A 994094-nucleotide genomic window follows, 5' to 3' on the forward strand; every position below is an offset into this window, starting at 1 on the left:
AAATATTTTAACCCCACCTTTCTCTTTGAAATGGACCCAAGCAAGATTATAGCAGTGAAAGACAATATTTAAAGTAGAAAAAAAATGAGTATACAATGGTGGTTAACACCATTAAAAGGCAATGTTAAAGCTAAGAAAAATAAGAATACAATTTAAAAAAGTAAAACTAATGACACTCTGAGAAATGGCAAACAGTACTAGAAATCCAGTAAATGTAGTAATGCCTAACAATCCATCTAAAAAAATCACACACATTCAGCTAGTTACTAAGGGAAGGCTTGCTTGAAGACAAAGGCCTTTGCCTGCTTGCAGAAAGACAGCAATGATGGAACCAGTCTGGCCTGCTATGGGAGGCAGTTCCAAAGTCTGGGAGCAGCAACAGAGAAGGCTCTCTCCTGTGTCCCCATCTGATGCACTTGTGAGGGTGGTGGGACTAAGAGAAAGGCCTCTCCTGATGATCTTAACACCCAAGGTGGTTCATAATAGGAGATACAGTTTTTGGGACAGCTGGAACCAGCACTTTGAATTGTGCCTGGATACTGATTGGCAACCAGTGAAGCTTCTGTAACAGGGGTTTATATGATCCCTGTAACCAGCCCTGGTCAGCAATCTGGCTGCTGCATTTTGGACCCACTGAAGTTTCCTGACCTCAGCATTTTGGCTGCTCTGAGACCTGGGCATCCAGGTTCAGGGATGAATCCAGGAGCACCCCCAAGTTGCACACCTGTTTTTTTTTTCCAATGGGAGTGTAATCCCATCCAGTAACGGCTGCATCCCTATTTCTTGATCTGCCTTTCAATTGACCAGAATCACTTCTGCCTTGTCTGGATTAAGTTTTCATTTATTCACTTTCATCCAGTCCATTACTGGATACCAAACACTGATCCAGAGTTGAAGCAGCTTCCTCGGATTTAGGTGGCAAGGAGAGGTACGGTTGGGTGTCATCCACATACTGGTTCCACCGAACCCCAAAACTCCAGATAATCTCTCCCAGTGGTTTCATGTAGATGTTAAATAACATAGAAGACAAAATAGAACCCTGAGAGACCCTACAGGTCAGCGACCAGGATGTTGAATATGAATCTCCTGGCACCATCTTATGAGTTCTCTCCTCCAGGAAGGACTGGAGCCACCATAAAATAGTGCCCCCAAGTCCCACTTTAGAGAGATGGATCAGGAAGATACTGAGGTTGATAGTATCGAAAGCCACTGAGAGGTCCAACAAAACCAACTGGGACACATTCCCTCTATCCAGTTTCCAGCATAAGTCATCTACCAAGGCGACCAAAGCTGTTTCTGTCCCATAACTGGGCCCAAAGCCAGATTGAAATGGATCTAGATAATTTGTCTCATCCAGAAACGTCTGGAGCTGAGGCCACAACTCATTCTAGCACCTTTACAAGAACAGGATATTAGATACTAGTCCATGATTATTCAGTGCTATGTCTCTCCATATTCTGTCCTAACTGTAGATTCGTGTCCACAGAACAGGTTATGCATCTGGATGATCGAGTGTTGAGATGTGTCCATTTCTTTCAGAATAACTCCTAGTTTTTCATGATCCATATAGTCAAAGGCTTTGCTGTAGTTTATAAAGCACAGACTGATCTTTTTCTAGATTCTACTTTGCTCTAGTAGCCAGCATATATTTGCAAGATGATCTTGAATGTCTCTTACTTTTCAGAATTCAGCTTGAAAGTCATGCATTTCTCACTCTCTATAGGATAAAAACCTTGGTTACAACACCTTAAGCATCACTTTGCCTGCGTGGGAAATTAGAGCAATGGTCCCAGCAGTTACAGCACTCCTGGCATCTCCTTTCTTGGGAACTGGAATGTATATTGAACAGTCTGTGGATCATTGTTTTGTTTTCCATATATATGGGCATATTCTTGTTAGGATTGTAACAGATTCAGTCTGTGACTTGAATTATTATCTGTCTTTAACCAAAATAATTCCTAATTACAGAGTTGATTTGAGGTGTAAAACTTTTCTGGGGACAGGGATAGATATTCTTAATGATAATATAACAGGACAACCAATCAGTTATAGTCAACCTCAACTTCTAGGATGGAGAAACTCAGCTCTGTAAACCAACAGGGCAATGATTCTGCAAACTGGAACAGAGGCAGGCAGTGCGTCATTCTGCTGTAAGGTTACTAACAACACCCTGCTGGAGTAGATTTTGAACAAAAAGAGCGTTCTTTCCAATGATATGAGAACAATAAAGCTTAATAATTGTAAATGTTATATTGAACTCCAACCTAATGGTACGTGGTGCAGAAGGCTGAAATCTCTCTCTCTCTCTCTCTCTCTCTCCCTCCCTCTCTCTCTCTCCTCCTTACCCTTTTCCTTAGTTGTTTCCTTCCTTTCCTATTACTGCTCTGCAACAAAGCATAAGGGCAACATTCTTGAAATGTGCCTCACAATTATTTAAATATACAGATGCCTCTACATTAGACATCTGAAATCTATAACCTTAAAGGAGATGGGTAGGCTGAAGTGGCCTAGTAGGCTATTTCTTGTTCTCATTAGCTGCTGAAACTAAGAATCTGTGATAAGAATCTCAACTGTACAGCAGGACTGATAAGCATTCTAATCCTATTTGTGGGAGAAGGAAAGGAAAGCCATTTGGGAATTTATCCAACTACATTTGCAATTCTTTGTTTTTTTAATTAAGCCAGAAACACTCTGTATTATACAGGTTAAAATCTGATGAAACACACATATAATTGCAATTTTAATTCTATGGCAATAATGATTCAAATTGTTAATTGAAAAAAAAATTAACCTAAAAGGATCTGTAGGGGGTAAAAAGACATATATAAATGCATTTATTGTTAACTGAATATCAGTATACCTTTAATGCAGATATAAGATGTTCCCTATTTTTAGAAATAGTATGTTCTAAGCAGTGGCTGGTTTGGATCTTATGGAATGGCAATTCTATCTCGAAGTGAAGGAATAAGGTTTCAGTTTTTCCTGGCACAAAATTGCTTAGAACATAATCCTGAGTTACACCCGTTGGCAAAGGAAAATATCACCCATGAACTCTCCTATATAGTGGAGGCAGAAGACATACTAAAATATACTGAATCATTGTTGATAGAAAGACACATCTGTGACATTGGAGGCACAACATGGGGCCAAGAGCAGGGCAGTAGAACATTTGAGAGTCCAGCAGCATGACTGCTCCATACTCTCATCATCTATTCCTGACACCACAATGGAGAAGAGGACCCCTATTAACTTTGGAGTCAGTCACATTATAACAGGGGAAAAATGTGTAAGGCAAAAATGGGTTGATGTGGGCTCCCTAGGACATTTTGGACTAGAACTCCCTTAAAGCCCCAGCTAGCACAGCTAAGAGTGAGGGATTATGGAAACTAGGCCAAAACATTTGGAAGGCCAAAGATGTCCGACTCATGATAGAATACTGTATGGTCTAAGTATGTAACTCAACATATTGTATAGTTCAAAACTGATCTCATGTAGCTAAGCCACTTTGTGCCTTGAAGTCATACTGCTGAGGGCACAAGAATGGGTGGTGGGTCTTACCACTTAGTACAGTTTGGATATTTTACACCAGGGTTGAATATTTCAGGTTAACTGTCCCCCCCCCCCGATTGCTCCCTTTGCTTTCTAAAGGGAAGCAGAATGCAGAGCCATCTAGAAATATGGAGTATAGGCATTAAAAGGTCAAATCTCAGTTGTATATCATATATAGAAGTTCCTGTCTGCTCAAGAGGGGGGGGAGGGATTCCATATAAGATACTCACAAGTAGAAATCTAATACTGACTAGTGTAATTCTGCAGGCAATACTGATGGCCTGTAGATGTGCTTTAAGTTGGGTTCTAAAAGTTTAGGCTTAAACCCCTTCCATTCTAGAATCAGGGTGCTAGAACAAGGACCAGTATCCCATTCAGTATTCATGTGCATGGAATTCCATCTGCAGAAGATGCCATGTCAACTCACAAGATGCTGGTCATACGACTGGGTGCATACATCTGACATGTTGTCAGATTGCTTTGTCAACTTCTGAAGAGGAATCTCCATGCACTGAAAAATACCGAACAGGATACTGGCCAGTATCTTTGTACAGCTCCTAAATTCACATGCCCCATAACTATTCACTTAGCCAGTTGCCCCCTACATTTGGACTTTGGACACTTTTCAGACTTTGTTCCTTATAAGGACCCTGTGCTAGGACTTTGGAATTGCAGTGTATGAGTCTCGCAGATTGCTAGCTGATCTGTTGCTATGGTTTCTGAAGGGAGACAGTCTATACAGATGCACAGGGAGGCATATTGCTCCACAAACCTCCATTACTCTATGAGAGGTACAGAAGTGACAGAGCCTGGAATGTGGTTTGAGAGATTCTCCAGGCTTTGATTTTCTCCTGAACTGAGAACAACTCAAACATTCAAGGAGCCCTTTTGGTTACTAGGAGTGAGTTCCCACCATGCATTGGTGAGAAGAATTAGGAGCTTCACTCTGTTGGTTGGCAAGCATCACATAAAGGGCCTCTGAATGAATAAAATATTCCTCTCAGAACTACCTCAATAACCAGTGTTGTTCAATAAAAATTATAACTTTTTCATCTGAGACAGTGTGCTTACGATATTTCTTCTTTTTACTCACCTAAACTGCATTCATGGTGGGACACACAATTAGTCAATCAGTAGCTTGGTGAATGAATTACTGTAATACCCTCCTGTGGAGAAAAATGTGTGACTCTTGGGAAATCTCCCCCCCCCCCCCCCCCGCTCCTTGCTAGTGACTAAGACATCCATTACAAGTTGCCTGCTTTGTCATGTATTTTATGCATCTCCAAGACACAGGATGAAAACACCCTTTGATGGGTTCTAGATACCACTGGTAGATAGCAAATTTCTCCCATTCACACCTCCTACCTCACCCACCTGGACTTTTAGAGACTGTTAACAGTCTCCTGAATGCACTGAAATACCATCTTTGCAGTGTAGCAGAGTATTTTCATCAATAAAAGCTGAGTACATCATTTTGATAGACTTACTTCCCACTCAATATCTGCCTTCCCTTTGTGTTTCAGGATTAAAAATAGGAACAGAATACCCTATGAACTGAGTATTCTCCAATTTATACAGAAATCAGGGCTGGCCATGTTGGGCATAAGACAAATTTCAAAGTCTGCATTATCCTGATGACTTTATTAGTCTAGCTTAGTGATGGTGAACCTATGGTATATGTGCCACAACTGCCACGGAGGGCCCTCTCTGTCGGCCCATGAGCCATAATTCGCCTTCAAGAAATACTTTTGTTCTTAAGTCATGTGCGACTCTTCATCACCCCATAGACCAGAGCACACCAGGCCCTCCTGTCTTCCACTGCCTCCCGGAGTTGGGTCAAATTCATGTTGGTAGCTTCAGTGACACTGTTCAACCAGATCTCGTCCTCTGTCATCCACTCCTCCTCTTGTCTTCACACTGTCCCAACATCAGGGTCTTTTCCAGGGAGTCTTCTCTTCTCATGAGATGGCCAAAGTATTGGAGCCTCAGCTTTAAAATCTGTCCTTCCAGTGAGCACTCAGGGTTGATTTCCTTTAGAATTGATAGGTTTGTTCTCCTTGCAGTCCAGGGGACTCTCAAGAGTCTCCTCTAGCACCACAATTCAAAAGCATCAATACTTCGGCAGTCAGACATCTTTATGGTCCAGCTCTCACTTCCATACATCGCTACTGGAAAAACCATAGCTTTGACTATGCGGACCTTTGTCGGCAAGATGATCTTTCTGCTTTTTAAGATTCTGTCTAGGTTTGTCATCGCTTTCCTCCCAAGAAGCAGGTGTCTTTTAATTTCATGGCTGCTGTCACTATCTGCAGTGATCATGGAGCCCAAGAAAGTAAAAGCTATCATTTCCTCCATATCTTCCCCTTCTATTTGCCAGGAGGTGAGGGGACCAGTGGCCATGATCTTAGTTTTTTGTTTGTTTTTTTTTGATGTTGAGCTTCAGACCATTTTTGCACTCTCCTCTTTCACCCTCATTAAGAGGTTCTTTAATTCCTCCTCAATTTCTGCCATCAAAGTGGTATCATTTGCATATCGGAGGTTGTTGATATTTCTTCCGGCAATCTTAATTCTGGTTTGTGATTCCTCTAGTCCTGCCTTTTGCATGATGTGTTCTGCATATAAGTTAAATAAGCAGGGAGACAATAGACAGCCCTGTCGTACTCTTTTCCAAATTTTGAACCAATTAATTGTTCCATGTCAAATTCTAACTGTTGCTTCCTGTCCCACATATAGTATTCTCAGGAGATAGATAAGGTGGTCAGGCACTCCCATTTCTTTAAGAACTTGCCATAGTTTGTTGTGTCTACACAGTTAAAGGCTTTTGCGTAGTCAATGAAGCGGAAGTAGATGTTTTTTAGAACTCTCTGGCTTTCTCCATAATCCAGTGCATGTGAGCAATTTGGTCTCTAGTTCCTCTGCCCCTTCGAAATCCAGCTTGTACTTCTGGGAGTTCTCGGTCCACATACTGCTGAAGCCTGCCTTGTAGGATTTTGATTATAACCTTGCTAGCGTGTGAAATGAGTGCAACTGTACGGTAGTTGGAGCATTCTTTGGCACTGCCCTTCTCTGGGATTGGGATGTAGACTGATCTTTTCCAATCCTCTGGCCACTGCTGAGTTTTCCAAACTTGTTGGCATACTGAGTGCAGCACCTTAACAGCATCATCTATTAAGATTTAAATAGTTCAACCGGAATGCCATCACCTCCACTGGCCTTGTTGTTAGTCATGCTTTCTCTAAGGCCCACTTGACTTCACTCTCCAGGATGTCTGGCTCAAGGTCTGCAACCACACTATCTGGGTTGTCCAGGACATCCAGATCTTTCTGGTATAATTCCTCTGTCTATTCTTGTCACCTCTTCTTGATGTCTTCTGCTTCTGTTATGTCCCTACCATTTTTGTCCTTTATCATGTCCATCTTTGCACAAAATACAGTGGTGTCCCGCATAATGGGTGCCCCGTTTAACGACGAATCCGCATAGAGATGGCTTTTTTGTGATCGCAAAAGTGATCGCATTGTGATGATTTAGGTAGTAAAATATCACTTTGCGATGATCGGTAAGCTGTTTCGCTTACCGATTTTCACATAGCGATGTTTTTGGAAGAGCTGATCGCCAAAATGGCCACCGGGTAATTAAAATGGTCGCCCACTGTGTTTTCATGCCCATTCCTCACTTACTGGGTGGCAAAAATGGCAGCCGTATGGAGGATTTTCGCATAATGGTGAGTTTATAGCCCATAGGAATGCATTAAACGTGTTTTACTGCATTCCTATGGGCTTTTTTGTTCAGTATAGCGACGAATCCACATAGTGATGATTTTTCCGGAATGGATTATTGTTGCTATGCGGGGCACCACTGTATTCCTTTAATATCTACAGTTTTCTTGAATGGATCTCTGGTTTTTCCCTTTCTAATATTTTCCTCTATATCTTTGAACTGTTCATTTAAGAAGGCCCTCTTGTCTCTCCTTGCTATTCTATGGAATTCCCCATTCAATTTTCTGTAACTTTCCCTATGTCCCTTTCATTTTGTTTCCCTTCTCTTCTCTGCTATTTGTAAGGCCTTGTTGGACAGCCACTTTGCTTTCTTGCATTTCCTTTTCTTTGGGATGGTTTTTGTTGCTGCCTCCTGTACAACGTTACGAGTGTCCATCCATAATTCTTCAGGCAGTCTGTCCACCAAATTGAGTTCTTTAAATCTGTTCTTCATTTCCACTGTGTACTCATAAGGGATTTGGTTTAGATTATACCTGACTAGCCCAGTGGTTTTTTTCTACTTTCTTCAGTTTAAGCTTGGGTTTTGCTATAAGAAGCTGATGATCAGAGCCACAATCAGCTCCAGGTCTTGTTTTTGCTGACTGTATAGAGCTTCTCCATTTTTGACTGCAGAGAACATAATCAATCTGATTTCAGTATTGCCCATCTGGTGATTTCCATGTGTAGAGTTGCCTCTTGTGTTGTTGGAAAAGATGACCAGCTTGTTCTCTTGATGAAACTCTATTAGCCTTTGCCCTTCATTTTGAACTCCAAGGCCAAACTTACATGTTGTTCCTTTTATCTCTTAACTCCCTTCTTTAGCATTCCAGTCCCCTATAATGACAAGAACATCTTTCTTTGGAGTCAGTTCTAGAAGGTGTTGTAAGTCTTCATAGAATTGATCAATTTCAGCCTCTTCAGCATCAGTGGTTGATGAATAAACTTGGATTACTCTGATGTTGAAAGGTCTGCCTTGGATTCGTATTGAAATCATTCTATCATTTTTGTGAATATATCCCAGTACAGCTTTTCCAGCTCTTTTGTTGACTATGAGGGCTTCTCCATTTCATCTATGGGATTCTTGCCCACAATAGTACATATGATAATCGTCTGACTTGAATTTGCCCATTCCTGTCCATTTTAGTTCACTGATGCCCAGGATGTCAATGTTTATTCTTGCCATCTCCTGTTTGACCACCTCCAGCTTCCCAAGGTCCATAGATCTTACATTCCAGGTTCCTATGCAGTATTTTTCTTTGCAGCATTGGACTTTACTTTTACTTCCAGGCGCGTCCACAGCTGAGCATCCTTTCGGCTTTGGCCCAACCACTTCATTAGCTCTGGAGCTCCTTGTCCTTGTCCTCTGCTCTTCCTCAGTAGCATGTTGGACGCCTTCCAACCCGAGGGGCTCATCTTCCAGTGTCATATCTTTTAGCCTTTTGTTTCTGTACATGGAGTTTTCTGTCGGCCCATGAGCCATAATTTGACATCAAGAAATACCTACCTGTCCTCAACACCTGGTTCCTGCTGCCTGTGCCTTTAAGGATTGCACCTCAAGGTGGAGAGGGGAGTGTCCCGGGAATGCACTGAAGGTTATGCAGCTAGAGGAGTGGGACTTTTCCGGACGGTCGTGGTTCGTTTTGTGTTGCAGTTTGGGCATTCGGGCTAAAAAAGGTTCACTATAACTGGTCTAGCTCAAAAGGCCCAATAATCTAATAAAAGCATCAGCAACTAGTAAATGTTGGCCCCTTGTGACTTACAGGTAAAATATGGGATCTTTTAATTTTTTAAAGAACCAGTGTCCTCAATAAACTACCAGTGAAGTGATTTAAGAGAATTGTATTTGTGTGTTGTAGCTAATCCTATTCAATATTTATATCCACCCAGACTTCCAACTGTGGAAGCTTCTGTGGTGATCTCATGAGGTGGTAGTTGTGAGCATCTTGGCACACAACCAGCATCTCAGCAGATTGCCTGAGCAGCTTCTGCAGCTGGAGTTCTGTGCACTTCAATATTGAATAGCATACTAGCCTAGTTGTTTAAAAATGCAGTGAACGTATGAAAGAAATGATAGCAGAAGAGTAAGCAAACTGCGTAATAAAAACTATTGGTATGGTTAACAGGGAAGACAAATTTAGAGGAGAATTATGTAGGAGTATAGATTAATGAGCATCCCTAGACTGTGAATGAAATATAGTCGTCTTTGTATCCATTACGGCATGCACTGGGAAAGAATTCAAGAATATGTAACTGCTTAAAAAATAATCATCCTGGGGAGTAGCTGTGTTAGTCTGTTGCAGCCAAAATAACAAAAAGTATTATGCTACTTTAAAGACTAACGTGTTTGATTTGGCATAAAGTTGTGTGGACTTCAGCCCACTTCATCAGAAAAGTGTGTGCCAGATAAAACTTATTAGTCACAGAAAGAGAGAGAGAAAGGGAAAGGAAGCTATGTGTATTGATGACCGAAGGGACAGGTTCAGTCTCTGGTTCCAAAATATTAATATATGGCAGAAGTTGAAGTGTTATTGGATTACTGCCAAGCATGAATAGTTGTATACTAGAGAGGATGGGAAGAAGAGATTAATCAACTACTGTGATGTTTTCCACAACCTTCGTTGTTAGCTCTTATTCCCTACAATGTCTACTCTGCAGATCTCACTAGATTATAATTTAAGGCAGCACCTTTCGATCAGTGTTCCAATTTTCTGCCAGAATTTTTTCCTCAATGAGAAAATTGCTGGTGATGGATAAAAATATCTGAAAGGCAGATTCTCCACCACTGCTGATTTTCTTCACAATGTGCAACCACAGGCAAGCGTTGGATGTATTTATGTCTAAAGCACAATATTTATGACCGCCCTCAGTTCACATGGAATGGCAGTAAGACCCCAACCATTCTGGCCTTCGTTCCATAATAAGGGTACACTCTAACACAGACCCCATAATTTCTGCAAAATATTAGCATTTCTGTCACAGGCAGATGAGATGATTCCATGCAAGAAGGGATCAGTGAGGCTGAGCCACTGGTAAGGGACTTTAGGCTAATTATCAAGGCTGAAATCCCATATATATAAAATAACTGGAGGTAAGCATTGCTTAAATTCATTGGACCTCATTCTGAATAAACATATATAGGATGACACTGTGATTCTTTAATCCAGAGAGGGAAACACACACTGTCATTAGCTAGAATGAGGTGGCTGCCTCGAGTAGCAGATTTTGAATATTGTGAAAGAACAGGAGACTGATTTATTTAATTTTTATTGTTGCAAGTCAATTTATAGTTTTTGAGACAAGTATTTGTGGACTTTTCTATCTTATGTAGCAAAGGATTTTTCTTTTGTGTGTGTGTACTCAGTATTGAGTGACAAGGCCACACCATTTACTGCTGCACCTCAGGCAGCAAAATATTTTGGACCCACCCTATTATTGAAACCCAGAAGCAGGTATCTATCTGGGTTCCATGTGGCAGAAACTAGGTTACACGATGTTCTTTATGCGAGATGAGACTATTCTTAAAATACCCTCAAGTTAGAAACCTGGCACTGTTCTAGGAAGGAAGCAGTGGCCATCACGACTCTTCCCAAAGGAGTCCAGTGCAGGAAACTAGAGAGGGCACATTCTTCATAATAGGGTTAATATTTTAAAAAAACTCAATCTATGAGCATAGCAGCACACTGTATATGAGATGTCTGAGAGACAAAAGCCATAGAGTATTCCAGTTGTCTTTTTAAAAAGATGATTTCCTCATTCGTAAGAGCAAAACCGGAATACTAAACAGCCAAAACACAAGACTGGGGCTGTACATAATATAGTGTTTCTACAGAGGCATGATACATCGTACTGTACAAATGAGTTGCTAATACTATCCCAGTCTTTGAAATTAGCTCCATTAATTTAAAAAGATGCAAAGTTTCTCTAGCACAGGCAGTGCTATAGACACTTTAAACTTAAATAGTCCTTCAGCCTGTAATTGAACTATAAAGTGACATGGATACACTGGGAAATTAAATAACATTATGGTTTGCATTAGAGAGAGAGAGAGAGAGACAGACAGAGAGAGAAAATCAGGGATGCATTGTTTAATGGAAAGAATGTTCTCAAATGCATGGCCCCAGGCAAGTTTCCTCTCATTGCCATGCCCTTTTCTGTATTATAAACACTGGCCCCAATCCAGCTAAAGTGGGTTCTGATTAACATCTCATAGAAACTTATGGAAAAAGTTAGTGAACTCAAAGTTCATTGCTTTTGGTGAAGTCATATATCGTAACTAACTTCATGTGATTTGGGGCCCAAACCACAAAAGCTTGGTAAGCAAGAGGTTGATTATAACCAAAACCTGATAGAAAATGTGGAAAAATGGGAAAACAATTATCCTTAATGTACTTTCAGGAGGGTTGGGTGTAACACAGAATTTTGGTGAGCTACTGCAGATGAATAAAAGGAAGAAAAAAAAAAGACATACTGGTTACGTGTGCATAATATGACAAGCCAGACATCCTGGCTTGTTGCGATCAAGCCGCTGGTCAAAGGGCTAAACTAACCATGAAACTTTGCTTTGCCATCTACTTTGTTGCTTAGGCTAACAGCAAACAGATTCCCTTCTCTAGTCCACTTCCTGCTAACAACCCTCCCACCCAAGCCAAGAACAAACCTTGAATTCATGCTCTCATTTGATCAGAGGGATTCAACAGTAAAGGAAAGCTGTCAAAGGATACAAGAAACAAACTACTCGGGTTAGTTGCGTCACAACAACCCAGGGCATTACCTTTGTTTTGTTGTGTAACTGTATGCAGCAAATAAATAATTTTAAAAATAACAATTAAATACTGTTTACAAAATATATTGGCTAGCATCCTGCTACCCAAATGTGAAATGGAAGGGAAATTGCACAAGGGGACTTTTTTCCTTTGGCAGGCTCCCCATGGCCTGCATAATTGTGTGACTGATCGTGCAACCCATGTAAAAATGGTGATGGAAAGACTGCCAGAGTGGCAGGAACACTTACGCAATATTCGTTACACTCCCTTCTTTAGGCAACAGGACAATAGGCACCACATTCAAAAGTACTAATGAGGACCTGATTTTTAAAAACTTTGTGCAATTGCTTGCAAAAGGGTTTACATATTAGTTCTGTACTGCTTTATTGATCCCAGAATTTACAATCGCAGCAGGGAGGGACAGAATCCACATCTAAAGGGTTATAAAGGTTACTTTGCATTACTGCACATTATTATTATTCTTTCACTTCCCAGGAGAGTGCTTTATCACATAGATGTCAAAGAGATATTCTTACTGGAGTTTTTGGCTTGTCATATTTTGTTCCTTTTAAGTTGTACTCCCAGGATGGAAGCTGTCACTGTTTGTTGCTAAATCACTTAGACTTTTACATGTATTCCTATTTTTTTTCCCTGGGGCTTTGTAAATGTTTTCTCAAAAGTAGACTGGCTCCCATAAAAATGCATGAAACATCAGAAAATCTCCACCCTTTGTTAGGTGGCATGGGCTGGAAAGAATATATTTTCCTTCACCTCAGGCAGCAAAATGGATTAGGCAGGCTTGAGCCAGCAGATGAAGTCCTAGGGACTCTTCACTGCTGTCTCATCCCATCCACCCACGACCCTAAACCAAGCAATAACTTTCCGCAAAAACTAGCACCAAATACCAGCATTGCCCTTCATGCCACCTTGGGTAACCTCATCTCCAGCTCCCAGAGCCGTATGCCTGTCTCTGCATATGAACTGAGCAGGAGGAAGAAGAGAGTTGTGTATAATATACTCTTCACATGGTGTGCTCTTTTCATCAGCTACTTTTTAATGCTAGGAGTAGCTGGTATTTATTATTTGATGGGTTATCATATTCTAATCAATATTTTCAGGACTACCTCAACCTATACTAGAATAGCTAATCTGCTTTAAAATGCCAGCCCCTGGCCTGGAGTGAGCTTGGTATTTATTCCCCTCTTGAGTGGTATTATTTAACGTAGCCTTGAGCACTATCTTGAAGTGGAAAGGTTGAATATTAGTACAGTATAATAAAATAACTAACAATGATAAATTCCTAGAGAATAAGGCTAATAGAATCAGAGTATGGCTATCTGGTGTGAGTTGCTGGGATAAGAGTGGGAAGACCCTGGAGGATTTTAGATGTTGTAATGATGGTTTCTAAACCCTGGTCTTGGGCCTGATCCAGGGCTGATCATATGAACTACATGCGTATGTCATTAGAATCTTTCTCCCTGTGTAAAACTCCTGGAAACTTAGAAAGGGGCTTCATACAAGGGGATTCTGGAGCAGAAGAAATGACAGTGCTATAGGACAGGGCTGTTTTTACCCTGCCGTTCCATATACAGTGTGCAGGTGGAAATGGATAAATTTACAACTGGAGGAACAGAAAGAAAATAGAGAGATTATATGCATTGTTTATTAAGTGTTTAAAGGAGTCACTGTCCTGCAATACAATTTGTATAAAGGTTAGGAAGTGCTTGGTTTCCATACTAAAACCAGGCCACCCAAACCACATTGAAACAACTTATTTTTGCCCAGAACCTCCTTTTCTTCTCCTCCATCTGTCCTGAACGTCAGCAGGCCCTCTTGAAAGCAACACAACAGACTGGAAAGTAACCACCACTCAGTCTGGAGATTTGCGCGGGGGAGGGGTTGGTCCTGACAGGCCATTTGTATAGCAGGAAAATGTGCTTCTTAACCCCCCCCCCCCGCTGTAAGAAACGTTGAGCAAATATATCCGAGCATTAAGTTTCCCGCGAGAGACGGCATCCGTTTAATCCGAAGCACGAACCGAGATGTTTATACGCTCCGGCACGTAAACACAACCAAAAATCACAAAAAAAGGGGGGGGGGAAGAGACGAGGAAGGCGTAAAGAAAGGAAAGCGTGGCAATGGATAGAGATGTGTAAATGCTCAGGCGAGGTTGGAAATCCAACAGGTGAAGGGCGCAGTGCTCGGGCGGGGAGGCGGGGAAGAAAGTTTGAGGACTTGCTTTCCGCAAACCGCAGAGGCGGGATGAGGTTTGCTGGAAAGTTTCTGAAAGTCTCTCGGTCGGGGGCGAGCGGGGAGCCGCTCGGGAGCGCGCGCGCGGCTTTCCCGAGCCCTCCCTTCTAATCCCCCCCCCTATTGTTGTGCACAAGAGCCTACACGCAGCTTGGTGGCACCAGACACCTCCCCCTTCCCCCCTCGGTGACTCCGATCCGGGCCCTGCTGCTCCTCCGCCTGCTCCGCAGTTTGCCGCTCTCCGCAGCCGCCGCTGTTTTCGCTCGGCAGCCGGAGCGGAGCTTCCCAGTGTGTGTGCGTCCCTGGAGCTGAAGCGCAGGCGGGCGAAGCGACACACACACACACACACACGGAGAGCGAGCCCGAGCGAGCGAGCGAGCGAGCAAAAACCCTTTCCCGGCTTGGTGGGAAGAAGCTCCGCCGGGTGGGGAGCGGTTCGTGCTCTCGGCGGCCTCTGCATGGAGCCGCCGACCGCCTCCCTCCGGAGCCCCGCGGCGTAGCCTCCTTCTCCGCCCGCCCGCGCCGAAGTTTGGGAGGCGCTCGGGGAAAGTTTGCGCGGCGCGCTCGGCGCACAGGAGGTGCCCGACGGGCTCGCCCGGGCGCTCCGAAAGCCCCTCTCGGGCGGCAGCATCATGGCGAGCAGGCCGAGGCCAGGGCGGCGCTCCCCCGGCGACCCGACGTTCTCCCGGGGAAGGGGCAGCGCGGGCCAGCGGCCCTGGTGGGTCGTCTGCATGGCGCTCCTCTGGAGGCTCAGCGCCGCCGACTCGGAGTTTTCCATTTTGGATGAGGCGCAAGTTTTAGCCACTCAGATGAGGAAACTGGCCACGGAGGAGCTCGGGGTCGTCACCATGCAGGTAGGTAATCATCCTTCCTTCCGCGCGCTCGCTCGCTTTTCCTCCACTCTTTCTTCTCCCCTCCTTCTTCCTGGTTTTCTTTCTTTCCTCTCTCTTCATCCTTTCTTCCTGTTTTTTTTCTGCCACTTTTCCCCCCCTCTCCTCTTCAAAGTGTTCTTTTTCTACATTTCTTCCTCTTTCATTTTTTCCTCCTCCTCCGCAGCGTTGCAGCTGCTTGTTGCAATTCTCTGCTTTTGTGTGTGTGTGTGTGTGTGTGTGTGTGTGTGTGGAGTACTTAATTTATCGACGGCAAAGAGCGCGCGTGTCCCCTGCCTCCCTTCCCCCCCCCACTCCCACCCCCTTTTCCAGGTGCAGGCAACCAGCATGAATCCCCCTCTCGGCCGGTCTCATCCGCAGAGCTGGGATGTGGGGCACCGCCGCGGCTCTCCCCCGTTGAGGTGCAGGGCAAAGGGAGGCTTTCTTGGCGGCAGGAGTTTGCGTTTTCTCGCCGGCCGCGGACTTCAGATCCTCGCTGGCTCTTTGGATCCTTTCGTATAAGCAGCATCCATGAACGCTGTTAACACGATCCTGTGGTTTTAAGCTAATGCCTCCTGGACAGAGATACGTACTTTCGGCGCGGTGGGATGTCTCGGAACTGGGTCTTCTGCATACTTGTTGTCATTTCTTCGAAAGATCTGAACCCTCTGGAGAGCTTTTTTCTTTGGCAAATGAAATATTGGCAGATTTGCAGAAGTTTGAATGAGCCTAACCTTTGAACTCTGGAGTCTCTCTGATAAGAGCTAAAGTCAGGCTAGACTGGAAACAAGTGGGCTGCAGTTTAACTGCCCATCGATGCTCCTTTTGCTTACAGTTGTTTATAACGACAAAGCCTTTCTTCTGAAATAAAGTCAATTAAAGTACAAATCACTTTACTTAAAAACACCAAGTTGAGTTCAGTGGAGGCTTACTGGGAACATGGGATTGTGTCTTAAAATTATAATTAGCCTGTTTTCCTTTCAAGTTTGCTGCCTGGTTTATTTATCTCTTAAATTTCATTTAATCGGAACACTGTGGTGATGGAGGCCATGGCTAATGTCCTGTTTCAAATTGTTAATATTCATTTGTCAGTTACAAGATTTCCCCTCCCCCCACATGTTTAAGCCAGCAACACATTTAAGGTGGGAGATCATACATGGGAAGGGGCATGAAAGCAAGGTAAACAATATCAGTTGTTTATAAACAGAGATGTGCAAAGGGTAGGAATAATTCTCCTTGTCAGTTTGAAAATGTGGGCTTTAACAAGTTTATTGTTTTTCTCCAGAAATTTATTTTCCCTTATATGCCTGGTTCAGAGGGAAGAGTGAGAGGATTAGTAATTAGAGCCTCTTTCTGCCTTTGTGGTTGCATATTAATGACACTAGACTATTGTGCTTTCTGAATTGGAGTCCAGTAGCTGTGTTACAGCGACCAACACAGCAGCCTCCCCTGACAAAAGGTGAAATTGGATCCCAAACACATTGCAAATGCGAGGTACCTCAGTGGCAAAGGCAGTTTTTAGAGCTTCCCAGATTGAAAAGGAGACACTTCTATGGAAGCAGCAGGGGTCTGTGCCCAAATGGCCCTTTATCTTCTTCCAACCGGCTCCCTTCTACTATCTTTTGAAATATTATTGTTTGGGCTCCCTCCTAGGGCTTGGGCTTTGTCAGTGCTTCTCTTCCCCCTCCTTGATAGTAAGGAACTGTGCATTAAAATGACTCCGCTTAACAAGGTAGATAGTCGTAAATTATTGATATACTGTACTGAGCTATGGAGAATTCAGAAGTCACTTCCTTTCTCCCTCAAGAGTTGAGGCATGCTTCTCCCTTGAGAAACCTGTGTATGTTCTGTAGGTTGTGGAAATTCCATTCAAGGAATTCGTGGGATATTCTGTACAGTCAAAATAAATCTGCTCATTTGGTGAATGTTTTGCTTACTAAATGTTTCTCCAAATACTGTATATCGGTGAGGGATTAAAAAAAGAAATGAAGGTACATCATTGTGTTTTATTGTCTATGTTAATTTTTTAGCCATTTGGGGTGACCATTTTTTGTAACTGGGAATGGCAGTTTTTAAAGATTTATTGCCTCCAAGAAGAATGTCTGACATAGATGCTAAGTATATCACATTGTTGTTAATTAGAAGATGTGAAGGCAGATGCCTTAAATACAGTAAATTTGCTACTTTAATGTTTAATAATATTGTGGTCTGTGCCACTTTAAATAAAATTAGCAGTCTTAAATCCTCTTTACTTGAAATAATGGAAAGGAACTTGGTGTGATATCTGATTACAGAAGCAAATCATTAGTGAATATATGTGTAATACACATTCTGAATTTTAGATTATGGTAGTTTATGCCTCCCTCCCTGTTAATTTAGGTGTGGTTTGTCATGTGATAGTCAAAGATGTTTGTTATTCTGAATATCTGCAAGTATATAATGATGGTATAGTGTAGGATGTCCCATAACTGAAGATCCTAAAAGTACTGTCAGGTGTCTGTCTAGAATATGTACTTAAAAGACCTAGAAGGACATTTTAGTTCCCTAGAATTGGTGGAAGACATTTACTTCCTATAGTAATGAATCTGTTCCTAGCACTGTGGCTGGCATGGAAGAAGGCCTAAAACTAGAGATCATCTTAAAGAGAAGGAAGAGTATGATGTCCGGAGTGAATGCTGGTGAAGAGAATGTAGAAACAAATGGGGACCAGGTTAAAAGGATTTTTAAAAGATAACTATGTGGCTATTTGAAATGTGGAAAACAGTAGTAAGGAGGACAGAAGGGGGAACATAATGTTCTTCTTGACCATTTGGTACAGATGGAACTGATTAGAGAAGTTAAGAGACATACTTTGAGGGAATGGAATGGTTAGCCATGGCGTAACATTTCTGTAAATGAAAGAAATAGAAGGATATGATGCAACCAAGATAGCGTGAACATGTAAAATGGGAAGCCACTCCCAGGTTCATGGGACCAATGGTGAGAGAATGGATGCGGTTCTCTATTACCGCAATTGATTGAAAGGTGCACAAGAGTTTTAATTCTATTTCCAAGGAACACTAAATATAATTTCAGCTATATTGTGTACCTTTGGTGTTGAGGTAAAATGCTAGAAGGGCTTGTAAAAGTTGACTAAGAGATTGGGTTGGATACAATTTGATGCCTCTTTCCATCCTTCCTGACAAAATATCTCAAAATCCATAGCTCAAAATCCACCCTCAGCCCCAAAAGAAGAATGGATGAAGCAAAGCCTATCACTGAAGAAGCGTTTTGAAAGGTGAGAAGGAGAATCCAGGAGAATGCCCTGCTTCAGAAGATCTTGTAGTGTCTGTGTGTTTACTGTAGAAAGAAAAGTGTTTGTAACATGCTGGCTTTTTGTTAGAATCAGCTGTATCATTATTCTCTTGCCGCTGTTTTTGTTAGTGGCAGTTTGTTTAGTTGCATTCATTGAATTATGTTAATTGGAATAGAGTAGGAAGCATTTCGTTTATATATGTTATATAAATCCAATAGTTTTTCTCTGCAGTCTCTGGTGGGAAGGCACAGATTCTGTAGATGTGACAAAATATACATCTGTTGCACAGAGAGGGTGGTAGCCCAGCTGCATTATCCTAAATGTCAAGATGCAGATTGAAGTGCTTTCTGGTTTCTGCAGTGGACAGATAAAAATTATTATCTTCAGTGTGGTTTTTATATAGACAGAGGCATTGCTTTGCAATTTCAATAGGGTAAAATTTTATGGCTGCTTTTACAGTTATTTAGCATGTTTCTGATTTTTTAAAAACAAACTAAATAAGATAAAATGTGGGGCATGAGTGTTACAAAAAAGGTATGAAAAATTCTAGACTTCATTAGTTGTTAATAGCAGGCTGCTGTTAATGTGATTGATTTTGATCAATAATATTTTATTGTAAGTACTTCATTAAAAATAGTTGATGTTTTTAGTTTCTAAAAGTAGCATACTTTGGTTTGTCTAGGAAAATGGAATAAATTTGATACTGTGGGTATACAGTAGTTTAATTGAACTGTTGATGATATTATTAGGAATATATTTCTCTGCAGACCAACTTTGCAGCTGTATTAGAAATAAGATGCAACCCAAGAATTTCATACTTTCCTGGGATCTCCAGAGAGATAGTTATGTTAGTCTGTTTCAGCAAAGAAGTATTGTGGCACCTTTAGAATGAAATATATATATTTTTTTCACAGAGAGCTTTTGTGGGTTACACTTCCTTCTTCAGACACAAGTGGATTGTAAATGGCTCCCCACACTGAAATAGATTGGTTAGAGTTAAAAGCTCCACAATTGGTTTGTTTCCATATTGTTTTTGTTTAGCTGTTGATTTTTCTAGGGTTGAATCTCATTGGGTTCAGTAAGATCAACATTGGAATGAGTAGGTGAGAGCTGTTGATTACCAGTTGCTGTTGATTAATTGTTTGGAGGAGAAAGGGTCAGTTCACGCATACATCTATATCTTTTGGTCACCAGTTGCATGTTTGTTTTGCCCATGAGACTTAGCAACATTTGCATGTGTGTGTTATGTGTGCACACGTGTGTTATCTCCTCTGAAAAGCATTGTGTTTGAATTACATGGAAGGACTATATATCATGAGTAACAAGTCATCATTTGGTGTACATCAGAGGTGGGCAATTAATTTCTATGGGGGGGCACATGAAAAATCTGAACTGTGTTCAGGGTTCGAACCAATTTTACTTAAAAAAATAAAATGAAACAGTGATGTTATGATTGTTTTTATTTTAAACTTGTCAATCTTCACAAATAGTAAAAGAGTTTTTTTGCGGTATGTTAAAGATAAGCAACTGATCAACTTTAGAGAAAAAGCTATAAATGGTTTTGATGTTCAAAACTGTCCGCGGGCCGGACAGGAGCGGCTCGCAGGCGGTATGTGGCCCTTGGGCCGCACTTTGCCCAGGTCTGGTGTACATGGTAGACAATGTCACATAGTGACCCAAAGCAAGGGTCACACTGTTTTATAGGTGTGTAGATCCTGACTTTAAAGAAACAGTAGTGAAAAGACAGCTGCTTTTCACTACTATTTCTTTAAAGTCAGGATATACAGACCTCTAATAGAAAGTAAGAAGACAGATGTCAGAAGACAGCCAGCTTAAGTGGAAGAAGAAAAAGAAGAGCTATCCTTTCTACTCTGGCTGCTCTGCTTAAAATTTGACCTGCTTTTCCACCAATAGGAAAGAAAAGTAACTGTTCCTCCACTTTCTTTTTTGAATGGAAAATGGCCACAGAGGTCCCTCTCTCCCCTTTCAAACTGGTAATTTTCCACAACTGTTTTTTATTTTAAAAGAGAAATTTGGGAGGCTTTTATTCCATGTAGCATCTAGTTTGTTTCCTCAGAAGACTTCAGTTCATTAGAGCAGTTTATAGATTTGGAGTGGAAGCTATTCATTCCACTGTGATGTCCTATTAAGAGAGCAGATCATATTCATTATTGTTGATGCCGTGTATCCAGAGCTTTCAAAAGTCATTTTGTTTGACTGTCAGTCTCAAAATGCTCCAGCTGGGATTGCTACTAATTTGCAACTCAAACTCTAATTTTCTTGAGTCTTATGTATTTCATCACTAGTATTAAGGATGAACTGATTTAAGGACAGAAACATTCATTTTGTTGAAAAATCATATTAATATTACTCAGAAGCTACAAGATCCTCATAAAATAATTGATGTGATCCATAAACACTTAGCTGAATTCTTAAAGTGTCAGTATTTTTGGGCCACAACAATTATCTTTTGATTGGCATGTGATATGTGAGTTTCCAGCTTTTAAAGTTTCTGGATATAAGCTCACATGACTGATTAACAGATTTACAATATTTGTGGAAGTTGATAATTATTATATTCCAGGGACTTATAAAATTAATGTAGTTATGCAGCAAAGGGATTTGAGCTGATAGCGACTGATCAAGAAATGGGCTTAAGTAGAAAGCATAAGGAAGATGTCAACCCACCTAGGGCATGCTTTGTGTATTTAAAATCACCACTAAATGCTATGTTGGGCGCAGTCAGAACATTATTATTTTTTTAAAAATGGTAGTATAAAGAAGGCAGTTCCACATCTGGAATACGGGTCACTATGCAAAGAAGAGGATATTACGGAGCTGGGAGAGGTATAGGAAAAAAAAATCTAAAGATCAAGGGATTGGAGCAACTTCCCTGTGATGAAAACTTGCAGTGTTTGAAACTGTTTCAGACATGATAAGATGATGCATTGTGTGGAGAAAGCTGATAGAGAGAAGTGTTTTTTTCTTTCTCATAAGAGAGCCCTTAGGCATCCATTGAAGCTGAATGGTAGGAGGAGACTCAAAACAGGTAATAGGAAGTGCATAGTTAATTGTGGATGGCTGCCAAGGTAGACAGCTTTCAAAGGAGACAGGGGCCATGGAAATCAGGGCCATCAGTGGCTGCTGATTGAGATAGCTGAGTGTCATCTTCAGTATCAAGGGCAATATGCTTCTGTGTACCTGTTGCTGGAGGACACAGGTTGCACTCATAGCCTAGTGGTGGGCTTCTCAGAAGCTACTGGCAGTCAGTTATTTGAGCCCAGGATTGAATGGTCTGATTCACCATGACTCTTCTTACCTTCTTTAGTCAGCACAATGGTTGAAGAATCCAGAAAGTTTCATTTACAAATGGCTGTTGCAAACTCTCCCCTCTTATTCTTGTGCCTCCCAGCAGGTAAGCTCATCTATAGCTCTGTGAAACTAATTGTTAAGAGGAAGTATCTTAGGCTTGGTGTTTCCTAAATTGAGGATTTTTGTCCAACTACTTCCCACTGCTATCCAAAGTCTTCCTTTGGATGACTGCTACCATTCTGCATGAGGACACAGTCAGGAAGTGCACATGGCTTCTTCCTGTCCATTCAGTCTGACTTGACCAGGAGCATTTCAGTGCACTTATCCTGGGAGTCTTCTCCATGTGCTTAAATTAAGGGTTGATTTCTTACTCAGACCTAAGTGTCCATAGTATTAATTGCATGCAGCCTTAGTAACTCCTAGGAGGGTAGCAGCAGCCTTAACTTTTGTGTGTGTGTGTGTGTGTGTGTGTGTGTGTGTGTGTGTGTGTGTGTGTTTGACACTATTTTGCCTGGGTGGGGGGGACTCAGGCCTCCTATATAGGATTTTGGAGGGGGGAGGTCTCCGTGCCCTCCTTATTTTGGGATTCCGGGACCATAATGAGTTTCTCTTCTTACCTGAATCCCATCCAACAGGGAAAGGAAAAAGTGTTAATCTTGTTTCTGTGTAGTGGTGTGCTTATTTTTTTCTTTTTTTCTTTTAAGTCCAAAAGTGCATTTAAAGCAAGGGTCAGCAGTTCACCTCAAAATTGGAAGTATCGAGAAATCAGGTGAAACATTTGCTGGCTGGAGACTTTGAAGAACAGTTGAGGTTTCGTGGTTAAAAAATCCCAATTTATTCAAATACTGTGGCACTTGTAGAATTGATTTGAAAGAGGCACTGTATACCTGTTTCTCGAAGGGCCTCTGTGTTGCTTTTGACAATCCTGAAACTGGGGGGGGGGGGGAGAGAGAGAGAGAGAGAGAGAGAAAAGAATATTCCCTTTCCTTCTGGCCTTCTTTCTTAGTCCTGATAGTGGTACCTTAATAATTTATGCCACGACTTTATCTACAGTAGATTAAACCATTTGTGTAAATGTCAAATTATTCTAGTTTAATAATTATGGACAGCCAGGATCATCCGTGTCTTATGTAGGTATTATGGTGGGCAATAATCAGATACATGTCTTTGTAATCCCATAAAAGTTGACAAAAGGCTTCCAGTTAGGTGTATTCCTCAAGAATATAAATGCCTGAAATGGTGTACGGTATAACCAATGATAAAAATAGTAATTAACCCTATACGTGACAGAAACAGTTTGGTTTAGTCCAGTGATTCTTAACCTTTGTTACTCGGATGTTTTTGAATTGCAACTCCCAGAAACCCCGGCCAGCACAGTTGGTGGTGAAGGCTTCTGGGAGTTGCAGTCCAAAACTCCTGAGTAACCCAAGGTTAAGAACCAGTGGTTTAGTCCACAGTGTATATGGGATTGATGCTGCTCACAACTCAGACTAGATGTGGATTCTGTTTGCAGCTGGTTTGTGGGTGCATGCCTATTGTAAGAGACGACCCCAAACGTATGTGGATTGTAGTCAGAACCAAAAATGGCTACAGGCAATGGCGAATCTTAAAGCCTCAGACAACTTTATTATCATTCAATGTGATTTCCAGCACATTACTGAAGTGTACACAGCTCAAGCAATCTGTATGAACGTACAGCAGTGCGTAAGGTGTTGTGTTCCTTTGTGAGACCCATATGGCCATCTTATGGATCGCGGAAGAGATTCTCTTAGGATTCTCAGGTCAGTGGAAGTGGGATGGAGTAGAATTTTCTGTTCTGTAATTACAGCATTCTAGATTTGGCCTCTGAGAATATAATTGCTGAAATTCTGTTGTGCAGTTATGCGAAAGGCATGACTTTTTGAGGCAAATTGCCTCAAGTTAAGAAATCTCTATAGACGTTATTTATTGTACACTAACCACACAACTTGACATGCAACAGATTATTTATTATTATTTATTTCTTACATTTATTTATTGCCAAATTAGTGCATGGCACTATGCTGGGCAGTTAACAATAGAATAATAAAACATCTAGAATAGAGTTAACATTAAAATCAACTCCTGAATCAAATAAAAACAAAAACATAACATCTATAGAGATTTTTAAACTCCAGACTGTTTGCCTCCAAAAGTTATTCCTTTTGCTTAATCATGCAATAGAATTTCAGCTAGCATTTGGGGCTGAATATGATGGTTTTGCTGTTTTTGAGGCTGAGAAATCTGCTGTTGAATGTTTAAACACATTTTAATAATGCACAGTATATCATTTAAGATAATAATTAAAATGAATACTGTTTGTTACTGTTTGGCGTTTTGCATGTGAAACCAGTTTTCCAATCAATACTGTTCATTGGATGAAAAGAAGCAGCATATTTACTTTCCATAGAGCAGATAAAATTTAAATGTAACATGTGTTGCTGCAGGAGGTCATCAACCAACTGCTGTGGAAGATTACCATCTTCTGTACGAAGCAAATAAAGCAGAAATTATGACAGTGGAGTTTTGTGTTATGATGTTCCAGATGATCCAAGGAATGTTTCCTTTTTGTATACTGGCTGGGAAGCCTAAAACCCAGACTTCTCATTTCTGTATTTCATCTGTTTGCCAAGTGAAAGTAATTGCATATTTTCAGTGTTGTGACACTCTGAAGGAGATGACCCTGTTGGGTTTTGTTGGGTTATTCTCATGCATACTGGGTTTCAGGCCCTTCAAAGCCAACTTTGGAGAAATTGATATTAAATGACCATATATCAAAAGTGCATTCAGCCCTGATTGGTGTGCCCAGAAAACCAGTCTCCTAGGATGATGAACAACATACAGTACTATCATAGTCAGAGGTGGTGGTGCAGTGGCGCAGTGGTTAAAATGCTGTACTGCAGCTAAAACTGTGCTCACGACCTGGGGTTCAAATCCCAGGTAGCCGGCTCAAGGTTGACTCAGCCTTCTATCCTTCCGAAGTTGGTAAAATGAGTACCCAGCTTGCTGGGGGGGGGGGGGGCAATGTATAGCCTGTATAATTAAATTGCAAACTGCCCGGAGAGTGCTTGTAGCGCTATGGGGCGGTATATAAGTCCAATAAATAAATAAATAAATAAAAGACAGACAATACTTTCATTATTGAGATGCAACGATGAGCATAGTTAATACCTATTTTTGCCATCTATCAATGGGAATCATTCTCTTCTTTCAAAACAAAATATTTTTAATATAAACAAAATCATACAGACTTAAAGACATCTAATAACACACAACAAAGGAGCCTAATACAAATTCTGCTGCCCCTCTACCGGGACCATTTGGGATTTCCAGCCATTTCCCCCACTTCTGAGGAGCCCTATTTCCCTTTCAAAACTGCATTGATTCTTGTGAAGGTATGTGTCCCTTTCCCTTTATCAATACAAAAATCAATACATTCTCTCCAATTTTTTATAAATATATTCTTACTTATCAGCCTCTTAACTTTAGTATTACATGTTAACTTGTCATTACTTCTCTAGACCATTAATTTAATTGAAAATTATACATTGTTTTCCAATTCCTAGCTGCAATTAATTTTGCCATTATTAAAAATTTGAAATTAATGTTTTAGGTATTCAAGTAAAGTGTTCCCTATCAAATATTGAAAAAAGTGGACATATCTCAAAATGTAACAGTTATTTCGTTTATTTCCTTAAAACCAGTTGCCAAAATTTCTTATTCCTATGTCAAACATAGTTTTTAAATCCCTGTTTTTAATTCTTCCCTGAAATCACATTCCCATTATGTTTTATGCAAATTCTCTTGATCTTCTAATTCCAATAAGATTTTTTAAATTTTTCTTACTGCTTATTTATTTATTTAATTTATATGCCGCCCACACTACCCAAAGTCTCTGTTCCTTTCATTGCCATACTTTCACCTGTGCTTTCCTTTGTAATGCAATTTCTTCAAATTTCATGAGTTCTCTATATTTATTGTTTTTAATACCATTCCTTTTTCTGCTGCTTAAGCCGAATAAAATTAAACCACAAAACTCTATCCTTTGCTATCACTTCTTTTATTTGGTCTTTATTCCCCATTCCCCTAATCAGAGCAGTCAGGCCTGTAACAACTGAATGGGCCAGTGCAATAATTAATGGGGCTCTCCAGGAGGAGAGACTCCGGAGACACTCATTAGGCCCATCAGGAAGAAACCAAGTATAGTGGCGGACGACATTGGCAAATATAGGCCCATTGCCAATGTTTCCTTCCTTAGCAAAGTGGTAGAGAGGATGGTGGCTGACCAGTTCTCGGCCCTTTTGGATGAAACCAATGGCCTGGATCCGTTCCAGTCGGGCTTCAGGCCGCACCATGGCACGGAAACGGCATTGGTCGCCCTGTTTGATGACCTGTTGAGGGATGCCGACAGGGGCAAAACGTCTCTGTTGGTCCTCAATATCTCAGCCGCCTTTGATACCATTGATCACGATATTCTCACGGTATCCTCCTGGGGAGGCTCTCCGAGTTGGGAATTGGTGGTCTGGTGCGTGCTTGGCTCCAATCCTTCTTGGAGGACCGTCCTCAGAGAATACAGTGTGTTGGCCCTGTGGAGTCTCAATTGTGGGTTCTGCAGGGCTCAATTATCTCCCCAGTGATAATCTTGAAAGCCTTCCATTTTCTCCTTCATCAAATTACAACTTTGCCCTTTCATTTTTAACTACTTCAGTAAGACTCTTGTCCTTTTTAGCTTGCATGACTCTGGCTAGTATTCTAATGCTTTTATTGCTAGATTCAAGAAATTATCTTTCCAAATATATTAAATTTCTCTGAATTTTCTCAGTTTCAGTATTTTCTAATACTTTCCTTTTTGCATGTATTTCTGCTGAGACATTTTAAAAATCCTTATCCATCATATACTTTCCTTCCAACAACCTTATTTCTTCCTCAACCATATTCATATATTTTTCTCATCTTTTTATGTTATATGATTCTCTAATGCTAATTCCCCTTATCGTCACATTCATAGTATCCCATATATTACCCTGGCTGTAACCTTCTCTATCATTAATTTTGCATATTTCCGTCATTTCTTTTCCTGTTTAATTTACTGCACTCTTTTGCTGAAAAATATTAACATCTATTCTCCAGCTTTTGGCTTCTCTACAATCACAAATGGATATTGAATATCCATATTCAATATAGTATGATTAGTTACTTTTACAACACTAGCATCCTATTAGTCATTCTCAAAGTCAGTTTTTAGATACAAATATATAAACCATCTTAGAATAACTTTTGTAAACTGAAGAATAAAAAATAAATGTTTCTTCATCTCCTTTCATCACTCTCCAAACATCTCTCATATCAGTTATCTTTATTGTTCTATTTAAAACTGTAACATTTTTCTCAGTTTTAGTAGGTTTTGATTTTTTAATTCATAACCACATTGAAATCCCATGCTATTATTACAAAGCCCCTTCTTTATTTCTTCCAATTCTTTGAACACTTTAAAAAAAACTAGCTTAGTTTACATTCAGAGAGTTAACATTGGAATATATTCTTTTACTCCCATTAACTCCTTGTAACATTACATATCTGCCTTTATCATATTTTTTCATTTTATTCATTTTAAAACCAAATTTCGTGGAAATGATGGTTGCAACCGCTCTCAATCTTGAATTTCCATAGATGTTTTTATAAATGCCAGATCAAACCAGTTAAAGTTCATTTATACTTTCTTTTGTTTGAGGAGTCTCCTGGAAAAATATTACATGTGCTTTATCCTTATTTAATAATGCCTTTTTTCTTTTCCTCTTTTTTATTTTTATTTTTTTTAATTATTATTAATTTACTGGCCAGGTATGTAAACCATACCCGGAATTTAATATGGCTGCCGGCCACACTTAAAAACACTACACACGGCCACACTTAAAAACACTACACACACACACACACACCATAAACAGTGAATACACAAGCTTCATAAGCTTTTGACATTTAAAGTTGATATTCTTAACCTTGAACCATATTAATCTACCAGCATTTCTCCTCTCTGGTCCCATATGGTGAAAATCCTCCTTCGCGGGAGTCATTCAGGACCCTTTGATTGAAGAACCATTGCAAACAAATTGTTGAGATGATAGCCTATTTTGGCTGAGGGACACATTATCCCTTCCCTTCGCACGTAATGCAATATTTCCACATGTCATTTTTTAAAACTAGAAATTACTGGATATTCATGTCCAGCTTTTAAAAATACCATAAATGTCAACAAGCACAAACCAAAGAGGGGCCTTGTACACATTGTTTTAGAGGTGAGTTACTTCGGGTGCTCTATGGGAGAGGGGAGTGGAGGGTTGTCTAAGAGGGACCAGGGTATCAAAAAATGTATATACAGGCAGAATGCTCACAATCTGTTCCTTAAACCATTGCCTCGAGATTGACCTGATTGAGCCTTGGGCGGACACACTTATTTACATGAAAGAAAAGAGACAGAAAAAGAAATCTGCTTGTGTTTAATTGCACTTCTATTACTTTTTATCAGCTTTTTTCCCCTTCAAAACTGTGCTTAAAAGTAATTGTGGTTTATCTGAAATAAATCCAACTTGAAACTATGGGTGAACAGGGTTAGTTATTAAAGATGTTAGTTATTAAATCTGTGGGGAGAAAGAGATTGTGTTAGAACTGGGAAGAATGGTCATATGTAACATTACATATAAAGGAGAGGAATTATACCTGCCTGGGACCTTTGCTGTAGATTTTATCATGTATGTATTGGATCCTGTTAACACTCAGTTTGAGTTCTGCCTAAATTTGTCAGATGGAAGACCACATAGAATTGGGGGAGGTGAAAGTGGAATAGGAGGAGAATTCCGATGTCTGTAAATGTGGTAGAGCCTCTCGAGAAGGATTCTTATCTGCCCTTTCCTTGTAGAGGTAAGGTCAGACATGGAAAAACAGGTAATATATTTTGTGAAAGTGACAACTTTTATGAACTAGATCCTGCCAGATGTCCACAAAATCTTTAAATGCTGCCGGAAATTCAGCATTGTATGCTAAGGATGGGCAGTCAGCAAAACATGGACATCTTAAAAATTAAATTAAGTTAAGTTACGAAATTCATCAGGTTGTCTTCTTAACAATTAAATTGAGCTTTGCATAGTAAAAATTCAGTCTATACTTAGACTGTAACAATTATAAACCCCCACCTTCAACTAAAATGAACTGACCTAAATCATGTGTATTTTTCTTAGGCTTCTAGTTGATGTAGATTGTCTGAATATCTGGATGAAATGGAAATAGGTACAAAAATAAAATAAAATTTTGTAGCTGATAAATGCTTTATGAAACAGTTTCCCCTTCAAAAATCATTACACTACAGTAAATTAGAATGGAAGGCAGTGAAGTAAAATCTCATCTGTTTTAAATGATTGTGTGTTGGTTTAATGCCAACCATAACAATCTTTTAAAAGGCTCCATGAATGCCCACAACTACAGCAGTTTTTCATCCTATTTCTCTCCCCCCTATTTTTTAAAATGCATTTTTGAGAGGGGGGAAAATATAACAAGGCCCTGGTGGAAATGCAGTTAATATTGTCGTGCTTAGGAGAACAAATCTGAATTTTTAATTAGGCTTTAGTTGTTTCTTCAAAGCATGAAGGCATCATTAGTGATGTAAGTCTTGTTGCATTAGCAGAGACTGACATTTCACTTCAAACACAGAGAATGCAGCTGTCCTGTGCAGATAAAAGTTGCCAAATGTGGCACAGCAAGGTGGATTCGTAGATAATTAGCTGTCCCATTTTACTGCTGGGTTGAAGAACCCTGCCAGTCATGTAGGGAAAAAGAGAAAGTGGGAATTATTAACTGGGAGCACATCCAAATAAGCCATAAGTATGTTTGGAATCACTTTTGCTGTGTTAGGGCTGATAAGATAGATGTTGAGGAAGCACAGAAAATAAGTACAGTACTATATAATGTGTGCCAATAATAATAATAATAATAATAATAATAATAATAATAATAATAATAATAATAATAATAATAATAATAATAATAATAATAATAATAATAATAATAATAATAATAATAATAATAATAATAATAATAATGTGTTTAGTCGTTTAGTCGTGTCCGACTCTTCGTGACCCCATGGACCAGAGCACGCCAGGCCCTCCTGTCTTCTACTGCCTCCCGGAGTTGTGTCAGGTTCATGTTGGTTGCTTCGCAGACACTGTCCAGCCATCTCATCCTCGGTCGTCCCCTTCTCCTCTTGCCATCACACTTTCCCAACATCAGGGTCTTTTCCAGGGAGTCTTTTCTTCTCATTAGATGGCCAAAGTACTGGAGCCTCAGCTTCAGGATCTGTCCTTCCAATGAGCACTCAGGCTTGATTTCCTTTAGAACTGATAGGTTTGTTCTCCTTGCAGTCCAGGGGATTCTCAAGAGCCTCCTCCAGCACCACAATTCAAAGGCATCAATTCTTCGGCGGTCTGCTTTCTTTATGGTCCAGCTCTCACTTCCATACATCACGACAGGAAAAACCATAGCTTTGACTATTCGGACTTTTGTTGGCAAGGTGATGTCTCTGCTTTTCAAGATGCTGTCCAGATTTGTCATCGCTTTCCTCCCAAGAAGAAGGCGCCTTTTAATTTCAGGGCTGCTGTCTCCATCTGCAGTGATCATGGAGCCCAGGAAGATAAAATTTGACACTGCCTCCATATCTTCCCCTTCTATTTCCCAGGAGGTGATGGGACCAGTGGCCATGATCTTAGTTTTTTTGATGTTGAGTTTCAGACCGTTTTTTGCACTCTCCTCTTTCACTCTCATTACAAGGTTCTTTACTTCCTCCTCACTTTCTGCCATCAGAGTGGTATCATCTGCATATCGGAGGTTGTTGATATTTCTTCCGGCAATCTTAATTCCGGCTTGGGTTTCTTCCAGTCCAGCCTTCCGCATGATGTATTCTGCATATAAGTTAAATAAGCTGGGGGACAATATACAGCCTTGCCGTACTCCTTTCCCAATTTTGAACCACTCAGTTGTTCCATGACCAGTTCTAACTGTTGCTTCCTGTCCCACATATAGGTTTCTCAGGAGACAGATAAAGTGGTCAGGCACTCCCATTTCTTTAAGAACTTGCCATAGTTTGCTGTGGTCCACACAGTCAAAGGCTTTCGCATAGTCAATGAAGCAGAAGTAGATATTTTTCTGGAACTCTCTGGCTTTCTCCATAATCCAGCGCAAGTTAGCAATTTGGTCTCGAGTTCCTCTGCCTCTTCGGAATCCAGCTTGTACTTCTGGGAGTTCTCGGTCCACATACTGCTGAAGCCTACCTTGTAGGATTTTGAGCATAACCTTGCTAGCGTGCGAAATGAGTGCATAATAATAATAATAATAATAATAATAATAGCAGAGGCTATCAGATTCAATAATCCCCAGTAGCAAGCACTGAAACATTTCTAAATGGAAGATGCTGTTTATATGGATTAGTGCCCTTTCAAATCTTGTAAGAACCCTGTTGGGATCAGATCAAACATCCACCTCCAGCATACTGCTTTCCACAATGGTAGTCTCTAGATGCTTCTGTGAAGCCCATGAGCCAGGAATGATGGCAACAGCAGCCCTCTCTTGTTGATCTGCAGCAGCTTGTAATGCTTAGTAGTGATACTTTGTAGTGGATCGATCTCTGAACAATGATGGTTCCATAGAGACTTCCTGAAAAAGGACAGACATTGCTGTGTCCTGAAGGGGCATAGGTGGACCTATCCATCTGTGAGTTTGTCTAACCATCTCTGAAAGATCGGAAAGTTAATGGCCAGCCTTACTTGTTGTGGGATTGAATACCCTAAATTAATTATTGTTGTTTATTATCATTTATTAACTACCACTGAAATATTATAAGCATTGGGGGATGTAAATCCATCTCATTTTGTGATAGGTTCTTGTGGATTTTCATAAACATTCACTGACTCATATGCATACATGCACTCCCTACTTCTTGTACTGTATTTGATGGCCACATTACATTCCCCTACCACCATCCCTTTCAGAGTATCTCTTCTTGCACAAGAGGAACACAGTTTGGGATATACTGCATTGGATTCTGGTTGAGTGTTGCGTGGCTCACAACTAGATGATATCACAAAACTCTGGGTCACATAAATGACACCACTGCCATTTTTGTTTGTTTACATTTTGAAAACATGGAGGAGGAGGAGATAATATAGCAGGGATTGCTGATGAGTGCTACTGTAGAGTGTTGAGTAAGTGTCATAAACCATTAGATATATAAAACAATAAGAAAATTGCCATTTTTTTTAGCTGTCACTCACATTAAAACTAGGCAATGAGACATATTGTCAATCTTTTACTTTGCTTCACGTACTTCTTAAGGACACGGGACCAGAAGCAGGCAGAATTCAACCTTGGTGTTTGAATCTTGGTGGGAATCTATTTTGGTGTTCACTAGGGATGTCCATTAGCACCAACATTCAGATTTGAGATTTGGAATTGCAGCCTTTCAGATTCAGAATTTGGATTTTTAAATACTTGGAATTTCCAGATATTCAGAACTCTTTTCTAGTCAATATAAATACTATATAGTAATTGCTTTCTCTTTTAAAATACACAAAGAGGCAAAACGTTTTGAAAGAATTTACCTGACACCTTCCCAGCGATTGTCCCAAAGAAAAACAGCCAGCAGTGCTTAGATATTAGGAAATGACTGTCATGGGCATACTGATTGAAACAGGAAATGGTAGCAGCACTGGGGAAGCAGAGAATAGGTCACACTGGAGAGTGGGCAAATGCCCAGGGCAGCACTGCCGGGCAGATTGGAGCAGCAGGAAATCTCTGGTGGGGTTGGAACTGTGCCAATAGCATGGGGCATAGCACACTTGAATAACTGAGCATAATCTTGGATTAGCAGCTGGAAAAAATGAAAGAGGCTGAAAGAGGAGGCAGCAGACTGAAGCATGGCATATCTAGTACTGTGAGCAGAATGTGCCATTCTCTTTTATGTAAAGGAGACTTTGGGTTAACCTTAAGGAAAAATACGTTTTCCTACCGATCCAGGTTCCAGACATGAACAGTGTGGATTGACTATGTACCCTGCCTAAGAAAACACTCTCTCACATGGAAGACTGGTTGGTGGGCAAAACACCAATGCTACCCCAGCGTTCTTACTGGTAGAAAGTGGAGTTTGATGGAGTTGCCACATCCTGGATTATGTGGGGCAGTGGCAATCCCGTTTTCCTTGCCTTTGTTTCAATAGCTCACTGTCCTGGACACATGATAAAAATGCCCTACCACCTTTCTGGCCTATTCAGTTATATTAGGTATGTATGCTTCTCCCATATCTTGCAAAGCACCTCAGACCACTAGTTTGAGAGTGTCGGCCATACACTGCACCCCTTTCATCTTCCCAGTCTGCAGTGCTGCCACCCTGTTTGCTCCATTGTCTGTAACAAACAGATCTTGCCTTTCTCTAGTTAGACTCCACTGCTGCAGCAGGTACCTCTGGGCCTCTTGAATGTTGTGAGCTATGTGGCTGCCCTCCACCACCTGCATCCTATGTTTCTGTGTTGCCCTATGCCTGATGCCTCCACCTCCTACCAGTGTCCTGTGAGGGGGAAATACGCATGTTTGCACTCTGGGTGCTCCAGATGTCATTTGCAAAATTTATCACTTGTGCCCTGACTATCTGTTGCTATATCAGTTTCCTGACATCCCTGTGAAATATCTGGCACCACCCTGTGGCTAAGGGTCATTTAGGATGGCAATTAGTAATGGGCGCCAGTTGTACCACAAACCTATGGAAACCAATGTTCTCCACCAGAGAGAATGGTTGACCATCTAGGACTGTCATCTCCCCGAGGTGATGAGTAATTCTGGTATTTTTACATTTGCATAAGGTATTTTTCTGCTCCTTTTCAAGCTCCTCTAGGGTAGCCTGGAACTTCTTCTTGAGATCTGGGTCTCTTGCTACTTGCCTACCTACCTCACTGCTTCCGTGGGCTGGTGGTGCCTCAACCTCTGCCCTCTGATGACTCTTGCCCATCACAATAAGGAAACCACTTGCCTCCATAGGACCCATTTTATTTGCCAGCAGCAGTGCCATGTGTTGAACCATCAGATAGCTGAGCATGCTACTATTGGAGAGGTCATTCAAGTCTCACCCATGCTAGAAATTCAATTTTTAAGGACATCAGTATGCATAAGAAATAGCTTTGCCTTTCCCCTTTTTCCTCTAGCAAGCAGAAATTTAGTCTTTTGCTTTCTAATGTCTAGAAGTAAATGGGACTCCGAATATTAGGAATTATTATTACAGATATTCAGAACTCTGAATTTGGATATATTTGGAACTATCCGAATATGGCATTATTTGGTGAATGGCAAATTGTTACACAAATAGCTTTGAATCCAAACGCACATCCCTCTTAAGGTTCATCAACTAGACCAAGGTATAAAATAATGGCATGTGTCAGGGGATGGGGAAGCCAGATACAGCATATTGGTTATGCAAGTGGAGCCAGTTTTATATGTGAAACTGCTGCTATACAGTAGGATGCCATTAACATATAACTTTGTACCTCTGAAACAATACACCAGGCCAGGAGGGCTGTGCAAAGCTCTGGTTGGAGTTAGGTTGTCTAGAGGCTAGAAACCCTGAGCCTGGAAGATAACTACGTGAATGCAGTAAACACTATTATCTGGAGAAAAGATTCAGTTGTGTGTTTTTTTTTTTATTTTATTCCATTTCCTGCCCTGGCTATATTTGAAAGGGAATTATATTTGGCCAGCATAAACATACTTTCTTTAACTGTTATGTCATTTTCAGACCAGCAGTGGTCAATGTGAAGAAAGAATTTCATGATTATTACTAATGATAAAATTATCCTTATTTGTAAACACTGCGTATGTAGCCATGAAGTGGAGTATTTAAATGATAAAAAAGTGTCTGCCATTCCCATATTTTCCTTTCCTTTTGTTTTGAGAAACTGTCTAGTTTTATAAATGTCACTTTTGATCTGTCTTGCAGATTTATTTTCAGTTTGAAATATAACCAAGTGTTAAGTTAGTTTTTTTAAAAAAAAATGCAGCAGGACTACTGGCTGCTTTTGGCCTAAATCTTGGTTACATGTTTCTTGTTTATGATTTTATACATTGTTTGTTGCTCCAGCTTTACAATGGGTCAATTTGTTTGCCAAAAAAAATAAGCCACTGTATGTGTGGATTGGTATACAAAAATCACAGAATATCAACTCTTGCAAAATAATAATGTGTGTAGAGAATACTATATTCCTTGGTGTTTTGATTGGTTAGCTTTGTGTGGTTGATGGTCTCCTGGCCAACTCTGGCCTCATTCACTTGGCCCCAGCAGGAAAAAGGGATATGCATAATGCACTTTCAAGTGTCAACACTATTCAGCTGGTTGAAGAAAAGGCCTAAAATTAGTTATTGAAGCGTTTTTCCAGAGGATATAATTTATTGCAATCACTTATATGTCTCTTAGCCTCAGTGTTTCATGCCTGTAATATCCCAGGCTTCCCTGCCCCACCTCCTTCTCTGATTGGATGCCTGCTGGAGGAGGCGGGGGAAGGAAGCCAGGGCATCTGCAGAACACCGGTATGTCCAAGGGACAGACCATTATGAACCATGAAAGCAGTGGTTCATGCCCATCTCTACTCCTGACCAATGCTAAATTGATAGTCGCACTTGATAGAAGAGAATTGATTAATAGGGCAGTGTGCACTCATTTCACATGCTAGCAAGGTTATGCTCAAATCCTCCATGGTAGGCTTCAGCAGTATGTGGACCGAGAACTCCCAGAACTATAAGCTGGATTCCGAAGGGGCAGAGGAACTAGAGACCAAATTTCAAACATGCGCTAGATCACTGGTTCTTAACCTTGGGTTACTCAGGAGTTTTGGACTGCAACTCCCAGAAGCCTTCACCACCAACTGTGCTGGCTGGGGTTTCTGGGAGTTGCAGTTCAAAAACATCTGAGTAACAAAGGTTAAGAACCACTGCGCTAGATTATGGAGAAAGCCGGAGAGTTCCAGAAAAACATCTACTTCTGCTTCATTGACTACGCAAAAGCCTTTGATTGTGTGGACCACAGCAAACTATTGTAAGTCCTTAAAGAAATAGGAGTGCCTCACCACCTTATCTATCTCCTGATAAGTCTATATGTGGGACAGGAAGCAACAGTTAGAACTGGATATGGAACAACTGATTGGTTCAAAATTGGGAAAGGAGTACGACAAAGCTGTATTGTCTCCTTGCTTATTTAACTTATATGCAAAATACATCATGAGAAAGGCTGGACTGGAGGAATCCCAAGCCGGAAGTAAGATTACTGGAAGAAATATCTACAACTTCAGATATGCAGATGATACCACTCTGATGGCAGAAAGTGAGGAGGAATTAAAGAACCTCTTAATGAGGGTTTGTTTGAATACAGTTTCTGTGGTCACGTGGCCAGCGCGACTAGACTCGGAATGCCGTTACATTGAGGTGATACCTATTTATCTACTTGCATTTTTGCATGCTTTCGAACCTGTTAGGTTGGCAGGAGCTGGGACAAGCAATGGGAGCTAAGTCCGTCATGTGGATTCGATCTTATGACTACTGGTCTTCTGACCTTACAGCACAGAGGCTTCTACGGTTTAACCCACAGCACCACCATGTCCCCAGTTTTTGCCATAAATATGGTTTAATAAAACACTGCTAATTCAGTCAAGGGTAATTGTTGAAATTGTGTACTCATCTCTCCCTCATCGCATATCTTGGTTAGTAAGCCAGTATTAAAACAACAGTTTCTTGGTTTGGTGAGGAACTGAGTTAATGGAAGTGTGAAAATTGGGGTATAAGGAACAGGACTCCAGTGTGTGGCTCCAATATTGATTTTTGGTTTAATAACTCACGGTTTGTGTACCAGACTTCATTATCATCCATCAACATCAGAGTGGAAGATGGAAATCATGTTGTTTTTTAATTTTAAGACAAAGAAACATCAGATCTTCAAAAAACCAACATAGTTGTCAAAACACTGTAACAATTCTTCTTTTCTGCCCAATCTGCAAAACTTAATATATTCTACATGCATTTCTCTGCCTGGTCTCTAGGATTGGGACTCTTACACTGATGTTTTGTTATTTTTGTATTATTATTTTTGTCTTGAAGATCATTTGGGCTGGTTGCACATGTATGCATAGGCTCACATTGACATATTATTGTGCAGGATCCTTATGAAAGTATACATTCTGTATATGATAAAAAAAATCACAAGTACATTACATAATTCTGGAACATTTCTATAATTGTATGCACTTAGAATATTATAAGTGCAATCACATGTAAGAGCCCTCAGAAGTGTATAGAATTGCAAGCAGTATAGATCTTTAAAGCAACAAAGTTAAGAATACATATAAATAATATTTCATTGTTATCTTAAAATGAATTCAAATGCCAGCTGCAAATAGGTTTTGGGGTGGTGGTGGTGGTTTCAAACTCCACCCCAGCTAGCAGTTGGCTGGAATTTTCCTCTCATCTATTGAAACAAAGAGTTGAAAAGTTGAGAGGAAAATTCCAGCCAAATGCTACCTGGGGTGGAGTTTGAAACCCCTCCTCAAAAGCCATTAGTAATCAGCATTTGAACTCTCCTGAAGAAGCAGACCTGGCACAATAATCTGCCATGAGTTTTTGGCATGTTCATATAGATGTACTATATTTTCTGAACTTTCCACAAAGCTTTGGTGCACAGCCTGAGGAAGATGGATTTCAATTGAAAGCTAGCTGTTTGTTCGATTTTCTAGTAGTCTTAATTCCCTGCTCTTGCTTCGTATTACTTAGAAATAGCAGGATAAAACGACAGTATGTTTCATCATGAGTGATATATGAAATGAAATTCCTTTATTATGATCAGCAGATCAGATAACGTGAGTGATATATAACCTGTTCTTAAGTCCAGAAGAGGGAAACATTTGTGCAATGATATCCAGATTTTTTTTGTATTTTAAAGTGCTAAGAATTATCTCTCTAAGTTCCATGCAAACAACAAAACTTTCCCTTCTGGAGAAGAATGTCTGCTGTGGAAGAACCAGCTTTGTTCTGATCTCTCAAAGTGCCCATGTCAGCAGACTGTGGGGGAGAATTGAGGAAGAGGTTAAAGAAGGGTTGGGATCCTAACTCGACATTGTTATGGATTTAAAGTAATGTACATGTTGGCTTCTTAGCATAACTGGTACAAAGAAAGAAATGACAGAGAAATTTGTATAGTAGCAGATATCCCTAAATGTTAAGATGGGCCCAAACAATTTAGAGTTGTAATGGCTGTAAGCATCGGATTCCATTTAGCTTGATAGCATGCATACCAGAAGTACACTGTGATTGAGATTCACTGTGTCTCAAAGCTTGTGTACATATGTGGTACATGACTAGATGGGGAAGGAGCACCCACCCAAAATTAGGAGCAAGGTATCTCTGTGCTCTGTCCATGAGGTGCTCCTGTTTGTATGATAAAAGAGAACAAATACATGGTTAAAACACACTTTTATTTATTTGTTTATATAACAATGTTTTATTTGTTTTTTTTTTAATAATCACAAACCTACATGTTGAGCTAACCCCATATGCAGTACATTACATTCTAGGAGTTTTAGATTTCATATTAAAATTTACGCTAACATGCCTTATTTTTAATTAAAGCTTTGTAGAACTTGCTATGGATTTAGTAACAAGTCTGGAAACGACAGCAGGAGAATCTGTGTGCCTGAGGTTTGGGAAAGTCTCTTAGAGCAGTGGTGTCGAACTGTGGCCCTCCAGATGTTCTTGGACTTCAACTCCCAGAAGCCTTCACCACCACCTCTGCTGGCCGGGATTTCTGGGAGTTGAAGGCCAAGAACATCTGGAGGGCCACAGTTTGACACCACTGTCTTAGAGGCTTTGCGACTTTTAGGCAAGATAAAGAAACCATGTCTGAACATTACATTTACTGTAAATACTGTTCAGACATTTACAAATGTTTCATTTTGCCCACAAAATTTGGAAACTTGCTTTTCTAAAATAAAGATTGAAATTCTAAGGAATTCTGCTCTTTCTTGCCATGCATGGGACTCAGAAGTCCAGCAGTGTGATTTGGAGCTTCTGGCTTTGGATCTAATCCCAATAGTGGTATACAAAACTGTCTACAAATTATTAATGTCATAAATTCAAATGTTAAGACTGTAATAAATGCCTTGGTAATAGAAATAGAACTTAGGGAGGATAACTGATGATGTTGATTTCTCATTGTGTCTGTACATGAACGATGTTGAGGCATTTGGGAAAATATGATTGAATGCTGTAAAACAATAGCTTAAGTTCTGTACACTTACATATACTGTTTCTACAAATTGTAAGACATAATTTTTTTTTCCTGACTCCTTTGTATTAAAAATAAAATCACAGTCACTTGGGTGATTTTGTGTGTGAGTTTGTTCCTCATAATCTCTTTATAAAATGTATGCACTTTAAAGGGATGTTTTTAATAGAAGTACTGCCTGGATGAAAGAATCCTTTGTAGAGGGAAGCTATTGTCCATTTCTGGATGTCTCTCTAGTTCCTGTGGAGCCTCCCAAGTCCCTCTGAGTGGAGGGGGGGGAAACCACCCTAATTTTAAGCTTGAATGGAGTATAATTGGAGGGGGAATGAGAGGGAGAGGAAGATGGGGGAAGGGAATTGGTGGTGTGCAATGCAGAGAGGATTGGAATTGGCAGTTGTGATGTGATTTTCCTTCCTCTTACAAATGAAGTTTCGTTTGCCTTGAGGACCATTCTGACTGTGAAGTGAAACTGAGCCTTCTTTCTCCATTCTAATTGATACCTTGCCTCAGACAGAAATTCCAGACTGCATACATACAGTGTTTCTGATCCTGCCTTTGCTATCCCTTGTTCGAACTGCATACTTAACTTGAGAGAGAGAGAGAGAGAGAGAGAGAGAGAGCACATTGTAGCGTTGACTTGTCCATTTGCATGTGAAGTATTTTTGGGAAGGTGTTGGCTTGGAACAAAAAAACAACCTGGCAGTAAATTCTCTCCCACATTATGGAATTTCCCTGTGTCAGCTCAGCTGGCAAGCAAGTTGCATTTCTTGAGTAAGCACCAAACGGCAGTGCTTGTGGCAGTGTCCCATTGTTCTGGCAGACTACCTGTTCTGAGTAGTCTGGCCGAACCCTGTTGCCCAGGAGGGGTGGAAGCCTTTTCACTAGCATCCAGTGGTAATTAAACAGTGAGATGAGAATATGATGAGAGAGGAGGTGGAGTGGTTGAATGGCCTCTGTCTTCTTTCATCTCTTTTTGGCTCCCTTTTGGCATTGCCCAGATTCCAGAATGCCCAGATTTCAAAATGTTACATACAGAGAACAAAGCTGTGCATACTGGGCTCTGTGGAACAACTCCCTCCTACAGTATATGTGTTTAGGATTGCAGCTTATAAAGAGAAAGAGAAGGTCTAGTTTCCCAAAGTGCTACATAATTGTCTGCTCAAGTGTTTCCTGGAGGCAACCACAAGTAGATGAGTAGTTGGTAAACAGGTGAGGAAGACTGAAATTCTACTTCTCCCTCTTCTTCAGTTTTGTTCTTTTACCTTAAGCTTTGATGTAAGAGTTCACATATAAAATATATTTATTTAAAAATGTGATCTGTACCTTACAGTAGAGCTTCCTTTGAAGTAAGTGTGTTGTGGATCAAATTGTGAAAATGCCTTGAAGTCTACCTATAATAGCCCATCCCTGTGAATGCCGAGAACCAATTTTATGAGAAATGAAAAACACCAGAATATCTTGAAGACAGAAGCAGTTATGTGAATCACACATAATATCCAAATTCAGTGTCAAGATGATATTATATGAGGTCTGTCTTGTTGAGGTAATGGTTAGCACTGGCTGAAACTCTGTTGCACAGCTCTGCATGCTCAACGGGGATAATGTCATCACCAGCAGCAAATTGCTCCACACTGAACCTGATTTGAGGGGGGGGGCACATGGCTCATACACAATGCAGCGAAGTTGTGGTGCACCCCAAATCACCAAAGAAAGCCTTTAATGAGCAGCCATTTGGTGCTGCTGTTGCACATCCAGAGCTCTGCAGCAGGAATTCAGTCAATACAGTATCTGTAAGCAACATATCAGAAAAGTTAAAAGAATAATTTACTATTCATTGGTTTCAGACATATAGGAAGATATTTTTGCAATGCAAGGTATCTTAATAGCCTATTAGTTTTTAATATTTTGTATGGGTAGATGAGAATTTAAAATAAAAGTTTGAAGTTTTATATACTACCTTTCATCCTAGTGGTTTTTAAGATGGCTTTAGTAACAGGTTTAATAAACCTCAGGTTTCACTGGGTACAAAAATAATACAAAATAACTAGTTTTAAATTTAAATGCATACACAGGTGCAACCTGGTGTCTTTTGGCTCATGGATGGAGCCAGACCTTTCTGTTCTTCTGATTTGCAATCCCAGAAGCAAGGGCAGAATGGGAGCCAGCTTTCATTCTGTTAAGCAACCACCTTGCTTCTCTTTCTCTGACTCATAGATGGTCCAAAGTTTTTCATCCTCTTTTGTTGGTTATTTGTCAGGAGTTCCATCCGCCAATTCATTCCATGGTAGAATACCAGGGTGCCTATCTGTAGCTCCACAGATAATTTCACCAACCAAAATCTTTTTCTGTTATTAACTAATTTGTTGTCATTATGAGAATTCCATCTGAGTAATGTGTTGGTGAGAACAAGATTTGTCATAGGCAAACAGCATTTCATATGAGTCGAGAGCTTGAAATATAGATCATTCCATTTAATAATCATTTTATAATGTGGTTGTAGCTATGAAAAGCTGATGTTATGAACCCATAAAGTCTGGAGGGCACTTTGTTCTTAAATGCTTCTTATTTTATATTTTCCTATCAGTGGCACAGTTGAAAAAAATAAAGATACATTAAATTTGTTTGTTTCTTTGTGTACATAGACTGGTGAAATAACAAGTATTCATTTCCCTCATCTTCTCGGTATATTTTATTTCTGGATGGCAAAACAATTGAAATGGGAAATGACCTTAGATACAGTTTCCATGACACCCTTCATCCGTATCCAGTGTTGAAGATGATAAAAGTCTACAGCTGTCTTTTGATAGTGAATGACTAATTGGGTGGCTGAAAGTGGAAAAGATCTAATGCAACAATAATAATAATAATAATAATAATAATAATAATAATAATAATAATAATAATAATAATAATAATAATAATAATAATAATAATAATAATAATAATAATAATAATAATAATAATAATAATAATGAGGAAAAGTGGAACAGCTGTGCTTTTATATACGCCGCTAATTGTCAGTTATGACATCCCAAGGACAACGTGACCTAATAGTGCCTAAAGCATATGCAAAACCCTAATACTGCTAAAAGTAGAGAGCTTCTTAAAAAAAAAGGCAATGCATATTTACACAGAACTAAATTATCTCTGATCATGGAGCTCTTTAACAGGATTTTCTCCTGCCCAAATGAACTTTCTCTAATCTCAGTCCAAATAAACCTTCTCTAATTTTAGCCTTTCTAATGGATTTTAATCTGAATTCCTGAATTATTTCCTCCTTAGTAATTGAGGCAAAGTAAACTCATTTATTACGTTGTCTCATGTCTTCCGGGTAAAACAAGTGTGTGTATTTGTAACCAAAGAAGCGATTACTATATTTGTATTATATCAAAGTGTGAGTTTGAGTGTCATTATTTTTAGCCATTGTGAGATCTCTGAATCTGAGCTTCTCTCTTATTTATAGGATTGTGTCAGGTCTTCCTTCTTTTTTTCTTACATAGAGTAACATAGTCTGCAGGACATTTCTCAAAAAAGGATATGTAATTTTGATGAAGTCTAGACATTTAACATTAATGTATATCTAAAAGGAAAAGGACAGAAGGAACAATTTGCTTAATGTGTTTTCTGTTAAAACCAGAAACCAGTTAGTGATTGTTAACCCATCCGGTCTAACTACTGGTCAACAGAGTTCCCCATTCAGAGCAAAACCAGCTAGCTATTGTGCATCCATCTGGTTCAGCTAGTGCCATTTCTGTCCATTCAGCTTAATTCTCCAATGAATAAACTGGCACGGTTAAAACAGTGCAATATAAGAATGATTGAGAAACCTGTTGCTTTATTGCAGTTGCAAATACATGATAGCTTTAGGAACTGGGGAGGGGTTGGAGGAAGGGAACATGCCGCACCTGTGGTGCTGTGCTGACATACTGGCACGAACCTCCAAGCTGAAGCTCATGCCCATCTCTAAAGTACACATGATGAAGCAGATGCATTGACAGTTATGACCTGATGGTATATAGCTTCATGACTGCTGATGTGTAGGATAAAATAACAAAGCTCTTAGGTTATCTAGCACCTTTTATTTTGGTTCATTCTGTAGATGGGTGCTAAAAATGTTCAAAACGAGGCTCTGAACAAAAATAGTCTCATTTTTTTCTTTTTGCTCATAGTATCATGGGTCCAAATGGAGGGAGATCTATAAATAGAAGTAAAATGCCACAGGTATTTCTGGATTTGACTACATACACAAAAATATATGTGACAATTTTGGCAGGAAGCTATAAAACTCAACGTAAGTAGGTGCTTGTGGTAAGCATGTGAACTGCCTTCTTTATTAAAGTTATGATAAGCACATTTTTCATAAAAATTCTGAGTGACTCTGGTCTTGTGGAGTTTCTTATGTGACATGTTCTTCTTTCTAAATTTTGATACCAGTATTTTACAAGGTAAGAATCTGCTAAAGATTTGGGTAGGGTTTCTTGTTTGCCTAGAGTAATCTTGTGATGTAAAAGGAATCTAATGGTTAAAATTCTTTCATATTGCGTGATCATGAGGTTCTTTATGAAGAAGCCTCTCTCTTGTCTGGAGGTAGATGAATAAGAAACACTTTTGTTCTCTTAATTTTAATTATTATTTAAAATAGAAATAATGTCCAGTGTGCAAGCCTGTATCTAAAGATTATATGCTTATAACCAGACTTTAAAAAGAGCTTTCTGTTAATTTAAAAATATTTATATTCCAAAGGAAAACACGTAGAGTAATATGATTGATTTGAATAAGGCAGCTAAACTGAATGTGGGATATTCCTCAAGAAGACTTGAGGATCATCATTTTGCTTTGTTTATTTCTTTTTACCTCTCATCTTGGTATGAGGGTTGAAATTCATTGAATGCTGCAATGCTTCTGGGTTTGGTTTTCGCCATGGTTGATAGAATTGGATAAAGGGCTAAGTGGGAAACAGAACATATGAACATATTGGTGGGACTGGGACCTGAAGGTAATCAAGCAGCCAGACAGAGGACCAAATGTTCTTTAAGATAAATCTTTATTTGAAAACACAGATATGTAGTGGGTGTTGTGGGTTTTTCGGACTCTTTTGCCATGTTCTGAAGGTTGTTCTTCCTAACCTTTCACCAGTCTCTGTGGCCGGCATCTTCAGAGGACAAGAGTCAGAACTCTGTCTGTACTCTGGTGCAGTTTGTTTAGATAGTTGAGTATTTATAGCTGTGGGATCAGCTTTTGTCCTTTTCAGGAGGGTGATTGTGGTGATCAGCATGTTTTTTTGTTGTGGGTTTATTGTTGTGATAAGAGGGAGAGATTATCTGTCACTGTGATTGATGGGTGTTGTTAGCTAGCCTTTTGTGTGCAGTGATCACCAGTCCTTGTAGCTGGATAGAGTTTGTTGACCTTTTGCAGGCTGTATTTTTCAGTGCTGGGAGCCAGGTCTTGTTGAATTTTAAACTTCCTTCCTTTTTGTTGAAGCTCTGCTGGTATTTGTGAATTTCAGTAGCTTCCCTTTGCAGTCTAACATAATGATTACTGATAGTTGATAGTTGATAAATACTCAATGATAGTTGATAAATGTACAAACAAACTGTACCAGAGCACAGAGTTTTGACTCCTGTCCTCTGAAGATGCCGGCCACAGAGACTAGCGAAACGTCAGGAAGAACAACCTTCAAAACACTGCAAAAGAGCCCGAAAAACCCACAACAACCATCAGATTCCGGCTGTGAAAGCCTTCAAGAATACAGAGATATGTAAGTTAATATAATAACTAGGGAGCAGCCAAACCTGATGTAAAAGCTTTTACACCATCCTACCTAGCTTGGAAAACTAGCAGGTGATCAGGATTATGTAGAATGAATTTGGAGCCTGTGAGATGTCATAGCCTTGAAGTGTTTTGGGTTTTGGCCTAGAGGACCTCACATAAATGGGACAGGTAAGCATAGATGGGGATATTCACTATTGCAAGTCCTGTGACTCCTGGAGTACTTCAGATGGATCCTTAGCACATCTTCCTTCCCAGTGCAGTAAACTCTTCATATGTATAGAAGCAGCATTCCCCACATTACTGCGGTTGGGAAGAAATTATCTTATTCTGTCTGCATCAGCCAAAAGTGGTAATGCTCTGAACCACAAGTTATGCAAAAACACAAGTGCAAATAAGGTTTGTAAGAAGTGGACTTGAGTCCTGCTCTGGAGGAGGTGAATAGTACACAGGAGAACCTGGGAAGCTTGATCAGGGTTAAGTGACAGTTGGAAAGTTATGTTAAGCATGATGATCTTACTTGACTGGCATATGTTAAACAAATGTGACCACAGTTTATGTACATATACTTACATTCTTGTTCTCAGAAATAATCAGTTCTGGGAAGTAGCTGGAAACTTATCAACTATCTTTATACACCTTTTGAAAGTTACTTCTGATAAGCTTGCTGGAACAGTCTGAAGAAATTTGAAAGATTCCTTTAATCTTCACACACAACCCTTTGTCATGGAAAAAGTGCCAGTTACCTTTTCTGAGAAGAATATTATAACATTTTGTTGCATTATTTTTGATATAATATTGCTGTGTTGAAATTACAGAACAAATACAATGTGACTTTTATTAATTTTATTATTCAAATAAATTACCTGAGATATCTCAGAAACTTATTTTGCTCAAATAAAAATTTCTCTCCAGCATCTCCTCAAATTTTCAATAAATTGAAATTGTCCACAAGTCCCCAGACTTCAGTTGTCAGCCTTTGTCATTTCCTTGGGATCAAGATTTGTGTAAGAATTTCAACACTGGGCTTAGTACTGGGTAATAAGCCAAGCAGAGAGTTGCCTCTGGAGATGCTAGCAGCCACCAAATCATGTTAAGTAGTTTTAGATTTTCATGGTAGAAATGACAGAAGTCTCAATAAAAAATTTGATACCTGGTAAGGTGTGAGACCAGAGATGAGACAATGGAAGTCCTCGCCGGAGTGTCGTCCTCAGTTAAAAGAGAATGCGAGACCTAGACCACATCTCCGACTTCACGCGTCGCGGTCAGACACCAGGGGGTAGGCACAGGAGCCCTGGAACAGGGGATAATGAGAATCTCTGTCTCTACACAGACCCAGCTAGAAAAGGCGGGAACTGAAGTAGCTGAGAGACCGTTGATAGAGGCGGGGCACGGGGAGGTGGAGGAGGGGAGAGACAAGATACCAGGGGGAGGGGAGTGGATCTGGGTGGAGGATCCATGGACAGGAAGAAGTGAGAGGGTGAGGGTGCCTCGTGAGGAGGCAGATTACAGGAGAAGAAGAGGTTTACCCCCCAGACTGTCATACTGGGGTGAGAAAGAGGCTAGAGAGTGGAGAAGACATTTGAGGGAGGAAAAGGAGAAAGTGGAACAGGAGGAAAGGGAAAGGAAGGCATGGCGACTGGAGGAGGCTCGCAGGGAGAAGTCTTTACCAGACCCTGGGACCCCTATGCTGAGGGGAGCGACCCCTCAGACTTGGAGAGGGGAGATGAAGAGACATTACCTTTGATTGAGGTAGATGTTGAAGGGAAAGTACCGGGTGAAGTGAACCCGTTCCTCAAGGGATAAAATGGGTTAAAATGCAACCAGTTTTAACCCATTTTATCAGGAAACATGGATGCCCTCGTTGGACCCAATGGCGATGAGAGAAAAGACAAACGACAAGTTGAATGTTGATACTTCTTTATTTAATGTTCCAATAAACCCTGTTTCTGTTTTTCAAGAACAAGAGACTCCTGTATTTGTGTCTGGTAAGCCTGAGGTAAATACTGAACCCTCACACAAGGGTAGCGTTGAATGGAGAAAGCTTCTGTTTCTCGTTGGACACAAAATAGCATAAAACCCAACAAGGTTGATATCGTGTACAGGAGTGCTGAGATGAAGCAGCTACTGCATGTTTTTGATCATTACTGCTTTAATAATTTACGGAGAAAAGAAGTAGCCAAGTGGTAGGAAGACGGCCTTCCTGAGACCTCTGTGGCTTCAAATTTTGTATGTGTATTCCGTTTGACTGAGAGACTCAACTAGAGGATTTATGTATGTATGTATGTATGTATGTATGTATGTATGTATGTATGTATGTATGTATGTATGTATGTATGTATGTATGTATGTATGTATGTATGTATGTATGTATGTATGTATGTAAAGCATTTATACCACAGTTCTTTCATCAGAAAGGCTCCCAGCACAGTCCCTTTCCTTTGGCTTGCAGCCTGAAAAAGGAAACAAAATGGGGATAATAAAAAGGAAAAGGAAATTTATTTATTTTAATTTATATATTTTTTGGATTTCTGTCCCGCCCATCTAGACCAAAAGTCTACTCTGGGTGGTTAACTTAGAAAACTTGGAGCACTAATGTTATGTTACCGATAGAATGATGAACTATGGTGGAGAAGAGTTGCTTGCGGTTCAAACCACCCTTGGTCTCCCAAGAAATATTTAAGTGATCTGACCTTCTTGAAAAGGGCTGCAGTATGGTGGAATTTGTTAATTTGTTAGTCTAGTATTTTGATCTTCTGGCTTCTTATTACTTCAGCCAATTGAGAGGAAGCTCTGGATCCCAAATGTCTGCTGTCGCTCACCTGCTACTTCTCCTGCTCTTCTTCCCAGGTTAGAAAGCTCCAGTGTCATCTGGGAAAGAAAAGGGATCTAGCCCAGTTGGAAAATACTGCAGTCTGACAGGTTGACAATTCCACCAACTAGGCATTGTGTTATATCCAGAAAATGGTAAAAAAAAATCCTGTTCCATTTTTATGCTGGCATGACACGACTGGTATGCATGTCATTGTTGGAGTACTACAAGTTAAGAAATTAGTGTAAGAATTTGCTATTGCATGCTAAGTCTTGTGATTCAGTGTGCAACAGCGCTAGCTTCTTGCAGCAATTTGCCAGCAGGATTAACACCAACTGTATTATGTTGTTGGGTATAACTAATAAGATTTTGGTCAGTGTGTATTACGCTCAGGCAAGATCATTTGTAAGCAGCATTGATGAAAGATGTGAATTCCAGTTTCTGATTCAGTGTACAGTATGCTTGTAGTCCAACATGAATTTGACCAAACTCCGAGAGGCAGTGGAAGACAGGAGGGCCTGGCGTGTTCTGGTCCATGGGTTCATGAAGAGTCGGACACGACTTAATGACTAAACAGCAACAAATGCTTGTAGAAGGGTAAATGCAGTCCATTATATAATGGTGTTTCTTTGTCTCCTTTGATTCTGTGCTCATCTAGTATATAGTATGGATATTGACATGCCAAATGCCAAAAGCAAAATGTTCCTTTCTTCTTTTCATCTTGGATCCATTTATCAGACAGCTTTCAACCCATCTCCTCTAATACAAACTTATTGGATGAGCAAATCTAATCACAAAATTAATATATGAACAAAGGCCTGCAGTTTAACAATATGAGAAGTACCAGTCATGTGCAGTGGTGTGCCAAAATAACAATAACTGTCTCCCTCTATAGCAACTCTAGACAATATGGTGCCTTTCAGATGTTTTGTAATTAAAATCCCATGAGCCTTAGCCAACATGGTCACTGGTCAGAGAGTATGAGAATTTTCAGATTATAACATCTGGAGGGGTGACCTGTTTTATATAAGGTAAGGTAAAGGTTCCCCTTGACATTTAGTCAGTTGTGTCCGACTCTAGGGCGCAGTGCTCATCCCCGTTTCCAAGCCGTAGAGCCAGCGTTTGTTCGAAGACAGTTTTCGTTGTCACGTGGCCAGCGCGACTTAGACCACGAACGCTGTTTATCTTCCCACCGAGGTGGTCCCTATTTTATCTACTCACATTCACATGCTTTCAAACTGCTAGGTTGGCGAGGAGCTGGAACAGAGCGATGGGAGCTCACTCCATTGTGTGGATTTGATGTTATGACTGCTGGTCTTTTGACCCTGCAGCACAGAGGCTTCTGCAGTTTAGCCCGCAGCGCCACCACGTCCCTGGTGCCACCACGTCCCTGTGACCTGTTTTATAGTCTTGCAGAATTACAAGCTAATGCAGGGATTTCAAGACTTGTTGGTTTCTCAGGTACTGTTTGATTTTTGAATAATCCCCGTACCTCTCTTCCCCTCCTTTGCCACTGTTTTGACCCCTTTTAACAAAGGGAAGGAGAAATTAAAGCAGTGCAGCACAAGAAAAATCTAGTATCTACTCCTAGTATGTAAAAATTTTGCTCAGTACCCATTTGTGTGCTAGGCAGCTGTGCACCATATGTGGGGTGGAGAAACAGGCTAATCTCTCCTCCAGGCTTGAGAAAAAAATGACCCTCAGAAGTGGCAGAATGTATGTTGTATCAGAAGGGAACAGGTTCCCTATGGTCACTTCAGATTTAATAGGTAATTAATACATAAGACAGAGGAACGTGGTGGCGCTGCGGGCTAAACCGCAGAAGCCTGTGCTGCAGGGTCAGAAGACCAGCAGTCATAAGATCGAATCCACGCGACGGAGTGAGCACCTATCACTTGTCCCAGCTCCCGCCAACCTAGCGGTTCGAAAGCATGCAAATGCGAGTAGATAAATAGGTACCATCTCGGTGGGAAGGTAAACAGCGTTCCGTGTCTAAATCACTCTGGCCATGTGACCGTGGAAGATTGTCTTTGGACAAAACGCTGGCTCTGTGGCTTGGAAACAGGGATGAGCGCCGCCCCCTAGAGTCGAACACGACTGGACAAAAATTGTCAAGGGGAACCTTTACCTTTACCTAATACATAAGACCCCACTTTCTTACTAGGGATAAATAGAATTTGGTGAGGGGTTTAGGTAAATAGATGGTCTTCCTGATCCCTTTGTCAGAGCAATCCCTGTTCATTTTCCCCATACATAGATGTAGGAAGCGATTGGTTCCAGTAGAGCTTCGCAGCATGGCCCTTTGCGGATGGCTAAATGCTTTGCAGTATCTTGCAGAAAGCCCTGTCTACATTTTACCTTTTAGCTAACAGCCTATGTTGCTCTTGTTCATGTCCACCTGCTCAACATCGGTTGTGGCATCAGTAGCCAATAAAATCTTTGTTCCTAGCAGGGAAGAGGAAGCGAGAGCCTTAGTTTAATGCTGTCATTGCAGTTGGAGAGAGTGCATGTATGTCTCAGTTTCTCCATAATAAAATGGAGCTTCATTTTCTCTGGAAGCATTCGGTTTGTGAACATACAGAGTAGGGTGAAAAGCAATGTCAGGCCTTGTTGGTACTTGGATTGTAGAACACACAGCATACCAGGGATCTCCAGGTAAAAGGAGAGCTACTGCTAGCCAAGACTTGCTAGTACTGAAACAAGGATCTGATTCTGGGTAAGGCAGTTTTCTGCATTTTTCTGTTTCTAAAATGTCCGCTTTGTATTTTGCAAACAAATTATGATTGAGATCTCAGTACCTTTACTGAGCTTGCAGATCAGCTTCAGTAGAATTGCAGAGGTGTGGGAATTCACCTCCCCCCGAGTAGCCCCCTGTGCTCTCTGAAAACTTGCTCTAGAGAGGTGGGGGGGGGACCTCTCTGGTTCCAGATTTTGAACAACACAAAGAGCTACAAACTGGAGAAGAAAATCTTGTCACACTAGCAGACATCTTTACATTTGTTTGAGGAGTGGGAATTGGCGTGCTTTGCAGCTGAGAAGGTAAACAGCTGAATTCTAAACTGAAACCATTTTTGTGATTCCCTTTATTAAAACACCAGTGAACTACTGCTACAGAAGTTCTTGTTGTGTTTTCTTTATACAATTTGTAATCAAATGCAGAATAGGTATCTATCTCAGGAAGCTGTATCCTGTTGAACATGGCAGTAAGAATTCTGCATCTTAGATTTACGTTAACTGGATTATTATCGTTTTATAATCTCAGAGGAAGTATTTTGTTTTGTTTTTCACTGGCTTTATTTTAAAGTGTATACAGACAATGACAGAAAAAGGAACTAGTTTCAGATGGTGAATTCAGATAGAAAAGTAAACAAAATTATGCCTTCGAGAATACATTAAACAGGATTATGTTTATCAAGAATTTGTAAATGTTAAATTAGAATATGAGATTTGGTTCTTGGTGGCATTCCCATTTCCGCTGAGTAAGTTTAGATCCCTAATCTTTGTCTACTAATTGGGCCTGCTAATTTCTGTCAGGTGTTCTAGTGACAATACCTCTAACTGAAGCAGCCCAAGTTTCTGAAGGTGCATCATGTATTAACCACCTGGGTGCTACCATTTCATTATGTATAGTTTATTTGTAATGGAATCTCCTAAGGTACAGCAAGAAAGGCTGATGTTATATGGGCTAACCTTATCTTGAAATTGGATGTTTGCATAAAAGCTGGCAAAGTTATCCGGCTCATTATTTTAAAGAGAAAAGAATGGCATGTTGAAGGACAATAATTTGTGTAAGAAAATGTTTCCCCAGAGTTTTTCAGGAAATCATTTTATATGTCTCAGATGGCAGTTTCACTTCTAAGATCATAATTTGTGATCTGTCAATCAAATTTGTCCTTCCTTGTACGTTGGTATAATATCTACTTGTCGAGGGTAGAATGTCTTGGGTGTTGATGTTTTATGTTTCAGCGTTTTGCAGAAGAGCTGTAAAGCAGATTCACTTTCCAATTTTATGTGTACAGAAATGTAAATCCTGCATTTCTAGTGTTTCCATTATATGTTACAAACAATAATAAAAATGGCAAAATAACATAAAAACAATAGTTATAGAGCAGTTGATGCAGATGACTGTTCCAGTATAGAATATTTTATGTTCTGTTCAGTTGGTTGTGATCTTGTAAATCCATGGAAATAAACAGAATAGATTCAATAGAAGAACTGCATGTGCAGTGGGTAGCAGAGCATGATTAAGAATCTGTTAAAATCTGTAGTAATGGTTATTTATACCACTTCATGAGAAAAGGTAGGCTAAGGCTGCAGTCCTAAATACAGGTATCAGGAGGTATGCATAGACAATTCTTTTTGTGGTTAAATCTAATCTAGTAACTCATTCTAATTAGTGGTAACCCAAATCTAGTAATGGATTAGTGGCAAACTAATTTGAAGTCTCAGTGTGAGCTTGGACCTCTGGCATTGCCAACACCTGACATTGATTAGGAACTTCTGGAGTCTGTATTCACATGCAAGCTTTATGTTAGATGATTCTAGTCTATTGTATTACTGACTGCTTGCTAACCTCACAGTAGGAGATTAACCCTTTTTATTCGTTTGGTGTTTTTATGATGTCCTCTGATACTAAATTTAGCCTTGTAGGCTTATCATTGTACAAGCACAAGAACAAAAGGGTTTTAAAATTTCCTTTGCAATATATTCATCACAGTGTTGGGATAAAAGCTACAAATTTCTGCTTTTGGACTGCAACTCCCAGAATTCTCTAGGTGACATGGCCATTGGGCAGGCTGTCTTCGTGCTATGTAGGGAATTCCGGGAGTTATAGTCCTCAAACATGAAACTCCACAGCTCTAGTTGGAACACTTATGCTGGTTGGGGCAGATCCCGTAGTTTTTCTTTATGGCTTCTGTGCATTACACTGTGGGTAATCTGCGCATGCGCGGAGCCTCATTGGTCATTCTAGAGCTTTTGCGATAGCAAAAAGATCATTAATGCAGACCCCTCCCCCTTGGTATATGTACCTTGGCTCCAAGGCTCTCCCTTCAGTTTCTTTCAACTGCCACGTTGAGAGCCTCTATCGTTCCTTCTGTGAAAACTGAAAGCAAAAGAAAAGGAAAGTTATTCAATCTTATTCTATTTAGTACTTTAATATAACGTGCCCTCCACTTCTATGATCGTGCAAGCAGACAAAACTGAGCAGTCAAAGTCCAAACCCTCGACATTGAAAACTGCGCTGAAGAGGAAACTGTCCATCGACGCTTCCTCGGTGGCAGAACCTTCATCTCTGAAGAAGGCTAAGTTCTCGAAACCAAAGCGCCTTCCATCTGTCTCCCTGACTCCACAGCCATCAGAATCTGGAGACCTTGTCTGCATCAGTTCCCTTTCAGATGAGGAACCTCTTCTACCTCATCAACAGTCTCCTTCTCAATCCCCCGAGTGGGAACAGCGGGTCTCCTAACAGCCTGCAACATTCTTCGGGCTCTCTGAGTGCATCCTTGCCAGTTGCCTTCACAGACCTGCATGACACTGAGACTCAACCAGAGACTGACACAGCAGGCCTAACAACTTGGCCTCCAGCACATCATCACAGGCACCAAGCCTCTAAGAGCGTCCACTTGCCTTTACACGTGGAAAATGAATACGTTCAAGCACCATCATTGGGATGCTCTTTGCCCTTATTGGTGCCCGATGGAAGGACCCACCACACATTATCGGCCAGACGTTTTTCCTGGTCTGGTGGCATGGCCAGAACATGCTGCCCCTCCCTCGAAGGTGTCATCATGATCGCTCCAAGTTTACTGGCACCTCTTATCTGCCAGCACCAAAAAGGTCCAAGCAAGCCGATCAATACCCCTTGGCTCCAAGCATGTTCTCAGCACTGGCAAGTTATTATTTCCTGGCTTATCAGAAAGACAGTAAGTGTTCCTCTTACTCCGTGTCTCTGGCATCTCTTTACTCCACTATGATACAGTGTGGTCCATCAACACCCTTTCCATCCCAACAGCCATCTGGACACAAGCAGGAACCTCCATTCTGACAGAAACTCGACACCAACCCTTTCAATGTTGACAATTGTCGATACCGAATAGTGTCCCTGGATGCACCTGCGACTCTCGCAGCAGTTGAAGAACCTCGATATCAGCCCCTATCTATGGGCGCACCTTTGGGATCAAGACCAATAGATGACCCTCGGTATCAAACACTGTCCACCGACGTGCCTTTTGCATTGACATCTGGACATCGACATAAATACCTCGAGGATCAGTCCGTTGACGTCGATTGACAGTAGACTCATGTCATGAACAGTCTGAACATGGCTCTAGACCTCAGATGCCATCAGTATTGTTAACATCTCCAGACTTGGACCTGGCAGATACCGACCCTCCATCTCCAGCTGAGGACTTTCAAACTTATGCCCAGCTCATGGTTCACACGGCTAAGTCCCTCGATCCCAAATTCATAGACCGATGACTGAACCAGCAGATCACCTTTACGACCCCATTTCTAAAGACACTACAACATCCGTCCATATATCCATGCTGCTGTCCTTCCTCAGCACAGCACATCTCTCCTGGACCAAACCAGAATCCTCTCACTCAGTGTCGAAGTGCATCGACAACCTCCATTGAGTGCATGACCCGGGCACTGTTTCCTGCAGAAACAGCCAGCCCCTAACTCCAATTTTGTTGAAGCATCACAATCCTGTTCCCGACACTGACAAATCCTGATACCGCCCAACAAAGATAGTAGTCGTATTGACTCGATGGGCAGATGGTTGTACTCCTCCGCTGCCTTACCATGAGGGTTGCCAACTATCAAGGAGCCATGGGCACCTACTAATGTTTCCTTTGAGACAACATGTCCACTTTCATTGATGCACTCCCTAAGGACAAGAGAGTGCTAGCTCAGACCTTTCAACAGGAAGGCCTCTCAGTGGCAAAACAGCAGATGTTGTTGGCCAGACACACAGTCAATGTTACATCCAAATCGATGGCCACTTCTGTAGCGCTTTGCCGTTTTTCTTGGCTCTGAACCGCTGGCCTTGCAGAGGATACTCGTGCATGTATTGAAGACCTCCCATTTGATGGGGTAGGTCTTTTCAATGCAGAGATGGACGATATTCTAGAAAACGTCCAAAAGAAATAAACAGCTGCTAGATTATGGGCTGTTTACCCTACGTACCGACAGTGCCCTCAGCGCACCTAATGGCGGCACCCTTGTAATTCATACCAGAAATTCCAGCAAGAACCCCAAAGGCAAACATCCTACATGCCTTATTACAAGCAGCAGCCCTGTTGTACTAAGCCCTGCCAACAGGCTACAACCAGGCGCACTGACCGCAAATCTAAACAGCACGTTTGACATCCAGCTGGCTGAGACTCTGTTACAATCTCAAACCAGCCCTCCTCCTGCCTGTGACAAACCCAGACCTACTGGGATATGCCACAGTTTCACTAAGCTGCCACCAACCATTCCCTATAAGAAGTCACACAGACCAGGGATGGATTTTCAACAAATAAAAGAACAAGGTTTATTAAATAACACACAGGAAAAATAAAAGGATCAAGTGAATAAGATACAGTAACGTGGCTTAGTCTCAATCATACATACACACAGTTTGGTTCACACAGAACACTTAACTTGAAGCACAGACCCTGAACCTATCAGTTCTGGCTAACCATACAGACACCTGAACCTATCAGGTTGGTACTGACTGACACACAGTAGTACCCTGTCTGACACACAGACTCCCACTCAAGCTTCTTCTCTCAGCTCTGCTCCCAAACTTCTCCACACACGCTCCACATATATATACAGTACAGCCCCTCCTCCTGATGTCCCGCCTTCCACTCCCCATAGGATGGAACTTTCCCTCCAAACCCATGACAGACAGGTAACATCAGTGCTGTATGTAACACCTCCCCTCTTTATAAGTTGTTTTGTAGGGGGAAAGCTAAGGTGCTTTTCACCAAAAAACAACCTGGACCCAAAACAAACAAAAACAGTCATATAATAACATACAATACCATACTTACTTATACTTACACTCTATTAGGCATTTACCATTTTCAATACATCAAGTTACCTTTATTCATACAAATCAATCATGTTTAATAAACAGGTACATTTAACTTTTTGTCATCAAAATATATACATAGTCCATGTTTCTTTCGCCGTCTTCATTCTTCAGGTCTTCTTGACAAGGCGTCAGCAACACAGTTCACTGACCCTCTGACCACCTTCACTTCAAAGTCATAGTCTTGCAGGTTTAAAGCCCACCTCATAAGTTTACTATTGTGGGTTTTCATTGTCTTTAACCATTGCAGTGGTGAATGGTCAGTGCACAGAATAAAATGTCTTCCCCAGATGTAAGGCTTGGCCTTCTGGATCGCGTAGACTATGGCCAGGCACTCCTTCTCCACGGTTGCCAAATGCCTCTCACCTTTCTGGAGTTTCCTACTCAGGTAGGACACTGGATGCTGGTCACCATTCTCATCCTCCTGGCAAAGAACTGCTCCTACCCCGCTGTTAGACGCATCGGTGTAGATGATGAACTCCCGGTCGAAGTCTGGAGCACGCAGCACTGGAGAGTTGATGAGCGCCTGCTTCAGCCTCACAGTCGCTGGTCCACGGGATGCGGTCATCAGTCTTCTTCCTCGTCAGCTCGGTCAGCGGAGCCGCCATCTCGCTAAACCTCGGGATGAACTTTCTGTAGTAGCCCACCAACCCAAGAAATGATTTGACTTTTTTCTTGGTGTTGGGTCTGGGCCAATCACGAACTGCTTCTATCTTGGCCTCGAGGGGTTTTATCACTCCTCCCCCTACTATGTGACCCAAGTATTTTATTTCTGGGCTACCCAGCTGCAGTTTGTTCTCTTTACAGGGCCTAGGCCAAAGCACTTCCTCCCCTGGGTTAAAGTGCCTCTCCCTGCCTTCCTGGTCATCCCAAGTTTTCTCTCTGACCTTTTGAGCTTGCAGGGTCTCTGCTGCTAGCTCTAGGTTTCTCTTTAGGTCATGCCTTAAAGAGTTTATATATGTCACAACATCTTGTGGGTCATCCTGGGTGATCTGCTCCCAATTTTGTTTGATCAAATCAAGGGGCCCTTTCACCCTTCTCCCAAATAAAAGTTCAAACGGACTGAACCCGGTACTGGCTTGTGGCACTGATCGATAAGCAAACAAAAGGGATTGCAGCTTCTGGTCCCAATTGTTTGGATTCTCTGCCAAGTAAGCCCTAATCATGCGCATTAGAGTCCCATTGAACTTCTCAGTTAACCCATTACTTTCAGGGTGATAGGCAGTGGTTTCCTTGTGTTTAATTCCACAGATTTGCCATAACCGTTTCATGAGCTTCGATGTGAACGATGCGCCCAAATCTGTGATTATTTCTGAGGCAAATCCCATCCTGGACATATACCCCACCAAGGCATCTGCCACTGTGTTAGTTTCAATGTTAGTCAAGGGTATGGCTTCAGGGTACCTCGTGGCATGGTCCACAATGGTGAGAATGAACCGGTTCCCCCTCTTTGTGGCCTTGGGCAAAGGTCCCACAATATCCACCCCTATGCATTTGAACGGAGTGTCAATCACAGGCAAAGGGCACAACTTTGCTTTGGTCCTGTCGCGATTATTCCCCTGCCGCTGACACACATCACATTGTTTACAGAACTCCCTGATCTGCTTCCCTATGTCAGGCCAGTAAAAATTCTGTGTGATTCTCTGCTGTGTTTTGTTCACCCCTAAGTGTGCAGCAAACATGTCAGAGTGCCCCCTTTGCAAGATCATGGGGCGATACTTTTCAGGTACCACTAGCTGACTTCGGATCCCATCTCCCCCTTTTGAGATATTCCTCAGGGTCTCTCTATACAAAATCCCCTTTTTCTCTAGAAATCTCACTGGGGTTTCAGGTGTTAGCTGGGCGTCAGTCACCTGTTCAAAACACTTTTGGAGAGTGGCGTCTGCCTTTTGCTCTTGGCCAAATCGGCTGTCTGTGGTTAAGGTTTCCACCACAGCTTCTGAACTCCCCTCTGCTTCCGTCTCTGGCTCATCATTACCCCCCTGAACTGTCCCCGTGGTGGCTTGTGAACGTGTAATCACTAGCACCCGTTTCACATGTTCAGCCAGGTCATTTCCCACGAGCACGGCTGCTGGTAGAGTCGATGAAATCGCTAGCCGCCAAACTCCCCTCCAGCCTTGAAAGTTCACAGGTACCTCCGCTACTGGCAGTGAGATCACCTGCCCCTCAATCCCTGCCACCTTCATGCTCTCATTTGGGATTATATATTCCCTAGGAATAATATCTGGATGGCACAGGGTCACCTGGGAACAAGTGTCCCTCAGCCCCCTATACTGATGGTCAAGTATTCCTACGTCCACCCCTGCTGTTTCAAACAACTGAGAATCTGTTCTCACGAGCAAGCAGCGCTTGACCTCCCCAAGAGGACCATTTTCCTCAGCCTGATCAGCAGATGTAACTGTTCCAGATTGAGTAGCCATGGCAACAGGCTCCCTCAGTGATAAGGAGCTTTGCTCTTTCTGGACACAGAACACAGCTTTTGGCTTGGTTCCACTCGAATCATGAGGCACATTTCCTTTTAGCTGCTTTAATTTCTCACACTCTGAGATTAGATGGCCCTTTCCTTGACAGAAATAACATTTTCTGCTATATTTTGAGTCTTTCTCATCTTGTTTTGGTTTTCCCTCCAAAATCTGAGGTCTTGGTTTCATGTCTGAGGGCTTCCCTTCACCATGGGCCCCTCCCCCTTGCTGGCTTTTCTTCCCTTTTATTCTCAAATCCAGCTCCTTTCGCTTAGCCTCAAACTCAGCCCTGATCTGTAAAATTTCTTCCTCAGCCCTAGCTTTTATCTCTTTTACTTTTTCTTCAGTCTTATCTCTGATTTCTTCTAATTTAGTGTCTTTTTGCTGATTATATTTTTCAAGATCTTGCTCACTTTGTCTGGCCTGCGCCTCATACTTTTCTCTTTCCGAAATTTCTTCAACTGATAAATTGTTATTTCTCTTGTTGAGGAATGTTAATTCTAATTGTGCCATTCTAATTCTGTGTTTCAGTTCCATCTCTTCTATCCTCATGGCCATTCCCCTTTTCTTGGCATCTGCCTCTGCCTGACTGATTTCAGCTCTTTCTTTTCCTCTTATTTTAAGCTGTTCAATTTGTTCCTCCTTCTCTAGTTCTTTCATTCTGAATTCATGTTCTAGAGATAACTTAAAGTTTCTTAGGTCTCCCTGTGGTTCTCTCACTTCCTCCATTTCCCTCACCCTCAGTTCATGCTGTTGGGCTAAGAGTATTTTTCTGAGTTCTGGGTTCTGTTCTCCCGTGCTCTCATCCTGCACTGAGCCAAATTCATCCTCAGAACCTTGGTCCACCTGTGGGTCTTTCACTTCACCCATTTCTGCCATTTGGCTTCGAGTCAAGGGCATAATCCCCCCCCCCCAGAACAGGCTGCTTTCAAAAGTCAAGCCTCAAAATAAAGCGACCACTTTTTTTTTTCTCTTTTGCCTCAGAACCAGCCTTCTTATAGATTACTGCTGTTCTTCAGCACTAACTTGCAACAGTTGCGAGCCAGAGTCTACCCCCCTCTGCTAGGCCTCTCAGCAGGCAGGCTAGATCACTGCTACTACACAGTTTTGCCTCAGCTTTTTTCCCGCCAAAACAGGCTGCCTCAGAGCTCCCTAATCTAGTCCCCAATCTGAGGTTACACGTTCTTCTACTAGCGCACCTCCCCGTGAGGTACACCTAGAAGATTACCTACGTGCTCTCAGATTGTCCCTGACTAGACCCCCCTTGCTCTGGGCACACTTGCCAAGGCTTTGCTGGACCACTGGACAACTGGACCAGTCGTATCCCACACGCTGGACACCAATCAATGTGACAAACCCAGACCTACTGGGATATGCCACAGTTTCACTAAGCTGCCACCAACCATTCCCTATAAGAAGTCACATAGACCAGGGATGGATTTTCAACAAATAAAAGAACAAGGTTTATTAAATAACACACAGGAAAAATAAAAGGATCAAGTGAATAAGATACAGTAACGTGGCTTAGTCTCAATCATACATACACACAGTTTGGTTCACACAGAACACTTAACTTGAAGCACAGACCCTGAACCTATCAGTTCTGGCTAACCATACAGACACCTGAACCTATCAGGTTGGTACTGACTGACACACAGTAGTACCCTGTCTGACACACAGACTCCCACTCAAGCTTCTTCTCTCAGCTCTGCTCCCAAACTTCTCCACACACGCTCCACATATATATACAGTACAGCCCCTCCTCCTGATGTCCCGCCTTCCACTCCCCATAGGATGGAACTTTCCCTCCAAACCCATGACAGACAGGTAACATCAGTGCTGTATGTAACACTGCCCTCTGGAAGCACTTACCTATGTGGGAAGACATCACAACAGATTTGCGAGTTCTCTCCATCATCAGGAGCGGATACCACATAGAGTTCCATCAGCTTCCTTCCCATCTCACATCATCACACCTCTGTCCCAAACCCTGCAAAATGAAATTCAAGCATTGTTACTCAAAGACACAATAGAACCAATTCTGCCACACCAGACAGGCATTGTTTTTTCTCTCATTATTTCACAGACCCCAAAAAGCGCAGAGGCCTACAGCCTATCCTTGACCTCAGGGATCTAAATCAATATATCACTACTGTAAAGTTGATTGCTCTTGAATCCTCTTCCCTCTGCTCCACAGGAAGGTCTGGTTCGCAGTAATAGACCTTAGAGACGCATATTTCCATGTCTCCATCCACCCTTCTCACAGACCTTACCTACACTTCCAACTAGGAGTCCACGCCTACCAATTCAAATGGCTTCTGTTCGGACTGGCGATAGCCCCTTGGGTATTTACCAAATGTATGGCCTCTGTGACGGCATACCTCAGACTTCACAAAATCCACATTTTTCCATACATCAGAGACTGGCTCCTCGTAGCTCATTCCCGTCGCAGAGCACAACATGAAATCTCCTTCACCTTGTCCCTTCTTCAGGATCTCGGCCTGGTGTAAACCTGCAAAAATCAAAATTACAACTGGCACGACTAGCTCACTGCATAGGAGCAGTCCTAGATTCAAAGCACGCTTGTGCTTTTCTCTCACCAGACAGACAAACCTACTCTGAACCTTTACTCCTCACATGCTGGTACCTGCACTGGCGATCCAATGTGTCCTAGGTACTATGGCGTCCATGACTTCAGTGGCCCAGCATCTTCACCTCAAAATGAGGTCAGTTCAAGCATGGTTTCTGGTTTTATTCAGCCCAATGACAGACTCACCTCATACTCTGCTATGAGTCACCCCGGAACTCGCATCCCAACTCGCATGGTGGCACTCAGCCCCAAACCTAATGATGGGGCTTTTCAACAACCACGTCCACAAATCCAAGTCACAACAGATGCCAGCCGCACTGGCTGGGGTGCTCACTGCTGTTCCTTACGAATCAACGCTCAGTGGTTGAAAGCAGAAAAGTTGCTCCACATAAATGAATTGGAGCTACTGGCAGTAATAAAAGCTTGCAAGGCCTTCAGAAACCACTTTACTGGCTAAATGGTTCAAATAGCCATGGACAGTACCACCACAATGTATTATATCCTCAAACAAGGGGGCACCCACTCCCCAAGCCTCCATTATTTGGCTGTCGATCTCTGGGAATGGTGCCTAACCCATCACATCTGCCTCATGGCAATACACATAGCAGGTCAAGACAATGACTTAGCGGACTTGCTCAGTTGCAAGGGGTCCCAAGCCTATGAGTGGGAACTAGTCCAATCTGTTTTTCTTGGCCTGTGCAAACGTTGGGGTACACCCACAATGGATCTCTTTGCCTCCCGAAAAAAATGGAAGTGCAAACGCTATCATTCCCACTCAGGAGTAGGCAGAAACTCCCACGGAGACGCATTCGTCAGCCATTGGCCCAAGTCACTTACCTGTTTCCACCGTTCCCACTCCTACACAAAGTAGTAGCCAGTCTCCAGCAAGACAAGCCCAATGCTATCCTTGTAGCTCCATGGTGGCCATGACAACCATGGTTTCCAATTCTTCACCACCTGTTGTCCGACATATATCACCTGCCCCCCCGCCTCACCTGTTCACACAAACAGTCAAATTCTCCACCCAAATCTCCCCACCTTTCACGTGGCAGGGTGGAGGATTCCGCCTAACTAATGAATGTCATTAATCAGGGGAAGAACCTTCAACCAGGAGAGCATACATGTACAAATGGAAAAAAATCCAGTCCTTTACCTCAGCAGCCTCACTTCCTTCAGTTAACCCTTCTCTTGCTACTGTCCTTTGCTCCCTCCTGCAACTGAAAATTAAAGGCCTTTCCTTTTCATCTCTCAAAGTTTATCTTTCCACAACCATCACTCATCAGCCAGCAGCCTCCCCAGCAGCTGGATCCTTCAGACATCCTACCCAGAAACGTTTCCTTAAAGGGCTATCACACATGTATCCTGATGTGCATCCTCCACGGCCTCAGTGGTCACTGGCACTGGTCTTGTAACAACTTACAAAGGCTCCATTTGAGCCCCTTGCGTCCACTGACCTCAGGCTACTTACCTGAGGACTTGGGAAAAATTCCGTAAAGTTTCTCCATTTGTACTGATCTGCTATCCAGAAATTGGTACCTATGAACACAAATGGAATATTGCATTAAAAATTGTAATGGGTTGTCTGTTGTGTTTTGGTTTTGTTTCCAAGGTTTCTTCTGGTAGAAATAATAGATATTTCTGTTACAGAATGTTGATAGTTTATCAGATATAACAGGTGGTCTTCCAGATGTTGTTGAACTTTAACCTTTCACGAACCCTAATGCAGCATAGTCAGAAGTAAGGGATCATAGGCATTGCAATGAGTATCTGAAGGACCGTGCCAATGGACTTCTTTGGTCACTTTCTAATATAAGACACACACACACACACACACACACACACACACACACACACACACACACACACACACACACACACACACACACACACACACACACACACACACACACACACACACACATCTGTATGTTGCATCTGCAAGAAATAAAATAGATATCTCCTTATGCCTGTTGGAGCTAGATGTGTCAGATCATTTTATGGCCAGACAGTCAGGAGGCTGGGAAGTGGGATGAGGAGTCAGTAGCAGGCATGATTATTTATTTGTATGTTATTTTCCTACGAAAGGATAATGATGCTGGAATATTTTAACTCTGAATGTTAACGTTTTATTGGCCACTGATTGATTTCAGTTTGCCTCTTCTAAGTACAGGTACTAAGTACAGGTTCTGAGGAGTGCAGCCATTCTGGAAGCTAAAATAAAATTTGGATGTCAGCTCAGATCAAAAGTTGAATCTTCTTGTGTATGTAGTTCTCTTTTTTTCTAGAAGAGAAACTTTCACATTAGAGAGACTCCTGTGAAACACTGTGTTGTATCAGCTGGAAGCATCTTTTCAAATTCATGTCTTGTAAGATGTGAAGCCTACTTTACAGAGGTTTCCTGCATACATTTCATCCCATTGTTCTTAGATATCCTCTGATTTGTTGTTTCTTCTTTTTTTAAAGAATTTCTTATATGTTGTGCTCCCACAAACATAATTGCTAACTGTTTTATCAGCTTTAACTCTTTAGTTATGGATGCTATGATTCTTAGAACAAGACTGTTTTTGTGATGCCTCCATATATCCTAAAGTTTCATATATTGCTAAGATTTGGTTTGTTTTGGGAACAAAGAGTGATTGAAATTAGCAAACGTTTTTTAAATTAGTAGAGTTTATCACAATACAAAAGGCATTTATCTGAGGTGGACTTGTCCACAAAAGCTCACATTAAAATATAGCAGTTCGTCTTTAAGTCACCACATTTTTCACTGTTGTCTTTTTAATTTTTGCCTGTTGTGCATTTATCTGAAGTGTTTTTATTCTGTGTTTTTATTTGACCTTGGCATGTATTAAAATATTATTAAAACTTTGAAAATTTTCATGGCTTTAATAAGAACATTTTGATTGGCAATTGTTTTTCAGTTAACGCTGTTCATTAACAATTAGTAAGCATTTGATACCTTTTGTTAGTTTCTTTCAGAATAGAAATTATGGATTTGGCATTTAGTGCATTGGTGATTTTAAAATGAGTTTGCTGGATTTCAGATTACAAAACTAAATATAAATGTAGATTCCTTCTTGGTGGTCTATTTAGGGCCCGTTTCTCTGATGTCTTATTTCATTTCTCATTGTTCTCTCTTCCAAGAACAAAGCAAAACAAAATATCATTAAATTTAGGTATGAACTGCATTCTCTTTCCTTGAAACAAGATTTTCCCCTCGGCCCCCATTGTGTGTTAAGTGAACACCTAAGACAAGATACAACTCTTGTATTGGTTTGGAGTTGTTAGGCCATTGAAATTCTGGAATCTATGGCTGAAACTTTGAAATCAAACCATAACATGAAGAACAACGGCAAATTGAAAATCATTACACAATAGGATAATTACCAGATAGCATCCCGTTCTTCTTTCTTTATATTACCAGGATGAGGATGAGGATGAAGTGGGGGGGGGGAATCAAATCTCCATAATTTCATGTAAATTACTTTAAAAGGGATACTAAAGGATTTGCTTTGATTTTTCACACTTTGAAGAGAAACCATTGTGGTCTTCATCCTTTGTCTACATGAAAGAACATCATAGTATTCCAGTGTGAATAATCACAATCCAGTAGTGAATGTGTGGAAGTTAGATGCAAACATCCTGAAAACATCTTGTGATAGCTTATGCCACTGGTGGTGACTGCTGTATTAAAGAAATACAGTAGCTCTGAAATTCCTTAAAGTTCTGGGATTTTGATTGGATACTGCATCTGAGTATTAGACATCTGTAGAATAACTATGCAGAATTTGGCTAGCATTCCAGTCTTTCCCCTTCAGTAATTTACTGTGAGGGTCACATCTCATAACTCGTAACACATGTAGAATGTTCCTAATTCCTTGGTGTTTTTTTCCCCTTCTGGACATTTTGTCTTTATTAGATAATGCCGTTATTGAAAATTATAGTTTTTGTTAACTTTTGAAACTTTTAACTAATCTTGCATCATCTTACAGCTATGTTTACATAAATGTAGTATCAAAAGGAGTTGTGAATTAGTTAAAAGAGTTGTGAAATATCCATGGATATCTGATACTGGAGTCACTGGCAGTGTTTGTACAGTCATAATCTGGTTTAATATGATGCACTGTGTGTGAGCTCAGTGTACCTACTTGCATGCAGCCCATTTAGTGCTTTTTTTGGCTCCTATTTTAATGGGAAACACACCAGAGAGCTGCAGTTACTGTGGCTTCTGTCTACTTGTGTACTGGAAGACATAGATCAGATTCTTTTCACACAATCAAGATTCAGAATCTTAAAGCTGTTGTCTTCCCCTAGATCAGAGGTCCCCAAACCCTGGTCTGTGGCCCAGTGCTGGTCCGCGGCCTGACCTGGACTGGGCCACAGAGACAGACCTCCCACCCCACCCCGCACACACTACCCCTGCACAGCCCCTTTGTGTGAGCACACACGCACTCACATGAGCGCTCCCTACCCCTTCGTACATGTGCACAAATGCCCACCAAGCACCGCGCCATCCTTTGTGCATGAGCGTGTGTCTGCACGAGCACCCTCCCGCTCCTTCATGCATGCACACAAGCGCAGGGGGTGCCCCACCTTCCCCAACCGGTCCATGGGGTTAAAAAGGTTGGGGAACATTGCCCTAGAATGTTTGGAAGTCATAATATGAATTTTCTCTGCAGTAATGCCTTGATAAAAACAATCATTTAGCTATCACAGAGAGTTTGTTGTTACGCTCACGACAATTTACTATTGAATTGTCTGTGACTGTTCTCTGATTTAAATCTTGCAGGATTTATTTTAATCCTGCTCCACAACTGTTTTTGAAATACTGATTTGGAAAAAAAAATGAAAGGATGACTATTCTTCTTCTTCTTCTTTTTCATTGGATGACCTCATGGCTGTTGTGACCTTGGATATGGTAATTCTAATCTATTTTAGTGTCACATCCAAACCATTCTCTAGACTTCTGCAGTCAAAATGTCTCCTACTTCGTGAACTTCTTTTTAAAATTATTTTGCCATGAATTATTATCATTAACTATTTGTATGTTTCTCATATGACTGAAGTAAATGTTCTAGCTTTGTGTATTCTATGTGATTTATAATTTCTTGGTCCTCATCATTACAATATTTCTTTGTTGATTACTGTCTCTGTCAAAGAAATTATTAGCATCCTGCAATAAATCTATTTTTCAAACGCTTCTAACCATTTTTATTCCGGCCTGTGTTAAAATGTTATCATTTTATTGCTGTACAGTAGATCCAAGCATGCTTAGAACAGTATAAGGAAGCTCCTTTAGGCCATCTTTTCACTGTCTTCTCTTGAGTGCTGTGATTCCACCGTTCATTGAACCAAATTGCAAGGTACTTTACATTTGTGAGGGACGTGGTGGCGCTGTGGGCTAAACCGCAGAAGCCTGTGCTGCAGGGTCAGAAGATCCGGCAGTCGTAAGATCGAATCCACGCAACGGAATGAGCACCCGTTGCTTGTCCCAGCTCCCGCCAACCTAGCGGTTCGAAAGCATGCAAATGCGAGTAGATAAATAGGGACCACCTCGGTGGGAAGGTAAACAGCGTTCCGTGTCTAAATCACACTGGCCATGTGACCACGGAAAGACTGTCTTCGGACAAACGCTGGCTCTATGGCTTGAAGAGCGGGATGAGCGCCGCCCCCTAGAGTCGGACACGACTGGACAAAAATTGTCAAGGGGAACCTTTACCTTTACCTTTACATTTGTGAAGAAGTTCATTTTGGATCTTTGGATTTTTTGGGGTGGTGGTGGGATTCCTTGCTTTTTTTCTGATTATTATGAATTCAAGTTTTTAAAAGCATTTATTTTTAGACTGGTTATTACATGCTTCGTTATTGAATCAATTGTACAAACATCTCAACTGTCTTCTTTACCTCCTCCTGGTAAATCAAAGGCAGTTGTTGATCAGTGTTTCTTAGATGCATCCAGAAATAGTCAGTGTTCACGTTGAGGCTTCTGCTTCCATCTGATGAGTTAGATGTGGTGATAAAATGTGTGAATGCAGAGTCCTTATTTTCTGTTTTCTGAAATACTGTAGGTATATATTTTAAGTACTTCATAAAAAAACATTGGGCGCATTTACTCATGTATTTGAATTATATCCTGCCTTTCTCTTAAAACTGAAATTCAAGGTGACACATATCAGGATGAGAACAGGTACCGGTAAACCAGATAAAACTAGTACAAATAAAAACAATGCAATCTACTTGTCAGTGTTCTGCAACCTGTTGCTCTCAAGGTCTGGAGAACTATTAACAGCTGCCTTCCCCAACATGTGGGGTGGGTATGATGGGAATTTTACTCCACACACACATCTGGAGGGCACTAAGTAGGAGAAAGCTGGTCTGTCTGGAAACAGTTATCTCTGAGCTAGAAGGCCACCCCAGTACTTTCTACTGTACAGAGACCCCTTGCACTCACTCAGTAATAAATAAAATGTAATTGTGCATCTGTGTATATGTGTTTTTACCCGTTTGTACATCACTGAAAACATTCCTGGCATAAAACCTCCAGGGCATTGATATAAATTTAGCCCTAATATATAAGAAACCATATGTTAAATCAATTTGGCTACATTGGGGACCAAAGCCGGCTGTCCCTCCCCAATTCTTTCTAATATTTCAGTGTTTCTGGTGTCTCTCAAAGGCCTTTAGCTCTGCACTCTCCTCGCCAGACATTTCCTGAGGTGTGCTTCAGCTGAACTAGTGCTGCCGTATCAAGCAACCATCTCTCCTTCTCCCTGCTGGTATGGATGAAGTGGCATAAACTTTATACTTATGTGTCTTCAGGGAGGAAATTGCTGTCTGTCACAAGTAAGGGCTTGTTTGTGGTTATGTTTCCAACCCAGTTAGATTTTGAGGTTTGTAGCTGTTGTATAAGGGTATGGTTATTGCTGTGGGTTCTTGGATAATGGCAACTTGATGGAGGTGAGCTTTTCCCAGCAGAGCTTTTTTTCTTCCTTTTTCTGCAGCAGCAGAGAAAGTCTTCAGAATCTTTCTGGCAGCATGTGTTTTCATGTCATTTCGAATTTCTCATCGCTTACACATTTCAGACCTTTAACCTTTTTCATTTGTGTGCCTTGCACTTATTAACATGACTGTTGTTACTAATTACAGGTACAGCTACACACACACACAAACTTTCTACTAAAAAACCCCCTCTCAAAGTCACCAATAGAACACATTTTAAAACTGATTAATAATAAAACCATTACAGTCACAGAAACAGAAGTAATTAGCAGCACAAGGGTCTATAGAACCATTTAAAACAGTGGTTCTTAACCTGGGTGATAATGCCCCCCAGGGGGCGATTTCATTTTTCAGGGGGGCGGTAGAACGAAAAGGGGCGGCATGGGGGCGCTGGAGCAGAAGGGGGGCGGTAGGGGGGCGCTGGAGCAAGCCAAACCTGTTAAGATGGCTTCAGCCTTTTTACAGTGTGCATGAATATACTGTATTTTTTGCACCATAAGACTCACTTTTTTCCCACAAAACAGGGGGGTGGAAAGTCTGTGCATCTTATGGAGCGAAGAAAACAGATTGTATTTTCCTGTTTTCGTCTCCTAAAAAATCAGTGCGTCTTATGGAAAGGTGCGTCTTATAGAGCGAAAAATACGGTATATTTTCCTCCAATCTTAATTTAATTTCAGAATTTTCATCTTGAAATTTTTAGTTCCTGTATTGTGGTTTGTTTTTATGCCCTTTTTATATTTCTTTTTGCGTCTTAAAATTCGCTTGCAACTAAATCATTAAATGTTACTTTTTGGGGCCTTTCATTTTCCTGGAATTGAATTTTGTTTTCAGGGGTCATTGGATTTAAGTGTAATTTAATAAGACGCAAAAAGAAATATAAAAAGGGCATAAAAACAAACCACAATACAGGAACTAAAAATTTCAATTGGATTTAAGTGTAATAAATAAATAAATAAATAAATAAATAAATAAATAAATAAATAAATAAATAAATAAATAAATAAATATCATCACCGCGGGGAGGGGGGCGATGATAACTTCCTCAATGGTTCAAGGGGGCGTTTCTTTCAAAAAGGTTAAGAACCACTGATTTAAAATGCCACATTGCAAAGAGGTGCCTTTACTTGTTACCTAAAAGTGCCCAGGGCAGAAGCTAATCAGGGCTCCATATTCCACAGACTGGAATTAACACTGGATAAGGCTTGGACCTCTGTGCCACCTGCCAAGCAGGACACTCCAGAGGATGGCCCTCTCCAGAGAGCTTCTCCTGAAAATTTTCAGAGTTTTATGATTTCAGAGGAGACTGGTGGTCTTCTATATAGCTGAGCCCTGAGCTGTTCAAGACTTTAAAAGTCAAAGGCGACACTGGAATTAGGCCCGGCAACCCAGTACACATTTTTTCAGTACTGGGTGGTATGATCTTAAACACCAGCATCAGCATCCTTGTATGCTGTCAAGTCAATTCTGACTTATGGCAACCCTTTCCATGGTTTTTTAGGTAGAGAACACACAGAAAGTGATTTACCATTCCCTTCTGAGGAAGTCTCCCTGGAATTTGGTGCAACTTGCCCAAGACCATACAGGCTCTTCTCCCAGGAGGAACACTGGGGAATGGAACACCTGACCTCTGGCTCCACGGCCAGATACCTAAACCATTGAGTTATCCAGCCAATTATGATTTCAGTACCATGTACCGATCAGTAGTTTTAGTTTTATTTGTGGATAAGAGATTATGATTTTATGAGTGTACTTGCATGCTAACATCAGTACACGACTGCTGTGAATCACTTACTGGTTCTTTTTCTGTATTGCTTGAACCACAGTAATCTTATCATGTGTAAATACCTGTTTGGGATTTTTATCAGCGTTATGCCAATTCCTTTCTTTTTTGTTCTCTTTTTTCTTTTTGTTTCTTTTTGAGAATATAGTGCTCACAAATATAAAGAAAAAGAGCATGGAGCCTACAACTGGAACAAAAAGTCAACAGAAAGCTCCTTCAAGTGTCTCTCTTACAACTGTTGAGCTTCTGTAGAGGTGAATGCCACAAAAAGGGAGGGGTACACATTGAGCCAAGTGTAGCCTTCAGACAACTTTTGTAAACCCAAATTTCAAATACCAATCTGATTGCAGTTTAGTTCAAAACAAAGCAAGTGAGTTGGAGGGTGGAGAGTGAAGAAAAAGAGGCATCAGTCTAGAAGACCTGTAGCAACAAACACAAACAAACAAATGCAGTTAAGGGTATTTAAGCAGAGTCTTAAATGCAGCAATTCAGGGAGCTAACGTAGGTTATTGTGGGCAAAATATTACCCTGTGTCCCCGAAAATAAGACCTACCGTATTTGCTGGCATACAAGATGATTTTTTTGGCCCCAAAAACATGCCTCCAAGTGGGGGGGGGGTCGTCTTGTATGCCGGGTGCACTTCATTTGGGCCAGGAAGGCAGGCGGGCAGGCAGGCCGACGGTCGGTCCGGACGGAGGGAGGGAGGGAAGCAGAGCCGGCCATGCCTGAGCGGCCAGAGCCCGCTGCCCTGCGCCACTGAGCCCGCTCACCTGCACACCACCAGAGAGCTGCTTCTCCTTCCGCCGCTGCCGCCTGCTTCCCTTTCCTTCTGCCCTCACAGCTGAGCCTGCTCGCCTGTGTGCCACAGGAGAGCTGCTTCTCCTTCCCCTCCTTCTGCCACCGCCGCCCATTTCCCTTTCCTTCTGACCTCGCAGCTGAGCCAGCTCGCCTTCTTGCCTGCGTGCCACCGGAGAGCTGCTCCTCCTTCCCGTCCTCTGCCGCCCGCCCTCTCGCCCTTCTCGCCCTTCTCGCCCTGGTCCTCGCCGGCCATGAACTTCTAGGGCGGGCCCAGGGAGAGCCCCGGGCAGCCGCCGCCGGCACCGCAGCAGAGCCGTCCACTCTATATTTTGAGTGGATGTTTGGGAGGGGGTCGTCTAATACGCCCAGTCGCCTTGTACGGCGGCAAATACGGTAACCTGAAAATAAGCCCTAGTATGATTTTTCAGGATGCTGGTAATATAAGCCCTACCCCCCAAATAAGACCCAGTTACGTGAAACTCCGCCCTCCACCATTGTGCAGCAAGATGACATGACTGTAAAATAAAACATCCCCTGAAAATAAGCCCTAATGCGTTTTTTGGAGAAAACATTAATATAAGATCCTGTCTTATTTTCAGGGAAACACGGCATGGCATGATATATAGAGATAAAACAGAGAACTTAATCTCCTGATTTTAGCTAGGTTTTCTTTACTGCTCCTCTCCAATTCCTGATTTGCTAAGGATAGTTTAGGATGTTACAGCTTCAAGCCATTCAGTTAATTAACGAGAAAGCCAGTAAAATATGGGAAGAGAACTAAAAAAAAAAAAAGGCTTTCCATTAAGAAATCATACCTTTTCTTTCTGCATCTGTCTGCCCTTGCAATTAGCTTTGATGTTAGCAGGGATGGCTTATACCATGTCATCTTTGCTTCAGAGATGACAGAAGTAAGGAACCTACAGACAATTTTTTGTAAAATGAAAACTTGTGTTGAAAAGGAGTCTGACATTTTAGCATTCCTGTTTCAAAAACCTTCAGACTGATAAATATTTTATGTGGTGTGAACCATCCTTAAAAATTAAATATGGATAAGGAAAGCTTGCTTCAGGTGTACAGAAGTTTTATAATTGTGAAAGTAAATGTGTGTTGCAGCATCTAAATTATTTTAAATTAAGATATCGTATTTGTGTTTAGCACAGATGTGGCTTAAATAATGAAGCACATAGAGAAATAAGGTGCTTAGAAGTAAATTGCACCAGTGGTTTCTTTTCAGCAAATTAGCATACTTTCTGCAAAGACTCTTACACATATTTTTGGCAACATTAATTCACCAGATAGGCAGACTAGTGAGTGACATTTTTTTTCCTATTTGTAATAGAAATTGTTTAATTGTGGCAATTTGTCAAAAGCAGCAGTTCTTATGTAATTGAAGGTAGCTGACTGAGAGAAAGCGGCTGGATATAATTGATAATTACTGGGAATAGTCCTTCCAGGCTTTCACTGTCTGTTTTATAAATTTAAAAACATCTCTTCCCTTGAGTTTAACAGGTTTCATAGACTCTTTTAATCTGGATCAAGGGTGTTTTCTTTTCTTCTTAGTTTTAAATTAGGTTTGGTCCTCCAGATGTTGTTAAAGTGGGAATGCCATCGAGTCTAGTTAGCATAGCCAATGACAAGGAAGGCCATTCTAGTCTGACAAGATCTAGACAGCCACAATTTCCCATCCAGTTTTCAACATTACATGAAATTCATTGGCAGTCTAGTAAATGATGCCAGTGGGGCAGCTGGTGATAGAGAACACATTTTCAGGGGCCTGGACATGGTCTTACATTCCTTCAGTTTGGAGTCGGAACAGTTATTATTTATAAATAATAATAGTGTTGGGGCAGGAGGTGAGAAAATACTGTACAGAGTTGTTGTTCCAGTGATTCACTATGAGCAGCAGAAGAATTAGGATGGTCCCTTAAATAATCTGGTCTTGAAGCAAAACTGTTGATTGATGACTTTTGGTATTAAGCCACATAAGATAAAGGCTTTGTTTGTAATTTTCCTTACATGAATATGGACAAAACATCTTAATGCCTGTGTGAATATATTAGGTCAGAAGTAACAAATTTTATCTTGTGAATTTTTGAAATATGTGGATTTCAAAGCTTGGAATTTCAGATTTGAAAATTAATAACAGTCAAATGTTGGAGATTGGGAAACTAATTAGTGACTGTCAACATTTAAAATGGAAGCTTGTTAAACTGGCATGGTTAACTTGTTGATTTAAATGTTAGTTTAATGGTCTTCCTCTAGAAGGTGTCTGTCACTTACACACGTAACTCTCACACAAAGGGGAAAACATCTACAACTTCTTTAGGTTTGCAAGCTGATAAACAGAATCAACATCTGGAACAGTACTGTTGACTCGGATCAGATATTACAGTGGTCCCCAACCTTGGGCCTCCAGATGTTCTTGAACTAGAACTCCCAGAAGCCTTCACCACCACCTCTGCTGGCCAAGATTTCTGGGAATTGAAGTCCAAGAACATCTGGAGCCCCAAGGTTGGGGACCACTGAGATAGAACAGCAGTTCTCTGAGGCACCTTTTAATGAGGCCTGTACTCTTCCAGTCAAAGCTTCTGAAGATGCTGGGCTAAAGATGTATCACCAGGAGTAGCTAATTAGTTCTTTGTACAGCAGTGGTTCTCTGTCTTGGGGCTCTTGATGATCTTAAACTGTAAATTTAGAGGAATACCACAGATGCCTGGCTGTTTTCACTAAGACTCCTGGATGTTATAGCCCAGGTGAATTTATATGCCAAGATTGGCCTACCTGCTATAACTCTAGTTTTTAAAGGGAATTCAATCTCCTTTCTTTTTGAAGGGAGATAATGTGAGCGGATGTAGTTCCCTCTGTAAGAGGGTATGTATGAAACATTCTTAATGAATAAAATTCCTGGTAACTTTAATTTTAAAAACTTTTATTTTCTAACACTGGATGTTGAGGCTTTTCATTTGGCATTCGTCCAAAAATGTAATGAGTTTAATATGTATGTGTTGATTTTAATGTGTTGTTTTCAAGCTCTAATAGATTTGTTATCTCCTTTACTGTGAGATTTATAAACTAATTTAAAACATGCAAAATACTTATCTTTGGGTGGGTTTTGTGGTTAAATGCATAAAGTCATAAGTATGTTAATTTTTGTAAGTCGGTCTCAAAGTTCTGACTTTTAATTTTTTAAAAAAAAAATTAATTAAAAAAATTGTAGAGGAATGTAGTCTGTGTTCCAATGGTATACAGTGGAAACCATCCCTGCTTAAATTCAAGATGTGTACATAGCTTTTGTATTCTCAATTTGCTATATTACTTTTCATATACTGCAGAAACGTTATTTAACTCAAGAAACCAATATATCTGGTGCCTAGGCTGCTTCTTGGGGTATATGCACCTGCCTAAGCAGACTGGAGAGTATTAATTGTTGTGTGGTTCTGTGTTGATAGATATAAAAGTGAAGTTTAAAAGTGTAGTACTTTGCCTGGATTGTGGCCAGAGTTAGCATTACATTGTTCATTGCACTGATTCATTCAGTTTAATACTTTAATTTGATCTAGTTATTGCACAGATATGTATACCACATTTCAGCCACTATTTCCAGGACAACCAAACCAGTGTGTTATTTTTAAACCAACAACAAATGTGGGCTTGGATACAGGCCAAAGCCTGTTTTACTAGAAGAAATGCTGTTCTGCTGGCAAAAATACCCTCGGACCTAGGGTTCATTAAAAAAATCAATCTAAATCACAATTTAATTCACAATTTAAAATTTAAAAATCAATTTTTAAAATTTAAATCGTCCAAAAAAATCCCATTATTAAAAATTTAAATCAAATCCATCTTGCTTATGCCTAAAGAATTATTTTGCCTGGTGATGTCAGAAATGTGTCAGCAGATGGAGGTACTGACACAAAAGTCTTCTCCTAGCTAAAATCTTTCAGCAGAATAAGAAAAAGAGACATAGAATGTATACGGTGACAAAGGAACAATATTACACCAGATCCAAACCTTTGCAGTGCAGGGACACACTCTCCATGTCAGTGCATGGACAAGAGTAGTTCTAAGGAATTACAACCTGGTATGCCTAGGTTGGAAAGTATTTGGATTCAGCACAGTTTCAGCTGGCCAAATATGGTACTCTAAGATGCTGGTGATCCTTTGATTACTGCACCATGGTAATAGAGCTTGAAGCCAAGGAGGATAAAAAATCAATGATTTTTAAAAACCACAATTAAAATTTTTAAACATCAATTTGTAATTTAATTTTTCAAAAAAGCTGAATTTTAAATTTTAAATCATGATTTATATCAGTCTGATTTAAATAAAATCTGCCCTACTTGAAGTCTGTCACACTAGCTGATATCTATTGTGGTTTCTGCACCGGAAGTGGAACCTGTGCTTTCCACCCCTCCCATTCCATTGAGTGACAGTTGTAAATATATAACTAAGACACATCCTTTCTTAGACATCTCTTAGCCGTAGTTTAGATTGTAAGAACTGAGACCATCTTATTTTCAGTCTTTCTAAATTGCTGTATGAGCTTCTCTCTCTCTTTTTGCCTTTAGAGACATTTGTAGAATAAATGTTTTAAAATGAACAGATAGATAACCATTTCAAAAGCTGGATTCAATATATGACCGTGAATGCCAGCTCACTAGTTATCTATCACAAGTTAGATCAACTGTGAGTTACTGTAGGGTTGTCTTATCTTTTGAAGTTAGCCTAGGCTAGGTTGCAATATAATTAAGCGTTCATGTGGAAAAAGCAATTATTTGGCTGTATTAAGCACAGAGGTGAAAATGTGGTGCTTACTCATGTTTGCTTTGATGGTAATGCCTACTCTGAAATTTAAGGCTGCATTTATTATTTTATAATGTATGCTCATTATCATTCTATAAAAGCAAGTATTTTAAAATATATTTTGAACAGGAACAACTGATTTATTCGATTCTGCACTCTTTGATATAGCATTTTTGAACTCTGGCTCTTCTTTGCTTCTTGTATAATTCTGTTCCTTGTCTCTCCTGAGAATAAGACAGTCCTACTGGAGAATTATTTATGATTTTATTGTAAGTCATAATAAAGAAATTGTTCTTGTCCTCTACTCCTAGGCATAAGATTAAGAAAAATAATAGAGTAGGGAGGTTTATTTCCACCATCTGTTTTATATTTTGACATTGCATAACATCAACTTCAGTTTTTTCCCTCCGAAGATTACCACACATATTGTCATGAGTATAATGTTAGTCAAATTACATAGAATAAATGCTGAATCGTTTCAACATGTGGAACTAATTTTCTTGCTTTCCCCCTCCCTTATTTGGCTTTTAAAAAGGTGCCTTGATGACATTTTTGGTACATTTCCAGCTCTTCTTTGCTGAGGGTAAACAAGGGTTTCTAAGAGGTTGTGCCTAGAAATACTGTGTGTGTCTCTTGAGGGTTCCGTCTTTTATGGTCTCAGTTTTGAAGTATTTCTGTGTGACAGAAGCTTTGAGTTACTATGTTATTTATTTTATTGACTTTTATTGAAAATTTGTTTTTAATAGAAAGGAGAACTGCTTATGACTCTAGGGTACTTTGAGGAAACTAGTCCAGATAGAACGTGCTTTTAACTTTTGCACCGTCTGTGTAGTGATATCGATTCTCATTCCCCACCTTCAGTTTTATAGTGCTTTAAGTAGGGATATGTTTCCTGGAACTCACCGAGGAAAGGATGAAAGCAGCTGGTATTAGCAGAGTTTGGAGAAGTTACTATTTGTGGTCTACACCTTTCTGTAAATATTGATGGCAGATTTCTCCCTGTCACATTTTCCTCTGTTCCTGGGCACAAAATGTGTGAACCATAAAGCCTGCTATCTCCTCTCTCTTCTTATTTCCATATACAGTAATGACTGCCTTGGGACAAGGTTGTGGTAGGCTGAGCATGATCAGAGGGCAGGATCCTGGGGTGTCAGATGTCTTGTCTAGCAGACCAAAGCAAGAGTGGTTTGCTGTATTGATGTTCATGTATGGTACTCCTTCTTGAGCTGATGGAAGCTGCTTTGCCAGAGTAGCAACCACTGCTTGCACAGACACTGTGATCTTATGTTACTAGTCCTTGAGGATTTTTTCCTGTATGGGTACTGAATAGGATCTCAGCCTAAATTTCTTACCCCTGGCCACTGACTGACTGAATAAATGGAAGAGGATACATATTCAATATACACTTCAACAACACTGGGGTTAGGGGTGCCGGACATCCTCATAGTTCAAAATCCATGTATAATTCTTATGCCCCCAAAAACGTAACTACAAAACATAAACAGTTGATGGATTCACATATGCACACACCCCTCCCCTGACCCACCTCAGCCTCCTGGCATGCCCCACTACCCTTCCTGGAGATGAATAGCCACACCCAAGCTGCCTTGGGTTCTTTTTAAGAAGAAAGATTTGATATTAATTAATTAATTAATTATTGAATATTTATTTATTGATATATTTATTTATTAAAAAACAAACCTATTTATAACCAAAACTGTGCTGCTGAGATCCATGCAATTCAAGGGAGAAGTGTACTGTTTGTCTAGTGCATTGTCCACGCCTTACTGAAACTGATGGAAAAATTAAGTTTTTAGTCTATAGCTCCCAGAATTCTCCAGCCAGCGTGGATGCTCTTCACTTTCTATTTGAATGAAAATTAAAATAGTTGACAAAAGAAGATTAAAAATCTTAAGGTAACAGTGCAACCCTATTTGTATCTATTTAGATGGCCAACGTCTGATTTCAGCTTATTTTAGCCCTAATTAAGGCAGTATAGGATTGCATCCGTAGGATGTTAATATTCTGACTTTTTGCATCCATAACGACGATCATTTATTTTTAATGCTGCTTCACAGAGCTATGAATAAATGTGAGGTGAAAGGCCAGCTTCACACTGTGGATAGAAACTTCCAGTTTGCTCAGGGGCTATTTCCTTGCTTCTTTTGATGTCCAAAATTCAGCAATTTGCGAGTAGAAAAGAAAATGTGCGTTTTGCATCAAAATGATATCCTTTAATGTATTTTCTTCTGATGTTAAATTATCTTCTCACCTTAATGGCATAGCATGGGGAAGATGTTTGTAGTATTTGTAATAGATCAGTTTTTTTTAATAAAGTCGGAGAAATTAGAAGTTCTAGCGTTGAGCTTCTTTAAAATAGTTGTGTTTTGTCTTTTTAATCCTTCTAGGCTCTCAGGGACTTGTAAACTCAGAAGATTTACTGCTGCCCTCTCTAAGGGTGGCTGCAGAATTAAGAGTTCAAATTTCTTAAATTCCTGAAGTCCCCAAGAGGGAAAGGAATAAGAGAAAGTGACGGTAGTAAGCTCAGTGGAACAAAATGCAAGATTACTGCACCATGTAGTATATGGCTGTAGACATGGTTTTTTGAATAATGGTTACACAAATGCTGAGAAAACAATTTAGCTTGCCAGTCTGCTGCTTATATCTTCATTTGATTAGAGACTAAATGTAGTTGAAATATCATCAACAGAGCTTGGAAAAGTTACTTGTTTTGACAGTAATATCCAGATTCCTCTGTGTCAGCTGGAGGGATTCTGGGTGTTAACATCAAAAGAAGTGATTTTTTTCAAGCTCTGCTTAATAATAAAGTATGCACTGTGGAGTGCAGAAGATTAAACTGGACAACAAACATAATGTAGTGCGAAGTTATTATGTGAAAGGTACAATAGTTAAATTTGTCCCAATTTTAACAACTAGGGGAAAGCTGGTATTGAATTACTCTACTGTTGCAATGTTTTTTTCTTCATTTAGAAACATGAATGTTGTTTGTGGGTTGGGTCCTTTTCCATTTCCCCCTGTAGATGGGCAGGGTGTGCTCGCGCGCATGCATGGATGAGCAGGGTGTGCTCGTGGGTGGGCGGGTTACCCGTGCATGGGGGAGTGCGTGCACGGGGGGTGGGTGGGAGATCTGTCTCCGCAGCCCGGTCTTGCCATGGCCACGGACTGGCACTGCCATGGACTAGGGGTTGGGGACCCCTACATTATACCACACTGGCTGTGGTGATGTTTAGTTAATATAATATACAGTGGTGCCTCGCACAACGGGCGCCTCGTAGAGCGATGAATTCGCTCTACGAGGCCATTTTTGCGATCGCAAATGCGATCGCAAAATGGTGCCCATATAGGCGGGAAATCGCAGAACGAAGGTCGGTAAGCTGCTTGCTTACCGACCTTCGCTTTGCGACCCGCCGATCAGCTGTTCCGCGGCTTCAAAATGGCCACCGTAACAGCTGAAAGGGGCCGGGGCGCAGCATTTTCGCGCCCTTGGTAAGCAAGGGGAGCGCGTGAAAACGCTGCGGAAGCCCCGAAATGGCTGCGCGCAACCATTTTGGGGCTTCCGGCAGCGTTTTTGCGCGCTCCCCTTGCTTACCAAGGGCGCGAAAACGCTGCGCCCCGGCCGCTTTCGGCTGTTACGGCGGCCATTTTGGACCCGCCGGACAGCTGATGGCAGCCATTTTGGCACCCTCGTTGTGCGAGGGGAGGGCGCGAAAATAGCTGCCGGACCCTGGGAAACATCGCACTACGGTGAGTACTCTATGGCATTGGAACGCATTAAACGCTGTTTAATGCGTTCCAATGCCTTTTTCTGTTCCGTAGTGCGATGTTTCCCACAGCGAAGGTTAATCCGGAACGGATTAACCTCGCTGTGCGGGGCACCACTGTAGATTGTATCAGTATACACTCATGGACCTTAAGACTCACATATGCATACTAATGCATACAAATTGGCAAATAAATAAATAAATAAATAAATAAATAAATAAATAAATAAATAAATATATATATATATATATATATATATATATATATATATATATATATATATATATATATATATATATATATATATATATATATATATATATATATATATATATATATATATATATATATATATATATATATATATATATATATATAAATAATAAGGCTGCATCTGTCACATCTTTGTGTGTGTGTGTGTGTGTGTGTGTGTGTGTGTATGTGTATACACACACACACATTTTAAATTTCTATTCTATTATTCTACTTTGGCTGTGTACCTTAGTACGTGCTGTTTGCGGTCTTCATTAATACTTTTTGGATGAACAAGGATGTGATGATTAAACTATATTCCCCCCAGAATGTATATGTGGGCAATGGGATTTGAATCAGGGAAGAGTATAATAAGTTGCGTCCTTCCACTGAATTCATGGCAATTCCTTTTGCGGTGGACCACTTGACCACGACTGCTAGCGACACCATTGATGGCTCTAGATGAGCCTGAGCCAAAGAGTTAGTGGCCTCTCCTTATCTCTCCAAGTGAATGCTTGTTCAGTGCTTTGGGGGCAGGCATTGACTGACAAGGAAGCAGATTCTTGTTCCCAACTGGGCTTTTTGATCGACCACGAGAGAAGGAAAAGACTAGCATGCATTGGTGAATTACAGGATAAGGATTATCCAGTACAGTACTAAAGCAGAAATCTCTTTCCTTGTTCATTGATTTGGTTCCAGCTGTAAGACAGGTAAAAGGGAAGAAGAGCAGTTGGTGTTGGGCTGATGAATGGGAAAAGGAAGACCAGTGAGGGTATAGTAGAGCTGTTCACGTCCCTATGTAAGTGCATAGGTATATGTGACTGGAGGAGGGAGACTTCCCTTTTTGTATTCTGTTTGTTTCACTGATTTGTGTGTTAGGTATGCACACCAGGGCAGGCAACTTCTGATGGTCCAGAAAATAATCCCCCTTCTTGGTTGCAATCAGTAAAAACATTTTGGGTTTCTGTGAGCACTGCTGCCTCTACTGAGGGTGGAGATTCCCTCCTTGGATGTGGTTTCCATAAACTCCAAGCTCCCAGAGCTGCTTGAACTTTATTAAAGTAGGGAACTTTATTAAAGTAGGGAGGGTGCCAGTTAACCCCGTTCCACTAATCCACTGAGGGTCTGAGTCAGATCCATTAGCCCCCCCGCCCCCCATCAAGTCTAGTCTCTCCCTAACTGTGAGCTTCCAGCACTGGGTTGAGGCTGCCCAAATGCAGTCGGTGTCATTGGGTCTTCAGTACAGGCCTGAGCCACTCCAGACCTTTTAGTAAGGGCTAATACTGCTGGCTGCTCACCGCTGAATGGATGTCCCTGGCCCCTCTTGCTCTTCCCTCAGGCACTTCTTTTGGAATTTACACCTCCACTGGATGGAGATGGGGGCCAGCTGTTTTGGCCAAGCTTCTCCATGGAGCTGTGAGCAGTGGTTGTGAGGTGGGCAGACTAAAGATGGGAGTTCTGCTACTGTGTTTTCTCTCCCCTTAGCTACATGGACTTCAGTCAGGACCCCAGTCCAAGGTTTTAGACCCAGCTAGTATTCCATCTGCCTAGCAGTGCAGAAGATGAGGTTAAGTTCCTCTTTTGCATCCCGCCACTCTTCCACCTCAGTCTCTGTCATCTCTAGTGTGGTATTCTCCCTGTCTTCCCCTTCCTCCACCTCTGTTATCCTCCACCCTGGCCAGTCAGCCTTGGCCCCTGCCACCTCTTCCAGGTGTGTCCTGTTTGTTCCTTCTGGTTACGTACATGGTACCAGTCCTTCCCTGTCTGGGCCTGCCTGGAGCACAGGTACAGAAGTCTCCATGTGTCCCTCCAAGTGGCATGCGGCAAGGGTAGATGGCCAGCTAAGGTATGGAGGTGATTTCTCAACCTCCAAATGTCAGTTGCCCTCAGAAATCTTGATGGGAGGTATTTGGGTGTTATTTGCCAATTATATGTGGCGTTTTCTTCTCCAAGGCTTGTTTCTGCTATAAAAGGCCTATATTCAAAGCAGGAAGTGACCATCTATAGGTTGCTCTAGGCCCACTATGTGTATTTTTATAGTGGGAAAATGAAAATGAAGGCTCATCCTTTTGTTCCATTCCCACCCTTCAAGTGCTTATGAACATTCCCCCCCCCCCATTGCTGAATACTAGATAACCTATTTGAATAAAGGTACAGTCTATACAGAACTGCAGTGAGTTAAGGGCAACAGGGGGAAAAACTTGGAAATTCAAGAGGAAAACCTTTGAAAGGACTGCATTGCATTAAATGTATGGTATAAGTAAACAATTACTATATTTGGGTAAAAAAACAGATTTAAAATTTGAAGCATAACTCTTTTAAATTTATACCACTTGGATTTCATGGCAGGCACTCTGGATGCAATATCCTATACTTTTCCACAAAACATAAACATCTGTTTAATGTAATTATGGAAGCATATGTGTACTTAATGAAACAGGCTTGGTTGTTCAGTCTGTATTATCACAATCCTTTTCATCTTTAATCTGCTGTTTTATATTACCTGATTTATATACAACAGTTTTTTCTTGGATGTATGCTGAGTCATCACCATTTTGCAATGGTTCTAAGACTTCTGTCTTAATTTTATTTCAGCGGATATTCAACTCCTTCGTGTATACAGAAAAAATCTCAAATGGAGAAAGTGAAGTGCAACAGGTAGGAATTGTTTTCCCCCAAACATCTCTATGGTAGTAACACTATAATAGTTCCTCCGTTTAATTTTGCCTTGAAAATCTATTTATGTAACAATTCGTTTCTTTTCTTGACATGTTTCATTTCTGTATTTCTCCATGGTCAGTTTCTTGCTTGTAATGTTTATATAGTTAAGTATATTATGCCCATCTCATGAAAAAGAAGACTCCCTGGAAAAGATCTTGATGTTGGGAAAGTGTGAAGGCAAGAGGAGAAGGAGACGACAGAGGGCGAGATGGCTGGTCAGTGTCATCAATATTATCAACATGAATTTGACCCAACTCCGGGAGGGAGTGGAAGACAGGAGGGCCTGGCGTGCTCTGGTCCATGGAATCAAAAAGAGTCGGACACGACTTAACGACTAAACAAACAACAAAAATATTATGACACAGTAATATTTTAGGAGTGACTGTTTCTTGGATAGTGTATATATATATAAATTGTTCAGTGGACTTAGTCATGAATGCTAATTTCTTTTCTCTTTGATGCCCTTTGGGTGGTTATATTCACATTAGGCCTGAGTTCTCCCATAAGATTAAGTTTTCTCTTAGAAAAAAGCATTCACATCTCCTGATGTGTAAATAAGATAAAACAAAACAAAGACAGTTCATCTGGAAGCACTTTCACTTGTCCTCTGCCTGAGGGGAAAGTAGTTCAGAGGATGATACAAGCCATATCAGCCAACCCAACCTTGAAGCATCATTTGGAAGCAAAAACATCCCTACAGAATAAAAACAACTGAGGAGCAACTGAGCCAGTTATCCCCACTGTTAATGATATACACAAGAGGCAGGTTACATGGCTTTCTATATTGCACTTCTTGAAATGTTTAAGGAAAGTATTTAGTTTTTTTCTATATGCAGCAGAGTATTCTGGGATTCATTCTAGGCTAGAAGGTACACCCATTTCACATAGCACACTGCCTAAGCCTATTGGACATTGAGTGCCAATGTGTGTGAACAGAGTGAGCATGGGAAATGGAGCATCTCAGAATCTCTCAGAGCACAGGAACCACTGAAGCTTGTGGGTAGTATGTGGGAAAGTTAGGGGGAGAAGAAGAAAACAAAGATTTCTGAAAACCCTCCCCAGTCCTTTTCCCCTAAGAGAGACCTGTCTCATGCTCAGAGAATAACTGGGAGGCCTCATTTCACTTTACCACCTAAAATATGAAGCGATAAAGACATTTGTCACACAGCAGTTCCCTCTGATTCCAGAGAAAAAGCGTAGTTGTTTGGATCTGTCTTATGAGGGGCAAAGAAGATGTTCAGTAGCAACAAAATGCTATTGCTTTGCAGGTTTGCGCCTGGAGCCAGACGCTAACATCTGAATTTAACACAGACAGCTTTCCTTCCTATCAAGTTGGGTTATGGTAATGCCTCACTTGGCTTCAGAGTGGCAGCACACACAGAATTTTTATTTATTCAGTATATTTTTATTCTACCCATCTCCTAGTAAGCCTAGAGCACTGTGCAAGTTTCCCTCCCTCCCCATATTATCCTCTCATAATATGTGTGGGAAAACTAACAGTGTGGATCGTCTCATCACTGTAGCCATATACTTGTTTGGAGTGAAATAGTGATGTAAGTTATTCCGCTTAGATTTCCATTTATTAAAATAATAGAGATAGAGGTCTGTTGAAAGGGCCCGTTAGAAGGCAGATGCAACTACTACACCACTGCTACCAACAAAATATTTCTATGTACTGTTTCTTACTTTGATTCTATTTCTTTTCCTCTTTATTTTACTTGGTGTTACTTTTTCTGTTTCTGAAGGAATGGAATTAGGCCAGATGTGGCCATGAGATTTGCAGCTGTAATGGAAATTGCAGATGGAATGAATTATCAATAGGTAGTCGGGTATCAGATTACATCTAGTGATACATGACTGGGAAGGATGGGCAATGAAAAATCTCCATTTCTGAAAACACAAGGCTGTCTGCAACTCAAATTTGTATACTTGATCCTATCAATTTGGATTGAATAGAGGCTGGATGTGGCTCTCTTGCTACAAAGAGTAGTAGTAGTTTATATTTAGATACGTATGTGCCATAGCCATCATTATCACGTAGAAGTGAGTTACATCCATTTGGTATCTTATTTTCCTCCCAATTGGATTGCATTCATGTTTGCATTTTATATTGAAAGATGACATACTTGTTCCATGTATTGCTTGCCTTCTGTTGTCACCTTGCAAAACTATCATGTGTAGATGTCTTCCTTTTACATTTAAACATATATTTGTGGTTGACTAATGATAATATCGGGAGCTTAGAGAAGGGGGCTCTGGTATACAGAAGGTTGACACTAAAATGTGTCATCCCCCCAATAGGACTCAAGTAGATTTACTCATTTTGTACCAGTCAGAATTAGCTACTATGCTCCCTGGCTGGACTCAGCATTACAGGACATTTGAGACTGCAGTTGTACATACCCCTACCTGAAAGTAAGCCCAATAATTTCCTCAAGCCTTATTTGTTGAGTAGGCAGACATAAGACTAGGTGAGTGGGATAACCCACTGGCTGCAGTCCTGGGAACCTTGGAGGAAGGGTGAACTTTGTCACAAATGTCATAAACTTATTATATTTTCTGACTTGGCACCCATTGCCATTAGTGAAAATTATTTCTGCGGTTGCCACTAAAATTTCTTAATACTTCCTGATAAGGCACCCTTGTAAAGATTGAAAATGTTTTAAAAATTGAAGTAAGATACTGCGGGGCACAGTCAATATTGCCAGGAATATTACACAAAAATGGGAATGAGCCTTTCAGTTTGCTAGTCATCCAAAACAGCGATCACAAATCAGTGCTTCTTCTTGATGTGCTTATTTGCAAGAGGAGACACTTAATAGATGCCACCAGTAACTGTATTGAGTGATAGGCACTGATTATCATGAAGAGTTGACAAATTCATTTCACTCAACAGGTTTATTACCTTGGATTACATTGCTAGGTAAGGGGCAATGAGCAATGCTAACTGATAATGTGATAAGTGATAATAGCATGACACTATCAGAATATCAAGGTAATTATATCCTTCAAGGGGTGCACAGCTATCAGCCACAGCCTGCATATTATGTTTCCATTAGTCATGCTTAACCTCATGTTAACATTGTTCAGTAGTTTCCTCTGTTCTCTTAACCATTGCTGTTCAAGATGGTGTTTGAGGATGAAGGCTGACTTCTGCTAGTTAGGACTTTACAGTACAAGGCCTGCATACAATGTGAGGATTTTGAGGTTTGTGTTCTATCTTAATTTGTGCACAGATTTTTGTGGTGCTGTGAGTGATCTGTTTGCTCTGTGTATTGCTCTTGGAAGTTGCAGAGAAGTGTCTATGCTGTTCTTTGCGAGCATTAAAAAATGAAAAAGAAGTAAATAATAATCTCAGAACTACTGAGTTGGAAGGGGCCTTATGGATCATCAAGTCCAACTACTGTCAAGGAGGCGCAGAGGAGAATTGAACTCCCAACCTCTGGCTTTGCAGGCAGAGGCCTAAACCACTCCACTATCCAGCAGTAAAGTTAGTCAGGCTCTATGAATACCCCATTCTTGTAGTACTGTGGTGTTATGCATTCATCACACAAGCATGACAACTCTGTGGTTTATGCTACAATTACTGTTGTTTTGTTGTGGGGCTTTTGTTTGTGTGAATAGTTGGGATCCTGAGTTGTGTGAGCAGCAGCATATACTGTAAAGTATGAAAGTAGAAATAGAGGGGGCAGAGAAGTAACTCCAGCAATGGTTCGTAATCTTGGGTCCCCAGATGTTCTTGGACTACGACTCTCAGATATCCTGGCCAGTACAGCTAGTGGTGAAGGCTTCTGGGACTTTTTAGTCCAGGAATTATCTGGGGACCCAAAGTTGAGAACTACTGAACTACAGTGACCATTCCACAAAATCCTTGGTGGTTTGATCCAGACAAAACCAAAATGAAATAAAACACACAGAAACATAGTGTCAACTTAAATGTTTCTGTTACGGAGTTCAGTATCAGCTCTCGAACAGCAACCTCTTGCATTGGCAGCAAGGGACCCATTCAACATGTGTCAAAAACATGACTCCCTCCCCTCTACACAAGGCACAAACAGTCCATTAGTAGGACCTATGTTGCCCTCTTCAGAAGTGTGTAAAGCACCAACTGCTTGTCCTGTAGTGATTCTTTGAGGCTGTGGAGCTTCTCTGAAAGAAGACATGAAATCCCCTTGCAGCCCAAACTGTAGCAACCTGCAAAACAGTCATTCATTTGCTGACTACTCAGAGAAAAAAGAATGGTCATTATAGTCCACACAGACAGTCTTGAAGCGCAGTAGATGGGAAGAGCTGATCAAAGAACCCACAGGTGAGACCAGGAGGAAAGTTGGAGGTCTGCTGGAGAAGTTGTTATTGATATTAAGTAGACATGGTCTAGAGGGGCGGGGTATAAATAAATAAATAAATAAATAAATAAATAAATAAATAAATAAATAAATAAATAAATAAATAAATAAATAAATAAATAAATATTAATGTGAGAAAGTTAATGGGGGACAACTGGGTGTTGTCATTGCTTTCAGCAGTTTCACATATCTGGCAGCAGTATTACTTAGCAATTGTATTTACTTAAACTGTTGTGATTTCAATTGCCGTTCCTTTCAAATACTCTGGCATTTAAAGTGACTAATGCAGAAGCCTCTAAGCACAGTGTAAAAGACACGTTTAGGTGAGATGTTTACAAACAGTGCTTGTGGCAGGAAGAGGAAAGTTCCCTAATTCCAAACTATTTTGTTTGGCCTCTGCCCTTTTGGGTGGATGTTTGGTGAACACAGTTTATTGAGTTTTAGGAGTCGCTTGTACCAAGAGAATAAGCATGTTTTCTTGCTGTAAAAATAAAATAAAATCAGTGTGTGTTGCTCCAGATACAACTGGACTTTTAAAAATTACTAGAGATGAAATGGATACAAATCCACCTTCTTAATTTCTTTTCATTTTCTGAAGAAAGCAATAGCAATAGCTTCTCTTTTTATAGAAATAGAAGAGTAATCTGTCTAAGTGTCTCCTGTAGGCCAGTTATGGTCACCAGAAAATCAGCTTTGAACATATGTCAGCAATAGAAGAGGCCAGAAGTTTTAAAAGAAAGAAGACCATGAACCAAATGAATCCAGGTATCAGACCTGAAGAAATATAACCTTCAAGATAACACTGATGCATTTTATAACATATTAGGAATATACTGTAGAATTCTCATGTAGATTATAAATGAAGTGTAAAGCACTGCAAGTAGTAACACAGCACAGTGCCTTTATTTATACATTAGAAGAGTTTGCATTAAAGTTAATATAAGCAACACAGAAGATGGAATCCTGTGACACAGCTCCATATGTATAGGGCAAAACTGCCAGCCACATTTGAAAGAAGCATGGCATGGCGGTATTTCCACATGTGCCCTGCAACTGGCAAAATTGGAGCAATTGTACAAAATGGAAGCAGTGCAATCTAATTGCACACTAATTGCCTATGGATAGCACCAGCATGCTTCTGCTGGTGTCACTTTACATTATGCCCGAACAGACTGGATTTCAGCCAATGTGCTCAGGTAGTTTTCTTCTACAAAATATTATAGAATGGTAGATGCAAACCACAGTTGTAACATAAGAAATTTGAAAGAATTCTGGCTCTTCCTTTGTGTCTTAAAAAGAAAGATACACGAGGGTTTGTTAATTGTCAATTGTGCTGTTAATTGTAGTTAACAAATATAGAGTTCTGTTAATTCTAAATTTAACTCCTACTTCTCAGGTGGATTGTGGGTAAACATGATAAGGGAGCAACTTCTGATTGCCTTTGTGGGGAAAAATGAGGCAAGCATATTCTTATATAATTAATTTAAACAAGTAATTATCTTGAGACACTTTTGCCACCATGTATACAGGACTGCACATTGTAGTCAAGGCAACCCTTACTGTGGGGATGTTGAGTTTGTGTGTCTGTGAATTTTGTGTGAAATTGAGAGCTAAAAGGACTTATTGTCAAAGTAACTATAAAATCTAGGCCTTTTGGAACCATCTTGATCCTTTCAAAGACAGTTTCATTGGCTTTATTTGAAAGATAATGCTTTTCACTACCATTTTCTGGGTGGTCTGTACACCACTTAAAATCATATGGGTTAAATTATGCAACTGCTTTTAGAACTAGGGAGTTATACTGGGGGTGGGGTGAAGCTCCTCTGGTAAAGCTCCTAATAGGTATTGCTTACACCACAGCTCTAGATGCATACATTAACTCTTAACTGGATATAAATAAATGTCTAAACACTCTGAGTATTGTGATGAATACTTAGCTGTCAGAGAAGATCGATGACACTCTCCTGCCCCACCATAACTACCATGGTTAAAAGATCAGGGTTGAAAAGATCGAAAGAGCAAGTGAGCACTTCTGTTCTAATAATAACTAGGTCTTTCAGTGGTAATGAATCAAGAGTGCTGGAGTTTTATGTGTAAAAGTAATATATACAAATGGATCATATTAAAACAAATGTGGACAAATTGTAAGCAACTCTGATCCTCTATCAGCCCTTTCTCTTCGTGTCGTTCATTAACTTCGTCTTAGCTGTCACCCTAGAATTTTTTTTGTAGATCAGATGAGAATGTTCTGGTAGGTTTCTGCTTCATTGAAATGCTTTTCAACATTCTACCCACCAAACAATTGGGGGGGGGGGATTACAAATGTTTAGCTTTTTGTGAAAATATTAAATTAAAATGACAGCCATACTGTAATGTTCTAGATATGAAATCTGAGGTTTTATTCTCCAAGTTATCTGTTGTTTGGGAAAAAAAAGATTTTCTACTTAAATAGTAGGGAATAAATTTGGTATATAGTCTGCTGGAAGAAATAACTATGGGAATGTTTGCAGAATGTTAGCAGTAGAGGAGTTTAACAAAGGCAGGTTTTATAGAGTAATAAAAAAGATCTGTGAGGTGCCACATTGTTGCTGCATAGAGAGTATAAGACAGAACATGAAAGATGGAGAAAATAATTTTATTGGCAACATTTTACAAAAGTAACTCTAATACATTTTGCTTTGGTTGTGTCATGATCTGATAGGCGAGGAAGACTTAAAGTTGGGGAAACTAATCTTGCTTTTCAAAGCAAACAGCAGCAACAAAAGTACATAATTAATATCCTCTCACTGAATTTCGTACACATGCAGCCACTCAAGAACTGCTGGTAGGACCTCCTAAGCTAGACTTATATTTTCACCCAGGTTTAAACTCATTGATTGGCTTCAACCCTTCAGTTATAATTGGGGTACAACAATACTGGCTTGTTGTCAAGAATTTCTGAGAGAATGTATGTGAATTTCCCAGCTCTCTCAGCTTTCATGTCAGTTCATCACTGTTGGCTTTTTTTCTGACAACTCCCTGACTTCTCTTCTTCACGAGTAAGGTGTTTGGCTGCAGAGCCAGAAGTTGTGAGTTTAATTTCCACTGTCTGTCTTGGGAGAAGAGCCAGTCTGTGTGGCTTTGGTCAAGCTGCACAGTCCTAGTGTGTCCCAAGAAGAAGGGAATGGTAAACCACATCTTACTAGGCCCTACCTAGTAAGCCCTGGAAAAGGTTGCAGTAAGTTAGAGCTGACTTGACAACACATAGTTATTAAATACCCAGTATGCTGTAGGGGACAGTGATGGACCAAGACTCGGTAGACCTGAGTATGAATCCCCACTTGGAAACAGAAAGTCAAGGGAGGCACCGTTCCTTAAATATCTTCCTTACCATGAAAGCCATATTAGTGTTTCTATAAATCAGTTCTGACATGATGGCACATAACCCATATACACTGCCTCAGAACTCCTCAGTAGGGGGAATTGGAGTTCTCTCACCTCATGCAGCACCTTGGCAATATATCTGTCTAAGGGGCTGCAGTTTGAATTGTGCTACCCAGCCTTACCATCCAACTCAAGTATTAGAAGCTTTGCCTGGCACTGTTAAACCACATACCTGGGGCTAACTTTTCAATCAAGAGCAATGTTTCCAGTTTAAAAATGTTGTGTCACCTCCTCCCAATCAGCCTTTGGAATGGGGCTGTTCACCTGATTGCCTCTGGTTTGCTGCTCATTAGTAGTTGTCTCTGGCTGTTTTAATTGTCTTAAGTGATGCTGTTTGCTTTTGGTCCCCATCAGGCCAGTGGCAAGCAATCCCCTGACATTTGAAGGCCTGGTCCTTTTATCACCTGGAATGATAATTTTCAGTGGATCCTGACAGTAAATTTCCCTCTTCCTTCTCTCTCCAGCTGGGACCTTTGGCTTTCATCTTTGGATGGAATCCCTTGTTATCATAGACATTGTCTTGGTCCTGTTCTGTCTTTGCTTTGAATTTTGGTTCAGTCTTTCACCATCAGTTGGGAATTCATGCTGATAGTTGTCCAGTGAGAAGCAATTGCTCTTTCTTTCTTTCTTTCTTTCTTTCTTTCTTTCTTTCTTTCTTTCTTTCTTTCTTTCTTTCTTTCTTTCTTTCTTTCTTTCTTTCTTTCTTTCTTTCTTTCTTTCTTTCTTTCTCAGACTCATGAGGTTCAGCAGTGATTTGTTCTTAGCCTAATATTAACCTGCTTTTGTAGACTGATCTCATAAAATCCTGTGGGGCTTAGAAACAAAGTAACACTTTTAGTATGCATGTCATTGATTTGATGATTTTTAAAAAGGTTCTAGGCAAGACTAGGCTACCCAGCTACCATTTTGCCCATGGTAAGTATTTTATATTACCCAGTGTCGGAATTTGTAGAATAATTGGTTTGCAAGGGGCCTATAACCCCGACAGATAGCTGCCCAATTTTCTCTTTAATACCTCCAGTGTTGGAGCGTTCACCACCTCCCAAGGTAATTGGTTCCATTGTTGTACTGCTCTAACAGTTAGGACGTCTTTCCTGATATTCAGCCAAAATTTGGTTCCCCATAACTTGAGCCCATTATTACGTGTACTGCACTTTATGATGATTGAGAACAGATCTTGTCCCTCCTCTATATGACAGTTTTCCAAGTACTTGAAAAATACAGTGGTGCCTCGCTTAATGGGCGCCCCGTTTAACGAAGAAATCGCATAGCAATTAACTTTTTGTGACCGCTTTGCGATGTTCCCTATGAGAAAAATTGCTTTGCAATGATCGGTACCCTATTTCGCTTACCGATCATCGCAAAGCGATGATTTTTTAACAGCTGATCGGCAGTTCCAAAATGGCCGCCAGGTAAAAAAATGGCTGCCCGCTGTTTTCTGGGATGGATTCCTCACTTACTGGGCAGCGAAAATGGCTGCCGTATGGAGGATTTTCGCTTAAAGGTGAGTCTGAAGCCCATAGGAATGCATTGAAGGGTTTCAATGCATTCCTATGGGCTTTTTAATATCACATAGCGACGAAATCGCTTTGCAGCGATTTTTGCTATACCAATTATCGTCGCTATGCGAGGCACCACTGTATTGTCATATCTTCCCTCAGTCTTCTTTCCTCAAGGGTAAATTTGCTCAGTTCTTTCAATCTTTCCTCATAGGGCTTAGTCTCCCTTTCATTGATCATCCTTGTTGTCCTTCCGTTAACTTGTTCCAATTTATTGCTGGGTCCAAATTGGACACAATACTCAAGACAAGGCCTAACCAGTGCTGAATAGAGAGGGGCTAGTACCTCACAGGATTTGGAGACTATGCTTCTATTAACACATCCTAAAATAGTATTTGCCTTTTTTGCAACAACATTGCACTGTTGGCTCATATGCAGCTTTTGATCTACAACAATTCCAGTATCCTTCTTACTCATAGTATTACTGAACCAAGTATCCTCCATCTTGTAACTGTGCATTTGGTTCCCCCATCTCCAGGTGTAGAACTTTACATTTATCCCTATTAAATTTCATTCTGGTGTCTTCAGCTCAATACTCAAGCCTGTCAAGATCTTTTTGAATTGTGGTCCTGTCTTCTAAGGTTTTAACTATTCCACCCAATTTTGTGTCATCCAGAAATCTGATAAGTATTCCCTGAACTCTCCTTATCCAAGCTAGTAATAAAAATGTTGAAGAGCATCAAGTCCAAGACTGAGCCTTGTAGCTAACATGGGCCTAGCCATATCTTCCTTTCAAGTCACAAACTACTGTACCTTCACTTCAAGTATGATTTTTATTTGGGAATTTGGTACCTAGACAGGTTGTTCATTCATCAGACTACTTTTGCTACATTCCTCCCTCCCCTTTCCCTGTTAACTTTCTCACACAAGGCTGCGTATCAGTGACATGCTGAAACATAACATGATGACAGCACAATAAAATGAGGCTTGGACTTCTGTGGTCTCTGTGAAGTGTCGCCATAGCAAGGTGTTTAGAAGCTTTCCTTTCCATCATTCCACCAATGAATGTGTTGCCTATGAACTCAAAACTGCAGTGAAGGTCATCTGTGATTTCGTCAAGCAAATCAGTTTCATAAATAGTCATTTGAAAGTTCACTTGTTTCATGCAGAACATAATTGTTAGGCACAGTTTGCCAAACTTGGATGACACCACAAGTTGTGAATAATTTTGAAATGGAAGTTATATGTCCTAAGCTCCACCTTGGGGTCCACTAAGGGGGTTGGAAGCATGCTGCTCTTAAGGCCTGTTAAGGCTCATTCCCTTAATGATAAACCATGTTTTATTGTGGCAGCCATCTAACAGCAGTGGAAAAGCATAAACTATGCATACTTATAGCCTGTTCGTTTCTTTTCAAAATACCCAGTGCAGTATCGTGGATAGAGTGACAGACTAGGACTCAGGAGACCTGAGTTTTATTCTGCTTGCATTGCTGCTTTGGACAATACATTTTGATACCTTCTCATAATTTAAGACGGCTGCAAAGTGAATTTGTTTCTTTTCACCGCAAAATTATTTTGTAGGGTGTTGTTAAATACGCAGCTCCATTTTTAAAGAAATACACATGTTTATCTGTGTGCTGAAGATTTGCTAGGATATGCTGGCAAAGATAACTGACGGGGCACCCTCTTTGATATATATTACAGATGTAGGTCTTGGAAACTTTACATGCAGCAACTTGAATAAGTCTGCTTGTGAAAAGGGTCAGAAAGTGCCACTGTTGTATAAACAAGCCAGGATCGCTGGCTTAACTATAGCTCTAAGGAAGGTGTTAGCATTGTATCATATGGAAAGAAACAGCTGATAGATAGCAGGCATTCCCATAGATCTCCTGTTTGTAATTCAACCTGTCATCAGATAGGGGATCAGCCTGCTTCCTAAATCCAACTATAAGTTAAAGAGATGATATCAAATACAGCTTGGCAACGGAACATACAAAATAGTTTCTACAGAGGATATGATAAAATCACTGTGGATATAAGCAACACCCTAGTTTGAATTATATGGCACCAAGGGTAGTGATATCAGGCCATTTAGGAAGCAATGAGTGACCACAGATGATATGTTCATTAAAACAGTTGTATAGACATGTGTAGTGTGTGATGTACAGTAGAAGCATATATAGGTATACTTTGTTGATGGTGTTAAATTGTGATTTCATTTAAAAAAACTACATTCTCTATGCTGCAGGTGATATTTACTTCTTGCAGTTATGTAGTTTTATGCTTAAACTTAATGTTAAAAATAGTTACGTACTGCCTTAATAGATATATACTATTTCAAAATATACTTTTATAAGATTAAATTTTCATACCTGGCATTAATAAAGTGTATTATTTAAGTGGGAGAGAGAAAATATCAGAGGAAGTTTAGCAATAAAGGAAGCATTTAAAGCTCAGGGGCTGTATGCAAATTGTAAGCTATATCTGAAGAAACTAAAAAAGAGAGTCACTGATGTGATGATGAAATATTTAAAATAGGATTAGTAGTATGGGTATAAATAATATGCAGACATATTAAATTTCAGTGTGCGTGCACAGTAATTGATCTCTGTGGTCTGAAGTCTGTCCCAAAAAAGGCATGATAACCATTTACATACTTTGGACTCAATGTTTCATTCAGATGAGTCTCTTCTTTGTACTATACAGATTCAAATTTAGCATAACCTAAATTGCAGTTAAGTCAGTAATTTGAGGAATTGAATTCAAGCAATTTGAGAACATCTCCAATGCAAATAGATACCTTTTTATAATTGAGAATTATCTTCTTGTGTAAATAGATCAGTTAGTGGGTGGGTTGGGTTGAAAAATGGATTATTTGCCTCCTAAAGTACATATATCTTTGTTCTTGGATGTTGCTATTAAATTCAGATAGGATTATGTTTTATGTTATAATATTTAGTCAATATTAAGTCCATTATACATATCTAATTCTGTATAGTTCAGCAATCTATTATATTTATGAAATAAAAACAAAAATATGTTTGTCACAGGCTAATGTTGCATTTAAAAAACATAATAACCTGTTGTTGGCCCCACTGTGAACAAAATATCTTGATGCCAAAACTAAAATATAATTGTGTTTTTAGAAACAGTCATGGAAGAAGAACAAAATGTGACTTTATGCTGTCAGTGGTGATGCAAAGGTTAACAGCTTTATGAGCAGAATTGTTTCATGTTAATGGTTCTCTAAGTTGCCAGGAAGCAGAAAAAAAAACAAAGCATTGTGCAAATCCCTTGTGCTCTCACATTAAAGGTTAAAGAGCTCTAGAAATGGTAGCTGTATTTGGACAACTGTAAACTGTAGTATGTTATAGAAGTAAGAAACTACAGCTCCCAGAATACCCTAGTTAGCATGACTTGTGGCTATTGACGGCTGGGCTACTCTGGTTCTCCTTCCTGCAAAAGATAATGTTTTCTTTTTTTCTGCTTTATTGTAATGTGAACGAGCCTTTCAAGCCGGCTTTTTAAAAACAAACATAGTATTTAAAATTAGCCAATTATTGGTGGCAATGGAATGATAAACTGCAGTTGAAGAAAACTGTAAGCAAAAGTGTCCAGCTGTCACAGCTGAAAGAAGAGAGGGAAACCTAGGTTCTTTGGTATTATACTAGACTATGGTTTAGTGTGATATCCAAATACTGCTAATGTTTCACCACTTATATATTGAAGCTTCTGTAGGAGGAATTTCACATACATGTGGTATTAAATCCAAGTTGACATATGATAAATAGATCTCATTTATATTTACCTGTACTGAGGGGAGGGGGGATCTGTTCAGCAGCTTTTGTGATGCTTGAACTTTAGATGTTTTATTTTTAAATGGATATTATCTAAGCATGTGAGGAAGCATAACACTTTAGCTGTATACTTATTAGCAAAAAGAGTAAAGTTTTGCAAAAACAGAAGAACAGAGAATCTACTCAGCTGTACACTGACAGTTGAGAGCAGTTTAATGGTATAGGACTCCTTGCTCTGGGACAATTAGCAGTCTTCTGGTATGTTAGTAATAAATCATTCTGCAACACCAATTAAGTATAATTCTTCAAGTCATTTCATTTGAACAACATTCTGCTAAAAATGATGTCCCTTGGAGACTTGTAATTGAGCTGTAGTGTTTGATGGAAGCAATTGAGGCAAAGTCACTGCTCTTATCACTGTGGGTCTCATTAGTCATGTAAGAAAGTAAATCATGATTAAATGACCTGTTATTAATAGTTAGGAAGGGCATTTGTCAATCTCAGAGACTAAAGAACTGGCCAATTAGGTATTTCAGTACTCAGATTGAGTTGTGTTTTCAGGTTGTTCCTTCAGGTGGTCTATGTGTTGGGATGGGACTAGTCGGGGAGTGTGGAAAGGCAGCCAGTTAGATATTACTAATTAAAGAACTTTATCTGTCTCTGAAGGCAGAATGCATTAAACTGCGATACTGAACATTTTGCTGTGAGCTGTAAATTGTTAAAAGATTATTCTCTTTCTTCATTTGGGCTGCAAGCTGTGGGAAATGTCTTGCACAAATTATGAGGAAAATTTAAAATTGGCTGAGGAAAATAGTATACTACCAGGGTTTTGGTTGAGTTCTGAAAACATGGTTAGGTGATAGTTGGTGTGGCATTTGCCCTTGTGGCCCCTGCTTGTCTTTCCCTCACAAAGGTTCACGTTGTGTTTTCTTCTTGCTGCCACCAGTGGATTAACTCAATCCACAATATAAATGATGTTTGTCCGAACACTTGACTTGTGAACAGAAACAGAATTTATTTATTGAAATGAAGCAGATTGAATAATAGCAGAAGTTTATTATTTATTGAATAATAGCAGAAGTCTCTCAGATACATATTATACATAAACAAATTATCAACAGTCCTCTCAGTACATACTTCTTTTCTCTTGCTGTATCATTACCACCTTCTGTACCTATTTTCCTAACCAGCTGTATCTCTCTCAGTATCTGTTCCCCCTCTCTCTAACTAACCAGCCCTATCTATATCTATCTATCTCTATCTGCCTGCTCCTCCTTCAGCCAAGCCTCCTATATACTCCTGTATATTCATGGACTCCGCCCCTCCAGCTCTCTCATAGGTTCATTCAAATTGGCTCATGAATATGAATGACATGATTGAAAGGGCCAATCGCCAGAGTTGGCCTGGACGTTACTTACAGAAAGAGAGAGACTTGTTATAGAATATTAGATTTTATTTTAAGAGGTTGTTTATAATGTAGGTCTGTGCAAAACAGGATGTGCAAAAGGAAGCCATTGAAAGAACAGAAACATCCTGTGTTGGGGTTAAGGGCTACTGTCTTGGCTCAATTGTAACTGCATCATTCATTTTGCTCATGCTGGTCCGTGTAGACTGGAGGGAAGTACTGTATTTTTCCATGTATAAAATGATACCTTTCCTAAAATAATTAGAGGAAAAATTGAGGGTTGTTTTATATACAGAAGGCAGCGGGAGGAGGCAGAGACTGAGGCAAAGAAGCAGCCACGCTCGGCCGCCTCTCGCGGCTGCCCATTGACTGCTGCCAGCACTGCCCAATCGCCCCCTCCAGCGATCTTCTTGCGATTGGGCAATGGCAGTCAATAGGCAGCAGCGAGAGGTGCCCGACTTAACTACTAAACAACAAGAACAGCAATTCTGTTTTCAATGGGATTTACTTTCAGGTAAGTATAGGATAGTTTGGAAACTTTACTTTTCAATAGTGAAGCTCTTAGAATCCTCTTGTTGACAGGACTACTGACTGTGGTATTAAGGGAGTTTTAGTACAAACAAGTAACTTTTCCATGTTTTGTATAGTGTTGGAACTATATTAAGTGCAACAATCTGCTGTGGAATACTTAACTTACCTTGTAGGAGCATTCCAGACATTTTCCTCCTAAGCAGTCTGTGTTCCATGTAAATTAGTTATGTACAAGTTTCTTTTTTAAGTATACTAAAACATATTGAAAACTGAATCTTATTTTTGATCTCTGGAACATATTCTATTATACTTCTAAACAATTTTGTGATGGTTGAAAAGATAACAAACTATATTGTGTTCTTGGCACTGTAAATTGTGTTTTCAGCATATTTTTATCTTACTTCCTTCAAGTAAACAAAAATTGTAAGTCTTCTTCCACATGGTGCTTCTAGATTTGTTAGTTCCTGTACACTAATGCCTTCTGGTCTGCATCCTGAGATTCCATGTCTGAAATTCTGTTGCTTAGTATACTAAGTTTCACTGACGTAGTCCCCTTGAATCAGTAGGGACTCCATAAGAGGTTGGAAATTGATTTTGTCATCACATTTAAAGGATATTGCTCACGGGACTGGACATTTTACAGACTCTAATTTACCTTTGTTCAGGTTGTACATAATATCAGAGTCCTTCTGATATACTGTACTGTACTGGCCCAGATCAGTTTCATATCACTTTTATCCATTCGCAAATGTATTACCTGGATTCCTGTAGAATTTATTCCTGAAAGGTATGTTGGACTTAGTATAGATTTTAAGATTCTATCTAGAGATTGGAGAAGTTATTTTGAAGTACGGGTTTTATAATCCCCCAGTAGGCTGGCTGTAAGATTCTAAGAATCATAGTCAAAACTCAAACTTTTTCCAGGCTGTGTTTCTGTGTGGTTTTAATGGAAAATACTATTTAGAAGGCTTAATAATTGAAAATTAGGTAGGTTGTCATGGAAAACGAAAAAGACCAAACAATATAAGAAGTGCATTTTAAATGATGTGTATATTCCCTTCAAATTATTTAAGTGGTTTTTGTACAGCAGACTTCGATATTGGCCACGGTTTTGTTAAATTATGTCCAGTTGTTCAAGTCTGGCAGCATATATTTGAATGTCCACTAAGCCAACAAGAAAATATGACAAGAAACATAAATGTTGACTTCTTAGCTAGCAGTAATTTGCTGTTGAAATTCATGCCATCAAACTATTGCCTGAATAAATATTCAATTCAATTTTGGCCAATTTCTCTTTCAAAGGATTACTTTTCCTTCGCTAGATGTATGTCATATGAAAATAAACATACAGTTGTTCACAGCAAATTTGTTTCAGAATTTTGGCCGCATTGCATTCTGTGACATATTTGGCTATTTCTTCTTGCATAATGACTACAAAATATATATGCTGGCAAGTGTTTTTGATGTCTCCTCTTTAAATTTTCTAGCTGGCAAAAAAAATTCGGGAAAAATTTAACCGTTACTTGGATGTGGTAAATCGAAACAAGCATGTGGTAGAAGCTTCCTACACTGCTCATCTGACATCACCCCTAACTGCGATTCAAGATTGCTGCACCATTCCACCATCCATGATGGAGTAAGTATTCAAATACTTCTCAGGGGGGAGTGGTCTTAATGGTGGGGAAACGCCCATTTCCCAGGGATCGTATTAATCAAGTCTTGCGTGGGCACACCTGATGTTAGCAGTAGGCGGAACAGGCCATCTGAAATCGTTCCAAGATGCTGTTGTAGGGTCGCCTTCTAAGCTCATTCTTAATATAGTTTGTCATGATCTAACTTGCTGTCTGCTTATGAGTATGAGTGGCATAAACAGTGTATTTATTTGGCAAGGAAAATCCTGTACATGGATTATGTGGTGAGGATCTAGCTTTTGTCTGAAGCATGACTGTCTCAGCATGGTGATCTAGTTGATTTTGTCAGCTTGGTGCCATTGAATTTTGCCTGCGTGTTGTGGAAAGTTGAAGGCTTCCATATGTAGTAGGATGCTGCAGAAGGAAAGTTAATTTCTTTGTCATTTACGTACATGAAATAGTTGTTTGAGATATATAATTAGTGCTGTTGCTTTAAAAAATTGCCAGCATGAAAGTTGAAAAGGTTGTCCATGTTATGGTTTGAATGTAACATGGTTTCGTGGGCTGATCAACATTAACTAACCCATATAAAATTATATAATGGATAGTAAAAATGTAGTATATGAAAAAGGATACTGGATTTTAGAAAATGTAAATAAAAGAGTCTTTTATGTTTATTCTTCGCCTTTGATGTATGACTGGGTCAAGAAAGACAGCACATAAATACATAAATAAATAAAATAAAAAGACAATGGAAATTGTGTTTCCTGGGTATTGCAAATAATTATCAGAGGTATGAGTGTCTGCCAATCTTTGGTAGCAAGTTGGCTTTTATATAGTCTTTTGAAGTTATCATTCTCTTAATAGCTTGGGACTCCCTGAATTACACTGATAAAGCATTTTGTCGGAGTAAGGTTATAGATTTAGTGATAAATTTATTATTTGTGTTCCTTGTAATTTTTAAAGGAATTAGTTTAGTAGCTTTTGAGAAATTTGGTGTATATCCTTTGCTTTTCCAACCATACCCTGCTAGCTTATTTTGAAGAAGTCTGGAAATAACCAGGATAACCAGGGTTATTTCTTATAAGAGTTGCTATTCAGATGTATGTCCATGCAGTGTATGCTGGAAGCATCCATGTGACTGTGCATTGACTTCTGAATATAGTTAAGCTGGGGGCTGGGAATACATAGGAATGATGTAGGCCAGCCATTCACAATCTTTTTAGGCCACGGCCATAAACACAATATGAAAGAAATATAGGCCAAATTAGGATTGTGTAAGGCACATAACGAACCTTATAAAGTAGTGTGTGAATAATTGTTTCCAGTCTTCCCCTTCACATATGCCCCCCTCCCCGTTGAGAATGGATGGTGTAGGCTTACAGCATGTTCCAAATCAGGAAAGGTTTGAAGAAGAAGCAGTTGGGGTGATTCTTACGTTGCAGTCTTCTGTTTCATGTAGTGCTAGGCAGGCAATTGCAGTAGTTTGTCACACAATTGGAAGGAGGTCTGCATATCTTAGTACAGCTTGAAGGTGCAGACCAAAGGGATCAACGAATTGTTCTGTGGTGAAAGAGTGAGCTCAATTACATTTCCTTCCAGCTCCTTTAAAGAAATCACTATTTTGTCCAGGTTTTTTTGTTTGTTTGTTTGTTTGTTTGTTTTTTGCTTGTCTCAAGTAGGAGATATTCTTAGTGGTGCTCATTCCTAGAAAACAGTATCCTGACCTGCCATCTGTAAGCTAAAAAGATTGCCAGTTGGAAAAAGAGTTGTGTTGAAACAGATGATGTGTTAAAGACAGAAAAGCAGGTGGATGGTTCTTTCTAAGATTCAGGTTTGCAATCCACCCCCAATCCATTTCTTGGCAAATAGACACATGGGAAGCTAAGAAGAGCACAGCTATATCTGGCCAAAGTGCCAGCTAAGACCATCATCTTATTTATGACAGTGACCAGATTGATGCTTTTAGGAAGTTGAAAAGCAGGACAAACCCTCCTTTATTAACTGGTTGTCAGCTGCATATTGCCTCCAAACTTGGATAATCCATTGGATAATCATGGTTGATACCCCTCCATAAAGTTATCTAGTCCTCATTTAAAATAATCTATGCAGAACCTTAAAAGATTACCTTTTGGACTACAGATCCTAGGAAAAAAACAACTTACCCAAGCCTCTGTGTCTAACCCAGCAGCCATTGCCACATCTAGTGACAGTGAACTTCGTAAATTCTTTCTTTTACCTGTGTATCATTTCCAGACATTTTCTTTGCATAATCTCAAACTTTAATATTATGGAAAAAGGGAGGATAGAAGACACCATCTCAACTTTATCCCCACAATGCATAATTTAAATTTGCAGAACCTGGTTGAGGACTATGAAGAACATGAATATGTGAGTCCTGGATAGGTATAAATTTGGGACTGTAATTTGAGACCTCTAGAAACATTTTCTTTCTTATTCCCAGGGATGATTCATCCTGAGCCAGACCCTCCCCAGCACCTGTTAGGTAAATTATATAATTGAGTTGTAATCGAAGTAATTGAGCTAAAACTAGAGCAAACAGACATTTTACAAGTGAAGTTTGAAAACACAATACAGTATATAGCTCGGAAACATCATTTTTTAAAAAACTGCTTAATGAATAAGACCAAAGATCTGTCAATAAGTTTTCCTTTTTTAGGAGTTACTAGACTATTATCCTTGTGAAACTCATGAATGGAAAACTCTGGCAACAGCCATTGCTTGTTGTTTGTTTGTAGTATCTACTGGTTGTGGGGGTATTTTCTTCTGAAAATGGAGACACCCTTTTTAGCTGTCATTGAGAATGGTCCTTAGAAGACATGCCCTTCAGGCATATAGCTAAAACTAGTGCATCTTCCATATTAAATAAAATTTAGTACAATATGAAATTAATGAATGGGTTATGAATTCACCATTCCGTTCTTGTGTGATTTCATGTTGTGGTATAGTATTCCAGCTATTGCGATTCAGGGCAAGAATGATCCTGTTCCAGTTTTCTCCATTTTGCACCAACTGATATCACAACACTGAAAGAGGCCTTGCTTGTCAAAGCCTATGTAATCTTGCAATGTTCACATTCGTGTTAATTAGATAAAAACTAGAAAACAGTGCCATTGAATGTAAAATGGATGTAACATATTCCATGGTCACAATGGCATGTAGATGAAGGTAAGGGTTGGTCTGGGTGGACTGATCCCCACTCCATTTTACTGCTAATAATAATAATAATAATAATAATAATAATAATAATAATAATAATAATAATAATAATAATAATAATAATAATAATAATAATAATAATAATTTATTGTCATTGTAAGTATATACACATACAACGAAATTCAGAGACACCCAGAGACCAGACACATGCACACACATAAAATTCCCAAACACTCCCCACCCACTAAAAGTCCCCCACTAAAAATACAAACATCTACACCGCAGGCCAAGTAACACAGTCCAACTAATTATTCACTACTGGTGGTCTTTAAGCTCATTATTAATTGCAATTATAGCTCTGGGATACAAACTATTTAGAAAATGTGTGGTCCGAGTCTTAATTGTTCTATATCTTCTGCCAGATGGTAACAGTTCAAAAAAGTTATAAGCAGGATGGGAAGAGTCTCTCAGGATGCTATGTGATTTCCTTAGACAGCGGGACGTGAAGATGTCATCCAGGGTTGGTAGCTGGAGCCCGATGATATTCTGGGCAATTTTAATGGTTCTCTGTAGAGCTTTTTTGTCCGCTACAGAGCTACTCCCAAACCATGCCAGAATGCCATAGGTTAGGACACTCTCAATGGTGCTACGATAGTATGACAGAAGTAAATGCTGTGATAAATTTAACTTACCGAGCATTCTCAGGAAATACAGCCTCTTCTGTGCCTTCTTCATTAGCATGTTGGCATTTATAGTCCATGAGAGGTCCTCTGAGATGTAAGTACCCAGAAATTTAAAACTACCAACTCTCTCCACTTCCTCACCTTTTATGTACAGTGGTAAATGTACATTTCTCTTCCTCCTAAAATCAATTATGAGTTCTTTAGTTTTTTTGATGTTAAGTGTGAGATGATTTTCTTTACACCAAAGTATCAACCTTTGAGGCATTTCTATTCATTCTGTGATAAATTCTAATTCATTCATTAATTCATTCATTTATTTTACATCAATGTAAGGTGAAAGGAAGCTAACTAGTGTTTCTATTTGAATTTATAGCATTTATCTCTAATTTCTCTCTGCAAAATCATTTTGGATGGGGTTTTTAATCAATGATAATGTAAATGGGGCCTGAACTAAGAGGTTCCAGATTTTTCTGGGTTTTTGCAAGGAGAAAACACACACACACACAAACACCATTTCTTGATGTGATTATTTATAAATAATAATGTGTTGTCAAACTGAGTCTGACTTTTGGAAACCAATATAGATGATGTAAGAAAGAATGGCCAGAATCCTTTTGGGAGTCCGTAAAGTTTGTGTAATTTGCAGCAGCTAACCGCAACTAACTGATGAAATGCTGAGCCTATCTTGGTTGTACAGTCAGGCATATATCAAGACACACCTTGCCTAAATGTACAGGTTTTTCACTACTGTTTAACACTTCAGTGTTACCTTTCTAGAGTTCCGTTAATTGGTTAGTAAATATTCGATAATTAATTAATATTGTTCGACATACACTATGGCTGTCACACTTTTTGCTTTTTGTGTCCCATCTTATTCTGTCAATTTACAAAAGAAAGCAAACCATCAGGAATGCTTTTACCTATCTCTGTTTGCCAAAACAATAACAACCCTACACTGGAAAAATTCTTATCACTGTCACATATTATATGACAACTTTCCACTAGATTCGTTAATGTAATATTTGCATGAGTAAACCTAGAGATCTAGTTTTGAAAATAATTTACTTTAAGAATGAGATAACTCCTTCAGAAGTGGTCTGGCTCACCTTTTTTAAATAGCTGCTTAAATATTTGCTATTGCAGTTTAGCTTTATCACAGCCTTTTCTTTTGTTTACTTGTCCTCTCATGGGCTGTTAAGTTAAGAGATAAGGGAGTTCTCATAGTGGTCTTTGTAAATGCTTGTGGACTCACATTTTCTAGAGTACGGAACTGTTCTCAGCCTAATGGAACTTCAACAGTATTGTAAAGATCTTTAGGAAGTCTGATAATTCCAGTTAAGTTGTAGGTGTAGGTATTTTGTAGAGACAATTAAATCCTGGTTAATAATTAGCTTTTATGTGTTGGTGAAGGCATGTATGGCATTGGCTAGAAATAATCTCTTCTAAACAAACAAGTGACAGCAGGATGTACAATGCATAATAATTATACTCTCCCCTTCCAAAGATCAGATGGACTAACTGGCCAAAATCCTCTTGCATAGCTACTCAAACAGTGCAACATTTGGAGGCATTTTGCCCAAGTTAAGAAATCATCATGTTGAATTGCACAACTGAGGATGTAACAGATTGATGTCTATTGTCATTTATTAGCGTAAAGCAACTTGTCTCCAAAAATTATGGCATTTGTCCGGTGCCAGGTAAGAGAGCCATTGATTCATAATACATTTAAAAGGTTTGATAATAAGTCTCATCCTGCTACTGTATAAGGAATAAATAGGAAGTAAATAAATATGTAAGAAATCTTTCTTGTTCTTGTGTCATTACAATGCCATATAAACAGTATTTGTTTGTCCACGCATATTGGATAGCCACCCCCAGGATAACAAAATAGCTTGCTTGCCTTAAAAATTGGAACTTTGAAGGATGTCCCTGTTTGCTTTTACTGTTTGAGTACTACAGTATGAAAATAAAATATTATTTATAAGAATATCCTTTTCATTAATATTTGAACTTCAAAGAAAATAGCACATTTTAAAAGGATTAGTTGTATTTATCTGTGGGGAAAGGAACAGCCTTAAGTTCACTGTCACTTAAAACAAAGTGTGGGGAAAAAGGATGAGACTTAATACAGTAAACTAACCCCAGCTGATGAGTCTCATTTATACATGTTCTCTCTCTCTCTCTCTCTCTCTCTCTCTCTCTCTCTCTCTCTCTCTCTCTCTCTCACACACACACACACACACACACACACACACACACACACACACACACACACACACACACACACACACACACAGAGAGAGAGAGAGAGAGAGAGAGAAGAAGAAGAAGAAGAAGAAGAAGAAGAAGAAGTTGATTTACTTTGTGAATAGAGGCTGAATGAAATCCAATTGGAGCTTACTTGAACACTGTTTTGATGTAAGATTCAAAGCTTCTGCAAATTTATTTTATCTTCTACATTTGCTGATCTTCTGCTTGTAAATCCTGTTGAAGGAGAATAAAAAAGACTGCTGCCCGATGGGAATTAAATGTCTGAAGTTCAAAGCAGTTTGCACATCAGAGCAAACGTCAATCAAATGAACATCTTGCGAGCTAGGCAGGGAGTGAATTTCTCCATGGGGAAGAGATCAAAGTGGGAGTCACAGTTCTGTTTTCTCCCTCGGGATGCAGTTTCGATCAGTTGTTCATTAAAGTGAATCCAGAAGGAAGGGTTTTCATATAATATAGAAAAAGGAAAAGGAGAGAAAGAAGAGGGTTGGGGGTGGGAATGGATGTTATTTTCTCTTGAAGCTTAAGTTAAAATAATATTTTGATCATTTCTCATTGCAGAAGCTATTTACCACCAAAACCAGTTTTTTTTCTCCAGGGCAACTGGAGCTAAAATTGAAATTGGAGCTTGCACTAAAACGTGTGATTATTGACATTCATGTATTTGATAAAGATGTGGGGGCTCATTAAAGAGCTCCCTCTATTCCTGTCTTGATTTCTTTATTATGTTTTACTTGTCTGGAGGGCAAGAGTTTGTTTTCTGAAACTTGCACATGAATCGTTAGGCAATTGTCAGGTAATGTTTTTAAGTCCTACTACTACTAACTGTGTTAGAAAAAGTGGGTAAAATAAATATGTGAGGGAGGAGGAGGAGTGATCAAATCCCAGCCTTGGAGATATCCCTTCTGTGATACCATGAAGACCAACTTTCTAAAGAGAAGAATATCAGCATTATAGATTGCATTCTAGCATTCGTCTTCTCTTGAGGACAGTGACATTTTTATTTTACCTGTTTGGATCATAACAAAAGGATCTATCTTAAGTGTGAAAAATAAAATTGTAATAAATATTTCCAATAGTTATTGGAAAGAAGCTTTAATTCCATTAAGTTGACTTAGAATTTAATGAGGCTGTTAGAAGCAGTTGCAATGATAAAATGTACCCCTTTCCTTTTACCTAGAGGACAGATGTTAGCACCCAGTTGGAAATCCTTTACATCTGGACCGTTTCACTTCCTAAGCAATAACAGGAAACCTCTTGAACTCAATAGGACTTGCGTACTTTGAAGTAAACATGCTCAAGTTTCAGTTGCAAGTCATGTATCTGTGTTTTTACTATAAATTGAGACTTTTTGTTTTTACTTTTTAAAATTAACATTTTTCTTTGATACAAAAATACAAGTAATATAAGAAGTTGCAAAAGTATTTAAAGTGCACTTGCATATACTTATAGTTCAGGCAAGAGCAAAAAATGTATTACCATAGAGATTTGCTAGTAGAATTGATATTTTTATATTCTGTGCAGTGTGTGTGAGTGTGAGTGTGTGTGTGAGAGAGATTACCATGTTTTGAAGTTGCTGTAAAGCTACGTCTGTACGGTCCTCCCATAACCATATCCTTCTTTGGCACAGTTCATATGTTACTGCAGTAGTATGATAAGACAACGACAACAGTCTCTCCCCTCCAATTTGTCCTGGGCCAGTGCACATTGCAAGCATGTGATTCTGATCTGGATTGGTACTCAGCAATGTGTGCAGTGCTGCCTTTCCCACCTCTACAGTTTGTACTGGGGGAAAAAATCTTTTCCCTTTGAATGAATAGATTTTTCTCAGTGCAGATTAATGGGAAAGGAGAGGTATGATCCAAATCCAGGCCACAACGATTAAGCCTCAGCCAGGATGCTGAGCTAGACTGACCTTGCCCTTGTAGTTTCATGCATATCTCTCCTGTCTGGAGTTTAAGAAGGAGCCCCCTCATCTTCAGCCAGTGCAGAAACTAAACAGGGGTGGGGGCTAGAGAAAAAAAAGACACTGGATGAGAAACATCCAAGGGTTGCATCTGGCCCAAAGACTGAAGGTTCTCCTTGCTCCTTTAGAATATTTGTAATTGGCTTGGATCTTTTTAATGGCATAGCATGCTTATTATGAATCACTCGTTTTCTTTCTTACAATATTGGCCAATACATTCTGTCCAAAATCTTGTTGCTTTAGGTAGTAAATTGCACTACAATAAGCCCATTGACTCAATGATGCTTTGGTGAGTCAACTCCTCCACTGTTGTTGTAGTTTAGTCGTTAAGTCGTGTCCAACTCTTTGTGACCCCATGGACCAGAGCATGCCAGGGCCTCCTGTCTTCCACTGCCTCCCGGAGTTGGGTCAAATTCATGTTGGTAGCTTCGATGACACTGTCCAACCATCTCGTCCTCTGTTGTCCCCTCCATAGGTTTTATTGATTTTATTGATTCAAATGGGCCTCTTCTGATGCAATTTACTTTAGCACATTAAATCACATTTAAAGCAGGCCCTTTTGAATCAATCAAATGTATGGAGGAATTCACTCACTAAGTCACCTTTGATTCGGTGGGCCTACTCTGATGCAATTTACTATGTTAAGCAACAGGATTCTGGCCTTTAGTGTATGGGATCATGTCTTCACATACTTCATATAAGTAGTTGAAGACTGTTTCACAAACTTATGAGGTGCCTGCCCATTGGGAAATGAAATGGATAAGATTTGCCTATGCTAAGGATTAAAGGCAATACAAATGTAAAACCATCTTCTGCAAATACAAATTCAAGGCAAAGATCAGACTTTTAAAGGCAGAATTGGGGTACCAGTCCTATTCATCTTGCTCTTGTGTTCATTTCAGGTTTGATGGTAATTTCAACACAAATGTATCTAGAACCATTAGCTGTGACAGACTGTCCACCACTGTGAATAGCAGAGCATTTAATCCTGGCCGTGACTTAAACTCTGGTAAGTAACAATCCTGTTTTGTATATATTGCTGCATCTTAACTGCAGAGAATTAATATCAAGTGGCTTAGCAACTGAATTTTAAATGTCTCTGAAGCTGCTGTGTATTTTACCATTTGAGGTTTAATGCCAGAATGATGATTTCCTGTGATTATGGTTTTATCTACTGTGCTTCCCTGAAAATAAGATAGAGTCTTGTATTAATTTTTGCTCCAGAAAATTCAGTATGGCTTATTTTCAGGGGATGTTTTATTTTTTTCATGTACAAGAATCTACATTTATTCAAATACAGTCGTGTCGTCTTCTGGTTGCTGTGCAGCGGTGGAGGGCGGCTTTCACTTAACCAAGGGCTTATTTTTGGGGTAGGGCTTATACATATTACAAGCATCCTGAAAAATCATACTAGGGCTTATTTTCAGGTTAGGTCTTATTTTTGGGAAAAACAGGGTACATACTTATTTATTCCAACATGCCATGTAAGGCCCGTTGTAGTTTATAACAAACTCCATTTCTTTTCTGTGTATCTTGACTGCTGTGCCATCAGTTACTTCAGTTTTTAGTAATGACAGTCCAAGAAGCCTCTTTGATCTTAAATTTGTCTAATGCGCAGGTTCTTTTGCAGTAATCAGCATTAACTCTGATGTATGGAGAAGCTCTGAAATACTTCCCCTCTTTGATGTACATGGACTTTCTGTCTTGAGAACTGACCTATTTGCTTGGTAGATTTTAAAGCTGGTTATGTAGTTATTTTCTGAGGCCATAAGATATTTCTCCAAGCTATTCATCCTTTGAGGGGTGGGGAGGTTAATAAAAGCCTGACTTGGCTTTTAGAATTGTATTCAAATTCAAATAAAGCAGCTGTTATTTTAGGTCTGAGAGCACCTGGTTCTCTCTCTTGCTCATCTAGCAATATATTTGGTGTAAATTTGAACTGATGACTTCTTTCTTCTTTTTGGCACAACACGAGGTGAATACGGGCATATTAAGGACCTGCGGAGAAACAAAATGGAGGCTGGGTTGTACTTTGAATACTAAGGCAAGGGTGCAAAGTGTGCTGCCCTGGGGCCCTGTGTGGTCTTTGGTTGTTTTCTAGAGATGGTGGGATTCTCCTTGTTCAGCTGGTATATTGGGAAAATCTCCACTCTTCTTTGGTTTCCAAGAATGCTGTTTTGCATTCATTTATTCATTCATTCATTCATTCATTCATTCATTCATTCATTCATTCATTCATTCATTCATTCATTCATTCATTTATTTATTTATTTATTTATTTATTTATTTATTTATTTATTTATTTATTTATTTATTTATTGTCATTGTAGGTATATACACAGTATACCCATACAATGAAATTCACAGACACCCAGAGACCAGACACATGCACACACATAAAATTCCCCAAACACTCCCCACCCAGTAAAAAATCCCCCAACACTCCCTACCCACTAAAAGTCCCCACTAAAAATACAAACATCTACACTGCAGGCCAAGTAACACAGTCCAACTAACTATTCACTACTGGTTTATAGCATACCGTATTTTTCGCTCCATAAGACGCACCTTTCCATAAGATGCACCAATTTTTTAGGAGAAGAAAACAGGAAAATATAATCTGTTTTCTTCGCTCCATAAGACGCACAGACTTTCCACCCCCCTGTTTTGTGGGGGAAAAGTGCGTCTTATGGTGTGAAAAATACAGTAATTAGCAGTGGCAAATTGCCACCAATTAACAGATCCTTGCTTGGATTTCTGATCATATGCTAAGCCATTAGAGTGGTGCACAATGAGGAATCCACTGTGAGTTATGCTTTTTCCCTTCCACTAGGATAACTATACAACAGGATCTTGGACAATTATATTGTTTTGGATAACACAGGCAAAATGGAAAGATTTTAAATTCATAACCCAAGGGCTTGTTAGGGAATTGAAACACAGAAAATTTGAACCAATTCAGTAAATGTAGTCATTATTATCCTCCTAGGTTTGGTGGTGAGAATGACACTTATGAACTTACTTTTTGTTTATTGATGGCTAGAGTACTGTGCACTCTTTGTTTGAAGTGGGGCAGGGGAACAATAAGGTTTTTTTTCCCTAGGTTATCATAAAAGATTATGAAACCACACATCTTTACTGATTTGTTTTGTTAAGGGATCAATCCATTGTCTAAAACTTTAAATAATGTGGTCTTTTCCAAACAAGACAGATTATTCCTGAAATTTAAGCAGAGTTGCACAATTGATTGCACTCTCAGTACCTTTCTTCCTTATCTTTAGAAACTGTCAGTATTTTTTCCCCTCAGCTAGTTAATTCATTCTGTTGTCCCTAGAGAGAGCAGCCAATTTTGGTATAACTCTGTGCTTAGTTTTCTGTGACCACAGTCTACAATCATCTGTGAGATAAGCAGAGACTACTACGTGGTGGCGCGGCGGGTTAAACCGCAGAAGCCTCTGTGCTACAAGGTTAGAAGACCAGCAGTCATAAGATCGAATCCACACAACGGAGCTCCTGTTGCTTGTCCCAGCTCCTGCCAGCCTAGCAGTTTGAAAGCATGTAAATGCGAGTAGATAAATAGCTACCACCATGGTGGGAAGGTAACAGCATTCTGTGTCTAGTCGCACTGGCCACGTGACCACGGAAACTGTCTACAGACAAACGCTGGCTCTACAGCTTGGAGACAGGGATGAGCACTGCCCCCTAGAGTCGGACACGACTGGACTAAATGTCAAGGGGAACCTTTACCTTCACCTTACTTCAGCTGAAAAAAAAAAGCTTTCTTTCCTCTTTCAGGTGCACTTTTATTTTCCATCTAGTAAAGCATCTAAAATTCCCCACTGAGATGTCATACTTTCTTCTTTGCTGTAAACCCTAAGAGATGTGCTTTGGCAACTCTTTTTTTTTATTCCTTCCATGCTTTTTAATGTCTAAAATGCTTTCCTGTACTTTAATATCCTCATGTTTATATCAAAACTAGTTTGGGGACAAGTTTCATGTTCACAGGAGAGTTTAAAAAAAACAGTTCTGCTTTTCAGTGGAAAGTTCTACTTATCAAGTTGATTTTTAGTTTTAGAGTCATAAGCTAACTGGTGTTGGGCTAAGCCTAAGGTGAATGTTTCCATTGTATTTTTTTACAGGTGCTACATGAGGCTTCCTAAGATAGTAGTCACCATCAGTATCCTAGCATTTAGATAGCCAAACATACTTCCTCTCATTTCTGGTGCCTGTCTATCAATATTGCTTCTTTGTGGAAATTATTTGTAACAGCTGTGTCCTAATGAAATTGTTTCAGCAAAAAAAGAGTACTGTTACTTGCACCAGCTCTGTGGCAAACAATGTCATAGAAACAGTAGCCAACCAAGGTTACAAATTATGTAATATTGGAGTTCTGGTGCTGGCTATGTGAGATTGCTGTAAATTGTTAAAACAGACCACACACTTATGAAATTAAAGAATAAAACAGAACAAGATCTGCAGAGACTTGTCTTAAAAAAAAAAACAACCTAGACCTCATTTCTATGCTTATGTGAACCTTGGAGTTCGGTGCTAGTGTTCTTTTGTGTATGGAGGGGTGGGGGGTTGCCCTTCTGTTTATATTTTTCTCCCTGTAATCAAAGGATGTGTATATACCAGCCAGATCAGGATTATTCATGCATCTGGTAGGGTATAACCTCTGAAGTACTGCTTCCCAGCCATCAGTGCACAGATGATGTTGAAGTGCAATGCTTATCAACTCTTCCAGCTGGTCAGTTTGGATGGGAATGTTGGGAAATGTAATTCAGCCACATCTAAGGACTCGAGATGGGAAAATAGAGCCTTCCAGATTTTTGGCCATTAGTGATAGTGACTAGAAATTATGGAAATTGAAGTCCAACACATTGAGAGGGCACTACTATGAGGAATGTTGCTCTAAAGTAGAGTCTGGATCACAGGGGCTTATTTATTTGTTTATTTATTTTATATGCTGCCCACTCTACCCAGAGGTCTCTGGGCGGCTTACGATAATTAAAATTCAATACAATAATAATAAAATGATTGAAATACAATTAAAATACAATTAAAATTGCCATCATCAGGACCCACAGTTATGCCAAAATAACCCTGTCAGCCTTTAAGGTTCTTTCCCTTTCTGTTTCTTTTCAATTTTGACTATATTTAGTAATGGTGCTACTGTTCAAAGTTGCACATTTTATTCAGGGCTGAGTCTCGGAATTTTTAAACTGGCCAAATCCTGAGGGCATCTCCTTTTAAATGGAGGACATCCAGCTGCATTTAGCTGAAGACTTGGGTGTGAACGTTTAAGAGATGGATATTGAGGCCGCATGACTCCAGTGCAATGCTGTCAGAATCATGCAAGAAAGATAAAGGCTTACAGAATCCTATACAAATGTGCTGCGAGTTCTTGCTGATTACAGATTACCTTAAAGGCGTGAAGGACATAGCAAAAGGCGAACCCTTTGTGAAGAGAGTCTTATAAAACTTCAAAGGGAATATGATAATGCTTAGCACTTAATGGGTAACACTTGGAAGATGTAAAGCATATTGGAATCATTAACTAATTAATCTTCAAAGTATAATATCAACATGTACTAAAAATGGAACACAATTGCTCATTATAGAGCAGTTACTTTAATAAGTCACATCTTGATATTAAAAGTTGAGTGCCTTAGGCTGCAGTGAGAGGAGCACTTTCCTCACATTATATACACGATATGGCAATGATCTACTAGATTCAATGCAAAGAGATTGCTTTTGTTTGGAGAATGGAACTGGTAGCAGTTATAACAAATTGTCAAGGAAAATTGCAGGCCTGAACAGAATGGAGTGGTTTAATGAGAAGCCATAACAATCAGGTGTGCTGAAACTGAGTCAGGATGACTCAGCAAAGATGATGTAACCCAGGGCTGATGCAACCCTGGGATGAGGTAATGTGATGAAGTAATTTGTAACCTGATTGGTCCTGTGTATGTATATATGTATGGCTGTACAGTTAGTTATATCTTCACCTGCTTGAAGATCACATCTGCCTGCTATGCTGCCAGACTGCTGTATATATTGATGTAAATACACTATGCTGAAAGAAATGCTGGTGGACTGCGTGTGAATTATTCCTGGACTGCCTGAACTGCCAAATACTCTGCTAAATCGTGATTTTTCCACTGAGAAACCTGACACAAATCACACTGTAGAACTCAGTGTTTTGTGGCTTTCATTATTACAAAGTGTGTGTGTTCAGTTCAATAACATTTATCTCAGTTTTAAAAAAAACAGGGTTAATTTTGTTTGCTCTGCATCACTGACAAAACCAAAAAGTGTGTTGCTTATATACTGCCCCATAGCGCTTCAAGCACTCTCTGGGAGGTTTACAAGTTAATTATGCAGGCTACACATTGCCTCCCCCCCCCCCCCGTGAGCTGGGTACTCACTTTAAGGACCTCAGAAGGATAGAAGGCTGAGTCAACCTTGAGCTGGTTACCTGGGATTGAACCCCGGGTCGTGAGCACAGTTTTGGCTGCAGTACAGCAGTTTAACCACTGCGCCACGAGGCTGTGACAGAAAGGAAATATGGTGTGATTGTAATCTACTTGCAGTGGAGTCACACAATTACCCACCATAGCACTAGGGTTCATTAGTTATATACATTAAAACAGCTCTCCATCCATGTGGATACTTCCTTCTGGTGACGAGCCTCTCTGTTAGTTAGGTACGCAGGTAGAAGCCCTGCTTAGACTTCTACCCAATTCTCTTCATCATGTGTAGAGGGAAATGCTAACCCTCTGTGTGTCACTGCTGCTCACATGTGACTCCTCATGTGAGCAAGAGACCTGTAGAATTGGCATTCTTGCTGATGTGGAGTTTGTACATGAGCAGAAATCTCTCCAACAGATACAGTATACTGCTCTCCATGTCTAAGTGTGCTGGAGTCAAATGTGAAAGTAAGGACTGAACAGAGCTACACAATCCACTGTAAGTAATGACTGAATAGGTCTACACAGTCCACCTCCAGCCTGCTAGACTTTTCCACAGTTCCTACTCCATTTACATATCCTCTGAGAACCCAGGGCCAGCTCTTTGGCATGTTGAGACAGTAAAGTTGGACATTAAGGAGAATCAGATACATAAAAGCAATATGTCGGTGCAAACTTTATTTTGAGTGAAACAGATCCATCTGAGCTATCAGGTTGTACTGTGCTTTCTGAGTTTCTGTAAGAGTGTTTCTACAAAGCAGCAGGGATCAGGGTTCCCATTTTGTATGTTTCCTGATGGCATAGAAAGTGAGAAATGTGGGCACTGCTATGAGATTCTCTGGTTCTCAGCAGGCTGTTGCCTTATGAGATTACAAGTTTGTGAGTTCTGTAGTTAATAGTATTGCAGGAGTGGAAAACAAGATGTTATTTGTGGTAAATGGCAAATGAGATGTAGTAGAGTAAATCCTACAAGGTAGGCTTCAGCAGTATGTGGACCGAGAACTCCCAGAAGTACAAGCTGGACTCCGAAGAGGCAGAGGAACTCGAGACCAAATTGCTAACTTGCGCTGGATTATGGAGAAAGCCAGAGAGTTCCAGAAAAATATCTACTTCTGCTTCATTGACTATGCGAAAGCCTTTGACTGTGTGGACCACAGCAAACTATGGCAAGTTCTTAAAGAAATGGGAGTGCCTGACCACTTTATCTGTCTCCTGAGAAACCTATATGTGGGACAGGAAGCAACAGTTAGAACTGGTCATGGAACAACTGAGTGGTTCAAAATTGGGAAAGGAGTACGGCAAGGCTGTATATTGTCCCCCAGCTTATTTAACTTATATGCAGAATACATCATGCGGAAGGCTGGACTGGAAGAAACCCAAGCCGGAATTAAGATTGCCGGAAGAAATATCAACAACCTCCGATATGCAGATGATACCACTCTGATGGCAGAAAGTGAGGAGGAATTAAAGAACCTTGTAATGAGAGTGAAAGAGGAGAGTGCAAAAAACGGTCTGAAACTCAACATCAAAAAAACTAAGATCATGGCCACTGGTCCCATCACCTCCTGGGAAATAGAAGGGGAAGATATGGAGGCAGTGTCAAATTTTATCTTCCTGGGCTCCATGATCACTGCAGATGGAGACAGCAGCCCTGAAATTAAAAGGCGCCTTCTTCTTGGGAGGAAAGCGATGACAAATCTGGACAGCATCTTGAAAAGCAGAGACATCACCTTGCCAACAAAAGTCCGAATAGTCAAAGCTATGGTTTTTCCTGTCGTGATGTATGGAAGTGAGAGCTGGACCATAAAGAAAGCAGACCGCCGAAGAATTGATGCCTTTGAATTGTGGTGCTGGAGGAGGCTCTTGAGAATCCCCTGGACTGCAAGGAGAACAAACCTATCAGTTCTAAAGGAAATCAACCCTGAGTGCTCACTGGAAGGACAGATCCTGAAGCTGAGGCTCCAGTACTTTGGCCATCTAATGAGAAGAAAAGACTCCCTGGAAAAGACCCTGATGTTGGGAAAGTGTGATGGCAAGAGGAGAAGGGGACGACCGAGGATGAGATGGCTGGACAGTGTCTGCGAAGCAACCAACATGAACCTGACACAACTCCGGGAGGCAGTAGAAGACAGGAGGGCCTGGCGTGCTCTGGTCCATGGGGTCACGAAGAGTCGGACACGACTAAACGACTAAACACACACACACAGAGTAAATTCATATGCATGTGCACATAAGTAATACATTATGAGCTTGATGGCATCACACTGATACCATGTAATAATTCTGATTTTGTTATGTGATGCTATCACAAAGCCAGTTCCAACTGAAGAGGACAGTTGAAGAAGGTGTTACACATGGAATGCAATAACTGCCATTTGAATCAGTGCAGCTAGTGATGGGGGCTATATGTATGATTCCTTTCTGGTTGGATTGCATAACCAACTCAAAAGTCCTAGTTATATGGTCGTTTCTGTAGGGTTGGTTTTTTGTGTGTTTTTTTTTTTGTTTTTTTGTTTTTTTGTGGGTTTTTTTGGTTTTTTGACAGAACAGTGCACCTACCCAGCAGTGTATCACTGCTTTCAGAACTAGGTGTGCCAAGGATCTAGTGAATGTGTGTAGGTGTATGTTTTTCTGGATTGTGCGTCTAGTCATTTTATATTTTAATGTTTTTATTTGAAAAGCCTGTACCTGTTTGAGAGATTCGTGGAATTTATGTGAGAGCCACTTGGCACACCTTTCCTCCCTTCATAACATCAATTGAATAATACTAATGTTGAGTCAGCAACTATTGTTTATTTAGCTGTACTTCGTAATAGCTTTATCAAGATAGTACTGGAGTTCTTTGTTTCTGTTTCGTAAGTGTAGGTTGGGATAACACACTGCTGGTGTTCTGGCTTATTTGGTAAAATGTATCTAACAGCTGTTTCTTTACCATGCTTCAGTATTGCATAAAACTTCATCTCTCACTCCATAAATTAAAAATCTGCACTTGAAAAGTTGCCTGTTTGAATAATTAAAACACAGGCTTAAGAGAATGAAGGAGCACAACCTAGGGACTTGAAGTTGGAGCTAGGAGCAAAGTCCCCAGAACTTTGTATTACAGTACTTGCTTGGCTGCATCGCTTGCTTTGAGCTTTTGGATACATTACTGCATTTTTCTGCACTCAGCTCCATATTTGTGAGATGAGAACAATACTAACCCACCTGTGCAGTTAAGTGTTTTCTGAGGGTGCATTGAACAAAAGAGAGAGTGAGTTGTCATTTTCTGTAATGTTAAGACTAATATGAATAGTACGGTGTGAGGTACAATTAATAATATTTGTGTCATTCTCTACAAGAAATGATATTTAATATTTGCAGTCAACTTGAAGTTTAGATTAATAGGGGGATTCTACTCTCTCTCCTTCTTCCTACATGGTATTCCAGAGGGAAGGAGTTGAGACTGAGCTCCAGACCGTAGACTAGAGACACGTATCCAGCTACTAGTTGGGGGATGGGTTTGCTCTCACTGCAGCAAAAGCTCATCTAGCAGGACAGAACTGTCTCAACAAGAGTTTCAGGCAAAAGACACTTTAACGACAGCAGGTGTTTGAGGAGCAACCCTCAGTACTCCCACACTGAGCCAGACCAAACTGGATGCTTCGGTGCTTTCAGATAATCTTGTCTGGGAAATCCATTTGCCCTGAATTCATAGAATGGGTAGTCAAGCTAGTAATTAAAGAGGTTACCTGTAAACTGGCCAAGGAACACTTCTTAAAGTATCATAACTTTCAACTTCTGTATTTGTTTTCATTTCTTTGTCTATTTGGAAATTTGTTCTTGTGCTTCTGTAGCACTTTAGCACAGAATCTGTATTCCATCTTTATATAATCTGTCATGTAGTGTGAGGCACACAAATAATAAATAGTCCACTATTTCCCTTGAGAAAAGTCAGAAAACTCTTTTTTTTAAACTGCTGGAATTACTGGGTTATAGGTCTGCAGATCTATGATAGAATAATGCTTAGAGTACAATGAGAGAAAAGTCTTATAGGACTGGATATGACCTGTGAACCTTATATTGTCTAAGTTTGCCCTAAAGAGTAGAGGAATGAAACATACTTAAATTTTTTTTGTAATAGCAATCATTAATCTGAGGTTAAGTACTACTAAAACTATATTAAAAGTGCAGTTGGTGGTTAATAGTAATTGTTTAGATAAACATATTTTCCTGAAGTTCGACATTTCATTTCAGAGACACTAATGCTATGTCAAAATGGAAACTATTAATCAAAATGATACTTTAGATTTCCTTCAGCTTCTAACACTATTAATCCCCCCACCTTTTTTTAAATAGTTCTTGCTGACAATCTGAAATCCAACCCAGGAATTAAGTGGCAGTACTTCAGTTCAGAAGAAGGCATTTTTACTGTGTTTCCAGCACACAAATTTCGATGTAAAGGAAGCTATGAACACCGCAGCAGGTACGACTTTACTTTTTTTGTTGTTGTTTTTAAAATTATCTGTAGAAAGCATACTGCTGCACAACTTTGCTTAATTTGCAGGCCACCCTTCAAAATAAATAAGGATGGCTTACTTGGGCGCTGCAACCATATCTGTTAATATACCAGTTCATATTCCAGTTTGTTTGGCTTTATGGTTTGAATTTACTGTATTTCCTGGTTATTATTACAATGAAACTGACACGTTGGCTCTATGTAGGATTTTACCATATGAGGAGTATTTTGTGGCTGTGGTCCCACATTCAGTGTTTGATTTAATGGTTCCACAGCTGAGCTGAGCTGTGGAACTACGAAGCCATAATGAGGCCATATGCATAGGTTGAAGCAATCATATTACTGATGCCAATGTGCTGATGGGTTTACCCAACTGTCTTTAAAAGGCATTCCCTGACACCTTCATGTTTTTTGTTTTTTTTTTTTTTGTTTTTTTTTTTTTTTTGGTAAAAATCAGTGTTAATACAGTATTGCCTATAACACAGGAGAGAAACGTACGGTCCTTCAGAAGACATGAATGTACAGCTCCCATCATGTGTCACCAGTGATGAGGAATGGTGGGGATTAGACTCTAGCATTATCAAGAACACCACATCTCCCCACTCTTAACCTGAAAATATTCATGTCAGAGAGCTTTCCAAAGAAGTGGCTGTTCTCCTTGTCTTGGGCAGTATTCCAAACAGAGGGATCAAATACAAAGCCAAACCACTAGGTAATGGGTATATGATTGATACCTGAAACATAATAGGCTGCTGCCAATCCAAAGAAGGTTACTCACTTGAGTTGGATAAATGAAGTGTTCATTTGGAAATGCTGCAAGCTAATGAAAACAAGCTGGAACATAAGAAATATATCTACAGTCAAATGTCCTGATCTAATAAAAACAGTCTACATGTCAAAGCAGGTTTCCACCTGACTGCTTGCTGGTCCTCCAGGTACATGGGGAGAGCAGCTTCCACCAAACAGTACAGCAACAAATGTGTGTTACAGCAACAAATGTGTGTTACTTTGTAAGAATCACCATCTATATCTCAATTGTTGCTGCTAGACACTAGAATTCTCTTAATTACAAGAGGTTGTAATGGAAATTGTGCTTTCATTGCCAGGTAAAAGAACCCCTGGTGTGTCGTAGTCAAAATGGTTGCGTTAGCACTCAGGAGACCTGGATTCAAGTCTCTGCTTGGCCCAGAAGCTCACTGGTTGGCCTGGGCCGGTCACATTTTTTTCAATCCAACTAACCTTACAGGGCTGTTGAATGAAAGAATAAAGTGAAGAGGAAGACAGCCTTGTATGTGGCCTTGAGATCACTGGAACAAAGGCAGGATTTATATGCAACAAATAAATTAGTAATGAAGAATTAAAACCTGCTGGGAGACAGGCGGCCTACAAATTTATTTATATATATTATTTATTTATTCTGTTTATATCCCACCTATCTGGTCATTGCGACCACTCTAGGCTATGATAAAAACAAAGTAAACGGTTCTTGTCTGTTGTTAGACTGCGTTTCCCATCAGCCCTAGCTAATACAAGTGGTGCCTCGCTAGACGGTTACCCTGCATGACAGTTTTTTTGCTAGACATTGACTTTTTGCAATCGCTATAGGGATTGGCAAAACAGTGATTCCTATGGGGGAGTTTCGCTGGACAATGTTTGGTCCCTGCTTCACAAACTGATTTTCGCTAGATGGCGATTTTGACAGCTCCTCCCGCGCTTGCAAAATAGGTGTTTTCGGGACCTAAGCTTCGCAAGAGAGCGATTTAAACAGCTGATCGGCGATTCGCAAAGCGCCTTTCCTATGGCTGATCTTCACTAGACAACAACGATTCTTCCCCATTGGGACGCATTAAACAGATTTCAATGCATTCCAACGGGGAAATGCTTTTCGCTAAATAGCGATTTCAGTTATCATTCTGTGATGTTAATAATTCTCTGTTAAGCGTTTTCAAAGAGCTGTGATTTTTCAGTGTACCTTCACACTATGTAAACCAAATATAAGATAGTGGTGTGTATACTGTTCCCATCTTGATGTTTCTTAATATTCCCTTTGCATGCTAGTTAAAATCCATGATGAAGTTTTTAAAACCCTAAAAATTAGAAGAGCACCAGTTCATGCAGTAGCACAGATACAGGCCATGTAAGCTTAATAGCTGATTATGCTGATTATTTTTTTATTTTTCTGTCTTTAGAACATTGTCCTACATTCTTGTTTGCTTTTTTTTTTTAAAAAAGAAGTTTTCTGGGTGGCTATGTAGTAATATTTAGACCCCAAGATCATTTGTTTATAACAAAGACTCTTTGGTTTAGAAAAACTAAGTAGTGGAGTTGGGTGTATGTTTTCCTGTTTTGTCCTTTTGATTTCCTTAGCTGAGATTAGTCTGTTCTGATTTTCAGCCCTGAGAGGAGAAAATAACAACAGCCACCTTCTAGTGAGTTAAGCTAAGGGTAGAGGCTATTTTCCCACCAAACCTACAAAGCACAGTTCCATTATATACTTGTCCACTCACTGCAAAAAGCTTCTTGCTTGCAAAGCACAGTTTAGTGGCATGCAGTTTTCATGTTGGTGAAGCACAGATTTCCATGCTTTCCTCCTGTGGCAGATATTTAAAGTTTAAACATCTTTGAATATCCTCTTATCTCTGGTCTTTTTACTTGATAACTGGTGATAAATAGCAGAAGAAGCTTTCCTGTGGAATTGAGAGCCACTGTGGATGGTTTTCTGGCCCTGAGTTAAGCCATTTTCAAACTGCGAATGATTGCCCCCCTTCACAGACTTGCCAGTGCCTTTTTAAGAGCATACACAGATAAGTGGGTCTGGCAGAGCATGACCCGTATGAATAACATTCCAGAGCATTAGTGAAAAAGAGGATCTTGGCAAGAGACTTTGTCTCATGATGATAAACTTAAGCCTAATGCAATTTTACAGTGCTTGCTTTTTTTTTTTAAAGCGGAGGTATGCTATGTAAGTAGCAGCTATACTTTACTGTGCTAATTTTTTGCCTGGTCAAAAATTGCTCCATCAGATGATCCAGATATGCATAAGGTCAGTCTTATGCTTCCAGTGCATAAAAGGGAATCTTTGTCAAAACGAGTTATTAATGACCTAAGCACTATCATTAGTTATACTGTTACTGAATTATGGATGGAAAATTGGATGCCCAGCACAGTACTGAGATAACCCAGGATAACTCAGGGAATAAAGCTGGTCACTTTGAATTGAAGGAACTGTCTGTGAATGCAACTTCCCTGCTGCTCAACTACTGCTCTTAATGTCTTATCATGCCTGTTGTCTCAAAAGTCTGGTGTGGTAGGTCATTATTATTCTAGCTTTTATACATTGGGGGGGGGTTGAGTTGGGGAGATTGCTACCAAGTAATTCACTAACTAAATGGGTTTCGGTTAAACCAAAAATAAACATGTAAATGAAGTAAATGTAGGCGAACAATAAAAACAGATTCCAGGGCAATGTCAGTGAATGATGTAGATGAATAATCAAAACCGCACTCAGTTTTCAAATGCTTTCAGTTTGGGATTTCTGGATTTGCAATGCTAAAACAAGGCCTGTTCTAATTCACTGACATCTTCCTTTCAGAACTGGAGATAATGGCAAAAAAAGGCTGTGCAGCCTCCTAACTTTTTTTTTTTTTTAATTTCCAATTTCAGGCCTGTCTATGTCTCTACAGTGAGACCTCAGTCTAAGCACATTGTTGTCATTGTGGACCACGGGGCTTCAGTGACAGAGACACAACTCCAGATTGCCAAAGACGCAGCCCAAGTCATCCTGAACTCAATAGACGAACATGATAAGGTGATTTAACTCAGAGGAAGGATATCATCTTTAATCCCCTCAGATGATAATCTGAGTGAGATTAGGTTGGGGCAGAGGAGAGACTCCACCATGGGCCACACCACCTGATTGTGTCTCTAGTACATCTATGGCTGTAAATCTAGCACTAGCAATGTTTTCACTAGTGAAAGGTGCTGAAACAGGGCATTCTGGATTGGAATGGGAAGACAGCTGTGTGGACTCACTACATCCAAGGCTGTGCCATTTCCCTGTGTAGCCACAGAATTGAGCCCCTAGCAAAGCTGCTATAGGTGTTTTCTTTCCTGTTTTGACCAATGCAAGAGGAACACCCCACAACTGCCCGAGCTGGTGGGAGCCAACAAGACTCTGGAAGTAACAGATCAAATCTGTCACTTTCTCCCTTCTTCAAACCCTTTTTAGAGTTTCTCTGTGAACCATGTTTTTGCTTTAGAAGTGTTCGAAGTGTCCCTAAGGCCCAAAGTGGTAGTACTGCACTTTCTGAGGGGAAGAGTGGGCAGTTACTCTCTTGATGCCGGTGCCTCCAACCCTGATTGCTTATGTACTTCACTTTTCTTTTTTTAAGCCAGGGTGAGATTTTCATCATCCTTCTTGTTAAATTCCATCCACCTCTACCAGTTCCTACCAATTTTCCTACATCTTTATTTATTTTGTGTGTGATAAAAATGCCGTCTGGGCTTATTTTTAACTTAGTGGAAGACAGGAGGGCCTGGCATGCTCTGGTCCATGAGGTCACGAAGAGTTGGACATGACTTAACAGCTAAACAACAAAAATTCTTGACTTTAATTTTTTTGTAAAGGGTTGTTGCATGATGGTGAGGGAGACATAGAGAGGTATGAAACTTTCTCTAAAAATTTAAATAAAAGAATTTGTGATGCAATGGTGTTGAGAACCACTGTTCCGATGTTTCATGCACAGCTTTGTTTTAATAAAAAAATATTTTAGAATGTATTTTTTTTTAACCTGAAGTCGGCTTCTGGTCCTCTTTTATTTTCTAATTTTATTTTATTTTTTAATTTTTTGAGATGTAGCTGATCAATTTTATGTTGCCTACATTTGAGAGAGGGCAGTGGAGACCTTTTCTCTTTCTTTTACCTGAGCAGCACATGTCATCTGAGCTTTTCTGAATACCATCATAATTATAGAAATAGAAAAGGCAAAGGGAGGGATAGATAGCTACTGGGCTACTGGGCTTTGCAGAGGATAACCAGTACAGCCTGCACATTCAATAGCTGGTATATGGTATCTCAGAGGAAAGAGCAGGAGGGAGCCTGATCTGTCCATAGATGGAAACCTTTTTGTCACTACTGCACATGTGGGGCTTGCTGTATGTTTTATTTAAAGGTCTCATAATTGTAACTTTGTTAGAGAAGCTCCTTCTCCTAAAATATAAGGTGGTTGTGACCTTAATGTTTATCACTGCTGGTGATCTGGAAACGTGGTGGTGGTGGTTTTGGAATCAACATTAGGGAATCATGGCCACTTCGCTCATGTAAGAGCAGAAAGCCTATTTCTTCATGGACAAAACAAAGTCAAACCCTTTTCAGGTTTGACAGATATATATACCCCAAGCTTTCATTTCTTAGGCAATGGAGTTTTAAATCCAGATGGATGTCTCAGCTGGCTTATCGTGGTGTGTGCTTATAGTACAATGCCTAAAAGAATTCTGTGCCGTAAAATAATCCAATATATTTCTATCTGTGCTTTTTCTCTTTTAAGATTTCTGTGTTAACTGTGGCAGACACAGTAAGAACCTGCTCTTTGGATCAGTGCTATAAGACATTTCTGTCTCCTGCCACCAGTGAGACAAAAAGGAAAATGTCCACCTTCGTTAGCAATATAAAGTCATCCGACAGCCTTACCCAGCATGCGGCAGGATTTCAAAAAGCATTTCAGTTGATACGAAATACAAACAATAGCACCAAACTGCAAGCAAGTAAGTCTTTTATAATGCAGTATTAATGTTTTTGCCTTTGCCTTCTTCCTTTCCTTTTTTTTAAAAAAATGAGTTGCTTCTTTTAGCACAGTATACAAGATTGTAACATTATATGTAACATACACACGCGCGCACACACACACACACACACACACACACACACACACACACACACACACACAATTTTATATATATAAACAATTATTAACTGAAATGACAAGAATTAGGTTGGATCCAGTTTAGTCATGCCTAGCGTGGACCTACTACAATAAGATTTATTTTGACATGACTGAAATATTTATTTCAGGGACTCCGTTCTGAAGAAAGCTAGGTCTAGATACCAATTAATTCGGTACACAAAAGCTAAAGGAGGTCTTATATTTCCTAAGCTACCAATTTATATTTCTTTCCTCACATCTGTTAATAATTGCATCAGAATCAAATGTGGTACAGGGAACAGAGTGTCAGAATATGACTCAGGAGACCTGGGTTCAAATCCCAGCTCAGCCATGGAAATTCATTGAATGGGGAGCAGTGTTAAACCACTCCTTGCATATCTTACAAAACTTGAAAACCCTGTCAGATTCTGTGCTCAATGACAACCCTTCCCGGGGTGTAGGGTGGGGATGTGGACACCTATAATGGCTCCTCCAGCATGGGCTCCATAGACACAGTTGTCCATGAGTGTTTTTAATTGGCCTTTACTATGACAAGAAAAGGAGCCCAGTCTGTAAAGAAGGCACTCTAGATGGTCTCAGTCCTGGCACCCCTCCTGTCTCTCACTGCGGCTTCCGATACCCTTTGCCAAGCCCACTAATCCTTCCCTGCAAGGGCTGAGTTCCCCTCACCAGGCCCTGCTTGTGAGTCGTTCCTGCCTGGGACTGAGTTGTGTTCACTGGCCCTTTCCTGTCTGTTGCTCACCTCTGGGGCTGAGTTGACACTGCTGGCCCCAGCACACTCGTCACCCTTCAATGAAGGCTTGTAGTCCTGGATGGTTTTGGGCCTTCTGGGCATTTGTAGGTGTTGCATGCCACTGGAGAATGGGTGTTGCCATGTCTAGCATCCCCTCTCTTCCTTGCAGCACTCTGCTCTTTCTTACCAGATGCCTGGACTGATCAGTTATGAAGGGCTTTTGAAATTGGGCTAAGGGACTGCTTGAAGTTAGGCCTGCCGGTTGTCCATCCCTGGAGCTGAATGTAGTTCTGTAATGGAGATAAACAGGCCTCGGCCTTGCCAGTACATGGGTAGAAGACTGCAATATGAGGGCAATTTGGTATGGCACGTTGCCCATCTCACAGGTGTGCATGCAATGTAGTTAAGATTTATTTTAAAAATAAAATAAAATAGCACACTGGCTGCCTCAAAATAAGTAGCCGGAGCCTCAGGTGAAACATGCTTCTTTTCAGAGTAAAAACTAATGCACCACATGCCAAAGTAGTTTTTAATTTACTGGAAATTAGGTTGTACAGCAGCAAACAGTTTAAATTGTGCCAGAGCTCAATGGGGCTCACGGCTTGGCATCAATCTGCAGATTCAGATCTTATCCTTCAAGGATATGTGAGTGTTGTCCTTAGCAACTGGACGGTACAGGTCCCTTATCCCTCAGCAACTGCAGTGTGCGAATTAGCCAGAAAGTCCTTCATGTTGGAAGGTGATGTTTCCAGCCAGACTTGAATGTTGCCATCGCCTATTCTAGGTTACTAAGTATCTCTGTATGTTTAGTGGTCTAATAAAAAGGTATCACCCTCCTTTGCCTTCAGATCGCATGTCTTAGGCATCAAGCACCATCAGCAACACTGAGGTTTGCTTGTTGGGTGCTGCTAATTTGAGCTCTGCCAGGATTAGCTTTCAGTGCATCATTGCACTAGAGCTGAATTGGGCATTACATTTTAGCTTGTTCAGAACGCAGGACATGCTCCTGAGATCTGCAGTATATACAGGCCTGTAAATAAAGAACAGTTATTGTGAAGTGGTAGGTAAACTAGCAAAATAAAGTAAGGAACATGAGTACGACTCTCCTGTTACAAGTACTAAATAAGAATACTGTTTATAAGTGTTTGCTAAAGCATCAGAGTTGCCTACTGAATGGGCATGAAAAGTCAACTCTGTATATAAATATGTGCAATACAGGGGTATAGAGGGGTATAGAAGCAGCTTCACAGACACAAATTAACATTTAGCTAGGTTTTCTTCAAACATTGGTCAAATCTCTATTGCAATAGCTTTTCATAACGTGAGCATTTTTCCTTATTGGGTTCAAAATCACAAGCATGTTTTTTAATTCATGTAGGGAACCTCTTTCTTACCATAGTGTTTTTATTTATTAATTTTTTTATTTCAGTTTATTTGCTTGCTTGTAAAATGGATACCAGGAATGTATTGTCTCCTTTAAGGCTAAGGTATTGTATATTGTGTAGGTGCGCAAACAACAGCAGTGAGAGGCCACAGGTATCTGTAATTCCAGAAAGAGGATGTGCAGAGTACTTCCATTTCCTTTTAAACAATCTTTTTGCTTGTTTTCATTTTGAGCACAAAATAATATATTGTTCTGGTGGTATTATGAGAATTTTAACATCCTGCTCTTTGTCTGCATGTCAAAGAATGCGTATATTTCCTCACCCCTATCCCAGTGGAAGTTTGTAATGCAAACATTGTTGAGGGGCATATCTGGTATGTAAGATAAGAATGATACAGAAAAGATGGATGTTTGTGTACCTCCCAGCCTTTCAGCTAGTCTCTCAGAGAGGAGTAGACAGTTCTTAATTAATTTACATTCCTATGGTTCCTTTCATTTTAGAAGGTTTCAGAGTGCTTTCATAAATGATAAATCCTTATGCAATTTTTATGCATTTCAGTAACCTGAGAGGAAGAAAATGAAACAAATGTCAATATTCAGGTGGAATACAATCTGTTCACTGCGGATATTTTATGCCAAGAGTTTGAAAACACTTGGGAACATAGCACTCCAGTTTGTTAAATGCATGATAGAAAATAAAGGTTTGAAGGTAGAAGGTGGCATAGGGATATAAAGACTAAGCTTTAGCAGTAAACATTTAATGTGAAAAGACCTGTGTTTTGGTGGTCCACTGTGAATAAGAGAACAATGACAGTAATGCATTGTTAGTTCAATGTTTTTTTCCAGGTGCTGGCCCATACATACTGGCCTTTCATTAATTTATTTTCTTCCTGTGGATTTTAAGGAAGTCTCAAGAATATTATCTTGCTCTCAGATAGAAAATTGTGTTTGCTGCTTTCTATTCTATCTCTTCCTATGGTTACTGGAGATGAAATGTTTTCCCCTAGATCATTATGTTGAAAGGGATGTCACCAAACTGCATTTCACTTCTCCTTTACAAATATTCCCTGCTTCCAGCTCAGAGCAAATTATTTAAAGATATGCTTCCCAGGCACTGTACCTATTCACAGTGGTTATGGTTCTGATATTTTTATCTGCTGCAATGGCATTGAGGGGCAAAAATCCAGTATTGTTGCTACACAGAGTAGACCAATGGAAACCAATAGGATTTAATTTGGTTATGTTAATAGGCTATTTTATTTTTACCCTACCCATCTATAGGGACTGGAGATGGCTTCATTTTAATCCCTGGGAGTGATGCTTCCAGAGATTAGATGGTTACACCCCTGACATAAGAGAGCTGTACTGCTATTACCTCCCCTAATTTTTTTAAAAAATTAAAAAGCCTCTCTTTATCTCTTCATGGGGCACAATTTCTCCAAGTTTGAGTGGGAAGTTCTTAAATTGTTTTACACTCAGGAGAGCCTTTTTCAAAAGACAAGTTTTAGTTTTGACAAAAGCCCCAGTTTAGGGCAACCAGTGACATTGCTTCACATGCGCTAGACCAGTGGTTCTCAACCTTGGATAACCCAGATGTTTTTGGACTGCAGTTCCTAGAAACCCCAGCCAGCACAGCTGGTATTGAAAGCTTCTGGGAATTCCAGTCGAAAAACACGTGGGTTGCCCAAGGTTGGGAACCACTGGTCTAGAGGGAGCAATGGGACTTTCTGAGTTTTTTCATTTTTCATTTTTTTAAAGTATGGGGGGGAGAGGTTCTGGATACCGTAACTGGCTTTCTGGGGCATTTGACATGGCCTATCGGTCACATTTTTCTTACCCTTGTTTTATGGATCTGCTTTAGGTAGGACTACTGTTGGATTTAGCCTGATGTTTGGAATCCAGCACTGCAGATACCTACCATTATCTAATGTGCTATAATGCAGCAGTTTCCATTTTGTGCTTCTTCTTAGATACAGATATGGTTATAATATATTTGTCCGCCGGCATAACCTCAAGGGATCCAGCAGAAGATGGTAAAAGGGCTACACTACGTGTCATAAATGAAGAAAATAGTTTCCTTAACAACTCTGTAATGATCCTTACCTATGCTCTCATGAATGGTAAGTCATAGTTATTGCATTTCTGATGAATTATGCTTTTAAGGTTGTTTCAGTTGTCCTTTTCCATATGTTTTGGGTTCTTTAAAGAAAATGTTAGGTCCTAATGGCCTGTATAAGCCAAATGTTGTTCATGTATGAGATGAGGTGGTTCATAATTGCTTTAGAGCAGTTTCCCTGTGTTTGTGAATGTGAGCTTTCAGAATCACTTCACTTCAACATCTCTTTTGCAGAGGGAGTGACAGGTTTAAATGAACTGGCCTTTCTCCGAGATCTGGCAGAACAGAACTCAGCAAAGTATGGAGTGCCTGACCGAACGGCCTTACCTGTGGTAAAAGGGAGCATGATGGTGTTAAACCAGTTGAGCAATTTGGAAACCACCGTTGGAAGATTTTATACACATCTCCAAAACCACATGATCGATGAAGCGGTCTTCAGTTTGCCTTTTTCGGATGAAATGGGGGAAGGTAAGCCCTTTTTAAAAACCTCATAATGGAAGTATCTTCCTTTTTAATATAAAACATTGCTTTGCCTAGACATTCTGTACAGTAGGTGCTATTTTTGCAAGTCTTCCCACTAATGACATTTTACAGTTAGGAGCAATCTTGAGAGCATTACGCTAAAAAATCCTCTGTCCTCACTCTTGTGTGGCAAATGGGAGCAATGCCACACGATTCTTTCAGAAATGATTATGTGCAGTGTTAAGAGTGTTGAGGCTAAATTCCTGTGTTTGTGTTTGGAAGAAGCTACGTCTTACACATGGATACTTGCTACTAAATTGTACCAGCTGTCTTTGTTGTGGAAAGGTCAGGAGAGGGCAGCTTTCAGTAGAAGAGAAGATGCACTATTTTCCCAGTCCACTACTCTTTTCGGCAGTTCTTCCCAACTCCACAAATACCTGCAGGTATTCACTCCTTGAGATTTCTTACGGGTTTCAGACACAGGTTTCTGCAGGCATACCTGAGAGTGGAGATTCATGGGAACAAAGCAAGCTTGTGAGGGAAGAAGCTATAGCAGACAAATTGTGAATATTAGTTTATAGAAATAAGTTCATGGAGTCACTTTTCCACAGAAAATCACACATATCTGAGGGGCTTCCCTTTAATAAAAGCAGCTGCAACCTCGGACTTCCTACATGGTTATGGGAAGAAGATAACATTGGTGATCCCATATCCATAACTTCCTAAGTATTTGGATTTCTCTGTGGCACTTGATGTAGTGGATCCATGTAAGTCTCTTGGTAAAGGTAAAGGTTCCCCTTGACAGTGTATTCTCGAAGGCTTTCACGGCCAGGTTCTGATGGTTGTTGTGGGTTTTTTGGGCTCTTTCGGTTCCTCTTGACAATTTGTCCAGTCGTGTCCGACTCTAGGGGGCAGTGCCCATCTCCATTTCAAACCCATAGAGCTAGCATTTGTCCGAAGGCAATCTTCCATAGTCACGTGGCCAGCGCGACTTAGACACGGAATGCCGTTACCTTCCCACCATGGTGGTACCTATTTATCTACTTGCATTTGCATGCTTACGAACTGCTAGGTTGGCAGGAGCTGGGATAAGCAACGGGAGCTCACTCCATCGAGTGGATTCAAACTTACAACTGCAGGTCTTCTGACCTTTCAGCACAGAGGCTTCTGCGGTTTAACCCGTAGCTCCACCACGTCCCTTAACTTGCCATAAACAGCCAGCATGGGGAGTAGACCTTGCTCTTGAGAAGATCTCCTCTTTTCTATCAGAACGTGTTTAGCGGTTTCTCGTATATGATGCTGGCTAGCTTGTATGGTCCTGGAGTGGTCTAGATAGTTCACCTCACTATTAATTCTGTTTTTAATGTGAAGATACTCATCCAGAGCTTTGAAATTTGTTATCCTTGAAATGCTGATTAGGGCCAAGTTTGCGCTATTCTGTTTTAACCTTGCAACCCAGGAAAAGCTAGCAGGGTGTTAAACTGGTACTTTGTGGTGGTATTCAAGTGAATGCCAAAGCAGGTTGAGATCGGTTGGTATCTCTGAGGATGCTTGTGCCAGAATTGAGGACTTCCCATTCGATGTACTTGGTATTTTTGATGGAAAGACTAATGAAATGTTAGACAGCCTCCTGAAATTACGCAAGACGGCTAGGTCATATTCCAATAAGAGTAGGCCACAAAACTCTTGACATCGTTCTTTCTCTTACCGGACTTATCCTGACCATCAGAGACCACAAAATGCAAGTTATTCATCAGGTCCGTCTCGTCAGCACACTGGCAGGCTGCAGCCTCGCCAGCAGGCACACCATTCCGACCTTAGGCCTAAGCAGAGCCTTTAACTCTTTAGGCACACCAGCAACACCTCACTTTTCAGTTTGTTTGGCACCCTTCCTTTCTGCCTGGCGATCCATCACTTCTGATGCCTGGGTTTTGACCATTATAGCTCATGGCTATGCTATTGAATTTGATTCTTTACTGTCTACAGGGTTGTTCAGGAACACCATTCCCTCACCCCCTCTAGAGGAGGAGGTAGCCACTCTCCTTCAGAAGGATGCCATTGTCCGGATTCATGACCCTCTTTTTGCACTTAGTTTCTTTTCCTGTTATTTCCTCATACCAAAGAAAGATGGCGGACTTTGGCTCATTTTGGACCTCCACCTCTTGAATTTGTATATCACACCCTGAAAATTCAGGATGGTTTCCCTCAGGGGCACCATCCAGATGTTGAGACAGGGAGACTGGTTTGCAGTCATAGACTTGAAGGATGCTTATTTTCACATCTCCATTTGGCCTGACCATTGGTGGTTTTTGAGATTTTCTCTCAGTGGGGTGATCTACGAATTCAAGGCCCTCCCCTTTGGGTTATACACGGCCCTGCGGGCATTCACAAAATGTTTAGCCCCGGTGGTGGCTTACCTTCATTTGCACGGTATCACTGATTTTTCCATATCTTGAAGATTTGTTGCTGGTGGCGCCAACACAGGCCCAGTTGAACACCGACATATCGTTCACACTGCCCCTCTTATCTGCTCTGGGACTTACCAAGTGAACTCTAGCAAATCAACTCTGCAGACCACTCAGAGGGTTTCAGACTTCGGTGTGGTTCTGGATGCCTCTGTGGGCAGGGCCTTTCTTCCAGAGTACCATATTTTGAAGATCGAGGAGATGGTGGCTCTCTTCCTCCCGGACACCAGGGCCTCAGTGCTACAAGTACAACGTTTACTAGGACTCATGGCGTCGACTACAGCGGTGCTCCGGCATGCCAGACTGAAGATGCGGTCATTATAGGCATGGTTCCTGTCACTTTGCAAGCCCTTGTTGATTCCGCCATCCAAGCTCCTATCAGTCAGCGTTGAGCTTGCAGTGCAGCTCTCCTGGTGGAACTTCCGCCTGAATTTGTTAATAGGCAGATCTTTTGGTCCTTTGGCTCCAGATGTCCAACGAACTACAGATGCAAGCCCCTCTGGCTGGGGAGCTCACTTGAGATGTCTAACAGTTCACGGCCTTTGGTCACCGATAGAACGGCCGTTACGTATCGACCACCTAGAACAGTTGGCTGTCTACAAAGCCTTCCATGCATTCAAAATACATCTCCTCAGCAGAGTAGTTCAAACAACACCACAGAAGTGTTTTACCTCAACAAACAGAGTGGCACGCACTCCCTCTGCCTTCTGTACTTAACTGTCCAGGTGTGGGAGTGGTGTTACGCTTGCCACTTCTATCCTGTAGTGGTTCACGTGGCCTTGGAGGACAATGTGGTAGCAGATCAACTGAGCAGGCTGCAAGTATGCACCCACGAGTGGGCTCTGGACAAGGGGGTATTCCTGTCCCTCTGCCGCAGATGGGGCATGCCCCAAGTGGATGTCTTCACCTCTCCTACCAACACGAAATGCATCCGCTACTGTTCAAGGGCGGGAGTTAGCCACCGATCATTGGGAGACGCGTTCATGATCTCGTGGGCGCACAAGCCTCTGTACATGTTTCCACCCATACCACTGGTACAGAAAGCCATTATCAGGATACACCAGCAAAGAGCTTTCGTGACTTCTGGTAGTTATACTTGTTAATCACCCTTTAGTGTGTATGCAGAGAAACCATGAAGAAGAAAGAGAGGTTGCGTACCTGTAACTCTGGTTCTTCGAGTGGTCATCTGTGAATTCACACTTCTCACCCATCCTCCCCGTTAGCCGTCATGTGTGCCTCACAGCATGCTGCGCAGCGACGGACAGTTCAATGGAACTGAGGCACTCAGTGCCAGGGCGGGGTTATAGGCAGCGTGGGGGAGGTCCCGGCACTATGTGCCTGAGATCTAGAAGGTTCCGAGATCACTCTGCGCAGGGGTGAGTTAACCCCATTAGTGTGAATTCACAGATGATCACTCAAAGAACCAGAGTAACAGGTAAGTAACCTCTTTTTTTATCCTTCCTTTTCCAGCTATGAGAAAAGCTACCCGTGGGTTAACTGATAATTACTGTATACGTTGGGCTCTTTTGGAGGAGGAGAAGTCATGGCTGAACTGGGAAAGGGTGGGTTTGGGCTTTTTTTATTTTTTTGCTAACTTTAATTAAAGAACATGGAAACAGCAACAAAATAATAATACTACAAGTTCTTTCACCAGGAATATATAATCTGATATAGTACCTTCATGTATTTAAAAATATGAAAGAGAGGCAAATAGCAATGGCAGAGTTTGGAAGAGGGTAACATAGCCTGCTCTATAATGAACTGCACCGCTTGCCAGTTCAAACTTCTAGTTCTTAGGTCTTCATCCTTTCTCCTGGAATTCCTATACCTGAGATGTCTTACATCAGATACAAAATCCACTGGTTATCAACAGGATACTGCCCAGTTAAATTAAAAGCACAGACAGAGCACCGACTTCTGTCCTCTGAAGATGCTGGCCACAGAGACTGGCAAAACGTTAGGAAGAAAAACCTTAAGAACACGTCCAAACAGCCTGAAAAACCTACAAAAACCATAAAAGTGTATTTTTTTTATATAAGCAAATAAAATGCAGTACCCATCCTGTTAAAAGCCAGGTACTTGTGTGCCAAAAGGTTGTCAATTAAATCTAAATCTAAAGAGCTTTCAATTAAATCTAAGTGAGCACCAAATCTCCAAGACCAAAAGTGTTAAGATTTAAGTGGTAGAATGCAATTAGAATGATGTAAATTGAGTGTTCTTGTGGTTTTAAAAAATGAATACCTAGTCTGCAAAACATTTCTGTTTCCTCATGTCCTTGGGAATCTAGCTGACAAGGCTATAGAAATTAGAAATCCAAAATAATTGTGTGCCTCTGTTGTAGAATTCCTGATCAGTTACTGTACAGGGATTTAGATTGCCAAGAGCAATATAAGGGGAAAACTAATTTTCTAAAGGGTGGAGATGTGATGGAACGATTTTGTTGCAGCAAAGCAAGTTTGGGTGTGGTCATGCCCAGATGAGAGACACAGTCTGGGAACCCCTTGTGTATATATCATTCCTTGATCTCCCTGAGGGAAAGACTGGATAAAATAAATATGTATATATAATTACGTACTTTTTTTTTCTTTCTCTTACTGAGCTCTCTTGATATCCCTTATGCATACTGCTGTTTATTCTGTGGGATTATTGCAATAATCATTTCAAGAAGTGTATCATCAATCTCCATGCTGTGCTGAAGCAAGAAATAGTACATCAAGCCTGCATAATTTGGGAGGGGATATTTAAAGAAACTAAATATCCATTTGCAATGCAATTTTTTTTAAAGAATGCTACTCCTTGTCCAGCTTTCATTGGAATTCAATGGGCATGATTCCTCAGATTACTATAAAAGCTGGTTATGTCTACCTTAAAAGTGTTTAGAGATAGTCATGTATCACCCTTCCACTGAATTCTGTTTGGCAGAAATAACACTCCCTCAATTTAGGGATATAAACTTTTTTTCTTCTTACTCTAGTCTTAATAATTATAACAATAGTTGTTGTGCTATCAAGTCAATTCTGACTTATGGAAACCCTTTTTGGGGTTTTCTAGGTAGATAGTACTAAGAGGTGGTTTACCATTCCTTTCTTCTCGGGTCATCCAGGCCTGTGGTGCAGCTTGCTGAAGACCACACGTGCTGGCTCGGCACATAGGAGGCACAGTGGGAAATTGGAACTCCCAACTTCTGGCTCTGCCTAACTCAGTGAGCTATCCAGCCAGCACCCTAGTCTTACTGGTATGAATAATTATGAGATCTCAGAGTGGATTGTGTTAACATCTCTTGGTGAATGGGGTTCTTCCTTTGAACTGCCTTCTGGTATAATTCCCATTATAGATTCCCTAGCCAAAAATAACACATAGATTATACCTGGATTGCTGATAGTATGATCTGATGTAGCTAAAACAGCTTTGGAAAATAGGTGCAGCATTTAGACTGCAATTCTAAAAGTTTAATTATTTTTAATATAAGAAGCATTGCTTTTTCTCCCATAGAAGAGAGGATAGGATCTGTTGTGATGTGCATGCATCTCGCATTTCGGTTGCTCCAGATGTTCTTGGCCTGCAGCTCCCATTATTCATTGGCATTGGTTGTACTATCATCTACTGATAGAAGTTGTTGTCAAAGTATAATTGGGGAAGGCTGATAAACATGAACAATGTAGGTTCGTCTTCCTTCTTTAAGCCTCTTAACACTCCATTCAGACATGTGATTACTTGGTAGTTGAGTGCTACTGATTTCCAAGGAAATGTTCCAAGGTTTTGGCTATGTGTATTTTTTCTCATCCCAAATGAAGGTGCTGAAAATTTTCTTACTGCTAGTGTTATGTGTGTCTTTTCTTGTTCACAGGTCTGATAATGACTGTAAGCAAGCCTTGTTATTTTGGAAACCTGCTACTAGGAATTGTTGGAGTAGATGTTAACCTGGCTTATATTTTGGAAGATGTCACCTATTACCAAGATTCCTTGGCTTCTTATACATTTCTGATAGATAATAAAGGTAACTCGAAATAGCTTAGTTTACTGCTTGTCTTAGAGGGCAATATTCAAATCTGCAGTTTTTGAAAAAAGCTTTGTTATCTAAATCCTGTGGTCGTAATATGCTTTGTACTCTCTAGATGAACTTTGTTGGGTTTTTAAAAATATCCTATGCCTTCTGTGCATTTTTAACCTACTTATTGTTATGTGGGATTTTTATATAGAAAATTAGCAGGAAGCACCAAGAAGTAAGCATTAAAATTTAACATGGATTATCATTAATAATTCTACAGTGGACCATTGTGTAAGTAAGCAATGGCTGAAATTCAGTAGTAAGCTGCAACTAGAGTAGACCTATTGAACCAGTGGAACTTAACAGAGGATTTGACACACCAGACCCCCCATGGATTTCTTATTGTGACTTGGCACTACTGGACTTCAGCCTTGGATTTCATAAATGTTATAAATATTAGCTCTATTCACGCATTAGAAACGGTGTTGAGTACTAACATAGAGATGTCATTTTAGTCCCACTTCTTTTATCGCTTCTGTCACTCTCTTACATGTGGAGAGCAATGAGTCTGAAGAGGGAAAGACTCCACTCAGGACATTTGATCCCAGGGATGGTCTTTGGGTCAGAGTCCGAGCCTTTGGTTCCAAGTCCTGAGTCCCAAGCCTCAAGTCCAAGCCCCTGTTAAAGACAAACTCCCCCCCCCAAAAAAAAGGGACAGAGTGGTTAAGTTCCAAGTTGCGAGTCGAATCCACACCAAGTCTCCAGTGTGACTTAAGCCTGACTTGATAGCAAGTGCCACAACTTGAATCCCCATACCTGCCTGATCCTGACTCATGTGGAGAGTCCCCGTGGTAGGTAGAAGCTCTCCCTCTTTAGACTCACTACCCTTCATTGGTTAGAGAGTAAACAGAAGTGGTGAAAGGAATGGGGCTAGAATGCATGTCAATATTTTGTACAGTTTATAATATCCAAATACATCTGTAATGTCTGCCAAAAATAACACAACATCTGTTACCTGTTTTTCTTCTTCTTTTTAGGATACACTCTTATGCACCCTTCTCTTACCAGACCCTACTTGCTTTCTGAGCCACCACTTCACACAGATATAATACATTATGAGAATATTCCAAAATTTGAACTGGTTCGAAAGAACATCCTTAGGTAAGACTTCTGAGTTTATTCTTCTACAGACTTGATATATGCAAACTTAATGTCCAGTAGACATTATGTTGTTCTTAATGGTTTCTAACTCATCAGATACAATTCCCATGTGACCGTCTCATGTTTTGAATCATGCCTAGTGTAGTTCATTCAAAGACTGTTGTTTAGAGTAAGTACAAACCAGTCTCTTCATGCAAAAGTGCTGTCGAAATTAATGAGAACAGCATAGGAAACCAAGGGGTATAGGAGTAGTCTTAAGGTTGTCTCCCTACTTTTCAGTGGGGCCTAATCAAGAGAACATTCTTGTTGTGTATGCTACCTTCCAAAATGGTAAACAGGAGGAAGTGGAATACTACCTTCTTCCATTTTCCTGGATACATGTCTCATAGCTCAGAATGCTCTAGCCGTCAAATACTTATTTTATATTTCATTTCCTATTTTTAAAATGTTAGTTATTCCTAGGTAAGAGCACTGTGAAAAATTCCCTTTTCATGTGTTTGTAGATCATTTTTATAACCTTTCTGCCCTTCTAGCTGGTACTTTAACAAAGCAATTTTGATTTTGTGTATATTCTGATCTTGAATTCTTGACTCAAAAATCATCCCTGTCCCCATTCTGCCATTGATAATTTCCATCAGACCTTCTTTTGGAATGTTGGACCATTTTAAACTTCCCCTGGTGTTGAGATGTCAAAAGGAGAAACATTGATTTCACCATAAAAGGCATGATTTAAGACTATTGAATGTCTGGAGCTAAACTCCTGATGTCATTATATCAAGGCCATACAAGAAAGAGCTACTTTTCAACTTCTGGATTCAGAGCTCCTTGGTGTTACATAAAGTTACAAAGAAAATGGAGAGAGCCCCTGGAAAAATAGCTTAAAATCTGTCTCTTATGAGACAAGATAGGATGCAGAACAAAACAGCAAGCATTGGGCTGTTTTACTGGCGTGTTGCAGTACTAATTATGCCTGCTTTACTCACTCTGAATTATTGTTGTCTATATATCTTAATAGCTTCAGCTAGCAATTAACCTTTAAACCTTGCCCACCTGCTTGTTTTAGTTTACATTTACTTTGGTTGGTTTTTTTATGGTCATATTTTACCATTCATAATTCAAATGCCTATATCAAAATAATAGATACCCTATGTAGCTTTTCATCTTCAAAGTAATCTATTAGGCCTTAATCTCCTTATCACCTCTGTATGGTAGGAAGCCTTCCTGCACTTACATTTACAGTATGGAAAATGAAACTGTGCCTAGAGTCACAGAAAAAAATGTTACAGAAGAGAGAACTAGAGCATGCAAATCTGCATGAACAACTTGTTCAGTTATTTTAAAGTAATAAATCATAGCATAAATATCTTGAACTCTCTCATACAGGTTTTGTTTAATAGCTATTCTATGGGGTTTTAAACGGTGTTTTAGAAAAATCAGTACAAATGATTGATACATGTAGCTTTCAGTTATTAATTATAGGACAGTTCCAGTTTTTCACAAGAATTATTCGTCCTTTTGTAACTGACCGTTGAATACTGTGATGTACTTAGTGTTGAAATACTATAATGTTGCCTTCTGAAAATGAACTAGAACTTAGAGCCAATCCATAATGCTACAGCCTGCATTTTTTGTGAGTATATGCAAGGCGTGGGCTGCTCTGCCCCTCCCTGATATTTCTGGACTGCTGTTCTCATTATACTTTACCATTGACTGTGCCAGCTACCTTGGAAATAATATTTAGTTGCACTATAGCCGCGCTGGCTGGGGGATTCTGAGAGTTTTCCAGGCTCTGGCCAGATTTGATGAGAGTTGTAGACCAGAAGCATCTATCTGGAGAACCACAGTGGGCTACTTCAGCTGCAGATAGCCAACAAACTCTTATCACAAGATACATACTCCATTCCTCTGATGTAGATATATAAGAACCAACATTTGCTGAGTGAATTCAGCACTAATTTTTTTTCTCAATTCGAAGGCTTACTATGGCCATTCGTGCTAGTGAGCAACAAATAGCCATTTCCATCTCTGTTGCTAACTACAAACGGTGCCTTTAGTGAGTCCATTCCACTGATGGTATTCTCACTAATATCTTGATCTGGAACCAGTTTTACTTGTCAGAATTATAGGGCCAGACTCAGCCGTACTTGGCTCTGTGAGATGATAAATATTATGTGGCACAGCAATCCACTTTTACTTTAATGAAGAACAAATTCCATGCAGCCCTTTTTAAAGTAATCTCAGTTTAAAGTAAACAGAAGCACTGAGTTTCTTTCCTGTTTTAATAACGGATAGATATTGTGTGTTGCCAACTTAGCCTCCCTCTAGGCAGCCAGCTTATTACAGTCCCTGTGAACTCCTCACTGTCTTGGCATGTAAACAAACTGCGTGAAATTGGGAAAGAGGCCTACAACGTGAGTTATGCCTGGAAAATGGTAAGTTACAAATTTTACTTTAAAGTATGCTAATGCACTGAATCAGAATGCAGATTTTAATTACATAAAAATAGGAATTATTCTCTTTATATCTTATAAAGAATTGGGAAATTTGCATGGCCTGTGGGTCATAATGATACCTGTGTATAAACCTGGGATTTTCCAAAGCTGAGAGTCATGTCTTGGATAAATTGTTCATTAGAGAAAAAAAATAATATCAAAGGGATTGGTGTATCTGGCTGTTTATGAATGAGGTTTCCAACCAGTTTTCAGAAATCAACTGGAGAAAGCTTTGAAACCGCTTATGAGAGGTGGCATCATTGCACAACATTAGTTTCTGAACATTTCAGTGGCCCCTCGCTTATAGGAATGCTAACTCCATACTGTATATGGCATGATTTCGGTATAGACTTGCAAATCATTCTAATTTTGCATTTTCTAGTCATGAGAGTTAGTTCTGCAAAAGAATAATATTCTTTCCTCCCAAATATACTGGTATCCCCCCCAAAAAAGGTTTATATATTTAGAATTCTAGTCTTGTGAAAATGCCAATTCAACAAGTGGATTTGTATAAAACCTATGGAAGGCAGTTAAAAAGAAAAATCTTTGGGATGCAGGGTGGTTTCCCTTTATCTCATAGCTACTCTGTGTGTGTGTGTGTGTGTGTGTGTGTGTGTGTGTGTGTGTGTGTGTGTGTGTGTGTTTTAAGTGCTTTAAAAATAAAATCTACAGGCTGATCAGTGGTTTATTTTGCATGTTGCAACATTTACACATTTAGAATAATTTATCCAAAAGGATATATAATGTTTATACTCTAGTAATATTAATAAAATTGGAGGACAGTTTCTTTAAAATTGGTTATTTAAAGATTTGATCATTGTCTTTGTGGTTGATGTTTGTGTAGGTTCAAGATACATCGTTTATCCTGTGCATAGTTGTGATACAGCCAGAAATACCCGTTAGACAATTGAAAAACCTCAACACGGTACCTAGTAGCAAGCTACTCTATCATCGACTGGATCTGTTGGGTCAACCTAATGCCTGTCTTCATTTCAAACAACTAGCAACCTTAGGTAAAACATAGCTTCTGAAATCTGTTTGTTCCTCTGTCCCTTATTACAATGGTTCCAGTAAGATTTACCAGAATTAAAATTAAGCAAAATTAGCAACTTCTGAAGCTGCTTCGGACGGCACTCTTGAGCAGAAGAAGAAGAACCCAAATCTTTCAGAATCATCAACCCAAGCCTTTTTATCAACTTGAATCAAGTTTATTTTAACTTAAGCAAAATGTTATTCTATAGGATCCCTAGATCACCATGTTCAAGTGTATCATTTAGCCAAGACTGTAGCATTGCAGCTTAAAACTGAGAGTCACTTCAGGCTTTACTAGATAAGAGTGAGGGGCTAGAGTTCAGGAGGCCTAGGTTCCAATTCCCACTGGACCATGGAAACCAATGGTAAAAATTGCAACAACATTCCTTAAATATTTCACATACTTTGGAGTCACCCTAAATTGGATGTGACTTGACAGCATGTAACAGCTTAAAATTATTAAATTGAAGCTACTGCTTCTCCCTCTTATTTTCTCTTGCAGTTAGGCATAATCTATTGTCTCTTTGACACTAATTCTGTCTTTATTACTTAAGATTTAACATCTGAAATATTCATTAATATGCATATCTTGAGTAGAGCTGAGTTTATGTCAGAAATAGTAAGTTCAGTGAAAGATATATATTCACTATATATAAATTAGACATGTCTCCTGTTGTTTTCTTCTAAGCTTTTTAGTTCAAGTTCTAGTCAAGTTCTAATCGCGACTCACTCAGAGCACTGCAGAGGCCCCTCAAAGCTTGCTATTAGTGCTCCAGGGAACTGTAGCATGTTACCAAGCAATTCATTAGCACTAAACATAAAAGAACCATGGAGTTTCCCTTTTTTGAGGAAAGCTGGGGGGGGGCAGCGGAATGGTGTTCCCAAACTAACTGAGCTGAAACTTGGACAGTGTGGTTCACAACCTTGAGTCCTCAGATATTTTTGAAACTATAGCTCTCACTGTCATCCCTGGCAGTTCGCCATTCTGGCTTCAGCTGATGGGAGCTGTAGTCCAGCAGTATTAAGGGTCCCAAGGTTGGATCAACTGGTCTAAGGTCTAAGCCCTAACCTCAGCTTACATGTTATATACAGGAATGAGAAGAGCTGTCATCAGTTGTGTGGGCCGAAAGATGATCTAAGCTCTAATTCAGTCTGGCTGGAAGAGCCTGTTACATACAGCACTGATGTTACCTGTCTGTCATGGGTTTGGAGGGAAAGTTCCATCCTATGGGGAGTGGAAGGCGGGACATCAGGAGGAGGGGCTGTACTGTATATATATGTGGAGTCTGTGTGGAGAAGTTAGGGAGAGCTGAAGGAGAGAGCTGAAGGAGCAGCTGGGAAGAAGAAGCTGGTGTGGGAGTCTGTGTGTCAGACAGGGTACTACTGTGTGTCAGTCAGTACCAACCTGATAGGTTCAGGTGTCTGTATGGTTAGCCAGAACTGATAGGTTCAGGGTCTGTGCTTTATTTAAAGGTGTTCTGTGTGAACCAAACTGGTGTATGTATGATTGAGACTAAGCCACGTTACTGTATCTTATTCACTTGATCATTTTATTTTTCCCTGTGTGTTATTTAAATAAACCTTATTCTTTTGTTTGTTTAAAAATCCATCCCTGGTCTGTGTGACTTCTTATAGGGAATGGTTGGTGGCAGCTTAGTGAAACTGTGGCATATCCCAGTAGGTCTGGGGTTGTCACATTGATTGGTGTCCAGCGTGTGGGATACGACTGGTCCAGTTGTCCAGCGGTCCAGCAAAGCCTTGGCAAGTGTGCCCAGAGCAAGGGGGGTCTAGTCAGGGACAATCTGAGAGCGCGTAGGTAATCTTCTAGGCTTACCTCACGGGGAGGTACGCTAGTGGAAGAACGTGTAACCTCAGATTGGTGGGACTAGATTAGGGAGCTCTGAGGCACCCTGTTTTGGCGGGAAAAAGCTGAGGCAAAGCTGAGTGAAGTAGCAGTGATCTAGCTTGTCTGCTGAGAGGCCTAGCAGAGGGGGGTGGACTCTGGCTGGCAACAGTTGCAAGTTAGTGCTGAAGAACAGCAGCAATCTATAGAAGGCTGGTTCTGAGGCAAAAGAAAAAAAAAGTGGTCGCTTTATTTTGAGGCTTGACTTTTGAAAGCAGCCTGTTCTGGGGGGGGGGGATTATGCCCTTGACTCGAAGCCAAATGGCAGAAATGGGGGAAGTGAGAGAACCACAGGGTTCTGAGGAGGAATTTGGCTCAGTGCAGGATGAGAGCACGGGAGAACTGACCTCAGAACTCAGAAAAATGCTCCTAGCCCAACAGCATGAACTGAGGATGAGGGAATTAGACTTAAGAGAAAGATCTGAAATCAGTCAGGCAGAGGCAGATGCCAAGAAAAGGGGAATGGCCATGAGGATGAAAGAGATGGAACTGAAACACAGAATTAGAATGGCACAGAATTTAGAATTGGATTTCCTAAATAAGTTTATTAACAATTTATCAGTTGAAGAAATGTCAAAGAAAGAAAAGTATGAGGCTCAGGTCAGACAAAGTGAGCAAGATCTTGAAAAATATAATCAGCAAAAAGACATTAAATTAAAAGAAATCAGAGATAAGACTGAAGAAAAAGTAAAAGAGATAAAAGCTAGGGCTGAGGAAGAAATTTTACAGATCAGGGCTGAGTTTGAGGCTAAGCAAAAGGAGCTGGATTTGAGAATAAAAGGGAAGAAATTGCAGCAAGTGGGAGGGGCCCATGGTGAAGGGAAGCCCTCAGACATGAAACCAAGACCTCAGATTTTGGAGGGAAAACCAAAACCAGATGAGAAAGACTCCAAGTACAGCAGAAAATGTTATTTCTGTCAAGGAAAGGGCCATCTAATCTCAGAGTGTGAGAAATTAAAGCAGCTAAAAGGAAATGTGCCTCATGATTTGAGTGGAACCAAGCCAAAAGCTGTGTTCTGTGTCCAGACAGAGCAAAGCTCCTTGTCACTGAGGGAGCCTGTTGCCATGGCTACTCAATCTGGAACAGTTACATCTGCTGATCAGGCTGGGGAAAATGGTCCTCTTGTGGAGGTCAAGCGCTGCTTGCTAGTGAGAACAGATTCGCAGTTGTTTGAAACCGCAGGGGTGGACGTAGGAATACTTGACCATCAGTATAGGGGGCTAAGGGATACTTGTTCCCAGGTGACCCTGTGCCATCCAGATATTATACCTAGGGAGTATATAATCCCAAATGAGAGCATAAAGGTGGCAGGGATTGAGGGACAGGTGATCTCGCTGCCAGTAGCTGAGGTACCTGTGAACTTTCAAGGCTGGAGGGGAGTTTGGCGGCTAGCGATTTCATCGACTCTGCCAGCAGCCGTGCTCGTGGGAAATGACCTGGCTGAACATGTGAAACGGGTGCTAGTGATTACACGTTCACAAGCTACCACGGGGACAGTTCAGGGGGGTACTGATGAGCCCGAGACGGAAGCAGAGGGGAGTTCCGAAGCTGTGGTGGAAACCTTAACCACAGACAGCCGATTTGGCTAAGAGCAAAAGGCAGACGCCACTCTCCAAAAGTGTTTTGAACAGGTGACAGACGCCCAGCTAACACCTGAAACCCCAGTGAGATTTCGAGAGGAGAAGGGAATTTTATATAGAGAGACCCTGAGGAATATCTCAAAAGGGGGAGATGGGATCAGAAGTCAGCTGGTGGTACCCGAAAAGTATCGCCCCATGATCTTAAAAAGGGGGCACTCTGACATGTTTGCTGCGCACTTAGGGGTGAACAAAACACAACAGAGAATTACACAGAATTTTTACTGGCCTGAAATAGGGAAGCAGATCAAGGAGTTCTGTAAACAATGTGATGTGTGTCAGAGGCAGGGGAATAACCGTGACAGGACCAAAGCAAAGTTGTGCCCTTTGCCTTTGATTGACACTCCGTTCAAATGCATAGGGGTGGATATTGTGGGACCTTTGCCCAAGGCCACAAAGAGGGGGAACAGGTTCATTCTCACCATTGTGGACCATGCCACGAGGTACCCTGAAGCCATTCCCTTGACTAACATTGAAACTAACACAGTGGCAGATGCCTTGGTGGGGTATATGTCCAGGATGGGATTTGCCTCAGAAATAATCACAGATTTGGGCGCATCGTTTACATCGAAGCTCATGAAACGGTTATGGCAAATCTGTGGAATTAAACACAAGGAAACCACTGCCTATCACCCTGAAAGTAATGGGTTAACGGAGAAGTTCAATGGGACTCTAATGCGCATGATTAGGGCTTACTTGGCAGAGAATCCAAACAATTGGGACCAGAAGCTGCAATCCCTTTTGTTTGCTTATCGAGCAGTGCCACAAGCCAGTACCGGGTTCAGTCCGTTTGAACTCTTGTTTGGGAGAAGGGTGAAAGGGCCCCTTGATTTGATCAAACAAAATTGGGAGCAGATCACCCAGGATGACCCACAAGATGTGGTGACATATATAGACTCTTTAAGGAATGACCTCAAGAGAAACCTAGAGCTAGCAGCAGAGACCCTGCAAGCTCAAAAGGTCAGAAAGAAAGCTTGGGATGACCAGGAAGGCAGGGAGAGGCACTTTAACCCAGGGGAGGAAGTGCTTTGGCCTAGGCCCTGCAAAGAGAACAAACTGCAGCTGGGTAGCCCAGAAATAAAATACTTGGGTCACATAGTAGGGGGAGGAGTGATCAAACCCCTAGAGGCCAAGATAGAAGCCGTTCGTGATTGGCCCAGACCCAACACCAAGAAAAAAGTCAAATCATTTCTTGGGTTGGTGGGCTACTACAGAAAGTTCATCCTGAGGTTTAGCGAGATGGCGACTCCGCTGACCGATCTGACGCGGAAGAAGACTGATGACTGCATCCCGTGGACCAGCGACTGTGAGGAGGCGTTCCAGAGGTTGAAGGAGGCCCTCATCAACTATCCAGTGCTGCGTGCTCCAGACTTCGACCGGGAGTTCATCATCTACACCGATGCGTCTAACAGCGGGGTAGGAGCAGTTCTTTGCCAGGAGGATGAGAATGGTGACCAGCATCCAGTGTCCTACCTGAGTAGGAAACTCCAGAAAGGTGAGAGACATTTGGCAACCGTGGAGAAGGAATGCCTGGCCATAGTCTACGCGATCCAGAAGGCCAAGCCTTACATCTGGGGAAGACATTTTGTTCTGTGCACTGACCATTCACCACTGCAATGGTTAAAGACAATGAAAACCCACAATAGTAAACTTATGAGGTGGGCTTTAAACTTGCAAGACTATGACTTTGAAGTGAAGGTGGTCAGAGGGTCAGTGAACTGTGTTGCTGACGCCTTATCAAGAAGACCCGAAGAATGAAGACGGCGAAAGAACATGGACTATGTATATATTTTGGTGACCAAAGGTTAAATGTACTTGTTTATTACACATGTTTGGTTTGTATGAATAAAGGTGACTTGATGTATTGTAAATGGTAAATGTTTAAATGCCTAATTGATATGTTTATCCTAGAGTAAGTATGGTATTGTATGTTATGGTATAACTGTTTTTGTATGTTTTGGATCCAGGTTGTTTTTTGGAGAAAAGCACCTTAGCTTTCCCCCTACAAAACAACTTATAAAGAGGGGAGGTGTTACATACAGCACTGATGTTACCTGTCTGTCATGGGTTTGGAGGGAAAGTTCCATCCTATGGGGAGTGGAAGGCGGGACATCAGGAGGAGGGGCTGTACTGTATATATATGTGGAGTCTGTGTGGAGAAGTTAGGGAGAGCTGAAGGAGAGAGCTGAAGGAGCAGCTGGGAAGAAGAAGCTGGTGTGGGAGTCTGTGTGTCAGACAGGGTACTACTGTGTGTCAGTCAGTACCAACCTGATAGGTTCAGGTGTCTGTATGGTTAGCCAGAACTGATAGGTTCAGGGTCTGTGCTTTATTTAAAGGTGTTCTGTGTGAACCAAACTGGTGTATGTATGATTGAGACTAAGCCACGTTACTGTATCTTATTCACTTGATCATTTTATTTTTCCCTGTGTGTTATTTAAATAAACCTTATTCTTTTGTTTGTTTAAAAATCCATCCCTGGTCTGTGTGACTTCTTATAGGGAATGGTTGGTGGCAGCTTAGTGAAACTGTGGCATATCCCAGTAGGTCTGGGGTTGTCACAGAGCCCCTCCAAAGTCTCTTGGCCTGGTGCTCTTAAGGTGTTGTCCGTTTGCCATGCTGAACTGAAATTTGACTTCTGGTCCAGTTGTCTTCTATATATGAAATGGAGGGAATGATCTTAATCTTCACCTTTGGCAGTGAAATGTCTTGTGTTGGCCTTGCTTCTGTGTATCATGGACTTGGGTGGGAAATTGACTTAATATCATGGTGGCACAGAAAAATTAAAATTCTTTTCAGGAATGTTGGAAATGAAAACAGACCTTCCAGTTCAGTCACTGTATGGCAGCTCCTCACACCTCTTTTAAGGAGGCTTGCCTTGAGTCTTAAGGAGAATGGAGCAGACCCTCTGTGTTCTCCCATTCAGGCTCTAACTCCTACTGCAGTGCTCTGAGTCCTCCCCCCCCGCAAAAACTATTTTCTGTATGGACTTTTTGAAGTGTGTCAGGCAGACCTATGGTTAAATGCCACTAAGTGAAGTATCTTGAGATTTTCCACTTTGTTAAAAAAAACACCTTTCTGAAATAAGAGTACCCTGGGAGCAGATAGTTGCATAATTTGACTTCTAGAAAATAGTATGTCTTGATTCTGAGTAATGTTGTTATACTACTTTCAGAGGTGAGCTTCATTTTCCTGGCTGTCAAATAAATCATTAGCAATAACATAAAAACATTGAAGTTCTTCCAGTCATGCCATATCCTGTTGACTTTGGAATTATGCAGATTTTATTCCCAGCTATAAATATTTAATACCATCAATCCCTCTGAAAGAAGCTAGAAGTTAGAACTCTGGTGAGACTGCACTTTGAAATATTTTTAATTGGCAAGTTCAGAGACTCTGAAAACTGTGTAAAACTTCTGAATTCACTTGAACACCCTTTCCCTTTTTTTAAAAAAAAAAGAATAGTTTAATATATTAAAACCATCCACATTCATTTTATTAGATTCCCCCAGAGGATACTGAAAAAGGAAATTTAAGCTGATACAAAACGTAAACAGTCATTTCCATGCAAAAGGTTTTCACAATGGCCAGAACCCTATTTGGGGAATTAGTTGCAGCTAATTGTATGATAAAGTAATAGAGTGTATCTCAGTTGCATGCTTGGCCATACATTCAGTTGTACAACCAAGATGTGTCCAGACACCTTGTCAATTAGGTTTAGCAACTTATGCAAACCTTATATGAACACCAGTAAGGTTCTGAGCAATGTACTTCAGCATTTTTATTCATACTGAGAAGCAAGCAGCTTCCCACATTCTTCCATGTTGCGCTTTAAAAATGAAAACATGTGGGAGTGGGGGTGTTTCACACTACAACCCCCAGAATCCCGCAGTCAGCATGGCCTTGTCACCAGATGATTATGAGGCAGAGCAGGTCATTTTGTCAGTTTCAATATATTTTGCATAGTTAGACATACTCTTATCAAAATTGCCTGTGAATATAGTTTTATCATCATGGTTATCACCCTGTCCTGACTTCTAGAAGCATCAACTGGTAGCCATGATAAACTTCCTGGTGCTTTAGATCAGTGGTCCCCAACCTTGGGCCTCTAGATGTTCTTGGACTTCAACTCCCAGAAATCCTGGCCAGCAGAGGTGGTGGTGAAGGCTTCTAGGATGTTGTAGCCCAAGAACATCTGGAGACTCTAGGTTGGGGACCACTGCTTTAGATAACCAGGGCAAACATTGCTTTTGTACTACCAAGCCATAGGATGCCTTCTGAATGACATCTGTCCCTGTAGCAGGCTTTTAATAAGTTCTTTGTCATGGCCATGTATTTTGGGAAGTATATCTTGGCCTGGCTGACCACTGAGGTGGCTACCTCTTTGATTCAGGACCAGTCTCGCAATGATTTATACAGCCAGGCATGGGAAGAGAGGAGATGCTTTGGGGATTTTCTGCCTCATGTGCCAAAATAACTTGACCAATTTTTAGGTACTATGCATCTTACTTTGGGTAAGAAAGGTCACCCTCTACAGGTCTATCTTAGAGAACACAATGTCTCAGACTGACCCTGGCCAGATTGGTTGTAGGAAGAAGTCCTGAAACAGGCTGTGGTAACTGAAGCTTTTCTCACTTTTGATGTACCCTTTAATACTATCCCTGGATGTAGGTGCCCTCTATTGTCTTTCCTTTACATAAGCTGCTTCGTTTTCCTATGGCATTCTTCTGCAACAGGTGTTTCTCCTTTCTTGCATAGCTGTTGTTGCATAATACATTACACTGTTGCAACAACACTACCCTCTGGTGGCTACATACACAACATTGACATTTGAGATGCATTTCTTGCAGCATACATCTTCAGTCTTTCATGTTTAGGTGCTCTCCTATAGTACTTGTAGCAAGTAGGAATCTGAGTATTTATGTGATTGGATTTAGCTGGTATCTTCTGGTATACAGAGTTTACCTGTGTTGTCTTTCCAGAAAGCCCTACAGTAATGCTGTCTGCAGGCAGCTTCTCTTCTCCATATGAACATCTGAGCCAACCTGAGACCAAGAGGATGGTGGAGCACTATACAGCATATCTTAGTGACAACACACGTCTCATTGCCAACCCTGGTCTGAAAGTATGCTTTTTAAACTCTTTCTAATTTTGACCCTTTGTCATCTTTGTTGTCATGATGGTCTTGCTTGGACATTTGCTAGGTTCACTTGGTGGAAGAAGATTTTACAGAAGTTAGCTAAGTTTTTTGGGAGGAGTGGAACTTGAAATTTTTGCTTTTTTGTCAGTGTGAAGACAATGGCATTATACTGAGGAACATAGCAAATGGATGCAAGAAAGTGCTGTCATGGGGTTAAAAAAAGATAACTGACTTGTTTTAGTTCAACTTTTTGTCTCTCAGCTAGTTGGATTCTGAGATGGAGTTCCAAACATAGTGGTCTTTGTCCTGGTGAAGTTTTAAGAGTCCTCAGATACAATATTTCTCTCAAAAGGAAGTTCACATTAGATCATATGAGTATGAACAATAAGAACATGAGATCAGTGCTACAAAAAGAACAGATATATTCTTCCTTTTACAAGGCACATAAAGCAAAAGTGCAAAAGAGATTTACATCGATACAAAGTGTAGTAAAGTGCAGCAAAACATCATATATTGTGATGTATAATATGTAGTATACATTGTGAACAATAGCAGCAATAATTCCTTGGTTATAATTTTTTTAAAAAAATTTGCGGGGTCCATCTGCTGTGAGAAGATTTTAAAGAAGTAATTGGGTTTAGATTATCTCTGATGAGTCTTTAGGAAACCCTGCAAGCAGCTTATTATCTTTTCAGGCAAGTCTTAGAGGAACCCTGCTAGGTCTGTCTTTGTTTTGCAGTTCTCTGTCAGAAATGAAGTAATGGCTACCAGTCACGTCACAGATGAATGGATGACACAAATGGAAATGAGTAGCTTGAACAGTTACATTGTCCGCCGTTACATAGCAACGCCCAATGGGGTGCTCAGAATTTATCCTGGTTCCCTCATGGACAAAGCATTTGATCCCACTAGGAGACAATGGTGAGTTTTAGGATCCCATTATAAAAGGTTTAAGAAAACCTTCGAGGTTGATAATATTGCAGAAGAGAGGAAATATCTGACATAGGCTTTGTAGAAAATCTTGGTAAAATAGACAGATGAAAGAGTTCTACATGAATTAGTATACATAAATATTATTATATTTGTAATAGAAATCTCATTGGATGCTTGCTTTTTAAAAATTAGCTTCTGTTTCTTACCCTTTGGCACATCAGTAAATAATCAAAATAGCTGTGTATCTACATACAGAGAACTACCTCCCAAAATTCATGCTACTTTTAAAATCCTTTGGCACTTATCTCATGTGATTTTTATTATGAATTTCAAATCCTTGTGGTGTTTTTGTGTCTCTCTGTTTCATGCAGCAGCTTTCTTGTTATGAACATTTCCCATGATCAACTTCTGTATACAATTATGCCAGTGTAACGTAAGTCTATTAATTATGCACAAGCATGGTTTAAGAAAACCTTTTGTATACACTGCAAATGAGAAAATAAACACAAGGGAACTTCTGAATGTGTTCCATTCCATATGCTGTGTTAAAATGAACCAGGACTAAGGGAGCACTGCAAATCAAGCCACAAATGAGTGAATATTACCGAATGACTATAACCAGGATTTTTCTCTCAGGCTACTCATGCTGTCTGTCACTTCTACCAGCATGCTGTTCTGTATTTTTTTTGTGCGTCTCTGCACAGACAGTAAAGTGCAGGAGGACTGAAATAATTTTGCTCTCCCTCCATAGGTCACATACTTCTTCCCCCCCCCCCTCATAATCACAGTGTCTCTTAAGACGCTTGAAAAAGCAACCCTGTTTTAATTAGATGAATGTTCATAGAGTACATTTCAAAGTGGCAAGGGGATGGGGGCAGAAGAGCTATCCTGACAGCAGCAAGAAATACCCTAGAAAAACAAAGATAGGATCACCCCCAGAATGTTTTTTTTTTTTTTTTTTTGAAAAAGCAAATGCTCAGTATATTTTGATTACACTTATTCTTTGGGCCAGGACTCTGAAATGATTTATATATCGCTTGTTGCATCTCCTCACTCGGTTTGTGGGACTTCTGTCTATTATTTTGAAAATCAAGGCATCACCATACAATACTTGAAACCAAACCAAACCTAATAACCATAACCAAAATTGACCCATTTAAATCTATGCAATATATGATCCGTAGGGTCTCTTCCAGCTCTGTAGTTCTAAGATGATGATGATGATGTTTATGTAATTCTGAAAAGGTACATGGGGCCACATCTGCAAATCTGAAAGAAATTCATTTTGCACATAGCTTGCAGTGGTCCTCAGTTAATGCAACATGAACTTTTTGTGTTCCAGAGGTTTTGCAGATATTTTTCCCTATTCAGTTTTTTTCACAGACTGTTACTTAATTATAACAATATTGTTTCCTTTGTTTTCTGTTAGGTATCTCCATGCACTGTCGAATCCAGGATTAATTACTTTCACTGGACCTTATTTAGATGTTGGAGGAGCTGGCTATGTGGTCACCATCAGTCATACAGTTCATTCTTCAAGGTAAAATGCTTTTGGCAGTACCATCATGACTTTGTCCTTAGTCCACAATTAAAGTTAACCAATGGAGAAATATTCCCAGTACAAGTAAATCAATGGGACAGGGGAACGGGTTGGATCACAGAAGGATATTCTTAGGCATAGGAATATAATAATATTTGAAAACATCGGCTGGCATGTATTAAACAATAATGTTTCATGTGTCATGCACATGTGGGCTCCAGTGAGGTAGTTACCTCATTGAAGCCCAGCTATGTATGACACACTAAACACATAACATTGTCACTGCATGTATACTTTTTCACATGCACACCCAGGATCACTGACCCTTTAAAATATGTGGGGCAAAATATGTTGAGAAAGTGTTTCTGCTGGTGAGATAGAATCCTTAGCCTCACCGAACTGGAAACTTCAAAGAAAGTGTTCCTTTTGATTCTCTGAGATTTCTTGTGACTAGCTATGCCTGCCTTAGCTATTAGCATCCTCTAGTGAATTCTTCATTAATATTTTCCTATAGAATTGCTTCGGAACAGTTTAGGAGTGGGAAGTGGCACCAATTGACTTAAGGAAAGGAAGAAGCTTCTGTTTTCCCCATCGAAACACTGTTATAAAAATATGCCAGTATAGACTCTCAAAGACTGTGTTTTATGCTCCTTTGATGTATCAGTTGCTAAGGCAACAATATGTAGTCTTGAGCTGTGGAGCCAAACAGGGTATTGCCAGACCTCCACATATGGGCAAGATGTTATCATTTATTCACAGCAGTGCTACCTCTACATCTTTTAAAGCAGTAGCGTGCACACAGCACATACTGAATATCCACACCATCATATCTAGTTCAAATTATCATGACTATGGCCGGCTAAGACTTGCTATACAAGTTGCTTATTTGGATCAGGGTAGGAGGAAGCAACTTTGGGATTTTTATTTTATTTATTTATTTATTTTGATAATGTAAAAATTTCTAGCTTCCATTAAAAACCGAAACATGAGGAAAGAGAATAATTGACATGTTGGCTCAGGAGAATGGGAATACATGTAGGAAAACCAACAGACTGTAATTTAAGTAGTGGAATGCTAAAGGCACACTGAATTAATAGAGCATTTCCACACAATTGGGGATCCCCCCCCCCAAAAAAATGAATGCGTATTTATTTCCAATTCATAGTTCAGGAGAACACAGTAGGCTTTTCTGCTGTGGAGACAGCATTTATGCCCTGGTTTGTTTCTGGTCACTATCTAGTCAGTGTCTCTCATCTTGACTTGCAGTAGAAATAATGAAGAGAAACACATTTATTACAGCACAAGCCTTTGTGAATCCACTGCCTCAGATGCAAAAAGGGATGTCTTGAATTGACAGGTGTATGAGTGTTGTTTATAGATAGAGGGAAAAAATTATAGTGACATAAAAGAAAAATGACATGCAAAAGTATGTAGTATGCCTGCAATGTTAAATCATGCTAGGGAGAAAGGAGAGAGAAGTAGGTACACTGCCTTGATGCCCTTGTTTGAAAGTTGAGATATAAATGGAAATGTAGGTAGAGTAGCAGTTTCATACTATTGCCATTTTAGACTAAGAGTGTGGCTCTCCAGATGTTGCTGGGCTGTAGCTTCTGTCCACATCAGCCGAGATAGCAAATAGGAAGGGACTATAGGAGTTGCAGCTCAATGACCTCCGATGGTCCACAATTTGCCATCCTTGTTTCACAAAAGCCAATACAACTGAAGTGAGATGGCACGGGGAATGGTATTTTCCCCACTGCAGGGATGCTTGCACTACCCAATAGAAAAACAAAAGTAAAGATGCAATTTATTAATAGAAAACAAAATTTGGGGTGCAGAACACCTTTATTGAATCACTAAAAAGCTGTAAGTTAGGCAGGGTTTTTAGTTCTCCAGAACTCCTCTTTGGTTATAGGTGGTTTAGATTTGGAGACAGGGAAGAAGCAAAGTTCCAAAGCATCTAGAATAGAGATGGGCACGAAGCACTTCATGCTGGGTTATCTTAAGTTGTCAGCATGTCACCACAGGTGCAGCACGTTCCCTACCCCTCCGCCGACTCCTCCACTCACCAGCCAGCATGCACCGCTCGTTCCTTCCCTGTCACTCAATCTTCTAGTTCCAGCAGGAGCAGGCAGCACTGCAGGAATCTCTGCTCTGTCTCCTCATCTGAGTGGGCAGCTGCTGGAGGAGGTGGAGAAGGGAAGGCTGTACTCCTGGTGGGATGTGAAGTTCACATGATGGGAGGGAATGAGCAGTGTTCGCTGGCTGGTGAGTGGGGGGTAGGGAACGCATGGCGCCTATGGTGCTATGCCAACAGCTTAAGATGCCTCAGCAGGAAATGCTTCATGCTCATCTCTAATCTAGGGTATTGTGCTAGCTGCCCTGTAACCTTGCTGACATGTTATTACTGTATAGCTGAGCATTTCATGGCACTGCCAGCCAAGTCTAAAACAAAACAACATACTGTTTGTTCCCCAGGTAGAAATGTTTGGCACCAATAGTAAATCAAGAAGATGTACACCCAGACTTTTGTCTGTTAAACTACTGTGGATATAGGACCTCCATAGCTGAAGCATGTCTCATAGAGATTATAACGGTTTCCGATTAACTTAAGATTGAAAGGGCACAAATGTAGTGCAGCCCCTTTGAGAGAAGCTCGTGACCATTGATAACAGACTGCTTCTGTCAATACTGATTTTACTGTGTGATGTTCACTTTTCAGTTTCTGAAATTGCCTGGTTTCATCCAGGTAGCCTAGTACCAGATTCTTTGGTGCAGGGGATTCCTCAAGATTTACACTGTGGCACTCTGATGGAGCACAGACTAAATCTATTGTTGTAAAGATTTTGATTTCATGGATTTTTACCCATTAGAAAGTGTGGAGTATCTTGGCACTGAATTTCTAAGCTCTGTTACAAGTGGAGAAAAATCACAGATTTAACAAGACAATCTTTTCAGCAAATTATCCACGAACCAGTATAACTTGGAACAATTGAACATAAGCTGATTTTAGGCTTAAATCCGAGTATTCTAACCTACATTGTGGGTTATTCTATGTCCGTATTCATTTTAAACCCAAACTTTCACATGGGAATTAGAACAAAAATCCAGTAGAGGGGGGGAAATGACCTTTCAGCTACTTGGAATTTTAGCATCTTTACAGGGAATTCATATTCCCTTTCTCATGATGGCAGGATAAGTGAAAAGCTGTGAAGAATTTTAATAAGCAGAAGGTCTGAAGGCCACACAGTTCCCCAGAAGCTGAAAGGAATCTGATCCTTTAAACAGCATCTACCCGCAGAAGGCTTCTATATTTCTGTAACTGGTTTAATGCTTCAGGGGACCTGTAGACCCTGATGAGCCAAAGGATTTACTTTGTTTACAGTCAAGGATTTCTAAAAGTGGATATAGCATTCTTACATTTAATGGAGACCAGCACTATTTTTTTAAATGGCTGATTGATGCCCTTAACTGTTATGAAATGGTGGTTCTGCTATGTTTTTATGAGGAGAATACTTCAGCAGAGATCACTTAAGGTAGAAGAGAAGGTGATAAACAGCTAGTGTCTAGATACTTACACAAAGATTATGAAGAATGCCAAAAAGCAAGAGGCTTGGGAAGAGAAGTGCTGCTTCTTAGCAAAACCTGGAAAGTTAGGCTTGAAAAGCAGTTTGCTGGTGTTATCTGTTGGAAATTGGGAAGTTAATTAGTTGCCATTAATGTTGGAAATTGAAGCAATTCAATTTGTTGAATTAGCAGAGTGGGATTTACAGGATTCCTTAACCACTGATCCCTAGTGGAATATTTTTGTTGTTGCCTTCTACAACATTTTTTAAAACAGACTACAAATCCACAGTGCAACTCTTAACCGGGAAATGATGGCTAATGTGATCTAACAAGACTGAAAACTGTGAGGATGGCAGCACTGCTCATCCTAGAGCACAGAGCCTTATTTATTTATTTATTTATTTATTTATTTATTTATTTGATTTGATTTGATTTGATTTGATTTGATTTGATTTGATTTGATTTGATTTGATTTGATTTGATTTTTACCCCACCCCTCTAGACCATGTCTACTCAGCCTTGTGTACCTGATAGGTTTATAGTCATGTTTTTGGACTATAACTCCCAGAATTCCCCTAGGCAATACAGGCAGTGTTCATGTTCTCTGGGGAATTCTGGAAGTTTTAGTCCAAAACCAGAAATGTACACATCTCTATTGTCTACTCTTTCTTCCAGAGGGAAACACCTAGTAGGGCTAGTTTTACAAAAAGCTAAGAGCTTCGCATAGATGTCCATCACACACTGTCATAGGAGGCTTTAGAGAAAGCTGAGTGAATGAACATTGCCCCAAATCTCAGCTTTCACTCCTTCATTACTATTTGCAGTCACAGTGACCAGTTTTTTTAACACCTGCAGCTCCTTGACAGGACAATCAACTTCAGAATGTATAAGCTACATTTTACTTGACATTTCTGTGGGTGCTTAAAAATATGAAATATTTTGAATGTTTTCTCTCTAACATGTCTCTCAATACCCACTCACACCTCTTATTGTTGTAGTTCACAAATGTCTTCTGGCCACTCTGTAGCTGTGATGGGCATTGACTTCACCCTAAGGTATTTCTACAAGGTACTGATGGATCTGTTACCAGTTTGCAACCAAGATGGTGGCAATAAAATAAGGTAAGCCTGTCTTTTTCGTGCATTTTTTCTTGAATTAGACACATGTTTTATAGTTATGTACAGTCTAGCTTGTTTCAAAACACTGAATTACAAGTTAAGTTCACTAGTCAAATGATGTCATCTCAGCATAAAACAATTGGTATAACTTTCAGAGGCTGATTGCTTCATGTTAAGAAGTAAGAATAGGTATTTCCTGTCACATAACAAGTCACACACCCGATGTATGATAGGAAAAGCCTATGCTGAATTCTTGACTTGTGGCAATTTGCTTCTGAAAGCTAGCAGCATACCAAATAAGTTTGGCCATTATTCTTTTCAGGTCTGTTGGGAATATTTTTATTCAAAGGCAAAATCACATGAAAATGTTTGAACTATTAACATTGTCAATTTCAGACTGTATACAGGTTTGGTCCTTTTTAAGGAGAAAGGCGGGATAGAAATACTTTGAATGAATGAATGAATGAATGAATGAATGAATGAATGAATGAATGAATGAATGAATGAATGAATGAATGAATGAATAAATAAATAAATAAATAAATAAATAAATAAATATTCAGGGTAAATTAAAGCACAAATCACCATATTTTTCTGCTTATAAGACAACCAAATGTATAAGATGACCCCCCCTTTTCTAACCCCAAATTAGAAAATTTGATCCCTGCTTTTCTCTTCCTTTTGCTAAGCCATGGAGCTTAGCAAAAGGAAGGAAAAAACAGGGATCAAAGGGCTCCCTTTGACCGCCACTTTTCCTTGCCTTTTGCAAAGCCACGGGGCTTAGCAAAAAGGAAAGGAAGGCTCCCTTCAGGTAAAGGCTGCGCTTCCTAAGCCCTACACAGCAAAGGAAGTGGGTAAAGCAGCCATTAAAGGGCTTCAGGATCAAAGGGCTGCAATTGTGCAGCCCTTTCACAGCTGCTTTATGCGAAGGGAGATTTCCCTTTCTTTTTGCTAATCCCAGTGGCTTCGCAAAAGGCAGGGAAAGCAGCTGCCTTCCATGTATAAAACAGCCCTAATTTTGTCTAATTATTTAAGGAAAAAGTGTTGTTTTATACACAGAAAAATATGGTAGTTGTTTTATAGTCACAGGAGGTTCTGTAAACCTATAGCATTGTTATAAGAGATATGAAATACCGTATTTTTCGCTCCATAAAACGCACCTTTCCATAAGACGCACCAATTTTTTAGGAGAAGAAAACAGGAAAATATAATCTGTTTTCTTCGCTCCATAAGACGCACAGACTTTCCACCCCCGTTTTGTGGGGACAAAGTGCGTCTTATGGTGCGAAAAATATGGTACATTAACAACGTATTTACTAAATACACAGCAAAGGAAAACCAATCTCAGCCATATGAGAATTAAAGCATGGGAGCACGCCTTCAATATTGAAAGCACTAAATAGGTGCACTAAATATGAATAGGCAAAATTTAGTCATGTCATGGTAGATCTAGCAGTAATGTTTCTTCAAGTCTTAGTATGCACTGGCTTGGAATATTTAGCTGTAATTTTCTCCGTGCCTTAGGAATTGCAGGAAGCCACTTAAATTGGGATTCCTTTCTTTTGAGAGACAGAATGGCGAGCACTGAGATTAGTTTATTCTGTGCTTTGCTTGTATAAGGGAAAGGATATAGTCCAATGTTACCCTGCTATGGTGTGTGTGTGTATTTTCTTTCAAAGATGTTAAAAGTGCTTGCCTTTGGCAGTACACTGTGGCCGTAGCATTTTTATCATTAAGGACAACTGCATACTTCAGGAGATACTCCTTCAGGTTCTTCTTGGATCCATGGAAGAAAGATGGTGAACTGTATATAATTCTACTTGTTCCTGAATTCAAAGGGGGAAAAAGCAGAGTGTAGCCACACATGTACACTGGATTTTAGGAAAACCAATTGTAATATATTCAGAACAATGATAAGTAAGGTTCCGTGGCAGGAGATACTAACAGGAAAAGGAGTCCAGGATTGTCAAGAACGTTGGGGTGTGGGAATGGATCCGAGACAAGGCAGTCTTCCACATCAATGGTAAAGAGACTCACAGAGATTCCTTTCCAGTAATGTATTTACAAAATATGTACAACAAAGTTATGTACAGCAGACAAAACAATACACTTATCTGTAAAATAAACAGACAGTACTTTGTGCAGCAACTCTTCATATAAAGCTCCATATTCCAGTCTAGTGTGCAGCTCTTATATAGTGTTAAACAATCAATCACTGGCACATCACATTATCGTCCTCTCCTTGATATTACATCATGCCTAATACACATTTTGAGTATTTCATCAACTACAGCTCAAGACACACCTGTTATAAAATGGATTCCTAGTAGAACACTCTGGTTCATGCAGTCTCGTTCTTGTACAAAGAGTACATTCTACATTATGGGCCACAATATTCTGATAAAGATGAGTAGACATTTCTTAAAGGGGAAATTCTGAAGGCAGAACTACAAACAAATTAGAACAAGGGAAAAAAGGTGGGAGACAGCAAAAAACACTGTAGCTTCACAAAAAGCTCAGAGAGGACCTGAAAACAAAAAAGGAGAGATATACTGTTGGAAGTGGAAGGAAAGCCAAGTCACAAAGGAAGAGTATAGACAACTAGCAAAGAATTGTATGGATGGTGGTAGGGAGGCAAAAGCTGAGAATTAGCTGAGGTTAGCAAGTGACGCTAAAAGCAACAAAAACACAATGTACATGTGTAGCAAAAGAGAGAAAAAAGTAGTGGCTGAGCTACTCAGTGGGGATGCAAAAAAGGTTAATAAATGACAAAGAAAAGACAGCGATGCTCTAACCCAACTTTAGCTCAGTCTTTTCTCAATAGTCTATGACTGTCCTGGCAAATTTGAAGTACTAATGGAGAGGACAAAATTGCAGCTTAAGACTGATAAATAATCAAGGAATATCTTAGAGTTCAGATCTCTAGGGCCAGATGAACTCCATCCAGGAGCATTGAACCGGCTGAAGAATTCTCAGAACCACTGTTTTCTATTTTCTTGAAATCATGGAGGATGGGTGAAGTGCCAGATGATTGGAGGAGGGCTAACACCCTTATCTTCAAAAATGGCAGAAGGAGGAACCTGGGAACTACAGATCACTTGGCCTAATATCAATCCCAGGGAAAATTCTGAAGCAGGTTATAACGAATTCCAACTTAATTACTCTATGATTCTATAACAATTGGCTCTTTTCCTCCTGTATCAAACTCATTAAGAGGCCAGCATTGACTTATCCATCGCCGAGTTATAATATCGATATTATTATATATTTGCTGTAAATTAATTGTTAAAGTTATAACAATAAAAATATAAGTACACTATGTTAAAATTGTAAGGAACTCCCCCTAAAATATGAGGTTTGCAAGCTTTGTACTGGGTTTATAGTATATTAAAATTACAAGGAACTAGAGACCAAAGTGCTAAAATGCACTGGATTATGGAGAAAGCCAGAGAGTTCCAGAAAAATATCTACTTCTGCTTCATTGACTATGCAAAAGCCTTTGACTGTGTGGACCACAGCAAACTATGGCAAGTCCTTAAAGAAATGGGGGTGCCTGACCACCTTATCTATCTACTGAGAAACCTATATGTGGGACAGAAAGCAACAATTAGAACTGGATATGGAGCAAGTGATTGGTTGAAAATTGGGAAAGGAGTACGACAAGGCTGTATATTGTCTCCCTGCTTATTTAACTTATATGCAGAATACATCATGCGGAAGGCTGGACTGGAGGAATCCCAAACCGGAATTAAGATTGCCGGAAGATATATCAACAACCTCTGATGTGCAGATGATACCACTCTGATGGCAGAAAGTGAGGAGGAATTAAAGAACCTTGTAATGAGGGTGAAAGAGGAGAGTGCAAAAATCGGTCTGAAACTCAACATCAAAAAACTAAGATAATGGCCACTGGTCCCATCACCTCCTGGGAAATAGAAGGGGAAGATATGGAGGCAGTGACAGATTTTACTTTCTTGGGCTCTATGATCACCGCAGATGGAGACAGCAGCCACGAAATTAAAAGACGCCTGCTTCTTGGGAGGAAAGCAATGACAAACCTTGACAGCATCTTAAAAAGCAGAGACATCACCTTGCCAGCAAAAGTCCGAATAGTCAAAGCTATGGTTTTTCCTGTAGTGATGAATGGAAGTGAGAGCTGGACCATAAAGAAAGCTGACCGCCAAAGAATTGATGCCTTTGAATTGTGGTGCTGGAGGAGGCTCTTGAGAATCCCCTGGACTGCAAGGAGAACAAACCTATCAATTCTAAAGGAAATCAACCCTGAGTGCTCACTGGAAGGACAGATCCTGAAGCTGAGGCTCCAGTACTTTTGCCATCTCATGAGAAGAAAAGACTCCTTGGAAAAGACCTTGATGTTGGGAAAGTGTAACGGCAAGAGGAGAAGGGGACGACAGAGGATGAGATGGCTGGACAGTATCTGCGAAGCAACCAACATGAATTTGACACAACTCCGCGAGGCAGTGGAAGATAGGAGGGCCTGGCATGCTCTGGTCCATGGGGTCACGAAAAGTCGGACACGACTAAACGACTAGATGACGAGTTATTTAAAACTTGTTGCTCCAAACTTTGCTGTTGAAGCTGAATTGAAGCTGTTGAAGACATTGGACATCAGTTTGCTTCCAGCAGAGTCCCATACAAATCTTCTTAGAAGTAATTGCTATTATTTTCAGAGGGGTTTATCTTGATGTGGTTATGCAGCACACAACCCTACCTAAATGTTTATGAACAGGTATTCTAACCTAGGTTCTATTTTATTGTTTCCTTTTGGTAGATGCTTTATTATGGAAGATAGAGGATATCTGGTGGCACATCCAACTCTCATTGATCCTAAAGGCCATGCGCCAGTGGAACAGCAACATATTACACACAAGGTTTGGCTATGCTGTGCTTTCAGTTTATTACATAGGTATTAGTGTTAATTTAGTGGCCTAAACCTGCTCCTAATACTTTGTAAAAATTTATTTAAAACATTACCATTCTCCCCTTTTATTTGTAGGAACCTCTGGTGGCAAACGATATCTTGAACCACCCAAACTTTGTGAAGAAGAATCTTTGTAACAGTTTCAGTGACAGGACAGTCCAGAGGTTTTATAAATTTAATACCAGCCTGACAGTATGTGTTTTTCCCCCTCAATTTCTATTTGTGCTTCTGTTCTTTTTGTATATCATTTTTTTGGGGCGGGCACTTTTCAAACCAGCTGTTTGTTTATGTTTTTTTTAATAGACAGATGTATGTATATAAGAAAATTGCATGAATGAGTTGTTTGGAGTGTTGTGTTTGTTTCTTACATGCAGCCTTAAAGATTGAGAGCAACATTTCTTGGTATCTAATGTTGGAACAGCTGCTAGAAAGGGTCATAGCCAGCATTTGGTTGGCTACTGTGAAACACAAAATGACAATGGATCGTGGATGAAATAGGCCTTTGGCATAATGCACGAGGGGTTTTCTTACTGCATACATATCTATAGTGAAACATTAGTGAGCCTGGGACATGTAAGAAGCAGAATGCTGGTTCGTCTTCTTGGACTCTGCTCCTGCGCAGAATTCATAGGAATATTCTAGATTTCAAAGCCCAAAGACTGTTAGGGCAGCCTCCCTCCACTGTGATGTCTGTGCACTCAGCAGCAGTTATCCCTCTGTTCCCTTTAGCTATCACTCAGGAAACTTTGTGGAGCCTATTTCTAGAGCCTTTCCCCAGTTTAAACCTACCTTTGTCATTAAATTCTTTGTTCTTCTTCAACCTTCTGTGAATCCCCCTTTAAAAACACCTTTAGTTAATAGTTAATATTCATTCACTGTTCCCATTTGGCATTTGAAATCTTCCTGCCTTTTAATGTGCCTTTTTTTAAAGTGTGCCATGTGCGCAAACAAGATCCTCCTCACCAATGGATATTCTAACTGTTTGTATTGTCTTGATGAGGGACATTAAACCTAAACCTGCCAGCACTGTCATAAATTTATGGAAGCTATTAGAAACCAAGAGTCCTAGCTAAAATTCCAACTGTGGGAAAAGTCGCAACCGGCCATAGAGTCCGTATTTCAATAAACCTAAATTGTTCCTCCTGTATCTGTGATATAATGATGTTCCTTCATGTAGGTGACTAGTTGGCTGTGACCAACTCCAGGGTCAAGACAGAAATATCTTATTAAATATCTTATTTACCCTTCATCTCTTGACAGATCTTGGTTTTCATGTGAATCTTAAAAATATATTCCCAATGGCCATCTATGTGCTAGGGAAGACAACCAGTTGGCAGACAGCTTTATAAGGTGGTGTGTGAAGAATTGTTTCTAGTCTGTGGGCCCCTTCAAATGAGCCATATGGCTCTCGTTCAAAATGGCTGCTCTAGAAGATGCCTACTAACCTGTTGGTTGAGAAAACATCTATACCTCATTTCATTTGTGCTGGTGTGACATCTCATTAGTTGAGCAGTGAACTTGTCAGTCACCCGCATGTGTCAGCCACAAAGACCACAAAGAAGAACAAGTTTCTTACCTGTAACTGTGATTCTTTGAGTAGTCATCTGTGAATTCACACAACCCACACATCTTCCCCTCAGTGTGCCACTTATGGACAGTGGTAGACACAGGGAACTGAGGGATAACTGCTAAGTGCAGGGACATGCTCAGTGGAGGGGGGCTGCACTAATCTGTTTGCTATGAACTCTAGAATGTTCCAACGAGTTTCATGCAGGCACAGAAATACCCACATTCCATTCGAGAGCCATAGTTATAGGTAAGTCACATGTACTTTTCCTTGCCCCCTTTATTTTCAGCTCACTTCATCCTGCCATTTGTATTTGGCTATATTAATGAAAACAGCTATATAAATAGAGTTCTGTGCTTATACAGTGGGGTCTTGACTTGAGAACTTAATCCGTATTGGAAGGCGGTTCTCAAGTCAAAAAGTTCTCAAGTCAAATCTGCATTTCCCATAGGAATGCATTGAAAACCATTTGATCCGTATCTGCTCTTTTCCGTCCATAGAAACTAATGGGAAGCTGCTATTCCACCTTCGACCACTAGAGGGGGGATATTTTGTTTCTTTTTTTTGTTTGTTTCTTTTTTTCTTAGGTCAAGAAAGGTTCAGGGAAGGCAGGGAAAATACAGTCCAGGCAGTACAGTACCAGGCAGTCCGAAGACTGTCTCCCAATCCACTCTCTAAACGCTGGGAGGAGTGAGGAAGCAGACAGGCACCCTTTTCACTGGCCAACAGTTAACTGAAAGTTCAAATTTTGCACTTTCCCTGCCTCCCACGTGGGTTTTTTTCGGTTCTTAACTCAAATCTAAGTATGTAAGTCAAGTCAATATTTTCCTATGAGAGCGGTTCTTAAGTCAAAATGTTCTTAACTCAAGCCGTTCTTAAGTCAAGACCCCACTGTACTGAAGTGCCATGTTCCCATCTCTCCCATAATGTACTTTTTTCTATATGTAGAGCATGAGAATAACTTAAAACAAAACTTGCAATACAGCCCTATTCTTTGAATCAGAGGTCTCTTGGTTAGACAGTGAGTGGTTAGACATGCTTTATTTGGGGCCATTGCCAAAAAACAGAGGGGGGGGGAAGGCTTTTGGCAAAATTAATCAGACTTTCCCCAACAAAACACTTGGTGTGTATATTCCACGCCTGTGCATCCTAACTGTATTTTGTATCTCACACCCAATTCCTTTACAAAGGCTCCAGCAGATCAGTTCATTTCATATGGATTCTTTGCTTCATGATTGGATTAGTCTACACGTGGGGTAGCTTTTTCTTCTGTGACTAATGAGAGTCATATACTGTAATATATGTAAAGGGACAGAGCCGTTTTACCTTGCATGGTAACACTTCGGGTTCAGGTTGCATTTTAACAGGTGTATTTGTAGTGGCAGGAACGCTTCACCTCACCAGGAAACATGTTCCCTGCCACATGTCTGACGTGTTTTGCTTTCCCCTAGGGTGATCTGACAAATCTTGTGCATGGCAGCCACTGTTCTAAATACAAGCTGACAAGAATACCTGGAACCAATGCTTTTGTTGGAATAGTAAATGAAACCTGTGACTCGCTTGCTTTCTGTGCCTGTAGTATGGTAGATAGGCTGTGTCTGAATTGTCACAGGTAAGAGAAACTTGAAGTGAAGTATGATGAATAGATTGTACTCATTTTAAATGAAAGCACAGCAGAGCAATGGGTATTGTTTACTTCTTTGCAGTAGTTGACTGCACTAAGTATATCGCAAGCAGGGATATTTTGGCCAGCATCCTGTTGTGTAGCTCTGCTGGCCTAATGAGAATGACATCACAGCCAGCAGCAGATTGCTGCTGATTAGAGAGTTCTCTTTTTAAAAAAAAAAATCAGGTTATGTATAACTCGTGCACAATGAGACAGGATCAAAATTGAAAAAAAGAAGTCTTTAGCCAATCGCAGTTTTGGGCTGAAGACAATTCATTCCCATCACACCAGCAGAGTGACACAACAGGATGCTGATCCTTAAGTCCTGCAGAGTGCCACATACCTAAATATCCTGTGTTTGGAGAATGTGTTAACACAGTTTAAAACATCAGGAACAGAGTCATCATGGCAGCTGAAAAATTGGCTGAACATGCCTGCCATACTTTCCCCCTTCCTCCTAGTCACTGTTCTCTCAAGCTCAGATGTGTGGATAGGGAGTGATGGCTTGTATACCCCTAGCTATTTGAGTGTAGAGGAAAGTCACTTTGGCTGTGGAGCTGTACCACACATTTGGTTGTACTCTCAACCACATCATCAAAAGATCAGGAATATCCTCTGTTTGACCTAGCTTGCTTCAAGTAGCCATGGAATCACATTGCCAGCATTCAATGTCCTGAATACCAGGCTCAGCAGTGTGTAGAAGAACTTGCGCTCTCTCCTTGTCGGTCGGCATGTCCAAACTGACTGCATCTCAAGTATGATAGTGTAGAGCTGGAATGTATGCAGAAAAGGGCAGAAAAACAGGTGAGTAGGGAGAAAATAACCAGGTGTCTGAAGCAAATACCGTATTTTTTGCTCCATAAGACGCACCTCTCCATAAGACGCACCAAATTTTTAGGAGAAGAAAACAGGAAAAAATAATCTGTTTTCTTCGTTCCATAAGACGCACAGACTTTCCACCCCCTGTTTTGTGGGGGGAAAGTGTGTCTTATAGTGTGAAAAATACGGTATTTAATGATAATTTGAAGCGAGGAAGGGGTGTGGTAAAGGTATAAGAAAGCTATTTGCGTTGTAAAGAAATTGGATGGAGGTGTGATTTGCTCCCTTTCTCATCATACTAGAACCCAGGATCATCTAATGAAACTGACTTGTGGGAGATTAGAGGACAGACAAAAGGAAGGTCACCTCACAGCACATTGTTAAAGTATGGAATTTGCTGCCAAGAGGTTTATTGATCACCACCGTTTTAGATGTCTTTAAAGGGAAATTAGGCAAAATTGTGTAGGGAACAGCTGTCAGTAACTAATGGCCGTAATAGCTTTATGCTACCTCCGAGTTATTGGAGGCAGCTTGCCTTTTAATTCAGTTTCTAGGGAACAACAAAGGGATGGGACTCTTATCCCCATGTCCTGCTTATGAGCTTCCTGTAGGTTTCTGGGCAGCCGCTCTAAGTCACAAGATGCTGGGATAGACCTCTCACCTTATAGCAGTTACACTGGGAACAAATTGAATGCAGTTTAGCTGTATGGGAAGAATGGAGTATATTGTATTGCACCTTTGCCAGGGTGACATATACAGCGAGAAAAGAGAGCTCTTGCCCCCACTGCCCAGTGTAGTGTCACCTGGGCCCAGCGTAAGAGATGCAGAGAGAATTGGGGAGAAATCCAGGAACTCTAGTAAATAATTCCACTTTTGTTCTTTCTTTCTTTCCTGAAGAATGGAACAGAATGAATGTGAATGTCCTTGTGAGTGCCCTCTGGAGGTCAATGAGTGTACGGGCAATCTTACCAATGCAGAAAACAGGTAAGTACTGCTTAGTGCAAATAATAATGGGTTTTTCTGTAGAAGGTCACAATATGTTTGCTTGGATTATATTTCGCTGTGCTGAAAGATGCACACTGTAAGGCGGTCCGTTGGATTAGAGGGTCTGTTGACTTTTAACGGGAGTAGCATAGCATGTTTCTGTAATTTGATTTCCCCTGTGCTCCTCCAAAACCTAGGAACCCTAGTTGCGAAGTCCACCAGGAACCTATGACATTTGCTACAGTTGAGCCCAACCTGCAAGATGCTCTCCCTCAATGTATTAATACACGATGTAATCAACGGATGGAAAGCGGGTAAATTGCATGGTTTCGTTTGGGTTTTTTTTTTCTTTAACATTTTCTTGGCAGGAAAGCAGGTTTTGCCTTTATTATCTGAAGGCAAAGAGGACCTAGGAAAAAAAGCATCTATATCAGGATGGGCAGTTTGAGAGGGCCCAAGACCAGGGTTCCACCTGTTCTCCTTTGCCAAACACAGCAGCAGCCAAAAGTCCACTTCAGGGTTTGATTTTTAAAATGTGAAGCTTTTCTTAATGAGACAGAGCTCATGGGCAGCTGTGCCTTTTTGGTTCAGCTTCCTGGAGCCCAGTTGTCCATGTTTTCAGCAAACTGCTGGGTTCATGATGGGGCCTTGGGGGCTACACGTAAGGTCCACACCTATTAGAAATAATAAGTCATGTTTAAATTTCATACTGGGTCTTTGCAAGACAAACATTATTGTAGCAATTACCGTAGAAAGATATTGTACAACACTGGGAGAAATTAAGGTTTCCGGATGCATAATTATCCTACAAAGTAAGACTTTGTCTCTTTGTTACAGAGACAAGTTCTTGCAAAGGCCAACTCTAGCCTCAACAGACTTGGGAAAACTTTAGTGTGTTGTATACCTTTGTTTGTGAGATGAATTAGAGCCAGTTGACATTCAGTGTGCCAGTGATCTCACTGATTTCTCACCAAGATGCAACTTGGAAGGATTTGGGGGCTGGGTATGTTCTAAAAGTGCTAACATTCTAATGTTGCAATCTCCTTATCTTGCAGGGATTGTTTTGGTGTTTTAGACTGTGAGTGGTGCATGGTGGACAGTGACGGAAAGACCCATCTGGACAAATCCTATTGTGCCCCTCAGAAAGAATGTTTCGGTGGGATTGTAGGTGCCAAAAGCCCTTATGTGGATGATATGGGAGCCATTGGTAAGGGTAGACTTTGATGCATTTGACACATTCTGATTTGGCATACAACTGGGGTTGTCCAAGCACCCTCAGCAACCATATGGAGTGGCAAAACTTTTTATGGATACTGTTTTATGGGTACTGCTTCAAGACCTGACCCAAGATCTTCTCTTATAAGGAAATACAGTTAGCATTTCAAGCACCCTTTGGAATCCTTACTGCAGTAGCAGAAGAATATAGTGTGGCTGGCTTTGTATAATATATAGTGTTTCCGCCCATTGCCGTCTGCAAGGCGAGATGCAGTTCCCAGTGTGCAAGCCTGAACATTCCTGTCAGATCCATCTGCCTATGTTAGATGGAGCTGTCAGCTGGACAGATTTGTTTACAAAGTATTATTTTCAAAACCAATTACCCTTTCCCCCCAAAAATAAGAACTAACCTGAAACTAAACCCTAGTGTGATTTTTCAGGATGCTCGAAATATAAGCCCTACCCCCAAAATAAGCCCCATTTAAGTGAAACCCCGCCCTCCACCATTGTGCAGCAACCGGAAGTTAACATGACTGTAAAATAAAGCACCCCCTGAAAATAAGCCCTAATGCATTTTTGGAGCAAATATTAATATAAGACCCTGTCTTATTTTTGGGGAAACGCGGTATGTTTTCATTTTCTTTCTAAAAAAAATTCTGTGTGATCAGGATTAGGGTTCCTTTGGCTTTCTTTCCAGCCTCTAATCTGTGTTTAAGATGCTTTGAGATTTTTGCAAAGCATTTATTTATGCTTCCCCCCCCCCCTTTGAAATTTAGGAGATGAGGTGATCGCTCTGAACATGATAAAAAGTGCTCCAGTTGGCCCTGTGGCAGGAGGAATTATGGGATGTATCATGGTGCTAGTGCTGGCAGTCTATGCCTATCGTCACCAGATCCACCGCAGGAGTCATCAGCACATGTCCCCACTGGCTGCGCAGGGTGAGCTTATTTTAAAATGTTTCAGTAAGATTCACTAAAGTTGTCTCAACCTAAATTACCTTGAGGGGTTCCTCATCCCGACCCCATTTCTGATTTTCTGAAGTCTGTTTGTATTTATAACCACACCTCATGCAATATTCATTTTACTTGCTTATCTGCCGTATTAGAAAAGCACGACTGCCCTCTGCTGGATACAGAATTTAGAGCTGTACTGATTTTACCAGAGGACTTGAAAACATTTCAAACAAATCAATAGGAATTTGCAAATATGATTCCCCCCCCCACAGACTTTAGGCTTCTAGATTCCTGTCAACAAAGTAGAGCATTCTAGATATGTGACTGTCTTATCAGAGTTTATCACATAACATATGCTATATTAGATATGTATATATTTTCTACTAAGTTCTTTTCTAGGAGCAATATGAAATAGTGCTCATTATTATGGGATTGCTCTCTTCTTTGTAGCATGACAGAAGAGAAAGCACATTATTGCTGATGTACTGTTTTCAACGCATCTCTATAATATGGCATACACATACTGAATGAACAGGAGGAGAAAGGGGGCGCATTGGAAGCAGAGCAAACAGAATCTTGAGAGAAACAGTATTTCAGAAAGTTTTTGTTTCTTAAATTAAATCCCCAGCACACTTTGGGAAAGTCTATGATTCATCAAGGCAGGCTGATAACATGTTGTCAGGAACTGGGATTTTTAATTACTAAATATAAGCACCTTGAGAACTTTTCTTCTCCTGTGGCTTTCTTCAATGCAGATGTTGAGTGCCACTGTGCTAATGCTAGGCAAGCACATACAGGAGTTAAGAACAGAAACAGCACACCAAGGAGTTGTAATTGCATGCAGGCGGGTGGGGAGATTTAGAGCATGGCAGCTTTCTGACATTTCTTGAAAGCCTATTATGACACAAAAGACAGATGGTTGTCAGTAGAAACACAGATGACACTGTGAGTGCAATAAGCAAAATATTTTTAGAAGGGGTACTCTTTCTGAGCTGGAAAGATGGAGCTTCATGAGTTCTAAATAGGAAGAAATAAAGGCAACAGTTGCAAACTGGAAGTTGATAGGAATTAACCAGTGTTAAACTGTAATGAGTCACCCCATATTTTATGTCCAACTGTTACATTGGCATTGCATGCTTAACAAAGGAGGACAAGAAATGAGCCAGTTTGCACCCTTACTTTCAATAAAGCTAACTGTCTTTCGGGACTTCCTGCCCACAGCTTCAGCTAGATTATTAACTTGGCTTGCTGTTCAGATTTCTGAGCCTCTGATAACTTGCATCCCAAAAAGGGGGGCATCTCATGGCCATTGCCAAAGCATTGCACTCTTACAGGCTAATGCAACATTTTTCTCTTTAACAGTTGCATTTTTCTGTTTGTAATGGTATATAGAAATGTCAGTCCGCATGTCCAACCTGGAGAATGATAGGGATGAGAGGGATGATGACAGTCATGAAGACAGAGGAATCAGTAAGTATTTAGTAGTCACATTGCAGTTGGAGTTGGGGAAGAAAATGAGGAGAAGCTCTGCACTCTTCTCGCCCACTGCTGTCTTCCCTATAACCAAAATATAGCATTTATCATCTCTTATAACCATTGCAGATGCTTTATAGTATTGGTCCCATTCATTGGCTCTTTGCATGCAGCTGCAGTGTTTGCCTATTTACAGACTTGGAAACAGCAACAGGAGAATTATTGACTTCCCTTTGGCCACCCATTGAATTTATGGCTGAGTGGTGTTTTGAACCCATGACAAAAATGTATGTTCCTTGTATTGCAGCACCACTTCCTGGCGTCATGCATTCTTCCAAAGAACAAACATGATCTGGAAAGTAGAGATGTAACCCAAGTTCAAACAGTTGTTAGATAAATGATTCATGAGCTGCCTTTGATTTCTGACTGGCTGGGTTCTGTGCCCTCACTAACAATAAGTACTGTATTGTTAGTGAGGGCACAGTCAGTCCCCTCACCAAGTTAGTCTGCAAACTCTCAGTGACTAGTCTACTTTCAAGGATTCTGAAGCAGCTGCAGGTAGACTCTGCCACACTTGTTATTCAACAAGTTCCTGTGTTTTGCCTGGCCAGGCTTTCTACAGGTATCTCTGGCATTTTTTGCAGCAAGCATTGTAATTTCACCTACTTAGAGCTAGCTTAGCAACGTAATAGTCAATTCCTCTTTTTCTTGTGACATTTAGAAAATTAATCATGATTGTAATTTCACAGAATGTATAATAACATCTTTATGTTTCATAATGTCATCTCTTAAACAAATCCATTCATTAAATATGTGATCCTTCTTCTTTTTCTTCTTCTTTATGTTCAATCCTAGTCAGTAACACTCGGTTTATAGCCGCAGTTATTGAACGGCATGCACACAGCCCTGAACGGAGACGCCGTTACTGGGGCCGGTCAGGAACCGAAAGTGATCATGGTAAGACCTGTGGAATTCCTGACACACCCTTATCTTACTTAGGCTACTTGGCCGTATTTCAGATAAATTATCAGGGAGAGCATTCCCAGCGCTACACTCTCTTTCTCCATACTTCAAATTATTTTGACATTTTCCATTGCACAGCCAGTTATTATTCAGCACTGAAGCTACTTCCAACACAGTGGTGCCTAATGTGAATCCTTTAGCTTCAGTCTTTATGCAATGTCTTAATTACAGAGAGGACCAGCATTGTTACATAACTCCCCAGCATTCCACGAAAAAGAGCACCACTGAGTTGGCATTCCCATTTCTTTCCATAGGCTATCCAATTCCCTGTCAAACTCCAGAGAACAGGTGAAGAGCTAGAGTGTGTATTTAGTAGAATTTGAAATGAACAAGACACTTTTTATAATTTCTAGCACAGTGTGTCAAAGCCTACTTTCTAGTTCCATGCAGGCATACATCAGAAATCTACCATGCTATTGGCATTTTGAGTGTTTTGACATTTTCATTGTCACTGGGCTACAATTTTTGCCACATAATTGACCTATGACAAATAGCTAGTAACAGTCAGCAGCTGCTCCTAGGTCTTCAATCCTGTATCAAGTTGTTGAGCCCACTAAAAGGATTAATGTGAGTTTAGCAAGAGTTTCTGCCAGGGTTGCCAGCTGTATCTTCATGTCACTTTTACTATAAATACAGTTATGTTTCTAAATGTGGGGATAGGGAGAGAGCTATGTTTGATTTCTTGGAGTCCTTGAATGTTTCTGGATGGGAACATTTTATTGGACTGAGAGATATTAGGACCCTACAGGCATGTGTAGTTCTGCCTTCCTAGATGCTTGTATTGACTAGAATAACTGTGGATATGGGGTTTCCTGTCTGAATATATTCCTGCATCATAGTTTGCACTTTGTGGGAGTATGTATGCTTCAGGAAGAACTCTGATCTAGAATAGGAAGCTTAGTAATTCTCCAATGCACATGTAAAAGTGGTGCAGTAATGGAGAAGACTGTACTTAATGAATGCTGGCAGTTTCATCTGCTTCTAGCATGTCAGCCTTCGAAGAATAGTAAAATTGTCCTCCATCCCAAAGAGTTTATAGTCCTGAGAAGGAACAACATTGCCTCTTTACAACAATATGTTTTTCCTAGGTATTGTAATCAGGATGCTTCTCCAACACATCAGGGATGGGTGGAAGGGTTGTCCATATTTGCAGTGTAGAAAGGACTAGGTACTTGGGTGAAAGAAGAGGGTGCCTTTTACAGCGTCTAATTTCAGTATGTGAAAGACAACAGTACTACATGGCAGACAGAGTTCTGACTCCTGTCCTCTGAAGATGCCAGCCAAAGAGACTGGCAAAACGTTAGGAAGAAAAACCTTAAGAACACAGCCAAACAGCCCAGAAAACCCAGAACAACCACCAGTACTACATGAGTTTAACATATTCCAGTTATAATTAGTTGATCAGTTCATTAGGTCAACTGAAAACGTAAACCTGTGCTTTGATTTTGTGATACTAGGTGCCCATCTAGAGCAGTGATTCTCAACCTTGGGTCCTCAGATCTTCTTGGACTGCAACTCCCAGAAATCCTGGCCAGCACAGTTAGTGGTGAAGGCTTCTGGAAGTTTTAATCCAAGAACACCTAGGTTGCCCAAAGTTGGGAACCAGTGAACTAGAAAAACTACAATACTAGTCTATCCCATGTATTGTGAGGCAAAACAGGCATAGGAAAAGACTATACCACATAAGCAGCCCTAAAGCCAAGAATAATTCCTTTCTTAGTCTCAGAAGTGACACAAAATAGGCAAGCAGTTTAAGCAACAATTTGTGTTAACTTTTGGAATGCCTAATGTTGGAGAAGGTTCCCAGTGTCTCCTGTGTTTCTGCATCTACAAAATGGGTCTTTATGATTTCTCATTTCAAAAGGTTGCAATTTATTTTTTAAGTTTTTCTAGATGGCATTAAGATATCCAGTTTTGTTTCAGATGTTTTTCAATGCATTTCATAAAACGGTTGCATGGGAATATGCGGAAATTTCTGTTTGATGGAGGGACGTGTTTTCCCATCTGATAATAAAAGAATATATGGGGTGTGGATGATGACATGATAGAGTTATTCTTTAACTCAGAGAGAGTTAACCATAACAAATAACCCTCTGTCTTTCCTGAAAGCAGACTGATTTTAGAGGAAACGTGCATCTGATAAGCTTACCTGAAACTAGGTTATTTTAAAAATAGCCTGATAAGTAACAGTGTGGCTTCTGGAATTAAACCCATGATGAAACAGGTGGTAAAGCAGCATCTCACAAATGTTGACTGCATCATACTGGTCCTAACAGAACGATGGTATTCCAAATAAATATATGTAGCCATTCTTTGGCAGATTTACATACATCTGAAAGTTTCAGAAAATTTGACTTGCAAGTGCATTTTGTTGTTCAGTGAAAATTTTCTAGCGCAAAATTTGCAAACTCATAATTAATTGGCAAATGTTGCAACCGTTCATTCTAGATTTCTTCTAAATACTTGTTTATATTGAAAAACAAATCTTGCCTTCTATATGTTTGTAGAATATACATATTTTCCTGTTTTTATGTTGGATCACTTTTCTGGATGTCAACATCTTTAGGGCATTACCTCCTCACATATTTTGTAGATCAACTTCAAAAGCTCACTAAAGTACAGCCAGACAAATTGGCTGAAATGTACCCTAGATCTGTGGATTTTAATGGTGTTGTCTCCAATCAATGTTGCCAATAACTGAAAGGCAGATAAAGGCCCTAAAGCGTCACTACAGATGGAAGGAAGCACAAATGAGGTCCCATAGGGGAGCTTAAATTGCTATTTATTTTGGTCGTCTTTTCTCAGTGAGAATACCATTGTCTCAATTACCCTTCAGAACAAATTGTCTGTGTCCCCCCCCAAAAAAAAGCTGGATCTTAACAAAGAGAGATTCAGTCCGTCATGCTAGTTCAGAACAGACCTTCCATTGCTTTATGGTTTCCAGGATAGTACTCAGAATCTGCTTATTTATTTACCACAAATTATATATAAAAGTCCTAAAGAACAGCCATGTTACAACAGATCTGCATGACTGCTGAATTTGTGATGTTTCTCAGCCCTAACTCCCGTAGTGACCTCCTTGCTTGCTACAAGTAGGAAGTCTGGCTAGTTTAACTTCACATTTCATACTTACACCCAATATAGTCCCACCTGCTTTGGGGTAGTTCACAGTGTCTTACAAAACTGATAGCATCTGCTCAGATGACACTTCTGTCAACAGTATGAAACCACCAGAAATGAATGCAGTTTCTGCAAGTCTTCGTGTGAATGAGACTGGAGTCTCTACTATACCAATCCCAAGAGATCTTGAGACTGTGTACAACACAAATACGGTACATGGTTATCATTGTGCAGAAAGGAAACCACTGCAAGTAGCAGTGGCAGACAGGAGGGAAGAAGAGATATCATACTTGCTTATTTCTCCTCTTTGTTGTCTCTCCTGTCAGTGTTTTTATGATGGTGACTACGGTCTCCTTTCCTGGGTGCATCTAGGATACAGCTACTTTGTCTCTGTTACTTGGTGTCCTGAGGGGAGGAGGCCCCATCACAGAGTAACAAGAAAGAAGAACAGTTCAGAAAGAGGGAGAATCAGCTAGCTCAACCTAATCCTTCACTTCATATCTACCTCTCACTGGTCCTTGCCACTGACTCTTCTCTCCCCCCTGAGGTCCCTGGGCATGCCAGAAAAGTCTAAAGAGAAGAAGGGGCTTCTCAAGTCACACAGGGCAAGGGCCACGCTGAGAATTATGTTAACAAATACTCCCCAGTTTCTTGAAGTTTGTGGAGAACCCAGAAGAAGCATCTGTGTGCTGCTGGATGCCTTGCCTCATCAAAAGTATTGAGTTTGATGGAGCAGAGGAGGACACTTACGGAGGCCTACTGCTACACATGTGTAGAACTTGGAGAAGGGAGAGTAGTGTTAAGATTTTTTCCTTTGCTTCCGATGGCCTGTCAGCATTCCAAAGTGATTCTGTGAAGATACACTTGCAAAGGCAGCAACTTCACAAAGGAGGAAGTGAGGCATCGCAGGTGTTTCCCTTATGGTTTCAACAGTTGTTTTTTCCAGTACTCTCACGTGCTGAGAAATATGGATTGCATGATTTGTAAGTGGATAGATTTGAGCATTTAAACAAAAAGCGGAGCAGAGGCATTGGGAATACATGTTCATACAGGAAATGAATACACTGCAACAACTTTCAATTAACAACAAGCTTGGTGGAACAATCAAATAGGCACTAATGAATTAATTTTGTTTAAGTTGATAAAAAATTTAAGGGGATTAGCATTTGCCAGTTTATATGCAATATAATTGAAGCATTTAAACACTGAAGAGAGTGTTTGATTTCTGCTGCTCATATTCATTGGCTAAAACCCTGTTGTTTAGTGAAATACGTTACACTGGATTAGGCCCACTGAATCAGTGGGAGTTTGGCAAGTCAACTCTGTAAATTCCATTGATTCAAATGGGCCTACTTTAGCAGTTATTTACCATAGTGTACTGAGACTAGAGTAAGCCTATTTGAAACAAGTGCAGAGGAGTTGACTTACCAAACCCATGCTGATTCAATGGGCCTACTCTAGTATGACTTACTATCCTAAATAAGAGGAGTTTAGCTACTGTGTGTGAGAGAAGAGAGAGATCTATAAGCAGTTTTTAAAAAATTGTTCATTCTCCATTCATTCCAACTCTGTGAGATGCACACTTTTTTTCCAGCAACTTCTGGTTGTTGTTGTTGGTTTTGTTCTGTTCGCCTTCTCGGGCAAAATAATTAAAACAGTACAAGCACACTAGGAAATTATCATTTTGAATCTGTCTGAAGCAGAAGGTGGTGTCTGCTTCAAGGAGACTATGTAGAAAGGGGAACCTTTTAAAGCGAAACAAAATATTATAACATATATGTATCACTTAGCTTTACTGTACAACAAAGTTTCTGCTACAAAATTTCTTAACAACATGAATGATAGTTTAGGTCATTGGACAACATGTGCTTGTCTGAGTATTTTTGCTAGAGCATCATCAGGCATTACCACTATGGTTTTGCATTCCAGGTTACAGCACTATGAGCCCTCAGGAAGACAGCGAAAACCCTCCCTGCAATAACGACCCATTGTCTGCTGGTGTAGATGTGGGAAATCATGACGAAGATTTAGACCTGGACACCCCTCCTCAGACTGCTGCGCTCTTGAGCCACAAGTTCCACCACTACAGGTTACACCACCCAGCACTTCACCACAGTCACCACTTACAGGCTGCCGTTACAGTACACACCGTAGATGCCGAATGCTAACAACCTGTCCCTTGAGGGGGGGAAAAGTCAACCTGTGAACATTGATCCAGGCAGTGAAGAGCAGACTTAATGTGTTGTTGTCCTTGTTCTTGTTGTTGTTTGACTTTACCAGGCATGGATTTTTTTGACTAACTTGGGAAGACGCGTTTCACATGGAGGCTGTGTGCTTAAATGTCAAGGTATTGGCTCCAAAGTGGAGGAGAAACCACCGTGATGAATGAACCTGCCATAACATTCAATAAAATGGAATAATAGGAATGTTCAGCCTCCAAACACAGGGAGAAAGGTTTATACTGTAAGTGGAGCCTCTTGAACTCTGTTAATCTGAGCCAAGAAAAGAGTCTGCTCAAACAAAGGAGTAAGAGAGATGTTTGCTTTCCTTAACTGGAAGAACAGAAACCTAACCAGCCAGAGACAAAAAAGGGGCTGGATCCAGAAATAGTCGTTGCCACAAGGTTTCCATTTGTTGAGGGTTTTTTTATTTTTGTTCTTTTTTTAAAAGTTCAGTGCTCTTACAAAGTGCTGTATGGGACCTAAGACAGTGCATCTCAAGATTTTTAAATAAAGGATTATTTTTGTACTATTTATTGAACTCAAAATATTCATGAACTCTGAGGGAGATGAAAGGGAGGGGATTAAAAGCATTACAGGCTCTCCACAAATGCAGCCTGTGCTTTATTTGTGTTGGTGAAGCTGTGGTTCTTCTCAAGAGGACTTGTCTTCTCTGTGAATGGGATATTCATCCCCCCTCCCTAACTGTGCTATAAAGGGAAAATGAAGAAATTGTGTGCTGATTTGTTTACATAATTAAGGTTTGGTTTCCATGGTCATTTTGTACACTTTGAAGATGGTTTATAACACAGTATTTTTTTAGAGATATATAAATATAATAATGCAGGGAGGAGGAATACCAAGCCTCCTAGCTAAAATGCTGAGAATCCTGCTCCTCTCCTGGCGCTCCATCCTGTTCAAACCCAGGCTGGGGCAGAGACAATGTTCCATTAAGGTAGAAACGCAGTATTCAAAAACAGTTTGTGATCAGTAAATAATAATAATAATAATTTGTCCAGTTCCCTTTTCAATTATAATAATTTTTTTTAAAAAAATATAGGGGAATGAATGGAATGCTTTGTAAAACTTTGGGTCCTTGTGAACAAGGTTTATTTTTAAATCATAATAAGACTTTGTCATCTTTATCTGAGATTTAACATTGCTTTAGTGATCTCTTACACACATAACAACATCTGACTGGTACCACAAGGGCCGCTGTCTTCTTAAATTAGTGTTAAATCACAGTGTTTTGTTTATTGTGATTAAAATATTATGAACAGATCTCTTGCACTGTGCATATGATCTACTTATATGTAGTTGATTTTTTAAAAAATCTCTGGATACTGTTTTAATGATAGGGTACTTAATGCTTATTATGTAAAAAAAGGTGCTTAAACAGTATGTGTGTGCTTCAGGATCCCCTTTATACTGTGTATAAAATTACAGTCTCTATTGGAATAAACTGTACATATAGTATGGGTCTATGAATTAATTATGGCAAGGCAGAACATAACTATCAACAACTTTCATTCAAAAGTAGATTGTGCAGTTTCTTCAGTGTGGAATGTGGTTCCCTCTAGTTCTCACTTTCATTACTCACAGTTCAACTTCAGAGATACATAGGGAATACTAGTGGAGGGCACAAGTAGAGAGTTCCCACCATTTTCTCATAAAAACAGAGGCAAACATGTTTGTATGAGGAATCTCCGCGTACGTAGGATGTGGCCTTTGTGCATGTAATTGGACCTCTCGTATTCACAACCAGCTTTTGATCTTGCATTTTCCTTGTTAGCACTCAGAAAATTACAAAGCACTAAGAGAGTTCAAACACAGTATGAACATGCTATTACAGTACTCCAGTTGTTGCCTTTAAAGAGCAAAATATGGGATTCTGATAATTAGTTTTCAGTTGCTTCAAAAGTTAACTCCTCAAGTATCCATGATGTCAGAATGGCAGAAAGTAGCAAAAATTGAAACTGTACTGGGAGGTGAGTTTATGTGGACCAAAATATTTCAATTTTAAATTATTATTTTTAAAGAAAATACTTAAATGAATACTGCCTTTCAGCAATACATTTTTCTATATACTGAACACATTTAAAAAGATTATTGTCTACCCAATCTGTCAGTGATCCTGAAATGTCTTACTTAGAAAATTATAGGGATGCACCATTCCCGCCATAACTTTTTGGGGAGAAATTGGCTAATAGTAAATACCAGAATTCTTAATTTTGGGAGTCTTACCTGGCAGACCTACAGACACCTAAATGTGGTTTACCTGGGAGGAAGGCCTAAGTTGAAAGGGTTCAAGGGTACCATAGGCCTAGTTTCTCTACAAAAAGGAAGGTAGGCCATGAAGAGTTCCAGCTTACGTATTTCTCTGAGGTGAGCTAGTTTTTTTGTGTGTGTAGGTGTTCATTTGGACTCCCAGATTTGCAGAAATCTGGGATTTGTAGTCCAAAACAAGGGGGGGAAGCACAAGTATAGAAAAGAATTCTGGATTTCAGGGAGTAGCATGATTTAAATCCCATTTCAAAGGAAACAAGTACAACTAATTTAATCTGGATCTATCAACTCTATATCTTCTTTCAAACACATTAATAAACCTGTTACTTTCCAAACTAACTATTCTTTCAATCATATATTGGTAAAATGAAAGTAGCTTTCTGATATTAATACTTTTCATTGCATTGTTCAGAAATATGCTAAAGACCTAAGAAAATCCAGGAGCAGTTTACAGTTTATTCTTAATTTTCTGTATCACTTTCCTCCACAGGCTTTTGCTTTTGTTTTTGTTTGAATATGAATTCATTGGAAAGATGCAAGTGGAAACAAATGTATCTCAATTATTTTGCAGTGCGGATTTTGCAGGAATCTATGTTGCTGCATGTCATAATGGCATATAATTATTACTATTAATATTACAGATAAGTAGAACTTTCATATCCTCCTCTTGGATATTCTCTGAAATTTTGAGAACTACCATTGCAACAGCTGAAAACCATGTTGAATGGTTATATAAACTGTAACTCTTGGAAGTGGACTACCATGCATTAAGAAATCTCTATAGACATTATTTGTTGCATCTTGAGTCACACAGCTTGGTGTGCAAGAGAACAAGAAGTTTCAGAGGTTTCTTACCTGATAGCAATTCACATCTAAAAGTTACACCATTTGCCTAGCTGAACAGCATGGTTTCAGCCAATAAGTACCCCAACCATTCTGAGAATACTAGTCAGATTTGGAAAACTAAGCAGGATCAAGCCTGTTTTGCTAGGAGAGCACCAGGGAATATCAGAGTTAGGAAAGAACCTTAACCTGAAACCCTGAAAAGTGGCTGCCAGACAGAATTCACAATATTGAGCTAAATGGACTCTCTCTATATAAGGTAGCTTCCCATGTCTATATAATTGTTTAAATAAATTCCTATCTTCCATAGTAAAAAGTCATTTGATGGAAGGAGGCAATACCCATGCTTTATGGCCACATGCTCCCTCAACTAGTTAGGTGGGGAGAGAGAATATAAACCTTTCCCCCAGAGTTGTTTTACTGGTTGTTAAGAGGAAGTGCTTCCTCGGAACACTCCCTTTAGGAATAGGAATTTACTGCTAAAAGAGCAAATAAAATTTAAGAGGGAACCTGTTCTATTAAAGAAAGCAAATATGGTTATAGGTCACCTTTTACTACTGTGCACAAAAGTTCTTTCAGTTGCATTCATGCAGTTCATGAACGCTACTTGCATTTTCCAAGAGTGAGTAATACCAAGTATTTTTGGGTGACCATTCATGGACCTTGAGTTGGTAAGACCTAAGCAGGGCTGTTAACAATAGAACTTTTTGAAGCTCATTGGGTCACCATAGGTCTGAAGTAACTTGACCACACCTTAAAAACAATTCACATATCATACTTATTATAGCATTTACTGATTTCCAGTGGAAGGTTTTTAAGTGTACACATGAAAAGAGAAAGAAAATTGATTTTTAAATAATTAAATATTGTTCAGTAGTTGGTAACTTTTATTGAATAAAATGACACAATTTCTGACTTTCATTCATGCCAGTCACTGATGACAAGCACTGTGTCTATTTGTACCATTTGGATGACTTAGATTGTTGTCACTTCCATTTTTATTCCCCTAAAGTAGTTTCGCATACAGATTTCTACTCTGAAGATGTACGATGAGAGAAAATAAGATGACTACAGTAGAAGTTGGAAGTATGGTCAGGCAACCTCTTCTGACAACTGGACTTTAAAAATGCCCTCTCAGGAAGTCAAGGAAGAGAAGCAAATAATTAATGGGGCAGTTTTTCAGCAAGAACACTGAGCATGCACACAAGGGCTGGAAGTACACATTTGCAATAATTGAGAGGAAACGCGTTTACTGTGGGTTAGCTGCAAATGGGTGCAGGATTGGTTGTAACATGCCAAACTTGTACTATTTTAACTTTGTTTTAATTCATTGTGAGTAGGCATGTCAGGGGCTTGACACAACGGTCACATGATGATACCTACATACCTTGCTCCCACCTCCTTTTTTGTTTTTAAGTTAACAGCACAGGGAATCCTAAGGAAAGCAATAGAAATCACAGAGGCAGGAACTAGGAGGACCCAGCCAATAATAACAGTACTGCCTCACTTCCTTATCATGAGAGGTGAGAATCTGCACACCTCCCATTTTAAAACAAACGTGTACCCTCCTTTTTAGTTAAATCTATTCACATTTCGTTTTCCATTACACCAAGAATTTGCAATAGAGTTGTGTAGCTTTTTTGCTGGATATGAGGAAATTATTAATTTCGACTTCATTTAGTTTGAGGCCCCAGCTAGCTAAGCAATCCTACTTCAGAAATCCAGCTGTACTTAATTTTTAGCAGTTTCTGGATAGGAAAGGAACTCTTCACCCCATAGCAGGAAAAAAAATTAAGTCTTTAACAAGTAACAGGCTTGTTAGAATAAGATTCTTAGTGCTTGGCTACATCTGACTCCACCAGTGGATCTTGTTAAACTAGTCAGGAAAGGATTTTTTCCCCCTGTGGCCAATATTTCTTCACTCACATCTTGGACAGTTCACAGAGCACAGAAGTCAGGACTTAGTTCCCCATTGAGTCTTATAGGAGAAAAATCAGCCTGTATAGCCCTGGGCTATCAGCACAATCTCCAAAAAGAAGGGAATGGTAAACTATTTCAGAGTACTCTTTACCTAGAAAAGCCTGGGAAGGGTTGCCGTTAGCCAGAATTGACTTGACAGCATGTAATTCTTATTAGTAACATCCATATTATTGCATCCATGATTGGCTAATTGTTAGATAACAATAAATGTAGTTAACACACCTGCCCCTGGCAAGCCATTATACCTGTGCCTTTATTCCATTACAATTTTGGTAATATTTGGATGACTAGAGAAGATTTTCTTTTAGCTATCACGCTGAAGATCCAAGGAAATCCATACTAGCTGCAGAGGAACATCACAGAAAAATTAAAATCTTGGCTGTTGCTGGCTCTGTTTTATCCTTAAAACCACACACCCTTTAAATCCTGCCTACTGTGTATGCTTCTGTGAGTTTAAATTTTATTAACTTCCTTCTACAATATTTCCCCGAAAATAAGACCTAACCTGAAAATAAGCCCTAGTATGATTTTTCAAAATGCTTGTAATATAAGCCCTACCCCAGAAATAAACCCGCTAAGTGAAATCCTGCCCTCCACCATTGTGCAGCAACCAGAAGGTGATGACATGACTGTATTTGAATAAATGTTTCAGAAAGGCCACGTGGGGAGGAGACGGGGTAAACAAGGAATTAAAGAAGTTTGGTAAGAAGTTGAAAGAGGCCTTTCCTGGCAATGACTGGAGCCCACATCCTGCTTCAGTCGAATTTCCTCCAGATGAGGCTGATGTCGTCATAATTGGTGGTGAAATAATGGGCTGGTCCATTGCTTACTGGCTGAAGAAAAAAGAATCATGACGTAGTGGCCTGAAGGTGTTGGTGGTTGAAAGGGACCTCAGTGACTCTCAAGCATCTACAGTACTCTCAGTGGGGGAAATGCGGCTACAGTATTCATTGCCAGAAAACATCTGGATGACCCAGTTCTCTGCACACTTCTTGCGCTTAATCAACAAGAAGGAGCCGCAGTGCTGGAAGAGAATGTGAAAATTCGAAGGGAGGAGGGTGCAAAGGTCTTCCTGCTTCACCAGAGCAACTGAAAAAGAAATATCAATGGATGAGAACAGATGGTGTAGCTTTGGCTTCCTTTGGCTTGGAAAAAGAGGGATGGTTTGATCCTTGGACCCTACTGAATGCCTTCAAGAGAAAAGCCAAATCTTTGAGTGCCCTCGAGTTCTGTGGAGAAGTGACTTCTTTCTCCCTGGATTCCACAGAAATGACAACCACTGATGGGGAGAATGCTTTTTTCTCTCGCATCAAGAGTGTTAAAATCCGGATTCCCTACATTTTTGAATCTGCCGCAGTTTCTTCTGGCATGGTGGTGAATACGGCAGGTGCCTGGTCAGGCAAAGTGGCAGAGATGGCCAGGATTGGGACCGGGCAGCCAGGCACGCTGTCAGGAATCAAGTTGCCTGTGGAACCCTGGAAAAGATATGTCTATGTGTTCCACTGCCCTGATGGGCCTGGTTTGGGGTGCCCTTTTGTAATTGACACGACAGGAGCTAATTTCCGAAGGGAAGGTTTGGGTGGCAACTATCTTGGAGGCGGCAGCCCTTCAGAAGAGGAAGAACCAGATATCCAAGACCTGGAAATAGATTATGAGTTCTTCCAAGAGAAAGTGTGGCCGAAGCTGGCCCACCGGGTGCCAAGCTTTGAATCACTGAAGGTGAAGAGTTCTTGGACCGGTTGCTATAACACTTTTGACCAGAACGAGGGTGATTGGATCGCACCCATTGGTGAGCAACTTTGCCGCAGGCTTCATGGATTACAACAGTCCCCCACAGTTGGCCAAGCCATCGCTGAGCTCATCATGGACGGTCAATATAAAACCATCGACCTGACAACATTCTCTTTTGATAGAATCCTCCTGAACTGGATAGTTCAGGAAAGGAATATCATCTAAATAAGTGGGGAGTCCATTTGGGTGGCGACTGGTGAGTAGACATGGAGAAACTGGTGGAAAAAGGCGCTTGTAGAAAGCCACTGCCAGTTACCAGCATTCAGTGACCAATCCGCATCGAGCAGAAGTTCTTCAAAAACCTGAAATGGAGCAATTTGGAAAAAATTAAAGCCCTTCAGGATCTCCCGGGTTCAACAGACATCAGAAGAGTTACTTCTTGTACTCCAAATCCCTGGAATTCCATGGCCATAATGGTTTGGGAATTTTTTACACTATTGTTTGTTCGATTGTTTTATGATCGAATCATTTATTGTAATTTAACTTGACTTGTATTTTAACTATTATGAGCTGCCTTAATTTCTTTGTGGAAGAAAGAGTGTATAGAAATGATATAAGTAAATAAATGAATAACTGTAGATCGTTGTACATGAAAAAAAACATCCCCTGAAAATAAGCCCTAATGCGTTTTTGGAGCAAAAATATAAGACCCTGTCTTATTTTTGGGGAGACACAGTAGGACAATTATGAAGGAGGTGTGCCATTAAAAGCATGACTAGACTCATTTATGATAACCACTGTTAAATGACCTCACTGTTTTAGTGGCTTGAATAGAAGACGGAAGATATATTGATTGTTACTCTGTTCTAGAGATGAGCCAAAACAAAAGAGTAACTTGACTAGCATTGCCAAGGTCAAAATAGAACCTGCATTTTCCCAGACTTAATGCTGGTGAAAATACAGGTTGAAATTGGTATTTAGAAGTAATATAATTTAGCAGGAAAGTGGACATTTAAACTCCTTAGGGTAAAGAGGCTTTAGGCATGAGGGACCGATGTGTTATATAGATAAGAAGACAGAACCAGATGCTATAATCTCGGCTCAAAAGCTTACAGGACACTTGTGACCTGTCACATAGCAAAGGTGTTGAAACAGACGTTAGATTTTTTTTTTTGCAGTTGTCTGTAAAAAGGCAGTATGGACACCGTCATGGTCACTACAGGCTGGTGCACATAGATGTTCTCTTTAAGATCTAAAGGGCCATCTTATATGCTGGCAAATCACTCAATCCTTCCAGACAAATGCACAAACAAGTAGTAAATCCAGGTCCAGTTTTCCACAGATTGAGGCAGATGTTCTGCTGCCATTTTGGTGACCTAAAGATAGTCAACTTGTCTGAAGGTTATGATACCAGTCTTTCCCCCCCCACCCCCCAGATTATTGTACAATGTGCATTCTTGAATATAAGAAATCCTAAACCCTGATTGTCATATTTATATCCTTCTGTCTTTTCCAAAACCAACTAATAGCTCTTAGAGATTCTGGAAAATATTGTTAATGAAGAGCTTACAATGTTGAAGGGAACTGCTCAAGTAATGTATTTTATGGATTGATGCTTGCTTTATGCAGCTTTTCACCACAGACTGAATTGCTGATAGATTTTGGAGCCTGCCTGACCTTTTTGTACTAGAAGAGAAGGGAATCTTGTAGTTATACAGCTTCTATATAAGGCTACAAGATGCCTCTGCTATTTTAAGAGGTTACTGTTTGCTTTAAGGCAAACGTCCTTCATTTTTCATTGCTGCAGTCAAGTAACTTGCAGCAATTTCTTTGTTGCCTTGTTGCAGTCCAATCATACATAAACCTTTAATGATAATGTCCTAAGAGTAGTACTGTACCTGTAAGTTCTAGCATGTAGATGAGGAAAAGTGATGCAACAGAGAGAATCAAACCCTATCACTAGTGGAGCATTCTTTTTCTTAATTCTTACTCAAAACACTGCCATCTTCAGTTCCTTATGAAACAGAGTGATATGCCTGGCTCCCTAGCAGAATGGAACATGTATATAGAGGTGCAGTTGGACAGAAAAATAGAAATATACCTTGCATGAAAAAGTAGCATTTGGCTCCTTCTGTGCCAAGTCAACATATTATAACCATCAGATTAAGACTAACTTTTGCATATACAAGTATCAGTGTACAGTTTCTCTTTCAATCCTAGCTACAGCAAATCTTTCAAATATTTATACAAACATTCCTGGAGACTTAATTGTTATAAAATGCAACTTACACTGACAGAGGATTTACATAAGCCAAAACAATTGAAATACTTTGGTCTTATAAGCTATTTAAAATAAATGGCACTCTGGCAGAAGAGTATTTTACCTTGCTTTCCAACCAAAAATGTGCTTCCCAAGCAAAAACAATCTTATGCTCCCATTTATATAATGGAGACATTTTAATTTAAACCGCTTTTTAAAAACCAAATCCTGATTCAACAGTGGCTCTTTTTGTCAGTGAAACTGAGTTCAAAGTTGCAGTAATCTCTTGTATCTGCTTTGGAATGGAGTAGGTATGAAGAACAAGATGTTCTCAAAATGTTCAGTTGTCAAATTCAGGCATGATTCATGTGATGCTGAAATAGTGTTCAATAAGCAATTTAAAGATATAATCCTAAATATGGATACTGGAATGTAAACCCCATTTAATACAGATGAGCATTCTTCAAAATAAATGTCCATTGTAAAATTGAAGACAAGAAGTCTCATACACAGAACTGGACTGTGTTACAGATCAACACAAAAGTCTGGGTAATTGACTTAAACTCAGAGCTGGCATATACTCAAAATTCATCCATCACACATCTAGAGAATTGGCTGGATAATTTATCAGCCATTGGATCTTTAGGATCACATATTTGATTCTGAATAACATGAACCAGACAAAAGCAATTTTGAAGACTCTGCTGAGCAGGCATGCCTAACCACACTATAGTGACCTAACAATCGAAGGTAACACCTTTCTGCCATTAAAAGCAATGCACCAGTTTGATCAAAGACTGCAGTGGACAGATGTTAATTTTTAATTGCATTTCTTGTTTCCTTTTAATAGCGATTTCCTTTTCTATAATACTGTACTTCTATACTTTTCTTAGTCTATAAAAGTGCTTTGTGTAACAACATGAACTATAATACAACCCAAGAGAAGGAGGAAATGAAGGCGTACTGGAACTCTAGAGACCATATTGTCATAGTTGTATGGCTTCCCCCCAAGAAGGGGGGCCCCCAAATACTTTCCTAAGGCAAAAGGGAACCTTAGGGATGAAATGACACACTGGTTGTATGCCTGATCATGCATGTGGCACATGCATGGTGTCTTGTCTGTTAGGGAATAACAACACAGAAGTTTGTCTTGGATTGATGCAAACTTCTCTGTACTGTCCCTGACATTTAAATTCCTGCCATGTTTCACACCAAAATGTTTTATTATCCCAGGAAGGTGCTGTCATGTTCCCACCTGTCCCCTTGTTGTTTCACCAAACAAAGGCACAAGCAACGTGTCATTCAGCTTCCACCAGTTGATTGCATCAATTTTATTTACTATTAATGACAGAGGTCCAGGTGACGTTATCATTTAAGAACCAAATAGAAATTGTATATTGTTACAGGTGATAACAGTCCAGTCAATATAATTAACTCTCTACTAAAACAACCTTCTTTCTTCCCTCTCAACCACCTCAAACTCCAAATTCACAAATCCCTCTTCTCCCCCTTCTGCAGAGACTCTTATATCTGGTAACTCCACCTCTCCAGCACTCTCATTGGTACATGCAGATAGACTATTAATATTCATGACCTGGGCAGATGCCACAGGTGCATTTCAAATGTCCACACATCACAGTCTTCTCTCTCCCTCACTCTTTCCTGCCATTATTACCACTCTGTTACCTGCCCTTTTTTGTTGGCAATTCAATCCCCTTTTGAAAAAAATTGTTTAGCAAGTGAAATAACACTACATGGACAAAACAAGGCAAACAGTTCAATTAGTGCCATATCAATTAAGTTATATATAGCTATAGACCTAAATTAGGAAAAAAAAATTCAAAATGTAGATTTCATACTGTATTACAGTTGTAGTCCTTAGCAGTGTGAGCAGAAGGCAGGTAAAAGGAGTAGGGTTCACTCTTACATCATACCCCACTCTGTGTACTGTCGGTGATGTCATCTGAACATGCCAACAAATGGACCTAAAACAGCAATATAGGAAAACACAAAAACCAAAGGCAAGTCAAAATAATGAAAGTGGAAACGCTACCAAAAAACAAACAGACGGACAGACAAAGTTCCCAGAGTACAGACAGAGTTCTGACTCCAGTCCTCTGAAGATGCCAGCCAAAGAGACTGGCGAAATGTTAGAAAGAACAACCTTCAGAACACGGCCAAAGAGCCCGAAAAGCCCACAACAACCAAAGTTCTCATTCCTGAACTCCCTTAATATTCCCCTTTGGAGAGTGGAGCTATATATGGGACACAGGCTGTTCCATATCAATAAGAGACAAAACAAAAGCAAAGACAATACATTGTGGCACCTTAAAGACTAACTGTTTGTGACGTGTGCCATGACGTCACCTGCCTGTCTTGGCTAAGGCTGGAGTTTCCTGGCCTATGGCAAGGCAGGAGGTGGGTCTTATAGGGGTGGAGCTTGTGTATATAAGGGGGGTGTACAAGGAGGGAAATGTGGTTGAGGGTTGGTTGTTGGGGAATTAGAGAGTGAGAGGGTTAGGTATAGGTTAGGTAACTGAGTGTTATGTAATAAAGTAATAAAGAACTGTGCAGGGTGAAGGTCTGATAAATATAGTATTAGAAGTGATTCTTTTACACCGTGATTTCCTTTTTAAGTCTGTATTCAATAAATCATTATTTTTATTTTAAAATCCATACAAAGTCTGAAGAGTCAGGTTTATGTGTGGTTGGTGGCAGCGAAGAAGTACTGTGTGTGTGTGTGTGAAAGCTCGTGACCTGTCATCTCTAGTGGTGACGTAAGAAGAGGTGGCAGTCGCGACAAAACTGGTGCCAGCGTGTGGGATACGAGTTGTCCAGTTGCCCAGTTGCCCAGAAAAGCCTTGGCTAGTGTGACCAGAGCAAAAGGATTTCAGTTAGGAGCACCTGAAGTGGGGTGTGGGTAACTCTCTAGGATTTGTCTCCAGGGGGGAGCAGATCTAGTAGAGAGGCACCTAAACTTCAGAGTGAGGGAACTGACTTATGAGCTCTAGAAGGTCCATTTTCCATTTTGTGAGGGAGATTGACCCAAAGTAGGAGGCTGTTGTGACTTGGTCTGAGAGTCCAGAGTTAAGAGAACTCGGAAGGGACAGACAGACCAAGGGCAGCGAAGATTTGGGATCTCCCTAGTGAACTACAGAACCTGAGAGAGGGTGAAGCTGTGGTGGATTTGAAAGTAGAGCCAAGGGCAGAAAATTAAAGTAGCTCTAAATCTGGCAAGAGGCCCAGTGAAGGGGCAGAAGACATTAGAGACTACAGTAACAAGCCTAGCCATATCTGTTGATATACCCTGTTAGAGAGTGTCAGACCTTAGCACAGAAAAAAAAAAAAAGTGACGTTTTAAACAGAGGCTTGAAAATAGAAAAGAGCCTTCTGTGTGATTAAAATGCCTCTCACGCGCAGTCAAATGGCAGAAGTGAGTGAACAAAGAGACCAAGCAATGTCAGACTGGTCTGGGGATGAGTCAAATGGTGAGGGAAGAGTTGCCTCAGTGCAGGAAGAAGCTAATGGTGAACAGTTATCAGAACTGAGGAAAATTCAATTAGCTCAGGAACATGAATATAGGATGAGACAATTAGAAAAGGAGGAAAGAATGAGGCAAATGGAGATGGAAAGAGAAGAAAGATTGGAGAGAGAGAGGATGGCTTTTGAACTTAGGAAATTGGAGATACTGAACCAAAACAACAACAACAACAGAGATTCTGGTACTGAACCAAGCCAGTTATCAAAATCAGATTTGAAGAAATTTCCTACATATAAACAGGGGGATTGTCCTGAAAACTTCCTTAAAATCTTTGAACGAAGTTGTGCTGATTTTTCTGTGAGGGAAACAGAGAAAATGATAATTTTGAGTTCTCTCCTGAGTGGGAAAATGGCTGACGTGTATGCTGATATGCCAGTTGAGCTCAGTAAAGATTATTCAGAGTTCAAAAAGATGGTTTATAATCGTTTTGGCATTAACTCAGAACATCTCAGGCAGAAGTTCAGAAAACTTTCTAAAAGAGCAGATGAATCTTATACCCAACTGGGTTTTAACTTAGAAAAGTGTTTAGATAGGTGGCTTGAACAGGAGAATGTAAAAACCTTTCAGGAATTGAAAAATGTTGTGGGCCTGGAGCAGTTTTATTCCTTACTCCATGGGGAACTTAAATTTTTAGTTCAAGAACGAAAACCAACTGATGTTAGAAACGCTGCTCAAATAGCTGATTTTATTTCTCAAATAAGGGGTCCTAGTTGTTATGAGGGGAGAAGTGTGAGGAAAACATGGGACCCAAAGTTCTCTAAAGAACAAGCACAGAGACAGACTAAAGTAGGCGGCCATTTTAGTGAAAAGCCCTCAGAACAGGGCCAGCACAGTAAACAAGTTTTGGAGGGAAAAGAGAAACTTGAGAGATTTGATGGGAAAAGCTCATGGGGGGAGAGAATCTGCTTCATTTGCAAAAAGAAAGGCCACATTGCTTCACAATGTTTTAATACAAGGCAAAATAAAGAAATTCCACCTCAGAAAGTTAATGTAAAAGAAGCAAAGGCTGTATTTTGTGTTCAGAGTAAACATCAAGCTTCTTCTAGTGAAAGCTCTGTTGTCATGGAAACCCAGGCAGAGGCAGTTAGGAGCTCTGAATTGGATACATTGAAGGAGCTACCTCTCGCTGAAGTTGTCCATTGTTATTACATACAGACCAATGCTGCTTTACTGGAATCTGCTGGGGACAGGATAAAAGTTTTTGAAAATGACTATTCAGCTTTGAGAGACACCTGTTCTCAAATTTCCATATGCCACTCAGACATAGTACCACAAAGTTGTATGATTGCTGACCAGACTCTATCTGTGAAAGGGATTGGGTCAGAACTAGTTTCACTACCTGTAGCTGATTTGAAAATTGAATATCAAGGTTGGAAGGGACTGTGGAGAGTGGGGGTGTCTTCTGAGATCCCTACCCCTTTTCTTATTGGTAATGACTTAACAAAGCATGTCAAGAGTGCCCTGGTGGTAACACGTGCACAATCAGTACAAAGTGAAGCCAGTAGTGGGAATGACTCTCAAGAGCCAGAGAAATTTGTACCACAACCTGAGGCATTCTCAGTTGAAATACCTCAGAAAAGCCTCTTTGTCAAGGAACAAACAGCAGATCCCACCTTAAAAGATTGTTTTGCAAAGGTGACTGATAAAGATTTATCACCTGAGTGCCCTGAACGTTTTATTATCAAGGGTGGTTTACTGTATAGGGAAAAACTGAACAATATTTCAAAAGGGGGGCCTGAAGTTAAGAGACAGTTGGTGGTGCCTGAGAAATATCGCCCTATGATTCTGGAAAAGGGACATGCAGACATTTTCTCAGCTCATATGGGGATCAACAAGGCCAAACAAAGAATAGCCCAAAACTTTTACTGGCCTGATATGGGTAAACATATTAAGAGTTTCTGTCAAAGATGCCATATTTGTCAGAGACAGGGCTCTAACTGTGATAAAACTAGAGCAAAACTATGCCCATTACCAGTGATTTCAACTCCTTTTACACGTCTAGGGGTGGATATCATAGGTCCATTGCCCAATGCCACTAAGCGGGGGAACAGATTTATTTTAACTATAGTAGACCATGCCACGAGATATCCAGAAGCGATTCCATTACGTAATATAGAGACCCAGACTGTGGCAGGAGCCTTAGTAAATTACAGGAGTAGGATGGGTTTTCCTTCTGAGATAATCATAGATTTAGGAACCTCTCATACATCCAAACTTATGAAAAGGTTAGGCAGGGGGGTCATTCACATAAATGCCCTGAAGCCTTATTACAGACAGACCATCCATGTGCAGTTTGCAATAAAAGAGGCTGATAAGGAGGAACATGGGTTGCCCTTCGGGAAAGGGAGGGGCCCACAAAAGTTCAATCCACAAGAGGTGCAGATCAGCCCTGCTCTATCCAGAGAACAGCAGAATAGTTGTGGAGCGCTGGTTACAAAACCTCAAGAAGTGTTCTCAAACAAACCTGGTGTTGACAAGGGAGTGCTACCCAGGACTGACATAGGGAATGCTTCTCAGTCTGTAACACCATATAGAATAAGAGGTTGTTACTTTGACAATATTCGCAGAATGCTAGACGAAATGCTAAACGATCAAATTATTGTACACTCATCTAGCGCTTGGTTAGCCCTTGTAATTTTAATAGACAAGCTGGATGGCAGTGTCAGGTTCTGTGTGTACTACAGCAAGTTACATGCAGTAACTAAACCTGATGCTTATCCTAGGCCTAGGCTTGATGACATAAGTAAGATGATTGAAGGAAGAAGTGAACCTAAGGCCCAAGAGAAAAGCGCATTTGGTAGTCCATTTGGCCTGTTTGAGTTCCGGGTCCTCAGTTTTGGCCTGAGAAACTCACCAGCAACGTTTCAAAGGCTCCTGGACCATACTCTGAAAGGGCTTAGTGACTTCACAGTAGCTTATATCGATGACATAGGGGTCTTTAGCAACACCTGGCAAGATCACCTACATCATCTAGAGTTAGTGCTACAAAGGTTGAAAGATGCTGGCTTAACTGTTAAAGCTAGTAAGTGTCAGCTAGGTAACTCAGAGATGAAGTACCTAGGTCACATAGTGGGAGGAGGCCTAATCAAACCTTTAGAGGCCAAGGTAGAAGCAATCCTGAAGTGGCCCAGACCTACCACTAAAAAGAAAGTGAGGTCCTTTCTAGGTCTGGCAGGGTATTACAGAAGGTTTATACCTGGTTTCAGTGAGATTGCTGCGCCTTTATCAGACCTGACAAAGAAGCAGAGCAGCAACAGCGTTTCCTGGTCGGAGGAGTGCGAGATGGCGTTTGGACGGCTGAAAGATGCTCTAACCAACCATCCAGTGCTGCATGCTCCTGACTTCAACAGAGAGTTCATCATCTACACAGATGCGTCTAATGCCGGTGTGGGAGCGGTACTGTGCCAACAGGATGACAGCGGAGACCAACATCCAGTGGCGTACCTGAGCAAGAAGTTGCTTCCCAGGGAGAAGAATCTTTCTACCATCGAGAAAGAGGGTTTGGCGATCATCTTTGCGATCCGGAAGCTGAAGGCTTACGTCTGGGGTCGACATTTTACCTTGTGCACTGATCACTCACCTCTATCTTGGTTGCGGACTATGAAATCACAGAACAGTAAACTGATGAGGTGGGCGCTTCTTTTGCAGAACTATGATTTCGAGGTTAAGGTGGTCAGAGGGACTATAAACTGTGTGGCTGACGCCTTATCCAGAAGACCGGAAGACAACACCTAAAGGACTTATGGACTCTGTGTATGATATATGGCAATGTAAAGTGTTTTGAAAGTTATGTATTGTGTATGATAAATGTTTTGCTTTGCATGTTTTTATTTACCTGTATAGAGGAAGTGTAAGTATATCTGTAGTTGTGTTAAAGTGTGTAATAAATGTAATGCTGTGTGTTTGTTGCAGTTGTTTTGGGGAAAAAGCACCTTAGCTTTCCCCCACAAAACAACTTATTAAAGGGGGAAGGTATGTGACGTGTGCCATGACGTCACCTGCCTGTCTTGGCTAAGGCTGGAGTTTCCTGGCCTATGGCAAGGCAGGAGGTGGGTCTTATAGGGGTGGAGCTTGTGTATATAAGGGGGGTGTACAAGGAGGGAAATGTGGTTGAGGGTTGGTTGTTGGGGAATTAGAGAGTGAGAGGGTTAGGTATAGGTTAGGTAACTGAGTGTTATGTAATAAAGTAATAAAGAACTGTGCAGGGTGAAGGTCTGATAAATATAGTATTAGAAGTGATTCTTTTACACCGTGATTTCCTTTTTAAGTCTGTATTCAATAAATCATTATTTTTATTTTAAAATCCATACAAAGTCTGAAGAGTCAGGTTTATGTGTGGTTGGTGGCAGCGAAGAAGTACTGTGTGTGTGTGTGTGAAAGCTCGTGACCTGTCATCTCTAGTGGTGACGTAAGAAGAGGTGGCAGTCGCGACACTGTTATATTGTAATGTAAGCTTTTCTGGAATATGTCCACTCCTTCAGACATAAAAGCATTCATGCAAGGCTCAGAGATTAAGGGACAGTGGTGTTTTGGTTGCATTACTAGATGTGAAATGCAATCAAACACCACCATCTCTTGCATGAATGCTTTACCATGTACTGTATTCTCATTTTTATGTTCCAGGAAAGCTTACATTAAAATAGAGGAGTTAGTCTTTAAGATGCCTCACCCCTTTTTTTACTTTTGTTTTGTGTTTTTTGTTGATATTTGCATAGACTTAACATGACTACAACTTTGAAGTCTGTTCCATGAAACCACCCTGGTCCCTTAAGTGTGCTAAGGATGCTAATCCACTGCAAGTGTTGAAAGTATGGGTAGGAAATATAATATTGTCCCTGCTATGCTTTTCTTTTATTACAAAAGGTAACTATAAAATATTTGGGACACTAAATGTACCTAAAAAGCTGGTGGACAAAATCATATTACATGCTTCAATAGGGAAAATGTTACCAGCATCCTGTATCTTAATCTGCTCTGTGCAGCAGGTGAAACAAGATTTCCAGAAAAGGCTTCAATAGAATCATTCTGCATTATCTTCCACATTAAAAGTCTCCAGTGTTTTCCTCCCATGTTTTTCCTTTTAAGTCCTCTCTCTCTCTCTTAAGGAAGAAAAAGATTCCTCCTTACTCCTCATGGTGTCTTTTAAGGAGTACTGCCATTTGAAAGTGATTTTATATTAATGCCAATTTCATGTTCAATATTTATGTGCACAGAACTCCAAGTGCACAAAATGCAGCACCAATCTGATGAACTACATATACAGTAAATACTTTTTTCAGGGGGGTGGGTTTTATTTAGTATTTTCAGGCAGCGGATAACTGAATCAGCAGATACTGATCCTTTGGATAGGGGATCCTACTGTACTGAACAGGATACTGTCCTAAATAATTACAGCAACTATACCACATTTACAGCAGCATCAACTTACCTCTTCAGCTATGGTATACATCTATCTTGGTTTAGCCAGTCTACTGCAACACTTCACATTATTACTTTGCTATATTTTTGCTCATTCTTAATATCTACCTGTTCATGCAGTCAATCATATGAACATAATTTGTGAAACAGAGACTGCAAGTATATATGTGTTTTAATCACTGGTCAATGTATAGTGAAGTTACATACGTGGAAATTCGAAATGCAAAAATGCAGCTAAGATACAAATTGCAACTGCAGAACATGGAGAGTAATTAAGTGTTGAGTCAGTCTATTTAGGGATGCTATGGATTCGACTTTATTTGATTTCAGGCCTGGTCAATATAACCAAGTTATTTATATCCATTCCAATATGGAGGATTCAGCAACTTTCAGCTAAAGCAATCACATCCAATATGAGCTAATGATTTGTTAGGAAGCATTGCAGGGAATCCTTTATGTGCATTTGAGCTATTAGCTGCAAGAAATAATGGGAGGATGGGAAAAATCATACTAGGATATCAATGAAATAATTTCATTTTATTTTGTGTTGGTTAAATGATATAACTGCTTTGCCTGTATTTACTGCCACAAGCAAAAAACAAAACAAAACAAAGTATTTTCTTTATCTGCATCTGTTTCATTTATTTTTGTACTACTGTCACCTGAGTGTTGACCAGACCAAAATTTCTCTGCCATCATATCAGATGACTATTTTTTAACCTTTATAATGTGAATGATAGATAAAACAATACCAATAATATTGTAGCATAGATTTCGTTTGTTTTGATAATGCTTAATCTACAAAATGACAAGGAATATTCATAATAATAATATTAAATGTATAAAATGAATGTTTATTTTGCCAAGCTAACGTAGTAAGCAGTTCATCAATTCTACATTTTTCCATGTCAGCCTGAACTGATAGCCAAGATATAATAAATAACCAGTGATCAAATACTTATATGCAGCAATGTCTGTATACTTCACGAACCTTCCTCCATTCATACTAAAACGCCAGAAATTGTTGACTGGGGAAAAATAAAAGTTTCCAGGGTTAAAGGACATTTTGTTTATAACTTTTAATACTCCGCCCTTCCTGAGAGGAACTCCCGATGGGTTCTCTGGTTCTTTTCAACACATGTTCAACCTCTTTTAGGGTGTCATTATACAATAATGGTGAAACATTACTTCGCGTTCATTCCCCTTTGCTGGCCGCCAGCGCCACCCTCCCCACCCACCAACGCGCAATTCAACAGGCAAAGCTTTCTTCACCTCTGCCATGGGACTGTTACTTTCCCTTGAGCGGCTCTCTTTCTAGTGCAGCTGTCGAAGACAGAAACCCGGCCAGGAATTATAGAGACTGTTTCTGAAAAAGGGAAGAAATCGGGAAAAGCCTTGTTTTTCTAACTCGCCTTGCTAGCGGCGCTGGCTGAGGTGACAGGAGTTCCCAAGAGAGGAGGCGCGCCTCTCCCGGACATACAAGGGTCACTCTAAATCCTGTCCTCACCTCCCTTTCAAGTTGCCCCCCCCCCCCAAAATGTGCTATTTGAATTTTTAAATCTCTCGGGCCACTCCTGGAGGCTCTGAGGCGAGTTGGTGGGGAAAGGAGTGTCAGTGCAATCCAGGAGAGGTTAGGCGGCACACGGTGCATGTGGGAAAAAGGGGGCGGGCGAGACCTTCTTTTCTTCTCTTTGCCTCCCAGAGAGGCGCAGTTCCCCGTGTCTGGTTCCTGAGCGCGGAGTGGTGTTGAGCACGCTCCCGTCAAGACTCCTCTTCCCCCCCACCCCACCCGGTTTCTCTCTACTCCTGCTCCTTTCCCTTCCCACCCGGCCTCGGTGAGCTCTCCCACTCCCCTCCATTCCCCGGGGCGGTGTGAAGAGGGCGTTCGCGTCTGGGCCGGCAAAATGGCGGCTGCGGCGGGGTCCGGCGCGCCACTGCCCAGGGCTTTGGGGGAGTCCGCCGGGGGATCTCGAGGGACGCCTCGCCCTCTGGCCCCCGAGGAGATTGCTCGCAGGCTCCAAAGCACCAGGCGGGAACTGAGCAACAGGCGCAAGATCCTGCTGAAGAACCTGCCCGCCGAGAGCAGCAGCCAGGTAGGTCCACCCATGGCACCGATACCACGCGCGCTCACATAGGCGCCCCTGCCCCGAAGGCAAGGAGAAGGCGTTTGTGGGGGGCACAGCGGAGACCCTGGGAGAGAAAGGATGAGAAGAGGCAGCGAGCCACCAGGATCTAGGATCCCCTAAGTTCACTTGGTTGCCGATGGAAGGCGGAGGGAATCTAACGGGAACTTAACCTCGAAGGCGACTTAGTTTCGAGTCCCTCAGTGTAAGGACAGATGAGGGGAATCCTAACCCCTAGGCAGGAAGGAAGATCTCTCTCTCTCTCTCTCTCTCTCTCTCTCTCTCTCTCACACACACACACACACACACACACACACACACACACACACACACACACACACACACACACACACACACACACACACACACACACACGGGGGGGGGGGGCGGGGCGGGAGTGAGCATCCAAGGGATCCACACTTATGCAAATTATAATGGATATGCCTGTGAGATTGGAGGGAGACAGTTAGACACCCCTACTCCACCCCCGTGGAAGAAATGGTGGAGAGAATCCTCATTAAAAAGAATACGTGAAGGCCTAAATCCAATTGGTAATCCTACCTAGAGGATGCCCATTGAATCAATAGGGTTTACATAGGTTTTGACCAACCATTTAGCATTTAATTCAGAGCTGCTGTAGTTAGGACTAGCGATCCACCTTTAGGCTACAGTTTCTGTGGCTCTGAATGGTGAGATCCTGAGGGAAGTGGGTGAGAAATTCTCCACAGAAGGCGGAGTTCTATGCAAGAAAGTTAACCTGGAGGTCACAGAACAGGACTGGGAAACCTGCCCTCCACCCAGATATTATTGGAAGGACTGTGACTCACTGACAGGACATATGCTTTGTGTGCAGAAGGCTCCAGGTTGAATGTATTGTCAAAGACTTTCATGACCAGGATCTAATGGTAGTTGTAGGTTTTTCGGGCTGTTTGGCCGTGTTCTGGAGGTTTTTCTTCTAATGTTTTGCTACTCTCTGTGGCCAGCGTCTTCAGAGGACAGGAGCTAGAACTCCAGAGGACAGAATATAGACAGAATTCTAGCTCCTGTCCTCTGAAGCTGCCAGCCACAAAGACTGGTGCAACGTTGGGAAGAAAAACCTCCAGAACATGGCCAAACAGCCCAAAAAACCTACAACAACGTTCCAGGTTGAGTTCCATACATCTCCATTTAGGACAAGGAAATAATTGTACCGAAATCCTTGAGAGATATTTCCAGTTGCCGTCATCCCCATCCAGCCTGGCCAGTGGTGACTGCAGTAGCAGTTCATGCATATCTGAAGAGCCCCAGCATGCTATATATAAGTAAAAGTAACTCACAGGCTAAAACTTACAAACTTGAAAGTGTCCAGCTAAGCATAGCTCTTTTCTAGCTTTAATTATAGCAAAACAAGCAGAACTGTGTCTTCTGTTCTTGTGTTTGTGAGATGATATGTTTACTACAGGGAAAATACGGGACAGATATGAACCCATTTAACCTGTTTTTACCTGTTACTCCATTTTAGGGATTGTACTTTGCATTCTTGGGTGTAAGACTACAAGAAATAAACATTGATTGGTAAACAAAGTCTCCTATAAACTGAAGAACAGTTTATATATATATATGAAGCAAAGTAAAACAGATATTGACCTAAACCCTATAGCTAGCCTTAGAGTAGGCACATTGATTAAGTTGTTGAATAGTGAGTAAATATTTATGTAGATCCCATTGGTTCAATAGGATTATTCCAGTTGGGACTGTTAGTATGATTGTAGCCATTGTTTCTGTTCTGATAGAAAGCAGATGTGATTATATTTAGCATTCTGACCATGCTTTGTTTTTGCTTTCAGAAATATGTTTTATGTTCTTGTGATCCCTAGAGAATATGTATTGCTTTATATGTCCATCTCTGAGACAATGTAACTTTTTATGATTCACGAATGAGAGACAGTTTCCCATGAGGTGGCTATGTTACAGTACTCTGTTTCAGTATGTGCAGCAAAAATAAAAACAGAGCCTAAACCAATTTATTTCAGCATGGGTTTTTCTGGATCACAATCTACTTCATCAGGCTAACTGGAGCTACAACAGTAAGATACATAGAAGAAGCCGTAACAAGAATATTATTTGTCAAAAAGAAAAAAGTGAATTTGGAAATTCCAAGTTACTTCCTGTTGTTGATATTGGTGTCACTTCTGGTTCCTTAATTGAATTCAATATTTCCAATTGAATTCAAGACAATATGTCTTGATAGCATTTTGAAAAGAAGCTACATCTGTTGTAACTCTGTTTTAAATAACTGTTAAAGTTGCAGAAAGTTAATCTAGGAGTAAGGGAAAAAATGATTAACCCCAATTAATAAATCCCAAACTAGTGTATTGTTTAGCCCAGTATGTGTCCAGAAATCGCTAACCAACAAATGTCTGCCCATCTGCTTGTACTCATGTTTATCATTTATGGCTAGTGTCATCAAATTCACACACACAAAGCCCCTATTTGCCTGCTTACCAGAAGATTTTTAAGGCCCAAAGGCAAGCAGGAACACTGCTGTTTACCAGCCTGCCTGGCCTCTTACTTTAGCATCTGGCAAACATTTCTGCTCAACATGAAGTTCTCCTAGTGTGCCAAGATTTAAAGGCTTACTTTATATTATTTCTGAACTCTGGTGCTATATCAGAAACAGCCTTTTGAAAGTCCTTTCAGTTACAGAAGGAGTTATGAAAAGGCTACTGTTTGAGAAACGAAAGCCCCAAGACCCCTTTGGATGGGAAGGACCAAGTTGTTTACAGAATTTAGAACTAGTTGTTTACAATTTTTCTGGCATCAAAGCTATGTCTAAATTACATGACCATTATAACTTAATGAATGATAATGCAACCTTTGTAGTTGCAACATTTAAGTTACTTATCAGAGTGTGTCCTCACTAAGTGGTAGAAGACGAATAGCACATGTTTCAGGTGCTAGCCGATGATGGTTTATTTTTTTTTAAGTAACTAAAACACCTAGAAAACAAATAATTGTTTTTTTTTTAATGGGCTGGTGGTAGTGACGATTCTTTAGGGATTGGAAACTATGACTGTAACAAGTTGCTTTTAAAAAGTAATGTTCTAAACTCTAGTTAAGTTTTTCATCTAAGCTGTTGTCCTGAACAGAACTGACGCAGTGCCTTCAAGGCTGGGTGCTATATTTTAATTGCGAGCTTTCATGGAGCTTTTGTCCACTTCCTAACCACAAGAAAGTTAAGAAGGGAACAGGTCTGTGGCAGTTAAGTGGGAACAGATACAGTGGACCCTCTACTTAAGGAATTAATCTGTATTGGAACAGTGGCTGTAAGTCGAAAAGTCTGTAGGTCGAATCTCCATTGACCTACAATGCATTGAAAACTGATTAATCCCACAACTGGCAGTTTTTATTCTATTTTTGTTCCATTTTGTTTTTTTTTCTGGTCTGTAAGTCGATTCTCCGGCTGCAAGTCGAATCTAAATTTTGCAGCCAGAGAAGTCTGTAACTCGAAAAGTCTGTAAGTCGAGCCGTCTGTAAGTCGAGGGTCCACTGTAGCTGAAAGGATGGATACAAAAGTCTGTCCGTTTCACTTTCTCTGGCATTTACTGGTCTAGGAAGATTGGTGAATGTCAGTAAATTCTTCTCAAACTCAAAAACAGAACCGAAACCCTTCCACATTATTTTGCTGGCCCTTTTGTCTCTTGTACAAAACATATCCTATTGCAAAGAGCATTTGGAAGAAGTAGACGGACTTCTGTTCCAATGCATAGATACATTTCAAAATAGCTGAAGGCTTAGAAATAATGAAGCAAATAAAACTGAGATTAAATGTTACTATATATTACATTTTATCTTGATTACTATATTGAAAGACTAAAGTTCTTTTTTTAACAGTCACAGTAATTTTAGAATAAAAGTATTGTGGGGAGAAGAAACATTATGACCACCAGTATGAAGTTACATTCAATTAAATGTTGAGAGAAGTCAGGACCTTTTAGCTCTTTATGTATTCTTGGATACTGAATAAGTTGCCTAGTTAGAGTAACAGATCTAGGCTTTCTGATAGTAGCTGGTGGTAGGTATACAGTAGTACAGTAGCAAGCTTTGGAGGGGGTGGTAATATTCATTAGAAAATTACCACGAAGAAGATAGTTACTAGGAATGGTTACTTTATATCATGGCCTATTGATAAGTTAACTTTTTAGAAGTGGTGCTTTTTAGAGAGGTCTTCCATTGCTACCTTCCTAATTTAATGCTACAGAGGTACTGTGGACTTCTCTTGGGTCTCTCTGATCAGGCTAATAAATATCACTGAATGAGCCAGTCAGTAGATATGGTGAGAGTGAGTGGTAAAATTCAGTTTAGGCAATGCCTTTGCTGGATCACACGAGGTGGGCTTTTATCTAAAGTCACACATGAGGTGGGCTTTTAAGTTATCTAAAGGTTGAAAGCCCCTCCCTGATTTTTAACTTTTTAGTGATCCAATGAAAGTGTTATCCGAATCAGAACTTTGTTTCTATTAATAGATCGTACAGCTGATATATGGAAAATAATAATGTATTATTCCATTAAGTATGAGAGAGAAAAACTAAAAGTCCAGCAACTCTACAGGGTGAGAAATTCCCATCATCTATTTCTTGCAGACACTGTGCCTGTTCTTCTCACTTGCTGTGAGGCAGGAAAGACTTCTAAACCTTTTGTTTAATGTGTGCATTTAAGATGCAGAGCATTCAGAACAGAAGAACTCAAAGAATTATGGACACTTTGTCATAAACACCAAGTCTGTTCTGTTTTTCATATTAAGACAGAGTAAAATGTAAAAGTCTATTATGTAGGACTCAAAATTCATAATTCAAAATTAAGTAAGCACTTATGTTCCTCAAATTCCCTAACTATTGATGTTGAAGTTTAATTTCTATTCTTAAATATTTGCATCTATTCCATTTTCTATCAGGTAGCAATTTATTAGCGTAAGCAGCTCTAGTTTACTTAGAAGCCTTTTAGTTAGTTCTATAGCTACAGCCTTTAGTCTTGTTGCAGGTTAACAGCTACTCTGAAGGGGAAGTACACAATTCACCGTTGAAAAAAAGGTTCAGACATAATAGCTGTTCAAGAGTTTTTGTAATAGAGGAAACAGGTTGCTAAGCTGTACTGAAAAGTAATTTGAGGACATGTATCTTCCTGGTGCAAATAGGATTGTAAGGAGCATTACCAAAAAAGGAATTCCTTGCCAAGATGTTTCCATTTTTGTTGGCCCCGCTTCTTACAGCCTGGCTCATATTTTAACCAAGTTGGTTTCCTGTATATCACCAGAAACACAAATAAGAGTAAATGTGTGGTGTCTAAATACATTTTGTTTTTACAAATGTATTGTATTGTCACAGTAAAACAATAATTTATACAATAACTTAAAAGAAAAAAAATACTTTATTTTCCTTAAGCCATCGGTTATTATGAAGGTACTATTTCCATGCTATCCTGAATATATTTTTCAACACAGTATGTAAACAAAATGTGAATAATGTCCATAAATCTGAGCAATTGTGTAAAGCGTAAAGTCAGAGATAGCTGGACCTGCAGCATTGGGGGAAGTACTGTCTGAGGCAGTTGAGGGAGCTATGTTTGGAAATTAATATTTAGAGATGAGATGGGAATATGTTTGCCCATCTGCTGAATGCACATAATATGGATGAGAATTGCTTTGATTAAGTTGCTTCTGGATGGGCATCGCTGTGCATACAACCTGTATATCTAGTTATTCACCCAGCTAGGAAATCTATGTGCAATTCTCCTCTACTGGAAAAGGTGTCTATTGGAGTCTGAAATCCATGCACATCTACAGATAAATGTCACAGAAGCAGGCTGCTTCATGTGAATATTCATAGAATTGGATTGTTGGGTACAATTTTCTGTTGAGAAATGTAGTTACACATTTCTGGCTTTTGTGTGTGCGCGAAAAGTCTTTGTCTTTTCTTGTAATTCAGATCTGAATCTTCAAGATGCCATGGCCAGAATGAAGCTGTCAGAAGACTTGTGTTAAACCAAGATGATTTTAAAAACATTTTTTAAAGAAAGATTTTTAAAGAGTGAGATTAACATCCAACTAGCCCCATGGGGATTCTATAGCACTGATTGACGGGATGGGGTGGGGAATGACAGCTGTATGGGAGAGGAAATGAAATGGAATGACTGGGAAAGAAAGTGTGGGATTTCTCCCCAGTTCCTCAAAGAAGACAGGGAAAACCCAACCAATTTGGAATTATGAAACATTTTATCTTGAAATGCTGAGTAAATATTTAAATCAAGGTGTTGAGCTACTTCTACACATGACCCCCAAAATATTTCTAAGGGCATTTCAGGAGTTAATGTTGTAAAGAAACTGACAAATGTTGCAGAATACATGGAACATCATCAAGTATTTGGACTACGAACTCGAATCCCATCAAGGTTATACCTCAATGACAAGGGCTTTGTCTTGCACATACAGCTCCTCAGACTGTTCTTCAGATTCTACCATCTTCTGCAGCATATTTCCACATGCCAAATCAAGAAATAAACTGACAGGAAAAGTAGAGAAGCTTGTCTTATTCTGGGTAAACACAATTTTATGTGTCCATGAAGATGATAAAATTGAATGATCAAAAGGAGGAGAAACTGACTGACTGATTTTTAAAAAGTTCTTTGTAGTGACATTAGTATTCATTGAAGCTTAGATATCCCTTCCCAGCTCGGAATACATAATAGCTTTCTTCAGTTATACTTTATTGATGGTGTAAGTATATTTTCAATGCAGCCTTTTGCCCGTTCTCACAAACAGGCAAAACCCATGAGAGTTTTTAGTTCAGTATCTTTTAGGTCAATGTCTAACAAAATCTAAAACCATTAAAGAAATTAATTCATTTAGTAATACTGTGATTATAATCTGAATAAAAGATACGTCTAAATTTAATGCAACAAAATTGTGATAAGTTTTTGACCAAACCATAATATGTCCTGAAAGTATCATATCTGTAAAGAGTATTAAAAATACTAAATATTTTTAGCTTCTCCCCAAACACCTATCTGTCCACAGAATCAGACCCTCTGTGCTCCTCCCCAGAAAATCATATCTTTCTCCATGGTGTCAGCATTTCTAGAAAATGTGGCATCGCTGGATGCCATCTCCCCATCTGCACTTTATTAATTTAAATAGCAGTGGTTGTATAATAAGCTTGACGTAACAGCTTTGTGACATTTTGGTGTCATTTCTGCTGTGAAGTATCTTTTGTAGTTCCGTTTTAGAAACATGTTTGTTCTTGGCCCTGTCAGTTGTTGCCAAGCTTTTTAGTGGTGACTTGTGTCTTCACAGTTGAAATCGTATGTACACCTCTCTGGGAGTGAGTGCCATTGAATTCACTGAAGTTTATTTCTGTGTAGACACATGTGGGATCACACAATAACATTAGTAACCCCAAATTGAATACATTTACTTGGAGGAAAATGCCACTGAATTCATTGAGGCTCAGTCTCAGGAATATCGCCAAAAAGGAGTGTTGCTTTGTCCACAGGAACATATCCAGATTCAGACTTTTGAACCAGATTCACCTGGAAGGAAGGAACTCTCTCTCTATATATAGTTCCTTCCATATATATATAAAGAGAGAGAGAGAGAAAGAGAGAGAGAGAGTTCCTTCCAGGTGAATCTGGTTCAAAAGTCTGAATCTCCATTAATGTGCCCTGCCACTTGTGCAGTCTTAGGCAAGCTACATAGTCTCAGAGTGACATCAGTAGGGGGGACTGGTAAATGACTTCTGTGTACCTTATGACTGGATGACCCTGGGAGATCTGCCATAAGTTGGAATTGACTAGACAGCTCATTATTACTATAAAATTATAAAATTATAGGCAATAGAATGTTGTCATGAATCTATGTCCCTGCCAAGAGATGTTTCCGTTGAGAGGCCCAGTTCTCCTGGAACAAAAAGTAGCATTTGGGAAGGGATGAAATGCAATTGCTTTTCTGGGCTATTTCTGCTTCATCTTCAGTATGGGTGGAATAGTGTTTGAACATTTGAAATTATTATATCAACCTTAAGTGTTGTCCTTGCTTGATCTTATGATTTATTTTTCCTTAAGTATATTATCCTACTCAAGGTTAAGCTCATGATAAACTCTTAGAGGCTTGCAGGGTCGATTCCTCCCAGTTCACCCCCAGCATCATACCATTATAACCACAGATTCAATTTGTAGACTTATACAGTTTACTCAAGCTGCTGGTTCTTTTATGTTCTTTTACTGAGAACTCTTCATGGAAAACACAGAAGAAGCCCAGGAGTTAATGTGTGATGTTTCAAAACCCAACAAGGTAGTCTATGGTGTGAGCCTAAAAGTTCCATCTTCAAAAATTGGGATGGATTTCTATAATGCAATGAGTTATTCTGATTTTTAAAATCTTTTTAGACTCAGTTGCTATAAACATTCTATAAGACCTAAACACTCTGTTAGCTGCTTTTGAGGGTGTTTGTTGTTGTTGTTCTTTTAAATTACAATAGCTGCATAACAAAGGAGACCCCAGGTATATAGATACTCAACCTTATATTGACAGACTTGTTTGAAGTCTGTCAGTGGTGAGAACAATTAAGCAGTGGAACAGCTTACCTCCTGATGTTGTGGGTGCCCCATCGCTGGGGGTTATCAAGAAAAAATTGGACAGCCATCTGTCCGGGATGGTATGAGGTCCAGGATGGTATGAGGTTTCCTCCTTGGGCAGGGGGTTGGACTAGAAGACCTCCAAGGTCCCTACTGCAATTCTATGATTCTGTGAAGATAATAGGTACTCAATTACTTATGTTACCGATAGAGGGAATCATTGTATAATATGTTATTAATTCATATTTAATACATTGAAGTTATTTGGGAGATGGGTGTGGTTTTTTTTAATGATATCTTTTCTTTCAGACTAGGCAACAAGGTATGTGGCAACAAAATTAAAAAAGATATCAAAAAGTATAGATTAAAATTTAGAGAAGATTGTGGTGATAAACTGCATTTAAACTGATTGTAACATTAAAACATTATTAAATTAAACTAGACATTATTGGATTGAACTGTAACATTAAACACTATAGAATTAAAAATAATTTAGAACATTAAAAAAAAGTAGAGCAGCACAAGTCATATTAAAAATCCTTTCCCCAGAATGATGATGGTAATGGTGATGTTCCATGAAGTCTACAGCAAGTCAGTTGCTGAAAGCTTTCTGGAATGGAAAGGTCTTTCATTGTCACCAGAAAGGAGGTTGGATCCTATGTGCGTTCTCTCGGAAGCGAGTTCTAGAGTTTGACAGCGGCCACTAAGAACATCCCTTCCATCTTTCCACCAAATGTGCTTATTAGGGTGGCAGGAGTGAGACATGGGACATGGGACGTGGTGGCGCTGCGGGCTAAACCGCAGAAGCCTGTGCTGCAGGGTCAGAAGACCAAGCAGTCGTAAGATCGAATCCACGCGATGGAGTGAGCTCCCGTCACTTGTCCCAGCTCCCGCCAACCTAGCGGTTCGAAAGCATGCAAATGCAAGTAGATACATAGGGACCACTTTGGTGGGAAGGTAACAGCGTTCTGTGTCTAAGTCGCACTGGCCATGTGACCACGGAAGATTGTCTTCGGACAAATGCTGGCTCTATGGCTTGGAAACGGGGATGAGCACCGCCCCCTAGAGTCAAACACGACTGGACAAAAATTGTCAAGGGGAACCTTTACCTTTACCTAGGAGTGAGACAGTTAACCCCCCCCTCCAAATTTAGAACCGTAGCAAAGTCATATGAGCAAATATGGTCATTCAAATAGCCTTGCCCCAAGTTGGGTGATCTTGCTTTAATCAAAAATCAAGAAAAAGAAGTTCTCATTGCGTCTATAAGAAAGCAGGAGGAAATTTCCATTTTGTGGTATGAAGGAGGAGAAACTGAAATCCTGGAGATACTAAGAGTTAAATTCCTCCTCACCCAGTATAGTGTGCTTTTAAGAACTTCCCTTCTTACAAGAGAGAAAATAAATAAGGATTGAGAACCTACATTTCTTCATTGTGGTCTCTATGCTTCTACACTAAACTGTCTGCATCTGCACAGAGTCATTGTACCTGGTTCGTCCAAGGAGTGCACAGTAATGGTTCACCATTCTGCAAGGAAACGACAGGCGGGGTGCCAGAGAGTTCTGTCTTGGATGAAAGTGTAGAGGGGCTCCTAATCAGATTTGCAGATGACACTAAACTAGGAGGGGTAGGTAGCTAAAAGACAGAATCCGGATTCAAGGTGACCTTGACAGATTGGACAATAGAGCCAAAGCAAACAGTGTGTTTTTCAGCAGGGAAGAGGATTACTTTTACAGGAAAATGCGCAACTATAGGCTGAGTGACACCTGACTTGGCAGTAATATGTATAAAGAGGATCGGGGTGGGGGTCTTGGTACCAGAAGCTAAACATGAGTCAGCAGTATGGTGCAGCAGCAAAAAAGCTAATGCAGTACTAGGCTACATTATCAGAAGTATGGGATTTTGATCAGAACAAATGGCAACCACTCTATTCTGGTTTGGTCAAATCTCACCTGGAATAGTGTGTCCAGTTCTGGATGCCTTAGTTCAAGAAAGTCATTGACAAGCTTGAACCTGTCTCAGGAATGGCAACCAAAATAGTAAAAGGTCTGGAAACCAAGCCCTATGAGGAACAGTAGATGGAGATGGATATTTTTCATCTGGAGAAGAAAACACTCAAGAGTTGATCTGAGAACCATCGTCAGATATTTGAAAGGCTGTCTTGCAAAGAATGGCACAAGCTATAGGAAAGTAACTTTTGACTAAACAGTAGGAAGAACTTGATGATAGGAGCAGTGGAGTGAACTACCTCAAATGCAGTAGCTTTATATATATCGATAGTCTGCACAAGTGTAGAATTATTCTTTAAAAATACAACTATAGATTTATGTGTTTATTTTTTCAGTTGATTCCTCTTCACCAAAGTAAATGCTGGGTTCTGGACTGTACATATGAGACAGCAGGAAGCATACCACCCAGGCAATCTGCCATCTCTGTCCCCTCTACTAACTATGGGATGTCTTTAGTTATGTTGAGCTGCAGGGATGTTCTGAGCATGCACACCTACCATGCGCACTAGTAGCCACTGTGTGCTTATTAGCCTCCAACCAGGATTCAAGACAGTAGAGAAAGAGGAAGCAAACACAGCAACAGGCACACTGTACTTTTTTTAAAGAAGTAGTTTGCTTTAGAGCTGGGGAGAACTTTTTTTAGAAAGAGAGGGGTGAGTTTTTGCTGCCTGTCTTACCTAGGCATTTCCAGCTGCCATAGTTTTGCGCATTAGAAGAATAGCAGGATACATATGTAATAAGAAATAAATTGACAATTCCTGTTGTTCCTGTAGCATAATGAACATAATGATCAAAAGACACCAGTTCTACTCCATGTGTGCCTACTGAAGGTTGTATCAGTCTGGTAAATATGACCCCTGAATACAAGGACTCTGAGATTTGGAGCAAGGACTGCCAGGTTATACGACATTGTTCAGGATACAAGGCAGTGTTATCAGAAAATATAATGCAATTTCTGTGATCTAAAAATAGGCTGCTTTGATCAGTTTTGTGACTTGTGTGAATCACATCTAAAATATTATTTTATAAATGTCAGCTGGGGACTGCTTGTGTTTTAGACCAATCATAAGAGAATGACATGGGCTAACAAAAGTAGATAGTTCTGTGTGAGTTTCAAACATGCTTTCTATCATGTGTCCTGCAAGCACTGGCTTTATTTTGTGTGAAAGAAGATGTGTCTTTGTATTGGCCATTTGCTCCTTTCTGATGAAGATAACCGAAGACTTCAAAGGTATAATCCCTCCACCTATAATACCATTGCAATTAAAATCCCCATTCTGGTTATAGTTCTTCTCTCTTGCATAAACCAACTATTGGGTAGATGTGTTTGGTTACTCAGTATTAGCAGCCAGATAGTATCAGTGTGTACTAAATAGACTGAGGAGCATCATCATGTTTTATTAACATGGCATTTGACAGCTGTTAACTGAAGAAACAGGAGACTGGTATCCAATTTGACTGAAAAGTATACACATGATCCTGCTTAGATCAAACCCTATTACGTGCTAAGCTGTGTGTATTGAATTAGCAGGTTGGCAAGATGGGAAGAATGATCTAGGAGACCTTTTAGGAGAGAGAAATCCATTTATAATAAACTGAGTTTCCTTAGAGCTCTATAAGGTATTATGCTTATGTAAAAGACATTTAATTGTGTTATTGGTCAAAATGACAAGCTGCAGTAAAAGCACTTTTATTTAGCACGCTGACCTTGCCTTTCTTTAGAAAAAAACAAGAACAAAGGACATGCAAAATTTGACATGAGGCCAAGATGAGTTGTCATTTTTTCCCTGTTTCTTCACTCTTCCCCCAAGCTCTGCAGTGGCCATCTTGATAAAGAGTCCTGCAGGATTTCAAAGCTCACAGGTTTTTGAAATTTTAGTGATCTTTTAAAGATATTACCCTTGGTTTGGGATTTTGTACAAGGACTATTGTGACTTTAATCAAGAGTAAAGTTTTTGTGTTAATCCTCCTCCCATTTTCCTGTCAAAAGTAGCTACACAAAGCTGTTAATTACCTGAAGAATCTATTTGGAACAGCAAGAAATATCTGTGGGAATTATTTCCCATAGGAGGCGGGGGGGGGGGGGGAACAAAAACCTCAGTCCATGCCACATTCTTGATCTGGATCAGAGAATTGGGTCAAGGGTCATGGACAGTTGGACCCTAGCAGTGGCTGCCCTGGCTTTTAAAAATTTCGTTTGATACCTTATTTGTTAAATCAGTTATTCCATATTTTATTTAGACTTGCCAGTCCAAAATCTGTGGACACTCTAAGGTTATCTGGTTTTAACTATGTACAAAAGACAGATCAATTGTTGTTGTCTTAAAGCTATGAATAATCATGCACAAACTATGTATGTGTGGAGTATCCTGACATTAAAGACTCCCCCTCATACTAAGGTCCCCAAAGGCTTCCCTAGGATAAAAGCACAGCATTTTCTCAGTAAGGCTCATATTACAAAAGCCCATCTAGGACAATAATTTCAGTATTTGAGAATCGCATAATATGCTTTTTTCTTCTTTGTAACTAGAGCTCTCACCTGCCACCAGTATAGTCATGAGGAATGACAGATGCAGAAGCAGTAGGGAAGAAACACTGACCTAATAGACAATTTGAATTGTCAGTCAGAAAACTCAAAACAGATTTCAGATTGTAAAAAATAAATGATGGCACTGTCCTTGAATTACCTAAACACGCATGTAGTGAACATGTAGATTTGTCCCTTAGGCGTGTTGAAATTCTGATATGGACTCATGAACATCAGACAGAAATACTCTATCCACTGAATAAAGTCTATGAAGCACTTCCTTTGTAGAAAGTCCATGAAGCACTCTTTGGATGGCTCTCAGGTCTCCTTAGATGGCTTCTAGGAGTGAGTTTACTTTGCAGTATTTCATCTTATTCTTCACTCCTTGATCAAATATTTGTACTTGACCACTGGACCATCCTCCCTTCATAGCTGCTTGGCTTGTCAAAGTAGTCAGTGGTAGCCAATTTCTATTAGCAGGCTGAGGAAGGTAAAGGAGTGTGCCAGGTCAAATTTTTGACAACTTCTCTGCATTTGTCTGCCATTTTTGGTCTTCTTCATAGCATGTTCAAGGTACCTTATCTCACAGTGGTTGAAATCCAGCTGTACACCGTTGTGTCGTGCAAAGCTGAGGTTGTCATCAGCCGTGGCCTTTTATCACTAGTAAAAAAAAATTAAATTCCTCCCCCTCTCCAGGTTCCAAGACTCCCTAGGGATCCTTTGAGTCCTGGAGAAGCCTTTGGGAGTCTTGGTATGAGGGGGAGTCTTTCAGAATATCACTTTCACTGATATGAGATTGGTGGTGGCAAGGCCCCCAGAGGCTTCTGCAGGGCTAAAATGAACCCACGAAGCCTTGGTACCATGGGGAAAATAGGAAGCATTTAATTAATGATAAAATACCATAGCTGATCACATTGTTAGCCTCATGCAGAGTGCCGTATTTTTCCGTGTATAAGACGCCCCCCTTTTTAACCCAAAGTTAAGAAATCTTAACTTAGCTTTCACTATTCAGCCTCTGGGCTCAGAACGCTCAGACATTATGATTCCCTGTTGAATCCGAGCACTGGCTACAGGCTCCACCTCCAACAAGGTGTGTTCCAGTTGTTCAGCATCAACTGACATCAGTTCCATAAGGCTCGTGGTTGGAGGAAGCTAAGTCTCCTGACTGTAGGAAGCTAAGCCTCGTGATTGAAGTAAGCCTGTTTATCGAGGCAAGGTACGGGCAGTTCTGTTCTCTTTTCAGCTTACTTCTGTGTATAAGATGCCCCTCAATTTTTAGTGTAATGATTTTAGGAAAAAGTAGCGTCTTATACATGGAAAAATATGCAACTGGATTTTGGCAAGTGATTTAAAAGATATATGTTTCAAGAAAAAATACTTTTTTTTCTTTGCTTGTTCAGGATATTGTACTAGTATCCAAACTACGTGGTGAAGGACGCCTTCAAGAATGTGATTTCCCTCACCACCTGCAGGCTAAAATGTTACAGTCCTTTCTATCATCTCATTCCCACACATATTTAAACCAGGTCTCCATGATGTGGTCACAAATGCAAGCTCTGTTTTCAACAGCAAAAACTCATATGTGGCTTCACTTCTACCTCCAACTGACAAGAAAAGAAAGTGTACCAGGCTAGCATAGAAAGTTACGGATTTTCTGTTTGCATAAATAACCTGAATACTTGGTTTCTCATTCTGGGTAACAGGGCTTCTACTGTAAAGTCCTTATAGATAGGAAACTAGCACAGCATGAAGAAGATTCAGAATTATAATCCCCACCTATAGTATGGACTCATTGCTATACCTCAGGGTACTTCATAATTTATATTTGTTCATGTTACTAAATAAGGTAGATTATTTTAATTTATAAAACAAGGTATTGTGGATCTCCTCCTATGTTTCTCTCTTTCTCTTTTCTAGACTACCTGCAGTAAGGACAAGGTGTAGAACCTTTGTAGCTATAATTTATTCGTCTAGAAGCAAAAAGCTTCTTGGACATGCATTTTACCTACTGTGTTGAAGCAGCCAATTTAAACTGGGCCCCTCTGTTCTGGGAAGGAACAAGGCTTTAACTATAACAGGCTCAATATATTCTTGTTTGTTGTGGAAACCTCATCTCCATTCTGGAACTGTCTTGAATTTATCCTGGGTATGGTAACTATGTACATTGTAAAAAGTACCCTATCCTTAGTGGTTAATATGTAAACCCAGTGCTTAGGTACAATTATACTGTGACGAATTGTAGTGTAAAAATATAATAGAGAAACATAAGAAGCCTTTTAGTATGTTACCCTAAATTTTAATTATGTATATAGATATAAATATATAGTTATAGATATGGGATGAAATTGGCATTTGAAGAAAAAGAGCGAAGCGTCAACCCACTTTAGCATTTTTCTTTGCCGATAAATTAACGGGCTGTACACTTACTTTCGTTTCCACCCAACAGGAAAAGATACAATAGCCTTTAACAAATAAAATAGAAGTATTTAGAAGGTTGTAGGTTTTTCAGGCTCTTTGGCCGTGTTCTGAAGGTTTTTCTTCCTAACGTGTCACCAGTCTCTGTGACTGGCCTCTTCAGAGTCACAGAGACTGGCGAAACGTTAGGAAGAAAAACCTTCAGGATACGTCCAAACAGCCTGAAGAACCTACAACAAGCATCGGATCCAGGCCGTGAAAGCCTTCAAGAATACAGTATTTAGAAGCCTTAACACAAACTTTGGATATTCCAATCTATGGAAAAGATACAACAGACCTTAGAAAAAATTAGAAGCATTTCCCAGTACTATTTGCAGGTCCTGGCTACTACTTTTCATGGAGATTTCCACAAAACATTAGCTTTTTCTCTTTCCTCTTTCCTTCTTACTGGTTTTGTTTGCAGAGAAGAATGCTAAAGTTTAGATTGAAGATTCCTTTCGTAGTGTGTTATCTTTCTATATGGAACAAAGGAATGCATAGGAAATTTCACTGTGAGAAATATCTGTTATGCAATATAATAGAAAAGCCTTTAAGTAATATTATTCACAATTTACTACATTATTTTTATTTGACAAGATTGTCTTCCTCTGGTACAATTATAAATCTTTTGCCATTTTTCTTTCATGAAACAAAGAATAAGACTTTATGATCTCTGTCTTTCAAAGGTTGTTGTTGAATTAAGTACTTGTTCGTGTTCCTTCTTAAATAATGCTTATTTAACAGTATATCTTAGCACTAATTATTTTTGGAAGCATTTCCAATATCCTACCACTAAATGAAAATTGTCAGGGTACTGAGTTAAGATGTTGTTGTTTTTCTGTTCTTTTTCCAGGAAATACATGATTTGTTAAAAGACTTTGAACTGAAGTATTGTTATGTGGACAAAAATAAAAGAACAGGTGAGAATCAGACTTGAGCATTCGAATGAACGTTTTATTCAGTTTCTGTAAAATTTATGAGCCAGTATCCTGTTGCTAGTCTCAACTAGAAAGGAGACCCCATAATCAGTTGCTGAATGGTAAGTCAATCCTTATGTAAATCCAGTTCAGTCAATCAATGACCCTTCTCTAGTTGAGGCGCGAGTAATATAATATTGCTCATTGCCTTAAAATGTGCCTGCAAGGCTCTAATTCAGATATAATGTAAAACCGTGGTCTTTTGTCAGGCCTTCAAAAAGTCTTAGTCTGGGACTCCTCATGTGTCTCTACTTTGTACCTTTAGTTTTGGAGGTACAGTATGTGGGTGTGGATGTTCCACAAATCATATTGTACTGTTTCATCTGAACTGGTAAACTATGCTTTGCAGCAAAGCAGGAAGGAATAGAGGGAAATTGAAGAGCATGATAGGAAGAAGGAGAATAAAGTGTTCCCACCTGGGGCCCTGCAATATTGCAGTGATATTCATTCTGCTGCACAGTAGCTTGTTGCATTTGAACTAGTAGGGGTGTGCTCTTTTTTGTGGTGGTGGGGACTCCAACTCTCAGCATTCCCCAAGAATTTTCCAGACAAAATTCTGGGAGTTCAAGCCTACCAAACCCCCACCTGCAGACCCCTACCTTTTTGATCACCTAGAGAAGGGGCCTACCTCTGAGGTGGCACTGACTTCTCGGGCCTTTGCTTCCGGTTATTAATTAAAAACAAAACAAAAGAAAGCTGCCAGAGTTCTTCCGTGGAGTCCGAGTTCCTTGGGAGGTGCTGCCTTCCAGAAGTTTTTCTGTATTGCCCTTGTATGGTTAACTCAGCTGAGGCTTGATTGGTGATTCTGTGTGGTTGTCGGTGGCTTTGCACTGCTGTGATGCAGCTGCATCTTGCCATGCTAACCCAAAGCAACAGAGCAATTGGCAATATCATTGCTTTTGTAAGCATTTGAGTGAACCTCTGAAACTTCTTTAGGTGCAAAGAGTGCCAGTTTCTTGCTAGATCTAGTTATTTCCATTTTAATGAAACACCATTAATTTACTATGGTTTAGTCAGAATTACTTCATCAATCATAGATTCACTTTAAACATACATAACATTTAGTGCAGTTTTTATGGCTGGAGGTGGCTGGAACAGTATACGAAGGTGAACCCATAAAGATTGTTTTTTTTTCTGGAAGTATTAATATGCGCATTCTTGTATTTGGAGTGGCTAATTTTTACTAGTCTAAATCTGTGCAAATCCTGAATCCTATTTATTCCTAGGGTACAGTAGAGAAGTTGGGGAAGTAGAATGATTTCAGTATCACATCTGGCTAAGGGGAGTTGGTGCTCCTGTAAGCATTGCACCACACTTCAGTTTTCAAAGTCTCAGTCAAAGACTGCTGATCCATTTTGTCTTTCTCCTTCTGTTTATGGCATACAGGCTGTGATATTATTGTACATCCTGACTACTGTTAGATATCTGTTACAGTTTGCATTTTTACTATTTGAGATTTTATTATTTATTGTTTGTTTGGAGCTACAAAATATATTGCAACTTATATAATAAAGAAGGCTTTCATAGTATACCTAGACCAAATCTTTAATGATGTTTGAGCAAATATGTACATTTGTGCATGTGTTTAATTGGCATAGCTAAGTTAAATAAGGGACGTGGTGGCGCTGTGGGCTAAACCGCAGAAGCCTGTGCTGCAGGGTCAGAAGATCCGGCAGTCGTAAGATCGAATCCACGCGACGGAGTGAGCTCCCGTCGCTTGTCCCAGCTCCCGCCAACCTAGCGGTTCGAAAGCATGCGAATGCGAGTAGGTTAATAGGGACCACCTCGGTGGGAAGGTAAACAGCGTTCCGTGTCTAAATCACACTGGCCATGTGACCACGGAAAGATTGTCTTCGGACAAACGCTGGCTCTATGGCTTGAAGAGCGGGATGAGCGCCGCCCCCTAGAGTCGGACACGACTGGACAAAAATTGTCAAGGGGAACCTTTACCTTTACCTTTAAGTTAAATAGCTATAACTAAAATAAAATTGTGGGCTTTTTAAAAAGTCTGCCTCTCATGTTTATAATTTATTCAATAAACCTCTTGGACTTGAGGATAGTGTATCATCTGATTATTTAGGCTTGAAATAAAATGTTAACATTTCCAGTTCACAGTGATATCATCTTTCCAGTCAGTTTCACTTCTGCTTGGGTTTCGGTGTTCAATTTTGGTGTTCAGCTCAGATCCTGAAGCTGAGGCTCCAATACTTTGGCCATCTCATGAGAAGAAAAGACTCCCTGGAAAAGACCCTGATGTTGGGAAAGTGTGAAGGCAAGAGGAGAAGGGGACGACAGAGGATGAGACGGTTGGACAGTGTCATCGAAGTTACCAACATGAATTTGACCAAGCTCCAGGAGGCAGTGGAATACAGGAGGGCCTGGTGTGCTCTGGTCCATAGGGTCATGAAGAGTCAGGCACGACTTAACGACTAAACAACAACAAGAAGAAACAGATGATTAATAGGCATTCTGGAATAAAAGATGTTTTCTGTTTTAAACAGTACTTGTAACTGGAGCTTCCTGGAATTGAATTTCTTGAAAAGAGTCAATTGAAATATGATATGTCAGCAATAGCCTTAAAAGGTTATGGTGTGCCAGGCAGCACACTCCGCTTCCACCTGCATCATGGCATTTTTTTTTTACAAATCCCCATGGAGGTGGGGGAGGGGGAGAATGTCTTGCTGAAATGAAATGCTACCTCACAATTTTGCTTAAAATCCCATAACTATAAATCTTTTGAGCTGTTAATATCCTTGCTAATAATTTTAAAGTTTGGGAATTAAACACTTTGAGTATTATTTTTTAAAATCAGTATTTCCTGGCACTGTGAGTTTATAGAATTTAGGACTATTCATAATTAAATTTGGTCAGGATGCTTACATCATAGATTATGTTAAATGGTAGTGTTTATGAGTTTTCACTGGTCTTCTCTGCTGCTCCCCTGCATCCTCTATTGTGAGGAGAGGTAACCTCATGAAATGACTGAGATCCTAAGGTTTAGGTCTCCAGTGGGGAACAGAAATTATGGTGTATCTCGTGGCAACAGCTTTAGAAGGCAGGATATCTGCTCTTCAGTGAGTCAGATACTATAATAATACATGTTTAAAATTCATGTATATTGCGCTACTATAAAGAAACGTCTAAGTAAGAATACACCAGCTTTTCTTTTATACCATGTATTGTTTATGTTGCGACGTACCTTGCTGTGGGCATTGCAAAAGTTGACCACATTGAGATTTTCTTTTTCCAAGACTGTATTGTCGCTAAAGATGAATTGTGGTAACGTGTATGTAAATATGTTGTTTGTTTGCCGCTTTTCAGCTTTTGTTACTCTACTGAATGGTCAACAAGCCCAGAATGCTATACACCAATTTCACCAGCATTCCCTTCGAGGGAAAGAGATATCAGTACAACTTCAGCCAACTGATGCCCTCCTCTGCATTACCAATTTGCCCACCTCCTATACATTGCAAGAGTTTGAAGAGCTGGTCCGACCGTATGGCAATGTTGAGAGATACTTCCTTATTTATAGTGAAGTCACAGGCTATTCAAAGGGCTATGGCTTTGTGGAATACATGAAAAAGGATTCAGCGGCTAAGGCTAGGTTGGAGCTTCTAGGAAAACAGATAGGTGCAAATATACTATTTGCCCAGTGGATGGATGTTAACCAATTAACTTCAAAACTCATACATTCAAAGTGCCTTTGTGTGGAAAACCTCCCTGTAGACTATACCGATGCAGAGGAGCTGGTGCAAACATTATCACCTAAGCACAAACCTGTGTTCTGTCAGGTATGTAAAAATGTATTTATTTTGAAGATCTGCATTTGCAGACTTTATGGTTTGACTACACTGTTTCCATGGATTTACCTTTGTTCGGTTTACAACTTAATATGTTCAAACTAGAGAATGATTGTGCTATTTGCAACGGTTCTGGTTGTCATGTAAAGGTTTTATTAGGTTTGGCTAGCCTCTGTTAAGTCATCTGGAGACTATCTATCTATCTATCTATCTATCTATCTATCTATCTATCTATCTATCTATCTATCTATCTATCTATCTATCTATCTATCTATCTATCTATCTATCTATCTATCTATCTATCTATCTATCTATCTATCTATCTATCTATCTATCTATCTATTTATTTATTTATTTATTTATTTATTTATTTATTTGCCACCCACACTACCCAAAGGCCTCTGAGTGGCTTACAACAATTAAAATACAATAAAAAAGATAAACCAGTTAAAATACAATTAAAATATATACTCTAAAAATTGCCATCAGGACCCATAGTTGATATTATTTCAAATAAAGTCTTCTGGAACAGGAAGGTTTTGACCTGGCACCGAAATGTCATCAACGCCGACGCCAGACAAATCTCAGTTGGGAGGGCGTTTCATAGTCTGGGGGCAGCTGCCGAAAAGGCCCTTTGTCTACAAGCCGTCCCTCTTACCTCCTTGAGGGACGGCTCTTTCAGAAGGGCCCCCTGGCTAGATCTTAACTGCCAAGAAGGCTCATATGGAAGGAGGCAGTCCTTCAGGCATCCAGGGCCCAAGCCGTTTAGGGCTTTTTATGTCAAAACAAGCACTTTGAATTGGGCCCGGGCAGTAAAGGGCCATGTGGATCACTGCTCTGTATAGTCCACTTCTCCCCAGCATTTAAAGAATTGTTGTTTTATGGAACTTCAAAAGAATGTTTAAACTTTCATTTATAAATCTGGGGTCCCTGATTTTTTTTGAGGAGGGGTAAGGAAAAAAAAGTAACAACATTCCTTTATTGTATAAAAATATTGTTCTTGTAGAATCCGAAATAATCTCAATTTGGAAATAATTACTAAAAAAAGAAGATAATTTGCCAGCCCTGCATCTGATGAATCAGACTCTAAAAGTAATCTTATGCCATAATAAATCTGCCTGTCTTTTATGTGCTACAAGATTTTCTGTGGCATTTTACTGAAACACATTAACCCTACTGTCCCTCTGGAAAATGGAAAATACCAGGAAATGTAGCATCACTTTTTGAAAGGGGCCAGAAATTATTTGACCATTTAGTGCTTCTAGTTCATAGGAGAAGTTCCATAGCTTTTTTCATTCTCTTTGTTTCAATTATCTTTCATTCTTTTTCAGATACACTCGAAGTTTATTCTGTTACAGGCTGACATTCACATGTTATTTTTCTAAATATTTTCACAATTTTATTTATATAGAACTGCTCTCATGCAATATTTCTTCTCTAACCTTTGGCAGTACCTGTATTAGTATCTGATAATGTGTGGAGAAATTATTTACTGCTTTATCTTTTCATCTGTATTTGGCATTTGGATACATCTTAGGAGCATTCTGATTTGCAAGCGTTGTTTGCCAGGAATCTTCAATCCATGTTGATAGAATTTGCACAGGTGGATTATATCTATTTATGTTTTTATATTGTTCCGGAGTTATTTGATAGGACAGAATGAACAGGTGCTGCATGTTTATCAAAAGGAAACAGCTCTTAGTTGGCTTAAAACAAGCTCTGACAAACTTTGTTTCTTGTCTAAAAATTAGCCTACAAGTAAATGATTTTGATTTGGTTACCGTAGAACAGCAAACATTTGTGTCAATAAGAGTTAGTTCCAATTGGAAAAGTTGTGATAGTCTGTACAAACATATACAGAAAAAAGAGAGAAAGCAATAGAAAACAAAACCTTAAAGAATAACTATTATATTTCAATGTAAGTTTCTGTGGATATAGTCTCTTTTTGAGACATATTAGAGTGAAGCAAAACCACAGGTTATGCACAGGGTAGACACATGGGAAAGATTAGCACGAGGACAATAGCACTGTTGTCACAAGTAATTACCAGAAAGAATGTTACTTTTGAAGAATAGGGCCATACTTGCTATGAGGAGTACAGTGGGAAGAGCCTCAATCAACAGTAATTGTGCGGTATGGTGTATGTCCACTTGGAGAGCTCATTACTCTGTACTGGGGTTTCCAAACTTTAGACCGTGAGGGCCACACTAGATATCTCCAACATTTTTGAGGGCCAAAGGAAAAGGAACATGTCCATATGTGCAGCCACACACACACGCACACGCACACCATGCACAGATGCCCATACACACGCCCTTTATGTGCATGGGCTGAAGGGAATGGGCTGGATAAAATGGCAAGGCAGGCCAGATGTGGCCCACGGGCCATAGTTTGGAGACCCCTGCTCTATACAATCAAGCAGCAGTTGATCAGTTTCCAGAGTCTAATCCATAAACAGGATTATGAATTAATATATGTAGTGAGCTAAGAGTTCTTGGTAATATTTAGTCCTTTTGAAGTGCTCTGTTACTTATGTATGTATCTTAGCTGTCTCTCCTTCCAATCTCTTTTTGTAGTTATTTTCTTCTACAACAGTCATTTGTAGGACATTTCCAGAGTGTCCAGGATATCTGTTCTGAAACAGGTTGTTGTTTGTTGCCATATTTTATATCCGACTTATTTGCTTGCAAAGTGATTGTCATGTTTGTCCTATGCAGACAGGCACTTACGCCCCTAATGTATTGATGTTGTTATTTGTTTTTTGCTACTTTCTTGTTTTGTGTTACTTGCTGTAAACCGCCCAGAATGGCCTTGGCTGCCAGATGGTTTGTATATAAATTAAATAAATAAATAAATTGCTGGCAAAGGATGGCAAAAATCATACTAGCAGATTAACAAGTGAACGAGTCCCTGATGTTGTGAGTGACATTGTTGGGGACTGTAATTGTGCAGTGGGGCATATGTCCATCTTCTGGCTTCACAACAATGTCCAGTAAGTGCATCTGCTCTATAGACTGGATCAGACTAAAGTTAATGTTAGCATGAGCATTACTGAAGTTCTCACGGAATTTCTATGGTGCTTCATTTCTTTGGGTACAGATAATAAAAATGTCATCAATATATAGAGGAGTAGTTTGTGAGCACAGCAGTTAAGAATGTGTTGTTTCGGGTTGGTCATAAGTTTATTTGTATATTGTGATGTCATGTGAATGCCCATGGCTGTTCCCTTAATCTGAAGCTAGATGTGGTTGTCAAAGATGAATCATTTGTGTGTGAACAAAGAGTTCAGAAGGCAATGGCTAGGTGATATTTGGCCTCATTCGAGATGATATTCCTGATGGTGTTGAGGGCATCTAGATTCATAGATAGTGATGGTGTCATCAGGGAGGTCTTTAGTTGATTGCAACTTTCTCAAAAATTCTGTAGCTAGGTGCATTGGTAACATACTTTGAGAATGGAGCCTAAATAGCCAGACACTCCAACAATAATAGTATTGATATTTGATACGGTGGGGCTACTCATATGTTTTCCAATGTAGTTATCCCCCTTATTTTAAATATGTTAATTGTATTATTGAGCATTGCAACATTGCTGGTGCATAGCATCAGTATCTAATAAGTAACCCTTACTTCACATTAATTTATCATGTAATAACATCGTGCTTGCCCTATCCATGTGTGTGTTAAGGAATACTGGGACACAGAATCTACTGAGAAAAGTGAAACTTAATTGCAGTGCTCCAGAAGAATGTATATGATGAATCATACCTTCTGGGTGTTCCTCTAACAGCGCATTCATCTTGCCAACTGAAATAAAAACACGTAGTTGTTTTGCTCTGATAATGTTTCTGCAATATTGTAAAAGAAGCAATGTCAGAAGCAAACAGTTTCCTATGCATCAGCTAAAAACTGAAGTGTTAAACTCAACTGAATTTCACTATTCATAGTTTTTTAAAAATGTTTTGTCAACAAAATGGTATTTGAAAATAATTAGTATTCTTTTGTTATAGGGAAGAAATATAAACAGCAATCATATCCGTGATTGATAACTAATACCCACTTTAATCCTGCCTCTTAAATATCCATAAAATAGCTGTCAAATGTGTTTCATAGCTTACATTCTTCATGAGATTAGATAGTGGGGCCATAGTAATTCAAGTACTACAGTATGGCTACCATCTGCAAAATATTTGTGTATTAAATGTAGCTTGAAGAAGGAGTGATCTGCAATGTTAATTCTGTCTTGGAAATGCTGAATATTTTGCACATGCAGTTTAGTGGGGTGTAGTAATATAGTGATGTTTCAAACAGTTGCTAGAAATGTGTATCTTATTCATTATATTATGAAATGTCTCTGCAGCTTGCTCAAGAGGAAGATAGCTCTGTTGGTGGCTTTGCAGTAATTGAGTATGAAACGGCAGAGCAGGCGGAAGAAGTACAGCAAGGCACAGATGGTTTGACTATCAAAGAGAAGAGTGTTCATGTGTCTTACTGTGCTCCTGGAGCTGCAGGACGCAGCACACTTGCTACACTTATAGCAGCACAACGCATGGTAAGAGAATTTCTACCCCCAAAGGAAAGGTGGGAGTGGTATATTGTTATGACTGTTATCTCTGGGCACAGCAAGCCGATGCTGAGATATCTGTCATTAAATGTAGCTCTGTCATGCCAATTAATTCTCTTAAAAAGAAACAGCAACACAATTCCTAAGTTCTGTTTGTTCAGCAGCCTGCATGCAAGGCTTGTTCTGCTTGCAGTTATTGCCAAACATTTGGAATTGCTATGAGCTAAATCTATAAATCACTTCTGAACTTTAAAACAATGACCTCTGTATCTATCCTTAGTATGTTCTTATTGATGGATTTAGCTTAGCTGTTGACCTATCACAATCCTTTTGTCCGATATATTAAAGTAAGCCAAATATCCAGAATCTGTGGAGAATACAGAGTGAAAGGGCACACTTGGTATCTGATTGGTAGTAGCAGAGTCAGATTCATGGACAGGAGCCCCTGCATATTAGTGAATAGTGTCATACTATTTTAAAAAACACACTACAAAACAAAATGCAACATCAATGGCATAAGTAAACACACATTGAAGAAGAACAGACTGGGGTTTACCTCCTTGTTTTACCATGCTTTTCCACCTGGCTGTCACCAGACTTTGATGTGTACCTACATTTTCCTCTCCCAGTGAGAGCCAAGAGGGGGCTGCTTTGTCAGAAAACAGTTGAAAAGAAAGTTTCAGCAAGCATGTCATAATGTTTGGTGAAGGATGGGCTCTGAGCTGTTTCTCTTAGTTAAAGCCGCTGCTGGACTTAGTTCCACATGTGTTTGGTTGCTTGTTTGCCTGGAGCTGTCTGCCAGATCAGTTGACTCTTAACATCAGGCATATGTGGTGCTAAGTGGAGAGATTCTTCTATATGGTGCAGGTTGAAGTGCATCTAATACATATTTACTGTCTCCACATGTACAGCTCCAGTGGAAGAACACTGAATTTAAAAAAAGATGAGGAACTAATGAGGAAGGAAGGGGAATGTGCAAAAGTGTTTGAATGAGTGGCAATGGCAGCTATTGAAAGTTCTGATTAATGTCATTGTACCTAGTGGTGGTACAAGTGGTGGCGCTGCGGGTTAAACTGCTGAAGCCTTTGTGCTGCAAGGTCAGAAGACCAGCAGTTGTAAGATCGAATCCACGCAACGGAGTGAGCCCCCGTCACTTGTCCCAGCTCCCGCCAACCTAGTGGTTTGAAAGCATGCTAAATGCAAAAATGCGAGTAGATAAATAGGTGCCACCTCGGTGGGAAGGTAAACGGCATTCCGTGTCTAGTCATGCTGGCCACGTGACCACAGAGGATTGTCTGCAGAGAAACGCTGGCTCTATGGCTTGGAAACGGGGATGAGCACCACCCCCTAGAGTCGGACACGACTGGACAAATTGTCAAGGGGAACTTTACCTTTTTATTTAGTGAAACACTTAAGAAATCTACTTAATTTTGTCTTAGTCTAAAGATAAAATTAAAGGTACATTTATGCTATGTAGTCACTTTGGTTAAGGGTTTTCATAGATCAGTTTAAGGTGCCTTATGTATTGCAGGCACAAATAAGCTTTTATAATACAGTGGTGCCTCGCTTGACGAGGATAATCCATTCCAGCGAAATCGCTGTAGAGTGAAATCCTCGTCAAGCGAAATAAAAAAGCCCATTGAAACACATTGAAAACCACTCAATGTGTTCCAATGGGCTAAATACCTCAGTGTCCAGCGAAGATCCTCCATAGGTTGGCCATTTTCCGATGCCTGTGCAGCGAAAAATCCATCCTAAAGCACAGTGGGGAGCCATTTTACACAGCGGGTGGCCATTTTGAAACCTGACAATCACCTGTTTTGATCGTTGTAATGCGAAGAATCAGTTCCTGAAGCAGGAAACCGATCATTGGGAAGCAAATTTTGCCCATTAAAACATCGGTTTGCGGTCGCAAAAGCGATCACAAAAACCTCATTGTCAAGTGGATTCGTCGTTTAAAGGTGTAATCGTTAAGCGAGGCGCCACTGTACATTTAATTCAGGTGGTATACCCACCTTACCGTCTTTCATGTAAGATTGTCCAGAAGTCTCAGATTGGGAAGTAAGGTTGCTTGCTTTTCAATGTTCTGAAGTGCTGCTCTTTGCCGTAACCATTAGTAAGTACATGTGCAATGACAAAAACAGTCATGGTTGCAATAATAGGAACACTATTCTATGGGAGCTTATAAAGTTCTGAATGTGTTTAGTCTCCTATAGTGCTGCTAAATTGTGTTTCATGAAATGCAGCATTTACAAAATAAAATTTATCCTCCCCCCCTTCTTATTTGTCCTTTATTCAAGATGAGGAACAACAGAAAAGGGTTGCTTCCAGAGCCAAATGCGCTGCAGATTATGAAAAGCTTGAGCACACCAGCAATGTTACAAATGTTGTTACAACCCCAACTACATGGATGTCTTAATAAACTTGGTAAGCTTTAAAGTATGTACTCTGAAGTTCAGTGGTGTCTTTTTGTTGGCAATTTGATAGTGCAACAACTTCAGCTTGAAGTGGATAGGAGAAAATAAGAGTGATCATCTAGTCAGATCTATTCCCCTAATCCACTATATTTGTTTATTATTAGCATGAAACCATCTTAAAAAGTGTTGTACTGCCTTACTATGTAATGCTATATGACACTTTAAGATATCCCTGTTTTGATAATGTATATATTGTATCTACAGTACTTTAATAAACCTTGGATCCTACTGTTCAGCTTCTTGGGCAAAGCACCAGGGCTTAGACCTGCCTGTAAATCATACCCCAATGAGAAAGTCCTGCACTGTCATCTCAGATGGGTGGAGTCCTCTACAAAATTTCTGTGCTGATGAATAGGGATATGACATTTAGAGTCTTCCAGTTAGCATTCAAACAGATTTTTTTTTTTTACCTTGGAGCTAACCTGGAGTTAGACCACAGAACCTTTGAGCTAGGCCTTTCTACGCATGAGAAAAATTGATGTGTCTGTAGGATTGGGTCTGCCAGGTGGAACTCCCAGAATGGAAGCTGGAGGCCAAAATATCTGAATGGTACATTCCTAGTAAAGAAAGCTACTTTGCAGTGGTTTAGAATTAAACTACATGTTGTTGCATGAAGTTTTATGTGTTCACACCTGGATCTACCACAGTCATGTATAAAGTGAAGGGGGAGATTTGATTTCTGAGAGCAAAAAGGCTTGACGTTGACTTGTGCAGGTTCTTGGCCTGCTGGTAGCTTCCTCCACTGCAGTCTGACTTCTCGCATCACTTTTCCTTCAGTTGGACTCTCATGTCAGAATTGAGCCCTCGGGGGAGAAGAGTACACTTGGAGAGAGGTTGCAGGGAGGTAAGCCGTAAGAAGGAATCATGCTTATCACTCATATGCCCATTTTGCTTCTTAAATCAGGCCCCCTCCTCTTGTATTTTTGCATGACTGTGGCTGATCCATCTTCAGGCACCTGAATTTTCTCCTTCCATGTCTTATTTAACCTTTAAACATTCTCCATGTTTTGCAGAGTTGGGCTCTAATAATAGAAATAAACTCTGTAGTTAAGCCTGATTGTTCCTATGATGGGTTTAATTGTTCTCTGCTACTTGCTTTACTCCTTTATGATTGTTTCTCCTGTGCTGAGCCTCTTGTTCTCCAACCCTTGCTGATCCTAAGAGAGCTGTCCCCATGAATGCTAAATTCACTCAGGAATCTTTGGCAAAGGACTTCATTAAAAACTGTTTGATAGTCTGGGGTTTTACTGTGTCACCCCTATCTCTGTTCCTGTTTCCTCTACTTTTGCTCTCAAAGAACTTCAAAAGGATTGCTTGTTTTGCTCTCAACAGGACTTGTTTTTCTGTTTGATAATTATAGAATTAACGTCTTTTGTTATTAACCCAAATATCCATGCTTGCACACCTTGCAGCTTTTGCAGCATCTGGATAGATGGCTTGCATATTGTTTTACCATTAGAAGTAAGACATAAATTTTATCAAACTTTCTCTAAGTTATAGTTATACTTCTAACTGGGGGAACATTTTCATTCTAAATGGGAAGAATTATCTTTATTCAAGGATTTTGCATTGCCATCATTGCAGTTGGGTGTAGGTAGGCAGGAACATCCCCATGGTACCTGAGAGGAAATACAGTACACTATTTTGCCCATATGTTATGACATGCCAAAGTAGATCCCATGTGAATTGCAAGCAACTCTCAGGCATACCAGTTATTTATAAGTCTAGTCAATGCAAAACATTTGGAAAAGGTAAATGTAATGTAAAATTCATCTTTGGTAATTCATTTTACCATAATGCATCGCTGTGCTATAGATTTATAATAAATCTGGCAATTTATTATGTTTTCTAAAGCAGTTTTCGGAGCGCCCATGAGCGTACCCCACCTTGTAAGTCCATCAATCAGCCCAGCCTTTATGCACTTGAATAAAGTTCATCAGGTATGTTTGTAAATTGATATAAAATGTGTTGAATCAACATTTGATCAGAGTTCACTTGCCACTCAAGCAAAGTTTCAATTATATTAAGCATCATTGACTTACAAAATAATAACAATAAGGTACTGTTGAATCTGTAATTCAGAATGAGGTGCTGAGTTATCAGTGCATTTATTTTCCATTCTTAACAGCAAGATCAGCTGCTTGTATCATAAGATGATATTGCCCCAAATCCTGTTGCTTTGTATAGTAAATTGCATTAGAATAGACCCGTTGAATCAATGGGAATTTGGTAAATTAGTCCTTTCAAAAGCTCTGTTGACTCAAATGGTCCTACACTAGCTGCAATTTATTTTAGCATAGTAAGGTATAGTTAAAGTAGGCTCATTTGAATCAATGGAACCTATGAAGGACTCTACACACACCCCTTGATTAAACAGGCCTGCTCTAAACAACAAGATTTTGGCTGTTGCTTAACTTCTATAGTTTGCTCATGAAGGGAAAAAAGGATAGATGGATTGCCTTAATGTCTTCATTAAACAATAGATGTAAGGAAGGGAGTCCTATAAAAATAAAGCATATTTTTGTTAGTTAGATTCCCAACATATGCCCTTATTTTGAATTGTCTGAGACTTCTGATGCATTATTGAAGTATTAGGAAATCTTGAGATACAGTGGTGCCTCGCATAACGTTTGCTTCGTTTAACGTTTTTTTCGCTTAACGTTTATTTTTTCAGAGTCAGATTGTGCTTCGTATAACGTTTTTCCCTATGGGCGATTTTCGCATAGCGTTTTTGGGACCATGCTTCGCTTAACGTTTTTTGTTTTAGGTCCCCTGCTTCACTTAACGATGTTTTTGTTTTCAATTTAAAAAGTGTCTTAGAAGGGTCCAAAACGGTTCTAAATGCTTGGATTCGTTAGAGGACCCCTTAAGTCATGTGCAAACCTGATTTGGCTTTGATCTGACGTTTCGTTAATTTTTTGTGAATTTTTGTTTTTTGGCCCATAGGAACCAATGGACCTGTCAAAATCTGACAGCTCCATGCTTTCCTATGGGGGAGAAAACAATTTACAAAAAATTAACGAAAGTTCAGATCAAAGCCAAATCAGGTTTGCACACAACTTAGGGGGTCCTCTAACGAACCCAAGAATTTAGAACAGTTGCTGAGTCTTCATTAATTTTTTGTGAATTTTTTCTTCCCCCATAGGAAATAATGGAGCTGTCAGATTTTGACAGCTGTCAAAAGTTGGGGGAAAAAAATTCACCATTAATTAACGAAAAGTCAGATCAAAGCCAAATTAACTTTTGCATCCGTTTTAGAGGGTGCAGAAGCTAATCCAAGCATTTAAAACCATTTTTGACCCTTTTATGACACACTTAATTTTGCAAAAATTGACTTCGCAAAGCCATTGAAACGTATTGAGTCAGCTACAATACATTCCAATGGAGGATACATTGTATCGTATAACGATGTTTCCTATGGGTTTTTTTGCTTAAGGACGGCAATCCGTGCCTATTGGAACGGATTAACCGGTTTCCAATGCATCTCTATGGGAAATGGTGTTTCGCATAACGATGTTTCGCATAACGTTTTTTTTTGAACCAATTAAAAACGTTATGCGAGGCACCACTGTATATTATTTGAGCTGTGTTAATAGCCAGCACTATTTTTAAATCTCAGTGGGTAGAAGAAGAATAGAAAACAGGTACAACATACCTCATTAAAAGCATCATTAAAACAAAATATTCTAACCTATTCGCTTTGCAAATTCATGTACCTGTAAGGCAGCATGAATGCTTATACACCTTTTCTCATTTATTTAGATGTCTGCTGAAGCTTCTGTAATTTTGCAGGGGGAGTTTAAACCATAAGAGAGAATAATAGGTATTTAGATACTAGATTTCCATGTTAATTATTCAAAGAGTTCTTCCGGCTCTTTATTATGTAGACTTCTTGTAAATACACACCAGTTAACTGTGTGGTGGCAGTGTTTTTTTGTGCTGGAAGCAAAGACTGAAGACATGTGCATCACATGCTTGCATTTCTCTTACTAACTCTTTTGCTGGTATATGCTGTTAGTGTTAATCTTCCTGTGATCTTGCCAACTGTTTACTACTTCTTTGCAAAGGAAAATACATGTTTTTGTTTGTCTCATGGTAGAAGGGGAGGCATGTTTTACTTAGCAAGAGTCTAACAGATGAGGATCAGTTGCTGTCCTGGACTAACTGTTCCACAGTGAACAAAGATGGGTCTTTACAAAAGAATCACACATGGATTATTAAAGGAAAATTTTCTCCTTTTCATTATTCATTAAAGTTAAGCCCAGAACATTAATTTAGTATCCATATAATGAGCTGTATGTTCTCACTTCACACATTTGGGGCACCCTTCTTGGGAAAAAAAATATTTTTATATGCTAGTGCTAACAAAACTGCTTTCCATAGCTTTCTTGGAACACCATGTTTTTCTGGAATTGGCAGAAGGAATTGGCAGCACACTCTGTGTTTACTAGCTGAACAATAGTTTATCTTGAAAAAAATACCACCTATGTGTATTCTTCCTTTGAAAGACATGTACATGCATACAAAAATGCATAATACATACATGAGTAGGAAGACCAAGTGTTGAACTCCATTATACAAGGATGATGGGAGCTGTAATCTGGCAGGGTATGAAGGGCCAGAGGTTCCCCATCCTTGACCTACAATTTCAGTACTGTACCATTTTTGAACAAATATTTACGGAACAGCCACCTTAAATGTTGTGACCTAAGTCCTGTTGCCAACCAGACTAAACCCATAGGCTGAAATCCTGTTGCTTAGTGTAATGAGTTGCACCTACAGTAGGTTCACTGATTCAGTGGAATTGATGGAGGAATTAACTCATCAAATCTCTACTGATTCAATTTTTAAAATTAGTATTTTATTTTTATTTTTATTATGTTATTATTGCTATTATTATTAAAAATATAAAATAAAAATAAAAATAACTCAAAATATAACAACAACAACAACAACAACAACAAACATAATCATCATCATCATCATCTCTACTGATTCAATGAGCCTACTCTAATTGTGACTTAGGGTGCTAAGCATCAGGACTTCAGTGTTTGAATCAGCTGCTGAATTGTATGTCAACCTACATTCGCTCTAAGCTGTCCTTATGTGCAGAGCTCCATCAAGGCTGTGCACTGGCAGCTGGTATTCCTGCCGTTTAGTTCTGATTTCAGCTGGAACCACCCCCCCAATGCATGAATGGGCAAGGCTCCCACGCAGGGACTGAAAACTCCTGTTGATTCATTGAGTCTACACTTGTTTTGATTAGCAAGTGGATATAGACCTTTGAGAGGAAAAATGATTGCTTTATGGCAATTGAATTGAAGTATTATAGAGAAAATCCATACTAGAATGCAGCATCAGTTAACAATGGAGAAAATCTCTTTGAATTTGTTTTACTTCCCCCCCCAATATTATGTTTTGATGTACTTAGTTTATGTATTTATATAGTAATGTAATTTTTGAAAATATTAGAAATTTCTAGTTTTATTATTAGTCCCAACTAAAATAGATGCATTAACTCAATGCAAATTAGTTTTTGAACACATAGTATGGCTAGTTTTGTGATTGTTAAATAAAGATTCTGTTACGTCTTTATATATTTCTCAGTATATATTTAAACAATTATCTCTAAACATCACTGAAAACTAGCTGAGGTCTATGTTGTGCTATTTAGGAATACCCTTATTTTCCTCATGGATTTTTGTTTTCTGAGCATATGCTATTAACCGAGCCCTATGAGGACCGACCAAAAGAACTGGACATGTTTAACCATGAGAAAAGAAGACTGAGAGGAGATGTAATAGCACTTTTCAAATATTTGAAACGTAGTCATACAGAGGAGGGGCAGGATCTGTTCATGATCATCCCAGAGTGTAGGACATGTAATAATGGGCTCAAGTTACAGGAAGCCAGATTTAGGCTGAACATATCAGGAAAAGCTTCATAACTGTTAGAGCAGTATGACAATGGAACCAATTACCTCAGGAGGTGGTGAGCACTCCAACACTGGAGGCATTCAAGAGAAAATTGGACAATCGTCTGTCAGATCTGCTTTGACTTGGATTCCTGCATTGAGTGGGGGGGTTGGACTCGATGACTTTATAGGCCCCTTCCAGATCTAAGATTCTGTGATTCTATGATTTGTCATGCTGTTTGTGGGCTACCCATAGGGATGTGGTTGGCCTTCATGGGAGTAGATACTAGAGTAGCATTCTTCTGCACATTCTTACAAACTCTGCCTGGCCTTAGGAAACTGACTGCTATTCACTTATGTTTGTTACAAAACTGTTTGTGCAGTGCTAGAAGACTGCTGTGGAAAATGGCTACCGTCCTTAATTACAGATATACAGTGAGTGACCTGTGCCAGAAGTTGTAATTCTATGTACATCTGTCATAGCTTTCCCTGGCTGACCAATGGAATTCTGGATATTTGGAAAGCAAGGATATGATCCTAATTGCCAACATCTATATGAAAGGAATTCCCTATTTGCATTTTTATTTCTCAGAATGCTGAGTAATGCTGCTCCCAAATATAATTTATTTCATTTTTCTTTTCCAATTGACAGGGACCAGTTCTTGGAAATCCATCAAGTTTGGTGCTACAGAATCTCTCCCATCTACAGGTGCCGCAAGTAGCAAAGACTGAAAATATTCAAACAAACACTGTGAGTTGAGCAACATAGACTGTGTATAAGATGGTAGTAACTATCTTTTAAACAGTCATTATGCATAAGATTTTCTAAAGTGGCAATCTTCCTCCTGAACACTAGTCTTCCCACCAGAGTCTGGAACTCCCTCCCACAGAAGGCCAAGCTGGCCCCATCTTTGCTGTCTTTACACAGGCAGGCAAAGACATTTCTCTTCAGGCAGGTTTTTCCTTAGTAAGCAACTGTCTAGGAGACAATAAACAGGCTGGTTTATATTTTGTTTCTTCTAAATCTGTTTTTAGTTAGTCATGTTTTTTCCTAATATTTTTATTAAAATGTTATTAATTTTGTCTTTATATTTGAATAACTTACTGTTTTTAGCTTTTAATATTGTGTTTCAAATTATGTAAGCCACCCTGAGTGCTTTTTTATGAGAAACGTGGGGTGAAAAGAAAAAATAAATAATACATGCTGTCTTTCTGCTACAGATACAATATTATTTTCTTTCTTTGGTCAATTTTCTGTTATCAAATAGTACTGTATAGGGTTAATGTATTTGCGAAGGCTTTCACGGCCAGGATCTAATGGTTGTTGTGGGTTTTTTCGGGCTCTTTGGCCGTGTTCTCAAGGTTGTTCTTCCTGACGTTTTGCCAGTCTCTGTGGCCAGCATCTTCAGAGTGCTGTCCTCTGAAGATGCCGGCCACAGAGACTGGTGAAATGTTGGGAAGAACAACCTTCAGAACATGGCCAAAGAGCCCGAAAAACCCACAACAACCAGTATAGGGTTAGGTTTTTTTTAAGTATCTGCACTTGAAAGGTTATGGAACAGTTTAGCAAAATATTTATAGCAATAAACAATACTTCTGTGCTTATTTGCAGAAACCAAGTCTGCTTGGAGAACCTCCAGCAACATTACTTCAGGCAGTGCTAGGAATGGGCACTGTACCACATGTGACCACAGATGTGGGGAGCCCAGGAGAAGCACGCAGCTGCAAGTGCCATTTTGTTTCCTATTGTAGTTAAAGTGCTAATTTTGGGGGGAGATGCACCTCTGTATAATGTATCTATAATTATGAAGGTAGCCATTTAAGAAGCACGCTCAAGTTCTCCTGCATCAGCCATGGATGCTTAGTGACTTCTGTCTTATGGGATGTTGTGGCTATTTTCTGTTTAACACCCGGAGGCTAGTAGCTCAGTTTTAGAAAAGGTAAACAATTTCTCAAGGAAGTGGGTAGTGGGAATGATGGCCACAGGATTTTTGGCTGTAGTTGTCTTCAGTTGTCCCCAAACTTCACAAACACCAGTGGATTAAAACCCTCTTTCTTTTAATGCCCAAAGTTGTTATGTGCCAAAGATCAACATATCTTAAATTGTAGCTCTTTGTACTTGTAAATAGTAGCTTCTGTTTTTTTCTCTGTAATTTATATTTTAGTGAGGAAAACATGGTACAGTGGTGCCTCGCATTACAATCGCTTCGTTTAACAACGAAATCGCATTACAATGAACTTTTTGCAATCGAAAAAAGGTTCCTATGGGGGAATTTTGCTTTGTGATGATCGGTTCCCTGCTTCGGGAACCGATTCTTCGCAAAAACGATGATTTTCCAACAGCTGACTGGCGGTTTCTAAATGTCCGCCGGGTAAATAAAATGGCTCCCTGCTGTATTTAGGGACAGATTCCTCGCAAGACAGGCAGCGAAAATGGCTGCCCTATGGAGGATCTTCGCTGGACAGTGAGTTTTAAGCCCATCGGAACGCATTAAACAGGTTTTAATGCTTTTCTATGGGCTTTTAAATTTCGCTTTACAATGTTTTCGTTCTATAGCAATTTCACTGGAACGAATTAACATCGTAATGCGAGGCACCACTGTATTTCATTCAGAGCAAGTATAACGATTTAATATATAAATCTGCTTATAAAAGTAACAATTAGAGATGGGGGTATTTGTATTCGTATATGAATATGAATATCCCTGCACAGGTGCAAATAATGAGGGCCCGGCCACCATGGGGCCAGACTGTCCACTCACAATTGCTGCTGCTGGCTCCATGGTGCCTTCCTATTGTGCCATTGTCCGCGACCGATTACCAACCAAGCTTCTCTGCTTGGTTGGAGAGTGGCTAATCTATTGCAGAGATAGATAACAACCCTCATTATTTCCACCTGTGTCGGGATATTCGTATTCCTACACGAATACCCGCATCTCTAGTAACAATGTTAGACATAGGATTTATAAGCAAAACTCTGTTTGAAGGGTACTGTTGAGCAACATGACCATAACAACAAACTTCACAGTAATCTGGTATCTCTCTTTGTTTTAATTGAGATAGAAAATTGATACTTGACTATAGTATTAGAAAGACTTTTTAACATAAACTTAGTCTGCCATTTTATCAGGTCATACTAGGAGTCTGATCCTGTTCACTTGGGTTTAGTCACTGTCTCGTAAGTTAAGTCTTTTTCTCCTGCCAGCTAAGCCTCCAGCCTAACCATCTATCTAGAGGTTTGACTATTTTCAACCACAGAGATCTATAATTTAAGATATGTTGATCTTTCATATTGATATGATGAGGCAGAAATGTTGGCATGGGATAGAATTATTCTTTAAAAAATGACTATTTTTAAAAAGTCTGGTCAAAGAATGGTTTCATATCATATCCTTTTTCTGGAGTTGGCGGAAGGCCTCTTTTGTGTTTAGAACTGCCCACCTAGTAGTCTTACTGAGTGAATAGCCTTTTAAAAATTTGATATTGTGAGGACCTTTGGAAGATGCCCATCACTATGTGAACTATACTGGGAAATCACTTTGTTCCATTTTGACATGTAATTGTCCTTATATATAACTCATGTAACACTTAGGGCATAAAATGGAGATGAATACAAAGGTGAAATGAAGTTAGGCCAGGGTTTAATAAGAAGTCAGACACACTATACATTGCACAGAGTAACAGTGGGTGCACCTGAGTATTTATGGCTCACCAGCCCTCACAGAAATCTTTTACTTAATCACATGAAATTTGCTTTTGAAGGCTTTGAAGTTTGCCGTTTACTGAGTTTAGGCAGTGGCCCTGCAAATGAAGGATCTCATGTCCGGACACAAAGCTGACTTCATTTGCTATTCAAAATGATATCTTCTGTAGTCCAAATTACAACTATGTTGAGAAGGTATCTTCCTCTGTGAAATAGATGCTGTAGCGTTACTATTTACAAACTATGTGTATACATGCCTCTTCAAATATGATACTGTGAGGGCTGCTTGATCACAAAAGCATGAAGGGAAATTAAGCTGGATAGTATTTGTTTTTTCTGTGTAGCTCTCTCTGCATATACAAATAGGTTTTTAAATCTAAATGTAAAATGGTCCTAGTACTGTGGTGTTGGATGGTTCTGAATGGAAAAGTAGGATTTAAAATCCACACACATCTTTAAGAGTGCTGTGTTCGTCTGGCAGGGCGAACAAACTATCAAAATATATTAATTGATAATTTAAGTGACACACAACTTGTCTTCAATAGTATTTAAGGAGATAACTGATCTATTGCCTTAATAAATTAATAAATGATCAAAATTACATGAACCTGAATATTTCAGAGAGCACTAGTAGCTCTGTTGTGTTTGGGACATTAAGATTTTAACTGTTGAAGCATGGAGAATTTCATTTTCGGCACAGAAAAATAAACAGCCCTTTTATGATTACGTATTTCTGTGTTTTAATAATAAAGTGTAAAGCTGATTCCTGCCTAACAGACTTTCCCCCCCATTTTTGATGGACTGTGCAGTATCAAATCGGACTCCTGTTCAAACACCGGTTGCAACAGGGATTGGCATCCTGCCATTCTTTCCAAATCAGCATGTAGCTGGCCAAGCAATGCCTCGGCAAAATAACACACAAGACAAGCTACCATCTGCGGTGGGACTGACAGACGGCACTGGCGCAGGGTCACAGCCTTATCTGCAGAACTTAACAAATGTCCCTGCTGGAGGCCTGCGGGCAGGACATCTCACACAAGAGAGCCAGACAAAGAGCACTGACACAAATTCAGGGGTAAGAAAGCAATGGCATGCTGTTGTGTTTCAGTATTGTAATTCCCTTCATATCTGTTGGGAAATAACTTTTTGCAATGTTTTCATTACAGTTCCATTTTGACTACAAAAGGCACTTTAACATTGATTCTGTTTTCTTTCATGGTCTCTTCAATATGCACAGGCACAGAACCAATATGTGCACAGAGACCACGGAGAAGAACAGAACTTCATTCCTCTTGGAAGCAAAATAATACTTGCACATCCCCTGTGAAGCTGATGTATTAATAGTTTGCAGTCGGTTATCAGAAACAGACTTAGCAATTAATCTTCTTTGAAATAATACTGTGTGTGTTTAGTCGTTTAGTCGTGTCCGACTCTTCATGACCCCATGGACCAGAGCACGCCAGGCCCTCCTGTCTTCTACTGCCTCCCGGAGTTGTGTCAGGTTCATGTTGGTTGCTTCGCAGACACTGTCCAGCCATCTCATCCTCGGTCGTCCCCTTCTCCTCTTGCCATCACACCTTCCTAACATCAAGGTTTTTTCCAAGGACTCTTTTCTTCTCATGAGATGGCCAAAGTACTGGAGCCTCAGCTTCAGGATCTGTCCTTCCAGTGAGCATTCAGGGTTGATTTCCTTTAGAACTGATAGGTTTGTTCTCCTTGCAGTCCAGGGGATTCTCAGGAGCCTCCTCCAGCACCACAATTCAAAGGCATCAATTCTTCGGCGGTCTGCTTTCTTTATGGTCCAGCTCTCACTTCCATACATCACGACAGGAAAAACCATAGCTTTGACTATTCGGACTTTTGTTGGCAAGGTGATGTCTCTGCTTTTCAAGATGCTGTCAAGATTTGTCATCGCTTTCCTCCCAAGAAGAAGGCGCCTTTTAATTTCAGGGCTGCTGTCTCCATCTGCAGTGATCATGGAGCCCAGGAAGATAAAATTTGACACTGCCTCCATATCTTCCCCTTCTATTTCCCAGGAGGTGATGGGACCAGTGGCCATGATCTTAGTTTTTTTGATGTTGAGTTTCAGACCGTTTTTTGCACTCTCCTCTTTCACTCTCATTACAAGGTTCTTTAATTCCTCCTCACTTTCTGCCATTAGAGTGGTATCATCTGCATATCGGAGGTTGTTGATATTTCTTCCGGCAATCTTAATTCCGGCTTGGGTTTCTTCCAGTCCAGCCTTCCGCATGATGTATTCTGCATATAAGTTAAATAAGCTGGGGGACAATATACAGCCTTGCCGTACTCCTTTCCCAATTTTGAACCACTCAGTTGTTCCATGACCAGTTCTAACTGTTGCTTCCTGTCCCACATATAGGTTTCTCAGGAGACAGATAAAGTGGTCAGGCACTCCCATTTCTTTAAGAACTTGCCATAGTTTGCTGTGGTCCACACAGTCAAAGGCTTTCGCATAGTCAATGAAGCAGAAGTAGATATTTTTCTGGAACTCTCTGGCTTTCTCCATGATCCAGCGCAAGTTAGCAATTTGGTCTCGAGTTCCTCTGCCTCTTCGGAATCCAGCTTGTACTTCTGGGAGTTCTCGGTCCACATACTGCTGAAGCCTACCTTGTAGGATTTTGAGCATAACCTTGCTAGCGTGCGAAATGAGTGCAATTGTACGGTAGTTGGAGCATTCTTTCGCACTGCCTTTCTTTGGGATTGGGATGTAGACTGATCTTTTCCAATCCTCTGGCCACTGTTGAGTTTTCCAAACTTGCTGGCATATTGAATGTAGCACCTTAACAGCATCATCTTTCAAGATTTTAAATAGTTCAACTGGAATGCCATCACCTCCACTGGCTTTGTTGTTAGCCAGGCTTTCTAAGGCCCACTTGACTTCGCTCTCCAGGATGTCTGGCTCAAGGTCATCAACTACATTGTCTGGGTTGTCCGGGATATCCAAATCTTTCTGATATAATTCCTCTGTGTATTCTTGCCACCTCGTCTTGACGTCTTCTGCTTCTGTTAGGTCCTTCCCATTTTTGTCTTTTATCATGTTCATCTTTGCGCAAAATGTTCCTCTAATATGTCCAATTTTCCTGAACAGATCTCTGGTCTTTCCTTTTCTGTTATCTTCCTCTATTTCTTTGCATTGTTCATTTAAGAAGGCCCTCTTGTCTCTCCTTGCTATTCTTTGGAAGTCTGCATTCAAGTTTCTGTAACTTTCCCTATCTCCCTTGCATTTTGCTTCCCTTCTCCTCTCTGCTATTTCTAAGGCCTCGTTGGACAGCCACTTTGCTTTCTTGCATTTCCTTTTCTTTGGGATGGTTTTCGTTGCTGCCTCCTGGACAATGTTATGAGCCTCTATCCAAAGTTCTTCAGGCACTCTGTCCACCAAATCTAGTTCCTTAAATCTGTTCTTTACTTCCACTGTGTATTCATAAGGGATTTGGTTTAGATTATACCTGAGTGGCCCAGTGGTTTTTCCTAATCTCTTCAGTCTAAGCTTGAATTTTGCTATGAGAAGCTGATGATCAGAACCGCAGTCAGCTCCAGGTCTTGTTTTTGCTGACTGTATAGAGCTTCTCCATAAATAATACTACTGAGGCACAAACAGGCCTTAGGAGGGAAGTGGAAGGTGCCAACCACAATGTCCAGACCAACATGCTAGACTTCAGCTTAAAAAATCCTGACCTGAATTGAAGATGTCTCCATTATATTAACTTTACATGTCAGTTCTAGTTGTCGGGTGAAAAACAGAATTCATATGTATGTATTTATATGTTACAGAGCTCTTCAAAAAAGCAGACCTCACTCTTGGGAGATCCTCCTAAAGAAATCCATCTTAGTACAAATCCCTACTTGAACTTGGCAAGTGTATTGCCTTCTGTATGCCTTTCTGGTAAGCAGCACATTTTCTCCAGAAGGGAATATGGGAGATAGTTACTATACTTGTAGATAAGACTGTTGACCCCAGTGCTTGATATCAGTTACTGCTGAAATTTTGCATTAGTTTTAAAGAAAGACAACAGTAAACAAAAAGTTAGCACTGTTGCTAAAGATTTGTAATGTCTAGTTTAAAATATATTTTATCATATCTGCGGTAGATACTTGACCTGGCTAGATAGCTCTGTTGTTTAGGTATCTGGCTGTGGAGCCAGAAATTGGGAGTTCGATAATTCATTGTGCATCTGAAAAGAGCCAGCTTATGTGACCTGGGGAAAGCTGCACAGCCCCAGGGCACCCCCAGAAGAAGGGAATGGTAAACCATTTCTGTGCATTCTCTACCTAGAGAACTCTAGAGAGGGTGCCGTAAGTCAGAATTGACTTGATGGCACATAATAATAGATATTTGAGTTCATAGGGTTGTTTTTAGAAACTCCTATGAAGTTATATTTCCTCATCTCTCTATCCCTACAGTGGATCCTCATGCATTTACAGGATTCCTTGCATCCTCTTAATGCTCAAGCAGCCTAGTCTTGTCTTCTAACCATGCTGGGTGTCTCATATCGATTGCTTCACCAGTAGTAAGCTAGGTAAATGTTAAGTTAATCGCATATCATTCTGGGGATTCCCAGGGTACAGTGATACAAAAGGTCAAACTGCAAGGACTAAGCTTTCTTTGTAAAAGCAGCAGCAGGCCTGTCAGCTCCCCTCATCACAATGTTGGATAAGGGCCACTGGGTCTTTGCAATGCACAACATGACCCTAATCCAGATTGCTCTCCTAGAGTTATTAGCAGCAGAGTCATTTTTCTTGGGCACGTCGTGAGAATGGTTGATGGTCGGATTCCGAAGGATCTCCTGTATGGAGAATTAGTGCAGGGAAATCGCCCCAGAGGGAGACCACAGCTGCGATACAAGGATATCTGCAAGCGGGATCTGAAGGCCTTAGGAATAGACCTCAACAGATGGGAAACCCTGACATCTGACCGTTCAGCCTGGAGGCAGGCAGTGCTTCATGGCCTCTCCCAATTTGAAGAGACCCTTGTCCAGCCAAGGCAAAGAGGAAGTCACAAAAGCAGCAAAACCAGGGAGCTGGACAGGGGACAGATTGGATTTGTCTTCAGTGTGGAAGAGATTGCCACTCTCGAATTGGCCTCTTCAGCCACACTAGACGCTGTTCCAAGTCCTCCATACAAAGCACGACACCATAGTCTTTCGAGACTGAAGTATGCCTAACTAACATTTTTCTTTCCACATTTTAAATAACCAAAAGATCTAGGTTTTTGTAACTCCAGATTCTTTTGCCACTTAGCATAACTTAAAAGAAGTTTAGCACTTTGTTTTGCTTTTAAGGGCAGAAATGCATATTCAGCGGTACCTCAGTTTATGAACCGAAATCCGTAGAAAATAATGCTCCGGTTTACATTTTTTCCTCCCCCCCCTCACTGTATGAAAGGGTTTCCCCAGGATGCATTGCGCCTGGAGGTTTCTAGCTCCATCCCTGTTCCTAGTGCAATCTGCATTTTGGTTTATGAAATTTCTGCATTACGTAACGTCCCGGAGGACGCATTAATTTCATAAACCGAGGTACGGCTGTAGTGAGATAAATGGATTCCCTCAACCTTGTGTTTGTCACTTAATGTGCATGTGGGGATTGGATATAAATAATCTTACATAAATAAAAGACAGTAGTTAAAGCCAAAAACTATACAACAACTAAAAAGGATTAAACCAATACCACGTTAAAAATGGTAAACGAAAGCAATACCTAAACCACATTCAAAGCAGCAATGCACAACAATTTAGGATTGCATAGCCTCTTTATAGCCTGTTTTCAGAAACTTTGTATGTTCCTTCACTTGAGGTCTTTAGGCTTAGGTTCTGAAACTTTTTTACATTAAGGGATAGGCTTGACTATCTAGCAGCAAAATCTCCTCGTAGTATTGGAAGCATTTCTGAGAACTCAGTTAAAAATGGAATCCTGGCTTTAGCTAAAGTGATGTTGATTCTAATGTTACGTGTCTCCATGCCTCTTTCTAGACAAGCTTTTGAGTTAGTCATCTGGGTGATGTACACTCTTTATTGCATCATTCTGGTTTCACATCACTCTCTCTCTTTTTTTTACATGACATGTAACAATGGATTTTCCCCCTTTGACCAGCAGTTGCCAGTAGAGCTGGTAAGCAGCAGTCGGGAATTTTGTATAACTCATGTGACACGGCATCTGCTCAGGGAGCTTCTCCGCAACAAGCAGTGGAAAACTATTTTACCTATTCACCATCATATGGGGATTATACACAGGTATGTGGCTCAGATATGGCTGTACTGGAGCTGGTGGCTATGTGCTGTCTTTTTGTTTATTTAAACATGTTGCAGAGTTCTAGTCAGATGATAATTTAGGAGGATCAGTAACTATTCTGAAATCCTGTTGCTCAGCACAGTATGTTGCCATTAGAGTAGGCCCATTTGAATCAGTGGAGAAGTTGACTCCTCAAAATCCCCATGATTTATTGGCCTATTCTAGTATGATTTACTAAACTAAGCAACAGGATTTCAACCAGTGAGTTATAGTTTTAGCTGTTGATTTTTTTGTTTTACAGTGTGACTGTTTTGGAATATAGGTATAGTAGAAAATCCCTTGATAGTAGAAATTCTCTGGCTATGTGGGGAACTAAACAAGCTGTGTGTGTACAGTATTCAAAAGTGAAATGAAGCTGAAGAAATTGTGCATCTTTAAGCTTAGGATGGGATCAGGAAAAATCAATAATAATAATAATAAAAGACTGTCAATGCAGTGTGTCTCATGCACATCCTTCATCTACCTGTGTTTTGTTCCTAGTTATGCCTTGGTCATATAAACACTGCCTTATGAAGTGTCTTGTTTGTGTAATGTAAATAATTGCAGAAAGCTGTTGACTGCAGCACTTTTGTAAGTCCTACAGAAGAAGAAGAAGCAAACTCTACAATTGGTTTGCTTTTCTATAAAATTAATCCTGCTGTGAACACTTTTCTGTGCATTTTGTGAGCATATCGTAGCATCCAATATAGGGAGGGATCTTGGATTGTTTAGCATGATGTTCAAACTTAACAAAAATTGGCATGTAGGCTTGTTTCTTACCCAGCAAGCCAGAATAACACGCAAACAAGCTATGGATTCATTCTCTGGCTTGCTGGGAAAGAAACAAATCAGAACTCAAGTTTCTATTGGCCTCAGTTGCCACAGTGAGCAAACTGTAAACAAGATATTTTCTAGCTGAGCTGCTTCATCTGCAAGCAAGAGCAGTCAGCCATCATGCACCAGCACTCTGGCTTTTACCCTACAAGTCAGAATTCTTGAAAATCCCAGCTGCTTGCAATGTCTGGAAATACCCACTGGGCAAAATTCTGTTCATGCTAACATAATCTAAAGTTACACCCATGTAAATCTGCCAGCCATTGTGACAGGAAACAAGCGCACCATCAGTTACACGTCTCCATTGCAACCAGGTGTGCAGTGCAGTGGTTGGAGTGGTTCATAGACAGCACTTTCAGCTTGGTGTGATCACAGCTACTGCAAGCACAAGGTCGCGTTGCACCCACATAGTTACAAAACATGATTTTGCTGCTTGTTTTGTACTGCTAAAAGTAAAGTTCAAGCAATAGTGAATCAAATATAACAATTAAAAGAAAAGTTTTTACAAAACGTGCCCCCCAAATAACCCTACAAATACAACATTAACAAGCCTGAATGAATACTTCTGTAGTCAGAACTTAAAGTTGCTGCACAATTTTGGTATAGTTTTCCAGATCACGCACTCTGAAACTGGTGGCCAAGAGAAAGTAATTTAAAGGGGCCTTTTTGTGGCACTGTGAGCGTGGGTGGTTTTAATTTTGCCTTTGCCAGCTTTTCTGTGCCTGTGCAAGTCACTCCATTGAGCACCAATAACCTGGGAGCAGAATTTTAATCCAAGTTATGAAAACTTCACCATTGGGCAGCCTAGAAGCCATCTCACTCCTCACAGGCAACTATTGAACAAGTCTGCTTAAGCATTCTACTGCTGGTGTCTTCCCATCACACATTGTAAAAGGGGCCACCTGATCTGTTCACTGAATGAAGTGTAGGGAGCATGGGCCAGCATTGTTCACAGCTATCACCGCACATGCCTTTTATATTTCCTAAGCTTAAGTATGCCTCACAAAGAGATCATGTGTTTGTCTCATGTGCAAGAGTGTGGGCTACTTGCCATGTACGGCTTATTCTGTCAAGTATTAAGCTAGTGTTCTTGTGACTTTCCAGCAGAAAATAGTTTGGTATTCTGAGAAATGTGGAAGCAGTGGATGAGGCTAGTCTGCAGAGTCCTATGTTGTCCTTGTATATTTATCTGTTGCATGGCAAGGGTGGTGTGGCCCCCACCTTGCTAAATTTGTGCATTGGTCCATGATTCCTGGGCTTGTGTCCAAAGTATGTTACAGGCTTGATTTCCAAAGGATTTGCTTAATAAATTGGGGTAGGGAGGTGATTCCTAAACTTGGGATCCCAAGATGCTTTTGGACAACATGTCTTGGAATCCTAGTCAGTATGGCCAGTGCTAAGAGCTGTGAGTTATCACCCAGTAACAGCTTCAAATTAAAGTTGAGGAACTATTCATTTAGACCCACTGTTATCTGCAAAGTGAAGCCTTGTATGCTAAATTTTGTTTTATTTCACCAAAAGCAGATTTCTAGGATGAGTGTGTTAGCCAGATTCTTCTTGTTATCAGGAGTGTTCATGTCATAGTTTAGCTATGGGAAATGTTTTTCAGGATGTTCTTACTTCTAGTCAAGAAGATATTGGGAGTTGGTCAATTAATGTTAATCTTGCAGGGAATAAATTATCACACTTTCATAGCATTACTGATTTGTACACTTTATTTATTAATTAAGTATTACTGCTTTATTTGCTCCAATGAAAGAAACAAAATAAGCAAGAACTTGGTCTAAGGCAGATGAGGAAGGAATAATATTGTCTTACTAAAGCAGATGTGTAGTCTTCTTTTGCAAACCTTATGCTGGTTTTGTGTAATATGATTATAATTATGGAAAATGGTGGATCAGGTGAAAACTGTTTTGTCTTTGGCAGGATTCTCTCCAGCAGTGGTACCAACAGTATGCTCAGGCATACCATACCATTCAAAACAGAGTAGGAGAATTAGAAAACGATAGCTCAGAGGTAAGTTAAAGTTATTGTGGCGTTCGCCCTTGTGGCCCCTGCTTGTTTTTCCCTCATATCGCATTTTCTTCTCGCTGCCACCAGTGGATTACCTCAATCCACAATATAAGTGATGTTTGTCCGAACACTTGACTTGTGAACAGAAACAGAACTTATTTATTGAAGTGAAGCAGATTGAATAATAACAGACATTTCTCAGATACACATTATACATAAGCAAATTATCAACAGTCCTCTCAGTACATACTTCTTTTCTCTTGCTATATCATTACACTTTCTTTACCTATTTTCCTAATCAGCACTATCTCTCTGACTAACCAGCCCTATCTGACTCCTCCTCCTTCCGCCAAGCCTCATGTAGTTGCTGACTCTGCCTCTCCAGTCCTCTCATAGGTTCATGCATACCAGCTCATGAATATGGATGGCATGAGTGACATCGGTGACCGCCACATTTATTTTTTGCTTTTCCCCCCTTGATGGTATTTGAGCCAAGAATCCTGATTTTTCAGGGTTTTTGCTTAAGGAAAGAGGCTACACATAGCAGGAACTTCTTCTCTGAAGACATGTTGCATGCAAGCAACAACAGGAAGGGAAGGGTACAGTGTTCCCCTGCTTCCTTCTTGAAGAGGACTATGTAATTTATTCCTTAATGAGGCAGGAAATCTGTAAAGTAAGTCTAATGGATAGAATGTCAGACTAACCTTGGGAACATGGGCCAGTCACAGTGGGCTGAATCCAGTTGTTAGTGCCAATTACAGTAGACTCAGAATCAGTGGGAGTTACACAAGTACAGACGGATTTTTATTGGCGCAATGTGCTGTCAGGTGACAATACTTAATGTATTCGCGAAGGCTTTCACGGCCGGGATCTAATGGTTGTTGTGGGTTTTTTGGGCTTCTTGGCCATGTTCTGAAGGTGGTTTCCCCTAACATTTCACCAGTCTCTGTGGCCGGCATCTTCAGAGGACAGCAAACTGTGCTCTGGTGTAGTTTGGCTAGGGCGTGGAGTATTTATGGCTGTGAGATGGGATGATTAGTGTGTATTGTTGTGGGTGTATTGTTTTCTGTGGATGGGTGATTAGTGTGTTTTGTTGTGGGTGTATTGTTGTGATAAGGAGATTATCTGTCACTGTGGTTGATGGTAGTGATCTCCTTGACCTTGTGGTTGGGTAGAGTTCGTGACCTTTTGCATGCTGTATTTTTGAGAGCTGGGAGCCAAGTTTTGTTGAGTTTCAAACTTTCCTCTTTTTTGTTGAAGTACTTGAGATTGTCAGCTCTTGTAAATGCAAGGCCATGGCTTCCTTTATTGAGTCAATCCATGTTATTTGGTCTCTCTTTCCTATGCCATCAGCTTTCCCCAACATTGTTTTTTTCCATTGAATTTTGTCTTATGATAAGGCTAAAGTATTTTTCATTTATGTTTACAGAGGGAGTTGGGGTTTAATTTTATATGTGTCTGTGTCTGTGTCTGTGTGTGAGTTTGTTATGGACTATCAAGAAAGAACTAACTTATGACAACCCTAATAGGGCTTTCCTGGTAAATAAGATATTTAAGGAGTGGTTTTACCAGTTGTGTCCCTTTCCCCAGTGAGTTCCTGTGGTTGACCAGGGATTCAAATGCAAGTTTCCCGAGTCCTAGTCTGTTCACCAAACCACACTGGATATGGATTTGATTCAACATCTACTTCTTTGTTTTTCTAGCAGTCCATGGTATCGATAAAATTCTCCTCCAATTCCATACTTTGAATTAATTCATTTCTTGTTATCTTTCTTCACTACCCAGCTTTTACATCTATACATAGCAATGAGGACAATCAAGTGGGGAGATGATATGTTCGGACTCCAGTAATACTTCCTTACACTTCAGGATTTTTTTTCTAGTTCTTTCATAGTTGCGCTTGTATATGGAATTCCATAGGTCTACTCTACTTAGTTTGGATTAAGTTAGATTTAGTCCTGTAACTACATATCTCACCTGTCCTGACTGCCTTGGAGCAGGGGTGGAGGGCCTACAGAGTTCTGGTGGTGGTATCTTCTGTGGTGCTCTCAGAATGAATTTTTTTGTAAAATATTTCTACTGAAAAAGCCACCAGAGCTTCTGTAAGGGGCAATTTCACCGTTTTCACCATTGCTCCTGAGCTACTCTAAATGACTTTCAGTTTTGAAACTACAACTCTGAAAACAGCTGAAGGGGATCAAACACATGGATAAATTGCTCCTCCATATATATAAAGGCAGGATAAATCAAATATAAAATAATAATCTTACAACTGCAGATCTGGAAGATAACTGATTTTACTCTGCGACACCTGAGTGGAAACTAAGTTACGGGAAGAGCTGATTGTACAAGTTGCAAAACCTCTGTATCAGCTTAAGTTCTTCTTGGCTGATCTGGACATAAGCAGTCAGTCTTTCACTATCTTCAGGCATTGGAAAAAGGCATGTAATTTAGAAGTGTTTTTAAAAAAGATTATTGCAGGTCTTAGTGTCAGAAAAATGAAGTGAAAATGTTGTTTTTGCCTGTTTAATTGGTGTTTGGAGCATAATATCTTCAAATTGATGTTGGCAAAAGACAAGGTCCTTGTGTAAAACAGTGTTGCGCTTATACAGTATTCTCCTACTGGTCCAACTCCTATTTAAAATATCCAAGGAGATTGTTGGAGAACCTTGCAACTAAGGATCTTGACTATGTTCAGTTATGTAAAGAACTATCTTCTTTTCGCCAGTAAATATTATGACCACTCATTTGTCCCAATGTTTTTACTTCCTTTCATTGCCCACCACCCTGCTAACATACAACTTGCACAATTTCTCTCCCCCCTCCCATATAGGAATCCGAGGGAGGTGTTTATGGCGACTACAATACCTATTTACAAGTTATGCCTTCATATTACACTGCTGCCCAAGGATCTTTCCATCCTGGCATCTTGCCACTTACACCTCAAAACTCTCTGAAGGTAGGAAAAAAAAACAAGTAAACAAGGGTGCTTGTTGTAATTTAAAATTGAAGTACTCATCTGAAGAGAGCCAGCTTTTCAGTGTTAGACCTTGCAATATCTTGCCTATTAACAAGGAATGTTAATGGCTGTCATTTTTTAGGCCCCTTCGCTGCTACCAGTCATGACAAAATCTTCTGGAGCAGAGTGGGATGAAGTGTAATAAATCTTCTGAATTCCCTTTGCATTTATCAGAAACATACACGAGCCCGTATTTTAATAGGTTGGGTGAACTCCCTACACCAACTGGGAGCTACAAGCTGCCAGTCTGACAGTTACCATTGAGTGTGCAAAAGATACATAATGCTCTTTAAGAATTTGTCAGAGTTGGTATGCTAGTTGTTCATCTTCATTCGTTTGCTAATAGAAAAATTTAAGGGTAGCGGTGGCCTATATTCCATTATGAGTATCTCACAAGAGGGGGATCAGAACTGGGGCAGTCACAACTTTGGTTGGCTCCCCCTCCTCTTGTAGCCTCCCAAGTCCCCTCAAAACATACTCTTGCAGACTGAGAAATTAGGGGTTGCAGTGTTGGGAGGGGTTAGCAAGAGCTGACAAAAATTAATCAGTCTGTTTTCACCTCTTTTATTATTCATGGGAGCATCCCAAGTAAGAGCGTGCCTGAGAAGGCCCCTGGTGACAGAGAACTTTGGATCTGACTCCCCCCGCGTTGTTTTGTTTTTATCACTTCAAGGTGTAAGGCATGCTTATAAAAAGCAACACTCACTGTTGTTTAAAGAATAGACATTGGCATAAAATGAACCACGAACCAAAAAACCCCACAAACCTTACTGGTTTGCGGTCTGTTTCACGGGCGGTTTGGGGAATTGTGCTTTCACGAAGCAAAATGAAATGCTGAACCTTTTCACTGGCATTCTGTTTTGTGTCCCACCTCCCTAGAAAGCCCCCCTTGATGGGCCCAAGCATCTACTGTACCTTACTTGCTTCAGGCTTCCTCCTCCCCTCTGCTGCTACTGTCCAGCTATGTAGGACAGTAGACTTTCTGGGGCCTCCTTCCTCCCCCACTATTTTCGGGGAGGATTAGGGTATTGTGTGGTGTAGTTTTGTTGCCCATCAGGTTATATATAGGGAACCCTCATAGAACTACATGGCAGCAGTGGAGGGAAGTAAGGTGCTGAGGTCCCATGAAGGGGGAGGGCTTTCTGTGTAGCTCAGCTACCCCCTTCATTGAGAGACTGACTCCAACCAAGCAAACCACAAACTGGTTTGATTTTTTTAAAAAAATTCTGTATGGTTTGTGAATACCGATGAATCATGAACCATTACAACCTGCCATTGCCTCAGTTTGTGCCCATCTCTAGTTGAGAATTATGCACTGTTATAATAGATTTTTTATAATCCACAGGTGGCACCAATCAGAAATGAAAAGCGGGGTTCTTCATACCTCATCACCACACCGGAAGACAGCCCACTGGAATATGTTGGCCAACACACTCAGGCTTCAGGAATGCATTATGCAGAATTGTATCTTAAAAGAAAACGTGTTTACTAAGATCAATATCTTGCTTGATATCAACATCGCTGCACACCATTCTTGTTACCTGTATCTTTGAAGTTTAATGGATATCGTAGAAGTATTTTAAAAATTCTATATAGGAAAGCAGTTTCTCTAAGTAAACTTGGGTCACAAAGGTGTGTCCAGGAAGCTATTAATGTAATGTAATGTAATGTAATGAGTATGACACTCCAGACTTGTGTCCATGTGATGGAGAATAAGATTTTTTAAAAGAACTGGCAGCTTGCTGGCTTCAGAATTTCTTTTAAAGCAATAAAATAATGGGGAAAGAAGATTTTTGTTGTTATTTTGTGGGAAAGGTTGCAGTGATAGTTAACAGTTCTTCATAAAAACCTCTTAAGAGGATTTAGATTCTTGGCTGCAGAGTATTCAGGTTTAAGCCTTTCTTTTAATGTCTGACAATAAAATACCCCACTATTGATCTTACTGGGGCTTGCATGATGGATTACTGCCCAAATAGTTTGTTAGGTTGAGTACATTACAATTCAGTCTAGCTGAATTTAGCCAAAGCTTCTTGGATTAAAAATGAAGTAGAAATTTTAGCTTTTAGTAAGTCACTGCTGTTGAAGTGGGAAGATGTTAGGAAAACACCAGTAAATGTCTCTTTTTAAAATAATTAATCACTGAGGTACAGTGCTAGTAATACATACATGCAAGGAAGCATTTCTATGGAAATGAAAGACTGATACTTAAACTGGTATTTATAAGGCTGGGCGACTAGGTCTCTTTTTTCTAGGTCTTTTTTCTAAATCACGAAGAAATATTTATACACATTTTCAAAAAAGGTATGGATTTCCATTTACTATCCAGCCTAATGAAATGCCAAGAATTGAATTTACTTCTCCAGGTTATGTTTGCTCACATCCCACTTCTGTTCTTGTCATTTGTCACTGCCATCTTGGGACTTTTTAGTGTGTTTTATTGCACTTCATAGTCATGTCAATTCTTATATTTGTTCATCAGAATTGAAGTGACATTTTGTATATTTGTGATGCAGTACTCTTGCTATATGCTGACTTTTAACTTATTTCTGACTAGAACTGGTTATTTGCAGCAGGCTGCTTTTCTGCAATCCTGCATCAGTTTAATTAAATAGATAGTACATTAGGCTTTTTTCCCCATTGCCTTCAACCACAGCAGGCCCAGCTTAATGTTCCTGAATTTATAATTTAAAGGTATAAGCTCCTGTAACACTGATGACAGAATGCTTAGTAAGTATGTCAAGAAAAAGACAGTGATAGAGAAACACACATGTACGGCTAATTGTACTGTGTCATTATTTCAATAGGGCTTCACTGGCATCAGTTTTCTGTATTAGCAGGCTGCTCTTGTAGAACTGAACCTACCTGATTCACAAGTACTGGCTGCCTTTGAGATTGAAAATCACATTCTTTGTGTTTGCATAGTAATTAAGTCTTATTCATTCTGAATTCTGTGTGCACAATCAGTCTCTTGGTAAATAAACTGGCAAGCTTCTCTGTTACTATACTTATCTTGTGCTCCTGAACTTGCTTTGCTACTGTAGAAAGGGAACAAGTTATGTTGCTGAGAAGAAATGAGGGTAAGCCGTGAATCGTAGTGACAGCCTATTCAAATGTATCTGAATTGTTAACTTGAGTATCTCCTGACATTAAAAAAATTAGTCTTATACTTTAACATTCCTACTTGTGCTGCAAGTTGTAGATATCTCCAGTTGAGACAAAAACCAAAATGCATAGTGATTTTAACTGCAGCAGTTATGGAGATATTTAACAGGGATGTGGTATTGCTTTAAGTGTGAGTGCAGAAATATCAGAATGACATGGAATAGTAACTGTAAGGAGCTAGATGACAGACTTGGTAGAAATACATGAGTCTCTAACCCTTTCTGGACAACAAGAAGATGCTGTAATTTATATTGATCTTGTAGGATGCAATCAGTTGTCATAATCCTCCTGTGTTTTCTTACATACACAAAAATTGGGAAGTTACGTCAGCTAATTGTTGCTAATTAATGAAGTGCCCAGTGACATCTAGGTGTACTACTAGTACCTTGTTAATTAGCTGCCATAATGTCTGTGGTTGGATTACTTGTGTGTTAAAAAAACCCAGCATTCTTAGCTCAGCAGTCTCAGAGCTATTAATTACCCTTGTCCTAGCACTCTGAAGCTTGGGTTAAATTGCACCTACAGCTAGACTGCAGGTGGACATGATAAAAGACAAAAGATGGACATGATAAAGGACAAAAATGGGAGGGACCTAACAGAAGCAGAAGACATCAAGAAGAGGTGGCAAGAATACACACAGGAATTATATCAGAAAGATTTGGATATCCCGGACAACCCAGACAATGTAGTTGCTGACCTTGAGCCAGACATCCTGGAGAGTGAAGTCAAGTGCGTCTTAGAAAGCCTGGCTAACAACAAGGCCAGTGGAGGTGATGGCATTCCAGTTGAACTATTTAAAATCTTAAAAGATGATGCTGTTAAGGTGCTACATTCAATATGCCAGCAAGTTTGGAAAACTCAACAGTGGCCAGAGGACTGGAAAAGATCAGTCTATATCCCAATCCCAAAGAAAGGCAGTGCCAAAGAATGCTCCAACTACCATACAAATGCACTCATTTCACACGCTAGCAAGGTTATGCTCAAAATCCTCCAAGGTAGGCTTCAGCAGTATGAGGACCGAGAACTCCCAGAAGTACAAGCTGGATTCCGAAGGGGCAGAGGAACTAGAGACCAAATTGCTAACATGCGCTGGATTATGATGAAAGCCAGAGAGTTCCAGAAAAAATCTACTTCTGCTTCATTGACTATGCAAAAGCCTTTGAATGTGTGGACCACAGCAAACTATGGCAAGTCCTTAAAGAAATGGGAGTGCCTGACCAACTTATCTATCTACTGAGAAACCTATATGTGGGTCAGGAAGCAATAGTTAGAACTGGATATGGAACAACTGATTGGTTCAAAATTGGGAAAGGAGTACGACAAGGCTGTATATTGTCCCCCGGCTTATTTAACTTATATGCAGAATACATCATGCGGAAGGCTGGACCGGAGGAATCCCAAGCCGGAACTAAGATTGCCAGAAGAAATATCAACAACCTCCGATATGCAGATGACACCACTCTGATGGCAGAAAGTGAGGAGGAATTAAAGAACCTTGTAATGAGGGTGAAAGAGGAGAGTGCACAAAATGTCCTGAAACTCAACATCAAAAAAACTAAGATCATGGCTACTGGTCCCATCACCTCCTGGGAAACAGAAGGGGAAGATGTGGAGGCAGTGACAGATTTTACTTTCTTGGGCTCCATGATCACTGCAGATGGAGACAGCAGCCACGAAATTAAAAGACGCCTGCTTCTTGGAAGGAAAGCGATGAAAAACCTCGACAGCATCTTAAAAAGCAGAGACATCACCTTGCCAACAAAAGTCCGAATAGTCAAAGCTATGGTTTTTCCTGTCGTGATGTATGGAAGTGAGAGCTGGACCATAAAGAAAGCAGACTGCCGAAGAATTGATGCCTTTGAATTGTGGTGCTGGAGGAGGCTCTTGAGAGTCCCCTGGACTGCAAGGAGAACAAACCTATCAATTCTAAAGGAAATCAACCCTGAGTGCTCACTGGAAGGACAGATCCTGAAGCTGAGGTCCAGTACTTTGGCCATCTCATGAGAAGAGAAGACTCCTTGGAAAAGACCTTGATGTTAGGAAAGTGCGATCGCAAGAGGAGAAGGGGACGACAGAGGATGAGATGGCTGGACAGTATCTGCGAAGCAACCAACATGAATTTGACACAACTCCGGGAGGCAGTGGGAGATAGGAGGGCCTGGCGTGCTCTGGTCCATGGGGTCACAAAGAGTCGGACACGACTGAACGAGTAAACAACAACAACGACGCAGCCAGACTAGGGCCAATTTGTGAGAGTGAGCTCTGGCATGCCAAAACCACATTAAAACATAGCACATGCTCTAGGTTGTAACTTCCCCTCTTCGTCTAGAGAGCCAAACAGAGAAACTAGACTAGTATTACGGCTCTGAGTTGCTTCCTCCTTACGTACATCACCTCCCATCATGGAGCTCCCTTACTGTTACAGCCAGGAAACAGCAGAAGTCATGGAATGGAAGGAACCACACGGTGATTTTTTAGGAAGAACTGCACAGAACCTTTGATAAAACACAGGATGTGTAGATGGGACAATGAAGAGAGCCAAGCAGAAGATCTAGATGAAGGCTTTTAAATTCCATTTGAAAATAAAACAGGTAACAATGCAGCACACACAGCACTGTTTTATATTTTTTGTTTGATAGTATAATTATCAATTACATTATCATTATGTAATGGATTAAACATCACATGTAGGGCTATTATGTATTACATACCTCAAAACCAAAATAAATACAATGATGTGCGAATATAGATGTGATAATAGAAGAGGGTACAATAAATACAATGATGTGCGAATATAGATGTGATAATGGAAGAGGGTACAGCACAGACAGATTAATTGCTTTATTTTTATTTTTTTAATAAAGAATAACAAAAGTGCATTTACAGGAAAAACAGGCAATTTTGAAAGTGGTTCTAAACCAATTTCATTCTGGCTGGATACTGCATTCCATTTCACATTATTGCAAACTCTCAACAAATGAAATACCATGATTCTAGGTAAGAGAAGCTTCTAATTAAAGAACTGTTATGATGAAGACTGCCTGTCTCTCATTCTTTCACCTAAAGAGCAATGAATTTTCAGAAGGAAAAGGTCCAGTTTAGGCACTTATGCATCATGCCCCTAATCAGAATTTTATATATAAAATTCTTTCCCCCCCAATACAATAGCAGGGTAGGTTGGATGCAACTTAGTAATGCTCAGAATTGTTGAAATAAATGGGGAAAGTGACTAACTAAAATCCTATTAATTTCAGTCAATGACCTCTAAGCATAACTAAGGTATATTCAATCCAACATGTTGCTCCTTCACTTGTTTCTGCTTCAAGCTATGATGATAAGTCTGCTTTATGACAGGTAAGCATTGGAAGAATAATGCATCTCTCTCCATCTGTCCTATTTTATCTCCTGGATACACAATGTGCTGGAATGCAGAATGAAATCTATATACAAAAACCTCCATCAAAACACAGCTGCTTCTTACTAGAGTAATGTCTATGGCGTCAAAGGACAATTGAACAGTCTTGTTGCCCCAATCAGCTACATGGCGATAGCTCAAAATGCTGTTATACACTAAAGATATATCCTATTCTTTCACATTTATTCTTCAGTGTTCTTTCCTTAAGAATGATCTTTCCCCTACCCCCACTATAATACCCATATGAAGTATTTTTATCATCACCATCACTTGCTGCAATAATAAAGCAAAAATAATGGCCTAGTTCTAGGCCATGATGCAGACTGATTCCAGACTGAGCCCACTCAATGATGAGCATGTCAAAGTCAGAGTTCTTGGGCTGCATGCCAAGCATCAAGCTTACTTGGCAACTCCTCCAATAATAAAAGGTTTCTTTTCAAAGGGAGAGGTAAACAAATTAAAACATTAAAAAAATTCCTAGGTCAGTGGTTCCCAACCTTGTGTCTCAGGTGTTCTTGGACTACAACTCCCAGAAATCTTGGCTGTCGCAGCTAGTGGTGAAGGCTGCTGGCAATTTTAGTCCAAGAAGACCTGGGGACCCAGTTTGGGAACCACTATCCTAGAGGACCTAACTTCCAGCCTGTTGTTTTGCACTGTTCCTAGAAACTTCCTATCTGGTGTGCCAATAAGTTCCATATGTTTAAAAAAAACAAACTAGAGACAGTTTATAAATGCAACGAACATACCATGAGAAAGAAAGGCTGAGATCAAAAATAGTAAGCATGCCTAATGGTGATCTGGATTTTTTAAGACACTTTTTCTTCTTGAACAGGCATCTATGACATAACACAAAGTGCTTTTCAAAGTTATTGCAAATTCAAGTTGCTTGCTGTTGGGCACAGGATAGCTGATGTTTAAAGAATACAGATCTAAAGCCCTTTTAAGTTTATGCAAGTTGCTGCACAGTTCTTTAGAACCCAGTCAAAAAGTATTCTTCCATAACATTCCCTATCATGGAATATCATGATAATTTTTGCTAGGTAATTTTAAGTAGATATTTTGCAACAGATGAACTAATGGTCTTAAGTCACTGAGCCATGATACAGATTGTTTTCATTTTTTAATTCAACATGATTTAAATAGTTTACAAGCAAATTATTAACAACCTTTGTTTTAAGGCTATGGTTCTCAAAATGATTTAGGTTGAGTCAACAAGCATAATATTGATCTCAATAACGAGTCAGGTTCAAAATTATGGAACCATGCCAATTTTAAGAATAGCATAGCTCTTAATTAGGAAAGTGCTCAACAATGTTTTCTGCTGCTTGGATCCTACTCAAAACAGGAAAACAGAGAAAAGAAGCCGCTTTAAACATTGCATTACCAAAATACAAAATTATAACAGGTAATAACAAAAATTCTTATATATACTTTAAAAGTAACAGTATAAAATGCCAAATTACATCTTCTTCATAAGTGCTTCAAATCCTTGAATCAGATTTTTAAACGTTGTCCTATCCCCTGGCTCATGTACCCAGCACTTCCTCATCAGCTGGTTAACCTGGTGAACAAAATAAAGACTAGTGTTGGCCAAATATAAATTCAGATCCAGACATGATCATTCATGAACACATGGGACCATCCTGCTTGTGAGAGTGACTCATATCTTTAATCAGTGATAAATGGAGTGGCATTTAGTGGCCCAAACCCGACTGAAGAAAACCATGGGCATAAGGCAATCACGCAAGCAGTCTGTCCTCTTTTTGGCATTCTTTTTTTAGGTGGATGCATGATTGGGTGCACCACCGCTTTCCCCACCACCAGAGGCAAAGGAGCACAATGGATAGCCAACTGCAAAGGTTGGGGCGCTTGCATGATTTCTCAGATAAACTGCATGAACTGTACACGATTCTGGGCAATGGAGGTTCATGCACTAACATTCACCAACAAAGTAGCCTCAGAGAAAGAAAATTCCTTTATATGTGCAAATTACAAGATCCAATATCTTGATGGCAGTTCAAAAGCTCTCTGTGATAATACACATGGTATTATCTGGCAGCATTCGTTCAAATCTTCAGAAGACCAGTGTGTATTGTCTACATCTCATTTAATAATACAGAGCCAAAAAGGAACTACTATTACCATAAGCTTCTGTTTCATAATACTAAAAGCCATCACTGGCTACAATGTCAGAAACACATAGTTTAACACATTTGTTTAAGATTATAAAACAGAAGACTTTGGAAATTTTATTTCAGTCTGTTTCGCAGGAAGCCCACATATTTTGAACTGCACTGAACAAAAATGCTAAGGGCAGCTAATTTAAGAAATGCATAATAGAAATAAATCAGAAGAACTAAAGAAACTAGCTCACTCCCACATAGTAAAGTTTAAGAAGTATTTGGAATGTCAGATATATTCTGATATTATTCACCAAAATATCAGATGAGATTCAGCACATCCAAACCTTGTGGAGGGGCGAGAGGAATTACACTAATCTTCCAAATCTTACCCATTTGTTCACTTAAGACCTGGACAAAAATCACATCTCAGTCAAAGCTGTGCAGATGTTCCTAAAGGCTGTTTTTTAAAGGATTCAATACAGCCCCAAGAGCACAGGGAACAAGGGCTTTTGACTCCCTCTCTGACCAACATGAGAGGAAGGGGAATTTCCCAACCAAAATGAATTGACATTTAGGCCTTTCCCCTTGTGACAGTTAGATCATGGAGTCTCCAGACGCGACTTCTTCATGTGATGGTTTCCAATCAGTATATAAAAAGGAATTCTACCCATTTCTCTCATTCTGGCCAGGATTTCCCTTCGCTTCAACAGCTTTCCTTTTCAATCCCCAAACTATTTTACAAGGCACAGCTGAGGTGTCAAGACACCATATGAGTCAGTCTTTGAGGGATTCTGCACAAAGTGCAGATGAGGTTTTCAGGGTGAAACGAAAATTAATTCAAAAATAGGCTTAAAAACAAAAAGCCAACAGACAAAGATGAAAGAAATCTAAAAGTACCCAAACAATGCTGTTTGGGAGAGAATGCTCTGAAAAAAGGAACTCTGAAAACTGATAAACACCAATCCAATAGGAATTCATCCATCACAAGACAATTCATAAAAATTAGATCAATGTCTAAACTCTTACCTCTTCTGGGCAATTTTTGGGACATGGCAAGCGTCTGCCTTCTGCTAGTACACGTACAAGCCGTGTGACTGTCATCTGGCCTTGAGTTGGGCCAATCATGTTCAAGAATTCCTGTAAGTTAAGAAAACACATACTTAATATTCTACCAAGTAGCGGAAGTGGGTATCAATCCAGCTATCAGGATGGGTCAAGCAACTTGGTACCCAGGGAATAGGGTGCAAGCTTCATTTTTTTAAAAAAGGGAGGGGAGCAGTGCTGTCACAATAACCATAGCAACTGAGGGGTGTTCTGAAGTCAAGAGAAGGAACCTAGGAGGTACTATCCAATGAATAAAACAAATCAAAACAAGGATTCACTCAATGTTGATATAAGGGGTGGGTGGGAGTGGAACCCCAACCAGCATCACAAAAGCTGGTGAGAACTATCAGCGTGCCCAAGCTACAGTTTACTGAACAATAGCTCCTATCATTACTCAGAGCTTGTCTTTATATGACAGAATATTTACAAATAATAAGATATAACCCTAAGGCCAATATTAAACCCTAAGTACATCCCGTTAAAACTAGTGTGGGGTAAGGACAGTGTCTGCATCCAGATGCTCACCATCTACAATTTCTTCTAGTGTGATAAGCATCCCCATTCAAATTCTTCTGCAGTGTTAGAGCTAAGCACAATGAAACTGAAACAATTTTTCAGCCATCAGGATGTGTTCCTTACCCTCCCCCAACACCACAGTTTCTGAGAACAATTTTACACTGATTTGTGAAAACTCAGATATCCAACTGTGAAATCCAAAAATCCCAAAGTATCTGTATTAATCAGGCACCCATATCCTCAAGCAGACTGAAGCAATGACAAAGAGAAATCCTTATTTTCTTAATAGCATGCTCAAAGCCAAGAAAAAACCACCACATTTCGAAACTGGGGGGAAAAAACTAAATTTTACTTGTTTATTTACAAGCACAGTTTTGTTATGGTATTAAAAAATCAAGAGTACCACCATTAGAAATAACATTTGAAATTTCTAAGACATCTGAATGGATTAGATGGTGGAATAATTTGTCTTCATGTTACAGAACAGATTTTAAATATTTATTGATAATGGCTAAATATCTCACCAGATTAAAAATTCCAATGCATTGTTCCTTTCTTTTTATCAAAACTTTTAAGTCTCAGATTGTGGAAAAAAAGTTTTCTCATGACTGCTATAACTACATACAACATGACTGTCCTGAAAACTGCCACTTTTTAAGATAAATATTTAAGATAAACTTCCAGTGGAAAACTTCAAAAATATATTGACATAATTTGATTATTCCTGTTTCAGAAAAGATCTTATATTTTATAAATATAGGGAATGTTACACTGGAAGTATTTTATTTTATTTTATTTTATTTTATTTTATTTTATTTTATTTTATTTTATTTATTTATTTATTTATTTATTTATTTATTTATTTATTTATTTATTTATTTATTCATTCATTCATTCATTCATTCATTCATTCATTCATTCATTCATTCATTCATTAATTCATTCTTGAAAATATTTTTAGCCCGCCTTTCTTCTTAAAGCAGGTGCAAGTCACCTTACATCATTAAAAGACAATATTTACACCTAAATACAGTAATTACACAAATATTTAAAGGGATCAAAGAAATCCCACATTTAAAAATGGTAAACAAAAACATTCAAATCACTAATCCAAAACAATAAAAAAACACTACTCAGTCTGCCAGTCGCTAAGATAAATCCTGCCTGAAGAGAAATGTCTTCATAACATGTTCTCAACTGTTACTTACTGCCATTGGACTGCACTCAGAATCACAGTAGGTCAATAGTTCATAGAGGGTCACTCCAAAAGACCAAACATCTGATGCAATATAGAATTTGCTCTGTAATAAGCATTCAGGGGCATACCTGCAGAGACACATGGCTCCATTTAATTTTTTTTTTCTGCAAAATTTCATACTTCCATTTAACATTGTGAAATGCTGGAATTTTGGGTAGTGATGCTAATATGATCATAATAGACACCACTAGCATTTTTATAAAGTAAGTGTCTTACACACTCCACATTTCACACACAAAACAATATGCTCTGTTTGAACAAGGAGAGAATACAACGTATCCACTATCTCTACCCAATAATGTGAAAATGTACTAGTACTGTATAATGTATCTCCACAGACTACTCTCTCTGCTGCAGGGATTGAACCAATTAATAACATAGTCGGTGGCTAAGTTTTTATTCTGTTTCAAGAATTCATAAAATGTTATATTAAGACAACCACTTGACTCAAGTTTTACACTGTCGATATACTATAACAATTTACTTATTCTGTATATCTTGTATTATGTTTTTATCTTTGAATTTTCAGGTCTATGGCCGTATAATAAAACTTAACTTAAAAGAATATAGGTACTGCTTTTTTAAAAAGAAATTGTGACAGATAATGAGAAATGTTTACGTAAGCAGAAATATTAGAGATTGTTTTGAAAAGACAACAATTAGCAGACAATTCTCATGACTGGATACTAATGCTTAGACCAGTAGTGAAGAATATGTGGACTTCCAGCTACTGTGTAAATCCAAATCCCAGCAACACCAGCCAGTAAGACCAAACATAAAAGATGGTGGGAATTGCAGTCCAATGTCATCTGGAAGGCCACAGGTAATTCATTCATGTTCTAAGGGCTTATATTCTCATCTGGCTAAGTCCATTTAAATCCCACTAAAACCATGCATGCATAGTCTCTCTCACACTCTCTGTGGACTGATTAAACCATACTTTATAGTTCGATATTCAGATAAATGAGTACTGTTAAACATGCAATGCAGTAATTGTCATTTTGACACCCAGTACAATAAATGTAAATAATTGCTAGCACCTTAAACTTGCCTTTAGTGAAGAGTAACAGAATGACATAGCTAGATGAATTTGCCCAGACAGACTTATATGTAGATATCATGAGAATAAATGTTGACATTAAAAGCTGGGAGCCAACAAAATATGCACGATATAAGCTGTTTCAGATTGTCTGAAGAATCAGAAGAACCCACAGTGATAAGAACATGGTTCACTCAGTTTTAGTTAATGCACCACTCTTATCTACTACAGGAACATTTGCTACATTAAACATTTTCAATGGCTTATTCATCCATTACCAGAACACAGGGCTGTCTCGATCATCATTGACTTTGTAATATTCCTTATCAGTTTCAATTGCTTTGGTCAGCCCAAAGTCCCCAATCTTCACTCTCTGCTCGTTTTCAACAAGAACATTTCTTGCAGCTAAGTCTCGATGAACATACTGTCGGGAACCCAAATAGTCCATTCCCTGAGGGTGAAGGAAACACACACAAACATTTCAAATCTTTTAATCTCTTGTAAGTACTGACTTAATCTTCAAATACAATCGAAGTCATTTCTTCATTATTATTTTTTTTAACCAAACCTCTTTTTTCCATTAGCTCTTCAGCACTAATGGTCTTGACTCTCCAGAGAAGGATGATACAAAAAGCTCTCAGACTCTTTGGGCTACAAGTGATACTTTTTCCTGCTCAAAACATATTTGTATGCTTCCTCTGGAAGTTCATACACTTCATAGCACATCATTAAGAGTGGAGGGCACAGCAGTGGAAATAGAAAAGAAATACTTTGATGATCTAAACAAGGCGATATTAAAATTTATTTGGCAAGGGAAGAAAGCCAGAATCACACTGAAAATGTTGCAAGAATCCAAGGAAAAAGGAGGCTTTGGTTTACCGGACTGGACCTTATATTACCAATCATCTGTCCTAATGTGGCTGAAAGAACGGCTTAGTCTGAAAAAGAAAAGACTTTTGTATTTAGAGGGGCATGATTTACAGTTAGGTTGGCATGCCTTTTTATGGTATCAGAAAGCTAAAACCCACAGGTATTTCCAAAACCACTATATTAGAAACTCCTTGTATATAATATGGGAAAAAATATAAACAAAAATGTACACAAAAATACCAGGATGGGTTTCACCTACAGAAGCATTTATTCATCCTAATCTTCTGAATTTTGAAATTTTTTAACTTATAGTGCTTAGATATAGATAGGAGATTAAAACTAAAACGAGACCTTATAGACCAGGGATTAGACACATCGTGGTGGCCCATAATGCAAATACAATCTAGGTATGAAAGGGATTCAAAAATGTATGATTTTTATAAAGAACAGACAATGTTTGACCAAATAATATTAACATCAGATGATAAATTAATTAGGAAAATATATAAATTTCTTTTAAATTGGAAAATGGAGGATGAACAAGTCAAAGAAACGATGGTTCAATGGGCAAAAAAGTTTGGACATAGTACTGACTTTGAAAAATGGCAAAAACTATGGTCTAGAAACTATAAAATGACAATGGCAACATCTTAAAAAGAAAATTTATATAAAATGTTTTATAGATGGCATTTACCATCTGATAGATTAGCTAAAATGTACTCTAGGTCAAGTAAATGCTGGAAATGTCATAAAAACATGGAATTTATTATTATCTTTGGTGGACCTGTGATAAAGCAAAATATTTTTGGAAAAAAAATACATAGATGGCTTGTTAAAATAATCAAAAACATGTAGATTTTAAGCCAGAACTCTTTCCATTAGGTATAATACCAGAAAGTATTGATAAACAAAATGTATATTTTATACTGCATATTTTAACAGCTGCAAGGACTATATTCGCACAATACTGGAAGAATGAAGAAACGCATACAGATCGAGAAATAATCAGAAAGATATTGGACTGCACCGAAATGGATAGACTGACACTGAAAATCACAGGAAAGGAAGATGAAGAATATTCTCAAACATGAAATTTGTTTTATCAATGGCCAGATTCAGCACGCTGTATTAGATTAAGAGCTTAATATGTATTGTAGTTGTATTAACAAATGATTATAAGCTGAACCCAGGTGACATGATGTTAAATAAGCATGAATGGATTTTATAAATATAAATATAAAAGTAGTAGTAGTAGTAGTAGTAGTAGTAGTAGTAGCAGTAGCAGTAGTAGTAGTAATAATAATAATAATAATAATAATAATAATAATAATAATAACAATAACAATAACAATAACAATAATAATAATAATAATAATAATAATAGAAAATTTTAACAATAATAATAGAACATTTAAAAAAGAGCGGAGGGCACAGAAGAAATTAACTACAGATTTTTTGGGGGGAAGGATGAGGTTATTTGAAGGGCCAGTTTTATTCCTATAAATCTGCCTGAGCCTAAAATTAGCATCAGACGCTTTGCTTTCCAACTCATCACTAAAGTTGATCATGTTGGTTGGCACAAAGGCCAGGGTCTAGACATCTTGAGTTCCCTCTTCTGAGTTCCTTGTATGGCCCCAAAGACTTTTAAATTTTTTACCAAGCCTTTTATCACCAGCAGGGGAGATTTTTGGAAATTAAATATATCCCCTTCTCTCTTGCCATTTGTCCAACTTGTAAATTACCCTTTTCGTTGCGTGGAAACCATGGGAGGAAGGAGGAAGTAATCAATTATTGAAAATTTCCTCTTGCCAGTAACATCATCAAATGGCAATAATTTTCAGTAATTAAAAGTCCTCTTCTTATATTCTGGCAGCTCCCACAGGATGCTAGCATCACAAGCCATGATAGAGTGGAGTCTTCAATTACCAAAAATCTTCCCCTGCTGATGACATCATAACTCTACTTACCCAACATATTTTTTTCAATAAATAAGTTTTTCAAAGAACTAGCAAAGTGATGTCATTTATGAACAATGATTTCAAGAAGTAACTGTGGAATACAAAACATTTTGATGAAAAGTGAATGCCAAAACATGTACTGTTAAACTCATTAAAATATGAACAAAATTTACCTTGCAGATTTGTACAGCATATTTCAATTGTTGTTTCAGACTGATCTTACTCCTGTTTCGGGGAAGATATTCCTTCAGACTTCCGGAAGGAAGAAACTCCATAATAAGCTTAATTCCATTTCCACCTTTGATCAAGAAAGTCACAAATTATCTCAAGAAACTTCTGAAGTCATTACCTTTGACTATTTTAAAAATATTTTCTCTGGTGCTCTTTCTTTCAGAGTTTTCCTACTGTCTTGACATTAAAAACTCCCACATTAACTCATAAAAAAGAATTCCTCTTTCACATTTTTCTTGCAACCACTCTAAGAAGGGAAGATTCATATGGAAACCCAGAGGTCATAATGGTTTATAGAAGCATGTTTGTCACAATTTTTCAGATATAAAGCTTCCTTTCATATATTATGTGACCACTTATTTTCTCTATAAGCAGCCATAAAAACAGTTATACATATGATAAAGTTCTTTAAAACTCCAGTAGATGGAGCCCTTGAACACGAGCCACGCGGAAAAACTGTCACAACACTACAAAGAGAAAAGTTGAATGGCTTTAAGATATCCAGAACATTAATATTATTCATTAGATACTCAGGATAGTAATCCTGTATACACTGACTTTGGAACAAGTTTCACTGAAATCTATGGGACTGACTAAACATACATAGCATCGGTCTGCTCACCAGAGATGGTTTCAAAATGGATTCAAAAGTTACATACAAGGCTGAAACCCTGTTCCTTAAGTTACACAGTGTAACGTATGGTAATTGTTCAAAAATAAAGATTTCTGATTCCCTATCCCAAAGATCTGGAGACTTCTGTGGGATACCACTTGTCATCAGGAAGCTATTGTACAGTGTGTGTGTGTGTTTGCGTGTAACTTTAATCATGGTTGCAATTTTGGTAATTAAAAGCTCTTCTCCCCACAACCTATGGTCCGCAATGGCTTCCTGCCAACATAAGGGACTCCACAGGAGCCTCGAGACATTCCAGATGGACATCGGAAACCATGGCCAGTTGAAGAACCAGTTATCAAAGTAAACTTTCATTTTATTTCAGAAAAAAATCACCACAGCTGGTGATATTATCAGATTTATTCTTCATAACTTATGAACAGGATTTTAGCTACTCTGCATGTTTCATTGCTAAAACCAAATAGTTGTTTTCAAGTCTATGGGAAAATAGAATTTGTTTAAAACAATATATCTAGACAAGCTGGAAATAAATATTAATGTATTTTCAGACATTACCATCTTCAGTGCAGATGCCTTTATATTTCACAATGTTTTCATGATAAAGATTCCTCAAAATTTCAATTTCTTTCTTTAGGTCAGCAATATGGTTCCCACCACAGTCAGGTTTTAGTGACTTTACTGCTACTTGTTCTCCTGTATTATCGCCTTCAGGATCATACCTGCAGAGTTCAACTTTGCCAAAATGACCCTGATTTTAAGAGAAACAAAGTGTTATTTTAAAAATCTGCACACACATTGAGAAGTCAAGTCCACTCAGTGTGTTCAAATAATAATCTTTTAAATATGGTTGGAAGCCTACTGGTGTTCACATAAAGTCTGCACAGCTTGCTGTGGTTAACTGATGTGGTGCTGGGAGACATCCTAGTCATGCATGCCTCATCAGGCACTCTACTGCACAACTATGATACATCCAGCCCCTTGTTGATTAGCCACAATTAGCTATGGCAAATTACACAAACCTGTTGCAAACACTATCAGGATTCTGGTCAGTAACATATAAAATATAATTAACTAGAACATCAGAATAAAACACTTAAACTTCCGTGATACTAAAGATTTCCTTCTCTCCAATCGGTCTTTCCACCGCTGATGGCCTCCATTATTTGAAAGTTTCATAGCAAAATATTTCACAGCGAAATACATGTGATGATGTAACCCACATCTTTGCTCTGCCTCACTAGCAGCACAGTACCCTGCCCTCATTTATCCACTCCCTGCCTACCATGAGACAGAGGAGATTAAAATCTCCTCTCAGTCAATTGTGATCAGACCAATGGGGTGAAGGAAGGCTATAAACTCCCTCCCACCCAAAGTGATCCTGGGCAGTACTGTGCTTTCTTTGCTATTAACAGCAGTGAGTACAAGTGGCTCTAAGTTGGGATGACTGTGCAGGGAGGCTACAGCTTCCCTGTGCACCTACCAGAGCAAAGAACAATCTCGATGAAGATCATGAGGTGTCTGTGAGAGGGAGAGAGAGAATGTGTCTGGGCCTTGCACGTGCATATACACATGTTTTAGCCTCACCCACTTCCACCAGTAAACATACCTCGCCTAAGTCACGAATCCGCTTCAAGAACCTTTTTTCAAAAATGGTAGGGTCAATTTCTGCATTAGGCTTTTTCTCCGAAACAATATCAGGATCTGTGGCAAACAGAAATATCAGTGCAAAACAAGTGAGCATTCACTGATTTTTTCCACGCTAAACCTGGAGAACCCCACTTCCTTGTTCCAGAACTAAGAGAAGACAACCAAGCCTTACTGCATGAAGACAGCAGAATAACGGCAAAATGAGAATAAGCAAGACAGCATGTAACTTCTCAGTATGTACTTAAGATTACGGGAGGGGGTGGGCAGACTATGTGGTGATTTTACACCATATATGTGTGCGCACACGCATGCACACATACCTTATATACCAGTTTGCATCTGTCTGCATGGCAAGTGGCTGGGGTTGATTGACAGTTGTATGTAGAATGCGCACCAAGAGTGACAGTTATGACAGTTGAGAAGTGTACAAGAATATTTGTGAATGGAACTGCCAGCTGATGGCTCATTATGTAGTATCATAAAAGTAAACACAGTTGTGCTTCACTAAATGCAATTTTACTTTTAAAAGGGTGCATGAAGTCAGTCTTTACCTACAGCAGAATTATAGCAGCAGTATAAAAAGAAACACTGGCTTTTTGCCTGGGTTAACCAAGGAATAATCCAAGAGAAGGAATCTCTGTTTGCAAGTTTAAAAGGCAACCTCCAATTTTAGTGCAGATATTTGGGGGTGTATGCCATTTGGGCAGCAGCACCCATAGATATGGAGAAAGCCAGAGAGTTCCAGAAAAATATCTACTTCTGCTTCATTGACTATGCAAAAGCCTTTGACTGTGTGGACCACAGCAAACTATGGCAAGTTCTTAAAGGAATGGGAGTGCCTCACCACCTTATCTATCTCCTGAGAAATCTATATGTGGGACAGGAAGCAACAGTTAGAACTGGATACGGAACAACTTATTGGTTCAAAATTGGGAAAGGAGTACGACAAGGCTGTATATTGTCCCCCGGCTTATTTAACTTATATGCAGAATTCATGCGGAAGGCTGGACTGGAGGAATCCCAAACCGGAATTAAGATTGCCGGAAGAAATATCAACAACCTCCGATATGCAGATGACACCACTCTGATGGCAGAAAGTGAGGAGGAATTAAAGAACCTTGTAATGAGGGTGAAAGAGGAGAGTGCACAAAATGTCCTGAAACTCAACATCACAAAAACTAAGATCATGGCCACTGGTCCCATCACCTCCTGGGAAACAGAAGGGGAAGATGTGGAGGCAGTGACAGATTTTAATTTCTTGGGCTCCATGATCACTGCAGATGGTGACAGAAGCCACGAAATTAAAAGACGCCTGCTTCTTGGGAGGAAAGCGATGACAAACCTAGACAGCATCTTAAAAAGCAGCGGCATCACCTTGCCAACAAAAGTCCGAATAGTCAAAGCTATGGTTTTTCCTGTCGTGATGTATGGAAGTGAGAGCTGGACCATAAAGAAAGCAGACCGCCGAAGAATTGATGCCTTTGAATTGTGGTGCTGGAGGAGGCTCTTGAGAGTCCCCTGGACTGCAAGGAGAACCAACCTATCAATTCTAAAGGAAATCAACCCTGAGTGCTCACTGGAAGGACAGATCCTGAAGCTGAGGCTCCAGTACTTTGGCCATCTCATGAGAAGAGAAGACTCCTTGGAAAAGACCTTGATGTTAGGAAAGTGTGACGGCAAGAGGAGAAGGGGACGACAGAGGATGAGATGGCTGGACAGTGTCTGCGAAGCAACCAACATGAAATTGACCCAACTCCGGGAGGCAGTGGAAGATAGGAGTGCCTGACATGCTCTGGTCCATGGGGTCATGAAGAGTCGGACACGACTAAACGACGACCCACAGATATGAAGGGGGTGTGTACTGCAGACAACTAGGATTGAAAAAGAATTGGGAAGAGGCTGTGGTGTTCTAAAGATTACACAAATGTAAGAGTAGGGGGACAGCTTTTATTGGACAACTAAAAAAATCAATCAAATTAAACTGCAAGCTTTTGTGGAGAAAATTCCACTTCATCAGGCTGAGCATACCACTCTCTTCCTAGAACTTTCTGAATAGCAAACATAATAATCTTTTAATGGCTCCATCAAGGAGTTGGCACACTAAGTACTGTTAAGGAATCTCAATGAACAGAAAAACAAACTTAATTAAAATTAGGAAAAGATTAAAAAAACATTCTTACTCTTTTCTTCTAGCTTGTTGATATCTCGCATAATTGCTCTGAAGAATGGTCTCTGATTAGGGTCATAGTGCATGCATTGCTTCATCAGATCAGCTAGCTCCTTGCAAGATGGGGCTGGAAGTGTGAAATGTCCTTCATAAAACCTCTCCTTCTGCACAACAGGGTGGAGAAAAAGTATATTAGTCACACAAATGTAGAAACTACTCCTTTCTTATTCTAAAAGTTCACAAGAAGCTTCCACCAAGAAAATTATCTGTAACTAAGTTTGATTTGGCAAACAATACTTTTTGCAAGGTCAAAAAGTATGTTCAGAATATGCCTTATGATGTACAAGCCTGGTATACTCTAGAAAGAGATCACTCAACTTTTAAGTCTTCTTGTCTTTCTATGTGAGAGGAGAAACAACTATTAAAATCTACACAAGAAAACAATGCCTACTTGAAGCCCTCACAGACTTACCTCTGCTAAGGTCTTGTCTTTCAAAGGTATTTCTCCATTGTAGCAAATCTCCCACAAAGTTGTACCAAAGCTCCACTTATCTGCTGCCACACTTAGATTTTTAGAGTCTTCCACACATTCTGGTGAAAGCCAAGGGATGCGCTCAACACACTCTTAAATGAAGGGAAAGGATTGGAAGAATTTGAGTGAATCATATTATAGGGAATCTACAGTGTTACTTGGATTACTTTAGGAAAAAACAAACATAACAATTGCAAAGTGTCTGTTTCAAAATATGAGATGAAAAGCATATACAGTAGGTGCAGCTATGGTGTGTATATGCCTGAGATTTTTGTTTTATAATTCTAACATGTCAACAAACATATTTTTATAAGAAAATGTCTCATGGGAGTGGACAATGCAATTTTAAGCAACAGAGTGAACAATGACAGAGAACTCTGTGGACAACATCCTAGTATTCAAAATGGTAACATCCTATGCAAATGTTAAAATAACTCAAAGAAACAGTCCAACAGAGAAACAGAGTCAAGAAGATGGTGAGATTCATGTGAAGCAACCATACTGAAATTAGCAGTGTTTGCTTCCAATATACATTTACTTGACAAAACTATCTGTCACCTCTCAGGAGAAAAACTGGGGGGGGGGGGGGCAAGAGTGGAAAGCTTGTTTAAAAGCATCAACTCCAGCAGCCAAAAAGGCAAATTTAAGGTTGGAAACTATTAAAAACAGACTAAAAACAAAATGGCACATCACTCCACCATGACATTTGTTTATGGTATATCCACATTTTAGACCAACCTCTAGTTATTTCACCTCAAAGAGGATCACCAAAAACATGAGGGAAAAAAAATCTAATAGAATCTGGGTTTGGTTATCTTCCTATGAAGAAAAGCTAACATATCTGAGCCGTATAAGCTTTTCTTTTTTAATGGACCAACAGGGACATATGAGGGGTTTATAAGATTTGCATCTATGTTTCTAGCTGCTACTTCACAGTCAAACAGTCAGGGACGTGGACCGGAGTCGCAAGACTTCAGTCGACTTGGATTTAAGTTGTACTGGTGACTCGATTCAGACTTGACTAGGGTTCCTCACCCCATGACTTGGACTCAACTCACGAGTCGGAACCCACCTACACCTTCCTTTTTTTCTGGGAAAAAGCTTGGCTTTAATAGACTCAGACTTGGGACCAAAGACTCTGACTTGGGACTCAGACACAAAGACCTGCCAACATCCCCAGCAACAGTATACTGATATAGTTTCTCTTGCCCTGCCCAGGGTTGCTGGCCTCTATTAGGAGTTAAACTTCATCACACACATTTGAACGTTAGGTGTGAAAATGTCCCAATTAGAACTTTTCGACTCAGAATGACTTGGAATATTTGTACCAATTTTCATCTTTCTGGGTGGCCTGGAAATAATCTAGAGGTGCATTTCCTACCACTTGATTCCAGGAGAAGCTTCAAAAATCTGTCTTTCATTTTCCTCCAGTAAATAGTGTATCTTTATCTATGTGCATACCAGCTTTTTAGACAGTGTGTGAATTGCACATGCATCCAGAGCATGCTGGAAATTTATTTGGGCATTTAAGACAGGATTAAACTGAACACATAATGGAAAGCATCAAGACAATACCAACTCTCTTTCTCTCTCTGTCATCACTATCTTCAGAGTCTTCAGAGCAACATGGAGCCCTGGAAAACCAGACATTCAAGTAATATGGAGAGGCTGCACATGTAAAGGACATTATCCTCTTCAGATCACCACTCTCCACATGAAAAGAGTCATTACAAAAAAACTGCTCTCTTGGCTTATGTGTTCAGGTTAACCCTATGCTAAGCATATGAAGAGAGCTTCTGAATCCCTCCTTTTGTGCAACAAATGTGTAAACACATTTTTTTACATGCCAATGAAGTAACTCAAGAAGTATCCCAATAATTTTAATATCTCTATTAGGGAGAACTATTAAAGGAAATGAATGAATATTGTTTAAAGAATGACAGGGAAAGTTTTCTCAATTTTTCATAACATTAGAGCTCACTATTATCTAATGAGCTTGATGAACAGTCAGCTCAGGACTGGGAAAATATTTACTTCTCAATCTGCATTGCAGAAGTTACTACTGTACTATAGGTAGATAGGTACTTCTAACATTAATATTTCAGTTAATACATCCAATACTAGCACAATCTGGGAGGAAGTATGGACTGTAAGAAGTGCAATTTTTCTGGAAGATACACTAGTGCTGAGATACCTTACAAATACAGTTTTATCACATTAGTAATATAGATGCATGCATTAAGAATAGAAGCATGAGCAAGGCGGTGATATGAAGTTTGTTTTCTTTACTGCCATGATTAAAAACATTACTTTCAAACTGTACCTTGTCTGGACAGCACTGTAACTGGAATTCCTGGGTCACTCAGTTTAATGAAAGGTCCATATTCATTGTCAATTCCTTCTCTTGCCAATAATATGTTTTTTGTGCACACATTTCCATGTACTAGATCTTTGTCCTCCTGCATTTGTGAGGGAGCGCTTAATTAGCATATTCCAACCAGTCTAAACATATTGACTACATTTTTGAAAAGCCTGAAAAAGATACTCTAATAATTCAAAAACACAGTGGCTGGGATACCAATGTACATTAAGTCATGGAAGGTTACCAAAGAATCTCCTTCTCTCTTTCTCTTCCAATAGCAAACTCACATAGTTCAGGAGGAAATTCTTAACCTCCAGAATAAAACTGCTGAGAGTTCACTGATAAGTGACAGAGCGAGGAAGATGGGGACAGGAAATTGTCCGTCTTCAACTCATCACCAACTCATCTTAAATTGAAAATCAGGTGTAATGTAACCTGAGGATGATAAATTGTAAAGTCAACAGAGTTTTGAAAAATGTACCAAAAATTCATAATGCACACTAACAGAAATCTCAGTTCTCTTACTACCCTTCATAGCCAAAATGATACCATTTACAAATAAAAAGAAGGTATCAATGGACAGGAGGGGACAGGAGAATTTTGCAGAAGTAACCCCCCCCCCAAAAAAAACTTCAGAAAACAATGTCAGGATACATCCACCACTCTGACCCTACAGCCCAATGAGCAGAAAACGCTACAGATATGGAATGTACCTTTAGTGATACTAGACTATAATAATTGTTATTGGAGACAAGATCTACAACTCACCAGATAGCTTAATGCACTTGCCAACTGTTTTGCCACTTTGAATTTCCACGGAGTTGTAAGCTTGTCACTTTTGCGGTGCATAAAAAGATCCAGAGGCCCAAATTCAACAAATTCTTCCACCATAATATCTGCAACCATAGGAAAAATCAAATAGGGAAACCCACAGGCAGTTCAGTCTTCAAAATCTTCTGGGAAAGTTGCATTTTGAAACATACATAGTAAAATGGGATTTATTTTTTAAAAATTTGGAAAATAAGAACAATCATAACAGAATAAGTAGAGCTCATTCCCTTAGGTGGGAGGTGATTGGGCTGTATGCTAGCAACATGTGGTGCTGATCAGTGAGATCAGATTCAACAGGGCCAGCCCTTCTCTGCTTCAACCAGCCCCTCTCTTGCTCTCGGTCTTCCTTGCTACCATGCAAACTGCCAGGGAAGGCACAGAACATCTTTGAAATGGCAGCAGTAGGATTGCCTGACATAGTTCTAGCATAACTAATTTTACTGTCACTTCTATTTCAGGATCAGATGGACTAATTCTATAAAAGAAGCCATATCCCTTAATCTGCAAGACTTGAGCAGGGCTGTTGATGACAGGACCTCCTGAAAGTCATTGGCTGAAATCCAGCAGTAAGATACAGTGGGGTCTTGACTTAAGAACGGCTTGAGTTAAGAACATTTTGACTTAAGAACCGCTCTCATAGGAAAATATTGACTTGACTTAAGTACTTAGATTTGAGTTAAGAACTGAAAAAAAACCATGTGGGAGGCAGGGAAAGTGCAAAATTTGAACTTTCACTTAACTGTTGGCCAGTGAAAAGGGTGCCTGTCTGCTTCCTCACTCCTCCCAGCGTTTAGAGAGTGGATTGGGAGACAGTCTTCAGACTGCCTGGTACTGTCCTGCCTGGACTGTATTTTCCCTGCCTTCCCTGAACCTTTCTTGACCTAAGAAAAAAAGAAACAAAATATCCCCCTCTAGTGGTCGAAGGCGGAATAGCAGCTTCCCATTAGTTTCTATGGACGGAAAAGAGCAGATATGGATCAAATGGTTTTCAATGCATTCCTATGGGACATGCAGAATTGACCTGAGAACTTTTTGACTTGAGAACCGCCTTCCAATACGGATTAAGTTCTCAAGTCAAGACCCCACTGTAATTCCTCTGTAAATTCCACTGATTTAATAGATCTACTCGAGTTGTGACTCATTACTGGATTTCAGCTTTTAATTCACAGGGTTGCTCTTAAGTTGGAACACACTTGGCAGCATATTAATACAACACACCTCAAAAGTTGCATTCACAGATAATTACTTACTTTCCACATCCCGGACACAAACTCCATGAAGGAGGACGATGTGTTTATGGGAAATTTGCCTCATCATACTTGCTGTCTCAAAAAATGCCTATTTCAGAAGATAACAAAACAGAGATTTAAAATCAATGAAATTAAAAAAGGATAAAGCAATAAGTCAAAGTACAAAGATACAAATTGTCAACCTGAAAAGGTGGCACATTTTTCAGAAAATGAAACAGCAGCAGTGACACCGGCCATTATATAAAGAGAAGGTAGAGAGAGGAACCTACCAGAGAAATGTCTCTGTGGCTGGGATCCAAGACTTTAAGGAGAACTTTCATCTCTTTTTCATTTTGATAGCTTTCATCATCCTTATAGCTTAGAATTCCAGAGTAAATCTGGGTTCTTGTTCCTCTCCCAAGATGTTCACCCTAAAACATAATGTCATTTCTTCACTTGGAAAATGCAACAATTTTTTAATTTATTTTAGTAACACGCATCCACTGCCATTGCTTACCACAGATAAAAATTAAATGGATACATATTTTGAACTGTAGATTTTCATTAAAAGTGGCATCAATTGTATCATATTAATATGTAAGATACTTTTTCTAAATTAATATCAAATAAGTCCAATGTGATAGACTTAAAAAGAAATTCTATCCAATGAATTAATAACTGCCTTTTTATACTACAATATATTAATGAAATAATTTCAAATTTAATGTAGGTTTGCTTGCAATTTTATTTTAGACTATAAAGTTATCTCCATGAAGAAGGCTTTATGACTGCAATTTATATCCAAAATATATACTAAAATTAAAAGAGGTCTTTAGGAAGATCAGGTTCTGGCTCCATCTGGACATAAAGCTATGAATTAGTGCTGTGACAAATTCTTCCACAATAATATCTGCATATTGAATCACAGTCTTGCATCCACCCACTCCTTCCTTCTCCTCTGGCACCTAGAAGATCACAAGTCTCTGCTTCCATTTTAGAAACACTACAGCCTGCTGAGCCATCCAATTGTGACATAAAATAGTTACTCTTTATCACAATTGGTCGAAACAACCCAAATTCTAACCATGAGTTATAATACTGGCTTGTTTCAACAAATCTTAGTGAAGATTATCCACAGTTTGTCAGAATCAGGTGACAATGCAAGTCATGGTTAACCTAAAATGGAACTGAAATCTTCCAAACACTACCTGTAGTTATTCCAGATGAGGAAAGGAGGAGAGGTGTATGCAAGACTGCGAGAGACTGAACAAGTGATAGGTAAGCACTATATCCAAATGCATCAATTTTGTACTTGGCAAGATTCTGAATGTTAATTATTTCATTGCAAAAATGTAGCATTTTTAAATCTCTCACCTAAAAAGCAACATGGCCCATAACTCTTTCAAGAAGTAGGTTACCAAATGCATTTTATTTGACTGAATAATTACCCTATATAATAAGAAGTGTATCATTTTAGAAAAGGAAGAAAGATAGTTATGAAATTTGTCTGAAGAAACATAGAGAGGCATAATAATTTGATTATTACAATAGATTTTAATATTTGGATACTTATTGCTTTTATTGTCAAATATTGTCTTAATGATATAAGCTGCCTCGGGTCCTTTTTAAAGAGAAAGATGGGGCAAAAATACTTTAAATAAATAAATAATAGAGACTTTGGAGTTAGGTGAGCACAATTTGCTGCATTTTCTTAGACATCACCATTAAGAAAACCTCAAGAATCACGAGAAAAGCATATGCTCATGAAATGTTTTAACATCTAAAATCACTTACTTGCATGATTTCTTCTTTAAGGATTCGATGGAAGCTCAACTGACCTAAAGGGCAAACTGGCTGCCATTCTTGAGATTTTTTTGTAGCCACTAGCAAGTTGGAGATTTCTAGAAAGAGAAAGATGTGCTAGTAAAATTCAAATAGATTTGCATGCCATTTTTTAGCGATTTGTTTACAAAAGTCTGCATTGGGATAATATGGCAAGAAGGAGAAACATGCATTGTATAATTTTCAACACAGTCCTGCTCAAACAGCCAACACAGAGACTGGAGCCCAGATATTGGTTAGGTTAGGTCACTGGCTCTTAACCTTGGGTTACTCAGGAGTTTTGGACTGCAGCTCCCAGAAGCCTTCACCACCAACTGTGCTGGCTGGGATTTCTGGGAGTTGCAGTTCAAAAACATCCGAGCAACAAAGGTTAAGAACCACTGGGTTAGGTTATAGGATTTGGTGTGGGGGAGTCTGTTACTATCCTTTCAGCACTGTCTCACAACCACCCTGAGCTGGTGATTTAAATCACACATAAAAGTTCTTTAGAAGTAAAAGTACGACACAAACTCAAATGGGTAAATAAAGTAAGCTACGTCCAAAAACAGTTCAGAGCATGTGCCTCTAAGGTCAAAAGGGTTTCCAGTTTTGGTTGCCATCCATCATCCGGCCATGTACACCACTGTTCTTCTACCTGCGAATGTAGTGCAGCATGGAAGACAACCTGCTAACCAGGTAAAATTACTTGCATGATTGCCCTTGTGTGAACACACAAATCAATGGAGTTCTGCCAGAACAGTCAACTTGTACATTACAGAATGCTAAACCAATACACTACATAATATTTGAAGTGACATCTAATTATTAGAATATCTCTCTTGTACAATACATTATTTTCAAGTGGGGCTAATACTGTAGTAAACTTTGCAATGAAGCATTAGAATGGAAGACACATGTACATCTTCCTAGAAGGATTTATCTATCTCTTACTCCAGGTAGTATAAAATTGCTGATTTCTTCTTCACAATATGGCCCTCTCCAAGACAAAATTAGTATTTGGAGTGACTATTAGAGATTGGCATGAATTAAAAAACAAATAATCAAATTCATTTAAAAATCGCTAATTTGTCAATTTGTATTTGCATGACTCAATGGCCCCAATGAATATGAATCAATGAATTTTTAGTGATTTTTTATTCATCAGGCTATAAAATGGCTCCCAAGGCACCTAGAGACAACAAAATTGCAGGGAAGCCTCCTCTGATTTTCCTCTACAATCCCTCCCAGTTTGGTGAAGACTGGGTTTCAGATGTCCAGGTTATACACCCACGAAGGGCTCCCCTAAGAAAGTTCCCTCCAAAATCACAGATAAGCTTTTACCTACTCTCCTTTACAACCCCTCCAAGTTTGGTGAAGAGTGAAGGGCACTCTCCTGTGGGGGCACTTTATGGGTGTATAACTTCAATGCCTGAAACCCAAACTTCATCAAACTTGGAAGGATTATAGAGGAGAATCAGCAGAGGCTTCTCTGTAGTTTTAGTGTGTCTAGGTGCTGGGAGGGGATTTCCTGGGGGATTACTTGTAAGTATATAACTTGGACATCTGAAACCCAAACTTCACCAAACTTATAGGGCTTATAGAGGATAGTCATGGGAAGCTTTCCTGCAAATTTGGTTTCTCTACATGCTTGGAGGATGTTTCATAGGGTTTTAAAGTAAAAAACAAATTGACAAATCAATTTGTCGGTTTATCAACCGCAAGTCTTAGTATTAGGAACACACACATTACAGTGGTGCCTCGCTTAACGGGCACTCCGTTTAGCGATGAAATCGCTTAGCGATGACTTTTTTGGAGCGTTTTTTCGCTCCGTTTAGCAATGGGCTTATGGGCGATTTTCACTTAGCGATGGTTGGAACCATGCTTCGCACAGCGATTAAATTTTGGGTCCCCTGTTTCGCTTAACGATGGTTTAAACAGCCTCATGTTTGCTGTTTTTTAAATGTTTTTCTGTTATTTATAAAGTTAAAGTTTACTGTTTAAAATGTTTGAAATCATAAAGTGCACTTAATAAACCCTTTGTTAACCAAATTTGACTTTGTTCTGACTCTTTTTTTAATTTGTTGTTGTATTTTCCCCCCCCATTGAGATGCATTGAATAGGTTTCAATGCATTTCAGTTGGGGAACTACGTTTCGCTTAGTGATGAAATCGCTTAGCAGCAATTTTTCGGAACAAATTAACATCGCTAAGCGAGGCGCCACTGTACAGTAAAATATTATATCAAGCTTAAATGAGCATGAAATCACAGGGATACCAACAAATTGTTCTCTCTAAGCAGGACAGATAGTTCTATGTTCTTTTCTATGAAATACTAATTAAAGACACTACCTCTTGGTTTAGGCTGACAGCATCGCTTGAGAGTGAAGACTATATTATCCGTTCTAAGGACCTGCCCTTTTAAATGGTCCATCAATTCCTTCAAAGATGGAAAGAATTTATCAGATCCATGTAAGAGACAGCCATCTTTTTTCATTTCAATTTGGAAGTTCTTGTAATGTTTGGGAGGATTTATCAGTTGCTGCAGAGAAAGAGAAAGGACAGCAGAGATCAGAAGTCATTCTTAAGTTAATACAAAAATGTAGAAAATAATTAGAATAAACGTATCCCTTAAAAATGCCAATGGATGCAATGAAATAATTCCCAAGACTGATTTTACGTCCATTGACTGAAGCATTTTGACCTTATCTTGTAGCATACTCCAGAAACTCTGGATGATTCCCTGTAAGATCTGAGAAAAACCATATTCCAGATTTATTTCAAATCTAGAATGGAGATGGTGATCATTAGTCCTATAACAACAGTACTATGGCAGAGGGATTTCAGATCTGCTTCGTTTGTTACCAAACCTTGCTGATTGATATCTAACTATAACTACATTTTATGCCAAATGGTAAGAAGTAGATATTACAGATGAATAAAAACAACTATGCTCAAACTAAACTATAGTTTATTAACCAGTGACAATTCTTCTAAACTTCCTTGCCCTGCAGCTGACTAGACTGACAGCTTAAACCACAGGAAAATATATGGGAGTCAGCAAGTTCCAGCTTCTAGGCAAGTTGGGAGAAGTATTACACTCATGCTGGATTCTCAGAAGCATCAACACTGCTAACAATGAATCTCAACCTAACTTTTTAAGTTATGTTCTACATATCAAGATATTCTTTACTAATAAAACCACTGTGCATGCCACTGATACAAATTAAAACCATAAAAATTAATCATACCTGTGAGTCTTCTGTACATATTACAGTCAAGAGGATGTTATTGAAGTCAGTACAGTTCCACCTCAGCACATACGTGCCCTCCTCATTGCCTTCCTGCTTCAATTTGTTGATAGCATATTCTGTGCTGAAATTGTTTACAAATGAGTAATTATATTCACACACAATTTAATACCCCTTTGAAAGCAAGCCTGCCTTTTAAGTTCCAGAGAGCTAGATGTGTTAGTCTGCAGTCTGTTGCAAAAGAACACCAATCTTTTGGCATCTTAAAGACTAACTTGATTCAATCATCAGAGACTGCAGCCAAGAAATCATTAAGATGGTTGGAAGGGAAACAATGAAGGAACCGCAAAAGATGTGTCACTGAAGACCAAGACAAAGGTCATTGTACAATGGTGCCTCGCTTAACGAGCGCACTGTATAACGATGAATTCGCATAGCGATCCCTTTTTTTGGATCGCTAATGTGAAGGCATCCCAACCGCCGCAATGGGCAAAACTTGCATTGCGACGCCTGTGGATCAGCTGTTCGGCGGTTTCAAAATGGCCACCGGATGCCCAAAATGGCCACGTGCAGCATTTTCACGCCCTGCCCTCGCTTACCGAGGGCGCGAAAATGGCTGTGGATGGGGAAAACTTCGATTAACGGTGAGTACAGAAGCCATTGGAACGCATTAAACTAAGTTTAATGCATTCCAATGGCATTTTCCATTCCGTTTAGCGATGTTTTCTTATAGCGATGGTTAATCCAGAACGGATTAACCTCGCTATGCGGGGCACCACTGTATTCCTAATTACTATGTAAGGAAGTGAAACCTGGAGAGCGATAAAAGCTGATAAGGAAAAAAAAACTTGATTCATCTGAAATGTGATATAAGCTGTACGAGGATCACAGACTGCCAGAAAGACAAACCAGTGGATTTTAGATCAAATTAAGCCTGAACTTATAGAAGGAAAAACAATTAAATGACAAGACTCACTAGAAAAAGAAATAATGCTGGGAAAACCTGAGGGCAGCAGGGGAAAAAAAGAAAGAAAGTCTGAATGTGAGATGAGTTGACTCAATAAAGCCACAGCTTTAGTTTGCTAACAGCTTACTGACTGTTAACAATAGGACACTCTGAAGGTCACTAATTCATAAGATTGCCGTAAATTAGAAAAAAAAATGACATCAAAAACTAATGAGTTTAATTAAACTTTTGAGAACCATAATACTCTTCTTCAGGTGCATGAAGAAATGGCCTACAGTCCATGAAAACATATCTCAAATAAATCCTGACCTTCTAACTGTTATTTGTTACCAAATACATTATAAAGGGTTTATTCCAGATGATGAAACAAAACCAGGCTACATTTTTAAAACACTGTAATCTTTTTTTAAAAATACTTGTACTTGAAAACAGAGGTCACCAAAATTTAGTGGAAAGAATTTTGACTGCAGAATCTAGAATATGAAATTCCATTTTTATGGCCCAAAATGTCTGGCTAAGGGCTGGGGAGTGACAATCTCACAAATTGTGCTTTTGATACAGATTAACACTTTCATTGATGTCTCAGTGCTACATAACAGTTGTTTACAAAATGATTAATTACGAAAGAAAGTACCTAGGAGAAACTGCATGAGACTTGCACGTTGTACTCAAATGTGCCTACTCAGATCCTGCATGAACATGATTCTTCAGTGAGTCCCCAATTTACACATCAAGTTTCTCACACTAAAGCAAAGTCTGCTGCTTTTATATTACACACACACACACACACACACACACACACACACACACACACACACACACACACACACACACACACACACACACACACACACACACACACACACACACACACACACACACACACACACACACACACACACACACACACACCCCGCCCCATAGTGTGCCAAGAAATCGCTGGGAGGTTTACAAGTTAATTATGCAAGCTACACATTGCCCCCCCCCCCCACCAGCAAGCTGGGTACTCATTTTACCACCCTCGGAAGGATAGAAGGTTGCGTCAACCTTGAGCCGGCTACCTGGGATTGAACCCCAGGTCGTGAGCAGTTTTGGCTGCAGTACAGCAGTTTAACTACTGTGCCACGAGGCTCATTCAGAAAGCCCAAATACACATGGTGGCATCCATTCTTATTTCTACATCATCACCTCTTTGGTTTCTCTTCCAGAAATCAACAAAAAAACTTGAAAAGATCCTATGTCATGTTATATACTCTCAACATGAAAATCCCATTCCTAGAAAACAGAAGAATTATTTAAATAAATGTTACTGCCTCCCTTATAAAGCAGAGTGTTGGAAGGAGGTTTACATACCAAATTGGACCGTGGCAGCCATTTTTAATGTTGTGTTCTATCAAGGGTGGTGCAACATCTGTGCAGAGATAGTGGTGTGCATCTGCAGTAAGTCTGAAGTATCCATCCACCAATGCAGCAAATGATAACGCCTCCTCATGTGAAGATAGTTTAAGTTCCTAGAATGGTTAATTTTATACAGAATTATTCTGCTTCAGGTAAAAGACAGCAGTAGTCAACATTCAGCAATCTTACTTTAAGCTTCATGCACCTACCATTACTATGAATCTATTATTTCTACAACTGAGGAAAATTCTCATTTGAAGTTAAGATTGCTAAAGAAATGTTGAGGAGAACAAAGGCCTTTTAACATGAAATCATACTATAAAATTATATCATATTAAGAACCATTTAACTGTGAGGCAATGCCCTTTGTTTCCTTTTCCTTGCTTTATGCAGAAATGAAGAAGAAATGTTTGGAGGGATGAGAGAACACAGGCCACTTATAGTTGCAAGACACCTTCCTACAGTATATGTAGACTTGAGAGTTTTACAGTCAAGACATATTCATAGCATTAGTACAGGAGTGGAAATTCTCCCATTCTTTCCATCAGTATAAGGTAAGGATTGTAATGTACATTATAGATGGACGATACAGTATCAAGGAGATACCAGCTTGGAAACTACCCTGTTTCCCGGAAAATAAGACGTAACCCAAAAAAGCCCTAGTATGATTTTTCAGGATGCTCGTAATATAAGCCCTACCCCCAAAATAAGCCCCAGTTAAGTGAAACCCCACCCTCCACCATTGTGCAGCAACCAGAAAAAGATGGCATGACTATATTTGAATAAATGTAGATTGTTGTACATGAAAAAAATAAATAAAACTTTCCCTGAAAATAAGCCCTAATGTGTTTTTTCTTTTTTTGGGGAGCAAAAATATAAGACCCTGTCTTATTTTCGGGGAAACACAGTATTAGCATGTTGTGCACATGTATTTATGAGAAGAAGAACACTTGCCATCCGTTTGTTATCTTGTCTGCAGATCCAGACTACGGAATCCTTGATAACAAGGTGAGTAATTTCAGGGAAGTAACAAAAGCTGCTCCACCTTTCTTCTTTCTTGTTTTTTTCTTCATTTTTCTTGGCTTTATTGTCTGACTTTTTTCTCTTTGTTTTATGTTTTTCTTTCTCACTCTGTGTAACCTGGTTGAAGCAAGTACATGTACATTAAAAGAGGGCAGAGGTAGAAGACTGCATTACTTCAAATAACTCTGCATATGTATGAAAAACAAATAAAGATTAGTTACAAAAATAGTGAAAGATAAAATGATAATCCAATTATTTGAGCATACTGTGCTGGTCTACACATAACCAATTTCTTACAAAGGGCTCCTTGATGCACATAGAGGGATCTGGGGGCACAGATTTGACCCTTAAACCTCCAGAATTAGAAACTGCTTCATAACATCAAGCTCTAATGAAGTCCTACTAACTAAATAAAATACATCTAGCAGTTCCTGTTCTGGCTTATTACAAATGAGGGTCAGGGAAACTCTTTATGATGTCACAACCCACAAGCCTCCTTTGCTACTCTCAAACAAGCCAGTTCTTATAAAACCATTCCTCTTGTGGTTTGTTTTACTTAATGGTGGTAAAGGGATGCAACAGGCTGTGTGGCTTAGTTTCTACTAAGCCAGGACTACTGGATTAACATTATTGTGAATACTGTACTGCTGTGGACTGGTATGGATTTTCATTAATGATGAGGTCAAAGAAATTTACTGCAGTAAGCCTGTATCTTTCTGCTTTTGAAAATATTAATATTATATAGATATTCTTTGTGCCTACATTTTAGAAAAATCAACTGAATCTGCACCCCCAATGGTTGTATCCAAATATATCATACAGTGCAATGGTACAGATTATTGAAAGGATGGCACCAATACACAATGCAACTTGTGCTAATTATTTCTCGAATGTCATTAATAGGTAGCTGTGTCATCCGCCCAAGTCATGAATATTAATGTAATATCTGCTTAGATCAATGGGAGTACTGGAGGGGTGGAGTAACAAGATATAAGAGGCACAGCAGGAGGAGAGAGAGTTAGTTGAAGACTTAAGTGAAGGAGTTTGAGAGTTGGAGTTGAGGAGATTGAGAGATTGCGGGAGAGCTGGAAGAGTTTTTGGAGTTTGGGTGGGAGAGTGGTGGCTGAGAGAGGATGAAGGAGGATGTTTGTTAAGAATTAACAATATTGCTTGAACTATCATCATCTGTAATAATAAACAATTTCTATTTGGTTCTTTTAAAATAACATACAGCCTGGACCTCAGTCATTAATAATAATGTTGATGTAATCAACTGGTGGCAGCTGAAAGACACGTAGCGTGAGCTCTTAGTTAGGTGAAACAACCAGGGTCCACATGGGAATCGTGACAGTAGCTTTCGTTACAAATCTCTTGCCGTTGTACCAAATATCTACTTTGATAGCAAACACAGCTTTCAGTACAATTCACTTGCTGCTATAAATTGCTGCTAACTTTGAAAGAATAGACTACCTCCTTTTATTTTATTTATTAATCTGCAACATTATAATCCTTGATATTTTCAACAGAAACTCCTCTTCACCTACTATCTTTTTCAGTTCTATCACATACTCTCAGGAGCTAGACAGAAATGTATCAATTAATGTATGGTTTCACTAAAGCTTAAATGCCTGGATAAGCTACCTTATTAAGATTTTTTTTAAAAAAAACCCAACACTTTGCTGATTTTATTACAGCTCACTTTCTTAACACCTGTGAATGTATGATACGCACAGATGGTTTAAGTCGCCACTGGATTCCATGGTTGCCTGTTACCATCACTTCATATTGAGGAATGACGTCATAGGCATCAAAGTTGAAATTCATCTCATTCTCTGATGAAATCTGCAATGAAGTTGTCTCAAATATTTCCGCTCCATAATATTTTGTTAACGTCTCCATTGTTGACAAGTATTTTAGTTTCAGATCATGTGGGGTAACACTGCCATCACAAATTGTCTTGTTGTTAAATTCCTTTAGAAAATCCTTGAAAACATTATTTATCCGTATTCTGGTTAAAATGTTCTTTTGTTTTATGGTCTTGTTCAGAGTTTCTGGAATATACCGTTTATAGCTGAAAAATATTATTAAATATTCAATATTTTATAAAAAAATACAAATATGCATGTACTGCTCCTGTCAATATACTCTTTTCTCAAAACTGCAAAGCAGAACATTCATTCCATGCAAACCAGAATGCATGAGTATAAAAAGCTTCAGAAAAAAATATATGTTACTGAAAAAATATAAATAAAAGTCCACCATCAACAGCTTTGGTGCAACATATTCATATATATGCAGCCAATTTACTATCATTTCTCTGATATAACCTCTCCTTGAAATTTTGTTTAAACTTGCAACATATTCACATATATGCAACCAATTTACTATCATTTCTCCACTATAATTTCCCCTTGAAATTTTGTTTAAACCTCGAACAGTTTATGTATCAAAAAAAAATTCTTATTTCTCCAGTAATGGGCCTGAGTCAAAGTTCCTTAACCATTTCAGAAATTCATTTCTGAAGTTACTTCCCAACATCTATTCAGGAATATAGAGCAAAAGTAGAAATATCCACTGTCTTCTCTACTGTCAATTAACTAGCCAGAAAAATATAATCAACTATATATAACTCTCCTTCTAACTTCTCACACATCAGACAAAAAAAGGGAACTATATGAAGAACAATACCCAACTCCTTCTGACTCACCTGATGTCCCTGGGAAGTTCTGGCAACCTCAGTTTTTTTTTAATTGCATAGTGCGTGATTGCAAGTACAGCCATGCCCAGGCATTCATTTTCAATTTCATGAATCTCCTGATCATTCTTAGGGTCCCGAACAGGTGCAAAACATCTTACCAAATCATTTTGCCCCTAAATTGAAAAATAAGTGTTATCTATTTTAGTTAAATGCAGAGTTGTATCACTTCAACCTCAAAATACACATACAAAAACCAAGCTATGTACACAGACATGTTAAGCAGAACACCAATAGTGCTTCGTTCCTCTCCAAAAATAAATAAATAAATAAATAACAATCCCCCCCCACAGAGAATGTACAAATAAACAATGCCACCAAACACTGTCTTGATCAAAATGTACTATGTAAAAGGAGCTGCAACTTAATACTAATTTTTGAAAGTTTCATTTTATGTATGGACTGCTTTTCTGCACATATGCATTCAAAGTGTAGAATTCAAACTACCAAACAACTCAATGAAGAACAGAAAACCATTAAACTTTTTTTTCAAAAAACAGACATCCGTTTCAAGTTTATACTAGTAATTTTTTTTAAAAAAAGTGGTGGGAAGAATACAGCCTCATGACCCTCAGATACCATCTCTACCACTGAAGAAGCAAAGATAAATTTTAGAGTTATAACAGAATTAAGTAGATGCTATTGTAATAGCAAATATAAAACATCTAACAATTCTCTCATAAAAATCACTTGCCTGTGCAAAAAGATATTCCAGCGAATTAGCATCAAGGAGAGGTGTTCCTTCTTGCATTTGTTTCTTTTCATAAGAATTTTTTGCTTTCTTCGGTGAATGTCTCCATACAAATGGCTCATTTTCATTTGTCCCATGCCAATTAGTAAAATAAAACCTTGAGAAAATATAGATTTAAGGAAGCCACTCTGAGTTACATATAAATTAACATCTTGGTGTATAACTGGAAAATAAAAACTGCAAATATCAAAATGGAACACAGGTCAAAAATATAATGATCACCTTGAAAGAATAATAATTATCTCATGATTTATTAGTTATGACTGACTAAACATAAGCAATCTTGTATGCAGCTGTCCTCTCCAGCACCTTGTTATTCCCTCCCAGACCTTACAACTCTTAACCACCACATGAAATTTATCGTATTTCCTTTACCATGTCTTCTTTTGAGTAATTGCTTACACCAACTCCAAATAAGGTCTGGCCTGGGTTTTCTGCATGGATGCCAGTAATGCTGCAGTACCTGCTTTATAGCAGGTACAGCATACGTGGCACAGGCCATGGGGGAGGGGGCTCTCCAAAGATGTCACAGCTCCTGGGAACTAGGCATAGATGCTTATGGCACTGAAAAGATGGGTATTCTGCACCACTCCCAAACAAGAATGAGTAACACAGTTATCACTAAAATATTAAAAACAGACCAGCAAGCACGTTCCTCAGGCTGGTACTGGAGAGCCCGAGACAGGGGAGGAAAAAAAGCACTGCCTTATCTAACCCTACACTGCCTTCAAAGACACTGCAAACTGTGCAAACCATATCAGCCAGAGACACAGAACACAGTCCGTCACCTACCAGAAGAAACCATATTCATGCTAGTATTTTGGTAGGTTCCCTAATTATCCCCACTAGTTAACAAGGACAGAACCAGTGGCCTTCACTCAGTCTTCCTGCCTCATGTACTAAATCTATTTAAATTCAATCAACCACTGCTGTTAAAGGTTGTCAATGACTGCAATCCCATCCCATTTCTAGGCTGATACTGCATTTGTATATACAGTGGGGCCTCGACTTAAGAACTTAATCCGTATTGGAAGGCAGTTCTCAGGTCGAAAAGTTCTTAAGTCGAATCTGCATTTCCCATAGGAATGCATTGAAAACCATTTAATCCGTATCTGCTCTTTTCGTCCATAGAAACTAATGGGAAGCTGCTATTCCGCCTTCTGCCACTAGAGGGGGATATTTTTTCTTTTTTCCTTTTAACCTAAGATGACTTGGCTTTTAAAAAAAGGGAAAAAAAGAGTTTGTAACTTGAATCTAAGTTCGTAAGTTGAGTCCATATATTCCTATGAGAGCGGTTCGTAAGTCGAAACGTTCGTATGTCAAGCCGTTCGTAAGTCGAGACTCCACTGTATATTTTTAGTAGAGTGCTCCCCATTTTCCACATTTTAACTCTGATTAAAACAAGAGTATTTTGGATTTAGGACTAAGAACTCTCAAAGTAGTCTACCTAGTTGTTTCCGACATTCCACTCTAAACTTAAGCCTTTTCCCCCATCCCTTCTCCCCCACCCCACAATCTGTGATTGACAAAAGTGATTGTGGTACTTTAAATGACTAAATATTTCAATAACATATTGGTCTACACTATGTTATGCACTGTGAAGTAACATCTGACATATAGACCCTAATAAGGTTTTTGAGGTTAAGTGAGATTTTTAATTAATATTTTTAACAGTGCCCCCATGAGTTTCCATGGGCAAGTGGGATTTAAACCTAGGTCTTCTGAGTCCTTGTCTGTCACTCTTATCCACTACACCAGGGGTCCCCACCCTCTGGTCCGTGGACCAGGACCGGTCTGTGGCCTTAGAAGGAGTCGGCCGCCAGGATAGATGAGAGGTGAGCAGGAGCAGGAGGTGAGCGGCCAGTGAAGCGTGCTCCTATTAGGTTCTAAGCTACTGCTGATCTAATAGGAGGCAGAGCTTCAATTGCAGCTCACCTCCTGCTCCTGCTCGCCGCTCATCTGTCCTGGCACAATACATGTAATGAGTTTGATTCAAAGCTATCCTCCAACAACCTACTGAATAACAAATACCCCCCACAAGTCCCTGGTATCAAAAAGTTTGGGGACCACTGCACTACATTACCTCTATGAATATTCTGCTGCTGAACATCTAATGAAGTAAAGTTTAGTTGCTTCAAACACAAAAACAAATATGATTACAAATATTTGTTGAATAACCTATAACTTTTTACACAGTAAGTACACACATTTGAACGAATATGCTGACTGAAATGCTAAACATTCTGTTAAAAAAAAACTAAATACAGAATATTCAGGAAGTCTCTTCTCAGCTTTTCCCATAACAATTTCTCTTCCCAATACAGTGAAAACAAAGTCAGGAAACTGAAGGTTAACAGAGTATTCTGATAATGCAATGGTAACATTCTGTTTGTATTGACTTCTGCCAGATCTAATTTGGCATAGTGAGTAGTGCTGAGATACAAACCAAATTTATGGTGACCCCAATAGGGTTTTCAAGGTATATAAAATGTTCAAGGAGTGATTTACGATTACTACTCCTCCCCCGTGTGAGTTTCCATGCCTGAAAGAGTATTTGAACCCATGTCTCCTGGATCCTAGTCCAACATTCTACCCACTGGCCTTCTTCAGTGATAAAGAAGAGATATAATGAAGATCATGACATTAAGTAGGATTCAAGCTAAATGTACTGAGTTAGAATTGATTTGCTTTCTCCAAAATGCAGAAATTAGACTAAAAACAGACTGTTTCCTTCCAAAAAAATTCCAATATACAATCTCTTTCAAGTTACTGAGAAGTATTTATGCATTCCTGAAGATACTAGAAACATAATCCATAAGACTCATTAATTAGAAATTCCAGAAAATTTTAGAAGGAACTAGCTAGAAAAAAAATCCTGTTAGTGTTCAGATAAAAAGACTGCCATATATCCTTCAGGATCATCAAAACAACTGCTTTTGCTTATCATTCCAAAATCTAACCCATTCATTTTCAGATCCATTTGTCATCTCATTTCTGCACTTTACATAACTGGACATTTTTTTCTAAATGATCAATATAATTGAAAAAAGAACACAAATGAATCCTAGCCCTGCCTGCTCTTTTTAAAACTGTGTTGTTGGCACTTAATATTCCCACAAGGATCAAACTGGTTTCTATACGGCAACATTGCAACACTAAAACTGCCTGCCCTAATGCTCAAAGATATTTTAAGTAGTCTTTTGAAACTAACATTCCATAGAAGGCAATATTTCAAGAGACGCATTCTTCATTTAAATTTATATTCTTATTAAAGCCTAAATCTAATTATTAGTCCCAGCTAGAGCAGATCTACTGAAAAACTAAATAACTGCCAACTTACCATTCAAAACTGATTCAATTTGTCTACTCTAGCAATTAGATTTAAGTTCATACAGAGTAGCAGAAATTAAATTGACATACCTGTTTTTATTTATTAAAAGTACCGTTCAACCAACCATGTTACTTCATTAATTTAAATTATATGGTATCTTCTGCCTACATATCCCTTGAAATCTAAGGCAGCTAAACAACATTGTGTTATAAGCCTCTGGGTCATTATAAGCAGAAAAAGCTCCAACCTTTTCAAAATCCCTCCAATTATCACTTCCTGGATTACAATGTGAAGACTCACTGCACTTTGAATCAAAGCAAATTAAATATGTGGTACAAAAGGCACAATTCTTCGAAAATAAGCTAAATCCAACATTAGTTCTACTTAGTAGATTTTATGAGATGAAGAGCTGTTGACTCTGCCCTTAATTTTGCCTCTCATTTCAGTGGGTCAGTTCTAGGTTGGTGAACACTGGATTCAGCTCATGATTCAGATTTCAACAGTCTTAACAGTCTCACTATAGAATGTCACATATACCTCATGCGATAATGAAGCCGGAGCGCAGTTTTGTCATCTATTTGGAAGACATTATTTGGTGCATACCACAGGTTTCTGCTTTCATCAAAGAGCGCAAACAGATTATGGCATAATGGAGATATAGCTGTCGAAATGAAAGGATAAAAGACAATTAATTCAGTAGATACTTTGAAAAGTTGCATATAAAATGCCTCCTAAAAAGTAAAAGGTGATTACATAAGCTGTTTGCTATTTGTAACAATACAGGTATAAAAAATCTTATAAATTCTATTGATTGCAGTCATCAGAACTATAACAAAATGCTAGATTTCAGTTTTCGCTATAGAGGGCAACAAAAGATCGGAAGAATTAGTAGTACATGTGAAACCTACAGTTAAATGAGATTAATCATAAAAACACTGTACATGCAGATAGGCTGCACTCTCTGTGTCCAATCTAGCAAGAACACTCAGCATTACAGATATATAAGAATATGTTTGGAAATATTAAATCCAGAAATCTATATTCTATTTGGACACTCATTCCCACATGAGCCACTAGAACGATTAGGAGCAGATCATGTGTTCTGTGCATGTTCTACTTGATTCTTGATTGTTCAATTTTCTCCCCAACAGGAACACACAATACACCATACTCTGAATCTTTTAACAATGTTCCTGAAAATGAATTATAATGCGCTATCAACTTCTCCAAGCTGAGTTGCACAGTTTCAAGACTTACAAGAAGATATATGGGCAAATATAATGTATACACAGGTTAGAACAAATACACGTGAAAGTATCTGGCAGTTTTGAAAAAAAATTAATCAGCATTAACAAATGGGTTGTTAAAATAATGATTGTAAATTATAATAAATAGCTATTATTCAGCAATCGGTATTAGTAAACCTGTTACAGTATATCTATCAACAAGAGGAAAAAAGACAGATTTGTAAGCAACTGAGCACTAGGGAAAGAAAGTAACATTTTGTTTCCAAATCCACACTGAACCTGAGGTACAAAGTAGACATTCTGTGGGACTGTAACCTAGCACCTGTAAACAATGACACCAAGTTTGAGCCTTTTGCCATGCAGTTGACTAATGATGTTTCCGCCAAAAGCCCTCCAGCAACTCAAAAGTGGAAGGACACACTCTTTCAAATGGTTATCTGCAGCTGGTATTTCAAGGCATATTGCATCTGATACTGGAAGCAATATGGAACCCTTGATCCTCATGAACATGTATAACCACTTTTTCAACTCATCCAAGTTGAGAGCCATCACTTACATATTATGGAATAAATATTATGGAATAAATTCCACTACTTGATTATTTGCTATGTGAAGCTCTTCCTCTACCTATTCTGATCCAGCTTCACTACATCCTTCAAATTCCAGCATTCTGAGAGAGGGAGAAAATAAATATCTCCCTATTCATTCTAACTCACAGCTGCACTATCATGTCCCCACTCACACACTTTTCTTCCCAGCTAAGAAGCCCCAAATGTTCATTCTTTTCATAGGCCAATTGCACTAGGCTGTGGATTGTTCTGCACCCGCTCTACAATATTCTTTTCCTAGGCACTCTGACTGGAATGTTCAAGGGTGGTCACAATCTCAGGATCGAAGTCCTGGGACTTTCTGTGCCGCAGAGACTATAACAATATTGCCTACCCGACTACACCACCTGACTGCAGTCCTCACAGACATTGAGAAATTGATTTTCTAAGGAATAGTACAATGTTGCAAGTAATCCCTGTTATAAGGTAAAGAATTTGGAATGATTTGGGCTTGCATGATTAATGAAAGCCATGAACTTTATATAAATCTGTCCTTCTTATTGACTGATATGGACTAATCTGGCTGCCTGTATGAATCAACTCTCCTTATGGGTGTGAGGCTGGCCTAGGGGAACTCTCATGATGAACACGAGAAAGACATTTTCAGTGACCTACCCACCATAATCCCAAGATGTTTTCCTAATTAGGCACTACAGGCCCAGATTCCCTTCAAGATATACTGTATGTGAAATTTCAAATGGCTCATTCCAATGTGCATCACTTTACACTCACTTGCAAGGAAGGTCATTTACCATTTCAATGCCCATTTCACGAGTTTTTGACAAATCTTGGCAAAACTTTTCACTGTCCCTTTCTTTAAAACAAATAATTTAGTACTGTCAGCAAAATTTTGCTACTCATCTGCTTAACTTCAGATCATTTATGGATATGTTAAAAAGAATGGGTTCCAATACAAATCCTAGAGGGAGATTGGTGTTTACATCCCTCCATAGAGATAGCTAATCATTTATTCCTAGCATCTGTTCTTTAACATCTAACAGCACTAAAAGTGACCTCTGTCATCTCATGCCTGCTAAATTTGCTAAGGAAGCTTTGGTGAATGATTTTGTCAAAATACAGTGACCTATTCCATCCACATGCTTGTTGACACTCTTACAAAAACTCTAAAAGCTTAAAAACGACTTACCTTTGCAAAAGTCAAGTTGATTTTTCTTTTCAGTCAAAATTTCTCATTCTGTTTGCTCAAAATTTTATTTTTACTAATGCTTTCTACCAATGTATCCAGAACAGATATTAAGCCTGCCACACAGTAATTGGCCAGATCCCTCTGAAAGTGTCCCTGTGTAGATTAAAAAGCAAGATAGGAGACTACTGAACTTACAGCATTTCTGGGCAGCTTCAATGCAAAGGTCTTCTGCTGTGTACCAGCCAGATGTATATATAAGAGAAGGCTTCTCTTGTAAATAAAATGCTACTTCTAGTCCTTGCTCTTGAGTTTCTGTGTTCATGTCATTTTTCTTGGAACTTCTCATTTTTGCACAGAAAGCCATGGCTTTACAGTCTTCTTTTACATTAAAATACTACATATATGGAAGGAAAGAGTGACACAAAAATAGACAGTTACATTTTTATTATAGCTTTATTTTCGTGTATTGCAGATAAAACTGTGTTATAACAGTTCTATGGTCTCTAAATTGTGTTTAGAGTCAATGAGAGTGCAAACAGAAATTACACAGGATCTAGAAAACTGAAACAACATACTAGTGAAAGCCAGGATCTCAGCTATCTTCAAAGCTAGGTGGTATATAATAGATGTCTCACTGAATTATTCTTTTTTGAGTAATATGGAGATAACATGTAAGTTTGTGGGGCTGAGGCTACCCAAAGTGTAGCTATTATCTGATCAAAGATGAATATGTGTCTTGTTAAAGAAGACCTGTTTTGAAATTTCTAACACTCTTTACACCTAAAACCCTCAGAAGGTAGTATAAAAATAACACACAGTATAATACTAAGGGTAATACCTAAGGGGTGTGTGTGAGTGCCAGGATCCAATAGAACAGCTGAGAGATGGGCAGAGGGGCTGTTCTATTGGATCCTGGTGCTGTTTCCTCCTAAGGGGTGTGTGTGAGCAGAGCACCAAACAGCTGAGAGGCGGCAACCAGCTGAGAGGCGGGCGGAGGGGGGCATTTTATTAATAATAAATCCTGAGAGGGTTGCCACCTCAGCTGTTCAGAGTTGTGCTCACACACACCCCTTAGGAGGAAACAGCGGCAGGATCCAATAGAACAGTCGGACTCAAACATCCGAGGGAGAATCCCCGCGCGCGCCAAAGAGGCAGATGAATGCGGCACAGGTGGGCAGCGTTCTGGGCCATTGTTACAGACACTCTTTGGTCTCCGGGTCTGCCTGGTAAGTGACTTTTTTTTGCCCATAGGAACGCATTAACGAAATTTCAATGTGTTCCTATGGGAAACCGCGCCTCGCAAGATGAAAATTTTTGCAAGAAACGTCTTGCAAGTCACTGAAAAACTCGCAAAACGCTTTCGCCTTGTGAGTTTTTCATTCTGTGAGGCATTCGTCTTGTGTGGCATCACTGTACAACTCAGCATGTTACTACTGCACAAGTTAGAATGCTAGCTTCTCTTCTACTCTCTCTTTCTGTGTCCTAATTTGGGTCTGCACTTGAGAGACCCAACTAGATGTTTCATAATGTAGTGCACACTGGGCATCCTTTCAAATTGACATAAATACCAAAACTACAGAGTACAGAATACCTGAGGAAAACTGAGAGTTAGAGTCCTTGAAGAAACCCGGGTGGAACTGAGCCTCAAAATGACTAACAGTATCCCCAGAAGACTCCAGGATGAGACTGGCCATTTCAAATCTACTTGGGCCTCTACTGCACTGTGTTTTAGGCTCCAGAGATAAAACATGGATATGAACTTTCAGTTCTCAAAAAAGGAGCTTGTGTGGCTTACTGAGGTCCTAATTCCACCTACACACTAATTGTAACTCCCTGGGCTCAGTCACTATTTATCTCTGGTGATGCCAAGTTCAGATGAGCTTCTCATTCTTTAGTTAACTGGATATTTGCATTCATTTGACTAGATGTTGTACTTTGTAATGGTTCACCAAGTACTATAACAAATGCTACACTCTTTTTGCTTGACTTCACGACTTCCTCTGGTAAAAAAATAAAAACAATTATTTCCCCTATATTGATATTCTTATATAAACCTATGAATTAATTGTCACTTCTTGCAAAAGTTAGTTCCAGTGCACAAAATATTTTCTCAGAATAAATTGCACCGCTACAGATTGCCTGTCCCCTGCTGAAAGGGACCATCCTCCTATTTTATATTAACTAACAGGAAGCAAAGACTAAGTTAGGGTTGTAATTAATTTGGTGGTGCAGGATTGGGTTTTGAGCTGCTAAGCTGCACTTACACTAAAACAAGCAGGCATCATTTTTAAACAAAGAAAACAAACCTGCATTTATATGGATGACTCACTTTCCAAGCTGCTTAAATGAGGATGTCACTTCAAAGCAATTAAGAATCAATTCAACCCTGGTCAAAAGCAAAGAAAAAGAAAATCAATGCACAAGTTTTTAGGTTACAGAAAAATAACAAGCTCTTAACTTCTCCAGTGCACACCTTCCCCTGAAGACTTCATTTGTACATGTAAAAAGCCCTGAAGGTGTAAATCTGCGTGAGCACATTCAATCTCATCTGATTTCAGAAGCTAAATACGGTCAGCTTCTGTTAATACCTAGATGGGAGATGAGCAGGCAATACCAGGGATCTCCAGATACAGCTAGGAATCATGCCTGAAACCAGGAGAGCCATTGCTGCTCAAAGTCGACCACAACAAGCTAGACTGACCAATAGTATGAAACTGTATAATACAGCTTCCTATGTTTCTGCATGCCTCTTTACAACTGCCATCATTAAGGAAGATGTTCATATCTCTGATGTTTCTCAAAGCATTTGTGCTATCTTTATCACTATACCATTTAACAAGGGAAAGGTTCCTCCCCATCTTCTCTCTCTTGCTGATTTGATGCCTAAAAACAGCTGAGAGCAGAAATGCCATGTGCATGGGGTCATCCTTTGTTGGCTCAATACATAAGATATTGGTGAGAAAAAGGTCTTCTTTCTGTTGTTCAACAGCAAGCTCTCAGAAATGTCTTGCAGATATTCTGTTTTAGCTTTCACTATCTGAGTTTGATGTGGTAAAGGTAAAGGTAAAGGTTCCCCTTGACAATTTTTGTTCAGTCATGTTCGACTCTAGGGGGCGGTGCTCATCCCCATTTCCAAGCCATAGAGCCAGCGTTTTGTCCGAAGACAATCTTCCGTGCTCACATGGCCAGTGCGACTTAGACACGGAACGCTGTTACCTTCCCACCGAAGTGGTCCCTATGTATCTACTTGCATTTGCATGCTTTCGAACCGCTAGGTTGGCGGGAGCTGGGACAAGCGACGGGTGCTCACTCCGTCGTGTGGATTCGATCTTACGACTGCTGGTCTTCTGACCCTGCAGCACAGGCTTCTGCGGTTTAGCCCGCAGCGCCTGAGTTTGATGTGGACAAAGTCTTTTATTAGGTGTTCTTAATGTGATCTGCTTAGTGAATTGCTTAAATGAATCATAAAGCTGATTACTGAAACTGGATATTAAATGATCTATTGGTATGTGATATGTTTATTTAAATCTGAAATGTTTTAAATGAATTGTAATTAATTGACTGTTAATGAAATATAATCAAGGCTATTGTTATCATGTGTTTTAAGAATCACTCTGAGCATGTGACATGGAAAACACAGAACACATGCTATTGAATTTTTAGTATCTCACAATAAAAAGGATTTATCATTGAAAAATGCATTTCTGCCATATCCATTAAAATAATTTGGTATGTGCAGCTTAGACACTACATTAAATGTAAAGAATAAAAAGACCTACTTTCCGCAAAATCTCAACATATATCAAAGCTATTGCCTTTGAGAACTGCAATACACTATACTTAATCTTTAGCTCATTTCCAATTACATCAACTATTCCAGGAATACAAGAAATAGAAGTGCAATTCTTTCATAATAATCTTCTGGGGGACATGACAATCAATGTCTAGTCAATATGTACTCATTGCAGAGCTGTCTTGGTATCTTTGCGTTCAATAAAGTGACTTTGTACTCTTCTTAAAAGCCTTTGTTCTGCAACAACTTAGGGTATGAGTGAAGAACCTGTGGCCCTCCAGATGTTGTTGGACTACAAATTCCACTGTGACTGTCCATTGGCCATTGGTCTGGAGCTGATAAGAATTAGAGTCTAACAACATCTATTCATCACATTTACTGAACTGCATAATTTAAATTTCCCACCATTTCACTTCAGATGACTGCCACAATTTCTTAGGGATTTTATGAAGGGGGAAAAAGGAGAGTGATCCTGAACTGTGTTGTGCTTGAACCCACTCCATCTGCATCCCTAGCTGACCTGGCTGTATCAATTAGCAACAGTTTTCCATAATGCAGATACCTGATTTAGCATACAGATCTGAAAAGAACATAATTGTTATGATTAATGATGGATTCTGGGAGATATGTCATACACTAAATTAAGCTTTTGTTTACTGGAAAATAATTACTGTTATAATATTAATGTAGGGAAGAAATTCTACAGCACTGGATGGGGTTTACCAAAATCTATAGTCTACATGAAAAATTTACATCCTTGCCCATAATAGCTGCTTAATGATGAATGACATTTCATTACTGGAAGAAGTCTACAAGGGCAGCCACTAAAATCACAGCTCTATTATGGACTTTATAACAGTATGAAGAAAGAAAAGGCAGTAAGATATTCTCTTGTTAACTTATTTGGATAGGAATGGGACATAGGCCCCTTTCTGGCTCTTTCTGAGTTTTTGTCACTATTCAGATTTGTGAAGAAATGTTCAGTTAAGAAGTCAGTCTTCTTACATTTTCCACAGGGAGGCTCATCCTTTTTTTAATTAACTGAATGACTTCATTTGTGATGGTGAGCAATGCCAAGCCTTATAATATCAATTATTTGATTTGTAACTAGCTTATTTACGGTATTTACAGTAGCTGAAACTCTGGCACAGCAAAGGAAAAATTCCACAAGAAGAAAAAAAACAAGAGAAGTCTGCCGAGAGCACAATGCCTTTACACATATCTAGGGTATGTGTACAGTAATTGGAATGCTATGTAGAACTCTGGTCACTACACTTCTAGAAGGTTAATCAATGGGCTGAACAACTCCTCTATAAAAAGAACAAAATGAATGCCGGGCTCAAACCCACAATCATACAGTGAAGCTGAACTGTGGGAGATTCAGGTCAAATAAACTGAAGCAAAAACAAACCATGGAATGCACTCCCACAAAATGCAGAGATGATAACCACTTAGATATTTTTTAAAAAATAAGATACATTCATGAAGGATAAGGCTATTAGTGGCTACCAGCCATAATGGCTATGCCCAATGCTATAGACACTGTGTCTCTGAAAAACAGTTGCCAGAGAACACAAGAAGAGTGCTATTGCATTCATTTTGTGAGTCTCTCATAGGCATCAAGTTGGCCAATGTTACATATGTTACATATGCTGGACTAGACAGATATTAAGTGCAATGCAGCATTACACATGTTTTTTAGAGAGAGGATTTTAGGCCTTAGGAAGATGCTGGGCTTATACAGATTTTGTGTGTGTGTGAACAGCTGTTTCAAAGGTGTACAGCGGAAATCAGTTTTCACTTCTGCTACCAAAATATCTCATGCTAATACTGAAAAAATAAACACAATAACTCAAGTAGGTTAGACTTCTTTGATATTAATTTCTGTTGTAGAACAATCCAGTTGAAGCCTTTTCGGTTGTTTCTCTGAAGCCAAACCACTCACTACCACAGCTGATGGGTGGGAAACAGGAATCAGTCCACACAGATCATTACACTGGATTTATATCTAATCTACTCTAAGACTGTGCTAGGATTGCTATGATGAGTGCTCCTCAAGAAGATAGCTGCAGCATTCTAAAAAGGAAGGAAGTAATAAAACCCTGGAAAGGGTCACCATAAGATAAAGCTGATTTGCTAACACGTGATCATTATTAATGTCAGGGATGGGCAGTGTCCCCAAACTACAGAGATTGATATCAAAACAGAACTGGAGACATGTCTAAGAAGAATGAGAGTTCAAGCTCCTGTTATAAAGAATGACACCTAATGAGGATACAACAAATTTTGTTTCCTGGCAGACTTGTAGAGATAATAGGACTCGGACACAGAATGACTAAAAAGAGGATATAATGAAATATGTGACTTCTTTGATGAGCTAGTCCTCCCTAGAACAAAAGTGATGCTGGGAAATATTAGCACCCAACCACCCCAAGGTTAGCTTAGAGGGATCTTTCCAGTCAAGTTTTTTTTCCACCCACATCTCACATAGAGATGTTGAAGTATTTTTTTCTGGTCTTCTAGAAGTTTGACTTTCAGGTAGGTGACACATCACAGATCTCAAAGAACTGTCACAATTTCAAATTTAAAAGATCAACTCCAACTGCAGTAAGTATATGACTAAATTCATATGTGCCTGCATGGTACTGTACTGACTTCAGATCTAGGAATTTTTTCCATAATGCCATCACAGCTTTTTCACATAGTACGATACTGTATATCATAATGTATCAGGCAAAGTTTATCATAGATTCCTTGTGTCAAACACTGCAAGAATTCAACACTTTGTTATACTGTCCCCAGGTATGGTATGCATAACATTTGACAAGCCACTTCCTTCCTTCTAGGAAGTGGAATATCTGTTTATGGCTATTATTCAAGAGACATTCAAGCACAAACAAAAGGCTTGTAGCTAGCCCTGTTAAAACCTCCATTTTAAACTCTGAACAGCTCACATCAATACCGTAACAAACTGCTTGTGAGAAAAAATTCAGCTTCCAGTAGGACTTGGCCAAACCTCAAAAAGAAAAGAAAAATGTCATTTCTCAAAATTTGCAGCTGTTTCTTTTGGGTTCCCTCAGTGTGATCACTGCCTTTCCTCCTTTGCACATGAAAAAGTTCTCTTTATTTTGTATCAGAAAAAGATTGGCTCCTAAAAGAAAAACCTGTGCTTAAGGTATGGCAAAAATCTATAAAATCCTTATGCATGCATGCAGCTTATTTATAGAGAATCATAGAATTCACTTTAGCCTGTACAGGCCACCATTAGTGATCGGTGGAGAGGCAGGCCTGGAAGTATGGTCAACTGGTCCTTACATATTCTTTTCCTCTGTATTGATGTAAAAACATTCACTTTTAATGGAGGGACCAAACTGGTACCATTCGAGGCCTAAATTACTTTTCTTTCAAATTAGGTGCAATAAGTCAGGTGCCTTGCAATGTCTAATGTTGTGATAATTGTTTTTTATATACATTAGATTTTTCTAATGTGAGAAATGCAGGAACAGAACTTTGTGGAAGGCATTCTAAGAAGGAACAGATATAAATTCTCAAGTACTACATCTATAACCAGGAAAAATAATGATATGAATCAGCTGCCCTATATTTAACTATAGCAAAGCAAAAGCAAAGTGTGCTGCTTATATATTGTCCCATAGTGCTTCAAGCAATCTCTGAGTGGTTTACAAGTTAATTATGCAGGCTATACATTGCCCCTTCCCACAGCAAGCTGGGTACTCATTTTACTGACCTCGGAAGGATAGAAGGCTGAGTCAACCTTGAGCCGGCTACCTGGGATTGAACCCCAGGTCGTGAGTAAAGTTTTGGATGCAGTACAGCAGTTTAACCACTGCGCCACGAGGCTCACTCATAGGAATGGTCCAAACTGATTAGAATAACATTGTTTAGGCACCTCCTAAAATAATGTTACAAACACCAGAACCTGGCTTTGAAGTGTCTCCCTCAATACTCCCTTTTAAAAAATGTAATGTAGTATGTTCTCTATAGTGAGTAAACTACCACAGTGGTTACCAACCATGAATAACCTTAGTGTTCTTGGACTGCAACTCGCAGAAGGATTCGCCACCAGTTGTGCTGGCCGCGGGTTGCTCAAGGTTGGGAACCTCTGAACTAGCACATTAGGTTTCTCAGTTACACATTTTTAGTCCTCTGGTGACACAGTGGGGAAGTGTTCCTTCTTATATGAGGTGACTGGGAAGGATTTTTTTCTCAGTATTTAAAGTTTTAAACAAAGGTCACCTCCCAGAGAACAGCAGAGGGCTTTGCCACATGTCTTCAATGTTAAGAGTACTGTGTTTCCCCGAAAATAAGACAGGATCTTATATTAATTTTTAATTCCAAAAATGCATTAGGGCTTATTTTCAGACGTGGTTTTTTTATGTACAACAATCTACATTTATTCAAATACAGTCATGTCATCTTTTTCTGGTTGCTGCATAGTGGTGGATGGTGGGGTTTCAATTAAATGGGGCTTATTTTTGGGGTAGGGCTTACATTACGAGTATCCTGAAAAATCATACTAGGGCTTATTTTCAGGTTAGGTCTTATTTTCAGGGAAACAGGGTAATAAGACAGCAACATCCTGAAAAAAAATTGCTAACCACCCTTCCTGTGGGGCCTTACCTTCTCACATTGCTTAGCCACTCCTAGGAAGTGCGGCTAGCACTTTAAGGATGCAGCAGGTCCTGTACTCATTTAAATCTTCCAACAGGTTTAAAACAGTAAAACAGGTTTAAAACAAAGGCCCTCCACATACCGCATTTGCCGTCGATGACCCCCCAACATTTCCACTCAAAATATAGAGTTTGTATATTTCTGAAGGGAAATGGTGGGAGTTTAGAAAGATAAGGGAGAGGAGGAGGGCAAGCGGCCGGGCAGGCGGCAGCAGAGGAGGAGGGCGAGGAGGAGGGCAAGCAGTCGGGTGGGCGGTGGCGGAGAAGGAAGAGGAGGGCAAGCGGCCGGGCAGGCGGCAACAAGGAGGACAAGGAGGAGAAGAAGCGGCTGGGTGGGCGGCAGCAAAGGAGGAAGAGGAGGGCGAGAAGGATGGCAAGTGGCCAGGCGGACGGTGGTGGAGGAGGGCGAGGAGGAGGGCAAGCGGCTCTCGGCGGCGGACAGGCGAGTGAGCAGCTGGCTCAGTGGTGCGGGGCGGTGGGCTCTGGCCACTCAGGCATGGCTGGCTCTGCTTCTCTCCCTCCGTACGGACCGACCAACCGCCTGCTTGCCTGGCCGCCGTGGCCCCACATCACTCACGGCAGCAGCTCCTTCTGAAGTGCACCCAGCGTATAAGACGACTCCCCCACTTGGAGGCATTTTTTCAAGGCAAAAAAGTCATCTTATACGCCGGCAAATACGGTAACATAAACAAGGTGAAGCAACATTCTTTTCAGCAGGTACGGAGTAGTGTGTACAAGCATCACTTATGCCAAAAAGCCCAAGTTCAAGACTCAACTTTAAAAAGAATTGAAGAAAAGCCATTGCTATTTTTAAGCTCAATAACAATCATTACCTCAACAGATCACTTGCAACCTTTGGAAAAAATCTCATCAATTTTTAATATAATGAATTTAAGACCTATTAAAATAGTTTCTTTTTCAAGAGACCCAATACTGAATAATGCACAAAAGAACACTATACTAAACAGCAAACAACTTTTCAGAATTCTTTTAAAGAGACAAAGAGGGGCACTCCTCTACCTGCTTCATTCAGAGTTGGAGGATCCTACAGAGTAGATGAAAAAGTGGCAAAAGAGAGGGGAAAATGAAGCCTACTCATACAAAATTGGATGTCATGATGAATTTAAAAAACCTGTTGTCCACATATGTATAAACTCTTACAGTACCCTCCAGCACTGCCTGCTCTGATATTTTGCTTATAACGAACAGGCAGATGACGGCAGCTGACATCCCCAGAGCCTTCAATAATGTATTAACTTCTAACTGGCAAATCACATTGCTTTTGAGAAGTAAGCGCCTAAAAATCACCAAGAACATTCATCTAAATGAATACACATTATATTACAGAATAATTACAGTGGACCTGAAAGCAAAAGAGTCTATTAAAATTTTAAAATTCTTTACGTTTGTTGATTTAATGCCATGGCCCTGGTTCTCTGCATAAATGTATTTTCCCCATAATACTCCCTGAAGGTTTGTATAACAAGGTTAGTTAAAGATCCAACACAGAACTAATAATATATAACACCATAGTAGAATATATCCCTTATCCTGTGCTAGAGTAGCATTAGAAGATTGTTGGTATGTAAAATCATTCTGAATAATTTTGGTAGTATTAAGTGTACTGCTAAAACATCAAAAAAAATCTTCATATTTGGACGGCTGTCTCTAAAAACAAGGATACCTTCCTTAATCATCATCAACATCATCATCACGTGCAATCATGTCAATTCTGAGTTATGTTGAGCTTTTTCAGGTTTTCCAGGTAGAAGATAGAAGTGGTTTACCATTCCTTTCTTCTGTGGGCATTCTGGGATGGTGCAGCTTGCCAAAGGCCACATAGGCTGGCTCTATTCACAGGAGGCACAGTGACAAAACCCCAACCTCTGACTCCGCAGACAGTTACATAAACAACTGAGTTATCCTTCTCTAGTGGTGGAGGAAAAAAAACTTATCTCCATTCTGTCACAGAGTTTGACCGAAAAAGTAAAATATTTCCCACAGTTGTTTCCCAAGACTCAAAATAAAATCACTTCTACACACTCTAGTCCCGACTAGAAACTCATCTATGAGAGACAACACAGTACCAAACAGGGAAAGGCCTACATCATTTTCTTTACCATATGGTCATTTTCACTCACACAACCCTTATATACCCTATATACATTCTAAGGACAATGACCAACACATAATGAGATGTGGAGGAGACAGTGATGAACCTCCCCAGATGAAAAATAACATCTATCTTCTCAGAATCCATCAGACTGATTTTCCTGTTGTCCTATTATTCGAAAATAGCAAAGTGTGAACATCCAAAAATGAAATCTTTCTAACATTTCCATTATACGGGAAAGCAGCCTTTCTAACTTTTTGACAGCTAATGTAGACCTATCATTCAGTAGAATAAGATACAGTACTTAACTAGTAGCCTCACTTGAAATAGTTGCAAACCATTTTATGATAATATTTAAGCTACCTACTGAAAGTAGCTGTAATTTCAAATGGGCCACATTTTTTATTTCCAGTTCCAGTACATTCTCACAGCTCAAACAGTCATTTCATTACTCAAACATTTTTCACATCTGCTAGTTACGAGCAATGCATCTGATTCCCTGGGTTTTTCTCATCTCAGAACCCCAAACATTTATATTTTTTCAAACTACTGTGTAAACATCTTTCTACCTACACATTCTGTAATTTTCTAGAAGTTAATAACATATTTGGCTGTGTATATACAGTACTCTGAAACTGTCATGAAAACAGGGTCCTCACTGGATTCAGGACAGAAGTAGATGTGTTTCTGAAAACTATACAGTATTCCAGTTTCTCATTTGAAACCTCTGCTGACCCTTTGACTTTAGGAGGGTTTCTCTCCTTAATTTTGGCCCTGTACAATTAATAATCATGTTGTTTATGAGATTATTATTCTATTCCAGGGGTTTCTACACCCTTTTACAGCACACAGCTTCCATTTTTAACGTTTTCATTCTTTATCTTCCAGGATCGTGCAAACCCTCTACCTTTGCTTTCATATTTTTTTTTATATACTGTATACATCTTACTAGAATACACATAGTACTGTAATGTTTGTTAAGGAAAAGGCTTCGTAAAAATAGTATAATAAGAACAGAACACCACAGATCCCATTGTGCCTTCCCTGCACCAGAGAAGGCCAGGAAGAATGGTCACTCCATCAGCTCAGCTGAGACCAGCAATTTTTGGCTCCTCCTCTCTTTGAACTGCTTCCATTTCATGTTATGATAAGAACATCCACATGTTACATCTTTATCATAGTTATTTATCATAACACAAGGAATTTTCTCATTTTCCTTTTCCATAAACATCCTTTGTTCCTTCTGTGTCCTTGTAGATTGTCTGAGGACTGCTGGGCCTGTTGTTACTGCTTTACAAACAACTCTAGAAAACTTTCCAAATGAAGAACACATTTATCAATGCTTTAAAAAGAAACAAATTCTTAGTTCTTCTTATTATTAACTGCCTATCTATTCCTACTTTCTGCGTCTTGTGATTTAAACAAGTTAAAAAGTTTCTGTTTTTTCAGGAACTTTTCATGAGGGACTTTAGCAAGGTTTGTATACCTTTAAACATATCACGGCCGTAAGACCACCACTATCCAAGTTAGACTTTATTACATTATTCAAGCCTTTATTACTATGCTTTATATGCATAAAATATTTTTGACTAAATTAACATCACAGCCAGACAATTCAATTAAGCACAGAAAGTTTTGCATAGAAGCTTTCAATTTTATTTCACAAGGCATTGCACTTGGGTTCAGAGAAGGTCCAGCCAAGTAAACAAAATAGTATCATTTCTATGGAAATAAGTCAGCAATAAACTTCTAACAGATAAAATATTTAAAGATTGCAACTGAAATTACAGCCTGCAATGTGAGTTTATTGTGTCAAGAAATCAAAGAGTTGAAATGCACAAGCCTATATGAGCCCGTGACAAAATGCAGATGATTGTACCTTGGCTTGTTACAAGCAGAGCTGAACAAGTTTTTCGTTCATATCCCCTTTACAAAACATGCAAACCAAGAAGTTTTCAGTAACCATGATTCCCATTCACTCACTCCAGGAAACTATGCTTACCAGCTTCTGATCAAGACAATACAGTACATTAATCATGGCTCAAAGTTGGCTTAATATCCTGATTAGTTCTAAAGTGGCTAACCACTGTTTTCTGATTTAGAGAACATAGGAGTTTATGTTTAATTGTTTTCCCATTAAATTGCAGTTTATGCAAAGAAAGAAATCAAAGGATATTGTGCATGAAGAAGTTTCTTCACATTTCAGATTAACTAAACTGAAACATGATTGTATGAATCATGCTATGCCTTTCCAAAGGGTGTGCAGTCCAAAGAGGGGAAACGGCTACATTATAGATGTAAGTGGTCTTATTTTTTCCTGGATAAGCACCTTCTGGGAAGTGTCAAATTTACCTTGTATAAATTAATGAAGTCCAGGTGAATAGCAAATGTGTTTTCTTTATTCCCAGAAAATCTATTATTTTGACTTTTTGAATGGAACAAGTAGTTTTTGTTCTACATCACAGGTGTCAAAAGCAAGGCCCGCGGGCCAAATCCGGCCCCCCGGACCTCGACTGATGGCCCGCGGAGCCGCCGCCAGCCTTGCAGCCTCCCCCCCTTTTTTTCAATGAATTTACTCCGTGCCTGCACAGAGTAAATTCATTGAAAAAATGGCTCAAGTTAACAAGGCTACGTCCTCCTTCCGATTGGCTGTGGCGCTGTCACTCCTTTCCTCTCCCTCTGCCTCCCGCTCCCCCTGCCTCCCTCCCTCCCGTGCCTGTTCCTCGCTCGCTCTCGGCCTGAGGCGAGAGCCGTTCCCAAGGCCGCGCGAGGAGGGGGCTCCGCGCCGCCTCTTGTCGCCCCGAGGGGAAGGGAAGGGGAGCGGTGGGAGTTCCTGGCCGGGCTCCGAGGCGGAGGGAGGAGATGCTGGGGGGACGCGGGAGGCAGCGGCCAGCGCGGCCCTGAGGAGAGGGAGAGAAGAGGGAACGCGGAGCGATGCGCCGGCCCGGTTGGGTAACGTCGGAGGCGGCCGTTCGACCCAGCCGCGGAGAGAAGGGAGGGAGGGCTGGCTGGTTGCTCGCTTCCCTTCCCTTCCCTTCCCTTCCCGTCCCTTCCCTTCCCTTCCCTGACGTTCTGTTCTCTCTCTTGCTCGATTGGAATGCCTGAGGATTTGAAAGGACCGAAGAATGCGGGTTTTTTTGCGAGATCCAAGCAGAGTTGCATATACTAAATAACTCTCTCTCTCTCTCTCTCTCTCTCTCTCACACACACACACACACACACACACACACACACACACACACACCCCGGCACTTTCCCTTCCTTCACACACACATACGCATTCTCTTCCTTCCTGTAACTCTCTCTGTCTCTCTCTCTCTCTTTCTCTCTCACACACACAGAACCCGGCACTTTCTCTTCCTTCACACACACACACACACACACACGTTCTCTTCCTTCCTGTATCTCTCTCACACACAAAAACACACACACACACAGAGAGACCCCGGCACTTCCTCTTCCTTCACACACACACACACACACACACACACACACACACACACACACACACACACGTTCTCTTCCTGTATCTCTCTTTCTCACACACACACACACACACAGGCACTTTCTCTTCCTTCACACACACACACACACACACACACACACACACACACACACACACACACACACACACACAAACACACACACACACACACACACACACACTTTCTCTTCCTTCCTTTTCCCACCAAGTCGGATGGGGTCCTTGCAAGGCCATCAGTACAGATACAACCGGCCCTTTGATGGGGACCAAACTGCTGATGCGGCCCCCGATGAATTTGAGTTTGACACCCCTGTTCTACATGATGAGAAATCTTGACATGCAGACAATGTCTTTCATAATCATCACAATTTATTATTCTAGTGTGCACATTTATTGAAGATAACTCATTTTATTTCTACTTGTCATGATATATGACACAAGTGATCACCAGCAGCAAGTTACTACACAACCAGGATTTTATGATCACATGTGAACCTGCATAATGGCTGGAATCCTTCTGTGTGACTACATAAATGGTGTAACTTTTGGAAGTAACTGCCCCAAATCAGGAAATCACTGTAGATATTAGAAACTGTGTGCTGAATCACACAACTCAGTATAAAACAGATAATATCAATGGTAATTCCTTAACCAAATGGCAATTAACCCCAAAAGTTACTCCTTTTGTACTGTTCAATTTGTTTGATGCTGGTCTTTGACTATAATAAATTCATTCATTCATTCCTGTTATGCAAATATAAATAGGCAGGAGGATTTGGCCCAATATATCAGTGGTAAAATGAACAGACTCTGGATGTCTGGTATGAATAGGAAAACACGCATTTATGCAGCCACAGTAGCAGTTAAGAGCTTGATATGTCCCTTGCCTTCAAAAAACATATACGTTTGGAGGATTGTGAGTATAAGAATTCTACAGAACAAAGGACAAGACTGAGCTCATCCACGGGAATGATTATACTCCAGGGTAAAGACCTTTTGCCAAGAACATGCTGTTCAGTGATTGAGCTCTATCCACAATTATTTTTATCCAATTTTTGTTATAAATCAAGGCTGTGCACACAGATTAAAACAAAAGAAGATAATGATCAGTAAGCAACAGTAATGCCATAAAAACAATGCATTTAATTATAACCATAGACTGGAATGCCAAAGGCAAACGGGGGGGGGGGGCATCAAACAGGATGTTAAAGGCACAGAAGATGACTCAAGAATCATTAGAAGGAGGCAAATGGATCACCTCCAAAACTTCATTGAAGAGTACTTATTAAGATCTTGTTCTTAAATATTTTAACTCTTTTCATATCCCCTTATGTCTCACAACACATATCAGCAAAAATAGTTATTGAGGCATTCTATGCTTCACTCTCACTGTGAATATTAAGATTTTGTACCCAAATATGATCAGTTCTTTCTGTAAGACCAAATTTCACATTGAGTAACATCTGATAGATTTTAGAGACGAAACCATGTATGTTGGACTCAAAAAATAACATCAAATTCTTAAAGAAAGTGGCTGTGGTCTGACATGGGAATTCAATATAAAATTAATCACCTTTCAAAGCTATAACCAGGAGATAAGGGAGAATGCATCTGCTCCCTTAATGGAATCTCAGATTTTGGCACAAGGCGGACACCAAGGCATAACACAGACTACTTTGTTCCTCAATGATCAAACTACGGGAATTTTAACTCTTCATAACAAAGTGGTTAACATAAAAATGAAACCAAGTATGGGGGTGGAGGGGCAAGCAATTAATTCCACTTCTTTCAATTTGTAAATTCTGAATTCATAAGCAGGTTTCAAAACAAATTTAGTAGCTTTTAATTCTGAGGTAAGAAGGGGAGACTATCTACACTGACCATTTAAACTCCTCCAGCTCCATGGAAAACCACATGCCTACCACGACAGATTCAATTTCTGAAGAATGTTTCAACAGGAGGTCTACATAACATAAAGTTACATTACAGATCTTCAGTTTGCCCTCAGCCTTGTGATGCAATAAAGCTAATCTGAACCATCTAGATTACTTGGCTTTCAGTACAACACAAACTTAAATATGCACTGCCTGCAACTTTGCAGAAGACTCGTGTGCCATCCCAACTGCCTCTGGGCCAACTGATCTCACCAATCTGTCAACAGAAGAATCTGTTAGCACAACCTCTGTGTTTGATTATTTGTTTAGTTTATTTTTTTGCAAAAGAACCTCCCCTCCCCCCCCCAAAAAAAGTGGCAGACAGAAGTAAGAGAAGAGTTATGCCAGATCCAAACCTTCTCTAGTCCAGGAACACAGCTATTATGCCAGCACAAAGTTATCCCCAGATAAGGATAATCCTAAGAAATTTCCAGCACCTAGAAGGTGGGACAGATTCAACACAGTTTCATCTGGCCAAATGTCATCTCAGATGGCCGTTGGCTATTTTGGCTAGCTAGGATTGGCACTTTGTTTACAAAACCCACTAGCAGAGCTGACCAAATCAAGACATAGGAAGTTTATTTCTCTTTAACAATAACTATTTAGCCACACTATATAAAACCTTCTCATTTAATAGCACAGCTACTTGAGATAAAAAATTCCAGACATCTGAAATTGGAGAAGTAACAGGAATATCCATCAGTCCTGTCAAGTGGACTCTTTCACTATATTTAGGTTAATATATTTGACTTCCTTCGATTAATCACCAACCAGAGACAAAATCAAATTCTTTTATCAAACACAGAATAGAAGAAATTTCCATTCACGTGTTATGAGAACAATATCATTAGCAAATTAGTAAATATAATTTCTACCACCATTTTGGTATAACTGGGGCGGGGGAACCTTACCTCTTTATGCCATTTGTATGCCAAAATTTGACAGAAGGGCAAACAGTAAAGAAGGCATCAACAACTATTCCTACAGTCCTTCAAATGATTTAGATGGGGTAAAATCTGTTTCATTAGTCCTAATCACAATGTTGTGGCTAATATAAGGAGAATATGGATATATGGATTTGGGTGATACCTTTACAGATATCCTTCAATCTGTAAAGGTATCACCCAAATCCATATATCCATATACTCCTTAAGAAAGGGCTGTTTAAGAAGGAAGCATTATTCTAATTCGTCAGATGCCTTTGACTCAGAAACTGAGAGATCTTTGAAATAACTTGAATTAATCTATTTTAATCTTCAACAACTATACCTAGTATTTTAAGATGAATTTAAAAATAGTAAGCCAGTACTAATACAGTGGTGCCCCACTTGATGATTACCCCACTCCACGACAAAATCGCTTTACGATGAGGTTTCAACTATGATTGAATGGGGAAAATCCGTTTTATGACGATTGGTTCCCTACTTCGGGAACCGATTCTTCGCATTATGACGATCAAAAACAGTCGATCGTCGGGTTTCAAAATGGCCGCCTGCTGTTTTCCAGACCTATTTCCGGAAGACAGCAACTAAAAATGGCTTTCCCTATGGAGGATCTTCGCTGGACGATGAGGTATTTTGCCCATTGGAACGCATTGAACTGGTTTTCAATGCATTTCAATGGGTTTTTTCTTTCGCTTGACAATGATATCACTTAACAGCGATTTTAACAGAACGGATTATCATCGTCAAGCAGGGCACCACTGTATTGGCAAGATTATTGTTATGATCCAACTTTTGATTCATGGACAAAAGTGTCGTCCTTATACTTAAAGCACTTCAGCCCTAGCCCTTGAACAATTGCTCTCACCAAGAAATGGCACCTCTTGTTAAACCTTTTGTAAGTTTCATTTTAGGGCTGCAGCTTTAACAGAGCTCTGTGTTTTGTATGCACTGGGCTTTGGTCCGCATTAGAGATGGTGGTATTCATATTTGAATACAAATATCCCCACACGGCTCAACTTAACGAGGGTCCAGCCCATGAGGCTGGACATTCACTCATGCGTTGGGTGGCACCAGCGGCCCCGTTCATCCTTCCAATTGCTCCTGGAGCACTGTTCTTTTCCCACTCAGCTGGCCACTCGGCAGCCATGCAGGGATACTCGTCCTCCCTCACACTGCTAACCAAGCAGGAAGAGAGTGGGGCTCAGGGAGCGATTGGAAGGATGAGTGGGGCCACCAGTGCTGCCAAATGTGTGAGTGGACAGTCCAGCCCCAGGGACCGGCCCCTCGTTAAGTCCAGCTATGCAGGGATATTCAAATACCCCCCATCTCTAGTCTGCATCAGTCAAGGGGAACTATATTGAGCAGCACGGGAAAGAAGATGGATTTTTACCATATCTCATAATCCAAAGGCTACCATCATTATGACGCTTTGGTTTCTCAAGCACTATGTTGTTGGATAACAGCTCCCAGAATCCCTAACTACTAGCCATGCTGGTTGACGTTGATGGTCCACAATGCATGTATGCCCATATCAGGAAGCTATAAAATGTTTGACACTCAAACTCATATAATATAAACTAGAAAAGGTACCGTAATTGTCAGCTCTAGGGCTCGATGCAGATCACCATGGTTTCCCATCTATTTACAAGTTATTTCTGCTACTATTTATGATCAGCACTAAGAGAGTAAATTTTAGAACCCTTCATGTAACCAAACTGTGCTCTGAACTGAGGAAAACTTGTTTGGGAGCTTACTCCTGGAGTATGATGAACAGGATGTTTTTTGGGGAGGGAGAGGGGGGCTTGGTGGGAAAATGCAAAAAGTTGGTAAGAATTATGCTTGGCTTCAGCTCTGTCTACATTCACAAGGCTTATCCTTTTTTAAAAAGCTCATTTGCCAAATGATGATTTGGCCCTTGAACTCAATTGCCAGGACTGCTATCAAAGTCAAATCCCAAATGCCCAACCAGCAATCCAAAAGCAATTTTCTGACAATGCTATCAGCAGTGTGATCCCTGTAGCAAGTTTCTGGCTCTGCCTTGCATCACTGCTGGAACACCATCCCCAAACCTTTGCCATATTGCTATTTGGTCCATGGGAAGAAAATGGTTTCACATGACTGATGTAGACCAATGCCCAGGGCAAAAAGAAGATGAAGCTCTGATAAGGATCCTGAACTAAAATGATACTCACAAATGCTTTAGCAAGCAGTGCAATTCCTTGTACTCTTTGAAAATGAAGAACTGCATCTTTGTCTGCATGTGGGGAAAGTGGGTATTTCTAAATTCATACTATAATATAAATATACTACAATTTGTATGTCCTGAAATCAGTAGCCATTCTTCAATTCTTATGTTAGGTGTACATTCTTCAACATTTAGACAATTCACAAATCATGTGTCACAGCTATCACTCACAGCACCAATACAACAAGTACTTTTACAACCACTTCTAAGTAAACATACATAGTAGCAGAGTCCACAGAGTTCACCTGGACTTAAGGCACACATACAGTTGCAGTCCTCATCTGCAACTCTTTGATAATTTAGCCAATAATTTGACTTGGACTCTATTTTGGGACTCTGGCAATGCAACACCTATTAAGGGGGAAAAGGAACTTTTCTACTTTCTCCCCCACCCTTTCAATTCTGCCAATAGCAACCCTTCTTTTGAGACCCTACCATATAGTAACAGAAATGGGAATTTAATTTTTTTATTGCTTTTCAGTCCATAAAGGCCATCAAAGCAACGTGCAACTACAAAAAGATTTTTAATTTTTAAAATATCAATTAAAACCCAATTTTTTAAAAGTTCATGCATTAACATTAAAATCAGTTCAGGAACACTATCCAAATACAACTTTCCTACCGATATTAAACATGAAGGGCCATATGAAACTATATAGACTTGCTTATTTTTTTAAAAGGGGATGGAGTCAGTCTGCCTTTCCTTAGAAGGGAGTTCCACAACTGAGATGCTGTTACAAAGAAACATTCATGACCCACCAAAATTTCTCCCATTCTATAATTATTCTGTTTTGAACCTATTTAGTCACATTGTCTTTTTAAAACAACTAACAACACTTATTTTCATTTGGCACAAGATTTTATTTGGTACAAGATTTGTTACAAACATCTAACATCTATGCAGAAAATGCGATGTTCTGTACCACCATTCAAAAACTTTGTGTTACTACTACCCAGAAGACTAAGATACCTATATAAAACCCTGTAAACTCTAGACAAATTTGCATATACAATTCTGCACAGAAAAGTACAGAATGACGTTACTCAGTACTCAGTAATACAAAGCCTACTTCTCTTATCACACAAAACATTGCGCAGTCCTCCTAAATGTGTACGTATCAGTTCCTCTTTGGCCCACCATGTTGTCCTGAAAAACAGCTTCCTCTCTTCCATCTACATACACAACTATAAACAAGAGGGAACTTCCGAATGTCAATAACCTCAAACAGAAACTATTCTATCCAATGGCTCTATAATTATTACCCTAACCCAGACCTGGGCAAAGTGCGGCTCAAGGGCCACAGACGGCCCGCGAGCCGCTCCTGTCCAGACCGTGGACAGTTTTGAACATCAAAACCATTTATAGCTTTTTGTCTAAAGTTGATCAGTTGCTTATGTTTCACATACTGCAAAAAAAAAAAACCTCTTTAGTATTTGTGAAGATTAACAAGTTTACAATAAAAGCAATCATAACATCACTGTTTCATTTCATTTTTTAAGTAAAGCTGGTTCGCCCCCCCCCGAACACAGTTCAGATTTTTCATGTGCCCCCCTATAGAAATTAATTGCCCACCCATACCCTAACCCCTTCCTTCGAAGATCAGAAGTAAACAAAATAGAAGAACTAGCGACTGTCGCAAAGAACAGGACGATTTTTGGACAGAATGGTGGCTACTGATCACCCCAGTTGCGAAAAAGGCGATGTCAAAAATAATGTTTTAAACAACCAAACTCTCTCGAAGACCACAGGCCACCCCTGCTGGTGCGGCAATAAACAGGATGTCACACAACCCCCCACTTATGGTCGGAAGGGATTCTATCTCAAAGGCAAACAAGAACTTGCACACCCGCAACCCAAAGGCGCACGCACACAAAGGAAGGAAGCGGGTTCTCTCTCTCCACCCCCCCCTTTTTTTTACCCCCTTTTCCCTTGTCTGCTGCTAACAGCTAATCGCGGCCCCATCTGGCCTTCCCCTCCCCGGTACCAGACTCTCGCCTCCCCTGCCTCTTGACTGCAAGAAATGTACTTCTGTGCAGGGCGAGGGGAGGGAAGACGCAGAAAAAGCAGCTCCTTCCTCTTATTCTGAAAAAAGGGGAGTCCGCAGGGTGGTCGACGCTTCTGGGGTGGGGGTGTGTGCTTCAGAGGCTCCCCCAACCGCCGCCCGTTTCCCAAAGAAAAGCAAGAGCGGAGGAAGGATTCCCTTCCCCTTTCTCAGGAGGAGGAGAAGCCCGGTCATTCATGGGGGTTTCCCTTCCCCGCCCGCCCCCACCCCACACGCACCCGCTGGAAAGGCCGGACAGGGCCCACGTCTCCCCTTCCACCGAGCTCCACACACACACACACGCACACGCACACCGCGCTTACCGCTTCCATGGACGCCTCCTGAGGGCGAAACGGGTTCGATTCCCCCCCTCCTCCTCCTCCTCAGCGCGCTCACTCCCTGCCCCGCATACTCTCCACAGCTTCCGTCGACGGAGGCGGCAAGGCAGACAAGGAGCCGCGGAGTTTCGCTCCCCTTGAGCTCGAACTGAAGTGAGCTCAGGGCTTGGCCCGCTCTCACCGCCCACGCCGGCTCTCGGTCCACCGCCGCCGCCGCCCCCCGCGCCGGCGCCCGGGCGAAAAAAACTCCGCCGCCGCCACCTCAGCCTCTGAAACGCCGTCTGAGGGGAGAGAGGAAAAGGTTCCTTCTGCAGACCTAGTGCGCAAGTGCTGGAATTGCCGGGCGCAGGCGCACTGAGCCCAAAGAGGCTCCCTCGTATGCCACGGTTCCTTCGTTCCAGGCGGGGGGGGGGGGCGTGTTGTTACGCGCTGTCGAATCGCCTCCGACTTACGGCGAACCTATGAATGAGCGATCTCGCTCACTACAGAAGAACTAAGCACTTTTGGGTTCCTCGGTTTAAAAGCGATAAATCACTGAGCCAACAGCACAAGGGGAAAAGGGGGAAAAAAACACAATGGGTTGCCGCGACTGGATCGGACACTTTTCATGCGGCGTGAAACTCATACAGCACTGGGCTTTCAGGCAGCATCGCAGAGCCAAATCCAAACCAGATGCCAGAAAATTCTCCTCCTCCTTCTCCTCTTCCCAGAATAGCCACGCTCGTCGGCAGACTGCAGCAACTGTACACCAAGAAAAGTACTTTTTCCAAAACGCTGATCTAAATCTCTTTAAATTCAGCGAAGTGGCTGTAGTGCCCTGCGACCATAGAAACAAAGGATGTTCCTGTAGTAACTAACATTGTCCCTCACCATTGTCTGTGCTGGTTTGCACTGATTGTGAATTCCAGTCCAATAATAACTGGAGGGTAACAGGTTGCTTACCTCTGTTGCACAGGATGTCTAAGGTCTTAGAACTGGAGAGCTGGAAGGGACCCTCTGGATAATTGAACCCAAGCCTTCTCATGGAGGCACAGTGAGGAATCGAGCTCCTAAACTCAGGCTTCACAACCTAATACCCAAACCACTGAGCTATCCAGCAGTTCAAAACACAAGTTGCCCAAAGACTCAGTTATCTGGGCATTGATCCTGAATAGATCTGTTCATCTGTGTACCTGCAGCCCACATACATTGTTCTGGTAATGTTTTAATGTACAATAGTTATATATTATTTATATATATGTGCTCTTTCTGGTCAAGTGGCTCCCAAGGGATAATGAACTTTCCTTTAAGACAAAAGAGGAGCAAGATAAAGGTAGCTAAGATCACGATAAAACATTATTGGCTCAGGGTTAGAAAGAGGAGAATTAAGATGTTGTTGCCAGTACTTTCCTGTAGATAGCTGCCATTCTGCAGAACGAAAATGTTTTAAGATTTTAAAAATACTGTACATGATCGCCATTATCTGTATGTATGTATGTATGTATGTATGTATGTATGTATGTATGTATGTATGTATGTATGTATGTATGTATGTATGTATGTATGTATGTATGTATTGCTGCTAGGCGGCTCAAGAATTTGTTTCTGCTTTCCTCTGGCCCATCAGCCATGCCAGTCCGACCGTGTTTTCGGTTCAGATGTTGTCCTGTCTTAAGGCTTTGGTGAGGTAGACAGGAGACAACCAAGGGACTGGGCGCGGGGAGGGGAGAAAGATCAAGCGTGAGACCTTGCAATAAGGAGGGGCATGGCTGGGTTGGGGAAAATCCTTTGCAGGACGGGGGTAGGAAGAGCAGGAAAACAGCACTTCGTGCCGGGAAAAGGAAGAGGGGCACTGTTGAGCGCGATTCTGTAGGACAGCCGCTTTCTTCCCCTACCTGACACCCAGAAGGGGTAGAACTTCAACAGCTGGAAAAATGGGCTCTGGCTCTTGTGTGGAGGGGGGAAAAAAAGACCACACTCTGTATAGGCTGTTGCAAGGAGTGAGGGATGGCGTGGGTGAGGCAGGTAAAGCTCCCTCAATTCTTCCGCTGCCGTGATCTTCCTCGGAGATGCTTGAGGGATGGCCTCGCCGCTTCCTAAGGAGGGCAAGAGAGGGGAGGTCGGTTCTCTTTATGACAGTCATAAAAACATTTCCCTCCTCCGCCTTGAGTTCGTCGGCTTTGGGGTCATCATCCAGAGTCCGAGAGCGTCGTCTTCTTTCGACCAACATTCAGTCAGTTTTCACGGTGGCAGCAGGAGCAGTTGGGTACTTTGCTTTGCTTCTGGCCCAGCCCCTTGAAAACTGGGGAACTACGTTGGGGGTGGCAGACGAAGCAAAACGAACGACGGCCTTGATGGCATTTTGAAGACGGCCACGTTTATAATCTCAGGGGCTTTCGTGGACAGCAGCGCACGTCTGGAGGACATTTGGAGGGAGACGCATCCTGCAGTGTATGGTACCCTTTTTGGAGGGGCTCGATTTTGGACATTGTAAACTACTTAGCGCCACTTTCCAATGAACGTCTCGACCAAGTGCCCGACACTTAATCGTCGGTGTGACTCAGCTGCCCTTCTTTATTTGTTCGTTTGTGTCCCCCCCCCCAGTTCCATCCCCCACAAGAAAACGCGGCGCGCAAAATAGCCTGCTGCCCGATCCCAGCTAAAACCCTAAAACATGTGGGGCACTAGGACCCTCCAGACAAGGGAAAGGGGTGGAGCCTTAGTTTCAGCGTGACGTCACCAGAGGCGTCACTGCCAGAAAAACGGGAAAGTGGGCGGTCGCAATTGCCCCGGGGAGGGTTTGCGAGCGTGGGACGAGCTTTACCGAAAGTGGAACTCTCTTGGCTGCGTTTGGCTCTTAGATCCTGGAATTCCCATCAAGTATCGATTTGGGTTTGAGATAAATAGATCGGGTTTCACGGATGCCACTCACTTGTCTCCCCCCCCCGCCCCATGCCCCACTTTTTAAATATATATATATATTATTTTGCTCCTTTTTAACAGCGGGAAGGAAGATCAATCCGGTGGTTGCTAACCTTTCACCGGGATCCGAGCCCGCCAGTGTGTTCTCGCCAATGTGTGAGGCGGCGGTGGGAGGGGAGGGAGAGAGACGAGAATTACTCATGGCTCTTCCTGGAAAGTATAGGTTATAGGAATAATGATGCAGAAATGAACACCAGCGGCGGAAGATGGCTTCTGTGATCAGCCCCCCATAATGTCCATCACCTAACTGCCTTTTCTTCCTTCCTTTGCAAAACGTCCATAACTTTTAAGGAGAAAGAAATCAGAAGGAGGACATCATCAAATTCACTCAAATGTTGATTTGGAACACATGCCTTAAAAATTGACCATGCCACCATAGTTCCCTCCCTTTAGGACTTTGGGGCCCTGGGTCTCTCTGATCGGTGGCGAATCTGGAAATGTAGATGGGCATCGTGACAGTTCCTACAGTCTGTCCCATAGGATGAACCCAGACATGTGGGCCAATGGATCGGTGCATATTGACAACTAAGAAGCAGGTCTTTTGCATGGATGGATTTTTTTAAAAAAGCTCTGAATTGCCCACTCAAGAGAAACCAGACTCAACTCCTTTGAATTACAGTACATCAGGAATGGTTTGCCACAATATATTGCAAGGAAGATCTATTTCTCTCTGCAACTGCTGTGAGGACTGTAGCTAAGCTCAGAGGGAACAAGGATGGCTGAAATTATGGCATAGAGCTTGTTACTCGGAAAGTTGCAGGCCTTGACCCTGCCCTGGCTCCACTAAAGTGGTGTCCACTGAAGCTTTATTTAACTCTGCTGCCAAGTCCATTCTGAATTACTGGACAGTGAGCCTTTGCAAGATTTTCCAGGTAGAGAATACTCATAAGTAGTTTTCCATTCCCTTCTTCTGGGGGTTCCATTGGACTCTGTAGCTTGTCCAAGGCCACACAGGCTGGCTCTTCTGAGAGACACAATGGAGAATTGAACTCCCTATCCCTGGCTCCGCAGCCAGTTACATTAGTCACTGAGCTATCCAGCCATAATCTTAGAATTATAGAACTGGAAGGGATCTTATGGATCATTGAATCCAGTCCCTGAAAAGAAGGCCCAGTGGGGAATTGAACTCTCAGCCTTTGGCTCCGCAGCCGGATATCTCAATCACTGAGCTATCCAGCAGTTACTGGGAGGGGGATTTAATTCCACTCAACACAAACTTACCAAGAAGTACATGCCACTCAGCATCATGGGATGTACATGTGAGTAAAAAGGGCAAAAAATGCTGGATTCTTAACCTGAACAGTTACAATTTGACAATTCCTCCAGTTGTGTTAGAAGTCCTTCTGATCTCATAGTTCCGATGCATATTGGTTTTTCTTGGCTGCAGCCTTTCAGCTAGGTTTTTCTTCCTAATAATAAAGCCAGTCTTCCTTAAAGCTGGACTTAATTACTTGCTATTTAAAACTCAGTACTTCAGCCTAGCTTGAGCTGATGCCCAGCATTTTTGCTGGACTATTGTCCACCAACCAACATGCGGATTGGCTGCAGATTATTGGAGTTGTTCTGCACATCTGAAGGTCATATGGTTGGACAAGATTACAGTAGACAGCTGGAAAAAGCTGAAGTGAACCACAAAGATGTGAAAGGCTGCCAAAACAAAACTAGGGCTAGAAAGGTTGTTTACAATGAGAGGAAATCTCTTTAAGCTCTTGCTCAATGTAACCTTGTTGCAACCATTTGCAGCAATAGATAGCATTGCCATATGCTAAGCTACGTAGTCCAGTATTGAAATACTGCATGCAATGGTCTTATATGAATATGAAACTCAGGTTTGTCACTGGAAAGTTAATGCCATTATAATTTGTGTTTTAAGGGGGTTGGAGGTTTGAAACTGGCTCAGTTGCACATGTCATTTGAAATTAGATTTGAATCAGACACATCTTGGTTATTTATAAAGTATAAATAATGGGGGTTAGCTGCAGAAGGACACTTTAGGCCTCTGGCTTCAGTGAGATTCAATAATCCCTTAGTACACAATTAGAATTTGTAACTGATTTGCAAATAAGATTCATCTGAGCCGATGTTCACTTTTACCCAGTAGGAAATTATGCCCATTGACTCTAGAAACGTGATGTGTAACTTGATGCTTGTTTGTTACTATCCTGGTGGAGAAAGAGGATTGTGACTTCTGGAGCAGATTCTGGTTTAAAATGGATTGGTTTTGTATTCCTCACATGTGCCTCTAGTCGACAGTTCTTGGAGGATCCTGCTGCTTTGCAACACATCTTTCACTCTAGGCAACAAGGAAGAACAAGAAATTTATAGGTGTGGATATGCTTAGAGATAAATTTGCTTCTGACTGGTGTTACATTTTGCTCCATATGCTTAGTGTGGATTTTATTCTGGTATTTTTATTGCAATATATGCATTTCTTTTTATTTTGAAGAAATGTTCTTATACTTTTGTATATTGCTTAGAGGGCTGTATTCATGGGCAATGAACAGACATGAATAAGAATGGCAGGCCAATGACTGTCTCAAGTTATCTTTGAATCCTTTAAACTTTCAAGCCTTTCAGTTTTCTGTAGTTTCTGTTAGGGTGAGCAATATTTTTTCAGTCATGAGCCATATTTTCTTGGAGATATATTTGGGGGCTGAATGCCAGCAATGAGCAGGACTGAAGCCAGAGGTGGGCAACGCCAGAGTCAAAAACAAGCAAGCCGGGCCATTTTTCTGTTTCTGCCACCCCATTTCCCCCTCACAACCCCTACCTCTCCCTCCCTCCCTGGCAAATCAATACTTACTATAGCTGCTATCAGTGCTCATCTGTGTCTTACCGTGCACTAACAGTTAATTGTTACTTATAAATAACGTGAGTACTGACTGCTTTTCAACAAAAAGTCCCTCAAGCAGCTTATATAATAGAAAGATGGCTTGTAAGTATGTTTCAATACATACGTTTGCACTCTAAACAGAAGTGAGCTTTTTCATGTAAATCTTCTATGTTTGAACAAAGGGAAATACTTCCTCTCTTTGCATAGGTTCTTCAGGATCACATATTCCTGGAAGCCCTGGTATGTACCCAATCATTAAGCTATTGCAACACTCTCTATGTGGGGCTGCCCCTGAAGGTGGCTTGGAAGCTGCAGCTGGTGCACAACCCTGCTGCCAGGTTGGTCTCTGGAACATCTCAGTATGACCATATAACTCCTGTCCTGGGTCATCTGCACTGCCTCCCTGTATGCTTCCAGGCCAAAATCAAGGTGCTTTTGTTAACTTTTAAAGCCCTTAACAGTTTAGGATTGTATTAGCTGCCTGAGCGCCTCTCCCTCTAAACATCCACCCATCCCACCCACACCTCTTATATGGGAATGCTCCAGGTGGCCATCCTGGGGGATCTTCTACCCACATTTGGGCCTCCCCTGTAGTGGCTGCTTCACTCTGGAATTCCTTTCCTCTAGAGGTGCGACTAGCCCCATCCCTTCTGGGTTTCAGGAGGCAGGGATAGTCTGAGCAGGTAACTTTCCCACAAGGACAGGCAAAATAGAAGAGTGGTAGCTGTCATGGATTCTTGGACTATATGGCTATCAGAATGAATAAAACAATTGAATTCCTTTTATTACTATTCATAGGGAGATATGAGAAGCAGCTTCACAGATATATCTTTACTACTATCTGCTGGCAAACCTTGCAATAAATGTATGATTTAACAGAGTATGGGATGTGGCTCTAATGGAATGATTGACACATGGGATCTCAACAAAGAAGGATAAACAATTATATGTACAGTTGCATCAGTCTGGTAAATGCTATTACAGGATTGCAAAATCAGACAAATTCATAGAAATGTGGTGTATCTCTTTATTACAGTACTTATTCTTGCAACAGCACTCCAGCAGTTAGTCCCACACAACTATAACTGAAATGTTGGTGAGATCTAGTATTGAAACTTATTTATATATAGATGAAAGATGCTGATAATATATTTGACAAAGAAGGATAACCAATTACTATCTATAGTTGCACCAGTCTGGTAAATGCTATAGTGGTTATAATCCCCTTTACCCCTGCATCCCATTTTCCTATTTCTTTCCCATGACTTAACCTTGTCATATACTATTCAATCATATGTTGCAAGATGATGTACAATTCGTTTTCTACTTGAAGTGTTTTTTTAAAAAAAACACAGTTATCTAGCTCGTCTATTAGACCCTCAGTGAAAGTTCAGGTTTCTAAATGTGGTCAAAAGTTCCTTTTCTTGGAGTACAGCTCTTAAGGGTCTTCTAGTCAGCTTTACGAAGCTCCAAGCTACTGAAGCATTTTTGCTATCTGGATAAGATAGTACCAAGTATCTCTATTATAACAGTTAGGATAGTGCAACTCATAATGTCAATGATACTCAGGGATGATGTGCTTGGAACAGGAAAGTGTATACACTGCACTGGCCCAAAGTTGACAATATCACAACAGGCAATGTTTCTTTTTTTATTTTTTATTTTTGGAACTGAGAAAGAGACCAGCCCCACCATATTAGTCATGGCTGGTTTTGCAACATGGGCCTCTAGTGCAATGCTTTGCTTTCTCCCATATGAGAAAATGGCTGCCACAATGTGTTGTATAGACAATCTTTCATGATAGAGATATGTTAAATTATGGTAGTAATTTACCTTTGGCAAAATGATGGTGACCCTTCATTTCACCAAACATGGAAAAGCTTGTTCATCCTGTATCCGTGTCTCAGGTTGGGGAGAAATTAAACTGTGCCTTGAAACAGAGAAGTTGGCTTGATGATGCTCAGTAAAAAAGAATAGAAGCATTGTGCCAGTTTGCACATAAAACATTAACAGGATCAGGAGATAGTTTCCTGCAGGAAGGGTTCTTTTCAAAATGAAGTCCCTCCCTTTCTCCACCGCTGCTACTTGAGCATTGCCCACCCACAGACAATATACCTTTTACTGGAATAAGGCACGGCAACTAGGTTGTTTTGCACAAAATGTACTTTATGGTAATCACATTCATGTAGTTCTTGATTCCTTGAGGAATGTGAGGCTTTTAAGGGAAATGATTAAAATGAAACCCTCATTTTAGATGGTACACTATAGGAATGGCAGCGGCTTGCAATTTGAACACCTCCAGGGATGATGATCTCCCCTGTTGCCTGAGAAGGAAATGCTAAGCACGTTTGTTCCAGGAAACTAAAAGTTGATGAAGTCTGTTCCTCATCTTAAAGAATTGTGTGGCATCATTTCCATTTTGCTGAAAAAAGGTTATTCTGTAATTACACTTGCTGTTGTTCGTGTTGTGTGCCTAAGGGGATAGTACAAGGGGGAAGTGGAAAATACACCACTAGAGTACCAATTTGCTAGATGCGTGGTAAATCAATCAATCAATCAATCAATCAATCAATCAATCAATCAATCAATCAATCAATCAATCAATCATACATGCATGCATGCATGCATACATACATACATACATACATACAAGAAGGAATGTATTCTCAAAGGCTTTCATGGCCGGGATCCAATCGTCGTTGTAGGTTTTTCAAGCTGTTTGGCTGTGTTCTGAAGGTTTTTCTTCCTAACGTTTTGCCAATCTCTGTGGCTGGCATCTTCAGAGGACTCCTGTCCTCTGAAGATGCCGGCCAGAGACCGGTGAAACATTAGGAAGAAAAACCTTCAGAACACAGCCAAACAGCCTGGAAAACCCACAACAACCACTACAAGGAATGTCAAATACTGTAAAGTTCCTCCTTAATCCTGATCTTTTCTAGACTTTGGAAAACTTACTTTTTTGGGCTACACTCTCAAAATTTCTTATGCAAAGGATCTTGGGAACTATAATCGAAAAATGCAATTTGAACAGCAGCAAGTGCTTTAGAACAGTGGTCCCCAATCTTGGGCTTCCAGATGTTCTTGGACTTCATCTCCCAGAAATCCTGGCCAGCAGAGGTGGTGGTGAAGGCTTCTGGGAGTTGTAGTCCAAGAACATCTGGAGGCCCAAGGTTGGGGACCACTGCTTTAGAAGGAACTATATATATATACAGGTAGGCCAGTGTAATGGGAAGAAGGGTTTGGCTCAGTCTTGCCTCAGAAAGTGACATCTGAGCCAGAAATCTTTGTAACAGGCCGTGTTTTTCTTTAAGAAACAGGAGACAAATGTAATCATTTGTGATACTGGCATAACAACATTTTAATAATAATGATTGTGTGCTGTCAAGTTGGTTCCAACTTATGGTGACCCTTTCAAGGGTTTTCTAGGTAGAGTTACTCAGAAGTGGTTTCCCCTTCCCTTCTTCTTCTAGGGGCACCTTGGGACTGTGTAGCTTGCCCCAGGCCACCCAGACCGGCTCTTCTGGGATGCACAGTGCAGAATTTAACTCCCAGACTCTGTCTCTGCAGCCAGATATCTGTCTCACTGAGCTCCAGCCAACTAATATTTACTCATTTAGAAAATATATACAAATGGGTCTTAGATCCATTGTTTTGACATGTTGTTTTGTTCCAGAAATGGATAGACTTTGCTTAGGAGAAAAGTCATTTATGAAGCATTATGGCTACCCCATCCTGTCTATGGTCCTGAATATGAGCAACAGAATGCCTGAAAGCACTTCATCATGGGAGATGGCATTTTAATTGAGGTTATATTTAAATATAGAGAACCATGTGAAAGGCCCAGTTCTTTTGACTCTACCACCTTGAACTACAAGTGAGGAACTGCATGGTCTCCTGCTGCCACATATCAAAATCTTCCTCCCTGTGACAAGATCAACCCAACAGGAAGTCAGTTTCCATACAGACAATAAACTTGTTTTCTACATGTGGAATGCTTCTTGCTGGGAAACATCCTATCTAAATTGGAATGTGATTACAATTCTAGAAGATTTTAATGTGTACTTTCCCTGAACGTGTAGCTCTGGGTTTTGGGCCAGACCAGATGTTCATCTGGCCTACAGATCTTAGTCTTACAGTCCACAGGGATATTCTCCAGTCCTTTTGACAAAAAATGGTAACAATGAATTCTGGGATATTTTATTTTTCTAACACTGATCTGTGTCCTTGTTCATCTCTTTATACTTGAATAGCAGTATGACCTTTGTATCTATCAACACCAGCAATAGCCAAGTTTACCAAGCTTGTCTGTGTCTCCAGCACTGCTCGAATTAAATATTGTTTAATGGCTTAAATAAACAAGCTAGTATCAAATAATCCAGTTTTTATGGGACAAGCATTGCAAATTCAAATCACCATAGTAGGAAAGAGGCACCAGATCTACAATGCTATCCGGAATGATAGTATGCTGATAATACTGTATTTTTAAACTGGTAAATGATTGTTGTGGGTTTTTCGGGCTCTTTGGCCATGTTCTGAAGGTTGTTCTTCGTAATGTTTCGCCAGTCTCTGTGGCCGGCATCTTCAGAGGACAGCACTCTGTGCTCTGGTAAATGATTGTTTGAGCATTGGGAAAAATTAAGGCAGCTGAAAAATTATTATGAAATTTAAAGCCGTATGAAAACTAGCATCACAAGCTGTCTGTCCCTCATAGTATGATCAGGGAAACCACTATCTTGGTACCAAAAGTGACCACAGAGGTGCTGACAAAGAAGATGATTGTCCTGACCTTATGCTCTGCTTTGTTGGTGGCATTGTTCGTTTTTCACATTTCAAGATTTCTAACTTTGTTGCTGATACACAAAATCACTTGGAAATGTTTCTGTGTAACAGCTGTGTGTCAGATGGAATATCCACGTGCCCATAGCTACAAAGAAACATTTCCTCTGCTCCCTCCTGCTCATTTACTGCAAGTCGGGATAGGGGTGGATTTTGGCCTTCTAGAGTTTTGGACTACAGCTCTAACAATTCTTTGCAGTTTGTCGTGCTGACTCACACTTCTGGGAGTTGAAGCCCAAAACATCTGGAGAGGCATCTATTCTCGAGTTAACTTTTGGACATGAGTGTAAGCATGTGACAAAACCTTTACACTGCAGCTATGTATGGCATTCTTTCTGTAGGGAACTTAGATGTGTTGGCAAACACTTCAAGATCCATGCAGTTCTCAGGGACTGGATAATAGCCAGCACTTCACAATATCCTGGCCTGCAATAGAAGAGGTATATAGTAAAGTCATTATGGGCTGTGATGAAATAACCCAAGTAAACTGAAACAAGATAGCATTTTTGTTTGCTTAGAGTTGAACACCTGCCCTATTTGGGAACTACAAATTGTTTTTAGCCCCTTATCTGCTTTCCTGAAACAGGAGAGCCTGGAGGTATGCAGAACAGTGACAAGATTAGCTTTGCAAGTTCGCGCAAAGCCCTGAGTATAAACAATGTATGTTTATGACATGTGTAGAAAATGTGGTGTGTTCAGGTATTTGTTAATCATGCTACTCAGTCTGTGTTCACAGTCTAGAGCACTGGTTCTTAACCTTGGCTTACTCAGGAGTTTTGGACTGCAACTCCCAGAAGCCTTCACCACCAGCTGTCCTGACTGGGGTTTCTGGGAGTTGCAGTTCAAAAGCATCCGAGTAACAAAGGTTAAGAACCACTGATCTAGAGAACTCAGAGATGACTGGGTCACATTTACTTCTTAATAAGCAGTTGGATCAAACAGTGTCTAAATATTGCCCAGAAGTAGTACTTTCAATTATTATGGTTACAGGAGTTTCAAATTGGCAGCTGCCTTTGATAAACGTGAATGAATACATAGAACAACAAAGTTTGAAGTTTGCAAGTAGTCACAGAGAACAGCTTGCCGTCCAGCTGCTATTGGTGGTGAGGAATGTTGGAAGCCACAATCCAAGAACATCTGGAAAGCCACACATTTTTCATTGCAGTCCTGAAATCCTTATATTCTCATCTGTTGTTGATGCATTTAAGTCTAAGCCACCACCACCACTGTTTCTTTGTAAGGCTGGTGTTATGTAAGGCAGTGTGGTGCCATGGAAAGAGTGATGGATTGGGATTCAGGAGACCTGGCTTTGAATCTCTGCTTGGCCGTGGGATGTTTGTGGCAATAGTAAAGGTAAAGGTTCCCCTTGGCATTTAGTCCAGTTGTGTCTGACTCTACGGCACGGTGCTCATCCCCGTCTCCAAGCTGTAGAGCCAGCATTTGTCCATAGACAGTTTCTGTGGTCACGTGGCCAGCACGACTAGACATGGAACACCGTTACCTTCCCACCGTAGTGGTTCCTATTTAGCTACTTGCATTTACATGCTTTCAAACTGCTAGGTTGGCAGGAGCTGAGACAAGCGGCGGGAGCTCACTCCGTTGCGTGGATTTGATTTTACGGACTGCTGGTCTTCTGATCTTGCAGCACAGAGGCTTCTGTGGTTTAACCCGCAGCAGCACCACATCCCCTGGCAATGGTAAAACCACTCCTTAAATATATCACATACTTGAAAACCTTTTGAGAGTTGCTCTGTGTTGGATGACACCTGACATCACAAAACAACAAAAACAATGTGCTTTGTTTTTTTTTATGGGAAAAGAACCTGGCCCTCATATAAATGTTTAAACACCTGTATTGTCTGTGTTCATTCTAGATTTATTACCACCTTTTGCCTCCCTGATGAGCCAATTAAGGCAGAAGGTGGTTTATGGTGAACTTTTCACACAATGGCAGAAGGTGGTCTATGGTGAACTTTTCACACAAAGCAAGAAGGTCCTGAGTAGAAGATAATTGAACAACACATGACCTTCCTTTGTCCTCTTGCACATGTTTTAAGTAGGATGCCTTGTAACTGACAGGCTCTTTGAGTGGTACTGACAAGCATCTTCCAAGCAAGGAGGTCACACAAGGGGCACTTTAATTCAAAGAGACGCGTGAGCACCGTGGTGCATGCAGGCCAAATTTAATATACTGCAAGTGGTAACAAGAATCTCATCAAAGAATAAGAATTGTTTCTCAACCAAGTGATTCAAAAGGTTGACAGTTTTTTTAAAGAAAAAATCCAGAGATGTGATATTGTGGTAGAATTGCTAATCCGGAAAAATAGCCCTCCGTTGCCCCTTTGTCTTTAATATGACTTTGATCTGTCACTGCCATAACTAAAGGCTTCTCCCACTGAAGCCCAGAAGCATCACATTATATTATCCAACAGAACCTAATCTGAAAGTTGACAAAGTTTTTAATCTTCCATTTCATCTCAAGATATCATACAGGTAACATAACTTCAATCTTGAATCAATTTCTTTTCTTCCAATTTCTCTCCCATCTTAGGGTGTTTTGATGATGATGATGATGATGATGATGATGATGATGATGATGATGATGATGATGATGATGATTATTATTATTATTATTATTATTATTATTATTATTATTATTATTATTATTATTATTATTATTATTATTATTATTATTATTATTATTATTATTATTATTGCTGGTCCTATCTTGTCTGATGAAGAAATGTGAAGTTCAAAAGTTTGTCCACATATTTGTACCCTTAGATCAACAAATGAAGTAAAACAGATGTTGGAATCTTTATTATGGCCAGCATGTCAAATTTCTGCTTTTTGTGTCACAGATGTGGTATATATTATTCTGGAGCACTGATACTCAAGAGTCAGGAAACCATATGCAGTGTGAATGTAAAGTTGTTTGGAGTTCAATTCTTGCTCTTGTTATTTCTTTTTAATACCAAAGTTAATACTATTCAAATATACACAGAAGGAGAAAAAGAACCCACATAGCATTGGTACTGTTTACTCAATATGTTACTCTAGTGAATATTTATGAGAAAAGTATACTTTTCTGCAAAAGACAAATTTTGTTGTTATGTACCAAGTTGGAAAAGATTTATAGTGGCCCTAATGGTACTTTCAAGGTAAGTAAGATACTTAAAGGGACGTGGTGGCGCTGTGGGCTAAACCGCAGAAGCCTGTGCTGCAGGGTCAGAAGACCAAGCAGTTGTAAGATGGAATCCACGCGACGGAGTGAGCGCCTGTCGCTTGTCCCAGCTCCCGCCAACCTAGCGGTTCGAAAGCATGCAAATGCGAGTAGATAAATAGGTACCATCTCGGTGGGAAGGTAAACAGCGTTCCGTGTCTAAATCACACTGGCCATGTGACCGCGGAAAGATTGTCTTTGGACAAACGCTGGCTCTATGGCTTGAAGAGCGGGATGAGCGCCGCCCCCTAGAGTCGGACACGACTGGACAAAAATTGTCAAGGGGAACCTTTACCTTTACTTTTTTAAGATACTTAAGGTGTGGTTTTACCTGTTCCACGTGCCCAGTGAACTTCCAAGCCTACTGAGTCCCAGTCTGTCACTCTATACACCATACTGGGTATGAGAACTACCTTAGTATATGGCAATATTCAGCATTGTTTTGAGATATGTATAGAGTTTCTTGTTGCTGTTGTTTGGATGCATGCTTCCATTTTTGTTTGTTTTACTTTTAAAAAAAGTTCTAAAGTATTAGAAGATGCCTATCATATTAGTTCCTGATAGTTTCTTCCCCAGGTGGAAAATATTTACCTCCTTCAGCCATTCTTCATGGATTCCAGACATTTTACCATTTTTCTTGCTCTCTTCTGGATACATTCCAGCTTTTCAGTGCCCTCTTTAAATTATGATGCTCAAAACTGGACATTGTATTCTAAATGAGGTCTAACCAAAGCAGAATAGAATGGTGTTACTGTTTCCCTTGGTCTAGACACTGCATTTCTACTGTTGCACTCTAGAGTTGCGTCAGTTTTAAAAAGCCACAGCTGCACCACACAGTTGACTTACGCTTAGTCTGTGGTCTGTTAAGACCACTAGATCATTTCTTGTGTACTACTGATTTCTCCAGTCCTGCACTTGTGCATCTGATACTTCTTGGCAAAATGCTGAACCTTATATTTAACTCTGCTGCTTCTTGTTCTGTTTTGCTCCAGTTCTCCAATCTATTAGGATCATCTTAAATCCTGATTGTCTTCTGAGGCACTAGCTACTCCACCCATTTTAATCTGAAAATTTGAGGAGTACTCCCTCTAGCTTTTCACCAGCCAGGCTGATGTTCTTGTTCATAGCCATGCTCCACCTACTTTCCCTTAGTCACTTTCATGAATGTTTTTATCACCTGCTCCCGTAGGTTCATGCATTTACACTTAGTTTAGACAAGGAAACCTCTCATCTACCATGAGTCTCAAGTGTACAGAAACTGGTTGCTCCTGATGCCCCCTTTTTTCCTTTCACGTACCTACTTGTGAGCATAACTCCAGCATCCAAACTAAGGCAGAGCTTGCTCAGTTGAAGAACCTGGTAGATGTTTTGAGAGCATGCTGGCTAGGGTCTCCTGGAAAATGTTCTCAAGCTAACTTTTCCAAACTCGGGCACTAGTTTAGGCATATTAATGGAAATGTGCTGCTTTCATTGAGCAGCAAATAATGTTAAACTTTAGAGAAACATACATATCAACAGCATTATAGGGACTCCATCTGGGGATTGACAGTATAAGTCAATTTCATGTTCGAGAGATAAAAGGAAGGGAACTAAGAGGGAAGCAAATGAAGTAATCCCTGAGAAATAATTAGTTTAGGCAAAAGACCAATTGGATAACACCAGAGAGGAATTACATAAATGAATCTAGCAATCTGTCTCTACCACTGTTGCTCTTTGTAAACACGCAGTTGTAGTACACACTTTGTCCTCCCCCACTTCCAGGGAGTCCTTCTCAATCACAGCTTGATTTAAGATGTGTACCTGGGCCAAAATATAGTTGTTTTGCTTCTGGGTAGAACCTGATTTTGGGGGGTGGGCAGAAAAGATGTGTCTTTAGGACACAAGTGAAGACTCTTCTGGCCCTTCAGATGTGTTAGCTTCAACTGCCAGACACCCCATGAGACATGGCCTGTAATGAGAAAGTATGGGAGCTGCAATCAGAAATCCTCAGATCGCCAGAATTGATTCCCCACTGCTTTTTTAAAAGCTGCATGACAGGAAAAACTTACTGCAGTGAAATCATGATGGTATCCCGTAATAATACAAATTGTACCTGCCATATAGATATGAAAAGATATGATTTATGGTGCATAAGCACACTCAAGGAACTGTAAAATGAAGTACAGTATAGTATAAAATCAATTTAAAAACACTTGCTTAAAAACAGTACTCAGTGACAACAGCAATCAAAACAAAATTTGAAAGTGCTCTTTTTAAAAATATGCTCACCAAAACAAGTTTTCAGGATGTGTCTAAAAGCAAACAGGCAAGGGAAGAATTAATGCCTGTTGTGAAGCTGTTAAAGGCAGAGTAGCCATGCTGGGGGTTGAGGGAGATGTACATTGAGTGGTCAGTAGGGGTCCAAGAACTCATTTTATGATACACAGAACTCTTATTTTACCACAGAAACAAACTACTTTTCAGTGGGTTATTTGCTCTACAGGATGTGTAGCAGGAAGGAAGTGCTCCGCTGTGAAAGCAAAGATGACACAAACACATGATATGGGATCTCTGTCTGACAGCAATTGCATAAACAGCCCCTGTAAATCACTAGTTGCTCTTGTCTGTGCCAAAGGTTCTGGGGAGGAATACTTCGGGTCTTGAACACGAGAGATGGGATAGGCAGATGTTCTTGAGGCATTTTCTCCTTATCCTACAGTCATAACTCCTCTCTCTCTTCTCTCTTCATGCAGGTGTGGAAAGAGGAGAGCTAAGGTTAGCAGAGAGAACCGCAGTCTACTTACCACCTTTGAGAAATTGTGGAGAAGAATGCAGTGCCATGGGACTGAAGATGGGCAAATGTTTTCAAAAAGAAAGAAAAGGAGGAGCTAGGACATTGCACACTAGCCAGTGACTTTGATACCATTGGAGACACCAAGAAATATTACGACAAGTCATCGTGGAAGCATCTTTCTACATTTTTTGTTAAATTTTATTATGCTAAAAGGAAAGAACAATAATAAGCACAGATAGCTGGAAAAGACACTGAATAGAAACAGAGGTAAAATTATAATAATAGACTGATTAATAAAGGCTTTGAAATATCTAAAAATCTATTGATACAAAGTTGTAATGAGGCACATGTGCACTGCACTTATCAGCAGCAATTTTTTGCAGGAAATTAATTAGCGGAATAAACATCAAAATAGTTCTCCACAACTACCAATCAGCAGGTCTGAACACTGGCACTTCCTGCTTTGGCCACTCCACCAGCCTGATTCTAGTCCACTCCCCTCACTCTTCACTTCCTTCACTCATTCAGTGGGCCCACTCCCCTCTACTGAATGTTCTGATTGGTTGCTGACAGTAGCTCTCAGAAGATTACTGGCTGAAAAATTTCCTGGGAAATTTGACAGACAATGGATGAAGAAAATATTTAATGAAAGCGGAGATAGGGGAAAACCACAGGATTTTCTTGTACCTCTCTTTCAAAAGAACCCCAAAGTGAAAGTAAGACATATTTTAATATATATATATATTCAGGTTAACCTGGAAGTCTGATTCCTAGTGGGCATATACCTTTCCAATACTGTAGTTTTGTTGGTCAGTAGTTAGCATCCAGGAAATGGGCAAATTATTTAAAAGCACCCAAGTCTCACAAAAATCAAAGAGTGATCTGATAGAAGATTAATAGGAGTGATAGCTCCCTCCTCCAAAAGAACCTATGCCTCTACACAACTAGGACATGTTTAAGAGAGGTATGTTCAGCTCCAGCAGGTAACAATTTATTCAGATCTTTACTAAAAAGGCATTGTGGCATCCCATGTATCTTAATGTAGACAAATTTATTATGATGATTTTCCAAGTGCCGTTTAAAAGAAAAAGACTTCATAAAATACATACACAATGAACATAAATGGTGCAAGAGACAGGCAATCTGTGGCTCCAATAAGTATTCTTCGGATTTCTCCTTGTGACAAACAAGTTCCCAGCCTCTGCTTCACCTAGCACACAATTGAGATGCTCTGCCGCCCTCTAGTGTTCAGTTTTTTAAAAATGTCAAACAGGCAGCCATGTTAAGTCTGATTCTACATTTGAAAAAAGTAGAGGATGAAATGAGTATTGTGACACCTTTAATCCGAAGAGATTTATGCCAGCATGAGTTTTTTGTTAATTGCAATCCACTTCCTGAGATGCAAGGTTTCCAAAAGTGTACCTTTCAATAGGTACTTTCAGGACTTGCTTTGTGCTTTCCAAACTATATATGCTCTTAATGTCTAAACTTTTTAGACATGTCTAAACTTTATATATATAAAAGTTTAGACATTAAGAGCAGAACTGGATGTTTTAATACAGAGCTAGGAATATGTGGCCCTGGAGATGTTGTTGCGCTATGACTCCCACCAGCTCTATCCAGTGTACCTAATTGTACACTGATCTTATGAACCACAGGTTTTCCATAGCTGTTCCGTAGAATAGTGGCCCCACAGCTGTCTCTGAACGCTAAAATGGGGAGTGTGGGAAAGCAGCACTGACCCTTTCCATATTTGGGAAGGGGGCTACGACATTCGGATGGAATTCAGACACACAGAAAGCATAGCTCCTATCCCCCACCCCCACATTGCTCTCTTTGGTGGCACAACCACAGAACATGCATCCTCAGAGACAGACATAGAAGCACTGTTTTAGAGAAGCAACAAAATGAAAACAGGAAGCACCCTGTACTCACCACACTTCCTGTTTCAGTGGCTGCTACACTGTCAACATTGGGCATTCAGTGAAATGAATCTCTAGGGATCACAAATATCAAGTGTTGGTTCTGCAACCTTGTCCGCCACCAGTTCATATCCATGTAAAGTAGCTGTCACCACATTTCTGACAATTGCTAATACAGTATTATGGAGCCACATGTTGGCTTCTTTTCTGGTCTCATTTTTAGGATGCAAAGAAGATGAGTTAACATGTTCATCTTACAGCTATCACATGATAAACACATGTGTTATTTGCTTTCTGTTACACGGGACCATTGCAGGTACACATGCGTGTTTCTTGATCATTATGGACTAGATATTAGATCTTCCCTGGGAATTACTTTCGAAAGGCATGGCATAAACTTGGCCCAAGACATTTGGCTGCCTGAAAGAAAAGCAATTGCACCCCCCCACGCCAATTTCTAGTACCAAAGCCTACTGAATCAACCTATTAATCATGCTTTCCTTTACTATACATATGGGAAGATTAGTTTACAAGAGGCAGAGCAGGTCATGTGTGGCACACTGTTGTTCTTTATCAGAGGGCAATGATGTGAGGGGGCACAAAATGGCTGCCCCAGCATGGTATTGTTGACCCTGGGCGCACCACTGTTGATTAGGTCAGATGAGCTGAGTTGACTCAGTCTGCAATTACCATCTCTGGATGTTAAGTGAGGCTGAGAAGCAACACAAGAGTCTTTTCCTTGACAGGACGGGCTCTTGGTTTACTTTGAACACTGAACTTCTCATGGCATGAAATTAAACGATGAACTGCGTATGATGGAAATAATGAACTGCATATGATGGAAAAGCACAAGTTCTTAGGGGAAGAAGTTCAAAAGTAGACATCCTTGATGATGGATCAATGCTGAGATTAGGGTTGCCAACAATGGGCAGAAAACAAATCCCTGCTGGCAGGCTATTTTATCCCTTTCTCTTTGACTTTTCATCCTCATATTCAAATTAACTATGGAGGACCATGATCCAAACCACCTTTCAAACGTAGGCATAAATTTCCATCAAACCCAGGGATCACAGCCAATGGTCAGGGCGGCTGAGAAATCTAATTAAATGTGATGCAATGGCCAAAATCCTGTTGCTTAGTACAGTAAATTGCACTTGAGTAGGCCCATTTGAATCAATAGAATGTGGAGGAATTGATACATTAAATCTCGATTCATTCAATGGGCCTTGTTGTTGTTTAGTTGTTGTGTCTGATTCTTTGTGACCCCATGGACCAGAGCACGCCAGGCCCTCCTATCTTACACTGCCTCCCAGAGTTTGGTCAAATTCATGTTGGTAGCTTCGATGACACTGTCCAACCATCCTGTCCTCTGTCGTCCCCTTCTCCTCTTGCCTTCACACTTTCCCAGCATCAGGGTCTTTTCCAGGGAGTCTATAATGGGCCTACTCTACTGCAATTTATTACACTAAGCAACAGGATCCTGGCCAATAGTTTTACTCTAGTTGGGAGCAGAATGGACCCAAGGCTACTGAAAATCACTTGGAAATGTCCCAAATTCAGCAAAAGAAATTCATGAGCAAGATACCACAAATTTGGTTTTGTTTTTTGCATTTTCCAAAGTGTGAAAGTCAAGTGTGGCTTGAAAGTGGTATGATTCCCATGTTTTTTGCATGGTCTATTACAAATTAGTAACTGGCTGGATAGCTCAGTGGTTGAGATATATGTCTGTGGAGCCAGAGGTCGGGAATTTGATTCCCCACTGTGCCTCTATGGAGATGAGCCAGCCTGTGTGGCCTTGGGCAAGCTGCACAGTCCTAAGCTGCCCCCGGAAGAAAGAAATGGTAAACCATTTGTGGGTCTTCACTACCTGGAAAACACTGAAAAGGGTCACCATAAGCTGGAATTCACTTGATGTCACACAATTATTTTTATATTATTGAAAATCAAGTTCAGCCTAGAGTCCAACACACAATTTTGTTGGGATGTTATGGCGCAATCCTAAGGTCTAAAACTGCTTTTCTCAAATAACAGTTTTTCCATACTGTCAATCAAAAGAAAACATGACCTTCAGAGTCAGGTCAAGCTGTCCATTAGGCAGAGTAAAGTAGTGTCGCAGGTGGCAGGGTGCTTGACATGGCTGCAGAGTCAGTGCCACACCAGGTCCCAAGCTGGGCATGCCTGCTGCCAATCAGGAATACAGTGGTACCTTGCAAAACAATTACCCCTCAGAACGATGAATCCGCATGACGACGACGTTTTGCGACCGCCATTTTGCTTCGCAAAACAGTCATTCCTATGGGGGAATTTCACTGGACGGGGATTTGGTCCGTACTTCGCGGACAGTTTTTTCTGCAAGATGACAATTTAGAACAGCTGATCGGCGGTTCATAAAATGGCTTCCCTAGGGGCGATCTTTGCAAAACGGGTGTTTTGGGGCCCGTTTTTCGCAAGACAGCGATTTAGAACAGCTGATCAGTGGTTCTCAAAGCAGCTTCCCTATGGGCAATCTTCACTGGACAATGACAATTTTTCCTCATTGGAACACATTAAACGGGTTTCAATGCATTCCAATGGGGAAAGGCTTTTCGCTAGACGATGTTTTCACTAAACAGCGATTTCAATGGAATGAATTAACATCGTCTAGCGGGGCACCACTGTATACCCAAGAGGGAAGAAAAGCAAACAAGAGGAGGATGGGAGCAGTGCCAGAGGGTTTGGGGATGGCCTCCCACAGTGACTTGCTCCAGAAAGCCCAGGTCTTAGGCAAATAGCCAGCTGTGGTCTGTAGATGACTAGGCAACTGATAGCTATTCAAACCAACCTGCTGCTGCCCCCCTCTTCCCCAGCAAGCTGGGTACTCAACTTATCAACCTTGGAAGGCTGGAAGGTTGAGTCAGCTACTGAGCTCATTGGGATCAAACTCAAGTTGTGAGCAGAGTCTTGACTACAGTACTGCAGTTTAACCACAGTGCCACAAGGGTCCTAAGTAAGCATTCCTGTCATCCAGTCAGTATCATCCAACATGGCCACATGACTAACAAGATGGAGCTACTGGACCTTTAAAAACTGTCACGCAAAATATACTTGCTGAAGTTCCCCCCTTTCCCTATTATTTACAATATGTAGAAGAGTCATACTGGGAAATACAGGTTATTTAGAACAAGTGTGGTCACGTAGGGTTTTTATGTTATCAGTTGAGTAGACAAAGTTTTGCAGGTTTAGGTTTTCAACACAGACACTACAAACTGCCCTTCATGAGTGGAACTGTTAAAAATAAACGTGTCCAAATGTTGAGAAAGTGTCTATTAATTCAGTCTTCATTCATTTTCCATCTTCTAAAATTTCTGTAAAGTATCTTACAGAAATTTTAAAAGACAAATAAATTACAATGTTAAGAAAAGCAGTTGAATATAAAGGCTGAAATCCTATTGCAGAGCTATCCTTGCATAATTCCAAGTTGTGCAAGTGGTAGCAATCATCATGCCAAGACAGAAGAGATAATCAGAAAGCATTTTTGCATGTGTATTGCACCATGTGTACTGCCTGGTTGAAATGACCTGCCACTGGATTTTGGCCACTACATATTAAAACAAAATGAAAACAATCTAGATCTGTTTAAACATACATTAGGAAATATTTTTTAAAACAATATATAGCTGTTCCTCATAACAAATCCTCCCTCGCCACTAAGTTACTTATCCAAAGCATGCCCAAACAGAAATATATTGGACATAATTTCACCTCAAGGTCATTCTTGTGGGTCCAGTGGAACCCTCCTTATGCCCCCTCAGCTGCAAAACAATATTTTTTGGGGGGGAGAAATATGATGCAAGCATATTCTGTTCCTTTTCCCAGCAGGCTTTCAGGAGCAGCAGTTGTCATATAAAATAGATTATAAAAACAGTTGAGCAAAAACAGCCCCAGATCTGCTAAAGTTGTCTGTCCTTGTTCTGTTTTATAATGTCAGAGAGAACCCCCAAATAGCAGAAATAAATTACAACAAGGAGTATCTTTTTCTTCCCCAATTTTATTGCGATCAACATTTCCTCAAAGTGAAAAGTTAGTCAAAATTAACAGTAAACAAATGTCTTCCAGGTTCACAACATGCTGGCGATGGCTTTTTCATCGATAAAACACAGACAGCTGTTCAGAGCAATATCATGTTGTCTTTGATCTCCATCTGTTGAGTTCCTGTGAAGGCAAGATGGCTGCCATCCTTCAGTTATCACAGTACTGTACCTTTAGTATAGACAGCATCAGCACAGTGATAACTGAGCCAGGGCAGCCTGTCAGTCATTTGCCTACCGATCCCTTTGAGATAACTGTAACAGTCATTTTACTGGATGCAGTCAAAGGCTTTACCTTTCCCCGGTTGCATGTTCAAAAAAAAAGAAAAAAGATGAAAGCAAACACTTGATGCTTCATTTGTCTCCAGTGTTCTGGCTGGGATGTGGCTGTTGAATCTGATGCACATGTAATAAAAATACATGAATGAAAGTGCTGTCTGGAGGTTTATTCAATGATTCATCCATCACACGGCAGGCACATTAACTGCGTGCATCATATGACAAACAGAAACTGTTCATGAATACCCCCCCCGTCCATCAAGCAAAAAAACAGTGACACTGCACTTTGTGACTGCACAGTAGCCAACATCATTCCAGAAAAAAGCTGGCACAGAGCTTGGAAAAGTTCCAGATCCTCCGGTTACCAAGGCAACTGGTCATATTGATTGGAGAATTTGGGAGCTCTAGTCCAATAAAGTAACTTATCCAAGCTTTGGACTGATACCACCATGAGAGACTCTTATTGATGCAATGCCATGATGCATCAAAAGACTTATTTCTGCCTATAGGCATTTTGGCCTGGATAATCTTTCAGTGCTGTGCTGATATACAACTAATACACTGGCCATAATTCAGTGATGTGTGTTCAATACACACACTGAGCTTTATTTTGCCAGTTCCCTCAAGCAGCTTCACATACCAAAGTGAGTTGTGCACGACGGCTCCAGCTTTAAAAGGCAGCTAGATGGTTCAGCACAGGGCAATTCTGAATTAGAATTCAATGAACCTCAATTTGCTTGCTCTATCGCCTGTGTTAATGTGTTATCATCACACTAGAATAGATTTTATATTGACAGCAACAATTGGACAATTTTATTCTGACTGTGAATCTAGTCCAGTGAGCTTTGATTTAGCCAGATGGAGAAGAAAATGGCTGACATTCTGTTGCTTCATATAGCAAGTCACACTAGAGTAGGCCTATTGGATCTGTGGGGATTTGATGAGTCAAATTCTCTACAAGTTCCATTTATTCAAAGGGGCTTATTCTAGTGGTGACTTAATTTAACATCAAATGAGTTCTAATGATTATTGTCAATAGTATTTTTAAAACATGAGGTGTCATAGAAAAAGATAAAAGAGTACACAATTACAGTACTATAAATTGATCTTAAACAGTCCAAGCGGCAATAGTTCCATGTTTTGGAGCATCTCAGACAAGACACCCTCAGATGTCCCCTTCCCCAACCCCAACCCCTCAGCAGACTTGCTTCTTCCTCTCTCCCTTTGCAGCCCTTTCTCTTCAGCATCACTGCCTGTTCTCCCGCAGAAACAGACATGACTGAAGAGTAAGCGACGGAGCGCAGGTAGCAGCTGCTTCTACTCCTTTTTCACCACCCTCTACTTACTCACCACTTCTGACCCAGAGCAAAAGGGTGAACAAACAGCAACTTTCCAAGGATCTTGGTATTAACCTCCCCCCCCCCCCCCGGATGTAGTAGACGGCCTGCTGCTGACCAATCCCAGAATGCATGCATGCTAATTAGAGGACATCTCAGAATAAAAATGGTTTCTAAGAAACTCACAGAACACCTTAGAATAAATGTGATGAGTCAGGGGACTCTCTCCTTTTCTCCTTTCTCCTTCTGCCCTTCGCAATGCCTGAAAATGTTCTCTGGAGGGCTCCAGACTCTCCCAGGAGACTTTGTAAGCACATAGGGTAATACTGAATCAGTGGGATGATTGCAACACTGATGCAAACTAAAGAAGATAAAATATGCTGTACTTTAAAATGCCATTTCAACACTGCTGATAGTCTACCTATTATAAAAACACAGTCTTAACACAGTTAACATGAGCATCCATGAATACCCACTGTAGCATTAATACATGGCCCAAGTACCTCACTTAGCATTAATCGATTTTGAGACCACAGGGCTCTTTCTATCCCAAGTGTGTTAGGCTGAGGTTACCAGTTAGTTTTTATTTTGGTCTGGTTTTGCATCTTTTTTAAAAAAAGCTCTTAGGTCTCCTATTGCTTTCACACTTGTCAAATTGGGCACATGTACCCCCTCCCACAAAAAAAAAAAAACCCTTATAGTATCCTGTAACAGCACAATGCCACTGCTCAGACTTCTTCATGACAAATATACTGTATATCTGACAGAGTGACTAACCTTGGGTCAGTTACAAGCTCTTGTTTAACTTATCTCACAGCACTGAGGAGTGGAGGAGCGCCACGGATACTATTGCTTTGAGCTCAGTGGAAGAAAGGCAGGATGTAAATATGATAACTAATTAATTAACTAAAGATGTTCTAATTAAATAATAGACTAATTAAGTACTTAACTAATTAACTACTGGGTTTCCCCAAAAATAAGATAGGGCCTTATATTACTTTTTGCTCCAAAAAACGCATTAGGGCTTATTTTCAGGGAATCCCCCCCCCATGTACAACAATCTACGTTTATTCAAATACAGTTATGTCATCATCTTCTGGTTGGTCCACAATGGTGGAGGGTGGAGCTTCATTTAACGGGGGCTTATTTTTGGGGTAGGGCTTATATTACAACCATCCTGGAAAATTGTACTAGGATTTATTTTCAGGTTAGGTCTTATTTTTGGGGAAACAAGGTAAATAAAGTTGTTCTGGGATAGGACGCTAGAAGGACAGCACATTCCGGCTTCTGCCCTGGGATTAAAGAGCAGCTGGACACTTGCACATCCCCCTTTGAGAAAAATATAATTATGAGGAGGGAACAAGCATGGCCCCATAGATAAGTTATTAAAGTAGCAAAGAGGTTTTTTCCCCTCTGCAATAACATTCACTCACCTCACCAGAGTTCCTTAGTTGGCTGAGAGATGCTGGGGACTGCAAGGTTCAAGGGCTCAGAGCAGGAGAAATGGATGACCTTGCAGTTACTGTTGGATTGCAATGCCTCCCATCCCTTACCATTGCCTACCTTTGCTAAGTTGTTTTGAACTGTAGAGATGTAGCAGTTCTTCTAATGCTACGGCCAGAACCCTGTTGGTTTTCAATGCATGCAGAAAGGCAACTGGGCAAACAGTTTGCATATGTTTGGCTGGCTGTCCACTGTGTGATCAGTTGCGCAACCAGTGAGAACCACATGTGCCCTCGCTCTTCCGTGATTGCCTAATCTAACAGAATTCTGGCTTAGATGTTTAAATACATTTTAACATTCTAACACTGTTCTTCGCGTTTAGCTGCATCGGGTTTTATTATTATTATTTTATAAGTCCCCTTGGATTCCTCTTTAAAGACTGTCGGGAGTTACAAAGCAATTATATCTGTGGGGCACAGGTTCCCCAGCCCTGACATTTTCCACATGATGCTGATGCTGGTGAGGTATAAATAATCCCTTTTCTTCAAATATTCATATAGTCCAGACAAATGTAATTGCCTGGATGGCTCGGTGGTTTAAGTACATAAATGTGTCAGGCAAGGAATCATTGTTTTCTACCCTGTTAGAGTTGTTATATATGTGTTAAATTCTCTCAAGTTACTTATGACTTATGATGTCCCTAAGAGGACTTATAAGGTATGCGAGACATTAAAGTGTGGTTTTCCCACTGCCACCTCCACCCTTAGGAGTTTCCATGGCTGAAAAGGGATTTGAACATGCTCGTAAGTTTTACCCTGTCACTCTACTCACTGTACACTGGCTCGGTTATAAGTTTATAGCTCTGGGTAAACCTGTAACTAGATATTAATAGAGATCATCAGAGGTGGCTGGATTTTCTGCCTTGTACCCTAGTTTAGCTCACTAGTCAAAGGCTGTTTGACATAAATGGTACAGCACTCTGGCTTGGTCTTTCCCTCTTCCTAGTTTAAGACTGTGTTTCCAAGTCCTCTGGATAATAAAGGCAACTCTTGTTCCATATCCTTTGGCCATTCTCCAACTCACATGAAGCAGCAAAGCAAAAACCTGATGTTTACTTATGCTATTGATTATTTTAATATTTTTATTTTATAGCTTGGGCTCTTGAAAGGAAGTTTTGTTTGTTTTACAGGCCATATTGGGGCTCTTAAGTGTATTTTTTTTCCTTCTGTAAGAAAATGGCATTAAACTGCTTTTTTTTTAATGCTGTCCATGCTGAAGACAGCAATTTATCAATTGCTGGACTACAAGTAAAATCAAACAGACAGGCTGCAGAGGAATGCCCAAATTTTCCATAGGAAGACAAAAGCCTAATAAGAATTACATAAGACTGCTTACATAAGTAGTGATTTAGGATGCAACCCAGCCACTCCAATCAATGGCTGCTTAACCATTAACTTCAACTGGGATGCAAACTGTGACCTCAGGCTTATACCCTTCCTTGACATTTAGATACAAAATGCTACATTAGTATCTCTAGAAACTTCAGGAAGTGCTCTGCTAGTAAGCGCATAAGTAGTAAGTGAGCAAGCAACCGAGTGAGTGAGTGAGCAGGTAAGTAAAACTGTATGCAAGTTTGGGAACTGATTATATAAAGCTCAGTGAAATTTGTATATTGAAGCACCAAATTCATAAAATACTATGTATAAATTACTTCTTCTTGTTACATGCCATCAAGTCAGATCTGACATACAGGGACCCTAATGGGCCTTTCTTGGAAGGAAAGCGATGACAAACCTCGACAGCATCTTAAAAAGCAGAGATATCACCTTGCCAACAAAAGTCCGAATAGTCAAAGCTATGGTTTTTCCTGTCATGATGTATGGAAGTGAGAGCTGGACCATAAAGAAGGCTGATCACCGAAGAATTGATGCTTTTGAATTGTGGTGCTGGAGGAGGCTCTTGAGAATCCCCTGGACTGCAAGGAGAACAAACCTATCAATTCTAAAGGAAATCAACCCTGAGTGCTCACTGGAAGGACAGATCCTGAAGCTGAGGCTCCAGTACTTTGGCCATCTCATGAGAAGAGAAGACTCCTTGGATGTTAGGAAAGTGTGACGGCAAGAGGAGAAGGGGACGACAGAGGATGAGATGGCTGGACAGTGTCTGCGAAGCAACCAACACGAAATTGACACAACTACAGGAAGCAGTGGAAGACAGGAGGGCCTGGCGTGCTCTGGTCCATGGGGTCACGAAGAGTCGGACATGACTAAATGAACGAACGAATGGGGGTTTCAAGGTAAGTGAGATATTTAAGGAGTGGTTTTATCCCTTCCACACACCCCAGTGAGCTTCTGTCGCTCAGCAGGGATTTGACCTCATGATTCCCCAATCCTAGTCTGTCATTGTATTCACTGCACCATCTCTATAACTTGCTATACCCTATCATTTCTAACATACATCTTGGATATTTTTGTTTAAACACAAGAGGGCAATAATGAGACAAAGGTCTCTTGGAGAAAAGCTCTTTTAACTTTTTAAAAACCATGCTACATAAAAGAAAAAAAACATTTATAGAAAGGAGTATGAAGCTCCAGCCACCCAATCCACCTGATCTTGGCTATTTGAATGGGTTAATAAACCACCTTCCTAAACATTTCTCTCCCAAACCCCCATGTCAATGAAAGAGGTCACACTGTACCCCCACTCTGGAGATTCCTGTGTGTTTAAACCACTGTGCATAAATACCTGGTTTTTATGGTTTCTAATTCCTTTTCAGCACAGAAGAGGAAGGTAGGTGATGAATCAGATCATGATCTCCTGATGGAGGGAAGAGGCAATATCTATAATCACTCCCACCCCACCTAAACACTACATGCATACTTACTAGTATTCTATGTGAGGCATCCCCAATTCTGCAGCCCTTGTGTATATGCTAGCGAGTGTTTGGCAGACCAGTTAACACAATGAAGACTGTTTCGATGCATACACTATCCTTGTTACATCAGGCTACAAGAAAATATGATTGCTACCCTCATTTATTCAAACCTCTTAACTTCAGATAACTAGCAAGCCATACAAATCAATGGGGTTGTATGAGAATTTTCATGAGCTGGTCCGACTAGTTATTACTGGTTGCTCAGTTTGAAGTGCTTTTATTTTGATATGCTCTATGGTATATTTTTACTGTTTAAAATTGCTGCAGCCACTTAGCCTACAGCAGTGGTTCCTAACCTTGGATCACCCCGGTGTTCTTGGACTGCAATTCCCAGAAGCCTTCACCACTAGCTGTGCTAGCTGGGGTCTCTGGGAGCTGCAGTCCAAGAACCCTTGGGTCACCCAAGGTTAAGAACCACTGGCATAGAGGATAAAAATATAAGCCAACAGGCAATTCTGTTGATGTTTGTTAACTGTTTTTTTTTAAAGCTCTCTCTAAAATATGAATCACGTGGTAATTTTTGCCTGCAGATATTGATAAAAGCCAGAGGTTCCCTAGCAAACTCTGATTTAGGAATACTATTCATCTCATAGCCAGTTGATATGCTGATTATGTGTTGATGGTACATAATCAGAGTATCAACTGATTCTTGTGTGAACAACATTCCTACGACAAAGAATTTACTAGGAAACATCTGGCTCTATGAATATCCGCAGGCAAAAGTGCATCCACAGTCCTATGGTGTTTTAAATAGCTAGTCAACAGGACAAGTCACGTTTTAAGTTGCAGTTTTAGGCTTTGTGATGCTGGCAATGTTTCACAGTATCAGGGGTGCCGTTTCATAGCAACAAGGATGCTGAGATGCCTTTGCTGCTGAAACCACATCAGCTAGAAAATGGGGAGACCTTTGTTTTTGTTCTCTAACTACAATGGACAGCAAAGTAAGAAGCAAGTGAGGGGCAACTTCCCATCTATCTCCCTGTGAAAAGCTGACGGCTATAAGCTTCCACATGCTCCTTAGTCTTCATCTGACCTTCTGTTTCTGTACAGCAACAGAATTCACTTTTGTGCTTTCATGGAAACCCCCTTAGTCATGCAATATATTTTATTCATCCATCATTTCCCCCAGTTGGTTGGGATGATGTCAGAAAATAGGGGAGCAAAGAATAGGAAGAGGGAGCAAAAAAGCTACCAGAAAATGTTGGATGGACTTGAAGGAAGATGTAAGTTTACATTACAAAGTAAAATGTTGTAGTCCATTCATTTTTCTTTTAAAATGAAAATCAAAGTGTAACAAATTCTGCAGAACAAAACTGAAGCACAACCCATAGAGGCCTAAACCCAGACATAGCCAGAAGCTCCAGAAAACAGCTGGAGCACATTAGAGAAAAGAGCCAAACTATATTTCATAAACATGTAATTTCCCAAAAATGTGGTATCATTCATTAACACTTTCCCTTACCAAAACAACCAGTGGATATTGTTTAGGGGAGTGAATACACCATTGCTGAACAATGCTTCAAAAGGTGCTGATGGACCTTCTCACGAGTTTATCTTTACCAGGTTAGAGCTCAGAAATAGCTGCCTTTCAAAATGAAACTGTAGACTTTGGACTGCCTAGCCAAACGTGCTCAGGCATAAAGCCACTCACTATCTTTTAGAGTAATCTCCTCAAAGCACAGTTACTACTGTTCCAGGAGGGAGCCATCTAAAGTACTTTGACAAAGAACAGCAGCTCTGAGATAGGCCATTGTGGTGGATCACAGCCTTTGCATGGAGGAAGAGGAGGAGAGTAAAATATTCTCTAAGTAGGGGATCTCCAGGCAGGGCACAGCAGGCATTCCATTGGAAATCTTGCTAGAGAACTACTATTAGTCATCATCCCATACAATATTGAGCTACTACCTCAGTGGACAAGACCTTCATATGTTCCTACAGAGATGATTAATAAACTCTAATCAAGATGCTCATTGTTTTTTAGCTTCTTTAGCACCTTTCAGATGCAGTGCAAAAATATGGCTTAGCATTATGTGAACAAAACTTTGGGTCTGTACACAGCCTTCTACTCTCATCTCCTCCAGCATGGCCATGAGATTAGAAGTTTTAGTTCCTTTTAAAAATTCAGTCACAGATTACAGTAACACCCAAACCCTAAACTGTGGTTTACTACAGTTTATGGAAACAAGCTAGCTTCATAAGCTACAGTATGAAGAGGACTAACAGAGGTAAATTGTAATCACAACTAACCAGTTTGTTCAAGTTTGGACATAACAATAAATCATGGTTTGATAAAACAGAAGTGAAAGCTTTTAGTCTCCTCATGGCTATAGGAGTAGAGAGAGGAAGTGACCATCTCACTTGCTCTAGACTAGCTCAAATTACAATAAATTATAGTTTAGTACAGTATATGAACACATTCTGTATGTCTTATAATACTTCCCCATTTCCCCATGTTTCTATTGTTTGTGACGCTTACATATATACACAGACACAAGGAACTGACTTCTAGTTAATCACACTATTGGTCCTTTCAGCAAAGTGCAGCTTGCACTGATTGCTTCTGGCTTTCTTCCTCCTCAGGGTAGCTTTCCCATTTGTGACCCCTAAGAAAACTGTGGTTAAAAATGCCAGCAATTTAAATCAGTGGCACTATTTAGGGACCAGAGGGGAGGGGAATCCTTCCTTTTCTTTTGGGTTAGGTAACATATGTGATTATTCCTCAGAAGTACCCATATTTTCAGTCCAATCAGTGGTTTACTCACTGACTGGTATGAAAAACAAATATATGGGCACAAGTCATGCCTGCCAAAGACAAATCCATTTGGATGACTATTAGACCCGTACTGGTGGCCAGTGTTTTTATAGTTAAGAGTCATTAAAAGTAACCAAGCAAATGGTCCTAAAATGTGCTATGTTGGCAGGAGGGGGGCTGAATCCAGAATACCAAAGTGCCAACTTATAACTCTCATCAGCCCTAGCCACCACAGCCAATGATGAGGTTTGATGGCAATTCACAGTCAAACAACATCTGGATGGACACATCTTTCTCACTTTAAAGGTTGAAGAGACATTATGGCCTATTTACTAAAATCTTTTTGCTTCTCAACGAAATTTGATATGGTGTTTCTCAGTGACAACATTGTAACCAGTGAGTTATAACACCACTTCTATGGTTTTGGGTACATAATTTGCTGTTTGAACAACACACTTCCCTCTTGTGTAATCTGCTACTAAACTGACAATGTTCCATTGTTGTGCATGTGATCCATCCTTCCCTTCAGCGTTGTCTATTTGCTCAGACTTTAGTAGAAGAAGCTGTTAGCCTTCTTCAATCCAATGTGCTCCAGATGTTTCAGACAATAACTCCTGCAATGCCTGACCACTAGGGCTTCGGGGGTAATAGTTCAAAACATCTGGAAAGCACAAAGACAAGAGCGTTTATTTTATACTATCAAGAAAGGGATTATCACAATGATGCTCAGTAAAAATTAACTACCACATTGATTAAAAACCACGATGTACCATCCACTGGGAACCTGTGCACAAAGCTTATGAAATTAGTGGCTCATTTCAATACAGTTTGAACAAGAGGTGTTCCCAGTGGATGGTGCCTGCTGCATGTAATTACAATAGGAGCAGAAGTCAAAGTAATGTTAAAATGAATTCTATAAATTTGAAACTGATGAATTACTAGAGGAAGGAAAATGCAGCAACACGCTCATTCTGAGAAAATGCATTCAATAACTGTCATCAAAGTCAGTACATTCCCCCCCCCCGTGTTTAATGAGCCACAGTTCAATTCTGTATTCCCTTTCCACCCAAATTACTGTGAACATTTTAAAGCACCAGTCTGTAACCCTTCCAGTCCTAGGACATCTCTCTCTCTCTCTCTCTCTCTCTCTCTCTCTCTCTCTCTCTCTCTCTCTCTCTCTCTCTCTGGAGCCCAAATCTATAGGTTTTTATGGAGGTGCAAATGGTAAATCCATAGGCTTCAGAGAAAGAAGCAAACACAGAAAGCACTGTTAGCCTCCAAAACTACATAGATGTCATGAATAAAATCTTAACCATGCTATGAATATGTAGAAGGCATTTTTACATTCTTGAGCAACTTCCTAAAGTTTCCTTTAAAAAAAACACAAAAAACTCTCCTGCCTTTTCCCCAAAAGCCATACCTGGGTAGGTGTCGTATGTATGACAGGAGAACCTACATCAGCCTAAATGATAGCCTCTCCCATCAAGATCATCATAGAAATAAATAATTCAATGGACAAAGCTCCAAAATACCTTTTCAGTTATTCATCAGACGTGGTTCACAGGCACGTAGTCCTATCATATTTTTTTTTCTTCAGGAAGACTCATGATTTAGCCAACCCTTTCTAAACAACAACTCTCCTCAAAGACACACACTCACAAACAAATATAAGGCTAGCAATACTGCAAGGAGAGCTTCTTGCAGAAAAGAAAAGAAAAACACCGATGGAGGCTCTCTTGTGACATCCTAGTTGTGTTAATCCTACATCCACTGCCAGGGATGGCTCATAAATTGAAGAGGGTTGGGGACATCTCCCTACACCCAGTTGCAAGCCACCTATACCTGCTGTACAAAAAAGAAAACAAAGAATAAGTCTAGTGAGTGCAGGAAGAGATGTTTTGTTCATCAATAAATAAAATGTAATTGTTTTTCAAAACCAGCAAAACTGTTGAAAAATAAGGGGAGGAGACTCACTGGTTGTATTTACACAAAGTATCTGTTAAATCACAGATGCTGCAATGATGAAGCCAAGGCCACAGAACGGACCTTGGTCATTTATTTGAGCAAACAACTCTTTATTTCGTTAAAACGTAATCTAGTTGGTCATCATTAAAGATGTGGTTCTGACTGTGTGAGTCCTGGGCAAGCTCTAATGTTAAGAGATCGTTAAATGTTCGCTTGTTAAATCAAATATAGCGGAGCTCTGAAATGTACAGGAGCAATACCATATAAGCAGGAAGTACAGCTAAGTGAGGAATACCCTGAAGATAGGCTGACAAGCAGCGAAGTGAAATGAGAATGCTCAGAAACATCCAAAGAGAAGAAACAGCCATGAATTCTTATACAAATAGCTTCGTAGTGATTGGCCTGTACCAGTGACTCTTATGCAAATGACTTCCAAGTAATTCACCAAATGTTTTTCCTAGTGATTGGTCAGAGCTACTGAGTGTGGTGTAGTCAGTGGACAGAGTGATGAAGTAGGACTCAAGACCTGAGTTCAAATCCCAGCTCAGCTATGGAAACTCACTGGAGGAGTGGAACTGGTACAATCACTTCTAAAATATCTCACTTACCTTGAAAGCCCTATTAGTTATGACTTGATGGCACATAACAAACCAGATTTTTAGAGATGTCATATCTTTACTCCCTTATTCCACATGATCACAGCTTAAGTTTATATTTTGTATTTTGGAACCCCCAGTTTCAGAATACCAGGAACTTGATGTGCCCCAGTAATTAATTTCTAGGCTGAGAAGTGTAACGGCTCTAGGCTAGAAAACAGACTCTCATATGGAAAGTGCAGCTAATAACTTGTGTGTGATGGAAAGCATTCTGTACATGTTCTGTCCTAATCTTGATCCCAATGGGCTACCAAGCACTGAAACCAAACTTGAGGTAACAGATGTAATTCTACAAACTGAACTAGGGTGGGGTGGTGGCAATCAAGTCAATGGGACTTAATAATGAGCAAACATGCGGAGGATCAGTCTGCATGGATCAACTTCTTCCTGGGAAAAGGCATGTCTTCAAAGGGACAGTGTGGCTGAGTGAAACAGTACAGGGTTGTGGAAGGAGAAACATCGATTCTGCATGAATAGTAGCTAGTACTCTTTGAGACTGGCAGGGCTGGTGAAAGGGAAGTCAAATGAAACACAAGCAGTGCCAAATTAATTGTGGTTTTGTTCCCCTTCTCCTCCTTTGCCACAACACTGCAGAACAACTCTTTGACACTGAACCTTTAACTTGGATGTGGCCCTCTGAATATGGATAACAATTCCCAGCATTCCTTAGCTTTGGTTATGCTGGCTAGAGCTGATAGAAGGGGAAATCCAACCACTCCCGGAAGGCTGTGGTTTCATCACCCCAATCTAACAGATGAATAGTCTCTCATGTTGTCTCCCTACACTCTCACACTTGAAGGGCACACCATGTGTGGCTCTTCCCCCCAAGCTTTCAAACTAACAGGGAGGCAGGAAGGGAGCACAGTGACCCAGCTTCTTCTAGTGGATGCACTTCCAGCAGTCCAGATCTCTGCTCAAGCATGAAACCACTGGGTGGTTGAGGACCGACTCCTAGACTTTCTGAGACTTGAGGCAAAGGGTGAGACGCTCCCCTTCTCACTGCAGACCCCAAAGCTGACCAGAGTGGCAGCTGGATTCTATTTCAGCACCAGCAATGGGACAGCACCCTCCACCATACTTCAGAGTGGCACATTAGCTTAGTGAATGGACGACAGAAGACCCAGAGTACACATGAAAGGACGCTAACCCTTACATTTGGAGATGAAGCCCTCCCTCCCCTTTACTCAGATCCCTAGTTGTCCCTGGGACGCACAACAATCCAAAAAGTCATTGCCACTCCTCAGCTCTGCCACCTGAGGCTTTGTCTCATCATCTCCCAACGGAGCACATGGGATGCCTAAGCCTTGCCTTGGTCAAGTCAATCTCAGCTGGCCCTGCCTCAGAAAGAGCACTGTTGCAGTACAAATGCCCAAGCATGTACATCAAGGATGTGACGTCTTAAACTTTCAATATCCTTATACCTTCAGCAACTGTATGGATGAGGGAATCCTGGCCATGGTGTCTTCGGAAAAGCCACCTCCCTCTCTCCAAGTCTATTTGTTTTCACAGACTCCTAAGAGGACAGGAATCCTAACCTGCCAATTGCCATCGTCAAACTCAAGTTCATGCCCAGCCCTCCAAAACATCTAATGCCACAAGTGAGAATGCCACTGCCCCCTTTTTCGGACCCAATTTCATTTTGCAGCTAGCTGCTCTAATGGGAAGGATGCTAGCTACTGGAACAATGAGAGGGGAGAACACTGCACCTTCCCTCCGCTTCTAAAGAGCAGGTTTGAGGATCTTGAGGTGTTTATAACTGGACAGCTGGCCCCTTCCGAAGGCCCAAAACATTTGGGTGCCAAGGGCTCCCCAGTTGTCCAAACCTCGTATCATTCCTTTGTGGTGAAACACAACCACACACTGCTCTGAACAAATATTTGGCTCTGCCCTTTCAGTGTATCCGGACCTCCCCACCCCATCCCTTTCGGCTGGAGGGGAGGATGATCCCGACCATTTCTTTCCCTAGTCTCGCTGAAAAGAGAAATGACAACCCCTGTTAGATTGGCTGGGCAAGAAGAGTGGGGAGGGGGGGGAATGGGGAGCTCCATTTGCAGCGCAGCCAGCGAGCGGGCCCGAGAAAGCGGCGCGCCGGCCTCCGCCAGCCAATCAACTCCTCCAGCCGGGCAGGTTTGGCCGATCCTCGCAGCAACGGAGCCCCTGGTGGGACTCGCCGTCTGCCAGGCAACGGAGCCGGGAGGCGCGCCTCGCCCGAGCGCCGCTCAGCCGGACAAGCGCCCAGAGGCGGCCGCTTTCCCAGAGCAGCTGGGCCGGGCCCTCCGGCCCTCGTCCTGGCTCCTCCTGTTGGGATACTCACCCCGGGCAGCCTCGGAGGCTCCTCCGTCTTCCTCTTCCTCCTCCTTCCTACGCTCCTCCCTCTGGATGTTTCATGTAAACAACATCCAGGCTATATTTACAATCACTTGACTGGAGGGAAGCAGTGCCAGGAGTCTTAAGGAAAATAATAGTGCGCAACATTTTAAAAGCCATCAGAGCACACACGCCCTTCGGGGCAGAAGCCTCCCCGCTTCCCGAGGCCCCCTTTCCCCCCCATCCCACGTCCGCGCCCCCTCCTCACCGAACAGAAGCAGGTCCTTCCTTTCCCAATCCGAATTATAAACACCCGTCTGAGAAAACGCAGCAGCGGAGGGACGGGAGGGGGGGCTCCCCTCTCCCGGCCACCTTCTCCGCTTGCTTCCCCGCCGCCGCCGGCCCGTTCGGCCATCACTCGAAGCAAAACAGCCCCGTCCCGATCCCGTAAGTGCGCCGGCGGTCGGAACGCCTCGTGGTTAGAGCGCACCAGCCAGCTGTCAGGACTGAGCGCTTGTAAACAAAACCCAGCTTGCCCAGCTGCGCGCCGCCGCTCGGGGTGATCGCTTTTACTAAAAAAAAAAGGGGGGGCGGCGGCGATTAAAAATGGGGAGGGGAGGCAGGAAGAAAACCTGATCTGCCCCAAGCGCCATCCACCGCCCCTGTCTCTGCCCCCCTCCCGCAGGATCTTCTCTCTCTCTCTCTCTCCCTAGAGACCCCCATTAAAAAAACACCCCCACACATACACACACGCACACTCACACATACACATTCACCAACCTCTCGGTGGGCTTCCCGGAGCTGCCTAAAGCTGAATGGAGATCTGAGTTGGGATGCCAGATCGCGATGCCCTGCAATAAACACACACCCGCTCGTCCCCTCCCCTCCCCTCCCCTCGCGTCCCCTCCCCTCCCCTCCCCTCCATGCGCGCCCGCCAGCCACTGCCTTCTGCCCACCCACCTTTCCAGTCGCCTTTGCTACCCCCTCTCTCTTTTTTTCTTTGTTCTTAGCGATCTTTGCATGAAGATTATCTAATGACGCAGCATAGACTCGCCACAACGTGACTGTCGCCATTTTTCTGTTTTTATTATATCTCTCACACACTGCCATGTGATAGAATTTAAAAAAAAAAAAAAACACCACACATCAGCAACCAATACAGACAGGGGGAGAGAGAGAGAGAGAGAGACGCGCACACATGCACAAACTTCCGGGTCGCATGACCAGAAAATTAAAAATTGGAGTGGGGGGAGGCAATACAAAACTTCGGATAAACGTACACAAAACATGTTTGGGTCCCTCTGCCAGCCAAGCAAGGGAGGCTCCGCTGACAAGATGGAAATGGGAGGCAAGGAGCGCCGCTTCTCACCCCGTGCAACTTATCCGTGGCTTCCGCTATCCCACGCAGGCGTCCCACATTTATGATCATCATCATCATGGTGAAGTCTGTGACAGTTCTCCTTCACCCAAATGCCGTTCGTTTCCCACCTAGCGGCTTTCCCGCAACTCAGCACCCCGGCTGAACCGTCCAGACATTTGATTTTTACCTTTCAAATGCACGAAGAATACCCAACACCGTCGCTTGGGGTTGGTTGAGTTTGGGAAAAGCAAGGTGCAGAAGCACAAGAACTCCACTGGCGGCTTTCCCAAATGCATTCCTGGGTTGGCAGATGGTCTTTGTGAAACTCAGTCCTGTGGCGTCCAGTAACCGGACAGTGGGCACATACATTGGCTTCTCATCATTTCATTCCTCATGACTGGTTCATGTTCAAAAAATGTACATTTTTGAACAAACGTCTTGGCTGAAGAAAATGACATAGAGATCAAAGGTGAGCAAGCTGCAACTCTTGGCCATTAAGCTGGGTTGTGGGGAGGGATTCCATTATTCCTTGGCCTCCAGTATCACTACGGGAAGCTACTCTGTGCCCTGAGAAATTCTACCAGCTCCATAGCAATCATTTTGGGATTGAGCTATTTGTAAGAGGATTGTCCTACCTACAAAGAAAGGGCTTTGTGCCCTTTCCAGGGCAGACTGTCCTACAGACTAGCTGTTGTTATTGTTGTCACCCCATGTCATCTCATGTCACTATGACACAGGATGGGGTGGGTGGTCTGACCGCTGACTTCGCATCCTATTTCAAGATTGTGCCTTAGTTATATTCTGTCTGGATTACTCTACGTGGGGCTGCCTACGGAAAGTGTCCAGAAATACTGGGGCTAGACACAGGGATCAATCACATGACAACACCCCCCCCCCCCCCATAGCAGCTCTACTGGCTGCTGATCCATTTCTGGTCACAATTCAAAGTCCTGGCTCTAACCTATACAGCCCTAAATGGCCTGGGTCCAAGCTATCTCAAAGTCCGTATCTCCCATTGTGAGCTGACTCAGGTGTGAAGATCATCAGGAGAAGCCTTTCTCTCAGTCCCGCCACTTTCACAGGTGCATCTGATGGGGACACAGGAGAGGTCCATCTCTATTCTTGCTCCCAGGCTCTGGAACTCCCTCCCACAGAAGACCAGACTGGCCCCATCTTTACTATTCTTCTGCAAGCAGGCGAAGACCTTTCTCTTCAGGCAAGCTTTCCCTTAGTGACTGGCTACCTGAACAGAGTTTTTAAATGGATGGTTGCACTTTACTGCTTTGAAGGTGTTTTGTGTTGCTTATGTTTTCGTTAGGTATTCATTTGATCTTTTTAAGTACTATCTGTATACTCACTGTTGTTAGTTTTAAATATTGTCATTTAATGATGTAAGTCACCCCGGGTCCTTTTCAAGGAGAAAGGGTAAAATGTTTTAAATAAAATAAAATATCACAAGTTTCTGCAACTCTACTTTGAATAGCTCTACATATGTTTTAAAAGTTAGAAGCCACAGTGATGGTGCAACTAAAGAAAATCAAGGGGGAAAATACATTTGGTTTCATTTGATACCTGCACAGTGTTCGGCAGCAATAGCCACAACATATCTGGAATAAATAAAAGAAATCATGCTGCTTACTGTGCTGACCCATCTGCTTAAGACTTCAGGTATATCTGTGAAGATTTTCAGCCATCCAGGTGTAGTTATCTGGAAGATGAGTCATGTCAACTGGACTTCTTTCTTATTAGTTTTAAATGTCTTGCTTCTCATCCAAGTAGCTTCTACAGTATTCAGGTAATTAAGTCAAAGAGTCATGCAATATGTGTGAAATTCAACACAAGCTCTAAGCTTCCTTTTCTTTTATGCAGTGTCCTTTTTCTCAGTTTTGCAATCATACACAGTACTATTCTTTCCCCATCAAGAAAAAAATTGAAGAGAAATGAAGAGCTGAGGGAAACTCTTGAGGGTAAAGCCAAGTTTGCAGTCTCTTTCCCTCCTTGTGTCAGAAGCACCACAGTACCATGAACAAATACACCAGATAATTGGTTGCCTGATAACAGCAACTTCCAAGATTAAATAGGCCAGCTAGCACCAAACCTTCCACAGTGCATGTTGTGGGGCACCAAATATACTGACATAAGTGTAAAGTTGCCTATTCTTGTTGGGACTTGCAAAGAACTGTGTTGATGCAAAAGCCTCATTTTCTTAGACTCACCTGGCCCTGCCAAACCCAATCCATAGTTTTCTGACTCCAGTCCATAGCGATTTCCAAGTAACTCACTTCTTTGTGCAACTGGGGAGTAGAATTTATTGGAGTTCCATCCATTCTGAGGGGTGGGGATTTCTTTCTTCTTTCCACATTATAGCCTCTGCTGTTCCTTTGAGATTAACAGGTGTTCTGAAAAAAAAAAGGTTTTCCTTGATTTTAAAATGGGAGGGGTGAGATGGTATTCAAAGCATGGATGTGCATTTGATGGAGATGCTTTGAGTCCATCACTATTAGCTCCTTTCTCTGTATGTCACAGAGTACAATGCCTGCTAGGTCACTTTATCAATAGGAGTTGGCTTTAGGCATCTATTAATGATTCTTCATTTACCTGTTTTGCATGGGCTGATCTATACCACACCGGGCTGGTGTACTTGCCTACAGAGTAGCATAGGAACAAACCTGTAGCTCTTGGTGTTTGTGGTTGTGTGTCCCATCTGGTTCTTGGTAGCTTATTATTCTTTATGGAGATCTTTCATTTTTTGGGCACTGTTTCTTATAGGTCAGAATACAATCCAGAGATAACACCTAAGTATCTGGGGGCCAAAGAATGATCTGGTTGGATACCCTTTCAGATGTAATTTGAAGTCTCAAAGATGCCTGCTTATTTCTCAGATGAAAGGCATAAATTTGAATCTTAGCAGGGTTGGGTTTAAGTTTGTTTCTATCACAATATGTACCAAGTTCTTCTAATGCATTCATCAGAAAGCATCATTAGATGAGTCTTTATAATTACTATTTGCACATAAATCTGCAAATAGGTATGATGGGCTTGCAAAAGAAACACTGTAGTTTCACACTAACTCCTTGTATCCACCCAATAGCGAATAGCAAAATCCAAAGAAGTTGGGTTTGGTTTTTAACAGCAAAGTTCTCATCCCTAATTTCTGGGGTTACAGTCTGGTTTGCCAACATCTCAGTCAGCCTCTATTGCTGCGTTTTCAAAACCAACCTGATCTACAGGAATTAGCAAACACAGCTTGCCAAACACAGAGATGAAACCTGCTAATTGAGGCTGACCAAACAGTCACCTAGACAAAAAAGGCAAAAAGTTGATAAATGTATTTGGGTACCAAATTCTTTCCAGGCAATGCCTTTAGTTAAATCCTATGCACACATAATTCAGAATAGGCCCCATTAAACCCTGGGAGATTTGATCTTGTTGCCAAATATGAAACCAAATTCCCTCTTAGTTCTTATCATTCATTGGCAGGTGCAACAACAACATGCAGATTATTATAATAAACATATGTCTGTTTGCACGAAGCAAGTACAAGCTCTTAAAATTATTGAAAATATTTATGATCTATTTATTTATACACATATAAGTGTACATTTATATATATATTCATTATTTATATGTTATATATTTATATATTCATTAAAGATTAATATTTATTATTGTAACCACCACTGTTTGATATCTATAGTGCTACTGCATCTAACAGTAATAAATTTCCCACTCTGTCTAAGAGTGAACACAGTTGTACAGGACCAGAGCTAAGACAGAGGTACCACAAAACACAGGAAGTTTCAATATACTTATTTCTGTAGAAATATCCAAACAAAGCAAAGCAACGCATGGCCATCAAATGCAGAATGATGGAAATGGAAGTAAAAATCATGGAGTTGTATTGTTGGAAAGGATCATCTAGCCCAAGGCACTATCAAAGGCAGGAATCCACACCTAAAGGCAAAGCTGAAGAGAAGCCAAGGGCGAGAGAAGCATGCTCCCTGCTTGGAGGGAAAGGCTAGCATTTGGAGTGCAACATCCAACCACGCTACATGCACCTCTTCAATCAAACTGTGATGGGAGTTTGCAGCTACTGAGATAAGAAATGCCTGTCTAACCCAGGATTAAACAAGGACAGAAAGTTCAAACTGAATAGGTTATAGGTATTTTCTGGCCTCAATGAGAATGCTAATATATTGAGGGTTAGGATTAGGTTATGGTTACAGATAGTATAAAGGTTTATTAGGATCAGGATTTTGCATCTACGTTCTGTATTTTCTGACCAGTTAGAATTCTAACACTCCCTTCTCCCTAAAGATGGGCCAACCAGCTGGCAATCAGTTTCCATCATCTGCTCTTCTCTGCATCACAATTAACTGAAAAACAGCATGATTTTTAAAAATTCTCAGTGAATTACATTGTGAGTGCATGAATTACTGATGAATAGAATGTGTGTAAAAACAAAAATACGTGTTGAGTAATAACTCATTAGGACTACTGAAATGTGATCAAAATAGTGTAAGCCTTTGTGCTCTCCAGAACTCTTAGTAAGACAAAAAGTTAAAAAATAAAGGGGCATATTTGCATGTATTTTTGCACGGGTGCTTAGATTTATCTTCCCCAACCCTGCTAGTTTGTTGATATTTCTATAATGGACAGTGGTGTCATGGGAAATTTGGACCTGACAGTGCCCATTACAGCAGTCCTCGCAGCAGCTTCCTCTATGAGGTCAAAAAAGCATGCAGCCACATCAGTCCATATCAATAAATTAGGGACAGGTCTTTTGTAAAGTCAATGGCGCTTAATTGCACTTTCAGGACCAAATATCACCTTAATATGCTTTGCGTTATAATGGCAACCACCTGCAACATTTGTCCCATTCCTTGGAAAAACAATGAGCGGGTTGAGGGAGCAGGTGGTCTCATATTCATTAATATTCAGAAAGTCTTGAGGCCTCAACTCTTTGAAACCCTGGCTCCAATACGTAAGTTATAATAGGCTGAGAATTTTGCATACAAAATTGTTGTGTGGGCAGTCAAGTGGTCATTGTGTGTGGACTGCTGATGTCTATTCATATACTGTACTTTTAAGAGGGTGCTGTATTCATAGCCTTGGTATGATTTCAGAAATAATGCAGCTGCATGAATAGGAGTGATATGCATATATTAGCTAAACTACACAGAAAGGGTCTTAATAAAACAGACATGATGCCTTAGGAAGCTGCTGACTGGCCTTTCTTATTTGCATCTTATAAAGTTCAGCTATGAGGTGTGTGCTTTTCTTTTGCAGGGGGTGTTGTTTTATTTTGGGGTTTAGATATATTGCATGCTCAGGTAAGGTAGAAGCCGGGAATAGGAAAATCATGAATTAAAATCTGCATTTCCCCTCAGAAGGCCAGCCCTAACATCTGGGAATGAGGATCTTCCTTAGTTGATCAGGGATGCTATTTGCCACAGAACACTTTATTTCAGCGAAACTAACAGTCTTTCTGGAAGAAGCTGCAGAAATATAAAATGTTTATTCATCTAAAGAAAATTCTTTTACGCCAAGGCTCCCTGGGCAACACTCAGTTTTTGGGAAAAGAAGAACTCCTCTAGAAATGGCTAGCACGGCTTCTAAACTACAAGCAGCTCCTGCAAATATAGAGTACGTTTTCAACAGGCAGGGTCCTCTTCCTATGCTTTGCAGAAGTCTGAATTAGTAGCCCATCTGACAGTTGGGGGAGCTGCCCGAGAAAAATGAAATTTTCTGAAGAAACCTGACTCAATGCACATAGTTTTGCTTCCTATTCATTCTCTTGGGGCGCCAGCAGAGGGACCTATTTCCTTTACAGTGTTTTGTTTCTAACTCTTAATTTTCGTTCTTTTATTTTTATTTTGAGAAAGACAGTTCTAAATTGCACCTCTATTTATTTATTTATTTATTTATTTATTTATTTATTTATTAAAGTGCCTTCTGATAAAACAGTCATAAACTACGTGGTTACGACTGTCCATAGACCTCTGGGCTTGTTGACTAAAGGGAAAATAAATCTCTCACGGTCTTTGCAAGAGTAGCCCCTCCCCACACTTTGCAACATTATGAAACGGTTCCTCCGCCTCAACCCCCTCCTCCATTCTTAAAAAAAATCACACAGTTACACCTACATTCCAAAGCTATTCCTCCAGTCCCGAAACGGGCGGCGGTGGGAGGAGGGGGGGGAAAGGGCAGGACACACCCTAGCCACGGTGGAATTCTGGGACACGTAGTCCCGTGGAGAGGCTCGACTTACAAAAAAAGGTACCCTGCACGCTACCGTCCCAGACTACAAATCCCAACATGCCAGGGTTCCTGGGAGGTGGGGATAGGGGCGGAGTCCGTTTCGTTAGCTGTTATCTGCATCTGGTATTTTCCTATAATGATGTGGTGCTGCTGCTGGTGCCCGCGAACGGGCTGGTAATTGAGAACAGCCGTTTGTATTTGCAAAGAGACTTCCTCGCTTCTCTTAAAGGCGCAGGCGGAGCCGCGGGAGAAGAAGCGAGCATATTATTATTTTTTGTGTGTGTGCAATTTTTTCCCTCCCGATTGGGCGAGGATAACATATAAGTAATGTGTAAAACAATCAGTGCAACAATTTAAAAAAAAAAACACGCCATCTTGCGGGCAAAGTGGTTCGTTGGATTTTCTCTCTCCACACTCTTTTGTAGCGCTCAAAGAAGTGGTGAGTTGACTTAAACCTCTCTTTCGCTTCCATCCCTTGTTATCGGAGAGGAGGGATGTTAATCGGGGCGCGTGCACGTGGGAACGGTTCGCCCGAGTAAGCGAACAGGGCGGCGTTGAGTTCGGGTTGCTTCCCATGCTGACCCTTCGGGAAGCAGCAGCAGAAGTCCGTCAAGTAAATGTCCCTTAACCCCCCCCCCCACCAGCGTAAGAAGTTTTGTAATCGATTTCCGCGGCGGCGGCGGCGGCGGGTGACACAATGCATTTGGGAAGAGGCATTCACGTGCAGAAGGAAGGCAAGAAGGCGCGTGGCACCGCGTGGGAGCAAACATTTGCTCCGGTCCGCCCCTTCCCTCCGCCTGGGCGGGTGGGAAGGAAGGCTCGGGCAGCGACCAGCCACCATTCCGTCCTCCTGGCTTCTCTCTGCCGCCCGCCCGGCGGGGAGCATTCCTGCCTGGCCTCCGGGGGAGGAAGAGGCTGGGAGGAACGGAGCGCAAAGCACGACCCGAAGCCAGGCGAGCGCCGGGCTGACCACATTTGACGGAGTGAAAAGGGAAGTGGGGCACGGCGGGAGAGGCTCGGGGGCCCCGCCGTCGCGGAATGGGACGGGGCGTCTGCTTGGCCCGCTTCCGTGGCAGGCGCCGCGGGCTGGAGGCGTCCGAGTGACTCTCTCTTTCTCATTCCTCCACTCCCCCCCCCCCTCTCCCCGGACAGGTCGCTCGCTCGGTCGCCATGGCTTCCAAGTTTCTGCGGGCGGTGGTCTTGGGGCCCCCCGGCTCGGGCAAAGGCACCGTGTGCGAGAGGATCGCCAAGAGTTTCGGCCTCCAGCACCTTTCCAGCGGGCAGTTCTTAAGGGAGAACATCAGGGCCAACTCCGGTAAGTGGGCGAGGAGCGGAGGGGGAGCCGCCCGCTGCTTTGCGAGCCTCCATCTGGTGTGTACGTGCCTGGTCGCATGCCGAGGGGAGGGGGTGGGAACGGCCTCGGTGGGCTTTGGATGGCGCCCTGGGTGGGTTCGGGCAAAACCATCGTCCGATCGCGGAAGGAAGGCGCAGGTGGGGCACGTTGCTCTCTGGGAGCCCGGAGCGATCGCCGTGCAGTAAGTATTTGGTGGCTGACCGCTTTAGACCGTCCGAGCCTTCACTTCGCTGTAGTAAGTCCATTTGACTCAGGTAGGGCTCCTCCACGGATTCTTAACTTGATCTGTTCGCCTTAACTGTACTAGCCCGGCTAGGCAAAGACAGTGATCGGATGCAGCCTACAACAGCCTCTTCCTACTATTGCCTGGAGTGATGAGACACTCGTGCGCTTAATCCAATTAGCAGCAGAATATTCTCCGCATGTTTGCTCAAAAGGAAGCCCCTCTGAGGCATATTTCTGGGTAGTTGGCTCCAAGATCGAAGCCCAAGGCGGCAGTGAGGGTGGGGAAAATAAGCCTCATTGAACCCAATATGTGAACAGGGCAGCACCAGGAATGCACCAGTGTAAATCAAATGCCTTGAAAAGTACAGCCTTACATCCCTGCCTAACTGAGCTTAGAAGGAAGAGAGGGGGCAAACCCCTCAGACTTGCAATTTCCATATATATATGCTTGTATAGGTATAAGGTAGCTTGTTAGCGACTGTCAGGTGTGAGCTACAGCTGCAATAAACCACTTGTTCAGAAGTCACTTAGTGGGTCTTGCTTCTAAGTAGAAATGTACAGTATAGGCGATCTTCCGAGCCCCTGGTTCTACACGTGGGTTCTTTCCCGCTCCCACAGCTTGTACTGAAAACAATCTGGAATTCATCAGCCCCATTATGTTAGTCATAAGGCGAACCAAGTACTGGACTGAATATGCTGAATTAAATTCATTCAGTTCATGGGGCGTTGTTATTTTAGGCACTGCTGTGCAAATTAAAGGGATGCTGCTACTTTTTCTTTTCTTTTTAAAAGCGGTGAGTGTGGTGTCTGCACAACAGCACTCTATAGGGGTGGTAAAGTATGGTTAAAAAAAAATAAAAGTTCTTTCTTCAGCGAGCTTTGTTGGGCTGCTTTCTGCTCTAAGCACTTTGGCTTCATGCCCCTTGTGTCCTTCTTTGTTTGCTGTCTTCTCATCCTGTGGTGTAACCATCACTTTTTGGGTTTACATTGGCTTAATTGATCATATTAATGCCTACTTATCCTGGACATTATCGGTTATTGCAGCATGATCATCTTCCTGTGTTAAAAGAAGGTGACTATAAATTGCATAGGTTGCCCAGTAGTATTCGGATGGATAGATAGCTATATACTCTCACTTTACATAGCTCCCTAAATGTCAAGTTTTCTCTCGTAAGCTGTAGTATAAAGATAATATTTCTGAAGTTACATATAAAAGAGGCAAGTCAAGTGTGTTGCAATGGATTATGAAATAGCAATAGTTTAGAAAATGACCCTGTGCAAGGCGTAGAATCAGATATTGGTTGACAGCTGATCCCAACTCTGAGCTGAAGCATGGGGGGCAGGGAGGGATTGCTTCCGAGACTTAGGGCAATAATGTCTTTGGGCTCCTTTAAAAGGAGTTGCAGGCATTTGCTTGCAATACTCTTGATTTCTAATTCTGATGCAGTTTTGTTCCCTGGTGATTGTACCATCAGGTAGTATGACATAGCCACCTCAGGCACAAATATGGTGGATGGTGTAAAATGGCAGCAAAATATTTATTGAGTTTCTTCTAAAATATAGCCTGGGATCTGGAGAACAGTTTATGAGATTTTCTTCCTCATGTACCAAAATAACTTTGTTGGCTTAGTCTGCTGTTCACCTTACTGTGACTAGTTGGTGACGGCACCATTTGGTGCTTCACCACATACAACAATTATGGCTTAACCGGGCTTGTGTTCTGCCCTTTCTAAATGTTATTTGCCATATTGGTAATGGATGCGGTATTATTTGTGGTTTTATTATATACATAACAATTAGAGAAGGGATCAAATCAAGCTGCCTGTACAACCTCTCTGTCTTTTATATATGTGAGAGTAAACTATAATTTAAACCCGTAAATAGATACTGTACTTAAATAGCTTTATTTTGTATTCAAATTACATTACCACTGTATTTGCTCCAGGGCTGAAGTTTAGTGCTTCAATAGAAAGCTGTTAGAGGCTGATACCATGTAGAATACAGAAAAGAATCATTACAACAAAAATTAATTGGTCATTTTGCTGTTGAGTTATTTATTGTATAAACTGTTATTTGCCTGCACTATGTGTAGTACTCCTGTACAAGTACTGTAAAATATGTACAAAACAGAAAGTGATAGAGATACAGCTGGGAAATTGTATGGTGCCTAAGTGGAAGTTTAGGGGTTCTGTGTCCTTAATTTGTAAACTTCCCAGAATAATGTTTCCAATAGAGGGGTGGTATATAGATCAAATGAAAAAAAACCCAGTTAAGACCACTTTTTAGTATGACGACCTTAAGTAGAAGATTTTAAAGTATCATGACTTCTGTTAATTGCCTTGACTGACTTGGATTAGTCTTGCTTTCTCTTTCATAAAATATGGTAAAGCCAGACTAGGTAGGGAGATCATCCTGTAGATTTTCTTAGAATTGTTGCAGGTTGGTGGCAGGAGAAATATTACTGTAAAGATATATGACCAGTTAATGTACAGTGGGACAAGATCAGACTTATGCATAAGGTTCCTATTAAAACCAGCAGGATGCCTACTTGCTTAAATTAGGCCAGATCATATTAAAGAAATATGCTATTGAATACAGTACCTTGATATGAAACACAGCCCTAGGAAGCAACTAACATGGATGTCAGTAGAGGTTTTTCTTTGAGTAAGTGGGTCTAATGTTGAATCCTCCCAAACAGTAATTTGAAAGACTTAATGAATTTAGATGCCCTTGTTATGTTCCCTATTAATGTGCTGCTATAGGACTTATTTAAATTAGAGTCTTATTGTATCTACGTGTGTGTGATATTTCATCTAGTAGTTTCAGTAGAGCTGAACGCATTGCATTAAATATTGAAAATAGTAGATCCACTTATGTATGACTTACTTAGCTAAAAGCTTAAAGGGAAAATAATTGAACTATTTTTCTTTATATTCAGTGTTTGCTGCAGAAAATAAACAGTAATGTGCTGTTTGAAACGTTGTCAAATTTTTCCATGTTATGAAAGTGAAAAAAGGCATAGCTTTCAAATAAAGTAATTTAGTTTAATGAATGGATCTGACAATGAATGAAATCTTTAAAATTATGTTTCCGGTTGTTCAGTAATATATCTTGTCTCTCATTTGTAAAGTAAATTGCCTAGTTATTTCAGGAAGCACATACATTTCTACCTTATAAATAAAATAAAACAAGATGTTGCAGCAAAATTGGGCATTACCTTGACACAGAACATATGACCCTAAAACTATTGATAAACTATTGATCACTCCTATCATCCCTCACCAGTGGCCAAGATAGCTGGGGTTAATAGGAAATGGAGCTCAACAACATCTGAATGGCCACAGATCTTCCTGGTCTCGTCTTATATATGGGTAGGGTGGTGCCTGGACTTATAAACTTAATCCGCTCCAGAAGATGTTCGTAAGTCAAAACATTCGTAAGTCAAATCAGCATTTCCCATAGTAATGCACTGAAACCCAATTAATCCGTTCCGGCTGTTTTTTGGTTTGTATGTAGAGGTGCCGTTTGTAAGGCAAAGCATTAGTTCCCAAGTCAAAGCAAAATTTTTCGAGCGGAGCTGTTCGTAAGTCAAAATGTTCATACGTCAGGGTGTTCGTATTTATTTTTATTTATTTTATTTATATCCCGCCTATCTAGTCAATAGACCACTCTAAGTAGGGTTGCCAGACATCCGGCAAAAGGAGGACATGTCCTCCTTTTCAGGATCATGTCCTCTGTCCGTCAGGCAAAACTAAAAAACTTCAAAATGTCCGGCTTTTGTATCTGGCAACCCTATTTGTAAGTCAAGGCACCACTGGTAATCTGATATCAATATAGGGGAAAATACAGTATACATACAGATTAAGTATGTGTTGAAAAATTCAGCCTCCCATGCCTGTTGGGCCTGCCTGTCAGGCTTCTGCTGGATCAGCCTGTTCTTTGGTAGCAATGAACGGCTTCCAACATACTAGGCATTCACACAGTGCAAAGCAAAATTGTTCAAGTATAGTGGGATCTTGTGTGGGATGGGGGTATTCCTAACCTTAAGAGGGTTGCCATGATGGCATATGTCTATGATTAAACGAATGTGGATAGCTTGTATAATCTTGGAGACACTTGCCGTTGCACAAAAGGAAGGTGCTTAAAAGCTCATTTTTTAAAGGTCGAATCAGAATCAGTTCCCATCACTAGTGTTTTCCCAGAGAGAGCTCCTTTAGCAGGCACACTTTTGCTAATGAATTGGGCCCTGGAAACAATTCTTGCACATGCAACCGGAAAAATGCTTGCTCATTTGCTTTCATTTTTCTTTATGTTTGTGAAGTAATATGGGGCAGGAGATTACCTAGTCAGTAAATAGAAAAATAATTATTTTTTTCTACTCTGCTTTGACTATTTTTAGACTTCTTCACTGTGTAAGCTCCCTCCAGTCATTAATTGAATGTCCAAATAAAGAGATAAACGAATAGTTAAACCCAAAACAGTTGCTCATTTAAGAATCGTAGGCTAAAGTCCTGTTGGTTAGTGTAGTAAGTCAAAGCGGCAATGGGGATTTGGTGAGTCAGCTCCTCCATTAGTTCCATTGATTTAATGGGGCTATACTGTAGCTGTGACTTACTGTGCTAAGCAATAGGATTTCAGTCAGGTAAGCACATTAGAAGCATGCTGATCACAATTGGATGATCACATGTTGACTTAATAAATTGTGACATGAATGAATCGAGAAAGGTACTGAAGTGCATGAATAAAGACTAAAGAATTAGAAATGCTTAAAGGTGGACTTTGGTCAAGGAATGAGAATAATAATAAATATAGTTACATTTCAGTTAAAACATGGGAAGGGAAGTGCAGATGGGAAACGTGCTAGCTGCTTGAAGAACTTGGGATAACAGTTTGGATGCAGCCCATAATCATTGTTTATAGCTGTCATATCTAAAGTCCAAACAGCTATTATGATTTCTAACTTCTGGTAGGAGAAAAACAAGTGCAGTAGTTGTAAATGGTAATATTAAAGTATCTGGTGGTCTCTTAAAGGCTAACAAGGTTTGTTTGGTGTAAGCTTTTATTGATTGTTGTCTACTTCTTCACATACATAGAGTAAACAGAGTACCAGCAAAGAAATAACAATCTCACTGGAGATTGCTGGGGCAGGGAAGGACTTTCATCTTTAAACACATACAACCCCAAAGCTGCTTGATGAGGTGTGTGTGCAGAAAGTGTGTATCCCTGTGCACAAATGCTCCTTTGCCTGATGTGACCAGATATAGTCCCAAGGCGTGGAAAATGTTGCACACTATGATTTTAATAGGAAGTTAGAATTCCACAGAGTAAGGTATGTTGTTTTCTATTAAAAATTGCATGGATCTGTAGTATGGATATTCATAATCCTTTAATTGTTGGGTTATAAAAAACTGGATGTTATCCAAACTGGGGAAAGATTTGAGTAGAGTGGAAAGATTAAACATTTTTGAAGATCTTGTAAAGCTTGTCATCTTTGCTTAACGTTAAGTAGTAGTAATGACTTTAATTGCATCAGTCGACATTGTAGGTATATATTTTGGTGGGGGGGTGTACAAGCAAAGGAAAGTATTATTATTAGTAGTAGTTTTAGTTATTATTATTATAAGTACTGTATTATCATAATCTGTAGCTCACAATTGTCTGTGTATGTTGCTACTGATGACATTTGTAATTGTTTTAATTAGTCGCTGGAAACAAAAGTTATTTCTCATTTAGTATTTTAGCTGGAAAAGGAGTGTTACTCACCTCTGTTATGTGTGAAAGATACACTGTCAACCAGAGGAACATGGGTACTTGGAGATGTATAACAAAGATTTCTTTTTCTGACCAATACGTTTCTGGAGGAGAGAACGAGTTATTATTTACAGGGCATTAGTCTAAAGATGCTGAAGCTCTCTCAAAACTGGGACAGGAAATAAATAAATGTTAAAGTAGCTGGACAGAGGGGGTTATGGCATGGAGATAATCCTTCCCAGCTAAAAGAACTTAATGACCTAGAAAAAAGAACTTTGTTTCCTTAATGAAAAGGCTTAATTAAACTGTAGCATCTGACTGCATGGTGCTTTATCTTTGGCTCTCCAGAACTAGAATGCTGAATGCAAGGCCTGGTGGTGTGTGGAACTATAAAGAAGTAAATATTTTCTCCTTAGATAACGATAATACTGTATTGTAAATAATGTAAATGAAGATACTTACAACATTATAATTTTTGAATAGCCACTATGGTCTGACATGTGTTTGACTGGAAGTTGGAATATTCAGGTTCTAACTTCAGCTTAGTCATGACATTTTCTGGGGAAGCCTTGGCCCCTCCCTGTCACTCTCTGTCAGATGCACAGCCTGGGCTGCCTCACAGGCTTCTCATGAGCATACAGTGGAAAGGATGAAAGCCATGTGTGCCAACTGGAGACTCCTTGAGTGGGCTATAAATCTAAGAAATAAAGAAACAAGTAATTATTGGGCTATCTCAAATTTGCCATTGTTGGCTAAGAGAGTAGTTAGTGAAGGTAGCAGCACTGCATCTCCAAACACTCCTGGATTATGTTAATTATCTGAACATATATCAATTAGATTTTTGCTAGTGATATAGTGCTAAGACTGCCTTGGACAGATGACCTGGGTGGGGAACTGGATAAAGAGAGTATAGTTTTATTAGGCTGCTTAGACCTAAAGGTGGCTTTCAGTACCACTGGCCAGGGTATCTTGTTGGACTGCCATGGGTATTGGAGTGATAGCAATGGAGTGGTACTGGTCCTTTTTGTCAGGGCATATCAAAAGGTGGTGATGGGAAAGCATTGTTTGACACCTTTGGCATGTATCTATGTAAAGTGCTGGAAGAGGTCATTTGAATATTTGGGATAAAAGGGTACCAGTGTGTTGGGGACACCTAGCTCTGTTGCTTCTTGTTGTCTGACATCAAGGGAGCAGCCAATACCCCAATACTAGAAGTCTTAAAATCCTTCAGGCCAGATGGTGGCTAGCATTTGGCTTGGAGAATTCTGGGAATTATCCTAAAAAGTTACTTTCTTTTTAGAATAGTAACTTTTTAGCTGGGCTCGATTATCTCCCCAATGTTTAATATCTACATGAGGCTGCTGGGTGGGGTCATCAGGGGGTGTGGGGCTTCATGCCATCAGTATGCTGATGACACCCAGCTCTACATCTCCTTTTCACCTACTTCAGTGGATGCCGTTCTGTCCCTTCAGCGCTGCCTGGAGACTGTACTGCAATGGATGCAGGAGAATGGGTTGAGGCTGAACCTGGACAAGATGGAGGTCTTAAGGGTGGGTGGCCCCTCCATTGGTGGTTTGGGAAACTCCCTCTCCTTTGGGGGGTGACTCTCACCATGAAGAGTGAGGTTTGCAGCTTGGGGATACATCTGGATCCCCAAGCGCTTGGGGATACATCGGGACCCGGCACTTTCCATGGAAACCCAGGTGGCGTCTGTGGTCTGCTCCGCCTATTTCCATCTGTGGTCGATAGCCCAGCTGCGTCCCTATCTTGATGGTGGGGCCCTCACCACTCTGGTCCATGCGCTTGTAATCTCGAGAGTAAACCACTGTAATGCACTCTATGCGGGGCTACCTTTGAGATTGATGCAGAAGCTTCAAATGGTGCAGAATGCAGCAGTCAGACTCCTTAGTGGGATGAGAAAACATCAGCACATCTTTCCCACTCTGGCTGCCCATTCATTTCCACATTGATTTGAAAGTGTTAATGATGATATATAAAGCCCTAAACGTTTTAGGACCTCGATACCTAGCAGAACGCCTTCTCCCACCTAGATCTACTTGAATCACTTGCTATAGCCAGGAAAGACGGCTGATGGGCCTAATGCCGAGGGAGGCCCGGAAATAAAGAGCAAGAAACCAGGCATTCTCTGTAGTGGCCCCTTGACTCTGGAACAGCCTTCCGTCAGAGATCTGCCAGACTTCCTCGCTGGGTGTTTTTAAGAGCCAATTAAAAACTTGGCTCTTTAGGCAGGCCTTCCCTTCTGTCAATACTTGACTTTACTTTTTATTTTAATTTTCTGTTTATACTTTTTCATCTTGAATAATACTAATATTATCAATTTAAATTGTTGTTTTAATTATTTTTATGATACTTAACTGTAAGCCACGCAGAGTAGACATTGTCTAAATGGGCGTGATAAAAATCAAACAAATAAACAAACAAATAAATACATACTTTTTAAAGTCCACATTTGACAGTTGTACACCTTGATTCTGTGTATAAAATAATGGCATTTATTACTCTAGTGTGTGTATAACTCTCTCAGTCCAGAATATTGATCCAGAGAGTGTGTGAAAGGAAGCCTTGTTTCCTCAATCTCCCTCTCTCTTCCCCCCCCCCATCTTGCCCTCTCAGAAATCTTTCATACATACATGAAAAATAAACAGTAGTTTGGTGTCAGGCTCTGCTCCAATTCATGTTGTCTGAAGTCTCTTAAAAGATTCTGAAGAAAGAGAGAAGGTTACTAAGAGTGTGAGGATGTGAAAGCACCAGGTTCTGATTGATTTCGTCTTGAGTGGTATGAGGCACTCACATTGTTTGCCACCCCTCAGCTCCCTTTCATGTACCAACATGCTGTACACCTCTTTCCATGTGCTCATATCACATTGCCCCTCAAATCAAGTGAAAAACACAGCAAATGTCAAAATAGTTGGGCCTGTTTTATCCATAAATGTCGATGCAAAGATAATGACAACTTTCCTATCAAGGAACTTCAAAAGTGGTGATTGTTGTCATTCTTCCCAGTCATGTCAGTTTCATCTGCCCAAAGAGAGTAGAAAGGACTAATTTCAGTGACTAGGGAGTTTGTTAGGCGTGAGCCATTTAATTTAATGTATTTGTATGATCAACAGATCAGATGTTGTGAACCATGAGAAGGCCAACCTGTTTGTGGAAAGAAAGGGGGGGGGATTGACTTTATCCCTGTTCTGTGATTCCTGAAGGCTGCTTCAGGGCGAAAGGAATCCCTGGGTATTCCTGAAATTATAAGGCGCTCTTTGAAACTTCTTATTGCCCCCAAACAACTGCGGCACAGCCATGGCTGATGACATCATCCTTGTTACATGGCACAGCTCTACCAACAGGATTTCAGCCATTGTTCTGTACCATGGGATGTGTGTGTGTATCTTCACTTTGGTTCTCTTGCAGTAATGGAAAATGCATTGTTCATTTAAGAAAGGGATTTCAGCATTGAACCAGTACTTTTATATAACTTACTCTATAACTAAGACTGCAGTATATACTGTATATATCATTGCAGTCTTAGTTATAGCAACCGGGGAAGCCTGGCATGTATGCTAGTCAGTTTCTCCGAAGTAAGTAGAAGTGTGGCTTTAGTAATCTTGAAAGATTAGTTTACAAAAATTCATTCATTTTCCATGGTGATTTCAGATTTACCATGTAGTAAAAAAGTAACTTTCCCAGACTTTAGCCTGACAAATTCCTACTTAAGAAAATCGTGTTTCATTTTTGAGATGAGAAACAGGACTGCCAGGGATTGCTGATCCTGAAGAATTATCTTCCCCACAGTGCATCCTTGGAGAAGGGTCAGCTGAGATCACCCAGATCATGGTAGTGGTTGATGGGATTACTTTCCTTGCCACCTGTGTGGTTTTGGGCGAGTTTCATGGTCAAAGAGTATGATTAAAAGCAAGGCCTAGTAAATCATCTTCGAGTAAATTATACTTAGAAAAAATTCTGAGAGAGTCACCATAGATCATAACCAGCTTGATAACACATGATTATTATTTATGGAGAATTTTAAAAGTTTCATCACTGCATGGATTTTGGACTGTTGGGGTTTTGTTTTGTTTTTTTGAAAATTTGTTTGCCAGTCTTGTGATACAGTTGTGGTAAAAGTCTTATTTTGTTCCAGAAAGAATTTCTTTCACATTATGACAAGAGCACTGTATTTTAAATTGAAAGGGCCAAGGATTCTGCCATCCATTCTAGCAGGGGTTCTTGTCTCTTTGCTTTTGAAGTTTGCCTCAAGAGTTCTTGAGAAATAAATAAATTCTTTCTTTTCATAACAATGCAACAACACTTGTGTTGCTTATCAGAATTTATTGTGCACCTTTGGCTAAATAAACAAGCAAATAGGGATTAGCCTTGCCTGGTGTTACAGATGTGATGAAAGATTATTTTCCTCTTTGCCAATGTGTCCAGGAAGGGCCAAGGATGATACACCCAGAAATGTTTTCTTAGTTTGTCAGACACCTCTTAGTTATAGAGAGATCTGTATGGTAGAATATGAAGCCTTGATTCAAGGACTTGTAGATGGGAAACATATGCTGGATTTTGCATTTAACAAAATGTAAGTATGAAGTATGTAACTCCCAGGATGAGTTATTCTGCCTTCTGTCTATATTCTGTTTGTCATAGATAAAGTGTAAGGCTGTGTCTACTGACCTTCCATGATTTCTGGCTTATTGTTACACAAGTCAGAGATTCACCCTGTTGGTTTCAATGGGGCATATGCTTGCACAAAGGAGTACTGGATTCCCACTTGCATAAGCTCTGCGTTGGCCCCACCCCATTAACACACAGGAGGATTCTGGCCCAAGATCACCCCCTCTCTCCCTTACACATACCAATATTGATTAGATCAGCTTGTTTGCTCAAATATAAATATTAGTTCAAAATCAAAGATTGGACAATTGTCCCACTTCACCTGAAAACAGCAGTATAGCTTAAGACACAGAACAAACTATTTAATTAATTTCATTTCTGTGCTGTTTTCCCCCCGTAAAAGGTCTTACGATGGCTCACAATAATTAAAATATTAGTATGGTTAAAAACACAAGAAACTATTTAATTAAAAACTATTAAACAACACTTTTGTATAAAAATTAATCAAGACACCAAAAGAACCTGCAAAAACACAGAGAGGGTATTCAGCACAAAGCTTTATCTTCCAACTTCTTGCTGTTGTCTCTTAGACTCTGCTGCCGGAGTCAACCATATAATTCTGTAAAATGGTAGAAAGGGTGCTTATAATGCTTCATGTTATAATGATGAAAATTGGCTTTGGTATCATATTTATTTCTCAATACTGTGTTGGCATTATTAGTCCCGCTTGTTGAGCAAAAGTCTAGAGAAAATGATCTTACTTCATTGGAATATAAGAAGTTGCTTTATAACAAGTCAGACTGTTGGTTGATCTAGGCCAGTGTTATGAATTCTGATTGGCAGCAGCTTTCCATGTTTTCAGGTAAGAGTCTTGCCAGACCTACCTGGAGAAGGCAGGGACAGAAACCAAGAAGTTCTGTGTGCAAACCATGTATTCTATCATTGACCTGTGGCCCCTCCCCATCTTTCACTCTTATACCAGTGCTGGTGGAGTCAGAGAGTGGAGTAGAGGTTTTATTGTTTTCACATTCCCCATAATTAGTGATCCATGGATCGTTGCCTATTCTTCTGTTCCTAGCTCTGAAATGTTTGTTGCCACTAGGCTTAGAGAAGTAGAGAAAATGATACTTCACTTCCTTCACTCTTACATTGACAAAAGGATTGTGAAATCTTATGTACAACTGAACTGCCTCTGTTCCAAAGCCAGCCTCTAGGAGATACCTAATGGTTTCTTTTGTCCCCCAGTAGGCAATGATAAAAGGAATGGGTGCATTAATGGACTCCAGAAATTTTACATTCATTGTTTATAAATATTTGTTGGGGAGAGGTGGTGTGACATTTGGATGCTACAACTAAGCAGCCAAATTCTCTTCCAACTCTAGAGAAAGACAGTGTGCTTCAAGGACAAGCCTGAGTTTGTAGATAGTGTAGACCAGTCAATCCCAAACATTTTGGACTCACAGCTCCCTTGATTTACTGACCACTGGCTGCGGCCCCCCATGCTCAGAGGGGTCATTGGGGTCTCAGTGCCACCAGGGCCAGGATCTTGACACCCCTCCCTAGCCATCCCATCTCCCCCATTCTCAAATATCCCCAAGGTCCCACCTCCTTTCAGGTCCTCATGCAGGAAACTCTGAAGACCGCCTGGCAAGCACCTCTACAAGGAATCCTAGAGATGAGGCAAGGAGAGGCAGGTGCACAGCCTTCACTTCTGATTCATCTGCAGCGTTCATAGCTCTATGTTTCGTCTCTTTTCAAAAGACGCTTCTGACTTAGGTCCTGGTTGACCCATAGAGATGCAGCACACTGTTTGGGAACCCCTGGTGTAGACAAACCACCTTACCTTGCAGCTGTGTTAGGAATTGTCTCTTCCTAGCAACAGTCCATTCATAAGCTTCTAGCTAAGTTATGTGTATGCACTTTTAAAATCTGCATGTGGAAAAATGTTATTCCAGGTCATCTGCAATTTTTTTGTTGCATAATAGTGTTTAGCTTTAGAGACTGTAGTCCGGGTCAGTTAGAATGCCTTGGGGAATTTTCATATGGAATGGAGGTTGGGAATACATGTCACAGTAAGAGAGGTAAATTGCTGTCTATCAGATATACAATGTATTCTTTGATAAAAATTCCTTATTTTGTGGCAATGGGTGTGCACACAAATCCCTGACTTGATTTTTAGTGAAACATTCTATTTATTTTAACCTATGACTCATGCTCTCACAGTTTAGCAAAATGAGCTCACTTGCCTCCCAGTCTCTCTTGCTGTCACTTTCAACATAAATATGATGATGTAGACTGTGCTGTATTGGTCTGTTGTGTATTCCTCGGCAGAACAAGAAAATAGTTTTATGAAAAGAAGTATCCATTCGTTGTGTTTTTATAAAAAGAAAGCATGAAGGTACAACATCTAAATACACTGTACTTAGACTTTTGCATCCTTTGCATCACTAGTAATGTTAATCATTTGTAGATTTTTTTTTTTTGCTCTATTTGCTTGTTACTGTTCTATATTTTTCTTTTGTGTGAGTTTTTGCTTAATGTTGTGCACCTTAGAAAAAAGTGGGGGGATTAGAACCTTCATTTCTCACTTTTCATTGTTTCCTAATAATCATCATATGCTGTCAAGTAAATTCTGATTTATGGCAACCTGTTTTGAGGTCTTCTAGGTAGAGAAAAATGGTTTACCATTCCCTTGTTCTGGGGGCATCCTGGGACAATGCAGTCTGCCCAAGGCCACACTGGCTGGTTCTGCTTGGAAGGAGGCACAGTGGGGAATTGAACTGCCAATCTCTGGCTCCACAACTAGATACCTAACTCACTAAAATGGCTGGATTAGCTGAGGAGCCAGAAATTAGAATTGAGAACTGGCCATTGCTTTGCAAATCCACCCTGCGAACCTTGTTGCTGGCCTGGCAAAGAGTTTCTGCTATTGGGTAGGTAGGGGTCTAGGCTTAGATTTACAGTATATCTCTTTGGCAGGTATTTATATTAAAGTCTTGTGAATGCTTGATTGTATCTGTCTTAAAAGTTTTAATTTTTCACTGTGAGAAAAGGCTTGCAAGTTGTTGGACCCAGTATTTGTCAGACAAGCAGCATCTGCTGTCGCAAATGGAATCTCCTGTTTGCCAGTCTTCTGTTTGCTAAAGAGAGTCCTCAGCAGAGCACATTATTGTGAAGAAACCAAAAAAACTTTCCTTAGGTCATATACTAATAAAAGAGTACTTGGTGAAAGGCAGGACTGTTCCCCTAACATTAGTCTTTCACCTAGTTAGAAGAGTTGAAGATTTTTCCACATCAGTCTTGAGTTAATATGTAAACAATCTGGTCGACAGAAAGTGGTGTTTAAACTTCTTGGGCAAGAATATGATGCTGTCAAAGAAAGCGTTTGAGAGCTGGGTCTAAACATCTGACCACTGATAGTACAGTGTATACATTATTTAATAACGTGTTCCCTGTATGTTAGCGTACTTTTTTCCATATATAAGGCTGGCCTGTGTTGTTGTGTGATGTGAGATACATAGTGCCATTTTAAAATAGCTAATCATTCTCTTAGGTGAAGTTCTCTCAACCTTCTAAGTTTATCTGAACCCTTTGTTGTCTTAAACTTGTACCTCTCTCCCAAAGCTTAGAAAAGTTACTTTTCAGGACTGCAGCTCCCAGAGCTCTCTAGCCAAGATGGTCACTGGCCATGCTGATAGCGGGGATCCGGAGAACTCTAAATCCAACCTCTGCCTGCCCACATTGAGCACCCAGGTCTGAAGGGCTTCTCTACTCATCTTTGCTTGAATGTGGGTGGAATGTTCCATTGGATCAGAAGCCATCTTCACTGAGGTCCCCAAATACATGGAGGATACAGCTTATGTTCTAGTGAACAGGAGTAGAACATACTGAACAGCATGGCAAGGTTTGGGAATGGAGATGGTGGATCAGCATGTGCACCCCATCCCTCTGGCCAAGTCCTCCTCTTACACATCTGGGCAAACACTCAAAGAAAGTCTGTTGTGGGAATTCAGGGGAGTAGCACACAGTAGCAGATGAAGCTTGCAGGACTGACTTTACCATTAGCTAAACTGAGTCCGCTCACCTAGACAGCTGATGTTTAGTGTCAAGAAAGAAAGAACGTGAGTTCTTATTATGATAATTGCTGGACGATGTGAGGTGGTACATATGATATTTTCTGCCTTGGATTTCAGAATACATTAATTTGCCTTGAGTGTGATGCATCTTGTTTGAAAGGGATGCCATTTGCTATACTGGCTTGGGCAGTAAAATGGTGTCAGTAAGTCCTCAGTTGATTGTTCAGGAAGGGGAAGAAGATGGTTGCATTTTTCAGCTGCTGTAAGGCAGGACTAAATTCAGTAAGTAGTGGAGTCGTGCAGCTGTTCAAATAAGCAATGGCCCTACTAGAAGTAAAGGTGAAGGGAATGTTCTTCACAACAGAACTTGGAAATAGTTCATTAAAAATTAGTTAGTTATTCCTAATCAATAACACTTCTAAAATTTGTTCTTTTAATTTTTAAATGCCAACTTTCTTGACTAATGACCTTTCCCCTCCAATTTTATTCCTTGTCATTCTTAGTAATAGTAAGTGATAGCCACACTGTAATGATCTCTTGAATTAACAGAATTATTCTGTGAAGGTTCAGTGCCAGTGACTTACATCTCTTTAAAGTTTAACCTTAATGTAACAGTGTGAGCCTGAATGTTTCTGAGCTGCTTCATAGACTCTTTGTGACCCAAGGCAGTTCATGGGAAATCTTTGTGATTTTGGCTGATAGGTGCCATTGGTCCAACCCAGGATGGCTTGTGGTAAGAGATTGGGAGGGTTGCAGTCCCTTTAGAACATCTGGAGAGACAAAGGTTTCTACTCATAAGACTGAGAATTAAAAAATGGATCTCATATTGCAAGGTGGTACCTCCTTCGTACCACTGTACCTACCTACCTACCTGCCTGCCTGCCTGCCTGCCTGCCTGCCTGCCTGCCTGCCTGCCTGCCTGCATACATGCATGCATGCATGCATGCATGCATACATACACACACACACAATTGCTTTCTAGCTGATCGGACTGTACACGAGAGCATAAATTAGACCAATCTTAAAAATAGTATTTGAAATCTAATGTAAATGCATATAAATAAGCATAAAAAGATTAAATGAATACAATAATAGTGATAAAATTATAAAATAGGCATTCTCAAAAAATTAACAAGATGTGAAATTGACTTGAAGAAATTGCGAAGTGGGCAGTAAGTTCCATCTTTCCATGGCTTGTTTAATGAATTTAGCGGTCCTATATAGGATATATAGTAGTCTGTGCCAGCTAGCAGGAATAAAACTATACGTAAAGAGGAAGTGTTCTTGATCCCAGTTGTTAAGGGTTTAAGGTCTTGGTCCCTCAGATCTACATACAGAGAATATTCTGTTAGAAAATGTACCATGTCCTCTGTTTTAGAGCACCCTGCTGGGCAAATTCTGTAATATATTTTAGTACAGCAGGAAAACTATACTTCAGATAAAGACCCTGATTTGAAAGAGGCAAAATAAAGAATGAAGGTGTGGCATCAACTAACATTTTCTTTTCCCTTTCAAGATTTAATCTTTTTACCAATTGCCTTGCTGCTGCTATTGCTCTAAAGTTATGTTCAGGTGTTTTTATGCAAATAGCTACAAAGACCTACTATAATTTTATATCTGTTTTTCAGCTAGAAAACAGAATACTGTACCATCAATAGAGAACTTTCTAAATGCATTCTGGTTTATGCACCACTCAGTGATCTAGAAGGCTGTTGTGAACATAAATTCATTAAGATCCAGCTATAAATAGTTTACTGAAATGTCTTTCAGAATACTGATACCAATTTGGGCTTATTCTGACAAAATGGGAGGGGGAAGTGGAAGGTGTTTAATTTGGAGGATGCATATGTTTAACCCACTCAATCTGTAAAAAAGATATATATATATATTTGCACTGAACAAATGGAACATGGAGAAAATGCATGTTGTTACAGGCTCAGACAGTTGAATGCCTTGGGGGAAAAATGCTTATTTTGACAGACTATTTTCATCAGGTAGCTTGCTGCCATTTATTGTTTCATTTTCTCCTCCACACCCTTTCCATTATACCAGTAGTTCCCAATCTTAGATAACCGACGTGTTCTCAGACTGCAACTCCCATGGCACTAGCTGTGCTGGATGGGTTTCTGGGAGATGCAGTCCAAAAACACCTGAATTATCTCAGTGATACATTAAGTCTTTCACAAGATGTCAAATACTGGGATGGGCAAGAAAATTGCCTGTAAAAATGGTCTGTAGTTGAGTGTTTCCATTTCTTCTTCATTCCTCACTGTTCTAGCTCAGTCTTTCTTCCCACTGGCTTATGATTTTCCTATCAACTTTCTTTACATCTCTTGCCTCTTATTTCATTAGTTGACTCCTTCTGGACTGTTGGCCCTCTTGTTTAACTCATTGTTTTCTGTCTCATCCATCTGGACCCAACCTGGTTATCTTCCATCCTAGGCCCCTTCTGTTTACCTTCTTTGTCAGGCCACTTTTGTGTTATTTAACTTTTCATTTAATTTCTGAGGGTTCTTATGATGCTTCCTGTCTCTTCCTTTCTACTGTCTGTGCCAAGCGGGTTCCCTTATAGCTCTGGACTTCGTCTTACATCTAGCAGATTTGAGAGAGTTCCTTTTAAAGCACGTGCCATTTGGGTGATTGGGAATGTAATGATTCACCAAACTTGGCAAGGCAGCACTGGGAATTGGAATTCTGCTAATGAGGAGAGGGATGCCATGGGAATAGGGGCTGGTGATGTCAAAAGGCACTGAAGCTTAACCAGCCAACTAGATTTCCTGGAACGGTCTCCTCTTCAGCTTCCTAGATGGAAGAGGCATTGGGGTGAGCAGAGGGGAGATAACTCTGAGATAACAAGTGGAATTATGAAAGTCAGCCTTTTTATTTGTGCCTTTCCCCCTGAACATTCTGTTCTCTTTTCTTAATTGGTGGGGGAGATAAATCCTCCAGAATAGAGATCAATAGAGATGTTTCAAGAAAATTATCAGAAGTTTCTGTGTTTTTCTCCCCGTCATTTGAACAGATGTGGGCATATTGGCAAAGCAGTATCTTGAGAAAGGCCTTTTGGTGCCAGATCATGTATTCACACGCGTCATGATGACAGAACTGCAGAAAATGCAGAGCCAGCCTTGGTTGCTTGATGGTAAGCTGTTTTCTTTTCTTTTCTTAAAGTTCAAGTGCAAGTAAATATTTTCTGCTTTTTAAAAATTGTTTTTAAACCACACTAATTATGTACATGTTTTGATGTGATAATTCTCTGTTTTAATTCTGTTAATCTATTCTATGTGTGTTTGTGTTTTAGCATTATCTGTTTGAAAATTCATGTTATAGGTGGCTTTGGGTCCTGTTTGGGGAAAGGAAGGGTAGAAAATAAATAAATAAATAAATAAATAAATAAATAAATAAATAAATAAATAAATAAATAAATAAATCTGTCCTACTGTCTTACACAGGCCCTTTAAAATTTAATATAGGTAAATGTTAGGTATAAATATAGGTAAATAGCACTAAATGTGCCATTTATGGAAAGTAACATAACATGAAAATCAGTGAAGATGATGACGCTGAGTTCTTCCAGTATTTTTAGCAACTAGTGGTGGAGTGGGAAGGCAAAGGAACGCATCTGGGGAGCATCTGAGAACAGAGAATTCATAGTTTTGCTTTTGGCAACCATCAACATTGAATACAGATGTGAATAATAATATTCAGGTCCTGTCACAAAGGTGCATTTGTTGAGATGTGCCCAAAAGGTGGCAGCCGTGGCCATGTTTCCTAAGGTAATGGCCCCTCAGCTGTTTTGGATGACCAATGCTATCTTTCCCACCGAAACCACATTGGCTGGGTGGAGATGCTGAGTGCTGTTGTTCAATCCACTCAGTTAGAGGAAACCAAACTAAGCAATCTGGGATTTCTCTCAGTTTAGACTGATACAGTTACTTGCCTGAGTTATGTTGGAAAAGATATTGGGAATGCCTCTTTCCTAAATTGCTGCTGAATTTGTGTTTATTTTGCCTCAGGTGCACTGTAAAATAATTGGTTAATTGCTGAAAAGCTTTGGGCAGCATTTTGTGCAGTAGTTGCCAGTGTAGTACAAAACCATTTCCTAAGAAACAAGCAACTGAATTATGAAGGTTGCTTAGTAGGATGCATACTTGCGACCTCAATCTGTTGTTCTGCCCAGTTGGTGCAAACATACTGGGATACTTGGCAAGTGCTATGCACTTAAAATTGTATGAAACAAGGGCTGATGCCTGTTGGGTTTCTTTTTCTGCTGGATCAGAAGAACGGCTAACTTGCTTCCTTTCTTCTACATTCCCCATGCCCCAAGAAATAATCTGAGGGAGTGGAAATGTCCCAGGAACTACAGAGTAGGATTTTCATGTCTTAATGGAATCTAGTAATTCTAGCAATTCATTTTTCATATGTTAAATTATAAAGGAAAACACTTTCCCAAGATAATTTCTATGACCATTATAGTCACTCTCTGCTCAATTCACTTCAGGAACAACTGCTAGCTGTGTTTATAGGCATTCTATCAAGAAAGATGTATTTACAGATTAAGGTGCCAGGCCCTAATTTGAATATTTCCTGGATAGTTTATAAGTAAGATAATAATAATGGATTTTTTTTAAAAAAAGGACATAATCAAAAATAAAATTACCTTATAATCAAGGGATGGAAGAAAAAATTCCAAGCCAGATTAGTGAAAGTTTTGAGTTAAAATAATCACTGGGAAATATGCACCAGTTGAAAAATCTCTGGCATAGCTGGGATAGCCCCCTTCACGGATTGCTATCTTGTTGTGGCGAAGGGGCTTGAGTAATTCACAGAAGCTATGGGCTATGCCATGCAGGGACACCCAAGACGGACAGGTCGTAGTGGACAGTTCTGACTAAATGTGATCCACCTGGAGCAGGAACTGACAAGCCACTCCAGCATTTTTGTCAAGAAAATCCCATGAACAGAAACAAAAAGTTAAAAGAAATGATGTTGGAAGATGAGCCCTTTAGGTCAGAAGGCATCCAATATGCTACTGAGGAAGAGTGGAGGACAAGTACAAGTAGCTCCAGAGCTAATGAAGTGGTGGTTGGGCCAAAGCTGAAAGGATGCTCAGCTGCGGATGCGCCTGGAAGTGAAAGGAAAGTCCGATGCTGCAAAGAAAAATACTGCATAGGAACCTGGAATGTAAGATCTATAAACCTTGGTAAGCTGGATGTGGTCGAAAAGGCGATGGCAAGAATCAACATTGACATCCTGGGTGTCAGTGAACTAAAATGGATGGGAATGGGCAAATTCTGATAATTATCATGTCTACTATTGTGGGCAAGATTCCCGTACAAGAAATGGAATAGTCCTCATAGTCAACAAAAGAGTGGGAAAAGCTGTACTGGGATACAATCTGAAAAATGATAGAATGATTTCAATATGAATCCAAGGCAGACCTTTCAACATCACAGTAATCCAAGTTTATGCACCAACCACTGATGCTGAAGAGACTGAAATTGACCAATTCTATGAAGATTTACAACACATTCTAGAAATGACACCAAAGAAAGATGTTCTTGTCATTATAGGGGACTGGAATGCTAAAGCAGAGAGTCACAAGATAAATGGAACAACAGGTAAGTTTGGCCTTGGTGTTCAAAACAAATCAGGGCAAAGACTAATAGAGTTTTGTCAAGAGAACAAGCTGGTCATCACAAACACTCTTTTCCAACAACACAAGACGTGACTCTACACATGAACTAGAGACCAAATTGCTCACATGCGCTGGATCATGGAGAAAGCCAAAGAGTTCTAGTAAAACATCTACTTCTGCTTCATTGACTACACAAAAGCCTTTGTGTGGACCACAGCAAACTATGGCAAGTCCTTAAAGAAATGGGAGTGCCTAACCACCTTATCTATCTCCTGAGAAATCTGGGACAGGAAGCAACAGTTAGAACTGGATACAGAACAACTGATTGGTTCAAAATTGGGAAAGGAGTACGACAAGGCTGTATATTGTACTCCAGCTTATTTAACTCATATGAAAATACATCATGTGAAAAGGCTGGACTGGAGGAATGCAAAATGGAAGTAGGATTGCCGGAAGAAATATCAACAACCTCAGATATGCAGATGATACCACTCTGATGGCAGAAAGTGAGGAGGATTTAAAGAACCTCTTATTGAGTGTGAAAGAGGAGATTGCAAAAAACGAAGCTCAACATCAAAAAAACTAAGATCATGGTCACTGGTCCCATCACCTCCTGGGAAATAGAAGGGGAAAATATGGAGGCAGTGACGTATTTTACTTTCTTGGGCTCCATGATCACTGCAGATGGTGACAGCAGCCATGAAATTAAAAGATGCCTGCTCCTTGGGAGGAAAGTGACAAACCTAGACAGCATCTTAAAAAGCAGAGACTTCACCTTGCCGACAAAGGTCCACATAGTCAAAGCTATGATTTTTCCAGTAGCGATGTATGGAAGTGAGAGCTGGACCATAAAGAAGTCTGACTGCCGAAGAATTGATGCTTTTGAATTGTGGTGCTAGAGGAGACTCTTGAGAGTCCCCTGGACTCAAAGCAGAAAAACCTACCCATTCTGAAGGAAATCAACCCTGAGTCTTCACTGGAAGGACAGATCCTGAAGCTGAGGCTCTAATACTTTGGCCATCTCATGTGAAGAGAAGACTCCCTGGAAAAGACCCTGATGTTGGGAAAGTGTGAAGGCAAGAGGAGAAGGGGACGACAGAGGACAAGATGGTTGGACAACGTCATTGAAGCTACCAACAAGAGTTTGACCCAACTCCGGGAGGCAGTGGAAGATAGGAGGGCCTGGTGTGCTCTGGTCCATGGGGTCACGAAGAGTCGGACACGACTTAACGATTAAACAACATAGCTGGGATGCTAATACTGGGATTATTGTATCAACTCTGTTGTTATCATCCATAGTCTTTACCAGCAAACCATTATCACTTTGTACAGAACAAGGCTTCAAAGGGAAAGAACCCCATTGAAAAAGACTGAATATCAGTCACTACCAAGTTGAAATGCTACATTGACTCACACAATTTATCCTTGTGTCTACTAAACTAACCAACCATTGTCATTTTGTGCTTCTGTGTCCTACCTGGTCATGGGGCCATGTATAAATGATTTTCATATAGTTTCCCTCTTATAGCTGAGGAACTGGAATGGATTCATTAAAGCTCACATCAAACGATAGCAATTAGTTTTTTAAATGCCACAACATGTTTGTCTCTTATTTTTGTCTTTTGTTTTGCTTTTGTTTTGTTTTGTTTCTTGTCTATTACTAAGAAGGCTCTTTTGCCCTGTCTGCAGTCACCTCACCTGAGGTGGCAGGGATGACATTCCAGGAAACCATCTTGTACAGGCAAAGAGGTGTGTGGGAGAAGACAATTCTTCAGCAAACCGAATGTCAGATTGTTTACGACAATGATGACAGTCATCAGTGCTTTTAGTTGGGCCAGTAAAGGAGTAGTGCTTGGGAAAATACATACCTTCACCTCAGGAATAGGCAAAATGTGGTCGTGCAACTCTTATCAGCTCTAGCCAGCATAGTTTGGGGTGTGGAATGGTAATAGCTGCCGTCCCAATGTCTGGAGGGCCAAACTTAAGGCCTCTTTATTAGTGACTTAAGCTTTCTCGGTTAGAAGCAGCTCAGAGGCTTTTTGCTCATCTTCAACCCTCCCCCTGCCTTCCACTGCTTGGGGATATGAGCAAGCTGAGATACTCCTTGATCAGCCAGCCTTCTGTTACATGAAACAGTGCATATTGCTGAAGTGCGACAAGTAGCAACTGTTAGGTGGGTGGGAAGGAACAGAGCCAAGATAAATTCTTAATAGCAATTTGGTTTGTATGCAATGAACAGTGCAAACTATGGCTTACCTTTGCAGATTTACATCTTGGTAATTTAAAAAGAGATCTCTCCAAATGATTTTATTTTGTTTTTCAAAAGCAAGTCTCTGTGCATACAGATAAATTGAACTGGCAACAAATCACTAAGGGCGCAATGGGCTCAGCTGGATTTTTGAACCCTGAATCCCTATATTTAAGCAGATGTAAAGAAGAAATAAACAGATATTTTCTGGAAATCCTTTCAAGAGAATTGGGAGGGTTGTTTTTGTGTGCTGAAGAGCACAGGGCCACTCCTGACAAGTTACAGCTGTAGGGCATGGGGTGGAGATAGATTCAAGTAATTATGTGCAATTTGTATGAGCCACGAAGGAATTCCTTCTCATTCTCCTTTACAAATGTATCTGTCGAGAAATCAAAGATGAATCAGCTACTGTTTAAGGATGTCAGTAACCTGATTGCTTTTCCATTTGGAATTAATGATTAAGACCATAAATTGAATGAGTACTGAACAGAGTTAAGGTACCAAATAAGTCCAGATTGTACTTCCCTTACGAAGATACTGAGTAAGCTTAACTGAAGAGGAAGGATATTTCTAAACAAGAAGGCAGATGAGAAAGCCCATTTGCTTCTCACCAGGGTCTTTTGTCTAAAGGGACTTGGATAGTAAAGTATGAAAGGGCCTGTGCGTTTTGCTTAACTTGTCCTGATACATTAGTCTGAATCATTGATTCTCAACCATTGGCCTTCTAGATGTTTTGAACTTCCAAGAATCCTTAATCATTGGTTATTGCCAATTAGTACATTAAGGAATTGAAGTCCAAAGCACATTTGATAGATCAAATGTCAAGAATCACAAGGATAATTTATATTCATATTCAACTATTTTATTTATTTATTCAGTTTGTACCCCACTCCCATTAGTGTCACAGCACTACTCTGGGCAGGTTACAACTCATAAAATAGAAAACAAAAATAAAAATTGAGACATTAAAACCACTAGCAGTAACCCTAAAAAGTACATTTTTTCATGTGAAAATTTGTGGAATGGGTCTTTGCCTCTTTGGAGAACTTCATATTTCAGTTACAACTTTACTTCTCTAAGTTCGTGGAGCATAGTGTCATGGAATTAAACCATAATTTATTTGCCTATTTATTTAATGCTGATTATTATTATTTTTAGTTATGGAATCTAAAACAATAGTTAATTTTCTTCTCTTGCTGGTTGATAGCATTCACTTTAAATCCTGCTCTTAAACACACTATGAATTGATGGACAAACCTAAATTCCTCAAATTTAATTGATCCAGAGTTTTATTTCTATAATTTTAAATCACTGAGTTTTAGAAATAACTATTCTGCAATGTAGGCATAAATGCAACATCATGCCAGCCCCAAGCCTCAATGACAGAAGACAGGGTTCCTCACCAATCCCTGGCCTTCTCCATACTCTCTGCAAATATTCTGTGAAGGACTTCCTAGCACATCACAGCAGATTTTGCTGGTACCTGCAGAAGGCTTCACAGGGGAAAAATGAAGCTAATGGGATTTAAGAGAATGGATGCTTGTATGCATTAGATCAGTGGTTCTTAACCTTTTTGAAAGAAACGCCCCCTTGAGCCATTGTGGAAGTTATCATCGGCCCCCCTCCCCGTGGTGATATCTTTTATTTATTTATTTATTTATTTATTTATTTATTTATTTATTTATTTATTTATTTATTTATTTATTTATTTATTTATTTATTTAAGACACTTAAATCCAGTGACCCCTGAAAACAAAATTAAATTCCAAGAAAATGAAATGCCCCCCCAAAAGTAACATTTAATGATTTAGTTGCAAGTGAATTTTAAGACGCAAAAAGAAATATTAAAAGGGCATAAAAACAAATGCAGGAACTAAAAATTTCAAGACAAAAAGTCTGAAACTAAATTAAAATTGGAGGAAAATATATATTCATGCTCACTGTAAAAAGGCTGCAGCCATCTTCACAGTTTTGGCTTGCTCCAGCACCCCCCTACTGCCCCCCTTCTGCTCCAGCGCCCCCACGCCGCCCCTTTTCGTTCTACCGCCCCCCTGAAAAATGAAATCGCCCCCTGGGGGGCATTATCGCCCACGTTAAGAACCTAGGCATTAGATGGCTTGAAATGCAGGAGCTATATCTTTTTACCTGTTTAACTTGGAAAGAGGTCTGAGAATAGTTTTGGTCAGAACAGAGCTTTAAAATATTACTAGAATTAATGCATTAATGTTAATTAAAAATAATTATTTGTTTCTGCTGTTCAAGCTTTTGAAAATTGCAAAAATGATTTGTTTTGTAGAAATGTCCCCTATATCTCAAAAATGACACCTAAGTAACCAATGCAATAATAAGCAATATTTGTCACTCAACACATCATTGTTCTGGATCACTGGTTCTTAACCTTGGGTTACTCAGGAGTTTGGGACTGCAACTCCCAGAAGCCTTCACCACCAGCTGTGCTGACTGGGGTTTCTGGGAGTTGCAGTTCAAAAGCATCTGAGAAACAAAGGTTAAGAACCACTGTTCTAGATATTGTAACTTCAGAAGAATGTCTTTAGTATTTGCAAATAAAAATAATACAATCATGCATTTTTTTGAAAAGGAGATTACTTCCAAGCTCTTAACTTCCATTTACACAAATCTTATTTACTTGTTTTTTTCCATTTATTCAGTATTTACTTCTCTCTTCCTTTAATTAAGTTACAGATTTGTAGTAGAGCAATAAGAGGGAAAGGTGATTTACCTGGAAATTGAAAACAGTAACGGACTTGAACAAACATATTATTCCTGAAATACTGCAGTTTGTGGATGAGGAAATAAATTGTTGCCAGGATTCTGACCTGTTCCTGTTCTCCAGCATAAAGAAACCAGTGTTGGCTCAGGGCCCCAGGAGGCTTGTGGTGGTTTGTGTGAAATGCCATGTTGTTTCTTTATATATGACATGAAGCTAAAATTTAACCTCTCCTGTACAGTGATTCTCACTGTCTGAAGGAAAACATAAAAGTCTAGTCAAAGCTGGTGACAGAAAAAGAGTTTCATGCATTTTTAAAAGGATAGAAACAACTTTCTGTCAACCAACCTAGTGTTCTCTGTAGTTTTACCAATGGTTTACCCCCTTAGTTATTTCAGTTACCTTTCTGGTTTGTTTGCTTGACACAGATGTAAAAATAAGACACAGTACTTTTGTTTGAAGTATCTTAGCTAGCTTAGAAGTGAAATATGTGAAGCAGTCACTGTGGGAAACAAGAAGCTGGCCTACATGGGTCTTCAACAGGAGCTGTGATTGTATATATTTTTGTAATATATATTATATATTTTTCTCAAGAGGATAGGAAAAATCAGTGGATCATCTTTGAATCTATATCTCTGTATCTCACATTTGAATTCAGTGTACACTGTTCTTCGGACCATTGAAATAAAAATAGAATCCCTTTCTTCTACAACTTGAGCAAGATTCTTGTGATACTTCATGCTGTCTAACCATTGGATTTCCAATGTGATGAATGAATAGAGTGACAGACTAGGACTCTGGAGAACAGAGTTCGGATCCCACTTAGTCATGGAAACACACTGGGGGAATGGAAGCGGTAAAACAATTCTTTAAATATCTCACTTACCTTGAAAGCCCTATTAGAGTTGCTGTCTGGTGGTTCCAACTTGATGGCACAGTACACAAGCATTGGATGCAGTGGCATCAGGAGTATTGTCATAAGTCTGTCCAGAGTTGGATAAGTTTCTTTTTCCCCCCTAAACTTTGGCCATTGTTCTATACTCTTATGAAGGTGGGCTGGTCCTCAAATCTATAATTTACAAAAGTACAGAGGGAGTTGGTAATAAAATCTCAGACTCATGGCACACTTTTCTAAAGGATTGGCTTTGTTTTCTGTTGTGCCTATAGGTTTTCCAAGGACATTGGGTCAAGCTGAAGCACTTGACAGAATATGTGAACTGGATCTCGTAATCAGCTTGAACATCCCATTTGAGACTCTGAAAGACCGCTTAAGTGCTCGTTGGATTCACCCAGCTAGCGGGAGAGTGTACAATATGGAATTCAACCCGCCTCAAGTATATGTAAGGTTTTTGCTAGGCAATGTTACTTAACAGCAGTGAATTTATAAGTTAAAAAATGGCTTCTGCTTTTCATGACTGGTGAATTGTGTTTGCAGTTTTGTCTAATTAATAGCCCAGCTCTAAGCAGTGAAGAAGGTGCACATCTTGGAGAAATAGGATAGGTGCACAAAAAAGGTAATTTAATACAATTAAATCGTCTCCACTACATTTTGATGTTGTCTACATCAGAGAAATGTTGCTTGCACTTTTTGCTCGCATAAATGCTGCCTTCCATCCATTGTTTAGTGAAGGGTGTAAAGTGGGACATGTACATTTTCTGTAGCAAAGTGCCCCTTTTGTGTACTATTTTCTCAAGAAGTGGGGCTGCCTGTCACACAGGCTTCTGAAATGTCACCCTCACTCTGTGATTATTCCTAGTCCCTGACTGGTGAGGTGCAGAAAGAATTCTCCTTTGTCAATGAGGTTCATTTTTTAAGATGTTCTAGATTATAACCACCAGCATGCTAGTTACAGCAAGATATCTGAAGGGTACCATGTTGGATAATGCTGAATCTTGCAGTCCTTGGAGATCTTGAACTTTGGAAGGGGGTGGTTGGGGAGCTGGCCAGTGGGGGAAAGCAAGCTTCTCATGCTCCTCTTTAAAAGAATATACATAGCTAAAGGTTTGTAGTGTAATGCCAGTGTCTAGGCATGTAGGGCGGTTTATTTTAGGAGTGGATGATCTTAAGTGAACAGCCAGCCTGGGCAGCCTTAAAGAGAGATTCTAAAACTTTTTTGTAAGAGTTATCCATGTGACTTAGTTGTGTACTAACGATTAGCACAACCCAACAAATTATTTAGGAAATAACCCCAATTTTTATCTGTCTAGAAGGCAGCCCCTGGGGCATTTTTACAGCCTCCCTGTACATTCCAGAGGCATCCCTTTAAAAAACAAACAAACATATTTTCACTTTGGAGCTGCCCAGGAGCAGCTGTTTTCACCTTGGGGAGTCTTGCGTGATTTTCCAGTAGCCTTTGAGGGAAAAAACAGAAAAAAAGGAACTTGAGGGTTTGGGTTTCTTTTTAGTGGTTTTCCATCGATTTGTGCAGCTCACAGTGAAGGGTTTTTGGGGGCAAGAATTTGGGCTGTAAAACAGTTGCAATTTTCCACCTTTGCACTAGACTCAGTAGTTGACAACTGAGAGGAGAACTCCAGTCGGAAGTGGAAAGGAAGCCTGGTAGATCCAGCAGGCAGGCACAAAGTGAGATGGGTTGTTAAAAAGCAAAGCATGCTGCTCATATGCCACCCCATAGGACTTAATGCATTCTCTGTGCTTAAAGCATAATGCAGGCTACACATTGCCCCCTGCACAAGCTGAGTACTTGTTTTACCAACCTCAGAAGGATGGAAGGCTGAGTGAACCTCAAACTGATTACCTGGGATTAAACCCCAGTTTGTGAACAGAGTTTTGACTGCAGTACAGCGGTTTTAACTACTGTGCCATGAATTGATCCTTCCCTAACTAGGTGTGAGCTGGAGGTTACTCCCTTTTGTACTCCAGATAAAAGACAGTAGAAGGGAAAATGCTCATATAGAATCATAGCATCATAGAACCATAGATCTGGAGGGGACCACAGAGGTTGCTAAATCCAGCCCACTGCCAAAGCAAAAAATCCACAGATGAAGCATCCCTGAGAGTTGGCCATCTAACCTCTATTTTAAAAACGGCAATGAAGGAAAGTCCACCACCATCTGAGGCAGTCCATTTCATCGTCCAATAGTTCTTATTGTTAAGGAATTCTTCCTAACATTATGGGGAAATCTCCTTTCTTGTAATTTCAGTCCTTTACTTTGGCCCTACCCCACACAGCTATAAAACAGAAGTTTGCCCCATCTTCCACATGACAGCTCTTCATGAAGATGGCTATCATAGCATCTCTCAGACTTCTCTTCTCCAGCCCAAACATACCCAGCCCCTTCAACCATTTCTTATAAGGCTTGGTTTTAGATGGTTGTTGTGGGTTTTTTGAGCTCTTTGGCCGTGTTCTGAAGGTTGTTCTTCCTAACGTTTCTCCAGTCTCTGTGGCCGGGATCTTCAGAGGACAGCACTCTGAAGGGTTCCAGATCTTTCACCCTTGTCTGGACATATTTCAGTTTGTCATTATCTTCCTTAAACTTTGATGCCCAGAGTTGGACACAATATTCCAGGAAAGGTCTGACTAAAGCAGAATAGAGCAGTACTTTTATTTCCCTTGATCTGGACAGTGTAGGTTTATTGTATAAAAAAAAAAATACTGCATTTGCCTTTTTTTCTTTCTTTTTCTTTTTTGCCACTTCATCACATATGTATAGCTGGAGGAGAAAATGCAGCAAAACAGTTCCTCTGTAATGTAAACATTAGGCCAGAAATAAGAGATTTTTTTAAAAATGACAAGTTTTAAAATGCAAGTATTCTTTACATGCCATAATCAGTCTTGGATATATTATATGTGCTTGTTTTGCACATCCATCTTGTTAAACAGGGTGTTGATGATGTTACTGGTGAACCATTAATCCAACGAGAGGATGATAAACCAGAAGCTGTTGCTGCCAGACTAAGAAAATACAAAGATGCTGCAAAACCTGTGATTGAATTGTACAAGTAAGTCAGAGTCCAAACTCTACAGAAGTATGTCTTTAAAATGGTGCAAAATCCTGTGTGCTATGTTACTAGAGATCACAAATTATTTCGAAATCAGTTTCTGACAGTTCTTCACCTTGACTGGAAGACATATAATTGTATACTTTGGGCCATGAAACCTGTCTATGTCCCATATTGTTAAGACACCTCTTGTGTTTTGAAGTTTATCTCATGGTTAGAAAAAGCAAAGCAAAGCGTGCTGTTTATATACCGCCCCACAGCGCTTCAAGCACTCTCTGGGCGGTTTACTATTTAATTATGCAGGCTACACATTGCCCCCCCAGCGAGCTGGGTACTCATTTTACCAACCTCGGAAGGATAGAAGGCTGAGTCAACCTTGAGCCGGCTACCTGGGATTTGAACCCCAGGTCGTGAGCACAGTTTTAGCTGCAGTACAGCGGTTTAACACTGCGCCACGAGGCAGGAGTTCCATGCAGCACCATGCGGACAGATCTATGCTTCCTCTAGCAACCTGTTTGGTTTTGGTGCTAGTCACATAGCAAGGAAAAACCCTATCTTCTGCAAAATGCTGCCAGGTGGCAGGAGAGATGGAGAGATCCATCCTGCTGTCTGTTTGCTTGGTAGAAGGTAGGTTTTAACAATAACAACAAAACCTAGTGGCTCTGGTGCTAGATGCCTGGGTATCCAGGCTTCACTTTCTTCACAGTCAGCATGAAAATACAGGCTACTAGTCTCTTAAATATGCTAATATTCTGTTTTATTTTGTTCCTTTTGCAAGACTGTGTTGTCTAGGGGATTATGGCAATTATAGATTTTTTTTAAAAGATAACTTCTCCAAACCTTTGTTTTTGTGAGCAGATAATAAAGGGTTTATCTATTGTACATGAGACTTAATGCATAACCAACATTTTATCACAACATATAAGTGATGGCCATATACTTCCCTGAGTGATCGTTGTTCTGAGATGTAAGACTATATGATGGGAAATTCCTTCAGAGATCACTTTTTTTTTGCATTCTGTTTTAACCTGCAAAGCCACTCTGGAGGAATAAGGGCATTTTCTGCTTCAATCATACAAAGCCCAGTTTTATTTTGTAAAATTCCAGCATACAAGGTACTTATTTGTAGGAGGAAACATGGGTCCTACATGAAGATTTCAGTGTCTAAATGTCATAACTGGATATGCTTTGCTGTGTATAGAGAGATGGCAGTCGCTATTTAAAATGTTTATTCGGAGGAATCTTTCAAAATAAGGACCATAAGCATTTAAGAAGCTGCTGCTCTGTACTACAGAATTTGCTATACGGAGGAAAATATTTATGCCTACATTAATTTTTATTTTAAATTTAGTTTGGGGAAAAAACATCTAGAATTGGTTGTCATGGTGCTGCCTAAATAAAGATGTGAAATTATCCTTTTAAAAGTTCTAATCACATTTCTTTAAAAAATGCTTTAGATGTTGTCTATGAGTTGGTCACAAGTCTGAACACATCTATTAGAAAAGGAATGCACCCCACAAAGTGTGATGTGAGTCAGCCCTGGTTTGTATTGTTATCTATGCCTTTTCTGTGTTAAATAGTTATTTTGTTCAACTGTAGTACTGGCTTTTCCTAAAATTCTTCATTTGGCTTATATAGATTTCTATTCCATATTTTAGGAGCAGAGGGATCCTGCACTCATTTTCTGGGACTGAGACCAACAAAATCTGGCCGTATGTGTACACACTGGTGGCCAGCAAGATTCGTCCAATCCAAGCAGAAGAAGCAAACTAAGCATCTCCAGAACAAGGATGAAAATTGATACTGTACATTTTTGTTTTGTTTATGGTGTGCTGTATCTGTGCTCTGCCCCTTTAAAAAAAGAGCTGTTGTTCCTGGTTTCTCCTGGAGAATAACTGTGGAAACCCATCCTGGTTGAAAGATTGCAATGTACAGAATCCTGGCTCTAAGTAGATAAAGCATTTGTGCATGGAGTTCAAGTAGTTCTAACTGGTTATGCAGAAACAGATGTACCTGAGCAGGAATACAGAACTGGGCCTTCTACATACCGTGAATGTTTTATGAATGTTTTGAAAGGATTTATTTAACATTCCACAGTAGTTTAAAAAAAGAGTTCGCTAGATGTATCTTCCGTGCAACAAGTGCTTGGAAACTATATTGCATTGCATAGGTTAAACAATAAATGTGTTTTTGAGTGTTTAGTATATGGTGAATGAAAATCATAGTTGTTTAACATGTTGGCTTTTAGAGAACACCAATAACAGAAAGTATCTTACAAAATGCTGCTGTGTAATGATGAAACCTTCCCCCCTCCAAACTTGGTGGTGTGGTTTTAGTCCATCCTGTAGATTTTGTGGAAGTGGCCTGCTCTGGATCCAAGAACAGTTGCACTACTTAGTTAGTAAATGTAATAATTTAATAATATACAGTGCTACAACCAGTCAATAAAAGCCAGTGCAGTCTCTGATAACTTTTGCATATTCTACCTATGCAAAAAATATCTCCAGGAAAGTGGTTATGTAGTGAAGGATAATGTCAGGTCCAGATGAATGTTGGTACAGTATGCAACACATTCTCAGGACTAGAGATGGAGGTATTCAAATACGAATATCCCCGCACAGGTGGAAATAATGATTTCACCGCTGTCGCCGGCTCCGCAGAGCCTTCCTATCGTGCCATTCTCCGCAATGGATTAGCCACTCTGTGACCTAGCAGAGAGGCTTGTCATCCCGCCTGCTGCCAGGAGTAAGTAATGGAAAGCGGACAACGGCGCGATAGGAAGGCTTTGTGGAGCCAGTGGCAGTGCCAAAACCCCTCATTGTTTCCACCTGTGGGAGGATATTGGTTTTCGTATGCAAATACCCCCATCTCTACTCATGACTAAAGAGGCTAATATACCGTTAGCCACAGCTTTGGGAACTGCTGCTGATTTACGTCCTTAACTGTTTGACCTGCATACCAGGTTTGTCCGTGTAAGTCATGTCAGGATTGCTGACAGGTGCAAAACATACAGATGTAGTATGTGCTGAGCCAAATAAGGCCATGGTCACACCAGGGAAATGTTCTCTAGTTTCCCCTCAGTTAGTTTGTTGTTTTTCTGATCACATAACTCACAGTCAAGATAGAAACATTTTCCTGGCCAGTGGTAAAAGCGGGGAAATATTTCCCCTTGGTTGGGAGGGTTGTGTTATTTTGTACCTCTGTTGTACCAGTGCATTCCTTACTGGGATTGCCTGTGTGCATGACCTGCCTTGCTTTTTTCAGAATTAAAGCCAGGAAGATGGCCACCATTTCTGCAATGCATTTATCAATTTAAAAAAATCACGGCCAGTATGTTGGCAAAAGTATGCTGCATGGACTCCCCCCCCCCCAGCCTGTGTATTGATAGGCAGTGGTTGCCACCCTTATTGCTAAGCGTGTGCCATAAACAGCCGTACAGTGTTCATTCTGTGCAATTTGATTCTGCAAGAGTCGCCAGTGGAACAGAAGACCCATTCCCAAACAGAACCCCCTTCCTGATATATCGATGTATTGATTGCTAAATTGCCCCTTGAAGCAAGAGAAAAAATAAACTGATACCATGATATAGCTGGCCATAATGATTCAAATAGGTGGAAATATATTGGTACCACTGGAAGTTGCTGGTGTATATACCACATGACTGTAAATCAACACAGCAGAGATATGGAAAGTATCAGAAGAAACAGAGAACATTTCCCTCATTTGACCAGGGTATAAATTCATAAAGAGGGACATGGTGGCACTGCGGGTTAAACCGCAGAAGCCTCTGTGCTGCAAGGTCAGAAGACCAGCAGTTGTAAGATCGAATCCACGTGACAGAGTGAGCTCCCATCACTTGTCCCAGCTCCTGCTAACCTAGCAGTTCGAAAGCATGTAAAAATGCGAGTAGATAAATAGGTACCACCTTGGTGGAAAGGTAACGACGTTCTGTGTCTAGTCGCGCTGGCCACGTGACCACAGAAAATGTCTTCGGACAAACGCTGGCTCTACGGCTTGGAAACGGGGATGAGCACCGTGCCCTAGAGTCGGACATGACTGGACTAAATGTCAAGGGGAACCTTTACCTAAGTTCATAAGTTGATCTGGTTTTCTTGTGCTTCCTTTTCCTGCTGCTCTAGAAGGTGGCTTGTATTGACTTCATAGCTAGGGTCTTTTCTGTGTGAGTAGGGACTATTCTCTTGCAGAGTTCCCCCTTTGATCAGTGACATCTATGGCTCTGTACTGCTGTTTCAATATATTCCCCCTTTCCTTGCACATTGCCTTGTGTCATATACTAGAAACAGATTGAAATAGAGGGTAAGAATGAAATCTCTGGATAAAAAAATCTATGCATACATTCTTTGACAGCTGCTCAATTATCTGTATCTGTTCATAGTTATTGCAGTTTTGTTCTTGATTTTATGTACTGTTACGTGTCTCACTAACTGCAGTATCAACCAGATATTTTTAGATCAAAAGTTGGATGTAAACATTCAGTTTCTTTTTAGAGTAGTTTGGAATTTCTTTCCCCAAGGAATGAGTTTCTACTTTGAATTGACCAAGGGGGCTCCTGTGTTTTTGGTGCAAGAAGGTCTGCACTTTACATAGGATTTCAGGTTATATTTGTGTGACACCAGCAGGACCTGTTGGTTCTAGCTAGGCTTCATGGTGAGATGAAGATTGTGTCCAAGAATATGTGCTTCTTTTTGTATCTTCCTACTTGCTTGCATTGGATGGGGAGATAAGTAGTGATCAGCAAGCTCGTCTCCTGTCGCCGATCTCTCCCTGAGACTTCTAGTAACCTTCCAAGGAACTCTAAGGTTTCCTAGAGCAGCGATTCTCAATCTTGGGTCCCCAGATTTTCTTGGACTGCAAATTCCATAAACCTTCATCATTTGCTGTGCTGGCCAGGATTTCTGGGAGTTGCAGTCCAAGAACAAGTTTGAGAACCATTGCCCTAGAGCAGTGGTCCCCAACCTTGGGTCTCCAGATGTTCTTGGACTACAACTCCCAGAAGTCTTCACCACCACCTCTGCTGGCCAGGATTTCTGGGAGTTGAAGTCCAAGAACATCTGGAGGCCCAAGGTTGGGAACCACTGCCCTAGAGCACAACTGTAAAAGCACTGGTTATTTTTATTGCTACAGGTGAGCATTTGGGCAGCTGGCAGGTCCAGGAATAAATTATCTGTCCTGGGATTTTCCAGGGTCCACATGGACCACCATCAATGCCCAATGTCCCAAAAGGACTTCATTTCATATATTTTGTTATCATTTCCTTAGTCACATTGTTTGATCAACAGAAGAGCAAGTACAGTAACTTACACACATTCAAAAATTAAAAACTAGTTTCCTTTTATATGTATGAATCAAAAATTTGTGGGCATATCCAGATTTTCTTAAAGGTCTTGAAACTAGCTAAGTAAATAGTGCATTACAACAGCCTGAGCATCAGTGGCTTTCCAAAGTTTGGATGTAAATATTGTTAACTTTCAGGGCATTTCTAATCCGGGGCGGTGGGTTTGGGAAAATGAAATAGTAGCTACTCCACCACTTCTGCAGCTCAGCTTCCTTCCACCAGCCAGAGGTAAAATGAGGGGCCTTTTCAGCCCTTCATATACAGTATCTTGTCTTTCTGTTTGTCTTATTCCCCTCTCCATTTTGAATTAAAGAGGAAGGGGAGGAATTGCCTATGCTGAATCCAGGCAGTCAGGGATAACAGCACAATCCCAGACTTGCTGGAGCAGGAAAGGGCTTTGGATCCTATGGATGCAGTGCTACTTCTGAAATGCCCCATTTTTGAGCCTGTAGACAATGCCAAAACCATCAGCACCAAATCTGTGCCCACTTTCTGTGCATATATCAAGGTGGAGGCACTAGATGGCCATCTAGGGAGGTTTAGCATTGTCCTGTTCAATTTGTCATGTTTGACAACACCCGCAGTTACTCTGCCTTGATCCTAATTTCCTCAAGTTGCCTTATTCTTATTCCCTATTTGAGGGGAAAGGAGAATGTATCTTACATAAATTAATCTGATTTAATACTTAATACACTTTTTCTTTTTATCATTCTCGTTTGATAACAATTATATAGCTTAAGCTTCCTGACTCCAAAAAGTGAGATGAGCTATTGGAAATGGGCTTTCACATACACAATAAAATGGAGTAAACACCTTTTAACTTCTGTGGCCATTTTGTGTATGCATGTGTACACACACATATCAGGTGGTTCTTCACAGGAACAACGGATGATAGAATTGTTGCTGTCACAGTAGAATTAACAAAGCCCCAATGTAGACATGGCATTTTCTATTGTTTTAAATATTTATCTCTTCTGAAACTTAAGAGGCAGTTTGAAATTGTTTTAGTAAAAGTCCTGGGTTTTTTGTTTGTTTGTTTTTGTTTTTTACAGAAAACATATGCATAGTAGAGATTTTGGCTTGAATTCTGTGGGACCTCGTGGCAAGTCCTGTTGAACCCAGTAGGTCTTGATCTGGAGTAGATATACTTCAGCAATGTTAGTTTGATCTTCTAAATTTCACCTTTTGAAACAATACCAATTTGCTGTCTGTTTAGACTGATATTTTCTTAATTTGGGCATGTTCTATTGATCAGTTATATTCTTGTAAGCGAACAGTTGCAGGTTGGTAAGTCATTGCCACATTTTCCCCTTCCATCCAGTTGTGAGCAAACAATTTGCATCAGAGCAAAGTGTCCTCAAATGCTCAGGTCAAAGTAGAAACTTCTGTCACACAGAACAATGCACGTGTATTGATGTTCAGTAGAACTTTTGCTCCTGGATATATTGGAATGGTGACACCCATAGGCATTATACAACCATTTTGGTTGCTAGACCCATAACCCTATTACTGTAATCTTCATTTTGCATAAAATCATACCTTGCAAACATTTATCTATTATGATTTTTTAAAAAAATGCTTTGCAACCCAAACTATCAGGATACAATAAAGATCAAATTTAACGAAGTACAACAATTCAACTAAAATAAGTTTCCCTGCTGCCACTGTAGATCATATTTCTCATGTTGTCCATTACAAACACCATCTGGTGCCAGTGGCTTTTAATGTTGAACTATTTAATGCAATACCCATATGTATTTTATTGCCACAATAGGTCATTCAGTAAGCATTTTTCCCAAAACCACCAATACACAAGCATTTGAAATAAATCACAATTTTTGTCGAAGAAAGAAATACTGCTTAGATTCAGTGCTTCTCAGAGTTTTATACTGTAGCAGGAATGGGCAAGTAGTGGACTGGAGCCAAGATAATAGTATTTGTGGGTATGATCTTCCACCGAAGCCAAGAAAAGCGACATTCCATGTGGAAACATGCAACCCAAATACTGGACTCTAGCACAACTACTTTTCACATTTTTAATGAAAGGAATTGTTTTATGTCTATGCAATACAGTGATGGCCCAGGCTCGTGAAACTCTGTTGTCAGCCTTTTGAAGGTGTTGTGACATGTGCAGTGGGGGTCTTCCATATAAGGCCGACACAATGATCAATGTTTTCAGCTTAATCCAATTACCTTTCACTATGGCTGCTTCTGGATGAGGTGGTTACCTCCGTGACCATCGGGAATGTCACAAAGGCATTCAGGTGGTCACCCTTTCTCCTAATATCGAAAGCTTTAAAAACTGTTGTACATGCAGCAGATACAAAACAAAAAAGGAAGTCATTTTCTGTGCAATGTATAGAAAAGGCTGAGTGTTAAGTGTGCTGTATATATAACAAAGAATCAGAGATAAATGACACAGATTTTTTTTTCTAGAAAGGAGCAGCTATCACTTGATATGTTGAATGTTTCATATAATCATGGGTAGGAGCTGTCAAATTGTCTTGTGGGCTTCCAATGTCTGCTTGGAGGAAGACTTTTCAGGAAGCCATTCCCTTCAGGTCTGTCTCAAGTGGTTTGATCGAGTGGCCTTAGAAGATTCCTTCACTCATTTGCATATTGATCACTCTAACCTTAGAGTAGAAGGCGTCCGAGAATCCCACTGAATATTCTTATTGTGGGAATCTGAGAACTGTTTCTATGTTCTTGACATGACCTCTAGGCTAGCCTGCAGCTGTTGTTTGTGAGAGGACAATCTTCTACTCATACATGACTTTTAAGGGGCTTCCATCATGCTTTGGCTCATTTGTATTTTGTTGTTCACCCTCCTTAATTGAGTTTGGCTTGGGTTATTGCTTTGCCTGCACCTTTTCTTACCTATTTCTATATTTGCCTATGAATAGTAATTTATATGTTAGAAGAGGATCTTGAATATATTTTTGGGTTTCTTCATGTTTTCTGTGCCACCAGCTAGAACTGAAAACTGAGGGCAAATAGTACCGTTAGCAGTAGGGTCAAAGTTCAGGTCAGGATACGTGATTAATTTGATAAATCTCTATGCTCCTGTTGCTTTTCAAAGGGTATAAGTATATTTTTAACCAATTGTCCTGCATAGCTTTTGAGGGGCAAGAGAACATTCTAGAGATGCTGAAAGAGTTTTTCACTTCTGTTGCAAGTCTTTATATAATCTGAAATACAATACTTGCAATTCGTGGGGTCTTCTGCCCCTTTTACCGTTCATTCTGTCTGCTTATTTTGAGGCTGTTAGCCACTTTGAAAAGGGACTGATTGATATGCAGACCTGTCCTTTTCCTAAAGTGTAGCAGAAATTTATGTACTAGGTCAATAGGAAGCCTTCCACAGAGTTCTGCAAGGCACTGTGAGGAGCTGCAGCTGTGAGCATGAAACTGGAGAAGCTTTGTGTATGCATATACTTAGAAGAGCTCTTTTAATGCCCGTCTGTTGGATATCTTGGAAATGAAGCAGGCTCAGCTCCAGAATTAGTATTTGTAGCAAGAGGAAAAGAGCTCCAGTCTTAAAATACTATATTGCTGTTTGAGGTAGGGTTTTTTTGTTTTTTGTTTTTGTTTTTTTCTTTCAAAACTTGCATATTTAAATATCAAAATTATTCCTTCTTTTTGCTGCTCTGAGTAACTGAACAGAAAGCACATGCCACTCAGAGGCTGTTCGGATGTTACTGCTGGTTTGTTTTTTATTGTTATGGTCTTTGCTTTTTCCAAGAATCACATTTTCACCTCACGATGCTGGCACTTTACTGTGAATCTGATGTAATATCTAAAGTTTATGCTCCTCTTTTTTGTCATGACTGTATATCAGAAGTAAGGAGGCTTTTTGCATTAACCAACAGTTCTAGAGATGAGTTTTTGTATGTATTCCATGTAATTGAGGAGGTGGGGTCTTTTTGTGGTTTTTTTTGGGGGGGGGGAGTCATTCTCTTTCCTCCAGTACAATTCCACAGTTGTATTACTATTTGATACATGTAAATAAATTTATCCTCAACTTACTTTTTGTCTTCTCTAGTGAGTACCATATCATTAGCCTAATTCATTGGTGAACCCAGTTTTTAAAAATAATGAAGATAGGTTTCCTTGTTTTCTGAATCACACACAAAAACATTTGTTATTGATAAGTTAAAAGATGCTATAATCTTAATTCATAAGACTGTAAAAGGAAGAAATAGATACCATGAACAACAGATCGGCTGACAGAAAAAAACAACATCTTATTATTAGCCTATCCATTCTTCCTTCTAGTCACCAGAATCTAGTATAAAGGACAGGTTTGAGAATAAGTTATATTTACATATATACAATGGCCAATTTTGTAGAAGGGAGCAGATGAATAAACACATTATGTGACTATGTCCCTTCACTGATCTGTCTATTTTGTATTGGAGAAGGAGAACATGATGAGTTGCCCTTTTTTTGCTGGTGGACTAACTTTTTGTCATGTCTCACAAGCTATGACAAGAATCTTCTCATGAGCACCAGCCATGAATAACATTTCAGAGAGACGTGTTGAGAGAGACCTGGGTCTTATTGAACCATTGCTGCAGTGGTTTTCATTTTTCCTCTGCAATAGGGCCCAGAGAATAATGGTAGAAGGCTGTCTATCAGCTCCTTGTGAATTATCACGTGGAGTCCTGCAGGACTTGGCTTTAGCGCCAATGCTGCTCTACGTATACATAAGATCACTGTGAGAGATCACCCGTGTCGGGGTGGTTGGGTGTCATTAATATGCTGATCACATTCAGCTATATCTTACATTCACTAAACAGCCAAAGGTTTAGACAGCTATTAATGTCTAAACCACTGGCAACAAGAGTGAGTACACCCCTAAGTGACAAAGTCCAAATTGGGCACAAAGTGTCAATACTTTGTGTGGCCACCATTATTTTCCAGCACTGCCTTAACCCTCTTGGACATGGAGTTCACCAGAGCTTCACAGGTTGCCACTGGAGTCCTCTTCCACTCCTCCATGACAACATCACAGAGCTGGTGGATGTTAGAGACCTTGCGCACCTCCACCTTCCGTTTCGGGATACCCCACAGATGCTCAATAGGGACATGCTTGGCCAGTCCATCACCTTTACTCTTGGCTTCTTTACCAAGATAGCGGTCATTTTGGAGGTGTGTTTGGGGTCATTATGTTGGAATACTGCCCTGCGGCCCAGTCTCCAAAGGGAGGGGATCATGCTGTGCTTCAATATGTCACAGTATATGTTGACATTCATGATTCCCTCAATGAACTGTAGCTCCCCAGTGCCAGCAGCACTCATGCAGCCCCAGACCATGACACTCCCACCACCATGCTTGACTGTAGGCATGACACACTCGTCTTTGTACTCCTCACCTAGTTGCCGCCACACACGCTTGACACCATCTGAACCAAATAAATTTATCTTGGTCTCAATGGACCACAGGACGTGGTTCCGGAAATCCATGTCCTTAGTCTGCTTGTCTGCAGCAAACCATATGAGGGCTTTCTTGTGCAAAGAAGAGGCTTTAGAAGAGGCTTCCTTCTGGGACAACAGCCCTGGAGACCAATTTGATGCAGTGTACAGCGTATGGTCTGAGAACTGACAGGCTGACTCCCCCCCTCCCCCTTCAACCTTTGCAGCACTGCTGGCAGCAGTCATACCTCTATTTCCCAGAGCCAACCTCTGGCTATGATGCTGAGCACAGGCACTCAACTTCTTTGGTCGACCATGGCGAGACCTGTTTTGAGTGGAACTTCTCCTGTTAAACCACTGTATGGCCTTGACCACCGTGCTGCAGCTCACTTTCAGGGTTTTGACAATCTTCTTATAGCCTAGGCCATCTTTATGTAGAGCAACAATTTGTTTTTTCAGATCCTCAGATAGTTCATTACCATGAGGTACCATGTGGAATTTCCAGTGACCAGTCTAAAAGAATGAGAGCGATACCAGCCCACCTGAGACTTGTGACACTAACGGGTCTCAGGACACCAGGGAGGGAAAACGGCTACTTGGGCCCAATTTGGACATTGCCACTTAGGGGTGTACTCACGTTTGTTGCCAGTGACTTAGACATTAATGGCTGTGTGTTGCGTTATTTTGAGCGGACTGCACATTTACGCTGTTATACAAGCTGTATACTCACTGCTTTGCATTGTAGCTAAGTGTCATTTCTTCAGTGTTGTCACATGAAAAGATATACTAAAATATTTATAAAATGTGAGGGGGTGTACCCACTTCTGTGATACACTGTACCTTTAAAGTCCTACATGGGCTTGTGACCTATGTGTTTACTGAGCCATCTCTACCTATATAAGCCCCTTCTCCGACTAAGGCCACCTGGAACTAGCCTTCTAAAGGTACCAATACTCAAAGCAGTCTAGTTTGAATATATTTGAAAAAGATCCTTCAGGGTAAGAAGACCAGCAGTCGTAAGATCGAATCCACGCGATGGAGTGAGCTCCCCTCACTTTGCCCCAGCTCCTCGCCAACCTAGCAGTTTGAAAGCATGCAAATGTGAGTAGATAAATAGACACCACCTTGGTGGGAAGGTAAAATGGCGTTCCCTAGTCACGCTGGCCACGTGACAACGGAAACTGTCTTCGGACAAGCACTGGCTCTATGGCTTGAAAACGCGATGAGCACAGCCCCCTAGAGTCAGACATGACTGGACTAAAAATGTTAAGGGGAACCTTTACCTTTACCTTTATGACGTCCCTGTGGGGATTCAGGGGGGGATGTATGGCAGAGTGGTTTTGGTGAACCATCAGAGGTTAGAAACTGCTATTCTATCATTTATGTGGCATGCATTTTCATACGTTAATGTTTGCATTATTGGTAGATTTTATTGCATTTCATCATTTACATGGAGCATTCTATTGTTATATGTATTTTTCTTGGTTGTGCATGTTCAGGGTGTCCTTAAAGAGAAGAATGGTGTATAAATGAAAATAAAGAATAAATAAATTTAGATTTATGAAATTCTGCAGAAAATTTATGCTCTGTGTAATATGCCCAGAGCATGAACCTGTGAAATTACTTACATACTGAGCTGTAGGAAACTGTGCTAAGTAGCTTAGTACAATTATCTGTAATATTGTCCCAAACAGGAAGCAGATCATAATATATAACAATGTATATGTATGAGTGTGAGAGAAAGAGAGCTTGAAAGAGGAAAGAGCAGAATATGCATCCATGAGTGTGCCAGAGGGTGAAGGGAAGGTGCTTCCCCCTGAATCCTAAACTTGGTATTTCTCTAAATGTATACAATTAAAAGCTAAAGCCAGGTCAGTGATCCATACATTTCATTAATCAAGTGTCCCTATCACTACCAGATTATTTCTGCAGATCCCTTGTATGCATATACTTAGGTTGTTCTTGTGTTACTTTATTATCTGGCCTTTCTCTAGCATTATAAGGGCAGAAGGTTAATAATAAGATTATTACTTTAAGGCTCTTATCCTTCTATGATGATAAGTCTTTCCTTCACAAATGGTAAAATAAATACGTTATAGGCCCAGCTCCCAATATAATGTGCCACTGTAAATTGTCCTGATTTTTTTTAACAGTATACTGAACGGAGTTCTGGACATATGGCTGGAAAATCCAAATCACTTTTTTTCAATTCCTTCTAATTACAAGTTACAGCAAAAGAATACATGCTCAAATTGAATTTCACTTGAGTTTCTATATAGTTTGATACAGACCCACAAATGACTGTTGAAATGATAACAATGTATTATTCAAGCTGCTTTAATTATAAAAGGAAGAACTTAATTTTTTAAAAAAATATATAAAGTTATGGGACCTTTATTTAAAAGTGTAAAAGTCACTGATTTTATAAGGAAAATAAAAACTGTAAACAGCATTTAAGTCTTAGGACAGAATACTGAGGTCAGTTTCAAAACTATTGATATCTTTAAAGCGACCAAAAGACTGAATTTGTAATCATCTGAAAAAGCAAATAATTTCATTAAGATAGATATGCAGACCTTGGTGTTCAGCGACACCCACCCATAGAAGTCATGGATGCAGAAGAACAGCAGTGGAAAAATTACCATGTTGGAATTAAAAGAACATACTAGGAGCTTACATTTAACAAGAGGATTATGTTTGTTTGAAATGGCAGCTTAGGGGAAAGATATTTCTGCACAGCTATTATATAAATTAGATTTTGCTTGCTTGCTTTATTCATTCTAAATTGTTTGCCTTATATAGGGGACCAATTTTCTACTGCCTGTGATATCCACAATATAATGTTGGTGGGTTTATTCATGAATCCAGTGTGGGATGCAGAAGGTTCTTGCCCATTATACAGAAGTCCAGCTAATATTTGGGGCGGGATGGGGGGAGGAGGCTGCCAGACATTGTGATTCAGGCAGTGGAACACAAAGTGGTCCTATGCAGCTTCTCAAATGGGCTGGCTGTAGAGTAACCAAAGATATGTCTAAGATGCAACCCCTAGGTGATCAAGCCCCACCCTCTGCCAAAGCACAAAATCCACAGCTAAGGAATCCTTGACAGCTGGACATTTACTCCAGTTTAGAAACTGTTAAAGGCAGTCCATTCCATTGTTGAATGGCTCTTACTGTCAAGTTCTTCCTAATGTTCAGGCAAAATCTCCTGTCTTGCAATTTTGAACCCATTGCTTCTTGTCCTACCCTCTGAAGCAACAGAAAACAAGTTTGCTTCGTCTTCTATGTGATGTCCCTCAACTTATTTGCAGGTGGCTACCATATCACCCTTCTGTCTTCGCCAAGCTCTTTCAACCATTCCTCACAAGGCTTGGTTTCTGGACCTTTTGCCATCCTTGTTGCACTCCTCTTAGCAGTGTACCCAGGGAGGTGTCCCTTCTCACTATCATCCCACCAGAGCAGGCACAAACCCCTTTTACGTAGCCAAGTAACCTGCAACCCCCACACCATGTTTGCACAGGAAGGCATTTTTCATGGGGTAAAATCATCCCTTCTCAGAAAGTACAGGCTTCTTTCTCCCTACAAGGGCCTGTTTATATTTATTTATTTATTTATTTATTTGTTTATTCATTCATTCATTCATTCATTCATTCATTCATTTATTTATATCCCGCCTATCTGGTCAAACATACACATGCACACTAACTTTAATATCCCGCTCTGATAGGTCAAGGAAGAAATTATTTAACAAGGACTGCAAAGCATATAAGGCAACCTGCAACCTCACTCCCCCAGCCAGAAAACACTAGGAAACATTGTGCTAGAAAGTTCCATGCTTTTGAAGTAATCAAAGGGACTTCACTGGCACCTTCACCCTGAACCTAACCACATCTTCCTTAGAGCTACTAGGTTTGCTGTTAGTCTCAGGACAACTGTCCCCAAGTTCTCAAAAGTATTTAGATTCACCCTTTCAACTTGACAGCCAGCCAGCGCCTCCTCGCCCCTGGTATTTATATTTAATTTGGTTGCTAAGTGAAAAAGTCTTTTTGATATAAAATCTAGCTCGGGCTTTTGCATAGCCTGAATAGATGTGGGTGTTTTATTAGTTCTTTCCTAATTGCAATATACGTTTAAACTGACATTTAAAAATAAATAATGAGGGGACTTTTATTCAGGAACAAACAAAAGGGATGGGAGGGGGATACAAGCAAATTGAAGGAAGAAAAGGATAATTTCTTAGGTATTTAAAGTGAAAGGTAAAACAATTATGTATATATTTTTCTGTCTTTAACACATACAGTGGTGCCTCGCTTAACGATTGCCCCACTCTACGATGAAATTGCTTGACGATTAGGTTTTTGCGATCGCAATGTTTTAAATAGGTTTTTTTCCATTTAACGATGATTTGTTCCCTGCTTCGGGAACCGATTTTCGCTTTACGACGATCAAAAACAGCTGATTGTCGGGTTTCAAAATGGCCGCTAGCTGCTTAAAATGGCTCCCCGCTGTGTTTTTGGATGGATTCCTCACTTTACAAGCAGCAAAAATGGCCGCCCCTATGGAGGATCTTCGCTGGATGGTGAGTTTTCAGCCCATTGGAACACATTGAGGGGTTTTCAATGCATTTCCATGGGCTTTTTTATTTTGCTTTACGACGTTTTCGCTCTACAGCGATTTCGCTGGAATGAATTAACATTGTTAAGCAAGGCACCACTGTACTTCCCTATCCACTACTTAACACTGAAAATTAACTAATTCCACAGACCTCGCACTGACTCATCACTTGACTCCTTTTTCATGACCACCCAGAGATGGACTATCTGACTAACTTTCACTGACTCCCTTTGCCTGACTGCCATTTTTCATCATATCTAAACACAAACTGATTAGTATTTAGCCCAGCACCCAGCATTCTACCACCCATCTGCTAATATGCATGCTTGCTAGTCATGCATTCCCAATGAAACAATGGTCAAACATTTTATTCTTAATTACATATACTGTACATAAATGAAGTATCTGGCTACCCAGTGTGGCATAGCGAACAGAGTAATGGAACAGAACTCAGGAGACCTGGGTTCGATTCCCCAGCTCTACCATGTACTGCAGCTGGACATTAATTAAAATCATGACTGCAGAAGAACTGCACAACTTTAATGCTGACAATGAAGAAATCGAAGTAGTCAGAGATTTTATATATCCTGATTCAATTATCAGTCGAAATGGAGACTGCAGCCAAGAAATCAGAAGACTTGGAAGGGCAGCAATTAAGGAACTAGAGCATAGCACCAAATATGTGATGTGTCACTGGAGACCAAGACCAAGATCATCCACACTATCATATTTCCAGTCACCATGTATGTGAAAGCTGGATAGTTAGGAAAGCTGACAGGGAAAAAAATGATTTGTTTGAAATGTGGTGCTGGAGGAGAGCTTTAAGTATATCCTGGACTGCCAGAAAGACAAGAACGAAACAAGCCTGAACAATCTCTGGAGACAAAAATGTTGAAGATGAGGCTGTCCTACTTTGGGCACATCATGAGAAGGCAAGATTCCCTGGAAAAGACAATAATGCTGGGAAAGGTGGAAGGCAGCAGGAAAAGGGGAAGACCGAATACAAAATGGATTGACTCCCTAAAGGAAGCATAGGCTTGAGTTTGCAAGAACTAAGCAGGGCTGTTGAGGACAGGACACTTCAGAGATTTCTCATTCATGGGGTTGCCAGAACATAAGAACAGCCCTTCTGGATCAGGCCAAGGGCCCATCTAGTCCAGAAGTCAAGTGTGGCTTAATGGCACATAACAGCCGCCACCACCATGGAAACTCAAGAGGTGGTGGTAGTGGAACTGATAAAACGTCTCCTTGAATATATCACTTACCTTAAACACCCAATTAAAGTCACTATAAGTCAGTTCTTACTTGATGGGACATAACAACAACATGCATATGTCTAAGTGGACTGGGTGGGGTTGCAACGTTTCTGTTGCTGGAGATCTTCTCTAAACTGTGGTGCCCAGAACTGGACAGTGTTCCTGATGAGGTCTAACCAAAGCAATGGATTGGTAATCTAACTTCCCTTAGTCTAGATTCTATACTTCCTTTGATGCAACCAAGTGCTGTAATAATAATAATAATAATAATAATAATAATAATAATAATAATAATAATAATAATAATAATAATAATAATAATAATAATATCATCATCATCATCATCATCATCATCATCATCATCATCATCATCATCTTGTGGACTACTAAGACCCATTTATCTTTTTCACAGGTACCGCTGCTACTCTTGCTCTGACCCCCATGGAGGCAAAGTGGAGCTGCCATAATATGGTGCATCATCCTATTTCCCCCCTCTTTTTTTTTTTTGAGACAGAACCACCAAATAAAAGAAAAAGAACCACAAAATTACTTAGCTGTCATCATATGTATTATCTCATTGCATATTCCTGAGAAAGAAAAGAACCAAAAAAGTGTCCAGAAAGGGTTAATAGACCTAATTGCAGGCTTCCAAAGTACTGTAAAACTTTCTCTCCTTCTCTCTTCCACTACAACCCTGATGTCCATCAATTGTACAGGTTTTTAAAAAATGTTTTGTCATATAGGTTTTTAAAATATGGAAACGATTATCCTGGCTTAAAAAAAAACCAAACCAAAACAAAGAAACCCTCAACGCATGTTCCATGAAATCATTCTTGTACCTGTTTCTTTTCACAGCGACATCTATGCAACTTTGTTGTGCATTACACAATGAATACATACATATGTACGTATGTGTTCAAGAATTTAGTGCAATTTATTTTTAGGGGGGCGTGGTGGCGCTGCAGGCTAAACCGCAGAAGCCTTTGTGTGCTGCAGGGTCAGAAGACCATCAGTCGTAAGATCGAATCTACACGACGGAGTGAGCTCCCGTCGCTTTCTCCCAGCTCCTCGCCAACCTAGCAGTTTGAAAGCATGTAAATGCGAGTAGATAAATAGGGACCACCTCGGTGGGAAGGTAAAACAGTATTCCGAATCTAAGTCGCACTGGCCATGTGACAACGGAAACTGTCTTCGGACAAACGCTGGCTCTACGGCTTGGAAACAGGGATGAGTACCGCCCCCTAGAGTCGAACACGACTGACTAAAATGTCAAGGGGAACCTTTACCTTTTATTTTTAGGCAGAAGACTGCTTGGGATAGAGATGTGTCCTCTTGTGGTCCAGAAGGTGTCATATGCATAAATGGCACCTTGAAATACGAAGTGATTAAATAAAATGAATTATTTTATGTTCTGATCCTAAGTGTGTCTGTGTAAATGTTTCTGTGCAAGAAGTGTTTCTTACAAATTGAAAGAAATATTTGTGCATATGTAGATTCCACATGAAAAACCTTCAAGTCAGTATGATAAAGCCATAAAGAGGTTAAATTTGAAATAAAATATATTTCCTACTGTCTTTTTTTTTTTAATTCTAAGATTTTGTTTCAGACACACAGAAATTAGGGTTTTGTTTGTTTTGTCACAAAGACAGTGCTGCACATAGGGTAGCTTTCCAGAGAGCATCAGGAAGGCATCAGATGAGGGAAGGTTGGGATAGCCTTGCTATTGCCATACCATATTTTAGAAGCTGGATGGATAACTTAGTGAGTTGTGGAGCTAGAGGTCAGACGTTTGGTCTTCTACAACTCCCAGAAATCTTATCCAGCATAGCTAGTGGTGAAGGCTTTTGGGAGTTTTAATTCAAGAACATCTGGGGACCCAAGGTTGGGAATCGCTATTCTACTGTATCTTCCTCAAGAAGAGCCAGCCTACATAGCCTTGGGCCAAGTATTTTATAGAAAATGCATTTTAGAACATGGCATAAAAATTTAAAAGAAAAAAAAGGAGATGAGCAACCAAAATGATAGAGAATGAAAACACTCCCCTTTGAATAATGATTAAAATATCTGGAGTTGTTTAGCCTAGATAAGTAAGGGGAGCCATGATAGACACGTATAAAATGATGCATTTTGGGGGTAAAGTAGATAGAGAGAAATTTCTCTTTCATATTCATAATCCCAGAACATGGATTCCTTTGTTAATGCTGAATGGTGGGAGCTTCAAGAGATGTAAAAGAAAGCATTTGGAATGCTAAAGTAGGGAGTCAAGAGATAAAAGGAACAACAGGTAAGTTTGGCCTTGGAGTTCAAAACGAAGCAGGGCAAAGGCTAATAGAGTTTTGTCAAGAGAACAAGCTGGTCATCTTTTCCTACAACACAAGAGGCGACTCTACACATGGACATCACCAGATGGGCAATACCAAGATCAGATTGATAACGTTCTCTGCAGTCAAAAATGGAGAAGCTCTATACAGTCAGCAAAAACAAGATCTGGAGCTGATTGTGGCTCTGATCATCAGCTTTTTATAGCAAAACTCAAGCTTAAACTGAAGAATGTAGGAAAAACCAGTGGGCTAGTCAAATATAATCTAAAACAAACCCCTTATCAATACACAGTGGAAGTGAAGAACAGATTTAAGGAACTAGATTTGGTGGACAGAGTGCCTGAAGAACTATGGATGGAGGCTCGTAACATTGTACAGCAGGCAGCAACAAAAACCATTCCAAAGAAAAGGAAATGCAAGAAAGCAAAGTGGCTGTCCAACAAGGCCTTACAAATAGAGAAGAGAAGGGAAACAAAATGCAAGGGAGATAGGGAAAGTTACAGAAAACTGAATGCAGACTTCCAAAGAATAGCAAGGAGTGACAAGAGGGCTGTGGCAGACAGCCCACATGTCACTCCTGTCAGTCATTTTAGAGGTCTAGTACAGGAGCCTATGACAGGACAGGAGGGGCAGAGTCAACAGAACTGGGAGTGCCAGAAAGGCAGTTAGAGTGTGACAGATAGTCAGTTAGGAAAAAGATGGTGAAGCGTTTCTAAATTGATCAAATCAGAATTTCTTACCCTCTAGTGTAATCAATTTCTCCTGTTTTATTTACACTTGACTGGGAAACTAGGAGAACTTGATGCAGTTAGGGAAATACCGAGAAATGATTCCCTGTTTCTTGGCTGTTTTTATACAAATTATAAAACTTAGAAATACTGTATTTAAGCTACTGCCAGAAGTAAAGTAAAAGAGAAGTCACTCCACAGAAAGAATAGCCCACATGCTTCTGGAACTGTTCTATGTTATGCTTTATTTTGGGTAAACTGGATACACAATGACAAGCATAATGGGATATTAAAACAGACATAAACAAGAGAACATTGTGCCCACTATATGATAGAAGTCAACATACTTTATTCTTCCCTTGGTACATTTCTTTTCTTTTCATTTCAGGTTGTTTGCTGAAGGAAGCAGCTTTCTAATAGGCTTGGGAATAATAGTGTCTATCTTAGGAGAAAATGAGTTAAGATGGAAATGAAGTAGCTAGATTTCCCAAAATAAAGAGATTCTAGCTTTCAAAAAATACTTCTTGTTACAAAAAAAGTTCCTTCTTTTTTAAAAAAAATTCTTTGTCCTCTTTTGTTGATCAATTTAACAAAAGAATCTGGATTATTATTTTCTTTTTCACAAATAGTGGGACATTGTCTGCAGAAATGAACTGATAGAAACCCTTTTGAATCCAGATCCTGTTCCATGCCAGATTTTACAAAATATGTTATGTCTTCTTGCATCCTCATCCTTCCTCTGATTTTCTATAATCCGAAGTATAACCAAGCACAGTATACCGTTTGTACAAATTATTACCACATCACTACTCTGGTCGGAGGAACGCAACCTTCGTGACCTATGACTGGCAGTGAATGACAAATCAAAAGTCAGCATTTCAGGAATCAGCCGGTTATTGTGGTTTTTTTTGTTTCTGCTGAGCTGCAGCAAGGAGAGGAAAGGGAGAATGAAAGAATCTGAAAATAAAGGTAAGAAAAATCTATAATGAGAAGAATGTACAATGTTACATTGAGACAATGCCTAATGAATATATATATACATGCAGTATATAGGATTATTTACAGTCTATTTTGCTGAGTAATCATTTTGAAATTGCACCTTCTCATCCTGCATTTTGAATGCAAAGAAGCCCTGTTTGAAAACAAACACAGTTATATAATATGCTGAAGGAAGACTTTGCATGAAATCTCCTTCTTATGCTGAAACCTTTCACATTTCTTCTTCAAGTGAGGATGCCAAACTGACTATTTCATGCATGTGAATTTAGGATGTGTCACTGCCTCACTAAAGTTCCTTTCACCTGTCCTATTAAGGCTTGCTTCCAATATCAGTATATATTCGGGTTTATTTTTGTGCTATCTGATTGCACTAATAAGAGCAAAAAATTAAATAAGGGATAGAGCTAGGATAAAACATTATCAGCAGCACATGCTATAGATGCAGTAGTAGATAAAGCAGACTTTGCTTCCTTTTGAAAGAGAAAACAATATTAAAAGTATGTAGCCTATCAGAATAAATGCATAATTTTGACCTTCATAGCTATATCAGGGTGATATTCCAAGATCAAACACTGTTTTCTCCTTTGGAAAATGCAGTAATGAACCCCAATCACAAATCGTGTTATATTTATGTGATATTATTTCTGCTTTGAAACCTGAAATACTGAAACCAAAAGGAGGGAGGGGAGATGGGTTAAATGTTATCCAAATGTTCCTGATGCAGTGACATGACATTACCAACGATGTTCTATGCTATCAGCCAGGTTGTTCCAAAATTTTATAATGAAAGATTTATTTTTTTCCTGCGGTGCTTCTGATTTATACTGCTTTATGCAGATTTTCAACATCTCTCAGCCTAGCAAAAGCGATGTGCACAGTATGAATGCAAATCCTGAATTTAGACTGAGGCCTCCATCTTCCGCTAGTCCTCCAGGAAGGGAACAGTATATGTCAGTCACAGCTTTATTTCATGGGAAAAGCTCTTCCTATCGGTTCATGTAATTTAGATGCTACCAACATGCAGCAGCTTGAACAGACAATGCAGGGACGTGCTATATTTAGCCGGCTTTGACAGCATCTGTCTCTTTCTCTTCCAAAATACAGCCGATACAAAACGTTCACAAATCTTTTGAACCTTTAAGGGGGAAACTATGTTTTGCCCTTGAAAAATCTGGCTCTTTTGTTTTTACTGCATGCCAATGGCTGTGTGCAAGTACTCTTGTTTAATTGCTGGCTGAACTAATCTGTTCCACATACGGGTTTTACTCAGCCAAAGATTAATCCTCACAGCAGAAAGAAAGCCTAGGCCTCAAGCCTAGATGTTGAGCTATGGGGTTCCATCCCACTCACTCACACCCCACACTTTTTGTGAGTAGCGCTAATACAGAATTATCACCACATTAAAATAGACATAACACCACTTCACATGTCTCATGTTATGTTAGGACTTATGAAGTAATTCATTTTTAAGTATATGCCTACACATCATGTGAAGTACTGCTATAGATACATGCTGGAATTGGCCAGATATCCTTATCAACTGAAGTCTATAAGGAAATGGAATCTATTTACAATTTTTTTTTTATTTTCAGCATTAACTTTATGTAGCCAGCATATTAAATTATATAGGTGATTTTTGAACCCTCCTCATATTAGTTTTTTTTTGGGGGGGTGTAGGGAGGTTTGATATTGTTTTTAAATGGGTGACCAGTCCTGTACTCTCCGAATCTGTGGTGGTACAGCCTGGAAAATGTTGAACTTGATTTTTCTCAATGTGCAAAGTGGACTTAATGACCTGGGGGCTTTCTGGACCCTAAATGAACCTGTTTGGCATCTGCCTAGGAGAGGATCATGGTCCTCCATTGCCTAGCATGTGAGTCACCCAGCTGCTGATTAGGGACACTTTCCCTGCATTCTAGAACATGACTCACTTGCTTTAGCCACCAGGTTGCATTACATAAACTTATTTCTTATTTTAAAGATGCCTCTGGCATGGTTCTCTCTCTCTGGCTTCACTTTGTTTGGTTCGACTATTGTAATACGGATGATATATTATCAATGACAGAATTTAGGTTGTAATGCAGAGCTGGGAAAAGTGCAGTGTCCTTCATGCTCTTGGACTGCAGCTCCCAGCATTCTTGGCCACTGGTTAGGGTTGATGGGAAGGTGCAGTCCAATAACGCTGTCGTTTGCCCACCCTTGCACATTAAATGAGCTATACTGGGTGCATTGGGGCTTACCTCTGATTACATTGCTTCCATATCACATACAGTGTATCTTTTAAGGATGCCAAGAGTAGCTACTGTTACCATCACAAAATACACTAGCAATGCCATCATATTTAAAATTAATGTATTAGGTGCTCTTTAATATTTTAATACTTTTGAATGAGAAGATTTTCACTTTACAACACAGCTTCTCTGCTAGATTAATTACTGGAATGAATAATCTATGGGGCCAAAGATGAAGAATACTTGTTGGGAATGAGCAAGAATATGGTGAAGGTACCACAAAGTGATTATTTTTATCTAAGTGGTTGGGGTCTTCAGTTCCCAAATGTGTCCCAGGTTTACATTCTCCGTTTTAAAACTGACTCCCTTTCCTCAACATTTTGAAGTTTTAGTTTTCAGACTACAATTCCCAGAACCTCCCAGCCAGTTGTAGTTCAAAACAATTAACATTTCCAAGCACTGCTTTTTCTCAAAACTGGTGAGCCCTAATCTTGGGAACATAGGAAGCTGCCTTATGGCAAAGACAACTATCTGCCAATCAGTCCACCCATATCTACTGGCAGAAGTTCTCCTACAGGTCTGTCAGAGGTTTGTCCCATCACTTGTTATCTCACTGCTTTTTAAAATGTGCAATGCTGGAGATTGAAGCTGGATTATGCTCTGCCACTGAGCTATTTTCCATCAAGGCAAGATCTGTATGGAAAATGAAGTCAGATAACTGATTAGGTATTTCCTCCAAGGTAAGATTCAGTATGCCCACTCCTTTAGTAGTCTCCTACTCCTGCTTTCTATGACATGTTCTCAGATCTAGCTTTAAACTCACTGACATGCTACCATCACGTCTATTTTGGCCTGAATCCACCTGAATAGATTAGTATAATATTTTTGATCATTTTAGTCTAGTATAAAATGTAGGTAGTAAGCTAAAGAAGATGAGTGCATGAAGTCTGGTCAAGATTACATCTACTGGCCCCACCCCGATCACCATACATTCATCTAAGATAGTGGTTCCCAAACTTTGGTTCCCAGATGTTCTTGGACTACAACTCCCAGAAATCCTAGCAAGCAGATCCAGTGGTAAAGGCTTCTGGGAGTTTTAGTCTAAGAACATCTGGGGATTCAAAACTGAGAACCGCTTTGTACAGTTACATGCACATTGTTTGTGCCTGCATTGGCTATGTACAAAAGTGAATGGAAATGGGGGTAGGACCTGTGGCTTCAATTCCAGCTTCCCCATCTCTCATTGCTGGTATTCTCTGGATATATTGAAACCTACAGAAGGCCGTGGACACACAGCAAGCTGCAGTCCCCAAAGAATTTACCACAGAATGTCTTAAATAACTTCAAGATTTAGATCCTGTTAGGTGGCTAATAGTGGTGGGTGCTTTGGGCAATCATGCTCAGGGAACAGTGGTGAAGAGCAGAACTACAGATGTTGTAAAATCTTCCCTGCCAATGTTATGCTACCATGGTGTCCTGAGGTCAGATTTAGGCATTACAGTGGTGCCTCGCTTAGTGAGCGCTTCATTTAGTGATGAAATCGCTTTGCAATGAAGATTTTGCGATGCGATGTTCCCTATGGGGTATTTTCGCTTTGCGATGACCGATCATCGCAAAGCGACCATTTTTGCACAGCTGATCAGCGATTTCAAAATGGCCACCAGGAAAAAAACATGGCCGCCTGCTGTTTTCTGGGACGGATTCCTCGCTTAAGAGGCACCAGAAATGGCCGCGCTATGGAGAATCTTCGCTGAACGGTGAGTTTTAAGTCCATAGGAATGCATTAATCATGTTTTAATGCGTTTCTGTGGGCTTTCTTATTTTGCATTGCAATGTTTTCGTTCAACAGCGATTTTGCTGGAACGAATTAACGTCGCAATGCGAGGCACCAATGTATTTCCAAATGCAGGAGGCTGGTAGGATTTTATCCTTTGCCTCAGACAGCAAAGTATACTGGCACAACCCTGCTTCAGAGGCCTTGCGGACAGTAAAAGCATGTTTCTCAGCTCTGGAGAAAATGGGTGGTGGCAGTGGGGGGCGGAAAATTTTGTCCCAAGTATTTCCATTTATGTGTTGCTAATTTTATGTATGAATGGCTTAATAATATTTAACCTCCATTAAACATATTGTTTCTAATGGGACAATTTTCGAGAGCCCCCAATCAGATTTTAGTTCAGTCTTAGTTTGAAATTTTTCAGGCAAACCTTTTTAAATTGGTAATTTCCTCCATTAAAACAACAACAACAACAACTAGTGTAGAGCAACAAACTCATTTAGAGAAAGATATACAACATAAAAGAAAGCCCCCAAATGGCTGTCTTGGTGTCCAGAAGGAGAGAAATTAACCCAACAAGACCAAATGGGCAAACTGGAAGGAGGGCAAAATGGGTATTTACACAGAAATACAGCCATAGAATTATCCTGGGTTCAGGAATTAGCTAGAAGGCAGAATGAATTACAGTGGTGCCTCACTAGACAGTTACGCCGCATGACAGTTTTTTCGCTAGACATTGACTTTTTGCGATTGCTATAACGATTCACAAAACAGTGATTCCTATGGGGGAATTTCGCTGGACAATGTTTGGTCCCTGCTTCGCAAACCGATTTTTGCTAGACGATGATTTTGACAGCTTCCTCCGCACTCGCAAAACAGGACCTAAGCTTCGCAAGACAGCTATTTAAAAAGCTGATCGGCGGTTCGCAAAGTGGCTTTCCTATGGCTGATCTTCATTAGACAACCACGATTCTTCCCCATTGGAAGTAAACAGGTTTCAATGCATTCCAATGGGGAAATGCTTTTCGCTAGACGATGATTTAGCTAAACAGCAAATTCAGTGGAATGGATTATCATCATCTAGCGAGGCACCACTGTATTGAGATAGTAAGTGTCAATTGAGGTAAACCAAGCAAGTAAGTGCCAATTGAGATAAACCAAGGGATGGTCTACTGAGGGGAGATGTGAAGCTAATTCTGCCCTGCATCCCTTGTGTAGTTAAGAGGCTTTTAAGCCACTGAATTTCCACTCTCTGCCAACAATTTTTGCTCCTCTTATTGTATCCAGAGAGCTACTTTTATCCTCTATATATCTACTTTTAATTTCAAAATACATCCCTTTTATTTTGTTCAAGAAGAGCTCTCCTCCACATATTCTCTTTATTAGGTTTGCATAATTTTTCTTAGCAGTTAGTCAAGGCATTACAATCATGTGCTAGCAGGCTACACTGGAAACTTAAGCAGCATTCATAGACACTGGTAAGAGAAAAGAATAAAACTTTCCATTTACTTACAGTTCTTTATAGATCAAACAAACAGCATTTCATAGAAAAATAGTGTTTACATGAATAGAGCTACTGAAACAGCGATGCCTACGTTGGCTCGGGCATGTTGTGAGAACGGCTGATGGTCGGATTCCAAAGGATCTCCTGTATGGAGAACTAGTGCAGGGAAATCGCCCCAGAGGGAGACCACAGCTGCGATACAAGGATATCTGCAAGCGGGATTTGAAGGCCTTGGAAATGGATCTCAACAGATGGGAAACCCTGACATCTAAGCGTTCAGCCTGGAGGCAGGCGTTGCATCATAGCCTCTCCCAATTTGAAGAGACCGTTGTCCAGAAGGCAGAGGCAAAGAGGCAGTCATGAAAGCAGCAAAATCAGGGAGCTAGACGGGGTACAGATTGTATTTGTCCTAAGTGTGGAAGGGATTGTCACTCTCAAATTGGCCTTCTCAGCCACACTAGATGCTGTTCCAAGTCCTCCATGCAGAGCACGATACCATAGTCTCTCGAGACTGAAGGATGCCTATGATGGCTTGGAAATGGGGATGAGCACCGCCCCCTAGAGTCGAACACGACTGGACAAAAATTGTCAAGGGTACCTTTACCTTTACCTTACTGCTAGGGTAAGGGACGTGGTGGCGCTGCGGATTAAACCGCAGAAGTCTCTGTGCTGTAAGGTCTGTAGACCTTCAGCTGTAAGATCGAATCCACGTGATGGAGTGAGCACCCATCATTTGTCCCAGCTCCCACCAGCGTAGCAGTTTGAAAGCATGCAAATGCAAGTAGATAAATAGGGACCACCTCAGTGGGAAGGTAACAGCGTTCCGTGTCTAAGTCGCACTGGCCATGTGACCATGGAAGATTGTCTTCGGACAAAACGCTGGCTCTGTGGCTTGGAAACGGGAATGAGCACCGTCCCCTAGAGTCGAACATGACTGGACAAATTGTCAAGGGGAACCTTTACCTTTACCTGCTAGGGTAAAATTGGGGCTTTGCCAGTCTTTCAAATAGGGGTCAGTGCCCCACTTCCCTAATCTACCAGCTTCCACTGATTGGTGGCCCCCTAGAAAGCAGCCTTTTAATCAGAGGCAATAACTTTCTGTTGATAACAAGCATGCAGCAGCATGTGCTCCTCTAAATGGTGCAGGAAGCAAAGAATGAAATGTGTGGTCTCTGCATATAATCTCCCCACACACACACTTTAAGACTAAGTGTACTTTTGTAGAAGTTGGGTTAACGTGAAGCCATGGCCTACTGCTAGGATGGGGAAAATGTGGCACTCTCTAGATGTTGCACTACAAATCCCATCAGCCTTACTCAGAACAGGAAAGTGATTCATGATGGGTACTGTAATTCAGGGGAATGTGGGATACCAAGTTTTTCAGGGTCTAGAGTACTTCTCTTGTGAGGAAGAAATACAGTACTTGTATCTCTGTGTGAGGTTAACTAAGGTAAAAAAGCAAGGTGGTTAATTTACTAAAGCATGACAGAGGTACAAAAATTGGTCTGTAGAAAATGGACTGACAAAAGTCCTGATACTAGAACCAGGGTCCCCAGCTGATGGTAAATGGTGGAAAACATAGGAGAAATAAAAGTAAATCTTCTTGTAGTGCATAGTTACATAGTAGAATTTATTTCCATAGGATGTAGAGATGAACAACAGCTTGAGTCACTTCAAATAGAATCAGAGCCATGTATGGAGAATAAAGCTACCAACACAGTTGCTATAGATTGCCTCTAGTATCAGAGGCTGTATATCTCTCAGTTCCAGTTCCTAAGGAATATGAGCAAAAGAGTGCCATCATGGTTATGAAAAAAAGTCAGTCCCAGAGTAAAATGTTATTTTAGATGTCTTGTTTATTTCCAAGGGAGAAAAGAATCACATTTCAATTACAACTTACTTTATTTTGTTCTCATTTATAGAATTTAATAAACTTTGTTCTGAAATGGGGACCCTAATTATTGTATAATATTATGTATGATAAATAATTGCATATTCTGATTTTGTGAAATGCATTATTAGGGAAAATCATGACGCAAAGACATTTATAAAAACCATTATTTACTATATATATATATATAGACATTTGCATTCTAATCTGATTAACTAGCTTCATGACTACATACTACATACACACGTACATAGCTTTAATTGCCTTCAGACTGTCAGACTAAAAAGACTGGGGAAAGACAACTTGAGTAGAGAGGTATGGCTCTCTTAAAAATTCTGAGGCAGGGAGGGAACGACTAGATGCTACTGGATTGACTGACACTGAGTCCAGTCCAGAACGGTCCCTCCCAGCCAAAACCTCTTCAAGGCAATACAACGAGGGTGCAATAATTTCAACAAAAATAACATTCTCATGTGTTTTATTATTTCTTTTCATTTGGAGTTTTGGTGGGTCCATGTGACGCCCATAAGTAATGTTTTTATTATCACCACCACCGTCTCTTGGTTGGGTTGCTATACATTTGCCTCTTGGTCCTTCCTAAATGGTCTGACTGGGAAGCTGAAGTGGGGAATGGAATGCAAGGGCTAACTCTTCGCTTTTCTGTTTCCATGCATGCACATGCACACTAAACAGACCGCTCTTTACCACAGAAAAACAACAACTGTATTTCAACAGTTTCTCCTACAACAACTTAAACCAACTGCCACTCTTTTCATATCTCATCCAAATTTATTCCCAATCAATTAGCACGAAACACCATATATAATCATTCATCTGTCAACCATTCCTATGAATGCAACCCTATCATGCATACATCTGTACAAACACCAATGAACCAACTTTATATATCACAGATACACATACAAAACCCACCAACATCAGAATCACCACAATCTCTATGACAGGAAAAAGAAAAAGAGAGGGAGCCTTTCTGATATTGCTTGTGAGTAGGGTGTCCAGGTGAGCAGTCTCCCATTTCCTGAGATTTCAGGGTTAAAAACTGAGACTAGGAGGTGGGTCCCTATGATGTCACAGAGGGGCAGGACTAATTGCAAGAACATAAGTTCTTGTGAGAGAGAACATGTGGTTTTATTACACTGCCTTCTAAATAAATATTATGTGCACAACATACATACAGACATCTCAACGCTAAGCCAGTAAACCATGAAATACGTAGAAGAGGCGGGAACTCAGGCATTAAAGTCATTATGTTTAATCAAACTTTCTCCTCATCCAACATCATTGGCCAATGTCTTCCTGCCCAGACACTCAGAAAGGCCTAGCAGCTCCCTGAGACTTCAGTCAGCACTCTGCAGCCTGGCAGTACTACACACTACAACAAATAAAGTAGCAGCGGTGCCTTAAGCACGTGGAAAGAGTTTTTGTCATGCTTCTGGCAGGCCTTGGCCTCACTTCAAGTATATGGAATAGAGCAGAAAATGAGAAAAGACAGCTGAAGAAAGAAGAAAGTAATCCTTCTTTTCAGTGACGTAGAATAACCTTCCATAAGAGTAGGGTTCTTTTGACAGCCTTTGGTGTGTCTGCTTTCCAAGAGAGTTGCTCTGTTGAACAGCTGGCTATGGAAGAGGGAAGGAAGTGCACACATGTAGGAGCAAAACATAGAATCATAGAATAATGGAAATGGAAGGGATCTATAAGACAATCAAGACCAACCCCCTGCTCAGTGCAGGAATCCAAATCAAAGTATATCTGACAGATGGTTGTCCAATTTGCTCTTGAATGCCTCCAATGTTTGAGCACTCTCTGACTTCCAAGATAATTTGTTCCATTGTTGTGCTGCTCTAACAGTTAGGAAGTTTTTCCTTATATTCAATCTAAATTTGGCTTTCTGTAGCTTCAGCCCATTATTATGTGTCCTGCACTTTGGGATGATCAAGAACAAATCCTGCCCCTTCTCTATATGACTACTTTCCAAGTATCTGAAAAGTGCTATCCTATCTTTGTGTTCTTTTCTCAAGGTTAAACATGAAGCTTTGAAGAAAAATAGCAGGTATTGTTGATATGATAGAGATGAACTCTGAAAATCACAGGAGAGGCTTCTGATGAACAGTAATGAACTTTGATGACATTCCCCTCCAGTAAATTTTGTAAGATCTGGGCAGCAATAAGTTCAGATAGATAATTTTAAAAAATCAGTTTTTTGAGTTGAAGAACAGACATTATGCAGACAGAAGGTTCAAACCCAGCCATTTGCAGGTATAATTTGGAGAAACCCTAATGCCCTTGAGGTCCACTGCACATCTGTGCAATATTGGCTGAGAACAACCAATAGCCTGTCTCACCAAGGCAGCATGGTGTACAGTATGTATTCAGTCTTCAGAATAGCAATAGCATGTCAGTTTCTGGAGGGGGAAAATTGCTTAGCTCAGTGGTAGAAAACATGCTTTTGCATGCGGAAGTTACAATCTCTGGTAGGGATAGATGGAGTTGAAAAAACCCTTCAGTCTGAAACCCTAGATCAGTGGTTCTTAACCTTTGTTACTCGGATGCTTTTGAACTGCAACTCCCAGAAACCCCAGTCAGGACAGCTGGTGGTGAAGACTTCTGGGAGTTGTAGTCCAAAACTCCTGAGTAACCCAAGGTTAAGAACCAGTGCCCTAGATGATCACTGTCATCTGTACAGAGAAGTGGTTCCTAGCCTTGGGCAATCCAGGTGTTTTCAGACTGCAACTCCCAGAAGCCTTCACCAGTAGCTGTGCTGGCTGGGGTTTCTGGGAGTTGCGGTCTAAGAACACTTGGGTTACCCAAGGTTGGGAACCACTGATATAAACAATACTGATGGACCAGTTTATATGTTAGCTTCCTTTGTCCCTTTTTGAACAAACACCCTTAACTATGTGTAATAATTATAAGCAAGTAAGATTAGGACACGTCTGTTTTTTGACAGGCAAGGAAAGCTTTTTTTTCCATCTAGAATGAGAGATCCTGGGGAAGCTGACATCATACACTTTCTAAATCCCTCTTTGATGTCAACACATGACTGCTTCTCTTTATAGTGATAAATCTAGTCAGAAGATCTCTCTCTTTGAAGCTAATACAGTACTCAGTAATATTTGCCATGATGATCCGGTCAGACACAAATATTGAATGTAGTTCTCTCCCAGTGTCGCTATCAGGAAAGTTGTATAGTTTATTTTTGATACCACAGATTATTTTTGAGAACTTCATTCAATGACCTGTTGTGGATGTGGTCTTCATGTTCTGAAATCAATTCCTTCATAATAGAAACATCAAGGAAGACTCTGTGGAGAGAATCTTCAAAAAGCGTCTTCTGCACAGGAGGAACAGAAATCCTTAATCTAGGGAGGATGGATTACTTACGGTGCAATCCGATGGGCATTTGTCTCACTATTTGGTCCAATTTAGGGACAAGCTGGTTCAGTCCTTTTTTTTTGGCAATAACACGACATAATTACTGGAGTGAATCAGACATCCCCCAGAAAATTTCTATATGTGCCTTTTTGGGTCCTTGTCAATGTAGGACCATTTTATTTTGTTTAATTTCCAGCACTTGTAAATGCGGGAAACAAACAAAAACAAAACTGTAGCTGTCAAATTCCCTTCCTCTGCCCCTCTATAGAGCAGAGGAAGTGTTTAATTTGCCAATATTGTGAAGTGGCTGTCTTCTTAAGCCACTTCACAATATGGGAAATTGAAAATGGAAGAAGACAGCCGCTTCACAATACTGGCAAATTAAACACTTCCTCTGCTCTGTGGAGGGGCAGAGGAAGTAAAAGAAATGCTTACACTGTATTAGAGCAACACTGATCCACTGCATTGCTTATAAAAGTTTTGAAATTTCCTCCTGAAATTGGGAAGAGACAGGAGGGGGTAATGAGGGGGATTTTTCCCCTTTCCTTTTTTGTTGACTTTTTATTTATTAAATTTTATTAAATTATTAAATTAAAGTATTAAATTTTCATGCTTAATACAAAAAATAAAAAACCCAAAAATATATAACTAAAAAAACCAATTTAACCATAATTAATCAAATAAATTTAACTAAAAAGACCTCCAACAAGACCAATAAAGATACCCTCAATTGTCCTTATAGCAGATCCCCTTATCCCCTCCAAAATGGCAATGTTTCTTGCAAAAGTGAGTGTCCTTCCCCTTTTATTAATACAACCCACCACTGCGTACTGGTTGGTAGTGAATTTGAACATGGGCAAGTTCTCAATGCCACCTTTAAGAAAAGTCACAAAGAAAGGGGGTGGGAAGCCTTATTGCCCCCTCTTGTCTCCTCTGATTGCCCATCTGATTGCACCCTAAGTAATCCATTCTCCCTAGATTAAGGAAGTATATACACTTCCTTTGTCTCTCCACAGAGCAGAGAAAATGTTCAATTTGCCAGTATCCTGAAATGGCTGACTTCTTCAGCTACCTCATAATATGGAAAATTGACAATGGAAGAAGCTGAACTGAACAGGGTCCCCTGAAGTGTATATGCCATTTGGAGGCAATGACTGCACCAAATGCCATACCAGACTACCCAACCTTAAGCTATTCTATTTAGTCTGCAGAAACCCATTCCAAATGATCCTCTATAGACAAGCAATACATTTACTTTTCACACTGTTACCAGTGACTTTTTATGTCTCCTGATTTAATATAGCTTTTGAATATTCTGAATTCTTTTCCCCCACTGGACAAGTTTCCTTTTGAATTGCCCATTTTCCTTATCTGTTTGTTTTTCAAAACAGGCCCTGCAGTGTCTTGCACTCAATACTGGATTTGACTTTCACCAAGCTCCTCTTTTGGTTGTGCCAGGACTTAATTCTGCTTACAGAAATCACTCCTGATACAGTCCTCCAAACAGCATGCTTCACCAAAACCTCAGGACCAAAAGCCTAGCACAGTATGACAGGCAGGTATCCAACATCTTCGAAGAAATGTGCCAGGGAGAGTTATTATCAAAGATGCTTTGGCATAATATCAAAAATTCTGTCACACACCAGATGGCAGCTGACATAGTAGCACCTGGCTATTGTGCGGAAGACGTAGATGTTATCCTACATAATTTGATTTGTATAGAAATACATGATTATTTCAGCTTCTTATGTCTTTGCAACCGGAAGATTAAAAAAACGATAAATTCTGCCAAATATAAAAATAACATGTTTAGCTATACATGTTTAGCTATCAAGGTTTAATTTAATTAATTTAATATTCCTATAATCCTGGAGGTGCATCTCTGACATATGGGCTGGAGATGTGTGGCCCTCTAGATGTTGTCAGACTACAGTTCCCATCATCCATCAATGTTGATTAAGCTTGCTAGGTAAGATGGGAGTTGGACTCCAACAATATCGGAAAAAAGCTATAGTTGCCCTCTGGTTGGATAGCTCAGTGGTTTAGGTAACTGGCTGCAGAGCCAGAAGTTGGAGGTTTGATTCTGCACTGTGCTTCCCTGGAGAACACCAGCCTCTGTGGCCTTGGGCAAGCTGCATGGTCTGAGAGCACCCCACAGAAGAAGGGAATGGTAAGCCACTTCTGAGTGTTCTCTATCTGGAAAACCCCGAAAAGGATTGCTGTTAAGTCAGAATTGACTTGACAGCACATGATTATTATTATAGTTGCCCACTTCTAGTATGAAGAGAAGGGAAGGAGTTTTATAAAGCCCATGGCAATAATCACTGTAAAGACACATACTCCTGAAATGCATGGGTTGGAATCTCTCCTGAGAAGTGTGCAGGCATGCATAACTATGGGCAATTGATGCTGAAATATATTTCCAGCTCTGCCAACCAGAGATTCTTTCTGACAGGTGCTTCCGCTACTCCCTTGGTATATAATTAGTTTTTTTTATCTTAATCTACATAATACTGCACAATGTTGATCACATACAGAATTTTGACCACACCTTAATCACATGAATCCCATGAATCATGTTCTTAATCATACAAACTTGTAATCAATAATCTTGATCAGAAAGCTCTGAAGAAACCATCCATACTGTTGAACAGCCCTCCTCTGGCAAAACGATAGTTATGGTTTCCCAAACAAAACCACCATCTCATTTTGTTCCCTTCTTGTGTTCAACTTTTCCTGCTTTTAGCAACTATTTTCTGCTTACTTTATTCTCCGATCATCTATCTACTCCCCTGTTAAAATAAGAAGTTACTTTTGAATTATAAATCAAATTGAGAATGAAAAGATTCCTTGCAACACTGCTCTGCACATCTCTTACAGACAAAAAGGCAGCCTATACTTGATTGCTTCTTATGAAAACCACTATAAACAATCCTGGCCACCTCCACATAATAACTAGAGTAACAGTGCAAGTGAGTGTGGTTGCAGTGCTGGAGTAGCTCTCAGGCTTTTTAAGTCTTACAGAGGAATTGAACTGCTGCAACGCGGGCAGCAAAATCTGATGATGTAATCCAAAGAATAAATGTTGACTCAGGAGCTCTGTCAATGTGAATTCATCAGAACAGATTCAGACAACAGGACCCACCCAGTCATGCCCTGTGGGGGAACTGACCACATAATCAGAGTAAATTCAACAAAGCAATCCCCTCTCTCTCCTTTTCATTTCCATTGAGTTCAATGGGATCTCCTACCTGGTGAGGTTATACAAGACTACAAGCGGAATCCTATGCATGTCCCACAAAAGAGCTACCTTTTGTACAACAGAATTCCTCCACGCTTTGCTTTCCTCCAGAACAGCAAAAGGACCTCAGAACCTTCTAATGACAGTCCACCAACATTCTAGAGATATGAAAGATGGTTGTATAGGAGGCAACACGGAATCTGCTCTGCTGGCAGATGAACATAATTAGAATGTTGGGGCAGAATCACACAAATGAGGGCCACATCCGAAGTATCATTATACCTATTTAGTGGGATGGTACTTGCTTTTCTAGATAACACTTTTGTTTCTTCAGGTATAGCTTCTACTCGGCCATATATGAAGGAGCACATTTAATAATAGGATAGTAGAGAAAATGATTAAAGGTGTACGTATAGTATTTATTTATTAATTATCTAAAATATTTTATCCCACCTTTCTCCTTAAAAAGGACCCAAGGCAGCTTACATCATTAAAAGACTAAAAGTAGTAAGTATACAAACATTAAATAGAATCAATCAAATACCAAATAACGGTCATACTACTAGTGACTGTCTTTCAGATATACTGTAATGTATACATTTATTTGCACTAGTCATAGAACATAGTTAATTATTTGTTGTTTCCTTTCTCAAATGTCTATACAAAACGAATCAGGATCCTTAAATTATTCACTCTTTAAAAGTCTCTTAGTTCCACTTGATGCAGAATGATTGTGGGATATATTGGTATTTGGAGAGTGCATTGGTATTGGTAAAACCTTTTTTTATATAAAAAAAACACTCTTAAAGAAATTAGTTTTTAAAAAAATCTTTCAGAAAAGTGGAGGAAATATTTTGGAAATGCAGTTAGTCATTTCAGAATTGTGGCCATACTGGTTTATTGTTGTTGTTGTTTAGTCATTAAGTCATGTCTGACTCTTTGTGACCCCCTGGACCAGAGCACACCAGGCCCTCCTGTTCCACTGCGTCCTGGAGTTTGGTCAAATTCATGCAGGTAGCTTTGATGACATTTTCCATCCATCTCATCCTCTATCGTCCCCTTCTCCTCTTGCCTTCACACTTTCCCAAAATCAGGGTCTTTTCCAGGGAGTCTTCTCTTCTCATGAGATGGTCAAAGTATTGAAGCCTCAGCTTCAGGATCTGTCCTTCCAGTGAGCACTCAGGGTTTATTTCTTTCAGAATGGATAGGTTTGTTCTCCTTGCACTCCAGGGGACTCTCAAGAGTCTCCTCCAGCACCACAATTCAAAAGCACTAATTCTTCGGCGGTCAGCCTTCTTTATGGTCCAGCTCTCACTTCCATACATCACTACTGGAAAAAACCATGGCTTTGACTATGCAGACGTTTGTCGGCAAGGTGATGTCTATGCTTTTTAAGATGCTGTCTAGGTTTCTAATCACTTTCCTCCCAAGGATCAGGTGTCTTTTAATTTCGTGGCTGCTGTCACCATTTGCTGTGATCATGGAGCCCAAGAAAGTAAAATCTGTCACTGCCTCCATATCTTCCCCTTCTATTTGCCAGGTGATGGGACCAGTGGTCATGATCTTAGGTTTTTTTTATGTTGAGCTTCAGACCATTTTTTGCGCTCTCCTCTTTCACCCTCATTAAGAGGTTCCTTAATTCTTCCTCACTTTCTGCCATCAGAGTGGTATCATCTGCATGCCTGAAGTTGTTGATATTTCTTCCAGCAATCTTAATTCCCATTTGGGATTCATTCAGTCCAGCCTTTTGCATGATGTATTCTACATATAAGTTAAATAAACAGGGAGATAATATACAGCCTTGTCGTACTCCTTTCCCAATTTTGAACCAATTAGTTTTTCCATATCCAATTCTAAATGTTGGTTCCTGTCCCACATATAGATTTCTCAGGAGTTAGATAAGGTGGTCAGGCACTCCCATTCCTTTAAGAACTTGCCATAGTTTGCTGTGGTCCACACCATCAAAGGCTTTTGTGTAGTCAATGAAGCAGAAGTAGATGTTTTACTGGAATTCTTTGGCTTTCTCCATGATCCAGCGCATGTTAGCAATTTGGTCTCTAATTCCTCTGCGCCTTCGAAATCCAGCTTGTACTTCTGGGAGTTCTTGGTCCACATACTGCTGAAGCCTACCTTGTAGAATTTTGAGCATAACCTTGCTAGCGTGTAAAATGAGTGCAATTGTATTGTAGTTGGAGCATTCTTTGGCACTGCCCTTCATTGGGATTGGGATGTAGACTGATCTTTTCCAATCCTCTGGCCACTGCTGAGTTTTCCACACTTCCTGGCATATTGAGTGTAGCCCCTTAACAGCATCATCTTTTAAGATTTTAAATAGTTCAACTGGAATGCCATCACCTCCACTGGCCTTGTTGTTAGCCAGGCTTTCTAAGGCACACTTGACTTCACTCTCCAGGATGTCTGGCTCAAGGTCAGCAACCACACTATCTTGGTTGTCCGGGAGATCCAGATCTTTCTGGTATAATTCCTCTGTGTATTCTTGCCACCTCTTCTTGATGTCTTCTCCTTCTGTTAGGTTTTTGTCCTTTATCATGTCCATCTTTGCACAAAATGTTCCTTTAATATCTCCAATTTTCTTTAGCAGATCTCTGTTTTTTTCTCTTTCTATTATTTTCCTCTCTTTTTTTGCACTGTTCATTTAAGAAGGCCCTCTTGTCTTTCCTTGCTATTCTTTGGAAGTTTGCATTAAATTTTCTGTAACTTTCCCTATCTCCCTTGCATTTTGTTTCTCTTCTCTGCCAATTCTAAGGCCTCATTGGACAGCCACTTTGCTTTCTTGCATTTCCTTTTCTTTGGGATGGTTTTTGTTGTTGTCTGCTGTACAGTGTTACAAACCTCCATCCATAGTTCTTCAGGCACTCTGTTCACCAAATCTAGTTCCTTAAATCTGTTCTTCACTTCCACTGTGTATTCATAAGGGATTTGGTTTAGATTATACCCGACTAACCTAGTGTTTTTTTCTACTTTCTTCAGTTTAAGCTTGGGTTTTGCTATAAGAAGCTGATGATCAGAGCCACAATCAGCTTCAGGTCTTGTTTTTGCTGACTGTATAGAACTTCTCCATCTTTGGCTGCAGAGAACATAATCAATCTGATTTCGGTATTGCCCATCTGGTGATGTCCACGTGTAGAGTCACATCTTGTGTTGTTGGAAAAGAGTGTTTGTGATGACCAGCTTGTTCTCTTGACAAAACTCTATTAGCCCTTGCCCTGCTTCATTTTGAACTCCAAGGCCAAACTTACCTGTTGTTCCTTTTATCTCTTGACTCCCTACTTTGCATTCTAGTCCCCTATAATGACAAGAACGTCTTTCTTTGGTTTCAGTTCTAGAATGTATTGTAAATCTTCATAGAATTGGTGAATTTCAGCCTCTTCAGCATTGGTGGCTGGTGCGTAAACTTGGATTACTGTGATGTTGAAAGGTCTGCCTTGGATTCATATTGAAATCATTCTATCGTTTTTGAGATTGTATCCCAGTACAGCTTTTCCCACTCTTTTGTTCACTATGAGGACTATTCCATTTCTTGTACGGGATTCTTGCCCACAATAGTAGATATGATAATTGTCTGAATTGAATTTGCCCATTCCCGTCCATTTTAGTTCACTGACACCCAGGATGTCAATGTTGATTCTTGCCATCTCCTGTTTGACCACAATCAGCTTACCAAGGTTCATAGATATTACATTCCAGGTTCCTATGCAGTATTTTTTTTTGCAGCATCGGACTTTCCTTTCACTTCCAGGCGCATCCGCAGCTGAGCATCCTTTCAGCTTTGGCCCAACCACTTCATTAGCTCTGGAGCTACTTGTACTTGTCCTCCACTCTTCCTCAGTAGCATATTGGATGCCTTCTGACCTAAAGGGCTCATCTTTCAACATATTTCTTTTAGCCTTTTGTTTCTGTTCATGGGATTTTCTTGACAAAGATGCTGGAGTGGCTTGCCAGTTCCTGCTCCAGGTGGATCGCATTTAGTCAGAACTCTCCACTATGACCTGTCCTTCTTGGGTGTCCCTGCATGGCATAGCCCATAGCTTCTCTGAATTACTCAAGCCCCTTCACCACGACAAGGCAGCAATCCATGAAGGTGATACTGGTTTATACCTGTGAAATTATGATTCTGACAGTGCCTTTTTGAAAGTATATTTCAGCCACATTATGGTATTCCTTATTTTGTACTGAATTCAAAATGCTTCAATGTTACCCAGAGACCATTCTGCAAACCACCTGCTGCCTCAGTTAGGGTAACCAGACCCAAAGGAGGGAGTCCTTATCATGCATACTACACCTGCTAAAAGCCTCTCTTCAGAAAAACAAAACAAAAAAGGTGCCTCCTATTCTTTTGCATCTTACCACCCTACCTTCAATCTTCTGTATATACAGCAGCCTGATCCTATGCTGCCATGCTGAAACTCACAGATCTATCTGGACTCTGCATCAATGTGGGATACAAGGCCATAGTCCTGTGCTCATTTACTTGGAAGTAAGCCCTATAGAACTCTGTGTGACATACTTCTGAGTAAACAGAAATGGTTTCTTATTGTTCCTTGGAACCCAGTAACTGCCACCAAAGTACATTGAAGCTTTATCAAGATGCAGTCTTAAGAAGGCATATATACTGATGCCTGTTGTTAAATGCAGAATTTTCAACTTTTGGATCTTGAATTGTAGTAACATTTTCAAGATCTAATTTAATATCTCACACAGAGGTGAAGCACTCCAGCTTAAGTCATTGTGAAGGCCATTGTTAAGTACAATGGCCAGAACCCTATTGGTGTTGATGTAAGGTTTGTATAACTTGTTGATGACAATTGCAGATAAATTACAAACTGCTAGAGTGCATCTCTAGGGATGTGGTGGCGCTGTGGATTAAGCCGCAGAAGCCTCTCTGCTGCAAGGTCAGAAGACCAGCAGTTGTAAGATCGAATCCACATGATCTTGTCCCAGCTCCTCCCAACCTAGAAATTTGAAAGCATGCAAAATGCAAGTAGATAAATAGGTACCACCATGGTGGGAAGGTAACGGCGTTCCGTGTCTAGTCATGCTGGCCTCATGACCACAGAAACTGTCTATGGACAAACGCTGGCTCTACAGCTTGGAAATGGGGATGAGCACTGCGCCCTAGAGTCGGACATGACTGGACTAAATGTCAAGGGGAACCTTTACCTTTACCTAGAGTGCATATCAGTTGCACAATTGGATGTTGAAGCAAGCATACAACTATGATCTACCACAGAATCTTATCAATGATCTACACTTATCCATGACAAATTATGCACATCTTATGTAAGTACTGATATATTCCCATTCCTTTCATTCTTTAGTTAGGAATTGTCAAAATATTCTTTCCCCATCAAAGTAAGGTTTCTTTGATCCTCAGAGTAATCTGCTGGTGCAAACCACACTTCATGGAGCTTTTACAGTACTTAATCCTTTAAAGATCAGAACCAAAGCTTGCTTACATGGATGCTGGCAGTAGAGCAACCTTTCTCCAATACAAATCATATCTTGTCAGCTCTTCTACCTGGATATCTATAAATATCTGTCACACCTTTCTAATAACTGTGGCCCAACACATGCTTTTTCTTATTCGTTGTGTTTAGCCTTTCAAAAGAGAATGCTATTTTTTTTCTGAAAAAAAGAAAAAAAAAGCCAAATGGTTCCATTTTCAAAGCAATCCCCCAAACACTTTCTAAATGCTGAATCTGATTCATGTGTTTGTGTATGTTAAAGACTGGGAAATAGAATCTCTTTGTGGGCAATAGATTCTATTCTAATCTTAACAGTAAGATAAATGGAGATACTGTATAATCAGATGTCCATTAATGCTTCATTTCACATTTCCTCAGAACCTTCCCTTTAGCATTTCATGAGCTAAAATGTTCTTCTTGACATGTTGTTACGGCTTGATGTGGTAAAGTTACCACAAGGTGATCTCGTCCTGTTAAAACTTATTGTCCGAAGAGCATCATGGTGTTAGAGTGAACAGGTATTTAAATATCAGAGGTAAGCTGTTGAAGACCACGTATGACATAGAATGGTAAATGGAGACTCTTAAGAAAGGTCCTTCAGAAGCACAGGCCAGGATTAAACAGTGTTGTTCCACTTGTTCTGTCAGTGTAATTAAGAGGGGAGATCTTTCTGCAGCCTTCAGTACACCCTTCAAACCTGGCAGTATAGTTGTAGGTTTCATATCCTGGCTGTAATCAGTATGCCTTTATGTTTTCTATAAGCAGGATGCTAAGTGGAAATTCAGGAGGTGTGCCTTGTTATAATATAGAGACGGAAAAGAATACACCTGTTGAATCTATATATCTATCATGTATCTATTAAAAGCATCTGAACTCAATTGTAATCCTAATAAATTACTCAGCAAAAATGCTCTACCCAGAGACAAATATTGCCCAGACTCAGAAACAGCATAATAAATATATTGCAGTATATAATAGACTTGCTGACAAGTAAGTACATATATCACTGAATTCAGGAGGATTTCTTTCATGTAAAATGAAGAGGATTAGGATGTCAGTATATTTAGAGTTAAAGGTAAACTAAAGAAGAGCACAGATGGACACACTCTGTTCATTAATATATTTAGGCTAAAAACTTGGAGGTTTCTACTTCTTGACAGGAATTACAAATGGAACATTGTTAGCACAAATGTCAGATTCCCAGCTTTTTTACTTTTCATTTTTTTAAAAAGTGGTTTCCTTACTTATGCAGTGCATAAAATGCAGCACCATTTTATTTAGAATAATGAGAATCTTCACAGACATTATCTGCATAATATTTAAATTCAATTTTAAATCCAACATATAATTTCTTATTTAGAGATGCACAAAGGTGGGCAGAAATATGACCTTTTCAGCTTTTCTTTTTAGTAGCGCAAAAAAAAAGTTTACAAAGAAAAGTAGTATTGATTCATTTTATTTGACTTTTCATGCTCTGTACATTGTTTTCATAGGGATTTCTTCAAAATTGATGTAAAAAGAGAATAATTTAGCACTGGAAATGCTGTGTGAGCCAACGATGCATGGAACATATTCTCTCTCTTTATAAAGCTAAAGACATTTTTCCTCATGTTTTCTAGAGATAGGACATTAGAAAAATATTTACAAACACCTATAAAATTAAGCACTGAAACTGACGTTATTCGAATGACCACTGAAAAATTTATCTCTCCTCCTCCCTCCCTATCTTTCTCTCAATTGCTCAGAACACTACATTTTAAAGGTACTGTGTTACACATTATTCCCTGTTGCATGTGTGTTATTAATTGTTGGTAGTAACCAACAGGTCTGAAAAATACAGTGACATGCTGTGGTTCCCTATAGTGGCCAAATCTGATATTGCACCTTGGAAGTATTTATAAAAATACAAAAAGCACCACAAAATAATGCTTCCCTTGATAAGATATCATAAAGCATGAAGAATTCCTATCAGTGCCTTTAAAAATGCCTTCAAATATTATTTAGATTGCAGCCTTTGAAATGTAACCATTACTCATTACACCAGATAACTTAGATGTTACTCATTATACGTAAAACTTACACTGTAAATTCTAATGATATTACTCATTAACCCCAAGTACTTATGACTCCTTAAGGTAACTATGTTATCTGTAATTACTTATTTCCAGGCTCAACTTCCCCTATACATTCTCTGTGAAATCATATACATTTTCTTGAACAACTGAGTGACAGGGAGACTGAAATGGCTGGATAAAGATAGCTACCCTTAAAATGAAAAGGCTTGGGAGAAAAATCAAGGGATGGCTGGCTGCCCAAATGTTCCCATGCTCCTAACAGTTGTGTAAAAGAAGGGATTTAAGCCCATGTAGTTTGAATGGCCAAGGACCCTTGTCCTCTTTTACATTAGCCACACTAATCAGGAGGGAAGTACGTACTGCTTTAGATGGTGAAGCAATTTAAAGGCATATAGGGATGGGAAGTTCTAATATTAGGAAAGGGTTTTGAAACAAAACTATCTGGAAAAAATGACCAATGTGGATCATTCCATTATCTATATATTTTAAAGGGGAAGTTCATCCTAGCTTCTGTGGAAAAATCTAGTTGCTTTACACACTTAACAAGGGTTTGTTGCTGCAGTTGTATACGTATACACTACCGATATGCTCACCAAGTGGTGAGAAAGTGTGTGAAAGTGCTAATTTTTAAAAGGAACAAGGGCCTGTCAGACGGACGTCTTTAGAGACTTACAAGCAACACTGTGAAGGTAACTGCTGTGATGTTGCCCGCGTTATAGTCTGGCATTTTGTTGGGAGCTGATGCTTGCCAGCGGTAACCCTAAGGATTTAAGAGGAGACATCTCTTCCGAACCTTGAAGTGGCTAAAGAGAGGCAGGCAACAAATTTCTGAACATATTCATAAAGCTGCAACTAGCTTACAGAAGGCAATTGTAAATTAGTATGAAAGAAGTCCAAAACTTACGTCCAAGCTGATTTTTTTAATTAGATATTAATGGGGAAACACTCCTAGAAGTTCCAATTCCAGGAGTGAGATGGAAGGTTAGGGTGTCTGGTGGTGAAGGAAAGATCACAGCATTGTAGATTGATAATGTTGGAAGGGATCACAAGAATGATCTACAGTCTTGCTTTGCATGTGCTCAGGAAGCTGTCTTTTAGCATACGATTCCCCACCCTTGGGCCTCCAGATGTTCTTGGACTTCAACTCCCAAAAATCCTAGCCAGCAGAGGTGATGATGAAGGCTTCTGGGAGTTGTAGTCCAAGAATATCTGGAGGCCCAAGCCTGAGGACCACTGCTTTAACACACTGGGGCTGAAAATGAAGTGTGAGTAAATTCAGGCTCAGATTCAATTCATGTGCTGGTTTGCTTTTGCTCTCTCCACTACATTTGACTGGTTTATGTATTTTATTGGAGACTTGGTGTGAAAAGTGGCTGATCCTCCTCTTTGCAGATAGTTTGTTTCTTCTTGTTTTGAGAATTATTTTGCTGAAAATATTGTAAAGATTAGGAAGGATTTGGATAGGAGAAACTAACAAAGCTAGAAATGCTGCTGGAAGTGTCCTTAATAATGGGTGACAAAAGCTCCAAGTTTTATTTTGCTTTGTTTTGTTTTTTTGGAAAGGTAGTAAACTGGTAGCTTGTCATGGCTGGTCCCTCCATATGTCACCTGAATGGGGCAAAAAGAAAGCTTTCTCCATCAGTGTAGCTGAGAATGATTTAACCTAGATGCTTGGGAAAAGGAACCCAAAAAAGACTGTGGCTTTCAAGCGACACATGAGAGAGATGAATTTCTGGATTGTGGAAGCCAACGGTAGTTTGGAGGACCAGCTTTCTTGGGAAATTTGCTATAGAAGCCATAGCCATTGTCTGCTGGAGTGTTTAAACTGTGATTCCACCTATGGCTCCACATGCATATTTATAAATAAATCTGAATTTTACAAGCCTTAGGTGACCTCTTTCCAAAATTAACCAAATCTAGATATGGTGTGAACTTCTCACTGGTCAGAGAAGGGAGATCAAATATGTTATAAACAAGTTCTACAGATTCTACCCCTTGCCCCAGAAATTTATATATGGGCATAAAGCATCTCAATAATCAGTGCTGGTTCCACCATTAGCCAAAATGAGGCAGCCACTTCAGGCATCTGGCTTGATGGGTGTCATGAAAGGGTAGCAAAGGGCTAGTTATTTGACTGATTATTGTTGTATTCTTGTTTTACTGGGGGGAGGGGGAAGAGGAGCTATTTAAATCAATGCTCTAAATTCTAAAGTGATTTGACTGGACTTGAGTGCTTTGCAAGAGAAATGGCCCCCTTTCCTGCTCCTACTCCAGAAGCAAGATGTCTTGCGACAGTCCAACTAGTGATAATTACAAGTACCAGTAATGAATACATATCTTTAATTGCTGTAATGAATTGGTCTCACTGAAAAATAGTCCCGTGTAACTGGGTATCTCATCAGGCTTCTGAAGCTGCATTTGGTGATATTGTTCTTGTATAGACTTAACACGAGCAGACAGAAACACAGCCTCATCTTGTGCAAAACCATGTGCATCCACTGAAGCTGCAGGTTAGCAGAAAGTTTCTTCCATGGTTATGGATCTGGAACTGTGTTTGTAGGTACTGATATAGGCATTATCCTTTTCAATAAGTTTCACTGTAATGGCAATAGTAGTGGTGGTGGTGGTGGTGATATGATGATGATGATGATGATGATGATGATGATATTATTATTATTATTATTATTATTATTATTATTATTATTATTATTATTATTATTATTATTATTATAAGGCTGGAGCACCTGTTTGCAGAACTAGGAGCTGGGGGGAGGCCAGCCAAAATTTATTTATTTATTTATTTATTTATTTTATTTTATTTTATTTTATTTTATTTTATTTTATTTATATCCTGCCTATCTAGTCGCGGTGGACTACTCTAGGCGGCCAAGCATGCCTGGCTGATGAGGCAATGTACTCTGCCACCTGTGAAGCCTTGGGCAAGCTCCATGATCCCAGAATACTTGCAGAAGAGTGAATGGCAAGTCACTTCTGAGTACTCTTATCCCAGAAAACTCTGGGAGGCTTTCTGTAAGTCATAATCAATTAGAGGACACAGTTGCTGACTCAACAACTCCTATGGAGTATGGAAACAGAATTTTCAAGGAAAACCATCAACTATGTTTGAGTAGCAATTGAGCTAGGACTTTAAATCGGATTCTCTCAATGTAAGTCCCTGATAATAAGTGAAAGCTTGTCTTGGCTCACAAAGGAAACAAGGGAACCTCTTACAGGAACCAGTGGGACTGCACCGAATTTACAGTACTCTAAAGTCAGTAGGTTGCACTGCTACCCTATCCTGTCTTAAACCATACGTTTAACCGCCCCCCCCCAAGGGAAACAACCCAACCTCTATCTAAGGTAAGGTTGCTAGGGGAACAACAACCAGGTCCGGTAGGAAGCTGCGTTTTGCGAGGGAGATGCAGGGACTGGGCTGAGTGGAGGCTCTGGGGGCGCGGGCGAGAGAGGCCACGGAAGCCGGGACATCTGAGCGCGGGGAGGGGGTGGAAGGAGAGCCAGGGGCCTGCGTTTTGTGGCTGCTGTGTTGCCTTCTGCAGCCAAGCGGGCGATTTCTTGGGGGCCGGCTCCGTCCGCTGGTCCCAAAGGGACTTGGCTTCGGGTGGCAGGTGCCGCGCCCCAGCTGTCCTTCGGGGCGTTCCGCAGGCGAAGTCGCGTCCAAGGAGCGCCCCCCCCCGCGGCCCCTTTCCCGGCGGGGCGCCCTCGGCTGCCGCCCTTCTCCGTCCTCCTGCGCAAGGCGACGGAGAAGAGGAGCGGCAGGGGCTTCCGGCCTCCTCTTCCTCCTCCTCCCCCGCGAGGGAGCGATGGGCTCCCAGCCGCAAGGCGAGGCGCGCGTCGCCGCGGCTGCTCCAATCGCTTCCAAGCGGGGAGGCGGGGTGGCGGGGAGGGGGGAGCGGGAGCGGGAGAGGCGGGGAGGCCGCCGCCCACACCCAGCCGAGCAAGGAAGGCCCTGCCGGGGCCGCAGCCCCTCGCTGGGTGTGTGGCTGCCTCCGCCTCTCGTGGAAGGAAGGCGATGCGCTTGTGATTCCTTGGTCGCCGCCTCGCCTCCTTCCCCGTCCCTCTTTCCGCCCGCGGAGGCTCTCTCTGGCACCCGACTCGCCCATGAGCCTTCTCGGGAGCTACCGGAAAAAGACCAACAATGACGGCTACGAATCTTTGCAGCTGGTGGACAGCAACGGTGACTTCTGCGGCGGCGGCGGCGGCGGCCGGGAGCGCACCGGGGGCGGCGGCGGCGGCGGCAGTGGCGGCGGCACCAGCGGCAGCAGCGCCAGCGGGAGCCTCAGCAAGCCAGGGGTCATCCCCGCGGTGGTGGCAGCGGCGGCGGCGGCGGCGGCAGCCCGGAGCCCAGTGCGACAGCATCAGCATCAGCCCCTGGACTGCAGCACCATGGACAGCTCAGGTGAGCCCGGGCTGCGGGAAACCGCTCTGCTTTCCTTGCCGGGAAGGGAAGGGAGGATGAGGATGAGGATGATGGGAGGTCACGTTACGGCTCCACCTTCCTGCTCGGAAAATCCGACGGGCCCAGGCATGGCGTGGGGGTGGTGGAGGTGGTGCTGATGTTGGTACCGAGGGCTGTAGGTGATCCGAGCCATACTTTTAATTTCTAAAGAGAGGAAACCTGAGAAGGGCCCCTTGTTGCAAATTTAAAGAGCTGCTAAGAGCGGCAAATGAGGAAACGGATCCTAGCGGCGACTCTTTTTTTTTCTGTGAATTGAGGACGGTAAAAGGGGGGGGGGGGTTGAGGAGAGGGGCAGAGAGTAGGGAATATCTGCTGAGGCCAATGCATTGTTCTCAGATTGAGCCAACGTGGCAGAGGGAGAAAGATGGAAGAAAGACCACCCAGGTTTATGCTGCTGAAGAGCTTGAGTGTGATACACACCACGGAATGTGCATAACGTCAAGGAAGTCCTAGGAAGGTGTACTTTTGGAAAAAAAATTGGTCCATGGACAGTAAATGATGCTTATGACTAGGAGGCTGAGGAGCCTTAGGAAAGGAGCAATGGAGAACATGTGCAGTTGAGAAAACAGATCAAATAGAGAGAAATGGACCTTCTGTCCACTGATGCTCTTTTGTAAATGAAAGCTGTCAAACAATGGGTCATTTAGTTCCACAAACGACTCTCTTTCTTGTTGTGGTCAAAAGAGTTCTTTTGTTAGCTCTGAAAACAGGCAGGCACCCCCTCCCATAGCTACTCTTTTTTCTCTTTCCAATGGATTGATGACCGCTAAAAAGTACAAAGACCTTAAGAAACATGTCCTTATTTGTATTAAATGAGTTAAGTATTCTTTTCTTGGAGCCCAAAAAAGAAATATATTCATATGTGGATTTGCATGTGGATGTGTTATTTTTACTGGGATGCCTCTTCTCTCCCCCAGCCTTGGGAGTTTCTATAGACTCACCCATTTGGATTATATGGCCATGTTGCATGAATGGGGCTTTTCCTTGGCTAAATCTCCCTACTGAAGAGCCAGATGGTTCATAGGATTGGTAATAAGAAGCTATTCACTTCAGGCTCTTGGTCAGATTGGCCTGGATTGCTGAGAGTAGTTATTGATGGATTATACATTTAAATTGTTGGGTGGGTGGGTCTGTTCCTTTAAAAGACATGGTTTTGCAGGGCTGTCAGCACTAGCTGCATTTGCACTTAGCTGCATTTGCTAAGAATTTTATCCTGCTTCACCTCTGATGTAGGCTTACTCCCCCATCCTGCATGAATATCTTTTTTAAAATATATGAACAGTTTCCTTAAAGCGATGTGCTGCCAGAATAAGGATGGTGGATTCTTGCATCAAGTGGAGCAGTTGAATCCTGAGGTGCCACTGTTGTTTTTGAGAGTTTGATAGTCTACAAGTATTCGGGTGTTTTTTTCTTTGATGTACTGTAAATGCTTTGAGAAAATAGGAGTTGTTTGCAGGAAATGGCAGATTTATGGCACATGTAGGGACTGATGATATTCTAGGCACTCTCCATTGCAAATCCACAGTATGACAGTATCAAAATTAATTGGTTCATTTAAAAAAATTTAAATGCTCAGTAGAGTTTTCAAACTGGGCAGGAAGAAAACATGCTGCTTTCAAAACTATGCCTGTCGTTCTCCCCCCCCCCCAATATTGAAATAAGCAGACATCAAAGCATCATCACATAACTGCTGGATAGCTCAGTGGTTTAGGTATCTGACTGTGGAGCTGGAGGTTGGGAGTTTGATTCCTCACTGTGAATTGACAAGGGCTGGACTCAATGATCCATAGGGCCCCCTTCCTGCTCTGCAGTTCTATTATTATTATATATAATCTATTGCCTCAACGTGGCTACAAATGGAAGGCAAAATTGTGTGTTACCTCATGGCTTAAAGTGCTGTGTACCAGGATCTCGCATGCATTATGAAATAGCTACAGTCTAAAAGCATACTTTGTCTTTGTCTTGGAGAAGAATTGAGTTTTTCTCTTCTTACTTGTGGCTTCACAGCATTTATAGGTATTTTGGTTTGTTAGTGGTAACGCTTCTGTTTTCTTTTTAGGTACTGTTTCCTTCCTCTTTCATTGCCTTGGAAGGAAAGGTAAACTAAGCTAGGCCCATAGAGATTTGTGCAAGATTTCCCAACAGTAGGTATTGGATTGATTTGAGAAGACTAAGACAATGGGCTAAACCCAGTTTTTAGTCCCAACTAAAACAGGACCCATTGAATCTATGGGATTTACATAGGTGTTGATGAAACAAACCCCACCTATTAAATGGATTAATTTTATTTGGTACCTAGAATTGATTTAACACTTAATTTCTCTTCAAGGTCTTTTCTTAAAACAAAACAAAACAGCCTGGGTGCAGAGTTATCCCCTTTTATATGTCGCAAATGAAAAAGGTTAACAAGCCTGTTTTACAAATGTCCATCTATTCTGGAGCTGTGCTCTTAAAATGGTTCTTAATGAAGAAATAGTGCATACTTGAATGCTTATGGATCCTGTGGCATGTTTCCATATAATGGTTCTATTGTTAATATGCATTACTGATTTTTTTTTCCGCCATTGTTAAGCTTTCTTAGAACAAATAAAAAAAGAAAGGGATCAATAGCTTTTAGTCAATCTGCTATAGAGGCATGCAGCTTCAATTTAATAGGAAACATGGTAAAATAGGTTTAGAGGATTTAATGTGCCTCCTTACTGGGTCTTGTTCTGAAGCGGCAAGAAACCTTTCAGATGCCACAGACTGTACTACATGGTTCACTAGCAAACTTTTCCTAGAAAGAAGTGGTTGAGTTGGCTGATTCTTTGCCCATGAGCTGGTAGCAAAGAAGAAAAACAAAGAGGGAAAGTCTTAAGGGACTCAAGATTTACACATGAAATCCCAGAGGCTGGAACACATACTTTTTTAGACTTCAGCTTTCAGGATTGCTCAACTAACATGGCCAGAGACTATGCTGCTTTGGCCATTCCAGGAGTTGTCCTCTATAAAGTAACTTTCAAAAGCTTTCTGAAACATGGTGTGTTGTGTTAGACATGACAGCCCTCAGGGTACAAGCTGAGCAGCTTAAATCCATTAACACTCTTAAGGAAGAAATAATTTCTATTCCATCTTTCCACTTCTTCCTGGGATTTTGTCCATGGATGCAAAACACTTCAGAAATCTACAGTTTCTGACTATGCAGAAGTAAATCCCACTGGATTCTCTAGGACTTACTCCCAGGTAGGTGAGTATAGAGCTGCCACCTACAGTTCTGTAAACAGGCATATATTTTAATTATAGAACATGTCTCTTTTTGTGGGGTTTAGAATCTGCAGATCTGTATACTCCAATTTCCTTTATATTCTACATTTCCTGTGATAATATACAGGTGGCATATGTGGATCTCTTCTTCCCTGCTTTCTCTTGCCAAAAACATTCCAGAGATTTAGTGAGTCAACACCTGCAGAAGTTCCATTGATTCAAATGGGCCTACTCTAACTGTAACTTAATTTAGCATAGAAAGTTGCAATTAGAGTAGGCCCATTTGAATCAGGACATATCAGAGTTAAACTGTGCTGATAGTAGATCAGTGATTCCTAACCTTGGGTTCCCAGATTTTCTTGGAATTAAATCTCCAAGAAATGTTCACAACTCGCTGTGCTGGCCAGGATTTCTGGGAGTTGTCCAAGAACATCTGAGCCTCCCAAGATGTTTATACTGGCATAGATGGTTGAGAAAAGGATGGGGAAAGGCAGAAAAGAGATGGCAGAATCAGCAATGCTGTGGCGTTAACTTTCACATATCTTAGAATGCCGCCTTTGCGTCAAATGCAGTCTAATTCCAAGGCTAGAAAAATGGCTATAATTGATGGAAAGCTCTACAGTGTTTGCTAGACAGAGGTGGTGAAAAGTAGTTCTAGCCACCATCACTGTTTAAAGATCGAGGGATAGCCATATGTCTAAGAGAACATCAAGAAGGCAAGCCAAACATAGATTGTTTTCTCCTCTGGCTCACAAGGCATGGTCTTAAATATTGGTTCAGTGCATATGCTGCCAGCTCCTTTAATTCTTTTCATAATGTTGCCCAAAGTCTTGCTTGTAAGTCCTTTTGCAAAGGGGCAGCTGTGTTAGCCTGTTGCAGCAAGAACAATAGACAGATCCATGGCACCTTGCAACTCTCGAGCATATTTTAGCACAAGCTGTTGTGGACTCTATTCCTCTTTATCAGGTACATTCTGGATTGTCATCCAGAATTCCAGGTACACATGTAGTATGCATGGTGGAGGTGGGATTCTGGAGAGTCCACTTCTCAGTGTGCTTCACCCCAACCATGTCTAGGGTATATGTGTCTGCAATTCCAAGTACTTATGCATCCATCTAATGAAGGGGGATACATTTCATTGGTTTGGCCTTTAGATTTCAGAATATTTTTTATTTTCCTTTTCCTTTTCTTTCTTTCTTTTTGCTATAGATATTGACAACTTGTTGGTGTGCATGTAAGGATCTGTGGGATGGATTACCACATTGACAATAAAAGTGAATGGAACGGGCTTCTCTGAGTCAAGTAATATTATTTGTAGCCCTGCAGCTCTTTGCCTTAATAGTTTTTCAAATAGCTGATAAGAAAAAGATTAAGCAGCTCTGTCCAGACATTGAACTTTACCCAACCCTGAAATCATTCATAGCTAATTTTTTAAAAGTATCATAGAAATATGTGTGGTTTGTGACCTCTGAGAGAGTTGGTAGAAAACGGAGGAACTGCAGTGGCATGTCCATTGTTTCTTGGTACCTCCTACTGCCTGAAATCCTGTTGCATAGTGCAATAAGTCGTAATAGAGTAGGTCCATTGAATCAGTGGGGATTAGGTTAGTTTACTCCTCCATTGATTCAAATGGGCCTATTTTAGTTGTGACTTACTATACTATGCTACAAGATTTTGACTATTATTTAGCATTTTTGGTGCTAGCAGGAGAAAAGCATCCCAGATTTTGTCAGCTGGAGAATACTTTCCTTCCTTAGAACTTTCTGCCTTCTAGACAGTTAATTATATGCTACTGATGACATGTCATTAGGTGGAAGACTTTTTTTTAAGTGCTAAAATATATCTGACAGTCATAACATGAACATTCTCACCTTTAGTATCTTGCAGACTTACTTTCTTTGCTTTCTGATTAGTTACTTAGAGGTAAACATGGGCTCTATGTGCGTGTCTCCTCAGGCACAAACCTTAGCAGAACTGCTGACCACTTCTAGTAATCTGCTCTCTGTATGCTCTGAATTGACCTTGGACTCTCTATTGCATGCACAAGCTGCTGAACTGTTTGTTATGTACAGAGAGAGCAAGATGGTGTTCTGCCAAGAATGGGAAATGCTAGTGGAGACTAGCTGTGTGAACATATCTACCTGAGTCATCTGCTGCCTTATCATTATCAGTGGATGTTCAAGAGGATTTGAGAATCTAATAGGCTGAACAGAATAAAGATATGCCTTCCTCTTTAATTTATTGTATGCCCTCTGCATTTTCTTTCATGTTTCAAAATAATGTGACTGAGTTCGCCAAGGTAAGGGGGAAATGCAGCTTATACACAAGAAATAGCAATGTCTGCTTGCAGATAGCAACCAAGTGCAGTTAGTATTCTGCAGCTGTTTAAGTTGCTGTCTTTATTCTGAGAGAGCTTGTGTACACCTTGTGTATTATTATGTTTATTATGTTTTCCTTGCCATTTCCCATCTGCTCTTACTCAGTAACAAAAATTAATGTTACGAGTACCGTTCCCCCCAAAAATCTGATCTTCAGATTCAAGATGTATCTTGTAAAGTATTAAGAATTGTGTGAACGTTCACACTTAATAAATGTGATTGAGTGAGGAGCATTTCTAGGACTTGTTTCTCATTCAAGCATTTGTTTTTCCTTTTAAACTTTAATGCTTGAAAAAATCAGGCGTGGAAGGTTTCGCTTTTATTTATTTTCATTAATTTAGCCATTCACATTTTAGAAATGCATATTGTGAGCTACTCTGAAATTTATAGTCCATGCATTCCAGAACTAATATTTAATACATTTTAAATTAATATTGTTTTTTATGGTACAGGCACACATTTCTACACAATGCTTTATTGTTATATTAATAGGTTTTCTGCAGACTTTGCTGAAAGAATATAGGAAGATATAATAATTCAACTATAATAGCTGCACAAATAGGAACACGTCTACAGCTATACACTGCATTTCACCACCACTAATTCTATCATTCTTAATAGTCACACTGAATATGTCCAGTAATTCTAACAATGCACATAGACACTGATTTTTCTGCTTTTGTTTGTGTGTGTAGGATGGAATGTCAGTTCTTATAATTACTCAGTAAATTTCATTTATATTCTACTCTTGTTAAGAGTCCTGTTGGGAGTCCTGAGTATTAATGGAGTCTAGCATCCTGATGATATTGTTCTTCCCTGATACAATCAAACATTCAACTGTGTTAAGCTGCATATCCAAGAGGGTTACTGTATATAAAACCATGACAGAGAATCTTAGTTAATTGGAGAATGCCTCCTGCCATGTGTTGGTTGCATCAAACCATTATCTTCCTCTTCAGTTGAAATTGTCAAAGTATTTAAAGATAATGACAAAATGATCAACCAAGTCATTAGAATTAATAAGCCAACAAAACTCTCAAATGTGTATTAATATGATCAGAAAATGAAAAACAAGGCAAACGTTTCATGTAGAAGCTTAAACAATCTAAACATGTGCGAATGACTTCTGCAAATAAAAATGTCTTCATTTTGCAGCAGGGGGACAGTAAGTTCCCGTATTGAAGTGGCGCTACTCATAAGACTTTTCTTGTTCATCTTTTGTCCTGGGTGGTGGAGGGAAGAGCTCTGAGTCTAATATCTAGGCAGATTTTTGTGGAAACAAGCAATAATTTATTCCCTTTTGTGTAACAAGCACCATAATAATAATAATAATAATAATAATAATAATAATAATAATAATAATAATAATAATAATAATAATAATAATAATAATAATAATAATAATAATAATAATAATAGAAGATCAGGTTCCAAGCCTTGCAGCAATATTTAGGTTTGGTGTAAATGTTTCTTGCCCATGGTGGGCTAATCCAAAATAGCTACAAATCAGTAAAGTTCAATGAAAAAAAAAAGATTGTGAATTGTGGATTCCTGTAGTGGGTCAGATGAAAAAGTAGTAGTGATCCACTTAAATAGTAATAAATACACTAAAGTGCTAAAACTGTTCAAACTATTTGAATTTCAAGAAGCTTCTATATTTGCTTTGTAAATAAGCCAAGGGATGTCTCTGTATCAGTGAAATCAAAACAAGCCAGTCTCATAGACAATGTCTGGTTTGTCTTCTTCCTTTTTAAAACAGAAAGACCCATTTCATTAGCTTCTTTGTTTTCTGGGAACTGAATAGCATGATCAGATCATCCATACAGCTTTTGTTGTGGTAGCATCTCTGGCTGTCTTTTTAGTGTGCCTGACTATATTTTATGTCATGGTTGTTTAGACAACAATTTTAAGCATGATACTAGCCTTTTGTCTGAAAATAAAAATAAGGAAAACATTTTAGTCCATGTTAGCTTCAAGTGACCAATCTGTAGGAATGGCAAGGGGATGAGAAGTACAGGGGACAGTACAGGGGACAAAATTTGGCCAATAAACTTGGCCAAATTTTGGAGGGAATGTAGTTAGTTGGTGAACTCTTGCAGGACCAAATACACTCTGCCAATAAGGCTATTGATGAGGTTGCTAAATAAGAAGCAGCTAGCTGTATTCTTGGTTCTTTTTTTCTTTTTTTAAACCCATCCAATAGAAAACTAAGAACTGCATTAGTAAAAGATTTCTATTATAGACATAAGCTTTCGCAACAGAAGAGTAACATGCTGGACAATAATTTATGATAAAGTCTGGATATGTTTCGGCTGTATGGAATATCTATGGTATATAATTTGTCATGTGTATGTGAGAATTTCTTCTTGAACAGGCAGAAGGGAAAGGTACATTAAGTATTTGCAAATCCTTGAGCATGCATGAGATGGCTCTTTGGATTTTACATGTTGTCTTGTTGACTAGTGCATAAAACATTTTGGATTTTTTCCCCTCTGCGTTATTTAGTTGTAATTCTGATCACATAAGATGAATCTGCAGAGCTGCTCCATAGGAGTTGGTAAAACTTTTCACTCCCTGCTTCCATTTTGCTGGGTGAACAACTTTATATCTTGGACTAAATGGCTGACCATTATGCTGTTTGCACCCTGGGAGCATAGATGTGACCCAGTAGGGGAGAAGAAAGCTTTGCTACAGAGAGGAAAGAGCTGGCCCCCTCCAGGTTCTGTTGAACTGTAGCTCCCATTATAATAGTCTTAGAACTGCAGAACCGGAAGGGACCCTATGGATCATTGAGTCCAGTCATTGTCAAGGAGGCACAGTGAGGAATCAAACTCCCAACCTTTGGCTCCATAGCCAGACACTTAAACCACTGAGCTATCCAGCAGTTATGTCTGATTTTGGAGGATGTTGGGTAGCAGATTCTGGAGAGCACAAATTTCCTACTCCTGCACTATTAGGGTATCTTTCCACATCACTCTGCAAGATTACACTTTTTGTCTCATCTTCTATTTTTATGTTCATATATATCCTAATAGCAAGTTGGATAGTTCAGTGGTTTAGGAATCTGGCTGTGGAGCCAGAGGATGGTAGTTTGATTCCCCAGTGTGCCTCCTGGGAAGAAGAGCTAGCCTGTGTGGCCTTGGGCAAGCTGCACAGTCCCCAGGAACCCCAAGAAGCCTCTGAGTTCCCTCTACCTAGAAAACTCTGAAAAGGGTTGTCATAAGCCAGAAACAACTTGATGGCACACAGTTATTATTCATTATATACTCTAGTGCAGAGATCCATGTCACCTTAGATGTGTGGATCTTCTTCCTCCCTCGGCATGAGAGTGATCCTGCTGGAGTCAAGTACTGGCTGGAGTGTTGTGGAACAGAGTTGTGGAACAAACTCTGGGGCAATTGTTCTGATGTTGATTGTCCAAGAACAAGAGGATACCAGAAGACAGATCACTCTTCTGGATTTGAATGTGCGTAGATACCACTGTGCACACCATCAACATTGACCTAGTCTTGGATTATACAGGGAAATATATGGATGGATCACAGTATGAGCCTCACAAGTTAATGCCTTGAAGTGTGTATCACTAATGCTCAGAATGGATAGTATATTTAAACTCTGAAGATATGAGGTAACCATAGGCTTCCTTTGTCCAGAAAATGCATATAACAGTCATGAAAGTCTTGTGACCCCTTTACCCTTTGTGTTTGTGAGAGATGGTCAAGACATGAGGCCTTTTTTTGACTGCAGAAACATCTTAATCACTTATCCATTTGTGCTTCAAAGCCATTCAGAAGTACAAGAGATTGTATCTTCAGCTGAGTAATTTTAGCTTTACTCCAGACGTGCAGTGTTGCAGATAGAAGGTCATGCTGTTGCCAATATTATGACTCAGATGGGGCTTTGTTATGCTGACAGCTTCTGGGAGCTCTCCCAGGTCCTGTAGCACCTGTTTCTGACCAGTAACCTATGAATCAGAATTTGTTGCTGCCAATAACATCCTGCACAACTGTTGCCAGTTGCTCTCCTCAAATGAGCTCACATCAATCTTGAACACTGAAGTGAATTCACAGTCCAGCTGGAAAAGGATAGAAATGTGTATGCAGGCTTCCTGGAGAGGGCTTTAGTTATTATCTCTGTGATCGAGTTAAATAACATGTCTCAATCTTATTTTGTCAAATGCCACAATGTGCCTTCATTGGCATTTATAGATCTGATTTCTTCTTCTAGTAAGCTGCATTGTTATTATTGAAATAAAATCTGGAAATTGAATTCAGCAGATATCTTGACGTTTTGCCAAAAAAAATGATCTTTACTCCTTTCTTTCTTTCTTTCTTTCTTTCTTTCTTTCTTTCTTTCTTTCTTTCTTTCTTTCTTTCTTTCTTTATTTATTTATTTATTTATTTATTTATTTATTTATTTATTTATTTATTTATTTATTTATTTATTTATTTATTTATTTTCAAGGTGCCTCATCTCCTGACATGGAGTCTAGCTATGGGGGTGGCCTACTGGATATGGTGAAAGGAGGAGCAGGGAGACTCTTCAGCAATTTAAAGGATAATCTGAAGGATACTCTTAAAGATACTTCTACTAAAGTTATGCAATCTGTTGCAAGGTACTGTGAAACAAACACACCTGAATTGCTTTTCATTTCTCTATCCAAATACATTTCTAGATGTCCTGTTCTGTTCTATACCTCTCTGGAAAGCACATGGGACAACAGAAGATCCTTCTTTAGCATCCAGACAAATTGGTGGTGGATGTTTTACTGGATTTTAGGACACTACTTGTTTCCTAATATTCAAGGCAGTTGGTGCAGCCATTGTTTCCCTTCTGCTGCTCATCCTTCTGCCTGCTCTTCTCATTCCTAGATCTGAATGGACTGAGGTTTTGTGGTAGAGGCTCCTTTATCAGTAGACAGTACAATATTATTTAGTAGCAATTCAGTACATCTGCTTGCAAAGAGGAACATGGGGTGATAAATCTTGCTATTACAAAGTAAGTTGTAATTCCGAAACATTAATGTTGGAGCACTTGAAAGTGCAAGTCATTTGTTACTAAAGTGAGACTTCTTATTGGTTCACTACAACCAATTGCATTATTGTGGAAAAGCATTTTAACAATCAGTATGTTGTGTTTTTTCCCACACATGTCACATTTTTATGGTTCAGCACAGGATCATGAAATAACATGAATTCAACAAGTAAAGGACAGAAACCCAAAATGTGGGGAAGTGCTTTACTTTACTGAGTGCTATGGGTGTGTGTGCATCTCCATTTGCTAAGCAAATATAATCAGGTAAATTCATAGTTATGTGGTAGATAACTGGTAGTCAGGTTTTTAAAGTAACATAAGTAAAGTTGATTGTAAAAACATGGCTTACATCGGGGTGGGCAATTAATTTCTATAGGGGGCCACATGAAAAATCTGAACTGTGTTCGGGGGCCGAACCAACTTTATTTAAAAATAGGCCCCCGTTTGGTGGGTAGTAATAGGCCCCCAATTTGTGGGTAGTAATAGGCCCCCATTGAGTGAGGCCCTGCAGTGAACGAACTACAAGGCTGACATAATTAACTCCCTAAACTTTTAAGGGAGTTAACTATGTGAGCGTTGTAATTCATTCACCATGGGGGGGGAAGGAAACCCCCCCCCCGACACTGAGCTAACTTACCCGTCCTCCGTTCCTCCGCGGCCTTCCTCTCTGACTGTCTTCTATCCTGCATAGGCGACGTGATGAGTCATCACGTCGCCTACACAAGGATCACGTCCGGCCTCTTCAGCCACAGGCTCCACAGCCTGTAGCTCAAGAGTAACAGTCCAAACTCACAAGATCCCAGTGTCGGATCTCGCGAGTTTTGCTTACTGCCATGCTGGGTAACCGGAGCCAGTGTTCCGGCTCACTCAGCGGTGATGGACGGGCTGGACAGGAGTGGCGACGGGCAGGCCGGACTGGAGCGACGACTGGTGGGCCAGACAGGAGTGGCTCGCGGGCTGATGTGGCCCATGGGCTGCACTTTGCCCAGGTCTGCCTTACATACTGTAAATACTTTTTCAGAATCTGAATATGTCTGTATTAACGCACATCTATTTTCTTGTCTTTTGTTGCCATTGTTTTCTTTTTTTTATAGCTACACCAAGGGAGAGCTAGATATTTCTTATATTACCTCAAGAATTATTGGTAAGTATTTCAGTACTTCAGACAATGCAAAGATATAGTAATTTATTCTTAAACAACTGTTTCCTTTGTGTCTGTTCTGTTTCAGAATACAGTATAGATGTGTCTCTTTCATTTCTTTATAGTGATGTCATTTCCTGGTGAAGGTGTTGAACTAGGATTTAGAAATCATATAGATGATGTACGGACGTTCTTGGATTCAAGGCATCCCGATCACTACACAGTTTTCAATTTATCACCGAAGTCTTACCGTACAACCAGGTTTCATAATAGGGTAATACATTTCTACTGGTATAATGATGTTGTTACTGTGTTCAACTACCTTAAAAAGAGAATGGCAGAGAAACAGACAACCGGTTTACAGTTTGGTAGATGAGGACCATATAGTGGAAGACAGCTGGTTATGAATGTCTAGCTAAAGAGAGATATTTCTTATTGTTATAGCTAGTAACACTTGAAAAGCCTGTCCTTCTGCTTGAGAATTTGCCCACATTTGAATACAGTAGTTGTACTGATGGAAGCTGGATCCAGGAAGAGGTGATCTTGCATTCTCCTGCAGCCCTTGTCAGCCTTTGGCATTTGCTATGGAGGGTTAGGAAGCCATCAAGGCCAGAGTTGCTGGTGGAATTGGGAGGGGCATCAGAAGTAGACGCCTTTGAGTGCTGGGCAAGTAGAATGACCTCTTTTATTTCCTTCTTATGCCATTTTGACTTTGTAAGCTACCTTAGCTGATGGGGCTTCTTCCATCAGTGCAAGTACTCATTAGATTCTGGTCTCCCTCACCTTACAAGAATTATAATTAGTTTTTAATTAATACGTTCTGTAATAAATTGATAATATTGTGTAAGATCAACTTTTCTAACTTTTCAGCTCCCAGCATGTCTGTGGGCTATCAGTGAAATCTAAGATCATGGCATTACTTCATGAGTCCCATTCTGTTGTCTGCATCCGGACTCCACTATTACATCTCCAAAAAATGTGGAGACAAGGGCTTAAGGCTCTGCCTTTATTCTCCTTTTCCAATCAGTTTTTCTCCATTTGCTTTTGTAAAATCATGCAAGATCAAGAGTTGTTTCTCTTGGAAAACTTTTCGGGCTGTCTTTTTGGTTGGCCAGAAAGTTAAAGTTATTAATCTAGCACAGATTTTTTTAAAGGTTTTGTAGTTGGCTGCTACAAGAAGTTGCCCTGTATCGTGCCAACAGAAACCAGAGGTGTTCAAAATACTAGTGCATAATTGCTTTGATCTTAAGTTTTCACTTCATGAATAGCAAGGGCTTACAGCCTGTGCTTGCAGACAGCTTTTCTGCTCATGTTGGAGTCTCTTCCAAGAGTGGAACTCTCCTTGAGTGAAAGGAAGTTGTTTCTGTTCAGGGAGTGAAACTTAAGCTCAAACACATTATGCTTCCATGGTCCCACAGCTCTCCAACAGCATTATGGAGGAGCAGACACTGATGCTTTTGTGTTTTCTCAATGTGTATGTGCACATGCATAATTGTGGCTGCTTCCCCCCCTTAAATGTGGTGATTTGTTGGTAGCCAGTTAATAGCTTACACTCAAATGTCCTGAGGCCTAGTTAGAGGATATTTACGTTATGGTTCATTGGTCGTATTGACAGTCACTGATGGGATTTGGGTAGCAACAGTGGACAATCTAGACTAATTGCATATGAAACCTCATTAATTGTAAAGCAGTGGAAGGAAACTGAATGGAGAAAAACCCTTCCAGGGACTCTAGCTCTTCATAGCCTAAAGCTGCCATTCTCAACCTTTTTTTTTTTTTTGGCTATGGCCAAAATATTAAAGAAATATAGGCTGAATTGGGATTGTATAAGTCGCATAACAAACCTTATAAGGTGATGTGTGAAGATTGTTTCCAGTCTGTGGCCTCCTTCCAGTGTGCCAGGGTCTTCTGGGGGCCATATGGCCCCCGTTGAGAATGGCTGCCTTATAGCACTGTCATGGGAAAAGAAAGTTTTCTTCTTTGATATTAATTCAATTTCATCTGCAGATCTAATATACATCCAGGGGATGCCATGAGTTAAGTGATGAATCGTATAAATAAAAAAATAATAAGCAGGCCTCGCTGAATGGCAGCCTAGGAAATGAAGTTGTCAGATAATTACCATTTCTTCCCTTTAGTCTGGATATAACTTGTCAAACTGCAACCAACTTGTATTGAAACGTTTGCATATTCTCTTACCTTAATAGAGTTCTACAAATGTTTCTCATTATAATCTTGTACTTTTTTTCTTATTTATATAAAGAGTTCAGAGAAACTTCACAGAAAGTACCATCACTTACCACCTGTTTGAAAGAGCATTTGCAAAGAAAGTCTAAGCTTAGAGCTGATGATTAATCAGAAAACAAAGGCAAATTGATCTTATCAAGCTGAAAAGTTAGGATAAATAAATGAATTTTATGACTTAAGGAAGCTCCCCTTGTAATGATGTCCTTAACTGTACTGTCTGTTTTAACTACTTTGTGTAGCATCAAGCACCAAGTCTTATATCCCAGGCGTATATATCAGTTCTTACTTAAAAGTACTTCCCTACTAAAATCAGTGAGATTTTCCTCAGAGTAGACATGTACAGTTACCTTCCAGCTGTGTTATTTTGATAATCCAAATTGATCTGTTTTCACTGTGTCACTTCTTCAGGTATCTGAATGTAGTTGGCCAGTTAGACAAGCCCCAAGTCTCCACAACCTCTATGCTGTATGTAAGAATATGCACAACTGGTTGCAACAAAACCCTAAAAATGTTTGTGTCATCCACTGTATGGTAAGTCAGGCAGTAAGTAATCACTTTTGGAAGATGTTTAATTAGAGTCAACTTGTTTGTAGAAAAACAAAGAGTTGTGTATGTATGTGTTTGTGTGTCTAAGGTCCTTTATTTGCCCCAGTGGGCAAAAGGTGTAACCAGAGATGATCTGAGGCTGCTTTGATGATTTATTTAAATCACAGAAGATAAACAGAGAGGAAGACCTTTGAAATAAAGGCACACTATACAAGAAATCAAAGAGAAATCAATGCATTTCTAACATGATACAATGCAATGATGAAATTGAAAAGAACAATTTGGATTAAAGTATCAGAGGAAAATACAGTTATTTTCAGAATTGATGCGTTATGAAGCACTATATTTGCCCCTAATCTACTGCCAGTTGAGACTCACTATATTCTCAGCTGATTAGCTGTCTTTGACCTAAAAATTGAGAAGGAAAGACATATAGGTACCTATTTGAAGGAATGGATGCCTGAAGACTCAGGGGAACATGCAGGAATATTGATCCACCCCTAACATTCAGTTCTGTATACAGAAAATCTGGTTCAGTATTCAGTTCTTTATTCCCAGAGACTAAATCATCCTTTTGTCCTGTGGCATATGATATGATCATAGCATCTTATCAGGGTACACTCTGGGCATGGAGCCGTTCAAAGTATCCAACTTTGTAGCCTGTCCATACTGTTCCTTTGTTTTCCAATCTTGTTGCCACAGCAGTCATATAGCTGTCTTTTTTTTTTTACTCATTGCATCATGCAAATGTCCAGGCTGGGAGAAATTCCCACTCCTTTTTGCTAACAGGAAACAGTCAGTCAGTGTATCTTTATACTTAAAAGTAGGACCTTACAGGGGGAAGCATTTTAAAAACAACTCTTGTTATAAATTAATATCAACCAAAATCCTATTGTGTAGGTATGGAAATTATGTACCCTTTGAAGGCAAAGTGCCTCAAGTTAAGAAACCACCATAGATATTTTTCAGTTGCACAATGTGTCATACATTTCAGTATGCCATTGATAATGTGTAAAATGATTTCATAACTTGGAGCAGTTCACCTACAAAAGTTACGCTGTTTGTGCTATGCCAGTTTAAGTAAGTAAGAGGATTTGGGCTATTGTTTTGTAAGAAAAAAAGGTTTAATAGTTGTTGAAAATCTGCTGATTTAGTATGTAAACAATGTAAAGAACTCAGGTTAAAACAGGCATATCATTCAGTCCACATCATGATGCTAATGATAACCTTGATAGAATTTTACAGTAGAATTTTCTGGCCCTGAGCCAATAAAAACAGAATGTTTACTATGATTGTTATTCTGAGATCTCGTGCTATACATGTTTCTGCTTGTGAAAATTCTCACTCATCCAGATGAGGTTATCTGGAAGTTGAGTCATGGCAACTGAACTTCTTTCTTATTAGGCTGAAACGTTTCCCTACTCATCTTTAGATACAATCTGTCTCCTATTTATCATTCTGCATTTTCATCCAGCCCCAGAAAGATCAGGACCACACACCAGAAAGACCACTGTTAATGACTGTTAACAACCTATGCCAGTGGGTGGAGAAGGACTGCAGAGGTGGGATTTTCACTCATCCCCAGTCCTTTATCCATGTAAAGACCAGGGTGAAGTGAAACCAAAATGGAGGATATATCAGAGGTCTCCTACCAACTGTCCTGACACTGTAGAAGCTACTCGGAAAAATAGTGAAACGTTTCAACCTAATAATAAAGACGTCTAGTTGCCATGACTCAACTTCCAGATGTTTCTACTTGTTGATGAGAAAACAGGTAGAGAGAAGGGAAGTCCTTTTGCTATACATATGCAGCTGCACTGAACAATGTTACTTCTAAGACTTGCTTATGTTTGATTGTATCTAATCCCAGTAAGCCTGTCATGATATACTTCTTAGTCTGATTGCACAAGTTTGCATACAGGTTAAAAAACTGTCTTAAAGAAAATAGCATACTTTATTTTTTTGAGAGGAGGAACTTGCATTTTTGTGTTGTCACTTACAATCTTTAGCTTTTGCAAGTATTGGTAGAACAAAGAGTCCCTTCAATGAATATAACATAGTTGGTTTAATTTCATCAAAAATCAATGGCCCGGTTGACTGAGAGTAAATTTTTGTCTAGTGTTACAAAGTAGTTATAACTAGCATTGTGAAGGGCAGGAAAGAAAGAAATGGATGGTCCATCCTTTCCAAAACTCTCTTGACAAAAAGAAAAAAAAGGTGGGTGGGTGGGAAGATGGTATGTATATTCCTTCTTCTCCCTATTGTGTTTTTTTTTTTAAAAAAAATACAAACTAGTACAGGAGAACATGTTGGAGGGGAAATAAAGCACGTGGGAAAGAAAATACAGGCTGGTGGAGGCAAGTTCCTGTTTTGGGGGCCCTGCCAGGGTGCAGTGCATCCAAGGATGCCTCCATCTTGCCCCACTCCTTGAATGCTCCGTTTGAGTGCTTACTGATGGTTAGCCCATTTATACGCATTGGATGAAATCCTGATGTCACAGTCCTGCTGCTTAGCAAGGATAATATCATTAGTTGTGGCTGTTTCAGAGAAATAAAAAGCTTTGTAGAGCCCGCTATGGTTTTGGGGATCCTTTACGGATCCACTTCATCCTGGGGCAGACTTTGGGAGCCATGGAATAGGAAGAAGAATAACTTAAAAGGCAGAAAATCACAGCCACCAATCCTGGTCTGGCTGCTGGAGCTGGCAGTGGCAATTGCCTTGCTTTAATTATCTTGTTCTGTGGCTCCTGAAGGTTGTCCCAGGATGAAAGGGATCCCTCAGTGTTCTCAAAAGCTGGGGAATCTCTTGGCATGTCTCTCACTGCCCGAAATGGTTATGGCTTGACTGCAGCTGATGATACCATCTTTGCTGTACAGCATAAACTTGTGCAACAGAATTTTAGCCATTCAGAGTTAGGTGGCTATAACTGACCTGCTGGGGGCCAGAGGTGCTCTCCTCTCACAGAGCCTCTCTGTTCTGGGAGAAGACCTTTCCAGCCTATTCTGATTTCTTCCTGATTATCCGAGTTGGTTCTCTCAGTGCATATTTCCTTATAGAGTGCAATGTGAAGGCTTGGCAGTGATGGCAGTTTTCTATAGCCACCTACTCAGCGGCATGGAGAGTCACTAACCCAGAGTCAGTTGTTGCCAGGGAGATACAGTACTGGTGTGGAGACTCTGCCATTGCCAGATTGAAACATGCAGTAAAAGGCTTACAAATGCTTGCACCCACATGGAACCAAATTTTAAATTAGCTTCTACACTGGACCTAAGTATGGCCTTGTAGACTACATGGGCATTATTTAATGAGTGCAAGTTAGCTCTATATGATGCTTTGGGGTGTCTGCAATCAATTGCTGTTATCGTTAAGTAAATATTAAACATTCAGCTGTTAGAAAAGAAGGGGAATTTGTGAACACTTGTTTCATTAAAGGAACTATATAAAAATGGCATAGCTCAGGGAGGGTCCAAGTTCTTTTGCTGCCTGAGATAAAAAGCACAGTGCTGACTGCCCTCATCACTGCCTCTGACTATTGAACACCAGATACTGCTGGCACATGCAATTGTTCAGCCAGCAGACATTGCCCCAGAGAGGAAGGCCATATTTCCATCAATTCAGGCAACATTTGTGATGCTTCTACACTTTCCCCTGCAGGCCCCTGAAGAAGAAGTAGGAGATTGGTGGTGCAACATAGAGATTGGCTAGCTATTTTGTGACTACTTAGCTCTAAAGACCCTTCCCATCTCATCCCCTCCTACTACCCTTGCCTTGAGGATGCTTCAGAGGCGGCCATTTCCAAAACAGCTGGTTCTAAACTAAAGCTAGTTTCAATGTCGTACCATCGGCTTTCTTCTGCTTTGGCAGCCTATAGGGAAGAGTGTGAAGGAGCCACCATCTCAAATAACAAGGCTAGCTCCCTCCCTCAGGAGGACTGGGTCGTGTGGTAGTTTTGGAGAACAGTACACACTGGCAGTGAATGGGGCCTTCTGAGTTTTGAGAATGGGGAACAGTGCGTTTGTCGCTCCAGATTCCACAGCTTGAGGTGAAAGCTTCACCTTCATGCTAAGCTTGTCCCTGGCATGTCTCATCTTTTGTGTCATTTCTTGGCTGTTTATTAAAAATCAACAAAAATCTACTTATCAAAAGGTATATTATTCGTTAGTTTTAACCTTAATTTAAAACTGAGTGTTGATTATCAGCTATATCTTGTACACGTTTACTCAGAAAAGAGCACTTTCTGCGTTTCTGTGAAATTTCTGTTGTGGCATGAAAACGTCTTTTCTGAGGGAGCCTTGTTCAAATGACCTTGCATGATTAGATATAAAAGGTAGTTAGAGACGAACATTTTCCTGATGGGTGCTCTTGCATTTATTTGACAGGATGGTCGTGTAGCGTCAGCAGTCCTGGTCAGTGCAATGTTCTGTTTCTGTCATCTCTTCTCTAATCCAGCTCCTGCTATTCAATTGCTAAATTCAAAGAGGCCAGGAATCGTGCTCTGGCCATCCCACAGAAGGTAGGGCACAGTGGCTTCCTGGCTGACCAGAAGTCTAATCATATGGCATGTGATCTCATCTCCTAACACCTGTTTATTTATTGGGAAGTAGATTTTAGTGAATTCCACTCCTCCTCAAAACTTAACAGTTGTGCAATGGCACTGAAATTAATGGGCATACATTTTATCAAGTTATTGGCTCGTATTCTATTGATGCTTGTGTACGTTTTGCTTAATTTGTCATGGCTAATTGATCTTCTTCTTTTCTTTATCCATATCGGAGTGCTATGCAATTTCAAATTATGGACTTTTCTGAAATATAGGTAAAATTTAAAACACATTAAAAGGTTAAGATAATTAAGCTATTTTTGACCAGTATCAGGGTTCTTGATGAGATGCAGGGATGTGGGATCAGGCACACGACTGAGACACATCCTGGCACTGCATCAAATTAGGTGAAATTAGCTGTGACATATTATAAAAACTTTCCATAAATATCAATAGGATTCTGTTCATTGAAATTCATAACTGGTTGAAGGCATGCTGACAATTCCATTTGTTGGTACTGTACTTTGGACTTTTGAATTCCTAAGGCTGCATTCCAACCTAGGTGTTCACCATATTACCATGTCTTTTCATATTTTTTCTGAACTACAACTCCCAGAGGTCTGCAGGAATTTTCCCAGCCAGAATTATGGGTGTTTTAAATTACTTACAGCTAAGGTGAAAGTGCTCATTCTCAGTCCACATGAAGATGGAGGAGGTGGTTCGGAGGAACTAAACCTTGTAGCAACTGTAAGACATTAAGGGCCTGATAGTTTCCTAAGGAACGTGGTGGCACTGCGGGCTAAACTGCAGAAGCCTGTGCTGCAGGGTCAGAAGACCAAGCAGTCGTAAGATCGAATCCACGCGACGGAGTGAGCTCCCGTCGCTTGTCCCAGCTCCCGCCAACCTAGTGGTTCGAAAGCATGCAAATGCAAGTAGATAAATAGGGACCACCTCAGTGGGAAGGTAACAGTGTTCTGTGTCTAAGTCGCACTGGCCATGTGACCACGGAAAGGTTGTCTTCGGACAAACGCTGGCTCTATGGCTTGAAGAGCGGGATGAGCGCCGCCCCCTAGAGTCGAACACGACTGGAAAAAAATTGTCAAGGGGAACCTTTGCCTTTTTAGTTTCCTAAGAGTTACCCTGTATGGAACATAAAAGGCAGGGGAGACTATTAGACCCTTAATAAGTCTACACCAGTGGTTCTTAACCTTGGGTTACTCAGGTGTTTTTGAACTGCAACTCCCAGAAACCCCAGCCATCACAGCTGGTGGTGATGGCTTCTGCGAGTTGCAATCCAAAAACAACTGAGTAATCCAAGGTTAAGAACCACTGGTCTACACCAAAAATGAAAAGTATAGCATTCCTTTCCCATGACAGCAAGATTTATGCTAATGAAAATATTAGTGGCAAGCTGAATACACTGCAAATATGTTGGCATTTAAAAATAGAACTGAAATGTGGAGAACTGTCATGTGAATAGTTCCCTCTGACTTTTTTTCTGTTGCAGGTACATAGGATACATTTGTGATCTAGCTGCAGACAAGCCCATTCAACCTCATTGCAAGCCTCTAACGATCAAATCCATCCTCCTTAGTCCAGTACCTTGTTTCAACAAGCAAAGAAATGGTTGCCGGCCTTTCTGTGATATTCTTATTGGAGAAACTAGAATCTTTACCACCTCACAAGAATATGAAAGAATGAAGTACGTCCTCCTGTAGTTACTTAGAATGCTGTCTGAACACAATGTCTGCTTTGGGAAGAGGGTATGGTATCCATGGGTACTGAATGTGGAAAGGGGCTATCTCAAATGTTTACACTACCCCTGCAGCTTAAATGGCTGTTGCCTGATGGGCATTGGTCTGAAGAGGACCTGTGTGCATATAGGTTCTTTCATGGAAAATGGAACTTTTTCCTCATGGAAGGGAAGGGGGTTATGAGTGTATATCCATATTTACCAAGGCTCCTATCAGTTTGATACCAGTCACTTGAGAGCTAGGGATTGCCAAAGTGTATGTCCGCATTTGTGTATTGAGTATGGATACAAATGCTTAAACAGGGCATTCTTTCAAATGTGATAACTGTCTACTAGTAATTCTGTTTTCACAGAATGATAGAACAATGGAGTTGGAAAAGCCCTATAATGCCATCAAGTCTAATTCCCTCCTCAATGCAGGGATACAAGTTAAAATATATCTGACAGATGGCTATCTGGCTTTCTGTTGAATACCTCCACTATTGGAGAGCTCACTACTCCAGAAGCCATTGTTTTCATTGCTGTACTGCTCTAACAGTTAGGAAGTTCTTCCTGATATTCATTTGAAATCTGTCTTCCTGTAACTTGACCCCCTTATTATATTCCCTCTGGAATAACTGGGAATAGATCCTGCCCCTCCTCTGTATGGCAATCTTTCAAATATTTGAAGAGTGCTATCGTTATTCTCCCCCGTTGTCTTTTCTCAGGGCTAAACGTGCCCAGAGCTTTCAGTCTTTTCTTGTAGACTGTATGAAATAATGTTTGTACTCATTGGCTGAATTCCTGTTGCTTAGCATAGTACATCACACTAAAGTAGGACCATTTAATCAGTAGGAATTTAGTGAGCCAACTCCTTCATAAGGTTCAAATGGGCCAATTCTAGTTGCAACGTATTATACTAAGCAGCTAGAGTAGGCCCATTTGAATCAATGGAACTTATGGAGGTGTTCATACACCAAATCATCACTGATTTAATGGGCCTACTTTACTCCGACTTACTATGCTAACCCACAAGATTTCAGCCAAGGTGTAGCTCAGTCTCTCTCTCTCTCTCTCTCTCCCCCTCTCCCTCTCACCCTTCTCTTCCTTCTCCCTCCATATGATTATCATGCAGAAAGATATAGAATGGAGCAGATGTGTATTATGCATGGATACGTGTCTTGCATAGAAATTGCAATGTCAAATACTATGTGAGAAATGCATCAACCTGTAAAATAAATAAGACTACACTTTTTAGGATGCAAGTTGAAAACTGAGGACAAGATCATGAATGCCTTTTATACTGTTGGCGCAGCAACATACATTTTTTTGGTTGCAACAACTTAATTCAGGTATATAGAACTCCAGTGCATAGATTGGCTTATAAAGAAAAAATATTTATTTTTGGTAATAATGTAACTAGATGTGTGGCTATAATAGTTTTATTGTGTCCTCCCCCTGTAAATTATGCTCCGAGATTTCTCATCAATGTTACATGAGGCATGTTGCTTTATTTTTCTTTAGGGAATTCCGTGTCCAAGAAGGAAAAGTTATAATTCCATTAGGAGTCACAGTCCATGGTGATGTGGTTGTTTCCATCTATCACATGCGATCAACAATTGGGGGAAGGCTTCAAGCTAAAGTATGACTGGTGTATCTACTGAAGCACAAAGCTAATCATGCATGATGGTCAGGTGGCCCAAAGTACTTGTATGTTTTGGGATGTAAGAATGGAATGTAAATATCTTTGTCAGAAGCAGAGTATTTTTCTCTAGCAAAGTGGAATCAATGCCATCTCCTTCAAAACACAGAAATGAAGGAGAACTGCAAGTGAAATGAGAAACTACAAATCATACAAATTGAGAAACTATAGGCATAACTATGCATCAGGATTTGGGCTAGTTTGCAGTATCATTTGTGGGTCTTGTGCATCCCTTGCCTAAGGGCTATGTGGAATTATGCACTACACTTGGAATGCTGGCACATTTAAAAGAAAATATAAATGTTGAGTGAAAGCAAAGAATGAGCATAATAGGATAGATTCTTCTGCTATTTTAGTTTTTTTGTGTTACTTTGTACAGTATATTTCATTGTTTTTGTTTCTTACTGTTTTGTTAGTCACCTTGGGAACATGATACTGTGCCTTGCACATAAAGTTAAAATTGTGGGATATAAAGAAAAATTAGCTCTAGATATAGTCATTACAATACAATTATATCAATTGGCCTTAAATCAGTCATGGTTTACTTTAAGTATGACTAATCCTGGATCCAGTACTATATAATTAAATAATGTTTTCTCTTTTTTTAATGATTTTCCCATTTGCAATTCAGAATTATTCCAAAGTTGTTTTTAAAGCGTATTGACCATAGTGAGTTAGAAGTGACAGGCTAGTTTTTGCATGTGATATGTAGGAGAAAGACTGTGGCTTTCTTTAATTTCAAATTTGTGTTTTTAATCTCTTCTTTTAGATGACAAACACACAGATATTCCAGATTCAGTTCCACACTGGATTCATAGCCCTAGGAACAACATTGTTAAAATTTACTAAGTGAGTATCCCAAAACCAAGAATGATATCTCTGTGCGGAGTGATGGATTGGGTGCATTCATGAAGGCATAAATGCTGATTTATTAACAAAAACACCTATTAGATAACTTGGGAGCCTGAGTGAACAGAAAATGTGGCTTCCAATTTATCTTAATATCTGCCTTGTAAGCATAGGATTTTATGTTGTGCCAATACATTGTTATACCAAAAGCAAATGCTTTTTGCTTTGACCCATGTTTTTAATTACATGAGTTCCCACAGATTTAGAAGTAAAATCCAAAGAAAAGTCTATGTGCTTGGTTTTGTAGATTTCACAGAAATCTAGCTAATAATGATATAAATGTACTTTTCTTAATGAATGAATATTCTATAATAGTGGTTCTTATCCCTGGGTAACCCAAGTATTCTTGGACTGCAACTCCCAGAAACCCTGGCCAGCACAGCTGGTGGTGAAGGCTTCTGGGGGTTTATTTATTTATTTACAAAAATTTTTTAGCTGCACCATTACCAGTGGGCTCTGAGTGGCGTACAACAATATTAATACTTTAAAAACTTTAAAACCATTTAAAATAGGCAATATTATAATAATATCCTATATTAAAAACAATCATTAAAACATTAATATTAATAAATCCTGCTGCTCATATGGCCAGCTAAAGAATACTATTTAATTAAAATGCTGACTAAACAGAAAGATCTGTGTGTGGCGCCAAAAAGGCAAAAGTGTTGGAGCCATGCGGATCTCTATGGGGAGGGCATTCCAAAGTTGGGGGGCAACAGCCGAGAAGGCCATATTTTGACATGCATGACTGTTTCCAGGCTCAGCTCATCCAGGTAAGGGCGAAGTTGATATATACTCCGCAGCTGTAAGAAGGCACCCCTGGATACCGAGTCCACCTGGGCTTCCAAGGTCAGACCTGGGTCAAGGAGCACCCCCAAGCTGCTGACCCTGTCTTTTAGGGGGAGTGTAACCCCGACTAAGGTAGGGAAATGAGCCTCATGGCGCAGTGGTTAAACTGCTGTACTGCAGCTAAAACTCTGTTCACGACCCGGGGTTCAATCCCAGGTAGCGGCTCAAGGTTGACTCAGCCTTCTATCCTTCCGAGGTTGGTAAAATGAGTACCCAGCTCACTGGGGGGGGGGGCAATGTGTAGCCTGCATAATTAACTTGTAAACCGCCCAGAGAGTGCTTGAAGCGCTATGGGGTGGTATATAAGCAGCACGCTTTGCTTTGCTTTGCTTTAACCTATCTGGTGGAGCACCTACCAGCATCACTTCCAACTTGTCTGGATTGAGCCTCAATTCATTGACCCTCATCCAGCCCATTATCGAGTCCAGGCACGAGTTCAGAACGGTGACTGCCACACCTGGGTTGGTAGAGAATGAGAGGTAGAGCGGTGTGTCATCAGCATATTGCTGACTCCTCAGCCCCAACCTCCTAATGACCTCCCCCAGCGATTTCATGTAGATATTGAATAGCATGGGGAACTGTATAAAGCCCTGAGGAACCCCATGATGCAACTGCCATGGATCAGAGCTACTGTCCCCCAGCACCACCTTCTGGACTTGATCAGTCAGGTAGGAGCGGAACCGTCGTAAAATGGTGTCTCCCATTCCCATCCCAGCCAATCTGTCCAAAAGGACACCATGGTTGATTGTGTCGAAAGCTGCTGAGAGGTCCTAGAGAATCAATAGGGATGCATTCCCCTGCTCTTTCTCCCGGCAGAGGTCGTCAAACAGGGCGACTAAGGCAGTCTCCATCCCATAACCCAGCCTGAAACCTGATTGAAATTGATCTAGATAATCCATTTCTTCCAGGAGAGCCTGGAGCTGCTCAGCCACCACATGTTCCAACACCTTGCCCAGAAAAGGGAGGTTTGCCACTGGTCAGAAGTTGATCACTAGGCCTAGGCCCAGATTAGGCTTTTTTAGGAGTGGGCAAATCACTGCCTCCTTTAATGGGGTGGGAATCACTCCCCCTCTTAACAAGGAGTTGATGACCTCCAGGATCCAGTGCAACCCCTCCCTGGCAGATTCCTTTTTTAGTTATGATGGGCAGGGGTTGAGTTGCATAGTGGTGGCATGAACCGATCTAAGCATCCTGTCCACATCCTCGGGTCGTAACAACTGAAACTCATCCAATAAATTATGACATAAATCCAGAGCACTGGACACAACCATAGGCTCTGCATCAACAGTGGAGTCCAACTTTTTGCGAATCTGAGCAAATTTTCCCTCAAAGTGTGTAACAAATTCATTACAACGAGCCACTGAGCAGTCCGGGACCTCCAACGAACCATTAGGCTGAAGAAGGTCCGGGACCACTTGAAAAAGCTCTGCTGGACAACACGCTGAGGAAGCAATACGACTGGAGAAATGCTGGCATTTCGCCAGCTGTTTCACCACAGAGTAGGCCTGATAATGGGCTCTAACCTGTGTTTGGTCATAGTCTCAACAATATTTCCTCAATCTGCACTCAAGCCATCTCCCCAACCATTTCATAGCCAGAAGCTCCTTTGTTTACCATGGAGCCATATAGGCTCTGCGGGCAAGGAGAGGGAGCCTAGGTGTGATCGTGTCAACTGCCTGGGCCATCTCCTTGTACCACAAAGCGACCTGGGCTTCGACAGGAGCGTCAACCTTATCAGCTGGAAACTCCCCTAGAACATTCAGGAATCCTTCAGGATCCATAAGTCTCCAGGGGTGGATCATTTTAATTGATCCAATCCAGGAACACCAGAGTTACCCAAGGTTGAGAACCAATGTAAGAATGGTAAGAACTCAGAATATCCTGACCTTCTAGCTATTGTATGTTTGCTGGTGAACATGCAATGATGCTTTTTCAAGTAAGTGCTCAGAACTGAATTTATGCAGGGAACTTTTGTTTCTCATTCTTTCCAGTACTTATTTGTGTCAGTGAAATCATATAAAACTCTTGGGTCTTATGGTTATGTTTACCCATCTACTCATATGTTTTGAGACTGCAAGCAGGATTCACTGAGGCACACCACTTTAGCTGTCCACAAAGTGAACATGTATGGTGGTTCAGAAGATTGAGGCAAACCATTAAACATTTTGCTTAGTAACTGCGAATGGATTGACACAGGAAACTATGAACCAGCTCTGACCTATAGAAAAGGTTAGGGTGGAAATAGCAGGTGCCTGCTTTGATAATTATTAGGACCTTCATATTCAGTGGGGCTGCTTCACAGATTTTGGAAATATGAATCTGTTCTGTCACAATAAGAAAAATGTTATGTGGCACTTTTAAGACTAATAAATATATTGTTGTATATTGTCTGCAAAGTAGCAAGATAGTATTTTAATATTATTCTGTATTGCCTAGATTTTGAGCTGAAATAGGTTAAATGAAAGAATGCCAAATGTGAATTAATTCTCCTTTTCACATGTTACAAAGGGAATTGTGTTTCCCTGCAAACAGCTATGAAAGATTTCTTATATCTGCACATGTGGACTGCTTTTGGCCGTTACAGCTCTAAATCACCCACTTTGTTTGTGACCAGATAATTGGTTCCAGACTTTGAATACCTTAGATCTTGTTCATAAAGCAAAATCACCTCAGTGTCTCTAAAGGAAACTGCATTGGTTGTCCTGCTCATGATGATACAATTACCAGAATCCTAATGGGTCTGTGAAGCATAAACTCAAAACTGTGTGACTAGTGTCTGTGATTGTTCTGGCTGGCTGTTTGATGCTTGGACATACCTAGCCCCCATAGTCAGTGACATACTCAGTTGAGCATCCAATTACATGACAAACAGCCAGAAAATAGTGAAAACTACTTGTACTGTTTCCCTTATATCTGTGGTATTTCACAATATGATTCTGGCCTATGGGCTATTACAGGGATGGGCAACCTGTGGCTCTTCAGATATTGTTAGATTGCAACTCTCATCAACTCTAACCAACAGAGACAATGATGAGGGATTATTGGAACTGCAATTCCTTTTTTTAAAAAATTCAAGTGTTATAATTATCTAATAGCTCCCCGGACAGAATTCTGGGAGTTTCTTCCCACAGATACACATCTGAATTTCAGTCACCTGGAACAGAGCCTGTCTTCCAGGCTGTCTTGGGCCTACTTCTTGTACAAACTTGAAACTCTTCCAGTGGTTCCCAGAAGGCATATATCTTTTTGGTGGTGCCCTATATAGAGCCTAATGAACTGCAAGACTACACTCCCCATAAAGACTGGTGCAGTTCCTTTTTTTTGTATAGAAAACAGGCCCAAAACTGCCTGAAAGATGGCTCCTCTTCCAGGAGTGAAATGCAGGTACATGTCTGTGTGCAAAAAACTCCCAAAGTTCTGCCTGAGAAATTCTTGGGAGTATTCTGGGAGCTGCAGTCCAAAAGGGAAAGAAAAAAAAAAGAATGACACACTTGTAAGTTGTAGAGCAATGAAGGTTTGGAGGGCCGCGAATTGTGCATCCCTGCTTTGTGGTGTGTAATGGAAAGTTGGTGTTATTTCAGCCATGTTAAGTAACTATTTGTTACCACCAAACTCAGGCTCAAGATTTTATTTTAATAGGTCATCTTCATACTGCCTATTTTTTATTTTAATTTGAAGAACTTTCTGTCAATGTTTAGACCTGAACTGGACGCATGTGATTCACCAGAAAAATATCCCCAGTTGTTTCATGTTCTGCTGGAGATAGAAATAGATTCTACTGACAGACAGACAGATCTGACTCCTCCATGGGAGAACTTCACAACGAAAGATATCAACCCAAGCATTCTTTTCTCATCGCACCAGGAGCAGCAGGACACCATTGCCTTGGCAGGTAAGACCACCATTATTTACGTTTTGAAATTTCTGCTTTTGCAAAAATACCAAGTTTTATCATTTTCAGTTTCACTCATTTTTGGTTTGGTTTCACTTTGTACATAATAGGCAGAGATTCTGGAGATGCACCACAAGACAACCTAAAGACTGCTGGACAGGGGGCATTCTTGTCATCTCTCAGTTGGCAAGGTATATAAGTAAGATCTTTGGAAATTCACCATCCACCTTCTTTCCTTTGTCTTATGTCTCTCTTCAAGGGAGCCTGAAGAATGCTGTAGAACAGTGGTGTCGAACTGTGGCCCTCCAGATGTTCTTGGCCTTCAACTCCCAGAAATCCTGGCCAGCAGAGGTGGTGGTGGTGAAGGCTTCTGGGAGTTGAAGTCCAAGAACATCTGGAGGGCCACAGTTCGACACCACTGCTGTAGAACATAAGCATTCCAGGTTCCACACAAAAGAACTGGACACTACACACCTAGAATTCACTGAGTTTATCTCTCTCTATGGTGCTTCGATCAGACCAAATCCTGATTGAAATTCTAATGTCAGGCTAATTTTGTTTTCCATCTTTGCATTTGGATGTTGTTGTTTTTTTAAAAATCACTTAAATGCAGGCTTGTTCTTTTTCCAGGTCTGTATTATAGTTTTCCTTTTGGTGTTGTGAGCATAATTTAAATTACTTGGATTGTGAATAATACCATCGATGATATTGTTTGCCTTAGTTAAGAAAAAAGCCCTTTTCTTCATGACTTGAGATTAGAAGATCAACAAAACAACTAGCTTATTTGAAGCTTTTAAAATTTATTGTTTAGATCAAAAGCCAGAGAGAAGCAGCTCCCACCCTAGCTCTGAGGACCGGGCAGCATTGGTGCATGAAGAAAGTGAGCAGTCAGATGATGAACTCTTATCCCTCTCCAGTCAGCACAGTAACACCAGCACAGAGAAGATCCATGGGCCACCAAAGCACAGCAAGAAGCATCAAGAGCCACCAGCCCCACCACCTCCAGAGGAGGTGGATCTTTTAGGTTTGGATGGCAGTCCTATGACCAAGAATTTCTCAGCAGCGCCCACTGCACCACCTTCTAATTCAGACTTGCTGAGTGATCTTTTTGGGGTTGGCAGTACTGGAGGACCAAGCCAAGCGGGACAGACAGGAGCTGAGGATGTCTTTCAGATGGGTGGAACTGGGTCTGCTCATTCCACACCACGACGGTCAGCAGCATCAGCATCTCCATCTTTGTCCCCAAGGGTAGGAGAAGGTAATATATATATATATATAATAGAATTGTGGCATTTGATTTTTTAAAAAGATATATTCATTTCTATGTAGTTGCAGTAAAACAGGATTCTCCCCCTGTGTCTGGAATCTCTTGTTTTAAGGGTCTGCTTGCAATAGTCATAAATCTTTGTTAAACCCTATTGCTTGTCTCAGTTGCAGTAGATTCACCTTAAGTTCAGTGGTAAGTCAATATTTACCTAAATCCCATCTGCTTTATGAGTTGCCTTTAACTGGGACTAACAAACTGACTTAGTTCATGCATAGGTTCCCAAACGTTTTTTGCCCTGTAGACCACTTGCTGACTTATTTGTTTTCCATAGACACCCTGCCTTCTGTAAAGCTTTGATACAAGTCTAAACTTGCACCCCCAATTTTTTTCCTCTGATTTGGACCCCCTGCAAGTCGAAATCGACCCCTGAGGGTCCGTATAGACCACTTTGGGAGTAACACTTGTAAGAACTGTGAACAGAAACAAAAAACCCTTCTCTTCCTCTTATCACTTAGTCTATGAAGGTGCTTCCATGCTGTTTTCGGTGGTTGATTCTGTCCCTCAATAGCAGCCTAAGTGCCCTGTCCTATAGCATTCAGGGCACTATTTGGGGTACATGTTAATGCAGTGGGGGTGGGTTCACAGGAACATTCACTTCAATGAATCTTTTCAAAATTTTAAGATCTGAGTGTTGTTCACAGTAGCGATAGGGGAGCCTCTATCCTGGGCTGCATCCTGCCACAGGACACTGTTTGAGCAGCTGAAGCAGGGAAAGGGTGCTGTGCTTTGCCTAGATGTGTGCAGATGAATATACCTGTGTATGAGTGAGGGGTCTCGCTCACTGACGGCATGCTTTCCACAGAAGGTCAGACAGGTCTGCAATACTTGGACTGAAAAAGGCTTCCTCGCCCAAAAATGCCTTCTTTTGTTCCTGCTCAATACCTTGAGTCATTCTAGTCACTTCATTTCCAGAAAGAACTGTGAAATCTGACACAGCAATCTCATTATTATTTACCTGGCTCAGATTTCAGCCTGGCACTGAGGGACCAGTGCCGCTTGTGACAGCATGGATGGGTTTTCAACATGCGATTGTAACTGCCTGTTTATTTTGGATTGTGTCCGCAAGTGTCCTTGATTACCACATGTTGGCAGACATCTGTGCCTCAACTCCCGGCTCACCCCATCAGCATGGGTTTGAGACAATTGTTTTTCTCACTCTGGTGGCCGTCATGTGAGTTTTTCCTACTCTAAGCTGGGCAACATGAACCATTAGGAAATTGCTGATTATGTTAAATGGACATTGTTGCTGCCTAGTTAATCACCATTCAGAGAAAGTACATGGATAACTGAAATCAACACATGAAATTAAGATCATACCGCGCAATACTTTTTTAATTACTGAATCCAGAGTAATACAACTTTTGAAGTGTATTGGTTGGCATCAATGATTATTTCCCAATATTTCAGTTCACCTAATACTTGCTCTTTTCTTTTGCCACCTGTTTCTTCAGATTTCTGCTATCTCCCACATTTTTCCTGTCCAGGTCCCTGCTTCTTATTCTTGCTCAGTCTTACTTCTTTCAGCCTTTTAAAACCAAGCTTTGAAGTAATTAGCTACAACAACTATCCCAGTTGCTTGTGAGTACTGGGACAGCCAAAGGTTACATAGAATTGTATCCTAAGATAGCAAGGAACTACTATTTCAGGTCTTGTAACAGTAGTTAATTGTGTTTAAAAAACAAAAAGAAAACACTTTCCAATATCTGTTTTTTTGAGATTATTTAGTACCTCTGTACATAGTGTAATTTTCCAAGCACACAAAGGGTGTGTTTCTTGATCCTAGGTGAAATGTGTCTTCCATCTAGACAATCATTAACAATCTTCACAAAAACTAATATATATATACTAGTGTTGCCAAAGTGCACCCTGAGTTAATGGAATTTTTGAAGATGTCACCACAAATGTTCAGGGCTGCTTTGCAGATATGCAGTTGGGTTTTTATTCTCCACCAAAATAATTGTACACTAATCTTCTAGCTTCTTCATAACTAACCTGTTTTTGGCTATCTTGTACATTCATTGAAAAACCAACAAAGACAGAAGGGAGGAATAAGATGAAACTATAGAAATACTAAGGGACTAAAGCTGGAAAAAAATCTCCACAGCGGTGCAACTAGTAAAAGAGGTACATAACCAATGGTGAAAATGAATAAGATTCAAAGAATAAATGATGAAGAATAAAACATCCCAGTACAAAATAAGAGTAATCTATCACTGATAACAGCAGCCTGTAAAAGCATGTCATATCTTCACATATGTTACTGCAAGACTTCTGGATAATGGAACCATATAAGCAAAGCCTATAAATTAATCTTCTATAGTTCTTGAAAACATACATGCAAACTCACTCTTAATAATGTACTGTACATTTTTTGGTGTTAAGTGCAGAAAAGTGAGCAATGAGACAGAACTGTTGGCCATTAAAAGAAGTCATGAAGTTCTCTGTAAAATGGGTGCATGCTTTTAAAAACAAATATTTGGCTTTTAATAACCCAAATACTTTGTTCTTGCAGCAACTGCCTTTGACCCATTTGGAAACAGTCCCAAGAAGCCTGCCCCAGATCTCCTAGGTTCTTTTCTTAGTTCATCAAATACCACCGCAGATCCCTTTCTTCAAGCAGCAAGGAGTCCTTCACCAACAGTACAAGGAGACCCGTTTAATATAGGTAGGAAACACATGGAAAGTTGCCTGTTTTGTCTTGAATTCTACCAAAATTTTGAGACAATAACATTCTTTACTGGAGATACAGATTATTCCAAGGTTATGTAAAACTGTTTCTTTTCTGGTTTTTAAATGGCTTTGTAGACCATAGTTATTCACAAGTCAGGTGCAATCTGTACCCTTTGAAATTAACAGTAACAACTTGCACACTCCTAATCATTCATGTGTCAGAGGAGACCTGTGAAAGGCAGGACTGGAGGAATCCCAAGCCAGAATTAAGATTGCCGGAAGAAATGTCAACAACCTCCAATATGCAGATGATACCACTCTGATGGCAGAAAGTGAGGAGGAATTAAAGAACCTCTTAATTAAAGAACCTCTTCTTGGGCTCCATGATCACTGCAGATGGTGACAGCAGCCATGAAATTAAAAGACGCCTGCTCCTTGGGAGGAAAGAGATGACAAACCTAGTCAGCATCTTAAAAAGCATAGACATCACCTTGCCGACAAAGGTCCACATAGTCAAAGCTATGTTTTTCCAGTAGCAATGTATGGAAGTGAGAGCTGGACCATAAAGAAGGCTGGCCACTGAAGAATTGATGCTTTTGAACTATGGTGCTGGAGGAGACTCTGGAGAGTCCCCTGGAGTGCAAGGAGATCAAACCTATCCATTCTGAAGGAAATCAACTCTGAGTGTTCACTAGAAGGACAGATCCTGAAGCGGAGGCTCCAATACTTCAGCCATCTCATGAGAAGAGAAGACTCCCTGGAAAAGACCCTGATGTTGGGAAAGTGTGCAGGAAGAGGAGAAGGGGACAACAGAGGACGAGATGGTTGGACAGTGTCATCGAAGCAACCAACGTGAATTTTACCCAACTCCGTGAGGCAGTGGAAGACAGGAGGGCCTGGTGTGCTCTGGTCCATGCGGTCATGAAGAGTCGGACATGACTTAATGACTAAACAACAACAACATGATTATCTCTCTTAGAGACAAGAGACACTGACAGAACGACATGCACATATGAGATTGCACACAGAGATTGAGCTATTGAACAAAAAAAGCAAAACCACAAAATCATTATACAACTAGACTCTCAGGAGGCTGTAGTTATTCTGACATTTTGGGCCTAGTGTCGTTCACAATATTTAAAAACTTAGCAACATTAAGATCAAATGGACTGTTCTGATTATATATGATTATCAATTTTCTGCATCAGAAAAAAGGTTCCTTTCCTAGAAGGTCTTGAAAAACAGCTGCATTATATGAAGAATAAGTGGCTGCTGTTTAGTTATCACATTCATAATTAATGAATTGGATCCTGACTTGATTTGAGAAGTTCCATCAATTTAGTGGATGTACTGTAATTGTAATTTAGTCCAAAAATATGTTGTTATTTCCTATAATGATATTTCCTGGAAAGACTGTGTCTTTTTCCATAGGATGTGAATACAACTGTAATCCTGTACAACAGGGATGTGGAACCTGTGCCCCCCCCTCCTTCCAGTCCTTCCAGGAAGACCAGTATTCTGGGATGTTAATAACTGTGGCCTTCTGCTACAGGTTCCCCATCACTCTTTACACATTAGTATTGGATAAAAGCTGGTTGAACTCTGTGGCATGTGCTTCTAAATCAGCTCCCATTGCATGGGCTGTGTGGCATCAATATGCTTTACCTATTATTTATTTAATTTACTTAAAATATTTATTCACCACCCATCTGCCCACCAAGACAAGTAAAATCACAACAAAGACAGATTAAAAACATTCAGAAAGAGATTTAGAATTTAGTATTAGATTTCTCCCCCTCAACCTACCCAATCCTACTAAACGCCTTTTGAAACAATGCAGTTTAAACTCCTTGCCAGAGGCTGAATGGGGATGGAACCAGCCTAACATCCCTTGAAAGAAAGATCCACAGTTATGGTTCTGCTAACAAGAAAGATTTTTTACATCTTATTTAAAGAGGATTTATACACATATATCTAAAATCACTGTCTACTATGATTGTATCTGAGGGCTGTGGGCCATTTACCTCTCTCCTGAAGTTTAGTATTCAAAGTGTGTTTATATTTTCCATTAGGTTGCAAGCCTCATGCATTATTACTTTCAGGATAACAGGCTTGGAAAATCCACATGTACTAATTTCATGATAAAATGAGTATCTGTGTAAGTCTATTGCCAGACTTACAAAATGAAAAATGTATATTTTGCTCATAGAGGACTCTTATCACCTTCCGTAACTGCACAATCCTATATATTTCAGATAAAACATAAACTTTTCCACTGTGAGATTCAGCAGCTGTGAACCTTCACAAAATGTTTGGGTGATAACTTGCAAAATTCTTTAAGCTTATGGGAGTTTTAGACAAAAAACATCTGAAGATCTACAGCTGCCTTAAGTGCTGTTAATTTTTTTCTTTCTATGAATATCACTTTTGATTTTTTTTTGGTTCTTCTTCTCCCTAAAGTATGTTAATAGGCAGTAATATTTTGTTTTAGGTACTTCTAGTACACCAAGTGTTTCCATTCAGCCAGATGTTTCAGGGGACTGGGAATGGCCTGGCAAATCAGGTTTGTCTCAAAACTGTTTCTAATTTGTTGGAGATGATGAAGTGTATGAAGGGTGTTCCTTCTGGCTAGGAATGTTTCTCACTTGTGTTCACATAGTCCATTAGAAACCTAGGTAAGAACACATGCAGGTATCTTCACAACCAGGGATAGATAGCTAGGTCCTCTCGAGATGCTTCCTTCCCATAAATGTCCATTAGTGTGTGGAATATGGGAATTGTAGTCTAAAGGTTGGTGGAAGTTGATTGTCTGCCTTTGTTTTAAAATCTACCTGAAAGAAACTAAAGAGGGGTTTTGTTATTACATTGAATACACATAATGCCAATTAAAGTTACCAAGGAGTCTTGATAATCATCACCCTCAGCTGTCACTATATTTTCAAAGCATGTACATGAAATGAAAATACAATGTTTTAATGTTGTGACTGACTTGGTTTTCAAAAACAAAGAGAATCCTATGCAGAGCAAAACATTTCAAGCAGGCTCAGCTCAAAGATTTTACAGAAGTTTGAATGAAAAGTAAAATGAATGTTTTAAATGTTCTGAAAGAGTTTCACAAGGATTTTTATGCCTACCTAGATATGTCTAACAGCTTGCATGTCATTTGCCTTAGCATGTTCCTCAAGTTGCTAGTTAGATTTTCATCATTCTCAAAAGCCATTTCAGAGCAGATGAACAAAGTTAAATCCTTTAGTATCTGTTCATTTGATGGCAAAATTTAATGAGGAGCAGCCAAAGGCATTTCCATTCCCAAAATGCTTTGACAAAAGTGATCTGGTTAGCTGCTGGCACCTTCCCAAGGCTCCTTCTGGAATGCAACATCTGAGTAAGCTTCAAAGCACTGTTTAATAATCTCCATATCTCAACTTTTTCATTGGTTTTCTATATGTTGAAAGCTAACCAGTATATGCAACATGTGGTCATCGAGATTATAGTTTATAACATTGCTTTTTTGCTTTTCAGGTGGCCTAGGTAAGGGGAGCAAATCAGCTGCTACCAGCCCTACAGGATCAGTGCATAGCACTCCTACGCATCAAGCCAAACCACAAAGCCTGGATCCTTTTGCTGACTTGGGGGCTCTTGGAGCCAATCTAGCAGGTTAGGTTAAATATGATAGCTGAGTGGAAAGATAGATAATCTGTAGTGCATTTTACATTGGGCAATATAAGGGTGAGGTTAGGGAGGGACTTCCTAGCAAAGAGACTTGACACTGTAGGGTACTGTAGCTTGTCCAAGGCTAAAAACATGCTGCAGAGAAAGCCATAATTAGTACATTGAAATAATAAATTTAGGAATTGGGACTTTGTTCTCCCCTCTCCATGTTCCCCTGTAGATACTCATCCATGTGATCTTTCATTTTTGTCACTGAAATGTGGGATCCCGTCTTCGACACTGAAAATCATCTCCATAAAGTCAACATTGTAACTTCAATTTGCTACATGTAATGTTAATAAACACAATCTAGGGATGAAATGGATATAGGTAAAAGCATGAAGATGAATTAAAACAGAACAAAATATAGGAAGGTGCTTTGGTTTATTTTGCAAACAAAAAGTCACATTTTTGAATGCTTTTTCATTCTTTCCTTAAAGGAAAAGATAGGAAGGATTTTCCTATTAAAATTGTCCCCTGCTATTTACTGCTTCCTACGCCTAAATGCTGTACTGGCTCTGGAATTAGGTATCCGGCTCCCCTCTGCTGGCTTTCTGAGGCTGTGCAGGGTCAAAATGTGAAATGCGTCCGATGTCACGTAGCGTGGCTCCTTGTGGATCTTGCTATATAGAGAGAGCTATTTTATTTTTTCCTTACAGAAGGCATTTTATAATTTAAAAGATACAAAAACAGAATATGCAAGATTGAGAGACTTGATTTTTTAAAATGGGTAATTTTTAGTAATGTGAATTTTCTGTTTTATTTATATTTTGAAAATTTTCCTATATCACTTATATCACTTCAACTAATTATAGTGACATAGTGGCTGTTGTAAAATGGGTCTATATGGGAGTAACAAAACAGAGTTTATTTGTTTCAAAATAAATAAATAAATAAAGGAAGTTAGTTAGTTAGTTAGTTAGTTAGTTAGTTAGTTAGCTAGCTAGCTAGCTAGCTAGCTAGTTCACTGACAAGGGCACGTGCCACTGGCCTTCTCCTCACAACCTGGTATGCTTTTCATACAAGGAAATGTTTAGATCATGTATCTTGATATTGATTGGGTAAACTCAACTTGATCTGATTTAGAAATGTCAGCCTGCCAGTGGAAGAGATTAAATCCATTCCTTGCCCCAAAATTTATATTTGTCTCTCTCTGTGTGTCTCTCTCTCTGTGTACACTTGTATGTATATACACATACATATATATGTATATGTGTGTGTGTCAAAATATATGCAGACACACAACCCTTGTGGCAGAGAATGTAATGTATTCTGGAATACGATGCTCTCCAGTATGAATAGTCTTCGATGCAGCGATTTCAATGTATGCAATATACGAAGCATATTTTTTGCCTGCCTTCGCTTCATTACTATTTAAATGTTTTAATTCTAATAGTTCCCTCCTGCCAAAAAACCCTCTGTAATTAAGTGTTTTGATAATAAGAATACAAAACTTGACACAGATATAAAATCTAGATACAGCTGGAATTCAGACAGCACTGTGTGCTCACCAAAAGTGTTTCATTTCTACCTGGAGGTTTTAGTGCCTTCAAATTTTGATTGCATTTCCCTGCCTTACATTAGATACCGCTCTAAAAGCTCCTCCTGCCTTCAGGAATAGAACAAATTGAATTGTTTTGGCACACAGCATGAAATCAATATTCATCTCTGAATAGTTATTACGGTTAAGCTATAGATACACTAAAGTATAGACTCCAGGACTCATTTTCTTGAGCAGGATAATTAAAGTGCAGTGCTTTGCTTTGATGTTTCAGGTTGTCCTTCTTTTGCCAGCAAGCCCAGTACACCTACAGGACTAGGTGGAGGTTTTCCTCCTATGGGATCACCCCAGAAACCCTCTCCTCAGCCGATGGGTGGTGGCATATGGCAACAGGGCACTGGATACCCCTGGCCACAATCACAGACCAAGCCCCAACAAAGCATGCCACATTCCTCTCCACAAAACAGGCCTAACTACAATGTGAGCTTTTCTTCAGTGCCCGGTGGCCAAAATGAACGTGGAAAAGTATCAGGAAGTTCTGGTAAACCAATTTGTTTTAATATTTTGCATTTGTCTCATAAAATGGATGCAAGGCTGTTCAGTGTGACAAAAAAGTAGATGTCCAAGCTGAAAAGTTTCAGTCAGCTGTTCTTTCATATTAGCAGATATTCCTGTTCTAGGAACAGAAAGACACAATCACAGATAAGGGGCTGCTCCTGACAAGAGCAGGCCTGCTTTGGCTCTCATGGAAACTTCGTCTCTCATGTATTAAAATTCTTTTGAGAGGCAAAATTTCCCTCTTTTCAGACAGTCATGTTTCCATGATCAAAGAGATGATGAAGGGAAAGGGCTAGCGCATGCCCCTAAATGCAAGTGAGCTCCACATGTTTTAAAGCCTGACTGAATAGGGCTAGAATCTTCTGCATCTTATCAGAAGCTGTGAGCATCTTACTGGGTATTCTGAACAAACAATTAGAAGACACAAACTTTTGCTTTTCACTGTTGTTGCGTTGAGTGAACTACTTAACTGCTGCGTGAATTTAAGCCCAAAATGACCAAACAAAACTTTTTAAACTCACTTGAGAAATCCTGCACTTACATAGTGAGTTTAGAATGGATTACATGCTAAGAGCCAAACTACGTATTATGTAGGAGATATGCAACTGAATCCTAGTCCTGTATTTCTCAGTGAGAAGCTTCCGTTGACGTGCCATTTTATGGTTCATCCTTGTGCTCACAAATGCAGAACTGCTGGAGAGACTGTAAAACACTTTTGTCCTCTGTTAAAGCTGTACAGTTTTTTTAAAAAACCCACAATACATTCTTTAGTCTGAATTGTATGTACTGCAAGGCGTAGCGTTCGCCCCTTGTGCCCCTTGCCGTACCTCCAAACACAGAGCACACGAAGGCAAACTACTACTCCTTTTTACTCCGCTGCCACCAGTTGCTCACTAAATCAACATTAATTATGAAAGGATGAAGATGCGGCTCCAGACTTCACTGTCTTTTAAATAAAACATTTTTATTGATCACAGATCTCTGAATATTAATCATAAGTAACTTCTATTATCATCAATCACAACCTTTTATTTGTTATTACAGTTCATATTCACTTTTCACTCTAATCACACCTCAGATCTCCCAAATATCACACTTTATCTCCTTCTCTACTCTCTCACTCTCTCTCACCGACTCTGACTCTCTCTGACTCCGGCTCTTTATTACATATCTCTCGGCTCCGCCTCTCAGCAACATTAACCTGTAATATGAATATTCATAGCTACTTAACATAATAAGGGTGAATGCTACACAAGGCTTCGGTGTAATATGGCATTTCGATCTCTCTGTGTCAAGAATAATACTAAACTCTCTGAATTTGTTTGTTTGTTTGTTTCTTTGTCTGTCTGTCTGTCTGTCTATCTATTGGTCACCAAGATTCCAAACCCAAAGTTTCTGCTGATTTTGAGGACCTTTTATCTGGACAAGGTTTTAATGCCCATAAAGACAAAAAGGGTCCAAGAACAATAGCAGAAATGCGGAAAGAAGAAATGGCCAAGGAGATGGACCCTGAAAAGTTAAAAGTAAGCTGCATATATGGGTAGCTTAATACATAATTTAAGATTTTGTCCTGTTTGCTCTGAAAAATAATTTACTATTTAACACTTCAGAGGCACTTTAGGATGCAAAATGATGTTTGTAAAATGAGAACACTGTGGTATATTTTCAGACTGTATAGAGTGTCTGCTTGTATTCTTACCTCTTTTGAAAATATAACATCTGCATGAAGACACTTGTAGTACAAAAGGGGAACAGAGGCAGGAGAAAGTCTCTATTGCTGACAGAGATCCTATTGTTTCAGGAAAATAATGTGGGGGGAAAGTTGGAACAACTCCAGAACTCAGTACAGGTCCAAATTAATTTGTGCTTCTCTCATTCTTTCCAAAGACTATACAGTATCTGGCTGTAGGAGGAATACCTGAGGATTTAATCCAGTTTGTGTTTTAAAGTAGTATGATCCTCATTTTCCAGACTTACGTGTGGATCAAAACGCAGCTGTCAGTCAAATACGTATTAAAATAAATATTTTTTAGAATCAAAAGCACATCAAAAAGACTTATTCATGTGGATTTAACAAAGTGTACCACCATACAGAAACAGGATTAAATGGTGTTATGAATGAACACATACAGAACAAATATGGAGCAAAAACAGATTAATTCGGCCATTCTCAGGTAGTGGAGGACAGCTTGCATGGTCTAGTCTTTAGCCTGGTTGATCATGAGGAAGGGGAGAAGATGATGTTCTAAGATGATGGTGATAATGATAGCTACATGCATATTCCGAATTAATAGTTTGTCTTGTGGTTTGGCTCTATATAGATCCTTGAATGGATTGAAGGAAAGGAGAGAAACATAAGAGCATTGTTATCCACAATGCATACGGTGCTATGGGAAGGGGAAACAAAGTGGAAACCAGTCAGCATGGCAGACCTTGTAACTCCAGAGCAAGTAAAGAAGGTTTATCGGAAAGCAGTACTTGTTGTTCATCCCGATAAAGTAAGTGATGGATGGTATTTGTTAAATGAACCTCTTCCCTAAGCAGTATGCTAATTTATGGCTGGCATCAAGATCTACTTCTATATTTTCCTCTCAGGAATTGATCAAAAGATTTTTGTCACTGCTATATTCCACACAGAATGAACTCAAGACATCTTGATGCCCAGGCAAAGGACATGGCCTCCTCATACCCATTCCCTACACAGAGGCTGACTTCAATAGGGCTGGGCTGGCATTTCACTGCACCCAAGCATAACAAGCTAGCTGAGGGGTCAAACCACAAGCCAGGTGGCACACCCAACTTTGTCTCCATTATCTTGCCTCTGTTCCCTGAGCCTTAGCATCTGCTGCCTGAAGTGGCTGCCTAATGATAGTGCCAGCCCTGGTTCCTTTGGAAATCTTTGATTAATGGTGGTGTGTTTTTGCTGGGGAAAAGCTTATGTTGAGTGTCATTCAAACATGATGGGATGTAGACAATGTCTATATTTCTCAAAAAAAAAGCACAATATGTAGTGTTTTAATTTTAGCCAACTCAAGTCAAGTGGTTTTTGAGTCATTTCCTGCGTTCCCACTGGGTAATTGAAATGCTTCCTTTCAAAAGCATCTGTAAAGTTCCCAATGGGGCTTAAGTCAATTAAGAAAACAGTATGCTAAAATAAATAGCCCTCTGGTGGACATTTATTTTAACTTGCTTTCTAAGAAAGTAATGAGTCAGAGGAAAATAAATACACACTCTGGCATTCATTGTGTAAATGTGAAACTCAGCATGGTTTTTAATGCAGGTCATATCCCATGTTTCTTGGCTGTGTGACCAGGCCCTGAGTTACAGAAAGATGTGAAATTAGGTTACAACTAGTGGGTGGGTGGGTGGGTGGGAGGAAGGGAGCAGCAAACTGAACTGAAGATAAACCTTTCAATTATAATGATCAAACAATTTATAATGACCATACAATGAAATCTATCAAACTACCCAAGGTTAAATGCTGCAAAAATGTGTGGATAGGTCACAAAAATGCATGACTTATTGCTTTTGACAAATAGGCAACCAAACTTTACAGCAAATTAGCTTATGAATAACTAATAGGAAGGCTGAGAGGATAGCAAACACCTTTTGAGGGCTAGTGATCCTTGCAGATTGGCATCAAAGGCTTGTGCTGGCCTCACAATCTATTATGCAATATATCTAAAATATGTCTTGACTCTCATGTGGACAAAGGAGTCTTTAAGCTGATTTAAATATATTGGACATATATTTTCCTGTTCTACATGGTGAGCTGCCTCATTCTTGAAAGACAGGTAAGAAATCTATTGCATAATTAAGTATCTTGTTTCTCTCTCTCTTTCCCTCTAGGCTACAGGACAGCCATATGAACAATATGCAAAGATGATTTTTATGGAGCTCAATGACGCCTGGTCAGAATTTGAAAACCAAGGCCAAAAGCCCTTGTATTAGCCCATCTTCTCAGACATTGCTGTAGACCCGTGCTAGTGCTCGTATAGTTCCTTGCCACAAGATTTTCACAGCTGAACTGGTTATCTGGCTGGAAGTGTGAACATGAGAAAACTAGCCCAAATGTTAAAACCTTTCCTTGCGGAAAGGGGGAAAAATATGGAGGCTGCTATTTATGTATGCCATGAATTACAGTTACAAAGTGGGAGCTCTTGGGATTAACCTATTAGCGTTCTTTCAGGTTTAAACAGGGTAGGTAAGGAGGCGTTCTCGCAAAATGGGATTGTTTGTCTTGAAATGTGAAGTGAAATGGACAATGTTCTCTTCCTTTTGGACTCAGCACCATTAGGGACATGGCTTTGTCTGGAAAGTTTGTATCCAGGACAAACTTTCTCAGAAGGAAAGGATGTTTGTTCAGATCCAGCTTTTATCTGTACACTATCTGTCATAATAATTTGACCCTTCAATTACGTCATGGAGTATGTTTTTGAATCTAACAGCTAAGCAACTGGTTGTATTCTCTGGCAACTTACTGCTGCCTTAAGCATAGTACTGTATTTTATGTTTCAGACAAGCAGGTAACATACATTTTACACTAATGTACAATTGGGGAGAGTTTCCTTAAATGATTCTGTTATGCAGGCAGAAGCCTATTTGAAAACGATACCTACATCAACAGAACAGAGTTGACTGCTGAGCGTTTGAAAAAGTAAATGTGTGAATCAATATCTTGCAAAAGCTTTAAAAAATTCCCAGCTAAAGTAATGCCCTACACCTATAATGCCCTGCACTCTAAACACAGGTGACTCCTTTCTTTCCTTATGAAGTGATTCCTACCTAACTTATTCAGTTTGTTTAAATGCAATCAAATATCCAGTGTCCCCCAAAGCATTTGTGAACGCAAGCTGATGTTACTGTAGGTAATTAATGACATTAATTTAACAAAATAAAAAAAAAACACTTACCTTGAAAAGATACACTGGCCCGGTAAGCAATAATTTTGATATATTCACATGGCGGTATCCATAAAGGTAAAATAAAAGTATATCCTGCCTCATCTTCTCACAAAACTAATTTTACATACCATTTTGCAATGTTTCTCCTTTAGCAGAGAAATTTGTAAATGCAGTTTTATTTACTGATATTCTCTGAATGAAACCCAGTGTCTCAGGCATGAAAAGGATTACTATTACGTACTCTTTCCCCTTCTGGCAGTTGACATGAAGTCAACGTGCACTCATAGTCATGTAGGGTGGGGTTGTCTTTTAGGAAGGCCACTAAGATTAAGGTGAGGATGGTTTTAAAAACAAGGTATTTTCCATATGCTTGAAGGCATGATGGCACTGGAGTCCCATCACAGAATCGATCCCATTATGCATCCTGTTTCCTGATGGAGTTATTTAATGGTAGATGCAAAAGCCACTGTGTGATGGGGGAAAATGGTCATTGATATTTTCACTAGGTAGCTAGTGGATGGGTAGAAAAGTTTCCACATGCGTTCTTAAAGGGAGAAATATCTAAGTGATGTGAAAATCTTTTGTCAAATTGATGTTTTTTAAGACAATCTGTTTTTCTGTTGTCCTCCTTTTCTAGCGAGAAAAACCCTTTCTCCAGATACAGCATGTCAACCAGCCTACATTTATTTTTATATTTAAATGCCATCTTTTTGTTGTATTGATCCTTTATTTATTGCCATTTACTGCCGATGTGGAACAAAACACCAAGCTCTCCTTTTTATATTATAAAAACATTAAGATGTTTCAACAGCTATAACAAACTGGATGTTATTTATTAACATATTATGAAATGTTTTGATCAAGTATGTGCTTGTCTATTAAAAACATTTTGGAATGTGAATCCTCTTTTGGTGACTTGTTTTCCTCTTACATTCGCATTCATACCATGTGAACAATGTTTATGATCTATAAATGGATTTAATTAATGTAGCACACATGTTCAAAAATACCAAAAAGTCATTAATGGAGTACAATAGACTTAACTGTGTTTTCAAAAGGCCTTGAATATCAGTTTTCACCAACTACAACATGAAAGTACAGTGGTGCCTCATATAACGAGCACCCCGTTTAATGATGAATCTGCATAGCAATGGCTTTTTTGCCATCGCTTTTGCGATCGCATTGCAATATTGCCTCTGAAGGACCGCTCCCGCTGCTCAGCTGGGGAAAAATGCTGGCGGTGGCCTCGGAAGGACCCTTCGGAAGGGTCCTTCTGAGGCCACGGCAGGCATTCCCCTTCGGAGGGGGCATTTTCCCCGAGCTGAGCAGGAGCCCTGCCGCTCAGCTGGGAGAAAATGCCGGCATGGCCCCATTTTCAGCCAGCTGATTGGCGGTTCCAAAATGGCCACCGGCTGTGTTGCCTCGCTTTAGAGGCACCGAAAATGGCCACCCCTATGGAGGATTTCCGCTTAGCGGTGAGTTTCCCCCCACAGGAAAGCATTAAACAGGGTTTAATGTGTTCCTATGGGGTTTTTTGCCCCGTATAGCGACGATTTATCCGGAACGGATTATCGTCGCTATGCGGGGCACCACTGTATCACCTCATTCAGTAAAACACTTGTCCACCTTGGGGTGTGTTTAATAGTATGTGAAAGTGAGACCTGCCATGTGTCAAAACACTTTCCCCTCCTTTTACTTTTTAATCATATCTGGTCATTACAGAACTTGTCAATGATTAAAAACACTTGTTTTGTTTTTGGTAAATATACAATATACACAATGAACTGAATTGTGGCTGGTCTTAAAAAAGCAAATATTAAAACAGGCGCAAAGAACTCATTCCATTCTATTTGTACTTTATCCTTCATAGAGAAAGAAAAGTTCAAGTAGTAAAACAGTGCAATAATCTGAGGCAATTATTCTGCAGGTACAAGAGGACATTACTGAGTCTCACAATATACCAGAGTGGCAAAATCAAACTCATTTGCAAGCACATTAAACACAGTAGGGCATTTCTTGCTGCAGATTTCTGCATATATGCAGCATGTGTGTCCATGTTCAAGTGAAAGGCCTTCAGTTTATACACTGAAATGCACAGGCAGACTGTGAAGGAGAACTGAAAGAGGAGAGTGTGCCAAGAAATCATGTTAACAGAATCAAAGGGGGCGGGGGACAAATGAGATGAAAGGGAATGTGATAAAAGAGGAAAGGGTTAAAACAGAGGTCTGTCTAGTGGAGGAAGGGAAAGAAAAGGGGGAGGAGTTAAAGTTTGATGTGTGGGAAGAGGAAATAAAAGAAGGAACAGGAGAGAGTCTTTAGTGTGCCCAGATTCCCGAATAGAGAGAACCGCCTAAAAGGGTCCTTTGACTAGATAAGCGGGGTATAAATGCAATATAAATAAATAAATAAATAAATAAATAAATAAATAAATAAATAAATAAATAAATAAATAAATAAATAAATACAAGCGATCATGTAGTCTCTTAGAGGATTTTCCTAATTTGAAAGTGGGAGGTTTGCTGCCTGACCCGATGCTGAAGGAAGATGCGGTGACCATCACAGAAACAACAGAATGGACGGTAGCTGTGTTCTCCAGAGGGGCTGGTTGTTCGAAGAAGGTGGTGCGTCCAGATTCCACCTTCAACAAGTCTACACCCGAGGGCTCACCAACCGTGTTGTGGCATAATTTGTGCCGTCAGGAGTGTGCCCCTGAGGAAGCCTACAGATGAGGAATGATTTGGACCGGCTCCCCAGTATTGAAGGATATTAACAACCAGAATGTGTTTGTAGAACCAAATGGACAGTTACCAGAATTGAGTTACTTTGACCCTACTGAAGTTGTTATTGATTCCTTAGAAACCAAGTTTAATAAATCTGTTAATATTTTGAATGAGCCTTCTCATTACTTTCCCACGCAAAGATTGGAACTGTCAAATGTGTACAAAGAACCCAACCACACACATCTAAACTAAAATGATTGTTGGTTCTGCTTCTTTCAAAAGACTTGAACATTAAAGAGAAAAACTTGCACCAAATGCAAAAGTGCTCCCAGCTGTTACAGTATCTGTCTCCTTGTTTTATGTCCAGAAGTATGCAACATAGAAAATAAAAACATGCAAAAAGATTGACTCAAAAAGTCCCCTTGTCCTTTTGAGGGGGGACTGAGGGCAATTTTTCCATAATTGAGGGGTTATCAGCACCTCTGCCCCATAATCTGTTTCTTTCCCCATCATTAGAGGCAGCCAACTTTAAAAACTCCCCTCCCCCCCTTTTTAAAGGGCTTTATTGTATGAACAGGAGAACCTGCTAAGTTCCAGGGATAGATGTATGTAGCCTCTGGAGGTTGCCCTTCCCTGCAATATATGGTGAAGTGATGGGTTTTGTGCTGCTGCTCTCCCTTTCAATGCCAACAATAAATTAGAAAAAACAAATCACCCTTCGCCCATTTCTGTTGTGAAACTGGAAACACTTCTAGTACAACTCCCAATGATATGCACCTCCTCTCACTCCTCCCCTCCATCTGTCAGCCAGAGTGTGTGGCTTTTTGCCTGTAATCCTCTAACCATCTGGGTTTCAAACCAAGGGATGCTTTCACCATTAGTCATAAGAGTTTACCCCCAGCAAATAATTCCGGTTACATATTTTAAAACTTCATGACAGTAAGGTATAGAAGAAAAGTGTAAGTGAGAACTGCATCCTGTAAAGAACAACAAATGCTGCTGGACTTCAGCTGCCACCATCCTTCACCATGGGCATAGGGCTCATGGGAACTGCAGCCCAACCACATCTAGAGATCTTCACATCAGTTACTCTTGAACTTAATATATAAATTAAATAAATAAACACACAAACCGGAAAGCAAACAAGAATTTCTAAACTCTAGAAAAAACGTTTTGTTCAGAATCAATTTATACTTGTATCTAAGTAACAAAAGGGCAGCTGTACCCATTACAGAAAACCTGGAGTTGTACAGCTGTTTCCTACAAGATTTCTGTGGCAGGAACTGGGAAGATAAAATCACAAGAAATTGAGCCACTCTATCCTATATAAATCTGTGCACCGTGTAACTTTTAAGACAAAGGCCAGCAATTCATCCCCCCAAATCTATTGCTCTTAAAAATACAGACACACACCTGCGAGCTTTGTGGGGGCTTGCCTAGTTTATGCAGCGCCCATATACAGTACTGTACATTAGAAGATGACTCGCTCAATCGCACTGCATCAAATATTTAGTCTTAGTGTTATATCTCAGCTACAGAAGCCGGGTTACCATCCTGCAACCGTGAGGTGTGCAGGGCTGTCGCTTTGCTATGGGATGGCTTCGCTGAGCTTGTTTGTGCCTTCGTACTGAGCCAGGTGAGTAAGGTGGCCGCGCCAAGCACTTCGGTGGGTCCTGATTCTTTCTGGGCGAAGGAGCGGGTGGCGAGGCAGAGATCTGGCGCTCGCCGAGCATATATTTTAGTCCCGGTGCCCGGAAACCGATCCGAGGCATTAATCACGAGGCAAAGTTGGGCAAGACTTTAAAAAAAAGGGAAATAAATAAGGAAGCAAAGCTTATTTTGAAGGCGGACCTTCCCCCCCCCCCTTGCACTCAGCCCTGCAACCAAGGCGCCAGATAACGCGACCCGGTTTTCTTTCGATATCCTTATTTGTTCCCCCCCACCTCCTTCTTCCTTCCCTTTGAGCAAGGAAGCTCCTTTTCCAGAAGGAAAGGGACGGCTTAGGAGAGCACCACGTGAGCAGGAGACGGAAGACGCCCCCTCGCTCCCCGTCTCGCAGGCCCGAAGGCAGCCCGAGAAGCTCGAGTGGCCCCTCCGAAGCAGGGGGCATGGCGGGGATCAAAGGTACGCCCCCCCCCTTCGACCTCAATCCCCGACGCCCCCCCTCCCACCACATCTTCTCGGTCGCTCTTCCTCGCTCGGCTGTAGCTATGGCTACCGCCTGCTTTCACCTCTCCGCCGCGAGAGGTCCCGCGCCCCGTCCCTTCTCTTCTCCCGTGCATTGTGTGCCAAACCCTTTCCCGGGTTTTTCAGGTCGAGAGGACTCCGAAAGGAGTCTTTACAATTCCCTTCTTCGGGCCACATCCTGGGACTGGCTCGCCTTGCAAGGAGGCGCAGCGGGGGAATCGAACTCGCAACCTCCGGCTCGGCAGTCGAATGCCTCAACCGCTGAGCTATCCAGGCATATCTAGGTCTCCTGGGCTCCTCGGCTAGCGAGCAGGGAAGCCTCAGGGAAGCCCGAGAGTACCCTGCTAAGAGAAGGCAAACTTCAGGAGGGTGGTCGTGGCTGAGAGCCTTTTCCTAAGACGCCTTGGCTGGCGAGTGGCTTGGACACACCCGTGGGAAGCTCTGTCCAGCCCTGGGCGTTCAGAGGCACAAGAGGGCAGGGCTCCTTCCTGGTTGGTAATGGCGAAGAACTGGAAATTCTGGCAGGCGCAGCTGCTAGTCAGGGAAGGCGGGGCAGAAATGTGGGTTTGCTGGAATTCTTTCTCATACAGATGTGCTGAAATATAAGACCTGGATCATCGGTTTGATGGGGCACCCTAAACAAATAGCTCACTCCGTGGCTGTCATGTTTATAGTCTGCCTCCCAATGAGCTGAAGGTGACTTAAATGGTTCCCCTCACTTTGTCTTCCCAACAGTGCTGCAGGGATACCTCAGGGTGAAAGTGTGAGTGGCCGGCCCAGGACCACCCAGTGAGTTTTATATCTCAGTGGGGATTTGAACCCAAGTCTTCCCATCCCAAGTCCGACACTAATCACTGCAGCCTACTGACCCTCAGTAGTTCTGTCTGGTTTCCACCAAAAGCAAGATGTTGCAATCTTTATAAATGCTTTGAGGTGTAAAAAAGTGTTTTTATAGCTGTTTTGCCATATGTGCAGAGGATGATACTTTATTTAAAAACAGCCTTGTTTTCTACGCCATGTCCTGAGTTAATTAAAAGGGTCAACGAAAGTTCAAAATGTTTCATGTACAAGGTCCTAAATTACAGTGGTGCCTCGCTTAACGGCGATAATCCATTCCAGGAAAATCGCTTTTAAGCGAAAACATCGTAAAGTGAAAATAAAAAGCCCATTGAAATGCATTGAAAACCTTTCAATATGTTCCAATGGGCTTAAAACTCACCACCCAGCGAAGTTCCTCCATACAGCGACCATTTTCGCTGCCTGTATAGCGAGGAATCTGTCCCTAAACACAGCGGGAAGCCATTTTATTTACCCGGTGGCCATTTTGAAACCGCCGATCAGCTGTTTAAAAATAATCGTTTTGCGAACAATCGATCCCCGAAGCAGGGAACCGATCATCGTGAATATTTATTTATTTATTTATTTTTATTTTATTTATTTTATTTATATCCCGCCTATCTGGTCGGGTTAGGACCACTCTAGGTGGCTAACAACATAAAATAGACAATAAATATATATAAAACAAATTTATACATAATGAAAACATAAAAACATTTGCACAGAAAAGGAGCAGATGATAGAAAGGAAAAAGAGGAGGACATCAGGAATTGTCTGGAGGGAAGGCCTGCCGAAACATCCATGTTTTTAATTGATTTTTAAAGATACCAAGCGAGGGAGCCGCACGAATCTCAGGAGGTATGTTGTTCCAGAAGGGAGGAGCCACCGCCGAGAAGGCCCAATTTCTTGTCTTTTCCTTCCGGGCCTCCCTCGGCATTTTGCTCCTCAACCTCACCTCCTGGCTCGCACGTGTGACACGGGTAGATCTGGGTGGGAGTAGGCGTTCCGCCAAGTATCGAGGCCCTAAACCGTTTAGGGCTTTAAACGTGAGCATCAACACTTTGAAGTCGATGCGGAATCAGATGGGCAGCCAATGCAGTGCGGCCAGAGTGGGTGAGATATGTTGATATTTTTTCACTCCACTAAGTAATCTGGCCGCCGCGTTCTGCACCACCTGAAGTTTCCGCAACAGCCTCAAAGGCAGCCCCATGTAGAGCGCATTACAGTGGTCTAATCTTGAGATTACGAGCGTATGTACCAAGGTAGTGAGCGCCCCAACTTCAAGGTAGGATCGCAGCTGGGCTATCCGCCCAAGATGAAAAAAGGCGGTGCGGACCACCGACGTCACCTGGCGAAATTCCCCCATTTAGACCATCGTTTTGCAATCGCAATTGCGATCACAAAAAGTTCATTGTAAAGCGGATTTGTCGTAATGTGGGGTAATCGTAAAGCGAGGCACCACTGTATAGTACTACCTGCTGAGGCTTTTTGCTGCAGTTCCTTGTTTGTGGAATTTTGTTACTGGTCCATATAATGAGGTGCAGTGGATATAAAAAGTTTACATACTCCTGTTAAAATGTCAAGTGTTTGTGATTTAAAAAAATGAGACAAAGATAAATTATTTCAGAACTTTTTCCACCTTTAATAGACCTATGAACTGTACAACTCAGTTGAACAACAAACTGAAATCTTTTAGGTGGAGGGAAATTAAAAAACTGTAATAATATGGTGGCATCTGTGTGCACACCCTCTTATAACTGGGGATGTAGCTTTGTTCAGCTGTAAACAATCACATTCAAACTCATGTTAAGTAGGAGTCAGTGCACCCCTGCTGTTATTTAAAGTGCCTCTGAGGAATCCTGAATAAAGATCAGCTGTGCTAGTAGGTCTTTCTTGACATTGTCTTAGTCACATCCTATAGCAGAAGCCATGGTCCGCAGAGAGCTTCCAAAGCATCAGATGGATCTCATTGTTAAAAGGTATCAGTCAGGAGAAGGGTACAAAATAATTTCCAAGGCATTTAGATATACAGTGGTGCCTCGCTTGACGACGTTAATTTGTTCCAGTGAAATCACTGTAGAACGAAAATGTCATAAAGCGAAATAAAAAAGCCCATTGAAACGCATTGAAAATCGTTCTGTGTGTTCCAATAGGCTGAATAACTCACCATCCAGCAAAGATCCTCCACAGGGGTGCCCATTTTCGCTGCCTGTAAAGTGAGGAATCCATCCAAAAACACAGTGGGGAGCCATTTTGAGCAGTTGGTGGCCATTTTGAAAACCCGACGATCAGCTGTTTTGATCATCGTAATGCGAAGAATCGGTTCCTGAAGCAGGAAGCGATCATCGTAAAGCGAAAAAAAAACCATTAAAACATTTTGCGATCACAATTGTGATCGCAAAAACATCATCATGAAGCGGATTCATCATTATGCAGGGTAATCATTAAGCGGGGCACAACTGTACCATGGAATACAGTGAAGACGACCATCATCAAGTGGAGAAAATATTGCACAACAGTGACATTACCGAGAATTGGACATCCCTGCAAAATTGTTGAAAAGACTAGAAGAAAATTTGTCAGGGGGGATGCCAAGAGGCCTACAACAGGGGTCAGGGAACTTTTTTACCTTTAAACCCCCCCCCCCAAATTTTTATATATGCCGACATTACCCCCTTGATTTGAAAGGAAGGAAATCATACATTATTTGAATTCAAAATATTATTGAATCTACACAGGCTGTGTACCGAATTAGCAGGATATATCATTAGTATCAATGACTGCCAGGCTATGTACCAAACTAGCAGGATGCACCAAATTTAATAAAGATGTGCACTATTTTTGCTGGAACACGTTGCACTCCAGCCATGGGGTGGAATAGGGAATAGTAAGGTGTCCAACGTGCCTAGCAAGTTGCATTAAATTTTTGCTAGCTCACAGAGGATTTAATCATCAACAGTGGCTGCCAAAGTGGTGCTAGTAATGACGGGCTTGCTAGAGACAGCCAACGCAGAGTTGGGGGGAGGTTTCCTACCACTTTAATCATTCTGTGTGGTGTGCAAAAAAGAACAAACCAGGCTAAAGGTCATGTCACCCACCCTGGTGCCATAGCCCAATAGCAAAGGACCAGTACACTATTTTTTTTAATCGTCATCAATGGAAAACTCAGCAGTGGCCAGAGGATTGGAAAAGATCAGTCTACATCCCAATCGCAAATAAGGGCACTGCCAAAGAATGCTCCAACTACCGTACAATTGCGCTCATTTCACACACTAGCAAGGTTATACTCAAAATCCTACAAGGTAGGCTTCAGCAGTATGTGGACTGAGAACTCCCAGAAGTACAAACTGGATTTTGAAGGGGCAGAGGAACTAGAGACCAAATTGCTAACATGCGTTGGATTATGGAGAAAGCCAGAGAGTTCCAGAAAAACATCTACTTCTGCTTCATTGACTACGCAAAAGCCTTTGACTGTGTGGACCACAGCAAACTATGGCAAGTTCTTAAAGGAATGGGAGTGCCTGACCACCTTATCTAACTCCTGAGAAATCTATATGTGGGACAGGAAGCAACAGTTAGAACTGGATATGGAACAACTGATTGGTCCAAAATTGGGAAAGGAGTACGACAAGGCTGTATATTGTCCCCCGGCTTATTTAACTTATATGCAGAATACGGAAGGCTGGACTGGAAGAATCCCAAACCGGAATTAAGATTGCCGGAAGAAATATCAACAACCTCAGATATGCAGATGATAATACTCTGATGGCAGAAAGTGAAGAGGAACCTTTTAATGAGGGTGAACGAGGAGAGCACAGAAATTGGTCTGAAGCTCAATATCAAAAAAACGAAGCTCATGGCCACTGGTCCCATCACCTCCTGGCAAATAGAAGGGGAAGATATGGAGGCAGTGACAGATTTTACTTTCTTGAGCTCCATGATCACTGCAGATGGAGACAGCAGCCACGAAATAAAAGACACCTGCTTCTTGGGAGGAAAGCGATGACAAACGTATTATGACTTCTTAGAAAGATAAGTAAAGCAAATTAAGTGTGAGCTTTCACTAGAAGCTAAAATAACCAAACAAAGGGTATTGTACTATAGTGGCATCATAAGAAGATAAGCTCACTGGAAAAGGCAGTGATGCAGAAAAAAGTGCAATGCAGTAGGAAAAGTGTAGGGCTGCACATGAGATGGATTGACTCAATAAAGAAACCCACAGTCTTTTGTTTGGTGCTGCAGTCAAAGTAGGACCAGGAGCAGAAAAACTGGGATTCATATTTTGGAGATAAACTATGATACTCTTGTCTGCTTTGGGGATGAGAAATGTGAGTGCTACATACTTTAGACTTCTGCTGTTCTCAGCAGAAACTGCAGAGCTAAATGCAGTGGAGATTAAATTTTAGAAGGTTCCTTTTTTCATGGTTTTATGAAAGAGTTAAGTCTCTCTCTCTCTCTCTCTCTCTCTCTCTCTCACACACACACACACACACACACACACACACAAACACACAAACCCTTCCTCCTTCAATTTTCAACAATTAGTTGCTTCAGTTCAGTACGTTCATTTCCTCTCATTACATTTAAACAAGCTTGATGAAGCCACCCTTTCCCCCCTTAATTCAAGCCTTCCGTCCTTCTTGCCTGTTCCTTTTTTCAGTTTTGAGCCAGTCTCTCTCTCTCTCATACACACACACACATTCACCCTCCCTCCCTCAATCTTCTGCATAAATTAAAGCAAACTGATGAAGTCACCTGTCACTCTCTCGCACGTTCCTTCCCTCCTTAATTGCAGCTTTCCCTTGTCCTGCTTGCAGTCACCTCCAGCGGAAGCAGTCATTCACAATCTGGATTGACTTCCTGGGCCGTTCTCCAGCTGTAACCAATAACCAATTTTTTACATCAGACATTTGACATTTTAACAGGGGTGTGTAAACTTTTTATATTCACTGTATACAGTTTGTGCCCATTTTGTTTTCTATTCTTCCAACTTTTTTCTTGCAATCAGAATTTAAGAAAACAATCTGAATGAAAGCAACCCTGGATACATGGAAATTGAGAGCAACATAAAAGTGTGCCTGTCAGAACGTTTACTATATTTGGAGTTTATGAAATTAAATCCAAATCTCATGGTGTTGCTGTATGTGAATTTAATTGTAGAACATTGGTTAGATGTCTATAACTGCATAATTATTTTACATATAGTTTTGGTCTACAGCTTAATGGTTTAATTACTTTTGTTTTGTCTTGTGCAGCCTTGGTTGGCTTATCGTTCACCGGAGTTATTGGTCTGACATTTCTTATGCTGGGGTGTGCCCTTGAACAATATGGGTAAGATTTACATTAATCTAATATATATCTCTCAATGTCTACACCTTTATGCCTTCTGTTTAAAAAATATTTTTAAAACTGTCTTAATTCTTGTATTTTTATTTGTCATTCTGCAGGGTCTACTGGCCACTCTTTGTCTTGATATTTTACTTCATAAGTCCTATTCCTCACTTCATTGCAAAAAGAGTGAGTGATGATACAGATGCTGCAAGCAGTGCCTGCAAGGAATTAGCATATTTCTTCACAACAGGAATTGTGGTTTCTGCCTTTGGATTTCCTATCATTCTTGCCCGTGTTAATGTGGTAAGATCTCATAGCAAAATCATGAAATCATTGATCGTTGTCTCCCTTAGAGTTTTTGTTTCTTCAGGCATTCAGCTGTATTATTGTGCAGGTAGATAATGGGTAGATGCTGGTGGAATCTGGCCATTTCTGGCTGACTTGCATACAAATAACAATGTCACTGAAACTTAGGTATGTACTAACTTCTTGATGGTATAATAGTAACACACGTGTTCAAGAGAATACTGTAGGACCATGGTATCTATGGAGGAACAGTTCCAAGCCCCCCCCCCGGCCAAAAAAAACATAGAAGTATTGAATGCTATACATTGCATGGCCTCTGGCTCTGTTTAGTAGCTAGTTCTGGTATATTCACCCTGGTAATGCATATAAATATGTATATTTATTTCTCGGGTTTTTATTTATCATTTTCATGCTGCAGATAAGTGAATCAGCAGATACTGATTCCACAGATAGCGGGTCCTACTTTACCTTTTTTTTCCCATAAGTTAATTTCTGTGGTATAGAGATCTATTAAAAAAAAACAATGGATGTCCACATTTTGAGAAACATTTGGAACCTTTACATTTGAAATCTCTACCATTTTTTCTAACTACAATGAAGAAGAATTTAAATGCACAATATCAATTTTAATTTAATGGGCTTTAATTTTTAATTTTTTAATTTTTAATTTTTAATTGACTGCCTTTTGTTTTTGATCCTGATGGAGAGAGCTGTGTCCTGATGGAGAGAGCTGTGTGTGTGTGTGTGTGTCTGTATATATATATACAGTGGTGCCCCGCATAGCGAGGTTAATCCGTTCCGGATTAACCTTCGTTATGGGGAAACATCGCTATACGGAACGGGAAAACCCATTGGAACACATTAAACTTCGTTTAATGTGTTCCTAATGGGCACAAAACTCACCGTTCTGCGATGTTTCCCCATAACGGCAGCCATTTTCGCGCCCTCGGTAAGCGAGGGCAGGGCGCGAAAATGCTGCGCGGGGCCATTTCAGGTGTCTGGCGGCCATTTTGGAACTGCCAAACAGCTGATTCCCCACTCCAGGAGTCCGAGCATGGCTGGGAAACCGGGCGCAGGGCAGCTCCAAGCAGCAGCGGGGGCAGGGAGAGTGGGGGGGGTCCGGATGGATTCCAGTGCTTTGCCTGGAAGCCATCCAGATCCCCCTGCCCCCGCCGCCACCGGGAGCCGCACCGCCCGCCTATCCCAGCCATGCTGGGACTCCCTGGAACAGCTGAGGGGCGGTGGTTTGAAGCCCAGACGCCCGCCCCTCAGCTGTTCCAAAAGGCAGGGGTTTGGGCTGCACCGGCAGAAGCCCTTCTCCCGGAGCAGCCCAAACCCACACCTTTTGGAACAGCTGAGGGGCGGGCGTCTGGGCTTCAAACCACCGCCCCTCAGCTGTTCCAAAAGGCAGGGGATTGGGCTGCACCGGCAGAAGCCCTTCTCCTGGACCAGCCCAAACCGCCGTCTTTTGGAACAGCTGAGGGGCGGGAGTTTGGGCTGCTCCCGGAGAAGCGCTTCTCTGCTAGCAGCCCAAACGCCCGACAGTCAGCTGTTCTAAAAAGCGAGCCTTTGCGCTGCTCCCGGGGAAGTGCTTCCCTGCGAGCAGCGCAAAGCCCATTTTTTTGGAACAGCTGACCAGCGGGGCCTTTGCCATGATCGTGGGGGAGCGCTCCCCCGCGATCATCGCAAAGGGAGTTGTCCCCATAGGGGCCATCGCAAAGCGATCGCTCTTGCGATGGACTTTAGTCCATCGTAATGCGATTTCATCGTTAAACGGAGCGATCGCTATGCGAGGCACCACTGTGTATATATATATATATATATATATATATATATATATATATATATATATATATATATATATATATATATATATATATATATATATATATATATATATATATATATATATATATATATATATATATATACTCACATGCACCTGACATGCACCTGACATGGCTTCGTTCTCTTTTTCATTCTACTGTATTTCTCCTCAGAGGTTTTTTAAATCCACTGCAAGACAGTGAGAGATATTACATGCTTAAAAGACTGATATCCATAATCATTTATTTTCTTTTTTATATATATCAGGGAGAGCTCATGGCTCCTTTGGGATGTAATGCTTGATCACTTCCGAATAATTTTTTTAAATTTTGACTGGCCATTCCAAATACTGTTCTTTTCAAGCCTCCCTTCCTTTCTCTGGCAGTAGGAGAAAGAAAATGTTGCTGATTACTGTGTGTGTTGTTCTCCTTGCTCTTTGTTCTGTTGTAGTGATTGATTTACTTTATTAATATCCCATCTTTCTTCCCAGTGAAGGGACTCAAGGTGATGTATAGCAGCTAAAAATACATATGCTTAACATCACAATAAATTAAAATATTGATATTAAAATAACTCTTAGTTATCTGTAGCAACAAGGGGATGGTTGGTGCCACAATACTCAGGAGATGAATTCCCTAGCATGTATATATTTCTTTTCCCCCCTCACACACTGGCTGTTTCTCTTGCCTCATCTGGTGAAAAAAAAATCTTCTCATGCCTAGTCTCCAGAAACAGTCCTCAAATTTTCTATCTGCACATGAATGGTGAGGTGATTTTTAAAAACTCAGTGTACATTGTTCTGTATGTTGTAATTCACTTTGAAAGTCTGGTTGTTTCGTGGGATATATGTGCATTTTTACATAAAAGAAATAAAATATATTATTTCATCTGTTTTAGTCAGTGCACTTGAGCTTCCCTTAATGGTGCAAGGCATTTTATTGCAATGGTACCTTACAAATGCTTATCTTTATGTACTTGTCCCATTTAATTGTTATAGTCCTTCTTGGTTCTTTCTTTCCAAATTTTTAGCAGAAGTTCTTGATACTTATGGTGTCTTATGATTCCCTAGTTGAAGGTCTTGATTTAAATCTTTCTGTACTTCTCTTTTGTGGAGAATGCAGCTGAAGTATCAAATATACACTCTTACCACTAGAGAGAGCGCATGCTCTTCTCTTAGCTTAACAAAAGTCATTTTAGATAATAGAGAAACGAAACAAAATTTTCAAGTCATGGGAAAAAAGAAAAAAATGTTTACAAAGTTTGATTTTTGGAGTTGGTGAGCATGAAGAATGATATTTGTACAGTACATATCAAATTTAAACCTACTTTTACTATTTGGGCAGAATAGCAATTATCAAAATTATGGTATTACCTATATTCATATTCCTATTTTGATAATAATATTCTGATAATAATAAATTACAAACCATTTCATTTGTGGAGAAAACAGCTCTCAAATTTTATTTGGCAGGGGAGAAAACCAAAAATAAAATTGAGGTACTTGCAAGACGACAAGAAGAGAGGAGGATGGGGTCTCCCAAACCTCCAATTATATTATGAGGCGGCAGCACTACAATGGTTAAGAGAGTGGATAAGACTGGAGGATGAAAAAATATTAATACTAGAAAGCAAAGATTTAAAATATGGACTTCATGCATACTTATGGTATGGAAAAAAGAAAGTCAGCAAAGCTTTTGGAAATAATATAATAAGAAAATCATTAATAAGAGTATAGGAGAAATATAAAGGGACATTTTATCATAGGATTCCAATGTGGATGTCCCCCCATGAAGCTCTCTCAAACGAAGTTGACATAAAGAATGATAAATGGTTAACATATAAAGATCTACTCACAGAGGAAGATGATGGACAACTAAGATTAAGAAGACAAGAAATGAATCAAGTTGGAATAATATACCAGTGGTTTCCATACAGACAGCTGTCAGAAAGAATGAAAATGTAGATGAAACCTGAAACTTATTTGTTCAATATGGTAAAGTTAAACTCGAGACAAGAGACAAAAATTTGTTTATACATATTAGGCGCAACCAGAATTCAAGTGGCAAAACAATGGAAAGACAAGGAGGAACTGTCGCGCACCCCCAGTGTCCTCTGCTTGTTTTATTTATTTATTTATATATTCTGACTGTCTATGTAGTTCCTATTACTTTTAACTCTTTTATATTCTTTAACACACCAACTTTCCAATTGCTTGTCTAAACACTTCCCAACTATTCCAATCCCTTGTCTAAACACTTCCCAATCTTCTCCCTCACTGATTCTCTGTCTCATCCAGTTCTGTTGACTCCGCCCCTCCTGTCTTGTCATAGGCTCCTGCATTAGAGCTCTAAAATGACTGACAGGCGTGACGTGTGAGCTGCCCGCCACATATCTTCCCCCTTGGAAAGTTTGTATCATGGGGTAACATCTATAGTAGGTTACCCTCATGAACAATGTATGAGATAATTTACCCATATTTAAAATTTCTTCTTTAAAACATTGCTCCATTAAACATATACCATATATACAGTACTCACTCAATTACTCAGTTTAAAGCATATTAATATTATTAGTTTATATTTAAATTACATTTATCAACATTTTTATTACTTACAATACAAACCTTACATACCATTATTTCATATATAACTTACATTTTTAATTATTTTTCAAATTAATATACATTTAGAACTTTTAATTAGAATATTTTTTATAACATTGAAGTTATATATTACATTAGTCCCTTTTGTCAGTCATCTGGTCTTCTTGACAAAGCATCGGTCACCACATTTTGAGTCCCTTTAACACTCCAGATCTCAAAGTCTTGTAGGAGTAGGACCCACCTCATCAACTTATTATTGTTCGCTCTAGTCTGCAACCACAGCAGTGGGGAATGGTCTCTGCAGAGAACAAAGTCTTCCCCATATGTATGGTCCGATCTTACACAAAGACCATACAGTCACCAGACACTCACGTTCTATGGTGGAAAGGCATCTCTCACCATCCTGCAGCTTCTTGCTCAGGAACGTCACCGGATGAAGGTCCCCGTTGTCGTCCTCCTGGCTCAGCACAGTTTGATGGAAATCTGGTGCTCTTGGGACAGGACCGGTCATCAATGTAGTTTTTAACTCCTCGAAGGCCTCCTCACAGTCGCTCAACCACTGGATCTTGTCAGCTTTTCTTTTATGGGTTAAGTCTGATAAAGGGGCTGCTATTTCACTGAAGTTCTGGATAAAGCGCCTATAATAGCCAACTAACCCTAAGAAAGATCTGATTTTTTTCTTTGTTGTTGGTCTAGACCAGCTAATGATTACTTTAGTCTTCGATGTAAGGGGTTTGATTATGCTTCCCCCAACAATATGGCCTAAGTATTTTAACTCAGAGTTCCCTAGCTGGCATTTTACTAGCCTTCACTGTTAATCCGGCCTCATTTAACCTCTGTAGCACTTTCTCAATATGGTATAGGTGATCTGTCTATGTTTGACTATATATTCTTATGGATGTATGCTACAGTGAATTCTCCAAACTTGATCAAGCTTACATGGACTACTCTTCAACCTTCCTCTCCCTCTTCCTGAATTATGTAATTTACTTCCTTCATCTTGGATTTTATTCTCAAAGGACCTGCTCATTTTAATTGCAGCTCATTCCCTTTTATAGGCCTCAGTACCAGGACTTCTTCTCCTGGACTGAATGAGCTTTCTCTGGCCTTTTTATCATACCATAAATTTTGCTTCCCTTGCTGGCTGTGCAAGTTTTCTGTGGCTAACTTCAGAGATTGTTGCAAGGACTTCATTAATTTATCTATGTACTGGATCACTGTCTCAGGATGTTCTCCATGTTCTTCCTCCCAATTTTGTCTGAATAAATCCAAGGGTCCCCTCACTTTCTGCCCAAATAACAGTTCAAATGGATTGAAACCAGTGCTTTCCTGGGGTACAGACCGGTATGCATATGACAAGGGTTGTATCTTGTGATCCCAGTCATTGGGGTTTTCAACCATATAAGCTTTGATCATTTGCATTAGGGTCCCATTAAATGTCTCCACTAATTCATTTGTCTGAGGATGGTATGGGGATGATGTGATATGAGCTATGCCCCAAAGTTGCCAGAGCTTTTTCATTAATCTGGAAGTGAATGATGTTCCTAAATCAGTGACAATTTCTGAAGCGAAGCCCATACGACACATATAGTTCACCCAGGCATTTGCCACATATTTCAATAAAATAACATTGCACAACATTTGCTAAAGGTGGCTGTTCTTCTTGGCTCTCTGCTCTAGCAGTCACTGCGCCATTTTCAACTGCCTCAGCATTCTTCCACTGCTGCTGTATACAGTACGCTTTTTGGGGCAAACTTCCCCCTCCTTTTTGCTGATTAAATTCTTTATTCTTTGATGTCTGACATTGAGAAATGGAATGTCCTTCTTCTCCACACCCATAGCAAGTTTTTGGGGCTCTTTGTTCAAAGTAAGGGGGCTTGTCTCCCTTCCCTTCAGTGCTTTTATACCTCTGTTGATTTTGTTCTGATGGTTTGTCCCTAAAATGGCTTCCAGTTGCCTGTTTGTTTCTGTGTTAATCCCTGGGCTCTTTCTTTCTGTCCTCCCAGCTTCTACCACCAAATTTTACCTCAGAAAATTTCGAGTTTTTTATTTCTAATTTTTGATAATCAGCCGTCTCACTTGCTTACTGTACTGTTTTAGGCTGTTTATCGCTGACTAAATATCTTAGTTAGTCCAACAACTTAGTTGGATAGTCCAACAGCAAGAGCTATCCAACAAACAGCAACAGAGCATGGACTGAGTTCCTACTCCAGTCCTCTGAGGATGCCAGCCACAGAGACTGGTGAAACGTTAGGAAGAACAACCTTCAAAACACAGCCAAAGAGCCCGAAAAACCCACAACAACCATCAGGTCCCGGCTGTGAAAGTCTTCGGGAATACATCTTTTCCCTGCCTTAGCCTTTCCTAAAGTCTGTGATCTGGAGTCCTTTTCCATGCTGTTCACCAAGAGCTCTAGGGTTCCCTACTCCTTCTTCCACAGCCTTTGGCTATCAGGTCCCTCAGACTCAGAAGATTTTGCTTTACTTAGGCTCACTGGAATTCATTCGTTTCGAATCCCACCATTCTGCTGCCACTTTTGTCGCGCACCCCCAGTGTTCCCTGCTTGTTTTCCCACTCACAGGTTCACCTTTGGACACGACTTGTTCTTTTCACCCTTTTTCACTGCCACCAGAGGGTATTACCCTCACTGTACTAATTATGAATCTCAGACTATTGCTGCCAAATAAAACAAGATTTATTTATGGTTTGGTAGGTAAATCACTGAAGAAAAACCATGGATGTTATTTTATTATTCATTCAATAAACGTGGATTTAATTACATATAAGCTTGCTTGTATTCATTCACTTTAATCAAGGTCTCAGTTTATTTTGACTGTCTATGTAGTTCTTATTACTTTTAACTCTTTTATATTCTCTAGCACACCGACTTTCCAATCCCTTGTCTAAACACTTCCCAGTCTTCTCCCTCACTGATTCTCTGTCTCACCCAGTTCTGTTGACTCCGCCCCTCCTGTCTTGTCATAGGCTTCGGCACTAGAGCTCTAAAATGACCGACAGGAGTGACATGTGGGCTATCCGCCACAGGAACCTTCAGTGGAGGATTGTTTAATAAAATTACAGGAACTAATATTAATGGACAAACTAACACACCCATTGAAAGGAAAGCGTACAACAGAGCACGAATCTCAATGAGGGAAAGTAAAGTATTATCTCAGAGAGAAATGGAAGAAAGATTGCAAACCTGTACCAAGTGACTTAGGCTTAAATTAGAAGCAGAACTGCTCTCAACAGAAGTAAAAACAAAGTAAAGCAGATAGTTAATATGGATATAAAATAAGAATTGAAAGGTATTATTAAGATTGTGAAGAAAATAAATGTCTGGTGGTAAATAAGGAAGGAAAAATGTTAAAGACTTACTGTTTTGCGAAAGAGATAATGGAAAGTTATTTTGGTTATGTACTAATATTGTGATAATTATTTACTTATTTTTATATTTTTTTAATTATATGCAATAAAGATTAAAAGTTTAAAAAAGGTTATTCCATTTGCGTAGGTACAAGAGAGAATTTTGGCCACTGTATTCTAAATAATGTAGATACATCTTTTCCTGGCTAGCAAAGTATTAAGAAAATGGGGTGGGGGAATGCTGTAACTGAAAAAAAAAGGTTTTATTATCTAGCTCTGAGAAACTTTTTAAAAACCTGGTAAGACTCATTTGTTTTCGCAGCAAAACTTACTTTGCTGCAGTTCCCTTATGAGGACCTGTTATTTATTTATTTATTTTTAATTGGACATAACAATAGAAATGAACTCTGCATTTTAAGAATGGAGTTTTCCCCATGACATCTGAACTGATAAACTGTGGTTTAAGAAATCTGGAAAGTTGTAAACTGGACAGAGGAGAAGGGGTGTCCAAACAAACCATGTTGTTGTTTAGTCATTTAGTCATGTCCAACTCTTCGTGACCCCATGGACCAGAGCATGCCAGGTCCTCCTGTCTTCCACTGCCTCCCGGAGTTGGGTCAAATTCATGTTGGTTGCTTCGATGACACTGTCCAACCATCCAACCATCTCATCCTCTGTCGTCCCCTTCTCCTCCTGCCTTCACACTTTCCTAACATCAGGGTCTTTTCCAGGGAGTCTTCTCTTCTCATGAGGTGGCCGTGAGAGCCTCAGCTTCAGGGTCTGTCCTTCCAGTGAGCACTCAGGGTTGATTTCCTTTAGAATGGACAGGTTTGTTCTCCTTGCACTCCAGGGGACTCTCAAGAGCCTCTTTCAGCAGCACAATTCAAAAGCATCAATTCTTCGGCAGTCAGCCTTCTTTATGGTCCAGCTCTCAGTTCCGTACATCACTACAGGAAAAGCCATAGCTTTGAATATTCTGACTTTTGTTGGCAAGGTGATGTCTCTGCTTTTTAAGATGCTGTCGAGGTTTGTCATTGCTTTCCTCCCAAGAAGCAGGTGTCTTTTAATTTTGTGGCTGCTGTCCCCATCTGTAGTGATCATGGAGCCCAAGAAAGTAAAACCTTGTCACTGCCTCCATATCTACCCCTTCTATTTGCCAGGAGGTGATGGGACCAGTCGCCATGATCTTAGTTTTTTTGGTGTTGAGCTTCAGACCATTTTTTGTGCTCTCCTCGTTCATCCTCATTACGAGGTTCTTTAATTCATCCTCACTTTCTGCCATCAGAGTGGTATCACCTGCATATCAGAGGTTGTTGATATTTCTTCCAGCAATCTTAATTCCGGCATGGGATTCCTCCAGTCCAGCCTTTCGCATGATATATTCTGCATATAAGTTGAATAAGCAACGGGACAATATACAGCTTTGTCGTACAGGGTACTCCTTTCCCAATTTTGAACCAATCATTTGTTCCATATCCAGTTCTAACTGTTGCTTCCTGTCCCACTTATAGGTTTCTCAGGAGATAGATAAAGTGGTCAGACACTCCCATTTCTTTAAGGACTTGCCATAGTTTCTTGTGGTCCACACAGTCAAAGGTTTTTGCGTAGTCAGTGAAGCAGAAGTAGATGTTTTTCTGGAACTCTCTGGCTTTCTCCATAATCCAGCGCATGTTAGCAATTTGGTCTCTAGTTACTCTGCCCCTTCGAAATCCAGCTTGTACTTTATTAATGCGCGCGATCGCAAATACTCCATCGCTATGCAGATTCATCGTTAAATGGGGCGCTCGTTAAGCAAGGCACCACTGTATATAGAGTGTGTATTTTAAAACAGTAGCTTTCATTTGATGCAGAAGACCAAGTGTAATGAATATAAATATTACAAAATGTTAACAAAGAGACTGATACTTACTTCTGTTTCAAAATGCATAGGATGGACTATTACTGACCAAACACCCTAACAATGGTACTATCCCACTCATTATTATTTAATTTTGGTGTTCAAGAGGCTTACGGCAGAGCATATTTTATGTTACAGGGATGCTTCCTAAAACATTAAGAATGATATTTGAATTCAGATTCATTCCTTAAACAGTTGTTTCATTCTTATTATAAATTATTAAAAACATAATCCTAGAACCTCCCAGCTCCCCTCAAATCCAGCCCATGCTGGAGTGTGGGAGGTAAACCATATTTGAAGGTAGGGGAAGAGAAGGATCAGATCTCTTTGCTTGGAAAAGACCATAGTTAGCTGCCTGCAAATGATTCTTCTTGGTAATTTATAATGCTGAGCATGAAAACAATCTCAGAACATCTCCTGATTATTAAACCTATCAAGAAAAAATAATTGTTGTGGATATCTGTTTTAGCAAAATCTTTAATGATTTATGTAATTTCAAATAATTAAATTGCTATAAATTACTTTACTTAGTACTCAGAGTTTTGCTTTTTGGCCTTTTAGCAAAGATCAAGTGCAGCACTCAGAATTTGCTGTTTGATCTTTAAGCGCTTTTAGCATGCTGATGTGATATTTCCTTGTACCTCTCAAATGCTCAAAATAACATGCATTTTATGTCCATTAATGGAGTTTTTTTTTTAATTTTGTGTTTCAGATAAAGTGGGGAGCTTGTGCCCTTGTGCTGGCTGGCAATGCAGTAATTTTCCTTACCGTTTTAGGCTTTTTTGTCCTGTTCGGCAGAGGAGATGATTTTACGTGGGAACAGTGGTAAACTTTAGTATGATACAGATGTGTATTATATTACTTATATAGACTTTATTATTGTACAGCTCTTATAGTGCCATTTCTATGTATATATACAATGTATATATGTGCATATATTAACCTATGTTAAGCACAAACATATATAGCCATAGGTTTTTGCTTTTTTAGAACAATTTTAATATTTTGATCAACAACAGCTAACATGGGGAATTAATTGCATTTAAAAAAATCAAGTGTATTTGCATAATGTGGGATGAGTAGTCTTCCCAGATCTGGCAGCTGCAGACACCCATTGCTGAAACTTGGAGGACCGCAGCTGTGATTCCATCTCCATTTTTCCTTATGGTTTATTAATAGAACCCTCCTCCAAAAAACCCACAATTGATGTGGGGGGAGGTCCTGAAGTGGTGCTTTTGTTATGTGCTATCAATTCAGAACCAACTTCTAGTGACCATTATCAGGGCTTTCAAGGTAATAGAGATGTTTAAGGGGTGGTTTCCCCAGTTTCACCCCTCCCCAGTGAATTTCCCCAGCCAAGCAGGGATTCTAACCCAGGCCTCCTGAGTTCTACCCTGTCACTCTACCCACTGCACCACACAGGGTGCTCTTAATAATGCTATCCTTGTCTTAAATTGGTTTGAGGTGATGAGGTCTCTTTAAAATATTGCAAAATTGCACCTGTGCCCCTGGAGGGCACAAGGGGGCTTTAAAAGCCCTCAATTTTTTATTTTTGCTCTAAAAGAAAATCATTGAGTACCGGTGGAGCATGTAACCAGAGGAGCCACAGTTTGTCCTCTGCTGGCTTAGCGAGATGCATGCCGCTTCCTGCACCGCATGAGGATCTTTGCACTGTAGCCACAGGTTTGCAGGTTAGGACAGTCTTGCCATTTAGGCCAGAGACTTAGCCAGTTTTTCTCTAGGACTTGCACTTACTGTAACTTTTGCTGCTGCTGCTGCTTTTGTTTTCAAACTGCAGTGCAGCAAAAGGTATTGAGGGCGCATGAAAACAAAAGGTCATTTAAATACCAGTTTTGATTTGGCCAAGGAGCTGTTCTCCAGGAACCTCTGTGTTTTGGCAGTAGCAAAAAAATATGTGTATCGATGGTGGTACAAAAATTACTTGTCACATACCTTGATTTAGAAAGAAAACCCAAACAACCCTTGAGCTGTAGGATAGTATGACAGAATCCTGTAGATGCCTTGCACAGAGTAATCTGCATCTCGCATATACAGAAGCAACTATATTCAGGTGTTCAGCAAAGGTTTGATCTTCATATTGGAGGACAGAGAATTTCAGCCTTGCATGACCATTGCCGTCTAAAGAGGAAAAGCTCTACTAGGCACAAAACCTCTCTGTGTTACTGGAAAATTAGGGTTCCTGATCATGTGGAGCTTTATAGCCAAAGCTTTCTTTTTCAGACTGTTTACTATCTGCTTGAAGAGAGTGTAGAGATAAAGCTCTCTCCTTCTCATATGTTCCATTCTGAATGCTTGAATAAGGCTTGAGTCTTGTTCATTTTAAATCTTTAAATATATTGCTAGTTATGCTTTGCACAGAGGTAGAAAAGTGAAAGCTGCTGTTCTGTGCACACATACCTGGGAATAGGCTCCACTGATTAAATTTTTAAGCGAACATTTTCATGATATAGTCCGATGAAGTGGTGTTTTTATCCACAAAAGCTCGCGTATTGTATGATACTTTTTAAAGTGGTTTGTAAAAGCATCACCTATTGCATTTGCATTTTAGTATGTTTTCAGAAGCTGCCTTATAGGTGCTGTTGTACTGGTAAGAAGGAATGGAAGCGTAGGTTGCCCCTCTGTTCAAGGGGCATCTATGTTCAGTGCATCTTTCACTGAACTTAGAAGTCCTGCTTTGGGGACTACACGCCCCTGATTCTCCTGGCTGGGAAATTCTGAAAACTGTAGCCTAAAAGAGTAAATTTTCCAAGCTCTGGTTTTCTGCCATACCAAACTAATAGAGTATTTTAGGGCTTAGGATACTAGAATTAATGAGAATGGTAAATGATAATGTAGGCATTCTAGCAGGTATCAAATGACTTTATTAATCTTCAGAAGGGAAGCAGTCGCTATTGTTATAGATAAGATAAAAATGTTTTTCTGTTCTCTGTGAAAAATCCAATTTGTCTTGTTTCCTGGTTGCAATGTGTTTAGCTTATTGCTGGAGTTCAAAAGCTTTCCAGCATCTTGATGCTGACCAGCTCCAAGCTGGCCATCCTACCACATCCTGTGAACATTCATTTTCTTCTGTGTTTTTTTTTATTACATAGTAGTAAACTAATTTCAAAGTGCCTTTATCTCTTAGATTACTCTGATCCATAGAAAGCATGTCGATAATGCAACGTCTATTTTTTCAGTCTGATGGTCCAGTTGTTTTCCATTCTCTGGTGCCTAGCCTTTTCTATGATTCATATAAAATATACATGTATTTGAAATGTTGTTACTTTTGTAATCTATACGATTGAAATACTGGAATCGTGCAATATTGCAGTGTATTTGTAAGTGAAAACATGCTTCAAGCTCTAATAAAACTGTACTTTAAAGTTTCACTATCATGAATTTGTCTCTTTCCATTTTATTACAAATGAGACACTCAGGATCACACTAACCGTCTAAAGGATAAGTACAATAACAGTACCAGTAAATAACTCCTTCAAAACACAGTAGAACAAAAGTTCAGAAACATTTGTTCTTCAGATGTGGACAATTGATTGCCTAGCAAATGTTCTGAGCTTAGTTTGTATAATTTCTTTTATATAATGTCTGGCACTTAGCAGTATTAGTGGCAGAACCTCTAAGAAGAGTTGCTCATCAGTTCTTGAGTTTCACACAATACAATTTCGTTTGAGTTTTATATGATGGCAAATCTTGTTCTAAGGTCAAGTGAGTGGCTTAACAATTTTTTCCACAGTTTCTAGTAGATTAAAGTAACCATTTATTAAGTGGCTGGGACCTTTTTGTGTTGCATCTTTCACTCCAATTTCATTACTAAATTAGTTGCTGTTTGGGCATTTCCAAATGACAGTGATTGAAAACATGTCTTGTGTAATTGGTTTGCCCAGATTTGTAGCCTCTTCACCATTGTTTCATTTATGGGAGAGTCCTTCCAGTAAAGCAACAAAGGCAGTACTAGAGTGATTTTTGCTGATTTTTCCCTTCCTGAGCCCACATGCCACCTTTCATGTTTTGGAAGGTCCCACTGGAACAGGTTTGTAGGGGGGAATGGAATTTGATAAATATCCTCTTCTCATTCTTGTAGATGGTGTTAGAAGTACCAGCTCTACTTATAGAAGGCCTCTCCAGTCGGTTTGAGTGATCTCCCATGCTGTACAGCTCATTTCCCTGAGACAAAGTCCCCCGAGCATCTGTAGCACCATTTTCAGTGGGCTAAAAGGAGAGGGAGGAAGATGTCTTTTCCTGTCAGACTGCTTATGAGCCCCTTGGCCAGGATTTTAGTTGATAGTTCTTGCCTTATGAGAAATAAAAGGCCAGAATCCTGTTGCTTACATCAGTGGTTCTTAACCTTTGTTACTCGGATGTTTTTGAACTGCAACTCCCAAAAACCCCAGCCAGCACAGTTGGTGGTGAAGGCTTCTGGGAGTTGCAGTCCAAAACTTCTGAGTAACCCAAGGTTAAGAACCAGTGGCTTACATATGCCAGTGTAAATCAGAGCAGCAAATAGCCTGTAGTAAAGGAGTTATTGATGGTATTCATCATCATACTCCGTCAAGTGATTAGTATGTGATGAGGAATACAAGTACAAACTCCTTGGCTAGCAGCAATTTGCCACTATGATCTTATACTTTTGTTATGCTGGTGTGCGCAAATAATCGGATTCTGGCCACTGCCTTCTCTGCTCCTGAGAGCCTAGTTGAAATCCTGTCCCAGTGGGGGTGTGCATGTGCATGTTGTTCTGACATCTTGAGAGGCTTGTGAATTTTCCATGCAGTTTAGCATGGAGAGTTGACTGTGAGCTTCCCCAGATGGTGAGAAAGAATAGGAAAATCAAGTGTAGAGAGCCAAGTTTTGTCGGAAATCAATAGCTAGTCATATATGCACAACACTGTAGATTGTGGTGTTTTTATTTGCTAAGTGCCTTCTGGCGCAGTGGTTAAACTGCAGCATTGCTGCCAAACCGCTGCTCATAACCCAAATTCAATCTCAGGTAGCTGGTGGGAGGTTCACTCAGATTTTTATCCTTCCAAAGTCAGTAAAAACTATGCAGCTTGGGGGGGGGGGGGGGCAGCAATGTGTAGTCTGCATAATTAAATTGTAAGCTGCCCAGAGAGTGCTTTAAGTGCTATGGGACAGTATAAAAGCAGCACACTTTGCTTTTGCATTGCTAGGACATTGACAGTATAAGTACGAAGCCACTGTAAAAATGGTGCCCTACAATAACCCCTCTGCCAGGATGTTTCTGCAGCTAACAAAGGTTCCCCTTGTCCTACAATTGCAGTGTGATAGGGAAATCTGTCTTGACTGAACTTTGGCTGAGATGGTTTACTCTAGACAAAATTATTTCCTCCTCCTTATATAAATTGAGTCCACTCAGACTGTACTATCTTCATCTTCCTTTATCAGTACATCATGCCCAGGTGATCTTTCTAGCACCATATCATTGCTGAAAAGTTCTTCAATGTTGCTCTTGTTGGTTAAATGGCATTCCCCACTCCCCGGTGCAATGGTTTTGTTGAACTCACTAGCTGGAATTCACTTGTTTCCTTTTGAAACTGAGTCAAGATCTCATTTTGAATCAACAGAACTCAAAAGACAGTCTTGTTACTTTCCCTTAAGTACCTGGACACCTTCCACTGCTTTTTTCCTCTGCTGTACTTGCAGTTCCCCAACGTCCCATCTGTCTTTAGGTAAAAGTAAAGGTTCCCCTTGACATTTAGTCTGGTCATGTCTGACTCTAGGGCGTGGTGCTCATCCCCATTTCCAAGCCGTAGAGCCAGTGTTTGTCTGAAGACAGTTTCTGTGGTCATGTGGCCAGCGCGCCTAGACACGGAACACCATTACCTTCCCACCAAGGTGGTACCTATTTATCTACTTGCATTTTTACATGCTTTCAAACTGCTTGGTTGGCAGGAGCTGGGACAAGTGACGGGAGCTCACTCCATCGTGTGGATTCGATTTTGCGACTGCTGGTCTTCTGACCTTGCAGCACAGAGGCTTCTATGGTTTAACCTGCAGCGCCACCACATCCCTCATCCGTATTTAGGAAGGACCTAAATCTGATCTTAGAAAGGGGTCTTTCAAAATCCAAAGGGATTTCTTTTCCTCCACTATTTCTATTTCCACATGTGCCTAGAAAAAGGCTTAATTCTGTAGTTGAATCAGTAACTTTATTGCAATCTTTCTTTGGCGGATTAAAAAGGTGTCATGTGAAGCCTCCCTTACTGTTGGATGTGAGCCAAAGTTTAGAAGCAACACATTACAATGTTACTACCCATATCTATTAGTTTTAGTTTTAGTTTTTGTGATAATGAGGGCACAGTGACACCAGAGTAACAAAACAGCCAGCAATGTTAAATTTTGATATAACACTTGTTGCTTCAAAAACCAGGAAGCAAGGACTTCTGGAGTAGTAGGGGAAATATGGAGAGCATTTATCTACTTTTCAGTTGTTTTCATTAAAGAAATCCAAAATCAGAAATGTGTTATTAATGCGAGACTTTAGAGGAGTACTGATTAACATGTTACTTAAAACACCAACATGTCAGTTCTCTAAAATAATACTTTAGACCAGTGGTATCCAACCTTGGCCCTCCAGATGTTCTTGGACTTCAACTCCCAGAAATCCTAGCCGGCAGAGGTGGTGGTGAAGGCTTCTGGGAGCTGCAGTCTAAGGACATCTGGAGGGCCAAGGTTGGACACCACTGCTTTAGACTTTGTTGTGTAGTCCTTAGGGTGCCTGTCCTATCATACTCACATCTTTAAGACGTTGTCTGCATATTCTGAGAACCTGGGTGTGTGTGGCAAAAGAACACAAGCCACAAGAACATGTCAGTACACAAGGCTTTAGAAATATGTGTATTGACGCTTAACTCAGATATTTCTGTTGCTCTAGTCATCACATTTTGTTACTGTGACCATATCCAGAAAGCTGTGTTTCTCTCCACTTGAGTTGTATACACAATTCTTCACTTCCCTTTTCCTTCTCCCCCCTCTGCTACTCTCAGGCACTGTAGAAACTCCCAGTTTGTCCAGCTCCAGGCCTTTTGTGGACTCCCAGGGACTGAGATCTTTCCCCCTGTGGTTGTTTTCAAACTTGCATGAGCATGGCCTAGTTTTTAAATCCTCTCATCCATCATCTTAAATCAGAAGCACATGTCTGAGCTAAATTCCCCCATAAAGAAGTCTAGTGGATTTCTGTTTATTTCATTCTGCATCTAAATGCCAGGAGTGCATTACATGTTCAGGGTTGATTTGATCTAGGATGTACTTGTTTGTCCTTCTGGCAGTCCTGGGTGTCCACAAAACTCTCCTCCAACACCAGATTTCAACTTAATTGGTTTTTTTTTCATGGTGATGTCAATAGATGGGGGGGGCAAGTTGGTCATGTTTTCCAGGACTCCTTGAAATGTGTGTCTGATTGTATTAAACAGGGATTGAAAATACAGTGAGATGAAAGTCCATGTTTGCCATTGACAGAATACAGTTTGATCTATGTGTTATATATTTTGATTCATGCATTATAGTTGTAGTATGTTGTTAGGAAGATAAAATTAGAGTTTATTGGAAATAATAGCACTTGTCTAGGTTCTGTTTTTTGTTGGTTTAATCTTCACCTTTTGTCTTTAAAATTGAAAGTGCACCTTCAATTTTAAAGACAAAATTGAAATTTTATGGACTAGCAATGAAATAGCTGATATCCCAGTGCACCAAAACCCTAATCTAAGTTCTCCACTTTGTATTGTTACTGAATAAAAAAATGTAAAGATGCCGGCCACAGAAACTGGTGAAACGTCAGGAAGAACAACCTTCAGAACACGGCCAAAGAGCCTGAAAAACCCACAACAACCATCAGATCCCGCCGTGAAAGCCTTCGAGAATACAGATCTGTAAAACATTTGCCAAAGAGTTTATTGACTGCTATTCAGGATCTTGACTTTGAGGAAACCCTAATGTAGATAATCACTTTGCTAATCACTTTGCCAGATCAGATAAACCAACATCTGAACCCTCCCTAAGAGTCCTACGAAACTTTATAGATGTCCAGGGGTTAAAAATAACAAAACTATATTTATCACAGCTGGCATTATCCCCCAAAAGGGTTGACTACAGAATGAAATCAATCAATCATTGGCAACTATATCAAAATTTATCACAATATCAAAGTATACATCTTTTCATTTTTACAATAATTCCAAGTAATATGAGCTTGTCTAATTCTACAGGCTTTATTAATCTACCTTGCTTCTGTTTCATTAATCAAAAATACTTCAGTGTTGTTGTAAAAATATAAAAGTATTAAATTTATGGAAAACTGTAGGCACAAATGCTTAAAAATATATGAAAACTAAATTTAAGTACTACACAAATACTTAAGTCAGAATTCAATCCAAAATACAGTAAAATATTTTCAAGAGTGAAAAAGAACAGTAAGAATGTTTCAATTACATTTTTAAAATGTGAGAGCTTATAGCCTAAAAAGGCACATTTGAAAACAAAAGACAGAGAACACAGAGAATACAAAAAGTCTTTGTAACTCCAGAAATCTATAATCTAATATCTGGCAGGCTGCCACTGTTATCGTTTTGACTAAAGATTTTTGCATGTCCTCGAGGAATAAGACTCTGAAACACAAAGCCGTTGTAACACTAGTGCCTTATAATACCAAGATTCTAAATAGCAAGAATACTGTCCCTCAAAATCCTGAAATGCTAGATTATTGTGTACTAAAAAAATTATAACCACTGCTTCATGTTTACATAGTGTAATCAATTCTATTATAACATAAACAGTTTAGCTTATTCAGTGACCTTGCTCAGACAGAACACCAGCTACTTGTTTTGAAATGACTGTTTAAAAATTGAGGCTTGAATAAACTATTATTCATGCCTCAATTTTTTAAAAACACATTCATTTTCATGGCTTATTCTTTCTTCCTCCTCCCCTTAATTTTTTTAAACACCCACCTAGCTAAGTGGGAAAAGGTGATAATAATATAATGTCATGTTCTTATTGTTGCTGGTGGTGGTTCCCTCCCCCCCCCATGAGATGTCCCAAAATAGATTAGGAGGAAGTTGTTAAGGTTTGAAATTTTGTGTATATGGCAGAGCCAGATAAATTTAGTTTCTTTCTCCCAGAATTCCCCAGCCAGCATGGCCCACTGACCATATGTTCTGGATGACATCCTGGGAGTTTTGGTCCAAAACATTTTGTTTCCATCTCTGTGCAATGGATGTAGCAAATGAGTTGAAGAGAACATCTTATTTTGCATATCATATTAATATCATTTGTACATATTGACAGATGATAAGTTCTACTGTTATCTCTAGTATTAAGAAAGAGTTGCAAAATGTAATGGAACAGGGAAATGTCTGCATGCCTCTTCTGCAAAAGGAAAGTGTGGACTTGCTTATTTTTTTTGTAAAAACAAACAAACACTGTCAATACAAATGAATTGAAGTGCAAACCAAAACAATGGGGTTTGTTCTTTGATAGTGAGATGGACATTTTGTTGTACACGTCTCTAAGGTACGGTAAGGTATTGTCAGTTGCTGAAACTAATTTTATTGTCTACACCAAATCTCATTTGTAAAGTGAAGATAATGAGGAAGTCTTCTAGTTAAATTCATTATTAGGAGCAATCAATATGTGTTTCCCTGTAGCACTCTTCATAATTTCATCAACTCTGTAGCATTTACTCAGGTTTCTGCAAAGTTCTGGGTTTAAGTCAGATGTCATTCATATTTCTTCCTTAAAGGCTTATAGCACAATCCTGTGCATGTTTTCTCAGAAGTTATGTAGTGTTAAATGAGGTTTACTCCCAGACAAATACAGTATGTGTAAGGTTTCAGCCTAAAATAATAATTGAAAGAATACTTTAGAATGCAGTGATTAAAATATAACAGAGGTTTGCTGGTTAAAATATAACAGAGGTTTGCATTTTCTTTTTAAACTGAATATTGCTGAAATTAATTTTCAACCATTATCTTTATTGGTTATTTAACATTCAGTTGCAGATAACCAAGTCAGCTGCCAGAGGGCACTTCCTGGGGGGACCTGCTTTGATGGTGCCTAACTCAGATATCTGAAATAAAAACTTCACCAAACTTGGAGAGTGTGTAGAGGAGCATTAAGAGAAGCTTCTCTGTGATTTTGAAGTCTCTAGGGGGCATTCTAGGGCTCCTGAACCTTCAAACCAAAATGAACCAATTTGTGGTTAATTTCCCCCCAAAACCTCAGGAAGTTTGTGGTTCATAGTTTGTGGACCTCCATGAACTACAAACCACAACAAACTGCCATTTTGCTGCTCCATATGCATCTCTGCCCACAACAAGCAACACCAAAACACATTCAAAGCATGAGATAAAGATGGGGACAGTTGCTGGAGCCTCTTACCTCAGCATTGCTCTGCTCTGCTGAGTGCCAGGATCTATGCTAACTCATCTCCCTACCACTACTTGCCCTTGAAAGCTTTTGCAGAAGAGAGCACCACTGATGGACAACTGTGTTCTGCCAGCAAGTTCTAATTTAACTAGCTGCATCATCTTAATTTATCTGGATTGTGGCCAAGGATAAAACCTGGGCATATAGAGCTGCTTGAGCTCCTCTATCCTGGGGTCATCTTTGCCACTTATAGAAATTTTCAGTGTCGAAAATATCATTGTGTAAGTTATGCCTGTAGAATGTTGATGACATCAGCAGCACAAGGAGATATGTAGTAATTAATGATTCACCCCCTCTGCCCCACTGTTTGCCTTACTCACAAGTAATCCACTTATTGGTTGAAATCTTGTTGTTTAGCATAATGCGTTGCACTAAAGTCAGCCAACTGAATCAGTGTGGATTTGGTGAGTCAACTTCATAGGTTCCATCTATTTAAATGGGCCTGCTCTAGTTGTGGCTTACACAGCATAGTAAGTTATAACTAGAGTCAGCCCATTTGAATTAATGGAACTTATGAATGAATTGACTCACCAAATCCATACCGATTCAATGGGCCTACCCTAATATAACTTGCAAAGCTAAGCAACAGGATTTCGGCAATTATGTGGAAGCTATGAGTGTCACAGAGTGGAAAGCGGACATGTTTTATCACTAGAATACCTCCCTGCTGCTAATATAATCTAGCAGCAGAAAGTTCTGATAATTAAGATGTTTGCCTTCTTTCCCTGGGCTCATATTGCTTCCGTGCAATGAAATTGCACAAGCCAGGCAGGCCACAGGAGAGCAAAATATTAACATTTTCTCACGTACTTTACAGGATGGGAAAGATAGTGGAATTTGGAAGCTTGAATTGGAGGTTGATGGAGAGAAAAGACTGGATGTCAGTGCCTAGTGTGGTGTGTCAAATGTCCCTAACGTCCTCCTCCTTTTAAACAAAAATTAATACAAAACATCAAAAATCTTGTTTTAATGAGAAGCACTGAGTGAAGAATTTGTATAGCTTTTGCTATGACATATTGTAGACTCCCAGTTGTAGGATGGTAACATTTGCAGAGCATGAGCTGAGTTAATTTTTTATTTGTCTGACATCATAACCTTCTGCATTGCAAGGCCTGTTTATATCTGTACAATTTGACCAAGTCATACTGTATACTTACAAGGTGGGGAGAGAGGCGAATGCAAAATAGCCCAGCAAAGAGTTCTGAAGCTTGGCCGGATTTTCTAGTAACATTTATTAACTTCAATTGAGTTATGTTCTGGCCATTATTAAGTGGTCCAGCAAACTAATTTGTGTCAGCTACTAGAAATATTTTTATTCCAAAAGCTAAAACATTTATATTTTAAAATATTTTATATATGAAAAAAAGAGAAGTGCTTATTTGTTCCATAGTCCTGTTCCACATCTTTCCAGCCTAGACATCTTTCCTCTGAGCACGTACATCCTATTAAGCATCGGGCACAGTTTGTGAACAGCATGGATATCTTCTGGAACTGGCTTACTGTAATCACATTCACATGGAAATTTATACTGAATAGAACTGACCTTTTACAGAGGAGCTTCCCTATAACAACAAGAACGATGCAATGCAAGGACTAAATTCTAACAAAAAGGGATTGAAAGCCCTTTGTATGTTACTACTAGAGCCTGAAAAAGTGACATTTTGAACTACATCCTAGCATGGCCACTGACGAGATTTTTCAAGCTCTTTACTACAGCAGCATAGGATCTATTTCTCTATAAGCTCATCCCATTATCTGAAGGCCTGGGAACATATGGACAGGCTGAGCATATGGAGGTGATCTAGTTTTTCCTCCCTTGCAATGTGTATTGGTGGTGTCAGGCTTTCAAATCAGAGTGACCACTTTTCCATCACAAAGAAAGAAAGAAGGTAACACTAGAAAGAAGCATCCCTGAGAAAAAGAGAACAGTTTGCATACGTTATGTATGTGCTGATTTATGAACACATGTAATATTGTTATGTATGCAATATATGGATATGTATAAATGATAAATATACAGTAGTTTAAATAGGAGTACAAAGCATTTCACAATAGCATGGAATGCTCTGAAGCACCATCCTTCCCTTTCATAAATTCTTTATATTCGAACCAGATGTGGGCTGGATAGTCCTTCAAACAGAAGATGGTTTCAGAGAAAGGATTGTTCTCTATCAGTTTGCCCAACAGAGGCTTGTTCTTGTGCTTGTTCATCTCTCCAGCCCCAAAGCACTTTAGCTACTTATTGAAGTAGAAAAATAACATACTTGGGTTCTGAAGTTTACAATACCACTTTTTATTAAATACTTGGCTATGATATAGTGCAGAGTATTAAGGATGGAACAATGTTTTTACCTGTTTTAATCCGCTGTGCCGACAATCGTCTTTGCTGAAAAGGCTGATCTGGCCACTATCATACTGGCACTAGTTATATTCATATTAGATCACTGTAATGTGGTATAAATTTACTTACAGTTCAGAGAAATGCCCACTTTCACAAGGATTAAAAGCCCTTAATCCCACCTGCTCCAGGGCTCTTACACCAGAGCACAGAGTGCTGTCCTCTGAAGATGCCGGCCACAGAGACTGTCGAAACGTTAGGAAGAACAACCTTCAGAACACGGCCAAAGAGCCTGAAAAACCCACAACAACATTCTTACCCTTTCCTTCTTCTCTTTTCTCCCCTTCCCATTCTTTTTTCTTGCTGGTCTTTTGCTTTATTCCGTTGCTTATTCAGACTCCACTTCTGATTCTTGTCCTCCTTACTAGCAGTATAATCTCACTCTCACAACAGTTTGAAGCCTTTAGAGATCCTGCAGAGAGAAACAACATATGAAGCTGCCTAAGGGACATCTGTAGAAATGAATTTCCTGAGTCTACCAGTAGTTTTTCCTCTGAAGTTTGGGGAAAGTTAGATGAATTTGCCACCTAATGACTAAAAACTGCACAAAATCCTGTTGTGTAACTTTGTGCCTGGATCAGGCACTGGAAACATTTAATTTAATTAAAAGCTTCCCATTCCCATGTTAGGTTTCAAGCTCCCTTTTGCTGCTGTATCAATTTCAGCATTTTTGATTCCAGCAGTAGTGATCTGGCATAGATTTTTGACTTTTAAAGGCTCCCCACTCCTACACCAAGGGTCCCAAAGGCTTTGCCAGGGCAAAAAGGCATCCTAGGGACCCTCAAAATCTAAACAGAAGTACAGGAAGGTTTAAATTAGTGTAAATTAAATATTTCTGGTCCTCGATCTGGGTTACACTGGGCGCAAGGTTATGCAACAGAATTGTGCCCACTGAGCTTCCTAAAATTAATTAATCCATTAAAAAAACCCTGAGTGACTCAGTGTTTACACCCCAAGGTCTCCTTACCCATTCCAAGTTCCATATATTTAATTTTCACATTTAATTTCACAGACATGCACTCCCTTTTATTTTTATAGACAGAAAAAAATAATAGAGTGAGTTTCTTGAGCAGTTGCTGAGAACTTGGTGGAAAGGACTTCAAGCTTCAAATAAGCTGCTAGCAGTTTTAAGGGAAACATAGAAATATGAAGCACCAGTATTCTAATATTTTCATAATTGTGATAATCTTGCATGTCCTCTTATTTTATATTATTTTGAAATTAGACATGCAATTTTGCCTTCCCTCACAATGATGACTCTTTTTAAGAAGTTTTAATATATTAATTAACAATCTGAAATTTATAAACATGAAGATGTCTGTTTATTGGAAAACAGATTTGTCCTTTATTACATAGAAGAAATACAAACGATCACATGTCAGACTGTCTTTCTGTATCATCGGCAGCATAAGTACTACCTGTGATGCAAATGTTACTATAGAAACTAATGTTTTTGTTTAAAATGCAGTAAACAAGTCTGCTAAACATGTATGTTGCAGGATCAGAAGGTGCCACGGGAATGACTTTACATAGTCCTCATATTTCTTTATATATCTTTGTTATATTAAACACTTGGTGCCTATTTTTCCCCATAGTTATTAATATTATTTTATTTAATTGACCAAGGTTCTTCAAAAAGGAAAGCTGAGGAAGACATCTAAAGTATGATTAAACAGAGTGACGAAATTTAAGATCTTATTTGTTCAGCAGATCACCATTCTTGAAATGTGAATAAAAGTGTATTCTTTATTAGAAATGGTTCCTTATGGAGCCTTGTTGCCAGTATGATTCTTAAGAAACCAATGTTTTATTTTTAGAGAAAGTTTACACAGATTTCTTCTTAGTTGAAAACCTACATTAGGGTGGGGAAAACCAAGCTTCCCCATAATATTAGAGAATACCTGGATAATTCCAACTGAAATGCACACCAGTTAGCCTCCAAACTGCTGTTGTGAGAACAGCTAAAAGGCCCCAGTCATTATACTTTTATGTACAAATGTGTTTGCACACAGCACATTTTTGTTGGAATTTTATTTGCAACCATGCATGCTGTGGTTTGTGTGATTGGGAGGGATTTTTGGGGGGCTGGGTGATTGTCTGTCTATCCAGCACTAACCAATTGTTCTATCCAGCCTTGATTTCAGAGAGCTCAGCCTCTCTGCTGAGTTTTGTTTTTCCTCTTTAGTTGGTTGGAAGTAGTCAGTTTGCTGTTGATCAGTATGGTTGGTTGCTAAGTATGTGTGCAGTAAAGAAAGCAGGAAACACAAGTCTGTAATTTCAAGCAACTGTAAATAAGGAACTGTTTTTTTTATTATTTTTCTTAATGTCTCAGGGTGATTTACTGAGACTTTAAGTACCAGTTAATGAGAAAGGGGTGGACTCTGGGGAACTTATAGTTATTCTGCTTTGTGGATCTCAGTACTTCTACTGTGCAGCAACAAGAGAACTTTACCAGTAATTCAAAACTCTGCAACAATTTCTTCTTAGAAGAAGAGGTTGAAGTTATTTATTAGTTCCTCTTCCTAGTTTCTGTGTAAACCGAATGAGTCCCTGATGAGTCCACTGAATGACAGTGTGGTATAATAGGCAGAGTACTGGGCTGGGGTTTAAGACAATCAGGTTCACATCCCCACTGAGCCTTTAAATTCAGTGGATAACACTGGGTTGATCATTGACTCTCAGCCTGCACTACCTAGCAGCATTATTGTGAGGATAAAGTGGGCAAGGAAGGGAGCCAGTCTACATTGCCTTAAACTCACTCTAGGACAGCTGGGGTAGAAATGTGACAAATAAGTACGCACATATCCAGAGGGCCAGCCTTTGACTCTTCCCCATTCCACACCCAGGAGAGGCCAGCCAGGTCCGGGTAGAGTTTGGCTACATCTTTCAGGAGGATTTCAGGGGGACGTGGTGGCGCTGCGGGCTAAACCGCAGAAGCCTGTGCTGCAGGGTCAGAAGATCAAGCAGTCGTAAGATCGAATCCACGCAATGAAGTGAGCTCCCGTCGCTTTGTCCCAGCTCCTCACCAACCTAGCAGTTCGAAAGCATGTAAATGCAAGTAGATAAATAGGTACCATCTCGGTGGGAAGGTAAACAGCGTTCAGGGTCTAATTTGCACTGGCCATGTGACAATGGAAATTGTCTTCAGACAAACACTGGCTCTACGGCTTGGAAACGGGGATGAGCACCGTCCCCTAGAGTTGAACATGACTGACTAAAAGTCAAGGGGAATCTTTACCTTTACTTTCAGGAGGATTATCCCACCTATGGGACAACAGCTGCCAGTGGAGACTATGGAGGCCTCGCGAGGGAGAGGGGCCTCTGCCACTCACCTCCAGGGATAGTTGACCACCTGCATAGAGTACCATTGTTGTGGCACCCCTGTCTGGCCCACCTATGTGAAATCGTACAACTGGTAGAGGAAACGGGGCTCCACTCCTCCTAGTGAAAGACATCTGAGAAGCACAACCTCAAAGACTATGAGAGTAAAGATAACTCTCTAGTGTCCTAAGTTGTTCAGTTTCATGCTTTTGGCTGGTTGGCCCTTTAAGAGTACTTCCTGTAGCATCAAGCTACGGGAACATCTGCCTCTATATTCTGGTCCTGCAGGTATCACATCAAAAATTCAGACAGCGATACTTCATTATCGCTGTCAGTTTCTTTGCATTTTCAAATGTGTCTGTTTAAGTATAATAGCATTATATGGTGCATAACCAGCTAGATAACATTCCAAAGAAGGAAAATAATTTTTGATAGATGAGCAGGCATAATTGTCCTAAAGACAGTGCTAGAATAACAAAAATCTAAGCTTTTTCTGCTTCACATCCCTCTAAGTAGGATTTGCCATGTTGCTGTGTTATATTTCTGTAAACAGATTGAATGTTTGAATGTTTCACTCAGTGTCTCCCTTAGTGATACATTTTTGAATATTCACAAAGAGATGTTTTTATCTTTCTTTTTTTTCTATTTTTGGTCCAAACTAGCTTATAACATGCATGTTTGCTGTAATGAACATGGAACATGGAAGCTGAAGTAATCACAAGCTGGATCAGTGTCAGTTGACTCTGTGTGCTACTAAATTATGCAAAAAGCATGATGCAAACTTAGAAAAATACTGCAATTTATGAGTCAACATATTTTATACATGAATCATAGGCAATCGTCTAATTTTGTTGTTCTTGGTAATCCCTAAAGGTTTTTGCATCAATGAGTACCTTTTGCAGTATGTTCAGATGGTTGGAACTGAAGCTTCTACCGAATTTGCAGAGTACATCCAGAGCTTTAGCTTATTCAGGCCAGCTTTTACATACAGAACAGAGTGGTGGCAAACATTCCAGCTCAGTAAACACTAAGCACGTTGATGTCCTTGTGGTCATCATTACCCTGTAGACATTTCTTACCTACACTGCCAGAAGTTATAGTTTTCTTGTTTATTTCCATCCAGCCGTCATTAACGTATCACTAGACATGTCTATTGAGACTCTGCTGCTGGCTGTGTTAGTGATCATGTCCAATATTGAATAAATTGGACAAACAGGGATCTCTGGTAGCACTAAAACATATTTATGCTGGCTTCTAAAAAGATGCAAGAGAAATAAATGTACAGATTCAAAATTCAAAACAAAGGCTGTACAAAAAAGCCATTTTAATGGCAATACAAGGCCCCTACATTATTTTACATATCTTGTTTATTGTGAAGAGACTATGTCCTTCCTTCTTCCCTTTCGTGGTAGTATGGTCATGCTGCTATCTGCTAGATGCTTGACAATTGCTTAGTTTTACAGGTCTTACCTACAGTACTCATATCACATGGTTGTTTTTGGTACACATTAGGCTTTGTGAGGAGCAAGGAGAGACAAGAGGGCCTTCTTAAATGAACAATGTAAAGAAATAGAGGAACATAATAGAAAAGGAAAAACCAGAGATCTGTTCAGGAAAATTGGAGATATTAAAGGAACATTTTGTGCAAAGATGGACATGATAAAAGACAAAAATGGGAGGGACCTAACAGAAGCAGAAGACATCAAGAAGAGATGGCAAGAATACACAGAGGAATTATACCAGAAAGATTTGGATATCCCGGACAACCCAGATAATGTGGTTGCTGACCTAGAGCCAGACATCCTGGAGAGTGAAGTCAAGTGGCCTTAGAAAGCTTGGCTAGCAACAAGACCAGTGGAGGTGATAGTATTCCAGTTGAACTATTTAAAATCTTAAAAGATGACGCTGTTAAGGTGCTACATTCAATATTCCAGCAAGTTTGGAAAACTCAACAGTGGCCAGAGGACTGGAAAACATCAGTCTACATCCCAATCCCAAAGAAGGGCAGTGCCAAAGAATGCTCCAATTACTGTACAATTGCTAGCAAGGTTATGCCAAAATCCTCCAAGGTAGGCTTCAGCAGTATGTGGACCGTGAACTCCCAGAAGTACAAGCTGGATTCCGAAGAGGCAGAGGAACTAGAGACCAAATTGCAAACATGCGCTGGATTACAGAGAAAGCCAGAGGGTTCCAGAAAAACATCTACTTCGGCTTCATTGACTATGCAAAACCCTTTGACCACAGCAAACTATGGCAAGTCCTTAAAGGAATGGGAGTGCCTCACCACCTTACCTATCTCCTGAGAAACCTATACGTGGGACAGGAAGCAACAGTTAGAACTGGATATGGAACAACTGATTGGTTCAAAATTGGGAAAGGAGTATGACAAGGCTGTATATTGTCCCCCTGCTTATTCAACGTATATGCAGAATACATCATGCGAAAGGCTGGACTGGAGGAATCCCAAGCCGGAATTAAGATTGCCGGAAGAAATATCAACAACCTCAGATATGCAGATGATACCACTCTGATGGCAGAAAGTGAGGAGGAATTAAGGAACCTCTTAATGAGGGTGAAAAAGGAGAGTGCAAAAAATGTTGATGTTCAGTCTGAAGCTGAACATCAAAAAAACTAAGATCATGGCCACTGGTCCCATCACCTCCTGGCAAATAGAAGGGGAAGATATGGAGGCAGTGACAGATTTTACTTTCTTGGACTCCGTGATCACTGCAAATGGAGACAGCAGCCACGAAATTAAAAGACACCTGCTTCTTGGGAGGAAAGCGATGACAAACCTAGACAGCATCCTAAAAAGCAGAGACATCACCTTGCCAACAAAAGTCCAAATAGTCAAAGCTATAGTTTTCCCTGTAGTGATGTATGGAAGTGAGAGCTGGACCATAAAGAAAGCTGACCGCCGAAGAATTGATGCTTTTGAATTGTGGTGCTGGAGGAGACTCTTGAGAGTCCTCTGGACTGCAAGGAGAACAAACCTATCAATTCTAAAGGAAATCAAGCCTGAGTGCTCACTGGAAGGACAGATCTTGAAGCTGAGACTCCAATACTTTGGCCATCTCATGAGAAGAGAAGACGCCTTGGAAAAGACCTTGATGTTAGGAAAGTGTGAAGGCAAGAGGAGAAGGGGACAACAGAGGATAAGATGGTTGGACAGTATCATCGAAGCTACCAGAATGAATTTGACATAACTCCAATAGGCAGTGGAAGATAGGAGGGCCTGGCATGCTCTGGTCCATGGGGTCACGAAGAGTCGGAAACGACTAAACGACAAGGCTTTGCGATTTCTGTGTAGGCCAGTAGTGGGTATTTGTGGCTTACTTTTATCTTTAGAAAAAAAATTAAATGTAGAGATGAATGAGACTGGAACTCTTCTCCCTCAAACAAAGAAGCAAACAACTGCATACACAAAGAGCTATAGCTCATTAGCCTTATAAAATAGTAAAAGAGTGCTATGAAAGGTTGCAAGAAGGCCTAAGATGCTCCTGGAGAGGAAAGAAACATGTTTAATGAATATGATAAATGCAAAACCTTCATTTAAAAAAAGCCATCTGTGTAGGTCTTTTGGGCATGGAAAACAGAAATTAGAAGGTAGCAAAATCCTAGCATTTTTGGGTGTGTATGAAAAATGCTCAATTTTTTAGATTTCATCACAGAAGAGCTCAAAGAATGGGACACAGGTGACTGGCAACTCAGATCTCATTGGACTTTAACTTGGCATATTGCTAAAGATCCAGAGATGTACCATTAGATCAAAATATTAGATCAGCTTGCACTTAAACAACAGCAATGTTCCCTGTCCAACTTTCTGACGTCTACGTTGGCTTGGGCATGTCGTGAGAATGGCTGATGGTCAGATTCCAAAAGAGCTACTGTATGGGGAATTGGTGCAGGGAAATCACCCCAGAGGGAGACCACAGCTGCAATACAAGGACATCTGCAAGCAGGATCTGAAGGCCTTAGGAATAGACCTCAACAGATGGGAAACCCTGACATCTGAGCATTCAGCCTGGAGGCAGGCGTTGCATCACAGCCTCTCCCAATTTGAAGAGACCCTTGTCCAGCAGGCCAAGGCACAGAGGCAGTCCCAAAACCAGCAAAATCAGGGAGCTGGACAGGGGACAGATTGGATTTGTCTTCAGTGTGGAAGGGATTGTCACTTTTGAATTCGCCTTCTCAGCCACACTAGATGCTGTTACAAGTCCTCTATTCAGAGCACCTTGCCATAGTCTCTAGAGACTGAAGGATGCCCAATCTGGTCCCCTTTCCTCTGAGTAACATGCTTGCTTCCCAGTGTGTGTTTTAGCCTTCATCCTGCAAATATCTCAAAGCAGACTAAGGGAAGCAGACATTTAATAGAGCTTCTTTATCAGCTTTAAACTTATCTCTTTTCTTTCCATGTGGTCTATACACCAAACACAACCCACTGTGCAATTGTTGGTGAAGAAACTGCTCCCTGTAATGTCTCAAGCTTGTGATATCATGACAGTATGCCCCTAAGTCTCAGGCTTTGACCGTGACATCTGAAAGAAATGGGATGCTTTTGACCTGGCAACCCTAATTACCAAGGGCACAGTCTTATGAGTTTAAAATGGCAGCTAAGAGGCAATAAGAAACATTGGAAGCACCCTTCCGATTGCAGAGAAGGATCTCCATGGTCCACATGAACTTCTGTTTTGTGACGTCCTTCTATCCCAGAACTGCTGCGAGAATGGAAAAATCCCAGCCTTTCCCTGCAAAATGGTCCTAAATGGAGTGTTGGCAGGGCAGGTAACCCAACATATTCAAAGCCTTGCACTCTAGAGAGATTACTGCAGGGGCAAATACCAGTAATTAATATAACCCTTGCACGCCCCTAAGTTCTTAGCCATCTTTTCCTCCTTTCCCATCACAAGCTGTTAAAGAAAAGTGCAAGGGAAAACTATGTGACTAATGTCTAAACAATATCAGCCCCACCCTAAATACGGACCCTGGAGGAAATTGTCTTCTTCTCTTACTTAATGCTTTGTCACGTGTGGAAATATTAATTCACGGTAGCATAGCAATGCTAATTGATGTCTATTAGCAATATCAGGTCAGAAGTATCCCATCCTCAGGGTCAAAATCTAAGACCAGGAGAAGGTTATTTTGGTGTCACAGAATATAGGGCAGATAGCGCTTGGGTGAAGAACTATTTCAATAATCCAGCTGACTGTGGAAAGAGATACAAGGGGAATATGGTTAAATGAAATCTGAGTAAAATGTAGCTAACAGATAATGTGGTAACTAAGAGCTGGGAGAATGCTGCAAAACTTGCTCAGTAACAACAGAATTTCCCACTATTTCTGTTAGGTCTTACCTTTTGTGAAGCCTTCCCTAAAGCACACATGACACATAGAAATTTGCTTTTGCCAAGCCCAGCTGGGGTGTGTGCAGTAAAAAGTCCCATGAGTTACTGTCTCTTCACTCCCTGCCATGCTTGAAAGGGTACAATAGGCCCAAGTGCTCGCACCCATTGACTCTCTCCCTAGTTCTTTCCTCCTACCCTGGGTATTTTTTAGTGTGCCATTAATATGCAAGTACTGCTCACATGCAAGCATGTTTACACTGAGCCTTTGAGTCCAGGCATCAAAAAAATCAAATTTAAAATAGAAATTTAAAAAACACACATACAACACAATCATCTTCTCAATGCTATTTAATATCTATGTGAGGCCGCTGGGGGAGGTCATCAGGGGTTTTGGGTTTCTGTGTCACCAATATGTGGATGACACTCAGCTCTATTTCTCCTTCCACCCTTCTGCAGTGGATGCTGTCCCGTCCCTTGAGTGCTGCCTAGATGCAGTGTTGGGATGGATGAGGGATAACAGACTGAGGCTGAACCCAGATAAAACAGAAAACTTGCAGGTGGACCCCTAGGGTCTGGGTGCCTCCCTGTGTTTGGGGGGGCACTCTTTCCATGAAAGATGAGGTTTGTACCTTGGGTGTCCTCTTGGACCTGCCACTATCAGTGACATCACAGATAGCGTCTGTGGTCCAATCTGGTTATGTCCACCTAATGCAGATTGCCCAGCTGCATCCCTACCTTGATACCGGGTCCCTCACCATGCTGGTTCATGTGCTGGTAGTCTAGAGACTACTGCAATGGCCTCTATGTGGGTCTTCCCTTGGGACTGCTAGAGAAAGTGCAATGGGTCCAGAACGTGGCGGCCAGACTATTGAGTGGGGTTAGGAAATGCCAACATATCTCGCCCACCCTGGCCGCCTTACACTGGCTACCTGTTCGCTTCCGTACCAGTTTCAAGGTGATGATACTAACCTATGGGGCTTGGGACCTCGATATCTGGCCGAGCACCTCCTTCCAGTTAGGTCTGCCCACCCTATAAGATCATCCCAGGCAGGGTGATTGATAGTTCTGACCCCAAGAGAGGCCTGGAAAACAACTACTAGAAAGTGGGCCTTCTCAGTGGTAGCCCGACAACTATGGAACTCTCTTCCACCTGAAGCCTGCCTGGCCCCTTCACTGGGCACATTCAAGAAGCTATTAAAAATCTGGCTGTTTAAGCAGGCCTTCCCTGAACAAACAACAACACCATGATACAACAGTGCTCAATATTATATCATCCATCACACTGCCATGCTTCCTGTCTTTTATATTTTTATGCTTTTGACTGTAATTTATTGTATTATATTTTTGTTCTCACTGCAGTTTATGATACCTGATTTGTGCCCCCAAATGTATTGACATTGTATTATTTTTTTATTGTATTGCTTGTCTATTTGTTGTAAACCGCCCAGAGTGGCCCTGGCTGCCAGATGGGTGGTATATCACTCACTCACTCACTCACTCACTCACTCACTCACTCACTCACTCACTCACTCACTCACTCACTCACTCAAACAAACAAACAAACAAACAAACAAACAAACAAACAAAAAAACAAAAAAACAAAAAAACATGGGTGGTATATCAATTAATCAATCAATCAAACAAACAAAGAAACAACACAGTTATAACTCTATGAATAGTCAACTCTTGGAGCCAGTGAATATTTATTTTTTCATAACCTAGAAAGCATGAAAAAGTGTGGTGAAAGCCCTATAGTACTCTCATTTCACATCAACACATGTGCTCAGTTGCTACACACTTTTAAAACTTTGGTGGAGTCTAATTCCACTGACTTCTGTACACACAAATCAAGATCTCTGTAGCATTCCAACTTGATGGTTCGGGACTGTTTATGATCCTTTTTTAATGCAATGTTTCTTTTTGCAGCTCTGGACAGTAGCATAACAAGACTGTGTTCAGGGATGAGGCGCTGTAATGAGTTGGAAATCCAGGATTGTTAACCTCCCAAACTTGGAAAAGTTGATTTTTAGACTACAGCTTGTATGATAATTAGAGTTTAGCAAGCAAATACTGATGAGGGCATCAAAACTGTTCTGGGCCAATTGATGTGGAAACAGGCAGAGTGGTCAACCAGACCAGATGGGCGGGATATAAATCAAATCAAATCAAATCAAATCAAATCAAATCAAAATCAATCAATCAATCAATCAATCAATCAATCAATCAATCAATCAATCAATCAATCAATCAATCAATCAATCAATCAATCAATCAAGATGTGCAGAATCCAAGTAAAATCCAACTAACTTGTCTATCACAAGCCAGAGCTGAAAGATATGGCTTTTTTAGTAGGCTAGATAAATAATATGTGCCCATAGACTCAGTGGTTGCCACTATATCCTACTGGGACTTATATCTCACATGGCACTTACTTCAGCATATGCCACACGTGGTTTTTTTTCCTCAAGCCCTATTTTGCCACATGGATTTGTAGAAGGTTCATTGCCAGCCTACGGGGAAATTTTTCTGTGCTGCATGGCTCTGCTGCCAGAAGCAACAACAAGGCTTATAAGTTATGAAGTTGGTGCTTCGTTCACTATCTTGCTGCTAATGGTACAGGCCCAAGCATATGAACCCACAAGTGCTCTCCCCTGTGTCCCTCTCCTTGCTTTTCACTTTTTAGTGCTTTAGTGTTGCACAAGTGCCACATGCACAAAAAAAAACTTTTGTGCTTACCAAGTTAATCTTGATACCAGCACAAACACAGTTATCTGAATCAGCTGATACCCTGAGACCTGGAAATCCTATTCTGGAAATGTGTTACCATTTGTTTAAACAATTTTTAAATAAAAGGTATATAAACAGTTATACATATAGTAACAATAATAATATGCTGTCAAGTCAATTCTGATTTATAGTGATCCTTTCCAAGTAAACAGTACTCAGAAGTGTTTACCATTATTTTTTTCTGAGGGTGCTCTGGGACCTTGTAGTTTGCTGAAGATCACATTGACTTTTCTCCTACAAGGCATAGTGGGGAATCAAATTCCCAACTCATTGAGCTATCCAGCTAGCACACACAATCATATACTCCACTTGAAAAACATCTAGGAATGCATGTGAAGGAAATCTGAGGGCCTACAGAAAATATGCTGCTTGCTTCAGGCTAAGACTAACTTCAGAAATCCAGCCGTTTCTTTCTTTCTTTTCTTTCTTTCTTTCTTTCTTTCTTTCTTTCTTTCTTTCTTTCTTTCTTTCTTTCTTTCTTTCTTTCTTTCTTTCTTTCTTTCTTTCTTTCTTTCTTTCTTTCTTTCTTTCTTTCTTTCTTTCTTTCCACAAAATTAAAAGATGCCTGCTTCTTGGGAGGAAAGCGATGACAAACCTAGACAGCATCTTAAAAAGCAGGGGCATCACCTTGCCAACAAAGGTCCGCATAGTCAAAGCTATGGTTTTTCCTGTAGTGATGTATGGAACTGTACATATTATTGAGCTAACAATGGAAGGTGATTTCAGATAATTCCCCCCTTTTAAGTGATCCTATTTTTTTTGTCAACACACAGCAATACAGACATTCTACTTCAATTGCTTGCATCCTGTGTCAAAAAAGGAGCTATGGCCTGATGATTCAAGATATAGCAAGTGTGTTGCTAATCATACAATGTTCTGGTTAATAACTAGAGGAACCCTAACTGACAGAATTTACTTTCTTGGGCACCATGATCACTGCAAATGGTGACAGCAGCCACAAAATTAAAAGACGCCTGCTTCTTGGGAGGAAAGCGATGACAAACCTAGACAGCATCTTAAAAGGCAGGGACATCACCTTGCCAACAAAGGTCTGCATAGTCAAAGCTATGGTTTTTCCAGTAGTGATGTATGGAACCAAGAGCTGGACCATAAAGAAGGCTGACCGCCGAAGAATTGATGCTTTTGAATTGTGGTGCTGGAGGAGGCTCTTGAGAGTCCCCTGGACTGCAAGGAGAACAGACCTATCAATTCTAAAGGAAAACAACCCTGAGTGCTCGCTGGAAGGACAGATCCTGAAGCTGAGGCTCCAATACTTTGGCCATCTCATGAGAAGAGAAGACTCCTTGGAAAAGACCTTGATGTTAGGAAAGTGTGAAGGCAAGAGGAGAAGTGGACAACAGAGGACGAGATAGTTGGACAGTGTCATCGAAGCTACCAACATGAATTTGACCAAACTCTGGGAGGCAGTAGAAGACAGGAGGGCCTGGCATGCTCTGGTCCATGGGGTCATGAAGAATCGGACACGACTAAACAACTAAACAACAACAACAACAACAGTGAAGAACAATGGAACATCAAATAAATAAATAAAAATTAGTTAAAAACCACCCGCCTCTGTCTTGTGGTTTTTAATGAGGTACCAAAACATAGCAAATCAAACTTTTCCTGGCATGGAATTAAAGTGATTTTTTTAAAAAAAAAACTGCCTCCCTCAGCCTAACTCATATCAAGGTGCTTTTCAGGTCATCTCAAAATTCTACTTCATATGAACTTTTAAACTGACTTTAAACTGCAGCATATATATATTTTTAATTTCAGCAGAGAGTTACATTTATGTTATATCTTCAAATTTGAGTCATAAAAAGTACTCTGTGACCTTGTTTCAGCAATAAGTCTGTACTTAGAGTGAAGTATGTTTTGTTCTCAGAATGTGAAGAACCATGACTGTTGTTTACTGAAGCCTTCTTCAATTGCTTTGCAATGATACCTGCAATTTGTTAATAAATGATGATGATTTGCTTTGTAACTGCTTGAAGCAGTACTTTTGCTGGAAGAGCTTAAGGTCTTTTAAGATAACAAGTTCACAACTTAATATTGAGGAAACAAGATAAAAACTGAGAAATTGGAGAGTATTTAGATTTCTGGGGGCTATACTGACCAGGGGAAGAAATGTTCCAAAAATTTGAATGTTGATATTAAAAATACAATTTAATCTATAGGTGGATTATTTGGAAATAATGTACCTTTCCACTGCCAATCATTGCCACTTCAAAGTTATTGCCACAGTTAGCAAATTAAAAAAAATCTCTTAATTTTAATGCTCCAGTACCTGAAGTCCTGTTCCTGGGAAATTGAAGATTGGTTGGGTTTTACAGAGGTAACTATGGTTATATTTATGTAGTAAATTAAGATATCCTGTAATGAAACACATGTTTAAACATACTGGAAAAGTCATGTGAAGTATTGATGAATATGCTGTTATTAATATGAAGCTGCATATATAAAAAAGAACAGTAAAACAATTTTAAGTGCTTCCCACTTCCTTCATTGGTGAAAAGTTTAGGACCAGTGAAACCGCATATAATAGGTGGAGGGAGCACAAAGACATGTTATTTATATCTTTTTCTTTTCAAATATAAGCAGATCAGATAGTAAAACCTCTTTATCTTTCATCAGATTTTAAAAGTAAAACCCTGTACTCTTGCAGTGTCTAGCATAGTACACAAAGGTAACTCCGTATATTATAGTCTGTATATTACAGCATCTTAAAAAGCAGAGACATCTCCTTGCTGACAAAGGTCCGCATAGTCAAAGCTATGGTTTTTCCAGTAGTGATGTATGGAACCAAGAGCTGGACCATAAAGAAGGCTGACCACCAAAGTATTGATGCTTTTGAATTGTGGTGCTGGAAGAGACTCTTGAGAGTCCCCTGGACTGCAAGGAGATCAAACCTATCCATTCTGAAGGAAATCAAGTCTGGGTGCTCAATGGAAGGACAGATTGTGAAACTGGGGCTCCAATCCTTTGGCCTTCTCATGAGAAGAGAAGACTCCCTGGAAAAGACCCTGATGTTGGGAAAGTGTGAAGGCAAGAGGAGAAGGGGACGACAGAGGATGAGATGGTTGGACAGTGTCATCGAAGCTACCAACATGAATTTGACCCAACTCTGGGAGGCAGTGGAAGACAGGAGAGCCTGGCGTGCTCTGGTCCATGGGGTTACGAAGAGTCGGACATGACTTAACAACTAAACAACAACAAAATATTACACATGTTTAATAGTCTGTATATTAAACTAATTGATTTCTCCACACATCACTCGCCATGGGAATATAATGGAATCATAGGACCAAAGAATTATAGAACTACAAGGACATCATCCACTGAGTCCAAGCCCTTGTCAATGCAGGTAATCCCATTGCTGACTAATGGCTATCCAGCTGCTGTAACAGTCTCCCACCTTCTGAAGTAGTCCATTTCACTATTGAACAACTTTACTGTTCTTCCTACTGTTTAGCTGAAATAGCTTTTCTTGAATTTTTATTTCAGTAGGTTCAGACCTAGCTTTGATATAATGCAAGCTTGCTTCCTTTTCCTATGAAAGCCATTCACATATCTGAAGATGATTCCTGTACCTACTTCCAGTCTTCTCTTTTCTAGGCTAAACATACCCACCTCCCTCAACTGTTCCTCAAAGGGCTTGTTTTCTAGACCCCACACTATCTTGGTCACTTTTAGACATGTTCCAGCTTACTGATACCATCTTAAACTGTGGTGCACAGAACTGGACATAATATTCCAGCTGATGCCTGACGTAATCAGAATAGAATGATAGCATTATTTCTTAATCTCAGTATTGTAATTCTGTTGATGCAGTCAAATACTGAATTAGCATAGTTTGTCACTGCATCACATTGTTGACTCATGTTTAATTTATAGTTTATTAAGACCCTAGATCTCTTTTATATGTACTACTGACAAATCAGGTATCACCCATCCTATATTTGTGCATGCAGTTTTTCTCACCTAAAAGCAGAATTTCACATTTTCCCCTGCTGAAACGTATTTATCTTGTTTTGTCCCAGTTCTGCAGTAAGTTAGGGTCATGCTGAATATTGATTCTGTCTTCTGAACATAAGACATTGTGATGATGCTCCCAGTTTGACATCATCTATAAATGTCAGGAGCATGTGATGTACTCTTGCATCCAAATTATTTATGAAGTCATTTATGAAATCATTTCATCCAAGTCACTTATGAAGATGTGGAATGGCATCAAGTCTATGACAAAGCCCTGTAATACCCCATTTACCCCTTCTCTTCTGCTGGACATCTCTAATTGGCTGTGGCTCATCAGCCAGTATGACTTCACCTAACAGTAGCATCACCTAGCCCACATTTTATCAGTTTGTATACTAGCTGACAGCAGGTCATACTGTATATTCAGCATTGCCCTGATTTGTGATGCTTGTAACTCTCTCTCTCAATGAAAAGTGAAAAAGAGAGGATGAAAATTATTTTTGATAAATCCATGCTGGCTCTTAGAAATCACTGGTGGAAATTCAGTAGGAAGTCACAACTAGACTAGGTCCATTAAATCAGTTGAGTTTTAGTGAGCCAACCCTCCACAAGTTCCATTGACGAAGTGGGTCTATTTTAATTGCAAATAATTACTGAATTTAAGCCACTGTGTTGTTTCCTAAATGCTCAATCTGACTGTTTAAATATGTGTTCTAATATCTTTTCTGGTATTGATGTCAAACTGACTGGTCAGGAGTTGCCCAGGTCCTCTTTCTTACCACTTTTGAAGAAGGGGACAACATCTGCCAAATGTTCTCCAACAATTCTGAAAACATTACAGACATAGAGTCTGAGATTATATCTGCACATTCATTTAGTTCCCTTGGACTCCTTACACTTAGCTTTAAAAGGAGTTGGTATCCAGAGCTATTCATTTAAAACTGGTGTAATATGGTCTCCATACTATGTTCCTTTGTTCCTAGCCACCTCATGTTGCATTATCTGTAGCTTCCATGTCATCCTCAAGGGAAGCCTTATGTGCAGTCACCAGTGCATGAAGCACTGTGGATAGGTGATCCTGCTCCAGAAACAGTAGACCAGCCAAAGCTGGTCAGAGGCATCATAAACCTCCAAAGTCACTTAAGCCTAATGACAAAGATGATCCAGGAAGACTCCTAACCTGTTCTAGCAGGTCAGTTATTCAATTCCTGGACCAGCAAACTGTGTTCCATGGAAAAACCATCTTGTCAGGATTTATTCAGGGAGGTGGTTTCTATATTGTTTCAGTAAAATATGAATTGACTTTAGGCTTAGATTCCCCAGTTCTACTTATGAAACCATTTCATGCATCAGCCATTTTTGCCTTATCTGCACAGGTGTGACCAAGTTGGCAGCATCTCATTCCTTCCAGAAAAAGGTGTGTTTTAGAAGGGCTAGTTACTTTAGTTTGTGCTGGCATATCAGACAATAACACAAGAAAAATTAAAATTAAAGAAGACAAAACATTGTGGAACCTTACATTTAAGTGCTATATTTTAATGTGCCCTTTCATGGACAAGTCCACATGTCTGAAGAAGTAGATTTGTCCACAAAAGTTCACGTAAAATATAGCTCTCTCTCTCTCTCTCTCTCTCTCTCTCTGTGTGTGTGTGTGTGTGTGTGTGTGTGAGAGAGAGAGAGAGAGAGAGAGAAAGAGAAAGAGAGAGAGAGAGAGAGAGAGAGAGAGAAAGACAGAGACAGAGACAGAGACAGAGAGACAACGTGGAGACAGAGAGATTAATTTATAGGCAAACAAAGTAGTACTACCAAATATCTGTTTCTTATGTCTGTTGGTCAACTGGTGCAGTGGAAACCCAACTTCATCTCTCAAAGAAAAAAAAAGTCTTCTAAACCAAAGATGAGGTAAGAGTAAATTTAATTTTACAGGTAGGTCTCTAAATGACATGCAGTTTATTCTCGGGCCATCCCTATGTAGTCCTGTCCTGGCACTCGTCATGTGAATACAATTACCTGGGCAGAATCAGCAGAACTACACTTCTTGTCCCTGGAGAATACTATCCTATTGTCAACTGCTGACACAGTTAGCTTATGCTAACTGCTGGATAGCTCCTTGGTTTAGGTCTCTGGCTGCAGAACCAGAGGCTGAGAGTTCGATTTCCCACTCTGCCTCTTCGACCAGGGCTGGACTTGACAATCCATAGAGTCCCTTTCAGTTCTCCATTTCTATGATGATGTTGTTGATGATGATGTTTGTGTGCTAATGAGGGGGTGCTACATTGTCCTTTACCCTGGGCAGCAAATTTTCTTTGGCCAACTGTGTTTAAAAGTAAATTATTTTGAATGAATGAAGATAGTTATATACATACATGAGACTATTTTCTCTCCGAGCTGTTATTCTTGAGCCTACACCCAGTTTTGCATCACTGTACGTATGTGAGGTCACAGAAGCTGACTTTTTCATTCTGCTCCTGAAAGCTCCAGCGCCCCTCAACATCTCTCCCAGATTCAGATGGCCCTCCTGAAGTGGGGGAAAGGGCTGCACATCAAGAGGAAAGTAGATAACAAAAATAAGGCTGAGTTCTATTCACTGTTGAAATGGCACCACTAGACACATGGTATCTACAGTTGTGGCTTGTTTTGTTCAACAGGAAACTCACAAAGCAATCCTCCTAACTTTCCTTTAGATGTGGTGGAGGACACCATCTAATCACCACTGTTGAAGTATGATCCAACTTCCAGTCTAGTCAGTTTCTATAACTGGACAAGAAGGTAAAGGTAAAGGTAAAGGTTCCCCTTGACAATTTTTGTCCAGTCGTGTTCAACTCTAGGAGGCGGTGCTCATCCCCGTTTCCAAGCCATAGAGCCAGCGTTTGTCCGAAGACAATCTTCCATGGTCACATGGCCAGTGCGACTTAGACACGGAACACTGTTACCTTCCCACCGAGGTGCTCCCTATTAATCTACTCGCATTTTGCATGCTTTCGAACCGCTAGGTTGGCGGGAGCTGGGGCAAGTGACGGGCGCTCACTCCATCGTGTGGATTTGATCTTACGACTGCTTGGTCTTCTGACCCTGCAGCACAGGCTTCTGCGGTTTAGCCCACAGCACCACCATGTCCAGAACAAGAAGAGGGGACACCATCTTATTCTTTGCTTTGGAAGGCAAAATGTGTCAGGGCACTTCAATCTTCACTTAATCCTACACATTCATACCCATGTTATTTATACCCATGTTGACTGGATGACCAGCAGTGGTGACTATGGAAAATGAAACATAATTACCTGTTTCTTATCTTCTGCCTGTGGTGATTTAATGGACAGGAAGGCTGGCAGGTCAGTAGCATCCCATTCCCTGAGGTTTCCAGGCCAAAAACTGAGACTGGTGGGTGGGGCCTTCTGATGTCACAGAGGCAGGGCAAGCATTTATTTGTTCTGATTCTAGTTCTGCGGATTGTGAAAATCAGCACAAGGTAAATGGGCCCGGTGTATGGAAAAGCCCTAGACAATCAGATAATATAAAATCCCACAGATTAGGATGAAAGGGACATTTTGGTGATCAGGAACGTGGCACCTACAGTAGATGCCACCATTGCTACTACAGGCTTAAACCAGAAACATGTTACAGATAGAGAATGACTAGAAGGAGAAAATCCTTAACTAGTAACATAGGCCATTTGCCTCACAATTAAGCTCAGTTCTAAATGGAATAATTTAGAAATCACATGATATTTGGGTTGGTGTTTGTGTCCCCCTGAGAAAACTTTTAATATGTTTTAAAACTGTGTTGTATCTCGGTTGAGGGGGAGCTACAATGACTTTTTAAATCAGTGGTGTCGAACTGTGGCCCTCCAGATGTTCTTGGCCTTCAACTCCCAGAAATCCTGGCCAGCAGAGGTGGTGGTGAAGGCTTCTGGGAGTTGAAGTCCAAGAACATCTGGAGGGCCACAGTTCGACACCACTGTTTTAAATGGTTACATTTGAAGCTTGCATACCCTGCCTTCATGTTGGCTGCTTGCTTCTGCTGCTGTGGTGAGGTGAGGGAAAGAAGGAAGGAGAGAAAGAGCAAAGCTGCTTGTTCTGTTAGAAAGCTTGGGTGCTTCTGCCCCTTAAAGAATGCTCCAGATGTTCCCATTTGTACCCACAGAAGACATCACAGAAATGAAGGGTGCCGGGCTTTGTAGTGGTGCAAAAACATGAATGCAAGCATGAATCATCCTGGATCCACATGATTTTAACATGGGATCATTCCCAAACCACTGTCCAGTTTGTGGGCAGAGATGGTGCCTATGATTTTTTTTTGAGGGGGATGATCTTATTGTAGAAATCATGTGAATCCATGAGGATCTGTGCCTCTGATACTTTTTTTTTTGCCCAAACACAGCTCTTCACTCCTCCAGTCCTGCACTGGATGGGCCACATCTTCCCCTTCCTCTCAGGCTCCCTGTGCCTGCCCCTCCCTCCTTCCTTCTTGCCTCCCTGTGGCTCTTGCCCCTGCGGCCTCTCCCACCACCTCTGTTGGTTACTCAAGGTCACATTTTCCAGTGACAGATGTTTAGATGTGCAGAAATGATTGACATAAATCAGGGGTTCATATGCCTGCTAAAATAAACAACCTTCTGGTGGAGCAGAAGTAGAAGTTGGTGTTGCTTTCCAACCAGAATGCATGCTTCCCTGGTAAAGTAATCTGTGTTTCTGTTTACATCACAGAGACATCTTATTTTAAATCTTTAAAAAAGAGTGTTTCTTTTTGTCGGTGGGATCATGCCCTAATAAGAGTACATGAATGCCAGAGCAGGAGTTTCCCACACCTGCTCGAGTCTCCAAATTAATTTGCTTGCTATGTTGATTTGTCTTTAGGATCTAAGGACTCCTTGAAGTAGGCTTTCACAAATCCCAAAACACTGTCTCAAACTCCTCTCTGAAACATGAATGCATTCCCATTCTATTTTAGACGCTATCTTTAACGTCTGTTTCTGGCCTTACATATACGTAGTACAGATGACATTTCAGAAGCTTTTCCAGCCTCAGGACTGCTGCGGTGTTTTCTAGAAGGTTCACCACCTGCCCACGGGGATTCTCCCTCCCCTCAGCCTACTGCTGCCAAGCCAGCTCCGCAACAAGAAGGCTCATGAGTTGTGACACTGGTACTTCAACCCTTGCCATGCTTCAAATACTGTAGTATGATATCCACCAGAACAGTCATCAACAGGCTTATTCTCTAGTGCCTCCCTTCTAACTTTTGGGCACCCAACACACACAACAAAGATGTTTGTGCTGACGTGGTGAGCCCTCATGCCAGCCACAAGATGGATGGAAATAGGTACTCAGGTTTAAAAGCAGCTCTGACACACAGCGTTTCAAACTGTTATGGGATTTCCCCCCCTCCTTGTCCAGAAAGGAAGAGAAGCATAGCAAATTCCTGAAACTTCAACTTCGGAGTTTGAGCCCAGCCGTTGTAATAGGCAGGTTCTGGAGGGGTGTGTTTGTGAGGGGAAACACCACATTTCTATAGAAAATGTCTCTAATTAATGGTTTGCTTGAGATAAAAAGTTTTAAGAAAGAAAAAGTGCAGCAGCTCAAGAAAGCGCCTTTTGATATGCTCATAAATACTGTGCAGTGTATTTAAATTTTGCCCTGGAAAAAAACATAGGTCTAAAAAGACAAGAGCCTTGACTGCTCTCTTACCAACAGACTTGGACTGCCCACATGATCCCCTAAAAGGCTCTGGGTGGAGGGAAAGGTTAGAATAACTGACGCCTGGGATGTTAAACGTCTCGGGCAGATGCCTCTGGCCGAAGATGCCTCGGTAAAGGCGGGAACTCAGAAGCCTCAAGTCGCTGCTTCCGTGTGGCAGAAACCAAAAAAGGCTCGAGCGCCACGCTTTTGGCCGACAGGCGCTTCCCGCGTTCCCAGCAGCGAGTGCCGTAGATGCACAGGTAACAAGACAGAGCTGGAGCTGCAGCATTTCACGCCTCCTCCTGCTGCTGCTATTGCTGGTGGTGGTGTTCGCAAGCCTCGCGCGCTCGCCCTCGCGCCCGCCCGCCGTCCTGAAGGCTCTCTCACTCGCTCGCGCGCTCGCTCTCTGTCCCTGCAGACGGCGCTGACGCGGAACTGACTGGCTGGGATAAAGGCCGAAGGGGGCTAGAGGGGAGAGGGGGAGCGATGGTTCCACTGCCAGCCGGGTGAAAGCCTGAGGACTGAGAGGGGAAGAAGGACGGGCTGGACAAGAACAGCCAGAGGAGGGGTTCAGCGCACTCCCTCTCTTCCTCCCTCTTTCATGCTTTGCCTGGGGAAGGCGCGACCGTGAGGCGAACCGACGGCCACAGCCAAAAGGTACGTGTTGTCCTTTCTTGTTCTAGCTGGGCGACCCCTGCCTTTTGGGCAGCGTTTGGGACCCAAGGTGCTCGCGGTGTCTGTCAGTGTCCGCCTCGCCGCCAGCACAGAAAGCCAGGACCGGTGGTTGGCTGGTTTGGGTCGAGGTGGCGGGTGGCTGCTTTGAGGGAACTTCGGGGGGACCTCCAGACTGCCCACTGCACCAAGATGCTCCAGAAAGAGCCCGGTGAAGTCCTGCGCTTGAGGCGGCTGGAGGCGGTGGAGAGGAGGAAGGAGGAAGGCAGCTTGAGCTGGTGGGACTGGCGCGGGCGGTGGGTCTGCCGAGGAGGGAGGGAGCCTGGCCGGGTACCTGTGCGTGCGGAAAACAACAACAGCGCCTTGGAAAATTAATGAACGCTGTAACGACTACATGGCGTTTGCGTGTAAGCCTGTGCATAAGGAGTAACGAATTGTCTCCTTATCCAAACAGAACCTGCCCCTCAGTCTCACCTTGATTAGTGAACTGGAACGTGGTTCTGTTTTGGAGAAACCACCGAACCGGGCCAGGAAGCGGCAGCCCCAAGTGGCATTTGCAGCTGGCAGGGTAGCCGAAGCTCAAGCCTTCTTTCTAGGCGGTTGTTGCGATCTCCCTCCACACATGGCAAGCCCCTCCCCCTTTCTGGTGGGGGAAAAAGAAGGGAGTCAGTTCCTCCACTCTTTTCTCATCTTCAAATAAGCATTCGCCTCGCCTGAAAAGTTTTAATGGCAAAGGCTGCAGAGTGGTTGAGGAGAAAGCAAACGAGGAATGTGCACACCCTGTAGCAATGCCTGGAAAAATAGATTGGGAATAGGTGATGATGAACACTGGTAAGTGTCTGTTTGGGAATATCGCTTGTGCTATAATGTACAAGCTTCCTGTCCTAGCTAGCTATTCTGGCACTGAATATTTGAGTTCTGATGCTGATGGAATGCTTACCCAGAAATTTATTTGTCCCTCTACCACAAGGGTATCCTGCCTGATCCAATGAGTTCTGAGTACTATATTGTACATACACGGGTCTCATGCCTTTCTACCCACACCAGGCATAAAAAGTTTCATCATCTAGATCTGATTGGGGATCTGAATGCAGACATTGGTGACTCAAATCTAAAGTCCAGGTGGCCTTTGGCTAGAATGTTGTTTTCGTTTCAAATTCTCTTGCTTGTCTCTGCCCTCATTTAGCCATGTCCACGTGAAAATAAGAGAGGCTTTACCTGCCATGAAAACATATTTGAAATGCTCTTAAGCTACTTTAATTCATTTGATCAAGTACTTCAGTTTAAATGTTTGTGAATTGTGTACTGGGTTGATAGTCTTCTTCTACCAACTTCCACTGATTCATCATTTTGTGTGTGATTGAATCATTTCATCACTCCCAGTGCAGCGATGCAGTAGAATTAGGAGGCCATCCATGGAAGCAAAGGAGAGGCTCCTCACTATGTTTCTGTATAAAGGATAGTTTTATCATGCTTTCTTGTACTAAAGAACTCGGCATGGGCTATTAACTCATGCAGAAACACAATGGACATGTTCTTTTAAGTGTGGATAATTATTACAGTGACAACACTGTAAATAAAAGCAGTGATTTTGACTATGTTAGTATAAAACAAACTCCAGATCTACATACAAAGATGTTACCTTTGTAGGCCAACCAGAAGGGCACAAAAAGTGCTTTTTAAGGTTTTTGTAAGGTTTTTAAAGTTTTAAACTGCATAATTAAGCAAGTATTGTGTAATGAACTATTTAAGACTTAACTATTTTCCCTAGCATTTGTTTGACTTTCTAGTATAATTATGCCTACCTCATCTTGAAACAATGTGGGAATTGCACAACACAGAACAGGGTGAAGAGTCACGTCAAGAGATTTGCATTGGATAAACACAATTTCAATTTATTTTTAAATATCAGAAATTGTAAAAATGAATTCTACAGAGAAAGTACAAATCACACTATGGTTTCTGTAGGTGTAATAATGCTGTGTACAATGTGGTGGCTCCATTAATTGCCCAGGATACTGTACTATGTACATATTACACTTCTGCTTCTAGTGAGATAAGTTTCAAGTGTTTATGTCAGTACACAAAACCCTATAGAATTCTGAAACTGCTGCCACTACAAACTTGTGGCTGCCCCATTGAGCTGGCTACAAGCTAGACAAGTTTTTTCTACTGGACAGAAGGATAGTGAGATGATTTCTTGTTGAGATTCGGATGTGAGGTTATTAGTCTGTATTACAACACTCTTCTGGAGGCGAATGGATTCCTTACAGCTCTGGAGCATTTTTCTGTGCATATTGTTGGTGCTTTGTTGAAGCCATGTCACTCAATGGAATATGGAGATGATGTACACATTTGAATAACAGCTTCTAGATTTCTGCTCCGTGCGAGCTGAATGAAGGGCAATGAAGTAAAGAGGAAGCTAATGAGAATATGTAAAGAAAAGCCCATCTTGAGTTGAGCACGTGTAAGAACTCATTTTTGAATGAATATATGCATGATGGAAATGAAGAACATTCTTTCAGACTGAGATCCTGTGTGTGCTTACCTGGGAGTAAGTCCCACTGAGTAGGGTGGAACTTACTTTTGAATAGATATGTATAGGAATGTTCAGTTTGCTGAATATACTGATGGGATGAAAGCTATTCAAGATATTCTCCTTTTGTTTCTTTACATCTCCTTGAATCCTGGATCCAGCTACAAACTAAGAAAAGTGATGAATTCAATGCCAAGATTCTGTTCAGTGCTCATATAGCATAAATACCCATGTGCACATAGTTGCAGTGGATTGTACCTTTAACTAATCACACAATGAGAACCTCAAGCTGTAAATCTCCACCATGCAGCCACATAGAGATATGTTAGGGATTGTACTTTTGCACATTCACAGAAAGAGCAACTGCTTGTGGAAGTGGAAGGCCATCTTGTTCACCTTTCTGCAATGAGCAGGAATGTACAGGCACTGTGCAATGGGTGTTGTGTGAGAGTAATCACACAATATTATCCTGCACTTTATTCTTTCCTGCACTTTTGGTACAATTGCCAAGAAAAAGACTTGCAAAAAAAAAAAACACAAAGAAACAAATCTTCACAATATAATTAATTTGTAAACTTGTTGATGAAAATAATAAAAGCAATGGGCAAAAGAGAGAGAGAGAGTGCAATAATAAATATTGCCAAAAATTAATAATAATAAAAACCAAGGAGTCAAAACTAAATTGAATTTAACCAAGTTATGTGGGTTTAGATACCCAGTGTGGTGCAGTGAATAGAGCAAGGGGCTAGGACTCACAAGGTCTGTGTTTGCCTCCCTGCTCAGACACAGAAACTCACTGGGGGTGTGAAATTGTAAACAAAAAAGCTACTTCAATATTTCACTTATTTTGAAAGCCCTGTTAGGGTCACTATGAGTCAGTTCCAACTTGACAGCACATAACAGCATGTAGGTTTATTGCATACATACAATGAAGCTTTCATTTCTGAAAGAGCAGGATCTCATGCCACATGGCAAAGCACAGGAAACAAAGGAGGATTGGAAAGCATTTTAATATGCTACACAGAGGACTGCAAAATAAAATAAATAAAAAAATAAAAATGAAACATCTATCTAGGCATGCCTAAACCTTTTGATACACCAAAAATAGTCTTTGGATCATGACCTAGTACTGGATTAATTAAGAGAATGAGGTGTAGTATAGAAATGAAGTGAATAACAAAGTTGTATAGCCATGGTCATACACAGAATTGTCAACTCTTGGTTTTAATTAATTTTAAATTTACTGTGGGTCATAACAAAAAAGGTGCCTGATATGCTAATATCCATGATTTCAACTAGAATTCATGCATACCAAGCTAAAAAGCGAATCCCACTTCTTTCCCTGTAGCATCTGCAACAGGCTAGCCATGATTACAGAGATTATTGTGCTCAGTAGGCATCCTTCAGTCTCGAGAGACTATGGTAATGTGCTCTGAATAGAGGTCTTGGAACAGTGTCTAGAGGCGTTTGTAAGATCTGTGAAGGCCACAAAGAGTGGCTGTCATTGTTCCCTACATTTCTCCTGCAATTGTCTGAGGGAAAATACCATGTCAATGGTGGATCTATTAGCGCGAAATCCACACTATGATTCTGGATAGACTCTGTCTGTAAGAACCTGGAGTCTCTTCAGCACAATAAGGGCAAGCAACTTCCCTACAATGCAGCTCAGTGGTGATGATCTCTTTATAGCACTTCAGCACTTCAACAGGGATGTTATCCTTACCAGGTGCCTTGCTGGAAGCAAGGGAATCCAAGGCCACTTTTATTTCTGCTAAGGTTGGTTCACTGTCCAACTCTTCCAAGACAAGCAGGCACACAATCTTATTTAATACCTCTTTGGTTACTACAATCTCTCTGGAATATAGCTCAGAGTAGTGCTGCACCCAGCGTTCCATCTGCTGTGCTTGGTCCTGGATGATCACACCTCTAGCATACTTCAAAGGAGCAGATTTCTTCTGTGTTGGACCTAAAGCAGCTTGATAGCATCATACATTCCCTTGATGTTACCTGTGTCCGCTGCTATCTATATCTGAGAGATGAGCTGAAGCCAATAATTGTTAGAACATCTCCTGGCAGGCTGTTGGACTTTGCTATGAGCAATTTGAAGAGCATGCGAGTTGTACTCACTAGGACAGGCTTTGTATGCTGCTAAAACTCTCCTCTTTTCTTCAATGGCTGGCATCAGCTCCTCTGAATGGGCTTCGAACCAGTCTGCTGTCTCTTTGGTCTTCTTGCCAAATGTGGACAAGACAGTGTTATAAACAATGTTCTTGAAATGTTCCCATTGTTCAGGTGCATTTGCATCAGTCAGGCCTGGAAGGGTTTCCTCAAGTGCTTGGGCAAATTCCTCCATTTTTCTTTGATCGCTAGTCTTGCTGATGTCAATATGTGATCTTCCTTCCTTTTTCGTGTGATACAATCTCTTTGTTCACAGTTTTAAACACCAGGGAGTGATCAGTGTCGCAATCAGCACCCTGAGAACTGTGTGTGATCATAATACTAGGAAGGCTAAAGTGCCTAGTGAGGATCAAATCGAGCTAATGCCAATGCTTCGTTCTTGGATGTCTCCAGGAAACTCTGTGTTGAACCTTTGTATTAAAAAACATGTTGCTGACACAAAGACCACAATAACAGCAAAACTGCAGCAAGCATTAGATTGTGCTCAGTCTGTTGCATTTGTCAATAAAATGGATAGCATTTTATCTGCATCTAATGCAAAACCAGCCACTAGTCTTGTACCATACTGACTTGAGAGAATTCTCCTGCAAATAAATCTTTATTTCTTGTGGGGCAGAGAATTGGCGAAAAAAAAGGGGGGGGGGAATAAAAACCGAGGGTGCACTGTTTGAAGATAACAAATTGTAACAATATCAACAAGGCATAATTACTTTTTATATAGCCCATTCACTGTAAGTTTCCAAATTTGAATGTTTTTGACCGATTTCTCCAAAACTACTATTCCTTTTCTTGTCCCCTCTTCTCTTTTGTATTCAAATGAAACTTAATGGAAGTGGGGTTTGAGGTTGATGGTCGTGGAATAAGATAGTGAAGGGTTTTGCATATCTTGTGCATTCTCTACTCACCCATAGAAAATGCTTCTTGAGGAAGCAAATAACCTGAAAACAAAGAGCTTTTTCTAGCTGTCAAACTGATTCTAAAAGCACACAGAATGGAACCTTTACATGGTCCACCTACTTCTTCCCTTAAGACTGCTGGAAAACTGAAATGTCTAAACTGAGAACAGATAATCAGTCAGAAGTACCTTTTTATTTTTTTGAATTTTATAACAATTCTTTCCCAAGAGTTTGATCTTTGTCCTTTCTAGGTTGTTTGAAATAATAACTCATTGTGTCAGAGGGCTCTTAAAAGGATGACATCTAGCTGATCAAAACCTGCTAGAATATGATATACTGCTACTCTGTGACTCACTATCTTTTCAGGAGTCATTCTAATCTGTGAGACAGTACTGAGGTTGTGTTCCTATGTCTCTTTCCCTGAGGGGCATGCATCAATGAATTTAACAAGACTTATTTCTATGTAGACATTTATAGAATTGATTTATAACTATGTTGTGCAAAACTAACTTGATGAGACCTAACATACAATTATATATTTTCTGAATATGTATGTACTAGCTGGTAGCTACAGAAAGTTAAAATATATTGAGTTGCAGCAGTATAAAGAATATGCAACATAAAGGCATAGTCCAAAAATATTTGGTCATGTGACTCAGATCTGTAGCTGAAGTATGTCTATCAGAGCTATCAATAACTAAGTTTTGTGTTGTTACTTGACAAAGTAGTGACATCAAGTACATTTAGTGAGACTATTGCATACATGAATTTTCATCATTTAGTGACTGGTGATATAAAGCAAACCCCCCACATCCCAAATATTTTGCATTTCACAAATAGGGATTGTAATTGTGTGAACATATCCTCACTTAAAAGCCAAATGGGACTTTCATGTGTCATAGAGATAATAATAATAAAAAAATCATATGCATTTGTCTATTATGGTGATGACATGACCAGAATCTTGTGCTTCTGTGCTCCCTCCCCTATCTGTTGGCTTTTGTTTTTATTTTTAATTGGTTATTTCTATTTTCACAGAAACATAATTTGCCACTGCTTTGAACTGCAAATTGCATGAATTCAGGATTGCAAAACAGGCTCAGTTAGAGCTGAAACATGTTACAGATAACCTGCAATTAGAGATGAAATGTCATATACAGTATATAATGCAGTTGTCCAAATTATTTTAAAATGGGTATTTTGTGGGCTAGATAAGTTAGATGAAATGTGTGACACTGGCAACTGAATTATGGCATGCACTTAGGAAAATCAGAAGTTATTATCCTTACCTCAATGATTCAGTTCTCCCATGTTTCATACAGTGGGGTCTCTACTTAAGAACGTCCCTACTTAAGAACAATTCCACTTAAGAACAGCTCCATTTGCTAAATTTTGCTTCTACTTGAGAACAAAAATCCAAGATAAGAACAGGAAAAAAAAACTTTCCTGCTCTTTTTTTAACCTTAGGTCATCTTAGGTTAAAAAAAGTTCTCCCCCTAGTGGTAGAGTACGTATTAACCAGCTTTGCATTAGTTCCTATGGGAACTAATGCTTCAATGTACAAACGCACCTCTACATAACAAAAAAACAGCCAGAACAGATTAATTGGTTTTCAGTCCATTGCTTCAAAATTAGCTTCGTCAGAAGTGCTTTTAACACTGTTCCCTGACCTAAGGGGGAAAAAAAGAAAAATATCCCCCTCTAGTGGTAGAAGGCAGAATAGCAGCTTCCCATTAGTTTCTATGGACGGAAAAGAGCAGATACAGATTAAATGGTTTTCAATGCATTCCTATGGGAAATGCAGATTCTACATAAGAACTTTTCCACTTGAGAACCACCTTCCAATATGGATTAAGTTCTTAAGTAGAGACCCCACTGTAGTTCAGCGCTATGGCAATTATCTCTACCATAACTGAGTAGAGGATAAGGCCCATTGAACACAGAAAAATAGTATCAGTCTGCTCAACTATTATGTTGCTGAGGATAGTTTTGTAATATTCTGTTACATATGAAACAGATTATGGGGACAGACTGTTTTTTCAGGTGTGAAATGACTCCTGGTGCCCAAATAAATCAGTGGGAGATACAGCAGTTATAAAAGCAATACAACAGTTAGTATACAGTATCCATCTACGTTATACAGTGGACCCTTGACTTACAGACAGCTTGACTTACAGACTTTTTGAGTTACAGACTTCTCTGGCCGCAAAATTTAGGTTTGACGTGCAGCCTGAGAATTGACTTACAGACCAGAAAAAAACCAAAATGGAACAAAAATGGCCTGTTACGGGATTAATCGGTTTTCAATGCACTGTAGGTCAATGGAGACTTGACCTACAGACTTTTTGACTTGAGAACCGCCTTTCAATACGGATTAAGTTCTCAAGTCAAGACCCCACTGTAGTAGAAATTTATGCTTCAGAATCATCAATTTCATATTCAAATGCAGCTGCAGCATATTTTTTTTATAAAGATAGTTTGCATGCTTACAGTAGCATGGTCTCATTTAATATTAGCTAATAGCTACTGATTTGCAAATTTTAATTCATAATCCTTTTGTTTTTAAATAGATATCTAGAAGAGAAACCTCAATCTATTAATTGCTAGAACTACTTGATGTGTTCCCACCTGTGTATGGTTTATATTTTATCATTAGTTATTTGGTGCGAATACTACCACTGGAAGTTCCAGAACTATTTTAGTGCTGTTCCCCGCTTGTGAAACAGAATGTAAGTATTTTACTTGTACTTGGCAGGGATAATTGGAAAGCACAGGAAAAAAGAAAGAAAGAAACAAAGCTACTCATTGAATACAAACAAGCAAAGATCCAGATCTAAATGTCCATGCTTTAACAAGTCATTATTCGATAAACGGAGAACCTAATCCTTGAATTGCACATCCAGATGACTTTTAAAGTGTTATCATTGTTCTGAAGCTCCAGATTGTGCAGATGTGGAATGTAGTGGTATGTGCTGACATTTTTTTAAATTTTTTTTGCATTTGTCCTGTTTGTTTATTGTGATAGACTCCTGAAGAGATGAGTAAATTTCTGCCACATCAGTATACATTCATGTTCTAAAGATGAATTTGATCTTTGAAATTTAAAAAGTGAATTGATTTTATGTTAACTTTATCTAAATATTTCTTAATCACCTTTTCCAAGGAACTCAAGCTAACGATGATATGAAACAAATAGAGCACCATAAAGCTTGTCATTTAAGATTGTCAGAGAAGGCTCTCCTATTGGTCTCATTGCCAGCACAGGCACAGCTGAGGGCCATCTCTTGGCAGCTGCCAGGTTATGGATTGCTGTCCCCCAGGATATTAGACTTGCGTCCTCCCTTCTACTGTATCTTTCTGCCGACAGGTGACGATCCATCTTTTCAGGCAGGCTTTTAACTATCATTTTAACAATCATGATTGAGTCCCTGAATGCCTTTTGAAAGTTAAGATAGTTGTTAATGTTTACCTGCTTTTAATTATTCAATTTTATTTTAATCAATATACTTAAAATGTGCATCTTATTATGTTTTTAATTCTATTCCATAGAACTGAAAAATTCTATATTGCACTGCCTTGGGATCCCTTACCAGGAGAAAGGTGGCCTCTAAAACAAACTAAAACACAATTTATTAATAAATAAAAATAAGATTTAAATTCACATTTACAATATCAATGTAATATCTATTGGCTTTCTGAATTCTCAGCCTCAGGACCTGTAAAGTTTTGTAGATCTGTTGTCCATATAGAAGCAGTAAGGTAAAGGTAAAAGTTCCCCTTGTCAATTTTTGTCCAGTCGTGTTCGACTCTAGGGGGCGGTGCTCATCCCCGTTTCCAAGCCATAGAGCCAGCGTTTGTCCAGAGACAATCTCCAGTGGTCACATGGCCAGTGTGACTTAGACACGGAACGCTGTTACCTTCCCACTGAGGTGGTCCCTATTTATCTACTCGCACTTGCACGCTTTCGAACCGCTAGGTTGGCGGGAGCTGGGACAAAGTGACGGGAGCTCACTCTGTCGCGTGGATTCGATCTTACGACTGCTGGTCTTCTGACCCTGCAGCACAGGCTTCTGCGGTTTAGCCTGCAGCGCCACCACGTCCCTTATAGAAGCAGTAATATAAGGTAAATTACAGTAGCGAGATATCGCTTTGCCCTTTCAAGACTAGATTTAACTGCTATCCCTCATCCTTTTAGAAGGGCATTTTAATAACATCCCATATGGTGAAAGGTTTTGTCTCTGCAGGAGAGAAATTATTGAGACCTTTGTGAACATAATTTTAGAATGTAGTTTATATAGGAACAAATATATTCAATATCTTTTTTCAATCATGAGTAAATGTACTGATCTCTCTCCCCCCCCCCACCCCCGTTATCTGAAGTTTCTGTTGTCTGGAGAGAATCAAACAATAACAAAGTTTTTATTTTCAGCTATGAGAATTCACAAAATGCTATGGCAAGATTTTATACTATATTCTATGTACCGTATTTTTCTGTGTATAATATGCCCCCATGTATAAGAGCCCACCCGCTTTTCTAACCCAGAATTTCTTTCTTCACAAGAAAGTGGAGTGGGGAGGCAGGGATCAAAGCACTTTGATTCCTGCTTTCCCCCTCCACTTTCTTGCGAAGAACATAGAGGTGAGGAAAGCACTTTCCTCTCAATAAAGTGCTTTCTTGCAAGGAAAGTAGAGGGGGGAAAGCACTTTTTTGTGAGGAAAGTGGAGGGAGAAAGAAAGTGCTTTCTTGCAAGGAAAGCAGGAATCATCAAAGTGATTCATCAAAGTGATTCCTGCTTTTCCCCTCCATTTTCTAGTGAGGACACTGCTTTTCCCCTCCACTTTCTTTGGAAGAAAGTGGAGGGGGAAAGCAAGAATCACTTTGATGAATCGTTTTGATAATTCCTGCTTTCCCCCTTCACTTTCTTCCAAAGAAAGTGGAGGGGAAAAGCAGTGTCCTCACTAGAAAATGGAGGGGAAAAGCAGGAAAGTACAGGGGATAAAGCGCTTTCCTTGTAATAAAGTGCTTTCTTGCAAGGAAAGTAGAGGGGGAAAGCACTTTTTTGCAAGGAAAGTGGAGGAGGAAAGCACTTTCATCGCAAGAAAGTGCTTTCTTGCAAGGAAAGTGCTTTCCCCCTTCACTTTCTTCAGAAGAAAGCAGAGGGGAAAGCAGGAATCAAAGAGATTAATCAAAGAGATCCCTAAATCCCCCCTCCACTTTCTAATGAGGAAAGTGCTTTCCCCCTCCACTTTCTTTGGAAGAAAGTGGAGGGGGAAAGCAGGGATCAATGCACTTTGACCCCTCACCTTCCTTACTTCCATTTATAAGAAGACCCTAAATTTTTAATCTAAATATTTTAGAGAAAAGTATCACCTTATACATGGAAATATATAGTATTTATCTTTGTATAATTGGGTCTATGACCGCATTAAAACACTTTTTAAAAAATATAAGGCAAAAATCCATCTCTGATTTGGCCAATTGTTTTGTGAGAAATGAGCCCTTCAGTATGAGTGACTGAGAGAAGCCATTGCTATGATGTCTCAAGCAGTTTCATGTAGATGCTAAATAACACAGGGAATAAGAGCCCCAAGGACATTATATGCTAAAAGTCATGGTGTAATCATGGCCTTCCCAGCATCACCTTTTATGTCTTGACAAGAAGGGTCAGACTACTGAAATCCAATATCCTCAGTTACCCACCCCAGTCACCTAGTATAACAGAATACCATGGCCAATGGTACTGAAAGTGGCGAAGAGTTCCAAGAATACTAACAAGGCAGGTTTCCCTTATGTAGTCCTTGGTGTAGGTTATCTATCAAGACAACTGCAGGAATTTCTGTCCCATATCTATCTGAAAGCCTGATTGAAATGGGTCCAGATCAGTGCCACCCAGGAGTTTTTGGAGTTGCAGCACTGCTACCTTCTGTACCATCTTCAGCCAGATATGGTACATTTGAGATTGGACTGTCCATATAACTTCTGGAACTCAAGGGCAGGCTTCTTCAACAAAGGTGTATAATAGCTTACTTTAGACAGGGATAAACAGCCCCCTTTTGTAAGGAAGCATTTATCACCTTTCTCCCCCATGGCATCAGTCCCACTTTGGTAGATCTGGTTACTAGCAAGGGGCAAGGAAGCAGCTGGTAGAGATGACTATTCCAACCATCTTGACCTCACCTTGAAGACCTATAGGTGAAAAGAATCCTAGCTAACTGAACAAGTGATTGTCAAATTTATGCTAACATTGTCAAAGTTGTATCAACTGATCTGGTGCAATATCAGATCCAAGTCATAAGAAATACAACAGACTTTGTCTGCAAAACACATAGCAAACTTCTCACAGCAAGCAAAAAACTACTCGGGCACGGCTTATCCAATACTTGATCATTTGAATAATAGTTTGTGCACTCCCCTCCTGTTTCCACTGTTCGAGGCCCATCTTTATGACCCACTAGAACAGCAGTGATATCAGTCCTCAGCTGACACACTTTCCACAATAAGACCAGTGTAGTTTTTCCAGTAGGGTGCCCACAGCCTCCAGGAATCCTTAAGCAGGTTGGTAGGTATCTTTATCATCTCAAAATCATTGCTGGAATCAATGAGGTTGAGCCTTGGGCTGGATACAGACTCTCTGAATTGGCTAGAGTCACTTATGAGGAGAAGAGACAGCTGACAGGCAAAAGTCAAAATGAAGCTGATTCTTTCTCAGTTTCTTCCACTCAGGGGTACAAGAAGGTGCTGCTCTTCCATTCTCCTGTCCCAGAGGAATGATGAATGAATTGGTACTCTGTGTGTGACTGTGGGTCTCTCTTTCTCTCTCTCTCTCTCTCTGTGTGTGTGTGTATGAGAGAGAGAGAGAGAGAGAGAGAGAGAGAGAGAGAGAGAGAGAGAGAGAGAGAGAGAGAGAACAACTTATGCAAAACAAGATAGAACTTCCTAGTATCAAGAGAATCCCAAAGGACTCTATTGTTGCTGTTGTTACATGGTAATGTTAAACAAAGCTTATTTTATAGGGCTACAACTAACTGGAAGTTGTAATCCAAAAAATGGAATTTATGAAAAGATGTACAATCTGCTGTTATTATCTAGGCTTAGGAGTACAACATAGTTATGGTCTAAGAGTTGTATTAATCAGAAAATCAAGACATTTGTAAGCATGATATTCAAGATGTCAAAAGTAGTGTAATGAATACAATCTGACCAGATTTCAGAAATGTCTGCTGAGGAATGTTTGAGCTATTACAGTTTTTAAATATAGTTTCAAATGTAGGTGTCCTCATATGTACATTAATTTTTTCAGCCTGGTATCTGAAATAGTGTCAAAAACTGAAGGGTAAATTTCTCACCTGAAACAAACTTTTTTCCCCTTAAGTCATGAATTTCTAAAGTTAGGAGGCTTCAAATTTTGTCATTTAACAGAGGGTCAGTTATTCTGCAACAATAATTTTGAGAAAATCATGAAGAACCCATTATGAAGCAGCATAGTGGCAGCATTTCTTGTCATTGTCGCTAATTATTATAGAAACTAAATGTATAGAAGTTAGAAGCAAGGACCATATAATAGACTGTGTAATATGTTACTGTTTATGGAGAAAGAAGTGCCTTGATAGTCCAGCTGGATTTTGAAAAGGAAGAGGCACTCAAGATCACATTGCAAATATTAGCTGGGTACTGGAGCACACCAAAGATGTTCAGATCAGCCTATGCTTTAAAGATTACTGCAAAGCCCTTGTTGGTACAGATCATGAGAAACTATGGATTGTTCTGAAAAATAAAATAAATGTACCTCAGCACTTAATTGTCCTGATGCACAATTTGTATTGGGGACATGAAGCTACCATTAGGACAGAATATGGAGAGACAGAATGGTTTCCTATAGGCGAAGGTTTCAGACAAGGATGTGTTTTATCCCCTTAGCTATTCAATCTCTACACAAAAGAGCTGAACTAGATTCAGATGAAGGAAGAGTGAAAACTGATGGAAGAAGCATCAATAATTTATGCAAGTGACGCCGTCTTACTTGTAGAAACCAGCAATGATTTCAAATTACTGTTAGGGAAAGTGAAAGAAGAAAGTGCCAAAGCAGGACCGCACCTGAACACGAAGAAGACCAAAATCATGATTACAGAAGAACTACACAACTTTAACATTGACAATGAAGAAATTGGAATAGAAATTTTGTATACTTAGGTTCAAGTCAATCCAAATGGAGACTGTAGCCAAGAAATCAGAAGACTGAGACTCAGAAAGGCAGTGATGAAGGAATGAGAAAAGATAATCAAGTGTAAGGATGGGTCACTGGAGACCAAGATCAAGATCACCCACATTATTGTATTTCCAGTCACCATGTATGGGTGTGAAAGCTGAACAGTTAAAAAAAACTGACAGGAAAAAAGTTGATTCATTTTAAATGTTCTGGACGACAGCTTTGTGGATACCCAGGACTGCCAGAAAGACAAACTAGTGGGTCCTAGATCAAATCAAGGCTGAAATGTCTCTGGAGGCAGAAATGTTGAAATTGAGGTTGTTCTACTTTGGGCACATCATGAGAAGATTCTCTGGAAAAGACAAGAATGCTGGGAAAGGCTGAAGGCAGCAGGAAAAGAGGAAGACCAAATATAAGATGGATTGATTCTGTAAAGGAAGTGTGTGTTGAGGAAGGGCTGTTGAAGACTACATTTTGGAGACCACTCATTCATGGGGTTGCCATAAGTTGTGGACAACGTGATAGCATGTAACAACAACAAAAATCCATATTTTCAATTTCTTGGTACTGATTAGTTGTATTTACCTGTAGTTCAGATAAACTGAGTTTCAGCCAAAGCAAAGTAAGTTAAAATTGTGGCATAAATAGATAAAGCAGGTGTTACGATTTTAAGAACACATGATAAAAGTTTCTAAAGCACTTGAAAGAAATAGGATACCTTATTTGAAGATACGTTGTTTTTTAAAAACTGATGATCTCCAAGCATTATTGGATTATTATATGAGGAAGACTTACACAGCTCTTCATTGTCAAAGAATCGATCTGATTATATTGTTGACATGAAGTTGTGTATGGGAAGCTCTGGAAGATGTACATAACAGGTTGTATTGTGCAGTTTATGTAGCCCCAAGGGATAGATTTCTGGCTAGTAACTTTGGCAGGAGTATCTCTGACAAAACCTACTGCAATTTGTTGGACCAGGATAACTGTCACACTGATTGTGGTAGGTGGAAAGAAAATTAGTGAGTTCAGTACTCCTATTGCTGAATTATATGCTAGATTATAGTTTTAAACCTCAGTTTGCAACTCTGTCCCTTCATATATTTTATCTTTTTGTAACAAAATAATTGGTGTAAGGCAAATAATCTTTGAAGATTATTAGCTGGCAACATATTTTGAACAGGGAATTGGGTGGGGCCTATGAAAAGAAGAGCTAGTTAACTAAAATTTATGGATATTGTAAATCTTTGTTATCAGTGATGGCACAGTTTCTGTCCATTCTGTTTTTTATTCAGACATTGATGAGGAGGAAGAAAAGGACATGCGTTTCTTTTAGTTTCCAGATATAATCAGATTCTTGCAATTAGTTTATTTTAGGCTTGACATGGTGCAGAATTTGACATTTTACTGTATGTCTCCTGCTGCTCATGCCAGCATTAAAGGTAAAGGTGAAGGTTCCCCTTGACAATTTGTCCAGTCGTGTTCGACTCCAGGGGGCGGTGCTCATCCCTGTTTCCAAGCCATAGAGCCACTGTTCATCTGAAGACAGTGGTCACATGGCCAGCTCGACTAGACACAAAACGCCATTACCTTCTCACCGAGGTGGTCCCTATTTATCTACTCGCATTTGCATGCTTTCGAACCACTAGGTGGGCAGGAACTGGGACAAGCGATGGGCGCTCACTCCATCACGTGGATTCAATCTTACAACTGCAGATCTATAGACCTTACAGCACAGAGTCTTCTGTGGTTTAACCTGTAGCGCCACCACATCCCTATCATGCCAGCATTAAGGTATTCCAATTTTTGCACCTGTAGTTTTGCAACCCAAACCACTAGGTAAAAGTGTATGCTATGTTGTTTGGATATTTTCGTGGAGATAATACACAACACAGTTGTGGATTAAATTGGATTTATGCAGATTTTTCCTATTCTCTTAAACTGCATAGTCAATCCAATTAAATAGTGAATCCATTTCTTTCACATTGGGGGGGGGGGAAGAACCACTCATTGATTTACCAAGCAAATTATGTTCTTTCAATTGAGATGTAGTGGATAGAGTGACAGACTAGGATTCTGGAGAATCACTACTTGGCCATGGAAATTCACTGAGGGAAACAAAACTAGTAAAACCACCCCTTGAATGTCTCACTTACCTTGAAAGCCCTATTAGGGTTGTTATGTGGGTTCTGACTCGATGACACAGAACACAATTCAGAAAAAGAAGAGAATATACAAATCTTTGGCCTATGTATTAGTTTCCTTTTGGTCTTTGGTAGTAATCTTATTAATATGTCAGTAACAGTTGTGATTGATGAGAAGGTTGTAACTTGCCACATTCAAGTAAAATCCAGAGAACTGTTAACCACCCTCCTGTCTATTAAAATACTTCTTTTTGAGCAATAACATTTGTTTCTTCTGTGGATATCCTTTTTTCCCCCTCAAGTTCATATGTCCTGAATATGAATCTTTCTACGGAATTTAAACTCATTTTTTCTAACTTAAAAGTATTAGATTTCACTATATGAAATTTAAAAACATCAAATTTGAGTTCTATCATAAATAATGTTACAGACCACCCTATTCACCAAATGCAAATAGAAACTGACCAGGTCTGATCCTGGAGCTACAAAGAAGCTCTTTGCAGACCAATGGTTAACCCTCTAATTTGAATTCCCTGCCTTTTTTCCCTGCCTTTTTCTGTTTGTAACTGGAAGCTCTGGCCACAAGTCGAAGCAAAATTTTGCGGCCGGAACAGGTTGCAACTCGAAATGGTCATATGTTGGGACATTCATAAGTTGAGGCACCACTTACAATGTGAATATCCTAATTGCAGCTGTGAGGGATTGAAGTGTTGTGTAAACAATGATTGCCTTCTACAGAAGAGAAAATCCTAAATTTTACAATGGGGAAGAAAAATGCCGCATGTCATACTAATTGTGAACCAAGGTTTGTTGCTACAGCTGATTCATTTCATTCCACCTTCCTATTTCCCCCTTATCAATGACATAATGCTAATTCAGTTTAAAGTGTTTGAGATGAAAGTCTCCCTTATTGTGAGGTGGGGCGAGATAGAAATGTTCTCTGCTCGATTAAGGCTAGAAATGGGTTTGGGCATCTCATCTCCTAAACAGAATTGATTCTATTTATTTAAGGCAAGGTTGAAAAATTCCAAAGTGACTTTATTTGTCTACTGGGGAAGTGCCAACGTGGGAAGAAATAAAGAGAGTTTCAAGGACTTTTGCTGGTTTTATTCTTCATCAGGGAGGATTCTGGTGAAAGCTTTTCCAGACTGACATGAAAATTTTGATATGAGAAAAGTAAACTCAGATTCAGCAGAGTTGTTTGTTCTCTTAGCACAGTGAGAACTGCCAATCAGTAGATTGTTGTGCCTGCTATAATTCTGGGGAAAAGCAACAGTTACCGTTTTTTTCCCCATAGCCTGATCTTTTGCTGTAGTTTTAGAAAAACAAGTAGTGGGTGTTGATGGTTTGTATCCAGACCATAATATGAGGTTAGGAAGCTGTAACAATTGTCGTTCCAATGGAATCACTGCCCCAAACTATTTCTTGGAGCATACTGTTTTCCTTATTATTGGAGGAAGACCTCCAATAATAAGGAAAATAATATGCTGTGAAATTTTACTACTCCTTTAAATATCAACATGACATTATTTTTCCCTCACTGTTTTCTCCACAGATCTGCTGTTCAGAACAAGATGAATTGGTATAGTATTTTGACTGGATTTCTGCAGCTGAGTAAGTTGGCTACCTGCTCTCTTTTTTAAAAAATAGTGTGCCGTTTGAACTATTGTAAAGTATTTCACATGATATAGAAAATCTTTACAGACTTTTTAAAATTTTCATGCTAGTCAAGACTTTGATGTGTTAAATAAATAAATAAATGCAATGACAAAAGCAAGTAGAATAGAAAAGAATATCAACTGATTGAATAATGAGAAATAGAATAGAAATGTCATGCTGACCTGTAGCTTCTAATAATTTTGAGTAGAAACATTTCTGTGATTTTAAATATGCATTTGTATTTTGTTCAATAATCACATCTAACTTTTATTTTATTTCATTTGCATTTACCAAATGTTCTGAATTTCATTGTTTAAATCTAAATTCCTTTTTTCCCTCCCTGTACCTTCAGATTTTCTTCAAATGGCAATTTCTCATTGCATGGTATATCAGATTCCTCCACAGAACTTTGAGTTACCTTGTGTGCCACGTGAGAAGATTTCTAACTTCTCTTTACCTGCTGGAATTGCAGAGAATGGTCCTACCTTAAAGGAGGAGCAGGGTACAAATAAAGTCAATGCCACAACACTGGTAGCTGAAGATTGTTTCCTCTGTTGCCACTGGAGTGAAAGATATGTTAATTGTTTTATGTATACTGAAGAAATGGAAGCCAGGACATTTCCTGATTCAGAAACTGATGCTTTATCATCTCAGCCAATAGGTCTGCTTGAAGAGAATTTTTGTTGTTATTGTCATCATCATTATTTTAAGTATTTATATACTCCCCTATAACCATCTCAGAGTGCTTTAAAATAAGAATAAAACCTGCATAAAATATATCAACAATAAACTATATAAAATGGTGACAAAAGTTTAAACACATTAGATAAAAAGGAGTTTTCATATCCAAGTTGCTGCTATTGAAAAAGTTCTTTCTCTACTAACCATTTTTCTCATTTAGACAACCATGGAAGGGGCTTGGGTAAATCTTAAAGTTTTGGCAAAGACAATGTTGGGATAGCTGGTCCTTCAAGTATCTTTGTCCCAAGCTATAAAGATTTTAAAACTTTAAAAGAAAGCATATTGAATTTTGCTGTGAAATGGATCTGGATTCAGTGAAGTTGACAGAGCACTGATGTGATAGATAGAGCACTGAGCCTCATGGCACGATGGTTAAACTGATTTACTGCAGCCAAAACTGTGCTCACAACTGGGGTTCTATCCAGGGTAGCCAGCTCAAGTTTGACTCAGCCTTCTGTCCTTCTGAAGTCAGTAAGATGTGTAGCCTGCATAATTAACTTGTATACTGCCTTTTAAGCACCATGGGGGTAGAATATAAGCAGGCCACTTTGCTTTTTTGCTTTTTTCACACTACCCACACCATCGTTTATGGGTATTTTGCAAGTATTCCAAAATAGCATGCCTAATAGGATCTCAATTAGATAGGTGGACACTAGGAAATATGAAAAGTAGTATATGTTTCTTTTATATTATACGTAAGTGAAGGAACAAAGGAGTTCAAGCAAGGATGATGATGAGTTTCGGTTAGGGGGGCAATTCACAGATATTGAGGAAAACATTCCATTCACAAGAGAGAGAAAAAGATTGGCCAAGCATTGGGAGGTATATGGCCAGTTAAAGATTGAATAATTTACGAAGTTAGCTTCTGTTATGAAGCAGGCTTCACACAGTCATAGTAGCTGTTGTGTGAGGAGGTCAGGTTCAATGAGACCTTACTGATATTTTTTTTGCCATTGGAGAAGTTATGATTTGGTGTCAGAACCTGGTCAGTGTGGATAGGTTCAATGTGTAGCCTCACATAAATGGTTTAACATGTATTTGAGCTGGCATAGTCTGGTTTTTCAAATCTACAATTTGCTTCACAATTCTGTGGCACTCTGGGGGTAGTTTGAACCTGTACAGTGACATTATTCCCAATGTAAAATTCTATATACAGTGGGGTCTTGACTTAAGAACGGCCCGAGTTAAGAACATTTTGACTTAAGAACCACTCTCTTAGGAAAATATTGACTTGACTTACATACTTAGATTTGAGTTAAGAACTGAAAAAAACCCACGTGGGAGGCAGGGAAAGTGCAAAATTTGAACTTTCAGTTAACTGTTGGCCAGTGAAAAGGGTGCCTGTCTGCTTCCTCACTCCTCCCAGCGTTTAGAGAGTGGATTGGGAAACAGTCTTCAGACTGCCTGGTACTGCCTGGACTGTATTTTCCCTGCCTTCGCTGAACCTTTCTTGACCTAAGAAAAAACGAAACAAAATATCCCCCTCTAGTGGTCGAAGGCGGAATAGCAGCTTCTCATTAGTTTCTATGGACGGAAAAGAGCACATACGGATCAAATGGTTCTCAATGCATTCCTATGGGAAATGCAGATTTGACCTGAGAACTTTTTGACTTGAGAACCGCCTTCCAATACGGATTAAGTTCTCAAGTCAAGACCCCACTGTACCGGTAAAAGCATATGGAAAGTGGACATTTACAATGTGGTAAACTTCTATCTCAGTTTAATAAAATCAGAATGCTAGTATAAGAGAACAGACCACCGGAATTTCAGCACACCAAAATATAAAGAAATGTTTGAATTTATTGCTATTACATAGTTAATACTCATAGTGATTTCTGGTAGTGTTTTTGAGAGGCTTACTGTGCAGAACCTACTGCACCCAGAATCCCTTGCAACTCCCACAAAGCTTAACCCTGCCCACCCTTTTCCCCTGTCTTCTCCACAGGATAAAAATAGCTGTCAGAGTGTTTGTTAGCTTAACAACTTGAAAACACCTGTCAATACTTTCTTTTTTTAAAAAATTAAAGTCCCAAGATATCTGATTGCAGAAATTGCTGTAGACATCAAGGGGCTATAGTTCACAAATTAAAAAAAAAAATCCCACACCTAATTATTGCACACTAATAATGTCAAAATCTTTCTTTAGGAATCATTTGAGTTTATAAACATTCTTTAAAATGTGTTTTCATCAGTGTCATACAGTTGAGCATTTTAATACTTTGGTTTTATAAGGGAGTTTGAAAAATATTTAACTTTTCCCTTTAGATTCAGTTTGGAATGTACAGTTGTGGACTAAAGAAAACACACAGGAATTATTTTGCATTGTGGAATTATCTACAAAATTGCCATACCTGAACGAAGACTTCTCAGTTAATCTGTTGTATGGATTGTAAGTATATTATTTGTCAAAGCTAAAATTTGTGAACTTTGTGAATTATAAAATTAAACTAAAAAAAGAGCTTTGAAACTCTAAGGTTGTTCCAGTTTTAATGTTGTAAGACTGCCTTTTTGTCTTTCTGACTTACCTATCTAATATTGCAGGCAGAGAGTGTGGTGGAATTAGGAAGCCAGACTTATATTTCAAACTTTAAAAGTGAATAGTTAACACAGGGCATGCCCTCCCTGCTCTGTCTTTGACCTTCACGAACCTACATGTTTCATTATATGCAAGGTCGGGTATCTCTTCTGTAAGTATCAATACTGAAAAGTAATTCACTTCTAACTCTTAAGGTGTAAGCATGGCCTGTCCCATCATATCACTTCAGAGACTTCAGCTATTATTGACATATTTGAAGAGGCACCCAGCTTGGTGGCCCTTGGGATATGTTTAAAATTTTATAATATTCTGCATAGTTCTATGAACAAAATAATTTGTTCATATAGCCTTCAGCTTGTGTTGTGTGTGTAAATTCTTTCCCAGGTAACTCCTCCTTAAGCCAGGGATTCCGCCATCTTGACTGTTTTATTAACTGTTGTTTCTGTGGGTTGCTTTTAAGTTCATAATGTTAATAAGTGATTTATAATGCTTAGTGTATGTTTATTCTTTATGTTGACATTATTTTATTTTGGTTTTTTGATGGATTATTGTCTTATTTTATGTTGTGAATAGCCCAGAATGGCCTTGGTATAGAAATTTGGCAGTATAGAAATCAGTCAATCAACCAGTCAATCGATCAATCGATTGATTATCTGAATAGGCTTTAAAAAAATTCAAGCTCTTTGGGTATGAGAATGTGACTTGTCATGGGCCAATTGTTTGTCTCTGGTTTGAAAAAAAAAGTCTACCAGGAGAAGAGAGGTGCATTAATTCCTTTCAAAGGCTTGATTAACTGTTCCTGGCTCTTCCTGCCGGCAAGCTTTATGAATTCTGGATATGTTGGATAGCTTAGTGGCTTAGGTGTTTTGAGTGCAGAGGCAGATGTTGGGAGTTCACTCCCCTGCTGTGCCTTCTTGACAGGGTTTGGAGTCAATGATCCACAGGGTCCCTTGCAGCTCTGCAGTTTGGAGATGATTAAGCATCCGTAAATACCTAGGACACAGAGCTACAATAAATATTTTCCTGTGGGCAGTGTGTTGCAGTTAGACAATATTGTGGTCTGTTTTTAGTTTGTCAACCACCCAGAATAGCGCATAGCACTAATGGGGGTGGTGAACAAAGAAACAAATAAATAAATCTAGCCATGGATATTTTCTCTTGATAGTTTATTATAGCTTCTCTTTCATGTAAATATGATGGAAGACATTGCTTGTTATTTGGGGACTGAAATTACAAATTTGTCTTTCAGTGGAACAGGTTCCCTAAGCAACTACTTCAATTGGCAAACTTTTGTTGGTTAAACGATTGAGTATCTTGTAAGAATTCTATGTTTATCACATATGAATGCATTGCATCCTCTCTTAATTTCTGTAACAATAAATGATTGAAAGGCTGCTGTTCAGATGAAACCTAGTTAAATCGTTCCTCAGTAAACTCTGATTTTTTTTTTACTGGAATACAACTTTTTTTTCAAAACTCTAAATCAGATAATTGATAATAATTTAAGATAATCTGCTTTTAATTTTTAAAATACATAACTTGTCATTGAATACCACAGCTGGTTTCTCTTATGAATACAGAGGGAAATAGTGGCAAGACGAGCAATGAATTATTTCAACTTGACAGCTGTATAGTGAAAAATGAAGCCAAATGCTTGGAGTAATTTTTTTTCATTCTGTTTATGTAAAATCTCATCCAGGAAAACATGGACTTTACAACTTTATTTTTAAAGTTCTACAGTTTCATGCCAGTTTGAGGCTCCTCTCTCTCTCTCTCTCTCTCTCTCTCTCTCTCTCTCTCTCTCTCTGTGTGTGTGTGTGTGTGTGTGTGTGTGTGTGTGTGTGAAAACTAAGCAAAGTATTCTTAACTGCTCTGAACTATTAGATGGTTTTAGTTCTTCACACAGTATATGATTTGTAAGTATAATTCCAAAAGGCTAATGAAATTGATTCTTCCTGAGCAAGGTTGTGTTCCCTTTCCTCAGATTGTTGTTGGCTTCTTTAGAAAAACAAACAAATAAGAACAAGCTTTGTGTGCTATAATACTTCCATTAAAAACCATGCTGCTTAAAAGAGTGCTGTTTACTGCCTATATACCACTCCATAGCACTTAAAACACTCTCTGGGCAGTTTACATTTTAATTATGCAGCCTACACATTGCCCACCCACCCCAGCAAGCTGGTCACCCAGTTTATCAATCTTGGAAGGATGGAAGACTGAGTGAACCTAGAGCAGGCTATCTGGACTTGAATCCAGGTCATGAGCAGAGTTTTGGCTGCAGTACTGCAGTTTAACTACTACACCATGAGGCTTCTCTGTACCTTATCCTATTACACCTTATCCTATGCAGTATAATAGTTCAAGGACTTTTCATGCTGGCCTTTTATTATTTCATCACATGTTTTCCACAGTACCCACATAAGCTCTGCTTGATGTTCAGTGCCTTCTACTTTGAAAATTTCATGTTAATATTGAAGAAACGGCAGCAATTCTTTGCTTAGGCCTGCAACTCCGCAAACTGATGCTAATGTAATAATACATGTGAACAATACATTGCTTGGGTTGACATGGACTAATCCCCGACTTTGATGATTGCACAAATGATCAAGGCCATTTATCATTCAGGTTGTGTTTGAGATTATTATATATACAGATGAGCTCACAGCATAGTAGCACACAACTAGTATCAAACTGACCTCTTTAGTCTCTTCTTGTCAAAATGTACTCATCAACCTTTGTCATAATAATATGCGACCATCCTGCTTGTTTAGCCAAGACAATAAAGCACTTGAGAATACTTGCCAACGGTTGTTTCAATTTGGCCTTTATGACATTTATTTTATTTACAAAACACTCCAGACTGGAGTGATATTTTATTTTTAAATTGAGGGCATGCTGTTTTAGTGACTAAAAATTATCTCACGTAACACTTGAAACAAAGCGCCATCCTCAATAGCTGAAATCCTATATAAATAACATAACCATTTTTATTCATTCACCCACAAAAGAATTTTTGTTATGTTTCTTTGAGATACCACAGCACAATATGCTTGACAATGGCTCATGCTGTGCTTTACAGGGCAGACACGGAGAAGCTTTAATCTGAGAGGATGATGAAAATGTATGTGTGAGAAAGTGTGAGGTGGACAAAAGGGGGTGGAGAGAGAATGTGGGGACACAAACACACACAGAAACATAATGCACTGCCATTACTCACCTCTCTCTACAAAGCCTCTCTCCCCGTAAGCTGCCACTTCTTTTTAAAAAACAGCTCTCCCCTGTCCTATTTATTCAGTTTTTAAAAAATAGTTTAAGAACTCTCTAGATAAGGTAGAAAAGTGATTGGAGGAAAGCCTTCTTAAGGCAGTTCCTTTGAACTGTGCCACTACAGGTGCTTCAGATGGAATTGCAAGTAGAAGGCTGTTTTTCCTCCTGTGCTTTTGTGGCCACTTATATAAGAGAGAACCGAATGCCAAAATGCAACTTCTCAGTGAGAGAAGGTAATTTAATTTGCATTTCCCCCACTGTGTAGTCATAGCTGAAATTAGTTCTGATTTTTTTTCCAATTTCTTTTCCTGTTGTTTCTACTCCTTGGTTCTAGTATTGTTCTCTGGGGACATAAAGAGAAAACCTACCTCATCTGCTGCATTACAGCCTTGCAGATACTTTGACTTTCTTTAATCTTTCTGTTCTTAGACTAAACATGCCCAACTCTTTTAACCTTTCAGCCATGTTTCTGTTTTTTCCTCTCCTTCTTAGAAAGAGGCACCTAGAATGGTACTCCACATGTGACCTGACTAATACAGAACATAGTGCAAATATTGCCTCTCATGAGCTGTTTATCAAGCTTATATAGCCAAATGTTGTCAAACATTTTTCAGTGGGTGTTTTGTACTAGAGCCTATAGTAGCATTTTCATTTTTGGGTTTGTGAGCTGTTTTATGTTTCTTCTTTTTCTTATTGATTTTTACTGCTGTTGACTTAAGCTACTGAGATTCATGTGATTTGGCTGACCCAAAATAATTAGTTCAAATACAGATGGTAATCATTGACTGTGTGGACCAGGACCTGAATCCAGGTATACCTTCTGAATAAATGAGATTTACATAAATGTTGACTCACCGTTCAGTAATGAATAAGTGGGCCTCATCTAATTGAGACTTGCAAGTGGATTTAGGCCTAGTATCTCATTCAGGAAACAGATTCGGGCATCAGGTAGATGAATGTCCATGCTATTGTTACTTTTCTCCTCAGTCAAGCTAATCCCCATATGAAGATGTGCTGAGAGTCAAATCTTACATTTTTTTTTTTATAAAAAACCACTGCTAGCTCCTTCCAGAAAACACTAGTGTGTGTCGTTAGATTTTTGGAAAAAGAAAGGGAAAACCTGGTTAAAATCATTTATACTATCATTTAGCCTAATTTACAGTAGACAAATGTTATGAAGATAAAACCATTGCGGGGGGTGTGTGTGAGAAAGAAACCATGTTTGCCCTTCTCAGAAAAGGCGGAATGTATGTTGTTTCAAAGATCAATCAATCAATTAATCAATAGAATTAGGTAGAAGTGAGGGTTTTAACTATGTTGCTTCACAATGTTGGCAACAGAGAGCAGAATATGCCTCAGTTGGTGGGTTTTGGTGTTATGTGGAAGGAATGCAAGCTTCCTGATGTTGAAAGGGACAGAAATACAAATACTGTACCTTAGGCCAATTCATCTCCAGGTCTTTCCAACACTGAGGGAGAAATGATCCAGGAGACATTTTCTGAGGCCATCTACTTTTCCCTTTGACAGTCTAGCACAAGGTTTTGCCATGGATGGCTTCAGGCATGAGGAGGAAACCTCTTCTTTTTTCACATCCATACCGTTGTGTCAGCTCCTTGAATTGTGAGGACTTAGATATCGCTGATATAGATATTAGTTAGCAACAGAGAGATGATTAACCCCTTAGGAATCCCACAATTGAGGGTCCAAGAGGTGGACATCATCTCTCCAAGTTGCACTCTCTGGAGTCCCTGTTTAGTAGTTGAGTCCTGGTGACCTACTGCAACATCTGTGCTTAAACCAGAAGAACTATCTCAGCTGTTTCTATCATTCTCTACAAACCACAACTTTTGTAGCCATCATAGATTAGGGCAGAATGCAACATATTGCTTCTAAGGAATATATTTAAAGGTTAAAGGTTCCCCTTGATAGTTAGTCCAGTCGTGTCTGACTCTAGGGCACAGCGCTCATCCCCATCTCCAAGCCGTAGAGCCAGCGTTTGTCTGTAGACAGTTTCCATGTCACGTGGCCAGCATGACTAGACATGGAATGCCATTATCTTCCCACCATGGTGGTACCTATTTATCTACTCACATTTACATGCATTCGAACTGCTAGGTTGGCAGGAGCTGGGACAAGCGACGGGAGCTCACTAAGGAATATACATGGAGGCAATTCATTCAGAAAGAGTATTGAAAAGAATAGGCAAATCCTTCAGTAACGCTTTCAGTGGCTACAATTCTTGATGCCTATATACAGCCTGCAGAACAAGGGCAGTCCCTGTCTTACTATTTGTTACTCAGAAATAACTGTGAGTTATTGCATTCATGTACTGTTTGTGAACTTCCTGAAGCATAGATGACTGTGGTTAACAATTCTAGACAAGATGGCTCAATACCTTTAATGTGATGCAATTGGACTCTTATGTTCATAGGTAGTCCTGTTCAGCATTTGAATCTTTTAATATAAATTTCAGAATAGTCAGAGTTCTTTTGTACTCAAAGAATCTTTCCATGTATGCAAGAGAGAGAGAGAGAGAAAAGTAAACGTTGAGATTATCTATAATTATGGTAGTTGTCACAGCCAAAGCCTCAACTCAGTGATCATTATGAAAAGCAGTGTTGTTCTCTTGACCATGGGAACTGCTAGAGCAAAGAGAACAAGAACCTCGACAGCTTTTCTGGATCCTGGCCACAGTAATTAAAGTGATAATTGTATGCACACTTACACAAGAGGAAACCCCACTCAGTGCAGTGGTCAGTTACTTCTGAATACATATGCATAGAATGTACAAGATTGCATTGTACGTATGTGCAGTATCTACTACAAAGCTACATATACATATATTGTGCAGTGGAGGTAGATAGTTGTTTCTGAAGCAAGTTAAAAAGCTCTGTTTTGTGTGTGGACCTAATCAACAGTTCTCTAAATGGTGGTCACTCTAAGGAAGATGTGGACAATTTTGGTGGCTCCAGGGGCCAAGTTTCCACCCATAAGGGCCACGTGGACTGCCAGAAATGTTTTTTTCTGCCAACACAAAAGCCTCCCAAAAAACATAAACAAGAACAACAACAGAACCAAAACAAAACCCATTGAAACTAAGCCTGCAAATGATGTTAAAGGTGATACTTCCAGGAGCAGTTATTCGTCTTTTGTTTCCTCATAATAGGGATTGAAGAGAGGGCTGGGGGCTGCAACAAAAAAGCCTTAGAGGCATAAGCAGGCCCAGAGTTAAACTTTGCCCACCCTGATCTCATGGCAAGTTGATGCTATGTTTGTGTGACTGTGTTGAAAATTAAGAATTGGTTTTCAGTAGATTGTCTTCATTGCATAGACTTCTTCTAATTCTGTTTCTGCTTTCCATTTTGAAATTCTTGGTTCAATTCTACATATTTCAGAAATATTTTTGTTTCATATTAGTTGAGCTTTCCAGTAACAAATCAGGAATTGTTTAAGAGAGGTCAGCCAAAGAAGATATTCTGGGCTTGAGTTTCTTATGAAGAACAAAACAGAATACTAGAAAGCCAGAAAATAAATACTTTCCATTCTCTAGTCCAAAGCAATAGGAACACTGACAGGGTCTAATGAGATATATTTATTTTCTTCATGGAAGTGGGGAAGCAAATTGTTTAAAAATATCCAGAACTATATTTTGAAAGACAACAGTCAACAGCATGAATATATGAGGCAAACTAGTACTTTTTAAAAATTTTGTTTTGGAACATGCACATTTGTTGTCTTATAATATTCTACCTACACGTTTCTTGAAAACAGATGTAACCTTTAAAGAGTGGCAGGGGAAGCTCTTCAGAGCTATTGATATCTTCAATGTGGTGCTACCATTTTTCCTTACCCTGCTGCATAATCTATTCAAACTAATGTTTGTATGTGTGTGTGTGTGTGTGTGTGTGTAATGTTCAGACTGCACATGAAAATAATTTTTTTTGAATTATTTACATGAATGATGACATTACAGTTCTGTATCTGCTCAGAAATATGACCCATTCAATTCATTAAGGTTTATTACCAAATAGGATGGCAAAGTATTGCAGCCAAAGGTGGATGTGGTCACCTTTTGACCAGAATTTGTGATGTCAAGTTCTTTCATGTGTTATCTTTGCTTCCCCCATCACAAGCATTTCTTGCAACTTTGTTAACAAGTTGTAGACATTTTAAAACAAGAAGGCTTTGTTTCTTTTAAAAAGTTAGAAAATGGTAACATTGTGCAAATGATTCCAATTCCTCTCTAAGATGATCATGTCACAATTTCAACAGGACTTTTTTCATAATTGCTTTTCAAAGCACATTTTCCTGAGTAAAATGTGTTCTTGATCTACAGCATCAAGCTTAACATTCCTTAGTATTTCAATTCTTTTTAAGAGGAGCAAAAAAGGATGCTTTCTTTCAGAAAGGTCATCAATACTTACACAAAGTAAGGTGACAATTCTCTAGAGTTTCCAGTTTCAAAACTATGTGGAAAGTCACTCAGAAAAGGTTGCATTTTAATGCACGGAATCATAGAAGACTAGGGCTGGAGAAGTTATTAATCCCCTAGCAAAGCAGAAAAGTCTGCTTAAAGTATCCCTGGCCTCCAGTCCTGGAGATGCCACTACGCTCTGAGGCAGTCTGTTTCATTGACAGACAGTTCTCACTGTTAGGAAGTTCTTCCAAATGTTCAAGCATTTATATTAAAGCAAAAGGAACTTCTTTTCCTGTAATATAAAACCACTGCTTTGGGTCCTGCTCTCTGGATGTGCAGAAATGGAGCTCACTCCATCTTCCATGTGACAGTCCTTTAAATATTTTAAGACTGCTGTCATCAAAAATAAAATCAACTAAAAGCAAATAAAAGAAAATGTTCTGCTTCCACCACATTAACTGGTTTCTCATCTTTGTGTTTCAATAGTATATCTAGGCACAACATTTCCATATTGTTTTTGTACAGGTAAAACTGCTACACAAGGATTTTCAGTGTAGCCCTTCTCTATCTGTTGTCTCTGCTCTCTCTTTCTCTATTCCTCCTTTTCTGGATGTAATGTAGCTGTTCAGAAATATCTTCTAATGAAAAACTCCAGATGTGCCATTTAAACAACAAAAACAACAACTGATGAATTTCATTTTCTTTTGCACTTCAGAACAGATGTATCACTGGAAGGGACCTCTGCAAGTTCACTAAAGGACAATTCTACAATCACTCAGTGTAATGCTGTAAAAGACCATCAATATGCATGTCAAATACCTTCAACAAAACTCAACCATATTTATATTATGTGGCTCGAGATCACAAATAGCACAGTACTGCTGCAGTCACCATTAATGTCAGTTAAGCCTATTGATATCGGTAAGTTTCAACATCTTGGCGGGATCATAGAATATGTATAAAAAAAGATTTTGAGAAAGGTTTCAGATCATTGAGAACAATTCTATCAGGATCAAAACGCATGTTTTTCATGCAAAGTGCCAGCTCTCAAAACAAAACCCAAACACATAACCTGGAACTGTATGAAATATAGGTGATTAAAAGCTCGTTTTTGAACACCAAACCACACTTGAGATACCAAAACATAAACTATCATCCAGTTTAGTGATAAATACATTCCTTAAAAGGCTTAAGGTTCTATGCTTAGTCATAACATCGACTTCAAAGTGTTGATGCTTACCTATAAAGCCCTAAACGGTTTAGGACCTCGATACTTGGTGGAACGCCTTCTCCCACCAAGATCTACCCGTGTCACTCGTGCGAGCCAGGAGGTGAGGCTGAGGAGCCTAACGCCGAGAGAGGCCCGGAAGGAGAAGACCAGAAATCGGGCCTTCTCGGCGGTGGCTCCTCGTCTCTGGAACAACTTACCTCCTGAGATTCGCGTGGCTCCCTCGCTGGACATTTTTAAGAAACAACTAAAAACATTGATGTATAGGCAGGCTTTCCCAACAGAAAACTCCTGACGATTTTTCTTTTCTTATATCTTTCTTTGATTTCTATCTTAGTCTAGGTGCAATGTTTTAAAATTATATTGTTTCTTTTATTGTAAGCCGCCTAGAGTGGGCTAATATGTCCAGATAGGCGGGATAGAAATAAAATAAATAAATAAATAAATAAATAAATAACTCAGGCAATGCCAATTTTAATCAATAACTCGGCTTTATGAGTTTAACAAGACTTTTAGTAATGTATCCACCTCCGCCTCCTCCTGCCACTGCCACTCAATCGCCTCCTCCAGTGCCACTCATGGACTCCCTTCAGGCAGAGGACAAGGCGGCATCATGAGCTTGAACTGAGCCCTGGCAGTGGCACTGGAGGAGGCGACTGGGCAGCGGCAGGAGGAGGAGGAGGAGGTGTAGGAGGAGCTGCACTCGGCCACCCCTCATGGCTGCCCATTGACTGTGGCTGCCTGATCGCCTCCTCCAGCGCCACTCATGGGCTCCCTCAGCTTTCTCCTCATCACTTCAGTACCAGTGATGAGGAAAAGAAGGATGGAACGTTTTCAAGGGTTCCCTCAAACCTGCAACAGACCCGTGCCGAGAACAGCAAAATAGCGAAGAAGGAGACCCAAGAGTGGCAAGGAAGGAGGCAGAAAGCTGCGTGTAAACAAGCAGTTTCCCTCATGATGCCGGCAGAGAGGGGGTGTTACCATGGGGGGAAACAAAGCTGTTTCTCCTGAGTCACTTTCTGCCAAGCAGCAGGCACCTGCTTCGGTGCCTCCACAACCTCTTCCTCATCAGGCAGTGGCAGGGCAAGTGTGGTGGGAGCACCATGGAGAGCCTGAAGCATCGTCGCTGCTACCAAAAGTGGTGCACGAGTCCTGGCATAAATCCCTACGCTGCCACCTTGTCCCCTGCCTGAAGGAAGCCTGCGAGCGGCACAGGAGGAGGCAATCGGGCAACCTCAATCTACGGGCAGCTGCAAGGGGCAGCTGAGCACAGCTCATCTTTCGCCTATGCCTCCTGCTGCTGCTGCCGCCCCCATCCAATTGCCTCCTCCAGTGCCACCCGTGGGCTCCCTTTGGGCAGGGGACAAGGTGGTGGCTTGAGCTGAGCCCTGGCAGCAAGCGGTGCCATGCTCTGCACCAGGCTGGCATGGGCAGCAGCATCGGCATGGCTTGCATGCTCACAGAGAGGGATCTGCCTGCCAGTGGTTCAGCTTAGTTCCATGTATAAGATGACCCTCAATTTTTCCTCTAACTATTTTAGGAAAAATATTGTCTTATACACGGAAATATACAGTAATCTGAATTTATTCAGGTTTATTGCAGGATATTATACAAAGTAATTTCAGAGTTGTAGACTCTCCAGATTTTATATTCTTCTAAAAGTTTATTCATAATGTGGAAGCAGTGACTTGCCCTGAGCAGAGTTCTGCTCATTGGACACTCTGTTGGAAAAATAGAAAGAGGTCATTTCTCCAACTCTCCAGTTTTATCCACAATCTCATTCTCTTCTGGTAGTCAAAAGTGTGTGTTTGGATGTAACCAACAGTAATTTCTAAAAGAGCAACCATTAGACGCAAAGATTGTTATTGTTTGGGAGTTGGGCTTCAGATATATTCATCACATGATTGCCAGTGGAAGCATGAATTGTACAGGCTTCCAACTACTGTATACTTAAAGCTATGTGAAAAAAACTTTCCGTGATAATTCAGATGATCTCTTTACTAATGTGGTTACTTTGGCGGAGGGCTCATCCCTCTCCTTCTACAAGACAAAGGTAATTTTAAAAGTTCCTTTAAGTTTTTAGTACTCTCTCATTGGCTCATGCTGGTGGAGTGTTCTGGGAATTGTCTAAAAATAACTTTTCCCACTCTTCGCACAAAGAACATTGCTTGCCTAATGATGTCACCTGGGCTGCTGGTGTACAGTTGAGAATGGGCCTTCTGTTTTGATGGGAAAACATCCATCTTAATTATATAACAGTTGCTAAAATATTCATGTTGGACTTATACACACAACTGACATTTCATTTTGTATGACATTCTTACCCAGGGTTTTTGTATCTGAAATCAGTGAAATGTAAAAATGATTCACTTTGGCTGCATTGTGCCTGCTTACTGCTTGAAAATTGAGAATCAGTATAGTAGCTGTTCTGCTCATTAGATGCTCTGTTGGAGAAGTACGAAGATGTTATTTCCTATAGATAAGATTCCAGAACACTTGGTTCAACTTTGCACTCAACCCTTAACTTGGACCAGTCATATTTTTTCAGTTTGACTCACTTCATGGGGATATTTGTTTAGTACTTAAAATACCAGCATAATTTAGATTCAAAAAACAAAAGATAAGAATGCTATCTAATAAACTCTTAGATTCTAGGATGACATGCCAAAAATAAAAATATATCAAATGAAATCTAATCTCACTCTGTATCATGCTGAAGTCCAGAAAGCACAAGGAAAAGACCACGTGGTCCTCAAGATTACAAATATATAAGAGCAGGTGATATATTTTATTGGACCACTAAATATCAAACAAATTGCAAGCTTTTGTGGAGAAAATCCCACTTCTTCAAGCTTAGCACAACTGTCAATATTCATTCAAGCCAGAGAAGCTTTGTAAAGTTCTGGAGCTCAAGGAAACTCTTATATACTTATAGCTTTATGTGTATGATACTTATTCCATTAAAATTAGAATTTTAGCATTCATAAAGATGAAACTTTACTGCTACTGCTTTATCCTGTCACATAGTGATAATCAGATGGGGTTCAATCAGATGGCAGATGCAATTAATGTTTTTGCAGCATTCTGGCCAAGTAAATAATCCCTGATAAACATTTGGCCATTTTCTGAACTGTTTAGTGCAGTAACATTCTTGCATTAACAAAAAGAATTTTTCAATAATCAATTTTTCTTTATTTAGAATGAATATTTCATGTTGGGTTCAAGTTAGGTTAATGCCACTGAAAGATGATGGAATTACAGAAATAATGGGATAGTGATTCTTTTGAATCATGTAACTGAGTGTTCTGCTGTTTTAAAACTGTACTATCTAGCTACGAGAACTGAAAGATGGCATTAGGTGAATGTAAGGTTACTTTCAGAAATACAGACTGAGATTCCTAAAGCACTGTGCACCTGGAAATGTTTTCTTCCACTCATACTCTATGAATAGTTTGTTTTGTTGTGTGACAACAACCCTAGCATCATGTTGAATTTCAGACATCTAAATGTTAACTTTTCTTTGCTTATACATAGTGGAACACCGAATCTTGCCCCTCTCCTCTCTTGTTTTCTCGATCTGGAGAGCAATGTGTCTGGCAAAGAGAGGTTCTAGCTCACAGATAGCCTCTCCACATCAATAAAACCCATGGAAAATCAGGGGTGGATTTTTTGCTCACATGGAGAACCTACAGGAATTTATCTGCAAACATGTCACACATGGAGAGAAACCAGCAACAGATGGGGTGGGAAGTAGGCACTCCTGTACTCACAGTGGAAGAGACAGTGGTAAGCTTCATTCTAGAGCAGTGGTTCCCAACCTTAGATAAACCAAATGTTTTTGGATCGCAGTTCTTCATCCAGTTAACTAAGGCAGCGGTCCCCAACCTTTTTAGCCAAACTGGCTGGCGAAGGCGGGGGCAGCCCCCTGCACACTCACATGCACAAAGGAGTGGGGGGACTTGTATGGGCACACTTGAGCACATGTACAAAGGGCAGCGCAGCACTTGTTCGGGCGCCCTCATGCACAGGTGCAAACAGGCTGTGCAGGGAGAGTGCATGCGGGGGTGGAGGGAGGTCTGTCTCTGCGGCCTAGTCTGGCTCAGGCCACAAACCAGACCTCTGAACTAAGGTATCTGAGTTGCAGCTTGTGCTTACTGAGGCTGGTGGGGCAAATAGAGCCAAAGTATCACTAGAGCTGAAGCTAAGGGATAAAAGGTAGCACTAATTAGTACACAGAACAGAAGTGCTTTTTTCTGAGATGCAGAAATTTTTCCATTATTAAAACTGATGGTGAATAAGAGACTGAAAATGAAACCGAGGGAACTTGCTAATGGAAAATCACTTGCCAAAAATGATGATCACAACACATGAAAGTATGGGTTTAATCTCAACAAATTTGTGAGGGATAGCAGCAACAGATCACTTATGAAATGGAAACCAAAGCATGCAAGTTAAGTTTAATCCTGGGATTGCACAGGTAATAGATGGGTTATGTTTCTAACTCACAAAACACTACCAAAAAGTACTTTGTTGAGCCCCCCCCCTTTATTGTCCAAGCAGGAGCCATTAAGTACGATGCATAATTGACATGCTGGCATCAGCATCCCCATCACAGACACTCTACTCCACTGCTACTTTGAGGTAGAACTTTTAACACAATAATAAAACTAACACAATTGTCTAATTTTACTGACAAGTCAGAAGGAGGTGATTACCTGTAGTAAGCAGGGCCAGCAAGTTTTAAGTTTCGAAAGGAAGAGAAAAGTTCTAAAATGCTTTGGTTGCAAAGGACAACTCTACGTGAAGCATATCATGATGTAAAGATCTTGAAAATTTCAAAAATGCGAGTAAAAAAAGGGATATGTTGAAAAGAACCTTTTAAATGATAATTTAATGACCAGATACTATGCTGAACTGTGATGATCTATCACATAGAAATCATAGATCTCCTTTCTCTCTGTGAAGGAAGCTGTTTAAGGCCAGTAACACTGTAAAATATCAGAAAAGTTGGCTGACAAGGCTAGAAGTCTAATGCCTCATGTCTACAGACATGTAAAAAACTCACTGTGAGGGAATAGTTCTTTTCTGCAGGTGTTATATTGCAAGTCATTTTACCAAGCCTTCTTTTTCAGTTGACTAAAGCTGCCAGTCAGGGCTTCACGTGATTTTCATTGTAAGTCCAAATAGTTAACAGGATTTCCTCCAGTGGCGAATGAGCAGGAGCATCTGTAGAAACTAGCCCTATCACTGTACTCTGGGAACTGGTGGACAGAACTTGAATAGACAAAATGTATACATTGGCCAAACAGGTATAAAATCTGAAGTAGAAAAGCAATATTTCTTGGGCGCATAAAGTAAGAGCTGATGTTCTGTAGGTTACAAGGTCTTATGTCTGTAGCTGAGAAGGGCTGAAGGATCACTGTAGACACTGTTGTTGCACAGCACTTTTTCCATTTTGACTGATGGAGCACCAGTTGTCACTGGGGAGAACATAAGATTACCGTACTTGTTTGACAAATACATGTGAGATGCTTTACAAACATTGCATTCATCAAGAGCTTGTGCTCCATATAGAAGTCCAATATGGCATAGAAGATGTGTGATAGAGTTAGGGCCATGCTCTTCAGAATTTAGGTTCAGTTTTCTCCTTCACACAAGGATGGAGGGAACTGGCTGTAACAAATAAACGGCGTTTCTTTTGCTGCCTGCCAGCTCTGAGATATTTCAAACTGGCTGAACTCTTATTGCTTAGCAGAGTAAATTGCAATAGAGTAGGCCCATTGAAGGGGAACTGCTGATTCAAGTCTTCCATAAGTTCCATTGATTTCTTTACTGTGCTAAAGTAAGTTGCAACTGGAATAGCCTCACTTAAATCAATGGGATTTGTGGATGAGTTGGCAAACTTCAGTGACTCAGTGGGGCTACTCTAGTGTAGCTGGCTATACTAAGCAAAAGGATTTTAGCCACTGTATTTTTTCTGCCTCCTGAATACAATTCATTGTTCTTGATTGTCATTAAGCACTTTGAATGATCATCAGTGGACAGCAGCAAGAGATTTTTATTTACCATGTTGACAGAAGGAAAAACTGAAAGCTATGGCTTTTCTGGCAGACATTGTCAGATGCCAGTAGCTTTTTCAAGTGGATACCATCACTGTTCTGGAGAGGCCAAGGAGGACAATGGAAATTAGGTCTAAACTAAGTGGTATTTCAGAGAAACCTTACCTTGGCAGGAGGGGTGAGTGAATAGAGGCTCTATATCAGAGTACTTAAATGGACAGGAATAAAGCTCGGCAACTGGAATGAGTAATACTAATTATGAAGAGAGCAGAGACATAGCTATCAACAACATCAGGATATGCAGACTGTACTGAAGTGAGTGGATATCAAAGCAACTTCTTCAAAGAAAGATTCAGCATTGATGATCTCTTCATCAGCATTACCAAACTATTCTGTACCCTCCCTGCAGATCTCAAGAACATCACTACAGTCCTCATCTGTATTCTTGTTTCTTGACCCCAGAGTCTTGGCACCAAGTGACTCATAACTGCAGGTGTTTTGCTGAAAAGCAAAGATGTAGCTTTTTGCTTTATGTGGAAACAGAAAACTTCATCTGTGCCTCCATAATAATATGCCCCCACTGGCTGACTGGAATCCAGACTTGCAATTTTTTACTGAACAATGCTTTCTTGGGTGGCTTCTTCTTCCTGGAATAAGCTTCCTACAGAGGTTCATTAGGCACCACCCCTCTCAATTTTCTGGAAGTTAATTAAAAGTTAACTGTATAAAGTTACCTTTTACTATCAATCTTACTAATTGATCTTGGATGTTCAAATTTGTTTTATATTTAAATGCAGGCTTTATTGATTTGGTTAGAGACAGAGTTTTCATTGTAATTGTTGCATTTTCCTACTTGATTGTATGATTGTAATTATGTTTTGATGGATTGTGAAGCGCCCAGATAATGTTTGCACTGATGAGTGGTATGGAATTCAAAATAATAAATAAATAATAACATATTCCTCCTCATTTTTGAGAGGTACAGCTGTCACTTTTTAATTGTAGTTTTCTGCAGTTGCTCATTTTTTTTCCAGCTGCACGTTTAGTGTGCAATGATGCACCCCTTCCCTAGTTTCCAGTAATTAAAAAGATGGAAGAAATGCTGGGAAAACACGAGACAGCTACAAACAGAAGATTGTATTGTCTGGACCCCTATAAAATACCATGAAAAAAGCATGTTGCTCTCACAATATAAGCCATGTCTGGCAGGCCCATAACCTCTCAATGCAGTTGGTTTTCCTTGCAAAATTGTCTTGCTTTATTTGTGTGCAAATAATTGCTTTGATTACCGGAAAAATAGACTTCTGCATGCATTATAGGCTTGCTGACTAAATCCAGTTAAGTTGTCATGCCTATATTCACTTATGATAAGTTTCACTGAACCTAATGAGGTTTACTTTTTTGTAAGTACATATATAATTGTATCTGCAAGTCAGTCCAAATGTGAGTTCCTCTAGAAATTTTCTTTAGAAAGTCATATTTGTGAAATTTTGTTCCCAAGGACCAAGGTTACGTGCATGATCACACTGATGGTCTGTGGTCTGAGCAGTGGGGAACTTCATTCTCCAGTGATGGGATGAGTCAGATTCCTTATTTACTCTTAATTACACCTGAGGGGTACTGCGAGCGAGTCATTTTTCATTCATAGTGGGTGGAAAAAGTTAAACCCACTTTCCTCAGGTTCTCTTGTTTCAACCTCTTGATTATTAGTGACAGTTCAAAAGAAAAATAATTGCAGTTGCACATAAAACATATAGTTTGGCCCTTCAGATGAATATTCCCTCTGTCTACATGGCTGCAACTCTATGTACCTCTCGTGGAAAATACTATATGTCCCACTGCACTCTGTGACCAGAATTCTTTTGTAAGAAGTTCTGTCAGAGTAACAGGAGTAATATTGCCAGGAGTGGCAGATTGCCACTGATTAAAAGGTTTCTTTCTTGTTGTGCCTGTGTGCAACTCACACAAAATGAAATAAAGTTGCATGTATTTCAAAACTGAAAAAGAAGCTCTTTAATTAATGGTAATCTGACATTGTCAGTGATTTTCACTGCATCAGTGGAGCTCCACGAGAAAATATTGGCCACATACTTCTGAGTAGACAGTTGTACTGTGAGTTCCATGTAATGTAAATGTTGTGCTGACATTCTTCACTCTTTAGTTTTCTAAGATTATTGTTGGATTGTTTGATCTCTTGTATTTATTAATGTATATTGTTTAATTTTATTGTAAGTCACTTCAACTTACAGCAACTTGCACAAAAGGATTCACTGTGTGAATCACTGTGTGATTTTAACTACCTCAGCAATCTGAGGTAGTTAAAATAACAGTCTTATATATTAATGGCACTTATTCAATCTGAAATAAATGAGGAATTCCTATTTACAAGTGTTTACTATAAATATTGATAAACATTTAATTGTGCTACCTTATTACTATGTCAAAATATTGTTTTCAATAGTTGCATGCATCACAAATATTTTTACTTGTTTTATGTTTATGGATATGTGAGGGGGGAAGAAGAGTATTATGGATAAATGTTCAAAGTAGCAAAATTTGGAAATGTAGTAGTCCTGAAATAACTGAAACTGCAAAAAGATACTTAGACATATTCAACACAGTGAATCCTTTTGTGCAAGTTATGACAGTGCAACTGTGATATCAACAGCTGTGACTATTTCTGGGGAATTAAAAGCTTCCTATTCCTCCCTTCTCAGATTCTGGAGATATCCAAGGGATCCCTTTGCCCTGGAGAAAGCTTTGGGAGCCACAGAATGGGAGGGGGAACTCTTTAATACTTGAAAAATTGTAGCAATGGGACCAGCAGTGGCAATTTGGAGGCCTTAAATAAGTTCTTTCCGTTCTGCATCTCTCAAAGGTTTCCCCAGGAGGAAAGGGTCCCTGGAGATCCCTGGAACCTGTGGGCGTAGTGATTTAGGATGCTTTCAGTTCCTCCAAAAAGGCAACAACATGGCACATAACCCCTGTTGTACAGTCATAACTTTCTCAACATGATTCTGGCCTTTATGTGTTTGAAGGCTCAGATTCAGTGTATTGGCATTCTTCCTTGACTGGCCATATTGGGCATAGAGAAACAGTAACATTATGAGAACATGAGTCTCCTAAAGTGGTTCATATCATGTATATAACATTTCTAAATGTTTCTTATGTTGTTGCAGATATTCATAATTAGGGGAGGATTTCTATGAAAATTCACATTTTCTCTGCAACCCAGAATCAAGTTCAAACATGTTTTTGAATAATCTGGCCTTTCTCACCAGTTTACTCATAAACATGTTCAAACTCACCCATAAACTCAAACATAGGTTCCAGGAAAAAAAATGACGTCATAGAAATCACTCTAGTCCTAATAGGCTTTCATGCTTTCACATGTTGATGTGAGATTTTTAATTGTTATTTTGCTTGTTTTGGAAACAAAATAAACTTTCTCCACAATCACAATTTGTTTAAGCATTAATATGTAGAAAGTGTTATGCTTAATATTAGGAAGAAAGATACTATTTGTAGCTTTCATAGAGGTGTTTATATAAATATTTGTAGAAAATACCGTATTTTTTGCACCATAAGACGCACTTTTTTCCCACAAAACAGGGGGGTGGAAAGTCTGTGCGTCTTATGGAGCGAAGAAAACAGATTATATTTTCCTGTTTTCTTCTCCTATAAAATTGGTGCGTCTTATGGAAAGGTGCGTCTTATGGAGCGAAAAATATGGGTATATAAATTCTGTAAGACCAATAGCTTTTGACTTAATGACAGTCCTAATAGGGTGTTGAAGATATGCAAGCTGTTTTAAAACACTATATGTGCTTTTGTGTTTACAATATTTATATACATGCACATGTAGAAATATTCCATAAGACCAGCATAAAACTAAAAATGCAAGTTTCAATGGCTATGTTTATTGACAGTAATTAATATGCTTAAATTACATTGTTGTTTGTGATGTTTTACAGTAAAACCTGAGCCTCCATCCTGTCTGCAAGTAGAAATTACAGACATAGGACAGTTAAAGATATCTTGGTCTAGCCCAACCTCAAAATTATATCCACTTCAGTATGAAGTGAAATATTTTGCAAATTCAACTAAAAATATCTTCCAGGTGAGGCCTTTCTTGGTGTTTCATTGTTTTTAATTTAATTTAATTTAAAAGGTCTAAGAAGCATTTAAATTCCCTCTGGAACATCTTTAAATATTCATGAACATTAATTAATGTGAAAATCTGGGGGGAAATGGCATTACAATGCATGTTTATGATAAAATATTTATAGATAAAATGATACAAACTTTTAATTATTGTAGCGATACAAGAATATTTGCACACTATGGCATAGTCCAATGAATGTGGTAGACGTCCTGAACTCAGAAAAGGGCCTTTTGTTTGTTTGTTTCATTTTTTTTGCAGCAAGGACTACAACTCCTTGATCCCTTAACCTGGGTATTCAGAAAGCTGGCATTTTTCAACTAATTTTTTAAGCTCAGATCCTGTTGATGGGATTAAAGTAAATAAAGAAATGGTTTTGTATTAGTGCAAATGAATTATGATGGACCTTCTCTTCACATCCATGGACTCATGAGCTGGATCCACTAAAGTCTGAATTGTGGTTTTCTTAAAATGAGATTGGGGGAAATGCTAGCTTTAGCTTGGTTTGGCACTCTTGATATTAACAGGCATCTTCCAGTCAACTTGGAAGAGGAATCTATCTACCGAATTACTGAGGTTGGGACCGTAATAAAGATCAGAATCAGCTAGCTTTAGTGTGGCCACAATAGATTTGGCCCAATTCAAGTTTTTTTCTCTTTCAAAATGCACTCTGAATGCCACTTTGAACCTATGTGCTAAGCAAGCTTGAATGGGCTAGGAACTAAGCAGACCTCTTGCAGAAGTTAATTGATGTGTGCACATAAGTGGATTCCTGTTTCTACCTAGCTGCATTGTCACATGTTGCATTGTACACCATTGCAGAAATCACATGTTGTATAGTACAGTTCTTCAGAAATGATGTGGTGGGTGTGGTCTAGTTTTGGAAGGGAAGGCTGGAAAAGCACTGCATGAATATCTGATCATTCAGACCTTCATACTATGGCAAAGACTTTTGTCTTCAGGCAGACTTTTCCTTCCTGATGGTTGGGCCAAGAGGGGTTTAAAATGGTTTGTTGTGCTCTGTTGTTTTAAATAGTATTGATCTTAGTTACCATTTTAATATACTTGTTTAATTGTTTAATATACTTGTTTAATTCTTTTTTGAATATTTGCATACTTACTGTTTTTAGCTTTTAAATGCTGTTTAATTATGTAAACTGCTTTTTGGGGAGAAAGGCAGGATAGAAATATTTTAAATAAATAAATATGGTTATATAGTAGCCCTGTTCAGATATACAAAAGACATCAACCCTGCTTACTCTCCTCATGACTCCCCAGTGTTGAGAGAGAAGATCTGTAGAAGAACTGTAACCAGGTTTGAATAAATGCAGTTACTGTATAATGAAGAACCCTGTGCTATTAGGCTTCCTGGTCATGCACACAATGTAGTTACATTTCCACTGCAGATCTTCTCTGCCAACATATGTGGGAGTCACAAGAGGTGTAAGGAATGAGAATATGCATTGCTGCTCCATTGCATGCTTGTATTGTTTCAACAATAAAACATTCCTCTCTCATTTGCTCTCTCATGACTGGCTTTAGCCTTTGCTCTTTCAAGATAAAGTACTATACAAAAGGCAGTTATAAATTGTTGATATTATTTTATCATTATTATTAAAAAAAAACAATTTAATAGGTGGTTGAGATTATAATGGAAACTTCACTGGTCATAAGCGGTGCACTTCTTGATTCTTCATATGAAATTCAAGTGCGGTGCAAGAGACTTTATGGACCAGGGCTGTGGAGTGACTGGAGCACATCCTATAGCATGAATCTCCAAGGTATGTCATTCATGGAAGTCTCATCAGCCAGTACTGTGGAATGCACAAACATTTTGTACATTATATTTATAAAATATGTCCTTATTTCTAAGATACAATGTAATAATATATGCAATTATCAGATTCAACACTATAAAAAATGGCCAGAGTCCTGTTAGTGGTTTATGCATGTTAACTTGTGTAAATCATTGCCAACTACCAAGATCTCAGTTGCCTGGTGTGGTATACTCCTTACTGCAAAAAAAGTTCATACCTATCAATGTGACTGGCTCATCATTAGACAGTGGCAGTATACTGCAGCAAATCATTCAGTTTAACCTAGTACACACGTCAGTTGCTAGCAGAATTCTGGCTAGTATCTTACTTCAAATAATGGCAAGTGGTGCTACATTTAACATTGATTAAACATGCACATACATGATACTAATTCTAGAGGAAACTGATTTTAAAGGAATATTTTTCCCTGAGCATTACTGTAAAATATAATTACAATTATTTTTAATGGCAGCCTTTTCGTTTTGATAAAAAAAAGAGTCTTGAGCTTTTTCTGTTTACCTTTATATTGGGTGTGCACCCAATATAAGTATGATCAGACATTTTTCCCATGCATGCAGAGAACAATGTCTCATGGGACAAAAATCTTCTCTCCTTCCAATAATAGGATCATCTGATTTATTAAGAGGTGCAGTTCCATGGCTTTCTCGGGTTAGTTTTATCTGTTACGAAAGAAACTAGATATATAAAGCCCTATGTTCTTTTGCTTAGTACCTTTCCTTCTCACTTGACCTAGTTATATGATCCCTGATGCTTAGGAACAGAGGACAGCACTGGTTTCATTTTAAGACCAGACTAACTCCTGTTTTGATGCTACAAATGCTAACATTGTGAAGACACATAGAGGGGAGCATCTAGTACCCTCATATCTCCATTATCATGTTCTTCATGGTCTCAGCACTGGATCTGAAGAGGCCAAGGTTCCTGCTCACTTGCAGGCTCTGCCTGTGAGCAAGAACCTAGCTTTTCAAGAATTTTTGCTCCTGCGTAAAAAAATACACTTGAGCAGGAACTTCTTCACATCTGGTGCTGAAAATATGAAGCATGCAATGATGAAGGGAGCTGGCTAGGCGTTCCCTTCTAAGCTTGTTCACGGCATGGGTATTTATAATGCCTGGGTAGGACTTTAGATGAAAATTCAAGACTAAGAGTTAATAGACTGCGAAGATAAGGCTCTAGAAGCATCAGGTAGCCCATTGAAGAGCAAAGCGCTTTTCATTTTGAACCTGCCACTTCCAGCTAAAATCCATTGGGAGACCTGTGGGGTTTCTTTTATGTACAGTATATCGGAAGTCACTCTAAACCAGGTGTTCTTGGACTTAAACACCCAGAAGCCTTCACCACCAGCTGTGCTGGCCAGGATTTCTGGGAGTTGGGGTCCAATAACATCTGGAGGCACAAGGTTGGGAACCACTGCTCCAAACATAATGACGGCCTTGGCAAACTCAGTACATTACTCTCCTATGTAGAAATTAAACCGAGTCCTCCTGCAGTTTGTGGATCACCTCCTGAAAGACTGGTGATGATTCTACTTGAAGAGTGTAGGGCTAAAAGGAGTGGCAGGGTGGCCACATGTTTCATGTACGTGTGACAAAGTTAGAGGCTTTTCTAGTGTGCCAAGGCCTGTCTGTTTTCTGCAATGATAGTACGCATCAAAGAACATGCCTAAAGCCAGTTCTTTGTTTCATAGGTCACAGAAATCTTGTCGATTGGCTGTAATCTCATTACCATAGGAAGAAGGATTGGCACAAGCTGCATATTAGATAAGCACTAAGGTTCTAACTGGTTAGCATTCAGGATCTGAGACTGATAGAAGTTCACCCACTCTCCATGCCCTTTACATCAGGACTCATGAAAGGAAAAGGTTTCTAAGGCAACCATATTTAGATGTCTCAGCCATTGGATTATTGCAGTGTATAAGGTTGCAAGGAAAGTTCCTATTTGAGGTGCTTTAGCTTGGTTCCTTTGTTTAGACAAAGCATTTTTCTGTGGCATTTGTGGAAAAGATCTGTTGAGGATTAAACTGCCTTTGTATATCCTGAAAATGGGGATGACCTTTTGTATGCCTGGGAAAGAAAATGAAATTTTCTTATGGTTAATTCCTGTTCTTCCAGTTGCCTAGTGGGAGTGCTGCATGCTTAGAATCATCCCTTTTATGAATCTGCCTGAGTGTTAAAAAAGAGGAGGCCTGTCTCAAAGTGTCACCACCTTAAGTGGTGTATTTGGTGGGGACACGGGAGAAGGCCTTCTCTGCCACTGTACCCAGACTCTGGAATGCCCTCCCACAGAAGGCCAGGCTGGCCCTATCCTTGCTTTCCTTCTGGAAGCAGTCAAAGACCTTTCTCTTCAGGCAGGCTCTTCCTTACTGACAGAGATTTTTAAATGGATTGTTGTGCCTTTTTGCTTTTACATGTGTTTTTGTATTGGTTTTATTTACTGTTTTCAATATAATATAATATAATATAATATAATATAATATAATATAATATAATATAATATAATTCATGTATGTATGTATGTATGTATGTATGTATGTATGTATGTATGTATGTATGTATGTATGTATGCATTTATTTATTTATTTATTTATTTATTTATTTATTTATTTATTTATTTATTTATTTATTTATTTATTTATTTATTTGGCTTCTATACTGCCCATCTGGCTACCAGGCCACTCTGTGCAGTTGTTTTTACTGTTTTACTTACTGGTTACTTACAGTTTTACTTACTGTTTTTAGTTTTTAAATACCCTCCCAGGTTTCTTGTATGTCTTCCTCTGTATGCTGTCTGCCAGACTCCTGTTCAAGAAACTGAAAGCAATTTTGCAGTTCCACAGGTGAAGAGCGTCTTCTCCTTTTTTTTGATCCTATGATCCTTTTCCATGGTGATTCCTACACTATGTTTGTTTTCCTCCTCTGGTCTGTCTTGCTGTCTTCCCGCCTCCTGTACCTCCCTTAGCCACTGCTGCTTGGGAGTTCTGTCTGTGTATTCTTCATCTTTTGTTGTAGCTTTAAGCAGGGCCACTTGTTGCTCCAGTTCTCTTATTTTTGCTTCCAACAGTGCAACCAGTTTGCACTTACTGAATGTGTAAACCATGTTGTTCTCAAGCATGAAGACAAACATTGCACACACTTTGGAGGTCACGCCACTGAAGTGTCTCTGTCCTCCATGGTAGTCTTGTTACATTTTTATGATCTTCCGTTTGTCTATGAGTGCCTTTTGCTTCATCTTCTCTTTCTTGAAGGATACTGGGAAAGTCCACTAATATGTAACTCTCTGCCTTTTTCTCCTTGCCTTTTTCTCCTTGCCTCTTAATCCACTAGATCCTTTCCTTACTACTGTTACAATCTATGCAATACCATCGATTGCATAGATTGTAGTACTCCGCAACCTGCGTAAGCAGAATTACAGTAATATAAGGCAAGGGAGGTGGAGTTGCCTTTCAGTCTTTTAGGCATAAATAAGTAGATCCCTGCCTATCCTGCTCTGGAAACAACAAGCTCTTTGCTGTCTATTATTCAGTCAAAACCATCTTTTTAACAAGCAGAACTAGACTCTATGATTTTCAAACTGCTATGTATTTATTAGTTGATGTACTAACTTTTTAAAAGACTTGAAATCATTTTTTGCATACAAATGCTTCCAGAGTAATTTTACATTTTAAGCATTACTGAAAAAGGAAATGCTATTATAAAATGGAAAGTACAGAAGGAGTCTAAGGCTGACCCTGTGTTTGCTGGCAGACTAAGAAAGTGGTTACATTATTTTTAAAAAAACACCCCACACTATTTAAATCAGGTTTAGCCTGTTTTGAATTGTAAAAATGAGTGCCCCTTCACGGATTGCTGCCTTGTCGTGGTGAAGGGGCTTGAGTAACTCAGAGTAGCTATGGGCTATGCCGTGCAGAGACACCCAAGACGGACAGGTCATAGTGGAGAGTTCTGACTAAATGCGATCCACCTGGAGCAGGAACTGACACGCCACTCCAGTATCTTTGCCAAGAAAACTCCACGGACAGAAACAAAAGGCTAAAAGATATGACACTGGAAGATGAGCCCCTCAGGTCAGAAGGCATCCAACATGCTACTGAAGAAGAGCAGAGGACAAGTACAAGTAGCTCCAGAGCTAATGAAGCGGTTGGGCCAAAGCCGAAAGGACGCTCAGCTGCGGACGTGCCTGGAAGTGAAAGGAAAGTCCAATGCTGCAAAGAAAAATACTGCATAGAAACTTGGAATGTAAGATCTATGAACCTTGGTAAGCTGGATGTGGTCGAAGAGGATATGGCAAGAATAAACATTGACATCCTGGGCATCAGTGAACTAAAATGGGTGGGAATGGGCAAATTCAATTCAGATGATTCTCATATCTACTATTGTGGGCAAGAATCCTGTAGAAGAAATTGAGTAGCCGTCATTGTCAACAAAAGAGTGGGAAAAGCTATATTGGGATACAAACTCAAAACTGATAGAATGATTTCAACATGAATCCAAGGCAGACCTTTCAACATCACAGTAATGCAAGTTTATGCACCAACCACCGATGCTGATGAGCCTGAAACTGACCAATTTTAAGAAGACTTACAACACCTTCTAGAACTGACACGAAAGAAATATGTTCTTCTCATTATAAGGGACTGGAATGCTAAAGTAGGGAGTCAAGAGATAAAAGGAACAAGAGGCAAGTTTGGCCCTAGAGTTCAAAACAAAACAGGGCAAAGGCTAATGAGTTTTGTCAAGAGAACAAGCTGGTCATCACAAACATACTTTTCCAACAACACAAGAGGCAACTCTACACATGGACATCACCAGGTGGGCAATACTGAAATCAGATTGATTATGTTCTCTGCAGCGAAAGATGGAGAAGTTCTATACAGTCAGCAAAAACGAGACCTGGAGCTGATTGTGGCTGTGATCATAAGCTTCTTATAGCAAAACTCAAGCTTAAACTGAAGAAAGAAGGAAAACCCACTGGGCTAGTCAGGTATAATCTAAACCAAATCCCATATGAATATACCGTGGAAGTGAAGAACATATTTAAGGAACTCGATTTGATGGACAGAGTGCCTGAAGAACTATGGATGGAGGCTCATATCATTGTACAGGAGGCAGCAACAGAAACCATCCCAAAGAAAAGGAAATGCAAGAAAGCAAAATGGCTGTCCAACGAGGACTTAGAAATAGCAGAGAAGAGAAGGGAAAGAAAATGCAAGGGAGATAGGGAAAGTTACAGAAAATGGAATGCAGACTTCCAAAGAATAGCAAGGAGAGACAAGAGGGCCTTCTTAAATGAAGAGTGCAAAGAAAGAGAGGAAAAGAATAGAAAGGGAAGAACCAGAGATCTGTTCAAGAAAACTGAAGATGTTAAAGGAACATTTCATCCAAACATAGACATGATAAAGGACAAAAATGGTAGGGACCTCACAGAAGCAGAAGATATCAAGAAGAGGTGGCAAGAATACACAGAGGAATTATACCAGAAAGATCTGGATGTCCCAGACAACCCAGATAGTGTAGTTGCTGATGTTGAGCTAAACATCCTGGAGAGTGAAGTCAAGTGAGCCTTAGAAAGCATGGCCAACACCAAAGCCAGTGGAGGTGATGGCATTCCAGTTAACTACCATATTTTTCCATGTATAAGACTATACTTTTTTCTAAAAGCTTTAGACTAAAACTTGAGGGTCATCTTATACACGGAAGTAAGCTGAGGAGCAAAAACAAGTGGAGGGATCAAAGTGATCATGCATGGCTTTGATCCCTGCTTTCCCCTCCACTTGCTAAGCCTTAGCAAAAAGAAAGCAGAAATCAAAGTGCTCAAGCTTTGCTTTGATCCCTGCTTTTCCCTCTGCTTGATAAATCCCATGGGACTTAGCAAAAGGAGGGGGGAAGGATCAAAGAAATCCTGTGGCTGCATAAGGGGGAAAGAGATCAAAATGATTGTGCAGTCATGGAATTGCTTTGATCCCTTTCCCCTTTCTTTTTTCTAAGCCACGCGGGGCTTAGCACAATGGGAGAAAGCAGGGATCAAAGCCATCATGCAGCATTTTGATCCTTTTTACCCTATATTTGCTAAGCCCCACTTAGATTTCTTAATTTTGCGTTAAAAAAGTGGGGGCATCTTATACATGGGGGCGTCTTATACACATAAAATATGGTATTTAAACTCTTAAAAGATGGTGCTGTTAAGGTGCTACACTCAATATGCCAGTGAGTTAGGAAAACTCAGCAGTGGCCAGAGGATTGGAAAAGATCAGTCTGCATCTCAATCCCAAAGCGCAGTGCCAAAGAATGCTCCAACGACCGTACAATTGCACTCATTTCACACACCAACAAGGTTATGCTCAAAATCCTTTAAGGCAGGATTCAGCAGTATGTGGACTGAGAACTCCCAGAATTACAAGCTGGATTTCGAAGGGGCAGAGGAAATAGAGACCAAATTGCTAACATGCGCTGGATTACAGAGAAAGCCAGAGAGTTCCAGGAAAACATCTACTTCTGCTTCATTGACTACACAAAAGCTTTTGACTGTGTGAACCACAGCAAACTATGGCAAGTCCTTAAAGAAATGGGAGTGCCTGACCACCTTATCTATCTCCTGAGAAATCTATGTGTGGGACAGGAAGCAACAATTAGAACTGGATATGGAACAAGTGATTGGTTCAAAATGGGGAAAGGAGTACGACAAAGCTGTATAATGTCTTCCTGCTTATTTAACTTATATGCAGAATACATCATACGAAAGGCCAGACTGAAGGAATCCCAAACTGGAATTAAGATTGCTGGAAGAAATATCAACAACCTCAGATATGCAGATGATAGAACTCTGATGGCAGAAAGTGAGGAGGAATTAAAGAGCTTCCTAATTAGGGTGAAAGAGGAGAAGTGCCAAAAATGGTCTGAAGCTCAACATAAAAAGCAACAACTAAGATCATTGCCACTGGTCCCATCGCCTCCTGGCAAATAGAAGGGACAGATATGGAGGCAGTGACAGATTTTACTTTCTTGGGCTCCATGATCACTGCAAATGGTGACAGCAGCCACGAAATTAAAAGACGTCTGCTTCTTGGGAGGAAAGCGACGACAGACCTAGACAACATCTTAAAAAGCAGAGACATCACCTTGCCAACAAAGGTCCACATAGTCAAACCTATGGTTTTTCCAGTAGTGATGTATGGAAGTGAGAGCTGGATTATAAAGAAGGCTGACTGCCAAAGAATTGATGCTTTTGAATTGTGGTGTTGGAGGAGACTCTTGAGAGTCCCCTGAACTGCAAGGAAAACAAACCTATCCATTCTAAAGGAAATCAACCCTGAGTACTCACTTGAAGGACAGATCCTGAGGCTGAGGCTCCATTACTTTGGCCATCTGATGAGAAGAGAAGACTCCCTGGAAGAGACCCTGATGTTGGGAAAATGTGAAGGCAGGATGAGAAGGGGACGACAGAGGGCGAGATGGTTGGACAGTGTCATTGAAGGTACCAACAAGAGTTTGACCAAACTCCGGGAGGCACTGGAAGACAGGAGGGCCTGGCGTGCTCTGGTCCATAGGATCACGAAGAGTCGGATACAACTTAACAACTAAGCAAAAACAACAAATGAGTAAGTACATGACATACGTATAAGTGTGAATTAATTTGACAGAGAATTGTGTTTTTTGAAGCAGCAGTTTTTTGCTCCTCCACCAGAGGTCCATTTATTTTAATGTGAATGTGGAATGAGTTTATTTAAATCATTTTTTTTTTTTTTTGGAGCAGTAGCAAGTTTTTTTTTTTACTCCTCCATTAGAATTTCATTTATTTTAACATGGATGTGGAGTCAATTCATTTAAATCAATTCCCCCATGAGAACACATTTGTCTGGGTTAATTTTTAAATAGCCCTCCCATTGGCTAACTCTGCAGCCACTTGCTGCTGCTCTTGTTATGTTAAAAAACAAGGAATGGGAGAGAAGCCTGTCATCAAGTAGCCTGTAGGAACCCCCTACTGCTTGCTCACTTGCCCAAATCTTCTCCAAAACCTGAGGGAAGGATGTGTATGAGAGGGAGCGGAAATAAGGCAAGATCAACCCAAGGATGAATCTCTTCACCGAGTTGGTGTGCAAACCCTGGAACCTGCAGCTAGAAGGCAGGAAGGCAGGCAAAATATTAATACCACCACCATCACTGCCTCTCTCTTCCACTTTACAGCCAGCCAGTTTCAGCCCATATCTCCTCCAAAACACACGCATACCCTGGCTGTGTATGTGTGTGTTTTGTCTGTGCATTTGTGTCATCTATCAGCCTCCTGGGTTCTCCTGTGTGCGTCAGCACTTAAAAGGTGCCACTTTGCGTGCAAAGGCTTTTCTGGTACCTATTTGATTGGCTGTTTTCTGTTGCACTTCCCTCCTCTGGGTGTGCACACCAAGAGTATAGATACAGGCCACCTGCCTGTTTGCCGCTCTGAATTCCAGCCTTGGGGTGGAGAGAGAGCATGCACATTTGGCTATTGTATCCCTTCAAAAACACCAGATCAATTTGTTCCAAGGAAACACAAATTGCGATTCAAATACCACATGACTGCCACATGAGTTGGACTAGATTTAACTCACTTTGATTTACACTGACACATATTCCAAACTATTACTTTAATGTAAATGAGCCCTTTATGTAAATGACAAAGGTCTGCATAGTCAAAGCTATGGTTTTTGAAGTAGCGATGTATGGAAATGAGAGATGGACCATAAAGAAGGCTGACCGCCAAAGAATTGATATTTTTGAATTGTGGTGCTGGAGGAGACTCTTGAGAGTCCCCTGGACTGCAAGGAGAACAAACCTATCCATTTTGAAGGAAATCAACCCTGAGTGCTCACTGGAAGGACAGATCCTGAAGCTGAGGCTCCAATACTTTGGCCATCTCACGAGAAGAAAAGACTCTCTGGAAAAGACCCTGATATTGGGAAAGAGTGAAGGCAAGAGGCGAAGGGGACGACAGAGGATGAGATGGTTGGACAGTGTCATCAAAGCTACCAACATGAATTTGACCCAACTCCGGGAGGCAATGGAAGACAGGAGGGCCTGGTGTGCTCTAGTCCATGGGATCACGAAGAGTCAGACATAACTTAACAACTAAACAACAACAAATGAACCTTAAGACATTTTTATTGGGACAGACTGAGTGATGGGGAAACCTTTTAAAGGGGAGTGTTGTATTTGCTTTCTGATGCGTTTTTAAAAATTTCTTTTAAACCATCTTAATTCATTACTTGTTTTAATGTGAAAATCTATTTAAGAATGTGTTAATATTGTAACTCGTTTGGATTTTTTAAAGCTTTACGTATTTGATTTTAAAATGTATGCTTCTCTAAGAGAGATGAAAGGCAGGATATAAATAAAAATATTATGTTAAAAGTGAACTATCACATATAAACTATTTTGCACATATTTTCTCAGTACTGTCTGGACTGGTATAACACTTGTGTCACCTATACCAATCTGATAGTTCTTTTAGTCTGTCATGGAAATTGTAAGGAGCTGAACATGGGTGATGTGATTTTTTTGTGGGGTTTGCTTTATTAAGTTGTGTAAGTTTGCTTTTTCTGTAGCAAGTGGTTTTCCAAATCCATCACCTTTCAGACTTAATAGGCCTCTGTTAGAGAATAATAATGATAAATCAACTAGTATTATCAGAAACACTTTCTGCTTTCGTGCACAAACTTCATGGGAAGTGGTAGGTACCTAGCATATAAGATGAAATATTGCATTCAGCAAACGAAGATAGTTTAGTGGTGCACATAGATTCTAATCAGTATGATAACAACCTATGGAACTATAAATGATTTCGTGCAGGGAATGTAAGCAGGCCTATTCTCCCAATGGCTAATACTGTATTAGTAATAAACTAAAAGAAGATCAGTAAAACCATTAATGCAGTTGGTAGCAAGTAATTGAGTGTTTTGCATTTAGTTCAGTACATTAACACCAGAAACATAAAATGCTGCAAGTAGAGTTATATATCTAATGCAATTAATTATTTTTATGATCAAACCTGATTTAACCAGGAAGTTTGTACTTAAGATAAATTGGTCAGGGTGTATATTGGTTTACAAGAGAGAATGTTTTGTGGGAACAACCTGTGAACTGTACTGGAAGTCTATTTATTTTATTAAAGAGTTACTATGCAGTGCTTAGCAAATTAGCCAGCTCTTCAAAATAAAACTCTTCATTATTGTGTGTTGTCAATTAGTGATCAAATAAGGGTACACTCTGATTGGGCTTTGTCATGCACTAAAAGAGTAGGATGAGTGATATCAGAGATACTACATATCAGAGATCACTGCATGTATTTAAATACTTTCTCCGCGTGAAATCCACCCTGTTGACCTACTGGCTTCTTGTTACTTTTACTTCCATAATTTCTGTTAGGTAGTTCCAGTTTTGACAGAAGCAGATAGTCCTTTCGAAATTTCCAGATGCTTCTTTTTCTTAAAGTCTATTTGAAGTAATTTGTGAAAATCTTTTGTACAATGAAGTGCCACAGTACCACTGATACCTTAAATGAGAAGCCATGTAACAACTAGTGTGTATAGAACAGAATACATTGCTAGACCAGCTTGGAAGCCTGAGATGTTACGCTTTCCCCACACCTCTTTGCATTTGTTTAGAACTGGTCTTGGACTCATGTTCTGCACCATCCTTTCTACTCTCCATCACATGTAGAAAATAAATGCTGGCCTATGATATAATGTGTTTTCTCCCATGCATATACAGTATCTTCTATAGAAAGGGTGGGAATCCTATGGTCCCCAAGGCCTCCTAACTTTTTAAAACGTCCCCTCCCCCCTTGTATTTTGGCAAAAAAGAGAAGCCTATTTCTGCTCATGGAGTCTTCTCAGCTTTTCATTTTGGGAGCCACTGAGTCCTCAATGTCTCCACCTCCAATTATGAGGCGGGGAAAATTAGAATTGCCCATCCACATGCTTCCCATATATATGTAGGAATAAATATGTTCTGTAACTGCCCTCTGGAAACAGTACAGTGGTGCCCCGCAAGACGGGCGCTCCGTTTCACGACGAAATCACATCATGACAAAGTTTTTGCGATCGCAAAAGCGATCGCAAAACGATGTTCCATATGGGGGAATTTTGCTTTGCGATGATCGGTTCCCTACTTCAGGAACCGATCATCGCAAAGCGATGATTTTCGCACAGCTGATCGGCGGTTTCAGAATGGCCACTGGGTAAAAAATATGGCCGCCCGCTGTTTTCTGGGACGGATTCCTCGCTGCACGGGCAGCAAAAATGGCCGTGCTATGGAGGATCTTCGCTGGACGGTGAGTTTTAAGCCCATAGGAATGCATTAATTGGGTTTTAATGTGTTTCTATGGGTTTTTTAATATCACATGACGACGTTTTCGTCCAATGGCGATTTTCGCGGAACGAATTAACGTCATCATGCGAGGCACCACTGTATACTTTTATGAGAGCAAAATACAGCAGCCAGATTGCTAACTGGTGCTGGACACAGGGATCACATAATTCTCCTGTTACAGCAGCTCCACTGCCGTTCAATCTGTTTCTGGGCACAATTCATGGTATCTCAAGGATTGCATGGTATCTCAAGGATTGCATCTCCCTTTTTGAACCTCCTCTAGAGTTAAGATCCTCAGGTAAGGCCTTTCTCTCAATCCCACCACCTTCACTTGTGTGTTTGGTGGGGACACAGGAGAAGAAATTCTCTGTTGCTACTCTCGGACTTCGGAACTTCCTGCCACAGGAGGGTGCACTGCCCCCATCTGTGCAGTCCTTCCAAAAGCAAGCAAAGGCCTTTCTTTTAGGCAAGCTTCCCCTTAATAACTGCCTGTCTGAGTGGGGGTTTTAAGAAATATTCTTGTAACTTCTGCTTGGAATGTGTTTTGATGTTGCTTATGTTTTTCAATACAGTAGTATTCATTTGATCTTTTTTAGTATTTTTATACACATTGTTCTTAACTGTAAATACTGTCTTTATTGATATAAGGTGCCTGAAGTGCTTCTCAAGGAAAAGTGGGATAAAAGTATTATAAACTAATCAATCAACCAACCAACCAGGCCAAAGTGCAATCCAGTTAAACTCAGAACTCAGATTGTGGGAAGCAATGTGTATAATGTTTTCTTTAGCTCTTCTTACATCATCTAAGCCTCGACTCCTACCTGTTGAAATGAGCTCTTGTAGACTTGCTCCTTTTGCTTCCTTATTCATGTCTTTCATTGTACAATGACCTCTATAGAAGCAATAGCTTCCCCATTTCAATTAAAATTTTGGGAAGATGTCATAAGTTATCTTCTTCCATTCAACTTTTTCAGTCAGGAAGTATGACCATCCACAGATGCTGCAGAGTGATAAATAGATGTGTAATGAAATCATCAACAACAACAACAACAAGTACCATGGCTTTGGCCACCTTACAATATTACTATACTCTGAAGAACAATCAAAATAAGTTCTAAAGGCCCCTGCGAATGAGACAGAAAAAAAGGAAGTTTTTTTCATGGGAAAATAAAGCATTTAGGAAATTGGAAGACAGATAAGGTCACATCAGTAGCTTCATCTTTTTTCCTGGACACAACACTGCTCGCCATATTTGCTGCAATGTTTACAGAGAAGAAAATGTATTTGAAATCATCTGCAGTAGAGATGAAATGTATTTAGAATGTCACACAGAAAATGTACAAAATTATAGGCCCTGAGGAAAGTGCTTGCCAAAATGTCTGAGAAAACATTTTTCTGAGAAACATTCTAAGGTGATTCTGTTTCTTGTTGTTCTAGACATAGAAGGCTGTTTCACAAAGATATTTTCCAAATTTCTCCACCATTTTGGATGGCTGCCACTAACTCACCATGATAGCCTAAAATGACATTACGTAGAAAGTGTTGGGACAGAAGCAGAATCATAGTCAGGCTGGCAGCGTGGTTGCTGTTGTTGACATCTGCAGACGTACTGTAGTGTAAATCCAAAACCCCTTTAGATATGTCTAGATAACTTTCAGGGTGTTCAGGGCTACTTTTGAATTTGACCAGCTGCTCAAGCACCATGCACCCAAAAGAATTAGTATTTTTCCCCTTTTATATTGTATTTGTTTATAATTAAAAATTATCATTTTCTAACCAGACCAAACGTTTCTGTCCAAGATTAATTAACATTCATTCAAAATTACCGTATTTTTCTGTGTATAAAACAACACTTTTCCCTAAAATAATTAGAGGAAAAATTTAGGGTCATTTTATACAAGGAAGGAGGCAGTCACCCGGGAGCTCAGGTGCCTCTTGCTGCCGCAGCTGCCCAATTACCTCTTTTAGAGGTCATGTCTTGTTCCCTCCATGGCAACAGCAGCAGCAGGAGGCAGAGACAGAGGTGAAGGAGCATTCACATGCTCTCGGGCACCTGTTGCTGCTGCCTCCCCCGCCCGCCTGATCACCTCCTCTAGTGGGACTGACGGGGCTCAGCAGGAGGCACAGGCAAACGAGCACTCGGGCGCCTCTTCCTGCTGCCACCACCACTGGATCACCTCCTCCAGTGATTGTCTCCTTAGGCCACATGAGCTGGGGCAGCAGCAGCAGGAGACAGAGGTAGAGGAGTTCCCATTAACTTCTCCTCCACTTCCATCAAGGGTCAAAATTAAGGGGTAGTTTTATACATTGGGGGTTTGTATTTATTTTCAGTTCTGGCATCCCCTGGAATTGCAATGTCAATTCTTCATTCTATTAATGCTATATCTGGTGTGCTATGTTCCATGTATCTATAAATTTCAATGCAGAAATCCTACAAGATTTTGACTTCGTCATTTTCTGACACTTTCTCTACCTGATGTTCCCATGCATTTTTGGCGGCTGAGAAGTTATATTTTTTGCATAATGACCAGTGTACTAATTTTGCCAGTCAGTCACGTCCAATTTTGTAATCTGTTTGTAATCTTTGGACATTCGCAGATAAGGGGTGACACAGTTTCATCTTTTTCTCAGCAGAGTTGACATTTGCTGTTAGTTCTAGTTCCTTGTTGTTGTTGTTTTAACTTTTATCACGTTGGTTTGGAGTGCTTGTTCTTGTGCAGCTAAAATCAAGCCTTTGGTTTCTTTCTTAATGGTCTCTAGTTTTAGCCATGCCCATGTTGAATTATTGTCATGCCTTCTATCAACAGTATTAGTATTAGAATTAGTATTATACTTGTAAAAATGACATTGGCTCCCCAATGTCTGCATTTTTTTAAAAAAAAAAAATTCCTAAGAGGCACCCAGAGGAATGGCAGGGAGCACAGACAATTGGGGACCACCCGTTGCCCGTCTCTGACTTAAGGGGGGGAAAAAGAACAAAGCTGTTCTTCATCCACTGCTAATGGGGAATCCCACCTTTCAAAAACTGCTGCAAAATTTCATTTTCCCCTGGAGAAATTTTGTGAAATATTTTCCTGAACTTCTCTGCTTGAAAGTAGGATGAAGAATGTCAAAAGACCATTTGTGCCCAACTCTGACGTATGCATATATCGTCATTAAGTATACTTCAAAATGCCTTAGATTCTTTTTTCTCTATTTGTTTGTTTCAGTCATATGTTTGGATTAGCTTTTTCCTCTAGGTGTGTAACATTGAATTAAAGTCCATGAGGAACCACAGTGCGATGTGATGTATTAGGTGATGTATTAGGTTATATTTTTAAATGGTCCCATCACTTTAATGAATGGTAGACAAGCAAGTTGTCCCATGCATGGAAAGAATATTATGTCATGGGGGCGGAGAGGATTATGTTTGCAATCAGTGAGAAAAATATACTTTCCCCCATCACAAATAACTGTAACCTGCAGTAATGTATAGGAAGTTAATTGTGAATTGCATATATTTGTGAACTGGCATGGACGTTTGAACACATTGAAGCTTCTGGTTGTGAGTTTGATTCTTCACAGTGCCACCTGACAAAAGAGCCAGGCTTAAGAAAGCTACAGGGTCTCACACTACCACCAGAAAGAGGAACAGGTAAACCACTAGAAAACCCTGGGAAAGGTTATATTAATTGGAATTGACTTGACAGCATGTTGATATTTCTGTTGTTATATGTTTGTGATGTATTCTGCAGGTTTATAACTGGTGTTTCAATTATGTTTTTGCCACAGATGTGATGTATTTCCCACCAAGGATCCTGGCAAGTGTTGGAACGAATGTTTCTTTTTATTGTGCATATAAGACCAAAGACAGAATAATCCCATCCAAGAAGATAGCCTGGTGGTTAAATTTAGCAAAGGAAATTCCTAGAAGTCAGTATACACTTGTGAATAACTACATCAGCAAAGTTACACTTGTCAACCTAAAAGCAATGAAACCTGGAGGCAAATTCCTTTTTAATGCTTTATACTGTTGTAATGAAAACAAGGAATGCAATCACCGTTATGCTGAATTGTATATAATAGGTAAGGTGTCACCTTATTTTCAATAAAGTAACAATAGATATTGTCAAACCCTTTCCTTATATTTTTATATTCTTAATGCTGTCTTTAAAACAGATGTTAATATCAGTATCACATGTGAAACGTATGGCAACTTACAAAAAATGACTTGTAGATGGTCCACCAATACTGACCCACTGCTTTCGGAGAGCAGCTTGTTATTAAGATATTACAGGTAAATGCTCATTTTTAATACGATATTTTGTAAAAAAAAGCTGCTATTTTCAAAATTGCAATGGCTAAAATAATGAAGGAATTATTTCAATTACACTCTTAGTTGAACATCAGATGCCAATTATGAGGTATGGCTGAGTAGAATTTCCTTCTTATTTGAACTTGCTCTCAAGAACACAACTGACCACGGTGCATGAAAGATATTAAGAGTCTGTAGTCCAGAAAAGAGTTATTCTGAGGAGGCGTAACTCTGGTTCATTCTTGCAGGTCTTGCAGTCTTCTTTCTCAAGTTTCCTCCTCTGATTAGATATCTATGGTAGGAATGGCTAAAGGCCTGTTTAAGGCCTCAAGTTTCATATTCATGGCAGTGTTCAAGCCAGTTACCGCAGAACACGTTTCTCCCCAATGAATATAGTTTTGTCATTGACCTGTGAAAGCTACGCTTTCAGGAATGTTGAAGAAGACTAGTTAATAAAAAGAGCAAACCATAAGGTGTGCTTAGTCTTCAAGGGAAACTATATTGATTCAGCCTGGCTTTTTCTTATATTAACAGGAAAAAAAATCAGCTACATGTGGCACTGAGGGGCCAATTAAATAAGCAGTCTCCTTTCCAGCTGCCTCCGTGAAAGGTGTATACTCCACAGGAATGGCTGGTCATTCTAATTAAAAAAAAACAAAAAACAAAAAACAAACTCCAACTTCTATTATAGTCCTTTATACAAAACAACTGCAAAAAGCCAAGCCAAGATCTTTTCATTGACACAGGGTACTTCTGACAAAGTGTTCATATACAGCTTCGATTTGTGAGGCAATGACAGTGGTAGATTTTATGACACTTGTTTGGTTACTGATTTACTGATGACTTGAGTACTCCAGAGTAAATGAGAAGTGTGAACAAGCCATAGATCTTTTTGTGCCATTCCATACTATAGAGGGATAGTGTGACATTTATTTGACTGCTGTGTATGTATGCTAGTAGATGAACTATTCATTATGGTTACTCATAACTGTGAATGCTACCTCTTCAAATAGGATTCCAGAACATATAAATGTACTAGTTGTGTGCCCAGTGGCACATAGTTTATACCCGAATACCACATCCTCTAAAATACTCTCTCATAATTTTGTATATGGGGCTTGATTTTAACTGCTAATTTTCATTTCATCAGATGTGAATGAACCTGCTATGCAGTTTGAAAGCACCTGCAGGACATGATAGGCATGTTTATATCCAGGAGCAATCATGCATGAATTTAGACCAGAGTGTGTGGGAAGTTTGGACCAGGGCAATTGTTGGCCATGCAGGTTGTGTTGGATGGCATCTCCCATCAGCACTCATAAATATAGAGAATGGAAATTATAGTTCAACAAAATCTGGAGGACCAGCAGCCTCCTAGACTAGTAGTCATGAAAGCATGGATTGCTTCAGTAATCAAAGCATGAATTCGTTTAAAGGAAGCACATGTTGCATTTAAGGTGAGCATATATTACTCATCTCAGTGCTTTTTTAAAATAAAGTAAGCCATGAATGAGAATGTAAATTAGCCAAGGTTTATTTCATTTTGATGAAAGTTGCTAATAATACTGTATTATGTTTTGAAGGTTTGTTGCTTTCAAAGCCCCCTTTCTTTAGCTAATTATAAATGCTTCCCCATCTGCTTTTTTAAATAACAGACAGACAGACAGACACACAAGTTTATGTATGACCTTGTTTTGTTCTAGTTCTTAGCCTTTATATCATAACATATGTTCTGCAACTTGAGAACTGTGAGATGTTCCAGATATTTGTTGGTAGCCTGGATATAGGCAGGACAAGCAGAAAAGGAAATATTGTCATAGATGAGACAACAGCTGGAGTATCAGCTGAGGTGAGAAGTCTAAAAGCAATTTATCCATTTGACGGCAAAATGTTCAGGTTTACCACTAACATGGCTACAGTTCCTGGCTCATTCAGTGTGGCATCATAACTTCTACCTTTCCTGTCCAAGACGAACAACTGGCTAGACTACCTACTTCGCATCAGTTGGCCCTATAATCAGTTCCGTGGTAGTAGTGAACTATGTGTGACCAGCCTTGTCTGGCTAATCACCCTTTGACCTGCCTTATCTTTTCCCCTGGGCCATCCTTAAGCCCAAATCATAAAATCCAAGCAGTTTTAGAGTGAAACGTGAAATAAAATTCTTTATTTAGTCAGCATAATGGTTACTAAATAAGCTCCCATAAGCCTGAAGTTTCATGTGTTAAAAGAATCAACTTTCTATGCTAGAACAAGTTCTATCATATACAGACCTGCAATAAGCTCCCCGGAAACCCACGCTCCTGTCTTGAGATACACTCTAACTGCTTTTTGTTAACTCTTTGTTAACTGTTAACTGACTAAACCTCTCATCTCTTGTTTTAAATATCTGTTGTCTTCTCTAGATTGGTTGTCCTTTCAGCCAATCATGTTCTTGATGTTATTGGGTAGAACAGGTGAGAGTTTTGTCACATCATGTATCAAAATGCTGGCCAGACCCCAGGGACTGGATTCAAGTCCCTGATTCTGTATGGGGGAACATATTGGGATGAATTGATAAACACATCCTAGTAAAATAATCCTGGTTTATTCAGCTCACAAACACGAACTGCTTCATGGCTTAATGGGCTGGGAAGCTCCAAGTAAATCTGCCCATAAAAGTATAAAACACAACATCCTTGTATCCAGGTATGTTATCTGAATACAGGCCTCAGCTTAATCTACTTACTGTTAGAATGAGTTGCACCTCTGAGCATCTTGAAGAAAAGATAGGATTTCTAGAAAATAAATAAATCCCATCTGAGGCCTCCTTCCAGAAAAAGGAGCATTTTGTTTGGTTCACGTTTCCTAGGCTAACATGCAACTCAGCAATAGACTTTCTGGATAGTGTTGGGCAACTCACTCTCCCCCTCTGGAACACAGTTCTCTGTGTCCAAAATGAGATTAATGGTGACCTTCTGCATAAAGTAATTGGAAAAGTAAATGAGAAAATGATAAAGCCCTTTGTATGTAATGTGTGTTACAAGGGTTTTTCTTTTAAAGTGCTAGCTACATTGCTCAGATTTTGTCCATATGAGAACACACATAAATAGATTGTGGCATGAAATAGAGAAATGATGGGGAACCAGAAGAGGGAGATGGGAAAGATTTCCTCCACACCCTCCATGACCTAAGGGCTATCACCTGTTATCAAGCGACCCCTGATCAAAGCATGGGGATGGAGGAAGCAGAACAAATGTTGTATGCAAGCAGGAACTCAGGGCCTAAGCACACTTGCCAAAAGAACCTCAGTTATACCAATTCTTTCCATACCTCTGTTGTACCGATACATTTATTTTTTGCGGTCCTGTGGTATCTATACTGTTGGAACATTCCCATTGATTTTGATGATATCAGTTCATTTCATCCTATTTGAAACATTATTGCCGGCTACACCCTGGAATTGATTTGTTTTCTCTGATGTTTCCTGGGGCAATGCTGCCTCTACTTTTATTTATTTATTTATTTATTTATTTATTTATTTATTTATTTATTTATTTATTTATTTATTTATTTATTTATTTATTTATTTATTTATTCATTCATTCATTCATTCATTCATTCATTCATTCATTCATTCATTCATTCATTCATTTCCCCCTTCTTTTGCCTCCTCCCATGGCTGCCGACTCAGACAAGGAGGTACGACAAGGAAGCCTGCAGCTCTGCCTTTGAGTGGGCAGCCACCAGAGGAGGAGAAGGATCTTGTGCACTGAAATTGGAGACTGGACAGTTGTGCTTAGGAGGCAGGGAGAGAAGTGTGCATTGACGGGGAATGGGCAAGCTCACAGAGGAGGTGGGAGAGGGAAGTGCATAGTGCTCGCAGAACACTCGTGCAGGTGCAGCACCAAACTGGATCGAAATGCTGGTTCATGCCCATCTCCGTTAGAGACAAATGAAGAAAACAACAAGCTCTTGTTAAACAGATAGTGACATTCTAAGGATCTGGTACCTGTTTTGCATACTCATGTCAGCCCTAGCTGTTGACATATAGAGCCTTTCTCAATATCATTGAATTTGCATAGCCTGTTTATTATTTCAAATAGTTATGTGAAAAAGACTGGGAGAAAATTGTAAATGTGCAGCCCAGTGCTTTCTTGCCCAAAAATGTGAACAACTTAGTGTGAGCATTAACCTGTTTGGTTCTGTGGTTATAAGTCAGCAAGGGTTTGTTTCCTGCTGAAGTACATTGCCAACTTATCCCGGAATAACGACGCGAGACCAGGGTTAAACATGGGCCACACTTTATTAATATTCATTCGTATTCCATGAACATGCTAATCCTCTGAGGAAAAAGGGGGGTCCTGCTGTAGTGCGGATTCAAATTCTCACTGGGTAATAGGTTGGCTCTTGCCCAGCTGCGAGGCTGGACTCAGGCCTCAGTTATTCCCTTCGTTATCAACATGGAATAACTGACGGTCTCCGAATTTCCCTGGACCCCTTTGTTCTCTCTGTACCTTTCGCGGGTCCGGTAGCGTCCCCAGCGCATCTTTACCTTCCAGCACCACAGTTGCCTACCCGGGCATGCTACTGGTCCAGATGCGCTGGAATTTGTTGCCACTACCCCATAAAACAATATCCAGTACCTTTGAATCCGCACTACCCGCCCTGTGTGACCAAATGCTACCACCTTCGTTAGGCCAACGCTCCTAGTCCAGTGTGGGATAGGCGAAAAATCCCTGCCTACATTGGCCAATTGGGTGGCGGGTCAAAAATTCCTATCCGGCCCCCAATAGGGCGACCAGCTAATCTCACACTAGTAAATAGGGCGGGCGGGTGGGTTGCCAGTTCAGCAATGGCTGCTGAAGAACAAAAGGGGGAACCCCCTTTAAATGCCCTCCGACTTGCCCACGCCCCTTAGCCGTCCTTGCGTCCGGCCACCTGACGTCACGTGTTAATCCGGGCAAGTTGCCAAAGCCCCGCCTCAATGATTGGATCCCTTTGGTCCCTCTATCGGCGTGACCAAATGCTTACATCTTTCCTATACTATAAGGCAGATTTCCCCTTGTTTTATGCTCTCTATATCTGATGGACTACAGCCAGTATGGCAGTGCAGTTCCCACTCTATTATTCTATGTGCTGCTTTCTGCTTAACCTTCTTTGGGGCAACATTAAAGAGCCTTATGCATTTAGGGTACAGCAGTAGCTCAAACAACAGGCAAAGGAGAAATGTAAGGACTCTCACAGCATCTATCTAGTTTCAAGTCTTCAAACATTTTAAAGATAAGCTGTCAATTTCGGAACAGGGAGTTGAAAATAGCAAGACTAGTTTTAGTTGAAACTGTTTGTTAGGTCCCATCCACTTAACTGAAAAGACCCTGATCTTCAAGGCTTAGAAAGTACTTATACTGTAATTGAAAATTGTTTTTGCCAATTTTCTATTGAAACCAATTTAGTGTTTTCCTTTGGTAAATACAATTCAGTTCTCCTGTAATTCTGGCATCATGACAGCTGCCTGTAACAAATAAGCCAGTGAAATTGTTAATTAGCAAATAATTTATACTTGATTTTTAATCTGCTTTCATTGATATAATGTTAATACCCAACATCTATTGTTATGTTGGTTTCTGAAACTGCTTTTAAACAGCTGATTCTGAAATAGATGGTATTTAGCTTTTTTTCAGGTGTGTAGGCAGAAAGAGATGCTAAAAAGACTAATTTCAGTATAACCATGATTGAAAATCATGGAACATGATGACCAAACTTTCTGCCCTATATTCCTCTTAAACATATGCATAGGTGGGCAAATTAATTAGGTCTATGGGTCACTTATCCCCTCCTTTGCCTCACTGCATAATCCACTTTTGGCAATTTTTCCTGCATGTGATTTCAATCTTCATATACATATTTTCAATAAAATAAGACAGCATGACTCTGTTTACAAGAGAATCCCCGTTTCTGGAGACTTGTGGAGGTATGAGTCTCCCTTTACTGTACAAATTTCTCCTGGTAATGGTGATGGGGAGGTAAGGTGCTCCAGAAAAATGGTGTCTGACCCACAGGTGGCTCACAGGCCATGTGTTGCCCATTGCAATATACATGAAAGCCACATTTTATCAATTTCTACATTCGGGTAATTTCAATGCTTTCATATTTTTAAGGAGTGATGTGTATTGTTCAGAGACTCCTACCATGCCATCCTATTCGGAGGTAAAAGAATGCCATTCTCAGAGGAATAATTTTTATGAGTGCATCTTTCAGCCTATTTACCTTCTGTCTGGATACACAATGTGGATAGAGATTAAGCACTCATTGGGGACAGTTACTTCAGAACCAGTGTGTATTCTTCCAAAAGAAGTAGGTGAGTGAACATGGGAGTCATCACTTCTGTTGAATTGTACACTTCGTGGTAGGAGTGGCTTATGGACTGGAGGTGGTAGTTTTCCTTCAAATTTGGAAATCCTGAGCAACCAATGCTTCATGGGTCCTTTCTTTGTGGGTAAAATATGCCAAGAAAAATAAACTCACTACTGAGAAATATTTTTATCTTTTAAATTTCTTTGTTTTATTTTAAAACATTTTAATTCTATTTTTCAATTTGAAAGTCTGGAGTTGTTTACAATACAATAAAATAAAAAAAATTAAAATCAATTGCTAAAAATAATGATAGCAAAAAATGACAAAACAGTCATTAAAAACTCAAGATAACAGGCAGTGTTAATTAACAACAATGTTTAATATTGTAAACATGATCCAAGCAAATAATAATCAAATGCAAGTGTGGACTATACTTTTATAGACCACTAAAAAAAATCATATAATCTGCAAGCTTTCATGGATCAGGCTCATCCAGTTCTGGCACAATAATCTCTGGATCTAGTTCTGGCACAATAATCACACAACTCCCAGCTGCACAAAATGTTTACATACAGTGGTGCCTCGCAAGACGAATTTAATTCATTCCATGGTTAATGTCGTCTTGCAAAAAATTTGTCTTGTGAAACGTGTTTTCCCATAGGAATGCATTGAAATCTAATTAATGAGTTCCTATGGGCAAAAAAACTCAGAACAAAGTCAAATTTGGTTTACAAAGGGTTTATTAAGTGCTCTTTAAAGCCATACATATTGTGCAGATGATTTCAAAATTTCAATCAAAAAACTTTAACTTTTTAAACATCATAGAAAAACATTTAAAAATCAGCAAACATGAGGCAGGAACAAAAAACGGAAAACATTCATCTTGTGAAGCACCGCCATAGGAACATTCGTCTTGTGAGTCATCAACCCCATCTCCAAAACCATTCGTCTTGCGAGTTTTTGTCCTGCGAGGCATTCATCTTGCGAGGCACCACTGTATTTTTCTCCCTCACTTAAGGAGGCATCCCTGACCTGATTCCAAAAGCAGTTTCCAATGTTGCAAAGAAGTAAGATAATGCAAGAGGGCTGGCTGATGTGCTAGTCATACACATATTGGAACTTGAACACAGCCTCATGCCCTCATGATGTCAGCAGTGTTCACAACAACAATATTAACCAGGCACTTCCATCTTTCCCGGCCAATCCTACAGAATTATATCTGGGGAGTGAAAAGCTTCACCAGTGAGCTTTACAGAATTGGACCAAGAAAGAGAATGAGACAGCTGGTCAGCATGTATTGGCAGCTCATGTGGGGGAGGGAACTGAATTTGATTTTGGCCCTGATCTAAAACAGTTGACTGGATAAGCTCAGTGAGTACTCTACATCTAGAAACCACTGGAAAGGGTCTTAATAAGTCAAAATCAAAATCATTGAGGGCATGTAATTATGTAATTAACCATTTGTATTACTAAAACAATCAGTTTTGTAATCTGTGGCAAATACAATTGCCACAAATAAATTAAATGTTCTCCTTTAATGCCAGTTCAATAAGGAAAGAAGAGCCAGACATAAGTAAAAAAAAAAAAAAAAACCAGTCAAACATCTTTTGTTTTGTTTTCTAGTGAAGCCATTTTCTCCCTCCCGTGTCAAAGCAGAAATCACAGGGGAAGTGGGTCTGCTGAATGTGAGCTGGACTAATCCAGAACTTCCAAAGAACGATCTTCAGTTTCAGATTCGATACGCTATCAATGGAACAGAAATTAGCTGGGAGGTATGGTGAGATCAAATCCAAATTATGCCCTGTGTTGTTAGACTACATGCAATGATGTTCTCCTCTCAATATGTGGATTATTTTACTAGGATGCAGTTTGTTTTGCTAAAGTAGTATTTGTGATGTGCCGTTTTCATGTTATTAAGTTCTCAGTTATTCATCCAGGAAACCTTTGTATGTTATTCATTTAAGTATCCCTTTTGTCCCCACCCACCTGCTCGCCCGCCCGCTCGCCCGCCCGCAACAGATGCAGGAAGTTTCTTCTCTCTTCGTTAGCTCAGCCAATATAGAAGTGCAAGATCCTTGTGCAGTATACATTGTTCAGGTACGCTGCACTGTGATTGAAGGAGTTGGCTCCTGGAGTGATTGGAGCAGACCTGCCTATACAGTTGTTAAGGATATCAAAGGTCAGTCTCCTGCCATTTTTTAAAATATATCTTTTATTTGCTTGCTTGTTAGTTTGCATTTAAATGGGATGTTTTGATTCTCAAAATTAAATTATTTCAGCTCCACTGAGAGGACCTGAATTCTGGAGAGCTGTTAATGAAGACCCAATTAGGAATGAGAAAAATGTCACTCTGTTTTGGAAGGTAAGCAGAATCTAAATTAATATCAGGAGTCTGTTTATTCATGATGTGTTTCTTGATATGCTGATGCAGAGTTTGAAGAATATGTGATCCAAACATCTGGTAAAGTTATTTGTATTAGCAAAATCAGCAAATCACAGTAGAAATCTGTGATGGATCAAGGATCTGCAAAACTTTAAAACAAAGCATAAACAGATGGTGACGATGATGATGATAGTGTATTGTCAAGTACATTCTGACTTATGGCAACCCTTTTGGGGGGTTTTGAGATAGAAAATAATCAGTAGTGGTTTATAATTCCCTTCTTCTTGAGTGTATCTTGGGACTGTACTACTTGCCCGTGGTTGCACAGGCTGTTTTTTCTCCCTGGAGGCAAAGTGGGAAATAAAACTCCCAGGTTCTGATACCTAACTCACTGATCACTAGAAAAAGAAATTCAGATGTATGCTATAGTTGAAATCCCATTGCATAACTTAACACATGTGGAAAGGTGATGACATCAATGGATAAGAGGTGATTTTCACTAATTAAAAACATACTCCTGTCTTGTGGATTTTCTGACTTCTGTGTAATTCCTTTCACCATGTGGAAGCCGTAAGAACTGAGGGACAGAAGGAGGAAGTCTTTAATTACAGAAATTGGTGCAGTCAGATGATGTATTTGACAGAGGGAGATTTTTGCTAATCAAATGAGAGTGAAAAAAGCTGAGGGACAGAAGTCGTCGTTGTTTAGTCGTGTCCGACTCTTCGTGACCCCATGGACCAGAGCATGCCAGGCCCTCCTATCTTCCACTGCCTCCTGTAGTTGTGTCAAATGCATGTTGGTTGCTTCGCAGACACTGTCCAGCCACCTCATCCTCTGTCGTCCCCTTCTCTTGCCATCACACTTTCCTAACATCAAGGTCTTTTCCAAGGAGTCTTCTCTAAGGAGCCTTTCTTCTCATGAGGGACAGAAGTAGGGCATTTTAAATTACAGAAAATTGTTCCTGAATTGTACTGTCATCACTTTTTCGTGTGCATAAGTTGTGCAACAGGATTTCAGTGTTTATACCTACAATAATAGGTAATTTAGTTCTTATGCTTCAGAAATATGGAAGAAGTAATATTAGTTTACTCAACTAGAAATCCATCCATCATCCTTCACTATTTCAAAAACTTTGTGGTTTGGCAGTTCCTTTTTGAAAAATAAGCTTAAAATCCAAACTTGATTGTATAATAGAATTTATTAAATTTAAGTTTCTAGCACATTTATTCTGATATGAAAGTGTAAGGTAATTGAGGTTATGACCCATAAAAGTTACAGGGAATGCAAATTTGTTAATAAATGTAGCTTTTAGTCTTGTTAATGCAAAATATGAGTAATGGCACTTCGATATTTTTTTTAAAAAAGTTTGCAGTGTGCATCAGAATCCTACCTGGGAGTAAAATGCTTAATATGTGCTATTTTTCTTTGCAGCCACTGATGAAGAATCTTTCTTTATGCAGTGTGCTAGACTACATGGTAGAGCATTACATTTCAAGAAACGTAACTTGGTCTGAATATGTTGAAAATGACAGTACCTATACATTTTCATGGACAGAGGATCTCCATATTGTGAAAGTTGTTGCCATCAACTCAGTTGGTGCTTCCTCTGTGAATTCTGTTTTAACTCTATCAAAGCAAATGAGCACAGGTAAGAATACCATTTTTGATTACTCATTTTTAATAAATATTTCATAATAAAGAAGGTGAACTCATTGTATAACATTTCAGTAGCAGAATATATTTTTCCAGCTTTAGGAAGTTATACTTTATTAATTTATAAATCAATATATTGGAGGCAAATGCGATTGATCTCAATAGAAATTATGTCTGTTTAAACAGTTTTTGCTGCCTAATACCTCAAATGTGTCCATCTTGCTTGCTTACAGCAAAGCTTGCCAGCATTGTAAAGCATACTATGGTCATACATAAGAGCACACAGAAGGTGGTGCAAGATTTAAAAAGGTATCTGTTCTGTGGGATCTTAATGGTGAAAGCAGTCAGACTAAACACTCTCATAGAAGCTACTGACACAGTGAAAACTAATATGAAATAGGAAAATAAGCTGAACATTAAATGTTTGTATATTGATACAAGTCAGCAATTTGACTCACTCTTTTAAAGTGCGATTTATTTCAGTCCTTATCAGCTTTATGAAACTTACAAATTAAAAACTAAAATAAAAATGTAAAATGTAACCCTACTGTAGTAGTTCTCTGAGGAGTATTTCTTCCAACTTTTATGGGATGCTGTGTCTTGTCACAATTATACTGTGTTTTGTTTTTACTCCCTTATCAGTAAACGTTGTGAAGTATCTCAGTGTTTACCCAGTAAACAGCAGTTGTGTGATCGTGTCTTGGGTCCTTTCACCTATGACTTATAGTGTTACGTCTTTCGTAATTGAATGGATAAACTTAAGTGAAGAAGAACAAATTAAGTGGATAATTATTCATTCAGATGTTAGAAAATGCCATATTTTTGGTGAGTTTGTTTTTCTCTTCTTTATTCTGTATGTTAATGTGTTATCACAGTTTTGCACGTTACAGTTAAAAATCTGTGAGGAACTGGTAGACCCTTAACAAATTTGAAATGATAGGTGCTAAAGTATAAGGCTGAGAAAGACCAGTGCTCAGAAAGAGAAATCAATATTTGTAATATGCATAAAGAGTTGCTAGAAAAACCACAAGACCTGCAACTACTGTGTTATCCCGAAATAAGACAAGGTCTTATATTAATTTTTGCTCCAAAAATGCATTAGAGCTTATTTTTAGGGGATGTTTTATTTTTTCCATGTACAACCATGTACATTTTTTTCAAAAACGATCATGTCATCTTTTTCGGATTGCTGCACATTGGTGGAGTGCAAGGTTTCACTTAACTGGGGCTTAATTTGGGGGGTATGGCTTATATCATGAGCATCCTGTAAAGTCATACTAGGGCTTATTTTCAGGTTAGGTCTTATTTTTTGGGGGGGGGGGGAGAAAGGGTATCATTCTTCTGATTGAAAACTGCTGATCTCAGGTTTCCACAGGGAGTCAACAATGGCTTTTATGTAGTTGAAGAATGCAGGTTGCCTGTACCTTTCTTAAATAATTAATTCTGTGATTGAAATCCTGTTGATTAGCATAGTTTGTTGCACTAAGAGTAGGCCCATTGAATCACTAGGGATGTGGCAAGTTGACTCCTTTGTAAGTTACCCTGACTCAAACAGGCTTATTTATTTATTTATTTATTTATTTGTTTGTTTGTTTGTTTGTTTGTTTGTTTGTTTGTTTATTAACTTACATGCCACCCATTCTACCCAAAGGTCTCTGGGCAGCTTACAACAATTACCTAACTGTAGTTGCAATTGCTTTATTATAGGAAGCCACAACTAGAGTAGACCTATTTGAATCCGTGGAACTTACAAAGTAGTTGACTCACCAAATCTCCATTGATTCAGTAGGCCTGCTCTAGTGCAACTTGCTATTCTAAATCCTCAGGATTCCAACCAATGTTTTCTACCATACATGTCTATGTACACTTATCTGGTTTTGAGTTACATGCTACGAGGCAAGAGGTCTGAAGCTGATATGTCTCTGATGTCATACCCAGTACATGACAGCAGAAATGTTAGGAGCACTAGGTCCTGTTGGGACAGGCTGTGAATCCAGAATGGGAAGAGAATTATGTTAGCACTGGAGCTGGCATACTTCATGTCCCTCAGATTCACAACAGTGGGAGGGAAAAGATTCAAGCAACAGAGAGAAAAAAATAGAAGAACCACAAAACACAATTTTTCCTTTACTTATGCCCTGCTGTCCTAAGACTGGTAAAGCTTCAAGAAGTTGGTTTCTCCCTGTCCATATTCTCCCATCAGTAGGATTATTCTGCCCAAGTATGAAACTTTTTGAGTTTATTTTTTAAAATGTGTATTGAAGACAGCTTGTAAAATTGATTTCTTTCTGTCACAAATACTATTTTTTTTTTGTTCCAGATAATTTCATTCCTGTAGACAAATACCGATTTAGTTTGTACCCAATAATTCATGAAGGAGTGATGAAGCCTGCAACAACTTATGGATTCTCCAAAGGTGAACAATGTTGAGTGACTTTTTTTCCAGTAGATTTCATCCTTCAAATAGAGATTTCTTGCTCTAAATTTCATAAGAAATATTTTAAAATAATACATTGAAGATGTTTCTTTTAGATAACATACTGGCACATGGCTTTATTACGTATAGACCACACATCTTGATTGCCAAGAAAATCAATAATTTTAATCCTTAGTACCACTAACATAGAATTTTCTCTGTTTAATTTTACATGAGTATATTTTTAATCAAATGTCTTTAAAAAACATAGAAACATCCAATAACACATAACAAAAAACCTAATATATATTGTGCTCCACCGCCCCCCCAGATCATTTGGAGTTACACGTATTCCTGTCCCTGCACCTATAAAAACCCCTTCCCCTTCCAAAATACAGTAGCATTGATTCTTGCAAAGTGCTCTTCCTTTTTATTAATACAAAATCAAAGAATTCTTCCCAGGTCTATAAATAAATTCTTATTTATCAACCCCTTCTTGATGTTAATGTTGCATGTTAACTTGTCATTATTGGCTGTATCCCAAACCTCTCTGTACCATTTATATAACTGAAAATCATACATTTTCCAATACTGTACCTAGCTACAATTAAGTTTGCCACTGTTAATAAATTGAAATTTAATCTAATCCATTTACATTGCTCCCTCCCCAATATTGATAAAAAGCACTATTTTAGAACACACCACAATCTTTAACTTAGATATTATTTCATTCATTTCCTTAAAAACCAATTGCCAAAATTTCAGTATATTCTCACATTCATACTATATATGAAAATAAGTACCTACTTTCTGACAAGCTCTTCAACACCAGTTGGAATAATTGGTGTCTATTTGATTTAATTTCACTGGAGTTAAATACTATCTCCATACTAACTTACAAAAAAATTTCCTTTATCTTTAGAGACATCAGTTTCAATATTCTTATATTCCATATACAGTATTTTTCCAGATTGCAGAACATATTTATTTTCCCCAAACCATGTTTCCATAACATTTTAAGCAAGTTCTCTTGATCTGCTTCCAACAATATTTCATAAATTTTACTTACTGCCCCTTTCATTGCCTTATTTTCCCCTAAACTTTCCTTTTGTAATACAATTTTTTTCTAGTTTCTTGAATTCTCTACATTTACCATTTCTTTTTACCCAGTCCTATGTCCACTGCTCTAATTATATAAGATTAAACCAAACAGTCTATCCATTCCTAATACTGTACTTCTTTTATTTGCTCTTTATTCCCCAATTTTTCTAACCATTTTTTTCATCCTAATCATGTTTCTTTCTTAATACATTCTCAATCCTTCCTTTCAAAATTCCTGGAAATTTTTCCAACTCTACCACCAGATATAGTGTGAAAATTGATGGGATAAGTGTTTTTCTACACCTATTCCAAATCAAAAACATATTCTTCAAGAAATGATTTTCAATATTATTTACTATGTTCTTATTATATTGTATCAAAAGAATATTTTTGTGGTTCAAATGTATTTCTTGCGTTTCCATATTTGAACATATTTGTTTATTAGACTGAGTTATACTGTAATATCAAGTGTGTGTCTTGTTTGATTGCCTGTATAGTATAACCTTAAATTAGGAAGTCCCAGCCCTCCTACCTTTTGAAATTTATTCCACCTCTTATTAATTCCTGATTTTATTTTATGCTTTATGATAATTTCCCAAACTAAGAAAACTTTATTCTAACTGCATTTTGAGTCATACTTAATTTCAGGCAGATCAAGATGAGCCTTTAACTTACGCATTAAGACAAAGACACCCAAAGTTGCACTATTGCACTTGATTTGTGTAAAAGCCCCATGACCTCAGTGATACTTCCTTCCATGTGAATGTGCACTCGATTGCATTAAATATTTCACTTTCATGGGGTGCAGTCCTTTTCATGATTATTGAGTTGTAACTCCCCCTGTGCTCAGAGAAGCTCGAATCCACAAAAGAGTGCTATGTATCCTGACTTGAGAGTAAGTCCCATTGAACATGGTAAGGATTTAGTTCTCCATAAGTATGTGTAGGATTGCATGGTAAGATTCTGTTACATTTGTACTGGTAGAGGTGGTGGTAGTTGCTTTAAACTGCTGGCTATTATTTTCAGATGGAACTGAAAAACAAAGTGATGTGAACTTCTATGTGATTCTACCATTACTTGTATCATGCTCTTTCTTGCTGCTTGGAGTTCTCCTGATCCTGCACCAAAGGTAAAGCTTTTCTATATGGGATCATGTCCCTGTTCAGAAACTGATAAAGGTTTTTCAGGTATAAGTAGTAACATTTGTAAGATTATTGACATGCACTTGATATTCTAATGCAAAGACGTCTGGAAGCTAGAGTAAATCAGCCTCTCTGAAACAAGTATGAATTGAGATGAGTAACTGAAAAGATGTGGTAATGGCAGTATTCTAGGGCTGTGTGGCAATTGTTATTTAGGCATGCCCATCATAGTATGGAAGTCTTTCATTATTCCACAAATAGATGTTATTATGGAGTGTTAGATTTCAGACCAAAAAAGTCATAAATGTAAACTCAAAACTATGTGTCATAGCACCATGGCACTATTCCAATGCATATTGTTGGCCATAGTCAAGCCAGTCAAATCTGTAATGTAGGACAGGTAAGCTTTGCTTGATTGTGATGGTGGTTCAAGTTCTCTAATATTTTATAAGTGCTTATATGAGACAGGTGCTCTACTGAGGTGTTCATAAGCATATGCAACAAAACAATGAGTGAAAATGTCCTAGCCCCCAGCCACTATATCCCTGCTTCTGTTGCCCTGCATAAATGGAGAGCTGCGAGTCCCCATGGACTAAGGAGGTCCTTCTCCTCAGATTTGACATGGGGGCAGGACAAGTGATGATGATGGCCGAATTATAAATCATGGTTTGAACTTGGTTTCTTTTCAATATCCATAGTTTAAACTAACCTGAATTCCATTGAATTCGGCGGTAAGAGGAAGCTATGGTTAATTTGAAACAGGAAGTGAAAACTTGCAGTTTCCTTCTTGTGACTTCACTGGAGGGGGAAAAAAAGGAATGGAGGATGTACAACACAAAGTCTCACTACAGCTCATTTGTACTGCTGGTTTAGTGTTACATCTGAAAGTGGTCAATCTTTTGAATGTTCATTGGATAAATGTAATATTTGTAAAGGTCCTGTGTAATGGATATGAAAGATAGGAGATCTCATTCAGTGGAGCAAGAGACTTACCATGCAAGGATGAGATTAGCAATACCCAAGATATTATGAAAACATTACCCAGTGTGGTGTAATGCAGTGTTCCCCAACCTTGGGCCTCCAGATGTTTTTAGACTACAACTCCCAGAAGCCGTCACCACCACTTCTACTGGCTAGGATTTCTAGGAGCTGAAGTCCAACAACATCTGGAGGCCCAAGGTTGGGGACCATTGGTGTAATGGATGGAGTGACAGTCTGAGTCTTGGGAAGCCTGGGTTTGAATCACCATTCAGCCATGGAAATTTACTGGGAGGGGGTTGGCATTGGTAAAACTCTCCTTAAATATCTCACTTACCTTGAAAGCCCTATTAATTGTAATTGTGCCATCAAGTCAATTCTGACTGGTGACTCTTTTCAAGGCTTTTAGGGTTACTATAAGTTGGTTCCGACTTGACTGCATGTAACAACAGTTTTATGAAAACAAGCTGGTAGATAAATATGTTCCAGAAATAATAAATCTGTAAACCATTTTAAGGCATTTGATGGTCTGCAAAAGAGAGGAATATTTATATGATAATATGAGGAGAATTTTAGTGTAAAATTTAGTAGCAGGATTCTGTAAGGATTGCAGCATAAGGATTTCCACATAAGACAAATAATGTAGAGGTCAGAAAGTAACTGTGCATTGTTACTGAACTTACTGATTTAAGTGAAGCTTCTAAAGGAGGAACGAGATTATCATTGTTAAAAACCAGTTGCAATTATGGTGTGATTGATTTCAGGTTATTTTAGCCTTATCTCATAAATACTATGGTTATGATTTTAACAGCTAAATTGTCTTCAGAGAGTGAAGACACTATTATATCCTTTATATACTCTCTTTGCCTAATCAATATAATATTTTAATATTTCAGGATGAAGAAATTATTTTGGGATGATGTCCCGAACCCAAAGAATTGTTCCTGGGCACAAGGAGTTAATTTCCAAAAGGTATGGACTCTTGTTTTGATGTATGAGTTTTCACGTGTTTGATTTGTATTTGGTTGTTTTAACTGACATCCCCCCCCCCAAGAATGGATACTATTAACGGTAAAGAACTGGAACTGTGGCATGTGCCTGAGTCTTTAATGCTGGAATAAATCAGGCTCTTTGGGATATAAAATCAATGCCTACCATTAAACTAGTGAGGCATATGGTGTGTTCCACAATGACAATGGGTTCTATGGTATGCATCCAAAGAAAAATGCTGCTGTTCAGGAATCTTTTGTGGGAGTTTTTCCTCTTTCCGGGTCTTTTTGTATTTCTTGGAGGAGGCAGCCTCCTGTGCTTAAAATAATTCATGAATGGAGCATCTGGCTTCTCTGAAGACAACAGGGTAGTCCCCATACAGAGAACATTCCATTGTTTGAATTTGAAGCTGTGTTATACTGACATGGTACCTCCATCTATCTCAGTATCTTGTAGACTGACTGACAGTCACTTTGCAGGTTTTTCTCCAAGGGTCTTTCTCAGCCTCACCTGGAAAGGCTGGAAATTAAACTTGAAACCCTCTGAATGTGAAGTATGTGCACTGGGCCGAAGGCCTTTCTAGACAGTTTCACTCATTTCAGTAGGTCTTTGATGGGCTTCTTGACGATTTCCCTGGTGGCTTGAGCTAATGTATATCTTGATGTTTAAACAGAATTTTCCTGATTTTTAAAATGGTTTGCTTAAATAATTTGGTTTGAGAACCATAAATGTAAAATTGGAAATTTATTCATGTATGCAGGCAATGTACAAAATATATGTGGAAATGTCTGCTTAAAATATGTATATAAATATATTAGAGAGAGAAAGAGAGGCCACTTGTCTCATATTGAGTACGTCTACTCTAGCTGGTAGGTATTAGCAATAAGAAATTGCCCATCATATTTAGTTTTCATTCCCACTGACATTTTTATTTTCTCATCTTCATTGTTAATTTTATTTCATTTCATTTAAACAGAGAATGGACATTCTTTGAAGTCTAATCATGGTCACAGCCTGCTGAACCATTGTGACAGCTCCCAAGCTTCCTATAACAGAATTGTTAGAAGAATTATCTGTTTGAATTCAGAAGAGAGAATTGCTTACATATCTTTTGATTATCTGTTGACTGTGTTCTTACCTTATAGTCTTGGAAATAATTATGTTCAGTAATGGTATAAAGTTCTGAGAACATTGTCTACATTTCAGTTAAAGTCACAGTTTGCTGCATGTGAAATGAACACATTGGGAACTGGAGTTAGGAGAATGGTTTTTGACACACTGCACTTCTCACTAGAAAATCTGCAGGAGCTGGCATGTCATCCTCAGAGGATAAGATGGACAAGCCACCAACAATATGGCTCTGAATTAATGAGGAATAATGGGGGTGGATAGGAGGGATAGGATTTTGCAAAAAGGCCTTCCATTTTCATTTCATGGTTTACGATAACTAAAGAAGCTTTTAGAAACAGCACTATCGAGGAAGCTTTAAGTTTACCACATTTGCCTAGCTTCAGTGGTGCGTTAAATCTATTTAAACATTTTGTCATTTGAACAGGCACTTCTCAGGATTACTGTGCAGTGTAGTGAAGTAGATACAAGGATTTGAAACACGAAATTCTGTGTTTCTGCAAGCAGTTACTTCAGGAGAATTGCATATGTGGAGTTGCGCACCCAGCTAATAGAGATGCATTATTCCTAGTTGTTCATGTATCTCAGGCACAAACATGATCCTTTAAATACATTCCAAAACAATTTGTTTCTTTAGCTTAATTGGTGAGGAAACTACCAGCTCCTCTGACATTATAGGTCTTGGTATTTGAACAGCTTTTGAGATTGTAGCCAGTAGAAACAGAAATTCCCAGTTAAAATTCTTTAGTTGTAAGGTAATGAGTCATTGTTATATCCTATAAGCATGTGATCTTCTTAAGGTAAACGAATATTTCTAAAAGAAAGCCCTGGCAACCCCATTTAGAAAAAGCTTGTGACTTCTTGCTGTGTGCATCTGCTTCTTTCATTTAGTTTCACAGATTTACTGTGTATATATCCAACATATATTTATAATGAAAATTAATCCTGAAACATCCTGATTTCCTAGAGTATGTAATCTCTGATTACAAAAAAAGAGTATTTAGCTTTCAGCTAATCCATTTCCAATTATAATCATTTCTTTTTCTTTGATGTTTATTTTGCCTGTTTCAGTAGAGCATTAATACATGAAAGGGCAATGTGGCAATATGAAATAATTATGATATTTAAAGTCAACAGGCTGTCTCCTGTTTTCCCATACTTCATTTCCATTCATTGTAGTGTATTTAGAGCAGAACTGCGGATCCGGAAGCTGAGCATATTTGAACAGCAGGTGTTATTAGAAGGACCACAGAACTATCCCTCTAGCATAGGTACAGTGCTTATTAACAGAATGATCCACTTACAGGTCAAGAAAGATTAGTTTCTTCCCTCATTTCTTGGGATAAAGAGGTGCAAACAAAGGCAGAACACTTGAACATTACAAGAGGGTAGAAGGGCATGCCTCCATCCATCTCTCTTCTTCACAAACTACTTGGACTTGAGGGCAGGAGAGGGAAAAGGTGGGAAGAGGAGCAGGGTGTTTGAATCCATTTGGGATCATGCTGTCTGCAGGCTCTGTTCCAAGAAGGGCCACCTTTCTGAGATTGCAAAGAAATACAAAAACGTAGTTGGGATTTTCTTAACAATAGAATGCAGCATAAGCAAGAACAAAAACAATAACTTCTGGATAAATGCTTAGAAGAAACAAGGTTCTTTATGAAAGCATAATTAAAGTTTTTCACTCAATAAGATTCATTTGGGCACTGGATAGTGCCTGCTCCTGCTCTTTTAACTATGGCTGTCATCACACGTGGAAATAGATTGCATTTCTGGAGTGCTTGAGGAGTGGCACAGTGTAATCTGTGTCCCAGGAGTCACATGACATATGTGGAATTGCACTCCAGCCTGACCCCTATCCATGCCCAAGGTAGACCTTTTTGATTCAGGTGCAGGGATCCTGCTTTTTTGGAGCTGGGCTTGAGCAATTCACCAACGGATTGAAGGGTCATTTTAACAGAGATTACTCCTTGCACAGGGAGCCTTTCCAGTGCAATCAGGACATGTACATTTCTTGCCGTTTGATCACATCCTGTATCTCCAAAAAGTTGCAAGGAGGTTCTTTGGCGCCTCATTACAATTCTGCAAACACTACCAAGTTTCAGTTCCTCTGGTGAGATTAATGGTAGAGCAAAGAATTCATATATACATATCTGTTTGTGTGACTACATTTTAAAATATTTTATTACATTGCAAATGAATGCAAACTAAACTGTATATAATAGAATATGAGGTTATGTATTCTCCTTTTTTGTGCTCCTTCACAAATGTAGATGGATCTGTGTAAAAATATTTTCATAGAACTCCTATGCTATACATGTATTTGAAAGCAAATGCTTTACAGCAGTATTTACTGATCATACTCCATATATTTACGGTAGCTGTTTTGTGATGATAGCACTATGTCTGACCAGCAAGCAGTATCCTTTGTATATCCCATTAATATCTAGTGATCTATATTGTAATTCACATATGTCTATATTAACATAAGACTTGTTTGATTTGCACAAGTTATAGCTTTGTTTTGAGTGTATACATCAAGTGTCTAGAGAAATGTTGAGTGAAGTAGCATTTCCTTGCTGGGGGCAGCAGTAGCAGCTGTTTACTTGAGCCTCAGTCTATTTGCCTTAGATAAAAATGAATTGGGCTAGCCCTTGTAAGGGATCATATATCTGAAAGGAATTCTCAGAGACTCAGCATATTTGTATACAGAGATTCACTGTGATTTTGCAGGGCATATGGCCTCATCTCCAGTCTGAATGAAGACGATGGGCTCAATCCTGTTGTATCCATTTATGCTGGCATTATCCTGGATAGGGTGCTGGAAATATTTAATTTAAACTAATGGAAAGCTTCTTATCCCCCTTCTCCTTTCAGGTTCAGAGGCTTCCTAGGGCTCCCTTTTGCCCACTCAGTGAGAGCTCAACGGGATACTGGCAATTAAAGCTTCCATGTCTCTTTACTGTATCATGTTTTACATTATCGTAGTCTTCCATAACTAAGAAACAACTCATAGGCCTGCCTTCTAGGAGTCTCCTGCCAGCTTTTCTGACAGCTCTCAAACCAGCCTGTAGACTTGGGTAAACAGGCAAGGAAGTTAAAATATCACTAATCTTTACACAATTTGCTGGAATGTTTTTCAAAAACAGCAAGTATTTCCCATCCAGAGTTATAGACAATAGAAAAAATTCTTTAAAGCAGGGAAGCATCTTGACTAGATATTACTGATTTTGTAAGTGGAAAAGGCGCTTGTTTGTATTCTTGAAGTTTGCACATGTGGTTGTTCTGTTAAAACATTTAAAACCATTATTTTGGTTAGACAGGAGAAGTAAATTGTGGAGAAATACTATGTATTGTCTCCTGTAAACCTGACAGTGTAGTTCTGATTCTATACATATCTACTTAGAAGTCAATCTAACTTACTCCCAGGTAAGTGTGTCCAGGATAGTAACTGTTGGACAGAAAGAAACATTAGAGATAATCTGTCTGTAGTAGTGGGATTCCTTAATCCTTGAAACCATCTGAATGCACAGTAGGAGCCTTTTCAACCTCACATAATTTGCAGATTAAGTTAATTTGTTTTGTGACTTGTCTTTCAAAACAGACACAGGATTTGTAATTTGATTTCTTGAATACAAAAGTCTCCTGAAGCATTTCAACAGTAAGATGCTGTTGACTGTGATCACAATTGTAAATAATTTCCTGTTGCTGTCCTCAATAACTCCAGGCTGGACAGTTTTGCATAGGTTTTTATTTGTGCAGATTATAATAGATGGCCACAGCCAATTTTACTTATCAGCCTAAGTTCTATTCTTTCTACTCACTAATTTTTAATTCCTACCAAAGGGAAGATCAGATATAATCATACTCCCGGCTTATTGACAAGAACGAAATATGAGTGTATAAACATCTGTAGCTTAGAACATTCCCTTTAATAAATTCTTCCATCCTTTCTTGAAGTAAACTCATTTGAAAAAAAAAATAGAAGTTGCTATGCCATTTGATAGATTAAAATGTGTAGATATTTCCTGGTTAAAAATCTTAATATCTTTGCCTTGTCAACAAATGTATGTGCCCTAGTTAAAATAAAGTATAGAAACTCATGATATGTGATTGTAATCCCTCCTCCATGATTTATTTTGTTTAAAAACACATTAAAATTCTTGAGGCTTTAAATATAGCATGTCAGAGCAAATATAACAAAATGAATGCAAAATGCCATGTGTTTCTTTTCCTTAGCCCTTATTTCTGTTCCAAAGAAGCCTCTAACTGATAAATGAGTATTAAAATGTGTCTTGTTTTCTAGCCTGCAACTTTTGAGCACCTCTTTCTCAAGCACCCTGAGGCAATGTCATTTGGTCCTCTGCTTCTGGAGCCAGAAATAGTGCTGGAAGATGTCACTATTGATAAAACAATGAAAAATGAAGACAAGCAAGACTTCCTGAATGTCGATTCACTGTTTGCTACTATTCAAGACCTTGAACATGACTCAGCTTGCTCTAGTGGTCATTTCAATAGTGAGAGTCTCTCTGAGAGTGGTCAGGATGTTGAAACCAATGGAGGAGTGACAGGACAGTCTAATATAAAATATGCAACTATTCTAAACAATTCCGTGTCAGCTGGGCTTTATGAACCACCAAAGGCTCTGAACAGTTCTTTTGATAGGAGATTTTTTGACAAGGATTCTCTAGTTTCAGCTTCTTTCTCTGGTAGTTCATGGGCAGTGGGAAACCAAGCATTTTTGATATTACCTGAATGCTATGAAGACATTCTCAGAAAAACTCACACTCTCTCTGTTGTTTCATCAGAGGGCTTCTCTGAACCTCCAGAACAGGATAAAGTTTTCACTGAAGAAGGCAGTCCAGAGAGAAGCATGTTCTACTTAGGGATGGGTACACTCCGTAGAAGTGAAAATGATATTTTTTTGGCAGAAAATGCAAACGTAGCATGTCCCTTCCACCCCAGTCCTCTAGTCAGAAGCATATTTCCTCCAGATATAACACCAAATCTAAACTCCTTTGTCAGCAAGTGGGAATCCCCTGTTAAGACCTTCATACCATACATGCCACAGTTTCAGACAATGACAATTAAACTGCACGAGGCAGCCAGTAGTAAAGCCTAGGCTATTGTGTATTGTCACACTATATATATTTTAATGACGAGGTTAAAGTATGATGTCCAGTCTTTTTTTCCAGTTAAGCCCTTGGTTGTTTTTGCAAAATTATTATTTTGTAGGATGAATGGGTACATGTTTTGTTTTTACTCACAAACCTTGTATCTTCAACTGAGATTGCATTCTTGGTACGACTACACTGTATTTTTCAGAGTCAACAATAACCAAATTAACCTGCTAAAATTGGATTCTTCTATCAGATAGTGGTGTTGTTAATTTTTGTGTGGTAAGTAGATCAGTGGAAGTTATGCACCTCTATAGGATATCAGTGGTATTATTTATTCAGCAAAAATGCATTCCTCTGGCACACACAATATTCAAGAATGCATTAATTGGGGGGAATTTTTTTTTTAAAAAAATTGCATTTGCGTGCTGACTGCTCTCTGCTGTTGTACAGTTGAGGAGTTCATCCAGTGCTTTTTTTAAAATCATAATTTTGTTCCCTCCTTTCTACCCATAATTTCATTAAAAAGCCCTGACTAGATTCTGTGCATCCCTTAAAATTTTAATCAATTTGGGATCACAAGCAATCCTGTTCTTTAGCGGTTAAGACACACTTACCAAATGTATTAAATGGGAACACCTCTTGCTTGGTAGGTGATAAGTGGAGAGCCCTAGACCTTATGCAGTGCTGAATTTCTATTTGTATAGGACTAGAACCCAATGTAAGAGGAATTTTGCTTTAAGCAGCAGTCTTCTGAGCGCTCCCCCTACCAAGGAAAAAAACTGCTCTGTGGGACACTTCATAGGGTGTTTCATTTGCCAAAGAAGATTGTGGGGAAGAAACGTCACATTGGATTTAGGCCATGGTGAATAAACTGTCAATCCAGACACTGCTTGGCCCTGTAGGTAAAAATAATTAAAATCCCTTTGTGTTACGTATCCATGAACATTCTGTAGAACTTTTTTTTTAAAAAAGAAGCATTTTGTTTGAGTGTAAAAATAAGTTATTTGCTCCACAGTAAACTTGCACTTGGTGCTCATAATAGTTTTGTACCTCCTTCTGAATGACACGTTCATTTATCACATAATATATGCAAGTCCAGTTAGTGATAACTCTCCTCCCAAGCACAGCTGGAGGAGTTCATATGTTTTTCCCCATTAGTGCTTTCACAGGCATAAGCTATATGTGGGATTTGAAACAGCCAAATTTGTAGCTGTACTGCTGTCGGCATTTTCTCTGACCTCTCTGCCTTATGCACCAATATAGGCACCAGTATATGGACTTATGATGGCATAGGGATAAGAATCACTCCATTGCTCTGTGTATGTTCATGTGACACATTGCAGAGGTGACTGGGGCCATTCTTGTGCCATTGTTGTGCAAACCCATAGCTCTTGCCCTTCTGCACAGTCTTTCATTATGCTATCAAAATACAAAATAGTGCATTCACCCAGATTAATGGGAGCAGATGTAAAACTCACAAGCTTTCTAAATTGTTATGACATTGGCATTGAAATTAAAAAGCATGTCTCCCCTTCTTCATGTGATAGTTGACTGTCAAGTGGGGCATGTGTGGATAAACTCCTGTGAGACATTCTCTCTAGGTAAATAAGTCCAGCTTTACTAGAACCCAGGTGGGAAGATAGTGAAGAAAGACAGGGACAAAAATCAAGTCATTTTAAATGTGGTGTTGGCAAAGATACTAAAGACAGCCAGAAAAGCAATGAAGTCAAGCCTGAACTCATACTTGAGCAAAAATGATTAACTCGAGTTTATTGTACCATGCACATATAATAGAAATGTGAACATTCTAAATGACTGAACTACAGTCATGGCCAAAAATATTGACACCTTTTGCAATTCTGTCAGAAAATGCAACCCTTCTCTCAGAAAATTGTTGCAGTTGCAATGTTTTGGTACTCACATGTTCATTTCTTTGGTTTGCATTGGAACAACACACACACACACATACACACACACAAACAGAGAAGAAAAGTCAAATATGATACAATCCCACACAGAAACCCAAAAATGCACTGGCCAAAATTATTGGCACCCTTAACTTAATATTTGGTAGCACCCCCTTTGGGAAAAAAAACCTGAAATGAATCGCTTCCTGTAAACATAAATGAGTTTCTTACACCTCTCTACTGGAATTTTGGACCGCTCTTCTTTTGCAAACTGCTCCAGGGCCTTTAGATTTGAAGGATGCCTTCTCCCAACTGCTGTTTTGAAATCTCTCCACAGGTGTTCTATGGAGTTCATATCTGGACTCATTGCTAGCCATTTCAGAACTCTCCAGCACTTTGTTTGTAATCATTTCTGAGTGCTTTTTGAAGTGTGTTTTGGGTCATTGTCCTGCTAGAAGACCCATGACCTCTGGTGGAGATGCAGCTTTCTGACACTGGCCACTACGTTGCACCACAAGATTCTTTGGTAATCATCAGCATTCATGATACCATTCACACAGTTATGGCATCCAGTGCCAGAAGCAGCAAACAAACCCCAAAACATCTTTGAACCTCCACCGTGTTTGACTGTAGGGACTGTGTTCTTTTCGTTGAATGACTCTTTTTTTTTCTGTAAACAGTGCCATGATGTCCTTGACCAAAAAGCTCTACTTTTATCACATCAGTATGTTCTCCCAGAAGGATTGTGGTTTTGTCACATATGTTTTGGCATACACCTATATTGCTTTTTTATGCCTTTGTGTCCTCCTGGGTCTCCTACCATAGGGTCCCTTTTCATTCAGATGGCAATGGATAGTGAGAGCCAACATGTGTCTGCAGATCAGCTTGAATTTGTTGGGAAGTTAATCTGGGTTCTATATCCACCACTGGAACAACCCTTCATCATAATTTTTCAGTAATTTTGCTCTTCCGTCCACGTCCAGGGAGGTTAGCTACAATGCCATGGGCTGTAAACTTCCTGATGATATTGCGCACAGTGGACACAGGAACATAAAGATCTCTGGAGATGGACTTGTAGCCTTGAGATTGTTGATGTTTTTCAACAATTTTTTTCTCTCAAATCCACAGACAACTCTTTACACTTCATTCTTTTCTCCATCTTAACTGGTTGCAAGTGTGATTACTATATTGCCCACACTTCTTACTTGTGACAGGTGTGTCTAAAGACAAATTAAAGCATCACATGCTTGACAAGCAATTATTTCTTACAATTTAGACAGGGTGCCAATAATTGTGGCCAGTGCATTTTTGGGTTTCTGTGTGGGATTGTACCAGATTTGACTTTTCTTCTCTGTTTTTTTTTGTTGTTGTTGTTCCAACGCAAACCAAAGAAATGAACATGTGAGTACCAAAACATTTGCAACTGCTACAATTTTCCAAGAGAAGGGTTGCATTTTCTGACAGAATTTCAAGGGTGTCAATATTTTTGGCCATGACTGTATTTGCATAGCACAGCATAGCATTCTGGCCAATCAGAATGTGTCTGGAGTCATGATTTCTGTGTTTTAATCTAAGAGCACAAATGGGGCCTATGAGTGGACATGAGGATCTGTGCATCAGATGCATGTTTTGCACCACTGCAAAACCATGCACTGGGGAACCCATGATTTCTGTGGTATAGTTTGTGGGCACAGATAGGCCCTATGCTTGGATAGTGTTTTGGGGGTGATCCTATGTAAAAAAAAAATCATGTGGATCCAAGAACTGCTGGATAGCTCAGTGGTTTAGGTCTCTGATTGTGAAGCCAGTGGTTTTGAGTCCAATTCCCCACTGTGCCTCCTTGTCAGGGACTGGACATGATGATCTGTAGGGTCTGTTCCAGCTTTGCAATTCTATGTTTTTTTGTTATTGTTATTGTCCATGCCTTGGCTCAGTGGTTTTGTCCCACTGCAAAGCCATGCACGTGGGGACCCATGATTTCTGTATTGTAGTCTGTGGGCACAGATGGGCCCTATGATTTGATAGTGGTTTGGGAATGATCCTAGGTTAAAAAAAAACCATGTGGATCCACGAGGATTTGTATGTTGGATCCACGTTTTCACACCATTGCAAAGCCATGCACTGGGGGCCCATTATTTCTGTGTTGTAGCATATGAGCAAAGTGGTTTGAGGATGATAGTGCAGGAAAATCATGTGGATCCTTCAGGATCCATGCATAATTTCTATGTTTCTGCACTACTGCAAAGCAATGCACTGAAGGACCCATGATTTCTGTGGTATAGTCTATGGGTACAAATAGGATCTATTATCTGACACTGGTTTAGGGAGGATAACATCTAAAAATCATATGAAATTATGTGGATCCATAAACATATGATTAAATTGGGTAAACTTACTCATAGGTAAACCAGGTAAACCATGTTTCAAAGCCACAAAGAGAAAAAAACAATAATTTCACAGCTTAAATGAGTGAGCTGCTGTATATTATTATCTATTTTTACAGGAAGGAACTAAAAATGTGTGGACAGGAAGGAGTTAAATGCTTTCGTTCACACTGAAGGACAGGCCAGGGTTCAAAGTGACAGACACCTTCCCTGTGGGCTGACTAGAGACACATTCTGATTGGCCGGAATGCTATACTGTGCAAATAGTTCCTTCGGAATTCTTGGAAGTTATTTTAAAAAGGCAGCAATTTCAGATATTTTAGGGCTTTAAAAGCAGCAATTAAAGAGTCTGAATAAAAGCCAAGAATGGCTAGATCATCCTGAAAGAAAAAAAGTGCCTCCCACAGAGCGGCTTTTTTACTTTTATGCAAATGTTGTCTTATTCACAGATTTTCTATCAGCTGCAGCTTTATGGTTGCTTGTGTCTTTACAGGGGTAAAACAGTCTTACTTTTTCAAAAACCACAACTCAAAATCCGTCTGCCCAAATGTCCACAAACTTGGCACAAAGCAAGAGTAGAATTTCTGCTACATCTCTGCAAATTTTGGTACTGATCTGAGGACCAGTTTCATAGTTATAACTTTTTATTTGGGGCACCCCATCTTTTGATTTTGCTTTCAGTATGTTTCTTTGGTGTGCTTACACAAAATATATGGCTACACTACCATGTGGCCATAATAATTTGTGCATATGCATACCAGTAATGAATTTCAGGCCACCAATAGAGCTTCGCAGTAGATAACGGGTTTGGATTGGCCATAAGCTGCAGTCCAAGAAGATGAGCTGCAGAACTTGAGGAACACAAACTACTGTTTTTAACGTATCATCATTACAGCTAGCATAAAGGGCAGCAACAAATTGTTGCTAGGTAAGGAGTCACCACTTGTATTCCTTGTCACGGTGATGTGACACATTAACACACACCAGTTTACCTCTGTAATTTATGCCATCACCCTTAAATTGGCATAGATAAATAACAGGATTCTGCCCCAAAAGTCTTACAGCAACTTAAGGATGAAAGCATTTTATCTTAGTATGGGCTTTCAGATATTTGTCTGAAGAAGTGGACTGTAATTTATGAAAGCTTACACAAAAATAAATCTGTTCGTCTTCAAGGTGCAGCAACAAACCAACATATCTACCTCTTTGAAAATTGCTCCATTAAAGTGTTACAGCCTGGATCACAGTTTACAGCCAAGATCCAAAGGGCCATAGCAAGGGTTACATGAACACAGCAAGGTTTCAGAGGACTCTGTTGCACATCTTCTTTTCTCTCTCCATAAAGCCTGACAAGCTGCTGCTGAAAGTCAGACAGCCTTTGTGAGTGTACTTCAAAACAACAGAAGTGCCGAGAAAAGATGATGGTGGAGAAGTGTTAATGCTGCCTCTCAAAGTGATGTGGGGTACCATCCATAATTAATAACATGCTTCTGAATCCCATAGCTTAGAAAAGTTCCATTTTTGGATCCTGGCTTTCCCACCGGCCATGCTGTCTGGAGGATTCTCAAGCTTAGAGTACAAAAAAGTAACTTTCCTAAACTTAGCATGTTTACAAGTTTCCCCATGCTCAGTTGGATATACTCCACAACTCTGTTTAGGATGGGAACCTCAGGGTTTGTTTAGATATTTCTTGTTTAGATATTTCTTATATTTCAAAGCACTGAGCTGAGCCAGGGCTGACTGTGTGTTATCTAGACAATATGACTAATTCAGGTGATTTATATGTAGCAAAATCTGGTGGATTTTCATGTACCATTTGTTTAATTAAATATTCTTTAACATTCCAAATCAAGAAGGCTTTCAAAGCTTTCATCAGCACATCACAAGTCACAATTCTGCTACATGAGCAATCAACAGTAACATTTTGTTTTCATTTTAAAAAAACCTGAAAACCTATATTACTATATTACTATATTACAATATTACACATGTACACAAAATGATAGTAAATGAATTGAATGTTACCATTGACCTTTTAAAAAAATATTTCTTATCAGCCTGACCTATTTATCTGAACCAAGCTGAAGCATATAGAGAATTCCCAGTGAACATGACCGTGAAATAATGGATGATTATTAAGCAAAATATTAACTAACCCTAAAGAAGACTCACTGCAATTAACCAGTTGAATTAGTTATCATTAGTGTTTGTTCATTTCAATGGATCTGTTCTAGGTAGCTGGATTTAGCTCTCTGTAATGACTTTGACTATGCGTTTTTAACTTCAAAAGTTCTTCAAAAGGTTTTTGAAGTTAAACACAAGATTGCTATCTATTTAAATAACAGTTCCCATAATAGTTATGTCTTGGCCTTATTGGTGGTAAGTTTTGTGTATTCAGATGTCCATTAACATCCAATTGGTGTTATAAACAGGCAAAGTATTTTTCTTATGAAATAGTGGTAAGGACTATAGTTGTCATAAAATATCCCTGTGGAATTCAAGCTCTTTTTAGCACTATTCTTAACTTGCACCTTATTTTTTTCTAATTGTTGTGCCTCTGAATGCTGTGCCTTATAGATTTTATGTTACATGGCTAATTGTGCTTTGAAATCCAGGTTAAGAATGTGTGAGCCAATTTCTGAAGTGTACACACAACTTTTGAACTTTAGAGCTTAAATCAAATATAGCTGTTGAGACCTGCTGCTATTTACTCGCCTCGTTTTCTAAAAAATTCAGTTCTATGTGGTGGCTCCAAACTCAGTCATTTTTAATATAATGCACTGCGAAACCAGTTCTAATGTATGGCAACCCTTTCCAGGATGTTCTAGGTATAAAGTACTCAGAAGTATTTTACAAGTCCCTCCTTCTGAGAGCACTTTCTGGTACTGTGCAGCTTGCCCAAGGCCACACTAATTAGCTATTCTCCTTGGAGGCACAATGGGGAAAATGAATTCCGGAACCCTGGTACAGTACTCCAGTTCACTGAGCTTTCCAGTCAGCTCAGTCATACGTCCCCTTGATTTCAACATATCGTTTCCAACTACTGCTGAGTCTGGATCAAATGCCATTATTTTTAGTACAGTCAACAATTTTTGATTCTTGTTCTTCAAAGCATTGTGGCATAGGCAGAGGACATGAATACATATTATGCTATCTTAGGCAAGCAACATGAATATCTATTAGACTATCTAGAATCTGAAAACTGACATGCAGTCTTGCATGTCATCTCTACACTCGGCTCTTATAAAAGAGGTTACATCTGCATATTCCAGTTCTGCCATCTGCTACATTCTGTCTATGCCCCAGCCTAATCTTTAGTAATTATTTCAGCTAAAGCTAATAGTTGGAGGTTGGGATAAGGTCTTCAACAGTGAAAATTAGAGGTATAGGCAACTATTACGTAATATTTACTTTAAAATAGTCACTGATGGCTATTCAATTCTTGGCCTGTTCTCTCTCTCTCTCTCTCTTTTTTTAAACCTGATGCTTTCCCCTTGTCTTTAGAAAACTGTGACAAGACTTGTGAAATCTCAGTGTTCAAACTGCCTTGAAAGATGTGTGGGTGAATAACAAATTAGAGTTACTTACAACTTCGCTTGTCTGAATTGCTGAGGGACATTCAGGAGAACATGATAATAAACCATTCATGTGACTATGAATCTTGAGATGATGTACATTTTTAAGACAAAATGGAAAATCACTGAATATGGACCATGAAAGTTTCTATAATTATTCGAGCTGTCTTATTGTACTCAGTTTGCAAATATTGATTAAAGATTAGAATTTAAATGGATCACCAGCCAACTGTCCCCTAAATCCCTAAATACAAACGTATTTTGAATATTGATGTTCAGGTTTTTTGTGTAAATCTAATCTATGCTTTTGTAAAATATATGTCTGTTTTTCCTTTTATGAGAGACCTCTGAATGTTGTTTGCATAGAAGTTATGTCTGTGATCAGGTTGTTCATTAATGTTTTCCTGAATCAATCTTTGACCACTGTTCTATCACTAATCCCAAATATAGTAGACCCATTGACTAAAATGGTATTTACACAAGTGTAAAATTACAATTCAGCAATTGATTCTTTGGCTGAAATCTAGTTGTTAGTCACAACTAGAGTAGGTCCATTGAATCAATGGGGATTTGGTGGATAAATTTGTCTATAAATTCCATTGATTCAATGGGCCTATTCTAGATTTAGACTGAATTGGAGGCTCTATACATGATCCCAGCTCTCAGTTATGCCCTTCTTCCTTGTAAGAGAACTTCACTGGTGTTTTTTCTTCAGTGTTGATAGGTATTGCTGCTGCTAGGGAGAACGTATGAGATCTAGGACAATGCCTTAGGAACTTGTGTCCTAGAATCCTTTTGGCTATGTTGACCAAGACTTTTGGGAGTTGAATTCCAACAACATAGGGTGACCCAAGTCCAGCAACCAATGACCTAGCATAATAGGCAGCAAGAAAAATGATCAGGGATAGGGTTTCAGCCTGAAAAGGCAAGAGGTCATTCACAATGTCACTGTGCTTCTTTCCCTCATGCTTTTGATGTTTACTAGCAACAGAGGCTGCATCCTAACACCATAATGGGATGCATGCATGTTCATGAGGCCATAGCCCTGTTTCTCTCTCCAACACAAAGAGAAACAATTTATTTAACAGTAATAACCCTAGGTGTTTTTTGCATATCCCAGCTACAGAACTGAGCCATCACCTCTATGAACAAATTGATCCAAGTTTGAATTGCTGTCATGCATGTGTTCGGAAATAAGTCTTTATTTGGGTCACAGTGGTAGCCAGCTCTGGGAAGGAGTGCCTTCACCCACAGCCAATAGCTTGGCTGGCTTGCTCAACTGATTTGAGTGTTTCAGTGAATGGTTGATAGGATGATGTTCTTCAGTCCGGAGGGTGTCAAATGGTGTCTCCAATTCTGCCTGTGTAACTCCCTAAATTCCTTTGTGTTTTTATTGTTCTGTGATCATGGCTCACCTGGCACAATGTTGATGTTTAGGGATTTTGCAACCTAGAAAGGATAATGATTCCCCTTTTTATCTCTTCTCTTTGAAATCAGCAAAGGAGTGGAGTTGGACAGCTTTCAACAAGATGGAAGTGTCCCAGCTGGTCCCTGAGAGGCACAGTGCTTCATGGGAGTTGCAAGTATTCATGGCAGGGTAGTACTTTGGGAAGGGCCCAGTATAAATGGACAGCGAGGCTACCCACCTCCACGTAACCTTACAGCTCTCATTGAGCACTACGCTTCCCAGCAACCACAGGGGCACTTTCCTTCTTTTTGAAATGAGCAAAATGGCTACCAAAGACACAGTGTGTAAGTAGGGACAGCCCCTGTATGGATGTCTGTTTTTGGCTGTATGTATCTTCCAGAAATCTGTCTGAGGGGATTCTGCGTGAATTCTGGGAAGTACAGTCCAAAAGAAACTAAAGTCTCATGCCTGTTTGCAATACTTGTTCAGAGGGATGTCTAATACCAAGGACCGCAGCATATTAACTCTCCCTAGTAGACATGGTTTGCAAAACTTGAAATAGTAGGGCTTGTGCTAGCACATGATGGCATAGAGAAATGTACGGAACACAGAAGTGTGAGAAGGAGCAATCTATGGTCTGTGATTTGCATGCTGGCAAATTAAGAGGATTATTAAGTTGCATAAAAACCTGATCAGGACAAATTTGGGGACAGGTGCTAATGATCGTTTTAGCCCACACACCTGCTTGCCAATATACCTCAGCCATTGCTAAGTGCAAAAGAAGGCCAGTCCTTCACATTTCAGCAGTCCAGTTGTAAGTTTTGAGTGATAATTTATTTATCCCAGTTGCACTTGAATATTCATCTAGGTGGAGCTTGCTAACCTCCAAGAACGTAACTCAGTTATATTGAACTCATATGTGATATGTACTATTACGGGTCATTTGCACTTAAAAACCGTAGATGAATTTAATACACTCTATTTTTCTGATTGTGAGTGGCACATAGTTCATGGCTTTTTATATGTCCTCTGCATATGTAGAGTGGTGGTCTTTATTAACCTCTCACCATATTTTGTCTGACTTTTGTCACTATTTAAATGTGAATAGTTTGTGTTTTTTACTTGTACCAGATTGTGGCTTAGTCTTTGAATCACTGTCTCATGTTTGTTAGAGTGTAGGTTTAGGTTCTGCTTTAAAACACTTGCCAGAGTACTTTTGTATTTATTTTTGTGAATAAAATGTTTACTGTTGAAACTGTATTTTAATAACATTTTGCATCCTTTCTGTGTTGGGAGTCTTTATTTAATGACCTCAGGAGTTACATAAACGGAATTCCAGCCAATGAAAAAAATTATTACCACAATATGGAGTAAAGAGCACAAAGCAAGGAAGGACAGAACTGTGATATACTTGTTATCACTTTAGAACAATTACATTCCACCTTTCTATAAAATATACCTAAGACATCTAGCTACAATAATGAAACACTATTAAAACAAAAACAGAATGAAGCCACCTGCACCCTGTTTCCCTGAAAATAAGACCTAACCTGAAAATAAGCCCTAGTATGATTTTTCAGGATGCTCATAATATAAGCCATACCCCGAAAACAAGACCCCGTTAAGTGAAAGCCTGCCCGCCACCATTGTGCAGCAACCAGGAGATGATGACGTTACTGTATTTGAATAAATGTAGATTGTTGTACATGAAAAAAATAAAATATCCCCTGAAAATAAGCCCTAATGCTTTTTTGGAGCAAAAATTAATATAAGACCCTGGCTTATTTTCGGGGAAACACGGTAAATCAAGTAAGAGTACATATACATTTTAAAAACAGCCAATTAAAATATCACTAAATTGCAGGTTTTAAAAAAATAGAGTAACAGACAAATCTGCTGTCAAATTCCTTATAAAAAGGTTTAGTTATTTATGTGCTGTCAACTCAAAACCAACATATAGTGACCCCAATAGGACTTTCAAGGTAATTGAGGCATTAAAAAAATAGTTTTATCAGTTCTATTCCCCCAGTGAATTTCCATAGCGAAGTGGGGATTAAAACCCTGGTCTCCAGAATTCTAGTCTGCCATTCTATCCAGTACATCGCACTGAGAACATATAAAATAGCTGCTTAGGGACATCTGATTACTGCAGACTACAATTGGCAGGCTTCCTCTTATGTGACAAGTTGGGCTCTAGTTCTTTCTCTCTCTCTCTCTCTCTCTCTCTCTCTCACACACACACACACACACACACACACACACACACACACACACACACACACACACACACACACACACACACACACACACACACACACACACACACACACACACACACACACACACAAACTGACCAGTGGCATTTTGTCGACAATACCCATATGTTTGTGATAGTTGATCAGCCATTTCTCAAATGCTATGTTTGCAGTCAACAACATGATTTTGTATGGAACAAGTTTTTCTCGAGACCTATGCCTCTGCATATGCAGCAGAAGCAAAAGATAATGGCTGTATCAGGGTACTAGGAGCCTTGTGGCGCAGTAGTTAAACCGCTGCACTGCAGCCAAAACTGTGCTCACAATCCTGGGTTCAGTCCCAGGTAGATGGCTCAAGGTTGACTCAGCCTTCTATCCTTCCAAGTTTGGTAAAATGAGTACCCAACTTGCGGGGGGGGGGGCGGGCGGGCAATGTATAGCCTTCATAATTAACTTGTAAACTGCCCAGCGAGTGTTTGAAGTGCTATGGGGCGATATATAAGCAGCACACTTTGCTTTTGCTTTTAACTAACATAAAGAGCTCCACAGATGAGATCCTCCTAAAATTCCATTGAAAATTCCACCTCTGGAGTGGCTTATCAAGAGATGAAGTCCCCGTTGGTTTCAGAGAGATTCAGAAATAGCTGGGTTTCTGTTGGTCCCATCCACTATCTTTTTTTCCTAGTGGAAGTTGTCAACACCATAAGGTAAATCCAACCTCAGAGTCTATGGGGATGGGCACGTATTTTTGAAATACATATTTTGCGCCTTCTTATTTTCAAAACCCAAGCACTGTAGATGATGGAAATGATAGAGGTGACACAAGGGTTTGCCCTGTCAGGCATCTAGTGAGGTGTGAAGCCCAGTCTGGACCCCACTGCCAAAGTTCTCCAGACCTTGTGGTTCCTCTTTTTGCCACTGCTGCCTGTCCACCCAAAAAGTAAGCAGTGGAATAATAATGTCTGGAATTCCTTGTTCTTTCATTCTTTTTGAGAAGGGGCCAACTGAGGGACCAGAGGTAAAAGCAAGCAAATGAGGAGGAGCAGCAATGACAAAGAAGCAATGGGCCCACTAAGGAAAATGGTCACCAAGCTTGTAACCTCTGATGGGAAATGGATACACCTCACTAAAGTATGGCGGCACAGAACTGGCCTGGCTCAAGCAGCAAGCCATTATTGGTAGGAAAAAGTTGTGTTTCAGTCATAGGTAATGGATAAATCTTTCCTTCTATCTGCATGAGCTGTCTTGATTTCATAAGACCAGTAGCAATTATGTTGGAGCACCTTAAGACATCTTCCTGCTTGTGCTAAAGGACAAGATACCACACCCTCCATCAAATTTGTACAAAACTGGATTACGCTGGCAATTATATGGATGTTGGTCACTGTCAGTGGGACAGCATCCTCCACTATTCCAAAATATAGCATCATAGGCCATAAAGAAGAGAATGGGACTTATAGTATGACAACTACAGGTGGTAGTGAAAGCTTTTGGGAACTACACTCCAAGAGCACCTCTGTTACCCAAGGTTGGGAACCACTGGTATTAGGTAAACTAGATCCAGGAGGCCTGGAACCAGGATGTTCCAGAATTCTGGGTTCTGGGGTGTCAAGTTTGTCCTCACTAGGGGGCATCTCTGACAGCCATAAGAGTAACTGAAATCCTATTGCACAGCTTCATGTGTGCAACAGGAATGACATCATCAGCAGTGGGAAGTGGCTGCTGATTAAAGACTTCTTTTGGGTGTCTCAGGGTGCATGTGAGTTGTGTACAATGGGATGAAGTTGCATGCACTCCAAAATCACAAAATAAGACTTTTAATCAGCACCAATGTTTTACCGCTAATAATTCTCATCGGGCACAGAGGCTTCTCCTGGGCAAAAGGAAGCCCTAAGGAGCTTCAGAAATTGAAAGAGAGGGATAGGAAGCTTTCAGTTCATTTAAATTAAATATTTCATGTGCCAGATCCAGTTTATGCTGGTAACTTCACACAACAGGAGTTTGCCGTCTGTCTTAATCTCCAAAAGATGCTCTATGCAACTATTCCTTAAATATGCCTGTGGTCTTTGCAGGGGTCCCTACATGTCACGCTCAATAAAAATCAGAAGGCTGCATCTGAGTACCTGGCTTTGGAAGGTTGTCACCCATTAGTTCCAGTGTAGATGCTCATCTGCATGAACTGCAACAATTACTAAAACAATTTGAATAGCAGATATCAGATCGGTTGCTTCACAGCAAAATACTGACTGATTTTTTTAAAATCTCAGCTGGCACTTCATGCCCTTTATAAATAAGCAGAACAACACAGGGTTGCCAGTAGAGGAGTCATTTCAGCAAGTTTGTGGTTTGAGCTAACATTAAACATGTCTCTGAATTTCACATGCAAAAGGTTTATGTGAACCTAGCCTGCCATCTAGCAGACTTTAAAGTACTTCAGTTTCTACTTGCCTCCAGATGATTCTATTACATTTCAGTATATCAAAGAGAAATGCAGAACACCGATTTACAAGTCATTCTTAGTTAGTGTTTGTGTGATACTATGTGTATTGTGTGAGGCTGTACCTATTGAGCTCAGTAGGACCTGTTTCTGAGGAGATGTAAAGGGTCATTCTGAGAAACTTCCTGCTTATATGGTGGAGATAAAAAGGGCTACGTGGATGTCTTTCTTGTTGAGCTCATATAAATATATGGCAAGGTTGTATGACTCCTGACTATAGGTGGAAGTCAATTATCATGTCTTCTTGCATACCATAAAACATTTATTTCAAATCATGGCATAGGGAATGTTGCCTATCAGAGAGGACACACATGTTTACCTTTCTTCTTAGCCCTGGGGAAGCCTTTTTATATATAGGACCATGATTTGTGTGTATGTGTATGTATGTAGGAGACAGGTAGGCAGACACACAGAATTGTCCTCTTGGTAGTGATAAAAGAGAAGATGTAGATTTTGGAGAGAACTAAGCCTTCAGTTTCTGATGGGCTTGTATCTTACTGATCTTCTATACATTTTTGTAATGTAGCCAGGGTACCTCCTGAGCTATAATTCTAGGGATATATACTTGAAAGTAAACAGCTTTTAAATTGTGGGTAGACATGCATAGGATCAGAATGTGAGATATCCTGCTTGACATATTTGAATTCAAAGAGTAGAGAGGGATATCTTTCTCACTGAAGTTATCTAAACATGGTTAGAATGAGGCTGTTGGTCTGTGATGTTATGTGGGATCATTTATAACTCCTTACAGGAAGCTTATTTTTCATTGAGAAATTTAGTATTGAATAATTTCAATTATTAGGGGACGTGATCACACTGTGGATTAAACCGCAGAAGCCTCTGTGCTGCAAGGGCAGAAGACCCGCTGTTGTAAGATCGAATCCACGTGACGGAGTGAGCTCCCGTCGCTTGTCCCAGCTCCTGCCAACCTAGCAGTTTGAAAGCATGTAAACAATGTGAGTAGATAAATAGGTACCAACTCGGTGGGAAGGTAATGGCGTTTTGTGTCTAGTCATGCTGGCCATGGGACCACTGTCTTTGGAAGAATGTTGGCTCTATGGCTTGGAAATGGGGATGAGGACCACCCCCTGGAGTTGGACATGACTGGACTAAATGTCAAGGGGAACCTTTACCTTTACCTTTACCTTAATTTGTAAATAAAGTTGTCAAACAAATTTTGGGCTATAACCCAACAAAGTTAAGTATACATAAGCCAATTAAAATCCGTAGTCAAGCATGCTTAGTTTTATGTTAGATTATGGTATTAACACCCCATGAGTTTCTATAGCTTAGTGGGAATTTGCGCCCAGGTCTCCTGAGTCCTACTCTGCCACTCAGTAAGTTAGGTATATGGCTGTGGAGCTAAAGGCTAGGAGTTTGAGTTGCCCATGTCTCCCAGGAGAAGAGCTAACCTGCATAGCCTTGGGCAAGCTGTGCAGCCCCAGAAACCACTTCTGATTACAGTGTACTAGGAAACCCTGGAAAAGATTGCCATAACTCAGATTGACTTGATGGCTACTAAATAAAGAAATATTAAATAGCCTGGTAAATTGATAGAGAGCTCTGGAAATCTTGAAAACTTGCAGGCAGGTCTGTGTCCTTTTGGTTAGCCTAACAAAGGTTTTACATTAATATGCATCTTGGATCCTTCCATCATCTTTTACACTAATGTGTAATTTGGTATTACTTCTCTTCTTACTACTTTTTAGTTCGTGGAAAGACATTTAGACATTCATTGATGGTTGTAGAAGGGCTAGTCATGTTATTCTGTGCAAGCGTTATGGGTGAAACAAAGTAAAAATAAAAAGTAAAACAGAAACAAAAATGTGGTGGCACCCTAAAGACTAACTTTTATATTTTTTTTAATGTTAGCTTTTGCAGACAAGTCTGATGAAGTGGACTTTTCCATGAAAGCTCACATTAAGAAATATAAAAGTTGTTTTCAAGGTGCCACCACATTTTTGTTTTTTACACCTGAAATACATTGATAGTGAGACACTTTGCCAATCTATTGGGTGAAAAAGGGTGTATAAGTACATGAAACAAATAAGAAGAAATATGTATCTGTCCCATAAGATCTAAAAATACCTCCTGAACTACAAACAGCATGGAAATTTTTCTTGTTTCTACTACAATTCCAAGAATCCCCCAGCCAGCATGGGCAATCCAACCTCCAACCCCATTTGAACTGTTGATTTGGCCTGCTTATACTGTACTTAAATTTGGTTTCTTTGGCTTTAAAGCATTGAGCAGCCCCATGAACTGTCATATGTAAGAAAGCCAATACAAGGGAATGGGAGGAGAGGAAGAGGAAGAGGAGAAGGAGTTGTCGCATTTCTTGAAAAAACCAACCCTGTGAAGCCTAGATTAGTCACACTTGTTTTGTAACCCACACACATATGACTCAGAAAAGACTTTGAATTAACGGTTACCACAGCCCTCCTCTGCATTTCTTCCTGGAGGAGAAAACAGCTCCATGGAGAACCTTAATCTACTCAATGCTTTTACCTGTTTTTAATTTCTGTAGCAAGGTTATATTAGGCAAGACAAGCTGAGACAACCCCCTCCATATGTATATGTGTGTGTGTGTGTGTGTGTGTGTGTGTGTGTGTTTTCCAGGTTGCACAGGATGGTTGTTGGCAAAGGCAACTTGTGGCTGATGCATTGGGGGGGACTGCTCTCCTCATTTCACCAGCTGCCCCTGCCTGTTCTGGTTTGATGGATTTTAATGGAGCTGAAAGTATATACTTGATTTGTCATTAAATATATGAGAGAGGAGGTGGCAGAATACAATTAGATTAAGAAGTGACAGAATAAAATTAGATTCAAGTATCTAAAAGCTTGTTATGAGGATGAATCTGTTCTGATTTTTTTTGGTTCATTTGAAACCATAAAATAACAGCCGCTTTTAATGCAAGGTTTTCAAAGTGAGTAGCTGTTTTGTTAATGTGTGCTCATCATATGCTTCTTGTTCTGGTCACTTGTGCCTGAGCTTGCCACTTGCAAAGTTCTCCATGACTGGTGTTTTTTTTAGTTTCAGTTTGCGAAAGAGGAGTTACCTACTCAAAATGTGTCAGCTACTCAGAAACATACATTAAACTCTTTTTTCTTCAGCACTGGACTTTCCATTCCACTGGTTTCCATGTCACGTTTTGAACAGGGATGAAAGAGTTTAGCTGATCACTGACACTTTAACAGTCATCTTGCTACCAATGACCACTGTATTTTTACAAATGCCAACACCGGGAGGGGGCCCAAAGGGATCCCCCAGGAGATGTTGCCTTTGCCAGCCTTCACGGATGCCACGCGAGGCTACAGGACTTGCCCGAGATCAGCTGAGGGGTGTGGGCTGAGTAGGGCATATTTAAGGGGGCAGCCACGTTGGTAGCTCCCCTTTTGTTCTTGTGAGCGGCAGCCCAGCCACCCGCCCTATAGGCTAGTGCGAGATTAGCTGGTCACCCTTTGCTGGGGGCCAGATAGGAATTTTTGACCCGTCTCCTGATTGGCAGTGGAGGCGGGGATTTTTCGCCTATCCCGCACTGGATTAGGAGGTTTGGTTCTAGCAAGGGTGGTAGAACTTGGTCACGCAGGGGTGGGTAGTGCGGATTTGAGCAGTATTCGAACTTGGATTATAGGTTAATGACGAAAAATGGCAGAGCGTCTCAGCTTGCAGCACTGCCGATCAGGCGATCTCAGTGCTGGGAAGCTGGGATGTGCTGGGGATGCACCCGGACCCAAGGTCGGCACAGAGAGAGCGAAAGAGGGTCCGGGAATATGGAGGCCAATAGTGATCCCTTGGCTGGCTGGTAAATGGTCACTTGATGATCAAGAACTAACCTAAATCCACACTACAGCAGGACCCCCCTTTTTGCCAGGAGTGGTAATGTTTATGGAAATGGAATGGATTCCAATAAAGCGTGGCCCATGATTTACCCACAAACTTGGTCTTGCGTGGTTATTCCGGGTGGGAGGGCCATATAATACATGATGAAAGGTCCCTGTGTTCCCATCCAAGGGCAACGAAACCTGGCAGTAATTGTTTTTACTTTATCAAGTGGAAATACTGCACCAAACGTTTACATTTGCAAAAGAAAATGCTTGGTACCTGAGAACTTCGCATTTTTCCTTACTTTAAATGCAATGTAACACGTAATCATTCACATCCTGTTTTATCACCTCAAGAAAGAGTGTTCAAGCTTGTGAGCCCCATTGGCCCTGACTAAATCGGTGGGGGCTTCTTGCTTCATCCCCTGGTCCATAGACAATGATACTGTATGACTGCTTGAAACAGAATGCGTTTGTTTCTGTTTTTTTTCTTCAAAAAAGTGAATATTTACAACTATACTGTCCTCAGTTGTACTCCAGCTAGTTTTAGGCACTGCCCAGGCTCCTGTGTTGATTTTATTGAGTCTTTTTCTTCCTCCTAGTAAATTTCACTGGGAGGGGTTCTACAGTATTCCCTTTTTCCTTCACAAGGATGTCCTCACTGAGCAGAGGCAGGAGGTCCACAACAAGGGTGGGCAATATGCCACACTGACGACAACAGCGATGGTTCCTCAGTTTGCTCCCCTCTCATCCTGCTCACTCCTGTGCCCCACACACTCTTTCCCACTGTGTTGCTGTTGGTTCCCCAGCATTGCCTTTCTGAGTCCACGTCCCCTCTCGCTATGCTCCTATTCTCCATGGTTAAGAGGGGTGAAGAGGTGGGTGAATGTTGAGATGGTGTATCATCCCCAGGAACCCAGGATTGGATCAGGGCCCCTGTACAAAAAGTCCTCCTTGTATATGTACTCCCAGTCCCTGGGGGCTCAGGTTCCTCTGGGAGTTTCACTTCTGCTTGTTAGCCCACATCAGGGTCTAATCTACGGCATCCCCCCCCCGGACCCTTCATTGATTTCTTCCTCTTCACCTACCATATTGGGGAGTAGGTTGTCTATTTGTGGACTGCCCTCTGCAGTCTCTTTCTTTCTCTCCAGTTCTGACCATCCCTTCCCTTCCAGGCCTTGCCTTATATTTTCCCAAACCCAGGTTCCTCTTTTCCCCTGTGTGACAGTTTCCTAGGACTCAGGCTGTCTCCACGTGCTTCCCCTGCCAGATCTTCTGTCTGAGTGCCTTCTTCATGCCATGCAGATTCTCCCCATCCTGGTTCCTTTGGTGCTTCATCAAAGAGTTCTCCCTCCCCCAAGTCGACTGGGAAACTTACAATTTGAAACGCTGAAGGCCATGGGAGGAGGTGAGACAACCTGCCAGCAGGGGTGCTGGTGCCACTGTCTATAGTCTTACCAAGCTCATTTCTTATTTTCACATTTCCAAGGGAACAATTGAGGCTGCCTCCAGGTAACCTACCCTTATCCTTATGACAGAATAGATTTCCAGAGCAATGATGATTGCAGGGAACATATTGCCATGGATCCAACGTGTTGCTGATATTTTCTCCAGCTTAAAAAAGACACGAGTACTTTGCAAATGTTCTCTGTCGTGGTTTCTATCAAAACAAGTGTGTGTTAGTTTAGTGTTGTCAGCTGACTACTAAAAATGGAAGCAAGTACTGCCAGTTTGATAGATACTTTATTACAGTCAATGAGCAATATATAATATATACACATAAAATACACAATATCCAAAAAGCATATGCATATATTGTGTACATATACCTAAAATCTTGCTATTACTATAATTAAATGCTAACGAAAAATTTACTGAGACCTTTCCTTCAGAGATATTAATTGCAGCCACACAAAACTTTGTATGTTAAACAACATACTGTGTTTCCCCGAAAAAAAGACAGGGTGTTATATTAATTTTTGCTCCAAAAACACATTAGGGCTTATTTTCAGGGGATGTTTTGTTTTACAGTCATGTCATCTTTTTCTGGTTGCTGCACAAGGGTGGAGGGCAAGGTTTCACTTAACTGGGGCTTATTTTTGGGGATAGGGCTTATATTACGAGCATCCTGAAAAATCACACTAGGGTTTATTTTCAGGTTAAGTCTTATTTTCAGGGAAACAGGTTACTTCTTTTTGCTGCTGACAGCATGCCTGTGTTTTGCTCTGACAAGAATAGAAAGGTATAATATGCCTCTGAGCATCCAGATAATAACTTTATATAAATTTTGATAAAAAAATTTCCTGAAGGGACAGCCAATCAATTGTGAGGGAAGAGATTTGCCCATGCAGCTCTTTCTCTACTGCCTTGTCCTTCACTTATTGGCTACCAGCTGGAGTTTGTCTACAAGCAAAAGCAAATCAAGAAAGACAGCATGGTGCACTGGTGAAAGTATTGGACTGGGATCAGGATTCAAATTCCCATTTGATCAGTGCGTGTGCTTAGATCAGCAATATCTTTTTGGCCTAACTTACGGGCTAAACTGCAGAAGCCTGTGCTGCAGGGTCAGAAGACCAGCAGTCGTAAGATTGAATCCATGCAACGGAGTGAGTGCCCATCGCTTGTCCCAGCTCCCGCCAACCTAGCGGTTCGAAAGCATGCAAATGCAAGTATAGTGGGGTCTTGACTTGAGAACTTAATCCATATTGGAAGGCGGTTCTCAAGTCAAAAAGTCTGTAAGTCAAGTCTCCATTGACCTACAGTGCATTGAAAACTGATTAATCCTGTAACAGGCCGTTTTTGTTCCATTTTGGGTTTTTTCTGGTCTGTAAGTCAATTCTCAGGCTGCAAGTCAAACCTAAATTTTGCGGCCAGAGAAGTCTGTAACTCAAAAAGTCTGTAAGTCAAGCTGTCTGTAAGTCAAGGGTCCACTGTAGATAAATAGGGACCATCTCAGTGGGAAGGTAACAGCGTTCTGTGTCTAAAGTCGCACTGGCCATGTGACCATGGAAGATTGTCTTCGGACAAATCGCTGGCTCTATGGCTTGGAAACGGGGATGAGCACTGCCCCCTAGAGTTTAACACGATTGGACAAAAAATTGTCAAGGGGAACCTTTACCTTTACCTTTACCTTACCTCATGTGGTTGTTGTAAAGATAAAGTAGGGAGGAAAAGAGCAATGTATTGTTACATACAGCACTGATGTTACCTGTCTGTCATGGGTTGGAGGGAAAGTTCCATCCTATGGGGAGTGGAAGGCGGGACATCAGGAGGAGGGGCTGTACTGTATATATATGTGAAGCCTGTGTGGAGAAGCTGGAGAAATCCTGAGAGAAGAAGCTTGAGTGGGAGTCTGTGTGTCAGACAGGGTACTACTGTGTGTCAGTCAGTACCAACCTGATAGGTTCAGGTGTCTGTAGGGTTAGCCAGAACTGATAGGTTCAGGGTCTGTGCTTTAGTTAAATGCGTTCTGTGTGAACCAAACTAGTGTATGTATGATTGAGACTAAGCCACGTTACTGTATCTTATTCATTTGATCATTTTACTTTCCCTGTGTGTTATGTAAATAAACCTTGTTCTTTTATTCGTTAAAAATCCATCCCTGGTCTGTGTGACTTCTTATAGGGAATGGTTGGTGGCAGCTTAGTGAAACTGTGGCATATCCCAGTAGGTCTGGGTTTGTCCTTGACCTCAGTGGAGGCAATGAAGGATATACATGTAATGAAATAAATATAAACTATGGATCTAAGATGAAGATATGCATACAGTATCTCTACCAACCAGAAATGTTCAGCACTAATTTAGGCTGCATGATAAGAGTTTGTAAATATGACCAATAAGTCTTGAAAACTTGTGACTGAGAGAATGGAGGTCACACCAAACTTTGTCCTTCTATTGATTCTGAAGACATGTGATATATGGTGCCCTGAAAACTAATATTTTCTAAACTTCATCAATGGCAGGAGCCTGTCTGGAAGAACACTTTTGAAACTGCTTCCAGCTATCCTGCCTAAAACATCTGTTCTGGCTAGGCCACATTAACAGAATCATAACTGCATTACAGTAGAGCACCAAATTCAATAGTGTTGAAGATAATATCAGTATATGTGTTCCACTACAGAAGATAGTCTAGTAGAAGAGAAATCAGATAACAGAATCAACAACTAAAAAGAAAGTAAAATAAAAACTAGGCTACCATATGTGGTCTTTAATGCATGAGAAAACAGAACTATTGTAAAAACAATCAAAGATCCGGTGACATAAAACAAGTTGTTATTTTAAAGTGCTTATTAGTTCGTGCTGTGGCAGATATATGGTGCCTATCAGAAATTTGTTGCCATAAAAACAGAAGGCAGAATCTTAAGAAGCTCTGAATGTGTAATAGTCATGTTCCATTAAAATTACAGGAAAAAGACTTCCAAGTGTAGTCAAACCATATCTGATTTTTGTACGAATGGCACATATTGCTATCAAGGATACTTAGCCTAAAGCCTTGCAAGAATCCATATTGTTTGGGATCCAATCTGGTAATTCACGTGTGGGTCTGTTTCAATTCAGACAAATTTGGACCTAATTTGGGAGCTGAATTGCCACATCTTCTATTGTTTTACACTGGAAAATTGAAGCGGGTGTAACTCTTCTGTTTTTTTTGGGGGGGTGTGCATAACATTGGGACATGCTGTAACACCATGTTCAACAAGTTAGTCGAGGACATTTTACAATAGGTACATTTGAAGTTTTGATTAAATGAGTCTATCAAATATACCTTGATTCAGAATTGTGCATAGAGCAGGGGTGTTAGACTTGACGGTTTTAGAGGCCCCTTCCAGTTCCATTATTCTGTGACCCTATATGTACAATGGTAGTATTGTATCATCAAGAGGACACCAAAGTGGACAGAAGGGGCAAGCAAGATGGTGGGAGGTAGATTAAAATAAGAGAAAGACGGGATCAGAACAGAGTAAACAAGAAAGGAGAGGAGAGGAGACAAGAGAAGAGGAGGTGGGGCTTGATAATTGTTTGATAACCAAATACCTATTTTAACATTGACCCGAATGGGAAAGGACCTGAATAGGAAAGTAGGAGTTGGCTTAAAAGGTCTTGCATTATCACCACTGTTGGGGAACAAATTAGGTTGCAATTGTGCTGCCTGGTATATTGACCTCAGTTGCCACTGATTATTCATTTTATATTCTTAGTTGCAGCTGATAGCAAAGATTCTGTTGGAGAGCCCACAACTTTTACTGACAAACAGTCTATCTCATTGTGTTACCTCTTTAATAATCTGCTGCCATCCATTCTATATACTTTTTAAAAACAGCATGAATCCTGGCATACTCATCAATCCATGCTATCTGTTTGCACAGCAAGAGCATACATAAGGAAGCTCTGTTTGAGGACTGCCATTTCTTTGCACTGAAAAAGAAAATATAACCAATGTAACAATCAATATTCAAGCCTACTGTATTCACATTCTTGAAAAAATATATTGGCATTTGAAAGAACAGACGGTTTATGTTGTACAATATTTTCTATATTGCCAAAACAAATAGTAAAAATTAGGTCTGAAATACAACATTCAACTTCTAAACTGAATTGCCATCTTCCAGCAGTTAGACTTAGAGACTTGGGGCTGCATCTAAATACTTGCATTTATTTTTTCTTTGCTACAATGTGAGCTTTATTCAATTATTAAAAACAGCAGATCCTTATAGTTTACCATGTTGTGTTAACAGCTTTCGGCACTCAAGCTCCAAAATGACAGGATAACAACTACAGCTTTATCAAATAGTTTAAATAGGTGGTATTCAAATGACTCAGTTTTCTATGCTGCAGTTAGTTCCAGCTTCAGCAATACTTTAGATCCGGTTGGCTGTTGGTCAGTGATACAGCAGTGGCCCTAAATTCAAGATTTGTCCGTTTACTGGAATACGCATGAAGTCTATGCAACTGAAGCTATCATGCAACTACTCAACCGACAATTTATACTGTCAGCATAGAACTGGGTGTACTGGGTGTTACATACAGCTACTGTATGACCTCACCTGTCCGTCACTGCTAAAGCTGTGAGTCATCTACCAATGGTGTGATGGAGGGTGGGACATAAGGGGTGGAGCTGTGGTATAAATGGGAGTGAATGTGTGTGAGAGATTTTAGATAGGGACAGATAAGGACTGATAGGGCTTTGATAGGGTTTAGAGAGGAGTTAGGAGATCTGTGTTATATTGTGAGAGTCTGTGTATGCTAGTGCCTTGATTATAGTGATTGAATTATTATTTATTATAAGTGATTTACCATTCCTTTTATTTGTACCCAATAAACCTGAGTTTTATTTTGAATTTTGGCCTGAAGCTACTTATTTGAGGGAATGGTTGGTGGCAGTGGAAAAGAAGAGTGATTTAGAGCGACGTAGCGACCCCCCTTTGTGAAGTAGAGCTAGGCCGTTACACTGGGTAGAGAAGAAATGGGCAGACTCAGTGTAGGATGGCTTAACTGGAATCATAGAATGGAATAGGAAGGGGCCTCTAAGGCCATCAAGTCCAAGCCCCCACTCAGTGTAGGAATCCAAGTCAAAGTATATCTGACAGATGGCTGTCTAATTTTCTCTTGAATGCCCCTGGTGTTGGAGTGCTCACCAGATCCTGAGGTAATTGCTTCCATTGTTATGCTCCTTTAATAGTTAGGACATTTTTTCCTGGTATTCAAACAAAAATGGCTTTTGGAATATGCATTGTCTGCAAAAATAGACTGACTCAAAAATATTTATGTGATTCTGGAGCAACAAAAGGGTGGGGCAAAGAAGTGTTCTTTATTCTTGGGCTGCAGCAACACCACCATGAATCTTTCATGTTCCATTCAACAGTCACAGGAATAGGAGCAGTTTAAATTGAGGAAAGAGGAAATCAAAACTAATATAGTAACTGTAAACAAGAGTAGATAAATAATGCTAAATTCCCTATAAGGTCCAAGATCACTTCTGGACACACACTCCAACTGCTGAGGTGTTCAGAAAGGCTGAGACTGAGATCACTCTGTGCAGTATATGCACCTCCTTAAAGCCAGTCGACCAGCCATTTTGTAGAGCTGTAGGACAATGAAAAAGTCTTGCATTGCTGTTTTGTCTCTTTGGATTTGGACCATTCTTTTCCTTGTTCCCTCACTCAGCCTAGTTTCTAAACTTTATTGATATGTTATTACACAGGTAAGACTGAGTGTGATTGTGGAAGATTGATTGTAGTGTAGCCTTTGAATGGATAGGCCAGAGAATAAGGGTGCTGTACAGCACCCTCCAACTTATATTTGGGTTTCCTCCTGTTCACAGGTGTTTACCCCCTCCCCCCCAAAAAATTTGCCAGAATCCTATTAGTTATGTCCATTTGTGTAATGTCGGAATTGTAACTTTCAGCTGTGAATTGCCTCAAGTTAAGAACTTGATGTAGGTATTTCCTATCACAAACACTTATGTAACCTGGTGAAGAAAAGCAAATGCCTCCTCTGACTTCCTACCTTTGGCAAGTCACTGCTGAAATGTATCCCACTGGTGTTATGCAGGTGAGAATATACAGTAGGATTCCAGCCACTCATGGGCTAGAGAAAGTGTGAGTCTGGATGTCTCCTGAAGGAATGTATGCCCATTATAGTATATGGTGGGGCCAGGGGGCTTTTGCACAACCCCATTGCAATACATACAAAAAGGTAGCTCATGTGCAGATTCACATAAAAATGGCAGCTTTTTGGCAGGTAGACATAAAATGGCTGCTTGCTTGGAGGTACACAATATCGCCACGGAGGCTTACGGAATCGGGAAGGCTGAGACTTTGGGAACGGGGGAGGGGATGTCTGTGGACTTTAGGTAGAAGGTCACAGAGATGTTGGGCTCCAGGGTTAGGAGTGGATCCAAAACAGACTACACCAGAGGGGTGAGTCACCTGCCACTTTCATAACAGCTGTCCTCCCTATACCACCTTGCTTTAATGTTTTTACAGTAATTAGAGAGGAAGATGGGAATCAAGTGAGAATTACCTATCATTTGGATTGTCTGAGGTCACAATGCATCTTTAGTCAAAATATCCATTCTCACTTTGCTTGGTAATAGCTGCTAGCTGTAAGAAAAATACTTTTAAGTATCAAGGAATCTGCACTTTTCTTAAGACAATTTGCTGTAATGTAGTCCTTTTACTCACATAAGCCATCCCCAGTTGTTTACATTTCCCTTCCTTTTGTAATTGGAACCAGATCTTCATCTACCATTATCTGGATGTGCTCTGTACTCTGTTGCCTCTTCCAGTTCTTGCTTATGTGAAGACCATTGGCATTTTCTGCTAGATTCTTTGTACCATTTCAATCTGTGGAGCAGCCTGAATTCTTTCTCTACTGTTTCCTGTTTGGTCTTCTCAGAGACTGTTATACACATATGGAATATGCCAGCAACCATCAATTATCTTGCTAGTTTGAAGCAGATGGAAAGACAGAGTCGCATCACCACTAAAGCAGGAATCACTAGTTAGATGTAGTTAGGGAAAAAGTGTTTCTCTGCTTAATGTAAAATAAAAATAAAAATAATGTAAAATAAAAATAAAAATAAAAATCCTGCATAGACAACACAAATTTTACACCAACAAATGCTGCATTATATAACCCATATAAATATAGCTAAATTAAGAAAATGATTCTATAGTTCATTCTACATCTGCTCATCAATAGGATAGGCAGTGCACAATGCAGAGGGCACTGAAACCTTATCTTGGAACAATTTTTAAGAACTTGCCTTTTTTTTCAGTTGAGCTGCAACACCTGGGCTTCATCATTGAACTGCTGGATAGTTTAGATATCTGGCCATGGAGCCAAAAATTGGGAGTTGGATTCTCCACTGTGCCTCCTTGACAGGGGCTGGACACAATGATCCATAGGGTCCCTACCAGCTCCACACTTCTCCAATGAAGATTATGACATTTGCTTATGTACATGGAGAAGGAGGAAGTGCATTTTTTCCTCTTCCGTAATACTAGGTACCAATTTTCCTCTCAAAGTGCTTGGAAGTAGAATCAACCAAGACAAAGGAGCATCCCACCTAACAGGAACATGTGATTAATTTATAGAAATGTCAGCCACTACATTTGATTATCACTACTGCTTTAAAGTGCATGAAAAGAGATTTTGATATATTCATGAACAGGATCTATCAACAAGAGCTGCTGTTTCTAGGCGGCATGGAAGGTTAATGCCTTTACCCTTAGTTTTACTCCTAGAATCAGAATGGATATTGGTGAAAACAGAATGCTAGACAAGATGGACATTTGTACTGATCCAGTCAGGCTATTTGTTCCTATGCTCGCTGGAAACATCAGTGATGAAATCCTCTATAGCTCTGCGGTTCTCTCCAGACATTTCACACATTGTCAAGTTTATCTTCATAGCTAAGTTGTTGGCTTCTATTTTTATGAAACCTGAGTCTGCCAGGATGCTTGATTCTGCCCTGTTACAAAGGATTGAACACTGGTATGTGAGTTCCAGCCAACTGCGGACTTTATAGCTATAGGTCTGATTATTTATTAGGAGGCCATCTGTTACCAGTTGCAGAAAGAAACTATGCCAAGTAGGCTTCATGTTTTTGATTAAAAAGAGAGAGAGAGAATCGTCTTATGGCCTATTAACTAATCAATAAATACATTTACCCATAAACAACATTAATTAACTCTAACCCAAATGAACACAAAATGCTCTTAGTTGCATGACTTCTAGGATTATAATTATGATTCAGCTTGTTTGTTTATCCACTAATGTGCATAATCTGGAAATCCACAGCAGGGCTTCTAATCCATTTGGGAAAATTAGTGAGAGTCTGCTTCACAGTTTCCAATTAAAGTTTTGCAGGGCAGTGAAGATGTGTTTTGTGTCTTACTAACAGGTGACAAGCTGAGTGACTTTCTCTATATTGTCATCACTCAACACTCCATGACAATGTACACAAGCATAAAATGTTCAGTCTTATCAAAACATTCTGAGACATCAAGACATAAGACATAAGACATAAGAAATGTATTTGTCATTGCGCTCACAAGTGGGTGCAACGAAATGAGGTGCTCTTCCCCAAGGTAAAACTGGACAACACTACAAAAAAAAGTTAAAATATACACAACTTTCACCATCCAAATATAGATGCCCCGTTTTCTCTCAGCAATTAAAATTCCACCAAAAACCTATGGCCCCGCATTTAAACTCAATACTGCACTTGGGTAAAAACTGTTCTTGAATCTGCTTGTCCTTGCTTTCAATACCCTGAATCTCCTTCCTGATGGTAATAGTTTATAGAGCTGATATCCCGGATGAGAGGAGTCTTTCAGTATGTTAGATATCTTCCTCTTACATCTGTTCTTATACAATTCTTCCAAAGAGGGGAGTGAACAGCCAATGATGTTTTGGGCCGTCTTGATCACCCCTTGAATTGCCTTTTTCTCTGCCACTGTGCAGCTCGTGAACCATACACAGAGACAGTAGGATAATATGCTCTCAATCGAACTCCGATAGAAGGTGATTAACAAACTCTCAGTCAATTGTTGCTTTCTAAGAATCCTTAGAAAATACAACCGTTGTTGTGCCTTCCTGATTAACGCATCTTTCAGAGATTAACAGTAACAATTAGAAATAAACAAAATTAGCCAGCTAAGGATGTGATCAGACTACAGTTTACCCGTTTTGTCCCACTGTTGTTGTCCAATCTATTTTCTTTTGACTACACAACAGCTAATTGCTAACCAGACTGGTTTTTTTCAGTGGCCATTTGGACTACTGTACTGGGCTGTTGTTTTTGAGGAGCAATTAGAGTCGCACCATTTCATTTTGATTTTGAACATGTGTGGTCTCAAGTATTGATCCAAAGGGGGTAGGTGTTTCTAGGGTGATGTTGATGGCGATGTCTTCAGCTGGGTTTTGCATTTCAATGAACAGTGTACGCATTCCCTCTTTTCTTCCAGACTATTTTTTTCCTTCTTTTTTGTTAAGTGCAGTGCTATGTCACTTCCAACATAACTAGGTAGGTAGGTAGGTAGGTAGGTTTCCTAAGGTGAACTTAAAATGCAAATAATATCTGCTGGAAAGGGATGCTGATTATTCAGTTAAATTTGTGGGAGAGTTAATCTTTTCCCCTCCAATTTGGTCTTCAAGATGATGCTCTCGTGGATGATAAACCCCTCATTGATGTTGAAGTGGAAATTTCCTGTAGAGCAAATATTGCCAGTCTTTCTAGCTGATGCCCTTTGCTTAAAAAAAAAAGAAACAAAACCTGTACCTTAAGTGCAAAGGTGCATTTAAAATAATGGGGTTGGTGGGCACATAAAGGACACATGTTGTGGCATAGGAGATTAATTAAATGATGCTTAAATGCTGTTCTTAATGCCAGTATTACTGTAGCTTCAGTTTCTATGGCTTAAAAAATGTCTCACAGTGCTATCCTATGTCCATCAACTTAGAAATGAGTTCCACTACAGTATATCCAGTGTGGTTTAATCCCAGTTCAGTGGGTCTCAGAGTGCAGTTTATGTGTCTTCTAATCATACCCTTCTTCCTTTCACACAAAAATATGTGAGAAATGTGCATCTTACTGAAAAACAAACATGATTACAGAGAAAAGAAGTAAAATATTTAGAAAGAAGTTGGATTATACATACTCAACTAATAAACAAACAAACCATTCAGTAAAACCATAGTACGATTTCTGCTGGAGTCATTTGGCATTGGTTGGAACTATTAGGCATTTGCAGGCATATGAACACTTTTCCTGAGATAAGCCTCATTTAACCTAAATGCATGCATGACAGCAAGGTTAGTAGCTTTTATTATATAATTTGGTTTGTAATGAAAAGTTTAGTTTTTAATCAAAAGATAATAAGGATGGTCTGGAGGATGGATAGTGGTTGTCTTTGCATCGGGGTGGTGGTTGTCTTCTTGTGTGCCACATTAGGCACTACACAGAAGCTTCTCATCTTGTTGGGAACTGAAACAGTGAAGAGGAGCTGGAGAGGGAGAAGGAGAGGAGATTATTGGGGGGGGGAAGCAACGGAAAGACTTTTGTTGGGTGGGAAATAAAACCTTTCTACTAACTTTTCCATCTCTGATATGTTCTGGGCCTGTACCACTCTGGCCACATACTGTGCACCACCAAAGCCAACAGTGGGCTATATTTCAATCAGGGCTGGGTGCCTCATCTGAATTTTTTTGAATGGAGACATCTCGCCACTCCTTGCACCATGGACTGTTCATGTTCAGAATCCAGAAATGAAAACTCTGGTAGCAGAAGTTTAGAGGAAAATGTATTTTATACTTAATACTCTGGCAGCTGAACATACCTAGAAAAAGCAGTTGGTCACTGATGCATTTTTCCCCTTATAAACCTTATTGGTATCCTGACTCAGAATGCCAGGCACTAGTCCTCATCAATCAGAGGCTGACACAGGTATGCTATAAAAATATCCTGGATAGGACAATGTGGATATAACATTAAGAAAGCCAATGCGGAGTAGCATTTAGAGTACTGAATCCCAACCTTGAGTCTCCAGATGTTCTTGGACCAAAACTCCCAGAAGCTTTCACCACTAGCTGTGCTAGCCAGGATTTCTTGGAGTTCAAGAACATCTGGGTACTTAAAGTTGGGGGCCACTGGTTTAGAGTATTGGAAATAGACTTTGGAGATATAAATTCTAGTTTCCACAGAGCTATGAAACTCACTGGGTGATCCTTCACCAGTTACTCTATCAGTCAACTGGACATACTTCATAACCCTCTTGTGAAAGAAGATGAGAAAAAGGAACTTCCTTGAGCTCCATGCAGAAAAGGTGTGGGGGACAGGCACACAATAAAAATAAATAAATACATGTGAAGATGATGTAGCCATATCCCTTTCCTATTCCAAGAGGCAAAGAAAGAACATTTCACATAGATAACAAGAGAAAGGATATCCACACCAGAAAGCTGATGCATGTCTCTCTCTACCACTTGCTGTATGTGAAGTTAAAATGGTCTATTTAAGTTTGCTGGTGAAATAATCTTTTCTCCAACAGCTGAGAGCAGAAGTTGCCACATGGAATAAAGCACTAATTTCCACGTGCAAACCATTATTGATGAAACACTTGTAATTATTTGTGTCTTACAACACCACGGTCTGGATGCCTGGAGCTGTCACTGCATCTGCCAAGTTTGCTTGCCACCACTCCAGCGGAAGGGGATATAATTGCCTCAGTTATTGCCCTCACCCCTTCTGGCTGAGCCTTGGGGCTGAGGGATGGCCAAAATATTCAGTTTTTTTCTCTCTCTGATATCCTCCCAAACACTTCTTGCACATCCAGCTCCAAGGACATTCCAGTTGCTGGTCAGTGCATATTTCTCTGTGAATCCCTTTGCCCCCTCCCCACAAGGGCTGATTTCAAATAGGTCCATGCACACCATGAAGGAGCCCAACCTATGACTAGCAGCAAACAACCAGAACTTCCAGCTAATCCCATATCAGACTGCCAGCCTACTTGTTCTGGGTATGCTCCTGCATGCTTGCAAGCTACATGACATAATTATGTAATGGCACCTGTGAACAGTGTATGGCATAAGGAAACATGAATCTCAGTATGCAAGGATGCCTGAGACTCTGATTTGCTACGCTTTCCTGGCTGTTCCACCTTGGGGAATATTGTAGGGTGTGGCAATGTTGTCCTGGATGCTATGAGTGTGGCTGACAGAATTGATCTGTGCTGTTCATTCCACAGCAGTGTGTCCCCCATCTTCTGTTCTAACCTGAGTGCTTGTATCAGCCATTGTGTCAGAATAGTGATGATCTATGTTCCCCTACCCCACATAATGGAGTACAGAATTGCTATACACATCAGGAAACCAGTATGGGATAGTGGATAGAGTAATGGACAAGGACTCAGAAGACTTGGGTTGGATTCCCTGGCTCTCACTAGGGGTGTGGAACTGATAAAAACCACTTTTTAATATCTCACATACCTTTAAAACCCTATTAGGGATGCTATAAGTCAGTTCTGACTTAACAGCACATAAGAACAACAACACATAAAGGATTGCTATATGAACAATTGCTATTTACAGAATCACAGGACAACTGCCTTAACATATTTTTCTAGGCACAGTTTGTTTTTCTAACTTAACAAGTTCTGAGATCAGCCATCTAGCAACTAAAATGTGTTACTTACAGTACAGTATATTTTCTGGTGCTGCAATAGGATGTCAAGGTTGAACAGTACACAGCACAAATTGTTTTCAGCTTCTTTCATTCAGAACGTACTTTTCACATTCTGTAGCATGTGTAGCATGCAACTATGTCTTCATTGATTTCCTTAATTAGCTACAGATGCAAATATATATAAATATATACATTGTTACTGGCAGGCCAGTGCCTATAACTGCACTATACTCCCTCCCTGACCAGCTTATATGGGGATGCAAATTACCTCCCCTTTTTCCTATATGGTTATCAGGCTTATAAAAATAAGCCCAATATCTGTTCCATCCAGGGGGAAGGAATGAGTAAATTACAGCTGTGGTGCTATTGCTGTCAACTGATGGCAAATGGAAGCCATAATAATGGGCTTCAAGCAGGGCGACCAGATGCAAAAGAAACAGGACAGCTTGAGTGGAAGAGTAGATTTCAGGAGGTATAGTTTGTATGGCAAATTACAACCTGGTGAAATTACTTCTTGAAATTTTTAGGTGAGCAGAGCCCTGGCGTTTTTATGCACCTGCCCATCCTAGCCCCAAGGTAGTAAGGTCTCTTTGAATGTTGCCTAGTGAGAGCTATGCAAAGGAAGTATCTTCCTATGTCTTACACCACTGCTGAAATGGTTCCTGGTGTACTGTGTGCTGTCTTTGGTAGAAGCTGTTTAATTCTGAAGTGTATCAAATCCTTAAGAGGGAGCATGTGCTTTAGTATTGTTAGATCTGGCCCTGTTAGACTGGAAACCATTTTTAGGGGCTCTGCCATTGTCATCACCATTATCTTTCATAATAATTCAAGATTTTGAAGATCATGCTCAATCTGACTACATGCATTTGCAAAGGCATATTAGTTTAAATATAGCCACAGGGCCCTAATCTGGACTGTCAAAATGTATAAGGAAAGCACAATCATGGCATATTATTCTACATGAGCAGGCAGGCTAACTATTAAACCTGCATCTAATTCCTCCAGAAAGTAACTGGATCACAAGCATGTTTCACCTCATCTCTTCAAAAAGCCAACTTCAAACCAATTCAAAGTTTTTCTAGTTAGAGGCTATCAGAGAAGACTTCTTTTCCACTCCCATTCATAAAACATAATTGGAATTTTCATTGTCATTAGAACCTCTATCTTAATAAGAGCCATCAACATTTTTGTGGTAATGCTATCAGTTTGTGTCATGGGTGAATATTATAATATTCAGTACCCAGTAGTGTGAACCAGGGGATCAAAGAAAATGAACTGGTGATCAAAGAAAAGCAATAACTTACTACAGCACTCACAAAGAGTTTATATAGCTGGATGTGTGTTTCTCTAATATCATTTGATGATGCCTCATACACTTCTGTGCAGTACAAAAGCAGTCTTTCTTGGAGAAGGGAGAGGCACTTGAATGCCTTGATGAAGTGCTGGTTCACCTCCTTTTCATGGTAGAACATCTAAATTTAATTTATAAAATTCTTCACCAAAGACTCTTAGACCTGATTGTTGTTGTGTGATAACACTTTCCACAAAGCTAAAGGAACACTTTATTTATTGCATTTTTACCCTAGTTTTCAAATGAAAGGAGGCTTCCAGAAGATTCCAAACAATATGGGACAGGCTTACAATCTAAAAGACATAATGCTAGGCAAAAGTGAAGCCAGATGGGTGATCTGATTTAAAACCAGTATTGATGTGCCTTCAGAACATTGGCTAGAATCCTATGGGTGATTTCCTGTTAATGTATGTTAGTCACATCCAATAACTCACCACACCAGGTTGCTGCTAACTAATGGGATGCCAGTCACATTATGAGATACATGCCATTTAATGTGACCAGCCCTTGTTAGTTAGGAATTTGCCACTGGAGTTACAAGTTTAGCTTTTGCATGCACAAATCAGCAACAATATTCTTTATCTATGAAGAAAAGTCATCAAAATAGACTTCCATGTGGTAAGTGTAGGATTGACAATACTCTGTAGACAAGTTTAATGTAATCAGGTTATAATGAATACAGGTAATTCCTTTATTGCAACTTTTTTGGTGAAAAATTGGAATGAAGTGGAGAATGTGAGCGCGCGTGCACACACACACACACACACATTACAACAATACGGTTTGGGTCCATGCGGTTTTAAGAGTTGTATCACCCCAGGTGAGCCTTGTAGGATCTCCTGGGGAAATTTCTTGTTTCCACCACCTTCTCAAGCCTGTTTGGTGAAGCCTTCTCAGTGGGTACTGTGGGATTTACTGGTTGGAGAAGCCAGGTTGCCCCCCCCACTTGTCCTCTCATTGTTAGGCAAAGACTTTCCTCTTCAGGCAGGCCTATAAGCAGTAAGTAATCTCAGGAATTTACTCTCGAAGGCTGAGATCCGATGGTAGTTGTAGGTTTTTCGAGCTGTTTGGCCCTGTTTTGGAGGTTTTTCTTCCTAACATTTTGCCAGTCTCTGTGATTCCTGTCCTCTGAAGATGCCGGCCACAGGACTGGTGAAATGTTAAGAAGAAAAATCTCCAGAACACGGCCAAACAGCCCAACAATCTCAGGAATGCTGATTTTTGATTTACAGTTTTTTAGATTGTTTTAAAATTTGATTTTTTAATCTTATAATTTGCTTAAATATATTAATTATAGCATTTTTAAAAAAAATATGTTGTGTAATATGTTGTATGCCATCTTGGGCTGCCTGTGGACAGAAAGGTGGGATATTAAATAAATAAATAAATAAATAAATAAATAAATAAATAAATAAATAAATAAATAAATAAATAAATAAATAAATAAATAATTAAAGTCAATTATTTATTTATTTATTTATTTGACTTTATGGGAAGACACAGCAGGAGTTCCAAGTATGGGGGGGATGTTTTATTTCTCCATATATATAATTTTTTGCAAATATAGCTACAAATAAGAGATGCTTGTATCACATATAACAAAAAATAAAATAAAAACAAGGTATTTTACTAAAATATGAAATCATGATGTCATACATGAAAAGAATTTCTAATACATTATCATAAGGTATTTTATTTATTGGAAATATAAATGATAGAACATAACAGAATAAGGAAAGGTCATATCCTACCTTTTATATTTCCCTTTCCTTCATAATCCCGCCCCCTCCCCACTGTGAGGAAGGGATTGGGATGTGGTGTAGATAGGATAATTTGTGCTCCCTGAGATTAAACATGTAGCTTTTTTGTGCTTCAGATGAATATCTCCCCGCTCCCGGCCCTGCAATTTGACTAAGGAAACGCCTAGGGAGGGGGGCTCTTTATGTCTGGAGCTGTTTAGGTTAGCAGAGGGAGCATCGACAGGTGGTGGCCCGCTCAATTTTTTCCCTTCTCTCTCTCTCTTTCTCTGTCGCTCTCTCTCTCACGCGCGCACACTCACCCAGAACACAGGAAAGGCTACATGATTGTCATGCAGTACGTTGGCTGGGAAGACGGATGGAGCTCCGTGCAGCCTGCCTGATGCCGCTGGCGCTGGCGAAAAGCCGCTGAGGAGGAGAGGCAGGGGCCGGGCGGCTCTTGGGGGCAGGTTGGACAACAAGCGGCGCCGGCAGGCGCAGAGAGGGTCCTTTCCCCCCCTCCGGCCGCGCTTTGGGAACCTCGTTTTGGCCGGGCGGGCCGGCGGCGGGGAGGTATTGGCCAAGGTAAGAGCTCTCCAGAGAGGGAGTCAACCGGGTTTTGCTCCTGAGGGAAGCGAGCATATTGTGCCCTCCCCCTCAGTGTCTCAATAGATTTGGCCTCTGTCGGGTCCTTGCTTACCCCCCCCCCACCTCCCGCCGGAGGGTGGGAAGGAAATGCTGCGGTGGGGGGGGGGGGCAGAACAAAAACACACGTTTTCTCTCCCGAGGGGAGCCGGAAGAGGGCTCGGGCAGAAGACCCAGTTTGGGGTGACTCGGTGCCTGGTGGTGGTGGTGGTGGGGTCTAGTGGCTGGTTGCTGAGTCAGTTGAATGAGTTCGAATCTCCAGCCAGCGACGACAGGCTGCCCGCGAAATGTGTCCGGGCTTCTGGAACGCGTCGTTCCGTCTCCAAGCCTGGGTTGTCTCGCGGGCGTTTGCAGGATGAGCTCCGCTCGCCGCTTCTTTCGAGGCACGGAACGCCGAGCGCGCTTTGACGAAGCACCGCAAAGGGGTCTGGTCTGGTCAGGAAGGTCTCTTCCCGGGAGGTCTGGTTGAGGCGCTCTTGAGAGGTGAGGCGAAAGCGCTCCGCGGTGGCTTTTTGAAGTGATCCACCAAGGGTGAGGAGCAGGTGTCTTTGGGGGGGGGGGATCCTCTAAACTTCTGCTAAGGCGTTGAAACAAACTCTGGCCAAACAGTGAAGGGTACGGTATCAAAACTGAGCACTAGCAGCTGTTGTTAAAGGTACAATAGAACAAAACAAGGTTGCTTACAGGCTTTTGTTTTGGTGTTGCAGCTGTCCTACAATTGTTTTTCCACATTTGTTTCTTGACCTATATTTGGTGGGATGGTAGTGGTGGATAAATGGGTTGCAGAACTGCTGGGGGGGGGCATTTCAGGGGCTGTGGCCTACCAGTTCATTAATTTTCTTAGTCTGGGTTTAGTTTTTTAAAATTTAGTGTTATAACAAATGCAGGTTGTTGTTGTTTTTTCTTGTGCATACCTATTTGTTTCTCTGTGTACTCACAAATGAACCCTCCCCCCCTTTAGCTATATGACTATTTGTTTCCTGGAATAAATGGGATACATTTAATAAAGCATACAGGATGTCTTTGTTGTAACATTTGCATAATATTAAGACCTGAAAACCTATAGCTATCCAACAATGTGGAAAACATATAGTATGTGTTAAAATTTTCATCTATTATGTTTCATTTCCTAGTAAGTCGTTTTAGTTTAAATAGTTTACAGTTTTTAGTTTAATTGCTCTTTAAAGTTTAGTTTATTGTTTTTTCCCCAGCCTGTTGCTGTCAAATACACAAGAATTGTATAAAAGGGGAGGCTATTAGCCCATGTATTATTGTATGTTGCCTTCTGTGTTATAATTATAAAATATTTGGAAAAACAGAATAAATTGCCTAATGCTTATCTCTGTTCAAGAGTCATACGTAGTTACTGTGATATTGGTCTGCACTTTTTTTGTTTCTACCATATCACCTTTTTTGTTCAGTATACTTTCTGTTCTTTGTTGTTTTGTCCAGAATATCAGGTCAGAAATTCTTTTCTTAAGACTCCTATAGACTTTTATAGATTTCTAGGAAATATCAAAGCCTGTGTATATCAAACGGACATGACTGAAAGGAGTTATATGATTTCACGCGACATCCTGTTAAAATATAATCTATTTAACATTTCATGAGGAGCAGCTGATTTGAAGATACCTCCTGTCCCCATTTTAAAGATCAGGTACTTCACTGCTTTTGGGGTATTCTTGTGCCTGTAGGTTGATGGCTGGGGCATCAGGTCATATGAGAGTCTTGTAATCCAGAGGATAGTGTTCCTCTTTTTGTTTTGTAAACAAGAAAGATGGAGATTAACATATTTCATGTGCCATGGTGTTACAGGTACCTGTGGATGTATCAGAATATGCTGAACCTAAGATTACAAGAAAGTGCACTTAGTGGACAATCAGAAAGTTGCATTGTTATAATCAGCAGTTGTAGCTTTTTCGGGAAGTCACCTTCCACATGGAGGAAATATATATTTTCGTATCTATGTATGTATGCTTTGCTGATTCTGTTCTGCTAAAGAGCCGTTATGTTGGCAGAATAACAACGTGTACGTACTTCAAAATCTTTACAGGCAGGCTACCAGTGCAAAAGTTTTTTAGTAGTGTTGCTGAGGTTAGTGTAAGTGAAAGCGAGGTTTTTTTGGTAAGTGTGTATTATATTGCACTTCAAAGTGAATTAAATGGTTTTTGATATGTTTATAGAACATAATTTTCTTGCTTTTTAGAGTATGCACTCATTCTTGTGCATATATTTTTGATATATTTTTCTATACTTCCTTTTAAATAGGTTGCAGCATAAAATGAGACTCCCAGGTCAACTTTAAAACATTTCTAGAATGTAGTAAAGCATAATAATTTGTTTCTGCCCCAATCTTCTGCAAGCATGCTGTAAGTAGCTTGCAGTAAGAAAAGATAAACATGAAAATGTTAATCTAATTTTCTAACCTTACTGGTCAGTCCAGATTTATTTTTCATCAGATACCAGTATTAATTTGTTCACTGTTAGTCAGTAAAACAATTGTAAAGCTCTAGATTCCCTGTGTTGGAGTGAGGACCATTAAAATACACAAGCCAGTTACAGTATAACTCTGTAGTGCGGACATATTCTAAGAAAGTTGAGGAGGGAGAGACTTTTTAGGTAAGTTACACCTACTAAAAACTCAAATAAAGATTATCATCAAAACGAATGGCTGTCCTCAGAATTAAAACTCTAGGATTTTAGAGTTATGTTCCCACAGAGTCAAGGAATTGTTTTATTTATTTTCACAAGGTATAAAATGGATGTAGGTCACTAGATACAAGTCTGAAGGGTAGTGGCTTTCTAGATTTAAAATGTTTTGTAACAGGTTATTCAAGCTTTTTTACTGCAATTGCTAGGCTGTGTTTTCTGAAATAGATATGAAATTGAAGTTTGCAACACGTGTAATATTTAGGGGTGTACTTTTTGTAACATAAAACATTCATTTTAATGCCTTGCTAGTTCTGCTTTTGAAGGCAACCATTTTATTAAGTGCATACAATTTAGGGACTGAATTCAGAATTATATGGTGATGTCAGGAATAGTTTTTTCCTCTCCTAGCTCTCAAAAGGCATTATGTAGATTTGGAAAAAGATGGGAAAGCAATGGAAAAAGCTTTTTAGTTAGCCTTGTCAAAGTGTTGTGGTGAATCAAAGGCTAAGGGTAGTTCTCCTTAATCTCAAGAAACTAGGAGATAATGAATGAAGGTCTGTAACAGAAGGACTGCAGTGTGCCATTTTTGGATCTACCTTACAGTATATTGTGTTTGATAGATTCTCAAAATAGGACTGATTCCTCAAAATTTTGTACCCAGGATTTCTGCAGAATAACTTTGGCAGAGATAAGGTGCCTTATAAAGTTTGCCAAGGAATTCTAATTGCAGATATTCTTAATTCCGAGGGCCAGACTATTTGTTCTTGTTCTTGATGGAATTGAATTGTCATTTTGTTCATGGAAAATATCAAAATAAATAGGTTGGGGAGTGTGATGAGGCAGTATCTGCCAGTTTTCCTGTTATCTCTCAGGTTGTTCCTCAGAGTCCAACACATTTTCAGGAGTCCCAGGAGGCTGTAGAGATAAGACGTTATCGCTCCCCTGGCCTCTTTTTCCAACATAAGTGAAACTCCCCTAAGCCCTATTTTGGATCCAGCCCAATGTGCTTTTTTGCAAGAAATCCCATTAAATATAAATGTCATCCTACATGCCCTTGACCATATTGTTTTGTTTGAGTGAGCGTAGAACTCCAAGTAAGGAAATAAGTGCCCTTCTCAAAGGTGCCATTACACATAGGTTTGATAGGTGGACAAACTGACATAGTTTTAAAATTGTCATGGACATTCCTACCCTATTAATTTAGATTACAAAGCTACGGTATTATGAACAAATAACCACAAACTATTGTGGTTGGTTGGTGTTCTCTTTTATAAGCCTGATGGGTAATTGTAGGTTCAGTTCATTGAGAAAGTAAGTTTTAGTGCAAGTTCAAGCTGCTATTGCTGAGGCAGTGATGACAATTGTAAACACAGCTGCTTAGAATAATATTTAACCTTATTTTTGTATCCTGTATAAAAGCTTCTTTTTTGTCATTGACTTTAATTGCTACAGTCAGATTCCATTTGAATGTGATAATATTTTGACTGGATCAACACTTGTGGTGCTTAGTCAAGATACACAGAAATTAGTAGGGTGTCAATTAGCCTTGACTAACTTGTCTAGGGCTATGTACACTAAGTATATTCATGCCCATTTAGGGAATATAATCTCAAGTGATTTCAGAAAAGAGTTTTTCAGCACTTAATAATGTGTTTATATGAAACAGCAGTTTCAGATTATGCACACCATGGACCAGACTTCCATATTAGTTGACAACACCTTAGGCTTAATGTTTTCAATGATGATTGTTGAAATATTCTGCTGAAAGTCATCAATGGAGCATTGATATTTAAATATGCATATGTACTTAAAAGTAAGTCCAACTGAACTCAGTAGGGCTGAATTTCTAATTAAATATAGATTTGTAAATGGCAACCAGTTGAGTGACATATATGCTAACCCTCAATATATTGTTTGACATGGATTTAAAGTATCATGGCTTATACTTGCCTTTATAAGGAATATTTTCAAACAACGGTCTGCAGTGGATAGAAGAAACATCTATGTAAAATATTAACTATGTGAGACATAGATGCAATGAGTGTCCGAATGAAATGGTCATAGAGACTCAATCCCTTGAAGGCAATCTGAACTCTCAGCATTTCTTCTCCCCTAATTATTGTGATTGTTCACTTTGTCTTTATGGGTTCCCAGCTATAGTGTGATCTTGAAAGCCCTTTTGAGTTCTTTACTAGGGTTTCAAAGCAAATGTACATAAGTACTTTTCAAAAGGGAAAAATCTAGTCTTGCATACATGATGTTCTTCCCTGATTGCTTGATCATCAAGTGTTTTTTTAACATGGGTGTTCCAAGAGCAATGTGAAGACATAGAGAGGCACTTTTTGCAACAATAGCATTTAAATAAATTTGCCTGCATGTGTGGAATGTACATGTAGGTCAATTTGTGTCCCCTGCTGATGTTCCAACTAACAGTCAGATCCAAACAAGCTCAATATGATCTATGGATGCATATTTGGGATTAAAGTAAAAGGCAACATGAAAAGTTACAGTATGTCCTGAATACAAAATTCATTAAGAGTACATTTTTAGTCAAGAAATGAGCATCTAATTCTAACACCTAGAAGAAATTTGCAGCAATTTCACCAAACTGTATATTTTGAGAGTGTATTTTGACCTGCCATTTTACAGTTAATGGAGGCATTTATACTGGCATGTTGATCAGCCCACCACAGAATTATACTTCAGAGGATGCTTGGGAAAGTTATTTGTGGACTACAACTCCCCCAATCACTGTCCAGACAGAACTGTTTGTGATGCTGCTGGTTGGGAGATTCTGGGAACCATTTCCTGGAAAGTGATTTCACCAGGCTCTGATCTCAGAATGCAAACAAGAGAGAATTGCCTTGAAATCATCCTGATACCAAAATGTCTCTGCATCTGGAAGAGAAATACATGAAGAAGGTTGTAGGTGATGCAATCTAATAGGTGCTGCACATTCCCTTCCCCTTCCTCCCTGGCTGAATCCCCCTCTCACCAGCTAGCACACACTCCCCTTCTCTTCCTTTTTGGCTGTTTGATCAGTCTCTGCCAGGAACATGGGTTTCCCTCCCTCGCTGATTACCAACTCAGACAAGAAGTCAGGACAGGCAGACCTGTGCTCCTGCTGAAGACTGCTTGAACAGCTGAAGAGGAGGAGGAGGAGAGAAGTGCACTCCAACTTGAGCGTGAGTCGTTGGTTGGGGAGATGGGGGAAGGGAACATGCAACACCTGTAATGCCGTGTGTATGAACCAGCATGAACATCTGAAAGGAACGTTCATGCCCATCTCTAGTAATAATGAGATGTGTCAATGATCTAAACTTAGCAGCCAGTGAAGGAGGGAAGAGAATCAACCCTAAAGTCATTCATTGTTGCACAAGATTCTGTATGACTTTTAAGGATAATAGGAAATATTGTAGGCAGCAACATTCCCTCTTATTTTCAGCCCTGCTGGGCGGGGTTCTACCCCTCGCACACGTGAGATTTCCTCCTGCAGGGTTCTGTCACAACGAGAACCAAAGGAACTGAAAACAATCACTGTCAGTGTGTGGAGGAGGAGGAAGGCTGTGTGAGGGGGGCAGAGTCACACATGCACAACTGCACACTTTAGAGGGAACCTTGGTAGGCAGTGTATATGTTAATAAAAACTATTATTATTATTTTTATTATTATTCAAAACCTCCAGGCACAATCAAAGTTATGAAAACAATGAGTGGTATTATATAACAGATACAAGTTTTAACCAAAAAACTAAAGATCTTTTAAATATTGGATCAGTATGTATGCTGTTCCTAACATTGCTGTTTTTTGTAGTTCTGATGGTGTGGTTTCTGAGATCTGCAACTGTTTATAGTACTGTGTGATGTTTCTTGATATTGTACCCAAAGCCCCAATGACTACGGGGATCACTGAAGTATGCTTCTTCCAGAGGCGAGATGTTTCGATTGCCAGGTCTCTGTACCTTGTTAGTTTTTCCAATTCTGTATTTTCAACTCTGGCATCCCCTGGAATTGCAATGTCAATGATCTGGACATTTCTTCATTCTATTACTACTATGTCTGGTGTGTTGTGCTCAAGGTGTCTGTCTGTTTGGATCTGGAAATTCCACAAGATCTTCACTTCCTTAAATTTGTATCCTGCTCCCATTAGTATCACAGCAGTACTCTGGGCAGGTTACAACACATACAATAAAACCAACAGCAGTAATCCTAAAAAACAGATGACACTGACTAATCCCCAGAATGGACAGAGGAAAAGAGGGGAGAGAAGAAGAGGAGGGGAAAGAAAAAAAAAAGAAAGGGGGTAGGTGTTCAGCTGGAGATGGTGTGGAAAGCCCACTGAAAAGCAGTGTCTTTAATTGCTTCCTAAAAGTCCACAGGGAGGGGGCTAGGCAGAGCTCCTCTGGAAGCTGGTTCCATAAAGTTGGAGCCACAGTGAAGAAGACCCTACCTCTTGAAGAGGATTTATGTGCCTCTCTTGGTGTGGCTACCCGGAGAAGACTCGACTAGGATGATCTTGTGAGTCAGGCTGATGACATTAAGGTGAGACGCTCTGAAAAGAACCAGAGTGATATGGTCAAATTTACTTGCCCCAACCATCAGTCTGGCTGCTTTATTCTGGACTTGCTGAAGTCTCTGGATCAGGTTCAAGGGGAGCCCCGCATAGAGAGCGTTGCAGCAGTCAATCTGGGAGATGACCAGGGTCTATACCAAAGTCCGAAGGGAGTCCTCGTCTAGGTACTGTTCTAATCTTTGCTGTTGTACCTTATTGTTTATCTGCCTTCTATTATTTCATTGTTTATCTACATTCTATTATTTCATATAACTTCTATTATTTCAGCATTATTGGTAGTGTTCCTATGTGAAATCATTTCAGATGTGATGGTGCCAGAATGTCATTTCATTCTAAATTTTCTCACTCTCCTGTAGATGTCTAATACTGAACTGTTATTTGCTGCGGGCTGTGTTGGTGTGCAAGGAACTTCCTCAATACTTGCTAGTTTTGCTATTTTATACCTAAAACCAGAGATGGTGCTGTTTCTTATTTGCACAAACAAAAATGAAGTATTTGCCCCAGAAGTGCTCAGATCTGGTGAATTTTCAGGGAAATGTATGTCATTTTGGAGAGGTCTTGTTTGGTATGAGATAAACAATGCTACCTTTCTAGCTAAAACATTTCAAACATTGTCAGAATTAATTGGACTCATTTCACCATTTAGACATTATGGGTTAAGAAGGGAGCCAAGATTTGCTCTTCATGCTGTCCAGACATGACAATTTAAAGAGAGAGAACATTTTCCAGAAGCAATTAGGTTTGCTAGAGTCATGTGGAGCTGGATATTTTGATGTTGTAATTGGTCCTTTGGAGATAACAATAGTATCCATGGGAAGAGTAAAGAAATTATGACCTGTACAAAACACGGAACCCGCAGGACTATGTGGCAGATCAATACAGGCTAATATGACACCAATAGGAGTGGATTCATAGTCAGATCCTATGCAGAGCCTTCAGTGCTATGAAATAAGCCTCTGATTGTGCAAGCAGGTTGACATAAATATACAAATGTGCTTCATTTGCTTCATAATTGCTCCTGCACATATTCTTATGATCGTTTACAGCAGAGATTGGTGTAACTTTCCTGAATGCATACCTTTGTATAAAAATTATGTTTCCACCAAAAAACAAAACAAAACAAAACAACACCCGAGTGTTTGAAGAATTTTGATTGTGGGATGAAGTGAAACTGACAAATTCATTTACCCAGCAGGGGCTTTGAGAGCTTAGTTCTTAACACTCTGATTTTAAAGCATTGTGGATCCAATTATTCTTGTGGTGCTTAATTGGATTTGTGACCTTTTTTATTCCAACAGTCTTCTGAGCTTTAATAGCTACTGTACCTACTAGGCAGGTATAATACCATCCTCTCCATATTGTAACTACTTGTACCTATAGATTGTGGCTAGTTCGGTTGACTGAGTACATCATCAAACATTTTTACAAGAACTTTGCCAAATCACAGTTTCTTCAGAAATCTGGCAGAAGGAACTTGAGTGCTAAAAATGTGAATGTGAAAGTGTGTCTAAGCAGAGTGGATAGAATCCTCAGTCCCTAGTTTATAGTATAGCTTCTAGACCATGAATTTTAGGATGTAAGGCTGGAGCTGAAAGCAGTAGGGAAAGTGAATCAGCTAGTTGAGGAAAAGCCTAAATATTCTCCCTGCATGGAGCTTTAACTACCACTATACATGGTTCACCTTCTAGCCCCAGAGAAATACAGTAGATGAATTGTCCATTTTTTTCTGGCTGCTCGGCTTCACAGAAGGCAGTCTGCTGTTAGGTATTTCAGGTCATATCGTTGCTGCACCTGCGTCTGATGGCTTTTTGAAAGAATGTTGTTTTGTATCCTTTCATGAGCCACAAAGGGATCTGCCTTGTCTTCACTGTCAGAATCCTGGTGTATTTCTTCTGGCGATAAAAGGTGAGGTGGCGATTGAGAGGTAGGAGGTGGTTCCTGTGCTGCAAAATGAGGTGAAAGACATCCTGTAGTTCATCAGATCTTTCTGTTGGATCATTGAAAGTTTCAGTGCAAACTAGTTGCTATTACAGTAGTTGTTTGTTAGCAAGATTTCTGTTAGTTCCCAGAGAGACTTTACTTCCAAACAAGGACTGCCAACTGATTGATTATTGATTGCCCCAGTCATGTTGCAGATATTTTTCTGGATGGCTCTTTCCTTCATGCCAGTATTTCATAATGCATAGATGTCTGCATCTCTAGCATATACTGTATCTCATCATCCTGCCTTACATAACATGCACTTTAACCTTCTGAAGCTTTCACATGGTTCTTGGGTTTTTAAAAAGCCAATCTGATATGCCTGAGCAGTTATTTTGTGCCACATGAAGTCAGAGTTTCTGGTAATACTCCCATTAAGAGAGGCACACCACTAGATTGTATTTCAAAATCAACTGCAGGTGGAATGTCAATTGCGTTTTTCTTCCAGGCACTGAGCTTGCTCACTTTAATGCCATTTCTTGCTGTGTCTTTTTGCAAAGAGACCCTTCCATGTTTGCACATGGAAAAAAAAGGTGAACATGGAAATTGCAGTGCACCTTCTGGAAATCAAAGCTACAAATAGTACAGCCCTCATTAGACTGTGCATTGTGAGAGTTAATAGTTTTTTGCTACTTTTATTGTTATCATTATTGACTAAGGACCCAAAGTGATGGGATAATTTCTTTCACCTCTCCCTCCCCCACCCCCCAATATTATAGACTAGCCGGATAGCTCTGCGAGTTGCAGCAGCTGACTATAAAGGAAGGGAAGCAATGTAAATGCCTGCTTTGCATGATTCCCCCCTCTATATTTTATTCTCAAAATAATCCTGTAAGGTACAGTAGGTGTTGCTCAAAGATACTGGTTGGCCTGAGGACACTAATACAGTGGACCCTTGACTTACAGATGGCTTGACTTACAGACTTTTTGAGTTACGGACTTCTCTGGCCGCAAAATTTAGGTTTGACTTGCAGCCTGAGAATTGACTTACAGACCAGAAAAAAACCAAAATGGAACAAAAACGGCCTGTTACGGGATTAATCGGTTTTCAATGCACTGTAGGTCAATGGAGACTTGACCTACAGACTTTTTGACTTGAGAACCGCCTTCCAATACGGATTAAGTTCTCAAGTCAAGACCCCACTGTAGTCCTTGGTACCAAGCAAAATTTTGACCTTAGGTCTTCCTTTTCAAGTTCTCAACAGCAGTGCTTAGGTCTTGTAAACTAAATAACATGGCTTCATTTATGGAGTCAATCCATCTCATATTTGGTCTTCCTGTTTTCCTGCCGACTTAAAACTTTCCCAGCGTTATTGATTTTTCCAGATAGTTCAATCTTGATTTGCTCTAGAACACATTTGTTCCTCTTTCTGGCAGACCAGGGTATCTCCAAAGGTCTTCTCCAGCACCATATTTGAAATGAATCTTTTTTTCTACTTTCTTTATTGTCCAGTTTACACATTAGAAATACAGTTGAAATAAAATTTATACACATGGACACCCATATAAATGGACTGAATATAAACCTAGGTTTCCTAAGTCATTATCAAATGTACTTTTATCTACTGCTACTGTTATTTTCTTCACAACTACCAGGCCCATCTCTCATTACAAGGCTCAAAGGTAAAAACTGTTAATATTTGCTACATTAACACAGGTGGTTCCTCTGCTGCCTTTTTGTATATGTATATTATTCCCCTTCTTGAATTTTTAAATTAATCCTCAGTCCTCAGCCCCCTTCTCTCTTCCCCCTCCTCTTTGCTGATGCCTGGTATCTATTTTCTGTCTCCTGTAGGAATGTTTAGTATCCAGCACCAAACATAGGCCATAACTGTATGTGAGATGTACCACACAATCGAGACTCTTTTAGCCAATGAATATTTAGAATGTTCTACTTGCGAAATTGATATTCCATCCATTATTTCATATTTCCCCATATTGCTTAAAGCTCACATTAAAATATAATACTGCGCTAGTCTTTAAGGTGCCATATGTTTTGTCTTTCTTTCTTTTTTTTGTATTGTTTTGTTTTGGTTTCTTTGGATTTTGCCTAATATGCTTGCACAGACTAACACAACTACTGTACTTCTTCTGAATCTGGGAATACAATAGTGTTGATGATCCTGGCCTTCGTCTACAGTTTTTACACTTGATGACCTTTTCGGATTCCTTCACTGTTGCCCTTCTGAGTCTCAGTCTCTTCTGATTTCTTGACTGCAGACCCTGTTTGGACTAATGATTGCAAAATTTGGGGGGCCCTTTTTGTCTTGTTACTTGCTTATTTAGGTAATGGTCTCCAAACATGACCAGAGGGAAAAATGTATTTTTAAAATATCATCTCCATATATTTCCCACCTTCCCTTTTTGCTGCCACAAACTTTTAGTTGACCCATATCTATTTATTTACCCTTTCACTTATGCCATCATAACACCTTCCACATAATTAACCCTCAGACATTGATCTTCATACTACTCAGCTTAAATTAATCTAATACAGTATGTTTATTAGTGTTCAAAGGGTGTTTCCCCTTCAGATTTTAAATTCATTTAGCATAATTCTTCACACTCTCTCCCACCTCTTTCCCCCTCAAATTCCAAGTTGTTTGTTGAAACCACCTTCTACCCCTCTCTATTCCTTGAAAATCTAACCAACCTCAACTCCCTAGTTTCTCTCCAAGCTAATCAGAACCATTCTGATTAACATTTCATTCTTCTAATCCACCCCCTCTCATTACATATTTATTGGACTAGTGGTTACCAATAATGGGTAACCCAGGTGTTCTTCAACTGCAACTTCTAGAAATCCCAGCCAGCACCGCTGGTGATGAAGACTTCTGGAAATTTGGAATCCAAAAATATTTGGGTTACTCAAGGTTGGGAACCACTGTACTAGACCAATGCATTCCAAAACAATGCACTTACTATTACCACATAAACATTATGTTTAAAAATAGCTACACATTACACACCACAACCCTCAAGACATATAGTAAAAAGAATAGTTTCCAATGTGTGAGAAAGAAAATCATATTCCCAGGATTGTAATTCAACTGAGTGAGGACTTCTGAAGCTGATTAACACAATCAAAATTCAGAACCTTTTGCTATTTTGCCAAATGCTGTACTGTATCATGCTAAGGTCTAAAGGTTTTGACAGAAAAACAATGCAACCGTGAGTGTATTTAATATGCATAATATGCAGATTTATAGAATATGCATATAATGTCACATAATTTGCAAATTTGACTAACCAGGTTTGGAAAATGGGAACCCTGCCATAAATATCAATCCAGATTTGCATCTCTCAAAAAGACCACCATGTGTGATAATTTCAAGAGGCAAGAAACCTAATCACAGGTTTCATTTCATTTTGCCCTGATGCCTTTTCGGTTGAAATATAATTATATACGTAGCATAAAGCTTTTTACTTAGACAAGTGATTCATTTTAGTCTGAATGAAGCATGGATATACATTACTGCAGTCTGGTCACAGTAGAAATTTCATCTCTGGAAAAAAAAGGTATGTCATGTTAGAAAAGAACCTATGAAAGCAAGCATCATTTATAACAAAATTAATGGATAACAAAATTGTAAATTGTGTCATGAATGTGACAGATAGTAGTGACTGACAGCTTGTACATGATGGTCAGTTTCTAAGAGTAAACTATAAATAACCAAAGGCTTGTAGGATATGACAAGTTGAAGTGGTTAGACTATCCATTTTTTTAAAAAAGTGGTTTTCAAAGCAAAGTGTTCTGCTTATGCAATATACTACCCCATAGTGCTTAAAGCACTCTCTGGACAGTTTACATTTTAATTATGCTGGGTACACATTAATGCCTCCCTCCAGTGAGCTGGGTACTCAGTTTAATGACCTTGGGAAATCTGTGGGTACAATAGCCTCATCTCAGTGGATGAAGCTTGTAAATGTTCAGGTAGATAAATACAGGGGGCAGTGGAAGAGGATTCTTTAAAGTCTACGCATGTTTAAAAGGATGTCCTTTCTCTTTCACCATTTTATATGAAGTTTGCACAAAGATGGCACATACCATGTGGGTCCCACAAGAGGTACCCACTGGAAAGTTTCAGAAGGACAGACTAGTGCAGAATCAAAGAATTTGAAATGAATGAGAAATAGTATGAGAAATTTTTGAGAAGCTGATTGGTGGGCAAAACAAGCTTTGCCATGATATTGCTTCATATTTATGCACACTAAACATGATATAATAAAACAGTTGCATAGAGGTACAGTTGGATTTAAATTCTTGCTAGCAAAACTATGCATATAGAAAACAATGTAAATAAGGGAGAAGACAAGGATAAAAGCAATGCTAACATTCCAGAGACATGTTTTCTTTGAAATTAGTATTCTGAGGTCTGCTACGTCAGTGGACCCCTACCTTTTTGACGCCAGGGACCGATTTAGTTGAAGACCATTCTCTCAAGGACCTGTGTGTGCGTGCGCGTGCGCTTGCTTGCTTGCTTGTTTGCTTGTTATGCAGTAGGTTGTTGGAGGATAGCTTTGAATTGAGCTGATGTATTGTGTCGGGGCAGAGGAGCGGCAAGCAGGAGCAAGAGGTGAGCTGCAATTGAAGCTCTGCCTCCTGTTAGATCCGCAGCAGCTTAGAACCTAATATGAGCCCAGGCTCCTATTAATGCCACGGGCACAGCTGGTCTAGCAGCAGCAGGAGTGGAGTGGAGAGTGAAGCTCCACCTCCTGTCAGATTAGCAGTGGCATTAGAACCTAATAGGAATGTGCTGACAGGAGGCGGAGCTTTGCTTGCTGTTCACCTTCTGCTCGCTGCTCATCTGTCCTGGCGGCCCAGTCCTTCTAAGGCCACAGACTAGTCCCAGTCCCCAGACTGGGAGTTGGGACCCCTGACCTATGTGCATTCTGAACTGATAAAGATGTTGAAGGGAGTTGATTCAGGGAAATATATAAACTGAGTGTAGTGGAAATGCAGAGGTTTACTGATGTGTAGACATTGCTCACACTGCTATGTTTCACTGGTCATTTTTCTTCATTTTGGGTATAAAACTCTTCCTTTCTGTCTTTCTGTCTTCCTTCCCTCCCTCCTTCCCTCTTTCCCTTGCACTAAACAATAGGCATGAGGTGGGTAAAAATAGCATTACCGTTCTTGTGATAGAAATTCACTTGATGCCCTTTTAAAGAATCAGTGAAAACAAAGATTTCAGAAAGGTGCAGATCAACCTAAGATATAAAAATAATGAATAATTATTAAGTCAAGGTAGTGGCTGGTCATTTAAATATTTTTCTTGTGTCTTTTAAGTGGCACTTTTACACCCCTTACCATATGGAAAATACCTTACCATATTGCTTTTCAAGACTGTGGTTTAATTTCGTGTAGACATGAACTAGTTATTTAAATTTTGCTCTGCACAGTCTATCGCATGCTGGATTTTTAAAGAGCACCATAAAACTTCAATATCCATTTCTCTTGGGGCCGTAGGTTGCTGTTATGGAAATGTGTTATGGTAATGCGTTAGGTAGTTCTATATTTATATAAAGGACGATTAGTAGGAGCAGACATATGTTTGCTGCTTTGTAGTTAATAAACTTTTCTATAAATTACGAAGAAAACAAATATGCTCTCCACAATAAACTGCAGTTTGGAAGAATGCAGGACAATACTTGTCAGTTCATGACAACATTAAGCGCCTCCACACCTGAATCACCCTCACATTGCTAGATTCAGGGTATGCCTACCTGGAGTTGCCTACCTGGAGTTCTCCCCGCTGCTGCAGTTGCGTAATAAAACTACTTCTTACATTTTACCTCAGAATTTGTGAGAGTTATTTTACTCTGTGTGGATATTTCCATAACACTCTGCTACATGTCGGCCAAATAAAATTTGGCAGAGACATATGGTCATCATGGAGAACAAGAAATAGCTGCTTCTAACAGGAGGCCTCAGCAGGCAATGGACAGGGAGCTGAGGGGGCTCCAACACTACCTCCAAGAGCAACTTGGACAGGAGTCTTTTGAGCAGCTGGGTGGGTGGGACACCAGCACAATCCCTGTTCTGTCTCAGACACCCACTCTCAAACTCAGAGGCACCTGGTGAAGAGAATGGGATTACACTAGATCACTGCAACTCCACCTCCAATTTCTGGCTTGCTGCTGCACAGAGAACCAGATGCACAGAGAGATTAACTCCACCAGCCTCATCCAGCTAGGTGACACAAGCCAGGTCAGCATGCTCATCCAGGATCAGATCCTGGATGGGTAGTGTTTTCCCTTTCATCTACCTGGTATTCAGTAGCAGCACTTTCAAGTTGGATTTCTGAGTTGTGGGAGCAGTTTGAGTGTAACCAACAACCTGTCTTCTACCTCTTAACGCATCCTTCCCCACAACAGCAAATGGAACAGGCAGGTGGGCAAAGAAAAATTCTCTTCTCCCCTCCTAAGCAAGTTGCCAGATCCTAACCATTGTGCTCCCCTCAATGGCTGTCCAAAGGAGTATATCCCCTATGAAGTATTGGTTCAGTCCAAAGTGATGGGACTAAGAAAGGATGAGACTGAGGGATGCAGAAGGCATGCATGTCTGAATTGTGTGCCCATGCACCCAGTGCAATATTGGATTTAAGCCTGTGTTTCATTTTAATTCTACAGAAACAAATTAGGGCACTATGTATGAAATGTCACTGTAAATGCTTATCTCTGTTCAGCTGGCAGCAGCAAGGCTTAGCAGGTTTTGAATGTTACATAAGAACGTGAATTCTTGTATAAAGGTTGACTGTGGTAAGGCACAGCATGATTATGATTTTCACAAGCTTCTTGTTATTGCCTGCCTGTCTTGCCCAGCTGTGCTGTCCAGAGCATGTTCAGAGCAGAGCCATTGTGTAATGCTTGCATGATGTGGTGTTCTTTCCTTATAAAAAGGCTTGCAATAGTTGATGTGTATTGTTCATGAATCAATTTTCACACTGCGATCTTTCTCAGTGGAGTATGTATGGTAACATGCTACTTAAACTAGAAAAGAGATTGATGTATTGCAGTCCTATGCATGAAAAACCAACCTACAGGAATCTGTACATCCATGTACAGATGTGTTGAAGACCACAGACAGATTTCATGCAAAATGAAATTATTTTTTGATTGTGACTAATTTGTCACAATGACAAGTAGAACTGAGTCAAATGTTAAATTTTTAAAATGAAATAACTTTTCAGGGGCTTCACTTTTTGGCTTGCTAAAGTCTTGCATGAAAATTCCTATTCTTTTGAGTCAAGAAAATACTGCTTCGGGACATGAAAGGAAATTACTTACTTTAAAAACAATTGCAACTTCCATCTTGTTATGGAGTGTTATTTCTCCCACAAGGTCCTGATGCACACACTTCTCTGATATTTATAGCCAATTCTTAATTTATTAGTTCTCAATCACTGTTAATCACATTCACTGACCGGTAAATTCGATAGCTATACAGTGGCCAGGATCAAAAGATGGACTTTCCACTGATGGAAGTACCTGTAGCAACAGATTCAGAAAGGGGAGCAAATCCCCCTTCTTCTGTTCTCCTTGAAACCTTAAAACCTGTTCTGGAGAACTTGGAGACTCTTTGGAACAAGTTTGTCAGTAAGTAGTGTGTTGCAGGAGGAGGAAAATATCACATCATGGGCACTGGTACTGTTGGAGGGATTTGGAAAGTGGTTATTCCCCTTTTAATGCAAAGGCAGGCAGCTAACAACAGGAGTAAAAGGAAGAGTGGCAGCCTCAGAGACTCCGAGGCATGGAAAAAAAGCTTCTAAGTATAGTGGCAGATACAGAAGATGCGCTTTACAGAACATACAAATGTTTATTTTTCCATCAAGTATAATATAGACCTAAATCCAGTGTATGTAAAGTGCTTGGTCTTGTATAATCAGCTTATGGTTGATCCAACGATATCTTCAGGTTGTGGTTTGTAAATTGTGTATCCAGAGCCACTTACCATGGCTTATACAGTATGTGGCTCCCACTAACAGGAAAAGTGAACTTTATTGGACTATAATTTTGAAAATCACAGAACCAGCATAGTAAGTAGCATAGAACATTCTGGAGTTGTAGCCCAAAAAGTAACTTTTTGAAGTTTTCTAGGCAGTCTCCAATACAGGTAGATGGCAGAGCCGGAGTTATCTAATTTCATTAGTAGAAAAATTGTTGTGTGCTTTTAGACAATTTCATGGCAGTCACAGAGGGTGAAAGTTGGATGCAAATCTTTAATATTTCTTTTCAAACTATGTAAAACTTTTCTGGGACTCTGTTTTATGTAAGTGTGTAATGAACCCATATTACATGTGGAGGCATAAGCATACTTAGGAGTCAATCATACCTTGGAGGAGGATAAACAGAATGTATTCTCGAAGGCTTTCATGGCCGGGATCCAAAGGTTGTTGTGGGTTTTCCAGGCTGTTTGGCTGTGTTCTTAAGGTTTTTATTCCTAACATTTCTCCAATCTCTGTGGCCGGAATCTTCAGAGGACAGGAGTCAGAACTCTGTCTGTCATATACAGAATGCTTTGTTTCAATATTTCAGCCTCGCACCTCTAAGTAATTAGAACTGTTGTTTTTTTAGTGTCCTACTGTGACTTATGGATTATTCAGATGGTATGGTTGCCTCACAGTGGGTTGCTGTGCAGAAATAGCATCATTTGTGGTTAAGAAGATAACCTTTAAACTCAACCATATTTAATAAGTTGGTTATTCTGCCTCAGAGCCGCTCCAAGATATTTTGCTCTCTGAGGTAAAGACAAGATAGTGCCTTTTCCCTAGACCATAAGCAGAAAGTGACTAGATTAGCATTGAATGAATGCTGGCTGTGGGTAATACCTTCTACCATATTTGAGACAAAGGTTATGGGGGCAGGAGGGCATAAAAAGCTGTCTGGGATAGACAGCTCTGTCCCACAGCAAAGGAAAATGACCAAGGAGTTAAGTAGGAACAGCTGGAGGCTGCTACTATAGCATCCCTAGGGTCAAACTGTACATTATAGTCAATATGTCATTAGAAGCTAGAAATCACATTACTGTTCCAGAAGCATGCTATGACAGAGCTTTGTCTGAGCAGTCAAACTTGAAAATGAAACACGGTTTGCCTCCGGATTACAAATCACAAAACAAGCGGCAGAAGCTGTGAAAATGTGTGCTGTGGCAACCATATTTCAGTATTTGAAGAACCCCTTAATCTAATGGTATGCTATTTGTAATGTATAATTTGATCTAAGAAATATGGCATCAGTTGCTATGTTTGTTTAGCAGCTAATTTTAAAATTCAGGCCTCCTGTTTAAAGGTAGGAATACAACACTCTTCTAATAAATTGTATGCTAGAGGATACACAATGAAGGCGCGTCTTCAGGTTAATCCAAATTCTTGAAAAAATGCATTAATGTGAGTGTTTTTTTAAAAAAATAATAATACAATGAAGTTAATTCTGTTATTTGTGTGGAATATATATAATATTAACTTAATCCAGTCCAGATTAAAGTGCCTTAAGGTACATACCACCACAACAGCTTCATTATTGTGCATCATTTGTTGTTCACCATTATTCCTTATGTTTTATTTATTTTTTGAACTGCTGTCAGGGCATCTTTCACTTCACTTTCTAGAACTGGAGATTCTTCACTAAAGGATTTTTGAAAGAACCTCTTATCCTCACATCTCCTGTGTTTCGTCAGTGTTTTGTTTCCATCTTTTTATTTTATCCTAATCAGATATCACATTCCCATATTAATCATGTTATCATTTTTGTTTAAATTTCACTTTGCTTTCTTGTACTTTTTGAAAAAGATTATTTATTTTTCCATTTTTGTTGTGCTCCTCTATTTCTTGGCTCCGGTTACTATAACAGTTCTTCTTGCCCTTAAGTGCGTATGACTGAAATGCTACATTTAGAATTTTGACATTATTTCTGCAAACTTTTACTTTTGATGCTAAAAGTAAATGGTTTGATGTTGACCGTTTTAATAGTTTGATTGGTCATCTGCTGAAGACTTTCTTTTCTTTTGACTATAGGAATTGCCATTGTGCATTCTTACCTGGTAATATTTATAGTTTCAATCCACAGTTCTAATTCAGTGTGAGTTGAGTTTAGTAATGCAAATGAGTTCTTTACATGGTCTTTAGATTTCTCAAGAATGTTAAACAAATTATATTTGGCTCTGTGATCATTTTAGTGTTTACGTTCTGCTTGACTTTAATTTTTCATGTTACCAGTTTTGGTATTATCATGATGTGTAGCATAGTCTGTTCTTGACTTTCCTTGCATGAAATTGTGGTTCATTTGGTATAGAAAATTGCATGATGTTTTGGAGCAGAAAACGGTGAATTATTACCTCATCTCTATTGACAAAGAGTTACTTGGGTTTTTTTAAAGCTTCACCAGTTTCTCTTCTGTAAAATAGCTTTTGTATACAGTATTTTCATTGGTTAAAAGGAATTGTTCATATTTTGTATATTTTTATTTTATTGATTACCGCAGCAATCTATTACTTTTCTAATTCTGTTTTGTCAGTCTCTATTAATTTATTTTTCACATTTGCCTTAATATAATTTTCTATATCATCTTTTGATATATTACTTCCTTTATATATATTTTGAATTTTTTATACATCTTCAATTTTTGTTTCCTCAAACTGCATTTCTTTCCTGTTTCATCTTTAATTAGTCCTATTGTATTTTTAAATCTTTTATCTAATCTTTGTTATTCCAAAAATCCTAGTATGACTCTGAAGACCTGTTTACCAGCAAAATAACAATTAGTCTGTTTCCTCTTAAATTATATTTAATGCATATGTTATCCATGTTACAATGGTTTGGTGTACAAAAGGTTTTCTATTTATAATGTTGTGTATTGTTTGAATCTGGAATTCTGGCATAGTATAGTATAATAGTTGTAGAAGGGGTAACCATGTTAGTCTGTGCACACATTATAAAAATAATGAAAGTTAAAAGTTAAAAAAAGAGACAAAAATGTGGTGGCACCTTAAAGACTAACTTTTATATTTTTTTAATGTGAGCTTTCATAGACAAGTCCACTTCATCAGACATAAGAGAAGGAAATATAACATGGCAAGTATTTATACATAGCATCAAGGTATAAATAACACTCATACAACACTAATACTAACACTAATATAATGCTAATATATAACAGTAATATAATAGTGTTAAGTTATGATGACAATTTGTCACAGTTAAACAGTGTGGGATTATTTGCCAGCTGTCAAGTGAATTTAAGATTCCTGTATGATAAAAACATGATTTTTGAATGTATAGGCCATGCCCAATGTATCATCTGGGAATAATATTGTAATGATCATATAAAGAACAGCTTTCATTAAAAAACAAACCAGTATACATAACTATGCATGGAAATGCAGACAATTATTTGCTTGAAAAGGATTTTAGCACAGGGAAAGGACTTTCCTGCCTCATCTCAGAATAACTGAGTGCTTGATCCATAAAATAAGATTATTTTCAGATTCTGATGACCCTGCAACAGATTGATTTAGGCTGGAAGGTAACAAGATACCAATTATTGTGGTTTGGAACTGCTGCCATTTCTAGATTTTATACTTTCAGATTGGCCACAAAGTCTGAAGGATTATGTTGTACAGTACTCCTGTCTTAGACTAAAGTAGATCTGAGAAGACTGTTGTGGATACCTTTCAGATACTTTTAAAACAACACCTAATGGTGAATTATAATAAAAGTGATGACATATTGTAGGTGGTGTACACTTCGTAAGATTTTGTATAGTCAGCTGATTGAGCAAGTAATGTTTTTTGAGTATTTGAGTGTGACTTTTCAGGTATCAGAAATATAGCAAGACTTACAAAAATATGTTGTCAAGAAAATTGTATGTGTTTTTTTGCTCACAAATGATCATGATCACATACTCTCAAGTGCTGGAAAAACACATGCCAGGTTTCCAATTCAGTTGGTGTATGGGATATAAATCCTGGATAATGCCATCTTAAAACAATTGCATATTGTGCAGTCAGCATGTCTGAGGCAAAAAAATTCTGTTCCAGGTTGCATTTCAGATACCTCTTTGACACTGGAAGCTGATCTTCTGTCCATTTGTATGCTTACAAATTATGATTGAATATAGCCTCTTTTAGCTTGCTTCACATAGTTTTGCTTCATTGGCACAAGGACAGCTGGATAAAAACATCAAATTTAAACTTTAGGGCTTTCACCACAAAAGTCATTAAAGGTCTCTGTCTCAGTAAGGTGAGAAGTAAGGCAATATCTGTATTGAAGAACAAAATAACTTGTCTGCCACTAGAAAATAATGCCCTTGGTATGATTGTTTTGCACCTAACTCTCCAAATACACTTGCAGTTATTTACAAGATTTAAAACTGTGTACAGTAATGCACAATATGAACAAATGTTTAAGAAACATCTCCACATGTGTATATATTATTTTGAGTGCATAAGCCCTAACAGTCCAAAATACAGATTTGTCTTAAATCTTTGCCCTTAATATCACTTGAGGGTCATTTTAGGAGAATTTTGTTACAAAATCATGTATGTGTAGAGATGGCATTGAAACATTTGTTCTGATACTGTTGCTCTACTCCTTTTGTGAAGATATATAGATATTTGATCGACTCATTATTAGGATTCCAAGCCATTCATCAGATTTGTACATTGCAGTGGGGTCTTGACTTAAGAACGGCTTGAGTTAAGAACATTTTGACTTAAGAACCACTCTCATAGGAAAATATTGACTTGACTTACATACTTAGATTTGAGTTAAGAACTGAAAAAACCCACGTGGGAGGCAGGGAAAGTGCAAAATGTGAACTTTCAGTTAACTGTTGGCCAGTGAAAAGGGTGCCTGTCTGCTTCCTCACTCCTCCCAGCGTTTAGAGAGTGGATTGGGAGACAGTCTTCAGACTGCCTGGTACTGTACTGCGTGGACTGTATTTTCCCTGCCTTCCCTGAACCTTTCTTGACCTAAGAAAAAAAGAAACAAAATATCCCCCTCTAGTGGTCGAAGGCGGAATAGCAGCTTCCCATTAGTTTCTATGGACGGAAAAGAGCAGATACGGATCAAATGGTTTTCAATGCATTCCTATGGGAAATGCAGATTTGACCTGAGAACTTTTTGACTTGAGAACCGCCTTCCAATACGGATTAAGTTCTCAAGTCAAGACCCCACTGTATCTTTTCTTTTTTAAGAACTGAGATAAAATGGTGATAGCTGCTGTTGAAACAAGTTTATTATCGTGTCCTAAATCTTTATACTTTTAGTAGATTGTTTACAAAATGTTAGTGACTTTGTTTTACTTAGTTGTCTTTTGTACCTGGTTTATCTTAAAATTGATGTAATTGATTCCCATTCTGAGTGTGAAGATTTTATTATTTTAAAATAGTGAAGCCCTTTCTCTTCAAGGATATTCTGGTTGCGTAGCTCAGTGGGTTATATACCTGACTGGGGAGCTAGAGGTTGGGAGTTCAATTCCCCGCTGTGTTTCCCAGAAGAGCCAACCTCTGTGACCTTGGTCAAGCTGCTCAGTTCCAGGATGCCCCCAGAAGAAGGGAATGGTAAACTACTTCTGAGTACTCACTCTCTACCTAGAACACCCTGAAAGCTGACTTGACAGCACATTAGATTAGATTAGGCATCCTTCAGTCTTGAGAGACTATGGTAACATGCTCTGTATGGAGAACTTGGAACAGCGTCTAGTGTGGCTGAGAAGGCCAATTTGAGAGTGAAAGTCCCTTCCACACTGAAGACAAATAAAATCTTTACCCTGTCCAGTTCCATGATTTTGCTGCTTTTGTGACTGCCTCTTTGCCTCGGCCTGCTGGACAAGGGTCTCTTCAAATTGGGAGAGGCCATGATGCACCGTCCGCCTCCAGGCTGAATGCTCAGATGTCAAGGTTTCCCATCTGTTGAGGTCCATTCAGATACCGCTTGCAGATATCCTTGTATCACAGCTGTGGTCTCCCTCTGGGGCAATTTCACTGCATTAATTCTCCATACAGGAGATCTTTTGGAATCCGACCATCAGCCATTCTCACAACATGCCCGAGCCAATGTAGATATCACTGTTTCAGTAATGTATACATGCTAAAAATTCCAGCTCAATCTAGGACTATTCTATTTGGGACTTTGGCCTGCCAGGTGATACCAAAAATGTGTCGGAGACAACGCATACGGAACGTGTGCAGCTTCCTCTCCTGCCATCCACAAAAGGTCCAGGACTCACTGCAGTACAGGAGTGTGCTCAGGACACAGGCTCTATAGACCTGGATCTCGGTGTATACCGTCAGCTTCTTATTGAGCCATACTCTCTTTGTGAGTCTTGAGAACATGGTAGCTGCTTTGCCAGTGCATTTATCCAGCTCAACATCTAGAGAGAAAGTGTCAGATATTGTTGAGCCAAGGTACACAAATTCATGAACAACCTCCAATTCTTGCAGGAGGATGGTAATAGAGGGAGGTGAGCACATCCTGGCCCATGACTTGTGTTTTCTTCAGGCTGATTGTTAGTCCAAAGTCTTGGCAGGTCTTGCTAAAATGATTCATGAGTTGTTGGAGGTCTTCAGCAGAGTGGGCAACAATGGCTGCATCATCGCGAACAGGAAGTCCCCCATGCATTTCAGTTGGACTTTGGTCTTCGCTCTCAATCTAGAGAGATTAAGGAGCTTTCTAACTGATCTAGTCTGGAGGTAGACACCTTCTGTTGCAGTTCCAAAGATGTGCTTCAGCATGACAGAAAAAAAGATCCCAAACAGGGTTGGTGCGAGGACACAGCCTTGTTTCACTCTGCTTTGGATGTCAAAGGGATCTGATGCTGAGCCATCAAAGACTACAGTGCCCTTCATTCCCTCATGAAAGGACCTGATGATGTTAAGGAGTTGAGGTGGACATCCAGTCTTGGGAAGGATTTTTAAAAGGCCATCCTTGCTAACCAAATCAAAGTCCTTTGTGAGATCTATGAAGGCCACAAAGAGTGGCTGTTGTTCTCTACGTTTGTCTTGCAACTGTCTGAGGGAGAATACCATGTCAGTGGTGGATCTATTAGCTCGAAATCCACACTGTGGTTCTGGATAGACTCTGTCTTCAAGCACCTGGAGTCTCTTCAGCACAACACAGGCAAGCAGCTTCCCTACAATGCTGAGAAGAGCTCGAAGAGCTTGCAAGTTGTTCTCTTTAGGACAGGCTTTGTATGCTGCTAGAGCTCTCCTCTTATCCTCGATGGCTGGCATCAGCTCCTCCCAATGGGCTTCGAATCAGTCGGCCATCTTTTTGGTCTTCTTGCAAAATGTGGACAAGGCAGTGTTATACACAGCATTCTTGAAATGTTCCCATTGTTCAGGTGGATTTGCATCAGCCGGGCCTGGAAGGGTTTCTTCAAATGCTTGGGCAAATTCCTCCACTTTTCTTTGATCGCAAGTCTTGCTGATGTCAATACATGGTCTTCCTTCCTTTTTCATGTGATACAGTTTCTTCATTCGCAGTTTTGCTCTTGACAGCACACAGTTCCTATTATTTCTCCTCAAGAGTACCCAAGGTGGTTTATATATTAAAGCAAATGATATAAAAACTGAAAGGGAAGAGGGGGAAACAACGAAGAAGAATAACAACAAAAACATTTTTTAAAAAACCCTGCAACCCATCTCATAAGCAGCCAGTCACTGAGAAAAAGCCTGCCTGAAGAGAAAAGTCTTTTTCTACCTGCAAAGAGGGGGCCAGCCTGGTTTCCCATGGGAGGGAGTTCCAGAGAATAGGAGCAGTGTCAGAGAAGGTTCTCTATTGTGTTCTCACCGCACACATCTGTGAAAGTATTGGGAAGAGGAGAAAGGCCTCCCTGTTGATTTTAAAACCCAAACTGGATCGTAAAGGGAGGTGCAGTCTTCCAATTAGCTTGCATCCAAGTCGTTTAAGGCTTTATAAACCAAAAATAGCACTTTGAACTGTACCCAAAAACAAAATTACAACCAGTAGTGCTCTTGTAACAGGAGAGTTATGTGATCTCTATATCCAGCCCCAGTTCAACGGTTGTGGCAGTTTTGACTTACTGAAGTTTCTGAATACTTTCTAAAGCAGGGGTCAGGGAATTTTTTAACCTTTTACCCCCACCCCCAAAATTTATACATGCCGACATTACCCCCTTGATTCGAAAGGAAGGAAATCATACATTATTTGAATTAAAAATATTACTGAATCTACACAGGCTGTGTATCGAACTAGCAGGATGCACCAAATTTAATAAAGATGTGCACTATTTTGCTGGAACACATTGCACTCCAGCCATGGTGTGGTATAGGGAGTAGTAAGGTGTCCAATGTGCCTAGCAAGTTGCATTAAATTTTTGCTAGCAGAGCTAAAATCATCATCAGTGGCTGCCAGAGTGGTGCTAGTAATGACATGCTTGCTCGAGACAGCCAACGCAGAATTGGGGGTGGAGGGCTTTCTCTACCAGTTTAATCATTCTATGTATGGTGTGCCAAAAGGAACAAACCAGGCTAAAGGTCATGTCACCCACCCTGGTGCCACAGCCCGATATCAAAAGACCAATGTGCGTTTTTTCCATCATCAATGGAAAACTCAGCAGTGGCCAGAGGATTGGAAAAGATCAGTCTACATCCCAATCCCAAAGAAGGGCAGTGCCATAGAATGCTTCAACTACTGTACAATTGCACTCATTTCACACATTAGCAAGGTTATGCTCAAAATCCTACAAGGCTGGCTTCAGCAGTATGTGGACTGAGAACTCCCAGAAGTACAAACTGGATTTGGAAGGGGCAGAGGAACTAGAGACCACATTGCTAATATGCGCTGGATTATGGAGAAAGCCAGAAAGTTCCAGAAAAACATCTAATTCTGCTTCATTGACTATGCAAAAGCATGGCAGAAAGTGAGGAGGACTTAAAGAACCTCTTAATGAGGGTGAAAGAGAGAGCGTAAAAAATGGTCTGAAGCTCAATATCAAAACAACTAAGATCATGGCCACTGGTCCCATCACCTCCTGGCAAATAGAAGGGGAAGATATGGAGGCAGTGATAGAGTTTACTTTATTGGGCTCCATGATCACTGCAGAGGGTGACAGCAGCCACGAAATTCAAAGATGCCTGCTTCTTGGAAGGAAAGCAATGATAAACCTAGACAGCACCTTAAAAAGCCATTCTTCTCTCCCCCCCACCTTAATTCAAACTTTCTCTTTTGCTTGCCTGTTCTTTTTCATAGTTTTGAATCAGTCTCTCTCATTCACTCTCTCTCACACACATATACACATCCAACCATCCACCCACCCTCCCATTTTCTCATACATTTTCTACATACATTTAAATAAGGTTTATGAAGCACTCAGTCTCTTGCACCTTCCTTCCCTCCTTCCCTCGTTAACTTGATCCTTTCCCCTCCTCCTACTTGCTTGCAGTCATTTCCAGAGGAAGCAGTCAATCAGAAGCCCCGGATTGATTGATTGCCCTGGGCTAATCCACAGCTGTAACCAATTAAGCAGGCTTATCTCCTATCTCTGAAAGAATGGGGGATTTACAAGTGCCCTGCTGCAACCAAGGAAGTAACAGGGAGAGGTGGCTTGCAGTTTGAGGTTTGGCAGCAGAGGGTGGGGGTGGGTGGGTGGGTGGGAGGGAGGGGGTAGCACTCTCCTCATTACCCCCAGGATTTTCACTTTTATGCCATTTGGGGCAATTTACCCCTGTTACCCAACCACTGTTCTAAAGGCAGCCCCACGTAGAGCATGTTACATTAATCCAAACTGGATGAACCTGAAGCATGTGTTCCAGTGGCCAAGACAGAAATCTTTACATTTTATGTTAAATCTCATGAATTGTGATTATTACCACTAATTCAGATGGTGTTTGGTAAGGACTAGACACAGTAAAGAGAAAAACAATGTTGTAGTTCCTTAACCATGATGATATGCAGAACCATTCATTTCAGGGACTCTATAGCTCCCAGTAACCAAATGATGACAATGAACAGTGACTGGCAGGTATCTTCATAATTTGCTTCTGAGCTTTTGCTGGTCATTTGGCTGACTGCTCTGAGACTGCATGGTATTACTCCATGAACCAGGTTTTATACTTGGAAACTCAGGGCTTCTCTGCATGGAACATTTTACATGCTTTCATTCTGTCACATGCATATCAATAGAAAGGTTACCATCAATCAGTCATGACACACAGGGGGGTGCAGGGTATATATTTTCTCCCACAGATGGGGCAAGATATTTTAATACCTAAAGCTGAAAAATCTAAATAGAATTCCCACTCTTTATTTATCTCCCTTGAGGTGGTAAAAGGCTGTAATAAATTATATGATTAGTTTTGTTCTGTTCTTTTTACTGGTACCCCAACATCTTTTGCTTGAAATAGGCTAGTCCTTTCTTCCTCTGCACACTGAATTCAGTCAGAAGTGTGAATGAAGTAGGCTTTTAATTTCAGAACATTAATGCCTATTTTGTTGACTCCAGATTACAGATGACAGATTAGAGAATGTGTGGGCTAGTGGAAAGCCAGTCCTAAATGGCATGTTTTGATCCTGCAAACACTGATAGGCATTTGTGGGACTGGATTAGGGTTAGGAAATGACTGGATAAAATCAAGAGTGCATCATGCATATGCTGTAGATTTGTTGTCTCCTCAGATGCAGTATAGTACTGTATTATCTTTTCTTTTACAGTCTCAAGAATATGGTCAAGCTGTTACCCAAGTCATGTGTGGTGTAAAAATTAGTCCCGTGGAAGAGGAACCTAAATAAAATTTAATCAATTACAGAAAAAAGATTGTTCAGCAAGCTATTGGGTGCTTTCTGGATTTCTAGAGTACTTATAAAATAAAATCTATTAAGCTGTTCCAAATGGTAGTGATAGCAACACACTCGTACACATTCTTTGTGACAGGCATAACTAGTACTGTACTGTATATTTATAGAACAATTCTAAAGGAGTTCTTTTCCTTTCATAAGAATGTTAAATAAGAGATTTAATTTATACTTAACCTAAAAGTATCCAGATTAAATAATAATTCCCTCCCCACTCCCTCCATTATTAAACCTATTTAAGAAACTTGTGTGCATAGGATAGTTGTGCAAGTGGTTCCTCCTCCTTGTTTGCTCTCCAGTTCACTTTGGGGCACACATTTGACCATACTACTTTTTTCATTGAAGATGGAGAGGAATGCAACAGATAACGGCTCATTTATATTGCATGATCTTACAAGTATCTGGTCTGCAATATTACATTTTGCTGGAACCATTTATTAATTTGACTGTATAGTTCTGCATAATTTCCTCCTTTGTGTAAATATTTTAATCCTCTCCTGTAGTGCATATGCATTAAATCTCAAATAAAGCTAACATGCTAGTGTTTCTATGCGGCACTTCATGCAAGTGCTGATGTTAGACTGGACAGATTTAGGGCTGAGGTATAAAAGGCCAATGGCTTGTAGAATTCAAAGGTTTTTTTTAAGTAACCAAAAGGTATCTAAATTGGTTAGTCTTGAGAAACAGGAAAGTAAAGAGTTAAGGGTAATGGCTTGGGGTAGGCCTTTTATTAATTACATTTTAAAAGTAAGTTTTCAATTTATTATTTATTTATTTATTTTATTTATATCCCGCCTATCTAGTCGATAGACCACTCTAGGCGGCTTACAACAAGGGATACCACAATAAAAACAACAAAATTACATAAAAGAAACCTTTCGACAATTGGGTTAAAACATTAGGAAAGAAAAGAGGAGGGGATCAGGAATTAACTAGGAGGGAAGGCTCTAGTTTGCAATCACGTTACACAAAGTGATCTACAAATAACAAGAGAAATAATTGCATTATGTTAGAACTGGAAATGTGTGAGGTTAGGACAAAAGGAAGTAAACTATTGTTACTTAATGGCTGAAATCATGTTGCTTAACATGGGAAGTTGCACTAGATTAAGCCCATTGAATCAACTGGGATTTGGTAAATCAACTCCTCCATAAATTTCATCGATTCAAATGGGCCAGCTTTAATTGCAAGTTACTATGCTAAGCAACATATTTTCAGCCAGTATTTAACTCTCAAAACCAGACAAAAGTAACAAGAAAAAAATGCATGGATTTTTGGGAGATGAGTTAAGGAAATCATTGCAATAAAGAAAAATTAACACAAACAAGTGCCCAGTGTGCGGTAGTGGATAGAGAGACCTGAGCCAAAATCCTTGCTTGATAATGGAAATTCACTGGGGCATTGACACTTGCAATGCCACTGTCCCCAATGCATTTCTGGTATAGCCTGGCAGGACAGAGTTCCTAATAGAGTAGTCCTAGAATGAGCTGGAATTTGTAGCATGTATACATTACTGAAATAGTGACGTCTACGTTGGCTCAGGCATGTTGTGAGAATCTGACGGTCGGATTCCAAAAGATCTCCTGTATGGAGAATTAGTGCAGGGAAAGCAACCCAGAGAGAGACCACAGCTGTGATACAAGGATATCTGCAAGCGGGATCTGAAGGCTTTAGGAATGGACCTCAAGAGATGGGAAACTTTGACATCTGAGCGTTCAGCCTGGAGGCAGGCAGTGCACCATGGCCTCTCCCAATCTGAAGAGACACTTGTTCAGCAGGCCGAGGCAAAGAGGCAGTCCCAGAAGCAGCACAATCAGGGAGCTGGACAGGGGACAGATTGTATTTGTCTTCAGTGTGGAAGGGATTGTCACTCTCGAATTGGCCTCCTCAGCCACACTAAACGCTGTTCCAAGTCCTCTATTCAGAGCACGTTACCATAGTCTCTCAAGACTGAAGGATGCCTACTACTACTGCCACTGGTGAAATCTGTCCTTACGCGGTGTCATATTCATATACAAAATCATGTTTATTTTTTTAAAAAGTGAATGAAAGAAACAAGTAACTGAAGCAAAAATCTGCAAAAGCAAAAAAATTATATGTCTTCAAGGAATACCTTAAAACAGTGAGACAAATCTGTTGGTTTTGTATACAAAGGTAATTTAAGGTATTTATATAATGCAGGATTTTGCTGATTATAGGTTACCATCTGGTATATGTGAGATTTGAATGCAAGAAAACAAGAAATGTCATGTCTGAAGAAATACTGCTAAGAAAAGCTTTGATGGTACACCAAGATAATTATTCCTATATTTAATGTGTTTGGGGGGATTGGGGAGACTTTCCAGATAAAAGATTATGTATATCATCTGCTGATCTAAGTAGAATCTAAAAACCAAACAGATGCCTTTCAATCACTTGGTCCTGGACTTACCCAAAACATTGTTATTTAAGAATCTTCTAGCTGAATTTAATATTTCTGATCAAAATAATAATATAATGGTCGCATTTCTATGGGTTCTAATAAAAGATTTTGGTGAAGTTTCCTTTTTAGAAGAAGAAGAAGAAGAAGAAGAAGAAGAAGAAGAAGAAGAAGAAGAAGAAGAAGACGACGACGACGACGACGACGACGACGACGACGACGACGACGACGACGACGAGGAAGAAACAGAAACACTAAAAATATTTAATATGAATATGGTTTTCAAAAATATCAAGAGATACTTGTTTTTTGATCAAATACATTTACACAGACATGTATCTGTTGCATCCTGAATGTGTTTTCATAGTTATAAACTTCTGTTCCTCAACTTAAAATAAAACATATCAGAGAATGAACTAATGGGTTTGTATTTACGTTTCTAGGTTTCAAAACATTTTCCTTTTTTTAGTGATATATGTTTTTAAAGCAGGCATTGAGGATCTGATCCCTATAGGGCTCCACTGTCACAGTCACCATTTGGTTTGTTTACATGTGACCTTGTGCAGTGCCCTTAATCTCTCTCTGCCCTAATTCCCCTTATCTATACACTAAAGATGATACTTAGTCGTTTTACTTTGAGATGCATTAGAAGGGATGTAATTTGCGTTTTTCATTCTGTGTTAAATCAATGTACAGTTACTTAACCTGTTCTGATCAAAGTGATCAAAGGTGGTGATATAAGCACATTAAGCTTCAAACCTTAGATTCTGACTAGGGGTAATCTAATTCGGTGCCATTTGATTTGACTGGCAGCCTCTCTACAATTTCGTCCTGTGGTGAGCTATCCTGTTCCGACACCACATCTTGTTACACAAAGATGCCAGAGACTTAACTTGGAACTTTAGACATCTAAAGAATGGGGTCTACCTTTGTTCTTTGTTGCTTTTGTACTGCAAATTCTGGCTTATCTCTCAAAGTGCCCAAAGTGATGGGCACCACACCATCATTATATAAAACTGTCATTTGAGCAAAGGGTTCCTGCCTATGTCACAAAGATTTAATGGCTATGTTTAGTATTGCTGAGGATATGGCTGTATGGATCTCTATGGTGTTTTTGTACATATCATTAAGATCAATACCTGTTCTGGCACCCTTGCTGCCATTCAAAGGTATTTTTTCTCTTGGTATTTGATATACTGGAAGGCTAAAATGGATTTCAGGTGGAGGCGAATCAGTGGGGAAAGTTACTGTTTCCCAGATGGATATAAGTAATGTCTATAGGCCTACCCACTTGTACCCATTAGATAAACACAGCATCCATATTTTAAACAAATTGGCATCATCTGTCTTTCTGTGAGAAATATTTGTCAACATTAAACTCTTAACTTGATAGTGGCATGGCGAGGATCCATTATGCATCCTGAACTATCATTTAAGGACTTGATGGTATAGAAAAGGAGAGCAATATGAGGCTTTCATTCTGTATCTAATCTGCCAAGCATTTCCCTGCCCCCTCTTTTATACTTCATGGGGGGGGAGAATAATAATCCTAGAACTACATTGCTAGAAGGTACCTTGTGGCTCATCAGGTCCAGCCCCTGTGAAGGAGGCACAGTATGGAATCAAACTCCCAACCTCTGGCTCTGCAACCAGATACCTAAACCACTGAGCTATCCAGCAGTTCTTGCTGAGCTAAATATATTTTCAGGTTTACATTTTTATAATCCTAGTTCTAGGCTACAAGTCCTTTTTAAGAAACAGTTTTATAACTTGTTCTCACAAGTGACATTAGTACAGTAAGGATTAGTACATGCATGAAAGAATTGCTGACATCCTGTTGGTGAGCAGAAATAGCAGGTGGGTGGTGTGATGAATAGCAACTCTTTGCTATTTTTTTTTTATTACCTCATCTCTTGTATTTTAAGAGTTTCTCTCTATTTCTGTCTTTCAGGTAATAGAGGAAGTGTCATATTGGAGTTATATTTAATAACTCTGTGCTGTTGCTATAGTGTTTTTTTTATTGAGAAAGTTAAACTGTTTCTGTGCATTAAAGATCTGTGTTATATGAAGTTTCCTGCCGTGTAGTCTGGTACAAAATTCCACAGGTGCCCTCATTCACTACTAAATAAAGTCTTAATATGGTTGATGATGGCTTAAAAGCAGGCAAACAGGTTTAGTGTCAAATGTGCACAGTGCAGGAATGCATAATGACGTATCTGTTTAATTTTCCTCATTCCCTTATTTCCTGTTTACTAATCTAGCTTGAACAGCAGGAAAATGTAAGGAGAAAATTTAAGGAGATTGTCATCACACTATTCAGTTTGTTGTGTGAATGTTCTAAAAAGACCCAGAGTTTTGTTTCCTCTTGTTCTAGCATCATTATACCATTGCAGACAACCAGAGATGCTGTTTGAGAAAATAGAAGAGAGATACTTTCTTGCCTAGACTTTTAAAAGCATGTTTCCAAACCATTCTCCAAATGGTTCCTGATACAAGGTGATGATGCTGAAATACATTGGTGCCTTGACTTACGGACATCCCTACTTATGAAAATTTCGACTTAGGAAAAGCTCCGGCTGCAAAATTTTGCTTCGTCTTGCGGCCGGAGCTTCCACTTATGAATGAAAAAAGGCAGGGGAAAAGGGCGGGAAACTCAAACTGTTGGTGGCAAAGTGGCTGCTTCTTTGTAGCTCTTTCACCCCAACGGTTAGGAAAGGGAGGCTCAACTTGGGCTTCCACCGCTGCTGCCACCACCCCCAGGAGGCAAGCCACTGGACCATCCCGGCTGGGCTCAGCCTCCCAGGCTTCCAGCGCTGCCGTGACTGCCGCCACCAGAGGCCTCTCAACCTTCCCCGCTGCTGCTGCGGGCTTCTCGGGCTTACGTTGGCTTACCAGCAGCAGTTGCAGCGGCAGAGAAAGGCTGGGTGGGTTCCTGGAGGGCTGCACCCGATGGTGGTTGCGGCGGTGGAGAAAGGCTGGCTGGGCTCCCGGGGGGCTGCCCCCAATGGTGGTTACAGTGGTGGCAGAAGCTCAGCCTCCTGGGCTTCCACTTTGCCCTGCTGCCGGGAGGGGAAAGCTGGCCAGGGGGGCGGTCTGCCGGATGCAGATGTGGACCGCAGCCTGGCAACTTTTGCCAGCCCTCTGGGGAAAGCAGGTACCGTGGAAGGGCTCCCAGGTGCACTCCGCTTCTCTCGGTTTCGGAGCGCCTAGGCTCCTGGAGACCTGTGCGCAAGAGTGCCCGGCGACCCTGGGGAAGGGCTCTTGGGATGGTGGCGGTGGGGAGGAGGGAAGGAGAGGGCCTCTCTCTTGTCCTGCTTGGCCACCTGTGTGTCCCTGTGAGATGTCCTCCCTGGACAGTCTTTCCACCAGACGGTGAGGTAATGGGCGGCACTGGAAGCCCAGGAGGCCTCCCGGAGGCTGCGCTGGAAGTCCGGGAGGTCTCCTGGAGGCAGCGCTGGAAGTCCGGGAGGTCTCCCGGCGGTGGTGGTCGTGGCGATGGCGGAGCCAGGGCCAGGTGGCAGTAGTGGAGGTATGGTGCTGCTTTTAGCTTTTTACTGTTTTGGGTGGCTTTTGCGGGGTGGGATTGGGCTGGTGGGGTTATGTTTACATTTATTTTTTAGATATTCTTTTTTTTTTTTTTGCAGGCCCAGGGACTTGCAGTGTTTTTTATTTTTTTATTTTTTTGGGGGGGGGGTATTTTTTTTTCTTCGACTGGAACGGATTATTCGGTTTTCAATGCATTCCTATGTGAAATGGTGCTTTGACTTATGAAAATTTTGACTTACGGCCACTGTTCCAATACGGATTAATTTCGTAAGTCGAGGCACCGCTGTAATGTAAGTGGGGTTCTTCCTGCTGTGCTTGAACTGGGAAATTCATCTGTGCTTCAACTGGGGAATTCATATGTTTCCTTAGTTCTTCTCATTTGCATTTCAATCAACATGCTACATCATTTTTCCCATAATAGAATTTTCAAGCTTACTCTACAGCATAGATTCAAAAGAAAATGTAAGTGGCACCTTGAAAACTGTGGGGTTACCTGTGCTCTTTCTCGAGTGTGCTAATCATAATAAAGGTCTCTCATATTTTGGTTAAAACATTGCCAATGATGTGTTGGTGCTCATGTATTTTAACTTGCTGTGCAGACTCAACATAACTCTACTGGTATTTCATGTGTTGCTTTTATGGTTGCTGTTGTCATTTTATGTGAAGTTGATGTCTGGATGTGTCCTAAATAAAGATAAAGAATAATAACAAGAAATATTCCTTAAAATAGATGCTATTTGATAATGTTAGGTTATTGGACTATCTCCATGCTGCCTTCAGGAATTTATAGAATTCTTTCCCTATTTATTTATTTTGAATAAAACCTGCACTCTATTTCAGTCTCTTTTTCCTCTTGTTCCAAAACTAGGTTATAAATTCTACTTACTACTCCCTTCCTCAAAGCATCTTTCTGCATGTCTTCATGTGATGATAGAAATTGTTCATACCTAGTACGTTCCCTACATTTGACATTAGTCTTCAACCATTCATTTGTCCAACTATCTAATTGGATATAATTATACCAAGATAGTTTATTAGTTTGAAGTTTAACTATAATCTGATCCTTCAATCTCATTTTAATCATCTAATCCTTCAGTCTGGCAATTTTTTAAATCCTTACACAAATCAGCTAAACCCTTCAAGTTTCTTTTTATGAAGTTTTCATGTTTCTTCTTAATATTTGATAACACTGAAGCCCCTTTCTCCACCCCCTCTCTCCCCTGTAATTATAAGTAAACAAACAATTAAAATCCAGAATTATTAATAATTTTAGTTTATTATTACTGTTGCTATCTATTATTAATATAATTAGTATAGTTAATACTAAAAACTAGAAAGAAAGAAAGTGAAAAATCAATATAAATGAATGAAGAAAAGAGAGAAGAAAAGTTAAAAAATTTAAAAGATTTAGAAGAGGGGAGACAAGTGGTCCATCTTCTAACCCTTCAAAAATCTGGTCCTTTCTGTTTCATCCTTCTGTGGTGTTTTTTTTGTTTTTGTTTTTTGCTTGAAGTCGGAGTTAACTCCTGACCGCCATCTTCCTCCTGCCAGAATTTCCATGCCTTCAACAGGTCTTTACCTTCTTCACATGAGTAGATTTTAAACAGAACCTGATCTTTCCAAATTTTCAAAAAAACACGATGACCCCCCCCATTGGTATTTGAGATTATTTTTGATCAATACTGCTGCAACAGTCTTCATAGATTTTCTCCAATTTAAAGAACCACTGCTTATATCCTGAAAAATCTGCAGTTTAGTGCCTCTGTAGACCAGCTGGTCTTGTTTTTGTTTAATTTATCTCATAAATTGTTCTTTCTTTATATAATTAAAAAACTTCACCACCACTGGTCTTGTCCTTGGGCTTTTGAAATTACCAACAAAATGAGCTCTTTCTATGTCCTGTTCATCCAAGTGTTGTGTGCCCATTATGGAGTTAACCCACATTATAATCTCTTTTTTGAGGTCTTGTCCATCTTCGAATTGAAAATTCATTATTTTAATGTTGGACCTTCTGGAATTGTCTTCCAGATAAATCGGTTTTTTGTTTGTTTTGCTGATTCTGTCATCCAACCTGCTTATTTTAGTCTCATTTGCTTCTACCCTGTCTCCCACTTCCTTAATTTTCTGTTCAACTCCTGTGTCATTCCTATGACTTGATCTTGAAGTTTATTAATGCTCATTTCAATAGACTTGGCTCGTCTCGCTGCTTGCTCAAACTCCTGACTCATTTTACAAGACATGTCCTTCACAACCCGTGTCAGTATGAATTTTTGCAGGCAAAGCACTAATACTTTTAAAAGCTGTGGAAACTGAGCTTCAAAGCATCAAGCCCAGCATGATAGGAACTTTCAGCATATAATGTTGAAGTTTATAATAAGTATTATAATCAGAAGCTTTCCATTTACACAGCCAGCTCTAAAATAATGTGTTCGGAGCAAAAATTACAATAATGGAGAAAACCATGAAGAGGTCAAATATCACTGTTGCTATTATTTTCATGGTAAAACTAAATAAATGCAGGTTTTAGCCAATTACTACCTTCATTGTTGTCCTTCCTTAACTTGTTTTAAATGTTGTTAAGGGGGTAGTTGTATTTGCCTGTTGTGGCAAAAAAAAAAAAAATCAAGACTCTTGTGGTACCTTAAAGACTAAGATGTTTTACTTGTCATTGTTGAGCTGTACAAAGTATAGCATTTTATATGGACATCTATAGAAACATGAGGAAGAGGGGAGTATGAAATGTAATGAAGATGCAAAAGGGTCGGCATGATAATGGACCATCAGTGGCTGATAAGGATTATTCCCAATCCTGAGGGTGAGAGTCAGCGATTTTAATGAAGTTATTAAAATAATAGAATCATAGAAAATGGATAGCTTTATAGGCCCCCTCCAATTCAAGTCCAGCCCCCTGCTAGGGCAGGAACCCAAATAAAAGTAGAGCTGACAGATAGTTGTCCAGTTTTCTCTTGAATGCCTCCAGCGTTGGAGCACCCACTACTTCCCAAGGTAGTTGGTTCCATTGTGTTCCTGCTCTAACAATGCTACTTGTGCTTGTTTTTGTTTCTGTTCTGGACACTCTACCCTCCTATTTGTGGGGATTTTGATCCTCATGGGCTTGCTACTCTTTTCCCCCCCCTAGTTCCGATTTAAAAAGCTCCTATTTCTTTCAGTACTGTTTCAGCAACTACAGTGAAGGAAAATCACAGATAGGTGCTTAAACTACTGGCTTATGCAGAAGAGGCAGCAAATATGTTGGTGAAAAGAATTAACGTGTGATTGTTGCCAGTATCTTCCACAGTTACAATTCTTCATGCCATTTCACACACAGTATGGAAGCACATTCTGCATATGTTGTGCTTGTTGAGGGAAAATAGAAATTGAGGGGAAATACCACTCACTGCTTCCAGCCTTGAAGACAGAGGTCATGGCAAGAGAGAGCTCAGTTAAACTTTTAATGTAGATAAACATAATCCAAAAAACCCCTCAGAGTTGGAAGGTCCTTTCAGAGATTCATTTTCTGGATCAGGAAGGAGAAAACAACACCCATGACTCTCTGGATATTGTAAAGTCCTTGTGAACAGAAAACATGGAATCATATTGGTGTTTGCTTAGGCTTTCCATGGCTAGTGGACAAAGTGCTTGGGGACATCTTGATTATATATTGGGTAGATGATCAGGTCCTGGCATCTCATTGATTAGCCTCTGGTAGTTGTGGCAGGATTTCACAGATCATATATAAACAGCAGTAGTATTTGGGCCATAGATAATCATAGGCATTCTAGATTTTTGAATAGCTTAATATACATGGTGGCGCTCCAGGTTAAACTGCAGAAGCCTCTGTGCTGCAAGGTCAGAAGATCAGCAGTTGTAAGATCGAATCCACGTGACGGAATGAGCGCCTGTCACTTGTCCCAGCTCCTGCCAACCTAGCAGTTTGAAAGCATGCAAATATAAGTAGATAAATAGGTACCATGTCGGTGGGAAGGTAATAAGGCATTCCCTAGTCACGCTGGCCACGTGACAACGGAAACTGTCTTTGGACAAACGCTGGCTCTATGGCTTGGAAATGGGGATGAGCACCGGCCCCTAGAGTCAGACAGAACTGGACTAAATGTCAAGGGGAACCTTTACCTTTACCTTTTAATATAAAAAAAATGTAGGAAAAATCACCTTAGGCATATATTTACAATTGGATCTACAGTTCAAGTGTCATTGGTAGGGTGGTTATCTTTTCATTCACAAGATACTGAATGAATTACTTTTAATTTCATTTCAATTCTGCACAAAACTTGAGATGATGTAAGAGGAATGAATGTAATACTGCCATATCAGTAAATTGATTTTCCCTTTATAGCTGAAGCAGATGAAGACCCATGGCAGTATAGTTGTGTGTTCTATTATAGAGGTCAAGGATTTACCGGAATTTTTAAAACCAAGTAATTTAGTTATTTTCATGTTTAATGATTACTTTTACAGGAAAAGAAGTTATGATGTATCTTTGCAATCCTCTTAACCATCTTGAGATCACAGTAGGAAGTCCCCAATGTCACTTAGCCTATGTTTTAAAAATCATGTTAGAAGTTAAACATGCATAGATGATTGCTTCTAGCTTTTCTACACTCATTTAGTGAAAACCACATTAGTATGTGTTTTTAATGTGTTTTTAAATTTTCCATCTCAGTCCAGTGTTCGGATCGAAGCAGAGCTAGTTATCTTGGCTTGAAGGCCAGCAGAATTTCAGTTAAGTATTCAAGCAGCTAAAGGGGAGCTGGCTGCCTATATAGAGGAAGGGCTTAGGAGGCAGCCTAAAGGGTGGGATGGAGAAGGAGCAAAATGATGAAAAGCATCAGGTCTGGGAACTTAGTACCAAAAGGTGACACCAGATTGACCCCATCTTAAGGCCAGTAGGACTGCCTGCCATGTTGAGAATGTCTCTGTCAAAACTGCCTGCAGTTCCTATCTTCTGATAAGGAATCACGATAGTCTAGGACAGGGGTGTCCAACCTTTCACCTTTCCTGGGCCACATTAGAAGATGAAAATTTGGTTTGGGTGGCACATACATTTGGTTTGGGCCGCATGGGGGGCAGCCCTAGCCATCCTCCGCAGCCCCGCTCCAAGTGCGCTTACCGGCAGCTGCGATCTCAGACAGCAGAGGCTGTCAGTTTTGACTCTGGCGGCTTTATGGGGCCAGGAGGGGGTCCACCTATTGACAGGGACGGCACAATGCAGTCACGCAGCCCACCTGTCCCCTCCCCTTCCACTCTTTCCTTCCTTCCCTCTCTCCCCCTCTACTGTTGTGACATGCCCTGGCCACATTCTGGCCGCAAGTGCCGGCAGTGTAACTTGAAACTTTGGAATTTCTTTAAAAATAAAAAATTGCACTGGGCCGCATTATGAGCTGACCTGGGCTGCATGCGGCCCTTGGGCCGCAGGTTGCACAAGCCTGGTCTAGGAAGTCAGTCCTATAAACCATGGGGCTCCTATGCTGAGCTGTGTGTTCCCTAATTTTAGTTAAAGAAAGATAGATAGATAGATAGATAGATAGATAGATAGATAGATAGATAGATAGATAGATAGATAGATAGACAGATAGATAGATAGATAGATAGATAGATAGATAGATAGATAGATGATAGATAGATAGATAGATAGATAGATAGATAGATAGATAGATAGATAAATTATAATAGATTAGAATTTCTAATAAGGCAGTAGAATTAGACAAATTCTAAATAACAAACAAAGAATTAAACAAACAAAGGTTTAGCTTGAAAAATGCTTTTATATATCACTAAAAAGAATAAACACTTCTGAGTTCTAGCTGAATTCTTCATCAGAAAAAGATGGTATAAAACCAGAGAGAAAGGGAGAAAGCAAGTTTTCAAAAAAATAAAAATAAAAGGGGACTGGATGATGTGTCTGTTGTTACATACATTTTGAAATGTAGGATTAAGTAGGATTAATGTACTAAGATATTCTATAGTCATTCCCTTCCTCCATGGAGAAAAAGCCTTGCTTGGCCACACATACACCGGATCTGCCCATTGCCTATTCATTTTGTTGGCTTGGGGCAGAAATACATGGAGCAAGATGTCAGAAGTGTCGGGAAAAAAGGAAATGAAATATAGGAGTTCCACTTGATTAAATGTTCAATGAAAGAAAAATTGATAACCATACCTACTGGAATCTGTATGTGAAGGGCAGTCTCTTCTGCTTCTTCTGGCAGCAGAATTTGCCGCAGGCAGTTTTATTGTGGTCTCCTTCCAACAAGAAAAAGGTGAGAGTGTGGTCCATCCTGCAGAACAGTGTTTTGCTTGGAAAATACCTTTAGTGGATTGGATTTACTGCCAGAAGAAGGAACCTTTTTATATGACAGTTCACTTCAGTGAGGATTTTGTTTCTTTGGATAAGCCACATGGGTTCTTTTTGTTTATTTTTTTCTTAGAATTAAACAAACAAGTAGTTGGAATGTACTATAGTCTCAAACACTTCTGGATATACTTTGCCTTTAAAATAAATTCTGATCATCAATTTACAGGAAAATGGAGATTTAGGAGACTGTGATCTCTGTAGGACTAGTCTGTTTCTGTTTATGTTGTGTGTGTGGTTAGTCAGTATGTCAACAGAGTTACATTGCAGATCTTCAGGACAAAGAAATCCCTGGACCATGTTACAAACCCTTTTTTTTTTTAAAAAAAAAATTGCTACTAGATCTTAAAGCCTGATGTTCCTTAAGAAAGATCGGTGGTTTGAACATCCTTCTAATGTACAAAACGTGTAATTACATCTCTGTGTTTGGACAATCTTCTTTAGCCCAGTCCTTTCCTTTTAAAGCCTTTCTCTTTTAGTTCATTTTTTAAGGACTCTGTTGCAAAGCTTTATGGCAGACCCGGGCAAATACAGCCCCCGAGCCGCTCCTGTCCGGCCCGCAGACAGTTTTGAACATCAAAACCATTTATAGCCTTTTGTCTAAAGTTGATCTGTTGCTTATCTTTAACATACCGCAAAAAAACTCTTTAGTATTTGTGAAAATTACAGTGGGGTCTCTACTTAAGAACGTCCCTACTTAAGAACAATCCAACTTAAGAACAGCTCCATTTGCTAAATTTTGCTTCTACTTGAGAACAGAAATCCAAGATAAGAACAGGAAAAAAAACCTTTCCTGCTCTTTTTTTAATCTTAGGTCATCTTAGGTTAAAAAAAATTCTCCCCCTAGTGGTAGAGTACATATTAACCAGCTTTGCATTGGTTCCTATGGGAACTAATGCTTCAATGTACGAGCGCACCTCTACATAACAAAAAACATCCAGAACGGATTAATTGGTTTTCAGGCCATTCCTATGGGAAATTTTGCTTCAACTTAAGAACGTTTCAACTTAAGAACACCATTCCAAAACGGATTAAGTTCTTAAGTAGAGGTTCCACTGTAGTTTCTATGGACGGAAAAGAGCAGATACGGATTAAATGGTTTTCAATGCATTCCTATGGGAAATGCAGATTCAACATAAGAACTTTTCAACTTGAGAACCACCTTCCAATACGGATTAAGTTCTTAAGTAGAGACCCCACTGTAACAAGTTTAAAATAAAAACAATCATAACATCACTGTTTCATTTTATTTTTAAGTAAAGTTGGTTCGGCCCCCGAACACAATTCAGATTTTTCATGTGGCCCCCTATGCAAATTAATTGCCCACCCCTGCTTTATGGTAAGGGTTTGTTCCTGTGATTGATCAGTATCATTTTCATATAAGTTTTACTTCTCTTGTGTGTGTGTTCTAATATAGAAAGACTTTCAGAACTCCAGATTTGTCTCTGTAACAAGGTAGCAAGATTGTGGTTTTTCTAAGAAAATCCTGTTGTGGTTACTTTACCAATCTGGTTACCTTTCTTAGAGTCAGGAAAAGAACTTAATGGCTGTTCGGTCTCTATATTTACCCATCTACAGTGCTGCATCTATCAGCCTCAAACAAAATCCCCACTTGAGTTATGACAACATCAAGTTTGTCCTTTACTACATGCTGGCCACAATTTAGAGGTGCTAATTATTTTATTTTAAATGCAAGTATGAGTAATATATTTTCCCTATTAGAATAAATGAAAAAGCTTCTAAACTGGAGGAAAGTACAGTAATGAGTTTTTGGCTCTCTTGTTCCAAATACTGACCTCTAGCAACAGAAATCCTGTCTTTTTCTTTTGAAAAAAAAGGAGAGCGAGTGAGCGAGAGAAAGCATTTGTTTTTCTCCTTTGAGAGAAAGCATTTGTTTTTCTCCTTTGTCAGTAAATTGATGCTGTTTTCTAAGTTTTGGGGTTATATATGAGGCCTTAGTTTATTTCTGTAACTGAAATTCAGGAATTAATAGACCAGATGAAAAGAATCAAGGCTTATAAAGGTGGTAGTGATGTCATCTGCTTAAAATGGTGCTCTGAGTTTTGACATCTGCTCTCTAATGTAAAAAAAAGTAATAGCCTAATAATAATTAATGATGATGTTGATGATGACATGACACAAGCTTTCCAGACTGAAAAACAAAGCCGGTCCCTAATTGGGGAGAGTTTTTTTTTTTACAAAATATGTTTTTGTTCACATGATTAAATGGCCGATAAATGCTTGGTAGAAAAGGACACCAAAGATTTTAAAATGTCTAGGGACACCACTGGACTGCCATCTGAATGTAAACAGTTTAAACAATTTATGTAAGACGAATTTAGAAATACCACATTTTTAAATGGAATGACAACTAAATTTATAGTGCTTTAAATGTCTGTAATGATCTCAAGCATGGTATGGAAAATTTGGAAACTGCTTGTGCCCTTTGAAATTTAGTAATTATGGAATCTCAGAGGACAGGTAAGGTAAATAATTTCTCTAAAGATGTATTTCTCTAACACTCTCTGAGTTGTTGCCCACACTCCGGATTATATCTGTAGACCCTTTCACATAAAAGAAAAACAAGTCTGACATTATTACATGCAATTATGAATGATACAGCCCAAATCTCTATTTAAATGCTTAGCTGCGACCTTGAATATATCCAAGCATTTAAATGATTCATTGGCACAATATCACAAATATACCTAGGGTATCTTTTTAAAATATATAATATTTAATTAAAAGTGAACATGGATTATCTTTGTCTCTCTTTAATTATCAAGAAAAAGATACATGCTTTAAGTCAACTAGGTCTCAAGGCTCCAGACAAAAATTCTAGCTGAAAGCCATAGGAAAATAAAAAGGCTGTAAGTTAGCTCTGTGGATGGCTGAGGCAACTTTGTTTTTATTGAACTGGGACTGAGGTACAGAAAAGCTTCGAACACCATCAGTGGCCTCCCCGTGGGTGGATTCCTTGTGTGAGTGAGTTCCAGCTACTAGCCCTCTTGATGATTTGGCTTCTCCAGGGCTTCTAGCTGCCTTCACAGAGGCATAGGTGAACACAAATCACAGAGCTGACAAGAGTGCCCCACAGATCTCCTTACCCACCTACATCCGACATAGAAGTTGTGTAGTGTCTAGCTACCCCTAGCCTTGGATTGAAGGTGAGTCCTCCTGCCGATGCACCCATTGACACAGTCACTACAGTCTCTAGTGATTTTTCTGCATCAGGGTCAAGGTCTAGGCTGGTTGTGTGGGTGGCAGAGATGGATCTTGGTGACAGTCTTGGTGTGGCAGCAGCTGTTGACAGTTCTGCCCCACACCGTGGACCTCTCTTGTCCCTTTAGGAACATGCAGGTCCAATAGGACCCTAGTTCAGCAGTATTTCCAAACAGCATGCTTGTAGAAGAAGGCCAGCATGGTCTCTTCCATTGTGTTGCCTCAGGATTCCTCTTCCGTCGAATCCCCAGCATGTGCTTCTTCTGACTCTGTTTTAGTTCTGCCCTCCATCACCATCTCCTATAGCTTTATTATCCCCAGCTGCTCACAATGTCTTATTCCCACCTTCCCCACATATTCATCCTCACCCCCTCCAGCTGTCTCCCCCTGGGCAGCCTGACCGGTCCCAATGCACTTTTGAGGTACAGTGGTCTCCTTGTTTGGTAGGCCTTCCGGCTGATATCAGACGGCCTGCTTGGGGTGCCAGAGGTGTCTCCCTCCCTGTGTAAAAGTAGACCTATTCTACTTTTACACAGATGTTCTAGAGACACTCTGATTAGCCATCTTCAGAATACAGTAGGAATCTCCATATCTGCGAGATTAGTATCCACAGTTTCACTTATCCAGAGTCTGAAAATATAAAAAATATTTTAAAAAAGTAGAAAAACTATTTTCACATGTATTACTAGAACTGGCCAATAGAGGGAGGCAGAGACCGTGCTTTGAATATATTCACTATTACCTGCAGTTTTCAGTATCCACTGGGGGTGCTTGGAACCAATCCCCAGTGGATATGGGGGTCCTACTGTATTCCTTTCTCATACTGATCTTTACACCATTGACTGATTTTATAGCTATCATTTGGTGAATGAGAGGCCCCATGTTCAATGGTTATAGTGTATGGTACGGTATTCAAAATATCTTGTTAAATGAGGGAAATCACAGTGAGTGGCTTGCAAAACTTATCTAGATTCCTGTGCTTTTTCAGTCTAGAAAAGCAATAATGTTAAGGTTGTACACAGGTTGTTCAGCACAATACCCATCTTGGGCGCTTAGGGTAATATCATCTTGAAGCCTAAAAATAACATTCCATAGTATTTATCATGAATATGAACTGCAGGAACATTTCAACTTGTTTTATGAAGTATTAAAATAACTTTATGATCTATTGCAACAAGAAACTCTAGTCAAGGTAACCGCTTCTTGGGGTGGGGGGGGAATGAGGCCTTAAAAAAATAGGTAAAATCCTATTTATGGGGTTTGATACAGTAATATCAAACCCCATAAGAAGCAAGCACCAAAATCCCTACCCCTGCTTGGATGGACACCTTAATACGGTGAGGAGATTTGAGTGTGCCAGGGAAGCTCAGACCAATATCTGCCTCAGTTGGCTTAACAGAGTCATCCAAGGAGAATGGTCAAAGCTGAGACATGAATGTGCATGGATATGAAAGCTGGGCAGTGATGAAAGGTGACAGAAAAAAAAAATTAATTCATTCAAAATGTAGTGCTGAACTTTATGTGCATAGTAAACTACCAGAAAGACCAACAAATGGGTTGTAAGTCAAATCAAACCTGAACTCTCCCTAGACATTAAGATAACTAAACTGAGGCTTTCATACTTTGAATATACCATGAGAAGGCAAGAGTCACTGAAAAAGACAATACAGTGTAACCTCGCATAGCGATGTTAATCGGTGCGGCAAAAATCACCGCTAACCGAAAACATTGCTATGCAATTTTAAAAACCTAATTGAAATGCATTGAAACCCCTTCAATGTGTTCCAGTGGGGGCAAAACTTACCTTTAAGTGAAAATCCTCCATACAGCAGCCATTTTCGCTGCCTGGTAAGCGAGGAATCCATCCCAAAAAAGAGTGGGTGGCCATTTTTTTCCAGTGGCCATTTTGGAACCGCCAATCAGCTGTTGGAAAAAATTGCTATGCGAAAATCGGTAAGCGAAACAGCTTACCGATCATCACAAAGCGATTTTTTACCATTCAAAACATCGTTATGTGATCACTTTTGCAATCTCAAAAACTTAATCTCTATCCGGATTTGTCGTTAAACGGGGTGCTCGTTAAGCGAGGCACCATTTGAAGGCAGTTTTTGAAAAGAAAGAAAGAAAAGTAATCATGAGATGAAATGACCATGGTTTTTACTCGGACAAGACATGAGCAAAGCAGTTAATAATGATTTTTTGGAAGTCATTAATTCTTATGGTTGGCATATGTCAAATGCAACCTGATGCCACATAGCAACAAAAACAAACTCCCTGCATTATTTCCTTCTTGACATAAGAGGAGGGCAGACAAATCTAAATTTTTATGAGTAAGCAAGACAGTTGCCTTATCAGAGCTGGGCTGGAGAGAGGTGAGTGGATATTTTTGAGAGTATGAAAGCAGCAAAGGCAAGAGTGGCAGAGGGAAGCTAGTGTTCGGTAAAATGTGAAATTCTAGTGTACCAATGTATTTTTATGACAAATCAGCCTATAAAAGCAGATGTTTTCACTGTAGAAAGTTTGACAAATCAATCAGCCAATTTTTTCTTCCTTCTTTCTGCTAGGCTCACCACTCTGGCAGGAACCTAACTGAGAAGATTGTTTGATATAAGAAGCCATTTCCCTCACCATTACTATCATGAAGAAAAGTCGGAGTGTGATGACCGTCACCACAGAGGGTGTAAGTTTACTTGTGTCATTCTTCCTTATGTTTTCACTTGAAATATATCTTGATATCTTTTCTGATTTGTTACTCAATTTGCTTACATTTTCTTTCCTCAAAAAGCTTGAGTTTTGGTGAAGGTAGCTCTCAAGCTTATGTTGCAAGAGTGTTCTTGCAACCCATTGTTTTTCTGGGAAGGGTCATCCTGCTGTTTTTTCCTCTCATCAGAGTGGTACCACCAGCAGAGCTACTCATTTCTATAAATGGAAATTCCATCATGTACTACTGGACTTCCTGACTGGAGGTAGGAATGTCCACTCTTATCACCAGAACAGTGTGTGAGGTAACAGTGCTTCTCTCCACACTTCCACCCCCCCCCCCAATCTGTTCTCAATCAAGAAGGTGAGGGAGGAATCCATAGGAAGTGGTATCTGCTGGCCTGTTCATGAAGTATATTGGAACTTGTGACAATCGCCCTATGTAAGTCCTGTCACTCATATTCAAGATCTCATTTGCATGAGCCTATGAGAGGAGTGGAGGGGTGGAGTCAGTGGATATAAGAAGGTTTGGCAGGGAGCGATAAAGGTTGCAGGGAGAGGAGATAGAAGTTGCAGAGTGAGAGAGATAGTCAGGGAGATAGTGGGAACATATACTAATAGAGATAAGCTGGTCAAGGTTAATAGATAGAGCAGGTGGTGATTGAGTATGTGGGAAGATATATGATATTTTAATGATTTGACTGTATGCACTGAATAAAGAACATCTGTGATTCTGATTTAATTTAATACACTTCAATAAATAAGTTCTTTTGGCAGTAACCAGACAAGTGTCTGATTAAAGTCTTTTACGTTGTGGATAAAGGAAATCCAATGGTGGCAGTGAGAAAAAGAGGGAATGTCACAATTAATATCTGCTGGTGGGAGGACATAGTGTGAGCTCCTTTTGTTTGGTGAAACAAGCTGGGGCCACATAAACATCACAGAACTGTTTGCAGAACAGCTTAGGCTCACGTACAGGAGGTTTTTCTCCTGTGTATCAAGGCACATTTGGGAATGGCAGTCACACACTTTCTGCTGCACTGGATATAAATTAACAAGAAGTATGTGCTGTATGACTTAAAATTTTGTAGGAGATAGTAGAATGGAATGCTTAAAGAGGTCAGTTTTGGTTTGCCCGTACAGTGGTGCCCCGCATAGCGATGATAATCCATGCCAAAAAAAAGTCGCTATCCGGATTCGTTGCTATGCGGGGGAAAAACCCCCATAGGAACGCATTAAAACATGTTTAATGCATTCCTATGGGGGAAAAACTCACCGCTATGCGGAAATCCTCCATCCGGCCGCCATTTTCGCTGCCTGGTAAGCGAGGAAAGGGCGCGAAAACACTGCGGGCGGCCATTTTTTCCCCGGTGGCCATTTTGAAACCGCCGATCAGCTGTTTTTAAAACATCGCTATGTGAAAATTGGTAAGCAAAACGCTTACCGATCAGCGCAAAGTGGTGTTTTGCCATATAAGACATCGCAATGCGATTGCAAAAACCTCATCGCTATGCGGATTCGTCGTTAAACAAGGTGCTTGTTAAGCGAGGCACCACTGTAGTTCTAAGAAACCTGTATTCACTAAGCACACAAGACATTTTAAATAATAAATACACAAACCGATTGATCATCCTTCTGCAGATGCCAGGATTTCCAACTTGGAAGGTCCCGCCACTGCTGACCACTCTCGTGAAATTCTCATGCTAGGCAGCTTGGACTTCCTTGTAGTGCTTCTGATGCTGTGTTTTGTACAGTTTTGAGATTACAGCAGTCAGAAACATACAGTCAGTCTGACCACTAGCCAAGCTAACTGGTGAATTCTTGCATTATTAATCCAAAAAGGGTCATTTCCAAGCCTTGCTCTGATTTAGTTTGTTCCTTGGCTCTGTTGAAACTTAAGTGGCACTTCAAAGATGCTGCAGCTCATTGTTCTGCTAGACTTTTTGATTGGGAGGGCAATCAGGGGATCTGTTAGAGGCTCTGTCCTTGCATCTGGAGCCAGTACTTGAATGAGCTTGGCTGTATATTCTGTCAGTTATATTTGGGAAACTCAAAATAACTGGTAACAAGAGTTCCTCCTGTGAAAAGGAGATGACAGGTTTGGGCTAAACCTGAGGGAATTGTTAAATGCAGTTTTGAGCATAGAATAAGTATTTATAAGAATCAATGCTGTAAAGAGAAGCAGAGCTTGAATGTATCCAGCTGAGTTAATAGTAACAACTGTGAGTGCAATCCCAGGATTGGTCATCCTTGGGATAAAGCTAGCTAACCAAGCACATACAATCTGTTGGTGTAGTGTTGGTGTAGTGTTGGTGTTGCCGTACTGGAGAATCCTGGAGGAGGCCGTATCTTCGTGCTGTGTGCTGAAGAAGAACTCTGGCTACCTGAACAGAACATATGGTATACGACTGCTGAACTAATTTACTGGACTTTGACTCTGATTTATGCACTAAATTCTGTGGAAACTGCTGTGCATGACTTTGGGACTGGAAGCAACGACTAAGCTGTAAATATCTGTATATATCCTGTAAATGATACAACTATTCTGCTATCAACACTGATTTGGTGCTTGGCGTCTTCATAACTCAGGGAAGCTCTATTGGTTAGCGCCTCCTGGTGTGTCCTGGAAATACCGCAACTCTGTCAGGAGAGATAGCTATCAGGTCATGAAAGGAGTGTGGTAAAGTTTACCTTCCTTCAGATTGTGGGTGTAAACAGCTTTTGCCAACTGGGTGCCCTCTGACTACAATTTCCAGCAGCTACAGCCAACATGACTAATATCAAAGAATTATGGGAGATATATTCTATAACATTTGGACATTGCTGGGGAAGATTGGTTTAGAAATATCTGTCATTATCTATTTTGTTAGGAAAATAAGGAAGTTACATTTGAGGAAAGTAGGATTCCCTCTCCCAAGTATTCAAAGAACATTTCCTCATTTATATATATATAAACATATGTGTGAATTTCACAGGCTCTGCTTAATAAATTGGTCTTCTTTTTCTTGGCTCTCTTCCACACTGGTATAATGGATGTGGTCATGCAATCAAAGTTATTTAACTAGGCTGCTACATTCTGCTGTGGTTTTATTTTTTTGTATAGACTTCAGCAATTTCAAAATGTCAAGCAGAAAAGCTGAGGAAGGTTAATAGCTTCAAGAATGTGTCACATTGGTGAGAAGCTGCTCCTAGTTGGTATTTTTAGTTTATAAAGTGCTGCAGCACTTCTTGTTATATTTCAGCTACTATTTTGTGGTGGGTGGAATCTTTTACAGACAACAGATTTTAAGATTTCCCCCAAGATATCCTGGTACTGGCTGAGTCTGGGATCTAAGAGATGTTCTGGCTTTTGAATTTTTTAAGAATTCTGATTAACTTGTTTGATCAGAGACCACAGCAAGGCAGAATACATTAATGTATATATTGCAAACATAAATGGCACCAGCAACCCTCATGTAAAAACTGAGTGCTGTGTGTGCAAAACTGATTATTTGGAGGACCGTGGTTATGCATGGATCACTGTGTTTTCCTTTTGTTGATACTATGCAAAATTGTTTTCCCCAGAAACTTTATCTTTCCACCTGCAAAAGTAAGTGCTCTTCTAGAATTATAGCATTGTGATATACAGAGAGAAAAATGGGTTCTTCCTTATCCACTGTGTCCACACTATGCATTGTTTTATAGATCTCTATCAACACCTCCATCTTTCCTCTAAGCTAAAAACTGTAAACATTTTAATCCTTCATTGCTAGAGAATACCTATATCCCTTTGATAATTTTGGTAGTGCTTTCCTTTGCTAATCCTGCACTTTTTCCAACTCAACAATATTCTTCTTGTGGTACAATGAGCAGAACTGTATTCCAAATGTGGTCCTATACATTTTTATGAAGGTATTATTTTAGCAGTTTCATTTTTATTTCCTTTTATAGTCACTGCACACTTGGTGAAGGTTTTCATTGAGCCATTTGTCATCATTTTATGATTTTCCCCCACTCATTTTCAGAATGTATGTATTTTCACTGTTGCATTTACAATCTTAGTCTTAATAAACTTAGAACTGCAGAGCTAGAAGGGAGCCTACGAATCATGAAGTCCAGCCCCTGTCGAAGAGGTACAGAGTGGAATCAAACTTCCAATCTCTGGCTCCATAGCCAGATACCAAAACTACTGACTGATACTATAAATATATCTTTCTAGACTTGTTTTACTTAAACTGAACGATTTATATTGTTTGTATGCAGCATAATTTTATGAAATGTGTCCTATTGTAAGTAAAATTTCTATTTGCTTTCACAGAATGATAAAGATTACTTAGAAGGTGGCCTCAGCAAGTCCTACAGTGCATCTAGCAATACCCTTGGTATAGATCTTTGGAGAGGAAGAAGATGCTGTTCTGGTAATTTACTGTTACCACCACTGTCTCAAAGACAGAGTGAAAGTGCCAGAACACCAGACAGAGAGAACATTTCTAGACCCACAACTTTGCCTTTACTCACCCTTCCCAGCATTGCTATTACCACTTACCATGATAGGTAAGTAACTGAAAAAGAGATTTCGTTTCGGACGTTTCCACCTCGTGTTGAACTCTGTAGCTAGGCTTAAAAGAATTTTGTTTTTGCTGTTGTTTATAGAAGTTCTGTTTCCTAATGTATAGCTGTTTATATGGTTGTATCCAGAACCTGCCTGCCATGAATGGGAAAATGTATTCTGACTGTGGAAGGCTTCTGATCCTGTGGAACACTTCCACTGAATCAGAATGGGGGAAAGATACAATATTAACCAAATATTCCCCTATCTTTGGAAGATCCCCATGCCCTCAAGAGCTCTCTCTCAAAGCAGGTAATAATTCTGAAACAATATAGGAAGTGGCACTGCGGGTTGCAGAGGGAGAATATCTGAGAAAGAGGATCATTAAAAAGCCTCTTAACTTTTGCCCTCCCACTCTGGAATAATGATGCAAAACGAAGGTCATGGGTATAAATAGGGCCACACTTTATTAAATCAGCACACTATAACTTATGGCTTAGAAACCAGGGTCCTGCGGTAGTGTGGTATCAGGTTTGGTGCTGAAGGTCTCACAGGACCCCCTCACCAACCTATACAGGTGAGTCCCACACCCTGTTGTCATGCTGCCCCTAAGACAGCATGACCCTGGTTTGCAAAATATCAAGCCCCCCCCCCGGCATGCAAGCCCCCAGCCTTTGGCGGCCCTCATCCCAGGGAGGGCCCCAACAAGTCTTTCCTCCCAGCACTGTAACCTCACGATCCACAGTGCTGAAGGTTCAGACCTGCTATGCACTGATTGAACTCCATAGGCACTCACCGATTCAGTTTCCTTCCGCACTATCCACCACGGAACGGGCAAGCTTGCTATGCTCCATTCCCCTCATCCAGATGAAAATTTTGGCATGCAGGCCCCTACAAAGATCCCTCAAGAAAATCTCTAAATCAGCCTCATAAATGAACCCCATCACCTCTATAAAGCTCCGGTCCGGCCAATTGGTTCTCCGGGTGTCCTGTTACTGATCCTAAGCCATTAACCATTGCTCTGCAAACTTCCTTATTAACTTTCCTACGTGCTCTATTTATGCAACTAGCATTGCAGTCAGCTCTCCAACCATGCTGAGGAATAATCGTGGACCAAACTATTCTTGAAAATGGGAACTTTGCCTTCCAGCTTCTCAAATCAGCCAAAATGTCCAGCACAAGGGACTTGCCACTTCTCCTGGCCAACTCATTATCCACCAGATGAACCAACAACACATCTGGGGGTACACCAGCTGCCATTGCATCTGCCATGCCGGAAAAATTGGCCCAAAGCATGCTGCTCTGGCCAAGCCATTTCAAGCTCCTTCTGGTTGCAGTCCCAAATCGTGACCCCATGCAGTCCTGGCGGCCTAATCTGCCACCCAGTGAATGGAACTGTGACCCAGCAACAGGATCCTTAATTGCCCTTTGGGTTGCTCTGCAGCTGAAAGAAAGAGACAAAGAGCCCCACAGCAGCCTATAGCTGTGGCAAGTCCCTCATGTAAAGTTTGTATCTATGGGAGGTCTCCTCTGGGCCATAACCTAGCATGGTGGCAGTAGATGTTGCCCCAATGCAAAATGAGTGAGTTCCAAAGCGCCATCCAGCTAAACCCACTTGTTCCAAAGCAGCTCCAGTTACCTTCCAAAATTGGTATTTTGTCAGTGGGGTGCCGTCACTATGACAAAATAAGCAGCCCTGATATTCCCCCCTTTTCTTAAGGTAATCCTCTAGTGCCCTAACTGGGCATATTTCTAAAATGGAGCAAGTCCCTAGTGAGATAAAGCCTCCTTTCCCTAATTGATCTCTTTTAGATCTCCAGATATGCAGTTATAGCCTGTCTTTGCCCATTGTGACATCTGCAAGTTGTAACTCCATTTATGATGTGTCATGCTTGCTAGCTGCCACAACCTCACTAATACGAAATGCTCCAAAAAATTTTTTCAGAAGTGTTGCTGCCTGAAAGAGGGAAGCCTCATACCTATCACTACAAATGTATACAGATATAGATACAGTGTAGATATATAGATATATATATAAACAAAGGAAATCCCTTGAGATTTCTTGTTCTCCAATTCCTTCTGCTTTTTTCTTTCTTTCTTTTTTTTAAAAAAAGTGAAATGGCTGTAAGCAGTCTCTGACGAAGATCAAGGCTGATCCCCGACACTACACTCCAACCGATGAACCTCCACACAGCTAGCTCCCTTGACGCTGTTAGCTGCTACGCAGCAAAAAACAAAAAAACAAAAACAAAAAAATAAAAAAAACACCCTCTGTAGCTCTGAACATAGCCTCTGCCAGGGAATGCAAACCTCGAAAGAGGCTGAGCACATGGGGGAGCATCCTTTTAAGGATGCTTCCCCCTCCCCCGGGTAACTACAAGAATAGTGCATCTCCTGCTATCCTGAGGGGAGGGTAAAGGAGCTCTGCTCAGTGACAAGTGCAGGCGGAGCCAACATTCTGCCAATCAGAGCATGCTGAATGGAGGAAACACTGGATCCAGGACATAATAATGTTCAGACACAATTTGAAGAGCTTGAGATATTAGAATAATGAATATAATACATTTGTGTGTGTGTGTGTGTGTGTGTGTGTGTGTGTGTGTGTGTGTGTGTGTGTTGATGTTTGTCTTCAAAACCTTATTAATGAATTGTCCATAATTATTATTGTTTTTTGCTCAGATATTTATTTTTATTACAGTGCTACTTACTTTTGTAGATCGGGTTTTTAAAAAAAGTTGTTTCATTTCTTTAAGAATAATTTTTACAGTGTTTACCAATTTGTATCTGCCTTATACAAAACTACATGGGGGAGATACAACATTGAAGAAAAAATATGATAATAAAGGTCTTACAAAGATAGCGCAATAGATTTTGACTGAATTCCAGTAGTTTACTCATTTCAGTGGTTCATTTGTAATAGCTTACAATTCAGACAGGACATTTTATAGTGGGGGATAAGTGCAGTATAATCCTTTAATCAAGCATCCTCAACATCCTAAAACCTTAATTGTGGAGCAGCTGAGGTTTCCAAAGACTGTTTGAAAGAACAAACTATAACAGCTGTTAAAATGGCAATATTGAAAAATACCTCTTCTGTTCAATCTTTGGGGGGGGGGGGTCTCATCCAGTAGGGTTGATAATAGTCGACTTAGTCCAGCCTGTTGTTTTGCTTATTCCAGATATATTAAGCCAAGTTTAGAAACAGTGGTTACAGACAAGGATTGAAGACCTATGAATCTGAAATGGAAGACTGGGAAAAATTGTATATACAGTAGAATTTGTAGGATTATGGCAGTTAGTGGGGTAGAAGACGTAGTGACTGACAGTTGACAGAGCGCACACACGTAAGCACACATGTAAAGAGATACAGGGAAGTATTTGTATTGTACACGCGCAAAGAGGAACTCTGTTTCAGGTGAGGGAGCTGCAGAATTAGGATGGCAGCACCCCACTTGCCCTAGTGGATCAGCTAATAAGGCAAAATATTAAAGTTTAGAATGCCCTGTTTTCTAGAATATGGTAGAAATATTTTCTCCTAGAAGTGCTGAAATCTGTATGGAATAGTTAGGAAATTGTTGTTGGTAGTGATATATTGCTAATAACAATTGCTTTATGTACAGTATATGGAAATGAACAAACCACAATTTCCAACCCCCTGCCCAAGGCTGAAAAGGTTGAAAAAATAGTTAAGCAGTAGGGTCTCTAGATGAGTCCTGATTTGGTGTTTCAGAAAAGCATTTGGTTCTTCAGAACTGAACTATTCTTTTCAGACTGATTCAGACCTGGTCAACTTCAACTAGGTCTGCAATCTATTTTGAGATTGACAGAGTGATCACATGGGCAAATAGATCACAATCTGGACTGCTTGTGGAGTGGTCATGTACAATATATTTCCTGGGAATCGTATGATGTATAGGGAAATGAGCTCCAGTCCAATTTATTTATTTATTTATTTATTTATTTATTTATTTATTTATTTATTTATTTATTTATTTATTTATTTATTTATTTATTTATTTATTTATTTATTTATTTATTTATTTATTTATTTATTTATTTAAGATCCCAATCCATCCCCAAACTGGACCCCAAATTGGCACCAAGCATACCTGTAAAGATGGTGTAACCAAGAGGAAGACTTCTCCTGATGATCTTAATGCCTGGGCAGGATCATAGAGGGATCATAGAGGGAGCTGTCTTTTAGATAGCTTGGATCCAGTCCATTTAGGGCTTTATAGGTTAGAATCAGCACTTTGATTTGTGTCCAGAAATAAAACAACAGCCAGTGGAGCTGCTGTAACAGGATAACTATATGTTCCCTGTAACCAGCCCCAGTTAGCAATATGGCTGCAGCATTTTGGACCCTTTGGAGTTTCTGAACACAACTCTTTGTCTTGTTCAGAATTATATTACACTAGCAGTTTACTACTTTCTTATGATGGAGTTATGCCTGTCAAATTGCAGATAAAAAAGAAGTCCCTTTTACCATTTTGGCCAGAGTTTTGCCATTTCAATCCTTCCTTCCTCTCTAGACTCGTATCTATGATATCAATTCCTTCAAAGGTCTTCTCTGGTTGGCTACCCATAGTATATAATTAGGAGTCGATCTCCTATTTAACTACACATTAGTAAAAAAATAGTATATTATCCTTTTTTAATTACTTATATCTTTAATTATTGTCAGTTGACAAGTTTTTCAAGAAAGAGAGAGACTAAAAAGAAATGTTTAGGCTACAGCTATGCAGCAGTTGAGTCCAGGATAGACTGCATAAGCAGATCGGTAGATGTCTACTGATAAAATGGTTTATGGAAGAAGGGTTTTGCTGAAGAAAAGGTGTCAAATTCCAGCGAATAACTAGATTTGGGATTACCAAACTATTCAAATAATTAAATTCATGGTACATCAATCACTGGGATAATGGATGCCTAAAACAGATTGGACATATCTTGCTGAATGAGACAGTCAAACCTCCACTAGAAAGTGTGTGTCCTTATATATTTGATTTGTAAGCAGTACAATCTGCATATATTAATACACAGAAAAGCCATGCTGCAAAGTGTTATCAGGTGATGCTTTTACATCAAATGTAGTTCCTTGAAGTTAGCTCTGGCTTTTGAAGGTTTTCTGCCAATTGAAAATTTGTTTACTTACGTTATTCTACAAATTATGTGGGGGATGCAGAGGTGGTGGTTATTATGAGATAACAAAATAACAAGAGTTCTGACGTTTCTTTCTCTTTTGATTTTATTCTGATAATAAACGTTCATCTGCTGTTAGAGACCGTGCAGCAGATACAATGACTGCGTTTTAAATTGTTGCTTGTTCAAAAAGTTGATCATCAGTTTATTAGCCCTGCCTGTTTTATGCTGAGAATTCATTTTGTTCAAAAATTGGTTCATAAACATTTCCGAAAGCCTGAGCAGCTGAGCAAGGGTTGCTTATTTCAGGTTTAACTTTGGTTATCTGTCTTTAATTTGGGGGTGGAGGATAGATCGGAATAAAACAACATTTCTCTGTTTGGTGCTCTAATTTAATTTCTCAGTCATCTTCCCCCTACAATGATAGTAAAGGACTTTTTATAATATTATCTGTAGCAGGCTTTGACAGCGTGAATAGACACTGCATGAACACCTGAGTAGAAGGCAAACTATCGGTGTTCTTGTTTCTCAGAACTAAAATTACTTGTGCTAGAGAATTATTTGTTTTTAAAACAGCTCTTACCAGATGTTTGATGCACCAAACCCTTTTATTTATTTATTTATTTTATTTAATTAATTTATACCCCGCCTATATATAATATCAACATTATATTGTTTTAAAAAGTATGTAATATAATGACATATATATTATAAATTAAAGACAGATATACTGTATTTGTTTTTTAAATAATAGTTAAATCTGGTTTAGTTTTAAATAAATATTGCCCAAAATTATTCTGGTTTTTTTTTTTAATTTAAGATCAGTTGCTTTACAACACAAGAGGGCAGTGCTGCACCTCTTTTCTCATACAGTGAGGCAGTGGTATATGCACTTAAAAAAATCTCTTTGAATTGATTACAGTTACCATGGATAAAATATTCTAAAATTAATATGTGAAAAGTGTGATTGAATCATCACAGAGTAGTTATTGCTTTCAAATGTTCTGGTATACTTCAATATTTATAAAACAAAGTAAGCTGTGTTTTTTTTTTTTTAATTCGTGGTCAGACAGTACATTTACTATGACCAACCAAATATGTACAGATTTGTTGGTGAACTTTGGAGATTTCTAGTCCCCGCTCCTTCCAACATGTTACCAAAAAAACATGTAGGGTGTTTAGAGAAAGGGAGAAGCCTTGATTTTGAAAATATGAAATCTGCACAGTCAGCATCTTATGATGAATTTGAGGAAGAGTCATAGGGTAAGATCATAGGTTAAGGAGGCTCACATCTTCTTTTTACATATGTTTCAGTAATAAAAATATTGAGGAGCAATGCACCTAAGACATCCAATACATCAACAAGGCCCTGCTATGTCCGAATTGACGAGTTATGAAACAAAAGCAAAGTGCAGATCAAAACAAGCTTTTCTTGGGATGATCTTCTTAAGTATTTTCCTCTTAAGGATGCAGTGTTTCTAGACACAGAATCCGTTTATGACTACACCGTGGGGAAAATGTGAATGGGTCTGCTGTGAAGTCACACCTGGGAAGTTGGGTTTCCCCAGGCAAATTTGCTTTAGCTGACCACACAGAAGTCAGTAGAAAGGGAGAATAAAATTGGCAATCAGCCTTCTTTGCAGCTTGTTAAGGGAGGTCTGTTGTGACCATTGAGGATGGCCATTAGTGTCTGTAGCACAGCTACTTTAAAAAACTGCAAAGAAGTGCTGATTAGCAGTTTCCTCTTCTTTGCTGACTCCTTGACTCCCCTCTTTTGGTCTTCTAGAATCTAGAAGACCAAAAGAGGGGAGTCAAGGAGTCAGCAAAGAAGAGGAAACTGCTAATGCACCAGCAGCACCAAGCCTTTAAAGAAATGGGATGGGAAGGGGGAAATAAGCAGACTTAGGCAATGGATTTGTGGAGGGGAAGATTCAAATAGCATCCAATTTCACATATGAATGGGCCTATTGCCCTGCCTTGCTGCTGCTGTAGCTGGGTGGAATGGCTATTTCATGCCATTCACAGAAGGGTCCAACTTCATATACTCATGCAAACAAATGCATTTGCTGCAAAAAGAAAAAGAAAGAAAAAAGTAGACGCCTTAATGGCATAGAAAAAAAAAATTGATCTGGATGAAGAACTCCAAATTGATTTGCACTGTCTTGACATAGTGAATGGAAAATAATATGAAACTGACTGTCCCAGTCCTGGAGCAATTCCTGCATTATTTGCCAATATGTCTTGCCCCTCCATGTATCATCTAGTAGGCTTCAGAGACTGAAACGGCATTAGCAGTATGAGTTGTCATGCAAGTTTCAGATTATACCTAGAACTGTTGGGATGAACATGTGATGGCTGATCCTCTGTTTTTAAAAATCCAAATTTTAGTTGTTATTTGGATTTTTTTTACCAGCCTTGCAAATGCAGTGGTTAGAGAGAAACAAACTTTGAGAGTAGAGTGTACCACCTTAGGTGGTAAATTCATGTTCCTTTAGTGAGAGAAGGTTGCTTGAGACATAATATCAAATGGTACATATGCATAAGCTGCAGAGAACACAGGGAAAAGTGTCATATGCATGTTGTAGTAGCATCCACATCTAAACTGAGTCAGTCTTTTGTAGTATTATAATGTGATATATTTTGGAAGAGAACAGCTTACGTAATTCCTGGCTCTTAAAACTGACTAAGGTGTGCAAAGGGAGGACTATTTTTTAGAGCTGGAGCGTGCACGGTGCTGTTGGACTGCAGCTCCCATCATTCCATATGTTGTTGGACTTCAACTCCCAGTGTTCCCCAGTAAGGCCTGTGCTGGCTGAGACTGCATTCTGGCAACATCTGGAGACTTGCACTGTACCCATCTATTCTTTAAACCTCCACTTTGTTGTTATTAAAATGTCTCCTTTTCATTTACCCTTGCTTTGTCTTTTCTGAACAAGTTCAAAAAGACCCAGAGAACTGCTGTTGAGGCAGGTAGGAAGAGATGGACAGTTTTGACTTCCTTGCATTTTAGAATGTCATTTCATCTCGTGATGCCAGTCTAGTTCTGTAGCTAAAGCTGAGGATAAGATTGGACTGCCTATCTCTGTTTTATAGGAAAGGGAAGTGAAAACCACCTCTTCTGTATATTGTCAGTAACATTAGACAGTTTATTAGTACTGACAATCACATTTTATATTGATTGGATTGTTTTAAATTTTACGTCAAAGTGACTCATTGACATCTTCAGAAAGTCTTAGCAATTAGTCATGTTTTGAATCATTCCTGTAAGCTCTTGAATGTGACTTCTCATGATACTGCAGCCATGAGAGGTAACCTTTTCTCACGTTGTGCCTTATTCTTATTAAAACCTCATTTTCCAGGATCCAGTAACTATTTAATAAATCTCTCTGAATGATATGTGTTGTTATGACCCAAGCAAGAAATGTTTTAATAATTCTAGCAAAACTAACCATACATTATTGGGGGGAGGTAGAGAATTACAGAGCTACTTTTCCTTATAACCCGGCCCCAGCCCAAAACCATGCTGCAAAAATACCCAGAACAGTTTTTTAAAGCAGAAAACAGCACCTTACCTTACCAGGCAGTCCGAAGTCTCCTCCGATCACACACTCTCTAACTGCTGGGGCGAAAGAGCTACAAAGAAGCAGGCTCATCGCCACCTACAGAAATTTGAATTTCCCACCTTTCTGTTCATAAGTAGAAGCTCTGGTCACAAGTAGAAGCAATATTTTGCGGCCGGAGCGGGTCGTAACTTGAAATGGTCATAAGTAGGGACGTTCATAATTCGAGGCACCACTGTATTTGACCGTATTCTTTGTGCATTGGCTAGGGAGGCTCTACCAGAAAATTTTAAAGAGGTGGGAGATAACAATATGAACAGAGCCCCACTTAATTAATTAGTTTGAGGAATAATCCACACCACTGTTGCTCTTGGTCATCACCTATATTATTAATGTGAAAGATGAAATAACAAGAATATGTGCTAAAAGCGGTGTGCTGAGCGCTTTTCCTTGAATGTGACAATAGATTCTGAGTGAATCAATGAATATGTGAGCAAGATGGAGAGGCACAAATTGTTGGCTTCCTAACTGATAAACTGGCGAATGATGTTGCAAGTTAGCAAGTCATTCTATGACTTTTATGAGAAAGTGTAAGCTTTCTCATAATCTCCGGATGCCCAATGTTTTATGGTAATAGAGCTTTCCACAGCATAGTAGAAAGTGAGGAATAAGGGGACTATAAACATTTGATGAAAAATTACATGATATTTGAAAGTCTTAAGTCATTGCCAAAACCTACAAAGATGGTAGTACAATGACAGCAGATGTAACTAAGAAAAATATCAAGCCAATCAAGCCAAATCCATTCTTTAGCAGTTGGAGGAGTTTTGTTTAATGTGTAAGAGATGACAACATTTACTACAGGATCTCATATTAACCAAGTCTTCCACATAAATATCGTGTCCCAGTTTCGGTCATATTTCATTAAATACATTTCAGCTTCCTTGTGGTTAATTTGACTGGTTAGTCTTTCCTCAATATAATTTGTGTAGTAGGGTTTATACTAGTGTCAAGCTGTTTACTGAATGTTTTGGAACTGTTCACAACCAACAATGGAATTACAGATCTATTCTTAAACGTACATATAAATTATACATTTTGACTAAACAGTGGATCCTTTTTAATATGATTAGTGCATCTTTGCTATTATCAAGGATAATATTCCTCTTTTGTTGCTAACCAAACTACCTACATACGGGGACTTTTGCAGAGTGTGGGCGGCATACAAGTTAAATAAATAAATAAATAAATAAATAAATAATGACATACAGTTAGCTCTTCTAAGTTGCAGCTAGATTTATTTGCTATCTTTTGGGAGAATGATTTTTGGTCTAGAAACCTTATTGTTGCCACCAATAGTTCTGTGATACACTATGAAATAACTTTGTACCAGTTTACTAATACAGTAGTTTAAACTGGAGTAGGCCCATAGAATCAATGGAACCTTTGGAGAAGTAGACTCAACAAACCTCCACTGATTTAGTGGGCTTGCTCCAGTTGCAACTTACTATGCTAAGCAACAGGATTCCAATCATTGGGTACCCACATACTTAATATCAAACAGAGGTTTCTTGTAGAGATCCAGAGTAGTTTAGAAAGAGAAATTTGAACAGGATAATCACTTCAAAATTCTTTTGAAGAAAACAAACCACCATGACTTTCATTAGACTGATTTAAAATGCATACATTGCTGAGGAGTGCTTACTGATTAAAGGAGCATTCACATAGTTTAAAGTTTTTGTTTTAACAAATATTTCTATCCGTCCGTCCATCCATCCATCCATCCATCCATCCATCCATCCATCCATCCGGTTGTTTAAAAGGCAGCAGGCTACCACTTAGTCATCCTTCCTGGTCTAATTCTTGTTGTTGTTGTTTTGGTTTGCAGACTATGTTATTTGCAACACACCTGAGTCCCTGAAATCTTGAATCCTCAATCCTGTAATTGCAGTACTTTCCACTGTGCAGTCCCTTGAAGTTTTATCATTCTCACTTTCTTTCCCTTGAAACTTTATCATATTCTCTGGCCCACTCCTGGAGCTTCCTTAAAGGTTTATGTTCACACCAAAGATTTACTCCATATGTTTGTCTCTTTGACATAGAGATATCTCCTTTTTAATATTGCAGATAGCTTCAGTTGTGTCTACAGTTATGCGACTATTAATCAAGCTTTACATAGTAGCTTAGTATGTTGTGCAAACACTGCTTATTTAAAAAAATAATACACAACACACTACAAATTCTTGACAAATCTGTGTTGGCTTCTAGTTATTATTGCAATGTTTTCTAAATGCTTGCACAATGACTGCTTTATGATCTGTTCCAGAATTTTGCCTGGGATTGATGTCAGGCTGACTGGCCTGTAGTTTGAGGTTCCTCTTTTTTTGCCCCTTTTGAAGATAGGGACAACATTGGCCCTCCTCCAATCCTGTGGCACCTCCCCCGTTTCCCATGATTTCAAGAAAATAATGGAGAGCGGTTCTGAGAGTTTTCAGCCAATTCCTTCAGTACTCTTGGATGCAGTTCATCCAGCCCTGGAGATTTGAACTTGTTCAAGGTGGTAAGGTATTCCTTGACTATTTGTTTATCTATCTCCAGCTCCCCCACCCACTTGCACTTCCAATTTTTTGGAAGTTCATAGTCTGTCTTATGTGAAAAGGCTGAACTAAAATAGGGATTGAACACCTCTGCCTCTTCTTTGTCTTCTGTTATCATTTTTCCATCTGCATTGCAGAGCTGTACCACTATGTCTTTTGTCTTTTGCTACTCACATACCTGAAGCATGCTTTTTTATTGCTTTTAGTGTCTCTAGCTAACCTCAACTCATTCTCAGCTTTTGCCCTCCTAATGCCATCCCTGCATTTCCTTGCTACTTGTCTGTCCGCATCCTTGGTGGCCTGGCCTTCTTTCCACTTCCTGTACGTGTCTTATTTGGTTTTTAGGTCCTCCCTGAGCTTTTTGTGAAGCCACACTGGCCTTTTTTGCCAACTCCCCTCTTTTTTTCTTGTTGGAATTGTTTGTACTTGTGCCTTTAGAATTTCTGTTTTTAGAAGCTCCCACCCTTCTTGGACTCCATTTCTTGTTAGGATATCCTGCTATGGGACCTTACTTATCCTTGCTCTGAGATTATTAAAATTGGGTTTTTTAAAATACAGCAGGAGTGTGTGGCTACACTCTGCTTTCATTTCCTTTGAAATCAAGAATTCTAGCGGGGCATGGTCACTCTCACCTAGAGTTCCCCTTACTGCCACTTCCCCCACCAAGTCATCTCTGTTGATCAGAATCAAGTCAAGGATAGCAAATACTCTAGTTTCTTTCTCCACTTTTCATAAGAGAAAATCATCAGCCACACAAGCCAGGAATTTCTTGGAAGGGCCACTTAATGCACTTTTAAAGACATAAGGAATTTGGAACCTACAATTATTTTTGAGTTATGTATGAAATACATAATTATATATATATATATATATATATATATATATATATATATATATATATATATATATATATATATATATATATATATATATATATATATATATATATATATATATATATATATAATTTTGCATTCTGTTTTCTCTGTATGCAATGATCCTATTCTGTTGCATTTCTTTTTTCTATATGTGCAATGGCAACATTGTCACATAGTTACAAAAATATTTCAGTTGCACAAAGGAGTTATTGCTGTCTGTTCGCACAAGCATAATTGCCAAATCAGGAATTATTGGCAGAGTGTGGACATTTATGGTTTGAAAACCTCTAACCATGCAGTGAATAAAAGTTCAGGGACCTACAATGCCACATTAGCTTCAAGTCTTACCCCCTCTTATTGGTTAGTTCTCCTCAATGGGCACTTACTGTCTCAATAACTCACTCAGAGATATTTGGTAACATTTTACTCACTTTTCTTCATAGATAAAAAATAAATAGCATTCTGTAGAACAATATTATATGATTAAATGAAGAGAGTGTTCATTGGTTAACTAGATTCATGACTGATTAACTACATGGCTGACAGGACACTTAACTGCCCACAGACTGTCTGACTGAAAAGAGCAAGAAAAGAGAACTTGAGTAGAAAGATGTGCCTCTTTTCAAAATTCTGAAGCAGAGAGTGAACAATTGGATTTTTGAGACCAAACAGTCTCCTCACAAAATGTACTCTTGTTTTTAAATCTGGATACTGCCAATGTTTCAAACATAATGATGATTCATAAATTGTGATATTAAGGAAGGAGGTTGAGTGGATAATTGACAATATTTGCTGCTCCCTTCATCTTGATGTAGAGCAGCAATTCAGCAAATGCAGAAAGGTGAGGGGGTGTTGAACTTGATTTAACATACATTTTTCATTCCAAAAGACATAGCCCATCAGATGCCCTTGTTTAAGCAATTTCAGTTTCCTCCAAAAGGTTCAAGTAAATCACCAGTAAGCATCATTTTGCAAAAAGAGACCCACACTACAAGCTCCTGAGAATGATTTAAAATGACATTTTGCAATAATATCCCACATTCATAAGCTGGAGTGTTTTTTTAAGTATTGAATTATCTGTTGTAGGACTCAGCCAAAAACAAATAATGTATACAGAGATTTCTTAGCTTGTAAAAATTCACTTGTAAAAGTTATACCTTTTGCATAAATACATGACAGGATTTCAGTCAATAATATATAGCTAAAATCATTACAGCAGAACAAAGAATATGCTGCCTGTATATGTTAGCGACTTTAAATGGTTCAACAGGAATCAATCCTGAGACTGCTCCATGCTCCTTATGAAGGACCTGGTTTGTAGTTGGAAAGGAGTTATTTATACTGGACTCCTAGGTAAATGTGTTGCCTTTTCAGAGTTGGGCTTGGTATACCACCTATAATGTTTCTTGCACAGAGGTGACTTCACAGCAGTCATGCATGCACTAGTTATACTGTACCATCTCTACTGCAATGTGCTTTCTGTCGGGGTACCCTTTAAGAGTGCCTGGATGTTTTGGTTTGTGAAATATGTGCCAGCTAGCCTGCTAACACCAGTTAACATTTGGACCTACTGAAACTGGTCTGACACTTGTAAAGGGTACCCCCACAGAGGATGCATTGCAGTAGTGAAGACAGTATATGGCTTGAGAATGAATGACTGCTGCCAATTCAAATCTTATTATTCAGTATTAGTACAATGATTCCTACTCTGTATAGATTTAGTGTCAGTTTTGACTTTTAAAGCCCTAAGTGGCTTGAGTCCAGGCTGTCTAAGGGATTTGTTATCTCATTATGAAATGGCTAGATGCTAGGATCTGAAGAGGGACTCTCTTGGGAATGCATCACCTACATACTTGCAGGCACATAGAAGAGGGCTTGTGCCTGTGTTGCTCCCGAGTTATGGAATCCATTTCTCTTGGACTCCTGATCAGTTTACATTGTTCTTAGAAACGGTGTGAAAACACTTCTTTCCCATTCTGGTCATTTGAGTTGTTTTGATTACTATCATTTATTTAAAATATTTTTTACCCCACCTTTCTCCTTAAAAGGACCTAAGGCGGCTTACATCATTAAAAGGGCAATATTTAAAAGCTAAAATGAATAAGTATAGGCATATTTTTAAAAAAAGAATTTAAAAGATATTATATTTAAAATGTTAAGTAAAATCAATACTAAAAACACATTTAAAAGCAACAGAGTACAGCAATCCAATCTGAAAAACCCCTCTCATACAGCCAGTCATTAAGGAAAAGCCTATCTGAAGAGGCCGGGTAGGTGGGGCTCGTCAGGCATGGAAGGCAGCCCATCTAGGAGAAGGAAAACTCCGATTTCAAACCTCCACTGCCTTGTGGCTATATCCACTCATGGAAAAGGCTTCAGGAGTTAACCTCAAGGCAAAATCCGAAGCTGGAGTCCCGAAGGCAGTGTGTGTCGTTCTGCCAACTCCTGCGACATTGCTGGAACCAGTTGTATTGGCTCTTGCCTTTCCATTGGACCATTTCAGCAATGTGGAGAGGAGGGATCTGCTGCTTGGGTAACAGCCTATCCTCCATATTACCTTACCTGGGCTTCATGCTCTGGAGAGGACACTCCTCGATTCAGAGCATGTTACCATAGTCCCTCGAGACTGAAGGATGCCTACATAAAAACATAACGATCTGAAGAGAAAGGTCTTTGCTTGCTTGTGGAAAACCAGTAAAGATAGGGCCAGCCTGACTGAATATCAGGAAAAACAGTTAAAGCAGCACGGCAATGGAACCAATTACCTTGGAAGTTGACCAGCACTTCAGTGCTGGAGGCATTCAAGAGAAAATTGGACAATAATCTGTCAGATCTGCTTTGACTTGGATTCCTGCATTGAGCAGAGAGTTGGACTCAGTGGCCTTATCCAGCTCTATGATTCTATGATGCTATGACGTCCTGTGAGAGGGAATTCCAGAGTTTGGGAGCAGCTACAGAGAAGGCCCTCTCCTCTGTTCCCACTAAGTGAAGCTGTGAAGATGGTGGAATGGAGTGAAAGACCTCTTCTGATTATCTTAATGCCTGGGCAGGATCATAGAGGGAGATACAGTCTTTTAGATAGCTTGGACCCAAGCCATTTAAGGCTTTATGGGTTAAAACCATCACTTCAAATTGTGCTTGGAAACAGATTGACAGCCAGTAGAACTGCTATAACAGAGGAGGTATATGTTCCGTTTAACCAGCCCCAGTTAACAATCTGGCTGCGGCATTTTGGACCCACTGGAGTTTCCGAACACTATCCAAAGACAGTCCTACGTAGAGTCTGTTACAGTAATTCAGCCAAGATGTAACTAGGGCATGTGTCACTATGTCCAAATCATACTTTTCAAGAAATTGGAGCAGCTGGCACACTACAGTGGGGTCTTGACTTGAGAACTTAATCCGTATTGGAAGGCGGTTCTGAAGTCAAAAAGTCTGTAGGTCAAGTCTCCATTGACCTACAGTGCATTGAAAACCGATTAATCCCGTAAGAGGCCGTTTTTGTTCCATTTTGGTTTTTTTCTGGTCTGTAAGTCAATTCTCAGTCTGCAAGTCAAACCTAAATTTTGTGGCCAGAGAAGTCTGTAACTCAAAAAGTCTGTAAGTCAAGGGTCCACTGTAGTTTTAATTGTACAAAGGTGTTCCTGTACATCCAGGCTCAAAGACAAATCCAGGAGACAAATCCAAGCTGCACACCTGTGTTTTCAGAGGGAGTGTAACCCCATCCAGCACAGACTGAATCCCTGCTCCTTAATCAGCCTCTTGACTAACCAGGAGCACTTCTGTCTTGTCTGGATTAAATTTCAGTTTATTTGCCTTCATCCAGTCCATTACTGACAACAGACACTGATCTAGAACTGAAATAGCTCCTTGGATTTAGATGGAAAGGAGTTGGATATAATCTGTATACTTTTGACACTGAACCCCGAAACTCCGGACAGCCTCTCCCAGTGGTTTCATGTACAGTGGGGTCTTGACTTGAGAACTTAATCCATATTGGAAGGCGGTTCTCAAGTCAAAAAGTCTGTAAGTCAAGTCTCCATTGACCTACAGTGCATTGAAAACCGATTAATCCCGTAACAGGCCGTTTTTGTTCCATTTTGGTTTTTTTCTGGTCTGTAAGTCAATTCTCAGGCTGCAAGTCAAACCTAAATTTTGCGGCCAGAGAAGTCTGTAACTCAAAAAGTCTGTAACTCAAGCCGTCTGTAAGTCAAGGGTCCACTGTAAATGTTAAATAGCATAGGGGACAAAACAGAAACCTGAGGGACACTACAAGCCAATGGCCAGGGTGGCAGAGTCCCCTAGCACCACCCTACGGGTTCTCCCTTCCAGGAAGGACTGGAGCCAATCTAACACATTGCCTCCCGGTCCTATCTTAGAGAGATGACCCAGAAGGATACCATGGTCAGTGATATTGAGAGGTCCAGCAGAACTAACAGGGACACACTCCCCCTGTCCAATTCCTGGCGTAGGTAATCCACCAAGATGACCAAAGCAGTCTTCATCCCACAACCAGGCCTGAAGCCAGATTGAAATAGATCTAGTTTACAAAGCTTTTTATTTTATTTATTTGATCTGCCTGCTAGCTGGCTTAAGTGCTTTCCTTTTAGTTCTTAGGTAGATTTATTGTTCTTATGTGTAGTCAAGTCAGAACTGACTGGTAGCGATGCTAACAGGGCTTTCAATGCAAAGAAGATATTTAAAGAGTGGTTTTACCACTTCCACCCCCCCAGCCCCCCCCCCGTGAGATTCCATGGCTGAGTGGGTATTTGAAGCCAGGCCTCCTGGGCCCTAGTCCAGCACTCTGTCCACTACACCACCCTGGGTATCCCTATAGGTAGGTTTAAAATATAACAAAATAAATACTAAATAAACTGAGTTTATAGCCGTAATGCTAGATAACATGTGCTTTTTAAAACCACAACAACTTATTCAGTCTTTTCACAACTCACTAAGCTTTTGTCAGCTGCTCTGTTTGTACCCTTTATGCAGTACGTATAGCTAAAGCATGGATGTCTGACAAGCAGGGGGAATAGGACTGAATTTGGTCTTCTCTAGTATCTACACTTTGCTGGACGGTACCTCACCTGGATGCCACCATCATGTTTCAAGATGATTTTGTGTAGAGATCCCAGAGTTGAGTCGGAATACTTCTAAATTAACAGCAATGTTGAGACTTCAAGTTCCTCACTGTGCCAGCCTGTGTGGCCTTGGTTTAGCTGCACTGTCCCAGGGCACTCCCAGAAGAGGAGAATGGTAAACCACTTCTGAATACTGTCTACCTAGAAAACTTTGAAAAGGGTCATGATAAGTCAGAATTGATGGCAGTAGAAACTAACTAGTTCTGTGATTTCCTCTTCCCTAGGTGCAATGTACATGATTAGGCATCTGGAATCCACAGATAAGGAGCTCCCACACTGCAAAAAGATTGTCAAAATGACAAGCATCCTCTGCTGTAAATGTAGAGTTCCTTCTAGATACCGTAGGTAGTTGTGATTGGAACCAATTAGTCCAGTCAGTCAGGATGTAAATGTAAAGAGCTCACAGAGATTTGGATGATGATACACTTTCACTTTCTACCATTACAGCCCAGAAAAAAAATTACCATCACTTTGGACCCACTGACTCCTGCTTTCTGCCAATGTCTGTTTTTTCCCCCATGGATTTTTATGAAAATGATGCTTCCAGTTTAAGACTTTCCAATGGAAGTGCAGCAGTTGACTGGCTAAAATTAATGGCTGCCTGGGGCAGAGATTTAATAGCAAGAGCTGTCTTTATTTATCCCTACTTTCCCTTTGTTTTTTGTTTGGGTATTGAACATAGGCATTAATCAGAGACATGACCTAGCTCTATGCATGTTCAAGAGGTGTCATAAGCAGATGGCATGGGTCTTCTGTATTCAAAAGGCAGTTTGCAATAGTGTCCACATCATGCTCAGTCCTTAATAGAAATCTAGTATGTCAAACCATTCAGGAGACGAGTGTGCGGGGTTATTTGAATGAGCAAAATGCCAGAGCATAAAGAACAAATGTGAGCATGTTGTCAGCTATATGGCAAAGTTTGAAGAGTGTTAACTGTAAAGAAGAAAAAGCCAGAAGGCACAATTCATGCATGTGCTGGCACACATAAGTTTCTTGTTTATTATGATTGTAATTTTAACAAGATAAAGTATAGCTTATTAAAACCTAAGAAATACTGTAATGCGGTATTATTACAATGCTAGATTCCCAGTGTAATATAGCAGATAGTGTAATGAACTAGGATTCTGGAAAATAGGGTTCAAATCTCCACTTAACCATGGAAACTCATGGGGGTGTGTGGAACTTGTAAAATCACTCCTTAAATATCTCACTTACCTTGAAAACCCTGTTAGGGTCACTGTAAGTTGATTCTGACTTGACAGCACAGAATACATACACTATGACACTGTAGTTATCTATCTGCCTGTCTGTCTGTCTGTCTGTCTAATTTATATACCCCTCCATTAGTGCAATCAGTGTTTGTTTGTTTCAGATGCTTGCATACTGCCCAACTTAATGACCAGCACTACTCTGGGTGGTTGACAATAAAAGGAACATATCCCAGCAAACCTAACACCACAAAGACATTAATACAAATTAAAATAAACCAACCAGCAAACTACTCTGGGCAGTAAGATCAAAACTTAAAACTCTCAAAACCGTATAAAAACAAAAACAAAATCATAAACCATATGGTAATAATTGCCCTATAAAACCTAGAATTAGTAAAAAGGAAAAAAATTGGCAGTATCCAGTGCTATTTTCAGGCTTATATTCAGCTATCTCTTTTGAGGGATTGATTTCTCCCTACTTTCTCTAGCCATTCTTTTGTGAAATAGATTTGAGGTATGGGCAGGACACTTGAAGGGGAAAAAGCAAATCCTGTTATGCATGTGGATGTCCAGTTGTGTAACTCTGGGGTTAGCTATTGTCAACAATACCATTGAATTATTTCACTTCAGTTCCATATGGATTTTGTGAAGTTTATAGTGACATAGGAGCTTAGTAATTTTACTTATACTGTATACACACCTTGCCCTTCAGAGCCTTACATGCTTTTTCTTTCAAACATTAAGTTTGAAAATGCCATACTGTATGCTTTTTGTAACATCTAATGTATTCAATACGAAAAGAGTTATTTTAATTACAACCTACTGCTTCTGGACAATATAAATGATAGCTTGGTTTGGAAAAGAGAATTACTATGATTAACACAAGTTTCCTTGACAACCAGTTAAATGTCGTGAACACTGAATTGTTTTACAGCTGGATATAGTGTGGAGGGCTTCATCTATGAAGTGATATTTCTGTATGTTCCTCTTGTGTTGGGTTTTTTTGTTGTTGTTTGTTTGTTTTGGGTAGATGATCATGACATTTTGTTCCTGAATTACAGGATTTGTATTGGTTTCCAGTGTAGACTTCTTCAATTTGGAGAGGCCATTGAAAGTTTTTCGTTGTCTTGAGCTAAATGGCAGCATGAATTTCTTTGTATTTTTCATGCTATTTTTAATAATTGAGCCTGTTGCATCTTATCTACTACAGTATATGTGAATAGCTGATTATGAAAATCTAAAATCTCAAACCACCATTTGGAACATGGTGAGTGAAGAAAGAGTGAAAGAAATGGGAAGAAAGAAAACAGTTTCTAAAAACCTGCCTATGGGGTGAGGCACAGCTCCCTGTTTGGTGGCTTTCTCTGTTCACAATTTTTGCATAGGAATTTCAAATGGAAAGGTCTGTCTATCATAATCTTAGAATACAATGGCTAGAATTCTATTGGTGTTGGCACAAGGCCTGTGTCACTTGTCATAGTTAATTGTGGCTAACTGAAAAGGCACTGGAGTACATCTTAGTCATGTACCTAGCTACTCACCCAGTTGCTTAGGTGAGTTGTGCTCCAGTACCTCATTAATTAGCTGCAACGTGTTATGCAAATCTAATATGGACATCAATATGATTCAAGCTAGAGTACATTAAAAAATCTACACTGCACATTCACGCATTATAAGGAGTTGTACTGTATATCTGCTTGCATAGTATAAACTGCTCTGGACAGTTCATAGGTGGTGGTCTGATTATAAAAAAAATTCCATAGATCAAAGATGATGACCTCTTTCCCCCATTTGGCTCCTAGTAAAAGGAAATGTGAAAAATATTGGTAATGTAGCAATTTCCACTAGCATGGGGACAGGAGGCAGAGGGCAGTGGGGGCAGCTTTGGAAGCCCAACAAGCTGAAAGCTGTTCCAACCTCTGCACCCGCTGCTGGCCTAAGGCAGAGGGCACTAGGGACAGGAGACAAGAGGGCAGCGGGTGCAGCTTTCGAAGCCCAGCAAGCCGAAAGCCACTGGCAGCGGGCGCGGAGGTCGGAGCGGCTTTCGGCTTGCCGGGCTTCCAAAGCTGCCCCCACTGCCCTCTGCCTCCTGTCCCTGCTGCCCTCTGCATCCTGTCCCCGCGGGACGGGAGGCAGAGGGCAGCAGGGACGGCTTTGAATTTCCCACCCTTTCCCCCTGCCTTTCATAGGTCGAAGCTCCGTCCACAAGTCGAACCAAAACTTTGCTGCCAGAGCTTTTCGTACCTCGAAATTTTCATAAGTAGGGACCTTCGTAAGTCGAGGGTCCACTGTAACTAGAGTGTGCTAACCTGTGGTTTATCACCACTGGAATTACAAATAGCCATCCATATTTAAGTCTAGTGCATGTAAAGCTAAAAGTTCCCCTTGACAATTTTGTCCAGTTGTGTCCGACTCTAGGACACAGTGCTCATCCCTGTTTCCAAGCCATAGAACCAGCATTTTTGTCCATAGACAGTTTCTGTGGTCACGTGGCCAGCGTGACTAGACACACAACGCCATTACCTTCCCACCGTGGTGGTACCTATTTATCTACTCACATTTTACATGCTTTCAAACTGCTAGGTGCAGTTGCCAAAAAGTTAATTTGTGCTTCCTGTGATTATCGGAAAGTAATTTTATTGGATGATACAGAGAGAAATATTTTGGCTGTCTATATTTAGCTTTCATCTGTTGCTGTCATAGATTCTAAGTATCTTGGATCTTCAGCTCAATGAAAATATTCCCTGTGTATGGTTGCTGCACAAGCACCATATGATTATTATATTATATAGCAACTATAGCACTCATACAGAATCACAGTACAGGCCCGTGGGATTATTTACTACAGACAGTGGTTTAAAATAGGCATAGCTTATAAATATAAACATCTTTGATTTTTCTCTTGCAATTTCACCTGCTGTTCCCTTCTGCCTGTTGGAATAAAAACAGCTATTTCTCCATTAGAAATGAATGCTTCTATCATCATCATATTAGGGTAATTGACAATGTAGGAAATCACTCTGAGGTGTGGCACAGACAAAAAAAAGAGAGGTTATAGATGCAGGTGGAAAAATTGGCATTAAGAGATGATATTAATATAGCTTTGTACCTACAGCTAATGCTAAATGGGACAACTTGAAATGTATCTAAAACTGGCAGAGCTGCATCAGCAATACCAATTAACAAGAGGATTTGAGGCTGCTGAAAAATTTCAGTATTGAAACTCAGCCCATAAAATCCTAAAATAGTAGTAACCTAGACAGCGTCTTAAAAAGCAGAGACATCATCTTGCTGACAAAGGTCCGAATAGTCAAAGCTATGGTTTTTCCAGTAGCGATGTATGAAAGTGAGAGCTGGACCATAAAGAAGGCTAAACGCCAAAGAATTGATGCTTTTGAATTGTGCTGAAGGAGACTCTTGAGAGTCCCCTGGACCGCAAGGAGAACAAACCTATCCATTCTGAAGGAAATCAACCCTGAGTGCTCACTTGAAGGACAGATCCTGAAGCTGAGGCTCTAATACTTTGGCCATCTCATGAGAAGACTCCCTGGGAAAGATCCTGATGTTGGAAAAGAGTGAGGAGGTTTTAAAAGCTTGAGTACCCAGCTCCACCAATTCTCAGGTGACATCAGAGCACACAGGCCCAATGTGAAGTTGTTTATGCATACTCCTCCAAATGGACTAATAGACACAAATACATACTTGCACCCACCCCCTCCCTTCCCATCTACTTTTCTTCCTCCAGGCTTTTTGACATACTGACACTGGGCACGTTGTGTCAGCTGGGGCAAGACAGAGTGGCACACCAGCATTGTTTTCGTGTTGCATAAGCACTGGCAGCAGGGGGTGAAGCCTGGAAAGAAACCTCTCTCCCAGCCAGTGCCTGCCCTGCCCCTGTGACTTCACAAGGGTCTGCTCTTGTAATATCAGAAGGCTGCACTCTCTTGTCCCAGATTTAGCCCTACAATATCAGGGAATGAGATGCTGCTGACCTTACAGACTAACCATGGTATATAATGCTACAGAGGAGATAGTGAGGTGTAAATACATTATTACATCTCATTATTTGAACTAAATATGGAAGAATTAAAATAAAGCAGAGTCCTGTATTGCTTTCCCTGTTTACAACCATGCAACATTTTCTAAAGCTTACTAGCTGGACATTCTAGTAGTCAGAAAATGCCTTACTTCTTTTATAACCAATTCCCCAAAGAGATTTGTAAGGATTGCCTCTTTCTTTGTGTTGTCTCATACATCATACATGGTCTGGAAGTACATTGCAGCCTTCCATTGATTCGGTCTGGTGAAATTTGTACAGCTAAAGCTAATTTTAACAAGATTCTGCCCCAGCTGAAGTTCTGCATGAATTAATCTACCATGTCAACATTTATTTTCCTCATGTTAAACATACCTTATAGAAGCTGTCCTTTTCCACAGCTGGCTATCTTCACTGAATTGTCTCATAGAAATTCCGGTTTTTAAACACCTACTTCAGAAGATGTATCCAAATAAGTCTTATTGCATTACAATGATAGAAAAAGCACTAACATCTGACAGTGGTTTCATGGCGGGCACAATATACACTGAAACCAATTAGATTCTTAATGGATATGTGTCTGCCAGAGCTACGGTTTCATTTGCCACTCATTACTGGATGACATTCTCCAGAGAATTGCTTTGACAGGTCCAGGAAAAACACTCAAAAGGGACAAATCAATGCACACAGTGCCACTTGTGCTTTCTCTCCGGTATTGTACTGGAATCTCTGCCTATTGAAGTGCCCACATTTTATTTTTCTTTGTGGAAAGCTTGCTTGGGCTTTGAATGCATTAGTAAAATATACACCTGTGCATTTCAGAAGAGTGTTCCTAAAGCAGCCTGTATCGCATCCTGCTGATTGTGATTACCGATTATGAATAATTGAGCAGACTGCTGAATATTTTTTTGATAAATATCCCAACCCAGCTAGATTTGAACTCTGAGGAAGTTATCATTCAGGAAACACCAACTACGGTTATGTTATGGCTTAAATACTGTATGTATGTGTGTGATATTTGTCTATTATACAGCATACAAAAGAATATACATGGTGGAATTATAGTGTAAACGATTAGATACCTTGAGTGTTACAGTTTCACAAATAGTTAATTGAACTCATTTGTATTCTGTAATGCTGCTTTTAAAAACATATTCTATGAAATATTATTGCATCAATGTCTATAAGTATACCAATGGAAGATAATTAGTACTCTAACTTAGCCAGTCATTGTGGTATGGACCTTAAACAGATTGTTCTTTTAATAGAACTGTGCTGAGAATCTGAGTTTTAAAATGGCAATTTAGAATTAGCTCTAAAGCTTCCCCATGTATGGATTGGGCTCAGAGGAGCTGAATAATGCTCAAATTACATGAGAATCTTGCAGCATTAAAATCTGGAGCTCCTCAAGAGATGTCTAGCCTTTTCAAAAGTGTCTGATGCATTCTGGGAGTCATAGTCCAAAAAGTAAATTCTCCAAACTCTGGAAGGAAGAACCCAGAACCTTTCACTTAAGGGAGTAAGTACTTTAATCTGTTGCAAAAGGAACAAGAAAGAGTTTTTTTGTGGCTTCTTAAACCTTAACAAGCTGCACTTTGGGTCCTTTTAAGAAGAAAGGTGGGGTAAAATATTTTAAATAAATAAATTCAGCATAAGCTATTGTGGATTCTAGCCCGCCTTGTCAGATGCATGCTTAAAAGCAGCGGATGAGGCAGTTTGGAAGCTTCTTACAGAGAGTATCACAGAGTCTTTCACCATTTTCTGTAGGTAATCGTCTGTGATCTACAAAAGTTTATGCCAACTTGTTAATCTTAAAAGTGCCACTGGACTCTTTGCTATTTTTGCAAATGATTTCTTGCAAGAGATGAGTCATGCAATTTCCCTTTCTGTTCTAAGGCCACTAAGGAGCACCAAGCCAAGAAAATAATTGGGAACAGTCAAGGGTACCATCCTTGGTGCTCTAATTTACTTCAGGCCATTCTATAAATAGTTAATGCACATGAGAAATGTGTTTTAGCTTGAACACAATGGGCACGATGCACTAAAAGCTACTTTGCTGTGTTGAAAATGATGAAAATTACACCACAGTTTCTCACACTCTGTTCAGGTCAGTGGCAAAGAGGTGGTAAGATAGTTGGGCTCTTTCCAAATATCAATATATTATGGCAGCCAGAATTGGGGTCGGCAACTTGTGACCCTCTGTATGTTGGATGCAATGTTGGTGTTTGAGTGTGATAAAATAATATAAGTAAAGCAGAGGTCACACCAGCAAAATGTTTCTGAGTTGTTTTTGTTGTTCAGTCATTAAGTCATGTCCGACTCTTCGTGATCCCATGAACCAGAGCACGCCAGGCCCTCCTGTCTTCCACTGCCTCCAGGAGTTGGGTCAAATTCATGTTGGTAGCTTGAATGACACTGTCCATCCATCTCATCCTCTGTCGTCCCCTTCTCCGCTGGCCCTCACACTTTCCCAACATCAGGGTCTTTTCCAAGGAATCTTCTCTTCTCATGACATGGCCAAAAAGTATTGGAGCCTCAGCTTCAGGATCTGTCCTTCCAGTGAGCACTCAGGGTTGATTTCCTTCAGAATGGATAGGTTTGTTTTCCTTGCAGTCCAGAGGACTCTCAAGAGTCTCCTTCAACACCACAATTCAAAAGCATCAATTCTTTGGCCGTCAGCCTTCTTTATGGTCCAGCTCTCACTTCCATACAACACTACTGGAAAAACCATAGCTTTGAATATTCAGACCTTTGTTGGCAAGGTGATGTCTCTGCTTTTTAAGATGCTGTCTCCCAAGAAGCAGCCATCTTTTAATTTTGTGGCTGCTATCCCCATCTGCAGTAATCATGGAGCCCAAGAAAAATCTGTCACTGGCTCCATATCTTCCCCTTCTATTTGCCAGAAGGTGATGGGACCAGTGGCTGTGATCTTAGTTTTTTTGAAGTTGAGCTTCAGACTATTTTTGCACTCTCTTCTTTCACCCTCATTAAGAGGTTCTTTAATTCCTCCTCACTTTCTGCCATCACAGTGGTATCATCTGCATATCTGAGGCTGTTGATATTTCTTTCAGCAATCTTAATTCTGACTTGGGATTCCTCCAGTCCAGCCTTTCGCATGATGTATTCTGAATATAAGTTAAATAAACAGGGAGAAAATGTACAGCCTTGCCGTGCTCCTTTCCCAATTTTGAACCAATCAGTTGTTCCAAAAACCCGTTCTAACTGTTGCAGTCCCACCTCCCTCGTCCACTATTGTTTGGCTTTCTTAATTTTTAAAAAAGTAATTTTCAAATGGAAATGTTGTCATGTTGGTATCCTTCTGTCAAATACAGAGCAACAGTCCCCTTGCTGTCTGTTGACCAATACTTCAGTGTGCTGTGGGTTCTCTGTAGAGTGTAATGAATCATGGAAATAGATATGAATGGCGCAAATCAGTACATAGCCAGTAAGGGTGTTTTGCCAACACATTGATGTACCTACACAGTTTTTTCAGGGAAGAGGCAGCAGAAAAAGACACAAGAAAATGAAAGGGTGTAGACAAATGTACCACATCTAATTCTCCCCCCAAAAGAGGAACAGTTAAAAAACATATGAAGCACTATTACAGGATATATGCCATGTGACCACAATGTGTGACTATACAGGAAGCAGATGTGAGAGGGGGGCATTTCTCTAGCTTGACCATGGCTTAAGAAAGATGTTGGGCTCCTGCTCCTTAGTAAGCATAGTGAGGGAGGAGGAATAAGGAGAGCTGTGATCCAGTGAATTCTAGATGGGTGCAAATTGTCTATTCTTGGCCAAGAATCTATTGATTTCTGCTCCTTTGACCCACAAGTTAGAAGAAAACTGTTGTCATATAAGCAGACTTTTGAACAGGAAAAGCAGAAAGTGCAACTATAATTTTGGCTCATAATATAATGCTATATTCCACATTGCACTCATATAAAGTTTGTTCCCCACCCCCCCCCCAGACAAGACAGCAGTAGGATTTCTTAGTATTAAGTACGATTTTGGACTTATTAGTGTGTTTAGGATTGCTGCATCCTTTGGTCACTGAAAGGTTCCATAGTTGGTGGGCTAGCTTTGTAACTCTTTCCTATACTGTCTTCCTGCCAACTGCTGGTTTTCAGTCCTTTAATTACACTTGGTTCCCTCTGTTTTGTTATTTTTTGTGTGTATTTGTGGAAAATCGGTAATAAAAATGATAACAGAAATTAAAATCAAATAGTTTCCCAAACTTAAACAGCCATATTCTGTAAGCTGTGAACATTCTAGATATGTGTAGATGGGGTAGAAGGGTCAAAGGGATCCCAAAGAGTCCTCACAGAGTGCTGACCTCTGAAGATGCCGGCCACAGAGACTGGCGAAACATTAGGAAGAACAACCTTCAGAACACGGCCAAAGAGCCCGAAAAACCCAGAACAACCATTAGTCCTCACATTATGACACCTTCTAAAGCCCGTGGAGGAAGTAGAAATAGACTGTGGGTGTAGCACACCAGAGAGGAAAACACAAATTGGCATGACCTGTTATGTCTTTGTGCATATTGTTTATTTGTTAAAACCTCCTCTTATGGGCACTGTACAAATGTAGTTTAATAAAGTTAAAACAATAAAACTCCAAAAATGACATCAAAACAAGAAAAAGCAGGGGAAAATTGCAATAATTGGACAGCTAATTTTAAAATGACTTAACAAAGGAAAAATACTTTTCAGCTGGCATGGCACCTGTTGTAGTGCTGGTACCAGTCACAGATCCATGCAGGTGAAATTATATACCTGGGTCCACATAATGATGTATCTTTTGTTGATACACAGAGTATGTAAGGCACTTGGAGAAGATTTTATATGCTAATTGTTGTTTTGACATGCTGTCAAGTTGCTTTTGACATATTTATTTATTTATTTTATTTTATTTTATTTTATTATTTTATTTTATTTTATTTATATACTGCCCCTTTAGTGGAAAACTTCTCTGGGTGGTTTGCTGTTGTTCTCAACAGCCCTTCTCAGTTTTTGTAAACTGGAGCTTGTGGCTTCCTTTAGAGAGTCAATACATCTTGTATTTGGTCTTCCTGTTTTCCTGCTTGCTGTCTTCAACTTTTGCCAGCATTATTGTCTTTCCCAGAGAATCCTGCCTTGTGATGTGCTCAAAAGTAGGACAACCTCAATTTCATCATTTTGGCCTCCAGCATCTCTGGAGTACTAAAATATACATACAGTATGTGCAGATTTGAACATTATTTCTATAATCTGAATACAGTGCATTTGACCATAGTTGAAGTATTGTGACCAGATCATCTGTGCTCTTGTGTGCTGTCCAGGTGTTGATTCTTGATGGGCAATGTCAAACCCCCTATTTTCTAATTGTTCTTTAAACCAAACGAGAGCTGACAGCTCTTAAAATAAGCATTATTCTCTAACAGCCCTTGAAATAGAGTCCTTTGTAAAATAAAATACATGTCCACATCAACACCGTGAAATAAGGTAATTGACCACTGTACCCCAACTGTGCCTTTCATCGACAATAGGAGTTGGTAGCATCTGAGATCATGGCCCCCTCAAGCATGCCTGCAAAGTTTGCCTCCTTTCCCCTTAAGCATCACACTTACATTTTTTTTCACTACTTGATAGCCACGGCAGGTGTCAATGGGTTCCCTCTTCCCCACCCCCCAGAGGACATTTTGCTTCTCCAAACTGTGTTGGTTGCTGTTGCAGTTATATTTATAGTAAGAAAATAAAATGAAAAACTCTTTTTGTATGAACTGACAGGGCAGGACAATTCAAATAATGTGTGGAATGCAGTCATTTGACAGTTGCATCATTTGAACATTTTGTAAAACTGAATGCAAAAAGGATAATAATTGCAGATAAACAGCTCGTCCAGATGCAGTGCAGCATTGTAGGTCAGAGAGTTTCTTGGACTTGCAATGTGCTCCTAAGCTTTGTAGCCTTTTAGCTTCTCCTGACCCAGAAGCAAGTTTTCAGGTGAGGCTTGGACCAAGGTTGCTGCTAAAGTGCATTACTGCACGAGTGCGCATGACTCCACCCCCCTCAGCACAGCTTTCCTCCTCCTCCGCTTGCCCACAGCAAGTGTTTCCAACCCCTTTGGTTCCAGTTGCAATGGAACCCTCTGCGGAGGTGGGTGGAGTCTCACCCAATGGGACTGAAAATTAGAGAGAATATTGGCTGGCACCTTTCTGGGGCAGTGACCATCAACTGTAGCTGACTGGCTATAAGAGATGTTTAGTGACCTCTTTTTCCTGACAGTTATGTAAGGCCTGGCATTGGCCATTCTTTGTAAGTCTGAAACATCTGGAATTGCTGATTATTGCTGGTATGAAACATGATAAATCACTCTCATACTTTAATTAAAATTAATTAACATTTAAAATAACTTCTGACTGTCATAAGAGAAAGAAAGTTACTGCCCAATCTGCCAGCCGTAATTTCTGCATGAGTTTGTTATTAGCTGCCAGCAGAAGCAGTGATGGCTGGTCAGATGGATGTGAAGTTTTGCTCATCCAACAGAGGAGACCTGTCAAACTCTGTGTTGGAATAAGTTGCACAAGCTGTACAGTTTAATTAACTACAAACTCAAATTTGTAGCATGGCAATGTTTAATGTAGGAGATATAATTGGAGGAGGTCTAACAGATGTATCATTTCTTCCATTTGAGCAATCAAGTCTTATTTTCACTGAATCATGCAGTTTATAACTATTCATGTGCTGGAGCTTCTGGTTAACCCACCATATTTGAAATGTCAAGGAAGAAGGTCTTTAAATATGTTGCCTGTTTTCTTTTTAAAAAGAGAGAGCTTTTTAGAATCTAGCTTCTGGAAGCATTCAGCTGTGAAATAGTAGATGTTGCAAACAAGCTGTGGGAAGGGAAGAGTGGGAGAATTCTGTCTTTCTCATAAAATAGAAGAAAACAGGTACCGCCTGTTCCACAAATAGACCTTCTCCTTCATCCAGAATCTATTTGGATTAAGAGAATACTGTTCCCAGTTCTTTTTCCTTTACAGCAACAATCTTTTTCCTTACTTTGTATTAAGATTTCTGTAGGAAATTAAATGACTCCTCCACCCTCTATGGATTGCAGATACTTGACCACACTATTGCAATGGTTAATCCCCTATATATTTTGGGAAATGCTCCAGTTTGCACGTTGTATGATCACAGATTTGCACAGCCTTGTGAATTAATTCACACTCTAGCAGTCACAAAGAAATGAATTGGGTCCCAGACAAGTGTAGATACTTTTATATAGGTTGTTCCAAAGTTTGTTTGTTTGTTTGTTTGTTTTATATACCACCCTATTAGTGCAAGCACTACTCTGGGAGGTTTAAGGTTAAACCTAAAACCCTACATAACAAAAGTAAATAGAGAACTACAGTACACTGCTAAAAATTTAAAAAGAAGAGAGTGGATTGAAAATAAGATTTAGTTGGTTCCACCTATGGTGACCCATTTGCTTTCTCTATGGTGACCTTGCTGTCTACCACATCACTATTAATGGGTGTGCCCCAGTGTAGCAACCTTTGTACTTGCACTACCGCTGAGCTTACTCCTGTAATAGGGTAGTTCACACCCTAAATGTTAAATTTCTTCTTCTCTTCATTGCATCTACTGCCAGTGCAACCTATAAGAGGAATGTATACTCTATGTTGAAAATGTTTTCGATATGTTTTAAAATTTCATGGAAGTTTCACTTGCACCATTATAAATTTATTCTCTGTCTGCTTATGCCTTCTCCAACTAATAACAACTTAATTTCTTTCTCTGTATCTTGCCTTTCCTCCAGGGCACGCAAGGCTTTATGCCTATTTTATCTTCACAATAACTGATTGTCAGGCTCAGAGAGTATGACTGCCCTAAGGTCACCCAGTAAGCTTCATGGCTAAGTGGGGACTTGAACTGGGGATTCTTGAGTCCAAGTCTAACGCTCTAACCATTACAACACACTGGCTGTTCTTAGATCAGAATGGGTAAACTTGGTGCCTCTGGGCCAATCCTGTCCCAAGATCTGCTGGATCTTTCTGAAAAGTGATCCATTCCCCCTTGCCCACATACTGAATATCCCAGGTTTGACCTTTTCTCTGAGGATAACTGTAGTTCTGAGGCTTCAAGAGGATAATTGGAGTTCTTGGGGTCAACTGACAATTCTGATTTTGACCCCACAAAATGTGAGGAGACAGGGAACAGGTTGATCCAGAAGGTTCTTGATTCCCCCCCAAAGTCCTTATGGGGTGGGGTAGAAGGCAAGTTCAAAGCCATGTGACAATGAGTGCTAGCTTTTAGATTTAGATTAGGCATCCTTCAGTCTCAAGAGACTATGATAATGTGCTCTGAATAGAGGACTTGGAACAGCGTCTAGTGTGGCTGAGAAGGCCAATTTGAGATTGACAATCCCTTTCATACTGAAGAGAAATACAATCTGTCCCCTGTCCAGCTCCCTGATTTTGCTGGTTTTGGGACTGCCTCTTTGCTTCAGCCTGAACAAGTGTCTCTTCAAAATGGGAGATGTCATGATGCACATCCCGCCTCCAGGCGGAACACTCATATGTCAATGTTTCCCATCTGTTGAGGTCCATTTCTAAGTCCTTCAGATCCTGCTTGCATATATTCTTGTATCACAGCTGTGGTCTCCATCTGGGGTGATTTCCCTGCAACAATTCTCCATACAGGAGATCTTTTGGAATCCGCCCATCACAACATGCCCGAGCCAATGTAGACATTGCTATTTCAGTAATGTAATGTATACATGCTAAAAATTCCAGCTCGTTCTAGGACTACTCTATTTAGAAGTTTGTCCTGCCAAGTGACACCAAAAATGCATTGGAGACAACGTATGTGGAACATGTTCAGCTTCCTCTCCTGCCATGCACAAAGGGTACGGGACTCACTGCAGCCAAGGTACACAAAGTTATGAACAACCTCCAATTTTTGTGTAGATATGGTGATAGAGGGAGGTGAGTCCATGCTCTGGCCCATGACTTGTGTTTTCTTCAGGCTGATTGTTAGTCCAAAGTCTTGGCAGGCCTTGCTAAAATGATTCATGAGTTGTTGGACAGAGAGTGGGCAACAATGGCTGCATCATCGGTGAAGAGGAAGTCCCCCATGCATTTCAGTTGGACTTTGGTCTTTGCTGTCAAACTAGAGAGATTAAGGAGCTTTCCAACTGATCTAGTCTGGAGGTAGACACCTTCTGTTGCAGTTCCAAAGTCATGCTTCAGCATGACAGCAAAAAAGATCCCAAACAGGGTTGGCACGAGGACACAACCCTGTTTCACTCCACTTTGGATGTCAAAGGGATCTGATGTTGAGCTATCAAAAACTACAGTGCCCTTCATTCCCTCATGAAAGGACTTGATGATGTTAAGTAGTCAAGATGGACATCCAATCTTGGGAAGTATTTTAAAAAGGCCATCCTTGCTAACCAAATCAGAGGCCTTTGTGAGATCTATGAAGGCCACAAAGAGTGGCTGTTGTTGTTCCTTACATTTCTCCTGCAACTGTCTGAGGGAGAATACCATGTCAGTGGTGGATCTATTAGCTCGAAATCCACACTGTGATTCTGGATAGACTCTGCCTGCAAGCATCTGGAGCCTCTTCAGCACAACACGGGCAAGCAGCTTCCCTACAATGCTGAGAAGAGAGATGCCATGGTAGTTGTCCTTCCCAGGTGCCTTGCTGGAGGTGAGGGAATCCAAGGCTACTTTTATTTCTGCTAAAGTTGGTTCGCTGTCCAACTCTTCCAGGACAGGCATGCACTCGAGTACTTGGGCAAATTCCTCCACTTTTCTTTGATTGCGACTATTGCTGATGTCAATATGTGGTCTTCCTTCCTTTTTCATGTGATACAATCTTTTTGTTCGCAGTTTTACTCTGTTACACACCAGGGAGTGATCAGTATCGCAGTCAGCACCCTGATAACTACGTATGATTGTAATACAGTGATGCCTCGCAAGACAAAAATAATTGGTTCTGCGAGTCCTGTCATCTTGTGAAATTTTGGGGAGTGTCTAGTGAGGATCAAATCGAGCTGACGCCAGTGCTTCAATCTTGGATGTCTCCAGGAAACTCTGTGTTGAAGCTTAGTATTAAAGAACGTGTTGCTGCCACAAAGTCCATAGTAACAGCAAAACTCCAGCAAGTGTTGCCCATTTTCGTTCATCTTCTCAATGCCAAAACGGCCTAGACAAGTAGACCAGGAATTGTGATCAGCACCAACTCTAGCATTAAAGTCTCTGAGAATGAACACTGGCTCTCTCTTGGGGATTTTTTTTGATAGTAGCTGGCAGATCGTTGTAGAATTTGTCTTTGACATCTGTTTAGATGACAGTGTTGGTGGATATGCACTAATAAGTGTGACCGATCCCGCTGATGAGTAGAGCTGCAGAGACAGGATTTTTTCACTTTCCACAGTAGGTGGAACAATGGGTCTCAGCAGAGTATTTCTGACCACAAAGCCAATACCATATTCCCTGGTCTGATTCAATGGTTTTCCCTGCCAGAAGAATGAGAAATTTTTTTCTTTGATAGATCTCATGTCTGGCAATTTCATCTCTTGCAGGGCAACAACGTCCATCTGCAGTCTACTCAGTTCCATGTCAATAACAGCTGTCTTGCGCACATCATCTATTTCCTGCAGGTCGTCAGAAAAGCCAGGGGTCATTGTCCAAACATTCCAGGTGCCCAACTTCAGGGCAGAAGTTTTCTTATGACTGTTGCATGGTGCAGGGTTATTGAACTTCTTGTCGGCTTTCACCCTAAACCCCCATGCACCCCGTGAGATTAACAGACTGTGGCAAAGCAGCATCTTATTGGCTGAGGGTTGCCCAGCTTAAGACAGGAGGTAGCTACCTAGTGAGGTGCAATGACGTCTCCCACCATCAGAAGTAGCCCCTGCCATGATGCTGTACGCCAATCAAGCAAAGACTTATAACCGGTAACTGCTACTTCCTGTGTTATTTTGATGCTGTATGTGAAGCTGGAGTGTCCAGAGCATGAAGCCTGGGTAAAATAATATGGATGATAGGCTGTTACCCAAGCTGCAAATCCCCCCTCTCCACATCACTGAAATAGTTCAATGGAAAGGCAAGAGCCAATACAACTGGTTCCAGCGACGTCACAGGAGTTCCCAGAATGGCATGAACTGCCTCCGGGACTCCGGCTCCAGATTTTGCCTTGAGGTTAATTCCTGAACCCTTTTCCATCAATGGATATAGCCACAAGGCAGTGGAGGTTTGAAATCGGAGTTTTCCTTCTCCTAGATGGGCTGCCTTCAGGAGTGCTAGCTTAATCTGATGGATACAGAGATTTGTGTTGTATCTCCTGTGTCTGGATTCCTGTTTTTCTAACTGCAAAATAGTCACAAGTAACATGGACCTTGAAATTTTGGTCATATTCCTCTTGGATCATATTTCCACCAGCAATAAAAATCCTGTATGCCATTTTTAACCACAGTACCTAGGATACTTTCTTATTATCCTAGTCTTGAAAAAAAATAACTGACTGAAATGCAAGGTAATTTTTTTCATGTTGCTTGAGAATGAACAGAATCTGATTCGTTTTGTCCTTAATTGCATTTGGCTCTGCTGGGCTAGAGAAAGTAAGCAGCAGCTAAAATGTAATTTTGGCTATCACAGCTGGCAGGTTTCTTTCTACACAATGCACAGAAGAAATCTAGTGAACAAAGAGGTGTTGCAAATATTTTACTTCAGGATCAAAACATATATATTGTGTGTTCCAAAAAGATGGTGTAAGATAGTAGTAATGATCTGTGTAAAGTTCTTAGCCTACCCCCCAAAAAACAGTCTTTACAATAACCTTGGGAATTAGGCTACTGCATTATTGTTATAGAGACAGAGGCAGAGCTTGGAAACATCATGTCAAAGCAACATTAATAATTGTATTCTTTTCAACAGCATGGGTTAATGTTTTAACTGCTTGACTGAAAATGAAACAAATGGGCATGCTTTATTCCTAAGGAATTACATTCACCTATTATGGCAGAAATATTACTTTTGAGGAGATTGGGGAATCTGGCCATTGCTAATGTGTTTTTTGGTTGACATTTTACATTTAACAGTAGTATGTTAATACTGTGTTAAATTAGACTTTACAATGTTTTCCTTGCACCACCCTCAAAAGATGATGGGAAATACAGTATTAGGACTGGAGAGAGGATATGTCTTGAATGCCCCATGACGACTGAAATATAGAGCTTATTCCTTCCAGTTTGTGTTCCAGTCATATAGTGTATCATGGTATTGACTGCAAACAATTCCTTCTGTTAAACCTGAAACATCTGTTGAATGGAATTTCCCCAATTTCTCATTTTGTTTTTTGTGTGTGGGAGTGGAGAAGCTAGTGCCATTTTGTCTGTAATTTGTTTGAAATCACCCTTTTTAACATACAAGCTGACAGGCTAGTATTATCTTTTGGCTTGTAAAGTACATTGTGTCACAGAGTTATAACATCTGCTCTATGAAGTTTTCTTTCCTTTGGTTGAATCATTGTTGCTAATCCATTTTAGATGGTACAGTGACCTACGTGACAGAGAGAGGAGTCTTATAACTAATTTCATCCAAACAACGAGCCTTCATGGAATCCGCCTTCCAGGAGAACACCCAATTACTCTGCCATCAGTATTGTAAAGAAAGAATAAACCGAACCTCCCATCCTTTATCAGCATGGCATGCAAAATGCACCAATGTTTATTCATTTTATTTATTTATTTTAAATATTTTTATCCTGACTTTCTCCTTGAAAAGGACCCAAGATGGCTTACAACACTGAAAGATAATATTTGAAGTTGAAAACTATTAGTATACAATGGTGGTTAAGATCATTAAAAGATAATATTTAAAGCTGAGAATAATGGATAAAGAGGCATCTTATGTCATTGAAAGACAATATTAGAGCTAAGGACAATTAGTATTCAAATGTGTGGGTTTTTTAAAAAAGCCACTCCTAGAAATGGAAAATGCGAAAATAGAAAACACAAATACAGTGGTGCCCCGCTTGACGATTACCTCATTAGACAAGGAAATCGCTTTACGATGAAGTTTTTGTGATCGTTTTGCGATCGCAAAACGATGTTTTAATAGGGAAAACCGCTTTATGACGATCGGGTCCCTGCTTCGGGAACCTATTTTTTGCTTAACGACGATCTTTACAGCTGATTGTCGGGCCTTCAGAATGGCCACCCACTGTGCAAAATGGCTCCCTGCTGTGTTTTAGGACAGATTCCTCGCATTACAGGCACCGGAAAATGGCCGCCCTATGGAGGATCTTCACTGGATGCTGAGGTCTTTCGCCCATTGGAACGCATTGAACCTGTTTTCAATGCATTTCAATGGGATTTTTGCTTTCGCTTGAGGACAATTTTGTTCTGCAGCAATTTTGCTGGAACGGATTATTCTCATCAAGCGAGGTACCACTGTAGTACTAAAAATCCTAATAAAGCAGTAATGCACAACAATCCATCTTTTTAAAAAAATGTGCTGTGCTCTGCCATTATACTGTGATACTTTGATTTACAAAGTATAATAGAGAGTTGATTTACTGTTGAGAATCTTAGGTAAGGCTTGTATTTCTTCATGGTGATTTCCAAATGAATGGAAATTAGAATTTTTAAGATTCATTATAAACAGTTATACCTGTTTATATACTTAAACTTGCTTCCAAGGTTCAGAACAGGTGCATCCCAATATACATACACACAGACAAAATCAAGTCTGGAACCTGAGTCATGGCAACTGGACTTCAGTCTGAAGAAGCTATTTCGATGAGTAGAAATGTTTCAACCTAGTAAGAAAGAAGTCCAGTTGCCATGACTCACCTTCCAGATAACCTCACCTGGATGACCGAGAATCTTTGTAAACGAAAGCAAAGTTAATCTTAGGCTCTAAAGCAATATCTTCAATCTGAATATATATGGGAGTTTTGTCTGAGGAGTTGCACCTCTTATATTTCTGGCCAATCCATCAAAATATCTTGGTGCTAGCTACCTTTAAAATGACATTTTCCCCCATATAAGTGCATGAAATTATGGTTTTAAACCTGTCTAGTTTCAGACAGATAGGCCTCATATATATCCATGGAGGCTTGTGCTACTTACCTTTAAAATTTGCTTTGATATTAAATTTGTTAATATATGTGTGGCTTTCCTGCACTGTAAGAGTCTCTGAGACATATATGTGCTGTTTGAGAAATGACAGAGGGAACAGACAGACAGATCATAGAAGAAGTAAAAACAACAATAAAGACAGAACTAACTAAACTTGAAACAACATAGTCTGAAATCAAAATTAAACTCAAGCTAGAAAACTAGTTCAGATGGGGAACCTGTAAACTATTGGCAAAGTAAGGAACTCTAGTGACTTAAAAACCTCCACCTATGCAGTGCAAAAAGTTCATGGATCTACAGAGCAGGATTAGCTTCAAGTCTCCACACAGTAGACCACCCCTTTATTTGGTTAATTATCCTCAATTGGCACTTACTCTCTCAATAACACATTCAGAGGCACTGGTAAGGGAAAAGACTGAAGTGTTCCACTTGCTCACAGTTCTTCATAGATGAAAACAGTGTTCTGTAGAAAATTTAAGTCTGGTTGCACGAAAAGAGGTTAACTGATTTCATAGCTACATAACTATAGTGGACCCTTGACTTACAGAATTAATCCGTTTTGGAACAGTAGCCACAGGTCGAAAAGTCCGTAGGTCGAGGGTCCATTTCCCATAGGAATGCATTGAAAACCATTTAATCCATTTCAGCCAAAGAAAAAAAATCCCGGGCTTCCAAAGCTGCACCCACTGCCCATTGCCTTCTGTCCCCGCTGCCCTCTGCCACCCGTCCCCGTGGGGACAGGAGGCAGAGGGCACAGGAGACAAGAGTGCAGCTTTCGAAGGCCTGTAAGCTGGCAGCAGGTGCAGAGGTCGAGGCGGCTTTTGGCTTGCCGGGAGCCCGGCAAGCCAAAAGCCACTCCGCGCCCACTGCCAACTTTCAGCTTTCAGGGCTTCAAAAGCTGCACCCGCTGCCCTCTTGTCTCCTGTCCCCGGTCCTGTCCACAGGAGGCAGAAGGCACCGGGGACAGGAGACAAGAGGGTAGTGGGGGCGGCTTTGAATTGCCCACCCTTTCCCCTAGCCTTTCATAGGTCGAAGCTCCGGCCGCAAGTCGAACTAAAATTTTTCAGCCGGAGCTTTTCGTACCTCGAAAGTTCTGTTAAGTAGGGACCTTCATAAGTTGAGGGTCCACTATACATGACTGACTACATGGCTGCATAGCTGACTCTAACTAACTACATAACATTAACTGGCTTCAGAATGTCTGACTAGAAAGAGTGGGAAAAGAAGACCTGAGGAGAGAGGTGTGCGTTTCTTCAGAGTTCTGAGGCAGAAAGGGAACAATTGGCTGCTACTGGATTGATTGACAGTCACCACAGTCCACAATCGTTCCTTCCAGCCAAAACCTCTTGAAGGTGATATATGAGGTTGCAATAATTCAATAAGTAAAGTATTGCTGCTTAATGAAATTATCAAAACAACACAGAAACTGAGAGAGAGAGAGAGAGAGAGAGAACAAATGTAAAGAGACTATGAACCTGGATTGGGAATGGGTTAGAAAAGGTGCGCAGAACTAGCCTCAGACTAAAGAAGCTACTTGGATGAGTAGTGAAAGGTTTCATCTAGACATGGAGATGAATATAAAAATGAATCAGGATATTCAGCAAATATCTCTGATTTGTCAGATATTTGTTGCTTTGTATTTTGTAGTCAAGAGACAAATATAACCCTAATCAGCTGTTCCTTGGGAGCATAAGTAGAGAGGGATTTTCCCTTTGGGCAGCTTGCTAAAGGCTGCCCAAACAGAATCCCGCCCCCAGAGCTGGGGGATAGCTTGGTTCCCACTTTCCTCCTCTGCCTACTTCCCTGCAGGGGCGTAGGAAGAAAGGGATCGAAGGGATCCCCCAGCCCCGCTATCTTTTCAGTAAGGAAACTGGGACACAAGCCATCCTGCAGCCCCATTGCCTTTGCAAATCACTTTGATCCCTTCCCTCCTCTTCCTCTTCCCCATGGGCCCCCATGGGGGCATAGGAAGAGGAGGAAAGCAGGACCCAAGCCATCACACAGTCCTGCTGCCTTTGCAAAGGCTGTGTGGGCTGGGTCTTTTTATTTTATCGATTTTAGATAGCCCCAGGGGCTGTATATAAAAAAATGACCTGACAAACCAACAAATTAATTCATGGTTCATCAGACCACTGGGGGGCAATTTGTGGCTCGTGGGTCATCAAGACGAAGTGCCATTTTAGATGTCTGTGTACTGACAGAATGAAGGAAGGAGAAGCATAAGCTACAGTGTTTTTGTTAGAAGCTGATGTCAGACACCCATGAAGTAGATAGGGATGGTGGGAATCCTGGCCAGAATCAAATGTATTCTTGCTATTAACACATATAGCAAGAGAACAAGAAAGGAGACATTAACGTAACCCTAGCTTTCCTCAAATCACTGTTTGGAGAGTGCTGATGACATTCTTCCCCCAGATTGGAAGCTAAAACTACCAGTGATCCAAGCCCCCTCTCACTCTTGTATTATTTACCCTGTACAATGTAACTTCGCATCTTTTTGGAGAGGAACTGTCTGGCTTTGTTTTACTGTACTGAATGGGTCCAAAATGATTTGGACGAATTGGGTTCAAGATTTGTCAAAATCAGTTGAACATTGATTGCCTCAAATTTCTGCATTTCAATTCTTTCTGCTCTAACTATTTACAACACTCATCCTTCAACCATATGTATTGCAGAACCCTGTCAACTGTTTGTGCATTTGATGAGTAAGAGTCAGCCTGTCAGACAGTCAGTTTATTGTTAGTTCTTAGACCAATCGTACAGGGGAGAAAACCAAACCTTTACAAATTTCCAAAATTCCAGATTCTTCGTAAACATATTTGGCGTTAAAAGACAATTTAAAATCTAGTGTCTAGTTACCATAACATTTCTGAGACCTGTGTATAGCCATTCAAAAGCTGTCTACTTGGTAAGCAATCTTGGGGTCTATATCAGAAAAAAGAAATTCAAGTATGTTGCTTTTTGAATGGTCAAGAATTGTTTTGATCAGTGGAGGGATGGTCTCCTCATGGGCCACCTCATAATGCAGGCAAGTGAAGAATATGTGCTGTGTAGGCTCAGTCTCACTTAAGGGACAGGTAAAAAGCCTTTCAGCAAAAGGGAAATACATAAAAGTCCATGAAAGCCAACACCACAATCAATTTGTTAATGTTTCAAGTACTACCCTAAAAATGCTTTTAAAAAAATCCAACAGACACAGCTGTCTCTTTGAAAAGAGTAGACTGATGGTACTCAATTCTGTTTCTTTTTTCCATCTGAATCAAATACGGTTGTACTCGTGCTTAATCTGAATGGAAATCTAATATTAATAAATAAAAGGTGTCTAGGGTGTTGCCTGATGTTGTCTAATTTTAGTTTCTGGCTGCCTCTCAAAAGCTGATAAAGACAGGCAAATACGGTTGTACTCATGCTTAATCTGAGTGGAAATCTAATATTAATAAATAAAGGGTGTTTAAGGTGTTGCCTGATGTTGTCTGATTTTAGTTTTTGGCTGCCTCTCAAAAGCTGATAAAGACAGGCAGCTGCTGCTGCTTTGTAGTAAGCAAGTTGTTAGGTCCTAGGCAAACTTTTAGATGGGTACTCTGAATTATTCTGTTTACTGATAGATGTCAAACGTAGGGGAGATAAAGAAAGCATAGACGTTTTGTTGGTAATGATTCATAAGAAACAAAAGTAAACAAGCAAATTGAAACTGTTCTGTTATATTGAAAACGGGGAGAGAGAGAGAGAGAGGAAAAGTTTTCAGTAGCAAAATCCTCACCAGTAGAAGTGAAGAAATGTTGTATGTTCCTGTATATGCAGTTTTTGTATGTTTCTACACAAAATTGTTTTTCATTCCATTTTGGCATTCATCTGCAAAAATGTGACATTTCTTAATCCCCTTAAAAGTTTTTATTTTGCAAAAAACCCCCCCAAAAAACCCTTGTCTAAATATATTTCCTTATTTTAATACTCTAGAACTGCCAATTTTACAACATTTGCAGTACTCTGAAATCCAATAGATAGCTAACTTTAAATCCAGCATTAGCCTGAGAGGTTTGATTCCAATCATTTCATTTAAAAATTTTAAAAATTTCTGTTCCCCGAGTTTCCCTACGACAAAGTAAGTAGATGCCAAATAAGGTGCGATTTTCCTGCTTCCACTCAAGAAAGGCATTTGTGCTTCTAATTACTGGTATTTTTTTCTTCCTCTGTTTCAGACATAACCAGTAATTACTGGGATTTGTCTACTGATGAGGACAGTTAGTGTTTTCTGCTTCTGTCTCTCTTACAGCAAGGGATAGTTTGAGCATGTTTGAACAAACTATTTTAGAGGGTTTTAAACAGCTTTTAAATGGTATATTAAACAGTCACACTGCAGTTTGCGTGCTGTCACTCAATTTCTTCTGTGGACACTTGTGCTTATCCTTCCTTGCTAAATTCACTACCAGTGTTTTTAGCACCTCCTTTGTCTGGTTGCTTTCTTTTCCATTTGGCTTTGCTTCTTTCTCCACTACGGCACACAACCAGATTATAGACGCCTAGCTTCCTTGCTACTTTCATCTGGTTCTAAACCTTTCCACAAAAGCCCCTGTGCCTCCCTCTCCTGTTTCACTACTCTCACACTGCTGCCACTTCTGATGTTTCATTTAGCTTTTCTTAACATGCTTTCTTTTAAAAATGGGGAAACATCAACTTTAGACTGGGCAGGGAAGTATGTCAGGGTGGAACCAAAAAAGCCAAAGGTTTGGGGAGGGGCAAAAATGTAAAGGAATCGTTGTTGTTGTCATCATCATCTTGGAACTGCAGAGTTGGAAGGGGCCCTATGGATCACTGAGTCCAGCCCTTCTCAAAGAGACATGGTGAGGAACTGAAGTCCCAAACTCTGGAATTACTGAGCTATCCAGCAGTTCAGTGAGTTCCCAATACAGACCAGGACAAGAGGCAACATATTCTGGATGGTGGTGGTGGGAGGGAGGGAGGGAGGGAGGGAACTCTAGGGCAAAATCAGCTACATTTTGCAGAACAAATATCCTGTCTGGAACAGAGTCATTTACACTTCTATTCTAGTCCCAGAACAAGAAAAGGCTGCTTCAGTTTTATTGTGAAAATATCCATGGATGAGTGCCTGTGAATGAATAAAATCAGGGTATTATACTATAGCTCTGTGGGCTGGATACCTGGCTGTGGAGCCAGAGGTTGGGAATTCGATTCCCTATTGTGCCTCCCGGAAGAAGAGCCAGCTTGTTGTCGCTTTGGGCAAGAAGCACGGTCCCAAAGGAACCCTAGAAAAAAAAGGATCGGTAAACGACTCCTGAGTACTTTCTACCTGGAAAAAAAACTCTAGAAAAGGTTGCCATAAATCAGGATTAGCTTAATATCACATAATTTTTATTAATATGAATAAGACTTTACTGTATAGGTTTTGTGTTGAATAGTATGAACAGATGAGTTGTAAGTCTAATTATTTCCCCCCAAAACACAACATAATCAAAATAACAAAAATGATTGCCCCACAAAATTTGTGCCTTACCTCCCAAAAATATTATGAAACAGACAGACAAAGCACTATTTCTATGTACATAAAATGTTTATATATTGAACATTGCCCTATTAGGATTTCAGGCAGTATACAACTATCTCTGCTTTTCTCAATCCAAGTGTTATTGCCCAGTTCTAAAAATAAAACAAACAACAACAGTGATCTGTGAATAAAATAGCTTTAACATAATCTGAAAGGCTGAAGGAACTAAAAACCGTGAAAGATGTGGAGAAGCACCAGAAGGAAATTGAGAATTAGGTGCTTGCTGCTAAATTGAGACACATCCCTGAGATGAGATTACATTGATTATTTCACTTAAAGGAGAGATTAGAAGCCTGGTGAGAACAGAATACTTTCTGATTGTGCTACATGTGAATTGAAGCGTGTATGTTGGCGTACATTTCTATAGTACCTTATAGATGCAATAGTTTATAGACTATTAACCCTTTTTGAAAATCCTTGTTTTTGCTTTTGAAGCTTTTGCTGTACATAATCTTGTAATATAGCTTTTATAGTGCAGGATTTCATAATTGGTTGGCAGCAATGAGTTGTATCCAGTCATAGTCATAATTAGACTGAAATCAATGGACTTAACTTGGTTATATGACTAAATTGTTGCATTGATCACAGTGGGACTTCTCTAAAAATGATTAACTATGGCTCCAGCTTACTAACTCTTAGGTTAAATATCTTTCAAAAGAGGGAAATTTAAATTGTTTTATCTCTCTGAATATTACATTACACCATTATCTCTGATAATTAAGCATTTTCTGTGATAAATCAACAACAACAGGGACAGACAACGTCTAGAGGCCTGATGGCTGCACATACCCATTCCTGGACATTATTATTATTATTTATTTTATTTATATCCCGCCTATCTAGTCAACTCAGGACCACTCTAGGCGGCTAACAAACAGAGAATAATAAAAGTAAACATATATAACACAGCATAAATAATAAAAACCATTACAAAGATAGAAAACCAATGGAGAGGGGAAGGAGAGGAACGTCAAAAATTGTCTGGTGGGAAGGCCTGCCGAAACATCCATGTCTTCAATTGGTTCTTGAAGATACCCAGCGAGGGAGCCCCGCGAATCGCAGGAGGCAGATTGTTCCAGAGGCGAGGAGCCACCGCCGAGAAGGCCCAATTTCTTGTTTTCTCCTTGCGGGCCTCCCTCGGCGTTAGGCTCCTCAGCCTCACCTCCTGGCTCACACGAGTGACATGGGTAGATCTTGGTAGATCTTGGAATGCTGCAACTATTCTAAGGGCTGGGCTCTGTTTGTATGCATGTGCGAGTGTTTGCACCCCAAGAACTCTCCTGTACTAAAACAATTCTATTATTTGGTCAGTTATATTTAGAAATATCAGTTATTTGTATCCAATAAATAGAGGCAGAAGGAATGTAGATGTTTTGCTTATTGACCCACAGTGCAACACATTTTATTTCTAATGGTCTACAACAGATTTTTCAGCCTGCAGCTCCCACCACCCTCATCTAGTATGGACTAGATGTAAGGGACTGTGAATATTAGAGTCCCAAGTATCTGGAGGACCAAAGGTTCCACCACCACTGGGCTTGAAGTGATTCTTGTTCCACTAATGAAAATGCTTTTTCTTCTTCCAAAATAGTTTACATGTTAAACACTCTGTTGTAATAGAAATCTGTTAATGTTCTCTTGTGTCCTCTAATAACAGACTCAGCTTTTTAGAAAATGACTGATTTGTTTAAGTATGAAAATTGTCTGAGATCTAGCACCTTTAATTACAATCAACCATTTTAGCAGTAGATTGCACTTCCCATGGTGCCTCTGGAAAGCAGGTGAGTGGCTCCACTGGCAACTCTTAAATCTGAATTCCTGCATTAATGCTGGATATACTTTCATCAAACAATGAAACCTGCTTGTTTTATCTTTATTTCATTTTACTTTTTCCGTATTTTCTTTTCTTTTGGGATACAGTGTATTTTGTCTGGTTAGCACAACTAAGTATTTATCAAAATTACACACAGATTTGAAACAAAACATGCAAAGGTGATGAAGGGCTAAAAACATCTGAGGCTGGTGAATATCATGATGTATGTGCTGTTAGCAGTAATCTGGAGGTGTTTCTGGGTGGGAAGATGTTTCGAAAGAGGGCTGCTGCAGAACCCAGAGCTGGAGTGGGTTGTGATGGGAGCACTGGAGTAACAGTTGAGTCAGATGTGGAGAACTAGGGCCCCTCCATCTATTGAACTGGATCCCAGTTTCCAACACATGCAAGGGTCAGACATGGTGGGAATTACAGTCCTAACAGCATTTGAAAGCTGAAGATCCTTACAGTTGCATATTTTGATTTATATTGCTGAATCTGTTTCTGTTGGATTCTGCTTCTGAAAAAGTGGCCTTTGGAATTGCATAATACGTTAAAAAAAACGGAGCAGTTGGTAGCTAACAGTAGCTGGATGGTAAGGTTGAAAGACTGACATCTCAGATACAGTGAAGTGGGGTGGGTGGGGGAGAACCTTCTCCTTGCAGTCATTGAAATATTAATTGCATATTTTATTCATGTTATGTAAATCAAAATATTCACAAAAAGAAATAAATTAACTAAGCAGATTTTGGAAATGGCAAGAGAAACCTGAAGAAAATAACAACAAAACCCTGAAGAAAATGAGAAGGATTACACTCCCTTCCCGATTCTGCCATATGTCTCCCATCAACTCCTAGCATTTTAACTAGTTTCTTTTGTTGTGATTTTAATTTCCTGTAAACAGCTTCAGGAGCTGGTTAAGGCTGAAAAACAGAGTAGGAATATATTTAAATTCTAATATTATAACATACTAATTAGAAATGACGGGTTTCTGTAATGTGTAAACAATATGTTGGCTACTTGAATCAAAAGTCAGTTTTGGTGAACATGCCTCAGAGTGTAAAGCGAAAGGATGACATGAGTTCATGTTTCAGCAGAAATACCAGATTCAAGAAGTAATAAAATGAACTTGATACAGTTGCAGTGTGGTGTAAACAGAATGATGGAATGGGACTCAGGAGACCTGGGTTTGAATCCCCATTCAGCCATAGAAACTCATTGGGGATGTGGAATTGGTAAAACCAGCCTTAAACATCTCCCTTTCCTATAAGGGTTGCTATAAGTTGAGTCCAAGGTGATGGCATATAAGACACAGAATGAGCTAAGCATTCACTAGTCACCAATGTATCCTCTAACTTCCAGCTCCGCTGGGTGGGGCTCCACCTCTCTCTCTCTCTTGTGCAACTTTGCTCCTGTGTGCATGCGCGACTCCACCCTCCCATGCGCAGGATTCCGCCATGTCCAGAGCCTAAGGCAATTGCTGCGCGGAGGGGGAAGACAGCTGTGGGGAGGGAAGCAGAGGCACGCATGAGCGTGCAGACACACCCAGCTTACAGGGGACCTTGCTTGTCACCTTTTTGCACTTCTCATATAATAAAACGTCAAAGTGATTTTTAAAATTTCTGATAATTATTTAATTCTGTTTCATATCTGGGACCCCAAGCTTGACCAAGCTTTATTTCATCATAATGCAAAAGTGTACATGGAGTTTAGCTTTTCTCTCTCTCTCTCTCTCTCTCTCTCTTTTTTTTTTAACTTAGCAGTAGCATTTACTGCTGCTTCCCCGTATGTTCCTAAAGCTTTTTAGTAAACAGTATTGTGGAGGTGTTACTAATGAGTTGCTCCTTTTTCCATTATGGTAACGGTGGGAAATGCTTTAATCTGTTACGTACTCGTAGCAGAGCCTTTGACTTTATACCTTTATTTCATAATATTCTACTGTGTTCAGTCCTAGCCCTGCCTTTGCTTGAAATCATAACTGTCTCTTGGCATGTGTATGTTTTGAAGCTGCCAATTTAACATAGTGAGACATTAGCCATCATGTAGAGAATAAGGGCTAACTAAGTGTCCATTTGCCAGAACATGGACACACAGAACCAATAAGCATGTTGTAGGTGGAGCAAGCATTGTGTGGGCTGTGAGCTGATTATTCTGAATGAAACCCTTTTTAAATAAAACACGCTGGGTTTCAATTAACTATGATCCACGAGCTCTCATAATGGAAAAGGGAAACTGTCGTTTTTTCAGTAATCGAGAAGAAGAAAAACACATCGGCGCCTCCTGGTCAGGTCCTTTAATCTTCCCAACATTATGTGGGAAAGGACGGATGGGGAGTCCTTATGAATTTTTCATGAGCTGGTATGTGCAGCTGAATGAATCCAGCGAGTGTCACACCATGTAGCTTGCAGACAAACCACATCCACAAGGAGGCTACTGACACAGAACGCACTTTGGCGCATTTTCAGAGGGGAAGCCAGGACCGAAAAAAGCTCTTTTTGACAGGATTGACTTTATCTATGCTTCGATGCTGCTGGTGTTTGCTTTAGGCAGCCTTCTCATTCAGACCTAAAACTCGTCGAATGACCGCCACACAGCTTGTTGATTTATCAGCATTTGAATCTCCAGCAATGTCTCTGGGTCGTGCTATTGTTGTATTTTCTGAATGGTGAAAGGCTAACCTAATATCTGAGCTATGACAGCAAAAGATTCTGCGAAGGAACTTGCTGCTCCGGAGACAGAGGTTTACATAAAGACTTTCAAAGAACAAATGCATTTGGAACTTGAGCTTCCCAGAGTGCCGGGGAACAGACCCACCTCTCCAAAAATTTCCCCCCGCAGTTCCCCAAGGAACTCTCCATGCTTTTTCAGAAAGTTACTGGTGAATAAAAGCATCCGTCAACGGCGACGTTTTACTGTGGCACATACATGGTAAGATGATTTTATATTCATACCTCTTCAAAGCAGTGGATGTGTCTTTGCTTTCTATACTTTTTTTAAAAAAGAGCAAACCCATAATTCATTCACAATACATTCTGCAATTGCAAGGTTATGCATGCTGATATTGTTTGTATAACTCTTATTCACATTATGCCTTTTGAAGCACATAATGGGTTTGCTAAATGCGACTTCTGAAAATTACCTTTCCAACTAGTGAATATTCTTAGTTTGTCCTGTTGTTGACAATCTTTTTCATTAACGGATTATTTCTGGAAACTTGCACTCTGATTTAAAAAATGGTGATCTGCTAAAATTTTGACATAATTGTCATTTGACTACAGGGCAAAATGTTGCTCTTACAAAGCATCTTGGAGCCAGATTACTTAAAGTGACCTTTTAGGAGTCTGTCAGCCCTTTGAATGCTTGATTACAGTAGATTTTTGTCTGGATGTGATTATCTCTGAAAAAAGTAGGAAGTCATTTTGTTTATTAAGTAATAGAAGATTACTAATTTAGTTTTGTTTGGATTTTTTTCTGTTGTGGTTTCACTCTTTCCTAGACAAGAAGCTGGTATATATTTCACTGGGTATGCCTCAAATGTTCAAATGTTAACATATGTAAAATAAAATCCTCGAATGTTGTATAACTTGGGTTTAACCTAGGCTTATTTAATGCATTGTTGATGTCTAATAACTGTGGAGGGTGTGTGTGTGTGTGTGTGTGTGTGTGTATTACTCCTGAAACAACCTTCTTTTAGGTTTTCATGTTTTTTCAAAATAGAAAATTTCATTTAAAATATCTGTTTTATGTTTGCATTGGTAAAAAGCCCATTGTTGCACTAAGCAAGAACTTTCAAAAAGGAGTATTTAGTCCTTATCTTTCTTGGGTTTATTTGTGACAAAATGAACAACTGTTTTGAATCTTGACCAATAAAAAGCCATGTGGAGAGGAAAACCTTATACTACATGATAACAAATTATAGCTAATGTATTCATAACAGATTGTACTCCAGTGGACTATCCGACAGCTTTCTGTTACAAGTCATGGATGTTTTATATTGCAAGAAAGACATCTGTCATGGAACAGAAATGGGGACTTTGTGGCCTTCTCTATGTTATTGGGAAACAACTTCAGCCCTAGCCAAGCAGAGACAGTGGGTAGAGATTATGAGAGCTGTAGTCCCACATCATCCAGAGAATTGCTCATTCTCAACCCCTCATAAGATGCTGTTGCTTCCTTGTGGTTAGAAGTTAACACTACAGTTCAGTTTCGGACATTCAGCTCTGTACAAAGATTTTAGAAGATTAAGTGCTGCAGATGCGTGGGGTTAATTTCTTCTGTGATTGGATGTAGAGACATTATTAGAGACAGTATACAGAGTTTATTGGAGACTATATGGATAAAGAGGTCAGTAAAAGAAACCTCTATCGGTCAGAAAAATCAGAACACCTTATTTTTGAGAGAGGCTGCCTAATATAACCTGCCTGCAGTATTATACCGCTTCATCTAGAATTATTAGTGCACTCCCCATTGGCAGCAGTGGCCCAGTGTTCCCTGTACAGCATCTTTTTGGCTGTTTGCCAGCTATAGCCAACCTTGGAAGACAGAGAGCCTAAACCTTAGTGCTTCAGTGACTGGGGACGTCCTGTGGGAAGAAGCATTCACTGAAATAATGGGAGCTTTGAGAATTTATTGTTAAAACCAGCACTTTGAATTGAGCAAGGAAATAAAAGTTGAAAGTGCAGATGCTTCAAACCAAATGATATCTGGCAATCTCAGTCTGTTTCACTGTTGCATCAGATGAACTTTCTGAATCATTTTCAAAGCCAAGCCTGCGTGGCTTAATTTATAGAGTGACTTTATAGTCATATTTGGGTTAAACTACTCCACATGGAATGGCCATTTTTGTGGCAAAGTTGTATTGGCAGAAGTACTCTTTGTGGTCATATTTCACACTGTTTACTAATGGCCGCTGTTATGCAATTTTCACTGTATGTTTTGCTTATCTGGTCCTTCTGGACTATGATTCAACTTGATTTCCTGTAATGTGTATAGGACAAAGTAATTTGATCGCTATGCATGTCTTAATTTGCTGAGTTCTGTTTAGTTGTCTGTGTCACCGTAGAACTACTGTTTGCTAAAGTATCATTGTTAATCTTTGGTAATTATCGATGTTTGTATCTTTTGCATTTCACTTCTCTCAATATCCTTCCAGCATGTGAATAAATATCCTAACCAAGGCTGTGTTCTGTGCATATCATGGAACCGTCTGTAGTCTATAAAGAGTAAAGGAAAAGGTTCCCCTTGAGAATTTGTCCAGTCGTGTCCGACTCTAGGTGGCGGTGCTCATCTCTGTTTCCAACCCATAGAGCTAACGTTTGTCCGAAGACAATCTTCCATGGTCACGTGGCCAGCACAACTATACAGAACGCCGTTACCTTCCCACCATAGTGGTACCTATTTATCTACTTGCGTTTTTGCATTTTGCATGCTTTTGAACTGCTAGGTTGGCGGGAGCTGGGACAAGCGACGGGGGCTCACTCCGTCGCGTGGATTCGATCTTATGACTGCAGGTCTTCTGACCTTTGCAGCACAGAGGCTTCTGCGGTTTAACCTGCAGTGCCACCACGTCCCATAAAAGTTTATGCCAAATAAAACATATTAGTTTTTACAATGCTGCTAAACTCCATGTCTTTTTTTTTTTTTTTTTTTTTGGCGTTATGGGCAAACATAGCTACCTCCAGGAAATCTCTAAAAATGCATCACTTTGAGAAATGACCCCTTTCTGAGAGTGGCGCATGGATGTCCAAGAACAGAAAATAGCTGTGTCGGCAGTCACTTTGCTGTTAGCAACATATGCTGTTCACCATATTAGTAAAAACAGCTGCGGAGGCTGAGGTGGGACATGGTGGCAGTGTAGTAGTGGCAACAGCACTTAGAGATATTGAAGGGAATGGTATCTGTTTCTTGAGCTGCATTCTTGTGTGTTGGTAGCCCTGCCAGGCCGTCTTTAGTACAGTTTCAGCCTCACACATGCCCAGCATTGGCCCACTTTTGTTGCATTGTCTCTTAGGGCAAGGGGCTTGACTGAACATCATATTTAAACTATATCTTAGAATGTTTTCATAACTGCAGTTGTTTAGATGGAAGTGTTTCTATCTACTTTGGGACAATTACTTAGTGGTATACTTATGCAGGTTTGCAGCTACTTTTATGGCAATGCCATGTAAACTGAAATGCTTCTACTTTTCCTTTTGACAAATGTATATATTATAAGAAAGGAGATTGTAAAGTATGTAAATTATACTAGTTTTGTGGCTTTCTCCTTTCACAAGTAAATAACTATCATTAAAATCTATATATGGTTGTATATATCTTTTAAAAGTGAGAAATTCTATGTTTTTGTCTTTCTTTTTTGATAGGTCTGACACAAATGCTTGACTGTTGATTAGAATGATATTGTATTTTGATATTCTTTCCTTTAGTTCCAAGTCTAGTGAATGCTGAACTCTGTAGGTATACAAATGATGGAGTTTCTTGCTTTACCAAATAATGTATAGTACTAATATTTGCAAATAAAGTAATTCTGTGAACAAACACACACTAGAACAAATGTGATGGGTGGAGGCTTATCGTATGTAAAGCTTGTTGTGTCCTATTAAACTCCTAACAATTTAGATTTCTAATGTGAAACTTCCCTTCATTGGTAGAAAGCCTTTCACTGACTTTATTTTATTTATGAAATATCTACCTTCAGCATTACTGCGTACAAGACAGCTAACAAAATAAATAAATGGAATAAGAAGTGCTTAAAACAATAAAAAATAAAGTGACATCTTAATGAAATAAAATAAATAGTGAATACGCACACATATACACACACATATATATATACACACATATATACACACATATGCACAAACACAGAGAGGAAAGACCAAAATAAACTCGGGTCCAAGTTGCCAAGATTTTAAAAGATGTGACAAAATAAAAAGGTATTGTCTTAGCATTTTGTTGTTGCTTAGTCGTTGTCATGTCTAACTCTTCGTGACCCCATGGACCAGAGCATGCCAGGCCCTCCTCTCTTCCACTGCCTCCAGGAGTTGGGTCAAATTCATGTTGAAAGGTCTGCCTTGGATTCATATTGAAATCATTCTATCATTTTTGAGAATGCATCTCAGTACAGCTTTTCCCACTCTTTTGTTGACTATGAGGGCTACTCCATTTCTTCTACAGGATTCTTGCCCACAGTAGTAGATATGATAATAGTCTGAATTGAATTCACCCATTACCATCCATTTTAGTTCACTGATGCCCAGGATGTCAATGTTTATTCTTGCCATATCCTGTTTGACCACATCCAGTTTACCAAGGTTGATAGATCTTACATTCCAGTTTCCTATGCAGTATTTTCGTTTGCAGCATCGGATTTTCCTTTCACTTCCAGGCACGTCTGCAGTTGAGCATCCTTTTGGCTTTGGCCCAACCACTTCATTAGCTCTGGAGCTACTTGTACTTGTCCTCTGCTCTTCCTCAGTAGCATGTTGGACACCTTCCGACCTGAGGGGCTCATCTTCCAATGTCATATCTTTTAGGCTTTTGTTTCTGTTCATGGGGTTTTCTTGGTAAAGATACTGGAGTGGCTTGCCAGTTCTTGCTCGAGGTGGATCGCTTTTAGACAGAACTCTCCGCTATGATTGTTGTGGGTTTTTCGGGCTCTTTGGCCGTGTTTTGAAGGTTGTTCTTCCTAACATTTCGCTAGTCTCTGTGGCCAGCATCTTCAGAGAACAGCTCTGTCCTCTGAAGATGTCAGCCACTGAGACTGGCAAAATGTTAGGAAGAACAACCTTCGGAACACGGCCAAAGAGCCCGAAATACCCACAACAACCATTAGATTCCGGCCGTGAAAGCCTTCTCCACTATGACCTTTCTGTCTTGGGTGTCCCTGCACAGCATAGCCCATAGCTTCTTTGAATTACTGAAGCCCCTTCGTCACAACAAGGCAGCAATCTGTGAAGGGGTTCCTAACATTAGAAACACATAAATGCTTAAATAAGGAGAGATTCTCATAGAGCACATTGCTGGTAACACAACTAGATGGCCGTTTACCTGACAGCCCAGTTAGATTGAAGGTGGATTCACTCATGATACAATCTCTAAAAAGGACCTTAAAGCAGGGGTGAGAAAGCCCCAGGAGTCCAGAAGCCTTCTAGGAGACACACTGATCTTCTAAAATTAAAAAAAGAAAAGGTGTTTGGTTTGTTCACTATAGTACAAATAGTGATGCTGCCTTGTACACACTACACTTTTACCTAGCTTGTAATACTAGTATGTATTACAGAAATGTACAATATATGATAGCCCACAGCTGTCCAGAATCAATGTCAGTGTTGACCAGAATCTTTTAGTTGCAGCTGAACATTAGCACACTAACCTACATGAAGCTAAAATTGAGATGGGACTTATTAAGTCCGTGTGTATAACTCTTGCCTAGAGAAAGACCTAATAGTCATCTTAGATTCTAATTCTATTCAGTTATCATTTTCCCACTTCTCAAATAAATGCTTACATCTCTGTATATATCTGGCAGTATATACTCCAGCATTTACTTCAGTGTTGCAGATAGATATGAATATACTGAGCAGATGGAATACCCCTTTTTTAAAAGAGCAGTTCACACTTCTCTAGAGAAGCATTGTTGTTAAATGCCATCAAGTTGCCTTCAATTTATGGCACTTTTTGAATTAATTGCCTCCAAAGGTTCCATCATTAAAAACCATGCATAGTCTTGCAAATTAAAGGTCATGGGTTCCTTTATCGAATCTTACTGTTTTCCTACTGCCTTCCACTTTCTCTGGCATTATTGTCTTTTTCAGCAAGTCTTCTTTTCTCATGATGTCGTCCTAAGTATGACAGCCTCAATTTAATCACTTTGGTTTCTAGTGAACATTCAGGCTTGATAAGATTTCAAACCCACTTATTTGGCTTTATAGCAGTTTGTGGTATCCATAAAGTTCCTCTCAAACATCACATTTAAAATGAATTGGGTTTCTTTTTATTTCTGTTTTGGGTTTTGTCATTGTTCTGCTTTCACATATGTACATAGTAATCTGAATACTATAGTATGAATCGTCTTGGCATTGGTCTCCAGTGACATATTTCTACTTATTGATCTCTTTTAAGTTCCTTAATAACTGCCCTTTCAAGTTTCTGATTTCTTTGCTGCAGTCTCCGCTTTGATTGATGATTGAACGAAGGTATGGAACATCTTTAATAGCTTTGATTTGTTCATTGGCAGCATTAAAGTTGTGTAATTCTCCTGAACTCAAGGCTTTTGTTATCTTTTTGTTCAATTGCTTTTATACTTTCTCCTTTCAGTTTTCTCAATAGTTGTTTGAAGTTGTTGCTTTTTTCTGCCAGTGATTTGGTATCATTTGCATGTCTTAAATTACTGTGTTTCTTCTACCAATTCTCATTCCATCTTCTTCTGAATCTAATCACCTTTTTATGGGATGTGTTCTGCTTGCAGGTTAAACAAACAGATAAACCGTAGCAGCTTTTTGTGATCCACACAAGTAAAGGTTTCACAGTACTCTATGAAGCACAGTACTCTATAAAGACTTTCTTTTGAAATTCTTTTGTTCTTTCCAAATGTAGTAGCCAACATATATTTACAAAATGATCTCTAGGGCCTTTTTCTTTTCTGAATCCAAGTTGAACTTCTGGCATTTCTTGCTCCACATATGGTAAAGGCCTTCTTTATAAAATCTTGAGCATTACTTTGCTGCATTGAATGAATGCTATAGTCATATAGTTCCTGCAATTTTTTGCATCTCTTTCCTTTGGGATTGGAATTAAACTGTGCCAGTCTGTGGACTAGTCTTTTATTTCCCATATCCGTTGGTATATTCTTGCTAGGATTCTGATAGACTCAGTCTGTGTAGTGTTAATATTCTTTAGATTTACTCTGATTTTTGATATTAACATTTCATTATTTGTACCTCAGTCCTCCTTGGCTTTGTTTTTCCAGAAAGAATACATCTTTTCTGTCTTCTGCTTCCAGCTATATACAGTGGTGCATCACAAGACTATGTTAATTCATTCCATGAAAATCGATGTTAAGCGAAAACATCGTCTTGCGAAACACGTTTTCCCATTGAAATGCATTGAAAACCTGATAATCTGTTCCAATGGGAACGGATTGTCATCGTAAAGCAAAAATTGCCATAGGAAACATCATTAAGCAAAACACGGTTCCCAAGCGAAGACAGGCGTCTAACGAAACAGAGACCATTAAAAGACTTGTATAGTGAAGCAAGACCAAGCTGTCAAAAACATCGTAAAGCGAAAAACAGGGACCTAAAATTTAACCGTCTTGCGAGGCATGGTCCCTAACATCGTAAAGCGAAAATCACCCATAGGAAACATCGTTAAACGAAGTGCAAGATTGCTCCGAAAACCTCATCGTAAAGCGAATTCGTCGTCATGTGAAGCAATTGTCTTGCGAGACACCATTGTAGTCTGATTGATTGCTGTACTAAGTGTCTGGTGATGTACATGTGTTCAGTTATCTGTTAGCTTGGCTGAAGCTTATGTTAGTATTAAACAAAATTTTGACCCCAAAGGATTCTGCTAGTCACTTTCCTTTTTCATATCTTTCTCCTGGGTGAATTTGTCAACAATGTTTTGTTCTGCTTTACTTCCTACATTTGTATTCCAGTCATCTGGGGTTATCATCACATCCTGTTTTGCGTTGCAATGAATTTCTTCTTAGACACTTGTATAAAAGCTTGCAATTCCTTCATCATATATATTTGTAGCACAGACCTAAATTACGGTATAATGCTTTTGATAGGCTTTCCGCGAAGTCTGATTGATATTACTCAACTTCACATTATAGCCCCTAACTTTTGTGCCACATCTTGTCTCATTATTAGAATTCTTCTGAATTTTCTGTTTCCTCAGAAATACCTCTCACATTCCTTGTTCCAGTTATATGTGTCATGCAGCATAATGCTTTCATTTTGTCTCTGTGTATATCAGCAGCTAGGTGTTTTTTAAGTTTCTCTTCACTGGGTTCATTATTGATAGCATTACCTCTTGTTTTACTTTTCTTATTTTGAATTGTCTTATCATGTGGCTTTTGAATGATAAAAATACAGATATGGTTTGCTGTTGTCCTCTTTTGCATATACTAACAGCTCGGGTGTCACTGTTGTTGTCTATGAAACCTCCTCCACCAGTGTCCCCTTCTGTTACTTCTGTCTTCACTCACATCACTGTTGGAGCTATCAATTCTCTTCTGCTGGTGTGGCTGTTAATTCCCAAACACGATCTTGTTCAGATCATGGCCTTCCATCTCAGTTTCAACATTCTGACATGGGTGACTGCTAGAGGTATAGACTCACCAATGAGTCTGGCCTCCTGGTGGTACTGCTTTCAGCTTTCCTGATAAGAAGAGTTGAGAATCCTTAAATCAGACTTTGTGTCTGGTATTTTTTGAATTCATATTTGGTCTATTGATAAAATAGAGAGACTGCAAAAAAAAATTATTATTATTTTGATTCACAAAATATTCCAGTCAGCATAGTTTAGTGTGAGGTGGTGTCCATTTTTGGTTTAATTTTGCTTTATTTGGTTGCACTCCTATAAATCTCATGCTGGGGGAAGTGGCCATTTTGAGTGGTCAAAATGCTAGCAGTGTGGTTTGAACAGATAAAACAGGAAGGATCTTATTTTAGTATGTATTTATTTATTAGATTTCTATCCCGCCCATCTAGACCAAAGATATACTCTGGGCAGTTTACAAATTTAAAAACAATAAAACCAATAAGCATATATTATAAATCCAAGATGGCAAAAGTATAAGAAATTAAGATATGGCAGGAGGGAAAGCCTGCCGGAATAGCCAGGTTTTAAGTTTGTTCCTGAAAACACCCAGAGAGGGAGCCAGGCGGATTTCTACTGGCAAGTTGTTCCAAAGGCGAGGGGCCACTGCCGAGAAGGCCCAGTTCCTCATTCTTGACTGGGAGGAATATTTCTGTAGTACTTGAAAGACTGATAAGTCTGCAGAATTTTAGGGGGCTGTGGTATGGAACAGAAAACAATAAATGTGCTAATTCTAGGTACTGACATCTATCTACAGTACTGGCAATAATTCTCGACAAATCAGTTATCTATATGAAACTGTGCAGAAGCACAGTTTTCTAACCTGTTGGTTATTTTATCTGCATTTTCTCCCAGGGAAGAACATAACACAGGTCTGGTTCAAAATTTTTTCCTTCTTTTTTTCTAAACAATAGTCTGGGGATAAGACAAGACGTCAAAATGTTTATTTCCCTGGGATTATAATTTTCTTTCCATCCTAAAAGGTGTCCATTTTGGAGATAAGAACTTGGGCAATCAGATTTGTGAATTAAGTCAATGTTTACCTTCTAGTGACCAATCACAGAACAAAACAGACTGAAATGCAAAATACTACTACTAGAGGGAGCACTTTTTCCATGTGCAAGCTGAGTATCTCATGTAGTTTGAGATAGCTTGACCCTGAAATGGTTTGGCCCAATTAAAAGTTTCATCTTTTTCCATCATCCATTTCATCATCCATTTTCTTAGTCTTTACATTGAACATGCTGTATTAAGCATACTCAGACATAGTGTTGCTTTCATTCTAAAACCTTTTATTTTGTATGTTTTAATGACTTCTACTTAGATTTAATAGCCTGTGCTCAGAAGTCTGCTTGATTGAGTTCAATAGAACTTATTCTTTGGTGAGCATGCTGAGCAAAGCACCCTAGGATAAAATAGGAGAAAGTTATAATTGCTATTCATATGTAAGATATTGTTGAGATAAAGTGCATAAGGGTAGTTTCATTTTTGTTCTTGAAAGGGTGTGTGTGTGTGTAAGGATAGTATCCTGTTGATATTGGAAGCTGTTCTGTGTAATTTGTTCACCTCTCTGTAAGAGCTGTTTCAGCTAAAGTGTCTAACAGCAGAGATTTTCTCACTGTTCTTTTGGAATTGCTGGCAATACTTGGAGTTGAATGTTGGAAATGCAAACATTTTCCTCTTTGTTCTGTGCCTATTATTGAATGGCTGAACAAAAATAAAGCACAGAGGTACAAGCTAGTTCTTCTTCGTGGCCTCTGTGGATCACACCCTGGGTGATTTGTGCCTGCACAGAGCCTCATTTGAAGATTCTAGAGCTTCTGTGGTAGCAATGAACACATTAGAATATGCCCCTCCCCACCCATATATCGTATTTTTCGCTCCATAAGACGCACCTGACTATAAGACACACATAATTTTTAGAAGAGGAAAACAGGGAAAAATATTCCTCTGTATCAGGGGTGGGCAATTAAATAAATAAATAGTGCAAGTCTCACGCTGGAACTGCAAAAAAAAAAAAAACCCTCACCAAAAAACAAAGCAACATAGAAACATACCCCCCAGAACAAACCCACCAGACCATTTTTAAAAAAGTAAAAAGTAGCACCTTTCCGGTCCGAAGCCTCCTGGGGGTCTCGCTGCTGCTATCGCTGCCTTCCTATGCCTCTGGAGGCCTCAGAAGGCACTGTGTGGGTCCCCTGCCACCATAATCTTAATCTCCATTACCGCTGCTGAGGTCTTCTGGCCTTGGAGCCACGTATGTAGAAATGGAGAGTGCCTGCCCTTTGCAAAGATGGTGGCTGCAGCTTCATTTAGGGTAGGGAAGCTGCAGCCGCCATCTTTGCAAAGGGCAGGCACTCTCCATTTCTACATACGTGGCTCTGAGGCCAGAAGACCTCAGTAGCAGTGATTAAGGTAGGAGGGTGTTGGTGAGGGTGGGGTGGGGCCGAAGGTATGGGATTACTCATGAATAAGGGCTGCCAAAGGTGCAGGTTTACTCATGAGTAAGGGCTAAAAAAATGCACAGGTCTACTCATGGGTAAGCGCCACAGGAGGCATGGGTCTACTCATGAGTAAGTGCCACCGAACACCCTGGGTGGGGCATGCAGGTTGGAGGAGCTCCGTGGACTATGCCCGAAATGGGGCACACCGACTCTCAATCTCTGCCTCCCAAGCGAACTGGAAATGCCAACTGTATTGCTCCCAAGCAGGAATAGGAAAACATTCCCAGGGAGACACATTTGTCAGCTGTTGGCCCAAGACTCCTACCTACCTTTTTCTGCCATTCCTTCTCCTCCACAAAGTTGTTGTTCGTTTACAACAAGACAAAACCAATGCTATCGTTATAGCCCCTTGGTAGCCGAGACAGACTTGGTTCCCATTTCTCCACAGTCTCTCATCAGATATCCACCATCTGCCACACCCTCTCACACAGAACAACTCCCAAGTTCTACACCCGGATTTACCTGTTCTGCACCTGGCAGCATGGAGGATTCTCCCTCATTAATGAATGTTCTTCATCATGCCTAAAAACCATCCACAAGGAAAGCCTACCTGTACAAATGGAAGAAATTTCAATCCTTTACCAAATCTTCCTCATCATCCTCCATCAGTCCATCACTTTCCACTGTTCTCCCCTTTCTCCTACATCTCAAATCCAAGGGTCTCTCCATTTCATCCTATATCTTTTCGGCAATATCATACCAACCTCCAAATTCTCCAACACTCTTACTGAAAAAATTCCAATTCTTAAAGGTGTCTGTGGCGATCCCCCTTGTTGCCCTTTTACATCTTTGGGCTCCACAAAGGTAAACACGCCTTTTTCGCTGCCACCAGGTATTCTCTTAATACCAATACCATTCCCACACACATAGGAGCTGATCATATAACTTAGGAATCAGGGGTTTTCAATTAAACATTCTTTTATTAATGAACAAAATCATCAGGAAAATCAAATATATAACTGAGTCAGGTGTTTATGCACAATAAATCATGTATTCAATCACTGGCATTTCTTTTATTATTCGTATGTGTTCATTCCTGCTTGCTCAATATGTTTTACTCTTTCAATTTCCTTTCTTAACCCCTTTTTAGCTATTCCTAAACCCCAGCTCTCTCTCCACACCTTCTTGTCCCTACTTCTCTCTATCCCTGTTTTATTCCAACTGTCCCTCTGTCTCTTCCAGCTGTCTTAACTGTCATTCTGACTCCACCCCTCCTGCTCTATCCTCTGACTGACATGCAGGAATGATGTCATCTTTTGGGTTCTGCTACAGTCTCCATCATGGTTGCATTCTGGCCCCTCTATTATTTAATTTATTTTTAGCCAATTTTCCCTCTTTTCTTTCCCCTTGCAATCAGTCAGCTCTGGTCCTTAACGGTGTTCCCTTATCTATACTCCTGTATGCTGATGACACTGTGCTGATATCTCATACCAGATCAGGCCTCTGTCATACTCTACTTAAATTTCAGGATTTTTGTGATTTCAATTTTTGTGATCTCCATTAACTCTAGTAAAACCCAGATTTTGTTTTTTTCCCCCCGTTCTTGGTCCCCTTCTCCTTGGACAATTGGATCTTCTTCCTGTCATCAAGTACACTCTTATAAATATTTGGGTCTTATTCATCACAAACTCAGTTGGATGTCAAACAAAAAAGCTGTTATCTCTTCCATTTCCCCCCCCCCAATTAAAAGCTATTTCTAAGTTTCATTATTCTTCTAGAAATCAATATATTCTAGCAGCCATTCAGATTTTTCAGTCTAAGATTCTTTCTCACTTGCTATATGGTGTGCCTATATGGATATACTTGGTAAACTCAAATATTAATCAAGTTGCAGCAATGTTTTTTTGTAGAATATTAGGAGTTCCCAATTTAATTCAGCTTTCTACCATTTCTTTAGAATTGGGTATTCACCTACCTTCCACAACTGTCTGGTTACAAACGTTTAAATTCTGGCTTCGTCTTTTATTAAATTCACATTCTGGATCCCTGTTATACGATTTATTGTGTGATTCTTATTTCTTTTCTTGGTTTGGCTTCTTGAAAAGAAACTTTTCTCTCTTAACATATACCTGGAATCTTTGGTAGATATGAATCTCCCTAGGGCTTATTCCATAATCAAGGACAAGCTCTGCCACACTAAATTTAATTACCTATGCAATAACCTTATTCCTGTGTGTTCCCCCCTTTCTGTTGGATTTTTTCCATCTCAGGATCATTTCCCCAAATATTTCCATTCCCTAGTAAACCCACATCTAAGTAGAGCTTTTATGTTAGCCTGTTTAAATATTTTTCCTTTGGCCACCCATGCCGGTCATCTTCTTAATATCCCCCTTGAAAAAAGACTTTTTTTTGTATTCGCGAAGACTTTTTTTTGTTTAGAGACTCCTGATACCCTGTTTCATATACTGTTTCAATGCCCTACTCATTATTACTTTCAAAAAAATTCTTGAACCTTGGATTTCTTACTATTCCAACTCTCCTGAGTCAACTATTTCTATTTTTATGAGTGATGAATGTAATTCCTTGACTGCTGCTGTTGCAGATTTCTTATCTGCAATTTTCAAATTGTCCCCTGCTTCTCGCTCCTAATTTGTGTAATTCTATTTCTCCCATTTTGCTTGTGCTGTTGTAGTTTGTGAATGGCAGTAAAAGTTTCAGAACAGAACAGAGCTTATCAACTTGCTCAACAACCAGCGCCTAGAGTGTTCGACCTCACTCCACCAGGGCAGTGGCAGCTTCTACAGCCTTTCTCTGTGGCATACCTCTTCTGGACAGCTGTGCCTCTGCCACTTGGGCACAGCTGTCCACGTTTATCCATCATTATAGACTTGACCTCCGGCAGAAGTCTGATGTGGCATTTGGACATGCTGTTCTTGCCTCTACCTTGGCATGACACCCTGCCTCTGGGTAAGACAGCTTATTAGTCACCCAGGGTGTGATTCACAGAGTCCACAAACAAGAACAGCAATTGTAGTTCTTTGAGTGAACCTCTGTGATTCACACATCCCGCCTGTCCTCCCCTCTGCCATGCCATTGTTTGCTTACTATTAAGTGGCAGTTGACACAACTGAAAGGGAATGCTTGGTGCCAAGGTACTTATACGGGTGGGGAGGGGCATATTCTAATGTATTCATTGCTACCGCAGAAGCTCTAGAATCTTCCGATGAGGCTCTGTGCAGGCATGAATCACCCAGGTTGTGAATCACTGAGGTCTTCTTGAAGAACTACAGTTTACAGATGAGTAACCTGTCATTTTGATTTAAGAATCAAAAGACCAGCCTTGATGCATGAAACAAGGGCCACTGTAGGGGAAGCTTTTTCACCTTTGATGCCCTAGGTAGGTACACCAGGTATAAGACAGGAGAAAATTACACATCACCTAAGCCTAGTGCAATGTACCCTCTAACTTTGAGTTCTGCTGGGTGGGGCTCCAACTCTTTCTCACAACTTTGCCCCTACATGCATGCATGACTCCAGCCCCACCCCCTCCTTGCAGGGTTCCATCATGACCAGAACCTAACACAATCGCTATGTGAAAGAGGAAGACAGTTACTTGGAGGGAGGCAGAGATGCATGCACATACGCATGCGCCCAACTTAGAGGGAACCTTGGCCTAGAGACAGGGCCATAACTAGTGAAGGGCAACTGGGACACACCTTTCCCCATAGAAATGATGGTGGTAGAGACCTCCAAGGCAAACAATTGTTTTGATTTTGGCAGGTTGTAGTGGAGTCTACCAGGCCAGCAGGAACGATCATATGGAAGGTGATTGGTATACCAGACCCAGTTGAGCCAGCAGATGTCTGTTGTGCCCAGGAATTGATAAACCATACTTCCAACCCACAAGGAAGGTGTGTCTACCTGGACCATGTGCTGATGAGGTGTTCAGTGCTGTAATTAATTTTTGTATCATAAATTCACACCATGAATTTCTTATTTCATTTAGGGGTCCATTTTGTGCTGCTTGTCTCAAATGCTAAAATTACTAGTTGCAACTCTTTCTGGAGATCTGGGGGGACCTGGGCTAGTCTGAAAGGTCATTTATATAAGAGAGAAAAAGAGGTTAAATAAAGTACAGATGATACATTGGGTATCAGGATCTTTATGCAGTCTTAATCTTCTCTGTCAGTGGTTTCATTGTCTTGTGAGATCTGCTGAAGTCCATCGGAAGTAGTTTTAGGATACAACAAATATTTTACTTGTAAAAAGTAAAAGAAAAAACATAGCCATATACAGTGGACCCTTGACTTACAGATGGCTTGACTTACAGACTTTTTGAGTTACAGACTTCTCTGGCCGCAAAATTTAGGTTTGACTTGCAGACTGAGATTTGACTTACAGACCAGAAAAAACCCAAAATGGAACAAAAACAGCCTGTTATGGGATTAATCGGCTTTCAATGCACTGTAGGTCAATGGAGACTTGACTTACAGACTTTTTGACTTGAGAACCGCCTTCCAATACGGATTAAGTTCTCAAATCAAGACCCCACTGTAATCTGTAAGCAGTATCCAAAATCTGACCTGGACAATACTTAGACTGTACCATTAAAATATCAGGAAAGGTGATTTGTCAGATTTTCAAAACCTTTCATCAGCTGTATAATATGAGATGAGAGTAGACACATAAGAATCTGAATCATTTAACTGGCTAGACTCTGAAGCACAGGATTGGAATTAAAATTACAAGATGCAATTGACACTTGGTGGAATAGACTTCGTTCTAGACGGGCAGGGTATATATTTAATGAATGAATGAATGAATAAATGAATGAATGAATGAATGAATGAATGAATGAATAAACAAACAAACAAATAAATAAACAAATAAGCAAATAAATAAATAAATATGGAGACCTATTCTGAAATGTGATGGTATCAGTTGCCTTTTTCCACCTCTAGTCTCTTATACTTCAGAAATAGAGATAAAAACTAGTCAGTTTGTCTGTGCTCCCAGAATGCTCGGTTCAAGGTCCAAGCAGGATGTGGGGAGCATAGAGCTGGAAAATAAAGTAGCTAGTGACAAATTATCTTTTCATCATAATCATCATCATGGCTTTATTGGCATAACAAAATAAGAATAAAGTAGTAAATGGGCAACCTATAAACAGATAAAATCCAGCAAGTCAGGGTAATTATCTTTTCAGTTAACAAAGAATGTTTAAGTTACATTCTGATTGTAACTGAATGATGGCTCATTCCACTACTCTTTTCTGTGTAACTAACTCACTCTTTATTTAGTTTTACCTGTACAGGTATGTGTCCTCACTAAATGGAAAGGAAAAAAGAGCATGTGATTCACATGGTGCTATCATATGCTTTGTTGTGGTCACTGGGGTTGACAAAGTGGACACAAGAAGACTGTATTCTGTACAGAGGCCTATAGCATTCAGACATTTTTATAAAGCTATTGGAAAATAACTATTTTCTTTAATTTTGAGAAACAGGAAAACAGAATTGCTTTTAGAAGAGACAATGGATCTATCAATATACTGTAATTTTTGGCCAGGATTTGAGGATTTGAGACACAAGGGATTGCACAATGTTTCAAAATCATAGTATTTGTTCAGAATAAAGGTGGATCAAGCGTTCATAGAATCATTAAAAAGTGAAGTTGGAAGGGGCTACAAGGCCATCAACTCCAACCCCCTGCTCAGTGTAGGAATACAATCAAAGCGTATCTGCCAGGTGATTATCTTAAGTTTTTCTTGAATGCCTCCATTTCCATCTTTGAGCTTTTTAAGAGAAAAGGCCAGCTTTCCTCCTCAACTTCCATCACCCTCCTCTGGCTTCAAGCTTGATGAAGTAGAAGGAGATTTTCCCCTAGCTTTGGGCTGCATTTCAGAGATGTTAAACCACATTCAGGGATAAAGCCCTATCTCATTTGGGGAGAGGGTCTAGAAGCAACAACCCCCTTTATTGAAAAAAAGCCTTATTTTATAGTCAAACCTTGTGAAACATACTGTATCCACCAGGTGCAGGAACAGAATCGAATAGAATAGAATATTCACTAGAATGTTATAGAGCAACAGGTTGCCACAGTTGTGAAAACATTCACTAGGCTGCCTTCATGAGGCTTTTTAATAAAAAATATTTCTATACTGCTAGTCACTGAATGTTCATAGTGGTCTGCCGCATTAAAATAACACTCAAATAGCAATAGAGTAATACGATATAATGAGGAGGCCAAAACATGCTGTGTAGTAAGAACAAAATAGAACAGGGAAGAAAAGTGTAATAAAAAATCGTTAGAGAAGGGACAGGACAGAACTCTCAGTACAGAATACCAACTGCTTCTAGAATGCTACAGTAAATGATCTGCTCCTTGTGAAAGGTAATTATATTTTCCATGAAGTAGCATCCGGAACATAGTCAAGTCAGACCTTAAGTGCTGAGGTGAGGCTAATTAAGAAGGACATAGTGTATACTCTAAAATTATCAGGACTTTAGAGCTTTGGGAAATTTAGAGATAAAACCAGCACTTAATTAGGTGAGGGAAGAAATATTTGCCATTGCAGACACTTCAAACCAGGTGATGTACCGTAGTTTGAGCTATTCCAGTTAAACAGGAGATTGTGTTATTTTAATAAAAAATAGTAAAGGCTGGGAAGAGAGAATATTTTGATTTCAACATTAGAAAGAAATTAAAAAAAAACTTTTTTATTTTGATGACTCATTAAAATAAGAGCTGTGATCATAACCTGTGTCTTTCAGGAGTCCCGTGCTACATTTTTGTACTGCCCACCCACTTCTGTTCCACACCAAGGAGATACTTGGCCCCTGAGGGAATTTTTTTTCTCAAGGAAATTTGATTGTTTATAAGGGTCATGTTAAAATACCTTTTGTCACAAGCATTTTTTACAGCTTGTATTTTAGTTGTTGGAAGAATTCTCTGTTTGAAACACAAGAAAAAAAGTTTTCACTATCTTGTATTGTTTTTAATAACTTTGTTCTTTATTGGTCTGAATTGTTTTTATTGGGGTACTCTTGGACCCTGCTGTCTCTGTGGATGCACAGAGATGTTAAGAACTGTAACACCCAAGAAGGGGAGAGGAGGCAGCAGGAAGAATTGAGCCTTCTTGGTTGTGACCCCTTCTATCTGGAACAGCCTTCATAAAGATGTTTGCTAGGCACCATCTCTCTCTGTTCATAGGAAGCTAATTAAGACTGAATTATATGAAGCTGCCTTCTATTAGTGTAAATTTGTCCTTATATGTTAAATGGGTTTAATTTGTTCCTTTTTATTTAAAAGTAGCTTCAGCTAGTGACAGAGTTTAATTACGTATTTTTCCATTTATATAAGATACCCCCATTTATAAGATCCCACCCTTTTCTAACCCAAAAGTTAAGAAAACTTAGCTTTGAGTCTCTGGGCTCAGAACACTCGGACATTAGGAGTTCCTGTTGAATCTGAACCTAAAGGCTCCACCTCCAATGAGGTGTGTTCCAGTTGGTTTGTTCAGCATCAGCTGATGTCAGTTCCCATAAGGCTCCTGATTAGAGGAAGCTAAGTCTCCTGACTATAGGAAGATAATCTTCATGACTGAAGGAAACCTGTTTGCAGAGGCAAGGTACAGGCTATTTTGTTCTCAACTTACTTCTGTGTAAAAGATACCCCTCAATTTTTAGTGTAATGTAGCGCCTTATACATGGGAAAATCCAATATATTTTATTGCATTAGAATTTATTTTCTTTCTTTGTTTATTATGTCATTATTGCATATTATAAACCACCCAGAGAGTGGCAACACCAATGTGGTAGCATAAAAAGAGAAAGAAAGAAAGAAAGAAAGAAAGAAAGAAATGTTTTGTTTTTTTTCTTTTAACTTCCATTGTGACCCATTCTGAGGCAAATATTGTAGAAGGCAGTATATAAACATCTTAAATTTTAAACATTCAAATTGATTAATTAAATTTAGTACATTGCTGGTTGGAAGATGCTGGGAGATATAATCCAAAATAATGCTTTTTCCAAGCTCTTTTTCTAGCATTGTGTCTCCAACAGCTGACAGTGTGAAGCATTGGGGAAATGTACAAGCAGGTCTTACAGGTAACAGGTATCTTCTACCCCATTCTTTTTACTTAGAAATCTGTATTAAAGAACAGATGCCTTCTGAAAAAGGATATTTGATTTGGCTGTCAGGGTTAGTTTTGCATTAACCTCCCATTTGCTTAACTTCTTCATTGGAAATCACAATGTCATCTGCACATAATCTTGGTTACTGATGCAAAGACAAAGTCAGTAAAATAATAATAATAATAATCAGGCTGAAACCTAAATGTGGAATATTCAGGGGTGAATAAACTGTGATAGCGCTTGTACTGAAAAGATCTTCAGGTTTTTTTTTCCAAGTATCTTTAGAGTGCTGTTGTAATATTAATTTCTTCAACATTGCAGAGTAACTGCAAGTAAAGCTGTCTTTTTATAAACCCTATTTAAAACTTGTCTTATATCCCAGTGTTCTAAATGTGTTCTATTAATAAATTGTGAACCAGAGCTACCGAGGGAAGCTTCAGTGCTCTGGGACATTATTCCAAAAGAGAAAAAACAACAAAAGCCTCAGATGTGTTTGAAGAAGCGGCCTATCGTCCGTAATAGCTTATGTCAGATGAAACCCGTTAATCTTTAAGATGATTCAGACTTTGTTGTTTTTGTGGCAATTCATTACAGACTGACATCACCACCCACTCTGGAAATTTCTATTGTAGCATTCTCCACATGTTCCTAAGCCATATGACTGCCTCCATTCCCATTACCCTGTGCTCATCCGAAAGGACATTGAGATTGGAGCCACTGCTGTTTTATTCACCTGTATGTTGTAGAGTCAACAGAGCTTTTTAATATACAAACACAGAATTTGTCCTCTCAGTGTGGATCTTTATGAAGCTAAAATGATATTGTTAGAAATGGGAGAACCCCGTAGTTTGCAGATTGAAACATTAGAGTACAGCATGTGATTGGCTGTTGGGGTGGGCTAGGAAATCTCGAGGAGAGAGGAAGTTGGGTACAGTGCCCGGGAAAAGTGTTTCATTGACTGACTGAACCTCTGAATAGGAGCACTCCACTCTGCAACACTTCGTTACAAGTCCTATTGGTGGCAGGTTGTGTATTTTGAACAGTAATTAGGGGCCAGGTATAGATTCATCAGAAAATATGTCAGGAAAGGGGCTTTGACCTACAGCTGGCTCATTTGTAGTCTACTTTTTCAAGTGTTCTAGATGGGATGGTTCTGTGCTGCTAGCTAAGGGGTACTTGTTGGAAAGTTGTGTTCCCAGAAAGCTGTTGACCTATGCTTCGTTTTACTAAATGTACTACATTTATGAGTTCAGAGAGATGCCTGTATATTGTGCAAGGTCTCTGATGTCTTCCAGAAAATTGATACTACCTGAAAAAATAATAATGCTGCTGAAATAAAATAATTTGTTCAAAAGCATTTTTTCTCTTCATTAACATTAATTACTGTTTCTGAGATCAAACGTTCACTGATGTTAAGCAGAGGATTGTCAGAGCTATATACTGAGACGAAAAATGCCGTGTCCAGTCTATGACAGCTTCCAGGATTATTTTCTGCCACCCTCTTTACTGCCCTTGAAAAGCTACCCTAAAGTGCTTGAGGATGGCATTTCCAGATGGCATCCTAAAAGGTACACAGAACTTTATCCAGAGGGAAAATTCTCTCTCTCTCTGCAATCATTTATGAGGCTTTGAATGCCAGCGTCATAGGAAGCACTAATCTTAAACACAAAAGTGATTTATTGTTCATAGGATAATCTTTGTTGCAGTAACTATAATTGAAACATACGGATTAGCTTGGAGGTATGTAATGCCAATACTCTATATTAATAGATGTTACCAGCACATTTTTGTTCACAACAGGGTTAATATCATTGCAAATATCATTTGCATCTTGGCAAAATAATCAATGACTTACAGATACAGAATATACTGTTAAAATTAGACTAGGTGGCAGGACAGAAGATACAAATTCAGATGCAAATAGGGAAAGGTAATCTGCTCAGCAGATGTAGACCAAGAAAGCTGTCTTCTCATAAGTAGTTTTTGGGAGGTACTTTATCAGCCTGGTATCCACTGAGACACAAGGCAAGCAGCACAGTTCTAAAAAATGTTCACTCACAGATATTGCAAAACATACTTAAAATGCAAATAAATATATAATCCAAATAATCCTTATTTTGTTATAGTTATTAAGTTTATCCTCAAAATTAAACCTTACATTGTTTAGAGTTTCTGATCTCACAGAACCAAAGAGAAAGAAAATTTTAGTTCACCCTCAAAAACTTCATTAAATGTACTATTTTCCTCCAAACTCTAATATAGATCATTTGCTGAAGAATACAAGGTTTCTATAGTCTCTCTGCTCTCTCCTTTCTGTTCAAGAACAAGCTCTTCCAGTATGGTGAAGCAGCCTGTTGAGGAATTGCCAACTTCTGCAAGAGCTTCTGCCTCTACTGTGAGGGTGGGGCAAAAAGCCCTCTTCACTCATTGTGCTTTCATGTTTTACACAAAATGCAGCAGTGCAAAAACAATGCCTTTTCCTTAAGAGTTCAGCAGCACAAAAGGATAAGATGTCTGGTCAATGACACAAACAATCTATGCAATGACACAAACAATCTATGCAATCTATGCTTTTTCTTGTTCATGTAAGAAGGCAACACACCTGATAAAACCCAACACAAGATGGAAGACTGAGACAAAAACCCAGAACATTAAAACGTCTTGCACCGCTGCACATTTTCTTGTTTACGCTGTGAGAATGAACCAGGTCAACATTTTCATCCCCAGGATTTTTTTCAATAGTATGTGTTACTAGAGATTTGCAAGGTTTGGATAAAACAGGCAAATTCAATAATGCAGGCAAGTGATAGATTCATAATTGAGAGTGTAGATAAATTAATCTGACCTTTATGCTAAATTACAGATAGTACCTAGGGATTCTTTGTTTGACAGTGGTCAAAGTCTCTATATGAAATCAAGATGTGCATTCAACTTTCACCATGTTTAATATTTTTATTTAGCTCTTTTTTGTTGTTGTTGATAATGTAGTGGTCTCAAAACAAGCAAGTTTCAAAATCTGTTGCGTGTCGATAGCATAACCTTTTCTCTTAACCAGATAGATATAAGACACACTTATAAAAGAAATAAGCAATATAAGTAGCTTATGGGTGGCTGTCCTATTGAATTTAGTAGATCTTTTAAATTCCTAAGGATACATTTTAATGATAAACATAACTAGAATAAGAATTATGATGCAGTCAGAGTGATGGTTTCTAGAAATCTTCCAGTGATTATACATGTATTTTGTCTCTCTCTCGCTCTAAGAGTGGTCAGTTTGTACAATTCATTTTTTTAAAAAGCTGTGCAGTTGTTTACACAGATTTCATTGTGGAGCAAGAACTGGACAAATGGGTAATATTGTTTCATTGGAGGTACTCCGGAATGGGTTTATAATGAACACTCTTATTCTAGCCCTGGATAATTTGGGTGCCTTGTTTTTTGCTTGTTTTTTTTTTTTTTTTACTTTTCATCTTTATTGCATTTTAAAAAAGAAATTATAAAAATAAGTAAATAATTATCACAATATTAATACGTCACCAAAATAACTTTCTATTATCTCTTTTGCAAAACAGTAAGTCTTTAATATTTTTACTTCCTTATTTTCCACCAGACATTTATTTTCTTTGCAATCTTAATAATACCTTCCTTAATTCTTATTTTATATGCATATTAACAATCTGTTTTACTTTGTTTTTGCTTCTGTTGAGAGCAATTCTGTGTCTAATTTAAACCTAAGTCACTTGGTACAGGTTTGGAATCTTTCTTCCATTTCTCTCTAAGATAACTCTTTACTTGTCCCCCATTGAGATTCATGCTCCATTCTGCTCTTTCCTTTCAATGAGTCTGTTAGTTTGTCCTTTAATGTTAGTTCCTGTAATTTTATTAAACAATCTTCCACTGCATGTTCCTCCTTGTCTTGTGGCGCAGTAGTTAAACTGCTGTACTGCAGACAAAACTGTGCTCACGACCTGGGGTTCAAATCCTAGGTAGCCGGCTCAAGGTTGACTCAGCCTTCTATCCTTCCAAGGTCGGTAAAATGAGTACCCAGCTTGCTGGGGGGGTGCAATGTGTAGCCTTCATAATTAACTTGTAAACTGCCCAGAGAGTGCTTGAAGCACTATGGGGCGGTATATAAGCAGCATGCTTTGCTTTGCTTTGTCTTTCCATTTTTTGCCACTTGAATTCTGGCTGCGCCTAGTATGTATAAACAATTTTTTGTCTCTTGTTTCAAGTTTAACTTTACCATGTTTAACAAAAAAAGTTTCAGGTTTCATCTTCATTTTTATTTTTAAATCTATGGTGATTATTTTTTCTTATTTCTTTCCAAAATTTCCCACTAAATTTACATCCTCACCACATATGATATAGTGTTCCTTTTATTGTTTCACATCTCCAACATTTATCTTATTAATAGTTATTAATAGTTTTTAGTTATAATCCCATGCTCTAAACCAATCCTCTGTTTGAATTGTTCTACCTAATTCCTGCATCCAATTTATCATATTTTCTTTAATTACTTCCTGCTCCATGTTTCTTTCCAATAATAGTTTATACAGCTTTGCAATTTGGTGATTTTCTTTTCCCCTATTATCTTGTCTAGTTCCATAGGTTCTTTAACCAGTCCTATTGATTTATTATCATTTTCATTCTTTCTGATAGCTGTCTGTGTGGAAACCACTGGCATATTATACCTACTTGATTCATTTCTTCTCTTGTTCTTAATCTTAGTTGTCTGTCATCTTCGTTTATGAGTAGATCTTTATATGTTAACCATCTATCATTCTTTATATCAGCTTCATTTGAGAGAGTTTCATGGGGGGGACATCCACATTGGAATCCCATGATAAAATTTCCCTTTAATGTGGGTTCCTTGTTGAGAGCAAAGACAGACCTCCCCCCTCCATTTTATATAGGAATTATAATGCATGACTTATTATTACTGCAGAGTGAATGAAATGCCCATCTTAGGATTCCCCAAGAAGTGCCGCTGAAAAAAACTGAAATGGGTGTATGTGAACATTTGCCTACTTTGCATGAACTTATATTCACTTTCCATAGAATAAGTGCCCTTGCTTGGCTATCAATCCAGCTTTTAATAAACTATTAAAAACATTTGTTTTATCCAATGGAGAGGGAAGCTGTTAATGATGACATCTCTTCCCAATGGTTTGGTGTTAAGAAAGATCATCAAGTGTCAAGGTATCATCACATGCCCATCATTGTGGAGGGGACCTACAGAATTAAGGTCCTACCAGATGCCAATTACTTATACGGATGGCAGATTTCTTTGTAGCCCTGTAAACAACAGATGATGTATTGGGGGGGGGGAGGGTGTACAAGATTTATTTTAGAACTGCAAAGCTGGATGGGACCTTATGGGTCATTGAGTATAGCCACTGTCGAGGAAGTATGATGGAAAATTGAATTCCCAGCCTCTAGTTCCATATTGTACTTTCCATTGTACACTTTCCTTGCAGGACATGTAGTGAAAACTGTACTTTTGCTGCTTTCTGATAAGCGGAAATACAGATTCTGTACGCTTTGCTGTATGCAGTGGCAACCAAGAAAATAAAGTGAGAACATTGAGACAGATCACACTGGATTGCAAGGGACTTTCAGTGATCTGAAAATATCAAATTTTCAGGTAGCTTCAGGTTGTTTTCTACTTGTTTGTAAACTTGTATGTTTTAAATAGATAGTTGAATAATTCATAAATTCCATGTCTGCATTTTTTGTTCATGTTTTATTATATTCTGTTGTATTTGGAATAGCCTGTGGCTAAAAGCAATAAACGTTGGATTGACAGTGAGGCAGATAAGTGCTGGAGAAATATTTAAGCAGCTAGATAAATTAGTCAGACTTTCATGCTGAGTTGCAGACAGTACCTGGGGATTCTTTGCTGGAGACTCATGGACTCATGGATTGCTGCCTTATCATGGCGAAGGGGCTTGAGTAATTCAGAGAAGCTATAGGCTGTGCCATGCAGGGACACCCAAGACAGAAAGGTCATCATGGAGAGTTCTGACTAAATGCGATCCACCTGGAGCAGGAACTGACAAGCCACTCCAGTATCTTTGTCAGGAAAACTCCATGAACAGAAACAAAAGCCTAAAATATATGTCATTGGAAGATGAGCCCCTCAGGTCGAAAGGTGTCCAACATGCTACCGAGGAAGAGAGGAGGACAAGTACAAGTAGCTCCAGTGGTAATGAAGTGTTTGGGCCAAAGCCGAAAGGACACTCAGCTGTGGACGTGCCTGGAAGTGAAAGGAAAATTCAATGCTGCAAAGAAAAATACTGCATAGGAACCTGGAATGTAAGATCTATGAACCTTGGGAAGCTGGATGTGGTCAAACAGGAGATGGCAAGAATAAACATTTGACATCCTGGGCATCAGTGAACTAAAATGGATGGGAATGAGCAAATTCAATTCAGACAATAATATCTACTATTGTGAGCAGGAATCCTGTAGAAGAAACTGAGTAGCCCTCATAGTCAACAAAAGAGTGAGAAAAGCTGTACTGGGATACAATCTCAAAAATGATAGAATAATTTCAATATGAATCCAAGTCAGATCTTTCAACATCACAGTAATCCAAGTTTATGCACCAACCACTGATGCTGAAGAGGCTGAAATTGACCAATTCTATGAAGACTTACAACACCTTCTAGAACTGACACCAAAGAAAGATGTGCTTCTCATTATAAGGGACTGGAATGCAAAAGTAGGGAGTCAAGAGATAAAAGGGACAAGAGGTAAGTTTGGCCTTGGAGTTCAAAACAAAGCAGAGTGCTATCTTATCTCCCCTTAGTCTTCTTTTCTCAAGGCTAAACATGCTCAGTTCTTTCAGCCTTTCCTCATAGGGCTTGGTTTCCAGTCCTCTGAACATTCTTGTTGCCCTCATCTGAACTTCTTCCGGTTTGTCTGTATCCTTTGTGGTGGCCAGAACATCACGTAATACTCAAGATGAATGTTGAATAGAGGGGAACTAATACTTCACAGGATTGGGAGACTATGCTTCTGTTAATGCAGCCTAAAAAGCTTTCTGTTGTTTTTAGTCCAGTGGTGAAGTTTATCAAGATATTTTTGAATTTTGTTTCTGTTTCTTATTCCACTAAATTTTGTGTAATTTACAAGATTGATAAGCTTTCCCTGTACCCTCTCGTTCAAGTCATTAATAAAAATGTTGAAGAGTATGGGGCCCACTTGTTACCCCACTTGTTACTTTCTCCCAGTTTGAGAAGGAGCCTTTGATACGCACTCTCTGAGTACAATTCTGTAAATGGCTGTGTGCTCACCTGATAGTTGTTCTGTACAGCCCATACCTAGATATCTTGCTAATCAAAATATAATGGGTACTTCATCAAAAGCTTTGCTGATGTCAACACTAAAGATGGGCATAAATCAGAAAAATGGTGATTCATTTTGATTCGAAATTGACTGAGGTAGATGAATCATAAATAACAAATTTACAATTTTTTCTGATGAATCAGTGAATTGATTTATTGGGTTTTTTTGTCTTTCAACCCCTATAAAATGCCCCCCATAGCACCTAGAGAAACCAAAATCTCAGAGAAGCTTCCCCTCACTCTCTTCTACAACCCCTCCAAGTTTGGTGACGATTGAGTTTTCCCCAAGCTAAAGTAATTGGTCTGATTTGTATGAAATAAACTGATTATAGAAACATCACATTTTATTCTTACTGTTAATAATTTTATTGCGAGGTTGTTGGATTGTAGGTGCTTTTTAAAAACAATACATGTGTGTTAGTCTCCCCGAGGTTCATAGTTTGAGGGTCATTCAAACTATGAACCTCAGGTATATTTTTCTCCTCCTCCATGTTTACTTATTATTATGATTAGATTTTTCTTTCTTGAAAAATTTGATCATCTCTACTTACCTTTTATCTTTCAGGCTTGATTTTTTTTAAAAAAATCCATTATTTCAAGTAATCCTTTATTAAACTGCTGGACTGGAGTTGTGCTGATTGGTTTGCCATATTAGGATTCCCTGTTGCTATAGTTAGATTCGGTTGTTTATGTAGAAAGAGATAATCCTTTGCACATCATTAAAGTTAGGTCTTTTGAGGTTAAGCGAACAGGAGTTTTCTTTGCAGAATGTTGCCTGTTTACTGCAGTTTATTTTAACAAATGCAGAGAAACAGTACTCCAACACAATCTACAGGGAGCTGCCTCTGTTTCCTAAACTCTGCAAGCTACTCTAAAGCTGAACAAAGCACTTTTCCATTTCCCCCCTGACTTTTCTATTGCTGATTAAAAGGTATATGTGGTTGGATAATGAGATTTTTGCCTCACTTCAAAAGTTAGAGTTGTTGTACATGTCTGCGTCCTTCCTTCCTAAACTAATGTTTACCTTCCATTGTGCTGTTTAGCATAGTAAATTATTCTAGAGTAGGCCTATTGAAAAGTGGGGATTTGCTGAGTCAACTCCTATGCAAGTTCAGTTGCTTCAAATGGGGCTATCTAGTTGTGGCTTATTTTAGCATAGTAAATAATTGAATCAGTGGAACTTATTGAGGAGTCAGCTCATTGAATCCTCATTGATTCATTGGGTCTACCTTAGTACAGCTTTCTATGCCAAGCATCAGTATTTCAGTCATACTCTGGATTTCGTTTATTGTCCAGATTTCCAAATTAATCTGAAATAATTCAGACCAATGCAGATGTGACTTGAACTCATCTGATCTGCCTGATTCAGCTTGCACTGCCCTGGCAAGAGAAATCTGTCCCTCCTCGGATCCAGTGGAGTAGTGAAGAAAGGGCAGAGAAAATGAGAAGGAGAAAGGGGATGGGAGAGAGAAATAGAAGGGCATGGGAAGGCAGGAGAGAGAACAAACATGAGATAGCAGACAGAAAAACAAAGAGTCTCCCTGCATTCCTGCTATGTACCAATACTGAACTCGTTTCTTAAATGCAGATGCCATGCAGTCCAAAAAGTATATACAGGAATAAAGTAGCACAAGTGAAACTTAGGGAAACTCCAAACAACTGGAAAACAATTCAGAATAGTTTGTTAATAACTAAAAAGTTCTTGTGGCCATAGAATGCCAGCTAAGTATTTGAGTGGAAACAGAAGATGAGAAGAAGGGAATGGAGTGTTCCAGAAAAAGGCATGGCTTGCTAGCTGAATATTTGAATGGTCTTAATTTAATACTCATATCCAAATTTTAAAATCTCCTTATTACTTTCAGTCATACATTCCAGTTTTGTGGGACTAGATCTCTGAATTTTCAGTATTGTCTTCTTCAACATTTGTTTATAACCACAAACACTTGGGAAAGAGAAGTGGGAGGCACCTAGAGAAAATGGAGTAGTTATATAAGGAGTTTTCAGATGACTATGAGACTTAAAAGAGGCATATGCAATAAATCAAAGGAGGGGCAAAACACCAAAGGAAAGTAGAGACAAGCAAGCAGTATTTACAAAGAATAGTATCAGTGAACCAGACTTGCAAGGAAGATTAATAATGGAAAAAGGACCTTCGGCTTTGTTCAGAACAAGAGGAAGAACAAGGAAATGGTAGGCCTGCTGATTGGAGGTGAAGAAATGCTATCAGGTGGCCAAGGCAAGGCAGATGTGCTCAACATCTTCCAAAAGAAAAACAGTACTCAAAAGAGAATAAATGATGCAGCAATGGACTAGAGGCTGATGGAAGTATGGAGATTGTACAGGAACACTGACCTGCTTGAAGATATGAAAGGTTAGAGGAACTATATCTAACACTACTAAAGGAATTCATAGATTATATCATGTCAACAATCCTTGAGGATTCTTGGAGAATGGGTGAAGTCCTTGAAGACTGAAGTTGTGAAAAATTGTGTCCTCCTCTTCAAAAGGCCCAGTGGGGAAGTGGGGAGAGGATCTAGGCAGCTACTGACTTGTCATCTTGATATTGATATCAGAAAAAAAATCTAGAACAAATCATTGAGCAATTGGTCTATGAACACTGAGAAAAGTTAGGCATCCTTCAATCACGAGAGACTATGGTAAACTGAGAAAATAATGCTTTAAATCTTTACTGAGAAAATAATGCTTTAGTTATTAGAAGCTAACATGGGCTTCTCAGAGAAAAATAATAGCAGATTATCTGGTTTTTGTTTGTTTGTTCCCAAACCTTGTGAGGTAGATCAGGCTGAGTGACACCCTTCCATTGATGGAAACATCTGCTAGATCAAAGAGTCTTGTGAAGAAGCAGAATGACATAAATAAGATGCAGCCCTAAGTGCTAGAAACATTTCATACTGGACTATATACAAGAAGCAGATGCCAATCTGGAAGAAAAATATTTCATTCATAAATTACTATCACGTTTGCCATTTTAGCCAAAGTTCAAATTTAATCCATCATGGAGTGAAGTTGTAGAAAGATTTGGGACATATTTGGCTTAAAAAGGCAAAAAATGTGGATATTCTACTAGCTATAATTGTTATTTAGTTACTGAGGAGAAAGCTGAGAAAGAAGGATAATTAATTTTTAATGGAACAAATGCTACAAGGGAGTATGTGTACAAAAAACAGTTTCATTGAAGAAAATCCTCAAAAATGCCACATGTCCATTTCAAATACAATTATTTCCACAGTTCTACCCTCACATGTTTCACACTTTTGGCTATCGGAAGAACATCTGCTTAAGGTACCAGGATCGATATATGAAACTCTTTCTAAGCCAGACATTTGAAAGGAAAGCTATGGTTATGAGGTAGAACTTTATAACATTCAACATTAATCTTTATTTTACAGTACTAAAAATTAATAAGCTTGGAACAATACACTTAGAACTGCTAAGCTGTAAGAGACCCTATGGATGCAGTCCAGCCCTTTCCAGGGAGGCACTGCAGGGAATTGAACTCCCAACTCTGGTTCCGCAGCCAGATGCTTAAACCACTGAGCTACCCACCAGTTCGATATGCATTGTCCATGAATTAATGGTCTGCTGCACTCTAGGCAAGATGGCATTCACCCACCCATCTCCCATGTTGTTGTCGTTGTTACATGCTGACGTCAGAAATGACTTATAGCAACCTTAAGAGGGTTTTGAAAGTTAGTGAGATATTTAAGGAGTGGCTTTTCTAGGTCTACTCCTCCAGTCAGTTTCCGTGGCTGAGTGGGGATTTGAACTCTGTTCTCCTGAGTCCTTGTCCATCACTCCATCCACCACACCACACTGGGAACTCCCTAATCTCTGAAGCACTGCTCCATTTTGTTCTCCTTGCACCCCATAGCATTCTCTGTCTTGGTTCTCCTCTGTACTTTTTCTCCATTCTGCTTCTGCCCTGCTCTATGAAGACACAGAATTCAGACAAGGCTGGGATGAAAAGCATTCCTCATTCCAAATTTCAGTCATCATGTATAGTAAAATTAGAGTAAGTGGGATCATGTAGGAGCAGGCAATTATTTGATTAATTGGAGATTAAACAATTTAGAGATTTAATGGCAATAATGAGCATTTTAAATTGGACTTAGAAACGGTCCTGTGACCAGTATAGAATCAATACTGTTAGTAACAGGTCCCCATCAACCGCTTGGTTGCAACATTCTGCATTAGCTTGGTTTCCTTTTTCTGTTTTTATTTTTACAAACCAAACCCTAGTTAGAGAGCCAGTTCAGACCACAACTATATATCATATCATTTGTGATGGCTAATGGTTTTGTGTGCAAGAGAGAGATGCTGTCAAAAAATCCAGAAGGTTAACAGGAACTGTACTGATTAATGTAATAAATCATATGCTACTCCACTAATGCTAAGAGAAAGGAATTAGGGGTTTGTTTTATGGTCTCAAACATTTAAGGGAACAAATTACACCTTTTGTACTACCATTCCAAGCTCTACTTAAAAATAAAAACAGCAATCTATTAGTAGAATGACACAAATGGTTTTTCAAATTCATATATATTAATGTTCCTGATTTATTATTTGTTTCTATCATAGGAAATGAATAGGAAGTTAATTAAAACTAGGGGGATGGTGAATATAATGTAGTAGGTGATTTGCGTTCAATACACTGTCTATCATGTTCATACCTCTGAGCATATAACTAAATGATGGTCAGGAGAAAAGCTATAATCATTGGTAGAACTGCCCCCCTCCCTGCTCCAGACTTTGCCCAGTTCCTGTCTACAACTGTACCAGAAGCAGAGGGAGTGAGCCTTTTCTTTGTACTTCTCTTGCTCAACATTAGAGACAGAAGAAGAAGCAGGTAGCAGAAGATGATCATGAGAGCCCACTATTAGTTGCTGCATCTTCTGCCCCACCAACAGCAATGTACACCAGTAATCATTAGCTGTAACCAGTACGCCTTGTGCTAATAATGTAATTATTCTGTCTGAAATCTTAAATTCATATTATCAGTCAATTGGCTGACTAATAATGAGCCTGTGGGTGGTTTTTTTTTTTTTTTTTTTTTTTTTTTTTGGCTTGTTAAATGGTCTTTCCGAACACTTGCAGTGAAAACTGGCAGCTGCCATCATTACGCACCAACAGGTTGCACAACATTCAGGATACTAGTTTATAGGATACTGTCTCCTCTCTTTTGCTTAGCGACTGATAAGAGGAATATATAAACATTAACAGATGTAGTCTCTATTGCAACACAGACTGGAAGTTCTACAAGAAGGATCTCTTAATTGACTTATTACTCAATTAAAGTTCTTGGAGATGCTGCTTTCTTTTGAAGAGGCCAGCTGCTCCAGTGATTCACTCCTGCTTTCAACCTTAGCTGTGATGCTGCTGAATGGCTAATCACGGCAACATGCATTTATTCCGAAACTTGTTTATGTAACAAAATCATGCATAATACAAAGTATAATTAATCAATAGGCTTTTCCTGTCTCTTTTTGAATCAGTAATCTAGTTAAGTTTAAAACCATGCTAATGGATTCACTGGTATCATTTACATCTCCATTCTGTCTATTGAAATGACCATTTAAAGACAAAATACTTCAGTAAAAAACAGATTCTAAGGCAAAGGTTCATTGATTTAATATTGAATTATTCATGTCCAATAGAATGCAGCAAATGCTTTTTTTCCCCTGTAGCTCTGCTGGCATTGACGTTCTGTGCGTTATAGTCTGTTTCAGTGATGACCAGTTTTTGCTCTATGTAGTGTAGTAGTTTTCCTTGTTTTTTAAAGAAAAGCACACTGACTAGTGAGCCTTTTCTCATAGGTACTAGGCTCTTGGTCGGCAATTAAGATAACTTTGATGAATCAACCGTAAATGGGGTCCATTTGGAGAAGTAGTTTAGCGTTGCATAGGCTATCCTTGCTTTGTCCATTCTGTTCTTCTTTTTACCAGGAAAGTAGATTTGGTGGGAGAAATGTGTTGCACAGTATGTAGCATAAAGTTGCTCCTGTAGAAGTTTGTGGGGAGTTATGTACAGGTGGTCCTTGCATGTCTGTCCATGCAGCTGATCATGCACTGATCACACTGTGACCATGCAGCTGCATCTGTGGAACTGCTTTCTAGATAAGACTTCTCCCTTGATGCAAATTTTGCAATAGCTTCCACAAATCCAAATTAAAGAGACCATTGTCTAATAATGCATTGCACATGTAGGAATTTTCCATCCTTTGTAAGGACACTTGAGGGACAAATGAGTGTATGTTGCAAGAAAAGCCTCTCTCCCATCTGTTTCCCTCCTTGTTTTCTCTTTCTTTCACCTCTTCTAATTTCCTCTTCACTAAGAGTCCATTACGAACTACCATTACAAGTAGTAACATAGTGGCTGCAGCTGCTCATCTGAGCATATATTTTACTCATAATGAATCCATCTGATCTCTCTCTCTGACCATTTCCCCTTTTCTCCAGACCTTTCCCTATTTTAGGAGAAGGGGGCAGATGAACCTTATGGCATCACTGCTTTTTCTCCTGAGCACAGCTCTAACCCTTTGGATATGTGAAGTATATATTTACTGTTAATTCACCATCACTGCTCCTACTTAACTCTCATTTCTGTTACAGTGGTGCCTCGCTTAACAATGTTAATTCATTCCAGCGAAATCGCTGTAGAGCGAAAACATCGTAAAGCGAAAATAAAAAACCCATTGAAATGCATTAAAACCTGGTTAATGCATTCCAATGGGCTAAAAACTCACAGTCCAGCGAAGACCCTCCGTACAACGGCTATTTTCAGTGCCTGTCTAGCGAAGAATCCGTCCTAGAAAACAGCGGGGGCCATTTTCTTCAGCCGGTGGCCATTTTAGAACCCAATGATCAGCTGTTCGCTGATCATTGTAATGCAAAAAATCGGTTCCCGAAGCAGGGAACCGATCATCACACAGCGGATTTTGCCCATAGGAAGCATCGTTTTGCGATCGCTTTTGCAATCGCAAAAAAGGCATCATTAAGCAGATTTGTTGTTATACGGAGCAATCGTAAAGCGAGGCATGACTGTATTTGAAATGAATTGCTTCTACAATGTACTGATCACAGACTGAGGAATTACCAAAATATTTTCCCATAATACCTGAAGCGCTGTTGTGGTCTGTTCATTTATGTACCCTTCCAGTATGTGTATTTTGCACACTGGCTATTTAATTTCTGGTACTCCCATCTGTCTCATTCTTGAATCCTGCTGGCCTGTCTCTCTTTTTAGAGACTATGACATGCAGGAGTGGTGTGGTGTTTTCCTGAACTGGCTGTGAAAATATTTCTGTGCTTGATGTGAGTCAGAAAAAAGAGCCCTCCCAGTTCACAAAGCCAGCCAAGTTATTTTGGCATATGATGCAGAGAATTCCACAAGTACCTAATCCCATACCTGGCAATTAAACAAAAAAACAAACAAAAATGACAAAATAAATGACTAAGAATTTGCTCCTCTTTCATGGAAACCAGAAGCTGCTGTTTGTCTGGTCTTGCCTCTTTGGCTTGTTGGCTGGTCTTGCCTGTTTGGTCTTTTTAACAGTTGCATCCTTTGAGAACAGTGCTCTGCAGCTAACCCCCTAAAAAGGTTGTTGAAGTAATGTTTATTTATTTATTTGATTTATACCCTGCCTATCTGGTCTACTCGACCACTCTAGGCGGCTTCCAGTATAGGATAAAACAATAAAACACAAGAACATTACATAATCATTTGATACAGTTCCAATAAAATAGAGTGAGAATAAAATAAGAAGGAATAGAAAAGAAATCAGGTATTGACTGGAGGGAAGGCCTGGATGTACAACCATGTTTTTAATTGGGTTTTAAAGATTCCCAGCGTAGGGGCTGCACGAATCTCTGAAGGGAGGTTGTTCCAGAGGTAAGGAGCCACTGCCGAAAAGGCCCGGTTTCGTGTCTTTTCCTTCCGGGCCTCTCTCAGCATCAGGCTCCTCAGCCTCACCTCCTGACTCGTACGGGTGATCCTGGTAGGCCTTCGATGTTAAACTCCTCTTCCCATGTGCCCACCCATTACATCTCTCACCTAATTCCTGTTTGTTGAGATAAGAGCTCCCTACCTCTTTATTCTATTCCTTTTAAAGAAAATGATCTTATGCTAACCTAGATGTATTTGCTGGGAAAACTGAGATTATTAATAGACACAGACACTTTTCTACTAAGTACCAGCATTCTTCCAAAATTCCATGATAGCCTTCTAAAAATATTATGTCCCCTCCTGTATTGTAGGAATTAAGCTCCAGGCATTAATATTGATTTACCTGGATTAAATCTTAAAGAATATGTTGCTGCACTGTTTTCTGAAAGAACAATGAAAAACTCTTGCCTATTCTTACTTTCTAAAAGCTGTTGAGTTGGTTTTAATATTATCAGTTCATATTGAACTGGAATAGCTAGATTCAAAATTAAGATACATAATTGATAATTTGTTCTTCTGAGGAGTGATTAAATCTCACATGTATGATGAAAACAGTTCAGGGTGAATAAAAAGTAGTCAGACATGTGACTGTATTCTTAGTACAGCCTAAAGTTCAATAAATAATCTTATGAACAAACATTAAAAACCCTTAAACATGCATTTCCATTTTATGTGCTGTGAACTTTATCTTAACATAAATTTGTGCATATTATGTATTTACATTCCGCCTACCTTTACTTGCATAAAAGCATATCTGTGTTTTTAAAAATAGTAAAAGCAGGTGTGACCTCATGAAATTATTAGAACATTTAACCAGAAATGTGTATCATATGCTGAGTTACATGTAGATTTCAAGCCCATTTGCACTGATAGTTTTGTCTACTGATGCCTTTCATTTCTAGAATACAGTAACCCATTGTATAATAAAAGTATATTACTTAAAGGTATGGAATTTTAAAGAAATTGTCTCCTACCCACACAAAATGTAAACAATCAGTACATACTGGCAGGTTGTTCATGTTCTGGGGCTCTTGAGGTCAACTTTCTTTACTGCATTTTTAGTGGAGTCAATTTAATTAACTGTATACTGTAGTGGACAATGATCATGTATCATCAGAGGATATGGATGAAGATTCCCTTGGAAACAGTAAAGTGACATCAGTCCTCACACAGACCAGCCCAACCATATCTTATGTTTATAATTCCTGACTTAGAGCAATGGTAGTTCTGGGCTGTTCTCAAATGCTATAAACTTGATAGTCCTAATTTATCCTACCCTAGCTGCTATTCTGCAATTCCAAGACAGAACAGGAAACAGGGTTATTATCTCATGTGCGTTTCATACTAAAGAGAAATTTATTTTGTTTATAACAACAGAATGTATCCTTCATATATACTGCATGCTTGTACGTGCCAATAAATCTTTGAAGCTAAATAAATTGTGTGTGGTTTTCCCTAGTAAGCACAGAACAGCCATGGTGTGCAAAGACTTGATGGGAAATGTAGTAGCATCATTGCAAAAGAATCCTACAGATTGTCAGGGAGAAGGAACATATGTGGCTGTGCCAGCTTGATTGTTATAAACGTGTATTAATGAATCTTTGGGAAAATATGAATATACAATGAAATGGTGTGATGATGTTTTTATTTAGAGGTTGAAGTTCAGAAAAAACTCAGAACCAAGCCAAAGATCTAAGCATTTTTTAGATTTGGACAGCATTCAGACTTGTAAATAACGCCCATGTTTATGATGGTTTATGACAATTTTCATGAAGAATCACAAAACAAAATGCTAAATGCAATATTCATAGGTGAGGGAGGTTACATTGTGATCGAGAGAGCTCCATCAATACATGAGTAGCAGCTCTTTTGAAAAATGCCAAGTAAATTGCCTAGTTTATCCCTATGATATGCAGAGTTGTGGCTGGGTTTTCAAACCCAAACATCAAAGCTTTTCAATGTAAACCAACCATGTTTTTAGTACAATATATTGAGACTTGGAAAACATCTGGGGAGTACAGGAGACTGCATTCCATTGTTGTTATTAATCCACTAACTTAAGGATACTTATAAAATCAATTTGTTTCTTTCAGCATTAGTGTTTTCACTCCACTATGGAATCCACTGAATTCCCAGTGCCTGATTATTACATTTCTTTTGTAGAAACATCTCCGAGAACCAGTCTGAAATCACTTTTAGAAAGGAGATTTTTTTCCCCTCTTTCTCATTCTTGGGAGCTCTTGACTATCTTGTTAAAAGTAGGTTGTTAAAGATGAGCTATTAAAAACAAATGTTCTATTTATGCGTAGAAATTGCTTTTTTAAAACTGCACATCCACCTGCCAGTCTCCAAGTCTTTTCCATCATTTTGCTTTTCATATTTTTTTTCAAATGGATGATTGTGACTGAAGCAATGAGATCATGGGGGAAGGGTGAGCTAATCTAAATTTAGGTTTTGTAATTTGGCATTGTGCATTACCTATATGTGAGCTAAACTACAGAAAAAAGCAATTTCGCTGATCCTCCTAAAAGTACTCATCATATATTTATGAGTGTATTGGTTGAGACCAAGGATTCACTTGGTTATTATATGCAAAACTAATAATAAGTCGAGCACATGGTTCCTCTGTATTTTTAATTGGAAAACATCAAATCCTGTAAGGGAGGGATTACCCTTATTTTTCAGATTCGCAGAGGGTATCTGAGAACAGCTCTGCTGTTTGGAATTATCTATTGTATCAGTGGAGAGAAGCATGACTGACGCTTTATGCAGCAGTGTTGTAACCATGACAGTAATGACGTCATTGAAACCATTTGTGAAACAAAGCTAGCACCACTCTATTCTCTGTGCAATGGCTCTTTGCTAAATGTTGCAGGGGGAATTTATACTTTTAATTTACATAGATGGGAGCAGTTTCTTTCTCTAGCCTTTCATATCTGTTTTAAATGGCCTTGAAAGTTTAGATAACACTTTTAAAAAAAAAATATCCACAGTTCTGAACGTTGTTTATGTTCATGAAGGACATTTTTTTAGTTGTTCATTTTTTGTTTTGTTGTTGTTTCTTCAGTAGCCAAATAGAAAGAGAGAAGAATTGGCACTATGGGCATGAACACACGTTTTAAATTGCTGTCATCTGCCTGTAGAGTTGGCTTCAACTATGCTTCAAGTGCAGAAGATTGGAATACTCAAGCATTCTTTTTAGCAGCTTTCCCTGAGTGGCAACTCTGCTGATTCAACAGCACAAGGTTTTATTTCTTCCTGAATTTAACTTGGGTTGTGGGGAGAAGTAATGAAAAATGGAGCTGACAGTGCTGTAATACAACAGTTAATGCATTAGAGAAACCATTAAAGTGATTTTCTTTGTCACTACATCAGAAAGACAGAGAAGTTGTATAATAAACACAGAGGGGGTGATAGCATTAGTAATAAAGCAGATGGAAGAATGAAGTGCTGAATAAAAGAGCATGTATTGAGAAATTGACAGGAACAAAGATATGATTAATCAGAAGGGGCTGGGTGAGGGAAGTCCTGAGAAATAGCAAAGGGGTCCAAGGATACAAAGTCAAGCTGGTCAAACTTAGAATGCACGTATGTCCTCCTGACACACAGACGATTTAAGGTTTTATTATGTTCTTTCTAGAAATGAATGTTCTGTCCATTCAACCCAACATCCAGCAGATATTTTCAAGTACTGTATAACAGCTATCACACGCAAACGCACGCACGCACGCACGCACACAAACAAACAAACACACACACACACACACACACACTACCCATGGTTGGAGATGATAGGAGTTGTAATTTAAAATATCAAGAGGCTGCCAGGTTGAGGAAGGCTGTCATGAGTAGCTATAAAGGTCTTTGCTTTCAGTCAGGACAAAACAAAGTATTTCCCTGTTTAGATAGAACAAAGATGAGCAGCCTCCCAGGTAATACAGATTGTGGAACCCTGAATTTCAGTGAAAGATAGGAGGTTGATGTAGAATCCCCTTTGAAAACTCCCTGCTGAACAGCAACTTATATTTGGAGAAATGTGTTTGTGTGGGTCAATCTTTCTTTGGAGCCTGCAGTGCTTGCATCGTGGATGGTGGCAAGTCTTTGGGTCCAAGTTCAAGTTTGAGTCTGTGTCTTTGGTACCAAGTCCCAATCCCCAAGTCCCAACCCCTATTAAAAACAAGCTTTTCCCTCCGCAAAAAAAGGAGAGGTGGGTGGGTCTGGGTCATGAGTGGAGTTTGAGTCATTAAAAAACAAAAAACCCAAGTCGGGTCTGTATTGAGTAACTGCTGCAACTTAAGTCCAACTTTACACTGAATCCTAAGACTTGAGTCCCCATCCCAGGCTAACATGAGTTGAAATTAAGTTGGCCATCCAAGCCATCAGTCCCTGTATACAAAGTTGAGGCCAGGCCATGCAAAATAGAACACACTGGTGATGGGATGAACTGCCATCCAGAAAAGAGAATGGAGTTTTAATCACTAATAAAGGCACAATGAAAGCAAATTCAGTATGTTTAACATTACAAGCTGCTTTGCACCGCTACATCCTGCAGTTGGGAGCATGATAGGAAGTCTCTTTAGGAGGGACTAAGATGCACCTGGTTGGATTTTGCATTCAAGTTCTGATTAAGAGCACAACAACATCTGGAGCTGTTTTGGTGTTCTTTGTGAATCTCAAACTTGGAAACAAATGTGTAAGAAGTTCTAGTACTAGAAAAATGCTATATCTTTGAAGCTTAACCTGTGGCATTTGCATATGATTCCAAGGATATTATCACTGACCAAGCCTGAAACTCATAAAGATGGAGAAGAGATGCTAATAAGATGCCCTTTACCCAGAATGCAACAGCTGTAGTAATAACTATTCATAACTAATGCAAAAGGGAAGGAGCATATCTAAGCCAGCAGAGATCATCCAAAACAGTGGTTCTTAACCTTTTTGAAAGAAATGCCCCCTTGAGCCATTGAGGAAGTCATCATCGCCCCCCTTCCCCATGGTGGTGGCAGCGGTGGCACCACATCTGCTGCCAGCACCAGCTGCTCCGGATCCAGCAGCGCGGGGAGTGGGGTGATGATAACCTTCTCAATGGCAGCGGTGGCTCCATTGTCCCCCTATCGCGCCCTTCTGTTCTTTCATCCCCACGTCACCCCTTTTCATTCCATTGCGCCCCTGAAAAATGAAATCATCCCCTGGGGGGGGCAATATTGCCCAGCTTAAGAACCACTGATCTACAACATGTCATTAATTTGGACAACTTGAAAGTTGAAGAAAATTACCTATCAGAGGCTATTAATCACTGAGGTTATATATTTTCTCTAATATAATATAGTGGCAGTTTGGGCCAATGCAAGATAGTTCTCCTTTTTTTCTGTCACTCTAGATGGAGTACCCTGAAAAGTGGTGAATCTAGAATCTCATTGAAGCCCCATAGTGGCTCCTAACAAATGCAAACTGACAAGATGATGCCTAGAGTTTGTTGGGATAAACATAAGAAGCTATTATACCAACCTTTCCCAGCCTCATGCGCACGCGCACACACACACACGTGCGTGCGCACACACACACTCCGCAGATATGCTACATTATGACCCTTATTGTCCCCAATAAGATTACAATTAGATTCACTAGTGTGGTGAAGGATGCTCTATATTCTGAAGAAAAAGGTGCTAAAATGCTTCCTGATGTTCAGCTATGGACTAAGAATGAGAAGCACCAGAAACTGATGAAGTGGGTAAAGAAACAACCTTGGGTGGAAACCTATGCAGACCATTGGAGAATAATGGAGAAACACCCATGTGATCAGTCCTGTTTAGCCTTTGTGTTAGCCTTTCCGTACACTGCTAAAGATATGGGCATGATCCGTAGAAAGATCACTTGGTATATCAACATGTGACAGATATCTGATTCTGAGCATCTGTTAGACATAGAATTTCATGTGCCAGGCAGTTTGGCAAGATTTATTAAATATGCCCAGCTCAGTAATCAGCAGTATCATTTATCTCACTAGTCAGCCTGTGGCTTGCGGTTCAAAAAAACAGGGCAATGGTCTGTTCATGTCCTGGTTTAGCTTTGTGAAATGGGTGATGGTGGCTTATCCTGCATCGATTTCAGTAAGGGTTTCTGGAGACCATAATTCCAGTTGTCATTTCAGGCAAATGCCTTCTGCAGTTTGGCAGAGAAGGGTAACTCCTTTCTTTTAGATTCGTTCTGTATTTTTATTTAAAATGACAATGTTAGCCCTGCAATTTTCCTTAAAATAGCACAATAAGATAAGGATTACAGCAGAATTTTGAGGATATATGCTATGTAAGCCAAATAAATGCTTCTTTATTTGCAATAAAGTTTAGGAAAGAAGGTCATGAGCATCAGAGCATGAAAACAGTAATGTAAATAGTGTGCTAGAAGGAAGGCTTTTGTATACTTTAACTTGACATGATGTCTGTAGGGATTTGCAGAAGGCTGCATAACTCTCCTTTGCTGAGTATAGAATTCAATCTTCCCCTCAACCAGGAATATACAAATCTTGGTGATAATTACAAAGTAGAGGAACATGAAGATTAATTGCTGTTTTGGACTTTTGCACTCCCATTTAGAAGAACAGTTATTTAAATTCATGAATAAATATTCATAGAAATGTTTCCTGTCTTAAAATGTCAAATAGTGAAACTGATGTTAAGCATTTCCTTTATGTTTGCAGTTTGCATTAGAATAAGGGACAGGTCTGTTTTTGGGAAGACCTTTCATGAGGTAGAATAAAATGTCACTCAATATACATCTTACAAATTATGCTGGTAGTTGGATTACACCATATTTTACATTCATTGTGAGAAGTCATACAGCATTTTAAAATTATGTTACCTACCCACAGCCAAAAGTAAGGATGGGGACCGTAAATCTTACCACTTTTTACTTTCACTGTGTTATCAAAACCTGATGGGAATTGCTGTTGCATAACATTTGATGAAACTGTAGTTTCATAACATTCATTACTCACCCCTGGCCTAAGGGACAATTTGGTGTGGTTTCCCCTCCAAGTCATAAGTAAATAATTCTGTGAAATACTTTGGGTGGCATTGAGCTGCACTGAATATGTTTTAGTTTTAGTTAGTCTTAAGAAAGACTATGTTTCAAGTATTATTCAACAGCTCAGATAATTAAGTGGGTGCCATCTGCAAATCACACTCTATCAGCTGAAACTGCCTCCCTATTAGTGCTTTTAAAATATATCTAGTTGTATAATGAGTTGCATATCCTTGCGTCCAATTTAGGATTAGGGTTTTGTTCAAGATCCACCAAGTCCTAGCTTGACTTGCCTTCTACTCCCTCAGCAGGGTATAATATCCTTCCATCTTTCTTTGCTCTCTTCCAGCAGCCTAGTCCAATTGTCACATGACCTACTGAAAATAGGCAATTTTCCAGTGGCCTGTTCTATTGTTCTTCCCCCCTATAGCAGTAGACTAGGCTGCTGTACCAGTTATGGAAGTCTGGGAGAAGGTGTGGGCCCTCTAAATCTGGTGCCGTGGAGCAAAGGTTCAGATGCCTTGCCCCAGTTACAGACCTGTATTGCACTGCATTTCTCTTAAAAATTTTAGTTACTTTTCAGATAGGAGGTGAAATAAGATCTGCAGATAAGGTATTATGCTGTGTAATCTCTCCAAAGGACTTAATAAAATATCCATCATCGGGTTAATTAAGCTATTGTGGCTTCAGTGGCAAATCAGTTTTCAGTTTGAATTTTTTCAGGCAGCACTATCGGTGAGCTTGGGCAACCACAGCAGAATTTCTGACAGTGCTTCATCAATTTTACACCTTTGCCTCTGCTAATAATTCTGCATTGTTCTTAGATCAAAGGATCACTGTTCACTGAAATAATGCAGTGAGAAGATTTGTATCCTTCAGTCATGTATTGCTGGCTCAAACTGAAGCTCAGAGAAAAAAACAGATATCGCTGTCCCCAAAAATCTGAAAAATCTGGAGGGAAGTACCTGAATCTTAGTTGTGGAAGAAAAATGGGGCATAAGTGTTTGAAGTGTTACACTTGGAACTGTAAATGGCTAAAAGGACAGCAGAGACAGAAGCATGCAAGGCAGCCACCCTGTGTCTGCTCCCTATCTGGAACATGCTCCAGATCTTTGCACAATGAATTCGAAAGTCTGAAGTAAAACCTCTAAGAAGCCCTACCTTATCAGGATGATTGATCATGTGACCTCTGTAAAAGACAGGCTCCTTTAGAAAACCTCATATTAAACACTTCTTGATGAGGGTATGGAGAATGGGGTTTACATGCATCTCTGTGTGATAGCATCACAGAACTGTAGAGGGGCCATTGAGCCCAGCTCCCTGCAGAAGCAAGAAATCCACTACTCTGACAGGTGGCTATCCAACCCGCACCGAAAAGCTTCCAGTGAGGGAGGACAATAGACAGACAGACAGACAGACAGACAGAAAGAAAGAAAGAAAGAAAGAAAGAAAGAAAGAAAGAAAGACTGGAAATTTAAATTTGAAAATATATTAGAAAAACTACTGGCTATCACTCTGTCAAATGGTATATTTTACTTTACATTTTTTTTTAGTGAAGTGCCATTTGATTTCTACATTAGGTGTAATATGTCTTCAGGATTGACTTTTTCCCCAGTATGGCTAACTCTGCCAGCATGGGAAGGGGATTCAAGTAAGTGAACTGAGACAAATCCAATATCAGTTGGAGTGAAGAACTAAGATCTAAAGACCTCAAGAGACAGAAAGTATTGGTACGTATAAATAACTGCTGGGTATACAGTAATCTGTGCAGAGGTAATGTAGAAGGTTACTATGCTTACGCAAGTCATTTGACTTGAATGTGTTTTGAAAACTGAAGCACTGGTACATCATTCAATAATGGCACCACGTTAATATATGGCAGCCTCTAGCAAAACTTCCTGAAGAATCTCATTGTCTTTGTCATGTGAGTATGGTTTTCTTTGGTGAAGGATATCCAGAAGTAGAAAGAAGAACCAAAGGAAAACCTGAGTGATTTCTGTGTAGTCCCATAATCATTATTTATTACATTATATCATTTATTGGTAATAGCAAAGTAATAATAATTTAATACTGCCATACAGTTTATAAGGCTGTTATATAACTGTCTCCTACCTGAGCATTGCACTACACATTCTGTGCATTCATTCATTAAATTTCCTTGGGTTTCCTCGCTGAATTACAAAGAATTAAGACCCTTATACTAACAGGATTTCAACTGTTTACCTCTTTAACTACTGCAAATTAGCACTGATTTAGTATATGAACTGCTTGCTGTTGCAGTATAAAAGGAAATACTGTACAGCATTTAAGCTAGAATCCATAGGATCTAGTCATATATTGAATGATTGCTGTCATTTTTTAAAAGAACAATCTTAAGTACCCCTTAGTGTGTGACCTCAGTGGTAATGAGTGATTGTTATTTCTTTGTATACAAGTGGCTGGTAAAATATTGTTAAGTCTTGTTTGCACATAGTTTTTGCTGATGCGTGATGTGAACTCCTGCTCTGATTAGAGTGCATTCACCTACAGTCAGGTGGCTCAAAATGGCATGATTAACATGGTTGGTTCTTCTGTATAACCAATTAGGATGAAAGGCTTTATTCAATTTAAGTTAGGTCTTGGCGAAAACACACAGCTGGCTCTCTTATAAGTCTCAATTTGGATTTTAAATTGCAATTTCTGTCAGCTCACTGTTTTGGGGGGCTGCATCTAGGATTTGTCTTCTTTCAGTATAAGCTCTGCTCTTCAAAGGTCTCTCTATCTGATTTTATTTTGTGAGTATCCTAACTCACCTCATATAGCATGTCCCATGACCCTCTAAGAAGCATTTTTAGGGAACTGGAGGGACTGCCAGGGGGGAAATGTGTGCTTCTGCCTGTTCAGCACTACACGTCTACGTTTGGATCCAACCGCTGGAACTTAATGGTCAAAATCTTGTTGCACTAGATTAGGTTCATTGAATCATTGGGGATTTGGGGATTCACCTTCTCCATATGTTCCAGGGATTCAAATGGGCTTTCTCTAACTGTGACTCACCTTAGCATAGTAAGTTGCAGTTAGAGTAGGCCCATTTGCAGTTAGAGTAGGCCCATTTGAATCAATGGAACTTATGGAAGAATTAACTTATTAAGTTTCTGTGGCTATTCCAACCATATGGAGATGGTATGTTTACAATTATGTTGGTTATACAGTATATAATAGATTTGTGTATAAACAGTTTTGAATATCTGTGTAATAATAATAATAATAATAATAATAATAATAATAATAATAATAATAATAATAATAATAGTAGTAGTAGTAGTAGTAGTAGTAGTAGTAGTAGTAGTAGTAGTAGTAGTAGTTGTTGTTGTTGTTGTTGTTGTTGTTTTGCATCATCAAGTCAATTCTGACTTACTGACACCCTTCTCAAGGTTTTCTATGTAAAGAGTATGCAGGCATAGCTTGCCATTAGCTTCTTTTGGGGGTGCCCTGAGACTGCATCTAGGCTACACAAGGTAACTTTTTTTAAACCAAGAAAATCAGTGAGGAATCGAATTCCCAGCCTCTGGTTCCACAGCCAAGTACTCGTAACTCCCTGAGCTTATCCAGGCTGTAGACTTTATAGCTTATTTTTTACAGCTATGTATATTTTTCTGGTTAACTCTTCCGTTATAAATTCACTCCATCAGCACTCTAGATGTCATTTTGCTGGCAGATACTGTATAGATTATCAGATGAAAGAAAAAATTCAACATATTTTAGCAGAAACTGTGACTATTTGAGGAAAAGTTTGCACAAGATCAAACAGTTGTTCTGGGAACTGCAGTGTAGGAGAGCTGTCAGTGTACATAGTCTGTATTTACATTATACTGTCAGTTTTTAAAACTTTGATTGCCAGGTTGTCTGCTGATCAGATGAAGTTACAGATTTTAAACTGTAATAAAGTTGAAGAAGAAACATGGAAAATCAAACTCTGAGGGTTACTAAATTGGCCATTTACCACACACTTTGCACTGGATTGGGCACAAATGAATTGAATTAAAAACATGGTGACTACATGATGTAAAGTTCAATACAGTATGAGGGGACCCTGGTGTGAAATACTCTCTTTTGCATAAGGAACCATCCTTTTTTGATCAACTGGCCATGGTGGTTTAAATTTGTTTTGACATCAGTTTTATCCATGTTCTGCCCAGTGTTACCAGCAATTCTCAGCCAAGTGCCCCTTTTTTACAAACTAAGTCTTAAAAAAAGGAACACACTCTTGGAACACACTCTTGCTAGGGCGCTTAAAGGAACGCACTGGAACACACTCTTGCTAGGGCACTTAAAGGAACAACAATAAAAAAGAGATATGTTGAAATTACCAATTAGCTCCTTGTTAGCATCTTAAGGCAGCTTTTGCTGTTGGAGCTCTGTGCAAACTGAGCTCTCTGCCTCTATCCCCGGTGAGTCCTGCAAATTGTCATCTGGATGGCTATAGCAATTTCACCCAAGGAACCCTGATTTCCACAATGTGAGTTTGCACAGCAAACTATATTTTCTCTGGTGTGCAGTCACACACATTCAGTTGCTAGAGAGGGGTGTTTTTTTAGACATATTGGCCAGAGTCCTATTGATTCTAGCCAATATGTCTAATTGATAAGGTGGCCACATATAACTCAGTTGTTTGCCCGGTCACATGCCAGTTGTGCAACTAAGGTGTCTGTTACCCACACCTAGTCATGGCAGGTTATGCAGTCCTCACACAGTTGTCAACAGAATTTTAGACATATATTGTTAAGCCACTATTGGTACTTTTGAGTTGAGGATAAAAAATTGTGACTATAATACTTGATATTTTATTTTTGGTCCTTCTGAATGCTATGTCTGCCAGTACTTGGAAGTAACACATTGCAAGCAGCAAAGTTATCTGTAACATATTACATTTTGTACTTGGAGAGAAATAGCACTATTAATTTTGCACAAAGTGGAATGACAATGTGCAACAATGTTACTTTTACAGCACAACTCATTGCTTGTAAAAGATTGAGAGGATGGAGAATCATTGCTTGCTGTTGTTTTTGTATACAGTACAGTGGTGCCTCGCTTAGGGATCGCTCTGTTGAGCTACGAAATCGCTTAGCGATGGGGTTTTGGCCATCACAAGAGTAGCGATGGTCCCTATGGGAAAAATTGCTTTGCTATGATTGTGGGGAAGCAATCATGGCAAAGCGACCCTTTTTAAACAGCTGATCGGCGGTTTCAAAATGGCTGCCGGAAAAACAAAATGGCTGCCCACTGTATGTCCTCGCTTTAGAGGGACCGAAACTGGCCGCCCCTTGGAGGATCTTTGCATAAGGTTAGTTTTGAAGCCCATAGGAACGCATTAAACACGTTTTAATGCATTTCTGTGGGCTTTTTTAAATCGCTTAGCGATTAAATCGCTTAGCAACGTTTTTCCTGGAACGGATTAACGTCGCTAAGCGAGGCACCACTTGTATATGCAATCATGCCTACTTCTTCAAAGCTATACTGCTCTTACCATTTTAAAAGGTTTTTAAATAAATCATCTACAGTTTTATGTTGCATGATCCCATGGGACTTGAAGGTGAAATTCAGTGATTAGTCTCAGTTAAGGTAGACTCGCTGAATGAACGGGACTTGTTAAATAAATGCTTATATAAATTCAATTGACTTATATCTACACTTTGTGAGTCAAAGTGGAGTCCCGAAGAACTCTCCAGGAGCTTTGGTTTTTTCCTCCTGGGCCTTGGAGAGACCTCCCCACAAAAAAGAAAAGAAAAAGAAATAACCTGGCAGAATCATTTTTAGCCAATTAAAATGTTTCTTTTTATAAATAACCATTTCTGGGCCGGTGCAACCCGTGAGAGGCCTGGAAGTTTGAATCTGGCCCCCAAGCTCTCAGACCTTATCTATCCCAGCTATAAATGATTAAGCATATGACTCTTGGCCATTTTCTTTGTGGAAATCCTCATTTTATTAGGTGTAAATGACACTAGTTTTGTAGATTAGAATACATATCATTATATATAGGCAGTGCGTAATGCATAAAAAAGGCCATGCCGAGTAGCCTGTGTGTTAATCAGTCAAATTATATTCCTCTTATGTTGACTGAACATAAGAAGCATTTGCAGGAATTAATAGTGGACTAGCTTGCATAGACACTACAAGTTAAATATATTTCATTTGATAACTTTTTGCCTTTAGGAATTCTATGGGAACTTTTTTAGAAAAGGAAAAAAATCTACCCCTTGAAAGCCTATACTGTTTTCTATCCATGAATGTTAAATTCATGCCATCCAGACTCACTCACTTTATAGGTGAGAACCAGCTGGTGCAACTTTATTATAACCAGAGGAATAGCTGTGTTGTAGAAACAGTGAAGACTAAAGATTGTAATCTTACTTTTAAAAGTAATGAACTGGAATTAGAGTTCTAGGGTATAAAAGGAGCTACTCATTTTCAGTTACTTTAAAAAAAAATATTTAAAAAATATTAATAGACATACATTGCACTACACAATCCAGACTTAATAAAAAAAAACAGAATTTGAAAAACAGAAAAAAACCCAAGGCACAACTTTCAGTTACATTTTCTAAGTAACTTCTTACCATCTTGATTCTAAAAAGTAGCCTAATCATTATTTGAATTACTTTGAAACACCCATCTTTTTCTCTGTTTTTTAAATTTTTTCCAGTAAGTGTTTAAATTTTTTAAATGATCTTAGCAAATGTTTAGTGATCTTTTTCAGGAATCTTTTCGGTTACTTGAGTGAATTTGGAAAAACATACATCTGAAAGCTGTTCTGAGTCAGTATTTGAACCATTAGGCATTCTTCCCCAACTTATTATCTATAATAAATAATTAAAAGTAACTTGTACTGCAAAAAGAGTGAAGTAGTCACTTATAAGCTGGCTGGATAGCTCAGTGCTTAGATATCTGGCTGTTGCCAGAGGTTTGGAGTTCAGTTCCCCACTATGTCTCCCAGGAGAAAAAGCCAGCCTGTGTAGTTATGGGCAAACTGCAGTCACAGGGTGTCCCCAGAAACAGGAATGGTAAACCACTTCTGAGTGTTATCTACCTTAATAGGACTGTATAGTATATACTAAGATCCAGGTCTATAGAGCCTGTGTCCTGAGTACACTCCTGTACTACAGTGAGTCCTGGACCCTTTTTGCATGGCAGGAAAGGAAGCTGAACATGTTCCATATGTGTTGTCTCCTACACATTGTTGGTATCATCTGGCAGGACAAAGTTCCAAATAGAGCAGTCCTAGAATGTGCAGAAGGGATGTGGTGATGCTGCGGTTAAACCGCAGAAGCCTCTGTGATGCAAGGTCAGAAGACCAGCTGTCGTAAGATTGAATCCACGGAACGGAGTGAGCTCTCATCACTTGTCCCAGCTCCTGCCAACCTAGCAGTTCAAAAGCATATAAAATGCAAGTAGATAGGTACCACCATGGTGGGAAGGTAACGGCATTCCAGTTCTAGTCGTGCTGGCCATGTGACCACAGAAACTGTATCTGGACAAACGCTGCTCTATGGCTTGTAAACGGGGATGAGCACCACGCCCTAGAGTCAGACACGACTGGACTAAATGTCAAGGGGAACCTTTACCTTTACCTAGAACGAGCTGGAATTTTTAGCATGTATACATTACTGAAACAGCGACGTCTATACAGTATTGGCTTGGGCGTGTCATGAGAATGGCTGATGGTCGGATTCCAAAAGATCTCCTGTATAGAAAATTCGTGCAGGGAAAGCGCCCCAGAGGGAGACCACAGCTGCGATACAAGGATATCTGCAACAGGATCTGAAGGCCTTAGGAATGGACCTCAACAGATGGGAAACCTTGACATCTGAGCATTCAGCCTAGAGGCAGGCGGTGCACCATGGCCTCTCCCAATCTGAAGAGACGCTTGTTTAGCAGGCCGAGGCAAAGAGGCAGTCCCAAAACCAGCAAAACCACGGAACTGGACAGGGGACAGATTGTATTTGTCTTCAGTGTGAAAGGGATTGTCACTCTCGAATCGGCCTTCTCAGCCACACTAGACGTTGTTCCAATACCTCTATTCAGAACACGTTACCATAGTCTCTCGAGACTGAAGGATACCTACAGTATCCTTGATTTCCACTACAATACTTGATTTCCACTTTTCTTGGTTTTTGTTATTATCTTCCCATCTTGATTATATTATTATTGTAGAGTTTTAATTGTTGTTTTTAAATCTGTTTTGTGCACAATATATTATGAGCCGCCCTGAGTAGACTGAACAGAAAACTTTCTTTTCTAAAATAGGAAGAAACTCAGCTTGCCAGGTACCAGCTGAAGCCTCAGGGAATTTCTATGTTTCTCTTAGTCTTTAGCCAGAAAGTGGTTCCAAATGAGGAGAATGTTTGATGGTTCTGGTGATGATGATGATGTGTGGCAGCTTCAATGCCTTGAGTTGCCATCTCCTTCACACTCTCAGCTGGCACTAGGGCTCACTGGTTCTGCATGGAAATGTTTGTGCAATAACATTTATTTAGGAGGGAGTGCGGAAATTGACATTAACTGCCTTAATTTCTCAAGCTTGCAGACACACAGAGAGAATATTTTGCAACTGATAAAAATAGACCTCTGATCCATGACATCATACCTACATCATATGATATCACAAGACTCCCTGGGCTCAACTTTGGCTTTGTCATGAAATGGCAACCTGCTGACACAGCAGTCCTAAAAGTAACATATGCTATTACTTTAATGCTATACTGATTCCTTCAATCTTTATCATCATCATCTGAACTGAAGAGCTGGAAGAGACCCAATGGATCATTGAGTCTAGCCCCTGTTAAAGACGCCTAGTGGGAAATTGAACTTCCAACCTAAATGTCTAGGTTATCCACATTTCATCCTTGTTTTCCTTATTCTTCATCTCTTTTTCTTTACCAATTCGCTTTGCTTTTGATTTAAGATTTACACAGCTATACCAACCCATTGCAGCCCTGTTTTTCATCTCTATGAAAGAAGCACAGCTTTCATATATATATATGCAAATTTTAGCTTTCATTCTTCTAAGACTCTTCTAAGAGCAATAGTTAATTTTCTTTTAATTTTATGGAAGCATGATGCTTGAAGGACTTAAATGCACCATATCAATTAACAACCAGTTAATGACTAATGGTTTCTTGCCCCTTTAGACAAGTTTCATTATTTTTAATAGATAATATGTTGATTTTTTAGAACCAATACTGAAAATGCAACATTATAAGCAGCAAGATCTAAAAGTCTGTAGGAGTAAATGTTTATCCCTACCAAAAATAGTCTCAAAAATCCTTTATACAACATAATATTAGAATCTAGAAAGTGGACATAACAGGTATATGGGATCCCACTAAATCAGCCAATCCTCAGAGATGCTCCATGATCTAGAATGAATGGTTCTGCCAAGCCCTTAATATTTCAGCTGAGGCTGCTGAAAGGCTCATCAAGACACAGAGGCTTGATGAGGCTCTAATAACAATGCTACATCAGTAAGTACCACCAGAGAGTCAACTTAATCACTAATGAAGAACACAGCTGTTTCTGGAATAGACTGAACATCACTCAGTGGAGGGCTTAAAGTACCCATTGACAAATTCCCAAATCCATACCAGAGTGGTTTCTTCATTAGGCTAATTAAAAAGGCACAAAACTGTGTGCAAATGTCATAGTTTTGCTTGATGAGGCTTCCAGCAAGGAAACTTGTGGAATCTTACACAATTGAGGAACTACCAGATCCCACAGAGCCTGTATCCTCAGAGATCCAGGATTCCAAAAGATTAGATTATTGTGTCTCTGTAACCTTGGGGTGAGGGGAGAGGATCCTGACCTCCCAGATGAATGTGGCTCTGGGACCAAGTCAGAGAAAAGTTAGACACCTTCCAAGGCCATGCAAATGTGGCAGATCCCAAGTGGAGGTACCCAGACAAAGTGCTCCGTTGCAGCCAAAGATTCCTTGGGAGAAAATGCTCCCTCAGAAGTAGACATCTCCTTGAGGGACAGTTTTTCCTTCCAAGGAGACCACAGGCCAGATCCCAAATGCCTACAGCTTCTGAACTTCCCTGTTTATTTGCAATGACTTTTGTGCTCGTCTCGTCTTGAACTTTGATTTATCTGACTTGGATTTTTGGCTTACCTCACTCAGTAAGGCTCCATATATTAAATATTTTCCTATTGTTACATCGGCTGAGGTCTGTGAAGACTTTGACACTGGATTCACCCCATTTGGGAGTGGGACAGCAAGCTTTCAAGATCTCTCCAATGAGATTACTTCATTGGATGTGATGTTACAATATCAGGCAAGAAACACTTCTCCTTACAGTCAGCAGTCAGTCAGTATGTTATCTTCCTTCTGCTGTATGGAGAAAAAAAGTGTTCAAATAGTAATGTCACTGTATCAGGTTTTGTCCAGAATAGCCCATAGAGTTGCAGACTTCTATGTGGACTTTCAGCATGGATTTAAACAGGAAGGAGTTATTAAATAGATCAAAAAAAGCAGGAGAGTAAAGCAATATGAGTGCAGTATAGATGTTTTTTGGATTTGGACACATGAGACTTCATTATTTCATGAGGTATAGTTGACATAAAGCTGGCCTATTTTGGGTTTCCCAAAGGCAGTAGAGAATCAGGTCTTGAACTAAGTAGCATTGATTTTTGCAGCTTGATACAAATATTCTGTAGTTGAGCTGAATAGCTCCATCTAACACGTTAGCGTTTATGATATAAATATACATATTTGAAATACAATATTTGCTATTTATAAATGCTGAGAAAACACATGTTTTAAGTGTTGGGTTTTGCAATTGTGTATTTTTCTAAAAGGAATTATTATAGAAGTTTTCCATGGCACAATTACCATAAAGTATTGATTGAGCAGGATAGATTAGTAAACACAGGAGGCTAGAGCTTGTTGCCATAGAAACGTAGATATTTAGAGAAATGCCGTATAAAGAGAATGCCTATTGGGGTTTGTTTGTGTGTGTGTGTGGTTTTTTTTTGTTTTTTTGGGTTTTTTTACCTTTAGCTATACAGCTCCTGGAAATAACTTCATGCCGTACAGTTTGAGATTTTCTTCACACTGTTTTGCAGAGAATGAGCTGTTGTGTCGTTATTCGTTTCTATTTTAAAGACATAGCTACTTAAAAAACATAACATGAAAACCATAACTTGAAACTAATTTGAAGGGAGTATTTCACGTTAACAGTACTGCCCAGGATCTTCTTCATAACCTAGGCACACACAAATTCAATTTCACAACCTTCCAGTGAATTGCTGCTGACTAACAAGGTGCTGGCTGCATTAGCCTGGACCTGTTGTACAGTCAGGCACATTCCTCATTACCTGATCATTAGCAGCAACTCACTATTGTGATTTATTCTATTTTACTTGTGCAGGATTCTAGCCACTGGTTGTAAAAAGGAGAATAATAAAACCTTTTAAAACATTCAGAATCGTGTAGCAATGGCCAGTATACTCCTGTGGAGATTTGCTAGCACAGCAGGAATAATATCACTGGCAATGGCAGATTGCTTTGTCTATTTGAGAATGCATGTTGGGATTCCGCAAGACCTGCTGTCAGTCTTTAATGGAAAGACTTTAAAGTTCTATGTGTGTTTGTAATGAATGCATGGCTATCTGGTGCAAGCATTTCTACTCATTCCAGTAGTGGGAATGGAAACACAAGAAGCCATGCTTGAATATCACTACACTGAGGCCTCTCTAGTCTAACATTCTGTTCACATAGCACCCAGTCAGTTGCCTGTGGGAGGGGAGGCCTGCCAGCAGGATTTGAGCACAATGCATCCTTCTGTCTAATGTTCTCCAGTTGGCTGATATACAGAGGACTTCTGCTTCTGATATTGCACTTGACATATAGTTATCTCATCTTATAGCCGGTAGGCACTCTTAACTTCCACAAATATATCAGATCCTCTTTTAAAATCTTGCAAGTTGGCATTCATCACTACATAACATGTGTATTTGAAACGATGTGAATGGTGACACCTTCAGTATAATGATTACACCTTCAGGGACTAAATAAGGAAGGACTATATTCCAGATACCTATAAGACATATGACAGAGGTATATATCTGAAAATTATTTTCAGATATAATTTTCAGATTGGAAATCCACACTTCTGAAGTTCCATTCATTGCAGGGTGTTGCAAATAGCAACATTCCATCATAGTAGAGAAGGCTGTTACCAGGTGTCCTGCTAAGTCTGCTCTTTAAGAGCTAACTGTTATTTGGTTGCTTCATCTCTCTTATGCAGCCTTTATTCCCCCTTTCTATGGTCTCTTTCCTCTAATCCTCATGCAAAACAATGTGGCACCTGAATCCCAGAGTCAAGTTTTCTTGTAGGATTTGCACGGAAGTAGACCTGCAACTTAGTCCCTATGCAACATAGTAACCCAGGCCTGGGCAGAGAGCTGTCCAAGGGCCACATAAGGCCCACAAGCTGCTACTGTCCGGCATGCCGGTCATCGCTCCAGTCCGGTGTTCAGGCACTTGTTCAAGCCTAAGACAGACTGGATTTCTCTCACTGAACAAGTTGAACATCAAAACCATTTATAGCTTTTTGTCTAAGGTTGATCAGTTGCTTATCTTTAACATACCACGAAAAACCTCTTTAGTATTTGTGAAGATTAAGAACCTTAAAATAAAAAGAATCATAACATCACTGTTTCATTTTATTTTTAAGTAAAGTTGGTTCGGCCCCTGAACACAGTTCTGAGTTTTCATGTGCCCCCCCCCATAGAAATTAATTGCTCACCCCTGTTGTAACCCGAAGTGTGGTAGATAAAAGTCAAGAAATGGTTCAACTTTCAGGTGCTGCAAATCTCCATTTTATGGAGTAGAATTGTGTCCTTGTTGCAGTTTGTGTAGTTCTGCAGTCTTTGTTATGCAGTCCCATTGCCGAATGCTAGGAACTGCAAGTATGTACAGTCAGAAGAAGCACTATTTAAAGTCAAAGTCATCTTAGAACTGTAGAGCTGGAAAGGAGCCCATGGATCATCAATATTGCATCCAGGTGCCTAAACCATTGAGCTATCCAACAATTGATTGCAAACTTCTGCAAACAAAAAGACAACTTAGACAAAAGTCTTTACAACATCACCCTTTTGCAGGGGATCAGAAACACCAGCTGCACAACAGGGGCTTTGTGAACATAATGACACAATAGGATCCTGGTCAAAGTTCCCAGATTTTTGCTACTTGCTAGAACTGACTTGTTATAACAGACAAAAATGACTGCAACAAAATAGTCCCAAGAAATACATATTTTCCCATTGTTTTCAGAAAACCATGATGTGATGTACTCTGACTGCCTCGGGGTGGTGGTGGTTCTGATAACATGAGACGTGCAAACTGAATCCTTCCCTAAACCCAGCTCTACCCACAGCTAACCCCCAGTGTGGCAGTATCTCAGTGTGGTCAGAAAATGCCCTGACACTCATTGAATGTGAGTTATTTGGTTGTTTGTTCTGACTGTTTAATCCTGGAAAACACTTCCCCTTTAGAGGACTGGCACTCTGACAAATAGTCCACTGACACCAATATATGGAACTATTGGGACAGATTGTTGTATCTGGTATCATCCTAGGATATGTCAGGGTCTATTCTGTGGTGGAGAAGTTGCAGGGGAGGAGGTTGTGTGCCTGATTATTAGCAGTCTCTAACTGAGATTGGAAGGAATAGTGATTATTGAAAGTATGAGGGGAAAGAGGCTATACTGCTTAGTTTTAAGGTTAACCTCAATCTTCTCTCTGCATATTCTTTTTGTCTCTTTACATATGTTTAATTATGATATATAAAGTTGAAAAGAAGTGAGAAAACAGCTAACAAGATAAATAATCTTTTATTTAACTACAAGCAATCAGAGGTTTTCTTGAAAGATATTATTTTAAAGTAGACATTTATATTTGGCAATGATACATTTTATTAGCTTCTTCCTTCTTTTATACATAACTATGCCTGTGTGGGAAAAGAAATCAAAGTACTTGTTCCCATTGTAAATAAATTCAGTCAGTGTTTGTCCTCCTTGATACAAGTTTCCGTTCATTTCATTTTCGGGTTTAAATGACTTTTGTCATTTTATCATCCTAATTATCCTTTTCTTTGTCCAGAATTTTGATACTGATGATACATCTTTGGGGGCGTAATTAGAGAAATAATATAGTACATGATCAGATAAAAAAATCAAGTAGCTATGTAGTCTATAAACAAAAACAAAATGCAGAGGTAGGTCATTAATTGTAATGGAAAAATTGAAATATGCAAAGGGCATCAAAGTGGTACAACCTTTAAAATTCTTTTTACTACATTAGGTAATAGCAATTTGAGAGTGGGAGAAAAACTGCTTTCTATCCATTTCCCCCACAGATGTTCTATTATGTCCCCACTCACTCACTTTTCTTCCCAAAGAAATAGCCCTAAATGTTGACTCGTCTCATAGCCAAGTTGCATCATTTGATTCATTTCTTTAGTACTTTCCTACAGCTGCTCTACAATGTCATTTTCCTAGATACTGTGACCAGAACACTCAAGAGTGGCCACACTACATGGTGTAATGAAGCCAAAGTTCTCAGGGTTGAATTAGATACTATGTTGTTGTGCCTCCCCCCCCCCCGCCACTTCATTTGGCCTTGACTACATTCTTCATATCATGGGACGTGGTGGCGCTGTGGGTTAAACTGCAGAAGCCTCTGTGCTGCAAGGTCAGAAGACTTGCAGTAGTAAGATCAAGTAAGAGTGAGCCCCCATCGCTTGTCCCAGCTCCTGCCAACCTAGCGGTTTGAAAGCATGCAAAATACGAGTAGATAAATAGGTACCACCACATTGGGAAGGTAATGGCGTTCCGTGTCTAGTTGCACTGGCCACGTGACTACAGAAGATTGTCTTGGGACAAATGCTAGCTCTAGGTTGGAAACAGAGATGAACACCGCCCCCTAGAGTCGGACATGACTGGACAAATTGTCAAGGGGAACCTTTACCTTTACCTTTTACGTTCTTCATAGGTAGTGAGGGAGAACTTTCAAGCTTGGTCATAAAGCTCTGTCTGAAATCTGGAATACTAATAGGTTTTGGATTTTAAGCATGGGCTATTTGACCTTTGGGCAAATGCCCATTGTCCTCGTGCTTAGCAGTCTTCTGACTCAATACAATTTGGAAATGCTACTTTAAACAGCCACTGCCTCTTGCACAGCAGCTGTTGGCACCAGTGGAAGCTTCTCATGAATTGGATCTAGGTAATAATGCTGGGGTTTCAAAGGCAGCAGTGGAGTGCCCTGGTCCATTTTGCAGCTTCCACCTGCTATTAGCATGAAGTCTCTATAATAACAGCATGTAATGTATGTTTATATTTTTAAATAAAATTAAAAGTGCACCCGCTCCTGATGCTCAAGCTTCTAAAATCTTTTACCTAGCATTATTTCCCCCCTCTCCAACCAGTTACACTCATTTACATTCTGACCATTTTTACACATGGCTTTCCAGACTATGAGGCCCTTGATGGGAAAGTCAGGTGATAACATCCTGAGCTTCATGGCCCCAAGTTGGTACTCGGTTAGACAAAAAAAGAGCCCTATGGCACAGTTGTTAAACTGCAGTACTGCAGTCCAGCCTCTGCTCACAACCTGAGTTTGATCCTAACAAGTTCAAGAAGTCATCTCAAGGTTGACTCAGCCTTCCATCCTTTCGAGGTCAGTAAAATGAGTACCCAGCACACTGAGGGGCAAAGTATTGTTAGCATAACTATATTGTAAATCTCCACTGGCACTATGGGATGGTATATAAGTTGAAACAACAACATGTAAAAAAACAAACTTAACATGAAGCATAGACTTTATTAGATAGATGTACATCTGGCATTTCATAGCATACTAGGTCCTGTAAGATTCTCTATAAACAGATAAAGTAGCTGATAATGTTTAGCTTCACCATAGTTTAGAAGGAAAAATAGTTATCAAACTTCAAATTCACATTTTAAAAGTAATTTCTGCCTCTGTATTGGCTTGGATCTGCCCCAAACGTGTCCCTTCTATGCTGGCAAATTTGAGATCTGTTGAGCAGCCTTCTGAGTATTGCGTGTGTGTGTGTGTGTGTGTGTGTGTGTGTGTGTGTGTGTGAGTGTGAGTGTGAGTGTGAGTGAGTGAGTGAGTGAGTGAGTGAATGAGTGTGTGCGCGCATGCGCATGTGCACCCATGCATTTCTGATCATAATGCTGGCAAGAGATTCACCAGCTTCAGCCTTCAGTACCTCTGTGGCTGTGGGGCTGTGGCAACATTTGAACTACGGACCTCCGCAGAACAATGAGCTACTACGCTCTAATGTATTATACGTCTTATCTGTAAAAGTACACCTTTCCAGGGGAAAATGTGGAAAATGTCTCAAAATACCTTTCAAGTGGAAAAGCTATATTAGGTCATTGCCCTGAATTGCCTCAATTGCCCATTTGCCAATCTTATTTTTTTTCTTTGTTTGTGCCAGCTTCTCCTGTTTAAAACATAAGCACGTGTTATGTATTTATAATCAGAACCATGAGATCTACTAGAGCAGTGGCCCCCAACCTTGGGCCTCCAGATGTTCTTAGACTACAACTCCCAGAAGCCTTCACCACCACCTCTGCTGGCAAAGATTTCTGGGAGTTGAAGTCCAAGAACATCTGGAGGCCCGAGGTTGGGGACCACTGTACTACAGCATTCTTTTTTGGGTGAGTGTAATTATTCTCTAATTTGTGCTCTTAGTTGTACCTTATTATAGTGCATTTTGTCCTCTTGGGTTCTGAAGCATATATCTGAAAAACATGCTAGAGAACTGTAAGAATAATAAAACTGTGAAACAATACCTTGGTTCTTTAGAGCATACAGTAGGAGGTAATAAAATAAAATAAAATGGAATAGAATGAAATAAAATAAAATAAATCACAGTTCATTCTACCATGGGGTTTGTGTTATTAACTCGTAAAGCCATACAGCACCCCTGCTGCTATGCTGTGATTCTTCTAAAGTGTGGTTTAAAACTATGTAGCATGTACGTTTTTGTGAAATAAAAGAGTGATGGCTTTAAAAAGAAAATAAAGTGGAATATAGTCAGGAGAACGTAATTCAAGATAAATAGACCAAGGTAGTGCTTTGCTCTCTACATTAATCAGAAACTGAAAATGTAAAGTAAGTAAACTTTTCACTCCCTCTTTTCTAATTTGGATAGGACTGATAGTCCTAGCCTTCATTGCTGGTTTACCTTTATATCCCACCCCCCCTATAAGAAGTCTTAATTTCTTATTAAGAAATTTCTTATTAATAAAATCACTATGTGATTACATTTCAACCCAATGCTCAGACAGTTAGCAAATAGCAATGCAAGTGCTATTATCTTCTGGATGGAGATTTTATGCTTGAATGAGAAATGATGACCTGTTAATTTGTTCAACTTGGTGCCTTGTAGTGGATGGTCACACTTTTCCTGTGAAGCACTCTAAGGGCATTCTACAGTAACAGCTTCTATTCTTTTTAATTTGGACACTAACATCTTGTTCAGTATTTGCACTTAATGAAATTCAGTTGCAGAAGCTTTCAGGGTGATCTAGTGAGATGCTGGTGGTCTGCCTTGTTGCAAACAACTCTTAACTCCTTGGATCACCACTACCCCTTCTGTAGTTAAAAGTTCTGTAAATGCATACAGATTAAACAGGATAGTAGCCACTGTCTTCAAAAAATAGAAGAAAACCTCACACCTAAATGTCTTCTCATGATGTCGAATTATCTGATAACAGGACATATGCATAATTTTACACTCATTGGGCAAAATCTTGTTGGTGTAATTTTGTGTGGCGCAACCCAGATCAGGTACTGCAAGCATTTAATTTAAAGTTATTAAAAGCTTCCTATTCCCCACCTTTTAAGCTAAGAGGTTCCCCAGGGTCTCTTTTGTCCTTGAGAAGCCTTTGGGAGCCTCAGGATGCAGGGAGAGAAACCTTTAATAGAAAAAAAAACTTTGTAGCCAGATTTCTGCTGCTGGGATCAGGACCACCAGCAGCAGTTGTTTTTTACTATTAAAATCAGGCCCCTGCCACCCACCCAGATCTTCCAAATACTTTTAATTTGTCTTTCTTGTGCCAGTTGCACCCATACTTGATGTTTGATCTCTGTGTTTTATTTCATAACCACAGATGTTGTCACCATTTAAGTGAAGTTGGGGCTCCCTAACTTTTAAAAAGTAATTTTCCAACCTTTGCTTTCTCAGAATATTAGAACGTGGGCTTATCCAAGGGTGGTAGGATGTTCATGTTGCTGAATTACAGAATGAGGGAGAGAATATTAGGTTTATTTTGTTTTTATCATATTTTATGCTCATAATGAACAAATCTACTTGTAACTATGGGCTAAGTCCAGTCTGTTCCCAGCTACATACATTGAATCAGCAGGACTTACAAGTATGTTGAAAATGCAGGTTCATCACAAGTTATACATCGAACAAAAATAAAACTGAAGTAACTGAAGATTATTTTTTTTTAGAAAATCAACTGCTTTGTCTTCTGAATTGGTATATAATGCAATGACAGAAATTCAAGGGCATGTTTTCTGTAAATGCATTTTTTTAAAACAGCCAAACAAGTTGTTTGCTTGTTTATTACTCTATTTGCTTAGTTTAAACCAGAATGATAATTCTGGGCCAGCAATTGAAGAATTTGGATTCCTCCCCCACTTCACGTGTATATAGCTGTACATACCTGAACAGACATATCAGAATCTTATTTCAGTGACAAAGCTGGATGAATCATTTGCTATCTATTTTTCTGTCTTTTGGATACTCATTTTCGTAGCTATGAGAATTCATTTCTAGTATAGTTAAGTGAAAATCATCAGGCAAACTATAATCAAAAGGTATATAGATAGATATGAAAAAGTTGAACTAGAGTAACAATTTAAAAATCACTTAAGTAATCTGAGACAGTATTGACACATTTTCCTCTATTGTTTGTGAGGTACTGTAGTTGTACACCAGTACAGGAAAGCTGAACACAATTCTTTTCCTTACCTTCATCTGGGCAAGTAAAAATACTTGTATTGTGTGGTTTCTGCGGCATGAGCAGAGACATACATTCTCCTCAACATTGAATGCTATAGGATTCATTTCCAAACAGTCACACAAAGGTTTCCCTTTTTTCACTTTGTGAGCTGTATGCCATTAAGTCTGTACAGTAATTACTTCAGATCTTCATTTCAGGAATGTTTTCTGTGAACTGGAACTCTGTAACAACCAAGCCATCGCCTGAAGCATCGGAATCTAGGAGGAAGGTGACTCAGCACCAGCTTTGCTTATGCCGCAAATACCCTTCCTAATGAATTGCTAATATATTACATGCTAAGCCTACATAAAATGAAGTTGATATATATTCTGTGGCATATATATTTAATGATAACTGTTTGAAAATGCAGTGTAAAAATATTCTCAAGTATATTAACACTTTTGTTCATGCTCAACAAGGACATTCAAAAGAGATGGAAGAGGCCAGGAGATGGGGGGAAGGTCGGACTATAGCTAAGACTATAGATCACCTATCACCTGTTCCCCACCTGCCTTTAGGGAATGACGAGGTGCTGCAGAAACAAGAGGTAGAAGAATATATGTTGTCTTCTGAGGTGTGGAAAACCCTGTGATGACCCATTTTAAAAAACAAGTCAGCACCAGTACTTTAAACCCCACATTCTGGAAGCGTGCTAGTTTGTAAACAGTTGCTGGAGCAGCAAACAACTGTTGCTGTGAGACAAGTCTTTTAAGTGTCTTTCATTTAAATTGAAGGAGATACCAAGCAGGCTATTCTTTTAATTTCTTAGGTGATCAAAGTCCGTTCTATTCACATTTACATTGTGTCAGAGAGCTGATCTATTATTAACAATGAAGAAAATGCTTTCTTACTTACCAGCTTTTCTTCACACGCTGGAACTCTATGCTGTTACTTTAATGCATTTTAACTCCCTTTCGTCTCTGACTTTTCAACTTAATATTTTTGACCTCATCCAGTGTAACCTTTTGATCTTCATGTTTACTTAGATACAAGGTAGTTGGAACTAGATTGATTAATGTATTTCTCTTTCATTCTTTCATTTGTTTTTTAATTTATGCTGAGCTGCTGTTTAACAAAATAAATTCCCATTTTTATGAATAGACATCTTTCTCTAGATCTGACTTGATAAGTCAGTAATTTGGGTATCTGGCTGCAGTTGGAAGTTCAATTCCCCACTCTGCCAGGAGAAGAGCCAGCCTGTGTAGCTTTGGGGGAAGCTGTACAGCTTGAGGGTACTTCTAGAATAAGGGAATGCTAAATAATTTCAATACATTCAATCCCAAAATGGAATTAAGATTGCAGGAAGAAATATCAACAACCTCTGATAGGCAGGAGGAGACGGGGATGACAGAGGATGAGATGGTTGGACAGTATCATCAAAGCTACCAACATGAATTTGACACAACTCCAGAAGGCAGTGGAAGACAGGATGGCCTGGCGTGCTCTGGTCCATGGAGTCACGAAGAGTCGGACACGACTAAATGGCTAAACAACAGCAAAATAATTTCAGAGTATTCTATATACATAGAAAACCATGGAAAGGGGATTGTATTACACATTTTTTGGATTTCTGTAATGTGGATTCATTCTAAATTTTAGAATTATTCATCCTATTCAATATATTTAAAAGATTTATACCTCACCTTTCTCTCAAAATTGGAACACAAAGCAACTCACAAAGGCAAGTCAACTGATCAAGCTTAGTATGTATGGAACTTCAACTGCAGACGATGCTGTGAGGGGATGCTTATGCTGATGCTGTGTGCCCAATTTAATGCACTCAGCCACTGGTCAGAGTGCTGCACCACATTCTCCTGCCAGCACACCACACACGTTTAAATAGATAAATAAAACTTCATAAAGTTATAGTAGTAAACACATTTAAACAAATTGCAATATCAAAACATATTTGAACTAATAGCATTTTAAAAGGAGAGAGTTCCATAGCCTGTGGATGTTGCTCCTGAGAAGGCCCTCTCTGATATGGTACACCCAACAAATGTGATTTTGAGAGTGGTGGGAACAAGAGATAAGTCACTTGATGAACATCTGAAATGCTCTCAGTTGAACTTTGGAGAACACCAATCTTACCATAGATAACATGTAAAAATTCCAGGAGAGATTTTTTGCAATGACAATGCAGGAAATAATATAATTAACCAGGAAATTGTCATTCAATGTTTTACTGAGTTAGAGTATGTACAGTAATCAAACCCTGTGCAATGAAACTTATTAGGTTTTCTCCCTCTTCAAAGTGTTGCAGTGTATTGGCACAGCCATATAATTGCCTTTCACTATGACAAATATTGGGGCTCAGCCCAAAGAAATAGTCATTTTAACGGGTCTGTTGAGTACAATTATTCTAATAGATTAAAATGTGTTGCCTGTCCATGGGGTACTTTAAGTCATTTTTCTAGCATGTTGATTTGTAGAGGAACTCATATACATTCAGGAATCTTACTCTGTTCAGATTCCCTATTTTTTTAAAAAAATTGAGTTGGTTGCCAAAAGGATATTTTTCTACTCTGATGAAGAGCAGCTTGTGACTTTAGGTGACAAAATGAAAATGATTTATTTGAGAGATGTTTTAAAAGAGAATTAGAAGTTACTCCTGTGGAATATATTTCTGCCTCTTAGATCTGTAACTGTTGAAGGCAATATGCTGTGATGCAAATGGCGTTTAGAAACCAGAGTCCCAAAGGGCTTCACATATTTCTCTCTGCCAAAAAATTTACAGATCATTGGCCTTTCCCCTATCTGTTTAAATAACTCTTTAGGAAACCTTATTTATCCATCATGATAAAAAACATAGAAGCCATTCTAATCCAAGGGATAGCTGATTTTGTCTTCTGTAGCAAAATAAACATGGAGTCCTGTTGCACTCTAAGATTCTGGCATAATATTTTCCAGAATTAGGCCATTTCATCAGATGAATAATCTGCTATCCTGCATTGACAGATACAGAAACACATGTGTCCAGGAGGAAATTAGGTAGTGTCATTTTGTAATCCAAAGAGTGTACTTAGCTCTGCCCCCATTTTGCTGTAGACCAAGCTATATACAAAATCCTTACAGTATGCAGGCACACGAACATATAAACATACAAAAACATACCACACATACCAATATACACCTATAGCAGTACAGACACACCCATTTTACTGCCCATTATTTCTAAAGTTTTTTTCCTTTATATGTGCCATGTAGAGTTGTCTGATCAGCAACATCCCATTCTCTATGTGTGATACCTAGAAGCTAGAGATGTGTGAGATTTGAGAAAATGGCAGGCCAGGATGGCAGAGTATTTCCAAGCTGTGGGCTACTGCTGCCAGAGGTTGTGCAAGAAAAAGGCTTATGAGTGTTCATGCTGGTGCTCCAGTATTTGCCTTGCTTTCTGCAAATGGGTCCAATGTCAGTATACCCCCCCTCTCAAAAAGGATATTTCAGGAGAAGTGCAGCAGTCCCCTGTGACTTCCACTGGCACTCTGTGACTGGGCAACCCTGATACCACCTGGCAAAATGAGCACTGGTCTACAAAGAACGAGTGTGCTTGCCTTTAAAATGCCATGACCCTCTTTGCTGTTCAACCAGTTCTGTTGCTAAGTGAAAACTGCAAGATTTTCCTGATTTGATTGATGTGCTCTGTGCTCTGCAGGTTGCAGTGGCCCAACTGTAGCTGCTCCGGTCTTTTGAGGGGGAAAAAATTGTAATTAATGTTAAGTCACACTTGTAGTAAAAGAGAGGCTTGCTGTGTGGTATTGTGCTCGAGATTACATTGCTGTTCATTACAGTAATATTTAAAAACTTAAATATAGGCTTTGTTTTTCAAATGGTAGACTCTGAACCTACTCTAAAAAAGCTACCTTACATAATTCTCTGGCTTTAGGAGCTTGCGTGATTTCTATTCAGCTGTGCATGGTTCACTGGCTTGCATGATTTCTCTGGTTCACTGGCCTGCATTATTTCTGTTTTATTGTGCAGGATAATTATAAAAATTACTATGATTTATTAGCAGATAAGTCAGCTATAGGGCTAATAATTGGATGATCCTTTCAGGTCATGTTTAGGATATTGGGATCATTTCAGAGACAATGAATTTAAGGCTATTATGCTGAATTAAGGGTTTCTGATTACATGGGCAGGGGATTCCAAAAGATGTTAGCCATGGTGCTTTGCAAGTTAACTATAGGCTTTCTGTCAAAGGAAAACTCGCTAGCTCTTCTATAAGACACAGGACAAATGGCCTAAGTGTTAAATGTATTAGCAATCTGCTTTTCCCCCCTACAACTTATAATTTGTATTAAATCATTTAATGGAAGCACCTCATATTCCCATTGAACTGAATTCTTAAGGATGGAGAAGAGGACAACCGAACACTTTTGAGGGACAATAAAATCCCTGACCTGTCACAGAGAAACCAGTGTGCTGGTGCATACTGTCCATGTGCTCCCACAGTACCTATTGGTACATTATTTATTGTGGATGTCTGAACATGACAGGAACTCTGCCTTATCTCATCTCTCACAAGCCTCTGACAAAAGATATGAGAACAAACAGTGAATTCTTTCTCTGTCTTGTTAGGAGAGAAAAGCCAGGTTGCTGGATCTGCCCATTTGGAAGTCACAGTAAACACATCACAGAGCAAAGAAACTGTCTCCTGCAATCCTAGTTTGTTATGGTGTGCAGATGGCTTGCTTCAACCATATCGGAAAACTCTGGGTGTTTCTCTTCTTCCTCCTCCTGTTTTCTAGAGGAAACCATAATTGCTGTGATTCTAGGATTCACGAGTAAAATGCAAAATATTTGAAAAGGTACACCTGACTGTCAACTAAGATGTGCAAATGGATCTGACATGATAGTCCCCGTATGATCTGGACTGTGAATCTGACCATTCATTATAGAAATAGTTTTTTTTTTAAATTATGGCTTCTGCACTGTAATTTGCAAGACAGTGTGTGCTTCTTTTTGAGGTCTTAGAAAACAAATTAGTGAAATCTTACTTTTGTTTATGGCATCCATCTCAAAGTTAGTGCGAACATCCCTCTATAGTGTTTTGCTTTCCTTCCTCCCTTCTTCCCTCTCCCACCCCACTTTCTCTTTTGAGCAGAAAGGGTATGAGCTCATTACAAATTTATCAGGCTGAGTCATTGTAATATTAATTATTTGCATAAATTGCTGTGGAAATTCAGGCTATGAAGAAAAGGAATATATATATAAAAGGGTTAACTAGGAATTTTAACTCTATTTTTTCTTCTAAAATAATAAATTGCCGACTAGTATACCAAAAGTCATAAAATCACCCGTGAACATTTCAAGTTTTCGTCATCTTCAGCCATGACTGAGGAATGAGCAGCAATAGCGCAAAGGTGATTTGCCAATAGGCTTGTTTGATTTTTGATCCTATGCCTCGTCACCTGATGCATGCAAAAACGTAGCTAGAGGCTGCATACCAGCTATGTTGTCCAGTTGCTTTATTTAGCAAGATTACAAGAGGTGTGGATGAGTCACTGTTGGTTTTACCTTGAAAAGCTGCTGTCTGATAAAATAATAATAATAAAAATCTCAGAACAAATGCCTTAAATAGTTTTATACACTACTGAAGAAAATTATCAAATTGACTAGAGAAGAGGGTCTTGCCAGCATCATCCTGACTCAAGTCCACAAAAGTAGTATTTACTTCATTAGGAAGGAGAGCTAAAATCCAGGTCTGAATACTGAAGCATGAACACTGTTATGCAACCTTGTACAGAAAGGTGAGAGAACACATTCACAGAGGTCTGCCTGCACTCTCAAGAAGTCATGAATATTCTAGTCATTTTTAGTAACACAGTCAGGACGCCATAAGTTACTGTCAGATTTTTTCCATGAATTATTTTGAATTATGAAAACCTATTTCTCAACGATTGGGTTTTGCTTCAGTTTTCCCCCAGAACATTTTTCAAAAACCATAACTTGATTTTCTATCTGTCAGACTGAAAATATAAATATTTTTCTTACAATGCCTATTCTAAAACTGCACTAACTTTCAATAATTTATTGAAGTTTTAAAAGCTTGCTGCAGAAGTTTTATATGCACACAGAAACTCATTCAAACTTAAAAGTTTTGAAATAATAATTTTAGTAGTTGTTTTCCCAACTGAATGCATGTGTTTCAGCAACTTGCATTCAGTTCTGGCTTCAATAATTACAAGTGACGGGTAACTACCAGGTGTTGATTATACAATAAATCTTCATCAAAGTGTTTGTGTCAATAAAACAGATACATATTTAGGAATGACTGCTTAATGCGGAGATATTTTGGGGAGCTCAGTTTTCCTCTTGCTAGTGACTAGTATAGCTACCCAAGCTGCATATGCCTGCAAAGTATGTATCAGAATGTGCTCCACTAATAGAAGAAATGGTTTCACAGCTGAAGCTTTAGGTATGAATTCTCAAAAATCATTTCTGGTAGAAGGTTGGATTGATAAACTTCATTTGCTTCAGTGGAGTTTTCACAAAATAAACATGTTAGAAGGTTTGACAGCATCTCTAGGAGGAGCACATTTCGTGTCAATGATGTTGTGAAGATTGTTGTTTAGTCATTGTCGTGTCCGACTCTTTGTGACCCCATGGACCAGAGCATGCCAGGCCCTCCTGCCGTGCTCATGGAGCTCAGGGAAGTAAAATCTGTCACTACCTCCATATCTTCCCCTTCTGTTTGCCAGGAGGTGATGGGACCAGTGGCCATGATCTTTTTTTTTTTTTTTTTTTTTTGATGTTCAGCTTCAGACCATTTTTTGCGCTCTCCTCTTTTACCCTCATTGAGAAGTTTTTTAATTCCTCCTCACTTTCTGCCATCAGAGTGGTATCATCTGTATATCTGAGGTTGTTGATGTTTTTTCCGGCAATTTTAATTCCAGCTTGGGATTCATCCAGTCGAGCCTTTCGCCTGATGGATTCTGCTTATAAGTTAAATAAGCAGGGAGACAATATATAGCCTTGTCGTACTCCTTTTCCAATTTTGAACCAATCAGTTGTTCCATAGCCAGTTCTAACTGTTGCTTCCTGTCCCACATGTAGATTTCTCATGAGATAGAAAAGGTGATCAGGCACTCCCATTTCTTTAAGAACTTGCCATAGTTTGCTGTGGTCCACACAGTCAAAGGCTTTTGCGTAGTCAATGAAGCAGAAGTAGATGTTTTCCTGGAACTCTCTGGCTTTCTCCATAATCCAGTGCATGTTAGCAATTTGGTCTCTAGTTCCTCTGCCCCTTTGAAATCCAGGTTGTACTTCTGGGAGTTCTCGATCGACATACTGTACTGCTGAAGCCTACCTTGTAGTATTTTGAGTATAACCTTGCTAGCGTGTGAAATGAGTGCAATTGTGCGGTAGTTGGAACATTCTTTGGCACTGCCCTTCTTTGGGATTGGGATTTAGACTAATCTTTTCCAATCCTCTGGCCACTGCTGAGTTTTCCAAACTTGCTGTCATGTGGACTGTGGCACCTTAACAGCATCATCTGTTAAGATTTTAAAGAGTTCACCTGGAATGCCATCACCTCCACTGGCCTCATTGTTAGCAGTGCTTTCTAAGGCCCACTTGACTTCACTCTCCAGGATGCCTGGCTCAAGGTCTGCAACCCCACATTGTCCGGGACATCCAGATCTTTCTGGTAATTTCTCTGTGTATTCTTGCCATCTCTTCTTGATGTATTCTGCTTCTGTTAGATCCCTACCGTTTTTGTCCTTTATCATGTCCATTTTTGCACGAAATGTTCCTTTAACATTGTGAAGATACATATCCTTTAATTTTATATTTACCCATAGTTAGACTGAACAAATTACTTTGTTTAAAATCTTAGCTGAGAAGGTATAATATAGATGCTCCTCACTATTTCCTTCATGAATTTTTAAGTTGTAAATGAATGTGATCTCAAATATGCTATGGTTTGTGCTTTAATGTAACAAAAATATCAATATTCAGGCTTGAAAAGCATAAAATATTAATTTTAATGAGTAATTTTTAAAATGTGGTAAAAAGCTGGTCTCCCGTTTGAACAAAATTATTAAATATCACTTCACTAGGCTTTTGGGAAGTGATCAAATGTTGTCTGATCTTACTGAGCATGATTATTAAATATTTGAGTTGCTGATTAGTGAATGGGTCACTGAAAACAGGGCTGGAAAAGGCTTCAGCTTGATCCTTCAGAGCAGTCAAACTAGAGCCCTCCAGTTCTATCGGATTGTAACTTCCATCACCCCCCTGCCGCAACCAGTACTTGGCTGGGGAGGATAAGATATATGATCCAGACCATGTGAAGACTGCCATGTTAGACGAAGCTGATGTAGAGCAGGGATTGAGGATTTTTGGCCCTTCAGATGTTGTTAAACCAAAAGCTCTTCCAGATTTAGCCTGCACAGTCAGTGGCAAACACTAGTAGATATTGTAGTCCAACAGTATTTGGGCAGCCACATGTTTCTTCTTCTCCAGAAATTCTCTCTAGTCATCATACATATACTGTAGTAGCTAAAGGTCTGCGGCAGGACTGTATACCATCTCAGTTTCCTGTTCTATATATACATCTACTTGAATGATTACTGCCATAATTACGTGTTTTCATTATAGGCTGAACTCTTTTCTTCTGCCATTCATTGTATCCACAATCCCATTTTCCTAATTATTTTGTCAGGGCCTCTTGTCAATTTGTGTATAATGGCAAATATTTAATGTTTGTATATCATTTCCTACAACTAACTTACAGTAAACTGTTTGGCTGCAATTGTTCATTTATTTCCTACGTGAAATAAACAACTTTGTTTTGCTGTGGTGGAAAGCCAATAATTATGAAGATTGGTTCCAATCAAGGCAGGCTATTTGTCACTTCTTTGTTCTAATGTTTCATAGTCAGAGGTTGCAAAATATGGATAAATTACAAACAAAAATTAACAGTGCAAATTTAAATCATGCAGGGTATGTCAGAAGCATATTAAAATTCAGATTTTCAACTTCTGATAAGGATGGACTAGGTTTTCTCTATCCTATTGTAATTGGATGTTCAAATGTTTAATGATGAAACATTTCATAAGCTTCTAATCCTCTGAAGCAGTTTCTAGATAATCAATAATATTTCCTGAAAAACGTGAATCACTGTGCTATTTATTAAAATGGCATCTTGGTGGAGAAAAGAAGATGATGTAAATATATACATCATGCTTCTGTATTATGAAACCATGACTGTATCAAAATAGTAAAAAGGTTTACACTTGTAGGAGTTAGAAGCATTTGGATCCCAATGATGAAAGGCCACTTTTATTATTTTTCAGCAAATAAATGTTTGATATTTTTCCAATGGGTTGTAAGCATAATCGAAATAAGAGTTTTAACTGTATTAATTTTTGCAGTGTGTATCCTCCTTTACTAAGATGAGGTGCATTTTGTTGTCTTCGATTTGCAAAACTCTGAACAAAAATGATCCTGAAATGGAAGCCATAAATAATTGTTTCTTATGATCAATCAATTTACAACCAAATCGGTTAATATATATTGGATAGCTCCGAATGGTATCTTTGGTCAATGCAGATAGAAGTGGGATAGAAAAGGATTCTTTATGAGTGAAACTGTTCTCTAAAGCAGTGGTCCCCAACCTTGGGCCTCCAGATGTTCTTTGACTACAACTCCCAGAAGCCTTCACCACCACCTCTGCTGGCCAGGATTTCTCGGAGTTGAAGTCCAAGAACATCTGGAGGCCCAAGGTTGGGGACCACTGCTCTAAAGTATATACCTGTTTCTTTAAGCAGATGTGTAATGAGCTTGTTTATAGCAATTTATTATTTGATATAACAGCCAGATTGGCTTTTCCAGAAGTTTGGCATTCCACTGAAGTGTTAAGGATGGATGAATCCTTGGTCTCTGAGATTACCACAGCAAAAACTGAAAAGGACAAGTTAGAGGGAGTTGGAGGTACCCAAGATATTAACTAATCTTTAAGTGGATTTTAAAAGTTGGCATAGGCACCAGAAACTGCTAATAGAAGCCAAAGGAAATTATTTGAAGCCAATGTAGCAGGGAATGTTGGGATATATATTTTTTAAAAGCTAAGAAAATAAAATGGAAAATATGTTAAACCATTTATTACTGTTTAAAAATTCACTGCATTATTGATGCAAAGCTGGCATTCTTTTGAGAGGCATTTGCAAGATTAATAAGCCACAGAAGCTTATAAATGTCTCTCCAATCTCTCTCTGCAGAATTACTATCACGCCCCCCCCCCCACATTTAGATGAATATGAATTCATAGATTGCCGTTTTCATTAGCAGAAAGGACATGCGGTTTGTTTGCATGTGAAGAACTAGTTGGTTGATGAAATGGACTGAACTTTCCAAATAATTGTAACCCAATCTCTAGCTCTTCAGTGGGTCTTTCCATTTTTTCCCCAGTTTGATGTGTTTTAAATAGGAGCACAACTTTTGAGCATGATTGAAGAAGGTCTCCCTGATAACTGCAGAAAATATAACTTTTCAGTGTTAGAACCAAGAGAAAGATCTAAACCATTGCAGGCAGAAACAAAAAGCCTCTGGGGTCACACAGTCTGACAAGCATGAAAATCCTTTAATACTGAGAAGTTCTGAACGTTTCCCACAAAGCCTTCAACCATGTTGCAACATAAGACATTGTGATCCAAGTCTGTTCTACAGGCATCTTGCCATCAGTTGTCAATGTTTCATGTGACTTAAGAGGATGAGGAAATGTCTCAAGGGTATAGTCATGAAGTCAGCCACAAGAGCATCTTTACATTTCAGAAAGCCTAAGATATATCTGGAACATTTCTCTGTAGGTTAAGAATAAACTACTAGAAATGTTTATTCTGTAGAGCATAATGTACTAGGATAATAGGCCCAAGTGCTCTCAGGATGTGAGGAACCCCTCCTGGTTGTCAGTCATGTCACTTGAAACCCCAGTCTTCTTCACCCAGGAAGCTCCCAGGAAATGTCTGGTGAGGGAATCACCTGATGCATTGGAGAGTCTGTATTGAACTGAGATACACTCATAGCTTCATCATTTCTTTAGTGGTAAGCAATGAAGGATGTCGGAGATTTTTCAAGGAATCACCTGGATAATTTGCATCATAACAGTTATTTGGGTAGGTGGGTGGTGTGGTTTGGATCATGGCTTTACTGCTAAAGTGGGGGAGGGGGACATTAACACTTTTAATCACTCCCTGAAACTGCTAATAGATATAAAAGGAAGGGAAGACAGACAGGTTACCTGCCCATTTTCTCCAACAAAGAAAACAGAAGCTGGGAAAAAAACATTTAAATTGAAGAAATACCACAAGGAAAGGGATCATACATTCTCTCTCAGCCCATAACCCTACACTCTTCCAGCAACTACATGTAAACAAAGATAAGACATTGGAAAATATACTAGCCTTTTTTAACCTAGATAATTCTCTTTACAGGATCAGGTTCAAGGTTTTTGGCTCTGATATATATATATAAAGCATCCCATGGATTGGGACTGTGTTTCTTATCAAAGCATCTGACCCTAATGCCATATATCTGACCTACCAGATCCTTCCCCGGCCAGGCTCCTCTGGGTGGCCACCTTGAGGGAGGCCTGGAAATCTTCTACAAGAGGCAGGGCCTTCTCTGTGTTGGCCCCAAACCTATGGAATTAGTTTCCAGTGGTGCTACACCTGGCTCCCTCCCTTTTGATATTTAGCAGAAAACTTAAGACCTTTGGTTTTAGGGATGCCTCTCTTGCCTGTTCTAGAATAATTTATTCCAGCTCTTTCCTTAGAGCACTGACAACAGAGCGCCCTGCTTCTCTCTTTTTCTCCTTCTCTTTTTAACATAATACTTGCTTCTCCTTTAACCATATAAGTTATGATGCAGTGGAACCAGGACTCACAGGGACTTTCTGATTAGCAGCGACAGTTACATCATCAACCACCCTCTTGGGTTTCCCTTTTTCTCTTGAGCTTAACTGCAGCCTTAACTGGGAGAAGAATTGATTTTTTTTTCAGGAGCATTACCTGGTTGCAAACTACTCATTTTATGGAGGTTGACTACTGAACATGCATACTTCCAATTTTACTGCTATAGCACTGTTCGAAAGATACTGCTGAAATCCATTACCCTCATGTGCTCCTTTCTGCCTTCCTTGACATTTCAGCATATATTTAAAGATGGATTCTTTGTGTGGAAAGATATCCATAATCCATATGCCTGCCTTGTGAAGAACCAGTGCTTGTGTGGAGTCAGATGAAGTCTATTACTCATCGTTTATCCCCTAACAGGTTCAAAGTTTTAATTTTAAAATTAACCCATCCTCAGGCTTGGTTGGAAGTATTTCAGCAACCTCTTCTAAAGTAGGTAATTTGAATACAGAGGGGTTTTGTGTGTATGTGTATGTGTGTGCAGACAGCAGTTTGAAAAGTTTTCTGGATACTTGTCACATCAGGGCAGGTTGATATCGGTGGTTGGCTTGTCGCCTCCAACAGCTAAGACTTTTCCTCTAGTGTACTGCACTGTCATAGTCAGCTCGTTAGCATTCATCAAAAGATCTAGTTTAGTTTTAAAGCTACAGCTAACAGCATGGCTGCCTGAAACTTGAAATAAATTGATGTGATTCACATGGCAGGCAGCTCTCCTTCAGCTTATTCATCTAAATGGAAACAAGACCTTGGTGCATTTTCATCTATTAAAAAAACACGAGCTTTGTTACTTAAACAAAACTGCATCAGTGTAAATGGTTAACCTAATAGATATGAAGCAAAAACTTCCATCGTTTCAAAATATTTAATTCAGGGCCAAAGAAAACCTTCTTCAAATAATCCAATAGACAACAGCCACTTTTGTAAAACCTTGCAAAAAACTGGAACTTCCATTTTCATACTCTCTTTCTTTTGCCTTTACATGGAGCATTAATATATATAATTAATTTTAAATGTTATGGACATGCAAACCCAGAAATGTATGCGCACAGGGGTGTTTGCACAAACATTTGAATTATAAAAAATACATCTGTGAACAAGTGTGTCTTCAGTAGCTTTTAAATGAAAGCAAATATTGAAAATGATATTATATCAATTTGAAATTACCATACTTTTAATGAGGCTTTTATTCATTTCAGCCAAAAAGATAGAGGCTGCCTTGTAACTTGTACTGTATCATTTCTTGCAGACACTTGCATATACTTCTGTTCTTTGTTTTTACAAATGTCTTTGCAGGTTGGAGGAGGGATTGGAATTCCTTCATAGACTAAGATTTTATTTATTTATTTATTCGATTTTTACCCCGCCCCTCTAGACAACGTCTACTCTGGGCGGCTTACATAAGTTAAAACACATTAAAACAGCATACAGTATAACATATATAATACAAGATGGCAAAAGTCAAGGAACAAGAGGGGGAAAAAAGAAAAAGAAAAAATTACTTAGTTGACTGGGGGGGGGAGGCCTGTTTGAATAACCAGGTTTTTAGTTGAATTTTGAAAACACCCAGCGAGGGTGCCAGCCGAATTTCAGTGGGGAGTGTGTTCCACAGCCGAGGGGCGACCGCCGAGAAGGCCCGGTTTCTTGTTTTCTCCTTCCGTGCCTCCCTCGGTGTCAGTCCCCTCAGCCGCCCCTGCTGGCTTTGTCGGATGATTTGGGTAGACCTGGGCGGGAGGAGGCGATCTGCCAAATATTGAGGTCCAAAACCGTTTAGGGCTTTATATGTGATCATTAACACTTTGAAGTTGATTCGGAAATGAATAGGTAACCAGTGCAGTGCAGCCAGAGTGGGGGAGATACGCTGAAATTTTCTCACCCCACTAATAAGCCTAGCTGCTGCATTCTGGACCAGGCATCAGCCTCAAAGGCAGCCCCACATAGAGTGCATTACAATGGTCTAATCTCGAGATTACGAGCGCATGGACTAGAGTAATAATAATAATAATAATAATAATAAACCTTTATTGGCATACAGCAGAAGGAGCCGCAAAATAAATACAGTAAAATACGCATACAGGGTTCGTTGCATGCGAGTAGGGTGCAGAAAAAAACAGCGTTAAGCCCCTCATTTTAGAGAGGGCATGTTGCGACGTCTCTGAATGATGGCGTGAACATATCGAGCAGTTGATACAGTAACTTCCTTGTTAGTACCATTTAAAAGGTATTGGGTTTTCTTTAGGTCATCCCATCGCGTGTAGGAAGGGGGAAAGACCGACTGGTGGAGCAGGCGGATATCCATGTACAAAATGCAATGAAATAGCATATGATGCAGAGATTCAGTTTTTCCCTGGCCACATGGACAGGTTCTCAGGTCTGTAGGTAGGCCCAAGTATCTGCCCTGCACTAGATTTGATGGAACTATGTTGCATCTGGCGAGAGTAAATGCCCAGCGCTCTAGTGGCTGTTCAAGGAAATATAGGTAGCTTGGGCTGCGTCCGAGAGTGAGTGAGAGGTGAAGACGAAGTGGAGAGCAGACTTTTTGTGCCGCACTAAACAAAGTTTGCCCTTCAATGTCCAGGACCCTGTTTTTGATGGTTGGAAACACCTTGGAGGGGGGTATAAGGCCCAGAAGGTCGGGAGATAGCCCTAGAGTCTTAACTTTCTTGGTGAATAGGGCCAAGCCATTGGGAAGCAGGCTATCGGCTAGCAACGCTTGCAATAGGGTGTCCTTGGGAGAGAAAAAACAAATTTTGACCCAGTATTTGAGAAATCTGAGCCAGGCCCTAGTCTCAATTCTGTGTTGGCCACCTTCAAGACACAGAGCTGCGTATGGAACACAGTGAGGGAGGCCAAAGATTTTGTATAAAAATACAGATTGTACTCTCTCCACAGAGCTGTGTAGTGAGGACAACCAAATAGGGACGCCATATAGTAGCTGAGCAACTGATTTCGCGTTAAAGATCTGTAAAGCAGCGGGAATAAAGCCATGGCCCCAGGTGTGGTGAAATCGTAGGATGGCTTGGGCTGAGAGTTTGGCTGTCTTGATTGCTGCCCGTTGGTGAGTTAACCAGGAGTGTCGGTGATGGAAAGTAATGCCCAGGTACTTAAACTCTCTGACCTGCTGAATGGAATTCCCATGGAATGACCATACGAAGGGTTTCCACGCTTTTCCAAACACCACAATTTTGGTTTTCTCGAAGTTGAGTTGAAGGTTGTTGTGTGACAGGTATTCAAGGCAGCAAGTAATTAGTCTCTTTAAGCCCACTCTTGAGCGTGAGAGGAGAACCATGTCGTCCGCGTACAAAAGGATTGGTATCGAGAGGTGGCCAATTTTGGGGCTGTGACCGTTGACAGTGCGTAAGAGAGGGGCGAGATCGTTGATAAACAGGTTGAACAGGGTTGGAGCCAGGACGCAGCCTTGCTTCACTCCTCTATTGGCAGGAATTGGGTTGGAGAGGGCCCCCTTCGACGAGATTTTAATGCGGCAAGTGGAACCCGCGTGCAGTTTTTGGATTAGAAAAAGTAGCCTTCTGTCGATACCCAACCTGGCAAGCTTGAGCCATAAAATGTCTCTGTCGATCGAATCGAAGGCCCCTTTGAGATCTAGAAAGGCTGCATAAAGGCGAGTGTTTGGCTGCGAGGCGTATTTAGAAATCATGTGGGATAGGATCAGGCAGTGGTCTAGTGTTGACTTTCCCTCCTTGAAGCCCGCTTGCTCTAGGCCCATGATGTCTTGATCATGAAGCCAGTCTTGCAGTTTGTAAAGTAGGTGACTGGCGTACATCTTCCCTATAATGTCAAGGAGGCTTATGGGTCTGTAATTAGCTGGAGTTTTCTTGTCTCCCTTCTTTAGGATCGGAATTATTATTGCCTGTGTCCATGACTTGGGCATCATGCCAGATTCATTAATAGCGGTAAATAGGACAGCAAGTACCGGGGCCCACCAGTCCGTATATGCCTTTATCAGTTCCGGAGGAAGGGCGTCGGACTAGAGTAGTGAGGGGCCCCCGATCAAGATATGGCCGCAGCTGGGTAACCCTCCATAGATGAAAATAGGCGGAACGGACTACGGACGCCACCTGGGTTTCCATGGTGAGCGCCGGGTCCAGATGTATCCCCAAGAGCAATTGGAGACATTCAATTTGTGTTTAATTGCAGAAGCAAAATGGAGTCTTCTTTATTAGTTATTTAACTTGTTACTTTTCTAGAAATAACTAGTATAATTCCCTTTTTCATGTTATCGCCTTAGAGTCCCTCCTCATGAACAGCTAAATATCGCTTCCTTATTGCCAGAAAGATATGTTTGAAGAAAACAATGTGACTGTGCTCTGTAGCCATGGTAGCCCACTATAGGTATGAAATTTAACATATAAATATGAGAGAAGTAGATGCAAGTAAGATTAGGTTAAGGAATGCTGGAAGCTGCCTTATCTGGAGATGAACCACTAACCTGGCACAGGTGAATACAATCCATTAGAAATTTATTTCTGTCTAGGGCACCGAAAACCCTGCTAGGGAGGCAATCATGTCTGGAACAAATGATCTAGAACTCAAAAACTTTTTAGTCTCTTACAAAGTTAAGGTAAAATTGGAAACATAGCATAAATACTGCCTGATATAAGCAAACAATGTGTGCTATTTTTTTTTAAAAAAAGGCTTCTATTCTTTTTTTATAAGGTAGAGGCTAAGAATAATTTATGTTGTATCTTCTCTCACAGACACTTGTGCATAGTTCTGTTCCCCTTTCATAACAAATTTATGAGTGCACATGGAAATAGGTTCTCTGTAATAACTTTTGCAGAAATAAGCAGCAGCATTTCTTTATATAAACATTTTCATATTATCTAGTAGTGAAGAACAGAAAAATAAATACTTTAATATCATTTCACAAGTTGAAATATGTCACTGCTGTGTATCACATCATTTCAAGAATTAAAATAAAAGGACCATGGATTATAGCCATTCAAGCAAATAATGTTTAATTCAGTCACAGTGGCTTAATTGTTTAAGAATATGTGAAGATTTCATTGACTCAAGGAAGTTCACTGAGTAATCTTTTAAATTCATATTGATAATAACAGATAGTTTGTGTGTTAACATTGGATTAAAGCAGTGGTTCTTAACCTTTGTTACTCGGATGTTTTTGAACTGCAACTCCCAGAAACCCCAGCCAGCACAGTTGGTGGTGAAGGCTTCTGGGAGTTGCAGTCCAAAACTCCTGAGTAACCCAAGGTTAAGAACCAGTGGATTAAAGTATATAAACCATGGTCCTAATCAATTAGTTCTCTTTTGGTTAACGTTCTTTGCAGTGAAGGTGAAAGGCTATGTTTCCAAGGAAACAACTGTGCTGTGGTTTTCACAGCATAAAATGTTTCTTGTAAGAGTGTTCCAAAGCAATCTTCAAGAATTGTTTAAGTATTTTAAGCTTTTATATTTTCCCAAAATAATGAATGCATTTTTTTAAAAAAAGGAAGACCTTGAAGAATTTTAAGCAAGTATGTGGCTGCTATATATTTCACCATGCAATGGATTGCCCTTCCTAAAGTACATTTTTCTTTTGTTTGTTAAAACATGTTAATCTCTTGCATCACGGTAGGCAACCTGTACTCCACTTAAGGTTGCAGGCCCTTGACTTTCATCATTCCTCAGCATTGACTGTGCTGGCTAGGGAATAAAAGCATGAAAATCATTCTGTATATTGCAAATAATCAAAGTCATTTGTCGGAGCGTCTCTCCTTAATGTCATCTGCCCAACTCACAAGATCATCCCAGTTGAGGCTCCTCCAGATGGCCACCCTGAGGGAGGCCCATAAATCCTCTACAAGAGGTAGGGCCTTATTTGCAGTGGCTCAAATTTTATGGAACCAGCTTCTGGAGGAGCTCCGCCTAGCCCCCTCCCTGTGGACTTTACTTTTCAGAAAGGTTCCCCCCCCCCTCCTTTTCTTTCCCCTTCTCTTCTTGCCTTCCCTCTTTTTCTCCATCCGCTCTGGGCTTAGTCAGTGCCATTTTTTTCTTTTCTTTTGTTTAGGGTTATTGCTATTGGTTTAAATATTTTTATTTTTGTTTTCTATTTTACGAGTTGTAAACCATCCAGAGTAGTGCTGTGACACTAATGGGAAGCGGATACAAATTGAATAAATTAGTAAGTAAGTAAGTCTGTATTGTTAACCAAAATACTGCATACTTATGGAAATGTCTCCCGTATAAAACTCCAGGGAGCCTTTGAAGTATGTGGAAGTAAAAGCAAATACTTATTCCATTTCTCAGGTACATTATTATGGCCTACACAGACTTCTTCCTGATAATGAAATAGGAATCCCTTTGATTGTGTTCAAATCTTATGTGCATATCAAAAACTCTCCCAGTGCAAGTATCTGTTAAACATTGTCTTCTTCTTTGTATGCTTTGTTTTCCAACTGCTTGTCTGTTCCCTCTCCTGTTAAGCCACAGTTCTACTTCTTCAACTTTTTTCTTTCTTTTCATAGTGTATCCTAAGAATAGCCTATATCTCTTGAGGGAGGCCTGCTCACACTTTGAGAAACATGACCTTAGGATGTAGGCAAGGTACAGCAGCATCTTAAAGAACTGTGACTCAAATAAACCAAGTGGAAGCAACTTTTTCCCATGGTATTGTGAGAATGCTTCTTCATTTGAATGTTCTTTGCCATATGGAGTATATTTGGTGGACAAATGTTTCCAGTCATTTATCATTAAAGTGAAGTTATAAATGTTTTATCACTCAAAGCAGTTTGTGTGTAACTTGCTGAATATTATTGGGTTAAATAAAATGCTGGTTTCAGTTAATGGGCCAGCTTGCATGTAAGATTTTACTTATCCGTTTCGTGCTTCCATGAACAGAAAGAACCAAGTGGGAGCAATTCTGAAGAATGTAACAGTTCATTTGTTCCTTACTGATAAGACTTATCAGTCATGAGCAAGTGACTTTATTCTGTAGAAAGTCCAGAACCTTCCCATGCAAACACAGTCATTAGGTATCCTTTGTAACTGCCCACCAAGTGTTACAAACTCCTCAGTGCTGAGGGAGAATCAGCACATTACAACACTGTCATTACAGTGCCCACATGCACCTTTCAAACAGGATAGCCCTCTATTTGAAGGACGGCCAGAGGGCAATCCTTCTTTTGAATCTGAGCCTTAAAGATTAATACTTTGAATTTGCCTGTCCACAGTTAGCACCACCTGGAGAGCACTCAGTAGTCACATAGGTCACCTCATCACAGTCCTCTGCATTCAAGTGAGATGCACTGAAATTGTATCTAAAGTTTTAAAAAATCATTTTAAATATTGAATCTCTGCATGTAAATTTAAACATGCCATCTTGTGGCTTAAATTTTGATGATGCATGTCCTGCTTTTTATTGACATGTGTCATTCTTTTTGTTGATGTGGTATGAACAAGCCTGGGGGAACCTCAAGGTTGCCAAAAATTTTATACTGAAGATAAGAAGGTACAAACAATTCATTAAGGGTGCTCAGAAACCCTGAATGTGAAAAATGAGGTATTAAAAATGTAGTAGATAATGAAGTAGAGGTGGGATGACATATGAGAGGAGTATGTGGCTGATGGGCAGGCTGGAATTCTAGACAGGAGCTCTTACAAGATGAGAACATTTGTTGCAGGCTTCACTTGTGAAAATCTAAACCCAGTCTTTCACATTCAGTCTAATCGTTGCCAGCTTTGCTCTAAATTTGTTTTCTAAGTGATGATTACTTTTAAAAGGGATAGATGATCTGAACTAGTTTGTGTTTATATATTTTAATTTGTCTTTGAAGGAGTAAAATTGATTTGACTTTGACTTCTTTCTGCCAAGAAACTTTGGAACCTGTAGTTATGTGATTTGTTCCAAGGATTATTATAATCCTTCATTCAAGAAACAATACAGTACATGATCTTAATCCTTGATTAAGGATGATTTATGTTGTTTTTTTAAAACATAGATTTGACCAGAGCAGAAGTGGGTAATTTCCACATGTCACTACACTGCAACTCTGCTCATCTGTCTGCAAAATAGAGAGGGCTAAAAATTGTCCGCATCTAGACAAAGTAGATCTGAGCTCTGAGAGTTCTACCAGATTTGATGTCCAAAGAGTACCTCCTTGCCATGTTGGGAGGCAAACAATGATACTGTTTGTTCTGACATGTACGTTGTTTTATTTTGTTTTGTTTCACTTTTGAGGGGGAAAGCCAGAAGAGAAACCCTTGCTATAGTCTTTTCTGCCATGGAGGTCTTTGGCATCATGACAACAGGCATGGTTGGGATGTGCCATGCACTCCACACTACTGTGGAGGGATGTGGCAGGTTAGAAACGGGCAGGTGGGAAATAGGTCTTCAGTAGCTCCCAAATATTGGAATAATTTTTGCAAAATTGTTAGGAAACACAACTACAGTTCTATAGACCTATGAGGATCAGCTTCACTCTAAAGACATGCATATTAAAACTAAATATTTAATATCAGATGATCTCCACTAATGAATGACTGCATCTCCCAAATTAACTTTACTTACTAGTATAAATAATTCCCTGAAGGAAGAGACTGTACATTATGGCAGCAAACCTGTCCCAAATTATATAGTTCATTAATCTCAATGAAACTTGCTTCTGAATAGACATATATAAGATTTTCTCCCTGTATACTAATATTAGGTTTCTTTTAAGTTTAGATTTTCTGTTAAAAAAAGAGTAAATGTCAGAATATCCTGGGTAAATGTTAAAGTGCAGTCAGATCTTCAGGGGAGAAAGCATGTTCACTGATAAATGTCATTTAATGTGGAAAGAGAAGATATGGGATGTGTTCTCTTCCTGATTACGTTATAAATTAATTTTCTTTAAGACATAACTTTATGAACTACAGATTTCCAGTGCAACATTTTGCATACAATTTTGTTAACTTTTTTGACACTGCAAAGGGAAATGAATAATAGCTTTTAAAAAAAACAAGCACAAGATGTGGTAGAACTATATATAGTCCAGATGGAGATGCTTTAGTATATTGCCTTAGCATTTGGGGGTTCTGTTTTCAGTTATGTGTGAAATGATTTTGTTTTATTAAAACAATTCTAAAATTTGTAAATGATTACTACAGTGAATTTAGGTTTCATACCTAATATAACTGCCATTCAAATGTCACAGAACTGCTGTTGGCAATTTAGTTTATTGGAAATATCTCTGTATTATTTGATGGGGAGTATAGTTTCACTTAGACATCTTCCATGGTAGTTTAATATATAAAGTAGAATGTTTTTGTCTTTTTCCAAACTTTCTCCCTAATTTAATTCTGCCTACATGACTTTCTGTAGTTTCTCAATACTTTGATATTCTAATTCCAGTGCTCTACTAGTTAAGTCATGTAGTTTCAGAAGTTTTCTGTTAGTGAAACATTGCTGATGATTCTTCCTTATGTAATTTTTTTCTGGATAGGTGAGAAGCATTCAATGCTTTAATGAAAAATCTGCTATGCAGTAATTCTAAAACATTCTAATCCAAATACTTGCTACAACAGGATTATTTCGTGACATTTTTAGAAATGTGTACAGGACAATGGCTGTGATCAAAGACATATTTTAGGCTTGCTGACTTGAGAGAATTTGCTGAGGGAAATCCCTAAATTTTCTTGTAAAAGGTATTCTTTATCAAATGCTGGTTTTTCAGCTTTCTCCATTTCCAGGAGATTTTTTATGGGAGTGCTGAAAAACTGCTCTTTGAGAAACAAAGCTCAAAAGAAGCTTTGGACATACAAAATGAGTATTTTCCTTTGAAGCAAGAGCTTCTGGATACCGTAAAGAACATGAGAGCATAAGAAGAGCCCTGCTGGATCAGGCCAAGGGCCCATCTAGTTCAGGTTCTTGTATCTCATGTGGCCCCACCAGATGCCTCTGGGAGCACACAAGACAACTAGATACCTGTCTTCCTGATACTACTCCCTTGCAACTGGCACTTTGAGATACCTTACTTTTAAGCTGGGAGATTATACATCCCCATCATAGCTTGTAACCTGCGATGGACTTTTCCTCCAGGAATCTGTCCAATCCCCTTTTAAAGGCATCTAGGCCATATGCCATCACCACATCCTGTGGCAAGGTGTTCCACAGATGAACAACACGCTGGGTAAAGAAATATTTTTTTCTCTGTTCTCACTCTCCCAATACTCAATACGAGTGTACATTCCCTGGTTCTGATATTGCATGAGAGGGAAAAGAGCTTCCCTCCATCCACTTTAGCCATCTCCTGCATAATTTTATTTGTCTCAGTCATGCCCCAAATGCTGTAGCCTTTCCTTATAAGGGAGGTGCCCCAGCCCAGTCATCATTTTAGTCACTTTCTTCTGCACCTTTTCCAGTTCCACTATTTCTTTTTTGAGATATGGTGACCAAAACTGTACACAATACTGCAGGTACAGCCTTACCAGTGTTTTGTACAATGGTATTATAATGTTGGTTGTTTTATTTTGAATTTCCTTTTTAATGATACCTAGTAGGAGATGGCAAGAATAAACATTGACATCCTGGGCATCAGTGAACTAAAATGGACGGGAATGGGTGAATTCAATTCAGACGATTATCATATCTACTGTTGTGCGCAAGAAACCCGTAGAAGAAATGGAGTAGCCCTCATAGTCAACAAAAGAGTCAGAAAAGCTGTACTGGGATACAATCTCAAAAATGACAGAATGATTTCAATACGAATCCAAGCAGACCTCTCAACATCACAGTAATCCAAGTTTATGCACCAACCACCAATGCTAAAGAGGCTGAAATTGACCAATTCTATGAAGAATTACAACACCTTCTAGAACAGACACCAAAGAAAGATTATAGGGGACGGGAATGCTAAAGTAGGGAGTCAAGAGATAAAAGGAACAACAGGTAAGGTTGGCCTTGGTGTTCAAAATGAAGCAGGGCAAAGGTTAGTAGAGTTTTGTCAAGAGAACAAGCTGGTCATCACAAACACTCTTTTCCGACAACATAAGAGGCGACTCTACACATGGACATCACCAGATGTGCAATACCAAAATCAGATTTATTATGTTCTCTGCAGCAAAAGATGGAGAAGCTCTATAGAGTGAGCAAAAACAAGACCTGGAGCTGATTGTGGCTCTAATCATCAGCTTCTTATAGCAAAACTCAAGCTTAAACTGGAGAAAGTAGGAAAACCCACTGGGCTAGTCAGGTATAATCTAAACCAAATCCCTTATGAATACACAGTGGAAGTGAAGAACAGATTTAAGGAACTCAATTTGGTGGACAGTGTGCCTGAAGAACTATGGATGGAGGCTCGTAACATTGTACAGGACACAGCATCAAAAACCATCCCAAAGAAAAGGAAATGCTAGAAAGCAAAGTGGCTGTCCAATGAGGCCTTACAAGCAGCAGAGAAGACAAGGAAAACAAAATGCAGGGGAGATAGGGAAAGCTACAGAAAATTGAATGCAGACTTCCAAAGAATAGTAAGGCGAGAAAACAGGGCCTTCTTAAATGAACAGTGCAAATATATAGAGGAAAATAATAGAAAGGGAAAAACCAGAGATCTGTTCAAGAAAATTGGAAATATTAAAGGAACCTTTTGTGCAAAGATGGGCATGATAAAGGACAAAAATGTTAGGGACCTAACAGAAGCAGTAGACATCAAGAAGAGGTGGCAAGAATACACAGAAGAATTATACCAGAAAGATCTGGATGTCCCAGACAACCCAGATAGTGTGGTTGCTGACCTTGAGCCAGACATCCTGGAGAGTGAAATCAAGTGAACCTTATAAAGCCTGCCTATCAACAAGGCCAGTGGAGGTGATGGCATTCCAGTCAAACTATTTAAAATCTTAAAAGATGACACTGTTAAGGTGCTACAGTCCACATGCCAGCAAGTTTGGAAAATTCAGCAGTGGCCAGAGGATTGGAAAAGATCAGTCTACATCCCAATCCCAAAGAAGGGCAGTGCCAAAGAATGCTCCAACTACCATACAATTGCACTCATTTCACACATGCTAGCAAGGTCATGCTCAAAATCCTCCAAGGTAGGCTTCAGCAGTATGTGGATCGAGAACGCCCAGAAGTACAAGCTGGATTTCGAAGAGGCAGGTTAATAAGAGGCCAAATTGCTAAAATGCACTGGATTATGGAGAAAGCTAGAGAGTTCCAGAAAAACATCTACTTCTGCTTCATTGACTATGCAAAAGCCTTTGACTGTGTGGACCACAGCAAACTATGGCAAGTTCTTAAAGGAATGGGAGTGCCTGGCCACCTTATATATCTCTTGGGAAATCTATTCTGTACATTGTTTTGACCAACGTTTTTCTTTCGCTTCTATAAATTTCTTTCTGATATAATTGTTGCATAATTATTTGGCCAAAACTTTTCCATAGTTTCCCCTTTCCCAAAGGGGCATGGTGGTGCTGTGGGCTAAACCACAGAAGCCTGTGCTGCAGGGTCAGAAGACCAAGCAGTCGTAAGATCGAATCCACGCAATGGAGTGAGCGCCCGTGCTTGTCCCAGCTCCCGCCAACCTAGCGGTTCAAAAGAATGTAAATGCAAGTAGATAAATAGGGACCATCTCGGTGGGAAGGTGTCTAAGTCGCACTGGCCATGTGACCACGAAAGATTGTCTTCAGACAAATGCTGGCTCTATGGCTTGGAAACGGGGATGAGCACCGCCCTCCCAAACACGACTGGACAAAAAAACTGTAATAGAAAAGAAATGGTATAACTCATGCAAGCTAATTCCTGCTCATTAGTGAGTACCCACTTGCCTTTCTCACTGTATAGGCCCAATGGGTTCTTGTTAATTAGCTGCAACTAGCGTTCAGATTTATGCCATTTCCCTTCTTCTGGTGTTACTATGGAATATGTATGTAGTAAAAAAAACTACAGTATTTCAAGTTAATATTATCTTATGGCTTCCCATTTATAACAAATAATACTTCTGAAAGCTGATAAATGTGAGACTAAAGCTCATACATTTTTAACTTACAAAGCTATGTAAATGTTAAGGTGGTGAAACCAACTGAGAGACGGTTAACTCGGAGTATCTCGTGAGTTAAAATCCTAGTTTTGGAGCTATGGAGTATGGTCCACTTTGTTCTAGAAAGTTGCAACATTTCTATGAAGAAAAATTATTTTTCAGATTCAAGCATATGAGTGTTTAACATTCAGGTGATGTATGCATCAAAGAAAGTTGGTCACTAAACTAAATCTGCAACATAGAAATTTTTCTCACAAAAATGCTACTAGTCTTGCATTTCTTCCAGAGCTATTTTTTCCAGTCCCTAGCATTGAGATAGTGACTTAATTTCACTATGACTGTCATGCCCACAAGTGCGTGCCTACCGTGTTACAGAAAAAAATAAATAATTTAAAAGACAGTAGAAGGGTGTAAATGTTTCATAAAAGATTTATCTATGTGAGGCTTTCGGTGCTTGACCCTGGATAACTGTGGACATCTCTGATTGGGAATGTGTATCACTGTGTGCAACTAGATAAATCACCTATGTCATAACCACTATCTGGTTTACGATAGAATTTTCCAGGCTACAATAAATTATGAATCAAAAAGTATTTCCCTCAACTTGTTTACAAAGTAAAATTAAGTTTCATGCACTTGCTGCTATTTACCCAAATAGGAAGTTTCTTCAGTATTGTCCCTTATTTTTAGCAAAATTGAACACTGGATAGCTCAGCGAGTTGGAGTACCTGGCTGTGAACCTAGAAATCTCGAGTTTTTCCCCAGTGTCCCTTCTGGGAGAACAGCCAACTTGCATAGCCTTGGTCAAGCTGCATGTTACAGTGCATGTCAAGCAAAAGGGAATAAATTATAAACCACCTCAGAGTACACTTTCTGAATTTTTTTTTTTTTTGGCAGCCCATAGGCTTGTTCAGTCATTGCACCCATCAGCTCTCATCTATCATGGTCCTAGAAATGCAGTTTTTCCTTACCAATTTTTTTTAATTGATTTCTACTATTATTTTGTTTTGTTTTGTTTGCTGCCCAGAGTAGTAGCTTCATTACTAGTTGGGTGGGATAAAAATGTGGATGGATGGATGGATGGATGGATGGATGGATGGATGGATGGATGGATGGATGGATGGATGGATGGATGGATGGATGGATGGATGGATGGATGGATGGATGGATGGATGGATGGATGGATGGATGGATGGATGGATGGATGGATGGATGGATGGATGGATGGATATAGAAAACCCTTAAAAAGGTCACCATAAGTTGGAATTAATTTGACAGCACAAAATTCACTATTACTCTCAGTGAAACTCTCATTGACTATTGTGAACTCTCTGTTTGGTGTATCCTCTTCATTTTTATATCTGTCTTTGGACACACTCTCTTTGCCTCTTGCAAATGTTTTAAGTGGGAAATTACCAATCCCTATACCCCTTTCAGCTTTCCAGGTAGTCATTTCTTTCAGAGGCATGGGCTCTTAACTTCTAAGTGGCTTTTAGCCCTGCCTAGTGCAGCTAACTCCTAGCTCTGCAGTCAATGTAACGGGCATATGTCTACAATACCATTAGCACTCATTAAAATTCTCAGACATACTTTTTTCCCCCAATGCTTTCAGACACCTCATAAATATCAATCCAGTTTTGAATGAAGTCAATGATATTTACAGATCACTATGTGCAAGAGTGAAGCTCATTTGATGGACAGAGCCATTCAGTGGCATGAATTCCTATTAACTGGTTGTTCGTACATCTTGAGTACTCTCCAGTTATTTTCAAGATGATTATAGAAGATTGCAGTATTTTTATTATATTTCTCCAAGACCGATCAGAGGTAGTTGGACTTAAAGGGTTTTTGGCTCCTAAACCATTCACAATTACCTGTGATAAGAGAATTTGGGCAGATACATTTTGTTATATCATGCATTTGCCAAATGGAATCTTCCCTAATTGTCTTATGTCTAACTGCTAAAATGCAGTAGCTGCTCATCACCAGTTAATCTTCCAGTGCATGGAGCTTGGTGACCTTACTTAGCTAAAAGGCTGGGAAAGGGCTTCTGCATCCAGTTGTTGCTGTTGTCACTCTGCAAGCCTCTTCCTTCCTCTAAACAGAAAAGAAGAATTTACATTTCTTCTTCTTTTAAATAATCGCTTCCATTCTTCTTTTAAAAGTGAAAGGTCCAATCCTCTGATGAACATCCAAAGAAAGGGTCACCATAAGTTTGAATTGACTTGATGGCATGCAATTATTATTTGTCATAGAGAAGAAAAAGAAGAAAAGCCGCACCTTAAAGCCAGGGAAGCCAAGGGAGTTACTAACAGACCCACAATCTCCTGTAAACACACGCCTAGAACAGGCCCCAGTTGGCTTCAACTGAAGGGCAAGCCCAAGAGCTAGGCACTCTCCTCACTTACTTCAGTCCCAACCAGACAGTTTCTGAGTCTGAATGTTTTGAACTGCCAGACCATTCCAATTTAGAGCTTCTGGGCACACCGTGTCCACTACTTAGGCACTTAGTGAAGAAGCTCCTCGATGAAATAGCTGCTCTTAAACTGGTGTCGCAAAATGCAATTCCAGCTATAACAACCTGTAGTAAACAAGGCTTTTGAAGACCAGCAGGCCACTCTGTGTTCTTTGTGTTGTTCTCTTGTAATTCACAGGCCCTTGAAGCCGTAACCTAGCAGCATTGTACATATGAGTCTACCGGTGGTTCTGGTGCCTCCATCAGCCTGAAATTGTGATCCTGAAAATATAATGGAACTATCCCCTGATATTGAAAAGGAGATTTATTTGCCATTATATGATACAGTACCTTTGTGAAATCCTGCAGAGCTAACTCTCACTGTAAAGGTGCCAAGGTCAACAGGTCCACATATAAAAGAATGCAGGGACAATTGATACCTTTATTGGACCATTAAGAAAATAAATCACAACGCAAGCTTGTGATGATAATTCATCTTCCTTAGACTGTCCACCAAGTTTTCATGGGTAGTTCCAAAATTATATGTTTTTATTAAAGTCCCAAAAGTTTCATGGCTGCTATTGGGGAGCAAGTGTGCCTTCTTAGATGGAGATAGTTGCAGTCTGTAGTCTGCAAGATGCTTGTGGGGGAAGGGTGTGGTTTCAGTCCTCTTTTCAGCCAATGGTTTGGAATATATGACCCATCTCTCTAAACCCAAAGTGGTCAGCATTTTGTCTTCCTTCCTTTTACCCTTTCCACCTTCATTTGAAACTCAAATAATTTCTATTTGTCTAGGGGAAACAGGCAGGGTAACAAAAGCATGACAAGCCTCCATTAGAATTGGGGTTCAAAATTAAGTTAAACCACCAGGAACAGCCAATCTCAGCCAAATTAAGGCCAAATCAGCAATTTTACCTGGTGGATGACCTATTGGATAATGATGAGTTGGCACAAAAAAGAAGAAGCAGGGGAGAGTGACAATAAAGATGAAGGAGACAAAGAAAAAGATGAAGTAATCAAGCTGACAGAAAGAAAATAAGATAGAATGCAACTCCACATATGTAGGCTGAAATCCTGTTCAAGATGGCATAGTTTAAAGTCACACCTGTAGAGCTCTGCAGGGCATTACACCCACACAGTCTGCATTTTGTAATTGATTGTGTGATTCACAGCATAGCTATTGTGCGGCACACCTGCAAAACTGCTTTTTGACTAGCACTTTCACCTTGACATGGTTATTCTGAGATTTTGTGCAGGCAACCAATTCATGGCTACACCAAGGCACACCCCTCTCACACACAGAGACTCTGTAAGGATAAACCAGATGACCAGATGTGTGAGGAGTCTAGCATGAGAGCAAAGAAGGGGGGAAGCTGGTAGAAATATGGTGTAACTTCATTCACGATGTCATTGCATGGCTGACATTAACAAAATAAAAATAAAAATGATGAGATCCCATATAACGTTGCTTGACCTTGTCAGACAACAATCCCGAAAGGGAAAGTGAATGGTTGTAGACATATACTCTTCCTGGTTTGTCACGCAGACTGTAGCACTTCAGCTGCAATGTAGTGAGCACAACTACTGTATTAGCACACACAACTTCCATCTTTGCAAGCAGGCATACACATAGAACTCCAAGTTGCACAGCCGACCATCCTCCTAGAGCCATACTGAAAGCAGAGTTCTCCTAAAGCAACAATAAGGTGGGACTCATAGAAAACAAAATGTACTGTACAATGTAAGGCATTGTGGTGTAACATCATTTTGGTATTAACTGGTTCTTCAAGCTGGTAGCAATGTTTCTGCTAATCGAAGCAATGAGGAAGAGAAAGAGGCATATAAAAGATACAGGGATAGAGAGAAGGTATTTTGAAAAGCAACGCCCGCCATGCAGTCGTGCATGTCCACACTTGTGTGAGCATGAAATACATAATAAATATTGCTACCTGGATGGATGTTATTAATGTAATTATTACTATTGGTACTTCCTGATTGCATTGGATTTCATTTGGATCTCAGCATCTACAGTCACACCGTCAATAATGTGTATGTACATAGCCTGAAATTCTGGATTACACTGCATGCAGCTGTCAAAGGGGGCTATAGCCTACCAAAGGTTATGCAGTATGTAATGTGTGATCTCTAAGGTGATACAGAACTTTGTTATTTTTGTTATCACAGAGGAAAACAAGAGCTAGCCATTTGGAAATCAGGTAAAGGGGTTAACGATAAATGTCTGCCAAGGTAATGATATACATATTTCTTCTTCCACCTAACTCTCAAGCAAGCAAACAAACAAAAACAAACCTCCATAGCATGGGTACAATGTTTCTAACCAGCATTTTAATTTTTTTCTTTGATGTTTTAATCCACCAAATTTGTTTCTCCTATGTAGCAGTAACTTCCTTTTAAAAAGAGCTTTAAAATTTCTAGCTAAGAACCTCACCTAATAAAATAGAATTGCTTAGTTTTCCTTTTAAGTTCATCATTTATGTTCATGGTTATTATTGACCAGCATTGATTTTAGAAGTCAGGCCAGTGACAGTGTTCCCACAGCCCTGGTATGTGATTCATTGTTAAATGCTGCTGGCAGCTACTGGCTAGCTGTTCAGTTGATAACTGAGGTTGTTTCAGGAGCATTCATGCTGTTAGCTTCCTGGTAGGCTGTTTGTGTTCTTTTGTATGATGTGATGACACATTGACTTTAAATCTGACAAATTAAAACTCCCTCTAGAATCACAAGCTTCCTACAAAAAAATTGTGCTTCGATATAATCACCCCCACATTCTGTTCTGAGATCAATTGAATCCTGGAATTCCTGCATTGAAATTCCTCATTTCTATAGAACCTTCTCTGATCCTTTCCTCAGGCATTGTCAAAATGGTTAGTGGTACATGACCCCATTGGTGTTTTATTCGCATGAGTGGTGTCTACATGTTGAAAAGGGCAGCTTCCCATTATCTGTCCATCAAACATGGATGTCTGAGCAGGGGAAATCTATATGCACTTGCTTCCATACAAGAGAAAACCACAGTGCTACCCTGTGCCTATGTGCTTAAAGGGCGGTGGGCCCAATTTAACCAAACTCTCCGTATGCATGCCTCACTCTTAAAAGAGGCCAGTTGGCTTTTCTATAGAGACTATGGAGAACACTGTGCCCATGTACAAGCACGGCTCAAAGAGGCTGTATCTGCTGTTAGCTCTGTGTGTGGTTTTGATCCTTTGTCAATTGTGATCTTAGTGTTCCAAACCAACACACATAGTAGAATAGACAATTCCTGCATTTCTCAAGCTGTTTTACTCCAGTGATTGATCTGTCTGCTTATTGCATGAGGCAAGATTTCTTCACAACCTTATTAGGTCGTTCCTGCCCTGTGCCCGCTCCCCTTACATAGAAACCAGCCTGGCTCCTATAACAGCTGTAGCTCTTGAGTAGTTCCTATATACATCTTCCCCCACCCCCTGCTTTTCCCCACCTGTACTGATTTTTTTCACTCCTCTTTTTCATATTGGTGACAGCCTGATTTTCACTTTTTAAGGTGTAAAAAAATGGATGTTTGAAGGACTATTCTGTCCAACACAATTGTCCTGCATCCCTGTAATTTGTCCCTCTGTCCTCTGAGGCATGAAAGACAAAAACGCAAGCAGCATTTCTCAGGTTCACTTAACTCAGGAGATAAAGCCGTCCATCTTTCTGGATGCATGTAGATTCCTTGTTAAAACCATGGAGCATGAACATGTTCATTATGCACGATCTGCAGTGCTTTGCATTGCCCTTCTCCATTCGGGACTAATTTTTATCTAATCTCCTTCCTTTCAGAACCATCTATTTTATTTAAGTTCATCACCCTGGGCAAATACCTCATGTTCTCTTCTGTTTGCATATATGCCACTACTGGTATCTTTACACAGATCCAACTGTCAAGGTTGAAGGATGATATGCTTCTCCCATAATTAGAAGTGATGGTCCCTCAAATGATGGAAAAAGATCTGTTTGTCATAGTGCATGTTTTTCCTCCCCTCTTTATCTTGCATTGCCGTATATTTTCTTTTATCATTGATTGGAAGTTTATATGAGTCTACAGTTCTTTAAGGTACCACGATATTTTGCCACATTTTCTTCTTTTCCTTTTAATTTTGTTAATATGTTCAAATGGCCTACCTCTTTGTAAACTAGATCTGACTCCTCGCCTCCTTCAAGCACAAAAGTAGTCGCTTCCATTTTTTATTAGATAAACAATACTTTACTATGGGGCTAATGCTTTCTTGTCAGTCTTTTCCAAATTATCTTCTTTGACTGCCACTCACTGTCTCTTTGATCCTCACACTATCTTAAACAGTGCCTACCCCATTTTTTTCTTTCAGCTCCTCCTCATCCATTTGAAAATGCACACGAAATCATTCCACAATTTCTAGTCACGCCATGCTTGCTACTGGAACAAGTACTCTTCACAACAAGGATGAGCAATGTGTCTCTTCAGGGACCCCAATGCAGCCCTTCCCAAGATTGAATCAAAAGCAAACTTTTGGCCCAGATGTTCTCTTTGTGCCCTGGTGGGGGCTCAAAAGATATTTTTGCCATGTTTGGGGCCTCCAGCCCATATTTTTGGGGTGGGCATAATGTGGGAATGGGTGTGGCTCTCCAAAGTCCCACGTGGCCATGTGCTGCCCTTGGCTCTTGGAAGCCACCCATCCATGCTTTACAAGGACAGCAAATACATGTTAAAGTACACAATATCTTCACCCACCTTAATGTGTAACAAATATTTATATAGTAATCCTGAAAACTTTGTTAACTGCAATATTTTTTAAAGATGGCAATAAAATTAATCATGGCACACAAACTGCTTTCTGTATAGAGATGTTGTTGTTTAGTTGTTAAGACATGTCCAACTCTTTGTGACCCTATGGACCAGAGCGCGACAGGCCCTCCTGTCTTCCACTGCCTCCTGGAGTTGGGTCAAATTCATACTGGTCGCTTCAGTGACACTGTCCAACCATCTCGTCCTCTGTCGTCCCCTTCTCCTCTTGCCTTCACTCTTTCCCAACATCAGGGCCTTTTCCAGGGAGTCTTTTCTTCTCATGAGATGGCCAAAGTATTGGAGCCTCTGCTTCAGGATCTTTCCTTCCTGTATAGAGATAGAAGGCTGTTAAAAGTAGACTTCCCATGTTGCTGAACACTGGCTCAAACATTGGATATGCAGTATATGCCATATTTGCCGGCGTATAAGGTGACTGGGCGTATAAGACGACCCCCCAACATTTCCACTCAAAATGTAGAGTTTGTTATATATTTGCCATATAAGACTACATGCGTGATTCTGCTTTGGCTGCATCATGGGGAGAGTTTGTTTTGCCGCTTTTGGTTCCTTTCACTGGGAGAGAGCGAGGGTTTGCTGGGAGAAGGACAGCATCGGCACCAAACAGCTGACTGTTGGGAACCAGCAGAGAGGTGGCAGCCATTTTGGAGAGGTGGCAGCCATTTTGAGAGGCAGCAGCCATGTGGTCGCATCTCAAAATGGCTGCCGCCTCTCTGCTGGTTCCCGACAGTCAGCTGTTTGGCACTAGAGTCAGGCTGTTCCCAGGCTACCAAGGAGGGGCGGGCTAGGTCTACTCAGTCTTACTACCAGGTAAGTGAGAGGGAGGGTTTGCTTGAAGTGCACCCAGCATATAAGACGACCCCCCCCCACTTGGAGGCATGTTTTTCAGGGCCAAAAGTCATCTTGTACGCCGGCAAATACGGTATGTACAATTACTACATCATAGCTACAAAGTCCTTCCCAGTACCCAAATATGGTTCCACTAAAATATTTTTTAAGTTGTCAGGGCATTATCCTGGGCCAGCATATAAAGACTGTAATACTTTAATAAATATCGGGGGAGGGGATAAGCTGTTAGCTTTACCAAGGGTGTTTTTTGTTAATGACTGGTATATTTCATTTTATTTCCTTTCCAGTGGCTAAGTAATGTTAAAAACATAATCAAAACATTCTTTTTCCTTTGCTTTGTTACCAAAGTGTAGCATGGAAAAAAATTATTCTTTTTGTTAGGTCAGCTTCCAGCATGTTCAGAAATTCTAGAGTCAAGTGGGAGGTAACTACAGCTGCAAGAATAATGTGAAATACAGAAAGAGCAATGCAAACTTTTAAAACATATTCACAAACTTTGGATTTCACTATGGACTTGACTTTGAAGCTGTTAGCTGGATGCTAAATAAACTTCCTGCTTATCCTTCTCATTTTTGGATTGCATTATCATTGGCGAAGGCTTATATAAATGAAAACAGGAAACTGTAGTCAAGATCTTTTTGCCAAGAATAGATTTTTCTCCCTGATATAAGCAAGGGAATATACAAAGCTGTAGAGGAGGTTTTGAACATACCCTTGAATTTTAATTTCCAGATCATATGTACAGTATTCTTCTATGAAGTGGCATCCACATTGAAATGGAAGCTTACATGTAATCATATAGTTCACCTGTGAAATATTTTAGGGGCAGGATAAACTAAATATGGAGAATTTTGAAATATAAGAAATAAGGTTATAATTCAATTGGGAAGAATAAAATAAAAAAACTTGGAAGATGTTAAATATTAACCATTTTCGTAGTCGCCGTCATTCATGGATATGGTAAGCTTGTTTTATCAAGGAACTTATTTTATGTTGGTGAAGTATAAGTGTGAATATGACTGAGCTACATTTATATTACTCAAAAGAGCAGCAAAACATATAGCAAGGTAAAAATAAATGTTTGTTTAAAGACAGCTTTGTGGAAAGGTTCCTGAAAGTAATTGGTATTTTGTGGTTTATTGATGCTGGATTCCCTACATCATAAAATGTGTTTGTCAACATTGGTGTGCTCTCTAGAATAGTACTTCAACATTTGCCTTAAAGATTGCCAGTGATGTGGCAAAACCTTGTCCTAAACAGAGATAAATTTCTAGTCCTGGGTGTGCTCTAATGAGCTATCTGTTTCAGATGGATCACACAATAAGTGAAATAATTTGAGATTAAGATACTATTTGCAAACATGTAACTTTCAGCTCTTAATTAAGGATTACTTTTTCAATGCATTTACTTGATTTCATTAAATTAGTTTTCTTCAATGGACACATTGCATTAATACACGTGTTTGTGTGTGTGTGTGTGTGTGTGTGTGTGTTACAATTTATTGTTGCTGTTTGAGATTATTTGTAGAAAATTATAGATAGAAATATGTCTCAAAATTGGAACTCTTTTTATCCTTTAAATGTAATACATTCTTGATAAATCAATCAGAGTTTGATTTCTTAGTTTTATCTTGGTTATATAGATAGCACTGACATGTACATTAAAAATTCTCATGAAGAATTTCTTCAATCAAATTTGTATGGACATGTATTCCATGTTAATTATTTATGGATGTCTATTCAGAATGCCTTTCAATGTTAAGCAGCTATTTCTGAGAATAATATTTAGCAAACAGTAGAAATATCAAGGTCAGCAAAAATACTTGAAAGTAAGTTATGTGAGTAAAAGCAAAATGCATGTCCTTCAAAATCGTTGCATTTAAGACAGACCAAGTCGTGTAGAATATGCATGCACAGACATACAGAGTGTGTAAGAGTTTAAAATAAATATTGAAGAAATCAAGATCTCTGAATAGAAATTTTGCTTATCATAATAAGAGACAGCTGGGAGCCTGTTGAAGACATGGAAGCAATATGATAGGAGCAAATGAGGAAGAAGGTGAAACTGCTCATATAAAATGAAGGGTGTCTTTTCAGAAATGCTAATGTTCTGTTGAAGGAAAGAAAAGAACAACAGCAGCATCTTGACTATTGGGGTATGCATTCAGAAGCTTTGTTGTGAGAGGTCCTATTCTCTGTTGCTTAGTTTTCTATGAACCAGGATGTATTGCAATAAAATGACTGATTTTGAATGTTTATCGCTAAACTTAATGACTACAATGTATTTTAAATCAATATATCTTAAACCTCTTTATATATAGAAAAAGTTATGTACAGAAAACAGCAGAAACTTATTTGTAGTTTATGTTGATGCTGAATTTTTTTCCAGAGTGATAAGTGGAATGTATTCCACAGGGATCTGTTTCCAAATATGCTTATTTTATGTGTGCATCATGTGGTTTGCTCAACATTTTGCAAACTAATTCTAAAGCCATGAGCCTTTTTAATGTTTGTGTGATGTGAAGAACTAATTGTGTGGTCCAGTAGTGCCAGATAAGGTCAGTTAGAAAGGAACTTTAAAGATGATAAAAGGCCATGGAATGAGATGCGTGGTATCCTTAAATTCCTCTATTATGTGCTTTTCTATCTAGAGTCATTTAGAGAATGAAAATACTTACTTCTTGAAGGAGGAGCCACCTGTTTCAGTGAACAACTCTTTTGGAAGCTGTAGGAAAGTGTTGCCTCTCCCCTTTTCCGTTTATAACAAAAAACAAACAGAAACAACAACAACAACAAAGACTTGTGGCGACTCTTAAACTAATACTGTAGATTTATGCAGTTTCCATAGATTAATATTTGCTTTCTCAGGCCTAATAGTCCTTTCTCTAGAAGCCATGTGGCATTGTGGTACTTCATGTTACATCTTCAAGAAGGATGGGACAATGAGAGTTACTCTCTTTCTCTGTACAGAGAGAGGTGTCTTTAATAGAGTTCCCATTATTTCAAAGGGCATGCCTCAACATACAAGAAGGACATGGGATTAATTTTTTGTTGTGGCACCCTGAGCCAGTCCTAATCCTCACCTTATTCCAAGCGATCTTGAATCGCTTAACTATTTTTAGACAAAAGTGTATAAAAACAGAAAGATGACCCAAAAATTACTTTCAAGAAGGTATAAAAACACAAGTTGTTTTGGAAGCAATAGAATTCTAGTGTGACAATTCTGAAAGAACTTTCTGTATTCCCCTTATCCCCCTGAGAAGAGAGGATTCGTGTTACACTTTTAGAGAGAGAATCTCAACGGCTTCCTTATGTATTGCATCTGACCATAGAAGCTGAAGGGTAGGTCAGCTGAAATCTGGCTTCCTGTTCACATTTATTGAAATGAATTATACAGTTCTTTGTGCTTAACGAGTAATGAGTTCCATTGATTCCTTTTCTCCCATGGAAAAAAAAGTAAACAGTGGGCAAAATCATTTCAGGGTTTTATGCATCCACAAGAAGAATCATAGAAGCAGCTGCAGCTGATGGACAAGGTGTTGGTCTCAAATGGGTAAAATGCCTGCTCATTCACCCACTTTTGTTCCTGGCACCTGCCTAACACTTCATCGGGTCACCAGAATTAATCATGGCAATTTGCAAAGCTCCTCTTGCACATGTGTCAAAATCCAATGAGATTTTGCCCTATAGCTGAGAATTAGTACAGTAATGTAGTGCTCTCTATTATTCATAGTGCCCCACAGTAATCATTGTAACAAGCCTACTAGACTGGTTGATAATATTACTCATTATACAGTAATGGGAGTAAGAAATAGTCATTTGCTAATTCCTTCCAAGATGATTTGAGACTTGGACTAGATGCTCTGGTTGCATTGGGAGGTATGAACCAGACCAGAGATATGGAAGAAATATTAAGCCACTGCCTTAATGTACTGAAACAGAACCTCGAAGGTAAGGAGCACCCATACCAATCTTTTGCAAAGCACCCGAACAGCTACGGTATTTTAGTGGGAGGACTTAGGCCAATAAGTACAACCTCTTGGATTTACACTAAATTCCCTGTTGCCATAATCTGAAATCTGACAGTTAAATAAAATGGTATGCGCCCCCTCTCTCTAGTCACTTCCCAACCCTTGATTTTGGTCTGCCCCCACTGATTTTGAGCTATGCTGCCTTCTCCTTCACACGTAACTGCTTGAGAGGCAAACATAAGATAATTGGGAGCTAAACCAGATGAAAGAATTAAGAAATGCATACAAGAATATTGAACAACACCTATATAGATACACAAAACAGCCCCAAGGGAAGGCAAAATACTTGTTACAATGGCATTTAAAAATTCCTTCCGGGCTCTATAATGATAATGAGCAGATCCTGGGAATAGTGGATCCAATAAATAGGGAGGGGGAATTGTGCAAACAGAGCAGCATCAAAAAGGTCTTTCGCTGTGTTGTTGCTATGTGGTGTCAAGTTGCTTCCTGTTGACCACCAAAAAAAACCTGTTGGTAATAGCTCTGCTCAGGTCTTGCCATCTGAGGTCTGTGAGTTCCTCTACTGAGTCAAACCATCGCATGCTGGGTCTTCCTTTTTTCCTGCTGTCTTCAAGTTTTCCCAGCATTGTTGTTTTTTCCAGTGAGTCTTGTCTTCTCATGCAGCAAATTAGAACTTTGTAGAATAAACAAATGGTATATCTAAAGTACCATAGCCTCAACGTAATTAGTTTTAAAGAGAGTTGAGGCTTGATTTGATTATCTACAACCCATTTGTTGATTTTGCTGGCAGGTCATTGTATTCTCCTCCCACATCACATTTTAGACCAATTAATTGAATCTCTTTCCTGGAGTCTCACAATAAAAAGAGGTTTTGCAAGACCCTGGGATGGAGTCCTGCAAGGCCTCCTGATTTTGAGTCACCCTGTCTCATAAGCCATTTTAGCTTTAATCCAGACCTTAAGCCCAATGCCTCACTGAAATCACTCTGCTGCTCCCAATAGTTGTACCAACTCTTCCTTTTTAGCAGGTATATTATGGACTCCAGTTCCCATCAGAACCAGTCAGCATAGCTACTGGTAATGAGTGATGACAGTCATAGTCCAGTTACATCTGGAAGGCCACATACCACCCCTTACCTTAGAGTATCTTTAAACTGGAATTGGCACTTGGTCTGCAGCAAGGTGCAATGTTGTGATATACGTAGACCTACTGGTGAGCTGAGCACTCAACTGATGTTCACATTAGCATCAGAAATACTTTCTAGTAGGCAGGATTAGAAGGCAACTCTATTTTTGCTGTTTCTTCTATATTTTCTTCTGTAGTGTGAAAAATTGATTTCAGCTTATCAGAGCTCCACTGGACTCATTCTGATTTTGTTTCTTCTGGGCTGCATGGCCCTCTTCAGAGATAACAGTAGAGCGAACTTAGCATAAGCATGAGGTGATTGCACAAGAAGTTGTGCTTTTGTTTGGCTATACACTGTGAAATTGCTAGACCAAATTCTAATTCTGCTGTAGATGCCCCCCAAAAGCATCACCTTAAGCTGTAGAAGTCTTGATGAAATATTGCAATTTATTTGCACTCAGAAGTTGTGAGGGGCAGTTGGGGAGCCTAAACAAAATAGTCCTGATCTAATTCTGATAATATTTGACAGAAGTGTATGAGCTGTTTATATGGTAATTATATGTCTTGTACAAGATTCTCACCTTGATAAAAAGTTACTGCTAGTAGTTTATGCAAAGAGTATATATGTGATAGGTGAAACATGCTTTGGGAAGATATTTTATATTATAAATTGTATATCGTACATCTCATACTATACACAAACACACACACACACACACACACACACACACACACACACAACCTCAGAAACACATTGACAGGCAGTATGAGAAATAGCTGATAGTGTGTTTCTTTAAACAAATAACCAATGAGAGCCAGCCCCAAATATTTGCTATGCAGAACAAAGGACAAGATGTCCACCCCCCTTTCACATACAGATTTCTGCCAGTTTAGTACTTGGATCTTACTTCAGTACTGGAAAAGGGATGGTGTTTTCCTATATCTGATTAGTTTGGGAAATACATGGCAGGTTAAATAATGCCGTCAGGGGTGTATATGAATAGGATCGTCCTTAATTATAATTACATGCCATTAAATTGATTGTGATTTATGGTTACACTTTCTAGGTAAGGAGTACGTAGAAGTGGCTTCCCATTACTTTCCTGCTCCTTGCCTAAGGTGCACAGACTGGCACTTCTCCCAAGCAGGCATAGTAAGAAACTGAATGCTAGCCTCTGGTTCTGTAGCCTTGGGACCTAAGGCTTGATCAGGTGGGTGTCTGTCCTCCTATTTGGTGTGCTGCAAGGACAGGTTGATGTACCTTTCTTTTATGGTGACAAGATGATGTAATTGCTAGAGTGAACCAATCTGTCCTCAACCATACCTTTTTTTGATTAGATAGGGCCGCTTGAGGCCTGTATGCCGTTTGGATGCAAGGGTTACACCAAGTGATGTATTGCACCTCCACCTGACCTCAAATGACCCTATTTAGACAGCACCAGTCCATTCCAAAAGGGCCAGTGAGCCAGCCAGCCGGCTCCCCATCTATTTTGCTTCACTCTGCCCACTGGTGAAACTAGCCCTGCTTAATAATGCTGAATTGAAAGATGCCCATAAATTCTCATACGTATGTGAAATGTAACATAAATAGTTGTGGGTTTTTCAGGCTCTTTGGCCGTGTTCTGAAGGTGGTTGTTGGAGTGACTCCCCTCCCAAGCCAACTACACCAGAGCATAGAGTGTTGTCCTCTGAAGATGCCGGCCACAGAGATTGGCGAAACATTAGGAAGAACGACCTTCATAAAACGGCCAAAGAGCCCGAAAAACCCACAACAACCATTAGATCCCGGCCATGAAGGCCTTTGCGAGTAACATAAATAATTACAAACAAGCTTTGATCCTCAGTATTTCTCCACAATTTTAAGAATAATATCTGAGTTAAGAACAGCTTCTATGCTGTATGGAAGGAAGGTAAACTTTTTGTTCAGTGTTACAATAGTCTAGCAGCAATCCTCCTAGAAAATCAGCAGGTGGTGTGCCCTGAAATGGTAAAATATGACAATCTGTAAAATATGACAGAGTGTTTAAGTTTGTATTACAAATGAGCAGCATGAGTTTCTGCCTGAAGAGTAGGCAGTTTTGAAGTTAGGTTCAACATATTTTAATGAATAGTCTCTGAATGGCATGTAAGATTTAAATATTGCCCCAAAGTGTCATTTCTCAAGAAAGCTTATTAAGGTCTAAAATCTTTTGTTAAAATGATTGAAGGCTTGTAGTCTGCTTTTATTTTATGAGTTTTTCACATACAGCCTTTAAAAAAGAAATGAAAGTATGATTTGCATACTTTGAGCTTGCTTTCTCAAAGTATGCAAATCATGAGAATAATAGGGACTTGAAATTTGATAATATAGACACTTGTTGAAGATAAGGAGGAACATAAGGGAAATCTCTGAAGTTCTCTTTTCCTTGTTAAAAAAGTACTGGATTGAAGATCATTTGCCTTCTTTATCAAAGCCTTCTTTTACCTAAATATTAGTTAACTTGTCATTAAGAGCTATATTCCAAACCTCTACTATTAATTTAGTTGAAAATCATATTTTGTTTTTCAGTTCCTTGCTACCATTAATCTTGCTGCTGTTATTAAAATTGAAATTAATTCTTTGCTTCTCCAGTTCCATTGCCCCTGATATAATATTGATAAAAGTGCTATTTTATGACATACCTCTACAATTAACTTATTTCATTTATTTCCTTGAAAACTAACTGCCAAAATTTCAGTATGTTCTCATACTCCTACCACAAATGAAATTAAGTACCTGTTTTCTGACATCCTCGCCAACACAACTTAGAATAATTAGTATCTGTTTGATTTAATTTCACCAGAGTTAAGTACTACCTCCAAACTAACTTATAAAAAATATTCCTTTATCCGTATGGGCGTGGGTTTCAATATTCTTATATCCCATATATTATTCCAAACTTATTTATTCTCCCAAATCATTTTCCCATAATGTTTGAAGAACATCTTGTTTGTCCACTGCTTAGATTAATATTTTATAAATTTTCCTTACTACAGGTAGAAGTAGTAGATTTCAACCCTTTTAAAGCAGATGTTCATGTTACATTACAGAGACTTTCTTCACTTCTCATAAGTTAGGTTCAAATAATAACACTAGTACTAAAGATGTATGCTTTAAATGTCTGTTTTACCTCCACATTTTAGAACTAGCAGATTATTAATTCTTGAAGGTAGTATAAAAGAAGGCTGTAGTTTCCAGTCTCTTGCGCTCAAATTTCCTATTCAGGAGAGAGAATGCAGGAGACGGTAATCACAAAATGGAAAGACAAATATTTTCACATGCTCTGAAATTGCTTTTTAATAAAGGCAAAGAATGTCTTGTTTAATTATGTTTTTGATAAACGAAAATGTCATGAGATGAAACAACCAGGGGATTTCTGGGAGTACAGCAATTTTGCGTCAGTGCTTTTTCTAATGTTCACAGTGTGGCTTTTTTTTAATTCACGGAGGTCCCACATTTCATCCCACCCCGATAAAAAATATTGGTTATTTTACCCTTGTTGTCCTCATGTGCAGCACTCTTATTTCATGGAAATGAAAAGAGTCAGAGCTTTGTAGATACTTGTAAAGTGTACAGAATAATTTATATAAGCATATCAATTAGATTTGTTCAATTAGTGATCTTAATTTCGATAACTTCAGAATGCTGTTTATCATTAATCGTGTTTATAATTTTTTTTGGTTGGATACCTAGTGGCTGAATAATATTTTTTATATACAGAACATCCCGCCAGCCCCCCCCAAAAGGGGTTTGTTTTAATTTTAGGATAGTCAACTTGTTTAGGTCTCCCAATCACCTGGTGGTAAATTTGTACTGCGCACATGACTGCTTTTTTGCCTTTCCGTGAAACATGTGCCATGATGGCCTTCAGGATGTCTCTGGTTTAAGGCTGAGAGGTAGTTAGGCAGCTCAAAGCAGCACATTACTCACATGTGAAGTCCTGAGCGTGGATTACAAAGAAAAATGGTTTAGTTTTATGCCATCTATCTCCCTATCTCTTGTTTGTTACATTTATATCTCACCTTTCCTTAAATGAGTCCAAGATGGCATTCATGACTTCTCATCTTCCTCCCCACTCCATTCTCACAATCACCCTGTGAGGTGGTTGGGAGGATATTTGAACCTGTCTGTAGAGTCCTAGTTCAGTTTTATAAAAACTATACCACAGGGGCTGTAGTACTGTGTAGTATTCTCACTTTTGCTGGGAACACATACCCTATAGTCTTAGTGGCTGGGTCATTCTGACAGCATGAAGTCCATCCTGCTTGTGCAGTTACTGCCTCCCGATTTGACACATTCACAGTGAGTAGCTTTCAGGCATTACTCTTTCGACCCAAGAAGTTTGCAACCTGCCCCACCCCATTTTTTCTCATTCCTTGCAAATTGATGCCTTCCTTTTTAAAGGATCGTATCAAACCAAATACAGAAAGTTTTCTAGCAATTAAAATAATAGCCATGTTTATATGCAAGTCTTTGAGACAGCATGCATATGTTCTCTTTATAAAGTTATTTGGCAAAGCTTTACCATTGTCCTTTTACCTCCCTCCTAACCCAGGATTCATGTAGCAGAAGTCCCCACTGATGTCTTCTATTCAGTGCACAGCTTAATGATTAAAGCACGGGACTTGCTATGACTGAATTTGCTCTATAATGACAGCAAACTCTGTAACCAGTTTATCTGGCTGTGATAAAACTGGGAAGTGCATCAGAGCCTCACTCTCATTTCTGTTGCAAGATAGTTGAGTGACCTTCAGCTGTTTTTCCCTATGGCCATCAGTGCTCATATGCAATTACTCATAGTGAACGGCAGGATAAGCTTTCTACTGCAAGCTCAAGAGAATGCAGTCCACAAGCCACAGAAGAAAAATAGATTAATAATCTACGAACTGCTCATAGAGAAACTCTGAATGAGTACATTTGAACATGTGTGCATGTTTGAATCTGAAAGTTGGCAAACCTTTAAAAGCTGCAAGCAATTTGTTGTGGCTGAAAATCTTCATCAGCATGAGTTTTAGGTGTCACATCTTTGAAATCATGTATAGTTTCTTTATTGCTGGCAGCCAGGGATGAATATCTTCACTCATTTGGTTGTTGCTGCTGAGATGGAATAATCTGAAAGATATTGTTGAATGAGATTGCAAAAGAATTTGTGTGTGGTTTTTTTTCTGTATTTTGTGACTTTCCAAAAGATAAAATTGCAAGTGTGTGTGTGTGTGTGTGTGTGTGTGTGTGTGTGTGTGTGTGTGTGTGTGTGATGCTTGCACACATGTGCATGCAACAACAACAACGAAAACACTTTCGCTACTAACCAAAAAAAGTGTTGGTCTTTTCACTCTCATGCAGAAGCAAAAAAAAAAAAATATCTTGCAGTGGTTGACTTGACTGTCCTCGAAACTTTTATGTCAAGTTGCCCCTTTTCATCAAAGATGAGAAAATTTGTGAGTATTCATTACAACCTCTCCAACAGTTATGTTCCCTGGGAAGATGCAATTATAAGTTCAGTCTACAATTGCATTGCAACTCATTTATTTCCAACCGTGCTAACTATGCCCAGAAATCTCATGAAACCATCTAAGCCTTCTAGCGAAGTCTGGAAAGAGAGAGAATACTACCAGAATTCCCAGCCTATGTTGGTTACGGATTGTGGGAGTTGAACTCCAAAGCAAACATTTTCCATAAGTTTTCATCTGAGGGTGTATCTACAGAGCAAATTAACTTGCCTTCTTACTGTGAAGTCACACCAGGGCATTCAGTTCTCCAGTGTAAATGGCCAAATGAGAAACAAAGCTTTCTAATTGCACTTCCATTTGAACCTTCTGTAGATGGTGAGGTTCAAAGTAACTGACTTAAGAAGGCTTTCTTTTCTCCATCACTCATTTCCTCATCACCTTGCTGGCAGGTAGAACTTATTAGGTTGCAAAACAAACAAACAAACAAACAAACAAACAAACAAACAAACAAACAAACAAACAAACAGGAACTCTACCCCAAGTAAAGCTGTTAAAAAATGAAGTGTCTTGGGAGAGAGGCTTTGTGGAGAGAGGTGAGTGCATCAAGGAAATCTCGGTGCAATTCAACAGCCCAACCAAATGGAGGTCAATGGCATGTAATGAAATCAGCAGAACAACCTATGCTATTTATTCCTTTCTAAAACTGGCACAGAATACAATGCAAACCAACCAGTCCTGAGTGCCCAGTCCTGAGCTGATTAACTTCCTCTGGTGCATGTAATACTTCATCTTTTTTGGAAAGATGTTGGAAAGAGAATAGTAGCTTTTAGAGCTTTCTGCTCATAGTCGATCCTCCTTTATAATGCATCAAATGTGGATGCTGTCATAAGCTGGGCATGAGAGAAAACATTCTTTGCCTGCTATCAAATTATTTTAGAGTGTGGTTGTTGTGGGTTTTTCAGGTTCTTTGGCCATGTTCTGTAGGTTGTTCTTCCTAATGTTTCACCAGTTTCTGTGGCCGGCATCTTCAGAGGACAGGAGTCGGAAATCTGTTTGTGCTCTAGTGCAGTTTATTTGGAAAGTTGACCATTTATAGCTGTCGGATTTTAGAGTAGATGTGATTTTTTTTTTTCAGGAATAAACTACAAGTAACTATGTGCATGTTTTCTTTTATATTTACTTTTTCTAACAAAATTAAAAGCAGTATCTCTGGAGGCAAATTGGGAGCATTTTGGCCTTTCTTTCCACCCAGCATTGAGAAGAGATTTAAAAAAAACACACACATATTTTTCTCTCCAGAATAAATACAGATTATTTACATTTCCATGCCATTTCTTCTGTTGAATTTAGAGCTTTATAAACTGGAGCTGCTTTTGGAGTGTTTCCAGATGGAGAGCTCCCAATACTTTTCAGTCATTGTGCTTCTGCTGTAAACCACAAATAGAACTGCAGTTGGCCATCAACAATTCGGATGATCAAGTGTTGTTGCAATTGTCATCATCTTAGAACTACAGAGCTGGAAGGGATTCTGTGGATCACTGAGTCCAGCTCCTGTCAAGGAGGCACCGTGAGGAATTGCATTCTCAGCCTCTGGCTCTGCAGCCAGATACCTAAACTGCTGAGCTATCCAGTTGTTGTTTTGTTTCATTTTTCTCTGTGTGTGTTCATCTTATTATGTGGTGTCCACATGCTGGGCATGACAACAGTCTGTGAGCAGTATTGTTTCCTCTCACCCCTCCTCCCCATTTCATTGATTGCCATCTGATGTTGGAGTTTTTTAGCACCCTATTTGGGGTATGCTTACCTCTTCCCTTTTTAAGTGAATGGCAATATGTTGTGTTTTTTAAAAGTGTGTCTGTGCAAGGGTTGCAGATAAGGTTTCTTCTGGGTAAACAGAAGTAGGGTCCCATCAGTTTCTCCCGAGAATGCCTGAGTTCTAGCCGTACTCAATTTCACATCTGATCAGTTCAAACAACCCACTTCACTCCGTTTCACAACCTAATCTAATCAGTTTGTCAGCCTGCTGGAAAATTTTCTTGCTTGGCTTTTTCTGCTTCGTAGTTGTGTTGTGCAACTACACCATAGCTTGGGGAGAGTGACAATTTTTAAACTTCTCTGAGGCAAAGGGCTAGAAGAGTTTAGGTAAGTTAAGTTCTGAAACTACTGCTGTGTTTGTAGATTTGATCAATTTCACCTGAGAAAGCCCAGTCTCTCTACTCTAGTCAAATCACAACCAGATGTAATCAAAGGAACCATGATATCCATTTTCACAACCTGTCTAGAAAACATGCCAGCATGATTATCACTGCTTATTAGTTGTGTCTAGAATAGAAAAATATATGCACTTTCTTAAGGAGAGGAAACACGAACACATCATTCACCTTCTCCAGAGACAACTGCTGTTATTGTATCCCAATTATGCCTTTTTCCTCTGCAGTTCGCTTCTTGTTTGATTGATTCCTTTCTGTGGTGGGAAAACATGGAAGCATTACAACTGGATTAAGATGTCATCTGGAAGTTCTGTAAAAAATTCATGCATGATACATCGCGAATGCACATTAAAATCCTTGCCTGGGAGGACTGGTTCGGGAGGGCAGGGGGAATCACAACTGTTTGTGATTTCCAAATACCCCTTTTCTGCCAAAGCATGCTTGTAATCCATGTAGGCACTAAAGCCACTTCAATCTCTTATCCTCAGTCTTACACTTTCCCCTCACCTCATGAAGCCTTTCCAGTCTTTTCCACATTCTTTCCTTCTGTGGAAGAAGGTTGGTTTAAAGTAGGCAGCTGCATCCATTAGAAACCATGGCGACGAAGACTCATCCAGGTGGAAGAAGCTCTCTTGGGAAGATGGTTCTTTTGGGATGGCCTTCTTTTATCTGCCCTTTAAAGGAAGGGGCGAATCTGTTCCCCCAGTTTACACAGACATGAGGCTTAGCAATAGCTATAATCCTTGCCCTTAGGTTTTAAATTGCATTACATAATGCTTTCTAGCTAATTCCCCAAATCGTTTTTTAAAAACCCTGCAAACAATTTAGTATATATTATAGTGCAGCATTTCTGCCAGAAGGAGAATTCTGTGCTAAACCTAACAGTACTGTAAAAATCAATAAAGTTAAGAGTAGGCTGAAAAGAAACAGTTGAGTTATTTGGGTTGTTTTTATATGTAGACTGACTGATTATGTTTAATAGTTGGAGAAGTAAGAATCATTGCAGTCCCGTAGGAATGTATAAGTTGAACCATGTGTACAACAGATTTGTTAAGGTTGTGGGAGGTAATATTCTAGAAGGAGTGTTACAATCCTATCTTTCTATATTACCAAATTTATAATTTACAGTATTTCCACAGAAAATAAAGATATGCAATTCTAAGGGAAGGGAAAAAATGAAATATGTTTCTTATATCAAATCCTAGTTTTGACTACTGGGATTTTTCCCCATTCAAGAGTTTTATAGATCACTTTTGCACTGCAGTTTTAAGCTGTCATCCTCACCATTATCATCCAGACTGGACAATAACATTTCTCAATGCTCTGCAGTGTTCTAGTTGCAGCAGTTGCCAAAATCTGAATGCTGAAGCAATGCTACTTTGGTGCTATGCCAGGAGAGCCTGATTGATAATATCTGTCTCGGGTGTCACCATGAGAGAAAAGAATAAAGTCTCCGTAGATTTAGTCCAATGCAGCTGTCTAGCTTAGTGCTAATTTCCCTGACCCATTGACGTCATTGGGAGGTTTCAAACCCGTCCAAGATGTCTAGTAAACTTGCACGTAAATGAAATGAAGAAACAAATATGCACTGCTGCCATAATCCACTGCTCAGGGAAAGCTGAGGATTTTCTGTTCTCATTCTAATGTGTTTTACTTCCCATATTAATTATTTTCCTTTTTAAAAACAATATATGCAACATTTACTTTGCAGATAGAATGTAAGAAGATGTGTTTTTGTTTAAAAAAAGACAAATATCAAATAAAATGAAGAGAGATGTAAAATGGCAGTATATGAGTGAAGCTCTGCTCATCTGCATGTCGGACTTGAAAGAACATAAACTGTTAAATACGAGCTAAAAGTAAAATGAAAAAAATATTTAAGTTATACCATCTCTTTTTTTTCAGATTAAATTGCTTGAAAGATAATGTCACCTCTCAAGTACTCACTATTTTCAGTACTAATCTGCTTGTATGCTATTTACAGCTTTCAAAACAGAAGGTTAAAACAATAATGAATTCTCTGATTTGTCTGTAATTAATTCATTTAGAACAACAAATGGTTTCCTTAAGACTGTGTAAAACAAACAGCTGTGGAACATCCTTTATTTGCTAATACACATACTAGGGAGCTTTTTTTCTACCTGAAAAGGACTTGTTTGTCATAAACATTCTTTGGATTACATGAGTATCTTTATACACTAGCAGCGAAGACAGCGAAATAATCTGAATTAATTAGTAATGATACAAAAGGCGTTAGTGTGCATTATTAAGAAGTAACAATGTTTTCCCAAATAAGCCATTCAGAGCTTTCTTTCTTTCTTTCTTTCTTTCTTTCTCTTTCTTTCTTTCTTTCTTTCTTTCTTTCTTTCTTTCTTTCTTTATTTATTTATTTATTTATTTATTTATTTATATCCCGCCTATCTGGTCAGTTAAGACCACTCTAGCTTTGCAGACAACGGCTCCCTCTCGTTCACTGGGCATGTCACAGAAAAGGAAACACACAAATAGATTTATATATTATCCTGTGTTTGCATGATATGAACAGTAAGACGTTGGGCTATTATATAATTTAATTGTATAAGACAATGTACCAGATCAGTTTTTGCTGTGGTTCTCTCTCTCTCTCTCTCTCTCTCTCTCTCTCTCTCTCTCTCTCTCTCTCTCTCTCTCTCTCTCTCTGTGTGTGTGTGTGTGTGTGTGTGTGTGTGTGTGTGAGAGAGAGAGAGAGAGAGAGAGAGAGAGAGAGAGAGAGAGAGAGAGAGAGAGAGATCAAATCCAGACCTCCCCTTCTGTTCTGTGGCAAAGAGGGGAAGAGTTGTAAGAAGTAAAAAGCTGGTATTTTATTAATTTCAACAGAACTTCAAAGGACGGCTGGCCATTTTCTTTTCTTCTCTAAGCTGAGGAATTGCCTTGCCCTGTTTGCCCAGCTACACTGTCATCCTTATGTTGCACTTGTTTTTCTTAGCATCAACATTGTTCTGGACCAAAATGACAAAACAACGACGAGACAATCAACCACCATTAATATTGCTCTGCATTTCTACAGTGCCAATAGTGCTAGTTTTGTAGCTTATAGGAAGGCCTGTATCAAGCAGAGATGCATTTTGAAGGCCCTCCTTCCTCTACCCACACATACACCCCAAGCACCTCACCCTGCAGGAGTGTTCACACGTGAGGCATTAAGTGGTGTTTGCTTCAGCTGGAGAAGCTGAAGGGCCTGAAGTGCAGCAAGCAGAAACTACTGCTCTTAACTTGAGCTAAAAATAGAACAGGCTTCTGGTATTTATGTAAGGCATGTCTAGTCCAGAGGGTTATTCTGCCTGCCAGTTGCTGTGCATCTCTTGCACAGAGCTCTGAGCAATGAGTGTACAAAATCAATGGTCGTGGGAGGGAGAGTTTACATTTCAGTTTGGTTGCGATAAGAATTTAGTGAAATGTGTGCATTTCATATTTGGGATGGAAAGGTTAAAAAAGCAAAATAAATGTGGGAGACGTACACATCAGATTTACCCCTCCAGTTTCTGGGCCTTGAAATGTTCAACTCTTTAAAATTTCAGCTTTGAGTCTCTGTGAATGCAACTCTTTTTTTAAAAAAAAATATGTCCAAAATTCTCACAAGTGGCAGGGCACATGACTCCATTAGCTGCATACAATTTTGGTCATCTCAGGTAGCCCTTCCTCCTGGGAGGAACAGTTGAAGATTCAGACAGTTCCTGCTCTGCAGCCAGGAACTCCAACCCACTAAGCTATATCTGCAGCCCCGGTATAAGTATTAAACTATTTCTCTTAACAGCCATCAGGTCCATGAGATATTCAGCGAGTAATATAACATTACCACCTCCCAGTGCGTTGCCGTGGCCAAGCAGAGCTTTGAACCTAGGCCTCCCAAGTCCTGATCCCAAACTGAATCCACTACACCACACTGGCTAACCAACTCAACTAGAGTAGTCCTTATGCCACAACTTTTTTCTAAGTGACTCATCGTGTTTAACAACTGTATTGGGAACAGATACCACATGGTCCATTCCAAGTTTGTGCTCCTCATTTAATTTGACTGGTGCAAATGAAGGGGAGCATGTAAGTTTTTTTCTTCTAAAAATTTTTTGCCAAAGTTCAACAGTGCCTTCCTACTCGATTTCTAAAGAATGTGACATGCCAAACAAACAAACAAAAAAAGTCAGGGGAGGAGGGAAGAAAAGGTAACACTGAAGGATTTTCTTAATCCACGGTCATACCAGGGAACTATACTTTCAATAGCTTTATTGTCATGCATCACAGTCACACGGTAAATATGCTTGGATAAACATCCCAATATATTTTAACATTACAGATTCATTTTCTTCCATTTGAATCATTATGGCTGGCTACACTGTGTTACCTGTTTATTTTCTCTCTTGGTTTATGGAGCACTGCGGCCTTTGAACTTTTCTTTTTTAATTAAAATGATACATTGGTATATCAGGTAGTGAGTAGAATTTCCTCTGTTGCACTAGCACCTCTGGAAGCAATGCATTGCACTCAATGGAGCTGGCACCCCACCTAGGGCTGTGTCGCTTGCCAGACAACGGGTGGAGCAATGCAACACCTACCAATTTTTAAGAAACTATTGACATATGTTTACCAACATTTCAACACTCCACCCATTGAGGGGGGGGGAAGAAGGGCAGCCACACAGCAGTAATAGTGGCCACCTTCTCCAGTGAATTTGCTTCAGAAAAAGTATTGATAGGATTGATAGATGATAGGATTGATAGATGCCATACTGCTAAGAAATATATTGAAACACCACCGGAACAAAACAAAACAAAACAAAACCCTAAAGCCTCCTAGTGAGTGGGAACTGAACTGCAGTTACACCACTGGCTGGTAAAATGAATCGGGAATGGCCACACATCGTGTGACTGCAAATTTATGCTACAGTCTAACTTGGGAATAAGTAGGGAACAATTCCCTCATGTGACTGCAGCCTTAGTCTTACATGTCTACTCATTATAGTGGGTCCCAGCTACAAATCTTGCAGAGTTCCAAATTCCCGCCCCCCCAGCAAGCTGCACCCAAGTGTTTATGTTGAAAGTAGACATTGTGTATAGCATCTGCACTATCTCTGAGACTCCCATTCTGCTCATATAATGTAAACAGAAGCTAGTGGTGCTGTAACTGAAGTGACATCCTTTGTTTAGTCCAACAAGATTGGTCTTATCCCACTTGTCATCTGTGCCCTGTCTCTGCCTTACACACAGCTGGCCCGATAGTTCCATAGAGAGGATTGCCAAGTGCAGTGTGTGATGTTGCATCAGTGCATGCCCTTGTTCTGATCTGGCTAAATTATCCTGTCGGGCAGTAAGGGGTGCTGAACACACAGTGTGTGACCAGCTCAGCAGGGGAGGCGGGTGGTGGGGAGGAAGAGACACAAGAAACTATTTTGTCCACTTAGTCCAGTTTTGGCAATTTAACCCTGCAGAGGCTGTGCATAGTTTTGTGCAGTTAGAGATGGGGAGGGCTTGTGCCCTCCCCATCCCTAACTGGAGACAATGGGATAGACCTCCTGAGTGCCAAGCAGATACTCTGGTACTGAGCTATGTTGCCTCCTCTAAACACACATTGAAGTGTGAACTGTGATTTATAGGATTCCAAGACATAGTATTATAAATTACTGTGTTTGTGTTGAAAGTTTATGGGATCAGAAGGTTTCCTAGCTCCTGGAACAAGAAGGGACAGCTAGTATTTTCAAGAAGAAAGTTGAATTATTTTGCACAAGGAGTTACCTGGAAAGATAACCAAACATAAACACTCAGAAGGCCTCTCAGAACATGTAGCTGACCTGGGTGCCCTGCGCTGGTGTTTCCATAGAAATCCTTCATGACTGTTAAGTTCACAGCTTCCTTTTAAAGTGTGCTGTAACTGATCTCAGCCACATAAGTAGCTGTTTAGGAGGAAGAGAACAGGGCAAAGGAAATAAGCTTCAGGGTGAATGTCAGTTTGATTGTCTTGTCTCCTGGATCTCTGAGCAAAGGTCTGTGGCACTTTGCAAGCTCAGGACATCTCAGCAACACTAAGTCAGTTCAAAGGCTGCCAATGATTTCTATCTTTTAGGCAATCAGCTGTGTAATTTTTAAGGGAACATTTGATATCTTAATAGAACACATAGGCTGCGGTCTTGAAAACACTATCCTGATGGGGGGAACCCCCACACACTACAACAGGCCATATTTTTGAATAAGCAGGTTTATGCTGTCATTGTATTTTTCAACATTTTAATGTTATTTTCTTTATTTAAAAAAAAAACCTGACTGGCTCTCAAATATAAAATGTAAAAGTGGGAATGGGTTCAGATTCAAGTTTGGACAGTTCCTCATTTTGGACGGGAAGCACCACAGGAGTCGTCTTCTTAAGTTTAACAGCTTCAACTTTATTGGGTGCGGGTGGTTCAACACTATTAGAAAAGAAACTCAACTCTGGCAACAAGCCGTAACTGTCCAGTGCATATTCAGTCCTCTCACCAACTGAACTCAGAGGGGTGCAGGGCCAAATCTCTCCGCATCTGTCAGCTTCCGTAGTGTCGCGCTCCGCACTGCGCAGATGGTGCTGCAACATGGGTGCCTTGCCCAGTCACTTCTAATGGCAGAGTGTTGTGCCGGGCATCAGGTCGGATAATTTGGTGAACCCTTCCCTTGTTCTTAGGAAAAACCACCACAGACCATTCAATGGTCTCGTATCTTAATTCTTTCCCTTCCTGCGAGGGTGGGTTGGGAAGCAGCCCTCCTAACTTCGGGAAATCTCTCAACAACTCTTAACCTGCTTAGCCTCTCGATCTCTCTCTTTGTCTTCCACAGCTCTACTTCCACCTCAGAACAGTGCTCTCTTTGGTTATTTATACTTTCCTCCCAAACCAACAACTCCAGCTCCACCCCTTTCACACCTTCTCTCTCCTCCACCAAGCTAACTTCAAACTTCCCACCCTTTCATGTCTCTGTCTCTGTGGTCGCATTCTCTTTTCGGTTTTCTCTCATCCTTTTCTCTAACTCTTCTATCCCATTTTGTCCTTCACTAGTAGGGGACAGCACACTCTCTACTATCACTCCTTCACAGTAAAACAACAAAATACTCTTTGTCCTAAGTAGGAGTATATTGTCATTATTTACTTCTATTAAAAATTATGTTAACAGGTCAACATTTCTATAGGAAACCCTACTAGAAAGGAGGGAGGCAGGCATCACTAATTCTGCAAGACGTGGGGATCTGGGAAACTATACAATTGCATCGTGGTATTACAAAAGTATTACTAAGGACGTGGTGGTGCTGCGGGTTAAACTGCAGAAGCCTATGTGCTGCAAGGTCAGAAGACCTGCAGTCGTAAGATCGAATCCACCAGCTCCTGCCAACCTAGCAGTTCAAAAGCATGTAAATGTGAGTAGATAAATAGGTACCACCTCGGTGGGAAGGTAACGGCATTCCATGTCTAGTCACGCTGGCCACGTGACCACAGAAACTGTCTACGGACAAATGCTGGCTCTATGGCTTGGAGACGGGGATGAGCACCACCCCCTAGAGTCGGACATGACTGGACAAAAATTGTCAAGGGGAACCTTTACCTTACCAGAAAGGACTTGGCTGCTTTCCAGAATAAAAGACCTGTGAAGGACTCAAGTGGACTTCTTTTGGGAAGGCAATCCAGCCTTTCGGCACCGCACAAAGAGACTATGTATCAAGTAAATGTGGTGAGGTTAACTCTAGGCAAAAGCACCACTGAAAAATCCAAATATAGGTCTGGTTCAGAAGCACCCCCATGTTCTGTTTTTTGTAATAGTTATATACCATCAAGTCACCTCCAATTTATGGTGACCCTATGAATAAGTGACCTCTGAAATGTCTTGTCCTCCAATCCTGCTAACCTTCTGTCAACTCAAGGCTATGGCTTCTTTATGGAATCAATTCATCTCATATTTGAGGTCTTCCTCTTTTTCTGCTTCCAACTTTTCCTGGCACTGTTGTCCCCTCTAGCAATTCTTGTCTTCTCGTGAGATGCTCAAAGTATGACTGCCTCAGTTTTGTCATTTTTGCTTCCAGAGGAAGTTCATGACCATGTCTTACATTGCCGGAAACACCAGGTAATGCTGTCTTTGTTGTCTCTGGGTTAAATGTTAGCTAGTTCACTTCAGTGTTAGTTAGTGCTTTATAACTTCCACCACCTTCCTGGAAAACCTCTTATTATCTGAACCTTAATAGAAAATTTGCAATCTTATTTCCAGTCTCCTATATTTTTCCAGTCCAGCAGGACTGTGCAGAAAAAAAGGGGGGGAAAGGGGGAAAGAGCTTGTTTTGGAGCATGTTTTATTGGTATGTCAGCACAGAGCCTTGAAATGATGTTATACTTTATATTATACCTGAAATGGAATTGCATTTCATCTCATTTTTCAAGCCTGAAATGTCTTCCTATTGATTACAAGGAAAAATAAAAGTATGCATACCTCTTTTTCTTTTAATATATTGATAAAATGGAGCAAAACTGGCAGATATAACATTCCTTTCTTACAAGTATGTGTGTATGTGTACACACACCTCATTCATTTCAGACCCTTGAAGCCAAGCTCATCACTGTAGCTTTATTTTAGGAGCACGGCATATTGAGTAAAAGAAGCAGTAGATGTTTTCTGGGCGCATAATGTAAGCTGCCAAGATGAACCCTCCTTTAATACAATTGTGCTAACCTTCCCTGTCCATCAGGAAGAAAGTGGTGAAGGGCATTATGGTGGAGACAAACCTTGATTCAGGATCTGGGGAATCATGCATTTCATGAACCTGATGCTTAAGAGGTTTGCCGAGCCGTAGAGGGTCATTCATGTCACTAGGAACAAGGAGTCTGCGGTTAGCCGCCCACAATAGAACAGCGTTAATTGTGGTGTCTAGTTATTGAAAGCCATAGATATCCTGAGTGATGCTATTAACAAAGAAACAACCAACAAGCTGCAGAAAATTTACTGAAATTACTGTGGAAACTCCAGATATCAAAACTCTGTGATTAGAATTAAAAGGAGAGCCCTAATGGAGGCGTTTGAGTATTAGAAGCAAGTCTTGTCTGTTCCAAAACAGACAAAGAAGATCCTCTCCTCATGCCTTCCAACTACCTGGCAAGTTCCTTTTATAGGCAGCCGATGAGAAGTCTAAAAAAAAAATAGGAAATTGGGTTTACTTCCTCTGTTTTGGGATCATCTTTCTTTATATATTACTCATTTGTTTACTTTAGGATCAGCCTGTTACATTCCATGCTGCCTATGACCTAATTTATTCTTCATCTAAAGTATTCCCAGGGCCCTATGCAATCAAATATGTGTTTTAGTTACTGTGCTTATAATTTATTTTTGTGCAAGAAATAAACAAAAGTATTTCGGAATCAGATATTTTACATTGATCAGAAATTCCAAATTTGTGGGTTGATAAAAGCAGACTTTTCCTGTTTGCTTTAATTTAGTCTTGTTTATTAATGATGTGAAAGATGAGGAGAAACAGCCTGTTAATTAAACTAAGGAGTAATACTAATTTGGAAAGTGTTGAAAAAAGTAATAAAGACAGAGCACTACACGTGGACAACTCCTGACCAGAGACTGCAATAGATTACTAGGTGTGAGAGAAGAAAGAACAGGAAAACAAAGCTGATTCATGACATGAGTTAACACTGAAAAACAATAAAGAGCATTATCTGCAAATGCCTTCCTTCAAACTGCACTTGATGATGACGACTCTGTGCCATCAATTCAGTTCTGACTTATGATTACTCTGCCCAGAGTTTTCTAGGTATAGAGAAATCAGAAGTCATTTGCCAGTCCCTCCTTCTGCTGGGGCTCCGGGACTGCACAATTTGCTCAAGGCAACACAGGCTAGCGCTACCCCTAGGAGGCACAGGAGTGGCCGGGGGAACCAAACCCATCACCTATGACTCCACAGCCAGACACCTAACTGCATTTACTTCAGGGTCATTGTACCCAGCTTTCTGAAAACTGATTTTGTCCAGTTTCCCCATTGGCTGCAATTTAATAAATAAGATCTGGGTAGGAAGAAGGAAGATAATTGACTGATGGGAAGGAGACAGAGTCTATCCTTGTTTGTGTGTGAAATGTACAGATGCTGTCAAGGAGCTATGAGCCGAAGAGTGGAAAGGCAGAAATATGGAACAATAAAGCTCAGTGCTCTCAATTTACATTTTTTTGACACAGTATGATCAATATTTGCTCGGAGTATGTGGGTATACATCTTGCCATATAAAAATAATAAGCTTCACTGTGCTTCCTTGATTTTAAAAGTATGTTTTGTAATTAATCATGATGTTTTGTTTATTATTATTATTATTATTATTATTATTATTATTATTATTATTATTATTATTATTATTATTATTATTATTATTATTATTATTATTATTATTATTATTATTGTTATTGTTATTGTTATTGTTATTATTATTATTATTATTATTATTATTATTATTATTATTATTATTATTATTATTATCTATGCATGACTGCAAATATTCTTACGTGCTTGCAAAGCACTCCTGACTTATGGTAACCATATAAATTAATGACCTCCAAAAGATTCTATCATTATCAGCCCTCCACAGGTCTTGCACACTGAAGGCCATGGTTGTCTTTATTTAGTCAATCCATCTCTTCCTCTTTTCCCACTGCCTTCCATTTTTCCTGGCATTACAATGCTTTTCTAGAGAGTGAATCTCTAATAATATGCCCAAAGTAAGGTCATCTCAGTCTAGTACTTTTGGATTCTGTGAAACTCTTCTCCAACATTACAGTTCAAAAAGAATCAGTATTTTTCCTATCAGCTTTTTAAACTGTCCAGTTTAAACAGCTGAACCTCATAATAAAGAGGTTCACACACCTTGATTTCTAGTGATATATCTTTACAGTTAATAAACATGATAAAGGACAAAAATGGTAGGGACCTCACAGAAGCAGAAGACATCAAGAAGAGGTGGCAAGAATACACAGAGGAATTATGCCAGAAAGATTTGGATATCTCGGACAACCCAGATAATGTGGTTGCTGACTTTGAGCCAGACATCCTGGAGAGTGAAGTCAAGTGGGCCTTAGAAAGCATGGCTAACAACAAGGCCAGTGGAGGTGATGGCATTCTATTTGAACTATTTAAAATCTTAAAAGATGACGCTGTTAAAGTGCTACATTCAATATGCCAGCAAGTTTGGAAAACTCAACAGTGGCCAGAGGATTGGAAAAGATCACTCTACATCCCAATCCCAAAGAAGGGCAGTGCCAAAGAATGCTCCAACTACCGTACAATGGCACTCATTTCCCACGCTAGCAAGGTTATGCTCAAAATCCTCCAAGGTAGGCTTCAGCAGTATGTGGACTGAGAACACCCAGAAGTACAAACTGGATTTCGAAGGGGCAGAGGAACTAGAGACCAAATTGCTAACCTGCACTGGATTATGGAGAAAGCCAGAGAGTTCCAGAAAAACATCTACTTCTGCTTCATTGACTATGCAAAAGCCTTTGACTGTGTGGATCACAGCAAACTATGGCAAGTCCTTAAAGAAATGGGAGTGCCTGACCACCTTATCTACCTCCTGAGAAACCTGTACGTGGGACAGGAAGCAACAGTTAGAACTGAGGAGGAATTAAGGAACCTTGTAATGAGGGTGAAAGAGGAGAGTGCAAAAAACGGTCTGACGCTCAACATCAAAAAAACTAAAATCATGGCCACTGGTCCCATCACCTCCTGACAAATAGAAGGGGAAAATATGGAGGCAGTGACAGATTTCACTTTCTTGGGCTCCATGATCACTGCAGATGGTGACAGCAGCCATGAAATTAAAAGATGCCTGCTTCTTGGGAGGAAAGCGATGACAAACCTTGACAGCATCTTAAAAAGCAGAGACATCACCTTGCCAACAAAAGTCCGCATAGTCAAAGCTATGGTTTTTCTTGTAGTGATGTACAGAAGTGAGAGCTGGACCATAAAGAAAGCTGGCCTCTGAAGAATGGATGCTTTTGAATTGTGGTGCTGGAGGAGGCTCTTGAGAGTCCCCTGGACTGCAAGGAGAACAAACTTATCCATTCTAAAGAAAATCAACCCTCAGCGCTCACTGGAAGGACAGATTCTGAAGCTGAGGCTCCAGTACTTTGGCCATCTGATGAGAAGGGAAAACTCCCTGGAAAAGACGCTGATGTTAGGAAAGTGTGAAGGCAGGAGAAGAAAGGGACAACAGAGGATGAGATGATTGGACAGTGTCATCGAAGTGACCAACATGAATTTGACCCAACTCCGGGAGGCAGTGGAAGACAGGAGGGCCTGGCGTGCTCTGGTCCATGGGATCACGAAGAGTCAGACACAACTAAACAACAACAACATCTTTACACTTAAGGATCTTCTATAGTTCCTTCATAGATGACCTTCCAAGTCTCAATCTTCTTCTGATTTCTTGCCTGCAGTTTCCATTTGGATTGATGATTTAACCAAGGTATAGATAATATAGGGATGTGGTGGCGCTGTGGGCTAAACCACAGAAGCCTGTGCTGCAGGGTCAGAAGACCAAGCAGTCGTAAGATCGAATCCACGCGACGGAGTGAGCGCCCGTCGCTTGTCCCAGCTCCCGCCAACCTAGCGGTTCAAAAGCATGCAAATGTGAGTAGATTAACAGGGACCACCTCGGTGGGAAGGTAACAGCGTTCCGTGTCTAAGTCGCACTGGCCATGTGACCACGGAAAATTGTCTTCGGATAAAATGCTGGCTCTATGGCTTGGAAACGGGGATGAGCACCGCCCCCTAGAGTCGAACACGACTGGACAAAAATTGTCAAGGGGAACCTTTACCTTTACCTTTTATAGATAATTTCAGTTCCATGATTGTCAGCATTAAAGTTATGTGATTCTTCAGTAATAATTCTTTCTTTCTTTTCAGTGGTCCAACTGTAAACTTCCTTGTGCACTTCTTTCTCCAGTCTTTATCAGCAATTGTCTATCATTGGTATTTTCTGCCAGTAATATGTGTCATTTGCACATTTGAAATTATTGATCAATATCTCCTCCATATAGCTTAAATAGACAAGGAAATAAACTACTGTACACCCTTGTTTGATAGCTATAAATGTGTATGCATCATAGTGAATAGTCTGCTGAGAAATCTACATTTGTGGAGCTTAAGAGATGTGTGAAAGGACATTTTTCCAGATGCCTTCTTTGCTTTATTCTATATTTTAGCATTCTGGAAATAAAGTAAAGCAACTGAACAGAGATAGAAGGATGATAAGAGATGACAATAAGATTGAGAGGGAATGACCTGCTGTGTCTTACTTTGATCTTCCTAAATAATTTTTGAGCAAGGACAATGAACTGATTTCCTTGATTGTCCTGTTCTGACACAGTTACCAAAATCAACAGGAGTGGTTCATTCCATTAGAAGCCAAAGTACCATAGTACAAAGTCACACAGTACTCCAGCAGAAATTATTGCCATAGGGAACATGTCCAATCCTATTTATGTTGATGCACTTATTTTAGCATATGTAGACTCTCCTTCCACCCTTCCTTTTTAGACTGCCCATTAATCAGAATTCTTTTGGAGATTCCAGCTCATTAAAATGATAAAGTCAAACAATGAAACAATTCATGAAAATAACCATGTAGTGAAACCAAGGCTAAAAACAGTGTCAGAAACAGGGGACTGCATGAGACAAAACCAGAACAAAGCCAGGAGTAAAACAAAACTACCCTGGAGGATTCCCAAACCCTTTGAGACAGACGTTGAGGGTGCACAAGGGAAGTGGACTTGCAATTCTGTTCCTTCTTCCCCTCAATCTTAATCCAAAACCTCCAGTCTTAATCACAATCTATCTACAGTCATGACCCAAAGGAGGAGAATTTATTCTCAGCATTGTATGGGTTGGGAAAGAATTAAACTAGTTATACTCCTGCTAACATGGAAATAAATCCCTTTGTTTTAATTAGGGCTTCTTCACCACTGAAGTATGCACTGATTCAAGAAGCATTTTCAACAGATTAAAAGCAAATGCAAAAGAACAGAAGTTACAGCTATAAAATCTGAAGGGTGAAGAGTGACCTGGCCAAGCTTCACTAATGACGCACGCAATCCAACCATTGTTATCTAATTTGTAGTATAGGATGTCTTCCAGCCATTCTTCTACATTACTCTCACTCTACAATAAGCTGACTGATGGCCCAGTTACACTGATGAAATAAATCAGGAGCTAATTCCGGGTTCTATAGATTGAGTTAATGTCTCATGGTTTTTATTCCAGTGTACGCATCTTCATCTTCAGTGATGAAGCATCAAGGGCTGTATTTGAGCTCAAGCAGCATGGAGGGCTGGTTCGCTGGGAAGAAAATCTAAGCAGTTGCCTCTTTTGCTTGGGTGGCCAAAGGAAAGCAGCTGCAGTGGCAAGTTGTGTGGATAAGGAAATTAGGACAAGTGATTTGGACTGGATCCTGCCAGCCAACCAGTACGTGCAAGTCACCAGGTCTTCCCTGCACATCCGCCTGCCTGATGCTCTTGGATTTCCACCCTCCCCTTTCCTTCTCCTGGAGCTACTTTCTTTGTGGCCACTTGCATTTTCTAACCTCCCTTTACCCTGCCAGTCTCTGGTTTTCATTTCTACCTAGGGAGGGGAAAGGACATAGGTAAAGGAGAGACAAAACAATTCATTTTCCCCCTCTGTTGGACTTGGCACTCATTTCAGCATACCTCCAAGACACAATTAATGCTCTGACACAGGCATTTACACATGCAAATGATTCAAAATAAATCGGATTCACTATTGAATTAAAATAACAACCCTCTCCCAGCTGTCTAATATAAATCATTTCCAGAGGGAGGGAGGAAATGAAAGCTGGACTGTGCATCATGTAAATGGAAATTTTAAAATGTATTTAAAACCTCCTAAACCAAAAGCAGGTAGATGTTTTTGTAAGTGTAACTGGGCTCAGAGCAAAGGAAAGGGTAACAGTTAAATATTTTTGTTGTTTAGTCATTAAGTCGTGTCCGACTCTTCCGTGACGCCATGGACCACAGCACGCCAGGCCCTCCTGTCTTCCACTGCCTCCCGGAGTTTGGTCAAATTCATGTTGGTAGCTTCGGTGACACTATCCATCCATCTCAGCCTCTGTCATTCCCTTCTCCTCTTGCTTTCACACTTTCCCAATATCAGGGTCTTTTCTAGGGAATCTTCTCTTCTCATGAGTATTGGAGCCTCAGCTTCAGGATCCGTCCTTCCAGTGACACTCAGGGTTGATTTCCTTCAGAATTGATAGGTTTGATCTCCTTGCAGTCCAGGGGACTCTCAAGAGTCTCCTCCAGCACCACAGTTCAAAAGCATCAATTCTTCGGCGGTCAGCCTTATTTGTTTGTTTGTTTGTTTGTTTATACCCCGTCCATCTAGACCAAAGTCTACTCTGGGCAGCTAACAATAACAGATAAAATAAAACAATATAATAAAATAAAAAACAACAGTAGTAATCATCTGCAGTGATCATGGAGCCGAAGAAAGTAAAATCTGTCACTGCCTCTATATCTTTCCCTTCTATTTGCCAGGCGGTGATGGGACCAGTGGCCATGATCTTAGTTTTTTTTTATGTTGAGCTTCAGACCATTTTTGTGCTCTCCACTTTCACCTTCATTGAGAGGTTCTTTAATTCCTCCTCACTTTTTGCCATCAGAGTGGTATCATTTACATATCAGAGGTTGTTGATATTTCTCCCGGCAATCTTAATTCTGGTTTGGGATTCTTCCAGTCCAGACTTTCGCATGATTTATTCTGCATAGAAGTTAAATAAGCAGGGAGACAATATACAACCTTGTCGTCCTCCTTTCCCAAATTTTGAACCAATCACTTGTTCCATATCCAGTTCTAACTGTTGTTTCCTGTCCCACATATAGATTTCTCAGGAGGTAGATAAGGTGGTCAGGCACTCCCATTTCTTTAAGAATGTGCCATAGTTTGCTGTGGTCCACACAGTCAAAGGCTTTTGCGTAGATAATTATTATCGTCAATTAATTATTGGCATGTTTATTAAACTTCTGTGCTATGCAATGAACCAATGTGTGGAGTTGCCATCTAATCAGTAAGTGTGATTACCTAATGTTGAAAATGCAGCAACACAGTATCAGGGCCCATAATTCTATTTCAAATCACAATAGCTACAGTGGGGTCTCGACTTACGAACAACCCGACTTGCGAACAATTCGAGTTACGAACCTGCCCTATAGGGAAAGTAAGGACTCGACATGCGAACTTCCCTCGAGTTACGAACAGGGAAAAAGTCCCCCCTCCCTCCCCTTAGAGGCTTCTGGAGGGGGGAAAAGGGTCAGAAACTTAGAAATAAATACTGTACTGTTAAATAAAGTCACTTACCAGGCCTTGGTAGCCTCCAAACCACAGGAAAAAGAGCAGGAAAGAGCTAAAAGCCGACACCCAGAAAGAGCCTGGCAGCCATTTTGTGGTTTTCCCCGCTCCTCTCCCCGCCTAACAGCTGATCGGCTGGCTCTGAGCAGGCTTCCGGAGGCTTGCTCAGCACCTAAAAAGCCTGCCTGAGTGCCTTTGTGCTGAAAAAATCAGCACAACATGCTTTAAAGCATTATTTAAAATTGGCTTCGTTTTAAAAAAAAAAGAGTTCTAAAGTGCTGCCTTTAGTGTTCCCTGCCTTCCCTGAACCTAAGGGGAAAAAAGAAAGAAAATATCCCCCTCTAGTGGCAGAAGGCAGAATAGCAGCTTCCCATTAGTTTCTATGGACAGAAAAGAGCAGATACGGATTAAATGGTTTTCAATGCATTCCTATGGGAAATGCAGATTCAACTTAAGAACTTTTCGACTTGAGAACCACCTTCCAATACGGATTAAGTTCTTAAGTCGAGACCCACTGTGTAAGCTACATTTCCCTCCTCCCCACAGGTTTTCTGGCTGCTGGTTGAATGGCCTGCTTGCACAACTAGTTGCTAATCGCTTGGGAGACCAAGAAGGATATGGAATGGTGTGACAGACAGCAAACTGTTGCTTGTGTGATTGCTGCTATGTAGTTGTGTAACACAACATAATTCTGGCCATTTCTGATTTTAAGCTAAGATTTTGATTAGTACTTAATGGTGTTAAACTTTAAATATCCTTGCATGAGGAAAACAACTCTTTATTTTTGATGTCCATAATTCTGTTCCAGATGAAAAGACTCAGAACTATTTTTATCTATGCGATATAGATTATCAAATCTCACACTGGAGAATGGAGTGTAGGAAGAGGACATTTCTTCTCTGAGTGCTTTCCCAAATGTTTTAGTTTCAAATCTTAGAAAAGAATAATAAATGCTGTTTTCTAAAGTCTTAAATATCAGAAAGCATGGGGGAACATGAACAACTGTTGTTAGGCTGAAAAGTAATACAGCTAATAGCTTTGCTTGTTACAGGGGTTCCTTAATTACTTGGTGTTTGAGAGACCAAAATGGGTGTACTGCATTAAGATCACAGTCCTTGAAATAATTTAGAATATTATGAGTACTCTATATGAGTAACCAAATGACCTGCTGATGAGATACATGCACCATTCAGTGAGATTTTGACTGAAGAAATTTCATTGAGTTTAAATAAGTAGTTATACTATCTGATTCATCCATCTTCTCTCATTTCTCATGGGTTTTTCCAGAGTCTCAAAGACAAATAACATATTCTGAGATAGTTTTCAGAAACTAATTTCTGAAAAATCCACTTAGTTCAATCTTTTAGTCTCTCTGTAAATGAACAGTTTTTTTTCCATTTTTGATTCAGAAAAGCTGACAAGTCCAGATAGTTAATGTCTTATTTGGTACAAAAGGAAGCATGAATATTCTGGGATATAATCCCAGTAGCAGTGTTGAGTCATCAACTGCGGCAGTGGTTATGATATGAGAAGCTATTTATTACTCTTCTTCCAAGCATCATGTGGTTAACCTATCAAGAAATCATTATTATTCCTTCTGGATAGGTTTTCTTTATTGGTTTGTAATTATAAAAGTATCATGAGTGCATGGTTATATCTTGAAATTAAGTTCTTTACAGTTGAATGGAGAACTGCAGATTAAATCTTAACTTTGTTTGCTTCTATTGTATGTCATTTCCCCCCAAATTAATAACATAGCTTTCTTGATACTGATGTGTGATTCTTTGTTCCTGCAGACTCAACAGCATGTGATCCACAGTTTAAATTCTCTTTCATTACAGTATTTCAGCTGTAACATTATAGCTTTATGTTAAAAGAAATTGCCAGAGAATTATGCACTCTGATCAACCTGTCTTCATCAGACCTCCATAGGGCTATGTTGCAAGAAGAGTTGAGTCATCTTCTTCCCCTGAATTACGTGCCTGAAAAATAATAAAAAGCACCCATCAGCTGCCAATTCAAGTTCCTACATATCTTTAAAAAAAAATCTAGCTTTCAAAACAAACCTAAGTGCAAGCTGAAGCAAACCATTGAGACACATCATGCTTTCACTCTTCCCACATGCTAGATAACGGAAAGGGGAGCAGTGTACCCCTAATGGAGCTACAAACCAGATTGCACTTTCTCTCTAGGTGAAGAAGGGACAATACTCAGTACCCCTCAGCTGCCTTAGAAGAAAGAGATAAAAATTCAGAATAGGCAAGCAGGATAATCTGTCCTGTTGGGAATTCAGTGGGTTCTATTTTTGACTTAACACAGAACGTATTACACTGCACACATTTCCCCCCTTTTAATGAGTTCTTTGGAATATAATGCATTGTTTCCCTTGAGATAGTCATTGATTTTTTAAAAAGTGCCACAATAGTCTTTCTGGGGTCCATGGTCCTAAGATTTGACACACTATGTTAGGTGTTGTTGAAAAACTGGTGCAGGAAGTGGAGGGGATATGGATTGTGCCACTTCATACTCTTTCCTCTCTTGTGTAAGGACAAAAGATTGCATACTGCTTCATTCAAGCAAAACCCTATAGGCATAGTCTATATAGTAAAAAAATTAAGTTAATGTCTGATGAAGGGAAGAATAGGCACATGTGAGGGAGACAAAAAAGCCTACCTGAAGTTTTAGTTCCTGAGCTCACTGTAGTACAGTAGTTTGCACCAGTAGGTCTTAACCTTTGTTACTCAGGTGTTTTTGAACTGCAACTCCCAGAAACCTCAGCCAGCAGAGCTGATGGTGAAGGCTTCTGGGAGTTGCAGTCCAAAAACATCCGAGTAACAAAGGTTAAGAACCAGTGGTTTGCACTACTGACTACTCAAGCTACAGGGTTGATTTTTATACGCTTTGTCTACTGAGAGTGTTGGAAAGTGTTATAACAAGGACACAAAGCTCTTTTCTGCACACGTATGTGGATGCATGGCCAAGTCTTTCTCTATTTCTTTCTCTACTGCCGAGATCCGTGGAAGTTAGCAGCAATTCTCTCCAAGATTCAGAGCTTAAAGTAAACAAAAGGCAAAAGTGGAAATGAACAATTTCTGGATTCTTGTCCTTTTGTTTTTGCTTTTGGTTCTCTCTCAGATTTTACTTGAGTAAAGAGATGGAAGACCTGAGTTAGTCATTTTGTTAAGTGCAGTAGACTCTAAGCTATCCCTAGAAGTAAAAAAAAAGCATTTAAGCCCTACAAGCATTCACCTTTAGGAGTCTAAGCCACTTTCCTCCCTGAAGGCCAAAATGCACTGAAATTATTTTTGAAAAGCCTTTTTGGCTTTTCCATCACAATGCCCCGCGAGCAGGTAATGGCATGCAGTTATCCTTTTGGGACTTGCTGTTTTGAAGTATTATTTGGAACTACCTAGTGTTCCACTCCAGCCTTTCCCCTTTATTATTTATAAATGTTCACCTTTTAGTTACTTGTAACATAAGGAATGAATAAAAAATTATTGGGAGAGCAACTGTTATGAGTGCATGAAATAGCTTTGTGTGGGGGAAAAGTGGTGCTTCCCTCTCTCCCCAACCCCGAAAGATTAACTGAGTTTTAGAGCATTTTGATGGTAAATTTGTTCAGTAGCTGGCTGTTTCTTTTTGTGCTTCATTCTATCGCTGTTGTTATCTCAGTTGGGCATCTTCTGCTGCAAGCCTGCAGCCAAGTTCAGCCAGATTGAAGCAGCCTCAGAGCAGGTTTTAGGACAGCTACTTAAACACCGACAAAACAGAGAATTTGCATGTGCCCATTTATATGCATATATGCAGATTTCAAAATAATTACTAGCATATAAAATTACCCTGAAAGCAAACCAAGTAATTTCCAATCCAAATCAACCGCCCAATTCTTAAATTTACATTTATCCATAAGCCATTGTAGTATCTCTTTTTCAATCACTTTACAGCCCAGCAGTCCAGATCCTGCTTCATAGTCACCTGCCCTTTCATTGTAATTCTCTCCTGCTCTGTTCAAGCATCACATCATGCTCTTCCTGTACCAGTCAATGTAATTCCAACATAAGTACAAAGGAGGTGCACACCATGATTATTTTCTGATGTTAGTAGGATTCGTACTAAAAGACGAGGTGGGTGCCATCAATATCTCTTTCTTTTAATATGAAGAATAGTAAACCAGCCAAAAGTAACCTGCCTGCTGCACACAGTGGAAACTGAAATCTCGATTGTCCTTGGGTAGAGCGGATACTAGTTTTGGGTGCATCTGCACTGGCCCTTTTGGACTGAGATGGTCTACATAGGGTCACTTGAGGTCAGGTGCAATATGCAATTTGGTGCAATCCTTGCATTCAAATGGCATAATACCTCAGACAACTCTATTTAGTCTGGGTCCTTCTGCTATCAGTTTCCTATATTGTGAACTGGCTGAGTTACTAAACCATTTCACAAAATCAAAAATTAACAGTGGAAGGAGCCAGTGGAGTGAGTGAGTGAGTGAGTAAGAGAGAGAGAGAGAGAGAGAGAGAGAGAGAGAGTGTCCAAGCCAGTATTTTAGTTTGGTCTCTTTGGTTGAAATGTAAGTAAATTTGCACTTTGTATTTGGACAATTGAAATACAAGGAAGCTCTCATGAGAATGAGTTGCAACACTTGGATGCAGTAACTGAAAATATGTTGTCCAATATCCCCACCAGTGACATTTCTGAGGGTAGGGCAAGACAAACAGCCAGATGTATCTCTCTCTGTGTGTATGTCGATGACTGGAACACAGAAATGGGAAATGTTCCTTTTTTGGAGCACAGCTCCTATGGCACAAGGTGTTCTGATGGGATATAACCCAATAGGATATCTTAGCGATCATGTTGGTTGGGGTGTTCTGAGAGTTTTTGTCCTGTCTTTGCCACAGCAGCCCAGTTTCATGTGGAGGGTGTTGATCCTGTACTGTACGTAGTCATGAAGATTGGCTTGACCTGAATGCTTCTAGATGTATTGTGTGCAATGTATCTTATGTAACACAATCTGCTTTTGAGAGAAATGTTTCAAAATAGCTGAAAGCATGGAAAATATTGCAAACACCTTCAGAAAGTTTATGCATTAATATCGCCTGGAACATACTGCTATAAATAGAATGTTCTCAAGAAAGTAAGAGAGAATCTGCATTCAGTATAATGTTTAAATCCGACTCAAATGGCAAAAAGTAAAGTAATCCTGATTACCTACTGTGCAGTACTCAGAGACTACAGTATGTGATATTCTCTTGCTCTACCAAGGAAAGGAAAGGTATTTCATGTTCAGAGTTAACACACAAACTGAATCCGTTGTGACCAGGTTAAAAACACCTATGTCAAAGGCAGCAGCAACTCAGATTTTGGAAAGTCACATTTATTGACAATATCATGCTCATACAGAGCTTTTTCTCCTGGAATGTCTCCCCTAGAATGCCATACCACTTACAAGGTACAATTTGGTTTTTAGTCTTAAAGAACACAATGGCACAACTTCATTTAGACAGAGTAGAAGAGTGATCCTTCTCCCCCTGCATCCCATTCATTCCATCTTCCAAAGCTGAAAAGAGCACCCAACAGCAAATACAGCTGTCTTGCTGTACCAGACTGGTTTTATTAAACAATCTTGTGGCACAACTGGGAGGCAACAAATGCATATACTTGCCTAGAAGAGGATCTAAGATGCTCAGGGCAGATTGCTGTTTTTCAGTAACTCATCAGTGTCTGAAGTCTGATCCCTTTTTGAGTTACTAGATTGTGTTAATAGTCTTTCTTCATAACAGGTGGAACTCTGATGAGAAACACATTTCTATGTGCTTGCATAACAGGGTGAATTTAGTAACATGGAGTGAACTGGGTTTTAAGTGTGAAATGCTAATTTGTTTGCCATTTTAAATTTGTCAAAAATGAACTTAACACAAATATGTTTTGTACAGTTTCATATTCTTGACTTGTTCCCATTGCTCCCTTGAGTTATTAAGAAGCTTGGAGAGCTCTTACAGAAATGAATGTGTACAATATGTTGAGGTGGCTCTATCAATGTTGTTTTGCCTTATTTTGTTAAAATATATTTAATCACATCTTTATCTATTATATCTATCTGACTTTCTTCTTGTGGGATTTTAAAAGCATTTGGTTTAAGAGGTTTCTTAAAATTCTCTTATGTTCCAGAAGCATCAAAATGGTAACCTAAGGTTTGATCTTAGATCACATTTAACAATTGAAAATTCTGGATATAAATTATTGTTATCTGAAAGTTAGGTTCCATGGAATGCACACATGGTTTATTTTTTGGCCTTTAGCCCTACTGCTTTCTGTCTACAGACTAGGGACAATGCCGAAGCTATTGTTGAGTTCAAATTTCCTCTCAGCCATGTGCTTTATTGGGTGACTGTGGCCCACAACACAAAGTACTATTAATATAAAGGAGATGAGGGATACATGTTTGGTGCCTTGACCTCCCCATAGGAACACTTGTAAATAAGTAATTAAGCAAACAATATAAATGCTAAATAGCTGGCTGGATAGCTCAGTGGCTTAGGTAGAGATTGGGAGTTTGATTCCCCACAGTGAATTCTGCAAGCAGAGCCAGCCTGTGTGGCTGTGGACAAGCTGTACAATCCCAGGGCACCCAAGAAAAAGAATGGGAAATTATTATTATTATTATTATTATTATTATTATTATTATTATTATTATTATTATTATTGTTGTTGTTGTTGTTGTTGTTGTTGTTGTTGTTGTTGTTGTTGTTGTTGTTGTTGTTTTTGTTTTTGTTTTTGTTTTTGTTGTTGTTGTTGTTTTTGTTATTGTTGTTGTTGATGATGATGATGATGATGATGATGATGCAACAAATCCTTTAATATGATTGGGTATCTTTGTAATCTGGACTGCCATCTATAGAACCTTTCACACAAATAGGATGAAAAAGCTCAGTTTTAAAAGGAACAGAAATTCCATTGTGATTGTCTTCTTCATTCATATAAGAAGCGATTCAGTGGGGCTTCCAGAGTGGAATGATCAGCTGACAGGGCATTGTCATTGCCTGGAGAATGTCCAAATGTGTTCCCAATCCTCACATTCTTCAAGAAGGCTCTTTCTGTATCTTTCCCCTCCCCTCTGCCCATTGTCCTCACAGACTACCTCATGCTTTATCAATCTGGTAAAATCACCTCTATGTCATCACCTCTCTGCACTGGATGTCATGCAGACAACAAATATCATAGCATTAAAATTACCCAATGGAATTTTTTTTAGCAGTAAACCAAAAGGCATGCCTTGGCAGCACATAATTTTTATGATTCTGTGCTTCCAGACAGAAACTTTGAAAGTGTGTTTTTCTTTTATCAGCAGTGAAGAGGAAAACTCAATTTGGAAACTCACAAAGATGATGGTGGGCGGGAAAATCTTTTCTCTTTCTCCTAAACACCAGCTAATTTCTCATACTCTTCAGATAACATACTGACTAAATCAATGTCCTTATCTTTGCTCTAAATCTCACTTTTATGGTATTCAGTAGTTTGCCAGACCAGTATGTGCTTTTTCCCACATTTCTTGAAACCTACTATTTGAGCATTTTTCAATTTCTTCCTTAACCCAGAGCCATCCGTTCCATTAGGCAGAATGAGGCAGATATAGATATTTATTTATTTACTCTGGTATTATTGTATCCCCCACCCCAGCTACATGCTGGCGGAAATTTTTAACTCAGGTGCCAAAATTAATTTGGCACCAGGCACCTTGACTATAAGCAGAGGGCACTATTTGCTGTTCTGCCTCAGGCAACTTAATGTCTTGGACCATGACATACCTCAGCCTTCACTTTCCCATTCATAATTAAACTCTTGACTGCCTGCCTCTGAATGAGACCCTTGCAAGACAGTACATTTTTTCCAGAATTTTGTTAGAATTCAGTCTCGTGGTCATGTTTACTGATTCCCTCTGTGGGTATTTTTTGAAATATAATCTCATTTTAAAAAAATAAAACCCTCATGTTTGTATAAGTTGGCCATCCTTGTGGTTTGGATCAACTAAATGAATAGTTTGGAATTTTCTAGTATTGCTCAAGAATTTGTTTTTCTTCATTAGACAGTCTTTTTGGTTGATTTGTAAAATTAATATAGCATGCCATGTATGGCCTTGGTGGAGTTTTCATAAAGGCAGGGCCAACTAGATTTCTCATTCTTGATTCATCTTGCTCTTTACCAGACTTTCCTTGAGGCTGGTAGACGGATAAATCTTTTTAGCCTCATAATTGATTGATGTTTTGGACGGTATCCAGCCGTAAGTGCTAAACCACTTTTCAGAAAGGTCTTGCAGGACTGGTAGCAGTTCTACATGTGTGAATACTTATGCTCAGACATATACCACAACGGCATATGCAAATACACAATCTTCAGCCTCTGACCAGTCACAGATATGATTTGAAACAACAATCTTCATTTATAGTAGAATTATGACCCATGTTTTCTAGCAAAGCACATTGAAATATCTGGCACAGCTCGAGTGGGTGAACCCCTGGAAATGCCTGGTATGTCTGGTAGGATATACCTTCCCCATCCTGTTTGTCACACCTTTACATATGAAAACACAGTGGAATATTTAATTAATGGATTCTGTCCTTCTGTTTTTTATCAAGCATACCTCAGTGAACATTTCATTACCAATCAATCCTTCCTTTGAAAAAAGAGGTACTTTTCTTGCAAAGCAAAATCATATTCAAGTATGTGCTGGGTATATTCATGATGCACTGTGTGTATGAGCTACGCAACAATGAAGCCAGGAGTCACTAGATGTCTATAATTCTATGTTTGCTTTTAAGCCAAAGCTTCTATTATATAATTGACCTATCTTATTCATGGAATTTGATGGGAGTACGTAGGTGATGGTGGTTACCATGTTGTAACCTTCATATGTTTTCTCAGCATTATGTCCATATTTTTTTCTCGCTGCAGAAAATCTGGATAAAATAGTTGTACAGTGTATTTTAATTAACTGCGCCAAAGGTAGTCCATCCGAAAACACTCTTTGTCTCCTGCACTTAATATTATATTTGTATGAAGAATAATCAAGTTGACACAAAGGGCAATCTGTTTTATTCACCTCACGTGTCTGTTACATAAATGTAGCAGCAGCAATAAGCATTTATTTTGGTCTCGAGTTTATCGTCTCAGACACTCTCCAACTTCTCATTTATTTTATCTCTGTCAATAAAGGTCACATTCAAAAAAGACATCATGTTTGTACGCTTTGTACAACTTGGTGACTACTTTATCTTGGTCATTAGTGGCTTAATGACATTTTCGCAGTTTTTGATGTACATTTGATTACTGTTTGCCTTGTGCACTTTATTTGACTAAGTCTGATATTTGCTGCTATTCTTTTCTTATTGATCACCATACTTAGAAAAATTGCTGGGAGTAAGCCAGTATTGATGCGGCTGGTTAAAAAAAAATAAGTTTTTTTTTTAAATTGGTGTTTTGTCACAGTTCTTTTATGAGGTTTCTTTTTTACACAGACTTCACTAATTTGTAATGCAGATGGTTGATACTACCTAATAGTATGATGAAAACAGTGCTTTGCCCCCCTGCAGGCCGAGTGGGGCAAATTGGTCCACCCTCTTATCTGAATTTGCCCGAGATCATTTAATCTGGTTAGGAAATTTTAATTTGTGACATGACAGACAATGACAGCTTCCATTCAAGGAATTGGTACCTGACTATTAAAGACTTCCCCTCTCCCAATTCCAAGGCTCCCAGGGCATATGTGAGCCGTACAGATCCTTGGAACCTGAAGGGGAGGGACTAGGAAGTTTTCAGTTCATTTAAATTAAATATTCCTGGTGCCAGATCCAGTTTATGACCATGTAACTTTACACAGCAGCATTTTTCCCAGTGTGAAAAAGTGTATTGTGATTTTTACCTTTTGGAACCTTTCTTGCTTGTTTAACATGTATTTTTGTAAGCTCATAAAAGGAATTCTATTATGCAGTAAATATTTTCAAAGTTAAAAAGACTCAGTCTCATGAAAGTTATGCATGTTTTTCTCAGCACTTTTACTTTCCCTAAATGTTTGACGATGATTGCATTGTAATGTGCTCTCATTTTGTCTCTAAACTGATTTTTGTTTTTTATGGCTGCTGTTGTGTTAAAAGATTGCAAATGAATTTCTGAGAAAACAAAGCATACGTTTATTTTTAATTTGTTAGTTTGCAGCATAAAATACTTTGTTTTACATCTTCTAGTATCTCCCTGTTCACTGTATCCTTAACATCCAATTTTCTTATGAAACTTAAAATACACCAGTTTAATTCCGGGTCTTCATACTAAATGTTCCATTACTTTGACCCTTACTTAGTCCATGATGTAAGTTAAAATATGCCTTTCATTGGGGAGTGAGTGTTTTTCCCCCCACTCAAATCCTGTCCACCAGTAATTGGTGTGTGTGTGTTGGTTGGCACTGTGCACCCCACAATGCCTTAGAAATGTAGATGCCCCACCAAACGTGGAAGCCTGGCTGTTCTGAAATAACATTAGGTGAGGAACAAACCCATTATCTATTTAGCTGGTCTCTTTGTTTAGATAAAATGCTTAGAAGATGATGAACAAAGTTTGTTTAAAGCCTGGTGGTCATAGGTTTTATTTGGCCAGTGGGATCCTGGGGGGAGAGGGGGAAATACTGTACTACAACTTTTATTGGCTTTCCACAGTAAGACATACATATGTGACAGCTTTTGATTTTTTTTACTGTAACAAGGAATCTCTGAACTCTGTACTTGTCAGCCATATCGAAGCTGATACTTTACATTGTGTCTGTATTATTCTAAGAAACTAATAAAGAATATCTTCATTCAGCATTTTCAGAGTTAAATCTTTGCATTTTTAACCAATGCAAAAAACAAAAACAAAACAAAAAGCATGTCTGTGCCTTATGTAATACTGTGTCTAGAAAACATGGTTTGGTTTTGTTTTTAATCCAAAGCATTTGAATATCAAACTCATTTCACAAAAATCCCAAAATCGAGCATCAGAGTTCTTTGTACTTAATGTTGACACAAATTGACATATATTTATCTTGGAAACCAAATCATGCTTCATTATGTCTTGAAACATACATTTCTTGAAATTAATTCAGTAACAGAGAACTGTAATGTTTGCTTTGCATGCCTGCTACTTACAGGACTAGATGCTGACAAGTAATGCTGCAGAGCCATCTACCGCCCTAGTTTTGCTTAACATCTTAGTGAGAGGAAAGGCTGCTTCCTTGTTTTTGCAGTGGTGATCATACACCCTAGCTATCCCAGCTGTTCTTATAGGGTTGTTTATTACATGCTTTTGTTCATAAATTAATACTAGTAATTTCTTAGAAGTCTAGCCCAAATAATTCCTTCATTCCATAATTCCATAATACAGGTCAAAGAACATATCATTAAGAGAGCAGTGGCTAGATCTTTTGCATTCTGCATACAGTTTAATGCCCACTTTGGATCAGGACCAGAAGCTGAAGGATAGAACCAAGTCCTTTCCCCTTGTACCATTTTTAAAAAAAATTAAAATCCTCACTCCCATGCTCCTTATAATGATTTATTCTCTAGGACCAATATCCAGTACAACAAAAGGCTTCACGGTAAGAAAGGTGGCATAGCAAGAGTTTCCTAATTCATTCCCTCTCACCATAGCTATGGTTTATTGTTTAGTAACACAGGAAGAAGTTACTATGAATCTCTCTGGACAGTGTCTAGAGCCTCCTACTTTTTATAGCTAATCATACTATGATAATACAAATTATAACAGTAGTACAGGTAATATGCATCTAATAGTAACTTTTATTTAGCTGGGATCTGAGCTTCTTTTCCCTTATATCTGATGCAGTCTAAGCTGCAATTCCAAAGACTATAGAAAAAAATGCTTACTCCCCCCCCACACACACACACCTACTGGCTCTCAGGAAGTGTGAAGAAAGAAGTTATAATACACCATTGCTGTGTAATTTGTAAATGAATAGGTGGCAATAAAATTCACCAGAAGCCCTGTTGTAAAGCTGAATTTTAAAGAGAACTTGACTGACAATGGATTGGCAAGGGAAGGAAATGACACACTTCCTTGAGGTCATAGTGAAAGTAAACTCAAGATATCATATACTCAGTGATTAAGGTAGATGCCCTGATACTAGTAAGCAGCAACTTTAATCTAGGCATGAAAGGATTTCAAACACCGGTAAGCATTTCTGAATGTTTATCAAGGAACCTGCAAGAAACTGTAGTTGAGGATGTAGCATTCCAGTAGGTGGCACTCCTTGTACAGTCGCTGTTTGTTGTGATTCATAATATGGAACTGGATAGTTGCATTAACCAGCGCCAATGCTGCACCTCTGCACATGTTAAAATATCAGGCATTAAAGCATTCTCCATTTTACCATATACTTCTGTTTCTATTTATATCTTGACTGGCTGCAGTGAAGCTGGTGGCTTTGAATGTTTGAAATCTTAACATATCCTCATGGTGATGTCTATGTTTTACTCTAGGGCCTCGTGGCGCAGTGGTTAAACTGCTGCACTGCAGCCAAAACTGTGCTCACGACCTGGGGTTCAATCCCAGGTAGTCGGCTCAAGGTTGACTCAGCCTTCTATCCTTACGAGGTCGGTAAAATGAGTACCCAGCTCACTGGGGGGGAGGTGTGATGTGTAGCCTGCATAATTAACTTGTAAACCACCCAGAGAGTGCTTGAAGTGCTATGGGGCGGTATATAAGCAGTACACTTTCCTTTGTTCTCTAAATGCTTTCCCCACTTCTCTAAAACAGCAAAGCAGGGTTCCCTATTCTGTTGTCTGTGTGCACACGTATGCACCATGCACATGTATTTGCACAATTATTTCCTTACATTCTCATACAGCTATCTACAATTATTTTCCAAAGCTCCCTATATTAACTTCTCATCATTTCCCCAGTACAGTCCACAATCAGTCTTCTGTATTTTATATGAGAACACAAGTCAGGATAATGGATTCCCAGATATCACTCAATCCTACCTATTATATATATCTACAAGCTTAACTTGAGGTTCCACTCATTGTACTGGAAATACACACATAAGTGCACACACCTGTAGCCGCTGTCTCTTGAGAATGTGCAGATACACTCAGCATAACCTTGTTAATGTTCCTCCGCACTCTTTGCCTTTAATAATATACATAATCCCTGAGTCACTGCGACATCCTGCCACTTCCACTGATTTTCTTTGTGCTATTCAGGCTCTCTATAGATACTGTACTTTTGTCCCTCCCTAAATTAAATTGCCAGCAGAGAGTGATATAAAAAGCCAATACGTATTGTGATGTATTAAAACTAGGGCCATTTTTGCTTAAAGCAAGAATGGGTAAAATGTGGCCCATGGGCATTGCATGTCCTATCAGACTTCTATGGGACTCTCAGGTCCTCCCTAGCCCCAACCTCTGAGAAGGCACATTGTACCACCAGAATAGAGGATATGACTTGCTGCATGCATGTGCTCTCCGCATAGGATGAACTTGCCTGAAGGTCTCCACATCCTAAGGTGCAAGCTTTGGAAATCGTCTGTTACTCCGAAAGATAGTGCCTTCAGGTGGTCATCAATCATGAACCCTCAAAACCTATCTCCCATGTACTTGTCAAACCAAATGCGAGTAAGTGACTTAAGAAAGAAGCCTCCCCACCCTTACTTCTTCCCTTTGACCCAGTATAACTCTAGGCAGTACCGCATGACACAAATCCCAAGTACAGTATTCCTATTCAGCCTGTAACCCACATTGGTCAAAAAAGGCTGGGGGGGAAGCATAGCTGGAATTCAAGCTAGTCTGAATCAATGAAATAAATTCTTCAATGAAATGAGTACAAAGCTTGACAGAGTAATGCTTACATTCTACTCTATATTTCGTAGTTTTGTATAAGGATAGTGAAAACAGTTTGTGAGCTTGGCATAATAAATGCATATTCCAGCACTCTGCCATGGCAGCTGAATAGTCTGTTTGAAGTGGAAACATAGTAAAAGCTTCTGTTACAGCTCATTGAATGCATTTCGCTTTGATCTACTTGGCAACAGTTCTTTGAGTCACACTTTAATTCACCTTTTTATTTTTACTCAGTCCCCGTGAACCAGAACATGGATATAAAGAAAAGAGGTAGAATCCTAGCTTTTTCACACAGGAAGATGGTACTATTGTGATATCATCATGTGATCATAACATCAGCTGTTGCCGCTGAGTGACTTTCTTTTGATTAGACAAATATTACATAGATGGCAGTCACTAGGAGAGAGAAAATCATCTCTAGCATTAGGGTCATAAATCAGAAGAAGTATTTCCCCACCCCCCCTTCAGTTGCCAATTAAAAATAAACTAACTTAGAAATTTAGAAAACACCAACCTGAAAACGTTGAACTTTTCACCACTTTCCTGATGAAAGGAGGTACAGTATACAAGAATGAAATACTGTACAGGTTTCATGTATATCCTGTACTGTATTATTGCAATTGGCCTAACTTGTCTATGTAGTGACATTAGCCTTGTGTAGTGACTTTTATTCTTCATCTTCTTTAGCTTATCTTCTGTAAAACAGAGCTTGAGATATGACTTTAAAGCAAGTAGTTACATTCTAAAATTGGGTAGTTACTCATTTTGTTATTAAGAAAATTAAAGATAATTCTTCATTGTACTTTCTTATATTCTAAAGCAGATAAAATAGTTTTTAGTTACTGAGATTTTTTTAAAAAAACATTAATATCTGAATCCTACAAACCATTCAGAAAACACATTCTCTTTTCATGCATCTCATTGTTACCTCAAAACACACAACAAAATGTGAGGCAGTTTTACAAGGCAGTGGTATGAACCTTATTTTACTCCTTCTCTATTATTCACTGACACCACACCTTGTCACTGTAAAAGTAAGTGAAAAGTTGCCGGAAAAACAATGACATTCCTCACTGGGCAGAATGCTGTTAGCTAGTTATGCTGAGGGAAGGTACAATGGCATGAATTGTAGCATCACATTGCTGCTAGTTATCAACTTCATTCCTTGTATCTCCTCATACACCAGTTGTGTGAGTTGGCAGACGGTGAGATAGACAAGTTGCAAATTGTTCACTAATTGCAATTTGCTAATGCAATTAATACCATTGTTTCTTGTTCATTTACTCCTTCTTGGGAGGCTTGTGTTATTTTGTTCCAATGGAACAGTAATGCTTACATTCCAATGGAACAAAATAACACAAAATGGAGCATTTTGATGTATTTCTTACTGGTATGACCTGTGTGCTTATCAATTCTTTTCCAAAGCCAAGTCACCAGGAAAGGCGGACACCATTATTTTCATGCAGCTGCCATGCTCTAATTCATTTATTTTTAAAATGCTGACAGAATATCAATATATAGGTAAATTTATATCAATGGCTTTAAAGGACAATTGTATCACTCCATGGACTGTCTGTCAAGCAATGTAGCCCTGGATGGGGTGCCAGGTCCATTGAGTCCATTCCAAGTTTTCCAGAGGCACTGGCACAACACAGGATATTTTATCCTGCCTGACAAGCCCCAGAAAATGAGAAAAAATAAATTGTGACCAAGGTGTAGCTCACCATAACAATTCAAATAGGAGCAAAAGAATCAGTAACATTAAAACACATTGGGAGTATTTGTCCAGGTATGTATATAGTACTATGTTACTGCAATTCAGTACAACAAATGTATGAAAAGCATCACTAGAACGGGGGAACATTTCCCTGGTGTGACCGTGGCCTGAGATATTTAAGGAGTGGTTTTACCACTTCCACTCCCACAGTGAATTTTCATGGCTGAGCAGGGATTCAAACTCTGTTTTCCAGAGTCCTAGTCCATCACTCTGTCCACTACACCACACTGGGTATTCTAAATTCTCTCTGGAACTCTGAGTTCTGCAGATCCTTCTGTTTAATTAAATCACACAGGTCTTGCCCAAATACCATGTGCAAGCACACATCAACATATTTGTTTGATCCATACAGGAAGAGTGGTTTCCAATTATTAGTTATATTGTACACAGGTCACCAGGCACTTGTTGATCATAGCATGTTATTTGGTACTCTACAAGCTTTTTTTCTTTAGCATATATTGAGTTGGACATTCTCAACATTTAGAAGCCGGATTTATTTGTGAAGTCATCCTAACCCTTGTTGCGCTAAAAGAGGAAAGGAGAGAGTTTTTGATAATTCTGTTTGATAATTCTGGTTGCACAACAGCCCATTCTGCGTGAGAAAAATGGTGTTTATGGAGCTTGCACTCATACAATACCTCCTTGCACAAGCAGAAGTCTTGTTTTAGTGAACAGGAGCACTCCGCAATCTTCACGTGTCCCACAGAGGTTGACCACAGATGGTTGGAGCTACTGCTGGCAGTGTGTTATGCTTTGCCAATGGTCATACTGCCAAACGGTGTCTATATATATTCACAAAGGCTTTCGCAGTGTCTATACATGGTTCATAGTAGCTCGATGGGGATCCTGGGTTTCAAGGAATTTATACAAGGGGAAAGGATTAGATTCCTGCTGCCTTCCTTATTGCGATTCAGTCCCAATCGCAGTTCTCACAGCTGCTTTTAGTAAAAGTAAGCTATTTGACATGAGATTGACACTCTGAATCTCAAAGTGTCTACAGCATTCATGAGTTACAGAATACTAATGCAATCCTACTATGCAGTTTGTAAAATCCTTATCTGTTTAAAACTACACAATTGACAACAGCTACTGATTATTCTTTCCCAGCTTCTCTGCATACCCCAGTGAATGTGGGAGAGGCTAGTTTGTCAAAGAGTGCTAGGTAAGCAGGTGGAAGCAATGGAACAGGGTGTGTAGGGAGAAACAAGCAGAAGGTTCTAATGCAATGTTTATGGACTATTTTGCATGTGTGCTTGTCCAGTGTAGGGAGATGCTTTTCTGAATATCAAAATGCCATCATTTGTGAGTAACTGTAAATCAGATAAACAGATAGAGGAAGCTACTACTGGTGGTTTGATAGAATGCATAAGAAAAGTATAATGGCCTAAATGCAATCTTGCATCCTTGCATGCTGCCTGGAGAAGGAGTGGATGGGAGGAACCTTTCTGGGCTGGGTTGACTGTCTATCCAGCACTAACTAATTGTTCCCTCCTGCCTCTGAATTCATAGAGAGCTCCACCTCTCTGCTTTTCCTCTCTAGAGTCTGTTGAAGTCTGTTGTTGAAATTAGTCATGTTGGTCAGTTTGCTGTAGATCTGTAAGTAATTACACATTTTAAAAATTCTTTCTCCTACTAATGTTTCAGAGTGGGTTATTGAGACTGTGTCAGTTAATGAGAAAACAGGTGGGCTACTCTGGGGAACTTGAAGCTATCCTGCTCTGTGAATCCCTGGACTTATGCTGTGCAGCTAGAGGAATTTAACCAAAAATTCAGAACTCTGTAAGAAGTCTCAACTAGTGTTGACTCACTGAAATGATTGGGACTTGCAGATCATTATTTATGTAAATCGAAATGATTTCAATAGGCCTGCAGTACTTAGAGCCAATATTAATTCTAGACCATTGGGTTTGTCAACCCATTTTCCTCAAGTCTTGTAAATGAACCATCTCTTGTTTGCTTGTACAGTTTGCATTGATATCCAGTTGTCCATCCATATTTTCTACCCCATTGAACTTATTTCCCATACTTTCAAGATATGTTAGCAAGAAAATGTTAGTGGATGGGTTGAGAGTTCCTTTGAGTTCAAAGACTGTGCAGCTGTGAAAACATTCTCTGTTAAGTTTACATGAGATTTCAGATCACATCCCATGCAATCTTTGAGCAAATTAAGTTCAGATGCTTGTTTGGGGCCTTGCAGGTTAGCAATAAATTTCCTGGGGCTTGATATGAAACACAGTTGAAGTTCTTTTAAAATGAGAATTATACATGAACAATTGTTGGGATTAATCATTTTGCAAATATTATTATACTGTCAAACACAACAGGATAATGTGACATTCAAAGGAAAGCAAAGAGCAACAAATAGCAATTTCTTGGGGGCATACAAAGCCAACTATGGGAATAAGTATCACACCTTCTTGAAATTTGTGTAATAGATAATGAAAAACAACAATCTGACCATTTATAAAGGAATCAAGCCATTAAAATGGGGCTAAATTCAGGATTTCCACAAATATTTATCTTTCCAGTTTGGTTCGGATTAAATCACTTAATACAGTCCTTGATTTTTAAAACTGGCTTTGAAACAGACAAAAATAACCCCCACATTGAGATACATTTTATCCAGATTAATATCAAACCTGTAAGATTATAATGTAACTCCTATGAAGCAAATAGTGTGACAACTGATTGTAGAAGGAGATTTGCTGCATAAGGAGGTGGCAGAAGCCCTTGTACTGGAAGGAATGGCTGGAACCTGTTACGAGTTCAAAGAAGAAATCTACAAGAAGCTCACAAAATCTGCTTTGGTTTGTATTGCTAGGCAGTTGATATTTGTGAGCACTTTTGAGGCATAAGCCTTACTGAACACCAAAAGTGGAGCCTTGGTGCATGTGCAAAGTGCATACATTAAATGAATGCCAACCTTTTAAAAAATTAATTGGACTTACAGTGCTATGTTAAACTGCTGTACTGCAGCCAAAACTGTGCTCACGACCTGGGGTTCAATCCCAGGTAGCCGGCTCAAGGTTGACTCAGCCTTCTATCCTTCTGAGGTTGGTAAAATGAGTACTCAGCTCGCGGCGGGGGGGGGGGGCAATGTGTAGCCTGTATAATTAACTTGTAAACCATCCTATGGGGCGGTATATAAGCAGCATGCTTTGCTTTGCTTTGCAAGATTTTAAACTAACTGGTGATAAGGACAGCTTGGAAGTGGGTGTATCAAGATGGTGGTCCTCACGAGTTGTACACTGGACATCACATAGAGGCTCCCCATCAGTCTTAGAAAGCTGAATTTTGATTACCTGTGACTGTTGCTGAAATCCACTTGGGAAACAGTAGGTCCTAAAGGGGGATGGGTAAGGAGATAAAATTATAAGGGAAGGAGAGAAAGAAAGCAAGAGAAGGGTTTTGATGGAGTAACTGGGAAATATGTATTTTCAAGAATTCACATCTTTTCTGAATTGGATTTTTCAGCTTCTTTCTGGAAAGGCTTTATTGTCTTCATCTAAAGTAAGCTTAAACAGCTGTTTAACTGTTCATTTAACTGCTGAAAATTTGCCTTTGGCAAGGTAAATGTAAATGAATTAGCTTTTCAGACAGTTAACTAAACCCTTAACACTTTTCTTCTAACTTTCTCATAATGTATGCCTTCATTAGTTCTTGTTACAGTAGTAAACCTACACTGAGGCTGTACTATTTCAAACCACACTTCTCAGCCTTCCTAACATCTGCTTTCCATACGGTGAATTGGACACAGGCTGTAAAAGAAAAATGTGATACAGTCTCGAACCAAATCACTTTTACTTCTCGTTGCTTAACTAACACAGCAATTGGTACTTATTCCAAATAAGGGAGGTGGACGAGTACAAGAGGGAAAGGGGTGAGGATGGGAGGGCATGGGGAATGGTTTCAGGAGTTCTCCTTTTCAAGTCCCTGCAGAGCCATAAAAATCACAGGATAACCTTGAGCTAGTGCTCTCTTTTAGCCTAACGTTCCTTGCAGGGTTGTTTTTAGAACAGTTGAGAGAAAGAGAGTCAGATGCAGGTTATTATCCCACCAGGGGAAAGTGGGAAGGAATCAATAGTAATGAATAAACATTCATCCAAATTTCAGTTAAGTGACACATGCAAAGATACGTATTTATAACCCTGGGTTTGATCTGGAAGTTAGCTTGCAAAGTCTAAAAGAAGCCAAATTAAGGATGGAATTTTTCATCTTCTCTCTGCCAATGCTTTTTTAGTGTAGTAATATAATGTAAATTTAAACCTAAAATTGTTTGAAACACCTTGTTTCAACATTAATGTAATGAAATTGGATTTTTCGTGCTAAAAATTAATGTGGCAATCACTTGACACTTACGTTCCCATCTCTGCTTCTTCTCATCGGGTGTGGGGAGATTGATCTAATAGATCACCTGTCCTGGAGTGACTTTATCTTTACATCATTCATTGCTGGTGTATTTCATTCCCCCCCCACAAGCCCAATAGAAGGACAATTTGCTTTTTTACAATATAATCTGTGATGGCGGATTCTTGCCAAAATGGTCTAAGTGACTGTAATCAGAAACTACAACAACCAAACTATAAAAAAGATTATTTGAAAAATAGGTTATAATAGTATGAATTAATAATTAATTAGTCCCCACAGAGTCATGTATCACAGGATGACCTCAAGCAAGTCCTCTCCTTCAGCCTAACTGAATTAATTAATTGAATTTTTTTTAAATCTCAGCTTTCATATCTACAGAGAAAAGTTGAACACTGTGTGTGTGTGCATGTTTTTGTAAATATTTGTGCAAACACACAATGAAGTCCTCTAGTCTGCCTATAGATTCCTAATATTTGGGTTCTTACTCTGTGTGTGTGTGTGTGTCCTTTTACATCTATACGGAATCAAAACAAAACAGGGAGGATGTACATTTCATGGATATCCCACACCAATGTACACCCAGGAAAAAATGTCTTACGTTGTTTGTGAATGAGAGTGATACTGCTCAGAAGGGGTCAGAGGCTAGGGAAGAAGCACTGAGTGTTATGATTAGCTGGGTCTATACTTTTAAACCCAGGTCCCATTGTGCACTGTTTTCTACTTGAACAGAATGTGAGTGGATCAGTTGGGACAACATTCAGATCCAATTGTGGGTCAGTTGGGGCAACAGCCTTCTCTTTCACAGTTAGTTGGCAATAATCACACAAGCAGTACAACATACAGTATCCTTATTTTTAAGGAATTGACAATGGACCAGCTTCAAGTACTGGTATGGTCCTGTGATGTCATGATGCTCCTTAGGTGAATCCTAATTCAGAGAAGGCATACAGATAATGGAAGTGGTGGCTGTATGCAAGTATAGACAATCACGAAAAAAAGAAGGCAGGGGTTTTATGAGACTCTCCTTGAATAATGGCAACATTCGTAGAAAAAATCAAATTTCCAAAATGCTTGGTACAAGACTCTTAGATTGGTCAGAACTAATATTACAAATGAACTACTGTACCCGATTTTCTCTAAGAGCCTAGACAAAAATGTAAAGCCAGGGGAATTACAACTGCTTTCCTCCCCTTATCTTTCATTACAATTCCCTCAACTTATGTGTTTAAGCAGGATGATGGTACAAATTCAAAGAGTTTATGTGGCTTCACTTTTTTTCCTTTACCATATAAATCTGTTTTTGTTATTATGTGCTGTCAAGTCACCTCCATTTATGGTGAACCTAGGAATGAGCAAAATCTGTTCTGTCCTCAACAGCCCTGCTCAGTTTATGCAAACTCAAGATCCTGCCTTACTTTAGGGAGCCAATCCATCATGTACTTGGTCTTTTTCTTTTCCTGCTGTCCTCAACTCTCCTTCTATGTTTCCCCGAAAATAATACAGGGTCTTACATTAATTTTTGCTCCAAAAAAAGCAGCAGGGCTTATTTTCAGGGGATTTTTTTATATATACAACAATCCACATTTATTCAAATACAGTCATATCATCTTCTGGTTGCTGCACCATGGTGGAGGGCGGGCTTTCACTTAACTTTTTTTTTGGGGGGGTAGGGCTTATATTACGAGCATGAAAAATCATACTAGGTCTTATTTTCAGGGAAATAGGGTAGGATTGTTATCTTTCTGCAGAGAACCTTGTCTTCTCATGATGTGACCAAAGTAGGACAGCTTCAGCCTCAGCCTTCAACATTGCCTCCAGAGATAATTCAGGCTTGATTTGCTCTATAGACCCACTTCTTGATTTTTCTGGTAGTCTGGGGTAACTGCAAAGCTCTCATCTAGCACTGTATGTCAAATGAATCATTTCCCCCCTATCATCTTTCTTTACTATCCATCTTTCATACCCACACGTGGTGATCAAGTGATTGTTTGTACCATATTTTAAAGTAAAAATTTTAGACTCAGCTAGGCAGATCAATACACTGTCAACAGATGAACTTTTGCGTCTGTTGAAAACCCTTTTCTTAGCTGAGCCCCATCCTTTCAGTAGGGCACTGATTTATCTGGGCTTTTGTCTTGCATATTGACCATTTTGGAACATTCCCCATAAATGGAATATTAATAAATATTCCATAATGTTGCTGCAGCAGCTGACTCTTCTCCTCTATCTGAAGAAAGAACTACAACCAATGGTTATAGACATTTAGAAGACTTCACTCTAAACAGGGCTCCTCCACACAAACCGTGTTCCACCTGCTTTCTGCCACTCAATTACAAAGCAGCATGGAGTTTATTGGGATTATCGGAATGTAACTTTAAAGCTCCACTTCTGTTTAAGAAGCCAGCATGGTTCTAAAAATGTTTCAAAAATCTTTCAGAAATATTTAATAACGAAGCTTAATTTTTGTCATTGTATTGTTTCTGAGTTGTTTTAAAACTGACTGAAAACTTCCAGCAGGGAGCCTCTTGCTGTAGATATACCTGTGGTATATCTTAAAGGCAAGATGCTTGGTATATTATGGAGACAACTCTAAACAAATGGGATCCATCTGAGAAACTTAACTGATTGCTTTTTAACAAAGCCTCTTTAATAAATTAATACATTTAATAAATCTGCTGGATTTTTGTGGTGGTGGTGATGAAGGTGATTTTGTGTTAATTTAAACTTCTGGCTTTCAATTTCTCCTGCCTCTTCTCTTTAAGAAATCAGCATCTTAAAACAAATCTCTTACAGCAGTCTCAGAGAAATATTGTAGGGACCTGTATCTTTATGAGGTTGTCTGCTTGTTGCTGTTTTTGAAAGGTAGTGTAGCGCTAACTGACAGTTTCCAACCAGGAGGTTTTTTTGCTGCCTCTGGAACAAAATAATACTGGGCAAGTGTAGAGTAAGTGATACTAGCATTCAAGGAATTGAGACAAGTTCTGCTTTGATCTTACAAACCAAATTATTAGAGTACACTGGAGAAGAGGTTGCAAAAGGAACACAATGGGAAAAGAATGCTGATGTTGCACACAAAATTGCTGCTTTAAAATTTTAATCCTTTAATATTAGTAAAATAGGGAAAAGCTTTGGGAGTCAAAATGGTAAACACACACAGGAAACATTGTTCTAATGGATTAGACCAGTGGTTCTCAACCTTGAGTAACCCAGGTGTTATTGGGCAACAACTCCCAGAAATCCTGGCTAGCACAGCTAGTGGTGAAAGCTTCTGGAAGCTTTAGTCCAAGAATATCTGGGGAACCAAGGTTGGGAACCACTGAGTTAGACTTTTTCTGCATCAATGGCCAGTCTCCTCTTGCAGAATTTTCCTGCACAGCATGAATAATATCACTGGTGGTGGCAGATAGCCACTAATTAAATGGTTCCTTTTGCAATTTTGGGGTGTGCACAACTTCATCTCATTGCACTCAAGTAATGTGGACCCTAAAATAATTTTTTAAAGGAACTCTTTTTTCTTACCAGTGGTGCCAGTCCCACTATCTACTTAGAACTCCACTAGAGGATACTGACCAATGTTCTCTAACAGCAGTATGGAGAAGGATTGTGCTGTTCATTAAAGCAAAGCAAAGCATGCTGCTTACATGCCACCCCATAGTGCTTCAAGCACTCTCTGGGCGGTTTACAAGTTAATTATGCAGGCTACACATTGCCCCCCCCCCCCCCCGCAAGCTAGGTACTCATTTTACCGACCTCGGAAGGATAGAAGGCTGAGTCAACCTTGAGCTGGCTACCTGGGAATTGAACCCCAGGTCGTGAGCACAGTTTTGGCTGCAGTTACAGCAGTTTAACCACTGCGCCATGAGGCTCTTTTACATTTAACATTGCAAGTAAATGATATAATTATTGTTTGTTTTGTCAGGTATTAAACAGAATGCCACCTACAAAGATTTCAGTATTTTCTGTAATGTGCATATATTTTTTTCTTCTTTACAGCTTTGATGTGGAAAATGGCCCATCCCCAGGTTGTAGTCCACTGGACCCTCAGGCTGGCTCTTCTTCAGGGCTTGTGCTCCATACTACATTTTCAGGGCACAGCCAGCGCAGAGAATCATTTCTTTATCGCTCAGACAGTGACTATGATCTGTCACCAAAGACCATGTCCAGGAATTCCTCTTTGCCAAGCGAACAGTAAGTACATACATCACTATGCTTTGCTGTACATGGAGAAATTAATTCCCTGTGGTTAAACACGTAAATATAATTGGTATAAATCAATGTCTCCATATTGTATACTAGGCATTTATTGAGTATATTTTATATTAAGAATCTTTTGTTATTGACCATGGGGCTGCAACAATCAATTGTTCTTTATTCCCTGCATTGTATGTAGGGATGCTGCATATAATATGCAAATGAAGATCAGCTTGGAATTTAAGTTCTTATTGACAAAGAATACTGTGGAGCTTTAAGACTAACAGATTATTGTAGTGTAATTTTTCATGAGCACAGTCTAAGCCTTCACACTGTAATAAATCCGTTAGTCTTGCAGGTGTCCTAATCTCACTGCTGATGATCCAGTGGCATTTTTCTTTATTAATAAGGCTCTCCACCAGTATCCCAAGATTCCTGAAGTCTTCCCCAGGACTTAGGGGAATCCTTGACAACTGAGGAACCTAAAAGGGGTGAAATAGGAAGATTTTTAATTACTTTAAATGTTTCTGGTGCATGATCCTAGTTACCCCATGCAAAATTACACCAACAAGATTTTGCCGCTCACATTTTTTTTTCCTGCTTTTTAAATTGTTAGAATATAGCTCCACTGTGAAAGTGAAACACTTATTAAAAGCTTACCTTATCATTCAGGCAATGTCAAACAGATCTCCATGGTTTTTTACTATCCAGTCTCCTCCCTCTGTGTGCCCAAGACTGTAATAACATGTGTATCATTGCATCAGCACACACACACACAAAATCTTCTTCTCCCTTCCTCATATTCTTGGCACTGTGTGAAAACCAGCTCTGGAAGATCCCTCCAGTTTTGGAAGGACCAACTGAGCTGCAGTGAAGAGGGGCTGATCTCCCTCTTTCCACTGATTCCCCAGCAGAAATTGAGCAACTGATAATGCTCAATGTAGCAGATAGCCCAGACGTCACCTGTCCGTCACTGCGGAACCTTGGCGGGAAAGCCAATAGAGAGACCCGAAGGCGGGGCCAGAGAGGAGTTTGAGGAGTCGGGAAGAAGGAGAGAGAAGGCTGGAAAGAGGGTTAGAGAGCTGGAGGCTTGGGAATTGGACCAAGAGGGTCAGAGATTGATAGACAGAGTTAAGAGAGTGATTTGATTTGAATGAACCAAACCTTGTTTAATATATGTGATTCACTCCCTGTGATTTATACTGCAATCTCCAACTGATTATTAACCCCACCTGGTTCAATAAACTGATTGTGTTTGGCAGCATAAGTGTCCAGTACTTAATTGATGTTGAAGAAATAACATCTGGTAGCAGCGAGAAGAGGAGGAAGGATTATGAGCCTTTGTGAGGATGAGATAAAACAGGGGCCACAACGGCGAGCGCCACACTCAAAATATTTACATTTGTAACATTGCGTTATATATATATTTTTTCAAATACATAGTTTATCAGAACTCCCTTGATCCATTGCAGCCACTGATCTATCAAGGAGCTAGGAAACTGTTGTGGAAAATAGTGCCAGGTGTAGGAAAATTGCTATGTCTATGTATTAGGTTTCTAAAAACTTAATTTGTGTGTACAGAATGAATATGTACCTATTACACTGGATGCTGCCCAAAGATTTAGAACAACATGGAAATAATTGATGGTTCTTGGCTATGTAGGTATTTATTTAAAACCTTCTCTGAAATATGGGATTGTTTTTGTTTTTCTTTCTTACTAGACATGGAGATGACTTGATAGTTACACCGTTTGCACAGGTATGTTTCAAATAGTCTAACACACAGGCAAGAAATATATATTTGTTTATAGATTTATTATTTATTTATTTAAGATATTTATATCCTGTCTTTCTCCTCAAGAGGACTCAAGGTGGCTTACAGTACTGAAACAAACAATATTAATAACTAAAAATGATAACAGTCACACATACTGGAATCTGAAATAAAGCAAAGTTATTCTACATATGCTTAAAAAACACAACCCAGCCATGACAGGGACCAAAAAGAGGTGTGGGTTGGCATAGATAAGGTCAGGCTGGTTCATGATTTCCTGTACACCATGTGGATTTCAGAAATAGGACTAAACCAGCCCATCCCTAACCAAGATAAAATTGTGGAACAAAATTGTACCATAAGGTTCTGTTTCTGGCTCCAGTTATTATTAAGCTGCTGCTGGTGGGCTAACAATAACTGGAGCCCGAAGTGAAATTACATTTGAGAACCCCAAAGTGAAATTTCAAGTACTACATATCCAAGTCTGGGAGACTGAGGCTCCAGAGTCATCCTCCTTCTTCACAGCTCTTCTTTCCTTCCTCAGAATAGAATCCCAAACCCCTTGGCTTGCCCCCATTGCTCTGTAATCCTTTGTGGACATTGAGTCCAAATCCTACCAGGCTGGCATTGTTATTGTTACTGCTTTATGCTTTCCTATTGCTCGTTGCTTGACTATTGTTTGCACCCTATAAGATCAGATTCTGTGCTTTTCATTACTGCCATATCATCCCAAACACACCTGATTTTTTCTGATTTTGAAAGCTAATCAGGGTCATTTCTGTCTCATACATGGATGCTAATCCTAGCTGGAGACCACTGGGTACACAGGATTAGGAAAGACTACTACTTAAAAACCTGCGAAGCTGCTGCAAGACAGAGTTGGCAGTATTGGACTAGATGGGCTCAGGGAAAGGCACTTCTCTATGTCCCAGTATACTTTTCCTCCCACACCACATGTGCCAAGATGTATAGGAGAGGAAGATAATTCTGTCTGCTGCTACAGGTGTGATTATCATGTCACTACAAAAGTGCTCCGTTTGGAGGCTTAGTATGAAGTGTGTCCCTTATAACCATTCAGACCTTGTACATACAACATATGAGCAATTTTGGCTAGATGGGAAACTAAAGGGTAGATAAACATATGCAGCTATAAATTTTATAAAGGTTAGTGAATAATAATAATAATAGCTGCTTTGGTGTTTATGATATATGTGTAGAGCTTAAATATGAGTGAATTACTATATTGATTATATAGGCAAGATTAGATGTACAATATTCTTCTTACCTGTAAAAGTGGGGATCCCTCAGAAATGTAATAAGTGGGCCTAGAGCTTCTGTGTGGGGAGGTGTGTGTGGTTAAGCTACTTTATGATGAAATTAGAATTGTTGATGATAAGTATTGGATAGAAGGGTATGCAGGTGAAAGAATCTATAGAGATTTTATATCCCTGGTTCATACGTGGAGCAAAGAAATATAACAAAAATGGGAAAGGTACTTGCTGAATGTCCTAAATGGTTGATAAGTACAGGTAATGCCTAAACTAGATCACATATTCTGACCACAATTGTTTACTGATGACAAGCCAGAAACATGAAGATACTAAGTAATTCATGAACTATAGTTGGTCGATGCAACTAAGAGTGGCTTGAATATAAGATCAATACAGGTTTAAGTTTATATATTGACAATTTATGTATGTTAATCATTGGGGTTTATGTAGTCAGAATTATATATCAAATGGATTTGGCCTAAAGATGTTAAGTAGCAGAATATGGTACATCCAGTCAGTATTGTATGTTAGATGGATATATGGAAAATATTCTCCCCGATTATGTGTTTTGTGTTTGTTTTGTATGTCTGTTTGTGTTATTAATTAATAAAAAGAAAGAAAGAAAGAAAGACCTTGTACATACAACATACAGAACCCATCAGAGAATTTTTTTATATAAAATAAACAAGAACTTTTCCTATGGTGTTAGTAAAAGGGCCAGTATTGCTGAGCTGAAAAGAGGCCTGTTCTAATTATCACATTGATTTGTAGGTAAACTCTGGATTGCCACAAGTACTGAGCGATCTGCAATTATTCAAACCTAGCAGCTTTGCTAACTAATACATGGGTGGTTAACTGCACCCCTCCTACTCTGGCCTTGCCCTGCCCCAGGTACCATGTCCCAAATTCAGCCCCCTTGCTGATTTTGGACAGTTGCTCTCATGAGCGTCCACAGGGGGATGAGGAGTGTGTTTGTCCTCCTGCAGAATCCTAAACTGTTGTTATATTAACAAGTGCAGACAGATGCATTGTGTTGTAGTGGCACACGCTAATCATGTGAATTATGTTTACATACCACTCTGCTCCCCTCCAAATTCCTACAGACACCCTTGGTTGCCATGACTCATGTTAAGTCACTGGAAATTTCTAACCATGCATGAGTGTTAAGCTCAACAGCTTGTGTCATTTATTTTCCACCAGTAAATACTGAGGGAGCTTACAGATTTCACTGTCCACAGCTTTAACTGTTACATATATACATTTTGTTTTTATTTTATCTTATCTCTTCATAGGTCCTGGCAAGTCTCAGAAGTGTAAGAAATAATTTTACATTACTGACAAATCTGCAAGGAACATCAAACAAGTAAGCCACATCTTTTTTTTTTTACTTTATATGTATGTATTGATTTTTCTACTGAGATAACACATTCAGAAGTTAATTCTGTTAACACTTATTAGGGAGTAAGTTTCAGTGGACTCAGTGTAAATTATTTCTCATTAGACAGTCAATAGGTGTGCACTGTAACACAGATATCAAGCTGATTTTTGCAAATGTAGCTTTTGAGTTGCAGATACTTGTCTGGAAGCTTACTGTAAAATATCTGTGTAAACCAAATTTAATACAGGTAGCTTATCACCTACTTTTTGTGAATCATGAAAATCCAAGGCCAAGATCCTATGCTCTACTTCCGCCTCAAGAATCAGAACCTTCTTTCCCTGCCACCCCTTTCCACAGCTCTCCATGGAGCCAAAAGCATCTCCCTGACCTCCAAAGCAAGTGTTTAGGTACACAGGGAACTGCAGGAAGAATAGGAATGCACTGCCTTTGCAAAAGCAATGGGATCCAGTGTATACCATTGGATCCTAGTAAGAATGATTGTGTTGAGACTGGATTTCCTTATAGTAGCAGGGCTCATCAAGGTTATTAAACTAACAATGTAAATGTTAGGTGGTAGCCAAATCTTAAGGACTGTAACTTGAGAAGGGCCACCTAATAACTTTATCCTCAGTTGAACATTAAACCAATAACTTCCAAGTGTCAGTCTGATCTTGATTTAAAAGTACATGTGATAATATATATTTCTTTGCTTAGTATGAAGCTTGTCCCTTACAAGTAGCCCCCTCCACACACATGACATTTTTTTCAGATCATAATTTCATTTTTTGTAATTCTACATTTAACAGATTTGCTTCACACCAGTAACACCATGTTTATATGCAGCAACTTCACCAATGTGTGTCTTCCTCTTTGAAACACATTTTAGGGAGGTACACAGAAAATAAAATGCTGATCCTCATGAGAAAGCTCTGCATATGAACTGATGTATTGCGGAATAGCCACTAAACAGATTTAGCTTCAGGTGGCATCCGCACCACTCACATAACCATGTGAATAGTTCTCAGTCAGCTCATATTAAGGGGGCAAAAACCAGGCATATTCGAACGCAGCTTTCAGACCTGAGTGTATCCACAAACAAGAGAATCATAGTGTTATTATTTATTCTTCTGCAGGAGGTCTCCAGCGGCAAATCCACCACCAATCCCCAGGGTTAATGTTCAAGGTATGTGCTCTGTTGAAAAAAAAGATGTGTTTAAGTGAAAAAATGTTTTGTTTACTTGTTTTACATACAGCTTTGTTAAGAATGCTGTTAATCCCATTAAGAATCAACTCAAGAGCTCATGTCTCAACAAACATATGATATAACCAGGGCCAATACACTTACCAGCACATAACAAATCTCTGTTGTACACAACTTAATCAGATCCACAATGTTTCGGTCTCCATTTTCCTTGCATTGTTTTTCTTCATTCATGCATAAGTGGAAGAAAAACTATTAATCAGGCCATTCTGTCATTGCAACACTGGTTAAGCATACTTTTTTAAAAAAAAAAGAAAAGAAAACAATCCTTGCACTTTAGTGGTTTGTGGTTGAGAAGTAGTGCCTGGAAAATTACTTTTAAGAAGAATTACAGCAGCAACTAGCTGAAGCCACCCACAACTGATCAGTGAGATGATAATGATAGGGGGGGGAGGTAGATGTCATAACACCATCTTGCCACTGCTCAGTTATAGATGCTTCATGTTCATTCTTCTTAAAGGCGATTTTCCATGCTCTTTTAAGGAGGTAATTATGTTGGAAAGGAGAGAGTTTGCTTTCAGAAATCAGGGTACAGGGAAACTATGTACAGATGGCAAAATGCACATGCAAAACATTGGCTAGAGGAAGAGAACAGTGGTAGACAGGAAGAGAGTGAAGGAAATGATTCATTGATGAAATGTGGGGAGGAATTACAGTAAAAGGATTCAAGTGACAAGAATCAGAGCAACCAGTTCATGAACATTTTTACATAGAAACTTCTGCAAAAATATATTGCCTTGAAATCTCCATGCAGTTAGGAAATGAGGCTGTACTAATCTGTTAGCATGTTTAAATGGAAATATTACACTGCAATCCTATATGCACTGAGAGATTTGTATAGGATTGCACTGATAGTTACTTATCCACAAGTTTTCTTAGTCCATGCAACATCCCATAAGGCTTCCTGAGGCTCATGCAACAGCCCTGTCTGTAGCTAATGACAGTATAACTGCCTTTGATAGGATATTTATGCAAGCAACATATATGCCTCAGATACCCAGTGTGGTGTTGTGGATAGAGTAATGGACTGGAACTCAGGAGGCCTGAGTTCAAATCCCTGCTCAGCCATGGACATTCATTGGAGGTGGGCAACTGGTAAAACAAACCCTTAAGTACCTCTCTTACCTTGAAAGCCCTGTTAATGTCACTGTAAGTCAGTTCTGACTAGATGGCACATAACAAAGACATGTCTCACTGTTGTCCTTTAGCACAGAAAAATTAGTTAGAATGTAAGTATATTGCTGTCAAGTCTGAACCAAACCTTAGCTCATCAGATGACTTGGATTATCATTCCCATAAACCTTAATTGTTGTTCATCTTGGTTGGGATTAATGGAAGTTTTAGTGCAAAACACCTGAAAGGCCAAGGTTTCCGTCCTCTACACTGTATGATATTTCTCCACTCTGATACCTCGACATTCAGGTACGTAACCCTAACAATGTAACTTCATTTCTAACAGTGGACATAAACAAGATAATGTTAGAATATATTGATTTGGACTTTTTTGTGTACATTCAGTGTACTCTGACAGAAATATTTGGGAGTACATGGTGTCCTAATTTAGAAAGTGGAATACATTTGGAAACAGATGTCTTTCTAGAATTCCAGCCAGCAGCTATTAGACATAGCAAAAGTGTTCCATTCATTTTGATACTGCATGTTCCCCCCCCCTTCTCCAGTTTTGAGCAAAAGAGTGGGGGGAAGATGACTAGAGATGGCTAAACAAAATATATTGGCAGAATTGTCAATAGGATGTTATTGTTGATATTGTACTTTTGGCTTGCCTTCCTTGCTCCTGTGGAAGAAATACTTCCCAGAAAAATACGGTCAGCTGAATAAGAGTATTTTGACACAAATATGGAGAAATACACAGTTGTTTTCCATTTGTGACATTTAATGTTTGGTTATTGTTGTTTTTGGCCCCAAGGCTGTGAATCTATTGTGGAGGTTTTGCATTATCCTGAAAGTCAAGCTCCTTTAGTTATTGGCCTGTGCAGTTCATCCCTTAGGTGGCCACCTGATGCTTTTGTAATAGTTGTATGGAATGTGGCTACTCGAGTATTACAGTGCTGAAGACTGCCTGTGACGTCAACAGTGAAAAGTCACACAGCTCCTCCCCCCACCCGCCCAGTCAACCTCAAGAACAAATAAAATAGTAATCTTTCACAATGCTCCTTTCATGCAAAGAGTATTGAAAACTGTATGTTGTACAGGGAGAATCCCCAGCTGTCCCTTTCACCTCCAATTTTAAAGAACAGAGATAGTTTCCACAGGACCTGTCTACCATGCCCATAATAATATTTCATCAGAAAGTGAAAGACTTATTTAAACTAAAGGTAGAATTCTTAGTGGGATATCTACTGGTAAATGTTTGGTCAGTTAGCATTTCATCAAAATCATAGGTGATTTTCCATGTAGTAAATGTGAGATTTACATTTTTTTAAAAAAAATGCAAAATAGTCTCCAGCTTTTATTTCTATTTTATTTTATTTTTAATAGGGATTTTGCTTTTGTAGAAAGTTTCCCCTTAAAAAGCATGCCAGGCCCCTAAGTGCCCATTAATTATATTGTCAGTATAAACTACACCAATATATCTTTCTAAAACAAAAACAAAAAAACACCTGTTTCCACTGCCATTTGCAAGGAAAACAGCATACAATTTTAACAAAAAGTAAATACCAGAGAAGGTATATATTCTAGAGCAATCAGTGCTTGGAAAAATCATGTATCAACAGTTACTGTCACTGTATTAGAGTAGAAGTTCATAATACAGGCTCCTCCCAGGCCAGCTTTTTACTGTATTGCCCAGGTGCTTCACTTCATCCATGGAAGTTGATAGGCAGTCCAGATTATGATCTCGTCCATCTGTAACCCTCTCAAATTTTTACACAGTTCATCCTTTTTTTTCTTATTGAAAAATCTATTAAAGAAATAAAATAAAATAGCAGCACCAGTGCTTTCTGTTTGTGAGTGGGAGGCACCTTTTCACTGGAAACATCTTTAGACATTGCTAGGCTTCTTTGTTTGGTGGGAGGATGTGTGGTGTGAGGCAAAATGTTAAATGCTTCCACACCCCAAACCTCTCGTGTAGCACAGAGAAGCTGCAATTCTCTGTTGTTGTTGTTTTAAAAGTTATTCTGTAACTTAGCACTGTTATTTATTTTAAACGAGCTACAATTGAGTCTGCTTCATTCCATTGCATTCTTAAAACTGAAGATTTTGTAAGTCAAACAGGGTACATTTATAGAAATATAGATATGTTTCTAAACTAAATAGTTTACAAACAGTCTCAATATTTAAATCCCCATTAGAAATCAGTCACTTTTGTATTCACGAAGGCTTTCACGGCCAGGATCTAATGGTTGTTTTGGGCTTTTCAGGCTCTTTGTCCATGTTCTGAAGGTTGTTCTTCCTAATGTTTCGCCAGTCTCTGTGGCCGGCATCTTCAGAGGACAGCTGGCCACAGAGACTGGCAAACCGTTAGGAAGAACAACCTTCAGAACACGGCCAAAGAGCCCGAAAAACCCACAACAACCATCAGTCATTTTTGCTTAACAAATGCTAGATATAACTTCAGGGGAAAATAATTACTGTGGAATTAGTTTGATTTTTTTCCAAGCTGTACACACAAGGAAAAGAAATTGCTCCAAACGATACCCCTAGAATTCCACAGGTAACCAGTCAAAGTACAGTGGTGCCCTGCATAGTGACAATAATCTGTGCAGCAAAAATCGCTGCAAAGCGATTTCGTCGCTATGCGGGTTTAAAAAGCCCATAGGAATGCGTTGAAACCCCTTCAATGCATTCCTATGGGCTTCAAACTCACCTTAAAATGAAAATCCTCCATACGGCTGCCATTTTCGCTACCCGGTAAGCGAGGAATCTGGGCGAAAGCACAGCCATTTTTTTACCCGGTGGCGATTTTGGAACCGCTGATCAGCTGTTGGGAAATCATCGCTATGCGATGATCGGTATGCGAAACAGGGTACCGATCATCGCGAAGCGATTTTTCCCTATCTAAATCATTGCAATGCAATCGCAAAAGCAATCGCAAAAAAATCGTTGCTATGCAGATTCATCGTTAAACGGGGCGCCAGTTAAGCGAGGCACCACTGTATTCCCCTTTTTTTCAGAAAAAAACTCCATCCCATCGGACTTGGTGGGGCTTACATCTATGTAAAGGGTTTATAGGGTTGCAATCCTTTAAACAGACTCAGTGACAGCACTGTTGGATATGGTTTCACTCTCAGATTGAACCATGCAAGAGTTTACATGGATAACAAACAGGGTTATGCTCAGCTCGAAACAATACATGCTGAGTTCCACCCTGTGATTTCAACCTCTGTGCTGTGATTTCAACCTCTGTGCTGTAAGAGTGATAAAAACATTCTTGGACTCTTCAAATGTTTCACTCAGTAAGAAGGTTAAGGTTTGGCCCCAGTGAATAGTTTAAAAAGAAAATATTGATTTTTGTGTCCCGTTTCCTGCATATCCTTTCCTGTATTAACACAATTTTTAACATTTCATGAACCCTTGTTTGCTAGCTTCCTGTCCATATCCACATGTTTTTCTTCATCTGATATGCTTTTAGATTTCTCCTCCAATACATTGTACTATGTGGACTGTTGTGCTTTTTACACTGTGTGTTTTAGAAGTAACATGTGTCTTGTTAGTCTGGCATTTTGAAAGGGCTTGATTCTTTAGCTCACACTGACAATTTTTATTTTCAGACATTAATGTTATACATTCTATTTATTCATGTGCCATATTGCCTTGTAGCAGGAAGCATTTTTATTTTGTTTCTGTGAAAGAAATATAGCCTAGAAATGCTTCCCAATAGCTCAAGCAATGTGATTTGTTGCCACAAATTGCTTCTCTCATTAACTTGGCTAGCCGCTCCGTTTACATATTTTGTCATTATAGCTTGATTCATATATGCCACACAAGAAACTGTCATGAGCTGAATCAGAGACTGTTTCTTTGTTTTTGACTGTGACTTATATCCTGTTATGAGAAGCATAAAACTCCTAAAGCCACCTAATAGAAATGAACAGAAGATTTCTACGTGAAGAAAGCTGACTTCTTTCAGCATTTGCACTGGGAACTGGTACAGAGTTTAGCAAACAAATAGCATTTCTTTTCCTTTTTCAAAGGTTTGTAAAAAGGGTCAGTTGACCCTACTTAAGCACATAACAATTCCTATCAGTTAATACAATGCATTTCTAAGTTTACAGATGCTTCACATACATTTTCTCAGAAACACTCAGAGCAATCCTGCAAGGTAGGCTTCCGTTGTTATCCCCATGATGCCAGGGAGGATCTGTGGCTGATAGACTATTGCCTTGCCAAAAACATGAGTTGGCAACTGAGACTGCATTTGAACTGGAGATTTCCCAGTTTATTTATGTATTATACGTACTTTACGTACTTCATTCATTCATTCATTGTTATACTTCTAGACCACCCATCTGGCAAAAAATTACTACTTTGGGTGATATATAATACTAAGACAACAAACCAACATCGCATACCAGATAAAAGCATAACATACAATATATTCTATAGGCTAGTTACTGCAGTGGCTACTTACTGCATTAACTTTCCTTTCAACAGTATTCATCCATCCTTGCCAGAGTGAGGAAGAATAACATGTACCAAGAACACATCCTGTGTTTTGGCCTAATAATCAACCAGATTTTCCTCTTTCATTTCGTTGTAATTACAGGCCCAAGGAACATATAGAACTGTTTTCATAAATTAAAGACTCTTAAGAGGTCAAAAAAGGGCAACTATCTGACAAATAAACAAATCTAGATATGAGAATATGTGTTCTGCAACTGTTTGAGAAACTTTAAGACCATGCTGATGCACTGGTTAGTGAATTCAAGTAGGTCAAGGGAGATCTGGGTTGAAATCTCTAGTCAAGCCACCTTGGGCATTCACCTGCTCTCAGCCTAACCTATTTATAAGGTTATTATGATAAAATTGGAGTGGAAGACTATTTATGCTGCCTCTGTCTCCTGGGAAGAAATGTACTAAACAAATATGTGCCACAACTGACGTATTTAGTCAAAATTGTTGAATGTTATCCCTGAAACAAAAGCAAAAGCAAAAAAAAGGAGGAAATGTGCCATTACAACAATGTAGCTGCAGTTTATTTCTACATTTGGAGCATTTATTTGAAGATTTAAAATGACACCATTAGTCATAATATAATAGAACACTAGCATCTAATAGTAAAGTAAATATTACATTTACAGCAATGGAAAAAGATTTCCTTTTTATCACTGAATCTTGCTTTGAATTTTTATGTTGTTTATGTCCCATCAAGTTGTTCCCAACCATATGAATGAGTGCTCTCTAAAATGTCCTGTCCTCAACAATCCTGCTCGGCTATGGAAACTCAGGTCTGTGGGTTCCTTTAAGGACTCAGTCCATTTGATCTTCTTTTCCTGCTGCCTTCCACCTTTCCCTGCATTATTGTCTTTTCCAGAGAATCCTGCCGTCTCATGATGTGCCCAAAGTAGGACAGCCTCAGTTTCAACATTTTTACCTCCCAAGATAGTTCAGGCTTGATTTAATTCTCTATGAATTTAAGCATCATATATTAAATGTGCAATGTTGTCCACATAGTAAAGGAGAAAAATACCTGTTTTAAAATCATGTGGGGAGGGAGCAATCCTAATAACTTGTAAAAAATTATTTGGTCTGTCCTACTGAGAAGTTGCCATTCTGGACTGTTTTTCACAATATCAATTTTCTGTTCGGAATGGGCACAGGAATATTGTTCTATGAATAATCTTAACTTGCTGTATCCATCTCATCTAGTCACGTATGTATTGTGAATTTGGTTTGGTTATCCTACTCAAAAGTTGCCATTCTGGGTTATTGTTTTCCGTTCCAGCTGGGTTTTGGCCAATAAATAGTTAATAAAACAGTAGTATTCAATGGATTTTAGATCTAAAATGTTGTTCTGATTTTTGTCCATCAGATCCCACTACATACTGTATGCCATCAATTTTTCTTAAGAAGTCTCCATTCAGACCCATTCAATTATATTCCAGTTTTTACCTAATCCCTCTTTTATACCCAAGGGGTTCCATGACATGTTGGGGGTACAAAAATGCCCCCAGGGGGGTGTATGCAAGGAGGAGGAAAACAACTTTCCAGAATGCTTAAAGAAAAAGAAGAGAGCCCCCTTATTTAATTAAAGGGTTCCACGAAGGAGAATGTAACAATAGTGTTACCAGTGCCCTAAAAAGCAATGCTTTGGTGAGTTTTTGCATTATTGTTAATAATGCTGCTCCTTATTGCATGTGAACTTGATGAGTCATGATAACAACTTTAATGTATTACCTCCAAGCTCTTGACAGATCGCATGCTTTTCATGTACGAGCTCCCTATTTCAGTCCCCAACATTTCCAAGCAAGGACAGCAAAAATCACCATCCCAAACCAAATCTATAAAGGCAATCCAAGTGCAGGTTGGACTAATAGGAAAATGATACAAGACAGCTTGTAATGGTTGTCTGTTCCAATTGGAAGGTTTGTATGTTCAGTTCAAATGTGTAAAATGATCCCTCAATATTTTCCAAATATTTCGTCTGAAATCTGAAAAACTCAATTTATTTTCAGGACAAGCAACAAGTGTGCCAATCCAGCTCTAGATAGGCCCATTCATGTTAACTGAGATGCCAAGCTTGTCCAACATGTATTAAAAATTCTTTATTTTAGTTTCTGACTCTTTACTGCAGATCCCCATCCATTTGCTGTTTGTGTGTGTGTTTGTGTGTGTAAACCCCTGTAGGCAAAGATTTAGCATTAATATTTTGCAAAGGAGTTTGTCTGCATATAGTGCTGTGTAAATAGTACTGAAAATAAAATCAACTTTGTCCTGCACTACTAGCTGACTACAGATGAACCAGTAATATCAGTATTGCATACATCCTCCCCACACACACAGAAAGAAAGAAAATAGGTGTCTGAATAAACAGACTAGTTAGCAATGTTTTGCTTGAAATGAAAGATTAATGATCTTCAAGACCCTCTGCTATCAATAATTTAGCAAACTAAAGGTATCATTTTAATCTAATGTACGATCTAGCATCATGTTTAAAGAACAAAATCATTTTATTGGGGCCTAAAACAATTGCTTATTCACAAAATCATTGTATAAAAAACATGGTATTGCTACAAAAAGGAGGAAGAAAGAAAAAGCTCCAGGTTTTTTTTCTTAAGGAATGATATGCTCAAGAAGACATTGCCTGGCTGTTATGCTTTGCAATATTAGTCTGTGGATTTATGCAACAAATCACCTACAACCTCCCAAGGCTCACAGGATTAAAATACTGTAAAAATTCCAATGCAAGGAACAGGTGTCAAATGGTATTCTAATGTCCCTGATACTCCAACTGTCCTTTCCAGTAAGCCTTCACATTTGCTTAAGCTTCCTGCATGCATTGGTATATCAAATATTTACAATTCTGTTTGTTTTTTAAATATATATATGGGTGTGTATGATCTTATATATGCATGAATGATAAAAGAAAATAGATAAGTGAATAGTTGGGCTGCCAGTTACTCATAGGTATTGGGACCATCCACAGAAATACTTTCTGAACCTCTTTATTTTAATCAGCATGGTTTTGAATGTACATGTGGTAAATTAACGATGACAATATGCTGTCATAGCCCCAAATCTCATGACAAGCTCTGAGGATTTTCTCACCCAGCTCAAGGTATGCATACTGATGCTTTGGGATGAAGCTGCTAATGCTCTTGACCAAATTCTCCACACACCCATTCAGTTATGGAGGGGAAATAACTACTGCTGTTTATTTATACTTCATTTTTAAAGAAGTTCGTTGTGGTTTTACCTCACACTAGACATGTGAGATGGACATAAATACATGGAATTAGAGTAAAAAAGTAATAACATTTTCCTGAAATGACCACAGAATGAGTTATGGATTGTGTCAAGGAAAGTCAGAAGGTTTGATGCCTACTATGTCTGCACAGTTAGGACTGTCATATTCCAGTCTTCCAAATGCAGGTATGAAACCCAGTTTTAATAATGAACAAATGAGGCTGTCTGATTCACATACTAAGCAAATTAAGCTTATTAATTTTTATTGTTTTCCTACCAAAATATTTTAGCTTTGACATCATTTAGAGAGAAAATACGGATATGAAAGCTGAAATCAGCAGAGAGTAAGGCACGGTTTCCTTCAGGAGTACAGATTGAATTACTACTGGAAAAGATCCTAGCAGCTCTCTTTGTACTATCTGACTTCTCTCTCTCTCTCTCTCTCTCTCTCTCTCTCTCTCTCTCTCTCTCTCTCTCTCTCTCTCTCTCTCTCTCTCTCACACACACACACACACACACACACACACACACACACACACACACACACACACACACACACACACACACACACACACACACACACACACACACACACACACACACACACACACACACACCGTATATAGCAGGCTCCAGCCCAAAGTTGTATCTTCCATATTTTTCTTTCATAGCAGATATTGGAAAATTAATGTTTTTGAACTACACTGTCCAGAATTCATGAGTCAACATGCCAGTCCAAACAGTCTGAGAACAGCAGTCCAAGAAAACAACTTTGTTAATCTCTGCTTCCTAGTAAATATAAATATGTTAATCTCCCATGTACAGTTACAGAGATGTGAGACTCATAAGTAGAAAATATATATGAATAAACCATTCAAAGAGGCATGTTATACTCCCCCAAAAAATGCATATGGAACTAGTTCTTCCCAAAGGACATAATAACAGGACACAAACACCTTATTATGTTGTCTTGTAGATATCATAGTAATTTATGTTATCTGCAAGATCTAATCAGAGTGAATGATTTGCTCACTGGTTCATACTGAGGTGATTCTTGAAAAATAATTGGTCAAAAGAGTTTGTATCTCCAATTCTATCAGGGCTAGAGAATCTGAGAAGTTTGGGATTTGGAACAGCTGATTGTCTCAACAGGCAGTCAGGTGGCGTGTCTAAAATCTGGGCAAAACCCAACCAGCCGGGTAATATGGCAACTCCACATATGAACTAGATTACCCTGAAACAAATCCAATTTGACATCATTTGAGTTTACTGTTAGCAAATAAAAGATTGCTGTGAACCTTAAAAATGGAGTGGCATGATTTTATGGCATACTATCGCATTTTAAATTAGAGAAAGAATGGTACTTCTATGAAAACACAAGCTAGTGCAGTGGAAGAGATTAGAAAGTTCCTTGTCAGGATCTCTAAATAAAGCAAAGGGAAGGTGTACTAGAAATACATAAGAGGCATACAATTGTGGTCCAAAATTATAAATGTCTGTTCCTGAGACTACACTCTACTCATCTGAAGAAGTGGGCTACAGTCCACAAAAGCTAATTCCAAATAAAGCTTTTTAATCTTTAAGGTGTTCCAAGATTTTGTTGTAACAGAATATAGATTAACATGATTGTCAGCTACCTATCTAGACATCTAGAAATTAGTTTGATTGTCTAGACTATGCTCTGTATTCCCAAAATCTAACATAGCAGATCCCCACTACTATTAAGTAAAGTTCTGAAAAACAACAGAGCCCCTCAAAGTATGGGCTATTTTAAAATGCAGTAGCGTAATTGGTTGGTTAGTGGTTTTGTTTGTTTGTTTTTTGCAGTGAAGCTTGAGGTGCTGTAGATAATAGGAACCATATGATAACGTGAGCTGTTACTTTGTTAGTAGTGTAGATATTTAAAGTATGGACTGTAAAGGGGGGGGGATCTGAAATTGCCTGAAATTAATAAATTGTGTAGCATGTGTCTGGTAAATCTTAAAAACCAGTGCACTACCTTTAGATAAATATTAACGTGCGAGTTCTCTAAAGATCCTGGTTACAACATCAGTTCTGTTTCCTGCATTGAAAACGTAGTTCATTCCCACAGAGAATCCACGTCTCATTTTCCCATTGCTTAGAAACACACACCCCCGAAAGTTGGAATCATGCATCTTAGTAAGTATTTCAGTTATGCTATTGACGTCAATGCAGTCATTAAATAGATTGCTGGCCCTCCCAGCACTGAGTGTGTGCCAAAGACCTAGAGGCAGACACGTTTTAAAAGAAGAACATCAAGTTTTCTTTAAGCAGCTCAAGAGGATAAGGTGAAAAGTTTCTTCCTTAATATCCCTCTGTGTTCTTCACTAACCCTGCTGTCTTTTGGGGTGGGGAGCTGTTACTTTTCATTCCTGAGAAAACTTGATGGGCTCATTGAGGTGTTGTCATTCAGTTACTAGGTACATAAACAATTTTAAACGAGTGACTAAAGAATAATTTCTTGTGACCAGCTCCAACTGAAAAGTGATCCTAATTTTACATCTTGTAGCTCAAGAGACTTACATGTATCATGTAACGTTAGTCAGCCACACCTTTTTAGCCTTTGACTCCAGACGTTCTTCAGGGATTGATTTCATGGGGTTGGTTAAAAAAAATAGATGCCATTTCTCCTCAGCGAGCCTCCTGTGGGCTCCGAAGACATGTAAGCCAATCACCGTTGCCTAGCAACAGATATAAACTGTTCCCCATCAGCCACACCTGTGGACCCTCATGTTAGGCATTCCACACGTGCTATATCCATCATGTGCTCGGTCATTCCACTCAGTCCAACTGCCTTCTAGGGCAGCTGAGCAAGTTAACAGTGATGTCAGTGGGACTCCCCCGAGCGTAGTCAAGGAACCCTTCTGAGGTTCCAGTGGGGAGGAGGGCGAAGGAAGGACACTTCCAAGATTTGAGTGACCGAGAGATTCATTCATTATGTTAACCAGGGCAATGCGTACTTCCTAGAGCTGTCCCATCTTCCTTAGACACACAGTACAGGACATGCAGCTGTCCCAGACCGAATGGATTGGACAGAACAGAGTTTTCCTTTAAAAGAATCTCTAAGCTCTGCAAGTTGAGGATAGACCGCACCTCTAAAAATGTGGTGGACAACTTTACTCTTTGGTGGAAAAATCAGGTATGTTTGAGATAAAGGCAGAAGGTTGCTCTCTGGACATTAAACCCTTATTTTCTTGTAAATTGCCCTTTATTGTTCCTTGTCTCCCTGCCCGATCGTGTTTCCTTCTTCCATACATGGAAGCCCATTTTCTTTCAGAGTCTTTCCCAATATAAGCAGAAGGACTCCATTTCCCCACCCACCCCTACCCTGCTACTGCATCTGCTGAAACCAATCCACTAATCAACTTTTCCTCACAGCTCCAATGTAGAAAAATGGAACCTAAAAGAAAAAACAAACAACATTGAGCCTGATTAAAAATGAATCTCAGGTTTATCAGATGTGCTTAACTGAGAAGATGGATAGCTTTCCTGCACTGACTTGTATTTAAAAGCTGGAGCTGCTTGAGTGCAGAGGTAATCTGTGAATTTTTGCTTTCTACTTAAAATCTCTTGTCCAAACGGCAATTTCATTCTACTCTTGTGATATGAGATTACTGTGGTCAGCCTTACTATTACTCAGTGTAAAGCAACTGCCTCAGGTAGAAAATGCAGGTGAAGGCATGTGTGTGTATGTACGAAGACACAACATTCCTCCTGAGTTCCCCAGCAATTCTCCTATACTGGACATAGCTGTGTGTGTGCCACATGCATGCTGTACTTCATCTGCTACACTAGCTTGTTGCTTCCAGGTACAGTGGAGGACAATGTCTCATTATCAATGCTGAACTAAAATTCAACCATCTGTGCCTTCCAGATGGGGGAGAGGGAGGAAATGTGATCTCCTTCTTTGCCTCAGGCTACAAAATGGTTTGGGCCCATCCTGGCTATTATTTCAAAGCAGCATGGTCCTGCCTTGAACCTGGTTTCACAGATCTGTGCCCGCTGGGGAAGGGAGAGGAATGCCAATAAGTACTCTGTATAGCCTGCGAACATAAGGGAAGGTTTGCACATGTCGAATAGTTTAAAAATCAGACATCAAACTCTGTGAAAATATATTCGAAATGCCATTTTTAAATGACATTTTGAAGCTAAGATTTAGAGCATGAGAATGTCTGTGCTGACAGCTGAGGATTCAATTCAGGTTCTCAAGAAGACAGAAGATAAGTTACTTCTAGAATCTTTGAATTAACTGTGTCTCACACCTGCATTCTCCCCTGCCCCTCCTTTTTGTCACTGTGAGTCAAGAAAACTTGGGAGAAAGCTTGAAGCCATTGCATTATATAATGGATGCTAGCCAAATATCACAAAAAAGGACAGAAGGTTTAGGGTTGTTGCCTTCTCCAGTCTGTTTTTTAACAGGGAAGATAAAAAGCTTTTTAATACCTTTTTCTCCACTATTGATGGCATTTAATTTTAATTTGATTTATTTTCACAAATTTTTGTCCTGTAATACAGTGGTCCCCACCCTTGGGCCTCCAGATGTTCTTGGACTACAATTCCCAGAAGCCTTCACCACCACCTCTGTTGGCTAGGATTTCTGGGAGTTGACGTCCAAGAACATCTGGAGGCCCAAGGGTGAGGACCACTGCTGTAATAGACTCAGTCTAATCAATAATCCTGACTAGAATAGATTCATTGAATCACTGGATTTGCATAAGTGTTGGCTTGACAATTTACTTCCTCAATTATGCTTTAATTTAGTGAGTATGCTTCAGTTTAGATTTATTCATTTATTTATTTATTTTACATATTTAGATTTATACCCCGCCCATCTAGACCAAAGGTCTCCTCTAGATAGTAGATAGATTCACCCACTTATCCCCAAATTAATGCACCTTATATATGGAGAAGGGACTTACATTAAAAACTTGATCTGATGGTTAAAAAAAGCAACAGTTAAGGTCTGTGTCAACATAACGGTTATATAGCATGAAGAGCAATCAGATAAAAACCAACAACAGTGTTTAACCAGCCATCTTGCTAGAATCCAGTGCCATGGAGCCTAATACAATAGTACTTGACAGGATGTCTGCTGGCATGGTAGGACATTCTACTGCCTTTCCTTTCCAGCCTTCTGTGCACTAGAAAATTAGATGTGCATGGCTTTTTAGATCATGCACGACTTTCTAGAGTGGGATGCAGGGATCATTAATTCCTTCCCCTCCGCTGTTCGAAGCAGCACTAGTAGAGGGATGAGGATGTTAGACCCTGCCCACTGCTTGCCTGTTTCTGTGGAGTGGCAATTGACACCTTAGTTGTTGTTTTTTAAAGTCATCTTTCTTGCTTTTACAAACTGGTAGAAGATATGCTTGTGCTCCATGTGCTATAAACTCTATGTTTATAGCAGGGATGGTAACACAGAGCATATAGGCTGGTTTGTTTTGTATGTCTTGCTGAAAACAAGGATTGTTGCCACACTGTGAAGCCTCAGGGGGAGCTATGCTATTCTAAACCAAAGCAAAGCCCTCCTTTAGGTAAAGGGTACTTTGTTCTTATTTAGTCTCTCGTTAAAACAGTAGCATCTGAAATCTCCCTCATTCATCACTAATTAGTAAGGGTAAAGGTAAAGGTTCCCCTTGACATTTAGTCCAGTCGTGTCTGACTCTAGGGGGCGGTGCTCATCCCCATTTCCAAGCCGTAGAGCCATCATTTGTCCATAGACAGTTTCCATGGTCATGTGGCCAGCACAACTAGACACGGAACGCCATTACCTTCCCACCGTGGTATCTACTCACATTTTTACATGCTTTCAAACTGCTAGGTTGGCAGGAGCTGGGACAAGCAAGAGGAGCTGACTCCATCATGTGAATTCAATCTTACGACTGGTGGTCTTCTGACCTTGCAGCACAGAGGCTTCTGCGGTTTGACCTGCAGCAGCACCACGTCCCTGCAGCACCACCACGTCCCTAATTAGCTACTCTAAAACCAGGGCTTGTGCAGTAGCAATGCTGGCTATGGTAACTTTGTCCAAGCTGTTAAAAAATATTTATCTCTTCCTAATCTGAGGTGAAAGTAATGTTAAAGTGATATCTGCAGTGCTCCTTCCCAGAAAAAATGAATGAGGGATGTCTTCTGCATTGTCCAGAAACACTCTGGAAATGCTTATTCAGAAGTACATTCCACTGTGTCCAAAAGGATAAATTCAAATGTTACTCTCAACTAAAGCAGAGACCTTTAGACATACACAAGTCTTGACTTAACAAGTCCTATTCAGCCTCCTTTAGTTCAGACTAAATAATTGGATTCAGTCCACTTAGTGCATTTAGGATTGCAGCTTTAATTATGGAGGCATAGCTTTAAATAATTACATAGATGTACCTTTTAATTCCTGATTTCAATGTATGAATGTGAAGGCTGGACAGTAAAGAACTTTGACAAGAGAAAATAAATTCATTCAAAATGTAGTGTTGGAGAAGAACTTTACAGGTACCATGGACTGATTCACTCTATAAACAAGTGGGATATTAGAAGAAATCAAGCCTGGACTCCCATTAGGTGAAAATGCTTAGATTGAGGCTATCAGACTATGGGCAGAACATGTGAAGACAAGGAGAAAGCTGAAGGCAGCAGTAGAAGTAGAAGACATAACGAGAGATGAATTGACACTGTAAAGGTTAATCACATATGCTGTAGCACAATTCTGGAAGCGAAGAAAATGCATTCTCATTTTTTTAAGGACCACAATGTTATAAAATTGCTGTTAGTGTGACTGGTGGATATAAGTGTTTGTTTTAAAGAATGTTATGATTGGACTGTTGAGAAGAACCTCGATGAGCTGTTTTAACTATCTGTTTTTAAACTGGGAATTTTCTCTTATATTGTATATTGTAAAGGCCTTAGGTCATAAACAATAAAATTGTTGCTGCTATTGTTGACTCAGTAAAGGAAGGCACAGCTTTTAGTTGGCAAAGCCAATAATGGCAGAACTTATAGTGCCCACAGTGTCTCTGTAAGTTGGAAGCATCATCATCATCATCATCACCATCTAATATAATATTTCATTAGAAAATACTTAAGAGTAACATCCTTACGTTTCAAATTCAGTTTAAAGTTCTGGTAGCTTTTCGTAGTCCCTCTTCCCTCAGAGTATTCATATGCATCTGGATCACAAGCAAAGAGATTTTATTGGGAGTTCATGTAAGATGCACTTAAAAGCACATTTTGAAAGAAATCTGTCTGTCTTATGCATTAGATAGCCATTAATAAACAGCATGTGCCAGGAATCAAAGCATTAGAGAATGGGAAGTGGGAACACATTTTTTCGCATACTTTGTAGATTTTTTCCTGTTATGAAGATTAATGACAGTATCCTGTCAATGCTCTGAATTTTTACACAGTTCTGCACTCTTCTCTTTTCAGATTTCTTTTCAAGGTGCAACATATGGCTATTGTATTATGACTGTGGCCTGAATTCTGTTCATTTTTTAAATGTGCTATAGAAGTACAAATGCAAAGTCGTGGTAGCTAACTGAAGCTAATTTTAAAAACATGCAAACACCATCTTGCTTCAATTAGCCACTATGATTTCTATATTTCTGCTTAATCATTACATACTGTATTGCCAAATAAATTTAGGCCATCCTAATTTTTTGAAGTTCAACATTTTCTCCAAACTTTCACCTGACATCCACCCACCTGGACCATCCATGGACCAGGTGAAAGCTGCCTCAATTCTTTTATGCTTATGGCATAACCACATAGCATAATTGTGAGTTTTATTTAGTATTAGTGCTGATGTTATTTGTATTGTTAGGTCATGAGCTTTTTTTTTTCCCACATTTGATTCTTGCGTACTTAAATGTCTCGGTCTTGGAGAGTTCTGGTAGAAAGGGATGCTATAATTCTTTGATATATCAGCTTTGCATAATAAGTTGTTGGTGCTTGTCAGAAGGCCAGGACATCTAAAATGTCCACATTTGTGTAAAACAGAATGATAAATAAGCAGAGGCCAAATCCTGTTGGCATTCATGTAAGGTCTGTGTAACCTGCCACAGTGAATTGCAGTTAATGGATGAGGTGCCAAGGCATGTCTCGTTAATATGTTTACTCATGTACCTGATACTGCAGATGTGGTACACCCCCAAACTTCATCAGTTATCTATAATTAGCTGCAGCAAGTTACACAAACCTTACATAAAAACCAATAGGATTCTAGCCAGATTGCTTAAGTCCACGTTATCTCTTACTTTAGATCTGATGATCTTTCAGTTGGTGCATGTGTAAGTAGTAGAGTGGTTGTACCAAAGTTGATGGTGGGATTAGAAATAATCCCTTACCCATGTGTTAGTCATTCTCAACCTTGGATCCCAGAGGTTGCTAGGCAGTAACCCCCATCACTATCCATTGGCAAAGCTGTCTCAAAGAGATGGGAATTATAGGTTCACTCCTTGGCCATCTGAGATTGGGAACTTTTACTTTAACAGAAGCAATGATCTTCAATAATCTCTCATCCATGTAGTCTCTAACTACTTCATGTAAAATGTGAAAATAAATTGCAAGGCTAAAATAAGTAGACTGCTAGGGGCCGCAGTAAGGATTTTTTGTAGGGAGGTTTAAGATAGTCTATTACGTTTTTAAAATGTTTTTTAAAAATATTTTGAAATGAATTATGTATCGTCACAATCTGCTCTGAAAATTGCTCACAGAATGTTTACCATAGGGCTTAATTGTATACTGCTTGGGAGGAAATAGTAAAAAATTCCCATTCATTATGCTAACCAAAGATGGCTCCGAATGATCTGTTTACCAAAGCCAGCTCTGGGTGTAAATTGTGTGGCCCATGAGCTGCATGTGGTTACTATAGCTCCCAGTGTAGCTTCCAGCCTCTCCTACCCTGAAAGAAAAATGGCCAGATGCCATCTTAGACCTCTCTAGTCTAGGGGATGCAATTAGCCGTTGAAATACTGTTTCAAAGAAATGCTGAGGGGCTTTTGGCCCAAAGTAAACTTTTTCCCCCCAGAATGGGAACTTCTAATTTTGAGAAAAGGGGCAGGTGAAAATCCTGATGTTTTAATCTGAGCACAGTGAAATATTAGGTGTCAGTGAACAAACCAGGGGTCCTTTTGCTCTGGAGACAGCCCAACACTATTCTGCATAACATTATACTACCCCTGAAGAAGCAGGTATACAGCTTTGGGGGGATTCTCCTCGATGCAACACAGCTCATGATAATCTTAAGTAACAACAGGAAGCAGGAGCAGCTTCAGGTGATAGGACAGCTGCATCATTTCCCAAGGGAGGTATTTATTGCCTCATCTATACACTACTGTTACCATATTCGGGAGCTTTCAGAAGGCAAACAGGCCAGTTGTGGGTCAAACTGTCTTACACTGGCTAAGCCCTGCCTTCCAAAGGACAGTATAATACTTACTTACTTACTTACTTACTTACTTACTTACTTACTTATTTATTTATTTATTTATTTATTTAACTTATGTGCCGTCCACACTACTCAAAGGTCTCTGGGCGGCTTACAGCATTTAAAATACAATAAAGATATGTAACAATTAAAATACAATTAAAATATATATAAAATTGCCATCAGACCCACAGCTAATATTATTTCAGTTGAAAGCCTTCTGGAACAGGAAGGTTTTGACCTGGCGCCGAAATGTCATCAGTGTCGGCGCCAGACGAATCTCAGTCGGGAGGGCATTCCATAGTCTGGGGGCAGCTGCCGAAAAGGCCCTTTGTCTACAAGCCATCCCTCTTACCTCCTTGAGGGACGGCTCTTTCAAAAGGGCCCCCTGGCTAGATCTTAACTGCCTGGTAGGCTCATATGGAAGGAGGCAGTCCTTCAGGTATCCAGGGCCCAAGCTGTTTAGGGCTTTATATGTCAAAACAAGCACTTTGAATTGGGCCCGGGCAGCAACTGGCAGCCAATGTAACTTATACAGAATCGGCTTGATATGTCATTGAGAATATGCTGGCCTCCCTGCAAAAGCATTCCCAAGTGAAACCTGTCAGGTCAGGCAAGGAAGTGGCCTTATGAGAAGAGACAGCATAAGGTATAAGATAAATACAAAAGTAATAGTTTTTCATTTAATTGTAGCCTCAAACAAACAAACTACTACATTTTGGCCTATTTACTTTGGTCTTAAAAGAGCAAGGCCAAAATAGCCTTGAATACTCAAAAGATGATTAAAAAGAAGGGGGGGGGGACACCAAACTCAGCATTACCATCGCAGTCCAGTTCTTATTTGGCAGTGAGTTCTTCTCAAATCAAACATAACAAACAATGTACCGAGACTGCTACAAATCAGAAAGAAAAGTGACAGTTGGATGGCGCCAAATGGAAGTAGCAAAATGCAGGAAACATTTTGTCAAATGTCACTTAGCAATGATATCATGGAGGAATCGGGGAATGGGATTTGCCTGCATACTAGAAATACCACAGTCAATGGATATGTTGGGAGCAGAAATAGCAAGAGGAGAGAGAGAGAGAAAGACTTAGGGCACTGAATTAAAAAGAAAGATTACACAGATCTAGGTCCAAGAGCAAAGGGTTGATTTGGTGCATTTATCATTTTACTAAGTTCTCTTAGTTCTGCAATGCTCAGTCAAATTTGTGTCTACATTTAGTGAGGAAATGATTCATTTTGATTTCCAGTCATAAGTTAGCACATTAAGGGAACCCCCTAATAGTTAACAAGTGCATATTTCTAAATAAAATTTCAAAATGAAGTAAATAGCGTATAACAACATAGAAAGAACTTTACAGAGAGCTATGTACGCATTTTACAATATATAAAAAGAGAATTAATATAGGAAGAAACAGAAGGTGGTTAAGTAAATCATCACACTATCTTTTTGTTGCATAATTCTGCTTACATTATTTTGCTCTTAGTGAGAGCAGAGAAGGAACAGCACCAGCGGTTGACTCCCATGACCTCAAAACACAGTTGGCAGACTTTTATGGATTTTAGTAAAGTAAAAGTTTTATTATGCAGTCACAGACACAATTATACAAAGATAAAATACATAAAATAAAGACATGGTATAATATAAAATCTTGCTATAGTGTTTTGCGAATTCTCATAGCTGAAAATAAAAACTTAGCCACTAACTGTGTTATTATTTGATTCTCTCTGGACAATAGAAACTTCAGATAGCCCGTGGGAGGATTTTATAAAAGTTTTAGATCAGGCAATTTTGAAAAACATCACCCAGATGAAGTGCAGGATGCCTAAAGTCATATGACCATATCTTAAAATGAAAAAAAAAAAGAAATTATTTCAACAAATAATATAACAGTTTTCAGTGACTTGAAAATTCTAACAGTTTCTAAAGAATAGCTATGTGTTTATCTGTTGTAGCAAAACCAACAAATAGTCTTGTGACACATTAAAGTTTAATGCATGTATTATGCTGTAGGAGAACCCAGAGTAGTGTAGTTGATAGAGAAATAGTCTAGGACTCAGGAGACCTGGGTTTGAATCCCCACCCAGCAATGGAAGCTCACTAGTGTTGTGGAACTGGTAAAACCACTCCTTTATTATCTCCATTTCCTTGAAATCCCTATTGGGGTTTCTGTAAGTTGGTTCTGACTTGGAGGCTCATAACAACAACAAGCTGCTGTTGACATTGTACACTTCACTGCATATTGTACTTGAAGTGTTAATTTCAAGTTGGCATGTTTACATATGCATCCTTGAAGGAGGGTAAATCTCAAAAATTGCTTGGTGATAACACAGAAACCCCCTTCACGGATTGCTGCCTTGTCGTGGCAAAGGGGCTTGAATAATTCAGAGAAGCTATGGCCTATGCCATGCAGGGACATCGAAGACGGACAGGTCATAGTACAGAATTTTGACTAAACTTGATCCACCTGGAGGAGGAACTGGCAAGCCACTCCAGTATATTTGCCAAGAAAACCCCATAAACAGAAACAAAAGGCTAAAAGATATGATGCTGGAAGATTGGAAGGTGCCCAACATGCTACTGAGGAAGAGTGGAGGACAAGGACAAGTAGCTCCAGAGCTAATGAAGTGGTTGGGCCAAAGCCGAAAGGACGCTCAAATGTGGACGTGCCTGGAGGTGAAAGAAAAGTCTGATGCTGCAAAAAAAAAAAAAAATACTGCATAGGAACCTGGAATGTAAGATCTATGAACCTTGGTAAGCTGGATGTGGTCAAACAGGAGATGGCAACAATAAACAATGACATCCTGGGCATCAGTGACCTAAAATGGATGGGAATGGGCAAATTCAATTCAGACAATTACCATATCTAATACTGTGGGCAAGAATCCCGTAGAAGAAATGGGTAGCCCTCATAGTCAACAAAAAAGTGGGAAAAGCTGTACTGGGATACAATCTCAAAAATGATAGAATGGTTTCAATACAAATCCAAGGCAGACCTTTCAACATCAGAGTAATCCAAGTTTATGCACCAACCACCAATGCTGAAGAGGCTGAAATTGACCAATTCTATGAAGACTTACAACACCTTCTAGAACTCACACCAAAGAAAGATGTTCTTCTCATTCTAGGGGACTAGAATGCTAAAGTAGGGAGTCAAAAGATAAAAGGAACAAGAGGTAAGTTTGGCCTTGGAGTTCAAAACGAAGCAGGGCAAAGGCTAATAGAGTTTTGTCAAGAGAACAAGCTGGTCATCACAAACACTCTTTTCCAACAACACAAGAGGCGACTCTACACATAGACATCACCAGATGGGCAATACCGAAATCAGATTGATTATGTTCTCTGCAGCCAAAAATGGAGAAGCTCTATACAGTCAGCAAAAACAAGACTTGGAGCTGATTGTGGCTCTGATCATCAGCTTCTTATAGCAAAACTCAAGCTTAAACTGGAGAAAGTAGGAAAACCCACTGCGCTAGTCAGGTATAATCTAAACCCAATCCCTTATGAATACACAGTGGAAGTGAAGAACAGATTTAAGGAACTCAATTTGGTGGTCAGAGTGCCTGAAGAACTATGGATGGAGGCTAGTAACACTGTACAAGAGATAGCAACAAAAATCATACCAAAGAAAAGGAAACGCAAGAAAACAAAGTGGCTGTACAATGAGGTCTTACAAATAGCAGAGAAGAGAAAGGAAACAAAATGCAAGGGAGATGGCGAAAGTTACAGAATAGTGAATGTGGACTTCCAAAGAATATCAGGGAGAGACAAAAGGGCCTTCTTAAATGAACAGTGCAAAGATATAGAGGAAAATAAGAGAAACAGAAAAACCAGAGATGTGTTCAAGAAAATTGGAGATATTAAAGGAACATTTTGTGCAAAGATGGACATGATTAAAGAAAAAATGGTAGGGACCTTACAGAAGCAGAAGACATCAAGAGGAGGTGGCAAAAATACGTTCGTTTAGTCATGTGACCCCATGGACCAGAGCATGCCAGGCCCTCCTATCTTCCACTGCCTCCTGGAGATGTGTCAAATTCATGTTGGTTGCTTTGCAGACACTGTCCAGCCATCTCATCCTCTGTCGTCCCCTTCTCCTCTTGCCGTCACACTTTCCTAACATCAAGGTTTTTTCCAAGGAGTCTTCTCTTCTCATGTGATGGCCAAAGTACTGGAGCCTCAGCTTCAGGATCTGTCCTTCCAGTGAGCACTCAGGGTTGAATACACAGAGGAATTATACCAGAAAGATCTGGATGTCTTGGACAACCCAGATAGTGTGGTTGCTGACCTTGAGCCACACATCCTGGAGAGTGAAGTCAAGTGGTCCTTAGAAAGCATGGCTAACAACAAGGCCAGTGGAGGTGATGGCATTCTAGTCGAACTATTTAAAATCTTAAAAGATTATGCTATTAAGGTGCTACACTCAATATGCCAGCAAGTTTGGAAAACTCAGCAGTGGCCAGAGGATTGGAAAAGATCAGTCGACATCCCAATCCCAAAGAAGGGCGGTGCCAAAGAATGCTCCAACTACCGTACAATTGCACTCATTTCAAACATTAGCAAGGTTATGTTCAAAATCCTATAAGGCAGGCTTCAGCGGTATGTGGACTGAGAACTCCCAGAAGTACAAGCTGGATTTCGAAGGGGCAGATGAACTAGAGACCAAATTGCTAACATGCGCTGGATTATGGATAAAGCTAGAGAGTTCCAGAAAAACATCTACTTCTGCTTCATTGATTATGCAAAAGTCTTTGACTGTGTGGACCACAGTAAATTATGGCAAGTTCTTAAAGAAATGGGAGTGCCTGACCACCTTATCTACCCCCTGAAAAATCTATATGTAGGACAAGAAGCAACATGCAGAATACGTCATGTGAAAGGCTGGACTGGATGAATCCCAAACTGGAATTAAGATTGCCAAAAGAAATATCAACAACCTGAGATATGCAGATGACACCACTCTGATGGCAGAAAGTGAGGAGGAATTAAATAACCTCTTAATGAGGGTCAAAGAAGACAGCACCAAAAATGGTCTGAAGCTCAATATAAAAAAAACTAAGATCATGGCCACTGGTCCCATCACCTCCTGGCAAATAGAAGAGGAAGATATGGAGGCAGTGGCAGAGTTTACCTTCTTGGGCTCAATGATCACTGCAGATGGTGACAGGAGCCACAAAATTAAAAAACGACTGCTTCTTGGGAGGAAAGCAATGACAAACCTAGACAGCGTCTTAAAAAGAGACATCACCTTGCCGACAAAGATCCGCATAGTCAAAGCTATGGTTTTTCCAGTAGCGATGTATGGAAGTGAGAGCTGCGCCATAAAGAAGGCTGACTGCCGAAGAATTGATGCTTTTGAATTGTGGTGCTGGAGGAGACTCTTGAGAGTCCCCTGGACTGCAAAGAGATCAAACCTATCCATTCGTAAGGAAATCAACCCTGAGTGCTCACTGGAAGGACAGCTCCTGAGGCTAAGGCTCCGATACTTTGGCAATCTAATGAAGAGAGAAGACTCCCTGGAAAAGACCCTGATGTTGGGAAAGTGTGAAGGCAAGAGGAGAAGGGGACGACAGAAGACGAGATGGTTGGACATTGTCATTGAAGCGACAACATGAATTTGACCCAACTCCGGGGGCAGTGGAAGAGAGGAGGGCCTGGCATATTCTGGTCCATGGGGTCATGAAGAGTCGGACATGACTAAATGACTAAACAACAACAACAACACAGAAACATTAATCACATTAACATTGCAACAATATTTCAAGCAACTATATCTTTATAAGCTGTGCTCTGTCTGCTGTAAATTTAATGCTAGCTTTACAATTGTTTTTTTCTTGTTGTACCAGAGGTTGGCATAAGTAGTTAGTAGTTGTGGTCTTGTGGGGTCACATCTCAAAATTCAGAGTGAGGTGCCCCCAACTTAGATAATGAGCCACCCATGGGAGGAGGCATGCTATGCGTTTGTTCATCTTGGCCTATATTGTTAATTATTACATTTGAGTATATTATTAATCATAGTTAAGGCAAAATAGGGCCATAATCACCTCTGCTTTTAGAACCCTGGAATACATAGTAGTGGCCAATAGTTAATCCAAACTGTTTGCAAGCCTGAAGACGAGAGTTAGAGAATCTGTAGACATCCAAATATTGCTGGACTACAGTTCCCATCATCCTTCACAATTGGTCATTTGTGTAGCACTGAATACTTCATTGGGAAATGTTGCATATTCAGCTTCAGTGCCAGTTAGACTTAAAACAAAAGAAAGTCTTACACAGTTTTTCATTCGTCATAATTCCTTATCCTTGAACCTACCTTTCTAAAACATAACAAGACGTCTTGCCATTAGACATTTCTATGGCATATGACATTTTCATACAAGTTTTCCTAAAACCTACGGAAGGAAATAAGGGGAAGTAAATGATGCCTTCTTCCCCCTCCCCACAATGTGAACATTCCCCTTGAATCCAGCCTCCTGCATTTATCCTTATGAAATGTTGCAGATTCTTAACTAAAGCCGCCTTTATTTTGAATTTTCTCAAAAAACTCTAATGGAATAAGAACCTCCAAATGGAAACACTACTCCTTGCATAAAACTCTCTATTCCTGTTACTCTGAAAGTCATCAAAAGGGTTGACTCTGAAATTTGTTAGCCAATTGGTATTCCTGTAAAAGTAATCATTTCTGGCAAAGAGGAAGAAAAAGTTATAACCAATGGTCAATTTTCAGTGAATTGTTGATAGAAGGAATAAAAACTGGCAATTTTCAAGTTGGGATTTGGATTATGGGAATTGCAGCCCCCAAAAATACTTTTTTATAAATTCTTGACTATAAATATATGTGAATGTGCACCATGAAGGCAGAATATTGAACACACAAGCCCATCTGTATTCAAAATCCACCCTCAGAGTAAAATACACAGGAAAAATATTACCTCAGTTAGAATAATAATCAAGATAAAAGAAGCAATTTCCTACTAAACAGGCATTCTAAACAAAGACTAAACTGAGATTATTATACTTGGACTTAGTCCCAAATAAATAAATTTTAGAATTGCAGTCTACGAAGCAACATTTTCAATAAACTATTACAGTGGACTCTCGACTTACAGACGGCTCGACTTACAGACTTTTCAAGTTACAGACTTCTCTGGCTGCAAAATTTAGATTCGACTTGCAGCCAGAGAATCGACCTGCAGACCAGAAAAAAACCAAAATGGAACAAAAATAGAATAAAAACCACCAGTTATGGGATTAATCGGTTTTCAATGCATTGTAGGTCAATGGAGATTCGACCTACAGACTTTTCAACTTGCAGCCACCGTTCCAATATGGATTAATTCCTTAAGTAGAGGGTCCACTGTATCTGCAAATTATTCTATCAGCACTATTTAATATAAATGTGCATGCATACATTAACATATTGAATATATAGATTCATATAAATATTAATCATAAAAGGTCACATATTTATGCTTGCTATCCCACACTGATCTACCTTCTGTCATGCTTTTTGAGGAGGGGAGTATCAAAATTAAGTGCAACTGTATTAACTCTGAAAGTTAAATGAAGGGTATTTCTCACATACATGTTAATTTGGGATAAATGAATGATCAACTGAATTTTGTGCAAATGTCTGTGCAGTTGCTTTAGATTACTGTTTCTCTTTATCAGCCACATGTCTAATCTCCAACGTGACTCCATTGCACATGGTGTATACTCTGTAAAATAATGCTTGGAAGGAAATAATGCTTGCAGATCTTTTGTTGTTTCGACTGGGAGTTTCTAGCCTCAATTTAACAGGACTCTTCTTTATCTTTTTGAGTCATGTTTCTACCGTGACTCTTTAACCATGGCATTTTCTCTCTGAATCACCTGTAAACAGTCAAGGTAGAAAACAATCAAGAATATTCATACATAAAACTGTACACAGGTTCCATTCAATTACTCAATATATGTACATAGCCCAGCAATATACATATATATATACATACATATACATATACATATATGTATACACATACATATGTGTGTGTGTTTGTGTGTATGTATATATATACACACATACACACACATACACACACACACACACACACACACACATATATATATATATCTCTGATGACAGAAATTAAAGGCATTTTAACAAGGGTTGGATTAGAAACAAATTAACTATGATTTTCACATGACACTTGTGCAGTCTACTAATACACTTTTAAAAATTACCAGTTGGGGGTCCTTCTTAACAGCCTGTGGTTTTTGTAATATGGTACAAGTATTGGTAGCGATCCTAGACTCAATAATTTTTTGAAATCAGTTTTATGATTTTACTTTTAGGACAAGGTAAAGGTAAGGGTTCCCGTTGACAATTTTTGTCCAGTCGTGTTCGACTCTAGGGGGCGGTGCTCATCCCCGTTTCCAAGCCATAGAGCCAGCATTTGTCTGAAGACAATCTTCCGTGGTCACATGGCCAGTGCGACTTAGACACGGAACGCTGTTACCTTCCCACCGAGGTGGTCCCTATTTATCTACTCGCATTTGCATGCTTTCGAACCGCTAGGTTGGCGGTTAAATTGTTTGACAACAAACAATTCAATAAGTGAGTCTTCAAGATACTCTGCGATTTTCAAGTAGTTGTCTGGAGAAAATAATTTGAGAAGGACTGTAATGCAGAATCATGAATCAGATGCTATCTGGTTTTATAAATCCAGCATCTGAGCTTCCCTGCTCTGCTTCCTCAGGGTGCTGCCTCTGAGTGGGAGCCCACCAGAGAAGGAGGTGCTGGGAAGCGCTGAACACCTGTTCAACCTAAAAATGAACCACATGAGATACCGGTTTGGCAGTTCAAATCCAACTCTAGTGAGTAGGCTTTTCAGGTCAGCAGCACTCCCTTCCCTGTGATTTTAAAACCAAAACCTGAGAGCAGAGTATGGAGCCTTGTGCTATCAGAGGAGTGGTTTGTGATGATAAGTGGTGGAGCAGGCAAGGGTTTAAAAGGGAAATTCTGTGTCCTAAGAATATAATGAACACTTACACATACTTCTGTTTTTGATGAAAAATATTGACCCAAGACATTAAAGGTGTGATCAGAGTAACATTGCCCTGTATGTTGTTTGCCATGTTATTATCATTGAGGAGAAGTGTCGCTGATTACCATAACTATACAAGGGGACCAGAAGGGAGTACTCTATTCTTTTCCTTGCAGTAAGGGCCCTGTCTGGACCCTCTGTGCACGGCAGGAGAGGAAGATGAACACCTTCCATATGCGTTGTCTCCGATGCATTTTTAGTATCACCTGGCAGGACAAAGTTCCAAATAGAGTAGTCCTAAGAACAAGCTGGAATTTTTAGCATATATACATTACTGAAACAGGTACGTCTATGTTGGTTTGGGCATGTCGTGAGAATGGCTGATGGTCGGATTCCAAAAGATCTCCTGTATGGAGAATTAGTGCAGGGAAATCGCCCCAGAGGGAGACCACAGCAGCGATACAAGGATTATCTGCAAGCGGGATCTGAAGGTCTTAGGAATGGACCTCAACAGATGGGAAACCTTGACATCTGAGCATTCAGCCTGGAGGCAGGCGGTGCATCATGGCCTCTTCCAATTTGAAGAGACAATTGTACAGCAGGCTGAGGCAAAGAGGCAGTCCCGAAACGAGCAAAACCAGGGAGCTGGACAGGGGACAGATTGGATTTGTCTTCAGTGTGGAAGAGATTGTCACTCTCGAATAGGCCTTCTCAGCCACACCAGACGCTGTTCCAAGACCTCCATACAGAGCATGATACCATAGTCTATTGAGACTGAAGGATGCCTACTAAAGAGCCCTGCACTGCTCACAGCAGTAGAGGATTCTGTCTCTTGCTAAAGCGCTAGGGGAAAGAAGTCTCTTTATCTGTACTTGGCAGTAGAGTGCCATATGATGTATAGCTCCTCAGGGAATGGGCCTGGCAGGCATTTCTTGGATTGTCCTGAGAGCAATCATTCTGTCCAGTCCAGGAAATAGAGCAAGTAGATAGACTCCCTATGGAATAATAAGTTGTATTGTTCTGTAGTACTGAAAAGGGGCTGGGGAAGAAATGTACAGTTACAGGGAACATATAACTTCTTTTCTATAACAGCTGCACTGGCTACCATTCCCTTTTCAGGCACAGTTCAAAGTGGTGGGTATGACCTATAAAGTTCTATACAATTTGAGCCCAGGCTATCTGGAAGACCATAGCCTCCCATACAAGCCTATCCAGGGTTTAAGATCTGTTGGAATGGCCTTTTTCACAATCTCACCACCTTCAGAGATCCATATTGTGGAGACCTGAAGAAAGGGCCTTTTTGATGGCCCCAGCCAAATTTTGGAATTCCGTGCCAAGAGAGGCCAGGGTTGCCCCCTCCTTGCTGTCAATCCAACAGCAGGCAAAGAGCTTTTTATTCAGATGGGCCTTTAGAAAATGAATGCCTTGAACTGTAAGATCAATGAGATAGCTTTCTTTTTAAAGGTGTTTAGTTATATTGGAAGGTAAATGTAAAGGTTGCCCTTGACATTTAGTCCAGTCCTGTCCGACTCTAGGACGTGGTGCTCATCCCTGTTTCCAAGCCATAGAACCAGCATTTTTGTCCATAGACAGTTTCTGTGGTCACGTGGCCAGTGTGACTAGACATGGAACAACGTTACCTTCCCACCGAGGTGGTACCTATTTATCTACTCACATTTACATGCTTTCGAACTGCTAGGTTGGCAGGAACTGGGACAAGCAATGGGAGCTCATTCCATCATGTGGATTCAATCTTACAACTGCTGGTCTTCTGACCGTGCAGCATAGAGGCTTCTGCGATTTAACCCGCATCGCCACCACATCCTATTTATATCAAAATGTTGCACAATTTAAAATTATGGACATATATGAAATATAGGCAATATTAAAAACAAATTAAAATGTTAGACTATTTTTGACCAGAAGTGGGCTACTTTGAGGTAAACTGTTGTCTGTATTTTTTTTTTAGCAAAAATTATTTTTAACTTCCATTTGAATTCTATCCTACTTTACCATTTACAGGACTATTGCATTACAATTTGGTATTACTTTTAATAATTTTTCCAGCTCCTTGAGTCCCAATTCTGGAAAAAAGACAGCATTTAGATATAAACAAATACATGTTTTTCAAATAACACTGCAGTAGTAGACAGGCCCTATGTTGTTGTGAGCTGTGTGGAACCCTTGATTTAAGTTTTTTAAAAAAACAAAAAAACTAAACTGAAGCAGCGACACAGCTTGACAATCTTGTGTGCCTTGATAAGTAGGAACAGTCCTGCTATACCTGCTGTAACAAATAAAATACTATTAACTGTATACACAAAAGTAATGATAATTTCCAGTTGTTACATTCAAGCTTCCCTGTAAGCTGGGGGGTCACGTGCACCCCTGCCTCCTTCCACGCAGCTGTCTCTCCCCCCCCCCCACGCAGCGATCGTGTTAGGTTCCAGTTGCGAGGGAAACCTGCATGGGGGGACGTCACATGAGAGAGAGAGGTGGAGCCCCACTCAGCGGAGCTGAAAGTTAGAGGGTACATTGACATTATTTAGCAATAGGAACACCATAACCTCCTCTTTACTGCATCCTCAATTAACTAATTACACATAATGTTAAGTTTACTTCCAAGACATTGAGATGAGTGAGAAATGAGTTTTAGTTCATTTTTGGGAAGAATTTTCCAAAATTACTTTTAAAAATCATATTTGGGGTGAAAAGAGTTTGTGTATTTAAAATGAAAAATTGAACGTGGGGAAAACCCACAGTGACAGATAGCTCAACCATGTTAGTGCTAAATAAAGGCTGCCACGGTTATGTGATAACCTTACAGTTCAAGGCCTCTGGAAAATGTTTGGAAACTTCAAAGGGTCCAAAATACCACAACCAGATTGTTAACTGGGGCTGGTTACAATGAACATGCAACACCCCTATTTCAATAGCTGCTTGCTACACAATTCAAAGTGCTGGTTTCAACCTAATAAGGCCCTAATCGGCTTTGGACAAGTTATCTAGAAGACCACATCTCTCTCTATAAGTCTGTGTGGGCAATAAGAACATCAAGGGAGGCCTTTCTCTCTGTCCTACCACCCTCACAAGTCCATTTGGTGGGGCCTCCTCTGTTGCTGCTCCCAGAATCTGGAGCTCCTTCCCACAGAAAGCAAGGCCGGCTCCACCTTTGCTGTCCTTCCGCAAGCAGGCAAAGACCATTCTCTTCAGACAAGCTTTTTCTTAGTGACCGGCAGTTTGAGAAGGGTTTTGAGCTCTGTTGCTTTTAAAGGTCTTTTTAGTATTATTATTTTTTTGCTATTTTTAATATGATACTCGTTTAATTTTTTTAAAAAAATATTTGTACGCTTACTGTGTTTAGCTTTGTATATTGCCTTTTTATTTATGTGAGCCACCTTGAGCCCTTTTGAGAAGAAAGGTAGGGTAAAATATTTTAAACAAATAAATAATAAATAAATAACTCAGTATAATAGAACCCTCTTCTTGATAAGAATCACTGTACCTATTGAATGTTGTCAGTGAAAATAGGTGAAAATTTCATTTCGTTATTTCTTTTTCTAAATTGTGGTTGTCTCTAAAATTCAACAGAATGACTTTGAGAATTTAAAATCTGAATGTGGCAGAAAGCGGAACTGACAGATTCCTCCATGCCTAACGAGGATGGTTTCCCTGTGCAAGGCTTGCCCTTACAGTTCCACTTTTGCCAGGAACCTATAATCAAGAGGAGCATTGGAGGCCATCAATGCCATGCTAGAACTTTTAACAGAGCAACCAGTTGGTGTCTGGAAAGTAGGACTCTGCTGACGTCACTGAATATTCTTTAAGTTTATTGCCTCATTCAAAGTAGACAGATTTGAATGTGCAGAAGAATCTCTGTTTTCTCTTATTTAACAAAGATATGCAAGCAGATATGTGAATGTAATAGTTTCAATCTATTGACTATCCAAAAGTAGAAACTATAAAAACTTACGTTTCCAAATCGTTACTGCAAAAACCTAATAAAGTGTTTCAAAATGAAGCAATAAGCACCTAACGTATTACAAGAGTATAGTAACAAAGTTTTAAAATCTCTCAATTCAGTCACACTTATATTAGTATCTGAATTGTCAAAGCATAAGCAATTAGATAATAGTATCAAGCATATTACTATATTGTTATATTAAAAAATTTTACCCCCCTCCCTGAAGCAGAGTTTCCTCTTCTCTATAGGTACTCTTCTCTCATCCTTTGCTCCTTGTCTGTCTTTTTGACTGGTTTTCATACCATTTTGAGTTGTTTATTTACCTCTCCAATGGCCAACAATTGAGGCCTGGTGGTGAAGCAAATGGCAAACTTATAAAATACATCTCTAAACATTTCTATGAGAATTTGCATTACTTTTGCTAACTCAGCAATTTGTGATCCTCACAGAGGATTGCAAAGTTGGCAAACTGCCATCACAGCAAAACATTGTTTGTGTCACAACTAGATCCCTTGAACATCTGTGAATCTACCAAAATGCCAGGAGACTAAACTGCTGATCTAGAAGTTTACTAATCTTGGAATTTGCTAGGTAAAGAGAGTTCCATCTAGTGGATAGATTAACACATTGGTCTACATTTGTAACATTTCACATACTATACGCTAATCAACATACATTTCAGTGCTCTTACACACAGTATTTGCAATCTTGACAACAGCATGGAGCCCATAGAAAACCTGCATTCATGAGACGTGATTCACATGCATTTATTTTTTTATTTATAAAACTTATAGCCCTCTTTTATTATCCCCAAAATATGACTCAAGGAGACTCAAATTTAGACTGACTTGAAAAAATGCACTTTAAACCCAAAATAAATTCAAAGATTAAAGTGCAATTAAATAAAAAATGTAATTTGGAACTCATCTGTGAATATAATGCAGTACATTATGCGTTATAATGCATACATCAAAAACTCCCTTATGTAGCAATCTGTTTTCAAAATGCTGTTTCCTTTAAAACTGTACATTTCAGAAATGTGCATGGAGAACTGTGTACATTTGAAAAAATAAGATAAACACAGAATTGTAGAATTCCAAAATGGTAGAGCTGAGACAGATCCTAAGAGTCCTTTAGTATCCTGATACAAGAAATTCACAGCTAAAACATCCCCAAGAAAGCCATCCAACTTTTGTTCAAATACCAAAGCACAGCCCATTTTCTGAAACAGGCTCTTTCCCCTACTTTATCAACAGCTTGGTCATTGGGAGAATGTGCACAAAATGCATCGATTTGATAAATGTGCACAAAATAGTGTCTGTTTTGAAAAAAATGTGCATATAAAGATATTCAAATTTCCACTAAAGACATTTGATACAACCCTGGTCTGATGACATGGCTATGTTTTGCAGATTCACACATCTCTAATACTAGTCACAAGAATATGGGACATTCAGAAGTACGGAGAGGAATAAGGAGAGTTTGTGCCTTTGGGCCTGTGAATTTGGAGGATAAGAAACAGTTTCCTGTCCATCCAAAGCAAAAGCATGGGAGACAAGGCCGCTATTCCTTAAAAATAAATATTTACCTGCAAAAAGAAAGATAAAGGCTGCAAATTGGGAAATGGGGATCGTGTGCCTCCTTGATTACGCTAGAGAATTCTGGGCATACAAAAAAAGTAACTTTTCCAAGCATTAAGCTTGTCAGAGGTAAATGGCACTTTATGACCCAAACTTTCTTGTTATATGTGATTCTTATGAGTTTCCTCTGGGCTATTTACAGCACAATTTTGTCAATGTTTGTAGTGTAACGGGACATTTTAAATCCTGTGAGTATACTGAAGACTGCAGTTTTATGAAAGTTGTGTTCCCCTGTCAAATATGTGAAGAAGAGTGTGTTACCAAAAGTTTTAGGAAGTTTTACTCCCTCTGGAAATCCAGTTCAGAATTTCTTTGTGACTTTGGCAGGAACTAGAAAGAACTTCAGTTTAGGGTAAGAGAAGCAGGATTTCCATTTTTAAAAAAAACTTCACTCTTTCCATAGTGTTTGTTTCTGCGTTAGAGTCATCTTACCAAACTCCCAGCTTAAAAAACATTAGTGTAACACACATAAAATCCCAAGCAAATAACTGCTTGGAGAAGAGGCACAATTTTAAAAACCTCCTGGACTCACTTCTAATTTTTTTCTTCCCTTCCTTTATACCTAAAGCCAGTTTCTTTTTTTTCAAGGAAACAAAGGCACAATTTGATTGCCTAATCTCACTTGATGACACTAGAAAAGTCTAACAGAAATGTATGTCATCGCTTTGTACAAGAAACAGTGCAATGATTAAGGCTTGAAGAGAAGAGGAAAAAACCCCTTTGCTTACGAAGAACGGCTTTTCCTTTCCTGTTCTGTGAATGCACACACATGCAGATAAGCCGGTCAGAGAGCGTCCCTCCTCCTACACCCCTTTCTAGAGGAAGTTTGTTGATATATTACTGACACCGCTTCTTCAAAGCCAACAAGAAGAAAAAGAAAGCGACGCGGGGGGGGGAGTATCCACCTCACCAAACCGCAAAGAGCCATTCCAAGGCGAGACGTGCATTGATTTTGTTCTACTGGAGAGTGGAACAAGCAGCTTGCAGGACACATGATGAAAGAGCACTCCAGTACCTACAGCAGCGTTGGTCCAAGCCGCGGCAGCGATTCCACCATGGAAAACCTGCAGTCGCTCAAGCCTAACTACATGTCTATGTGTTTGTTTGCAGAGGAATCCTATCAAAAATTAGCCATGGAAACTTTGGAGGAATTGGACTGGTGTTTAGACCAACTTGAAACCATTCAGACTTACCGGTCTGTTAGTGAGATGGCATCAAATAAGGTAAGCAAAACAGAATTTTTAAAGGAACAAATAAAACTTTTCTTAAAAAATTAATCAAGATGGAAAAGTGGAAGAGTACGTAATTGCTTTTAGAGATTTTAATATGCACTCATTTCTACTAGCAGACCTACTGGTTTATTGAAAATAAAATCTGTGCCTAAATTACTGAACTACTGATGGATTCTTTCTTCCATTGTAACCAGTACTACCCCATCCCTCTGTCTAGTACTGTACTGTTCTTACTACACTGTTGCAAAAAAATAATAATAATAATCCCTAAAGCAAGGTAGATAAGTGCTGTCCATGCTTGTAAGTCAATCACAGGAGAAGGCAGTTGTACTAAGAATTAAAGTTTGCTGTTAGGTATTGTGGAATTAGCAGAATTTTGGTACCTGTATCATTTTTAATTTAGCCAGCAGAGTATTGTTTACATTCTGAAAATAGTTCTAGATACATTAGATAAAAAGAAGGAGCAGTGAAATGAAAGCAAGCTTCATATCAAGTAACACATAATTTCAATCAATATCATTAAATAAAAAAGAAATGATGAAAGCCAGAAACTTGGAAATAAATTAGGATTATAATTGTGAATTTCCTCTCCGGGAGCATATAACAATTTCAGGAAACGTTGTTTTCAGTAAATTATATTACTTGTGATGCTGGTTGTTAGAAACTATAACTTAGCATTTATGCTAGGCCCTGGTTTTAGTTCCTATGATTAAATTGATGGGAGATACGCTTTTGGTTTTGGTAAAGAATACAAATTATTTGCCAAAGAAGATCAGTTCTTATTAAATCTGTTCAGTGTAAGAAATAGTTGTGAATTTTACTCTAAAGAAATATGCATTTCCTGTTTTCTCAGGATTTACCAATAAACCTTCCTTCCTATATTTCAAAAGCAAAGGCTGTATTTGTCTTCACATCAGGCACACCTTAACTGGCTACTGGCCTGAATGCTGATTGACTGGCACAAAAGGCACACCTTTCCCCTGAGGCTACAGGCACCGCCTCCCCAGTACTCCCAAACACTGGTCTATGGGACATGTGGCTCACAGCTCACCTGTGTCTGAGGAAGCCAGTGAATTCTTCTGAAGTGTCAAAGCAGGAGGCTTCAAAGCAGTTGAGCTACAACATATGACTTTCTCCCTCTGAATGTGGCACTAATCTGATATGCTGTGCGGACCTTAAAATGTGCTCCCATTTACATCTGTACAGGCAGTAGTTTTTACATAATGTCCTCAATGTTTCTTCCTATGGTAGCTCTTTTTTGTAGCCCATTTTCTATTATTGTTTGGTAGGAATTTTAGTGGTAACTTTTCTTTATCCTTTTTAACATAGTTACATCTGATGTCTTAGCATATATAGAACTTCCTGGCCTATAAACCTAGCTTAGCCTTTGATGTGTGATCATATTGTACTTAATTCCTCATTGCTAATTTAGGCATTAATAACCAACACATCAGCATTATTGTAAAGAATAATGAAATGAGAATTGTACAAATTTTCACACAGTAAAAGGACTGTATGAAATATTTTAAAAATCGGGGGATATTTTTTTTAAAAAAGCTTACATTGTGTAGTTTCCCCTAAAGGTTCCCTCTTCAGTCTTTACCATACTAAAACAAAAATACAGAGGACATTAAAAGTACAGACTAAGGCCTCAGATAAAGGTCTGTCATGCCCCTCTCATTTTTAGCTATAGTTTGCCATGTATTATCCCAGACTATCCTCACGGTTTTAAGGATTTGGGTTACTGGAAGTGACTCATGCGGCTGACACAGCTGAAAGTAAAAAGTAAATTAAGCTTTTCTAAGACTCCTCAGAAACCTCTTAAAATATGTCAATCAATTAAGTTATTGTCAAATTTTCCACATCTGAGAAGTATCTGAATAATCTGCCTTCCTTCCATCAAAGACTTTTCTGCACAGCAATTTTGGAATAGCCAAACAGTCTGATGTCTTGAAAACAGGATGTTTTTAGGTCCCCATTAGTAAAGAAGAACGGAAAGAGAAACAGTAAAAAAAAAAGAGGAAGAAAGCAAATAGACCCAGCATGATCCCAAGTGCAAGAGCTGAATAAACAGTGACCTATCTTCCTGACCTCTGCTATTGCTAAGTTCCTGGCACTATGCCACTGAAGCCCAAACTACGTCATTTGAGAATGATAGTGGGCATGGCACAGCTGTTGTAAGTGTGACTCGAATTTCCTGTCTCCTTCCTGACAGACGTAGTTTTGAAAGTACAGCATTGCAAAAACAGTAGACAAAGAGAGGAGGACTCATTTTGAGTGCCTTTATTTAAAAAAGGTGACCAAAAGATGTTTCTTCATTGTTTGACGATGGACAAAGGAACTTTGCATGAAAGAATTTGATTTGTAAAAGAGTTCCAGTAAATAAGAGGCAAATGCTTCTCAAGTGAAATAATTATACAGGAATACATATATGGACAGGTCTGAAATTCAGATGGAAAAGCTTAGCAATCAGAACTTAGAGGGCTCCTAAAAGAGCAAACATTCCAAAGCAGCAGGAGTTTTATACACTGTGGTTTGGCAAGTGTTAGTTTCATTAAAATCTCACACAATTTTTTCAGCTACAAAATACAAAGCAACACAGTCACTGTTGCTACTAAGAGTTAATTCATGATGTATATCTTGTACAGCTTTCCGTGCTAGCTGAGTTTCAGTTTGTTTTTTTATTATTATTTTTTGTACTTCTGTTCATATAGTAGTCCCCTGTATCTGCAGGTGATCCATTCCAGGATCAACTATGGATACCTGAAACCTCAGAAACAAGGGAACCTATAAAAGAGAACAAGAACAACTGGGAAGGACAAGAGGAGGAGGAAGTGTGTGTGGGCACTGCAAACTGGGTTGCAGCAGTAGGAGAAACTACAGATAACTAAAACTGCTGATACCAAATCTGTAGTTATGGAAGAAGCACTGTATTTGGATTCTTAGAATCCCATCAACAATAAGACTGACATTAGGCACATTAGGAAAGATCCTTAATTTTCCTAGAAATAACATTTCAGACCTCTGTTGACCTATTTCCTAAAGTAGCAAGAGGACTCTCAAAAACTAGATGGATGCTTCCTGTATTTCCTTATTATGAAAGACTGGGGCATTGATATAGTTGCAGCACAGGCAGAGAGATCTCAGTAAATTGTCAAGACTTTCAGCAGAATGTAAAAGTCTGCTTCTGGCATATTCAATATGGAAGTACAAAAGCAGTGTATTTTAAATGCATTATTTATGGCTCCAAATTCTTATACACCTAAATCCAATTGCTAGTCTCAACTACAGTAAACTCATCAGACAAAATCATGTTGTGTAGCTACACCTACATAACTTGAAGTTGTGCAAGCCTTTGCAAAATTTGCATCAAGACAGATACAGTATATTCAGGAAGCAATTCTGAGGTGTGGCTAATGGCACAATTGGACATGTGGATTACCCCCAGACGAAGTTACGTCAATGTGATTTTATGCCATACCAAGTGCTATAGGATTTCAGCATTGAACCGACTGCTGACTGGTAAGCCAACACCTATGGAAATATCTTTGATTCCATGGTTCTTTTCCAGGCAGGACTAGTAATTGAATTTAGGCTAAAATAATTTCATTGAATATTTAAAAATTGATACAGATATACCAACAAAAGTCAAGCAGGGATCTTTTCAGAGAACGAGCAATATGAGCACATACTATATCTCATACATTGGTCTGTTTTATTGCTGCAATAGTCAGTGTGTAGAGCCAATGCTCCTGAGACGTAATAATGCTAATAAAGTCAGTCATTATTATTACTTTTGCCTTGAAACACTGTGAGAGAAAGACCAATAACGTAAAGCATACTTCTAATGATACCAACAACTTGCCCAGCATATTCATTCATTTTCCATTATTAAAAGAGAATTCTGATGTTGTAAAATCTAATTCTTTGCAGAATATACTCTAAAGAATAATGAAAATGTGTTCCTATCAGTAAAAAAAAACCCTCTGCTACTAAATATTTTTTGCATTTACATTTTCTCTCTCCCCTTCTCCCAGTGTGGGTGTATCTGCCACAAAGCCTTAAGTTACACAGAGCAACTGGGGCTTTGCCCACGGTGCAATGATATAGTGGACACCAAGTTTAGATGCCTGGATAGTGTCAGAAAAATGAATTGAAATACTTTCCTCTGCTAAGCACCTTCAGGGATGCTTTCCACTCCTTGAGGCAGAAAGCCTCATACAGTTGCTCCACCATATGATTGTTCCACCTTGGTGTTTCACACCTACACACAGGTACCTGAAAAAAGGGAGAAAGTTTGTGTTTTCAAGGAAAGAAAAGAGCCTATCATGTCCATCTTATCCCTTCCAGACAATGATAAGGACTGGCATAGGTATGTTGTACATACCCTGCATCACATACCCTACAAAGAGTGGTGGCAGCAGCATTGTGGGTCAGCCTTCTCCTCTCTGCCTCCCCAAAAAGGGGAGGAATCTAGGGATGCAGGGTTTTGGAAGTGGTGCTCCTTGTCCTGGGTGCCACATGGTCTTGTTATGGTTCTGATATGCCATTTGAGGCTACAGTTAATGCATCTGATGAGCTGAACTGCATTCTCAAAAACTTGCCCTAAGTAAAAGTTGTTGTCAGGAATCTCACTGGTATTTCCATAAGGTTTGCAGAGGTTGTTGCAGCTAATTGTTGGTAATTGAAAATTTGTACTCACGAAGGCTTTCATGACCAGGATCCAATGGTTGTTGGGGGTTTTTCAGGCTCTTTGGCCGTGTTCTGAAGGTTGTTCAACATCTCAGTTGGGCATATGACCAGGCATAACCTGGCACCTCAACAATTAGCTACAGCTCATTAGGCTGAGGGTGCTTAGAGAGCTCCTGTGACCAGAAACCCTCATGAGATGGGGCACCAAATTACAAGAGATCGGGAAATAAATTCAGCTCACTGTATTTACAGTGGTCTTTTCAGATATTTGCATTCAATGAGCGAAGTTCTAAGTGACCTTCAGGTAGGGTTTAATGTGTGTTCCCCTGTTCCCACCACGGATACAAGACTATTCATGCACTCTAAATAGTACTTTGTTTCTTTTATGTGTGGAATTTATGGCGTGACTAAAGTAAAGTATGCAGTGGCCTTCACAAAACACACCAGGATGGGACTTTCAGTACCACTACGATGACCCAGAGGGGTATGCTCCCCTGCATCACGTAGGCACTTGCTAAAATGATTCATTGTGGCTCGTCTCTCCTTTGTTTGCCATTATATTGTCTTTGTTATCTGTAAACTAAAATCTATTGGAGTATACAAAACTTTCATTGCATCGTTTCAAAAGCGGTTTCTTCACATAACACACACAGGGTCACACCCGAGTTTTAGGAGGCTAAATAAACTAAACATGAGGACAGTAATGTAAACTCCAGTGGTAATTTCTGGCTGCCAGCCAATGGTCTATGTGCACAATGCCCATATTGGGAAAAAGGGAGGGCTGTTTTTATCATGAGCCTGCCAGTTCTAAATCTTGCTCACTTGGTACGTGATGTTTCCCTAAAGGTGTGCCATACTGTTCTTGCTTTTTAGTTTACTGTAACTTCCTTTGTTTAATATACATTACCAAATAGGCATATGCCTCCCAAAGATTGGCTTGGATTAATTGTTGGATATTCAGCTAGAAAATCAACTACTTCCACTCCCTTGACTTTGAAAATGAAGCTCCATCGCTATAAATTACGAAATTCCATCCCCAGTGGAATTCCTCCTCTACTGATGAGATGGGACTTTCTCTTAAAAGCATTCGGAGAAAGTTGTTACAGCCAAAATAAAACAAAAAAAGTGTAAGCAATCAAACAGCCTTAAAATAAATTTGTAATAAGCAATCTGGGGAGCCTCGTAGTAACTACAAACACTGAACTGCTAGATTTTATTTAATTTAAATTAATATTGCTGATCTCAGCATGATTATTCATTATTTTATATTCTGAGCCCTGAATTTAGTTCATAGTTACAAATTACCATGAACCCATCAAATCAATAGGGTTTGCATAAGTGTTAACTCACTATTCAATAGTAGGGTCAATAAATCTAATCTAGTATGATTAGCAATTGGATTCAGAACGAAGAATTTTCAATTTCATAACGTATGAACAGCTTTGTTTTCAACAAATTAGATCAAGGGAGGACATGTACATGACTTGATTTGTTTTCCTTAGAAAGGGGCAAATAGGAGTGAGATTATTCACATTCACATGACCTAGAACCTGGATGATGGAGGACATCTACCATGGCTTGGAAATGTCTTGGCTGCAACAGTAGAATGCAGATGCGGCTCACAGGTTTTTCCTGGTCTTTATGCTGAGAGGCAGAACAACCAATGGTTGCTTCCTCTTGTAGATTAAGAGAATCTACAAGTTTTGAATCCTTTCAATTGATAGTCTTCCAAAAATTAAAAAAATAATGTAGCAAAAAACCCCCACGAAATTTGCCTAGGCAATCCAAAGCAGGAGTATTTAAAAATCATGCTGTGAAACTGGCTCAATAAGCATTAAAAAGGGATAAAAAAGACTGAGCAGGCAGGATAAGCTGGCATGAGCTGTCAGTCCTCAGTTTTGTTTTGCTGAAGAGATTAGCCACTTAGATTTTTGTCCCTTGTGCTGCCTAATTTTTGGCACAGGTGAATGAAACCCTGAGCTAATTCTGGGCGTGTGTCCATGCTCCAGGTTTTCATACCATCAGATTCTTCTATGGAGTAAGATTTTTCATTGTTAATGATGTCAAAGTGTAAAGGGGCAAATTATGATGTACCCTTCAAAAGTGTTTGTTCAATTATTGTATAGTGAACGTAGGTGCTTTGATAGCAAAATCTTTATGAGATACTCAGTAGGGAAGATATAATGTTGTCATTTTGAACTATTATGGACCATTTTTTTCCTGGAAAATGTGTCTCATTATATTACTATTGAAAGGCAGCCTGAGTTGTGCTTGAAATATTTTAGAATCTGCGTCAGCAGTATAGTTCTTTGACCTCAGTTGGCAAAATTATATATTTGGGATGAAAATAGACCATTAGGTTGGAGGCAGATATTCAGGAAATGTACATTTTTGGGGCGTCTTTTTTCTTGGTGATGTGCACACATGCATTCTCTCACCATTTCTAAGCTGATAATAATACCATTTTTGGAACACTGTAACACCTATGGCTCTTTGTTTGAGTATCACACCAAGTAAAGAATTTACTCGGAGATTAGTGAGTCTCTCATTTTTCGAACATGCTGCTAGAGTGCCAGTGTCTTTCATGTGTTCTCTTTTATTGTGCTTCCTCCTCACATGGATATTTTGTATTAGCTTTAAAACAAAATATTCATTATTTGTTACTACAATATAAATACACCTCAGAGAATGATATGAACTGTCCTGACACAATTCTCTGTGACATCACAATGTGAAATAGTATGAAATTCTTAATTCCATTTTCAAATAAGATAAAACCTATCTGGATACATTATGAGTGGCTTCTAGGTCAAAGGCATTTATTTATGAGACTGTCTAGGGCAGTGGTTCTTAACCTTTGTTACTCAGGTGTTTTTGAACTGCAACTCCCAGAAACCTCAGCCAGCAGAGCTGATGGTGAAGGCTTCTGGGAATTGCAGTCCAAAAACATCGGAGTAACAAAGGTTAAGAACCAGTGGTCCAGGGCGACATAAAAAATTAAGGTTTAATTTTGCTCAAATCAAGGAATTTAGCCCAACTTTGAACCTCTTTTTGATGTATTTTCCCATTATGCTATCAGCATTCTGGAGGTAAAGAATACTTACCAATTTTTTCTATAAAGCTCCGCTAATGAAATTTCCTGCTTGCTTGAGCATCGCTCTTGCACAACTAGAGATCCCTATTCCAAATAGCTAACTTGTGTTGTGCAAGAAGTTTCTGGATACTCCCTTGCACAAGTGGGATAAACCTCTAACCACTTACACCCATTCTGTCATGAGAGCAGTCTTAACAGGATCTCAGCCAAAGGGTTTTAGTAGACAATACTATTATACCCTCGCTTCAGCATTGATTTTTTTTTTCTGCTGAAACTTTACTCAAATGACTGGCTAATTTTTTTCTCTCTCATCACCTGTCTTTTCTTAAATGAAACAAAATCCAAATTTAATGTTTGTATCCAGAGAGTGCTCAAAAAGCTATATTTTCCCCACTGCAAATAAATCTCCACTGGGGGCTTTAGGTTACTACAGATCCTTGTGACAGCAATTTCTGATCAGAATGATGCTTAAATTGTTTGCTTTTCCTCAGCCTATCCCAAGTTCTGTAATGCCTAGTCTCATGATCCGTTATGACAGCCTTTGTGTAGATTTTGGTTGTTCGGTAAAGGAACAATCCAATTTGTAATAAAACCATGGAAATTATTAATCTAATTTGTAATAAGGTTATAGAAATAATTTAACAAATAGAATACAGAAAATGGCAACATTTTAGCAAGTAAAATATTTGTTATATAATTTCCCCCTTAGTTAACATAGTCCTCCTCCAGATGGGTATAACTAATATGCGTTTTTATTAAAATGTGATTATCAGTCTTGAGCACATAATTCCCTCCATCGAAGAAAAGGCCCAATCAGTTATTAGTATAGGCTTCTCAAAAACATGTTGGTGGTATGTAAATTTAAAGAACAGCTGGTTAATGACTTAAATATAGAACAAAATCACTTTGCAGACATCAATGCAGTCTACTCATATGTGCTACATATGTACATACATTTTTGCAAGTTTATTAACATTGTTATCAGTCCCTTAGGCACAGACTATTTTTTAAGCATAAACAGCACGTTTAAGACACCATTTTACCTGAGCACCCACCCAGCTGTGGGCTTGAAAAGCAGACATGGGTACATGCAAGTGGAAGGATTTTGCCAAGTCTTTCTGACACAAATGCTACCTAAACAAGGTGTATTATTTCTCACTTTTCCAACTTATTTCTATGCCACACAAGTTACTAAACAGGACATCAGGTGGTGAAATGAGCAAAGTAACATTCTGGGGAAAAAAGTATAAATTGTAACCAATTCTGCAAAATAAATAGGCACAAACCTTTTCTCTGAAAAGTGGCAATGTGTCATCTGTATTCAGAATACTTTATATGTCTTTGTTTGTGTTGAAAAGAATCTCCCACTCTGTACAGTCTTCCAGTGTCTACTCAATGTAGTTTTGTTAGAGCACAAACAGCTCTGTAAATACAGCGCAGCCCTGAGTATGTTTACTCAGAAGTAGGTCCTGCTACATTCCATTGGATTTATTGCGAACCAAATGGGTTTAGTATGTCAGCCTTAAAGTCACTTACAGTACTGATCGATGTGAATGAAAATATTGCATCTGCAAAGAGATCTTGTGTATTTTTACAGAAATCAACATGTTATGGCCATGTAGTTTTGTTTACAATTTCATCCTTAAATTGCTCTTACTTAATCCAATTAATTTAAAGTCTCACATAAAACTATTTGGGAGCAAGTCATGTTAAATGAAATTGGATCAAAATGATATATAGAAAAGAATATAGAATCTATCATTGCAGGGTTGTTGGGCTTTCTTTCTTTCTTTCTTTCTTTCTTTCTTTTCTTTTCTTTTCTTTTCTTTTCTTTTCTTTTCTTTTCTTTTCTTTTCTTTTCTTTTCTTTCCTTTCCTTTCCTTTCCTTTCCTTTGCTTTGCTTTGCTTTGCTTTGCTTTCCTTTCCTTTCCTTTCCTTTTCTTTCTTTCTTTCTCTCTATATGTCCTAGAAGTCTGATGTCCTTTTTTTAAAAAAGCCAACTGGATTTCCCCCAGATTCTAAATTTTGTTCAACATCCTTTGGCTACATTCTTAACAGTTCTCCATGTATACCAGCCTCCAATAGAAAATGGAGACCCATCATGCCCAGAGACCAAAGCAAAGATGCTGCTTAGTATTTCCTTCTCTTTACCTCCTGGCAGAACTTCTGCTTAGCAGTCTTCTGACATGCAGTTCCAGCTTCTGGCTATTATCAGCTTCAGACAACATCTAGTTTCTCCCTCTCCCTCTCTCTCAGTAAATTTATAAAGTCCCTGTAGCTAAAACTCTCTTTATTCTTAGAGTGTCCAGGCAAAGACAACAGAAGCAAAATAAGTCTGTCAGAGAAATCTTAGGAAAAAAAGCCTGAGCTTGTATATTCCGGGAGAAAAGAGGGACCCCTGGAATGCTGTAAGTGAAAGAATGACTGGGCATCTCAGATGAACATATGAACCATCAGTAGCCTTCTATCCATTGTGGATGAAATGGTGCTCTCTTTTTAAGGAATTCACAGTGGAAGTCACTTTTTAAAGTTCAGTTTAGATTGCTGTATGCAGCTGTCACAAATACCATTTGTCTTTTGAATGAAACAGATGACGTGTATAGCATTGTAAATATTTTTAAAAATCAGTATTACGGAACATTGGAGAAACTGGAATGAAAATTTGCTGATTTTATTGTAAATTGAAGAAGCATTGTTTTAGATCTAAAAGAGTAATAGTTAAATGTTTTATAAATGACAACAAAACCAGAGGCACCATCATAGTTAGGTATTCTTATACTAACTAGCTCTGTAAGATGAAGAATGACTCATTGTTTGGCAAAATTAATTAGCTCATAATTACTTTTACAGTCAATTGAAAACATGCATAACAGGAAGACTATACAATTGGGATCTATTTTTCACAGCTTTACACATGCATTGGCCATTGTTTAAAGATAAAATCACAGGTTTTACACTTAATCATCTATTCAGATGTACGTGGGTTTATAATTCACAATCCCCTTTACTTTATTGCAGACTTTGATTAAAGTAGTACAGTTTAATCTGATTCTCCCTAAGGACAGAAATGTTGTCAACAATATTTTAAACATGAACATTCTTTGAAGGATGCAAATTGATACATTCTAATTTAATTAGGTTTTTAGTTGTAATTTTCTCTTGTATATATGGCTGGCTAAACAGCTCAGTGAATGAGATGTCTGGCTGTGAAGCAAGAAGTTGGGAGTTCAATTCCCCATCATATATCCCTGGGGGAGAGCCAACCTACATAGCCTTGGGCAAGCTGCACAATCTCAGAGTCACACACACACACCCGAAAATGGCAAGTCATTTCTGAGTACAGTACTCTGTTCTTAGAAAACCCTGAAAAGAATTACCCGGAGTCAGAATTGGCTTGACAGCATGTAATTATTATATACAATACCTTTTTTTTTTTTGCCTTCCACTTTTATTGATTTAGTTTAATAAATCTTTATAGAAGATTATACTTCATAGCATTCATGGATTTATATGGGAAATGCTATATATATATATATTGACCTTGCAGACATGGCTTTCTTTCTGTGAACATTTTGAAATTTGTTCAATGTTATAACAGCTTGTGTGCATGAAATACATATCAAATGTGGGGAAAAAACCCCTACCAATTATACACAACAGCTGTTTCAAACAGCCATTGAATGTTTATAAAACATTTTGCTAATAATTAAGTGTCGTCAAGTCAATTCCACTTTTCGCAACTCTTTTATGAGTTTTCTAGGTATAGGATACTCAGAAGTGGCTTATAATTCTTTTCTTCCAGGGGTGTTCTGGTACCAAGGCCACGCAGGGTAGCTCCTTTCTTTCAAGGCACAATGGGGTACCAAATTCCCAGTCTCCGGTTCTGCAAGGGCATTTTCCCCCTTCTTTACTTTTAAATAGTCCACTGAATGGCAGAGGTTGCACAGTTTTTAATTTATAAACAGTGGGGTTTTCAAAATGTAACTGAGGGTGATTGCCCACTACAAACGTTGGCTTGATCCAGAAGGATATCTTAATTTGTTTTCTCAGATGCTACAGAAAGTGAAGAAATCACTCAAAATCTAATTGAAATATCTTTGTTCTTATTTAGAACTATACTTGGTGAACAAGATGAAATTGTGTAAGGCCTGTTTGGTCTATTTCTCAGAATCAAAAGTCAATTAGTATTTTTTTTTTGGTTCTTGCCTAAGCTGTAGTTACATCAGTTCATTGATGTGAGTCCAAAATGAGACTGATGATCTGAAAGTCATTAGCCTGAGTACCCACATGGCTGGGATTCCTGACCTTCAAGCTGAGCATCATTCACACCTTCCCTTGGCCATATCTGATGACATATTCCTGAGAAAACTGACCATGAGCCAGCAGCAGAGTGAAGCACACCAGAAACAGCCTCTGTCCATGTGATGCTGCTCTTACATTGACTTTGAACCACAAAATGCTAGCCATTGGTTTTAATGGCTTCCTTTTACAGCCTATACAGAGTAATAGTTACCTATTTACCTTCTGACTTCCCAAAAGAAAGAAAGATTTTATTTTTATTTATTTTATTTATTTATTTATTTAATTTATATGCCGCCCACTCTACCCAGAGGTCTCTGGGCGGCTTACAATAATTAAAATTCAGTACAATAAAAATAAAATGATTAAAATACAATTAAAATTCAATTAAAATACAATTGAAATTGCCATCATCAGGACCCACAGTTGATGTTATTTCAATTAAAAGCCTTCTGGAACAGGAAGGTTTTGACCTGGCGCCGAAATGTCATCAACGTCGGCACCAGAGGAATTTCAGTTGGGAGGGCATTCCATAGTCTGGGGGCAGCTGCCGAAAAGGCCCTTTGTCTACAAGCCATCCCTCTTACCTCCTTAAGGGACGGCTCTTTCAAAAGGGCCCCTGGCTAGATCTTAACTGCCGGGTAGGCTCATATGGAAGGAGGCGGTCGTTCAGGTATCCAGGGCCCAAGCCCTGGATGGATACATTTTACCTATTATTTCAGTTGGATACATTTTACCTATTATTTCAGTTCAAAGCTTTATAGCAGCTTGTTGCTCACACATCAACACCTGTACTGTGCCTTGTCTTCCAGTGTTCCAAATCTGAATTACAGATATACCCCCAAATTCAAACAAAAAAACAACAAAAAAGACAAAATTGTTGTGACACCTTGAAGACTAACTGCTATATTTTAATATGATGAAAATTCACATTAAAATATAGCAATGAGTTGTTAAGGTGCCACAACATCTTTGTCTTCCTCATTTTTTCATTTTTTTTTATTTTTTTTTTGGCCTGATATGGTAGCACAGACTAATATAGCTACCACTTCTAAAGCCCCACATTCAAAGCAATTTAAAATTGCAGAGATTCAGAGACATGTATTGGGAACTCCATTGTACTGTATATCTCATTACAAATTTCTTTACATTTGCTATTGATGCTACATATTCAAATCTAAATTGTAAAAGACAGAGCAGCACAGTAACAGACCAGAGCAGGTGAAGATTCTTCATTTCCTCTTTAAGCTCCTCACTACCTGGTTCAAAAAGGCCTCCATGTTTTCCACTATAGCTGACCCTGCTGTTGAAAGAATATGCTTCAGTGTGTCACAGTCTGAACAATCTCTTTAACAAAAACTGGTCTAGATATTTCCCATGGAGACCCATATAGAGTGGACAATACCAAATCATGTGAGAGAGTGACTCCACTCTACCTAGTTCACAAAAGCAGCACCTCTTGCAGGATGCAAACCCATTGAACCACCTGTACAGCACTGCCAACGGAATGACATTCCATCGAGCAAGGGTAAAGGCCCTGCATTCCTGGGGGCATTTTAGCAGGTAAAGATACCATGCTGGTTGGGCAACTTTAATGGGAATCTGCAGAATCAATATCAATGAGATGTACCAAAAGGATAATGGTGACGGTGATAGTAATTATCTTTGGTTATTGAAGAATTTGGTATTGTCCATCCAACAAATGGGATCTTGCAGCTTGCACTTCCAAATGGATTAAAACATAAGGAAAATGAGTAGCCTGGAACGACTGGTGCAAACTAGACTTGCAGTTCAGAGAAACATTGATGAAGAGCAGTGGTTTCCAACCTTGGGTCTCCAGGCATTCTTGGACAGCAACGCCCAGAAATGCTGACCAGCACACCTAGTGCTGAAGGCTTCTGGGAGTTTTAATCCAAGAACATCTGGGGACACAAGGTTGGAAACCACTGATGTAGGGCATGGCAGCTTATTCGTTAGTCCATTTTGCAACAGCTAGTGGATAAGAATTTATGGAGCACTAAAAATGAAAAATAAAAAAAATAAACATTCTGTGCTCTTTACAGTCATGTCTGAATCTCATTCAGACTTGAGAAACAATAAAAAAAAATCTTCATGAAAAATCCATGTTATACTTTACCCTTATTGTTTGTATGCATTCTATCATGAAATAGATGATGACATCTCATTTTGTGTAGCTCAGGATCCTGATTATTTTTCCTGGAAATAAAAAAAAAATAGTTTCCTGAGGAACTGATGGTGCAACCAAAAGACAGTACAGTCCTTTATAAGAGGACATGGAGATTATATATGGCTAGAGTTGTTTCATATTTATCTTTACATTTCAGAAATTTGCTTCAGTTTGCTTAAAGCAGTTTTGGAATTCCTATTATGACTGTGTGACACTAATTGGAAGGGAAGCCTTACAGTAGAGGAGGTGGATGGTCATGTGGTTCTGTTGCCATGGCACCTTGGTATTCTTTTGATCAGCTGCATATGTACACCAGCAGAGAGGAAAGTGATGGGGCGGGGGGGGGACACAACAGCAGATTTATAAAATAGCATTAGCAGATATTTAGGCAAATCATTTATATTTTAGAAATTTTATTACTCTTGAGTGTGATGGATGAAGAACGACATCTGTTTCATTAGCAATAGCAGTTTTATCCTGATTTATTCTGATTTAAATGTTATTGTTGCCTATTAGCATGAGAGATGACACATCTGAGTGACCTAGTTCTTTAGAAGCTTGTGATGCACCTAAAAAACTTGCACACTATCTTTCAAAAGGAAACAACTACCAATTTTAAGCATCTGGATATTGCAACAATCTGAAAATTTGTTCTTCAGATGTAACACAGCTTTCTATGTTTTCTTTGTGTTCTAGAAGAGGAAACTATTTGATATTGCTCATTCAAACATTTAAAACACTGGATGGTAGAATATGGATTCTTTCGTTCACATAGTAGTTGTTCCTCCTTTTAACAAGATGTGCTGTCTTTTATGTGCAAAATAGAGCTTTGCAAGCCTGAATGAATGAGTGACAAGGGATTTTCCAGAATGACAGTGCAGCAATTGAGAGATAGAGGAAAAGGGCAAGCCTTGTTTTTATTAATATGCACGGGGTCTTCCTCCATTTTAATCTTCTTTTCTAAAAGATGGCTATATTGCTACAGCCAGGGACACCTCCACATGCATTCATCCGTTCTTCTTTGCTGTGTTCAGCAGAGGAATACTAATCTGGAAGCGGGATATCCCTTCAGCTATCTAAGCAGCCTGGACTATTCATAATTCAAAAGTGCTTCAAGGCAGTTGGCTAGAAACAGTCCAATCAGCTCTCGCTCTCTTATGCCTTCTTTGTGTTCTTCCAGCAAAAAGTCCGACAATACGGTGGTTTTTGCAAAACTGGAATACAAAGATTGCTATGGTTGTGGAGAAGCAAGTAGCCATGATTGCTGGAATTTTAGATTTATAATCCTTTCACTGACTAGGAAACTGGGTATCCTGGCTCGGGAGGAGTCCCTTTTTTGATCTCCAAAATCTTCAGAGGTTGTTTTTTCCCCTTTTGACTTGCAAAGTCTTCCAAAAATGCCTGAAGCAAACTATTTGTTATCAGTATCATGGGGATATATCAAGGTGGGTTAAATACATAATAAAATGCAATTGTGTTCTATGTATGTGGGGTTCGGTATATAGAAGATTCAAATACAGAGATATAGATATCACTCTGTAGTCATAGATATGTATTATAAATGCATGTGAGGCTGAGTCTATATCAAATGCATACATATAGATGCAAATGTTACTGTACAGTTATAAACATATAGTATAAATGTGTAGAGTACAGCATAATATTGGCATACAAATAAAATGGCATGCAAACTAAGAACATTTTATATTAGCAGAACATATATTTCTGATAGGTCCAATGTCATAATTCAACAAATTGTGCTAACTATTGCATCTTTCTGTGACAGAAATGTATATACCTTCATATGTACATTGCTGTGTTAATATTACATTTTCCCTCTCATAGAAATGTATGTGTGTGTGTATGTTTAACCTTACCTTGACTGTAAGATATGAACATTAAAATTGTGTAGAATTTTTATAAGACTCAAACCAAGTACTATTTTCAAACCTAAATAGTTTCCGGAATTATGTGGAATATACATCTATAAAATGACATATTTTTCTTACCCTAAACTGGAAACAAAATACCCTACATTCCACCTTGTTATCTATAATGCATTTCTTTTATGTGTAGAGTTTGTCTCTGAAAGTATTATTTTATGAATGTCTATTGTTTACTGTGCTCAATATAATGTGCACAAATGACTTAGAAACTTAATTTTTGTTTTTCGATACCAACAGTTCAAGAGAATGCTAAATCGGGAACTGACACATCTTTCGGAAATGAGCCGCTCAGGGAACCAGGTGTCTGAATATATTTCAAACACTTTCCTCGGTAAGATATTTAAGCAAAACTATCCCACAATGTACTGTACTTAAGATTCGAGGAAGCAGTTTGCAAGCTGAATTTGTGAGTGCAAAATGAGATTGAGAAAGCCCCAGTGTGCATGGCAAAGCTGGATGAATTGCCATAAGCTCAACGAGACCAAATATAGCACATTAAATTTTATTTCATGGGTTACTTCACACCCCTGTAGGTCAGGTATAGGTAAAGGGTGAATGGGTACATGAGGTATGTGTACATATATATGGTCACTCATTCCGTGATAATAAAAGAAAACAAAGATACACAGGGATTTACTTATTTACAAACAAATGTGTCATTGCAGAACAGAAAAGAACCTGTTTAATAATAACATACAGATATATACTATCTCTAATAGTAGGGAGAATCTCTTTAGTAAGATTTAGATCATAGAGTTAGTGGGGTGAGTGAGACATCTAATCTGGCGTGCTGTTGCTTGGCAACTGTTCATGCTTTCCATGACTCTGAATGCAACAGAGCAGCAAGCTACACAGTACACAGTACCTTATATGATTTTTTTTTCAAGAATTAGAGCCACCTAGAGCTGTTCATTGAAGCTTGTTATGAAGCTGAAACTTGCAGCTGTCACATCAGGGTCATAGCAGTAGTTAGACATTGGCAGTAACCCATTTCACTGAGCCAGAGGTTGATAGTTTGATTTCCCACTGTTCCTCCATGGGGTAAGCTGCAGTTCCAAAGGGCCCCCAGAAGAAAGGAATGGTAAACTGCTGTACTCCTGAGCACTGTATGCCTAGAAAATCCTGGAAAGGGTCACCGTTAAGTCAGAACTGACGTGACAGTATACTGTTATTACTACCTGATACCTGATATGAAAGCAGCTATTCTTTAATAATATTTTAACAGGGATTTAAAAAAAAAAAAAACAACGGTGGCATTTATAACCGCATAATTATTTCGGCAGCTAATATCCCCTCCATCATCCTTCATATCTTATACTCTTTACCTAAAGGCATCTATTTCAGACACTGCAGACACTTTCAATATATATATATATAAGCAGATACAACTGGTAATATAACTCACGTCCAGCTACATAAACAGTCAAATGATATATTGATTCCCTCAATACTGAATGGCTGACCAGTTTATCCATAATGCAGTAAAAGGACTTTACAGATTTGGGTCTTAGCATTTAGCTTGAAGTCTGAAAGGTGTGATTGGCTTGTGCTCTGAAACGTTGATGTGCAGCATAGTTGAAATTTCTTTTTGAATGGAAAATGGGAGCTTCTGTGTGTGGGTGCATGTTAGGTTAACTTAGAAATTAGTTCCAGTATGCTCTGTAAGGTTTATTTTCAAGTATGTATACAACCTATGGCAGTTCAGTCTCTACTCTTAGAGGGATGTATTTGTAAAGGGCATGGATGATTCTTCCTTCCATCATTTTGTCCAGTGGGGTATGTTGAACCGAGAGAGAATTGCTGCCCAATGATAACAAGTCATGTAAATTTCATAGATAAAAGTGAGAAGCTTACTTGGATCTCCCTGGCTGTAGTCTGACAGCCTTACTAGTGTTTTATACTGGCAGCCATAGGTTTCACTAAATGGACATAATGTAGAAATGAGTGCATTAAATGTAAACCAAAAAAGAGAGCAAAGGGTTAGGGTGCCAAGTGACATGTCCAAATTAACCCAGCCTGGACCAGGCTAGATCACGTGAGATGTGGTGTGTCACTTGGAGCAATTTTTGCATTGATATGCAAGGATCAGGTGGTTTGGGGGTAGGAAACCGAACTATACCTCAAGCAACCCTATTTGGTTCTTCCTCCATATAAAGAGAAAGGAGGAAGGGGGAGAGACAAAACAGATCCTCCTTTTGATATCCTCCTGTCTCCTCCTCCATGTAGGAGCAGGAGGAAGCTTTTTCTTTTAAAACTTTTTTTTCTTAAGTGGCATAGTGCATCAGTACTTGCCTGACAAGGACTGAAAAGACCCACTTGCTTTATCTTTTCCCCTGCTCCATGTGGAAGCAGGAAGAAAATTTCAGTTTCCCAAGATTGGTTCCATCACAGCAATTGTACATGCTAGAACTTAACCAAAATGGAGCATTCCTGCCTGCACCAAAATCCCCACACAAAAAAACAGTAGTCCCTGATATTGAACAACAAAAAAGGTTTGGATAGGCATGTGTCAGGGATGAGCTGGTTCACAATGACTCATATTTCATTTGGTCTCCAAGCCGATCCACAAACAAGACCAAAGCATGGGACAAATCTCCATCTAGTTACACCCTTACTTATGTATAGAAGCCTTTTACACATAAGTAGAACTCGCATGTTGTTGCAAAACCAGTGGTCATGCTGGCTCTCTTGATCCTTCTCGACTGCACCTTCTGTAACTCTCATACCATTGGCTATGTTGGCTACAGGTGGTGGGATCTTTAAACTAAAACATCTAGAAGACCACCATTTCCTGGCCTTGCCATTTAAAAAGGAAATGGCAAAGAAATGAGCTTTACATTTCTTCCTCCTCATCCTAAAAAGGCCTACTTTGTTTTTCCTGAAAATCTGCTGTCAGGGGGTCGGGGTGTTTTTGGAATAGTATGAGGGGCAACATAGGAGTGCTGAGTGAAGAAGTGAGGATCAGCTTCCAGCCTGTTTCCTTCGACAGGAATGCTTTGCTGAACACCAGGGCCTCTCACATAAATGGAATGACTTTTGGAAGGCCCTAGGTTGCCCAACACTAATTCACAGAATAACCTGTCTAGGTTCTACCCACTATGTACATTAAATATTATACATTCATTTATATCCTTTTTCTATAGACAAACAGAACGATGTGGAGATTCCCTCTCCCACTCAGAAAGACAGAGAGAAAAAGAAAAAGCAGCAGCTCATGACACAGATCAGTGGTGTAAAAAAGCTCATGCATAGTTCAAGCTTGAATAATACTAGCATTTCAAGATTTGGTGTGAAAACAGAGAAGGAAGACCATTTAGCCAAGGTGAGTGACTTAATATATTTATATTTGTCATTTTTTAAATCATACAAATGAGGAGAAAGAGATGGGGGGGGGCAACTGATTTAGTCCAGTCTTTTGTTTTATTTTCATCAACAGTTTCATTTTTTTTTTCAGAGGGGGAGATTTACAAATTAGATTATAGTTTTTTCTATTTTCCCATACCCATGCATCTAGTCCCCTCCATTGCAAATTTATTGTTATAGTTCAGTTTCTATGGAAAATAAAAGGAGAAAAGGGGAGAAGATGAGGAGACTAGCAGAGAAAAGTGAAGGGCAGAAAAATCATTGTGATTTGTGTGATGTGGTGTGCTATTGATACAGATATTTTATTCTGTAAAATGTATTTTCATGGTCTACAAGTATTACGAGATCTATTTTCTTATTTTAAAAAATTCTGCTGACACCTTCCTCTTATGATACAATGATGGCAAAATAAACATATAGTTTCTATTTAAGACTGGGAAGGGAATAATACATTCATTTTCCCTAGTTCCTTTCACGTGCCATGTTCTTTTGATAACCATGTCATTTGTATTTACTCTATTCACATACAAGAAAACTGTTGCTTGAGTTTATAAATACAGTTACAAGTCATACAAGCCATCAGCTTTTTAGTGATTATATTATGTATTCATTAATTTGTTTTATTCCTTCCCCCACCTGTAGGAGCTGGAGGATCTGAATAAATGGGGCTTGAACATATTTAATGTTGCAAGATATTCCCACAGTAGACCTCTTACTTGCATTATGTATGCCATTTTTCAGGTTGGTAATTACAGATGATGATGATGATGATGATGATGATGATGATGATGATGATGATGATGATGATGATGATGATGATGATGATGATGATGATGATGATAAACAGTAACAAGAACAAGCACTCCAAACTAATATGATGAAAGCTAAGATTCAAGCTAACAGCAAATGTTGACTCTGCCAAGAAAAAGATGAAACTATGTCACAACTCATCTGCGAACAAATGTCCAAAGATTGCACAAACAGATTACAAAATCAGACATGATAAAGTGGCAAAATTAGTGCACTAGTTACTATGCAAAAAATATAAATTGCCAGCCTCCACAATCCCATGGGAACATCAAGCAGAAAAGGTGTGAGAAAATGAGGAAGGCAGGATCTTGTGGAATTTCTGGATCCAAACTGATAGACATCTTGAACATAACACACCAGACATAATAGTAATACAGTACAATAAAGAAATGTCTGGATCACTGACATTGCAATTCCAGGGGATGCCAGAGTTGAAAATAAAGAATTGGAAAAACTAACAAAATACAGAGGTCTGGCAATCTAAACATCTTACTTGTGGATAAAACACACTTCAGTGGTCCCTGTAGTCATCATGGCAACAGCCCAGGTTGTTGCATTTTAACTACAGTAGCTCAAATCTTATTGTTGCTTACAGAATATTTGCTAAGTGCAGCTCATTAAAAGAGATGCTACGTGCCTCTTAGTTGCATAGCCAGGTGTGTGGCCAAGCATAGTATTGAGACATGTCTGGTATGCTAGCTGCAGTTTGTTCCAGTGAGTTACCCAAAAATTGTGCAAACACTAGTTGAATTGCCTAAGCCAGCTTCTCCACCCTTCCTTTCTCTCAATAACGAAGTCCTGAGGTTTGTATCACTTTACACAATTTAAATTTCCCTTAAACAGGAGAGAGACCTTCTGAAGACATTCAAAACCTCATCAGATACCTTTATTGCTTACATGATGACTCTGGAAGACCACTACCATTCCGACGTAGCCTATCACAACAGTCTCCATGCTGCTGATGTGGCCCAGTCAACTCATGTTCTTTTGTCTACGCCAGCATTGGACGTAAGTAGTTCAGCCTCCCCAAACTGTCTCATGAATATTCACCATGGTGATAATGAATCTGTTGTGCTAGATGATTCCGTTTTCTTGTAGCATAGGCCTCAATTAATATTCTCGCGTAAAAGGACATCATCAAAATTATATGAATCATTCAGTTGTTTTGACAACACATGTGCAATGTCACAGCTGCTTCCATGTATTCTTGCAAGCTAGATAATTCCAGGATTAAACTGCGGCATAGGACAAAACAGCTGTAGGAGTTTCTTGGCTGAATAACCAGACTGCACTTGGTGGGAAGCAGACCTGCACTTGGTTTGAATTGTAGGCATAGCTGTCATGAAGAGTTCAGAGAAATGTCAGAGATTTCTCATAGGTCATGGTGTAGATACTCATTCAGGCCTAATAAATCTTTTTGTTTCCTCCTCTATTCTGACTGAGCACACTCTTCTTTACATTCTGCTCTTTGTGTAGATTGTAGTAGCTTCTGATTCATCCTATTTCTCAATATTCTTGAATTACTGCAAAAGCAAGATCAGGAAGCATGGTTTATTAGCAACTTGGCTGTTGCATGTGTGATGGGATATGGTTGAATTTCAGCATATTGTTAGTAAGCCTAGATTAGATACTTACTTAAAGCATTTGTAACCCTCTCCTCAGCTAGAAAATATCTTTCCAGAAGGTCTTAAACAAGGTTGATAATATAAGACAGCCCTGCCCTCAAGCTTACAATCTAATAACACAATGCAGAAAAAGACAGGGTGGATTGGGTGGGAAGGAGTTTCTGAGATGGGAACATTTAGGGAGAGGTCTAGACTGTACTTTTATATCAAATGTTTTCCCCATGGGAAAGTTTTCATATCAAATGTAACACCTTGACTTTTATGGAGCTATTCACCATTCTGCACTGGAGTTGTTGCATCCCACAGGACATGTCAGGGTAGAGGCAAAGTGGCAGGTGCCCCTGAACATTTTTTAAAATCTATGTGCCACTGAATGATGTGACATCTAAAATGGTTTTGTTAACTACAGCATTATTTCAATGCCAGTGGTTTCTTTTGAGAAGCATATAATAACTTACAAGTTCATAACTTTGATGCCTATTGTTCATTCCTTTCCCTAGGCTGTCTTCACTGATTTGGAAATTCTTGCTGCAATTTTTGCTGCAGCAATTCATGATGTGGATCATCCCGGTGTCTCCAACCAGTTCCTTATTAATACAAGTGAGTTCTTTTTTGCATAAGTGAGTGGGCCTGCACACATTAAAGCAAAGTGTGTGATTTCTATACTGCCGCATAGCACTTAAAGCACTCTCTGGGCTATTTAAACAATTTAATTGTGCTGGCTACATATTGACATACCCACCCAGCTGAGTAGTCAATTTGCCAACCTCAGAAGGATGGAAGGCTGAGTCAACCTGAAGCTGGCTACCTGAATCCGTTGGGATCAAACTCAAGTCATGAGCAGGGTCTTGACAGCAGTACTGCACATGAGACTCTCATGTTAACACACTGGCCTGAATATAAAAGTATTGGGAGTTGTAGCTTTTCCTTTTCATGAAACCAATTTATTAATTTGATTTTTTTAAAACTGGATGGCAAGGACACTGCACCATATATGCCTGTACAGTGCACATTGTAGACACTATAATGTACACTCTGTAGACCTCAATGAATGTCCTAACCATGATTAAAAAAAAAAAAGACAATAGAAATCAGTGCATAAAGAACTTATACTAAATATAATTTGGGTTTATCAGGCATAATTTATCAGTGCAGCGACTATCCATAAGTCACATGAAATTATGTTGATCTATGTTCCATAATATTTGTATATCCCACATACTACTATACTAATATTATGGAGTATATATCGTCATAGTTCCATCTGGTTTATGGATAGTGGCTGCACAGATAAATTGTGCCTTATATACTCAAATTATATTTTGTATTAATACTTTATGGTGCTACGGCATTTACCTATTATCCAGCTGGGATGCAATTAAGGCATCAGATCAGACTTCTCAAGAAACAGTCACAGCTGGCGCACTAGTTTTCATTGTGCAAATGCATTCCTGGCCACCACCATAACCTGGGCATCCAGGCTCATATATGAATCCAGGAGCACCCCCATGTTGCACACCTGTGTTTTCAGAGGGTGCGTAACCCCATCCAGTACAGGATGCATCCCTATTCCTTGATTTGTCTTTTGACCAACTAGGAGACAAAACAGAGCCCTGAGAGACTTTGCAGGTCAGCAGTAAGGGGGGTGAACACAAATCCCCCAGCACCACCTTCTGTGTTCTCTCGTCCAGGAAGGACTGGAGCCACCATCAAATAGTGCCGCCAAGTCCCCTCCCAGAGAGACGGGTCAGGAGGATACTATGGTTTACGGTATCAAAAGGTGCTAAGAGGTCCGGCAGAACCAGTAGGAACACACACTCCTTATCTAGTTCCTGGCATTATTTAAGAAAAACAGTTATATGTTTAGGACATTCAGCTGGATAGCTCAATGAGTTAGATACTGAGTAGAGATGGGGGTATTCGTATACGAATATGAATTTCCCCACAGGTGCAGATAATGAGGGTCCAGCCCCCTGGGGCCACACTGATCATGCACCATTCTGCCACTGCTGCCAGCTTCGCACTCCCTTCCTATTGATCCAGAGCTCGCGATGGATTAGCCACTCTTCGAGCTGGCAGAGAGGCTCATCATCCCACCTTCTGCCAGGAATGGCTAATCCATTGCAAGCTCCAGAGCGATAGGAAGGGAGTGCAGAGCCCCGGCAACGGTGGAATGGTAAGTGGCCGGTCTGGCCCCAGGGGGCCGGACCCTCATTATCTGCACCTGAAGGGGGATAGTCGTATTTGTATATGAATAGCCCCGTCTTTAGTATTGATCTGTAGAGCCAGAGGTTGGGAGTTCAATTCCCCCACTGTGCCTCCAGGGAGAAGAGACAGCCTGTGTGACAATGGGGCAAGCTGCAAAGTCCCAGGATGTCCCCCGAAGAAGGGAATGGTCAACCACTTGAGTGCTGTCTACCTAGAAAAGTCTGAAAACGTCACCATAAATCAGAATTGACTAGATCGCACATGGTTGTTATCATTGTGCAGGATTCTCAGTGTGGTGTAGTGGATAGGGTGATGGTCTAGGACTCAGGAGGCCTAGATTCAAAACCCTGTTCAGCCATGGGAAGTTATTGGGGGTGAGGAACTGGTAAAACCAGTCCTTAAATATTTCACTTACATTGAAAGCCCTATTAAGGTCACTAGAAATCATTTCCAACTTGCTGGCATGTAACAACAGAATAATTAACACACACTGCTTCCTTCTGAAAACATGCCTTGTTCTTAATTGTGTCCTTTTTCCTCTCTTTTATTCCAGATTCTGAACTTGCTCTAATGTATAATGATGAGTCTGTCTTGGAAAATCACCACCTTGCTGTGGGTTTTAAGCTGCTACAAGAAGAAAATTGTGATATATTTCAGAACCTGACCAAGAAACAGCGCCAAACTCTCAGGAAAATGGTGATAGACATGGTAGGAACTTAGTACTGTTCAACCTTCTTAGTGCAGCCTTGCCTGCTATTTCAAGCACAAATTCCCATTTTGTTTTCCCTGCAATAATTCTTTCTCATTCCACAAGGTTTTGGCAACAGATATGTCGAAGCACATGTCTCTTCTGGCAGACCTGAAGACCATGGTGGAAACTAAAAAAGTGACAAGCTCCGGGGTCCTTCTTCTAGATAATTACACGGATAGAATACAGGTATGTATGCGAGAGTACAGTGTCTTCTTTAGAATCCATGGCATCAAATCAGATCAAGAATCAACCATCATTCTAAGTCAACCATCAATTAGAAGAGATTTTTTTTCTATCACACTTCTATAATTTTAGAGCCTTTTCAGAGCCTGGAGGATGTCTAGCACAATGGGCTGAACTCTAATTCTAATGCAGAATGCTAGTGTCACTTCCCAGAATAAAAACTTTTCCCCAAAATGTAGGGCTTTTGAAAAGTAAAGAAGCAAGGCTGTCTGAAAAAAAATATATAGTGGGATGTAATAGAGAGGAAGTGGGTGGAACTGGAGACAGTGCCAGTGTAGCTGTTGCAACATGAACTTCTGTTTGTGCTGCAATTACGGTCGGGAACAGGACTAAGCTGACAAGCACATTTTACATGTAAATGCTAAAAACCCATAAACTTCTCCACAAGATAGGAGTACAGTGGTTTGTGGTTTCCCATTTTCCGCCTTCCAGCCTACCTGGAGAAGACAGGATTTCGCAGTCATAATCAGTGTAGTGTTCATTTGGGTTAGTAGGGCAAGTGTTGTGAAATCCACAAGTTTGTTCCTTCCGTGTTTACAAGATTAAGCCTTCCCAGAGATGGCCAAGAATAATGAAATAAGTTCTCTCTTCTTTAAAGGCAGGGGAAAGTAGTTGATTCAAGGTCACCAAATAAGTTTTCTAGTTAAATTGGAATTTGAACCTGGGTCTCCCAATCCTCGTCTCATTAATCACTGCATCACATTGGCTATCAGTAAGAGTTCCTGAAACCCAAGATTAAACCAGGGTCCTTTAGCTCTCTAGTCACATCCTCTTCCAGTGTAATTGAGCTTGTATTACACACTAGATGTGTGGATCCGGACCTTTTTCTTTCTTTCCTACTTGTATCTTTAAGATATGAGAACACCGGAACATTGTCCAAAGCATTTTGGAACAAAGTGATAGGATATGGGTTAACTGTATATGACAGAGGTCAGGGAACAGGGGTAGATTACCCCAAATGGGATAAAAATGAAAATCCTGGGGGTAATGGGGATGGCCACTGTAGGCATTTTACCCCCAGGCATTTTATTTCAGACGATGCTGTGTGTAGGTGGGCATTCTGTCGTGGGGAGAGCGAGCCCTGGCGAGGAACTGCACAGGGCACCTGCCTGTCCTCCTCACCTCCAAAGTGTGTGGGGGGGAGGGGCAAGGCAGTGGACCGGCCCCCTTCCCACCCCGCCTCCCCTGAGCTCATGGCCAGTGGACCTGCCGGCCCTGTCCAAGGACATGCTTTCCCAGTAGTGGCAGCTCCAGACTGGCTGCCTGGACAGTGGCCACAGGTCCTGGGCAAGCGCAGGAGGTGCAGGGGTCGGCCATGGAGGGCAAGAGCCAAGGGGGGGTAATGTCAACATAAATAAATTTGGGGGGGGGGGGTAAAAGGTAAAAAAGTTCCCTGACCCCTGGTATATGAGATGTAGTCAGTTGGCACTGCCCCACTTCCAAAGTTTAGTTTTGTGTGTGAGTACTCAGGACAGTGTTTATGCAATTTGGACAGAATGAATCTATTGCTTCTCTTGCCTATCCACAGTTAATTAGGTTGATGTAAAATGACCTCCCGCCAGATAATCTGCATCATGATTGTTTTAAAAAATATTTTAATGAAGTTGTCTTTTATTAAATATTCCAAAATGAGGGTATTTTTGTGATCGAAATGTTCTTGTAATGCAAAATTGTACTGAATGTACCAAGCAAGGAGGGAATGAAATGTTCTATTCTGACACATTATCTGAGTCTTCAAATTAATACAGATTTTTCAATTACAGGTTCTCCGAAACATGGTTCATTGTGCTGATTTAAGTAATCCCACAAAATCTCTTGAACTCTATCGGCAATGGACAGACAGAATCATGGAGGAGTTTTTCCAGCAAGGGGACAAAGAACGGGAGAGAGGAATGGAAATCAGCCCAATGTGTGACAAACATACAGCTTCTGTAGAGAAGTCGCAGGTATTTAACATTCCTTTTTGCCCCACCAGCAGTGTTATCCCAGTTTATAAATGACACTTTTGATTAGGGTTTTTACAACTAACATCCCCTGTTCTGTTCTATACTGTTTATTTATTTTTCTTTGCTGCTTGCTTTTAGTGGCAAATATCCAGAGATTTTTTTTTTTTTTGCATCTAGTGCTGAATGCAGAGTGACGTGTGTGTATATGTCTCTCTCTTTGCCATGAGGCCAGTTTTGTCTGCATAAGGTGTGACTGTTATATGGCAAAACCAGCACCTTGAACTGAGCTCAGAAATATATTGAAAAACAATGCATTTGGTTGAAGACCAGTGATATACAGACTGTAAAGTGCACACCAGAGAAAATCTGACCAGCACATTTTACATTAGGTACAACCTCCAAATATTTTTTCAAGTCCCTACTCAGCTCACTAAATAATCTTTCTCTTTCTCTCTTCCCCATCACCCTCTTAATAATGTACATCACAGAACAAATTGAAGGTGACTAGGTGTGGTTCCTTGAATTGCTTAGAAAAAGAACCTGATGAAAATGCAGTAAATAGCAATAACTAAATATAATTTATTTCAGTTAAGAACTGTCCTTTAACTTCAAAAACTGGTAAACAGTCAATTGGCTCTTCTGATCTGAGCTATCTGCTGGGAAAATTAATTTTCAACTTGATTTAAAAATCAGAAACCTTTCTTGTGGCATTCCTCCTGAATGAAAGGAGCCAAAGAGCCCCCCTCTTTCAATAATCAGACAAAGTTTTTGGACATAAAAGTGTCTACTGAGTACATGCTGCAGGAAGTTTTCGTCACCTTTTGGCTTCAGCTGCCCAAATGGTCACAATAGAATTATAATGGCTCATTCAACATCCTGTTGTGTCTGAAGGATGCAAATGTGATTTCCAAACCAAACATCCTTGAGCAGAGATGGGTTCCTCTGAGAGTCATTTTCCTGCCTGTAGAATGCTGTCCAACAGCACTTGGACTTAAGTAGCAAACTCTGGCCAGGCAAAAAGCTTTTCCTCTACAGCTTTCATGGCCATTCAATTTTCTCCATCTTAAACTTCCTGTCTGTTAAGTAACTACGAAGTAATACAGTTCAGAGCTGACTTGTCAAATAATATACAAAACCATAATTTCCCCTCAACGACAACCTCTTTCCTCAAAACATCACAGTATCGCCATACTGGGTGCAAGGCACTGGATTTTAATAATACTGTACCTGTTTTCTCTGTGTGTGCTATACAAAACCTAGCAAAATGAGAATATGGACGTGCATACATAAACACCCCATTTACAGCATTAACCTTTTTTCATTTAACAATATAGTATGACCAAGCTGAATATATTGTCACTGGATTTCATTTTATTTCCTATTGTAATTCAAGGTTCCAGTCTCCTATCCATAGACCTCTTTGGAGTCAGGATATTTGAAAAACTGTCTCCATTCCTGTGGATCTGCCTGTTGTTTGTCATCAAAGACCTTCTTACATGCTTCCTCTCCAACCTAGCAGTATTAGGTTGGTGGATACACAAAACAGAGGCTTTTCTCTAGAACCACCCTGATTATCAAACTTCCTCCTTATAGAATCTAGAAAACACCATCATTATTAGACAGCCAGTGAAGGTGGCATTTTCCATTCAGTTTTCAGGGGCTAACATCCAGTCACTTAGTATAGGAAGTTGCAACTGGAGTAGGCCCAGCAGAGATTTGGCAGGTCAATTCTCCATAAGTTCTATTGATTCAATGGGCCTTCTCTAGTTGAGTCCTACTACACAATGCAACAGGATTTCAGCCGATGCATTTTAATGCTTGTTTTCTCTTTTATCTATAGATGTTTTACACCCATTTTTAATTTTATTGTTTCAATATGTTTTTTAACGACTGCTGCTGTTCTATCAGATGTATATACTGCCTTCAACCCCCACTGGGCAGTGGTGCAATTCATAAATACTTCTATTAAATAAATACATAAAAGTTGCTCTTAACAAATTCAAGGCTGGAATAATCTATATTTCTTACTGTTTTACAGGTTGGGTTCATTGATTATATCGTCCACCCACTTTGGGAGACATGGGCAGACCTGGTACAGCCTGATGCCCAAGATATCTTGGATACCCTAGAAGATAACAGGAATTGGTACCAGAGTATGATCCCTCAGAGCCCCTCTCCTCCTCTCGAAGAATGCAACAGAGACTGTCCAGGCCTGAACGAGAAGTTCCAGTTCGAGCTTACCCTTGAAGAAGAGGATTCTGATGGACCTGAGAAAGACAGTGACAGAATCAGCTATTTCAGCAGTACAAAGACACTCTGTGTGATTGAACCAGGAAGAAGGGGTTCCCAAAAGGAAGCTAATATAGAAATTTTGACTGAAGATACATCACCTACTGATACTTAATGTACTGTAATCTGTGTCAGTGAATTTAAATACTCCATGCACATGCAGGTTTGTCTTGCTGACTCGCCTGACACCTGGGTCTTAGGCCAGCATCTTCAATTGGTTAAAAGACCTTTCCAGTTACTTGAGATTGGAGTCAGGGTTAAAGAGCATGTAGTTGACTGCTCAGGAAATTAACAGATGATTTATATTGCAGCTTCAAGCTTTTGTCAGCCAGAAAAATCAGAACAAAACCCAAAATCATTGTGGTGGTCTGGAACCAGTGTGAGCTGTTACTGAATAAGCATGATAGGGAATGACACAAAGTTGAAATGTTTTCTATTCTAAAGGGGTTTGGAAATCTAGACAGGTCTGACAGCTAGAACTACTGATTCATAACTCTGCATTTAAAACTTGTCCTCCTGTCTGCAGACCCGTGTGCCTTTTTTATAAACACTTCCACATCTTTTCGAGAAACCTATACGCAGCAAAATATGTTTGATATTGATGTATAATTTTTTAATTATTATTATTATTCCTGTTTTAAAGAAAGAAGTCTTCCTTTTTTAAGGGCAATACTTGTTACTTTATTGCAGTTTAATCACTTGTGACTCACTAAATCAAGCAGGGTGACCTCCTCTTTGCATTACTGGTCACTTTATCAGTCCCACAAGATCTGTGTAGCTCTGCTGTTTGCTTGCTACTGAAAGCAAGATTTCCAACAACCGTTTTCAAAAGGAAAAGTGTAGCTTCGTGTTTTCATAGCACAATATGGGCACATGTAAACAAACCAGCAGACGGAGGTAGTATGGCGTGCAGTCTTCCCTCGTGGTTTTCCTTTTTCCCTTAAACACAGTGGAAGTTGTATGCTTGGCCCTTTTGTGTTTTCTTTGCTGCATAGTTCATGTCTACTAGGTTTAAGATTGTTTTTCCTCCTGCACTTGCCTTGAGCTCTAACACGTCCAGTACTGTTTATAACAGTGTATTTATTACTGAATGTACATAATGTAATGTTTTGTAAGTATTAATTTATATAAATTAACATTGCCTGTCAGTGGTGATGTTACTTGTGTAGAAGACTCTGGATGAGAGTTGCCTTTCTTGTAACCTTTTGTACTGCATAAAACAGAAGAACCTGAACATAGCTTAAAAGAGACATATGGAACCCAGAGAGGGCATTCAGGTGGCATTGTTTCTAGGGGTTACATTTCCACTAGGATTTGCGAACCCATCACTGTTGGAAGCTGAGAAAGATTTAGGATAGTCTGTTAAAATGACGTGAAACTACTGAAACTCTAAAGAGATCCCCAGTAAAAGCCACATGTGTTAATGTGTCGTTTTTCAAATTTGCAAACAAGCCAATGTGAATTTCTAGGACAAAATGTGAACTGATGTTATAATTGTGCTGTGAATCTTCCAACAAAGCTTGTTAGGCATGTATACAGTGCCGATTTCAGTCTGTAAAACCATGTTTCAAGCTTTCAGTCCAACTTGTGACTAACTAGTTGATGAAAATAGCACAGTTGTGCATGATCAATGGGTTTGTATGTCTGTTTAACACTGCATTGTTCCAGGTGGTTATTTTATTGTTTCAAAGTTTCACAAAATTGTATGTTGTTATAGTATTATATATTGTGTTCACATGCATTCTTAAAAGATTTTTATATGAAGTGAATAAATGGAAGCATGACTTAGATCGGGCTCTCCTTGATAAAAATTTTAGTCAGCTATTTTCTCTCAGTTCTCTGAGTTTCCATTAATGCAGACTTCCACATCTTGCCATCATCTCTGGTAGCAAACAAGGAAGGAATCACTCCAGAATCACCACAGTGTCTCCGTTTTATTCTTCTGTTTATCTCAATGCTAGCTGGCGCTAGTCACCAGTGCAGACAATAATGAAGCCCAGATTGATCTTCTGTGTGGTGCTTTGCATGGAAATGTAACAGTTTTTCATCATAAAACAAGGAACTTAGGTATGTTTGTTGCTGTATTTCATTGATTTCCATTGGTCTGTGCAGATTTTAACTAGCAACAGGGTTGTACAAAAATCTGTGAAAAATCATCTTGAAAATTGGACGATCAAATTTCTAACAGTGCATAGTCCAACACGGAACAAAGTCTACTTAAATTCATTTATTTCATGGTGGCGCTGCAGGTTAAACCGCAGAAGCCTCTGTGCTGCAAGGATGGAAGACCAGCAGTCATAAGATCAAATCCACGTGGCGGAGTGAGCTCCCGTCGCTTGTCCCAGCTCCTGCCAACCTAGCAGTTCAAAAGCATGTAAAATGTGAGAAGATAAATAGCTACCACCATGGTGGGAAGGTAACAGCGTTCCATGTCTAGTCACATTGGCCATGTGACCACGGAAATTGTCTATGGACAAACGCCGGCTCTACGACTTGGAAACAGGTATTAGCACTGCCCCCTAGAGTCAGACAGGACTGGACTAAATGTCAAGGGGAACGTTTACCTTTACCTATAAATGTTAAATCTTCTCAGATCAGCACCACTTCCTCCCAGGATAACAAAGTCTTCATCTTAAGTAATAACACAAAATAATATCTTGAAATACTTTTCTACATTCTTTTTGTCACTTCAAGAAAAAATAATTAAACATAAATAAAATCAGCTACTTAGTAATCAGTGTGGATAAGCCAGTGAAAATTTGGTATAATATAATTGAAGTCCATTGTTTATATTTACTTACGATGCTGCATTACATTTTTCTATAAAGGTGATCAAAGTGGTTCACAGTAATTCAAATACAAATACACGCAGCCATGGAAACTCATGGTAAAGGTAAGATAAAAGTAAAGGTTCCCCTTGACGTTTCGTCAGTCGTGTCTGACTCTAGGGGATGGTGCTCATCCCCGTTTCCAAGCCTTAGAGCCAGCGTTTGTCCAAAGACAGTTTCCGTTGTCACATGGTCAGCGCGGCTATACATGGAACGCTGTCTACCCTCCCACCGAGGTGGTACCTATTTAGCTACTCGCATTTGCATGCTTTTGAACTGCTAGGTTGGTGAGGAGCTGGGACAAAGTGACGGAAGCTCACTCCGTCACATGGATTCGATCTTACGATTGCTGGTCTTCTGACCCTGCAGCACACAAAGGCTTCTGCGGTTTAGCCCGCAGCGCCACCACATCAAAACCACTCCTTAAATGCCTCACTTACCTTGAAAATCATATCAAGGTTGCTATAAGTCAATTCCAACTTGATGGCAAATACAAACATGCACAGTGGTATTCAAAAAGGATTTTTTTTTCGTAGTGGTCTCACTATTGACTCCTTTAGGCATGCTGGAACCCTATCTTGCTGCAATGAGGCATTTTCACTGTTCTTTTTAATCGCTCACACAGTCCCCCTCTGACTGGTTTTATGAACCAGGAAGGGCAAGGATCCAGCACACATATGATGGCCATCACCTCTCCAAGGACCCTGTCCACATCCTTTGTCTGAACACTTAAATTTATACATTAACACAGGACTAGCAGGAGCCAGAACTACATTAATCAAGTGCCTGTATCAAGTACAAAATCCTGTATCACGTGCAAAATCCAAGTTGGAAAGGCTCCAAATGACTCTGTCTGCAAAATACAGAGCAAATTCATCACAGTGGGCTGTTGAGTGGTCAGCATCTCCAATATCTCCTCCAACAGCTCAGGAAGGGAGACTATTGGGCAATAGCAAGGGTGGCACACCAACAGCATCCTTATTCTGTCCCAGGCATCCACATTCAAGTAAACACAGTCAAACCCAGAAGACTGCACGATAGAACAACTGGTAAGGAGAATCAAACAATGGTAGGTGAATACAATTCCACCTGCTCACCCACCCTTCAAGTGTAGGTTACTGCTGCTGCACAGAATACCCAGCTAGGCAGAGCTGAAAGATTAATTTCTCCAGCATCCAACTAAGTCTCTGTAATACAGACCAGGTTGACATATTCATCCAGGATCACATCCTTGATGGTTGGTCTTTTTCTTTTCACTAACCTAGCATTCAACAACTGTATTTTCAACCAGGTTGACTGTTTGTCAAGGATATCCAGATTGTCTTGAGTTGGGAGACAATTTGGGGATAACCAACACTCTGTTTTTACCCCTTCTCTCATAATGACATACCTGTCTCTCTGCACTGTATTTCCACCTTCCTGCTAAAACTGCAGTGACATAAGAGAATGCAGAACTTGGAAAAGTTACTTTTTAAGACTACAACCAAACAAAGTTTGGAAAAAAAACACTTCAAAGCTCTGAGTCACCCATCTGTGCAGTGTAGGAGAATGTTTTAATGGTAATAGGTATGTACACTCTCAGAATAATTTGGGCTCTCTCATGACTTTTCTGATGGCACCCTTAGTCAATTAGTTCTCACTATGTTGTTACTGCCTGCTAGAAATAACTTCTCTGATGGCACCTGTTCAAATACCACTTGCCTTTGGATTGTCACCTAGTCATTGCAGATGCTATGTGAAATCACATTTAGTTCTAAATGTTGGGTTGCAGTGGGATATGATTCAGATACAGCACTCCTGATTACAGAATAGCTGCATAAAGCAATTAATATTGTAGGAGAAACCAGTAAGGACATGGCAGTTAAAGAAGTCTAATCTGTGGTCCTATGTCAATATCCTCCCTCTGCTACTTCCTGCATTGCTTCCAGATCAAGTGAAACCTGAAACAAATCAATGTGTTCTGTATGTCATGCATTAATTTGGATCATTCTTTATTAAGAGCAGAGCGCCCTCTATAATGGCCATGAGGTCATGCTGTTGTCTCCCATAGAAGGTAAGGAGCTTTTCTGTTACTGTCTTCTTGAAGGGGTGTGAAATGTACTGAGTAGGATGCAAATTCAGGCCTGCTGGACTGGACTGGCAGCAGCCAATTTCTCCTTTCCATGGCAGGCCTCCACCCTCCTCAAACTCCTTCATAGAATGGCAGGGGAACATGCTCAATAGGATGAGCCATGGAGTCACTAGGAGGGGAATATCCCTAAAAGTGAACCAGCAGAGATCCTCTACTCAAGGAAGACAAAATCCTTTATTATTCTGGACGACACTTGACTTACTGGTTTCTTGTGTTTCTGCTCTTCAATTTTAAAATTTTCATACAGTACATATGATCACATGTTACACGGCATGTACAAATAATGAACTTCATTATTCCACCAAGACTGTTGTTTGTGTAGTGAACATTGGCCTGCATCCATATTCTGCACCCACACAATGTATACTTTGTATGTGAACCGGAGGCTAAATATTTCACTTTGTGAGTCTGAAGAAACAGACTGTAATAAGTGAAAGCTCACACTGAAATAAATCTGCTGGTCTGTAAGGTGCCACAAGCTTCTTCATTATTATTATTTTATTTGCCCAAATCCTGCTGACAAGTTCTACAGAGAACCAGTGATGAGCCTATCAGCAGCAAAGGAAGCAGCAGGGGCAAGCGGCCCCATCAGTCTGCCTACGGAGGTTCAGAAAGGTAGCCTCTGGCTTCTTGCCACCTCACACCTTGCTTCTCAGGAGAGTCCAGCCAGGCCCAGGTAGTTTGGTCACACCTCCTGCAAGGATTACCACATCTAGGTGGATAGCAGTGGTGACTATGGAGGCATAGTGAGGGAAGGAGTCTTTGCCACTTGATTTCGAGGACCACTTGCATGCAACACTCCTGTTGTGGCACTCCTGCCTGGTACACCTGCCAGGTGTTCTGAACTGGTAGAGGAGGTGGGGCTCCATTCCTCCCAAAGACCTTTGAGGGGCACAGCCCCAGAGACGGTGAAGCTAACCTCCTGGCATCCAGTCAGTTTTATGTTTTGGACCTGTTGGTCCTATAAGAGTTTTGTTGGTCAACAAAAGAGCCTGTTCCAACAACTACTCTCCAAGTCATTATGGAAGGGGATGCCAGGGCCATTCACTGTGTAACATTCTTCTTTTTCTCAAGTAACACTAAAATTTAGTTTTTATATACAGCTTTGGAAAATTAAAAGTTGATTATAATCCTCACAAAGTCTTTTTTTTAAAAAAAATATATTGCCATTATCTCCATTGTGATGATGCTGAAGTGACCTCTGAGAGCCAGAAAAAGAATGCTTAACTTTAACTGAAGCCTTCAGATGATTTCATGGTAGGAAGTAAAAATCAAGCAGGAGTTCCTGGTAAGGGCAGATAAGCATTTCACTGGATTTTGTAATCTCAAATAAAGTGGCACCCCTTGATACACTGTTAGTGGAAAAAGACATTGTGCCTTGAGAATCTGCAGCATTTGGGAACCTCCGGGAGAAATTAAGTGTGCACTGTACAATGTACACTTCTTGAAAAGTGAATGGCTAAAGTGCACACCAGGCAAAATATACACAAACACTTCAGTCCATGTGTAAAACTGACTAAAGTTAATATGTGAATTTTGCAAAATGAAAAAAAATGTATAAGTTAGGAAAAATGTATCAACATGTGCACAAATTGCCATATGAATTCTCACATCCTGATACAAAACAGGGGCAAGATGTAAATACAGGTGAGATTCAGCAAAAACACAATGCAATTAAAATTGAGAGATTTCATCTTCATAGTTCCAGTTTCACAGCTGAGGCTATTAGGCTGCAAAGCAACGGATGCTTATGTGAGAATAAGACTCACTGAACTAAGTATGGCTTATTTCTAGTAAGGAAGCATAGACTTGTGCTGTTAAGTGTACAATAGATCACTGTTCTTTGTCTGATGTAAAAATTTGCTCTCCATTCTGTATCTTTATCAGATTGCTGAAGATTGCTAACTTTGTCATTTCTTAAGATGAGCTAGAACAACTTACCTGGTTGTAAGTGTTCAATCATAAACTGATAGCACCATCTGGTGGAAAAAAGGAGCAACAAAATTTTGCATGCATATATTTTATTATCTAGCTCTGGCAACTGATCTACAGTTAAGGCATGAAGCATCTCTACTGAAACTATTACACTCTGTTCCTTTACATTTCTGTTGTTCAACCTTATTATTTACAGGATCTGAACACAGTGAATAGATAGAAAAACCTTCACTAAAGCCCAGTTAAATCTAATATCTTCAGCTATATTAGAAGGAAGGTGCTGGAAGAAGCCATATTCTAAGCATACCCAGTCCTTGTGACTTTAAAATGAGAAGGACTTCTACAAATACATATTATTATGGTGAAGGTGTCTGGCTTCAGAGAATCTAGAATCACCCTTAGTTTTGATACAATGAAGCCTTCAAACTCAGTGGTTTAAGTATTCAGCTGAGCCAAAGGTCAGGAGTTTGATTGTCCAGTGTCTCCTTGACAGTGGCTGGACTTTATTTTCCATAGGGTCCCTTCCAACTCTGCAGTTCTAAAATTATTATTATGCAAAGATATACAGTTCTCAAGAATGTGATTCATAGTTTTCATTCACCCTAATGGGCTGTCCACTTTCATGGTGGGCATCCATAGCTCCCCAAAGGAAGGGTCAACCCAATCCATGCCCATGATGGGGTCTGCCCCACAAGAGTGGGGGAAAGCAACCTTTATAGCCCTGTTCTTAGGACTCCTACTCTTTCCTTTCAAATGTAAGTGAAAGTTAACCAAGGTAGCCATCTGGTAGCAACAAGTGGTATTGCAACCTTTAAAGATGAGCACTTTAACATTAACTAAGGGTGTGATCACATGCAGAAATACATCACAGTCTGGACTGCTTGTGGAGCAGTCTGCTACAATCTACTTCCAGACAGTCACCTGAAACACAAGGAAACGTGCTCATGGGATCAAATGCTTTAAGGCAGATTGTTCCTATTAAAGCAACCCTTTCCAGTGTAATCAGAGATGCACCTTTACAGCCATCTGATTACATTCTAAAATAATTCAGTGCATTTTCAGAAAACCTGAAACACCAAACAACTCTAGAGTTCCATTAGTTTGAATGCTACATTTCAATTGCCTGATTTTCTTGATCTTACAGCTACAAATCAGACATACAAAATCTTAAGTTTGTTTGTGGTATTTGGGCCTAAGTTAGTTCTATTTCTGTTTAAAGTATTGTTTTATATAGCTGCATCTTCCCCCCCCCCCAAATGTTTGCTTTGGGATCACTGAGTTAGCTTCATACAATAAACAAATTTAAATCAAATATGTGTTGAAATCATTACACATATAAAATTACAATTATTATATTAGATAGCTTAGATATCTGGCTGCAGAGTCAGAAGTTGGGAGTTCAATTCCCCCTTGGGCCTCCTTGACAGGGACTAGACTCAATGATCCACACAGTCCCTTCCAGCTCTGCAGTTCTAAAGTTATTACAATCAACATCTCCCCATCACTTCTGCCTTCCTAAAATCTGCTAAATTGGATTATTGCAACATACATAGTTGCCTGGCAATACATGGACTAGTCTATGTCTTGGACCTCTCATTTAAAATAAGGCTTATGGCTAAATAAATATATTTATTTCGTGCTATAAAAACAGAAGGAGTAGCTGCAAACCCTATACCCTAGAGATGGGCAACTTTAACGCATATTGAGGTCAGATTTCTTTCTACTGCTGAGTTTCTGCTGCTGTGCACCGATTAAGGAAGAGGAAGTAAAACAGTCCACACTCCTGAATAGTAGGAGGAAGAAGAACAAGAACAAGAAGAAACAAACAGAAACATTTCTGCTGTAAAACAAGGCTCACTGAGAGTATGCAGCTTGTTTTAAACAACAATCATGTTCCTGGAAGGTCCGCCTTTCTTTAAAACAAAGCATGCACTCCCTCTGTAATTTGTTTCAAAGCAAAAATGAGATGGAAGACCATGTTTCAGAATGTTGGCAGTGGTGGGGGAAAAGGGTACATGAGGATCAGGGAATACGTTTTGCCTACTCCTATTATAACACATTGTCTGGGAATAAGACTTTTCAAACTCAATGGGTTATTGAGAAATCTAAGTAGAGAGGTACAGGATTGTGTTGTCAGTTGCTTTGGAAGCTACTCTTCATACAAAACAACTGAACACAGATTTCCATTAGGGTATGAAGTAATAAGCAGAATAGACAGATATGTTTATGCTACATAATGAGAAAATAATCCTCTATGCTTATTTCTGGTGTATTGTGACATAAGTCATCTCACTTTAGGTTTTTATTTGTTTGCTATCAGCACAGCAGTAGTTTCAAGTTTATACCTCTAGGTCTTATTCCTCAGAAAGCACTGTGATGCCACCTGTAGGGGATCTGTTTAGGCTTTCCTCTTCATGAGGAATAAGTCATGCAGAATCATTTTCCTGAGGCAAAGTAAAATAACCCTTTCAAATAACCATGGGCAACTAATGTGCCCATTCCATAGGAAAGTAAAAGACTTTTCTCTCTGAAACACTTTTAGATAAATATAAGACAGTACATTAGGAACAAGACTAAGAAGGATGCAGGAAAAAAAACTATTCCTTTTTAAGGGACATAGTGGATGAGGATTTATAATTTCCATTCATAAACAACAGTTGCTTTCATCAGATCCATTAATCAAAGAAGCTTTATTCATAAATAATTACCTAAACACAATTACTAGTCCCAATTGGAGTAGATCTATTGGACAAAATCCTGTTTGCATAGCTTTATGAGGCAGAAGTGAGGAGGAATTAACGAACTTCTTAATGAGGGTGAAAGAGAGCACAAAAACGGTCTGAAACTCAACATCAAAAAAACTAATATCATGGCCACTGGTCCCATCACCTCCTGGCAAATAGAAGGGGAAGATATGGAGGGAGTGACAGATTTTACTTTCTTGGGCTCCATGATCATTGTAGATGGTGACCACAGCCAAGAAATTAAAAGACGCCTGATTCTTAGGAGGGAAACAATGACAAACCTAGACGGCATCTTAAAAAGCATATAATCACTTTGCCGACAAAGGTCCGCATAGTTAAAGCAATGGTTTTTCCAGTAGCAATGTATGGAAGTGAGAACTGGACCATAAAGAAGGCTGGCTGCCAAAGAATGGATGCTTTTGAATTGTGGTGCTGGAGGAGACTATTGAGAGTCCCCTGGACTGCAAGGAGAACAAACCTTTCCATTCTGAAGGAAATCAAGCCTGAGTGCTCACTGGAAGGACAAATCCTGAAGCTGAGACTCCAATACTTTGGCCATCTCATGAGAAGACTCCCTGGAAAAGCCCCTGATGTTGGGAAAGTGTGAAGGCAAGAGGAGAAGGAGATGACAGAGGATGAGATGGTTAGGCAGTGTCACCAAAGCTACCAACATAAATTTGACCCAACTCAAGGAGGCAGTGGAAGACAGGAGGGCCTGGCATGCTTTGGTCCATGGGGTCACAAAGAGTCGGATATGACTTAATGACAAAATAACAACAATGAGGCAGAAGCTGACAATATCATCAATTTCGGTTAGTTTAATTAATTTAGATTTATTAAATGCTTCCTATTCCCTTGTTTCAGCTTCTGAGGATTCCTAGCACTCCCTTTTGCCTTGAACAGCCTTAGACGGGGGGGGGCTTTAACTGCCAAAAATCACCATCAGATTGTGCCAGTGGCATCAGGACTACCTGTAGAAATTTGGAAGCTATTTTTAGTGGTTAAAGGCTTTCCTTCTCAATCCCAAGGCTCCCAAAGTCACAGAGCCCTAAAGAGCCTCAGATGCCGAAATGGGGAAATAGGAAGAAGTTAATTAGTTTAAACTAAATTTTACTGGTAGAAGCAGATGACATGAAGAGGATTTTGGCCATTGAATCAATGGGACATCCACAAATATTGACTTACCATCATTCAGAAATTTACTCAATGGGTCTATTCAAGGTGAAACTACTAATTGGATTTAGCCCAATATGATACAAGCTTAATTTAAGGAATTTATAGGGTGATTGGAGCCGCCAAACAGTCAAACTTGACAAATATATAATTTTATATAATTTTAAAGGAATCTCCATGAGATTACGAACTTAAAGGTCTCATGCAAACTTATACCACACAATCTACCTTTCAAATGTTTAAGAAATCGTACGGTTTAGTTAGAACATATGCAAAGGATCAACGGGCTCCCTTTCTTAGAAGCGTATAACACTTTAACACCTTAACAACGAGTATAGATAGAAGCTGTATGATTATTATTTTATCTATTTTGAAGTGTAAAGATACCTTTCCATAAAATGATCAATGCAATATACAAGAAAATAGTGAAATCAGTGTAACATTGTAATAAAAACAAAGCAAGATTGCACTCCTGAGCATATTTTTAGGAAGAAAGCACAATGGAACACCAGTGGAAGTTACCTGTGAGTAAACAAGCGTAAATTCACACTGTGAATTACAATTGCCATACACCTGATCAAACACTGTGGGTAGTATCCATATACTGCACAACTCTGGTAATATCATTAACCAAGGCCATGCTGTAGCTATTTTGAGGCAATAAAAATGTTATTTATTTATTTATTTATTTATTTATTTATTTTATATCCCGCCTATCTGGTCTGATTGAGACCACTCTAGGCGGCTTACAAAACATATAAAACAGCATATATAAAAACAATTCTACGTTGAGAGAGGGTTTCAACAACGAAGGCAGAAGGTAGGGAGAGGAAAAAAGGTCAGGAGCTGGGCATTCCTAGGTATGCCCTTCAGCTTCAGAAGTATTCTGGACCTGTGGAACAGAGTAGGGAATTATTTAAAGTCTAAAAATCATCACCACTGGTCCTGATGGCAGGACAAGCAGCGACAATTTTCTGGGTTTCAATTATTCCCTACTCCATTCTGTGGATTCCAAAGGCTTCCTATTATGAAGGGAATCCTCAGGCATTTCCAGATCCTGGCCAAGGACAATGGGAAGCGTTTAATTCTCCAGAAGCAGATGCATTATAGCCATTGCTGATGATATCACAAGAGTGGCATGGTTCAATTTATATCAGCAGGATTCTGACCTAAGTATTCCTGCTACAGTCTCAGATTAAACCAATAATTTTTCTCTAGGGAGTTTCAGGCCATGTCTACACAATCAAGAAGCAGCAGGATGGAGCAGGCTAAACAGGGTCAGTAAGAGGTCCAGTGTGCCATTTGATGCTCTCCTTACATCCAAATGTCATATGGGATCTCAAGTGATCCTGTCTGTTCTGTAGCAGCCTTCCTATAATTTACCAGTATCTGGTATCTGCAGTTCGATAATGATGATAATTATCGGGCCTGATAATCCTGTGCATATTTGAAAACTGGAGAAAACCCTGTTAAATCCAATGAGATTTTGCTTTGAAGTAAGAATGCATGTGATTCAATTTATAAAAAGAGGGCTAGGTAAGAATTTGGCTTCCATCCAGTTAGGGAAAGGTACCATTGTTACTTTTGTCTGCATCACAGAACACTACATAATGCATATAAATAGAGACTCCATTTTGAATTGTATAATTAAAGGTGTGTATGAGAGAGTGTGTGCGTGCTTGAAAAAATTATTTTTAAATCTAGAACTCCTCACCATGTTGGCCAATGGTCATGCTACCAGGAGGATTCTCTAACACCACAAAAAAAAATTTTTCATAGCTCTGCTCTCTCTGTATTAGTTTCACAGGAGACTTCAGCTAACCTAATCCCAGTTTTCCTGGTCTTTGATGGGTCACTAGTTTTGGCTTCCTGAAAAGTACAGCACCCTTAACTTCATCGTCTCACAGATGATGCCCTAAAAAACATGGCAGCGTTCCTGTATCTTAGTAGTTTTTGCAGCTTGTTATGAAATACCATGCCGAGGAAGAGAAATGCTTCATGTGTGGCCAGACACTCAGCTACACAATGTTTTAAAGATTAAGAACTCTTCTATTTGGTGAAATGTCTGAATTTTAAAGAAAATCCCTTGAAACTACGAAAAGGAAACATAATTGCAGTCAGTGTCTGCCCTCTGCTGTGTACAGTCTCAGCTGCCTTGATGAAATTAACAACTTGATGTTTGAACTATCTGAAGTATGAAAGAAAAAACGAAAAAGGATTTCTGCTATCAGTATAAATCATCCTATTACTGTTTTTGTTTTGTCTATAAACTAAAGATGCATAGGTTTCTTGGATGAGTAAAAGGCTGAAATCAGGAAATGGGTCTGAGAAACAAAGACAGTACTGTAGTAATTTGCAGAAACTGGTCTAAAGTTGCAGTCTCACACGCACAAATGCGGCACTAAATTCACATTAAAGTGTGATTGCACTTGCATCAGCTACCAACTAAGTATACTCAAGAGCAAATCCTACAGTTTCCAGAGGGGTGGACGTATCCCCAAGTCAATATTTACAAATTCTTTGTCAAACTTACCAGGACATTTAAACTAGGATGCCAAAGGTTAAAGAAAAGCACTGTTGCAATCTTGAATATAAAAATATTTAACTCTTCCCTTTTGTGGCATAAAGCTTAATTTTTGGCATAAAGCCTTAAATTAAATAACAGAACTTCCTTATTCTGAAGCTAGAATTAAAAGCATCCCTGAACTGAACTCAGGGGCTTGCTCCTTTCACTATCCCTCTCTTCTGGAGGCTTTAATTCATAATGTTTAATTACTGCCACACTGAAACAGTTGAAATTGTAGGCAGTATTTGTGATCTGCTTTTCCCTGCATGCAAAAGAAAAGAGGAAAGCTGCATGCATGGAGATGCTTCTTTTTTTTCTACTCTGGTCTCTCTTCTAATGCTTCTTTTCCTCATACCAGGCTGCAGAGCCTCCTACAACTACAGTACCTATTTTGAAGACATTTTTAAAAAACCTTAGGACTGAATAAAACACGACCTACCAATAAGAGCACTTCCTGGATACTGCTGAGAGACAGTAACTCCTGGCTGTGGCCAGGAGAGGCGATGCTTCCTCATGTGGTGTGAGTTTCATAGTATATGAAAAAGACTTAAGTGGATTGGCTTAGCTCTGCAGCAAGCAGTAGTGAGTGGGTGTGTGTGAGAGAGAGAGTCAATCTTTAACTTTTTAAAAAGAGGTTTTAATTACTGCTGGGATGGTTGTTTTCCTCTTGGCCCCTCTCTTCTCCACATGCATTCAGAGACAGAAGATGGAAGTATGTTTATCCTGAGGTAAATTATTTCAATTTGTGAGAGTGGAGCTGGCTTCCCTAGGAGAGAGAATGGTTAAAATAATGTATGTGTCACTTTATTCTATCCAAAAATAGAAAGTATCCCCCACACACTCACGCCACAAAACTGAAATAGACTTGATGGAAAAGAATGATCTTGTCAAATTCATCAGAAGCTGAATTATATAAGGAAAAGGCTTGGGGCTGTTTTGTCTTGGTAGCAATGTATTTGGAAACAATGTTGTGCCTTATATTAAATAATAAGACATTTCCTCCTATTTTGAATTTTTGCAGTAGTATAATTTGACTTCATGGTGAATAGAACACTGTACACATAGCGTTGTTTTTAAAACCATTTAATATGGCTCTGCTGGCACACCCATGTATGTTACTGGGGGAAAGGTGTTGAAAATAATGATAGTTACTGTGTGAGAGAAACAAGTATTTTTCAGCTGGAGAGAAACAAATCCTTGTTGTTAAATCTTTACTGACAGGGCAAATCTGCACCTGGATGTAAGAGTTCTGAATCACAGGGGAGCTTACTACACAGACACAAAGAATTGCCTTCAGCATTCAGAAGGTGATGAGAGCACAGCTCAAAAAAAAGTCAGATTTTTTTAAATTATACAAAATCTCACATTCTGGGAGCTGTAGTCCAGATTATTAAATTTTCCATGCTCCAGATGAGAACGATGCTGCCCTCCTTTGAATGCTGATTGTTCCCTGAAACCATATAAGGCTATAGAAAGCTGGGTGTTGGGTGCAAGATGTATCATTATTTATTGTTTAAAATATTTTACTCCACCTTTCTCCTTCAAAAGGACCCAAAGTAGCTTGCACCAATAAAGACAATACTTAAAGCTAAAAATAGTAAGTATACAAAGACTAAAAAGGATCAAGCAAATACTACACTAAAAATGGTAAACAATGTGATGAGATGGGTTTTTGAGTTAAAATCTTTTAAGGCATATGGGTTTTGTAATTAAGAAATGAGCCAGAGAGGTTCCATCTTGTTTCTTTGTGTAAAGTATCTTTACTATGCTGACAGGTTATTTTCTGGGCAGCAGAGAGAATGTTATTCTGAAAGCCTGAGAAAGGACTCGGTGTGATTAGATAGATGGGAATTGTTGTGACTCTTTGATAAACCACCGTAACCCAAATAACATCTGGTGCGTATGAGAAAGAAGTCATGTGGTGCAACAGGACTGTTTGCCTAGTAACGAACTCTGATTGGATGACATCGTGGGAAGGTGCGATAAGCCCTTGCCAGTTACTCTTGAAAAAGGAACTTTTTGCCTATGGACATTGTCTTTCAAGACCGATCCTTCAGTCATTCGTGACACATGGGACTAACCTTTACTATACTGGATTATCCTTGGACTTATGGGATTTTTCCTAAGGACTATGCATGGACTATTTTCTATGGACTGTTACCTATGGAATATTCTTTATGGACTTCTTTTCTTGGAATACTCCATATGGACTATGCTCTTGTAATTTTGTAAAGACTATGGTACATTTACTGGATTTGACTTTTCTAAGGATAATGGGACTTTTACTGAATCTTTCTTTTTAGTACAGGATTCTTGTTCTACAGGATCACTGAGGACTATAGCCTTTTTATAACCTACTTGGATTATTTTGTTTTTACTAATGATTTCCTGGACTGGAACTGTTTTTATTCTTTTTAATGGCTTTTTGTGTTTTTGTAAGGTTTTTGAACACTTTTCTATTTTTCATGTTTTCTTTGCCTCACTACATCTTTGTAACTAATCAGCACAATGCTAGTTTATTTGTTTTGGTTTAATTTGGCTTTGATACTTAGTAACATGCTTATTCTTTAATAAAATAAAGATTATAAAACTCAATTGGTTTCCTGAACAGTACACTTGTCATAGGGTCATCTGAGAGTGCTGCCTCGGCCTAGCTTACTTAGAGTCCTGTCAGTGGTGCAAGTTAAGTCTAAGGACTACAAAGCCCACTTGACCTTTTCATAATAATATCTGAGAGTACCAGGGTGTTCTTATGTGGGCAGACCTGTGAGAAGGAGTGTTGTATCTTGGCTAGCTGAGTTTGGACTCACTCAGCCCATTTTAGCGTGTGCAAACTCCTGATTGCTCTCTGTCCAGGCTTACACGTGTTTTTGGACCCGTGTTTGCTGACAAACAAAAGCAACACCAAAAACACATTGAAAGCAGTAAAGCACAACAATCCAGTTAAACCCCACTCAGGCAGCCAGTCAGAGAGAGAAAAGGCTGCCTGAAGAGGAAGGTCTTTGCTTGTGGAAAGATGGGGCCAGCCTGGCCTTCTGTGGGAGGGAGTTCCAAAGACTGGGAGCAGCAATAGAGATGGACCTCTCCTGTCCACCCCCACCCATGGGAGGACCAAGAAAAAGGCCTCTCCTGATGATCCTGACACCTGAGCTGGCTTGAGATAGTTTCAAACCAAGTCATTTAGGGCTTTATCAGTTAGAACCAGCACTTTGAATTGTGCCCAGTAATGGATCAGCAGCCAGTGGAGCTGCTATAGTAGGGAGTTATGTGCTCCCTATGATCAGCCTCAGTTAGTAATCTGGCTGCCATGTTTTTAGACTTCTAGATGTTTGGTCTTCCTCCCTGACATGCTTGGTTTCTATGTGAACACCATAGTTTGCATTCAATCACACACCTCCCCCACTCCCCAAAAGAAGTAGCTTCTTTGAAAACTGGATCCACAGAAGACCATACTGACAAACGCTGTGCCTTTTGTTACCAGTAGGTTTTATTAACTAATTTCTGTATAAGCAGTGCAAGTCTTGTCCGAAAGAAAACTTGAGGTAAAATGTTGCCCTTGAATGATGAATGTGACCTGAATTGCTCTCTTTACCTAAAGGCGGAGGTTAATTGTCTCTGCTTACATGGGGAGGGAGGAGGGGGGAATGTTGACTAAGGCAGCTTGGTGAAAGCTGATTCAGTTTCTTCTGGACTGAACACTGTCCACCACTCCAACAACATCTATAAATGTTTTATTGCTAGCCTGACTGCAGTTTTATCTTCAGATCTCCACCATGCTGCCAACAAGTGAAGACGTAGGCACATGTTTCCTGTGAACAGAGAGATGATAAGGGAGCAGAAGTACTGTGGAGAGAATGAGGATTACCTCAAACGAGACTAAGATTCCACCTCTGCCCCTTTAGTTAGGCAGAAGGAGGCATTGTGAAATAATGTGCACCCACCAAACTTTTCTCCCCTCCTATGAAATAACTGAAAGTATCAGACTCCTCTCCTTCCATACTTTATGCTAGTGTTATTTCCTCACTTATCTGGAAGTCTTAGCCAGGAAAAAAATGGCATCTAAGCAAGTGCACGGTACTATCTGCAGGCAACCAAATAGACTGGCAGAGCAGGGATAGAATGTGACATTCCTGCTTTGGACCCTACAGACAAAAGCAGTGGGCCACTAGAGCGGTAGCTCCCAACCTTGAGTCACCCAGGTGTTCTTGGAGTGCAACTCCCAGAAACCCCAGCCAGCAAAGCTAGCGATGAAGGTTTCCGGGAATTGCAGTCCAAGAACATCTGGGTGACCCACAGTTGGGAACTAGTGTGCTAGAGGATGGATTTAGCTCTTCATCACACCTACCCTCAAGCCACCATCAGGTTAGTAGAAAGTAAAGCAGGCCAGTCCTATGGACTGATCAGAGTGTGAAAAAGCAAGTTTTTCATATGGAAATATTATGTAGGAATCTTATGCTAAATGCTTATTGACTCAATATTCAGAGTGTAATTAAAATACATTCTGCAGGCTAGTAAAACCATGGCTTCAGAATTAGAAATTCCCTTAAATTTTATTTTCAAGCTACAAGTTATAAAGAGCGACATGTACTAAGTCCAAAGAGTGAAACACTCTGTTACATGGGAGAAAATTTCCAATATTGGACTTTGCATGTTTGCATCCTAGACTGGCTTGCTTTGACAATGAGATTAACATTGTAAAAGGAAGAAGCGTTGATGACAATAGCAGCAGCAGTATTTATTATTTAATTAAATTTACTTAAAATATTTTAACCCCACCTTTCCTCTTTGAAAGGACCTAAGACAGTAATAAGATTACGTAATTACACCGGCCACTTATAACTTTCCAAATGATTAGACCAGATTTTTTTAGCTCTGTAGTTTAGGTTTTTTGGTTTTTTAAGCCTATTGTTTGTACCTTTTCACAGTATTTGCAATGATTACATAAAATAACATAGAAGGCTTGTCTAGATGCCCATTTTGGAGTGGACTGGATGGGGTTAATCAGGGTCACTAGGAGTCTGATAAGCCATTTGATTTGATCCTCACATTCAAATAACACACAGACTTCAACAATTTGATTTGGTCCACCCGCACCCACTGTTGATTTGCCAATATTGTGAAATGGCTTAAGAACAGAGCCACGTTAGCCTATTGGCAAACTGAACCTTTCTGAGCTTGGTGGAAGGGTCAAGAACTTGGGGGGGGGATGTTTTAGGGCAGCTCATATGTGCTGCATCACTTTGAAAAAATGAAAGTGAAATGAAAAACATCCTACCAGATGTGGGAGGAGACAGAAGGGAGTAACAAGGGGAATGTTTGTTCGCTTTTCTCTTAAAGGTCTGGTTGAGAGCCAGTTGAGCAAACAAACTAACCCCCCCCCTCATTTGCAATAACCCCCTTCTGTCTCCTCTTGCTTCTGAGAGGAAGTTTTCCATTTGGCTTTTATTTTTTTAAAAGTGTGCTTCCTGTCCATGGCCCCCTCCACAGAGTGTTTAATTTGCCAATATCCTGAAGTGACTCTCCTCCTAAGTTACTTCATAATATTGGCAATTTCAAACAAGAAGGCTTGTTTTGGGTTTGTTTCCTGTGATCACATGTGCTGAAAATAAACCAAGTCAGAGTGATGATACCCACACCAAAAAAGTAGAAGCCCCTGACAGAGGCCAGAAAGATGCAGGTAGGACAGTTCTGTAGTCAGGCTGCTTCGCTTGAGCAAAGTCATCTGATTACCATATTTAGGAGTGGACCAGCCCATCCCTTCAGTGTGCCACACTGTGGGCTAAATGCCTGTGTAACCACCCTCACACTCAAGTTTTGTAAATGAAAATACATTATATCAGTGATTCCATCCTGAATATAATTTCCAGTTCATATTCCTGGTTAAAAGAGCAGCACAGAAGGTCTTTTTAACCAAATCATAAAGCACCCTGCAGTCAATATAGGTCCTTATAACCACCTCCCAATGTACAATATTGCAAAAGAGAAACAAAACTGAGAAACGATTTTATCCTACAATCAAATGTTCAGCTATAAGGAATGTGAAATGTGTGCATTTCTTTTTAGTTCTAGAATTGATTGTATAGGAGGAAGTAGGTTCATCATATTCATAAGAGGAACATGGCATGCAACCTAAATTGGAAACTAATACCCATGTGGTCTGCTTGGAAGTCAATTAGTTTGTATTAATTGCTGTACAGAGATGAACCACAGGCATTGTCAACTGGTATCTGTCAGATTTAATTTTCATAAGCTGTTAAAAGAAATCCCAGCATCTCGCTTCTGCTTGCATCTCTGAGTGCAGTTAAAATGTAGAAGCAGTGAAATATGAACTGTTTCAGACATAGAATGCTTGAAAAGATCAGGCCCATCAAATACTGTACTGTACAACACTACTTAAATGAGCTCATTCCAGTACCAAGATTTAAGTTTTCTAACTTTTCTTGTGTTGTATTGAAACATGTTTTCATTTCAAACAGGCTGCACATATTTACTATGAAAACAAGTGGTGCCCCACATAGCGAGGTTAATCTGTTCCGGATTAACCGTCACTATGGGGAAACATCACTATATGGAATGGAAAATGCCATAGGAACACATTAAACTTTATTTAATGCATTCCTATGGCTTCTAAACTCACAGTTAAGTGAAGTTTCCCCATCCGGCCACCATTTTTGCACGAGGGCAGGACGTGAAAATGCTGCACGTGGCCATTTTGGGCATCCAGCGGCCATTTTGGAACCGCCGAACAGCTGATTTTTAAAAATCGCTATGCGAAAATCGGTAAGCGAAACGCTTACCGATCGTCGCAAAGCGATTTTTGCCCTATTAAATCATTGCAATGCATTGCAAAAAAATGGATCGCTATGCGAATTCGTCGTTAAACGGTGCACTCGTTATGCAAGGCACCACTGTACTGTACATAGCCAAAATCCTACCGGGAGAAAACTGACCATGTGAAGGCAATAGTGAAAGCAGTTTTCCTCTTTGGCTTGCCTTCCATCATACTGCTGGGTATGTGACAAGGTGCATCATAGTTTCTTGTTAGTTAACAACATGACAGACAACCTACTGACAAGAGAGCATAGCTTGAACAATTACCCTTATGCAAACATATAAAGGGACAGGACTCCAGTCACAGGACTCCAGTCTTTGTCTAACCATCATTTTGTAAGATGTCAAATTAGAATACAGTGGTGCCTCGCACAGCGAGGTTAATCCGTCCCGGATTAACCCTCGCTGTGTGAAACATCGCTGAATGGGGCAGAAAAGCCCATTAGAACGCATTAAACATCGTTTAATGCGTTCCAAATCGGCTGAAAACTCACCGTTCAGCAATGCTTCTGGGGTCCGGCAGCCATTTTCGCGCCCTCCCCTCGCTGAACGAGGGCATGAAAATGGCTGCAATCAGCTGTTCTGCAGCTTCAAAATGGCCGCCGGAACAGCCAAAAGGGCTGGGCGCAGCATTTTTGCGCCCTTGGTAAGCGAGGGGAGAGCGCGAAAACGCTGCGCGCAGCCATTTCGGCTGTTCTGGCAGCATTTTCGCGCTCTCCCCTTGCTTACCAAGGGTGCGAAAACGCTGCGCATGGCCGTTTTGAGGCACGCGGCGGCCATTTTGGACCCGCCGATCAGCTGATCGGCGGGACCAAAATGGCCGCCGGAACAGCCGAAATGGCCAGGCACAGCGTTTTTGCGCCCTTGGTAAGCAAGGGGAGAGCGCGGAAAACGCTGCGCACCGCCATTTCGGCTGTTCTGGCAGCGTTTTCGCGCCCTCCCCTTGCTTACCAAGGGCACGAAAACGCTGCACCCGGCCCTTTCAGCTGTTCCGGTGGCCATTTTGAAGCCGCAGAACAGCTGATCGGCGGGTCGCAAAGCGAAGGTCGGTAAGCCAACCGCTTACCGACCTTCGCTCTGCGATTTTCGCCCATTGGGGCCATCGCTGTGCGATCGCATTAGCGATCGCAAAAGCGTCCTTGTAGAGCGAATTCATCGGTCTATGGGGCATTCGTTGTGCGAGGCACCACTGTATGTCCTTGGCTTAGTATTTTAGTATTTTAGTATTTTAGTATTACTTTAGAAAGTAATACTAAAGATTTTAATAACATTTCTGTTATCACTTGAGGCAGGGCTCTCCCTACCATTAGGCAGAGTGAGCCAACTGCCAAAAGGCTGGAAGGCAGCAGTAGCAGCTGACCAGTTGCTCCTCGTCCCCATCCCTCCTGCTTCCTGTCCTTAGAGGGCATGTCTGTGTGTGCCACATAACCAGACTTGCAGCTCCTGAACTAGCTTACTGCCTACTGATATTGGGAGAACCTATCCAATTACTTGAGTTAAAGGTAGCTTTGATTGCTAGTTCTCTCAACCTACGTACATAGAAGTACACACCATCTTTACCTGAGGCAGCAAGATGTATTGGGCTGGTCATGACTGAAATCATTTCATTTGCAATCATTTAACTATTTAATGAAGGGATGTGGTGGTGGTGTGGGTTAAACTGCAGAAGCTTCTGTGCTGCAGGGTCGGAAGACCAGCAGTCGTAAGATCGAATCCACGCGACAGAGTGAGCTCCCATCGCTTGTCCCAGCTCCTGCCAACCTAGCAGTTCGAAAGCATGCAAATGCGAGTAGATAAACAGGTACCACCACAGTGGGAAGGTAATGGCGTTCCAGGTCTAGTCGCACTGGTCACTTGACCACAGAAACTATCTATGGACAAATGCCAGCTCTACGGCTTGGAAATGGGGATGACCACCGCCCCCTAGAGTCAGACACAACTGGACTAAATGTCAAGTGGAACCTTTACCTTTACTTATAAATGTTAAATCTTCTCAGATCAGAACCACTTCCTCCCAGGATGGCAACGTCTTAATCTTAAGTAATAAATGAACACAAAATAATATCTTAAAATACTTTTCTACATTCTTTTTGTCACTCCAAGAAAAAATAATTAAACATAAATAAAATCGGCTACTTAGTACTCAGTGTGGATAAACCAGTGAAAATCTGGTATTGTAAACGGGGATGAGCACCGCCTCCTAGAGTTGGACACAACTGGACTAAATATCAAGGGAAACCTTTACCTTTACCTTACCTATTTAATTGAGAGCAAGGGGCTATTGAATTCAGTGGAGCTCACTTCTGACCAGACATACAGTGGTGTCTCGCTTAACGATTACCTCATTAAACAATGAGGTTTTTGCTGTCGCTTTTGCAATCGCAAAACGATGTTCTAATAGGAAAAATTCGCTTCACAATGATCGGTTCCCTGCTTCGGGAACCGATTTTTCGCTAGATGATGATTTTAAAACAGCTGATCAGCGGCTCTAAAATGGCTGCCCCCTGTGCAAAATGGCTCCCCACTGTGCTTTAGGACGGATTCCTCGCTTTACAGGCACCGGAAAATGGCCACCCTATGGAGGATCTTTGCAAAACGAACAGGTATTTAGCCCATTGGAATGCATTGAATGGTTTTCAATGCATTTCAATGGGTTTTTAAAATTCACTTGATGACAATGTCGCTTAACAGTGATTTTAACTGAACGGATTATCGTCGTCAAGCGAGGCACCACTGTATATGGAATTGTGCTATGCTATTAGAAATTTCAACCTGATCTGATGACATCAGACTGAATTCCAACTTCACACATCTGGGGCCTCCTCTCAGGGATCAGCTGAATGTCTGGTAATCAGGGGCAAGAAAAACTTTGTATCAGTACATAGCCTGTCTCCTAGCTCTTCAAGAAAATGTGGGGCCTATTGGCCACTTGCAGATGTTCCCATATGGATTATTTTATTGTGGCAAATTCAGAAAACCCACATAGCACTTTTGAAATTAAAGATGTAATCTTAGTGTCAGACTAGATGAGGCACATGTCAGACATGGTGGAGGGGGGAAAGCTGTGAATCTGATTGGAGCAGAAGCTGTGAATCTGATTGGCTTGTTTGTTTTGTCCTGTTCTGTTCTGTTTTTTTAGTTTTTTAATTTTATTTTTTGTTTGTTTTTTTGTTTTTTTAGAATGCTCTTCAAATTATTTCCTGCCCGCAGTGGATGTAGATCCAGGAAAGCAAGTGCTGAAACTCAATACAACAATTTCATATAAGATGCTGTTCTAAGATGTGAGAAAAGCACTGTTTATATTGACAGCAACACTGGAATTTATTATGAATTCAGATTTGCAATTGCTCATATGTAAACCAAAAATATGCCAGTTACCCTGTTTTTATTTTATTTCAATTTGTGCTTAGTATTTAGTTACTGACACTAGTCTCCTCTGACTGAGGATGAAGCTGGCGGATTTGAGCTTTATTTAGCAAATCCCCAGCCATCAGAATCTAAAGCTTCTTGCACTGAACAGGCGGTGTCCAGAAGGCACCTTGTCTAGCAACACATATGGGGAATGCCACTTGGAGCTGAGAGTTAAGGGACAAGGGATACAGCCGCTCCAGGAGGAAGATGTCGCATGCAATAAAGCATGACTCCACTCTTGGCTATGACTAATTGATCTTATTTTTAATATGTGAATTGGGACTCTTCATATTTCAGTTTGTAGGTTGCAAAAACAAAACCATCCTTACAGGTTCAGATTAAAATCAAAAGGATTTTACTAAGTGGTGCCTTCACATGTCAGTACTGTTTAAAATTACTGTAAAAAAAATGCTGGTTTGTAGTTGTGTGCGGTAAAGATGCCCGATTTATATTATATATAATCAAGCTGACTTATTAAACCATAAAGGGCAAAGTTTTTTCCTAGTTAATAAAGGATGTTAATGTGATATGAAAATTTTGGAGATTCCTTCTGTTCAGCTCTGTACTAGCAGGCACATCTTTCTAGGGCACTATTCACGATTTGGGCAGGACTGTTGGAAATACCCTGTTCTTCTCATCCACAATAGGTGTGGTGTTGTGATGAGGCCATGAAGAAAGGAGTCAGAATGGGGGAAAGGCTGTCAAGCAGATTGGTACAGAAAATTATCCTTGAGATAGTCTAACAATAATTATGTGTCCTCTAGTCAATTCTGATTTATGGTGACCTTTTTCAGAATGTTCTAGGTAGAGAGCACTCAGAAATGGTTTACCCTTTCATTCTTCCGGGGGCATCCTGGAAGTGTGCAGCTTGCCCTAAGGTCACACAAGTTGGCCCTTCATGGATGCAAGTGAGTTTTATGGTGCAAAGATCAATTGTAATACAGTTTGATTGGTTGACTGCAGACTGTTCCTTGGGAACTGCATTTTGAACCAAGTTTCTAGACTGTCTTTCTTTGAGCAAAATATCTCATCTTCAGTTCTGAAGATGGACAAGGCAGGTCCTCTAATCAAAACTTTGAGGTGTTGTGGGGGTGCCATTCCCAAGGTTGCTAAGCCACATGGGTGTTCTAGTGAGGGAAAACTCGCCTAGCATCCTGTGGCTGCTTCTGAGGGAAGGAGCTGCCATCATTCTCCCTCCTTCTCATTATCATAGAGAGCTTGGCATAGAGGCCTTTCCTTACGCCAATCAGAGGGCTTGACTAATTGCCTTTCTCCAGACCAACCCTAATGTAACCATTGTCCTATCTGGACCCTGTCTACTATCTGTAATGCTGTCACTACCTGTGACCTTGTAATGTTAATAAAAGGACAGTCTCCTGGTGGCAGAGAGGAGAGAACATAGCAGAGAGGCAGAACATAGAGAACATAGGAAAACATAGCAGAACGGCAGAACATGGGAGAACATCGCAGAGGGACAGACGACTTCTCATTCTGCTTCCTTGCTGAGTCGCCCACCAGGAGTACTGCTGGCAGACATCCATCTGTGTGTGTGGCTGACTTCTATCTATTGCTAAGAGACTCTTTGCTATCCTATTATCTGATCATCACAAAGCCCATCAGCCTGCCCATTGCCTGAACCCCAACAGGGTGTTATTGTCAGCAAGTCAGAGTAGACTATGCAGCACTATGTAGACCAATAGCCTGATATAACACGGGGGGGGGGGCAGGGACTCTGACAGCTGTAGTCCAAAAATGTTGCTTTTCTAGTCTCTGGGCACATCTGATGGGGAATTGTCCGTGCTTGCTAATGATTTGAAAGCTTTTCTGCAGTTCCATTTTGTATAGACTCTGACAAATCATTTCAGTGAAGATTTGATGCAGATAAGAATGGGTTTTGACAGTTGTCCTTAAGAGGATGGCTTGGGGCACTGGCAGATTATTTGGGACTCGTGCTTTTGTGCCATGTTCCATACAGGATTTGTTCCCTAGCTAGCAATTGCTTGGTTGGTCGGGGATATATATATTGCAAGTGCAAAATAGAAAATGAAGAAATAAAATGAATAATTTAAGTTTTAAAAAATCATGTAAATGCTAATCCATCATCCCAGTGTAGGAAGAGTTTTAAAAACACATCTTTTAGAAATAGTGTAAAAACGGGTGTATACAATCCTATCGACTGTGATGTTTTAAATTTTGTACATTTGTTTGATTTCAATGGCTTTTATGGTAGGATTGATTTTATTTGATTTTAATGGTTTTAGAGTTAAATTTATTTTATTTGTATCTCTTGTTTCATGAAGATTGTAAGCTGCCTTAAGCACATATTTGTAGTGAAACAGTGGTGTATATAATAATAACAACAATAACAATAAAATAACAGTCATCATCTCTGTCATCGTCATCATCAAATGGAGAGCTTATTGGGATCCTCACATGGGATACAGAATTTTCAGTATCTTTAACCCTTTCTGTCCCGCTGTGGCCCTGATTTGAATTGTCCTCCCTTCCCACTTGCTATTTATCTTCAAAAGAGTGGTCCCCCACCTTGGGTAACCCAGGTGTTCTTGAACTGCAGTTCTCAGATATCTTCACCAACAGCTGTGCTGGCTGGAGTTTCTGGGACTTGTAGTCCAAGAACACCTAGGTTACCCAGGGTTGGGAACCATTGCTCTAAAAGACTGTTCTTATAGTTGCTGATTGCAGAGAAAATCTATGAATTCTGTTTTCTTTTACCAAGTTTTAAGGTGGTTTTTGAAATCATGCTTTGAAAGCATATGGAAACTGCCTGTATCATTCTGTGTCTGGTACAAAAGTTTAAAACATCTGTTCCAACAACACTCTAAGTAAATGTTTAGCCAGAGGTGCTACTTTTTCTCTTCACTATCGGGGTAGTGTAATCTGAACATCTATGAGGCATTCTTTCCCCTTCACTAGAAATGCGAAATCTGCAGGTAGAAAGGGGAAGGGAAATAACAATGTCAAGGCTGTTTTCACTTACTCTAATAATATTTTGTCAGAAAAATGTTGCATAAAAAAGAAAATTGCTTCTTAAGTTGCTTATACAGTTAATGCGACTGGCATTTGGTGATGAAGACTAACTTAAGTTTCTCTGCTGATTCTTTAATTTTAAATTTTTGTTACTGACTTATTTCCCTACCCCAAACCTGGATATAGTTTTAAAAATAGCTCACTGCTTCTAAAAAAGAAAGGTTGTCACTCTTATAGAAGTCCCTGGTCCTGTGAGTTACTATTGCAGTGCTAAAAAGAATTTATTGTAGCATTACCCAGCAAAGAAGACAATGTTTTCCCCTATGTATAGACAGATGTATAGACTATCTGTTCCAGTGGTTTAGGATAGATGACACCAGTTTTCCATACAATGAATAGATCATTCCCTGAAGGGTGTGGAATATAAATCAGATATTCTTAGAAGAAACAAAGGAGGAGGAGCTAAAATAAAGCAGTAAAGTAAAATGTATACATTGGTAACAATTCAGATTTTCGCATGAATTTTCCTTTTTGTACTTGTTGGTTGTCCTTCCCTTCCTCTTGAAGCAAAACATAAGAATGCTCTCTGCTTGTTTACCCGCTTTGAGGAATATTCTCTTCCAACACCATAAGTCCCTGTTTCTTAATACTCTTTAAAAGTTTGTAAGTTGCCTTGAACACTGCGGGTAGAATTTTGCAAGAGTGAGGTCTGGTTCTAATTTTTTTAAAAAATCTGTGGTGCAGTTGTAGTAGCAGTTGTTGTTACAGTTATTACTGAGCATGTAATTTGGACATGAGTTCAAGCAGGGCCTAAAAGATTTTGACTGCAAGATCCAGCACCCGGACACTAGTGCAAAAAATAAAATAAAAAAAATAAAAAAATTAAAAAGGAAAAAAAAAGATAATTGAAGAATTGGGAGCCCAGGAATGTGTTCTGAGAGAGTTCCAAAACTCTGATGTTTGTGGTGGGAGAGTTAGTCTTTTAAGCACATCGTTAATGTAATGGAGAGTCCTTGTAGTTGTAATCACTGCCATTCTCTTGCAGAGATATACCATTACAGCAGCTCTAGCTACATCCATGGTGATTAATAGTCATATAGTCCCATGCCTGTGTGGATAAACCAGTGTTACTTTGCCTATTATCTGTATTCCCATCTGGTCTTGGGGTTATGTATAAATGTAGAGAACATGTATTTTCACTCCTTGTGTCTGAAGAAGTGAACTGCAAAAGCTTGCTTTGAAATACATCTGTCAGTCTTTAAAGTGCCATTTTTTCTCTTCTTCCTTTTAATTTTGCAAATATCAAATAACTGAAGATACCCTCACCTAAGTGTTACTGCTGTCTTCACTAAAAACAACTTCTCCCTACTAATATAAAAGCAGTTAACTGTACAATCATTTTTGTCCATGTGTCTCTGAAGCTTGGTTCTTCTCATCTATTGTTGTTATATGACATATCAAGACAATTGGGTTTCAAAGGTATGTGAGATATTCGAGGCTTGGTTTTACTATTGCCCTCCACCAGTAAGTTTCCTTGGCTGAGCAGGGATTTGAAACCTAGCTCTCCTGAGCCCCAGTCTGATACTCCATCCTCTCTTTTATTGTTGTTTAGTCATTAAGTCATGTCCGACTTCGTTTTTTTAAATTAATTTTTAATTTTATAATACAAAAAACACCAAAAAACACACATACATAACAACAAAAATACAGAAAAAAATACAAATAATAGTGCTTATTACAAACTAAATTCTAATGTGTACCCCATACCCACGGGACTCTATTTAATAATATTTTATTACAAATTACCTCTCTAAAATTGTATTGAGTATTCTTTAAAGGCTTTCTCCCTTCCTTTCACTAACACAAATTCCAGAAATTTACCCCAAATATCATAAAAATTGTTAGAACTTATTTCCCCTCTTTTTATTTTAAGTTCCATAGTCAATTTATCATTTAATGCAATGTCCCATACTTCACAATACCAGTCTTCTATTTTAATATCATTCTTGTGTTCCCAAAATCTAGCTATTAATATTCTAGCACTTGTCATAAAATTGGTGATTAATTCTTTCAAGTACTAGTCCAAATCTGTGTTATCAAAAATTGACAATAAAGCAATTTTAGCATTAAAATCAATATCTTTGCCAAATATATCATGCATTTCCTTAAACATCAATTTCCAAAATTTCTTAACCACTTTACATTCCCACCACATATGAAAATACGTACCAATTTCCTCATCACATTTCCAACATGCTTTGGGGTATGCTGGATTTATTATATTTAATTTTACAGGAGGACTATCATCCCCCACATTTTTGTCCAATCCTCTATTTTAATTTCTATTTTTAAATCATTTTCCCAAATTAATTTCAAACCTTCTATTCCCCATTCTTTTTCCTCTTGTTCCAAAATTATATTATATATTTTACTTACTATTCTTTTCAAAATTGTATCTTGCATATCTTCATGTGATGACAGGAATTGTTCATACTTAGTAAGTTCTCTACATTTGCCATTACAGTGGTGCCTCGTTTAACAAAAAAATCGCAGTGCCCCAGAAGTCTGGGAACAGCCTGGGTAAGCAGCGCGGAGAGGCTTCAAGCTCCCCGGTCCACCCCCCAGCCTGTCCCCGCCGCTTAAAGCCTCCTTGCGCCGCCTACCCAGCCCGTTCTCGGACACCTAGGTGTCCGAGAACAGCCTGGGTAGGCGGTGCGGGGAGGCTACCGGCATCGGAGACAGGCCGGGGGGTGGACCGGGGAGCTTGAAGCCTCTCCGCGCTGCTTACCCAGGCTGTTCCCGGACTTCTGGATCGATCGTCGCACAGCGAAAAAACGCCATAGGGGCCATCGCTGAGCGAACGCTCCAGCAATGGCCCGGACCCCCTCGCTATGCAAATTCATCGCTCAACGGAGCGATCGCTAAGCGAGGCACCATTGTATTTTCCAGGATGTGATGGGACCAGTGGACATGATCTTGGGGTTTTTTTTATGTTGAGCTTCAGACTATTTTTGGTGGTCTCCTCTTCCACCCTAATTAAGAGGTTCATTAATTGAATTCATCCATTCCCATCCATTGTAGTTCACTGACGCCCAGGATGTCAATGTTTATTCTTGCCATCTCCTGTTTGATGACATCCAGCTTACCAAGGTTCATAGATCTTACATTCCAGGTTCCTATGCAGTATTTTTCTTTGCAGCGTCAGACTTTCCTTTCACTTCCAGGCACATCCACAGCTGAGTGTCCTTTCAGCTTTGGCCCAACCACTTCATTAGCTCTGGAGCTACAGTGGTGCCTCGCTTGATGACGATAATCTGTTCCAGCAAAATCGCTGTACAACGAAATCATTGTCAAGCAAAATAAAAAAACCCATTGGAATGCATTGAAAACTGGTCAGTGCGTTCCAATGAGGGAAATACCTGCGCGTGCAGCGAAAATCCTCCATACGGTGACCATTTTGCAGTCCCTGTCTAGCGAGGAATCCGTCCTTAACACAGTGGGGAGCCATTTTGCACAGCATGCGGCCATTTTGCGACCCACTGATCAGCTGTTTTTAGATCATCGTTTAGTGCAAAATCGGTTCCCGAAGCAGGTAACTGATCGTCGTGAAGCGAAATTCCCCCATTTAAACATCGTTTTGCGATCCCAAAAGCGGATTCTTTGTGGAACAGGGTAATCATTAAGCGGGGCACCGCTGTACTTGTTCTTCTCCTTCACTCTTCCTCAGTAGTATGTTGGACGCCTTCCAACCTGAGGGGCTCATCTTCCAGCATTATATCTTTTAGCCTTTTGTTTCTGTTCATGGGGTTTTCTTGACAAAGATACTAGAGTGGCTTGCCAGTTCCTGCTCCAGGTGGATCACATTTAGTCAGAACTCTCCACTATGACCTGTCCGTCTTCGGTATCCCTGCATGGCATAGCCCATAGCTTCTCTGAATTACTCAAGCCCCTTTGCCACGACAAGGCAGCAATCCATGAAAGGGCCATCCTCTATATCTTACTGTTTGTATGCCTGTTCTAAAATAACCACATCAGTTTACCTGGAATGTCCATTTTGGAGTCTTTTTTACAATACCAGCAGCCTTACTGGGGCTTTCCAAGGTGAAATTCAGCAGCATTCACAGTTCTTTAAGCTTTCTTTGCTTTCTCTGTCTGTCTAGACCCCATCATCATGTATGTCTGTTATTCTGGTAAAATGCTTTCTGCTGTATACTTCATTTGAATTAAGAGCTTCAAGATGGTTTACTGTAAGAGAGGAGTGGTTATCTGGGGAGTCTTTAGAAAATCAAACGCCTGCTGTAAACTAAGTGTGCTGTGTTAATATATGAACATTACACAACATATTAACACAGATGGTGCTATGGTGCAGTTGGTGGGTATAAGGCATTTTATTCTTTGATTGATATCAGGGACAGACAACTTTGGAGGGCCCATCACCTAGCTTGCACTTGTTGCAGTTTTGAATTTGTGGTAAAATTTTGTTTTGCTACACAGCAAAAGTGCAGAGATCTACAGAGGAGAATAGCTTCAAGTTTCTCAGAGTATACCCCTTTCTCAGTAACTGACATTTAAAGTCTCAGTAACTTATCAATTACATGACAGTGTCTACCAGAATATTATTCCTAGAGTGAGAGGGATCCCACATATATAGGATAATGATATACTGTACTGTGTGGGCTAAACCGCAGAAGCCTGTGCTGCAGGGTCAGAAGATCCGGCAGTCGTAAGATCGAATCCACGCAACGGAATGAGCACCCGTTGCTTGTCCCAGCTCCCACCAACCTAGCGGTTCGAAAGCATGCAAATGCGAGTAGATAAATAGGGACCACTTCGGTGGGAAGGTAAACAGCGTTCCGTGTCTAAATCACACTGGCCATGTGACCATAGAAAGATTGTCTTCGGACAAAACGCTGGCTCTATGGCTTGAAGAGCGGGATGAGCGCCGCCCCCTAGAGTCGGACACGACTGGACAGAAATTGTCAAGGGGAACCTTTACCTTTACCTTAATGCCAAAGAAGTGAATAAAGACACATTGAAGTTTCTTGATGCCACCTTTGCTGTACATACGTGGATCTAAGAAGTACCATTGTGCTAACACAATTGAGTGTCTCCATGAATGCTGGTTGTTGCTCATGGCTGCCAGGAGACTGCTTAAACATAAGGTTGTAATGAACAGTTTGTTACAAGAGGAGCACTGTATGGCATTTAAAATTCCTTCTCAGGTGTTGTTGTTGTTGTTATATGCCGTCAAGTCACCTCCAACTCATGGCAACCTTATGAATGGGCCATCTCCAAAATGTCCTGTCCTCAGTGGCCCTGCTCATCTCCTGTAAACTCAAGTAGGTGACTTCCTTTAGGGAATTAGTCTGTCTAAATTCTGCTGTTGGCAGGAAGCGCCGAGCTACAGCATTGTATCAGATTCTGCTATGATTACATATGGCTGAAGGAGGTAAAATGGTACTGATCAGACTCGTATCTGCAGCCTTAGGAGCTTTATATAGCGCTGGTAAATCAGAGCTGTGTGATACTGTCATGGGCTTTCAGAACTGGTTTAGAAAAGTGAAACATTTTAATATTGTTGCAGCATTGATTGGCAGTACAGGTTAAATCCTGACGTGTTTTGTCTTTGCATCATAAACAAGAAGACACACACATATACATTCTCTATGGCAATAACGTTTTTTGTCAATCTGAGAGAGATTTTGCATTTTTTTTTTAAATTGGTTTCCACACATTTCTTTAAAATTCACATTTTCAAAAAGCACATTAAGGATTGCCTTCTTTCATGACCTGGCAAGAACAACTGGTTTGTTTATTTAAAAGAGCTATAGTAGGGATGGCAACCTTCTCCTCTCTAAATGTTTTGGACTGCCTCTTCCGTCTCCTCCAGCAGAATGGATAACCGTCTTGGATGCTAATAGTCCAAGACTTCTGGGGGACATTCATTTGCAATAAATAATTTGGGGAGCCAGCCTCTGTGTAGAATTCCTAACTAAGTATTTAACTGACTTAGTCATGTCTGTTCAGTTCTGCTTCTGTATTTGTATTTCTCCAGAGCTGAGATGAAGTTGCAGAAGGTCTTGCAGAGCTAAGCTACCTAGAAGTGTAAGAAGAGTGGCTGCATTAGGACAGCGCTGGATGGGGCTCAGGAGTGCTGGCTGTGGTTTCCTAGAACCACTGTTCTAGGAAATGTGCGAAGACCACTGAATCTGTAGATACTCTGTCTTGATTTCAAACTATTCATATGAAAATAGTCATGAGTAGTTAAACCATGTCCTAGTGTATGTGTTGTTATGTGTCAAGTTATATCTGACATAGTAATCCCAATAGAGTTTTCAAGGTATGTGAGATGTTTTTTTTAGAAGTGGTTGTAGCCTCACCACACCCACCCCTGGTGCACTTCTGTGGCTGAGTGAGAACTTGAACTCAGTTTTAATTGAATGATAGTCTATCATTCTAGCCACTGAATTGCACTGGATCCTTGAATTGTTAGTGAGAAAACTATTACAATATTTTCAAGATCAAGCTTGACGCACAGGACTTTGTTTACAGAGGTTTGAACAGCTGTATGCTCTATAGATAGCTTTAGATAGCATAAATGGAGAAATCTGTCATTTAAAAAACACTGGTATGGCTCAGGTCAGTGGAAAATACCACAGCAGCTATTTTGGCAGAGCAGACCCTTTGAAAAAACAAAGCAGGTTTAAGCAAATGGAAAATACATTATCGCTTCATAAATTTCCTCTAATCCTGGTATTATATGGGAGAGTAAATATTTATTTGTTTTTCCAAAACATTCACAACTCCTCACAGAAGACCAAGGTAGAGATAGATTAGATAACTTCCACACATACCTCTCCTTGACAATCACTGCAATATTAACTGTCAGGACTATTCCTGCTAGGAGAACTGGTGATGGCAAACATTCCTTCTTCTCCCTCCCCCTCTGCCAAATATTTTTTAGCAATGCCAACAGTTACAAAAGGATTACTGGACTTGTTTAAATATGGGTGCCATGGGAAAAAAAGATGGCAAAGAACTCACATTGTAGGGAGAGAGACAATCCTGCCTTCTCCCTTCTCTCAGTGTTTAGCCTTGAATGGAATCCCAGGGGGATGAAAATAGTTTGGCCTGTCAGAAAAAGATGAACACCCAGTTTGTCATTACATTCCCTGTTCAGACCTCTGAAAATGATCGGCGACAAGGGTGACTCCACCGTGTTCCTCCTGCTGCTGTGGCTGCTTGCAGTGTGTTTGTGTGTTCAGTTGCTCTTGCTGAAAAGCTGCAGCCCGGTTGCACTGCTTCCCCCCCCCAAAAAAAACCTCCCCCCCCCCATTCTCCTGCATTTCTGTGCCTGCTGGTTTGAACATCCCTCATGTCTGTGTGCCTTTTGTTTCCGATTCCTTTTTAATGGCAACCCCCTGCCCTTTGGCACGGATGCTCTTCAAGCGAAATTAATTCAGAAGCACTTCTGGAAGGTGGTCTGGGTGAAATTTCCTCTGCACCGTCCTCCTGAAGATAATTGTTAATGATGTGACGTCAGGCCAATTGATTTTTCTCTTGAATGGTTGAGGGGGGGGC

General features: G+C 39.8%; 8 protein-coding genes, 8 long non-coding RNA genes and 1 pseudogene across 52 annotated transcripts; 10 read left to right on the plus strand and 7 right to left on the minus strand.

Annotated features, from left to right (window-relative positions):
* The first annotated feature begins 14824 nt into the window (after positions 1–14824).
* Positions 14825–176778, plus strand: CACHD1 (cache domain containing 1). Of its 3 annotated transcripts, none has more exons than XM_072997750.2 (27): positions 14825–15171; positions 81891–81953; positions 98505–98653; positions 107648–107754; positions 117551–117677; positions 121374–121518; positions 123257–123473; positions 127740–127889; positions 128120–128353; positions 134660–134809; positions 135838–135961; positions 138276–138393; positions 139298–139466; positions 148006–148148; positions 148903–149084; positions 150526–150636; positions 155202–155324; positions 160114–160213; positions 160339–160455; positions 163282–163442; positions 165213–165299; positions 165497–165613; positions 166355–166506; positions 167291–167452; positions 168860–168937; positions 169796–169897; positions 175013–176778. In XM_072997750.2, exons 1-27 carry the CDS (start codon positions 14950–14952, stop codon positions 175249–175251), a joined length of 3849 nt encoding a protein of 1282 aa, XP_072853851.2. In that variant the 5' UTR covers positions 14825–14949; the 3' UTR covers positions 175252–176778. The 3 variants fall into 3 exon arrangements, with proteins under 3 accessions (XP_072853851.2, XP_072853852.2, XP_072853854.2); XM_072997753.2 differs by lacking the exon at positions 14825–15171 and adding an exon at positions 18145–18463; XM_072997751.2 differs by lacking the exon at positions 168860–168937 and having other exon boundaries at positions 14827–15171.
* Positions 176779–176926: 148 nt separating this feature from the next.
* Positions 176927–182493, plus strand: LOC140706657 (FAD-dependent oxidoreductase domain-containing protein 1 pseudogene; annotated as a pseudogene). Its single transcript, XR_013544962.1, has one exon. The product of XR_013544962.1 is annotated as an FAD-dependent oxidoreductase domain-containing protein 1 pseudogene (transcript).
* A 3210-nt stretch (positions 182494–185703) lies between these two features.
* LOC144589074 (uncharacterized) lies at positions 185704–194729 on the minus strand. Its single transcript, XR_013544968.1, has 2 exons — positions 194634–194729; positions 185704–186387 (listed from the first exon to the last, which is right to left on the minus strand). It is a non-coding gene; the product is annotated as an uncharacterized LOC144589074 (long non-coding RNA).
* Positions 194730–195134: 405 nt separating this feature from the next.
* RAVER2 (ribonucleoprotein, PTB binding 2) lies at positions 195135–247667 on the plus strand. Of its 4 annotated transcripts, none has more exons than XM_020806064.3 (14): positions 195135–195454; positions 211932–211998; positions 215377–215846; positions 220215–220406; positions 222719–222845; positions 224750–224835; positions 229462–229560; positions 230422–230533; positions 233322–233587; positions 236305–236416; positions 238621–238760; positions 241558–241647; positions 244478–244603; positions 246009–247667. In XM_020806064.3, the coding sequence occupies exons 1-14, from the start codon at positions 195266–195268 to the stop codon at positions 246153–246155; spliced, it is 2223 nt and encodes a 740-aa protein (XP_020661723.3). In that variant the 5' UTR covers positions 195135–195265; the 3' UTR covers positions 246156–247667. The 4 variants fall into 4 exon arrangements, with proteins under 4 accessions (XP_020661723.3, XP_020661725.3, XP_020661724.3 ...); XM_020806066.3 differs by having other exon boundaries at positions 195148–195454; positions 224753–224835; XM_020806065.3 differs by having other exon boundaries at positions 195149–195454; positions 238624–238760.
* A 2984-nt stretch (positions 247668–250651) lies between these two features.
* On the minus strand, positions 250652–309807 carry JAK1 (Janus kinase 1). Of its 3 annotated transcripts, none has more exons than XM_020806099.3 (25): positions 309606–309807; positions 290343–290422; positions 288232–288430; positions 285572–285695; positions 281647–281800; positions 280905–281068; positions 279929–280268; positions 278129–278314; positions 277130–277287; positions 274810–274933; positions 273911–274100; positions 271536–271642; positions 270032–270172; positions 269763–269850; positions 268450–268577; positions 267643–267778; positions 265260–265411; positions 264801–264951; positions 262580–262674; positions 261529–261721; positions 260282–260406; positions 257559–257731; positions 256192–256309; positions 254390–254500; positions 250652–252801 (listed from the first exon to the last, which is right to left on the minus strand). In XM_020806099.3, exons 2-25 carry the CDS (start codon positions 290346–290348, stop codon positions 252700–252702), a joined length of 3465 nt encoding a protein of 1154 aa, XP_020661758.3. In that variant the 5' UTR covers positions 290349–290422; positions 309606–309807; the 3' UTR covers positions 250652–252699. The 3 variants fall into 3 exon arrangements, with proteins under 3 accessions (XP_020661758.3, XP_020661759.3, XP_078249074.1); XM_020806100.3 differs by having other exon boundaries at positions 290366–290422; positions 309606–309770; XM_078392948.1 differs by lacking the exon at positions 290343–290422 and having other exon boundaries at positions 309606–309741.
* A 3509-nt stretch (positions 309808–313316) lies between these two features.
* Positions 313317–326333, plus strand: LOC140706659 (uncharacterized). Of its 2 annotated transcripts, none has more exons than XR_012086440.2 (2): positions 313317–313453; positions 326206–326333. It is a non-coding gene; the product is annotated as an uncharacterized LOC140706659 (long non-coding RNA). The 2 variants fall into 2 exon arrangements; XR_013544966.1 differs by lacking the exon at positions 313317–313453 and adding an exon at positions 313722–313840.
* LOC140706658 (uncharacterized) lies at positions 319596–346797 on the minus strand. Of its 2 annotated transcripts, XR_013544965.1 has the most exons (4): positions 346690–346797; positions 345917–346050; positions 325274–325421; positions 319596–320676 (listed from the first exon to the last, which is right to left on the minus strand). It is a non-coding gene; the product is annotated as an uncharacterized LOC140706658 (long non-coding RNA). The 2 variants fall into 2 exon arrangements; XR_012086437.2 differs by lacking the exon at positions 319596–320676 and having other exon boundaries at positions 325087–325421.
* Positions 340913–342847, minus strand: LOC144589073 (uncharacterized). The gene is made up of 2 exons (XR_013544967.1): positions 342514–342847; positions 340913–341642 (listed from the first exon to the last, which is right to left on the minus strand). It is a non-coding gene; the product is annotated as an uncharacterized LOC144589073 (long non-coding RNA).
* A 6855-nt stretch (positions 346798–353652) lies between the features above and the next one.
* Positions 353653–386341, plus strand: AK4 (adenylate kinase 4). 5 transcript variants are annotated; one of them, XR_013544963.1, is made up of 7 exons: positions 353999–354143; positions 354683–354845; positions 372585–372704; positions 381344–381516; positions 384019–384137; positions 385595–385665; positions 385796–386341. XR_013544963.1 is itself a non-coding variant. In XM_020806085.3 (6 exons), exons 2-6 carry the CDS (start codon positions 354701–354703, stop codon positions 385908–385910), a joined length of 672 nt encoding a protein of 223 aa, XP_020661744.1. In that variant the 5' UTR covers positions 353653–353969; positions 354683–354700; the 3' UTR covers positions 385911–386341. The 5 variants fall into 5 exon arrangements, 3 of the variants coding, with proteins under 3 accessions (XP_020661744.1, XP_078249086.1, XP_020661742.2); XR_013544964.1 differs by having other exon boundaries at positions 385595–385679; positions 385796–386110; XM_020806085.3 differs by lacking the exons at positions 353999–354143; positions 385595–385665 and adding an exon at positions 353653–353969.
* An 18224-nt stretch (positions 386342–404565) lies between these two features.
* DNAJC6 (DnaJ heat shock protein family (Hsp40) member C6) lies at positions 404566–474680 on the plus strand. Of its 15 annotated transcripts, none has more exons than XM_078392955.1 (19): positions 404566–404793; positions 440981–441131; positions 442645–442694; positions 442817–442965; positions 445347–445481; positions 449864–449997; positions 451532–451726; positions 453281–453398; positions 454228–454307; positions 458915–459108; positions 459219–459299; positions 459920–460366; positions 462948–463100; positions 465597–465668; positions 466628–466762; positions 468592–468858; positions 470253–470398; positions 471197–471373; positions 472725–474680. In XM_078392955.1, the coding sequence occupies exons 1-19, from the start codon at positions 404772–404774 to the stop codon at positions 472824–472826; spliced, it is 2808 nt and encodes a 935-aa protein (XP_078249081.1). In that variant the 5' UTR covers positions 404566–404771; the 3' UTR covers positions 472827–474680. The 15 variants fall into 15 exon arrangements, with proteins under 15 accessions (XP_078249081.1, XP_078249082.1, XP_078249083.1 ...); XM_078392956.1 differs by having other exon boundaries at positions 445347–445469; XM_020806076.3 differs by lacking the exon at positions 404566–404793 and adding an exon at positions 430451–430835.
* On the plus strand, positions 425244–428909 carry LOC144589075 (uncharacterized). Its single transcript, XR_013544969.1, has 2 exons — positions 425244–425333; positions 428860–428909. It is a non-coding gene; the product is annotated as an uncharacterized LOC144589075 (long non-coding RNA).
* Positions 474681–478479: 3799 nt separating the features above from the next.
* Positions 478480–498247, plus strand: LEPROT (leptin receptor overlapping transcript). Its single transcript, XM_020806075.3, has 4 exons — positions 478480–478623; positions 484779–484854; positions 484971–485157; positions 495565–498247. Exons 1-4 carry the CDS (start codon positions 478608–478610, stop codon positions 495679–495681), a joined length of 396 nt encoding a protein of 131 aa, XP_020661734.1. The 5' UTR covers positions 478480–478607; the 3' UTR covers positions 495682–498247.
* Positions 498248–529186: 30939 nt separating this feature from the next.
* LEPR (leptin receptor) lies at positions 529187–611622 on the plus strand. 2 transcript variants are annotated; one of them, XM_072997758.2, is made up of 19 exons: positions 529187–529470; positions 547002–547060; positions 547458–547766; positions 550112–550235; positions 558782–558987; positions 569328–569473; positions 571152–571296; positions 586464–586757; positions 586851–586968; positions 593124–593323; positions 594943–595091; positions 595339–595498; positions 595599–595681; positions 597134–597350; positions 597998–598180; positions 599676–599771; positions 601899–602001; positions 603889–603964; positions 609414–611622. In XM_072997758.2, the coding sequence occupies exons 2-19, from the start codon at positions 547021–547023 to the stop codon at positions 610227–610229; spliced, it is 3465 nt and encodes a 1154-aa protein (XP_072853859.2). In that variant the 5' UTR covers positions 529187–529470; positions 547002–547020; the 3' UTR covers positions 610230–611622. The 2 variants fall into 2 exon arrangements, with proteins under 2 accessions (XP_072853859.2, XP_072853860.2); XM_072997759.2 differs by lacking the exon at positions 609414–611622 and adding an exon at positions 604959–606266.
* Positions 611623–634522: 22900 nt separating this feature from the next.
* LOC144589078 (uncharacterized) lies at positions 634523–642353 on the minus strand. The gene is made up of 2 exons (XR_013544973.1): positions 642282–642353; positions 634523–640089 (listed from the first exon to the last, which is right to left on the minus strand). It is a non-coding gene; the product is annotated as an uncharacterized LOC144589078 (long non-coding RNA).
* A 2351-nt stretch (positions 642354–644704) lies between these two features.
* PDE4B (phosphodiesterase 4B) lies at positions 644705–961694 on the plus strand. 8 transcript variants are annotated; one of them, XM_072997776.2, is made up of 17 exons: positions 644705–645938; positions 692139–692254; positions 696572–696807; positions 890403–890597; positions 892323–892359; positions 894938–895008; positions 896157–896206; positions 930331–930443; positions 946909–947002; positions 949815–949993; positions 950677–950775; positions 951688–951852; positions 952970–953069; positions 955231–955385; positions 955492–955614; positions 957435–957617; positions 959656–961694. In XM_072997776.2, the coding sequence occupies exons 2-17, from the start codon at positions 692213–692215 to the stop codon at positions 960019–960021; spliced, it is 2208 nt and encodes a 735-aa protein (XP_072853877.1). In that variant the 5' UTR covers positions 644705–645938; positions 692139–692212; the 3' UTR covers positions 960022–961694. The 8 variants fall into 8 exon arrangements, with proteins under 8 accessions (XP_072853877.1, XP_072853879.1, XP_072853878.1 ...); XM_072997778.2 differs by lacking the exon at positions 644705–645938 and adding an exon at positions 646264–646653; XM_072997777.2 differs by lacking the exon at positions 644705–645938 and adding an exon at positions 646264–646481.
* LOC144589079 (uncharacterized) lies at positions 892300–896491 on the minus strand. Its single transcript, XR_013544974.1, has 2 exons — positions 896369–896491; positions 892300–896215 (listed from the first exon to the last, which is right to left on the minus strand). It is a non-coding gene; the product is annotated as an uncharacterized LOC144589079 (long non-coding RNA).
* On the minus strand, positions 931721–944751 carry LOC144589077 (uncharacterized). The gene is made up of 2 exons (XR_013544972.1): positions 944675–944751; positions 931721–943840 (listed from the first exon to the last, which is right to left on the minus strand). It is a non-coding gene; the product is annotated as an uncharacterized LOC144589077 (long non-coding RNA).
* Positions 961695–994094: the final 32400 nt, after the last annotated feature.

The sequence above is a fragment of the Pogona vitticeps genome, chromosome 4 (genome assembly GCF_051106095.1).
Source record: "Pogona vitticeps strain Pit_001003342236 chromosome 4, PviZW2.1, whole genome shotgun sequence".
Taxonomy (NCBI): domain Eukaryota; kingdom Metazoa; phylum Chordata; class Lepidosauria; order Squamata; family Agamidae; genus Pogona; species Pogona vitticeps.

Bases quoted from the DNA above. Each gene is read 5' to 3' on its own strand.
- CACHD1 (XM_072997750.2), top strand. From the start codon at position 14,950: ATGGCGAGCAGGCCGAGGCCAGGGCGGCGCTCCCCCGGCGACCCGACG. The intron at 127,890-128,119 runs GTAAGTCATAGT...TCTCTTTTGCAG, and splicing joins TACCTATGCTCTCATGAATG to AGGGAGTGACAGGTTTAAAT. The intron at 128,354-134,659 runs GTAAGCCCTTTT...TCTTGTTCACAG, and splicing joins TTCGGATGAAATGGGGGAAG to GTCTGATAATGACTGTAAGC.
- RAVER2 (XM_020806064.3), top strand. From the start codon at position 195,266: ATGGCGGCTGCGGCGGGGTCCGGCGCGCCACTGCCCAGGGCTTTGGGG. The intron at 236,417-238,620 runs GTAAGCAGCACA...CCCTTTGACCAG, and splicing joins GCCTTCTGTATGCCTTTCTG to CAGTTGCCAGTAGAGCTGGT. The intron at 241,648-244,477 runs GTAAGTTAAAGT...CCTCCCATATAG, and splicing joins TAGAAAACGATAGCTCAGAG to GAATCCGAGGGAGGTGTTTA.
- JAK1 (XM_078392948.1), bottom strand. The intron at 280,269-280,904 runs GTGAGTCAGAAG...AATATTTTTCAG, and splicing joins GAACTTCCCAGGGACATCAG to CTATAAACGGTATATTCCAG. The intron at 257,732-260,281 runs GTAAATTTTGTT...CTTCACCCTCAG, and splicing joins ATGCTGTACAAATCTGCAAG to GGAATGGACTATTTGGGTTC.
- AK4 (XM_020806083.3), top strand. From the start codon at position 354,105: ATGCTGACCCTTCGGGAAGCAGCAGCAGAAGTCCGTCAA. The intron at 354,144-354,682 runs GTAAATGTCCCT...CTCCCCGGACAG, and splicing joins CAGCAGCAGAAGTCCGTCAA to GTCGCTCGCTCGGTCGCCAT. The intron at 381,517-384,018 runs GTAAGGTTTTTG...CTTGTTAAACAG, and splicing joins TCAACCCGCCTCAAGTATAT to GGTGTTGATGATGTTACTGG.
- DNAJC6 (XM_020806076.3), top strand. From the start codon at position 430,538: ATGAGCCTTCTCGGGAGCTACCGGAAAAAGACCAACAATGACGGCTAC. The intron at 445,482-449,863 runs GTAAGTAATCAC...TTTATTTGACAG, and splicing joins ACTGTATGGTAAGTCAGGCA to GATGGTCGTGTAGCGTCAGC. The intron at 465,669-466,627 runs GTTTGTCTCAAA...TTTGCTTTTCAG, and splicing joins GGAATGGCCTGGCAAATCAG to GTGGCCTAGGTAAGGGGAGC.
- LEPROT (XM_020806075.3), top strand. The intron at 484,855-484,970 runs GTAAGATTTACA...GTCATTCTGCAG, and splicing joins TGTGCCCTTGAACAATATGG to GGTCTACTGGCCACTCTTTG. The intron at 485,158-495,564 runs GTAAGATCTCAT...TTTGTGTTTCAG, and splicing joins TTCTTGCCCGTGTTAATGTG to ATAAAGTGGGGAGCTTGTGC.
- LEPR (XM_072997758.2), top strand. From the start codon at position 547,021: ATGAATTGGTATAGTATTTTGACTGGATTTCTGCAGCTGA. The intron at 569,474-571,151 runs GTGAGGCCTTTC...ACAATTTAATAG, and splicing joins CAACTAAAAATATCTTCCAG to GTGGTTGAGATTATAATGGA. The intron at 599,772-601,898 runs GTGAACAATGTT...TATTATTTTCAG, and splicing joins AACTTATGGATTCTCCAAAG to ATGGAACTGAAAAACAAAGT.
- PDE4B (XM_072997776.2), top strand. From the start codon at position 692,213: ATGAAGAAAAGTCGGAGTGTGATGACCGTCACCACAGAGGGT. The intron at 890,598-892,322 runs GTAAGTACATAC...CTTTCTTACTAG, and splicing joins TCCTCTTTGCCAAGCGAACA to ACATGGAGATGACTTGATAG. The intron at 955,386-955,491 runs GTAGGAACTTAG...TCATTCCACAAG, and splicing joins GGAAAATGGTGATAGACATG to GTTTTGGCAACAGATATGTC.